A 1,101,464-nucleotide genomic window follows, 5' to 3' on the forward strand; every position below is an offset into this window, starting at 1 on the left:
TGCCATGACTTTTCAAATACGACAGTGGCTTGGCAATGCCATCAGCCAGTTCCCCCAAGACCCTGGGATACATTTCAATACAGGAAAATTTGCCCCCGTATTGTTTCTAATTAATTCTCTCCCTATTCCTTCTCTTTTCATGAGTAGTTAGGATGCTTTAAAAGACCACTTCTCAAAACATCTTTTATCTGTGCTTGCTTGTGGAGGATGTTGTTCAACAAGGTTAACCTCTGTAAATCCCTTCCAACCTGAGTTATTTTGTGCTCCACAGGCACAACTTCCTAAGCAACTGATACATCTTTGGGGGGAAAAAAATAGGCTGGGCAGCTCTTAAAAAATTAAAACCTTGAGTTTCTTGAAAGATCTAGGAATGAAAAGAAAATCTGACTATTCCTTATTATAGCCTAAGCTACAAAGTACTGAGAATTTCTACGAAAAACCACACCTGACATTTACAACCACATTAAAGCCCACTCAGAATCAGCACTGCACTGCTTCTGTCTGTTCACAGGATAAGGTGCTCTGTGTTTTTTTCCTGGGAAAAGTACTTAACTGGAAGGCATTTTGTGACTGCGCTGTGTGACCCTTCCTGCTGAAGGCCACTCAACAGCAGCAGGAACTGCACTTCAGTATTTCTCCTAAGAAAAAATATTTGGTTTAAGATTTTCTGCCTCTGGTTGCTTCCTCTCTTAAACTGTCACTGTGAAAGTAAAAGAAAAATCGGATACCCATTCTTCTGGAAGAGCTGAATTCCCCTTACAACCTTCCAAGTCCACAAGTGCTAAGTTGAGATTATACCACAGCTTTTTAGTATTAGTGGATTTACCATGAGGCAGAAGTCTATAGAAACCTTACTGGAAAGGGTTTCTGGATGGGATAACCATTAGGAAGTACACAAGGTAAATTCCAGGAGGGATTTCTGTGGCTTTGGGACAGTTTTGTTGACCCATGGAAATGTGGGACATTTTTAGAATGTATGTTCCAATGGCATTGGACAGATAAAACCCACAACAGAAGCCTCTTTAGGAGAACTGCTTTGGGGGCTGAGTGCCTGTGTGCACTATTATTAATTACAAGCTTCCATAATTATATATACTACCTGTAAAATTTAGCCTTTGCTATACATAATTATATATGTATACTTAGAACATCATTGCTATTTGGAACCTTACACCAGAGCTTGGGAAGAATGAAGGGTAAGCACAGGATAGGATAGGGGACCATATTCTAACTGACACTTTCTGCTCTATTTCAAGAAAACTTGCACCGCTGGTCCCAAACTGTGGCACAAATTCCCTTTAGCTGAGTAGACACACACCCTTAGAGGGGGAACATGTATTGTGTCAGCTTCCTACATAATCTGACATGCAGATTATGAAAATAAAATTTATGTTCTTTTCTCACAATTTACCTTACAGAGACATGGGGTAAGTTCAGTTATAAATTACTTCACCATTTCTGGGATATATAAAGTGGATGGTTGTTATTTCAACCACTCAACTGGAAAGTTAAAAAAATAATAATAACATAGTATCTTCATTTTAGAATTTTTAGGAATTCATGGGAAGATGGAAAGAAACTTCTTTTTCAAAAATACTTTGAAAAGACATCTTGGATCACACACTCTAACACAAGAAACCCAGACCAATGAGAGCAGTTGAAGAGACTGGACTTTCCTTTGACACTATTATCTCATAACTTCAATACTATCAATGCTAATCTTCTATAGTCTCAAATAAGGAGGCTGAAAGAAAACCAGAATGGAAGCTTTCTTAAAGCCCAGCAGAAAGTACAGGGAAGCACAGATTTTTCTGTTTGGCTGCACACCTGCTTGAGCAAAAATGCATCAATGAAGGCCCACTTCTTCCATCTCCTATAATGTTGAGTAGTACTCAGCAGTTTCATGAGTAATTTTACAGTAAATAAATGAATAAATAAGACTCTATTCTTGGTATCAACCTGGAAAACATTTTCTTTAAATAGTGGCAAGATTCTTTTTTTAATTTTATGAAAATATTTAAGTATTTACACTGATTAGATAGATAGATAGATAGATAGATAGATAGATAGATAGATAGATAGATAGATATGCTTTATTTTTACAGTATGAAAAAATTGCTTTGCCTTGACTGGGGATAAGACGTGTTCCAAAATGCTCCTACATAGTCCTACCACCCCATATACTGGATGCCTCATTATAGTTCAGGAATAAACCATCAGGAGCACGCCAACATTTGGAGTCACCACCTGAGCAGATTCCCTACCACAGAATACTCTGGGATGGGTTTGCCTCAGTCTTTTTGGTTAAGGTAATTATGCTCACCTAAAATAAATAGTGGATGAAGAAGCAAGGTGTTACCTAAAAATGATGATATTCAATAATCTTTTCTCACTTAGGGAGTACTTATTGAACAGAGTTAAATGGTTCAAACTCTTATAACATAGTTCTCCATAACACAGAACTTCAAAGTTCACCCTTAGAAGTGTGACAAAGGGGGCACTGAAATTTGTGTCTTTTAAGTCTAGGATTTTTAGGATCTATCTTCTTTTTTGATATGAATTGCCTCATTTCCATGAGGTATTTCCATTCACTCTTGTCAATCTAGTCCTTTGCTTCCAGATTTCATGTGTTTATAGACACAAGCAAAACCTGAGCATTTCAAATCAAACAAATCTTCTGTTCAATCCCAAATCACTGGTTTTCACTCATACATACAAATCAAAATTTTTGTGTTGGTCCATTGGGCCAAAAGGAAATAGAGATGCTTTCTCTATTACTAGCTTCATAGGCATGCAAACTTTGGGCTTGAAGTACAGTATTGAGCCAACTCATATTACCACAAGTCAGCTATTTTAAACAGCATAAAGAGCCCAGGACTCTGCCTTGCTGAAGAAGCAGTAAGTGAACAACTATTTGGGATCAATGCTGAAATCTTCAAACCAGATTCACTCTGCCTTTTGCTTCTGATAGGCAAGGAAGTACAGATACACTCAACATTCCATACCCCTTCAATGCAAAATCCAAGTACTAGAATTGCCTTCTGCAAATGCAATGGTGCTCTGCACAGAGTTTGGACATATTAAGACTTTTTGCTGTTTAAGGACCAGCAACAGAGGGTACACTTTGATCCTTTTGATGTGAAAACTTTTATGTAACAACAGAGTTTGGGAGAACTATTGCACTGCATTCTCCTTTTATTAGTTTAGTCCTAACAATGTATTTGTGCAATGACTCAGAGGAAGGCACTGCCTCTTGAATGTAAAGACTACACCAGGCAACGTGCTAGACCAATGGTCACCTCAACTGACATCCAGAGCCATCGTCCAGCTCTTTTTGGCTCTGTGACATTTTGAAGTTCAGTAACCTTTGAGTGACTGGTTGAAAATTCAGATCTAGTAAAGAAAGTAGCTCATATTATGTTCTATACAGGGAGCTCATAAGGGAGGGAGCCAGCAACAGAGGCTACCACAGAATTCCTGTTTAATATGAGACTATCCATGCTGATTAAAGTAGAATGGGCATTGTATACTGGATTTATTCTGGGCCTGAATTTTGTCAGTCTCAGAATTAGCCCCATGTGACAGGATGTTGAAACCACTGAGTTAAATCAGGCATCTCACACTTCTCACACTGCTCAGTGTGGGTGCAGGAACAGCCACATGGAGTCAGACCAGAGGTTTGTCTCATCCATTGGCTAACTCCAACTCCACACATATATGTAGAATTCAAAAATAGTATCATCCCTTTTCATCAAAAAATACTTCTATCATGTTTAAAATTATCTAACTCAATATCGTGGCAATACTGCACACCTCTTCCCAACCTTCCTCAGATCAGCTCTACAGCTAGAAGGTTGAACAGAAGCCAAACCAAAAACTGAAGAGTTTTCTGCTTGCTTAGTTTCCTCAGATGAACACAGAGAGGTAGGTGCGAATAGCACCTTTGAGAAGGAAAAAGATGGGGGGAAACTGGACCACAGACAATCCTGTCCTGGATTGCCACAAACTGCCATGAATATGATCATGAAATAAGCTGGTCTAGTTTCCCTGTGACCTGCTGGCTTTCACATCCCATCCTGTACTCAGAACCTTTGCTGAGCTATTTCAGCTCATTCCATCATCAGAAAACCCAACTAAAGATTTCCCATTCTTAACTGACTTCACAGACTGAAATAGCTCAGTTAATAATCCGTAAATGCAGCTGTCAGAGGAGTTCAGACATCAGCAAAACTTCAACCCAACATGCTAACAGGGCATCAGCAAAACACACTATACCCCCAATAAAGCTCCCACTTCTAAACCAAGAAGTCCAAGCACAACCAAGACAAAAGTAAGCAAGTCTTACTCATAGAGCCCCCAGAGGAAGAGTCACTCGATGGAGTTATAAGTTACTTCACTATATTTTGCTCTTACACAGAACATTTCAGGATATGCCTCCAAACAAGGCAGCGCAAATTCAATACAGTGTCTCCCATATCATACCTCTGGCAGCCTTAACCTCCACCCTTGAAATCTGACCTAGCCTGTCCTGTGCCTGTTTAGGAGTTAAGAATTGTGCTAAGTTGCACAAGCCAAAGCCTTAATTTTATCATCTTTTTACTGAGTTGAAAACAATACTAAAAAAAACCCTCAACCTGACAGTAGGAGCACTGAAATCACCGACACACTTTAAGAACTTGTAACGATACTCTTGTGTTTCTGCAGTAGAATTTCAAAATTTAAATACCTGGAGCCTCAGCATCTGGTAACTCTGCAGCTTGCCTTACTGGGCTTTAAATCAACCCAATTTTGCTTTCACAGTTAAGCAGGTATTATACCCAGAGGAACAGCACAACAATATGCACCCTTGAACTTTCATTTAATTCACTTCTGAAATGCAACGTGGCACTACTGCAGCCATCAGCAGACAGTCTAACGTTATGTAAACAATTTCAAAAGCCAAAGGGATGTAGAATAGATTAAGCATTAGTTTGGAAGAATAAGGAGTTTGCAGTTTCACTACGTAAGAAAAAACCAACAAAATATTTAGAAGAAGCTGGCTGCTTTACGTTAACACTAGCAAGTTTTTACAAGCAGCCACTAGACCATCAAGATGTCTTACTGCCTTTGTCGAAGGCAGGCAACAAGGAGTCAAGAGACATCAGAAATTTTGAATCACCAAATGATTCCATAAGGAAGTTGTGAGGTTTTTCATTCCACCATGAAAACTGGTTAGACCCAGCTGCCAGGATTGTTGGAACATAAGCTGTGTATTACCCAGCATTTCTTAACCCTCTTGCAAGCATAAAAAAATTAATGTAAAAAGAATAATCAATCACTTTCTCCCTCACACACACCTTTGCTCCTCACACACCAACTGCGAAGCATAAGAGCTAAAAAAACCTTTAATAAATCAGTTTAAAGAGAGACCGCCTATCATATAAAATGACTAAATGTTATTTTTCAGTCAAAATAATCAAGCTACATAATGAATTTTTCATCAGTCTACTGTGGAACCCATGAAAGGTTTATAAAAATTATGTGCAAGTAATTATATTAAACACTATTATCCATCATTAACCATCTCACAACCACAGGACAATGAGTGTTTGCTATCAAGTGACCAGATACCAAGTCTTAACTCTTTCTGCAGAGAGAGGCACTTCAATGTCATATTTGTGTCATGCAGGCTACTTGCTTATGGCTGTCGGCACCAATGCTGGATCATAGTTCACCTCCAGACACCTATACATTGCTTTGATAAGCAGTTATATTCTCCTCAAAGCCAGAGTTCACTGACACACAGCACCTCAGTGGTGGTGTACTTCACCAGAAACCCAACCCTGCGCAGTTTCATTGAACTGAAACACCATTTGTTCTTTGACTTTTATTAAGTTCACTTAGGTTGACCAAATGAGCTTCCCTAAAGTAAACAGGGTTATAAAATATCAGGATGATTCTATCTTTAGGTGCTCCATAGAAACAAATACTCAGTTCAACTAGAAAACTTTAAAAATGACTTTAGATACAAAAGTGTAACAATTATACTGCGCGATACATCTTTATATATCACTAAACTCATGAAATTAAAATTTAAAAAGTTTTTGCACCATCAAGAACAGCCACAAGTCCTGAACCTCCATTCTTTACGCATCCTTTATCAGAGTAAACTGAAACTTGGGAATGCTTGGGATTCAAAATACCCTGAGCACATACTAGTGCAACACCACAAAGCATACATAATCCATCGGAAAAGGGGAAGGGGGGAAAGGAAAAAAAAATAGCAAGAATCAGATGGTGCTTTATTATACAAGCATGAAAGTAAGTTCCTTTGGAAAATAACTTCTTGGGTGGACTTCTGGACCAGTGAGGTAGCCCAATGGGAGAGAAAAAAAAGTGGAAGTGGAACTTGGTCCCCACGCGTGATACCTGTCAGGCGGGCCCAGCCCGGGGCGAGGCCGGGGCCCGGCAGGCCGCCCCCCGTACGGCGGGGGGCCCGGCGCCGCCCGAGCGGCCCATAAAGTGCAGCAGCAGAACACGATCCAGACAAAAGCAATGTAAACAGGTGACTGATACCGGTCTCTTTGTCCGCACCGCGGCCCAGGTGAGGCGCGGGCAGCGGAGCCCCCGCGGGCTCAGGACGGTGCCACGGGGAAGCGGCGCACCCGCACCACGGGGGACAGGTCCACGCCGAGGATCCGCTGCGCCCGCCGCCGCGCCGCCGCCAGGCTCCGCCGGCTCCACATGCTGCCCCGCACACGGATGGTGGGGAACGTGGTGAGGCGAGGGGTGGCCGCCTTCCAGATCTCCTCCAGCGACTTGCCGCCGAACGGCCCCCAGGCGGCCGCCGCCGGGCTGCCCTGCTCGCTGTCCGCTTGCTGGCCCGGCGGCTCCGGCGCCTCCGCCGCCGCCGCCACCTCCTCCTGGGCGCGGGGGCCAGCGGCCGCGGGCCGCTGCTTGCCCCGCTCCCTCCTGCGGCGCCGCCGCCGCCGCCGCCGCTTGGCGCTGCCGCCCGCCGCCCCGGCCCGGCGCTTGGCGTCGGCGGCCGGGAGGCGCCGCTTGCCGGCGCGGCGGCGGGGCCGCTCCGAGGGCGGCGGCGGGTCGGGGACGACGGCGCGGCAGGAAGAGTATCCGTAGACGTCCTTACTGCGGAGGATGACCGGGGAGAACTCGTGCTTGAGGCTGCAGAGGAAGTTCCACAGCTCCGAGTCGGAGCTCATGAACTCCGTGGACTTGGGCATGAAGAGCCTGAGGGCGTCGCCCAGCGCCTTGGTGCCGGCGAAGGAGACCTGCGAGCGCGAGTACACAACTTTCTCCGCCTCCCCCTCCAGCCCCCAGGCGGCGGCCGCCGGTTCGCCGCCGGCTGCCCCTGCCCCTGCTGCCGTCGCCGCCCGGGCTCCCGCGGCCGCCGCCGCGGCGCTCCCCGCCTCTGTGTTCATCTTCCCGGCTCCTCTCTCCATCGCCGCCTGCTTCCTACTGCGGGTCATGGAGGCAGCGGGACGGGGTGGCGGGACAGACGCCGAGAAGGCAGAGCGGAGGCAGCGCAGCAGAAGGCAGACTCCGGCCGCCGCCGGACGCCCGCCGGGTGTGAGCAGCGATCGATGTCCTGCGCCCAGCACAAAATGGCGCTTTAAAGTCCCGGGCGGGGCCTGCGCGCGCCCGCCCCCCCTGCGCCGCCCGTTGGCCCGTTCGAAACGCGTCGGGCGAGCCCGGCCCCGCCCCGCCGGGGGCGGCGGCCGTGAGGGCGGGGGGCCGCAGCCCCCTGCCCCCGGAGCCCTCTATTCCCGGAGCCCCGTGCCCCCTGCCCCCTCTATTCCCGCAGCCCCCTGCCCCCGGAGCCCTCTATTCCCGGAGCCCCCTATCCCCAGAGCCCCCTGCCCCCAGAGCCCCCTGCCCCTGGAGCGGGGTCCGGCAGCCCGGGCCTCGGCACGACACCGAGCCGCGATCTCCGCGTCTGCCCTTCCCTCAGGGCGAGGCCCCCGCATGGCGGGGTGAGCGCGTGTCCGCATCGCGCCTCGCTGAGGGGTGAGGATCCACCCATGGGGTTGGACAAAGGTGGCTGGTGGTGTGCCATGTGTGGGGGTAACGATTTGGTTGGACACTTCGATGGGCACACTCCCCGAAGGAGTAGCCGTGAGAGAACTGAGTCAAATAACAAAAATGGGCCAGCGGACGTGACACAGTGAAGTGCTTTACATGATATTAAATACACCCATCCTGTCGCAGAGGAGTTTTTTAGCATGAACCTGTAGGTTGATCAGTCAACAACAAAATAAGTAATGGAACTGCAGAACAGTTGGAGTTAGAAGGAACCTCTGGAGGTATCTGGTCCAACCTCTGTGCTCAATCATAGCCACCTAAACCAGGTTACCCAGAATGGTATCTGGATGGATTTTTAATATCTCCAAGGATGGAGGCTTCTCTCTCAGCTGATCACTGATAGACATGACAAATCAGAATGAAGCTGTGTGAGGGGAAGCTCTGATTTGATACCAGGAAAAAGTTCTCTGAGGGGGTGGTCAGTCACTGAACAGGCTCCCCGCTGAACTGGTCACAGCACCAACCCTGTCAGAGTTCAACGAGCATTTCAATGACACTCTTTGTTATATGGCTTAGTTTCAGATATTCCTGTGAGGAGCACAGCTGGACTTGATGATCTTTATGGATGCTTCCAACCTCTCTGGGCAACCTGTGCCAGTGCTCAGTTAGCTTCAGAGTGAAAAGGTGTTTCCTCGTGTTTGGAGGGAACCTCCTGTGTTTCAGTTTGTGCCCATTGCCTCTGACCCTGTCACTGGGCACTGCTGAGAAGAGCCCAGCTCCATCCTCTCTGTGCCCTCCCTTGACGAGATCCCCTGAGCCTTCTCTTGTCCAGGCTGAACAGTCCCAGCTCGCTCAGCCTTTCCTTACAGCAGAGGTGCTCCAGTCTCTTAATCTTTGCAGCCCTTTGTTGGACTCTCTCCAGTGTATCCATGTCTCTCTTGTGCTGAGGAGCCAGAACTGAACCGTGCACCAGGTGTGGCCTCACCAGCACTGCATAAAGTGGGAGGATCGCTCTCTCAAGCTGCAGGCAACACTTTGCCCAGTGCAGCCCAGGATAGTATTCACCTTCCTTGTGGCAAGGGCTTGTTGCTGGCTCTTGTTTTGCCTGGTATCCACCAAGTCCCCAGATCCTTTTCTCCCAAGCTGCTTTCTGCCAACACTGAGATACTTACCGCATCATTGGGACTGGCTTCATATCCCAACAAACATATCCCAAATGAAGCAATAAAAACTTGGGTTGGTTGAGCCCGTTGTGAGAGTCACCACCTTGCTGAGTCCACAGCAAGGCACTACCTGCACGGCACTGCTACACTTGCAGCTTTTGCATTGTGATTTTGTCAGCTGCTGTGAAATTCCATGTCCCTCTGGATCATGCTTTCCAATACTTCAGATTGCTGTCACCGGTGGAGTGTCCTGTTATGTTCCTGGATTGCTGCAATTATACCAGAGCTCTTTCCAGAACCCAGAACAGCAAGGTGCCAGCAAGGTCAGAGGTGGTTTAACCTACTGTACAAATCCTATTTGGAGTTTGATTAGACCCCTAACTAATTACTTTCTCTCAGCATGGATAAAGGGAGAGGAATAACATTTTTCTTCATAGACAGTCTTTGTTCTGTAATTAATCTTTCAGATTAGAATAGGGAAATCTTTTATTCTCAACTCATCAAGAACCTAAATTGGAATGTCTAGAAATCCAGTCAAGTAAGAGGCAGAAATTCTGCATAAGAAATTATTACTTACTGCCAGTGGAAATGAATTAATTTTCTTCATAGGATAATTCAACTTGTGTTCGTGGGAAGCTCAAGAATATTAATCCAAATAGCCATTTAAAGTGGATATTAACAAAGCTATTTTAAATCTTCATGAGGACAGTCTTGAGGTACAGCCACATTCTAAACCAGCTTCATAAATGACCCATTTTTTAAAAAGAAACCTTTCCCAAAATGATGGCATTAGAGCCGTTTTTGATGGGATCCATTTCACAGCGTACTTTAGCATGCAGTCATACAGCCAGATTGATTTAACTGAAGGAGGTGTCCCATAAAGCAGAGGACAAGAGTCCGGAGCTGGGTGCACCCAGGACAGGCATCTCCTGATCCAGCTGTGCTGCTGCTGGTCACACTCTGGCTATCTGGTCACCATGGCTTAGGAGAGGCTCATCACCTGCTGGACCACAGAAGCTGCCCTGGGCTCACATTCTCGGTGGAGGCAGCCATAATTCAGCAGCTCAGCTGACAAATAGACCCTCGTTAATCTGCAGAAACCCAGTTGACCATTGACCGTAACATTTTCCCAAAATTACAAACATTTCTGGCATATGACTCAAAAATCATTGAGGCAGAGGGGGGGAAGCTTCTCAAGCAAGCAGTAAATGAGTCACTACAACTGCAAGCCAAAAGAAAGATCAGCACATTTTATCATGTAGTATTTATTAATTATTTTTACTCTGTAGCCTAATGGGTGGACAATACCCTTTTCAGGCATGGGATGTAATCTCACTTTTGCAACTTCATTATGAGTTTTCTGCAGTGTAACACTCTTCTTTTAATACCCTACAAAGTAATCTCAAGAAAATCCATGGTAATTGCCTATCTTTTAGTAATTTCCAATAGCTCAGTACAGTAATAACAATAACAATAAAATTAATAATCCTTTGGAAGTGCATAGCTCTTAATTTCAATCATACGACTTCTTGGAAGCATTAATTATCACTCACAGTACTCTTGAGTTATGTAAGTAAATATTGCCTTTCCTTAATAGATGAATAAAATGAAGAAGTGGATGAAAATGACTTGACTAAGATGTAGAGACACAATTTTCTGTAGATCTTCTAACAATCATTATTCTAAAAATACAGGCAATGTCCACATTGGAACAGAGAAGAGTAAAAAAAATCCTGTAATGTTTGTTTCCGATTATTTCTTAGAATTTATTTTCTGTATTGAATTCTCAAGAAGGAAGAGCAAAGTACCTATTGAGAAAGTGGTACACTAATTGCTGCACAATTGAGGCACTTTATTTTCTTTAATGTATCCTGCCTGGTACCAAAAAACACCACTGGTAACTGCTAATTATTTTAAATGCTAACAATCTTATCTGTACAAATGATCGCACAGTTTTGAGTCTTGCTGATGAGCCCTTAAATCCTGGATATTAAGTCACATCAGTTCTGCTGACAGGACTTTTCCAGCAGAAAAGTTCATCCACCCAGGTTAGCAAGAGCAGCCTTACTGTCCAATGTCTTCAAAGATAATACTTTTTTCTAGTATGTTTACTTTTGCTCTTGAGATGTTACATTAACTGGCAGCCTGCTTCAGTTAATTTGGTTCCCAGATGCCTTCAGCATATTTTCAGGAAAGTTTGTGTGGCAATGCAAGCATGACTCCACGTTCCATTCACAACTAAACTTCACATGTTACCCAACAGTCATCAAGTTCCTAGGCCTGAGAAGTGACAAGTATTGGTAAAATTTCTGAAAATACTTTCAAAAAGAGACAAAAGCAAACAATTTACAATAATTATTTCTCAATCAGTTATACAGGAGAAAAAAGAATCATGGAATCACTGTCTGTAGAAATCACAGCTGCAGTAAGAAAGGGAAAGGGTGTTAGGAATCACTATGGAAGGGATAGGAAAAACCCAGAAGGCAGCATTCTGCTGAATGCAAGTCCGTTGTGCCTCCACAAATCTTGAATACTGTGCATTTCTAATCTTACCATCTCTAAAGGAAAACAGCAGCGATACAAAGAAGGCCAACCAGCATGAGCAGAAATATGGAACAGCTTCTCTATGAAAAGAGATTAAATAGGCTAAGACTCTTCAGCTTGAAGAAACAGATGGCTGAAGAAGAATATGATAAAGGTTCATGAAATTGTGATAGTACAAAGAAAGCAGATAAGAAATTATTATGTCTTAGTTTTTATAATCCAAGAATGACAGGGAAGCACATGAAGCTACAAAGCAGAAAACCTTAAACGACCAAAAAGGCATGTGTTGGTTTGGGGTTTTGCTTTTTTTGTTTTGGGGGGGGGGGGGGGGGGGGTATTTCCCCCCATATGACTCATAATTAGTTTGTGGAACTCATTTTTCAGCAAAGCTGTGGATTCCAAAATGGAAAAATATGCCCCAGTACATTTGCAGTCATTAGAGAGCACACTATTCAAAAATATTTAACTTGTTTGGAAGAAAATATCCATCAATAGCTCTTGTACATGAAAACCATGGGCTCAGAAAGGCTGTAAGCCAAAGGTTAGGGAAGGAAGGAATGAACAATATAACTGGGGAAGTAACCATCAGTGTTTGCATCATTCTCACACTCTTTCCCTAACCTTCCTCAGATTCTTGAATATAATTCCAGCGTAAGAAATATGTTGCTCAAGAACATGGTTCTCACACATCACAGATCATGTCATTTTGTAGTATTGATTACATTGTTTCCTGAGGCACTCTGTTTAAAGCACCATCACTGTTAAAACAAGTGTGAATTTCATTCCCTTGTCTCAAACCAGACAAATTTTTAATCCTACTACCAATTATTTTAAAACCTTATTAATTAAATCTTATTCCCTGATACCGTGTGGCTGAGCATGTCAGTTTAAAAAATTCTTTTTGTAATACCCTTCAGCCTGTGCTGCCATTTTCCTTCCTACCAGATTTGTGCATTACCAGATGAGCTGACAGGAAAAATTCACTCCAGAACAGAGAGAGTCACAATTGATTTTTTTTTTTTTTTTGTGTTGTTGAACTTGCTACAGGACACAATGCAATGTTTATATTGGATTCACGTTTTGTGCTGGCCTAGGGTGGACACAATAGGTGATCCAGCATAAAGTCCATGGAGGAAAGTTACCCTTCCAAATGCTTTGAGTGAATTAGTGAGGGAGTTGATATGTATGCTTGTATGTCATATAGATGTGGCTTTATTAAATAGTTACAGGAGCTTTGCTGTGTCATTGGACTACATCTTAGTCAGGCTCCTTCTTATTTGTTCTCTTTGTCCAAATGAATCTTGTAAAACCTACTGCCCGCTGTGTTTGTTTTAATGGAAAGAGACAGAATCCATTTTTTTTATTTTTTTCATGTCGTCTTCGGCACTTTCAGAGGGCAGAGGAGAGAGAGCTTTAGACACTTTAGGTGGAGAAGTCTTGATCTCTCTGTTTCAGTGAAAGTTGCAAGCAGCCAATTATTATGTAGATTTAGCTGTTAGCATTAACACCTCCTTTTGAATCTCTCTTTTGTTCTCCGAGTTAGGCATGGGCTTCCAAAGGCTGGAAGGCTTATCTCCGCCCAGCTCCCTCTCTCCTGGCAGGGCCCTGTGTCCCCGCCGCTCGGGGCTCTGGTGGCCCCGGCGCTTTGCGTGCAGCGCTGCGAGCCGGCGCAGACCTGGCGGAGGGAGCGCGGAGTTTGCCGCCTTACCTCGCATCACAGGAGCCGAATAGCTTTTCTACACTGACATCCTGCCCTGCTAGAATTCTGCCATATTAGTTTTGGCGGTATCATTTTCTTTTCCTTGGAAGTATTTTTTAATGTTATTCAACGTAGATTAAATTCAAAACACTTCGAGTGTGATTTATATAAACTTTCCCAAATATTCTAATTATTTATAGTTCCATAGCACTTGGTTCACAGTATTTCTTATAATCATTTAAAAATTCTTGGGAATTCGTGCAGCACACAATAAATATCAAAACTGGATCATTTGAACAACATTAATTATTTTTACCATTTTCGATAACAATGCTACAGAGAAAGAATAAAAATAGATTGATAATACCTTGAGAACTGGGCTTTTAGATTGCACGTTTTAAAATCAAAGATTTTCTGTAGCTATAGATACCCTTCATTTTAATACAGGCACAATGACAGATACTAGCTGAGGTTCTGACCCTGCACATGATCTGCATTATTATAAAGGCTCTCCACAAAAGAGGCGAGTTCATTCATCCTCGGTGAACCTGCAATGGCTCCAGGTGGATGAGTGGCTCCTTTAGCAGAATTTTAAGATTATCTTTCAGAAATGCAGTGATGTTTTAATGGGTTTGTTGTCACAGAGACATATACAAGCGTTATCAACAAGCAATTGAATTAAATATTTCCCAAAATATACAAGTGACCCAAATTTTCATTGTAAAGTCAAAAAGTAGTCAAAGTTAACAAATCATCTATATTTGAACCCCATCCCCCTCAGCTATTTTTGGAAGGCTCCTCCAAATAAGAAATGCTAGTGGTTCAATCTTTTACTGACTTAATTAAACCCACGGTAAGCCCTAGTGTGGTTACTTACTCCAGTTTGTTTGGTTTAGTTTATACAGGCTATTATTCAGTTTAAGCTCAGTGAGCCATTGTTGCTCCCATTTAAGAGAATCCACATACGGGTTACTATTGGTTTAATTAAAGCCATAATTAAGACAGAATTTTCACTGTCTATTAACATTCTCTTACATCTGCATTTTGAGTCGTAAGCTTTCAACACTGGGAACTCAAAGTTAAAGTCCCAATGCATTGTCTGGAGGGAGCTGCTTAGTGCTCGGCATTTGCAATTCATGGCCTGAGCCATTCATTTTTCCCTTGCAGGCAGTGAGAACTGCAAATGGCCCATCACTTTGGAAAAAGTGATCATTATTTAGAAGTGTAAATGAAGATGCCAGAGGCTAACCTCAGGTTTTGTCTGAAACAAAGACTGGTGTCTCTGGTCTGTAGCAATGGATTGAACATGTCATAACAGAGAAATATCACATTTATCCTCAACAGTACATGCACCGGAATCATCTTCCTTTTCATATTCTTTATATTCGCCATTCCTTTTCTAGTTTCTTCCTAATCCAGATTCTTCCTGGTTGTCCCTCCCTGTCTGAAAGCTGAATCACTGAAATTTCTGCCCATTTGCTTCCTGCCAGTACGAGATGGTATTTCCAAAAGCACCGCTTCCTCCCACTGACTAATATAGTACAATATCCTACAATACAGGTTTGCTTTGTTTGCTGCGTGTTCTGTTTTATCCCACAATGTTTGTAGAATTAAACAATTTAGGTACAAAGTGGATAAGATGTAGATCTTCTTATGTACAGGCCACATGCAATAGCAAATGAAAAATAAATTAGAAATTAATAGAGAAAACTGAAAGGCTGAGACTCTGGGACTGATGTAAGAATTATTGATAATGAACCATTGCTGGAAATGGTTGCCAGGCAGAATCTCTATTTGCATATAATTTGAACCAACACCAAAACAAAAAGAACATCAACAAAAAAAGTCCAGCTCACCAAGGCAGAGACTGTGGAATGACTTTCCCCAGTGGCAGGCATTTACTAGCAGACTGTTCTTGTGCCAGGAAAGGTTTAATCATGTGTAGATGGAGAGTTTTCCAATTTTCCATACAGAAGTGGAAAGATTAGATAGGGATTAAAATATTAACAGAGGAAGACAAGTGGATTGCAAGAAAATGCTTCACCTGATGGCAAACTGAATCATACATATTTTAAATCACTGAAGTCTGATGTAGGCTAGCTGTCAGCTTGTATATGGGCATTTCACCCATTTGTCTCCAGTTATTTCAGAAAAATGTTATGCTTAGGATAGGAATAGGAATAGTTTAGATAGGAATCCTCTTGGAATCCTGATTACAGTGAAATTAAATCTATCACAGCTGTAGATATATTTTCAGTCAAAAATTATCATTCCTTACACCAATCTCTTCTTTAAATTAACCCATGGTTATGTGACATCAGAGCAGAAGTGGGGAGATATGACAAAAACAAATTGGTCATTGTTAAGTCAATTTAACTCCTATGCAGCCTCCTCTCCCTCCTTATGTGCTATCTTGCAGTACGTTAGCTTTCCTATGGGTTACTTGCCACTTCATATTTGGAATCAAATCCCTAGTTACTTCCACTTCAAACAGCATCTCCAGGCTCTGATCCAAAGATACACCATTTAGTTGCTGCTGGTAAAAAGGTATTATTTTCAGCAGTACTTCATGTGTTGATATTAAAGATGAACAAAGCTAGTGAAATTAGGTTAAAGAGTTTTCACTGGGAAACCATTTGGATGTAGAGCTACTGGTTATCTGGCACATCCATGCTTGAATTCAACTCTCTCAATATCACTCAACTCAGTTGTCTCAAACTGTGGCTAATACAGTGTAGGATTCCTTTAGTATAATTCATTAGCACTACTGCCTTCTGTAGAGCTGACTAATCAAGCACTGGTAGAAAAACATGAGCCATAGTCTCTCAAAAGTCTTGTAAGCCCTGAGCTTTTGCTTGCTTTAAATTTATCACCAAAATAACTATTCTGAATATTCTGACATCTGTGGCAGGATAAAGTGTTTTGGAGTTTTGAAAATGTCTTCAGGACAAAACCCCTCTTTCCTGTCCAGGCTTAACTGACATGGAGATATAATTCACCAAGACAAACAATTTCTGCATTTGAAATGCAGCGCTCTGTGAGGTGACAGGAACAATACTGGGAGCAGTACGGGCAGGAAGGCACAAACCACTGGAACTGAGGGTGACAACACAGGCAGGAGCACTGCCTCACCCATGGGTGTCAGGAAGCTGTGTTGGTGAATCCAGATCAGGAGCAGATCTGGAGGCAGTGATCAGGGTCAGGCTCAGCCACTGATCAGCCAGGAGGTCTGTCATGATGAATCAGGTCTGAGGCCAAGCCAGGAAGTCAAGTCAAACCAGGGTGGCACAGTCCAGGTCATAGGAAGAAGGTTTGAGAGGAAGTGCAGACTCAGCTGCAGGCAGAAGAGCTTTAACTTAAAAGCAGCTCTGAAGGGAAGGAGAAGCAGGCCCGCTCTCTTTTCTTTGCAACAGCTCTTACCAACAAAGAAGCTGAGCTGGACTCAAACAGCCTTTTTTTTTTTTTGAGCTGGGAGAAGCGCTGCATAAATAGTCTGAATAGACTAAAGGTCCATCTGTGATAGTGGCCAGCTGTAGAATTGGCTTCATGCTCTTGGTTTTGCCCTGTAGGCCAGGTACTCTAAATGAACAAGAAGCTGTGCTTCTAGCTGCCTTCTGTATGTTCTTCTTCTCTAACACCCAGGTAAAGAGAGGCAGAAAAAAGAAGAACCAGCACCACTACAGCTGCAGCACTCAGATTCTGTCCCTCTCCCCATCAACAGTGTGAGAATTGACATCATCAACTTCTAAAGTTTCACCTCATTATTTTTGGGAAGAGACATTGCCTGTAACTACTGCTGCACCCAACACCTTAGTACAGCTACCCCCACAAATCATCACCTGAAGAAATTGCTCCCACCATTCCCAAGGGTTGTTGGGGTCATCCTTATTTCATTATGTGCATCACTACCCTTTTCAGCTACTACTTCTCTCTGTCAAGTTAATGCTTCATTTTTTAACCCAAACCACCTTCATTCATCTTTCATTTCCTCTCCCTATAATGTTCCTCTTGCATGCAGTTCCTTCTGCTTTCAATCAATTTTCATTTTTTCATTCCTTTTTATTTTTCTTTCACCTGCCAGCAAACCATGCCATTTTTTTCCACACAGACATAGAAAAGTCGTGAGTATGAAATTTAACATGGTAAGGAAACAATTTAGCATGGTAAAGAAACAATTTAACATGGTAAAGAAACAATTCTGTACAAGGATTGAGTGCCTAGACTTCTAGCCTGTGAAAAACATGCTTACGGGAAGAAAAATGGGGAATGGTTGTCTGCTGTTTCTTGTAATACAAGATCTAGAAGGTGAAAAATCAAATTCTCAGGTGGCAAACAAGAGACATTCTTCTATGCAGTGCATAATTGAGCCGTGGAAGTAATTACAAGATGCCATGGGTTTCAAAAGCTTACATGATCCAAAGAATAATTAGACAAATTCATGTTTAAAAATAATCTAACAAGTACTATTAAAACAAATCCTACCACAGGATCAGGCCTTGGCCTGGATGTGTGTGAAGCTTGGTTGTCTCCCCAGGATTAAACCCAGAGGATAGCCTGGAGATGCTAATCCTCCTCCAGGTACATAAGTGGCAGTTGCTGTGTTTGGGATGATGAAAATAATAATTAACATTACAGAGCTAGATAAAATTATAGTTCTGAAGGATACTACAACAAGGTGGCCTAGTTTGAAGGTGGGAAGCATGGTGGAGACAGAGGGCCAGAACTCCCTTCTGGCATGTGAAAAGTAAATCCTATAAAGGAACTTGTGATTTTTGTTTACAAACTTTGCACTTATTAATTTTAAATGGAATAAATACTGGAAAAAATACACCTGTCATCACTTATATAGCCCATAAGCAGCCCTCAAAGACTATAATTAGAAAGGGGGAAAAAAGAAGAAAATTAAAATCTTACCATAACCGGTTTCAATTGGGAATATGTTAATATAAGGTGGTACCTGCTGAACAAAGTAGTTTACCATGAGAAAATAGAAATCTATAAGGCTGAGAAAAATATCCAACTTGTGCTGTCCTATTGCATCAAGTGAAGAATGTAATCACATACTATCTGAGATCTGAAACGCCTATAGAAAGGTCATGAATTTTCACTTAAAGAGAAAAGGGGCATTCTGGTTTCAGATGCTCTGAATTTGTGTTTAAAATACACTAAAGCTGTCGGTTTGCATGCTCCAGGATTGCATTCTTGGATTTCTACAAGACATACATGTGCTCCTCCTCCATTTTCTAAGCATTAGGTGTACTGAGGTGACACAAAGGAATTCTTCTGTATCCACTACAAGCAGAAAAAATATGAAGTGCCAGTAATGAGAGATTCATCACATTTCACCCAAGACAAATTGAGATCACTATCAATATAAAGCAAAGGGAGAACAAGAGACCTACCATTCTGAAGAGACAGATGTCTGTCACTTCCCTAAAGATTTTTTGACAGAATGTGGGCCAGCCATGGGCTGTACAGATGTTCAGTCTGGTTACCTGTGGGAAACACAGGAAGATCCAGGAATCAGGCACCCTGTGTGCCAGGACAGGCAGATGTGTTCCAGACCATTCATCTGAAAAGCTCCCTACACTGAGTGCTGCTCGGAAAATAAGGCCACCCTCAGGGAAACTGTGCTTCAGTTAATGCCAAACAGCTGCAGCGTACATATTTGTAGATAGCTGTTAGCAGCTGGCTAGATGTCTGCCTGCAAAGACTCCAATAATGTCAAGGTTATTTTATTAACACTGAATAACTTAATAAAAGGCTTTGGTTATGTGACATGTGGCTGTAGGAGCACATGCAAGAAAGTCAACCCATTAAATACAAACCATAAACAAGCTATCTGTCATGAAACAAACAACAGACACAGTAATAACACAACTGACTGAAAAGGAATGGGAATGTACCATCGTCATTGCGCAGTGCTATATTCCTTCACCATAGTCTAAAAGGTTCTCATCTGAATTCTTATCATTTGTCACTGCAAGGCTGTGAGCACAAGATATTCCCTGTCTGTTACATCCCTGCCTAGCTCCTATGAGTCATTTACTTCCTAGATGCCTGTTCTACGTCACTGATGCCTTAATCCCAGCTCTGTGCATAGGTTTCCTCCTTCTCCTGATGGATACTTTGGAGGTCACTGCAAGCAGCAGCAGCAGAGAAGTCTTGGCTTCACTAGTGTAGCAGCAGAACCCACCTGCCTTGGCCCAGCTCTGTGGTCTCTCATCACTGCAGAGTGGCTGAATACAGTAAGATGTTCCCCCACATGGGACAGCTCATGTGCCCGTGCTGTCCCCGTGTCTAGCAGGAACAGACTGAAGGCAGGAGAATGCCCCTGTGGAAAGTCTTTGGCTGAACATGTTGGCAAGTTACACCCACTCCAACAAACGGCAGATGTTTTCCCTTTCTGAAGGGAGACAACCAGCTTCTCTATTTTCCTCTCTCTCTCTCTTTTCTCTAGGGGAAAACAAACAGCAGGCTTTTCTTCACCATAAGTCCACCAAGTGAGTGCTGAAGAAACACATTTCCCAGCAGTTCCCTGTGCTGAAGTTCCCAGTGAGTTCCAGCTCTCCCTGACAGAAATAAGTTATTGTGTTCTCAGTGGTATTTGGGGTTTCTTCCTAACCAGTGAAACGCCAAGAGCATCTGCAACTTAGCAAATACAGTCCATTTCCCATGGCCAGTGACAGAGGATGGGAGGCTGGGAGGGCTGTGCCACCACCAGCTTCAAAAGTGAACAACTCATCCTTCTACCTACCCACACATAATTTCTGAAAGTCTTTTAATCCAAGGAGGCTTTTGTGGAGTTGGTATTATTATAAGTATATTTTAAACTTGTTAATAGAGGTCAAACATTTAAAAATTTTATCTTTCAACTTAGAGATAGATGTTTCTTTAAAACTCAATTTGCTCCAGAAAAGCCTAGTACTGAAAGTAACTAGTATTGCTGACTGCATACCATTTAACTTCATACTGTTCATCAGAAACTGTGGCTTCTCCTTTTTAAAATATCATTTCCCATGAGTCAGCATGCAGTTCTACTGAGATGCTTTTCATTCTTTTCTTCAAATACAGTATAACTTGATCATTTTCTTATGTTACTGGAAAAATATTTATAATGGTTTCATAACCATTCCACTTCTTTTGCTGAACTTGATAATATTTGCTATATCCCTTTTGCTAATATCTTGACTAGGATGTTTACATCTGAATTTAATAATTTGTCCTGGCCTGTGCTTGCCTCTGACAATAAATCCAAGGATAATTATTATCTTATGAGCTTCAATAGAAGCCATCCCACCAGCAATCTGCTGGTGCTCTGAGGGTGCTGAGTTCTACCGTGCTACATGGTGATATTCTGGCAGATAATATTCTGTCATAGATATCCCATTGTGTCTAATAACTGAAGTGACAGTAGATTTCATTTAACAGTTTTCAAAGGCTTTTACCTGAGAAGCTGTGAAGCAAAGGTGGCTGCATAAAAGCAGAAGGTTTGAAGAAAAAGGCTAGGCTTCCATCTGATGCCCAGCAACACATATGGCTGGCTCAGTATTCCTGGTATCACTCGTGCAGAGCTTTGTGTCTGTGATAGTTATCTGCTTCACACAGTGGGAGAAATAAAGTTGTTACTTACTCAAATGTAGCCATTTGAGCTGAGAGAAGGGATATTGCAGGGCTTACCAAAAGGTTTGACAGAAGCATGGGTAATGCTGGGTACAAGGAAGGGAAACATTTTGCAGAAAATGAAGTCAGGAAAATTAAAAAAAAAAAATTGAAATTACAAGGGAGTCATCAGGATTCACATTGCTGGAAGATTATAGAAGTCAGGAATGTGAGCCAGCCCCAGCATCAGCAGCCACCATCTCAAGCAATGCATGTTCCTCAGGGACAATTTCAGACTACCCAGGTGTTAGTGTCCTGAAGATGTCAGAAGCTTCACTGGTCCATGTGGCACCCCTGGATAGGTGAGTTTTCCTGGGCACCCCTGGCTGTAACCCCCAGCAAGGGCAAGTCTGAAAAGTGTTTGGAGACCCCAGCTCCCACGTGAGCTCCTTAATCCAAGCTGTCTGCTCATCCCTGGCAAAGCCTCAGCTCAAAACCTGGTAGGCAGCAGAGAGGCAGCTCTGGCACAGCACCTTGTGCTCTCCCATGGAGCCTGTCCTCCCTTTCCTGTCTTACTCCTCTCTGCCAAGATCTGGATATGCAGAACTGGATTTAGATGCTTACATGACACAATTTACATGGTGAGTTGGTGGGATGTGAAAGCTCTGCTAATGCTTGTTTTGGATAAAACACGCGTAGTTGAAGCACAGATAAGTCAAAATCATTGTCACCAACTCATCCAGAAACATACAAATACTTTCTATTTCCATACTTTAAGGATCCTTAATTACTTAGATATTAATGACTGAAACCAGAACTGACTGTGGGTTCGGTTAACTCTGGGTTAACGTGGGTGACACTGCTGGCTGACACTTGGGTGACTCTGGTGACTAACAGGGTTCTCCGCAGCCCGTGGGTGAGGCAGGGACAGGTGGAGACAGAAATCCAGAGCCCTTCCCCGCTGGCTCACGGCCGGGACAAAGCCCCGGTGATGTTCCTGCCGGCCCAGCAGGTGTCACCACAGCACCAGGGTCCCTCTGTCCCTGCGCGTGACGCAATGCCGGCGCTGGCCGGGCGAGCGGTGACGTCACACCCGCGATAGGTGACGTCACACCCGCTGCCGGTGACGCAGCCATGGCGAGCAGAAAAATGCCAGAGGTGTCTCCGGAGAGCAAGAGTTTGTAGGAGCCACATTTACTTCTCCAAGCATATAAAATGCAAGACCTTCCCTTCTCCCTGGCTGCAGGACATGTGATGGAGTTGCTTATCTCAAACTCCACAACGTTTCAATGCACATAATTTGGTTAAATGGGATTATCAGACAAACTCAAACTGAAACAGCTGGTTTCTTCCCTAATCACTAGTGACAAGAATCCTTGCTTTTTGTACTCCTTCTTTCATGGAATTAAGGCTGGAAAACAGGGTAATACCAAGTTCCTTTGAAATGACTGCCAGCACAAACACTGCTACCATTGCACGTGCACCCTCTGTGCACAAAATCAGGTCCTTTCTGGGCCTTCAGTGTTCTTGGCTCCACACTTTTCAACCCTTAACATGGAACCCTAAAATATATTTATTCTTGTGGCACCCCTCAATGGACCGTGCATCACCTAAATAATTCTTTTGTTAAGAATGCATTGTATTGTCATTGGCCTCCAAATATTTTATCTACCATGAGTTTCAGTGAGGTTAGTTCATGGTACTCACCTCACTGATACCAGAGCATCTCACGGGCTAAATCTGGAATTTCAGATCAATCAGCTTTTGATGTGCCTTCACTCTTAGCAGAGGGACACTGCTCTGAATATCTTGCTGTTTATCCAGGTGAAACTGACTTAGCCAACACTGTTCTTTTAACATGCCTAGTCAATTCATGCACTGTACAGTCAAGCCATGGTTTTCTGGGCTGCTGCCCTTAATTGGCAACCTCCTGGGTGCAAACACTTAACTCCTAAACTCCCATCAACACCTTTTCAAATGTCCCTTTCATCTACAACCATTGTGATGCCAATTACTTAAAAAGCAGCAAAACCAGTGAAAAGTAAGAATCCGAGTGTGGTTGCCACCTCCAGCACCCAGCCTGTCAAGATGACAGAATCACTAAACTCTTCTGGGCTTCACTTTTTCCTAGAAGTCTGAGAAGCCCCATTCACAAGTGTTGGAGCCCAAGGGATCATGTAGTCCTGTGCCAGCAGGTCACCCTTCCCCAGGGAAGCTCTGTAGCATTGATCCTCATTCATAAGGACCAGCTTCCCACCACATCTGCAGCCACTCCTCAAGGCAGGCCCGGCAGTGCCTGCTATCCCAATACCAGCAACTTCTGTGCCTAAAACAAGCTCTGCTATGTAGCATTTTGTAGTCACTCTTCTGGAGGGTTTTTCAAAATGCAGTCTTCAAAGTCACTCATTCATCTGGGCTTGTTACACATCCCTAATATCAATAATTCCTCTTATGGTGTGGTCTTGTCTTCTTCCTCTGGATATAGCAGGACCTTCTACACATTTATTTTATTTTCTTCTCTTGAATGGAATCCAGGAAGTGTCCAAAGCCAATCTGGAGTATTTAAAATCATCTGAGATCAGAAAGGAAATACCATCCTAGGATCCTCCCACGTGTCCCTCATCTCTATACGCTTATTCATGACAACCTACCACACCCTTTTAGGGTACTGTTGTACTTTGGAAAGACTGCAGCATCTGTTCTATCCAGGACTAGGTTACTCTCTTCAAGAAGGAAAATCACACCATCTCAGCTAAAACATTTTGTTGTTGGAGACACAAGGGGAAAATACTGGGAAAGAACATCAGCTTCCCAGAGGGGAACAATTGCTCCCTGCTGGGATGAAACACAAGGCTCCTGCATGTCTGCCTCATTATGTGAATTTAGGAAGACTTCCAGTAGCTTCTGAAATGTGTCAAAAAAATTCTGAATGTTGCTCATGAAATTATTATTGTGGGCTATGTCTGTTCAGTTGCTGACAGAAAGCCAGATGAACAACTATAAAGAGATCCAGCTCAATCTCCTGCCTGTTTTCAGCCACAGAGGTGCTGCAGGCAAGCTGGCCTAACTCGACCAACATTATTTGGGGTCAGTGTTCTACATGCCCTGGAAAACATGATCTGGCCAACTGACATATTTTAACTTCAGAAACAGGAGTTATTAAAGGTTTCTATCACACATAAGTAGTGTAGCAGGTATCCAGGTATCCATGGGAGGTAGCATGACTCTGAATCATGGTGCAGAGACTGACATTGCTACATTCCCTTTGAGCTTTGGGGTGCAGAACTGCAACCCAAAGTGTAGATCAAGGGACAATAAAGCACATCTTACTTTGTGGAGAGTGTGAAAAGCAGGCTCTGACTGACACTTTGCAGCAGTTACTGCCTGCTACAAACGACTGGGATACATCTCACCCAAACTGTTACCACGACCTCCCCTGCTGAATGGCTCAGGCTTCAAGCTGTGAAATACTGAAGAGGCTTTGCAAGACTTTGCTGGAGATGCCTGGCTTTCCACTGCTAGCAGGAAAATATGCATTTTATAGCTAATGCAATATTAGTGATGGTAACTCAGGGAATACTAAAATACATAAATTGTCTGGCAATATCAGCTGTTTTATCTAGGCTTTGTTTCCATGTTTGTCTTTAACCACCTCTGGCTGACATAGAAAATGGACAGCCAGCTATACAGACCAGACTGACACATGAGGAAGCACTAATATCCACAGCATAATGCTGTCCTCGTTTTGTGTGCAAGAATTGACACTTCCCATGTGGAAGTTTGGCTCACAGCTTTTCTCAGCTTTCTTTCTAGGAAGGAAATATACAAAGTTCCAGGACTGAAAGTGGTTTTTACTCATCATGGTTGTGCTGGCTGGCAAGGCTTTGATTTGTCTGTAAAGCCAGAAGCTCTATATTCCAATCTGAGGACCACTGTGATGAGGTACCAGCCCCAGTGTATGGAGTGTTGTCACAGATGTGCAGCCAGCATCCCAACAGGACTCCCAGCTCCCAGACAGGATCCCCAGCCTCCTCCTGAAACAGACCTGCCCACAGGCTTCCTGTACAAGGGATTCAGCATTTTGGAATGAAAATGAAATTAATGGAATGAATTGGAATGAAATCCTGTTATTCAGTCCCCAAAATCCCCTCAGATGTGGTGATCTGGACACTCTGCTAAGGCCACCTATTAAAGTTTAAAGCTGTTGGAGAAGATTAAGGGTATGTTTCCAGAAAAGACCAGGCTGGGAAGGAGCTTTCTTTGTAGCCAATTTTGTATTCAACTAAACTCCGTGGAACAAATAGATCTCTTTAAATATCTTTTTAGTATTCCTGAGTATTATGACAGCTGATCAATTAGCCTGTGGGGTGCCTGAAACTCTGGTAAGGAACACATTTCTGTCTAAAGGATATGTTGCTTTAATATACAGAGAGAGGCAATGAGGTACTTTAAAGAGAAATAATTTTACATTACTCATTTATGAGAACAAAAATACAGAAATCCTCTGATAAAAGTCTAGCCTTACATAACTCCTATGTAATGCAAATATATTTACCTCCTCACAGACTGAAGATTGCACCAACAAATGAATATACAGCTGAGCAAATTTTCAAAGATTAAGAGCAATAAATATCAGGACAGAAGGATAGCACAGCAACACAGTTCAGAGAACTTGTCTAGAGAAACCTCATAATGTATCAGCAAATTAGACTAATTGTTTTCTGTGTCAGAAACTTTCAGAGACTGAGGAATTCTTGTCCGTACCTTATACTAAAGAGCACTTAATATCATGCTATCAGACTAGAGGCCTTGTTGGTATTGGGAACTCCTTTTCTTTATTTTTCTATTTCTGACCTCTTTCACTTCCTCTGTCATGTCCCAACACCACAAGATGATGCAATATTGCATCACCATCTAATACTGAGACCTCCCTCTGTCAGCAGCCATAAAAACTTGTGGGTTTCCCCTAAGAATAACCAGTGATCTTGAAGATCTGTTTACACAGACTCTGTTACCACAATGACTGCATCTCTGACAAAGTCATACACGTGTGAACAGACAAAAAAAAAAAAAGGCATTTAGGCCAGTAAGAGGTATTATATGAGTTTTACATCTCAGCTGAAGTGTGTATGCATGTGGTACACAGGAAACAGCTTGCACTCCCACCCCTATGCTTTAAATACCTATTCTGAAGTATAACAGCCTAAATCAGTAGAATGGAAGACAAAGTCTTCAGCAGATGTATCTCAGAAGGCTTCTGAACAACTGCTGTTTCCTGTTTGCAAGTTTCAGGTGTTTGGAGTGAGGGATTTTGTGCAAAATCTCAATCACCAGGAGCACCAGTCTATTAGGAGGAAAGGAAAGAGTGGGTATTTCTTGGAGGAGATGGGAAAAAGATGGAAAAGACTCGTCTTTTCCTTGTTAGAGATTTCCTGACTCTGCTCTGCCTACAGAGGTTAACAGCAATCATTTCTGGATCAGGCCACAAGGTTTCTTTCATGCCCAGCAAATCTTAAAAGATTCCCCTAGACCAAGCTCACATAGGAGACATCCCAGTGAGGACTTAGCTGCCTACAGAGGGATGCAGAAAGAGCCCAGCCTTAATTTGCTCTTCTGGATCCTCCTATTTCCCCACAGCATTCTCCTGCTTCCCCAAGCAACGACCCAGAACCAGCATCAGTAGAGCTGCCTTTCCCATGACATAAAGCTGTGAATGGAGGACAGATCTGCAGGCAACACTTATCTGTCACTTACATCCCTTTCACAAGCAGCTACCATACCTAGAATATGATGCAAAAGCCAAACTAAAATTCAGCTCACTCCTCCTCTGCTTGTTGGCAAGTTATAGCAAGAAGAAAAGCTTATTTTTGATACCAAAGTTACCATGTGATCATGCATATGGACAAATCAATGACAATGATGTTAACACAACTGATCACATATTTACATGATCAGTTTTCACAGCAGAGCTGTAAATAAAGGGATTCTGTCAATTTGTTTTAAATCTTCCCCTGAATGCTTCACAAAGAGTTTACAACACAATTAGAAGATTCCAGCTTATAAATTCTCCAAGAAAGGAGAAGGCTACCTATCATTCCATCAGGATGGACAATGCATCATACAATGGGGTTTTTCCATTTTCTTTACATAGAGAAGCAATTACAAAACTGAACGTAGCTATTGCTGTATTTAGGCAGGTAGGCTTCGACTTTGTTGTTACAAGACCTACAAAGTTTCTGCATTTAATTTTTGTCCTCTACTGGCAATATAGAAAATAAAAACCAACTTGAAGTATTAGATACTATTTCCTAAATTGCAATGAACCCAGTTTGTCAATGATAACAGAACATTTACATCCAACATATGTCAGTATATAAAGTTGTTGCTGAGCATTTAATGTGGCTGTTATTCTTTATCGCTCTTTCTCCACTAAATGACATAAAAACTGATGTTTGACTGTGCAGAGGATACAAAAGATACCATCTTACATTTTTTTCAACCTCCAAAACTCCCATTTAAAATCATGACAGCAATTTCTTGTCATATTTTTATTACAGCTGGTAGATAAAGGAAATAATTGCATTTTGACTGCACCCCACAAGATTATATTAGCAAAATGATTGCGTCTTTGCATGACTAATTTTGATTAAATCAGCTTCATTTAAATATCAAATTGCGTTCTTCACCTTTCTTCATTAAGCTATGGTATTCCTGACTGTTTTAAAGTTCTGGTTTTGATGTGGTAAAATATGCATTTCACTTTATTGTGTAGGCTGTTCTTGACTAAAAAAAACCAAACAAACCAAATGATAATTTATGGGAAAGGTTTTAAGTCACATCTAGAAATGAACAGAAATAAAATATTGTTAAAATGTGTATTTCTAAAGAATATACAACCTACAAGGAGAGCATCCTCGCCTACAGGAAAGTTTGTATTACTTGATTTGCCAGAAAAAGCAATAAAGAAAATAAGCTGTTTATAGATGAGCTGAAGATTAACTGCTAAAATTTAATATTTTATTAACATACTAAATCCTGAAGAGAGCAAGATTTTCAGCTTACCAACCTATCTCAAATATATTAAGTACAATAATTTATTCTTTCATTGCAAATAACACCACATTGACTTATAGCTATTTTAAAAATGTTATACAATTCTGGCTGAAATCAACACGAAATGTGTCATTTGCTCTGGCTGTAAATTATCCCCTCTATAATTGTCTTTTGACAAATGACAGTCTTTTTATTCAGCTGCTCAAATCTCCATATGTTTGTGCATCCCCAAATAAAGTCCACGGATTTTAACAGGCTTAGTCGCCAAACTGGCTACACTTGTGTTCCCGGAGTGATCCATCTGGGGATCCAGCCAAAAACAACAAAAAAAGACTTCCTATTTTGATAAGGCTTTTAAATGTCTTTTAAAGCATTCAGTAATGCTGTGCAAAACTGAACTGCTTTGACGGATATTACCCATTGTACCAGGCAAAACCAAGCATGAAGTGAGTCTTCACTGTGTTTCCCCTATGCTGCACACACATCACATGGAAGCTGTTGAAGGTTTTTGCTTTGCTTTCATGTAAAAGGGAACTTGAGGCCAGTACAGTTATTATGATTCCTTACAGACACAGCTCATTGTAATGCATATTCATTTTGAAACAGAAGTTTCTCTTTTCTGCTTCAGACTGGTATGATTCTTAACACCACACAAATTATTTTTTAGTCAAAAGAATCCATCCATGCTATAACAACAATTATCCAACTTTTTATAACAGCATATGTACATGTAGCATACATTTCCTTCTGATATTGTCTTTCTCTGGAAGAATATGTATCTAGAAAAATCGTAATAATTTTTAAAGTCTTTGTGGTAACTTACGGTCTTATGGAGTGCTCCCTGAAGATGTAACCTTATGTCAGCATAGCTTTCAGGGCAAGTGTGTGTACTCGGTGCCATACAGAGTTCACCTGTGAATCTCACTGCAAGATCTGGGTCAAAAAAAATGTTTCAACATAATAATGGAAAGAGTTTTGCTGTTCACTCTGAACAAGAGCTGTAGAGACAGAAACACTCAGCTCCATTCAGAACCAAACAACCAGCAGCCCGAATGGGGAAAGAGTGGTGAGGGGGAGTTGTTTGTTTGTTTGTTTGTTTGTTTGAATTGAATGTGAGTGGTTATGCCTGAGCTGCAGCTGGAGTCTGGCACCGTAAGACTGATGAATTAATCCTCCTGCTGTGGGCAGCCTTGGCAAGGCCTTAGCTGGAATACTACTATGTCCAGTTTTGAACAGTGCTTTCCAAAAACAAAGTGGCCCAATTGGCAAGAACCCGGAGGCGAGCTACAGGAATCACAGGAGGTCTAAGGAACGTGACCTAAAAAGGGAGACCAAGGACTGCCCTGTCTGGAGATGGAAAAATAGTAGAAAAACAGTTAACACAGCAAATTCAAACAAGAAAGTAGCTGGAGGGGAGGGAGGAAGAAATCCCCCAAATTGAATAAGAGGAATAAGAAAAGCAAGGTGCTCAGTCTGTAGGAAAAGAATTTTAATCAGCATGAAAACCTTTGCTAAGCAGAAGACCGCCGCGCTGGAGTAGGTTGCCATCTCCAGGGGTTTTTAAGGGCAGTTTAGACAAACCCTGCCCTGAGGTGTGGGGCTGAAGGAGCTGTCAGGGCTGGCCGGGCAGGCGGGGGTCGCTGCAGGAGCGCCATGGGTAAGGCGGCTGTGGGGCCCTGGGCAAGGAGCACCTCAGGAAGCTGCGCCCAGGGAGGTTTTGCTGCCGGAGCTGACACCGGGACACGTCCTGCGTGCCTTGTGCTGCCGACTTAGCCTCACCGCGGCTGCAGTGCTCCCACCCCACCAGCGGGTCTGTGCGCGCTCCGGCCGATGCGGCCGGGCCGGGGCCGGGGCCGGGGCCGGGTGCCCGAGGCCGCCGCGGGGCGGGGAGGCCCCGCTGCCGGTTCCCTTTTCGCCCGGCGTGTGATTGGCGGCGGCTCCGGAGCTGCCTCTGCCGCCGGCTATGGAGCCTCGCCGCCAGCCCCCGGCCCGCGCCGCTTCCTGCTGAGGGGAACACCTGTTCGGAGCCGGGGCCGGTGCCGGGGCCGCCGCTGCGGTGAGTAGCTCTGTGCCGGGGGCAGCGGGGGTCGCGGCGGATCCCGCCCCGGGCCGGCGCCGCCCGAGGCCCGGGCTCGCAGGTGGCGGCGCGGCTCCGCTCCCCGCGCCGGCTCCGGGCGAACCCGCCCCGGCCCCGCGCCCGCCGCAGGGCTCCCCCGGCCCCGGCAGCCCCGGCCCCGACAGCACCGGCGGCGCGGGCGCGGCGAGGTTCGCCCTCCCGCGGGCGGCAGCGGCCGCCATCTCTGGGCCCGGGCGGTGGGCCGGGGGCGGGGGGGAAGGAGGGAGGCAGGCAGGCAGCCCCGGCCCGCGGGTCCCGCCGCCTCCCGTGCCCCGTGCGCAGAGCCCCTTCCCGCGGGGGTGTGAGCTGGCCGGGGTCGCCCCGCCGTCCCCGCCGCAGCCGGCACTGCTGGTCCCGCCTCACGTCATGGCCCGAACAGGAGTTAACGAGTTTGATGCCGAGCCCGCTGAGGAGCCTGTTGGAATGTTGAATGAAACAATGCGAAGTGAAGGATCGCAGTAGACAGTTCTCTCGAGTCTTGAGATCAGTGAGTCAGCTCTGCTACAGCACGGCTTTTAAACAATAAGTAACTCTTTCTTCATCCAACAAATTTCTTGTGTCTGGTACATGTAGACGATGAAACCTTTCCACACCACAATCCCTCTGAAATAATAGCTGAGGGCATTCTTGAGTTGCTTGCTGGTGTAGATTAGACCACGCAGTTAACAATCAGTGTTGGAAAACCGGGACCAGGTTGACAGGCAGTGTCTAAATAGTGTGTCCCGGCAGGAACAATAGCAGCGATCTCTGCGTTTTAAAACTCTTCGAAGTGTTGCTTCCAAGGTGGATTACTTGGAGATTACTACAACATCACTTGTGTAACCCCAGTTAACTAGAACTTTGCCGAAATTCTTACCTAAATTTACAGAGCCAGCTAGAAGTTATTGTTTGTTCCAGGAGTCCCAAATAGATAACTCATATAGAATCTAAAGGTGGTGCAGGCAGGGCATCCTGAAAATGCTACAGCTGTAATTGCAGTCTGATTGGCTCCCCAACCTCCCGACCAAGCTCTGTCTGCTGGTTCATACTCTTTTGATGAGGAGTGTGGCTGCATTACCTGTAAAGTTGACTTGCTAATGGGAACCTGCACTGATTTATTTCCCATTAGAGCTAGTAGTTGTTAGAGTATCTGACAAAGAAACTGAGTCAAGTGGTATTTTGTTGTTGTGTTCACACTTGAAATGTTAGTGCTGTATCTTATCTGTGGAGTTCAGCACTGGATCACTGCAGGTGTAGGGAGGATGTGCTCCTGTCTAGCAAGTGGAAAGTCGTGTCCTGCTACACAACAGTGTGGGCAAGTAGATGTAGTATGTTGCTTGGAAAACATTGAGTCTTGTCATAGTAATTTTGTTTTTTTAAGTATATCTTTCAAGTGAACTTTGTCTAAAACTGTGAAAGTAAGCTTTAGTGTTGTCTTTACATAATGCGTGCACAAGGTTATTCTTACTCTGATAGAGAGTGCTTATTTTCTTGAAAGCTGAGTTGTCTGTGAAGGAGTTCTCACTAAAGTGAAAAGAATAATTTTGAAATAAGGTTTTCACATGATGGATTAAAACAGAAGCAGGAGCTAATATGGAATAAGCATGATAGTAATTGGTAGAGTTCTAACATAGTCTTAACAGAGCAGTCAAGATTGACAGCTGTCCTAAAATTTTTGTAGCCAAATAAGTAATACATAGTAGTACCACATTGTCTTTTTAAAGTACCTTTAGCCATTTTTTTCAAATAATTTAACAACTTTACTTGTTAGTGTATCTCCTAATCCTGCTGTGAATCATGTTTCAGTCTCAGTTATGCTTGACTGTGTTGGCTCCATTCCCTTTCCTTCTCTTCCATCACTGCCCAACCACGCCTGCAAGTGTTGAGTCAGACAAAGGAACTGATCCAGCTGAAAATTAACCAATTTTTTTGCTGGTTTTATTATGATCAGGTTGCTGACCTGAGTGATGAGATAGAAACACAACTGGAGACAAAGGCAAGACTGGTTGCTTGTCTTAGGCACATCTTTTCCTTCTCCATTGGTCTCCATCAGGATTTTTAGACCAGTGTAGGACAGTTCTTGTAATACAGGGATAGTCAGGGCTGATGATGCTCATTAGAATTAGAAATAAAACAGATTTTTTCCCCTTTTCTTGGGGTGTTGTTGCAATAGAGTTTTTGAAGTGTCAATACTGCAAGTAAAGCTTAGGCATGACTGAGGTTTTAGGAACTTAACGTGAAATGATTTTTCATTATAAATATCAAAGTTTTATGATTCATGTGCATGAAGAAATACGGTTTTGCCATGGATCAGCAGGAAATGGATACAATTTGCTGTCACCAAGAATGGGTCGTTGCAGAGACAGATGAGAGACAACTGTCACTCCAAGAACTGCCTTCTGAAGCTGAGGAAAAGGGGTGAGAGCAGAACGGGGGATGGATATTGGGTTGGAATGGACTAGACATGACAAGTCACAGCCCAAATGAGTGCAGGAGAAAAGACAGCCTTGTATGGGCAAGGCAGCTACAGAAGTCCCATGCATTTTGTGTTGTTTTTTTTTTTGCAATTTGTGAGGGGATATCTGAACCCACAGAAGGGGCTTTTATAAGTGGATGAGAGAGTGAAACAATTGCATTCACTGAGAAATGTACAGATTAGTTCTCTGCTGCATGAGGGAGAAATGCTGCCTTTACTTGTCTTGATGGTCTTGATCTATGGAGTAGTGGTAGAAGAGCTATTTGTATGTATGTTTGAAGAATTAATCCTTAAGTACATGACTCAGGGAGCAAGCTGAGGACATTTTAAACCAGGAAGCTTTCCTAGATCTGCAGAACCCAAAGAAACTGAAATGACTCCAGGTTTAGTTAATGGGGCAGCACAATGACTTTTAGAGGAAGGACACTGAAACAAATCTATATAGTCTGTTGGCATGAAAAAAAACCTTAATGCTAGTTGCTTATGTCTAAATGAAGGGAAATATATGACTACATTGTATTTTAGAATTGAGATGAGAGAGGAGCACAGTGTGTAGTGCTGAGATGCCACAAAGGCTGTGGCTGATGAATGCTGACAGGCTGAATGTGGGTGGAGGAGGTGTCTTGGCCAAGATGGGTAGATTTCATGTCAGCAACAAAATGTTCATGGTAACTTCACCACTACCTTAAGAAAATTCAAATACTGGCTTTAAAAGATAGAGGGATCTGGGACAGAGTGTGTTTCCCCCAGACTGACTTCCTGGGAAAAATAACCTCTAAAAAGAAAAGATCTTAGCTGACAAGCAGAGTGATGCTCAAAGAGAGAAGAGCTGTGTCAGTGGTGGAGGGTATTTTCTGCTTTTTAACCTTGGCACAGTGTTAATCAACCTTGGCATGTTGGAGGCAGGTAAGATACTGTCAGATTTTTTTTGCCAATACAGAGGGAGGGGTTATTTTTCACAATTTTATAAAAATGTGTCTTATAAGTAGGAAACATGCATATGTTTAAAAAAAAAGGCACTGCACTCTTGGTGGACAACCTTCCAGTTGTTTAATATTTTTTTTCCTCCTTTTCAAGACTCATCATTTTTTGCATGATATCTACCACTGTAGGATTTGTACTGCTGGTTGCTCTTCAAAAGATCAGTATTTCACTGGAAAAGTCATGAGGAAAATGGATGAAATTAGATAGTTTTCTGTCCTTTCTTTCTGTTTTGTACATGTTTTCCATAATATTTTTTTCTGTGGGGATTATTTTTTTAGTAAAAGAGCAGCACCTCAGGTTATAGTTAAACACAAGAATTAGGGTTGAAAGTCTCTGGTTTAATTTTTTCCTGAATGTAAAGTCACCATTTCTAGTGGATTTCACTGTGTGTTTGCAATCATAAATGAATCAGTTAAAGATATTTGGGGTAAGGCTGCCCAGTAATTCTGCTGCTTGCTGTATATGCAAGATCCTTGGCATATACACTCTCTATGAGATGCCTGTATGGAGACAGGCTTACAAATCTCTAGTGAATTTAAGTTGGGAGTCCTCAAATGCAAATAAAAATAATGCAACATTGCACATTTAGTTATCTTTTATCTACTATTTGTGTTCAATTCTTTTGGGAGGTAATCTCTCAAAAATATATTTTGTTTAAATATCTTATTTTAATTAATTAAATTTATTGCTCAGATGATTCTTTGCTATTTTCAACAGGTTCTAAATATGTCTTCTATACGTGTGTGTTAAATTTATGTACTGTTGGTGTGTTTTTGCTGTTGTAACAGGAAAAGCATTCTGACTTCTTTTAAAATGAGCAATCATATGTATAATCAACTTGGTTAAAACTTCCTTCCTGGTAAGTGCAGCACTTCCTTTGCATCTGGGTATGAGAGCAAGCAAGAAAAGCAGAACAGCTTAAACAAAGAAATCTTTTGTGTGAATGATTTTCCTTTAAAAAATAGGAACTACAAAAATTAAACAAATGAATAATCTTCAGCAATTCAGCCTTGATTTTATAAGCAGGTAATATTTCCTTGTACTTTGTCAATTATAGTGATGGTGTGTCCACAGTCGCTGCTTTCTGGAACTCAGAAGAATTTTAGTTGTTTGAATTTAATATTTTATATTTTTATCCACTTCTTTTATTATCTGCTAAGGCATGATTACACTGGCTTTTAGTCTTCTCCAGCACTTAACGATTTTATGTGTAGAAAGTCTTGCTTGGTACAGAAGTTCAGTCTGTTGCTGTAACTTGGCTTGTGCGAGTGCACTCAATCATCACTGAATAATTTCCACTTCAATATTGGTCAATGGAGATTAACTGAGAAACAATTTTTTTTGTTTACTGAATGCTGATAAGGTAGGATACTCATGTTTACTATTGTTTTACTGGTGTTTTAGGTGTGATTTGATGTATAGGGTAATAAATCAGCATCAGCTTGGGAGATTTTTCTTCTGTAACAAACTAATAGTTCATATTGGCAGTGTGTACTTTGAAAATGGATGGATATTATCAGTCTGGTGAATTGATTTATTTAAAAGAAGCACATCTAAGGACATTTGCCTTGAATTTAGATGCACGTTAAACATATCTTCAGAAATAGTCCCTGACTTCTGCATCCTAAGGGCTTTTTTTTAGGTTGAAGTCCTGATTCCTCATCACTAAAAAGAGAGGCAGAGAAAACTGGGAATAGGCTCATATCTGTCCAGACTGCCAATAAATCACTTAATAAATCGCTTGTTTTGTTACTTTCTGCCATTCCTGGAGCTCAGTGGGACTGCATTCTGTTAATATACAGGAGTATGTCTTTTGATTTCTAAGAAAACCCATGTATGTTAACATCAGCAGCATCAAAACAGATGAGGCAGCAGAAGAATCAAATAGAAGCAAGAACTAATCAATATGGAGATTACACATTCAAACTGCTGATCTTCAGTAAAATCTGGGCAGGATGTTTAAAAACTCTGTTTTAATTACTTAATCACTGGAGAGTTGGTTGGAGGTTTTTTATTTATATTTGGTATTGAATTGAATAGATTACATCTGAAGTGGTTCATGTAAATCAAGTATTTGTGATTAGAAATTAAGGGGAAGTGGAAATATAAAAAATGTATATGAAAAGTTAAAAATAAGAGTAAAGATGAATGTAAATGAGAAAGTAATGGAGTAATTGTATGTTTTCCTAGATTTCTTCTGGCATGGAGTTGGGGGATCATGAACAGCCCGTTGTTATGAGAGACGAAAACAAACGAAGGAGAAGAAGAATGAAACCTCATTGTACACCAAGTAGTTTTTCATCAATGGAACTGATATCCATTGAGTTCATTTTACCTACAAGCAATAAACATACTAAAGCACCAGAAATGATGTTACTTGAAATAGCTGGCAACTGTACGGTTGAGCAGATGAAGGCACAGATTTGGATGCGTGCAATAGAGACGAGTCAAGCCACAGACTTCTACCATGCATTCACCCCAGATCAGTTTATTCTGCAGTATCAGAAGAAAGGACAATGGTATGAAATTTATGATAAGCATCAAGTGTTACAGACATTGGACTGCATACTGTACTGGAAGGTGTTACAGAAGAAGGTAGGCAAGATCTATGTTGTCCAGAAACAAAAACCATCAGAAGAAGTTGAGGAGTTTCAGCGGCAACTTAATGATTTGATTGGTTATGATGTCACTGATGTAAGCAATGTACACGATGATGAACTAGAATTTACCCGGCGCAGATTAGTCACTCCACGAATGATAGAGGTAGCCTGCAGAGATCCTAAATTATATGCAATGCACCCATGGACTACATCTAAGCCACTCCCAGAATATTTATTTAAAAAGATCACTAATAATAACATTTTCATAATCATACATAGAGGAACGACTAGTCAGAAAATTAAAGTGTCAATAGATGACACTCCAGATATGATTCTCCACAGCTTTTTCACAAAAATGGCAAAGAAAAAATCTTTGATGGACATTCCTGAAGATCACAGCGAACTGGATTTTGTTCTCAGGATTTGTGGCAGAGATGAGTACATTACTGGGGAGACACCAATCAAAGATTTTCACTGGATAAGACAGTGCCTCAAGAATGGGGAAGAAATCCACCTTGTCCTCGACAATCCCCCGGACCCAAATGAAGATGAGGTTCAGAAGGAAGAATGGCCTTTGGTGGATGACTGTACAGGAGTTACAGGGTATCATGAACAATTGACAATAGATGGAAAAGATCATGAGAGAGTCTTCACTATCTCTTTGTGGGATTGTAATAGGAAATTTAGAGTGAAAATAATTGGCATTGATATCCCAGTTTTACCAAGAAATACTGATCTTACTGTGTTTGTAGAGGCTAACATTCAACATGGGCAGCAGCTCCTTTCACAGAGAAGAACTTCATCAAAGCCTTTTACTGAGGAGGTTCTGTGGAATATTTGGTTGGAATTTGATATCAAAATCAAGGATTTGCCTAAAGGAGCACTTCTGAATCTTCAGATATACTGTGGCAAAGCACAGGGACCATCTGCAAAGACAAACCTTCAGTCACATGAATCCTCCAACTCTGATGCAAAATGCAAAACCCAGCTTCTCTATTATGTAAATCTTTTGTTGATAGATCACCGTTTCTTGCTGCGAAGTGGGGAGTATGTACTCCATATGTGGAAAATTCCAGGTAAGGGGGAAGAACAAGGAAGTATAAATGCAGACAAACTCACATCAGCAACTAACCCAGATAAAGAAAACTCAATGGCTATCTCTATTGTGCTGGACAAGTACTGTCACCCAATTGCCTTGCCCAAGCACAGGATATCATCAGACCCCCAGGGGGACAGGACCCGAGCTGAAATGCCCAACCAGCTTCGCAAGCAACTCGAAGAGATCATAGCAACTGACCCACTTAATCCACTTTCTCCTGAGGACAAAGAACTGTTGTGGCACTTTAGATATGAGAGCATAAAGCACCCCAAAGCATATCCTAAGCTGCTTAGCTCTGTGAAATGGGGACAACAAGAAATAGTGGCCAAAACATACCAGTTGCTAGCTAAAAAAGAGGCTTGGGATCAGAGCACTTTAGATGTTGGACTCACAATGCAACTTCTGGACTGTAACTTTTCAGACGAAAATGTCCGAGCAATGGCAGTTCAAAAACTGGAAAGTTTAGAAGATGATGATGTTCTTCATTATCTTTTACAGCTTGTGCAGGTAGGTGTATTTGCATTCCTGAACTCTGACTTCCAGGAATACATTTGCATTACCCCATAATTTGCATTTCCCATTTTAGTAGGTCTTGTTTGTATTCCTTAGTTTTGAAGTCTTCAGTGTTTAGTCAGAGCAGTGGTAGTATCCAGATTAATGTAACATACACTTTCCTACTTTTTGTCTTTTGCCTTTGTTGTTGTTTTTGTGGCACCATTGCCTTGTGTCTTACAATTTGCATCTTGTGTTTACAGTAGTACGTTTTTCTGGAAATTGTTTATGCCAGCACAGCTATGATGGGAGTAAATCCTAACTGTGCTGTCTGTAATCCTGTTCATGTTGGGTTTGAATCACACAGCACTGAAGAGTTGTTGACTGACTTTACTGATAGTTTAGAAGGAGTGTAGATAGAAAGAAAGTAAATGTAGATGTTGACATGGGCAAGGCCTGAAGCAAAATCTGGGGTTGAGTTTTTGGTCATGAACACCAGTGTAATTACACAGTATGTTGCAGCAACTTCAGTCTTGTGCTGTTAAGGGAAGCAAATTTATCTAGAAACTCCCACCCCAAAATTTTTGAAAGTAGATCAAGAGTTGATAGGACTATATACTAAGATTAAGTCCTGGGAACTTGGGTACAAAATTGGGGTTCTAATGGCAAGGGATCTCTGCTGTATAGATTTGAAGCAGTTTGTGTGTGCATCTGCCAGATCAAACATTGGGAATGTTTATATCAGTTACATAAGAAACTTGGTTTGGTTGCTTTTCTCTCAACACAATGCCATCAGTTGGCAGTGACAAAGTCTCCTCTGGTGCCTGATGGAAGGTAACCTTGTGTTCTTCCTGGTAAGCACAGGAGCCCGCTGGGGCTGCGTGGCTCCTGCACCCGACAGGGCTCTGTTTTGCATGGAAAGGCTGGTATCCCTCAGAGCAGGAAATGCTTTTTTTCAAACAATCAGAGGACAACATTCAAAATTTAGAAAAAAAAAATGGAACTACTGCAGCTGGGGAAGCAGCTTTTTATTTCTGCAGATTCAGAGAGAGCTCAGATTCCCAGGAAAATGAAGTTAGTATTTCAGATTTTGCTACACATTGGTAGGTCTTTAAACAAAGCCTTTTGAGCCTTGTCTTTGCTTGTCTGAAGATTAGGCAGAATTTATGCACTTCTGCATTAACCAAAGGAGTTGCTACAGTTGCCTCATTGGGCCTCCCACGTAGCTGCTGCTATATATGTGCTTGGCTTTGAGCTTTGCTGTCTGAATGTGGCTCAGCAATTTTATTCACTTTTTTTTTTTTGTATTTAAATTAGGAGTTTGGGATGATGATTGGTTGCTATCAAAATGTCTGAGAAAATAGGTGAAATACTAGGGTTGTTTCCGTTGGTTTTTTTGTTAATCATTTATTTTCAGGAAGTACAAATCTGGTAAGTTTTAAAAAGAATAAACCTTTCTAGCAGTTAAATAAAATATTGTAGCATAAAATCATAGTGCCTTAACTTCACTGTGTCATTTTCAGTAAGAGGTGTTGTAAGAAATAATGAGCTTACCATCATTAAAAACAAAAACATACTAGATTCCAACTTTTACATCTCTGCTGCTTTCCCTGTCTTTATTTCTTAGCTAACTATGGAACATAAGCTGTCAGCATTCTGCAGCAAAGTTCTGGTATTACAGTGTATTGTAAAAATCTGCATTTTTCAGAGAATGGATGTCATTCCTCTGCTCCAGTGGATACATCTCTTCTGCAAATGGTTGTCACTCTTTTATGAAAGCTTTATGGCTTATTTCACTCTGCACAGGATATTCCTATTTTATCCTCTGTAGAGTTAGAAATCAAGTATTTTATTTCCCCACAGGTTATTTCTAATAGAAGCAGCTACACCATAAGTCAACCTATTGACCTTCTTGTAATGTCTGCTCTTCTGTGTACAGTTGATACACCATGGATAGGATAGTTAAAATGCAACAAAATTCTTTGTAAGATAAACACCAATGGCTGTACTGCATGTATATGGCAGTGAGTAAAGGCCTTCTGCTGAATTGACAAGGAAAAGGTACACACAGGTCTGTGCCAGCAGACATTTTCTAATGGCCAGCTTTTATTGTTGCTGTGCAGAAGTTGATATTTGACTTTGTGAAGAAAAAAGGGCTGGACTGTTAAAAATAATTATCTAAAGCATCAGCTCAATAAAGATGGTCGTAATGCATTTTTTAATATTGTTTTCTGTTAAAATATATTTGCAAGTTCAATAAGGAGGCTTTGTTTTGAAGTAATGGTCAATTGTTTGGCTGTATTTCAGTCTTAACTTGTTTTTCAAGGTTATGTGAACATTAGGCATAGTATATACCAGAGTGAGGTTTATAATAGGCTTTCTTGGAACTGTAAGAAAATCCATTTGAATTTATGTGATAATTATTGCTTTTGGGCATCTTACTGCAGTGAAAATTAATTTTTATAAAAACCCCTCATACCTCATAATCTTGTACACAAAGTAAAAGGATCTATATCTTGTTATATTTGGAAATTCTCATTGTCTTTCCTAAATAAGATGATGTTGTTTGGGGATATAAAACAGTACTGCAGACAGTCAAGACAGTGCTTGCAGAATTATGATACAGGAGAAGGGCAAGTCTGGTGCTTGGCTTTTTTGTCTGTCTGGTGCTTAGCTTTCTTGTCTGTCTCTTAGCAAGCAGCTAGAAAGAACATGTCTTTGTGACATTTTTGTAAGTTGGCTTAATTTTTTTTTCTTTAGATTAAACCCACAGGATGATTTACATTTCAGAAATCATGTTGATATTTTAATAATAAAAATGCAACTATGTGCCCAGTATTTGTAAGAGTTTATAAAACTATGATTTGTTTGATGAATTTAGCAGACCTTTGCTGATGGCTTGGTTGCTTCTTTGCAAGCTGCAGCCCACAGTGATCTTGAAAGAGCCATTATATTCTGTTGAATAACTATTGCTAGAGGTTTGCATACTTTGTTGCTTCTGAAAGCTGAGCACACTACGTGCACCCAGCTCTCTGCGCATCCCTTTGTTTTCCCCTAATCTCCCTGCAGTCTGCTTCCTGGCACTCTATTTCCAGAACCTGAAGCCATTCACCAACCCCCTCAGTCCATGACAGGGATTTTGTGACTCTGATTTATAGATTGTACGCTTCTTATTTCTCTTCTGTTGCCATTGCATATAAGTGCATACTTTTTTCCATCATTAATCTGAATACAAACCTTCTGTAAGCTTGAATTCCTCAAGCAATATGAAAGAAGCTATTGGAAAAATGAGTTGAAGTGGAGAAGTTCCCTGGTACTACCCAGAATCTGGAAGTGTGATGGTTTTCTGGTAGACCAATTCACTTGGTTATTATGATGGAGAATAACAAAAACAAAATTCCAATACTGGCACTTGAAAGTAGTTGTTGACTTTCTCTTCCCACCCCCTTTTTTGGCAGTAGCTTGGAAATGTCTGTGGGCTTGGGTGGAGAGGAGCAGCTTTGGAAGGAGAAAAAATACATCTGTTTTCACAGTCAGTAAAAAAAAGCTCTGGTGAAGTCTTCCTCTTAATTGTACTTCGTTATTGTAGGATGTGTATCAGGGCTGTTATTCTGTCATTCATTTATGGAGTAAAGGCCAGGTAAGTGCTCTGAAAAGCTGCTCCTGTATCCTGTTTTTTCTGGAGAGACCACCAGTGAATCCTGGTGCCCTAGTCTCAAATTAGTGGATGTTGAGCAAAACCAGTATTTTATCATTGAAACATTTTATTTAAGAGCTATTACAAATACATTATTCCATCTGTCAGTAATCATTTCAAGCATTCTCAGTATCAGTCATACTGCAAACTGGTTTCTGATCTTGCTGGTTTTTGCCAAGAATGACGTTGCATTGTGCATATGTTCAGGTTGGACTCTCTGGTTAGGGAGTTGTCACATTAGTAATAAACCTGAAAAGAATCTGTTGCAAACAAAATGTGCTTCTTGAATCAGACAGAGAAGCCTCAAAAAGACCTGCTTTGTTACACATTTTCTACTCCTGCAGCTGTGTGTTCTCTAGATGTCACTGGTTAATTAAGCAGTGGGATCTAAATGTGTTAACACCATGTCTTTTATGTTTGTATCACTCAGGCTGTGAAATTTGAGCCATATCATGACAGCGCATTAGCCAGATTTTTGCTGAAACGTGGTTTGAGAGTAAGTACTTCAAAATATAGCCAGCTCATACTAAAGCTGCTGGCTTTATTAAAACCTTGTATCAAGAAATGAATGCTAATTTGTACTGTTTTTCTTTACCTGTAGAACAAAAGAATTGGTCACTTCTTGTTTTGGTTCTTAAGAAGTGAAATTGCCCAGTCCATGCACTACCAACAGAGGTTTGCAGTCATCCTTGAAGCCTACCTTAGGGGCTGTGGAAAAGCAATGCTGCATGATTTCATGAAGCAGGTTCAAGTAATTGAATTGCTGCATAAAGTCACAATGGAGATTAAATCAGTTTCTGCAGAAAAGTATGATGTTACTTCTCAAGGTATTTACTAACAGGCATTTCTTTGTTGTTAATGTTGTTTTTCTTCTCCTTGGGTGTGAAAAACTAGGCAGCAAATTATATTGTTCATAAGGAAAATTTGGGGATAAATTGCTGTCAAAGGGCATCATTTTTACTTCCTTTAAAATGTGAGTGTAAGTTAATAATGATTGAACCAGTAATAGGTTTGTTTGCTCATTTCACCCCAAAAGGGGAAGAATATCCATGTTCTAGTCACCCAGTATTTTCCCAAGCTTTGGCTTATCTTCTTGTACCTCAAGCCATGCCAACTGGGAAACAGATAAGTTCTTGTACATTAGCTGAATGCCAGTGCTGAAAAAAGACACAAATATTAACTGGAAATTAAAAGTAATGCTTGCCAAGAAATACAGCCTTCCTCTAAACTCTCACTAGGAGATTTTTGGCAGGAAGATCAGGCAGGAGTCCAGTGCAGCCTCTGGTACAAGTAGCTAGTGGTACAGGCCTGAATATACAGGGTGTGGCTTTGAGGAGTGCTGTGAGACAGATGTTGTATTGTTATTTCCAGTTCTTGGAAGCACCGCTTTGGAAGCCACAGTAGGGTTATGCAGTGCCTCTTTATCTCTGGGTTTTGCTTGCCTTTCCCCCCACCCCCAACTTTCTTAAAAGCTTGTTTATCCTCATTCCTGGTACTTGCTTGGTGTTGGGAGTAAGTGTGAGGGGACATATGACAGTATTAAAATTCTAAAAGCTGTAGAGAGACTACCTATTCCTGCATGTTCAGCCTGGTATGCTCCAGGCCAGGAAGTCCTTGGATGGGGAAGCTTTTCCACTCTGGTTATGCAGAAGTGACTGTGGTGGTGTTTCGAAAGACATTTGAAGAAAATATGCATTTGTTCTTCAATATATATTGAAAAATCAGTTATGTTACCACATAGTGTGAGTTAAGGCACTTACTGAAACCCCATATAAAACACTGTTTCTAAAAAACTTCCTAAATTTTTCTTAAAGTATTCTATAACCAAAATGTATTTAGTCAGAATTACATATTTTAGAAAGAAACTATACAACCTTGAAGATGTACATGTCTATAAGAGCAGTGGATTCCATAATACATTATCTTTGAAGGATATGTGGGCAAAGAAGAAAAGCTTCAAGAGAAAGCAATCATATTAACACCCACTGGGTTTTGAAGTTAAAGAATCTTTGGATGTAATGTACAGCAGAACACTGAAAGATGACTTATATAATTGACATTTTCACTGAATAAGCCTTCCTGAAACTGTGGAGTGTCCTAATAATGTTATATCTAATGTAATTTATTCTCTGATTATTGAGGACATCATTTTTTCTACAGGCACCCTCTACTTATATTTTTAAAAATTTATATCCAAAAATTTATTCTCTAGGTTATTGCTTTTTTTTGTCCCAACATTTCTAAGTTCATAATTGTTCATATTTTCAGTTTGAATGCTTTATCCTGTTTAATTTCATTCTGTCATGCAGTCTCATCTTATTCTTGTATATATTTCTCCAGTGTTTGTGGATTTTCTGTAAAGAACAAATTCCTTCCTGCTCGGTCCATACTGTTCTAGTAGCAAACATGTTGTCAAACTGTTTCTTTCACTTTTCACTGTAATCTCTTTGCTTATATTTCACGATAGCAAGTAATAATAAATAAGTAAATTCATAAGATGATAATATTACATCTTGCATGGGATTATCTGCTTTCATCACCCTCTGAGCTAGATGATTTGTTTCCCAAGAATGTGTCTATGCAGCTGTTTCATCGTTTAAAATGCATAGTACCTTGTTCTTAAGCCAGATCAACTTGAAAGTGGTTTTAGCAAGTGCCTTTACTTGTGTCTTAAAACCAGCTATTCCTAATCTTTTGTAGCTTCAGTTGGTTTGCTTACAGTTTTCAAATTACATTACATTACATTACATTACAATGAGGTGACTTACTGAGCTAAGAGTAAACTGTAACAATAAACTATAAACAGTAACTTTCCTAGACAGTTGTCTAGGAAATCTGTAGTTACATTATAGAAAGCTGTTTCATTATCCAAGTTACTAAACTTAGGTGCTTTTGAGGGGGCAGGGTGGAGTTGTTAGGGTTTTTTTGTTTGTTTGTTTGATTGGTTTGTTTTTGTGTTATTATTTGTTTGGGTTTGGGATTCTTGAGTTGTTTTTTTTTAAGTGTCTAATTTTAAAATCCATTTGTTAGCTCCTGTATATCGCTGCCAGATTTATTTTTTACCAGTAGAGATCCTGTGTTAGTTACCAGGCACTGCTAGTAGTTCTTTTCTAAAACCCTCTAGGACAGGTATAACATTTATGTTCTGTGAGTTTTCAGCCAATTCTTTTGGCTTGACTTTCTTAATTTGATAGCAGCGTTTGAACTGTCCTGATTTTTGTCTAATGTGCACTAAGAGCCCAAAAAGTTTTGTGTCCTGGGCTGCATCAAAAATAGCATAGGCAGCAGGTCAAGGGAGGTGATTCTGCCACTCTGCATGGCCCCTGTAACACTCCATGTGGAATACTGCATCCAGCTCTGGGCCACTCAGGACAGGAAAGACATGGATCTGCTGGAATGACTCCAGAGGAGAGTCACAAAAACGATGACAGGGCTGGAGCACCTCTCCTGTTAGGAAAGGCTGAAAGTGTTGGGATTGTTCAGCCTGGAGAAGGCTCACAAGAGCTGACATCAGCCTTCCAGTGCTTACAGGGAGTTTGTAAAAAAGGTAAAAAAGGTGGGACACAAACTTTTTAGTAGGGCCTGTAGTGATAGGACAAGGGTTATTGGTGTTAAACTAAAGGACAGATTCTGACTACACATAAGGAAGGTTTTTTGGTTTTTTTTTTTTGGTTTTTTTTTTGTTTGTTTGTTTTTTTTGTTTTTTTTTTTTTATGATGAGGGTGTTGGCACACTGGAACAGGTTGTGTAGGGTAGTAGAAATGCCCCATGCCTGGAAATATTCAAGGTCAGGTTGGATGGGGCTCTGAGCAAGTTGAATTGAAGATGTCCCTGCTCATTGCAGGGGGATTGGACAAGATAGCTTTTAAAGGTCCTGTCCAGCCCAAACTAATCCATGATTCTGTTTTAAGTATCCAGGTCCATGTTTAGCTTTATCAGTATGATTTTTTTCACTCTTTAATTTTTATCTCCAAAATTACTTTATATGTATAAACATCCTCGACTATGTAGCTACAGTTTCTTTTAGGACAGTGTTCAGGTCTTTGCCCTAATGCAGGGTAATCAGCACTGTATTGCTTATGCTGCTGACATTCACTAGCTGAGGTGAAAAAATACATCATGCATTGTATAATCTGTACTATTCTGAGTTGAGGATTCAGCAACTTGAGGTTTTATTGTTTAAAAATTGTGTTCAGGTATGAACATTAAAATTCTTATTCATATAAATATATAGCAAATTTTTTTTCTTACAGGAATGTGAGATTTAGAAGGCTGTACTGTGAAACCAGTTTTAGGAGGATAGGAAATTCAGTGTCTCTGTAGTTTGCCTCCTTATGGTTAGAGAGTAATTGATTCCAGGAAATCAAAAGCCACAAGTCTGTCTGCATTTCTTGTCAGTTATGAGGGAAAATACTTTTTGGTGTGTTTTGGTTTTTAAACAAAAGCTGACATTTGAATGTAGACTCTTACTGTGCAGTATTTCTAATACTGCAGAGAAGGCACATAACTTCTGAGGTGTTTGAAGACTTTATATTTAGGTATCTGAAAGAACCCTGGCCATTGATAGTGCAAGTTAAAGAGTTTACTTCCATTCCTTGAATCAGGAGATCTGGGAGGAAAGCAATTTAAAATGGCAGCTAAACTGAGCTTTTTAGCCAAAGTATAATGCTCAACAAGTTTGATTACCTGTAACCTTTTTGCCTTTGTGACCTGTTTAATTTTATTGTGTTTTCCTTCTTGTAATTGCAGTTATTGCACAGCTGAGACAAAAGCTTGAAAAATTACAGGGCAGCAAACTTCCAGAAAGTTTTAGAGTTCCATATGATCCTGGGCTAAGAGCAGGAGCACTGGTGGTGAGTATATTCTGACTTTCTACAAATAATTTTTTAAAATAATTTATTTGCAAGTATGTGTCACTTAGTAAAAAGTTCGTTAATATGTCAAAAGGTCATATTTCTGTGTGAATACAGTGACTCCATAGACTCCATAGACATTGCATAAACTCCATAAGTTTTGGTTCCCAGAGTTAATATTATTTTTCTGAATGTAATAACATGCCACCATGTGCTAAAAAAATTACAACAATCCATGAAATTCTAATCATTAAATGACAACTATACTTTTTTTCCATAAATAACTGTATAAAACTTTTATCTGATTCAGGGGCTGTGGGATATTCAGTTTCCATTCTTCCAGTTACTTTTTCTGTTTTACCCTGATTCAGATCTGTCACTAAAGTTTGGGCCCAGACCTTCATCATACTGGCAAAAACATCTACCTCAGCTATTTCTGATTTTTCAGTATCTCTGTGTTGGTTTTGTTAGAAAATACATTATGATTTTTTTAGAAATACATTAAGAAACACTTGGGTTTTTCTGTGTTGCTGCCTTCGGTTTTGTGGTGAGATTGCAATTGTGTATGTTGACTCAGAGTTAAAAAAAGATTCATAGATCAGCAGATGTGTAGTGAGAGGAAACTGGATCATGCATCTAAAATGCAATGTGAGGTCTGGGTAAAGAAGCACAGTCAAGATACTTGGACTCACTTCATGTGCAGCAAGGACCCTACAAGGAAAGACCCCCTTAATTTTCTCCTAGCTAAGGACAGACAAACCATCAGATTTTCAGCTCAGAAGCCAATTCAAACATTTCTTATTCAGAAGTAATTTGTGATTTCTTAAATGCTATTTTCTTGTTAGTATTTTGTATATTCTCTTTAGTCTTCTTTTATTTTTTTGGTTTTTTTGGTGCAGAAATCATCAACAGCTTGACAGAAAGTAGGTTTAAAAATAAACAAGAGATCTCTGGATTTTCTAGTTTTCCTTCACTTAAGAAATATTCAGTCCTATCAGGACCTTCCTAGATGAACGAAACAGTAGATTTACGAATGTCCAAAATTCGATGGGTTAGCTTTTCTTTTTCCAAAACGTTTGAATAAAAACGTTTGGTAAAACAAACTAAGCTTTCATTTAATGTCCATTCTAACAAGTAGTGTTTGACCATAATCTTCAAAACCTAATTTTTTTGAAATCTAAACCAAATATTAGAAGCAAAATCTGAGTTTCTAATAAGGTCAAAGATTTTAAAAGTTCTTTAATTTTTGAAAATAAGGATGGTAAAAACTATTTTGTTTTAAACTGCAGGCTCAGAATTTCAGTAGATGAAACATGAATATACCAAAATACTCCTATATCATGAATTCTATATGCTCTCAAACACTGATATGCACTTGCTGCTTTTTTTTTTTAATTTTAGATGGCTTTATTGTACATAATAATGTTCAACAATGAATCAGGAATTCCAGAACAGAAAGTAAAACATACTACAGTTGTCTTAGCCATAATAACTGAAAAAAACATTTGAAATACTGCAGTTTCCATTCTGAATTTATCAGTATTGAAAATGTAATAAAACTAAATCGGGAATCTATTATATTATGAATGATTACATTAAATTAGTTTCAAAAATGCCATTTCCCCCATTAATTTGAACAATTTATTAAGGGAATCAAATCAAGCAATCTGGAATGTAGTTGCTGGAAGTCAGAAGGGTGAATGATATGGTAAATTGCATTGGACAATGATTATGTTTTGTTTTTGCAATGCATCTGTCAAAGTGCTGTTGTGAAAGTCCCTATTTTCCAGTTTTGTCAGAATCTCTATTCCTGTTTCAAATTTGTCTGAAGCAAGCTAAATCCAGTTTTGGAGAGTCAAGATACACTTTTGCCTTTATCATGGACAGTAGTTAAAAGTTGTGCAGGTTCAGGGAGGCTTTGTGTGGCAAGTGAACTCTGTCCTTTCTATGTGCTTTCAGTGTGTTGCTTGTGGTATAGCTGAGTGGAAGCTGGTAAACTATTCTGTTAAAAAGGCTTCTTGGGTTGATGTTGGCATCAGGAAACAGTAAACATGTCTTTCACAGATAGAAAAATGTAAAGTAATGGCGTCCAAGAAGAAGCCCCTCTGGCTTGAATTTAAATGTGCAGATCCAACAGCTCTGTCAAATGAAACCATAGGCATCATCTTCAAACATGGAGATGACCTCCGTCAGGACATGCTAATTTTACAGGTATGAAAGCTGAACCTTGTAAAGAATAACATGAATATTTTAAAATATTTTAAAATTATTTTGCTTTTCCAAAGTGTGTACACCTTGTCTTCACTGTCCATATGAAATGCAAGGTTGTCTTGTATTTAAAACTCTGTATGGCAAGGCTGACATCAACACTGGATCATCTTTGTCATACTGTGTTATTGATTAACTCTGTTGGGATGGAAAAAGAGGAAGAGTAAGAGCAAGAAAACTTGTGAGTTGAGCTAAAGGTTTAATAAGCAAATAAGTGGAAGAACCAAGGAAGAAAACAAAACAAGTGGTGCTAAGGCAGTCACTCCATATCCCATATGTGGACCACTTCTCAACCAGCCCCTGCACAGAAGATGGTTAACCTCCAGAACCCTTTGCTCCCTGTTTGATTGCTGAGCATGACATTGTTCAGCATGGAGTATTTCTTTGGCTGGTTCAGATCATCTGCCTGGTTGTGTCCCCTCCCAATCTCTTGTGCACCCCAGTCTAGCCACAGTGAGGTGGGTGAGAAACTGGCAGCCTTGGCACTCAGCAGACACTGTTCAGCTGGGACACTGGGACAGCAGCGTGTTCCCAGCCCTGCTTTGGTCACCCCCTAAACCACAGCACAGTACAAGCTGCTCTGAAGAAAAGGAGCTTCATCCCAACCAGACACAGTGCATACTGTGTTTTCCTGCTATATGCCATACATATTTCACATTTTGGTGTTCTAGAGACAGAATTTTACTTAGTGCAAGATGGTCTGTTTCTCTGATGAAGTGTTTTTATCATTTATTAATGCAATGGGTAAAGTTAACAAATGAAAAATCAATTGCTAGTCACTCTAGTTTCAGACAACTGGTTTGTTAGGGCTTTTGGAGGTATTAATGGGGAAAGTTGGGCATGCTTACTAACACATTCAATCTCACCTGATGTAGAAATCATACAATATATTAATTAATACTTTATAGAAGAGTAAAGATTTCCTGGTTGTAGAACAGATGAAGAAATATAAGCCCTGGTTTTATAACTGATTATCTTGAATGGCTGCACACTTTCAGTATTTATTTCTTTATCAAATAGCAAAGTAAGTTTAGCCCCATCTTAGAAGTCTTAGAAGCGTTATTTGTATGAGTAATCTGTAATGTTGAAATAATTTGAAATAGCTTAGCATATCTGTTTTATTTTACTAGATTCTTCGAATTATGGAATCCATTTGGGAAGCAGAATCCTTGGACCTCTGTTTGTTGCCATATGGTTGCATTTCTACAGGGAACAAAATAGGTATGTGATCACACTTACTGTGATTAGAAATTCAAAATACCATATTTACAGAAGATCTGGGCGAACTATTCTAGGATGTGCTGTAGTCCTGAGGTAAATAACACTTTATTACACTTTCTGTGAGCAGCCTTCAGGTGCATCTTGGCAGTGCTTTCTGCCCTTCCTTGAGCTGTAGCACAGCTGTTTACTGGCTGTGATTTCTGTGGAATGCCTTGGCTTTTGCTGCAAGCTCCTCTTTAATAACAATATCTAGTATGAAACATCAGTGAAAGTGAGTGACTTATTCAAGATGTATTTTAATGTGTTGATAGGAATAAAATAAAGAGCAAAACATTTATATTTTTCCTGACCCAAAGCTTCATACACTATACCTACCACATAGAAGCAACAACATTACTTAACAGGATACTCAGGTTATATTTCTCACTGGGCATTAATTCCTGCAGCAGAGATGATCAATTTTTCAGAACTTGTGGTGAAAGAAATCAAGTAAGAAATTCAAATAAAATTAAAACACTTTATAACTCTTTAATATACCTATGTAATGTACTTCCTCTCTAAAATCCACTGACATACAATTTTTTAACATCCTTTTGATTTCAGGATATCTCAGCAATGCAGAAAACCCAAACTCACTGATAAAATACCTGGTAGCGTGACATAAGAAAGTTTCTTTTCTCCTAATATAAATGTTTTAAAATTGAATTATATTTATTGATAGAATTTTAATAATGAAGGAAATGGAAAATTGTACATCAAAATGCTAACTAACTATAAATATAAGGAAAGTCTGGGGGTTTCTCTTCTTTAGAGGTGTTAAACCTAATTTTTTAAGAGCTTTTTAGGATATGATTTAATTTTGTTTAAAATTATCTCAAGACAATGTAATGTATTGAACAAATTAAGGAAGAAGAAGGAATTCTGCCAGTGATTCTAGCATTTTCATACTTGGGTTACAGATTTCTGTTATTCTTTCATTAATTCTTAATTGATTCCCCATTCTTCTGTCTCAAGGAAATAATATTTGATTTTCCTATGGGCATGGGAGAGATGTAAGAATTTAGCATCCTTTTAGCACCACAGCAGGGGCATGGTTAATCATATTAACACTCCTTCTTGGTTTGCTGAGAATACCTGCAGCCTAAATTAGTAATGCCCAATGTGGCACACTTTGATGTAGAGCTTATGCTTGTTTGGAGCAGAACCAAAGAGTAGTGGCATGCAAATGTTCTTTCACAGTATTCACATGTGGTCTTCTTCCAGGCTGCTTCTTCCCTCCCTCTTAATAGTTCAGTATTAATACTGCAGTTTCTGTGTATTGACACAAGGACAGTACCCCACTCTACACTGAGCACAGGGAAACAAGTGTCTTACATCTGGGGCTGGCACCTCCTCCTGCATAGAGCATTCTCAGTCTGTTAAAGACATTGCATCCAGTGCAGTTTGTAATTTTGGAAGCATCTGTCCTCTCCACTGCTGCTTCCAAGCATACCTCTGTGGGATGAACTTTCTCTTCTCTGTGTCACTGGTAAAAGGTCATACTCTGCTCTCTCTCCCTTTGACATGCCCTGCCTCTGTGAGGCAGTTGCCACTACTTACTGTGCAGCATCCCTGCTGAAATCAAGAGGTTCAAGCTGCCTCTTGGAAGAGTCACCACAGAGCCCCAGAAACACATTGCATGGTGCATTTCCTGCTGCACTCCCTCCCAGCTGAATGCAGCCCAGCTGAGAACTGCTGTCCTTGGCACCTCCTGAGCCAGCTCTGCTCCCCCGCCATCAAGGAGCTGCTGGCCAGTAGAGGGAGATTTGTGAGCACAGGCAGGGAAAGCTTTTTCAACAGCTGGAATGGGAGCTGGAGCTCACACCCGGGAGAAAAACAACAGCTTGACAAGCAGAGATTAAAATACAAAGCTTTTTGATTTGGGGGTCTTGGTGGTGGGTTTTGGAGGTCATATTCCACAGTAGTTTTGTGGTCTTACATATCCAGGCCACTGTAAAGACAGAAGAAAACATCTCCAGGGGGTATTCAGCTATGAATTCAGCCATGCAGAGAGGGCAGGAAGAGATTGCTGTGTTGTTACTCTGTTACAGGAAAATTTGTACATAGTTCAGTAATTGCAAAAGGGTGGAATTATGAATAGAAAGAAATTTATCTGGTTCAGACAGAGTTAAATTGAAACCATCTCAGAAGCTGCTTTGAATTGCTTTGGAGAGAAATGGGTATTTTTGTTCGCTTGCTTATCTCTGAACTGGAGCTGAAGCTAGAAGACATTGTTGAAGTTGAACCAGAGGGAAAAAAAAATTTCCAATTTACCAAATCAATTCAATTAAAATCTGACTTTCCCCATATAGGCATGCCTGGGCTGGACTGCGTTTGCTAGTCTTGGCTACAGTGCAGGGTTGTTTCCCTCTACCTTCCTCTCTGTCACATGCCATGCTGGCACGAACAGGACAAGGCCCTGTTTCTGCACCACATTGCTGTGAGGTGCCAGTGTGCCTTGGCAAGGGTCTGTTCAGTTTAGGGACAGACCCCATGGCCCTGACAACCAGAGCTTCCACCAGCAATCCCACTGCTGTACCTCGCTGTGCACTGGTGTTTCTGAGCTTTCTGTGTACATGGACACTTAAGCTTAATTTGATTTACTGCAAGAGGGCCAGCTCTATTCCTCTGTCACAGCCCTGGCAATACTTGCACCCCTAGACTGCAGCAAAACAAAAGCTTTTCTTCAGCTCCTTGTACTTGTGAAGTTGGAGAGAAGCTGGGGAAAATGTGAGTTGGGATCAGGACAGGAATATTTCCTATTCTTCGGAAAAGCCTTATGCTGTGATGAGTCCCCACTCATCATGTGATACATTCATTTTAAAAGAGGAGGAGTTTTGATGCCAGGCTCCTTATGAACTCTGGCTGATTTCAGGTGGAAATGAACAGGAACCATTGCTCCTTGTCAAATAAATTTCTGCTCACAACCTATGAAGGTCTGCAGTGGGTTTTTAAACACAGTTTAAAATTTAATTTTGAAATTTTCTAATATGCTTTGATAAAAAAATTAATAACTTCTTCTAACCTTTTCCTTATTTTCTTAAGGAATGATTGAAATTGTGAAAGATGCTACAACAATTGCCAAAATTCAACAGAGTACAGTTGGGAACACTGGTGCATTTAAGGATGAAATACTAAACCAGTGGCTCAAGGAAAGATGCATGATTGAAGAGAAGGTAAGTTCTTTGAATTTTTAGGAAGGATTTTTAATTGCACCCTACTAATTTAGGAGCATTGAGCCGGTATGTTTGTGTTTGTTACTTGTGCGAGTTTGAAAAATCCATTCATTTTCCCTGCACTCAGCTGCAGGTGTGTGTGATGAGCCTTTAGCATCCAGCTGGCAGCCAAGCTCCTTTATCAGTGGAAGTTAGAAGTGATACATGAGGAGCAGGTTGAGAGGACATCTAAGAACACTGAAAGGCAATGTGGTTTTAGAGGGTTCAGGTGCAGGTTTGGGTGTTCACAACTCCTTTCCTTGTGTACATCCACTGACCTACTACAGCTTTCTGCCACGTTTTCTTCCTCAGAATGTGTGAGCTGCTGTGTGCTGCTTTTCTGTGCTGAGGGATAGAGCCAGCACAGGGGGTGCAGTGCAGTGCAGGGCTGTGATCTTCATCTCTGCTGTGCAGTGGTGTATTTTATAAGATAGTTTGCTGTCCTGGATTGGGGCAAATCTGGGAGAAAACACCTCCAGCACACAAAAGGACATTTGCCTAACTGTTGATAGATACATTTCAACAGAAAGGTACATAACTTTGAGAATGATTGTATTTAGTGCCTAGCATTGAAGCATTTAACATCTAAGATTTATTTTTAGTTTCAGGCAGCTGTGGAAAGATTTGTTTACTCTTGTGCTGGATACTGTGTGGCAACCTTTGTACTTGGAATAGGAGACAGGCACAATGACAACATCATGATTACAGAAACAGGTGGGTTGTTTTTTTGAGACTTTCATAGATGTGCAGACTGTCTATACTTCACTAGATTTATGTTTCATTTTAATAAATAATGCATTTAACAATGCATGAAGAGACACAAACCAGTTCTGTCAGTGATGCTTACAAGGTCAAGTCTTCTGTAACACTGAAATTATTTTCACCCCAGTTTGCCTTCATACAGGCTGGAGATAAGTATCATTAATAATGCCATTATTTTCCAAGGAGCAAAAACTGAGTCATTAGAAATGTAAACTAAATTTTTTTTACTGTCTACATCTAAGGTCTGAACACAAAAAAATTTTATAAAGCAGGCAGCTGTTCATCTATCTGATATGTGGCTGTGGTTCTCACAGTGTTCAGTGGAACTGAATTCTGTCAGAATCCAGATGTTGCTGGACTGTTTTCACTTCTGAGGAATGTAATTGCTTTGTGTACTGTTGTAAAATATTTTAGGAAATAAGTGTACATGGAGTGTATTTGTTTACCTACTAAAATTTGTGGGATGGTTATATCCTTCTGAAGAAACTCACAGGTTTTTTGTACTATAAACTTTGGGAGTTACTTCCGTAGCTGCACATTGTTTCATCCTTAATTTTACTTACCTATGGAAAGAACCCCTGAACAATTAGTACATATGGAGGAGTTTTATTTAGTCTATGGAATTCACTTTTAGTTTCATGATCTCTCACTTCATAATTAGTCTCTGGTTCTTACCAGATGAAAAATAGTTAGAAGGCTAGATATTTATTATTGATTATATTGAAGTTTTATCAGTTGAAGGCTGGAGAGAAGAAGTACCCTGAAGGCAGAAATTAGCTAATTGAAGACTACAGTAAAAAAGTTCAGCAGAAGCTCTTAAGGAAAAAATGACTAAGAAATGCTTTAATGTCAACATTATATATAATATAATGTGGTGTTGTTCCCACTGGTGGAACATGAGGCACGGGTCAACAGACAGGAAAACTGAGAAAGAAGTGTTGTTCCGTTGTAATCATGAGCAGGTTTGTCTCAGAGTCTTTAACAGGATCTGTCTTGAGCCTCAGGAGCAGAAGGATCTCAGTCTGAGAGGTCTGCAGAGATTCAGATTTGGTAGGCCAGGGGGACTTGAAAGCTGAATTTGGAATGTTTAAGGATATTCCAACAACAGATCACTGTGAAGTATCATCTTACATAATTCGATGTTTTATCTTTTTTCATAAATATGCCACTACTACAAATCTGTGTTTTTAAGTAACCATACTCTTGTATCCATTTCCTGAGTGCCAGTGAAAGTAATAAAGTGGAGAGTAGCAGCACACTCTAGTCCTGTAGGTGTAGTGACCCTTAAAAGGAGAGGTTTTCATGGCCTTTGTGGGAACTGATGCCCTGCTGCTCTCTCAAAGCTATCCAAAGGACGACAAGGCAGACTTGGAACACACAGAGTGGTTTAGAAATCACTAATGAAGGTCTGTGAGGAGAAAGCATGTTCTAGTCAATGACATTTGCCAAGGAGATGGGTAGTGCCAGAATCCCATGGGTATTTGAAACATTCCCCTCAAGCCTTTTCCTTGTAGTGATGCTGTGATTGTTACAGGTATGAGACACAAGCTTTCCTTGGTTGATTTTTGAAAAGTTGTAAGTGTATGTTTAGATAGTACAGCAGTTTTGCCAGACTTTTAACAACTGCCAAAGATAAACAAAAAGTAATTTTGTTAAGAGGACAGAATTATTTATTTCCCCCAAAAAGAAAGAAAATAGTATTTTCTGCTGAACTTAAGAGTGATCATATGTACAAAAAAAAAGGGGTTGTAACTCCTGTAAATGCACGTAAGTGTTATTAGTAGTGTATTGTATTTGTCTGAATGTTGCTTCTTCTTCTCTTTATGAAGGTAACCTTTTCCATATTGATTTTGGCCATATTCTTGGGAATTATAAAAGCTTCCTTGGAATTAATAAGGAGAGAGTTCCTTTTGTGCTGACTCCAGATTTTCTGTATGTTATGGGAACTTCCGGAAAGAAGACAAGTCTCCATTTCCACAAATTTCAGGTAAAAGAATGGGAATCTAGCTGCAAATCCATTAAGCAATGTTTTTTTTACCCTCTAAAACGAACATTAGTGCCTTGATTTTCAAAGATCGAGGCTCCTGGGTATTATCTTAATAAAATGTACTGAATCATAATATGATTCCAGGATATTTTAGACCCAGCTAAGAGAAAAATTATCTGTACAGTTATGGGAACTAGAATTCAAACATTCACAAAGGCACATTGAAAAGCTCATTAGGAGCAGACCAGATAAGCAATTCTTTCTTTGTTTCTTGTCTTGATTGAAAATACTTTGTGAAGGGCTTCAGTGTTGGTGCAATTAGAAGAAACTCATGGCTCTAAGCAGAGCCTCTGTGGAGTATGAGCAGGTGTGAGGCATTCATCAGCTGGCTTGGCCAGTGTTATTCCCTCCTGATTCTGCCCTTGAGTTCTGGGGCTTGGACTGCTGCGTCTGACTAAAAATCTGTAGTGACCCTAAGCTATCTCAAGTGGTGGTTTGTGAAGTGGATGGATAGATTCAACTCTGAAAGAAATGGCATTTAAAATCTGTTCTGTTGCTTCTATTTGAAACTGAGTGCTTTCAAACCAATGGTGATTATTTGAGCTAGTGTAGAACCTGGTCAAAGAGGGAGTTTAGTATGCAGTTTCTATGTTTAATTAAATGAATGGGAGGATGGTTGGTCAAAAGTACATGTATGTCTGAGGTCTTTATAGACTTTGAGTAAGGTTTCTGATTTAGGAAGCAGATTCCTTATAATATCAAAAGAAAAATTCTTCTGTAGAGTGAGTCAAAGTCAAAGCCTGAATTTCATGTTCTGGATTCCTTGTGGGTGAAATAGTCCCAGTATGGAGTCTGGTTTTCTAAGTTCCTAAGGTTCTTCCTGGTGGATGATGACTATGTTCCTTTGAACACATATGCAGTTACTTCAGAATTTTGTCTCCATGTGTGGCTGCATCTCAGTGCTTTTACTCACTCATCCAAAAGTCAGTGTTCCCCATCTTTGGGCTGGTCACATCTGGCAGGCTTCCCTGCCAGGGATGGGGATCCATTTGCATCCTCTTGCAATTCCCACTTTATGATATACTTATATTAGGACAAATCACATTGTCCACCAGAGGCAATCAAAAGGGAGAGGCCATGTGTGGAGAGGACCCATGTGGAGAAGAACCAAAGATCTTTGGTTGAAGTCACTGCCCAAATTTCCAAAAATAATTAAAGAACCAGGCACAATCTTTGAATCTTCATTTTTTCCACTGCCTTTATCACAGTGGAAGTGTTTTGAAGGGGACTTGTAGATCAAAAGATGTTAGTGGGGGTTTGCCATGGGTTGGAACTATTGTGGGATGGGAATGCTGAGCCCATGCTCTCAGGGAAGCCTGTGAGCTGTGCTGTGTAGAGCAATGATGCTGTTGTTGCAGCTGTAGGTCATGTGCAGGTGTGAGTAACACCAGTCTCAGGTATGTCATTTCAAAGAAGACCTCTGTTCTGGAAGCAGAAAATAGTTAGAAGTATGAAAGTGTGCTAATGGAGAATTGAAAGGTGAGGTCTGCAATGAGGTAAAGTTGTTTTCATATATATGGATCATCCAGCTTTCTAGAGAGGATCTGACCTTTACTTCAGCAGCCCAAATACCAAAACCAATTGGAAATAAGTTTGGTCATAGCCTCTCTTCAAAACATCATGCCTCCATCATGGAGTCCTGGGTTTGACTAAATAAACTTTTTGTTCTTCTGGTACTAATTTCTAAGAACTGCTACCATCCCACTAATGCACAGTTTAGGAATGCTGTGAAGCACCAATGTCATTTCCATTAGTGTCCTTAGCCAGATAAAAGGTGATTAATGTGCTTTTACTGTTGTGAACTGTGATGGTGATATGAGACCTGGGCATTTTAAGTGACATGGTTTAGGCACAGACAACAATAATCTGACCAAAAAATTTAAGTTCATGTATAGTTCTGCTGCAATAGCTACTGTTTATATACAGCTATTGCAGTAGTACATTAAAAGTATTTTCTGTCTCAAAGACCAGTAAATAATAAAATACTTCTATACAAATAAAAGAGTAACACAGAGCAAGATTTTTATCACATATTTTGCTATAAAAAATGTCTGTTTTAATTACATTAAAAAAAATGTCCAAAATTGTAGTTCCACTTTTCAGTTGACTTGTTTCATGATATTTCCTAATATTGAGGGATTCATTCAGTCTGCTTGCTGACTCATTCATGTATTAATGGTAAAGTCTCAGCATTTATCCTTCATTAATTTTTAAGAACACCTCTCATTATTTTGTACTTCCCTATATTAAAACAGTTTGTACTTCAGAAGACTCCTTTGTTTTTTACTGTCTTTGGTGTTTTTATTAATTTAATAATCTACTTTTAAAAAATTTAAAATTTTATTTCTTTGTTATTCACTGGACATAGTCCATACAGATTGTTAGCTAGAGCTCATATTGCAGATGATGGAGAAGGTTAAAAGAACAAATAACTTTGACTAAAGTTCACTGCAGAAGAGTGAATTTATTTAATTACAAAATCTCATGTATTTGATTGTCAAAAGTGACAAAAAGTAGAAGGGTACCCAATTCATCACTGAGAAATACTTATTTGGAGTATACTGTAAGGGAAGGGATGGCCTATGTAACAAAACTTGAACACTTTATATTATAAAAATACCTGGATTTTAGGATACTAATAGTAATTAGGACAGTTTCAGGCTTTCAAAATGTTTATTCTTTTTTATCCTGTTGGGCAAGGGGATTTTGGTTTCTCCTCAGCTCCTCATTTTGCCTATGGCTTTAGATGAGTTAGCAGCTTTCTTCTTAATCCCAGGGTAAACATGTACATGCCCTTGACACATACCTATCATCTGGGCTATTTTTGGTTCTCGCCGCCTCTCTCAGAAGTGTAAAAATTCCTTTTCTTGGAAGATACTAATGCAAAACCACATCCAGTTCCTGTCTGAATAAATAACTGTAACAGGCAGATGCAGATTTTTTAAGTCTTTTGAATTCCTGGAAGGACTGCCTTTGAGATGCAGTGATACCAGGTTTTTCTTGACTGCATAATTGTTTTTCTGTCTCAGACACCCAAAGCAGTGAGATACATCATCCATACAGAAATGTAAAACCTTCTTTGATATAACTATAAAGACCTTTCATCTCTTTCAAGAGTAACAAAACACAGACTAACTCTTGTGACAAGATTTCTCTGTTTGAAGTTGATAATACATAAGTAAAATTTCCTTTTTTAATTTTTTCTCCTGCTATAATGGAAAGAAACTATTCCCTGTGATAAGGTGATGGTGTTTTCTATTGTAAGCTGTGCTTTGGCCATTGCATTTAATCTTTTGCTGTGCTAGAACTAAACTGACACTGATGTTCATAAGGATGATCTTATTTCAGAACAGAATTTATTTGTGAATAAAGATTTAAGCTCCCAGGCAATACTAAAAAAAGCAATTGTACAGGCAGATCTTCAATGTATCGTCTTCCTTCCTTAGTATTTTCCTAACCTGTCTAGTTGGATGTCCTGGTGTTGCTGATGTAAACAGTGATAGATGTTAAGATTATTTGTGCACTTCTTCCTGTTTCAGAGAAGAAAAAAATATGTACCTTGTAAAAAAATGCCCTGTGTTCTAGAGGGCTGTTGGGATTTGTTGGAAGTTTACATTAAAATACTTGGATTTCCCAAGTATTATTCAAAAGCTTAATATACAGCTGTTGAAAGGTTAAATTGAATATTTGAGTTAAAATTAGCATTGCTTCAGCTGTGGTTTAAATAATAACAACCTTCTTGGAAATATTTTTCATAGTTTTACATTACTGCATTGCAGACCTAATTTCTAGTTGATTGATGATTGATGTCTTTGTTGCATTGTTCTTATTTCTGCTAGTAAATGAGTTATAAATTTAATATAAGAAGTAATAATTTCAGTTTATATATTAGTCGCTTAGCAGGAAATAATTATTTCTAAAGCATTGCATGTTTTTCCAAGCTGCAGAAATGTCATTCTTCTAAAAGTTCTGTTGTTAAGCACAGATTATTTATACATGGAAACGAAAAGGCTGTGAAAAACGCCTATGGAATCCAGAATGACAGTGCATAGTGATAGAAATCCTCCAGCAAGGCAGAGTGCAAAATTCCTTAAAACACCAAGGCTGGAAATCTTCCCTGTTAAATAATCCGTCACCACTGCACAGTTAATAGACATCTATAGAAAATTAAGAGCAATCCCCTGGAGGTGCTGCTTTGTTCAGTATCACTCGCCAGCCACAGTCTTTAAATAGGAACATCCCTACAGGAAAGGAAGACAGTGAATTATTGCTGTCTTTTTAACAGCCACAGAAAGGGGTTATATGGTAGCAAAATTCTTTTGAAATTCTGGTTAGGCTGAGGTTTTATGCTGTAGTAATTAATGCAGTATTAAGAGCTGTTGTACACCCGAAGAGTTCTTGTTGGCCCAAGCTGTGGTGGATGAAGTTACACTGAGCAGCAGGTGCAGAGGTTTGTGTCATGTTTTGACCCAGCTCAACGGCTCTGTTGGGTCTCCTGTCACTGACACTCGAGTGATTGAATGGCATTGGTTAATGAGAGTCCTGTGAAATTCCTACACCATCCTTCTCAATTAATCTCAATTAACAAAGAACTCTTCTCTCTCACAGGATGTATGTGTGAAGGCTTATTTAGCTCTCCGACACCACACAAACCTGCTGATCATCCTGTTCTCCATGATGCTGATGACTGGAATGCCTCAATTAACCAGCAAAGAAGATATTGAATATATCAGAGATGCACTGACAGTCGGGAAAAGTGAAGAAGATGCCAAAAAGCATTTTCTTGATCAGATAGAGGTTTGCAGGGATAAGGGCTGGACGGTGCAGTTTAACTGGTTTTTGCATCTTGTGCTTGGAATCAAACAAGGAGTAGAAAAGCATTCTGCTTAATATTTTATGTAAATTAACTGTGGGTGTGAATAGGAGGTTAGTGAACCTACATGTTATTTCTGAATTATGAATAAATGAGCAGTCAAAATTGCCTTTACTCTTCTGGCAGCTTAAATGGATCTTGTAAAAAGGCAAGGACTTATTTATGCCCCTCCAGAAGATCTTCCTGCAGATAAGATTTTTTTTTTCTGTTTCTAATGACACTTCAAGTTGCTGGATTCTTTTAGTTCCTTTGCTGTTTTGGCTTGGATTTTTTTTTTTCTTTGTTTTGCAATAATTTCAGATAAATATAAGGAGGAGGTTGAGTAAGATAACCTACAAACCCCCATGACCTTAATTGTTTGTGAGGGTCAAGCTCTTCAAAACCAGAAGAATTTATATAAAATCTATGGTTATAGTGAAGTCTCTGTAGACAACCCATATGTGTCTCAGGATGGTTTGGACATGAGTGTTCTTCCTCTACATCCTTCTCTTTTGTCCCTTCCTCAACATTTTGTCTTTTCTGGATTTTTAATATGTTGTCAGTAGAAAAGAGCTTTGGCTCTGCTATTGGAGGAATTGCCTTACTGTTACTGTCACCTCCTGACACAGACAACTAATCCTGGCTGCCAGGAGAACTTTATAGTTACTGGCAAGTTCCTCAGATTTGAACATGAATTCTGAACATTTAATTCTGAAAGATTTTTTACTGTACTTTTTAGTGGGTAACATCCATATTATATTACAGATTATATTCTTAGTGTAAAGTTATTAAAATTCCACCTGTATAGGAAAAGCTTTGTAGAAAAAGCAATGGTACTTCCTTATCCCTCAGAGAAAACTCCTTATCTAAGAGTAATTGACATTTTACCAAATATCTGAGAAACCCAAAGTTATTTATTCCTTGGTGATATATTTTCAGGATATACCTAGAAGGAATTAAATGTAATCTTTGAAGTTGTGTATATTTTGCTATTTATTTTTAAATTTGTGAAGAAACAATACTACTGAAAAGCTATTTATGAAAAAAAACAACAAAAAACCCTTGTCTTTAATTTCAATATTTAAACTTAAAAGAGGAAAAAATGGGCAGTGTTAAGTAGAATTTTAACTCTCTACTGTAGATTGCCTGCAAATCAAGTCTGCCTATGGTAGGAAAGGAAAAATACATGTAGCCTGAATTAATCTTTGACTTGAATTATTATGGTGTATTTCTTGCTAATTGATTTTTTACCAAAGAGAGAAGATGGCTTATAATATTGCTTTTTTGCACTTGTGCCCATGTAATTTCTTCCTTCATTGTAGTGTTACATGGGCTTTGCATTACATATAAATGATTAACTGAATTTTAAAATTCTGATATCATTTGCTTTGATCATTTCACAGAACTGTTATGATTTTAACTACTGTTACTACTGAGTGCATTCTTGAAGGATTTTTAATAAATGTACTGTAATCGGTGTCTCAGTTATGAGATGTAGCCAATCTATTCTTGAAATGTAGATGTTTAATTGTTTACTGTGCACAAGTATTTTTGATGTAAATGGTAGACTCTAGTTAAGGAAATCTCTAAGGTTAAAATGTAGACTATTTTGTTATTCTGTTACATTATAATTCTGTGCAAGATAGGCTTTAGATCATACTAAAATATAAACTAAATGGTGAATATTGTCTGTAAAATGATATTTTTAGATTTATATTTTATAGATCTGAAATAAATTGATATGTTCTATTAATTTGATTATTATTCATGAATAAGCAGCTTAGCCCAAAATACGTGTAAATATTTTTACCCAGTTTCTTAAAGAATACCTAATCTCAGTAAGAAATCATATTCAAAGTCCCACTCCAAGGAATTGTTTTAGTTCCATATTAATAACTCTGTATGATGTCAGATATATTGAAATGTAATTGTCTATAGTATTAGAATTGCAATTATTATAATTGTAAAATGTGAATCGAATATTGCCACTTTCGAAGAGCACTTTATTCATTCCTGGTTTCTTCTATGAAGAAAAATCTGAAGATTTTATTAAGTTCCTAGTTTTAAAAAATAAGTAGATCTAGTGCTAAATTTAACTCTAGCATGGGGAAATAAATGCTAATCATAACTTCAAGGGAAATAGCACTCTTAAAGCAGCCTCTATTTGCAGGAAAAGGTCTACAAGAGATCTGCACCCAGAAGAAAGTAGTTTAGTCCTGCACTAAACTTACATTGATGATTTTTATCAGCATTTTACAATATATATTGAATTGAGCAGTTTACAATGCTATATTGAATTGTGTTTATTGCAGGCACCTGAAACACCTCAGTGCTGAGCAAATTCCCAGACTCTTCATTGCTTTCCTTTCCCATACAGCCTGTGGTTGGGCTGCCTTGTGCCTTCTGGGCCAGCCTGACTCCTGGGAGATCAAAAGTAGCTGCCAAATCTCCTCTTTCCCTACGGAGCAAGCTGTGGGCACCAGCATCTCCTTACAAATGGCTGCGCGATCATGCGGCTGATTATAGCTGGATTCTGTGTCCCTCTGGAAACCTCCACCCACCACTGACCTTGTTTTGTGGCGAGCCCTGACACAAGGAGAAACAGCACAGAGATGTGGTTTGAGGCAGTCCAGCCTCAGTGGGGAAAGGAGCTGCTTTTCAGGTGAGGAGGTGCACACAAGGACACATCTGCACGTCCCTGACAGAGCACAGCTGTCCCATTCTGCAGTGGCATTCCCTAGGCCTGGAGAGCTGGAGCTTCAGCACAGATGCCACTGCTGGAGCAGGAGGCTGAACCACACTTTCCTGGGTTTCTATAAGCATAAACTCACTGACCCTGCAGAATAACTGTTTTTTAAGGCTTATAAACCAGGAAATGTAAATTAGTCATTAACCACTAACCCTTTTAAGAAGCTCTAACACAGCATGCAGAAAAAGAAAATTACTAAATTTTTTTAGTAGATCTCAATTATCATCACTGTCTCCTATTAGCCTTACCTTAAGATTACTTTTTGAAAATTATTTTAAGGACTACTTTGTCTTTGAGATCTGTAGTATTTTCTTGGTAGTTTCATTCACATCATGACTGCACCTAACAGTGGAGATTTGAATCTATTCTTAGAGTCAGTGCCTCAGACTCAGTTGTGACTTGACATCTGCTTTGACCCCAGCAAGGTCATTGAGATGTTGGTTAGCAGTGAGTGTGTCCCCAAGGCTCCATCCTAATTAAATTCCAGGACAGGAAGAGAAGTTGAAATGGAGCTCAGGTGTACAGTGTGATTATATTTAGATCTTCACTGAATACACTGGTTGCACTTGTTAGAAGTGCTTAATTTATCATTAGCAGAATATTAAGACTTAACATCTTTAGCAGATTTTTTTTTCTAAAATGTGATCAGTGATACAGAAATACAGACATGAACAAATGACTTTAGAAAAATATCAAAGGAAATTATGATTCTCATATTTTAATTATAAACCTTTCTCCTGGCTACCAGCAGCATTCTGCAAATCCACAAGTCCCAAGGATTATATAGATTTCAGACTCTGTGCTAATGATTTTATAATATAGTTTTTGTAAAGTAGCCTTGAAAAGAAAAAATTATTAAAATTAAAATTTGAGATGCCATCTGCAGGGTCTGGTGGGCTCTTTGAGCATCCCAGCAACAATGAAGTTTCTCCAAAACACTCATGTGTTTTCATTAATCTTCTCATTAAGCTTATGTAATATATGTTAAAAACAATATTCCAGAAATAATGAATTCTCCTAGAGAGAGGTCACAAGGGAGAAACATTCCTGCTGTGCTCAGCTCACTCTGCAATTTAAGGCAGAATTGGCCCAAAAAAGTACCAATATATTTGAAATCCTGTGACACACTGACAGAAAGTAAGATTCACGCTGAAGAAGAGAAAACAGAAAGACAAACTGTTTGTCTGCAGTTACACAGTTAATAACAAGGAGTGACCAAAGATACAATTGCTATGTGAGGTGTGCACACCATTGTCTCTTTAGAGAAAAGGGGCATTGGTGACCTGTTCTAGTCTGCTGACACAAGCAGAGAGGCGTGAGGCCATGGCTTCTCCTGGCTTTTTGTGCATCATTGGGTCTCATACCCAGCAGGAGAGGTGCTGATGACCTGGCTGTTGATTATAAACAAGGGGACACTGGACAGGATCAGTTCCTTCCTACCCCTGGAATGGGGGCTTGTTTCAGCACTTGACATGGCAAGAGCCCTCTGCAGGCTGGGGAAGGCAGCCTGTGCCATTGCTCAGGTATTCTCCTGGGCATGCAAAAGAAGAGGCTGTCACTTTGGAAACAGCAGCAGCACTGCCAGGAACACGTGCCAGTTAATTTTAGCTAACAAAAGATTCCTGTGCATGGCAGAAGTGCTGTATCTTTTAACTGCAAGCACATCCCACACCTGGGTGCAGTCACTCGGTGTTCAGCATTAGGAGTCACCGTGTGCCAGTGCCGGTCACACTCAAAGCTGTCTCTGGTCTCGTGCCTATGGTCAGAGTTAGCCACTCATCCACTTATTAAGTGCATCAAGAAAAAAAGGAGAATGATACACTGTAGATATCAGCATTTCTTTAGAAGATAAACAATGAGCAGATACACAAGAAAAGTCTAATGTAATAAAGAATACCCAGAAAAGAGAAATTGAAAGGAAATAAAAATGTTAATGACCCATACTACAAAACAGTTTTAAGAATACATCTCAGAGTTTGTACCAGATATTATTTTGCCGTTGAATATGTCTTTCTTTATCAAAACTAATTATCTTGCAAAAGGCTAAGAGGGCTATGACTGTTTAATAACCTAAGAAATATTCTGCCACAATGCAGTTCATTGCAAAGAGTTAATTAGATATTTAAGATATAGCCAGAACTTTTTGTTCAGTGTATGTACTGTTAAACAACCTGGGATTAACAAAGAGGAAAAAAAACCCAAAAGTGCCTAGTGCTTCCTCCCCAAATAAACCAGCAAGTGTCTGGGACTGGCAGTAAATTTATCACATAAGGAAGTTATTTCCCATCATGATGGAAATGCATTTTTCTCTGAAGCATTAGGAGCTGGTCCCTGTCAGGGACAGGATAGTGGCCTGGACAGACTCTGTTTCTGATGCAGGATGGCAGATCCTCTGCTCAGCTGTCAAATGTCTGCATTAAAAAATCTTGGTGAAATAAACAGGTCTCCTCAGGAAATGCTTTCCCTCCAGCCAAAGATATTCTTCATTTCGATGACATTCATGACAGCATCTCTGTTTTACAAACCTGTTTCCTTCCCACAGGATATGATGTATTTTCCTAATCTTGTAAAACAGTAATTTTGCCTACCTGGAGAGAAAAATACCCAGTATACTCTCCCAGTAACTTTAAAGCAGTCTGAAACCAAAACACTCCAGGCAGGGACCTTTCAATTCAAGGTGGTGGTTTATGCAAAGGCAGGCAATTATAGGGAGGTGCTAATTAGCTACACATTAATACTTCAGAGGACAGTCTTTGAGATCCTGTCATTGCAACACCACAGCAAAGTGTGGGTAAAGAGTGGCCTCTAACAAGACCAGAGGCTTGAAGGTCCCACAGAGACTGATAACAGCGTTGTGGGGAAGAGGTGGCCATGGGGCTGCAGCCCTGCCAAGGGAATGGGAACTCAGTGGCAGCAGCTCAGGCAAAAATGGGTGTAGAGGCAGGGTTTAAATGCCAGGATGATCTGTGTGCTCTGCAGCATTTAGACCTCAGCAGATAGAATATGTCACTGAAAGGCCCTTTCATGGGATTCATGCCACACAAGTAGTGGTATTATCAGGATTATTCTGTGAGAATAAATAGTTTATAAAACATTAGGTTTTCTCTTTTTTTTTTTTTTTTAATTGGTAGGTAAAACCTACCAATTGCTGCTGCTGCAACTGCTGCTGCTCAGGATCTTCACCCTAATTCCTCATTTCTCTTCTCATGCTGCTCTTTCTTGGACCTCAGAATCTAAAACTAGAATAAACTGTCTGCATCTTACAGCCATCTTACAGGAAATGCACAGCTGAATGTCAGAACAATAGAACCACATGTCAAAAGTACTGACAGCATGTCCAGCTGTCAACACCTGCACTGGGAGAAACTTGCTAAAAATTCTCCTGACTGACAAAGAAACGAACAGCAAAAGAAATGAGGAAAAGCTGTGCATATGTGCTTCAAGGTGCAAAGCACTGGAAGACTAAGCTTTCCCAGGCTTAATGCTCTGTATTCACCCTCCTGACTACTGTTATCAATGGGCTCAAGGTGGAAAAGGAACTTTATAGTGAATGCACATTTGACTGGAAATTTAAGTCAATAATAAGCAAAATACAGCCCTTTTTCAGAACATCCATGACTCAAAAAAAAAGCAATAATGTGGGGCCACCATCTAGCTGTCCCCCCTGGTATCATGTATGCATACTGTCCAACACTGTGATTAATTTAGCTAGTGGCATCAGCAGCTGCACTTTCTGAGAAGCAAGTTACTTGCTTTCAGTACTCCCTGTAAAGCAGTGCTTCTGGGGCACCCTTTGGAATACCATCTTCACAAGGGATAGGCCAATAAAAAAGGTATATGGAAAAGTATTTATCATAATTGCAATATACTAATTTAAAGCAGCATCAAATATAAACTACAAGAAATATTTATTAGTGTTATTTACAAGATCAAGAGATTATAACCTGAAACTGAATCATAGAAAAATTATTAAATGCACCGTTTTATCAAAAAGGCTTAGAAACCAATGTATAGCTCATAAAAACTTGCCAGGATTTGTTGTAATACAGCACATGTCACATAGTGAGACCTCAAAGAAAGGACACCACAACCCTTGAAACACAATTTAAACACCATTGGATGTGGACAACTTGATGGCACTTTTACAGGGAGAAGCTCAATGAGTGTAGATGAGAGAACAAACACCCATGTAGCAACATTTCAAAAAGGGAAAATAAATATTTGTAGATGTCAGAAATGTCACAAATCCACAAAGGGAATTATTTAAAAGACACAAAAGTATGGCACAAAAACACAGAAGCCCATAAGGGGAAAAAAAAAAAGAAGTGAAAAAACTTAAAACATTTGGAGAAACTGTTAATCCCCCCAAACTGCTCAGTGCCTACTAAAAGATAAAATGAGATCAAAGAGACATTGAATCTTTTAGGACAATCCATCCTTGATGAGGATTTAGTAATTCTGGTTAATTTGTGGAACAACAAAGTATTCTTGGCTACCAAAGAACTGTGGAAGGCAGAAACAGAGTTAGCTCTGGAGTGTGGACTGCAGAAACAGTACCTGGTCATTACAACCAGCACACCTCAAGGGCACAGAGAAGGATTCTTAGGAGACCTCTCAGAAGGTACATGCAGGGAGAGTGGGCTGTGCACTTCCCCAGCAAGAAAGGTCAGAAATAGCCAGAGACTGCTCCCTTTGTTCAAAACCTCAGAACTGGAACCTAAGGAGCTTGGCAGCAATGCCTGCACACCCAACAGAGCACAGCAGGGGCTGGCAGCTGCTCTTTCTGAACTCAGAGAAACCATTACCTGTGATAGCTGATTACTATGGTAATTCTTCAACCTCAATCAAACAACCTGGGAGCTGACAATACAGCAAATCAGGCTGTGACAGAGCCCCTCAAAGCTTGCAGGCTGCGAGGGGAGTGGTGTACAGTGAAGAAACATCAATCTTCAGTGCATTTTCACATCTATGTGTGCAATTTAGACTCTACAAATTGCCAGGAGTTACATGTTTCTTGCTAATTTACCATGTCATTTTCCTTAAAATCTATGGTTTACAAAGCCATATACCAAGCTAAGAGGAGCAGTGTGTATTGCCCTCCAACAACTAGTTTGTGTCTTGCACTTGTCTTAATGCTACTTTATTCATGGAAAAAAGGGCTCTATTGGAAGATGATACCTCCCTGGCAGATAAATAGACTAGAGGGAGTTTATGACCTGAGGAATGCTCATAGCTGTGAGTTACCACTCGGCGGTGTTTACTACCTAAGGGACCTGCAGTGAATTTATTAAAGTAATAGTCAACAAAAAACATCTGAGGGATTTAACAGGTCTGTACAGGGTGGCTGTCCCAGATATGCACAACCTGCTCTCCAGATTTTTCCTGGACCAATGGATGGAAAGCTGAGCAATATACAAAAATAGTGAATCATCTACTAAGCACAGCAAATTAGGGTTGTCAAGACCTTCCCCTAGTTTACTTAACTACTGAAAATAAGCAAAAGAGCTGTGATTTGTTTGTAATGCCAAGAATAATAAATCAACATTTGTTCATTGGAAGATAAGCTAGAAATTGTATTATAATAAGAAGTGCCAAATCACTTAAAACTTCCACAAGAAATGTCAGTATTGTGACAAGACTCCTAAGGAGATGATCTGTTCTCACAGTAATTAAATCAGCAGAAAAACCTAATTTTTGTCCACACAGAAGGGACACACAGGGGAAGAGGATAACACTGTGCTCTTCACTGTGCAATATCCTACCAGCAATACCAAAACTGCAAATGAAGAGAAGACATGTACAGTATTAGCCAGCCCTGAGAAGTTCCTGCTTACCATATAGAAGAGAAAATTCCAATACAGTCAACCCAAGCCCAGATGATTATTCATGTTTTGGCTATAGCTACAACAGCCAAAAGAAACACTTGCTTCAGATGGAAAACAAGATTTAAATGGCCAAGCAAAGGATTAAGGTGCATTTTGTGAATATTTTTAAGAATCACTCCAAAATCCCTTTGTTTATGAGAATGTGTGTCAAGACATAATTAAATAGTCATATGGATTTTTTTAAGGGAGGGCTATGGAATTAGAGAATTTGAGTCCTCCTTAATCTTTTTTTCATGTGTCTTGAGCTGAGTTGTAAGCAGAGCATGAGTTTGAAATATTTTGTTAATAAAAAGCCTATTTAATTTAGCTTATCCCCTATGAATTTCCATTCCTTCACAGAGCCTAAATAAAAGCAATACAATCATATTTACATTGGGATATTTGCCTTTTTTTCCTTAAGAGGTAATTTCTTTTACCCTCTTTTTACACTGCTGTGTATGCAAAGCCTAAGTATAGAGTAAATTACCAGTGGAAAATGTAACTTCAACTTAGTACAAACAGTAGATAACTGAGACCTTCTCATAGGCATGGCCTTCCAGGAGAATGATCTTCAGATGCTCTTGTTGAACAGTAAATGTCCCTGTGGCCAATTTGGGGTGGAAAAAAGATAAATAAAATGAATAAGAAATAAGATAACCCCATGCTGTTGCCCCAATTTCTTTGGGAGCAACATCAACTCCATCATTTTCCTGAGGTTGCTGTTTCACAAGGGAAAGGAACAGAGGAGGTGAAATTCTTGTGATGAGTGTCAGGGCTCATATTGCCTTCAGTCCCATGAGCTTTTTGAATTGTAGGTAAGGCACGTGCTCAGTGCAGATGAGAGGCAAAGAGGGTTCTGTTGGGAACACCTGCCACTGCTCTCTGCATCTCTGCTCTCTGCATCTCTGCTCTCAGCACATCTGGATCATTTAGGCAGCCAGGACAGCACATGTCACCAGGGGAGCAGGAACAGCAGCAGCTACAGCCAGGATTCAACAGAACAAGGCGAGCAGAATTTGGGGTAACAAGCTGTATATCTGAATAGTCAGCTTGGTAGGAATTCCACCAGTGCCAAGTCAGAGTGAATGAGCTCAGTTGAATCTGCAACACCATGGGCCTGGGCTTGGGAGCAGGATGTACTGCACCCAGAGAAAATAGAAGCAGCAAGATTCAAAACTGGAAATTCAAAGCTCACTTCAACCAAATCTTCTTCAGCTCCTGGAAAACAGCCTTGGTAAATCTCTAGTCATATCATCATGACAATTTTCCCAGCTTGTTGGTTAAACAGTTCCAGTACTAAATATAGCCCTCTTTGGCATGCCAGCAGGAGCTTGCCAAACATGAAGAAGAGTAATTTGTCCTTCCTGAGAAGACACATGCCACCCTCAGGCATATGGTACCAAGCCAGAAACAATTCACCCCAGAATGGCAACCAGCCCACTACCGGCCTTGGCCTGATGTGTTCCCACACTGCCATGGAATCATACTGGATTCTGCAGCATGGAGCAGAGATGGGACATTCCAGGGCAGTATTTTCCCAGGTAGAGTCACTGTTGTAAGACAACTCACTGAAATGCAAAGTTAAAAATTAATACCATTAAAAAACCCCACAAAAGCAGAGAGTAATCTGATGAATCTTCGCACAATGTTTTAAGGTTCTAAACCCTCTTATGAGACTGCTCCACCTTTGGCTACTTTTAACAGACAAACTGGTATGTACCGATAGCTCTGTGACAGATTGTCACTGCTGTCAGAGTGAGTCACAAGGAATCAACTGCATTTGAGAGGAAATTGGCATATCCTTTAAAGAACAGGTCTGCAAATGAACAATGGTGGGAGACATATTTAATGGAATGCAATACTTTGCTTAGAAAATTAGCTAAGCCAGAGAAAAAAGAAAAAACCCAACTTATTTGTGGATCTCTTCTGATGGATTATATTCTCATAAAGTCAGACAGACCAGTTCAGTTTTTAGTAGCTTAGATACCAACAAGGTCCAAGAATAGCTTTTAAACTGACACAGAAACATGACATTTCCATTTCTTTAGGACTTCTGATCTTTCCCTCCAGAAAGAAACTAATAAGTTGCAGTCCTACACTGGAAACTGATTATTTATGAAAATGGTTTTGAGTAATAAAATATAAGACCTTCATCCAACAGTGAAAGCTGGCTAAGCACAAGGTCCATAGGCATACAACTGCTTACAAGATGACCACCAAGAACAACAGAGGACACACTGAGATCTGGAGAAGGTAATTGCTCTGTTCTTCCAAATTCAACAATTATGCTCAGACACAACCAAAAATAAGAAAGGAAATCAGCATTAATTAAAAGTAGACCTGCCTATACACAGAGTGGAAGACTCTCTCCAGAGCTTTCCATGTAAAAATCTAGGCTAGATCTGTTCAAATATTTTTTTTTTCTGTTGAAAAGGTGGAAAATAAGGACAATCATGTGCACTGAAACAACAGAAAGGCAACTGTATTGCACATCACCCTCTCCATGGGAGAACCACCAAGATGTGCTAAGGGCTTTGCACTGGGTAAGGTTTTTAATTTCTAACCTAGAGCTGGGGAGTGTCTGCCACAAACAGCAGAAAAGAAGCAAGTTAGGAAGTTGTTTAATTACTCATGGGATCATCATGTCTCAGAGGGAAAATCAGAAATATCTTTAAAGGAGCAAAGAGCAATGGGACCAGCAACTGAAAAGTTTAGGTGCCTGTTTGCAGATTGAGAAGAACTAGTTTAAATTACATTAGTTGAGATGTTTTGAAGAATCAAGAATTATGAACCTTCCATTGTGGTAAATGCCTTTTGCTGCAAATGGTTTTGAAACTCCCGGTGTGGCAGAGACCTCATGAAGGGACTGGTCACACCAAATGGAGTGTCCCTAAATCCTGGAGGTGGGCTGCTGTCATTTCTGTCAAATTGCAGAGGTGCCCAGAATCAGAGAAGGTGGTGGTCCAGGTAGAAATAGATAGAGAATAGAGTATTTATAGATCTGGGGAATTTTTTCCCCTGTACTTGTTGCAGTGAAAGAAGAAATAGAGTTCTGTGGCCTATTTAATATTCTTTAACCACTCTTGAGCTGTGAGTAATGTTCCCCTTTAAAACCTTCTTGACATGTACCCTGGTTCTTAACTGAGTGCTCTTTTTTTGGAAAACAGCCATTAGGCACTCACCCTTATCTCAAGAGTCAGACAATCAGTATTGTGGTGTCATGATATGTTCATTCTCTTCAGGTTTCATATGAACAAGCTGGATTCCTTGGAATAAAAGTGGCTTTTCTGTCCTGCTGTGTCAGGAAATAAAGACATTTCTGACATATAATACTATTTTTTTCTAAAGGATAAGGTCACCTTACTGTGCCAAGGACACTCTTTTTAAGGCTATAGAATGAAACAACTCCAAAATGCACTGGTTTTTATTTATGTAAACAAATAGTTTTCAAGCTTTCTGTCTTGCCCACGGCATTATTAATATTGACACGAATACATAGTTGGCTTCCAAATAGGCCTGAAATCCCTGTAGCTCATCTGTGTTCAATACAAAAACCCTAAAAAATTCCCAGTTGTTGAAACATCACTGCAGTCTAACAGCTTAGCAGGAGGCTCTCATCTGTTTTCAAAACAGATTTCCAGTGAGTTTCAGCCCTAGTTGGTTCTTTAAAATTCTCAGATTTGTACAGTCAGTCTCCTGTTTCATCGGAGAGTGAATAATCTTTTCCTTGGTTGAGTTATTACCATTTTAGTAGCAAATCTCAGGCTCATTTTGTAATTTCTGCTGCGTGAGTAATTCCTCCTCACCCAAGAAGTGCCATTGAGTTTCCATGTGAGCAAGAACTTGCAAGATCAGGACCTTTCACCCTCAGCACTGCCCCTTTTTTAGAGCATAACTATTTTTGTTCTCCAGCTTCCAGGCATAGATGTTGACATCTAAACTGAGGAATGCCAATGGCTGAGACACAGAAAGAAAATAAAAGCCATCAATTAAATTATTTAGAATGTTTACAAGACATTGCACTATTAAGCAAGGATCAGTTTACACAATGGAGTTATTTTAAAATAGCTACATGTTTTAAAAGTCCAAGTCTTAAAATGCTGCATATATTTAAAATGAAATAATGTTTCATGCTTTTCTAAGTAGTAGATATTTCAAAATAATGGACATTTCAAAATAAACTCTAACGCCTATTAGTCTGTCTCCAATAAAGTACATCCTTCCATAAACCTTAAGAAGAACTCTTCCTACATCTCTGTATACTGATCAGCAGAAATTAAACCCTTCCAGGCACAAAATCCTTACCTGTTCCCTTAACTTGGCCACTGTCACCAGTGACACACCCCATGGGTCACCCTGTGTTGATGGCTTGGGTGGTGGGACAGAGGGAAGCCTCAACAGGTTTGCAGAAGATACAAAATAGGGAGAAGTGGCTGACACAGAGATGTCACTGAGTGCATCTCCATGGCAGAAATTTCACTGCTCTTTGGCTATTAAACATGAAAAATCTCAGTTACTAATAACCCAAATTTCCTTTGCATCCAGGCATCTGAGCCCAGGACAGGATTCACTGCAGTTTTGCAGGATGGCCCCTGCTGGGATATGATGTATTTTTGTCTCAGGAGAGTCAGTCTGGTGCTGTCTCCTTGCCCTCCTCTGCCCTCCCTCCCTGTTCCTACCCTCCAGACCTGTCATCCAGCTTGGCCAATGTCAAGCAGGGAACAATGCTGCTGACACCAGATAAGTGACACACAGAGATGCAGGCACAGAAAAGGTCTGCAAGGAGTCAGCCCTTCCTCCTGGTGCGTTATGGTGCTCCCTTCCCTCTGCATCTGTGTTGAAAGAGCAAGAAATGATGGAGATTCACAAAGACATGTCTCATTTCTCTAAGCACAGAGCAGATTTGCAGATGTGCTTGATCTGGACATTCCCAGGACAGTCAAGAAGACCAGTGCAACCCCAGCTGGTGTTCCTTCCCTGTCACCCCAGCTGCAGTGGTGACTGGGCTTCTCCATGTATCTTAATCCATGTGAAATTGATTCCATGGAGATGACAATAAAACTAGGCTAGCACTTAATGGATTAAGTAAAAGATCTCAGCCTGGTGAGTATCACATTGGAAACTGGCCAGGGAAGTGGTGTGGCACTGATCACACACTGAGAATCTCTCTGTGTTCTCCATAATCATTATCCTATTTTAAAATAAGGATAAGATCAACTGGACCTTGCTGCCAGCTCCCACAGGACAATCTGGCTCTGTAATGTCAGTAAAAGAGTCTATCTGCTGTCTGCATCTTCCTCTTCTATTTCTGTTCAGGGTGAAGTATCTGTATTGCAGCCTTTCCAGAGAAAGAAAGGATAAAAAGCTGAGGACTTACTTTGAAAGAAGACTGGTCCTATCAGAAAAAATATTGGTCAAGGGGAATTTTCTCACCCAAAGATCCCCACACTTCTGTGCTTGCATACCTGTTACATTATTTCACCATCATCTGCAGAAAAAGAATATCAGAATAAAGACCTAGTTATTACAGATAGACAAAGGGATGCTTCACTAATGACTCTTACCTTTCAGAGTGATTGTTCTGGTGCAATTACACTTCCCTTTCTTTTCTATGGAAAGGGCAGATCTGCTGTTTTGAAGTTCTGATAGTGTTTCTGCCCTAATGGCCTGTTTTAGGAATATTTAGAATGATTACAGTGGGACTACCAGAGAAATGTGGATTATAAACCCACATGCTCATGAGAAGGGAACGCAGGAAAATTAGAAGACATGATTTTGAGAATCATTGCAATCCATATTGACTTTGTAAGCTGTCCTGTCTGCCCAGATCCATATGAGCCCAGAGGTCTTGGGATGCCTTATCCAACTGCTCATGACAGTGTACACAAATTGTGAGAAAAAAAATTTTCTTATTCTGAGAATCCAAAACTCAGAAATGTCTGACAGCCCAGACATGCTACCAGGGACAAGCCTACAGTCCTTGCATTATTGATTATACTGACTTATTTTTCCTTTTGTTTTTGCTTTGGGAGGAAGGATGCATTCTGCAGTTTATGCATAATGTAGATTTATCTTGTTATCAGTTAACTTGGTAGACAATCTTTGTAAACAATTACTTTGAAGGCTGATTGGAAGGGCAGCAGTGTTCCTTTCCTTGGTGGGAGTCCTTGGCCTTTCAGGGAAAGATGCTTTTGTCACAATGAAGTCTGTGGAAGCATCTGGACTGGGAGCTTCTTTTGACACTGCCAGTTTGAGAGGCTCCTCTTCCAGACCACTTCATGGGAATTTGGCTCCCCACGGGTGCCGAATTTTCAAATATTTGTTTTTCCTTCATGAGTTATTAGGCTCTGGAAGGCTGTGAGGTTGTCAGACCTGGAGAAGGCTAATTTTTGCCTTTGGTCATTGCAAATTAAAAAGCCAAAGCAATGGAAACATTGGAGGAGACTTGCTAAGGAAAACATGTAACAGTTGTAACCTTGCAGCCTTTCTCCCTGACTCATGGCCACACCAATGGACCACAGTTTCAAGACGTAGCCATGAGCTCAGACCCATGGAGAACCTTCTCACCTTCTTGCTTCTTGGTAGTCCACATGCTTTTGCCAGCTGCTAAACTGGCATGGTAGTCCACATGCCTTTGCCACATGCCAAACCCATCTGCTTCTTGTCCAAGTTCCAGCAGGACAAAGCTGTGCCACCATCTAGATAGCAGGAGGATGATGGAGAAATCCACAGGGCAAGGAAAGCACCCTGACCCTGGATCCTTGTTATATGTGTCACAAGGGGTTAACAACTCTCTTTGCAAGCAGTCAGGCCAAATCTCCAGGAATAAACTCACATTTGAGCTACCAGGTATAAATTGAGGCAGATATAGCAGAAGTAGGAAGGACTACTGACCACATTTCTTCCTTTCCCTATTTGTTTGAAGTTTGTATTGGAGAACACTGTGAGATAAGAGTAGGGCATTTATGCAGATGTTATGGTGTAGGGTCTGTGGTGCTGTACTGAAGATGAGTCAGGGTTGGGGCACATATTAAAATGTCCTTTAAACATCACTGCAAGGAAGTTTTGGAGAGGTCTTCTTCAGTGGTGCCCAATTCATATGCAGAGTTGTCTGTGGCACTTTATAAAGGACTGTCCTAGAACTGCAACTGTATCTGAACATGAGAGTCCTTGACTAGGTCTTCTGACGATGATCTAACAGGATGGTTTGTAGGAATGTAAGGATATTGTCAAGCTGATTTTAACACAAAAATGAGTAAATGAGAGAAAAAACTCTATCAAGTGAAAGTGACCTTAGGGCAGAAAATGATGCTGGCCTGGAAAGCGCCATGCAAATTTTAGTGGACATATTGACTAAGGACCATGTCCTTATGGAGGTAAGTTGTCCTTTTGGGGCAGGTTCCACAGCCAAATCTGTTCTCTGGTACATCATCAGCTTGAACCTCTCTGTTGCTCCTTAGGCAATGGTTGTGTTGTAAATCAGCCCAAAGCTGGATGCATTCTGGCTAGCCCCAGCTCCTAGATAGTCCCTGAGGATTAACCTGGTGTGGATTTGGGCAGCCTCCAAACTGTCCTGCCAGGTAGGCTCACAGAGGGGGATTTCAGCAGGCCATCACCCATCTCCCCAATGACCACTGGGCTCTGACACATGCAGCAGAATCTGAACAAAGCAAGAATTCTGCCCCCAGCTCCCTGCATGCAGGCTTCAGGTGGAGTGAACATGAATAATAGAAGACCCTGAAATAGGAAGGAGAGCCAACTGTTATGGCCAGTGTGGGAGGCTTCTGCCAGTTTATGCGTCTGCCCTTCCAGCAGCACATATGTAACCACTGTCCTCACCAAATGGGTTCAGTGTGAGCAAGGAGTACTTACATGACAAAACGTGAAAAAGTGCTGTCGCAAAAGCACTTGAATCCAAAAAAAGCATACTTTGAAATAAATAAGGGGCATTGGGAAATTACATTCTGGCAACTGCACAAAGTGTGTGCATTTCCCATAGAACTGAATAAAAATAGATTGTGTCGAAAACAACGATAAAAAACTCATGGGAATGCATGTCTGGCACAGTTTATATTCCACTCCTGGGGCCAAAGTTGGAATATTGAAAATGTGGTGCAATTAGGAATTTTACTTTAAAAATGTAAATATTTCTGTTCCTTATAGAAGTATAAAAAATAATCACATCTTTCTTTGATGATCCATAAGTGTACAGTAAATAGTCAATCTCAATTCACTGCAAGACAACTGAGTTAAGATACTTACACTGCATTCATAGACAGATTAATATGATGGGATCTCCAGATTCTGCCAGAATAAAACCAGTAATGCCATATAGAGACAAATGCATGTGTGTTTATTTATACATGCACACACATACACTTATAGAGAGATAAAAACACAGTCTTTCTCTTCCAGAATCTGTAAAGGTCATTACATTTTGCTTATTTTTTAATCAAATGCACATCCACAAGTTTGTATAAACAAACTGTCCTGAGACAAACTGGAGGCTTGACACTCCAGTGCACAGCTCTGACACATTCACATTTGTCCTTTAAGATCTGCTAGTTTGAATTAAGGTTTTTCTCTCAAATGTTGCTGTTCCAACTACAGGCACATGTCTTTCCTTACAGATGAGGCTGTAAGGCACCTGAACCCATCCTGGCTGATGCCTTTGGGACACTAAAGAGCCTGTCATACAGTTCAGCAGTACCTACCAAGCCCAGCTGTGTGCAGGTGTGCAGAGACACCCAAACTGAGAAACATGTTAGGGTCAGAGTGTGGTTTTACTCACTATTGCTATTTTCAGTTTTCAGCAGGACAAAAGTTCTGCAGGAACATTACCACTACATTAGAGCTCAAACCAAAGAAAATATTTCAGCTGGTGCCCTCTTTAACCAATACTTGTACAGAAGCTTTATTCTTCTTGCCAAGCATAACTAATAATTTCCTCAAGAATATAATGAGTAACAATTAAATCTATCAGAGAAAAACAAAACAAAACAGCAAAAAATACAAACTGGAACAACCCCACACAATAAAATCCAAACTCACAAAACCAAAAAATAACCCAAATCAAAAGCCTAACAGTTCATGTTCAGTGAAAAATTTGCCTCTTCCCCAGAAGGTATCACTTCCAGACTCCACAGCTCTGACTCCCTCCTTCTGGAAATCAGCTCCCAAGAAACTGAAGTTAATTCTATTAATGACTATTTTTAGGAGCACTGACAGTTAATGAGAAACTCAAGGCATGGAATTGTAGTGTTATTCTCCATCTAACAGCTATTTCTACTAATTTTCTCCCAGATTTTGCCCCAAAATAGATGATCTGAAGACTTCAGATCTAAGGTCAGCACTAATAGAAGAAGATTTGCAGGGAGAAAGTTCATTTTTCAAAAATTATCAGATTCCCCAGCTCCCTCAAGGAAAATGAAGCAAAACTATTAATTCACTATCAGTCTTTTTAATTTAAATAAAACCCAAGCATCCACGGCAGTGTCTGTAGGTTTTCAAAAGCACATATATATTATGATTTTTTTCACTGGTGCTTCTGGTTTCAGAAGATCTAAGAATTACTGCATCATTGGGTATTTGTGTGTTCCTCTAGTGACATGAAAGAGTTTGATTTTCCAAGAGAAGATGCTGAGCCATCTCTGATAAGCAAGACTGATGCCATTCTTTTCCATAAAGATGCTACTAGACTAAACTGATATCCTTCAACTCTTAGATCATATAAGCCTCTTCTACTGAGCATGATAACAAATGCTTAGATAAATATTGAGAATTCTCTTAGTCTTTTTACCTCAAGACATTTTCTTCAGCTTAAAAATAATTCTGATGTCTCTTTTCTGCACATCTCCATTTCTCCATATTCTTTTGAATATATGAACACTATATCTGTACTGTTTTTTACTGGTCTCAGGAGTGCTTTATAGAGGGAAGATCTCCCACTCCTATTCTTGATCTCCCTCTTGAAACAAGCAAAAATCTCACTAGCCCCTTTGTCTTCAGACTTACACCAGGAATTGGAGTATAGCTGTTTTTCATTCTGATCACCAAACTCTTCTAGAAGCACTGCCTTCCAAGATAAAGTCCTTCCATTCTGTAGAAACCTCTTTCTTCTGAAGTAAATGACTTAATAAGGAGCTTGTAGAGTAGGATTTTCTTTAAACGCACAAGTCATCCAGATCATTCCATGCTTCCCTGAGCTCAGTGACATCGCTGTTCATCTGGGTTTTGTGTCACCTGGAAGTTGTATCAGCAACATTTATACTTGCTCCCATGTGATTGGAGGAGGTGTTGAACAGAAGCAGCCTACTGTCAATTCCAGGGGAACTTCTCCATCTGATGATTTTCTGTTGTTAGCTATTTGGAGAGATGTCTCTGTTAGCCATTTAACAGGTTGTCTTGACAGTGTAGGGCATCAAATGAAATAAGATCCTCAAAACAGACGAAGTTTACTACATCTACACTGTCATTTTATTTCATTGCTTTTAAAATGAGAAGGTTTACTTTTAATGACAAATTCAGCACTCACTATATTGACTTTAGAAACTCTAGTCGCATTTTTCTGAAATTACAGGTGATTATGAGAGCCCAAATTGAGGTACATAAAAAGGAGCACTTTTCTAAGAGACAGTATTCTATAGTTTCTGAATATCAAGGATGACAAACAACAGATTTCAATGGAAATCAACAGCTGTTCATTTACTGAATAGCAACACTTGTAAACAGAACTTGTAATAAGTCCCAAAGCTCATACTCCTTGGAAAATACAATTTGGGGTGAAAAAGGACTAGGGTGAGTGAAAAAGCAAGGGACTTGAGGTTAGAATATATGACATTCTGCATTTCTTCTGAACATATTATCTCAGTAGATGAGGTGGACAGAACACTTGCATTCAGGACCAACAGAAGCCAACTAGAATTTGAATTGCTGATAATCTGATACTCCCCCTCTTGAGCCATGACTTCTTCCCCCTGACAGCAAGATGATTCATCTCAGCTCTAATCAGGCATTTAATTTCACTGACTACATAGCACTACAAGTGCCTAAAAGGTGATACACGGCAGAGGAAATGAACACTTGTTCCTGGGTTAGCAGGTGCCATTTTGTGTTAGGAAACTCCTCAAACTGTATATCTGGTTAAACTGATGGTGAATTGATTCTGAAAGTGGCAGGACCTGTTTCATTTACACTGCTTTGCTGTTTCTTCAAGTGGATTCCTTCCATCCAAGTTTTGAACTTGGCCTTTCTGTTTGCTCAGAGACAATCCTCATTGGCATAAATAACAATTTTACTTGAGTATGTAAATGGCTACTTAATTCTTGTCATTCTAGATTTACAGTAGGCAGTGGGGAAGTTAAGGGGTTTGGGTCCACAGAACAATAAGCACAGGCAGAATAAAGGGTATGAGATGGAAGAGATTCAGCTGAGGAAGAATAATGGGGAATATGTCAGAACTTGATTCATGCATTACAGGCACAAGTTTTTTTATATTGTTTATAGAACTGAAGATTTTTTTGATAAATATATTTGGGTTTGGCAATGGATTTTGTAATACAATAATGCTGACATATTCCATTGAGGACAGAAAAGTGTGAAACTATGGATCTACACAACTGTAAGTTTTGTTGTTGCTGGAAAATTCATTGCTGAATGATTGCTATTAAAAAAGAGTTAGTTAAAATATGAACTCTTTCCATGGAGAACTACTGTGGAAATTACTAGGCTGCCAAATTGAAAGAGACTGTTACAGATGATGAGATCAGGATCTCTTCTTTCTGGGCTAGCTGTGCAGCCAGAGCAAGGACACAGTAATGATAGTCTCTCTTGCCTGACACGAGGTAACAAAGGGCAGGATTTAAAAGCTGGTACTCCACCAGTGTGCTTGCTAAAGTCACTTTCCACAGGGTAGAAAGGGCTTTACCCTGGAACACACCCCTGGTGTTAAGTGCACACTTCTGCCCTTCTGTACACCACCTGCAGCATTGCAGGCTCAGCAGGGTTCACTGGGACATGGTTCAAGAGCAGGTCTTGGGAAGGACTGGAGAAAAATATTCTGATCAGGCAAAACACTGAAAGCTGGCAGAAAAAAAACAGGCTTGTAGTTGGATGTTGGATGGACTTTGTTAGGTCAGGTTTACTAAATTTACTACATTTTCATTGACCTTGGTAAAGACAAAGCTTATAAGTCTGACATTCATCTGTTCTGCACTCTGTTCATTGTCCTCCATGTCATCAGAAAATATCTCATCCTCTGAGCTCTGACAAAGTATTCCCAACCACTGTCTGAAGCATGTTGTCTGGAATTGTCCTGTGGGAGACAATTGCTATTTCTCACCTGTTAGTTCTAATCACCTCGTTTTTCACCGCTGCAAATCCGGTGAAGGGACAAGAACGACACACAAAGCAGGTAAGCAGTGTGTTATGAAAACTGCATCTGTTGGCTAGGAGGAAAGGAGATAACAAATCTTTAGGTTATTTCCTTGTGAATTGTGAGGCGAATATTCTGCCTAATCCTTTTTCAGTACAGAAGGATTTCTGTAGGTTGCATATTCTCTTTCTTTTAAAGAAGATATTTACAGCTGAACTAGAATGGCACACAAAAATTAGTAGTAACTAATGAAACTCATTGGAGAGGTGTGAATCAATACTCTCACTATCTAACTGTTCACTCTGCTAGACATAACACATATTTTCGACAGCTGTCCTCCTTATGAGGATTTAAAAGCAATTTAAATATCAATACAAAGTCTTTGGAACAGAAAGCATCTAAGGAAACCAGATGACACCAACTTGAACTACAAAGTTTGCTGCCATCCTTTGAGATACACAAACCTCAAGGTAAGTTTCACTAGACACAAATGTTTTGGGCTGTTTTGAAACTTTTTTTAGAAAGAAGCATTTTTTAGAGTTCTGCCACTTAGGAATCTCTTATTCAAATTATCCGAGTTTTGCATAAAAACATCAAAGGCTGGCTCTTGAGGATGTCTTCAGAGAAGTGATCTCATTTTAAGTCTGGGAGGATGAGAGTTTCTGACAAACGAAGGGAGTCCTTGATTAGATGGCAAAAGACACTATGCTGCTGGTAAATTCCTAGAAAAAAAGACTGCCTTGTATGGGTACGAGAAAACCCCAGAGATGAAAACTCTTCTAATCCTAGAAGATTCTATTAAATGAAATATTATATGCTCACAATACACCTAGTGCCTGGAAGGCACTAATTACTAACACTTTTCTGCCTGGGGGCTTCCTCAAAGTTTAGATATGTCTCAGCCTGACCACAACCAGATCAATCCCATCAATGGTGTGAGAAGGTTTTTAAGCCCCCAAACCTGTGAATGAGCCAGTCTGGCATTTCTAGCTAACCACCCTCCAGAGTGACTAAGCTGTGCACCTGCCCACGATGTACAGGTGTCAGCTCTCCTGCTGCACTTGATTTTCAGCCATTTTCATGTATTTGGCTACCTGCTGCACCAGCAGTGCTTCCGCAGGCAGCTGTGGTCAGGGCATGCCAGCACTGTGGCATGGCACAAGTGGGGCTGTGCTGGCAGCGCCCTGGACACTGCAGCAGTTCTTAGAGCCTGACAACAGAGCAATTTTCTGCAGTCCAGAGAGAACTCCTGGTCTGCCCCCAGATGGCTTGGCTTGACTTTGAAGAGGTTCCTCAAGAAGGACAGTACTAAACAACAGTGAATTTAACTTTAAAAAAGTACTTACAGTGGCCTGCAGCATAAAATGAAGCCACAAGATGTTGCTTGAAGGTATTCCAAAGCTCAGCTAGCAGAGGTGTCTCCTGCCTGTTACAGGGCAGCAATATCACCCACACAGGCATGGTTTACTCACTTCACTAATCTACCTGGTCTGTAACACTTTGAAGATCCAACTTGTGAACACAGCTCCATTTGAAAATACATACACAACCAGAATTGGGTTCCATTTGGAAATTAATTAAATTTAGAACTGGCTTTGATATCCCTGTCTGTGTGAAAAGTGTTACAGAGATTGCTGTATTTTGCTGCCACCTTATTTTTTTGAGGTCAGGTCTTTCAGTATGTTGCCACTACAAACTCACATTTGACTGCTTATCTTACCCTGAGCCCTTATGAAGCTCATTGCAAAGCCATTTGAGCAATGCTGAATGTTTAATGAAATCAATTATCAAACAGCCATGTTGTCGCAGCCTTAGACGTTTTAGCAGTTAATTAGCTTGATGCATAAAAATAAGACTCCAACAGATTCTTCTGGAACCCCAAAACGTTGGCCAGTGTTCAGAGGTGATAACAAACCGGGGGGGGGGGTGCAGTTTTCATGCATTCCACGGACCTCACTTTCAAGAAGCGTTTAGTGAAGCACTGAAAAACATGGCACCCGTAATTGCTACTTACTCTCATTAAAACCTTTAAGCTTCCTGGTGATGACAAGCAGCACCCACTTGCCACTGTGCTAAGTAGTCTCTGCAGCATGGCTTGGAAGAGCGTCTATGCTGAGCGTTGGCACTCAGCAGTGTTTAAATTGGACTTCTTCCCCCATTTTTAAACAATTGTTTCTTCCTCCAGCTAAATTTTTCGTGGACCTTAAACAACCAGCTGACAAACAGGATGTTCTTGCTAGCACCACATCACCCCTCCCATCCTAAATAATATAGATGAATATAAATCCACAGCACTTCCATGCGTATGAATGATGTGCAGAAGAGCTTTAAGGTGGTGCATGGCCGTGAAAAAGCACAGCAGTAACCAGCTATGAAACGCTACATGCACTGCGGTCCTCCCCTGAGCGGGGACGTGTCCGCTCGTCGGGAATCCCCGCTGGTGCCAGGGCGGATGCCCGGACACCCCCGCAGGGAGAAGGCGCTCAAGGCGTGGGTCCCCGGCAGCGCGGGGGTGGCGGGGGCCCGGTGCGGGGCGGGGCCGTGCCCCGGCAGGGCAGCCCGTGCGGGGGCAGAGATGCCCGGTCCTGCCGTGCCCCGCCGTGTCCTGCCCGCCGTGCCCTCCGCGGGCTCCCGCGCCGGGCGGGCGGGGCGCGGCGGCCGCAGTCCCCGGCGGGAGGTTGTCATGGTTTCCCGGGTCACATGTGCGAGGTTCCCCCGGCGCGGGGGGAGGAGGCGCCGCCGCCGAGGCTGCCAGAGCCGCTGCCCCCCGCGGGCCCGCCCCCCGCCCGCTCCCACCTGCGCCGCCGCCCGCCCCTTCCCGCTGCCCACGGGCGATCCGCCGGGCGCGCCTCGTCCCCGGGCCGCCGACCCCCGGCCCCGGGCTCTCCCCCCTTCTCCTCCTCCTCCTTCTTCTCCTCCTTCTCCTCTCCCCTTCCCCTCACCCTCCCCCTTCCTGGCCGGGCTGCGCCCCCCCGGCCGGCCCCGGCATGAGCATCTCCATCCCGGCGGGGCTGACGGAGCTGCTGCAGGGCTTCACGGTAGAGGTGCTGCGGAGCCAGCCCGGGGACCTGCTGGAGTTTGCCCTCCAGTACTTCGGGCGCCTCAAGGAGGAGGCGGCGACGGCCAAGGAGGCGGCGGAGAAGGAGCCGAGCGGCCGCAGAGCGGGCACCGGCCATGACAGGGGCACTCAGCCGCCGCGCCGGGCTCCCCCCGACGCCCGCGGGGTCAACTTCGCCGAGGAGCCCATGCAGACCGACTCCGAGAGCGGCGAGGACGAGCAGCCGCCGCCGCCGCCGCCGCCGCAGCAGTTCCCGGGTAAGGCTCCCCCGCCTCGCCGGGCCCGGGGATGGGGCGCGGGTGCGGCCGCCCGGGCTCAGGTGCGCGGCCGGCGGGGATGCGGTGCCGGCCCGCGGGGTGCGGAGCCCGGGCCGCGCTGGCCTCGGTGCGCGGACACGGGCAGGGCAGCGGCGGCACGGCGGGCACGGACCGCCCGCGCTGACGCCACAGAGCGGAGCCCGCGGGAGGCTTCCCGGAGCCCGCGGCAAACTTTAACCTCCCCGGCTTTCCCCCGGTGTCCGCCGTGCTGGGTGTTTGGCGTACAGGTATCAGCAGCTGCATCGCTTGTAGCGTGTGAGCCTGTAATAGTCTAGCGAAGGTCTATCTATACATTTCCTTTTTATAGGAGCAAATCTGCATTCCGTAATTAGTGCAAAAAAACCTCAGAAACCACCTCTCATGGGCATGTTACTGTATTCACGCACTTGATTAAGCGTTTTGCGTAGATGTACTTATTTGTATTTTAGAAAGTAGAGCACAATTTAAAACATATTTTTTTCCTGAAAGCCAAAGTGAAATTTTCTGCATTTAGAAGGGCCTGTGGAACAAGTGTTGCTGTGACAGCAAAGAACATTTGCGGTGTCTTTGTGTTTGAAGGTAACACCGATCTACACGCAGCTAATGACACCTTATCTTTGTGTGGCTGACAGGTTTTATTTAGAGACTGTGTCAATCCATCTGCTGGTGTGGGTTATGGGACGGGTAGGAGCTGCCTCTGAAGGGTGCACAGTGCTTTGTGTCATGAGCAGGCTGACACAGTAGCTTAGATGGAGAAGAGGAAAGCGTCCAAGCATCTTTATCTTAGTTTTTTTGAGGATACCTTGAAGTGTATCTCATCATATCGTCAAAGCAGTCATCATCCCTCCAAGTCGTCCTTGAGGTACATTTACTTAGCAGAGTACAGAAGGCAGTTGTTTGCTAGTTGGATTTCAGTGCGGGTTTTTTAATGATGTGTTACGTGTGTTTCATCAGGAAATGTAGATAAACAAGTAGGCGTTTAAGAAGTGGGTAAGTTTTCAAAATGCTTCATGTTACCCCATAAGACAGTCGCCATTCTTTTCATCTGTTCTTTGCAGCTATACCCACGTGTATTTAATGAGAAATGGAATCTGTCAATCAGGTTCTGCAGATTTATGTGGCAATTTTAAACTCTAATGCTGATTATGTGAGATTAGTAGAAATTGGAAAATTTGTTGTCTTTAAAAACTGAAATGGTCATAATGTGGAAGAAAAAATTATTACCTTAATTCAGTAACACTGGATGTGGTCTTTCAAGCATTAATTATTCTAACACTAAACAATCTCATTGGTAAATGGAAAACTGGAATGTTGTATGGAGGGAAGTGCAGAAAAGGAGTTTTATTTATTTATGTGTTACATACCAGTAACTTTACAGAGTGCTCTAAGAAGCTTTCTAATCTTTTTGAATACTAGTAATCAAGACTTTTTGTTGTGATTGTGAAGAGAGAAAGCCATTATTGTCAATATTCTCATTAAGGGACATGCTAGAATCTCTTAGTGTGATGAATTGATTTACTTGTTTGACCAAAACCCTTTAAAATACCACATTTTAAAATCTAATATATTTTGAACGTTTAATTGTATTATGGTTTGTAAATTCTGTTGGTTCAAATAATTATTAATTAAAAGAAACAAAAGGTGAAAATATTTGTGAAGCCATGTGAAGGGTAATACGAAGATACTCATGGTAAATGATTACTAATAGTTGGCTTGTGTATGTGTGCATTGTGCAGGAGTGTGTAGTTTAAATTCAAATTTTATATCTGCCCTGAACATATTCTTCTAAGGTAACATAACAATGCATCCCCTCAGCCTTTTGTTAATAACTGGAGGCATAAAGGCTTGTACTCAAATATTTGTTTAATGGGTTTAGATTCCAATTTAAAAGCATGTTTCTTCGATGCTTTTGCTTTGTTTCTAGAAGTAGCAATTTTTAAGAACTGAAGTTTGGGGGAAAGTTTTAATTTTTTTTTTGCCTTTATGAATTATTAAACTACTTCTGTATAGCAAATTTGTCCTGTTTGCATCCTTAGGAGAGAGCAATAAATTTGGAAAGTTGATAATCAAATGTAAAATGAAAACCTCTGTGAAGGAGGTCAGACCTGGTGGTGATATCTTTCCTTTGCTAAAGCTGTACATTTGAAATATCAAACTGACAGTATTCCTTAATTAATTCAATCAGAGCATTGCTGAGCTCTCACTGTAAATGCTCCAAACCTATTTTTTTTTCCTACCAAATGTTTATAAATACCTACAAGCACTGCAGTTGAACTCTTTGTCAGTATTAGTTTTGTCCTTGAAATGTATTTTGGAAGGTACATGAGCATTATCCTATTTCAGAAATGATGAGCTGAGGCATAAGCTGTGTTAAAAAGAAAAAAACCCTGTACTCGGGATTAAGAGTTATATGTGAACCTTGAATTAAACTCTGTTGAGGTCTCTCCTGTGTCCATTACCTCAGCTGCACAAATCACATAAAGGCAAAAGCAGTTACCTTGTCTGGAGGGAGAACTTTGTTGTATTGGTGTCATAGTATTGAATTGGCACTTGGAGTTAGGTCACCTCAGAAATGATGTTCTTTATGTCAGAGCATTTAGATTATGCTTTTTGGAGCACACGGTTTAATTTGGGAATGCTTTTCAGTTTTTCAAGTTGATTCATTTGTTTGGTTTAAAAAAAAAAAAAAGTACTTGTCCTACATGGGTGTATTGACATTAATCAGTTATAACAACTAATTCCTACTAAAGCAAATAGCAGACACTAAATTGAATAGGAAATATACATAAAAATGACCCCTATTTTAGAAAATGTGTCTTAACTTTTAGCAGGTCTGAAGTGCATATTAACATTTATTATACTGTGTCTGCAAAATTTGAAAATGCTCATTAAATTATTTGTTCTTTTTACAGTGACTACACTTTTCTTCTGACTTTACCACTTACATACTGATTTGCAACTTATTTTGATGGGCAATAACCTATGCAATTTGTAACAGTCATTTTCAAATATTTTCCGTAGATAGAAATAAGTATTTAATCTAGCCTTAATATGAATTAGTAGGGGAGTTTTTTGAGGTAACATTGCTGTTCTTTAAACTAAAAAATTATAAGGCTGTATGTATCATTTGGCAAGACATAACCTCTGTTTACTGTATTTTTCTTTTGTTTTGTTTTACTTCAGTTTGTTTTGGTGTCTTTCTCAGATAGTGGTGTATTTTAACAGGAAAATACTCCAGCTGTCCCTCTCCTCCCCCGTGTGCTTCTGTTGGTGTGTTGGTTGCTTTGAGTTCCTCCTTTGAAAACTTGAGCTAGAAATTGCAAGTCTGTATCTCAGCTTAACCCACTGATTGTGCCTAAATAATGTGAGATCGCTGTTTAGGTAAAAGATACATCTTCTACCTTACCATACCAATTTTAAAGGCCTGTCTTTATTTTAGTTCATTTATTCAGTCTGAAGTGATTACAGATGTACTGTTCATAGAAAATTTGAAAAATAGGTAAATTGTAGAAACCAGAAAAAACCGCACATAACTACAATTGTGTCACGTGTAGGTAATGGGTAAATTAGAGCAGTGGAAGGGGTCAATAAGGAAAAAGGAGCAATGTAAAAATAAATACAAGTTGTAGTAGGATATTCTGAAATGAGGGGCTGAATAGAAAAGCATATGAATTTCTTATAAATGTATATATTCAGACTAAAATCTGCAGTATGGTGGATAGTGGCTGAAATTGCTACCATCTGATATGTACTCAGCCAACCTTAGAAATGAAGTTTTAATAATTTTTACAGTCACTCCTTTGAAATGCAGAAAGAAATAAAGCATTATTTGTGTGATTATAAGGACAAAGCCAATTGGAGCCAGGCTGGGGCAGCCTCACTGTGGATGCCATTTGGAAGAGATGAGTTTCCAGACCAGTCCCTGGGGAGTGTGGCACTGCTGGACCACTCCTTGGCAAGGCTTTGGGCCAGATCTCCTTGCAATTTTCAGACTATACCTGCTGTCCTTCAGAGTATGGATTCTGTGAGGGAAAAGAGTTCCAGGTGCAGGAATTTGGAGCCTTGCTGGTCCAGTGGGCTTTGGTCAGGGGTTGGCTACTGGCTGCTCTTCTCTATTAGTGTACACAGCCACAAAACCACAGATCTTTCTATCCTTGCTGTAAATCTTAAAAAAAAGCAGATTTTTGAAATAATTGTTTCCAGTATTTTTAACAGGAGCAAACAAAAATATTTTCTTTCTGCTAACAGTTATTTTAGAGAGTAAACCCAAGCAAGTTGGAAGTTGTTTGTGGTTTGTTTGTTTTTTTTTTTTTTTTTAAAAATCCTTAATCTGACACAGGTGTGTTATTAAAGTTTTGAGGTTTGTGATCAAGAAACTTAGTTTGACAAAATTATAAGCAGCTGGAAATGTGAAGTTGTAATATGTACCATTTAGTAGCCTAATGTATCAGATGTGTATCTACTTGTGATTGTAGATGAAAGGGGTACTTCTGACACAACCATTTTTTAAAAAATAAGTATGTTTATATCAATAATGTAGTTGAAATGATAGCAGCCTCCACTAAAAACTATTTATGTATCCCTGCTCAAAACTAAGCATGCATGAGTTCAGGCGTCTCTGCTGGCTAATATTTTGTTGAAGTTTGTTAAAGTGAATTGAAGAGAAGCAGGAGAAAATTCCAAAGACCTATGGATAGAAAGGTAGTAGAACTATACCAAAAATATTTGAATTTGTCTTCAGGTTCTTTTTCGCTAAAGAAACAATGTGGAGATAATTTTGGCTGACTGTTCAGCTTGGAAAAAGAGAACAGCATTAATTCAGGATGTATAGGAAGACATAAAATTTTGCTGGCATGGGTTTGTAGTGATTGTGTTATGAATTATAAGCTATAAGCAATGTCAGTACTAACATTTGCACAGCAACACTCAGTTTCTTGCTTGTATCACATCTGTTTCAAAGGAAAACTTGCTTCCTCAGGAACTCTCTAGGAATATTGTTTCACTTGCTGACTTCATTTCAGTTTCCCAAATAAACCTTATATTTTCTGTTCCCTGTGTTTACTCTTGTTTATGCACTTAAGTGAATGTAAAAAACCAATTTATTTCCCTGTTTGTTAAGAGAATAAAGATTAATCTCTGGACATTAAGAGAGTGTGTGTTTTTAGAAAGCACTCCTACAGCATAATGACCTAGTGCTTGTGACCTGCAGAGAGGTGCTTTGTGCATCTGTCAGGGAGTTAAGCTTGGTTTAATACCTGTATTTCTCATGGTTTATTCCAAGTCTGTTATGCAAAAGTATTGCATTGTGTTCTCTGATTCTGTCCAGTTCCCTCAGTCTGTGTGAAGTGTACCTAAACAGTCAAATCTCTGCAGACTTATTGGCCTTAGCTGCTCCTGTAAATCTGGAACATATGGTTTGGAAATGACACATTTAGGTCACAAGGTACAGATTAGTCAAGGTACAGGCTGCTGCTGCACTTCTGGTTTTCAGATATCAAAGATGACCTCTGGATTGGGGAATTTCATTTGTTGGGACAGTGATGAAAGAAACAAGGAGGCAAGGTGGAAGACAGGACCTGGAGGAAGAAAAGGAGTCAGTGTGTGGTAAGGAAAACAAAAAGGTAAAAACAAGAGGAAGGAGGAGATACAGAGCTAAGGGGGGAAAGATAAAAGAATCGACAGCACATGTGAGAAAGCACATGAAATTCTCCCCCCTTATTTTTCTACTGAGCTATAGCCCTGCTGTCCCAAATTTATGTCCTGAGTTTTCTACTGAAATTCTGTTTGACTTATAAATATATTATTTCAGAGGAGCATAAATAGAGATTAACTAAAACCAGTGGTCAATGGATGTTATGGATGTGAATTTGGTCATCTGATGCTGAGAGATCTGTTAAATGTTTTGACATGGTCATCTCTCACATCACCATGTCTGAAGCCTTGTAACACTTGCGTTTTAATGAAAGTTTCAACTCAGGTTTTTTATGGAGGATCCAGAATGGTTTCAACCATTTTCTGTTTTAAAAAAATCATAGCAGTGGTCATTATGAAGAAAGTCAATGGGCACATGGGTACAGCTGCCACCTTCATGGCTAAGAGAGCCAAGATGGTGCTGATGAAGAAATGAAATGTTGAACAGTACATAACAGACAGGGTGAAATGTCTCTACTTTTAATGCTTAATACAAGTCACAGTGGTAATTTCAACTGGTTATTTTAATGGAAGTGCCTTAAAGTCATGCTGTAGTGTAACTATTGCTAACCTAGGTTTGAAATCCTATTATGAGCTTCAAGTGAATGTAATTATATATAAGTTCTGTGCTTTAAAAGGGGTAGCAATTTTTAAAAAGTGAATGAAGAAGGGAGAAGAGTTTGAGAAAAAGAGCCATTAAAAATGGCTCAGTGTTCTCTGCTTCTGGAATAGGTCTTGACATACATACATTGGAACAAGAGGTGATTTTACCAGGGATGATACATTTATCACATAGTCTGTTTGATATTGTTGCTTGTTTTATGGATGTGGGTGCATAAAAGATGAACTGTGTATACATGAATTACTACATGCTAGATAAACCCGTCAAAAGAAATAAGCTTGTCTATAAGTATATATTAACATAAACATCCATCAATTAGGGTATTGTTTGAAAGTAATCTTATGAGAATTCTAAAGGAAATACACACTTTTTCCCCCCTTTTCTTTGGGACATTGGATGATGATACTGGTATGTCTGGATAGGTTTATACAGGGTTTTATTATTGAAACCCCTTATCCTTTCAGGGAACCCTTTTAGGCTAACCCTTCCACATGCTGGGTAGGAATGATCACCCATTTCCTGCATGGAACCAAACAGGATATTTTGATCATGATAAGTAATTATAGACTTGGGGTTTGTTTAATCTTTGTCTTTATTGAATACATTTTTTTGGTCTGTGGATCAGTTTTTACTCATAGTACTAAACAAGACTTTGTTGAAGAGGATGAAATTTGGCTTTGAGTGTGCTTTGTTTTCTCTTAATTTTTTATGTTTCTAATTGACTGGTGTTATTACACTTTTCCTTGTAGAAAAGCATCATGTTTGTCAATTTAGTTTTTCATTAAAAATATGAGGAGCTGTGTTTCAGTTTTTTGCGCACTTAGTGATAAAAATAGCAGAAGTACTCACAGAGAATTTCTATTTGCAGTTTCTAGGCAGTGTAATACACAAATCCAGATTTACATCAATGCAGCAAGTAACCCAGAAGACACACATAAAAAAGATGATGGTAATCAAATGTCCAGTGCCTCATTCATAATTTCCAATGATTCCATGTCATACAAAAGCAGGGGAGGTCTGAAATGAAGGGGGATGGAGACAGGCAAGGGTGCCTGACGTGCATAGGAGTAAAATGCAGATTGTAGGTACAAGGTATCCTCAGACTGAACTGTACAGCAGCCATATGGCAGTTTGCCATCCTTTCCATAAATGGTATCCTTTTAGCTTTGCTGCTCAGAAAAGTAATTTGTGGACCACAGATAAAATAAGGAAATTATAAAGAATAGAACAACAACAACAAAAAAAATCCAAATTTTAATTTAATTGGCCTTGCCCTATTGTGCTGTAACACCCTGGATAATGGAAGGTAGAATTGTAAAAAGCATGCTGTAACAACAGAAAATGTTTTTCACTTACGTGTTTGACTCTTAAATTGCTTAATGAGATTTAAAAAAAAATCATCAGGGCAAGAACTTGAAGCTGAGAGCTTGAGCAGGTAAAGGCTGATAATGAGAATAGCTGTTTTACACATACAGTTTCAGTTATGTGACTGAAGTGGTTTCTGTAAAGCTGGGCTAAAAGGGACAATTAGTAAATATTATGAAGACTTCCTGAGTGGTAGGTCTAGGAAATTGCTGTATAAAATAGATTTTGAAAGGAGAAGTAACATGATCTTTCCTGCTCAGTCATTCCAGTTACCATCCTGCTTGTATAAAGATTTTTATAACAGTGTCAATCCCTTCTGAATCTCTGTGATGCAGATGTCAAACATGTTTTTAGAAATAGTGGTAGTGTTTTCATATTGTACCTTTTTAGCAGAGATGTCCATTGTAAAGCATACCAGACAGGAAGAAAATAAATCCTTGCCCAGCACTGGAAAGAAAACATTCCTTGCAAAGCTTCAGTGTAGACTATAAATAAAAGATGTACTGAATTCTTGGTGTTGGGATGAATACAAGCTCGAACCAAGGGTAAGCATTCAGACTTGCCTGCCCAAGCACACAGGCTGAAATTCTTGGTGTGTTTTCCCAATCTGACTGTAATGATAGTTTGTAATGCTAGTGTGAAAACCATAATTCAATGCCATGAGTTGTAAGGCATTTGTCAGTGTTGCAGGAGATGGGTTGATTTGAACTCAAGCTGTCCATGACAGTTTTGCTGTGGCCTTTTTTGGGTGACCTCACATATGAATATATATTGTCACTGCACTGATCTGGTCCTTCCAATTTGTTTCGCATTATTTTAACCACTGAAACTGTTCCCTTTTAGATCCTCTCTCTGAAGCTGTCACACTTTTCATTGATGCTGGAGAACTCCATCTTTGGCCCAGTAATTTCCTTTGCTAAAAAATGCAGACTAATACCACAAGTCCTTGAAATCAAGCCCTTTATCAAGAATTTTAGCTATTTAATAACTTTGAAATGAATGTCTAAAATCTAGTAAATATGTTTAAGTATTCCTCTTGTTTTAACAATGGTTAATATGACAAAAAGTCTAATAGAGGGCTGGAATTGTCCTGAGATTTCTTGTTCTCTTCCAAAACAATGTTTGTGATACTCATCACACTTGCAGTCAGAAACAATTACAATATGTGCTATAGATATCTATCAAAATTTTATTAAGACTTCAAACAAAATGTTTTCTACCATTGTAATAAACCCATTTTTTCATCATGAATGAGTTTTGAAAGTTGCATATTCTTAATAATTGATGATATTAGGCATGGAAGGAGAGGTTTATTTTTTGTCCCCAGTTATGCCTAATTTCTACTCAAATTGAGAAGTTAGGATCCGGTAGCTTTATCGATCTGTTTCTTCATGAGCCTCTTTAGTACTAGACCCAGTCATCATTTTATCTTTAGTTCTATTTTTGGGGTTTTTATTTTTCAGTTCTGAACTCATAGTGCTTTTTCTTTCCAGCCATTTTGTTCAGTAACTTTGAGTAACGTTCAGGCATCTTTCTCTAAACCCCATATTTTAGCTGATAATTTATCTCTCTCTACTGGTTTTTAATAGGTAGGCTAAACATGAGAAAATTTGATTTAGCCTTCACCACTACAATATTTCAGCATATGTGAGGTAATTTAAATACAAAGTTAACAACCTGCCTTCCTTTCTGTTGCTTCAGCCTACAGAAAATATTGTTTAATGCCTAATGCACATATAAAAATTGTTTGAAAGAAGATAGATGGTTATTTATTCTTAAATACTACTAACTTCAATTTGTGTTAAAAAATTTATCTGCAGCATTTTTCTGCATTTCTCCCTTGCTAATCTGTCAGTTTTCCCCTTCTATTGAAATGTAGCTGCTGCTGGCAGTTGAGGTGGGAGTAGATGTAGATTAATTTCCATTATCCACCTTGCAAAAAGAAGTAATTTGTTCTTCTGCTTTTGCCTTCTTAGTATCAGGAATAAAATGGAGTCACTGATTTAAATGCACCATAATTTACTGTCTATCTGGAATATATTGTCATGTGAACATGGCTCATCTGTAATTACTTCGGTTTATGGCCTCAAAAAAATGCAAAAAAGAAGAGGAAGACTGTCATACTTTCTTCAAGTGCATCCTTCAAATTATTTCATTAAGCACAGATGCAGGGTTTGGGAGGTATAGGGAAACTGAGAAGTCTTGGGAAATCTAATTGAAGAACAGTTGGAGCTTGTAAGAGAAAGCTCTGCTTTCCATGCAAATATATGGGTGTTTGTCCTCTTCTCTGACTTTGTTTTTGGGAATTGGAGGCATTTCTTGACAAGAATTTCTGTAAATACTGCTAAAAAGACCCGAGTTCCATGCTACTGCCAAAATTGGATGTCATTGATCCATTTCCACCAAAGAGAGTTTTCCTGGGAAGCTTATATGGAGCACAGAAGTACAGCAGTGTGTTGCAACCTACTTCTTCTATATCAACCCTTTTATTTGGCTGAAGGATCTCTCTCATGCACTGGAATAAAAAAAACTAAAAACCAAAAAAAGCAACAAACAGTGAAAAGAAACAACTGGTAATAGGCGATAGTAAAAGACAGTAAGAAAAAATTCATCTTTTGCTGCTGTTGAGAGGATATCGAGTGTTTTGTTTTCCTTCTTTTGCCTTTTTTTTTTTTTTTCAGTATGTGAAATTAAGAAGGTTGCTTTGTCTACTCTTTATCCAGAACCTCAATCAGGGTCTAAGATCCATTTCCCTTGTTTTGAGATGAAGTATTATTTGCAGTTCTGTTTGGGAGTAATGGGAGATAAATCACAGAATGTGTGTGATCACCCTTCTCAGTCAAAAGGAGGCAGGTTAATATTTACAATTGTAGCATGACACTCACTGTCTTCATAGCTGTAACACCAGATAATATAAGACCATCTGGGACTGAGCTGATGTCAGGTGCATGTATAGGCCTTTCAAAAAAGGAGACAAGTATCTTGGATCCAGATCATTGTAGTGATCTTGGTGTCAGCTTGTACCTCATATTACTGAACTACGCTTTTTCATGTTAGAAAAATGTTTCTATGTCTACCTCGGAAGAATTCTGCCACTATAGCATCTGGAGCCTTGACAGAACCAAAACCAAACATGCAAATGAGCTTCAGAACAACATCCTGAAATCCTACAGGTTAAGGAGAGTGAGTATTAGTGCTTCTCCCTAATAGAGCAGGCCGTCTGTTGCCTCTTCTAGCTTGGAGGTGACAGACCCAAGGTCCTTTCCTGGGAGCTGGCCTGTGGTCCCAGCCCTCAGGAGGGATCTGTCCCAGCAGGCACTGCTAGGGGCCCCATTGACGTGGCACAAGCAGGGCATCATTCCATTGCCATGGGGCAATTTAACCATTAAGCAAAACTATTTTTGTGTGGATAGATAGAAGGCATGAGACTAGAGATAGTGGTGAAAGTAATCTCACCCCTAAGGAGTTACAGCTGTGCCAATTATCAAGCATTAAGAACAAGCCTGCCCTTAATAGGCCACAGCTGGATCCAATTAAGAGGGGTATTATAAAAGAGCAGGTTGGCTGGTCAAGAGGAGAGATGGAGTTTGCTGGCTGTGCTGAGAAGAAGAAAGAGTTAGTGCTGTGAGGAGCTGCCCATGAGAAACCACCGAGAAGGTATGAAACCTATGCAATAAGATGGCAACATTTTTGTTCTTGGTATGAGCCTAGAGTTTTCTGTGCTTGCTAAGATGTGTTTAGCTTCTGAGAAAGCAGTTATTGTTTGTGGTTGTGGTCAGTATGACGCCATCTGATGTCTCACCTTTGGCAAATATAGCAATGTCCTTTTCAGTGAATTTCTTTCTTTTTTTTTTTTAAGTTTTGATGTTTAATTTGCTGAAGTTATTATACAGGTGCTTGTGAAGAGCTAATAAAACTGACTACACAGCTCTGAACGTACAGACTGGCACGAGCCTTCTTTGTTTCTTTAAATCATAGTGTGAATTTATTCCAGCACTGGCTGGTTGGTCTGGTGTCCTGGGGTGACTTTATGATGCTTGTATTATCCCCAGCTGTCTGTTCTGTCTGTGCTGGGTGGAAGTTGTGCACCTGTGGGGCAGGTTCTGGAGCGAGGGGGAGCAGGAGCGCGCAGTTGTTCCCAGGAGCTGCGCTCTCTGCTCCACATTCCCGCTCCTGCTGCGCTGCCTGCACGGACAGACAGCAGGACAGCTCTGCTCTGCTTCAGCTGGGCTTAGCTAGCTGAGGCAGACACATTCCCTGGACTCTGGCTTTTCTTCTTCCTGGAGCCGTTCAGCCCTGCTCTGGTCTGAACTCCCAGAAGAGCTCCAGGAGCTCCCGCCTGGGCCCAGCAGGGCCGGGGCCGCGGCCTTTCCAGCGCAGGAGGGACGGAGAGGAGGCCGAGCGAGCCCAGCTGCAGCCACAGCAGGGACTTTCTGAGTTTCCGTCTCTTCAGAACAGCGAGAGGCTTTATTGTTTAATATTATTTATTTTTAATGCTTGTGAATGCTTTTCTTGTTAAATGTATAGGTTTTTTCAACTTTTTCTCCAAGGAAATATTTTCCTGAATCAGTAGGGGGCAGGGCTTGAATCTGCTTTCTAGAGGAACCTCTTTTGTGGTTTCCTCCCAAATTTGCCCTAAACCAGGACATACGGGTTCAGTTCAGCTGGGATGAAAACAATCCAGCTTGATGGCCTGAAAAAGCAGTGGGGTATGGCATGGAGTGTGTATTGTACCCTTACAGAGCTGAGTCTGGTTCAGGAAGCATTGCATTCCTAAAGGTGCACTACAGTGTTCAGGTGGAGGAAGCACCTGAGTGTCTGGTTCAGAGCCATCTAGACATTGAGAATGTCTAGTACTGATCAGCTGGCAGGCCAAGACTCAATTTATGTGACCTGTCCTTCAGGGTAGGTACTAGTTCGGTAGCTTCTATTTTTCGCATATTATGAGAAATTTCTTTCCTTTGAGGCTTTTCTCATTGTTAAATTCAATTGAAAATGGTAGAGCAAGTTCAGATTTTTCTTTTGTTAAGGAATTTGTGTATCACTTGCAAAATGAAATTGCCCTTGCTTGTTTCCAGTGTTGGAATGGCTTCTGCTGAAAGCAATTTAAAATTGACAGGCAAGGTTCTGTGGAGCAACACTCTTTCTAAATATCAAGAATAGAAATGTAATTGCTGTGACACTTGGAGGACTTACCTGACTGTGACTGATGCTTGGAAAGGAGCCTGGTTATTGCTGAAAATACTTAGATGTATTGCTTAGATGCTTTTGTTTTGTTTTCATTTGGAAAATGTACAAAGGTCAGAGTATAAACACATGTTCTGCTTTAAAAATGTGAAGACCGAGCCAATAAGATGTACACATTTATTCCGGAAACCCTACTTTATATTTACTTCTGGCAAGGAACTGACATTGTTTAATTTGTGCTCTGCATTCCAGGACAAAACATTTTACAGAGCTGCAGAACTACTTTTTTTTTCCAGATAAAGGGATGAATTTAGCTTTCCTTTTAGTGAGAGCCTTTAATACAATACATTTTAGGTATATTTTTTCCCCCTCTAAAACTAGCCTCATGCTTTTCTTGCATAAATTGTCTTTTAGAGGTTGAGCAGTTACAAGGTTTTCTAAGGCTAACTTCTCCCTGTGTAGTTATTTGATATGGGGTTCTGTGTTCCTAGAGTGAGGATCAGATGCATATAACTGTGCTTAAGGGAGTGGAAAGAAGATTGAAGTTTTGTAGTCTGTAGTTGGAAAGTTACACAAATTCCAGTGAGAATGTGAGGTGAAACTTGGCTCTGGATACAAAACTGTCACTCTTTTCCTGTTTGTATCAAAAGAAATTTTAATCATACTTCTCAGTTTTAAAAAAGTGCTTTTGGTGATCAGTAGTTTTGATATCTAAGATAATACATGTTACTTTTATTTGACTGTGTTTTCTGTTGTCAGATCCTACATATTTTATGGAAGTGGTTTGATTTCTGAGTAACTTCTTGTTTTAAAAGCAAAAAGGAGAGCTTTGAAGTAGAGGTGTGAAACAAATGAAAAAGACATGTTTATCAGAATTACTGGCACATCTGTAAAACTGGGTAGTGATAATCTAGAATACTTACAGAAATTTTAAGGTCATGATACAGGAACACCTAGTGTGCCTATGAAACTATATACTATAGGAAATACATACTTGCCTGTTTTTAATAGACTGGCCTGATGAAGCTCTTGTAGTCCATCAAATTAGTGATAAAAACATTTTTAAATTATTATATAGGGTGTAATATAGTAACCTGAGGGTAACTTCCCATATCTTACCACTCATAAGAAATACTTAAAAATTGTGGGAAAAAATTTTATTTTAATACTCTGTGGGTCTGAAATCCACAAGACAAAAGAATTTGGCTAAGTTTTTGTCTATTGTAGTCTCATCCCTTGATAAATATCCTTTAAGGAAAAAAAATGATCCACAAATTAAAAATAGGGCTCTGAGAGTTAAGACAAATTAGGTTAAATGTTCATGTGTGTCACAGTCTTGCTGTGTGCCTTTGAGTGGTTTGCACTAGTGCCTGTAAATTGGCAGAGTGGAATATTTGCCATTCCCAGCTTGCTGGGATCTTGTAGCAGGATGTATATGAAGGATTGTGAAGGGCTCATGTGTCATTGTTTGCCTACAATACTTAAACTTCTGTATCTTTGGACTATAGAGTCCAGGGCCCAGTTGATGCCAGAATTTACGAAATTTTTATATGATGTCTTTTTTTCTGGCCAAATATAGAAAATGATGGGTTTATCTTTGATCAAAATGTGCAGGAATACCTGAACCATCAGCAAAGCCCTTGTAAACAGAGGAGACCTATATGACTTGTTTAGGCTACAAAGATTGCCCTATAAGTGTAATAAACCTGAGACTGCGTTACTTGATATTGCTAACTCATTTTGTCCTTTACCAAGTTGTTTATACAAAAGGTGCCTGTGGCTGTTAGTATGGGCTCCTGCCAGATAGCTATTACAGAGTCCTACCTTCAACCATGTGCTCTCCAGGTCACATCTAACATAAAGGTCATTGCATCGACTCTGCCTATAAAAGGTGAATAAATTTTTGTTCTTAAGTCACTGTCTTTTCGTTAAAAAAAATTGTCTGTTTTTGTAACTTCATAGTTTTTTTAAAAAATCCACTATTAGGACAAAAAGTGTTCATCTATTTTTTTTCTTGCCCAAAATAATCTCCTCATCTTCTCTTGTAGTAACCTAAAGTGAATGCTCGGAATGTAACTGAAAAACAATATTTATCCTGATTTATGAATTGAGTGTCCTTTAATTTCAGAAACTTCCTAAAGCAGTCTGTGGGTTTTGGGTTTTTTTCTTCTTTTGAGGAAGCAAGACAGAAATGTTAGAAAATTCCAATTCAATTTACAAAAATGGATTGTTTTGTTTTTTTCTGCTGAGAGTTCCATGCATGTTCCAGTAAATTAAAGAAGAAACTCCAGCGTATCTTTCTGGATACTTGAATATCCAGATCACTAGGCCAATCTGCTTTTTAGCATGCTTGTTTGCACATTGTCTTGGCCTCAAGAGAAGATTTTTTAGTGCTTGCCCTTGGAATATGGCATAGCCTGGAAAGTAGAGCATTTTTTTTTTTCAGAGGTGTAGGTTTCTAGTCTGCCATGTACCCAGTCAGGCAGTGTTTTTTTTTTCTTTTTTTAATGCACTCTGGACATTTTCTGTTTACCTGCTCTAAAAGAAACAGAATTTCTTGAAAGGTAGTGTAGGTTGTGGGAAGACTATCAGGACAAGTGGCATTTTATCATACACAGATTAAAGCATTTCTGCCATTTCCCAAAGCAGAGAGTCTGAGCAATATTCCAGATTATCTGCATCTGCTAGTCTGCCTTTATTCTGGCTCTGAATATTCCTGTTCCGTACCCAAATCTTGGATCGTATTCCCAGGTAGGTAAGTGTGAATAGACAATGTGAAATTGTGTTGGACTTCTTGGATGGGTCTACAGGAAAGGAGTCTTTGGGTCATAACCTATGGCATTTGCTATGGTTAGTTGTAGCTGTATTTCAGGTAGTGGTGTCATGATTACATGCAATTTTGCTATGGAATCTGAAGTGGAAGCATAGTAGGGTTTTTTGTTGTTTTGTTTTTGGGTGTGTTTTTTTTGTTTCGTTTTTGTTTGGTTGATTGGGTTTTTTTTTGGTTTTTTTAAGCCCTCTGTTGGAAGACCATTGTTTTATGCCAAGAATTATTTCATTGCCTGATGACTAATCAGCCTGTTGGAGAGTTTAACTATCAAGAGTCATGGAAAGTTGGCCCCTGCTAGGAATCTCACAGATTGTCCTGACTTCCTTCAGTAACTATGTTCTCAAGCATCCCTCGCCAGGGAAAGAACAAAATGGGTGTGAATGTGACTGTGATGCTGAAGTTTACTTACAAGAGATGCAACTTTTCAAGTGCTGCCAAAACTACTGAGCAAAGTGGAGAAATGCTTAAAAAATCCACTACTTGCCATTAGTAGACATTTCTGAATGTGATCTACAGGTAATAGAGCTGAAAGACATAATTGGATTTAGTTTGCATTGTGGAGTGCTTTTAACGTTACTGCAGTATCAAGAAAAGAAATTGTAGAAGGTACATCTTTGTATCTGTGCTTTTACTACCCCTTTTCCCAGGGAATGTTGTTCAGGTGCTGCCAGTAATCTCTGTTGCACATTAATACAACACAAGGTACTGAAATAAATTGGTGTCCGCAGTTTCCTTTGCCACTCCTCAGCTCACTTGCATGAGTTGATTTGTTCAGGACAGAAAAGGCATGTCCTATTAATCTCTCCATAGGGTCAGTTCAGCTGTGGGATCTCTTTGACCTCTCCATTCTCTTGAAAAAATGAGTTATTTGCCCTCAAAGATTCCATAATTATGAACGGGTAGAAAGCAGTTTGAGAATAAAGACTAGATACATAAAGGGGCTCAATTGGCAATATTTGGCATCATTATGCACAAATTACACCTTTGGGGCACAAAAATCTCCTCACTAAGTCAGGGTATAGTCCTGGGATGTTCTGAGTTGTTACTGTGGAAGAGAAAAGCAGTCTGATATGAGTGTAGGCCTGGAAAAATATGCTAAATGAAGGCATTATACCAAATATGTACTATTTTAGCTGCTGTTTGCCTCTTGGCACTGGGACAGTCATGTGCAGCAGCTTGGGTCTGTGTTTGATCATGGTCATATAAATGTACATATTGTGCTGTGAGTTGCAACACGTTCTGCATGCCTACATTTGCTAGAAGAGAGAGAGGAACAACAGGGTAGCATGTTTGAAAAGTGAGAGCTAACCATTCCAGGAGGAATTTCAGGATCAGGGTGGTGTGATCATGGAGATGAAGCCCATGCTCTGTTTGCTTTTTGGTTGGTTGTTAGCCATCACAGTGGGCCCTCACAAGGGAATGGGTCTAAGTCCTGCCTGGTCAGTTGGAAAGTAGCTATCCCTAATTGCCACCATTCTTTACCCGCCTGGTTCAGGGGAGAACAACTCCCAGCTGTTCAGTTTTGGAGGTGCCATTTGTAAGATCCTCAGTTCATTGTTGACAGCATGATATGTTGATGTGGTGCTTCTTTGTGTCATTCTTTATCCATAGAGAGAACAAAAATAACAAAAATTTGTTTTATTTTAAGTCACAGTAGCTCATTGTTGATGGATTTTTCTTGTTATTTGCATTCCTTCAGTTGCTTAGGGAGATCTCATATCTCCAGCAGCAGCAGATTGCATTGCTTCTGAAGCTATGTCAACAGGCCAGCATGCAGCTAACTCAAAAATTAAGCCTGTGAAGATTTGTGGAGGCACTTAGGTATCATTGTCACCAGGGATTCTTTGGAGAATTTCTCTATGCTCTTCCATGGCTCATACAGACATTCATTAAAGTCAACCTAAACAACACCTGGGGTCTCTAGGGCATCATCAGTGGTCTTGTGGATGTGGATAGTGGTTCTGACTATTGGAAGGGGAGATAGATGCTTGTGTTACTCAAGCTGAATCTGTATCTAACCTTCTCCTTGGATTCCTGTTGTCCCACACGTGCAGGGGTAGATGAGAGCAGACACTGCCATGGTATCCAAGGCCTGTGTTTGTCTTTTCCCTTCTCTCTCTTCTAGCTTTGACTCAAACTCTCAGATCTCTACACTACTTTTTTGTAGCCCAGGCTTTTATTGCTGGTGTTGCCCAGGTCTGTAGCCTAAGAGTACAGGCATTAACTAGAAACAGAAAAACAAACCCCAGAAGTATCCCAAACCTGTTCTCAGAAGCCACACTCAGACTATGGGAGCTTGGGGAAGGTGTCAGCTACCAAATTAAGTGACTTGAGTAGGTATGTTCCTAGCTGGTGTGAGGATACTGGGACTTGCTGAGTTTGGTGTCGTTTGACTAACTGGTTTGGTTGGCTGCCAGACATTGGACAGTTTGTCTTAGGTGGGAGTTATGTTATTTGTAGTCTAACCAGTGGAACATCTGGCTAGGAAATGGCTGGTAGGCTCTGCCTGTGGAATGTTAGGTGTTTTGTTAGTCAGTGTGCTGGATTTAAGGAAGCACTATCCTGCCATCAGTATCACCCACAAGCTTCTTCTATGGTGGTAGGAGTGAGGACAAGGATTGTCTTAAGAGCTTCTCTTTTTGGCTGTGGCTTTAGATGCTTATATTTATTTTGTTTGGTTAGGGTTTTTTTTCTAAAACAGCCCTTCTTTTCATTATATTCAAGCAATAACACTTGGGGTTTGAGCTTTTAAAATTTTTTTTTTCTTTACAGTCACTGTGCTTTCTGTTGAAATATATCTCTCAGCCTGTCTCTAAAATGAAGTGTGGAAAATGTGCTTTGCTTCATTATCTGAAAGCTAACAAAATTGTCTATTTTAGATCTGAATAGCTGAGAATTCATTATCATGAATGCAAGAGAAACTCCCTTTAAGTACGTAATGTTCTTAAAATATGCATCAAATCCAAAATCTTAGATTTCACCAGGAAGTGAATAAGCAGGCAATGCAGATTGCAGTTTATACATATTCATATACTTCATCAAGGTATTTTGTACCACACATTTCTGCCAAGGCAGTCCTAGGAGCCAAGCAGAGTCTTTGTATAAAGTCTTTGGTTTGGAAAGTGTTAATGGTGTTTGCCCATGTAGGATTTGTTGTAATAACCTGATAGCAAAGTGATGAAAACATGAAAAATAGTAGGAAAACCTGAGTCTCAAAAGCTTTGAGGCTTTAAGTTAAACATGGGTAGTATGAATGTGTATGGGAGAAAGCAGTTATGTTCACCATTGTCAAATGATATAAAATAGATGAGATAATTATAAACTCCACACAAAGGTGCACTCCTTCAGAGAAGAATACTGACATCTTCTCCAGCCCACTTCCATCAGTGAGATTGCAATGTTATTCCTATGTAATAAATATATCTTGTCAAGAGACAAAAGACATAGGCCAAAATTTTGTAAAAAACAAACCAATCAAAAAAACCATACACCCCCCAACAAAGGACCTAAAGCACTGTTATGTAATGGCTAAGGGAAGGAAATCAGAACAAGTCATTCATATAAAATCTTCAGTGCTCTAGTTTTCAGTTTGACAGATATATTATTTCAAGGACAGGTACAGATTTTTTATTTTATGAGATGGTGAACCTGAAGCAATTATGCCAATTTGATCCTTTGAGGATCCCAGCTGATCTGGGCATTTCTGGTAGAGCTTTGGCAGAATGACCAGTTTTTCTTGTATTCTGATAGGGAACATGCATACATTAGTATATACGCTCCAGGCAGCAAAATTAGAAAGCAGAAAAGAACATGAAATGGATCTAAATGCCTATGCAGCAGTGTTAGAAAGCAAATAACCAAAATATTCTTAAAATAGCTTGTGAAATTTCAAGTGAAAAGAAGCCATTTAGAGTTCGTAAGAAGGTAAGCATTACTGATGTTTTGTGTCAGATTGTTTGGTAGCAATTTTAAGCTATGCTCTGGCTATAGCAGAATATCCCTTGGAGATGGTAATAAATTAGCAAAACAGGATGTTACTGCAAGTGGTGTTGGGTGTAGTGATCATGTTAAAAAAAAAAAAGCCTTCCAAATAAACAAACAAACCCCAACCCACCCTGCTAGGGCAGAAATAGACAGAATGTAGCTGAAGCAGGGCTGCAGGTCTTGGGTCTTGGCCATGTGGGAAGGACTGAGGCTTTGTAGCCTAGGGCATGGCCTAGGAAGGCTGACCTTCCTCATACATTTATTCCATTGGTATTTTCAGGCTCAGTTTTGCTTTCAAAAGGTATTGTCTCTGACACTTCTAGTTTTCATCATATATCCTGAGTAATCCAGGGTTGGGGGCAGCAAGTGCTCCCAACCAAGATTTCTACACATGTACACATCTTCTGCTTGTATGTAGACAAATTCTAACACAAATTAACTTTTTTACCCTGTGGTATTACAGAAGATTAGAAATATTGCTGTAAATGATATATATTTGTTTCCTCTTATCTAGATCACTGATTAGTTTTGATCAGATAATGACCAAGTGTACTGGTCACAAGCAATAACGAGGATGAATTTTAAGGGCAAGCATGCTAAGTAACAGGATACATATTTAGGATAGAAAAACTCATCAACATCTTCACTTTGTTGCTTCAACCTGGGACATTAATCTGAAAGAATAGATGTAAAAATTAAAAACAAGAAAAAAAAGCTAAAATCTTGATCAAGCCATTTGGGTGGGAAAAGATCAGCATTTGATTCTCAATAATGAGCTGTGACAGCCCATTTCACTGTGTTGGCTCATTGGTCTAACATATCAGGCAGCCATTTAATTTTTTTTATTTTCAATGTTTGTAATTACATACAGCATCAATTATTAATAAGAGCTAAAATCTCTTTAACTGATGTGGGTAGGAGAGACTTATTTACATCACTTTCAAGGTTCTGTGTTCTGACAGGTTAAATAAACAACTTGCAGAGTAACTCCAGCCAAAGAGTTGGTTTTTCTGGGGACCCAACTTCACTGGCCCTGAGCAAGCACACACAGCACAGGGATAAACAGAGGAGGCAGAGACGTGCCCAGGCCTGCAGGGCTGTGATCCTCTGTCCTGGGATGGCTGCTGTCACTGGAGTGCTGGAACGGAAGGACACAGCTCTTTAGGAAGGACAGGCAGCAGGGATGAGGGGAGGGTGTTGCCCTCATGCCAGTGACCAGCTGGAGGGCGTGGAGCAAAGTCTGGGGGAAAGAGGAGCCAACCCAGAGCCTGTGGGTCAGGATCAAAGGGAGGGCAGGGACAGGGGACATTGCAGGGGGGGTCTGCTCCAGCTGCCAGGCCAGGAAGCACATGAGGTCCCCTATGGGTGTTCTCACATTCAGAACTCCTGGTGTTCATGGGGGACTTCATCCACCCCAGTATCTGCTGGAAGGACAACACAACAGAGCATAAGCAATCCAGGAGATTCCTGGAATGCATTGGTGGTAACCCCTCCAGGGATAGGGGAGCCAACAAGGAGAGGTTCTGTGCTGGGCTTTGTTCTCACCACAAGTAGGATCTGGTGGGGAATGTGAATCTCCAGGGCAGCCTGGGCTGCAGTCACCATGAAGTTTGAGGTCCTCAGGGTGGTGATTGCGGTGCACAGCAAGCTCAGTACCCTGGACTTCAGCAGAGCAGATTTTGGCCTGTTCAGGGATCTGTTTGATAGAGTGACATGGGAGAAGGTCCTGGAGGCAAGAGAAGCCCAAGAAAGATGGTTAATATTAAAGAATTACCTCCTCCAAGCTGAGCAGTGATGCATCCTAACAAAGGAAATGGGGTAAGAATGCTAGGAGCCCTCTATGGATGAACAAAGAGCTCCTGGACAAACTCAAACACAAAAAGGAAGCCTACAGCAGGTGGAAGCAAGGACAGGTAGCCTCAGAAGAATTGTCAGAAGATTGTCTGAGCAGCCAGGAGTCAGGTTAGGACAGCTAAAGCCCTGAAAGAATTAAGTCTGATCTGGGATATCAAGGGCAGCAAAGAAAGCTTCTGCAGATATATTTGTCATAAAAGTAAGACCAAGGAAAATGTGTGCCTTCTCCAGAAGGAAATGGGAGACCTGATTATCTGTATATGAAGAAGGAGAAGGTACATAACAATTTTTTTGCTTCAATCTTTGCTGGCAAATGCTCCAGCCACAGCACCCAAGTTGCAGAAGACTTCAAGTCCCAGAAGGGACTGGGAGAATGAAGAACCACCTGCTGTAGGAGGTTCAGTATATTCTGAGGAACCTGAATGTGCACAGGTTAATGGGACCTGATGAGATGTATCCAAGGGAACTGTCCAAGGAAGTGGCTAGGCCACTATCCATCAAATTTGAGAAGTCATGGCGGTCAGTGAAGTTTTACTGACTGGGAAAGGGAAAACATAAGCCCCTTTTCTAAAAACGGGAAAAAAAGGAAGAGCTGGGGAACTACAGGCTAGTCATTTCTACCTCAGTAGATACATACAGTGAGATATTCTGGTTTCTGTGTATTTTAATCCTTTTATAGATGTATTGATGTCTGCAAAGACAACAATAATTATGTATGTATTTGTTTTGGTACAGATGGTTTTAAAATCTGTAGGTTAAATTTTTAATTAAAAAAATACATAAATTTTAGGGCATCCCATGAGATGAAGCCATTTTTTCTTGCCAACATGTACTTTTCTTGCAACAGCCAAATTATTTTCTCTCTCTTTTTCTCCCAGTAGCACATTAATGCTACCACTATAGTGTTGTTTCTCCCTCATCTTTGGCTTCTCAGTCAGTCCACAGGATTCACGGAAAGCCTGTGGTACCTTCATGCCTCACTGCCTGCATTCTGCTCTGTGTAGGAATGCACGTGTCCGTGTGCACTCTGTCTCCCTGGCTACAGAGCAGACTCAATTCCTTAGGGAGCCCTTTCTTCCTGAAGGTGTGAACTTGCCATGCCTTCCAGCAGCACACCTTTCCTTGGATGGAGCCAGATCCCTCTGTGCGCAGATCCTACCCTTTTAGGAACTGTGGGTGCTCTTCACCAAGGTTAGTCAGAGTTTTGAAATGGGTTCAGATATTCTTGAGATGTTAAGCTTTGTTTATTGGGAAATTTGGTGGCAGTGTTGCTGTCTAACCTGTCAGGTTCTTTGGCTGACTGGTACGTGCAGGAAGCACCTGTGGCTGTGATTTACCTTTTCTCTTTGTGTAAAGGCCAAACCTATGTGCTGCTGTTCTTTCATTTTGTTTTTAATTTAAAAAAGAAATCCTCTTCTGAGACTGACTTTTTTGGTGAGGGAAATACTAAAACATAACTCATGTATTTCATCATTGAAATATTACCATTGCTGTTAAATTTCCAGATTTAAATACAAATATTTTGAAAGCTGTGCTCTAACTGCTGTACTGACAGGACTGTTTGTCTTCCAGATAATAGCTGTGTATTTGCTGTGCTCATCCCTTCCTCTCATGCCTCACAGTTGTCATAGCCTTTCACAGAGAAAAGACAAGAACCATTCTCCACAGACCTGGCAACTTCTTTTTCAGAGTCATTTCTACAAACTGTCAGGGAGTTTGTCATGCTTTCCTTGAGATTTTGAGAGGTCTTAGTGTGAAAGTACATTAACGTAACTGTATTGTCTTGTGTTGGTCTCAGCCTCTGAAACAATCATTCTACCTGGATTAATCCTGAACTAAAATGAAAGTTTCCAGCGATGGAAGGAAATCAGAAGGGCCCCAAATTACTGTTATTATCTATGGTGTCCCAGCTTATCATTGTCCTGGGTAATGGGGAGTTAACTCTTATTTCCTCCATTTGGGACATGAAAATATGAGTCTGACTAAAGCATGTATTTTAGAGAGGCATTCATTTAGATTTGATTTTGCTTTTGTTCTGATTAGGTCATTCTACTTAATAATCTGTGAAAGAAAACAAGTGAATATTAACTAGCATAATATAGGAATGTGATTGCAATAGGCATAATTCAGAATTTTCTGAAAGTTGAGAACTTTGAGAAATAGGTAAGCTTGGAACTGAAAAGGTGGAACATATACTGCCCATGATCCTCACCAGTTAAAATTTAGCCTGGGATTTGGGTGTATATGATGAAAGGACCATAGATAAATCAAGAATAACTATTGAAAACAATAAAGTTAAATGTAATCAAATTAGACAGTGTGCTGAGAGCAGATTCTCAGCCTATTGTTCAGATTTGGGCTAGGTTTGACCCACTGACATCAGTGCTGTTCTTGAGAGCTTTAACACAGTTTTGCCCTTAATAGAATAGAAAAAAGAATAATTTGGATGTGACACTTTTTTCCTAAGTTCACCTGAGGCATTTGCACTTTCCACACGAGGAAGATGCATTATGGTGTGGATGTTTCTCTTTGTCTATCCATTAAGTAATGCTACTACATTAGCAGTATTCCTGCTTTATAAGTAAGGATGGGGTCTGGGGGGCTATGGGCTGCTAAATTGAAGATTTTAAACATGTAATAGCTTAGTTTAATTTTTGAGAGTTTTTTTTTTATTTATTTGAGTTTTGATTTGGTGGTGGGTTTTTTGTTTGTTTTTGGTGGGGTTTTTGTGGTTTTTTTGGGCGGTGGGTTTTTTGGTGTTGTGTTTTGGTTTTTTTGGTTTTTTTTTTAATGGGGTTTACTCCTTTGCCATATGAAGAAATTGCAGTGGCTAATTGAAAGTGAGGTTTGTGGAAAGTGTTCTAATTTTTACTAACACTAAAGATTAATCACTAATCCCCTGCCAGCCCTTGTCACTTGGAGCAGGCATTTTGGCTCTGTGTGTTTTTCTGTAAGAGAGCATTACCTTGAGTTGCTGTAAGGATGGCAGGAGTGTGAGCAGTCTGCTGTGGCCTCTGTCCCCCGGAGCAGCTGCAGGGAGTGGGGTGTGCTCACCTGGCTTGGGCACAGCAGGGTTCCCTGCATCTGCAGCACACCTGGGGATGTGTCTCTGCTGTGGTTTGCAGACCTGCAGGGAGCACCAGTTTGCAGGTCTGGCTGTCAGAGAGTGCTCAGGCATGTCCTTAACAGCCCCTGGTACGCAGAGCCTCTTCTTGAATCCCAGGCTTACAGTCCCTCACTTCTTAGGCAGGCTGCATGTCTAATGTCTGTGATGTCTTTAGCTTTTTATTCCAGGTGGCATTAATGGCACAAGAATCTCTGGCAGTTTCTGAAGCAAAAACATTTAAATTGTGAGTTTGCACAAAGAGAGCTTAGGCTATCAGAACAGGTTAACCATCTAGAGGATGCCTAGTTAGGTTCCTTTCATAGCATTATCTTATTAGTCTTGATTCTCTGCAAAACATCCCACAAACTCCCCTTTCCTCTGCTTACAAAGTTGTGCTGCTCTTGATCATTTACCAATTGTTTATATTTATTTGCTTGATCTCTATTGCCAAAGTATTTTAGAATCTGTACTTCATACAGTTCTCTGAGCAAGGATTTTCATACATGAATTTCAGTTGCTAACAAGTGACAGACTGTGGAATTCTCTCTTACGTAGTATTAGCAATCAAACTACTGGAATATGTCATATAAGTTTGTGCACTTTCAGATGGTAATTTAATCAAAACTTCATTAGGATACAGACCTCTGTCATTTCTCTCTCATACACACCATGCCCACCCTCTGATAATTTTCCCCTGTCAAGTTTGTAATAGATTTTGGTTGAAACAAAGTAGAACCTGAAGAGTCATGTATAATGTTGGAGTGACATCATGCTTGTAAACAAGATTCTCTGTGCATAGCTATACGTTCTTTGTTGTGGTGCAGCACTCCTTCTGATGCTGCAAAAAATATTAAATGTTACTGGACATGTTCTGGGTTTATCTGTACATCTGTTTATGCCTTTTAATGGGAAAAATCCTGCCTTTTTCAAGGGTGAGGTTTGCAGTCCATGAGTTTTGTTCCTTCTGTATTTTGCACAGATTAGTGGGGATGTGTGGCACTTGAGTTACTGTGTTATTTTTCTAGCAAGTTGTTTGACTTGAATAATTTGGAACAACCAACCCTCAGTGGGATGTCACTATAACCTTTAAGATGAAGTGTATTTTTGCTGTAGAGTTAACTTTTAATAGCCATGTAGGTATTGCCTCACACCCATTCCCTTCCCACGTTGACTCCTGCTGGAAAGCCGCAGCTGTGAAGGGCCGTGCGTCAGCAGTGCCTGTGATCTGGGATGGGGTAACCCTCCCACAAGGCTGCCTGGGTTTCACGTTGTGGGGAGCAGTCCTTGGGCAGCCTGCAGAGCACAAAGGCAGCTGCTCTCTGCTGTGCCTTCACGGAGTGTCCTGAGAACCTGCACATGGCTGAAAGGAGACAGAGTTGGGAAGCAGCTGGAGCAGCAGCAGGGTGGAAATCACAGTGCCTACGCACCACTTCTGTGTCTGTGTAACTTGGGGCTTGAACCTGTGCATTTAAGTACAGTATTCCTGTGTCCTGTGAGTGGGATTTCAAAGCTGCCCTCATAATTCAACCTGGATGCCAAGACTGTCTCCTGGCACCCTGTCTCTCTGGGTTCCTCTTCACCTGAGCTGTATGAATCAGGTCAGTCATCTCAGTCCAAACCTAAGAGTCAGCCTAACTCAGGTCTCAGTAAGGATGGTGGCTAAAAATAGATATCCAAGGAAGGTGGTAATCACAGGCAGAAAGTGGTGTTTCTTCCCTGGGAATCTCTCTGCTGTTCCTGATGCTGTGTGGCTCCAGGAGGAGCATTTAATATCCCTCATTGAATATTTCTGCCATTGATTTGTCCATTTGTTTCTGGGACAAGACTTTCCACTTCTGACATGTTTGAAAGATAATTTAGTATTTGTTTTATGCCTCAAGAAAAATGCATCTTAGACTTTCTTTTGCCTGCCTTACAATGCCAGACATGACCTGGTTGACCACTCATCTACTTTGTACTGAAAACACCTAAATTCCTGGAGGATTGATTATTATCTGAGACTTTCTTGTATGCTAATGCTTCCACCTTTCTGAACAACAGAAGTATATTGTGATTTGCTACCAGAAAAATAGAGAGTAGTTCAACTTGCTCCATAACAAAGAACTGTGGGTTCTGTTTTTAAATCTTCCAGTAACACATTTGGATGACCTCCATGAAATCCCAGTCTGGGCAGGAAGGCTTTGTCTGGGTGCTGCTGAAACACTGATTATTCACATAAGCTCAAAAATAATCAAGGTTCTGACATTCTTGCTATTTTTTTTTCTAACGGTAAATAATTTGTAAAATCTGTTGCACAATAAATTAAGCTACTTGTAGCCAAATAAAAGAGTGAAATTAGAATTATGTAGCTGAAAAACAACCTTTTTCTTTGACAATCCCTGTAACTTGTTTCAAATTATCTTTGTGCTATGTGTTCCTTTTTTTTTTTTTTTTGATGTGCTGAGGTAGCTGTCTAGAGGAGTTAAAGCTTCATATCTACAGATTATATACAGAGCTGACAGCCAAAGCCCTCCCTGAGTTTGGGGAAAGCTTCTGAATGGGAGCAAAACATTATTTTATGCTTTCTTGTTACAAATATGTCAGATTCCAATTTTTTTTTTTTTTAATATGAGCACATCTGCTGAGACCTGCTGCAAATTTACTTGCTTGAGGAAACAACTCAGCCATCTGATGGTGACAGTCATGACTGATGTCCTGAAATGAATTTGGCCCAGAACAGTAGTGACAAAATAAACAGTTTTTAGGAATCAAACAGTCCCCATATTACAAAACAGCAGTTGCATAAAATATGCTGTTTTGATAAAAATGCGTCTACATTTTTTGTCTTTTTATTTAAAGAAAAATTGTTCAGGAGAATTAGAATACATGTTTCAAAATAACTTTGCTGGTTGTGTTATTCTTGTGCTCATCTATATATGTGTTTGGGGTTTGTTACAGTTTATTAACTAGAAGTTTACTTCCTTGTGGCTAGCACTCCAAACCTCTGTAGTTGGGTTTCCCAGTGTATTTTTTTGCCACTTGGACCTGTCACTCCTGTATGTGCTTGTACAAACCATCTGTGACTGTGGTTCAGAAATTGTAGCTTTTTTCTGTGTTTTTGTCTCCAAAGGAATAAGAAGTCAGTTTGCATCTCAGGCTGTTGTTACTGTGTCTTCTGTTTTCTCAGCAATTTTTTTTCTCTTGGCTTAGGTGTTCAAGACATGATGCATAACTCCCATGTAAAATTTAGTGGGATAAAATAAAAAGGTTAATATTTTTCATTTTTCAGTTCTGTTCAAAACATGAAGAGCAGTTTTTAAGGTTGAATATTAATAAGCACTGTAAGGGCATACATTTTTAATGTGGCTGCTGCCCACATTTGAAATTAGGTCATTCAGATTTTCTTCTTGCTCTTTATTCCAGCAGTTAATACATCACATGAAAGTAGAGTTCAAGACCAGTGGTTTTTACTAATTAGAAGTCTGAAGATTGTATTTGCAAGGCAAAACATAAAACTGTTTATCTATTTTATCTCTAGTAACTCTTGAAGAAGCCCGTAAACCTAGAAATGAACTAGAGGCAAAGCCATGTGTTGTAATTCGTGTTTTGCAGTCTCTCCCAGTTGGAAACAAGACGGGAGTCTGATTACAAATGTTTGCATGCAGTTGGAGATGTGCCAGGATGGCACTATAAAACATTTGCACTGGGGTTTTGGTGGGGGTTGGCATTGTTATTGACTTACCTAAGGAGTTTTAAAGGTTAGTCAAAGCAAAAGTTGATCTTTTAATGGGATTACAAATTAATCTTTTTCTCTATGGGAGTATATTTAGTGCCAGATTTCCAATAGGTATATTTTGTAAAAATGAGGTATATTTTTTTACATACCCTGCTTTTATTATGGTTTGCAAGATGTCCATTTCTGTGCACTCAATGAATAATGGAGATGCAGATTTAAGTGTTTCGCATTCACTCATGAACACCAGTAAATAAAAGTAACTCTTAGAAAGCTGAAAATGGTCTCAAAAGCTTTTTAGTTAGTATGTACCATCTTCTGCAAAGCTACTTAAAAGTTAAAGTGAATATGAATAGGTTCCTATAAAGATACAAAAATAATACTTATCTGGTGTTTGTAGTTGTCACACTTTGTATGAAGTATAACATTGTTATGTTTAAAGCAAGTTAGACTACTACAAAAATAATCAAAATGTGTTGTTTTCTTTCAGCTCCAGCGGTAAACCGATTCACCAGACGTGCATCAGGTAAGCTGAATGGAATTCCATTTGTCTACATAATAGTTGAAACATTGTGCTGACAGTGATTGTCCTGTAGAATGTAATATGACATTTGTTAAAGTTCTTTAAAGATGTCTGACTTGGGCTAACCTCTAATTTGTTACCTGTTTCACTGAAAAATGTAGCCAGGTTTCAGGTCACAGAGCCTGTACAAGCCCTTCTTATTGCTGTGGAATTTACTAAAAACCTAAACTTTTTTATAAAACACCCTTTCCCCCTTGAAAATCATTTCAGTTCTAGCAGATCTGAAGGCTGAAAGCAAGAACTGAATGTAATCTGAATGTCAGCAGGGTTACCTTTCTTACTTCACAGACAGCCTGAAACTGCAATTTCGTGATCAGCTGTGCATGAAGAAATGTTCAGCTGTGTTGGAAATCTCACTGTTTTCCAAACCCAGGCTGGTTGGTGTGCATGGTGTGGTGCTGTGCTGTGCAGAGCTGGCAGATAGGGTTTGGAAGCACCATTCCCATGGTGCTGCTGTGTGCCTGTGTTGGGTGTGCACCTGCCTCAACCTGGTGCTGGTTTGTGCATTCTTCAAGTTAACTTAGTTCTTGCTGGCTCAGAGGGCTCTTTACCTTATTTCCATTACTTGTAATAGATCCCTCCAAGTTAATATTCTTGGCCTTTCCTTATTGTTCTGCTGTGTCATGTCCTTTAGGCTTAATTTTTGAAGGCTTTTTTTTCCTGAATTCTAAGGCCCAGAATCTAGATCTTATTAGAAGTACTCTGAATCTGAAAATGTGGCATAAAAGTCACCATGAAATGTAATGAGACTCATGGCTGACTCATAAGAGTCAGGAGAGCAGGAGATGTGAGCTATTCCTAGTAACTTCAGTATGCCATATTCAGTATAAAATGCTCTTTGTTTTCAACTTCAGGTCATTTTTAATAAATGTATTTCATAATGCAGTAATTCTATCCAGACTTCTAGTTTTGCTATTTACAACCTCAGTCCGGTAGCCCCTTATCAATGTAAAAATACTAGTGAAAATCCTCAGGATGACTGAGGAACTGTAGAGAAAAAAGGAGGTTTGCAGGATTGGTGCGTAGCATATAATAGAATCACACGGTGGTTTTGGTTGGAAGGAACCTTAAAGATCAGCCAGTACCTACCCCCTGCCATGGGCAGGGACACCTTCCACTGTCCCAGGTTCCTCAGAGCTTTGTCCAGCCTGCCTTGGACACTTCCAGGGATGGGGCAGCCACAGCTGGTCTGGGCAATCTGTGCCAGTGCCTGACCACCTTCACATATGTAGCACAAAGTAAGAAAAGGTAATTAATTCCAAATATTCTGATGCTTTAAGTTATGATAATACTTCATGAGTAGCTTGAAATGAAAGAAATGATTTGTTAACTGGTGCTCAGCAACAGTGAGCAGGGCTCTATGCAAATCACATTTCATGTTTTAAGGAGAGTGCTGCTGTGACTGATTGATAGCTGACAGTAATGAATGCAGTCCTTCTAACAGATGTGTGATATGCTCTTGCATTCAGAGAGTTTGATTGTTTGAAAAGCTAGTACTTGCACACAAAAAGCCCCCAATCAGTTATTCTTAGTGTTTATTTAATATTAAATTAACATTTATTTTTAAAAGGAAACTAAAAGCATAATATAAGTCTGAAAATTTTGTGCAATTATTGGGGAAATAATTTCTGTGGGGAATTAATATTTCATGTATTTTGGTCTTGTTGTGGAGAGATAGAACAGTTATCTTATTCAGAATAATGAGTCAGGTGGTGTAGTAAATCAGATGTAAATCATGTGAATACATTTCAAGCTAGAACAAGGAAATGCTGCAGTCCACTATGTGTACTGTTTTATTTAGTGGTAGCTTTAATAGTTAAGAGAACTATTTTTTCAAACAAGAAAACCTGTGAAAGGTGATAGTTCTTACTTTTCTTCTTAAATGATAAATGTCTGTCAGAGAAGTACAGTACATTTATGAAACTTGAATGTTAAAATATAAAATTAAAAACATAAATCAGACTATACTGATAATATAAACATTTCACAGGGGTGTTTGCAGTCCTAACCATGTTTTTAAATACCTTGTTTTTAATTGAACAGTTGTCTATGTAGATTAAGGCAATCAAGACACCTTGCAAGGGGAAAAGCTAGATGGTAGCTGTTGGGTTTGGGTTTTTTATGCTTGGTAGCTTAATGGCATTCTGTAGTCAGAGCTGATTCTCATGTTTAGGAAATGCCATATGTATTATGTAGGCAGACCAAATGAAATGTAGGGGTTTTTTTTCCCCTCAAATATGAGCTTCTCCTAATTTTAGGCTGTTTGGCTAAGAGTTATTTTTAAATTTGAAATGTGCAATATTGTAGATTCTTGACTGCTTTTGAAGATTTTCTTCTGGTGAATATTTCTCCAAGCTAGTGGTGAATATTCAGAGATTTAGCTCTGGAATGTGGTTTCATGTTGCATCTGATTCATGATATTGCAGACTGATTCTGGGAGTGTGTGACTTCAGGGTGCCTTTTTGTCATGCCTCTGCCCATAGGTTCTCTCTACTTCTCTTGCACAGACCTAGGAGTTGTGCTGCCTGAGGGTGGATTGATTTGAATAAAACAGAAATACATGAGGTTCTGGTGTGTTGATTTGCATTGGGTTTCCAACATTTCCTCACAGAGAACAGTAATTCTCTACAATGGGTATTTTGATATTTCTTTTACTCTTTGGGTAATGCCTAGTATTTTGCTTGGTTGCATAAGATATAGTTATTTTTCCTAACTGAGCTAGAAATTAGGCACCCAGAGCTTAATTGCTGAAGCACCTACTGAAAATAATACAGCACAGCATTTATTATTTAACAGCTGTTCCTGTTAACATGCTGAGAATGTATTAATGAACTGTCATTGGTATGTAGAGGAAAAAAAGCAGAAGTTAGCTAGGAAAAATTAGCTGTTCTGGAATTCCAGCTCTTACAATTTATTGAGCTACCTAATTAGATATCTCTGATGTGTGTTTATTCATATGTATGTGTATATATGCAATGTAGGCTCTATACATAAAATACACTTATAGTGCTGGTGACAGCTACTCACGGGCTAGTTAATAATGCACTCCATTTTTCTAGGCTATGCACAAAGAATAATAGATATCACACTCTTAAAAAGAGGAGTTTAGTAAGAAGAGGAGATTAAAAATACTGTGTAGAGCTAGAATGAACAATGAGACAGCTGCAAGTAGTTAATCCTTTATTTTTCTTTTCAAATCTGGTGGCACTAAGATGAAGAGAAAGGAAAACAAGTGTTGAGACGATCAAGAGACTTGGGTGTGGGAAAAAAAAAAAGGGGAGCATGAAGGGCACCCCTTTGTCCTTCAGATGGGATGTGGGAGGTTCTGTGCAGCCTCATACAGGGGAAAATCTGGGAGCAAGTTTGCCAGAACAATTTATTCTTTTACTTTGTGTAAGTTGCCAATAGGAAGAAAGTTACAAAATAAGAGTTTTGGTCTGCAGTATCCTGAACCATTGTGTGGACTGGATTAGTCATGCCCAGAGTGGTATTTATATATATATATATATCACTGCTACTTTTCAATTTAATAATTCCTACAGGAAGCATGGCAACGTATTTAAGAAACATGGTGAATTTTACTGCATTTAGACTACAGGAGTCCTTTTAGTGAAAGAATGGCTAATTGCTTTCTGAAATAATGGAAGAGCATAGGTGATACCAAATTAAATGGTTAAATATAAACTAGTATTTAGGAAGAGCAAAGTGACATTGCTAGCCAATAATAGAAAATGTCCCTAGGAACAATATTTCACTTGTGATTTTCAATCAACTCAACTATATTGAGTTTTTCTTAAAAAGATTGGCACCCACTTTCCTGTGGCATATTAAAAATTGTCAGAGAAAGGCAGCATACTGAAATGAAGTGCTATTCCCTTTTATAGAGTAAGGCAGAAGCTGGGGTTGTACCAAAAATAATGATGTGGAATTAAACTGTAAAGTCCCCTTTGAAATGCTCAGGTAGGATGCAGTGTTGTAGAAGCATATCAAGTAACAGAAGAAATAATAATAATAAGAAGAAATGAAGAACTTTATTGATGAAAAAATAATACCAGTTATTTGAGAAGAATCACTGGTTCTGCTTCTTCTGAGTGATGAATATTCCCCAAACTGCATTCAAGTGATGTTGGATTCAACTTTGTTCATCACACATGTGTAGTTAATCCCAAATTTGAAATGTCTAATGTCACATTTCTGAGATAAGCAAGGACACAGCTGACTTACAGTGGTATTTAATACTGAAACTCAGTTAGCACTAAGGCTGCCATTGTCTTGGTGAGGAAAGCCAGAAGGAAAAGAGCTGTCAGAATATGAGACTGTATCTACATTGCATGGACAGAGCACAGTAAAGAAGGCATATTGTGCCTTTCAGGGTCCTCCTTACAATTATGATCTCTGTAACACTCAAATCCTTTGCTGAATAACAATAAGGGCGTGGTGCACTGAGCTGGAGGCACCTTAGAGCCACTGGATCAGGGAGAATGCTGTGCTTCAGTCTGGTCCTGGTTCTGCTTAAAGCACATATGTCATAGAATATCTTAAATTGGCAGGAAAGAACAACTCCTGTCCCAGCACAGGACACCCCAAGAGTCACACCATGTGCCCAAGAGCATTGTCCAATGCTTTTTGAACTCCATCACATTTGGTGCTGTGGTCATTTCCCTGGGGAACCTGTTCCATGCCCAACCACCCTCTGGGTGAAGAAAGTTTTCCTGATGTCCTCCTGAACCTAAACCTTCCTGGCACAGCTTCATGCTGTTCCTTTGGATTGTGTTAGTGGTCACCTAAATGAAGAGATCAGTGGCTGCCCCTCCCCTTCCCCATGTTAGGAAGCTGTAGAGAGCTGTGGACTCTCCCCTCAGTCTCCTCTAAGCTGAGTAAGTCAAGTGACCTCATCCACTCCTTGGCTTTCTCCTTCAGACCCTTCACCATCTTCATAGCCCCCCGTTGGAATAATAGCTTTAAATCTTTAGTGTGTTGAGGCATTGAAAACTGCTCCCAGCACTGGAGGTGAGGCTTTAATTTGCTCTTGTTTCCTCTTATACTTTCTGGCAATGTGAGAAAAGTTCCTGTAAAAAAATGAAGTATTAACATAGCCCTAGAGAAGCTTAAAGAACATGCACATTTGCCTCCACTCCTAACCACTGTTTTCACTCAGAACATTTGATAAATAACATCATGATGTTAAACTGGGGAGTGTTTGTTCCTGTCCTGTTGTTGTCTTGAGATTTGTTACTTTTGATGCAGATCTGAAGAAGAGCCTCTGTGCTTGGAAGCTCTTTTGCCTCCTTCTGGGTTCAGTTGTTTCAGCTGTTCTAGTGACAGATTCTGCCCATTAAACTTTTTTTTCTCTCAATTGAACTGCATGTATACAAAAACTCTTCCATACTACAGTGCATAGTTAGACAGTAGTACTCTTGTTCAAAAGAAAACAAAATTCAGGCTATCTGCATTACTTCAGGAAGTTTTTAAGTGGCTTGTGTTCAACTTTCATTTATTCTTCTTTTAAAACTTCAAAACCTGAAGCATAAATTCTAGCAGGTTGTATCAAAGTGTTTTCTTATATATATGAAAAGCAGAGGTTGTATATGAATTTTTTAGAGCCCATTGATGGAGCTGAGTTACAGAAACAGGCAAACTGTTGCAAATTAATACGATGCCAGGTTTTACATACAGCTGTGTTTAAGCTGTTTTTGTCATAACACTTAGGGCTTAATAAAAGAAGAGATTTCGCAGATGCATACTATAAGGCCAAGTTTGAGGTGGTGGAAGAAGAGAGGAAAAAAGGCAAGGAAAGGGAATGAGGGAAATGGTAGGAATACGTACATAAGCCTTGGGCTCTGTGATAGGTTGCTATAGAGAAGGCTCTCAATATTTGTCCCAAGGAGGTGGCAGGGAATGAAGGAAGTAAACAAATAGCAATTGGCCTAATTTTTACACACACAAATATTTATGCTATGCCTTGAGGAAAACTCTTCGACTAAATACTTAGTAAAGCAATAGACTAAACTGCACAGAAGTGTTGTGTTATCTCAGAAGTTTAAAAGAAAGGTAACACCTTTCCTTGAAGGAATAGAGGTATAATTCATACTGCAGCATTGCATAGATGATTTAGATGGATGGTTTAGATGATTTACTGAAGTTCCATGTATATTTCCATGTTTGTTTAGATGTCTTTGCAATACCGTATTTCTTGACTGCATTTATAAACTGACGAAAATGTGCAGAGTAATCATTTTTAAATTGCACAAGATGGTAAAGCTCAATAGCAACTGTTTCTTTAGAAAATAGGGGAGTTGTGTTTTGAGTTCACAAATTACTGTGTATCCCTCTTTATGGGAAATTGTAGTTTTTTCCTGCTGTCTTAGTATAATCTTTGAAAAGCATTCTGCATGTGGTTTTGTATCAATAAAATTAATCACTGTAGTTTTTTCAGCTATTTGGGCTGGTCTTGTTGCAGACATATGAAACATAAACCAGAGACTGGTGTTGAAATACGAATCAAGTTTGTCTTTAGGGACTGTTGCCTGGCCTGTTTGAGGAAGAGCTCAGACAACCTAGCAAGGTATCAAGTTGATAGGCTGGTTGACCAATACCTTTAAACTCATTTTTGTATGTAACTGGTACATAAGATGGGTATGGGAAGGTGTGTTTATGCATCAAGCCCTACCTGCAGCTAGCAGTGTGGCCTCATCCATACCACTATTTGGGAATGGTCCTGTCTGGGATGGTGCCAAGGACTGTGCTGGAGCCTGGTCCGGGTGAGTGGGTGTGGTGGAGGCAGCGGTGTGGTGGTTCTGTTCCGAGCCAGAGGGAGCACTTGGATAACGCTGGTTCTGAGCTGGAGGGAGCACTTGGATAACGCTGGTTCTGAGCTGGAGGGAGCACTTGGATAACGGCTGGCTCCGAGCTGGAGGGAGCACTTGGATAACGCTGGCTCCGAGCTGGAGGCAGTGGTCCGATAACGCTGGTTCTGAGCTGGGGGCAAGGGTTGGATAATGCTGGTTTGGAGCTGGAGGCAATGGTTAGATAGTGCCAGTTCTGAGCCGGAGGCAGTGGTTGGATCATGCTGGTTCTGAGCCGGAGGCAGTGGTTGGATAATGCTGGTTCTGAGCTGGAGGGAGTGGTAGGATAATGCTGGTTCCAAGCTGCAGGCAATGGTTGGATAATGCTGATTCCTAGCTGGAGGGAATGGTTGGATAATGCAGGTTCGGGGTCTGAGGCAATGGTCAGGGCAACTGCGGTCAAGTTGAGCTCTGTGCTGAGCACTTTTTGCATGTAATTCACTCTCTCTTTTTTGCGCACTTTTGTTATTGTTGCAGTTACTGTTCTTTCCTTACCTTTTTCTGCTTCCAGTAAATTGCTCTAATCTCAACCCATGGTCTTTACCTTCTGTGCCTCCAGCTCTCCTCCCCTGCCGGCTGCAGAGGGAAGAGAAATGAATAAGTGGCACACTGCTTTGGAAATTCTTAAACCTCAACAGTCATACTGTGTTTTCTGATTTAACCTGCTTCTAAGTTTGCATTATTGATAATCTCAGGGATCCAAATAACACATGATCAAAGAAGTTAATAATCTTCCAATGCTTTTTTCAGGATGCTCATAACTCATGATTTTGAAACAAATAAAATAATGGGTTTGTTTTTTTTAAATAAGAATATATCCATGTTGCTGAAAGAAAGAGGAAGGATTTTAAAATAAATTTAGAGGAGGTGTGTATTGATAGTCATTATTTAATGGTTCTGATCTTTTTTCTCTAAAATGTTTTTAGTATATGTGTCTATGATAATCTCTGGTTGCTGTGCTATACTGTTTTTCCACAGTTGTGTAAGGTTAGGGAGGTATGCTCCCTCCACTGTAACTGATAGAGCATGAATCTGTAGGCTGTTGAATCTGTTTACCAGTTTTCCAAAACAATTCCATTCCATCTGTGACTTCATGTGATTTGACCTTCATGCTATAGAAGATTTATTTGGAAGGATAAAAGATGAGTAAGACAAGGCATATTTTACATAGCAGGTTGTTCAAAATGGAATAACAGTATTTGTTGTATTAATGTGAATGCATCCTTAAGGGGTTAAGGTGAATAATTCCTTTTCTTGTTCTAATAACAATTTTGTGTGAAAGTGAAAAAGATTGATTTCTGGTGTCTTCACAATTATTATGAAGAATTATAATGAGCATGCCAGAATGAAAAATTGCTACAATTTTTCTTTGCTACAATGCCACAATCCACTCCTGAAGAAAATTGTATGTATTTATTACATAGAATAGGAAACAGAACTCCATGAGAAAATAAAGAAAAATGAACTTGTCAGAGGACATATTAAATGGAAATGTTAAAGCCTTCTTTAGTTTTCTTGTTAAACCTGAGATTGCATGGAAACACTGTTTCCCCTCTAGTTACATGAGAAAATAATGAAAATGTGGAGATTCACTTTCAAATAACCAGTATAGAAGGGGAGCCCCCATCAGCCTAAACTCAAACCTTCAGTCAGTCTTTGAAACCATCTTTCACTCTGAATATCAGCTACACACTGCAACAAAATTGGGAATTTATATCCTTCACATTGTTTCGCATGCAATCTAGTACGTGATGAATGCATCTTTTAAGGCACACATTCAACGCCTACTTGTCAGCCTTTTCTCTCCTGCTATCACAGTCTTGAGTTTTGGAAATACAGCTTCAGATTGGAGCAGTACTGTAGCAAAACTGTGCTCTCTGGGCTGGGGACTTGGAACACTGAAAGGGGGAAGTCCTAAACAATAATTACTTTATAGTCTCTCATATTCTTGCCAGTGAGCAACAGGAAGAGACTTTTTTTTCTGCTAGTGTTGATTTGGGGACTACTTTCACCCCTATTCTCATTGGTCCAGGTCTGAGTGCACTTACTCTTTTGTTCATTTTTTTTTTGTCTATCCTGTCATAGTAATATATTTATGTATAGCAATTATCATCATAGTAATATACTAATATCAAAGGTAGTAATGCAAGGCACAATTTTTTCAGGCATTTTCCTTACTGGGAAGATAAGCACTAATCTTATTCTTCATTGTAAAAAACGGCCCCATTTATGTTATCCATTTGGGAATAAGTTTGGGGGAAATGACAATCATCATGAGTTTGGGGTTTAAGCTCAAATAGATGAAGGCAAAGAATCAGCAAACAGCAGACAAAAATGTGTGTGTATGTATTGATAAAGAACATAGCAGAAATGTCTCCCTGTATAATGCTTACCTACTGTTCTGTAGGATTTTTAGGCATATCACAGAATTAATCATATTTTCTCATGGATAGTGTGAAGGAATGTTTAAAATGTGAAATAGCTAAGAAGGAAAAAGAGAAATACTTACGCCTACTGTGTGGCATAATTACACTGAAAAAGATGAGATCCTAATCTAAAAGATCTTCTTGAGGTGTGCTCCTGGGATCAGTTTGTTCGTGAGTAATTACAGCAGAGAATCTAAATTGTCATTATGGTTCAGTAGTGCTCAATGACATGAATATGTTATTGCATGTTGGTGACGACTGTACGTTTTGTTAATTGAATTTCTTAGCTGAGCAAGTCAAACCGTGTAGGAAGAACAAGTATGGAGTGCCCCATGGCTCATCCTAATATGTATGGGCCTTATTAGACTTACACAGTTGGCTTCTTTAATATGCCATCCAGGAAATTGTTACAAGAATGAGGAAGGGAAAGAGGTACAGTTCTTATGGGTCAGTTCAAGAAACACAATCCACGTGCAAAAAATACTAAAATATTGTTGGAGAACTGTGGTCACGCAGCTGTCACAGTAGCAAAGCAGAGGCAGGAGCAGCACAGTGTGACAATAGCTGGGACGCTGGGTTAGCAAGGGCCTGGAAGAGAGGAGTAGGAAGCCTATGCTTGATGCAGTCAGAAAGAACAATTAACTGGGATTTCACATCCTTTGTGGTACGCCTACCACCAAGTGCCCAGCAGCAGTGCGTGTTGGGTGTGAGACACCCTCACTGCCTGCTCTGTGCACATTCCCATCTCTGCAGAAAACCTGCCCTGAAAGGAAGATTAAGATATGTGATGATACAAAAGCTGTGCTGCATAAAGGAGACGAAGACTGCCTGCTCTTAGAGGCTGCTTTGCTGCAGTCTGACACAAATGTTAGCTATGTATATCTCCATGCTAACACTCTGTACCTGCTGATGCAATCGTGCAGCTCATGGTATCCTCACACCTGACTCTGCAGCCAGTTGCTTAAAACCTTCTGCACATTCCAACTTGGCTGTGGAATCGTCAAGAAACTGTACATTTAATGTTAAAAGCAACAGGAACAATTTAATTCCTGTAGATGCTCTGGCCCCCACATCAATGGAGTATTACTGTCACCTAACGTAGAACAAAAAGCTGTCCTGAGAAAGTTACATATAAAGCACTTAGCTGAATGGCACGCAACCTTACGGCTTATGTTTGCCAGCTTTTTAAATTAGGTAAAATCTAGCAAAATATAGTGTGTAACTGTTGGTGCACAACGATGCTTTAAGTGGAACATGATGTTCATGATTTCATTAAAAACAGTATTAATTTGGAAAAAAATATGACGATAGATGCAACCTAAGTAATGGTATTTGCTACACTTGCCTAAAAGCCATAAGCCATTTTGTCACGTACTATCATTCATTTATGTATTCTGACTTTCTAAGTAGAATTTCTTGCATGTTTTCTTTCTGAGTAGACCTTGTGCAGACAAAGTCTTGGGTGTCTACTGGCTTTCTTTATCAGTTGTTGTGGTGGTGATTTCCCAAATTATTTTTTAATTTTTTAAAATTTATTTTGGTGATCAAGCTGGGGGGAAAACAGTTGAAGTTGTGATAGAGTGCACTGACACTTGTTTGAAATACTTGGTTTGAATTGCAAATTTTTCAAGAGTGTACTGACTTTACTTTTCACAAAAAAAAAAAAAGGAAAAAGTAAAGTTTATCAAGTTATATAATGTTTTTATTCTATTAAAAAACTCTTTTCTCCTGTACTCCTGTCCTGCACTGGCAAGGACACACTAATGTTCAGTTTTGGGCCCCTCACTACAGCAAAGACATGGAGGTCCTGGAGGGAGTCCAGAGAAGGGCAACACAGCTGGGGAAGGGTCTGGAGCACAAGCCCTGCAGGGAGCAGCTGAGGGAGCTGGGGATGTCCACCCTGGTGAAAAGGAGGCTCAGGGGAGACCTTGTTGCTTCTCGAGTTGTCTGAAAGGAGGCTGTGACCAGGTGGGGGTCAATGTGTTCTCCCAGGTAACAAATGACGAGGAGAAATGACCTTCAGTTGCACCAGGGGAGGTGTTCATTACATACTGGGAAAAATGTGTTCCCCTAAGCAGTGGTGAAGCATTGGAACAGGGTGCCCTGGGAAGTGATGGAGTCCCTATCCCTGTAAGTGTTCAAGGAATGAATTGATGTGGGACACTGATGTGTTTAGTGGGTGTGGTGGTGTTAGGGCAAAGGTTGGACTTGATGATCTTGGAGATCTTTTCCAACCTTAATGATTCCATGATATTTTAGGTAACTGGACTTATATAATTTTGATTACTGAAAAATGCCAATAATACCCATAATTCTGTCATATCCATATATTTCTGGCAAATAATTCTTAGGATGTACTACTTTGTGGTTCACCTCTGACCATAATGTCAGTCTTATTTGGAGCTGGAGGAAGTTTTTTCAATATCTGTGACATTTTCAAAGCTGAAGCAAAATCGGCTTCAGTGTTGGGTGACTTCTAATTTAAGAACTGTATATGTGACAAAATTGATTTAAAATTTATCATTAAAAGCTTTGCATTAAAGTTGAATTATTAAGCAGAAAAAAACCCTCTACACCAAAAATTATAATTGACTGATCATGAGTTACCTTTTCTATCAAGAATTTTTAGACTTTTGTATTCCAGACTAGGCCTTATTTTTTACAAGCACTAAATATGTCCCATCAATTTGAATGAGAAAGGAGGTTCTCAGTCGGATGGAGGTTGAGGTGGCAAGGGTCATATTGTGCAAGAGAGGAAGCAAATTTCAGGGGCATTTCTATTCATTTCACACTTCTCATGCAGGGCTCTTTAATCAAAACACAACACGACTGAGGGATCATTTGCAAAGGCATTATTTATATGAGCAATTGGGATTGTCTCTATTTATAGACTGGTTGCAATCACATCCAGCCACTGGGTTTCTTAGTGCATTTATCATACGAGTGGTGCCAGCAGGAACTCTGTATTTACTTCCTCATGCTGCCATTTTTAATGAATACTTCTTTTTATGAAACTTCTCTATTTTTCTTCCTGGTGTTGGTTTCATGACTGTAAAGTTAAAACTACCACCGTCCTTCCTTCCTGAGGGTAAAATCAACGCACTTTAATGCCTGGGTTGTGAAATGGCACAGTGATGCAGGTGGGTACAGCATGTAAGTGGCTTAATGGAAAGGAATAATGTAACCCTGGGCTGGCTGGGTTAATGGAAGCAATTTGTTACCAGCCATCAGTGATGTGCGTGTTCACCTTCTCTATATTTAGCATCATAACTAGGGTTTTAACCTACATTTTTATTTTGTGTTCTGCACAAAATGAACTGGGAGTGGCATGACTTCATGTTATCCTCTTATTTTTTTGGGAGGATTGTGTCCAATGAAGACCTACTATTCTGTTTTCTAGTTGAGTCATTGATCCTTTGGTTGGCAGACACAGACATGTATTGGGAACTGTCTGTTGTGTCTCTTTAGCTTTTAACAGAGATACTAAAGGGGACAGATGCACCAGCATGAGGGAGCAAAGTCTTAATCTCTGGTACATCTGCCCTTCTCTGCATCCCACAGGCTACCCATGCTGTGTACAGTGCTTTTACATGGTGTCTCTATTCTTTTAGAGTCACATAGTCATTACCAGACTTCACCCTTATGGGTATATTATGTTAAAAACACTTAACTTCATGAGGGCTTAAAAATATGATGGGGGCCTTTTGCTGTACCCACTGAAACCTGTTGCAATATTTATACTTTTTAATGAAGGTTTGACTGATTTTTAAAAAAAAAATTAGTTTTCAAAGGTGGTGTATTTTGCTGAGAAGTTGGGAATGGCTTTATATGATGAGGAGGATCTTAAAATTTCATCAACAGTTCACTGAATTTTTTTATCTTCCCTCTTACATTGAGCCTTTTCTTAGGTTTTCAGTGGTGCCGGCATAATAAGAAACACTTTATTTTTAACTGTTCTTGAAAAACAATAAAAGAAAATATGAAAAGCCTGTTTCTCACTAGGTGTGTTACAGTAGGAATTCATGCCTATTTTAGATAGTTTTGTAATCATCAATAAATTATTGTGTTTTTCTGTGGGCAATACTCTATGTGACTATTGACAGTGTCTCTATACATCCTCCTCCTCACTGCAGATCACACATTATTTTCCCTTGGCAGTACCTGCAGGGACTCAATACCTGACCCTCCCTTGTTCTTGGAGGGAGGAGTGGGTTACAGCATGGAAAAAACAACAATCACTTGTTTTTAAAATTTTTAAAAGCTTAATCATAATAAAATGGTTATCACAATAGTAATGTAATTAGAGCAATAAAATTTGAACCATTGAGATTAGGACAATATGAGACAATAAAAACAAAGAGATATGGACATCCAGGTACCTTTTTCTGGGCAACACAAGCCTGAAAAAGGACACCTGTTAACAGAGGATTAACCCTTAAAAACAATAACCTGTTGCATATTCATCTATCTCATACATGATGCATAAATTCCATTCAAACAAAGAATTCTGTCTGGAAATTGTCAACTTCTCTTCTTAATCCTAACAGCGTCTTTTAGACTGAACAAGGTGGGAAGAAGTTAGTTTTCTGCTGACAAGGGAGCAATAAATTCTCTTTCTCTGAAAGATTTAGGTGTCCTGTGGCTGCTATCCGGTGCGAGTCCTTTCTTTAAAAAAGTATTTTAACATTATGTTGTAACCTAAAACTATATTTAACACACTACTTAAGAAAATTAATACAGCATAACTTTCTAACATAACACATACAATATTCATTTTAATACTTGCAAAAAGCCAATCATAAAATACACATTTTTCACAAACACAAGCTGCAGCAAGTTCAGAGAGATGTCAGATCCTGCAGCCACTCTGCAGAGATGAACCACTTTCTGCTTAGGTAGATTTTCTTCTGCATGGTGGATCCTGTTCTTTTTGTTTGCAGCAGTAACATCTTTACAATTTATGTCCATTGCTGTGAGACTTGAGAAGTTTCAATTCCATCTTTGATCCACATGAGAACTATTTTCATTGCTGAGAAAGTGAATGCATTCCTGATGAATGCTCTATTTGCTGTTCTGCTGAATTTAGCAAGGGGAGGCATCAAGTGCCCGTGTTGCACGGGAGTGGAGCAGAGAAAGCCACTAAGGCCTCACCTGGTTCAGGTGTCTGAGGTTTCAGTGACCCTCTTGGTCACTGCCAGGGGCCAGCACCATCTCTGCATCTCTGGGACAAAACTGATTGGGATGCAGTTCCTGAGATGACTCCTCATGAAAGGTTCTTTTCCCAGACTTGTCACAATTAAGATGAGACCAGTGGAGCCCAAGGAGCTCCAAGTTTTGTAATATGGATGAAGCTTCTGTGTTGACACTTTGTAGCACTGGCTTACCAAATCTACACCAAGATATTAAGCATTAAGATATTAAACAGCTTTCAGAGTTGGGCTCCTCTCTACTCCAGGTGCTGGAACATGTCCAGAGAAGGGCAGCAGAGCTGGTTTAGGGTCTGGAGCACGAGTCCTATGAGGGAGGAGCTGAGGGTGTTCAGCCTGGAGAAGAGGAGGCTCAGGGGACACCTCATCAGTCTTACAACTGCCTGAAGGATTCTGTAGCCAGGAAGGGATCGGGCTCTTCTCTCAGGCAGCTAGCAACAAGAAAAGAGGACATAGGCTCAGGCTGTGCCAGTGGACACAGTTGTGTTTGGACATCAGGAGGGATTTCTTCACAGAATGGGTTAATAAGCACTGGAATGGGCTGCTCAGGGAGATAGTGGAGTTGCCATCCCTGGAGTGTTCAAGAAAAGAGGGAACATGGAACTTGGTGCCATGGTCTAGTTGACAAGTTGGTGACCAGGTTGGACTTGATGATCTCAGAGATCTTTTCCAACCTAACTGTTTCTGTGAAAATAGTTTCAAATGAGCTAGATAGAAGAAGTTTTTTTACCATAAAGCAGTAATGAACTCTGGTCCCTCTAATGTTAGGGGCATTGGGATATAAATACCAATAGCATGCTCAAAGCTGTAATTAATAGCATTTTTGTGTTTTATATATGTGACTCTTGGCAGTTCCTGGAGCTTTTTCATATTTTGATGATGATTTGTTTGTATATCCCATTATTATCCTGACTTTTCAGTTTCTTCATATTATTGATTTCTCTTTATGCATGTCTAAGATCAGAAATTCTCACCAGAATTGAATGATCTGTACACTGGCCTGTGTGTACTGTGCAAATCTGAGACCTTCAACTAATTGTAAATAACTTTCTCATTGCTTTACAGGTTGGCCCCTGAGAGTATAAAAAACCCCACGCTGATTTATAAGTGTTTACACTAAGTGTAGTACCTTCAAATTCATTTGTCACAGCGTTCCAAGCATGGCACTGCTTATTTTCAACACTTGTAGCTTTCAATTTTTATTGCTTTTTATTGTTTTCTATTTCTTTATAATTAGAATAGCTTTATTTAGCATACCAGCAGTGGGTACCTCAACAGCCTGATTCATTCAACTCAGTGTGGTTCATTCAGCCAGAATATTTTTGCTATCTCCTAGCTGTGCTGTTATCTTGGTAACTTCTATGCTGAACAATTATTTAATCATGAAACCTGAAATTTGTAAAAGTCTCAAGGGAACTGTATACAAATTAAATCAAGAAGTTCTTTAGCACTGCTTCTTACAGACGGGATGTTTATAAAATAATACAGTTTCCTTGGGGTTCCTTCATCTTTCTCTATGGCCTTCATTATTCCCTTTAAGTTTGATCTCTAAAAGAACATTCTGTTACAAATCCTTGTTTTGGCCAAAGAAGCTAGATGCCACTCTGTCTTACACTAAGGGTTCATTTATTCTTTGGTAATTAACAGAGTTGCTGCTGAAAAGCAGCTGTAGGTACTTCATTTTGCTGGGAGAAAAGAGCTATAAGCCTGAATTCTAGCACCTGGCAAAGTGAGATGTTAACTCTTTAATTTGTGCTCTAATTCTAGAAGCTTTTGTGAAAAGTGGTTACCTGGGATACAGGATTTCTTAGGATATTGGTTTCAGTAAATGTCAAGTGTTTGGCTCAGGTTAGGATCTTCAGTATTTTGCCCTTTCAAATTTAAAGGAATTGTAGCTTACATCTCTTCTCTCATGAAGTAAAAATAGAAATAAAAATATTTCCTCCCTTCCATTCAGTAAAAAAAAAATAATTTATGTGTGTATTGTTTTCCTGAAAGTGTGAATCTCTTTTGCATGCACAGCACAGTTTCAAGAGGAAGCCAAGTTAAAAGCACATATTTTATGTTCGGTTGTCAAAATGGCAAGTGCACTTTTTTCAGAGATTTTCTGATATGGATTCAGTTGCTGAGAAATTTGCTGTATTTGCACTCATGTGCTTTTTCCTGTTGTCTTACAGTTTAATTTTCTGCTGAAATGATGTGAGGCTGTGGTTGTGTAGGGGTACGTAAGAGCTGGTTCCAGTGGAGATCCTGTGTATTAAGGCAAGAGACTAGGAGTAGAGTTTGTGTAAGACAAGAAAGTTTTCAGAAAATGGAGAATACTGGAATATAGCAGGAAAGTATTTGTGGAGATGTGCTCAGCTTTTTCCAAATAATGTGACGTAATTATTAAAAATTTGCTGCAGAAGTCAGGAGGCCATTCATGCAATTCAGTAATTTCTTCTTTAGGGGAAAAAGCCCAATCTTTCTTGATCAGCTGCAGGTGGAGAAGGATGCTTTTGTCATCAGTCTTTTAGGTATGGAATAGACTGGGAAGTCCAAACCAACTTGCCAGTCTGGTGCTGTCTGACGTCATATTGTCAAGTATTCATCAGTGAACTCCTCCTGCACACATATGTTATTTCCTGGGGTTCATCTTTTCCTCAAGTGCAGAGTGGTTTTAAGTAAATACTGAGAAAATGGACTTAAGTGATGGTGAACATCATAAAAGAGTAATACACCTTGGAGCATCCTATGTGTGCTGATGACACCTCACTCAGCCATTCTGCATCCTCTAACAATAGTATAAAACAAGATGGGGTGAAACAGCACTGTGGAATTCTGCAAGATCCACAGGTAGAAGAAGAAGAACAAAAACTGCAATCACAATATGCAGAAAAAAGATATTGTGTATTTACCAGTTTAGTCCTTTGAATACAGTAGTATTTAGTTCATAATGATGCCAAATGTGTATGTGTGGGAGGGGTGGAGGGTGTTTAGAAAGCTGAAAATAAAAAATGCCCCTTTTTTTTTAAGTCCTCAGAGTGCACTGTCTGCATTTACCATTGGCTAAGGACTTTCTGAGAAATACTAGTTTCAGGTAGTGTCAGGTTATTAGCTGAATGAGTGGAGGCTTGGGGTTTTTTCCTCTTAGATCAGTTCTGTGAGACCTTGATGCCTTTTTCCTTGTTCTGAGTGTTAAGTAGGAATGCAGTACAGACAACTTCTGTTATTGAAATATAAGTGTGGTAATCTGTGTTTTCAGGATGATTATTGTCCCCATTCTTGGAGTGATAGTATTTTTAGCCCATCTTTTGGCTTGTTAAGGTTGCCTGGTGTTGCAGGTGAGCTGGTTGCTATGTGGGACTTGCATTTTTACCTTGGTGTGTAGTTACCAGTATTATTTCATCACAGAATTTTATATTTTGACTACAAAAACTTAAAACAGGATATATATTATTTCATAGTTTTGACTTGTCTTCTGAGCTTCCTTTGGCTATTTGAAAAGAATCCTGTCAGCAAAAAGTCTTGACTTTATTTTTTGGAATTGTTGAGAAAACAGATGTTCAAAATCAACCATTTCAAAACTTGGCAGAAATATTTTCCCTGATGTTTTTTGTCTACCTGTCTTCCTGTTATATCTGGAACCTGTTTAGTAAGTTTGGTTTATCATATTTCTTATAGAGGATTATGTGAGCATGACTTACCCATTCAACCAAAGCCAACATTCCTAAAACCAGCATGCTGAAATTCCAGGAGACAAGCTCCATTAGCTTATTCTCATTTCATTTTGTCTAGCAGCCTGGGCCCAGGAGGAATGAGGAGCATCTCATTACAGAGTACTTTGGAATGTAGAATGTAGGGCACTTCTGGAAAATGGGAAAGGTGGGTTGAAGCTTCCTTCCCTTGGTCCCACAGGGTGAAAACCAGAGGTAACTTTGCTATAGCAACCATTCTTTCAAAAGGATCATTCCACCTCTTTTTTAGGTGCCTTCTCAGCTTGATGTTTGAAATCCCATATGGCTGCAGAATTTTCTGTGAAGCCTGTTGGAGGTTGAATTTTGCACTCCCTTAGCTGCCCATTCCAAATCTTCACTGTATGTGGGATCACAGGCTTTGACACGTGCCTCTGAAGAACTCTTGAAATGATGACTTAGACATCATTCCAAAAGGTCGTAGGCATGTTCTAGGTTTGGAATTTGTGTACCTTCTCCATTTTGCTGGATGATAGATTGTACTGTGTACCATAGTACATACTGTAATACCTACTATTGGCAGGTTTTTCACCTTATCTGTTTAAATAAGTTTTAAATCAAATCCCCTGGCAGGACACTGAGACAAGATTGTCAGAGTCAATAGTTTTGGATTTGTCTCTACTCTCCCTACGACCACCCTTTACATGAGTCTTGGAGGTTACCTTCTGTTGTCTCCCCTCAATAAAATATTTTTTGTGCTTTCTTGAATATTTTAATATCTTTAAGTCTCCAGTTATCAGTAATTATTTTCTTTGTCACTTCTAACCATTTTCTTCCCCTCACGACATCCTTTTTTATAGATATCAAGATCTTGTTTTTGTCGTCTTTTAAACACTAGCACATAAAATAGCTATAAATATGTGCTTTCATAGAACAACCACCACCTTTTTGTGTCACTAGTCTTTGTAACTTTTTGTGGATCATTTCACAGATTTTCTTATGTATTTTCACTCCTGTCTTCCAGCTGCTGTCTACATAGCAGGTTCTTTTCCCTTCTTAAATACATTTTCTGAGAGGTGCTACCACTGTCCCAGACAGGTTTTGGTTTTAACCCTCTTGAAATGGGCTAACAAAATGGGCAAATATTAGGTTGCATTGTTCAGAATGTGTTTTTTTTAACAGATGCAATTTATATTTGCTCATATTCTATGTAACAGATGATTTCTGTAGTGGGAAAATAATTGTCTGTCTGATATCATCCTAATGCTGACTTCTCAATAAGAAAAAATGTCTGTGAGGTACTATGTAATCACATCACTGTATGGTTTGATATGAAATACGAAATATGGCAGGAAGAGCTGGGTGCAGTTCTGTTTTCTGTTTCTATTCTGTAGTATTAGCAAATATAAAGTTGAAATGTATTCAGAGAGCTCTGTGTCTGCTCAAACTTTGTCAAATATTTAAGCATATTTTATATATATCCCAAATAACACACTGTAGCACTGTGAACTGCTGGAATTGCATGAGAATGGGAACAGAAGGTTACATGAGTCAACATCAGAGTACAGGGTGTTGCTATATGTTGTGCTGCTCCTTATGCTGTAGTGGGAAAGCTTATGGAGGAAGTACTATAGTGCATGGTATATATTGGCAAACTCTTCTAATGGAAGTAAATCTACTTTTGTGATGATTTTACTGTTTAATAACTACCTGCAGTGTTCTGGACACTGTAATGCGTGTTTGTGCTGGTTTTCACTAGCCAGGCAGATGAAACCAAGCATTTCCTGAGACACCAAGCAAAACTATCTCCTACCATGAGCCAGAAGCCTGGCTGGGGTTTGTTTTTTCAGCTCCATCGTGATAAATTGCACAAATACTGAAAGAACTGAAATAGGACTAAGTACTGTGGAAGCCCTTAGGGAAATTCAATTAAACCTCCTTTCTGGTGCCCTATTTAAAAATAGGGAATTCTTTCAGCTCCTTGTGCTGAAGTTTGAATAGACAGTTTCTGTGAAGGAGCCTGCTTAGTGATTCAAACTCCTGTGACCGCGGGGAGTAGTGTGCATCTTTGACCCAGCAAAGAGTGTGCTAGCTGTGATCCAGAGTGCTTTGAAGCAGAGGGAGGTGCTGTGGTCTAACACATCACAATTATCACTTTTACTTACTAGGGAATATTAAGACACTTGTGCAAAGGTGTCCACACATGAATAACTCAACTGGGATAAAGTTATCCAAAAATTTCTTTTTGGGGGTTCTCATGTTTCTTCAAATGGCCTTTCATAGTGATCAGTAGAATCTTGATGAAACTTCTGCTTCATTGCGAGAAATTTTAAAAACTAATAAACCCCATGTGGACTTTTAAAGAGAATCCTTGGGAGTTTTTATGACTCACTATTGGCATGGGCCTCATTCAAGATGCTACATGTTATATTAGATACTTTTTCAGAAATGCTTGAGGAAATAGCTTGTCGTTCAACACATTAGAAATAGCACTGGTAGCAGATGGCCAAGAGAAAATGCTGTAGAAAAGCTGATTGTGTGACTCTGATTTCTTGCAAGTGTGTAGTGCACGCTGAGCAAGGTCCTTCAGCTCTGGCAAAATGTAGGTTTTGCTATTGAGCTGTGTAGCTGAGCACAACCCTGGTATTTGGTAGGTGATGGTGACTATGAAGGCAGTGTTTGGAGAATTGCAGTCTGAGCACTGACAGCAAGAGTAGGTAGCTGTCCTTCAGGAGCAGTTGATCCTGAAACAGACTCTCTTGGCTGTGCTCCCAAGACTGATTCAGTCAGTTCCTGCCTAATGAACTGAAGACCACTTTCCTGATAATTAAGAAGAAACAAGCTGCCTGGATTTTATCCAGCCTCAGATTTTCACGCTGACATTCTGAGCACTTAGTTATTTGTGCTAGGTAGTTGACTGCTCCAAAGTCATTATCCCCTAAGTCATGTGGATTGGAGGGGAAATTTATTTTTGGTTTGTTGTGTATGAGGAAATCTTTACAATATGCATATCTTTCTGATTTCCAGACCACTTTTTCTGAGTAGACATTCTTTTATTCCAGCTTGGATAGCATCTCTAATGTAAATGTTCTGGGTCTGAAAGGGTAGTTATACAGAATTGCAAGGTATCAGGCATTCTGTGTATTCACCTAGTTATGCCTAGATAAAATTTCAGTTTAGTCACCCCCCTCAGGAGTGGCCACTTCATAGACTTTTTGACAGTGTCATGGGAAGTGACAGCCCCAGCGAACATGCTTTGTTCCAAATTAGTTTATATTCAAAGTCATCTAAAATTCTTGAAATAGTTCCAGGGTTTGGCCCCAATGGTGGGTCTCAGCAACAGAGCCAGTTTGCCTTATACCATGCGTGGAAATCAGATAAATTTTATCTGTCTCATTTCACTGTACACTCAGATAGATGAGAGAGTTGAGCAACCTTTCTCTGGGCTGTTCTTTAGTCCTTATGTTTGCTCACAGCTCTTCAATGGCATCTTCTATGTGGAAGATCTTTCCTGCCAAAACCAGAAAGACAAAAATAATAATGGCACTTAATAGTTGTAAGCCTTGAGGTTGAGACCACGACTGATTATTTCTCACTGCTACCACTCCCAAGGGGTTGCTTTTGTTTGAATAAAAACTACTTATGGAATTGGAGTTTTGGGGTGCAGGGCTGTCTTTCTAATTCTTCTAGTGGTAGGAACTGGTGAGATGTCAGAAAACAGACTTCCATGACAGAAACTTTGGAGGTCCAGGAGCATTTGTCTAGTTAATTTAGAACTACCACCTGCTCTGCAAGGAGTGTCTGTGTACTATATTTCTCATGCAAGAGAAGTAAATCCTGACAAAACAGGAAAAATCTCACACTGTCATTAAGTCACCTTAGCAATTTCCATACAGTTCAACTGGGGAAGTGATGCATTTACTGTACGAGGGCATGGGCATAGCTGCCACAGACAGGGATGTTTGTAGGGGTGTATGACATGCTGGTGTAGCTACAGCAGCTGGAGATGGTCTGTTTCCATGCTCCAGCCTGATAGTCGTGCTGGCAAAACTGCAGTCTTGATTTAAATGTGATGAAAAAAATATTTTCACAGCTCTTCTTCTCTTGAAAAATTCTTTCTAATACAATTTATGACTTGGGCGTTCTGTAATTTGGAAAAAAATACACATATATTGATTGGTTTCCCTGCCATGTTTTGAGTAAAATACATTATCCAGTGATTATGTATGAATTTTCACTGATTTCTTTATTGATAGCTTTATTTCCTATTGCATCAGGGGAATGAGAGAGCGTGACTAACATGTTTTCTGATGTTACAATTGTCAACTGTATGTTAATTTTCATTTTAGAATTCATTTATGGCTGGAGTGACTGTACTGCTGATTTTGAATGTAAAGCATATTAACCAGGTGAAAACTAAAAAATTGACTTTACTTGGAGTGATGAGTTAGAAATTATCAAAGTTTACCTCTGTCTTGCTGACAAAGCAATCCATCTAGAGCAGTGCACGTATTTCAGTGCATGTGTATTTTCATAATACACTGTCTTTTGATAGGTCATTTTTCTTACAAATATTTTGTCTTGATGTATTTGGGTTTGTTGGTATTTGTGTCCATCTTGGGAAATTTTATGTGAAACATAACCCTCTACTGGAAAAACGGAAACAAAAAATTAATTTCACTTAGTTGAGCTTAGCAACCAGTGGGGATGTACAGTGTTTGTACCACTATTTTTTAATGCCACAGTTATGTGTGGGTTGAAATATGTCCCTAAGAATAGTAGCAGGACTGCTTTTTGAGCAATGATGTGAATATTGCATTCAGCAGTGGCACATAGTAAAACATGGCAGGGCATCTGAGCATGGTAAAGTAGCATGTACTGAGTACTGCTCGGATGTGGAATGAGCTAGAGAGGTAAAAACATAAAATATTGAACACCATGAGTACTTCAGCCACCAGCAGTGTGCAGTCATTCAGAATAATTAATGTCTGTGGTGCCAGTCATTAGTCATGGTCATGGTGCCTTAGGCAAAAGAGATGGGGACTACAGAGTCTCTCCTTGAACACACAAAATGAATCCAGAAGGGATGCTATTGCATGAGCAGCCTGCCATCATCATCATCATCAGATGAATTCCTTTGTTTTCCAGGAAACACATACTAAATGGAGAATGGGGAAACCTGTCTTGCAGCTTGTCGTAACTACTAGGACTCATTTCAAAAGGGATAGGAATTGCCTCAACCAATAAACCATCTTTTTAATTAATCTCATTTTAGTCTGGGCATGTAATACTGGTCAGAAGAATCACTTTGTAAAAGTGTCTGTTTCTCTCCACTGACTGTAACTGGAATCCAGGTGACTTGGGCAGGTGATGCATGGCTGTGTAAAAGGCATCTCAGTTTTAGATGATTCTCGTGTGCCAAACATTATTCATGTAATAAAATCCAGTGAACCATAGTAATGTCAGAAATGGTATTTTAAGAAGCAAAATAAAATTTCTCAAGTTTTTCCATGAGACATCTAGTGGTATGAATTTAGAAATGAATGTGTTACTAAAATAAGAAATAAAGGAAATTTTATATTTAAAACAGCAGATTCACAGCATTGGTATTTTCTTTGTGACGCAAATGAAAGCAAAATAAGTACAGATTTGAAACCAGAAAAATTTCTTATCATAGATTATAGGAATAAATCCATTTAGAATTTGAGCCAATGGGCACTAGTCAGGAGAAACTGCACTTCTTAAATATTTTGATCATAACCACTGATAAACAAGAAATATTTAATGAAGGATCCTGCTGATAGTAGCTGCTGAGAACTGACTGAAATGCATTTCTAGCAGAAAAGAGTGATGTTGTGCAGAGACACAAGCTGACCCAAAATAAATACCTCAGGATCATATTCTCTTTCTGGACTGATCCTACTACATGAAAGGGACATAAGGTTATTCAGGATGGGCATGGATGGGAAAAATCCAGTTTCTTTTGTGTGTTCTGGAAGACTATTAAATATTCAGCCAGGTCCTCTGAGACCTGTCAGTTCTGGCATAACAGTTTCAAAGCTATTAAATGAAATTCCTGATTGGTTTTACCTCTTTTCACATAGAGGTAAGGACGGGAGGTACCTGTAGCTCAGGTTGAAGCCAGCAGCACACTGCACTGTGACACAGATTGTTGGCTCCCACATACACATATGTGCACTAGGGCACAGCTGAAACAAAACAGGGATTTACATTATGATGGGTTATATGGTGCTTACTTGGCGTGTTATTATTGTTGCTCCTTAACTAAAATCCCCTGAAGTTTATTTCTGACAAGACTGTAGTAACTGTAGTACCATTAAGCAGTCGTTAGGAACATTTTGTTTATGTAGAATTAAAATATTATAGTTGTTCAAGAGGTTGCAGACTTCCTTTTGTGGGCATTTGTAATTATTTGGGACCAAATCCAGTTTCCAGTAAACTGGACAGGAATCTCACTCAGTTCCAGAGGGACTTGTGTCAAATTTCTTTAGGTTTTTGAAGATGCCAAGTTTTATAAAACTGAGATTTTAGTTGAGAGCCTCATACAGGGGGGACCAAGACTTTGCTTAATATGTGCCATGATGTACTTTGCCATGAAAACTTTTTAATTGGATGTGGTAATGAGAAGGTGATGGGTCTGCCTGGTTACTAGTTCATAAGCTGTTTGTATAATAACACAAGAAGTATGGGGAACAAACAAGAGGACACCAAATGTTAATCCATGAGCACTGTGACTGAACCTGGCATAGCAAAGATGTTGTGGGAGGACAGGGGGGAGGAAGAGGCTGTTGTGTATTTTGGTTCAGATATTTGGGCTGTGACCCAGCTTCAGAGGGAGTTGGACATACAGATGCTCTATGAGTAATAATAATAATATAAAAAAGCTCATGTGCTTCATTGTTCCGCAGGCATTGCACAGACCACCAAAAGCTCAGGTAGTTGGGGATTTTTATGGTACAGGTGATGGTGAAAATGAGTGATTTTAATAAATAGTCACCTGCTGGAAGCCAATGAAGGAGAATACCAATGTGCTTTGCCATGGACTTGCAACCAAATTTTGAGATAGTGGGAAAAGTAATCTAAAGGGGAGCTATTATATTTCATACCAACTCTAAGGGAGAAACTGTTAAAGAATTGGGAGAGAAAAGGCAGGTTGAGTGAGAATTACCCTGCAATGTCTGGACTTGCAGATTTCAGGAAGGGAAAGAGGTAAAAGAATTAGAACAACAGGTTTCAAGAGAATATGAGAGGACAGTGGGCATAACCTCTTTGTAAAGGAGTCTTGAGAAAAGTTAAAGAATTGTTTGTTCCCCAAAAAAAATTATAAAGAGAAAAAATGCAAATTGAGACAGCACAGGAGAAGGACAAAAAACATAGTAAAAGAAATCTGTCTAAAATATTAGAAGCTCATTTATGTCAAGCACAAGAAGGAACCATGAACAAAATTAGAACTAGTTTGGATTATTTAGAACAAATACAAAAGAATAGCAAAAGATGCAGAGAAAAAAACCAAACCAAAATACATAAAAGAAGCCAAGACCAAAAAATGTGTACAAGAAAAGATTGTGTACAATAATTACATGAGGAGTAACAGAAATGGTTCTGGAAGTATATTTTTAGTTGGAGCATGTTCAAGGAAAGTGTTGCTCTACTGATTAACAGAAGCACATTGGTCTTCACCAGTGTTATTTTGAGTATATGGAAAACAGCCTAGAACAGAGAAAGGACAAATCAGACAGTACTTAATGTGTTAGGTGTTCCCAGGTTAGCTGTGCCTCAGATTTGCTATACTTGGAAACTGGAAGAATTTTCTAAATTAGTCTCAGCCCTGTTAGCAGTTACCATTGAGAATCTGAAGAAGAAAAATGAATGTGAAAAAAAAATTCCATAAAAATAGAAAAACACATCCTTAAAAGGAGGAAGGAGCTATGGGTGGAAGAGTTGTGCTACAGATTTGCAGATCATTTTTGTTCCTAGAAAGATTACAGACAAATATTAATTTTGTAAATACCTGGAGGAAAGGAACAAACGGCAATCAGCATGGATTTGTTGGAACTATCTAATACCCTGTAACAAGAGATTAAAATTTGTGGATAAAAGAAAAGGAGCAGATGCCCTACGTTTTAATTTTAAGAAACTTCTGATGAATGCTGTCTTACAAGAGTCCCCTATAAACAAGTTAGGGAACATCAAGCAGTATTTATATGCAAGTTGCATGGGATATAGTTGCATAACTGGTTGATAAGGTAAACCCCAAGCAGCTACTGCTGTTTCACTCCTGTCTTCCACAAGAGTTTATTTTAGACACTAATATGTTTTTTCAGCAATAATCTGGATTACGTTTTAGAGAATATGCTTATTAAATTTTCAGTTGTCACGAAGTTGGGAGTGAATTGGAAGGATGCCAGAGAACAGGATTAGAATTGAAAATGATCTTGAAATGGCTTTGAAAATAAAGTGATATTTAGCAGGTGTAATGGTATGGCATTATACTTGGGCAGAATAGCCATAGACAGGGCCAGGACAGATGGTTAAGCAGTGGGTTTTGAAAATGATATATGTCGTAAATATTACATGAATAGGCATAGTCAAGGTATTCTGAAGAAGGCATGGATAGATTAAAAAGACATATAGCCTGTAAAATGTAAGGAGTACTCATCAATACTCTGCTCGGTTCAAATACTGGGACCAGTTTGAGCATCACGTTTCAATAAAGATATAGCTAATTAGAGGGATTTCAGGGAATGGAAATACAGATAGTTAGAGAGCTAGAAAACAGGACTTGTAAGGAAAAAAAAGGAAGAACTATAATTATTTAGCCTTGAAAGTAAAGGGTAGGTAGGAAAAAAAAGTTTTCAAGTATGTGAAAAACCCCAACAAAGCACCTTGAATCAACCAACCAACCATCCAAAGAAACACACCCTAAACCACCTTGAACCTACACAGATTAAGGGAATAATCTAATAAGGGCATATGGGCAATCTAATATGAGCGTAAGGGAAAGAGAAACAATTTCTCTGCATCCTGTATGGATAGTTTAAATTATAAAAGAAAGAATTAATTTAGACATTGAAAAAAAAATCCTGGCCATAAGATGAGATACTTAGAACAAGTTAGGTGAGAAATTGGTAAGTATATTAGTAGTGCTTCAAAACAGGGCAAGCATATCCAAAAGTGATACAAAAGTCTATAATCTTTGTTTCATCTGCAGTTTTGAGTGGACTTGCTCTGGACCCTCTCAGCAGTATAACTGTTTTACATTACTGTGTATTATTGCTGTGCCACACAATGCATTTTCTGTTCTGTAAATCTTGTGGAACACTACTGTAATTGGAATTAAGATTATGCTTTTTCTTTTATTTCAGTGTGTGCAGAAGCTTACAATCCTGATGAGGAAGAGGACGATGCAGAATCTAGGGTACTTCATGCTTAGAGTCAAATACTTTTTCAATTCTCAGGCATTAAATTTAGGAGGAAAAATATAACAGCTTTACCATTTCTTAGCAAAAACATTATTATGATAATATACTTTAGTAATCTCCTGGGAGTTTGTGTTAAAGGAACATTTAAAAGTTCTCTGTAATAGTCACCCATGTAGGACTTGATGTATTATTCTTAATTAGCAAACCCATGGTACCTGGTTAAGGAAACATTTTTGTGCAATTATATTTACCCAGAGAGCACCTGCTTCTGAAAACTCTTACTTGGTGTCCTCATAATGTTACAGTAAGGCAGAAAAGAGTTAAATTGTAAAATTGCTAAGATTTTTCAAGGTACAATATGACAAATAATAAACTGTATTTATTTATTTTATTTGTATCACTACTTAGCTTTTAAGATGAAATAGCAAAAGTTTCAAGAGAATGTTAATTGTTAATATTCTACCTAATTTTCTGGCTTGTAACACTGTCCAAAAGATTACCCTATAGTATTACAGCTATACATAGCATATCTTTGGAAGAATATGAGTTGTACAACTTGATTGATACTCAGATGAACCACAGACTGGTAATTTAGTAAATCTCTGGCTCACTCAGATAGTGTCAAATCTGTTCATTACTCTGTGAAACTTCTGATATAAATGTAACACAGATACTATTTCACACAATATTCTTTAGGAAGTAGTCATGGCAAATGGCTGAGTGTAACAGTGGTGCTTTTTATAGAACATGCATGCCCCAAATATAATTGGAGATTGGTAATGTTTATGTAGCAGTAGTGTAGATAAAGGTGTCCAGAATGGCTTGCAGAAATGAACTGGATTTCACAGGTGTAAAGGTCTTGTGAGCTTAAATGTAGCAGTGTTTCATTTGCTAATACTATGGTGATACCATTTCATCATTGAGTGTTTATTCAAATCCTGAAGGTTTTGAAATGACAGCGTTATGAATCGTGGCCAAAATATTGTGTAAAATGCTTAGTTGAATTAGCTCAGTCCTTCAGCTAGTGCTACTCTATGCTAATCACTCTAAGAGCTTTTGTATTATATCCATCAGATTATTCACCCCAAAACAGATGATCAAAGGAACAGACTGCAGGAGGCGTGCAAGGACATCCTTCTTTTTAAGAACCTAGACCCGGTAAGAAATTCTTGGTGATGAACAGCATTTAGCAGTGCTGCTAAGAATTGTTTCTTTTGAGCTTTGGAACAGAAATTTACAGATTTGACTTTTGTAACCTCTTCAGTATGCTTTCTTGACCATGTAATGAACTCCACAAATGCCATTTTTTTTAAGCTGATACACCACGTATAGATTCTTTTGTTTATCTCCACAAGTGATAATATTGAAATACATTAATATGAATCTGTACACTCATAAAAATTGATACATTAATCATATTAATTATTGTGTATTCTTATTTTAAATTTGCCTGTACACTGATGTCTATAAACACATCAGTTAACTGGAATGTGTAAGTTTTTTTCTGTTAGTTACTTTTTAGCATCAAATAGTGCTGAGTGCTCCATCAAAACAGAAAATTATCCCCAAAGCCTTCAGTTTAGCTTTGGATGTAACTGAACAAGTGAATTATGAAATAGAAAGAAAGAGAAATGTACCAGTGAAATGTTTTCATTATTATTGTGCTTAATGTAGATACCATAAAAAAGCTTCAGGTAATTTTCTTCCACACAAATAATGCCTTTCTGTTTCATATAAACACAACTATGAGCTTTTAAGAAAGCCTAAATGCACTGAATGAATGATCTGGATCAGACAAAGGTGATAATGCTACCAAAAAAGCACACAGGATTGTTTTAGGGAAAAGGTGAGTGTATCAATCAAAACATGCATACTGAGGTTGGGATGACTCACAGTATCCCAAATGCTTTCTCAAGAGATTTGATTCAGTGCTGTCAAGGGAGGGAGCATAAGGGAAAGAGAAACAATTATGTAGATTTTTAAGTATGAGAACAGAAAGTTTAAAATTTGATTCAAGAGGGAGCTAATGGAAGGACCAGCCTGCAGCTCTGTTTGGAAGTCAGGTGCTATTACAGAAAATGCACATTAATTTGTGCTGCAGGTTTCTAGCTCCTGCTTCTGTCTGTACAAAGGCTGAACCCTGACCCGGGTACTGTTCCCTTAGAAGCCCTGAGGAGCAGTGAGCCACAAAGCCCCAGCTTAGCAGAAGCCTGGAGTTACTGTTATGGAAGGGCATCGAGTCTCACCATGGGTGCTCTTACCTGTGCATTCTTGGGACAGTGGGGATCCTGACACAGAAGGTTTCCTAAGTCCCTCTGTTTAATAGGTACTTAATCAGCTGTTCCACTACACTTGTTCAAGCTAAAGCCATGCACTCATTTACCCTTCTGCTCCTCAGTTATTCTTCTGAATAGCTTCAGAGAATCAGTCATTTGTGGGCATCTGCTCTGGATATGAAACTGCTTTATTATATATTTTCTTTATTGTTGGTGCGTCCTGGCTTCCACTTGGCTGGACCATAATTACATTAGCCTGCCAGTGGCATTTTGGCAGACCCCTCTTGGTTAAGCTCTGAGCATTTCTCTCTTATAATCCCTGCAACATGATGGATTATTGTGTGCTCCTAGAAGTTGCTGTGATGATAATAGTGCTTACAGCATCAATCCTCTGGATGGGATCTGCTTTGCATTACAGCAAGAGCTAGATCTTCTGTCTCAATAGTCATCAGCCATTTGGTCTGCAGGATAGGGGTCTGTTTGCTATATTGTAATGTTGTGTAGACATAGAGCATTAAACTTCTCTTGTGTGGGCACTTAATGGACTTTTTCCAAGGATGAATTCTTCCAAGGAATACTGAGGGATTATCTCCTCTGTTTATGGAGGAGGACTGTGCTTGCTGTCTTGATACTGATGTTCTGAACTATTTTTTTTCAATCCTTCTTTTAAATCAGTTACTTGTAATAGCTAATAGTTCCCACAGTCAGTTCCAGGTGTTTAGCAGAAGATTTCTCAGCTGAGTTCTCCCTTTGAGGTCTTCAATCCAAAGCCTCAATATGTGCTCTGGGGATCTCCCAAGTCTTGTTCACCTCCTTTTGCTCAGATTGTCCAGTGGATTAAGAACACTTGCTCCTGCTTGAAATGCTTTACAGGCATCATTCTGGAAAGTTGAATAAGATAATTTTTGTAAAAGAGTTTTCCATTACAATATTTTTATTCATAAAAACACTGGAAAACTACTGAACTCTAAAGGGAGCAAAGATATTAAAAGGTAGCCTTCTTAAATCTGGCTTGTTCTTTCTGTGGAGCCAGGATCTGTAGTCCCTGGGGAACTTCTCCCACTCTTCCTTGTTCTGCTTCTGAGCAGCGACTCAAGGGCTCTGCCAGTGTAGTTGCAGTAATTAAATATTCCTGTGCCAGCTCTCTTCCTCACCTCTGCCTCTCCATGAGAGATGCTGCAGTTTACAGAGTGGTGTATTAGCAAAAACCTTATTCATCTTGAGGAGAGATAATATCTTCTGCTGCTAAAGCTCAAGTCTCTAGAACAAAGTTAATCTTTGTATTGATAGCATCTATCGCTACCACTGTTGTGGTTTTTGGTTGTTTTTTTTCCTTGTATTGAACTTCAGCTTCTTTCTGCTGTAGTTCATGTATCAAAGTCACCATTTCAAAGGTCACTTAGAGGGGAACAGAAAATGTAAAGGGTTAATGGCTTTTCCCCATGGCCTTTTAGAGGCTGTCAAATACCATTTTCAAATATAGAATAACATGTCTTACAGTGTAATCAGAATTGCATTCAGTACATGATGCTCAGTGAAGTCCACCTTTTCTTAACACTTTATCCCACCTTCACACACTCTATTTTAATTTGAATGGAAGGATAAGAGAAGGCTATCACTAAAGCCAAAGGAGAAGTTGCAGTAGTTGGGAGTGACTTACAGTTCTGTGCTCGGCGTGCTAATTAAAGAGGCCATTTGAAATTACAAGAGCCATCACATAAACCCCAGCAGAATAATTTGAATGTAAGGCTAAATGAGAGAGGAGAAAAATATAACCTTCAGACTTTGAGACAACTTAGGACTTGCTATACATACACAACACTGTCTTCAGCCCTCATTTAACTATAGTAGTTTTTAAATAACCGATGGGTAAATTTGCACATACATATTTGTAAATATCAATATTTCACATATTGTCTGTGATTAAAACATAATAATGTAAGGAAACACCAGTTCTCATACATTTCCCTAAGTAACATTCTTGTTTTAAAGGCTGACTCTTATAGTCTAAAGTCTGTGAAGTTACTCGAATTTTATGGAAACTTTTTTTTTAACTTTGTAGACTGATGAGGATGTGACTGGTCAGTGAATGTGAGTTCAGCAATGTATTCCTTAGTTAACTCCTTTAAATAAAAAATACTTTTAAAGAATTGACATTTTTAGCAATTTTTTGCCTTTCTGGGGTCTTAATCATTTGCCATCTAGTTGCTGTCACTCAATATCACTTTTTCATAGCATATTACAGTTTTGGAAAAATTACTTCAGGAGAAAAATATGAATTGAAACATGCATTTGCAACAAGATCAGGGAAGGTTTTGCAGAGGTACTTGGTTACTTTTTAGAGGACCTGATCAGGAAAGAATCAGGAGGCAGGTGTATTCAGATGTTTGTGTTCTTCTTCCTTTGCTATATTAGATTAACTCATTCTTCTTCTAACGTATCTCTTCCTGGTCTTCTTCCCAGGAAAACCTCTTCCTCTTAGAGTATTGTTTATTGTCCTTCTCAGTTGCCTGCCTGCCTGCCTTGCCAGAAGCCATAATAATGCTGTTTTGTTCCCAGGATTGCCATGATGTGCCAGACTGGTTACTCTGCCTGCACCCTCCTTTGTGCTCCAGGTGCTGGAGGTTACTACAGTGGGCTCTGAAGCTGCTCTCTTTCCTTTCCACTTTCACTTTTTGTAAGCCAGCAAGGAGAAAACAAGATGATGACCAAATGTCTTCAGCCCTTACAGAGAACAAGCTGAAGTTGCTATCACTGAAATTTCTCTCTGTTCAGCCTAAAATTGTTTTATCACCAGGAAGAATAGCAGCAGCAGCTCATCTACTGGCCAAGGAAGCCTTATACACGTACTTTTTACAATACAATTCAGAGTTGTTCTTTTGGTTTTGTCTCTCAAGAGGAAAATGTTCTGGGGTGATTAACAACAGGCTATTTAGTTTGGAAATTACAGCCCATAGGGCAGCAGTAAAAAACCTGATGAACCTTTTATTGGAGCAAGAGGCTGGCTCAAGGGGCTGATACCATCAAAGCTGAGCTGTGCCCTTGCACTTAAAGTCTGAATCCTTTCTTTGGCAAAAATTCACAAGCAGTGTTAGATCATCTATTTTCTTTCAGAGAAGTTTAATATTGGAGAGCTTTGCCCTGCCAATGCTTGTACAGAATATATAAAATAGGTCTTGACCCTTTTCTAAAAAGTAATGAATTATACATATTGTTCACAAATATGCAAAAGCAATTTCTGGGCATATTGCCACTTACATACCTGGAGAAGTAGTGTAAGAGAGCACAAATATTGATTAATCAATTAGAATTGATTAACTTGAAGGAAGATGAAAGAGAACATAATGTAACTGTTTTATGAATAGTGGAATCTTATACTTAAGGCCTAATCAGTCCTTGAAACCACTAAGAAGAATCTCATGCTGCTCTCAGGTTCTTAAGAATTTTGGTGAAGAATTAAAACTACAGATTTTGGAGCAATTAATGGGAATATACATCCCCCCCATTTATACATATATAAAATGTGTGTATAGTATATATAACTGAGCCCAGAATGCCTGAACATGTTAATACTCTTAGATGACACAAATGTGGTGACATTCAGGTGCCCTTCCAGAGGAGGGCAGTGGAGCAGGGGAAGGGTCTGGAGCACAATTCCTCTGAGGAGCAGCTGAGGAAGCTGGGGCGGGGGTTCAGCCTGGAGAAAAGGGGGCTCAGGGGAGACTTTGTCACTCTTGTACTGCCTGACAGGAGGCTCTGAGCAGGTGGGTGTTGGTCTCTTCTCCCAGGTAACAGGACCAGAGGAAATGGTCTTAAATTGACCTAGGGGAGGTTCAGATTAAATATCAGGAAAACTTTCTTCACTGAAAGTGTTGTCAAGCATTGGAAGAGACTGCTCAGGAAAATGTTTGGGTCACCATCCCTGGAGGTATTGAAAAGATGCGTAGACACGAATTCTGTAATTTATCTTCCTCTACAAGGCTTCCCATGGTTTCCTTGCCTGTGTTTTGCTAACATTTTCTACCTGTCTCCCCCTCCTCACACCCAGCCCCCTTCCTTTTCTTGTATTGTTTGCTTCATTGACTTCTTAATATCATGTTGAATATTAATTTGTTGATATTTCAAATTGCATGAAGTGAGGACAAGGTGGCCAGCAGGATGCCATTTTAACTGGGGCTCATTTTGTGAATTCAGGGACAACAGAAGAACTGTGAATTTTCTTTGTTCACATGATAATTCTCTAATGTTTTTACAAGTCATATGAGACAGGGAACTACAGGCCCGTCAGTCACAAAAAAACCCTTCATCCTGATTTCATTTTGCATCTATTTTTGAAGGTAGAACAGCTTTAAGGAAGAAGAGCATTTAGACTGCACCATTTTACAAAATACTAGAATTAATTCTGTTTATGAAACAGATCTGCTTTTTAATTCTAAATTTACTTATCTTTATCTTTTCAAAAGAACAACAGAGGGTGCCAGTAAATTGAGCCTCAGTCTGGCAGAGATTCCAGAGGATTCACACAGAGCAAACTGGTCAAGCAAGTTATGTAATTCTCATGGTAAAAGCAAAAACCATGTTCCTGGTTTTTGCTTTTTGGTTACTGCAGTCCGCTTTGTCTTAAAGTGGAAAATTTTAGAAAAGGGACCACTTGTCTTTAAGTTAGTTGCAGTTTATTTAGGAAATTAAAATAAATGTGCAACGCTTCAGCAATTAATAGACTGCTCTCAGATGTATTAAATATCTTAAAGTATTTTAAACATTTTTAAAAGGGAATTGGATTTGTGAATTCTACTCTGGTGCATTAAAAACTGTAGATTTACATACTGGAAAAATTGTGGTTTGGTGAGCTTGATTCATAGTTATAAGTTGAAAATGTTTTAACCAGAAATCCAAGATGAAGCGCACTGAATAAAGATTTTAATTATATGTATGACTCCTCCATTACAGGAAATAACCATCTTTTTGGTTTAATCTTTTTTTCTCCAAGATATCTTGAAAGTATTTTAAGTTCTGGGGTTTCATGCACATATAATACATTTTTCTTGCATGGCTTGCACCCAGATGGTAAGATGGCCTCCAGCCTCCATGAAGTGGGGAGCATTCTGCATGTTCTCACTTGTGTCAAAAGGCAGGCCAGGACTGTTGGCTGGGGAGCCACTTTGCCAATTCAGATGTAAAGCCAGAGGAAGGGAAGGTGCTGCTTCAATTACCTTAGACAAGCTGATGTTAGGTCAGTTTTGCAGTTTCTGTAGGAATTTCTTTTTGTTTACATAGAGAGAACTGAAAAGAATGAAGTAATATCATCTATTCATTCAAGCATGGACGTTTTTAAAAGGCAACTCCTGTACATAATTTTCAGTCTCTTCCAATGGCACCCATTCACACTTTTCTCTCTCTGAAATGAGCTATAACCCATTCACTGATATCTGAAATGATCCATCTTTTTTCAAACACATACCTGTCTATACTAATAAAGGTACTAGGTAGAGACACAGTTATATGATTCTTTGCTGGCTTAGGAGGGCTGCAGGATGTCTTCCTGTGCTTTACCATGATCAGCTGTACTAAGGATGGATACTGCCCTTCTATTGTTCTTTGTGCCCACACACAGCCAACTCTGTGAAGGAAAATTTGTGTTTAGCTCCCATTTTTCAAAAGGTTTGGATAATATGGTACTGCTGGTATTTTTGAAAGCTTTCAGTAAGTAAAAAATTCAGCAGCATAAGGATGGAATTCATTACAACTAATTTATCTGTCTAAAAAATGTGTGTAACTGGGAGTTACAGTAGATCTCTCTATCATCAGAGGAAAGAAAAGGAAATCTCTGGAGAATGATTCTGAGCTGTCTTGAATGGTTATCCATGGGCTGCAGAAGGACTCTAAAGGACTTACTTAGACTGGTGTTCTTTGGAGAGGCAAATGCTATCCATCTTTCAGTTGGTCGAAATGCTGCGAATGCAACCATTGCAAAATGCATATCTAGAGGCTTTTTTTACCATGGTTTTCACTAGATCTGCTTGTTCCAGTATGATACATGCTTAATAAGTTTCAAGGAGTGTAGAATTTTAGGCCTATTGCAGGATAAACCAAAAATAAAATTTAAAATTTTAGTTAACTTTTTATGATTCTTAATCCACAGTGAGCTGTGTTTGGGTTTTTTAGACGTGAATAGTCAAATTTATATCAAATAAGACAAATTAAGTAATTAGTGGGTGGTTTATTTGTTATTATACAGTCATAATTCAAATGATCACATTTTGTTAGTCTGTTAACATTTGTCTGTCAACAAACTAGTTTTGTAGCCATGTGTAAATTCCTACTTTTCAAAGAATCCAGCATTTACTTACTCAGCCAAAGCACTGCAGACCTTTATGGTTACATCTGGCCAACATTCTGCAGGCATTGTATTACTCACACTTTCAAAATACTTCCCAATCATTTTGAAACTAAATTCTGTAAGGAAGTTCTAAGAACAAAATCAGGTAAATGCGTGATTTAGAATAATGGATACAGGGGTTTTGGGTTTTTTTGCAAGGGTATAACGTTGCTCAGTTGGGAAGGGTGAAATTCTGGTTTTGGATGGTCATTAGCAATTTATGTTGCAAAGGAGATCTATTTTATCATGTGCAGTGACAAGTGGGGAGCTGTGCTCTGAACACTGGAAGAGGAAGAGCTAACTCTGAATACTAAATAGAACTGTCTTTCTATTATTGATCCACACACTTCTGTAGCATGAATATTTTCCACCATTATCATCTTTTATCTGCATATTGGGAAGCTGGCCAGTTAGTTAATTCAAAGAGTAAAATTGTAGAAGCAGATGATAATTTCTTGTCTTTGTGTTATTTTAAACAGGAACAGATGTCTCAGGTGTTAGATGCAATGTTTGAAAAGATGGTTGAAGGAGGAGAACATGTAATTGATCAAGGGGATGATGGTGACAACTTCTACGTCATTGACAGGTGAATTGTGTGTCTTATTATAGCACAAAGTGCTATGCAAAATCCATTGAGAAAAGTCTGCATTCTGTGAACTTGTATTTAATGCTTATATTCCAGCTTTTCTCTTGGTAATCAGTGACAGCACTCATGGGAAAGGTTCAAAGCTGTGCCAGGAGAGGCTCAGATTTCACGTTAGGAACCATTTCTTTACCTGAGTGGTCAAGCACTGGAAAAGGCTTCCTAGAGGGTGATGCCCCAAGCTTGTCAGTGTTTAAGGGTTTTGGGGACAATTCTATTAATAAAATTATTTCACTTTTGGGCAGCCCTGAAGTGGTCAGGTAGGTGAACAAAACAATTATTTTAGGTCCCTTCTACTGAAATATTAAATTAGATTATCATAAAAGCATGCCCAGATTCTGTGCTGGAAAGACAATATTTTTTAGCCTTGTGATGTTACAGTTTGTCATCTCGTGTCCAAAAGGCTGCAGGGACTTTACAATATTCAGTCAGCCTTGCAGTTTTTAGGTGTAGGACATTATCTCTGTGTCCCTTATCAATGAAATAACTGCACAGATTTTTGCTTTACATTCATATAATGTATCAATGCACACCATAAAAATATTCAGCACAGAGGAAAATGATGGCCCAGCATCAGTGGGCTTGGCAAATTTGTGCTTTACAAGGTACCAGATTTTACTGCATTCCCAAACAAACAAAAAAAAAATTAACAATGGAGAGAAGAAATGCGCAATGTATTAGAAAAATGCATATATTTATTTCATGGTTTTATGTTGCTTTTCAGATACATTCCTTCTGTTTCCTGCATCTCAGTTGTTTCATTAGAAATTACTACTTTAAAATAATTAAAATATTAAGTAACTTGTATAATTATTTCAGTGCTCCTATCATAACAATTTTTGCAAAGACTTTACATTTGTATCTAGTGTGGTCCATATTAAATTAGGAACCAGATTCTAAGTAAGATTTTAATTTTTAATAAGTTCTGGTAATAAATAGATCACTGTACATCCATTCTATTTTTAACTGAGTTAATGTAAAAATGAATAACCCTATCCTTCCCTTTAAAGAGGGACCACTTTTATTATTTATAGAAGTCATTGAGATGTCTTTACAAGGAGTTTAACACCATTTAAGCAAGCAAATATGTATTTCAAATGCTTTATAGTGAGAGGCTGCTTAGCAAAGGCCAGGGCTGGATTCTACTCACTGTACTTATATATTTTATTAACAGAGGTACATATGATATTTATGTAAAATGTGATGGTGTTGGGAGGTGTGTTGGAACCTATGATAACCGAGGATGTTTTGGTGAGTTGGCCTTAATGTACAATACACCCAGAGCAGCTACAATTATAGCTACCTCTCCTGGTTCCATCTGGGGTTTGGTAAGTAGAGTACTTCTTCTAAGCTATTTTTTTAAAAAATTGTATTTTATATAGATTTTACTGGCATGCTGTATCAGCATTAAAAAAAACCCTTATAATTTCAGAAAGTTTAATTCTAGAAATCCTGAGAAATCCCAACACAATGCTATCTTTTTCCAGAATCCACAGATAAAAATCTGAGGTTTAATAAAACACTGATTTTTTAAAAAAATAATTTTGTTTTATTTTATTTTAATTGCAATTTCCTAATTTGAAAACCACTGATAATATTAATTTCCCTCCATGCCTTTACTGGAAATGCCTTTGTTTACAGAGTAAAATTCCAATATGAGATTATTTACTGGTGTTATACTACCTGGATCTTTGACAAGAGTAATGAGTTTATCCCGAAAGTAAGCTGAGCTGGCCATCATCTTCAAGACTTACATATTGATCTAATGACTGGTCCCAGGACTGAAATGAAACATGTGGTTATTCACCAGCTTAATCCATGTGTCTTCTGGGATTGTTTAGGGCACTGTAAATTCTTACAGTAAATTAAATTGTGTTGTGTTGGCCAGTAAATGCCCCCTGTGACAGTGAAGGCTTCCAGTGCATTTTCCCTCTGCTTGTCACCAGGGCACAGCCACACAAAGTTAAGAGAAAAAACCACCATATGTGTAGTTTTTCTGTCTGTCTGGTTCACTTTCATGGCCAAATCTTGAGGAATGTCCAGTTGGCTCTTTAGGGCAGCAGTGAACCTTGTTCTGCTGAAACAGCAAAAGTGGACTGTGACCTAAGACCCAGACTCATGTATTTTAGTTTTTACAAAACCCTAAAAGCCTCTTTGAGTGCATATCAATTTGTATGGTATGTCAGGGTCATGAATAAACTTTGTAAATTAAGCATTTCAATACTGAGGATTTCTTAAATATCTTAAATATCCTAAATTACCCGTAAACTCTACCCTCTGTGGGTGAACTGCAGGGATTTTCATAGAGATTTTCAGGTTAACTTTAGGAGCTCCTGACTGACCTCTAGAGGAATCTTTCTCAACTGACAGTAAGGAGAGACCAGCCAGCTCAGCTGACAGCTACACTGTGTGACTAAAATTGGGTAATTTGGTCATATACAGCCAGTTCTAAAGGATTTTCTAGCACATATTTTCAGTTAATTAACTCTCTTTTCCTCTTTGTGTTTACAGGATAGGGTAACATTCCGAAGAATCATTGTAAAAAATAATGCCAAAAAGAGAAGAATGTATGAAAGTTTTATTGAGTCATTGCCATTCCTTAAATCTTTAGAAGTAAGATTTCTATTACATTATTGTAATGTCTTTATCGGAGGTACCTGATAAGATTCAGCTCTTGAAGACTTTAAATTTGGCATTCAAGTATCTCCACAATAGAAGTTTGCATACTTTTGTTTCAGAGAAAGACTACATTTTATTTTTTAAAATTCAGAATAAATTATTATTGTTCATATTGTGTTTTAAAACATAAATTAACTTTACTTTCAGTTTCCCAAAGCTTAGTTTTACTAGACATTAGCCAACAAAATTAAACAATGACTTGGGGAATTTAAAAATATTTTCATTTATCAGCGATATTTTTACATGCATGCTTTTCTGAACATAAGGCTTCTTTTTTGAAAGCTTCTAGCAAAAATGGAAGCTGATCATAATAGCTGTTAAAACTGTAATATACCCTCTGGCACACTATTCAGCAGGGGTTTTTTTGATAGTAAAGAAAACAGGAAAATAAAAATATACTATTCTGTGCAAAGATTCCCAGAAAGAAATATGAAAGGGCTTTCTAAATATATACTATCATAATGTTAACCAAATATTTCTCACCTTTTCTTTTTTTTAAATGAAGATGTCTGAGCGTTTAAAAGTGGTTGATGTGATTGGTACCAAAGTGTACAAAGATGGAGAACAAATCATTGCTCAGGTACAGTTTCTGCCTAGTTTTAGTTTTTCTTTCATAATAGGTAACAGTAATTGCCGGGGTCGGCTGTCACTTATCTCTGCCCCAGCATGGGAAAAGGTGGTTCTGGGCAGGCCGTACTTTCGAAGAAGGAGTCTGGACTCTTGCTTTTGGTCTTCAGTTGAGTTTATTGTTCCTTATCTACAAAGTTTTTCTGTCTGTCCAGCCGAGGTCTGATCAGCAAGACAGCCAAGGGCACTCCCTCCCGCCCATGGGGCGGTTGTCTCTTTTATAGTAAAAACTATGTATAAGATATTTACCTTCAATTTCCAATACTTTTCGCCCTTCTTGGCAAGTGTACTTTCACTATGAACCAATCCACACGTGCCAACATCACCCTGAACATGGGTGCCAAGGAGAAGAAAGAAGAAGGACAGGGCATGCCCAAATTCCTCCATCTTAGAACCCCTGACCCCCATGTACAGAATTCCAACCCCCCCGTACAGCATATAAAACCCCCCTGTACAGTGCATTATAATTTAAGTTTTATTAAGTGAATATCATCCCCTCACCATTCAAGCTTGAAATTCTCTCATTTCCTCACATTCAGGTGTCATTTCTTTAGAAGGATCAAAGTCAAGCCACCAGGTACTTTTGGCAACATTCCAGGACCTCCGAGCCCCCCAAGGGTTGTCTCGGTAGCTCTGGACATCCAGAGTGATGTACTGAGTTCCCACAAGTAATCATGTTATTTATAGAAAATGCATACTTTTAAACCCTATTTCTCTTTCTCACAGAAACAAAATCAATGAATCTTAAATGTAAGAGGTGGTTATTTTGTTTCAAAAGCTCACTTTTCTCTTATGATACTTTCAAGAATAGTCCTCTTTTTTGGTATAAATAAAAGAGTCAACATTTTTAGTACACTTAGAAATTCAAAGTTGATAAGTGTGCTTCCAAGGAGGAGCACTGAAGACTCACCTTGGTCTTGTTGTTAAAATATGGTCTACTTTTCAAGAAGACAAAAGTAAACCGATTAGGATAGGCAACTGTGATTGTCTTGCCCAAGATAATTAGTGGATATCACATAACCCCTGGAGGCTTTTTATACTGGAAACTTGCTAAGGGAAAAAATTTGGGAGGGACACAGAAATGGATAAATGGTAGTAAGGATCCTTAAAGTCTTCCACAACATTGGTTTTCTCTGCTTTTTGTGTAAGGCACAGTCAGCTATCTTTTCATGAAAAGGCCTTGCTGTTAGTTCTGTATAGATGTTTTGATTGTTATAGGTCTAGAATATGGTTTTCAAATTAAAAGTGGCTTCTTTTGCCACAGGTATCAAAAACAGGAGCTTCAAGGCCCTGGTTGCAAATATTTTGATGTTACTATGAAACTAAAAGGGAAATTTTACACCTTTTTTTACTCACTTTCTTTTTTTTCTTGTGCAGGGTGACTTGGCTGATTCTTTCTTTATTGTGGAATCTGGAGAAGTAAGGATTATAATGACAAGGAAGGTAAACATCCCTAAAACAGCAGTCTTTTTTTTTTTACCACTGTTACTAACTTTGCTTATGAAATCCTGAGTCTGGCAAATCTCTGCTCTAATACTCTTTCTTTCTCTCTCTTTCTTTACATGATATTTCAGGGCAAACAAGATCTAGAAGAGAATGGAGCAGTAGAAATAGCTCGATGCTCAAGAGGACAGTATTTTGGAGAACTTGCTCTTGTAACTAACAAACCCCGAGCTGCTTCTGCATTTGCTCTTGGCACTGTCAAATGTTTAGGTAGGAGTCAATACCATTTTATACCTAATATAAAATTATATTTAATCTGTTTGTTTGTTTCTATTGTGACTCTGTCTTTCACCAGAATATAAGATTTAAGGCTGCTTCAGTAATCACCTATTATTGTGCATTACTCTTTGTGTTATTTATCTGCAAAAATCACTTACAATTGATAAATACTATTACACACTATATCTCAAATATTTCTCTGATTGTATGGAAGTAAAAATTCTTTTAGGACAGTACAGAATATTACTGCAAACTGTTTATAGCCATCAGATAAATGTCTAATACTCTGCAGAAAGGTGAGGTATTTCTTTTCTCAGTAGACTGACTCATCTAAGAAATAATTCTGTTAAAAATCCTGTGCCTTTTTATCCCCATGATTTAAGCTCTTAAAAAATTCTTTTGTCTTCACCAGCTGTTAATGTAGTCATCCCATCACACTGTAGTCTCAGGCACAGGAAGAGTGAAGACTGTAGGAGTCGTGCTCATACACAACCCTTCACATCCATTGCTTTTCATGGTCTGATGTTAAGCTCCTAACTATGGGAAAACTGTAAACTGCAAAGATAGATTTAGCATTCCTGCATAATGATTTGATGACCAAGTAAACAAAAGGTTTCTCTGTTTTTTAAAATTCCTAACTCAAAACACATAGAAATCATCACGCAATAGAGATCAAAAATAGGACAGATGGGAAAGAATAACAGGCAGTGGTCGTGAAGAGTGTTATTATCCATTATGGCTGAATAACAAAGCACTGGCACTTCCCAAAGAGCAGAGATCTTGAACATTTCTTAGGAGACAAGAGATTACTGGCCAGCAGGTTGGAAGTGTATGAAGTTTTCCCCCTGGCCTACTGGCTGGAACTATAGAGAATCACATTATGTGATAAGATAAAGTAAATATTCTGGTTTGCTGTGCACTGACATTGTGTATGAATTACAGTCTTCAACTTTTTGCTGCGAAAATAAGTATTCTTTACCATTTTCACTTTGGGTGGAAGCAAGTAAAAAGAGCGAGGAAATAGACTGTTAGAGCCCAGCTACAGCCAACAACAACACTTAATGTTGTGGCTTTTTGAAATATCATGAGTCTAAAAACTTTATTTTGTGGAGGATTCCAGGCCCCTTCAGACTTCTTCACAAGCTCTTGGGTAACATATATCTTAATATGAAAATATTTTCAAAATAAGGAACAGAAAAAGTTCAAGTTTATTTTTGAAATTTCAAGACAGCAGTATGTTGGCTGATCTTGGTTTTGCTAAGGTAAGCAGTTCCCTCCTGTGTGAACAATGTATGTGCCTCAGTACTCTCTGTTGTCATTTAAATTGTTACACTGGAATATCATAAATACCAGCATGAGTATCTGTTACTGATGAGCACATAATATTCTTTCTCTTTCTCTCCCTTTTTATCTTAGTTATGGATGTGCAGGCATTTGAAAGGCTTTTGGGACCTTGTATGGAAATTCTGAAAAGAAACATTGCAAACTATGAAGAGCAGCTAGTTGCTCTGTTTGGAACAAACATGGACATTGCTGACACCAGTGCATGAACTAAACATTGGAGCAACAAGATCTGTCATGAGAATATAGCACAGTAGTGGTTAGTCCACTGAAAAATTGTCTCTCTTCCTATAGATGCCAAGCATTTTCTGTGATTTTAAGAATGGGATTGGGGTTTTTTTGTTTTGTTTGCTTTTGGTTGGGTGGTTCTTTTGTTTTTGTTTGTTTTGTTGTTTTTGGGGTATTTTTAATTATGACAGTGGAAACATTAGTAAAGAAAACAGCAATTCAATAAATTGAGGGCTTGATTTTTAAAAGTGATCAGTATTGAGGGTTCTATCTGATATGAGGACAGCCTGTGGCAGCACAGCACCTTTGAAAATCAAGTCCTTTAACACAGCATCTCCTTAAAGAATATTTTTTTTTTAAAAAACCCCACATGTGATGAACTTGTTAAACCAGCTTCTGTTCTTCAAAAAGGTTACATCTTTTCTGGAAAGACTGTTAGTTCGAATGTGATATGTTGAAAGTATTAGTGCACACAAAGTGTTTATATGTATTACTACAGAAGATATACAGTTGATATTACTTTTTGACTATTACAGTTGTCATGATTTTATGTTGCATTTATCACAGATGTAGTGAATCACAAGATTAATCATGAGATAAAGCATGACAATGCGTTTTGTGTAACGCTCATGACCCAAATCTGGTTTTTAACATTTCGTAATTGTTTTAAAGTCCTCTTTGTTTAATATGTCATGTTTCAGCACGACATTGTAATATCTTATGCAATTTAGAGGACTTGCATATTTTTGCAATAAACTGCATTTTTTAGTAGTTATATGAATTCTGTACATGAGTGAGGACAGCTGACAAATTAACCTTAATGCTTTCAAAGCAAAGGCATGGGTCATTGTCATGTTCTACCTAATCATACATAACCTATATTGTTTTTCTTCTCCTTTATTTTATATTTATGCATTTTCTTCTCTATTTATGCTTGTTCTCTAGTTAATTTTTTTTAGATCTCACCTTTTTATTGTTAAATCTGTTTCAAGTGAAATTATCTCTGTATATCTCTCTTCCTGCAGTCTAATCTTAGCTATCAAAGGTCAGAGTCAATTACTGAAATGACTGATATCAAAAGCCATGCTAAACTAAGCTCATCCTTGAAAATCCTTAACAGGAAGTGCAAAAAGATTTTTAATTTGAAAGATCAGTACTTCCAAAGCTTTGCACACATCTGTCATTGTTAAAGCTAACATGTCTTGCTTTCAAAAACCTGTAGGTCATCATGAAATAATGTGTTCAGCCATAATAGCATGGGATACCTTCTGAGACTGAGGAGAGAGAGAATATCATCTTAATTATGAGCACAGGGCTCATCGCTTACAAGGTCTGTGACTGGAAATTTCAGACACAGTCCAATTTCAGTCCTGCTTACTGACCTGTCTGTTGATGTTCATGGACAGCCAGTGTGTGATGGGCAGCTCTGCCAAAATGACACTGCAAGAGGAGTAGGAAGGCTGCTTGTACCCTGATTCAAACACCTGAATTATACCATCTTTCCTTCTTAGATAATGACTTTTCTAATGCCATATATTTGTGTATGTTGATGTAATCATTATGCTACAGTTAGTGATATGTTCTGACAATTAATATAATCATACATGTATATGAAATTATGATTATATAATATGATAACAATATATAATTTATATCATATAGTATGGTATAAATTATAAATCATATTTCTAAAAAAATACAATCTGAACAAAATTTACAAATGTAATTTTTTTTTAAAACTTAGAAACCTGGTATGAATAATTGCACATATTGCCTTTGTACTTTTGATTTATGGGAAAAAGAGAAGCCTGTTATACTAGAAGGAAATATCAGGTAACCAAGATCTACACTCTTGTCATTCTGTATGCTTAATCTCTAAAAGCTACCTATATTTTGCACTGGCTTGATGTGATTAAGAAAAATGCTAGAAATTACTTGTATGGCAGTAAACTACAATCAAGGCCATAAATGCCAGTCATGATATTTTCAATATTGTTGGTTATATTTAAAGTTTCCTTACAATAAACAACACTTTTATATATAAAAATCTATGTTTGTTGATATTCTTGTTGTTTTTTAATTCTATTACCACAATGTTACAAGTGACCTATTTATGCTCATTTATTTTTAAAAAAATCATAATTCTTAATACTTTCATGCTGATTTTCATAAATGACATTATGTGGATGCTCTGTCTACTCAGACAACATGTTGATGCAATAACTGTCATAATTACTTTATTTGATGTTTTGCTTGTAGTTTATAGCTGGGAAAAAGCTGTTGAGTAACAAATTTAGGATAATCAGAGACTCTGGGTTTTCTGATTCCCAAAATACAGCTTCATGTTGCAGCAGTTTTATTGTGTTGCTTTTGGGCACTGGATGATTTCTGGAATTTTCTTTGTTGGTAAATTCAGGGAGGCTTAACCAACAGTAGCATGTTATCACTTTTTAAGTTTCATCCAAATCATTATATCCTTCATCTGTCAGCACTTGGGATTTCTCCTGGATCTCTTCATATGTACACTTCAAACATGCCAGGCTTCATGTCGTAAATATGATGAGTGTTAATCCTAAGAATGAAATCATATCAAGTTACTGATATTTTTTACAGACCGTTCAATAAAAAGTAGACAATTCTAATAATTTTAAACAACACTGTGTCAGGTTAACCTTATTAGACTGTGTCCGTGCTTAAGCTACCTAATGCTACTGTTATTTAAGATTTTTACTGAGTTTGTTGAAAATATTCCCCACTTAGTGAAGAGAGAAAATCCTGAGAGAAATCCTGTATAAGAGGCATTCATGGGTTCATATGTTTTACTAACCAGAAGAGAATCCACATGACAGCAAATGGTTTTTATAAATGCCTGAACCATGGGGAAAACAATCCGATTGCAGCCCTGAAGTTGATCACAAGACACAAACCCTGAGGCGAGCTAGATTTCCTTGATCCTACTGCTGATGCCATCACTTTTTAAATGTCAAATGACATTGTGCTCCATGAGATTTAATTCAAATTCATCTGAAGTAAACATTTCTGAAGTCATTCCCTTCTGGATTTCCTGTTTAAGGTCCAGAAGTGACCACCTGTGGAAGTCCTGAGGGAAACCTCTGAAGAGTACTGTGAAACCATTTACAGCCTAAACCACTATCACTCCATTTTCTTCCCTCATGTTGTCTTTTCTATTCAGTAAAGACTATTCCACTCCTTGCTGGAATGGTGGGTTTAGGTGTTTTTTTGGGTTTTTTTTTTGTTTTGGTGGTTTGGTTTTGTTTTGCTTGAAATGTTTGGTGCTTTAAGCTTTCTGTAAGGTGAGCCTGTGGCAGTTATGTCATGATTGTACCATTTTGTATTCCATGGCATGCTTCCCATGACAAACATTATTGTTTATTCTGTATCAAGAGTTACCAGTGTGCAAAATCAGTATCTTCTGGTCATTGTCCACAGACCTGACAACTCTTAGTCTTCTTTTTTTCAGATGCTTACTGTATCTGATGGCATTTGCTCGCTGGAAATGACTTTGCCACAGCATAGACATTTTTATATATTCTTGCTAAAGTTTTTATGTTAGCTCAAAGCTCTTTTTATCCAGTCATACATGTGTACAGGTCTGTGCTGTTGACTGTCTTACAAAATTGATGACTATTTTCAAATTGTTCTGAGAGTTGTATTTCCTTCAGATATATACCAAGGCTGTTCTTAATCTACTTTTTGGCTCACAAAGATGCTTAGCAGGCTGGACACTCTCACTTCATGGACTGACATGAAGCTGAATAATCTTGGTAGGGTATGAAAACCCCATAGAAAATTAGATTTTAGCAGTGTCCCTTCCTTCACACCATTTCTTTCCTTTCAAATGATCTTTCTCCTGGCAGCCAGGTGAAGAGCCAGGGGCAGTCAGGGGAATATAAGGTGAGTGGAGTGACTGGCTAGGTCTGTGCTGGGACACAGTGCTCTGGTTGGCTGGGCAGCCACTCTCCCTTCCTCATCCTCTTTGTCCCACCCCTGCCCCTTCACTGGTCGCAAATCAAAAAGAGCTGGAGTGCAGTTCTGGCATTGCCATGGCGGTGTGAATACCATGGGTAGTGTTTTGTTCCTTCCAGAGAACTGGTAAAGGCCTGTGTGTATGGCAGAACAGGCAAAGACAAAAAGCCAACTATTACATAAATGAAGCTGCCCAATCAAGACCATATAAAAACTCTGCCATTAGGTTCTACTATGTAATTGTGATGGTATCTGCTGACTCAACCCTTTCTTACTGAGGTAAATTAAATTAGGACAGTCTAAAAATAGCCTAATTCATTATATGAATACTTTGTCATTTCTTTGAAGGTATTGAATTATTTCAGCTGAGCAGCTATGAAGTTTTGGGAAAGAATAATGCTCTGTGCAGGTCTCTGTGGATGACTTATTTCCTGGCAGCTGTGGTGACTTATTTTCTGAGTGAACCTTTGGGACCTGCTCCTTCACATCTCTGAAGATGCTGGAAACTCAGTTCTGATAAACGTCTTATCTAGAAAAATCCATCCAACTTACCAGGAAGCTCTGTATTCTTTTTCTCTTTGTTGCTTTGTCCTTGTGGGGTCAGATGGTGTGCCTATCTTGAGAAACCTTAGCTAGACTGTACCGTTGTTTTTTGGCTGCATCTGTATGGCTGTATCTATCATGGGAAATTTTATGTGCCTGAGACTATTTGCTAGTACTGACACACTGAATGACCAACATTCATACTATTTTCCAGGACTTCTCTAGGCTCATTTATTAGCTGTCAAGGAAGCTGTTTTTCAGCTTTCCATATGGGGTGGCCATATACAGATGGCCAGCTGAGTATAGTCCTTGGCCTATGGTGGTTCCCGAATCATATTTGAAAATTATTACCTATTGGCCTGTGCAAAAACTGCACAAGGGCTATTCTAAAATAAATCATACATAGTACAGATTGTATTCCAATGCCCAGAAACACGGGCATTTTAATTTATCAATCAGCATAGACAAAACCTACAGTTTTTCTGTACTCTCCTCTTGATTTGTTTTTCTGCAAGCTCTGAGCTGGGATGGAGGAGTTTTTTTTATTTATCACTCTTCTGGTTTGTTTTGTGATATGTGAAGCCTTTATGTTTTTTGTAATACTATTGTCAGTTTTAGTCTTGCTCTATTTTTTTAGGTAAAAATTTTAGCTGAAACTGGAATCTGTGCCATAATGACAGGAAAAAAAATTCTTATTGATTCCTGACCTGTTTTTGAAGGGAGAAAAAAATAATCCCTGTCTGTTACTTATTCTATTTCTCCTCAATTTGAGACACTGCAGGAGGCAAGTGATATTTTTTTTTCTAGCAGACAAGAGATAACTTTTGTCCTGGGAACAAGTTTTCTTTTCCTTTGCTCTTCATTCCCAAGAGCATCTTCTGTGAGGAGATTGAGAACGTGAAGTTGGGATGAGGACAGAGCCACCCATCATTGCAGCTAGCCACAATGGGCCATTGGAAGAGAGAATGAGTGCAAATGGGTTTAGGAGACGCAGAAGTCATTGTGTGAGGAGAAAACTTGGTTGAGAGGTGGAATGGCTACAGCAGAGAGGCTGCCACGTTGGCTAGGAGTAGAAGCTCTGGTGAGTGGAGTTCTGATGTCTGGGGGACTGTTTCGGTAATGACTGAGGGTGGATCCCTACATGCTGATGTGAAAGCTCCTGTAGAAGGATTGAAAAAATGATATGTTATATTTCAGAGTCAGCTGAAATACAGACTCAGAGTCAGTTAACCCCTGATTTTGCAACACCTCGGAGATTAGTTTTGGCATGTTGGGGTCCTTTGCACTGCACCTCATTTCCTCCCCGACCATTTTCTTGTAGTCCCAAAATGTCCCAATTTTCTGGTTTTGGTGGTTTTTCCAGGCGCATTTCATTTGATCCTATCTCCTTTCCAGAGCCTTTCTAAGTCTTTCTTTTCTGGGTCGCAAGATTTCGTTTCCCTGCCCGAAAGGAAATGAAATTTCCTTTCGGGCAGGGAAACGAAATCTTGCGATTTCAATGGGAATCAAGTAAGCAATCTTCGGGCCATATCCCAGCAGCTTCGGGCATCCCATGCCTTTTGATGGCTTTGACTTTGGCGATGAATTTTATTTTTTTTTTTGGCATCCATGCCATGTCACTCCTATCCTCCCCTCAGCGTTCTGTCTTCCTCCTCCATTTTTTCTCCTGCTTTTGCAACACCTCGCAGATTAGTTTTGGCATGTTGGGGTCCTTTGCACTGCACCTCATTTCCTCCCCGACCATTTTCTTGTAGTCCCAAAATGTCCCAATTTTCTGGTTTTGGTGGTTTTTCCAGGCGCATTTCATTTGATCCTATCTCCTTTCCAGAGCCTTTCTAAGTCTTTCTTTTCTGGGTCGCAAGATTTCGTTTCCCTGCCCGAAAGGAAATGAAATTTCCTTTCGGGCAGGGAAACGAAATCTTGCGATTTCAATGGGAATCAAGTAAGCAATCTTCGGGCCATATCCCAGCAGCTTCGGGCATCCCATGCCTTTTGATGGCTTTGACTTTGGCGATGAATTTTTTTTTTTTTTTGGCATCCATGCCATGTCACTCCTATCCTCCCCTCAGCGTTCTGTCTTCCTTCTCCATTTTTTCTCCTGCTTTTGCAACATCTCTGAGGTTAGTTTTGTCGTGTTTTGGCGCTTTGCACCGCACCTAATGTAATCCTGCTCCTTTTTTTGCAGTCACTCCATTTCCCATTTTTTTGCTATTTGTTCGGTATCCGTGCCATGTCACTCGTATCTTCCCATCTAAGCCCTGTCTTCCTCCTTGATGTTTTCCCCTGCTTTTGCAACACCTCGGAGATTAGTTTTGGCATGTTGGGGTCCTTTGCACTGCACCTCATTTCCTCCCCGACCATTTTCTTGTAGTCCCAAAATGTCCCAATTTTCTGGTTTTGGTGGTTTTTCCAGGCGCATTTCATTTGATCCTATCTCCTTTCCAGAGCCTTTCTAAGTCTTTCTTTTCTGGGTCGCAAGATTTCGATGGGAATCAAGTAAGCAATCTTCGGGCCATATCCCAGCAGCTTCGGGCATCCCATGCCTTTTGATGGCTTTGACTTTGGCGATGAATTTTTTTTTTTTTTTGGCATCCGTGCCATGTCACTCCTATCCTCCCCTCATCGTTCTGTCTTCCTCCTCCACTTTTTCTCCTGCTTTTGCAAGATCTCTGAGGTTAGTATTGGCGTATTTTGGCGCTTTGCACTGCACCTAATGTAATCCTGCTCCATTTTTTTGCAGTCACTCCATTTTCCTTTTTTTTTGCTATTTTTTCGGTATCCGTGCCATGTCACTCGTATCTTCCCATCTAAGCCCTGTCTTCCTCCTCCATTTTTTCTCCTGCTTTTGCAACACCTCGGAGATTAGTTTTGGCATGTTGGGGTCCTTTGCACTGCACCTCATTTCCTCCCCGACCATTTTCTTGTAGTCCCAAAATGTCCCAATTTTCTGGTTTTGGTGGTTTTTCCAGGCGCATTTCATTTGATCCTATCTCCTTTCCAGAGCCTTTCTAAGTCTTTCTTTTCTGGGTCGCAAGATTTCGTTTCCCTGCCCGAAAGGAAATGAAATTTCCTTTCGGGCAGGGAAACGAAATCTTGCGATTTCAATGGGAATCAAGTAAGCAATCTTCGGGCCATATCCCAGCAGCTTCGGGCATCCCATGCCTTTTGATGGCTTTGACTTTGGCGATGAATTTTTTTTTTTTTTTGGCATCCATGCCATGTCACTCCTATCCTCCCCTCAGCGTTCTGTCTTCCTTCTCCATTTTTTCTCCTGCTTTTGCAACATCTCTGAGGTTAGTTTTGTCGTGTTTTGGCGCTTTGCACCGCACCTAATGTAATCCTGCTCCTTTTTTTGCAGTCACTCCATTTCCCATTTTTTTGCTATTTGTTCGGTATCCGTGCCATGTCACTCGTATCTTCCCATCTAAGCCCTGTCTTCCTCCTTGATGTTTTCCCCTGCTTTTGCAACACCTCGGAGATTAGTTTTGGCATGTTGGGGTCCTTTGCACTGCACCTCATTTCCTCCCCGACCATTTTCTTGTAGTCCCAAAATGTCCCAATTTTCTGGTTTTGGTGGTTTTTCCAGGCGCATTTCATTTGATCCTATCTCCTTTCCAGAGCCTTTCTAAGTCTTTCTTTTCTGGGTCGCAAGATTTCGATGGGAATCAAGTAAGCAATCTTCGGGCCATATCCCAGCAGCTTCGGGCATCCCATGCCTTTTGATGGCTTTGACTTTGGCGATGAATTTTTTTTTTTTTTTTGGCATCCATGCCATGTCACTCCTATCCTCCCCTCAGCGTTCTGTCTTCCTCCTCCACTTTTTCTCCTGCTTTTGCAAGATCTCTGAGGTTAGTATTGGCGTATTTTGGCGCTTTGCACTGCACCTAATGTAATCCTGCTCCATTTTTTTGCAGTCACTCCATTTCCCTTTTTTTTTGCTATTTTTTCGGTATCCGTGCCATGTCACTCGTATCTTCCCATCTAAGCCCTGTCTTCCTCCTTGATGTTTTCCCCTGCTTTTGCAACACCTCGGAGATTAGTTTTGGCATGTTGGGGTCCTTTGCACTGCACCTCATTTCCTCCCCGACCATTTTCTTGTAGTCCCAAAATGTCCCAATTTTCTGGTTTTGGTGGTTTTTCCAGGCGCATTTCATTTGATCCTATCTCCTTTCCAGAGCCTTTCTAAGTCTTTCTTTTCTGGGGTGCAAGATTTCGTTTCCCTGCCCGAAAGGAAATTTCATTTCCTTTCGGGCAGGGAAACGAAATCTTGCGATTTCAATGGGAATCAAGTAAGCAATCTTCGGGCCATATCCCAGCAGCTTCGGGCATCCCATGCCTTTTGATGGCTTTGACTTTGGCGATGAATTTTTTTTTTTTTTTGGCATCCATGCCATGTCACTCCTATCCTCCCCTCAGCGTTCTGTCTTCCTCCTCCATTTATTCTCCTGCTTTTGCAACATCTCTGAGGTTAGTTTTGGTGTCTTTTGGCGCTTTGCACTGCACCTAATGTAATCCTGCTCCATTTTTTTGCAGTCACTCCATTTCCCATTTTTTTGCTATTTTTTCGGTATCCGTGCCATGTCACTCGTATCTTCCCATCTAAGCCCTGTCTTCCTCCTTGATGTTTTCCCCTGCTTTTGCAACACCTCGGAGATTAGTTTTGGCATGTTGGGGTCCTTTGCACTGCACCTCATTTCCTCCCCGACCATTTTCTTGTACTCCCAAAATGTCCCAATTTTCTGGTTTTGGTGGTTTTTCCAGGCGCATTTCATTTGATCCTATCTCCTTTCCAGAGCCTTTCTAAGTCTTTCTTTTCTGGGTCGCAAGATTTCGTTTCCCTGCCCGAAAGGAAATGAAATTTCCTTTCGGGCAGGGAAACGAAATCTTGCGATTTCAATGGGAATCAAGTAAGCAATCTTCGGGCCATATCCCAGCAGCTTCGGGCATCCCATGCCTTTTGATGGCTTTGACTTTGGCGATGAATTTATTTTTTTTTTTTGGCATCCATGCCATGTCACTCCTATCCTCCCCTCAGCGTTCTGTCTTCCTTCTCCATTTTTTCTCCTGCTTTTGCAACATCTCTGAGGTTAGTTATGGCGTGTTTTGGCGCTTTGCACCGCACCTAATGTAATCCTGCTCCATTTTTTTGCAGTCACTCCATTTCCCTTTTTTTTTTGCTATTTTTTCGGTATCCGTGCCATGTCACTTGTATCTTCCCATCTAAGCCCTGTCTTCCTCCTTGATGTTTTCCCCTGCTTTTGCAACACCTCGGAGATTAGTTTTGGCATGTTGGGGTCCTTTGCACTGCACCTCATTTCCTCCCCGACCATTTTCTTGTAGTCCCAAAATGTCCCAATTTTCTGGTTTTGGTGGTTTTTCCAGGCGCATTTCATTTGATCCTATCTCCTTTCCAGAGCCTTTCTAAGTCTTTCTTTTCTGGGTCGCAAGATTTCGTTTCCCTGCCCGAAAGGAAATGAAATTTCCTTTCGGGCAGGGAAACGAAATCTTGCGATTTCAATGGGAATCAAGTAAGCAATCTTCGGGCCATATCCCAGCAGCTTCGGGCATCCCATGCCTTTTGATGGCTTTCACTTTGGCGATGATTTTTTTTTTTTTTTGGCATCCATGCCATGTCACTCCTATCCTCCCCTCAGCGTTCTGTCTTCCTTCTCCATTTTTTCTGCTGCTTTTGCAACATCTCTGAGGTTAGTTTTGGCGTGTTTTGGCGCTTTGCACCGCACCTAATGTAATCCTGCTCCATTTTTTTGCAGTCACTCCATTTCCCATTTTTTTGCTATTTTTTCGGTATCCGTGCCATGTCACTCGTATCTTCCCATCTAAGCCCTGTCTTCCTCCTTGATGTTTTCCCCTGCTTTTGCAACACCTCGGAGATTAGTTTTGGCATGTTGGGGTCCTTTGCACTGCACCTCATTTCCTCCCCGACCATTTTCTTGTAGTCCCAAAATGTCCCAATTTTCTGGTTTTGGTGGTTTTCCAGGCGCATTTCATTTGATCCTATCTCCTTTCCAGAGCCTTTCTAAGTCTTTCTTTTCTGGGTCGCAAGATTTCGTTTCCCTGCCCGAAAGGAAATGAAATTTCCTTTCGGGCAGGGAAACGAAATCTTGCGATTTCAATGGGAATCAAGTAAGCAATCTTCGGGCCATATCCCAGCAGCTTCGGGCATCCCATGCCTTTTGATGGCTTTGACTTTGGCGATGAATTTATTTTTTTTTTGTCATCCATGCCATGTCACTCCTATCCTCCCCTCAGCGTTCTGTCTTCCTTCTCCATTTTTTCTCCTGCTTTTGCAACATCTCTGAGGTTAGTATTGGCGTATTTTGGCGCTTTGCACTGCACCTAATGTAATCCTGCTCCATTTTTTTGCAGTCACTCCATTTCCCTTTTTTTTTGCTATTTTTTCGGTATCCGTGCCATGTCACTTGTATCTTCCCATCTAAGCCCTGTCTTCCTCCTTGATGTTTTCCCCTGCTTTTGCAACACCTCGGAGATTAGTTTTGGCATGTTGGGGTCCTTTGCACTGCACCTCATTTCCTCCCCGACCATTTTCTTGTAGTCCCAAAATGTCCCAATTTTCTGGTTTTGGTGGTTTTTCCAGGCGCATTTCATTTGATCCTATCTCCTTTCCAGAGTCTTTCTAAGTCTTTCTTTTCTGAGTCTCAAGATTTCGTTTCCCTGCCTGAAAGGAAATTTCATTTCCTTTCGGGCAGGGAAACGAAATCTTGCGATTTCAATGGGAATCAAGTAAGCAATCTTCGGGCCATATCCCAGCAGCTTCGGGCATCCCATGCCTTTTGATGGCTTTGACTTTGGCGATGAATTTTTTTTTTTTTTTGGCATCCGTGCCATGTCACTCCTATCCTCCCCTCAGCGTTCTGTCTTCCTCCTCCACTTTTTCTCCTGCTTTTGCAACATCTCTGAGGTTAGTTTTGGCGTGTTTTGGCGCTTTGCACCGCACCTAATGTAATCCTGCTCCATTTTTTTGCAGTCACTCCATTTCCCTTTTTTTTTGCTATTTTTTCGGTATCCGTGCCATGTCACTCGTATCTTCCCATCTAAGCCCTGTCTTCCTCCTTGATGTTTTCCCCTGCTTTTGCAACACCTCGGAGATTAGTTTTGGCATGTTGGGGTCCTTTGCACTGCACCTCATTTCCTCCCCGACCATTTTCTTGTAGTCCCAAAATGTCCCAATTTTCTGGTTTTGGTGGTTTTTCCAGGCGCATTTCATTTGATCCTATCTCCTTTCCAGAGCCTTTCTAAGTCTTTCTTTTCTGGGTCGCAAGATTTCGTTTCCCTGCCCGAAAGGAAATGAAATTTCCTTTCGGGCAGGGAAACGAAATCTTGCGATTTCAATGGGAATCAAGTAAGCAATCTTCGGGCCATATCCCAGCAGCTTCGGGCATCCCATGCCTTTTGATGGCTTTGACTTTGGCGATGAATTTTTTTTTTTTTTTGGCATCCATGCCATGTCACTCCTATCCTCCCCTCAGCGTTCTGTCTTCCTCCTCCATTTATTCTCCTGCTTTTGCAACATCTCTGAGGTTAGTTTTGGTGTCTTTTGGCGCTTTGCACTGCACCTAATGTAATCCTGCTCCATTTTTTTGCAGTCACTCCATTTCCCATTTTTTTGCTATTTTTTCGGTATCCGTGCCATGTCACTCGTATCTTCCCATCTAAGCCCTGTCTTCCTCCTTGATGTTTTCCCCTGCTTTTGCAACACCTCGGAGATTAGTTTTGGCATGTTGGGGTCCTTTGCACTGCACCTCATTTCCTCCCCGACCATTTTCTTGTAGTCCCAAAATGTCCCAATTTTCTGGTTTTGGTGGTTTTTCCAGGCGCATTTCATTTGATCCTATCTCCTTTCCAGAGCCTTTCTAAGTCTTTCTTTTCTGGGTCGCAAGATTTCGTTTCCCTGCCCGAAAGGAAATGAAATTTCCTTTCGGGCAGGGAAACGAAATCTTGCGATTTCAATGGGAATCAAGTAAGCAATCTTCGGGCCATATCCCAGCAGCTTCGGGCATCCCATGCCTTTTGATGGCTTTGACTTTGGCGATGAATTTTTTTTTTTTTTTTTGGCATCCATGCCATGTCACTCCTATCCTCCCCTCAGCGTTCTGTCTTCCTCCTCCACTTTTTCTCCTGCTTTTGCAAGATCTCTGAGGTTAGCATTGGCGTATTTTGGCGCTTTGCACTGCACCTAATGTAATCCTGCTCCATTTTTTTGCAGTCACTCCATTTCCCTTTTTTTTGCTATTTTTTCGGTATCCGTGCCATGTCACTCGTATCTTCCCATCTAAGCCCTGTCTTCCTCCTTGATGTTTTCCCCTGCTTTTGCAACACCTCGGAGATTAGTTTTGGCATGTTGGGGTCCTTTGCACTGCACCTCATTTCCTCCCCGACCATTTTCTTGTAGTCCCAAAATGTCCCAATTTTCTGGTTTTGGTGGTTTTTCCAGGCGCATTTCATTTGATCCTATCTCCTTTCCAGAGCCTTTCTAAGTCTTTCTTTTCTGGGTCGCAAGATTTCGTTTCCCTGCCCGAAAGGAAATGAAATTTCCTTTCGGGCAGGGAAACGAAATCTTGCGATTTCAATGGGAATCAAGTAAGCAATCTTCGGGCCATATCCCAGCAGCTTCGGGCATCCCATGCCTTTTGATGGCTTTGACTTTGGCGATGAATTTTTTTTTTTTTTTGGCATCCATGCCATGTCACTCCTATCCTCCCCTCAGCGTTCTGTCTTCCTCCTCCACTTTTTCTCCTGCTTTTGCAAGATCTCTGAGGTTAGTATTGGCGTATTTTGGCGCTTTGCACTGCACCTAATGTAATCCTGCTCCATTTTTTTGCAGTCACTCCATTTCCCATTTTTTTGCTATTTTTTCGGTATCCGTGCCATGTCACTCGTATCTTCCCATCTAAGCCCTGTCTTCCTCCTTGATGTTTTCCCCTGCTTTTGCAACACCTCGGAGATTAGTTTTGGCATGTTGGGGTCCTTTGCACTGCACCTCATTTCCTCCCCGACCATTTTCTTGTAGTCCCAAAATGTCCCAATTTTCTGGTTTTGGTGGTTTTTCCAGGCGCATTTCATTTGATCCTATCTCCTTTCCAGAGCCTTTCTAAGTCTTTCTTTTCTGGGTCGCAAGATTTCGATGGGAATCAAGTAAGCAATCTTCGGGCCATATCCCAGCAGCTTCGGGCATCCCATGCCTTTTGATGGCTTTGACTTTGGCGATGAATTTTTTTTTTTTTTTTGGCATCCATGCCATGTCACTCCTATCCTCCCCTCAGCGTTCTGTCTTCCTCCTCCACTTTTTCTCCTGCTTTTGCAAGATCTCTGAGGTTAGTATTGGCGTATTTTGGCGCTTTGCACTGCACCTAATGTAATCCTGCTCCATTTTTTTGCAGTCACTCCATTTCCCTTTTTTTTTGCTATTTTTTCGGTATCCGTGCCATGTCACTCGTATCTTCCCATCTAAGCCCTGTCTTCCTCCTTGATGTTTTCCCCTGCTTTTGCAACACCTCGGAGATTAGTTTTGGCATGTTGGGGTCCTTTGCACTGCACCTCATTTCCTCCCCGACCATTTTCTTGTAGTCCCAAAATGTCCCAATTTTCTGGTTTTGGTGGTTTTTCCAGGCGCATTTCATTTGATCCTATCTCCTTTCCAGAGCCTTTCTAAGTCTTTCTTTTCTGGGTTGCAAGATTTCGTTTCCCTGCCCGAAAGGAAATTTCATTTCCTTTCGGGCAGGGAAACGAAATCTTGCGATTTCAATGGGAATCAAGTAAGCAATCTTCGGGCCATATCCCAGCAGCTTCGGGCATCCCATGCCTTTTGATGGCTTTGACTTTGGCGATGAATTTTTTTTTTTTTTTGGCATCCATGCCATGTCACTCCTATCCTCCCCTCAGCGTTCTGTCTTCCTCCTCCATTTATTCTCCTGCTTTTGCAACATCTCTGAGGTTAGTTTTGGTGTCTTTTGGCGCTTTGCACTGCACCTAATGTAATCCTGCTCCATTTTTTTGCAGTCACTCCATTTCCCATTTTTTTGCTATTTTTTCGGTATCCGTGCCATGTCACTCGTATCTTCCCATCTAAGCCCTGTCTTCCTCCTTGATGTTTTCCCCTGCTTTTGCAACACCTCGGAGATTAGTTTTGGCATGTTGGGGTCCTTTGCACTGCACCTCATTTCCTCCCCGACCATTTTCTTGTACTCCCAAAATGTCCCAATTTTCTGGTTTTGGTGGTTTTTCCAGGCGCATTTCATTTGATCCTATCTCCTTTCCAGAGCCTTTCTAAGTCTTTCTTTTCTGGGTCGCAAGATTTCGTTTCCCTGCCCGAAAGGAAATGAAATTTCCTTTCGGGCAGGGAAACGAAATCTTGCGATTTCAATGGGAATCAAGTAAGCAATCTTCGGGCCATATCCCAGCAGCTTCGGGCATCCCATGCCTTTTGATGGCTTTGACTTTGGCGATGAATTTATTTTTTTTTTTTGGCATCCATGCCATGTCACTCCTATCCTCCCCTCAGCGTTCTGTCTTCCTTCTCCATTTTTTCTCCTGCTTTTGCAACATCTCTGAGGTTAGTTATGGCGTGTTTTGGCGCTTTGCACCGCACCTAATGTAATCCTGCTCCATTTTTTTGCAGTCACTCCATTTCCCTTTTTTTTTTGCTATTTTTTCGGTATCCGTGCCATGTCACTTGTATCTTCCCATCTAAGCCCTGTCTTCCTCCTTGATGTTTTCCCCTGCTTTTGCAACACCTCGGAGATTAGTTTTGGCATGTTGGGGTCCTTTGCACTGCACCTCATTTCCTCCCCGACCATTTTCTTGTAGTCCCAAAATGTCCCAATTTTCTGGTTTTGGTGGTTTTTCCAGGCGCATTTCATTTGATCCTATCTCCTTTCCAGAGCCTTTCTAAGTCTTTCTTTTCTGGGTCGCAAGATTTCGTTTCCCTGCCCGAAAGGAAATGAAATTTCCTTTCGGGCAGGGAAACGAAATCTTGCGATTTCAATGGGAATCAAGTAAGCAATCTTCGGGCCATATCCCAGCAGCTTCGGGCATCCCATGCCTTTTGATGGCTTTCACTTTGGCGATGATTTTTTTTTTTTTTTGGCATCCATGCCATGTCACTCCTATCCTCCCCTCAGCGTTCTGTCTTCCTTCTCCATTTTTTCTGCTGCTTTTGCAACATCTCTGAGGTTAGTTTTGGCGTGTTTTGGCGCTTTGCACCGCACCTAATGTAATCCTGCTCCATTTTTTTGCAGTCACTCCATTTCCCATTTTTTTGCTATTTTTTCGGTATCCGTGCCATGTCACTCGTATCTTCCCATCTAAGCCCTGTCTTCCTCCTTGATGTTTTCCCCTGCTTTTGCAACACCTCGGAGATTAGTTTTGGCATGTTGGGGTCCTTTGCACTGCACCTCATTTCCTCCCCGACCATTTTCTTGTAGTCCCAAAATGTCCCAATTTTCTGGTTTTGGTGGTTTTCCAGGCGCATTTCATTTGATCCTATCTCCTTTCCAGAGCCTTTCTAAGTCTTTCTTTTCTGGGTCGCAAGATTTCGTTTCCCTGCCCGAAAGGAAATGAAATTTCCTTTCGGGCAGGGAAACGAAATCTTGCGATTTCAATGGGAATCAAGTAAGCAATCTTCGGGCCATATCCCAGCAGCTTCGGGCATCCCATGCCTTTTGATGGCTTTGACTTTGGCGATGAATTTATTTTTTTTTTGGCATCCATGCCATGTCACTCCTATCCTCCCCTCAGCGTTCTGTCTTCCTTCTCCATTTTTTCTCCTGCTTTTGCAACATCTCTGAGGTTAGTATTGGCGTATTTTGGCGCTTTGCACTGCACCTAATGTAATCCTGCTCCATTTTTTTGCAGTCACTCCATTTCCCTTTTTTTTTGCTATTTTTTCGGTATCCGTGCCATGTCACTTGTATCTTCCCATCTAAGCCCTGTCTTCCTCCTTGATGTTTTCCCCTGCTTTTGCAACACCTCGGAGATTAGTTTTGGCATGTTGGGGTCCTTTGCACTGCACCTCATTTCCTCCCCGACCATTTTCTTGTAGTCCCAAAATGTCCCAATTTTCTGGTTTTGGTGGTTTTTCCAGGCGCATTTCATTTGATCCTATCTCCTTTCCAGAGTCTTTCTAAGTCTTTCTTTTCTGAGTCGCAAGATTTCGTTTCCCTGCCTGAAAGGAAATTTCATTTCCTTTCGGGCAGGGAAACGAAATCTTGCGATTTCAATGGGAATCAAGTAAGCAATCTTCGGGCCATATCCCAGCAGCTTCGGGCATCCCATGCCTTTTGATGGCTTTGACTTTGGCGATGAATTTTTTTTTTTTTTTGGCATCCGTGCCATGTCACTCCTATCCTCCCCTCAGCGTTCTGTCTTCCTCCTCCACTTTTTCTCCTGCTTTTGCAACATCTCTGAGGTTAGTTTTGGCGTGTTTTGGCGCTTTGCACCGCACCTAATGTAATCCTGCTCCATTTTTTTGCAGTCACTCCATTTCCCTTTTTTTTTGCTATTTTTTCGGTATCCGTGCCATGTCACTCGTATCTTCCCATCTAAGCCCTGTCTTCCTCCTTGATGTTTTCCCCTGCTTTTGCAACACCTCGGAGATTAGTTTTGGCATGTTGGGGTCCTTTGCACTGCACCTCATTTCCTCCCCGACCATTTTCTTGTAGTCCCAAAATGTCCCAATTTTCTGGTTTTGGTGGTTTTTCCAGGCGCATTTCATTTGATCCTATCTCCTTTCCAGAGCCTTTCTAAGTCTTTCTTTTCTGGGTCGCAAGATTTCGTTTCCCTGCCCGAAAGGAAATGAAATTTCCTTTCGGGCAGGGAAACGAAATCTTGCGATTTCAATGGGAATCAAGTAAGCAATCTTCGGGCCATATCCCAGCAGCTTCGGGCATCCCATGCCTTTTGATGGCTTTGACTTTGGCGATGAATTTTTTTTTTTTTTTGGCATCCATGCCATGTCACTCCTATCCTCCCCTCAGCGTTCTGTCTTCCTCCTCCATTTATTCTCCTGCTTTTGCAACATCTCTGAGGTTAGTTTTGGTGTCTTTTGGCGCTTTGCACTGCACCTAATGTAATCCTGCTCCATTTTTTTGCAGTCACTCCATTTCCCATTTTTTTGCTATTTTTTCGGTATCCGTGCCATGTCACTCGTATCTTCCCATCTAAGCCCTGTCTTCCTCCTTGATGTTTTCCCCTGCTTTTGCAACACCTCGGAGATTAGTTTTGGCATGTTGGGGTCCTTTGCACTGCACCTCATTTCCTCCCCGACCATTTTCTTGTAGTCCCAAAATGTCCCAATTTTCTGGTTTTGGTGGTTTTTCCAGGCGCATTTCATTTGATCCTATCTCCTTTCCAGAGCCTTTCTAAGTCTTTCTTTTCTGGGTCGCAAGATTTCGTTTCCCTGCCCGAAAGGAAATGAAATTTCCTTTCGGGCAGGGAAACGAAATCTTGCGATTTCAATGGGAATCAAGTAAGCAATCTTCGGGCCATATCCCAGCAGCTTCGGGCATCCCATGCCTTTTGATGGCTTTGACTTTGGCGATGAATTTTTTTTTTTTTTTTTGGCATCCATGCCATGTCACTCCTATCCTCCCCTCAGCGTTCTGTCTTCCTCCTCCACTTTTTCTCCTGCTTTTGCAAGATCTCTGAGGTTAGCATTGGCGTATTTTGGCGCTTTGCACTGCACCTAATGTAATCCTGCTCCATTTTTTTGCAGTCACTCCATTTCCCTTTTTTTTGCTATTTTTTCGGTATCCGTGCCATGTCACTCGTATCTTCCCATCTAAGCCCTGTCTTCCTCCTTGATGTTTTCCCCTGCTTTTGCAACACCTCGGAGATTAGTTTTGGCATGTTGGGGTCCTTTGCACTGCACCTCATTTCCTCCCCGACCATTTTCTTGTAGTCCCAAAATGTCCCAATTTTCTGGTTTTGGTGGTTTTTCCAGGCGCATTTCATTTGATCCTATCTCCTTTCCAGAGCCTTTCTAAGTCTTTCTTTTCTGGGTCGCAAGATTTCGTTTCCCTGCCCGAAAGGAAATTTCATTTCCTTTCGGGCAGGGAAACGAAATCTTGCGATTTCAATGGGAATCAAGTAAGCAATCTTCGGGCCATATCCCAGCAGCTTTGGGCATCCCATGCCTTTTGATGGCTTTGACTTTGGCGATGAATTTTTTTTTTTTTTTGGCATCCATGCCATGTCACTCCTATCCTCCCCTCAGCGTTCTGTCTTCCTCCTCCACTTTTTCTCCTGCTTTTGCAAGATCTCTGAGGTTAGTATTGGCGTATTTTGGCGCTTTGCACTGCACCTAATGTAATCCTGCTCCATTTTTTTGCAGTCACTCCATTTCCCATTTTTTTGCTATTTTTTCGGTATCCGTGCCATGTCACTCGTATCTTCCCATCTAAGCCCTGTCTTCCTCCTTGATGTTTTCCCCTGCTTTTGCAACACCTCGGAGATTAGTTTTGGCATGTTGGGGTCCTTTGCACTGCACCTCATTTCCTCCCCGACCATTTTCTTGTAGTCCCAAAATGTCCCAATTTTCTGGTTTTGGTGGTTTTTCCAGGCGCATTTCATTTGATCCTATCTCCTTTCCAGAGCCTTTCTAAGTCTTTCTTTTCTGAGTCGCAAGATTTCGTTTCCCTGCCCGAAAGGAAATGAAATTTCCTTTCGGGCAGGGAAACGAAATCTTGCGATTTCAATGGGAATCAAGTAAGCAATCTTCGGGCCATATCCCAGCAGCTTCGGGCATCCCATGCCTTTTGATGGCTTTGACTTTGGTGATGAATTTTTTTTTTTTTTTGGCATCCGTGCCATGTCACTCCTATCCTCCCCTCAGCGTTCTGTCTTCCTCCTCCACTTTTTCTCCTGCTTTTGCAACATCTCTGAGGTTAGTTTTGGCGTGTTTTGGCGCTTTGCACCGCACCTAATGTAATCCTGCTCCATTTTTTTGCAGTCACTCCATTTCCCTTTTTTTTTGCTATTTTTTCGGTATCCGTGCCATGTCACTCGTATCTTCCCATCTAAGCCCTGTCTTCCTCCTTGATGTTTTCCCCTGCTTTTGCAACACCTCGGAGATTAGTTTTGGCATGTTGGGGTCCTTTGCACTGCACCTCATTTCCTCCCCGACCATTTTCTTGTAGTCCCAAAATGTCCCAATTTTCTGGTTTTGGTGGTTTTTCCAGGCGCATTTCATTTGATCCTATCTCCTTTCCAGAGCCTTTCTAAGTCTTTCTTTTCTGGGTCGCAAGATTTCGTTTCCCTGCCCGAAAGGAAATGAAATTTCCTTTCGGGCAGGGAAACGAAATCTTGCGATTTCAATGGGAATCAAGTAAGCAATCTTCGGGCCATATCCCAGCAGCTTCGGGCATCCCATGCCTTTTGATGGCTTTGACTTTGGCGATGAATTTTTTTTTTTTTTTGGCATCCATGCCATGTCACTCCTATCCTCCCCTCAGCGTTCTGTCTTCCTCCTCCATTTATTCTCCTGCTTTTGCAACATCTCTGAGGTTAGTTTTGGTGTCTTTTGGCGCTTTGCACTGCACCTAATGTAATCCTGCTCCATTTTTTTGCAGTCACTCCATTTCCCATTTTTTTGCTATTTTTTCGGTATCTGTGCCATGTCACTCGTATCTTCCCATCTAAGCCCTGTCTTCCTCCTTGATGTTTTCCCCTGCTTTTGCAACACCTCGGAGATTAGTTTTGGCATGTTGGGGTCCTTTGCACTGCACCTCATTTCCTCCCCGACCATTTTCTTGTAGTCCCAAAATGTCCCAATTTTCTGGTTTTGGTGGTTTTTCCAGGCGCATTTCATTTGATCCTATCTCCTTTCCAGAGCCTTTCTAAGTCTTTCTTTTCTGGGTCGCAAGATTTCGTTTCCCTGCCCGAAAGGAAATGAAATTTCCTTTCGGGCAGGAAAACGAAATCTTGCGATTTCAATGGGAATCAAGTAAGCAATCTTCGGGCCATATCCCAGCAGCTTCGGGCATCCCATGCCTTTTGATGGCTTTGACTTTGGCGATGAATTTTTTTTTTTTTTTTTGGCATCCATGCCATGTCACTCCTATCCTCCCCTCAGCGTTCTGTCTTCCTCCTCCACTTTTTCTCCTGCTTTTGCAAGATCTCTGAGGTTAGCATTGGCGTATTTTGGCGCTTTGCACTGCACCTAATGTAATCCTGCTCCATTTTTTTGCAGTCACTCCATTTCCCTTTTTTTTGCTATTTTTTCGGTATCCGTGCCATGTCACTCGTATCTTCCCATCTAAGCCCTGTCTTCCTCCTTGATGTTTTCCCCTGCTTTTGCAACACCTCGGAGATTAGTTTTGGCATGTTGGGGTCCTTTGCACTGCACCTCATTTCCTCCCCGACCATTTTCTTGTAGTCCCAAAATGTCCCAATTTTCTGGTTTTGGTGGTTTTTCCAGGCGCATTTCATTTGATCCTATCTCCTTTCCAGAGCCTTTCTAAGTCTTTCTTTTCTGAGTCGCAAGATTTCGTTTCCCTGCCCGAAAGGAAATGAAATTTCCTTTCGGGCAGGGAAACGAAATCTTGCGATTTCAATGGGAATCAAGTAAGCAATCTTCGGGCCATATCCCAGCAGCTTCGGGCATCCCATGCCTTTTGATGGCTTTGACTTTGGCGATGAATTTTTTTTTTTTTTTGGCATCCATGCCATGTCACTCCTATCCTCCCCTCAGCGTTCTGTCTTCCTCCTCCACTTTTTCTCCTGCTTTTGCAAGATCTCTGAGGTTAGTATTGGCGTATTTTGGTGCTTTGCACTGCACCTAATGTAATCCTGCTCCATTTTTTTGCAGTCACTCCATTTCCCATTTTTTTGCTATTTTTTCGGTATCCGTGCCATGTCACTCGTATCTTCCCATCTAAGCCCTGTCTTCCTCCTTGATGTTTTCCCCTGCTTTTGCAACACCTCGGAGATTAGTTTTGGCATGTTGGGGTCCTTTGCACTGCACCTCATTTCCTCCCCGACCATTTTCTTGTAGTCCCAAAATGTCCCAATTTTCTGGTTTTGGTGGTTTTTCCAGGCGCATTTCATTTGATCCTATCTCCTTTCCAGAGCCTTTCTAAGTCTTTCTTTTCTGAGTCGCAAGATTTCGTTTCCCTGCCCGAAAGGAAATGAAATTTCCTTTCGGGCAGGGAAACGAAATCTTGCGATTTCAATGGGAATCAAGTAAGCAATCTTCGGGCCATATCCCAGCAGCTTCGGGCATCCCATGCCTTTTGATGGCTTTGACTTTGGCGATGAATTTTTTTTTTTTTTTGGCATCCGTGCCATGTCACTCCTATCCTCCCCTCAGCGTTCTGTCTTCCTCCTCCACATTTTTTCCTGCTTTTGCAAGATCTCTGAGGTTAGTATTGGCGTATTTTGGCCCTTTGCACTGCACCTAATGTAATCCTGCTCCATTTTTTTGCAGTCACTCCATTTCCCTTTTTTTTTGCTATTTTTTCGGTATCCGTGCCATGTCACTCGTATCTTCCCATCTAAGCCCTGTCTTCCTCCTTGATGTTTTCCCCTGCTTTTGCAACACCTCGGAGATTAGTTTTGGCATGTTGGGGTCCTTTGCACTGCACCTCATTTCCTCCCCGACCATTTTCTTGTAGTCCCAAAATGTCCCAATTTTCTGGTTTTGGTGGTTTTTCCAGGCGCATTTCATTTGATCCTATCTCCTTTCCAGAGCCTTTCTAAGTCTTTCTTTTCTGGGTCGCAAGATTTCGTTTCCCTGCCCGAAAGGAAATGAAATTTCCTTTCGGGCAGGGAAACGAAATCTTGCGATTTCAATGGGAATCAAGTAAGCAATCTTCGGGCCATATCCCAGCAGCTTCGGGCATCCCATGCCTTTTGATGGCTTTGACTTTGGCGATGAATTTTTTTTTTTTTTTGGCATCCATGCCATGTCACTCCTATCCTCCCCTCAGCGTTCTGTCTTCCTCCTCCACTTTTTCTCCTGCTTTTGCAAGATCTCTGAGGTTAGTATTGGCGTATTTTGGCGCTTTGCACTGCACCTAATGTAATCCTGCTCCATTTTTTTGCAGTCACTCCATTTCCCATTTTTTTGCTATTTTTTCGGTATCCGTGCCATGTCACTCGTATCTTCCCATCTAAGCCCTGTCTTCCTCCTTGATGTTTTCCCCTGCTTTTGCAACACCTCGGAGATTAGTTTTGGCATGTTGGGGTCCTTTGCACTGCACCTCATTTCCTCCCCGACCATTTTCTTGTAGTCCCAAAATGTCCCAATTTTCTGGTTTTGGTGGTTTTTCCAGGCGCATTTCATTTGATCCTATCTCCTTTCCAGAGCCTTTCTAAGTCTTTCTTTTCTGGGTCGCAAGATTTCGTTTCCCTGCCCGAAAGGAAATGAAATTTCCTTTCGGGCAGGGAAACGAAATCTTGCGATTTCAATGGGAATCAAGTAAGCAATCTTCGGGCCATATCCCAGCAGCTTCGGGCATCCCATGCCTTTTGATGGCTTTGACTTTGGCGATGAATTTTTTTTTTTTTTTTGGCATCCATGCCATGTCACTCCTATCCTCCCCTCAGCGTTCTGTCTTCCTTCTCCATTTTTTCTCCTGCTTTTGCAACATCTCTGAGGTTAGTTTTGGCGTGTTTTGGTGCTTTGCACCGCACCTAATGTAATCCTGCTCCATTTTTTTGCAGTCACTCCATTTCCCATTTTTTTGCTATTTTTTGGGTATCCGTGCCATGTCACTCGTATCTTCCCATCTAAGCCCTGTCTTCCTCCTTGATGTTTTCCCCTGCTTTTGCAACACCTCGGAGATTAGTTTTGGCATGTTGGGGTCCTTTGCACTGCACCTCATTTCCTCCCCGACCATTTTCTTGTAGTCCCAAAATGTCCCAATTTTCTGGTTTTGGTGGTTTTTCCAGGCGCATTTCATTTGATCCTATCTCCTTTCCAGAGCCTTTCTAAGTCTTTCTTTTCTGGGTCGCAAGATTTCGTTTCCCTGCCCGAAAGGAAATGAAATTTCCTTTCGGGCAGGGAAACGAAATCTTGCGATTTCAATGGGAATCAAGTAAGCAATCTTCGGGCCATATCCCAGCAGCTTCGGGCATCCCATGCCTTTTGATGGCTTTGACTTTGGCGATGAATTTTTTTTTTTTTTTGGCATCCATGCCATGTCACTCCTATCCTCCCCTCAGCGTTCTGTCTTCCTTCTCCATTTTTTCTCCTGCTTTTGCAACATCTCTGAGGTTAGTTTTGGCGTGTTTTGGTGCTTTGCACCGCACCTAATGTAATCCTGCTCCATTTTTTTGCAGTCACTCCATTTCCCTTTTTTTTTGCTATTTTTTCGGTATCCGTGCCATGTCACTCGTATCTTCCCATCTAAGCCCTGTCTTCCTCCTTGATGTTTTCCCCTGCTTTTGCAACACCTCGGAGATTAGTTTTGGCATGTTGGGGTCCTTTGCACTGCACCTCATTTCCTCCCCGACCATTTTCTTGTAGTCCCAAAATGTCCCAATTTTCTGGTTTTGGTGGTTTTTCCAGGCGCATTTCATTTGATCCTATCTCCTTTCCAGAGCCTTTCTAAGTCTTTCTTTTCTGGGTCGCAAGATTTCGTTTCCCTGCCCGAAAGGAAATGAAATTTCCTTTCGGGCAGGGAAACGAAATCTTGCGATTTCAATGGGAATCAAGTAAGCAATCTTCGGGCCATATCCCAGCAGCTTTGGGCATCCCATGCCTTTTGATGGCTTTGACTTTGGCGATGAATTTTTTTTTTTTTTTGGCATCCATGCCATGTCACTCCTATCCTCCCCTCAGCGTTCTGTCTTCCTCCTCCACTTTTTCTCCTGCTTTTGCAAGATCTCTGAGGTTAGTATTGGCGTATTTTGGCGCTTTGCACTGCACCTAATGTAATCCTGCTCCATTTTTTTGCAGTCACTCCATTTCCCATTTTTTTGCTATTTTTTCGGTATCCGTGCCATGTCACTCGTATCTTCCCATCTAAGCCCTGTCTTCCTCCTTGATGTTTTCCCCTGCTTTTGCAACACCTCGGAGATTAGTTTTGGCATGTTGGGGTCCTTTGCACTGCACCTCATTTCCTCCCCGACCATTTTCTTGTAGTCCCAAAATGTCCCAATTTTCTGGTTTTGGTGGTTTTTCCAGGCGCATTTCATTTGATCCTATCTCCTTTCCAGAGCCTTTCTAAGTCTTTCTTTTCTGGGTCGCAAGATTTCGTTTCCCTGCCCGAAAGGAAATGAAATTTCCTTTCGGGCAGGGAAACGAAATCTTGCGATTTCAATGGGAATCAAGTAAGCAATCTTCGGGCCATATCCCAGCAGCTTCGGGCATCCCATGCCTTTTGATGGCTTTGACTTTGGCGATGAATTTTTTTTTTTTTTTTGGCATCCATGCCATGTCACTCCTATCCTCCCCTCAGCGTTCTGTCTTCCTTCTCCATTTTTTCTCCTGCTTTTGCAACATCTCTGAGGTTAGTTTTGGCGTGTTTTGGTGCTTTGCACCGCACCTAATGTAATCCTGCTCCATTTTTTTGCAGTCACTCCATTTCCCATTTTTTTGCTATTTTTTGGGTATCCGTGCCATGTCACTCGTATCTTCCCATCTAAGCCCTGTCTTCCTCCTTGATGTTTTCCCCTGCTTTTGCAACACCTCGGAGATTAGTTTTGGCATGTTGGGGTCCTTTGCACTGCACCTCATTTCCTCCCCGACCATTTTCTTGTAGTCCCAAAATGTCCCAATTTTCTGGTTTTGGTGGTTTTTCCAGGCGCATTTCATTTGATCCTATCTCCTTTCCAGAGCCTTTCTAAGTCTTTCTTTTCTGGGTCGCAAGATTTCGTTTCCCTGCCCGAAAGGAAATGAAATTTCCTTTCGGGCAGGGAAACGAAATCTTGCGATTTCAATGGGAATCAAGTAAGCAATCTTCGGGCCATATCCCAGCAGCTTCGGGCATCCCATGCCTTTTGATGGCTTTGACTTTGGCGATGAATTTTTTTTTTTTTTTGGCATCCATGCCATGTCACTCCTATCCTCCCCTCAGCGTTCTGTCTTCCTTCTCCATTTTTTCTCCTGCTTTTGCAACATCTCTGAGGTTAGTTTTGGCGTGTTTTGGTGCTTTGCACCGCACCTAATGTAATCCTGCTCCATTTTTTTGCAGTCACTCCATTTCCCTTTTTTTTTGCTATTTTTTCGGTATCCGTGCCATGTCACTCGTATCTTCCCATCTAAGCCCTGTCTTCCTCCTTGATGTTTTCCCCTGCTTTTGCAACACCTCGGAGATTAGTTTTGGCATGTTGGGGTCCTTTGCACTGCACCTCATTTCCTCCCCGACCATTTTCTTGTAGTCCCAAAATGTCCCAATTTTCTGGTTTTGGTGGTTTTTCCAGGCGCATTTCATTTGATCCTATCTCCTTTCCAGAGCCTTTCTAAGTCTTTCTTTTCTGGGTCGCAAGATTTCGTTTCCCTGCCCGAAAGGAAATGAAATTTCCTTTCGGGCAGGGAAACGAAATCTTGCGATTTCAATGGGAATCAAGTAAGCAATCTTCGGGCCATATCCCAGCAGCTTTGGGCATCCCATGCCTTTTGATGGCTTTCACTTTGGCGATGATTTTTTTTTTTTTTTGGCATCCATGCCATGTCACTCCTATCCTCCCCTCAGCGTTCTGTCTTCCTCCTCCATTTTTTCTCCTGCTTTTGCAACATCTCTGAGGTTAGTTTTGGTGTCTTTTGGCGCTTTGCACTGCACCTAATGTAATCCTGCTCCATTTTTTTGCAGTCACTCCATTTCCCATTTTTTTGCTATTTTTTCGGTATCCGTGCCATGTCACTCGTATCTTCCCATCTAAGCCCTGTCTTCCTCCTTGATGTTTTCCCCTGCTTTTGCAACACCTCGGAGATTAGTTTTGGCATGTTGGGGTCCTTTGCACTGCACCTCATTTCCTCCCCGACCATTTTCTTGTAGTCCCAAAATGTCCCAATTTTCTGGTTTTGGTGGTTTTTCCAGGCGCATTTCATTTGATCCTATCTCCTTTCCAGAGCCTTTCTAAGTCTTTCTTTTCTGGGTCGCAAGATTTCGTTTCCCTGCCCGAAAGGAAATGAAATTTCCTTTCGGGCAGGAAAACGAAATCTTGCGATTTCAATGGGAATCAAGTAAGCAATCTTCGGGCCATATCCCAGCAGCTTCGGGCATCCCATGCCTTTTGATGGCTTTGACTTTGGCGATGAATTTTTTTTTTTTTTTTGGCATCCGTGCCATGTCACTCCTATCCTCCCCTCAGCGTTCTGTCTTCCTCCTCCACTTTTTCTCCTGCTTTTGCAACATCTCTGAGGTTAGTTTTGGCGTGTTTTGGTGCTTTGCACCGCACCTAATGTAATCCTGCTCCATTTTTTTGCAGTCACTCCATTTCCCTTTTTTTTTGCTATTTTTTCGGTATCCGTGCCATGTCACTCGTATCTTCCCATCTAAGCCCTGTCTTCCTCCTTGATGTTTTCCCCTGCTTTTGCAACACCTCGGAGATTAGTTTTGGCATGTTGGGGTCCTTTGCACTGCACCTCATTTCCTCCCCAACCATTTTCTTGTAGTCCCAAAATGTCCCAATTTTCTGGTTTTGGTGGTTTTTCCAGGCGCATTTCATTTGATCCTATCTCCTTTCCAGAGCCTTTCTAAGTCTTTCTTTTCTGGGTCGCAAGATTTCGTTTCCCTGCCCGAAAGGAAATGAAATTTCCTTTCGGGCAGGGAAACGAAATCTTGCGATTTCAATGGGAATCAAGTAAGCAATCTTCGGGCCATATCCCAGCAGCTTCGGGCATCCCATGCCTTTTGATGGCTTTGACTTTGGCGATGAATTTTTTTTTTTTTTTGGCATCCATGCCATGTCACTCCTATCCTCCCCTCAGCGTTCTGTCTTCCTCCTCCATTTATTCTCCTGCTTTTGCAACATCTCTGAGGTTAGTTTTGGTGTCTTTTGGCGCTTTGCACTGCACCTAATGTAATCCTGCTCCATTTTTTTGCAGTCACTCCATTTCCCATTTTTTTGCTATTTTTTCGGTATCCGTGCCATGTCACTCGTATCTTCCCATCTAAGCCCTGTCTTCCTCCTTGATGTTTTCCCCTGCTTTTGCAACACCTCGGAGATTAGTTTTGGCATGTTGGGGTCCTTTGCACTGCACCTCATTTCCTCCCCGACCATTTTCTTGTAGTCCCAAAATGTCCCAATTTTCTGGTTTTGGTGGTTTTTCCAGGCGCATTTCATTTGATCCTATCTCCTTTCCAGAGCCTTTCTAAGTCTTTCTTTTCTGGGTCGCAAGATTTCGTTTCCCTGCCCGAAAGGAAATGAAATTTCCTTTCGGGCAGGAAAACGAAATCTTGCGATTTCAATGGGAATCAAGTAAGCAATCTTCGGGCCATATCCCAGCAGCTTCGGGCATCCCATGCCTTTTGATGGCTTTGACTTTGGCGATGAATTTTTTTTTTTTTTTTTGGCATCCATGCCATGTCACTCCTATCCTCCCCTCAGCGTTCTGTCTTCCTTCTCCATTTTTTCTCCTGCTTTTGCAACATCTCTGAGGTTAGTTTTGGCGTGTTTTGGTGCTTTGCACCGCACCTAATGTAATCCTGCTCCATTTTTTTGCAGTCACTCCATTTCCCATTTTTTTGCTATTTTTTGGGTATCCGTGCCATGTCACTCGTATCTTCCCATCTAAGCCCTGTCTTCCTCCTTGATGTTTTCCCCTGCTTTTGCAACACCTCGGAGATTAGTTTTGGCATGTTGGGGTCCTTTGCACTGCACCTCATTTCCTCCCCGACCATTTTCTTGTAGTCCCAAAATGTCCCAATTTTCTGGTTTTGGTGGTTTTTCCAGGCGCATTTCATTTGATCCTATCTCCTTTCCAGAGCCTTTCTAAGTCTTTCTTTTCTGGGTCGCAAGATTTCGTTTCCCTGCCCGAAAGGAAATGAAATTTCCTTTCGGGCAGGGAAACGAAATCTTGCGATTTCAATGGGAATCAAGTAAGCAATCTTCGGGCCATATCCCAGCAGCTTCGGGCATCCCATGCCTTTTGATGGCTTTGACTTTGGCGATGAATTTTTTTTTTTTTTTGGCATCCGTGCCATGTCACTCCTATCCTCCCCTCAGCGTTCTGTCTTCCTCCTCCACTTTTTCTCCTGCTTTTGCAAGATCTCTGAGGTTAGTATTGGCGTATTTTGGCGCTTTGCACTGCACCTAATGTAATCCTGCTCCATTTTTTTGCAGTCACTCCATTTCCCTTTTTTTTGCTATTTTTTCGGTATCCGTGCCATGTCACTCGTATCTTCCCATCTAAGCCCTGTCTTCCTCCTTGATGTTTTCCCCTGCTTTTGCAACACCTCGGAGATTAGTTTTGGCATGTTGGGGTCCTTTGCACTGCACCTCATTTCCTCCCCGACCATTTTCTTGTAGTCCCAAAATGTCCCAATTTTCTGGTTTTGGTGGTTTTTCCAGGCGCATTTCATTTGATCCTATCTCCTTTCCAGAGCCTTTCTAAGTCTTTCTTTTCTGAGTCGCAAGATTTCGTTTCCCTGCCCGAAAGGAAATGAAATTTCCTTTCGGGCAGGGAAACGAAATCTTGCGATTTCAATGGGAATCAAGTAAGCAATCTTCGGGCCATATCCCAGCAGCTTCGGGCATCCCATGCCTTTTGATGGCTTTGACTTTGGCGATGAATTTTTTTTTTTTTTTGGCATCCATGCCATGTCACTCCTATCCTCCCCTCAGCGTTCTGTCTTCCTCCTCCACTTTTTCTCCTGCTTTTGCAAGATCTCTGAGGTTAGTATTGGCGTATTTTGGCGCTTTGCACTGCACCTAATGTAATCCTGCTCCATTTTTTTGCAGTCACTCCATTTCCCTTTTTTTTTGCTATTTTTTCAGTATCCGTGCCATGTCACTCGTATCTTCCCATCTAAGCCCTGTCTTCCTCCTTGATGTTTTCCCCTGCTTTTGCAACACCTCGGAGATTAGTTTTGGCATGTTGGGGTCCTTTGCACTGCACCTCATTTCCTCCCCGACCATTTTCTTGTAGTCCCAAAATGTCCCAATTTTCTGGTTTTGGTGGTTTTTCCAGGCGCATTTCATTTGATCCTATCTCCTTTCCAGAGCCTTTCTAAGTCTTTCTTTTCTGGGTCGCAAGATTTCGTTTCCCTGCCCGAAAGGAAATGAAATTTCCTTTCGGGCAGGGAAACGAAATCTTGCGATTTCAATGGGAATCAAGTAAGCAATCTTCGGGCCATATCCCAGCAGCTTCGGGCATCCCATGCCTTTTGATGGCTTTGACTTTGGCGATGAATTTTTTTTTTTTTTTGGCATCCGTGCCATGTCACTCCTATCCTCCCCTCAGCGTTCTGTCTTCCTCCTCCACTTTTTCTCCTGCTTTTGCAAGATCTCTGAGGTTAGTATTGGCGTATTTTGGCGCTTTGCACTGCACCTAATGTAATCCTGCTCCATTTTTTTGCAGTCACTCCATTTCCCTTTTTTTTGCTATTTTTTCGGTATCCGTGCCATGTCACTCGTATCTTCCCATCTAAGCCCTGTCTTCCTCCTTGATGTTTTCCCCTGCTTTTGCAACACCTCGGAGATTAGTTTTGGCATGTTGGGGTCCTTTGCACTGCACCTCATTTCCTCCCCGACCATTTTCTTGTAGTCCCAAAATGTCCCAATTTTCTGGTTTTGGTGGTTTTTCCAGGCGCATTTCATTTGATCCTATCTCCTTTCCAGAGCCTTTCTAAGTCTTTCTTTTCTGGGTCGCAAGATTTCGTTTCCCTGCCCGAAAGGAAATGAAATTTCCTTTCGGGCAGGGAAACGAAATCTTGCGATTTCAATGGGAATCAAGTAAGCAATCTTCGGGCCATATCCCAGCAGCTTCGGGCATCCCATGCCTTTTGATGGCTTTCACTTTGGCGATGATTTTTTTTTTTTTTTGGCATCCATGCCATGTCACTCCTATCCTCCCCTCAGCGTTCTGTCTTCCTCCTCCATTTTTTCTCCTGCTTTTGCAACACCTCGGAGATTAGTTTTGGCATGTTGGGGTCCTTTGCACTGCACCTCATTTCCTCCCCGACCATTTTCTTGTAGTCCCAAAATGTCCCAATTTTCTGGTTTTGGTGGTTTTTCCAGGCGCATTTCATTTGATCCTATCTCCTTTCCAGAGCCTTTCTAAGTCTTTCTTTTCTGGGTTGCAAGATTTCGTTTCCCTGCCCGAAAGGAAATGAAATTTCCTTTCGGGCAGGGAAACGAAATCTTGCGATTTCAATGGGAATCAAGTAAGCAATCTTCGGGCCATATCCCAGCAGCTTCGGGCATCCCATGCCTTTTGATGGCTTTGACTTTGGCGATGAATTTTTTTTTTTTTTTTGGCATCCATGCCATGTCACTCCTATCCTCCCTTCAGCGTTCTGTCTTCCTTCTCCATTTTTTCTCCTGCTTTTGCAAGATCTCTGAGGTTAGTTTTGGCGTGTTTTGACGCTTTGCACCGCACCTAATGTAATCCTGCTCCATTTTTTTGCAGTCACTCCATTTCCCATTTTTTTGCTATTTTTTGGGTATCCGTGCCATGTCACTCGTATCTTCCCATCTAAGCCCTGTCTTCCTCCTTGATGTTTTCCCCTGCTTTTGCAACACCTCGGAGATTAGTTTTGGCATGTTGGGGTCCTTTGCACTGCACCTCATTTCCTCCCCGACCATTTTCTTGTAGTCCCAAAATGTCCCAATTTTCTGGTTTTGGTGGTTTTTCCAGGCGCATTTCATTTGATCCTATCTCCTTTCCAGAGCCTTTCTAAGTCTTTCTTTTCTGGGTCGCAAGATTTCGTTTCCCTGCCCGAAAGGAAATGAAATTTCCTTTCGGGCAGGGAAACGAAATCTTGCGATTTCAATGGGAATCAAGTAAGCAATCTTCGGGCCATATCCCAGCAGCTTCGGGCATCCCATGCCTTTTGATGGCTTTGACTTTGGCGATGAATTTTTTTTTTTTTTTGGCATCCATGCCATGTCACTCCTATCCTCCCCTCAGCGTTCTGTCTTCCTCCTCCATTTTTTCTCCTGCTTTTGCAACACCTCGGAGATTAGTTTTGGCATGTTGGGGTCCTTTGCACTGCACCTCATTTCCTCCCCGACCATTTTCTTGTAGTCCCAAAATGTCCCAATTTTCTGGTTTTGGTGGTTTTTCCAGGCGCATTTCATTTGATCCTATCTCCTTTCCAGAGCCTTTCTAAGTCTTTCTTTTCTGGGTCGCAAGATTTCGTTTCCCTGCCCGAAAGGAAATGAAATTTCCTTTCGGGCAGGGAAACGAAATCTTGCGATTTCAATGGGAATCAAGTAAGCAATCTTCGGGCCATATCCCAGCAGCTTCGGGCATCCCATGCCTTTTGATGGCTTTCACTTTGGCGATGATTTTTTTTTTTTTTGGCATCCATGCCATGTCACTCCTATCCTCCCCTCAGCGTTCTGTCTTCCTCCTCCATTTTTTCTCCTGCTTTTGCAACACCTCGGAGATTAGTTTTGGCATGTTGGGGTCCTTTGCACTGCACCTCATTTCCTCCCCGACCATTTTCTTGTAGTCCCAAAATGTCCCAATTTTCTGGTTTTGGTGGTTTTTCCAGGCGCATTTCATTTGATCCTATCTCCTTTCCAGAGCCTTTCTAAGTCTTTCTTTTCTGGGTTGCAAGATTTCGTTTCCCTGCCCGAAAGGAAATGAAATTTCCTTTCGGGCAGGGAAACGAAATCTTGCGATTTCAATGGGAATCAAGTAAGCAATCTTCGGGCCATATCCCAGCAGCTTCGGGCATCCCATGCCTTTTGATGGCTTTGACTTTGGCGATGAATTTTTTTTTTTTTTTTGGCATCCGTGCCATGTCACTCCTATCCTCCCCTCAGCGTTCTGTCTTCCTCCTCCACTTTTTCTCCTGCTTTTGCAACATCTCTGAGGTTAGTTTTGGCGTGTTTTGGCGCTTTGCACCGCACCTAATGTAATCCTGCTCCATTTTTTTGCAGTCACTCCATTTCCCTTTTTTTTTGCTATTTTTTCGGTATCCGTGCCATGTCACTCGTATCTTCCCATCTAAGCCCTGTCTTCCTCCTTGATGTTTTCCCCTGCTTTTGCAACACCTCGGAGATTAGTTTTGGCATGTTGGGGTCCTTTGCACTGCACCTCATTTCCTCCCCGACCATTTTCTTGTAGTCCCAAAATGTCCCAATTTTCTGGTTTTGGTGGTTTTTCCAGGCGCATTTCATTTGATCCTATCTCCTTTCCAGAGCCTTTCTAAGTCTTTCTTTTCTGGGTCGCAAGATTTCGTTTCCCTGCCCGAAAGGAAATGAAATTTCCTTTCGGGCAGGGAAACGAAATCTTGCGATTTCAATGGGAATCAAGTAAGCAATCTTCGGGCCATATCCCAGCAGCTTCGGGCATCCCATGCCTTTTGATGGCTTTGACTTTGGCGATGAATTTTTTTTTTTTTTTGGCATCCATGCCATGTCACTCCTATCCTCCCCTCAGCGTTCTGTCTTCCTCCTCCATTTATTCTCCTGCTTTTGCAACATCTCTGAGGTTAGTTTTGGTGTCTTTTGGCGCTTTGCACCGCACCTAATGTAATCCTGCTCCATTTTTTTGCAGTCACTCCATTTCCCATTTTTTTGCTATTTTTTCGGTATCCGTGCCATGTCACTCGTATCTTCCCATCTAAGCCCTGTCTTCCTCCTTGATGTTTTCCCCTGCTTTTGCAACACCTCGGAGATTAGTTTTGGCATGTTGGGGTCCTTTGCACTGCACCTCATTTCCTCCCCGACCATTTTCTTGTAGTCCCAAAATGTCCCAATTTTCTGGTTTTGGTGGTTTTTCCAGGCGCATTTCATTTGATCCTATCTCCTTTCCAGAGCCTTTCTAAGTCTTTCTTTTCTGGGTCGCAAGATTTCGTTTCCCTGCCCGAAAGGAAATGAAATTTCCTTTCGGGCAGGAAAACGAAATCTTGCGATTTCAATGGGAATCAAGTAAGCAATCTTCGGGCCATATCCCAGCAGCTTCGGGCATCCCATGCCTTTTGATGGCTTTGACTTTGGCGATGAATTTTTTTTTTTTTTTTTTGGCATCCATGCCATGTCACTCCTATCCTCCCCTCAGCGTTCTGTCTTCCTCCTCCACTTTTTCTCCTGCTTTTGCAAGATCTCTGAGGTTAGTATTGGCGTATTTTGGCGCTTTGCACTGCACCTAATGTAATCCTGCTCCATTTTTTTGCAGTCACTCCATTTCCCTTTTTTTTGCTATTTTTTCGGTATCCGTGCCATGTCACTCGTATCTTCCCATCTAAGCCCTGTCTTCCTCCTTGATGTTTTCCCCTGCTTTTGCAACACCTCGGAGATTAGTTTTGGCATGTTGGGGTCCTTTGCACTGCACCTCATTTCCTCCCCGACCATTTTCTTGTAGTCCCAAAATGTCCCAATTTTCTGGTTTTGGTGGTTTTTCCAGGCGCATTTCATTTGATCCTATCTCCTTTCCAGAGCCTTTCTAAGTCTTTCTTTTCTGAGTCGCAAGATTTCGTTTCCCTGCCCGAAAGGAAATGAAATTTCCTTTCGGGCAGGGAAACGAAATCTTGCGATTTCAATGGGAATCAAGTAAGCAATCTTCGGGCCATATCCCAGCAGCTTCGGGCATCCCATGCCTTTTGATGGCTTTGACTTTGGCGATGAATTTTTTTTTTTTTTTGGCATCCATGCCATGTCACTCCTATCCTCCCCTCAGCGTTCTGTCTTCCTCCTCCACTTTTTCTCCTGCTTTTGCAAGATCTCTGAGGTTAGTATTGGCGTATTTTGGCGCTTTGCACTGCACCTAATGTAATCCTGCTCCATTTTTTTGCAGTCACTCCATTTCCCTTTTTTTTTGCTATTTTTTCAGTATCCGTGCCATGTCACTCGTATCTTCCCATCTAAGCCCTGTCTTCCTCCTTGATGTTTTCCCCTGCTTTTGCAACACCTCGGAGATTAGTTTTGGCATGTTGGGGTCCTTTGCACTGCACCTCATTTCCTCCCCGACCATTTTCTTGTAGTCCCAAAATGTCCCAATTTTCTGGTTTTGGTGGTTTTTCCAGGCGCATTTCATTTGATCCTATCTCCTTTCCAGAGCCTTTCTAAGTCTTTCTTTTCTGGGTCGCAAGATTTCGTTTCCCTGCCCGAAAGGAAATGAAATTTCCTTTCGGGCAGGGAAACGAAATCTTGCGATTTCAATGGGAATCAAGTAAGCAATCTTCGGGCCATATCCCAGCAGCTTCGGGCATCCCATGCCTTTTGATGGCTTTGACTTTGGCGATGAATTTTTTTTTTTTTTTGGCATCCGTGCCATGTCACTCCTATCCTCCCCTCAGCGTTCTGTCTTCCTCCTCCACTTTTTCTCCTGCTTTTGCAAGATCTCTGAGGTTAGTATTGGCGTATTTTGGCGCTTTGCACTGCACCTAATGTAATCCTGCTCCATTTTTTTGCAGTCACTCCATTTCCCTTTTTTTTGCTATTTTTTCGGTATCCGTGCCATGTCACTCGTATCTTCCCATCTAAGCCCTGTCTTCCTCCTTGATGTTTTCCCCTGCTTTTGCAACACCTCGGAGATTAGTTTTGGCATGTTGGGGTCCTTTGCACTGCACCTCATTTCCTCCCCGACCATTTTCTTGTAGTCCCAAAATGTCCCAATTTTCTGGTTTTGGTGGTTTTTCCAGGCGCATTTCATTTGATCCTATCTCCTTTCCAGAGCCTTTCTAAGTCTTTCTTTTCTGGGTCGCAAGATTTCGTTTCCCTGCCCGAAAGGAAATGAAATTTCCTTTCGGGCAGGGAAACGAAATCTTGCGATTTCAATGGGAATCAAGTAAGCAATCTTCGGGCCATATCCCAGCAGCTTCGGGCATCCCATGCCTTTTGATGGCTTTCACTTTGGCGATGATTTTTTTTTTTTTTTGGCATCCATGCCATGTCACTCCTATCCTCCCCTCAGCGTTCTGTCTTCCTCCTCCATTTTTTCTCCTGCTTTTGCAACACCTCGGAGATTAGTTTTGGCATGTTGGGGTCCTTTGCACTGCACCTCATTTCCTCCCCGACCATTTTCTTGTAGTCCCAAAATGTCCCAATTTTCTGGTTTTGGTGGTTTTTCCAGGCGCATTTCATTTGATCCTATCTCCTTTCCAGAGCCTTTCTAAGTCTTTCTTTTCTGGGTTGCAAGATTTCGTTTCCCTGCCCGAAAGGAAATGAAATTTCCTTTCGGGCAGGGAAACGAAATCTTGCGATTTCAATGGGAATCAAGTAAGCAATCTTCGGGCCATATCCCAGCAGCTTCGGGCATCCCATGCCTTTTGATGGCTTTGACTTTGGCGATGAATTTTTTTTTTTTTTTTGGCATCCATGCCATGTCACTCCTATCCTCCCTTCAGCGTTCTGTCTTCCTTCTCCATTTTTTCTCCTGCTTTTGCAAGATCTCTGAGGTTAGTTTTGGCGTGTTTTGACGCTTTGCACCGCACCTAATGTAATCCTGCTCCATTTTTTTGCAGTCACTCCATTTCCCATTTTTTTGCTATTTTTTGGGTATCCGTGCCATGTCACTCGTATCTTCCCATCTAAGCCCTGTCTTCCTCCTTGATGTTTTCCCCTGCTTTTGCAACACCTCGGAGATTAGTTTTGGCATGTTGGGGTCCTTTGCACTGCACCTCATTTCCTCCCCGACCATTTTCTTGTAGTCCCAAAATGTCCCAATTTTCTGGTTTTGGTGGTTTTTCCAGGCGCATTTCATTTGATCCTATCTCCTTTCCAGAGCCTTTCTAAGTCTTTCTTTTCTGGGTCGCAAGATTTCGTTTCCCTGCCCGAAAGGAAATGAAATTTCCTTTCGGGCAGGGAAACGAAATCTTGCGATTTCAATGGGAATCAAGTAAGCAATCTTCGGGCCATATCCCAGCAGCTTCGGGCATCCCATGCCTTTTGATGGCTTTGACTTTGGCGATGAATTTTTTTTTTTTTTTGGCATCCATGCCATGTCACTCCTATCCTCCCCTCAGCGTTCTGTCTTCCTCCTCCATTTTTTCTCCTGCTTTTGCAACACCTCGGAGATTAGTTTTGGCATGTTGGGGTCCTTTGCACTGCACCTCATTTCCTCCCCGACCATTTTCTTGTAGTCCCAAAATGTCCCAATTTTCTGGTTTTGGTGGTTTTTCCAGGCGCATTTCATTTGATCCTATCTCCTTTCCAGAGCCTTTCTAAGTCTTTCTTTTCTGGGTCGCAAGATTTCGTTTCCCTGCCCGAAAGGAAATGAAATTTCCTTTCGGGCAGGGAAACGAAATCTTGCGATTTCAATGGGAATCAAGTAAGCAATCTTCGGGCCATATCCCAGCAGCTTCGGGCATCCCATGCCTTTTGATGGCTTTCACTTTGGCGATGATTTTTTTTTTTTTTGGCATCCATGCCATGTCACTCCTATCCTCCCCTCAGCGTTCTGTCTTCCTCCTCCATTTTTTCTCCTGCTTTTGCAACACCTCGGAGATTAGTTTTGGCATGTTGGGGTCCTTTGCACTGCACCTCATTTCCTCCCCGACCATTTTCTTGTAGTCCCAAAATGTCCCAATTTTCTGGTTTTGGTGGTTTTTCCAGGCGCATTTCATTTGATCCTATCTCCTTTCCAGAGCCTTTCTAAGTCTTTCTTTTCTGGGTTGCAAGATTTCGTTTCCCTGCCCGAAAGGAAATGAAATTTCCTTTCGGGCAGGGAAACGAAATCTTGCGATTTCAATGGGAATCAAGTAAGCAATCTTCGGGCCATATCCCAGCAGCTTCGGGCATCCCATGCCTTTTGATGGCTTTGACTTTGGCGATGAATTTATTTTTTTTTTGGCATCCATGCCATGTCACTCCTATCCTCCCCTCAGCGTTCTGTCTTCCTTCTCCATTTTTTCTCCTGCTTTTGCAACATCTCTGAGGTTAGTATTGGCGTATTTTGGCGCTTTGCACTGCACCTAATGTAATCCTGCTCCATTTTTTTGCAGTCACTCCATTTCCCTTTTTTTTTGCTATTTTTTCGGTATCCGTGCCATGTCACTTGTATCTTCCCATCTAAGCCCTGTCTTCCTCCTTGATGTTTTCCCCTGCTTTTGCAACACCTCGGAGATTAGTTTTGGCATGTTGGGGTCCTTTGCACTGCACCTCATTTCCTCCCCGACCATTTTCTTGTACTCCCAAAATGTCCCAATTTTCTGGTTTTGGTGGTTTTTCCAGGCGCATTTCATTTGATCCTATCTCCTTTCCAGAGTCTTTCTAAGTCTTTCTTTTCTGAGTCGCAAGATTTCGTTTCCCTGCCCGAAAGGAAATGAAATTTCCTTTCGGGCAGGGAAACGAAATCTTGCGATTTCAATGGGAATCAAGTAAGCAATCTTCGGGCCATATCCCAGCAGCTTCGGGCATCCCATGCCTTTTGATGGCTTTGACTTTGGCGATGAATTTTTTTTTTTTTTTTGGCATCCGTGCCATGTCACTCCTATCCTCCCCTCAGCGTTCTGTCTTCCTCCTCCACTTTTTCTCCTGCTTTTGCAACATCTCTGAGGTTAGTTTTGGCGTGTTTTGGCGCTTTGCACCGCACCTAATGTAATCCTGCTCCATTTTTTTGCAGTCACTCCATTTCCCTTTTTTTTTGCTATTTTTTCGGTATCCGTGCCATGTCACTCGTATCTTCCCATCTAAGCCCTGTCTTCCTCCTTGATGTTTTCCCCTGCTTTAGCAACACCTCGGAGATTAGTTTTGGCATGTTGGGGTCCTTTGCACTGCACCTCATTTCCTCCCCGACCATTTTCTTGTAGTCCCAAAATGTCCCAATTTTCTGGTTTTGGTGGTTTTTCCAGGCGCATTTCATTTGATCCTATCTCCTTTCCAGAGCCTTTCTAAGTCTTTCTTTTCTGGGTCGCAAGATTTCGTTTCCCTGCCCGAAAGGAAATGAAATTTCCTTTCGGGCAGGGAAACGAAATCTTGCGATTTCAATGGGAATCAAGTAAGCAATCTTCGGGCCATATCCCAGCAGCTTCGGGCATCCCATGCCTTTTGATGGCTTTGACTTTGGCGATGAATTTTTTTTTTTTTTTGGCATCCATGCCATGTCACTCCTATCCTCCCCTCAGCGTTCTGTCTTCCTCCTCCATTTATTCTCCTGCTTTTGCAACATCTCTGAGGTTAGTTTTGGTGTCTTTTGGCGCTTTGCACCGCACCTAATGTAATCCTGCTCCATTTTTTTGCAGTCACTCCATTTCCCATTTTTTTGCTATTTTTTCGGTATCCGTGCCATGTCACTCGTATCTTCCCATCTAAGCCCTGTCTTCCTCCTTGATGTTTTCCCCTGCTTTTGCAACACCTCGGAGATTAGTTTTGGCATGTTGGGGTCCTTTGCACTGCACCTCATTTCCTCCCCGACCATTTTCTTGTAGTCCCAAAATGTCCCAATTTTCTGGTTTTGGTGGTTTTTCCAGGCGCATTTCATTTGATCCTATCTCCTTTCCAGAGCCTTTCTAAGTCTTTCTTTTCTGGGTCGCAAGATTTCGTTTCCCTGCCCGAAAGGAAATGAAATTTCCTTTCGGGCAGGAAAACGAAATCTTGCGATTTCAATGGGAATCAAGTAAGCAATCTTCGGGCCATATCCCAGCAGCTTCGGGCATCCCATGCCTTTTGATGGCTTTGACTTTGGCGATGAATTTTTTTTTTTTTTTTTGGCATCCATGCCATGTCACTCCTATCCTCCCCTCAGCGTTCTGTCTTCCTTCTCCATTTTTTCTCCTGCTTTTGCAACATCTCTGAGGTTAGTTTTGGCGTGTTTTGGTGCTTTGCACCGCACCTAATGTAATCCTGCTCCATTTTTTTGCAGTCACTCCATTTCCCATTTTTTTGCTATTTTTTGGGTATCCGTGCCATGTCACTCGTATCTTCCCATCTAAGCCCTGTCTTCCTCCTTGATGTTTTCCCCTGCTTTTGCAACACCTCGGAGATTAGTTTTGGCATGTTGGGGTCCTTTGCACTGCACCTCATTTCCTCCCCGACCATTTTCTTGTAGTCCCAAAATGTCCCAATTTTCTGGTTTTGGTGGTTTTTCCAGGCGCATTTCATTTGATCCTATCTCCTTTCCAGAGCCTTTCTAAGTCTTTCTTTTCTGAGTCGCAAGATTTCGTTTCCCTGCCCGAAAGGAAATGAAATTTCCTTTCGGGCAGGGAAACGAAATCTTGCGATTTCAATGGGAATCAAGTAAGCAATCTTCGGGCCATATCCCAGCAGCTTCGGGCATCCCATGCCTTTTGATGGCTTTGACTTTGGCGATGAATTTTTTTTTTTTTTTGGCATCCATGCCATGTCACTCCTATCCTCCCCTCAGCGTTCTGTCTTCCTCCTCCACTTTTTCTCCTGTTTTTGCAAGATCTCTGAGGTTAGTATTGGCGTATTTTGGCGCTTTGCACTGCACCTAATGTAATCCTGCTCCATTTTTTTGCAGTCACTCCATTTCCCTTTTTTTTTGCTATTTTTTCAGTATCCGTGCCATGTCACTCGTATCTTCCCATCTAAGCCCTGTCTTCCTCCTTGATGTTTTCCCCTGCTTTTGCAACACCTCGGAGATTAGTTTTGGCATGTTGGGGTCCTTTGCACTGCACCTCATTTCCTCCCCGACCATTTTCTTGTAGTCCCAAAATGTCCCAATTTTCTGGTTTTGGTGGTTTTTCCAGGCGCATTTCATTTGATCCTATCTCCTTTCCAGAGCCTTTCTAAGTCTTTCTTTTCTGAGTCGCAAGATTTCGTTTCCCTGCCCGAAAGGAAATGAAATTTCCTTTCGGGCAGGGAAACGAAATCTTGCGATTTCAATGGGAATCAAGTAAGCAATCTTCGGGCCATATCCCAGCAGCTTCGGGCATCCCATGCCTTTTGATGGCTTTGACTTTGGCGATGAATTTTTTTTTTTTTTTGGCATCCGTGCCATGTCACTCCTATCCTCCCCTCAGCGTTCTGTCTTCCTCCTCCACTTTTTCTCCTGCTTTTGCAAGATCTCTGAGGTTAGTATTGGCGTATTTTGGCGCTTTGCACTGCACCTAATGTAATCCTGCTCCATTTTTTTGCAGTCACTCCATTTCCCTTTTTTTTTGCTATTTTTTCGGTATCCGTGCCATGTCACTCGTATCTTCCCATCTAAGCCCTGTCTTCCTCCTTGATGTTTTCCCCTGCTTTTGCAACACCTCGGAGATTAGTTTTGGCATGTTGGGGTCCTTTGCACTGCACCTCATTTCCTCCCCGACCATTTTCTTGTAGTCCCAAAATGTCCCAATTTTCTGGTTTTGGTGGTTTTTCCAGGCGCATTTCATTTGATCCTATCTCCTTTCCAGAGCCTTTCTAAGTCTTTCTTTTCTGGGTCGCAAGATTTCGTTTCCCTGCCCGAAAGGAAATGAAATTTCCTTTCGGGCAGGGAAACGAAATCTTGCGATTTCAATGGGAATCAAGTAAGCAATCTTCGGGCCATATCCCAGCAGCTTCGGGCATCCCATGCCTTTTGATGGCTTTGACTTTGGCGATGAATTTTTTTTTTTTTTTGGCATCCATGCCATGTCACTCCTATCCTCCCCTCAGCGTTCTGTCTTCCTCCTCCATTTTTTCTCCTGCTTTTGCAACACCTCGGAGATTAGTTTTGGCATGTTGGGGTCCTTTGCACTGCACCTCATTTCCTCCCCGACCATTTTCTTGTAGTCCCAAAATGTCCCAATTTTCTGGTTTTGGTGGTTTTTCCAGGCGCATTTCATTTGATCCTATCTCCTTTCCAGAGCCTTTCTAAGTCTTTCTTTTCTGGGTCGCAAGATTTCGTTTCCCTGCCCGAAAGGAAATGAAATTTCCTTTCGGGCAGGGAAACGAAATCTTGCGATTTCAATGGGAATCAAGTAAGCAATCTTCGGGCCATATCCCAGCAGCTTCGGGCATCCCATGCCTTTTGATGGCTTTCACTTTGGCGATGATTTTTTTTTTTTTTGGCATCCATGCCATGTCACTCCTATCCTCCCCTCAGCGTTCTGTCTTCCTCCTCCACTTTTTCTCCTGCTTTTGCAAGATCTCTGAGGTTAGTATTGGCGTATTTTGGCGCTTTGCACTGCACCTAATGTAATCCTGCTCCATTTTTTTGCAGTCACTCCATTTCCCATTTTTTTGCTATTTTTTCGGTATCCGTGCCATGTCACTCGTATCTTCCCATCTAAGCCCTGTCTTCCTCCTTGATGTTTTCCCCTGCTTTTGCAACACCTCGGAGATTAGTTTTGGCATGTTGGGGTCCTTTGCACTGCACCTCATTTCCTCCCCGACCATTTTCTTGTAGTCCCAAAATGTCCCAATTTTCTGGTTTTGGTGGTTTTTCCAGGCGCATTTCATTTGATCCTATCTCCTTTCCAGAGCCTTTCTAAGTCTTTCTTTTCTGGGTCGCAAGATTTCGTTTCCCTGCCCGAAAGGAAATGAAATTTCCTTTCGGGCAGGGAAACGAAATCTTGCGATTTCAATGGGAATCAAGTAAGCAATCTTCGGGCCATATCCCAGCAGCTTCGGGCATCCCATGCCTTTTGATGGCTTTGACTTTGGCGATGAATTTTTTTTTTTTTTTTGGCATCCATGCCATGTCACTCCTATCCTCCCCTCAGCGTTCTGTCTTCCTTCTCCATTTTTTCTCCTGCTTTTGCAACATCTCTGAGGTTAGTTTTGGCGTGTTTTGGTGCTTTGCACCGCACCTAATGTAATCCTGCTCCATTTTTTTGCAGTCACTCCATTTCCCATTTTTTTGCTATTTTTTGGGTATCCGTGCCATGTCACTCGTATCTTCCCATCTAAGCCCTGTCTTCCTCCTTGATGTTTTCCCCTGCTTTTGCAACACCTCGGAGATTAGTTTTGGCATGTTGGGGTCCTTTGCACTGCACCTCATTTCCTCCCCGACCATTTTCTTGTAGTCCCAAAATGTCCCAATTTTCTGGTTTTGGTGGTTTTTCCAGGCGCATTTCATTTGATCCTATCTCCTTTCCAGAGCCTTTCTAAGTCTTTCTTTTCTGGGTCGCAAGATTTCGTTTCCCTGCCCGAAAGGAAATGAAATTTCCTTTCGGGCAGGGAAACGAAATCTTGCGATTTCAATGGGAATCAAGTAAGCAATCTTCGGGCCATATCCCAGCAGCTTCGGGCATCCCATGCCTTTTGATGGCTTTGACTTTGGCGATGAATTTTTTTTTTTTTTTGGCATCCATGCCATGTCACTCCTATCCTCCCCTCAGCGTTCTGTCTTCCTTCTCCATTTTTTCTCCTGCTTTTGCAACATCTCTGAGGTTAGTTTTGGCGTGTTTTGGTGCTTTGCACCGCACCTAATGTAATCCTGCTCCATTTTTTTGCAGTCACTCCATTTCCCTTTTTTTTTGCTATTTTTTCGGTATCCGTGCCATGTCACTCGTATCTTCCCATCTAAGCCCTGTCTTCCTCCTTGATGTTTTCCCCTGCTTTTGCAACACCTCGGAGATTAGTTTTGGCATGTTGGGGTCCTTTGCACTGCACCTCATTTCCTCCCCGACCATTTTCTTGTAGTCCCAAAATGTCCCAATTTTCTGGTTTTGGTGGTTTTTCCAGGCGCATTTCATTTGATCCTATCTCCTTTCCAGAGCCTTTCTAAGTCTTTCTTTTCTGGGTCGCAAGATTTCGTTTCCCTGCCCGAAAGGAAATGAAATTTCCTTTCGGGCAGGGAAACGAAATCTTGCGATTTCAATGGGAATCAAGTAAGCAATCTTCGGGCCATATCCCAGCAGCTTTGGGCATCCCATGCCTTTTGATGGCTTTCACTTTGGCGATGATTTTTTTTTTTTTTTGGCATCCATGCCATGTCACTCCTATCCTCCCCTCAGCGTTCTGTCTTCCTCCTCCATTTTTTCTCCTGCTTTTGCAACATCTCTGAGGTTAGTTTTGGTGTCTTTTGGCGCTTTGCACTGCACCTAATGTAATCCTGCTCCATTTTTTTGCAGTCACTCCATTTCCCATTTTTTTGCTATTTTTTCGGTATCCGTGCCATGTCACTCGTATCTTCCCATCTAAGCCCTGTCTTCCTCCTTGATGTTTTCCCCTGCTTTTGCAACACCTCGGAGATTAGTTTTGGCATGTTGGGGTCCTTTGCACTGCACCTCATTTCCTCCCCGACCATTTTCTTGTAGTCCCAAAATGTCCCAATTTTCTGGTTTTGGTGGTTTTTCCAGGCGCATTTCATTTGATCCTATCTCCTTTCCAGAGCCTTTCTAAGTCTTTCTTTTCTGGGTCGCAAGATTTCGTTTCCCTGCCCGAAAGGAAATGAAATTTCCTTTCGGGCAGGAAAACGAAATCTTGCGATTTCAATGGGAATCAAGTAAGCAATCTTCGGGCCATATCCCAGCAGCTTCGGGCATCCCATGCCTTTTGATGGCTTTGACTTTGGCGATGAATTTTTTTTTTTTTTTTGGCATCCGTGCCATGTCACTCCTATCCTCCCCTCAGCGTTCTGTCTTCCTCCTCCACTTTTTCTCCTGCTTTTGCAACATCTCTGAGGTTAGTTTTGGCGTGTTTTGGCGCTTTGCACCGCACCTAATGTAATCCTGCTCCATTTTTTTGCAGTCACTCCATTTCCCTTTTTTTTTGCTATTTTTTCGGTATCCGTGCCATGTCACTCGTATCTTCCCATCTAAGCCCTGTCTTCCTCCTTGATGTTTTCCCCTGCTTTTGCAACACCTCGGAGATTAGTTTTGGCATGTTGGGGTCCTTTGCACTGCACCTCATTTCCTCCCCAACCATTTTCTTGTAGTCCCAAAATGTCCCAATTTTCTGGTTTTGGTGGTTTTTCCAGGCGCATTTCATTTGATCCTATCTCCTTTCCAGAGCCTTTCTAAGTCTTTCTTTTCTGGGTCGCAAGATTTCGTTTCCCTGCCCGAAAGGAAATGAAATTTCCTTTCGGGCAGGGAAACGAAATCTTGCGATTTCAATGGGAATCAAGTAAGCAATCTTCGGGCCATATCCCAGCAGCTTCGGGCATCCCATGCCTTTTGATGGCTTTGACTTTGGCGATGAATTTTTTTTTTTTTTTGGCATCCATGCCATGTCACTCCTATCCTCCCCTCAGCGTTCTGTCTTCCTCCTCCATTTATTCTCCTGCTTTTGCAACATCTCTGAGGTTAGTTTTGGTGTCTTTTGGCGCTTTGCACTGCACCTAATGTAATCCTGCTCCATTTTTTTGCAGTCACTCCATTTCCCTTTTTTTTTGCTATTTTTTCAGTATCCGTGCCATGTCACTCGTATCTTCCCATCTAAGCCCTGTCTTCCTCCTTGATGTTTTCCCCTGCTTTTGCAACACCTCGGAGATTAGTTTTGGCATGTTGGGGTCCTTTGCACTGCACCTCATTTCCTCCCCGACCATTTTCTTGTAGTCCCAAAATGTCCCAATTTTCTGGTTTTGGTGGTTTTTCCAGGCGCATTTCATTTGATCCTATCTCCTTTCCAGAGCCTTTCTAAGTCTTTCTTTTCTGAGTCGCAAGATTTCGTTTCCCTGCCCGAAAGGAAATGAAATTTCCTTTCGGGCAGGGAAACGAAATCTTGCGATTTCAATGGGAATCAAGTAAGCAATCTTCGGGCCATATCCCAGCAGCTTCGGGCATCCCATGCCTTTTGATGGCTTTGACTTTGGCGATGAATTTTTTTTTTTTTTTGGCATCCGTGCCATGTCACTCCTATCCTCCCCTCAGCGTTCTGTCTTCCTCCTCCACTTTTTCTCCTGCTTTTGCAAGATCTCTGAGGTTAGTATTGGCGTATTTTGGCGCTTTGCACTGCACCTAATGTAATCCTGCTCCATTTTTTTGCAGTCACTCCATTTCCCTTTTTTTTTGCTATTTTTTCGGTATCCGTGCCATGTCACTCGTATCTTCCCATCTAAGCCCTGTCTTCCTCCTTGATGTTTTCCCCTGCTTTTGCAACACCTCGGAGATTAGTTTTGGCATGTTGGGGTCCTTTGCACTGCACCTCATTTCCTCCCCGACCATTTTCTTGTAGTCCCAAAATGTCCCAATTTTCTGGTTTTGGTGGTTTTTCCAGGCGCATTTCATTTGATCCTATCTCCTTTCCAGAGCCTTTCTAAGTCTTTCTTTTCTGGGTCGCAAGATTTCGTTTCCCTGCCCGAAAGGAAATGAAATTTCCTTTCGGGCAGGGAAACGAAATCTTGCGATTTCAATGGGAATCAAGTAAGCAATCTTCGGGCCATATCCCAGCAGCTTCGGGCATCCCATGCCTTTTGATGGCTTTGACTTTGGCGATGAATTTTTTTTTTTTTTTGGCATCCATGCCATGTCACTCCTATCCTCCCCTCAGCGTTCTGTCTTCCTCCTCCATTTTTTCTCCTGCTTTTGCAACACCTCGGAGATTAGTTTTGGCATGTTGGGGTCCTTTGCACTGCACCTCATTTCCTCCCCGACCATTTTCTTGTAGTCCCAAAATGTCCCAATTTTCTGGTTTTGGTGGTTTTTCCAGGCGCATTTCATTTGATCCTATCTCCTTTCCAGAGCCTTTCTAAGTCTTTCTTTTCTGGGTCGCAAGATTTCGTTTCCCTGCCCGAAAGGAAATGAAATTTCCTTTCGGGCAGGGAAACGAAATCTTGCGATTTCAATGGGAATCAAGTAAGCAATCTTCGGGCCATATCCCAGCAGCTTCGGGCATCCCATGCCTTTTGATGGCTTTCACTTTGGCGATGATTTTTTTTTTTTTTGGCATCCATGCCATGTCACTCCTATCCTCCCCTCAGCGTTCTGTCTTCCTCCTCCACTTTTTCTCCTGCTTTTGCAAGATCTCTGAGGTTAGTATTGGCGTATTTTGGCGCTTTGCACTGCACCTAATGTAATCCTGCTCCATTTTTTTGCAGTCACTCCATTTCCCATTTTTTTGCTATTTTTTCGGTATCCGTGCCATGTCACTCGTATCTTCCCATCTAAGCCCTGTCTTCCTCCTTGATGTTTTCCCCTGCTTTTGCAACACCTCGGAGATTAGTTTTGGCATGTTGGGGTCCTTTGCACTGCACCTCATTTCCTCCCCGACCATTTTCTTGTAGTCCCAAAATGTCCCAATTTTCTGGTTTTGGTGGTTTTTCCAGGCGCATTTCATTTGATCCTATCTCCTTTCCAGAGCCTTTCTAAGTCTTTCTTTTCTGGGTCGCAAGATTTCGTTTCCCTGCCCGAAAGGAAATGAAATTTCCTTTCGGGCAGGGAAACGAAATCTTGCGATTTCAATGGGAATCAAGTAAGCAATCTTCGGGCCATATCCCAGCAGCTTCGGGCATCCCATGCCTTTTGATGGCTTTGACTTTGGCGATGAATTTTTTTTTTTTTTTTGGCATCCATGCCATGTCACTCCTATCCTCCCCTCAGCGTTCTGTCTTCCTTCTCCATTTTTTCTCCTGCTTTTGCAACATCTCTGAGGTTAGTTTTGGCGTGTTTTGGTGCTTTGCACCGCACCTAATGTAATCCTGCTCCATTTTTTTGCAGTCACTCCATTTCCCATTTTTTTGCTATTTTTTGGGTATCCGTGCCATGTCACTCGTATCTTCCCATCTAAGCCCTGTCTTCCTCCTTGATGTTTTCCCCTGCTTTTGCAACACCTCGGAGATTAGTTTTGGCATGTTGGGGTCCTTTGCACTGCACCTCATTTCCTCCCCGACCATTTTCTTGTAGTCCCAAAATGTCCCAATTTTCTGGTTTTGGTGGTTTTTCCAGGCGCATTTCATTTGATCCTATCTCCTTTCCAGAGCCTTTCTAAGTCTTTCTTTTCTGGGTCGCAAGATTTCGTTTCCCTGCCCGAAAGGAAATGAAATTTCCTTTCGGGCAGGGAAACGAAATCTTGCGATTTCAATGGGAATCAAGTAAGCAATCTTCGGGCCATATCCCAGCAGCTTCGGGCATCCCATGCCTTTTGATGGCTTTGACTTTGGCGATGAATTTTTTTTTTTTTTTGGCATCCATGCCATGTCACTCCTATCCTCCCCTCAGCGTTCTGTCTTCCTTCTCCATTTTTTCTCCTGCTTTTGCAACATCTCTGAGGTTAGTTTTGGCGTGTTTTGGTGCTTTGCACCGCACCTAATGTAATCCTGCTCCATTTTTTTGCAGTCACTCCATTTCCCTTTTTTTTTGCTATTTTTTCGGTATCCGTGCCATGTCACTCGTATCTTCCCATCTAAGCCCTGTCTTCCTCCTTGATGTTTTCCCCTGCTTTTGCAACACCTCGGAGATTAGTTTTGGCATGTTGGGGTCCTTTGCACTGCACCTCATTTCCTCCCCGACCATTTTCTTGTAGTCCCAAAATGTCCCAATTTTCTGGTTTTGGTGGTTTTTCCAGGCGCATTTCATTTGATCCTATCTCCTTTCCAGAGCCTTTCTAAGTCTTTCTTTTCTGGGTCGCAAGATTTCGTTTCCCTGCCCGAAAGGAAATGAAATTTCCTTTCGGGCAGGAAAACGAAATCTTGCGATTTCAATGGGAATCAAGTAAGCAATCTTCGGGCCATATCCCAGCAGCTTCGGGCATCCCATGCCTTTTGATGGCTTTGACTTTGGCGATGAATTTTTTTTTTTTTTTTGGCATCCGTGCCATGTCACTCCTATCCTCCCCTCAGCGTTCTGTCTTCCTCCTCCACTTTTTCTCCTGCTTTTGCAACATCTCTGAGGTTAGTTTTGGCGTGTTTTGGCGCTTTGCACCGCACCTAATGTAATCCTGCTCCATTTTTTTGCAGTCACTCCATTTCCCTTTTTTTTTGCTATTTTTTCGGTATCCGTGCCATGTCACTCGTATCTTCCCATCTAAGCCCTGTCTTCCTCCTTGATGTTTTCCCCTGCTTTTGCAACACCTCGGAGATTAGTTTTGGCATGTTGGGGTCCTTTGCACTGCACCTCATTTCCTCCCCAACCATTTTCTTGTAGTCCCAAAATGTCCCAATTTTCTGGTTTTGGTGGTTTTTCCAGGCGCATTTCATTTGATCCTATCTCCTTTCCAGAGCCTTTCTAAGTCTTTCTTTTCTGGGTCGCAAGATTTCGTTTCCCTGCCCGAAAGGAAATGAAATTTCCTTTCGGGCAGGGAAACGAAATCTTGCGATTTCAATGGGAATCAAGTAAGCAATCTTCGGGCCATATCCCAGCAGCTTCGGGCATCCCATGCCTTTTGATGGCTTTGACTTTGGCGATGAATTTTTTTTTTTTTTTGGCATCCATGCCATGTCACTCCTATCCTCCCCTCAGCGTTCTGTCTTCCTCCTCCATTTATTCTCCTGCTTTTGCAACATCTCTGAGGTTAGTTTTGGTGTCTTTTGGCGCTTTGCACTGCACCTAATGTAATCCTGCTCCATTTTTTTGCAGTCACTCCATTTCCCTTTTTTTTTGCTATTTTTTCAGTATCCGTGCCATGTCACTCGTATCTTCCCATCTAAGCCCTGTCTTCCTCCTTGATGTTTTCCCCTGCTTTTGCAACACCTCGGAGATTAGTTTTGGCATGTTGGGGTCCTTTGCACTGCACCTCATTTCCTCCCCGACCATTTTCTTGTAGTCCCAAAATGTCCCAATTTTCTGGTTTTGGTGGTTTTTCCAGGCGCATTTCATTTGATCCTATCTCCTTTCCAGAGCCTTTCTAAGTCTTTCTTTTCTGGGTCGCAAGATTTCGTTTCCCTGCCCGAAAGGAAATGAAATTTCCTTTCGGGCAGGGAAACGAAATCTTGCGATTTCAATGGGAATCAAGTAAGCAATCTTCGGGCCATATCCCAGCAGCTTCGGGCATCCCATGCCTTTTGATGGCTTTGACTTTGGCGATGAATTTTTTTTTTTTTTTGGCATCCATGCCATGTCACTCCTATCCTCCCCTCAGCGTTCTGTCTTCCTCCTCCATTTTTTCTCCTGCTTTTGCAACACCTCGGAGATTAGTTTTGGCATGTTGGGGTCCTTTGCACTGCACCTCATTTCCTCCCCGACCATTTTCTTGTAGTCCCAAAATGTCCCAATTTTCTGGTTTTGGTGGTTTTTCCAGGCGCATTTCATTTGATCCTATCTCCTTTCCAGAGCCTTTCTAAGTCTTTCTTTTCTGGGTCGCAAGATTTCGTTTCCCTGCCCGAAAGGAAATGAAATTTCCTTTCGGGCAGGGAAACGAAATCTTGCGATTTCAATGGGAATCAAGTAAGCAATCTTCGGGCCATATCCCAGCAGCTTCGGGCATCCCATGCCTTTTGATGGCTTTCACTTTGGCGATGATTTTTTTTTTTTTTGGCATCCATGCCATGTCACTCCTATCCTCCCCTCAGCGTTCTGTCTTCCTCCTCCACTTTTTCTCCTGCTTTTGCAAGATCTCTGAGGTTAGTATTGGCGTATTTTGGCGCTTTGCACTGCACCTAATGTAATCCTGCTCCATTTTTTTGCAGTCACTCCATTTCCCATTTTTTTGCTATTTTTTCGGTATCCGTGCCATGTCACTCGTATCTTCCCATCTAAGCCCTGTCTTCCTCCTTGATGTTTTCCCCTGCTTTTGCAACACCTCGGAGATTAGTTTTGGCATGTTGGGGTCCTTTGCACTGCACCTCATTTCCTCCCCGACCATTTTCTTGTAGTCCCAAAATGTCCCAATTTTCTGGTTTTGGTGGTTTTTCCAGGCGCATTTCATTTGATCCTATCTCCTTTCCAGAGCCTTTCTAAGTCTTTCTTTTCTGGGTCGCAAGATTTCGTTTCCCTGCCCGAAAGGAAATGAAATTTCCTTTCGGGCAGGGAAACGAAATCTTGCGATTTCAATGGGAATCAAGTAAGCAATCTTCGGGCCATATCCCAGCAGCTTCGGGCATCCCATGCCTTTTGATGGCTTTGACTTTGGCGATGAATTTTTTTTTTTTTTTTGGCATCCATGCCATGTCACTCCTATCCTCCCCTCAGCGTTCTGTCTTCCTTCTCCATTTTTTCTCCTGCTTTTGCAACATCTCTGAGGTTAGTTTTGGCGTGTTTTGGTGCTTTGCACCGCACCTAATGTAATCCTGCTCCATTTTTTTGCAGTCACTCCATTTCCCATTTTTTTGCTATTTTTTGGGTATCCGTGCCATGTCACTCGTATCTTCCCATCTAAGCCCTGTCTTCCTCCTTGATGTTTTCCCCTGCTTTTGCAACACCTCGGAGATTAGTTTTGGCATGTTGGGGTCCTTTGCACTGCACCTCATTTCCTCCCCGACCATTTTCTTGTAGTCCCAAAATGTCCCAATTTTCTGGTTTTGGTGGTTTTTCCAGGCGCATTTCATTTGATCCTATCTCCTTTCCAGAGCCTTTCTAAGTCTTTCTTTTCTGGGTCGCAAGATTTCGTTTCCCTGCCCGAAAGGAAATGAAATTTCCTTTCGGGCAGGGAAACGAAATCTTGCGATTTCAATGGGAATCAAGTAAGCAATCTTCGGGCCATATCCCAGCAGCTTCGGGCATCCCATGCCTTTTGATGGCTTTGACTTTGGCGATGAATTTTTTTTTTTTTTTGGCATCCATGCCATGTCACTCCTATCCTCCCCTCAGCGTTCTGTCTTCCTTCTCCATTTTTTCTCCTGCTTTTGCAACATCTCTGAGGTTAGTTTTGGCGTGTTTTGGTGCTTTGCACCGCACCTAATGTAATCCTGCTCCATTTTTTTGCAGTCACTCCATTTCCCTTTTTTTTTGCTATTTTTTCGGTATCCGTGCCATGTCACTCGTATCTTCCCATCTAAGCCCTGTCTTCCTCCTTGATGTTTTCCCCTGCTTTTGCAACACCTCGGAGATTAGTTTTGGCATGTTGGGGTCCTTTGCACTGCACCTCATTTCCTCCCCGACCATTTTCTTGTAGTCCCAAAATGTCCCAATTTTCTGGTTTTGGTGGTTTTTCCAGGCGCATTTCATTTGATCCTATCTCCTTTCCAGAGCCTTTCTAAGTCTTTCTTTTCTGGGTCGCAAGATTTCGTTTCCCTGCCCGAAAGGAAATGAAATTTCCTTTCGGGCAGGAAAACGAAATCTTGCGATTTCAATGGGAATCAAGTAAGCAATCTTCGGGCCATATCCCAGCAGCTTCGGGCATCCCATGCCTTTTGATGGCTTTGACTTTGGCGATGAATTTTTTTTTTTTTTTTGGCATCCGTGCCATGTCACTCCTATCCTCCCCTCAGCGTTCTGTCTTCCTCCTCCACTTTTTCTCCTGCTTTTGCAACATCTCTGAGGTTAGTTTTGGCGTGTTTTGGCGCTTTGCACCGCACCTAATGTAATCCTGCTCCATTTTTTTGCAGTCACTCCATTTCCCTTTTTTTTTGCTATTTTTTCGGTATCCGTGCCATGTCACTCGTATCTTCCCATCTAAGCCCTGTCTTCCTCCTTGATGTTTTCCCCTGCTTTTGCAACACCTCGGAGATTAGTTTTGGCATGTTGGGGTCCTTTGCACTGCACCTCATTTCCTCCCCAACCATTTTCTTGTAGTCCCAAAATGTCCCAATTTTCTGGTTTTGGTGGTTTTTCCAGGCGCATTTCATTTGATCCTATCTCCTTTCCAGAGCCTTTCTAAGTCTTTCTTTTCTGGGTCGCAAGATTTCGTTTCCCTGCCCGAAAGGAAATGAAATTTCCTTTCGGGCAGGGAAACGAAATCTTGCGATTTCAATGGGAATCAAGTAAGCAATCTTCGGGCCATATCCCAGCAGCTTCGGGCATCCCATGCCTTTTGATGGCTTTGACTTTGGCGATGAATTTTTTTTTTTTTTTGGCATCCATGCCATGTCACTCCTATCCTCCCCTCAGCGTTCTGTCTTCCTCCTCCATTTATTCTCCTGCTTTTGCAACATCTCTGAGGTTAGTTTTGGTGTCTTTTGGCGCTTTGCACTGCACCTAATGTAATCCTGCTCCATTTTTTTGCAGTCACTCCATTTCCCTTTTTTTTTGCTATTTTTTCAGTATCCGTGCCATGTCACTCGTATCTTCCCATCTAAGCCCTGTCTTCCTCCTTGATGTTTTCCCCTGCTTTTGCAACACCTCGGAGATTAGTTTTGGCATGTTGGGGTCCTTTGCACTGCACCTCATTTCCTCCCCGACCATTTTCTTGTAGTCCCAAAATGTCCCAATTTTCTGGTTTTGGTGGTTTTTCCAGGCGCATTTCATTTGATCCTATCTCCTTTCCAGAGCCTTTCTAAGTCTTTCTTTTCTGAGTCGCAAGATTTCGTTTCCCTGCCCGAAAGGAAATGAAATTTCCTTTCGGGCAGGGAAACGAAATCTTGCGATTTCAATGGGAATCAAGTAAGCAATCTTCGGGCCATATCCCAGCAGCTTCGGGCATCCCATGCCTTTTGATGGCTTTGACTTTGGCGATGAATTTTTTTTTTTTTTTGGCATCCGTGCCATGTCACTCCTATCCTCCCCTCAGCGTTCTGTCTTCCTCCTCCACTTTTTCTCCTGCTTTTGCAAGATCTCTGAGGTTAGTATTGGCGTATTTTGGCGCTTTGCACTGCACCTAATGTAATCCTGCTCCATTTTTTTGCAGTCACTCCATTTCCCTTTTTTTTTGCTATTTTTTCGGTATCCGTGCCATGTCACTCGTATCTTCCCATCTAAGCCCTGTCTTCCTCCTTGATGTTTTCCCCTGCTTTTGCAACACCTCGGAGATTAGTTTTGGCATGTTGGGGTCCTTTGCACTGCACCTCATTTCCTCCCCGACCATTTTCTTGTAGTCCCAAAATGTCCCAATTTTCTGGTTTTGGTGGTTTTTCCAGGCGCATTTCATTTGATCCTATCTCCTTTCCAGAGCCTTTCTAAGTCTTTCTTTTCTGGGTCGCAAGATTTCGTTTCCCTGCCCGAAAGGAAATGAAATTTCCTTTCGGGCAGGGAAACGAAATCTTGCGATTTCAATGGGAATCAAGTAAGCAATCTTCGGGCCATATCCCAGCAGCTTCGGGCATCCCATGCCTTTTGATGGCTTTGACTTTGGCGATGAATTTTTTTTTTTTTTTGGCATCCATGCCATGTCACTCCTATCCTCCCCTCAGCGTTCTGTCTTCCTCCTCCATTTTTTCTCCTGCTTTTGCAACACCTCGGAGATTAGTTTTGGCATGTTGGGGTCCTTTGCACTGCACCTCATTTCCTCCCCGACCATTTTCTTGTAGTCCCAAAATGTCCCAATTTTCTGGTTTTGGTGGTTTTTCCAGGCGCATTTCATTTGATCCTATCTCCTTTCCAGAGCCTTTCTAAGTCTTTCTTTTCTGGGTCGCAAGATTTCGTTTCCCTGCCCGAAAGGAAATGAAATTTCCTTTCGGGCAGGGAAACGAAATCTTGCGATTTCAATGGGAATCAAGTAAGCAATCTTCGGGCCATATCCCAGCAGCTTCGGGCATCCCATGCCTTTTGATGGCTTTCACTTTGGCGATGATTTTTTTTTTTTTTGGCATCCATGCCATGTCACTCCTATCCTCCCCTCAGCGTTCTGTCTTCCTCCTCCACTTTTTCTCCTGCTTTTGCATGATCTCTGAGGTTAGTATTGGCGTATTTTGGCGCTTTGCACTGCACCTAATGTAATCCTGCTCCATTTTTTTGCAGTCACTCCATTTCCCATTTTTTTGCTATTTTTTCGGTATCCGTGCCATGTCACTCGTATCTTCCCATCTAAGCCCTGTCTTCCTCCTTGATGTTTTCCCCTGCTTTTGCAACACCTCGGAGATTAGTTTTGGCATGTTGGGGTCCTTTGCACTGCACCTCATTTCCTCCCCGACCATTTTCTTGTAGTCCCAAAATGTCCCAATTTTCTGGTTTTGGTGGTTTTTCCAGGCGCATTTCATTTGATCCTATCTCCTTTCCAGAGCCTTTCTAAGTCTTTCTTTTCTGGGTCGCAAGATTTCGTTTCCCTGCCCGAAAGGAAATGAAATTTCCTTTCGGGCAGGGAAACGAAATCTTGCGATTTCAATGGGAATCAAGTAAGCAATCTTCGGGCCATATCCCAGCAGCTTCGGGCATCCCATGCCTTTTGATGGCTTTGACTTTGGCGATGAATTTTTTTTTTTTTTTTGGCATCCATGCCATGTCACTCCTATCCTCCCCTCAGCGTTCTGTCTTCCTTCTCCATTTTTTCTCCTGCTTTTGCAACATCTCTGAGGTTAGTTTTGGCGTGTTTTGGTGCTTTGCACCGCACCTAATGTAATCCTGCTCCATTTTTTTGCAGTCACTCCATTTCCCATTTTTTTGCTATTTTTTGGGTATCCGTGCCATGTCACTCGTATCTTCCCATCTAAGCCCTGTCTTCCTCCTTGATGTTTTCCCCTGCTTTTGCAACACCTCGGAGATTAGTTTTGGCATGTTGGGGTCCTTTGCACTGCACCTCATTTCCTCCCCGACCATTTTCTTGTAGTCCCAAAATGTCCCAATTTTCTGGTTTTGGTGGTTTTTCCAGGCGCATTTCATTTGATCCTATCTCCTTTCCAGAGCCTTTCTAAGTCTTTCTTTTCTGGGTCGCAAGATTTCGTTTCCCTGCCCGAAAGGAAATGAAATTTCCTTTCGGGCAGGGAAACGAAATCTTGCGATTTCAATGGGAATCAAGTAAGCAATCTTCGGGCCATATCCCAGCAGCTTTGGGCATCCCATGCCTTTTGATGGCTTTCACTTTGGCGATGATTTTTTTTTTTTTTTGGCATCCATGCCATGTCACTCCTATCCTCCCCTCAGCGTTCTGTCTTCCTCCTCCATTTTTTCTCCTGCTTTTGCAACATCTCTGAGGTTAGTTTTGGTGTCTTTTGGCGCTTTGCACTGCACCTAATGTAATCCTGCTCCATTTTTTTGCAGTCACTCCATTTCCCATTTTTTTGCTATTTTTTCGGTATCCGTGCCATGTCACTCGTATCTTCCCATCTAAGCCCTGTCTTCCTCCTTGATGTTTTCCCCTGCTTTTGCAACACCTCGGAGATTAGTTTTGGCATGTTGGGGTCCTTTGCACTGCACCTCATTTCCTCCCCGACCATTTTCTTGTAGTCCCAAAATGTCCCAATTTTCTGGTTTTGGTGGTTTTTCCAGGCGCATTTCATTTGATCCTATCTCCTTTCCAGAGCCTTTCTAAGTCTTTCTTTTCTGGGTCGCAAGATTTCGTTTCCCTGCCCGAAAGGAAATGAAATTTCCTTTCGGGCAGGAAAACGAAATCTTGCGATTTCAATGGGAATCAAGTAAGCAATCTTCGGGCCATATCCCAGCAGCTTCGGGCATCCCATGCCTTTTGATGGCTTTGACTTTGGCGATGAATTTTTTTTTTTTTTTTGGCATCCGTGCCATGTCACTCCTATCCTCCCCTCAGCGTTCTGTCTTCCTCCTCCACTTTTTCTCCTGCTTTTGCAACATCTCTGAGGTTAGTTTTGGCGTGTTTTGGCGCTTTGCACCGCACCTAATGTAATCCTGCTCCATTTTTTTGCAGTCACTCCATTTCCCTTTTTTTTTGCTATTTTTTCGGTATCCGTGCCATGTCACTCGTATCTTCCCATCTAAGCCCTGTCTTCCTCCTTGATGTTTTCCCCTGCTTTTGCAACACCTCGGAGATTAGTTTTGGCATGTTGGGGTCCTTTGCACTGCACCTCATTTCCTCCCCAACCATTTTCTTGTAGTCCCAAAATGTCCCAATTTTCTGGTTTTGGTGGTTTTTCCAGGCGCATTTCATTTGATCCTATCTCCTTTCCAGAGCCTTTCTAAGTCTTTCTTTTCTGGGTCGCAAGATTTCGTTTCCCTGCCCGAAAGGAAATGAAATTTCCTTTCGGGCAGGGAAACGAAATCTTGCGATTTCAATGGGAATCAAGTAAGCAATCTTCGGGCCATATCCCAGCAGCTTCGGGCATCCCATGCCTTTTGATGGCTTTGACTTTGGCGATGAATTTTTTTTTTTTTTTGGCATCCATGCCATGTCACTCCTATCCTCCCCTCAGCGTTCTGTCTTCCTCCTCCATTTATTCTCCTGCTTTTGCAACATCTCTGAGGTTAGTTTTGGTGTCTTTTGGCGCTTTGCACTGCACCTAATGTAATCCTGCTCCATTTTTTTGCAGTCACTCCATTTCCCATTTTTTTGCTATTTTTTCGGTATCCGTGCCATGTCACTCGTATCTTCCCATCTAAGCCCTGTCTTCCTCCTTGATGTTTTCCCCTGCTTTTGCAACACCTCGGAGATTAGTTTTGGCATGTTGGGGTCCTTTGCACTGCACCTCATTTCCTCCCCGACCATTTTCTTGTAGTCCCAAAATGTCCCAATTTTCTGGTTTTGGTGGTTTTTCCAGGCGCATTTCATTTGATCCTATCTCCTTTCCAGAGCCTTTCTAAGTCTTTCTTTTCTGGGTCGCAAGATTTCGTTTCCCTGCCCGAAAGGAAATGAAATTTCCTTTCGGGCAGGAAAACGAAATCTTGCGATTTCAATGGGAATCAAGTAAGCAATCTTCGGGCCATATCCCAGCAGCTTCGGGCATCCCATGCCTTTTGATGGCTTTGACTTTGGCGATGAATTTTTTTTTTTTTTTTTGGCATCCATGCCATGTCACTCCTATCCTCCCCTCAGCGTTCTGTCTTCCTTCTCCATTTTTTCTCCTGCTTTTGCAACATCTCTGAGGTTAGTTTTGGCGTGTTTTGGTGCTTTGCACCGCACCTAATGTAATCCTGCTCCATTTTTTTGCAGTCACTCCATTTCCCATTTTTTTGCTATTTTTTGGGTATCCGTGCCATGTCACTCGTATCTTCCCATCTAAGCCCTGTCTTCCTCCTTGATGTTTTCCCCTGCTTTTGCAACACCTCGGAGATTAGTTTTGGCATGTTGGGGTCCTTTGCACTGCACCTCATTTCCTCCCCGACCATTTTCTTGTAGTCCCAAAATGTCCCAATTTTCTGGTTTTGGTGGTTTTTCCAGGCGCATTTCATTTGATCCTATCTCCTTTCCAGAGCCTTTCTAAGTCTTTCTTTTCTGGGTCGCAAGATTTCGTTTCCCTGCCCGAAAGGAAATGAAATTTCCTTTCGGGCAGGGAAACGAAATCTTGCGATTTCAATGGGAATCAAGTAAGCAATCTTCGGGCCATATCCCAGCAGCTTCGGGCATCCCATGCCTTTTGATGGCTTTGACTTTGGCGATGAATTTTTTTTTTTTTTTGGCATCCGTGCCATGTCACTCCTATCCTCCCCTCAGCGTTCTGTCTTCCTCCTCCACTTTTTCTCCTGCTTTTGCAAGATCTCTGAGGTTAGTATTGGCGTATTTTGGCGCTTTGCACTGCACCTAATGTAATCCTGCTCCATTTTTTTGCAGTCACTCCATTTCCCTTTTTTTTGCTATTTTTTCGGTATCCGTGCCATGTCACTCGTATCTTCCCATCTAAGCCCTGTCTTCCTCCTTGATGTTTTCCCCTGCTTTTGCAACACCTCGGAGATTAGTTTTGGCATGTTGGGGTCCTTTGCACTGCACCTCATTTCCTCCCCGACCATTTTCTTGTAGTCCCAAAATGTCCCAATTTTCTGGTTTTGGTGGTTTTTCCAGGCGCATTTCATTTGATCCTATCTCCTTTCCAGAGCCTTTCTAAGTCTTTCTTTTCTGAGTCGCAAGATTTCGTTTCCCTGCCCGAAAGGAAATGAAATTTCCTTTCGGGCAGGGAAACGAAATCTTGCGATTTCAATGGGAATCAAGTAAGCAATCTTCGGGCCATATCCCAGCAGCTTCGGGCATCCCATGCCTTTTGATGGCTTTGACTTTGGCGATGAATTTTTTTTTTTTTTTGGCATCCATGCCATGTCACTCCTATCCTCCCCTCAGCGTTCTGTCTTCCTCCTCCACTTTTTCTCCTGCTTTTGCAAGATCTCTGAGGTTAGTATTGGCGTATTTTGGCGCTTTGCACTGCACCTAATGTAATCCTGCTCCATTTTTTTGCAGTCACTCCATTTCCCTTTTTTTTTGCTATTTTTTCAGTATCCGTGCCATGTCACTCGTATCTTCCCATCTAAGCCCTGTCTTCCTCCTTGATGTTTTCCCCTGCTTTTGCAACACCTCGGAGATTAGTTTTGGCATGTTGGGGTCCTTTGCACTGCACCTCATTTCCTCCCCGACCATTTTCTTGTAGTCCCAAAATGTCCCAATTTTCTGGTTTTGGTGGTTTTTCCAGGCGCATTTCATTTGATCCTATCTCCTTTCCAGAGCCTTTCTAAGTCTTTCTTTTCTGGGTCGCAAGATTTCGTTTCCCTGCCCGAAAGGAAATGAAATTTCCTTTCGGGCAGGGAAACGAAATCTTGCGATTTCAATGGGAATCAAGTAAGCAATCTTCGGGCCATATCCCAGCAGCTTCGGGCATCCCATGCCTTTTGATGGCTTTGACTTTGGCGATGAATTTTTTTTTTTTTTTGGCATCCGTGCCATGTCACTCCTATCCTCCCCTCAGCGTTCTGTCTTCCTCCTCCACTTTTTCTCCTGCTTTTGCAAGATCTCTGAGGTTAGTATTGGCGTATTTTGGCGCTTTGCACTGCACCTAATGTAATCCTGCTCCATTTTTTTGCAGTCACTCCATTTCCCTTTTTTTTGCTATTTTTTCGGTATCCGTGCCATGTCACTCGTATCTTCCCATCTAAGCCCTGTCTTCCTCCTTGATGTTTTCCCCTGCTTTTGCAACACCTCGGAGATTAGTTTTGGCATGTTGGGGTCCTTTGCACTGCACCTCATTTCCTCCCCGACCATTTTCTTGTAGTCCCAAAATGTCCCAATTTTCTGGTTTTGGTGGTTTTTCCAGGCGCATTTCATTTGATCCTATCTCCTTTCCAGAGCCTTTCTAAGTCTTTCTTTTCTGGGTCGCAAGATTTCGTTTCCCTGCCCGAAAGGAAATGAAATTTCCTTTCGGGCAGGGAAACGAAATCTTGCGATTTCAATGGGAATCAAGTAAGCAATCTTCGGGCCATATCCCAGCAGCTTCGGGCATCCCATGCCTTTTGATGGCTTTCACTTTGGCGATGATTTTTTTTTTTTTTTGGCATCCATGCCATGTCACTCCTATCCTCCCCTCAGCGTTCTGTCTTCCTCCTCCATTTTTTCTCCTGCTTTTGCAACACCTCGGAGATTAGTTTTGGCATGTTGGGGTCCTTTGCACTGCACCTCATTTCCTCCCCGACCATTTTCTTGTAGTCCCAAAATGTCCCAATTTTCTGGTTTTGGTGGTTTTTCCAGGCGCATTTCATTTGATCCTATCTCCTTTCCAGAGCCTTTCTAAGTCTTTCTTTTCTGGGTTGCAAGATTTCGTTTCCCTGCCCGAAAGGAAATGAAATTTCCTTTCGGGCAGGGAAACGAAATCTTGCGATTTCAATGGGAATCAAGTAAGCAATCTTCGGGCCATATCCCAGCAGCTTCGGGCATCCCATGCCTTTTGATGGCTTTGACTTTGGCGATGAATTTTTTTTTTTTTTTTGGCATCCATGCCATGTCACTCCTATCCTCCCTTCAGCGTTCTGTCTTCCTTCTCCATTTTTTCTCCTGCTTTTGCAAGATCTCTGAGGTTAGTTTTGGCGTGTTTTGACGCTTTGCACCGCACCTAATGTAATCCTGCTCCATTTTTTTGCAGTCACTCCATTTCCCATTTTTTTGCTATTTTTTGGGTATCCGTGCCATGTCACTCGTATCTTCCCATCTAAGCCCTGTCTTCCTCCTTGATGTTTTCCCCTGCTTTTGCAACACCTCGGAGATTAGTTTTGGCATGTTGGGGTCCTTTGCACTGCACCTCATTTCCTCCCCGACCATTTTCTTGTAGTCCCAAAATGTCCCAATTTTCTGGTTTTGGTGGTTTTTCCAGGCGCATTTCATTTGATCCTATCTCCTTTCCAGAGCCTTTCTAAGTCTTTCTTTTCTGGGTCGCAAGATTTCGTTTCCCTGCCCGAAAGGAAATGAAATTTCCTTTCGGGCAGGGAAACGAAATCTTGCGATTTCAATGGGAATCAAGTAAGCAATCTTCGGGCCATATCCCAGCAGCTTCGGGCATCCCATGCCTTTTGATGGCTTTGACTTTGGCGATGAATTTTTTTTTTTTTTTGGCATCCATGCCATGTCACTCCTATCCTCCCCTCAGCGTTCTGTCTTCCTCCTCCATTTTTTCTCCTGCTTTTGCAACACCTCGGAGATTAGTTTTGGCATGTTGGGGTCCTTTGCACTGCACCTCATTTCCTCCCCGACCATTTTCTTGTAGTCCCAAAATGTCCCAATTTTCTGGTTTTGGTGGTTTTTCCAGGCGCATTTCATTTGATCCTATCTCCTTTCCAGAGCCTTTCTAAGTCTTTCTTTTCTGGGTCGCAAGATTTCGTTTCCCTGCCCGAAAGGAAATGAAATTTCCTTTCGGGCAGGGAAACGAAATCTTGCGATTTCAATGGGAATCAAGTAAGCAATCTTCGGGCCATATCCCAGCAGCTTCGGGCATCCCATGCCTTTTGATGGCTTTCACTTTGGCGATGATTTTTTTTTTTTTTGGCATCCATGCCATGTCACTCCTATCCTCCCCTCAGCGTTCTGTCTTCCTCCTCCATTTTTTCTCCTGCTTTTGCAACACCTCGGAGATTAGTTTTGGCATGTTGGGGTCCTTTGCACTGCACCTCATTTCCTCCCCGACCATTTTCTTGTAGTCCCAAAATGTCCCAATTTTCTGGTTTTGGTGGTTTTTCCAGGCGCATTTCATTTGATCCTATCTCCTTTCCAGAGCCTTTCTAAGTCTTTCTTTTCTGGGTCGCAAGATTTCGTTTCCCTGCCCGAAAGGAAATGAAATTTCCTTTCGGGCAGGAAAACGAAATCTTGCGATTTCAATGGGAATCAAGTAAGCAATCTTCGGGCCATATCCCAGCAGCTTCGGGCATCCCATGCCTTTTGATGGCTTTGACTTTGGCGATGAATTTTTTTTTTTTTTTTGGCATCCGTGCCATGTCACTCCTATCCTCCCCTCAGCGTTCTGTCTTCCTCCTCCACTTTTTCTCCTGCTTTTGCAACATCTCTGAGGTTAGTTTTGGCGTGTTTTGGCGCTTTGCACCGCACCTAATGTAATCCTGCTCCATTTTTTTGCAGTCACTCCATTTCCCTTTTTTTTTGCTATTTTTTCGGTATCCGTGCCATGTCACTCGTATCTTCCCATCTAAGCCCTGTCTTCCTCCTTGATGTTTTCCCCTGCTTTAGCAACACCTCGGAGATTAGTTTTGGCATGTTGGGGTCCTTTGCACTGCACCTCATTTCCTCCCCGACCATTTTCTTGTAGTCCCAAAATGTCCCAATTTTCTGGTTTTGGTGGTTTTTCCAGGCGCATTTCATTTGATCCTATCTCCTTTCCAGAGCCTTTCTAAGTCTTTCTTTTCTGGGTCGCAAGATTTCGTTTCCCTGCCCGAAAGGAAATGAAATTTCCTTTCGGGCAGGGAAACGAAATCTTGCGATTTCAATGGGAATCAAGTAAGCAATCTTCGGGCCATATCCCAGCAGCTTCGGGCATCCCATGCCTTTTGATGGCTTTGACTTTGGCGATGAATTTTTTTTTTTTTTTGGCATCCATGCCATGTCACTCCTATCCTCCCCTCAGCGTTCTGTCTTCCTCCTCCATTTTTTCTCCTGCTTTTGCAACACCTCGGAGATTAGTTTTGGCATGTTGGGGTCCTTTGCACTGCACCTCATTTCCTCCCCGACCATTTTCTTGTAGTCCCAAAATGTCCCAATTTTCTGGTTTTGGTGGTTTTTCCAGGCGCATTTCATTTGATCCTATCTCCTTTCCAGAGCCTTTCTAAGTCTTTCTTTTCTGGGTCGCAAGATTTCGTTTCCCTGCCCGAAAGGAAATGAAATTTCCTTTCGGGCAGGGAAACGAAATCTTGCGATTTCAATGGGAATCAAGTAAGCAATCTTCGGGCCATATCCCAGCAGCTTCGGGCATCCCATGCCTTTTGATGGCTTTCACTTTGGCGATGATTTTTTTTTTTTTTGGCATCCATGCCATGTCACTCCTATCCTCCCCTCAGCGTTCTGTCTTCCTCCTCCATTTTTTCTCCTGCTTTTGCAACACCTCGGAGATTAGTTTTGGCATGTTGGGGTCCTTTGCACTGCACCTCATTTCCTCCCCGACCATTTTCTTGTAGTCCCAAAATGTCCCAATTTTCTGGTTTTGGTGGTTTTTCCAGGCGCATTTCATTTGATCCTATCTCCTTTCCAGAGCCTTTCTAAGTCTTTCTTTTCTGGGTTGCAAGATTTCGTTTCCCTGCCCGAAAGGAAATGAAATTTCCTTTCGGGCAGGGAAACGAAATCTTGCGATTTCAATGGGAATCAAGTAAGCAATCTTCGGGCCATATCCCAGCAGCTTCGGGCATCCCATGCCTTTTGATGGCTTTGACTTTGGCGATGAATTTTTTTTTTTTTTTTGGCATCCGTGCCATGTCACTCCTATCCTCCCCTCAGCGTTCTGTCTTCCTCCTCCACTTTTTCTCCTGCTTTTGCAACATCTCTGAGGTTAGTTTTGGCGTGTTTTGGCGCTTTGCACCGCACCTAATGTAATCCTGCTCCATTTTTTTGCAGTCACTCCATTTCCCTTTTTTTTTGCTATTTTTTCGGTATCCGTGCCATGTCACTCGTATCTTCCCATCTAAGCCCTGTCTTCCTCCTTGATGTTTTCCCCTGCTTTAGCAACACCTCGGAGATTAGTTTTGGCATGTTGGGGTCCTTTGCACTGCACCTCATTTCCTCCCCGACCATTTTCTTGTAGTCCCAAAATGTCCCAATTTTCTGGTTTTGGTGGTTTTTCCAGGCGCATTTCATTTGATCCTATCTCCTTTCCAGAGCCTTTCTAAGTCTTTCTTTTCTGGGTCGCAAGATTTCGTTTCCCTGCCCGAAAGGAAATGAAATTTCCTTTCGGGCAGGGAAACGAAATCTTGCGATTTCAATGGGAATCAAGTAAGCAATCTTCGGGCCATATCCCAGCAGCTTCGGGCATCCCATGCCTTTTGATGGCTTTGACTTTGGCGATGAATTTTTTTTTTTTTTTGGCATCCATGCCATGTCACTCCTATCCTCCCCTCAGCGTTCTGTCTTCCTCCTCCATTTATTCTCCTGCTTTTGCAACATCTCTGAGGTTAGTTTTGGTGTCTTTTGGCGCTTTGCACCGCACCTAATGTAATCCTGCTCCATTTTTTTGCAGTCACTCCATTTCCCATTTTTTTGCTATTTTTTCGGTATCCGTGCCATGTCACTCGTATCTTCCCATCTAAGCCCTGTCTTCCTCCTTGATGTTTTCCCCTGCTTTTGCAACACCTCGGAGATTAGTTTTGGCATGTTGGGGTCCTTTGCACTGCACCTCATTTCCTCCCCGACCATTTTCTTGTAGTCCCAAAATGTCCCAATTTTCTGGTTTTGGTGGTTTTTCCAGGCGCATTTCATTTGATCCTATCTCCTTTCCAGAGCCTTTCTAAGTCTTTCTTTTCTGGGTCGCAAGATTTCGTTTCCCTGCCCGAAAGGAAATGAAATTTCCTTTCGGGCAGGAAAACGAAATCTTGCGATTTCAATGGGAATCAAGTAAGCAATCTTCGGGCCATATCCCAGCAGCTTCGGGCATCCCATGCCTTTTGATGGCTTTGACTTTGGCGATGAATTTTTTTTTTTTTTTTTTGGCATCCATGCCATGTCACTCCTATCCTCCCCTCAGCGTTCTGTCTTCCTCCTCCACTTTTTCTCCTGCTTTTGCAAGATCTCTGAGGTTAGTATTGGCGTATTTTGGCGCTTTGCACTGCACCTAATGTAATCCTGCTCCATTTTTTTGCAGTCACTCCATTTCCCTTTTTTTTGCTATTTTTTCGGTATCCGTGCCATGTCACTCGTATCTTCCCATCTAAGCCCTGTCTTCCTCCTTGATGTTTTCCCCTGCTTTTGCAACACCTCGGAGATTAGTTTTGGCATGTTGGGGTCCTTTGCACTGCACCTCATTTCCTCCCCGACCATTTTCTTGTAGTCCCAAAATGTCCCAATTTTCTGGTTTTGGTGGTTTTTCCAGGCGCATTTCATTTGATCCTATCTCCTTTCCAGAGCCTTTCTAAGTCTTTCTTTTCTGAGTCGCAAGATTTCGTTTCCCTGCCCGAAAGGAAATGAAATTTCCTTTCGGGCAGGGAAACGAAATCTTGCGATTTCAATGGGAATCAAGTAAGCAATCTTCGGGCCATATCCCAGCAGCTTCGGGCATCCCATGCCTTTTGATGGCTTTGACTTTGGCGATGAATTTTTTTTTTTTTTTGGCATCCATGCCATGTCACTCCTATCCTCCCCTCAGCGTTCTGTCTTCCTCCTCCACTTTTTCTCCTGCTTTTGCAAGATCTCTGAGGTTAGTATTGGCGTATTTTGGCGCTTTGCACTGCACCTAATGTAATCCTGCTCCATTTTTTTGCAGTCACTCCATTTCCCTTTTTTTTTGCTATTTTTTCAGTATCCGTGCCATGTCACTCGTATCTTCCCATCTAAGCCCTGTCTTCCTCCTTGATGTTTTCCCCTGCTTTTGCAACACCTCGGAGATTAGTTTTGGCATGTTGGGGTCCTTTGCACTGCACCTCATTTCCTCCCCGACCATTTTCTTGTAGTCCCAAAATGTCCCAATTTTCTGGTTTTGGTGGTTTTTCCAGGCGCATTTCATTTGATCCTATCTCCTTTCCAGAGCCTTTCTAAGTCTTTCTTTTCTGGGTCGCAAGATTTCGTTTCCCTGCCCGAAAGGAAATGAAATTTCCTTTCGGGCAGGGAAACGAAATCTTGCGATTTCAATGGGAATCAAGTAAGCAATCTTCGGGCCATATCCCAGCAGCTTCGGGCATCCCATGCCTTTTGATGGCTTTGACTTTGGCGATGAATTTTTTTTTTTTTTTGGCATCCGTGCCATGTCACTCCTATCCTCCCCTCAGCGTTCTGTCTTCCTCCTCCACTTTTTCTCCTGCTTTTGCAAGATCTCTGAGGTTAGTATTGGCGTATTTTGGCGCTTTGCACTGCACCTAATGTAATCCTGCTCCATTTTTTTGCAGTCACTCCATTTCCCTTTTTTTTGCTATTTTTTCGGTATCCGTGCCATGTCACTCGTATCTTCCCATCTAAGCCCTGTCTTCCTCCTTGATGTTTTCCCCTGCTTTTGCAACACCTCGGAGATTAGTTTTGGCATGTTGGGGTCCTTTGCACTGCACCTCATTTCCTCCCCGACCATTTTCTTGTAGTCCCAAAATGTCCCAATTTTCTGGTTTTGGTGGTTTTTCCAGGCGCATTTCATTTGATCCTATCTCCTTTCCAGAGCCTTTCTAAGTCTTTCTTTTCTGGGTCGCAAGATTTCGTTTCCCTGCCCGAAAGGAAATGAAATTTCCTTTCGGGCAGGGAAACGAAATCTTGCGATTTCAATGGGAATCAAGTAAGCAATCTTCGGGCCATATCCCAGCAGCTTCGGGCATCCCATGCCTTTTGATGGCTTTCACTTTGGCGATGATTTTTTTTTTTTTTTGGCATCCATGCCATGTCACTCCTATCCTCCCCTCAGCGTTCTGTCTTCCTCCTCCATTTTTTCTCCTGCTTTTGCAACACCTCGGAGATTAGTTTTGGCATGTTGGGGTCCTTTGCACTGCACCTCATTTCCTCCCCGACCATTTTCTTGTAGTCCCAAAATGTCCCAATTTTCTGGTTTTGGTGGTTTTTCCAGGCGCATTTCATTTGATCCTATCTCCTTTCCAGAGCCTTTCTAAGTCTTTCTTTTCTGGGTTGCAAGATTTCGTTTCCCTGCCCGAAAGGAAATGAAATTTCCTTTCGGGCAGGGAAACGAAATCTTGCGATTTCAATGGGAATCAAGTAAGCAATCTTCGGGCCATATCCCAGCAGCTTCGGGCATCCCATGCCTTTTGATGGCTTTGACTTTGGCGATGAATTTTTTTTTTTTTTTTGGCATCCATGCCATGTCACTCCTATCCTCCCTTCAGCGTTCTGTCTTCCTTCTCCATTTTTTCTCCTGCTTTTGCAAGATCTCTGAGGTTAGTTTTGGCGTGTTTTGACGCTTTGCACCGCACCTAATGTAATCCTGCTCCATTTTTTTGCAGTCACTCCATTTCCCATTTTTTTGCTATTTTTTGGGTATCCGTGCCATGTCACTCGTATCTTCCCATCTAAGCCCTGTCTTCCTCCTTGATGTTTTCCCCTGCTTTTGCAACACCTCGGAGATTAGTTTTGGCATGTTGGGGTCCTTTGCACTGCACCTCATTTCCTCCCCGACCATTTTCTTGTAGTCCCAAAATGTCCCAATTTTCTGGTTTTGGTGGTTTTTCCAGGCGCATTTCATTTGATCCTATCTCCTTTCCAGAGCCTTTCTAAGTCTTTCTTTTCTGGGTCGCAAGATTTCGTTTCCCTGCCCGAAAGGAAATGAAATTTCCTTTCGGGCAGGGAAACGAAATCTTGCGATTTCAATGGGAATCAAGTAAGCAATCTTCGGGCCATATCCCAGCAGCTTCGGGCATCCCATGCCTTTTGATGGCTTTGACTTTGGCGATGAATTTTTTTTTTTTTTTGGCATCCATGCCATGTCACTCCTATCCTCCCCTCAGCGTTCTGTCTTCCTCCTCCATTTTTTCTCCTGCTTTTGCAACACCTCGGAGATTAGTTTTGGCATGTTGGGGTCCTTTGCACTGCACCTCATTTCCTCCCTGACCATTTTCTTGTAGTCCCAAAATGTCCCAATTTTCTGGTTTTGGTGGTTTTTCCAGGCGCATTTCATTTGATCCTATCTCCTTTCCAGAGCCTTTCTAAGTCTTTCTTTTCTGGGTCGCAAGATTTCGTTTCCCTGCCCGAAAGGAAATGAAATTTCCTTTCGGGCAGGGAAACGAAATCTTGCGATTTCAATGGGAATCAAGTAAGCAATCTTCGGGCCATATCCCAGCAGCTTCGGGCATCCCATGCCTTTTGATGGCTTTCACTTTGGCGATGATTTTTTTTTTTTTTGGCATCCATGCCATGTCACTCCTATCCTCCCCTCAGCGTTCTGTCTTCCTCCTCCATTTTTTCTCCTGCTTTTGCAACACCTCGGAGATTAGTTTTGGCATGTTGGGGTCCTTTGCACTGCACCTCATTTCCTCCCCGACCATTTTCTTGTAGTCCCAAAATGTCCCAATTTTCTGGTTTTGGTGGTTTTTCCAGGCGCATTTCATTTGATCCTATCTCCTTTCCAGAGCCTTTCTAAGTCTTTCTTTTCTGGGTTGCAAGATTTCGTTTCCCTGCCCGAAAGGAAATGAAATTTCCTTTCGGGCAGGGAAACGAAATCTTGCGATTTCAATGGGAATCAAGTAAGCAATCTTCGGGCCATATCCCAGCAGCTTCGGGCATCCCATGCCTTTTGATGGCTTTGACTTTGGCGATGAATTTATTTTTTTTTTGGCATCCATGCCATGTCACTCCTATCCTCCCCTCAGCGTTCTGTCTTCCTTCTCCATTTTTTCTCCTGCTTTTGCAACATCTCTGAGGTTAGTATTGGCGTATTTTGGCGCTTTGCACTGCACCTAATGTAATCCTGCTCCATTTTTTTGCAGTCACTCCATTTCCCTTTTTTTTTGCTATTTTTTCGGTATCCGTGCCATGTCACTTGTATCTTCCCATCTAAGCCCTGTCTTCCTCCTTGATGTTTTCCCCTGCTTTTGCAACACCTCGGAGATTAGTTTTGGCATGTTGGGGTCCTTTGCACTGCACCTCATTTCCTCCCCGACCATTTTCTTGTACTCCCAAAATGTCCCAATTTTCTGGTTTTGGTGGTTTTTCCAGGCGCATTTCATTTGATCCTATCTCCTTTCCAGAGTCTTTCTAAGTCTTTCTTTTCTGAGTCGCAAGATTTCGTTTCCCTGCCCGAAAGGAAATGAAATTTCCTTTCGGGCAGGGAAACGAAATCTTGCGATTTCAATGGGAATCAAGTAAGCAATCTTCGGGCCATATCCCAGCAGCTTCGGGCATCCCATGCCTTTTGATGGCTTTGACTTTGGCGATGAATTTTTTTTTTTTTTTTGGCATCCGTGCCATGTCACTCCTATCCTCCCCTCAGCGTTCTGTCTTCCTCCTCCACTTTTTCTCCTGCTTTTGCAACATCTCTGAGGTTAGTTTTGGCGTGTTTTGGCGCTTTGCACCGCACCTAATGTAATCCTGCTCCATTTTTTTGCAGTCACTCCATTTCCCTTTTTTTTTGCTATTTTTTCGGTATCCGTGCCATGTCACTCGTATCTTCCCATCTAAGCCCTGTCTTCCTCCTTGATGTTTTCCCCTGCTTTAGCAACACCTCGGAGATTAGTTTTGGCATGTTGGGGTCCTTTGCACTGCACCTCATTTCCTCCCCGACCATTTTCTTGTAGTCCCAAAATGTCCCAATTTTCTGGTTTTGGTGGTTTTTCCAGGCGCATTTCATTTGATCCTATCTCCTTTCCAGAGCCTTTCTAAGTCTTTCTTTTCTGGGTCGCAAGATTTCGTTTCCCTGCCCGAAAGGAAATGAAATTTCCTTTCGGGCAGGGAAACGAAATCTTGCGATTTCAATGGGAATCAAGTAAGCAATCTTCGGGCCATATCCCAGCAGCTTCGGGCATCCCATGCCTTTTGATGGCTTTGACTTTGGCGATGAATTTTTTTTTTTTTTTGGCATCCATGCCATGTCACTCCTATCCTCCCCTCAGCGTTCTGTCTTCCTCCTCCATTTATTCTCCTGCTTTTGCAACATCTCTGAGGTTAGTTTTGGTGTCTTTTGGCGCTTTGCACCGCACCTAATGTAATCCTGCTCCATTTTTTTGCAGTCACTCCATTTCCCATTTTTTTGCTATTTTTTCGGTATCCGTGCCATGTCACTCGTATCTTCCCATCTAAGCCCTGTCTTCCTCCTTGATGTTTTCCCCTGCTTTTGCAACACCTCGGAGATTAGTTTTGGCATGTTGGGGTCCTTTGCACTGCACCTCATTTCCTCCCCGACCATTTTCTTGTAGTCCCAAAATGTCCCAATTTTCTGGTTTTGGTGGTTTTTCCAGGCGCATTTCATTTGATCCTATCTCCTTTCCAGAGCCTTTCTAAGTCTTTCTTTTCTGGGTCGCAAGATTTCGTTTCCCTGCCCGAAAGGAAATGAAATTTCCTTTCGGGCAGGAAAACGAAATCTTGCGATTTCAATGGGAATCAAGTAAGCAATCTTCGGGCCATATCCCAGCAGCTTCGGGCATCCCATGCCTTTTGATGGCTTTGACTTTGGCGATGAATTTTTTTTTTTTTTTTTGGCATCCATGCCATGTCACTCCTATCCTCCCCTCAGCGTTCTGTCTTCCTTCTCCATTTTTTCTCCTGCTTTTGCAACATCTCTGAGGTTAGTTTTGGCGTGTTTTGGTGCTTTGCACCGCACCTAATGTAATCCTGCTCCATTTTTTTGCAGTCACTCCATTTCCCATTTTTTTGCTATTTTTTGGGTATCCGTGCCATGTCACTCGTATCTTCCCATCTAAGCCCTGTCTTCCTCCTTGATGTTTTCCCCTGCTTTTGCAACACCTCGGAGATTAGTTTTGGCATGTTGGGGTCCTTTGCACTGCACCTCATTTCCTCCCCGACCATTTTCTTGTAGTCCCAAAATGTCCCAATTTTCTGGTTTTGGTGGTTTTTCCAGGCGCATTTCATTTGATCCTATCTCCTTTCCAGAGCCTTTCTAAGTCTTTCTTTTCTGAGTCGCAAGATTTCGTTTCCCTGCCCGAAAGGAAATGAAATTTCCTTTCGGGCAGGGAAACGAAATCTTGCGATTTCAATGGGAATCAAGTAAGCAATCTTCGGGCCATATCCCAGCAGCTTCGGGCATCCCATGCCTTTTGATGGCTTTGACTTTGGCGATGAATTTTTTTTTTTTTTTGGCATCCATGCCATGTCACTCCTATCCTCCCCTCAGCGTTCTGTCTTCCTCCTCCACTTTTTCTCCTGTTTTTGCAAGATCTCTGAGGTTAGTATTGGCGTATTTTGGCGCTTTGCACTGCACCTAATGTAATCCTGCTCCATTTTTTTGCAGTCACTCCATTTCCCTTTTTTTTTGCTATTTTTTCAGTATCCGTGCCATGTCACTCGTATCTTCCCATCTAAGCCCTGTCTTCCTCCTTGATGTTTTCCCCTGCTTTTGCAACACCTCGGAGATTAGTTTTGGCATGTTGGGGTCCTTTGCACTGCACCTCATTTCCTCCCCGACCATTTTCTTGTAGTCCCAAAATGTCCCAATTTTCTGGTTTTGGTGGTTTTTCCAGGCACATTTCATTTGATCCTATCTCCTTTCCAGAGCCTTTCTAAGTCTTTCTTTTCTGAGTCGCAAGATTTCGTTTCCCTGCCCGAAAGGAAATGAAATTTCCTTTCGGGCAGGGAAACGAAATCTTGCGATTTCAATGGGAATCAAGTAAGCAATCTTCGGGCCATATCCCAGCAGCTTCGGGCATCCCATGCCTTTTGATGGCTTTGACTTTGGCGATGAATTTTTTTTTTTTTTTGGCATCCGTGCCATGTCACTCCTATCCTCCCCTCAGCGTTCTGTCTTCCTCCTCCACTTTTTCTCCTGCTTTTGCAAGATCTCTGAGGTTAGTATTGGCGTATTTTGGCGCTTTGCACTGCACCTAATGTAATCCTGCTCCATTTTTTTGCAGTCACTCCATTTCCCTTTTTTTTTGCTATTTTTTCGGTATCCGTGCCATGTCACTCGTATCTTCCCATCTAAGCCCTGTCTTCCTCCTTGATGTTTTCCCCTGCTTTTGCAACACCTCGGAGATTAGTTTTGGCATGTTGGGGTCCTTTGCACTGCACCTCATTTCCTCCCCGACCATTTTCTTGTAGTCCGAAAATGTCCCAATTTTCTGGTTTTGGTGGTTTTTCCAGGCGCATTTCATTTGATCCTATCTCCTTTCCAGAGCCTTTCTAAGTCTTTCTTTTCTGGGTCGCAAGATTTCGTTTCCCTGCCCGAAAGGAAATGAAATTTCCTTTCGGGCAGGGAAACGAAATCTTGCGATTTCAATGGGAATCAAGTAAGCAATCTTCGGGCCATATCCCAGCAGCTTCGGGCATCCCATGCCTTTTGATGGCTTTGACTTTGGCGATGAATTTTTTTTTTTTTTTGGCATCCATGCCATGTCACTCCTATCCTCCCCTCAGCGTTCTGTCTTCCTCCTCCACTTTTTCTCCTGCTTTTGCAAGATCTCTGAGGTTAGTATTGGCGTATTTTGGCGCTTTGCACTGCACCTAATGTAATCCTGCTCCATTTTTTTGCAGTCACTCCATTTCCCTTTTTTTTTGCTATTTTTTCGGTATCCGTGCCATGTCACTCGTATCTTCCCATCTAAGCCCTGTCTTCCTCCTTGATGTTTTCCCCTGCTTTTGCAACACCTCGGAGATTAGTTTTGGCATGTTGGGGTCCTTTGCACTGCACCTCATTTCCTCCCCGACCATTTTCTTGTAGTCCCAAAATGTCCCAATTTTCTGGTTTTGGTGGTTTTTCCAGGCGCATTTCATTTGATCCTATCTCCTTTCCAGAGCCTTTCTAAGTCTTTCTTTTCTGGGTCGCAAGATTTCGTTTCCCTGCCCGAAAGGAAATGAAATTTCCTTTCGGGCAGGGAAACGAAATCTTGCGATTTCAATGGGAATCAAGTAAGCAATCTTCGGGCCATATCCCAGCAGCTTCGGGCATCCCATGCCTTTTGATGGCTTTGACTTTGGCGATGAATTTTTTTTTTTTTTTGGCATCCATGCCATGTCACTCCTATCCTCCCCTCAGCGTTCTGTCTTCCTCCTCCATTTTTTCTCCTGCTTTTGCAACACCTCGGAGATTAGTTTTGGCATGTTGGGGTCCTTTGCACTGCACCTCATTTCCTCCCCGACCATTTTCTTGTAGTCCCAAAATGTCCCAATTTTCTGGTTTTGGTGGTTTTTCCAGGCGCATTTCATTTGATCCTATCTCCTTTCCAGAGCCTTTCTAAGTCTTTCTTTTCTGGGTCGCAAGATTTCGTTTCCCTGCCCGAAAGGAAATGAAATTTCCTTTCGGGCAGGGAAACGAAATCTTGCGATTTCAATGGGAATCAAGTAAGCAATCTTCGGGCCATATCCCAGCAGCTTCGGGCATCCCATGCCTTTTGATGGCTTTCACTTTGGCGATGATTTTTTTTTTTTTTGGCATCCATGCCATGTCACTCCTATCCTCCCCTCAGCGTTCTGTCTTCCTCCTCCATTTTTTCTCCTGCTTTTGCAACACCTCGGAGATTAGTTTTGGCATGTTGGGGTCCTTTGCACTGCACCTCATTTCCTCCCCGACCATTTTCTTGTAGTCCCAAAATGTCCCAATTTTCTGGTTTTGGTGGTTTTTCCAGGCGCATTTCATTTGATCCTATCTCCTTTCCAGAGCCTTTCTAAGTCTTTCTTTTCTGGGTTGCAAGATTTCGTTTCCCTGCCCGAAAGGAAATGAAATTTCCTTTCGGGCAGGGAAACGAAATCTTGCGATTTCAATGGGAATCAAGTAAGCAATCTTCGGGCCATATCCCAGCAGCTTCGGGCATCCCATGCCTTTTGATGGCTTTGACTTTGGCGATGAATTTATTTTTTTTTTGGCATCCATGCCATGTCACTCCTATCCTCCCCTCAGCGTTCTGTCTTCCTTCTCCATTTTTTCTCCTGCTTTTGCAACATCTCTGAGGTTAGTATTGGCGTATTTTGGCGCTTTGCACTGCACCTAATGTAATCCTGCTCCATTTTTTTGCAGTCACTCCATTTCCCTTTTTTTTTGCTATTTTTTCGGTATCCGTGCCATGTCACTTGTATCTTCCCATCTAAGCCCTGTCTTCCTCCTTGATGTTTTCCCCTGCTTTTGCAACACCTCGGAGATTAGTTTTGGCATGTTGGGGTCCTTTGCACTGCACCTCATTTCCTCCCCGACCATTTTCTTGTACTCCCAAAATGTCCCAATTTTCTGGTTTTGGTGGTTTTTCCAGGCGCATTTCATTTGATCCTATCTCCTTTCCAGAGTCTTTCTAAGTCTTTCTTTTCTGAGTCGCAAGATTTCGTTTCCCTGCCCGAAAGGAAATGAAATTTCCTTTCGGGCAGGGAAACGAAATCTTGCGATTTCAATGGGAATCAAGTAAGCAATCTTCGGGCCATATCCCAGCAGCTTCGGGCATCCCATGCCTTTTGATGGCTTTGACTTTGGCGATGAATTTTTTTTTTTTTTTTGGCATCCGTGCCATGTCACTCCTATCCTCCCCTCAGCGTTCTGTCTTCCTCCTCCACTTTTTCTCCTGCTTTTGCAACATCTCTGAGGTTAGTTTTGGCGTGTTTTGGCGCTTTGCACCGCACCTAATGTAATCCTGCTCCATTTTTTTGCAGTCACTCCATTTCCCTTTTTTTTTGCTATTTTTTCGGTATCCGTGCCATGTCACTCGTATCTTCCCATCTAAGCCCTGTCTTCCTCCTTGATGTTTTCCCCTGCTTTAGCAACACCTCGGAGATTAGTTTTGGCATGTTGGGGTCCTTTGCACTGCACCTCATTTCCTCCCCGACCATTTTCTTGTAGTCCCAAAATGTCCCAATTTTCTGGTTTTGGTGGTTTTTCCAGGCGCATTTCATTTGATCCTATCTCCTTTCCAGAGCCTTTCTAAGTCTTTCTTTTCTGGGTCGCAAGATTTCGTTTCCCTGCCCGAAAGGAAATGAAATTTCCTTTCGGGCAGGGAAACGAAATCTTGCGATTTCAATGGGAATCAAGTAAGCAATCTTCGGGCCATATCCCAGCAGCTTCGGGCATCCCATGCCTTTTGATGGCTTTGACTTTGGCGATGAATTTTTTTTTTTTTTTGGCATCCATGCCATGTCACTCCTATCCTCCCCTCAGCGTTCTGTCTTCCTCCTCCATTTATTCTCCTGCTTTTGCAACATCTCTGAGGTTAGTTTTGGTGTCTTTTGGCGCTTTGCACCGCACCTAATGTAATCCTGCTCCATTTTTTTGCAGTCACTCCATTTCCCATTTTTTTGCTATTTTTTCGGTATCCGTGCCATGTCACTCGTATCTTCCCATCTAAGCCCTGTCTTCCTCCTTGATGTTTTCCCCTGCTTTTGCAACACCTCGGAGATTAGTTTTGGCATGTTGGGGTCCTTTGCACTGCACCTCATTTCCTCCCCGACCATTTTCTTGTAGTCCCAAAATGTCCCAATTTTCTGGTTTTGGTGGTTTTTCCAGGCGCATTTCATTTGATCCTATCTCCTTTCCAGAGCCTTTCTAAGTCTTTCTTTTCTGGGTCGCAAGATTTCGTTTCCCTGCCCGAAAGGAAATGAAATTTCCTTTCGGGCAGGAAAACGAAATCTTGCGATTTCAATGGGAATCAAGTAAGCAATCTTCGGGCCATATCCCAGCAGCTTCGGGCATCCCATGCCTTTTGATGGCTTTGACTTTGGCGATGAATTTTTTTTTTTTTTTTTGGCATCCATGCCATGTCACTCCTATCCTCCCCTCAGCGTTCTGTCTTCCTTCTCCATTTTTTCTCCTGCTTTTGCAACATCTCTGAGGTTAGTTTTGGCGTGTTTTGGTGCTTTGCACCGCACCTAATGTAATCCTGCTCCATTTTTTTGCAGTCACTCCATTTCCCATTTTTTTGCTATTTTTTCGGTATCCGTGCCATGTCACTCGTATCTTCCCATCTAAGCCCTGTCTTCCTCCTTGATGTTTTCCCCTGCTTTTGCAACACCTCGGAGATTAGTTTTGGCATGTTGGGGTCCTTTGCACTGCACCTCATTTCCTCCCCGACCATTTTCTTGTAGTCCCAAAATGTCCCAATTTTCTGGTTTTGGTGGTTTTTCCAGGCGCATTTCATTTGATCCTATCTCCTTTCCAGAGCCTTTCTAAGTCTTTCTTTTCTGAGTCGCAAGATTTCGTTTCCCTGCCCGAAAGGAAATGAAATTTCCTTTCGGGCAGGGAAACGAAATCTTGCGATTTCAATGGGAATCAAGTAAGCAATCTTCGGGCCATATCCCAGCAGCTTCGGGCATCCCATGCCTTTTGATGGCTTTGACTTTGGCGATGAATTTTTTTTTTTTTTTGGCATCCATGCCATGTCACTCCTATCCTCCCCTCAGCGTTCTGTCTTCCTCCTCCACTTTTTCTCCTGTTTTTGCAAGATCTCTGAGGTTAGTATTGGCGTATTTTGGCGCTTTGCACTGCACCTAATGTAATCCTGCTCCATTTTTTTGCAGTCACTCCATTTCCCTTTTTTTTTGCTATTTTTTCAGTATCCGTGCCATGTCACTCGTATCTTCCCATCTAAGCCCTGTCTTCCTCCTTGATGTTTTCCCCTGCTTTTGCAACACCTCGGAGATTAGTTTTGGCATGTTGGGGTCCTTTGCACTGCACCTCATTTCCTCCCCGACCATTTTCTTGTAGTCCCAAAATGTCCCAATTTTCTGGTTTTGGTGGTTTTTCCAGGCGCATTTCATTTGATCCTATCTCCTTTCCAGAGCCTTTCTAAGTCTTTCTTTTCTGAGTCGCAAGATTTCGTTTCCCTGCCCGAAAGGAAATGAAATTTCCTTTCGGGCAGGGAAACGAAATCTTGCGATTTCAATGGGAATCAAGTAAGCAATCTTCGGGCCATATCCCAGCAGCTTCGGGCATCCCATGCCTTTTGATGGCTTTGACTTTGGCGATGAATTTTTTTTTTTTTTTGGCATCCGTGCCATGTCACTCCTATCCTCCCCTCAGCGTTCTGTCTTCCTCCTCCACTTTTTCTCCTGCTTTTGCAAGATCTCTGAGGTTAGTATTGGCGTATTTTGGCGCTTTGCACTGCACCTAATGTAATCCTGCTCCATTTTTTTGCAGTCACTCCATTTCCCTTTTTTTTTGCTATTTTTTCGGTATCCGTGCCATGTCACTCGTATCTTCCCATCTAAGCCCTGTCTTCCTCCTTGATGTTTTCCCCTGCTTTTGCAACACCTCGGAGATTAGTTTTGGCATGTTGGGGTCCTTTGCACTGCACCTCATTTCCTCCCCGACCATTTTCTTGTACTCCCAAAATGTCCCAATTTTCTGGTTTTGGTGGTTTTTCCAGGCGCATTTCATTTGATCCTATCTCCTTTCCAGAGCCTTTCTAAGTCTTTCTTTTCTGGGTCGCAAGATTTCGTTTCCCTGCCCGAAAGGAAATGAAATTTCCTTTCGGGCAGGGAAACGAAATCTTGCGATTTCAATGGGAATCAAGTAAGCAATCTTCGGGCCATATCCCAGCAGCTTCGGGCATCCCATGCCTTTTGATGGCTTTGACTTTGGCGATGAATTTTTTTTTTTTTTTGGCATCCGTGCCATGTCACTCCTATCCTCCCCTCAGCGTTCTGTCTTCCTCCTCCACTTTTTCTCCTGCTTTTGCAAGATCTCTGAGGTTAGTATTGGCGTATTTTGGCGCTTTGCACTGCACCTAATGTAATCCTGCTCCATTTTTTTGCAGTCACTCCATTTCCCTTTTTTTTGCTATTTTTTCGGTATCCGTGCCATGTCACTCGTATCTTCCCATCTAAGCCCTGTCTTCCTCCTTGATGTTTTCCCCTGCTTTTGCAACACCTCGGAGATTAGTTTTGGCATGTTGGGGTCCTTTGCACTGCACCTCATTTCCTCCCCGACCATTTTCTTGTAGTCCCAAAATGTCCCAATTTTCTGGTTTTGGTGGTTTTTCCAGGCGCATTTCATTTGATCCTATCTCCTTTCCAGAGCCTTTCTAAGTCTTTCTTTTCTGGGTCGCAAGATTTCGTTTCCCTGCCCGAAAGGAAATGAAATTTCCTTTCGGGCAGGGAAACGAAATCTTGCGATTTCAATGGGAATCAAGTAAGCAATCTTCGGGCCATATCCCAGCAGCTTCGGGCATCCCATGCCTTTTGATGGCTTTGACTTTGGCGATGAATTTTTTTTTTTTTTTGGCATCCGTGCCATGTCACTCCTATCCTCCCCTCAGCGTTCTGTCTTCCTCCTCCATTTTTTCTCCTGCTTTTGCAACACCTCGGAGATTAGTTTTGGCATGTTGGGGTCCTTTGCACTGCACCTCATTTCCTCCCCGACCATTTTCTTGTAGTCCCAAAATGTCCCAATTTTCTGGTTTTGGTGGTTTTTCCAGGCGCATTTCATTTGATCCTATCTCCTTTCCAGAGCCTTTCTAAGTCTTTCTTTTCTGGGTCGCAAGATTTCGTTTCCCTGCCCGAAAGGAAATGAAATTTCCTTTCGGGCAGGGAAACGAAATCTTGCGATTTCAATGGGAATCAAGTAAGCAATCTTCGGGCCATATCCCAGCAGCTTCGGGCATCCCATGCCTTTTGATGGCTTTCACTTTGGCGATGATTTTTTTTTTTTTTGGCATCCATGCCATGTCACTCCTATCCTCCCCTCAGCGTTCTGTCTTCCTCCTCCATTTTTTCTCCTGCTTTTGCAACACCTCGGAGATTAGTTTTGGCATGTTGGGGTCCTTTGCACTGCACCTCATTTCCTCCCCGACCATTTTCTTGTAGTCCCAAAATGTCCCAATTTTCTGGTTTTGGTGGTTTTTCCAGGCGCATTTCATTTGATCCTATCTCCTTTCCAGAGCCTTTCTAAGTCTTTCTTTTCTGGGTCGCAAGATTTCGTTTCCCTGCCCGAAAGGAAATGAAATTTCCTTTCGGGCAGGGAAACGAAATCTTGCGATTTCAATGGGAATCAAGTAAGCAATCTTCGGGCCATATCCCAGCAGCTTCGGGCATCCCATGCCTTTTGATGGCTTTGACTTTGGCGATGAATTTTTTTTTTTTTTTGGCATCCGTGCCATGTCACTCCTATCCTCCCCTCAGCGTTCTGTCTTCCTCCTCCACTTTTTCTCCTGCTTTTGCAAGATCTCTGAGGTTAGTATTGGCGTATTTTGGCGCTTTGCACCGCACCTAATGTAATCCTGCTCCATTTTTTTGCAGTCACTCCATTTCCCTTTTTTTTTGCTATTTTTTCGGTATCCGTGCCATGTCACTCGTATCTTCCCATCTAAGCCCTGTCTTCCTCCTTGATGTTTTCCCCTGCTTTTGCAACACCTCGGAGATTAGTTTTGGCATGTTGGGGTCCTTTGCACTGCACCTCATTTCCTCCCCGACCATTTTCTTGTAGTCCCAAAATGTCCCAATTTTCTGGTTTTGGTGGTTTTTCCAGGCGCATTTCATTTGATCCTATCTCCTTTCCAGAGCCTTTCTAAGTCTTTCTTTTCTGAGTCGCAAGATTTCGTTTCCCTGCCCGAAAGGAAATGAAATTTCCTTTCGGGCAGGGAAACGAAATCTTGCGATTTCAATGGGAATCAAGTAAGCAATCTTCGGGCCATATCCCAGCAGCTTCGGGCATCCCATGCCTTTTGATGGCTTTGACTTTGGCGATGAATTTTTTTTTTTTTTTGGCATCCGTGCCATGTCACTCCTATCCTCCCCTCAGCGTTCTGTCTTCCTCCTCCACTTTTTCTCCTGCTTTTGCAACATCTCTGAGGTTAGTATTGGCGTATTTTGGCGCTTTGCACTGCACCTAATGTAATCCTGCTCCATTTTTTTTCAGTCACTCCATTTCCCTTTTTTTTGCTATTTTTTCGGTATCCGTGCCATGTCACTCGTATCTTCCCATCTAAGCCCTGTCTTCCTCCTTGATGTTTTCCCCTGCTTTTGCAACACCTCGGAGATTAGTTTTGGCATGTTGGGGTCCTTTGCACTGCACCTCATTTCCTCCCCGACCATTTTCTTGTAGTCCCAAAATGTCCCAATTTTCTGGTTTTGGTGGTTTTTCCAGGCGCATTTCATTTGATCCTATCTCCTTTCCAGAGCCTTTCTAAGTCTTTCTTTTCTGAGTCGCAAGATTTCGTTTCCCTGCCCGAAAGGAAATGAAATTTCCTTTCGGGCAGGGAAACGAAATCTTGCGATTTCAATGGGAATCAAGTAAGCAATCTTCGGGCCATATCCCAGCAGCTTCGGGCATCCCATGCCTTTTGATGGCTTTGACTTTGGCGATGAATTTTTTTTTTTTTTTGGCATCCGTGCCATGTCACTCCTATCCTCCCCTCAGCGTTCTGTCTTCCTCCTCCACTTTTTCTCCTGCTTTTGCAAGATCTCTGAGGTTAGTATTGGCGTATTTTGGCGCTTTGCACTGCACCTAATGTAATCCTGCTCCATTTTTTTGCAGTCACTCCATTTCCCTTTTTTTTTGCTATTTTTTCGGTATCCGTGCCATGTCACTCGTATCTTCCCATCTAAGCCCTGTCTTCCTCCTTGATGTTTTCCCCTGCTTTTGCAACACCTCGGAGATTAGTTTTGGCATGTTGGGGTCCTTTGCACTGCACCTCATTTCCTCCCCGACCATTTTCTTGTAGTCCCAAAATGTCCCAATTTTCTGGTTTTGGTGGTTTTTCCAGGCGCATTTCATTTGATCCTATCTCCTTTCCAGAGCCTTTCTAAGTCTTTCTTTTCTGGGTCGCAAGATTTCGTTTCCCTGCCCGAAAGGAAATGAAATTTCCTTTCGGGCAGGGAAACGAAATCTTGCGATTTCAATGGGAATCAAGTAAGCAATCTTCGGGCCATATCCCAGCAGCTTCGGGCATCCCATGCCTTTTGATGGCTTTGACTTTGGCGATGAATTTTTTTTTTTTTGGCATCCATGCCATGTCACTCCTATCCTCCCCTCAGCGTTCTGTCTTCCTCCTCCATTTTTTCTCCTGCTTTTGCAACATCTCTGAGGTTAGTTTTGACGTGTTTTGGTGCTTTGCACCGCACCTAATGTAATCCTGCTCCATTTTTTTGCAGTCACTCCATTTCCCATTTTTTTGCTATTTTTTGGGTATCCGTGCCATGTCACTCGTATCTTCCCATCTAAGCCCTGTCTTCCTCCTTGATGTTTTCCCCTGCTTTTGCAACACCTCGGAGATTAGTTTTGGCATGTTGGGGTCCTTTGCACTGCACCTCATTTCCTCCCCGACCATTTTCTTGTAGTCCCAAAATGTCCCAATTTTCTGGTTTTGGTGGTTTTTCCAGGCGCATTTCATTTGATCCTATCTCCTTTCCAGAGCCTTTCTAAGTCTTTCTTTTCTGGGTCGCAAGATTTCGTTTCCCTGCCCGAAAGGAAATGAAATTTCCTTTCGGGCAGGGAAACGAAATCTTGCGATTTCAATGGGAATCAAGTAAGCAATCTTCGGGCCATATCCCAGCAGCTTCGGGCATCCCATGCCTTTTGATGGCTTTGACTTTGGCGATGAATTTTTTTTTTTTTTTGGCATCCGTGCCATGTCACTCCTATCCTCCCCTCAGCGTTCTGTCTTCCTCCTCCACTTTTTCTCCTGCTTTTGCAAGATCTCTGAGGTTAGTATTGGCGTATTTTGGCGCTTTGCACTGCACCTAATGTAATCCTGCTCCATTTTTTTGCAGTCACTCCATTTCCCTTTTTTTTGCTATTTTTTCGGTATCCGTGCCATGTCACTCGTATCTTCCCATCTAAGCCCTGTCTTCCTCCTTGATGTTTTCCCCTGCTTTTGCAACACCTCGGAGATTAGTTTTGGCATGTTGGGGTCCTTTGCACTGCACCTCATTTCCTCCCCGACCATTTTCTTGTAGTCCCAAAATGTCCCAATTTTCTGGTTTTGGTGGTTTTTCCAGGCGCATTTCATTTGATCCTATCTCCTTTCCAGAGCCTTTCTAAGTCTTTCTTTTCTGAGTCGCAAGATTTCGTTTCCCTGCCCGAAAGGAAATGAAATTTCCTTTCGGGCAGGGAAACGAAATCTTGCGATTTCAATGGGAATCAAGTAAGCAATCTTCGGGCCATATCCCAGCAGCTTCGGGCATCCCATGCCTTTTGATGGCTTTGACTTTGGCGATGAATTTTTTTTTTTTTTTGGCATCCATGCCATGTCACTCCTATCCTCCCCTCAGCGTTCTGTCTTCCTCCTCCACTTTTTCTCCTGTTTTTGCAAGATCTCTGAGGTTAGTATTGGCGTATTTTGGCGCTTTGCACTGCACCTAATGTAATCCTGCTCCATTTTTTTGCAGTCACTTCATTTCCCTTTTTTTTTGCTATTTTTTCGGTATCCGTGCCATGTCACTCGTATCTTCCCATCTAAGCCCTGTCTTCCTCCTTGATGTTTTCCCCTGCTTTTGCAACACCTCGGAGATTAGTTTTGGCATGTTGGGGTCCTTTGCACTGCACCTCATTTCCTCCCCGACCATTTTCTTGTAGTCCCAAAATGTCCCAATTTTCTGGTTTTGGTGGTTTTTCCAGGCGCATTTCATTTGATCCTATCTCCTTTCCAGAGCCTTTCTAAGTCTTTCTTTTCTGGGTCGCAAGATTTCGTTTCCCTGCCCGAAAGGAAATGAAATTTCCTTTCGGGCAGGGAAACGAAATCTTGCGATTTCAATGGGAATCAAGTAAGCAATCTTCGGGCCATATCCCAGCAGCTTCGGGCATCCCATGCCTTTTGATGGCTTTGACTTTGGCGATGAATTTTTTTTTTTTTTTTGGCATCCATGCCATGTCACTCCTATCCTCCCTTCAGCGTTCTGTCTTCCTTCTCCATTTTTTCTCCTGCTTTTGCAACATCTCTGAGGTTAGTTTTGGCGTGTTTTGGCGCTTTGCACCGCACCTAATGTAATCCTGCTCCATTTTTTTGCAGTCACTCCATTTCCCATTTTTTTGCTATTTTTTGGGTATCCGTGCCATGTCACTCGTATCTTCCCATCTAAGCCCTGTCTTCCTCCTTGATGTTTTCCCCTGCTTTTGCAACACCTCGGAGATTAGTTTTGGCATGTTGGGGTCCTTTGCACTGCACCTCATTTCCTCCCCGACCATTTTCTTGTAGTCCCAAAATGTCCCAATTTTCTGGTTTTGGTGGTTTTTCCAGGCGCATTTCATTTGATCCTATCTCCTTTCCAGAGCCTTTCTAAGTCTTTCTTTTCTGGGTCGCAAGATTTCGTTTCCCTGCCCGAAAGGAAATGAAATTTCCTTTCGGGCAGGGAAACGAAATCTTGCGATTTCAATGGGAATCAAGTAAGCAATCTTCGGGCCATATCCCAGCAGCTTCGGGCATCCCATGCCTTTTGATGGCTTTCACTTTGGCGATGATTTTTTTTTTTTTTTGGCATCCATGCCATGTCACTCCTATCCTCCCCTCAGCGTTCTGTCTTCCTCCTCCATTTTTTCTCCTGCTTTTGCAACACCTCGGAGATTAGTTTTGGCATGTTGGGGTCCTTTGCACTGCACCTCATTTCCTCCCCGACCCTTTTCTTGTAGTCCCAAAATGTCCCAATTTTCTGGTTTTGGTGGTTTTTCCAGGCGCATTTCATTTGATCCTATCTCCTTTCCAGAGCCTTTCTAAGTCTTTCTTTTCTGGGTCGCAAGATTTCGTTTCCCTGCCCGAAAGGAAATGAAATTTCCTTTCGGGCAGGGAAACGAAATCTTGCGATTTCAATGGGAATCAAGTAAGCAATCTTCGGGCCATATCCCAGCAGCTTCGGGCATCCCATGCCTTTTGATGGCTTTCACTTTGGCGATGATTTTTTTTTTTTTTTGGCATCCATGCCATGTCACTCCTATCCTCCCCTCAGCGTTCTGTCTTCCTCCTCCATTTTTTCTCCTGCTTTTGCAACACCTCGGAGATTAGTTTTGGCATGTTGGGGTCCTTTGCACTGCACCTCATTTCCTCCCCGACCATTTTCTTGTAGTCCCAAAATGTCCCAATTTTCTGGTTTTGGTGGTTTTTCCAGGCGCATTTCATTTGATCCTATCTCCTTTCCAGAGCCTTTCTAAGTCTTTCTTTTCTGGGTTGCAAGATTTCGTTTCCCTGCCCGAAAGGAAATGAAATTTCCTTTCGGGCAGGGAAACGAAATCTTGCGATTTCAATGGGAATCAAGTAAGCAATCTTCGGGCCATATCCCAGCAGCTTCGGGCATCCCATGCCTTTTGATGGCTTTGACTTTGGCGATGAATTTTTTTTTTTTTTTGGCATCTGTGCCATGTCACTCCTATCCTCCCCTCAGCGTTCTGTCTTCCTCCTCCACATTTTCTCCTGCTTTTGCAAGATCTCTGAGGTTAGTATTGGCGTATTTTGGCGCTGTGCACTGCACCTAATGTAATCCTGCTCCATTTTTTTGCAGTCACTCCATTTCCCTTTTTTTTTGCTATTTTTTCGGTATCCGTGCCATGTCACTCGTATCTTCCCATCTAAGCCCTGTCTTCCTCCTTGATGTTTTCCCCTGCTTTTGCAACACCTCGGAGATTAGTTTTGGCATGTTGGGGTCCTTTGCACTGCACCTCATTTCCTCCCCGACCATTTTCTTGTAGTCCCAAAATGTCCCAATTTTCTGGTTTTGGTGGTTTTTCCAGGCGCATTTCATTTGATCCTATCTCCTTTCCAGAGCCTTTCTAAGTCTTTCTTTTCTGGGTCGCAAGATTTCGTTTCCCTGCCCGAAAGGAAATGAAATTTCCTTTCGGGCAGGGAAACGAAATCTTGCGATTTCAATGGGAATCAAGTAAGCAATCTTCGGGCCATATCCCAGCAGCTTCGGGCATCCCATGCCTTTTGATGGCTTTCACTTTGGCGATGATTTTTTTTTTTTTTTTTGGCATCCATGCCATGTCACTCCTATCCTCCCCTCAGCGTTCTGTCTTCCTCCTCCATTTTTTCTCCTGCTTTTGCAACACCTCGGAGATTAGTTTTGGCATGTTGGGGTCCTTTGCACTGCACCTCATTTCCTCCCCGACCATTTTCTTGTAGTCCCAAAATGTCCCAATTTTCTGGTTTTGGTGGTTTTTCCAGGCGCATTTCATTTGATCCTATCTCCTTTCCAGAGCCTTTCTAAGTCTTTCTTTTCTGGGTCGCAAGATTTCGTTTCCCTGCCCGAAAGGAAATGAAATTTCCTTTCGGGCAGGGAAACGAAATCTTGCGATTTCAATGGGAATCAAGTAAGCAATCTTCGGGCCATATCCCAGCAGCTTCGGGCATCCCATGCCTTTTGATGGCTTTGACTTTGGCGATGAATTTTTTTTTTTTTTGGCATCCGTGCCATGTCACTCCTATCCTCCCCTCAGCGTTCTGTCTTCCTCCTCCATTTATTCTCCTGCTTTTGCAACATCTCTGAGGTTAGTTTTGGCGTGTTTTCGTGCTTTGCACCGCACCTAATGTAATCCTGCTCCATGTTTTTGCAGTCACTCCATTTCCCATTTTTTTGCTATTTTTTCGGTATCCGTGCCATGTCACTCGTATCTTCCCATCTAAGCCCTGTCTTCCTCCTTGATGATTTCCCCTGCTTTTGCAACACCTCGGAGATTAGTTTTGGCATGTTGGGGTCCTTTGCACTGCACCTCATTTCCTCCCCGACCATTTTCTTGTAGTCCCAAAATGTCCCAATTTTCTGGTTTTGGTGGTTTTTCCAGGCGCATTTCATTTGATCCTATCTCCTTTCCAGAGCCTTTCTAAGTCTTTCTTTTCTGGGTCGCAAGATTTCGTTTCCCTGCCCGAAAGGAAATGAAATTTCCTTTCGGGCAGGGAAACGAAATCTTGCGATTTCAATGGGAATCAAGTAAGCAATCTTCGGGCCATATCCCAGCAGCTTCGGGCATCCCATGCCTTTTGATGGCTTTGACTTTGGCGATGAATTTTTTTTTTTTTTTGGCATCCATGCCATGTCACTCCTATCCTCCCCTCAGCGTTCTGTCTTCCTCCTCCACTTTTTCTCCTGTTTTTGCAAGATCTCTGAGGTTAGTATTGGCGTATTTTGGCGCTTTGCACTGCACCTAATGTAATCCTGCTCCATTTTTTTGCAGTCACTTCATTTCCCTTTTTTTTTGCTATTTTTTCGGTATCCGTGCCATGTCACTCGTATCTTCCCATCTAAGCCCTGTCTTCCTCCTTGATGTTTTCCCCTGCTTTTGCAACACCTCGGAGATTAGTTTTGGCATGTTGGGGTCCTTTGCACTGCACCTCATTTCCTCCCCGACCATTTTCTTGTAGTCCCAAAATGTCCCAATTTTCTGGTTTTGGTGGTTTTTCCAGGCGCATTTCATTTGATCCTATCTCCTTTCCAGAGCCTTTCTAAGTCTTTCTTTTCTGGGTCGCAAGATTTCGTTTCCCTGCCCGAAAGGAAATGAAATTTCCTTTCGGGCAGGGAAACGAAATCTTGCGATTTCAATGGGAATCAAGTAAGCAATCTTCGGGCCATATCCCAGCAGCTTCGGGCATCCCATGCCTTTTGATGGCTTTGACTTTGGCGATGAATTTTTTTTTTTTTTTTGGCATCCATGCCATGTCACTCCTATCCTCCCTTCAGCGTTCTGTCTTCCTTCTCCATTTTTTCTCCTGCTTTTGCAACATCTCTGAGGTTAGTTTTGGCGTGTTTTGGCGCTTTGCACCGCACCTAATGTAATCCTGCTCCATTTTTTTGCAGTCACTCCATTTCCCATTTTTTTGCTATTTTTTGGGTATCCGTGCCATGTCACTCGTATCTTCCCATCTAAGCCCTGTCTTCCTCCTTGATGTTTTCCCCTGCTTTTGCAACACCTCGGAGATTAGTTTTGGCATGTTGGGGTCCTTTGCACTGCACCTCATTTCCTCCCCGACCATTTTCTTGTAGTCCCAAAATGTCCCAATTTTCTGGTTTTGGTGGTTTTTCCAGGCGCATTTCATTTGATCCTATCTCCTTTCCAGAGCCTTTCTAAGTCTTTCTTTTCTGGGTCGCAAGATTTCGTTTCCCTGCCCGAAAGGAAATGAAATTTCCTTTCGGGCAGGGAAACGAAATCTTGCGATTTCAATGGGAATCAAGTAAGCAATCTTCGGGCCATATCCCAGCAGCTTCGGGCATCCCATGCCTTTTGATGGCTTTCACTTTGGCGATGATTTTTTTTTTTTTTTGGCATCCATGCCATGTCACTCCTATCCTCCCCTCAGCGTTCTGTCTTCCTCCTCCATTTTTTCTCCTGCTTTTGCAACACCTCGGAGATTAGTTTTGGCATGTTGGGGTCCTTTGCACTGCACCTCATTTCCTCCCCGACCCTTTTCTTGTAGTCCCAAAATGTCCCAATTTTCTGGTTTTGGTGGTTTTTCCAGGCGCATTTCATTTGATCCTATCTCCTTTCCAGAGCCTTTCTAAGTCTTTCTTTTCTGGGTCGCAAGATTTCGTTTCCCTGCCCGAAAGGAAATGAAATTTCCTTTCGGGCAGGGAAACGAAATCTTGCGATTTCAATGGGAATCAAGTAAGCAATCTTCGGGCCATATCCCAGCAGCTTCGGGCATCCCATGCCTTTTGATGGCTTTCACTTTGGCGATGATTTTTTTTTTTTTTTGGCATCCATGCCATGTCACTCCTATCCTCCCCTCAGCGTTCTGTCTTCCTCCTCCATTTTTTCTCCTGCTTTTGCAACACCTCGGAGATTAGTTTTGGCATGTTGGGGTCCTTTGCACTGCACCTCATTTCCTCCCCGACCATTTTCTTGTAGTCCCAAAATGTCCCAATTTTCTGGTTTTGGTGGTTTTTCCAGGCGCATTTCATTTGATCCTATCTCCTTTCCAGAGCCTTTCTAAGTCTTTCTTTTCTGGGTCGCAAGATTTCGTTTCCCTGCCCGAAAGGAAATGAAATTTCCTTTCGGGCAGGGAAACGAAATCTTGCGATTTCAATGGGAATCAAGTAAGCAATCTTCGGGCCATATCCCAGCAGCTTCGGGCATCCCATGCCTTTTGATGGCTTTTACTTTGGCGATGATTTTTTTTTTTTTTTTTGGCATCCATGCCATGTCACTCCTATCCTCCCCTCAGCGTTCTGTCTTCCTCCTCCATTTTTTCTCCTGCTTTTGCAACACCTCGGAGATTAGTTTTGGCATGTTGGGGTCCTTTGCACTGCACCTCATTTCCTCCCCGACCATTTTCTTGTAGTCCCAAAATGTCCCAATTTTCTGGTTTTGGTGGTTTTTCCAGGCGCATTTCATTTGATCCTATCTCCTTTCCAGAGCCTTTCTAAGTCTTTCTTTTCTGGGTCGCAAGATTTCGTTTCCCTGCCCGAAAGGAAATGAAATTTCCTTTCGGGCAGGGAAACGAAATCTTGCGATTTCAATGGGAATCAAGTAAGCAATCTTCGGGCCATATCCCAGCAGCTTCGGGCATCCCATGCCTTTTGATGGCTTTGACTTTGGCGATGAATTTATTTTTTTTTTTTGGCATCCATGCCATGTCACTCCTATCCTCCCCTCAGCGTTCTGTCTTCCTCCTCCATTTTTTCTCCTGCTTTTGCAACATCTCTGAGGTTAGTTTTGGCATGTTTTGGTGCTTTGCACCGCACCTAATGTAATCCTGCTCCATTTTTTTGCAGTCACTCCATTTCCCATTTTTTTGCTATTTTTTGGGTATCCGTGCCATGTCACTCGTATCTTCCGATCTAAGCCCTGTCTTCCTCCTTGATGTTTTCCCCTGCTTTTGCAACACCTCGGAGATTAGTTTTGGCATGTTGGGGTCCTTTGCACTGCACCTCATTTCCTCCCCGACCATTTTCTTGTAGTCCCAAAATGTCCCAATTTTCTGGTTTTGGTGGTTTTTCCAGGCGCATTTCATTTGATCCTATCTCCTTTCCAGAGCCTTTCTAAGTCTTTCTTTTCTGGGTTGCAAGATTTCGTTTCCCTGCCCGAAAGGAAATGAAATTTCCTTTTGGGCAGGGAAACGAAATCTTGCGATTTCAATGGGAATCAAGTAAGCAATCTTCGGGCCATATCCCAGCAGCTTCGGGCATCCCATGCCTTTTGATGGCTTTGACTTTGGCGATGAATTTTTTTTTTTTTTTTGGCATCCATGCCATGTCACTCCTATCCTCCCTTCAGCGTTCTGTCTTCCTTCTCCATTTTTTCTCCTGCTTTTGCAACATCTCTGAGGTTAGTTTTGGCGTGTTTTGGCGCTTTGCACCGCACCTAATGTAATCCTGCTCCATTTTTTTGCAGTCACTCCATTTCCCATTTTTTTGCTATTTTTTGGGTATCCGTGCCATGTCACTCGTATCTTCCCATCTAAGCCCTGTCTTCCTCCTTGATGTTTTCCCCTGCTTTTGCAACACCTCGGAGATTAGTTTTGGCATGTTGGGGTCCTTTGCACTGCACCTCATTTCCTCCCCGACCATTTTCTTGTAGTCCCAAAATGTCCCAATTTTCTGGTTTTGGTGGTTTTTCCAGGCGCATTTCATTTGATCCTATCTCCTTTCCAGAGCCTTTCTAAGTCTTTCTTTTCTGGGTCGCAAGATTTCGTTTCCCTGCCCGAAAGGAAATGAAATTTCCTTTCGGGCAGGGAAACGAAATCTTGCGATTTCAATGGGAATCAAGTAAGCAATCTTCGGGCCATATCCCAGCAGCTTCGGGCATCCCATGCCTTTTGATGGCTTTCACTTTGGCGATGATTTTTTTTTTTTTTTGGCATCCATGCCATGTCACTCCTATCCTCCCCTCAGCGTTCTGTCTTCCTCCTCCATTTTTTCTCCTGCTTTTGCAACACCTCGGAGATTAGTTTTGGCATGTTGGGGTCCTTTGCACTGCACCTCATTTCCTCCCCGACCATTTTCTTGTAGTCCCAAAATGTCCCAATTTTCTGGTTTTGGTGGTTTTTCCAGGCGCATTTCATTTGATCCTATCTCCTTTCCAGAGCCTTTCTAAGTCTTTCTTTTCTGAGTCGCAAGATTTCGTTTCCCTGCCCGAAAGGAAATGAAATTTCCTTTCGGGCAGGGAAACGAAATCTTGCGATTTCAATGGGAATCAAGTAAGCAATCTTCGGGCCATATCCCAGCAGCTTCGGGCATCCCATGCCTTTTGATGGCTTTGACTTTGGCGATGAATTTTTTTTTTTTTTTGGCATCCGTGCCATGTCACTCCTATCCTCCCCTCAGCGTTCTGTCTTCCTCCTCCACTTTTTCTCCTGCTTTTGCAAGATCTCTGAGGTTAGTATTGGCGTATTTTGGCGCTTTGCACCGCACCTAATGTAATCCTGCTCCATTTTTTTGCAGTCACTCCATTTCCCTTTTTTTTTGCTATTTTTTCGGTATCCATGCCATGTCACTCCTATCCTCCCCTCAGCGTTCTGTCTTCCTCCTCCATTTTTTCTCCTGCTTTTGCAACACCTCGGAGATTAGTTTTGGCATGTTGGGGTCCTTTGCACTGCACCTCATTTCCTCCCCGACCATTTTCTTGTAGTCCCAAAATGTCCCAATTTTCTGGTTTTGGTGGTTTTTCCAGGCGCATTTCATTTGATCCTATCTCCTTTCCAGAGCCTTTCTAAGTCTTTCTTTTCTGAGTCGCAAGATTTCGTTTCCCTGCCCGAAAGGAAATGAAATTTCCTTTCGGGCAGGGAAACGAAATCTTGCGATTTCAATGGGAATCAAGTAAGCAATCTTCGGGCCATATCCCAGCAGCTTCGGGCATCCCATGCCTTTTGATGGCTTTGACTTTGGCGATGAATTTTTTTTTTTTTTTGGCATCCGTGCCATGTCACTCCTATCCTCCCCTCAGCGTTCTGTCTTCCTCCTCCACTTTTTCTCCTGCTTTTGCAAGATCTCTGAGGTTAGTATTGGCGTATTTTGGCGCTTTGCACTGCACCTAATGTAATCCTGCTCCATTTTTTTGCAGTCACTCCATTTCCCTTTTTTTTGCTATTTTTTCGGTATCCGTGCCATGTCACTCGTATCTTCCCATCTAAGCCCTGTCTTCCTCCTTGATGTTTTCCCCTGCTTTTGCAACACCTCGGAGATTAGTTTTGGCATGTTGGGGTCCTTTGCACTGCACCTCATTTCCTCCCCGACCATTTTCTTGTAGTCCCAAAATGTCCCAATTTTCTGGTTTTGGTGGTTTTTCCAGGCGCATTTCATTTGATCCTATCTCCTTTCCAGAGCCTTTCTAAGTCTTTCTTTTCTGGGTCGCAAGATTTCGTTTCCCTGCCCGAAAGGAAATGAAATTTCCTTTCGGGCAGGGAAACGAAATCTTGCGATTTCAATGGGAATCAAGTAAGCAATCTTCGGGCCATATCCCAGCAGCTTCGGGCATCCCATGCCTTTTGATGGCTTTGACTTTGGCGATGAATTTATTTTTTTTTTTTGGCATCCATGCCATGTCACTCCTATCCTCCCCTCAGCGTTCTGTCTTCCTCCTCCACTTTTTCTCCTGCTTTTGCAAGATCTCTGAGGTTAGTATTGGCGTATTTTGGCGCTTTGCACCGCACCTAATGTAATCCTGCTCCATTTTTTTGCAGTCACTCCATTTCCCTTTTTTTTTGCTATTTTTTCGGTATCCGTGCCATGTCACTCGTATCTTCCCATCTAAGCCCTGTCTTCCTCCTTGATGTTTTCCCCTGCTTTTGCAACACCTCGGAGATTAGTTTTGGCATGTTGGGGTCCTTTGCACTGCACCTCATTTCCTCCCCGACCCTTTTCTTGTAGTCCCAAAATGTCCCAATTTTCTGGTTTTGGTGGTTTTTCCAGGCGCATTTCATTTGATCCTATCTCCTTTCCAGAGCCTTTCTAAGTCTTTCTTTTCTGGGTCGCAAGATTTCGTTTCCCTGCCCGAAAGGAAATGAAATTTCCTTTCGGGCAGGGAAACGAAATCTTGCGATTTCAATGGGAATCAAGTAAGCAATCTTCGGGCCATATCCCAGCAGCTTCGGGCATCCCATGCCTTTTGATGGCTTTCACTTTGGCGATGATTTTTTTTTTTTTTTGGCATCCATGCCATGTCACTCCTATCCTCCCCTCAGCGTTCTGTCTTCCTCCTCCATTTTTTCTCCTGCTTTTGCAACACCTCGGAGATTAGTTTTGGCATGTTGGGGTCCTTTGCACTGCACCTCATTTCCTCCCCGACCATTTTCTTGTAGTCCCAAAATGTCCCAATTTTCTGGTTTTGGTGGTTTTTCCAGGCGCATTTCATTTGATCCTATCTCCTTTCCAGAGCCTTTCTAAGTCTTTCTTTTCTGGGTTGCAAGATTTCGTTTCCCTGCCCGAAAGGAAATGAAATTTCCTTTCGGGCAGGGAAACGAAATCTTGCGATTTCAATGGGAATCAAGTAAGCAATCTTCGGGCCATATCCCAGCAGCTTCGGGCATCCCATGCCTTTTGATGGCTTTGACTTTGGCGATGAATTTTTTTTTTTTTTTGGCATCCGTGCCATGTCACTCCTATCCTCCCCTCAGCGTTCTGTCTTCCTCCTCCACATTTTCTCCTGCTTTTGCAAGATCTCTGAGGTTAGTATTGGCGTATTTTGGCGCTGTGCACTGCACCTAATGTAATCCTGCTCCATTTTTTTGCAGTCACTCCATTTCCCTTTTTTTTTGCTATTTTTTCGGTATCCGTGCCATGTCACTCGTATCTTCCCATCTAAGCCCTGTCTTCCTCCTTGATGTTTTCCCCTGCTTTTGCAACACCTCGGAGATTAGTTTTGGCATGTTGGGGTCCTTTGCACTGCACCTCATTTCCTCCCCGACCATTTTCTTGTAGTCCCAAAATGTCCCAATTTTCTGGTTTTGGTGGTTTTTCCAGGCGCATTTCATTTGATCCTATCTCCTTTCCAGAGCCTTTCTAAGTCTTTCTTTTCTGGGTCGCAAGATTTCGTTTCCCTGCCCGAAAGGAAATGAAATTTCCTTTCGGGCAGGGAAACGAAATCTTGCGATTTCAATGGGAATCAAGTAAGCAATCTTCGGGCCATATCCCAGCAGCTTCGGGCATCCCATGCCTTTTGATGGCTTTTACTTTGGCGATGATTTTTTTTTTTTTTTTTGGCATCCATGCCATGTCACTCCTATCCTCCCCTCAGCGTTCTGTCTTCCTCCTCCATTTTTTCTCCTGCTTTTGCAACACCTCGGAGATTAGTTTTGGCATGTTGGGGTCCTTTGCACTGCACCTCATTTCCTCCCCGACCATTTTCTTGTAGTCCCAAAATGTCCCAATTTTCTGGTTTTGGTGGTTTTTCCAGGCGCATTTCATTTGATCCTATCTCCTTTCCAGAGCCTTTCTAAGTCTTTCTTTTCTGGGTCGCAAGATTTCGTTTCCCTGCCCGAAAGGAAATGAAATTTCCTTTCGGGCAGGGAAACGAAATCTTGCGATTTCAATGGGAATCAAGTAAGCAATCTTCGGGCCATATCCCAGCAGCTTCGGGCATCCCATGCCTTTTGATGGCTTTGACTTTGGCGATGAATTTTTTTTTTTTTTGGCATCCGTGCCATGTCACTCCTATCCTCCCCTCAGCGTTCTGTCTTCCTCCTCCATTTATTCTCCTGCTTTTGCAACATCTCTGAGGTTAGTTTTGGCGTGTTTTCGTGCTTTGCACCGCACCTAATGTAATCCTGCTCCATGTTTTTGCAGTCACTCCATTTCCCATTTTTTTGCTATTTTTTCGGTATCCGTGCCATGTCACTCGTATCTTCCCATCTAAGCCCTGTCTTCCTCCTTGATGATTTCCCCTGCTTTTGCAACACCTCGGAGATTAGTTTTGGCATGTTGGGGTCCTTTGCACTGCACCTCATTTCCTCCCCGACCATTTTCTTGTAGTCCCAAAATGTCCCAATTTTCTGGTTTTGGTGGTTTTTCCAGGCGCATTTCATTTGATCCTATCTCCTTTCCAGAGCCTTTCTAAGTCTTTCTTTTCTGGGTCGCAAGATTTCGTTTCCCTGCCCGAAAGGAAATGAAATTTCCTTTCGGGCAGGGAAACGAAATCTTGCGATTTCAATGGGAATCAAGTAAGCAATCTTCGGGCCATATCCCAGCAGCTTCGGGCATCCCATGCCTTTTGATGGCTTTGACTTTGGCGATGAATTTATTTTTTTTTTTTGGCATCCATGCCATGTCACTCCTATCCTCCCCTCAGCGTTCTGTCTTCCTCCTCCATTTTTTCTCCTGCTTTTGCAACATCTCTGAGGTTAGTTTTGGCGTGTTTTGGTGCTTTGCACCGCACCTAATGTAATCCTGCTCCATTTTTTTGCAGTCACTCCATTTCCCATTTTTTTGCTATTTTTTGGGTATCCGTGCCATGTCACTCGTATCTTCCGATCTAAGCCCTGTCTTCCTCCTTGATGTTTTCCCCTGCTTTTGCAACACCTCGGAGATTAGTTTTGGCATGTTGGGGTCCTTTGCACTGCACCTCATTTCCTCCCCGACCATTTTCTTGTAGTCCCAAAATGTCCCAATTTTCTGGTTTTGGTGGTTTTTCCAGGCGCATTTCATTTGATCCTATCTCCTTTCCAGAGCCTTTCTAAGTCTTTCTTTTCTGGGTCGCAAGATTTCGTTTCCCTGCCCGAAAGGAAATGAAATTTCCTTTCGGGCAGGGAAACGAAATCTTGCGATTTCAATGGGAATCAAGTAAGCAATCTTCGGGCCATATCCCAGCAGCTTCGGGCATCCCATGCCTTTTGATGGCTTTGACTTTGGCGATGAATTTTTTTTTTTTTTGGCATCCGTGCCATGTCACTCCTATCCTCCCCTCAGCGTTCTGTCTTCCTCCTCCACTTTTTCTCCTGCTTTTGCAAGATCTCTGAGGTTAGTATTGGCGTATTTTGGCGCTTTGCACCGCACCTAATGTAATCCTGCTCCATTTTTTTGCAGTCACTCCATTTCCCTTTTTTTTTGCTATTTTTTCGGTATCCGTGCCATGTCACTCGTATCTTCCCATCTAAGCCCTGTCTTCCTCCTTGATGTTTTCCCCTGCTTTTGCAACACCTCGGAGATTAGTGTTGGCATGTTGGGGTCCTTTGCACTGCACCTCATTTCCTCCCTGACCATTTTCTTGTAGTCCCAAAATGTCCCAATTTTCTGGTTTTGGTGGTTTTTCAAGGCGCATTTCATTTGATCCTATCTCCTTTCCAGAGCCTTTCTAAGTCTTTCTTTTCTGGGTCGCAAGATTTCGTTTCCCTGCCCGAAAGGAAATGAAATTTCCTTTCGGGCAGGGAAACGAAATCTTGCGATTTCAATGGGAATCAAGTAAGCAATCTTCGGGCCATATCCCAGCAGCTTCGGGCATCCCATGCCTTTTGATGGCTTTTACTTTGGCGATGATTTTTTTTTTTTTTTTTTGGCATCCATGCCATGTCACTCCTATCCTCCCCTCAGCGTTCTGTCTTCCTCCTTGATGTTTTCCCCTGCTTTTGCAACACCTCGGAGATTAGTTTTGGCATGTTGGGGTCCTTTGCACTGCACCTCATTTCCTCCCCGACCATTTTCTTGTAGTCCCAAAATGTCCCAATTTTCTGGTTTTGGTGGTTTTTCCAGGCGCATTTCATTTGATCCTATCTCCTTTCCAGAGCCTTTCTAAGTCTTTCTTTTCTGGGTCGCAAGATTTCGTTTCCCTGCCCGAAAGGAAATGAAATTTCCTTTCGGGCAGGGAAACGAAATCTTGCGATTTCAATGGGAATCAAGTAAGCAATCTTCGGGCCATATCCCCGCAGCTTCGGGCATCCCATGCCTTTTGATGGCTTTGACTTTGGCGATGAATTTTTTTTTTTTTTTTGGCATCCATGCCATGTCACTCCTATCCTCCCCTCAGCGTTCTGTCTTCCTCCTCCACATTTTCTCCTGCTTTTGCAAGATCTCTGAGGTTAGTATTGGCGTATTTTGGCGCTTTGCACTGCACCTAATGTAATCCTGCTCCATTTTTTTGCAGTCACTCCATTTCCCTTTTTTTTTGCTATTTTTTCGGTATCCGTGCCATGTCACTCGTATCTTCCGATCTAAGCCCTGTCTTCCTCCTTGATGTTTTCCCCTGCTTTTGCAACACCTCGGAGATTAGTTTTGGCATGTTGGGGTCCTTTGCACTGCACCTCATTTCCTCCCCGACCATTTTCTTGTAGTCCCAAAATGTCCCAATTTTCTGGTTTTGGTGGTTTTTCCAGGCGCATTTCATTTGATCCTATCTCCTTTCCAGAGCCTTTCTAAGTCTTTCTTTTCTGGGTCGCAAGATTTCGTTTCCCTGCCCGAAAGGAAATGAAATTTCCTTTCGGGCAGGGAAACGAAATCTTGCGATTTCAATGGGAATCAAGTAAGCAATCTTCGGGCCATATCCCAGCAGCTTCGGGCATCCCATGCCTTTTGATGGCTTTGACTTTGGCGATGAATTTTTTTTTTTTTTGGCATCCGTGCCATGTCACTCCTATCCTCCCCTCAGCGTTCTGTCTTCCTCCTCCATTTATTCTCCTGCTTTTGCAACATCTCTGAGGTTAGTTTTGGCGTGTTTTCGTGCTTTGCACCGCACCTAATGTAATCCTGCTCCATGTTTTTGCAGTCACTCCATTTCCCATTTTTTTGCTATTTTTTCGGTATCCGTGCCATGTCACTCGTATCTTCCCATCTAAGCCCTGTCTTCCTCCTTGATGATTTCCCCTGCTTTTGCAACACCTCGGAGATTAGTTTTGGCATGTTGGGGTCCTTTGCACTGCACCTCATTTCCTCCCCGACCATTTTCTTGTAGTCCCAAAATGTCCCAATTTTCTGGTTTTGGTGGTTTTTCCAGGCGCATTTCATTTGATCCTATCTCCTTTCCAGAGCCTTTCTAAGTCTTTCTTTTCTGGGTCGCAAGATTTCGTTTCCCTGCCCGAAAGGAAATGAAATTTCCTTTCGGGCAGGGAAACGAAATCTTGCGATTTCAATGGGAATCAAGTAAGCAATCTTCGGGCCATATCCCAGCAGCTTCGGGCATCCCATGCCTTTTGATGGCTTTGACTTTGGCGATGAATTTATTTTTTTTTTTTGGCATCCATGCCATGTCACTCCTATCCTCCCCTCAGCGTTCTGTCTTCCTCCTCCATTTTTTCTCCTGCTTTTGCAACATCTCTGAGGTTAGTTTTGGCGTGTTTTGGTGCTTTGCACCGCACCTAATGTAATCCTGCTCCATTTTTTTGCAGTCACTCCATTTCCCATTTTTTTGCTATTTTTTGGGTATCCGTGCCATGTCACTCGTATCTTCCGATCTAAGCCCTGTCTTCCTCCTTGATGTTTTCCCCTGCTTTTGCAACACCTCGGAGATTAGTTTTGGCATGTTGGGGTCCTTTGCACTGCACCTCATTTCCTCCCCGACCATTTTCTTGTAGTCCCAAAATGTCCCAATTTTCTGGTTTTGGTGGTTTTTCCAGGCGCATTTCATTTGATCCTATCTCCTTTCCAGAGCCTTTCTAAGTCTTTCTTTTCTGGGTTGCAAGATTTCGTTTCCCTGCCCGAAAGGAAATGAAATTTCCTTTCGGGCAGGGAAACGAAATCTTGCGATTTCAATGGGAATCAAGTAAGCAATCTTCGGGCCATATCCCAGCAGCTTCGGGCATCCCATGCCTTTTGATGGCTTTGACTTTGGCGATGAATTTTTTTTTTTTTTGGCATCCGTGCCATGTCACTCCTATCCTCCCCTCAGCGTTCTGTCTTCCTCCTCCACTTTTTCTCCTGCTTTTGCAAGATCTCTGAGGTTAGTATTGGCGTATTTTGGCGCTTTGCACCGCACCTAATGTAATCCTGCTCCATTTTTTTGCAGTCACTCCATTTCCCTTTTTTTTTGCTATTTTTTCGGTATCCGTGCCATGTCACTCGTATCTTCCCATCTAAGCCCTGTCTTCCTCCTTGATGTTTTCCCCTGCTTTTGCAACACCTCGGAGATTAGTGTTGGCATGTTGGGGTCCTTTGCACTGCACCTCATTTCCTCCCTGACCATTTTCTTGTAGTCCCAAAATGTCCCAATTTTCTGGTTTTGGTGGTTTTTCAAGGCGCATTTCATTTGATCCTATCTCCTTTCCAGAGCCTTTCTAAGTCTTTCTTTTCTGGGTCGCAAGATTTCGTTTCCCTGCCCGAAAGGAAATGAAATTTCCTTTCGGGCAGGGAAACGAAATCTTGCGATTTCAATGGGAATCAAGTAAGCAATCTTCGGGCCATATCCCAGCAGCTTCGGGCATCCCATGCCTTTTGATGGCTTTTACTTTGGCGATGATTTTTTTTTTTTTTTTTTGGCATCCATGCCATGTCACTCCTATCCTCCCCTCAGCGTTCTGTCTTCCTCCTTGATGTTTTCCCCTGCTTTTGCAACACCTCGGAGATTAGTTTTGGCATGTTGGGGTCCTTTGCACTGCACCTCATTTCCTCCCCGACCATTTTCTTGTAGTCCCAAAATGTCCCAATTTTCTGGTTTTGGTGGTTTTTCCAGGCGCATTTCATTTGATCCTATCTCCTTTCCAGAGCCTTTCTAAGTCTTTCTTTTCTGGGTCGCAAGATTTCGTTTCCCTGCCCGAAAGGAAATGAAATTTCCTTTCGGGCAGGGAAACGAAATCTTGCGATTTCAATGGGAATCAAGTAAGCAATCTTCGGGCCATATCCCCGCAGCTTCGGGCATCCCATGCCTTTTGATGGCTTTGACTTTGGCGATGAATTTTTTTTTTTTTTTTGGCATCCATGCCATGTCACTCCTATCCTCCCCTCAGCGTTCTGTCTTCCTCCTCCACATTTTCTCCTGCTTTTGCAAGATCTCTGAGGTTAGTATTGGCGTATTTTGGCGCTTTGCACTGCACCTAATGTAATCCTGCTCCATTTTTTTGCAGTCACTCCATTTCCCTTTTTTTTTGCTATTTTTTCGGTATCCGTGCCATGTCACTCGTATCTTCCGATCTAAGCCCTGTCTTCCTCCTTGATGTTTTCCCCTGCTTTTGCAACACCTCGGAGATTAGTTTTGGCATGTTGGGGTCCTTTGCACTGCACCTCATTTCCTCCCCGACCATTTTCTTGTAGTCCCAAAATGTCCCAATTTTCTGGTTTTGGTGGTTTTTCCAGGCGCATTTCATTTGATCCTATCTCCTTTCCAGAGCCTTTCTAAGTCTTTCTTTTCTGGGTCGCAAGATTTCGTTTCCCTGCCCGAAAGGAAATGAAATTTCCTTTCGGGCAGGGAAACGAAATCTTGCGATTTCAATGGGAATCAAGTAAGCAATCTTCGGGCCATATCCCAGCAGCTTCGGGCATCCCATGCCTTTTGATGGCTTTTACTTTGGCGATGATTTTTTTTTTTTTTTTTGGCATCCATGCCATGTCACTCCTATCCTCCCCTCAGCGTTCTGTCTTCCTCCTCCATTTTTTCTCCTGCTTTTGCAACACCTCGGAGATTAGTTTTGGCATGTTGGGGTCCTTTGCACTGCACCTCATTTCCTCCCCGACCATTTTCTTGTAGTCCCAAAATGTCCCAATTTTCTGGTTTTGGTGGTTTTTCCAGGCGCATTTCATTTGATCCTATCTCCTTTCCAGAGCCTTTCTAAGTCTTTCTTTTCTGGGTCGCAAGATTTCGTTTCCCTGCCCGAAAGGAAATGAAATTTCCTTTCGGGCAGGGAAACGAAATCTTGCGATTTCAATGGGAATCAAGTAAGCAATCTTCGGGCCATATCCCAGCAGCTTCGGGCATCCCATGCCTTTTGATGGCTTTGACTTTGGCGATGAATTTTTTTTTTTTTTGGCATCCGTGCCATGTCACTCCTATCCTCCCCTCAGCGTTCTGTCTTCCTCCTCCATTTATTCTCCTGCTTTTGCAACATCTCTGAGGTTAGTTTTGGCGTGTTTTCGTGCTTTGCACCGCACCTAATGTAATCCTGCTCCATGTTTTTGCAGTCACTCCATTTCCCATTTTTTTGCTATTTTTTCGGTATCCGTGCCATGTCACTCGTATCTTCCCATCTAAGCCCTGTCTTCCTCCTTGATGATTTCCCCTGCTTTTGCAACACCTCGGAGATTAGTTTTGGCATGTTGGGGTCCTTTGCACTGCACCTCATTTCCTCCCCGACCATTTTCTTGTAGTCCCAAAATGTCCCAATTTTCTGGTTTTGGTGGTTTTTCCAGGCGCATTTCATTTGATCCTATCTCCTTTCCAGAGCCTTTCTAAGTCTTTCTTTTCTGGGTCGCAAGATTTCGTTTCCCTGCCCGAAAGGAAATGAAATTTCCTTTCGGGCAGGGAAACGAAATCTTGCGATTTCAATGGGAATCAAGTAAGCAATCTTCGGGCCATATCCCAGCAGCTTCGGGCATCCCATGCCTTTTGATGGCTTTGACTTTGGCGATGAATTTATTTTTTTTTTTTGGCATCCATGCCATGTCACTCCTATCCTCCCCTCAGCGTTCTGTCTTCCTCCTCCATTTTTTCTCCTGCTTTTGCAACATCTCTGAGGTTAGTTTTGGCGTGTTTTGGTGCTTTGCACCGCACCTAATGTAATCCTGCTCCATTTTTTTGCAGTCACTCCATTTCCCATTTTTTTGCTATTTTTTGGGTATCCGTGCCATGTCACTCGTATCTTCCGATCTAAGCCCTGTCTTCCTCCTTGATGTTTTCCCCTGCTTTTGCAACACCTCGGAGATTAGTTTTGGCATGTTGGGGTCCTTTGCACTGCACCTCATTTCCTCCCCGACCATTTTCTTGTAGTCCCAAAATGTCCCAATTTTCTGGTTTTGGTGGTTTTTCCAGGCGCATTTCATTTGATCCTATCTCCTTTCCAGAGCCTTTCTAAGTCTTTCTTTTCTGGGTTGCAAGATTTCGTTTCCCTGCCCGAAAGGAAATGAAATTTCCTTTCGGGCAGGGAAACGAAATCTTGCGATTTCAATGGGAATCAAGTAAGCAATCTTCGGGCCATATCCCAGCAGCTTCGGGCATCCCATGCCTTTTGATGGCTTTGACTTTGGCGATGAATTTTTTTTTTTTTTTGGCATCCGTGCCATGTCACTCCTATCCTCCCCTCAGCGTTCTGTCTTCCTCCTCCACTTTTTCTCCTGCTTTTGCAAGATCTCTGAGGTTAGTATTGGCGTATTTTGGCGCTTTGCACTGCACCTAATGTAATCCTGCTCCATTTTTTTGCAGTCACTCCATTTCCCTTTTTTTTTGCTATTTTTTCGGTATCCGTGCCATGTCACTCGTATCTTCCCATCTAAGCCCTGTCTTCCTCCTTGATGTTTTCCCCTGCTTTTGCAACACCTCGGAGATTAGTGTTGGCATGTTGGGGTCCTTTGCACTGCACCTCATTTCCTCCCTGACCATTTTCTTGTAGTCCCAAAATGTCCCAATTTTCTGGTTTTGGTGGTTTTTCAAGGCGCATTTCATTTGATCCTATCTCCTTTCCAGAGCCTTTCTAAGTCTTTCTTTTCTGGGTCGCAAGATTTCGTTTCCCTGCCCGAAAGGAAATGAAATTTCCTTTCGGGCAGGGAAACGAAATCTTGCGATTTCAATGGGAATCAAGTAAGCAATCTTCGGGCCATATCCCAGCAGCTTCGGGCATCCCATGCCTTTTGATGGCTTTTACTTTGGCGATGATTTTTTTTTTTTTTTTTTGGCATCCATGCCATGTCACTCCTATCCTCCCCTCAGCGTTCTGTCTTCCTCCTTGATGTTTTCCCCTGCTTTTGCAACACCTCGGAGATTAGTTTTGGCATGTTGGGGTCCTTTGCACTGCACCTCATTTCCTCCCCGACCATTTTCTTGTAGTCCCAAAATGTCCCAATTTTCTGGTTTTGGTGGTTTTTCCAGGCGCATTTCATTTGATCCTATCTCCTTTCCAGAGCCTTTCTAAGTCTTTCTTTTCTGGGTCGCAAGATTTCGTTTCCCTGCCCGAAAGGAAATGAAATTTCCTTTCGGGCAGGGAAACGAAATCTTGCGATTTCAATGGGAATCAAGTAAGCAATCTTCGGGCCATATCCCCGCAGCTTCGGGCATCCCATGCCTTTTGATGGCTTTGACTTTGGCGATGAATTTTTTTTTTTTTTTTGGCATCCATGCCATGTCACTCCTATCCTCCCCTCAGCGTTCTGTCTTCCTCCTCCACATTTTCTCCTGCTTTTGCAAGATCTCTGAGGTTAGTATTGGCGTATTTTGGCGCTTTGCACTGCACCTAATGTAATCCTGCTCCATTTTTTTGCAGTCACTCCATTTCCCTTTTTTTTTGCTATTTTTTCGGTATCCGTGCCATGTCACTCGTATCTTCCCATCTAAGCCCTGTCTTCCTCCTTGATGTTTTCCCCTGCTTTTGCAACACCTCGGAGATTAGTTTTGGCATGTTGGGGTCCTTTGCACTGCACCTCATTTCCTCCCCGACCATTTTCTTGTAGTCCCAAAATGTCCCAATTTTCTGGTTTTGGTGGTTTTTCCAGGCGCATTTCATTTGATCCTATCTCCTTTCCAGAGCCTTTCTAAGTCTTTCTTTTCTGGGTCGCAAGATTTCGTTTCCCTGCCCGAAAGGAAATGAAATTTCCTTTCGGGCAGGGAAACGAAATCTTGCGATTTCAATGGGAATCAAGTAAGCAATCTTCGGGCCATATCCCAGCAGCTTCGGGCATCCCATGCCTTTTGATGGCTTTTACTTTGGCCATGATTTTTTTTTTTTTTTTTGGCATCCATGCCATGTCACTCCTATCCTCCCCTCAGCGTTCTGTCTTCCTCCTCCATTTTTTCTCCTGCTTTTGCAACACCTCGGAGATTAGTTTTGGCATGTTGGGGTCCTTTGCACTGCACCTCATTTCCTCCCCGACCATTTTCTTGTAGTCCCAAAATGTCCCAATTTTCTGGTTTTGGTGGTTTTTCCAGGCGCATTTCATTTGATCCTATCTCCTTTCCAGAGCCTTTCTAAGTCTTTCTTTTCTGGGTCGCAAGATTTCGTTTCCCTGCCCGAAAGGAAATGAAATTTCCTTTCGGGCAGGGAAACGAAATCTTGCGATTTCAATGGGAATCAAGTAAGCAATCTTCGGGCCATATCCCAGCAGCTTCGGGCATCCCATGCCTTTTGATGGCTTTGACTTTGGCGATGAATTTTTTTTTTTTTTGGCATCCGTGCCATGTCACTCCTATCCTCCCCTCAGCGTTCTGTCTTCCTCCTCCATTTATTCTCCTGCTTTTGCAACATCTCTGAGGTTAGTTTTGGCGTGTTTTCGTGCTTTGCACCGCACCTAATGTAATCCTGCTCCATGTTTTTGCAGTCACTCCATTTCCCATTTTTTTGCTATTTTTTCGGTATCCGTGCCATGTCACTCGTATCTTCCCATCTAAGCCCTGTCTTCCTCCTTGATGATTTCCCCTGCTTTTGCAACACCTCGGAGATTAGTTTTGGCATGTTGGGGTCCTTTGCACTGCACCTCATTTCCTCCCCGACCATTTTCTTGTAGTCCCAAAATGTCCCAATTTTCTGGTTTTGGTGGTTTTTCCAGGCGCATTTCATTTGATCCTATCTCCTTTCCAGAGCCTTTCTAAGTCTTTCTTTTCTGGGTCGCAAGATTTCGTTTCCCTGCCCGAAAGGAAATGAAATTTCCTTTCGGGCAGGGAAACGAAATCTTGCGATTTCAATGGGAATCAAGTAAGCAATCTTCGGGCCATATCCCAGCAGCTTCGGGCATCCCATGCCTTTTGATGGCTTTTACTTTGGCGATGAATTTATTTTTTTTTTTTGGCATCCATGCCATGTCACTCCTATCCTCCCCTCAGCGTTCTGTCTTCCTCCTCCATTTTTTCTCCTGCTTTTGCAACATCTCTGAGGTTAGTTTTGGCGTGTTTTGGTGCTTTGCACCGCACCTAATGTAATCCTGCTCCATTTTTTTGCAGTCACTCCATTTCCCATTTTTTTGCTATTTTTTGGGTATCCGTGCCATGTCACTCGTATCTTCCGATCTAAGCCCTGTCTTCCTCCTTGATGTTTTCCCCTGCTTTTGCAACACCTCGGAGATTAGTTTTGGCATGTTGGGGTCCTTTGCACTGCACCTCATTTCCTCCCCGACCATTTTCTTGTAGTCCCAAAATGTCCCAATTTTCTGGTTTTGGTGGTTTTACCAGGCGCATTTCATTTGATCCTATCTCCTTTCCAGAGCCTTTCTAAGTCTTTCTTTTCTGGGTTGCAAGATTTCGTTTCCCTGCCCGAAAGGAAATGAAATTTCCTTTCGGGCAGGGAAACGAAATCTTGCGATTTCAATGGGAATCAAGTAAGCAATCTTCGGGCCATATCCCAGCAGCTTCGGGCATCCCATGCCTTTTGATGGCTTTGACTTTGGCGATGAATTTTTTTTTTTTTTTGGCATCCGTGCCATGTCACTCCTATCCTCCCCTCAGCGTTCTGTCTTCCTCCTCCACTTTTTCTCCTGCTTTTGCAAGATCTCTGAGGTTAGTATTGGCGTATTTTGGCGCTTTGCACTGCACCTAATGTAATCCTGCTCCATTTTTTTGCAGTCACTCCATTTCCCTTTTTTTTTGCTATTTTTTCGGTATCCGTGCCATGTCACTCGTATCTTCCCATCTAAGCCCTGTCTTCCTCCTTGATGTTTTCCCCTGCTTTTGCAACACCTCGGAGATTAGTGTTGGCATGTTGGGGTCCTTTGCACTGCACCTCATTTCCTCCCTGACCATTTTCTTGTAGTCCCAAAATGTCCCAATTTTCTGGTTTTGGTGGTTTTTCCAGGCGCATTTCATTTGATCCTATCTCCTTTCCAGAGCCTTTCTAAGTCTTTCTTTTCCGGGTCGCAAGATTTCGTTTCCCTGCCCGAAAGGAAATGAAATTTCCTTTCGGGCAGGGAAACGAAATCTTGCGATTTCAATGGGAATCAAGTAAGCAATCTTCGGGCCATATCCCAGCAGCTTCGGGCATCCCATGCCTTTTGATGGCTTTTACTTTGGCGATGATTTTTTTTTTTTTTTTTTGGCATCCATGCCATGTCACTCCTATCCTCCCCTCAGCGTTCTGTCTTCCTCCTTGATGTTTTCCCCTGCTTTTGCAACACCTCGGAGATTAGTTTTGGCATGTTGGGGTCCTTTGCACTGCACCTCATTTCCTCCCCGACCATTTTCTTGTAGTCCCAAAATGTCCCAATTTTCTGGTTTTGGTGGTTTTTCCAGGCGCATTTCATTTGATCCTATCTCCTTTCCAGAGCCTTTCTAAGTCTTTCTTTTCTGGGTCGCAAGATTTCGTTTCCCTGCCCGAAAGGAAATGAAATTTCCTTTCGGGCAGGGAAACGAAATCTTGCGATTTCAATGGGAATCAAGTAAGCAATCTTCGGGCCATATCCCCGCAGCTTCGGGCATCCCATGCCTTTTGATGGCTTTGACTTTGGCGATGAATTTTTTTTTTTTTTTGGCATCCATGCCATGTCACTCCTATCCTCCCCTCAGCGTTCTGTCTTCCTCCTCCACTTTTTCTCCTGCTTTTGCAAGATCTCTGAGGTTAGTATTGGCGTATTTTGGCGCTTTGCACTGCACCTAATGTAATCCTGCTCCATTTTTTTGCAGTCACTCCATTTCCCTTTTTTTTTGCTATTTTTTCGGTATCCGTGCCATGTCACTCGTATCTTCCCATCTAAGCCCTGTCTTCCTCCTTGATGTTTTCCCCTGCTTTTGCAACACCTCGGAGATTAGTGTTGGCATGTTGGGGTCCTTTGCACTGCACCTCATTTCCTCCCTGACCATTTTCTTGTAGTCCCAAAATGTCCCAATTTTCTGGTTTTGGTGGTTTTTCAAGGCGCATTTCATTTGATCCTATCTCCTTTCCAGAGCCTTTCTAAGTCTTTCTTTTCTGGGTCGCAAGATTTCGTTTCCCTGCCCGAAAGGAAATGAAATTTCCTTTCGGGCAGGGAAACGAAATCTTGCGATTTCAATGGGAATCAAGTAAGCAATCTTCGGGCCATATCCCAGCAGCTTCGGGCATCCCATGCCTTTTGATGGCTTTTACTTTGGCGATGATTTTTTTTTTTTTTTTTTGGCATCCATGCCATGTCACTCCTATCCTCCCCTCAGCGTTCTGTCTTCCTCCTTGATGTTTTCCCCTGCTTTTGCAACACCTCGGAGATTAGTTTTGGCATGTTGGGGTCCTTTGCACTGCACCTCATTTCCTCCCCGACCATTTTCTTGTAGTCCCAAAATGTCCCAATTTTCTGGTTTTGGTGGTTTTTCCAGGCGCATTTCATTTGATCCTATCTCCTTTCCAGAGCCTTTCTAAGTCTTTCTTTTCTGGGTCGCAAGATTTCGTTTCCCTGCCCGAAAGGAAATGAAATTTCCTTTCGGGCAGGGAAACGAAATCTTGCGATTTCAATGGGAATCAAGTAAGCAATCTTCGGGCCATATCCCCGCAGCTTCGGGCATCCCATGCCTTTTGATGGCTTTGACTTTGGCGATGAATTTTTTTTTTTTTTTTGGCATCCGTGCCATGTCACTCCTATCCTCCCCTCAGCGTTCTGTCTTCCTCCTCCACATTTTCTCCTGCTTTTGCAAGATCTCTGAGGTTAGTATTGGCGTATTTTGGCGCTTTGCACTGCACCTAATGTAATCCTGCTCCATTTTTTTGCAGTCACTCCATTTCCCTTTTTTTTTGCTATTTTTTCGGTATCCGTGCCATGTCACTCGTATCTTCCCATCTAAGCCCTGTCTTCCTCCTTGATGTTTTCCCCTGCTTTTGCAACACCTCGGAGATTAGTTTTGGCATGTTGGGGTCCTTTGCACTGCACCTCATTTCCTCCCCGACCATTTTCTTGTAGTCCCAAAATGTCCCAATTTTCTGGTTTTGGTGGTTTTTCCAGGCGCATTTCATTTGATCCTATCTCCTTTCCAGAGCCTTTCTAAGTCTTTCTTTTCTGGGTCGCAAGATTTCGTTTCCCTGCCCGAAAGGAAATGAAATTTCCTTTCGGGCAGGGAAACGAAATCTTGCGATTTCAATGGGAATCAAGTAAGCAATCTTCGGGCCATATCCCAGCAGCTTCGGGCATCCCATGCCTTTTGATGGCTTTTACTTTGGCCATGATTTTTTTTTTTTTTTTGGCATCCATGCCATGTCACTCCTATCCTCCCCTCAGCGTTCTGTCTTCCTCCTCCATTTTTTCTCCTGCTTTTGCAACACCTCGGAGATTAGTTTTGGCATGTTGGGGTCCTTTGCACTGCACCTCATTTCCTCCCCGACCATTTTCTTGTAGTCCCAAAATGTCCCAATTTTCTGGTTTTGGTGGTTTTTCCAGGCGCATTTCATTTGATCCTATCTCCTTTCCAGAGCCTTTCTAAGTCTTTCTTTTCTGGGTCGCAAGATTTCGTTTCCCTGCCCGAAAGGAAATGAAATTTCCTTTCGGGCAGGGAAACGAAATCTTGCGATTTCAATGGGAATCAAGTAAGCAATCTTCGGGCCATATCCCAGCAGCTTCGGGCATCCCATGCCTTTTGATGGCTTTGACTTTGGCGATGAATTTTTTTTTTTTTTGGCATCCGTGCCATGTCACTCCTATCCTCCCCTCAGCGTTCTGTCTTCCTCCTCCATTTATTCTCCTGCTTTTGCAACATCTCTGAGGTTAGTTTTGGCGTGTTTTCGTGCTTTGCACCGCACCTAATGTAATCCTGCTCCATGTTTTTGCAGTCACTCCATTTCCCATTTTTTTGCTATTTTTTCGGTATCCGTGCCATGTCACTCGTATCTTCCCATCTAAGCCCTGTCTTCCTCCTTGATGTTTTCCCCTGCTTTTGCAACACCTCGGAGATTAGTTTTGGCATGTTGGGGTCCTTTGCACTGCACCTCATTTCCTCCCCGACCATTTTCTTGTAGTCCCAAAATGTCCCAATTTTCTGGTTTTGGTGGTTTTTCCAGGCGCATTTCATTTGATCCTATCTCCTTTCCAGAGCCTTTCTAAGTCTTTCTTTTCTGGGTCGCAAGATTTCGTTTCCCTGCCCGAAAGGAAATGAAATTTCCTTTCGGGCAGGGAAACGAAATCTTGCGATTTCAATGGGAATCAAGTAAGCAATCTTCGGGCCATATCCCAGCAGCTTCGGGCATCCCATGCCTTTTGATGGCTTTTACTTTGGCGATGAATTTTTTTTTTTTTTTTGGCATCCATGCCATGTCACTCCTATCCTCCCCTCAGCGTTCTGTCTTCCTCCTCCATTTTTTCTCCTGCTTTTGCAACATCTCTGAGGTTAGTTTTGGCGTGTTTTGGTGCTTTGCACCGCACCTAATGTAATCCTGCTCCATTTTTTTGCAGTCACTCCATTTCCCATTTTTTTGCTATTTTTTGGGTATCCGTGCCATGTCACTCGTATCTTCCGATCTAAGCCCTGTCTTCCTCCTTGATGTTTTCCCCTGCTTTTGCAACACCTCGGAGATTAGTTTTGGCATGTTGGGGTCCTTTGCACTGCACCTCATTTCCTCCCCGACCATTTTCTTGTAGTCCCAAAATGTCCCAATTTTCTGGTTTTGGTGGTTTTACCAGGCGCATTTCATTTGATCCTATCTCCTTTCCAGAGCCTTTCTAAGTCTTTCTTTTCTGGGTTGCAAGATTTCGTTTCCCTGCCCGAAAGGAAATGAAATTTCCTTTCGGGCAGGGAAACGAAATCTTGCGATTTCAATGGGAATCAAGTAAGCAATCTTCGGGCCATATCCCAGCAGCTTCGGGCATCCCATGCCTTTTGATGGCTTTGACTTTGGCGATGAATTTTTTTTTTTTTTTGGCATCCGTGCCATGTCACTCCTATCCTCCCCTCAGCGTTCTGTCTTCCTCCTCCACTTTTTCTCCTGCTTTTGCAAGATCTCTGAGGTTAGTATTGGCGTATTTTGGCGCTTTGCACTGCACCTAATGTAATCCTGCTCCATTTTTTTGCAGTCACTCCATTTCCCTTTTTTTTTGCTATTTTTTCGGTATCCGTGCCATGTCACTCGTATCTTCCCATCTAAGCCCTGTCTTCCTCCTTGATGTTTTCCCCTGCTTTTGCAACACCTCGGAGATTAGTTTTGGCATGTTGGGGTCCTTTGCACTGCACCTCATTTCCTCCCTGACCATTTTCTTGTAGTCCCAAAATGTCCCAATTTTCTGGTTTTGGTGGTTTTTCCAGGCGCATTTCATTTGATCCTATCTCCTTTCCAGAGCCTTTCTAAGTCTTTCTTTTCCGGGTCGCAAGATTTCGTTTCCCTGCCCGAAAGGAAATGAAATTTCCTTTCGGGCAGGGAAACGAAATCTTGCGATTTCAATGGGAATCAAGTAAGCAATCTTCGGGCCATATCCCAGCAGCTTCGGGCATCCCATGCCTTTTGATGGCTTTTACTTTGGCGATGATTTTTTTTTTTTTTTTTTGGCATCCATGCCATGTCACTCCTATCCTCCCCTCAGCGTTCTGTCTTCCTCCTTGATGTTTTCCCCTGCTTTTGCAACACCTCGGAGATTAGTTTTGGCATGTTGGGGTCCTTTGCACTGCACCTCATTTCCTCCCCGACCATTTTCTTGTAGTCCCAAAATGTCCCAATTTTCTGGTTTTGGTGGTTTTTCCAGGCGCATTTCATTTGATCCTATCTCCTTTCCAGAGCCTTTCTAAGTCTTTCTTTTCTGGGTCGCAAGATTTCGTTTCCCTGCCCGAAAGGAAATGAAATTTCCTTTCGGGCAGGGAAACGAAATCTTGCGATTTCAATGGGAATCAAGTAAGCAATCTTCGGGCCATATCCCCGCAGCTTCGGGCATCCCATGCCTTTTGATGGCTTTGACTTTGGCGATGAATTTTTTTTTTTTTTTGGCATCCATGCCATGTCACTCCTATCCTCCCCTCAGCGTTCTGTCTTCCTCCTCCATTTTTTCTCCTGCTTTTGCAACATCTCTGAGGTTAGTTTTGGCGTGTTTTGGTGCTTTGCACCGCACCTAATGTAATCCTGCTCCATTTTTTTGCAGTCACTCCATTTCCCATTTTTTTGCTATTTTTTCGGTATCCGTGCCATGTCACTCGTATCTTCCCATCTAAGCCCTGTCTTCCTCCTTGATGATTTCCCCTGCTTTTGCAACACCTCGGAGATTAGTTTTGGCATGTTGGGGTCCTTTGCACTGCACCTCATTTCCTCCCCGACCATTTTCTTGTAGTCCCAAAATGTCCCAATTTTCTGGTTTTGGTGGTTTTTCCAGGCGCATTTCATTTGATCCTATCTCCTTTCCAGAGCCTTTCTAAGTCTTTCTTTTCTGGGTCGCAAGATTTCGTTTCCCTGCCCGAAAGGAAATGAAATTTCCTTTCGGGCAGGGAAACGAAATCTTGCGATTTCAATGGGAATCAAGTAAGCAATCTTCGGGCCATATCCCAGCAGCTTCGGGCATCCCATGCCTTTTGATGGCTTTGACTTTGGCGATGAATTTATTTTTTTTTTTTGGCATCCATGCCATGTCACTCCTATCCTCCCCTCAGCGTTCTGTCTTCCTCCTCCATTTTTTCTCCTGCTTTTGCAACATCTCTGAGGTTAGTTTTGGCGTGTTTTGGTGCTTTGCACCGCACCTAATGTAATCCTGCTCCATTTTTTTGCAGTCACTCCATTTCCCATTTTTTTGCTATTTTTTGGGTATCCGTGCCATGTCACTCGTATCTTCCCATCTAAGCCCTGTCTTCCTCCTTGATGTTTTCCCCTGCTTTTGCAACACCTCGGAGATTAGTTTTGGCATGTTGGGGTCCTTTGCACTGCACCTCATTTCCTCCCCGACCATTTTCTTGTAGTCCCAAAATGTCCCAATTTTCTGGTTTTGGTGGTTTTTCCAGGCGCATTTCATTTGATCCTATCTCCTTTCCAGAGCCTTTCTAAGTCTTTCTTTTCTGGGTTGCAAGATTTCGTTTCCCTGCCCGAAAGGAAATGAAATTTCCTTTCGGGCAGGGAAACGAAATCTTGCGATTTCAATGGGAATCAAGTAAGCAATCTTCGGGCCATATCCCAGCAGCTTCGGGCATCCCATGCCTTTTGATGGCTTTGACTTTGGCGATGAATTTTTTTTTTTTTTTGGCATCCGTGCCATGTCACTCCTATCCTCCCCTCAGCGTTCTGTCTTCCTCCTCCACTTTTTCTCCTGCTTTTGCAAGATCTCTGAGGTTAGTATTGGCGTATTTTGGCGCTTTGCACTGCACCTAATGTAATCCTGCTCCATTTTTTTGCAGTCACTCCATTTCCCTTTTTTTTTGCTATTTTTTCGGTATCCGTGCCATGTCACTCGTATCTTCCCATCTAAGCCCTGTCTTCCTCCTTGATGTTTTCCCCTGCTTTTGCAACACCTCGGAGATTAGTGTTGGGATGTTGGGGTCCTTTGCACTGCACCTCATTTCCTCCCTGACCATTTTCTTGTAGTCCCAAAATGTCCCAATTTTCTGGTTTTGGTGGTTTTTCCAGGCGCATTTCATTTGATCCTATCTCCTTTCCAGAGCCTTTCTAAGTCTTTCTTTTCCGGGTCGCAAGATTTCGTTTCCCTGCCCGAAAGGAAATGAAATTTCCTTTCGGGCAGGGAAACGAAATCTTGCGATTTCAATGGGAATCAAGTAAGCAATCTTCGGGCCATATCCCAGCAGCTTCGGGCATCCCATGCCTTTTGATGGCTTTTACTTTGGCGATGATTTTTTTTTTTTTTTTTTGGCATCCATGCCATGTCACTCCTATCCTCCCCTCAGCGTTCTGTCTTCCTCCTTGATGTTTTCCCCTGCTTTTGCAACACCTCGGAGATTAGTTTTGGCATGTTGGGGTCCTTTGCACTGCACCTCATTTCCTCCCCGACCATTTTCTTGTAGTCCCAAAATGTCCCAATTTTCTGGTTTTGGTGGTTTTTCCAGGCGCATTTCATTTGATCCTATCTCCTTTCCAGAGCCTTTCTAAGTCTTTCTTTTCTGGGTCGCAAGATTTCGTTTCCCTGCCCGAAAGGAAATGAAATTTCCTTTCGGGCAGGGAAACGAAATCTTGCGATTTCAATGGGAATCAAGTAAGCAATCTTCGGGCCATATCCCCGCAGCTTCGGGCATCCCATGCCTTTTGATGGCTTTGACTTTGGCGATGAATTTTTTTTTTTTTTTGGCATCCATGCCATGTCACTCCTATCCTCCCCTCAGCGTTCTGTCTTCCTCCTCCATTTTTTCTCCTGCTTTTGCAACATCTCTGAGGTTAGTTTTGGCGTGTTTTGGTGCTTTGCACCGCACCTAATGTAATCCTGCTCCATTTTTTTGCAGTCACTCCATTTCCCATTTTTTTGCTATTTTTTCGGTATCCGTGCCATGTCACTCGTATCTTCCCATCTAAGCCCTGTCTTCCTCCTTGATGATTTCCCCTGCTTTTGCAACACCTCGGAGATTAGTTTTGGCATGTTGGGGTCCTTTGCACTGCACCTCATTTCCTCCCCGACCATTTTCTTGTAGTCCCAAAATGTCCCAATTTTCTGGTTTTGGTGGTTTTTCCAGGCGCATTTCATTTGATCCTATCTCCTTTCCAGAGCCTTTCTAAGTCTTTCTTTTCTGGGTCGCAAGATTTCGTTTCCCTGCCCGAAAGGAAATGAAATTTCCTTTCGGGCAGGGAAACGAAATCTTGCGATTTCAATGGGAATCAAGTAAGCAATCTTCGGGCCATATCCCCGCAGCTTCGGGCATCCCATGCCTTTTGATGGCTTTGACTTTGGCGATGAATTTTTTTTTTTTTTTTGGCATCCATGCCATGTCACTCCTATCCTCCCCTCAGCGTTCTGTCTTCCTCCTCCATTTTTTCTCCTGCTTTTGCAACACCTCGGAGATTAGTTTTGGCATGTTGGGGTCCTTTGCACTGCACCTCATTTCCTCCCCGACCATTTTCTTGTAGTCCCAAAATGTCCCAATTTTCTGGTTTTGGTGGTTTTTCCAGGCGCATTTCATTTGATCCTATCTCCTTTCCAGAGCCTTTCTAAGTCTTTCTTTTCTGGGTCGCAAGATTTCGTTTCCCTGCCCGAAAGGAAATGAAATTTCCTTTCGGGCAGGGAAACGAAATCTTGCGATTTCAATGGGAATCAAGTAAGCAATCTTCGGGCCATATCCCAGCAGCTTCGGGCATCCCATGCCTTTTGATGGCTTTGACTTTGGCGATGAATTTTTTTTTTTTTTGGCATCCGTGCCATGTCACTCCTATCCTCCCCTCAGCGTTCTGTCTTCCTCCTCCATTTATTCTCCTGCTTTTGCAACATCTCTGAGGTTAGTTTTGGCGTGTTTTCGTGCTTTGCACCGCACCTAATGTAATCCTGCTCCATGTTTTTGCAGTCACTCCATTTCCCATTTTTTTGCTATTTTTTCGGTATCCGTGCCATGTCACTCGTATCTTCCCATCTAAGCCCTGTCTTCCTCCTTGATGATTTCCCCTGCTTTTGCAACACCTCGGAGATTAGTTTTGGCATGTTGGGGTCCTTTGCACTGCACCTCATTTCCTCCCCGACCATTTTCTTGTAGTCCCAAAATGTCCCAATTTTCTGGTTTTGGTGGTTTTTCCAGGCGCATTTCATTTGATCCTATCTCCTTTCCAGAGCCTTTCTAAGTCTTTCTTTTCTGGGTCGCAAGATTTCGTTTCCCTGCCCGAAAGGAAATGAAATTTCCTTTCGGGCAGGGAAACGAAATCTTGCGATTTCAATGGGAATCAAGTAAGCAATCTTCGGGCCATATCCCAGCAGCTTCGGGCATCCCATGCCTTTTGATGGCTTTGACTTTGGCGATGAATTTATTTTTTTTTTTTGGCATCCATGCCATGTCACTCCTATCCTCCCCTCAGCGTTCTGTCTTCCTCCTCCATTTTTTCTCCTGCTTTTGCAACATCTCTGAGGTTAGTTTTGGCGTGTTTTGGTGCTTTGCACCGCACCTAATGTAATCCTGCTCCATTTTTTTGCAGTCACTCCATTTCCCATTTTTTTGCTATTTTTTGGGTATCCGTGCCATGTCACTCGTATCTTCCCATCTAAGCCCTGTCTTCCTCCTTGATGTTTTCCCCTGCTTTTGCAACACCTCGGAGATTAGTTTTGGCATGTTGGGGTCCTTTGCACTGCACCTCATTTCCTCCCCGACCATTTTCTTGTAGTCCCAAAATGTCCCAATTTTCTGGTTTTGGTGGTTTTTCCAGGCGCATTTCATTTGATCCTATCTCCTTTCCAGAGCCTTTCTAAGTCTTTCTTTTCTGAGTCGCAAGATTTCGTTTCCCTGCCCGAAAGGAAATGAAATTTCCTTTCGGGCAGGGAAACGAAATCTTGCGATTTCAATGGGAATCAAGTAAGCAATCTTCGGGCCATATCCCAGCAGCTTCGGGCATCCCATGCCTTTTGATGGCTTTGACTTTGGCGATGAATTTTTTTTTTTTTTTGGCATCCGTGCCATGTCACTCCTATCCTCCCCTCAGCGTTCTGTCTTCCTCCTCCACTTTTTCTCCTGCTTTTGCAAGATCTCTGAGGTTAGTATTGGCGTATTTTGGCGCTTTGCACTGCACCTAATGTAATCCTGCTCCATTTTTTTGCAGTCACTCCATTTCCCTTTTTTTTTGCTATTTTTTCGGTATCCGTGCCATGTCACTCGTATCTTCCCATCTAAGCCCTGTCTTCCTCCTTGATGTTTTCCCCTGCTTTTGCAACACCTCGGAGATTAGTGTTGGCATGTTGGGGTCCTTTGCACTGCACCTCATTTCCTCCCTGACCATTTTCTTGTAGTCCCAAAATGTCCCAATTTTCTGGTTTTGGTGGTTTTTCAAGGCGCATTTCATTTGATCCTATCTCCTTTCCAGAGCCTTTCTAAGTCTTTCTTTTCTGGGTCGCAAGATTTCGTTTCCCTGCCCGAAAGGAAATGAAATTTCCTTTCGGGCAGGGAAACGAAATCTTGCGATTTCAATGGGAATCAAGTAAGCAATCTTCGGGCCATATCCCAGCAGCTTCGGGCATCCCATGCCTTTTGATGGCTTTTACTTTGGCGATGATTTTTTTTTTTTTTTTTTGGCATCCATGCCATGTCACTCCTATCCTCCCCTCAGCGTTCTGTCTTCCTCCTTGATGTTTTCCCCTGCTTTTGCAACACCTCGGAGATTAGTTTTGGCATGTTGGGGTCCTTTGCACTGCACCTCATTTCCTCCCCGACCATTTTCTTGTAGTCCCAAAATGTCCCAATTTTCTGGTTTTGGTGGTTTTTCCAGGCGCATTTCATTTGATCCTATCTCCTTTCCAGAGCCTTTCTAAGTCTTTCTTTTCTGGGTCGCAAGATTTCGTTTCCCTGCCCGAAAGGAAATGAAATTTCCTTTCGGGCAGGGAAACGAAATCTTGCGATTTCAATGGGAATCAAGTAAGCAATCTTCGGGCCATATCCCAGCAGCTTCGGGCATCCCATGCCTTTTGATGGCTTTGACTTTGGCGATGAATTTTTTTTTTTTTTGGCATCCGTGCCATGTCACTCCTATCCTCCCCTCAGCGTTCTGTCTTCCTCCTCCATTTATTCTCCTGCTTTTGCAACATCTCTGAGGTTAGTTTTGGCGTGTTTTCGTGCTTTGCACCGCACCTAATGTAATCCTGCTCCATGTTTTTGCAGTCACTCCATTTCCCATTTTTTTGCTATTTTTTCGGTATCCGTGCCATGTCACTCGTATCTTCCCATCTAAGCCCTGTCTTCCTCCTTGATGATTTCCCCTGCTTTTGCAACACCTCGGAGATTAGTTTTGGCATGTTGGGGTCCTTTGCACTGCACCTCATTTCCTCCCCGACCATTTTCTTGTAGTCCCAAAATGTCCCAATTTTCTGGTTTTGGTGGTTTTTCCAGGCGCATTTCATTTGATCCTATCTCCTTTCCAGAGCCTTTCTAAGTCTTTCTTTTCTGGGTCGCAAGATTTCGTTTCCCTGCCCGAAAGGAAATGAAATTTCCTTTCGGGCAGGGAAACGAAATCTTGCGATTTCAATGGGAATCAAGTAAGCAATCTTCGGGCCATATCCCAGCAGCTTCGGGCATCCCATGCCTTTTGATGGCTTTTACTTTGGCGATGAATTTTTTTTTTTTTTTTGGCATCCATGCCATGTCACTCCTATCCTCCCCTCAGCGTTCTGTCTTCCTCCTCCATTTTTTCTCCTGCTTTTGCAACATCTCTGAGGTTAGTTTTGGCGTGTTTTGGTGCTTTGCACCGCACCTAATGTAATCCTGCTCCATTTTTTTGCAGTCACTCCATTTCCCATTTTTTTGCTATTTTTTGGGTATCCGTGCCATGTCACTCGTATCTTCCGATCTAAGCCCTGTCTTCCTCCTTGATGTTTTCCCCTGCTTTTGCAACACCTCGGAGATTAGTTTTGGCATGTTGGGGTCCTTTGCACTGCACCTCATTTCCTCCCCGACCATTTTCTTGTAGTCCCAAAATGTCCCAATTTTCTGGTTTTGGTGGTTTTACCAGGCGCATTTCATTTGATCCTATCTCCTTTCCAGAGCCTTTCTAAGTCTTTCTTTTCTGGGTTGCAAGATTTCGTTTCCCTGCCCGAAAGGAAATGAAATTTCCTTTCGGGCAGGGAAACGAAATCTTGCGATTTCAATGGGAATCAAGTAAGCAATCTTCGGGCCATATCCCAGCAGCTTCGGGCATCCCATGCCTTTTGATGGCTTTGACTTTGGCGATGAATTTTTTTTTTTTTTTGGCATCCGTGCCATGTCACTCCTATCCTCCCCTCAGCGTTCTGTCTTCCTCCTCCACTTTTTCTCCTGCTTTTGCAAGATCTCTGAGGTTAGTATTGGCGTATTTTGGCGCTTTGCACTGCACCTAATGTAATCCTGCTCCATTTTTTTGCAGTCACTCCATTTCCCTTTTTTTTTGCTATTTTTTCGGTATCCGTGCCATGTCACTCGTATCTTCCCATCTAAGCCCTGTCTTCCTCCTTGATGTTTTCCCCTGCTTTTGCAACACCTCGGAGATTAGTGTTGGCATGTTGGGGTCCTTTGCACTGCACCTCATTTCCTCCCTGACCATTTTCTTGTAGTCCCAAAATGTCCCAATTTTCTGGTTTTGGTGGTTTTTCCAGGCGCATTTCATTTGATCCTATCTCCTTTCCAGAGCCTTTCTAAGTCTTTCTTTTCCGGGTCGCAAGATTTCGTTTCCCTGCCCGAAAGGAAATGAAATTTCCTTTCGGGCAGGGAAACGAAATCTTGCGATTTCAATGGGAATCAAGTAAGCAATCTTCGGGCCATATCCCAGCAGCTTCGGGCATCCCATGCCTTTTGATGGCTTTTACTTTGGCGATGATTTTTTTTTTTTTTTTTTGGCATCCATGCCATGTCACTCCTATCCTCCCCTCAGCGTTCTGTCTTCCTCCTTGATGTTTTCCCCTGCTTTTGCAACACCTCGGAGATTAGTTTTGGCATGTTGGGGTCCTTTGCACTGCACCTCATTTCCTCCCCGACCATTTTCTTGTAGTCCCAAAATGTCCCAATTTTCTGGTTTTGGTGGTTTTTCCAGGCGCATTTCATTTGATCCTATCTCCTTTCCAGAGCCTTTCTAAGTCTTTCTTTTCTGGGTCGCAAGATTTCGTTTCCCTGCCCGAAAGGAAATGAAATTTCCTTTCGGGCAGGGAAACGAAATCTTGCGATTTCAATGGGAATCAAGTAAGCAATCTTCGGGCCATATCCCCGCAGCTTCGGGCATCCCATGCCTTTTGATGGCTTTGACTTTGGCGATGAATTTTTTTTTTTTTTTGGCATCCATGCCATGTCACTCCTATCCTCCCCTCAGCGTTCTGTCTTCCTCCTCCATTTTTTCTCCTGCTTTTGCAACACCTCGGAGATTAGTTTTGGCATGTTGGGGTCCTTTGCACTGCACCTCATTTCCTCCCCGACCATTTTCTTGTAGTCCCAAAATGTCCCAATTTTCTGGTTTTGGTGGTTTTTCCAGGCGCATTTCATTTGATCCTATCTCCTTTCCAGAGCCTTTCTAAGTCTTTCTTTTCTGAGTCGCAAGATTTCGTTTCCCTGCCCGAAAGGAAATGAAATTTCCTTTCGGGCAGGGAAACGAAATCTTGCGATTTCAATGGGAATCAAGTAAGCAATCTTCGGGCCATATCCCAGCAGCTTCGGGCATCCCATGCCTTTTGATGGCTTTGACTTTGGCGATGAATTTTTTTTTTTTTTTGGCATCCGTGCCATGTCACTCCTATCCTCCCCTCAGCGTTCTGTCTTCCTCCTCCACTTTTTCTCCTGCTTTTGCAAGATCTCTGAGGTTAGTATTGGCGTATTTTGGCGCTTTGCACCGCACCTAATGTAATCCTGCTCCATTTTTTTGCAGTCACTCCATTTCCCTTTTTTTTTGCTATTTTTTCGGTATCCATGCCATGTCACTCCTATCCTCCCCTCGGCGTTCTGTCTTCCTCCTCCATTTTTTCTCCTGCTTTTGCAACACCTCGGAGATTAGTTTTGGCATGTTGGGGTCCTTTGCACTGCACCTCATTTCCTCCCCGACCATTTTCTTGTAGTCCCAAAATGTCCCAATTTTCTGGTTTTGGTGGTTTTTCCAGGCGCATTTCATTTGATCCTATCTCCTTTCCAGAGCCTTTCTAAGTCTTTCTTTTCTGAGTCGCAAGATTTCGTTTCCCTGCCCGAAAGGAAATGAAATTTCCTTTCGGGCAGGGAAACGAAATCTTGCGATTTCAATGGGAATCAAGTAAGCAATCTTCGGGCCATATCCCAGCAGCTTCGGGCATCCCATGCCTTTTGATGGCTTTGACTTTGGCGATGAATTTTTTTTTTTTTTTGGCATCCGTGCCATGTCACTCCTATCCTCCCCTCAGCGTTCTGTCTTCCTCCTCCACTTTTTCTCCTGCTTTTGCAAGATCTCTGAGGTTAGTATTGGCGTATTTTGGCGCTTTGCACTGCACCTAATGTAATCCTGCTCCATTTTTTTGCAGTCACTCCATTTCCCTTTTTTTTGCTATTTTTTCGGTATCCGTGCCATGTCACTCGTATCTTCCCATCTAAGCCCTGTCTTCCTCCTTGATGTTTTCCCCTGCTTTTGCAACACCTCGGAGATTAGTTTTGGCATGTTGGGGTCCTTTGCACTGCACCTCATTTCCTCCCCGACCATTTTCTTGTAGTCCCAAAATGTCCCAATTTTCTGGTTTTGGTGGTTTTTCCAGGCGCATTTCATTTGATCCTATCTCCTTTCCAGAGCCTTTCTAAGTCTTTCTTTTCTGGGTCGCAAGATTTCGTTTCCCTGCCCGAAAGGAAATGAAATTTCCTTTCGGGCAGGGAAACGAAATCTTGCGATTTCAATGGGAATCAAGTAAGCAATCTTCGGGCCATATCCCAGCAGCTTCGGGCATCCCATGCCTTTTGATGGCTTTGACTTTGGCGATGAATTTTTTTTTTTTTTTGGCATCCGTGCCATGTCACTCCTATCCTCCCCTCAGCGTTCTGTCTTCCTCCTCCACTTTTTCTCCTGCTTTTGCAAGATCTCTGAGGTTAGTATTGGCGTATTTTGGCGCTTTGCACTGCACCTAATGTAATCCTGCTCCATTTTTTTGCAGTCACTCCATGTCCCTTTTTTTTGCTATTTTTTCGGTATCCGTGCCATGTCACTCGTATCTTCCCATCTAAGCCCTGTCTTCCTCCTTGATGTTTTCCCCTGCTTTTGCAACACCTCGGAGATTAGTTTTGGCATGTTGGGGTCCTTTGCACTGCACCTCATTTCCTCCCCGACCATTTTCTTGTAGTCCCAAAATGTCCCAATTTTCTGGTTTTGGTGGTTTTTCCAGGCGCATTTCATTTGATCCTATCTCCTTTCCAGAGCCTTTCTAAGTCTTTCTTTTCTGAGTCGCAAGATTTCGTTTCCCTGCCCGAAAGGAAATGAAATTTCCTTTCGGGCAGGGAAACGAAATCTTGCGATTTCAATGGGAATCAAGTAAGCAATCTTCGGGCCATATCCCAGCAGCTTCGGGCATCCCATGCCTTTTGATGGCTTTGACTTTGGCGATGAATTTTTTTTTTTTTTTGGCATCCGTGCCATGTCACTCCTATCCTCCCCTCAGCGTTCTGTCTTCCTCCTCCACTTTTTCTCCTGCTTTTGCAAGATCTCTGAGGTTAGTATTGGCGTATTTTGGCGCTTTGCACCGCACCTAATGTAATCCTGCTCCATTTTTTTGCAGTCACTCCATTTCCCTTTTTTTTTGCTATTTTTTCGGTATCCGTGCCATGTCACTCGTATCTTCCCATCTAAGCCCTGTCTTCCTCCTTGATGTTTTCCCCTGCTTTTGCAACACCTCGGAGATTAGTTTTGGCATGTTGGGGTCCTTTGCACTGCACCTCATTTCCTCCCCGACCATTTTCTTGTAGTCCCAAAATGTCCCAATTTTCTGGTTTTGGTGGTTTTTCCAGGCGCATTTCATTTGATCCTATCTCCTTTCCAGAGCCTTTCTAAGTCTTTCTTTTCTGGGTCGCAAGATTTCGTTTCCCTGCCCGAAAGGAAATGAAATTTCCTTTCGGGCAGGGAAACGAAATCTTGCGATTTCAATGGGAATCAAGTAAGCAATCTTCGGGCCATATCCCAGCAGCTTCGGGCATCCCATGCCTTTTGATGGCTTTGACTTTGGCGATGAATTTTTTTTTTTTTTTGGCATCCGTGCCATGTCACTCCTATCCTCCCCTCAGCGTTCTGTCTTCCTCCTCCACTTTTTCTCCTGCTTTTGCAAGATCTCTGAGGTTAGTATTGGCGTATTTTGGCGCTTTGCACTGCACCTAATGTAATCCTGCTCCATTTTTTTGCAGTCACTCCATTTCCCTTTTTTTTGCTATTTTTTCGGTATCCGTGCCATGTCACTCGTATCTTCCCATCTAAGCCCTGTCTTCCTCCTTGATGTTTTCCCCTGCTTTTGCAACACCTCGGAGATTAGTTTTGGCATGTTGGGGTCCTTTGCACTGCACCTCATTTCCTCCCCGACCATTTTCTTGTAGTCCCAAAATGTCCCAATTTTCTGGTTTTGGTGGTTTTTCCAGGCGCATTTCATTTGATCCTATCTCCTTTCCAGAGCCTTTCTAAGTCTTTCTTTTCTGGGTCGCAAGATTTCGTTTCCCTGCCCGAAAGGAAATGAAATTTCCTTTCGGGCAGGGAAACGAAATCTTGCGATTTCAATGGGAATCAAGTAAGCAATCTTCGGGCCATATCCCAGCAGCTTCGGGCATCCCATGCCTTTTGATGGCTTTGACTTTGGCGATGAATTTTTTTTTTTTTTTTGGCATCCATGCCATGTCACTCCTATCCTCCCCTCAGCGTTCTGTCTTCCTCCTCCATTTTTTCTCCTGCTTTTGCAACATCTCTGAGGTTAGTTTTGGCGTGTTTTGGTGCTTTGCACCGCACCTAATGTAATCCTGCTCCATTTTTTTGCAGTCACTCCATTTCCCATTTTTTTGCTATTTTTTGGGTATCCGTGCCATGTCACTCGTATCTTCCCATCTAAGCCCTGTCTTCCTCCTTGATGTTTTCCCCTGCTTTTGCAACACCTCGGAGATTAGTTTTGGCATGTTGGGGTCCTTTGCACTGCACCTCATTTCCTCCCCGACCATTTTCTTGTAGTCCCAAAATGTCCCAATTTTCTGGTTTTGGTGGTTTTTCCAGGCGCATTTCATTTGATCCTATCTCCTTTCCAGAGCCTTTCTAAGTCTTTCTTTTCTGGGTCGCAAGATTTCGTTTCCCTGCCCGAAAGGAAATGAAATTTCCTTTCGGGCAGGGAAACGAAATCTTGCGATTTCAATGGGAATCAAGTAAGCAATCTTCGGGCCATATCCCAGCAGCTTCGGGCATCCCATGCCTTTTGATGGCTTTCACTTTGGCGATGATTTTTTTTTTTTTTTGGCATCCATGCCATGTCACTCCTATCCTCCCCTCAGCGTTCTGTCTTCCTCCTCCATTTTTTCTCCTGCTTTTGCAACACCTTGGAGATTAGTTTTGGCATGTTGGGGTCCTTTGCACTGCACCTCATTTCCTCCCCGACCATTTTCTTGTAGTCCCAAAATGTCCCAATTTTCTGGTTTTGGTGGTTTTTCCAGGCGCATTTCATTTGATCCTATCTCCTTTCCAGCGCCTTTCTAAGTCTTTCTTTTCTGGGTTGCAAGATTTCGTTTCCCTGCCCGAAAGGAAATGAAATTTCCTTTCGGGCAGGGAAACGAAATCTTGCGATTTCAATGGGAATCAAGTAAGCAATCTTCGGGCCATATCCCAGCAGCTTCGGGCATCCCATGCCTTTTGATGGCTTTGACTTTGGCGATGAATTTTTTTTTTTTTTTGGCATCCGTGCCATGTCACTCCTATCCTTCCCTCAGCGTTCTGTCTTCCTCCTCCATTTTTTCTCCTGCTTTTGCAACATCTCTGAGGTTAGTTTTGGCGTGTTTTGGTGCTTTGCACCGCACCTAATGTAATCCTGCTCCATTTTTTTGCAGTCACTCCATTTCCCATTTTTTTGCTATTTTTTGGGTATCCGTGCCATGTCACTCGTATCTTCCCATCTAAGCCCTGTCTTCCTCCTTGATGTTTTCCCCTGCTTTTGCAACACCTCGGAGATTAGTTTTGGCATGTTGGGGTCCTTTGCACTGCACCTCATTTCCTCCCCGACCATTTTCTTGTAGTCCCAAAATGTCCCAATTTTCTGGTTTTGGTGGTTTTTCCAGGCGCATTTCATTTGATCCTATCTCCTTTCCAGAGCCTTTCTAAGTCTTTCTTTTCTGGGTCGCAAGATTTCGTTTCCCTGCCCGAAAGGAAATGAAATTTCCTTTCGGGCAGGGAAACGAAATCTTGCGATTTCAATGGGAATCAAGTAAGCAATCTTCGGGCCATATCCCAGCAGCTTCGGGCATCCCATGCCTTTTGATGGCTTTCACTTTGGCGATGATTTTTTTTTTTTTTTGGCATCCATGCCATGTCACTCCTATCCTCCCCTCAGCGTTCTGTCTTCCTCCTCCATTTTTTCTCCTGCTTTTGCAACACCTTGGAGATTAGTTTTGGCATGTTGGGGTCCTTTGCACTGCACCTCATTTCCTCCCCGACCATTTTCTTGTAGTCCCAAAATGTCCCAATTTTCTGGTTTTGGTGGTTTTTCCAGGCGCATTTCATTTGATCCTATCTCCTTTCCAGAGCCTTTCTAAGTCTTTCTTTTCTGGGTTGCAAGATTTCGTTTCCCTGCCCGAAAGGAAATGAAATTTCCTTTCGGGCAGGGAAACGAAATCTTGCGATTTCAATGGGAATCAAGTAAGCAATCTTCGGGCCATATCCCAGCAGCTTCGGGCATCCCATGCCTTTTGATGGCTTTGACTTTGGCGATGAATTTTTTTTTTTTTTTGGCATCCGTGCCATGTCACTCCTATCCTCCCCTCAGCGTTCTGTCTTCCTCCTCCACTTTTTCTCCTGCTTTTGCAAGATCTCTGAGGTTAGTATTGGCGTATTTTGGCGCTTTGCACTGCACCTAATGTAATCCTGCTCCATTTTTTTGCAGTCACTCCATTTCCCTTTTTTTTTGCTATTTTTTCGGTATCCGTGCCATGTCACTCGTATCTTCCCATCTAAGCCCTGTCTTCCTCCTTGATGTTTTCCCCTGCTTTTGCAACACCTCGGAGATTAGTTTTGGCATGTTGGGGTCCTTTGCACTGCACCTCATTTCCTCCCCGACCATTTTCTTGTAGTCCCAAAATGTCCCAATTTTCTGGTTTTGGTGGTTTTTCCAGGCGCATTTCATTTGATCCTATCTCCTTTCCAGAGCCTTTCTAAGTCTTTCTTTTCTGAGTTGCAAGATTTCGTTTCCCTGCCCGAAAGGAAATGAAATTTCCTTTCGGGCAGGGAAACGAAATCTTGCGATTTCAATGGGAATCAAGTAAGCAATCTTCGGGCCATATCCCAGCAGCTTCGGGCATCCCATGCCTTTTGATGGCTTTGACTTTGGCGATGAATTTTTTTTTTTTTTTGGCATCCATGCCATGTCACTCCTATCCTCCCCTCAGCGTTCTGTCTTCCTCCTCCACTTTTTCTCCTGCTTTTGCAAGATCTCTGAGGTTAGTATTGGCGTATTTTGGCGCTTTGCACTGCACCTAATGTAATCCTGCTCCATTTTTTTGCAGTCACTCCATTTCCCTTTTTTTTTGCTATTTTTTCGGTATCCGTGCCATGTCACTCGTATCTTCCCATCTAAGCCCTGTCTTCCTCCTTGATGTTTTCCCCTGCTTTTGCAACACCTCGGAGATTAGTTTTGGCATGTTGGGGTCCTTTGCACTGCACCTCATTTCCTCCCTGACCATTTTCTTGTAGTCCCAAAATGTCCCAATTTTCTGGTTTTGGTGGTTTTTCCAGGCGCATTTCATTTGATCCTATCTCCTTTCCAGAGCCTTTCTAAGTCTTTCTTTTCTGGGTCGCAAGATTTCGTTTCCCTGCCCGAAAGGAAATGAAATTTCCTTTCGGGCAGGGAAACGAAATCTTGCGATTTCAATGGGAATCAAGTAAGCAATCTTCGGGCCATATCCCAGCAGCTTCGGGCATCCCATGCCTTTTGATGGCTTTTACTTTGGCGATGATTTTTTTTTTTTTTTTTTTGGCATCCATGCCATGTCACTCCTATCCTCCCCTCAGCGTTCTGTCTTCCTCCTCCATTTTTTCTCCTGCTTTTGCAACACCTCGGAGATTAGTTTTGGCATGTTGGGGTCCTTTGCACTGCACCTCATTTCCTCCCCGACCATTTTCTTGTAGTCCCAAAATGTCCCAATTTTCTGGTTTTGGTGGTTTTACCAGGCGCATTTCATTTGATCCTATCTCCTTTCCAGAGCCTTTCTAAGTCTTTCTTTTCTGGGTCGCAAGATTTCGTTTCCCTGCCCGAAAGGAAATGAAATTTCCTTTCGGGCAGGGAAACGAAATCTTGCGATTTCAATGGGAATCAAGTAAGCAATCTTCGGGCCATATCCCAGCAGCTTCGGGCATCCCATGCCTTTTGATGGCTTTGACTTTGGCGATGAATTTTTTTTTTTTTTTGGCATCCATGCCATGTCACTCCTATCCTCCCCTCAGCGTTCTGTCTTCCTCCTCCACTTTTTCTCCTGCTTTTGCAAGATCTCTGAGGTTAGTATTGGCGTATTTTGGCGCTTTGCACTGCACCTAATGTAATCCTGCTCCATTTTTTTGCAGTCACTCCATTTCCCTTTTTTTTTGCTATTTTTTCGGTATCCGTGCCATGTCACTCGTATCTTCCCATCTAAGCCCTGTCTTCCTCCTTGATGTTTTCCCCTGCTTTTGCAACACCTCGGAGATTAGTTTTGGCATGTTGGGGTCCTTTGCACTGCACCTCATTTCCTCCCTGACCATTTTCTTGTAGTCCCAAAATGTCCCAATTTTCTGGTTTTGGTGGTTTTTCCAGGCGCATTTCATTTGATCCTATCTCCTTTCCAGAGCCTTTCTAAGTCTTTCTTTTCTGGGTCGCAAGATTTCGTTTCCCTGCCCGAAAGGAAATGAAATTTCCTTTCGGGCAGGGAAACGAAATCTTGCGATTTCAATGGGAATCAAGTAAGCAATCTTCGGGCCATATCCCAGCAGCTTCGGGCATCCCATGCCTTTTGATGGCTTTTACTTTGGCGATGATTTTTTTTTTCTTTTTTTTGGCATCCATGCCATGTCACTCCTATCCTCCCCTCAGCGTTCTGTCTTCCTCCTCCATTTTTTCTCCTGCTTTTGCAACACCTCGGAGATTAGTTTTGGCATGTTGGGGTCCTTTGCACTGCACCTCATTTCCTCCCCGACCATTTTCTTGTAGTCCCAAAATGTCCCAATTTTCTGGTTTTGGTGGTTTTTCCAGGCGCATTTCATTTGATCCTATCTCCTTTCCAGAGCCTTTCTAAGTCTTTCTTTTCTGGGTCGCAAGATTTCGTTTCCCTGCCCGAAAGGAAATGAAATTTCCTTTCGGGCAGGGAAACGAAATCTTGCGATTTCAATGGGAATCAAGTAAGCAATCTTCGGGCCATATCCCAGCAGCTTCGGGCATCCCATGCCTTTTGATGGCTTTGACTTTGGCGATGAATTTTTTTTTTTTTTTGGCGTCCATTCCATGTCACTCCTATCCTCCCCTCAGCGTTCTGTCTTCCTCCTCCACTTTTTCTCCTGCTTTTGCAAGATCTCTGAGGTTAGTATTGGCGTATTTTGGCGCTTTGCACTGCACCTAATGTAATCCTGCTCCATTTTTTTGCAGTCACTCCATTTCCCTTTTTTTTTGCTATTTTTTCGGTATCCGTGCCATGTCACTCGTATCTTCCCATCTAAGCCCTGTCTTCCTCCTTGATGTTTTCCCCTGCTTTTGCAACACCTCGGAGATTAGTTTTGGCATGTTGGGGTCCTTTGCACTGCACCTCATTTCCTCCCTGACCATTTTCTTGTAGTCCCAAAATGTCCCAATTTTCTGGTTTTGGTGGTTTTTCCAGGCGCATTTCATTTGATCCTATCTCCTTTCCAGAGCCTTTCTAAGTCTTTCTTTTCTGGGTCGCAAGATTTCGTTTCCCTGCCCGAAAGGAAATGAAATTTCCTTTCGGGCAGGGAAACGAAATCTTGCGATTTCAATGGGAATCAAGTAAGCAATCTTCGGGCCATATCCCAGCAGCTTCGGGCATCCCATGCCTTTTGATGGCTTTGACTTTGGCGATGAATTTTTTTTTTTTTTTGGCATCCGTGCCATGTCACTCCTATCCTCCCCTCAGCGTTCTGTCTTCCTCCTCCACTTTTTCTCCTGCTTTTGCAAGATCTCTGAGGTTAGTATTGGCGTATTTTGGCGCTTTGCACTGCACCTAATGTAATCCTGCTCCATTTTTTTGCAGTCACTCCATTTCCCTTTTTTTTTGCTATTTTTTCGGTATCCGTGCCATGTCACTCGTATCTTCCCATCTAAGCCCTGTCTTCCTCCTTGATGTTTTCCCCTGCTTTTGCAACACCTCGGAGATTAGTTTTGGCATGTTGGGGTCCTTTGCACTGCACCTCATTTCCTCCCCGACCATTTTCTTGTAGTCCCAAAATGTCCCAATTTTCTGGTTTTGGTGGTTTTTCCAGGCGCATTTCATTTGATCCTATCTCCTTTCCAGAGCCTTTCTAAGTCTTTCTTTTCTGAGTTGCAAGATTTCGTTTCCCTGCCCGAAAGGAAATGAAATTTCCTTTCGGGCAGGGAAACGAAATCTTGCGATTTCAATGGGAATCAAGTAAGCAATCTTCGGGCCATATCCCAGCAGCTTCGGGCATCCCATGCCTTTTGATGGCTTTGACTTTGGCGATGAATTTTTTTTTTTTTTTGGCATCCATGCCATGTCACTCCTATCCTCCCCTCAGCGTTCTGTCTTCCTCCTCCACTTTTTCTCCTGCTTTTGCAAGATCTCTGAGGTTAGTATTGGCGTATTTTGGCGCTTTGCACTGCACCTAATGTAATCCTGCTCCATTTTTTTGCAGTCACTCCATTTCCCTTTTTTTTTGCTATTTTTTCGGTATCCGTGCCATGTCACTCGTATCTTCCCATCTAAGCCCTGTCTTCCTCCTTGATGTTTTCCCCTGCTTTTGCAACACCTCGGAGATTAGTTTTGGCATGTTGGGGTCCTTTGCACTGCACCTCATTTCCTCCCTGACCATTTTCTTGTAGTCCCAAAATGTCCCAATTTTCTGGTTTTGGTGGTTTTTCCAGGCGCATTTCATTTGATCCTATCTCCTTTCCAGAGCCTTTCTAAGTCTTTCTTTTCTGGGTCGCAAGATTTCGTTTCCCTGCCCGAAAGGAAATGAAATTTCCTTTCGGGCAGGGAAACGAAATCTTGCGATTTCAATGGGAATCAAGTAAGCAATCTTCGGGCCATATCCCAGCAGCTTCGGGCATCCCATGCCTTTTGATGGCTTTTACTTTGGCGATGATTTTTTTTTTTTTTTTTTTGGCATCCATGCCATGTCACTCCTATCCTCCCCTCAGCGTTCTGTCTTCCTCCTCCATTTTTTCTCCTGCTTTTGCAACACCTCGGAGATTAGTTTTGGCATGTTGGGGTCCTTTGCACTGCACCTCATTTCCTCCCCGACCATTTTCTTGTAGTCCCAAAATGTCCCAATTTTCTGGTTTTGGTGGTTTTACCAGGCGCATTTCATTTGATCCTATCTCCTTTCCAGAGCCTTTCTAAGTCTTTCTTTTCTGGGTCGCAAGATTTCGTTTCCCTGCCCGAAAGGAAATGAAATTTCCTTTCGGGCAGGGAAACGAAATCTTGCGATTTCAATGGGAATCAAGTAAGCAATCTTCGGGCCATATCCCAGCAGCTTCGGGCATCCCATGCCTTTTGATGGCTTTGACTTTGGCGATGAATTTTTTTTTTTTTTTGGCATCCATGCCATGTCACTCCTATCCTCCCCTCAGCGTTCTGTCTTCCTCCTCCACTTTTTCTCCTGCTTTTGCAAGATCTCTGAGGTTAGTATTGGCGTATTTTGGCGCTTTGCACTGCACCTAATGTAATCCTGCTCCATTTTTTTGCAGTCACTCCATTTCCCTTTTTTTTTGCTATTTTTTCGGTATCCGTGCCATGTCACTCGTATCTTCCCATCTAAGCCCTGTCTTCCTCCTTGATGTTTTCCCCTGCTTTTGCAACACCTCGGAGATTAGTTTTGGCATGTTGGGGTCCTTTGCACTGCACCTCATTTCCTCCCTGACCATTTTCTTGTAGTCCCAAAATGTCCCAATTTTCTGGTTTTGGTGGTTTTTCCAGGCGCATTTCATTTGATCCTATCTCCTTTCCAGAGCCTTTCTAAGTCTTTCTTTTCTGGGTCGCAAGATTTCGTTTCCCTGCCCGAAAGGAAATGAAATTTCCTTTCGGGCAGGGAAACGAAATCTTGCGATTTCAATGGGAATCAAGTAAGCAATCTTCGGGCCATATCCCAGCAGCTTCGGGCATCCCATGCCTTTTGATGGCTTTTACTTTGGCGATGATTTTTTTTTTCTTTTTTTTGGCATCCATGCCATGTCACTCCTATCCTCCCCTCAGCGTTCTGTCTTCCTCCTCCATTTTTTCTCCTGCTTTTGCAACACCTCGGAGATTAGTTTTGGCATGTTGGGGTCCTTTGCACTGCACCTCATTTCCTCCCCGACCATTTTCTTGTAGTCCCAAAATGTCCCAATTTTCTGGTTTTGGTGGTTTTTCCAGGCGCATTTCATTTGATCCTATCTCCTTTCCAGAGCCTTTCTAAGTCTTTCTTTTCTGGGTCGCAAGATTTCGTTTCCCTGCCCGAAAGGAAATGAAATTTCCTTTCGGGCAGGGAAACGAAATCTTGCGATTTCAATGGGAATCAAGTAAGCAATCTTCGGGCCATATCCCAGCAGCTTCGGGCATCCCATGCCTTTTGATGGCTTTGACTTTGGCGATGAATTTTTTTTTTTTTTTGGCGTCCATTCCATGTCACTCCTATCCTCCCCTCAGCGTTCTGTCTTCCTCCTCCACTTTTTCTCCTGCTTTTGCAAGATCTCTGAGGTTAGTATTGGCGTATTTTGGCGCTTTGCACTGCACCTAATGTAATCCTGCTCCATTTTTTTGCAGTCACTCCATTTCCCTTTTTTTTTGCTATTTTTTCGGTATCCGTGCCATGTCACTCGTATCTTCCCATCTAAGCCCTGTCTTCCTCCTTGATGTTTTCCCCTGCTTTTGCAACACCTCGGAGATTAGTTTTGGCATGTTGGGGTCCTTTGCACTGCACCTCATTTCCTCCCTGACCATTTTCTTGTAGTCCCAAAATGTCCCAATTTTCTGGTTTTGGTGGTTTTTCCAGGCGCATTTCATTTGATCCTATCTCCTTTCCAGAGCCTTTCTAAGTCTTTCTTTTCTGGGTCGCAAGATTTCGTTTCCCTGCCCGAAAGGAAATGAAATTTCCTTTCGGGCAGGGAAACGAAATCTTGCGATTTCAATGGGAATCAAGTAAGCAATCTTCGGGCCATATCCCAGCAGCTTCGGGCATCCCATGCCTTTTGATGGCTTTTACTTTGGCGATGATTTTTTTTTTTTTTTTTTTGGCATCCATGCCATGTCACTCGTATCCTCCCCTCAGCGTTCTGTCTTCCTCCTCCATTTTTTCTCCTGCTTTTGCAACACCTCGGAGATTAGTTTTGGCATGTTGGGGTCCTTTGCACTGCACCTCATTTCCTCCCCGACCATTTTCTTGTAGTCCCAAAATGTCCCAATTTTCTGGTTTTGGTGGTTTTTCCAGGCGCATTTCATTTGATCCTATCTCCTTTCCAGAGCCTTTCTAAGTCTTTCTTTTCTGGGTCGCAAGATTTCGTTTCCCTGCCCGAAAGGAAATGAAATTTCCTTTCGGGCAGGGAAACGAAATCTTGCGATTTCAATGGGAATCAAGTAAGCAATCTTCGGGCCATATCCCAGCAGCTTCGGGCATCCCATGCCTTTTGATGGCTTTGACTTTGGCGATGAATTTTTTTTTTTTTTTTGGCATCCATGCCATGTCACTCCTATCCTCCCCTCAGCGTTCTGTCTTCCTCCTCCATTTTTTCTCCTGCTTTTGCAACATCTCTGAGGTTAGTTTTGGCATGTTTTGGCGCTTTGCACCGCACCTAATGTACTCCTGCTCCATTTTTTTGCAGTCACTCCATTTCCCTTTTTTTTGGGTACTTTTTGGGTATCCGTGCCATGTCACTCGAATCTTCCCATCTAAGCCCTGTCTTCCTCCTTGATGTTTTCCCCTGCTTTTGCAACATCTCAGAGGTTAGTTTTGGCATGTTGGGTTCTTTGCACTGTACCTCATTTCCTCCCCTTGAGTAACAGCTGTGTTAGAGGGGCAGGATTGACTTGGGACAGGATGGCTCTAAAAGTGGGGATAAGCACAAACACACTATATAACATATGTTTTATTAATACAACTTTGACTGAAACATTTCTTATTTTAAAAATCTGCTTGGTGGCTTCTTAACTTTGTTTCTGGCAATTTTAAGAGGCAAATAGCTAAGACACAAATTAATCGGCATTTTCTAATTGTAGTCTCCTGTTTGCTTGGTAGCCACCCGTAATATGACCATAATTTAAGACTAACACTTCCCAATCCCCCCCTTATTTTCTACCTCTTACAAGAGCAGAAGCAACTGAATCAGCAAAGCCACCAAGAGTGCCTGTGTTGCACAGTATTTATTCACTCTCTGAGCACCCATTCATTTGGGCATGGAGGAAGGCGAGGTAGGGTGTGTGGAGGGGGACTAATGATTTGATTAGAGACCAGGCATTCAGAGCAAGGAGGATGGCATTGACATAATCTTAATTCTGAAATTTATATGAGACATACTTGCCTTGAGCCAATGGGATTGGTGAGTAGCTTGGCTAGTTTTGTGTCTTGCTGCCATCTACTGCATGGACTACCTGTCCCTTTAGTTATTTTTCCTTATATCCTCACTGAGTAAATGTTAACTTACTGTATGGAAAGGAGAGGTTGATTTGAAAACAAGAAAGCTGTTACATGTCTCTTTTTAGAATTTCAAAACAGTTCAGACATTCATCTTTACGAGATTTTAATCTCAGTCTTAGGTAGGATTCATATTTTTGTGCTTTCTGGGTATGTCATAGATTCCAGTGTGATATTGAGGCTCTAATTCAGCAATGGTATTTACTTGTCTAGACCTGTGTCTGGAATCTGGGCCAGTGGATCTCAGAGGACTGGGCTTCACAGCTAACACTCAGGCATGAAGCTTTTGTAGAAAACTGTGAATCTTCACAGTAAATAGCTGTGAAGCTATTTTGTTTTGGGTCCAAAAAGTACGTAGCAGGGTGGAAATGTGCTCCATAAGAAGATTACATCCTTTAGGCCAACAGACTCCTGAAGACAGATGGGAACTTGAGACAGGATTTTGTATCTTCTGTAGCTGCTTGATCAGGCCTCTGCCATTTCCATCTCCCACTGTGGCAGAGGGAGGTTTCAGAAGAGCACATTGTAAGTTTTACGTGGCAAGGGCTGCACCCCAGGCACAGAAGGCACTTTGCAGAGTGAAGACATCTGCATGCCCAGCTCTTCTGCCCCACCTTGATCTGGCAGAAACACATTAAAATGCCCAAGAAGCTTAGATGTGTCTCCAAAGAGCCTAAAGGCTGTTCAGATGTGTTAGGGAGATCAAAAGAGAAGGGGAAGAAACATGGCCTTAAAATTAATTTTATTGTGGAGTGGTGTAAAAAAGATGGTTCCTGGTTTACCAGCTTTCTATTTATTAAAAGAATGTATTTTGGACATGGGATGTCATGAAAGCTTTCTTATAAAAAGATGCATCAGTTATTTAGAAAAAGCCTGAACTGGAAATATAGGGAAAATGTGAGCTTGTGGGATGTGGGGTAGACAGCTGATATTACAATAAGCTGTCTAGTCACTTAATATTTGAATCTCAGTATTACTTTTAAGATTCTTTTCCTCAAGGTACTTATTTAAATAATATTTTCAAATTGGGAATATGTAAAGGTCATTAAGCACATGTTTGTTTGGTCATTAGGCACAGAAGATTTTGAGTTAAATCCCATGGGATTTGCTTTTCTACTTCTTTTTAAAGCTAAACTTGCTTACAGAAAGTAAAAGTTTCCAGTTCACACTGCAGAAGACACTGGGTGTTTTTCAGAGTAATATCTGTCTTCAAACAGTGCCTACAGATGCAATGATTTTGCTGACAAGCAAACTATTACTTCGTAGAAAAGGCAAATCTCAAACTGATGCTCCAACAACTGTGTCGTGATGCCAAATACAAATATGGTAAAATTTCCTTTTTTATTGTGTTACCTTTGTAGGCCTGTGGGAACAACAATGCAGCATTCCCTCTAGTGGCCACTAACCAAACAGGGAACCACTTCGCTTTACTTGTGTTAATTGTATTTTTTTTTCTTATTTTCATGCTATGTTAGCATGCTTGAAAGGCAGAACTGACACAGACACCAAATAACAGCAAAGGTTCTGAGACAGGATTTCAGACATTTCTCATTTCTGGAATGATGTTGACAGCAGGCTAAGAAATAAGTGAATTTGTTGGGAAAATCCCAACAGTTGCAAAATATTATAAATGTCCATCAGTTTCTATTTCTGAATTGTGTACTTGCTTTCTATGACACCATGCACAGAAATTAATCTATTTTATGACGAAGATGTGGTCTCTGGAGGAGTCTTTTCTCTCTGATCTCCTGGAGTTAATGGGTAAAAGTGGGAAAATGTCTCAATAGTAATGTTTAACCAAACCACACTGTTATTTTGGTAATAAATCTATGCGACTGTCTGGGAAACATTACTGGACTGATAAACCTGCATGGATTTAATTTATTTTCTCCTCCCCACCCCAACTTGTACTTTGGGCCTAAGCTTCCATCAGTGCCTTTTCAATGGAAGAGAGGCCAGGGACGAGGCCGAGCGCAGTGCTGACTCACTCCCTGACCTTTAGCAAGCCCCTTTACTCTCCGCGCCGCCGCCGGGGCCCGGGCGCGGCGGGGCCGTGCGGGGCCCTCAGGGGCCGTGAGGGGCGGGCAGCGGCCGGGCCGGGTACACGTGTCCCGCGCCGCTTGTTTACCAGCGCGGGGGCGCGCGGGGCATCCTGGGGGCTGTCGTCTTATCGCGCACCCGTGGGCAGGCGCGGGCGGCGGCGGTGACTACAGGTCCCAGAATGCCTCTGCGCGCCCTGGCGGTGACTTCGGCCAATCGGAGCGCCGTACGGGGGTGATTGATGTGCAGCGCTGTGCAATCCGCTGTGCAGGAGAGTCAAAACATGCCCGCCCTCCGGGAGGAGTCCTGACAGGCAGGCCAATTAGCCAATAGGAAGAGGCTGCTAATTGAGCAACGTCGCCTCTGGCCACTCAGCGCCCGAGCAGCGCCTGTAGGGGGCGGGACCCATCGAGAGGACGGAGCGGGGGGGCAGCCGAGGGGAACTCGGTAATGGCGACGGGTTCGGTAAGTGCTACAAAGTTTCGAGCTGCCGCTTTTGGGGGCCGCGAGGTTGCGGCGGGGGACGGGAGGGGTTCGGTAGGTCAGACAAGAGTGGTCGCAGCCGCGGGTCGAGCTGAGGAGGTCGCGGGGTGCAGTCTTTTGACGGCGACAGGAACATCGGACATTGTTTACTGTGCGCCTCCCCTGACCGGTTCCGCGGAGCCGCCGCCGCGCCGCACCGCTGGGTTGAAACTCACGGGGTGTACCGGCCCTCTTTGTGCCCTCTCAAAACCACGAAAACAAGCGGAATAGGAGGGGTGTCCCCTCCCCTTGTTGTCCCCGGGGAGCGGCTGCCCGCCGCGGTGTGTCAGAGCGAGGGCGCTGTGCCCGCTGCGGGAGCGGCGGCTGTGCGGGACGGGGAGCGCTCGGGGTGCCCGGGGGCGCGGGAGAGCCCCGCGGGGGGAGCGGCGGCCGGGGCGCGGGGGGGCCCCCCCGGGCCGGTGTTACGCAGTTCGAATGAATGGGGCCGAGCGCGCGTGCGCCGTGCGGCCGCGGGTGTAAACAAGGTCACGTGACGGGCGGGGGGAGGCCCTGAGGGGCTGCGCTGAGGGGGGCCCGGGGGGGCTCGGCCCGGGGGGGCTCGGCCCGGGGGGGCTCGGCCCGGGGGGGCTCGGCCCGGGGGTCCCGGCCCGGGGGGTCCCGGCCCGGGGGTCCCGGCCCGGGGGGTCCCGGCCCGGGGGTCCCGGCCCGGGGGTCCCGGGGCTGCTCCTCCCGGGGCTCCGCCGCCCCCGAGCCGCCCTGCGAATGCCGGCCCCAAGGCCCCGCGGCGGGGCTGGGGCAGCGCGGCCCGCCCTGCGTCAGCGAACAGGCCGCCCGGGCTTGGAAAACATGGTGAATCACGCTGTGCCTCGGCTGCGCGCTCTGGCACGGCCGGGGATGTGCAGCGAGGATTCCTGATCAAAGCAGCTGCGCCAGGAAAAAGTCCCTGGTGTAAATCCAGTCTTGCCAGTATGTTGTGTTTTGCTTGGAGAAGCTGTTCTCCAAATTAAACTCCGTCCAGCTTATTGCTCAGGCGTAGACCTGGCCTGAAACTTCGTCAGTAGGTTGGGGGAAGAAAGGCAAATAGCAGAAGGAAAAAAGCCACGGGAAGCGCTTCCACCCAGGCATTCCTGCGCAGTGCGGTTTGGGTGGATGCTGCCCGGTTCCTGCTGAACCCTTTCTCAGCCGCAGCCTTTATTTACTTTTTCCCCAAGTTTATTTTTTGTCCTTCAGAAATAGCCATGGTTCAATTAATGAAGTCTTTGTTAGTAGTGCCGTGTGTTTTAGCGTGACAAATTAACTTACTTTAAAGCACAAAGTAATAATTTCATTTAGCTTCCAAAGACAGCCGCAGTAATTACAGTCCTGTGAAGCATGGTTCTAGACAACATCTGACACAACAAATTTTCAACATAAAGTTGAATTTTAAAAAATCTTTACAGGCTAGTTAATGACCAATCCCTTCATGTTCAAACTATTGAAAGGCTGAGGAGAACAGAAGGACATGATGTCCAAAACAGGCTTTAAGCAAGTGGAATAAAAAAATTGAAAAGTAAAGTTGGGTGCTTTGTTTTTCTTTGTAATTCTCTTTCAGTTTCATTGTAATTCATTTGTTAGAGGATTTTTTGGCTTTTGTACACAGATGGCTTTAGTTTGGAGAAATTCTTGTGACTTAGAGGAATAATTCATTTCTCAAACAAGTATCTTTCTTGTCAGACTACCACTTTGTATCTGTACCTTATCTCTGACCTTCAGAGTGTTGGACACAGGCTTTCAAGTCTTGGCACCTGGCAGGAAGGAAGGAAGGAGAAGGTAACATTCTAGAAATAAGTTTGCTTCTTTATTTTGGAAGAAAAATGGGAAAGGAAGAGAGAAGAAATAGAGGGAAAAATAAAACAAACAACAGGGCAGAAGGAGGGAAAGGAAAGACATAGATAAGCCAGAAAAACAAGGAGTGGCTTTTCAGAGTTGATTAGTTGGAGATAATCTTCAAGGTCCTGACCTGTGCTGCTGAGGTCTGGTTTTTCTGTTCAGAAATAACTGAGCTATCTTCTCTTGTGGGATTCTGTAATTTTACTGTCCCTCATGGGTGACAGGGGTATAAATTTAGTTAAAGATGTTTTCTGGAGCTGAAAATAATGTCACTGATAGTTTGAGTTGTGTATTCTCATTTCTGTGACCTTTCTTCTCCACCTTAAAATCACAATAAACTGATGTAGCTTTGTAGTAGTGCCATTTGAGTAGAATCAAACACCTTTTTATGTTTAGTATGCAAGTTTATATAAGTTTTGCATATATTTGAAAGATTAGGAGATCAGAAGGGCAGAAATTTTGCAGTCAAAACCTTCCTGGACATGAACCTGTGCAACCTGCTGTAGGTAAACCTGCTTTAGAGTAGCGGGGGCTGGGCTGGATGACCTCCAGGGGTCCCTTCCAACCCACTCATTCTATGATAGGAAACTGTTGTGCTTTTTTTCAGCTGTTGTTGGTATTTCTCTAATGTAGCTTACTTAGTGGACATGCATATGGCAGACTTCTCAGGTTTTCTTTCTTAGGAGCTGTTTTCTGCTCTTTCATGAGAGACTCATGATTATCTTTTCAAGGACACTTCATTAAAGTACAAGCTAATCATGTTATGGAAGCTTTAATTCATCCTCATCTTAAAAAAAAAAAGTAGATAACCAAATTACTAAAGATTGGAATAACATCATTTACCAGGTTTTAGAGACAGTGGTTGTGTAGAATAAGCACACAGTTCTCTGCTGAAGATGATCTAACATAGTGGGTTTGGTATAAACATTAGTGTACTAGGATTTGGGGAAATGAAACTGAAGTGAAATCTTTTGCAGCACAGTGAAGGATTTTAGGAGTCTGGTGTGTTTGAGACTCTTCCTGGAGGCCAGAGATGGGAAGGGTAGTGGAAAAGGCTTCTGCAGAGACACCAGTGCTGAAAGGGCAATTGGGGAAAATGTGGGCCTGATCCTAAAAGGCCGGGGAGGCCTGATCTCACAAGGCTGAGGACAGCAGTTTTGAATTGCTGTTCATTTTGCAGGCCTGTTCCCAGGTTCCTCAAGTCCCTGGGTGTAGCAGCTTGCCTCTGAGAGAGCAAGACACTTCTTTGTCTGTAGTAGACACGGAGCAAGTGAGGGGCAGGCTGGTTCTGTGAGGCATCTGTGCATGAGGCAGTGGGGCCAGATGGGATCCCTCCAGGCCAGTGTCAGTCGTGGGTCACAGAATGTTTTGGGTTTGAAGGGACCTAGTTCCAAGTTCATCTAGTTCCAAGTCCTCTGCCGTGGGCCGGGATGTGTTCTGAGGATGGTCTCCAAAAAGCAGTGGATTTGGCAGCAGGATGGCTCCCAATAACTGGAGAAAGAAAATGTCACGCCAGGCTTCAAGGAGGAGAATGTGGGGAAACTACAGACTGGTCAGCCTTAGCCTTCAGGTATTTTATGGGGCAAATTGTCCTGACAGCCATGTCCGCCCTCTTTGTAAGGCAAGAAGTTGTCTGGAATAGCCATGACAAATTAGCCAAAATCAAATCTTGTCTGACCCATCTGATTGCCTTTTGTGATGGGCTGAGTGGCTTAGGGTACCAAGTGAATGTTGTTTATCTTGGCTTGAGTGGTGGTTGAGGGGACTCCAGACTCTTGAAGGCAGTGGGCACAGGCTGTGGGAAGTTCAAACCTGCATGAGGAACAACTTCTTTACAGCAAGAGTGGTTCCTGGAACAGGGGAAGTGCCAGGCAGTCTCTGTTCTTCAAGATACTAGAAACTCAAGTGGCCAGTGTCCCAGGTAGCCTCTTGACTGTAGAGTTAGCTCTGTTTTCTGTAAGGATGGTACAAGATTGTGTCTAGACACCCCTAAAATATGCTGTGATGCTCAACAGACTAATGAGGATTTAGGGCCCTGGTAATGAAATAGTGTATCATATGCAACTTAAAACAGTTCACATGTATACAAATTTCTAACCTCTGTCCTTCTGAAGTCAGATACTTTGGAGCATCCTAACATGGTGTGGGAAGTGAAGACCAATCAAATGCCTAATGCAGTTCAGAAACTCCTTCTGGTAGTGGACAAGAGAACTTCAGGGATGAACGAGTCACTGGAGTTGCTGAAGTGTAATGAAAACCTGCCCTCTTCTCCTGGATATGCATCGTGTGATGAGCACATGGAACTTGGTAAATAACAAGATTTTTTCAGAGGAAACTGAATTCTGACATTTGTTTTAGATTTCCTATACTGGAATTATTGGAAGCTGATTTTGAATGAAATTGCTGATTTTTAACTTGAGTAGGGCAGGGAATTGTGACATCTGAAGGTATTTGCAGTCACTTTTCCCTTTAACCCATTTCCAGTCCTGACACAGTGGCCTGTTGACTCAAATATGTTCTTGAACTCCGAGCCACAAATTTCTGCTTCTAATCCCCAGAGGAACAGGGTTTTTTGGCACAAGAAAAACAAACAGCTCAAGAGCTCCTCCTAAAGGGGAATCACGTTGCTTTGGATCTGCTGCAAATAAAGATTCTGGGGTAGAGGAAGGTTACTTCAGTTCTTACGGATTGGAGAAAAACCATATACCTTAGAAAGTATCAGTATAATCTGTGAAATATTAACACATTTATTTAAATTATGGAGTGATTAAGAACAATGATACTTTAGTTATATGACAGCACATAGCACAGACTTCTGTTAGCAAGCTGGGGTCCTTTCTGTTACTCTGTATGGGATAGAAAAGGTGTGTACTGTTGATGGGAATTCACCCTACCAGGCTGTATACCCAGCTTTCATGATTTATTTAATCTGAGTTATTTAACTTTGGTTCCCTGGTAGAAACCTTTTACTTTGAACATGGTCTGATGTTGAATGTTTTTAGTGTCATACCTTCAAGGACAGATTAATTTAGTTGTCTTGTGGAATCTTGTAATATTTTAGTGAAGCATGTTGTTTTTGAACAATACTGCAGTATAGTTCTGTGTAAAATGGTCAATCTAGTAAAAAATTTAAAATCAGAACTACATTTTATTTAGTTACCTAATCTTTTCTTAAATTTCTTTGTGACTGTATAATTGACTAGAGATTTTACTGTTTCTGTGGCCATTTTTATGAACAGGGTTTGTGAAATGTTGGTAGTTGTCATATGAAAAAACAAAATTACTTTATTGTAGTTTGGTTTTTTTCATCAAATTTGCAAGGTTTGGTGTCAAATTGAGAGACAGCAGAGAACTGAGTATAATTATGGTAATTTGTGCATTTGTTTGTAGATGATCTTCCTGAATTACAGGCTGTGCAGACAGATTCTACCCCACCTGCACTTTTTCAGCTTGGTGCTGATGTTTCACATCAGGAATGTTCAAGGCCTTCGTGGAGCCAACATACCTCAAACAGCAATCCAGAAAATGCTTATTCTTGTGAGAATGGGGTGAACTGGTTGACAGAATTAGCAAATATAGCCACAAGTCCTCAGAGTCCTTTGATGCAGTGCGCTTTTTATAACAGGTACTGACACTCATTTCAGTTTTGAACTATAGAGATTTATAATCCTGTCTCCAAAATATTTCTTTCACTCTTTACACCCTCTGACTTTGAGCTGGAGCCCTATTTTTTTTGTCTTGTTATTTGTTCTGTGAAAGTATGCACAGAACTCATCTCAGAGCCTGGTGCAAAAGCTGCTTAATTTCCAGCCATGAATGACATAGGATGATATAAAGACATTGCCTATCCAGAGCAGGCTCAGAAATTATGGACATTTACCTCATGTGAAGCAGCAGATAAAAACTAAGAGGAATTTCTTACATTAAATTTTAAAGCTTTCTAGTGCACAGACTTCAGATTTTAATTTTTTTTTAAACAGCTAATTGGAAATCTAATGCAATGTATATTTTAGTGATAACTGTCTCAGGTTTGTGATCTGTAAATTCTGTAATGCTGTGAGCAGCAAGTGTGGGATCTTGGAAATTTCTGGGCTTCACTTTTTATTGTACAGCTTTTCTTAGGTTTTTAATCAGAAAATTTGTGAAAACTTCAGCATTGTGCTAAGGAGATGCCACTGTGGAAGTAATACTGTCATTTGGGTGCTATATAGAACCTGTGCAGGAGTTATGCTAAGCATTCTCTTTGCCTGAGCTTGTGCCCTTTAAGTATCCCGTTGGAATACTAGTGTGTGGGAGGTTTGTTTGGTGTTCAGCTCATGCAAACAGAAATATTTGCAATAAAAGCATTTTAGAGCAATGGCAGCAAAGTCTCATGTTGTCTTAATCTGAGATATTTTAAAATACATGTTTCTGTTGCAGATCATCTCCTGTTCGCATTATAGCAACAAGCAAAAGTTTACATTCCTATGCACGTCCTCCACCAGGATCTTCAAGCAATGATCCTAACTTCTCCAAGAATGATGTGGATGAAACACCAGTCAGACATGAAAGGGTGAGTTGTTCTGAAACATTTTAAAATAAACACGTATGAGCAATGGGTTGAGTTTTTTTACAAGGGAAACTAGCTTAAAAAAATCTGTTTAGTGTTAATACTGTTGCTATTTAAGCTAGATTTTATGTTACTTTTCTTGCTACCACACAGGGTAGGCTTGTAGTGCTACTTAGTATTTTTTGTGATGAGATCACTTTCTAAGAAAGCTCTGCTTCTATTGTGATTCCTTCTTTAGCGAGCTTTAAAAAAATGTTATCTCCTTTGATGCCTCAAAAGGAAATATAGATCCCTCTCCTCTGAGATGCATGAAACCCATGAGTCCAATGTCTCCTTCTCCCATATATTAATTAGTATGTGAAATTTGTCTGTTAACAACAGTGAATTTTCTCCAGGGATTTATCTACAACTGCCTTGAGCCTACAGCTTTCCAGTAACTGGACCATAAAGTAATGTGCTTTAAATGATTCTGTAGATGACTAAGGAATGATGAGCTGTAAAATGCTCACACATGAACGTAAGATAATCCATAGGGATGAAATGAATCTCAGAGAATGAAACCCAAAAATGTCAGGATGCATCTCAGAAAAGGACATGAAAACAATCCATTCACATTTATTGCATTCCTTTAATCTTTGTCTTCATGTTACATTCCTATTAGTATTTAAGGGGAAATGATGCCACAAGTGCAAATTAAAGTGTAAATTAACTGTCTTAAGACATATAAGACCAGCCCTAAAATGCTGTGCAGTAAAATACCAACACCATTTTGCTTTTTTTTAATAGGCAAATAGTGAATCAGAATCTGGCATTTTCTGCATGTCATCACTCTCAGATGATGATGATTTAGGATGGTGCCATTCCTGGCCCTCAACTGTCTGGCATTGTTTTCTAAAAGGTAAAATAACATGTGTCATGAAATCAGTATTTGTTTTATCTTGTAGTTGTTTTTTTCTTGTAGCACGGACTTTTTTACCTAACACTAATGTTCTTTTCTTCCTTGAAAAAATCTGTTAGGCTCTCGCTTGTGCTTTCATAAAGGACGCAATAAAGAATGGCAGGATGTTGAAGAGTTTGCAAGATCTGAAAGCTGTGGAAAAGAGGAAAATCTCCCAGTCAGTCCTTACAAGGTAGTTGCTAGTTCTGACAAACTCACTGCAATACTTGTAGCAAATACTTTGTTTCTTACGTTACCCCTGTGCCTTTAATTACTGTCTCAGGAAAATATGTTGACATTAATGTTGTTTAGAGCTGATCACTGTGCTGTTTGTGGATCTCACAGAAAGGCACTTGAACTGAATTAATTTATGTATGTTTTGAATGTGTGTCATCTTTATTAATTTACAGCTAGATAGAAATGCAAATTAGAACATTGTTATTTTTTAATACAATGTATGATGATGAGTATACATCTAGAGTATGCACAAGTATATGCTGTTCTTGGGGGAAATTTTTTGAACTGTATGTGTGTTAACAGGACTATGGTTCCAATGGTTTGAAGTTGATTTCTCATGAAGAAAGCATTTCCTGTGGTGAGTCAGTGCTGAAGCTGACTTTTGATCCTGGCACAGTGGAGGATGGCTTGCTTACCGTAGAATGCAGACTCGATCATCCATTTTATGTTAAAAATAAAGGTATGAAATACCTCAAGTATACTTGGTTGCATACTAAAATATTCTCAGAAAGTGACTGCAGATTTTTTTTGTATCCCATACTGTTCATGAAAGTGATAAAAGTTTAGTGTAGAAATAGTTTGCTATCTTTGTAAAGAAATCCGGAAGATGAACAAACAAAAAAATCTGTAAAGCCATAAAGCTCCTGGAATACTGCCTATCTCTCATAAGGAAAGATTTCATTGAGTATATCAATGGAGCTCAGGAAAGCAGAAAGACTGGGGTGGGGGGAGACAGGAGAACTTCAAATAAGGGAGGTTTTTCTCACTTGCTAAAAATAGAACTTCTGATGGTAAAAGTCTCCAGGATTTGATTCCTTTTTTTGCTAGAATGAGATTTTATTTGAGATAAAAATAAACTGTTTGCAATAACAATTCCCTAGGTAAGAGTTTCTGATTTTTCTTGTGTGAAAGAAACTACATCAGAACATTTTTATAAAATTATGTAATTTCAATATATAGTCAGTCCAATGAAGAACTGGAGAGATTGTCTGGCCGTTTGTCTAATTTAACTCTTTACCACTTCAGGTTGGTCATCTTTTTATCCAAGCTTGACTGTGGTACAGCATGGCATTCCATGCTGTGAAATGCATCTTGGAGATCTGTGTCTACCTCCTGGACACCCTGATGCCATTAACTTTGATGATTCAGGTGTTTTTGATACATTTAAAAGGTAATTTTTGGATAAAGTGGCCTCAGTGGTTCTTGTATTTAATGAGTAGGCACCTTAAGTCTGGAAGAACTTGAAGCATTATATAGAGCAAAAAGAGAATAGTTTTGGCAATATGAGATAAATTATAGGGAAAAAATAATACTCAGTACTAGGAAGGCTGTGTAATTATGTGCTCTGCTAAACTGCAAAGTTGTGCCTTGGAGTAAAATAACGTTTTAGCCTTTTTTATGATAGTTTAAGGCAGATTAGATAAAGCAGTAAATATATATATATATAGTCTTTATAAATTCTCCAGGTAAAGTGGATTATGTTTGAAAAACCTAGTACAATTTTCTGACAATAGTATGTCTGCCAGCTGTTATCTCATGCTTCATAAGCAACAATACATCTGAATTACCTGAGTAGTTTTTTAGTGGTAAATGCATGTGCAGTGTCTCTAGAATACAGTATGTTCATAATCTTATTATTTTTATGTATTCTGTTTTTTGGCATTCTTTTTGTTAGATCAAACTTACCTAACTTCAGAGTTAGTTTGGAGTTTACCTGAGCTAGAACTTCAACCAGATAACCTTCAGAGGTCCTGTTCAACATAAATTACTCTTAAGAGTCTAAACAAATTATAAAGATTTTTCCATACTATTTTGAGATTTTAAGGTTTAGTAAAATCCATCTTTTCTTATGATGTTAGTGTCTTTTTAGCATCTGTTTTAAATCTAGTTTCACTTTGGTTTTTTACAAAAGAAAAAAAAGGAATTTAAGATGCTATTTGCAGTTCAAGCCCTGAGAGCTCTTGTATGATTTCAGTCTGGCATAGAAAAAGTTCACATTGCTTGGCTTTACTCATTTGCTGTCTGGGAGTTTAACTCCTGGTTACTCCAAGTTAGCTGTTAGAGTCATGGTAGCAACATCTCACTGAAAAATCTGGATTTCTGGCTCCTTACTAATTTGCAGCCCAGCTGAATACTGCCTTGTACTTCAAATTCCTTGTCTTTCTGGGCAGAAGGGAGTGACTGAGTAAGGAGCATGCAGCAGCTGCAGCTGTGATAACAGGACAGAAGAACTGAAAACAAAATGTTGTTTCTGTGTTATGGGAAGGAGATTAGGAATAGGAAGGGTGCTGGCCTGTTGTAGAACAGAGGTCCTTTCTCCTTATCTTGTGATAGCCTGCAGGATGGTCAGCATTATCCCTTCTTTGCACTTTTCTGATGAGGGGTGGTGCAGGCCACTCGCTGGGCTCCGCTCTTCTGTGTGGTTCTGTCCCACGAGAGGAGCTACCTTTGCAGGTAGGGGCTGGGCTGCCACATGCAGTATTTATTTCCTTGCTAGTAGTTCTACTTGGTATTCACAAAAAATCTCTTCAAAACCCTTATTTTGGCCATAAATCATGCAACTGTAGCCACACTGAGCAATAGATGAGAGCAGCCTTAGCTTATATACCGTCTATGTTTATCTTGTGGTGGTAACTTCGAGGTGTAGATTTATGATTGAGTAGCCCCTTTCCAAGAGTGCTTTTCCCACCTGGAGATGGTAACAGTCTGTGGAGTAAAACTACTTCTTTAGTGATTAGAAGTTAATTGCAGTCATTAGTCAGCTAAAAATTGCAAGACTTTGTCATATTTGGAGGTCTGAATTTTATGGAAACAAGTTACATCAGCTGTTCACATACCTCGAGGGGAATGTCGCGGTTTTGTCACTAGAGGGCAGGCGTTTGTCAGCAGAGCATCAAATACTGCCGAGTCACGGGGCTCTGCGCAGGACTTTAACCTCACTGGAAGGTTTGTGTGTAAAACAGTGTGTGTTCAACTGCCCACAGAAGTTATTTGTACTGAAGTGAATAGAATATAATTTATTTTAATATAGTGGCTTCATATTTGCAATTAGTATATGTTTGCAAGTGAACATATACTCTTTGCATTTCTTTCCTTTCTGTACCTGTCATTCACTGATCAGGTTTGATTTATGGTAAGGACAGAAGCAGAAAGAAAAAAGTGTGTTTAAAAAGAGAATGGAGTTTTAAGACATAGTATAGTTAACAGATACACAGCTGAGGAAGGTACATAGCAGAAAGTTGCAGTCTTCATCACACTGAAGAAAACACTAACTTACCTGCCAAAGTTTTTTTGACATCCGCATCAAGCACAAATCATTATGTCACACAAAAAAGGGCAAAATATTAGAATTGTAGTAAAATTGAAGAGTGAACAGGTATGTGGGGGTTTAACATGAAAATGACTGTCTGGCTTTATGGTCTGTCCTTTCCGTGTAGTTATGATTTCACCCCGATGGACTCCTCTGCAGTGTATGTGCTCAGCAGCATGGCTCGCCAGCGCCGCGCCTCGCTGTCCTGCGCGGGAGCAAACAATCAGGATGCTGAGAGATCAGAATGCAGTGCTAAAAACTGTGCCTCTGCTGCATCGTCACATCTTTCCTCCAATCCCTTGTACAGCAAAGCTGGCAAAAGCCACAGCTCAGGGACTGCAAGTACTGTGAGTGCCACTTCTCCAAACAAGTGCAAAAGACCAATGAATGCCTTCATGCTTTTTGCCAAAAAATACAGAGTTGAATACACTCAGATGTATCCAGGGAAAGACAACAGGTAATGATACAAACTAGTTTTGCTATTACTGGTGAGTTAGAAGAATATCTGTGTCCCACTTTAAGATTTAAATACGCTAAATGTTGCATTTGAAATAAAATGTGTGTATTGTTTTAAGAGTAAGTTTTGAAAGACGTTAACATAAAGGGTGGTTTATGGGTGGACTGTGAATGTTTTCAGTACTCAGTGAACTCGATGCAAACTATTTTTGGCAAACTTACCTCCTGATAAAACATTGGGGTAAAGCAACTGATAGATGTATGTGTGCACTGGCAGAGGCACAAATACAGAACCGTTGTTTTTTACAGTGATGAGCTGCTCTGCTTGTGTGCTGTAATGGAAAAAAGGGAGTTTCTGGCTCTTCTGATTAAGTTTTGACGTATTATTGCAAATTGGTCCTGAAGTTGCAAGCATTTATTTCCAGTCTCTATATCCTGTTGAAGAGTGGAGTACTGATAAGTTAGGACATCTCAAAGATCATCATCCAGACAGCACATTGCCAAATTTTACTTGCCCTAAAAGCATTCAACGATCTGAATGTTGAAACTTGCAGGAAGAATTGTATGTCTGTGTTTGGGGGATGGGTCTTTGTTAGTTTGTTATTTTGTTCTTAATCTCTAGCATGTTTGCTTTTAAACATTTTTTATTAAGATTTCCATTACATATATTTTAAGTACTATTTGGTGCTAATTGTGCATATGTAAATAGAAACCAAAACACATGAACATGGACTGATCTTACAATCAGATTTTTTACTGTATGTAATTTTATAAAAGCTGTTACTGTAAAAATTGCATTATGACATAAAAATTCTTGAACTAAATCTGGTAAAAATTAAAGTTGGCAGGGCTTTGAAAGGGGTTTTACTATTTTATAATGTTCTAATAAGGAGGCTGTAACTGGTGCTGAAATATGAAATCCTGCCAAACAATCCCAGCCAGTCTTGTGTGTCCTGACAATGATGTTGTGTAATGTTTATAGTAAGTTCAGTGAAGCAGATCTGCTGCCTTCACACTGATTGCAACTATCAATGAGAAATAGAACAGAATGTCAGCCAGGGAAGTTTATGATGGTTATAAATTTAGTTAAAAATGCGGATTTCAAATGGATGCAGTGAACTGGAGCTGTAGCTGCATGGATGTGAAAATGAATTGAATATTTCAGTGAGCAAGCAGGACAGTGAGCAGGTTTACCTTGAAGGAAAGAGATGACAAAGTTACAAGTACGGTTCAAAATGCACTGCTCTCTGTCCTGCTTGCAAGGCAGTGCAGTTTTTGGCTGCAGTTCCATGGCATCCATAAAACACAGGGTGGCAGAAATAGCATTAGTGATAATTGATACAGGCATTCAGCTACTGTCACTCAAGTGTTGCTGAGGCATTCATTAATTTAGCTGCTGGAAAGCAGCTCTCATGTTTTTTAAATGTAAGTTTGTGTTATTTTCAGATTACTGTGTAGATCTTACAACATAGTAGCCACTTCTGTACAGTGGAGTTCTTATGTTTACTGCTGTTATTTCCTTATGGGAGTAAGAAGTACAGAACTTGAGGTATTCTGAGTTAAATGGCCTATTTTGAGACAAAGCAGCTCAAGGCATGTCAGCAAGACAGTGAGCTTGTAAACATTCAAAGCAGAAGTCAAGAGTCACATGATACTTAAATGGACTGCAAGATCCTGTTAGAAAAACTGGTGTTAGGGCTGCATTTGTTCATTTTCTGGATACTCTTCACTGTAACACTGTAACTGTGTTTGAACTTGGTTGTGTGTTCAGAAATTATTTGAGTGGTGGACTTTCTAGAGATGAGGGAAATTATATTTTTGTTTAAAAGATTTCATGGTGCATCTTTATTTGGGAAGGCAATGGCTTTTACAGCAGACCTGCTCTCTCTGGGTCACCGTGTTCTTTCCTGAGGGTGTGAGTGATCCAGTGCAAGCTGGTGACCCAGAGCAGACAGGGTACCGGTGATATGCCTCTGGATACTGTCAGAAGATAGAAAATCTGCTAATTAAACTGGGTATGTTTGCTTCTGATGACAGACCAAAGATACCGGTCCTCAGTTTGGATAGAAAAACAGAAATTCCATTGCCAAAGAGACAGGCTGTGCAGAGGGGTTTGATGGCGATGGGATGTGGTGTCCCCTGGAGGAGTTTGCTCTGAGGAGTCATCAGAGCACAGGGCAGTGCAGGCTCTAGGGCTGTCTGGGCACTTTGGGATGTGGTCCCTGAGCACTCTGCAGCTCACAGAAACCCGAACAGCACCACACGGCCTTGCAGGAATCAAATCCATTTTTTTCCTGTGGTGCAGAACAGCATTCAGGATTGCTGTGTGTGCCATGTTATGGAAATAGTTGATGACACTCTTAATTGTCTTGGTTCTGTTTGAATATCTTCACTGTCAGCAAGGAACTTTATTAATAGGAGAAAGAAAAGAACTTAGTTGTGTCCACCTTTTTCTTACAGCCAGTCACGGAACTCTCATTGTTGTAATCTGAAGCCAAAGTACAAACCACTTTTATAGTCATTGATAAAAGAGCTGTTTAGAGATTTTCATTCTGCTAAAAGACAGAGTTAAAGCTTTAATGGGATATTGATCCAACATTTGGGAGTGCAGTTAAGCAATATGGCAGGCTAGTACAGGGAAATGTTGTCAAAAGACCTAGAGTTTGTAAGGAAAGGAATTAATTCAGTTTCTGGAAATGGTGATAGATGTATTAGAACAAATGGTTCAATTTGCACAGGAATGGGAACTTAGCAGTACATTCCACCCAGGATGGATTAAAGGTGGAAGAAGCTACAGATATTGATTAAATAGACATGGGGACTTGCAGTAAATCAAATATTTGGCTGAGGTCATATTCATTTCATTGCTCTAATTATTAGAGAACATATTTTCAGCAAATCTGTCATATGATCTTCTAGTATGAAAGTAGAGCAAAACAAATGTGAGTTACCATTTGGTGGTGGTTTTTGTAACATCTCTGTTTTGCTGGTTTATGCCAGTTGCTGTATGTACACCCTTTGAAATGTTAAAATGTGCATTGACCCATGCTCAGCTACCACAGAAGTCTCAGCTGTTTAACTACTAAAAGAACTATCAGAAGATAATCACAAATATGATTATTACAATTTTTAACATACAGCTGATTTCTTCCTTGTGTGTTAATTCCACATTTAACTCACATATTTTTTTAAGTGTTCAGATAAAAACAAAAAAAAAAAAATCCTGGTATTTCTTAGCACTGTCCTGACTGTACTGTAAACATTTATCTTGCAGAGCCATAAGTGTGATACTTGGCGACAGGTGGAAGAAGATGAAAAATGAGGAAAGAAGGATGTACACACTAGAAGCCAAGGCCTTGGCAGAGGAGCAGAAGCGTTTAAATCCTGACTGTTGGAAAAGAAAACGAACGAATTCTGTATGTTTGTGAAGCAGTTCCATCGTGCTGTTACATGTGTTCAGATGGGTGGCTACAGTGTGTTCTGTTCAGAATAAGCTGCTTTCTTAGTAGCTGAAACCTTCATTTACTCCCCTGTGTTGTGTAACCTGCTTTTGGCAGTTTGGCAGGAGACAGATCAGGAGAGGGTCTGTCTGAATATTTTATGAGAGTTCTGAGGATTCTGTTGTACTGAAAGTTAGTGTGCTTGTGAAATGCAAAGGAAGGGCACGTGGTCTTTTGCTTTGAAGTGAGTTCGTAAGGTTGTACCTGAACTTTTTTATGTTCTGTAAAAGCCTTTTCTTTACCTAGTTTTCTTACTGATAATTTATATCAGCAAAATAATATAGGAGCAAAATTTATAGGAGCAATAATTTTTCCCCATGAATCCCTTCAATTTATTACTCCGTTCCATTATAAAATAAATACAGTAGATAACACTACTTCTGTAGGAAAAGAAATTGTTTTCCACTTGTTAGAAAGCCAGAGTCTGCAGCAATGTATTAGTAGGTGGGGGATGTATTAAAAAAGAGAAGGGCTTTAAAGCTGAAACATCATGTAAAGCAAACATCAAAAAAAGGAGATTCTGGTTGTTCAACTAGAAAAGTAGGAAGGAATGATCCACTGAGGTGCACAGAGTGCTTGCCAAGTTCTTCCATTTAATGGCTGGGTAGGAGCTTGAAGGGTGGTGTGGACTTCATCTACATGGTTGGTGAAACCATCCATCCATGTGGTGTAATATTTCATCCTCAAGTTACCCCCTTTCCTTTGATGTGTAAATGAAGCTTTTTTGTCAAGAGCATATGCAAGTGTTGCCTTAAGACTGAATAAGAAATGCTCCAACACTGAGTTGCTTCTTTCTGCTGCACATACTTTGTGCAGTTTCCAGTCCCTTGTTGCAGAAGGTTCTACCAAATCCCAGCTGCTAGGAACAAGCTGTTTTTCTGTTCACTGCATTCTATTTTAATCAACAGTGACAGCTTCTGTTACATTTTCTTGTGGGTTTAGTTAAAATAATATTATTTATTTATTCTGCTCTTACACTACTGCAGTTTTGAGCTTTGGGTGGTGAGATCACAGGCTCACCTGTGAGCTTCAAGCAACTCAGAGGCGTGTTCGTGTGTAGCTGAGTAGTGATGGTTTGCCTCAGTAAGGCTTTCTTGCCCTGCCTTGTAGTAGGATTCTCCTTGTCCCTACAGTCTTCAGGCCAAAAGAACAGGATCTGTAGAACCCATTACTCAGTGTTTCAGCAGGAAATAGCCTTTGTAATTGTTCCAGTTCAGTGAACTGAGCTGTTAGCAGTCTGGTAACCTTAGTCTGTAATGGCAGTGGGCTCCAGGCTGTGACACAGAATTCATGATGGTCTTTTGATGATCAGGGAATAAAACTGTCTGCTTTGGCCTTTTTGTTTTCTTCTGAATAACTGACCAGTGATTAGAAATACTTGTGGCTTTGAAAACAAGTGTTGGGCCCTTTGCTTGGTAATCACTAACCTGGTTTTCTCTTCTCTTTTCTCAGGGCTCACAACAGCATTAAGCATGAATTTTCCTGTTAACTCTGTATTTACAAAATGGCTGTTGCTTGACGGCGAGAAGATGCAAGATCAAGGTCTTACTATTTGTTGTGACTGTGTGTGACCATAAAATACTGGCACCATCGTGGAAATGATCTGAGTGCAGATTTGCTTTTTACAATAGAACATTAAGTAAGCTAAAAACTATCAGCATTTTAAACCAAATTGCCTTATTTTTCTTCCAAACTTCATTATGTATCAGGTAATATAGGCTTGAAAATGGATATCCTGTGGTGCTAAAGTACTTTAGAAAGAGGCGAAGGAGATATGTATAAATGTTTATTTTTAAAAGAAAATGTACAAAAAGGGGAATTTTAAAATATGTAACAGCTGTTTATATACATTGATTCTTATTGCTGATTAATATGTATTGCACAATTGTATTATTAATTGCAGTTCTGGGGCCTGGGATTTTCTGAAATGGCAAAGTGTATTATCAGCTTCCAGCTTCCCAGCCTGCCCTGCTGCCAGCAAGTTACCAGAAGGTGGGAATGGAGGGTGTGGTGTGATGTAGCAAGGGAGCTGCTGCTTGGGATGCCACTTAGAAAACTTGTAGCCGCGAGGGAGATATTTTTGCATCAGCTGGCACTAGTTAGAGCTGTCATGTTGTGGTGGAAACAATGGCCCGGACAGGATGAAACAAATAAATAGCATTATCTCAAGAAAAGTGGTGCTGTTGATATCATCACCATCATAGTTATAACTCTGTGTTTTGTCTTTGCCACATATTCTACAATATTTTTATTTTGCCATAAGACATCTTTATGGTGGGGGCAAACTTTGCACTTAACTATATGTGCAACACTTGCACTTTACTTTTTTTTCCTCCTCCAACTGTCTAAAATTAGAGCAGCTGCATTAGGATTACAATTGCTTCTGCTGTGAACATTTACAATCATGGCTTTTCCTGTACTAAACAGCTGTGCGTTGGTTTTTTTTTAAGAATCACAACTGTAAATTTCAGTTTATGACACGTCTACATGATGTTGCCCCTCAGATTTTTGCACACTATATTCTTGTATATTATTTCAAATAAATTCATTAAAATTTGGTGTTGTGTATTTTATAAAATGAAGACTAATCATGAAGTCAGCCCTGCAGCAATGAGCACATTCTGCCTGGAAGTCTTTACGTGAACCCATCCAAAGTATATTCTAATGCTTTGCCATTAGGAAGCTGGTGAAGAAATTCAAATACTATTTTCAGGATTGGATAGTTAATGTTCTTTATTACAGTTTAAGCAAGAAAAGTTGAAATCAATATAAATTATTTCTAAGCAAATAGCAGTGCAATAGAGAAGCATTTAGGTTAGTTATAAATATTTTTCCTTGTGTTAAAATTAGTGATTTTTAGATGGAAACTGATGATTCAAACATTTCAAAAGTACAATTTTCTGAATACGACTAAAATGTATTCAACTGTTTAAAACTCTGCTTGTAGGAAAAGAGCTGCTTCCTTATTTGAGATATTCAGCAATTACACTGTAATATTTGAGTTCTAATTTTATACTTTTCTAAATTCAAAAGGAATGCTTAAGAATGTTTCAATTAGATGTGGAATTACAGCACATAAAAGCTGTACAATTTCCTTATAATGTTTCTGTATAAGTGAGTTCCTGTAACGTGAACATAAAGCAAGAAGACAGAAGTTTCAGACATGAAGTAGGTAAACATATCACTGTAAAGCTGATGTACCTGGGGATAATTTACATGAACAGTGAGTACTTATGTGACACCAAAGCCCCCAGCTGTGTTACCATCCATTCCCTGGTGTGAGAGCATTGCCCACGTCTGCTCACTGAAGGGTTGACATGGCTTTCTGCAGCAGCTGAACCATTATGGGATAGACTGGTGCAAACTCCTTTCCCTCTCTTGTTCTCACTGATTGAACATAAGCTTCCAGTGCACCACTAAAACAAACAAACAAAAAAAAAGTAAAGTAGCTAAAGCAATTAAGTGCTGTAAATTCAGGATCTGCAACAGAAATTAATTGCCTTCTTCCCTCCTGCAAAATTTTCCTCAGATGGTCCTACTTGTCTGAGGAAGGAAGTGAACAAGGAAGCCTTGCAAAGCTCTATATAATTGTTCCATGATCTTCATCTCCTTTCTTGCATGTTTGAGGAGCAAACAAGTTAACATTTAAATAAGCAGCAGCATGTTGCAGATGGCTTGAAATGACAGCTCTGACGCACAGACTCAGGCTCAGTGCTGCACTGGTAACCTTTAGAAAAGGAGAGAATCATCTCCAGCTGCTGCAGACGCTGAGAGTGCAACTTCCAGCATGAAAGGTGGGGCACTGGTGAACACCCACCATGCCCTGAGGTGATTCCTGGCACAGGAATCCCACCTCAATCCTCAGGAAGTGCTGCACTAGCCCCAGAGAGGGCTTGGGCAACGCCCGGCCTGGCTCTCTTACACATTGTCACAGGATGTCACACATAAGAGTCATCATGTGGGAACTCCACAAATAAAACATTGCAAAGCTAAAAGGGGCAACTGTGGTGATGCTTTACAACACAGGGTCACCTTTTAGCCAACATTCTAGTACACAGTGTTGTTGAGTGACAGTGTATTTGTAAAACAAACACTGTAAGTGCTCCACTGTTGGGATACTAATTCATTAAGTAGGCCAAGCTAATGCTGTCACACTTAAATATAGCTTTGAATAATATTTTCTTCTCCTTTTCTGCTTCTATCTCTTCATGTAACTGATACAATCATCTTGGAGTTTCCTTCTAAAATTTGCTTATATTTGTGCTATTTACAGCAAAACTGACATTAAGATAATGCACAAACAACAGACCCCATTTCAAGTGGAGACTAATGGAGCTCCTGGTCTGTTCCTTTCCTAAGACAGGCTGTCACCACAGCACTTCCAGCACTGCACAGGCACCAGCCCCCAGGGCAGCGGGGTCCTGCTGCCAGTGCGGCCACGGAGCAGGGAGCGGGTCTGGGTTCTGGCTCATGATTCCTTTCTGGGAGTGCAGGGTGCACCAGCACAGCTGCTCTGCCCGTGAGGGAGCCCGCTGGCTTTCAGTAACGTGGCAGGAACATTCCCAGTCCCACTGGGATAAGGCAGATGGTTGTTGTGAACATCTGGTGAAGGGGTGGGGGGCACAGGGGTCAAGGGAGATGGTAACACAGAGAACCGCAAAGTTGTGCCTATAAATACACACCCACTGCTGCAGGATGGTGGGCTGTGGAGGCAGGGCTGTGTTTATGTTTGCTGCTCCTTCCAACAAACAAGCCTTTGGTGGAACCCTGCGTTCCTGCACAAAGAGTTCACAGATTTGAAGGCAGCACTGCCCCCTGGTACGTGCCTGCTGGCAGCTGGCAGCAGTAGGCAGTGAATCAGGCAAGGCTTAAGGAAAGCAAATGTACTGAAGAGCCCATGTTTCACACAGACAGGCTCCTCCAGGCGTAAGATGGTAAGAGAGGAGCAGCCAAGATCCCTGTGTGATGCTGCAGCTCTGGGAAACCTCAGATGAGCCCACCAAACCTGACAAACCAGAGGAGATGGTAGGAAGATGCAGGGTCACAGTACACTTGGGTGCCTGTGAGTAAAGCTGCTGCTACACCAGCAAGGGCTTGGCCCTTCCTCAATCGTGTCAGAGCCTGGCTGGGAATTTCCAGCAAAGTTCATTTATCAGTGGAAGATGCTCCTGAGGCCAAGAGCCTGCGCTCAGTTCTCTGGAGAGAGGAGTCTGAGCTTTGGGTTCCTGAAGCCAATGACAGCCATGGCAGCCTGGCCCCACGAGCTGGTCCTGGGGCTGCTCCTGCTCCTGCCAGCACTTCCCAGCCCCAGCAATGCCAGCACTGATCCATCAGCCTCGCTGCCAGGGAGCACCAGGAGGAGCTGCCTGTCCCCTCGTGCAGCCCCTGCTCGTGGAGTTTGACAGGGAGAGAGTGAAGCGTGCAACTGTGCACCCAAAGCACCCGAGGCAGCTTCACCTCTGAGCACAGGGCAGGAATGGAACAGCACAGCACGAGGGGATTCCCAGCACAGCTCCCCGTGTCCCTATGCAGCATCCAGACTCCACAGTCCCTCTTTGCTGAAGCCCAGGACATATTGTCTGGGGGGGAGACAAAAGAAGGATGGACTGGATCACTGGAGAGTTGAGATGCTTCAGAAAAATAAATATTGAGCACAGAAACAGTTCCTTACATTAGCCTTGGTGCACTTGAGAGCTCTTAAATGTTGATAACAACTTCCTTGTGAGCTACTGCTGAGGGGTCCACACCAGGTACAAGTACACTGTAAGGAATCACTTTCAGTTTCTTGCACAGCAACAAACCACAACAGAGAAGCAATCTGTTGCAGGCAGAAAGACAGGGAAAGAATATTTTATCCAGCTAAAGTAAACCTGACTTTTTGCACTTGGTCAGCTCCCTGAAAACCTTCAGCCTGCTCCTTCCCAGTGGTCCCTGGGGAGCAGCACAGGGTCTGCAGGGAAAAAGGCAACTAAAACACTGCTTGCTGCAGCCACAAGGTGCTTTGGGTGCAGCTCACTTCATTCCCAGCAAAGGCCATCAGCATCATGAACTGCAGAGAGATTAGGCACATCCACAGGTTAATTTTAAATCCCAAGGTTTAGAAAAACTGGGGGAATGGGACAGCAGGAAATTGTGCTTTTTAGATAAACTGGCCTCTTGTAGCAATGAGGGGCCCACATGTGGTGAGCAGACTGAGCAGCAGGTGGAAGATTCAGGCAGGGAAGGGTCAGGGATGACATCAAGGATGCCATCCTGATGAGTGGAGATGCTTCAGAAGTCAGAAATGTCTCACATTTCTACTCAGGTCAGCACTCAAGTGCTCTGGTCAGCAGTAATTGTTAGATATGTTAGATGTTTGTTAGCTGCTACAAAGAATTGTCCCTTTTATTAAAAAGACAGTTGAGAAACTCCTGTGAGTTTTCTTACTGTAACTGTCATTTATCTTGATAAATCTCTCCCCTTCCACTCAGCAGTATCCCTGTCTTTTCCATCCTATACACTCCTCAAAGTTTGTTGTGGGCTCAAATAGTTTTTTGAAGTCATCACAAGCTGAAAATAGAAAAAAAACCATATTGACCTGCTTAACTTAGGTAGCTCTAACACCTCTTGGTGAAGTTGTGGGTTGGCATCATTATCCACATGGTAACACTGCTATCCCTTAACTGATTTATCTCCTTGCTTTGAAAAAGCCCTTGAAAAAGATTACAGAGATAACCAGATAGATGAAAGGGAGAAGCTTTACTCTAAAAGCAGCACCCAAAACCACTCAATGTGAGCCCTTGATAATCCTTTGCCAGACTGTTATTCCCACCAGATCAAACAAGATGGAATGAGATTTAGGCTATGCTAAGTGCCATACTGCAGTATTACAGTCCCAGTGTCACACCTTCGAGCAGCTTTTATCTTTTTTCCTTCTCTCCTGCCCCAAAAGAATCTGATTTAACTCACAAAACCAACTCCAGAGGCAGCTAAAAGGAGTTTAGCACTTCTGCTGCACTTGCTCTCTTACTGCAGCTTTGCTTGCATTGTTTCAAAGAGATGGAGTCAAACTTCACAAATATAACCAACCTGAGAGCATCACAACTCCCACCCACTCCAAAGACAATCACTAATGTCAATACTCTAAGGTGAATTCTCCGGAATTTTTCTAGCTTTTACAGCTTTACACTAAACAATGGAAACAAAAGCTTTCTGAATACTCCAACTCATTCACTATTTTCCTGTGTCCCACACCTGCATCTCCAATAGCAGTATTTAAACACTCTGAATCTGAATGTTTTAAAAAGCCATTCATAATCAGTAGCTTTACCTGAGTTTCTGGTAAAGCAAACTGGCCTGGAGAACTCCCTGTGCCCACCCAGGGAAGGCTGGGAGCCTGCTCCCACTCAGGCAGGGGTAGGAAAGCAGCCAAGGGGAGGGTGGAAAGCTGCTGCAGCTGCTAAAGGCTGGCAGCAAAGAGGCAGCCACGGGCACCTGCAGCTCCACACCCTACCAGGTGACAAGGCAATCATGGTCAAGCTGAGAAAACCCCTCTGCATTGCTGCCTGTGGGAATGAGACCATGCAGGCAGGCCAGGAAGTCTGTCCATTCTGGTAAGGAAAGGTCCAGTCAGTAAAATGGCACAAATCAAGAATCCAGGGAGGAAGGTTGTTTGGAGTCCAGAGAGGAATGGTGAGGTTGCTCCAGAGTGAGAGGGAGGAATGGCCTGGAAGAGGTAACTGAAAGCACCAATGGTCATAGAGTAGACATGGTTCCAGAAGTTCGTTTGGGATGGGAATTCTGTTTGGCTGAAGACAGTCAAACAAGGCTTCAGGGGACTGCAGCATACAGCAACATGGACAATGCAGGAAGTTGCTCGTGGCAAATCAGGATGATTGCTGCTGCATGCAGCCAGACTTCAGTGCAGGCTGCCTGAGCTGGGCAACTTGGAACATCACAGGAGCTGCCGGGAAACCTACCTGACTAATTTGGGGAGATAAGTGAATTCAGGGGCCTTGTTATCACTTGAAATGCAGAATTTTCATGACATTTTGGTAAACTTTAGCAGTCCGAGGTCAAATGAGTGTTTGCTAACTATGCTGGCAGTACAGGACTCAATTCAGATGCACCAGTTTACCATTAAAATCTTGTCTTTAGAAAGGCAGGCTCACTCCTGTTGAGGACACTCTAAAAACACCAGTGCCAAAGTAGTTGTGGAAAAATAAACAGCACTATGGGTGAAAGCAGTATCATGAAGTCTCCAGCACAGAGGAGATCACAGCTGTTGTCATATAAAAAGATGTAATATATAGTTGTATTATTGTTTTTAAGATGGAAGAAACCCTGTTTATGTAATACACAAAACATACTCTTGAAGGGATTAGACTAAATAATGGCCTAAATTCAGCATCTTCCAGTCTAATAAAGGACATAAAACCTGTTCAGCAATCCGTTTCTATTTTAAAAGACAAGCTATGGTATACATTACAAATATTGTTTGTAAAAGAGAGCTATGGAAGGAGGGTTGGTGGGATGTTCTGCATATATTAATGCTTCATTAAAAATGCCATAAGAAGTAAGGAAAAAAAAGCCCTAAGTTTAAGATGCCCTCCCACATAAGGAAAAGGATTTTAAAGCACTTATTAAATTACTTCACTTGCATGAGCAAAACCATGAGCTTTCTTGGAAATCAGGACAAGCTGATTATATAAGACCCTGATAGTTCTTCTTTAAAATGTTATTTGAACCCATGAAGATTTATATCTAGTGTAAAAAGGAGAAAAAAAAAAAAAAGTATGATTTTGGTTGTGGCTCTTAAGGGATGTTAATGTGGATCCCTTGCAATTATTCTAATTAATTAATCTTATATGGAATTGTGAATCCTAGCACTACTCTCCTGGGCTCTGCCTTTGGTCAAATGGAGTCAGATTTACATGGTGAGCTTCAGAAGAGGCAGGGATCATCTTTCTGCTCAGTACTGGGACTGGCCCCTGTGCACTGCTGTGCTGCTCAGTCAGCAGGGCAGCTGGAGGATGCTGGGGCCAGACTTTTCTTTAGTATTTTGGTAAAAGTCTGTTTGCTCTGCAAACTTTGGGGCAAAGCAGAAAACGGAAAATCTGCTGTGTAAGAGCACATCAGTGTGACACCAGTTCTGTTTAATCCAATGCTATAAAAATTACCGTAAACCCAACAGTAAAACCTCGAGCAGCATCACCTGTAGGACAAGAGAGGAGCAGCAGGCACCTCCGGTAATTGCAGACCGCAAAACGAAGAGCCCAGAGGGCGCTGCCAGAGAGGCCCGAGCGCCGCGGGGTCTGTGCATGGGCGGCAGCGCCGCAGCCTCGCCTGCCCCGGGCAGCGGCAGCGCCCAGGCAGAGCTCAGGCGGAGCAAAAACAGAGCTCAGGCAGAGCTCGGACAGAGCTCAGAGCTCAGGCAGAGCTCAGGCAGAGCTCGGACAGAGCTCAGACAGAGCAAAAACAGAGCTCAGGCAGAGCTCAGACAGAGCCCAGGCAGAGCTCAGGCAGAGCTCAGGCAGAGCTCAGAGCTCAGGCAGGGCTCAGGCAGGGCTCACCCAGGGCTCACCCACAGCTCACCCAGAGCTCACCCAGGGCTCACCCAGGGCTCACCCAGAGCTCACCCAGGGCTCACCCAGAGCTCACCCAGAGCTCACCCAGGGCTCACCCAGAGCTCACCCAGAGCTCACCCAGGGCTCACCCAGGGCTCACCCAGGGCTCACCCAGAGCTCACCCAGGGCTCACCCAGGGCTCACCCAGGGCTCACCCAGAGCTCACCCAGGGCTCACCCAGGGCTCACCCAGAGCTCACCCAGGGCTCACCCAGAGCTCACCCAGGGCTCACCCAGGGCTCACCCAGGGCTCACCCAGAGCTCACCCAGCGCTCCCCAGAGCTCACCCAGAGCTCACCCAGAGCTCACCCAGGGCTCACCCAGAACTCACCCAGGGCTCACCCAGCGCTCCCCAGAGCTCAGCCACTGCTGCTCCCAGCACTGCGGCCGGCTCTGCCTGGCCAGGCTGATCCAGCACAGATGGGGCTCTCACTGTGCTCCCCGAGCTGCCATTTGTCCCTGCCCTGGGCAGGTGAGCGGGCAGAGCAACTCCCCAGCTCAGGACAGCAGTTCCTTGTGGAAATGAACCCTTCACTGGGCCTGGCTTTCAACTCTGCTTCAGCGAGGGTGAGCTTGAATAAGGCATAAGCTCGAATAATAACACACACTCTAATGGTAAAGGTAAGAATTTGGCCCTTGAATGGATGAACTGTCCTCCAGGCTGGCTCAAATCCTGTCATGTGTAATAGGGTTTCTTTTATGGAAGAAAAGTTGAGTTTTCAAGCTTAATTTAAAAAGAAAAAGAAAAAAATTGCCCTGGCCACTTAAAGAGGGTGCTTCTTTCAACACAATCCCTGCTCAGGGAGGACACCTGCAGCAGGGTCATCTCACCTAACTTCAAATGTCTGCAGGGCAGCTGGCTGCCTGAGGGAGCTCCTGTGTCCCAGCCCACACTCCATTCACTGAACAGAGAAAATGGGAGCTTTCAGGACACAATGCAACTGACCTATTTTAGGTACCTGCTTCAGGATGAGATGAATCAGCCCCAGCAGTGCCTGTTTCTCTCTGCTGTCTATAAAGGGAGTCTGGCAAATATACCTCTGGCCAGGTAAATACCACCCCCATGCTGAATACAAGCAGAAAGAAATGCACAAAAATGCTCAGAATGGGACTAATTCATACCATTCACACCACGTTGCAAGCGAGGCATTTAAGACCTACAGAGCGGAAGAAGCACTCCAATTAGCTTTAATATGAAGCTAGAAGGATCCTGGTAACACAAGGAAATTAATATCTAGGCAGCAGCTCCCTAGAGTAATTGCACAGTTGTTACAAAGGGAAGTTGCACAAAATTACCATTTGCAAGGCTGCAGCAAACAAAAATATAATATCTTGATAAAGGCCAGGGCAGGGATCTGAAGGCTCCAAACATCCAAAGTTCAACTCACACAGCTGAACCACTACAGGTGGAAAAAGCATGAAGAGGGTGACTGATAGAAGAGCAAGACACCTGCAGTTCAACTTGGGTTCATATGAGACACACAAAGAGCTGGCTCAGAAATCTTCCAATAGAGTATTAAAGAAAATATCAGTGATTCATGGTCATACTAGTGACTGATGTCTGCTTGCCTGCATGGATAACCAGCCATGAAAAATGAATAAAGGATTTAGTGAAAGGATTGAAAGGAAAACTTAAGTATTCCAGCTTTGCTACTTGGTCTAATGGATGACACTGTCTCAGCCTAAAAGCCTCATCCCAAAGTTTGTTCCTTAATACCTCCATGGTTAGAACAATTTATCAGTGTCTGAACATGACCACCAGCACACCCATTAACTGAATCAGTCTGGATGAAATTTAATTGCAGACAAAGAAAAAAATGTAGTTTAAGGATGGCATTTTCAAACTTGGGAAAACAAATTGAAGAGAAAAAAATCCCACCAGTTCTCAAATTATTTGCATTCCCTGCTTTCCCTGCTATATCTGAGATTCAACAGTGTCAGTGTTGCTAGTACTATCAGGACAGAAATGACAATGAAAATATTCATAGCTGATTATATATACAGCTCTGTCAGCCCTGTACTTATCACCTATGTCCCTGTAATTCAGTATCGTGCCTTGAGATTCAAGAAAAGCTGGTTTTGTAGACAAGCTAGACTAATCACAAGTATGAAATACACATATGAAGAGACACAGCTTGTATTTTAATATTTCAGGAATAAATCCTAGTAACATCTACTGGTGATCAGCTAGTATCTCCTTATCTGGCCTGATCTCTACATGGGACTGTGTGGTGCTATCGGCTTCAGGAAGTATAAATATTTATAGCAGACTCCTCTTGGCTGCTTTAGAAGTGTGGACAGAAAACAGTTGAATTTCTGAGGCACAATTACTGTTGGCTGGAATGTAAAAGTCAGCTTTTATCACTCCAGCAAAAGCTGGCAACACCATGTGTGGTAGCTCAAGGACAGAGCTGGCTCCCAGGCCAGATGGAGCCTGGTGCAGCTGCGTGTCCCAGGTCACTGCTGTGGGGGACACCAAGGTCCCTGTGAAGATGCTGGAAAGTTTAGGGCTTTAGGAACCAAATGATCACCTGAGTCTTGAATCCTGAGGATCCCCAGGTTGGTTTTGTCATGTTCACACAAATTTGCTCTCTCTAATATACTTCAAAACTTTGCTTGATTTGAAAAACAAGATTCTTCATAACTTTTCCTAACATCTTAAGATGTAAAATAATATTTACCTATGAAGTCATCTACCCTAGCAAGATTTCAAAAATCTCATGTAATTATTACTTTCTAAAGATCATGGACTGAGTTCCTGAAGAGTAACATTCCAGGTATGTAACTAGGGTCTTCCAGTTTCAGATTTCTACCTACATTTATATTGGTTAAGCTTTCAAAGCTTCTCTTTCCTGATACAGATGACAGGACAGCTGCAGTCTTGCTGCTGTTAGGAGAGAGGGGCAGTTTTGCAAAAACTCATTATTAAGCCATCATTGTGCATGGTTTACTTCCTTTACAAGAGGATTATGTTCTCCTTCCAAAGGCACTGGAGAGTTTGAGTACAGGGCAGTGGAGGGGAGAGTTCAGTTTATATTTCTGCCACTTTGCAACTCATCCCATGAGGGGAGAGAAGGTAATGGTATTTATGATACACCTCCTGAGGCACATTTTTTTTTACTTTTCAAGAGTCCTAGTGTGCAGATAAGTTACTGCTCTATTATCATAAACGTAGAGAAGAAAGAAGCACGATTTTTACCGTATGAGAGCAAGCCTGTCTTTTTCAGATGGATGATCATCGAGCCACTGGGAGTAGCGGGCAATGGACCACTCAGCCCTCTGGTACAGAGAAACACAAACACCAATTACACAAAATGCAAAAAGGGAAACACACACACCAATTTCAGAATCATAGATGACATAAATGAAAGCCACATGAGGCTCTCAATACTGCAGTGATACAGAATGAATTAAGAAATCAAAGACAATTAACAGGAATAGCCCAGTATGTTATTTGGGAGCTCAGAGGTCATCTCCTACATCAGCTGTTGGCCCATTTCTGACAGGGTTTTTATCTAGATTTCCTGCATCTTACAAGAGAAGGATTCCAGGCAATTTGCAGTCTGGGGAAAGGTCTGGAACTTCTACTGTGAGCTGACAGAATAGTAAAGAATTGAGAGTCTATTTAATATCAGGTTATCGTACCCCTCCTATCAATCAATCAATTAATTTAGTAAACCAATTACTATAAAGCCTTTGTCACAATAAAAACAAAACCAAAAAATTGTATAAAATATGCATTTGAATAATTTTTAACTAAAACAGCTAGGGCAAACTACAATGTTCGTTGCACCTTAGGACATCTGAAAATAAAAGACAGGTTGATCTTATTACCTGGAAGGGTGATTTTAGCTCTGGTGGTGCTCTTGTAAATAAGAACTGAAGAATAGTGCTGAATGGAATAACCTCTCCCAGAGCTGGGCTATTGGCAATATGCTCACTAGTCTGGAACAGCAGTGGTCTGGAAAAATGTAACAATACACTCATTAAATGAAGAAAATCTTATTTTATGCATCAGAAAAGTGCCTCTATGTGGTGGCAATATTTAGTTAGGATAGAACCATTGAGTTTTTTGTGCCTATTCTGCATCTTGAGTTTTCAACACAGGTCCAGTTTGCAAAAATTTACAGCAGTTGCCTATTGTAATTAAACAACACAGGACTGTATTTCAGTGAAAACATTTAAGGTAAGTATAGAATTCGCTGTCATACAGAAGATGTACTGAAAGCAACACAAAAAAGTACAATTTGGCCAACATTTGCATGACAAAGATTGTTAAATCATAGTTATACTCTGCATAAAATTTAAAAGAACTTTAATCTATTTCTAATTTGCAGGTGGGTGTTGCCAAAAAAGCTCTCAGTTCAATCAGAACTAACAGGAGGCAATAAATCAGTTCTGAAATACAGTTTAGTCATACTGGGACTGCAACTCACCTGAATGACCTCAGCTGTCTGTAAGACTTTCCCAGGTCAGAGACTCGCCGACACAGCGGTGCTACTGCTAACTCCATCTACAAAACAGTTCCATTTGAGTTAGATTCCCCCAAAACATAACACCTGCTGTTGAAGTAGCCTGTCTTTAAGCAATAATCCAAACGTGCAGACTAAGTCAGTGGCTTCTCTCTCTTTTGGCTGAATGAAGACAAAAAGCTCTCTTTTTCTTTCATACTATGTTGCCCAAGCCAAGACTTCTGCCTTTTTCTTGGCAACACAATAAGCATTTTGTGACAAATGACACAGACAGTCTGTGCATAACAACAGAAGGGGCCTCGTGAGCTTTCTGAGACTAAAGCTTTGTTTCTTGCAGCAGGTTTATTTTGTTGGTGATAATTTTCCTAATGAAGCACTTGTGTCAATACCCCAAAAATCTGACCACAGCCTGGGAAGAAAGCAAATCTAGGCAGGTCTCCACAAACCATTGCTAAAGCAGTAAAACTGCAGGCACATTTCAGCTGGGCACCCTTTTCTTTGGTGAAGGACAAGGTTAAAATTATTCTTTTTTGAACAGCAGGCCCCAAATTTTGTGACAAAAAACCTATACAGATTAGATAGAAGGCAGCTGTGATCTGTTGCCAAAGGGTCATATGGAATCATGGTTAAAGAGTAAGACCATTACTTTCATATTTATTGTCATACTGTTGGGTTTCTGAGTTAGAGCAGGCATCTTTAAAAACAATCAAGTTTAAAACACTTTCTGTTGTTGAAGCATGGGTGTTCAGCTTTTTTGAAGAAGAGCCAGGCTCCACTTGGGTTTTTACATCTAAATTCTGTCACTGGCTCTTCATTAACAGTGAGGACACAGAAGTGAGAAAGAATTGTTTCCCTTCTGGATCCGAGAATGAACATGAACATTACACAGCAAAATTTCAGTTAATGTGCACACCAATACAAACACCATCACTTAAAAACCCCTGCAGGTAATTTCACTCAGACATGGCTTAAGTCTTTATTTTTTGCATTCCTGAAGTGTCAGCCAAATAAGGGATCAAGCTTTATTCTCTGTTTTTTAAAATCCCCAGCTTGAAAGACTATTCAGACTTTGATTTACATATAATGCACAATTAAACTAAGTTTCAAAGGATGACAGCTAAAATAAGTAACAAGATCAAAACCACCATACAATGAGTTTCCCTTGTAAGTAATATTGCTGAAAGAGTTTCGAAGTGTTTGTGATATGACACTATTTACAGTGAAGTCTTTAATACTATAATATTATTTTTTCCAGCTCCAGCATTTCCTCAGACAGAGATGGCTGCTGGGCCACCAGCTTCACCAAGAGCACAAAACTTTGCTGGGATTCCAGCATAAACAAGGAACAGGGTGCAGGGAACTATGATGCCATAGTTCATCTAAAGCCAGAAGAACTTAGTGAAATTAGTGAATAATGCAAATCAAGGCTATATACTTCAGGCATCCCTCTTTAAAAGCAGGTGGCAGGATAGGAATCATCTCGCCAGCTTCTCAACATCTACAGATGCTCTTGAATGGCAGTGGAGAGAAACAGCCACTCTTGGGGGGATGATGCACCTTTCTCCAAAGTGGACACCTAAAATAGGTCAGGTGGATCATGTTTGTAGGAGTAACCCCCTGCCTGACACTCAGGCACAGCTGGGAAAGCCACAGGATCCAACCCAAGTATCCTGGCCTCCCCTGCAGACCAGGAGAGGTGGAAAGCAATGGGGAATGCCCCACAGAGCTTTTCCATGGGCAGTGCACAGCCACTGCCTGAGCTCAGGGACCTCTGTGTACCTGCCCACATCAGGCACTTCCAAGCCACTTGAAATCTGCATTTTATGCAGACAGAAAGGAGAAGAAAGTGAATAAAAATCCAGGATGTAAGGAAATAAGGAAATAAGGCTCCAGACCTGAGTAACACCCTGGCTTCCTTTTGTCTCCTGCATTTTCTGGTCCCAAAACCTTTAGGCTATGAAATGGCCCCTCTCTACACCCTGAGGATGAGGTCACCTCTCCTGCAAGCAAGTGGGAGGTCAATGTCCCTGTGGCTCAGGAGGCACCAGTTGCTGTGCTGAATCTGCTGCACAAGGGAGTGAGGGCATGCTCCCAGGGAAGGCAGGCACTGCAGGAACTGCTGCAGGGAGGGGCTCCAAACTCCAATGAACTTACAGCAAGTTCAGCATGTTGTTCCCCCAGGGGCCCCAGGAGCACAGGTGGGAGCCAAGAGGCTGGTGTGCCGCACAGGATCAGGAGCAAGCAGGCAAAACAAGGAGCTAACCAAGTATGCTGTGCTGCATTGTGATACAAGAACCCTACAGATCCTGAAAAACAAACGGGAGCAAGAGTCTGATTTCTCCAGAGCTTCATTTCAGGCATCAGTATTGGCTGGGGGTGGCTGGAAGCAACTGATATCCTGCAGGAACTGGTGTCCCAGCTCTGGTGGGAACTGTGGGCTTGTAGCTGTGAGGGACCAGGGAGAAGCTAATTCCTTTAGGCTCCTTAGAGAGTTTGATAACAGGCAACAAACTGCCAGCCTGACTTGCAGAAACAGAGATGCGTAGATCAAACGGTACTCATGGGGGGAAGAAACAACAGCATGGCAGAATATAATTTTGCTTAATAAGTTTTAAAAGATTGTTTCGCTCCTGGAACATAATATGAAGTAATGAGACGTTAAGTGAAACTTTCTAAAGCTTAACCAATTCCTTATTAAAACAAATTTAAATTAATTCTCTTGAATATACTTTGTAGTTTCCATAAATTAAAATTTTCAGTCTTAAGTACTAAAGAAGAAAAATTACTTTGGAAAATTCTATTACTTCATCTTCAACCTTTATTCACTGTAGGAAATTATTAGTATTGCTAGAACTAGATAGATTTAATGGCAGCAGATGGTGGATTCGTGAAGTAATAGCTGCCAAAGAAAAATATTGTTTTTAAGCTTTGCAGCATACTATACTATCTCACATTGACTCATGAAGAGTGGGAATGAGTGAAAACTAATGTGGTAAAAATGTACATAAACCACAGAAACTCTTTTTTTAAACTTTACAATACTAGTTTTTGTGTTACAACCAAATCTCTCTCCAATAAACAGTATAATTCACACAACAACTAAGATTGTTTTCTTTCCTTGAATTTTAGGTGTTTATCTCATCTCAGTGACACAGTGGGATGCTATGGCATCCTTCTGCTGTCACATCACTTCTGAGGCCACTGAGAGGGGTTTAATGTCTCTGCTGAGCATTGTGCCAGCCCAGGAGCAAGTGCTGGGGAGGAACCATTGGGCTGGAACAGCTGCTGTTTTCAAGGTGCTGGAACTGGGCAGAGTTGAGCGTGCATCACTTCTGGTTTGTTACCTGTCATCACCTGAAACGGCATCAACTGTTGATTCACACAGCCAGTTCTACTCCACAGCCTCTGCTGTGATACACAGCTAGAGTTTCAGAGCCTGTCAGTGAGCTCTTACATCAGGGGATGCTTTTGGCTGTTGGCAGCTAGTATTTGTATTATGTGTGCAAGGCCTTTCACTCAGCCATGTCCTGTGGACTTTACATATAAAAGGATAAGTAGTATTTTCTGATTCTTTTCCAAATTTCCCTTCCAAACTGTGAATTTGAAAATTCAAACACTCAGGTTAAATTCAGTGATAAATCAGCTGTTCAAGCAGTAATTTGCAACCACAGAGGCTTGATGTGATATTGTCATTAGCACAGAATCCAAGGGGAGCATTAGGAGATGAATGTGCTTGCCAAAAAGCAAACAGCAGATAGAACAGAAGAAGGCCTAATGACTTGTTTCTTTTAGCTTTGTTCAAAACCCATTGCTTTTCCATGATTTATTCATGTTAGTTTGCTATGCTTTGCAGGACACAGTGGCAGGTGCCTGCCAAACATATGCTTCTTTTCAATGGTTAATGCTATCTAAGCCCAAAAAGGCAATATTATCTTTTCTTCTGATATGACTCTGCCATAGCCCATGGCTAGGTGGTCAATTATCTGTTGAACTATTCACTGGCTGGCCATATTGAAAAAAATATATCACATGCCTGGCTTCTCTAATTGGATTATCTTCAGCAATCCAAGGGTGAAGTTAATACGTAGTCCAGATACAGATAATGCATATATATTGAAAAGTGCTTTAAAAAACCATAGTGGAGTTATTTTTTAGTGGCTATTGTGGTATTTTCAAGATCTCTCATTACTTAAACAGCTGTTTTTTCAGCTGGAAAATCTTAACATTAAATTTTTAGCAATTACATTTCCTCCTGGCCAAGATGAATTCCAAGTTTTTAAATGTTACCTCAAAATGCTTTTTTTCTAGCCATTCACCAGGACAGAATGCTTTAACAAGCAAGGGACCAGAAGAGCTGAACTATTATATGAAAGAAGCTGGCCTTGAAGGGATGTGCAATTTGATTTCTCCCCAGTGCAGCAATTCCAAAACAGCTGATGTTTAAGTAAATCCTTCAGCTGGAACACCTCTAAAATAACACACATCAGCAAATAATTCCCTCTTTCCAGGAAGATAATTAGCACTAAACATTAAATGTATTTTAGCTTTAGTAGTTTCTGTCTTTATGACTACAACTGTGATTACAGCATCCTGCTGCTCTCGTTTCTCTGTAAGACACTAGGAAGCAAATTTTTTAGGAAAAATTATAAAAAAGCACTTTTACACTTGTATCATCATGTTTGATCAAATCTGTCTAAATTTTAAAAAATCCAAATGCCTAATAATCTTGCCTTTTTTTAATGAATCAGGAAACCAGATTCTGACCATCATATAGCCAGCAGGTAGGAACAGCTCTTCTACACTAGAATTTAGCATTGTAAACTTCTACCATAAAAACATTTTTTCTAGGAAAATTCAATAAAACTCAAATATTTTGCAGTAATTTTTGAGAAAGACTAGAAGAATTAGTGGCAGCATTAACTGTACCCTATCAAAACAGTCTGAACGCAATACTGAACAATGCCAAAAATCCCAACCATAAATGATGCCTAGATAAGAAATACAGAAAAGCATATAGAGAATAGTATTAGCTCTAACAGGACCAATAAAAATAATTCATTCTTTTCTGAATTTTCCAGCACTTCCACCAGGTTATAGGAAGGCCTGAACTACAAGCCACAATCCCAAAGTGTGCCTAAGTGCTGTAACAACTCTGAACACCAAGCAAATTAAAAGGTCCTGTGGAGAAGAACTTGCACTCCCCAGAAACAGAAGTGTTGAAAACCATCAGGGCTTGCTGGCTTTCTTGCCTCCAGGAGAACATTTATTTTTCAGTCTGACAAGTACTGAATTAAAAAGTGAAATTTGCTATTAAATATGTGAATACTGAATTATAGGCACCTTGAAAACACAAAACCAAATAAAACAAGCTGATTTGGGTATGTACAGGAGTGAGCTGAAAAGTAATCTTGTGCAATTGCTTGCATAAAAACTGAGAGCATGAAAAGAGCTGAACTCAGCCTGGAAATGTTTCAAATGAGACTCCCAAGGAACTGTGGCACTGCACAATAACAACCTTGCAGTGCTGTGCACATTTCCTAGGGCTTGCAGTGTTCCTGTGTTCCTGTAAGCACTGATTTACATGAAATCACATTAATGATATTCAGGCATATTTCAAGCCTATCATAGCTGTGTTTACAGCTGCCACAGGAGCACACACCTAGTCTCACTGCTGAGAAATCTGTAATGCACAGGACAGCCTAATGCCATACTGACACTGCAAACAGGGCAAGACAGAGAATTCAACAGAGCTACAGCAGCAATTCCTGATGTATGAGTAGCTGAGCCTCACTCCAGAAAATTGGCTGTTATGCACCTCAGCAAACTCAGTTCTGAATGAAGAGAACTTGAAATCAGTTTTCTCCCTTCTGTGTGGACACCTGTTGTTTTGAGGCAACTTATCAGTAAGACAAGTTTTCAGTGCAAAAAATTTCAAATCAGATTCTCAGCCAAAGCTATTATTGCTGAGTATAAGGCAGCTGTAACTCTGTGAGTGCCCTGAAAGAATGTGAAGAAGCATGAGATACCCAAAATCTGATGCAATCAAAGGTTATTTGATTCATTGCATGTGTGTTTATAATAAGAACTCAAACTAATCAAAGCTTCTGGGCAGATTTCTACCCAGGTCTTTTGCTTGCAAGCAACCCACAATACCAGAAGGGGTTTTAGATTCAAAAGTCAGTTCTGAGCAGAAACATGTAACCCTTTTTTGCACAGAAAAAAATTCAGAATTACTTTACAAGACACAAGACAAGTAAAAACAGTTTATAAACAAACCTCCTCCTACACAAAGTATCTTTCCAGGCAGGTTGTTTCCTTTGGGTTTGGCTTTAGTCCAACAATGCAGTGCCTTTCTGGGACTGAAAAAAACACCTGCACATGGCACTTATGGCCATTTGGAAAAATTTATCCTTCTCATCAAGCCAGCAGCCCAGCTAAATACCTGCTCCCTGCCCTCCTCAGCCAAAAGCAGCAGCAACCTCTCCTGGTCCTCACTAAAGCTGGGTCAGAGAACAACCACCTTCCTGCCAGGCTCCCAGGAGCTGGCATCGTGGGCGCGTGCACAAAATGCACCAGGTGTTGGGGAGGAGCACACACATCCCAGAAAACATGGGTATAAGGCAGCATCCACTTACAGAATGTTTCAGCTCTTTTCCTTCTATCCTGAGCAAGCGGACAGAGTGTCCAGGCCATTCTGGACACTACAGCCCCTGTGCAGCCCAGAGGAGCTCTGTGCAGAGATGCTCTAAGGCACCCAGGGAGCGCTGAGTTGGCTCCTGAAGACGGTTGGACACGGATTTCTTGTCTTAAGCCCACTTTGAAACAAGCCAAGAATACAGTGCAATGTGAAGAAAAGAAAAACACAAGCCCCCAGATGCAGCAACAGTTGAAGGCAGGAGACAGGAATGAATTCCAACCCTTTTTTGTGATACTGTTGTACAAAAGAAATCAGAATATTTGTCTCTACACAGTTGTCCATTGAGGAGTTATACTCAGCACAGTGGGGAAGACCATGCAAATTCCTCTACACTCTATGAAAACATATCTTCATTTTTCACTTAAAAGGTAGCCCATGTCAGAATGAGAAAAATCAGTGTTTAAAAATTATAAAGAAGTTATATTTTTAGATTATAACACATGCTTAGATCTGATGCTTTTACTGTACAATCAGGTGAAAATATTTTCCAAATTTATATGACTTACTTTAGTTAAAATTAGCATAAATTACAAAAATTATCTCTATTCCTTCCACAGGAAGAGTCAAGTGTCCTTTTTTTGCTTCCAATTTTATGCCATTGTCTTCAAAATAGAGAAGGGAATGGAACCTTCTCGCTGAAAGCAATTGAAAATTTCCCCTTCATTTCTGTGGTTAAGGGCTGATTTGCTATTTTTGAGTAACGAATAAAAAAATTTTACTCAGGAGTATGTAATTCACAGGCAAATGATACAAAGCAGCCACAAGAAGGAGTGGAGGTGGCAGCAATTGCTTCCTCCCTGCCTTCCTCTCCTACCTCAGTTACCTACCAGCCAAAATCAGCACTCAGTATGCAGACAGCTGGTGCTAATTCTCTTTTCCACTTGGATAATAATAAATGGCAGCCTCAGATTGATCCATGGATGCCTGATTCTTTGGCACATTAACCATACAGTGGTACTGCAGACAAATTAAATTTTGATATAGTAGATAACACAGACAGGTAGTGGATATGTATCTGGCAATTTCTTTTGTGGCTCAGTCCTGCACAGGCGTTAAGCAAAGCTGAGATGCAGGTCAGTCAACTGGGACACGAACATAATCTCACAAGACAACTGCCCTTCTGTTTTCCATAGGGCAGCTCTTGCCCAGGATATTGATGTTTCTTTAGCTTGTCTCCTTCACTGCAAAGCAGCTGAGCTAGCCATTAACCACTGTGGGCACCGTGATATAGAGAGTGATTAAGGAAGTGCCACGGCATATTCTATTAGAAGAGAGAGAAAGAATGAAGTGAAAGAATGGTGGGAAATGATGGACGTGCCACAGAGGTTGGCCAAGTGGGACAACATGCCAAGATGCAGCTGAATTTAAATGCAACATTCACCTGGACAGGAAGCTGTCAGACCTGCCTGAATGTGCCTTACAGTGGTGAGGGATCTTCATTGACTTAGTGGATGCATTTCTCAGGATCCAGTATCTTATCAGAGAGACTCTTTATGCCTGGAATGCACCAATCTCTACAACTGCCTGTTTACACTTCAATGGGGACAAAAGCATTGATACATTTCAGTGAAATCAGTGAAATGACACTAAAAAGCAGAAATCAGCACTGAGGGTACCTGTGCAAAATCCGCTGCCAGGCGCATCTTCCCGCCTTCTCCGAGGGGCCTGATTAGACTGGCATTGCGAATGAAAAGCTCAATTGCTCTTTGAGCCATGGCTTCAGTGTTATCAAAAACAAAGTCAAAACACTCAAAATGTCTGAAGTAGTCGCTCATGACTCTTGCTATAAAACCCTGAAGCTCTTTCATGTAGAGAGAACAAGGGACATCTGGTTTTCCTGAGCTGGATAATGATCTGAAAAAAACATGAGAAGAAAAAGAAATAGGGGCAGCTAAATTCATCTTTAAAATAAACCAAAACCTATTGGATTCTTTTAAACTTTCTTCCTACCCTATCAAGTCATGACATGAATTGTAGAGTCTCATTTCTACTCAGAATATGGAGCATGTAACTCTCTCTGAAACTATAGTCAGAAAATATCTCTTTATCAGCCATGCCCATAAAGAATTAAAAGATTAAACAAGAAATAACAAGATAAAGGGCAATATTCCACTCCTACCCAACTTGCAGAGCCTCCTTTAATTTGGAGCCTACACCTGAAATCCAGATCCTAAATTTGAATGTCCCAGCTGATGATTCAAAACTCTAAAGTGGATCATAAAATATAAACATATGTCACAGGGTTACTAATTTAGCCTGTCAATCCCAAACCTGTTCTTTGTATAGAATAAATCTCTGAGATTCCCCCAAACCCAGGATTATAAAGTCAGTATTACAGAAGCAGCATAGAAGCCCCTGGATACAAACCAATCCTCCTTCTCTTTCTTTGACTGACAGTCAGGTCAAAGAGCTCTTCCAAACATAGAAGAACACACAGGCTATCTAACAAAACTTAGCCTTTGGCTGAAAACTGTTTGCCCATCTAGAGAGGTATTGTGCTACTGGTTCCAAAAGAGGGTAAGGATAAAATGTTGTTAAAAAAATTCAAAACGTCTCTGAAAAGATAGTATTTTCAGTCAATTTTCACGACAGAAAACAGGACAATTGATGATACAAGCAATGTCAGAACAGACATGACAACCAAAATAAAATTTAGGAAGGAAGTCTCAATTATACTTGGCATGTAAAGAATCCTGGAAATTTTAATGAAAACACACTGGGAAAATAGCATAACATACTGAACCTGAGATTTAAATTTTTTAAAAAGTTAATTTTAACTATTACATCACAGGCTATAGGCTTTGAGAAACAGGAATACTGACAGTTCTGAAGACTGTCCAAAAAAACCACATTTTGAAAGCAAAAGGGCTTTTTTAAGCAACAAAATGGCCTCTTGTCAGCTTTCTTTTTCTATTTGAAATTATTTTTACTCAACAGATAGGAATAAAAAAAGGAGGAGGGAGAGAAGACAGATGCTACCTGATTAATTTGTTTCAACAGATAGGCGTAATTCTGCTTCCTGTGTTCATTAACCATAAAGCATCACCTTCCCCTCAACAAACAAGCACTCTTGCTACAAGGACATTGTGGCAATAACAATCTATTACACACATGCAGGACATCTTACTCGAGCAATGGTAAATTTAAAAGATATTTCTAGTTACCCAGAAAAATCTTCCTGGTGCATAGTGATGATGATAGCTTCCACTGAATCTCCTACAGAGTTCAGTAGCGGCTGAACAGCACTACCCATTAGATCATGGACTGCCTAAAATAGAATAAGAAAAAGGCAGAAGTAAGGAAACAAAAACTAGAAGCATTTGCATTTTGACACCTCAAAAATATCTTAGGAAACAGTTCATTTTGTCAGTGCTTTTTATTATTTTGCATTAGAAAATGCTAAATAGGAGAACCAAACCTAAAGATAACATTTCTCTTTAACTGATTTTACCAGTAGAGAAATAAGGCTGCTTGCTGCTTCTGTGTAAAGCCTTCCCTCAAAAAGGTGCACAGCAATTTGACATTCCTGGTTTGTACATGTACATGTTTTGGTGCACACTTGGCTCAGCTGTTCATTCCTCAGACACAAGCTGCCCTTCATTCCCCTGCACACAACCCCTCCCAGGTCAGTGCCCAGCAGGACAGACTTGGAGAGCTGTCAGCCACAGAGGCTGCACTGCCATCCACGTCCATCCCCCTCCAGGAAAGTACCAGGTCACATAAAAATTATAATTTGATGTCTGTCAGGGGAGGAAGGGGGTGATGAAGGATCCAGCTATTGCTGTGTGAATGCTGCAGAGAAAGACATTTATTTTCACAGTCAGATGACATCTATGTCCTGACCGTTATGAATATTCTGAATACAAGCACGACTCAAGCACTGATTTGGCACAGGTAACACATATGTAGCTGCAGACACAATAAATTAGAAATGTCAGAATATTTGTACACCTGTTACCGAATATACTGATGTAAAATAATAGGTGGGAAATAAGTGCCCATTTTAAGTGTAACAAACAAAGCCAAGCTCACCCCTATCCCTGAAGCATATGGACATTCAATTACCTTTAAAGCAGTTGTGACCGTTTGCTCAGCAGCTGCTGGAAATGAGCTCTGACTGGTAATAACCTAAAAATTGTAAAGTAATTGTTAATAGTCAGCATTCAACAAATGGTTAGAATTCATAATATTCACCATGATTTAAAACCATATTGAGTTATCCTTAGGAATGAGTGTTTACAGATAACTATCAAGTGTGCTTTATACAGACAGAATTTTCAGTGCATCATCAATCCTTTGCTCTCAGATTTCCTATGGACTCTGCTTCTGCCTTGGCAAAGAAATGACTCAATAGAGTTAAGCTGAAATTTAGCTGAAGGGCTAACAGAATCAGAATAAAAATAACTGGTGTATTCTCCCACTGCTAAGTATAGAATTCATGGAGAACTATACAAGCAGCTATGTGGCAAATATTTGAAGCTATGGTTGTTCTTTCTCAGTATTATGACAATTATAGCACTACATGTTAAATAGTTGTTTATGTACAGCTCAAACAATACTAAAATTGAGAGTCAAGGAATGATCTGAAGGACTAGTCCACCAATTTCCTTACAGTCTTGGAACATGCTACACAATAGTATTTTTAAGCCAGATAAGTACTGAACTCAAAGACTGAATCATATCAGATCTCCCTCCAACACTAAGACACATGAGGTTCATTACTAAGTACATCAGAAAAAGCAGACTTAAAAGTTGATCTACCATCTGTTTGCAAAATCCAAGGAAATTTTATAGGCTTTTTAGCATTTTAAAACATTCTTTGAACATATCCAGAGTCAGGAATACTCATGATCTTTTTTTCTAATCAGACTAGGATTTAAATACGATTAACTGCAACTACCAATATAACTGTTTGGTTTAGTTTATAAAGACTGTGTAACAACTGGTATCACTAAATCAGTAAATTGGAATTATTCATAACTGTGCTTAGTCCTGAAAAATTTCCAGGCCAGACTTTAGTCACAGCAATAATGTATGCAGATATTTGTGAGCTATTGCTTTTCTTTCCTTCCTCTTTTCAGTTTAGCCACAATTGTGGGAAAGCATTGAAGGTCTCCTGCAAAATGTAAGCTTGGGCTGAAGCAGATGCAGCAAGGGGGCTATCAGGCTGATTAGTACAAAGACAGATAAGAAAAAACAACGAGTTCAGTTGTTTATGCTCACAAAGTAATGACTGTCAGATGTGATTATTCTCTAGAAACATATTTTTATTCTTCTAATATTGATCATTTGTCATATAGTGGTGCTTACAAGGACCAGCCCAGTCTCAAAGAGCTGTACAAATGCACAGCAAGGTGCAGCTCTTAACACAAAATTGGGCTCTATTTGTCAATAGTTCTCATCCACTAAACATATGCACATGATAGAGCAAGAAGGTAACATTATGGCAAGAGGAATGCCAAAGGAAGCCTACCTTCAGAACGGCCTGGTGCAGTTTGAACAGAGAATTGACCACGGCCACGTTCCTCCTCTGGCCCTCTGTCAGTGGCCCAATCACCTGGCTGGCGTCTCCTTGAGTGGACAGCTGCAGTGACCACAGAAATTGTTGGTATCAACTTTTTAAACAGTGTCTCCCCAAAGTTAATTTTGACAACAGCAAAAAGCCACAGGCCCTCACTACCCAATGTTCTTCCATTTAACTCTTATCTTGATTCATAGAATTTCTGTCTTCAGATTAAAAACAGCCTGAACAACAGCAACAGGAACCTTGTGAGACTGTCTCAGCTCCCAAAACACAGCACTGAGACCCAGATCTCCTGGGGATACCTAGTCCCAGCAAAACTTCAGCTTTGTAATCTAAGAATCAGGTAAACCACCCACCTGACAAAGCCCAATAAACTCCCAGCAACTTTCCTCTATGAGCAGCATACAGTTTTCTGTATGCCCTCAGCCTGTCCTTCTGACAACTATTCAAGCCTCTCCTTAACAGCTCTGCTTTTTCAAATAGATGGCTTAGAGCTTTGTATATATAACAGGCTTATAAGTCAACAGAAAAATAGAACTACAAGGACCAAAACTGCTAGACCTGTCATTAAGGAGTTTTATCTATGAATCTTTCAGGAAAAATCAAAGAAATATTTCTTCATATTTAAACTGCACAAAGCATACATTTTTTATTATTATGACAGAAATGGAAGTTTCAGGATGATACATAAATAGCCATTAACTATGGAACAGTCTTGTAAGGACACCATAGCATATATTTATAATTTAAAATACAATAAACTGCAATTGGTAAACAAACAAAATTTTTCTTGTGCATTCAAAGCTGCAGAAATACAAAGAACTGAAAAATGGCGATGTGAATTCTAGAAGCACATCCAAACATTAAAGCAAGAATACCTATTAATAGAAGGCTTTACTGAGATATAATTACCCAACTAGTTATCTATGTTTCAGGATACAAAATTATCCTCCAGGAAATCCCTGAAGATCTCTAGCTCCGAAAGTCTCTCAGTAAAAATATATTCAACTCACTGAGCAAACGGTAAAGATGCTTTCATGGAATGTGTCTAGACACGGTTGTAGGTCCTACAGAAAGCTCCTAAACTAAAACTGTGCATACAGTAATAATTGTTTAGGAACAAAAGAACCAAACATAATATGAAGATTTTTAACTTATGAAAAAAAAAATGTATCTTTACTACCGAAAGACTATTTTCGTACTTTCCATAGCTTCCACACAGCATAAACACAGACAGCATACAAGCACAGTTATCTAGTATTTCCCAGCATTGTAAATGATCAAGTTTTAGACAGGTTTTTGCAAGCACCCAGGACCTCTGGTTTATTCACAGCACTATGGTGACAATATCTGTTCATTTATCTTTCTTCAAATTTAGGGATTATTTCAGGATAAATAGATTTCTGAGGCCTTGGTAGAAGGAAAGATCTTTTACAATGTACCTTCAATTATTTGATATCAAAATGTATCCTTAAACTGGTTGACAAATATATTGTTGTGCTAGTATTTTTCTGCCTCCCTGATGAGAACAGCCATGTGAGCAACAACATCCCTGTTTCCTTCTAGACACTTCTATTTGACAGACCTGACTGGTTTTCAGAATTCTGCTTCTCACATTTACAGCTTCACAGATTAATAACAAAACAGCTGTGGAAAGAAGACCCTGTCCACCCTGCTGACCACCATCCCAGACACAAATAACCTTCTTTTCCATGCTTTTTAAAGTACTGTACAGACCAATTTATACTTTTGCACATTTACAACTATTAAACATAAAATATATTATTAAACCAGTAAAATTTTTCATCCCAGTCACTTAAATTTCAGTTCCTCAGAGTTGTAAACGATTCACAATTTCTTAGACATTGGACTCTCTCTCCTGCTGGTAAAGGAGCTTAATTGGTAAGTAAAACCATTAACAAGTACAAATGTAACCCTTCTGCAATAACAAGACATTCTTGCAGTCAGCAACAGTGCACAACAGCTTCACAGGCAAAATCTGAAAATACCTTAAAAACAACTAATCCTTGTAAAACTGATCACCATATTAGATTTCCTTTAACTAATCCACTTGAACTTTGACAGTTAGATGCAGTTAGATGTGCTGATCCCTGTACATCCTAAAACCCCTGGTCTAAAGCAAAGAGGCCTGAAAAACTTGGCTCTTGTAACTAGCAATTGGAACTGGGCAGCCCAGGGCTCTCTGGGACCATTTCTCCTGAAGGTGTGCCATGAGAACACCTGGAACCTTCATGGGGAGGTGCGTCCTACCATTTACAGAAGTCTCTCTTGCTGCCACCACAATGGTTTCTCTGATTTGCCTCAAGGCAAGAAAGTTCTGCGCTCTGTCCAGTTGGTTCATGTACCGACACTGTGTCACTGGCATGAGTCTGGAGTTGAGACAGTTTATCATTATTCCAGTATTCTAATGCCTCAGGCTGAATTCTTGACACACCCCTTATATCCATTATACAACCATGCATCCAGTTAGGAAAAATGTCATTATTGTATCTCCCTGGCTCTCAGAAGCCAGGCTTATGGCCCTTTTACTACAGACATAAACCACCCCTCAGTTTCTTTTCCAACATACTGTGTTTCATCAACGAGTTGCATTTATCACTCTCTTTTATACAGAAAGTACTTTGAAAGTTCTGTGCTAGACACAGGTTATGCATTTAAACCCAGTGGTAGTGCAACTGCTCCTCTGTTATCTGGCCACTGGGGATTTCACTGTGTAAATAGGTTAAGTCAAATAAGTGTGAAGCCCATGCTCGTCTGCTCAGACTGCCTGAAAAACAGTCCACAGGCCTTCTTTTTGATGAGGGCACTGGAGAAAAAATCAGATGCTTTTTTAATCAGCCAGATATATCCTGAAATTCAGAAGGCCAGGAAGGGTGAATTATGCTCAGCAGAAACAGGGGGGACAGAAGGAGTGACTTCATCCCAAATCAGAATCTATTTTTGGAAACAAGTGAAAGACCAAGTGCAGCTGAAGGCCAGATCCCATCTCCAGGGAGCTGTCAGTCACCCTGGGAGTTAGTCTGGTTTAAGCCTGCTGAAAACAAAGGAAAAGAAACGATGTTGAAGCCAGACCTGAATGAGCAGCAGCAACAAGGACTGTAATTGTTCCACATTTCTGTATCTGCCTTAAGTATAGCGATCGATTTCTTGCACTCTTCACTTCAGTTGGTTAAATTGTTTCTGCTTTTACCTCAATCCTGTCTACTATTTACAGTAATTTCATGGGCAGTAGCACCAGCACCCATTCCCCAGCAAGCATCAATTCTACAAGGGGCGACACGTCAGTGTGAGCTCCCTTTGCCAACACTGCCAACATGGGATGCTCGTGAGGAAGAGTGAGGCAGAGAGGTGTCCCACAGGGAATATTAGCCAGGACTGTTGTATCATCATCCAGACACTGGGACAAAGGCTGTGTCTCGTGGTGCCTTAAAAAATGTGAATGTGAGCTTCTGTCCCACGCAGCATTTAAAAACAGCAAGGGCAGCTGTTTACTGAAATGAGAGAGAAACACTGGGAGACTGTGCCTTTCTGACATATATGTTAGTGTTTTCTCTAAAGTAGGAGGTTGAAACGTGCGGGTTCAATCTAGCAGCTGACTAGCTGGAGGAAGCTGCATAGAAGAATTTTGGGAGTTTTAAAATCTTATTCAACTGAATCTGAGACCTAAGCAGTAGACTGATATCAGGTAGCCTACTGAACCAGAAAGGACACTTGTAGAAGCCAATACACAAAAAATGTGTCACAAAGAGGAACAAGCTGACTTCAGGTCATCTGACTTACTTCAGCCTGACATGGTCAAGAAGCTGTAAGGCATGACTGGCACTGGGCTCTCACTGAATTCAGAAGTTCTTCCAAAAAACAGTTTCTTTTAGTTTGTATCCCTTGGTACACCTACATGGTTACGCTGCTTCGCCTCCAGAGAGAGCAGGTGCCTCATCTTGGGTCAGTCTGCCCAGTACAGAAAATAAGGAACGATTCACCTGACCACATGCAGGAAACCATGAAGCAGAGAAATAAGAACCTCCATTCAGTAATTCACCCAGGTTATTTTAAAACCCCTGATTTGAGAAGACGGTACATGCATCCTGTATGCAACTATTTCCCTTCACTGGCTATAAAGGGAATTTAAAGCAGTAGCACAGATCCCTTGTCAGATATATTCTCACCCTATAAATGTATTTGCACTCCTTTGCATAGACCTGCTTTGGAAACATGTCTTGGAAATAACCAGATTAAGTGCTCTGGATTTGACACTTTTCTGTGTTTGATGCCTTAGAACAGACATGAAAATTGACAGCATGGATTTGATCTCATATGTTGAGACATGTGCAATGATAAGATTGCTTTGGGATTAAATTCTTGTTTTCACCATGAAGAAATGAATGTAGAATTTAGATTAGGCCATGAATCAAATCATCAGTTCTCCCTTGGGTTATAAATGAAATGCAAACTGAGTTTGTCTTTTCTTGTAGGAAAGCTTAGACTATTGATACATCTTTTCCTGTAATTTTTTTTTTAGTGCTTCAAAATGACTAACACCCCCCTCTTTCAACAGGTGGCAGCTCAGAAGAGACACTGATTTGTGAGCTGGTTTGCTACTATTCCCTTCATAGGCTAGATATCTTGTGAAAAACTTCAGTTTCACACTTAACAACTAAGATCTCCTGTGCATCCTTACTGACAGTTTTGGAAAGCTCCATTTATTTATTTCTCTGAAACAGCCTCAGCAAACCCATTTTCTTTAGAGTAGGAAACATCACCATAATTTAGGAGTATGGAGAAGATCCTAAAATAAGACTTCTCAACAAATCATTCCATCTAACTCCAGGATCACGAGACTAAAGAGTGTTTTGATAGCACAAACTGAACTCCAGTTGTCAAGCTGACATTTGCAACAATAAATGCATTCCTAATAGATGCAGCTGATGTTGCCATACCTCTGGCAGAAGGCAATCAATCCATCTGGCACTTGGCCTCCTGCCTGATCATAACAACTGATTATAAAGTACAGAATCCATTTAGAGAGTTTCTGAGTCAATAGGGCTTGGCCCTGGGATTTCGCCCATAAACTACAAATAATTGGGATGATATACTCCTAGGTTTAATGTTTCTCATACTGCAGAAGGAACCTTTTACAATTTCTTTCCACACCAAAAAAACACGAAGGTTTAGTAGAATCAGTTTTCCACTTTTTGTAAAAAAGCACCATTTAGCAGAAAAATACAGAAGAATCTGAACTCCATTAACGATTCCACTTAAATATTAGTTACTTAGAGGATAATTTCCAAAAAGAAGAGACATAATTCAGAGGTTTGAAGTGTAGGATTTGAATGAATGTGTCAGTGGAAGTAAGATCCTTGACTGATAAGGATAAATTAATATGAATGCTCTGCTTTAAAAAAACCAAACTAAAATGTAAGAATAAATAATAAGTAAGAATTTATGTTCTTGGAGCAGCTTCTAATTTTGCAAAGAAGAAATATTTCAAGACATGAGGAAAGGAATAAGCTGTGAGTTCAGGCAATAATTTAAAATGTACATAATAACATGCATATTGCACCTTCAGGACATTCTTGTAGCTTCCAGAATATTTTTTTTAGATTGCTCAGAAAAAATGAAAATTTAATATTCTAGCCATATAGAAAAGGAGGTCTACGGTAAGAAATTAAAAACCTTATAGAAAATATAATCATTACCTTGGAAAGAAAAAATTTAAAGGGACTGCAATAACCTTGAAAAAGGATGGAAAAAAGGAAGGAAAAAAGGATGGAAAAAAGGATGGAAAAAAGACCGAACATCATGCTCATACTATTCATGTTAAAAGAAGCAGCAATCATTGAACCATTTCCTCAGGGGTATTTCTGCTTTGTTTTGGTTTTTCTTCCTTAATATTTTCAAAAGCCAAAGAATGGAAGAAAAACAGCAAATGGTCTTTCTGTAACAGAAAAGACAGGATTTACCTCCAAGTCTTTGAATCATCTGAGAAGAAAAGCACTGTACAAGTAACCAAAAGTGACTAATGGTTCGTGGTGCTTAAATAATGAGCTGCCTTAAAACAACTGTGATATCAGAAAGCACTTATAAAACCAGTTCCTTTAAGGAATCTCAGAGAATCCTAAACCTGAAACACTTGGAATAATTTCTCAACCACACAAAATTATGCCCCTTCTATTATCCAGCCAGCCCAAGTCTGGGAGGATTTCAAGGACAATGTGTGTTGATCCTGATACCTCTGACAGTAACAGTTTATTGCATTTTCCATGCTTGCCAAATTAATGACTGAATGATTAATCATATTTTATATTAGCTCCTGGTTTCAACCAGCTACTGAGAATACCCCTCCAGAGCTGGAGAGCAGACACATCCATCCCCAAGACATATGAGACTTTCAACATGATTGGGTGATATTCACCTACACATAAAAAATACAATCAACTCCTTTAATTGCCATCTGCCTTTTGTAGTATTGAGTCCAGCATCAACTGAGATTAAAATATGACCACCCCACGCAAGTTTATAATTGAACTTTACATGGTCCAAATCTCATTAGAGCTATTCTAAAACTGAAAAATTCCAAATCCTTTACCATATATATATATATATATATATCAACATTTAACCAGGTCATTTCCTGAATCACAGAATTAAATTTGCTTAGAAATAACTTAGAGCTTACTATAACAAAATATTGTAAGGATTGTGCAATCACATTCTTTTACTACATACTAGCAAAGTAACATACTGGACCTAAAGAAGTCTTTTAACTAATTTCCTAGCAAGATAAAATAAAGTACACAGTACTCCCAAAATCAGACTTTTATGTTTGGATGGGTTTTTTTCTGGAGTTTAGCCAGTATATCTTAAAAAAAAAGTTTAAAAAATCACACATTTGTTATGTGAGTCACGATCTAACCAGCAAAAGACAACATGAGAAAATAGAAAATTCTTCGTGAAGTTATTTAATGTAACTCTCTCCTCCAGATTTTTAATTACAGTTTTAAAAGTTTAAATGCTTTTTAAAGTGATTTATCAGATAGATATTTCTAAGTATTCTCTGACCAATGTAAGTACTTTCTAATGGCTGTTTCAACAAAGCTCTTCTCATCTTTCCATCAAAAAAATAAATTACAAAACCTTACCTGACTTTTGATTATTTTTAAATTAGACCTACCGCCATCTTTAGCTTTTATTACTGTACAGTGAAATAGCAATTATTCTGAAATTATTTTATTATATAATAGCCTCCCACATATTCTATTTAAATACCTATTAATGAATTCTTTTAATGTGCCAAACATTGAATTAATATTTTTGGGTTCTCTCATTTAAGTAGCATGGATACAAGTTTTTCATTGACAGTAATACCGTGTCTTCAAGGTACTGGCATAATACAATTAATTCATGTATCTCAAAAGAGAAGTGGGGAAAATATAATCTTTCACATTACTTACACCATTGTTACTGACCCATTATTTACATAAACCTTTCCTGAGGTGTCATTTCACGACTGTTCCTGATGATTTGTGAGCTTATTACATTTTATACTTCCCTCCGAAGTTTGCAATATTCGACATTTAGACAGGAGGACAAGATACATTTCCCTGGAACTGTCAGACAAATCTCGTTGTTGGAATATGTCCTGACTAGTGATTCACCCACAAATGAAAGCTTACAATTCAATATAACACCATCTAATAGGAGACATGGATTAATTCTTATAAGATCACATAATAAAAAAGGCAATCAGAAATTCACTTTATGTCATTACAATAAGGATTCATCATGCTTTTCAATTCAAAACCATCACAGGCCTCATAAATTTACTGGGGTTTAAATCTGATGCCAGAATTCCAGTGCATTTTTATCCCTTCGCTGGAAGAATTTGGTTCCAGGAAATCTTTTCTCTCTCCCTCTCCACCCTGCTCTCCCCTACTTGATTGAATTATTCAGCTGGATGAATTTAACTATGTCACATAAGAGGAGGGGTGGGAAAAAACACACACAGCTACCCCAAACCACACAGTTATGTCAATAAACATCAGTAAACATCCTAACAGAGATGCAGCTCACATCCATTTTCTTGCTACTCCAGCATATTTCATTTGAGGAATTTGCATAAATTAACTTGGCCAAAAAATGTTTTTGGGTACTGTAAGGTACATTTCTCCTTGAAATATATATGACTAATGCTAATTCAATGAATGCTTTCCTCCATAAATGAGGTCTTTATTCTTTTCATTTCCCTAAAATAAACCAGAATTACAGCCATCTTGTATCAACATTTTTCTTTCTTGCAACTTGTTATGGATATTTTTCTCGCCAGACTAGACAGACTGGGGAGAACTTGTTTAGTCGAGCTCCTCTCTGCCTTTTCCTAGTCAACCACTAATGGCAGACTGAAAGGTTGAGGAAAAAAAATCCTATCTCCATGAATACTCAGAGAAAACTCAGAATCAATCCTTCTAATCCAAGTGTTTTCTCATTGTGATATTTTAACTTTTAAATTCCATCCTCCTTTGTGCTTCTACTTTTCATAATTTCACTGATTAAGTCATTATGTTCTAATTTAATCCCTGGATTGGTTATAATACACCTAAGCCTTTTAGATTCTGGACAAAAATATGCCATTCATATTGCTTCTCATCTAAATAACCCCCTGCAAACAGTTTATTTAAATCTTCATTGCCATGATCAAGCATGACAGACACTTTCTCTTCTACAAATGACATTACAAAATTCCTTGTAAAGACTGTCTCTTTCTCAGCTCGCTGTTTTAAGCTGAATTAATTGTTGGGGTTTTATTCCACCTGGCATTCCAACCTTTTCTTTCCTCATTCTCTTTATTACAACGATGTTTACAAGCCACCAAGGACAAGCATTAATAAAGTAGATATTGTTTTTAACAGTAGTAATATAAACCAAGATCAGAGAACATTAAATTGCATTCTCAGGAAGAGAGATCCTGGAAGATCTGTAAAGCCATGGCATGACAGCATTACACCTTCAAGACTACATCACCAAAAACAAACAGCAAATTTTCTTCTATTGACTATAATATATCAGATGCATCATACACCCACTAAGAAAGAAATTATGAAAAAAACCCAAATTCATCTGCTACAAATAATTATGATGATGGGATGGATATGCAGAAAGTTGAGATCTATTTTAAACCTCAACTAGTTTTTAAAAACACTCAAAGGAAAGGATCAGCTTTTTTCAGAAAATTTGAAACACAAAAACACGTAACCTACTCCAACCCACTAGCTAGTGAACCAGATATATTTAATGAGAAGACATTAGATCTGAGTATCCACTAAAATTTGAAAATTGAACATACTATTATGGCTAACTGCAAAAGACGAAGCTACCTGAGCACCAATAAAAAAATCACAACAGTAGCTAGGAATGTAAGTAAAACAGAATTTGGAATCTTGCATCTACAAATCACAGGTTCAAATATAAACTGGATTGAAGGACAACAAGAGACAATTTGTCTCAGTTTCAGTCCTGGTGGAAAATGGGGATTTATTAAAATCTTCATAATGTGCATCACTGACTTATGTGAAGCCTCAGGAAGGAGACCTGTGACTGAAAAGGTCTGAGAGAAGATAAAATGAATCTTTAAAAATGTTTCCTACAGAGACTGAGCACAATGGCAGGGCAATGCACTGAGCTATACAAGTTTTGTGGGCAATACTAAAAATAATTTAAGAACTGCAGCAGAGCTGACTTTCCATTGTGTATATTTTGATGCTAATCTTATGTAATACATTTGGTGCTGATCAGCATTACAAAGATCAGTGCTCTAAAAATATCAGAACATGACAGATAGATAGATAGTCTTCAGCCTGTATCTCCATCTATTACATTCACTAAAAATAGAATATTAAATTATAGAAGGGCTTGGTTGCACTGGCATGCAAGAAGGTGTCATCTGAGTTGGCTCAAAGAAATACTTGGCTACTTGAAGAAAGGGCTGAACACTGAAGAGTTAATATCCAAGAGTTTTCTTGCACCCATCCAGCAGTATTTTAAGTTTCCAATTAGCCACAATGCCATGGACAACTGTACTCTTTTCAAGGTCTAAAACTCTGGTAGAAACACCAAATGCTATATGAAAATAAGTCAAGTACAGCTGACAAGCATTGCAGATAGAAAAACATGTTGTGAAAAGCATATATTTTGAAGTTCTGGCAATCTACGAAAATCTTAAGACCAAAAGCAATATTACTAAGAAGAAATCACATCTCCTAACTTTTGCCTTAGAGATTTATTTACAGCAGGAGGAAGTATGAATTCCAGATGCAAGAAAAAAATTACTCCAATCTGTCAGCATTTTAAGCTTCCTCTTGAACAGATTTTGCATCTCGCTTTTGTTCAGTCTCAGTCACATATTGGCTACACCCACAGCTGTAAATTAAAGGGTGCCAGGAAAGGTCCCTGGAGCTGGCACGTGATTGTCTGCACCACTAAGCTGGTAGGACACTTCTTAGCAAGTTCTTGGCCTGGGCCAACAGCTCCCTTCCCCAGCCTCCAGCTGCAGCTCAGGAGAGCCCACGGCCAGGAGGGCTCTGGCAGCCAGGCACTGCTTTGGGGAAGGGGAGCTCCCCAGCCGGGAGGCACTGCCTGCCCCACTGGCCACAATGCTCAGAGAGATGCTCACAGCTGGGATGGCAGCTTAGGTCCTGAGTGTCTGTCACAAACCCTTACCGACCTTGTGCTGCCAAGTGACAGTGGCAGACATTGACACAAGCACCAGGGTGACAGCGTGGAGCAATTCAATAGCCAGCCCTTCTGCAGCAAAAACAAACACGTCTTGCTGATCCTTGAAGTGAGGCCAACACTCATCGGAACAAACCTTGATAATACAAATTTGCCTTCACACAGATGAGACCAAGCTCTTCTGCTTACTTACATTTACTGTTCTGAGGACAGTTATGTGTTTTCAACACCCATAGTCTTTGAAAAACAAACCCAGACCATCTGGGGACAAGCAGTCAGTGATTGGGATATGCATGTATATAGTGTTTGTCTCTGAAGAAGGGGTTGACATAACAATGAATTGGTACACTTTTCTACTTCTACTTTTTTTTTTGTATTTACTTTCTTAAATTATAATGCACTAAAAAAAATCTGTCATCAAGCACATGCTTCTAATCATTATGACAGATAATAATACTTTACAATAACAATGTCCTACTTACACAATCTAGTACCTACTAATTGAAAAGTAGATCTCAGTAAGCCCTCAGAAGTTTAGAAATAATGTATATTAATTTTAATCACAGAATTTTTATGTTAGTCACTTTACATTTAAACATTAAGCCAGTTAAATGTTCAGAACTGTTTCACAACATCTGAAATCCAGTTTCACCATTGTATTAAAAAACAAGATCAGGCTAAATCAAAGCTTCCCACTTCCTAAGAAACCTTTTGTGCCAACATATTACTACTCATATTACTGCTCCAGTGCTCTGCAACTGATGCACATTCTAGAACCATGCATAACATTACGTAACTCAAATATTTACTTCAGTAAATATAAATAAATCTCGATATACTACTGAGATATCCAGGACAGTGTGAAAGAGGCTGCCTACTCTATACCACAGATATCATCAGCTGATGCTGACTTCTCCCTCAAGACAATCCAGAACCTTAAAACGTCATTCACCCAAATGTTCTTATGTCTGAAGAGTACAGTCATCTATCACTTTTGGGATCAGAATTACATATTTTGTATCATGGCATGTCCAGTAGCAGAGGTCACCAATAAGTGATTCGATGACCTGCCCTTTGTGACAACTATTTGAACCTTGGTGCAGTGAGTAATTTTTGAGACACTTATGTATTTTCTTTAATCTCAAAATTTGCTTCTGCTCCTGGGTTTTTAGCATTTTAACTTTGAAATATGCAAAACACACCATGCAGTGTCTTATGTTTTCTTAAGAAGACTAGGGCAGAATTCTTCAGGATGTCAGGAAGGACTCTGCTCTCTGCACAGTACTTAAAAATGTCCAAATGGTAAACGTGATAATCCCAAACACCACAACCACTGCCCAGTTTAAAATCCTGATGAGAAGCTTCTACCACGAGCTATAAAGGACAGTTTAGCAGCTGAGGGCAAAGGTTAGTAGCTCTCCCAGAGCACTGTCCTCAGCCTCTGTTTCAGCGTTTCGAACCTCTGCCTCATTCATCTGCTTTTGTGATATATGTGGCATCAGTTCAACCACATTGAGTTAAGAGAATTAAAAAAAATTATTCAAATTCTCTACTTCCTTCCTCCCTCATTACACCCACTCTCCATCTCCACATTTTGAGGGCTTCCTCTCCATGATTGCTTACAAGTCTGACAGTGGGAAAGATCTCCATTATATCATCTGCCTGCAGCCTCTTGTCTGCTGGAAAGATCCCTTTTTTTAGATAAACTTATTACTCCATAAAATACAATATTCCATATTAGGAAATACTCCAATTACAGGCAATCACAACTCCCACCAATTTTAGCCTTTTCTACCCTAACCTTAGGAAAAAATCTGCCTAGTTTAGTATGGCCATGCAGGTTCTTGCTTTGCCTGTAGTTCAAGCAGACATGAACTTTCTCTGCTTGTGCTCCAGGCTGAGTGAGTGCTGTGTTCAGCAAGGTGCCACAGCTGAACTGGTCAGCATGGACTGTAGTGGAACTAAAATGTGCTCTGCCATCTGGCAACACAGTAGAGTGAGTTTGTGTCTGCCTAAATCATGTAAGCACACAATATCCTTATATAAAAATGTTTTTAAGACAGTTTAATCCACCAGAATTTGCCAGCATAATCGCCCCCACCTGCTCTGAAAAGTAAGTGGGCAATCTCATTTTTAAAATCCTGCCTCTGCAAATGGCTCTTTGCTTTTTTATTGGCCAAAGGATAACGTTGTCTCTGATGATGCCTCAGTGATGCCCTGTGGTGGGAGGAGTCAGAAGACACAGCCTCCATCAGACAAGGCAGGAAGGATTGCTCTGGGACTCTGATCAAAATTCATAAAGACAGTCTGACAGGATGACTGTAACTCTCGGGAGGAAACTGGTAGAGGTCTCCAGGTTCACAAAGTAGGAGAATCACACCTTCTCTAAACAACTGCATTTTCATGTTCACAGCACAACACATTTCATCTATGTGCACTTGGTGGGTGTGTTAGTGTATTTCAATCCACCCACATGACAAGCTGAATAGAAACAGCACAAAAGTAAGAGAACATGCAGTACTTACATTCAGGTAACTGAAATCATCACTCTAAAACCGGAAAGAATACAACAGAAGCCCCAACAAGAAATATTGTTTCCAACAGTCCTGTGCTGGGACGGGAATAAACTAGAGGACCAAAGTCTATATGGACAATGGATCTTACAATTTATTTTTCTGCTTGTTGGCAAAATTACATATCTTGTAAACTTCCAGATCTATTAACTCTCAACATTTCACGACTTCTCTATCAACAGCAAACAAAAATATAGTGATTGCGAAGTTGCAACAAAGAGATTTTTAATTATAAGAGAAAACACAACATTTCAAGTACATTCACAATTCAGCTCCATAAATGACAAAATTACAGGTAATTAACTGGGGAAACACAGTTTTGTTTCACTTTCAATCACTAGACTACCATTTTAAAATTTTTCTATAAATAAATGAAAAATCTGATATAAAGTAGCATACTAAGAAAACCAAATATAAGTTCTAAAGACTGCAATCAAGGAGGCATCTGTTCCAAAAAATAACAGACCAAGTCTGTTCCCTTATTATGGAAGATTACTGCAGAGAATTACTCTAGAGCAGTGGCCTTTGAAATAGGCCACAAGGATTAGGCAAAACAAAATGGGGTGCATGAAAAAATATCAGAACTTCAACAGTACATGTATAAAAGTTATAAATAAACAAGTATACATATAATGAGGGTGCATGCTCCAAAAGTTTATACTGAAAGGAATGTATAACCAAAAATGTTAATATCACTGCACTAGAGGATCCTGTCACACAATTACTACTACCATGTCAAAGACATAATAAAGATGCTGGTGAGTTTTAAGTTCTCTTTTACATTTCTCAACTATCATCAGTTAAACAAATGGGTAAAAATATCTCTAGGAAGCATATTTATGAGCTCTATCTTTGGTTATGGAGCATGAATTCTCATAAACACCCCAAATTACTCAACTTTTTTTTTGTTTGTTTTCAGGAAATGCAACTTATTGCCTTCTCACAAATCTCTTTCCTTCACTGTACTTATTGTAAGTATTTGATGAAAGAGCTGATATTCCTGATGTGGCCAGTTAAACAAGAGCACAACATGTTGTATGTATCAATCAAGACAGATTGTTAAAGGTATTTTCAAGTGGGAAGGGATGACTCCTGTGGAACTGAACAGAGGAGAAAAGTTAGGGTTCTTTTTCATCTGGGCTACCTCACCTGCAAGAAAAAGTGGCCAGTGAACAAAATCTGGCTCAGTAAACAGACCTTTTGTTAAAATCTATGCACTGGATTACAAGGTGCAAGTGCAGAAGAGGAAAATTTTGTTCTTATCCAAAACATGATATTCAGATTTCTTAATATCTTTTCCAATATGGAATGAGAAGGATGTGGAAATGGTGACTAAACAGAAATCTGGTGGTATCTGTAATCATTATGAAGATGTCTGGCCTCTCTCTTTTAAGGAAAACATGAATAAGAAGAAATAAAATTATAATAGCATAAAATATACCAAGCACACTTTCTCAGCACCACAAAACACAGGACAGGTCATGAAGATGAAAGCTAATACTAATAAATTAACAGAAATACTCTTTAAATCTAGTGCAATGTCTAATTAGCCCTTCAAACTCTGTACAGTAAGAACATCTGCAATTACACTGAGTGAAATTAGGACAATAATTCTGAATGCTGCATGGCATACACCAAACACCCCAAGCATCAGCAAGGGATTGACTAAAGATTCACCCAACAGCAGAATGTATCTACATACTGCTGCTTCCAGACATTATTATCTCCTCTGAACCAGATAATAAAAGAACAGGTCTCAGGTGCAGCAAGCTCTTGATGTGGGGAAAGCTAAAAAGGGAACAAAGTCACAAGTAGCATAAAAAAATATTTTGGATTTACATGAAGAGGCCATTTTTTCTTAGTGATTTTTGCTTTAGGACTGCATGTACAGACTGACAGATGCTGCTTTTGCTCAAAAGGAAAACTTTTGAATCTTGAGTAACATTTTTCTTATTATTTCTCTATTCAAGGATACCTGGAGAAACAACCTGAAATCTCAGTGAATTCCTTGTTTTGTGAAACTGAGTAAATAAAAACCCTGACATCAACATCAGAATGTCTCAATCTTTTTAGAATTGCACATTTCAGTTTTTCACCTTTCAAATCTACTTGCAATATTACAACATTTGTTTAAAAAATTAATTACTTAAAGTTTCCTGCCCCCATCTTCCTTCACTAAGAATTCTGAGATGGTTTTGTTTACTTTTAATTTGGAAGAGAACTCAATTTTAAATTCCTCCAGGAAATTAAATGTCCATCTCTAGCACTGCTCTGCTACAGCTATCAGACATGAAGCATCTGAGCGGATATGTGCCATGGTCCCCTTCTCAGCTTTGGAGAGGAGGACTATTGTTGACTCCAAGCTATTGTTGGAGGCTGGATAACAAGATTGAATTAAGATTGCATTCTTGGCTAAACCACTAAAACGTAATGAAACAGTGCTGTCTAACATAGCTCCTATTCTACATGTGGTGCACATTTCAGGCTCAATCTATCTGCCCAAAAATAGGCACCAAAAAAAGGCTAAGTTGTTCCAGATTATATCCAGAGGGCTGGCAAGCATGGCACAGGACAAGTGGGAGAGCCATGCCCTGCTGGAGAGGCAGCTGGAGGCTAGGAATTATATTTCAGCACTTCAAAGATGACTCTGACACTTCTATCTTGGCAACTGTGTTGAGCACTTCTGGCATTTAAATTTGTAAGATATATCAGCAAGGAAAGAAAGAAGTTTAAAAAAAGGGTAGCTGTGCAATATTATTTTACAATCTGTAGGTATGTGCTTCAAGGACATTGATGTTCATCCTGCCAGCTTGGCTAATCCCATCACTAAGCTTTTCAGGGTTTCAAGTTTGCATTTTCAGGTGTCAAAATCAAGAAGTTCAAGGGCTCACACTCCCTCTTTCCTCCTACATTCTTTTACTTTAAGGTTAGCTAACACAAAGCAACAAATCTTATAAGTTTATTTCTAAGTATCTTGTTTTATTCAGGGTTTCTTACGAATCCAGCTGTCTGATCACAAAATGAGGTTCACTTCCAAAGAATCCACTGGCCAGACTCTAACAGAGACGATGAGCACAATCCTGATACTTTCACAGTAACAGATGAAAGGTCTTTTTTTTCCCCAGTTGAATGCCACTATTTGACACTACAGACCATGACATATAGACAACAATGTATTTTTTTTTACCTATGATGATTCTCACAGCCTACTAAAAATTCTTATTTCAGTTATAAGTAAATTTCATTCTGAAATTATGTTCGGTATCTTTAAAAGCAGACCTAACTTAAGCACTACGCTTTAAACAGATAACAAAATAATGCTAACATTTTTTTATTTTAAAATTTAAAATATTCTTTATGGCCTTCATGAGTGCTTCACCTACGTTCCTTTTCCATACACCAAGTCAGCAAACTTCCAAGACAATTAATCCAACAGACAAGGTAAACAAAGTATGTGTTACTGAATTTCAATTTTTTCAAAGTTATTCCAAGATGGCAGAAATGTAAAAGGTAAACAGAAACCATACTAACTAAATTGCTGCAATGTTTTGTAGCCAATTGATACAAAAAAAATTAACAAGCATCTTTCTTTAAATAAAACATATAGTAAATGAATGTTACTGGAATCTGAGTCTGCTGTCAGAATTAATGTTGTTTATTAAGTGAAAATCTTGTTTACAAATACAAGTAGTTAGTCATTTCTGGTGGGTCTGCATATTGCAAAAATTTATTTTCATCTCTTCATAAAAAAAAAAACCTATTATAATTTCAGCAACAGTCCTTAGGAGAAAATTGTTCACCTAAATTTTTTTTGTATGATGACAACAGTGACTGTACTATCCATAGGCTTTTTGGAGGCTCTTACCAAAAGGATAAGGCTTCTATACAGGTTAACACTAGATACCAGTGCATGGTAAATTATTAGAAATATATGACAAATACAAACAAATCAAACGTCAGTTAAATATATGTCAAATAATACATATATGGAAAAAATTCCCAACATTTCTTGCAAACAGTGAAAAATTGTATTTGAATAGTCTAGATTTTAATACCATAAAGATGCTGTATCATGCAACTGATGTATCAAATGCTGGTCAATAAAGAACTGAATGAAACAGTCTTGATTTTGTTTAATGACAGCTACAGTTTTGAGGTTTTAAAAATTAATACGGCACATTCAATTTGGAGTTATACAGATACATTTTACTGCTATCAATAGACTGACTTTGTCTGAAGGCAGAATTTAATTGATCATGTTCATAAATACAATGGAAAGCTAATTGGAAAGTTCTGTCTATCTAGATTGCTTAACTGTTATGTTCTAAATCTACAAAAGCCAGAACACTGCACATGAAAAAACATTAGTACTTAGAAATTTGAAATTACTTACAAGCTGCTCTGATTTTACACCATAAAGCTGAATGGTCTTCGCCACGTTTTTGGCCACAGCTAAACTCAGGTCTGGATCAACAGCAGCCACGTTCAGCTCACTGGAAGCAAAGATTACAAATCTTAATTAACAACTAAACAGTGCTGTATTGAATGCTGTATTGGATCGATAAAGAATTAACTATGAACACACAGTTACGTGGCACATCAATTTAGAGAGAGTAACACATACAACCAAGTCTTTCCACGCACCGTAATTCAGTTTACAATTTAATAAGTCATTTGGGAATTTTATGTGCAGTGTTCCTATTCTAGTAGAAATGAGCAAAGTTTAGGAATGACACTTCAGTATGAAATCACTATTAGTAAGCCATTCAAAAATATTGACAGCAATTAACTACATTCAAGTTTTGGCAGCAGCCTTCAAACATTACAGGTGAATACACAGTCATTCAACTCTGGAATTACATGAGCTGTGCAGAAATACCCAGGGGATGCCTTAGCTTGACACAACTAATAAGCTGTGTTTTAGGCAATCCTTTATAGTAAAGGAGGCCCCCAAGGAATGACAGGGAACAAACGGAGAAGGAAAAGATTTCTAAATCGCTTCCAGTATTTTTTGTTCATTAACATCCCCAGATCTCCATCGGCTGGGGCTGCATTCAAAACTGCTCTGCTGAAGACAGGCAAGCACAAGAACCATCATGTTGCTAATGGTGAGTTTAACCTCTCTCAAGAGCTGGAGAATCATTAGGAACCCCAGCTTGGAATAATCTTCGCTGAGAACTCTCTAGGGCCCCAAACATCATAAGGTAAAGGTCACTCTAGAAGACTCAGCTGAAATTTTGTAATTTTCATGCTGTTTTCCTTTCTCTTTTGCAAGGAGAAAAACAGTATCAGTCACCACACCAACAGACATGTTCTGAGCATCTGTAACTCCTAGTCACAAGTACTGTGTCAATATTTAATATTTTATACACACACACATACTGTGAATACTGCCCATCTTTTTTCAGACTTTATTAAACAGAGTAGTTGTTACTAAAACCTTATGAGGGAAAATGCACCATTGGTAATTTAGGTATCTCATTGTACAAATTCTACCTGGAATAGTCATCTTTACCTATCATCTTGCTGTTTTACTCTAACAAAGTATTTACATCAGGTATTACCACTTCCCTTTGACACAGTCAGGGTAATTAAGATACCAGACATTGACAGTATGTGTAAAGTTTCTCTTCCTGATCTTTTATAAGCTTAAACATTAAAACTTATGTTAAAATTTCATTTATTCCAGAAAAACAAAATACAGAAAATAAACAATAAAATATATTTATTATAAATAATAATAAAGAGGTGCCTATCTTGCTGTATTCAGCATTGGTGCAGCCTCACCTTCAACACCATGTCTAGTTCAAGGTCCCACAATTTAGGAAGAATGTGGTGTTATCTGAATGTGTCCAGAGGAGGGCAACAGATAGGTCAAAGGACTGGAAGGAATGTCCTGTGAGGGACAGCCAAGGGTGTGGGCTTGTCAGCTCTGGAGAAAAGGAGGGGCAGCCTCAATGCCCTCTGCAGCTTCCTGGGCAGGGGAAGTGGAGAAGGAGGTGCTGAGCACTCCTCCCCAGGATCCAGTCAGAGGAGGTGTGGGAATGGTTCAAAGCTGCATGAGGTGAGTTCCAACTCAGCATTAAGGAACCACACCTGTAACAAGAGGGTGGCCAAAACCTGGAGCAGGATTCTTAGAGAGGTGGTTGATGCCCCAAGCCTGTCAGTATTTAAGAGGCATTTGGACAACACTCTTAACATGTTTTAGCTTTTGGCCAGTGTTCGTGCAGTTGGACTTATCATTGTAGGTCCCCTCCAACTGAAATACTCTGTTCTAATGTGTGTTACTGTATTTTATCCCATCCTATCCTATCCTAAACTCTGACTTGATTTTTGCACTAATCTACTTTATAATTAAAGAGCAATTAACCTTTTACTGCTAAGGAAGTCTCCTTTCTCAAACTGTAAGTTATGAAACAGTACATGTTGAGTATTTCCAATATACATTTCCAATATCATTTCCAATGCCTTAGATGTGCATACCTGGCTATAGTTTTAATGATGCTGTCAAGCTCGTCAGAAGAGGGAGGATTCCGACCTCCAGGAGGAAAGACAAGATTGATGGGGTCAAACAGTCGAGACAAGGATTTTGACAGATAGGCAGCTTCATACTGTTGCAGTGAATCCTTCAAGGCCTTTTCTGGACTTTGCACATAAGAAAAAGTTACTATATTTTAAATTAAAATACACAATAGCATTAAATCTTTCCAGACGTACAAACTTTGCAATACTGAACCTGTTTTTCCTTTCTGCTTTTTAAACATATGCATATGAAAAACATTCTTCTGATAAGTCTCCCACTGACTGCTCAAGAACATATTTAAGTCAATACAATTCTCATATAAAATATTCATTTTATCTTACATAAGTCTAGAAGTCCTAATAGGCTTGATATGCCTCTTTCAGTTTGATCTTTCTGATATCACTTAGATCATGTTTATTCTATGATGTATAAACTAAAAACTGTGAATCATAACAACTGAGCATTTGTCACACTCAAATGATTGCAGTGTCATCAGGAGAAAGCTAGTGCTGTAATCCTAACACATACAAAACTGATTTTTCACCATTTTCCTTTTTTTTTCACTCAAAGAGACAAAAAGATAGAACTTGTTCAAAAGTCAGAGACTGTGAAAAACAAGACAACCCAACACTGTTAGATATATAGCTTAATGAAAAGCCTACAGCTCTAAAATAGCATTAGAGCAGTAAATGCAAGAGGGGAAAAAAGCCTTTAAAATTCTCCTGCAGTGACAATTTGAATAACAGTAAGTTTTTAAAAAATTCTGTTTTATTACAGTGTGCAAAGATTTCTATTTTATAGTCATACAATTCATAATACATACTCGTAATCTTCATTTTTTTGCATGAATATGTCCTGTGCATCTTCTTCCATTTGTTGTAGTTCAGCAAAAAGATCAATAGTTCCACTTGTGTTAAAATTCCTCTGAATATTTTGACTATATTGTTGGAGGCGCTTCCACAAGTCATTATAAAGCCTCAGTAATTTGGGGTATTCTCCTTCAAATGCTTGTTTCAAAAACATAGAGGCTGTAAAATAAAGGAGTAAGCAACACACGATGCTAAGTTCAAACTAATTTTTTTATTTCTATAAACAATCTCTACCCTTGCATTTATATCAACATTACACAATGTTATCCTAAGTTTAATATTAATAATGTAATATTTATAATTAATTTCAAAGTGACATAACTATAACATTAAATGCACTTGACAAAGGATGTAAAGCACCAGTATAAAACCTACAACTGGAAGACTAGATATGAAAGAATGACTTTATTTTGTACAATAAATGTTTGGTATCAAACTTTATTAGTATTATCATTCATTTATGGCCAAAGCGTAATTGGAACTCTCTAAATCTAGAGGTTTCCTAACAATATCTTGATGGAGGATAAGTGTGGGGCTGTGCAACTTTGAAGATAACAATTTAAAACAGACAAAGATAACCCCTATGAACCAAAGTCTTCAGAAATGTGATGGGGAAGCATATGCTTTTATGCACTTCTTAAAACAAGGCACTTAATATGCAATTCCTAAACTTGTCAGAGAATGACAAAGCCAGCAGAAAAAGCAGCATTGTTTTCAGCCTTGAAAGGCTTGCCACGAGTAACAGGAAATGAAACAAATGTACAACTGCTTTAGCAACTGTTAATCTTGATCTAACATCACTCATACTCTAGAGATTTCCCATTACATTAGATTAACACTGCTCCATTCATTCAGAGGTGTTTCAGGTTCCAGACATCTGCCCCATTTCACCCAGCCTGTGCTTTCAACTCAAATATATAATTTTAAATACTGGAGGATTCACATTTATTATCAAACACAGAGTTATTTTAGGTCATGAAGCTATGTTTACAAAGACGGTCCCAACCTCACACAAAAGCAGATCATTATCTAATATCAAACCTTTTTCACTGCCATAAATTTCTATTTTGACACCATTTTTCTGATATCTTCTTCTGATCTATATGATCCAAAACCTGACTAATGTCAGTGCATTCAGTCACCAGAAATTTATGTTAAAAATTAATGTTTTCATTTAGATGCCTCACTGAAATGAAAAAATCTGTCTCCCCAAAACTCAGCTCTAGCAAGATAAAAACATCATTCACATCAAACCTCCCCTATAAAGTTTATATAAAACACATTATTAAAAACTGTAAGTAATAAAATTATTTTGAATAGCTGTTAGAAACAGCACAGCTGCTACAATGTAAGAGTTCCCTGAGTTCTGCAGTGTTGGTTGGTCCTTAACTGATGTCATAAATTGACAATGTTCAGTGTGAGTGCTGAGAGCAGGCAGCACGTGTTCAGTGTGAGCACAGGAGGCTCAGGGTATGTACTTACTGCCCTTAAAGCAGTGCATAAGGCAAACAGTAAAATTAATATGTTTTAACACAAGATGCATACATTTTCTTTTGGGATCATCTAGTTACTTAGCAACTGATACTGAGTATGAATCCACCAGCTAATTCCTCAAAATTATACTGCTGCTATAAAGCCTGGAAGGACCAAATTTTGAAGGGCCAGTGCAAAAGCTGAAATCACAAAGATAAATGCACATCTTATGCCCTTCATCTCTGTGTGCAAAAGATTAAATTTAAACACTCTATGCAAACGTCAAAGATATATTTATGAAAGTACCAAACTCACCTATGATCCACCCGCATGCTGTATTAGCATGTTCTGGTAATAGAACTGTCTTATGTTAACACATGATTTATATTTAATATTCCTTGATTGTATCGGCTATTTACATATTGCACATGTAGAGAAAATTGTGTATAGTCAGAACACCAGCTGTTCATCTCTATTTATATAAGACAATTTTGAAGTAACTAAAATCCTGATTATAAGAAATGACTGAAATATGATTTTTACAACCAATCAGCATTCAACAAGAAAAGACTAAGAATTTATCTTTAAAATAAAATTATTAATTTTGAATTTGGCAAACCCACTTGCTTTAGGGAGTATAATGTACCATTCCAAACATTTTTACCTCCACTCACAGTTGGAAAAACTTTTTGTTATTAGATAACAACTACTTAATGAAACAGAAAATATTTCTTTCTGAAAATTCAACTACAGTTTAAGAGGATCCTGTCTGGTTACAAAGCCAGAAGTTTTAAACACATAGACCTTGTGCTGAGTGAACCACTGCTATAGTTCTGGTAGAAGAGATACCGAGCAAAGGGCTTACTGAAAAACAAGATTCAAAATAATTACAGAACACATTACAAATAATTTCTACTGAATACTTACAGTCTGTTGCTGACTGAAACTGAGAGGAAAGTGTCTGGGTTACTGCAGTCCAAAATTTGTACAAAATATCAGACTGGCCATCCTAAGAGCAAGGGACAAAAGGAACACAAGTTTCAAAACATGCTCTTTCCAAAGAATCTCAAGCAATGCAAATGCTTCCAGTCAAATGCTCCTCATGACCGAGGATAAAAACAAAGTAAGTGAAATCTGAGAAGTTTTCCTCAGGTTTAAGGCTAGAAAAACTATTGGAGAAAACAAAATAAAAGCTTCGGTCTTGTCCCAAATTAAGAATTTTCCTCCAAGTCTGAGCAGAACTGCTTCCAGCTCTCTAGGGGTGTGAGTGCAGCCTGAAGCAGCACACCTCAGGAGACGTGTTAGAAAATCTCCCTGCACTGCAGTGACCTTCCCGTTCCGTGGGAGTTCTCGTGCTGGCTACACCACAGCAATTATTCACTGCCACTACCACGCGCTGGCTAACTCCAACCAGGGAGCCACCACTGCGTGCTGCACGCAGAGCAGCTCTGCTGCCCAACAACATAAACCACACAAAAATGCAGCGAACCTCACAGCTGACTCTTCACTGCCTCCTGCCAACAGGGCCTGCAGTCAGAGGTGGAATCAAGGGAGCACACCAAAGGGAATGTGCAAGGGCAGGCTGCTTCCCTACTGCCCCCAACATCTGGCACCTAGGGTCAAGCATTAAAACATGGGTTTTGATCCCTGTCTGTTTGATGTAGAAAAAAAATTCCAGGAGATGAGGATGGGCATCCTGTCCTGCCTACTTGTTAAGATACTTGGAAGACTGTTCAGTATTGTCATGGGAAGAGAAAACCCGCTCTGAACAGAAGGGTTTTCCCCCTTGCATGGTGTACATGTTATCCCTTGATCCTATGGCTGCATTAACCAGTTTGACCATATCACTATAGGAATGATAATCAGAAAAGAAAAAACATGTCCGTTTCACTTCTGCACTGCCTAACAGTACCACAAAAAGGTGGAGATAATCTATTAAATTTATAAGTCTCACTACTCCAAAATGAATTACTACTACTTAAGACGATAAAGAGGAAAAAAAAACATCTCTTTTGACTAGCAGTGGCAATAATGAGCAAAGCAACAAATGTCTTTACAAGGTCATTCATTAACAAGTACCACTGCATCCCTCTTGAAGATCTGTTCATTGAAAGACTGCAAGTTCAAGCTCAAGTTTCAGTTTAAAAAAAATCATTTTCAAGAGTTAATATAAAGCCTGAAAATCAGTCAAAGGTATAGTGATACATTTAAAAGTAATGATAAAAAATAGGATTATCATCAAAAACTCTGCAATTAGATGAGGAATTAATCCAACTCTACTCCTTATCTAAAGATAAAGGAAGGTAAAGTTTATGGGTCATGTGTTAAGAATTGAGAGAGAACATATTTTATGCTGTTGGATTCATAAAATGTACAATAATTAACACTGAATGCTAAAATAAACTGGGATTACGGAATCTCATTTTTGTCTTCTTGAGGACAATGATGGATTTAGAAATGGAAGTAATTTATTTTATAGCTATGTTTGTATTTTCTGTAAAACTGTACTTGACTTTCATAAATGGACGAAGTAAAATTAGAACATCAGAAAATTATTCAGAAGGTTCGCTGCATAAAATCTCTTTTCTTTGATAAATTTTTTGCTATAGTATGTGAAATTACTTAATTCTTTATTTCACAGTTTCAAATTTAGAACATGAAGACTACTATAAAACAAATGGCCTTTCACATCAAGTATGAATTAATTGGCTTTAATATTCTTTATCCCAGCCTGGAACAATGGTTGCCCATTGAGCATGGTAACTCAACTCAAATTCTAAATAATCTAATGGAGGTGGAAAAATACTTAGAGAGCACTTTCAAGCAATTTAATTTTTTTTGTGTAATTGCCATCTACATCACTACACTGTCTCAGCAGAAATCACAGTGATTAAAGGGTCCAGAAAACAAATACACATGTACCCATCCCCATCAACATTCCTATCTTAATTGTCAGATTCAACATGGAGACAAGTAACAGCAACGTGGGATGACAATTTATGTTGTTGTGGAAATACATCACTTTTCCATGTATCTCTATATACATACATTATATAAGGTCAGACATGCATACAGATGTTCTCATGCACAGATTTGCATAGGCAGCCACAGCCATACAAATTAGCCTCTGCTCATTAGTTTGTGTCTTCTGACTTGGGTGAATGGTGTACATTAACTGTATCAGAATTTTGTAGGGAAGAAGGCCCTCATGGCTCAGCTAGCCAACTGTAATATGCAAGAGGAGAGACAGAAGGGAAAAGCTTCATAAAAAAGCCAAATAACATTTTCTACTGACTCAGTCAAAAATGTTTAGGGGAAAAAATAAAGGCCCTGTTTTCAAACTAACTAAAACCATTATCTACAGATAATGCTGGCTGCTTGTATGACATATGACATGAGATTTCAGTTTGTCCAGTGCCGAGATGCAGTCTCTCTGGAGGTGAAATATAGCTGCTGATTAATAGCACAGAGAAGACCATGTAAGAGTTTGTGGCAGGAACTAGAGAATATTGTTGCCTACGCATACACCAGGGGGTATTTAAGTGGGTGGACTGTAGCTACCAAAACTGGAATACAGCAAGGTATTAGCATTAGATACTCCTGAGGGAGTAAAAAAGTGCCATATGCAACCATGAGAATACAGAAACAATTTAATTTGTTTAAATCTGTAATTTCTTTTGCTTACACATTATTTCAATATATTACTTTTGAAGGTACATTTGAGTCTCTCACCACTTGTTTTTTTTTAAATTATGTATTCTAATAAGGATTCGATTTATGAGAATTATAACTTAACCGCTTAAAATGTAGCGTGAATTCCATCTGACAGTAATCAATACTAGAAACTTACAAGGAAAGGGTAGCAAAAGGAGTGTTATTCTCCAGCAGGAAATTAAAGGAATGTCCCTTGTAATGGACAACTTCTTCAAGGACTAAAAAGATAGGATGAAGCTGGAAAAGGCAGTTCTGCTCGCTTGAAATGCACACAGCAAATCTACTGTCTCATCTTAATGTAATGGAAAGTTTGTAAGTCTTCCCCTATGCTTCACATGCAGCACTGTGAGCAGCAAACCACACTATCAAAAAGAAACTGCTCTTTTGGGCCTTTCACCTTCCAAAAACTACAATCAGCTAGCTAAAACTACCTTCTCATCTTCCCATCTGCAAATAATGAATATAGTCCTCCTCCACACTTACGCCAAATATCCTCAGTGGTAGACAATGTATGGGAGCATTGGGTACATCCTCATTAGTGATTCAATGGGTAGATAGGGCTCTTTTTGGTCCAAATCTGTTTTGCGTCTAATACTTGTCTTGCAGAACACATTGAAGTGTGCTAGCAGACTAACTTCCACAATTCAAGGAATACACTACTTCACAATTAGTTTAAAAAGAACCACTTCTGCAATTAAATAGGTTTTTGCAGCATATCACCATATAATTGTAAAATAATCCACAAGGATGTACTAATATTTCTATCAATTAATATTCTGAGACTTTAAATCAGGAATTTTCCATTTCTCTTGCTTCTGAAAATGAAATAGAATTGGAAGATGTTAAATTATTTACACCCCCTCCAAAATAAAAATGCTTGCTTTGAAATCTAGTCACAAGCAGATTAACATCTTGTGATACAATCCCTTGTAGCAGGAGCAGCTGACAAGATGAGTAATGAACTGCATCCGATTATCTTTTCAGCTCTGTAGCAATCATTTTCCAACAGCTTCCTATGCCATAACCAACAACACTGGAAAAAGGTCACCGTTCTGTCACACTGTCCCCCCACCCAACGTACGTGTTTAACAACACAGAGAACACATAAACCTTTGGAAGGAAAGAGATGCTATTATCTGACACAAATCTGTTTCAGGTGCACACTGTGCACATAGAAAGCCTACATAAAACATCCATACATAATTGAAAGTCTCCAGAAGTAAATTATTGCACTTTAGCATAAAATAAAATGTTATTTCCTCTTGTCAGGCGATATGCTTTTCCTTCAACAAAAGAACCTTAACTGTAATTGATGGTATCTAAAACTCATGATAGGCAAGATTCGGGTTGACATATACATATGTTTCCCATCATTAAATATACCCAATTAAAACTATGAACATTTATTGCAAGCAATTGTAAGACTATAATGGCAAACCAGAACTTTCTTCCCAAACCAGATCCATTTAACGCAGCATTATTGAATGAATGGTACTCTATATTTGCAGCTTTATTTTGATTTCACAGCACAGAAAATCTGCACATAAATCATACTTTGTACCACTAGAAAATGGTAGGGAACTAAGATCAGCCACAGAACTGGCTATTTTCTAATAAAAATCTGTTGTGAAAATGTTCCAATGCCTAAAGCACACTTACATAAATTAATATCTACCAAACCAAACTGTATATCAAAAATATTGTCACTATTGTTCCTGTGACCAGTAACCACTTTATTCCCTAAAACTGAACAGGTGAGCAGGCACTTACATGATTTAGTAGCCTCTATGCAATTCCTTAGGCAGTGCAAGACAGTTTAGATCTGTCCTCTTGTTAATTCTTTATTTTCAAAAATGAACTGAACAACTGCACAGTAACATACACTAGGGCAACCCTCTGTCCTTCTGACCTGCTGGACAGCTGGCCACAACCAAGGAATGGAAAGATACTTTTGAAAGATGTATGGACTACTAGCACTTAGCTACTTTAAAAGATGTTATTTCTAGGTAACCCACTTGCATCTGTGTGGAGTAAAACAGAAAAACAACAACCAGACTGCACTCTGGCCCAGCAACTGTAGTCTTCCCCTTTTTTCACATTGTTTAAAAATGTGGTACACGGTCACACATACTATTCACAAAGGAATTATGTGGTTATCAAAATTATACCCATAAATCAGACAAAATATGTCCAGCAGGCTAGACCAAAAATGGTGATGTATTTTCTCAACAGTGAGGCTCACTATATTGTCTATGTGAATGCAACAAAGTTTATCCTTATTAAAATCATAGACTGAGGTAGTTTGACTTCCATAGTATATACTATTTATGAAAAATAAAAAATGTTCTTAGCTGATTTGCTGAATCAGGGCCATAACCAGCAATATTTTCACTTTGTGTAAGTATTTAATTTCAACTGTTACTATAAAGTCACTATTGTCAATACTCGGCACAAACAGTAACATTCTGCAACTTTCCCATAATAGATCAAGTTTTAGATAAAACATCTAAGGTTGTATAATAGAACCAAAGAGTCACAGAATTAACTAGGTTGGAAAAGACCTTTGAGATCATCGAATCCACCCTACGACCTAACACCACCTTGTCAACTAAACACGGCACCAAGTGCCACATCCAGTCTTTTTTTAAACACCTCCAGGGATGCTGACTCCACCACCTCCCTGGCAGCCCATTCCAATGGCCAATCACTCTTCCTGTGAAGAACTTTTTCCCAATGTCCAGCCTAAACTTCCCCTGGAGCAGCTTAATAACACTGCATAAAGCCAGTGCCAGGAGACAGTGTTAGTCCCTCATGCTCTCTGTCCCAGGAACACCACAAGGTTCCCATCAGACCATTCCTTCACATTCCTCCACTCTCTTGAGGTCACTCTTGATGGCATTACGACTCTCTGGAGCATCAGCCACTACTCCCAGTTTTGTGTCACCAGCAAATCTGCTGAGGGTACATTCTGGCCCATCATCTAGATCACTAATAAAAGTCTTAGAACTGAACCTTGTATTTGACCCATTGTGGGGGTACACTACTGACCAGCTGCTAGATTTTGCACCACTTTCTGGGCCCGGCCATTCAGCTGGGCCATTCACTATTAATCCCACATTGATAATAAAAGCACTCACAGTGCAACTGGAAGAGCCTGCAGACTCAATCACCTTCTGTGGTAGGGAAAGGATTTAGACCAGCATTCTTTTACTGGTATGGGGAGGGAGGGATTTATACTTGTCTATTAATTTTTTTTTCAGTAATCTTTTTATCTTTAGTGCATGGTATTACAGCACCTAAGCAGACTTGTTAATAACGTGAAGCGACACTATTACTCAGATTGATGCATTGCCTGCATAGATTTGAAATTTAGATTCGATGCTGGCTGCTCACAAGATTATAGAAGAAACTACAGACTGACACGATTCATGTGCTAAACCCCTTCTCACTCACATGAAAATGACTCGTTTTTCCATTTCAAAAAATATAACCCATTTTCACTAACAGCGACTAGTGAGTTAATAAACCACTGAACAATAGTGGGCTGAGTACCACTATCAAAGGATAGATATTACAAGATCTGTATTCACTGGTACTACACAACAATATTAATGCTGAAGCCTGGAAAACTGATTTAAAGTCTCCTCAAACATAAAACCAGCTTACCCATATCAAACTACTAATTAACTTTGCTATTACTGAAATGAAATTAAATCTCTTCAGCTTTGTTCTTATTATAACATCTGACATTAAATCTAAATTCAAGAAATGAGAATGAAAGTATCCCCCTTCTTCAGTGTTAGACAAGAATGTAAGAAGATGCTGAAAGGACATATATTTATTTTTACAAATGTCTCTATTTCCTCCACACTGTAAATTTAGAACTTAATGAGTGTAATTTTCCATCTGTGAATTATCATATTTGTGTCTGTCTAAAATAGCTATTTTAACATTCAAATAATAAATCTGACCCACTGATTCTAAACTGGCTCCCCCTTCATGACAACCACTTCCAACTTATTTTTCCCTGTAGAAATTTTGATACTTTGAGTAGAATGTGAAAAACATATTTATTGTGAAGCCTCTTTGAAATGTAAAAGAATATAGTGAATATTAGCATGCAGCTAGTTGCTGCAGGCTCCTGAAATCAGGCTTTGCATACTAACATATACAGTGTTTCTATCTGTAATCAAACGCTCCGCCATGGAGAAATACAGGACTTGTGAATTTGCTCTAAAAACAGAAGACGTTTAAAGGACAGTCTAAATATTTTTTCCACCAATAAAGCAACAATGCAAATGATTTAACAATTTCGTATGACAAGATCTTATGGGACAGAAATAAGGAAATCTATTTGCACTATTTCTATAGCAACATAATTGCCAAATGTTAGACTGTGAACAAAAAGCCATCATCCTCAGTAGTGCAATTAATCAGTAAAGAAAAGACAAATTCTGAGTGTGTTCTCAATAACCCTCTTCTATATCCTTAAAGTAGTCAGGATTAAATTTCTTCAAATAAGAGTGAATTTAAATTTCTAATGTTATTTATATTATACATTACAGGTGCAGAGATGTCAATAAATGACACTGTGATTTTAAAAATGCCCTTGATTTTTTTTGTTTTACTGCAGGGCACAGAATTTCATTATACTGGGTTGATCCATTTATATCCAAGGTGTAATAGTTTCTAGACTTCCAGCTGTATTGCAACATTTGGAAAAAGATCTCTTTATGCAGGTTTGCTTTATTTCTCAAAAACCTTCTTGACCAGAAAATAAAGTTAAGACTGTGCATTTCATGGAATATTGGAATTCTTAAGTGATTCCTCAGAAAAACTAATTTGTGAGAAACAAAAGTACCTAGATATTAAACAGTGCCCTATATCTTCAAAACTACTTAAAACATTAATTAATCCTTTCATATTCCTGCAAGATATGCATCAACTGGAAATAAATGAACTTAGTATTCAAGAGCCACTAACCACCCCAGGGATTTGACAGCTTCTTCTACCCAGAGAAGTGATTTAGTATGTACAGCTTCAATTCCAACCATGCTTTCACCTTGAGTACTTCATATCCCCTCCAAGGATGAAAGGTTCGTTACCGTGTCCACTCAGCCCGGAGCTGTTCAGGTAAGATTGACAAGAATGATGATAAAAGGCGGCACTTCTGGTAAATATATTTCTTTTCCAATGGCAAGCTGACTGAAAACCAACTGACTTAGTAATTTGCAGTCATCACTGATGTGCAATTTGCACAAACACCACCAAACCAGAAGTGAAAAAGAGCAAAAGTCATTATTACCCAGTAACCTACGCAACCTCCACACCATCCCTTTTCTTCACAGCTGCGTATTTCTGTCAGGAAAACGGAATTACAGTTCTACAGAAATCGTAGTGTCATTAGAAAACCATTGCACAGGCTCTGACCCTCCCATGTGAATTAGAATCAAAATACTTTTAGTATGGCTGCCTGGGCACACAGATCCATGCAAAATGAGAGTTGACTTTTAACTGGTATAATCTTCTTGGCTCTTTAAGAGTCCTCAAAACTCCTGCAAGCGAATTCAGAGGGCAATTTGTAGATCTGAAACAAAAATTGTCTTTGATATTTTGGGAAACAAAAACCTGCTCATCCACCTGGGTTTAGATCTTCACAAAGTACTTCATTATGGCTTAAATAACAAACAGAAATCATAGTAGAAATGATGTGCAAGTAATCCAATTCTGCATTTACAAAAAATACTGAAAAACAAATAATATACTTGTAATAATTGGTGAAAACCATACTATTTCTGAATTCACATAAGACAATAATTAGATTATTTTTCAATATTTTCCACTTGGGATTATTTTTTAATTGGGTCAACTGAATGTGAATATGTGATGTAGATGTGAATAATTTCAAAGCAGCATCATTTTTTAACAAGTTTAGACAGGGAGCAGAAACTAGAAGGTGAAATATAAGTACACTCTGTCAATAAATATCTATATTTTCCATTTATTTTCTTTATCTTATGTAATGCTGAGGACATTTCTTTCTGTATCGTTAACACCTCATATTGCCAGTGTTGACAACTCAGGAAAAAAGGCTGCTTACTCACCAAACATTCATCAGCAGAAGCAATGATAAGAGCCCTCCAGAAAGTGCATAATAACACTCCCTAGAACTCTCAGCTCACTTTTTTACCCCGAGGCTTACATAAACGACAGGATTTGTGATGTGCCTTGGTTGCAAACAGGACACCCAAAGGCGAGCAAGGGCAGCTCTGCCCTTGCAGAGAGACCCAGTTCATCCTTTCTACTGACCACCCCAGCCCACCTTAAAAATGATTTGTTGCTTTTCAGGCTGCATTTCTCTTGGCAGATCCGTTCCCTGATGCCTATGTAGGAGTGAAGGAGCCAAAATAGATGAGGATCAAAGATCATTTTCAACTCATTTACAAGGGGCTAAGAGGGACTCTAATTAGGAAGGTGGCTGTCACACAAAGATATGTTCAGCTGCGATTTACACTGAAGTCAATTGTAGTTTAGGCATTACAACAGCCAAGGAAGGATTAGTCACTGCACATTGAAAGAGAGAAGCAATAAAGCAAAATAAAGTGAAGTAACCTATCAGCTCTCTGAAGGTGAGTTAAGCAATTGAAAGAAGTGATATAAATAACCAGTCATTAGGTGAACAAAAATATCAAATTTACATTATTTAAATCTTATTTGTAATTTTAATTTTTGTCCTTAAAATTATGACAGCATTAACCCTATCTTTTAAAAAATGTATAGAGTGAAAGCTGAATTCCCCAAAACTAGAAATCAGAGCTGCATGAGTTTTGAATTATTTTAGCCCTCTGCAACTAAAATCTAGTCAATAAAGGCCTTTTTTTCTTACACAAAACCCACAAAATATCCATTCAATCGTATTTGTCCTTTAAACAGCTAATAGATTTGTTAAAAAAAAAAATCTGTAATTTAAATACGTAAACATTAATAATGAATCTATAGCTCATGACTAGTATGAAATGAAGCAGTTTTTAGAAGGTTCTATGAGTACATGATTTCTTTTTAGAATTGCATTAATTTCATATTGCGTCAAAGGAAAAACACCAAAATCTGGATCTGCAAAGGGAAAGAGTGAAAAAATGTGCAGTATAAATTTAATGACCAGATTCTTCCATGATCCTCATGTAAGCCTGACACTGTTACTTAACTCTTGGCCACATCTAAAGCTGGTAAAAATTGGAAGGGAATTCTGTAGGAGAAACCATAGGGTAGTAAAGATGCAGGTGTTGTCATTGACCTCATGCTAAACTGCAGAATTAAAAATTTTCCAAGTTCTGTACCTCAGCTTCTTCATCTATCTTAAAAAAAAAAGAGTTTTTGTGAATCCTTTAATTAATTAGCTAGTGCTTTTAAAACTACATTTTTGGATACAACATGATACAACACTACTGAATATTATTATGGTAAAAGGTAATTAGAAAGCCGGAAAGCACATGTTTGAGATCATAATACAAAATTAGAAAAACTGCAGGCTGTGCTATCTGTGAAGAGAAAGACACAAAAAATCCCCAATAGAAAAAGAGAATGATGACTTTAAAAAAAAAGGCAAGTAGCTTCCTTGCTATTAAAGGACTTGTGCTTTAAAAAGGCTGGATCTCCTCCTCTCTTATGCTTCCTAGGATGATACTTGCACTGCAGTAATCAAAACAAGGAAGCAGATGGACAGGCAAAGTGGTACTGCAGCTGCTGCAGAAGATGACTATAATAATAATGTTGACATCAGTAACAGTAATTAGTGCACAGACTGTAGAGTGGATGATTCGTTTTCCTATCTTCTGGAGTGGGCATGCTGCTCTAGCAAACGGGTACAATGTTAGTACCTTTGGCTTGTTTTGTTCATTTGCTCAGTTTATTAATGAAATTGAATACAATACAGAAAATCCAACTTCTCTCTCTCTCTCCAGAACACTTGCTGAGGAAAGCACATTTCAGTTTGGTTTAACACGAGATGGAATCTTCATTAGTAAATGGCAAAATACCAATTTCTTATTTATATCTAAAACAATTCATACTCTCCCATACAGCCATCTGTACTTACACTCCTGAATTTCAGCAGCATGCAGTATGTGTCTGGTTTTGTCTGAACAACAGTTCTACTCTTTGGTGTGACTTCACCCATCTGCAGCCTGGTGCCACACCTTTTTCAGGAGACACCAGAAGAAATGGTCTAACTGTGAGAATGTCCAAGAAAAACACGATGCTATACTGAACCATTTCAGGCAAGAAGTAAGTCAAGCCATCAGCAGTACTGTGCCATGTTGAGAGAATTCTGCTAGCAGAACATCAGATAAGGATGTACCACTCCTCCTTAGCTGCCCCACTGAGAATGACAGTGGCCAGCCTGGCACTCTACTACACCAAACACACACCGAAGAGCAAAGCAATCGGAAGAGTGAAAACTGCAGAAAAATAAATAGATGGATTTTATTTGGGAAATAGAACTTTTCACTTAGATGCAATCCTGCAGTCTGAACGTTAAGGGAAGAAGGGTAATTAGAGAAATCACAGAACATGCTTAGCATAAGACAACCCAGTAAGCCTTTTCTTTTTTAATGAGTTTTTACCCTGCTTCCATTGAAATTAATTTTCCCTGTTTGTTTAGTCTCCAGGAGGATAAATATTTCCTTTGGCTTCCCTCTATTATCAGCCTCAAAAATTGGAAAAACTCCCTTTTCAGTTGTTGAAAAACTCCTTTTCAAGTGATGCTTTACAAGAGGGAAGAGTGAAAGTCAGAAGCATGGGCACAGAGTGGGAGCCACTCATGAATACCAACAGATCATTTACCTAAGTTTCCTTTCCATCCAAACTCTTCCTTTCATCATTTCTGGTCTGTCTCCAGGTTTCCATGTTCCTCCCTAAACATGCTGATCCACAATGACTCCTAACTGGGGAGGGTTGATCCATCAACAGATTTTATTTCCAGACGAAACACTTTTTAATTAAGAAAATATGCCAGAAGTTTATAAACTTTTTGAGGGGGGTTGTGGATTTTTTTTTTGGTTGGGTTTTTTTCTTGTTTTTGTGGTTTGGTTTTTTTGCTTGTTTGTTTTGACACAGAAAGAGAAGCTTGAAGTGCCTCATAGAAAAGTGATGCTCTGTGCAACATCTTCTGGAGACGGGCCTAAGAGACAGATAAAGGCTGTATTTAACCTTTATTATTTGCTTTCACTGTTGAGAAGACCACGTTTTGCATATGAAGAGCTTCCCCAAGTTATTTCAAATATTAAGTCCATGTAAATTAAAAATCCAGTTACACACTTGGAAAGAGATGTCAGCAGGAACATGTCTTTCTGTTTTCCCTCTCTTCTACTAATGTAGATGAGACAGTTTCAGTAATCCTGTTCCTACCACTGAAGGAGACCATTAATCAAATTATTCCAAATATGAATAAAAAACAATGCAAATGAATGGAAAATAATAGGTATTCAAAAGAACAGCCATGATTATTTTTCAAGGGAGAAATTGTCAAGAAGTGAGAAACAGATGGCTGAAAATGATAGATGAAGACACATTCTCCTATGCAAACTAACAGATTTAATTAATTACTCAAATCACGTGGTATTAAGGAATGACATTAATGATCCATACAGTGGTGCCTTATCAGCTCCCTTTTAAAGAAAACAAAAGAAATTACAACAAAATGAACATGTTTACATCCTACAGATATAACCCACAGATCACAAATATATCATTCAATGTTAGTTTGAATTCCAACACTTTCCCATCAATTTAAGTTAAAAAAAAATTATGGAACTGTAAAATTGTAAATAAACTCATTCTCTCATCACATTTTTATTAAGAGATTTACTAAAGCGTATTCAGCTAAATTAAAACTTTACCTTAACTATCTCCTCTATGAAGCAGATATGTGACACAGGATCTCTTTTCTTTGCCAGTACTTTCTGCAAATGCTGCACCTGTAAGACAGAATTTATTGAGAGGGAAAGTGACATCTAAATTCTTACATTCGAAACTGCACGATGAGACAAACAGGAATTAGCTGCAGAATACCTGTCCGCAAGCAGCACAGATCTGATCCATGAGTTTCTCCAGGTTTGTCCAGAGGGCTGCTCGAAAAGCTGCTGTGTTCCCAGGTGTTGGCATAGCAGCTCGACCAGGGCCACCTAAATGGTTTGCAAATACACATAGCAGCACATTTCAGCTTCCACAAATGAAAATTAAAATATTGGAAATATAGATCTCTATGTACTTTGACAGATATTTTTTTTTTAAGTCAAAGCAGCCTAAAATACATCCAGAACAGGTCTTTGTGAATGGCCTCAGTTGTCTCAACTGAGAAGCTGACTAAGCTGTGAAGTTCAGTGGGGATACTTCATGCTCATGACTGTTACAAGCTCTACCAATTCAGCCTTCCACAGAAGCACCACAGTAATGCCAATGACCAGTTTTGCAGGATTTAAGAGTAAAGGGAAATGGGAGAGAGAGTAGCTGTGAAAAATACCAGCTCAGGACTTAAATGCATAGACAAACTGCTAAAAAAGGTGATATTCCAGCTGAAGGGCATGCAGCTTCTAAACAATCACTTCACTTGAGAGAAGATGCATTCCTGTGCATATTCCACTGATTATGGGTCTGGACCCCCACCTTGTTGCAAAACTTTTAAAAAAAAATTGAATGTTTGCAACACCGAAGTTCAAATTTGCCTACCCACTCAACTCCTCAGTATTTTTTGGTATCTGAGCTAAGTGGGAACTGAATGTTTAACAGCGCAACATTTCTTCATATTGAATAGTTTGCTTTGAAACAGTTTTCACCTGACAAAAGCAGAACAATGTAGTTGCAGGCTTCTTCCATTGACTGCAAATAATTTCAACCCATAATTCTCCCACCAATAAAAAGAAAGAAGAATTTGGAGTCATCGTTCCATGAGAAACAGCTAAGAAAATGCTACAAATTCTAACCTAAAGAGAACAATTTTCTGGGCAAGTTAGGAAGGAGTGGCAGGGAGAAATAAAGTAAAACCTCTGAGCCAAATATCACACAGACCTGATTTTGTAAAGCTAAATGTTTTTAAATGAATTGTTTTCTGAGATATGCCTGCTCCAACCCTCAACTGGTTAAAGCAAGCAGTGAAACATTTCTAGAACAGGCTTGGATGTGAGAGTTTCTTCCATTTTATAATATACCATACTCCTATAAAAATAATCAGTTATCATTCTCTGTAAAACAAGTATCATACCTCTTGTGACTGTTTGAGATGGCTGGGTCAACACTTTGATATCCAAAGCATTTTTTATGTTCTCTTCCAGCACTGTGCAGTATCCATCAACCACATTAGCAATGGTATCCTTCAAAGTCCCAAGATTATGGAAAACCTGAAGAGCAGTTCCCACTTGAGTAGGATTCTGAAGAAAGAAGATATTAAAAAATAACAATTATCTTTAACTGTACTATTGAGATGTTTTATCCCTGATGAGACATCATTTTGTGGGCAAATTCATCTTTTAAGTTCAGTTTGCTAATTCATTCTGTTTCAGTTACTGGCATCCTTACTGAATAATAGAGAAGGGAGGGTAAAGGAAAAAACTGATTTCCTCTGCTCTCTGAGCAATGCTTTGCTTAGCTCCTTTTGGTGCTATCCTCTGGATATGAATGGAAAGAAAGGAACTGGAAGTACTGCTGGCAGTATCTAACCTGGGGCGGGTAATCAGTGGCTGATCCAGTAACGCTGGGGTTAGTTGCAGTACAGCTGTATTCAGCTATGGTGTAGCTGGTAATATTGCTTTAAGATGCAGTGCTTGTTACACTACAGTCAGTTAAGTCCCAAATAGTTCACTAAATGTGATACAGCCTTAAAAAAAGTACTAATGAAGGATAAGAAGAAGCAAGCAGGTCAAACCCCTTCTACTGACTATTGCAAAGTTTAAGCTTTGAAGATTGTATTTCTACATTTCTATTTCTAATGTTGATAGTAACTTCATTTTTCCTCACAGGAGAATTATGAAATAAACCAATGCAGTGATTATTTCCTGAGCTTGCAAAAAAAAAAAAAAAAAAAAAAAGAGAAAAGAGGAAAAACAACCACTCAACACAACACAGGGGAGTGAAAACTGTCCAAAACCTGTCCAGGTCCACTGTTTAAGAGACCTCTGATAAAGATTAAATCTGACGATAATTACACTTAGCAACACTAAACACTGGCATGGGTGCTCTTCAGCAAGAGAAAAGCCTCAAATTATTGCCTTTGGAAACTAACCACTGTCATACATACACTGAACTGCTTTTTTAATTAGCATTTACAGGCAATTAGTGGAGGGGGCAATCAGTTGATCATACACACATTAGAGTCTTTTGTAATTTTTTCTTAGTCACTTCTGCCAGCAGTAAAGAACATGGTCTGACAGAAATGCTGGCAGTCAGACTGGACAGAAGCATCGGAGAATTCTGTGATTCTGTGACTCTGTGAGACCACCAGCACTCCCCACTGCAAAGCCCACTTTGGCTTTGGCCATGGTGCAGCTGCTGTGCTGAGGATGCACTTCTGGTACATCCACCTATGGTGCCAGGTTTTCTGATCTGCTGGCAATCAATGTGTTCCCTTCAAATACAGTGTTTCAGAGGTCACACCCCTTTAGCTGCACATTCGTGCCATTTTTTCTAGGTTCCTATATAGTTAACATAGTTAAAGCAAAAAAGCCAGATCCCATCTTCTTTACCATGAGGAGTTCCCAGGTTTAGTGGAAAGCAAAGGAATATTAGGCACGTATTATGGTTTGCAGACCTTATACTAACTATACCAGTTTCTTTTTCCAAACAGTGTGGGAGTTAATGAGCATTCCCAGCATAGTATTACGGGTCTGGGACTTGTAGATTTAGCTTTTGACAACTGGGTATGCTGTAAAATTTCTAAGCATCCTGTGGGTGTGCTTGTGGAGGTGGGAAAGTAAGCCATAAAGACTGGAAGATTAATGGGATGTCAGAAAATGAAGAGTACTATAATGCAAGGAGGGAATCTGGGGACAGAATGAACAAGAGAAAGAAAATATAAATGGGAAGAGGATGGGGAATAGAATGAACAGACTGGCAGAAAGAAAGAGAATGAAACTGAAAGGAAGAAAAGATAGGAAAGACACACCTCATTTACCAGCCTTGCCTAAATTTTTTTACAGAATACTTACTCAATTATAAAACCAGGTAGTCAGTAATACAAAATCAATACCTTACTATTAATATAAGACTGCTCAACTAGATTTTGCTCAGGCTCTAATACTCATATATTAAATAGCAAAAAATAGAACAGCATCAAAAGGTGAGTTGGGCACTATTCATCGTTAAATAATCAATGGCCAGATACTTATTTTCCTGACAAACAGGCAATACAGGCACAAATAACTGCAGGCAAAAAATCAATCTTAGAGCTACCACATCACAGTTTAGCAGAGTTACAGAGTTAGCAAACTAACTCTGTAGCTACTGGGCAAGACAGACACTAAAACATACTCCAAGAGAGCCTGAGTTACATTTCAAAAGAAATGGTTTTAGCCAGAAGTTTCAAATCAAAATACAAAATCATGGAAATCTTTCATTCACTCAAAGTATCTTCTAAACCTAGTACCAAAATTAAAATCAGAATGAAACAAAGATTACGCAGGTGGCCTATTTCTTACTTCCTTTAAATTGTGGACAGGGCCACAGACAGAGGGCTCCCAGCACATGTATTCATCTTGTATGGAATTAGAGACATATCAAATCCCTGACAAGTTAGAACAAAGTGTATTATTTTATTTGATTCATTTACAGTAATTTTCTCACCTCAGGAAGCAGTTATTGTTTCATATGCCCCAGACAGGCTATGTAACAGTCCATTGTTGGTTTATGACTAATCCTAAGAGAATGGAAATTTTTATGCACAGCTAGTTTCTAGGTTCAGGCAATACGTTAAAAAAAAAAATGAAGCCCCTCTTAGGACAAAAATTATGTGAAAAAAAAAGCAGAATGGAAATTAATTATTATACTTTAAGGCTTGCATGTACATCTCAAAATTAAACTATCATTATACACACTGGACAAAAAGTTGAGAGCCAGTATTTCAGAATTTGCTACTAATAATAGATATTGATAAGAATTTGTCCTTTGTTATTGATAAGAATTTGTCCTTAATATTTTTCTTCTATCTGAGAAAGCTTAAAGCTAAACAGTTCTGAGATTTGAAAAGCTGCCATAATTACCACCCAGAGGAAAGCATGCATTTGAAAAAATTGACTACAACAGTGATCTACAAAGGAAAGGGGAATCACATCAGAGAATAATATTCAGAATAGCTATCCAACAGGAAAAATATGGAAAATAATATAACTACTTTTGAGATGGAATTTAATGAGTTAATCAGCAGTATTTTATAACCAATTTGTCTGCCACTGCAGGCAACCACTCTTAGCAATTTTAAAGTGTTCCCCTTAGAATCTCCATCCATAAAAAATTTGTACATTTGCCATAAACTTGAAGCTATGGCAATCAAAAGAGTAGAGGGCAAAGAAGAACAGAAGTGCATTTAGGAATATGTTAGCAATACAGTATAATTTTAGTGCATAAACATAAGCATACACAAGTGAAGTAAAAACATGACCCCACAAAGTGTAGGGCAACAACACTACCTACTCAAAAATTAACTACACTGATCTTCAGACTGCAAAAATTATTATGCATCTGGGAGTTAAGGAGAGATGGCATTAAGTCCACCAGTAATATCCTTCTCCATTCAAAGCACTCCTCCATCTGGCAAGTCAAAACATAGTATGTTACAGATAGATGGAAACTAAATTCCACAAATGTAAGAGCTTAAGAAGACTCAGTGAGTCATCAGTTCAACATATGAAGGAAATAAAAGAAAAATCAACATGCTCTAAAGCTAGTTATACCATGAAACAAGTATCACAAATATTTTAAAACATCTAAGTTTCTCAGTATCCATCAGACAATAGTTTTAATAGCTTGATCAGAAGGTTGATACCAGGAACAACTTGGAAAAAAAAGTATGGGTATTTCAATTTATGTTTTTGCAAAACAGATACTCATTCAGCAGAAACTATGAAGAGATGTTCACACCAGATGTCTTTGCTAATTTTCTCTATGAATGAGAACCATTCATTTTATTGACATACCTTCTGATTAATTTTATCCCATCCCATTCCATTTGGTTCTGTAGACAATCACAGACAAGTAGAAGTGTTACGCAGTAATTAGTATGAAGGTGGTTTTTTTCACAATTACATCATGTGGTTGTTTCAAAGAGCAGGTGACTGGATTTAATAACTCAGCAGATGCTGTGCAGGCCAGCATGGCAGCTACAGCCATTCTGAGCACAACCCCATTTGGTCACTTCCTTTCCCACAAAGATAATAACCCTCAGAAGACTAAACAGAAATGTCATTAAAGATTTAAGAAAATATATCTTACATTTCTAATTTGAAAGTATCTGCTAGGATGGAACAAAACAATTTTGCTTTGTCAACAGCCCATATTGCAACTATTTTATGATGGCCAAGATTGTAGTCTTTTATTTTACGATTGCCACTAGTATTATCAGAATAATCTTCTGAAAGCGTGCCTAAGGAAAGAGCAACAATCTTTTTCATCATTAGAAATGCAGCTTGGACAAGCAAACCTGCTCCTCACAAGAGAGAGTGGTGATGACACCGAGTTAATTTGGGGACAGGAATATTCCTAGCATAAGGCTCAACCATAAACAAGAAACTTGCATAACAGGCAAAACTAATGGCTCAAGTGCTACATACACAGCTTCCAAACTCACACTCCACCTTCTCAGGGTGCAGGATTCACTGTGTGGATCATTATTCTCTACCAGTTCTGTCTTAGGGAACTTCACATCAGTATTTCTTTATCCAGTACAAATCTGTCCCAAAGATTCTATGCCACGGGATTTGCACCTCGTGGACTACCAGCTTCCTTCTCAAATGAAAATGTGCTAATTGGCAAAAATATTTATAGTCAATCTGAGACAATTTATGGTTTATCTGAGACAATTGCTACTACTTACACAAAGAAGCAGTGTTACGAATGTAATTAATTGTTAACTTTCATGCAGTTAAATTTCACAAGTACCTGCACCACCAATAATCAGAACAGCTCTCCAAGGAAATTCTCTTTTACAGTATAGTTTAGAAGGACCACATACAGGGAAGTCAAACTTGGACTAGACCCTCACTTAGAAATTATGTTCTATAGCTATTAATGCATAAAAGGACATTTCTATTTTGCTTATCAAAATTAGAACAGTGGCTCTGACTGAAAATCTTTCTCATTCTGCAGAGAACAGATAACCCTGTCCAGGAGAGGCTGTGGCAGGCTGATAGAAATAGACAGACAGATAGATAATTCAAGAGCTGTGATTTCAGTGCGCTGTCACATTGTTACCTCTTATGCAAAACATGCACCATATCCCATTAAAAAGCAGTAGAAGTGTAACACAGCTCAAAAATAATTACATACATTGCTTAGTTGAAGGAAGTTTCATAATTACTAATTAGTCCAGGAATCACTTAAACAGAGTGGTCTGACAATGTGGCAAGCAAGGAATACCACAACATTCCCTAACCATCAAGAAATAGTCAGCACTAAAACACAACAATCCCAGAACAGGATGCACACTGAAATAACCAAACTTGTAAACTAATGCATATTTTCTGACAATGAATACAAAAGACTATTGCAGTCCTTACAGAGTAAGTGGAAAAACTGCTTCCAGATTGTACTTCTGAGTATCTTTGACTGACATTTAGTATTAACTAATTTCATTTGACAGAAAATTTGCTATACTGGGAGCTATTTCACTTACCTTTTAAAGTTTACTGCTCCTTTTGTTTGCAGGAGATAGGAGCTGCAATTTCCAACACAGCACAGCTTTACAAGGTCCAGAGACCCCTTTGAGAGGCTAAAAATCCACAGTCAGATGTTCCTTTACAGTGTTTGCCCCTTCTCCCCTCTCACTACCATTACAACATGCTGCCTCCTTTCAATAATTTTTGCATAAATAACATTACTATCCCTAATGACAAATTCTACTCAAAGACCAAGTGATTGCAAGTTTTGCAAGCACTTGCAGCTACCCAGTTCTTAGTCTTCTCTTACAGACACCAGAAGTGAAAAAAATAGAAGTTACTCCAGGAAAAGCTGCAGTTCAATTTAAAGAGCTCAAGCAAGTAAGCAGCGAAGAAAACTTGGCCACCTAAGTCACAGCCAAGGCAAAATGACCTATTGAGCAGAATTAGTAACTTAGTAAGAAGGGTTGGAATTCTTGCTTTGAGGTATAACTCAGCTATTTTAATTGTAGAAAAAGTAACAAAAAACTAAAAGTAGAAATTAAATGCCAATGAAATTCAGTTTCAGTCTAAAAACAGTATTTTATTTCATTTCCAAATATCCATGCCTAAAAAAAATTAATTGATATACCACTACTCCTAAAAATGAACCTACTTAGGGAAGCTCATCTCTATGTTCATTATCATCCCATCTGTCTTTTGCTCTGTTCATCTCTAAAACCTGAGCAATAAATGAAAAGGTCAAATTGACAATGTAAAGCCAGAGAATACAGGCTTCTTTCTAATGATATCCCAGATCTTCCTCTTTTGGTCTTTGCAGTGTTGCTGGGAGGACACAGAGGTTAAAATATTATGATTTGCTATAGAAATATCATAGGTAATAGTGATATAAACATTGGCTAGATTAGAAATTAATCTTTTAAGCCTTAAGAGGCAAGAGTCCCAAAGCCAAATATTTAACTATGGTTAGGTTAGAGCATCTACCTTCTATGAGCCCATGTTTGAAATACACAACCTCTTTTGGTAGAAGGACTTTCACATGAAAGGAGAACAGCTACAAAGCACAGTTATAAACCTCATCATGTCCTCAAACTAGGTCAGCCTTTTGTTTCTTAGAATAACAAGAAGGAAATAGCAAGAAGCTTTGCACTACAAAGGTTGAGGAGGGGGGGAAAAAAAGAAACAGTAGCAATAAAATACTAGAAAGCAAAGAAACAAGATTTTTCAACACAGCTAAATAGCTTGCCAAAACACTTATTCACCATAATAGTGTAATCAAAGCAACAGATGGCTAAGAGCTAATGGGACAGAAAGGCATCAGGAACTGTTGTAAAGAATTATCTCATGAAACATCAAGCAATGTTCCAAAGTTTACCAAGCCTCAGGCGATCAACGTGACAGCAATTTCAAAGAAAGTATCTGGCACCTCTGAGGACAGATCAGCTGCATTGACTAGCCCATAACAATTACAAATTTTATCCTACAATGCTGTATTTGAGTGTAGGAAGAGTATAAAGTCTTTAAAGAGTAGAAATTATACAAAATTTAAAAAACTAGTCAGGCAACATGGAAATGGGGGCTTCTGAGCCAAATCAAACTTCTTAAAATGCTTCTCTCACCTCTTACACAATTTGACCAATCTCTAAAGCCCTTACTGATAACAAACCAGTTCACATCTGAAGATGTGGCTTCCCTATTAAAAACACAGCTGATGAAGTTTAGAGAGCAGAAGGTGAGATTGCAGCACCTCTCCTGTCCTTGTGAAACCCTGACTTGCACCTGCTGATTCAAGTCCCATTACTGAAGAACAGAAGTGTAAGGACACAAAATCTCGTTACTAATTTTGATATTTGGACAAAAGCTTGTGACCAGATGTTTTCTTCCACCTCCCAAAATCATTATGTACGTGCTGACTCTATTAGATGGTTCAACAAAGCCATTACAAAACCAAAATGGCAAGTTTCACTTTTAACTCAGTCTTAACAATCAACATTAGGAATTAGCAGCTGAAGGGTTTTAACATGTTTTCCTTTCTTTACAAAAAAAAAGAATTAAATTCTATCTCAGAAAAAATATCCTTTAAATGGTATGTTCTGAATGATTTAAATACCTACCACAAGCCATCTGGGTTTTCTTGCTCTCCTGCTAGTCTTTGCAACAAGATAATCATTACCTATGCAAGTGACAACATATCATTTCTGGAATCTGTGCATATATTGTCAACAGCCCTGAAGTGTCCTCAAGTATTTAAAAGGAATGAACTTTAAGAAGCTATTTTATTTTAAATTCTTTATAGCTAATGTTTTCATACTCAACTACAGACAGACCTCCATCATGGTCAGATTTGTTGTTGGATTCTATCAAGAAGAAAAAAAATGTTTTAAAATTCTAAGTTCCAGTTCATTGTATTGCACACCTACAGGAAAGTCTGCAGATAATTCGGTGAAGAATTGTATGTTGCCAGGACTGCTGGAGATGCTCTAATCCACCTGCTTGCTCAAAGGAGGGTTTACCACACCAGGCTGCTCAGGAATGAGCCAGAAGATACTCTTCCTACTCCATTTTCCCTTCCTAGTTCTTACAGCTCCCACAGAATGCAACAATGGATTTGTGCAGTCATTTTCATCAAGTTTTGCTGAGGCCAGCTTGAAAGAGAGCAAACCCATGTATACAGCCAACCATGTCAGTGTTGGCAGTGTTACCTACACCCTGACAGCAGTCTAAGTCTTCCAAGTTCTCCTGTAAATTTGTCCACTGGCATGACAAAACTGACCTCTTTTTTGTTACAGATTCAACATTCATAGAAATAGATTTTACATTTCTAGTTGCTTGTTTTGTTTTGTTGGGTTTTTTTTAAAGGTCAGTCCCTTTCAAATCAAATGGCCAAAGCTGTATCATACAAAAACTTTACTACAAAGGAAAAAAAATCAGAAGTCCTCTGCAGAAAAAGAAATACTGTGCCTAGTTCAGCTCAGACACTGGGATCCAGTTTGGCCACTGAAACAAGGCAGTCCCCACCCCTCACTTCAGCTGTCAGCCAGCAATGCATTCTGAAACCTTCACACAAATGGGAACTTGCTGGGCTGCTGCCTGCACAAGGACAGAAGGGAGGTGAAAGAGAAGAATAAGCAGCTGAGTGCACCTCTTCTTTCACACAGACAACATTATTCATCACCCAAGAACTGCAGTATTCTGATCCAAGATTTTCCTTTCTAATGTCACATACTGTTCAGCTCCCTGTGTCATTTCAAGCTTATCCAAAGCTTTAAATCTTTTTGTTACCATAAATGTAACAATGTACGATAATGCAGAATTTCATGTGGCACTGAGTAGCAGATCAAGAACACGATGAAGCATTGATTTTTTCTGAGAGGATTAAGACAGAGCAGATTTTTAACCCGAGAAAGAGGCAAAATGAATTATATTATCTTATTTAGATGAGTATCATGGCTAGTCGATCATATTTTTCACTCTGCTCTATGCAGATGTGGCTTATTAATGCTTTGTATGTTCTTCTTGGATCACCTAATTGCATTATTGCAGAACCTGTTAACAATCAACAGTCAACAGTACAAACCACAAATAGAATTACAGTCTGGGAGAGGCGTTTAACAATAACATACTATCTTATCTGGAGAGAAAGAACCTCAGTGTAGCTTTAGTTTTGAAGAGACACAGATACACAAAGTAAAAATTTAAAAGGCTGGGATGTATTATACAGAGATCTAGCCAAAGCCCACGTCAGTCTCTGCTCAGCTGCATCCCCGGAATTTACCAGAATTTCACATATGCTGTTCACCTTTCAGTATCTAAAGCAAATCAGAAATATTTTAATCAATTAATTAATGGTAATGAAACCCTTAAATGGACTAGGACGTTGGAAGACAAGTTTATTTAACCTCCTTCTATAAAGATTAGACCCATGTGATCAAAACACTGCAATGTCCGACAAAGAAAAACCTTCATGGCTCCCATTCCAGTCCTACCTCAACTGTTTTCAACAGGATCTAATCTTAGCCTACCTTTCTGCCTCTGTAGCAATGCAAACACCCCTTCCTTATTTCACTGCTCTACCTTATCCATCCCCTAGTCCATCCTCCAGCCCTTCTGCAGTCTTGTTCTCAAAACAGCTCTTTCCATTCGTATCTTCCTCTTTGGAGTTACCCTCAAGACCTAATCTTAGCTTCCAGTTACTGTACTGACACGTGGTGCTCCCAGTCTCCTTCATTCTACCCCTACAGTATAGCTTATTTACAAAGCTTTTCACAGCTGAGCAGTTCATAGCAGTGACCCAGGCCTCTGTGCATATAAATAGATGAATCAATCATCATCATATTTGCATTAATTACCTTAAAAAGGACTAGAATTAGATACATTCTTGCCCTTATAGGTATTATCTAGTCTTGGTGCAGTTTCTCACTGTGGTCAGAGTCATCCAAGACATAATGGTTAACATTTTTCCAGTCCAGGGAAAACACCTAAACAGATGGACAACCAGAACACAGAAACAGACTATGCAACAGCTTCTAATTTAAAGTAATTTCTGTCTGCAAAGAAAGCTGAACTCAATATTATTAAACATTCCTGTATTTTCATGACGGATATTCTATGAGGAGTAATTTTTTTAGTGATCGCAAATGACTTTTACTAATTGGTATGAAACCAACCTAAGTGTTTCATATTTCAAAATAACTAGTCTCAATGGGGAGATCAAAAACATTTTTAATAGCTTTCTAAGGTATTCTGACTTTTTTTTTCCCACTCTCACACACACTGCATAGCTAGTAAGTTCTTAGAATTTATTAATACCTAAAATATTTGGAGCAGTAATGCCACCTGAATTCTTCAAAAAGCATCATCTAAGTTAATATGTATTTAAAACATCATCTACAATAGAAGATTAAGTTTTCATGGTTAGTTGACAACAGGTCAAATTAATTGATATGAATTTCTGAAGAAAAGGACCAGAAGTGAATTTAAAAATTATCCAGCTGATCCTCACATAAATTGTCACTAAACAGAATACAAAATTTTTGGCAAACAGCTAAGTGGTGATTCATAGCAGAGTGATGGGATATAAAACATTAATGACTTCTCAATTTTCACCTATTACTTTACCATAAAAGACAGTTATATAAAAATATTTTTCAGATCAGATCACTTTCAGGAATGCCCATTTATAGAAACTATTTATAAACCACTTTCTTGCACTATCAGAAAAACAGAAGGAGAAATTATGAGATTGGCAGGGCCACACAATAATAAATCCTTACAAATAAACACTGGAAAGTGAAGGCTATTTGTTGTGCTGCACTGAAACATGCAATAAAGTACTTGCAAATACTCCATTATCCAGTCACAGATTTTCGGTCTAATTCTGCATTTATGAGTCACAAACACCTACACAGCAAAAAAAAAGAAAAAAAAGAAAAAAAGAAAGAAAAAAACCCCCAGACATATAATCTGTCAATCCACTTTGATTAACCATTTAGAAAGGCTAGGAGCAGTGAAGAGTTTTACTTTTATAAAAATACCATGTCACAGTTGGACAGCAATTGCATTATGCTTCCTAAATTACCTCTATATAGGGCAAGTGCACAATGGCAAAGTGATATAAAGCTTTCTACATCATAGAGCAGACAAAGTCTGCACAATCCCATAATCTGTTTCTAATTCAGTATATATCTTTTAATAAATGTGCACAGACTCAACAAAATCTGAAAGATCAGGATCTCACAGGACAAAAGAGTCTACCAACATGTTTATTATTGTCACAGCTTCATAACTCTGCAGTAAAACGTTTAAGACAAAATGTGAAAATAAAATCTTTGCCAATTAAAAAAAACAACCCTGTTTTTCTAAATTTACATGCTACGTAAGATTAATTTACCAGTTCAGAGCAACTTCTCCACCAAAAAGTATTTTTCTCCCTTTATAATCCTTTAAGAACAGCAGTATTTTTAAAATTAAAAAAAAAGAGAAGTCTTCCTTATGCATTCTCTGTTTCCCATACTTCTAGCAGCAACAAACATGACCACCAAACATTATAAGATATGTCCAGGAACTTCAGTGACCACAGAAAGATGAAATACTTCAGCATTTCAACTCACAGTTTTGGAATATCCCCAGGAAGTGCCATATTTAAATGATTAATCACTGGCATTCCAAAATATTTATCTTACAGAAACATTAATCTTCATATAGATATACAGATGTATGTACACTATTATGCATCAGCATAGTGCTGAAACAGACCAAAGCGAATCTATCAGTCATAATATTACTTGTAGTACCAGATTTGTGTCATTTTTTATCTTCTGCATGCTATACTAACAACAACAAAACTTATTTGATGGTGTGTTCTTTAGCAAGGGCACAGAGAACAAATATCAAGTGACTTGGGATCTAATACATTCACATCATGCTTTGATTTTCCATCTGAAAAATATGCACCAATATCCACAACTAAAATGTATGCTAAAGATATATTTATTTAGCTATTGCTCTCTGCAACACCTTCTTTTGAGCTTTGTGAATAATTCATCTGCCTATGTCTTCTTTAAAAAACCCACAACAACGAACAGAAACATCTGGAAACACAAGCTAGATTTTATAGCGAACATATCTCACCAACCACAAAGGACAACATTGCTACCACAGCATTATAATACATTACATAACTGAGAAATTTTAGGTCCCAGAGAAGAAGTTCATTGCAGGATATCTAATTGCAAGGCTGAGCCCAGAAATGCATTTTCCCCAAGTGAAAAGCAAGAATATCTATTTTCCACTCAACACTGCTCTATGCACTTCCTTCCTCTTCAACTCTGACTGCAGAGGAGACACTAGAGTCTGACAAATTCATGGACTTCTTAAGCAGCTAAAGATTGTCTTTCATTTCAAACTGTTGTCGTGACAGGTTTCCATAGTACCTTCTTGCAGCAATCACTGCTTCTGCCCCCTATATTTCTATTTTAAAAAATAACTTTGATTAGCAAAAGAAGGGGAGATTTAAAAAAAGGAAAAAAAAAAGGTATGGACAGGGGGGAATGCCCAAGTAAACTGCCTCTGCATCACAGCCAGAGCAGCAGCAGAAAGGAAATTATATACTAAAAGATGCTGTTTGCTGTCTCTTCTCCCTTTGCAGGTTTAAATCACCAGAGAATGGGAAAGCTTATTTTTAACATCAGTTTCAACCATGTGAATTTCTGGGTAAGAAGTAATAGCAGCACAGTTAAGGAACAGTCTGTGAAACAGAAGTTCTTGCAATGACTTGAGCCTGGTTTTAAGTTATAAATAGAAAAAAAAAATCTATTTACTAGAGTTCAGACTCAGCTGTGTAAGACATGATTTTCAGCAAGTCACTGAGGCCTAAATTCAGAAAATGAGCCAAGAGCAGAACCTCCCAAATACACTGTCCACACTGGACTACAATTATTCTTCCCTTTGCCCCATGAAGATCACACCATCTTTATTATGTAGATCCAACCCCTAAGCACAAACTAATTTCTTGTCTGCACCAGTAAATGACAAAAATGTAAAAGACCACCCAGTGCCATGCCTTAGTCCTGAGCCCCTTGGCAGCCACAGCAGTGTGTGACCACCCCAGCCCTGCCTGGTGCTTGAGGGCAGGTCTCTCTCTCCCAAATGAGAACAAGGCAAAGCCCTTCAGGCTAAGGATGACCCTGGCCTTCCTCCTGACTTCCTGCAGTGTTTTAAACAATTCTTCTCCAGCACTTCCATTGTTTTCATCATTTGTGCAGTTAAAGAAACAGCCATCCATGCCTAGAAGGAAGCCCCAGGTACTTATGGTAGTGACTGGTGAATCCCAGCAAAACCAGCCCTAGAAGAGTTGTAAATGTGTGCTGAGGTTCAGTTTTGATATACTAACTGCAAATCAGTGTATCAAATCTCTCCTGCAAATCCCAAACCTTCAGTGCTTAATTCACCAAGTGCTTAATTTGGTTCACTTAGTTCACCCAGAAGACTGAAGAGGTTTTGTGAACCCCACTCCTGTACCTCTCACCACACCACCACAACCCATACTGTGCACAGCAGGACCTTGGAGTCTGCCACATTATCAATCTGTGCATGACCTCTCACTCTCTCAGCTTCTGTTCTTCACCTGCAGAACACTCATGTGGGCACTTCACCTCTGTCACAAAGCTGCTGGAGGGCTAACAGCAACAGTAAGGAATTCTGGTAACACAGATTATGGAGTCATCTAAAGTAGAGAGACAGACCAAATTCAGGTAAACTTTTACTGAAAATGCTAGTCACTCAGCTCAAAACATAAAATACAGAATACAAGAGAACAGCAGCTCCAAGTTTTCTATGCACACCTGGAAACAATGTGTAGTAAACGTGAAACTTGCCACGGGGAATTTCTGAAAGATGCCAAAAAGTTTCTCAACCTTGGAACCTGGTTTCCTTCTACAGGAAAATTGGGCAACATACATTATCAGAAGAGATGCTTATTGATTTGACATTAATACCAAGAATTAATCCGACTAAATGTTGCAATTTAGTACTTTCTCTGAATTAACTGGCCCATTAAAAAACATGCAGATATTTGTAACAGTTTGCAACAGACTTAAACAAAAGATGACAGCTGAGCGTATCAGCTAAAAATTGTATTTTCTTAGCTATGTGCCAGTAAATTAGGCCTCATAGACTTACAAAAAGGAAACATTAAATGATACATAGAACTATGCACAAGGTGTCTGTAGACATTGGGTAAGGTTCATGTGATGTTAGATACTCCCTTTTTGAGAAAATTAAATTATTATTTTAGCTTTTATGTTATACATACATAATTTAGTACCTCCAGTTACCAAGCTAAATATTAAAAAGTTCTCTTCATTCTCTGGTCAAATAGACACCCTAAATAAAAGAAATGCCATTTAAATCCTGGACTGTTGCCAAAATGTCTAATGACTGAAATTCACTGATTTTTTTTTAATTGATGTTCTGAGGAATTCCCAGAAACAGATCTTCAGTATGCAATGCTGTACTTTATCTGTATTCAGAGAGGTTCACACTAGGATCACTAGTGTGTCGAACACATTTTTAATAACGCTGCCACACGCTAAACAAGTTAAGATGAAAACCACACAATTCCAGTTTGAATATAATGACACTATCTCCAGTGGAGAAAAGGTACAGCTGATAGAAGGGAGAGATGTGTGGGACAGACAACTGAAGGAAATTGTCTACTGTCCCTTTCAGTTTATTAATACAGTATGATACCGTGTTACAGCAAGTGCTAGGTTCTGCAGTGCACTGAGTTTTTTAATGTATAAATTTACATTGTGCCTTACTGCTTAAGTTCTGCAGCTCCACTTAATCTACACAAGTACTGTGTCCATCTTCATTTACCTCCAGTATAGCTCATTTTCAAGAAACAATATAGAAAGAAACTCAAAACCTATTGGGATACATGTGTTAACTACTGTACACAAATATTATCTATCCATAACGTGCATTTAAATTCCTAAAATGTGAGCCATACTCCACCATTTCTTTACAAGACTATTATCTCTACATCTGCACACAAGCTTTTCAATGCAATCTTATATTAAGCAATTGAGTGGGTGCAGTGAGTACAGCACAAATATTTTCAGAGAAATTCCTGACTGGATCCTTTCAAATTATTTGCAGTATCTTAGAAGAACATTACCCCTCAAAAGGCCAACAGAATTCCTTTGATTATTTCTGACGTTGTGTGTAGAGCATTTCTGAGACATACAGAGAGTCCCAGCAGACCACAAACATATGCACTCCATTTCAACCTCATGCTCTAATTTAAAAGCTTTAGTAAATACCAACAGATAGTTTAAGCACACACATTTACATGTATTTCTGAGGATCTAGTATTATTGAAACATACATTTTTACTTGAGACAAAATACTACTCAAACTTGGATCTCAACAGCACTCTTCATTGGAGCATCCTTTTCTCAGACACCATTCCTTGTTTCCAAGAGCATAAATTCCTTCCTGCTCTATTTGACAAACGTAATGCCAATTTCACCTCTTCAACAACTAGTTATTTCCTAATAACAACCAGTCCTTTCCTAATTTGAAACCTCATACTTTTTTCTTCAGCAATTTTTATTATTTTATTTATCAGTTATTTTTAAAAGTTTCTTTGTCTTCTCTTTAACACAAATGTTATTCATCTTTCTTGTGGTTGGCTTATCACAACCAGCCACTGATGTCCTTGCAGGTAGCAGGACTCCAGGTAAGAGTTACCTAAAAATGTCATCATTCAGATTTTAAGCATTCTGACAAACCACAAAGATTCCTTCTTTTTTTTTTTTTTGTCACTTGCAAAGCATGCTGCTGGTCTATATACATGGGAGAGCAAACTGCTGGTATTGAATGCCCTTCAACCCTATCAAGTAGTGTGCCAATGGATTTACAAACTCATCAGTGTGTGAAATACAGTATTGAATTATCAACAAGGTGATTCACTTTGTTTACAGCAGCAAATATTTTCCATCAGTGAAATCTGTAATCCATTAAAAATGTGAGTGTCTTGTCAACTGTAAATCACAAACCAAAGCAGGGATGCCCAACCCTTGGCTGGGGAGGCCACTTGCCTTTGTGCAGGTGCAAAGAAGGGCCATAGGCCACATTCCCTACCCTGTGAAAAGACTACAGTAAACACACACAAGTGGTGCTGTGTGTGTCAGAGATGTGACACTTGCTGGGGAGTTGGCACTCAGCTGAGCTCTTATGTGAGCACCCACTGCAATCAGGGTGCTGGATGATCAATTCTGGTGTCAGTTTCAGGACACCATGTCTAAATTTACCACACAGATTGAAGAGATCTTCAGAAGGAGTTCAAGTTTACTTTCCTTCTACAAAGCCACAGTGATCTACAGATGAACATACAAACCACCTAACAGAAATTTATCCAAACTGTTATTCATAGGTCCAGCTTTCACTGCTCCTCACTTGACTACCTCTCAGGTTAGTCCACATCCTTCTTGACATGTTGAATTCAAAACTAGAACCCCCAGGGCCGAATAGAGTACAAAGGTCACACTACTGAGTAGAGCTAAGAAATTACTCCAGGTATACTTATGTTTACACCTCCCAGTACAATATTCTTCTCCTTTGTATCTACTTGACACGGCTGACATTCAGCTTGTAATCCACTATAACTTCAAAATACCCTTCTGCAGGTCTCCTATCCACACAGCTGTTTCTGCTATAGAGCCATGCTTTTCTTCCCTTATTCCTTCTCTTCATGCAGTATCTTACACTGTTCCTTTTTAATAGCATGCTATTTTTTCAAATCAATTTCACAAGATCATTTTAATTCTGTCCTTACAAGACCTCTTAATCCTTCTTAGACAAGTGTAGCCTGCAAATTTAATAAGTATATTCTGTATTCCATCATCCAGACTGAACAGTGCTAGCCCTGGGGCAAATCCCTGCAGAACTTCACTGGATACAATTCTTCCATACTGGAAGAGAATCAACACTGTGTATGGTTTTCCAAACTCTTCTGCACTGATTTTGTAGCGGTTTAAGATTATCCTGACTATCATTAAGTCTAGATTATCCCTCCTCAGTTTGAATTTGAAAATGCCTCAGGTGAAGAACTCTTGCAGACAAAACGTCAGACCCATTTTTTATACCACCATCCTCTAAACGGAACAGCCTTTAACAGAAGGAAGCTAAGCTGGTCTGACAGAACTCACTCTTGAGAAACCTGTGCTGCTCATGAGGCTGGCTCAGCACACGTGCGGTTATCAGGAACTGCTGGGGCACCAGGAAAGTGGTGAATGTGGGCTGTGTTCATACATGCAACAACTTTAAGCCTGTGCATAGGAATGTATTGGGCAAGCACCATGGAAGGCACCTGGCACACAAGGAGCTCTCAGAGGCACACCAGTCCAGGCCACTGTCTCCAGGGGCTACAAGTGGCTAGCAGACTAAAGGTTGACTGCCACTACAGCACATCATCCTAAGCACAGATATCAGCTGCTTAAAATCTAACCTGAAGAACTATGTTGAGGCAAAATATTCTGTAGAAGCAGAATGCTCTCTTTTGAACACAGCATGAAATTACCAGGAAAGTACTTCCCTTTCCAGGAGAGAGTAAGCTACATACACGCTTCCAGCATCCAATTCCTTTTGTGAAATCCAAACTAGATAGCCTCTAAAATTTGCCTTTTAAGGATTAAAGATGGTAGCTGTGAAGTTTTAGAAACAATGGTTAAATCTTTAACTGTCATTTGGTACAAGTCTTCTTCTATTATTACATATTCCTGTGACACACTACCATTTTTAAATAGTATCTAATGTATTTTAACAACGATGTTAGAAGGAAACTTAAATTCAATCAATACATTTGGAAGCCAAAAGATGTGTTACCTTAGAAAGACATTTGCTTTCAGAACTATGAAATATTAATACAGCAACATGACTGAGCCAAGAGAAGTATTTGAAAGATTATTTTACCCTTCAAGATGTGTTCCAAAATTACAGGTGCTGTACTTACTCCCTATTAGCCTAACTTCTAATTGCTGCCCAGTAACATGACATCTTAGTGATAAAGGAATGTTGTTTCATTAATATTTTTAGTTTTGGACTTCTGTCACCCATCATCTAATATCACATATTGCTGCTAATCATTGGAATAACCCCCAGTTTTCAGTTTTTCATCGCTGACTTCTTTAATTGATCTTGATTATTCTAATGAAGATGCTTTGCGCAAAGAAGACGTAAAAGAATTCAAGAATGCCGACAGTAATAAATTAAAATTGTGCAATTAATCTCATGTAGAAAGCAGCTGAGCTCTTTTTTTCAGAGTGAAAACTTGGTCAGAAAATCAGCTGCTGCTGCTGTGAAACCAGCACCTCCTCTAGCTGGTAATCCTGAAAATCTGGCTACTGCATGTCTGCCTGTACACAGGTACTGTCCCACATGCATCTACACTTTGTTACATTGACTATAACAGGGAAAATTGCTTTGCTACCTGTTGAAACATTAGCATTGCATTTTTCAGGAGTACATTTTTCTCCCTTAAAAAACCAATCACCTAACAGATACATTCATGTGCAAGTTAGCTAACCTTTTCGGGTGTTTTTAATCCTTTAAATCAAATTGCATCTCCTCTATCAAAATGTTCATCAGATCTTAAAGATTATACAATCTTACTTACATAAGAGATTATCTGTACTTACTCATACTGATTCTTGAGTCATATATACCATACTCCCCTTTCACCTTAACATCTACAGTAACTCACAATTCAGTCTTTCTTAAGCAAAACTGCTTGATGGCCACCTATGTTTTCATTAATAAGAGTAGAGACAACCTTAAACTAAGGGAGGAATGGTGTTACTCATATGATTTCATTGCAAAGTTGGAGCAGGTGAAGACTACAGAATCCTTCACATCAGCAATAAGGTGTGCCAGAATTTACTACTTCCAGTAAAATAATGTTAGTAATACCTCACAATGTCTGTGTCTGGCCCTGGATATTATAAAAGGTTTTGAAGAGGTTTTTGCTCTTCATTAGTCTTTTAAAAAAATTTTGTCCAAGCATTTTTTAATAAAGTTATACAGCATTTAAAAAATGCAACAAAACCAAAACACGCTGTCCAATGAGGCATTTACATGTCCTTAAATTCAACAGAATTTGCCTTCCACAATAGTTCCTATCAAACTCAATTACAGCTGATGTCAAGAGACTTTGTCCTCCGGTAAAATGCAAAATAAAACCAACACATTTCCAAAAGTTTAGGGAGGGTTGTCCCCTCTTCTCTACAAAGCAAGTGTCTGAAACACTTTGTCTTCCCAAGGTGTTTAAAGCACTGTATCTGTGCCTTTGATATCTTATCTCAGATTCAGATGAATCAGAAATAAGCTAAAAATATTGGCTATCATGAAAAAAAAAACATAATACAGTCTTTCATGTTTTAGCATTTCAGAGTAAGAGCCTGAAATAGTATTCCACCCACACTCAAAAAAGTGAAGATATGCAAAAACTCCCATGTGCAACTTTATTATCTATTATTGAGATGGGAAAATGACAACATTGGCAAAATTTTGCCATTTTTGGTAATAAAGTAGGAAAGCAAATGAATTGGCTCCAGTTCTGAATCTTCTAGTGAACTGCTGGGAAGGAGGAAGCAGACAACAGCATCCTAAAAGCCAAACTGAAAGAGATGAGCCATGGATTGAGAAAAGGTAAAAAGAATGCCTTACTCTCTCTTTGGCTTGGTAGAAAAAGGGCAAAACAAAGAAAAAAATAATTGAAATAGTCGCAATTTATGTAGTAATTCTGATGACACGTTGGTATTTGTTACAGGGCTGGATTAATATAAATAACATAAATACTTACCACAAAATTAAACACAAGCTATGTGCTTTATTCCTTAGAAATAAAAATTGGCCTTTTTTTCCACTAAAAAGCTTTCTAGAGCTATTCACTATAATCATAGATTATATTCAACTCTACCTTCAACTATTTTTACCTTCTTTGCCCTCTCTCTCCTCTAGTTTATTTTTACTAATACTCAACCAACAGGTACAAACCAACTCCTAATTATTCCAGTGAAAATTAAAGATAAGTGAAAATTCAAGATTACTTTTTATTTATAGAGTCTTCAATACTTACCAACATTGCTTCAACAGGGATTAATTCCAAAGAGAGTGTAGTATGAAATACTTCTAAGGCCATATAAATAACATGTTTCCTGAGAAAGTCTACAGCAGGAGTGAGTAACAGGTGGGAAGGTCCAAAATGTGAGAAAAAGTACCATGGTTTTAGTGGATCATTTTAGCCTTCATGTATGTATATATCTGAAACTATGTATTTCACAAATCTTCTCTTGCAGATTTTCAGAAAATAGGCATCTCTGCCTTGTCTTCCACATCCTCATACCACGTGCAGGTCTGTGGTGAAGCAATAGTTAAATCAGGTCTCACACTCAGGATACTATTCCTGCAGCACATTGTAAGTAATATTCTTCTCCAATGCACAACTGGTTTTGGGGTTTTTTTGGCCAGGAAGAAACAATCTCAAAGGTGGCCTAAGTGTATTTCTCTGAAGTTAGATGTAGCCAAATAATAAGCAAACAGCAGCCATAGTATTTTCTATTTGTGTCAAAGTATTGTGTTTTAGCAGAATTCTGGAGGGAAAGGTTTACACAGAAATCATGGATAGTTGAATCGACTTAAAACAGCTGTTAACACAGCATGGTTAAACACAGCCCACTAAAAGGTTTGCTACTGAGTACTGCTTTTGCACAGTTCGTTCTTTGGGGGTGGAAATTTGTGGTATATTCATAAACTTCAAACAATTACAGGAAACAATAAAGCACCAGTTGGTCTACTATCAGACCAACCGAGGCAAATTCTGAATATTTAGAACACAAGAGATTTACTGAAAAGCAACTATCAACAACTATTTAACACCAAAACACAGTCAAAACATTCACACAACAAGTAGTGAAAGGGTCAAGATAGGGAGGAGCACTCTAGGAGCTATACAGAACATGGAGAATAAATGAAGTGCAGACACGTGTCAGCCTTCTGCTACTCCTCAGCAAACTGTCTTGTAACATCTCATTTTATGCAGAAACACAGCAGCAGCTTTAAGCCAAATAAACAACTACATACAGCTTAGCTTTTCAAGTTGTAAGATTAATAAGCAGATAAAGGGGTTTTTTTGTTACACTACACCCCTCTAATCTCTACCTTACAGAGGGCAATAACACACTGTAACCATCCCATTATCTGGAATATCCCACAGCTTCCCAACCACCCCAGGTACACCTTCTGACCCTTGTGACAGATTCCAGATCAAGATTTTGATTTAAAAATGGATATCTCTCCTACAGGTCTTCTATCTACTGACTAAGCCTGGAGAAAAATATTACCACATCATTCATGTGTTCAGGACAGGCTCAGAAGCAGTGGTTCACTGGTTGGAATAAAATTATGTATATTTGTTCCTAATGGGCAGTTATCAAGAAGGCTTTATTTATTTTGCTTAGTCTTTACCCATCAGACTCTTAATATCCTTACTGACACTGATACAAATATTAAAGCTCTAGAGGATCAGCTCTTTATCATCGATCTGAACAAAAATTCACTGATTATAGTAATTTAGACTTGTTTTCTTTTCTGAATTAGATCCTGGTTCATGAGCCTCTTCCCTGGAGAGGGTTCTTTTAGCAAAATATACTAAATTGCTGGCATTTCTGTTCACCTCAATGATGTGCCAGAAAAGAAGAAATTTTTTTAAGGGTTTATTTTGAAGATACAAAATATATACCATTCTAGAATGACAGACTTCAATTACTTTTTTTTCCTTTTTTTTACCTTTTCCCTTCAAACTTAAGCTATAGCAAGGGTTCCTGTGATCTGAATCCTCCACCTGCCTTACTGACTTGTGCTGTTTCTCTAGAGAGATGATGAATCCTTGTTCACCCTCCTTGTTTGCTGACAAAGAACATAGCAGCATTGCAGAAATTATGGTTTCTTATTGATCATTTGAACTTTGCTTGTTGAATTATTACATCAGTGAAAATGCTTGTGTCTGTCTGCATACAAAATCTCAAGGGCAATAAAATATTCTTTAACCTTCTAAGAGATCAAAGGATAATTTTATAATGTAAGAATAAATCCTAAAATGCATCAGTTTCTTCCTCAGGCCAAAGTGCTACACAGTCCTAAACATCCACTCCAAAGTGGAAATGAGAATTGAAAGCCTTACTCTAATCCTGATCTAGGTATGGTAAACTGCACCACATAAGGTATCATCTTTCACCCAAGAGGGATGATGATGATTGAACAAATCTTGTAATAAAGGATCTTGATTGGCTCCAGCATCACTAAAGTACTGAATTTCATGAGTAGGCATTAAGATGACTCTCCAAGGAGATGTAATTTAAACATGGATTTACACTCTGCAACATAGGATGCTTTTCATTAAAGAAAACTAAACCCAGCATTTTCAATGCTAAGCCTTAATTCTAATATATGTTTTAAGTCTTAACATTGCATTTAAAAGGGCTCAAGAAGGCAAAAAAAATCTATACCTCATGTAAAAAAATTGCATTGTTCAGAGTCAGATTCATTCTATTATATGGCTACAGACAAAAGAATACCCATTTGTCTACATTTCATTCTGTCAGACAACCTATCCCAACAAGAACAATCATCACACTGCATGTTTACTACACAGATTTTTGACTCTTGCAGGAATTTCTGACTTCAGAGCTCCAAATGGCTGGGGACAAGCTAAATGAACCCTGGCTTAACCCTACAGAAATTTTCTTATAATTCCTCACAACAGCTCTGAACTTTGTGGAATTGTTCTGACACCTAATATGATATCACTTTTTACAAAAACTCCAGATCAAGAACTTTCTTGGGTGATAAATACTTGTCTGGGTCATTTGCAAGACAGAGGATCTAGTTATGGTCAAGTGTTGTTAGCTTGCTTTTTCAAGCAAAAAAAAAAAAAAAAGAGAGAAGCAAAAGATTTTATAATAAAAGGGCATGACCTTTTCAGGGACTTGTACCAAAATAAACTCAAAGCGGCAGATCAAGTTTGAAAGGATTCCTAAAAGGGAAACATTTGGACTAATAATAACTATTTCCTGTGACAATGTCATTTGGATAAACATTGTGACATTGCTTATGTCATATATAAGCACACTGCCGAGGTTAACTTGCAGCAGTCAGTAACCAAGGATGAATTTTACATATATGCACATATTTAAGTGTCTTTTAATACTTATTTTTCATGTGAACAAAATTGCCAAGAAGGTAACGAATTTCAGAACTCAAATTTGAAAACTTAAGAGCTTCTGTATTTATCCAAGTCCACAATGAGAGTTACTTAAGAAGGAGAGCCTACTTGCAGAATATCACAGAATTACCACATTACTTAGTTAAACTGTAATCTCTGCACACTTAAGCTATACCCAAAAGTAATTTTTTACTGACCTCTTGACAACATGTATGCCAGCCAAGCCTTGACATTATGGGTATACTGAAGGATAACAAAGAGCTTTAATTTTAACATAATGCCTTTGTTAAAATATTATCTTACATAATAAATTGTTAGCAAAGCCTGATAAAAATCTATTCTTTTGCTCCAGCTGTCATACACAAATATGCCTTCACACTGTCATAAAGGTCATCAATGCCAATGAAACAGGTAATAAGCACTGAAATGTTGTTGAAGACCTCCTTGGAAAAAAAAGTAAATTGCAGAATATACAAGAATAGTTCCTTACCACATTAACACCACTTGGGCTTTCTAGACTTCACTATTTTCAAGAGACTAAATACATCCTGGCACATTCTCTTTCCTAAACTCAGGCACAGGCAGTCTAATATTCTCACAAGTAAAGAAGTTGCTAATGGTTAACAATGCTTCCTCTAACATTTATTACAAAAATAATGGTAATGCAATTTTTGTTACTCTCTTTTTTCATTATCTGGCATTACTGAGAAAGCAAAGCACATGAGTATCATAACTGAGAGTACTTTATTTTTAAAGCTAATTGTAAAATGATCAACCAAAGCTCCACATGAAGATTTTGACTGTGTTGTCAAGACTCTACAATACCCCAGTGATTTTATGTTAACTTGTGTGTGAATTAATGCTGAAAAATAAAAGGAACAAAGTTCCATCTTTCTTTAGAGAGACAGATGCCTGCACCTTTTCTGAGACACAGAGACCTCTTCAGAGATTTCTCAGATTTTAAATGGAAATACTGTCCATAAATGACACACACTAAATTCTTAAAATTTACATTTTAAATGTGACCATTTCAGAAATGTTCTATATTACCACCTTCATTGGTCTAACATTAATACTTAAAAAGTAATTTTTCTTACTGTTGTGACTTTTGCAAGAAACATGTAGTAGAAATTGTATACTACTCTGAAACCTCTCTGTAGGACAGCAAGCATGTGACCTGGTTAGAAAACTGCAAAGTCTAAAGGACCCCATTTTCTCTTCTCTGTATCAGTCACTGTCTCATATGCTTATATGTATATTATTTGCACAATTTGTTTACCTTATATACTAAATAACCTCAGTATTTAAATATTTATTCTTGTGACTGTGGGTTTATATTCCTAAAATTTCTTGTGCTCTTTTCTTAAATTCTTTTAAATCCTATTACTGAGACAGAATGAGCACAGTTTGGAGTATTGTGAATTTGGCCATATTCCAAATTTACATTATTACATCCATATTTTCTACATCCTTTTATTTTGTTTTTTTTTTTGAAAAGCAGACTTATTTTCTCCAACATCTTGAGAGGAGAAGAGAGGGGATAAAACTTTTAGATGCACACACCTTGGCATCTAATTTAACTGGCATCTAATTTAACAGCTGGTCAGAAACTGTCTTCAACTATGTGATTTTTTTTTAAAAGGTTTCAGAGTAGATGATGTTAGTCCCACTTAATCATCTCATTTGGCTGTCAAGAGAACCAACTACAGTAGTCCATAAAAATGTCTCTTCCTACCTCTTGAATGGATGTTTATAGCTACGTACAGAAGTAAAAATCTGGAATGATTAGAATAATAGGCATTCATAAACATAAGGTTTTTCATAAACACTTTATTACAGAAGAATTCTGCCACATATTTACAGCTAATGTGTGACCCACCCTAGAAAGGTACTTTAGCTTCAGCATTTTCAAAAATGTACTTTTTAAAATCTATCTGATTTACAGATAGATTTAAGTAAGTAAGTGTTAATTCTGATCCTAAAATAACTATCAGCAGCGGGGGCTGAAGAAGGAGAAAAGGAGTTCACTGATTCATTGCAAATTATATTAAGGAGTACTATTGTTTTCCATGAATGATACAGGTTGTAAGTGTTTTCATTATCCAAGTTGTAGTACTTTGAGAATACATCTACATTTTGTGATTGCATGTTAATTAATTACAGTATGCTGCACTAATTATGTCCAGAAAGTACATTAATTACCAATCTACGTGAGAAAATTCCCAGAAACTTGAGTTGAAATGCAAACAATACATGATGCTTAAAGCTCTTCTATTAAAAAGTCATTAACACTGGAGGCATGTTGCACAGTCTGAAATTCTGAAATTAGCATCTCATACATTTCAGTTCTTCAAAACTGGACCATCAAACAGCACAGTAATATTTTAAGTCTTACTGCCACAAAGTAATAACTTGTTTACATTTGACTGCACAGCTAAATTACCTTTTGATATGCACAAGGAAATTTTAATATGGTACTAAATAATAGCCAAGATGGCTTTGTCAGAAACAACTCATGCCAAACCAAAGCAATTTATTTCTGTTGAATAGGAGATGTAACATGTTTTGATTTGAAGCAAGGCTGACACTATTTTAAGTGACTTTCCTAAGCCAAGCAAACGTGGTCTAATGATGAACATAAAGAATAGGGTGGGATAACCCAAGTTTATGACACTAACACTTGTGTCTCTCATTGACTGTCCTAATTCTGGTTCTATTCAACATTCTCATGGACCTAAAAAAGGCAGAAAAGAGGAGAGCAAACCATCATGGTACACAATTTATATAGGTGGACAGGTTTAGAATTCACAAAGCAAAGACACTGTAGTCTGGACAAACAGAAATCTCATAATAAGGCATATGGAATACAAATTCCACTCACAATAACCATGAGGTGTCTCTGGCTCCTACATATTTTAAAAAACCCAGAACTCTGTCTTTAATGGAAAATATTAATGAAGTTCCTGTATCACAGGTGTGTAATTTTATCCCAGCTCAGGGGAATACAAAAAGGCTGCCTCTCAGCAGTACTGGCTGACTGTGACAATGTGCCTCATGCTCCAGTCTATGCTTCATGTCTGATGCTGCTGCATAATTGGATGCTCTGTAAAGTGTAGCACAGAACAGCTTGCGTTGGAAAGGTTCTTCAAGGATACTAGTTAGTGCGAAAACTCTCTGTGACTTCAAAACAATAATAATGATCCTCAGACACAAAATTAATTAGTACAAAGTTGAAATAATATTCCTGGCACATATGTACAATTACACACCATGACATGTTTTCACGAATTCTATGTCAAAGTCTCTACTTGAATGAACAGGAGTTTTTGTCTACAGAAGAGATGAGCTATTTGAAATCAAAGAACAATTCTGGTCTAATGCACATGATAAGGACAATAACTAGAATCTTTAATGTAGCCCAGCTTCTCCCCCACCCCAAGAAAGCTACAAACATAGAAGTAGAAATGAACATTTAAATTATGAGCAGTATTATCAGCTTTGCCAGACCTCCTCTGAATACTTACAGCCAAGGTAAAAACCTTGAGTGTATATAAAAGATTCAAAGGGATTGTTGACAGAGATCCTTAACTAAAAGGGCCTTAGGAAAACTACTGCATCGAGATAATTCCTCATCCATTATTAAAATTCAGCTGTTGTACCCCTAGTATTTTCTCTTGTATGAATGACACATAAACTGTGAACTTAACTACCATGAAATATAAATAAGTGTGGTACAGAAAATAAATTTTTCAGCATGCAAAAATCTCTTATAGAAACTGGAATACATAATAGTATGATGTGTAAAAAACAAAAGTGTTTCAGAACATTTAGCACTTTTACCCGAGGCACACTTTATTTACTAGTATAGGTTTCAAGGAAAAATAGGTAGTGAATCACTTATTCATAAAAATTGCATACAGATGCAATGGAAATAGTCTTAACAGGAGAAGCTTAATGTTCAAGAGAAATTATATGTAGGTGCATTTACTTATCAAGGTGTAGGACTAAGTTCACTCTTCTACATACCACCATCAAGGCAGAAAGTATGCGGTACTATCAGTGTAGATAAAAAATATTTCAATTGTGGATTAAAAAACCTAATCTGAGATCTAGTTAAAGCCAACTGCTTAACATATTTTTAAAATTCATATCACTTGAATTAAGACTGAAACCCTCTGAACAGAACTAACAACTATGCTAAAGTTTATCATTTCTCAAAAGAAAATCCCAAAGATATTCTATAACACTGTAAGATTTCTAATCTGAATAGAGAATATAAAGTATAAATATAGACCTCATTTCCATTTAAAAAAAAAAATATGCATGAGATCAATTTTCAGATGTTTACAGGCCAGGCCATTACTACAATGATCCTCTTTATTTTTGTCAACAGTTTTGCCATGTCAAATCTCAGAGCAAAGACTATTTTATTTACACAGCTATACAATTTAAGATTCAATACTGTTCAGTCCAATGAAAGTTAACTAATTAACAAATCCCCTGCTTTAGAATATAATTTCCAGCTCATAATACTTGTTATTCTTTACACCTTACAACTGATGAATTTAAGCCTGTGTCCAGCACTATACAAGGCAAACTACACAAGCACAAAGTTTCTCAGCTTACTGTAGAACTCGGTGAATTTATTAATTTTACTATTTTCTTTTTATAACTTGCACTGAAGCAACATATACCTGACACAGAGATGCTTTCCCACTGTGCCACATCTGAAAACACTGTCAGAGGATCTCTGTGAAGAATGGTATCTTCTATTAAGGAGAAAAATATCCTTGATCAGGAGGTATATTACATTTAATTCTAAGGTGTGGCAGAATGCTGATCCTAAATCAAGCGGAGCGAATTCCCCAAAAGGATAGAAGAACAGGCTGTAGTTGCACAGCAAATGAAAAAGTTGTAAGTCCATGGAAAGGTTGATTGTATTAATTTGCAGACAGCTTTGAAATTCAGATTCCTAGTGAGCATTTTAAAGGGGGATAAAACAAGAGTCAAGTAGAAAGAATGAAAAGGCTTCATGCATTAACATCTCCTTAGGTAGAAAAAAACCCACAAACCTGCAGCAAAATGCAAACAGCACTGTCATACCACAAGTTTCTACTGGGTGAAACATGTGCTTGAGGAATGTGGTTTTCAATACACAGTACACAAAAACCACAAAAGTAATATTAAATACTGACCTAGACCTGAATTCAGGAAAATCCTTCGTCTAACATTAATAACAAAGAACAAGGTGTCTCAGGCTTTCCTCAAATAAGTCAATACTTACATCCCAATAAACACAAGGATAGCAACACTAAGCAGGAATACCCAGATCTTCTATAATACTGATCAAGTACAAAAGACAACTACATTTTTTGACATGAAATCAATAGGATTTTAGAACAAATCTCCAGGAAAGAGTAAAACCTGCAGAGCAGGAGAACATATGGCATTCTCCCATCCTCCTTGCTGGTAACTCCTACTACAGCACACATTCCTTCCCAAATGCATATGGATTTTAGCTTTGCTCATATACAGTGCTGGAGGAGGGAGGGGAGAAGACTGAAGAGAGTTCATCTTCCTCCCCATTCCTGGAGTGGAAGAGTTACACAAAGCTCCATTTGAGCTCTGGAGAGGGACTGTGTGTCAGCACCCAAAACCCTGTCACACGTGTGCTCTGTGACCAAGAGCAGCAGGGTGAAACAGGGGCAGAGCAGCAGTGCAGCCCCAGCATGGCTCAGCAAAAGTACAAGGGACAGATTTTGGGATGCACTAATTCTGCCTAGATTAGACAAAAAACTCTCATGACTATTTCTACTACTGTGTTATCTCTATTACCTTAAAATATGGGCTTCTAAAATGTATGCCCAGGTGCTTCCCAAGTCCCATTTTCCCAACAGTATTCACTAAGGAATTCATCACTCCCTTCTCTTTCACAAGACTTCCATTCTGGAAAGCCCAGTGTGTATGGGGAAAAACTACAGCTCTGAAAAATGAATGAGCTGGACCCGCACATCTGGATTTTTGGCATGAGATGTCTCCAAAGATGATTGTATTTTCCTTTTTTCTGTGGTTCCAACATATTTACCCAGCAGAAATGCTGGGCATGCTTCAAGATGTAAATTACTGATTATTCAAGTAATTGCTCAAACAATCTTTATTGTACACACAGAAATACCACGCTTGGTTACACAGCTTATAAAAGAGTTGCTACCAAATTCTTTTTTAAGCCTGTTAAATGAAGACTTGATGAATTTAATGGCATTGCAAAACAAGGTCAAGTTAAAAAGTTACAGATCTAACTTCATATTTTTAATAAAGTATCACTATCATATAAACTGTTACAAAACCTAGAAAAGTGAGCAGCAATATCAATGTCTCACTTTTTTGGCTGTTTTTGTAACAGTAATCTTTATTTTCTGCTATTTGCTGCAGCTGTCTTTTTTTTTTAAATCAGACTATCAAACATAAAGCAGTACTTCGTCAGAAGAAAAACAGTAAAGGAAAAAATGACAGTTTAGATAGTGATGGATACTCTGGAAAAGGCACTGAAAGAGGTCATGGCACAAAATTATTGTGCAAAATCAGACAGTTCTAGTTAAAGAAGCTTAGTGACTTTAAGGACTAAACTATTTTCAGCTAAATATGTATAACACACATAGTTGTAGTAATATTAAATAATTTACTTAAGCTAATTCTACCTTTTCCCAAAGAATTTTAAAATATAAAAGGCAACAACTCCCATTTAGTATTAAAATTTCAGCCAAAACCATTTTACTAAACACTTGTATTACCATATGCTTCACATTAATATTACATGAATTATTGAAGACTGATTAAATATACATGTGGCTGTCCAAGCAGGTTTCTCCTCAAAATGCAGTCTCTTGCTTTCTTCTGTTTTCAATATTTGCTTAAAGGCAGTACATTTGAGTCTGTGCCTCATGTCAATTAATTATGAATTCCTCACACCACGGTGTACTACCTGCCACTGAGTGAAGGGAAAAGTGAGTGTTTCATGCTCCATTTGCTGTTGACAACATCTCACTGGGGCTGTCTGCTTTGCGAACTACTCTGTGGAACATGTGTCCAGCAGACATACAATTAATAGTCAGGAGTGCTAACAGATGATCAACAAGAAATATCACGCCCTTGGCCGAGCCACCCAAAGCCCTGAGCCAACACCTCCTCCAGCAGCTGCAGGGGACACTGACAGCAAAGGAGGTGGCAGTTCCCAGGTCTGCTGGGCTCGCCTGGCCCATGGGCTGACCTGCAGTAGCATTTCAGGTATAAACACAGGGCTTTCAGACACAAATACAGGGCTCTCAGAAGCTGGTGGGCTCAGACTAGCAACCAACTGAGGTAAAACAGCAGGATACCCAGTGTGAGAGGACTTCTTATTTGGATGCTATTGAAGGCATTTTGAAGCTAGGGAGGCTAGGAAGCAGTGCAATGGTATCCAGCTGAAGGAGGGAGGAAGGCAGGACAGCTGTATGCCCTAACCATGGACACGTGGGTACTGCAAAGAAGCTACTGCCATTGCCACCACACCAGTGGAGACAGGTAATCCAAATCTGGGAAACAATGACCACTTCATATCTCAGTTCTCTGTTTTAATATGATTTGAAAAAAAAAAATCCAAAGGACAGGAAGAAAATGTTCTCTAACCTCAAACTAATTGAATTTGAAGGTTTTAAAAACAATAGCTGCTAATATATTGTAAGACAGTAGCTCCCCATACTGCCTCATCAAAAAAAGGAAAACCTGTGCCTTTTGTTTGTTCTACTAATACACACTTCATAACTTCAATATCTGGTGTATAAATATTTACGTTTCTAAGGCCTGAACCTGATCCTGAATATTGCAGGAGTTCATCAGAACTGGCTGTGGAGTGAAATGCAGGTGAGACTGCTGCACAGCTGCACAGCCATGGGACAGCCCAGAGCTGCGCAGGCAGACTCCCAGCAAGAGCTGCTAACTGGGAAAGGTGGTGGATGGAAGGCAAGGGGCCCTTCCATGCCCAATTAGTGAGTCCCCTGTGCTCACCCCCACACCTGAAAACTTACTGCTGAACATAAATTAAAGAACTAAAACTTACATTTATTTTACAATGGTTTTCCATCTTGACCTGAAAATATTTCAACAAATGGATAACTATAGTTGAAGATATTACTGGGTGAGAAAATAGAAGTTTCCAGGGTTTAAGAAAAAATGTTATTTTCATACAGGAGAAAAAAGCATGTTAATGAAATAAGGCCAATGCTGTTAAAAAGGGCCAGTGTTGCCTAATCATTAAAGCATAGAAACTTGCAAACTCAAATACTTGTTAAGAACCTACCTGTTTACTTCTTGTCATTCAGAACTTCTCTGTATTTGCCCACTTGTGGAATGAGGTTTGCTAATACTTGCCTAAAATACCTACTACACACCTTGTGAGGAATTTTATAAAGGATGTTGCAAAACTGCAAACTAAATCATTAATGAAAAAGGATCAATATTCAGAAAGTAACATGTGACAGAGGGTCTTCCACACATTTACAACAGCAAACAATACTCTAATACTGAACAGGAAAGCCCTCACTTTCATTTTAAAATCCTTCTATTTTCAAAATGTAGCTGTTGAACTTGCCCATATGTTCCAATAACTACAGCTCTCATGAGTCTTCTATATTAATGGTAGTTAAAATAGTCTTGGAATATAGATACTTGAAAAAAGTTACTATTTGAACTATATTAGCACAGTGCAGCTCCATTCTCTCAAAACCCTGTTTCACTGAAAAAAGAAATTATCACTACTCATTACCTCTTTGCTATTTCACTTCTTTCTTTTATTTTTTCTTTTTTTTTACTTTTAGTACCATCCCATCTTCCCACCATCCCTAATTTCCCCATATAAAATGTTTAAGCACCAGGTATCTTAAATGGAGAACATGTTGTACCTTAAATGAGGTACAGAAAATTAAAAGAGCCTAAGTACTGAACAATCAGTCACACACTATCATTTTTACCTGCATGCACAATGCTTCAGGTTGTGGGCACTCAGATTCCTAATGGTTTGTTAACAAGATCTCCATATCTTCTCTCTACATCAATAATGGAGTTACATACCCATTTATCTCAAAGAGATAAATAAATAAATATTGCCAATGTTTTAACACCCCAAGAAATCTCCTCTGATTTAGCATGACCTGTTAAAGCAAGGTCAAACATCTAATAAAACATGTGCTCCAGCTGGCATGTTTCCTTGCCTGTTCTTCAATAATTATTTCTCTATTTAGTCACCTAAATAACACACTACATATTCCATTTAAGTTTTGCTGATCTTTTCTTTCTGGCTACATGAAGTTTTCTTCTGCTCTACTAATTATTTCAATTAGAAAGTACACTTAATACAATGTAACACAGTGAGATTAAACAATGGCTGGACAGGAAATTTAGAGATGATCAACAGGACAGATTTATTTTTTTTTAAAACATTCACTTAATGAACCATTAACAGAAAGGAAAAATTAATGGTTCTCTTTTCCTGTGGAATTCAGAACACCTTTTGCACCTGTATAATAAAATACAGAGCTGACACCTGAAGAATTATGCATGGAAACATTTTTACTTCCAATACTATTTTTTTGCTATTGTTGTTAATACTGCTCCTAAAACCACTTTAATTTGTATAATGCCAATATTCCACCATCCTTTTTTAATGCACATTTTTAGCCCTTACATGCAGAGGTTTCAAGCTGCAAAGTAAAAGTGAACTATATTGAAGTCAGACATTCATTTTAGCTATTCCAAGATTCAAAACATTCTATCATCTGTTCCTATGGAAACTGAAAGGATATTCTAGGTTATATCAGTACCAGCCGATTATGTTGCCGAGAAATCTGTGGTTTATTTTAATCCATAGTTCAGAGGTATAAATTCATGCTTAGTGTTTAGCTTGGTGATTTTGAATTACTGAGGCGTGGTTAACACTTCAGTTCCATTAGATCATACTTTAAGATAAAACAAACTCCTTTTAGACCAGAATAGTAAAGGGAAAATGTTATAAGGTTTCGTTAATCCCCATGAAGTTTACTGTTCAGATGTAGGATATAACTATTATATACTTGGAAGACATTTTTTGGTTGTTAGATGAGCCATACATTGCTGCATCACATCGTAATAGAATAGTTCAAGGAAAAAATAATTTAGATTTATAGAAAACTCCTTCAGTAGTGCCATGCACCAGATGGCCAGATTAAAGAATCTGATTTAGCAAGTTAACAAGATCATGAAAACCATAACCATAAGACTAAAGATGAAAAATAAAATTGAATAATGAAACATGAGTATATTTCTACAACAAAGAAACTTAAAGGTCAGGATAGAGTAAAACTTGTGAAGTCATTTAATACATTAAGTGAAAATTCTCCGTAAGTATACAGGGGTACTTCAAAAGAAAGGACAGAAACAGTACAAGTTAGTAGGATTTTAATTAAACAGACCAAAATGCCATTGTGATATTTCACAATAAAAGCCAATATGACAGCTATAACATGTTGGAATAAGTCTTCTCTGTCTACATTACAATTAGAATAAGCAGTAAAATGGGTGGTTAACATGAATTTAAACAAAAAGCTTTGGATTTCATACTCCATTTTCACTAAACAAAACTAGATGATTTAAAGTCAACTATAGCTACCACCCTCATCTTAACGCCAAAAGTAGCAAGCAGGCTCAAATTTTCCTCTTTACAGATAAGACTTCAGTCTTCTTACTCTAGACTCAAATAACTGACTTCAATCTGAATAATCAGAAATGTCTTCTATTTCTATATCATACTGTAGTCAATCACTCCATTACGAAATAACTGTCTCAGTCTAGTTTCCATCAGGATCTCCTGCAGGGAATCAAGATTGTGGTATAATAAGGAAATATACCAACTACTGCCTAAAGTGTACTATATTGGTTAAACTTTTGACAGTAATGAGGTTAAATTCCAATTACTAGCTTTCAAGATAGAAATAAATGTCAGAATAAAAAGAAAAGGAAAAAAAGAAAGAAGCAATGATTACTTTTGTACTTTAAAAAGCATACTCTAGTAGCATTTCAACTCTAGTTATTCCAGACTTTTTATGAGGGTAACCAGCAGTATATGGGTAAAAAGATGAATGGCTATGAGCCAGATTGGAGGGGTTCTTTTCTTTTTTTCCCTACTTTATTTGCTATTCTAATGATAATTTTGTAATTATGCACACCTATGCAGTTATGTACATCTACATAACAGCAATCAATCCCACTGACATGCTGAAGTGCAAAAGGGCTTGTACTATTTAAAAGGTATGACAAAATATGATAGGTAATACGTAAAAGCAGCAAAGTGTAGGCAAGAACATCTGGAAACTAAAAATTGTGCTTTTGACTAGCACAGTACATCAGTGTGGGTAATGTAACAGGTTCTAAGATAAATGAACTAAAGCTGAACATTAAAGAGGCCCCTACACAACCACAGGGCACACAAAATGACATCCTGCTACAGCATTAGACTCTGTTCTACAGTCAAGCACATCTTCACAGAGTTGACAACTTTAGAAAAGCATATTCATGCACTTGCACAGTCCATTTCACAATGAAGCATTCATCTGAAGATGACACTAAACCAGCAAAAAACACCAGGCATACTTTGATTTAAATCAAAGTGTTCAAATATCATGAACTAATCTAGAAAAAGGAATGTTTCAGCACAAAACGTGTTTCAGCACAACACGTACTCTTGCTAAAGTAGACAAGATTGAAAGAAACTAAGAAACTCAAAATCACAGGACCCTGCTCAGACAGTCATGCTCCAAGAGCCATCCACACTTTTGGCTGTAATAATTAGAAGCAATTAGAAAACATAACACTATTATATTTGCATATTTCATCAAAAAAGTGAAAAATTGAGCCCAATACCAACCATTTTTAATATATGAATATCTCAAACACCTTGAAGTGCATTTCCACGACCGGAAAATGCTGCCACAGGATAGTAAGTGCATATATTGCTTAAGATATTAGATTGAACACTGACTTTTGACAGATTTGAGAACAATTTCACCAATCTTGCCATAACCCTGCAAGCTGTGGTAGGTAAACACTCAACTCAGAGGAAGCTGAAATTAAATAAATTATGAATTTCTTGATGATTGTGTCTAAGTGATGATAACTGGTCAATTATGTACATACTTTCCCCTCCAACCCCTTGGGGAATAAGAAACAAGACCTATTAGAGATCCTTGACAAGAGATTAAATGCTGGTCTATGAGAGATCTTGCAGATTTTAAAGCAGAATATATTGCTGGCCCTTCTGTTAGAAGGGTGGCTTTTAATCAAGTTCTTGATAAATCTCTGCTAAAGCAGTCTTTCCTGCTTCCTATGCTATCTGCCATTAGCCTGCTTGCAGTATGAAGGAAAGCTAGCAAGGAATTTAGGAATAGAAATAAAGATGGAGTTAGAATCCATTTTCTTTAAATTGTTCTGTGGGTCATGAAGGACTGTCTGTCTGTGCTATCTACACTAGGAGTGCCTAACAAAGCACAGTGAACAATAAAAACCTGCCTGTAGCCACCGGTACCTGTGTGCTTGGGTTTGCTATTATTTGTATTACTTTTGTCAACAACAGCAAAGAGAACTTTCTGTTTCTAAAAGGATTAGGAAGGCAAGTGTGGTTTGCAGCTCTATGAGAGACTGTTAAGTCTAGACACACTGACAGAAACTTCTAGTTTATACCCAGATGGCAGCTTTAAGATTCCACTAGGAACAGGAGTAGAAGGCTTCCTTTCTAAAGAAGTCAATGGCTAATTCCACATTTCCAAAGGGAAAAGAGGTTTCATTTTTTCTGAGAAATACACAAACACCACAGTGCTGGACATGCCATAAAAACATTAATCACACTGAACAGAAAAATACAATGTATTACATAGGTATAAGTATCTGCTTTCATGTGCTACTGCTGGACTTTATTTGGGGGAATCTGTGCACAGCTCACTAGCATGTGACCTATACATCATTAAATAAACAATAAAAATAACAAAAAAAAATCTCTATCCAAATCAAAGGGGATATATAAAAATTATAAATGGAGCAGTTTAGACCTTTTAGCTCTGTTCTTTTTGTCAGAGTAACTTCAAGCAGTATCTCTGAAAAAACAGCTGAATTCTAGAGAAGACATTCACTGAATTCTAATGACTTTTGTTTAAAAATAAATACTTCCAGTCTTACTTTTTAAAATGCATTTCCACTTCCTGCTTCTCTTTTAGGTGAAATTCTCTAAAACAGAGACATAAGGCTAATTTTTCTTTTAAGGTGTTGCTGGAAACAGCTACATGAAATGTAGACGTACAGCTTGCTCTTATGCAGGCAACTGATCTCATATTATTTACACAGCAGATGAAAACAAGGGTGGCAACTAAAACTGTATTTGCAAATATGAATATCAAATAACTGAAGAAGTACCTGGATAAATACAGATGCACTATTCTCAAAGGTACAGACAGCCACCAGAATACATACTGGCAGGAAGACAGTTCATCTGAGGAATTATTTAGTAGCTAATAAAAGAGAAAATATGAAGGTCCCATGTCCTCCTTCAGGAAGTTTCAGGGGTTGGAATGTATAGATGTAAATCAGCTTGTCAGTAAAACACAATAACAGAATCAAAGACTTGCTATTCACTAGTCACATTTCAAATTCTAGATTTCTTGGGCAATGCCTGCGTATGTATTTCCTAAAGCAAACTATTGTTCTCAACCTTAAATTCACAAATCATATCCAACAACAAACCTGTGATCCATAACCCAACACCTCCTCATGAAAACATCCCCATTTCTGATATGACTAAGCACTAATAATTTTCTTCCAAACACTCCTCCATTTGTTGGAAACAGGCCCCTGGCTAAAGCACAACAGGCATATACTTTAATAATCTCTTGATTACCTGGAGACAGCCTGGAACACCTAATAAATCTGTCTATTTTTCAGGTGGAGTGGGATTGATTTCCCCAGGGTTTCTTTGTCAGTTCCATTTTAGTACTTAATATGAAGAGAAAATTATCAGAGAAGGTCAAATCTGACATGAAAAACTAGAACAAGTTCACAATGATGAAGACTTTTGCTACATTTAAAATAAATGTCCACTTGTTTTTTCTTAGGCCCTATCTTCTGTCAATCTTTATTTAATAACCTATATGCTTCATAGCTTGCAAAAAGTGCAATCACAGCTTGGCAACATGCTCAAACAGCCAGAAGTTTCAACACTGGAATAGTAATCAGGTGAAAAATGTGATGGGTTTTCCTACCACTTTGTTATCAGCAAACAGTCAAAGGTATTTACCACAACCATGACTTTCTACCGCAGAAAATTAGATGAAATGATAGATCTAAGTAAAAGTTAAAGACATACAAAAAATTTTAAATCCTCATATGTTTAATTAAGCCAATTTATTCAGTACATTTTCTATTCTGTATAAATTCTATTTTCATGTCTACAATCTACAACAGTATAAAGAAATGCTACTTTGACTTACAGAGAAGTTTAACACTTGGTAAGAAAAAGGATAAAAATGTCTTGTTCAATGTCTCTTTGTTCTCTAATTTAAGATCCAAATTTGACAGAAACTTGTACCAGATTTCTCCTCTTACTCTGGCAATGAAGATTTGAAATATTTTTGTTTTTGAAGAATATAAAAAAGTATAGACAAAGGAACATTAAATTTTACAAAGGCAAGAAAATAGCACTAAAGATACTGCAAATAGTTAACAGATGTAGCCAAGTTATTAAGATGTCAATAATTACATTTAATATGAATGAATGCAATTACACATATTCATTTTTATTTCCCTACAGTGAATATTTACCTCAAAGTTTAAACTGCTCTTTGAAGTTTAAATGCAAATCTTTCAAATATTTTCAATATATTTCTGCACAGCTCAAATGCAGAAATCTTCTTACAGTTTTAAGAAACTGCATTTTTCATATTTCTCTATAACACTTGGCAACATTGGCAGTGCTGTGTATGGTGCTGAATGCATCAAGCTTTTATGACAGTGTTTACAGTTTACCTACTTTCTTCCAAATTACAGGGTCAGATCCTACAAAACTGTATTCTTGCAAATACTGTACAAGACCAGTTTTGTCAATTTATTTGAATATAGTCATGGGTGAGAATTTCTCACATAGGACTTTTTTTTTTGTTTAATTTACACTGGACAGTGTTACACAAAGCAAAAGAAATCAAGCTCAAATTATTTTACACTTTGTTCTTTACTTCCTTTCAAAAGTAAAGTGTATTTTACCTGAGTCTCCACACCTTGCTCAAGCAACCTTTTAGCCTGGTTTTCCACCTCAAGACGAGCTCTTGCAATAAAAAGCAGGTCATTTTCAATCACTTCTATTCCAGACAGATCTATCCCTTGAGAAAGATAATCTATAAAAGCAACAAAACATTGATAAGCATGACACAGGATAATGGAACATTTTAAGCACATTAAAACATTTCAAAGTTACAGTCAGTTCCAAGGGACGTTTTTGTATACAACACTTGACAATACATTACATTAAAGGAATGTCTTATACCAGAAAAACTGAATATCAGAGGATTATTACTTAAGAAAACCCGGACATTGAATATATTTAGTTTAAACACACTTCTCTAGACCCAGAGACTGTTGAAGAGTTGCAAAACATGAGTTCTAGGAACTACAGAATCAAAATCACAGGCCAAAAAGAGGCAAGAAGTTGTATCCTTGTCCCAAAGAATTAACTAGATCATTAAACTTGTCTACCCAGATGTTGGAATAGGCATAATTTGCTCTAAGATCTAAAATTAAAGATGCATTAAGAGGCTCAAATTATACTTCATATATTTAAACTGCACTACTAAATATTTGGGATCAAAGACAAAAGAATGGTATGAAAAGGGGGGAAAAGAGCGGGGTTTTTTTTCCTTTTTAATTACAGAATCATCACAAAAATCATTACTATAATGGAAATCACCATCAACTGGGTAGCTAGAAATTACTGGGCTGAACTGGCAACAGCAGCAATAAAATCTATTCTAATTCAACTTTTCTCAATTTTTTCCCTCCTTTTTTATCTTTCTGTATTTAAATTAATCCAATTCTCCACATCCAGGTAGCCTAGACTTTTACACTACCTCTTATTACCAAGATAATGCAGGACTACTCTCATTTACACAGTTTTCAACATTTAGCTTAAATGGAAACAGGTTTTCCACTGCCTTTTTGGAAAGATCAAATAAAACTAACAAAACAAGCCAAGGCATTTCACACAGCATCAGATTCTTCCTTCATAAGATGATGTTCCACTATTTCCATTTATAACCAGTCCTCTATGACTTCCTAATAAAGTTATCTTCCTTTTAGTCCTCACAGTAAGTCAATTAAGGCAAAGACTTAAACATTTTAACTAAGCTAACTGAACTTTTAAATCTTTGCCAAATAATTTTTCACTTTAGTAGCCATTTATTTTTGTTTATTCACAATAAACTAATCTAGTTCTCTGATGAAGTTCAGCACTGACACGTTCACAACTGAACACAGAATTCCAAGTGAGTCATTCACAGTTATGCAGAGAACATCCCTGTACCTGCACATGAAAAACACCATATAAGAAATCAAAACAAAAAGCTGACTATAATACTGCATAAAGCTTAGTAAAGGCATAAAGGAAATCATCTTTCTTAACAGTACAGTATGTCAAATAGGTTTTAGTCTACTAAGAATAGGCTTGCAAATGCTTTTCCCTGCATGCATTTGTTTAAAAATGGATCAGAGGGGTCAAAGGTCAGCTGAGCAGCAGGCCAGCTCAGGCAATTCATGCAGCCCTGTGTGCTGGTCTGTTTACAGAGCTGCTTTTGCCACGGGCCAGAGCAGCCACACTTACCCCTTATTTCCATGCAACTTTTTGCTGTGACTAAGCTGCATCTCTACAGGTGGCCTTCATATGTTCATAATGGCATATGAACCCAATAAAACTAATACTGAACTCCCAACAGGTTCCAAGGAGCAAGTGGCTTGAAGGTGAAGGCTAATTTTCTAACCCCTTTCTTTTAACTGCACAGAAAAAAAAAGGAGGAAAACACTATCACAGATCCGTCTACTGCCATAGTAAACTCTGAGGAAGTTTCTTGGCAACATGAGATTAAAATAGGTACAAATATTACCAAATATTTACATATACCACAAACACAGAAACGGCTGTGTAGTTCACTTATGGCATAAAGTCATAATCTGGAAGACCAGGCTGCCTAAACAAAACAAAATTAAAATATGGTTATGATCTCCTAAATCCACAAAAAATCTGAGGAAGATTACTAAAAAAGATACCATTTCTTCCTGTTGTGTTTCATCTCAAAATCTAAATTAAGTCACCTCACATGCTAAAAATCTAATCCTTCTGATGGTTTTAAGAAAAGAACAGAAAGACCATGCTGCTTTGGCTTCTCCAAAAACCTCCATCTGTGTCTCCGACTGGCAGCCACCTCCTGCCAATCTGTTAAAATCTGCAACTTTGCTCCAAATTTTCTGCAATCCTAACAAAATATCTTGGGACAATGCATTTCAGCAGGACTTCAAAACAGTGGGCCTTCCTGTAAGTTCCAGTGGCTGGTACTGCAGATGCTCCTAGTTGCTATTCTAACAGTAAGGAACCTCTAGAAATTACACAGTTTTCAAAAGAAAAGCCGTTTTCACAAGGACAGCAGGTCTATGTCAGAAACACCTGCAAGTGCTTTCCTGTCATTCTTATGTGAGAGCAGAAGCTGTAACACAGGCAGGGTATGTGCCTTTTGATAGTCTTTGTTGTCTATGCAGAAAACATAATATTAGAAATGATACACTTGTGCACTCTCAAGAGTGATGTTGCTTCCCTGGACAGCACGATGAAACCAAGCAGAAGGACAGCTGATGTAAGAGCAGCCAGATCATACCAAAAATACCTGTGCATTTAAGATCTGATTTGTTTAAGATATTACAGAGGAACTCACACATTCCAACCAGTCAGTTTTAGTTAGTACAGAAACCCTGTCAAGCGAACACAACAAAAATGCTATGGGTTATTAACTCGGGGAGTAGCAAATGTAGGATTTTGTTTCAGGCACTTACTCATGTGACAATTTTTCTATTTCTTGCCGTGCACAGTAAGTCAATAACACTGTGATCATGATCAGAAGTGAGTGGGACAAAGGCTGTAAGGTACTTGTGTCTACTCGTCAGGAATTAACCAAAAAAAATGGCTCACCCCTCAGCTAGCACAGGCTCTGTGGACGGGTGTCCAGTTTAAAGCATGTCAGCTTTCCATCTGCTTTAACCTTAAATTCTGCAGTAAAACTATTACTGTATTAACTCTAAAAGATTTAGTGAGCATATATTTATAACTGACATCTCTCCCTTAAGAGATTGTAAAAGCATATTTATAACATTTTGATATGTTTGGGAAGATTTGTCTTTTTAACAAGTTAGAATCTAAGTATCTTGTACCACCATGTGCCAGGGCTGGAGCAGCCACCAAGGCACTGCCCTCTCAGCAGCACCACAGGCTGCTCCAGCCACTTCTCAGCACAGCCAGTGAGCAAATTAGAGGAGGGAGCTTCAGTCCTATAAACATTCCTTTATCTCTCATCCTTCTGATAATTCTACCTCTTTATATAGGTTTGAGAACATAAAGGCAAATCCTTAGCTCTCATTGGGTGTTGGTATTGCTTCCCTTCTATCACACCCCAAAAAACTTGGAAAGCACAGCTGGAACTTACTTTCTAAGAGCTTTAAATACAGACTGCCTGCTGAATCATTTTCTTGAACAAAAATACTGTATGTCAAGGCAGAATACACTAAGACCTAGCAATAAGAGACATATATAATCTACTTCAGCCTACCCAGGCTGTATTTTTTTAATAAAACAAGTATTTTTGTCACTACAATACTACATTTTCTTGATTTACTTAACTTGAACAACTTTTCTAATCTACTGGTTAAGATACTGCTTGAAAATGCATTTTTTTAAAGCAGTATTTCCCAGATAGTTATGTAAGAGGAGTTTCATAGACGGACAAATCCAATATGCAGATAGAACATTAGGCAGAAAAACAGTACTTTGAGCAACACAGTTAGCTTTCCTTAATCTAAATTACTCACCAACACAGATTCTTTCTATTATGTGATCTCATTTTTTAACCTCGAATATTCTTTATGATAATACAGAATCAAGATTAGAAATTGCAACTTTCTGTAAGGATTGAAATATGTTTTGGAACAGAGATAACTATGATGCTAGCACCCTTATGAGCTCCACAAAAACTGTATTACATTCTTTATATAGACTGAATTGATTCTGAGCTTTTGCTAGAAATTAGAGAATCAACAGAAGACTACTGAGAACAATCAGGTGCACTAACAAAGAGGAAAACAAAAGCCAGCAATAAACCAATGTGATTAAGCTGCATGACTCAAGAGGCTACTTGAGTCAAAAGAGAAACCCTTCTGTGCTCTGAGAACCAACCTCAGTGACACTAATAAAGAGGGGAAAAAGAGGAAATTAGAACATCCAAAGTGGATTCCCCAGGACCAAACACCTAAGGTCTGCAGACACGTAACTCCCCTCAAATGCAAGAATCCAATGACAAATTAAAAGGTGTTCCATGGCAGATTGGAAATGGGGGGAGAGGGTATTAATGGAAAATAACCCATTTTTAAAATTTTAAATAAAATCATAGAATGATAAAAATAGAATGATAAAATCACAGATCTTTGTTTCCCTGTTTGAGGAAGGTTTGAAGTGTATTTCTCTAGCATTGGTTTGTTTTACTTGATTCTGCAGTCTTAGTTGCAAATAATGTGGGTAATATCTGTACCATAAGAATATACTGCTATTTTTCCATTGTGGAGAAAAATTACAATTTTTAAAGAAATTACTAATTTAAATTCCAAAAAGTCAACAGGTCTAAATAACACCCAAGAGTTCTGCTGAGATTTAAGTATGCAGAAGATGACAGGCTACATGATTTACCAAGAACTATTACAGAAGACTCATACATGCATTGGTAGAAGATGTTCATGAAACTGAACCTAAACTGCTATTGACAATATTTGTTTCTGTTATCTTCCATGGTCTTAAGGGAAATGTTACTTACAGCAGTAGCTACTGGACAGGAAGGAAATCCTGTTTGCCTCACCTGTATCTGAACCAACAACCCAGGATGCTGCTCGGCCTGCATATGTCAATTAGTTTGTTTTTGTCAAGGCAGCTAATTTAAAATCAAAGCCCAGAGAAGAGCCCTGCTGCCCCTCAGCAGCAGACCAACACTCACCCTTTGGTGAAAGCAACACAAGGTTTTACAATGTAACTCTAGTCACTAGGTGAAATAAGGAACAGCCTGCCTTAAAGAACAGCGGTCTGCTGCTTGGAGACACTTAAATTTGCCATGCAATTGATGCACATAGAACCGGAGGGGAATAACAAGAGCAGGCAAATTTCTGAGTGTTCAAACTGGAATCTGATTCCTCCAAAAAGAACCTTTGCTTATGTTCTGTTTTAGCCAGACTAATTCTCCACTTAAGCAGAAATGACTGCCCCACACTCTGCACCAGGCACCAAAGCACTTGCTGAAGCAAGCCTCATATTAAGCCTTTAAATCAAGTGAAAGCGATTCCACTACTGGTACAATGAAACAATATCTTACGGCTATCTTATGCAACTTGAGCTCTTCAGAAAAAGATGTTAACTCCTATCAAAACTGCATATATTACAATGCCTTGTAAAGTGTTCAAAATAAGAATGTAATTGCTCTATACTAGGTGCAATACACAATGTCATATATTTTGAATATACTTATAAAATTATTATTTTTAATATTAAATTATTACTTTTGAGTTTTTTTCTGCAGGTATTATTAATTCATTATTAAAGAGGAAGAAAAAATTTATTTTACTGAAATGCCAGTTAGTTTCAAAACTCTTGGTAGCTTTTTTCCTTTTCCTATATGGCAAAATTCCTGCAAACATTTCTTCAGTGAAAGGGAATAAAAACTGTCTGTGTCACTGGAGTGCCATTAAGTTCCTATGAAATCTGGTCCTTATTTAAGCAATTTCTACCATCTTAAAAACTTGTATGCATAATACATAAGATTTCAGTTTTTAGCTGTTTGAACAACATTAAGTGAGTGAAAACTGATCTGCTGGAGACAGAAACTGAGTGGGGCCCCTTGGCTCTGTATCTGTTCGTTTTCTCAGACAGCACATTAACACACTCTTTCTGTTTAAGTCCAGAAAAGGAAATATTAGACAACCAGGTATAGTCTCTGACAGATGTTCCTAGTGAAGAGGAACATGAAAAATAAAAACCGAGCAAAGCACTTCTCAGGTCTTCCTTTCAATCCAAGACTAGTTTCATTTTAAAGAAACCAGGTTATTAGTACCAAAACCAAACTGGTGAAAAGCATACAAGTCAAAGAAAGCCAAACTTTAACTGCTCATTTAAACACAGACAATTATCTTGAACTGTAAAACACACCTGCCACGAATGTTATATTATTACAGAATGGTTTGGTCAGAAGGGGCCTTTAAAAAAATGTAGTCCAACCCCTTGGCATGGGCAGGGACACCTTCCACGATATCATGTTGCTCAAAGCCCTGTTAAGCCTGACCTCGAACACTTCCAATGACGGAGCATCATCTTACCTGATCAAAGCTTTACTTCAGAAGAAAACTGAAGTAAACACTCAAGTTCAGAGACCATGTAGATATGAAAAAATTGAAAATTTTCTAGCATGTCAAAAAAAAGCAGGAAGTTTTAAGTGTAAAGGCAAGTTGGAATAAGAAAGAATGGGTTGTCATCCTGCACTTGGATCAGTTTTGTTTCCTCCAGAAGATTGTTCCTGCTTTTTTTAATAGAATATGGTTTATGTTAAAATATTTAGTAGTGCTGTAATAATCATCTATGTCCAATACTATCTACAGAGAAAGCCTGCTGCTTCTCTCCAGACTGCATGCAAAAATATAAAAAAACACAGCCTGAATTGAGAACAGTTATGGGGGAGCAATGAGGAAGACTGACTAGTTATTTTTAAATTAAATTAAAGCTGCATTTAAGTTGTCTTGATGGAAGAGTTAATTCCTACTGCTCTCTGGGCTGGAAATCAGATGCCACGCAGGATCTGGAACTGATGGAAATGAGTTTGATATCTATTTTTATCATCATCACTGACTTAACAATGAGCACCAAATTTTGGAGACATTCCTGTGAAAATGCCATGATTCAGAAAATAGCTTAACACACCAAGACAAACACTACTTAGGTCTAATCACAAGTTATACCACACGACTCCCACACTCACTTAGGCCTAAAGCAAGAGTTGTTGAACTCCTTTAAGGTTCCCCCTCCCACGCACCATTAGATCTCCCCCATTCCTCCCCCTCACCCCTGAATACAGACTCACAACCTTACTTCACCACGACCTACTAAACCTGCTACTCTCTATTGTGCCCTCCAAGGGGAGCAGGCAGCAGCCCCACATCCAGCTGGTGGCTGCTTAATGCTATTGCTGTAACCTGGGTGACAGGACAGAATTAACCCTCTGTGAGCTTACTGGTGACAGCAATTTGAGGAAGTGCTCAGCACCCTGGAGAGCAGGGCTGCCATTCTGAAGAACCATAGCAACCTTGAGGTAAGGACAGAAAAAAACATCATGAAGGTCAACAAAAGTGAGTCAAGCCCTGTTCACCTGGGATGGGACAGCCCTGTCCACACAAGCAGGTTGGGTGCTCACTGGCTGGAAAGAAGCTTTCAGAAACAGACCCAGTGGACATAAAATTTAACTTAAACCAGCAGTACATCCTTGTGGCAGAGGCTGCCAGCTGTGTACCAGACTGGGTGTACCCAGCAGGTTGAGGGAAGTCATTATTCCTATTATTTGGCACTTGTAAGGCCACTGTATTCCACGCCTCCCAAGAAAACAGAGACACTGACAAATGAGCCCAACGGGGAACCACCACGACAGGGGACTGAAGCATGTGAGTGTGAGGAGAGCCTGAGAGAACCGAGTCTGTTAACCTTGAACAGAAATGGCTGAGAAAGAAGAGATCTAACTGCATCTTCTGCTGCCTGACAAACAGACCTTTCTCAGAGGTGCACAAGAAGCAAGAGATACAGGCTACAGCATGAGGAATTCTAGTTAGACATGGGGGCAGAACAATGTACTTATGGTTGCATACACCTTACCCATGGAGGATATTAAGATGCAGGAATGCATACACTGTATTTTAATATAATTAAAATAGATAAACTGTGAAACATTAGGATCTAGAACTCTAAAAATCACCGCAAGCTTCTTAAAACAGGCTTGTTTGAGAAAATTCCCTCAAGAGCTCCCAAAACATTTTCAGTAACTAAAACTGCATTTTTTTTAAACTCTCTGTGATAAAATACTCATGAAGAACTGTAACATTCATGCATTCATCAATAGTACTTGGGTGGAACTGAAACCAATTTCACCCTAAGTATTCTATCAGAGCTATGGTCTAGAAATCAGAAAATATTCAAAACAAAATTTCAAAATGGACTTTCAAAATTATATTTATTCTGGCAACAATGTAATAATACCTCTACAAGTCAATACTCCTCCTGGACTTTTTTTGGAGCAAAGTAAAAATAAAATATGTTGCCAGTAAAAATCTAGTTGTCCTATTTTGGTTTTGAACAGACTTCATAGCATCACAGATGCAAAGCAAATGTACAGCATGTGTGAAAGAGACAAAAACAGAAAGGGGGACAGAAAGGTAGAATATGGAACAGGAGAGAGATGTAGCCCAAATGGGGCATTACAGAACAAATTAACTCTAGCTTTCAAAGAGCTGAGAATAACAGAATGATGAAAAATAACAGACAGAAAATTATGAAGGAATGTAGTGAAAGGATACAAATACAGTGTCATTCATACCGTTTGGTTTCATTAATCTGTAAGAGTAATTTAGTGCCATCATATACTTTCCACCTTGAGAACTTCCTCCCCACCTAAGCCCACAGCTTTGCACTGTTTGTTCATTAGCAAGGCCAATGGTAATGCTCATTTCTGCTCATATTTCAGAAGAGCATCCAAAACTGGAAAACAAAGAGGTGAATAAAGCTTGTTTTTAATATATTTCATGGAGACACTAATCAGGATTTTTACTGCCTCAAAAATATTTCTTGAAATCTCAACAGGTGAATAATAAGCAGTCCTTGAAATGGAGCCTCATATCAGTATATAAAATGAAGCAGGATGAAAAGAATGTACTCTCATCTTTATCGGAGATAATTACATTGAAAATATATTGCAACTGCACCATAAACCAATGTAAAAGGATTATGTTCTTCCAAATGGAGTGGATGAAGTAAACCATCTCTTTTCTGAACTAGGAAATTGAGATAAGGACTCACATAGATGAAGGTATGTGACTTTGGCTGTCTTTTGTTTGCCTTAGTTAGCATTGCAACTAAAGCCATGAAAGCCAGCAAAATAGTTAAGAGCAGAGAGATGCAAAATATACCCTAAATTTATATGCTGGCCTAAAAACACTAGGCAACTTTTACATCTTATTAATACATTATCGTTCAATAGCTAAGTACAATTCCTCAATATAGAGCATTATGTAAACGTGTGATGATTCAGTTTCCATCAGTACTATCCCATGCTGCAATAGACCATGCAATGATAAAAGAAAATGAAGGAAAATGATTATGTGTCTCAAGAACCTTAGTCAGAAATAACTTCTTTCAAACATCCCACCAGTTGTGGAGAAGGCAAAGATGGCTGACTCTTCGCTGAATCACTGCCTTCGAAGGAGGGCAGGGGAGATTTTGGTTCATTTGTGAGTTTTAATTAATGATGTCAATGGCTATTGACCTAATTTTTGAACACTTTACACCTGGATAAAGGTATACATGGACAGCTACAGACTTACAGGTCTACAAGTCTACAATTACCATCCTTAACTAGCTAGTTTGTCCTTTTTTTTGTGTGAGATATATCCTACATTTTTTGATTTTATATCATTATTTTTGCACTAATATGTGCATCCAAAAATGCAGATTGCCCATGAGAGAACACAGGTAATTTCTAACATACACTTGTAAATGCCAGGAGACACTAGAATCAGTAGTGCTACAATGCTATATAATCAAAGTAATAAAAAAAAATCTTGCTATCTTGGCCCCTGCATAAGGGGGAATACTACTTTTTTCTTTACTACATATATATATATAAGCTGCAAATATTTCTTTCATATTCCTCTCTTCTTATGGGTCTCTCCTGCCTCTTTCCAACACCCACTATTCACCCTTTCATACTTACACCTTCAGGAAAACACTTCTGCAAAAGCAGAACTGCATTTTCTTTAGTAACAGCTATGTTAACTCCCTCAGTACTCTAGAATGTATGTAATTTTTGTCTTCAATAAATGCGTATTTAATTCCTCCCACCCCTCACTTGTCATATCATCAATAACTTCCTGCAACTGGCTGCAGATTTACCTGTTTTTATTATCTTTAGAGTCAACAGATGTTGCATAGGTTATAAATCACATGGGTTTTATGTACCTCAGGTACTTTGCAGGAGAACGAAGTGAACCTTGTGTTATACAGAGTGTTTCTGTAGACAACTTGAACGTAACAGCAAAATTTAAAAACCTCTTGGAATAAATCTTATCTCTTATAGCAATATCTTTTTTGAAATTTGGAGAACAGCCTATGGCAGAAATCTGCCCAGTCTGCCAGAATTCTTGCCAATTCTTCTAGCGATAATAAAACTTAGCAACAGTACTAAAAAAATAGGCAAGAAAAGAATGTTGTTTGAAAGCCAAACTGAACCTAACAGTGTTCATATTCCAACACTTGCATTTGAAGTTAGCCTGCACAGATGTCTGTCTTTTGACCTTTCAACTGGAATAGTATTTAACCACAACACAGACCAACAGCAGTTGCCTCTGATGATTCTTTAATACCTTCTATTTTGTACAATTTGTATAGTAAAATTTAAAAAAAAAAAAGTTTTAAAACCTTTCTCGTCCCCTCTACAACATTCATTGCAATGCGATAAAAAAAGTTATCTTGATACAATTTGAAAACTATTACTCTCACCCTTAGCACTTACTGCAATGTTTAGCTGTACCTGCTCAAACCAGAACACCAGGAAGCTGAAGGAAATGCCACATCCCTACCCCACACGAGCTGCTCCACAGTGTTCACCACAGCCTCCAAGCCTTACACATCACACTCTTAAATCATTGCCCAGCTGTGAACACCAGTGGAAGGGAGTTGGAGCAGCCCACCTGCACAGCTGCTCCTCAAACATGGAACAAAAGGGAACAATCACCTACAGCACACTCCAGGACTGCCATTACACAGCTGAGGCACATACCTGTTCTGCTACCTGTAAAAGTTCTTTGGCAACCTAGAAGAACAGCATGATCCATCACTGTTAGTCTTTCATGTACACTGATCATGATTTTCTACAAAAAACACAGTGTTAAAATTAGGAAGCACATGCATGTATGAAGGTTTAAAATTACCACAGATTAAGATTTCCCAAAAATGTACTTGTCTTCTCAAAATGACTAAATATCAGTGTAAACAGAGAGAGAAGCCATTGTTTTTATTCTATTTCGAAATGGATAAAAACGAAAAGCTAAGTCTTCTCTAATACAGTACTGATGACACATTTGAGTTCTACTATCATTAATGTCACAGAGACATAAAATTAAAAATCAGTATCTATTGTAGCAGAGTTCAAAGTAATGAGCTAAATGCTAAAAATATAAATCCCTTTTTTTTAAAGTTTGCATATCTAAGGAAGCAAACAATAAGTTCAGGCAAGTCTTTCAGTCATTAAAGGCACAAATTGTTAACAGATGGGGGAAAACATTTAATTTAGCAAGTAACTGTTATTAAATAAATAATGCGGATATTTTCTTTGTAGAATTTCATAATAATCTATGAGCCAATTCTTATTACCTACATCTGTCAGCCAACTGTATCTAATAATTAACACAAAAGAGCTGAATGGACGAAAAAACGTGTTGCTTGAAGAATAAAATAGTATAGCAATTTAATACTTAAAAATAAAATTGAGAAAACATGCAAATGCATTGTGTACTCTTATGATTCTATCATAATTTTTATTACAGTTCTAATTCTAAATAATATTTAGTCTGATAACAAATTCTTCTTAAGCCTTACAAAGCATATTTTATGACATTTACGGCTGTTAGCTATGAATAATTTCAAGATCAGGAAAGAAACAGAATCTTCTCTAAAACATTAATACTGTTTAAATTAAACACCTTTTCCTTCAGGAGAAAAAAAAAAAAAAAAACAAAACAGGGAAAAACCAATTTTTCAATAGCATATACTGAACTTTCTAATAGAAACCCCATCCTGGAGATATTATTACACCGCATCACAATTAAGATTCACATTTTTTTTAACATCCAGAAAGTGTGTTTTTCCAAGCCAAAAAAATTAAAAAAAAAAAAAAAAACCAGAAAATAACTTCAGTAGAAAATTAAATGAAGATTATCAAGGGTCTTCAAAATTAATGATACTGATATACTCAAAACTATTCATTATCGAAGCTCTGAAAATCAAGAGGCAGCAGCAGCAAAGAGCCTTGACTGGAAACATGACAACACATGCAATTCTAATATGTAAAACTTATTACTGTCAAATATGTATCTCTGTGATATCTCAGCCAGCAGTATATAATCTCTACTGACAGATTCTAAGAGATAAACTGCTAGATGAGCTGTGGTCTTGGCTGTTAGCTTCCATGACTTGATTTCGCCCTCAGCTCCTTAACCAAGCTCCTGCCAAGCTCCAAGCTCCTTCCAACATGGGGGCAGATCACAATGCATGGATAACTTGGAAAGCAGACACTCCACGGAGCAACAGTTCACAGTTTAGCAATATTGTGAGCAACAAGTACTGTAAGTACTATCATGTTCAATAATCCTCACTTTCTGTTTCTTTTCCATTAATTATAAATAACTCCTGACACTCATGGAAACATTTAGCAATCACTGCTCCCCATGGCAACTGAAACATGAACTGCACGGGGCAGCAACTTTGGGCTGTGAACCTGCCACCTGACAGTTTCATTCAGCGCTTTTTTGGGCTTGTAATGGAAGAGGGTGATTGTTCATTGTGTTCTTTTGCTCCTCCTGCAGCATTCATGATTCCATGTACCTCCATCATAATTGCCCCTCAGCCATTTAAAGCTCATTTATAGGGGGTGGCCATTGACAGGTGACTGACATCTCCACCCTCACAGTATCACAGGAGCATTTGCCATGTATTCCTTCACTGGATAATCTTGGGGTTATCAAGTAATTGATTTACCTAACACACTACATAACTATGTCTCTGGCACAAAAATCCCAACAGAGAGTTACTGACAAACAGCAGGCACACTCCCTAACCACAGCAGAGCCAGTACAGTGCTGAACCTGAGCCTGACCCCTCTGGGTACTTAATGACCCCAAATACCATGCAACGAGAAAAGTCTTAAGTTCTACCAACTAAGAAAAACAAGCTCATGACCATTCTATCAAGCAAAACTTTTGATTCACTTAAATTTATTTTACAACCTTCTTTGCTATTTTATTTGCAACTTAAGTATATGAAAAAAGATTTTTCTTGTTAGAAAAAATAAACAAGGAAAGCATTGCAAGATGAACATTTGTAGAAACTTATGAAGTCTTGGGTACTTCGGGTATACCTGCAACTTACTTTCTGTGTGTTGGACCCTCTAAAAAAAAAAAAGTTAAAAGAAAAATCAGAAACAGCCACTCAGGGAAAAGTTAGAAGTCCTAAATTCATAATTACATCACACACAGACACATGTAAGCTGCCTTGCTTTTGTGGCTGGAAGTGGCCAGAAAGTAAAGAGCAGTAAGAGACGCTCCAGGATACTGGCTCCCCAAAACCAGCTTCCACTAAAGCAGACAGAGGCAGCAGTAAACAGATAGTCTCAGTATGAAATTTGGTTTGACTGCAGTGCCCTTTAGAAGAGGAAGCAGTTTGGTTTTGGATGCTTGTGTACTTATTGGATTGCTGAAATGGTGAGAAAATGACAACAGGAAGTATCAGAAGGGCTGTAAGGTAACTACTCCAAAAGAATCAGCAAGACACAGCAGCACACTGGGGTCAACAACAGTCTCGGTACAAAAAGCTTTTTTCAAGGTTCGAGAGCCTGAAATACTGAAAAATTCCAGCTACTGAGCATCTTAAATGAACATGGCTGTCTTGTAGCATCACATAAGACCTGCAGCATGGCAGAATGGACAGAGCTCAGTGACAGCCACTGCAAACTGCTGCTTGCAGCAGGACTCCTCCCACCATATGAACCCTATAACATCACTACTTTTTAGTTCTTTCAGTTTTCTGATTAAATAAAGCCATTGCAAGTAACTAAAAAGGCAAGATTAGCTGACTGCCTTTCAGGAGACATTACACAGACCATACTTGTAAATAAAATGGCTTTTTAGGACTGGTTGAAGTAGAGGATCCTGGCAGAGGCTGATGTTAGCAGTGACCTTTGAGAGGCAGAGTCACCCGTCACCCTGGGCCCTCCTGTGATGGCCAGCACAGCCACCAGCAGGCTGCTGGGACAGCTCCCATGGACCTCAGCTCCAGCACTCTCCAAAAGCAAGCACTGAAGGGGGAATAAAGCTCTGGGACTACAAGAGTACAAGCACAGATGTAACAGAACTTCCATTTGATTTACACAAATGATCTAACAATGAAAAGTACAGTCTCTGCAAAGCACTGACTTCAAAAATCCACACATTTATGCAAACATAAATGAGAATTCAAAATTAAATGCATTTTATAAGACACTTCAGTAAATGCTTGGAAGCAACTATTGCTTCCTCTTTAAATAAAAAATATATTTTGATTCTGTCATATTATGTTATGAAATCATTTCAGAGGGAAAAGCAAGTAAGGCCTATTTGTCACAAACTGGATGAAAACTGGACTTCAAAATGTCAAACCTTCCCAGAAAGCAACAACTCCAAGTTTCATCTTCTAGCTCTCCTGAAGATTCACTTTCAACCACAAAGTTAATTATGTTTGATCTGAATTCAGTGAGCAGTGTTAGGGATCAAGGCAAATTGCTGGAGTAAGGGGAAATCAGACAGGTCTTCAAAGTCATTCTAGGTAAGACAGAGCACTCCTTAGGAGCATAACGCTTCAATAATAAAATTTCGTATTTGATAACAGGAAATAGGAAAATAATTTCATTGGCTCATTTAGAGAATACCAGTTTTCCATCATGTCATATACAAGTAGTAGCTTGTAAGAAGAAAGGAAAATAGAAAAGGGGTTGATGGGTGAGTATTTAAAAATAATCGCTCAAAGTTCATACGCTACAAGAAATGACGGAAAAATTCTGTAAGAAGTCCGTTGCAAGGGTAAAAATAAGTAGAACAAAATTCTCATTTTAGAAATGGAATGAGGCAAAAAAAAAGAAATTGAGTATCAAAGGCCCTGCGGCAACTAAGAGGAGGGATGTCTGTGTGGGCTGACAGAGGGAATCATTTAAAGTTAATAAAATACACAAGGCACCAAAAGTACATTTCTGAGAAAAGAAAAAACAGGAAAACAAAAAATCTCCTTGGTTCTTGATACAGCAGAACTTTTCAGAATACTTCTACATGCTTCATGTCTTTGAGGAGTCAACGTATTGTTTGCACATATTGTCTTCATTCTACCTTCACTCTCCAGGTAACCACGCATGCTGCTGTGAGTCTCAGTCTCCCTCACCCTTTGCCCCAAGTAAAACTGGAAAATATGATGCAAGAGGAAGCAGAATGTGGAGAGAAGGAGAAAGGGATCTAACCACTCTTCCCTTCCCTAGAAAACAACAAAGGGAACTATCATCAACAACAGAGTTAAGAGCTCAAAACTGAGTCAGTCCTCAAGAAACCATGGCATACTTCTGTTTCCAAATAACATTTGTTTCCAAATAGCAAAACAAGCATGTTTTAGTGTGTTTCTCTGAACTTATTCCTGAACTTCTACAGAACTCTTGCTCTGCACTTCCCAGATTTTCAGAGTCCTGAAAACTAAACGGGATCTGAAGTTCAGGTTCTCAAACTTCATTGTGATAATAACATCTAAAAATGGATATACAGAAAAGCAGGATGAGATTTTTCAATCCTACATTGCACAAGCCAGCAACAGAGTCATGGAGGCATAGTACTGATATTCCTTTTCCAGAGAACATGCAGCAGCTAAGATAGATCTTCAAAGGTATTTTTTGAAATAACAGGGGCATGGTGTGAAGAGTCTGGGCCTGGTAACAAAGGATGCTATAGTATCCCTACTTTCAAGTGACATGCTTTATGGAGAAAGGTTAAGGAGCTGTTTTTCAGCTTCTCTCACTGCCTCTTCCTGAAAGTGATTGCTGCTGGCTCCCCTCCAGCGAGGGCTTGAGAGGAATCAAACGATTCACTGGTGAGAACTGCACAGAGAGCCTGCAGGCAGAGGTAAGACAGAGAGCATCTTAATGAGGAAAAAACTGCACATCAGAGATTTCTCTCACGTAAGGTAAAACATACTGGAGACACTGAAGGGACTTGAGAATTACTGGACAATGGAGGATTAAATTACAGGATTCTCCTACCCCCTTTCACACAGTGAGGACAGGGAAAAAAAGAACCCCAAATCTGCATACACCTTTCACCAGAATTCCACCAAACTGCAGATCCAAAAAACTTCCAAACATCTCTTGTTAGAAGGATTCTGCTTTGCAAATGTGTTTAGAAATTTATAACTACCTGACTCATCTCCACCACAGAAGAGCTATTTAATGGTGTGTTACCTGTCACCTGTTATCAACAGTGTCCTTTGAACCCAGGTTGAGACTACAGAGCACAACATAAATCTGCCACAGCTTTTTGGGACTTCCTGCCAAGTACTTGCTCAGACTCTGCAATATTATGCAGACTATTAACCTTACATAAATTTTAAAAGTCTGGGTCTTCCCAAAGAACATGTAGAGGGCAGACTCATAAAAGTTCATCAGAGCAGTGACCAGGGCCAAAACAGACAAGGAAGAACCATTAAACCTCTATCTGAACTCATTGCTGTGAAATTTCCTGTACAAGAAAATGTACTGAAAAAAGTCCATGAAAAACAAAGGGTGCTGCAACACCTTAATAACTCTACACAAGCTCTTCTGGAAGGAGAGACAAAAACCTTAAGTTTCTGTGCTTCATCATCATACTGAGCATTTACAACAAAGAGAAAGCACAGCTCTTTTCAATTCAGAAATAAATTGACCGGGTAATTCTAAATATTTCAGTATGAAACAGCACATCAACCCTAACAAACATTTTTTTTTTATCTAAAGGTTCCTAGAACCTTTAGATAAAAAGGTTCTAGGGTTCCTAGAAGATACAAAAGTAGTTCTTGTAAGATTTATACTAAGTCAAATATTAACATAAATATTTCTAATAACTCAGTTTCTAGTTCCAATTTAATTATTTTATAGACTTACTTAATATGTTATTGCTTAATGTGCTTAAAATGTTTTGACTAGTTCAGTCAATGTTGAACAAAGAAAAAAGAGTGCAAATGACTTAAGAAAACTGTTCTTCATCTGGAAACGGTTTTACAACACACAGTGATAGGTTTTCTGCCCATCTGTTAAACCAGCCCCATCAAATTGTTTTGAGGACAAAAAAGAGGGATAGAAAAAAAAAGACTCACAGTATTCATCATGACTCACCCAGTATTTTTCACTAGCTCTGCTTACTCAAGTGTAACAACGTTGATTCTATATTCTATTCTTAATACATATTAAGTCCAGCTCTAGATAAAGAACTTTTCCTAGTGTATCATCCTGGGATGAAGTGAAAGGTCTACAGCATTTTTATGCCAAAAAAAGCCTAAGTGTAGAAAAGGGCTTCTGCTGGTGCAATTCACTCCAGAGCTAACTCAGCCTGACTTGGCAAAAATGCATTTACACCATTCCGTGCATGCTGAAAGGAATATCTGGAAGAGCTATGACAGCAAAACTTCTGTCGTGCAGCCCAGACAGAAGCCACCCAGGCACCTGAGCACCGCGAGAGCACAAGGCCAGGGCTCTGTGAGGCTCTGCGAGAGGCACTCACTTGGGTTTGAGCGTCGAGCACGCACCGGCAGGCGCACGGCGAGCCGAGAATTAAGAATGATGCTGTCACACAGCAGTGCACGGGCTGCTGCTCAGCAAAGTCTATTATAAGCAAGCTGATCTTCAGCACTGCTCACACTGCCATCAAACCACTCTGCTGTGAATTAGTATTTCCCCAGTTTTCAGAGTAAACAAGAAAACAAACAGAATAAAAAACCAACAAAACCCCCAAATAAACTGCTGAACAGTACTTGGCATTTTGGAATAAAGATACTGAGTGTGTGCAACTTTCTCAAGAAGGTCAAATCATTTCATATGGGACACTTGGCTACAGAAGTTGCCTGGTTCTGTAGATGAGCTATTCTTCTCTTAATGGCAGTAACGGTACAGATATCCAGTAATGAACTCAGTATGTTAAAAACAACGTCACAGCAAGTGAAAATAATTCAAACCCAATTCAAATTACTCCATTAAATGATTGCATAGGTCTCATAAAATGAAAGTACATTAAATAAGCAGAAAAGATCAATAAGACCACGAAACAACTGCATATTGATCGAGGCACAAAACTGCAGATAATTGTCTGATGCTTCACCCCAATTCACTGCTTCTGCTCACACAGGAGGGTTCCTCTCCATGAATCCCTTACCCTGTCCCAGCAACTATATCAACTGCCACTCACTTTTGTTCTTCTCCCATCCTGTAAGTTTTAAAAATAGCATTAATACTTATATTAGATGTACTGCATTTCTACTGGTTTATGACATTAAGCCCTAATTTTAAATTCAAAAAGTAACAATAGGTGCTTGGTGGATGGATGAAGGATGGAATTTTAAGTCAGCTTCTGACAGAAAGGGGATATTTTGTGCTGCTAAAACAGCTAATGAAGTATAAAAGAGTTTTAAAAATACAGAATAAGGAAATCACAAAAAAACTTAGAGGTGTTCGGGAAAAAAACGCTATCAAGATTTCTTCAATATATTATGTTCACAGAAGATTTCCAGCTCAAATATGAAAATGTTTGGAAGGCTTAAGGACTCTGCAGATCTTGGAATGGAATAAAATCCACAAAGAGAGAAAACAAAGATGAAGCCAATCTTTTACATGGGAAAGCTGGTCTGCCATTGACTCTTATCATTCCAGTTGCTCAGGGCCTGTATTTTGCATTTTACCTTTCACTTAGTTTTTTAAATTAAACTGTATTAAAAGGCCTACAGAATTCAGTAGTGTTAACACATTTATGCTTTAACAGACTTGTAACCTTATTTTAAAAAAACATCTGAGTTTATCACCTTTTATTCAACTCTTTCCATTAGTAGTTACAGAAAATCAGTTATTAAGGATGATAAAAAGAATGTGCAAACCTTGCTAGCAAAATGGCTGTGGTCAATTCTAGTCTCAGAGTCCATGCAAAATTAATTATTTTAATTTTCTCATCCACATTTAGAAAAATGTATTTAAAACCATAACAGATACCATGGCAATCTCAATCCACAGCATGCAGATCATACCAACAGCTATGTGCAATATCAAAGGAATGTTATTACAATAGAGATAAAGTAAAAAATTAATTGGCAAAACTTGTTTCCAGAAGTACTGCTTAGACTTCTGATTGTCCCTTTTACTTGTTATGTCCCATTTTCAAAATTATTCATAAGCAAATATTCAACTGGCCCAGATTATGAGTCATTCCATTTACTCATTCTGAGCTCTTCCATAATGTCCCTTTCTCCTACCCCTCTTTTGCTGAGTCTTCAGGGACCTCCATGGAAAGATAATAATTCAAACACCTACTTGTATATAATATGACCATACCACAGATTTTAAGAAAGGGAAGATACTGATCTGGTACCAGACCCCAAGTCTCTTGTGCTTCGTGCTTCAGTTCCACATCAGTTTATGCTATCAGTTTTTATTCCAGCTGCCTCCCTTCCCCCAGCCATGTCATCTCCTCCCCAGCTGTGCATCCACACAAGCATTCTGCTGAAAATGACCCCAGTAGCTTTCAGCCACAGCTCAGCCTCAGCTCCTCGTTCCTCTGGATACACCTATGCTAGGAACAAGCACCTGTGCATGGCAGAGATGCAAGGAGAAAAGAATCACAGGACAACAATTTATATCAGTTAACCAGAGATGGAAGCCAGCCTTTAATCCACTGTGTGTAGGAAGCTTCACATTAAAGCAATAAAAAACAGAACTCTGTAAATTCTGTACCTGAATCTGTAAAGTTTTGGTTTGTAGGGACATCAAGTTTTCACTCTCTTACCCAGCAATTAGTATCTATTCTGATTTCCATTTACTCAGTAACTCATTAGCACTAATTAGCACATGCCTTCAACATATAAAGTAGTTAATGCACAAATTAGTTGTGGCAAAAGCACTCAAAAATTTCAAAGCAGAAATAAAAATTCTTTAGAGAATAGAGCTGAGTAGAGCAACAAACTTGGGAAAAAAAAGTGTCAAGATTATCTGGTATTGAAACAAGTACCTTCAATAAGGACAAACGGTAGGAAGTGTTTACAAATGGCAATTAGACAAGTTCAGATTATTCAGATAGTAATTGGTATCAGCTTTCTTCAAATGTTCAATCACTGCCCTTTCCGAAAGAACTTAGGTGGATCCTATGTATATTCATAGAAATTCACTTAATTCAGCTGTTTGCTCATGTTTTAGAGGAAGAGGGGTTGATTACTTGGCAAAGGAGAGAGATAACAATAGTGTCTCACAAGGCAGTGAAGAGCAGTGGTCAGTACCCCCTGGAGCACTCCCAGCCTGTGGAGCTGTGATGAGCGCTCGCTCCGCATCGGGCGAGCCAAGCTCCGAGCAGCCTGTGCCCAGTCCTGCACTCAGCACTGAGGCTGCACTTGCCCCGTGGCTGTGCAGGTTATTAAATGATCCAATGCGCAGATCTCATCAGGATTAGGCCTTCTGTGATCCTAACTGCTCCTAAGAAACTATCCAGTATTGATTCCAAGTATTGATTCTGTACATTTTAGCATGCTGGCTGCAGAGTAGAAACAAAACCCAGCACAATCCCCTTCCCTGGGGGGCTTTTTTTTGTACACGTATAGCTTTAGTTTCTTCAAGCAGATAAAAGCCCTTACTAATCAGCAAGGGCTACATTGGGTAAACGTAAACATTACAGATAAGTATTCACGTGAAATAGTCTTCTTAAATTCTATAAAAATATATTATTCAATCAAAGAGGATTCCCTTCTCCACTCCAATTACACATAACTAACACAGGTGACTTTTTTTTTTTTTTTTTTTACTCTAGTATTTTACTATGAGGGTGGAAGAGGACAGGTCAAAAGACTTCTACAGAGAACAGGTCAGGAGTAACACTACTGGCCATGAAGGTGAGTGCAAAGGCAAGAGAGCATGACAAACATCAGAACATGGCAGAAAGCTGATAAGAACATCAGGTAAATAGCAAGCACCACCACCAAGAAACTGAATATAAAACCTCAAAAATTACGGTAGACGCCCATTATAGAATAATTTTAATGAACTTGCAAAGACAGTATTTCAGACTAATTTAACCAAGGAAAACTAAATGAAATCTCCCTAAAATAAAATAGGCTATACAGATGGAAGTCTAGTACTGTGGGTTTTACCTTTGGGAGTTGCAGCCTGCACAAGATTCTATTCTTTCATTACAAATCTGTTGTGTGGGGGGCGGAGGAGGAGTAACTGTGTTACAGGGATAAAAAGAATAGCACAATTGTTGTAAGAACATCTAGTTTTCTCTATGTATTTCTATCCATCACAATCCATCCTGAACTTCACATCTATTTTTTTCTCATTATCTTACCCTATACTATGTCAGTAAAGGATATTTTAATGCTGGGGGGGAAGCACTCCATAGATAAAAGTCCCTGAACAGGACATCACAAATTCATTAGTGAAGATCATTAAACAGCGTTCATTTTAAGCGAACAGAGAAAACAAAGAGAGCTGATCAAGCTCCATCAGGAGAGTGAGGAGGACTGGCAGGAATAGCAGCTGTGCTCGAGCTCAGATTGGATTCGTGTTGGCAGAACTGTGAAATAAAGCCTGCAACATACTGTGCTTTTATGAATCCTACTTTCCCAATAAAAGGCATCCAAGGAATTTAATGCTTATGTTTTGCCTTTCATGGCAGTTTTACTTAGGATGGTTTCTATACAACTAAATTTATAAAAGTCCAAGATGCAATTATGTAGACATGCTGCTCCTTCTAACGGTGCCCTCTAACACGTACACTAACACAGCCTCATTCATCTGAGTATCTCCAAGTGCTTCATAAATGCCAATTGAACAGATGCCACAAATCTGAAAAACATTACTACTGGAAAATTTTCTGCTATCTGACTTGGTTACAATAGTATGTTTTATTATACAGTAGAAAAGGTCAGTGCAAGGAGAAGTGTCTAGTTTAAGCTATATATCTAACAGCATTTTCCCTGTATCAATTTTAATAATACATTTTTCACAGTCAATTATGCAACAGTTGAGTTCCTCCCTTATAAAGAAAAAAAACCCACTAAAAACTAAATAAGGGTTTCTTAAAAGAAAAAAAAATTATGTGACACTTATTAAAACCTAAATTTCAGACAAATACAGAGGTATATTAAAGACACATGAGTATAAACAAAAGTCCTTCTTATTTTCAAAATAAGAAAACCATTTAGGATTACATTTAATAGAAATTTATGCATATTTGATATGCTGGTCAAATGGAAAAGCTTAAGTAATTTCATTTCATTGAATCTCTAATTTCTGGGCATAGAATAGAAAAAAGGAAGAAAAACCTAAAGAAAGAAAGGATGGAGAAATGTGTAGGAAGATCTCAAAGTACATAAATATAGTGTTGTTCTTTGTGTTCCCATGTAGAAAGAAAGTAGGTCACCTATTATACATTACAACAGAGTGATATAAACCAGATTCTTCTGGACTACCTTGGTAGGGGCAATGTTTTAGAGTATAACATTACATAATACACTGGTGCCACCACCTCAACCTGCTTTAAATAAGTAACACTTCAGAATTTCTGAAACTGATGAACCAAAACTTTCACAGCTCAGTCTTTCCAACCTGAAACTGGGGCTAGAAACAAAAGCACAAGTCCATAAACTTCAAGATTGCAATGCCTTCCTATTCTCTGAGCAGGAATTCAGAGAACTTCTCTACAAATGGGATCACTGCACTTGTGCCTTCTCAAGTGGGATCACTTATGCAGGGAAACCAAGCAGCATAACTATTTTCCTTCTACAGGTATGTATACCAGTCCTTTTTTTCATTCACTCTCTTTCTGAACCAACCTCATAACCCTGATTTCTGTGCTACTACAGAACAGTAAACTATTATTTTATAAATCAAGCTTCAAGATCAAAAGGAAAAAGGAAGTGTCATTCACTGCAATTCAGAGGCAGGTCAAAGGGCTGCAGGGTAATGTTCCAAGACAGAAATGCCTTTTCTTTGTGCTTTTCTTAGGTTCTGTCTAAGCAAGCTGCCAATTTATTTAATCCATCCACGAATGAAGGTAAAAAGGATTTGTCCAAGATGACACATAGTTATAAAGTAGAAACTGTAAAACATCTTTGCCTGCTGAACTCCCTTCAAGAATAAAAATAAACTTCTCCAGACTGAAAAATGCTCTAATTGATTCAAAATCCAGCCTGGTTTGTTCAGTCTGAGATCCAGATCACTTTACTCAGAACTCAATGCATAACTAACTGCAAGCGTGGCATAACAGTATGATAGAAACTTTACATAAACATACAGAAAACCCTACCATCCATAAATCTGTTTTATTCACAGATGCAGAAATCACCAGAAAGAAAATACTTACTTCTAATATTTAGTATTTTACTAGGAAGCCAACATGGTGCTTTACATTTTACCAGAGATAGATGTGTGTGCCTTGGTAATACAGATAGGAGCAGTATTTATTATATTCACAAAGGCAGAACTATAATTTTGTCCCTTATATTACCACGATCAACTATCAAAACAGGTTTTTTTATAATAAGCATCAGCTTAATGCAGACATCAGTGAAGTCATTCTAGTAGTTATGGGAACGAGTGCATTAATTAATATTTTTTAATGTATCAAAGATCATATCTAGATTACTAACAGAAAAGAGACCGTAACTTCACCATGTCTTCAATTGTGCTTTCTTGAATGTAAGTTCAAGCAAGGAAATCCTAAAAAGAGCCTGAGAAGATACAATTTTTCAGAAAATTTAAACAAAACATGCACAACTGCAATGGTTGTGCAACCAACAAACCATGGTTTGCATAAAGAGGTTTTCTTCTTCATGTGTGAGTAAAGTATCACTCTGCAGGCACTGATAAAGGACTACAGTCTATGTTTCAAACAAGTTCATATTTAATGAAAGAAATTTTATGTCACATGCACTGTTAATTTTTTCAATCAATTCTAATTGTAAAAGACCCTTTGAGCAGTGGCAGTATTTTTTTTTGCTGACCTTTTCTGCACAAAGGTGATGGGGCACCATGGAGACTTGTATATTTTATTATTATTAAGGGAGAATTACTTCAAATTAGTCTTAGCATATTCTGTTCAAAATCTTGTCTTGAAATTGCAGTATTTTGAGTCTATCCAGATTACGTTTTTCACAGTAATTTTTCCTCTGGCCTTTAAAGCTATCAATATTTACACAGCCAATGATGCTCAGCTTTAAACAGCTAAGGAAAGGAAAATACTATATTCAGCTGCAATTGCTACAGCCCTTTCTCATGATATTTAAAAATGCATTTGATGCATGAAGCTTGGAAGCAAAATCAGTTTCCCTACTGCTTTTCAATCATCATGCAAGGTTGCAGTTTGTAAAATTGCTCACAAACCATAGAGACTGTATTTTTTAAATAACTTTTAGAAGGTAGCACTTGTCTACAGTTCCCATCTTAAGATCTCACCACATTTTTGGCTATAATTTTAAGCATTTTTATAAAGGGAAGAAATTGAATACACAGGAACTTGTCTGAGAAACAAATTTACACTCAAAATCAGTGACCACACAAGTCCTGTGAACTGTGCTATAACAGAAACATAATTCTTTGTGTCCTATGTAATACCACTTTAGGATTTTGTCCAATGTTTCATCCATTCCCAGCTGATTAATTATTTTTGCCCCAGTTTTTTTTTCCCTTTGACTTATTTCTACCCATGAGTAGTAATGGAGAGTTAGGCAATCTACCTAAGTGGGAGAAGTGAAAAAAAGAACTTTCTTACATCTTCAACTATAAATCCATAATTTCTTTAAACTTTAGGAACTGGTTTGGTTACACAAAGGAAAATTGCAAATCATGAAGAATTTATTCACTGAAAAGGTGATCAGGCATTGGAACAGGCTGCCCAAGGAGGTGGTAAAACCACAAACCCTGTAAGTGCTCAAGAAACAACCAGACAGACACCATTTAGTGCTACAGTTTAGTTGACATGGTGGTGTTTGGTCAAAGGTTGAACTTGATGACCTTGGAGGTCTTTCCCAACTTTAATGATTCTATGATTCTATTAAAAATATAAAAGAAGACAGGAATGCTATTACTTCATTTGTACAAAAATCTAAATTTATCAGAGATTGGGATTTTAAGTAGATCTGTGTCCATCTTTTCTCCTTCCCAATGCTCACACAGATAATAATACTACTTCTGATACTTTAAAGCAGAATAAATGTTGAAAGAAAAACTTTTGTTAAATGGAAGAGAGGGGGAAAATTATCTCCACTGTCAAAATTAATAAAACCTGGATCAAAATGTGCATTCAAACTAAAAATGTCCATTCAAACTACAGCTTGAACTGATTTTTCCACTGTCACTGCAGCATGCCCATCCTTGGAAAAAAGGTTATTTTGGAAAGCCTCTGTTGTTAAGGGCACATATCCTCAAATTCACCATTCTTTCTTGGTATCTTTTTGGAAGAAGGATTCCACTTTGAAGAATGCACTATGCATTGGAGAATCTCCATTTGAAGATTTCAACAATTACATTGTTTCTGTTGCCAGAAAGAGTGTCATTCCTAGCACTTTGGTGAAACAAGCCATTTTTATAACCATTTTATACTTTTTATACATGTACACCCATCCATACAAAATATAACAATGGTACATCTATCACAGGGGTTGTAGAATAACTACTCTGTACACAGTGTTCAGCTGCACATGTCAGGCTCACATGGAGCACTGCTTGTCATGGCAGTGGTGACAGTGGTTTTAATCAAGTCACAGATTTTCTCATGAGCACCAAGAGCTGTCTTGTGCCAGCTGAGTTGGCACCCCAAAATCCCAGGTTTGGTAGAGGACCTGGAACAGTGCTGAGAATGTCTTGGGTGGTGGACACAGGAGGCATTTTGAGTAGCCCTGTACGTATCAGCTAAACTGAACAGCAAAGAGTTGGATTTTAATAGTAATTAAAAGTATTTGGATATTATTTTTTCTCCCAGAAGAAGCATAATAGAATTTGCTCATTTAAAGTTCAAATATCATACAAATATCCAAACAAATAAATAAATTGCTCAGTGGGAATTCAAAAGCCAAAACACAGTCAAAGGAATAAATTTTTCTTTTCAGAGGGTAAAACAATACCTGCCTGGCTGCTTTCTTGAGCCTGTCAAAGAAAGGCTGACCTAATCTGTGACCTGCTCACACTGTTCACTGCTTTGATATCTAACAAGCACTTACTAGACAATAGTAATCAATAGAAACTGGAAACTATACACTGACCTGTGAATGTGTAATATTTGTCAAAAGAGAATCCAGCTTCTTGCATTATTCTGCAGGTGCTAAAATTTCTGAAGAATAATAAAAACTCAAGCTACAAAACTCAGCAACATTCACATGCATTTCTAACTGCTACTATTATTCCACTGTGTCAGTAACCAATAATGCTATCCTAGAGTAGAATATTGCTGCCAATTTTACAAGCAAAAAAATAAAAATAGGTTTTTCCAGAATTAAAACTGCATTTCTTTCAATTTATTTATTCATTCATTCAACAGATGCATTAGCCAAGACTCCGCACAAAACCAGAATATTAAATTGTATCAGCTGGATGTATTTCTAACAAGAATCTAAAAAATTAAAAAGATTAGTGATTTGGTGAATTCATTTCTTCAGTATCTACATCTAGCAACTCTCAGCAATCTTCAAATGTACTTTGAAAAATATAGATGTCTCCAGGCTAGCACAGAAAGAAAAACTTTGCATCGTAATCACAGTTTTAAACAAAGATTTAAAATTACAGATTAGCAATTTTATGTGGACTCTCTACAATCCACAGTTCCCTCTGCAGCTGCTGGTTCATGGAATTTTTGGGATCAATCCCATTTCCATTCTCATTTCCTTGTGTTGTGGATCAAATCTACTCAAGGCAATTTTGTGCCCAGCTGATCACAGGACGCCATTCAGCCAACTGCCATACATGGCAATTGTACCCAGCAGAATTATATTGTGGTACCAAAGCGAAGAAATACTAATATTGCCGAAGAATTTTTTCAAAACACCCAAAGCTTAAAGCAGGGTTACAAGTCGAGCTCTTAGCAGCTTCGTACAAAAGCGACCATGAAATTCAACACCCAACATTTTGTCTATTTATAGCAAAAGATCATTAAGAAAACAAAGAAAGCCTATATAAATAAATCTGAAGAGCAGCTCAGTCACCCTTGCAGCAATTCTCACCATTTCCCTGTCCTTGTGTGTGACTCCTTTAGTTCTCATCAAATATTCATGCAACTAACTCCACGCCTGGCTCATCCTCAATAGGTGTCTTTTCTTCTTCCTTCTGCCACGTCACGCACACGTAAGGTGGCACTGGGAAGAATGAGAGAAGGGGAAATGCACCAATACAAGGCACCTAATATATTAATGACAGTTTCTTCTCAGTATGGCAGAACTCAAAGTACCACACATAAAAACATGATGTCCAGTTTGTTCTACTCGTAATATTGATTTGTTTAACTGTCATTAAACAGCATGGTACTGCTTGTTATAGGTTTTATTTATGAATCATCTTTACACTTAATTTAACCTCCTAGTTGATGTCGGAAGCAACAACTTCTCAGTGTCAAATTACAGGTGAAACACAGTTTTGCATTTTTGGCCTGTGTTTAACAATCTTCTATGCATGCTGCTGTTTCCTTAGAGATGGGTGGGTATTTAATTTTCAAAAGATTGATTATGAAGTAGAGAGTTCTATAGTGTTTCATCAATACGTTTTTTTAAATCTCATTAATTATTTGCATCTTCTGAAGGTTTGTTTTGCTCCCCCACCCCTCTTCCAATGCAGTTGAGGGCTTAAAGCAATTTAGATAAAAGTAAAGTTAGTGCAAGAAATAATTTATATTCTGACTTTGCCAATACATTACTTTACTTTAGGAAAAAAAATAAATTCATGTCTTGAGAGATAGATACATGAACTATTTTTTCCACTCAAACCCCAATTCTCTCCTTACTACTCCAAAACATTTCCTTGGTTTAACTTTGTCAAGTCTAGTTAGTCATTAAAAATCTGTGCTTAAAGATCTGCAAAGAGAATAAATGTGGAAAATTTCTACAGTCCATGCATTCTTCAAAAAGAAATTGATTTTGTATTACAGAGACTGGGCAGATTAATGAAATATAGACAGCCTTTCCAGATCTGCACTAGGCATCTAGGACATAACCAAACTGTTGTTCTACAAAACACAATAATGTCCATGGTCATGGACATTGCACAACAAGCTAAAATTCTTAGTTTAAATGTTAATCCATACTATCTCTAACTGTCCATATAAATTCACTCTAGATTAAGGGTACTGAATACAAACTAAAACTCTGTCTAGTATCAATCTTTATTGTCCCAAGGTATACTGTAATAACTGCTTTGCCTACAGGCTTCAAGATTACTGAGAGTGGCTTTTATACTCTCACAAATGCTATCAACACAGCCTGCAACATTTATCAAGGTTTGCACTCAACCAACATTTCAAGAGCCACTGAGTTCTTACATACAGATACACCCAAACAGCATAGGAAAATCCCTGTTGAAGTTTTCTAGCCTAGACCTGTATTGCTTATTGAGATAATGCCAGCTTCAAGATTTCAGAGTGGGAGTATTAAACAGGGTATTAGCAAGAGTCAAATAAACAGGTAGATGCCTAGAATTTTTTGATGGTGGCAAACAAAATAGGTTTCAGAAGAATATATACAAAATTTGCAGGGAAAAAAACCAACTGGCCTTGGGGGAACAGAGCACACCGAGTTTTCTTTTTACTACAACAGCAAGGCCTCAGAAAAGGTATTACAACATAAAGCAACTTCAAAGAAAAACACTTCAAGCCTAACGACCAGCAAGTTTAAAGTAGTAACCACTTTCAAAGGGCAGACTCTCCTTTCCTTTCATTCTTTCCTCGCATTAAAACCAATTTGCTTGATTAATAATGTTCTCCATATTCAGCCGTCTCTCAGAGGGAATAAATTCTTACTGGGCACCATATCTACTGTGGAAAGAATGAGAACTATAAAAGACCTCTACTTGTGTCAGAAAGGCAATTTCTCTTTTAGAAAGGCAGCATGGTAACAGGCAGTCAGTGTGTAATAACTCACAAGGTTTTCCTCTTGATGGGCTGTTGCTGTTGCTATTCTTCGTCTTCCACATTTCCTCCAGGAGCTCCTAACCCAAGGTATTATTTTGCAGAGCTGCTAGCCTACCTAGAAATAGTTAAGTCTCTCACTTTACAAAGTACCAGAAATAATGCACATAACATTTTTCCTTTTTCCTATTCCAACTACACTTCATAGCTCCTACCACTGCAACTCCTGCTACCTATATGTTTTAATTGATTACGTAGATCATCAGTGAAGGCTGCTGAAGAATTGACAAGCTTTTTCTCCACAAACCTGTATTTGCTCATCATCCATCAGTGCAATAAAAATGTTTTGAACAACCATTTTAAATTTCTCAAGATTTTATTGGTAAAATAAAACATTAGGCTTCAAGCCTAATGACTGCAAAACCAGCTCCAGGCATCAACCATATACAATGCAAAACAATATTCCCTTCCTCAGACATACCACTGACACTACTGCTCTCAGCCTTCTCCTAAAAAACAGCAAATGAAAGCATTTTTCATACAAGCTGTGGTTTTCTTTAGTATTACAGTAAGTGATTTCAAAGACAACAATTATGCAGTGAGGTTAAAAATACTTTAGAAGATGGAAAAAAACTGAAAGTATGGTTTAGGCACAAAAATCCTTGATATTTGAGAGCTTCACAGATAAAATTAGTTCTTCATATGCAAGTGTATGCATGCATTTTAACTCAGTTTAGGTATTTATTTTAGATTCTACAGCTACAATAGATATGTTTAAAAAAAAAAAAACAGAAAATATGAAGGGGTTTATATTTCTCTTTCATTTATCCACTTAAGAAAGTAAGAGATGTTTTTCAATAATCAATAAAAAATTAAACTACATTATGGATACAAATTATGAAAATGAATGAACCCAAACAACAGAGGAAGAACGAAAATAAACTGAATATGATACCAACACAAATCTAAATTTAGATCAACATGCACATCAATCAAATGAATTTTTTTTAGTAGAGGAAATGTGAAGCCAACACACTGTACTAAATTAGTTCAATTTCCATGTTATTATGCATTTATCATTATAGCTTATTAAACTATTTAAACTTCTCTCATATGTCTTTTTATGGCACTACATAAACAGATTTTCTATCAGTTTCCCTGAACAACCTTATAAAAACAACTGCAGAACCAAGGTGGCAAAGAGGGAACAGCAGAGTAATTTTTCATTTAAAAAATCAGAAAAGAAAATGTACTGTATATAATTTTTCAGATTTTGAGAATTTAATTTGTGGAAAATCACCACTGTCAGACTGATGAGGAGAACTTCCTACATTTGAACCAAACACAGAGGCTGACATTATTTTAACTGCTTATATCAGGCATTCACAACAAGGGGGAGAATCTAACTACTGCCCTTAGGTTTTATTTTGTTGCCTGAAGAAGGCAAAGTATGTTCTTGTCACATGCAGCATCACTGAACTTTGATTTTAAGGGTAGTAAGCCGACTGGTTCCTTTTCACACACTTTTTGTAGTCTTTCCAAACTGAATCAGCCAAGCTGATCAATAGTGACACATACGAAGTCACCCTTGTGGTAACACTTACACTGTTGTGTTAGTCTTAAAAAAATTGAAGGGACACGACTGTTGATACCTATTCATGTTGTGTTCACTTTTACTTACAGGCCAATTAAGAACCTAACATTTGTCTTTTAGTTTCAGCTAGAACAATGCTCACTACTAGGCACACCATGTGAGCACTTTGTCTTAATTAAGAGACAATGGTACTGCCTTTCTAGTTTACAAAATTACTAGAAACAAAGTCTATCCAAGATCTCTGCTGAATAAACACTCTAGAGCAAATCTTCCTTTTTTCTGATTTTGTTTTAAATTAGCAATTCCACTTAAAGGATATTACAGCAGGAAGGTCTGTAACCAAACCCCTGCATCAGGGGATTGTAACAGGGCAACTAGTGCTGCTCCTGCTGCTGCCCATCCTGCATACCTGGCTACTCACGACTTTCACAACAAGGATATCTGACAAAGAATCCTGAACCAGATCCTAAAGCTTCAACCCTGCATGTTAACTTCAGCTGCCTCCCAGTCCAAAGCAACATAATCAGCCAGGCAGAACACTTCCTGACAGCTCTACACTGAGGCTGCTGTGCAACGCACAAACACAGAGCTGCCAGGAGCTGGGACTTGGAGGTGCTGGGCAACACAGCCAACCAGCAGCAGGAACAGCAGTGAAAACTTCCTCCAACACACAAAATACCTTCAAGAAAGAAAGGTAAGCAATCCAAAGGGACTTCAAACTATAAGGCAGTATTTCCTCATTCTACAGCCACACAGCATCAGGACTCCAGCTCCGGAACATTTCAGCTGCTATGCTAAACCACGCTGTAACTTTGGGAACAAATGTTCTTTCAGGCACAAGGCTCACACAATACGAGCAGGTGCCTTTTTTATTTGTAGATTCAAAGCAATACAAAAGATATGATGTCAGAATTCCAAAAGCCTTTCCATAATAATGAAAATCCTCACTAAAATTCAGTAACAATTATCAACTTCGAACTACTAATATTTTACAAAAGCAGAAACCTCTCAAGTTCTCGGAATAGTCAAAGCACAATTGTAATGAAGGAGAAACCAAATTCATAGCAATATTACAATTTTTAAAGAAAAATGAAAAAATATCTTTAAATTTATAGTCATTAATTAAACTTTTGCCAAAAACTACTACAACATATAGCACCACTTATTATGAATGTTTATACTATAGGACAAACTACTTCCATGGAGAAAAGCCACAGTGATGTTATTTAAATTGCTGTTAAATTTACCAGCCATACCTCCCTCCTGAGCATAACTGACACTGCTTTTTTTTTTCTTTCCACTAAAACGTTTAAATGATTGTGCAATAATGCACTAGGACCATGATTTAGCTGTACCACTTAACCAAATTTATTGTTATGATACAAAAAGGATGCTTTCCCTACATCTGAGTGATAGCCAGCAATGGTTTTGCAATTCTTCAGTATCACCTCACTGTGCACAACTAAAACCAGATACATGTTTGATATTAATAGCTAAAGGGCATTCTCTAACTTACACATTTCCTCATGAGTACAGAACCTTCCAGTGCTGAAAAGGTCAACAGTTGTTCTAACATGGAATACTACTGAACAAATAATCTATGCCTAATAGTTATACAAACCCAAAGGAATCTTATAAGACATTCTTATTCCATGGCAAATGTAGTTAATTTTTCCACACTTAAGCTGCTATGCTATCATTCACTCTGAAACTTGAAAATTAATATGTACATATTATATATAAAAATACATAAACATGTAATATATATATATATACTATACTATTATATATATATCATTTATATATTATCTGTTCTATGCCTATTTTAAAATACTTGTCTTTGTGCTGCTTCCAAAGGTCTTCATCTTTGTAAATACAAGAGGAAGCACAGCGAAACAACATACAATTAATCTGGAAAATTCAGATTTTTCCAGGGATGTAATTCTACAGCAGCAAAACCGAGAACAACAATGTCCCATGTGCATGACTTTTCTGTCAAGGGAAACATGAATGTTAGAAAAGTGGGAAAAAAAACCCTTGCAAAACCCAACCTAAATAAGTCATTACAAAAATAACAAAACAAAGCAAGATGGCAATCAATAGTAAGGGAGAAAAGGAAATAAACTTTAAGGGTAAGACACTGAATGGAAAATTCATTTTTTGGATGTCAGTCCTTGCTGCAGAAAAGGAATAATAGCCTTAGAGCAATTCTCCATAGATTAAAGAAATGAGAATAAAGTACTTGAGCCAAAGGAAGAAAAGACCATGTTACCATCCGAGTCAGAATGGTACTATGTACAAATTTTAACAGAATTTTTATCATCTATTCAGCATATCACTCTTAAATAATAATAAAAACCTTTATGACAAGATCTTGTGTATGGGTCAAGAGTCAAGATTTACATAAAAGCATGCTACAGCATGATCCAGACCAGCAAGCTGTAATTTCAGTATCAGGTAGAAAGCAGAACACAAATTCAGCGTAACAAGGGCACATCAGTACAACTCCCAGATTTAAACAGCTATTATCCATTGCTTCTTTTTCCTTGATACTGTAGAAGTTACTGGATTTTCAACAATATTCTAACAAAATTGTTTGCAACTGACTATTGAGGAAACTGAGATACAACAAGGTAAGAGACAATTTTAGGTACAGATCACAAACTTCTAGAACAAATACAAATCACAAAATATTCAGAGAAGCTAGGTTAGAATTGTGCATGACACTCCTCAGAGTAGGTAAATGAAAGGTACAGAGGAGCTATCTAGCTGGAATTGTGTAGATGCACCATGTAAATAATGCTGAACAACAATCCCAGGGCAGAATATCCAAAACCACCCAACATTCATTTTCTAAAGCAACTTGAGCTATAAAGACACTATCTGGCACTAAAAAAATTGTATGAGTTAGGATCTCAAGTCTCTTGCTAATATGAAAACAGATGACATTTTTAGACCCAGACGCAGTAAAATTCTAAATAGTCACTAAATGAGCAGCAAGATTCAGACTAGGAAACAAGATGTGCAGTACAAAGAAACAAAGTGTTGCTGAAGCATTCAGGATGAAAAAAAGAATAATACAGAGAACAAGGGAAGTGAGCAGACACAGTCTCACAACTGTGCCAATAAGTATCTTCATGAAGATCCATGACATCTGGATCTTAAAATAGTCTGCAGTAGGTTTATGTAAAGTTAAACTCTAAAACACATTAAAAGAATTTTACAACTCCAAAACCAAGGTCTCTGATAGAAAAACATTAGAACTGGGTACTTCACTTGGCCCTGTTCAATCTTTTGAGCCTAATGAGTCTTTTTAAACTAATTCAGCTTATTTAAAGTACTGCAGTTCAAAAAACTGATTCAGGGTGATCTTATAAACTCAACAGCAGAGCTTTGACCTTCAGATCTAGAGATGACCTACCATGGTTTGGGAATGCAGTAACAGTCAATGTTGGGACATTACTTCTCTGTATAGAAAGCAAGACATTAGGTAAAAGACAGAAGAGGATCAAAAAATACACTACAACTTGCAAATTTCTGGCCTTCTTCCTCTCAGCAAACCAGAAAAATATATTCTCACATACAACTATGACTTCTGAATTGAATTTAGAGAAGTACTACAGGGGTGTGTGTTATGGCAACTGCCATTATCTCTACCCCTGTGCATCCAGTGTCCCTTCACATGCACTTGCCTCTACAACCTTGTGCTCCACTCTGATTCAAGCTCCTGCCTCTCTGCATTTCTTTTTCCCCCCCACATGAGACCCAGCAGCCTCAGCCCTGCACAGTCTATTCTCTGTTACCATCTGGATCCCCCTCTCCCCTTGTGGTGCCATTCTCAATCCTAAGACCCCTTATCATCAGTCTCCTGGTTTAGGACTCCTGCTGTTCCCTGATACTTCTACCTTCTCATTACCTTTTCACCCTACTTTTCACTACCCTAAATGCCAAAATACCAGTCAAATTCTTTCTCCCATCTGTACTGATATAGAAACAGGTATAAGAACAGCACATTTTCTGTTTATGCTGGGTGCCTGCACATGGCTCCTTTTGCCCACTCTTCCCTATCTACCCTTTGAGGATGAAGTCATCTGTTCACACCATCTTAACTAGCATCTGCACAGCAATGGCTTATAAGCATGTCTATCCATCCACCTACTCCTGATTGCCTCCATATGGTACTGCTTCTTTTCCTGATTTTGTCTCCAGAAAACTTAAGCTTAATATATGTTCACAACTCAGCTCCTTATCACTCCTCTCAAACACTTTTTGCAGATAAAACTTCTGCCAATATCACCTCCTGTCATATAGGTAGTCTTTTGTGACCCCTTTGCCTGCATTTGAACCATATATTCATGATATACCCAAAATCCTGTTACAATCTTCCTCCGTGTGTACATCTTTTTCTAACAGTACAGCTCATCCAATACCTCCATCTTTGTTCAGGCACATACTGAAGAATTAGAAAGGGAGATGGAGATTCATCTGTTTAAATTTAGACAGGCTTCCTTACTTATCCTTAGTCATACTGAAAGTAAAGCAAGTAAATCTCTTTAATATATTAGTATTTATGCTTTCATTTCAGGAATCCTCTCTATCACATCACCTTTAAGAGCTATGCTGGTATCATTGGTTTCAAGCTCTTGGGAGGCAGATGATACAGAGACAGCTCAAAGGGCTCAATCAGCTGCTACTCAGCATAGCCAGCTGGTACCTAGTGATCTCTGTTCAAAGTTTCTGCAATCTTTATCTACATGGTTTCTGAATGCAAAGGAGTATGGAACAGGAAGCATGCTGGATGGATATGAAGCCATTTTTTAAAATAAATAAAGCACGCTGTTACCTAAAGATAAATAATATATTGGATGTCTGGCTGAAAGAAAAAGTAAAGAAAAGAAATAAAGACATCTGAATTACACAAATGCATTCTTATTCGCATTAACAACCTAAAAACAGAGTACTCCATCAAAATTTGACCTAAACTACCATCTTAACACAGTTACTTATGTAAGAACTCTACTTTAACATTTAGTACTTTATCACACCTTACCAAAAAAAACCCTTAAAAATCTTTTAAATTATGGTGAAAAAAGCCCCACGTTCATTCGAGGTTATAAACTACCTATAGGGCATTTTATACTCAGATATTCTTAAACTATTTCTTTCAGCAAACCAATTTTGAAAAATATTATTTTGGGGTTTATACTGAAATTATTTCCAAGGTTTATTTAGCACCAGTACTAATTAAAACAGGTATTGTGCTACACTTCTCATTACGCGGTTGTGAGCATTACTTATACCGATAGAGCAGATTCAGAAATAAGTGAGGAAACAAAAAGTGAAAACAAAGACATCCCTTGCAAAGTGAAGGTCAAGAACATCATGCAAGAAAGACATCCTTAGAAAAACCTGTCAAGTCTCTAGCAAAATTCATGTGAAACATGCAAGTTTTTTTAGAAGTTTACATTTCACCAAAATTAATAACCTCCATAAACTATACATAGATTGCACATAGTGATGGATCCTAAAAATATTTTTTTTCTGATTATGAATCAACCAAATTATCACGTCTGAATAATTATCAGGGTCTGAATAATCTCGATGCATCCTAGCATAAATTTTCCTAATATATGCATGTACATCAAGTTATCCTGAATATAACTTATTGCTACAAAACCCAGATGACCACTTACATGTAAACAAGTACGGTGAAATTCAGTGTGGGTTAAAGAGGCTACAGTATTATTTCAGAATGTTCTTAAGAAAAATCAACCAACCAAAACAAATAAACAAAAAATCAAACAAAAAACTCAAACACCTAAAAGGCTCAGAAAAGGAAAGTAGGCAAATACAGACTGTTGTAAGCTTTTAAAGTAATAATCATTTAATCCCTTTTTTTTTTCCTCAGTGCCATGTGGTTTCCAGTGTACACAAAGTAAAGAGTGAAAAGGTAAAAATAAAACAGGCATACCCTTAATATATTCCAGAATTCATAAATCATTTGTAAATTTAGTCCTTTTATAAAAGAATCCTTATATAAATTGGGGGGAGGGAGGGCATCAATCCCATATATGAAGCACAATTAAAGCCCAACATCACTGACCAATCAAAATTAGTGAATGCACTGCATCTCTCTGCAGTGAGGAGAAGCGACAAGGTAGGCTGTCATTCTGCAAAAGCTGCCCATCGCAAGCTTTCCTCTCAGAAGCACTGCTCTTCTTTTTTAGAAAGCCTGAATCTCAGTGGTGTCTCTGGAGACAAGAAGCCTTCAGTATGTTAAATTACTTTCATTATGTATTTTCAGATGCTTATTGATTCTACCGTAGGAAGAGTGGGAGACTGCAGCAGCCTGTAAACCAGAACTAAAGCAATTGTATACATGAGCAGTATGCTGAAACAATGGCACAGTACAGGCACAAATTTTCATTAAGGTCATTTTTTGAAGATATGCTTATTACCCTCTTTCCCTTCTACTCTGCTAACAAGTGAACAAAATGAATCCCTTCAACCTGGAACTGCTTCACCTGCATCGAGAATTTACCAAATCTTTAGTGGAGGTAAGACCTGTTCCTTATTATGATATGCAGAATAAGCAACATTAAACCAAATTAAAAATTGGAGAAAAAAAGGCAAGAAAGCAGATTCAACTTATACTAAGCAGTAATATATTGTTATATTTGAGACCAGGAAATATTTAAATTCTATTTCCCCTTCCCCATTAAAAATATAATGATAGAAAAATGTTATTCTGTATGAAAGTCTTATAGATTATTAAGAACCTGTTTTGTTCGTACAACATGAAGACAGTACAGTTTAAGCTCATACAGTATTGGGGAAAACAACCACATAAAGCAACCGGGAATATGCTTTTCCTCCCTCAGCAGTATTTCCAAATATTGGCAGTTAAATATGTTTCAGATTTATTCAGTTACTCTTCGAAGGATCAGGCAGTCTGTAATTAGTGCATACTTACTGCTTTATGAAGGTTGGCTCATATGACTAATCTCTGATTGCTCAAGAAATCTCCCTTTTTTGTTGTTTTTTTTAAACTTATTTCTTTCGTTATCCTGTACATACAAGCCATTTATTAAAAGCATGGATTTGCTAAACATCTATTTCAAAAAAGGAAAGTATAACAGTGTGCAAATTAAACAGAAGCGTATTTTTTAAAAGGCTCATTAACTCTGTTCAGTTTCTCATTAAAAGACAAGAGAGTTGTATGCATAAACTACCTGCTCACCAGAGCTATAAAACTACATTTTCTAGCTTTAGTCACAGACACTCTGCATCCAACAGTTATTGCTTCTAGACAGGATTTTTTGTAACCTGTACTATCTGGAGAACAGGAAACTTGTCCAAAAAACCTAAATTCAAGAATATGATTTTACTAGCAAATAAAGAGCAGGCAAACTGATTTTCTATGTAATCTATAAGATCCAATTTTAGAGATCCTTTATTCATTAAATAAGTGATATTAGAAAATACATTCTTGCATTACTTTATTTTTGAAATTATAAGCCCTACTTTTAACCTTTTTTTTCCTCCCCTTCACAAGGGCATGCAGCAACTAATTCAGTTTTACTACTGACAATATGAAGAATGCAGTTGACCGGGTATCTTTGTAGCTGTATGACCTACGAGCAGCAGGATGCATCCCTAAAATGTATTCTTATGACATAAAGGATTTAAAAACAAAACATGGAACACACTTGCATTACCATTTATGTGCATGACACTTCAACAATATACATGGAAGACTAACACATCTGCTCAGATTTTCATTAAAAGAAGAGTGCAATGATTGATTCTTAAAATGGTGAGCATTTCTTAAAGAGGGATTTATAATTTAAAACCAGAATTGTGGAAACTACTGATGCATGAAGAGACAATGAAACATGAAATCCCAAAAGGAGAATATGCATACTTCATCAGCAAGCTGAATAAAGGTTTAACCAAGCTTTTTCTATACTACTCATTAAATAACTTACTTGTCATAATGACTAATGGATATTTTTCTCTCAATTTTATGATGTTATGTATTCTCCTTAAATCAAAATAAACCAAATTAGGTAACCCATGGTTACTCTCAAAGCACATGAACTGGATTTTATGATGTATAGCAACTTCTTTCACTAAGCCATCACTCAAAAGTAATGAGCAGGAATATTACAGAAAGAAATACGCAACCATAAACTAAGGATGTCTACACACACTCTGAAAACAGAGATCAGAAAATATTGTTCTTTAAACCTGGAAAATAAAAACAGGCTTCTACAAAATGCAACAGGGGAAGGAAATTAACATCACTTAAAAGAAGGTTTATTTGTTATTGCTGGCTTGAAACTCAGAACAGACACACAGAATATGCCCTGGTCTGTAGAAGTATCTGAGGCAATTAAGAAGTCCCCATGTTTAATCAGAACTTTTTGCTGCTGAACTGCAGGAACAAAAAAAAAAGGAAAACAAAAAAAAACCTGCAAGAAATGAAATAAGAGCTCAGCTACCACTTGATTTCCAGGTTACAGTGCGTGTCAGAAATGTCTCAGTGACAGCATGTGTCAGTTTCTGCCCAGCTGCTGCCACGCTGTGCCAGGCCCCTGAGGCACAGGGAACAGGTAGGTGCCCCGGCACTGCCCGCGGTGCTGGGTGAGCCAGCTCCTGTCCACACAGCTCTGCCTCCCCAAACCGAGGCAGTGCATCAGCGAGGTGATGCTTAATCTATTCATGGCAACCTCATAACACTTCTGAGGTTCTCTGTTTTCACAAAATCTCGGCTGCTATAATGTTAGGGTGAGACTGTCATTTGTTTTAGCAGATCTGCTTTTGATTTCTTCCTGGCTTTTGCTAATACAAAAGAAGTTCATTTATTCAACAATGCATTTGGAATGGTTTCTTGAAACCCATTCACAGCCAGGACAGCATGCAAGAGGAGATCATATCCCTGAGGGTTAATGTAAGACAGAGAGAGGTTGCCTGCATTAGAAATGAAACAAAGCTTTTGAAATATTTCTTGTTTCATTTCACACCTGAGAGTAATACGTTCTAATTTACATCTTCTTTATTTAAGAGGTACATGTGAAATAGCTGTTGAAGAATACCAAGAATTTTCATCATACAATTTCAATTTGCAATTAATAGTATTGTTCAACTGAGGCTTTTCAGAACTGCAGATGAAATCTATTTGCATACTGTATCCCAAGTGTGCTTAATTCATACTTTCATTTTAAAAGAGCTCAATTTTGTTCACCTTAGTGCTATCCATTTTAATATGTTCAGAATAGAACAAAGGTCGACATTCAATTTATTTTCATGCCAAATACGTCCCCTCTTAAATTTAAAGCTACCTAGAAAAAAATCCCTCCAGTATCATAACAAGAAATTGAATAACCTCTCTTTTATTTATTCAATCAATTACAAACTCAAGAGCTGGCTGACGATATAAATCACACAAACATCAGGTATTACATGCAGATGCTATATTTAGAACTTACCCGCATGTGTAAAACTAAGCAGATGAGACACAAAATAAAAAATCTGCTAGATAAAATAAATACCTTTTTGATCCTTACTTATTCCTAAGAGAAACATGCTATGTATATAAATCTGCTTGGTCTGATTGCAGTTTGTATTAAAAAAAAAAAAAAAAAAAACAACAAAAAAAAAAAACCAAAATCAAAACCTGAAAGAGACAATTTTCTTTTTAAATATTCTTTGCTGAAATTATTTCCCCTTAAATATATTCTGGAATAAAATTAAATACTCTTCCATTCCATGTAGGCATAGATTTCTTAAAGAACTGAAAATTCCAATCAGAAAAATGAAATGTAGTATTTTGTAATAAACTCAATTTCCCAAACCCACATAAGTTTTGTATTTAAAATTATATACCCTTATATAAAGTTGTTGTAGTGGCAGGCATCATACACATAGATGCACAGAAGATTAAAATGAACAGGAGGTTTAAACTCTGTAAAAATCTGGTAAATTGCAGAACGTCACATTTCAGCATTACTGTAAACCTTACAAGAAAGAGGTGGATAAATTGGCAAAAATAATTTAAATATCCTTTTTTACGATATATAAGCAACAGTGTTCCATGTTCCTATCACTTCTTTTTCCACAAGAGCTTTTTAAAATTATCTTGATCACTAATTTGTTAATACTTAACAACATTCTTCTAAAATGACCCTCAAAGCAATACAAAGGCTATGCACAAAGTATGGTTTATTCAACAAATGAGCCCTTTGTTAAAAACCACATCACTATAAACAAAGGCTTGCCTCCCTAAGTGGAAGCTTTTCACTATTTTTTCTTCTTTCAAACAAATCCTGCTTTCTTTCAAAAAGCAAAGACCTTATTCTAGATCTTCAGGCTTTTGAGTCCATGCCAATTAAAGCTCTAAATATACTGTAAATTAAGAGTTTGGTAAGAATATTGCTTCTCCTCCCTCCTCCTTCCCCAGCATTAATCTACAGTAAGTGTTAAAAAAAGAAATCAAATAGTTCCATATTTTATTTCACCTTTCAGGAGAAAAACCAGCTGCAACAAAAGAATGTGTTTGTCCCCCATTCTGGAAGTCAACATGCAGTCCGAATCTAACATTACAGTTCGAGATGCCATTGATGACATCGATACCAACATGTACCAACCACTGTCATACCCATTAAGCTTTCAAGTTTCTCTCACTGGATTTTTGATGTTAGAAATTGTTTTGGGACTTGGCAGCAACCTCACCGTGCTGGTACTTTACTGTATGAAATCCAACTTAATCAATTCTGTCAGTAACATAATTACAATGAACCTTCATGTACTTGATGTAATAATTTGTGTGGGATGTATTCCTCTAACTATAGTTATCCTTCTGCTTTCACTGGAGAGTAACACTGCTCTCATCTGCTGCTTCCATGAGGCTTGTGTCTCTTTTGCAAGCGTTTCAACTGCAATCAACGTCTTCGCTATCACGCTGGACCGATACGACATCTCCGTAAAACCTGCTAATCGAATCCTGACCATGGGAAGGGCTGTGATATTAATGACATCAATATGGATCATTTCACTTTTTTCCTTCCTGATTCCTTTCATTGAAGTCAACTTTTTCAGTCTTCAAAGTGCAAGCACTTGGGAAAATAAGACACTTCTGTGCGTGAGTACAAACGAGTACCACACTGAGCTAGGAATGTACTACCACATTCTCGTTCAGATCCCAATATTTTTCTTCACTGTTATAGTAATGCTAATTACATACACCAAAATACTCCAGGCCCTAAATATTCGGATTGGTACAAGATTTACAACGGGACAAAAGAAGAAAAACAGAAAGAAAAAAACTATTTCTTTGACAACGCAGCATGAGACTACGGATGTGTCCCACAGCAGTGCAGGAAAAAATGTCGTCTTTGGTGTAAGGACTTCAGTGTCGGTCATAATTGCTCTGCGCCGAGCTGTGAAACGGCACCGGGAGCGACGAGAACGGCAAAAGAGAGTCTTCAGAATGTCCCTCCTGATTATCTCAACCTTCCTTCTCTGCTGGACACCCATCTCTGTTTTAAACACCACTATCTTATGTTTGGGCCCAAGTGACCTTTTGGTAAAGTTGAGATTATGTTTTCTAGTAATGGCATATGGAACAACTATATTTCACCCTCTACTTTACGCATTCACGAGGCAAAAGTTTCAGAAAGTTCTGAAAAGTAAGATGAAAAAGCGAGTTGTTTCAATAGTGGAAGCAGATCCCCTGCCAAATAACGCTGTAATACACAACTCATGGATAGAGCCTAAAAGGAACAAAAAGATTACCTTTGAAGACAGCGAAGTAAGACAGAAATGTTTAGTACCTCAGGTTGTCACTGACTAGATTTCAGTATTCACCAAAACACATCAAACGGAATATTTGAACAAATTGTAAAAAAAAATACTGCCAAATAAGAAAAACTTTTTTAACTATTGGCGAGACTGTATATTTTCAATATATATGTCAAATAGAGTAGGCCTTGTATATTCAATTTCTTCATTATGTAAGATATATGTTGCATGGCTGTTTGTTAGCGTAACACCATGTGTATATTTGTCAAAAATATTCAAGTCCTCTTTTTTTAGAAAATAAATAGCCTTAAAGAAGTGCAAACTTTTAAAAATATTTGTATGGCTCAGTTTCTCTGTAAATATAAAAGAATTTTTAAGCAAAAATTGCACTTGGGAATACTTTTCTATAGCACAAATTCACCATTTTGTACTATACAGTGTTTTAAAATTTAATTCATAAACAATATTGATCAGAGTATTCTGAATATTATGCAGCTACAACCTGTATGCATTTTGACCTCATTTTTAGATATTCCACTTATTTCAGTCTTCTCCAGCAGGAGACTACCATGCACAGAAAAAGCCATTTACATTATGTCCTTCAGTGAATGGTTCAGAAACTTTTGATATGGGGAAAAAAATTCATGCTGTCCATTCATGTCCAAAAATTGACAGCACCCTTAAGAAAAGTAAAAAGTTTTGCATATACAATCTCAGATCCACAATATCTACATGGAAAATACACAACTTTGAATAATTACAAAGGACAGGGCAGGGGTAAAAGGCTAAATGAATGAAAAAAGCATGGACGAGAAAATTATTTGGCTGATGCTAAAAGACAATCAACCAAGTTAATCCTGTGCAAAGGCTTAGATTTTTCACACTGACCTCTAGTGTGACACAAGGACACTTCATACAGGAATTTTTCATTCATACTATCTGTCTACACAGATATGATTGTTAAATGCCACAGCTAAAGTAGAAGGTAATTTTTCCTGCCCTTGATAACTTTATTATTTTCCACTGTGTTCAGCTCTAGCCATTCAATTGCCTTGTCACAAACCAATCACTAATACTGCCAGTTACCATATGCCTGCACTTCCTGGGCAGCCACAGCATACCTTTGTTCTACATTGTCTTCTTCAATTTCATCTTAAACCTGCATTGAAGTATCAAGAAGCCTTATGAAGTTATCATCATCCATAGCACTGTAAGCAAGAATTAAGATATTTATCCAAACATAAGTTTGTCAAGTTGTTTGCACCATGCCATGCTTAAAAATGTCTTAATTTAGATGAAACAGTGGCAGGGAGGGGGAAACACAACAAAAAGCTGCAAAATCAATGAGCATGATTTCACTCCTCTTGTTACATAAACTGATCAGTGTGTCACCAGCTACCAGTATATTTAAAATGCTAATTCTCAATAACTATTATCTTATATAAAAAAGTAGATCATACCCTTGAATACAAGAGCTAGTTTGACTAAAACATTACATAAAAAATAGGATTTCTAAAGCACTTTTCTGAAGTTGCGTATTAAAAAAAAGGCACAGTTTTAAGGGAACAAAAAAGCTCTTTTCCACCACATAACTAAATTATTAATCATATATGTATTGCCAAAACTGCTTTTGTGCTTAAAAAAGTAATGTAATGTACATTGAGCTCATGCCTTAGCTTACCAGAACAGAAGACTCAAAAAGTAATACTACAGCTCCATATTCCAGAAATATTAGCTACTTCTAATCACCTAAATTCTACCTAGAAATGTTATTATCTGATTGATGTGAAATGATGTGAAATTACTGTGTAACATATATTCAAACATACTTTTATATTTTCACTGGCTTTTTTTTGTGGAAACTGGCCCCAAAATACCTGCAATTCAACTGTACCCATTTAAAGGACTTTTTTATCCAAGTTATCTCTGATTTCCTACAAGAAATGAAATTCTACATCTTATTTGAGAGGCTGCAGAGAGGAAGTAAAAGCAATAAGCTTTTTTTTTTTTTTTTAATCCCATATCCTCCACTTTTACCATTTTTAAAAAATTCTTTTGGGAATAATTTCTGAAAAGAAATGTACCCGAAACATTTAAGCAAAAACTATTATTTTTTCTTTTTTGTACAATTTCTTCATTTCCCTTTCCAGCTACCCTCTGTATTTTGAACACTAGAAGCAGGAAAAACTGGGATGTGTAGGGTTAATATCATAACATGATTTCAATGATTACTAATCTTCCAATAAAGCATTCGTAAATGAAAGATACTACTCATTCATTTAAAAAGAAGGAAAGAAGAAATGATAATGAACAGATTAATAAGTCTACATCATGTCCTTATCTGAAAAAAGCATTTAGAAAAGCTTTCAGACTTGAAAGGTTTCTTGACAACATAACCTTACTTCTTAAAATTAAATAAAACCTCAAGAATTACACATTTAGTGTTAAAAGCTCATTCATTAGAAAATCAGATGCAATGAAGCAGCACTTCATAGCAGAGAAAGAGCAGCCTAGGAATTGCCCAAAGAGATTAAACCCAGTTTTAAAGGCTGTGCCGATCACACTCATTGATTGCCTTTCCAAATATAAGCAGCTTCATTTTTTACTATTCTTCATCTTCAATAAATTTTAAAAAGGGGAACTTACTGGAGTACACTTTGAGGGCTGCAGAACAAAATTCTACATACAGCAGGAAGGAAAACAAGTAAGAATATGTGCCATCCTACATATACCCAGAAGCCATCATAAAACAGAACCATAGATTATCTGTACCACATGACAAATTTAACAGAAGACAACATAAAAAGTAAATTGTGAAGACACACTACATATCCTACAGACACAAGAGGATTCCAGGAGTGATATGACGGTGTGGGTGCTTGACAGATAGACTAAAACAGAATGCAAAGAGGCAGCATCGCTGAAGAAAAAAGGGCAAATTTATGCCACAGTATTGTACAATAAGAAGCCCACTACATTCTTTAAAATGATCTCACCGCAGTGAATCATTAGTTCAATTACATTTCACACCACTCAGCCTAAGGCAAGCAGAATTGTACAGGACACCAAAAATATTAATTCCAGCAAACATATCTTAGAAACACAAGCAATCACATCTCAGAAACACAAGCAAGCACTGCCAATTTCCACATGTTCTCTGTCTCTAAAGTATTAGCTGGTATCTATATTTTTTTAACTGCAAATGCATTTCCATTCAATTTTACATTGTAAAATGAGGTTATCATACACTAAACATACCAAAATAAGCGAAGTGCGGTGCCAGTATCTATTAGGATATTCAAGAATCATACCTTCACACACTAGTACATCACAAACATGTGAAACAGAAATGTAAATACATTACAAATATCTAGTTTCTAGTACACAACAATTTTTATGGATTACAAGGCACGTAATCCACACATGGTCGGAAGTTCTGTTTACCTTATTAGTGCCAAGGGAATAGCAGTCACTTCTGTACTTTCTAAATATATTAGATTAAAAACGTATGCAGTTGGATACACATCAGATCAATTTACCTCTCTTCCTTCATTGTTACATAAATACACACATGCATGTCATACATAATTATTATTTATTTGTACACACCAAAAGTTGGGTTTAACGTCAGCATCTATTTTTTATTTATATGAAGGAGGTTTGATAACAGTATCACTGAACTGGACTGACAGGCACTATGTCCCACCACTCATAAATTTAAACATCCTATCTTCCCCACGTTTGTTCTATTTTTTTCATTTTTAATTAATAATACATTGAAAGGCTACAGAATTTACCCAGACAGGAGAACAAAATTTCTGTTGTGTTAACCATTAAATATACTACAGTATATTGTAGTACTTATTTTAAAAGCAATGTATGTGCTAATCATCAAACTTCTTTGATAGTTGAACATTCTAGACTTATGTTTGTTTCCTACGAAAAAAGTTTTAGTTGCCAACTGCTATCAAATTCTTTTGAAAGGAGAGAATACAGCATTCGTTAGCAAAGTTTCAATGCAGTATTAAAAAATCTAGGATATGCTAAATTACTCTTCTGTTACCCATTATTCAGACAAAATATCTCCAACATACAGTTAAGAAAAATCAGCTTCTGTCTTAAAATTTTCCAGCCCTGTAAGAGGCGAATTCCACTCCTACTTCACACATTCTGCCATTATATCACTGAATGTATTTGTCTTACATCAAGAGGAAAGAAGAATCTGACTCTATAATTACCATCTCCTTTTTCTACTTCATAGAACACTTGTGCAATTCAAGAAGCAAAATGAAATCCAGGGTTTGGGTTTTGTTTTGGTGGGGGAAGGTAAAAAAAAAAAAAGAACAAAAAGATAAAAACCACATACTAACTGACTAACGGGAAAACCAAAATCACTCAGAGCCAGTAAGTGTTAAAGAAGAAGGATGTGAAGAAGGTGAAGAGTACAGGTCCAGCAGAAAAGGGCAGAAGGCAGCACTCTAAGGCAGCTACAGCCATCAGGACCACAGAAAGGCAGAGGGCAACACGCACTTGTTGTGGGAAAAATCCTAACCTAATTTTTTAGATTGTAACAGCCAAAAAAATAAGAAATTGTCTTTGAATCACTGAGTGTGATATGTGGTTGTGCCGAAATTGCTGGGAGGAGAGGGGGGAGCAAGATGAATAGCAACTCCAGAAAAGGCTTTTGATTTAACAAAATATACACAGAATAACTGACAAACCAAAAGCATGCACGATTCTATTACCTCTTTTCCTACAGATAAAGTACAAAGTACACACAGAGTACGAGCATTACCAGAAAAGACCTGAAAAGTTAAGCATGTGATACATTTTAAAATATGCTATTGAATTTTCCTTTAGTCAGTCAGATAACTTCAGTTCATTTAGATGCTTAGTGTGTTTCACTACCACAGTTTGTTTTTAACTATTGCTTCTTTATCACAATTTAATTATTTTGTAAAGTAATAAATTGAAGTAGATAGATCATTAGGCATCTTTATATTCTTTGCTAAAATTATACTTCAGTGATTATTATAAATTGAAATACAATGGGAGAAATATCTTCTTGTGTATTTATAGATTTCTTGTCTTCCTATTTTACAAAGAAATTCTCACAAAATGAAAATAAACCTACCTGAAATGAAAAAACACAAGATTTACAGTGAAAGTTGTGTGATAGGTACACAACCTGAAATTATTAAACTAATTCTTTTTATAGTTTGAATGAATTGTATCCTTTGCATATAAAAATTTCTATATCCACCTTCTGATTCCTGACACTGCAGCCAGGCAAGCAGGCAGGCAGGCTGAGAGCACAAAGCTGTTGGCACACAGCACACTCTCTTTTCCTTTCCAAGACGGGTTTTTGGAAATATACTTTTGGTTTCTGTCACCCTGATATGATCTCTAACTTCCTACCATATATTGTAACAGTTTAACCTGATACCATATCTAATAAACAAATCAATGTCACTGCTGAAACAACATTGCTGTAAAATCTGTCACTCTGGCTATGTCAGAGTGCTATTAACATAGCTGTATTAGCACAGTTTTACTTTTAACTGTACCAGGAACTCTCACAATCTGTTGTGAGATTTTATTTCAAATTAAATTAAATTTCAACTCAATTAGTAGAGGGGGGGAAAAGCACAGTAACTTATTGCTACTCTGCACCACAGTTTTCTTCCAAATTTTATTTCAAAATATTTTTCATAAATCCCCGTCACAGAGAAAGGAAGAAATAAGGAGGAGAAAAGGACATCTTCCCACATGAGTAAGTTATTACAAATATCAGTGATAATTTGTGTACTAGGCTGCATTTACAATGGGCTGAAAACACATTTAAGGCAAAAAAATATGAGAAAGGAACAGTATTTGCTATATATGCATCATCACAAAACAAAAGGTGAGTATGAGCACTGCTGTTGTAAAACACCTTAATAATATTGAGGGAGATATTTCTCCTGCTAAGAGCTCTAACAGCGAGTAAATGAGACCTGTCAATGAACAAGAAAAAAAAACAAAACAAAAAACATGAAAATCGGTTGAGGAGAAGCTTGATGTGACCCAGAAATGTGCACCTGAAGCCCAGAAAGTCAACTGAATCCTTGGCCCCATCAGCATCAAAGGAATCTGGCCAGCAGGAAGAGGCAGGTGATGCTCCCTCTACTCTTCTCTCATGAGACCCCACCTGGACCCCACTGCTGTGTCCACCTCTGGGGCCCATCAAACATGTTGACCTGCTGGAGCGAGCCCAGAGGGCCATGGAGTACCAGAGGGCTGGAGCAACTCTCCAGTGAAGACAGCTGAGAGTTGGGGCTCTTCAGCCTGGAGAAGAGAAGGCTCTGAGGAGACCTCAAAGCACCTTCCAGTATCAGTAGGACCTACAAGAAGCTTTTTACAAGAGCATGTCATGCAGGACAAAGGGGAAAAGCTTCAAATTGAAGCCATAGACAGGACAAGCCTAGATTAGATATTGGGAATTAATTCTTTACTGTGAGAGTGGTGAGGCACAGAACAGGCTGCCCAGAGAAGCTGTGGAACCTCCATCCCTGGAAGTATTCAAGGCCAGGTTGGATGGGGCTTTGAGCACCCTGGTCTAGTGGAAGGTGTCTCAGCTCACAGCAGGGGGGTGGAAGTAGATGGTCTTTAAGATCCCCTTCCAAACTAAACCCTTCTGTGATTCTATGAAGGGAATCTGTGGGTAAAGATTATATTATGAACACACAACCTTCTACAGTCAAAATTATTAAAATGGAGGTATATAGCTCATCTGCACTTGAATCAAACAGCAATGAAGTACAGAAAAGTGCACATGAAGGCAAGTTAAAGACATCTTTTAAAATATTAATATATTCAGAAGATGCTAATAAATCTTGCCTCAGTTTTACAGCATAGAGTGAAGATTCCAGAGCAGTTTAAATAAACTAAAATAAAAGTGAGAAACTTTTGATTCAGTCACTGATTTTTTTCTTGTGTCCCAAATTTTTTTTCCAGTGAAAAGTTTCTGCAACTCTAGTTTGCTAATCAGGTCTGCTAAAACTGGGCAAGGGGGGAATCTTTGAAGTTGTAGACAACCTGGCAGAGAAACAGTATGTTCTCAAAATAATAAGAAGTTCCTTCTTTTAATGAGGTTTCCACATTTTTCCCTGAGATTATATGAAAAAGGTATGAGACCCTGCTGGTTTCCAGCTGAAGAAGTTCTAACTTTAAGACAACAAAGCCAGTAATTAGACTTAATACCTGTGAATAACTGAAAGGTAAACACATAGGACAACTGGACTATTTTATGTTTCAAACAATAACTGAGCAGAGTTGATAAAATGCTTGAACAATATTTGAAAATTATGTGTATGAGTTGGGCAACAAAGAAAAAACTACTTCTGTGAAAACAGCCTATTTTTAAAGCTGTTTCCTATGAAGAATGAAATGTTACTCTACACTTCTCATTACTTTGTGTTACATACAGTAACACCTTCACTGATCTTTTAGGCAAGACAAGAGCAACAATAGTTACAGGGATACTGGCTCCCATCCAACGCCTGAACAAAGATTAGTCTTCAGTCCTCTTTTCATAGCTATTTGGTTAGACTTTTTTAACCAGAACTGGCTATACTTTAATTAGAAATGAACAGAATAAAATTAGTCATTATGTTTAAGATTTGAACAACCAGTATTTACTTGAAGAATTACAACAAAATTGTGTATATAATCCAACAAAATTGTGTATATAATCCAATTTTTCAATTATTTTATACTTCTGAATTTGCCAGGCCTCATTTTCCAGTCCTTAGCTCTTGCCATTTCTTTCCCTGCTAATCTAAGAGCCCTTCTGTGGTCCTTTATTTTCTCCCCACGAATGCACCTCTACAGTCTTAATGTTCAATAAAAAGGGCCCACTTAATCACCCACTGTGACATGTATAATTGCATTTATTCACAGGTAACCACAAAACTGTTTTTATCTCTAGAGCACAATTCCCTACACCATTTGCACAAGTACAGATTTGTTTGACATAGCTGCATGAATGCAAGAACAGAAACAACATTGGTAAAGCAACCCCAGCACGGACACGGTCCAATTCCAAAGCTCTACAGTTTAGTTACCCCCGTTCCTCTCTTCCAGCTCCCCTAGTAACAAAATCATCTACTAAGAATGTAGAGCAATTGTGAGGTGAGGAGAATATGGCTTATTTAAATACCTGTTTTGGGGAAAAATAACTTAAAGGGAGGTTTAAGTCATCTAAATTTATGCACATAAATCTGTAATACATCTACACAATTTCTTTAATCAATTCAGTAAGCAAAACACACAAATTTGTTTGACAACACATATTTTCCATAAAAAGGTAATTGACTATCATTAATTCAGCTTTACAGCCCTGAATTCTTCTTTCAAATAAACTCAACTTGCCTACTATTTTATTAGAGTAGCTTTGTATCTACTTGACCTTGATATCAACAGAAATACCATCTCCTTCTGAATGCTGGAACACCAGTTGGACTTTCTCCTTCCCTATTCAGTAAGGAATTACAAATTAATGTCTCTGGGAACTTACCACTTTCGTGTAACATCCTTGTTAGTTGGTGGCATCCTTACTCTATGGAAGAACAAATTACCCTATCTTCAAACAGAAAACGAGAGCACTTACTGAAAAATCCTTGTATTCTCCATCTTTATGAACAATCTGGAAACTAGTATATTAATAAGTTTACTCCGTGATAGGTATCTTTCTGGTCCCAGTCAGCCATGGATTTTTTTTCAATATTTTAGATTTTTCATACCTATAATCTATATTTGCAATGCATTCAATGGTATTTATACATTGTTTTCCAATTGTAATTGTTGTCTTTGCTTTGTCACTATATTAGAACAGGCCTTCAGCCAGGAGTACCCTCTTTCTTGACTGCCAAAAAAAGCCAGTATTTCACAACCCAATATTGTCTCCTCAGCAAGCTTTCAGCTTTCAAGTTTGGCTAAATACATTTGCCCCACCTACTGAACAGAAGATCCTCTGCAATGGAAAATCAACTCTTTCCCAAATGAAACACTGAACACTGGGTCTATTCTCAGTTTGCCCTATGCATCACAACTTGCTACTCTGGCAACAAATGTCTTCCAAATCCAGTAAGTTTGTTTATTATAAGAGAACACAAAATAACATTTCCTGTGTTAGAAATGAGTCACTGTAAAGCACTGGCTGCAGAGGACCAGTAGTCTAGGCTATCAACCCTGTTCTTCCACACATTTCAGAAACATTCAACAATTCAGTTTTTCTGGTTTAATTCAGTGGGCTATGAAAGTAACATCTTTAGGGTTTTGTTAGCTGACTTTCAGATCTATATGCATTTACAGTTACTTCTCTTTCTATGATCCTCAATAGAATTTTCTGAAAATTATTTGCTACCACCATTATTTGATCTTCTAATAATCGTTCTAACCCAATGCTCACTTCTTTCCTTGGTCACCACAAGTCACCTGTCCACTTTATCCATTTCTATTCTCTCTCACTCTACTGCTGAATCTGTTTGTTCAAAAAGAAATAAAAACCACTCTATTTTGTCAGGCATACAATATTGAAGTGTTATTTCTGAATGAGCCATGCTCTTCTTCTGTTCAACCACTAATAAATGCTTCAGTCCCAGCAGAAAGAAAAAGATCAATATTAGAAACTGCTTCTCAGTGTTATTTCTTTGACCACTAAACAACTGATTTCACCATCGGCCCTAGAAAAACAAAACTCAGCTACCCTCAACCAGCATCCCTAGAAAAAATGTGTGACATTTCTCCACACCTTCCCATGGACAAGTGATCATCTATTGAACTCAAACCACCAATGTGATCACCTTAGAGACCACTACTCTAGTTCTGAGACAACTAACCTGCAGTTTACTATTGAATCTCCAAGTACATAAATGATCAGAAAGAGGGAACAGAGAAAGTTACAAATGCCAATTCCTACCAGAGCTTCACACAGTGCCTATGCATACTTGGCCAGAAACATAAAACTGCAATTTCCTTGCAGAACTTCGACCCAGAGCAGAACAGACAACTGGATCCATATTGTTTCAGATCTATCCTTCCAGCTGTAAATGGAAGTGGAGAACTAAATTTTTCCATTCTAGTCATTTGTGTCACCGATTTAAGAGCCCTAGCTCTTTCTTGTTTACTTGAACTTTAATAATGCCTGTTGACACAGAGTAAGAACATATCACAAATTTAGAGATGACATCACTCTGTGTTGTTGATATCCCTGCATTAATTTACTGTTGGGAATTATGTCATTCAAGTTGCCTTTCTCTTCATGACCATATACAAACAGCTTTTGCTTTGTTTATGTAACATGTAAGAGATAATGCAAATTATTTTCAAAGTCTTGCCATCTACTCATACTCTCTACAATGTATTTATAATTTACAAGTTGCAAAAAGATAATCTCTCAGAGACTCACTGCTAACCTCTGTGTCCCTTCCCTTCTCTCAGTCAAATGTACTTCTTTTAATATGTCTTTTCATCTTTGGTCTGATCTTTTTTTTTTTTTTTAACTAATATGGAGTTTTTAAAGTCAGTGCACAAAAATTACTAGATTCAAAACCAGACAGACTTTGCAGACAGCTTTTGGTCTTGCCAGTTTTTGTATGTCACCTGAAAACAGAAATCCAGAGCTTTTCTTTCTACTTTTAATTAGGTAGTTCTACTGAATAAGCATGACTATCCAGTAACAATACTTTGTCTCAAAACTCGAAGATGCCCTAGGATCTGTACTAATTACACAATCATAACTGCTTCAAACCAATTAAAATAAAAATAATCCTCTGAATTAGTATTTACCCTGTATTTGGCTGAGCATAAGCATTCATAAATACAAGCCTATCTGTCTTCCTGGTTCTCTCATATCCTTTCATATCTCCACTCTTCTGACATACCTTAGCTAACAAATACAAAAATAATCACTGTTCAAACACTTGAAAAGATAAATGGATAAAGCAAAAACAAGGTCTAAACCTCGTTGCAATGCTGTCCTTCTGGTGGGGAACAAATATGCCTTAACAGCAAAATAGAAACAGGTTTGTTATAATTCCTTACTGCTCTATAGGGATACTTTGAGAAGAGAGTAGAAGGAGAATTCTGTAATTAGAGAAACAGAATATAAGTACAGTTTTCAGATTTTTTTAATTACACATTTAAATTCACTAACTGCAAAATAAACAAAAATTGGAAAACAATACGAGACCTGGCCCTTACATCTAAAGCTATTAATGAAAAAAGACAGGATGGTGTAATTGCCAAGATCATCTTCCACAATTTCCCTTTTCATCGCTCCTTCTATTCTTCCTTTCCAATCAGTTCTTCTTTCAAAATTCCCAAGTTCCTTTATTTCAGCATTAGGTGACACTAACAAACCCCAGATAGATCCTCACAAAACTCCAGACCATCCGATGTATTACTGAAGCAAATGGAAAACACTGCAGTCACAGTTATTTTAAGAAATAAAAAGTACTGGTTTAATCTCAAACACTGGACGGAATGTGCTACCAATGCAAACACTATCTGTGCCTTATGTGCCTGTCCATAGACAGTTTAATTGCATAATAATTTATCAGCTGCATGATGGGTGCAGTTATTCTGCTGTCTTGACAATAATTCATCTCCAAGCAGAAAACACTTTGTGGCAGTCCATCACGTTCCCCCTCCCATTCCTTACTTATTGTCCACTATCATTTCCTTCCCACTGGAGTTCTCTGACCTGTTAAAAGTGACTAAACCAAGAGCTGTCAGGCCCTAGATTTTACTCTGTACCTGCTGAAGCCTAGCTTAATGTAATACTGGCCTGCAACCAAAACTTCTATATATTAGATAATACAACAAAAGTCATAACTGATCTTAATAATGAAATAGCAGAAATCAGATTTAGGGAACAGATGACAGGGAACTGAAAAGAATAAAGCTTTTCAGAAATATAAGGAACAAAGGGTGTGGACATCTGTAACTGAAAAAGAAAAAAGCAAAAGACAGAAATTGTCTTTGATGGTCCTGGAATACAGATAAAAACTTTTAGAAATACTTCACATGCTACAGCAAAATCAATTGAACACACCATAATTAACTTCTGACACAGCCTTATTACTGGGCTGTCAGTAACATACCATTTAGGAACAGGTTAACACCATGATAGAAAGTAGAATACTAAACCCATTTTAAAACATCTGACACACAGCTCTCGAACACAGCCTATGTGCTGGGGACTAAAATTACCAAACACTTAATAATACAGCAAAATCAAATTTTTTGAGTAGTTACAGCTAAAAATTAATCTCATCAATATCAGAAATCAATTTAATGCTTACACGAAAAAATAGTTTCACTTAATACAGCAAACTTGAAGCTTGTTTATAGTTGTTTAATGGAAACTAGGCATGAAGAAATCCCAGAATTACAAACATACTTGGATTCTTTTTCTTGAACTGCATGCATAAAGAAAATTAAATTCAAAACCCTGGTAATTTAAAGGATATGTTGAAAAACAAAATTGCAACAGGATTTTTTTCTTGCATCAATTCAAACTTAAATCTTTTCTCTCATGTGCCTGTAATTTTTTAGTGAGTTCTACTGAAATGGTTAGAAGAAGAATGCATGCCAGAGATTAGGTAAAATGTGGAATATTTACATAAAATGCTTTGTCTAACATCAGGTTTCCAAGCTAGGAATCCTAGTCACAGCCAAACGTTTGATGGTAAAATCTGTAAGCTCTGTCTGCCTTGCTCAAAGAAGATAAAGAGGTCTTACACTATTGGCCTCTTAATAATGAAGAGTAGTATGAAAGTCATTCTATTACACACACATTAATTTGGTATCTTACAGTCAATGGTTCAAATTAATGAACTTGTTACATACTACTAAGATTCTACTTTATTTCAACAGCCAACAAGAAAAAAATTTACCTTCCTGACAGAAAGGAGTTTTTTGGCCTTGAATACTACAAATAAAAATCTGCACATCAGATTTTTATATTGTCTTCCATCTTACAGTAACACAATCTCACAAAAAAACAAAGCAAAATAAAAACCAACTCAACTGAAAGGAACAACATGAGATTGAAGAATATGGAGATTACATTCAGCTACAGAAAGGCGCAGTATTTTTTAGTTCAGACCATTTCAGTCAAGGTCTGGCAGCATTACTGTTAACACCACTGGGAACAGAAGAAAAATGTTTTAGCAGGACATTTGCACTTCCTATGGATGCAGACGCACCACCTGAAGCAGTGGCACTAATGCAGATGGCTCTGAGCCAGTAATACAATTCAGTCATTCTCAGCAACACTAATTACCCAGGCAAAGAGTCATGCAATCAAAGCCATGTAATTTCTATTCATCAAATCAGTTCACTTACCCCTACAGAACAATGCATGGTGCTACAGACATATGCTATATTATTTTGGGGGACACTAGGTATTGCACAAGGCAGCAAATTGTAAAGCATCCAAGTCCCTAAACAAAAGTACCATGAAAGCAACACTTCCCTCAAGTTTGATGAGTGTTGATTCTTATGAGAAACTGTGTACAGCAGTATTAGTATCACCAAATCTGTCTGCTCTGTGTACTAGCAGTGAAAGACTTCACTGACATGACAGTAACCAAGTCCATCCTCACTTTAACAGCAGTCAACACAAGATCTGGCTTGGCAACCATACACCGTAAATTATTGCTTGGAACAGGAAAAAAAAAGAAGTTCATCACTTTACAGGATACAGGAAGAAGGCGGCAGTGAAAGAGAGATGCCACAGTATCCATGGCAGGTGTTCAGACAGTTTACCATTGCAAGTTGAGTAATACTTGTGTGCAGATACATAACACATATTGAATGTTACTGCAAAAACTGTAGCAGCTAAAATGAAACAGCTTTTAGACAACAATATTTAACCTGAGGAACAAATAATGCAGTCAGCCAATCTGCAACCACTTCAGAGTAAGTCACTGTGTATTAGCTAGACTACTTATGCTATTTTAGTAATCAAATAATAAGGTACACCGTGGAAACCACAATTAAAGGTAATTCCACCTGGCAATAGATAGGGCTAACTAGCATAAAATAAACTAGTTCAATACTTACTAATAAAACAACAAATTAAAACTGGTGTTTCCTGAATTCTAATTAGTAGCGCTTAGTATTTTGATAAACACATAACAATATTCATCACTCATCCCAAACACTAAAATCTAAAAGAGAAATAAAGTTTCTTAAAAACAGTCGGACAGCTTGCCTTCTGTCCCAGAAAACAGGGGAAAAAAATTAGATACAGGACACTTACACTCACACAGTCAGTATTACCTTCCTTTTCCTGCTCACTGCATTCTCCTAGACCAGACTGACACAATAGCTTTTGAGGGTCAGTTTTTGCAGCACTCAAGTAACACAATGAACTATGTGAAGTTTATGTGAATGTCAGCCACAACCAGAAGAGAAGCAATTGTGTCAGAGGGTTGAGATGAAGCTCTTTGAGGAGATTTATCTATCTCATCTAAAGGAATGATAAAAAGAGGCTGAAGTGATGGCAAGAAATTTCCTGTCACACTGTCCTGATACTATTCCAGGTGGTGTCTGGGAACAATGCCCAACAAACCAACTTGTGAAGAACATTTTATATGAAGCATTCCAAATGAAAAAAAAATAGCAACACCAACCAACCAAACAAAAAAAAATGGGGAAGGAGGGGAATATCTCCAAGAGACACAAAGGACTGGGAGCAGATCACCTCACTGAGTCCTCCTACTTCAAGGCAAAATCATCCCTATCTAGTTATCCCTGCTTATTGCAGAGGAGTTAAACTACATCAGCTTTAAAGGCTCCTTCCAACCCAAGCTATTCCATCACTATATGATTTCATTCCCAGTACATGCTTTGTCTAGAACACTTGTAAAAAGGCTTCAAATACTGCTTCACAGCTCCCCTGAAATTATAATTTCTGGCAGAACTCTTTCCTAACATTTCAGAAAAAAATTCCTTTGCTTCATTTCAGGCCCATTACTTACTGTTTAAGTCATAGTGCATATGGAGAGCCATTTAATCCCTTCCCATCTGAAAAACCATTGATTAACTGAAGAACACTACTCTCCTTCTCACTCCCCTCTTCTCCAAACCACAGCCACACACTTCCAGTTCCTTCACCCACTGACTATCCTCAAGACCTTCAGCCACCAGTGCAGCTGTACTTAGCAGTTTCTCTAGTTAACATACATCTTCCTTCAATGAGGTGCCTCAAAAGGGACTTGATACTCTGTTTGGAGCATGAACAAAAGATTATTTTCAAGTGCCTTGCACACAACAACCTTTCTTACAAATATCAGCACAAACTGTATTGCCAACAATGTCACACTGCAACAAAACGAATGAACAAGTGGCTTGCACTCAACTTGTGAGGAACTATCAACCCTCTCAGCAGAACTGTAATCCATACAGTCACTTCTCCTGTTCCCCCTCTAAAATAGAACTATTTATTGTGAGGACTTAGCACTTGTTTGAAAGAGAAATAAAATCAGTTCAGGTAAGACGTATCTCCAATTTGCTAAGAATGTTTTTCATTTTAATCCTGTTTCCCAACATACCTCCCATTCTTCTCTGCTTGATTATTGGTAGTAAATCTAATAAGGATATATGCCATATTACATCACTCAAATCATTAATGAAAATACAAGCCAGCTACAGAACATGTTTTAACAACACCCTGCTTGATATATTGCTGGGTAAGTGAACAACAGATGAAGGCTTTTGGGGTACAGCTTTCTCTGAGCTTCTGCATTCACTGCATGTCATTTTCATCTGGATTCTATTGCCAATCCTGTAGTGTGACACGGTGTCAAGAGCCCTATTTAAATCAATGGTGTCAAGAGCCCTATTTAAATCAAACTACAAGACAGTCATTGATCTCTCTAGTCTCAAGGCCTGTTATGCTGCCAACAAAGAAAATACGGTTGGTTAAACAGGATTCATTCTTGATAAATCTGTGGGTCCTACTATTTAACAGCACTCTTATATAGACTCCAACAAACAGTTTATTTGTTCTAGAGTTCCTTTGCTTAAGGGAGTCAGTTCAGAAAAAAAACAGCTTCTCAGTAAAAGCTACTGTTTCTTGTAGTTTCTCTAATTGACACATATTTCTACCTAATTCAAATATTTTATATATTTACCATAGCCTTTCCCATCACTGCAAAATAAACTTCAATACACAACTAAGTACAAGTTGAGACTGAACTAACATAGATTAGCTATAAGAATATATGTTAAATACATACCTAAACGCACATTTATGTCCCTCAAACATACACACCTAGTGTAGCTGTACATTAAAAAAAAATTGACAGTTATCTCAAGATTCTGCACAGAATACCTTAGAAGCAATGGAAGGTATCTTTTACCACAGCAAGTCCAAAGCTTTCACAGTAATATCTCAGGACTGGGTTTGACAAAGCAAAAATTACTCTGCACCATATGTACAACAGAAAGGTAATAAACAATGTTTTTTTCCTTGAACAAGACATGAAAGGGATATTCAGGGATATCTGGCTAAAACCACAAATCAGTATTCATCTTGGACATAAAAGCAAGCATCTGTGACACAGAGGCCCCTATCCAATACCAGGCTTTTACACCACTCATGTCTACCACCTATTTACTACCATCAGATGTTGCAGTATTTCCCCAGGCCTCCCAAAGCTATCTTATCTCACCAACTGAACTGCCAGCTCTCAGTGCTGCTCCCATGCTTCCCACCCTCAGAGCACAACATCACATTTCCCATCTTCCTGAAGAACAGCATGTCCACAGCCTCACCCCAAGCCACCAATCCTCAGTGCTCTCCTGCCACACACCACCACCTCTCTGCTAGAGATCTCCCATCCATCCCAATGCTTTCCAAGTCCAGAAGCAGAGCACAGCACTTCCCCAGCCATACCCCACACCCCAGGCTCCCTGCGGATGCCACCCTCCCACTGACCCTGGCCCACGCTGACTGCAGCCCCCTGAGCTTTGCTCCCCTCAGAACAGAGCTGCCCCACACCCAGCAGTCACTGCCTCTCCACACAGGACAGACACCTCCAATTCCCTGCACCAGCATCTCCTCTGGGGCGTGCTCCCATCCACGCCAGTGCTGGGAGGCAGGGCCAGCTGGGAAGTAGGAAGAATGCAAACCAGCCAAGGTGGGCAGCAGAGGGTGACAAAGATGCAGATGGACAGGTAAGAGAGAAGAAATACCAGGAAAGAAGATGGAGAGAGAAATTTGTTTAATAGGATCTAGCACTCAAATTAATCCCACAACACCTGCAAGCCAGGTAGTTAACAGACAGTATTATTTTATATATTCTGAAAATGTAATGGTAGAGCAAAATGGAAAGAAAAGCAAAAAGAATCAGAAAAAAATTTCCACCTCACAATGATACAATTGACACTTAAGTGCTTGAATCAGACTGATATACTAAATAAATATATAAACTTTCTTCCTGCAACACAGCATCTACCAGTTATAGGACTAAGGCGTTGTCTAATAATTTTTTGATCCTACAGTATGAAAAGAGCAGTAGTGTCAAATATGCAAAATAAACTTCAGGATGATTTGATAGTTCAGCCCTCCCACAACCTATTTTTGGAAGTTGGAATTTGAATACCATTAAATCAGAGGAGAAACAGCTGGCAAGATACCATATACAACACCACCTATTGATCTCCAAGACTAACAGGATGCTCCTCACTGCATCCTGCAGCACAGTGTGGAATACCCCAAGCTAGCTCAAGTATAGAAAACATTCTTGCAATGTAACATGAGCCTTCATGAGAACTATCTCATTATTCTTCATAAAAGCCAATAAAATAAAGGGTAAATTAGTCACTTCTGCAGCAGAACACTTCCATTATCTGAACTAGGTTAGGTATCTGTATATCATATCACCTATAGCTTTCATAAAAGTCATTCAGCCAATATCTTTCTTTTAGGACATAAACTGTAATTTAAACTATGCCTTATCATAGTGCAATGTCTCCCAAAAGCTAAATATATACCTGCTGCTTCTGAGGGTGTTTTATAGATATATAAACCAGTAAGAAAACACTTCACAAGAAAATTGTTGCCCAAAATATCATAGAACTCTCACGTTATTAAATACCTGTATCTAGAGAAGTCATACGAAAAAATGTAAAGGACTAGTAAGTTCTGTCCATGCCATTTCTTAATTGAAATCAGGAAGTAGAAAGCAAGAACCACAGTAAAAAGTTTTGCGTGTTTCTTTAAGTCAAACACTAGTGTGAGTCATGTGAGCACAAGCTAAAAATGTATCTAAAAGTAATTAAAAAGGACTCACCAAGTTCATTGAGACTCTGGGCAGCTTTTGTTATCTCTCTGCTTCCTCCTTGCAGTTGTCCTTGAAGTCTCTTACTGAGATACAAGATGCGTATTATCCTCCGCAGCAAGTCACAGGCAGCCTGCAGGGAAATCGTGGCATTAGGGGATGTTATCAGTACATTACCATCACATAATACTCATATGTGGAAACATCTTACCCAAAAAAGGAAATGTGAATGTGAATAAAAACAAGGAACTTTAGAACACCGAAATCCCTTTTCCCCAAAATTTTTAATATGATTCTATGTTGTATAGATGAAGACTTCCAGAAGCTGGTAATTATATTCATGGGGCTACTGAGATTATTCTGTCACTACCCACGCAGAAAACAAAGGAAACTCAGAATCCCATGACAGAGGCATGTTCTATTTCGAATTAGAAGTGAGCTTTATTTTACCTTGTGCATCTCTCCTCAAACTCCTCCCCTCTTAAAACTTTAGCAAAGTTAAGAAGTTGGCTTTGCCAATCAAACACTCATTCAAAAGAAGCAAAAGGGAAGCACTTATCTCAGAAGACAAGAGAACTTAAAGACTACATTGTTATTACAGATATTGACTCTTATGGTAGGCATATACATAAAAACTAATTCTCAGCAAAACTTTCAGAAGGCCAGTTACCCTCGTTCAGTCAACTGTTAGCTCACATTCTTTCATATGCTTATTAAAATAAATGGCATTCTTGGTTAAAAATTAGGAATATGGACATAAACATACCTTTTTAGGAACCATACTCATGTGCTTTTATTAGCACCAAATTAGAATAACAGGCATTACTGACATCTAAATCAAATAGAATAGTTTTGTAACTTTTCACTCAACTAATATCTTGAAATATATGCTATAGGAACAGCAACATTCTGGAGTGAGTAACAACTAAAACAGAATTCAGAAATGCAACTCAGATTTCAGTGCAGTCATAGATACATCCCAAAATCTTCAATCAGATTAACAAGTGTGGCAAGTGAGAAATTTGGAACAAGTATGACAGTTGTTTGGAGCTATTTTCCCTGGTACTGAAGACAAAGTCTTCTGAAGTATTAACCTTATGGATATCAAAATTAACCTTTTAAAAAATATTTAGTATTACAAAGACTTAGAACCTTAGAACCTTTTTCAGACTCAAGTTCATTTATTGCAAACTGAAGTTAAAGTGCACATATAAAAAATTATACCAATGAATAATTTCAACCAATAGCCACAGCAGACTTGTACAACCTGGCAGTCTCTTCCCTATGCCAGCACAAACTAACAAATCCACAAATATTTATAGTTTAAATATCTAGACAAAACAAAAAGGAAAAATTAGGAAAAAACCCACTGAGGTAAATCAGGGAATGCCCAAATACTCTTGCTGCTTTGGGCTCTCTGTCACAGTCTGAAGTGCAAGTTTTCTATGTGTTCTGTGATAACTTAACCACATGATTTCTATTACACTTAGTGAGAACTAAGTGGGGCTTATCCTGCTTTGAGAGATTAATGTATTAATTTATATTAATTCATTCCGTTAATTAGAAAAATCTTGATCCGCATATCACTTTCATATCTGTGAACTAAATTTTTGCAAGATTAATCAAAAATAGCTTCTAATATAGTGCACTATGCTTCACCAAAAGAGAGGGCATAGTATTACTACTTTGCTTTCAAAATTAATTACTCTCTAACCCAGTTGTATACCTCTGGGTGATGTTTTTCCCTGGGAATTCACCTTCACTTATTTTCAAACCAACGTTTTACTTTACACGCCAGAAGAGTATTTCTTTTTTGTTGAATTGCTGCTTATTATTTCCTGTCCCAAGAAACAATCTTTTAAAAGAGAGTAAGAGATGGGAGAAGTTACATTTAGATACAAGAGCAAAAAAAAGTTTTCATTTCTAGCTGTGGGAATTAGTAGGAGGAAAAAAATCCAAAGACACTGAAGATGCATTCTAAATTTTGTAGTGATTTCTACTGCATTGTACCCTTTGTACCCAAAGATTCTGTTTCACTCAAGTATTTTCATTTATGTGAGCTGTCCAACTTAATAAAACTCCCAGTCACAGCAAAAGAATGCTATATATAAGGACATGTAACAGAAATAAAGAACTGTATCTAATGGTGGAGCTGTTCACAGATGCCAGATCCTCTAACCCAACTACCCACATAACAGAAGTCTGAATTAATTCAGGAAACATTCCCTCCCCTGAGCTGATCAAGTATGCTTTTCTAAAGGAGATGCTTTCATCCAAGAAGGAACAAATTCTACTGTACAAGCAAGAATTCATTTGGAAAAGGCCAGTGGCCTCAGTCAGTCCAGGTCATTTTAAGTAAAATTAAAAATAAACCCTGATTTTTTTTTTAAATTACATATTAATTATCTCCTGAATTTTAAACAATATGCCAACAATAGCAGAAATTATTGTACAATTTGAGCCATTGAAAAGCTTCTTATTTTAATCTCAAATTAATTTTAAGAAAAATCTGAAAGAAGACAATTATAAAGAGTCACTTGAAAATGTGCCAGTGTGTAGCTCATATATGCTAACTGCTTGTATATATTTTGTATTTTATAAAGCCTGAAAAAAGAGGAGGCAGTCCACTATCTTCAGACTATATTTACTATTTATTTACAGTAGTATCACAAAGACATCTGCTACTGGTAAATATTTTAAAGTAAGAATAACTTTAAAATACACAATTATTGGGTTTTTTTAAAATTATTTGCTATTATAAAATTTTTCATACACCAAGACACTGAAACAAGAGACCATGCAAAAACAGTTAAACAGAGCTTCCCAGAAACGAATCCTCTGAAGGACAAACTCCCTGTCTACACATTTCAACTGCTAACCACTCCCACTTAGCTTGTGATTGCCTATGGAAAGAGTCAGAAGAGGACAGTGTCATTTAAAGCAGGAAGTGAGCTTTCAGTGCCTGCTGCTGCCTTGGGATGCCATGAAGCTCTAAGAGCAGAGCAAGTCAAAATATGTACAAGAACATAGCAGAGATTTAGAATTCAGGACTAGATTTGAAGTTTAACAACAAACTTGCAGAGAGAATGTTTATGAAAAAGCCAGACTATATTAAAAACAATTAAGGATGGTAAAATCTAGCTTTATGCAAGTCAAATATTCCTTCAGTTAGTGAGCAGTCCCACAGCAATCAATGCAGAGGTATTAAAATAATACCATCACAACTACAAGAGGCACTGAAACATCATGCATTCCAGCAATACATACCTGCCAACCCTACAGATTTTGACAGAAGGCAACCTCTTTTACCAGCCATCTACATCTACCAATTGTAGATCAGCTGAGAAAATTAGTAAGTTTGTCCCAAACCACAAGTCTTGCATTTGGGAGCAATTTTATGTCATAAGCCCTGCCATCACCAGGAAGTTAATTGTTTGCTGTGCTGTGCCCTTCCTTCCTCAACAAACAAGTCCCCCAGGTGAAGACCACTCCAGCAGTGTATTTTTAGGAGGCTGGAGAGTTGAGATTTGACTCAACTCTCCATAAATTCAGCTTCATTTAATTCAGGTGTCCTGACCCTCAACTCCTCCCAGCACTGTAGTGCAATACAAAACACTCACAAAGTACCTGCCAATACAAGAAGGGACAACAGCTCTTGTGCTGAGACCCTGACTCTCACTGGCAGAGAATCTGGAATCATCATTCCTCTTTCTACACTGATGCTAAAAGAGCAGCCTACCAGACACCCACTCTCCACCTTTTTTTCCTAACTTACAGCAAAAAAGTCAGATATTACAAATCCCCTGGCACAGCCTGAATCATGCTGACTCTGGATGGATGCTGCTTTCACACCACAGGAAAACTCATGTAACAGCCAAGAGGAAGCATCCAATAAACATCTCCTAACTTCAGGGACTCATTTTCCTCAGACATCCTTCTGCAGTCTGACTTTGTGTAAGGGCAGGGTACAAACGATCTTCATCTTTAGCCCCACATTCCCACAACTTTTTCTACATGCACAACACACATCAGGGAACAAAAAAAAAAAATCTGCACCTAACCTGCCACATGGAAGTCATGGGACTTTTGGCCAGTGGCAAAAAGAGTAACAGCTGGAGCTGAAAACAACAGTAGCATCTGGCCAAACTGGCTGCACAGAGTGTTAAGAGCTGCCTGCTGAACTTCACTGCTACTGAAAGTAACATAGCAAACAGAAGTTCAGCCAAGAGACATGCAGCTCTCCACCAGTCCCCAGACTAGAAACTGCATGAGTCTGCACCTTGATCTACTCTACCACAGCAGTCACTTGCAGAGGGCAATCTACTAGAGTGTATATCCAAATTCAGGTAAACTTGCAAAGACAAATGGTTTAAACAATAACTCATTAAACACTTCTGAGGCCGGAGCTGTGTTGCATTTCACACCATAAACTTAACGGAATGCAGATACATGACTCCTGAAGATCTATGGAAAATATTTCAACTACTATAAAATTATCAATGGAAGTGTTTGACACTTATCTCACTATCATTGTGATAAGTTCTCTCCCACTGCTATCCTCTAACAGACATCTACATCCTTCTGTAGACTCCACTTACATTTAAAAGGCAGGCACAACTATGCACCTGAGCTTACAAAACTCCACAACCACAAATAGCTCCTTAAGTTGCCTCTTGACTGTTGAAGAAATTTGGGATTTCTGTTGAAGAATTTTGAAAGAATTAATTCTCAAACTCTTTACTAAACTGCAGCAAAGCCCACACTAACTTAGGGGCAAAAAGCATCTTCTACACTACAGCACCATAGCATTAAATACCAAAATAACACAAACAGTTACGAGAATTGAATTAATCTATACTCAGATACCCTTCTCTCTTCCCTCCATCGCTACAAAAAGCCAATTAGCTAGTGCAAAGGTCAATTTCCTACTTTCCTACTAAGCACTTCTCAGTAGCTCTTGAAGGGAAACAAATACAGATTTTCAGCAAAATACTGACAATGAACTACAGGCTACTGGAGTAGAAAAACTGCACTCATGTCTGACAATTGTGAAATAACACACGTTCAAAAATATTTTTTTTAAAATACGTTTTTAATGCAACTTACTTGAAGTTTTGCTAGCTGAGCTGTGCGAGACACTATTTTGTTGTAGGGGTCAACAATTTTGACTCTAATTCTAAAAACAAGAAGAGAAAATTATTTATAGCAGTGTTAATAAATAGCATTATAGAACATAAGGGTTTATACTTTCTAATTGCATAATGAATGTCATACCTATCAACTGTGCTTTGTAGAGCACCAATTCTAGTTTGCATCATTTGGAGGACACCTGCAAAATAAAGTAGATTTTTTACATCATTCATCAATTATAGAAACATCAGAAAATTATAGAAAGAGGTTTTCTTCAAATCATAGTAACTACTGCAGACTACTTTAACATAAACCAAAACCAGTTTCCCCCTTTAGAAAAGAGCATCAGAGAGACCAAAATTAGTAAGTATATTGGGAAATGAAATGAGCAGGTCACTTACTGAATGTTATGGAAAATGTATTGCTGGAGAACATAAACCCACAGAATAAATATCACTCCAAAATCCATTATTTGTGGGATTTCAAATACTATTTAGAGAATGCTACTTTCTAAGAATAAGTTGACTTGGATTGTAGTTCAAATTATACAACCTGGTATAAACACCTGAACATGATATATAAAAGTGGCATAACATATTTAACACTATTTATTTAACACAGTGATTGGACAAAGAGGACTGAGAAAATAAACTATTCTATTTCAAGGTTTTCTTCCTGGGCATAAGGATCTTTAGCAAAAAGTAAGGTATCAATGTCATTGTAAGGTCATCTAATTTAGATTACAAGCAGAGCAAAATACCCTAATCATGTCTGTTCCACATTAGTTTGGCAAAGCAGCAACAAGGAAAGCCAACAAGCGTGCCTGTTCTTTTCTTGGTAAATTACAAACAAAGTAGTAAGGGATAGGAGTAATTTTTGCAATACAGAATCAGCCTGCTGAGAATTTAATTAAGTTAGGCAAACCCAGGCCTATGAAATTATTCTTGTTTCAGTTACTGTTAGCATTCTAAAACATACTACATTTTTGTAAAGCCCTGTTTACAAGCATGCCATCATTAAATTAGATAAAACTGCAGCATGATACAGTAAGATGGAAGACAAACTACTACAAATAGTTACATTCAGGTTGTCTTGTACTTTGATTGCATCTCACTCATTTTATATAGATAGGTAAATTCTCATCTTCTCCATATTTCAGAACTATTAGCTTAGTGACATGCTTGTGTGTTCACTGTTCCTCATACACAGTATGGCATGCAACAGATCATGAGGATGAAGATATGAGACACAGTGAACAGCTGGCAAAATAGGCTGCACTGTCCACCCTACATTGCAATAATGGGGAAGGGCCAGAGGCACAACATTGCTGCATCTATGGCTGTAAAAGTGCTATTAAGCATCCAACAGCCCTCCTCCCAGAGGACAGAATAAGGATGGGTGAAAAGGCACTCTGCCCTCTCCACCTGCTGTGGAAGATACATGATGATACAATTCAGCCTAATCTTAAAATAAGAGGGAGCTCAAGATACCTACTGAACTATCTATAGACAGAAAATAATATGTACAGCAGAGCTGTGTACCATTTAAAAAAGTGCACAGGCCTAAAAAAGAAAAGACTCCACAAGCTGGGTGTACCAATTTGAAATATTTAATGAGATTCACTTTCACACATCCAAATGACTATGCATACTGTGAATTAGCTCCATAATCCTCACTTGCTAACACACTTGATAAATGTACCAAAAGCTATGCATTTCTAACTTCACATTTAAAAAATCTGTTGGGATTTATCTTTTCTTTTTCTTATGAATCGTGACTCAGTGTTTCCTTTAAGAGCATAACCCCAAGTAAATGTAAAAATTTCAACAAATTTGAGGTGAATTGAATATTTACTTTGCCGTATTAGTTGTAAAACGTTCATTATTTACCACACCTGCCTTATAGAAATGTTTCCTAACTAAGTAGTTGTTTTGAAGTACATCATTCTTCCCTCAGAGAAATTTTAGGAAGAAATGTCTTCAGAAACAACCATCATTTCAGAAAACAGAATTCCACTGAGCACAAATTGCTGAAGATTGTTACTGGGAGGTATTTATCAGTCACAAGATTGACTACACATTCCTGTCTCCTTCTTATTCGGAGAATGACACATATTTCAGTTTTTTATACTTGATTCTCCAATTGTTTAAAAACTTATTCAGGAGCTACCGTTACTAGATTAAACAGCCATTTCTTTAATTTTACAGCCATATGCAATTACTGACACCAAACAGTGAACCCAAGCAGCTCCAAAGACTAAGGATATATTAGTAACCAGAAACTCTGGTTATGCCAAAACCTGAAAGCAGAAAAAGGAACAAAGATAAATTACCTACCAAGTTACAAAGGGGAAATGGGGGCATGCTACAGAGATTCTAACATGTTACAGAGGTAAATATCTGTCTGCACCAAAAAACTCACCACAATACCAAACCATATGGCACTCTAAGAAAACTGACAAAGAGCAGCACTGCAGGTTTAATGAGCTCCTTGCACAAGAACAATATACTGCAACCATCTTCAATACAGAGTCAATGGTTCCTAAGCAAGCCTTTGAAAATTAGCAGTTTATGTTAAAATACACGTCTCAAAGAGTGGAATAAAACAAAGGTTTGTATTTAACTTAGTAGCCCTTCCCTAGCAAAAACTATCTCAACACAGTTTAGATTATGTTTTACAGCCACTTTGGTTAATATGTGCAAACTATGCAACACATGCATGTGCAACAGGAAATTGGTGCTTATGGTAACAGATATCTACCAATGTTGCAACAAAATCAGGCTTATTTAGAAAAATATATTAAAAGGCCAAAGAAGGCTTTATTGCTAAAGTTGCTCAGAACATTATCAAAACACATCTTCCGATGAAGCAGCTACTCCAGAGAAGTACCAGCTATATCTTCTCCTTGGAGCTCCATCTACTGACATTAGAAAAAAAGTAAAAATAAAAAAGCTGCCACAGGTTACTCCTCAGAAATCAGATCTGGAGCTTTAACATTAGGGGCCAAAGTTGGCAGTGAACATGTTCCCTTCACAGATCCTAAAAGTGCTTCCTCCACTGTAAGGATAGCCAGCATAATATAACAATATTTACCTTCCAGGGATTCAATTCCAGTTGCTTGGGCCAACAGATCTTCATGTCTTGCAACAACCTTAAAAAAAACAATATAGATATCAAAAGAGAAAAATGGGGTCATGAGCCTAAAAGAAGTATTAAATGTATCACCATCAGTCCTACATTAGGCATTTAAGTATCAGCATCCCTACATTAGCCAGATGCAGGAAAAAGCAGGTACATCTTATAGGAGAAAGAATTTTAAGAACACAAGGTGTTTTAACTCACAAAAGCAGCAAGCTCAGAATGAGAAGATGGTCAATAATTAATTAAGATGTGCAGCAGAGCTGACAATTAAAGCCAGCAGAGCAATCACATTTCAACACATCCTGATATTTAATAAAAATTGTAAATGTGAAGTTACTAATCACACCATATTGTATATTCTTTTTTTTTTTTCTATTTATGACATTTATAAACTAGTTCCCAAAGAACTTACTAACTGGGGCAGGGGGTGGGAGGAAGCAAGTTTTGAAACTACACACAAACTTAACAAGTGCTCTCATTGCAATGTTTACTGTGGATTTATGATTTCTGCATAGAAAAAGTCTTCTATCTTAACTCAAAAGCCTTTCTGAAGGTGTAGAGGTGTGTTAACACAGGTTGAATCTGCCTAGCTAAAGGCAAGTCTTAGGGCTTATGCTACTCTTCAGCACACAATGTAAGGGTGCAAGCTCTCCCTATCTTCTCACAACACCATGCTGAAACATGGCCTCAAGTGTTTATGATAGCTGACACAATCATTTGGGAAGAGTCTTCCTTCTTACAAGGAAGAGTAAAGCAGCAGACATTGGTAAGACTACAAAAACTGAAATAATACATGGCTGCCTGGTAGGAGTATTGAGGGTGGGCTTAACTGAGCTGTCAAACTCACTGCTAGTTTAGCTGCAAGCTGTACTTTTAGTAACTGCTTGTAGAGGACACTGGGCAATTCCACAAGTTACAAGCTTATGAGAATACTAACTTTTTGACTAGTTTAAATCAATCATCCCAGAATAACAGGTATGCTTTAAACTTACTTGTACATGCAGCTCTTTATCCAACTGACTAATACCTTGAGCAAGTTTAGCCAGCTGCTCAGCTATCACAGCCTGATGGATGGACTGGGAAGTGTAAGCTTTCACATCAAAGTCTTCTCTGAAGAAGTCAGCGTAACATTCTGGAAAAGGATTTAGGATTTTAGGGTTTTATCTTCATGGTTCAGAAGAATGAAATAATATTTCTAGCCCTACAGTGTACACATCTCTGACCTTCAATTTCTTCAACATAACAGTGAATGTTCTCTACATCACATAGTACAAATGTCAGAAGAGGCCACAATCACGAGAAACAAGTCTGGAACTGGTAACTGAGGTTCGTGTTTGTTTTGGGGATTTTTTTTTAATTTTTTTTTTTTTTTTGCAATGGTGATCAAGTCACATGTTTCTTTAGTTCCCACACCCTTCTCTTGAGCAGAATACACTAAAAAGTATCAGTACTTATTTTCTCAAATTTACAGTGTAACCAGGATCAAGCTGTTGAGCCTGTACCCATAACCAAACACACCAGTCAGCTGCCGATCACTGACAAGTAGCATGAGATAAAACTTCATTAAATCATACCGGATTTCGACAACGGTGTGAGTTTATAAAACAATTATGAAACGATAATACAATTATGACTCCGGATCAAGCAAGACCAGGGTTCCCAGACAGCCACTCTTAACTCAACCGAGCACCTTCGCCTCTGATTCCAGTGCAATTTTTTCCTCTGGGAGCGAGCGAGCCCGAGCGCGCACTCCTCGCCCCGCGCTCCCTCCCTGTGCCGGGGCACTCGCTCCTCATCCCCAACTTCGCCGGCGCGGGGCTCCCCCGCCCGCCTGCCCGGCCCAACGCCGCCTCCCAGGGCACCCTCCGGCCGCCGCGGACGGGCCCCCGGCGCGGTCCTGCCGGCGGGGGCTGTGCCCGGCGCTGCCCCCCGAGCCCGCGCCTCACCGTCCGCCCGCAGCTCGGCGAGCGCCGGGGCGGGGGCGGCCCCCGCCTCCTCCATGCTGGCGGTGCCGGAGCCCGCGCGTCACTCCCGGACGCGGCGCGCGGCGATGATGGCGAAGGCGCGCGACGGAGCGGGCGGCGGCGGCACGTGGTGAGCGGGGCCGCCGGGAGCGAGCGCGGCCCGGGCCGTGCCCGAATGAGTTGTGCCGGGGGGAGCTGGGCCGTGAGGGGGAACCGTGCCCAAATGGGCTGTGCCGGGGGGAGCTGGGCCGTGAGGGGGAACCGTGCCCAAATGGGCTGGGCCGGGGGGAGCTGGGCCGTGAGGGGCTGTGCAGGGCAGGCCGTGCCGGGGGGAGCCGTGCCGTGAGGGCTGCCCCCGGGGAGCAAATTCTGGCCGGCCTCTTCACCAGAACCAAGTGCTGTGTAAAACTGTGTAAAACTGTTCTGCTCTGCAGCACAGCCCGTGAGAAGTGGCTGAATGACGAACGTTTCGAACGCTGTTTGTTTTTCCAGATGCCGAAAGGACTGTTAATTGTACATGACTGATGACACCAGAGAAACTAAAGAATGCCAACCAAAAGATCCCATGGATTTGTTTCATTCTGGGCAAGTTGTAAAAATATGTGCTCCTATGGTCCGCTATTCAAAGTAAGTAACTGACATGTCAGCTCTGTCATTTTCTCTGTTTAGAAACTTGTTTCTCAAATTTATCGTGACTAAAAATGGGTGATTACCTTCTTCTCTTTTATTTAACACGGACATAGGATGTGTTTTATTTTACATGTTTTCGTTACAGATCTACACATACAATAATCAAACATCCCCACAATACTGCATGTTAGGGTAGTTAATCAGAAAAATGCCTTAACTATTTACCTCTTAATCTTCATGTGTCTGCAGGTTGGCTTTCAGAACCTTGGTTAGGAAGTACAGTTGTGATTTGTGTTACACACCAATGATAGTGGCAGCTGATTTTGTGAGATCTGCAAAAGCCAGAGACAGCGAATTCACAACAAACAAAGGTATTATTTTTAATAAACCATTGCCTCATCAGAATGTTTTCTATGGTCATAAGCCAAATGGGCCAGGTGAATGAAGTGGGTTACGCAACTTGACATCTGTTAACAATTTTGGTATACGTCTGATTATGAAAACACAGAAATAGTCTAAGTGAGAGTAACCACAGTCCAGTGATAATGGGTGAAATTAAATAGTGGAAAACCTTGTCTCCACCTGAAATCAAGGCCTCCAAAGTGATTTATATCTGTGGGAGTTGACCTCAAATAGCTGCTCACTCATTCCTCCTTCATTCTCCAAGCAGCACAGGGGGAGAATAGCAAGAGCAAATGAAAGAAAAATTCATTTGTCAAAATAAAGGCTCCTGAATATGTGAAGGAAAAAAACAAACAAGTTATGCCAAGCCACTCTCCAAGCAGTAGCTACTCTGGAACAAAAATTCCATGTCCCAATCCACTTTTTTTCTTTCCCTGTCATTCCAGTTTCCTTTCTGAGCTTGATGTTTTACAGTGTGGAATACTCCTTGTTCCTGTTTGGGTCAGCTGTCATAGCTTTGTCTGCTGCAAACTTCTTGCCCACCCCAGACTGTTTGTTGGGGGTAGGGGGAAGCAAAGTGAAAAAAACAGGAAGTTTTGACACTGTGCATGTACTTTGCAACAATGGCCTAAACAAGTGTTTTGTGAATTATCAACACTGGCTTTATCACAAAATCCAAAATGCAGCACCACACAGGCTACTATAAATGAACTTCAAATAAATTTGACAAGTAATTCCATCCATCACAGTTAGGCCAGGTACAAGATGGCAGTAAAATTATTTTTCTAGAAATTGTTTCATGTGTCTTTCAGAGACAAACATTTAACTCATCCAGGAAAAAATCCTAGTCTCTAGCAAAAATAAGAGTTACTGGAGGTGAAAAACATAATAGACCAGCCATTGATACAGTGGAGTCAAGGACTGACAAAAGAAGAAGGGTTTCATATTAGCCAGACTGGAAGGTGGTAGATGATTAGAAATATGAGCGCAAGAAAGCACAAAAGAGACACAAAAGGAGGTTTAAGCATGGCTGGAGCTGAGGGGGAGAAGCAAGGCTTCAGGCATGGCACAGAAACATAACCAGAACACCTATAAAAAGAAGAAGTATGAGGACTTGTACAGTGTCATGGCTATAAAGAGATCTGAAGTACGTGGGAAGGGGTGACGAGAATGATAGAGATCTGTTGGCATGAAGTGGCTGCAGCAGAACAGTGTGACAAGGAATATATGAGCATAGCTGCAGCTGGAGGAATGAAAAGCACCACTAACAGGCAAGCAAAATCAGTGTAGGGTCTCTAAATTGGGATGATTTAGTCTGTTCAGGCCACAGAATTTGTGGTTTCGTAAGTGTATATGTAATAGGGAAAGTGTACTTCACTGTTTTAGCACTGGCTGTGTATTATGGTGCACTATTCAAATAGAACAGAGCAATTACAGAGAATATTCACATTGGAAAGCACAGGTAGACTCCCTTATGAGTGGAATTCCCATTGGAAAGCACAGGTAGACTCTCTTATGAGTGGAATGCAACTTCAAAAAATCTATGAATAACTCATTGTATGTAAAAATAAATTACTAAGAACATAACTGACTCAAATATATATGGCTCAAAGCTCCAGTTACTAGTTTGCCCCCCTTGACTTTACTTACACTTCTGATCTACACCAAGTATGGTGGCATTGGAGTTCTACAGCTCAGATAGGGAGTGTATTCTGGGGTGTGCTGGGACAGGGAAAGAGAGGATGAAATGTTTTAGTGTGGTAAACAACATCTTTTTCCTACTCCGTTTTTTTATGCTGTCCTTAATTTTACAGGCCTGTAAAGCATTCTGCCTCATGCTTTGACCAGATTATAGTATTTACATTATTGGCATTTATATTTTGTGTAGTTTTATGTTTAACTTGCTGGCTGTTTGGGCATTTTGTCTTCTAATTAGTGGGGTAGGTTTGCAATTGATATTTTACATTTTCTTCTGTATTAATGTTTCCGTGTTGTGTATTTCTCAGAGGTAGGTGTTCTTTGTGGCTGCTGCTAAAAAAATTTATGTGGCTAAACTCAGTATTTTTATTACTTAATGCTCAACAAAGAGAAACTAGGCATGTGGGCTTATTCTAAAATATTAGGTATAACAATGTATCCAGCTAGAGCACTGTATTAAAAAGACATTTTTGAAAATATGCATGCAATTATTTTTTTTGCTTGCTGGATTTTTAGGTAACTTCTAGAACTGTCTCAGCTTGATTGAGAGGGTAGTCATGGCCTTTCTTACTTTATCTCCACCATTTCAATAACCACTTACTTTCCTCTAAAACAGAAAAATGTTCAGAAAGCACTTGTGGTCTCTTCAGTACAAAGAAGTGCACTTGTTTTGTGCATTTGTTGGATCATCTCTTTCCATCAGTGCTCAGATATCATGCTGCTTCTTCTTAACTACAGCAATTGTTTATATGGAAAGTGAGTGCTGAGACTGCTTGAGATATTTGAGATGCCTTTAATGTAATGCAGTAGCTGTAAAAGAGGAACTCGTGTTCCAAATGACCATCTGGCTCTCTGCAGGGGCTTAGTAAATCACAAGTAGTTCAGCAGACCCAAGCAGAGGAGCACTGCCTCTGTGGTTTCTCACTAGAGACAAAGCTGCTAGAGCTGCTTCTGCACACGTGTGCTCATTCCAATTCTGCAAGTCACACTGTGGACAGAAAACAGCCATGTTGGCACAGAAAAGGAAAATGATGGGCTGGGATGAGGAAGGGCAAAGCTTGTGGGTGTTTTAGTTCCTTCCTGAAGGATTGGTTCTGTAAGCAAGTTTCAGAACCTGGCAGGACGGGCAGCATGCAGACAAGAAGGGGCAGGCTAGGAGGGGAAGCATGAAGTCTGCTGAAAATTAGAATGCCTGGTTTCGTGGATGGTCTTTGTGAAAGATTAGCAACTGACCAGTGTCAGTCAGAAAGTGTATGTTAAGCCAGCAACTGTAGTACACCTATATTTGTGTGAATTTCCACCTCTGTTAATAGACGTACTCACTTAGTAAGTAACCCCTGGCTAGCTACTTTTGTTTATTTGTGACTGAGGGCTTACGGAATCACAAAATAGATGAGCTTGGAAAGACCTCTGTAGCCACCCTGCTCATGCAGGGTCACCTATACTTGGTTGCCAGGACCATGGTCAGACAGCTGTACAATATACAAAAATAGCATTCAAAATTTAGAACTGATTCCTTTTATTTTCTGGGAATTTTTAAATCTCTAAATATCTTTTCTTTGGCATAGGTGATCACCCACTGATTGTCCAGTTTGCTGCTAAAGAAGCACAGGTTTTGTGTGATGCTGCCCGTATCATCTGTCCTTTTGCAGATGGAATAGACCTAAACTGTGGCTGTCCTCAGAGGTAAAGTTTTGAACAAGTTCACTGAATATGGGGTAATAATTAAGAGACTAAAGAATGCTGGTCTTCCTTTTCATCATACTTTCTGTCTTAACCTAAAAATATATTTCAGGTAAGACTAAGAGCTTTTTAACCTGTCAGAAATGTCTGTGTAGTAAGGCACTGTTCTGAGTGCTCCCAGCTGCCAGTCACCATGGTGAGACTGGGAAAACTATATGGATTTGCCAACTTGCCTTTTTTAATTTCTGAGATACTGAGTGTTGGCTCAGAAGTGTCCATCCCTTCTCAGCTACTGTTAAATGTGCACTACCAAAAAGAGCTTGCTGCAAATAATTTGCAGAGTGTTTTGAATAATGATGTAGCAATTTGCAGAATAATGAGGCAAATCCGTGATGTCTCAAGCTTGCTGCAAGTGAAGGATAGTCTTTAGAATAAAATTATACAGATAAAGTAGTGAAAATAATTTCTTCCATCTTTTATTACATTTGCAAGTATAGTGAATTAGTGATGTACTTCTCACATAAATTGATAAAGATTTTGTCTTGACAGTGAAACAGAGTAGTAAGATTCTCCCTAATTGGTTCAGTTGAGAACCATTATTACATGTATATGTCAGGCAGTCTTTTTCTGAATAAAGACCTGAAAAATGTAGGAAAGTAAAAGATAATATTACAGTGCAAGTAAATGTAATTTCTCTATTCCAATTAGGTTTTCTTGACCTAAAACTATAGTATTTGAGAAAGCCTTTCTGGAGAGATCTGAGGCTTCTGCATGGAAGTATTGGGGTTTTATTAAGCTAACTACAGTTAAGTATGTCAAACTGTCTATTTCTTTTAGACCAAAAATACATGCTTACATTTGAATTGTTTGTTTCTTGTACAAATTAATTTTAAAATAACAAAAGTTGGTGTACTTTATGTGCCTTTATAAGAAAAATTATTTTGAAAACTGCTGCTGTTAAGTGGAAGCAAAAGTTATTTTAGCCAGTCAAAACAGTGAGACCAGGATATCACTAAAATAATACCCTCACTTGCACTTCAAAAAATCCTCCTTTTCAATATGAAGTTGTCATCTATTTAAAAGAAATCCATGACAGGGGGAAGGGGAAACATCAAATTATTTCTTTTATGCATGCACTGTAGATTAAATTTTCATTTATTTTCTTTATGAGTCCATTCTGTGGACAGAAGATTGAACTTAAAGAGATTAGTAACTTGTCCAAAGTTCTAGTAGCACAATGGAGACTGAACCAGGATCTGTACCAAACTGCAAACAAATTATTGATCTACAGCCAGTACTATCTCTGTTCACTTAACCACACATTCTGAAGGTCATAAGGAAAGAAACTGATGGATGTAACTGATACTGATCTGCATTCCTTCAAATGTAGAATATGAGTGTTCTTTTTCTGTTAAAGATGGGCGATTTCAGAAGGTTATGGTGCTTGCTTGATAAATAAACCTGAGCTTGTTAAAGATATGGTGAGACATGTACGGAGCCAGATCGACAACCCTAAATTTTCAGTATCTATTAAAATAAGGTAGGTCTAACTTAAGTGCTGTTTGTGGTATATGGAAGAATCGTGGTTTTTTTCTTAAAGAATTTAGTGTCATATTAATAAAATTTATAATTCTGTTAATGCAATACACACATTATAGTAATTTCCTTACATGTGAAGACTGCTGAGATTTTTTGATTCAGATGTCTGGGGCAAGTAATAGAAAACTTAGAACCAGCACAGCCTTTGACTACTTACCCAGATAACATACTGTGAGCTAGAGTTCTCTTGCAATCCAAACAATATGAAAGTACAAGTTGAAAGATGAGGGCTTCTATAAAAGAAAAGCAATGCATAGTCTGTATCATCACAAGGATTTGCTTTGTGAGCTGTTAGAGAGCAAAGCCAAAGTTGCAGTTGGGTATAAAGGGATGGGTAACAAAACTGGGAACTGGTCCAACAGCTGCTGTAAGGAATACATTCTGCTTCCCTACATCAGCTTCTAAACTTCTGTAGTCTTGTTTTTCATTGCTTTGAGTGCAGCCCAAGGAAGAGAAGGCTCCAGGGAGACCTTACAGCAGCCTTCCAGTACCTAAAGGGAGTCCACAAGAAAGATGGGACAGACTTTGTACTGGGCATGATGTGACAGGACAAAGGGGAATGGCTTCAAACTGGAAGAGGGCAGGTTTAGATTAGATATTAGAAAGAAATTCTTTACTGTGGGGGTGGTAAAGCCCTGGACGAGGTTACCCAAAGAAGTTGTGAATGCCCATCCCTGGAAGTTGGTAAGGTTGGGTTGGATGAGCTCTGAGCACCCTGGTCTAGTGGAAGATGCACTACTTCCCCATGGCAGGGGAATTGGAACTGGGTGGTCTTTAAGGTTGCTTCCACACTATGGAACCATTCTATGATTCTATGACCATTCTTGATCCATTATTTAACCATATATCCTATGTGCCTTTTGTTATTTGTCATTTAGTTGCAACTCAGTTTCCAATCCTTCTGGAAACGGGAACTATAATAAATTAAATGGTTTTTTCCCCACAAAATATGCAAAATCATGGCATTGATTTTAGATTTTTTGGGTACCCTTGCTCAATCTCTATAAAATTTACCATGTGTATTACAGAGATGTGATATAATTGGGAAATGTTAAATTAAATACCAGTTTCCATACGCTAATATATCTTAAAAACACCCCAAAAATCAAACACTGTTTTCCAACTGTAATATTGTCTTTTTACTGTTATTTATGGAATCTGTGGTAATTCCTCCTTATGGAGGAGTGCTTTTTATATAGACCAAGAAATTTACTACCTATTGCTTTCATTCCTTGCAATTTTAGGATCCATGAGGACTTAAAAAGAACAGTTGACCTGTGTCAAAAAGCTGAAGCAGCTGGAGTTTCATGGATTACAGTACATGGGAGAAGTATAGAAGAAAGGCATCAACCTGTACATTACGATGCAATTAAAATAATTAAACAAAGCATGTCTATACCTATTGTGGCTAATGGAGACATTAAATCTTTAAAAGATGCTGAAAATGTTCATCACTTGACAGAAGCAGATGGTAAGATTAAACATACTCTATTCTCTAAGTAAACTTACCAGGTTTGAAGGTATTGATTTTGGATGTAAGTAGGATGTGATTTGAGTGCTTTCTCTCCTTGAGGAGACAAATGAAAGAGGATATTTTAGATGCCTTAAAAAACTCATAAGCAGAATCACTGGTGATGATCAGAACACTAGAGCACTGCTATTCAAAGCCACAAATAATTATTTTCGAGGCAAATTACAAAAGCTCCGTGATTAATTATGCTATCTCATCACTCCGTAGTGGAGTTCAGGGGGACGTTCAGACATTCTGTCTCTTTTTGGAGCTGATTATTTTAAAGAACTGTAAACTTCCACTTGGAAATCTCTACTTCCTGCACATGGGAGCAGATTTCTTACAGTAAGAACACAATGGAAAAGGGAATATATTGTTAAGGCAGATGGTTAACTTCAGGGACACAGTGAGGCATTGCACTTTCATTTCAGTCATAGAATTTGGGGATTTTTTGCAGTTATCAAGTCACAATAGATTCCTACAACTGCCTGTGGTTTCAAGACAGTATGGAAATCTGGTATATGTTCTGAAAAGATAATCTGTATCTACAGACTTTGTGTCTTCCAGCTGCAGAAAAACAGGAAAGAGAACAGTATGTGTGGCAGGTTTCTGTTGACAATGTTTCTGTTTAATAGCTACAACAGAAATTGAACCAAGCTGCAGTGCTGCTTACAGTGACTTCCCCCAAATACAGAGCAGGAAGGAAATGCACAATACAAAAAAGTGTTCTCATAGTCCATAGTCTCATAGTACCACCTTCAGTAGTAAAAATATTAAGCATTCCGTTTTTTCTGTTATGGACAATGACAAAAGAATTTTTTCATTTTTGATCATCCTATTTTTTAAGAAAAGACAGAGTGTGATAGATTGTATCTTGATAGTGCAGAAAACCAGAATCCCTTAATCACAGAAAAATTACAATAGAACTTGCATGGGTTTATCTGACAGTATTGGATTAGAGTTGCAAATACACTACACACTTGTTCAGAAAGATTTACTGCAGATCAAGAGTCTAAAATGTATTTAATTGAGCCATTGAGCTCTTAGTGGAAGAAGGACAGTGAATAGACTGAGTTGCACAGAAAATTATTGGTTGTCTTGTGTCTTTCCATGGTAATTTTATGTTACAAAGACAATAAATGTGTGTAACGAATAAGAACAAAGAACTAATTAGCTGCAGCTTCAAAAGAAGGAAAGAAATGCTTCTGTGACCTGTGTTTTGTTTCAGAATTTCTGGAATGTATTGGTAGGTGTTGTGGATACTCTGAGGTTTGCCTTGTTCAATGGATTTCTCTGATACAGCTGTAATACTCATCCCTGTTGTTGTCCCATTACTATCTGTAAGCTTTGGGTGGGTGTCCTGAGGGGTGTTGTACAAAATCTACAGGAAGATTTATCATACAATTGAAACTTGAATGTAACTTACTGCTTTAATTTCCAATTTGAAGGTGTCATGGTGGCTAGAGGACTCTTGGCAAATCCAGCTATGTTTGCAGGATATGAGGAGACACCTTTTCAGTGCATCCAGGACTGGGTTGACATTGCTCTTGAGCATGGAACTCCTTTTACGTGTTTTCACCACCACTTAATGTACATGATGGAGCGCATCACTTCAAAACAAGAAAAAAAAGTTTTTAATGTTTTATCAAGCACCTCAGCAGTACTAGATTATCTGAATGACCATTATGGTTTGGGATAAATGGAAGCATGTTAGTCCTATGTGAACTTGTATTTTGCAATTGTCGGTAAACTGTAAAAGTTTTCATTGAGTTTTTACTTTTTAGTCATATTTGTATATTGTGTATTTTCAACACAGCAAAACATTATTATTTTGATGATACTTTACATTTTTATGTCTTCATTTTTCACTCGAGAGAATATTCAAGATTCTACAAATGTGTAATTCTATTTCCAGTGCACTACTACAGAGAGGATTGATTATTGTAAGGCCCCGGTAATTTAATTTTTCACCAGATAATTGCTCACAGCAATATGATTACAAAACTAGGGCCTTTCTTACATTAAACCTCCTAAAATCAGGACTACTTATAGATAATGACAGTAATTTCAAACCAAAAGAATACAAAGGGAGCAACTGTAGAAGTTTTTGCTTTAGATAACCTGGGCTTAGTATAATGGGCTTAAAGCCCATCATACTATCCTTTTTTAAATTTGATGTTTCTTTTGCAGCCTAAAACTTTGTAACTTATAAATAACTTAGAAAAAATTCCATGCTTCTTTTAGCAAAAGAAACACAGAATAGATAAACAATTATGGAAAGAAGGAAAATGAAGAGGGAAAGAATTAAAAAGGAAGAGATAGTTTAAGTACAAACTTATCTGAATCTAAAGAACAAGATTTTAAAGTTTAATCTAACTAAATTCGGTTTGTTTATCTACTGTAGAATAATTGTATACAAGATTAAATCCCTATCATCTATCAAACCAGAACTTTTTAGGTCAAAGAAAAGCTGACAGATTCTCTCAGTGGGGCTCTTGCAGTCCTTTCTGCCTGCTGGCATGTTGCTTACCAAAGCATGACAGCCACTTGGCTTTGAATCATTACATAGGGGTGAAATAGTGAAAATTAGAACAAGATAATAATATTACACACCAGCTGCATTTGTTCTGCAAGGAAAATTTCACAAAACTGTACAGTACAATTATTTGTAATCAAATATTTTTTCCTTTATATGTTTATACAGAAATTCATGCCAAAAACTGCCAAGTTTTCTGACTGTGATTGTTCTATGAATATACATGTGAACAGTTCGAGGTTTTCTAAATAAATTACTTGGTTTTGTATGTAGTTGCAATTTTTTTTATTAGACAGCAACCTGGAAGAGGGAAGCTTGCTTTTGATGCTACTCTCCAAATCTTTTTGTATTAAGGTATCTTAAATTATCACAATTTTTTTAATGCAATAGCATAAAATACTTGATTATTTTTCATAATTAATATGTCCGATTTAGGCATATAAACAAAAGTTTGAAAGGCATGACCCAAGTTACCAAGTCCAGTTCACTATTTAAGGCAGCAAAGTTACGTAACTCTTCTGATATGATCACCTTCCGATGTGCTAACTACAGACATGCTTTGCTCTCCTAGGCTAATTGAGACAACCTCTGCAACCATTTTTGGTGTGTCTCCATTCCTTCAGACAACTATTTTTTCACTCTTTCTGGATTGTAATGTTTTCTTGACATTAGTTGGGCACTGTTCTGCATAGCATTCCAGGTAAATTCCCAACAGTGTCCTCTACAGTTAATACTACTTTTAATACTTCACTTTTCCTCAACTAATATTTATCAAGTAAATTATGAGCTCCCAGTTTTACAGCAAAAGTTCTTACTTCCCAACTGCATGACTAGATATTTTTTACTACCAAATTTCCAGTATCAAGTTCATCCAGTTATGTTGCAACACTGTTCTCCTCAGTTCTGAAATGCCTCCAGCCTCCTCTGAAGTAAAACTGTGCAACTGAATTGTAAAAGAAAAGGATTTGTGAAAGTATTAACTAAGCCCTTTGATGCCATTTTTTTAAGAGTTTTATGATTTGGCTAGCAACTACTATATGTAGCAAACTGTCCCATTAGCTTCAAGGAGCAGAGAAGAATAATTTATTATATATAATCAACACAAAGGCTTTATTTTTTCTGTAGCGGGAAAATTGAATTTTAGAGAACTGGAAATACCTTGACCTATTTAGGAACTGAGCATTTGACAATTTTGAAGGCAGCAGTTGTTGTGCCTGTGTGAGATTAATCACAGAGATTTCTGCCTGAAGTACAAGACCTACGCTGCTGTTAATATTGGTAGTAATTATGGAATGCTTGATCTGGCCTTTTATGTATCATAAAAGTCAGTGGAAGTTCATCATCCCTTTTCAAGGGTGAAATGAATTGTTCACCTTCCATTCTGAATTTTGTATGCATCTGAACATACTTCACTGTGTTTCCATAGAATTACTGCAAAGTTGGAGTCTTTAAGACATACATTGAGCACCATATTGTTCCAATATACATAAATTGCTAAGGATGAGAGTTATTCAGCTACCAGTGTTGTTTTTAGAATATGATCATATTTCTCATTATAATATATTTGAATATGAAAAAATAGAAAAAAATCCCATTTAAATATAATACAAATTTATAAATGAATATACACTATTATAAATATTTTTAAATAATTTCCAATTTAAATTCACTGGATGTAGTCCTTCTCCTGTATATGTTACTTTTAACCTCACCAGGTGGTCAGTCTTTCTATTTTCTAGTTTTTAAATGTTGTAACATAAGTACAAAGCAAGTAACATAAGATACAAAGCACTGTTTCCTATTTTAGGTTCTTTGCCTCCTGTAACTGATCCTGTTCTTTATGTTAAACCCCCCTGCACAACAATACCATATTCTCATAATACCTCTATGCTTTTGCAATTTTTATCTTGCTACAGTTACCCCAGCACTCTCACACGGCCTATACAATTCCATTTTCTCTATTGCCTATTGTTAAATTTTTTAGGTCTCTTGGGTTGATGGTTGGGCAAAACCAGTGTGTGATGATAAGGCTGTCACAGAAGCCAAAGCAGAACAGAACAAGTTTAAACTTTCCTTTTGTTTCAAAAGAGAATGAGTTTATTTCACCCCTCTAACCTGCTGTTAATATACAGGTATTTCCTATTTCTGCTTCTGAATACCCAGACTTCTACAGCTTCAATTAGAATTCCTTCCAGGAGCAGCAGAGTGCACTCAACAGGAGAAGAGAGGTCTCAGAAATGTTTTCAGGAGACATCTCATTTCTTCAGATCTCATTTTGGGTTGGTGGGGAACATGCATCAGCTGCAGGGAAGTGTACAGCAATCACACTCATAGTGAGCCTTTCTGAGATCTTACAGAGCCCATAAAGTGAAAAAGTGGCTCCAAGGCTGTGACATCAAGGACAGGTGAATACAGTCCTATCAGTATGAGGCTGTGCTACTGGGAGAGCAGCTTACAGTGGTAGAAAGAGGTGAGTAAGCAGCTCAGAAATGGAAACTGCTCTGTAATTAAAGGAAAGTCTTTATTCACGTTTTAACAGCTTCAGTGAAGTATACTGGCTGTAGGCCAATAGCTAAAATGTAATAACCAGAACATTCTAAGAGGTTGTATTTTGTCTATAGTGCTGATTAAATATGTTTATGAAAATGTGTTGGAAATACTACTTAAAACTGGGGCTATTCCTACTGTGTAGATTGGATTGAAATGACTCCTTATAGCTCTCTCCAGTATTTGTTGTGCATAAACAATTATTTGGGATGTAACCTTTCATCCAGACATTGCTTGGCAGCAACTAGAAAAATGTTGACACACTGGCTCCATCCCCAGGCTGCAGACCTGGGAAATTTTAAGTAAACAATTTCAGATTGTGAGCAGCTGCAAACAGCTTTGCTCAAAACTGCTTATGCAAGAACTTCCCACCCCATGTCAGTTCCAATGGATTAGAGTAACAAAGAACTACTATTCACAGAATTTTATCTGTCTCATGTTGATGGAACTTAATTGGGAAAGAATTCCCCAAACCAAGTAGTTGTGTCAAAGAGTGCTGGTGATGCACAGGTAGACAAGGCAACCTCTTCCACTGACAGCACCTCAGCATCTGTTAGGATTAAAAAGAAAAAGTAATCAGAGCAGGTCCTTCTTATGCAGGAGCAAAGAAGGAGAATTGCATGGAAATAATGTGCTTGGAGCCTTGGTATACAGATAAAAAGCATTGAGCAGGACGGTAGGATAGAACAGGGTTTTCTGAAGGAATACTCTTTTATTCATGAGGCCTAAACAGGCCTGTTTGACCGTGTTTGAGACTGTTGTTGGGTTGTTATTTGTGCTCTCTGTATGAATGCTGGACCTGTATTCCTTGAGGAAACGATTTACTGGGTCTTAATACATCCATGTCGTGTAACACATGGAGGAGGGCATGGATGGACACACGCACTATTTTATCTGAACTTTAGAAACTCATGATAATGTTGGAGAGCAGAGTTGAAGTCCCCAGTCGATTAAGCTTGAGTCATGGAGCGGTGAAATGATCACGTATGAGGTGCGGCCCCTCGGCAGCTCCGCGGCCGCCGTCGTTCTCGGCCCCCCGCTCCGCAGGCGGCACCGCACGTGTGCCCGGGCCGGGCCGGGCCGGGCCGGGCCGGGCCGAGCGCGGCCTCTGCGGTGGGGGAGGCCCGGGCTCGACTCCGCATCCCCCGCCGCCCGCACCTTTCCCCGGCCGGGCCGGCGGCAGCTCCGCGCCGCCCCCGCCGTGTCACTCAGCCCCGTCCCGGCCCACATCCCCCGGGCAGGGCGGAGGCGGCACCGTGTCCGTACAGACACCCCGGTTCCCCGCCCGCCCCGCCCTGTGCCGGCAGAGCGACCGGCCCGCGCTTCCGCAGCCGCGGCCGGTGAGGCCCCGCTCCCGCCCTTTGGCCGCCATCAGCTGCGCCGGGTGCCGGCGCTGACGAGGTTGGAAGGCAGGCAGGCCGGCCGAGCGGGAGGGAGGGAGCGGGAATGAGGCGGCCCCGGGGCCCCGCGGCCGCGCTGGGGGGCGGGAGGCGGCGGGAGGAACCCGCGGGCCCGCGGCCGCCCCCCGGGGGCTCTGCTGGAGGCTGTGCCCGCCAGGCCGGCGCGGCCCCGGGCTGTCCCGGTCCCCATCCCGCTGTCCCCGGTGTCGCTCGGGAGGGGAAGTCAGAGCCGCCCGCCTGAGCCGCCCGTTCCTCCGCAGGCCGCCGGGACGATGACTTTCCAGTGGACGGCAGTGGCTGCCTTCCTGTACGGCGAAATCGGAGTAATTCTCGTGCTCTGCCTGCCGTTCATTTCTCCCCTGAGGTAGGAAGACTTAGGTGTGCTGAGCAACACAGCTTGCTCTTCTCACAAGTCTGGGTTTATTTTACGCCTGTGTTTTCATAAACACGGAGCTTTGCTGCATCCTAAACTAGTAAACAAAGCCGAAGGAATGCTGTTTGGGACTCGAGTATCGGGAGCTGCAAGAATCGCAAGCCTCTTTAAGGAGCTTTACGTTTTCTAGGCAGTGCTGATTCATCCGAGAGCAGCGGTCGGGGCGTGCGGAGGAGCGCCTGCTTTGCTTCTGCAGGTGGGACGGCTTCTCCCCGAGCTGTGGAGTGGGCAGCGCAGGGAAAGGCATCGGGCAGTAATTAATGACGGGACAGTGCGGTTTTTGCAGCAGTTTGTCAGATTTGTGAGGTGCAGCTTTGTGTTTTGGAGTACACTAGGCATTGTGGGTGTTGAACAGATAAGACGTCAGATACTGTAACGGCTGCAAGAAATTTGTGATCGCTTGTTCAAAAAAACTGGAGTTGAGTTTGAAGCAGAAGGTTCAGGACTACTGGAATAAAGGCCTCTGTAAAACTCTATAAAAACTCATACATAGATTAAGAAAATAGTACTACTTCTGGAACACAACACAAATATTAAGAAAATAATAAATTCTTGTAAAATAAATGCACACAGTAAGGGAAAGAAACAACATTAATTTATTACCTTTACTGTTTGCAGAGGCCTGACTTACAGCATTATCTTGTTTCCTGTAAGTCGCTCTTCAAATTTGGTAATATTATTTCCCTACAGGAAATAAAGCTAGATTCTCTGCAGGAGGCAGAGAAGCACACTTACGATTTCTTTTCAGAATATCAGAAAGACTTAAAAGAAGAACCAAACCCACAAAAGAAGAAGTCTTAAAAGAAGAACCCACAACTCCCCCAAAATAACAAGCAGAATGAAGCTTTAAAGCTGTCTCACCAATGCTCTGTAAAAATTGTTGCATGTTTGTTTCCTGCATCTTTAGATGCATTTAGAATGATGTAGCTTTTACTGTCCCCTGAAGGAACAAGAGTTGTTGTGGAAAGTCTGGATTTAACTACTTAAACCTATGGAGGAGTCTTGAAATGAGTGGCTCCTCCCCAACTGGTATGAATGATTAGGCATGTTTCCTCAGCTTGAGAAACTGAAACTGTTCTGAAATCTAATTCAGCTTCTGGGTTTTTACAAGTTGGCTTGCAAGGAGTTCAGCATTTCAACATAGACTATTGAGTTGTTGTATTTCTTATTGTTTTCTAAGCAAAAGTGCAACCATGTAAGAGGAGAGAAGTATTATGGGAGTCATAATCATCAGATTATTAATGGATTATGTGAGGAAATTAGTTGCAAGAATTTCTGCAGACTGATGTCACAAGCAGAATACTTTGGCAGTATTGAAATATATTTCACTTATGATGCAGAGTGCAGTGTTTGTGGCTGAAAAGCAAATTCATAATGTGCAGCTTTACTAAAATTTATTCCATCATTAAGCACAGTGCTTTTAATTATATGGAAAGGATAAATTTGTATGCTTTGGAGCATTCAGTTATCCCTCTGAACAGTGGTTTCTGAAAGAGTGAAATCACTTTATCCCTTATGTGGTATATGCAGTTAACTTCTTAACAAAACTTGCAGGACTCTTGTGGGGTTAAAAATCAGATTTAGCTGTTGTGACAGTACCAGGGGGCAGCAGCCCTGCCTGACACATCTTGGTGCCCTGGAAGCTGGTTCTGTCAGCAGTAAGGCATGCGTGGTTGCTGACAGGTGGGAAACTGCTGTTCTTGGAAGTTTTCATTTACGCAGTTGTCAGTCTTCAAATGGATTCCTTATCTCTCTTGTGTATGCACATTTTTTTTTTTTTTTCAAGTTTGCTAACAAGTTTATAAGTTCCTGGGGAAGGAGTAAATTGACAGTATAAAAATGCAAATACACAGAGACAGATCAGATCTGTTCCACAAGGTGTAGTTCATCTAAAATGCTGGCTAGTATTATAGTATGGAAGTTTTATATTTATATGACTTTTGTCATCCAAAGGAAGAGGAGTGTTAGTAAATGTGAATGTCAATTCTTGTTGAGGAAAATAAAACACAGGAAGATTTTCTAGTAAAGATATACATATTTTTAGCCTGATTATAAATTGGCAGTGTATTTTATCTGAGGTCATACCTCAAAGAATCACTTCTTAAATGAAGGTCAATATCAGATCTTGGAAAATGACATATTTAAAGAGTTAGTGAATTGGCTTTGTTTGAGTTGTAGCTTGAAGTAAGCTTTTCATTTGATACAGACTGTGGCTGTCTGCTATAAAGAATTCAGATTATGCTAGGAGACTTAAATGATGTTTTTGCATGCACAATGCAAAAACATTTTAATTCTTTCTGGTGGAGAGCTGGAAAGAGCTATAGGAGATGATGCTACAGTTTCATTTAAATTAATGGTAGGTTGGAAACCACTGTTAGAGGGCAAATTTTAACAGTTTCTGATATAGTGTAAATAGCCTTAACAAAAGCAGGAAATTTTACCTCATATAATCAGATGGTGGGTGGTATGTCTGTGTTACATCCCTGTGGCATGACTGGGTATTATTTCATTCGTGCAGTAGCACTAATTCTAACCTGCAGCAAAGGATAAGGAGGTGCTCTCTTATCACTGGTTTCAGTTCATTTGAGCTGATCAGATGCTTTTTGTTAGTGTTGCAAGTGTGACTTCTGCTACAGCCCTTCATGCAGCAATATCAAATAAACAACTAATTTTTCAAAAAAAAAACCCAAGTCTACACCACCATTGGCCTCACCAGAAGTCACTTCTGTAGCCAGCAAATTTATGCTTGGGAAAGAGGTTTGAACTCTTAACAAAATATGAACACAAGACTTGTCTTTTTTGTTGTCATTACAAGTTAGAATGTAATAACAATCCTCGTGCTGCAGAGTTAATAGAGGTATTAGTGGATAAAAATAGAAATAATGGAATGGGTTTTACAGTCTTTACCCTATCCCTTGTTACAGTCAGGACTGAATACAACGTAGCTAGCCAAAATACAAGCTAAAGTAAAACACATCTGCAGAGTACCTATCATCTATGCATTTTTGCTATCATGCAAAAAATTTGCAACTATTAACAACAAAAAAAAGAGAAGTTAGATTACTGGAAAAGTTAACATATACCTAAATTATATTGGAATTAAAGCAGCTGTTTAGAGACCTTATACAAGTCTCTTATCAATAACAAGACTCTCTTCTGTGGGGTTGTAATGCTCTTCTTTTAGTGCTTAATTATTTTTGAATAACACAGTTCTATTTTACAGATGGCAGAAGATTTTTATGTTTCCTCTGTGGAGCAAAATGGCAGTATTTTGGAACAAGATGTTCCTTACAATAATAGTTTTGTTGATCGTCTTGTTTCTTGGTAAGTGTTAGATAATTTCTTAACAAATGGGTAAAAGAAACCTGGTACATTGAGTTCATATCAATAAACTAATGGAAAGGATTCAAGCATAGTGTAAGTCAGCTAATTTATTGAAAAATTATACAATGGAATGAAAGAGGAGAGGGCTAATGCTGCATCCACATTGGGAATCCAAATGCAATTGTATTATACTGAGTGAATGAGAAGGAAAAATGGAGCTTAGGGAAACCAAGTAGCAGCCTAGACTTTGTCACACAGGTAAATGAACTTATTTGACACCATAATTTGGCTGAGCTGTACCTCATGCAGCAGATGGCACTCTTTCTTTTGGATGCTGTTGAAGTAGAAGACCAGAATATATTAAAGCATTGGGCTGTTTAAATACTTTTGCTGAGCACAGATACAAAACAGCTGCTGGCTTCATTTGTTATGGGTAGGTCCTAAGGTCTGTGAAGTAAGAGTAAGGCTTTAATGGTTACCATATGCCTGACTGATTTAATTTAATGTCTGTCCTGACTGTTTGTAGTAGGCATCTCCTGTATTTCAGTGATGAAAGCAGTTCTTCTGTATTTCAGGGATATTAAGTAGTTCTCCATGGATAAGTGTTTCCAGTGCCTTAGAATGTACATGTTACTTAATTCCAGGCTACTTGAAATAGAAAAAAAAAAAAAGGATGGTTTTATTTTCTGCTGAGGGAAACATGCAGATGCACTTACATATATAACTGTGTCAGACTAGGCTATAGGACTATATTCTTAATACTTAAAGTACCAGAAATGCAAATAGACTGTTATATTAATTTTTTTTTAAGATTATGATTAATATTATTCTTAAAAGTAGGTCTTCAGTGAATGGCTTAAGATTGAGAACTAATGTGTTTTGTTTACTCTGTTTGCTGTTGAAAACTTTGACCAAAGTTTGCTTTTGACTTGGTGATGGTCATTGATTTTGTGGCAAGATAGAACAGGGCTAAAGGGAAGCAGTGATGAGATACCTGCCCCATAGCATGAAGTGACAGGTTACTGCAGGCCTAGACTCTTCCTGTAGCACAGGGACATGCATTTGTTTGCTCCTAGTCTTTGATGCATTGTTTGAAGCTTCAGGGGGTTTTTTTAACATCCAAATAACTCAGACATATGAGAGAGACAGTCATGAGTGATGATAGTCACTTCTGCTTTTCTTTGGAGTTGATTTTACCTGCTTTGACAAATGCAGCAGCAGTTTAATAACATCTGGCCAAAATATTCTGCAAGAATATGTAATGAAATGTGTGTATTTATTGATGTGCAGGAGATTTAAGGTGCTATATTGGTTGTAGGAGTGTCTGATGGCCTTATGTTTAAAGATAGCAACTCTTAACTGGGTTAGGTTTGGAGTTTATGTGAATGTAAGTCCTAATTAATTATTTTGTCCTTTGAAAGGTGTTTGCAGTGCACTGGCCCTTTTGCAGAACTATCGGAAGTATGTGATGGATGAAAGGAAGCTGAAAGATAGATGAAGGAAAGCTGAGTTGTAGCTTTCTTTCTCCATTCTTTCTATGATCTTTTTACAGTTAGTAGTTACTACTGATGTTACTACTGCTGTGTTGCTACAGTCTTCCTATTTTAATGGATGTTAAAGAAATAATTTTTTCCCTCTATCATTGAAGTTTAAATGACCCTTCTGTCATTACTAAAACACATGCATACCTTTAAAAAACTTTGTGTAAAACAAATACTTGAGAAAATACTGCTTCTTTTCACTTTTCTTTCTCTTTTCTCACTGTTTGTCCACTGGGGAATTTTAGCGCAGCTGTCAGCAGTGACATTTTGACACCATGGGGTCTTTGGTAACATCTGTAGAGTGAGTTGTTTCGCCAGATCCCTCGTTGCTGGGTACAAGTGTTTGAAATACCTGTTCAGGCACATTTTGGGCAATGGTTTGTTTTATTTCTGGGAATGTGCTAGAGCAATTAATGATTTATCAAGACCAATCTTTAAAATGTATGGATAACATAACTGATGTCACTATTTGTCTATTACTGTTTGCTGAGCAGAAAATGGAAGTACATATTTCTAGTACTAAAGTCTGGTTTAGCATGCCTACACACCCACAGATGTGAATAAGAACAGACTGTTTCTTTTTGCAGATGCTGTTAGAGAAGTCAGGAAGTACTCATCTGTTCATGTGAATGAAAAGGCTGCAAATGTCAACAGCAGTGCCTTTGATCATATTCAGATGAAGCTCTTTCGGTCGCAAAGAAACCTGTATCTCTCAGGTTTTTCCTTATTTCTTTGGCTGTAAGTATAACATTTTTCAAATGTTTACATAGTGTGTTTAGTACAGGAACTATTGCACAAAGTAATTTTAAAGTAAAGGTCAGAAGACAATTTCAGGAGATTAAAGAATTGTGACCAGGTTGGCTACAGGGCAAGTAAGATCAGGGAAAATAATACCTTACAACTGTTTGAAGATTGGAAGGATATGTGAGCAACACACGGAAAGAAACATTTTGAGTGCTGGAGAAAACGTGTATTTTGCAGAAGTTTCTTTGGGGAATACTCACTCATTACCTTCCTTAAACTTACACCCTTTGTTTTCCATAAGGAAAACTGGAATAAAAAACCGCTCAAAAACTAAAGTACTGTTAAATAATATTATTATCTGGCAAGCTGGTGTCATTGCACCCTGCTGTGTTAAGAAGCAAAGCTTGAGCCTGACCTGAGCCACTTCAGCTCAAGCTTGAAGTTAAGAACTGTAAGATAATATCCCAGCTTTCAAGGAAAGTTTCTGTTGTATTTCAGATCAAGCGCTTTGTGGCAACTTGCCTATTATGGTGTTATGATCTTAAGTCTGGTATCTCTTTCAGGATGTTTAAGTTCAGCTACTAAACCAGGGTAAAGGAAAGGGCAGTTTTGTACTGCCCACCTGTAGCAACCAAGACTACCTGTGAATCAGTAGGCACAGCAACCTGCAGATCTTATCAGTTGGGCTGGGAGCACATTAAGTCACTGGACATGGATAATGTGAACAAACCGAAACAGACACGTTGGTCTGATGATTTCCATTTGTACATTTTTCTGGTGGCTGGACAATGAGTGTTGGTCCTCTTAGGAGTTCCTTCAGTGAGCTGCTTGACATTGCCTCAATACTCAAGAGGAACACAGAACAAGAAAATCACAGACTTATGACAAACTTCTTTTTGACAAAAATCCTTTGAGGGATGTGTGGTCATTTTAGCAGACCATTGAGCATAAAAAGTAGCAAGGAAAAATGAACAAAAAGCTTGAGAAGAAAAGTTTTGGAAAAAACAATGTGTCTGTAGCCTTGCTCAATAGTGATAGGAATACATCAAGTTCTTTGTCTTCCTACAAAAAGGTTAAGTAAATATGCACAAATATGTTTTTAATCTCTGCTCCAAGAGGAATAGCTAGATTGTGTCCTACAAAAGAATTGGAAGCTGATCTCTCAGGATCCTACTTGTATTCAGCTTCCAAAGAAGAAAATTTGTCAAGTGACCCCAGTAGATTATTTTGTATAAAAGCTCTGCTCTTGAAGAGGTTTACTTGAGATTTTTTTGAGCTGCTGGCCTTTCACCAAGATTTAGGAGAAGTAAGCACTCCTCCAGTAGTCACTAGATGAAAGGACTTTCTTAGTGGAGCTGTTTTGCTTGTCCATGAAGCAGACATAATGTCTGTCAGAGAAGCAAGGGGAAAGTGTTCCTTGGGTTTGCCTTACCCTGTACTGCTAGACCATCACCCAAACAATGTGAGACCCCATCTAGTGTGAATGGGTAATTAGATGCCCCTAGTTCATTGTTTGAGTCTGTTTTGGTTCATTTTAGCACATCAGCCAATAGGAGAATTCCACAAGAATGGTACATGGAGATTAATAAAATGGAGGAGGCTAGGAGCTTGTCACTTCTGGCAAGACAACAGTAATTGTGGGGTTCAGTGATTGCAGAGCATTGGGTACAGGTGAGGAAAATTACCTGTCAGAGGAGGTACTGGGGCCAAAGGAGCCCCTCACCTGCAAACTGTGCAGAAAAGAGGAGGGTCATAGGCCCTGGAGACTGTCCACTGGGTGGGACAAAGACACCCATCTGCTAGTCTGACCTGGTCCTCTCTTAGCCCATGAGGAGGATAAAAAGGGCTAAAAACGAAAGAAAATCTCAAGAAAACATGAGTCCACTGGTGCCTTCTAGGAGAGTCAGCAGGGTATGTCACATCATCCCAGTAGTGGAAGATGCAGCTAGGGAGTACATAGGCCAATAGAGCATATAAAAGTCTGTGACATCCTAGCTGGCAGAGGGAGTTGGCCAATGTCATTGCAAGGCTCATTTTGAAAGGTCACAGTTCTGGGAGAATCCTGGTGACTGCAGAAAGGCAAACATTGCGCCTGTCTTCAAGGACAGAAAACAGGATGTAAGAAACTAGAGACTGGCCTCCCTGGAAAAGTTATGAAGCAAATATTACTCAAAGACATCTTCAAGGACATGAAGGACATGATGACTTGGAGCAGTCACCACAGATTTACTTAGGGAAGATGATGCCTGAACATTCTTGTTGCCTTCTGCAGTGAGATGATGAGTGGCTGTGTGGATAAAGAGCAGAATATCCTTTTTGCAAGGCCTTTGACATAGTGTCTTTTAGTATCCTGGTAGCCCAACTGTGGAGGGACACAGGCTGGAGAAATGGATAAAAAAGCAGGTGGGAAGTTCCTTGGACCTTTGGGCTCAGAGGATAATAACAATGTGAATTTCAGCTGGTGCTTCTCAGGGGTGGGTACTGGGCTCAATATTGTTTAATGCTTTATTAACAACATGGATGATAGGACTGAGTGTGCTCTGTGTTCCAACTCAGAGTGGTTGACACCTTGGAGAGCAGTGCTGCTTTTCAGAGGGAGCCAGAAAGGTTGAAGAAATGTGCTGACAGAAATCTCATGAAGCTCAACAAGGACAAATGCAAAGTCTGACATTTTATTGGATAATCATATACAGCATCCGGGCTGGGGACTGGCTGCGTGGGTGGGTAGGAGGCAGTTTTGCAGGAAAAAACCTGGGGATCCTGGTAGAGAGCCAATCATGTATTGAGTTGTGATAGCAAGTATGTTGTAGTTAGCAGGTCAAGGAAAGTGGTTATTCTGCTCTGTATGGCACATGGGGTGCTGCAGCTGCAGGATTGTGTCCAGTCTTAATTCCCCAAAACACTGGAGTCCTACAGTGAGATACAGAGAAAGTTGGAGGCTGAAATATGTGACCGATGAGGAGATGATGAAGGAGCTTTGTTTTCAGCCAAAAGAGACTTTGAAGGGAAAATCCTATTGGTTTCTGTGTCTGTCTAGTAGTAAGAAAGATGGATGCAGTTCATCTCAGTAGATGCAAAAAGGAATGACAAGAGGTAACACAGGAACCCGAGATGTTCTGACTTGTGGTGGAAATGCGCTGCTGCTGTTAAGAGCAGTTAAGCACTGGAGCAAGGACCCTGAAGGATGGTGAAATCTCCCATCTCTGAAGATGGTAGGAGCTCAACTGGACAAGCCTCAGAGCAATCTGCTTAACTTGTCATGCTTTTCATGAGATGGAAGCCTCTTTCAACCTACATGATTGTGTGATTTCTCTTTTAGTTATGATGTTTTAATGACTCCTGCATTTGTTAATAAGCAATAGTGAATTTGCTAACCTGTGGAAAAGTAGTGACGTGGGGACCTTAGCTTTTTATTAAACCCCAAAAATTAAGAAAAGGAGCTTTCAATGAAAAAGCAAGAGGTGGAGAAAGAAAAAGATCTGTTAATACTCTTTCAGTTATGCAGAAGCCAATTACTTAGATTTTCAAATTTCTTTGAAGAGCAGCTGCATAGTTACATTAGAGGCATTAATTTTATTCTGTGTTGTGTGTCTTGATTCATTTGAAAGACTTCAGGATGAATAATGAAAGTAGTGATGGGAAGAATCAAGTGAGGTATTTGCAAAGGTTAGAATTGAGATGCCATATCTGCTGACATCCATACATGTTCTGATTTAACTGTATTGACAGTACTTGGAAGATCATTATGCTCATACTGCTAATTTTATTCTTGCAGGGCTGTTTATGAAGTTGTGTGATTTCTTTTTTTTTTCTTCTCTATACTCATTACCATAACTTGTTGTTTGGGTCTTGTGTTTGGAGATCAATCCTGTTAAAAATACTGGGTCATGTAACAGTATTTAAACAGTCTTTAAGCAATCAGGTCTCTGACCCCTTAATGGCTGTGGATATTTAGGAGGAGGGAAGTTCTGTATCAAGTAAAAATCAGAATGTCAATGGACGAAAATATTTTCTGTCTCTCTTGTTGCTGTTTTTTGTCATCATGAGCCTGGATGTTTCCCTCTTCTGGTTTTATTTTTACATCTACTCCTGAGAGAGAAAAGGGCTTGTTTTGGTTTGTCGGATTTTTTGTTTGGTTTGATTTTTGTGGTTTTGGTTTTCACTTGTGATTTGGGTGTTTTTATTATTTATGCTGTAAATTACAGTTCTGTTCACTGTTTTTCTTCACCAGTGTGTTGAGACGTACTGTTACCCTTCTCACTCAGTTGGCAAAAGAGATGGCATCTCATGCAGCTCTGGAAACCCAAGTAAATGATGCTACTGAAGCAGCCAAAAAATACATGGCCGAGAACGAAAGGCTGCAGGAGGTATCTTTGAGCTTCTTCAGTGACTTTCTTATCCAGCAAGGAGTTAGTAAAATGTACTCTGAGGATGGTTTGCTAATGAATGCTTGTTAATTTTATTCCTTTTGGTTGAAAAAAGAATAAATATTTTTACAATATGTAATTTAGAATACTGAAGACAAATTGTAGTAGCATCTTATTAACAAAGGAAACTGAAGTAAACCAAATATATGAAGTTCTGTCTTTCCAGTACAAATTTCATCAAAGTAGTGATAGATTGTAGTAATATCTTTCTGAATTTAGTCATAACAAAGTAGAAGAAGACACTAATTTTATTTCTTTTGTCATAAGCAATTGCCTGTTTAGGTCAAGGCTGTAGCAGTCCGGAATGAAAAAGCCCACTATATAACTGTTTTCATGCTGACTGTTTCTTCTTAATAGGATTTTCTCCAGTCCTGAATGTATTTTTCTAACTTTTAAAATTAATCTTTTGTATTTGATGTATTTTCTATTCTATCTTTTTATGGTAGGTCAGCCAATTTCAGAATACTTTCCTTTCTTAGTAGGGCACTGTTGTAGTACTCATGAGAATACTACCAAAAATTTCTTACTTAAAAAACCACCAACAGACTGGAGAGATGTTATTTCTATGCGAGGAGTGATTGGGCTGTGGTTCAATACTTAACTATTCAGGAAGAAAAGACATCAAAGATATAATTAAGATAAATGTGTGAAATCTTTTCTTGTAACAGTTTGACGAGACTGAACCCTAAGCTGAGTTCAGACATCTAGGCAGAGGAAGGCTTTTAGAGTCCAGCACATCATCAAAACTAAATTCCCTGTGGGTGTGTACAGGTTTCCTTCCAGTTTGTCTAAAGCAGTGTCTATGGTTACTGGCACTGTCAATTTTGTAATAAATCTTCCTATGAAGACTCTGGACAGAAAGTACTAGAAAGGATACAAAAAATCCAGTTGAAAGGTGTTGTAAAACAAGGATCACTAGTCTGTGCTAGGTGTTTTCCAAGTATAAAATGATTCCAGAATTTTGGGATTTGGTATTTTGTCAAAGTGATCCAAATTCTTCCCTCAGCCATGGAATTTGTCTTTTTACTGCTTACGGGTACGTTTTTTTCTTCTCTGTCCTGTTGAGATTTTGCCAAAAGTCCTCTTTTTTGTTCTGCTTTCACATTCTCTTAGCAACACATTCTCTTAGCCACTTGTAAATGATAGCCAGAAATTGGAAACTGTAGTCCTATCTGGTTTTATTTGTGTGTTTGATTGCATAGTTTGCAAAAGCACAGGTAGCCACAGGTACAGGCAACATGCAGTGGCTGGATCTCCATTGTGATGGGCATGGGAAATGTTCAGGGCTGGAATACTTTAATTTTATAGACATCCTATGGTTTAGGCTTTTTTGTGGCTTGGCCCCTGCATTTGTGTTTATTTACAAGTGTGGTTCGTTCCACCATTGGAGAGAAGTGAGAGCAATTGTGCATAAGGCACTGGCTGCAAGTATAAATACTGTGAGTTTACTCTGGTGTGCAAGGTCTGCACTGTCACCTGTCCAGAGGTTCCTTGGAGCACAGGACTTAAGATAAAAGTTTACAGAAATAGCTGTTTGCATACTAATAGAAAGAGGTGAGCACAAAGCAAAGACAATTGGCTATGTTTTTGGGGTTTTTTTTTACCAGCAGTTAAATGTCATCTCAGCACTTTGATTAAATAGCTTCTGGAAATTTTTTTTCAGCTCTTTTCCTTGGATTGTTTACCAGTCTTTATAAACAGTTCTTTTTCTTCTTCCTAAAATAATCTTTCCCCTTTGCTTCTGCCTGTGCCTGTGTCTGATATTTCTAGTTCACCTAATAGCTGGTTGTCTCAGTTGTTTTACTTTTCTTTTTCCCATTAACCATTTACCTCTTTTTTTTGCTCTTGCAGAGATGATGTGTGGTTAGATAGTAGAAGCTTTATGAGAAAAGAATCTTGTAATGGGATATAATCTTACACCTTAACAGGTGCATAAGTATAGTAGTGCCAACATTTTTGGAGTACAGGGACTATATTGGTCTTCTGTCAAGTGTTTACAGGGCTCTTCCTGGATCCTTTCCTGGCTTTTGTCCTGAATTTCACTGAAATCGAATCTGGATATTGGAAATATTCTGAAAATTGAAGTAGCTGCAAACTTACAAGGAGAGAATTAGAACCAGTTGCACATAAATATGGCAGCGTTGTGTCACTGACAGTCCCAGTGTATCTTCTGAAAAATCCATTTTATAATCTAAATGAAAGTTGTACACTTGATGCAGACATAAAAGTACTCTTACACATGAGATAACACCTTTCTATTACAAATATGCCATTACCTAAAACACTGAGCTTGTTTATTTCCTTTCTTTATTTCGTTTGGGAGGATTTTTGTCTAGAATTAGTATCTGCCTGTGTCAGGTTTACATTTGATAAAACCTAATGCTTTGCAAGATCAGGGCTGACATTCCCTGGATATTTTACGTTAATATCAGACTAATGAAAAAAAATTAATTGTAGCAACTGTGATTTTCAATAGGCCTTGAGTGGAAAAGGAGATGGTAAAAAGAAAGAGTCAACAGATGCAACTGAGGAAAAGTTGAAGGAGGAAGTTGAACATTTGAAAGCAGAGCTACAGAAGACATCAAATGGTGAGTATTAGTTAGGATTTCTTTGCAAAGAAGAAAAAGGTTGTTTCAACACTAAATTTCAAAAAGTATTCTAGGTATAGCATGAACTCACTTCATCTGTTTCTAGAACATTTGGCATGGGGTTTCTTTACATTTGACTATGAACTGATAAAATATGCCATTGCCATCTCAATATTTTAGTAAATGTGTTCATTATGAAAGTATGTAAGGTGTAATTGGAACACCTTAGTGAAGTTGCAATTATTAACATGTTGGACTGATATTTAAGTGGTGTTGACTTGTCTTCATCAATGACTTGACGAGGATATGGAATAATTTGCAGGTTGCTTGTAGGCATCAGTTTGATTTTTCATGTCATACATAGCAGCCACTCTCCCTGTATAAAATGGGGGATGTATTGTAATTGAGGTTTTTTACTACCACAGGGTTTCTGTCAGACAGCAGAAAAGTCCTTGACTAGGACTTTTTTAAAGTTAAATTTATATATGTTCTGCAGCTGAGGTGTTAAGATGTTAGTTTTTTAATATTTTTTTGTTTGCAAGGAAACGTGCCTTACAATTTGTAACATAATACTTTTGTTAGCAGCTTCCGTGTTTAAGGTTTAGGTTGTCAAAACTGCTTTATAGGCAGCCCAAATTGAGATAGAAGCAGATTTTACCTGTTTGGTTCTGTCTTACTGGGATCTCTCAAGGTGTGTGATGCCTGTGAACACCTGCTGATCTGAAATCAGTGTTTTTTAGATAACACAGCCTGCGATCTTGTAAACACTAATCAGATGTTCAGACTGTAACAAAAATACAAATTTTCTTGGTACGAGACAGTATGTTATCATCAAAACATAACCCCACTTTCATACTGCCTGGGACTGCTACAGTGCTGCAAGAATAAATTTTTCAGAAATGTTTCATGAATCCTTTCTCGTTGGCCACTGGGAATTCAAATAAAAAATGTAAACCAGCTGTTTTCAACTGGGCTTGAAGCAACAAGAATCTTTAAATAGAGTCTCATTAGTTCACATTCTCAAGCATGTTTGATAGTGGGTTTTCCCTCTCCTGCTGTTTTCTTGAAGAATGAGGAGGGGAAAGTGCCTTTGAAGTGACAGGATCAATGGAAAATTTAAATGCTTATGTTCTATTTAAACTAACTGGTGGTATGTAACACTAATATAATGTAAGCTTTTCAGTCAGGAATGCTAGAGAAAGCTAAGGAATAAATAGATTTACCTCATGCTGCTTCAGCTTCATTTTCCCCTTGAGATGTTGTCCATCCAAGAGATGTATAAATTAAGGCATGCTTGAATCTTTTGTTAGGGCAAAAGTGGGAGAGAGGGCCTTTCTAAGGAGTGAATACGAAAATATTTACAGCCCTTCTCCTAATGCCACCCCCCTCATTGCCAATAACCCCATGAGTGGTATGGGAATTACCATGAGCAGCTAGGTGGTGTTGAGGTATGTCTGTCTTACCTTCTTGTAAGTTGTCTTATATGTTATTTTGAGCAAATTGATAGCCAGAAAGCTTGAAGTATGTGATAAGAACAACCACTTCTGTAGATGCAGCTTTCTGTAGAGTGTTATAGGACGTGAATTTACTGTTTTCTTTTTAAATTCCTGCTGCTGGGTAGGTGAATGTTGACTGTCATGTTCACTGAGTGTGAACAATGCATTACACAAAATGAAGGCTGAGATTGGAAAGTTTGTTTTGCCTTTTCTGAGCATTTTGTTTCATGCTACTGACCTCACATGACCAAAGTAACTTTTTCTTTGTGTCCGTGAAGTCCAATCCATGAAATTGTGGAGGGAGAGTGAAGAATGTAAAAGGTGTCACCTAATAGTGAAACAAGACAAAACTAGTATAAAAATGAAAAGTTTACTGGTTTTGATTTTTGAGATTTTCTTATTCTTTGTTTTTCAGCTATGGTATTAGTAAGAGACATAAATTTGGATTTTGTTCTTGGTTGTTTGGGGGGTTGTGTTTGGGTGGTTTTTTGCTGCTTGAAAGGAAAAACTTTTTTTTTTTTCAAATATCCATTGCTCTGGTCTGGGACACTTCTTATGCTGCTGATGCATGGTAATATATTATTTTAGAGTAGGCTATAAGTTGAAAGGTGGGTTAAGTCAGTATAGTGGCAGCCAGGAGGAGTCCTAAATGTACACCTGCTTCACATTTAAGAAAACATTTTAGTATCAGATTGGTGTTGTGACTTCAAAGGTCATACAAATTTCCTGTAAAGTTTTGAATCAATATTTACAACTGGAAGAGGAAATGCCGTATGTCTCCTCGTCTTGAAATTGACTAAAATTATAGTGTAGACAGATTATTGCAGACTTTCGGGAGACTCATCTCTAGTTCTTCAGCTTTCTACTTTTTACAGAAAACACAGACTGTTTTTTTTTCCTCACTTAACAGTGAAATCCTAAGTTAAGACCTTTTTCCTATGCTCTGAACAGCTGGGGAGGAAGAATCAAAATACAAGACTGAGCAGTGAAGTTAGTAACATCTGAGGAAAGGTTGGAATTAATTTTAAGGTTTTTGACCAAATTTGCTTTCTTTCCAGGCTTGACTTTTCTTTTACACTTGATGCCTTTTTTTGCTTTATTTTGGAAATGAAGCGGAGAAGGCTAGTTCCTCACAGCTCTATTGCAGACCCAATTATTATTGTCAGGGCTTTATGGGCACCCAGCAGTGGGGCAAACCCTTTGAGAGCCTAAATCCATTTTTAACATACCTAGACATGTAATAACATGACTGGTTAGAAACTTTCTGAGATGGTATTTTATTGATACTCTTAGATATTATGAAAATGTCTCACTGATACCTAGAAATAAATGTACATACTTAGCAGTACCCACTACAGATGTGAGAATGTTTCTCCTGCTACACATTAGACATATTTCTAACAAAACATTGACTCAGACAATTAAAGGTTCTCAGTATGGCCTAGGACCAGTAGGAATTTTCTGAGGAAAGAAGACATGCCATGATATTGTTTCGTTTAGATGGTTTGGAAAACTATTCAAAAAACCCCAACATAACAAATTACCTGCAACTGGGCATGAGGTTAGATCCGAGAGAAATTTCATAAAACCTTTTGTCCTTACAGTGGTCCTCGTGTTGGGGCAGGAACAGGGCTTCATTAAATAAGTACTGGCTCATCAAAGTCATTTAGGTGCTTTTGAACTTCAGTTCAACTTTTTCTGAAAATACTCTGTTTATATACTGATGTCATATATGGTGGGGCAGGAGGAAATTCTAATGGAACTTCAGTGCATCATTTGAAGAGGTTAGTTTTGTGTACAGACTGACATGAGTGTTCTTTGTTTCATGGTTGCATAGTGTCATAGGAGACAGGAGGAGAGCAGCAATTCACGTGGAGGGCTGGTTTTGGAATAACTTCTAACTGTTGGCTATTCTAAAAAGTATGCTTGTACAGATGTACAGCTCTCACTTAAATGTGAAGATCACTACATGTTAAAAATGCAGATATTGGGAATACATTTCATAACACTGTTTCAAGGGAGAGTTCAATTTGGCCTTGGTTGCTGGGTAGGCTAGTGCCATGTATGAAAACTACACTGAGCTTCTCTGATGCACTCCAGTTTTTAAGAACAAATTTAGAGCATTGGCCACAGTCTTGTTATTTGGCCAATGGCAGAGGGAAGTTGAGGAACAAGGTCTGTCTTACCTAACCTTACTTTTTACAAGACTCTGAGATGATAACCAAGGGTGGGATCCATTGAAGTGCCACATGCAGCAAGAGTTGATACTGACATTTGTTGATTAGAAGAGATGGCTGCATACAGCAAGCGTGGGTTTATTATACAAGGCTTTTTATGCCATCCAACAATGCTATAACATCCCTTTTGTAACAAAATTTTGTTTGAGGTTGCAAAAGGTACTTGAAGCAAATTTGTAAATTTTTTGGCCCTGCCTTCTCATTTTAAATTCTGACCATTATATCTTAAGAAGAGAATTCAGAATTAGCATGGAGGTACTTGACTGGAGTTGTGTTCCCAGCCTTACAGTGTATTTGTTGGCAAATCTCTTGTGCCGTCAGTGCTTAAATTCTTAAATGTGAATAGCTCTTTTTTAACTTGAAAACTCTTTTAAGAGAGGGCTCTTTTTTAGTCTTCAACTAGTCCAAATCATTTGGGTTGTAGGCTTGTATTGTTAGCAATGCTAATGTAAGTTCCAGATCGTTTCCTTAGTAGCAAGCACTGTAAGTCAAGTGATGTAGTCAGACCAGGACTAATGGTTGGAAATGCCCAAAGAATTATTAGTTGTTTTTGTTGCTGTTGGGTTTTAGTGTTAGGTTCTCCATCGTTGTTGAAATGAAATGCATAGAAATGCTACAGCTACTAGGCTGTGGTAATGTAGCTCCTCAGGGCAGTTTTATTCCTCACCCTTAGAATTCAGAGCAATCTGAAGTAGTGTCTCTCCTGGAACAGGATTCGGAGAATGTTGTGAAAGGACATATTCTCTACTTTTCCCAGACCATACCTGTTACATTAGTTCATGGACCTTCAGTCACACATAAGTGTAAAGTTTTCCACAAATGTCTTCCATTGAAACACTGCCCTAGGAATAGTTTGTTGATTTTTCTTAGTAGGAGATGGAATGGAAAAGGATAGCCTACCTCTTATAGTGCTGAGGCTGGGTTCTGTGTTTGGAACCTACTGATTATTCCTCTCAAGGGGTGCATTAATGTAGAAGCAGCATCTTTATCTGCCTGCTCATGCTTTGACTTGGTGGGAGGGGTCAGCTGTGGGAGCTTGCTTGCTGCCAGTCCAGCTGTTGTGCTCCTGTGAGGCAAAGTAACAGGCCAGATGGAAGCCAGAAATAATAACTGAGTGTATTGTGCACACAAAGGATCTCCTGTTTCCTGCTGGATCTGTGTTCATATGATAGGATCCATGTGGCAAACAGGGTACCTGATGAACTGGGCTGCACTGCTGTGCTCCCAGCAGAGGAGCTGGGCACTGGTGTGGGGGCACTGGTGCTGCACAAAGCATCCAGGAAAATTGGTGCACTGAGGAATTCATGTTGTCAAAGATGGGATTCTCTTTTTAATAGTATGGCCCCAACAGAAATGAGTCTGGATTTGGTGTTTTATTGATGTTTTGGGATTTTTGTCCATAGCCAACACAGGTGGAAAGGACAATCTGTTCTTTGCTTTTTCTTCTCCTAGGGTTAGGCAAGGTATTTTTGTCATACATCTGTTTTGGTCAAAACATTAAAACAATGCCCTAGCTTGTTCTCTTACTTGACTTGTAGATACTTCTAGATATTTTGTTCATGTTTTAAAGATAAAGTAGTATTTAGTTGCAACTAAAGTACTGTGCTGCTACTTATAAATAACTAAATAGTGTTAGATCAATAACATTGAGTTACAACTTCTTCAGAAGTGAGAGCTCATTAATTTTTACTATACCATGTACAAGAATGTTCAAACAAAAGCAAGATTTATCTTTCTAATTAGTAGATTCTTGGAGAAGTGAAATAGCATATATATTTTTTTTGTCTACAACCTGAAATTCAGAAGTCTACCAGATTGTCACAAGTTTATTTTACTGGTATCAGAATTTTACTGTTGAACATTTTAAACAGTACTGAGGTCAGAGAGAGAGTAAATGCAGTGGGGTTTGACTTGTCACATGTGTGGAAATCAAAGTTACTCCAAATACCAAAACCTTCAGAAAATCGGTATTGATGCTGCCAAGAATGACTTAAAGGATGAAGGAAAACTGTGTAAAAGTATGGAAATGAAAGAGAGGAGAAATTAAAAAGAAATTACAAGGTTTTAATCCTGTTGGAATCAATAAACAGAAGTGTTATTGACTCTAGTGAATCAGAATTTCAGGGTAGGTAAAAATTCTGTTACAGGAAAACCACTTGCAGAGTTCTGAAAATGAGAATTATTTTTCATCTGTACATTTGAATTAATTATTTAAAAATAACTGAAATTCTGGGTGAGGGAGTTCTCCTTCTTGCATGTAGGAGAGTGGCCGAATCTCATTTCCTGATTTTTCAGGAACTGGAACCCAAAGAGAAGTCTGGTTCATACTAGACTGCTTGTAAGTCAGTGCTTAACAAAAAAACACATCTAGCTCCTCATCTTTTCAGAAGAGGCTTTTAGAGGTGCTGCAATTCTTCAGTGCAGTGGAAATCTCTCGGAAAGAAGTCTCTCTCAGGGACTTCACAGTCAAAGGATAGATTCACACTTTTGGAACAAGGAGATTTGCTAATATTCTTCCTTTATTTGTAAATTTTTTTTTTTGGTCGTTTGTTGTTTTTAAGTGGCCATGTGAGGTGGCCTTCCTAGGTCATTAGCAACATTTCTTTGTTTTCACATGAACAGATCAAGATTTAGACTATGCCTGTGGTGCTGAATCAGAGATATAGAATGATCCCTGCAATACTTACAGCAGAGGAATATGAAAATGTCTAAATGAGCTTACATAACAGACTAATGGCTTTATGGCACTTTGTACTGTTTTATCCTGAATTGTAAAATAGCCCCAATGGAGTCCTAGGCTGTTTGATACTGCAGCATAGACATGCTCTCAGTTTGTGTTGAGATGGAGTAGGGTAATAATTACTTTTTTCCTCATGTTAAAAACCTGTTTGGAGTTGCTTGTCCCACCACCATTTCTGCCTTTTCATCTGTAAACTGATGCTGCTAATCAATTAACTCATGCATGGTAAAATTCAGAACAGGGTGAAAAGGTGATGTCTGTGCTCCTATAATCATGTATCATCTTCCTCCTTACTATGTTTTGTAGATGGTCTCAGCTGCTGTGTGAAAATCTTGCCCAGTGTTTGAGTTCTCTCCTCTTCTTAAGAGGTCTGACAGTTTTGATTTTGGAGTTGATGAGTTTTGTTTTATAGAGCTGTCTCCTGCAATGTGACAGAACACTGTAATCATCACTAACTAGTCCCCTGTTTCAGGAGTTTATTGGTCTCACCCCTACCCTTCCTGTTCCTCGTGCTGATCTTTCTGAACATTGGCCATTCTCTTTCTGCTCCTTGTCCTCAGCTTCTCAGGTTCCTGTGTCCATCTGTGATGCTGTGTTTTAAATTCTAAGCTATTTTAGAGGAAGGACTGTCTGCTGCAGCAGAGCCCTGATGCACATCTAGGGCTCTGAGGAACTGCAGGAATACAAGTAATAATTATAACACCAATTCTGGTATTTTACAGCTTTCCATAAGGCAAAAACTGAAGTGGCTGCAGTTAAAAAACAGTCTGAAGGCCTTAAAAGAGAATATGAACATCTGATGAAAGAATTTGAACAGCTTCAGGTAGGTGGCTCTGGATCGCCATACAAGCACTGTGTTTTGAAATTGTACCACAAAATTCTGTTTGTTCAGAGAGAATTTACCAAAATCTTTAGAATAGCATAAAGTTACAACAGGCAGCATTCCTTAAACTTCTTCAAAATAGAATTTTGTTTTGCAAAGTTATTAGCATTTTATTTTTTGTACTTTGGTTGACAAAGCTCAGGTTATCATTAGCTTCAATTTTACTGTTGGAAAATAAGATTCAGATGGCTTTGCATGTGATGATCACTGAAATACTGTAAGAAAACTATAGGAGGGGTGTCTGGGGGTGTATGGTGGGGGGAGTATATACACGATTTATAAAAGTAATTTATTTTGTTTGCTCTTAAAACATGCTTTTGCAATCCTGGATTATAAATGTTGCAATACTGTTGATACACAAGGATAAAAAACCCAACAACAGCCTAGGCTAAAAACAGGCTACTATGAAATTCAAACTGAAGTAAAAAATAATTTTTAAAAACCAAAGCACATTAAGCAAAAGTTCAATTAGCTGTTTGATTGAGTTTCTTATGTACATGGCTATAATACCCATAAGATACACAGTAAGTATATGTAAATAGAACTGGGAGTTTGTATTTTTAAGTTGTCTGACAGGTGTTCATATGCTCCATACCTAACATCTGTCTTGAGCAAAATTCAGTAAAAATTAAAGTTGGCTTATTTACAAGTACTGGTCTTGGGAGAAAATAAATTATTATTAAAATTATGGTGACCTGCTTTTCCAGAAGAGTTATTCAGCCCTGTATTAATAAAAAAAGGGCAGTCTTGACCTGGTTATAATATTTTTCCTGTATTCTGGAAACCACTTATTCATTCCCAGCCTCACCCTGTACTTCTACAGATTGCTCAGCTGATCTCTGTGTTCAATTCAAGACCACCATGCATGTCCTGTCCTTGTTGTGCTTCCCTGTGTAATGAGCCATAGTAGTCCTGCTGCATTTCTAACCGACTTGTGGTCTAAAACACACATCCTTACCATCCCTGTTTACTTCTGAGTAGAAAGAACAGAAGGTACTGAGCACACAGTAGATGCAGCTCCCAGGGATAAATGAGTTGATAGCAGAAAATGTTTTCTGCTGAGTTTGTACAGCTCAGCCGTAAAACCAAAGGGAGCAGAACTAGGCTGCACATCCTTGGCTGCTGGCAGCCGAAGCTCAGGTGTTCTGTGGGGTAGTGTTGATGGGACTGCAGCTTAGAAAGGTGTATGATGAACAAATCAGGAGTGACTGCAAAAGGGCAAAATTCAGTGTCGGGAGTCAGTGGTTTCTGATCTTACCAAACTGAAATTATTTTTAATCTGTCTCTTTTCAGCAACGTTTAAATAAAGCAGAAGATAAGAAAGACCTGTAAGCGCAGCTAAGACGGATGGCATCGATGCAGTTGCTTGAATGAGAAAACGCTTGTGCTGTTGATGTTCCTGATGAATACCTGAAACAAAACTTGATTTTTCTGAAAAGCACATGCATTGCAGGTCACTATTGAGATTCCTCTAATATATCGGTTGCCAAAATGTTCTGTGTTGCAAATAAAATGTTAAGTGGCTTACCGGATTTACCATGGAGTTTGTCACTGCTCTCGTGAGGAGAAACTCAAAAATCTTTCAACTCCACCTGGAGCAACCTGTTTACCAAGCATTTTCCTCCCATAATGGTAACATCACTGTTGCTTGTAGCATTTGAGTGGGGTTGTATATCACACTAGATCATAAAAACAATTACTTAAACCTCCTTGCAGTACCTGTTTGGAATCTTAAAAATTCAGTTCCCAGTGGGTTGAAGAGGGCTGAAAACTTTTTTATCAGTGGAAAACTGAATGACAATCAGTATAAGGAAAATACAGAAAGAAACATTGCAAATCCACCTCACTAGCTCGTGACTTTCACTTTAGCCACATGGATTTGAGTGTATTTTAACAAACAATATTTTGCATGCCTCTGGTTTATTTTTCTTTAATATATTGGGATATTTCAGTTTTGGGTTGGCTGGTATTAGCAGTCTTTATTTTTACACTGTTTACATTGGTTTACTCCTTATGTACCACCTAACTTCTTTAGCCTTGCTAAGTAAAAATCTTTTTAAATGTCGATAGTTTGGTTTGTTTTGTTTTGTTTTCATGGATACGATACCTCAAATAAATGTGCACTGTTTTGCATAAGACCTTTTTGGTATTCAGAAAGTTGTTTCAAGTTTGTTAGTTGGTTCCAGTTTATATTTGAAAGTTTGATATGTTTGTTATATTAAAGGGATTGTTTAAGTTCATGGTTTCTGGATTTATTCTTGTAAATCTCTCACAGTATGCTGTCTCATCATAGTTAATAGTTATATGCACTAGGAACAAAATATAATTCTAATTTGGTGATGTTTAACCCTTCTTGAAAATACAGTCTTCATAGTGGTGGTTTTGCTTGCTCTGGAAATACAATTTGTTTAGCTTGGAATTTAAACACAGCTTACCAAGTAGTATAAGGCATAATAACGTACCATATTAAATAAGAAGGCATATGTTTTTAAAAAATACTTTATCCTTGCTGAAGTAGTACAGAATGTGTTTTCAGAGATTCTGTGACACTCAAGATTTTTTTTTTTTAATTCATATAAAAACTTCCAGGAAAAGTTACAGATTTTTCATACCTGCATACACATGTTTTGAAGATGTAGTTGAATGCATCTTTGTTTCATTTTTCCCCACCCCTTTCTGAAATATTTAAAATTATGGTGGAATGTTATCTCCAGTCAGATCCAAAGGCTGTGGTTGGAAGCTTTGGAGGTATAACAAGAAGTGCTGGTTTTAATAACAGAACAAAAAAACTCACCTATGTTTCTTCAAGACATTAAACAAAAGCAAATAACTCTTGCATATTGTTTACCTTTATCTACTCAAATTTCAAACTCTTCTTCTGCTAGTGTATGTAGAAAAAAGAGTAGAAAATTAGAAGCTTATTATGAATGATATTGTTCACTGTGCTTTTCATCCTTAAAAATTTATCTTAAAAAATAACATGGAATAAAAAACAGATGGCTGTGAATGCAGTGATACAGATATTTCTCCTTGAGAAGGAACACTGTATGGTTTACACAGTTTTTTGCTGTAGAGCATGACTGAAATGTGAAGAAATACAAGGTGGTATGCCCTGTTCCCTTGGAGCTGGAATGAGGCTGGGTATTTTCACACATGCAATGTGCATTCAACACACAATAGATCCATGCTGTAATACATTACACAGAAAACCTTGATACTGGGCCACAGGGAAATGTTCCCTGCATTGGAGATTCCTTAAACACACAGAGTGTATTGCCTCCATTCACTTCTTCTGCCATGTCCATTACTTGGATGCTTTGTCAGGTTTCCCTGTCACAGAGCATGACCATCATCATTTTTGTACTTGCGTGTTGTGGATGATCACACACATTTGACTGAGTTGCATTATCACACTTCCAGCTCTTTGGAGTCCCAGACTTGTTCACAGAAAAACAATCTTCTGTTATTCAGATTAAAATTATTTTGTAGATTCTGCTATGTAGAACTGTATTCTTGGAAAGAACATGGGTTTTGTAAAATTATAAGTCTAAATAATGTATCTGGAAATTCTAGTAGATGGCAAATCCTTGTGAATACTTTGCATTTGCATTGTTTTGCATTATCTGCTTTCAGGGCTAGTAAAAGTTTGGGTTGATCAACTTTAACTACAGTTCTCTCACTGGTAATGTTTTAACTTATAGTTGATATACAGGGAAAGAATTAATCAAAATTTTATGCTTTTATCTCCTGGTCTTTCAGGCTGTTGGGTCACATTTTGGTCACATGTGCCTGTGTTGTGGGAAAGAAGTGGAAAAAAGTTAAATCCCCACTAATACTGGTGGAATCAAAATAACTTTTGTACTCTCACGTTGGACAGTTAATTTATTCTGAGTATGTCTCCAAAAGTAAGAATTTGGAACTCTTTATACTCTAAATAGTGTCAAAGTAATTGCCTGGTTTTTTCAGAGCCTTTTTTCCCCCTTTACAAATATAAATGTGTATTTTCCATACTTCGGTGAGGAAGCATGGGAGAGATTATTCTAAAAATATTTGCACAGGTTTAACTGACAGTAGCTTTCAAAAAACATTTGAGGGGTGCTTCCATATTTTTTCATAAACCCCTTTTTCTGCTGAGTCAAGAAAGCAGTGAGGTCGTGGTGGGTGCATGAGAGCTGACCTGAATGTTAATAGACCAGGCTGCATGCTGTGGTGTTATCTTAAATGAAAGCACCTGTAGCTAGGCAGGATGGTTTTCCCTGTTTTTATTTTTGCAACAAACATGCGACAATACATCTTCCTTAATACAAAAATTGTGCAGAGTCTTTTCTGAAAATGTACCCTTGCATTAGCACTCCCTGTGTGTTTGCTGCCACAGTAGTCCCTGGCTACACAGCCTCATTGAAAAGACACGGTGCTTTCCTAGCTTCTTGTAAAGGGTGAAAGCTCAGCTCTTCTCTCAGCATTGAAATAACATTTGTTTTTCCAAAAGTGAAGTTACTGTAAGAGTACTACATGGCTATCTCAGTTCTCAAGTGTTCCTTGAAGTTCTGAATTTACTCTTTGGGACGGAAGCCCTCATTTTGCCTTGCCTTTGGACAGTGCTTATCCTCCTGCCAGCTATAATCTGGCTCCTGTTTCAGCCTAGTCCAAGCCATTTTACACATAAGTTGGAAAATCAGCTCTCAGTTACGTCATTCCAGTCCTTCAGTACTCTGTGCTGCCTATTGCTGTGTGCATTAATTGTGGAATGTCTGAAAACAGTTCTAGAACTGAGGAACTGAGCATGCTCAGTTCAGGAATAATATGGCATGTTTTATTTTCTTTTATAAAATGTAACACTTGTGCTTTGTTTATGAGGTAATGTACAAATAGGGACAAGCATTGCAAGGTGTGAGGAAAACAAGAATCCCTCTAGTTTTGTAGAAATGCAGCTGTGGTCCAAAGGAAGTTTTTCTACCACCTGCAAGGGCAAGTGCCCTGAAAAGATTTTGCTATTCTATCTCTAGCTTTGGGAGAGCTAAGCAGAGAGGGAAGCAGACTATACAGCCCAGGACTATACATGCTAAAAGATTCCCTGCAGGACTGTGTGAAGGTGGTGTTGGTCTGCATGAAGCACCTCTGGGATGCCTGGATTCTCAAACATATTGGGTGCACCAGGGTTTAGTGACTAGTACGAGTTAGACATTACTTGTAGTGGCTGTTGGAAGGGAAGAGATGCAAAAATCACCTGCCAGGGAACATGAATATGGGAAGGATCTCTCAAACTTGCCTGGAAGTTGGACACCAATTACTGCTGTCAAAAGAATGTCTGCAAGACTCTTAAAATAAACAGCTGTTGCTCCTTTATTCTGTTGCATGAGGTCAGACTGTCTGTGTAGCCTGATTTGATTTGCTCTTGAAAACACAGCCAGAAGAGGCAGTAGCTTTGGTGATAATTGTTTTGCAGATAGTATAATAACTTCTCACCTAGGTGGTGAGACCATATGCTGCATCTTAGTAAGCATGAGGTTTAATTCCCTGTTCCTGTGATTATGGAAGAAGAAGGTGCTAAACTACTCCTTCCTTTGTGAATTTAACAGGGTATGGAATGGACAATGTGAGAGGAAGGAAGAGAGAAACTGTTATTCTTGGCCAGTAAGGACAAATCTTAGGCTTTGATTCTTCTCCAGGCATGACGTGGGCATTAGAGGTCTAAGGAAACAGAGCATACAGTGAAGTAGGGGTCTTGGAAACAGGCTGTGTATCTGTCCTAGGTTGTTTGTTTGTTTCATACCAAGTACAAAGTGAACATGAACTAATTAGAAAATAATAGCAAATAATAAGGTAAACAAAACAATTCAGAAGACTGATGTAGATTTCAAGCTAAAAAACACCTGAACAACCTTTCCCTAAAAAAACAACAAAAGACTCTCCAAAAAAAACCAAAAAAAAAACCCAAAAAACCAAAAAAACCAAAAACCAAAACCAACCAAATAAAAAAGCTAAAGTTGAAGATGAAAAACTAAGAGCCTGCCTTCTGGCTTGAAAGGTAAAAGGAAAGGAGCAGCATCCTGAGTGCGGTCAGCAACATCACAGTTCAGAAACACGTTGCATCTGATTTGACACAGATGTTTCTCTGTGTATGGGATCCATTCTGAGCTAGGGTTTACAGTCTTTACCTTCTTCCTCAAATAATTGTATTTTCAAATTCTGGTAAATGCATTGCGTTACACAGATGGAGATGATTTTTTTCTTCCTTGAAACATCTTGTCCTTGAACTTGCATACTTCTGCCCTGCCAATATTCATGGTCCTACAGAGTTCTCATCTATACAACATCTGCAGGTGCTCCTACCACGTCTCACCACCTGAGGTGCTGAAGCTTGGAGTACTGTTCAGGCAGATGTGCTGCAGGAAATAAATTTGCAAGGATTGTGTTACAGTCAATTCAGATTCTACTGACTGCACCATTCCTGTGTTAATTACTTGTTCAGTACTATGTCTTTTCCTCTTGATATCAAGCACTTCTCCTCTAAAATCCTAGTTATATAAATAAAAAGATAAATGTAGTTTTGTGGATATTCTAGGAGAAAATAATATGTAATACACAGCCAGTCCTGAAAACTGAGTTTATGTAGTAAGTGTAGGGCATCTACATTGGGTTCCTGCAAATGATTTTGCTGTTGCTCTTTGCTTCTATGATTAGCCTAGAAGCCATTATACCTGCTGGAGTAATTTCATTGTCTTTGTATTGTATTAATTTTGTATTAATTGTATTGATTTTAGAGCTAAGTATTTATTAACTAATTTAGAACTATTTATTAACTAATTAATACTAACCTGTATTCATTTTAGATCGAAGATGATGTTACCACAGCAGCTTTTTAAAGTTAATTTTCAAAACTGCTTTTCATGGTGCTCCATTTTTATCTGGAGTGGATTCCAAACTAATACATTACTTAGGTTTGATGCTAGCTCAGTTTTCAGTATGTGCTTTAGACATATATGTCTTTTCCAATATTACATCTATTTCCCCATACTGTTATCTGATAATGAGAAGATCTGGAAGCTTTCCTACCCTGGATTAAATAACATTACATCAGACCACTTTCCTTGCTCCTCTGGAACAAGGCAGCTTTTACTGACTCAAGTGCCATGCTTACAGGCTCCTACCAAAAGCTGGGACTTGTTTTTGGACGCTGGCTGCTTCCTATCCATGCAGTGCTGGATACAACATTGCTCAATCATCAAAACAATTCAGCAGTTCCCCCAGATGTCCTTACAGTGCAGCAGAGGGGAAGCCAGTTGCTGAATTAGGAAACCTGAATTGAGTTGACCCTACCAAAAATACTTCAGCAAATAGCTTCTTTCCATTTTAGTAATGGAACACTTACTAAATGGAACACTTACTAAAAATGAAGTTAGGACTGTACTTAATTGCTTTGAAACCAACTCCATGCCAGTAGTTAATTGAAAAAATACTTTGCTTGATGCTGTACCCTCAGTGTGTGCCCTCAGCACCTCTTTGGTGTTGGCTGAAACACTGGCACTGATTCTTACTTCAGGAAGTCTCCCAGGTGAGGAGGGCACATGCTTTGCTTCACTCCTGCAAGATCTGGGCTAGGTATCTTCCATACATAAGGTAGGAGAGCTGAAATGTAGCCAGCAGTACTCAGCATGCAGGACTGACCTTTTCAGCCCCAATCCTATCTGTAATCCTAAATTACAGCAGGACTGCCAAGAAACTCATTCCCTACGAGCCTCTTTCAGCAAACCAGAAGCTGCAGCCCTGGGCCACCTTCTCTCCTTTCAGGTGTGACGCAAAGAGCCTGTGGGGCCTGAGCCACTTCTTCCCACCGAGGCTCCTGCGTCACCTCGGGGTGGTTTGGAGAGCAGGTGCTGTTTATTACGCATTTATATCTATGCATGGAGACGACTCCCAAAACTTGGGTCATGGGATGCAGCAAGGCTTTGGGAACTCCAAGGAGGCTTCCGTGCGGGCCAAGCAGTGTGCGAGAGTGCCTGGTCCTATCTCCCTCCCTCAGGCTCGCCTTAACAGCGAGCACTCCGGCCGGCCGCCGGCGGGCAGGTGGCTCTGGGGCAGCAGGTGAGGGGCAGAGGCCATGGCCTGCCGGCGGGGTTCGTGTGCGTGCGGCAGGCCCCGCTCCGCACGCCGCGGTCATTGCCAAGCTGCCCGCGGGCCGCGGCCTTTGAAGCGCAGCCCCCGCCCGAGGGCCGGGCGCTGCCGGGGCGGTCGCTCGGGAGCGCGGGCCGGAGCGGGGCTGACCGGGGGCACCGGGGGGAGGGCGGATGGAGGCGTCGCCCGGCCCGGCCCGGCCCGGGTCTCTCTGTTTCCCCGTAAATAAAGCGTGGGGCCGCGGGCGGCCGTATAAACGCGGCTGCGGCGGGGCCGGCTCGCCCTGCCCCAGGCCGGGGAGCGGGCACGGGCAGAGCCGTCGGAGCCGCGGTTCAGGACGCGGACAGCGCTGTGGGGCCGGCAGGGGGGGCCGCGCTCGCCGCCCGCCGGCTCAGGCGGGGCCATGGCCGCTGGCGGGCGGGCGAGCGAGCCGCCGGCCGAGCTCAGCCACTACGTGGTGGCGCGGCCCATCTACAGCGAGCCCGGCTTCCAGGAGGAGAACGAGCGGCGGCCGCCGCTGCCGCCCACGCTCCGCGAGCGGGCGCAGGCGGCCTGCAGGTGGGTCCGAGCGGCGGGAGCGAGCCGGGGGAGCCGAGGGCGCGCCGTCCCGCTGCCCCCAAACCCACCCGCGCAGGGATGGAGTGCCCCGCACGCCGCACGGCCAGCGGACACAGCCCCGCTCCTTCAGGGAGCGCGCTCTTGACACCAGAACGCGCCCCGTCCCTGTCTGGAAGGCAGGGCTGTGACAGCCGCTGCCCCTTACATTCAGACGTGCATCAGCTCTCTGACACTTTGGGGTTCTTGGGGCGCTGCAGTTGCAGCTCCTTGGGGTGTGTTCATCGCTTGTTTTCTCGCAGATGTTCGCGGAAAAGGGCCTTTCAGATTGCCAAGTCCTTTCTGCCCATCCTGGAGTGGCTGCCCAACTACCGGGTGAAAGAGTGGCTGATCAGCGACATCATCTCGGGGCTCAGCACCGGCCTCGTTGCCACCCTGCAAGGTAAAGCCAGGCACGCCCGGCTCCGCTCCCCACGACGTCCCTACAAGGGAGCCGGCTGAGCACCGGGACCTTATGCAGATGGAATTACAAATCTGAGGCTTGTTATTTAATACTAGATATTAGGTATTATTTCGCAGTAAATAATTTATGGTCTTAATTTATTCCTTTTTGCTTTCCTTGGCTAGAAGATTTAAATTCCCCGAGATGTGCTGTAAGGATGTATTTAACTTTTCTTCCAGGCATTTTACTCAAAGAGTATTTATTTTGATATTTAAAATTTTAATTACATTGCGATAAATCAGATAGGTTGTGTGGTCTTATTTCTCTTTCTTGGTTGTCTAAGCCTACAGTTCTTCTGCAACTGCCTACAAAAATCTAGTTATTTCCCTAAAATAATTCAACCCTGATATCTACTCCTCTTTAAAATTCATCTCATAAGGTTGTTCAGGTCTCTGCAGAAGACAGCCCTCAAGGACGTGGTGATGTATTCACATTTTTCTAAAAATTGAACTTGATGGATATTTAGAGTACATGGCTTGCAATATTAAGTTTTCCTTATTTCCTTATTCCATTTGTTAGTAAAGCTTTCGGTAGATGAACAAATAGGAAAGTGTCAGAAATAAGCAGAAATTAGTTCAAATCAGCTACTTAAGGAAGACTCAGAGAGCAGAACCATCCTGCCTGAGGCAGCATCCGTCTAAGACAAGACTGACTATAACCCTGATACGTCCAGTAATTTAATCTCGGTAGAGTTCTTACGCTATTTTCACAGTTTTTTCGGGAGTGCAGCAGGCAAAACTAGCTGTGTCAACCCCACACTTTCCCTCAATGGAAATTAAGTGTTTGCGGAAGGGGACGAAGATTTACATTGGGAACAAAGAACGCAGTTTACGCATTCCCGATTAGACACAAGTATTCTCTCCTGTCTGTTCCCTTGGAGCATGCTAGGAAGGCAGAGACTGGCAGAAAAAAAGCATTACAAACTTCTGCCCCAGGCAGGGGGTGACCTGAGAAATAAAGAGAGTGATTCTTTCCCAAAGAAAGTGTCAGAGCTGGAAGATCTTTGCTGAAGGTAATGGCACAGTTACAGGATCCCTGTGCCATTTTAAAATGAACTGGGCTAGACAGATTTCATATTACTTATAACAGCTATTGTGCTCATACTATAACTTCCTTATTTTTTTTCAGTGCCCTGATTTAATCTTAATTAGAATCTATTTGTAAAACAAATTTTTAAATATACTGTCTGGTCTCCCACCTATACATTAAAAAAAAAAAGTAGAAAAAAAATGGAAAAAACCCAAATTAATGCAAATCTACGCTTAGCTATAATTAAAAAAGTCTGAAATTTTAGAACATGAATTACAGAAAAAATTGGCCAAAATATTTTCTGAAAAATGTTGGGATCTTGAGGTTCCTGAAGTCCCTAATTCCCAGCAACTAAGTGTGTTGCTTGCAGTCCTTCAGTCAGTCACAGTAATATGAGCAGGACTTCAGGACTTGTCATACTCTGACAGGTTTTGGAGAGTCTTGAAGGAGAACTGGCTAACTGGGATATGATTTTGAAGACAGTTTTGTTTTGTTTTTTTTTTTATTGCTTGCTGCATTTCACAGCTTGCACAGGTATGCAAAGGAAAAAGAACTAAGACTCTCAAATTTATGTGATTTACTATTGGTAGATTAGTATTTACTGGGAAAAGTAGTGGCCCTATTTTCACAAGAGCTGAAGATACTGAAACGGATTTGTTGTGCAATAACTCAGAGACTTGTGCTTGAAGTTTCGGTCTGAAACCAGAACCTTCACATATCCTCCTTTTCTCTCAAGAAGCACACACTCTTGCAGCAGTGTTATCCACTTAGGTTTCTATCTCAGCCTGTGTCTGGGGCTCCCTATGCAAACATGGGAACATCTTTCAGTACTCAGCTACCAGCACAGGATACACACTCAATTACAGTCATTGATACTCACTCGCCTGTGTGCCTGCAACTGACTTACAAGACAAAACATATACTAAATTGCATCTGGACCACAGCAGTAAATCTTTCTGAAAGTCTAATCTAGAAAAGATAGTTGATTGCTGAGAGATTTTAAGTATGATATTTTTGATGATCTATCATTTCAGGTTTGGCATATGCATTGCTGGTTGCAGTCCCTGTTGGATTTGGTCTCTATTCTGCTTTTTTCCCCATCCTGACATACTTTTTCCTGGGAACATCAAGGCACATCTCAGTTGGTAACTGCATGTGTTCAAGTTACAGTGAATTATCTATTTCAGTGTTAATCCTTACTGCAGACATTCATATTTCATACAATATAACTACTTTCTAAAACAAATTGGCTATGGTGAATATTAATATTGGTGGATCTTGGGAAATTAAGGCTTATTTCTTCTTTATACAGGCAATTGTGCATAATAGCTAACTTTAGGTATGCAACTGCTTTTTGCTTGAATTTGTGCTGAAGTTTAAATCTTGTCTTTGGCTACACTCTATGCAAGAAATTACCAGATCAAGGCCTCAGTAGGCAGTACGAATGACAACCATTTTGTCTGTCAGCTAAAGCTCAAGATGGCTAAAACAGAGCTCTTTTAGTCTTCTCTACCAGCCTTGTGTGCTGCATCCTTTTTTCATTACTGTGGACAGTATCTTCTTCTTGCCTGCTGTGGAGATCCAGAACTTGTGTATCCACTCCAGCCTCACTGTAGGTCCTCACATCAAGGCTATGGGTAAACTTTGTTGACTTTTGCTTAATACTTTCTTTAGAATATGAGGTTTGTTTCCTGTCAGTTCTCACATTTAAAATTCTTCTTACAGCTTGAACACTGAAGTGCCTTTTTCTTCATTCCAGCAAAATCTAGTCTTTTCTTGTTCCTATCTACCAAGAACACTGTGTTCTCCTGTCATAGCTTTGGCATGACACTGTACTTTTTCATCAGCTTTCTTCTCTGCTGCATCAAAAGTCTTTGTATGTTTTCTCAACTTTTGTTAGCCTCTTCCAACCCTACCAAGCAGCTCACATTTGCTATCCAGATCTGACTTGTTTTGTCAACTTATGGTGGCATTCCTTCTTTCCAGATTATCAAACACTCCTTTTTTCTGCTTTTCCCAATGCTCTTATTCATGAAGTGTCCTTTAAGGTATCTGTAAAATTAACTTAACCTTCTTTAAGACATGTTGTGACATTTTCCTTTTCTGCATAATTTTAGTAAATAACTGCATCAAATATGATTACTTTTAGATTGTGTTTTGCTGACACAACGATCGCTTTCTCTGTATGTTTCCCAAAGTATAGTTTCAGTCATCTTTAGCTAATGTCATCTTTAGCTATTGCACGATACTGCCAAAAGATGTGATTCTACCCACTGGATCATGTTCCTGCCACAACTGTGGTGTTGGGAGCCCTGGTCATGTGGCATGCTGGATCAGCTGAAAACTAGCCATGACAAAAAAAACCAAAAAACCAACCAACCAAAAAAACACAGGCAAACAAAGAAACCCTAAAACTTAAAGAAAGAAATGTTGCTTTCACCTGGCTTGGTGATCTGTATTGTCTGGATATGATGCTGATACAAGGGAGATGGTTGGAGCATGTTGAACCTGTTGCCCCTTTAGGCCTTGGTACAGCCCTAAACTGGTTCAAGCAAAGCATGAAACTGCACTTGTATCTGCATGTACAACATAAGTTATTCAAAGAAGGAGCAGTATTTAAAGAAGGTGCAGTGTTTTTGTCTCCTGTATGCAGTGCCTCTGTCTCTTGGCCCCCTAATACCACCAATGTACCCCAATTACAATTACATGGTTTTTCTGATCTAGAGTTTCTTGTCTAGTCTGATAAATTTTTTTTGGTTTTTCAATGTTTGTTGAACTTCAGTGTGTTCTGTTTGTCATTACAGGTCCGTTCCCAGTAGTCAGTTTGATGGTGGGATCTGTTGTATTGAGCATGGCCCCAGATGAGAATTTTCTCATAGAAGGCAGCAATGCTACAGGGACTAATGTCACAGGGGCACTGATAGACACGGAATCCAGAGATGCCCAGAGAGTGCTGATTGCAAGTACTCTCACATTCCTGGTTGGAATTTTACAGGTAAAATAGTTGACTTGAAGACACAAGGTTGACACTGCTTTAATGTTAATGGCAGAAAAATGCCTACTATGGCAGTCAGACATTTTCCTGTGGTAAAACACAAAAATGAAGGAAAGTTATCACAAACTTTTCAGAGATTCTTGTCCTGTGTAGAGTCTCTGCCAGCATGATTGGGAGCACAGAGAGCAGAATAGCCCTGCCATTGCAGACCAGAAGACCTGCATGAAACTGCGTACTTAGAAATTAAATAATTAGTAATTAAGGAGCTTCTCTCACACATTTCTTCAGGTCTCCTTTATTTCATTGGATGGACAATACTAAGCTACACTAAGCTGAAATGGGGGAAATATGGTCCTAAGACTGCATCTACAAAGAGAGAAAACAAAGCATAAGAAATCTCCAAATAAAAGTGTACCTTTTTGTTATTTAGCAAGCTGATATTCTTCATGATTTTTCCAGGTTATATTTGGAGTTCTCCAGATTGGTTTCATTGTGAGGTACCTTGCAGATCCATTAGTTGGGGGATTCACAACAGCAGCTGCTTTTCAAGTGCTTGTGTCACAACTGAAAATAGTTCTGAATGTTTCAACTAAAAATTATAATGGTGTCCTTTCCATAATATATGTAAGTATGCCCTTCTAATCTGCTTTGGTTTTATGGCAGGTATTTTTATATAATTGCTTATCTTCTGCTTCCATTTCACACAGGGATGGTTCATATATATGGTGGTAAGTATAGGGCATTCCTTTAGTTCTCACTTTCATGGAGGTCTGCAGCTGTTCATTTTTAGCTATGGGGTTCTAAATAGCTGGGGTTCCCAAAAATGGCCATCTTGAAGTCTTTTTCAGACAGAGCACTTTTTCCCATGAAGTTTAAATGCCAAGCAAAACACTTTAACACTTCCTGTCCCATCCCTTGCTTTCTCATTTACTGTGAAGGACATTTGATCATTTATTAACCATGTCAGGTCATCTCTCAAGCTGGCCACTCCCAAGGCTCTTTACACTTAAACCAGCAGGTCATTCTGGTAAAGGGCACAGTTCTCCATTTCACACTGGAGCCATGCTTGTGAATTCCTAAAGGATACAGATTCCCACCCTTTGGCGGGTACCTACTAGTTAGCAAATGAGGCTGACTGTTACAGTTACAACTCCATTTGTTGATTTTATAGAAAATGCATTACAGAAATACTGAATTCCTAAAGGTCTTGTACTGCAGAATAGTATCCTTTCCCAGAAAATTGTTCAGAGTTGTGTCACTGACTTCAGCATGAAACTATCCAGGTTCACAGTATTTTAGATGTTCTGTAGCACTTCATATTAGAATAGCTGATTTCTAAAACAGGCTGTTCTAGGGGGAAAAATGTATCTGGAGATTTTACATGCCAGTTCTGGCAACCAGACTAGGAAAAATACAGCAAACATCTAGGTTAACAATAATAGGATGAATATAACTATAAACAGCAAGGAGAACAGTTTAAAAAGAGATCTCATGGACTATTTGTGTGGGTAAAAATTATTATCTCATGGGCCTTTTCAGAACTAATGAAAACTCTTCCCCTGAGAACAAGGAAAGTTAGATGAGACAAAGTACTTACTGTATAATAGACCTTACAGCAGACCTGGTAGAATGATGGACTTATTAATCCAGATTTTTTTTTTCATCTGTTTATTCAATGAATGATATTTAGTATAAAACACTTTTTGAAAAGACTGTGTGGTTCTTCCAGCTCCAGCAAGGCTGAGTGGGATGCTGACTTTTTAGGTTAAAGTTCAAAGCTTCTGTGTTCTTGCAGGTGAGCCAGGTCAATGTGTTTGCAGGTGCACGTAGACCAAAGAAATTGTTATTTCTGGTCTGCTCAACCAGTGATTTGCTGTGTTTGCTTCAGCAAGTTTTGGACTTGCTTCAGTAGTGTTTAACAAACTGCAGCACCAAGCATCCAACATTAGCAGAATCTGCAACCAAAGTTAGGAAGTTACTGTGAAGTGAAGCAGTGCAAGAGGGGCTCAGCCATTCTTATGGGATCCGTGGTAAACAGCAGAATGGGCAAGAAATGGCTTCACTCAACCAAGGGAGGGCGTCTGATTCAGTGTTTCAGGAAGGCTTCTTCAGCTTAGAACATAGCCAATTAAGCACTTAGATGTTGTATTTCCAAACCAGAGTCTGTTCAGAAGGGTGGGAGTGCTGCTGCAGCAAACCTCCTCTTGTGTTTGAACCAAAAGCTCATTACTGGGGGAGCTAACCAGGATGCAAGTCTGTTTCTAACCCCTTTTCTACCAGATCGTTCTGCTACAGCTACTTCACTATGCACGGGGTAATTACATTTTCTTGGAGACAGGAGGCAAGTGAGAACTACCCCGATGCTTAGGAGGAGGACAGAGGAATATTTGTGATTTTTCTGTAATCATCCCTTCATGTTTTCACTGTACAATAACTTTTAATAAACAATAGGATCAAGCAAGGGCACAGGAAGGGTAGAGGAGGGAGCTGCCTATTGCAGCCCAGTGAGTGCTCCAGACTGGAGCTGGACTCTGCTGGGAGGGTTAATTTACTGTAGAGTGAGGGTTTTTGCTGCTTTCTCAAGTGCAGGATTCTCCACTCAGCCTGAGTTCACACTCATTCTCTGTTTGTCAGCAGTGGAAATAGGAACCATGTAAGGCACAGACCACATGAACTGGGCATGAAGTGAACCAGAGCTTTGCCCATGGGTCTGCTAGCTTGCTTTAGAAAAAGAGGAACTGCCTTGCTATTTGTCAAAGTGAAGAAGCTCTAGATCTTCCCTTCCTTGCTCTGATACAGGTAGAGGTAAAACACAGGTAGAGAGTTAGCTCTTTTTACTTAGTATTAATTGACTAAAAATTGGGAAGCAGAAGCCCCCTGTGAGGACAATTCTTGCAGTTATGCTTTTTCCATGAAATTCACTATTAAATCCATTTACTGATAGCATCTTGACAATACATTTTCCTCAGGCTTCTCTGGGCTTGAATGAAGTTACTTGGCCTTCTCAAAACCCTGTGCTTCTGGATCATGTCATGAGTATTTGCACATCCTTAAGTGGACATGGGCATGTTTTATGCTGTCATTTTTATTTTTTAGACTCTTGTTGAAACATTTGAAAAAATTGGGACCACCAACATTGCAGATCTTATTGCTGGACTCCTCACCATTTTTGTCTGCATGGTAGTTAAAGAAATAAACGATCGGTTCAAACACAAGATACCTATACCCATACCAATAGAAGTCATTGTGGTAAGCAAAGGGGCATAACAAAAGCTGGGATGGGTCTAGCTACAGGAAGACAGGAACTCTTTTTAAGTCTTAAAATTGTTGTTTTATTTTGTTACAGACAATAGTAGCCACTGGTATTTCATATGCTGCCGACTTGGAAAAAAAATACAATGCAGGCATTGTTAAGAGCATTCCAAGAGGGTGAGTGTCTTTGTTTTGTGGGGAAAAAGGTATTATTTTAATTGGCTAAAAATGACTGTAGTAAGAGAAAATGCATAAAAGAAACATTGAGAGCTGTAACCTGAGTTTAGAACTCAGATCTGGAAATTTTCTGAGGTTTACTTCTGGCTCTATCAGTTATGCCACCTGAATGTGTTCCCTAGCTTTCCTTCTGTAAAATGGGCTTAGGAATGTCCATCTAATTCATGAAGTCCAACTGAAAATTAATTGCTTCCTGCTCATGAAGTGACTATAGGACTATAGAAAATGGTTTTTAAAAATAACAATTTTTAATAAAGAAATTTAGATTTAATTTCTCTAATCCTGAGTTATCCCACGGCGGTTCATATTCATGCTGCTACTGTTGTCCCAATCAATTTTGTCACTTCCATACTCATAGAAGCAAGGATGTTGAAGATTACACTTGTAGAGACTTCCACTTGAAAGATTCAGAGCACTCACAGTAGTAACCTTCACATTCCATTTAGTATTCAGGGCTTAATTAATTAAAATTTGTGGAAACACAGTAGGGGATAAGATGCTTCTGAGATCTTACTGAAGAAGTATGTTAACAATAGTATGCAGTGGCATTAACATATTTATGTAATTCATCATACTATTCAATACATTCTTTATTTGATGCTTCAAAAAAATGTAGTTTTTCACTTTGCTATCATAAGGCCAAATCTCAGTCATGCTGAGAACAATGGGAACTTTGTTGCTGACTAATAGCATCAGGATTTGGGCTGGGGTGAGCTAGATAAGCGTGTTCTGTATGTCAATGGGCTGTTTCCACCTTTTTATTAACTTGAAACATTACACTTCATATTATAAGCAACCTGTATGCCTCTGCCTCAAACTCCTTGACAGTTCTGGTAAGAATAGAATTCAATCAAAGTTGGTAACACCAATGTATTTTCTAAATGCTAGATTTTTGCCTCCTGAGCCTCCAAATGTCAGCCTGTTTTCCCAGATGATTGCAGCCTCCTTTTCCATTGCTATTGTTGCTTATGCTATTGCCGTGTCTGTGGGGAAGGTATATGCAACCAAGTATGACTATGCTATTGATGGAAACCAGGTATGTATAACCAAAATAGTTTATAAACATAGTAATTTTAATGTATTGATTTTACTTAATGTAAATTTACATTAATTAATTTTAATTGATGTCAAACATGCTGACTTATGTAGCCAAATGAAAGAAACACTATTCACACACATTTTTGAGACAAGCACTGAAGTCTGACAGGAGAAATACTTTCAACTCTTGAAAAAAAATTAGCTGAAATGGTCACATAGAGATGAGCCTGATCCAGCTTCAGTATGGGCTTTTCACACAATTTCATTCCTTGTGTATTGGTTTAGTTACTGCAGTAGCTCTGAAAGGGCTGAGCACTGTATAGGGGGAATTTTCTGGTGATGTCAAGCTGACATGGCCTAGCAACCTACTTTCCATTTCCACTTGTAAAGCATATTTTGAGGTGGGCTGCTTGGGCAGATGAAGGCAATGTCAAGCTAAGAAGTTGCTCTGGACAGCTTTATTTGGGCTTAGTCTTCATGCAGGATTTGAATCAGCTGAACTTTACATTTAATAAATTATTGTGCTTCTCAGTATGACACCAGTTACATCAATATAACTACACTTGTAACCTGACAGATCAGCCCTGCAGCTTCACACAAGTTAGTGCCTACCAGCATGTGAAAGTGCTGGAGTAGCTGTGTACACTAAATGGCTGAACTGCTTTAAGCATTGGTTTCTAGGGGCACAGAGCTAGAATGTGACATGAGCTGTGCATCACAAGCTCCTACAGGATTCCTGCATTTGTTCAATGTCTTCGCCAGGAGTTATGTTGCTTGCCCATGGTGTGGAATTAAAATGTCAGAAAGCTTCCTCATCCTGCGTCTGTGCTAATTTTTAATTTTATCCTTTGAGCATATAAGAAAATGCCCTCACTACAACAAATAGATGAGTATTTTGTTTAATGAATCCTTTATTTTAGCACTAACGGATTACATAAAGTTTGACTTTAGAGACACTGTTTTGCTGTATATAAGAAAATTATGCTTCTGTTTGTCACTTTACAATTCTTAAAGGTCATATCTGGTAACACTTGGTCTTAAAGTTGACCAAAATGCACCAACTTTTCAGTTTAGTAAATCTCAAAGAATAATACATAATCCTAGAAGTGCTGTTTATGCTGTTCTCTTGTTGAATATGTTGTTCTGCCAGCAGTGGTGTGCTTCAAAGATACTGATTAAATACTGTAGTAGAAGAATTAGTTTATAAAAGCAGAATGCCTTCCTTTCAGTACTATGTTGTGAATTTTACATGTAGCAAAAGTTAAATGCAGCCCAGGATGATGGGCAAATAGTTTAGTTGATCTGGAGAAGGTAAAAAAACATCATAAGAGCAGATAGTAAAATATTTTTGAAGGACAGGTCGATACTATTATCTAGCAGTGTCTATATTGTCTTCATAGATCCAGATCATTAACACCTAAGAACACTAGGAACTATACCTCCAATATTTTCTCACCGATCATAGTGGTTACATGGGAATAGGCATGAATCGTTTAGGTCCGTGTTTTCTCTTATGGTTGGAGCCAAATGAAAACTTACAGGAAATTTAATCTTGTATAAAAGAAGGGAGACAGCCAGAATAAAATCTTAAATTATATTTTAAAAAGTTTGCTGTGAGTGAAAAGCTCTTGTGCCTGTGTCAGCTTGGTGAAAGCAATGTTTCTGTCAATTATATGGGGTTGGTTGCAGACAGCTCCCAAATTCTTTATTTCCCAGGAGAGGAATGGCCCAGATCCCAGGACAAAGCTCCCAGGGTCCTTGTCACTTGAGCAGAACAACTAGCGTCAGTAGGTGCCAGCATCTGTGTCCCTGGGGCAAATCTATGAGAATGCTGCCTGAGACTCAGCATGAGTTCATTGGGATGCTTAGAGTGAAAAACTTCTGACTTAGCAAACTAGAATTTCAGAGAAATTGTGTGTTATTGCAAAGTTCCTTAAGTTCTACTAATAATACAATGCTTTGCATTAGTTAAAGTCTTGTCTAAACTCAGACTATTGTACTGAGTTTAGTACAATAAACTTGTTTAGCTTGTGATACCTGGGAGTTAAATTTATTCTAGCACCCGTTTCTTGATGCAATTATTCCAGTGTAATTCTTAGAAAAGTTAGGTTTGGTAACCTTGATGGAAGTAAGCTTTAAACACCTTTGTACTCGGACAAGTATGTCCACTTCAGGGGGAGTACACCAACTTCTTTGTGTTGGTTTCCAAACAGAGGTAGCTGCACTGGCACAAGAGGCATTTGTGTAAACATTTAACAGCTGTTACTAGTTCATACTCTTCTTAATATTATTGTGCTACCTACTTTATCAACTGCTGCAGAAGATGTTGTCTTTCTCCATTGAAAAACTGTCTTCAGGCATCTTTATTTACAGCATTGTCCAACTATCTTTCAGGAATTTATTGCCTTTGGGTTCAGCAACATTTTTTCAGGTGCCTTTTCTTGTTTTGTTGCAACTACTGCTCTTTCACGGACTGCAGTCCAAGAAAGTACTGGTGGAAAGACTCAGGTAATGACCTCTTCCTACTAGTACTGTGCAGAGGTAAATGTAATTTTGTGTAGTGCACACATTTCACCGTGAGATGAAAATAGTCCTAAAATGATTTCATTGCTGTCACATGGAAAGCCACGGCTGTCTTAGCAGCTGGGCTCTAGTAGTGAATAATTTTTGTAGCTCTGCCAGAAGAGGGCAATCAAGTTTTACATAGCATGAGGCATCTTAGAGGTCAGAAATCTTTTAACTCTAGTTCCCCAGAATTTAATTTGCAATGAAAGAACTGAGTAGGATGTGGGAGGAAATCTCTCCCAGCTGGCCATGATATCTTTAAGCTCCCATGTGCTGTTCTGAGCAGCTCTGCCATTTGCCATTCACCATCAGCCATGGAACATCTTCATCATGTTTAGTAAACTACTTTGTTCTACCAAACCATAGCTGTGTGGTTCTTAACAGTGAAAAACTACAGGTTATCCAGCAGCTCCTTTTCCAGCTTACACAGACTGCTCCATTCATCTGTCTTTGTAACATAACCCCTCAAGAGCTACTACCTTGTGTTTGTTTAGACTTCCTGCTTAATTGAATTCCCTCTGTGTTAGCTGAAGTGCATAATGGTTGCCCACATATGCCTAAACACAATGACACTTTGGCAGGTCTCCCTGTTCCTAAAGAAATGTAATGTGCAACTGTTTGTACTTTTTTCTTTGTAATCCTAGAAGCAGATGATAGAATCATAGTAAGTTAATTTCCTATAAACACTGTTCTTTGCAGGTTGCTGGTATAATCTCAGCTGGGATCGTTTTGATTTCTATTGTTGCCCTGGGGAAATTGCTAGAGCCCTTACAAAAGGTACTGTACTCTTCTGCAGCACAGCCACATCAGATCCAAATGTTCAACTATGATGGGCAAGATTAATATCCCTCTTTAAACTGTGGTATCTAATTCCAGACAGGGCTGTGGTTTATAGTGTGTCACATTGAGCACTCAATATGTATCTTTGCTTCTGAACACCACTTTTTCATTATTTTTCTTCACAGTCTGTGTTGGCAGCTGTAGTCATAGCTAACTTGAAAGGGATGTTCATGCAAGTGTTTGATGTTCCCCGTCTATGGAGACAGAATAAAGTGGATGCTGTAAGTAACCTAATTTTTTTTCCTCCTGAATGTTTTTGACCGCTTTTGGGGTTTTTTTTTACCTTTTAATGTCATCCAAGTTTCTCTTAACTACCACATAAGTAGGATTTTGAGGAGTTAACATCAGAAAACTTTTATGTGTATCCTCAAAATGCAAATGCCATGAGGTCAGTAAAAAATTCCCCATTTTTAGGTCAGTATTCTGCTAATCTTCTTTATTTCCCAAGCCATGCTGCATGGGTGCCAGTCAGGGTATTTGTGTGTATTGATAACTCCTTCATAGCCATTTCCATAGTATACAGCAATCTTGTGTTGATACGGCTTGAAAAGCAGATGGCCTGCTGCCACCTTTACCATTCTGATTTTATCTTTTGCACTGTTAAATGAGTCAGAGACCTTTCCTTCATTCATGTGCATATATTTCTGTTGTTACCACGTGAACATCCCATTTGCCTGAATAATCCCAGATAGTTCTCAGAAAAAATGGGGTTTTTTTTGTTGTGGTAAGACTAATCCAAACTAGGATGTGGATTCATTTGGCACACTAAGAGATGTATGAAGAGACTTTTCTTATGAACCACTCTAACCATATCTCAGGGTACTTGCTCACATTTCACATTGTGTATTCTGTGGAAAAGACCTTCACCATGGCTCTTAGGGCAGGAAAAGATTGCATGAAAGACATTTTTCCCATTACTGTGCTTAGATTTTCCAGTTAGTGTTATTGGGCAGACAGATCTCAGATATTTTAGTCAATCATTTACTGATTTATAGATAAAAGATCCCACTGACTTCAGTGAAAAATGCAAGCACTCAGCTTTTAAAAAAATTTGAGTCTACTGCATGAGCAGTGATGTAGGAAGGAGCTGAGGAGTGCACTTCAACTGTTCTGCTTGAATATTCAGTGGAGATCTTAGAGAAGTGCCATCAACCTGTTAATATGAAATACTTCTCTTTGCAACAGTTCTTTCTGATTCTTAAATGTCACTGAGGAATCCCCTTCCTTCCCTGTCTGCATGTGGAGCACCTTACAGTATTTTTCATCTTGGTAAAATAAAACTCTTTCCAAATTTAAGAAAGATTAACCAAGATTGCCATCATTAAGTAAATGCAATGTTTAACTATATCTCCTTCAATTTAACCAAAGGAATCGGATCCTTTAAAAATATTGTTATGTTGAAAACCCCCTTATTTCCTAAAAAGCTAACTAAGCCTAATAAGATAATGATGGATAAAAGCATCTTGGAGGAAGAAGAAGACTTTTGTATGGAAGTCAGCAGATTTCTAGTGTGCTACAATCAGCTCCAAAGTTAAAATATGCTTCTCATGTTATCTGGTCTAGTGTTTCTTTAGCATGACCAGGAGTCATATGTTAAAATGAAAATACTTTACATTTGTTATTTCTTCTCCAGATGATCTGGGTTTTTACATGTATAGCATCCATCATTCTGGGACTTGATTTGGGATTACTTGCTGGCCTTTTGTTTGGATTGCTGACAGTTGTGCTGAGAGTTCAGTTGTAAGTAATACAGTATCAGAAATAATTCTTAGTTTTATATTAAGAAAAAGGAAGATAATATGCTGAAATGCAAGATGGTTTGTGGCAGAATATCTGCTTGAGTTTACAAAAATTTTGAAATGAAAAAATCTGTTTCTTTTAGAACAAGACACTCTTTCTGTGGTATAATTTAATTACACTGATAAAAGAGAAGCTGCATTATTTGATCAGTATTTCATATCATGTTGGCCACCCTGGTGGTGCTTAGCCATATGTTTTATATGCACCCACACATCTGAGTTCTGAAAAGGGACAGGAACGTTCTAGATCAAATATAAACAGATGTATGGCTTTTGTAGTGAATTGATCGTTACAGTAACTCTCAGCAGGTAATACTACTACAGCATGTTGCACATGCCAATAACCTTTTCACTTATTGCTTATACAAGACTGATTGTGTGGCTATAAAAGAAGAGCAAGAGAAAGCATGAGAATAAGAAAAAAATATTGTGCTTCTGGCTGATTTTTTGCTTCTTAAAGAATGTATGGGAGTGGATTGGTGAGAAAAGGTGGATTTGAAGAACCTTATATTCAGTTATCTTGTTATTTTTCATTGACCTTTTATCTGAAAATACAACATAACTCCTTTCCTTCAGCTTGGAGTTCAGAGAGCATGGTGTAACTAGCATTACCAAGGTACAGTTGCACTGTCAGCAAATGCATAAAAATAAAGCCTTGTAAAAATTGTTGCACAATAGTAGATTATAAAAAAATAAAATTTGAAGAGCCTCAAAAAACAATTCCCAATTTCAACTCAGATAATGTTACCAAAATATAAGGGGGAGATGGGGTCTTACGAACTTCAAAACTATTTGCTTTGGCTGTTAAATATATATCTGAAGACTGCAAAATATTTTGGCTTTGTTATTGACTAAAATAAAAATTTAAAAGGTTGGACAAAAAGATTTACATAATCTGAAAATAATGTAAATGCATTTCAGTTCAAGTGAAAAAAAGCCATCAATTTTTTTTCTCAGTGTAAAAAAAATTGGTTTTTTTAAATTTCAAGTGAACTAATCTGCTTTTAAAATATTCTTCTGGTTTGGGAAATCAACTGAACAAGTTGTTCACTCATCTCTTAAATCAGAATGGTGCATTAAGTAGGCTGAGATCAAAGTACCTTGTTTTTATAAAGGCCTGTTCACTACAGTGACACAAAATAGCTTCAACACTTTTGCAGGTCTGTTAGTTTGGCATTAGAAAGCAGACGACAAGGAGTCAAAGCCACTTTGTATGCAGCAATCTCTTAAATTCTGTGAGTGCCCATATATGACATTTACCTTCACTGTCTATTTCTGGTAGTCCTTCATGGGGAGGCTTTGGAAACATTCCTGGCACAGACATCTACAAGAAGGTCAAGGACTACAAAAATGTAAGTTGTGGCTGAATTGTTTTCCTTGAGTCTGCCCATCAGTGTAAGAAAAGGTGATGCCTTGCATATTGTACACAACTTGAATTTGGAAGTGAGGTGCTCAAAGATAACAAATTTCAGAACCATCTTCATCCAGATGGTTGGTTCATCTTGCATGCTGGGGTTGTAAACTTCTAAAAACAGAATCCCCTCAATCATCAACAAATCCATGCAATTTTTTTTAAATTGAATATGTTAAAATAGCTAAACTGCTTCTTATTGTCAAATATGGTTATTGCTGTTTAACCTTAAATTTTTTGGCAACAGGTTATAGAACCAGAAGGTGTGAAGATTCTCAAGTTTTCAAGTCCAATTTTTTATGCTAACATTGATGGACTGAAAAGCAGCCTCAAATCCACTGTAAGTGATAAGTTATGGGTTTGGAAGCTTCTTAACTGTCCTTGAGATTTCCGCAGAATTATACTGAGTTAAGTTAAATAATTTTGGTCTGTTTTCTGTAGGTGGGATTTGATGCAGTCAAGGTATATAATAAGAGACTCAAAGCACTGAGGAAAATACAAAAACTAATCAAGAAGGGAAAATTGAAAGCTACTAAGGTAGGCCTTTTTAAAATTATTTACGTCTATTCTTTCTCAAAGGGTTACTGTTGGAGCTTTTTAGTTAAGGTTTAATTATTAATTACTCTGTACTCATCTTTAAAATAGAGATGAAAAGCATGACTTCCTACATGGCAGTACAGTTTATAAGTAGCATACAGAATTTATAATACAACTTAATTTACAGTTTTAATCACCTAGACCCTAACTTTTAGCTTAGAGTTTCTAACTACCTGGACCCCATGCAGATCAGATGAGATCTTAATACATGGTTTAATGTATCAATATAACAATCATAATCTAGATATAAAAATGATATTAAATAAGTTGAGTCACCAATACTCAGAGAAAACAAAAGACAGTGCAGCCATCCCTGGCCCCTGGGCGTGTCTCACTGTTAGCAGCAATTTTGGTTCAAATTTCCCACACAGGACTTGCCATAGACAGTGCTCTCTCTGTGGCAAGTCCTGTGTTTCACTTCCCTTTTCTCTGATGGGGTCACCAACTATACCTGGTTGCCCACGTGCCTGGGACCTTCCAGGCCAGCAAGGAAGGGAGAGACCAGCTTGGTGCCCAGGAGCCTTGAGGCTGGTAGAGAGAGGAAGAAGAAATCGGTTTGGTGTGTCTGATTGGTTCACAGGACCTTCAGGGTGGAAGGACTTTTTCAGAGGGAAAAGGGAACAAATACATGACCTGCTCAGCCACAGAGAATGGCTCCTTGCCATATAAAATGGCATTAGTTATGCTAACCACAGTACCAGGACTGGGAGCAGGGGATACTGTTCACAAGTGTCTGTCTTGCCAATTCCTTCAACAGAAGGTACCACAGGGGGGTATTTTCTGTAACTCCCAGACTTTCCCCATGATTAAATTCTATGTCCCATATATTATCTGTGCATTAGAATGGCATCATCAGTGAGCCTGGTATTAATAATGAAGCTTTTGAGACTGATGAGGAACCTGAAGACAACCAGGATCCTCAAGTTCCCACCAAAGAAGTAGAGATCCAGGTGGACTGGAATTCAGAACTCCCAGTCAAAGTAAACATCCCCAAGGTGCCCATCCACAGTCTCATTCTTGATTTTGGAGCAGTAACCTTCTTGGATATTGTAGCTGTGAGATCAATAAAAACGGTAAGGGCATTTTTTTCTGATGTTCTATGAAAATGAAACTAGTCAGTAGTACATAAATCAAGAGCTGTTAGTCAAGTTAATTTCTGAGTTTTAAAAAAGTATGTTGTTGAAAAATACCATGAAAATATAAATATGAAAAATACCAGCAAGAAGTAGAATATTAGTGGTGTGTGTATTTTAAGTGGGGAAAAATGCATTAAAAGAACAATATGAAGGGTTCATAGTCAAGTACTCAAAATAATTAACTGCAAAATGTGGTCCCCTTATATGCATATGTTATGAAATATTCTAGTTATATATTTTCTTTCCACATGCCTCCTGCTTTATTCTGGGCACAGGATGATGCTCACTCAACACAGAGGTAGTAAAACTTTCATATTACCATCCCAGTTCAGTTTTAGATTTATTTATTAATTCCTTAATTTATTAATTCATTTTAATTATGAAGGAAGAATGATTAATTTCTTTATAGTATTTTCTGTGGCTAGTATCAAGTGCTTCATCAACATTCATTAATTAATCTTCAAACTCATAGTACATAATAAGGAGATTATATTTCTTCTTAGGAAGAAGGAAATGAGGTGTAAAGATTAAGGCCAAGTATTTCCATTATTTTTTGGTGCCCAGTTACAAGTGTGTAGGACCAAATTGTTCAGTCTTCATTTTTTTCTGATATTTTGTATGCTCAGATGAATGCTTTCACTAACTTAATTTTGCAGTTGGGACTACTTAACCTATCTGTAAAACCAGATCTTTACCATGACTCAAGTTTATCAAGTAACAGAAACAGAATCCTCTGAAAACACTAATCTTAGAGACTGGCCTGCCACCAGGGAGCCAGGGTAGATTTCAGTCTCCTGCCTTTTACCAAAGTGAAGTACAGGAGCAGTGTGTGCCTTGCATCAGCCTCCTGCCCAGGTACATGGGAGTATGGGGTTCACTGACATCATGACACTGACTGTCTCCATGTGTAGCTTTCTCATCCAAGGACAGGTCCATCTGTGCGCTGCATGAGGGAAAAATCTGTGTAAAAATACCTGCATGTGCCAGTGAATGAGTGTATCATATCACACATACATGAGGGAAATAAAGCTCACTCAGGCCCGCGTGGTCTCTCTTGGAGAGATGATTATTCTCATTTTGAGGACAGAATGACAACCAGCAGCAATGCTTGTGCATGTAAAATGGGTAGTTCCACTTATATAGCTGAAGATATGCCACTTCAGCACCAGGTACTTGACTAGTGGATCTTTAAATATAGCAAACTATAGCAGTACATTAATTATGATGAATAAACAAAATGTACTATGTGGAATGAAGACAATCAGAAAAAAATGAAGTGTATGAGTCTATACATTACACAGACCTACAGACATATATGTATTTTCTCCTTACAGGTTTTATTTATTGATGTCCTTGTTGCAAACTTTTTTTTTTTTTTTTAGATAATTAAAGAGTTTGAGAGAATTGATGTGAGAGTATACTTTGCTTCATATCAAGGTAAATATCCAAGTATTTGTACTTTCACTCATGCAAAAAATAAAATGAAGGTGAGAAGGGATCTCTAGATGTGTCTGTGTAGCATGCACACTAGTAAATATGTGAACTGTAACACTGACTCCATTGGGAAACAAAAAATGGTGGGGTGCAAAGGAAATATGGAAAGTAAAAGTCAAAACTGAACTATAATTGAAGGATTCATTTGGCTGTTCACTTGATTTCTGACAGTTGCAACCATGTATTTTAACTTTTATTTCTTAAATACTTCATATTGTATAAACCTGTTATGACTTTCTTTTATTCAGACAACCTTATATCTCAGCTGGAACGGGGTGCCTTTTTTGATGACACTGTCAGAAAAGACATATTTTTCTTGACTGTCCATGATGCTGTGCTCTACATAAGGAATCAAATGACATACAGTGACAACCAGGATCCCATATTTGAGAAGGTAAGGATATCCAGCAGTACATTCCCATTCCTTCCATCATATAGCACTCATTCTTGAAATTTCTGTGCCACATTTGAAAACTAGACCTAGAATTGTAGTACAAAAAAAGTGGGAGTGTAGTAAATTGGGCAGCTTCTGTAGTACATGAGTATTTTTGTAGATTAAAGGAAGGGTCTGTCAGCTCCAGGAGCTTGTTAGTGAAAAGAACATGAGAAACAGCACATATGGAAAACAGTTCATCCTAAGACACATTTTCTAATTTCTGACTACTGGCATCTTAAGAACCTCATCAGCTGGAGGTTTCATTTGGAGCATTGTATTTAATTGCTACAGATGGAGTTTTCTTCAATGTGTCTGTAAGACTTCTTTTGGAACCTGTGACACTATCCTGTGGAGATGGGTTGTCTCATGTTCAATTATATGACAAATATTTCCTGCTTGGTTTGGGCCTGCTGGACTTCTGGGTTGTTAGCTGTAATGAATAATCATTCCCTTCTCCCTTTCCCAACGCTCCATAGACTTCTGATCAAAGCCATAGTCTCACTCTGCTTGGCATGGATGTGTACAGAATTCACATTTGTGTTAATTCCTGCTGCCTTCTCTGTGCATTTCATCATTGTATTCTGTGTTTTTTTCAGATACCCAGAATAATCTGTAGCATTTAGAGATTTGCAATGCTCTGTAGCATTTAAAAGGCCCTCTTTAGGAAAATGGTCATAAAATGTCCTCCTTTCTTTTCTCCACAATTCCTTTCCTAGCAATTACTATTACAGTATTATGAATAAATAGCAATTAAAATTAATATTACTGATAATTAACTGGGCTAGGACTCTTATTTTTATAACTTTTCCATACTAATTTTTATGCCAGACGTTAACATTTTTGTAATGCTATACGTCAGTTTAAAGATAGATTTTATTATTTTTACAAAGCCACAACTACTCATGTAAGCAGAGACAGGCCCAAAGGCTCTGCAATTTATCAGTTCCTCTCAGCTGAAGTAAATCATCATCATCTTTGCCAAGAAACAGTAAACAACAGACTTTTCTAAGCTGTGGAAGTTATTTTAAGGTACTTTAGAGTAAAAAAAATAAATTTCAATTATATGGGCAACATGTAACTCATCATGTTTCTTAATTTCTTTCTACCAAGATTTCACTCATGCAGGAGTCTAAAGAACCCATAGAGTTCACAGAAGCCAGCCAGCCTGATGATGAACTTGATGTTCAGGAAGAGGTATGCACTTTAGAACTGAATGTGTCTATCCCTCTGCCTGTAGCCTTGAGTCATGCTGTGAGAGTGTGGCCCTCACCAGGTACCTTCTCCATAAATGCACACCCTCTCTGGATACTGAATGGCAGTGCTACGTGGAGGAAGTCACATTTTTCTTGAGATTATAGTAGATTATATCTGCTTAATTATCTCCTCATCTCTGTTGCTTTAGGATTACTTTTGCCTTACACAGGCTTATAAACAGATCTAAACACAAGCTGGGTGCCTAAAAGAAGACTTTGTAAGGCTTGAGGCACCAGAGACCAAAACGATAATCAACCTTCTGCTTTCATTCCTCCTTTTAACACAGCAGACATCTTCTTGCACAACTTGTACAGTTTACTGAAGTTGCTTTCTTTGTACTTTCACTGAGGTTTTAGTTTACACAAACATGTAATTTTCCCAGATGGTGTATACTGAGAACTAACCACGGCCTGTTTCTCTCCACCTTTCAAAACCCATTTCTCTAGGCTATGCGCCGACTTGCCTCCTGAAGGACTGCTGGCACTGTCCTGCCTGTGAGCACACAGCAATATCCATGCACCAGTACTATCCACACCAGCATTTTCTGCTATGAAACCAATCTTTGCACTTGAAGAAAACCCTGATTGTTTGTCTGAATGATACAGATCTCTATAACTCCAAATTTTAGCTAGCATTATCCCAGAAATATTCTGGACCTTGATTCTGCAAGCACTTTCTGCTATGATATGTATTAATAAAAAAGAAAATCAGAAGACTATTGTGAAAGATGTACTTAGTTTTGAGACTAGTCAGGCAGAAGTTGCACTACACTTTTATCAGTGTGTACAGGATGAAAAGCTGCTCTGTGGTCTGCCCAGGAGAATGGAAGAGACCAAAATTTTCAGATGTCAAGCCTTTTGTTCAATATTTATACAAAGCCTAGTGGAAGGGCTGGAGTTCTAGCTGGCCAAGGCTTTGAATTCTAGAGCATTACTATGGTAGTATGTGCTGACAAGCCTCAAAAAATGTATCATGATTATTTTTTTCAAGCAATTCCTTGAATTGCTGCAGGTAGTTAAATCACTGAGGTGGCAGGTGAAACTGTCACGTGAACAGGAAACAGCACTGAACTACAGTAATATTTCAAATAGGAAAAGTTTCTAAAGACCCGTGGACATGGGTTCATTAGTTCTGTACTAATCCCATTGTAGCAAGTCTTGCACTACTATTAATGATTGTCCCTTAAATGAAGGACAGACAGAAGATTATTTTGGCTAGGTTACATAATCTTCATCAAGAGGCAGATCATAAGATAAATTAAGGAAAACCTTAGTCCCTGAAATCTGTAAACAGGCTGATACTGAGTGTAAGCAAGAAAGTCAGAATGTGACCTACTATTGACATTTGGTTTTTTTAAAATGGAATATAGGTGTATTTTTTGTTTAATGAATAGTTATATTTTTATAGAGATTTTTTTCTTTTAATAATCTACATCAAACTGCTGCTGCTGCTGTTCTTTTACATATGAAAGTTCACAATGCACAAGTGCAATAATTTACAAAAGATAAAGATTTGAGCAGCAAAATTTTAATCCTTAACTAATGTTCTTAGTTTTCATGAAGAAGAAATGTATTTTGATGGAAAACAGACTGCTACCTTAATTTTTTTAGCATTACATTATTTTTAAATGGGAAAAAACCCTGCATTGTAAGGAAACAGATAAAAACTGAAGTGTAAGAAATGTCCAGAAGTGTAAGAAATGTCCAGGTATAAAATGCCTTTAAGTTCAACAATGTGGAAAATTACCTTCAGTATATTTAATTCTCCTTACTTGATTACATCAGAGAAATTTTCTCACATTACACTGCACAGAGGTTTCTGCTGCAGGTAGTAGTGGAAAAGCTAAGCACTAAATAAATATTCTGGCTTCAGGACCTAAGTGAACTCTGTTAACATCTGTGAAAAAAAATCCTATAAACTTTGGCCAGTTGGACAGTATCTTACACAACAGGTAACAGCCCCAAACTAAAATGTGTATTCTCTTGTTAAGGCACTGACTTCAGCCTTCACAACAGTGAAGTTTCTCAGTACAGGCACTTGAACTTAGGAGATGTTGGTGCTCCAGTCCAAGCCAGCAAACAGCAGGATTCTCACAATGGACATGGGCCTTTTGTCCATGGGGTGGGCATCTCCACCATCTGAGAATGGGGCAAGGGTTCAAGAGGCAAATCACACCACTCTGCCCCTCTTCAGATGGAACCATTCATTTCTGGTGGCACTGATGCTTCAGCCCAGCCTGTCATTTGACAATTCATGCTTTTAACTCTACCTGTCCTCCTCCTGTCCCCTTGCCAGCCTCTCACAGGGGGTTGGCACTCCAGCCCACCTTACTGGCCTCAGGTCCCCATCAGGCCATGGCCCAGCTCCTGTTACCCCGACTGCTGGAACAGCTGCCAGTGCACAAGCCAGTAACAGGTTTTTTAGATGCACATTTTAAGTAAAAAGTAAAATAATCTACCTGGCAAGTGAGCTTTCAGCTAATTGTTGTGCAGGGCACACTCTAGAGAAAAGTTGGTAAAAAAATGGTAGCGGTGATTTTTTTTTCCCTCAAGGCAACATCTGCACTGTGAAGTTTGAGTACAGATTCTTACTTGACAGATATGTCATTACATTATTTTTGAATTTTCTCTAGTTCTTGTCTGTACAGGTATTTAAAAAGCAATTAAATACTCAACAATTGTCTTCCAGTTCTTTTCCAAATATGACATCTGATCTGGGATTGTGATAAAATGATAAAATGCACTTATTCTTGGCCTGTGTATTTCTTCCAGGCATGGTTGTTCTTAATTTAACAGGCATAAAATATTAAACTTTTTCTGAAAAACAGCATTTCTCTCAAAGCCTACAGTGGCATAGAAGAGTAAGAGGTAGTATACAGAATGCATCCAAATGCCTTTCTCACTGGTTAAGTGCTTAATTTTCCATGTATCCATCAAAATTAAGGATATCAAAATACTGGATTTTGCAATGAAGCTAAAATTCTCTACAGTTTTTTACTAAATAAAATATCTTTAAGTAGATGTGCTTATCTTTTTCCAGTAGGATGAAGAAGTGGTATTTTTGTATGCATTTTGAGTATTCCTGTTCTGTCGTTGCATGTCAAATATCAAATTTGGAGATGTATTTTAAGTTTTTTTACACTTTTAAAAAGCTGCATTTGAAAAGTAATTGTACCCATTAACTAGAAAATAAAGTTGTGCACACTGAAAATGTGCTCCTTGTGTCTGTATGTTTGGGGGTTTTTAAGTCTTCTCTTTGTGAATTCCTATTATGGGGAGATAAGGCATATTATGAAGGGATCAGTGTCACTCTTCCCTTGGGTCTGTTTTGAGGATCAACAAAGACAAAAGGGAAAACCTGTTCCCTCTGCCTTGTTCGGGTAAGACAAGAAATGTTAGACTTTAATGGTAGCTTTTAAATGTTAAGGCTGTAAAGATAATGAGAGACATTGTCTGTAGGGGCGCAAGATCCCAACCCGGGAGGCTTTTAGTGAGACAATCACCAATGTGAAGTGCATGGAGTAGAGTTACCTTCAGGGCTGGGGAAGGACAGCTCGAGGCCATTTTCTACTTAAAACCTACGACTTCGTTGTATTTTCTTTCTTTCTTCAGTGCTATTCTTCACCATCGCACTGAATTACACAAGAATTACAAAATGCTAAATTTAACATCAAGTCCTCTCCTGGCTAGTGAACTCTGTTGCTGTGAAGCTTCCGAGTGCTCTGGAGATCCACGGTTCCACCACTGGCACAGCGTGTCAGCAATCGGCCCGTTCCGTGCTGCAGCTGAAGCCTGACCAGCAGCAGCCGAGAGCGCGCCGCGGCCTCACATCGCCCCGGTGCCTGAAGCCTGCACCGCGCAGCCGGCCGGCGGGGCCTCCGCGGCTCCTGAACTCAGAGACCCCGATCGTGTTTCCACTCCATCCTTCCCCCAAAACCCAGGGGGCGGCCTCCTAGTCCCAGCGGGCGGCGGCTCCGCACGCCGGGCCCGCTCTGCTCCCGCTCCGCCGGCCCGGAGCGCCGCGCCCCGCCCGCGCCGCCGCCGCTTCCGGCCGCGCCCTTCCGCTCCCACAGCGCCCCGCGCCGCATCATGGACCACAATGGTGAGCAGGGGGAGGCCGGGGGCCCGCCCGTGCCCGGCCCGCCGGGCCTGGGCCCGCCGCCGGACCGGGAGCGGCCGAGCGGGGCCGGCGGGCGCGGGGCGGCGCGGCGGCGGCGGCGGCGGGCCCGGCCCGGCCCCGGGAGCGCCGGCGGGGCTCGGGTGCGCCGCGGGGCCTGCTCCCCGCCCGGGCAGGCCCCGGAGCCGCCCTCGGCCCCGCGCTGCCCCCGCCCCGAGGGCGCTCGGCCGGGCGGAGGGGCCGCTGCCGGCGGGGCGGGCCGGGCTCGGGTGTCCGGGGTGTCCGGGCCCGGCGGCCCCGGATGCGGCCCGTGAGGTGCCGGGGGTGGGAGAGACGCGCGTGTGCCCGCCGCGTTCCCCCGCATCGGTGTCCATAATTTCCTGATTCCGTGTTTGTGGCCCGAGAGGAAACTTCCTCCTGTGCTTAAATTCGGTTTCGTGGTTTAAATGTCGTTTGCCGGTGAGCGCGCTGGCGTGGCTGTGCTCCTTTGCTGGTTAATGCGCTGGCGCAGCGCAGGGAATATATGAATGGACGTGGGCTTCGTGCTACGGTGGTTTTGGAGGTTTTTTCCTTTCCCTTACAAAACATTGCGTTATGACTCTTACCTGTGAAGTATTTGAGCTGTATTTGTGAATTTTAATAAAGCTAGAAATGCAAAAATAAAGCATAAGTTGATGAAGGTGACATTTCAGTAGGCTGCATCACCTCTAATTAGAGCTTCTTTAAGTAGTCTCAACAAGTTTGGTATGTTTCTTGTAGTTTTTTCTGGACATTATCCCGCAAATTGTGCTCCTGCAGACTGGAATTTATTATCCTTCCGTGAAGCATGAGTGACTAATAAACCTGCTAGGTTGGGTTAGTTAAGCAGCTAACTCATGTAAACATTCCTGGCTTGAAAGGATATAAGGAGGAAAAGTGGCAGAACTTATTGACAGTTCACTGGATTAACTAATAAATAGGTTTTTGATTTTTAAAATTCTTTTTAGTTATCCTTGTTTACAAATGGACTGAGTTGCTGCAGAGACTCTGTGGTTTATGGTGCTGTGGTTTTGTGTATTCTGGTAGAAAACAGAATTTCCCAACATGTGGAAAACAAGTGGCTTTACCTCTGATGCCTTGGTCAAGCACTCCCTGGGGAGGCCTGATGACATAGTTCAGTGCTTGCAAGTTCATCTGAAAGAAATAACAAATGACCAGAAGTAAAAAGAAGTTTTATTGCTTTTGCCTTTTTGTGTATTGCCTTTTGGAGTGAAACCATAGTTCTAAGAGGAGTTTGGTCTCTCTGAGGAAGCTGAGGGCTTTTGGTTTGGAGGGACAGGACTGTCAGGGCAGTTTGGAACTGACACCTTTCCTGGCTTTGCTGGTAGCTGCTGAAAAACTGAGAGCAATCTCGTGTTTTCTTGTTTGTATTTTTTTTTTTCCTTCTACTTGTTGCATTGTTATGGTGCCACTCGTGGTGGTGGTTGTAGGCTTTGAGAGGCAGCAGTTGGTGAGGCATTGTGCAGAATTACACTAATGAGCCTAATTTCAGCATCCTGCACTGCAATCCTTTGGGGCCTCTGCAGCCATTCCAGGGCTGGAGTGCCCTACCCTGTGGAGCTGCAGGGCTGAAACTGCTCGGGGCTCTCCCCTTCCAGACTGAACGTGCCCTGCTGTGAAACACCTGTGGCATTTTCAGTTAAAATCCCAGTGAAGATTTGTGAAGGATGTAACTTCATTTTTGTAACTTCATTTTTGTATGAATGAGATGCTCTGGGTGGCTGCAGATAACTCGCTGGAGGTTGAGGGAGTTGTGCCTTCTCCTTGGTGTGGCTTGTTGCATTACCTGGTCTGTGCTGTCTCTTGGAGCCTGTACCTGCTGATGCATGTGTCAGGCTATTTCTTGCTTTGTTTGCCCTGGTACTTAGATGTAAATCTGGTTAAGGATAATTTTGTATATAGCCAGGAACAGTAATTCTTTGGTTAGGAAGCATGCAGCTACATATTCCTAAGTACCAGTACTTTTGTGATACTATATAATAAATTTCTAAGTGATATGTCAAGATGCTGAGTTAATATATGAACTACTTTCCTTCCTACTTTAATAAACAATATACATAAATTGTAAAAATTATCTTTTCATGTAAGAAATTCTGTGTAATCAAGGTGGTACAAAGAATTGACTCTCCAGTGCTCTTCACACTGTGAGAAGAGCTGTAAGGTTAATGGAAAAATGTGTGACTAGCTAGGTTATTTTAATAGCTTTATTTTTAAACTAGGTTTCCTAAATTCGTTGCTGGTCACAATGCAGTTTTTTTTTACGTGATTTCTGGAATAAATTGTCTGTGAAGATACCTATCTGTAGTGATTAAATTTTGATATGTTGTAGGAGTCTTAAGCAAGCTTTAAATATTATTTTTCTTAAAATATTTCTGTTAATATTTAGCCTCTTTAGAGACCATTAGATAAATTTTAAAAAACCTATACTTTTTAAAATTTTCTTTCACAGACAATGATTTGCAAGGAACAAATAGTTCAGGATCATTGGGTGGTCTTGATGTCCGTAGAAGAATCCCTATAAAGCTAATTTCAAAACAGACCAATAAAACCAAACCTGCACCTCGAACTCCAAGAAATATGAACAGGATGCCTGCGAAGACACAAGCTGGTGATGAAGGTAAATTCATATAAATTCCCTGTAGTAGGGAAATGTATTATTCTACAGCATTGTTTCAGACTTTTCTCAGAGACTTTAAGGGTCTGGGGTTCTGTCCAAACACAAACCAAGTTTCAAATCTCCAAGTACTGCTGCACTGTAGGGCTTCAGTAGTGCCCACTTCCAGAACAGGCTGTCTTACTACTTTGGTTCTACATTTCTGTAGAATGGGCTCAGCAGATTGGAAGTGCGGTGGCATTTTTTGGTGATTTCAGTAAAAATGACCCATGCTCTTAATAGCAGCTGGTGTCAATTACAAAAGTGTTGTGGTTGGCTCGTGTCTTTCTTCTCTTTCTCCTTTCCACAGAAGAATTTGATTATAACAAGGAGGAGCGATACGAATGTAAAGGAGGTGAAATGTTTGGCAGTCAAAGGAGATTTCCTGGACCCATTTTTTGGGATTATAAGGTAAAGTCATGGATCTCTACCATGCTGTAGATAGTCCTGGTAGATACTTTGTTAATTAAAAGGTTCTCAGTTATTTTTGTTTGACTAAAAATTACCTCCTCTGCTTTCTCCTGATGTGGCGTTCTTGCTTCCTTTTCAACCAATTCAGAAATAATGGGTATGTTGATGATAATTGAAATGGGGAGCTTTAGTGCTGTTGGGGTTTGTTTTCTCACCCCCTTCTCTGTCCTATCAGATAAACCTGCTGGGGGAAAAGGATGATACACCTGTCCATTTCTGTGATAAGTGTGGATTGCCCATCAAAATGTATGGACGCATGGTGAGTGAAATTGCCAGTGGAAGATTCAGCCATGGCTTCCCTTTAGATAAAATGAGGTTTTACTGTGTCTTTATGAGGCTTCTAGAGATTTCTGATTTCAATGGGCATCTGAATAAACGCAGAATAGTACCAGAAAGGACCTGGAGGCCTTCACTGCTCAAGTGTTTTTGTTCCATCTGTCTGACTGATTTTGCTTTACCCCCCCGATTCAGTAAAGTAAGCCTGAAAATGTTAGACAAAAAACAGAACACCATCACAACAGAAAAAACCTTCAGGTTCTGGGGTTTTGACCTTACACCACTTAGGTTTGAAAATAAGCTTTTTATCTCAGATGAAGACTTTCAGTGAAGTTGTAAAACACTGTTCACTTTTATGTACCTTTAAAAATCCCTGAGATTAATTTAGATTTATATGTGTGATGTAACAGGCTTCAGTTTCTGACTTAATGACAGTTAATGCTTTTAAAACTTTCCTTCCTTGCCAGCAGGACAAGTGTAATCAGATTGCATATGCAGCTTCTGTGAAAGTTCAGTGTTGGTAATAGTGCAAGACTCAAACTTCTGCCAATGCTTTTTACCAACACTTAACCCCAAACTACAGTATCCCAAAAAACCCCAAACTCAGTATAAACTGTTCTAGAAAGTTGCTGTGGAAGATACTGTAAATTGTTAACCACTGCTGTGCTTGTTCACCTCATAGGTAACTTAGTTACTTTAATATTATAAACTGTGTACTGGAGGGAGGAACTGTATTCTGCAGAATGGACATAGATATTTATACACCATGTCTTAACAGCAATTTTTTATTTCTAGATACCTTGCAAGCATGTTTTCTGCTATGACTGTGCTATACTACATGAGAAAAAGGGAGACAAGATGTGTCCAGGGTAAGTTATCTCAAGATTTGTTATTAAAGGAAATGTAAGAAAGTAACCTAAATATATTATTTCAGATACTCTATTAACACAACTCTTATGTACATTTAGCAGAGGCAGTAGAGTAGTCTGAACTTTCTAGTTCCTATTCCATATTTTGGGATTGTAAGAGATCAGTGTTTACTTTGTTGTTTTTGGATAGGTAAGCTGTTATTGCTGTAATTTGAAAAGGAATTAATGGCAGTTTGATTTACTTAGTGAAAATGACCCGTGTTATGTTTTAATGCACAGAAGAATTTGTTTGAGAGATGCTACTTAAAAATTCTACCTCATGACATTTTTATGTTCTTTCGTAGTTACATTTCTATATTTAAACTGTGTAAACTTCAAAATCATTGAAGTTTCTTTCATTGCTACAGTGGGGAAAAATTGTCAGTTCTAATTTGGCTAATTACATTCACAAGGAAGAATGAATGTTGAGCTCCCCGTGATGACAATAAATCAATATTCTCTTTTTATTTAGCTGTAACGAACCCGTGCAGCGAATTGAGCAGTGTGTACGAGGGTCTCTCTTCATGTGCAGCATTGTTCAAGGATGCAAGAGAACTTACCTGTCACAGAGGGACTTGCAAGCTCACATCAACCACCGTCACATGAGAGCTGGCAAGCCTGTTACTCGTCCTCCCATCGAACCCGTGCATCCTCCTATCGCCCCGCCGCCGGCCGAAATTCCCGAGCGTTTCATCATGCCCCCTGAGAAGCATCACATGAGCCACATTCCGCCAAAGCAGCACATCATGATGCCACCGCCTCCTCTGCAGCACGTGCCACACGAGCACTACAACCAGCCCCACGAAGACATCCGTGCTCCTCCCGCAGAGATGTCCATGGCTCCGCCGCCCCCCCGCCCCGTCGCTCAGGACACCTTCCGCATCTCCACCAGGAAACACAGCAACTTAATAACTGTCCCCATCCAGGATGATTCCAGCTCAGGCGCTCGAGAGCCGCCTCCGCCAGCGCCCGCACCTGCTCACCATCATCCCGAGTACCAGGGCCAGCCCGTGGTGTCGCACCCTCATCACATCATGCCTCCCCAGCAGCACTACGCGCCGCCCCCGCCGCCGCCTCCGCCCATCAGCCACCCGCTGCAGCACCCTCCGCAGGCGGCCGGCACGCCCCACATGGTGTACAGCCAGGCCCCGCCGCCCCCCATGACCTCTGCCCCGCCGCCCATAACCCCCCCGCCCGGACACATCATTGCCCAGATGCCCCCCTACATGAACCATCCTCCCCCGGGACCTCCCCCTCCGCAGCACGGGGGCCCGCCCGTCAATGTAAACGCTCCCCCTCCCCATCACTACAATCCCAACTCTTTGCCACAGTTCAGTGAAGATCAAGGAACTCTCAGTCCCCCTTTCACACAACCTGGGGGAATGAGTCCAGGGATATGGCCAGCTCCAAGGGGGCCGCCTCCACCTCCAAGGATGCAAGGGCCTCCTACTCAGGCCCCCCTTCCTGGACCACATCACCCTGATCAAGCCAGATACAGACCCTATTACCAATGATACAAGCAACTACATGAATAGAGAATGCCATGAAGAGGGTAAAACTAAATACAGAAGCCTTTTAATTAATCATTTTGGGGTTATTTTGTTGTGGTTTTTTAAGAATACTGTCATTTTGACTGTAAGACATTTTGAGGTTTGAATCTTAAAACGATTTTTAAGACTTGGCTGTAGGACTCTTAACTTCAAAATACTCTGTAGTGCTAAAATAAGTGGCTTAGTAGACCACAGTTGCATTTTAACAGAACTCCTGTTGCTAGTGTGGCTAAATTGTCCTAAGATGATCACTTGTAATATTATTTCCTGGAGAAGATGAACACGTGTTGTACCATTCTGAATATTGTTTTCGTTAAACCCAGTGTTTTTGTTAACCTGTGTACAATAATTAAATTGAAATATGGTTGTAAATGTGGTGAGTTTTTATATGAAGTTAACATACACATAGTTCTGGGACACCATTTCAACACATATACCTTCTAAACAGCAATGTAGTGAAATATTAAAGGAACTTTTAATATTTCTCCTACTGCTATTTACTGTTACTCATGAGGATTTCAGGCTGTAATTAATTCTTGGCACTAGAAATCAGACATGCAGAATTCTGCATTTACCACATTCCAGCTTTTCCATTTTTTTCTTTATGCATCAAAATGAATCTATCAAAGATAGAGCTTTGGGCATGACATGAAACCATGTATTGTGGGTTTTGGTTTTTTTTTTTTTGAGTTTTTGGAGTTTGTTTTAAAGCTAGTTTTGATTCAGAGGGTTCTGTTTACATGTAAGCTACTCAGTGGAGTTGAATTCAAACTACTGTGTTTACCTATGGCTGTGTTTGTGTGGAAGTGGCTGTGAACTGGCTTGCCATGTCCATGAAAAGCAGCTTCTTTTAGGCAGGGAAGCCACATTTGCCTCTCTTACTTTATGTAATGTGTACAGTAGGAGAACTTCCCATTTGGATAATATGAGAAAAGTGGTCTGAAATCCCATGTGTAGAAATAAAAAGGTACACATTATTTATCTGTTTTGGTTTTGTGATACGGGTTTAGCTGAACAGTCACTGATTAGGTGTTTTGCTTTTCTCAAAAACTAGCAATATAAATGCAGGCTTTTAGGTCTGTTTTTGTCCAATATTTTTGTTTTGTGAGAATACATTTAAAGAGAAACATAATATAAAATGAGAAGGTTCCTTTTTAGTGCAGCTGGTAGCAGAAGCAGACACTAACAAGACAGTACTGTCGGTTGGTTGGAGTGTTTATCTTTCAATTTCTTACCAGTATTTGCACTAAACCATTGTTTTTCCAAATGCCACATTTCTGGCAGTGGTGCTTTTAGATTAAGTCCTTTGGGATTTTTTTAAAGTTTGTAGTTTCCTACTGTTTTCAAATAATCTGAGCCATCTTAAAGTCTCAATGTTACTTTTTATTTTATAAAAATTATTTTCCAGATTCATAAATGTTAAATTTATGAAAGAGCTGTGACAGTGCAACATTCCAAATTTTGTATTTTTATGTCTAAACTTCACATTTTTAATTGGTAGAGCAAGGGCTCTTTAGATTTATTCTGTTCTTGACTGCCATTGATTTCCTTGTGACCACGGCCAAATCTTTTAGACTGCCTTTCAAGTAAATACTTCTTTAGAGACAGGATACAAATAAATTCTGGGGTATGCAAATGGCTAGTAAGTGTCAACTGCTTGAGAATCTGCTTAGCTGTAACATACTTCTTTCTAAGAGAGAGTTATTTGGTTTGGTTGCTCTGAAAACGAAGTAATTTTAAATAAAATACAGTGGTGAAGAAAAAGAGGCTGATTGTGATAGTGTGCTATGAGATGGGCTGGTTGAAAATTTACTGTTTCTGTGCACGTGAAGGCAAAAATGGCTCTGCCAGCACTCTTTTCTTTCAGTAACTAACAAACACACGAGGAACTTTTGAGGACCCTTTCTGTCACTGTGAAGTTGACTGGGAGGAGGCACATTTATGTTACAGCACGTGACTTCATCTGCGGGGAAAGCTGCGTGTCGCATTCTTGTCTTTCATCTGTGAGGAAAGCTGCGTGTCAGATCCTTGTCCTTCATCTGCGAAGAAACTGCGTGTCACATTCTTGTCCTTCATCTCTGAGGAAAGCTGCGTGTCAGATCCTTGTCCTTCATCTGCGAGGAAAGCTGCGTGTCACGTTCTTGTCCTTGGCCTCTGCCAAGCCGAGCTCAGGCCCAGCCCAGCTGCGTTGCAGGGACTCAGAGGGCTCCAGCTGCCAGCTCGCTGTGCTGGGACACGCGTGGTGTCCCAAGGGAGGGCTGTGTGTCCACCCCACCCCTGCTCTGGGTTTGGGAAAATCAGGCATTCTGGAATGAGCCACTACCCACAGTCACAGGTGATGAAGAAATGAGGCAACTCTTTCCACCCTGCTGTGTTTTTGAAGTAAGTCAGGTTGCAAGCTTCTGCTTTGTGTTCTCGCATCTCTTGACCCAGATGAAGAGTTCAAAATAGTTATGTGTCCAAAGCTATTGAAGTTACTGTTAAAGTGCTTTCCTGAAAATGCTGAGGCAGATGAATTGATTAGGGGAAAACAGCAGTTTTTGCTCTATCAAGAAGCAGTGGAGATGAATGTATCTCTATCATTGTCACTGTAGACAGTGCATGAGAATTTTTTTCCTCTATATTTGAAACAAAGGTGACATATGTCATAGGGACAATGATGTATTACCCAAAAAATCAGTGGGATCCCTTGAGCTGGTTAATGACCATGGACCAAAAGTCTGTGATAGAGAACTTAGCTGAAAAGTCATGCTATGTAGGCAGGTCTTGGACTTGAGTCAAATTTCTATGTTGTCTTGTAAGAGGAAGACTTAAATATATTTTTTAAATTATTAAATCTGGATTAGATTATATATAAAAATCTATTACCTATGTAACTAAGGGCACCGTTGATGTTTCCATATTTACAAAGTTTAAAAATGCTTCCTCTGCTTTAAACCCTGTCTTAACTGTCTTTTCAATTAGTTTATGGGTTTTGTGTATGTTTTATGGTATTTTTTCCCTTGATTTGTTGGTTGGGTTGGTTTTTTTATAAGTACTTGATCATTTTACTGAGAGGTTACAAAATTCATGTGTTGTATTTAATTGTGTAATTGACAGAGTTAGAAATGGTGAGATGTGATTTCTTTGGATTCTTTCTTACTGTAAAGACAAACATTTGAATTTGATTAATTATGTTTATTTTTAATAAATATCCTTGTCTGTGGCAGTGATCTCCTTCCCGAAGCATTGCCAAGCAGATCTCAGGCTTTAAAGAGAACTCTGACATTTAAATCTGTCAGCCATTGCAGGTTGCTCTAACAATGTCACATAAGCAATGACAGAGAGTTTGAGATGGTTTGTGTTCACCATGGAATGAAAGGGCATCAGCAGATGGCCTGAAAACATCTGTGCTTTAGATGCTTGTCTCCTTACACTTTATCCTTGATTCTATCTCTAACTTTGCTTAAAGAGTTGCCTGCAGCCATGCATACTTTATAACCAGGGGACCAATTGTGAGAACTATACTTTCTGTTTGTGGTAGGGTTTTTTTAATGCTGTTAACTTAACCCATATTTTAACTTTCCATTTAATTGTTTCCATTTCTTTTCACTTCCTGCTCTCAAAGACTGTCAAAAACTGATTGTTACAAACTGAAATGGAAGTAACTCTACTATTACCTAACTCCACTTTTGAATTTGCACACATAGCAAGGGAGAAAACTGTCTTCCCCTTAGTGGAGGTCAGGTGTGGAAGTCAGGTGTTCTCAAAAACACATTTGTGGATATGCTTTCCCTGCGGATCAAGTCTGAGAACACCCCTATCTTCTTAGACTGTTTTCTGCTCTGTAAAACTTGTGTCTGATTTTGAGTTGTTTCTCTCTGTGTGCATTGCTGGGCTGCTGACAAAAGCAGGCTCAGGTTCACAGCAGAAGGTCCTGTCAAACCTGGCAAACTGGAGGAGCACTGTGGATTGGAGCTGCAATGGAATATTGAATGTATGGGAAATAAGTTTGAAGTTTTTGTATGTATGACACAGAGTCCAGTACAGCAGAGAAATGCTGTAGTGCAAGGTTTGGATTCATTTTCATCCTGATTAGATTTCTAAAGTAAATATGAGCATTATACAAGTTGTATTTCCCTTTGTATTTATTTTATAGTGTTAAAAACAATTCTTAGCAATTCATAAATCATCTTGATACAGTAATTGTCCCTTCACAATTGTGAGGTTTTGAGCTTTTGTGTTCAGATGTATTATACTCACACTGGTGATTCACACTGTCCAGTTTGCAAACTGAACTGGCTGAATTTGGGCAATGTGAGTGAAAATAAGGATGTTTAAATCCCCTTTTATTCTTGACTTAGCCATGAGACACCAACTTTAGAAACTTTCCATACTCTAAATGGGATCTGTTTTTTCTCTTGAGTATGAGGCATTAATTTTTTCTTTTTTAAAATTTATTTTCAGTGTAGACTCAGTTCACAAATGCAAGAAGTTAAGGTATTTAAAAATGCAGCATTCATCCAGAAATGTGTGGGTGGAATAGCAGCAGGAAGCCGGTAAATTAGCTCAGCCATTATGAAACTTCAGTGAGCAATTTTGATAATACACTTCAAGTGATTCTTGAGTGCCAGTAGGACTCAGTGTGATACACTTCTGGTCATGGGAAGAGTGGTAATGTCTGTGGGCAGGCAGGGACATTTCCATTTTTATGTAGAAATGAATTATGTAGAAACAAAATTAGAATTATGTAGAAACAAAAGAACTTCAGCATAACTTCTTAGGGCAAAAACCTCAAATGAGTAACTAAATAGAAGTATGTGTCAGTCATCAAGGGTTTTCTTCAGTTTTATTTGTGACAGCCAATGCTTGAACACACCTTCAAGATAATTTATGATGAATTATTTCCTCCACTAAATAAAATCATGTAAGTGCTGATGATTGTAGCTCAACATGTCCTTTGCCATTTCTGGGTCAGGTAAACTTTCAGGCATCTTCTTAGGAAGCAGAAGGGAGCAATGCATACAGACTGAGAGAACAAATTCTCCACATTGAGCACAGTGATGAGGAATGGGGAACTGTGAGTAGCATTTTGGTACAGCAGTGCTTAAGATACTTCTTCCTTCTTAGGAACTCAGTTTGAAATGGAAAAAATATGGGTTTGCGTGTTATAATCCACTCTCCATTGGGCCTAAGACATTGAACAAACAATTTTTTGTTTCTGTATTTCACATTTCACCGCAAAGTGATAATCAGGCTTGAGTAGGCTTGAACATCACTGGCTCTGTGGCTTCTCCATTTTCCATCCCTCTTCTGTCTGTAAAATTGTTATTTAGTTACAAAGTGTCTGTACTCTGCTGAAGAGAAATAGGCTCAGGATATGTGATGAGGTATTAACATGATACCTGTCTGCTCTCCAAAAAGCAGGTATGGAATTTGCCTTTTTGATTAATTCCTGAGTAAAATACTAAAACTCAGTGTATGGTAGTGTTCTAACTGAGTTGCAACAGCGGCCAGTGCAGGATGTTTAGAAACCCAAATAGGTTTCTGAAGGTCCCTGTCTCAAAAATAGAGCAGTCAGCATCAGCACAGTGTCCCACAAGATGTTATAATCTGCATTAGAGAAAAATGCTAGTATTGGAATAACAGAGAGTTGCAGAAATAACCAGTACCTGGAGAGAATATCTCATAAAGCATCAGAAGTGCAATTGCTGCTGGTACAACATTGAAAAAGAAGGAGTAGGGTGATTTAAGAACATGGCAAATAGCTGGTAGGGATGTGTGACATGGGAGTGCAAAGCTCTCTGGCCAAGGCTGTCTATGTACCATGTCCATTTAAGGTGAATAGTATCAGAAGGAAGATTTATCCTCTGTGGCACTGTGCTGTGTCAGAAAAGCCATTAGTATAGAAATTAATTGTTCTGAGATGTGCAATTTAGAAAATAATCTTTTTTATTAACCTGAAGTCTGTCCAAAAATCCCATATAGTTTTGAAGTGCAATATGTGAGATTCCACCAGATACTACACTTCATATATTGCTTTTGATGGGGATGTTTGCCTGGGTCTGTATAGGTGCATGTGAGCACAGGACTGAAAAGAGCAGCTTGAGTCTGACAGTTCATATTACACTGGTATGATGTGGTATCATGATTTTCATGAACATTTTTACATCTCATCCTAAAGGCAGCTTAGTTTTTTGCTCCTCTTGTTGCAGCTGGAAAGGATCTCACCATTTTAAAAATGAGGAACCATCTTCTAATATCTTGTTAATGTTTAAGTTGGGCCAGTTCATTTTTCCCCCTTACAGGACAAATTATTTTTTTATGTTGCATTACTTTTCCTCTATCCTAGGTTAAATCCCTGTATCTATTTCTCTTTTTGCCAGTCCTTAGATACAGGCTCTCCATTTTACCAAGATCCTCATAACAATTTTCTTCATTTACATTTGATTTCATCTTTCTTGAACTGGAGAGCTCAGTCCTGAAGTTCAGAGTATTTAGAGTGAAATTTCCCCTGTGCTTTGCACAGTATCACAGAATCACAGAATATGCTGGGTTGGAAGGCACTCACAAGGATCATCAAGTCCAAATCTGGCCCTGCACCATCCCTGCAAGTCGCCCCATGTGCCCAAGAGCATTGAATTCTGTCAGGCTGGTGCTGTCACCAGTGCCCTGGGGAGCTGTTCCAGTGCCCAACCACCCTTTGGGCAAAGAACCTTTTTCTAATATCCAGTCTAAACCATCCCCTACACAACTTCAGGCCACTCCCTCAGGTCCTGTCACTGTCACCACAGAGAAGAGATCAGTGCCTGCCCCTCCTCTTCCCCTCGTGAGGAAGTTGTAACTGAGTGAGGTCTCCCCTCAGCCTCCTCCAGGCTGAACAGACCAAGTGACCTCAGCCACTCCTCACATGGCTTCTCCTCAAGGTCCTTCACCATCTTTGGACACTCTTTAATAGTTTAATGTCTTTTTTATATTGTAGTGACCAAATAACTTTCTTGTTCTGGAAAGATGAATGGAAGACTGCATTGGAAGGGCACTTTGGCAGTGTGCTAATTGTACCTGTCTGCAGGTACTGCTGTGCTGATGATCTGCCCCACGACACGCACTTGGCAGTGAATCTGCCGTGGCACACTCAGAAGAACAGTGGTTGGTATGAGCAGCTCTCACCATCCCTCTGGTGTCTGCAGGGAGCAGCATCTCTTGGGGGTGATGCCACCAAGGGCCACATCTCCCACACCACGTCAGGCAGTGATCACCCACCACAGAAACACAGCTTGTTATTCATCTGCAAACGCGTGAGTGTTTCCTGAAAGCTGAATTTGTCTACTTCTGTCTTCAAGCTCTTCTAATTCTTTCTATATTCAAAATCTCCTCAATTTTAATACTGACTCCGAGCTTGGTTCTCATCAGATAACTCCAGATTTTAAAAAATAATATAAAAAGGATGAAAATATTTTACAGATTTTGTTTTTAACACCTGCATACTCTGAAGACAAAAACTGTAGTACAGAACACTTTCTCCTTACCTTCAGCTGTTCTTCAAGTCCAAATGCACATTTCTGGCCACTCCAGCTTGACTGAAAGTCAAAACCAGGCTTTGAAAACCAAAAAGTCCTGTGATTTCAGAGTGCTGTTTCTTTCAGACTTCAGGAATTGTTCAATTTTCCTTTAGGCTGAAGATTTTTATACCTCTAGCACTTGCTATGAGAAATTAGAAGTTCTGTCACTGCGGGCATTGGGTGCTCTTCTCTGGAAGTTGTGATGTAGCTCATCTTCAAGCCTTAGGCTTCCAACAGGGGTTAATTGACAGCAGTTGTGCAGAGTATCAGAGTAGATCCTTTGAGCTGAAGCCCTGTGCTCATCTGTCCATAGATCCAGGCAATTCAGCCTGCTCCCCTGGCAGCTCCACACCCACAGCTCCTCCAGGCAGGCTCTGGGGCCAGTCTGTCACAGGCTGCTCTCACTGACTCTGAGCTGCCCTGATGGTGCATGGACAAATGCAGCCATAGACTCACTGAAACCATGGTGGTTCACTCCATATGTATATACAATGGTTCACTATAAATGTGCACTTCACACAAGCCCAATATAAACCAATTCATCATGTTTTGATCTGAAAATCCTGTGTCTTTCCTGAACAATCTTCATAATTAGATACATTAGTCACTATGTACACTGTGCTTATGCTTGGGTAGTAAGCTGAGAGCAAGTTTAACTCAGTCTACTAAATATCTTACAAACCATCAAGAAACTTTATTCAAGTTATATACATGCTGAAGATAAAATATCAGTCTTAACTATTATTCTGTGGTATCCAATATAAGATTTCAAATATTTATAGATTCTCAAGTAACTGTACAGATTGTCTACAAACTGTGGTATGAAATAAGAAAATCTGTGTGATTTTAACCTCTCTATATATACATAAATACATTTATATATACAGAGACACATAAAGACTAACAAGCCCATTTCAAAACCTGGAACATAACTACATGTAGTAAATTCTTCTTAAGGTATTTGAAAGTATCCTTCTGTCTTCATGCTCATCACAGCATCCACATTCTTCTGTGACATTGTGTTGCTGGAGGATGTTATACTTAGGAAATTAAGTCTAAAATTTTGTTTCTATTGGAATCTGTAGGGAATAAAAAAATAAATAAATTCCACATTCTGTACAGAATAGCCAGGGTAGGTGTAATCTGGTAAATGATGTGTAAATATTTGATCCCCTAAAGCATTTGTGTGGGAAGACTGGGATCTGACATTTCTCTCCTTACAGGCTTGCCCTGTGCTGGATAGCCCTTCTCTGTCTGTACTGAAAGGCTGCATGTGTCCCTTCCTTATCTCTGTCTCCAGACCCCCCTTCTGCCTGAGACATTTAGATAAACTGGACTAATGTTGACTTCTCTGCCACAGGGCCATTCTTACCAGTGACTTTATCATGGAGGAGCCATGGTGGACAGGTGAGGAGACCAGGTGAGGCAGCCTTTGCCTTACTCCAGTAAGGCTTTGCCCTAAGCCAAATCCCATCAGTAAACTGTCTGGTGTCCTCCTGCCCTGGGCTGACACAAGAGCTCAGCTGTGAACAGGAGCTCAGCTTTTGTTATCTGACCTAGCTGTTCCCATGAGCAGCTTTTTAGGGCTGCATTTTGTCCAGCTGGAGGGCCATAGCCAGAGCCTTACTGTGCACTCCCGGCTGCGCAGTCCATTCCTGGGGATGATGACACACTCACTGCTTCTGCCCTTCTCCTGCAACGAGCACAAGAAGTTGTGGGTTAGGAAATTGATTGATTTTTTTTAAATGTTTATAATTTTTCACACTAAAGAAGTCTTGATTTTTAAATCTCTGGAACATGCCTGGGATGTTGACATAGAAGAAAGGAAGCTCTCACTTGTCAGGCTTTTATGACCTCCACTGCATCTCTGGGTAAGTGCAGAAGATCTGGACCAGTTCAGTTAAGTGGGATTAGACAGTTTCCACATGAGCAGCATTCTGGGTCTGGTACATTTAAACACATTTATTGTATAGGGGATCGTTTCTTGCTCATGATTTAAGAACACTTCCAGAAAGGCCATCACCAAATCTGGCAGTACTAATTTATTCACACCACTTTAGCACTCGTTTTGAAGACAGATAGGGCTGGAAAGCCTATATGCAAGCAGCATAAAGTCTGCCTTTCAAGAGCCACTGCAGCAAATTGAGCAGGCTCTGCTGGGTGGGTGACCACAGAGGACTGCTGGTGGATGGGCACTGTGTTCTTCCCAAAGAGGTGACTGGAAGTCCACAGCCAGACCAGCTACCAGTGGGAATTATTCACTCCTTTCACAAATGGTTTTTCACACACCTGAACCAGGAGCCACTCTTGTTTTTCAATTTGCTTGGAGACCAGCTGAGTTTTAATGACTATCTTTTTCAAAATACAGACAGTGTAGCACACACAGCTGTAGCTGTGCAGGGTGCTGCTGGGAGCCTGGCAATACTAAAACGGCACTTAGATAATTAAAGATGAAGACTGTAGTGTTACCTCAGCAAGCTTTAATTTGGGAGAGTTGGCTATGTCCTTCTTCAGCAAAATGTGTAAAACCGCATCATGAATGGTGAGGAAAAACATGGATGGCTTAATCTCTTCATCAAAAAATGCACTTCTCTCCAGTTTGTCCAGGAGGCCCTCTGTGAGGTAACAAAATCAAAGCACAAGTGACCTGCAGGCCTTAAAAAGGAAGAAATTGTGTATCCTGAGCATGCCCACTGAGTGAACACGGGAGTTGCTGGTATAATACACTGTTTTATTTAATAGAGCAGTTGGCTTTACAGACATCAAGAGGATGGAACACAAGTGCCCATCAGTAGTTCCCTGCTCTATGCCAGGCAGGAAGGAATTGGAGCCCCTTTTCTTACTTAATGCCTAGCCCAGGGTGCATGATGGTGGGTCCTGCAGCCCAGAGCTGTACAACACAGCAGGGGTCAGAGGTAAAAGGAGCCATCACACAAAGTCCCAGGATTTTGGGGACAGCCTGGGAGAGACAACACCTCCACTTAGTGGGACCTGTTTGCTATCCAAGACTGGAAGGTAAAACTGGGTGATCCTCCACAGCCATACTCGGTGGTCAGCAGGGGAGGCAGTGGGACAAGGCATCTGTGGGGAAGCCAGAGCAAAGGCAAGTACTCACCGTATGCCCCAGTGATGTAAACGTCAATGTCGAGCCGGACAAATTCTTTCAGAGTCTGTTAAACCAGAAGGAGGCACCATTTAGTTTCTGCTGGGCTTGCTGATTACCATTTGCTGTGATTAGCCACAGCAAATATACCAGCCACTCTATGACATTTAAGGTCTATGACGGTAAGTGGATCTAGACTCAAATTCTGTTGCACATAGAGGCAGGACAATCTCTTCACATGGCTGCAGACAGGGGTGGCTCAGCCTTTTGAAAAGAGGCAGTATTGAAAAGGTTTAGCTCACAGAGAAGAAGGTGATCTTTCATAAGTTGTATGGCTTTGTTGTATCTACATAATACATCATGAAACTAAAAGAAAATTACTTTACAAGCTTCTGGGGGAGATTTTTGTAACTGGGAGCTTGAGCAGAACTATAATTCCCACTGTCATGATGGGTCTTTATTTCCTATGGAAATACACACCCTCTGTATCTCCAGACAGTTAACTGGAGCTGCTACTGTTGAAAATGTTGTGCCTTTTGCTTTTGTTCAAGGTCACCCGGGCAAGCAAAAGCAGGAGCGGAAATGGAACTCCAATGCTCCAACTCCAGCTGGGTGTTTAAAGCCATATTTCATATCTGCATTTCTGCAAAGCTTCCCAAAACCATACCAGGTGAAGAAAGGGTACCACAGCCAACACTTTAATTCCAAGACAATTTATATTGATTATTTAAACTATTACCTAAATATTTTCTATAGAAAATGTACATTCAAATTCATATAAACTCAAGGTTTGCCACTGGCCTTCCAGCCCGTGTAGCAATGCCTTTAAGAAGCACACTACAAACACAGAATAGAATCATAGAATGGTTTTGGTTGGAAGGGACTTAATGATCATCTTGTTCCAAACCCCTGCCCTGGACAGGGACACTTTACACTGGAGCAGGTTGCTCAGAGCATCATCCAACTTGCCATTGAGGGATGAAGCGTTTCAGGGATGAAGCATCCACAGCTTCTCTGGGCAACCTGCTCCGGTGTTTCACCACCCTCACAGTAAAAGATTTATTCTAACCTGGACCTGTCCTCTTTCATTTTAAAGCCATTGCCTCTTGTCCTGTGACTGTATACCCCTGTAAGAAGTACCTCTCCATGCTTTTTTATAGGCTCCCTTTAAGTATGGAAAGGCCACACTTAATAGTATAGCCTTCATAGCCTTCTCTTCTCTAGGCTGAACAACTCAAGCTCTCTCAGCCTTTCCTCACAGGAGAGATGCTCCAGCCCTCTAGTCCTTTCCATGGCTCTCATCTGGACCTGTTCCAAGATGTCCACCTCTTTCCTGTGTTGGGGACCCCACAGGTGGCACCTACCTCAGGTGAGGTCTCATGAGAGTGGAGTAGAATCTCTCAGAGAGTGGGGAAGAATCACCTGCTGGTCACACTTCTTTTTATGCAGCCCAGGATATGATTGGCTTTCTGGTCTCTGAGTGCACATTGCCAGGTCATGTCCAACTTCTCATCCACCAGTATCCCCATCTCCTCCTCTGAAGGACTGTTCTCAATTCATTTATTCCCCAGTCTGTATCGATACTGGGGATTGTCCTGATGCACCTGTAGCACCTTGCACTTGGCTTTGTTGAACTTCATGAGGTTCAGGTGGGCCCACTCCTGCCCAGGTTCCTCTGGGCACCATCCCTTTGCTCATGCGTATCCCTCAAGTGTAACTGCATTTGTAAGGTTTTCTCTCATGTGATCACTGTTTGTCTTATGAATTGTGATTACCTTTCGGAGGACTGTCATGGCAGAAAAATCAAGGAAGGACACGGATGAGAAATCCAGAATGATGCTGTGGAGGTTGACCTGGGGCACAGTGATGCCAGGGGGGAGGTCAGTGCCCCAGTTGATCCGAATGGGCAAGTCTGCCATGGTGGTGGGCTGGTCCAGCTCCTCTATCTTGTTGTTGTCCAACTCTTCCTCTGACTCATATGCAGGGTTAGCCATGCAAATCAAGCCCTTCTGTGTTGACACAGAAAAATGTCATCATTAGTTCTCTTCTTTAATACCCAGCCAGGGTAGTGGTACTTCTCACACAAGGGCAAGGGTAATGGCAATGCACAACTGATCTTCCCATGATACAGATCAGGACCCACCTGGAAAATTCTGTCTCTTCCTTGTCTGGAGAAATATGGAAATTATTTAATCATCATCATAATCACTTAATGACAGTTTTTTATTGTTTCCTGAAGCCAGTTGCCAGACACATTTTAATTCAGTAGTTTTGGAATAAGTCAACAGAAGGCATGAAGGATTTGAGCTGGGAGAAAACCTGCTTTATCCTACCATTAATGCAGAAAGATATTCACTTCTGTGGGATCTGATCCTGCCATTTGTTGCCAAACAAAGCTCCAGTGGACACGCACAAGCTCTGCCTATGGTAAATCTTTAGGTCTCTAACTGTGAGAACCATTTAAAATCTTGGTTTTTAAATGTGCTTATGAAGTGGCAACTTGGGGTATGGTGTATCCAGTTAAGAAGGGAGGATATGAGGTCCATCTCTGCCATGTAAAACAGGGAGCTTGGTTGCTTAACACCCCCCTCACCCTGGGGGCTTGCCTTACATACCGGTGTCACTTGCAGCTGTCCTTTCTTCAGCATCTTCCTAATCTTCCTCAGAGCTTTATTGCGTTTCCTCAGGACTCTCAGTGGGTTGAAGCCAACCTGCAAAACGAACAGTTTGAATAATTAAACAAAAAAACACCTCTGTGACACCAGGGGAAGGTCAAAGCACCTCATAAGGTTTTTTGTTACAGTCATGATGACCATAGTTTGAATTGATGTTGTTTACCACTTTTCACAAATTCCAAGCAAGGACTCTTTCTAGGCTGGAAGGATGTCTACAGGAATGGCTGCAAATGAGGCAGGGCTAACTGTACTGCTTTAGGACACCAGCATGGACAGCATTATAGCAGTGACAGTGCTTAGCACAGTCCAGTAATTCCAGCAGTCTGGCACAGTGCTGGGATCTCCTACTCATCTGCATTATGAGGTGGTCACCCAGGTAGCCAAGATCTGAGAACTCATGATTTCTATCTGCTTTGTGCCTCCTGGCTTCAGTGTGGGTCATTCACCCATTCTTTTTCCCGAAGAAGCCAGATTTTATCATGTTGCCTGCATATGCCTCTTGAAACTCTGAGCTGGTTTTAACAGAAATAGCTGGCAGGCAAATTAGGCTAATAAAAAAATTAGGCTAAAATACTGAATTCCTGCAAGTCTTCTGCATCATCCATCTAGTGTGTAGAGGAGAAAGGTGTTAGAAGTATCTGTATTTGTAGAGAAAGAGTGGTGTGAACATCTGCCCTCAGAGAAAAAAAGCTTCAGGCTCTTCTGAGGTGAAAGCCAAGCACATGGAGAACCAAATGTGTCAGATTCCCTTATTCCTCTGCCAGTTTCAGTCCCTCATGTGAAGAATGAACTGCTCATTATGAGTGCTCAGGGGAGTCACTGCTTATCAGCTCCCCACTAAGAGCAGCAGGAAGGGGAGGTTATGGTGCAAATTGTGTTTGGGCTGGGGATGGTGGGCCTCATTCACACAGTGGGGCCTCAGGGGTCCTGGATCTCTGTGATGGTTATGGAAACACTGGCTGCATTCACCAGGTTGTTATGAAAGATGTTAAGACCTCTTTGAGAGAATGATTCCATTTGGCATTCTTCTGACTGTTGCGGTTAGGTTCTTGGGGCAAGAGAAGTAAACTAAAATTTATTGTGTGTAAATAATACAAGAGCAAATAGAATAAAATAAAACAAATTTTCCTTTATATTATTTATGTTTACACTCCTTTCTTCTTGAAATATATATTGTTATGCTACAAGTATATATTTGGTATAAACATTTCTATGGTGTAAGTTCAGCATGAGTCAGGCTGTTCTGTTTCTCAGAGGTGTGTGCATACATGTTATATTACAGTAGTGGCAACAGTATAAAGAAAATTCACCCTTGAACTGTGGAATGGCTGCATATATAGCAATTATTGGGAAACTGTATCCACCTTAAAGTGTCACACAATTCATATGTTAAGAACAGCCCCGGACACTTACAGCAGTGATGAGTTTCTCTCTGAAGAATTCAATATTAGCAAAGAATATCGGAGAGGAGCATCTGAAAATCTTCACTCCCTCTGGCTCATAGATCTGTAAAATGAAGCAAAAGTGTCAGTGGCAATGTTTGCTACAAAAGCACAAGTGCAACAGGTGGTAAAAGAAATGAGACATTTCTTACATCAGTGTAATCCTTCCTGTTTCTGTAAATGTTACTTCTCCCAACATTGGCCAAAACAGTGCAGCTTGGACTGTGAACAAACACACACACACAATTATTTACACACACACAATTATTTGTGTCCCACACCAGAACAGGGGGGCTGGGAAGGATCAAATGAAACCATCTCAGCTGGGGTGGCACACTGAGGCAAGCCCCCACATCCAAAGGCTTATGCCTGTAAATTATTTTTCCAAGCATGGTTGCTGGACAGACCAAGGCACAGACAGGGCTGTTGCCCTTCTCTGTACAGAGGGAGAAAACTTATAACAGGAGGCCCTGGGATGCCATTGCATTCAACAAGTACTCACATCTGGGAGCGGATCACCACGGTCAGCAGCTGGAATGCCACAGCTGTTGCTAGCCCAATGTCCAGGCCAAGAAAGATGGCAGCTAAGAAAGTCACCACCCATATAATCTGTAGGGACACAGTGGATGTCAACATTATAAACATGCCAAGAACCTGGAGCATGAGCTCAGGGTGAGAGCAGAAATAGATCTCAGATCTGGTCCAGCATATCCATCTGCTTTTGGTAAGGTTTTATTTTTCTTGTAAAACAAGGCCAGAGTCACCTACCAGCACCAGGGAGTGTTTCTAGGGACAACAATTTCTAGACAACAAAAGCTTAAAAATGGTATAGGTGGTTCAGTGAACGCTTAATGAAAATCCAGCAGAAAGGCAAGATTAGAAGTCAATCAGAAATCTGGTAAAGCTGAGAGTTGTAAATGTGCAAATATAGGTGCTGTGAGTGTACACAACAGATAAATTACTAGCTAATACTGAATAACTTTTAGCCACAGAGTTCAAAGCATTTTCATGGGGCAAATAGTTTGACAGCTGGGAAAACTGAGGCCTGGAACCATTTATGAGCCTAAATTTTCTGAGAGGGAGTGAGTCCTGCCCTCTAGCCACAATCTTTACCATTTGGACTAAACCCTTCAAGTCTCAGTTTTCATTTGTTTGTTGTTGTGTATCTTCCATATTACACAATGTGTGATTGTGAGAAATGTCCTGAATGCTTATACATTTGGATATTTTCTGTCATTTAAGCATTTTCTGTAACTGTCATCTCTATTTGACGTTATATAATGTACTATTTTAACAGATTTTGATGAAATGGATGAAAATGAAGTTAAGAGTGAGAATCTACTCCAAATAAATGGGACAAAATGGAAAACATTAACAAGGGATATACCAGTAAAAAAGGCACAGAAATATTGTATTTTCTGTTTAGTGAAGTAAAACTGGAATTAAAAAAAAAGCACATTTGTATGAGAGATTACTTTTTCAGAGCATTTAACTTCTGATGCTTGTGAAACAACTTACGCAGTCACACTTGTCCTTTCTCCAGAGGATGCCTATTTCCTTGAACTGCATGAGCATTCCTTTCAAATTGCCAAGAGCCAAAGATGCAAGGACTGACTGTTAAAAAGACCAAAACACATATTCCTTGTTTAAGTAAGCAAATAAAATACAAACCGTTAGGAATTAAAAGCTCATACAAATAGGGCCAAAGTGCAGCTGAAAGGCCAGGAAGCTGCTCCCAGTGTACACTGCTGTTGGAATATCCTCAGCTATGGTGCAGTGCTGGGTCTGACTGAAGCTGTAAATCTCACTTATTTTTGGCACCTGAAAGTTGGATTTTGGTGTTTGGGTACTTGTGTTCCCTTTGAGGGACCAGATGTAGGGGTCCTTTCTGGCATAACATGGGAAGAAGAACCAAGCTTTTCAAACCTTTTTGGCTCCCACTAAAGCCTATGAACACTCTCAGTGTGCTCAGAGATCAGCCCTGTCTTTGGGAAGCAAGAGGAAGCATTAGATGAAACCAGTGAATACCTTCTGTAATGGTGCCAGGAGAAAACCAACGGCCAAGATCACAACCAAAACAATGACAGATGAGATAATGCCAGCAATCTGCAAGAGAGAACAATTCCACAATGAATAAGTGCCCACAGGCATGATGGTTAGCTAGGAAAAAAAGAGCTGTCTTTCATTAAATGCCATCATGGCTTGCTGTCTTCTGTACCTGTGTTTTGCCTCCTGTGCTCTCCTGCACACCTGATCTTGACAGAGCAGTGCTGGAGGCAAATCCCTTGAATGATCCACCAAGTATATTACCCAGCCCAAAAGCAATTAGTTCCTGAAATAAAAATAAAAGAGATTGTCCTTAAGAGCCTGGTTTGTGACAGTCATTCACAAGGCAAAGCTTTCCTAAAATGACTTATTTCCCATTGATAAATGCAGTATATTGATCTCTGTGTTATTTGCCTACCTGGTTGCCATCTATTGGGTAGTCATGCTTGATGGAATACACTTTAGCCACGGAGAAGGCTACTGCAAACCCAACAATTGCGATGGAAATGCCATCACCAATACACTTCTGGAGGATGTCTACATCAGGTGCAACCGGCGCGTGGAACCTGAAAGACAAAATCCTCAACTCATTAAGGAGATGGCTAGGGGTCTTTTGCAGATCCTAGGGAGAATTCCTCTCTGGAGGAATTCTTTTTTCTCCTTATTTTTTTTTTTCCAGTCAACTGAAATCTGAAGAAAGGAGACCCATGAGCAGAAATAGATGCTGCTCTGCAAGCTTCACCCACTAACACCTCTGGGGCTACAGAGACCACCCCAGACTCACTCTGCTGTCCTAGTAAATAAATAAATAAATAATGGTCTCCTAGTAAATAAATAAGTAAATAATGCTGTCCTAGTAAATGTCTTCCTCCCTCTTTTTAACTTGACATGTGCCACGTGATTCTTTATGCCAAAATTCTGGCATAGCCAGATGAAGGCTATATATTCTATATGTGGAGAAATAATCTTTATGTGGATATAGTCCTGGACGGGCACATGTTGAGGCCTCTGGAGGATAATGGTACTGGTACTGATGGCTGGTCATGGGACCAGGCAGGAGAATGGTGCAGGGTCCTGGTGGCTTCCCAGGGCTGGTGGTGGCTGCTGAACTGTGCATGTGCTGTGAGGGAAACAGAGGAGTTCAGGAGTAAGTAGTTCAATAAAAAGGACAAACATCAAGCTCTGCTCACCAGATGTCTCAGAAAGTGAAGGACAATTATTTCGTGTCTCAGTGTACTCCTTGATAAGTAAGAGATGTGCTCTAGAGTCTGTGTACTGAAAGTGTGTCATATCATTGAGAGAAAAATGTTTATTTACTGACTGAAGAAGATAAAGCAGATAATTTTAATCAGAAACATAGCTGAACTTGTTCAACACTGCCAAACCAGAGAGAACATCTTGCTCCACCGGTGAATTGTAAGTCACTTACCCTTCCTCTAGTTTTCCAACAACAGCTACTTCAAATTTTTCTTCAAGGTTGACAAAATAGGAAATCAATGCTGCTAAGATTGTCTGAAAGATAATAAACCACACCTCCATTAGGCACATTAAAGCAAGAGTGTGAAGAATCTATGAAACACCATTGCCTTCCTTCTCTTACACACTGTCCACCCTCATCACTACTGGCAGAATTATGCCCCAGGTTTTCATATCCCTTTGCTTTTTAGATGTCATTCCTGAATGACCTTACCAATATGGGTTTACATTCATAAATCACACAGATTGTAACAGAATATCTTACTAACAACAGAGATCATCCCACCTAGTAAACCAGGTATGTTTTAACAAGGTTCTGCAATGACTCTGGGGGAAAACAAGTGGTGCTTGAGTCTATACATCCTCCAGAATTTCAGGGGCTTGCTGCCCCTGTGAAGCTTCCTCCACCCCTCTGCTGTTCTGAATGGACAAAACCTTCTGCTGCTGGGGGGCAAAATAATTTGTCTGTGGCTATAGATATCCAGGATTTCAGTAGCTGCTTGCAGGTGTGGTGCAGAAGGGCCTCAGCTGTGAGACTGCAGCTGACTGCTGTCAGAGCCAATTCTGTCCAAGGAAAAAATTCATAGTTTACAACACCACAGATATGTTCCGTTAAGAACAGCTATATGGAAGTAAAACATCTCACAATAGCTCCTGAATGCTGTAAATTTTTCTTTATAGGTAAAATGATAACACTGATCATTTAGTGGATAACAGGAGAAGAAATAGTTAAAACTCTACTTCCCATGTCATAACATGGAGCAATTGCAAAATCAAAGGAAGTGACTCACCACAAGGAGCTCGATCGGGATGGGAGCCGGTAACTTTTCTTTGTATCGATCGTTCATTTCTTTCACCACGAACACGATAAGCAAGACAACCAGTGATGTGACGAGGTCAGCAACGTTTGTTTTTGTGATCTGGCTGAAAATGCTCTCTAGAGTCTGCAGAATCAGGAAGAAACACGTGCTTTAGCAACGGTTCTGCCCTGGCACATAGCACTATCCCTCCCAGAAGAACCTGTATCTGAACGGCTCCAAGGATTGTGCTGTTTGGGATTTATTCCCTGTGGTATGATGTGTACTGCAAGCCCCCCTGAATGTATGTGCATCTGCCAAATGGTAGAAGCATCTGCAAAAGACCTTTTCCACTAACTTGTGACCCTCTCCCCCATATTTGCCCCTGAGGGATGGCTGGAACAACAAGCAAGTCCATGATAGGAAATGAGAGCAATGGCATTGCTGGGCAGGTGCCTTTCTCCACTCCTTTCTTCCTGTTCTTGTCTCTCCTTTCTCATCGAACAGCCCTCACAGTGTCATATACAAATTAAATATGTATAATATCAGTCCAGCAAAAATGAATAATTAAATCCCTAAAGCAGAGTTGAATGCTTAATTGAAATATGCCAACACAAAATAGTAAATATTACCTAATTATCCCAATGGGGTGTAACTTGGTGCTTGGTAATAAATTTAAATGTTGGCTAAATACTAATAACATTTTCTCATTTTTCTCTTGTTTTTCCTCCTGCTTTGCATTTTTTAGCTGAGTTGTTATTACTGCCTCATGAAACACAGTCAGAAATACATCCCAGGTATATCAATAGCATTAGCAAACAATGAACACCTAGCACTTACATAGATGATGCCAAATGGTTTATTAAATCCAGGGACAGGTAGCTGAAACATGAATTTCAGTTGAGATACCAAAACGTGGATAGCTGCAGCAGTTGTGAAACCACTAATTAATGATTGTGATAGATAAATAACGATGAATCCAAATTGGAAAATTCCCAGAAGCAACTGAAACACAAAATGAGCATAGGTCAGTGGGATTCATTTGTATTTTTAAGCAATCTTTGAAAGAAAGACAGCCGTACTAATGAAAGCAAAGATTTTCACCAAATCTTATCCATCCAGAGATTAAGGAATGTACCTTCACCAGACTTGCAACAAAAGCTGACATTTAGGAACAGAGGGCATAATACTAGTAAGAACAACTGCTACAGCAGTTGAAACCCATTCCTTTTATTTTATAGCTCAAATATACATCTTTATTTCTAGGGTTTTCAGTTCCTATATCTTCACATAGTACAAGTGTTTCATGAAGCAACAAATATATTAGTATGTCAGGAAGGGAGGAACTGTAGAAATTCCTTATTAGGGAGTAAGGATAAATGGGTTTTTAAAAAAAAAAAAACAACAAATACAGATATTTTACTATTGCAAGGCAGAACTTTTACTCCTCTTGGTGCATCTGCATCATTCACATTACTTTCACAGCTTTTTTTTTCTTATCCAGCAGATTGTTTTTTGTTGCAGGTGTAGGTTGCAGGTGTACGGGCTGAGGGCTCAGGCCTGTGCAAAACCAAGCATTTCACAGCACATGTGAGTGCCTGGCCACTGGAGGGAAGAAATGTCTCCTGATCAGTGAGCCAGGGTGGGCTACATGGAAAGTGGAAGAGGATTACTTTGGTGACTAGAAAGAGCAGAAACCAGAGAGGAAGGTCAGGCCACCCTTCATATGTTCACATAGGTGTGCACACACACATACATTCACCAACCTGAACAACCCCAGAAAGGAAGGTTACAGATGCAGCCACCATCACCCTCTCATCGTTTATTGCTGAGGTATTTGTGGAATTGCCATTTCCAGAGCTGTCATCAGGGGCCAGCCTGGTGACGACTCCTCCCACCATGAGGCTCAGGACAGGGAAGGGACCTGAGCAGCACAAGGCATTTGTTAAAAGATCTGAGGAGGCAGCATGTAGTTCATCACTGAGGAGGGTAAGTGGTGTGCCTGAACTCACCCACTGAGATATGTCTCGATGTGCCAAAGATAAAATAGACCAGGACAGGGAAGAATGCTGCATAGAGTCCATAACTGGGGGGGACATTCACCAGCAAAGCAAAGGCCAGACCTGTAAAGACAGAGGCCCAGGGAAGGTGATGTGTGTGTTGCAGGCTGAAGCCAGCAGTGCCTTGGCACCTGGCTTAGCAGGCTGTGTCAGGACACACATTTCCCAGAGGTACCTTGCAGCACAGCCACGAGCCCTGTGTTGATGCCAGAGATGATGTCACTCAGGACCCACTCCCTGAAGCGGTACGCTGGCAGCCAGGAAACAACTGGAAACAAACCCAAAGCAATTTTTTTGGCCCTTTGTGGGGAGCAGCTGCAAAGGCACAAGGGGACAAAATTTTGTCAGTGAATGGCTTGGCTGAATTGCAGCCTGTTTCAGAGAGGTGAGGAAAGGGGAAGGATTCAGGTTCTGGCTGCCAGAAGTCAAAATCTCACCCAGACACAGCCCTGATCAACCTGCACTGCCATCTGTGCTTCAAGGTATATCCAGTGGCCTTCAGAGCTCCTTTCCAAACCAAAATCTCATAGAACCCTAGAATGGCTTGGAGTTGGAAAGGAACCTCTATGGCCATCTAATCCAAACCTCCACCCCAGTAAGCAGGCATGCCACCCACTGGGTCAGGTTTCTCAGAGCCCTGCCCAACCTAACCTTGAATATTTCCAGGGACAGGGCATCCACCATGTCTCTGGGCAACCTGTGCCAGTACCTCACCACCCTCATCATAAAAAATTATTCTTGATACCCAGTCCAAATATACTTTCTTTTAGTTTAAAATCACCATCCCTTGTCCTGCTGCAACAGGTCATGGTATGTCTTTCTTACAGGACCCCTTTAAGTACTGAAAGGACAAAGTAAGGGCTTCCTAGAGTCTGTGCTGCCAAAGGCCCATAAAAAGAGAAGCTACCTTACATACAGCTGTAGGAAGACTTCTAAGGGTAACAGCAGTCAAAATCCATTAGAAAAATCTGACATTGAATTTAGTTAATGAATTTTCACTTGCTATGTTGGAATGGGAGATGGACACTGTCCCAATGAAGTTCATGCTGTCCAAAAGCAGTCAGGACTGTTTCTTAGATCTAACTAAAAAAAAAAAAAAAAAAAAAATCTCCTTACCTAAAATAGAGTTTCAGGTGATCCCAAAAGGTTTTATGGTATCTGTGCAATTTCTCATGCTCTTCATTGAATGCATTCTCCGAGTACACAGGTCTGGCTATAACATAATGGTTACCCACAGGTTCAACCATTTCTCCTGAAATGTCAGGATAGGATGGTTACTTGTGTGTGCTCCTCTCTGCTCCAGGCACTTAAAAACCTGAAATGAAGAACAGGGTTAGCTCCTTATGTACTGTGGGGCAGGTAGCCATAGCATAGCTGAGTGAGCTCCAAACTGAGCGTTTCCACCTTTGAAGATCAAAAGAGGGATGGTTGAGACACCCACTTCACTTTGCCAAGGTGATCTCCTGCCCTGCTCCTCCTCCCACTGCAGAGCAGTGTTTCACTGGAGCATGAAGTATTTCTTTCGAAAGATGCAGCCAAAAAGTGGACAAGATGGTTTTTGAGTTAATTTATCTCTCATTCAGCCGTGTACAATCAAAAACTTCCTCCCTCAAAGGAAATTAATCTCCTAAAGAACAAATAAGCAGATCCCAAGCAGTTTCTCTTTGTGGCACTGCTAGGAGGGCTGGGAGCTCACTGTATCCAGGAAAGGCAGAGACCAGACAGGGCTCAGCCATCCTCTCTTGGATTCAGAGACAAGGCTGAATGTATTGGGCTGGATTTGTGTGACAAGATCAGGCTCAGTAGTAAAAAAGCATAATATTGCTGCTTGTTATTTGTAAGATTTATTTCCACAGATTGTCTGGACTGCTTCTCCTCTGCTGCATGTTCACGAACAATTGTTGCAATGTCTTACCTGAATGCTATTTTCTGCCTTGTCCCACCCCACATTTGCATGTTTGTGCTGAAGAGAAACTGTCCTGGGTCACTCCAGAAATGACCCCTGGAGCCCACATTACACATGAGAATGAATCTGCTCATCACTCATTTCAGTCAATACCCCTGGGTATTTTGCAGCAATTAATTGATGCCATCACTGTGCTGCTCACTGTGCTGTTACATTTCTCATTATGCCACACATTCTTCCCACATTAAATTCATCTTAAACTTGTATTGTCTAAAAATATTTCTCTCAGTTGAAGCCGTGATTAAATGTTTAATATAGTACTAGTCCCAGACAGAAGCTGTGGAACTTGCTCTTTGTAGCAGCAGTTGGACTAGATGATCATTGTAAGATCCTTCCAACTGGAACTAATCTGTTTGATCCTGTTCTATTTTGTTTTGACTTAGAGATGAAGATGTGCTGTAGGAAGCAAGTAGTCTTTTGGGACACTGATAATAGAATTTTTTAATTTATTTTCTCTTCCTGAATGAAAATGCTCCACGGTGCCTTGGTGCTGGCTGGTGGTCTCTTGTCAGATGCCTGACCAGCACCAGTTTCTTGCTCATGTCTATCATCTGACTCTTGCTGAAACACCCTACATGCATTTCTAACTCAGATCAGTGAGTACTCAACATTTGGAAATATCACAGCACAGATTTTAATGTGGCACAAAGCTGCTTGCATAGTTATGAACAGATGAAAAGCTTTTAATCTATGACAATCTTGGCACTAAAATGTGAATCCCATCTTAAAACTTTGATACAGCTCAGAGCCTCTTATTGACCTATTTGAAGTGATTTAATTTTAGTTTCCTTGTTGTTCATTCTGTGGAAATTCATAGACACGTGTCGAAGTCCAAACAATATCAATAAACATCTTAGATATTTTGTTGACATACTATTCTTGCACTAAGGATTCATTATTTTGGCAATGGGTTAAACATTTTTACTCTTTGTTTTAACATTAAAAAAAGTTGATCTGTAATATTTTCCAAAAACTGGCAGGCAATTATTCTAGCAAGCAAATGCTCAAAATCTAAGCTCATTCAAAACACTGATCCAAAGCCAGTTAAAATAATACTCTGATCTGTAATTTTACACTGCTATGCCTCCCTCTGTTGGGATCATAGCTCCAAAACTGAGGCTGATAAAATTTCAATGAAAAAATTTGTTAGTTCAGTTTATTCCCTGATAAATCGTGGTTACTTAGATTTGCAAGAAATTGTTTCATCTATTAAAGGTTTTAAATTGCTCTGTTTCCTAGTCTGTGTATCTGCCTTTTAGACTTCATGTCACAAAGAGGGATATTGCTGAAAGTCCTGTGGAATAGTTTTGTCCATTACATTATAGGGCACAAGATGTACTATTTGTACCCTTTGAAAAGTTCATAAGCCATAAAAAATAAAAGAAGTGTATGGGTGACTCTTTCATTTCAGATTTTCGTCAGTGCTGTAGCTGCTGTAGCTTTTGGGACTACTTCAGTTGTCCCTCCTGCCCCTTGCCCAGCCGTTCTTCTTTCGTCAGGCAAAACTTACTGCACCAGTTTCAGGGAGGATACAATATCTTCTTCACAACTCTCTAAACATCCTTTGGTTTATTAGTGCTGGTCTCATTGCATGTATTTTTTACCTCCTGAATGCCCCCCCAATTTACAGACTTTCTTGGGGTCTGATGGTTTAGAGCTGCAGGGGGGACCAGGAGCCTTGCCAAGCTGAAGTCTGCATTAAACACCACAGTGCTGTGCTTCAGTGAGGTTTAACCAAGCCAGCCCAGGCACCTGCAGTGCAGTGGAAGGTGCCTTCAGCCTGTTCCCTGGCAGGTAAACAGGACCACACAGTGCTACCTTGCTGCAGATAGATAACCACTGGTGCTAGGCAAGCTTCTCCTGTCTCATTCCCTCTTCCAAGGCTCTGTCAGCAGGTGTCAGATACCACAATGCAGCCAGTATTGCCTTCCTCTTGTCCACTCTCCCTTTCTTCCCATATATCTTTAAAAAGATGGGATGCCTTCAGTATAGGAAGGGGTTTTTTATCAGTTAGTCATTACTTATTTTAGATGTTTTAAAGATAAGGAGGATATTGTGAAAAGTACCAGCATGGTGAAGACCAATGTCCTTCACAAATTCCTCAAAAGAGAAGTCTGTACTCCAGTAACCCACATTGACTCTCTAGTGTGCCTTGGGCTCCTTGGGGGACAAAACCAATTCTTCTGATGACTTCTATAATGTGTCCACTCACACATGAGGAACACCAGCACAGACCAAGCTCACACTGCACAACTATTGAGTGGTTACAACTTTCAGTCACTATTGACCAAGACTAGATCTGAAATAGAACTCTAGAGACAACATTCTGGTTCAGTTTTAATCCATATAGCCTCTGATCCTGTTCCCATGGTCAGAAATTAAAAGCATTACCATTTCTCACATGTAAAAATCTCCAACTCTACTGCTAATCCCTCAGCTCTATGAAATCTTGGAAATGTGTATTTTCATGTGTGCCATTTTGTTAAGAGGATTAACAAAAGGATACTTTTTCCCTTAATTGATTGATCCTAAATATTGACTAAGAAATACACAAAAATATGTCATTTTAATTGAATAATACAATATTAACATGATCCATCTCACTTTTAAATCTATGTTTATCACTCACAAATTGAACTTCTCTGCAATATAAACAATTGAAAAATAAAAAGAAATTCCACCAAGGAAATTTTACATTTTACAAAAAATAAAACACATGACTAGAAGCATTTCATTTATAAGCGTCACTTCACATATCCCATACCTACAATGACACTTTTAAGTTGTACCTGGTATATCTTCCAGGAAGCTCTTCAGAAGAAACCACAGCAAGATTTTTTGGATAAAGATGCCCCTGAAATTTTCACAGGCAGTGCAGGTATCTTGTGCTCTTCTTCACTTCAGAACCTCCCTAAATACTGCCAGCACTTTAATAACTAACTTCAGTTAACTTTTACAAGAAAAGGAAGATTTAACTGTGGCCTTGACCGTTGAGCCTATCCTCAGGAGGGGTGATAAGGAGTAATTTCTTAAAGTTCTCTGGGATATTGCTTATCTTTGTTTGGTGAACTGTTTCTGATTGGTCTGCAAAGATCAGATGGGAAAACAGAGATGAATAAGAAGGACTGTCTGTTGCAATCCTGTGTTGTTGCTGAGCTGAAGTGGGAACTGTGGACAGAGCTCAGCTATGGTACCCTTCACTTCTGAAGAGGCCTAAGACATTGATGAGGGAGATGGGCTGCTGGGCATGCCAGCTCTGAGCAAAGCTTGCCTCCCCAGATCTTCTTCCAAAGCATCTTTAACAGTCCCTAAATTGTCTTTCCAAACACAGGTTCTGGATTCTCAGACTATTGCCAAAAATAATCTTGCAGGGATTTCCAAAGGACAGCTGAGAGCTGTGGCACCCCATGACAGAGAGTGGAAAGGCACAGACCACGTGTCTGGCCACTTACTGTGGCATGGGTGGGTTGGACTGAACTCCTGCTGCCCTCACTGCCCACAGAGCAACCGGGGGGATTATCCTCCCTAGGCCAAAGTGAACCTTTGATAAACATCTCCCTGAGATACCTAAAACCTCCTAAGGAGATACATGAAATAGCATTTTGAGGCCTCAGGTTGCAACTTCAGTTCCAGGTGCCTGTGTTCATGACAGCAGTGAGCCTTCAGAGCTGAGGTGCTGAGAACACTCCAGCATTGACGTGCCCTGATGAAAACCATCCTTACGAGCCTTTGCTTAATCACACTGACATGAACACCCAGCAATGCTTCAGCTGTTGATACCCATGTTATCATGAAGACCATGGTTTGCCAGGCTCCTTAGGGTACTCCTCTGCTCTGGAAGTCAGAGCTTGACTTAGCCTCTGGGGATTTGAAGTTGCAGACTCTGCCCCTGAAGAAAGTTTTCTTCATCTAGTGAAAAGTCACAACATGAGGATGGGCACCCTTCATGCTCTGCAGGATCAGTCACACACATGGATCCAGGAGAAGAGGCAGGAGGAGCCTGGAATTCTGTCCTCAGCTCATTTGCCCACATTTCAGTCAGTTATTAGACCAAGACATGATGAAGCAAGCAGGACCCCAGTATCCAATCTCACAAGGTGTGACCTCTATTAGACCATTCAGCAGGATTTCTTTCTTGTGCTTTAGCCCCCTGAGAGATGTTTGAGACCTCAGGTTCTTTTGAAAGTTAGAGCTACACTTCTAACCAAGACCATAAGCTTGTCTAGTCAGTAGAGATCCCAGGTCACTTCCCAAACTGTTGTGAGCACCTTCTCTGCATCAGCAAGACCCTGTTTTGGAACCTGCTGTTTGCTTAAGGAATTAACTGCAGTTTGTGAAACTGGCACAATTTAGTTTTTTACTTATACCATTAAAATAACAAACATTTAAAAAGCTTAGAACCATCAACTATAAAAAGCCCCATAAAAACCATAAAACAGGTTAACAGCTTTTGGTTTCCCTTCTCACAGGGTGTGATTATAGAAGTGCTTTAAAATTTTTAATTCTTTGTGTTCATGATAGATCACAAGAATCTGCAACATAAACTAGAGAAGAGCTTTTTAAAGACTAGGTTTAAGTGCAGGAGGGACCCTTGGCTCTAAAGAAGTCAGTAGGGTCTTGTCTTTGGCTTCCTCACATCTACCTGTAAGTGCTTTACTCTTGGATTATTTCCACTAACTCACTGAAGCAATAAGGTGGTATGTGGACTGACAAAGGGAATAAACACTTTGGCTTTTCTGTTTTCAGCAGTAGTGTTAAAAACATTATTTTCCCCTGATAGTGCAGAAGAGCTTTCATGCACAAAGGCCACACAGGAGGCTGGTGCCTGTGTCTCACACTGCACAAGTTCAGCTGTGCAAACCCTTTATGTCCTTGTACCAGATACTCAAAAAACAGCTAAAGTAACTAACTGGAAAAGTGTGGCCTTTTCACAGGCAGAAAGAGGAGGAGGAAATGACCTAGGCAGAGCAGAGGAGGAGGAGGAAATGAAAATTCCTGATTGTTCTGTCTCTCAGGTAGCTCCATAAACACAGAGAGTTCAGAGATGTAAATCAGTCACAGCCTGATCCTTTGCCAAGCCTCAAGCACTCTCAGCTTCCCTTTGTTTTCAAGGGAGCTGAAAACCATCTACAGCTCTTGAAAGCCCCTTGGTGAGCTGAGCTCTGAAGGGCTTTACCTGTGCTGCCTCCCACCCTGGCCAGGATGGAGAAGGAAGAACAAGTGACTGGAGTGAGATAAAGCAGCAACAAATTCAGTGACTTACTGCATAAATAAGCTATTCTTCACAGAGGAAGAAGAAAACAGTTCTGCTGGAGATGCAGGATTTGTCTTGTGAAGTGCTCCATGTCTTTCGTCAGTGTTAAACAAACACCAGTATCGATACTGGGAGATTAGCTGGCTGAGAACATGGATAACAGCATCAGCCCATACAGATTTCTAGTGTTTCCCAATGTTTTCCTCCACCATGTGCTGTACAAAACTTCTGTTCTCCTGTGTAGCTTTCTGGCAACATCCTGTCTTCTGGCCAGGTTCTGCCCAAAGCCTGGAAGCAAAGTTTGCTCACAATACCATCTGCTGTGATGCTAGAGGTGCAAAACACCCAAAACTCAAGTTCTTCCAACCATTTAAAAAATGACACTCTGTTCTACTCGGGCAGGTTAGCATGTAAATGCATTTTGCTCAGTGGTAAGTGCAGCAGGCGGTTTGGGCATGCATCTAGTCAGTGCCAGTTCCTCTCTCCTTTTTGGAGGAAAGACAGGGACACACCCTCTGAATGGCATCCTTAGGAAGATTTGAAGCTCCCACTGGGGACATCCAAGAAAGAAATGGAAAAATGCTTGGCCCTCAGAGGCCGTCATGGAAAGTAGAGGTGTCACTTGTACTCACAGACTCAGGACTCTGACGCCAGAAGGAAGCATAATGTCATTTCACTTTTTACTTCTTATCATCTCTAGTACGTTAGGTTTTTTTACAGCAAATTTCTTTTACTAGCATCCTGAAGCTCAATTCAAATCAGTCACATTACTGTGTCAAATTCAGTGGTGACACCTAAAACTAGGATGAGGATGAGTAAGTTTAGTCAAGATGCAAATATGAGGCAAACAACATAAGATAGGAAAGGGCAGTGAGGTTGGGTGGGAAGAGATTAGTTCAATTAACAGTGATATTTCTTGATTGCTCAGGTTTATTGAGACCTGTAGAAAAAGAGGGCTGGAATTTTGCTTGGTGCCTCCAGAAGAGCTGACACCCTGCTAGAATGTGAATCATTGAAAGTTATCACTCCTTTGTATAGAGCACACTATAAGCAGGAGCACCCAGTGCAGTTATTGCAGTGTATGGTGAAGTGCAACTGGAAATTTCCAATAAAAGATTGGTGTCAGATTCACATACCTCTAATTTTCTATTCACACTTTTTTATTATACTTCTGTGATTTTATTATCTTTTTTATGGACTTTACAGTTATTGTGCCCTGAAAGCCAGCAACCATGGCGTCAGTATTTGGTGTTTATAGGATTCAATTACACCATAATGAAGAGCACAAACACAAAATCCTGTACATCGCTTTTCAGAACAAGTTTTGACATCCTTCTCTGCCAACATTAAAAATAGTGCTTGATTCTTCTTTAATACAAAAGTATCATATTTTAATCCAATGTTATTTTCCCTCTTATGAACTTTCTGTATTTTGCTTAAGATGTATGTAATTTGTTTTCATTTAAAGCTGTCTTTTTTAACTTCATTAAGAAAATTAATTAAGCATTCTCTCACATCAGAGACAACCAACCCATTAGACTTGTCAATTCAGCATTTGACTGTACTTTCACAGTTGCTGAATCTAGCAATATATTGAGACTCAACCAGGCTAGGAATCACAGGGATGGGAGGGAGCACAATCACAGAGCTGGTGATGAGTGAGTCAGGGAATTTGCAGTGTCACAGCCAGATACTGCTACAGATATCGGTACAGGGGGACTGCTACATGAGCATGGAGTTGTGTTTAACACAGACTGCAGTGAGTGTTCAGATATCTGAAATAAAGCAGAGATGTGGATTGCCTCTTTTTGTGCTGTGCTGGAGTGGGAGGCTCAGCCTTGCCACTCCACCCTGATGTCCTGTCTGCTGGCTACAGGGACACCTGCCACAGAGATGCTTGCGGGACCCCCATTTGCAAGGGGTTTTCAGCCATGTGAGAATGTAAAAACATTCTGTGTTCCACCAGGCCAAAGAAGAAGCATTGCAGGGTGTCCTGTCCACCTCAGGCTTGCATGCAGTGTCCATGTATATTCCTCCTCCAGGCATATCCCATCTCTGGGAAGCCAGGGTCAAGATAATGGTCCTTGAAGACCACAGCGGTTACCTGAATTTCAATTAATTCAAAAATATTTCTGTTACATAGGAACAAAGTCAAGCTGTCATGAAAGAAAAAGCAAAACCAAAATAATTATAAATGGCCAAAATACTACCTGGCAGAATATGACAAGAAACTTCCATGAATGGTTGTCAGCACCGTATTTCACAGGTGAGCCCTGGCCACTGTTCCCAGTTTCTTTCCTAAAGTCCAGCTGAGCACACTTTTACTAGCATATCCATTTTGAAACAACCTTAAAATAAACTGTTAAAAATAACTCAAACAAATAATATATTTCTAGGTAGCTGGTGGAACATTAGAATATATACAAACACTGTCAGAGACATCTAGTAATCATTTATGTTTCTGCTCTAGGTCTCCCCGTGTGATGTACCTTTGCAGATACCACCGCAATAAAATACTCCACTATCTCCAGATACTTTAGACTGTGCCATTCCTTAAACTGTGTGAATTATCCTTGGAGTTTCCAATGGGTGACAGTGACATGGAAAAATGTCTTTCCTAATATTTCACCAGGTCTCTTATCAGTTCCTGCGTTCCTATCAGTGTCAGCTTGTTTTGCAAGAATGTGCAAAATGAAATTGTCTGGGGTTTTGCTCATGGAGCAACATTGCTGTGTTCATCTAGCAGAGGGATTCACGCACCTGCAGGTTCCACAGGTCTGGGGTCTACAATCACCCACTTCATTGCCAAGTGTTGGTTCCAGAGCTATCCAGATGTGAATAGCGCCTTTGAAATCACATCTGGGTTTGGGAATTTTAAGCTGAACTTACATTTATTAACAGCCTGCTCTTTCCCTGGAATTGTACAAAACAAGTTGCCATGGGATATGGAGTATTTTGTCTTTTGATCATACATCAGGATAGTTTCAGATTATTTAAGGAGCCTCACTTTCCTGAATATTTTGGTAGTTGCTAAGTGTTCCTACATTGCAATGATTTGCTGCTGGCATTCTTTGAAATTCTTGTTATTTTTCAACATGCTGTTATCATACTTAACTTCTATTTGTGGGGTCATAAACATTTCCATATAGATCCTTCAAGCATACATTGAAGTCTATCATAGAGAAGTCTGTTTTTCTTACTCATGTCACAAAGATCCTTAGAAGTAAAACACTGGGTTCAAAGACCACATGCTGAATATCAGTGGCTTAGATTAATTTCCAGATTAGTGCTAGCAAACTTTCACTTCTTTAAAGTTTGCTTCCCTATGTCATACAGATACCACATTCTTTAAAACCATATTAAAATACATTAAGCAGTAAATAAAATATTAAATATATATATATTTTTAAATACTCTTATAATAAATACAAGTAGGACAAATTAAGCATAAAGTTCAAGAGCTAAATTCAGTTGTAAGAAGTTAAACATCTTTTTGTCGCTCTTAATCTACAAATGAGATTTCTCCTGCTGCTGAAAAGCCCCACAGTACCCTCTGTTGCACTCACACCCCTGAATATTCTTCCTATCTGCTTGTTTGCAGATTGACACAGGAAGATGATGAAATCTTTATGCAGATCAGCAGGTGGCCTGACCTGGCATAGTGTCTGCTCAGGAGACAGTAGGAAAGTGGTTGTAGCATGCCTTATTAACTGTGCTAATTTGAGAAGATTTACAAGTATGACAACTGAGAGATGCAGGGGAAAAAAACAACACAACGAAACAAACAACCACAAATGCAGCATTTGAATGAATTTTCATTTTCTATTTGTTGACGCAATGTGAATTTCTATGCTCACAGTCCCAAACCCACCAGTTCTGAGGCTCCTGGGCTTATCCACAACATCTCTCATTTCAGCCCAGCCTTGACCCCCAGCTTTTTTCTTGCCCCATACAATGATTGTAGTTCATACTTTGGCCACTGCTTGTATGAGGGGAAGCTTCGATGCCCATGGGGCTTAGCTGTGACTTGCATTCAGCCAGTGGTTTCAGCCTATTTCTTTCTTTTTTTAGCATTTTGTTTTGTTTTGTTTTGTTTTTGTTTTTTAAAAGTAAATAAAGAGGTTTATTTGCTCACTGTGCCAAATCTGAAGGAAAAGTGGCCACTTGGAACTGCAATCAGGCCCAAAGTTGTCATGACTGTAGTTTTTACCTACAACATTATTAATAAAAAGAGCTGCACTTCCTCCAGCAGGGATAAAAAATCCACAAAACCACAAATCCCAAAGCCAGGTGTGCAAAGTCGTTTTGCAAACCATGGGCAGTAACAGCAATGGGAAAACCCTCCAGTGCTTGGGTGGTGGCACCTTCTCCTGCAGCAGCCTCTGGGGAACAGATCCTGGCCACAGCACCTGCTGCCAGGGCTGGTGCTCCCCTTGGCTCCTCAAAAGGCTTCTTCCGGCTGGAATTGTGCCAGACCAAACAAGCCAAAAATACTGGGACTAATCAGTTTAGGATAAAGGCCATCTCAGAAGAGATAGCTGCTCCAGGAAATGAGCTTCTTTCTCAATAGCTGGCATCATTCCCAGTGAACCACCAACAGGGCTCTGAGCACTGGGCTACAGAAGTGAAAAAAGAGTCCTTTGGGTGAAAATAAAGAGGGAATCTCACCCAAGCTAAGCTACATGCAAAAACACTTAAAAATAAGGCAATAAAAAACTGGTCAGTCTGAAGGGCAGCACTGGGATTGGGGAAAACAACCATAATCCTGAACACAAATCCCTTGAAAATAAGTGTTTGAGGGATTGGAGGAGGGGAAAGGGGAGTTGCCCATTCTTACCAGCCAGTTACCAAAGTCTATGAGGAAGGTAATTTAGAGCAAACAAGAGGATAAAATAAGAGCAGGAGGTTCAGCAGGGCTCTTCCTGGAAGGGTGAGGAGGCAAAGGCTCCTTGAGATGGGAACCAGCAGCACCTGTCAGTCTCCACAAGCACAACTGTGTGGTTATCTTGGCTGGGTCAAACAGAGTCTGCTGGGTGGAAGCCTGTAGTTGGAGCTCTGGGGAGGTGCTTTTGCAAAGAGGACAGACAAGTAAACAGCCCTAATCAAACTCTCCCTCACATCTTGAAAATGTCTTGACTGTCTCATTCCCAAGATGTTTGCATGAAAAAAAAAATAATGCAGTCTATGTATTTGGAGTGAGTGAATTTGGTTGATCCAGTCTAGTTGCCAATGGAGGCTTAATATTTGCTCATCATAATGCCATAAATGTTTGTGTTTCTGGGGCTTAGAGCTCAGTCCTGAAACAAAATTACAAACTACCACCAAATCTGAGAATATTCCTGTCATATCCCTTACAAAGGTATTGTAAGTATATGATAATAGTTACAACTAACTTTTAAAGCTTTATCATTATAAATACTGTAGTATGCCTTCCTATTGTAGTGGCTTTCATTAAGAATGCTTTCAAATATTCTAGTATTCTATAAAATATTCTAGTATTCAAGCATTCTTTTTATTTTCTGCCTTTATGATAAAAAGTTATTTATCTTTTACCTATTGGCTGCACTTGCACAATATTATATTTTCCAAGGTCTTCTGGAAAGGCTTTTTAATTTATAACTTGGGATGGGCCTAAAATAAAACACATGTATCTAAGTACATCTAATAAAGATGAGTTGATTGCAGTCTAAGTCATAATCAGGACCCCAATTAAATATCCTCTCTCCTAGAAAAACAACCACACAAATATGTGCATTCCCTCATTTTGTTGAATCATTCTCTTTCATTAGCCAATCCAGTCCTTTATTTACTCAACTGTCTCCTCAGAGCCTGATTGAATCAGCACTGGGGAGTCAGATCACAGCTTGTTTTGGACTGGCAGGCTTGTCCATCAGGACAAGGTGCACAGGGACTGTTGCCTGAGTTATGGATGCAAGGTATGGTGCAGCACTGCTGGTCCCATTGGCACAAGCTTCTAATTAACAAGCACAATAAATAAATGATACACACAAAATTTTGCAGACACTCATGATATTCTAAAGCGCTGCATTGCTCCAGTTTGGGTTGCAAAGGGTGCACCACCCAGACTACCCTGGCTCCTGATGGTGGGAAGAGACCTCCTGCTGTTAGTACTGGCAAGCCTGAAAAGCATCCTGCCTCATCACTTGGGTGTGAAGTGAGGCATTTCCAAAAGGATTCCCACCTCCACGAGAACCACTCTGCCTTCCTCATGTATTTTAAGATGTTCTTTAAATTTTAGAACAATTTTCTTCCACCTGAAGGTAAGTATTAGTTAATTCTAAAGCAACTGGATTTTGTTCTGATGGCTAAACTCCAACTCTTTAGTGAGACATACCAGCAATTGATGGAAATTATCAGCATGAAGCAAAGGAGACAGGGCACGTTTAGGAAAGTGCAGGTGGAAATGCCCAACTGCAGATGGGTTAGATGGCTGAAGCAACCAGGAGAACCAGCTTGCTGGGGAGACTGATAGGATGCCAGAAAATACAAATTAACCTATGGAGGTCTCATCCTGGCACAGAGGGCTGCCTGTGTGCTCTTGTGGAAGGGTGACTATTCTGCAAGCCTCCTTTGGAGGGCTCAGCAATCAGCCTTGTTGAGGAAGAGGAGCAGGGAGATGTCCCCACCACCCTGCTCCCAGCCTTTCCCCTCCTCCTATCAACCCACAGGAGAGCAGAAACAGCTGAGCACTTGTTCTGGGCTGTAGAGAGATGATTCTGGGCTTCACTTAGCCTTATGAGCTTAAATAAAATTCTTCAGGACAGCAGATGTCTTCTTTTGCTACCTGCTTACACACTGGAAAATGAAACTTCATTGTGTATACACGAGGCCATTGAAAGGCACGGTTTTTCCAAACTGGTGTAACCCAATTGCAGAACACTGTGCTCAGCCTTGACTGCCTGGTGCACCACGGGGCGTTTTGTTAATATTTAAACTCAGTCTCTTGAGTCTTATCCCAGAAGCCGTGGTAGGGTTTGGGGTTTAGGCAGGTTGCATAAGCAAGACCCTGGTGGGTCTGAGCTGCTGAGCGGCAGCAGTCGCACACGCTCTGCCAGCCAGGAGCTGGGAAGGTCCAGGGCTGAAGTCACAGCAGGTGAAGGGGCGGGTCCCAGGGAGCTGCAGTCAGCACAGTAGTCTGGTGAAGCTGTCACACGAGACCCGACCTTCACAGCCTCCCCAGGAGCGTGAGGAGAGCCTTGCCAGGAAGGAGCACTGGGGTGCAAACAGGAGCCCAGCACACGCTGTACCATGGCTGCAACCTGCTTGTCTTTGTCCCCACAATGAGGGAGCCATGGGAGTAGCATGGGGAGCCAGAGACTCAGCTGGGGATGCAGAGGGGAACAACTTTGATGGAGTGCTAAGGGTGGAGTGCTAAGGTCACACGCGGTTGTGGAAGACCCTGTGTGATGTCCTATGCCCTCATGTACCTTGTACTCAAAAAAAAACCCAACAAACTTGTACCCAAACAACTTGTATAGTTTTAATATTCTGGAGAGGATGAGATCATGGTATCTGTGCCAGAGGAATGAGGTGCCAGCCAAATGTGTAGAAAGGATAAATAACATGTGCAGAGTAGGGGCTGTCTCCTCAAGGCACCAACCAATTCATGCCTAAATTTTCATCAGCAGAGACTGAGGATGAATACCCCAGGCACTCTACTCTGGTTGATGCAGCTACAAAACCCTGTAAGAATGAATAGCATCTCCCTCAGTTCCTGGACACACATATGCCTATGCCAGAGTATTTTTGTATACGTGTATGCAAATGAATACCAAAAATAATTCCAAATCAACCATTCAACAAAATTAATAACAATGCAAACACAATTATTAGACTGGCCTGGTTATACAGGAAAATGAGTTGGGGCTCTTGTGACTACTGTAATCCATTCTTTTTAATAAACTGACATTTTATGATAGGACTATATATATTGACAGCATTTTCCCCTGACAGTCTAAGAATACAGGATATGAAATGCCATTGAACTCCTTTATTCCTCGTTATTTGAAAACTGATCCAAGGTACATTTTTTACTCAAGTATTATTTGTTAATGTATATCTACGCTGATAACCCTTAGACTCTGTCTTAAGACAAAGTGTTTGTAAATATGCCCCTTACTTAATCACTCCAATTTTTAAAGATAATACTTCAATTAGAGGAACAGTAACTTGATTAGAAGAATATTTAATGCTTGCTTAAGTGCCATTTTTAATACTAAAGCCTCATTCTACTGTTAAAAATTACCTGAAGTATCTCACTATTACTGTATTAATGATGTAAGAACACTTGTCACTTTACAGAACCTTCCACTCAAGATTCTTTAATTGCTTTATGACTGTTAGTGTGACCCTTTCCTTAGTAGACAAACATCTGATATTTGCTTTACTTAAAATAAACTGACACATGTAAAATTTACTCAGTGCCATATCAAAGGGTGTTGAATTGATAGATGTTTTTAAAACTTCCTTTGCAAGTATACCTTGTCCTCTGATAGCCCAATGTAGCTCTTGTTAAAGACAGATACCAGCACATGGCAATTCTTCATTCTTCATTATTCTGGAATTAAAATTACCTGGACTGGGAGAAGCCTTCTGAAAGCCCAACCATACTTCAAATTATTTCAAGGGGGAAAATAGTGTCCTTGTATTTTCTCTGACTTCTGCTTCGAGTCCATGGCAGATCCTTGAGACTATTCTAGGTCTTAAAACTCGTGGATTGGAAAGCCTTTCCCTAGAAATCTGATCCTGCCTTTAGGCAGGGAAGCAAGGTCTGAAAAGAAGAATGGGGATGTTGCTGGCTCTTGCTGGCCTAGGAGGTGTTGCTCTGGTGTCACAGTCATAATGGGGCTGGATTACTGACATGATTTTCCTTCTTCCTCGCTACCAACCAGATCAAAATCACTACTGTGTCCCTCAGGAGTCCACACTGATTTGCTCCGTGAGCAATTAGCTGGCACAGGGCAGGCAGCCAGGTCCTTGTGCCTCACCTGGGTGACCTGGGAGTTCAAGTCCTATTGTTTGTGTGCTGCTGTTCACAAGAATGTCTTGTCACATGTCTTCCTTAATTGTTTCCCAACAATATCTCTTTAATCCATTTTAGTTATTGACTAGGCCACCAGCAAGAATACCAGAACTTCAAGAACTGTGGTTAACATTGTTTGGAAAGCCTGTGAGGGGCATTGCAGGTATTGGTTATTAGCTTGTTAGACATTAATATGACTCTGTTCCACAAATATGTTAAGAATGCAGCAAAACAAAAGGCTCATGTATCTGTGCAAAGGACACTTTGAGGAGCAGTTCCTGTTCTCTTGGGCTCTCAATATTAGAAACAAAAAAATGTAAATTAAACTACTAGAGAGAACAAAATTCAAAATAAAAAAGGGAGTCCTTTTTCTCTGAGTGCCCAACACAAAGTGATGTTCCTGTCATACAATGTCATTGGGGCCAGTAGTCCAACAGGAATTCAGCATGCAAGTATTGAGTACCACACTTCACAGCTGTACTGCTCCATGCTGTGCTGCAGGTCTTTGCAATAAAAATCCAACATATAAAATCTGCTTCAGGATGAACTCTGGGATGGCTTCAAACTAAATTGCTTGGGTATTTCTAAGAGTATGACAAGTTTTTTATCAGATTTTATGTATGAAATGTCCACAATTCAACTTACCTCACTTGCTCCATGCTGCGAGCCTCAAGGCTGCAGACCTGCTGAGGAGACACCAAAAAGAAGTCAGGTACTTGATCTCGTGATTTCTTATCATTACTCTGTGAAACACCCAGAAACAAACAGTAGTTAAAGCAAACAGTTCAGATTGCAAAAGCATCTCAAATTTGGACATGACAGAATTTGGATTTTTTTTGTACATATGTATTGGATATAGGCAGTAACTGCAGGATCTCATGTCTGTGCCCCATGGGAGCCTTGCCTCTTCCAGATCAAAAGAAGAGAGGAAAATTGGATGGCTCATGGAAGAAAGCTGATGGGGATGCCCACAGCTGAACTGGTCACAGTCAGCTGTCTTTACAAAAGAGATGTCTTTATGAAAAAGTTCCAGGCTGTGAAGAGCCCATCTTCCCATGGTGCTGTCTACTGGAGGTGCCTTGTGAGTATCTGACGCTCCAACAGTCTGCAAAGCCACTGCACTGAAGTCTCACAGATGCAAGTGTTGCCTTTGCAGACATTCAAAGTCCAGTGGTTTGGCTCCTGTCCTTGGTGTGTAATGGTACTGGGAAGTTTGAAAAATTTAGAGGACTTCAGAACCAGAAGACAAATTTCCAACATGTGTCTACTTTGGGTTGTGACAGAGCACCGTGAATTCTGATACAGTTTTTGCTGAGCTGAAAGTGGGCTCCAAGTTCAGCTCAGTCAGGGAAGCTGGGGTGGTCTAAGGGGCCGTGGGTGCCCACAGGGAGGTCCTGCTTCCCCCTCTGGCACCCTGACATCTCTGCTGTGCATTGCATGTCTGTTTTGTGCCTTGCAGCAGAGGTATTAATGTGTAGCTGAACTGAAGAACAGCTGGAAAGGGAACTGTAAGAAGAGGGGAAACAGTGGAAATTTGGCAATTACCAGTGAAGACAGACACTGTGAGTCTGCTCTGCAATTTTCCAAGTAAACCTACTAGCTCTTAGCATAGTCAGATCACAGTTTTACAGCATAAATCAGGTTGGAGGAGTAATAGCAAAGCAAAAGTTTGAAATTAATCTCTACAACAAGGCTTCCCCCAAAAGCACTGTACACAACATTTGTGGTGGCAACACGGTGCACAGCCCATAACCTCACACCTTCCCCTGCCTTCGTGCCTTTCAGGGTTTTCAAGTTCTCTCAGCTTCAGCTGGAGGGAGAGAAAGTAATTTTAGAGTGAAGCAGAGTAACTGTTTCAACCACGGGCATGGGCAATCTGGCACTAAGCTACAGCACAGTTACTCTAAATTTAGTTCTAAATGCAAAAAGAGGCAAGTCACCCTAGAGGCTGCTGCAGCAAGAGAAATGGTTGCAGTAATACATCCAGTGAGCCATGAAAATATCCCTCTAGAACAAACAGGTAGAGAAGGTGAATTGATTTTAACCCACGCTGAATTAATGTCTGAATATTGCCATATAAGGGCATTAGAGGGAGAAAAAAATCTAGGAAATAAAATTCATTAAGCCTGCAGAAGCAGTGGATCTCGAGCCCTCACGTGGTCTTACAGTGTGCTTTAGGCTACTGCTTGGTGACATCAGGATATTGAAGCATCCTATATCCCAGCAGGGCAGCGAGGACAAACCTGCCCAGCAGCTGGCACAGAAGCCTTACCTTCCTGGGTACTGCTTCTTGGATTCTATTTAAAATCAGCCTCAAAGATCCTCAAGGACCCTCAGACATTCTCATCCTAAAGAAGCTGAACCTTGCTGAGCTTATCCAGGCATTCCTATCACCCTGAAGCTATGTTTAGGATTATGGCAGCACTTCACTCTCACTCACGTAGACATACCTGAACTGGATGAAGAAAACATCATTATGTTATTAGCACTGTTTCGAGCACAAATCCAAAACATAGCCCCATACAAGCTACTATGAAGAAACTCTTTTCCCCTAATCTTTGTCAATTACAGTTCTTAAAGGGCAAACTGCAGATCAGCATGGGGTGTGCACTTTGGTTTTCAGAGTGTCAGTTGATTTATTGTGCTAGATCAGGACATTCTCCCATCTAGGTGCTGTACAGTGCCTATAATCTCAACACTGCAGTGAACTAGGGTGCAGAAATTACACTGTGTTTATCACCCTGTTATCACTGAGAAACTTCCAAACTGTACAATGTCATTATGCTTCAGGGAGAACTTTGACTTTCATAAAGCCAAGGTGACATAACAATGGGAATGTATTACTTCAGAGATTCTCTGTAGGTGCAAAGAAAATGTCACCGGTTTCTGGTGCAAAATTTCGTGCTAGCCACACTTCCCCCTGTTGCTCAGGGGGTCTAAAGGTCAGGTCCTGAATTAGGAGAGCAGAGCATGAGAAAACCTAACCCCCGAGGAGAAGTGTACTATTTATTTGATGTAATACATATCTCTTGAGGGTGTTTGTGAGTGAATTGCATATCTGACAGAGCTTTTGGAATTGAAGGAAATTAAATACTTCACAGTTGCTGCATTTTTAATGGCATTGTTTGAAGACAAATTGAGATTTTAGTTAACATGAAAACTTTTGTGGAAACTTTCCATCTCAGTTTACATTTACATATTTTCCAACAATGGAGCAAATTGATTTTAGAGCTGTCTAAGAAATAGAAAATATTTGTAGTTTTGGTTTGATTTTTATAGCACAGCTGAAAATGTAACTGGGAACTTAAATTAAAGTGGGGTGTTTTTGCTTTACATGGGAAAATTAACTGGCACTTCATGATCAGCTATAGTATGAATACTTATAAAGAACTTTAAATTGGCATGACATATTCAGCACAAAAAAATGGAAACAACAATCATGTATCTTCTTAATTCTCATTGCAAAGACCTTGAATTATAGGCACTGGGCAATTTTATCCTACAGTGAATAATTTATTGCATTGCCTTCTAGAAAGAACACTGACTTTTTCCCTTGAACAAACCAGGCTTTCATATACTGCATTGGCCTCATCCATAATCTCCTTTCTAATTAAGTCACTTTTCACAAGTGTAATGTGCAGGGAACAGAATTTTACAGGGTACAAGTAGTTACTGATATGCAAAGCCACCCACTGCTATTGCAAAATAATTGCTACTCAGAAGAAAGTCACATGGAAGGAGATTGGAGGGAAGGACATCGGGCACAGACCTCCCACTGTCTTTCTGCAATACAAACTTGATATATCAACTTAAGCAAACTGATGACTAAAGGGAGGTTGATCTCTGCCTCCTTTGAGGGGCAGTAACACAGTTGTGTCCCCCAGATGCTGAGGGCAAGACTTAATTGAACAGCCTGAGATGCCTGTGTTCTCCAGGCCTCTGGAGGCTCTCCTTCATTAATGGGGTGAGCTTTTTTTCTCACCAGCTTTGACTGTATCAAAATTAAATGTTGGGTGTAGGTCACCTGTGTCCCCTCTCAGCTGAGCATATGGCAGCACTAGAGCTGGCCATTGGAGGACAATCCTTGACACCCACCTTGGGATGAGTGACTCTCTCAATTTGCCCATCTTTCTGCATCTCCCATAGGAGCCCAGAACAGAAGTTTTCTATTACACCTGCTAAACCAGATATCCAACCCTGAGAGCTGCAGTAAGTCCCACAATGATTGCTTGCTTTCTCTGTGTAGTAAAAGCAGAGGCAAGAATCCTTGGAGGCCCCAAGGAAGATTGCCTTGGCCTTGGTGAATGCATGTAAGACAGGCAGATAGAATCTCCTGGGTACTTATTTTCAAAGACAGCTGCTGACCACGCAGGGAATTTGGATACTTGCTTTAGGGGGATGGCTTCTCTAGGTGCCTAACATTTAAATGCAAAGCAGTATCACTCCCTCAGGTGAGGCAGCTGGATTCCACCTCACACACAAACCACAGCCAGGAGCAGGGTGCTGGGTGTTTAACCACGGTATGTGGCAAAGTCTTCAGTATATAATGGTTCAGCTTGGACCAGTGCTCTTTTCTGGACTCACCAGGTGGTGTGAGAGAACCCAAATGTGTCCTGTCACTAGCACTAACTGTGGTGCCCTTTGTAGGGTCTGCAACTCTGATCTTCTCTTTGGCTTGAAAATGCTTCAAGCTTCCCAACCCCTTCTTGCCTACGTGTGCTCCTGTAGAGCTCTAACTGGTAGAGGAATGTCCTGACCACTTAACTCTCCTGCTAGCATCTGGGAGCCACAGATCTTTGTAAAATACCTGCACAACAGAGCAAATACCAGGTCTCCTGATATGCTCTGTCCTGCCTTTTCAATGAATCTGAGGTATGCTGCTGTTTTGCATCTGGCCCAGTTTCACTCACCTTCTTTCCTATTTATCCTACATATTTATGCAGAACCTCAAGCAGAAATAATTGACTTGCTGTAGTTTTCTCTGCACTTCTCATCTTGCTTTACTGGTTGAGTGATTAGGAAGCTTTTCTATGCAGAGCAGTAAGCTGAGCAGTCTAGAAAGCAGTTCCCTGCTTTGAACAAGGATGCAAAGCAAAATGCCACCCCTGTCTCTTTCTGGATACACTTTGCCCTGCCTCTCACAAAGAGAGGAGTTTACCAAAAGTATTTACCAAAGAGAGGAGGAATAATCTGCAAATGTGTTTTCCTAATAACAGCTTTGCAAGGTACAAGACACTGATGGCCACCATCCAGTCCTTGAATGGAATGTGGCAGGTATTTTAGTTCTGTTTTCTCAAGTCAGATCCAGTGTTATAGTCTGTCTAGATTGATAATCTTCATGTGTACAAATAAACATGTGCATAGCTATGTATGCACATAAAATGTTGATGCTTAATGTAAGAAAATATTCAGTATTTCAGAGAAATAGAATGCTCTCCTTCTCTCTAACACATCCTTGCAGCTCTGTCAGTCTATGCAGCCATATTGCCCTCTGCTGACTTCAGCCTGTCGTGGCAGCTTTCCTCTGACTCCAAGTCAGATGTGACTCTTATTCTCAGAGCAAATAACCACGATGCAGTTTTTTCCTGACACAGACTTGCAGAATGGTTGAGGTTGGAAGAGGCCTCTGGAGGTATCTGATCCAACCCTCTTCTCAAGCAGGGCTGCCTAGAGCTGGTGTCCTAGCATCATGTCTAGATGACTTTTGAGAAGCTCCAAGGAGAGAGAGACTTCACAACCTCTCTGGACAGTCTGTACCAGTTCTCAGTCACCCTCACAGAAAAATAAGTGTTTGGAAGGAATTTCCTGTGTTTCCCTTTGTGCTTACTATCTCTGGCTCTGTCACTGGGCACTGCTGAGAACAGCCCAGCTCCATCCTCTCTGCACCCTCCCTTCAGGTATCTGTGTATCTTGACAAGATCTCCTGAGCCTTCTCTTCTCCAGGCTGAACAGTCCCAGCTCACTCAGCCTTTCCTTACAGCAGAGGGGCTTCAGCCCCTCTGCCATCTCCATGGCTCTTTGCTAGACTGTCCCCAGTAGGTCTGTGTCTTCCCTGTAATGGACAGCCTAGAGCTGGACATAGAACCCCAGCTATGTTTCCCCAGTGCTGAGCAGAAGAGAAGGATCACCTGCCTCCTCCTGCTGACAAGATTCCTCCTCATGCAGCTGGAATCCTGGGAGCCTGCTTTGCTGAGAGGAGACATTTCATGAGTACTCATGGATGCAATAAAAAGTGGAAGCGTAAACAGGTACAGTAATCTCAGTGTTCATGAAAGGAGTGCCACAACCAAAGCAAGGTGACGTACAGTCATGCCAGGAGAAAGGGAACAAAAAGTACTCAGGTGTGAATGGTTTACAAGTACCACAGTTCTACAGACAATACACTGTCTTTATGATCTTTATTACTCAGAGATGTAAAACCTCAAAAAAGAATTTTAACCATCTCCCAACTTCAGCAGAGTACCCAGGAAGGTTCAGAACATTTGTCCCAACCACCCCAAGGGACATGCAGTTAAGGGCAAGGCTGTTCAGAGGTGATGACCAGGGCTGAGGTGAATGTGATGGAGGGATGTAACCCTGCATTCCCTGTGTGGCGCTTTGCCTTCCCACTGTCCCCATCCATTAACACACACTTTAATGCTTTCTGCATTCCCACAGGCCCCCTACATCCACTTGCCTGGGTGCTGAAGCAATAACCACACAGGCTGCCTTCCCTTTGGTGGCCACAGTAACCACCTGTACTGGCCACAGTAACTGGAGGCATCATTCAGAGCCTCCATCATTTCTTCTTGCAGGAGGATGGTCCTGATCATTGCTTGCAGTAAACACATTCTCATGGCATTCAGATTTGTGTCTGAAAAAACCTGTAATTTCCCTAGAAATACTCATGTATTGCCTGTGCAGTGGGGAGAGTTCCAGTGCCCCAACATGCCCCAGGGCTGGGGGCTATGGAGAATGAAAAGGTGTTGGCTGAGTACTTTCAGTTAGCTACAGCTGGAGCAGTTTTGGGTTTTATTCTCTTTGGCTGGCACATTAGTGAGGGCGGGAGCAAATGATGGGGACACTGTACTATCCAGGATAACTCTGGGATGCTTTTTCATTAGAATTACAGAATATTCTAAGTTGGAAGGGACCCACAAGGATCATCAAGTCCACTCTGAGTGAATAACCCCATATGGGGATCAAACCCACAACCTTGGCATTATTAGCACCATGCCCTCACCAACAGCGTTTAAAAATAAAAAATATTGGGCACAAAAAGTCTCCAGCATTGCTGAAGGGCCGGTCAGAGAAATCCTTATGGAAAAAGAATTAATTCTGCCTGCTGAGTAGGGCCCTTTTCCCTGGCTGTGCGGGAAGTAGAACGCTGCCCCCTGATGGAAATACTGACGTGTGCAAGAAATTTGTATGTCTAGAAAACGTGAGAACTCCTTTTCACAGAAAATATTTTCAATTTCAGGCAAGGTGGGAAATCAATAGCATGATCTATATTGCATATCACTTACCTAAAGCCACATTTAGGTGGTTTTAGCTTAAATTGAAGAGAATATTATGTATATCCTAAATTAGGTAGAATTCACTATAAAAGGAAAATTATCCTGGCCCATTGTTGCCCTCCCACAGGCAATGAAGGATTTAAGTTTTAAAATACTGATGTGCTGAAGTGAAAACAACAGAGGAATGTAGGGTGTGCAATCTGTTATTCCAGAAGAAAATAAAATCTGTTTTCCAGAAGAAACTATAAGTTCTGGAAAAATATACAGAGCATTAAATTAAACCACACTAACTATAAAAATGTGTCAATATTCTAGTTCAATTCTTTTATTGATTAAATAAACTGGAAACAATTATTCCAAGACACTTGAAAATATTTTCAAAATTAAATATTTTAGATTTTATATTTTTAATGTTTTAGAAATTGAATTTATGTGCATTTCACAGCCACAGAGTCACAGAACCAGTCAGATTGGAAGGGACCACAGTAGGTCATCTAGTCCAACCTCCCTGCTCAAGCAGGGTCATCCCAGAGCAAATTGCACAGGATTGCATCCAGAATGTTCCTGAATATCTCCAATGAGGGAGACTCCAAAACCTCTCTGGGCACTCTGTTACAGTGCACAGTTACCTGCACAGCAAAGACATTTTTTCTCAGATTCAAGCGGAATTTTCTGTGCATCACTTTCTGCCCATTGCCTCTTGTCCTATTGCTTGACACCACCGAGCCATTGCCTGCCTCCAATTTCATTGCGCTGTAGCATAAAATTGCCCAGTGCCTATAATTCAAGGTCTTTGCAATGAGAATTAGGAAGATACGTGATTGTTGTTTCCCTTTTTCTGTACTGAATATGTCATGCCAATTAAAATATACATCTTTTTGTATACATTGAGGAGGTCCTCTCTTAGTTACCTCTTCTTGAGGAGAACTTTCTTCTAGAGAATGTTCTAGCTCAAGAATATTTTCAAGAATATTTTAGTTCAATTTTTTAATTATTAAATAAATCGAAAACAATTATGCAAAGTCCTTCCAAAATTAGATCTTACATTTTTTAATATAAAAGGATGTATGGGCATTCCACTCTTAATTAGATGGAAGAGTTTTCTGTCTGAAACATGTAATTTCCCTTTCTCTGCTTGTGCCCAGGTGTTGCTCACGACAGTCAATTTGGGACTAGATTTGCTCACCCCAGGGTTCACTTTGGTGCCAGGTGGGCCCGTGAGCTCCCAAGTACCAGCAGAGATTGGGGTCTGACCTACTTGAGAGCAGCTCTACTGAGAAGGACCTGTGAGTTTTGGTGGGTGACAAGCTGATTGTGAACTGGCAGTGTGCCCTTGAGGCCAGGATGGCTGACCGATGGCATCCGGGGTGCATCAGGAACAGTGCAGCCAGCAGGCCCAGGGAGGTGGCCCTCCTCCTCTACCGGAGGCCACATCTGGAATGTTGTGTGCAGTTCTGGGCTCCTCAGCACAAGGAAAACAAGGAGCTGCTGGAGAGGGTCCAGCGGAAGCCACAAAGATTACAGTAATACCTGTCTTAAGAGGAGCGGCTGAGGGAGCTGGGCCTGCTTACTCAAGAGGAGACTGAGAAGGGATCTCATCAGTACATACAAATGGGAATTTGAATGTTAATTAGCAGTGCTCTGCCAGCCAGGAGGGCCAGTCATGTCCTGGAGGGCATCACCAGCTGGGCCAGGGAGGGGATTGTCCCACCCTGCTCTGCACTGGGCCGGCGTCACTTCAGATCCCGAGAGGGGTTTTGGGCATCACAATATAAAAAAGACATTGAGTTATTAGAGAGCATCCAAAGGAAGCCATGAGGATGGTGAAGAGTCTGAAGGAGAAGCCTTATGAGGAGATTTATGAGGACTTATGATGTCACTTGGTCTGTTCAGCCTGGAGGAGACTGAGGGGAGACCTTATTGTGGTCTTGAACATGCTTATGAGGGGAAGTAGACAGGTGCCAATCTCTTCATTCTCATGATCAGTGGCAGGACTCAAGGAAACATCATGCAGCTGAGTCAGGGGATGGTTAGATTGGATACTAGAAAAAGTTTCTTTCCCCAGAGGGTGGTTGGGCACTGGAACAGGCTCCTCAGGGAAGCAGTCACAGCACCAACCTGACAGAGTTATACAAGTGTTTGAAAAATGCTCTCGGGGACAGGGTGTGACTCTTGGGCTGTCCTGTGCAGGGCCAGGAGCTGGATGGCCCCTTTCCAACTCAGCATATTCTATGACCAAGAATACCATGAATCTAAGACCAGATTCTTTTTAGTGGTGCCGGCGACAGGAAGAGGATCAACGGCCATAAAACGAAACACAAGAAGTTCCACGTCTACATGAGGAAGAACTTCTTTACGCTGAGGGTGGCAGAGCGCTGGAAAAGGCTGCCCAGGGCGGTCGCGGAGTCTCCCTCTCTGCAGACACTGCAAACCCGCCCGGCTGCGCTCCCGTGCCACCGGCTGCAGGCAAGCCTGCCTCGGCAGCGGGGCCGGCCGGCGCCCGGGGCTCGCTCCCGGCCTGAGGGCCCTGCGCCCGCCTGGCCCCGCCCCCCGGCACTGCGCCTGCGCGCGTCCGCGGAGTCCTTGAGCGGCCGGGGCGCGGCGGTACCGCCGACATGCAGCGCTGGGGCCGCGTCTCCTGCGCGCTCGCTCGGGTACGGCACCGGCGGGGCGGCCGGGCGAGGGCAAGGGAGGGGACAAGGGGTGAAAGCCGTGCCGGGCAGCTCGGGCCTGGGCTTTCTTCAGACCCCTCAGCCCGCCGGGGGCGTGCGTGAGGGCGGGCGGGGCCGGAGTGGCGCCTTGAGGCGGGCGCGGGCCTTGGCCGCGCTCCCTCCCTGCGCTGCTGTCCCCTTCCCTCGCCGCTCGGGCGGGCGGCGGGGACGCGGCGGCTGTGGCTGCCCCCAGGCTCCGTGAGCGGCAGGGACCGGCTGCCGTGTGCGTTGTCGGTGCCGGTGTCCCGGTGTCCCGGCCCGCGGGAGGCCGCGGCCGCGGTGGCCGCAAAAAGCGCCGCCGTCAGCCGGCCCCGGCCTTCGGGCTGCGGTGCTGGGGACTTCGCGAATGCTTCCAGGGACATCCTCTACTCCAGTTACAGGGTGATCGGCCCTCGGTGTGTTTGGAGCAGCTGTTCTGTGCTGTCCTGTAGTTTTTCGTAAAGGTTAAAAAAACTTGCCCTCCCGAACCTCCTATGAGGTACAGCTGCCTGTTCATAGGACGTGCCTGAAGGGGTTGGTTACAGAACAAGACTCTTTATAAAGTCCTGTGGATATCTAATCTGTGTCATTATGTGGTTTGGGAGTTGAAAGTTGTGTAGTTAGAGACAGCCTGAGGTGAGACTGACCTGAGAACAGGTGTGATGACAGACTGAGGTGACCGAGCAACTTCTGCCTCTTGTTCCAGTCCGTGCTCACTGTTCTTCAGTCGTGCTGTTCTGTTTTGGTTAGCTGGGGACAGTAACTATATTCGTCTGTGTGTGGCTGAATGCTTCTTTTCCCTCAAGGACAGACATAAACTTGTAAAACCAAGGGGTTCTTTTTATTTATTTATTTATTTTCCTTTCCAGAGAAGCCATTTTGATCGAATTCATCATGGTCTTCAGGGAGTTTGTGCAGTGCCACAAAGGTCCTATGCTGATCAAGGTAATTTCTTGTGAGAAACCTTGTTTGGACAAAAAAAAAACACCAGCCCAAACCCCCACAAAAAAACAAAACAATACTTCAAACTCAGAAATCAGCCTTCCAGGTGAAATCCATGTCAGGATGAAGATTTAGATGAAAATTGTGGTTTATTTGTGTAATTGGATTTTAAGCTAAAGCTGTAAATAGAAGTTGAACTTCACCATCACTGTTCTTATGTTAATTAATATTCTAAAAGAGATTATGGTAACAAGATATGAGCTAGGTACAAAGTTCATAGCTTCCACTGCTCTATAATCAATAGAGTGTGCACAGATACCTATTGCAGCTGTGTTTTTACCTTTATATATTTGTGGCATTCACTAAGCATTTGTGTTTGGTGCAAAACATCAGTAGAAGCTATGTTGGAAAAAATGTTACAGTAAACTATCGAGACATCTTGGGTTAAGTTCTTAAAGGCTTTAGATCAAGAGGGATGGGAAATTCAGTTTCTTGATGTCATTTTACATTATTTTCCATGTGAAATTTAAGACTTGTTATTTTTCTTGTGGAATAAATACCTTTACACAACCTTTCCCTGTCCAGAAAGTTACTTTCACATATGTTGTGTCGCTTCCTTATCCTATTTCATTAACTTGCATAATTCTTCATCTGCAGTTATTTTGCTGAAAAAACAGTAATTCAGCTGTTTTCTGTTTCAGTTGATGCCGATGTCACGGTTATTGGCTCTGGGCCTGGAGGATATGTTGCTGCTATCAAAGCAGCTCAGCTTGGTTTTAAGGTGAGACCTCACTCAGAACTTGAAAGGTGTCTGTGTGATACTGTCATCCTTCTGTCGCACCTTGGGCCACCAGATGCTGTTGACATCTTTTGCTAATCTTTCCTTATCTTGCTTACCTGCATTATGCAGAATTTGGAATGAAGGTCTGAGTGTATTACTCTCTATAGCCCTGCTACTGACAGAGCTGCTTAGGACAGCTTACTTTTGGTTGGAACTGATAATTGAGGTGGGCTTATACTCTTGTGAGAGAGAAGGTGGGAAAACAGTGCTAGGAAGGAATTTTTCTCTCAACAAAGGGAAAAATATAGAAATCATGACAGACAAAAGACCAGTGGAAAACTATTCTGAAGAACAGACTGAGGGAACTCAGAAGGGGAAAAAGCCATATTCAACTGATAGGCTTTTTGAATGTTATTATTAGTGGAATTCTACTGCCATGTGAGAACTTTAGAGCCAAAAATGTGTGTAGAAATACTGTAGTATCTTAGTTACATTTATTTATGTTCATCTCTGTTGTTCTGCCTGTTGTCTTTGAACACCTTTCAGAAGAAGCAGTTTGTGTCTGATGTGTACTAGTGATGTGTCATTTAATTAAGTGTTGTAAGAGTTGTATATTTATAATATATTTTAGATGTTTTTAAACTTAAATACAGAACATGACTTCAGGATATTTTTTTGCCTTCACTTCTTAATATGAGATCATCTGACACTCTTGGCACTGCATTATTGTTCTCATAATTATCTTGAGCTCTGAGAAGGTGATGCTAGCAGTCGTGAGCATGTTTCTGCTGTTTGGTATGCCACAATGTTTCTGAATTACCTAAAATAGACTTCATGACTGAAAGGAGCTGGTTTGACCAGCTGGTAAGGACAAGAGCTCCTGGTGATGAGTTCCAGTGAAGCACAGGAATGGGGGCCCATGCAGTGTGTAGGCTTCATCTTTCAGTATTTTCAGAGCTTGGCTGTACAAGGCCCTGAGCCACCTGATAGAATCACAGAATGGTTTGGGTTGGAAGGGATGTTAAAGCTGGCCTTGTTCCAATTCCCCTGCCATGGACAGGGACACCTTCCACTAGACTGTGTTACTCAGAGACCCCTCCAGTCTGGCCTTGAACATTCAGGGGTAGAGCATCCACAGCTTCTCTGAGCAACCTGTTCCTGTGCCTCACCACCCCCACAGTAAAGAATTCCTTCCTAAGACCTGATCTAAATCTATGCCCTTCAGCTTAAGGCTGTTTCGGTCACTAAATGTCCTTGTCAAAAGTCCCTCTCCAGACTTCTGGCAAGCCCCCTTTGGATACTGGAAGGCTGCTGTAAGGTCTCCCCAGAGCCTTCTCAGCCTGTCTTCATGGGAGAGCTGTTCCAGCACTGTGGTAAGCTTGGTGGCCTCCTCCAGACTTGCTTCAGATCTGTGTTGTGTTGGGGCTGCAGAGATGGACATGGCACTCCAGGTGGGGTCTCATGAGAGCAGAGTAGAAGGGGAGAGTCACCTCCCTCAGTATCTTTGATGTTGACTGTGTTTGGAGAAGGAGGTTTGAGTAGATGGCCTCCAGAGGAGGTCCCTTCAAACTGAATTTGTCTGTAATTCTGAGTGTTGTCCCTCATTGGTCAGTACTCCCATGACTGGGTGTCAGTATCTTTTAGCCTTCTAATATATAACTGTACCAAAATATAAGTGTTTGAGATTCCATTAAGTTGTACACCTGCCTGTGACCTAGAGCAAAATAACTGAATTGTCTTTACACATCTTTGTGAATTACTGTTTTGTACTCTTGCTTCTGGAGGTATGTGGTTACTTAGCTAGTAACCTGAGAAAAAAAGGTGCTCAGTGATGCAGGTTTTAATTAAGATTGTGGCCTTCTTCCATGTGAGTTCATGTTTGATTATTCCCAAGCTATTTTTGTGGCTGGCTACAAAGCAGCTTTTCTTGGAGCAGTACTGTCCTTGAGTCCTTCGTATCTGTGATTAACAGTAGGATACCATGCACAAGGGGGTTAAAAAGTGCCCTGGATTCTGTTTTTCATTATAGTAAAAAATAATTCTGTTACACTGTTTCACAGCTAGTTAGAGAGGGGAAAGTGCTTGGACATACTTGTGCATGTCACCATGATCATTGAATAAACATGTGGAATGTTTTTGGTGTCCTTGAGGAATCTAAGGAGATGTTTTTTGTAGACTGGCAAAAAGATTGTATAGTTACACCATCCATGGAAGATCCTAATTCTGCTCTACTTAATTACTTAAATTTCAGTTTTAGTGCTATTTCTACTAGCACAAGCATGGAGTCCTTGTATCAGCACTACAGCATCCCATGTTATTGCCAATAGTGTTCCTGAGTATTGGCTTTCCAAAAGTTCTACTTGGCCTTGTCAGTGAAATGTATGTAAAATGGATGAGGCAGAACATCCTTATTGGGTAAAGGTAGGAGCAGTCTGATGCTCTTTGACCCATGGTGCAGCTTTTAAAGCCCTTATGTTGTGTTTCATGAATTCACGTGCTTAAAACAAGAGGAAGGGGAGGTAGGGGATAAGCAGAGTGTTCCTGTGATTTGATTTGGTGAATTCTGCCCTTCATGTTACCATCACCTACCTTAGCACAAAAGGAGCAATTTGAAGAAATTGTGAAAGGCTTTCACCTAGGTAGTTGCCTCTTAGTGGACTGGAACTCTCAAGAGTGTAAAACCAAGGTTACAATTATTTTGAATATGTGTGTGCCTTCAAAGAAGGAGATGCCAGTTCCTTTGCTTCTATAAAAATGGTTTAGGATACTCTCTCCTTCATTCTCTCTCCCAGTGATCTGTTTTTAAATAAAGTTTTGGCAGTTGTTTTTGTCCTTTGCACACTTTGATGTTGTCAGCTTAATGAGAAGGAGATGAAATATTTTCCATCCCTGTTGTTATTGACCTTATTTTTATTTTTGTTTGGTTTTGCTCTACTTCATTTTTGTTTTTCTTTATAGGTGTTGGTACAGCTTTATAGCAGTGGGAGGAGATATTGTTTGTGGCTTGGAGGTTTTGTTTTCTTTGAAGAAACTATAGCTTCATGGGATTTTAATCTATGCCAGTTCATTTATCAGTTGTTTTCTTGTTTTTATGAATTTTCATATGATTTACATGTTTTGCTTTTAGCAGTTTTTTTCTGTAATTGTTAGAGGAACATCTTTCACTGGACTGTCTTGTATTTATTATTTACTTTGTAGATTTTTGTGGTAGGACTCCAAAAATACATACAAGTAGCACTTGTATGAATGGTGCAGTGGCTGTTATTTGCAGACAGTAAACTGGTGCAATTTGGTAGAGAATTTGGTTGCAAAGAGCTATTTTTTGGGGTTTAGGTTAATAAAAATTGAGGGAAGGGAAATGTGAGTTGTAAAATAAATCTAGAAATTAAATTAATGGGACACTTGTAGAGGTAGAATTACTAGACAAGTAGGAAAATGTCTTTGTCATCAATTCTAAATTGTGAGAGAGCCTGTAAGGAAATGGTGGCAGAGTATTACTAAAAAATTCTTTTTTTTTCTCTGTTGTTTTTTCTCAGACTGTCTGTGTAGAAAAAAATGCAACGTTAGGGGGAACCTGTTTGAATGTTGGATGTATTCCATCCAAGGTAAGTGTGCATGTTTGTCATAGCTTCATTAAAAGCAGCTGACATGATGTGCTTCAGTTGGAAGGAGATTAGGAAGGAGTTTCTCAAGATGAATGTACATGTAAGAATGGCCTGGAGGTGAGGCTGGTGGTGCTTGTGTGGAGTAATACAGATGTGGAGAGAAAGAGCTGAGTCCAACACATGCACTCTGAGAGAAAGGAGAAGCAAGAAGAAATTAATAAGAGCTTCCTGTTTGACATTGTCAATCTAGTTTAAAGTAATTTCAGACCTCGGCCTTTGTAAGAGCAGTGCTGTTGCTGGGGAATCTGCCTCAATAGCACCCAGCAGGTGGAGCAAGACACTGCTAAGGCCAGGTTTGTGATGGCTGTAGTAACAGACATAATGCTCTTAACAAGATCCCTCCTAACTGTGTTGCTGTTTCTAATATTTTTGCTCAAGAAGTTCCTTTTGCATGGGAGGAGAAAATACCGTATAAGTACTGAGTATTTTTAAAATTTTATATTAATTTTTCTAACATTTTAGTAATCATTTCAGTGAGGTTCAGAGTATCTTAATATATTGAAGCACCACTAAAACACATTAATCCACACAGTGTTACCTTGAAAATTTGAAACTCTGCTAGGATCTATTTAACTAACTTCTCAAGTACCCTTTTTTTTTTGTCTTTTATGAAAATACTATTGAACCCATGGCTAAACTTGAATGCTATCTAGAATTTGTTTGAATTGCAGTAAACTTAAGAGGATATATAGGCTGTGTACACCAAGGCAATAACAAATGATTCAAATATTCCTTTCCAGAAAACCACCCAAAATAATACCTTGGGCATGGATTTTTTTTTCCTTTCTAGTTGCTAAAGTCTTAAGCAGTGCTTGCATCTTTTAATAATGTGAATGTTATAGATTTGGGGCTGTGACAGGTATGTGAAGTAGAGAAATGACTTTTAAAGACAGTTGATAAAAATTATAAAAATGGAATTATCTTAGTTGATAGTATTAGTTTTACACAAACATATGTAGATAAGGCAAGTATTTCAAAGTGCCTTTTGAATCTTTTACTGTGCCTGCTTTAGATTTAAGTCTGTGCAAAATCACGCTGTTGTCCTTGCAAAGATACAGATAATTTCATATTTGGGGTGGCTATAACAAAATAATCAATTTTCTTAGTAAGATCCTGCCTTAACTATTTTGTTATTTTGAATCAAAATACAATTATCAAGCTTCTGAATTTGAAGTTACTAATTTTTAGCCATCCATATAAAAACTATTCTAATTTTATCTATGAATTTGGAAGATCCCTGAAGCTGAGTTAGCTCCAAGCCATCCAGCTTCAGCTCAGCTGGCTGTGCAGTAATAGAAACTTCAGCACAAAACCTCAAAATTTAACTCACGTATGTCTACACAGGCTAAAATCTTAAGCATTTTAATATGGATTTTCCACATCCAGTTATTCTGTATCTTCTCTTTGGCCATCAGTCACATCTCTCTCTTCCCCTACTTGGTCTGTTCCTTTTTTTTTTTTAATCTCTGTGGAGTAATTATCAGTTTCTATGGTGAAATGAGCAAAAAATATTTAGCTATTTTCTGTTTCTGTGTAAAGTATGTAATTTTAGTGAATGTTTCAATAGGAGCTACTGTGTACAATTTCTGTGATTGAAATACACCTTTCCAAATATGTATATGTCAAACAATAGTGAGAACATTTTGTAAATAGTATAATTCTTTTTCCTTGTAATAAATATTCTTTTGAATGTATGTCCAAATTGACATTTTTGTGTGTCTGTTTTAGGCCTTGCTGAACAACTCACATCTGTATCACTTGGCCCATGGAAAAGATTTTGCTAATAGAGGAATTGAAAGTGAGTGAAGAGCTCTCAGTGCCTGTTACATAAGTGGTTTCCACCAAGAAGTTAAATTTAATCTTTCAAATCTGATTAGTATGGTTTTTTGGTCAGAAAGTTTTTAGAGTTATAAATAATACCCTTTATCTGTCATTTGGAGGCTTAGGAACGTGTCTGCTCCTTGAACTCTGAATAATGGGTAGATAAGTTATAGTTGAAAAGTGCAATATTGATTTTCACGTAGCAGTTGTTGAATGTAACCTTTAGCATTTAGGGCCATTCAACATATCTTTCTGTGCCAGCTGTTAACTGTGTTGAGGTTAGCTCCTTTAACATTAACAATCTGCAGTGCTTGCTGTAAGTTGTTTTGCTTTAACTTTAGTTACAGGAATCCGTTTGAATCTAGAGAAGATGATGGAACAGAAGAGTAGTGCAGTGAAGGCCTTAACAGGTGGAATTGCTCATTTATTTAAGCAAAACAAGGTTAGTTTGGGTTATAATACTGAGGTATATCCATTTTTTAATCTGAAGTTCCTACTTTTTACGTTTTCATATTGCCATATAAATTAGAGTGACTGATATGACAAGGGCAGAATTTGGATGCTTCTCTTCCAGAAAACTTTTAAATGCCTAGTGCCTTCATTTTTAACCTACTTAAAGGAATAGTATACTATTCCTGTTCCTACTAGTATACAGTTACTTTGTGATTTGTACCAGGTTGTGATGCAGAAAGATGTTTTAGCAGCATCTCTGAGCATCAGTGAGATTCGGGTGAAATGTAGCCTGACCTACATATTTGAACTTGACTTCACTGTGTTCTGATTGCTAAAGGTTGTACATGTATCTGGGTTTGGAAAAATAACTGGCAAAAACCAAGTCACTGCAACTAAAGAAGATGGCAGCACACAAGTGATCAACACAAAGAACATACTCATAGCCACAGGCTCAGAAGTTGCTCCCTTCCCTGGAATTACTGTACGTATTTGAACTTAATTGTACTTCCTTTTCAGTGTCTCACAGCCACACAGTTTAATGTGTAATAATGGTTTGCACCTAATTGCACTTCATGTTCTGTGTGTTTTGTATATAATATGTAAAAGAGATTGCAAACCTCCCTTTGTGCATTTGTTTGTCTTTAGATTGATGAAGATAACATTGTGTCGTCCACTGGTGCGCTGTCACTGAAAAAAGTTCCTGAAAAGATGGTTGTCATTGGTGCAGGAGTCATTGGTGTGGAACTGGTGAGAGGATATTTAAACCACTTGACCTTTAATTTGTAAAGGAAAAGGGTGGGTTTTTTGATTGTATTTGATGGTTTTGCTGTGCTTTAACAGTTCAGTGAGTTGTAGTCAATCTGTTCAAACTTCACAGCCTACTAGCTCCATTTTTTATCAGAAAAGCTGGGATAAGTGTTTGTTGGGTCATTACTTCTGCAGCTGGTTAGATAAGCAAAGAAGTTAGAGAGGAACATCCAGGGCCTTGCATATTTCTTTTTCCCTTTTGGAGCAGTAGGGATGTGAGGAAATGCCAGGACAGTCAGGATGAATACTTGTGTTTAGTAGTTGATATCAAGAGATGTTTAATGTGATCTGGTAGTACATGCTCTATCAGCCAAAAGCGTAGAGAGTTTGTAGTTCACTGTGGTCTGAGCCCTTTTACCTCACACCTGCATGTTTCAGAAAGAATTTATATTTGCTGGTCTTGCAGCTGCTTGAAGCTGTGCTCATCTGCCAGGTGGTTGCTTAACCTGCTGACCAATAACCTGGGGAAGAGTAAGCAAAGTGAAATTCTGTATTGGGTAGATGTGGGTAACTGTTAGGTAAATACCTAAAGGGCGTACGTGGGTTTTGTTGGTAAGGCCGAGGATCATGGTTAAGGTTATAAATACAGGCAGTTCCAGCAGAGCTTCATTTTATGTATAAAATCGTTAATGTGGTATTGTTTTGATTAATTAGTAATGGTATTAGGGCACGACAAGCAATTCCCTTTGGGTTTTCCTTTCAGATTCTCTGATTTTGAATTTCTTCTATACCTATAGTATAAAACATACATGAGTTAGCTAACAAAATCACTGAGTATATTTCTTTAAAAGCCTAATTCCCTGAATTCGATCATGGAAGTTTTGAGTCTGCAAATAAATGATGATAAATCTTTTCCTGGAAAGGCTGGGAAAATTTTAACTTGTTTTATTTTACATTATGTTTGTAGAAACTGATCAGTTTTCTGTTACATGTTATTCAGCTCTAGAAGAATAGTCTTCTTTTTACAGTCTGTTGTAAATATTAGAGTAAAAGTATCTGAAGTTTGCTTTTCAAAAACTCTTTTTACCTGTATTGTTGTAACTGCAGGGTTCAGTTTGGCAGCGCCTCGGTGCAGATGTGACAGCTGTTGAGTTCATGGGCCATGTTGGAGGAATGGGAATTGACATGGAGATCTCTAAAAACTTCCAACGTATTCTTCAGAAGCAGGGATTCAAGTTTAAACTGAACACCAAAGTTACTGGTGCTACCAAGAGACCAGATGGAAAAATAGATGTAGCGTAAGTATTTAACATAAAACTAAAGGAATGCAAAATATATTCTTCCTCCCAATCCATCAAACCTGTTTAAAAATACAGTCTGATACTATTTTTAGCATGGGAATTAAAATTAATTCTTTAGTGCAATTAAATGTTTATCCTTTTATAACAACTTACAGAGCTCATAATTTTGGGTTTATTAAGTCCTAAGTTGCTTATACAGGAGAGGTTCCATTGATTTGAGTTGAGGGCTTGCTGGCATAAAACCACTGTTATAATGAGATCAGTAATAAAAGCAGAACTCTAAATCATTATTTTCATGGAAGATACTTGCTTCTGGTATAACTAGCATAAATGCCATGATTGTTTATAGTCATTTCCAAGCCATTAATTCTTGACCATGACTGGAAGGTCATCTTGTCTTAGGGTAAGCCTGGCAGAGATACTACTGTTCTTGAATGTAAATAAATGAAACTACCCAAAGAGTTTATTTTAATGGTCTTACTCTAGACCTTTGAAGTATTATACATGAACAGTTAATATAGAAACACATAAAGCAAATTTGCTTTGTAAAAGTCCATAAGTATGCACTAGTTCTGTTTGTGTTAATGGATTCTCTATGCAGAAACTGTAGTTTAAAAAATGCTTGATGTTACTTCACAAGAAGAACCTTAAATGTTTTTTTCACTGGGGACTTACTATGGTGACTTTTACTTGCTGTATCACTGTAGCTTGGAACAGTCTGTCATCCATCATTCCAGGATTTGGGCTTCTTTGGATGCCATGCTGATGCTGATTGGATCTCTCATGTAGTCTGTTTCTGCTTTTAGGGTATCATTTTGGATCAGAGTTTGCTTTTGAAACACATTCCCAGTTATCCTCACTTTCCATGCTTTGGTTCTTGTGCTCTCAGAGTACATGAACTGGACTTGTTCTGGGTGCAGTCAAAGACAAGATGCACTTGAGGGATGCCTGGGATGCATGGCAGCTGCTAAGAGGCGTTTGGTTCGTGGGCCAGAAGAAAGCTTGCTCAGAATACATGGCCCTACCCCACCCCAAAGTATATACACTATATACAAAGTATGTACACACTGGGTGGGAAGTACTCAGCAGCAGTGACTTTGCTGTATGGATTTGATCCTATCAGATCATGCTATTTGCTATTTAAAATACACCCTGATTTCCTCTCTGACAATTAAGAAATGTAGTAATAGGTGTTGCCCCTTCCTGTCTTCCACTGCTGAACTCTTGCAAGGAGGAGGCATGGAAGTAGGCTCAATGAAGTGATTTGGGTGCCAGACCCAGCCAGATCACCATCTTGGGTCATACTAGTTACTAGCCAGAGAGAGATAAGGCTACAGGTTTACAGCTCAGCATTTTTTCTTGTTTTGCTGTAGTGTTGAAGCTGCTGCTGGTGGCAAGGCAGAAGTAATAACTTGTGATGTGCTCCTAGTTTGCATCGGTAGGCGTCCTTTTACAAAAAATCTAGGTCTTGAGGAAATTGGAATAGAGCTTGATAAGAGGGGAAGAATTCCAGTCAACAACAGATTCCAAACCAAGATTCCAAAGTAAGTAAGACTGATTTTTTTTTCCTTTTTTTTTAAATGCAGAACGCTTATTTTTTAAAGTTTAACTTAGTAAAGCACTTCTAGTTTTTAATAACAGAACATATTTTCCTTTTCTGAAAAGAAAACTCATTATATCCTATCATTTCAGTAGCTAAAAATTTTTAGTCAGCCTTTGAAGTTTTAAAACTAAAAGTCACTATTTCTGTCTTTCAAAATTAAAAGTCACTGTCACATTAAATTTAAAAGTCACTGTCTATTTCATGTCACTGAGTACTTCAAGTGTCATCATTCTGTGGAAACTGCTAAAATGAAGTATTTTAATCTGTTTTGATTAGAGTTTTCAGTACCATGTGTCAAACAGACTGTTATGTAAGGTAGCCCGGGTGTGCTAGGATGTTTTTAAACAGTGTCTTATTCTGTTTCATTGGTCTGATAGCATCTATGCTATTGGTGATGTAGTTGCTGGACCTATGCTGGCCCACAAAGCTGAGGATGAAGGCATTCTGTGTGTAGAAGGCATGGCTGGGGGAGCAGTTCATATTGACTACAACTGTGTTCCCTCTGTGATCTACACTCACCCTGAAGTGGCCTGGGTGGGCAAGTCAGAAGAACAGCTGAAAGAAGAGGTACTCTTTTTCTTTTCCAGCAAAAATTGTTTTTCCACTTTGAGCTTGGTTTCATTGTCTAGTTGTTTATCTAGCTACTTTATCCAAATTTCTGCATTTGATTTTATTGCTTAGGGGGTGTGAGTGAATGATGCTCTTGTGCATGCCACTCTCCCAAGAACCACAGTTCTCTTTAATAATTTACATTCTGTGACATTAATATTGTTTGTTTGCAAGTTAATCTTTTTTGGTACACTTTTACACCATTTATGGTGATAGTTCACATACATTCCTGTGTCTCCTGTTTTAGTTCTGCATTGCTTCTCCTCATGTATGTGACAGTTGGTTACATTGTTCTTGTTGGTCATTAACTTGATCTACATTTCATTAACTCAGACTACATCTGTTTTGCAGGGTGTAGAATACAAAGTTGGGAAGTTTCCATTTGCTGCGAACAGTAGAGCAAAGACAAATGCTGACACAGATGGCCTGGTGAAGATACTTAGTCACAAATCAACAGACAGGATGTTGGGTGCTCACATTTTAGGCTCAGTAAGTATTATCAGTTGTGCTTTCTTGACCTTGTTACATTCTTTTTATTTAGTGTTGCATAGTTGTTGCGTTAGAAGTGGTGTTTGTAAACAGGAAGGTTTGAGTTCATTACACTTTTTTTTTTTACAGTTCTGTTCTGCACCCCTGCTCTCCTTCCCACTTTTTAGTTACTTTGATGTAACTAAAAAAAAGCTCAGCTTTTTTTTTTTCCTCTTGAATTGCCACGGTTATTTATTTGGTTTTCTTGACAAGTTTTATGTGGTGAGGTTTTTGGTGATGGTGTTTGTTGTGGGATTTTTTTTTTCATTTTGTTTTTATGAATACTGCCAAATACTTGGAAGAACAGCACAAATTGTTGATTCAACTTTCGGAAGTTAAAGGAGCTGAAAAGACTGTCTCTTTCATTGGTGTTTTCTTTTTTCCCATCTCTTCAACTAAAGACTTCAGCAAGGGTGGTAATCTTACGCTGCAGTCACCAAATCAGGGGTCAATAATTTATGGAACTTAAAGTAAAAAATCCTTTGGGATTTCCCCTGTTTAGGGGGTTTTTGGGTTTGTTTTTTGGGGTTTTTTTTAACCAAACTTAGACCCTAATCTTTCTCTGTTTTGTTTCTTAGCTCTAAATTTTCAAAATATGTTTGCAGAAACACTTCCATACATTTTTGTGTACAACTGTCTTTAAGAGAAACACCAAACTGGTCTCAATAAGATTCTCTGCTACTTAATTTCTCTTGCAATTGTAGTAATTTAGAAACCAACATGCCTTAAAGGAAGCACAACTTTGTCTGTCTCATACCAACAAATCTAATTTTCTTTATTGGGAAAGGACTGGAAAAAAACCTTTTGGTTGTGGATCTGAGTACTAAAAATGTAAGAGGAGATTTAACTATTTCTGACTCCTCAAAGATATATTCTCTTAGTAAATATGCATAAATACAGCAAATAAAAATGAGGGTGTAGGTATAGTAACCTAGTAATGCTTTTTTTGAAATCTAGTTATCTTTTAACTTTTCAGGGAAGCATTGAAGTTTTGGGTAGGTTTCCATTCATGAAAATTGCCTAGCTTTTGCACAACTCTCAGAATGAGAGAACAAATACTGTCATTAATGTTTATATTTATGCTAGGTTTGAGCACAATCACCAAGTAGATTACATTACTTACATTAGAACACAAATGAAGTGCTGGTTAAAACATAACTTCTCTTTATAGCAGAAAATGCTTATTTATAAGCTGTTACTCAGCAGAACCTGGACAACTGTGTAAGAATTTGTGCTAATTGCAAGTACCATTAAATTACAGGGTGCTGGTGAAATGGTGAATGAAGCTGCCCTTGCTATGGAATATGGAGCATCGTGTGAAGATGTAGCCAGAGTTTGCCATGCCCATCCAGTAAGTGTTTTCTGAAGGGGCTGTTGAACACCATTACACAGACATGCTGTTACTCCATGTAGCTGTTAATGACTTGTAACTTTTTGTGCTTGCTCCCTACAGACGGTGTCAGAAGCCTTCAGGGAAGCAAACCTGGCAGCATCCTTTGGCAAAGCTATCAACTTCTAAAACGAAACAGCAGATCTGTGTACATATATAGTACATCTCTGAAAATGGACTGTGGGCCCTTATGGAAGGCTGAATCTGAGGATTTTAGGACTGACTTTAAGAGAATATTTTAATTTTAAACATCAGATATTTAAACAAGTAGAGTTTGGGACAAGTGGAATTATCCAGTCTCTGTAAATTAAATACTTAAAATTACATGTTTATTTACACAATGAATGTTGCAGAAAAGCAGCCTGACAGAACTCTTTTCTTTTTGGAAACCAAACATTTTGCTGCTGCATGGGATTATCAGGTGTGCTGGTCAGAACTCTGGATGATTGTCCAGCATACCTTGTATTTTTCTTATTTGAAGTAGTGTTACAATAAACCAGTGGAATACTGGCACTTCAAATGCCACTGTCACTTAAAATGCCACTGTCACTTCCGCACAAAAATGTGTTTCCTTCTGAAGGGATTAACTTTGGTATTTAACCTACTTCTTACATATGAGTACCAAAACTTGTTTTAACCTAGTAGTGTTGGGATGTTGGGAGAAGAGGGGCTCATGTAGATCAATTAAAATTATATTCACTTTTTAAAGAGAAAATTACTGTCTGTGTGATTCTCCATGTCAGGTTTTCATATTGAAAACTCTTAAGGGGAAAAATTGAGTACTAATTGAGAAATGAAAGATTGAAGACAAATTCATTGTAATCCTTTTTGATTTTAAAGCTTCCATTGTCCAGCTCTCTTAAACTTGAAATGCTAAAACTGGGTAGTGAAGCAGTTTTTGCTGTTAGATGCTATGACATGAGGGTTATTCTGCACCTTCCACACATAAGGGCTGCAGTGTCAGCTCTCCACACAATTAAGACATACTTTCTTCTCTTCTGTTTTCTATTTTGTTCTCTTTCTGTCTCTTCTGTAGCAAGAGAGCTTAATAAATACTTGACATGGCTGGAGGGTCTTCTTGCATTTTGTTTGCTGATTGGATCCTTGTAGTGTCTAGGTTGATTATGTGAGCAAACTCAGAAACAGATGGCATCGTTGGAAGATCTATGGAGCATGCCCAAATCCAGTAGTTAAAATGAACTTCTTTCCCAAGGTGCCATTTCTTCTTTTTTTGCCATGCTCTTCTGCCTTGAAGAAAACCTTAATACCTGCTGGTATTGTGCATGTCCTTTTTCATTATGCCAGTGGAATGAAAAATGCACATTCAGAAGGTGGTGCTGCAGCTACTTGGTTTTTTGTATAGCCAAGATGGTTATATCTTTCTAGCTTGCTTTATAGCTTCTTATTCAAGTATTATCTATAGAGAGTGATAGAGATGGATGCCAGCATTACCATATCAGTTAATCAGCAAAACACCAGTGATACTCTTCTTCATTGTGATTTATTTTCTTAACTTCTACTTTAAATGGAGATGGGGTTAAACCATACCACCTCATTGTGCTTATCACCATCTGATTCATGGGTGTGCTGGGTTAGTGAATTAATGTGGATCTGCTTTCAGGTGCTAGTAGGAAGCTGCTGAATGGAAAATGAAAATGAGACAACAGAGCAGAAAAGCTTGATTCTTCCAATAGATCTTGGCATTTCAGAATCACTTCTAGCTTAACAAAGGTAAATGTTAAGTGTTAATCATGTGATTTGCAAGTTCTTCCCAGAAGCCTTGCTCTTTCAGAAACAGTTTTGTGTCTGTTCCCTCCACCCCCTGAATACTTATAGCAGTCTTACTGCAATTCATTCTTGAAGTTCATAATTTACAAAAGTTTGTATCTCATTTTATGTCAAATGGAGTTTGAAAAGCCAGGGAAACTTCTAACCAATAATACTTCTAAGTTTGTACTGGAGACTATGAGTTTTCCAGACACTTAAAAATAAAAATCAAGGCCTTAAAATTATTTTTGTTACTTCTCTTGCTGTCATTCCCATTCCAGTTAAGTGTACAAAAAAGTGTAAAAGTGAAATGAGCTGCTGAGCTGCCTGTCAGTGTCTCGTGGCAGTTAGGCCTGAGTGCTGCCAAATTGGCACTTTCTGGCAGCTGTGGGTGTACAGGCACTGAACAGTGTGTGATACTGCTGTGATGATCAAATCCTTCAAAGGATTTTTTTGTTGTGCTGTTTGTAAGCTCTGGAGCTTAGGGGTCATTATTTATTTAACCATAATGCCCTTCAGTTTGCTTAGGTGGTGCTGTATCCTACTGCAGTTTTCCTGATTTTGATGATGTTAGGTGAGGTGTCAATCGAAGAACACACAGATAGAATCCTGGGGTCAGAGTTAGCAGTCAGGATGTGCAAACACATTGCAGTTTTGGGTGCTGACTTGTGTAGCTGATGGGTGTTTGTGGCTGTAAATCAGTTTGTGCCATACTGTACAGCACTCTGAAGGGGGACTGTGATGTACACAACTTTGAGATGAACAGGATGCTACTGTTGCACATCATTTGTGTTAAGTACAGGCTGTTCTTAGAGCTGACTGTGGACAGCTATTAACTGATTCCCATTATGTGCCCTTCTGAACTTTTGTAGTTCTTTCTCAGAAAGGCTTCATCTTCCTGAGATGTTTCTACACTAATGCATGCTGCATAAGTGAAACCCAGTGGGAGAAGTCTGTGTGTGGCATGCCTGTTGGTCAGGAGGGATAGGCAAAGCAGAAGAGGCACAGGGGTGTCACTGAATGTAAGAGAAGGTTAGAATGTTGGCAATGGCACCATTAAGAACCACTGGGTAAGGAATCGAGAGGCAAAACAATGCAGATGTCATTGTGGGAGCCTGCTATGAACTTTGCAGCCAGGATGCTGATGCAGATGAATTGTTCTTTGAGAACGAGGGATGCTTCCAAATCAACTCTCCTTGACCTTACAGGGAACTTCAGCTTGCCAGAAATTAACTGGGAGCATTGCACCTGGGCCAGAAGATCCCTAAAAACCTGGATGACAACTCTATAGGACAGGTTCTAAGGGAGATGACTTGGAAAAATGCCCTCCTTGGTCTAATCTGTGCCAACAGAGTGGAGCTCGTAAGTGAAGTTGAGAATGGTGGCCATGTTGGCCACAGCAGCGACGAAGGGATGGAGTTTAAAATCCCTGGTGACAGGAGGCAAAGTGCCAGCAAAACCTCAGCTCTGGACGTGAGGAGAGCAGAACTTCAGGCTGCTCTGGGAGTTGGTAAGGTCCCCTGGGAAAATGCTTTCTCACATGCTGAGATCTATCATTGCTGGTCACTCTTTAAACATCACCTCCTAAGGGCACAGGAACAGGCAATTCCCAAGTGTTGGAAGTCAAGCAGGTGAGGCAGAAGACTGGCTTGGTTGAACAGGAATCTCTAGAATAAAAAAGGAAGGTGTATGCCTAGTAGAAGCATGGTCAGGTGCCAGGAGGAGAATAGAGATGCTGCTGGCCACTGTAGGGAGAAAATGCAAGTGGCCAGAGCTCAGCTGGGGTTGAAGTTGGCAGAACAGTGGAGGACAAGGAAAAAAGGTTTTCAAATACATTAATAGCAACAGACAGTGTAAAAATAACATTGTCCCGTTACAGGATTAGGATGGTCGTGTCACAGACAGGGTCAGGGACAAGGCAGAGGTGTTTAACACAATCTTTGCCTGTCTTCAACACACATGATGGACCAAGGGGGTCTCAGTGCCCTGAGCTGGAGGACTATGAATTGTGCAGGATGTGCTCCAACTGGATCCCTACAAAATCTATGGGGCCTGATGGGATTCAGCCAAGAATCCTCAGGAAGCTGCTGCTGTCATCACAAAATGCTTTTTTTTTTTTTTTTAAAGCAGTTTTGGGGAATCTGGAGATCTGGAGAGTTCTCAGCTGACTGGAAACTGCTGAACGTTGTCCCTGATTTTCAAGAAGGGCAAGGGGGATCCCAGAAACTGGCAGTCAGTCAGATACCTGTCAGTCTCACTTCGGTGCCTGGTAGTCATGGAGAAGATTAATGTGGGGGGTATCAAAAACCACCTGAAAGACAATGCAGCCACTGGTCACAGCCAGCATGGCTTCATGAGAGGAAAGTCCTGCTTATCAAACCTGATTTCCTGTGATAACAAGACAAGCCACATAGCTGGTCAGGGAAGCCAGTTGATGTACCGTTTTTGGATTTCAGCAAAGCTTTTGATGCTGTCTCTCATAGGATCCTTCTGCACAGAATGTCCAGCACATGGCTGGATCATTGACTCACAAGTTGGGCACAAAAGGTTACAGTGAATGGGTGACATCAGAGTGGTGACCTGTCACTAGTGCAGTTCCACAGGGTTTCATCTTCAGTCCAGTGCTCTTCATCTTCATTAATGACTTGGAGGCAGGACAGGAAGGGCTACTAAGCAAATTTTCAGGTGATACAAAACAGGGAAGAGCTGTTGACTTCCTCAAAGGCAGAGAGGCCCTGCACAGAGACCTTCACAAACTACAGAACTGGGCAATCACCAACCATTGAAAGTTCAGCAAGGGGAAGGTGCCAGATTCTGCACCTGGATGTATGGACAGACTGTGGAATGAGAGGCTGGAAAGCAACACTGTGGAAAGGGAGCTGAGGTCCTGGTCAGTGGAAAATTGAATTATGAGTCAGCAGTGCCCTGGCAGCCAGGAGGGCCACCCATGTCCTGGGGGCATCAGGCACAGCATCACCAGCTGGCAAGGGAAGGGATTGTCCTGCTCTGCTCTGCACTGGGGCAGCCTCATCTCGAGTGCTGGGGCAGTTTTGGGCACTACTATATAGAAAAGACATTAAACTATTAAAAAGTGTCCAAAGGAGGGCAACAAAGATGGTGAAGGACCTTGAGCAGAAGCCATATGAGGAGTGGCTGAGGTCACTTGTCCTGTTCAACCTGGAGGAGATGGAGGGGAAACCTCACTGCAGTTACAACTTCCTCACGAGGGGAAGAGGAGGGGCAGGCACTGATCTCTGCTCTGTGGTAACAGTGACAGGACCTGAGGGAGTGGCCTGAAGTTGTGTTGGGGGAGGTTTAGGTTCAGTGTTAGGAAAAGGTTCTTCCCCCAGAGGGTGGCTGGCACTGGAACAGCTCCCCAGGGCAGTGGTCACAGCACCAAACCTGACAGAGTTCAAGGAGTCTTTGGACAGTGCTCTCAGGAATGTGGGGTGACTCTTGGGCTGTCCTGTGCAGAACCAGGAGTTGGACTCGATGGCCCTTGTGGGGCCCTTCCAACTCTATTTTAGGAGTCCAAGTTTGGATTATCACATAAACTTGGTGCACTCATACTTTCAGTGCTGACCTCTTTGTTTTCACTCTATATATCAAGTGTTTTATAATCAGTGACATGAAAGTAGTCTAAATGGGTATCATGCAAGGGGTACACAATCCTTTTTAAGTGCTGTGGCATAACTAACTACATGTGGATACTATTTCTTCATTCACTGGTAATTTGGTCTGAGTCACCATATTATGTTTTATAGTAAGAGTAACCCTTCTTTAGAATTACATTGCTCAAGCCAAGATTTTATTAGATGTCTAACCAGTGTAAGAACAAGACTTGCTAAAGGATTAATTGATGTACCATTGCAGCTACTGAAAATAGGCAGGAACTTAATGAGTCATACTAGGTACATACAGTGATACAAAAGTACTGTTTATTTTCAACATCAAAAAAGTTACTTTTCTTTGGTTCTGTGGCTTTAAAGTCAATATAAAACCTGTTCACCTTATCAGGTCTTAGTGTAATGTCAAAAAGAACTAGTATAATACTTGTAAAACCCACCCTGAACACAAGCACTTCCCACTCCTGTTTATAAGCAAGTGCTATAAACAGCAACCTTCTGGCTGATTGTCTGTAAGAGGGAGCGAACTGTCTCTTCCAGCTCCACCAACTGCTTGGCTTTGTCTTCCAGAACTTTTTGATTGTTTTCATATGTATTTTCCAAATCTGTAGGCAAAGGAAGGCAAAAAAAACCCAGCTTAATTGGTGGTGTTTTAATGTAAATAATTATAGTTACAGATAAATTACTATTCAAATTTTTTTCTGTTGTGGAAGATATGCTGACTGGGGGAAAAAACCAAAAACCAAACAAAACCCCCAAAATCAACAAAGGCTGGAATGGCACCTTTTTGTTTCCTTAACATAGGGATGTAAAGGAACAAGGAAGTTATTTTCCAAAGGTGAAAATCCAGAAGTGTATTTTGAGGGTTAAAATAATTGTAATTCTTTGCTTTATGGTGGCCTTTACAGAACAGTGAAATGTTTTGGCTTGTGATGATTAAGACTACTCAGCAAGTCACAGTAACTGTGCAGGAGTAGCAAAGAGGGGAAGAACGAATTCCTGGCCTGGCAAAACAAGAAGGAAAATTTCATTCTGTCTTTGGTAGCAAGGGACAAATTGCCTTATTCTGGTTCAATCAACTTTGTCAACAGTAAATGTTAAATTAATCTGTGCACTGGAACTCCTGTGTCCTGATTAGCTTTTGTTTTAAGAGCTTTCCAGGGTGGGGAAGGGGAGTACTGTTTGGAGATGGGGGTTTTGCTGGAACAGAAGAGGCCTTGTCCTGAGCAGAGTAGTTTTGTTCCTTCCCTGAGGCAGTTCTGGGGACAGTGAGAGGTGCCTCACCAGAAGTTTGTGTCTCACCTGTTTCAGCTTATTCTGTAGAAATCTTTGCTTGAAAAGACTGTATTATGTCCATAAGAATAAGGAAAGCAGATCAAGTCTCAGTAACAAAAAAGTACCTTTTCTTTTCCCCTTCTGCTGACGAATAGCTGGTTTAACAGCATGAAATTGCTTCATGTTCTAAGGTGCCAAATTACCTCCTCAGAACAGCCTTACCTTTGAGCAGCTGGAGTTTGCTGTTTGCTTGAGCCAACAAGGCTTTAGCTTCATCTTGCAACACGCCTGCTTTCCTCCTGGCCTCGGCCGACTCCTCAGTCTTCCTGGCAATGAGCTCTTCCACAGTTCTGTACTTGCCACTCAGCTCGTTGTTGAGCACCTGTTCCGAATTCAAGCACAAGATGGAGCTCAAGTGAAGCCAATACAGCCCGAGTTAGCTGGCATTTCCTCCCTCTTTCCTTTACTAAGCCAGCTGCAAGGAGAGACTACGCTGGGAGCTCAGTTAACAGAAGCAGAAACAGTGTCAGGATATTTCCTACTTTCTGTCCAAGACTAAGAGCTGTGGTGAAGACTCCTCAGTTGCTCTTTTGCAGATCTGTGGCTGTTTTACAGCTTCAGCACTGGCACTTGGCAGAGATTTATGGGGTTCAGTTACAGGGTTCTGTAACTAATGGAAGCCATGGCCCCAGAAACTGCTGGAAAGCTACACCTGGCACAGCTCCTGGCTGAGGGTTTGCATCAGCAAGGGGAGGACCCTTGCTGCCCGTTCAGCAACAAGAACTGAACTGAACCAGTTGGTGTTAGTGAAGATGCTGGGAAAGTCATGAGGTTGGTTTCTCAGTTGTGCTTTTGCTTGTGGGGTTAATATTAAAGAAGTCCTATGGCCCAACTAAATTCAACCATTGAGCAAGATAACAAACTATAGCAGCACTGGAATTCTCTTGTGTTTACTTGACAGCACCTGAAATACTACTTAGTGTTTGGATATTGTTGAGTTGATGGATAACGCAGCTCTCCTGTCAGAAAATGGCTCTCTGGAGATGGGTAGGCTAATACAGAAAAGAGATGGGAGCAATGAAACTTCCTTTGGCAGATTGGTTGATTGTTTTGTTAATGAACATTCTTTTGCTATTACAAAAGTGTGTAGCAAACATTGGGAGTAATGCCATATGTTCACAGAGAAAAATCTTGCATCTCTGATATTTAGCAATTACTTCAGTTTTTTGTTCAGATAATTACTTTTCCTGTCGCTTGATTCTGTATATGCCAAATTCTGGTTTGTTTGTCCTGAACCTATCATTGTCATAGAACCACAAATACTCTGTACAAGTGGGAAAAAAATTTCCAGTTCTTCTGTGATATATAGTAAAGCTGAGGAACAGACACCTATCTGTGAAAGGCTGACTATTTTCCTGCAGCTATTTCAGAACCTGAAAACTTCCCAATAAATCTCTCTCAGGATCTGATACCAAAGTAAAAAGTTGCTATCTTTGTTAAGAACATAAATGTTGGAGTATTTTCTACCCCCAGAGTATGAACAATAAATGTGACAGATCACATGTGTTCACTGATCTCCCTTTAGCCAAACCTGGGGTGGAGGGGGACTTGCTGGCTTCTCTTTAGAATTGTCCCTGAGCTTCTCACCTTTTGAACTTCTTCAGCATTTTGTTTTGCACTAATAATTTTGTCTTCTATATCTCCTACATTCCCTGAATTTGTAGCAGCCTTTTGCCTAAGGTCTTCAACACTCTTCTCTAGCTCAAACAGACGTAAGGTAGCATTGTTCAGCGTTTCTGCAGATGCTGCATTTTCAGATTCAATCTAAGAGAAAGAAGAATGAGAGTTAGACTTTCAAAAGACAATGGATATAATACTAAACTTTCTCCATAAACCCTGCTCAACTACCTTGTTTGTGTCCATATATCCGAGTTAAAAGCAGTGTTTTAGTTTTGCTAAAAATGGCCCCTTTGGAGTCAGGGTGAAAAAGCTCAGTGCTTGAGAATGGTACATATGGGGCTGCACAAGCATTAAGGAACATGGTCAAAAAGTATTTGATTGCATTATACACGCAAGACTTGACTAATCCATTGACAAAACTTCAGACATTTGACTCCATCATCCGATAATGGACTTGTGAAGCTTCTAAACTGGCCAAGCTTCATAAGTACAGATAGCACTGTGGTCTCATGAGGGCTTTGAGATGAAGTCTGCAAATACTTTATCTGACAAGATTGTAGCACTTGGCACTTCAATCCAGCATTTGTTTATTTCAGTCTGGTGCTGCAGTGCAGATGACTGAGCACACCAATACACAACCAGTGTGGCTGGCAGGTGTGGCTTGCCAGGGGTCTTGTCAGACCTGCTGGTTCAGAGGGCTACAGTCCTGCTCATTTAATTTGGCTGGTTTAGGATATGGGGTGAGAAAAGCCTTTTGGTGGTTTTATTTTTTGGTGGTTTTTTGGTTTTTTTGGTTTTTTTTTTTGTTTGTTTGTTTGGCTTGTTGTTGTCTGGTTTGGTTTGTTTATGAGCAAAAAGTCCCCTAGCATCTGTCCCACTCACTCAAAAGTTGATGTGAAGGCAGGAATGATGCAGTTTAGATGCATTTTAACTTTTTAACTGCAGCCTTTGCTTTGCAGTACCCAAGAGCTTTCTCTAGGCAGGCTTACATCAGTTTCTAAGCATCAGACTTGGTGCTGTTTCTGTTATGTTAAGAAATACTCATAAAGAACTCACCGAAGTCAGCAAGTCTTGAGTTCCTTTAATATCTTCATCAGCTTGTTTGATGGCTTTTTCAGCTGCATTTTGAGCCTTTTCAGCTTCTTCCAGTGCTGCTTTCACCATGTCTGCAGTGACTTTAACATCTGTTGCACCTTTGCTGTGGAGCAAGATTGTTAATGTTAAAAATGCTCTTACTTTGGAACTGGAAAAAGAACATAGGCTGCAAGGGGCTGGTTTTGCCCCTTACTGCAGGAAAAAGAATTTACATCAGGGAAAGTTAAACTGCATTTTCTGATGCAATGAGATGAAACAGTGCTGCATACCTCGCTCTTTTAGCTTCCTCCAGTAGCATTTCTGCTCTGGCAATGTCTCCAGCGCTCTGCTGCAGAATGACCTCAACATCAGAAAGGCTTTCTACACGCTCACGAATACCTTCTGTCAGGGCCTGCAGCTGCTGGGGAGTGCTTGGCATCTCCATGTTCAGCACTTCATTAGCCACTGCCTCAATGCTATCCAGGTCAGCACTGTCTTCTAGCAGATGGACACAAATGACAAGGATGTGAGTAAAAGCTTCTCTCTGTCACATCTCAGCACTCAAATTCTTGTTCAGCTGCTTCCTTAAGAAGGAAAATCATGGGAAAACTTTCTCCCCCAGATCTATGGAAAATCAAGGTGTTAAAGCCACTTCCCAAGGTGAAAATTCCCTCTCAGGAGAGGCCCAGCAGGTACTGGGCACAGTGCTCTTGGAAGCCATTTGAAGATCTTGGTGCTCAGCTGCACCACTCAGGGGAGGACCCAGGCCCACAGGAAACAAAACCAACAGCTGCACGTAAATGTATTTGTGCTCCCAGCATAGTCAGCCCTGAGCAAACAGGCAAGGAATGGGCTGCTGGCAAACAAGGCTCTCATTTAACCTTTACTTGCTTTTTTACAGAGAAAGAAATGCAATTTCTGACTTCCTTCCCCTTTAATACTACTTTGTCTTTCTAGCCAGAACTTACAGACATACTTGGCAAAGTACAGCAGTATAACAGCCTCAGCTGAAACGCACACAAGAACATGTCACAGTTTGCTCTCACTTTCTTATTATCTTGGTTTTCTCTTGTTTATTCTCATGTTTCCAGATTTCATCATACACACTGTCTGTCCAGGGGAGGTGGGGGGAATGATGACAACTGTTGCACTAACTCTTGGAAGATTAATACAGATGTAAAGCTAGTTTTCACAAACACAGAATTAAAATGTAACATTCTTACGCATTAGGAAGTCTCTAATCTGTTTAATAAGATTTCTCAGATCTTCATTGCTTCTGTCCACTTGTTCTTTTGTAGCATTGGTTTTAAGCAAAACTGCTTGTGCGTTTTGTTTTGCTTCATCTGCTCTCTGTTTTGCCTCAGAAACCTAAAGAAACGAAAATGGAAGGCTTGCTTGCTTATCTTCTTATGCTTTAGGGCTTGTCTTAAAACAATTCATCTGGAGTCAGAAGTAATAGTAACAAGGAATGCTTTTTCTCATAAAGCTCACAGAACACTTGGAAGCTGGCCCTGATCCATACCACCAGTGCTAGTTTAAACAACTCAGGCTGATGTTTAGTTATCCATGAAGCTTCACTCTAGCAAGCTCCCCTTCTGAAGATATTTACAAGCATGACCAAGTTACACAACCCAAAAGAACTATTTTCTGCAGCAAACCAGCACATACTTTATCAATTAGTGTCTGTGCTACAACAGACAGATTTTCCTTTTTCTTTTCTACTATCTTAACAATTGATTTGGCATATTACCATTCTGGAGAGTTGCTCAACTTCTGCTAATGCACTGAGGATGTCTCTGTCAAAATCCATAGCCTTCTGCCAGGCATTGTGAGCTACGGTCACCAGCCCGTCGCAGCCGGGCCCTCCACACTTCCTCTTCCCCTCGTCTGTCCGACAGCTCAGCCCCCCGCACTCGGACTCGGCACAGGAGGCTCCCGGAGCAGTGCCACACGTCTGCAGGGACACAGGGGAAGCAGTCACAGCCTGATTCCCACTCCATTGCCTGGGGGCTGGAGTAGGACACTGTTCTACCACAAAATTTCACAGTAAACTTTTTTTTTCAGAAGCGAAAATATTTCTATCAGTAACGTTGTGCTGAGAATTATCCACTGCTTGGTCAATTGTTTGGTAATGAAATAGCACAGGAGTTGGTTTAACCAGAGGGAAAATTAGAAAATTCCCTGTTCCTGTGAGGCTCTTTTACCTTTTCATGCACCCCCACCTCCTTGCCAAATGATAGTCACTAACTCAGGTTTTGCAGCCAAAAAACCTCCCTGGGAAAACCTAGGGGCTGAGCCAAGTTAGCTGCAGCTGTCTCCTCTGAAGTGTAAATGAGTCCCTCTTACCTCTTTGGCAGGTAACCCAGCAGTAGCTAGAAAGCAAAAAGGTGTGTGTGTGTGTGTGTGTGTGTGTCTCATGATTATACCTCCAAGCAACTCAGTATTTACTGCCTTGATAATCATCTACCCAAGACTTCAGCTCTTAAGAACAGTCAGGGCAGGAATGTAGGGGAAGGGAAACTAAACAGAAAGATGTCTCTCTCTTCCCTTCAGAGAAAAGAGGAGGGATTGAGGGAGTGGGAGGGATGACTGGTTGTAAAGGACAAGGGACAATCAGCATGTGAAGAACTCACTCTCTACCACAGGCCTGGCCTGCCCAGGGGAGTTAATGAGCGATGCCCTGCAGCCTGCCTTCACCCAGGGTTGTTCAGGAATTGTTCACTGAATGCAGCTGGCCAACTTCAAAGAGAAACTGAGAGAACACCCAGCCTCTCCCAAGAAAAAGCCATCCTTAATCACATTTACAGATGAGCAGGCACCTTCAACAGAGAAAATGCCCTTTTGACTCCAGCTCCCTGTAAATTCTGCTTTGTCTTGAGCAGGAGGATGAGCCTGGGGGGATGCTGAGGCCCGTGGGTGTGTGCAGAAGCACAGCCTGGCTGGGCACTGTACAGGCACAGTGTACCCCATGGAGCTGCAGAAGGGAAGAGGGGAGCCTAGGGAAAGCAACCACTGAACTCAGGATAGGCTGAAGAGGATGGCTCTCAGCCCAGCAGATTTGCCACACTTTTCTCACGTGGGATCTCCGTCCCTAGCAAAGAACATTGGATTAGAACAGGGGTGATGTAAAAACAGGTGCTCTGTGGGGCTGGAAAGAGTGGGAGGAAGACCAACACAAAAGGCTGGTCTGTGAAAGCCAGTAGTGTCAGAGCCCACAGTTAAATAACCCAGCTCTAGCCCGCAAAACTGAGGGGCTGCTCAACCAAGCAAGGGGCATTTCTCATGAACCAGCTGCACATCTCACATGTGCCATGCCTACAGCTCCTCCCTGCCCATTGCTTCACCACAAACCCGACTCTCTTTCTGCTCCGGGTTTATCCCGGCGATGCTCAGCTGTGTACCTTCTCAGCCACCTCAGAGAGATCCAGGCTCTGCAGCTTTCCAGCGAGTTCATCCAGAAGGCGTGACTGCTCCTCTTGTTTAGCCTTGAACTGGGCCTCCTTCTCATTGATTAAGTCTTCCACTTCCTGCCGCGTTCGCGCTGACAGCTCCACAGCGCTGTCGGAATGAACAGTGGAGGCATTGACCCTCTCCTCTGCCTCCAGGGACATCTGGAAGTACTTGGTGATACTGTCCAAGGCTCCTGCAGAAATCAGAGGGAGCTGCTAAGAACTGTTGAGTAACCCAAAGTAATGTATATTACAGATGTTAGCAGACGACACATCAGGGCTAGTGATACATCACATTAAATGAAACGCTGGCCTTGGCAGCTGGGCCATTGCAAGGATGACAGAATTTGGCCTCTTGCAGAAAAAAAGTTTGCTTCTTTGCTTGGTGGAAAGTGTCAAGCTGGTCTTTGAAGTTAAGCCTTTCTCTGACCCTAGTGACTGAATTCTACTTGCTCTAAGAGATACAGCCTTTGAAGGTTTTTAGGGGAACAGTCTGTTTTCTAAGGATTCCCTTATCCCATCAGTTCTTATTGCTTGCCCTGGGATGTCTGGCTTATGGAGTCACTGCTTGGAAACTGGTCAGAGCTTTCCTAAGAAACAACTGCTTGATGAAAGATGCTGATTTATGGAACTGTTGATTTTGGACAACCCCTGGAGAGGCCTTGTGTGGGTGTGAGGGACCCTACGGGGGTGACTATACTCTGCACCTTGTGGCAGCTTTCTTTTGCAGAATGCCAAAAGTCAGGGACTCTCCTATTCCACATGCTACTCGCCTCACTCTGAAATCTCCCACGTTCACTGGAAACAATCTCAGACTTCCTGCAAACCAGGAAATATATTAGAAAAATTATAAATACTTTCTTTAAAGTCAGCTTTCCAGATTACCAGATAATTTGGTGACATTCCTCTTCCTCCAGCAAATTTTGATTCTTGGCCCATTTCAGTGTGCCAATGGACATGCAAGGCTTGGGTGGCTCAGAAGAACTGGACCCTTTACCATGAGCTCTTTTTTCACTCAGAAATAGCAATTTAACAAACTGAAGGGAGCAAGGGGGATGTCCAGACATATCTTTAAATCTGTGGTGCACTTTCTTCTGTTGTGTCTCATCTACAATGTGTTCAGCATGATACCTTAAGACAACTCTGTGCCCTAAGAATTTGAGCCAGCTTTGCAATGTGCAGAGGAAGACAGACCAGATAAAGGGGCAAAAATTCCTGCTGCATCAGCAACTCTGCTAATGCACAGAAAGAATCTGTCCCTGAGGAACTGTTTTTTATTACAAGTTAAAAGATTAATCTGGTACTTAAATCCATGTACTAATTAAATCTTTGGCCACCCTGCTGCCTTCTCTCCCTCCCTGTGACACTTACCCCGAACATCAGAGATCTTGATGAACTCTAGCTGCTCTGCAAGTTCTTTCACGACGCGGTCGAGACTTTTGGCATCTGTCTCCAGTGCACTCAGGTCTGTGTCTGTGCTATTGCTCTTCGCTGATAAGGCTGATAGGTTTTCTTCTATGTCAGCTATCTTAACTGTAACATCTGCTGTCAGCTTTCTGTAACACGGGAGGAAGAAGGGTCATACGCCTCATACTTCACTGGAGCATGGTGGCTAGAGATGTTCCCAGCTTCTCCCATGGCAGGACCTGTCTTCCCTCATGGAGCTCCAAGTGATTTGTAACAACCTGTCTACCTAGAATACTGTTTTGTTTCCTTTATTATACAAACCTACTTTTTAATCTACAACACATTTATAAACCCAAAGCACCAAATTGCCCAGAAAACAGCTGCATTGTGTAAGATTAACTGGAGGGAGATTCCAGAGGACTGGAATCATGCTCTTGTACCATGGCAACTGCATAGGTCAGAGTTGAATACTATGATCCATACATAATTTGCTTCGCATCCCACACAGCTCAAATGTAGTTTTGATTACTACGAGCTCATCAGACAGAAATGAACTTCAGGAAGCAGGGAGGGAGGAGCCTTAGTTTTAACACAATGGATTCTTTAAACTCTTCTGTACCGATCCCTCCTCACCAGAGTTTTGAAGGAAAACCTCCTGCTCTAAGCATTCACTCAGTGAGCCATGGAGCAGGCTTTAGCTAGTGGGATAACCCTAAAAGGAAAAGCAAGTGTTACATGTCAAGGCTGCTGTGGAACAGAAGTGGGCATATAAAGCTATTCCCATCCATGGTGATCCTGTCAACGCAAGCATTTCCTCATTCTGAAAGAATCAAGGCAGTATTTAAGATCTAAGATCAATTTACAGCTCTCTCAATAGCCCAACAGTCTGCTGTTTTCCTCCAAAGTCCAGCACTTTCTATACAGCCAGTGAGGAGCAAGAACAGATACACATAAAGTATGTTAGGGAAAAAGCAGCTCCTCAGCTGCTCTGATCTCCCTCAATACACAGAGAGTCCAGAAGCGGCAGCAACCTTCAGCTCTCCAGCAGGAGGGAGGGGAGCTGTAGGACACAAACTATTCCTAATTGAGACATTTGTGCTTTAATCCTTGCCCCTTTGCTTTGTGCAGTTCCCTTCACAATGCACAAGCAAACTGGAGCAGTTGCAGACAGGGCTAGAAAGCCTCTGTAATCCTACTTAATGTTAGGCTGCCCCATCTCCAGACTACCATCTTTTGTATGCTTAGCCCTAAAAGAAAATACAAGGCTTCTACTCTCAGAAAAAAAGGAAACAATTCGTGTTATAAACCTGGTGCTTCCCCCAACACGTGCTCAGAGTGCAGAAAGAAGCCCAAGTTTCCAACTCATCAGCTACACGCGGAAATCCAGGAATTTAATCTCTCCCCCTCTTCATTCTCTCACATAATAGCAGTGTTTGTCCTTTGCCCTGGGGCAGCACAAGGCAAGCATGAGTGACTCCCTGGTAATTAGCTGCCTGGAGAGCAGCGGGAGCAGGACAACCCAGCCCAGCCCGTGGCTGCTGCACTGCTCATGCCTGCCCCAAGAGGTTTCTGCCCAGTGGGAAGGGCACTCACAGCCAGTGCTGAGCGTGGCAAGGTGCTCCAGCAGCCCAGGAGCCACAGCACCCTCACCCAGCCAGAGGAGCCAGAGTGCCCTCAGCCCAGCATGGGGACACCAGTCACCCAAGTAAACCCCAGCTCACTGGAACTCCCACTTCTTCCCATGACAGACTGATCCATGTAACTACAACTGTACTCACTCTGCTTCCTCAAAGAGATTGCCAATGTTCTTCAGGGGCTCTGCTGCTGGATTTTGAGCAATGATGGTTTTAATTTCAGTGAGCTTCTCCTCCAGTGTGTTGAGCATCTGCTGGTACGGACCAGTGACTCCAGTGATTTTGAGGGTATTGGCCCTGTCCAAGAATTGCTGGGTCCTATTAGCCAGCTCACTGATGATCACATCCCAGAGGGCAAAGCACTGGTGGCAGGGCACGCAGTCAGGGAAGAAGCCTGAGTAGCCCCGGGAGCACTTGTCGCAGTGCAGCCCTTCCACGCCTTCATTGCAGATGCACTGCCCAGTGGCACGGTCACACTGAGGGGTCTGGATGCCACGAGGGTTGCAGTCACATGCTGGGAGGAGAAAAAGGCACACGTGAAGGCCATGGAGAGGGAAATGACTGTGATGTTGGCAGGGTGGGGAAAAAATTAGTTATAATAAAGTGGTGAAATGAATACAGATATGGTGGGCAGCATCTCAATTATAAAAAGCTAATTATGGATGTATCACTTCTGTATGGAGGAAGCAAGTGTGAGTGAGAAAGGGGAGAGAGATGGGGAAATAACACTAGGGGACATCAGCATTTGCACATCTTGGAAACAGGAACAATAATGGAGCAAGGATAGACACCATTTGTTGCAAGGTTCAGATGTCAGCTGAATAGCAACTGAAAACAAAGATCCCAGTTTCTCTCCTGCAACGAAGAGTGAGTACAGCAGGGCTCTTGGGACAGGAAAAGAAGTGGCAGGCAGGCACATAGCAGAGGGTTTAAGAGCAAACCATGAGAGAAAAAGGAAAATTGAACTAGGAACAGCCATTTACTGTCTCCTCCAGCAGAGGAGTAACACTCAGGTGAGGAACCCTGCAGATCAAAACCCAACCACTGCCCCTGCACCTCCCACAAACAGCGCACTAAAAGGAGATAACTGATTACACAGCACTTGGTGAAGTGGAGGAGCTCTCTTCTGTGAGGCACTGTGGGTGCTAAAAGTGGAATGAGCTTCCAAGAACAGGACAAATCTACAGAGCAAAAGCCCTTGTGAGATCTTCTAGGCAGAGGTACAAGGACTGGCTCAGAACATGCTCCTGCCATGGACAGTGGGAAAACATTCAGAACACACACTGAGGAGCCTGGCACTGGGCTGACATTTTGGGTATACAGAAAATCAGGAAAAAATCTGGCAGTGAAAAGTAGAATAGAACAAAAATGTGGTCATGGGCAGCCCTGTAGTGTTTGAGGTGTTAAGGACCAAGAGCCTACACACTGTTTGTCACCCTCAATGTCTCTCTCAGTGGAAATGAGGACACTTAACAGATTTATAAATTTTAAAGAATTATTTCACACTGAGCACCAACTTCAGAGTTAGCATTCACACCTTCATGAAACGCATTTCTTTGGCACTAACCCATCGCAGAGAGAAGTTACTCACTTAACTTAGTGATGCACAGTCACTGCTGAAAGCACAGACACGCTCTGTACACAATAATGCTATCAGGAGAAGCATTTCCATGCAGCAAGGCTGCCACTTGACCTCCTTAGTTCCACAGGAGGCAGCAGCAGCAGAGGACATCACCAAAACGCAAAGCTTTTAATAAAGAGATGGCAGCAAGCAACAAAAAGAGAGGCTTTGAAAATATGCATATCATCTACCTATCATTATGGCAGAGTGCACCCAAAACAGGTCAAGCACATGTTCCCTAAACAGGAAAAGGACTGGCATACCTGATAAAACCCCTCACTTACACATCCATTTACCAGGCATTCTTGAAGGAGGTTAAATGGCTCAAAAGGGCCCATAAATCAATTCACACACCCAAAGCAAATGCCCCCTTGAAAATAGGGCAAAACACAAAGCTGTTTTCAACACTGTACATTGTTTGCTTCAATGCCAGAGCACAGTGGTGGTCTTCAGTTCAAAACTTACACAAAGAGCCCCAGCAGAACAAATCGCTCCTCAACAAAACGACTTTCTTGTACAACGTGAATATGATAGGCAAGAGACAAAAATAACTTCTGCTGCCTGCACAATTGAGCAAAACGGTCTTTTGTTCTTTGAACTACACCCTGACAAAAGAGATTGTTTTTACTTTACATCGAAAGTGCTTAAGTAGTCAACTCACCATGGAATATGCTCCCTGCAGGCAAACCGTTGAGTTCCTGTTTGAAGGTCAGTTAACCCTTCTGTCAACTAATAAGGCCCTTGGTATAATGATGAATTGTCCAAATTCCTCTGTATAGAAAGAGGCTAAATGGCATGTGGTTTCTCTCAAAGATCCTGAGGTCTGATCAAGTTACATGAATACTTGCTGCTGGCAAATCAGATCACTATATTTACTTGCAGATTTAAAAGGCTTAATGTGAAGAAAAAAACCCCGTAACTCCATATTGGTAATTCTACTCCTGAATACCTGCATGTTCAGGAAATGCAGATGACATGGCTTTAGTAGCATTTACATGGTAAAGTGCATTCCAAAATCTCTGGAACCAGAAAACACTAGGGAAGAAGAGAAAATAATTTAGGTACTAACATACTGTTTGCAAAGTGAAAACCCAAACTCCACAGCTGCCTGTTGGGGGATGATTAAGAGCAAAGAAGTAATTTATTCTAAATGCAGAGCAACAGTTGGAAGAATACAGTCCTACAAATCTCCCAAACTGAGCTTTCCAGGGAGATGAAATTGTACAAGGCAGCTAGAAACATTACTGTGTTTTACTTCTCCATTTTAAGATTTTTTTATCAAGCTCACAAGCAGGCAATCCTGACTCTAAATTACCTCAGTCCCCTGAATGAAATGTATATAGAATGGCTTTCACAAGTGCTGGTTTCCTATCGCTCTTCCTCCTCCCCATTATCTTCCCAAGACATTTACCATATACAGGACCACACCAGATTTCACCCCTAACCATCTCTAACACCTCTAGTGGATGAGTCGTGTACCTTGTGCCCTGGACACCACCACCAGACATTTTACAGCCCAGCAAGGAGTACATTCAAGGCCACTGAAAAAGAACACCTTCCCTTTATGCCATGGTGGGGATCAAACCCTCTACTCACTGCAGTTGTGGCCAGTTCTCAAGAGAAGGAAAGCAAGCCCAAGCCAAGATAATGTAAAGCCTTCTCCATAGTGAGTAGCACCTTGAGCACTGCAGTCCACCAGGCAAATAGCTCAGTGCCAGCTTTCACCTCCGCCTCAGGAAATGCCTGCCTGCCAAGAACCTGCTGGCTTCAGTCTCTTTGACTGAAGGACATGACTTCATCCTAAAGGAACAAAAGCATAGTGACAGTAGCAGGATGTACGTGAAAGGAAAGGAGGCCCTCCGAGCTGGCACAGACTGGAAAAGACTGGCACGGGACTGGCAAAGAGCTCAGGGAAGAACAACTGAGTTACATATCTATCATTCAGGATGGTGAGTGCACATGTACCAGAAAATTCCTGTCACATTCTAGTATCCCTGCCAATGAACTGGGATGTGAGTACCAGAGATACCTTGATTCCTATCACCCGCTAGAAACAGAGCAAACACCATGGCAGAGTGATGCAGCACATCGTGCCCAGTATCGTGTTTGACAAAAGTACCACCATCACTTCTAGCCACAGCAGAGTTTTTGCTCCTCCAACACCTCCTTTGCTATGTCCAACTATTCCTATGGCCATGGTGTGACTCAGAAGCAGCTCTGTACCCAAGAGGCTAACTCAAACACAACCTTCAAAGTATTGCTTTGCTCAGGAGATTTTGGCTCCAACCAGCACACTCCTAAATCTGATGTAAGACCTGAGTAATACAACACATCCAGTGTTAAGAGTATATCTGGCTAATCTGAACTTTTTCAAGAACAAGAAACACAGGAACATTTAGGGATGCAGATTTGCCTGCAGATGTTTCAGATGTGGCTCAGGAGCTACCAACAGCTTTATACTCTACTTATATGTGGCACAGGGAAAGACAAAGTCCTATAAACACCTTTTATGTCGCTCCCCTATGCTTACATTACAAGAAACTGGAAAAGTAGTTCATTTTGCACTGCAAAATCAAACAGATGTTGAGTTTACTTCAAGATACTTGGATGCCTTGACCACTTTGAGTTGGAAATGCCTTCAAGACAAATGGTTGATTACTCTCCCTTCAAGCAGATGGCCCAAAGCCAAGGTGAAGGGCTGCAAGTTAATGCAGACACGGCTGCTCGCACTGAAGATCAGTGTTAGACAGGCTTCAAATCTCTAAGCAGAGCAGGACATAGCAGTACCTCCCATGGAAAACACAGTGGAGGAAAAGAAGTCTTTTGAAATTGTTGGCCCAAGATTTAAGAGTTTTCAAAGGAGCATTTACTAAATTAAACAATAGGTTTCTGTTTTGAAATGTCATTTTGGAACTGGGCGTATTGTTTTCTTTAAATGAGTGTGTAACTCAATCAACGATTCTTTTGTGACACACTTCAACTTCAGGGAAACCATATTTTTGGAAAAGTTTTAGCCAAATCCTTTAGTCAGGATGTGCTGATTAGCAGATTATGAGGATTGTAGCTGTATCTGTTTACAAATGCACGCGCATGTATGTGCATGCACACACAGAATGTCCATGGGTAATTTCTGTATCACCTTCATCAGTGCATTTCTCCTCCTCCTTTTTCCTGATCCTAAAGATAAAAGTAACACTCAAACATGTATAACAAATGCAGTCATGTAAAAACCTAAGAGGAGAAATCCAAAAGAAGCAAGTAACTAGCTGGAGGAGTTTGCTTTAAGCTCAAAGGGATCTGTGAATTGCTTTATCTTTTACCTACTCTGACAGCTCTGCTATATTTTCCTCTGATTTTAAATATTTAGAAATCACTTCCATTTAAACTACTGTAATTCAATATGCAATATATTTGCACATCACTTAATTTAAACTCAGGAGTGTCAAAGCACTTGGTACTACAGCAGAGGTGACAGAATGGATACTGAATGGCTCTATGAGGACCAGTATCAGTGTTCAATTCTTTACTGAGGAATGCCAGGAACAAACAAGTGTTGTACATCATCCTACGCTGAATAGAAATAATTTTTCCAGAAAAATTTTTTTTACTGCTTGAGACTGAGGGCGGTAAGCATCAAATGTTTAACTCCTCCACAGAAAAAAACACAAAGGTTTTGTTCAAACATGATTTCCTGGCATAATTTCCCAGTGGTAGTGAGGCACTGTGATAAGAAAACTATTCAACAATTTATAAGGTTGAAAGTTTTGCAGAGTTAGCAAATTTCTTCTGAATAATCAGCTATTGATTCAAGTTACCCTGCAAGCATAGTGCTAACTTCTCAGCATTATGATTTTCAGTAGGAATGTTAAGATAAGATCCCAGCCTAAAATTACTGGAGTTGTGCTACATCTTAACATGCTAGCAGACCATGCCAAAAGGATAGTTTTCTGGAAACAATCAATACATTACAGTATTTTATGACCCTAGGTCAATTAAAATTATGAAACTCAAAGTGAAAATTCTATTTTCTTTAGCACAGAATTTGTCTGACTTCCTTTAGGCACTTCTCACAGAAGGAAACAAAACATCTCTGAACACCAAAAACATCTTCCACAAAAGCAGCCTATGTGACTAGTTTAAGATGCAGGTGTTAAATTTTAAGAATACAAAAGTTACTCTTCAATGGCAATAGGGTAATTTTTAGTGAACTGCTGTTCCTGCACCAGCCATATAATACTAAAAACTGAGAAAAACAACATTCTTGTCAATGCATGCAGAGTGCATTTGACAAAAAACATTACTTTTTTTTCATTGTAGTTCAATTAAATTCTGTAATTTTACAGTAAGACTTGATACTCATGTCAACACAGGACATGCTTCTTGTGAAGGGGCTGTAGTAACACCACTTAACTTTCAATCTCACACAGTACCTCCTACTAACTGCACTCTGGTCTGCTCGTTCAATTTATTACAACAGTAATGACAGTAAAATTGTCATCTTCATATTAGATCAAACATAAGCTTTAAGTATCTACTGTGCAAAGGCATTGTTTGAGCTGCATCTGCAGGCACTCCACATCTCAGGCTTCCCAGGAGCCTGGAGCCTTCTGCTGGAGATGTGCTTTGTGGGTTGAAGCTGGTGCAAAACTCAGCATGCTGAGTCCTGCACTTTAGCTGCCAGGCTTTGGAAACGCCCCAGCAGAATGCCTGGGAGACCTGAATTTCATGAACTCTGTAGTGCTATTATTTACTACCTCAGGTAGGATTTTTATGCACACACACACATTCACATGCAGGCTCACGTGGAGCTGCAGAGGAGCTCAAGGCTGGAGCAATGGCAGAAGAGTCCTGCCAAGGAGCTGGCACTGCCTCCAGAGCAAGCAATACTCACAGCACAGCTCCTGCCCACTGTAACCCTCCCAGGAACCTGCACGAGGCCAGAGAGAAATGCTGGGCTCTTCCCCATCTCTATGCCTCTGCTGTGCTTGTTTCAGGCATTATGTTGAATTCAATGAGAGAATGTTGTGCTTTTTCAAAGTTCAGGGAGTAAGCAGTCTCTGAACACCCAGCCAGAGGCTCTCTGTGGTGTGCAATCCCCAGTGGACATTTGTGGGTGCTGAAGTGCAGCCAGTGCTGTGCGTTCAGGATGCTGTCCAAATACAGGCACCCACCTCAGCTGGCCCCATCGGTGTGGTGCCAGTGTGATCCCCATGGACACACAGAGAGGAGACATCAGGTGACATTTTCTCTCCACAGCAGGGGGCACAGACTGTAGCACCCAGACCAGGTACAAAAACCTGCCTTCCCCGGCTTCTGCTTCACCATGTCTGATCTTACCAAGGTTTCTAGAAGAGATGTCACAGGCAGCAGCTGGCAATGGGGGTAGCAGGGAAGAGTGCCCTAGAGCCTGGTATCCCCTGGAGTATACTGAAACCCCAGGTCAGTACATCAACAACTCACTGCTGCTGCAAGTGCCTGAGAACCCATGGAGAGCTGCAGCCCCAGCCTGTCCTAGATGGGCCATTTTGCACATCTCCACACAGATATGTCCAGAGCTTATTGGCAGGCACTTGGGATTTTTTAGTATTGTAAAGCTTGTCAAAGCAATATGAGCAGTATGGTCCCCATTTCTCATCAGAAGCTTGTGTTTCTTGATTCCAACAACCTGAAGACCTTTCGTGCAGAGATCACACATCACTGTCCTTGGAGTAATTGATAAACCCTGTGGTTTCCAACCTTGAGCAGAACCCACTTGCCCTAGAGAGTGGAGGATTCCACACTGGAGTCCTTGAGAGCAATGTCCACACCTCTGCACCGGCTTGGTGAAGACTGTGTCCACACTCACATGGTTCAGAGTTTTTGCAATTCCCCATCCAGATTGGTTCCTATTTTGCTCCTGCACAAAATGTGGCCGTACTGGCTGCTTGGGCCAGCAAGAACACGCCAGGTGGCAAATGCCACGGCAGGAGTCCACATGTTCCCCGCAACTGGAGCAGACATCTTTGTGACAAAGCCCTGTCTCAGTTCCAGCTTCAATGGCTGCAGGCCAGATCTCTGCTATTTTCCAGGGACACTGCTCAGCAGCTCCTTAAATGGCACGGTTTTCCAGTTCGCTTGCAACCCACTTATCCCTGAGAACTGTTACCTGCCCACGCAGCAGCTGCAGGTCTGCCAGCCTGAGCATCACCACTCACTCCCCGGGGCTAAATGAGGGCTGAGAAGTCAATTGTCTTCTTGCCAAGAAAAGATAGGAGACAGGCAGGAGGCACTGACCCCAGCACACCAGGAGAGCCTGCAGCACCACCCGGCTGGATGTGTTCCACGAGCGAGCACATGCTTGGAGCCTGTCCAGAGCATCACACCACAGGCTGCCACTGCTCAGCCCTGGGCACCAGCTCTCCCCACCTGCCACAGAGACCTCCTGTTGGATGCAGTCATGAAGGAAAATCTGCCTTTCCACCTGAGGGAGTCTCCTCTGTCACTAGGGCACAGAAGGGATGATGGACTGGAAGGGGAGTGTTTTACCATCTTACATGGTAAAACAATAGAATAGATTGACTCTTTGCTTCAGAAAAATTAAAACAGGTTTTCATGCATTCAAAAGACAACAGAAACTCCACGAGAGATCAGAAATGAGGCTATGCTGCAAAATCCTGCTGATAAGGTGTGCAGATGGACTCCATCAATAAACCCAGATGGAGAAAACTGATAGCGAAAGATAATCCCTGCCCTGGAGCCAGCAGGGTCAGCACACCCCTTACCATGTCAGAACACACACAGCCTCTCCAAAGGCAGCCTTTCCCCAAGAAACCCAATATGTACTCAGGAACTGGGACAACTCCCCACTCCTTTCATCTGCTGCAGTAACCAAGTAGCTGTGACCTGCCTATCTACCAAGATAATGGGCTCCAAGGTATCTCTATTGTAAGGGATTTATTAAAGACCACAGAAAGCACATTCCTCCCTGCAGAAAAAAATACCTTAATCTATTGCAAACCCTCCTGGCAAAGGCTCCTATTTGAACAGATCAGAGATACAAGTTTGTTCTGGTCTGGACAATGTTTGAAGTTTCTTTTCCAGCTAATGAACAGACTTGTTTATAATGAAAGGACAGAGGCCATCCAGTTTTCTAAACAACCTACTTCACAATGCTTGGTTTTGCAGCATGTAGCTATGGCTAACCCACTGCATGGTCTCTGCTTCCTCCTTTATTTTTATTTGAAATATAAGGAAAGTCTCCTACTAAATAGAAAATCTCCAGTCTCTGTAAGAAGGCACAAGAGACAGGGGTCCTCAGCTACAATTGAAAGGCAAAGGAAACTGGTTTCCAGAACAATTCTCAAACTCAAATGTTTGTAATGTTTTCTTATCATGCTGGCTTACCTGACAGCATTGCAATCTTACCCTTAAGGAAGAGTTGTTTCTAAACAGAGAGATTTGTTTCTAAATAAAGGTCAGACAAGAAAAACACAGACAAGCACAGGCCTGGGTTCCTGCCACATGCCCCATCCTGCAAGGCACCAAAACCCCAGGGCAGAATCCACCACGCCTTTTTCCCTCTTTCCAAGGCTCGAGTGGGCTGCTCCTGGCAGGGGTGTCCCCGTGAACCAGGGTGTGATGGTGTGCCCAGCCACGCAGACATTTCCAAAAGGAGCAGGTACCAGGGTTGGACTCACCTAAGCACTCCACGCCTGGGTCACCCCAGAAGAGCTCCTGGCACTCCCGGCAGGTCCGGCCTCCGAAACCCGGCATGCAGTGGCACTGCCCTGTGAACTGTCAAAGCCAAAAGGCAAACCCATCAGGAGACACGGGCCCCTCAGCAGCTCAACCCTGCAACAGAGCGGGGCCCGAGCCGCGGGCAGGCCCGCGCTCCCTCACCTCGTTGCAGGCGGGGCCCAGGGAGCGCGCGGGGTCGCAGTCGCAGTGCTCGCAGCCGGTGCCGCTGGCCAGCCGCCACGTGTGGGGGGCACAGCGGTCGCACGTCTGCCCCACCACGTTCGGCAGGCAGCGGCACTGCCCCGTGGCCGCCTCGCAGCGGCAGCTCTCCGAGCCCTCGCAGTCGTCCCGGACAGTGCCCAGGTAGTTGCAGACGCACTCTGTGAGGGAAAGAGCATAAAAAACATGGCACCTCCGTGTCAACCTGCCCCCCGCTAACAGATTGCCCTGACTTAGCATCTAGTTTATTCTCTGAGTCCACAGAGGTGTGGGCAGATGCTGGCATGTCCCAATGCCATAGCCAGGCCTGGCTGATCCAACACTGCTCAAGAGCCCTCCTCATGTCCTACAGCTGGCCACCTCTACAGCTTCTGCCCCAGCACACAGAATGTCACAGGAGTCCCTCATTCCACCAGCCCACCCCTCCCTGCTCCTCTCCATTCCTCCCTCTGTACAAGCAAAGCCCAGGTCTGCCCAGCTCTCCTCAGTCAGCTATGGTGACAAATCTGCTTGAAGTGCTGAACCGGCCAACAGCGAGCTCACCTGCTCAGTGACCCGCCTGTCCTGCTGGGCTGTGCCTGATGCCGCAGGAGAAGTGGCCTCCCCACCACCCATTTCAGCTTCCTACCACAGCTTCATTCCCACTACCCAACCACACCTGCAGGGACCCTGTGTAAACAAAAGCCAAACCCTCCTCCCACCACCTTATCACTGGAAAAGATATAAACAGAGACCATTATCAAGAGGGTAAGAAGCCCCCCTCCTGCAAAATCCTCCCTCCTTTCAGCAAATGTAAATGATGTCTCTGAGCTATGTCTCAAAGGTAAAGAGCCAGGAGCTCCACCCAGCTGCAGGGCAGCTGCAGACAACTCCAGGTAGAAGTAATAAGGTTTTTCCTCCACCTCAAATGTTCCCAGGTAAAAAGCATTTAGCTGTCCACTGCTGCCCCTGACAAGGCAGGTGCTGGGGCAGCAGCTGTGCCTCACACTCACTTCTGCAGTCCTGCTGCAGGGCACTCCCGTAGTAGCCCTCTCTGCAGAGGTGGCAGTTTTCACCCTCGGTGTGATAGAGGCACTTCATGCACGCTCCGCTCCTCTTGTCGCAGGCCTCTGGGTCAGTGGTGTCGATGTTGTTGTTGCACTGGCACGGCTGGCAGGCGCCACCGACCTCATCGGGGCTCCCAAAGAAGCCAGACGCACATTCATCACATCGACTGCCTGTTTGAACAAACAGGCACAGTGGGAATGGCCATCACGGCTCCCTGTGCGCAGCCCGCGATCGGCAAGGCAATAAAGACCATTCATGGGGGGGCATTAACTGGATCATGTTTAAAGAAATAGAGACAGCGCTTGGTGAGACCATGGCAACTTGGTGCAGAGCACTGATGGTACCACCCAGGACAGCAAGGCATGCTGCTCATCCCCTCAATTCCAGTGCTGTCCTGTCAACCCTTTGCTCAGCAGCAGTCATCTCACTGCTGCAGATGAAGTTCATGGTCATGCTGGCACCACCCACACAAACCACTCTGCCCTGGCACCTTCTAAGTGAGGCAACCCCCTGCAACAACCCACTGATGCTGGTGCTGTGGTCACATCTAACCCACATGAACATATTCTCTCCCTGAGAGGTTCAACCCAGCCAGCCACCCCTCCATAGTCCCACCAAGTACCTATGTATCCCACGCTACAGACACACACGACTTGCAGTGTGACTGGATCCTGGTAACAGCCACTGGCAAACTGACGTCCACTCTCGGGGCCGTCAGGGCAAGGGCAGGGGCGGCAGTGGTCACCTGATCCCAGGATGGGGTCTCCATAGTAGCCAGCCTGGCACCTGCACAACAGAGTACACGGCATGCAGGGACTGCAGGCAAACACACTGCAGCCTAGCTGCAAATAAGCTCAGATTTTATACCACTGTGAAGAAGCAAAGGGCAGAAACATCCTTATAGCTCTCCCTTACCACTCACACTCCTAGCAGCTGTGTCCTCAGACACAAATTTGCCTGGTTTACACCAGCATAGGAGCAGGACACCGAAGGCTGGACATAGCCCTGCCACTGCAACACCTCTCAGAAGGCTTGCAATGGCTCACTGAAGGCCAGGGGTCCTGCAGCGTGCTCTTGATCATTTATGCAGACACAGGCTGTGGGCAGGGAAGAGGGGATCCCCACTCCCATCAATCTCCAGGAACACAAGTGCTTCTCTGACTCCCCGGGCCCAGGGACTTTTGCTGTGGCTTAACACCTGCCTGAGCACCAACACCAGAGAGGAAGAGCTGAGCTGCTGCACCCACACTGCTGCGGGGAAGGAGAGGGGCCAGGCAAAGGGCACACGTGCCGTACCTCTCACAGTTGTGTCCAGCTGTGTGGTCCCGGCAGCTCAGGCACTCCCCGGTGTAGGGGTTGCAGTCATCAGCATGGCCATTGCAGTGGCAGGGCTGGCAGCTGGGGAAGCCCCAGAAGCTGGGCAGGCAGCGGTCGCACTGCCGCCCGTACACCCCAGGGAAGCAGTGGCACTGGCCCGTCTCCACATCACAGAAGGCGTTGTAAGAGCCTCGGGCGTGGCACTCGCACGCTGCAAGAGAGTGGGAGAGGGGCTGAGTTTCCATGACCAGCCATAACCTCAGGGCCCCAACCACAGCACAGCCCAGAGCCAAGGGTTTAACATACGTCGGCATCCACTTGGCCCAAAGCCAAAGGTGCCAGGGGCACATCTGTCGCACTGTCTTCCAACAACGTTGGGACGACACTGGCACTGTCCTCCATTGGGGTCACACACCGAACTCAGGGAGCCCTGCGGGTCACACTGGCATGCTGAGCAGAGAAAAACATTGGAGAAAGTGAGCACTGTGGCACAGGACACATGAATCCCCTGCCTCATCCCATGTCTTCCCCATGCACACTGCTCTGCCTGCAAGCGCCATCCAGCCCCCAGGCACAGTTTGCCCTATGAGTAGATGGTTACGTACATAATGCAGTCTCATGCAGTAGAGCAGAAATGCTGAATATTATGTTCTTGCAGACATCTGTCATGGGAGTTTTCACAACACTCCTGCTGTTTTCCAAACACCGGTATCTTTGGAAAGTTTCCCAAGCGCTGTTCGTGACCACGTCTTCGCCTGAGCCTCCCACTGTGAATATGTCCAGCGATTTGCAGTATGGCATGAGAACAAGCTACAAAACAATTTTACAACGACGAAGTGTCACTACTTATAAATAGCCTCCACCAAAATTGTGAAAATTTAGTATCATCCCAGTTTCTAACTTTTTTCTGGCTAAAAAGGAAACAGCCAGACAGAATTTGGAAGGTAAATGACAGTATTTCTCTAGTTTTGGTGGAATACTTCTGGTATCTGACAAATTCTTACCAAATCTACCAAATCCTACCAATTCTAAAGAAGAAGATTGACACTGACATTGATTTTCATGACTGACATGACACACATGAGCCTCCCCAAAGAAACTACAGGTCTGTGGACTAGCTGCAGTCCTGCAAAATACCTCAAAAGCCTCTCAGCAGAAAAACAGCTCACATACTTTGAGGAACTTTTGAAGAAACCTATGCTGTATTACATTGTTCAGCTGAAATCTGACTTCAGCTGTAAGGAACAATGCTGCAAAATACTACTTTGAATTTACATGGGGGGAAATGCAAACTTCCAGGCTTTTAAGAGCATCCCTGCAATAAGTTCTGCTCACAGAGTCAATGAGTGTGTATGGGTTCTCAGTCTCTGTATCCACTGAGGAGTACTGGGCCAGCTCCAGGCGGATGGTGTAATTCAGCCCCTTCTCGAAGCACACGGGCCGCGGGAGAACAACGTATCTGAATGAGGAACAGGAAACAAAAACAGCCCTTACTTCAAACGCACGGCACCATAAAGCCTTTCAGGTGCCCCTATAGAGCAATCAAGATAACAGAAAGCAGCCAAGACCTGACAGAACAAAAGCTGCGACGTGAGAGAGGCAGTTTGGAGGTTTATGGAAGTCAGAACCGGAAAAGGTTATCAGCAAGGTAAAGAGTCAAACCAGTGTTCACTCACAGGCTGTGCAAACACCTCCCCCTCCCTCTGCTCAGTGAGCAGACCATATCAGAATATGAGAATAAACTGAGTCTACAGACACATTACTAAATGTGATTTTTATAACCCACTAGAAATTTTCACCTATTTTCACAGAGGTTGCAACAAACTGAAAATATGACATTATTGTACTTCAATTTTTAAATGTTCTATTTTTTCTCTCCTTTTTCCCATCCAGTTATACCAACCTGGATCCAGGTGACAGTGAGACCACTTGATTATCGTCATCAGGAACTGTGTTGCCACACCGACTACCTGTGGGAATCTTGCCTGGGCGTGAGACACTGATCACAGCTTTTTCCCACTGATCAGGCAACTAGGGAAAAAAAAAGGCTCATCAGTATCAAGTAATAATCATAAACTCCTGGAAGGATCCAGAGCTCAGGCCAGGAAAAGTGTGAGCACAGACAGGGTGGTCAGAGTGCTTCAGGGAGGATGGGGCTACAGCAACAGGGGGTTTGGTGACTCCTCTCCCCTCACCTCTGGGTCCTGTATCTGAGTATTCACTACAGTTAGTTGCTGCCAACAGGCAAGGAGATGGAGGGATTTTTCTCTTTCCCTTCATTCTGTGAATTATCAAAGCCATCGGCTTGCCAACTCTTGGCTGCAGGCATTCAACATCCAAGATGGGCAATTCGCTTCCTAAGGTGCACAATGCCCATCTGATCTGGCCAATAACAAATTTACAGTCTAATCTGCCCTGATGGGACTTGTCACTTTTTAACTCGCTCATTAAATAGGTGCCGAAACAATGCAGTAGCAAAACAAACTCTAAAGCAAACAGTACTAGAAACAGTCAATATAATTTTGGATTTTCACACATCTCGGACTTTTAACTGAGCACCTGTCCTTCTCTTTGAGCCCTGATGACTCCTTGAAGTGCCAGGCTCATGCCAGCTGGGCAGCAGGACAGCCAGCACCTGTGGGGAGGCAGCAATGCCCATCCTCACAGACCCACCTGCGGCTCGTAGCGGATCAGAACATCATACTCCATGGAGTAGGGGATGTTGTCAATGTGGAACTCCAGGTAGGCCCCCTCAGGGACCCTCACAAATCCTATGCCTGTCCACGACGGTGTGCGGTCTGGTGTGTACTGGCGCTCTATTATGCTCACTCCCTACAAAACAGGGAACAGATATTTCAGTACTGATCCAGTACATTTGCAAGTCTCATGGGAGTACGTGAAGCGCGGGGCTCTTCTGGATTGTAGCATCCACTGCTGGCATCCCAGACAACACAAATTCTCTTTGAAATCCATACATGTGCACAGTATTGCTCTTTCACTTAACAACATTACAAATGCAAGAGAGATAAGAGTCCACAACTCTTCATTTATTTCTCTGCTATGGTGCAGAATTAAATTTAAAAACTTGCTGTGAGTAACTAATTCACCAGCTCTGACATCTCATTAACCATACAGATTTCCACATTGTACTTGTAGCAGTAGGATTTACTGCAGTGGCAGATCACTGTTCCATTAACCATCCAAGGCTGAGTGCTAATTGCTCCCTGACTACACCAGGCTGTTTCAAACCAAACTGCTGCTCAAAATAATATTGGAAAAGCAGATTGTGGCTTTAATGAGCAGGGTATCACTACAGAGCAGAGATCCTAATCATTGATAGGTATTTCCTAGCCAAATCAAGACATGGTCACCCTTTTCAGTCTCAGGTTTTTTATCTGTTTTTTATATAAAGCAAAGAAGAAGAAAAATGTAACAGAAAATAGAAACATGAAGCTCAAATTTCCTGTTTCAAATGTATCTGTATCCACAAATAGTTCTCTCCACAGAACAACATCCTGTGCATTCCTAAGGAAGCTGCTTCAGTAGAAAGGGATAAAATGCTAGGAAATGTCTACATATATACGTATCACTTCAGGATGTCCCTTCATGTATTCTCATACTCTTTGAACAGAGCCTGACTGTAAGTTATTAGCCTTTGGCTTTGCACAAAAATCAGAGCTCCTCAGAAAGGGTGGCAGGCAGGATGTGAGTAAGGACATTGGGGGCTTGGCATTGCCTATCAATCCCTACAACTCTGTGCCACTGCATTTTGTCCTGTGCTGGGTCCCTATCTGTGAATTTGGAGTTTTATTCTATCATCAGATTTGTGAGAAAGCTTTTTAATATTGATGGTTTTTTCAATTGTTTGTTCTCAAGGTTTCAAAAGGCAAACCAGCAGCACATCCCCTTGCTCTGTTTGGCAGGGTGGATTTTTGTGCTGGGCTTCTCCATCCCTGAGTCTTGGAGGGCCTCAGGTACCACCTCTCCAGCTGGGCAGACACAAATGCACCAAAAACCCTGTGCCAGCTCATGTGCCCTCTGCTGTGGTACAACTTCTGCTCTGTGCTGCCTTCCCTTTCTGCAATTATATGACAGCAAAAACTCCTCAGTCTTGGCTGAAACTGCAAAGTGGCTGCATTTTGCTTAAAATAAATAAATTAGAGCACCAAGTACCCTGATTGTAGGCAGGAAAGGATCTGCTGCTTTACAGAAACCATTATTTCCATCTCCCTGTCTCCTTGCTGGAGGCAAAAGTGATTGATATAATCACCTAGCTGCTGTTAATGAATTGAAAGCAAGGCTGTGTGATGGGCAAGAGAAAGAGCCAGAAACCCTGCTATACCATGCCAGCAGGCAAAACAAGCTAGAGGCAACCTCACTTACAAAAATAGTATTTTGCACAACCAATATGGTTTTAGTCATTAATAAAATATATGTTACTGATGTACAGAAACTATAAAAACTGTGGCAATGTGCTTAAATGTGTACTTTGTTCACTCCCAGTGAAATGGCACCAGAGAGAAGAGCCAGTGTCTGTGTCCACCTCTCTTGACATAAGAGAAGAAGTGGATGTGGTGGGCTACAGAGAGGGATGGTGACAGAAAACTAACTGTACAGTCATAATCAAAAAAACAGGTTTAAAAAAAATTACAATTCCTCCCCCCTCAATTACTCCATTATTTATTGATACTAAGATTGAAAAGCTACAGGTTAATGGTTTTCTGATACATTTCAGTTTTGTGTTTTCCACATTTTAATTGCAAAACACACAGAGTACAAAAGACACTTCCAAGAGCCAACTGGTGAAACAACATTCCCACAGCTCTCCAGACAGCCCAGACCACTGAAACTGCTACTCACAGGACCCAAGTTGGCTTCCTCTGCCTCGTAGATGTAATGATCAAGTGAAATGAAGTAATAGCCAGGCTCCACCTGGTTGCACTGACGTCCAAACATGTGGGGCCGGCATTCACACTGGCCAGATTCACTCGAGCAGCTAAAATGGAAGAGAATGAATTTACAACAGATCTTGGCTATGCTGAGACAGTGATGGAGCTATGACATTTTTAAACGACACAGGAAGAGAAGCACTTCTGAACACAGCACACAGGAGAGGCTCTCGGGCTCTGCAGCTGGGCCACCTGCACTACCAACCCAGTAGCACAGTCTCAGGTACAGACCTGGCTCAACCCAACCAGCACTCTCCAAAACAACAAATCCAGGCTCAGGCTGGAAGCAAGCACGAACCAGGAACATTTCCAGTAGGCAGTTTAAAACTAGTTTCCTCTGTTTGGATGGCAAGAGGATTTCATGCTATGGATGCAGTGATTTAGTGGGACACAGGAGTTCTGGGAGCTTTACTTGCTACCAGACCTAGCCAACAGGCACATCTGCCCTGAAGCCAAGGGCAGCCTTTGGCTCCAAGCTTGCAAGCCACACAGGCAGTGTATCTGTTTGTATGGTCTCAGACAGAGCAATAACATGCAGGATCCTACGTGCCCCAGGATGCTGAGCTGCTCTCACTTGCTGCAAAGCATCCAGACAGGTCACCATCAGCAGCTACAGTGGGGTGAAACCACCCCTGGCTGCTTTACAGTAGGACAGACCCAACCAGTGACATGGGGCAGTCAGGGCCATCACCAGAAGGTCTGTCCAGAGTGACACACAGATTTCCCCTTCTTTCATAATGAGCCATTTTCTTTACTCAATACAGCCCTATCCCCAAACTGCCTTTGGCTGTGTTATTGTCCCTAGAGTCTGTCCTGCATCATAAAGAACCTTTAAGAACATTTTGCACACACCCAATCACACTTCTTGAAAGGAAGGTTTTTTGGTCCACCAAAATACACTTCTTTCTTTAAATCTGAGTGGGACTTAGAAACATTTTCTAAAGGTAAATGCCTCTGGTTTCCATGAACATTCTCCAGATTCCTCAAGTCCCCAGACAAAGAGTAATTTTAAACTTAAACTGGTTTTGAAGTTGCAGAGATTCTCTTAAATGTTCACTTTGAGAAGCCAGAAGTGCCTTAGCTGTCCCAGAAGAGGAGCTGGGAAGCATCCCCTCCGGGGAGGCAATAACTCCACCACCTGGGTTACACCACAGGGATGAATTCTGGGCGAGGCACAGCATCCCACACCTTGAGCAGGAGCCAGAAAGCAGCAATTCAGCAGCTGAGGAGAGGAGCCCCGAGGAGAGCAAAGCTCTCCCTTCCTGATGACGTGAGAGAGCGGAGTCAGGAGCCAGAGCTGGGCTTTGCGGTCCTCCTGCGGCTGGAGGAAAGCACAGCTGCTGCCTGCCCATGCCAGGACACTGCAGTCCCCTCCCCACTCGCTTTTGCAATCGTGGGCTCAGTGCATGGGAAACGGGCTGGGCCATGGCTGGGCTGTTACCCCACAGCCCTGGAAGCAGCTGTGCTGGGGGAGCTGTCATGGGCTGTGTGGTGTAACCCATCTGTGCGCAGGGAGCAAGCACGGGGGAGTAAATAATCCCTAACATCCACACTGCTGTCTGCCAAGGGCTAATCATTCACTCGGGAGCAGACAGCAGAGACGGCCCCTGGGACATTCCCACGGCAATCCCTGGTGCAGATGGGGTGTCCGTAGGCTGTGATGACCTATGGAGACACACCAAGATGAGTCCCACACTCCCCCAGTGTGGTCCCACGGGCTTCAGTGGGAAACAGTTCTCTGACCCCCTTGGGACACTTCCGTGGCTTTAGACAAAAGCATGACATTTCAAAGGGTTTGTGGAAGGAAGAGGAGAGGGGAAAGAAAAAAAGGAGCCAAAGAACATGGTGCTATTGACAAGCCAGAGGTTGGACACACACCTAGCACACAGAGAACTGCTCTGGTCAGAGAAGCAGGCTGGCTACCCAGCATCCCATTGACAGGGCATCTAAGCTACAACTTTCCATGCTGATGCTGATGGATACATATTCAAAATTTACAATTTTCTCTAAAAAATGTCCATCTCCCCAGTGGGCAGTTCCAGGTCCACATCCTACTCCATGCAGCACCACTGGGGGCAACAGCAGACCAGTGCAGCTAGCATGCTTCCCTTAACACCACTGGGCAGAGAGATTGGCAAAGGGTGATTTGGGAGCAAAGTAAGACCAGCATATCCATGTCACTGTCCCTGCCCACATCATGCCCGAGTCCTGCTTTCATCCTGTAAGAGCAAAGCTTTGACATGGACCATACCCTGGGTTACAGCCAAGACAGAGCTTAATCCACACCTAGTTCCTACCATGACTGACAAAGGCAGAGCTACGCTAAAAACAGTTTTACACGTTCACTTGCACCAGTGGCACAAACAGAGGTTGCTAAATACAGAAAAGACATGGATGCCCCTGCCACCTTTGCTGCAATCAAGGTCTACCACCTTCTGAAGCAGAAAGATGGGTATCAAACATCCTCCCCCAGAGCACAATGAGCCCTGGATGCTGTGGTTCCAAAATCATGAGGCTGGGTGAGTGATTACAGGAGAGGAACTGGGCTGAGACTCACTTGTTGTTCAGCGCTCCCCCCTGGTCGCAGTCGCAGGGCCGACACCCGTCCATGTCATTGCTCAGGCCCCAGTGCTCGGGCTGCAGGAGGAAACATCACCAGCACTGTAACCTGCTGCAGACTTAGCTCCATCTAACCCAAAGGCACAGTTTTAAACACTCAGCACACCCATGGATCCTGCTGCGCTGGTTGTGGGTCTACCCCACAAGCACCAACAGCACTTCCCTACCTGCTTCCCTCCCACCTTGCTGACCATTTCAAGGACAAGAGAGCCACATGGGGCAGTGGGTATTTGTGTAGGGCACTGCCCTTGCAGGGCTGCTACTCTGCAACTTGCTTGCTGGATAGACAGACAGACAGACTTGTTTGGTTTTTCCATGCAGTTCACTGCTAGATAAGAGTTTCTCAGTGTTTGTACAAACACATCCAGTTATCTGACAGTGTGTTTCTATAACACTCCAGCATGCATAAACACATGGAAATGTATTTGTGTGAAATAATCCCTGCCTAAAATAATGGCCTGTTTAGGAAGCAATTTTTTTGGTAACACTATTTCCCTGACCATTTTGTCTTTCACCCCAGCAAGGAATTCAGCAGAATTGCCCTAGATCCCTCATTTTTAGAGCAACCACAGGTATCCTAATGTCTCACTCCTTATGGTTCCAGGAATTAGACTGGATGTTCCTGTCTGCCTTGACATGCATCCCAGCTCCCCAAAACACAGCACACTTCATGGCTCCTGACATCTCAAGGTGCCCTGTACAGCCTGAATGCCAGGGGCATGGGCTAGCAGGCAGCCAGAGACAGTGGCCAGCACCTTGCTCCATGCTTCCCACACTCCAACCTCCCTCACACCAGTTTCTCCTAAATGATTTTACAGTGAACTACTTGCCAGACATTGATTGCACTGCTTTCCTGTCACCAGACGCTTACAATAGCAGTTTCCTGTCTCCGAATCACAAGGATTGCCCCCAGGGTGGGTACCCAGAGGATTACACGCACAAGCTACATTGGGAAATACAAACAGGCAGGTCAAAAGCATATTAAAATAGGCAGGTAAAAAACATATTTTAATGTCTATATTTAAATTGAACACTGTCCAAAAATGTGACTCCGATATTTTAGACAGTGTTCAACTTAAGTCATATTTTAGACATGTTCAACTTAAATATATACAATGAAGTTTCCCCTGAATTCCCCATTACAGAAATTAATTTCATTCTTTGCCCACCACCCATCCCAGTAAAACTTCCCTGGCCTAGAGACTCATCATTGAAAAGAAATAAGGAGGATTATACCATTTCCACTGAATACACTAGAAGGATCAAATGGCAAACTGCATTTCAAGGGTTGATGGACTCCAAGCTCATCAAATCTACACTAATGTTTTTCCTTTAGCCAAAACATGAAAAAAAGGAAAAAAAATCCATCCTACAAACCAACTTCTCCTGGCACTAACAGTTCCTCAAAGAGCTTTTGGTCACACGTAAAGGAACATATGTTTTTACTCACACTGACAGCCCGCTGGGTCATCAGCACTCAGGCCATAGAAACCTTCTTTGCAGAGGTCACAACGCTCCCCCTCGACAAATAATTTACAACGGCACTGTCCAGCAATGAGGCCGGTGGAGAAATCAGTGTAGCGGTCGCAGATCCCACCATTCTGGGAGCCAGCTGGGTCACAGTTGCAAGCTAAGAAGGAAGCGTCACACGTGTTTTATTAACTGCTACAAAATGAAAGGCCAAGTCTCACACTGGATTACTGAAATTCAACTGCTGTGTAGAAACTGTCACTCCTGCAAGTATTAAACATGATCTGGGTTGGACACACAATGGCCAGGTAAATTCCCAGATCCTCAAAGAGAAAACAAAACCCAGCCAGGCTCCCTCAAGACCTCCAAGACAGCCACCTTTCCTCAGGGATCCCAAGGCCATTCCCACCTGCAGAGTGGGGCTCACTTACGCTCACAGACGTCGGGGTCCCGCAGGTCCCTCTCGGGGTGCTGGAAGTAGAAGGGCTTGCACTGCTCGCAGTTGCGTCCCATGGTGTTGTGCTGGCACTCGTCGCACACTCCCCCGCTGGTGTTCCCCGTCGTCATGTACACGGCCATGTCGAAGTGGCACTGGCTGGAGTGGCCATTGCAGTTGCACTCTGTGACAAAGACAGAAAGCAGAGTGAGAGTCCTGGGGGAAGTGCAACTCTGCGGGCAAGACACACCAGTGCCAAGCAAAGAACATGAAGGGTTTTACACACCAAGGATTTTACACAAGCCCAAGTAACAGCGTGTAACGCTCACGGCACCCAGCTCTGCATTTTACTGCAACTCACTTTTGCATGCGTTACTGTTGCGACCTTCAGCGGGGCGCCAGGGTAAGTCATGGTAGAAATCCAAACACTGCTCACAGTTTAATCCTTTGGTATTATGTCTGCACATGCAGTGACCATGAACCTTTAATTGAAAAAAAAAGGAGGAAATTAAAAAAAGAATGAAAAAATGAGTTGGTTATAAATGAAAAAGGAAAAAACCCTAAACCATTCTGCAATGAATGCAAAATAAAGCTAGCACATAATAGACATATACTTTTGGAGACTTTAATCCATGTAACTGCATTTAGAAAAGGCAAAAAAGGGCCACAGGAATGTCCTTCACCTGCCCAGGTGTCCTCATACAAATTTGTCCTTCTTTCCTTACTAGAACTAGTGCCAGAATAAATGCTTTCAGAAAGAAAGAAGGAGAGCACAGTTCCACTCCAATAACCACAGAAGCCTCTTGGAACTTTAAAAGTCAGCAGTTTATTAGCTGTAAATTAGCTATTAACATGCATCTATTTACATCAGCAGGTCACTAGCCCAGTGCCCTCTTTCCAGCCCTGCCTTGGTTCTCAGAGCAAAGATAACAGACAGTTTGGATGGTGTTTATCCATCAGCCCCAGGTTTTGCCTTTGCCTTGTGTACAGAACAAGCACCAAGCAGACCAAGAGTGGTTGTGTGACAGCTGCTGCCACTGGCACTACCAGCACTGTAGCCACAATGCTAAAGGCAAAGCTTGGGTGGAGACACTGACCAAACACAGGGCAGTGGAGCACTCAGCTCGACAGCATCCTGCAGCCCTGGAGAGCCCACACAATCCTCCCACAAGCTTCCATATCTCCAACCAGTTAATAACTCACCCATTAACAGGGTGCTAGTATGGCTTGTCATGCACAAACCATGGGGAAAAGCAGACCCCAGAAGGGATGTGGCACTTGTGCAGCAGCATACCATGGAAGCAATCAGGTTTTCCTTCAGGGCCTGTGTTTATTAGAGCTACAACCTGGATTTTTCAGCTGGTAACGACTAATACAAACACAGGTTATCTCGATTCACAAGTGTTTCAGCCTTTGATGCCTCTATTCCACTTCAATTTTAAGGTAACCAAGTCAACTCATACATCAGTCTCTGACCAATTAAGGTTACACTCCCTTTCTTCATTCCTACCTTTCAGTTTCATCAGCCCTGTAACATGATCAGAAAAGGAATGCTAAAACATTTATCACCTGGTCTAAGATACGTGTTTGATTAATACCAATAATGACAGATGTGTTTGCCAAGGAGGAATAATTACAACAGTTTTGTTGTTTGGAAATCAAGCGCGTAGAGGTGAGGGACAGAATATCATCTTCACATTTGTGTTCAAATCACTTAAGAGAGGCACAGACAAGAAGAGCTTTATGCAGAAGAGTGTGAATATTTACCATTCCTTCCACCTCCTCGTCCAAGCCCTCCACGGGCGCGCACTCGCTGGCGTGCCCGTAGCAGAAGCAGTTCCCGCGGACCACCATGTCGTAGATGGCATAGTAGTACTTCTCTCGGATCTCCATCCTGGAGTCCAACAGGTTATCTCCCAGCGTGTGCAGCTTGACAAATTTGACTCTCAGATTTGTGATCTTCAATAGGTCTGCAGGGGACACACACAAAATACATAACCAGCAAACCTGTTTTGGAGTTATTTACCAGATATTTTGAATGGGAGGAAGCCAGGAGTGACTTCCTAAGCATGCTTCCTATGGGCAGATTAGATCAGATTTAATTTCAGCACCTACACATCACTCCCCAAATTAAAAAAAAAGAAGTTACATTATTTTACTACAAGTTGATAACTGTATAAGTAAGTTTAAGCATAATTTAAAATAATGGTCTATTTTATTATAGACATGCACAGGCACATACACAAACGTTAAAGGCAAGGAGAAAAGCACTACCTAAAAGACACTGGTTCTTTGGGGTTTTAAAATATAAGATGGGTAAGGACTTGATATCAAGAAACTGCTGCCAAGAGGACTAGGAGCCATTAGAGTTATGAGGCTTTTGGAAAAAGTCTTAGCTGGAAACAAAGACAAATAATTCTTCTGTTGTACCCACCCAACTTTCCTAGGAAATGTAATTAGTTACATTTTGTGGAAAGAAGTAATACCCCATCACTGACCAAACACAAAGAATTTCTTGAGGGATAATCCATGGGAATACAATATTGCACTAATTAATACCACCCAGATGTCTACTTTGGCATTGTGAATCCTATGTAATTTCTTATAGCCTTGAACTAGGCTTGACAAAGCACTTCAAGCACATGAAGGCAGTTTCTCCTTTAAAATGTTGAGTAAAGAAAAAAAAAACATTAAACTCATAGCAACGAGCAGACACTCCTCTACTTCACATATTTCCTTTTGCTCCAGGTAGCTTTACACTGAAGGACATGAACCCAGCCCGAGAATGCATATTAAATCAGAGGTCAGGTTAAGGCCAAGCACTGCAGTTCCCTCAGGCCAAACACCCCACAAGGTTTCTCTTAAACTGAGCAACAGATCCCTCATGTATTGCCATGACCATGCACGAACACTACAGCAAGTTGTGGTTTATGACCACATCTGAGTGGCCCAGACATGCAGTGCTACCATGGCAAACTGTTCCAAAGTCACAACTTTGTTCTGAAAAATAAAACACAACCCCAATGATTTTAGCTAGAAATGCACAATGAAATAAGTACCACTGTAGCTCTCTTCATTTGCTTTCTGAATACTGTGCAATTACAGGATCACATTCCAAGGTTTCTCTTGGCAACTGCATGTATTTTGGGGAAATAAATGAAAATAAATCCCTGATCAATTAAGAAAAGGACCAAATCCAAGGAAGAGCAATCCCTTGAGCTCACAACACTGATCTTTATTTCCCTGCACATCACTGTCTGAGTCAGGAAAAGGTATTCCTATGACTTCAAAACTGCTATCAGGGCTAATGCATGATTTGTTAGTGGATTACTTGTTTTTGTAAGCAAGTAAGTACTGAAATGCTCTCAAATCAGCCTGAAAGGCAACTGCATACATACTCTGAATCCTTGGACTGTATGGATCTTCAATTCGAAAAGCAGGATCTAGAACACGATATATCACCTGGAGGAAAAATCAAACAACGAAAGATTCAGCTTCAAAAATAAGAGAATCCGAATTTGTAAGGAAAAAGTCTACACAATCAACATATTAGAAAAATTGTCTCTGACCTCTCCCTCTGTTGAAGGTTCAATGTCAGAGTATCGGGAATCACAGATTATATCATCCACTTTCTTCATGGGTCCAGTTGAAATCCCAGGAAATGAGCTCTCACAGTCATATGCAAAATACCTGTAAACGTGCCAAGTCTGTCCAAAGTCAGACGATCTTTCAATCAACATTGCAGCAGGACGGAATGTCTAACAGTTAGAAAAACAAGAGATTTCATTTGGTTAATTATTATTTGCATGTACATTAAATCTTACTAGTGTGAGCAATCCACATGTCTGGATTTTAATCTCTCTCCCTGCACCAACTATTTCCCATATGTGGAAATACTGGAAATACTTTTCTGATGATATTCCACTTTCTTCTCAGAGGCAGATACATGAAATAACACTCATCAAACCATAGACTACTACCCATCTTCAAAAGACAGCACTCAGTGGCCAAGGGCTTAAACACAAAAACTTGTAAGTTTTTTTTATTCCAAACCCTTTCTAAAAAGTGGGGGTTAAAGAAGGGCTTTACAGAGACAAAAAGATTTTTTCCCACAGCTTGTGGAAAGTAGCAGAACCTTCTTCCTTGTTGTATCTTTTTGCCTGATCTTTTACAAAGGACCTAATGGGCCTCCTCTGCTGCTGCAGGGAGCAGGAGGTCACTGCCAGTGCCTCCCACCCAGATCCAGAAGTTACTGCTGAGCAGGTATGTCTGAAGCTCAGAGAAGCCCCAGCATTTCCTTTGTCTGACCACATGACCTTTTGCAGCACCCCTGATGCTCCAGCTGTCCTCTGTGCTGCCTTAAGAAAACCTTCTTTAAGGAGACTGAGAGTTTCAGCTTCATCCACTCATGCTCCATTTGACTGCCCCAGTCCCCAGTGACTCTCCTCCAGCTGGCCTTGTCCAGACTCTGGCAGGCTGCATCTGCTTCACACAAACCAGTGTCCTACTTACCTACATGTAGCCAACTCTAGAACAACAAACTAATGAAGTTTTGAAAAAAAATTTAATTCCTCTGACCTACATAAAATCATGTTTTAATTTTTGTGCTGCCTTTCAAAAACCAGATATTTATTTAACCCTGGCTTGTACCTACCAAGAAATGGCAACAATCTCTTCCTTAGTTTTATGTATTCAGAGGAGGACCTCCCAGAGCCAAGCACAAAAGCATTTCAGTCTCTCTGCTTCCTGGCTGAAAATATCACCCAACTTAGAAACTAGTATGTCACCCAACAAAAAAATTTAGCAACCCAGAAGTAAGGCAGCTCAACTGTCTACCACACAAAGCCCACAAGGCATCATTAAAACTATCTTTCCCCTGCAGTCTTCCTCCCGACAGCAGACCAAGGGGTACAATGGCTGCAGTGTAAGGGTTTTTTGGGGGTCCCTCACTGCTGGCTTCAGTAGAAATGACCACCTTTCACCTCAGCCACCACCTTAAGTCACAAGGAGAAACCCTAGTGGATGCCACAGGAAAGAGGAACCAGCTGTCCTAGAAAGCTGATGCGTAAAAATGAAGAGATTAATCTGTCCACATGGGAAAAACATTTAGGATGTACAGGACGTAAGCTACCATTCCAAGACATCTGTTTGTAAAAAAACAAAGACACTTTGTGTACAGATGTTCCTTCTTCCTGAAGACCTTTCCATTTGCCAAATGAAAACTTGATACCATGGCCAACTTTTTTTCAGGAAAAAAACCCTTGCTGCTACATGGCTTAGCCAACAATCTTCTAGAATACAACCACCAGAGACACACCAACACAAAACCCAGCTTCAGCATGACTCCTTCTGCAGCCTCACTGGAATTCAAAGACAAATCAGTACTCTGCCTTTCTGCATGACTTCAGCACTGGTTAATGGTTGGCAGCTCTGAAAAACTCAGGCCAAACAGTTCAGACAAAGCCCAAATCCCAAATATCAAATAGATGTGAAGGACTATCAGACCTCCGATTTCCTCATTTTTTAGGGGTAAGGCTGTGGCTTTCTTACCTTGAAGGTCATAATGAGATGAGTGAAATGAAACTCAGCCTCCAGGTCCAGCTGGATAGTTACATTTTCCAAACCTGCAGGGGCAGAGAAAAGAAGGAGTTCAGCAAACAAGTACACCTGCCCGTTTCTACATCTAAATTTTGCCAAAGCTCTTCAATCTGTTGGCATGAGACTGTTTTCTTTACCACTTGGCTCTGATGTGGAAAAGGAATATGATGTTTTAGTGTGTGCCTGAGGTAGAGGGGGAGACACCAAGAACCTGCTGAAGAGCATCACGCATGGGATTCCTGCGCGCAATCAGCACCGACCGCGCTACAAGGACGGAGCCCCAGCAGAGCGTGAGCCTGCAGTGCTGTTTGAGACAGAGACAGGGTGTGCCTGGCATCGCTGGACTTGGGCAAACATGGGCCCACCACAAGCTGGGTGCTGGCACCAAAGCCCCCAGTCCAGCTGGGGATGCTGAGCCCAGATGTGTGTGGTGGCTGCAGGCTGCTCTCCCACAGCCCAGCCTCTTGGCAGCAGCACAAGCTTCTGCAGCCCTAATACCCCCAGTCTCACTGATGTCTGGGGGGGCCATTCCCCATTTTTCACTCACTCTGGACTCTCCTGTCCACAAGAACAGCTCCTTTATAACCTGGTTTTGAGACTCTCCTAAAGCAACTATCACAGCCCTGCTTTGTAGTTCCAAGGGTTAAGGAAATGGTGAGAGGAAAAAGGTTTTCCAAACTGCTGTAACCAAACCTGTGGTCAAGGACTCTACACAGAAAGGAAGAAAAACAGCCAGAAATATTATTTTGCCTTGTGAAAAGAGCTCTCGAAACAGCTGGATACTAATTATACTGTAGTTAGAAATAAAAAATAAAATCAAGATTTACAGAGAGGAGAAAGGGTAAGAAATGAAAATAATAAAACAATAAGGCACTTAAATTTTTGACCAGCTGTAACCTTCTGTGAAGCATGCAGCAATGGTCCCTTATGCTGTATGCCTGAAAACATGAATTGGACAGAAAGAATCATTTGTTTTTTATTGTTGAAGGACATTTTCATGACCTTATGAGCTAAGAAACTTTTCTGTGTGAATGCTGCCAAGCCTGTTGCAAAAAACATGAATTATGTGGAATGCTGGAAGAGAACTGCTGGCGGCAAGCAGTTGATCTAAATGGTTAAAAAGGATTTAGTGAAAATCTTTCTTTAACAGGCTGCAAAACTGTTACAAATACTACTTTTTTTTTTTCCTCATATACAATAAGGCAGCTGCTGCCAATGAATTTGCAGAAATCCCACCCTGTCCAGCTGGCTTTAAGGATCCAGGGTAGGACTGCTGTTTGAGAAACCCTTGCTGCCTTGTTTTGTGTATGAAGGCATGCCAAAAGCATAACCAGAAAAGTAAAACAGGCGGAGGAAGGAGTAAAAGAAAAAACAAAAACCCCACCAAACTAATATGCAATTTTTGTTTTTAACAATCTAGCTTGTTTTTGCTGTTAATTTTCTTGTTTGGCAAATGGTACAGAAATTCAAGGAGCTTAGGAGGGAGAATGCAGCATGTAGGGTAAGAGATATCCCTGGCTTTACTGTCCTGGGGTAGGAAAAGGAAATGGGAGGCATGCAGGCAGGGCAAGGGCGAGCTCTGCACCCAAACCCCCTCCTTCCCCAGCCCCCAGCCCGCAGCGTGGGGAAGCCCAGGGATTTTTACTCCTGGAAGGCTGCTCTGCTCTTGCTGCCCAAATATGAGGAAGATCTGAGGCCAGTGTGGGAAACTCATCTCTTTAGGAAAGGACTCTTGCAGAGTGCTTGGACGGCTGTTTCCAACACTCCTGGCGGACTCCAGGGGTTTTGTTACAGATTAAGGACTGCTCCAGGGCACACAAAAGCAGCCAGTTTTACTCATGGCTCCTCACACAGCGCGATCCCTCACAGGGCAGTAACCAGCAGGCCAGAGATAAGAGCAAACCCACAGGTACCCTTAAACAAAAGGAGGGAAAACAGCTCCCAGCCCCGGAAATTGCTCCGGACAAACCGCATACCATTTTCCGACTGCCACCAGAGCTTCAGGCGATTGGGATCAAACGTGGTGACAACATTTTCAATGCGATGACTGTCGGGATTGAGAGTATCGTGGAAGGGATCCTCCGAATCACATATGAAACATTTTTTGTCCTCCTGAAACAACACGATAATCAGCATTACTGATTTTATCCATGGGGCAATAGTTGCTTCCTGCAGATAAGAGTATTTTCCATCCATATCACATTCCACTCATTTTGCCTGCAAGAGTCATCAAAGATTTTTTTTTTGTTGAAAAGCTAAGTGTTTTTTACCTCGATGAATTAATGCAAATTGCCAAATGGAAAATATGCCAGGAATTCCATAAACTTCATTTTTATGGGAAGCATGCTTTCAATGAAAATTGCAGTTTCAGGAAATCTCTTCCAGTGCACGTATTCTCCAGTGGAATTCAAAACCAATGGCAACATCTACAGAAAATTGCTGAATTGCTTCTGTAAAAATGCACACGTGCAAAACTGCATCTTAGCAACTCGTGAGAAATAACTCTGGCTTTTGGAAGCTGGCTTGGAGATGCAAGCTGTCTGCATTAGGGATACCTCCCGTGAGGCTCAGAGCACATCCAGGGGCCCTCAGTGATTTAGCCCTTTTCCCTGAATTCAGCTTGTCCAACTCCTACCCAAACCTCGCATCTTCAGCTGGTATTGCAACCTCAAACTGTGTACATAAAGTCAATCTGCACACATTACAAGGTCTGCCCAAGCAAAACCATCAGAACAAGTCTGGGATGTGCTGCTTGGGAAAGCTGGAAGCTTCTTCTTAGGGGACAAAATCCCATCATGGCTATTACTACAAAGAGTGCTATTTTTGCATTGTTCTTCTGCTTAAAACCACCACTTTCTGACTGCAAGGTAGGGTGCAAACTGATCCAAAAAGGAGGGTTCCTGCCCAGACCAACGGGAGGGGGCAGATGAGGGAGAGGAGCTCATTGGATGGCAGTGAAGGAGCCCCAACACACCAACAACTCATCCCTGCCGAAAGGCACACAGGCATCATTCCTCCAGCACGTTTATGGAGACAAATGCTATGCTTTATCAGCAAAGAATGTGACAGCTGGCAGGTCTGCACCACACAGGCTTTCCATTTCACCAGTTCTGGCTTCAGTGGCTCCTCCCAAGCTCAGGGCTTCACCTCCCACGAGCCCTCAAACGCTCCTCCAGCAGAAAGAACGGCAAGAGCAGGGGTCCCAGGAAGACAATCCCTACTGTCTGCTCCAGGCTTCTCTCCCCCCACACTTCATGCCACAACTTGCTCCTTTTCTCTGACCAAAACTGAATCCTAGAAGACCTAATTCTGCCAAGCACTCAGTGCAGCCATGCCTCATGTTACTAAGAGGATAATGGCAACTCCCATGACTTCTTCAATACCACACACTGTGGTTCAGAATAACCAGGGACATCCCAAATGATGAACCAGGGCTGGGAGATCAGGAATATGGGTACATGAGAACTTCTGAAGTGATGCTTTTTACAACGGCACTTCAACATTTTTTGAGACAAGAAAATGTAACAAAACACCTTTGTTATTTTTTTCTACCAGAGATGCTTACATTGTTGAGGTCAATCCCAACGTACACACAAAATGTTCAGTGAAGCTAAATCCCACGTCAAATAAAGTATTAATGCTATTAGACAGAACTTATATGGTAAAACTAAAGGTAGGGAAAGGATGAAGGGAGACTTGGTAACTTCAGGGCACAAATGAGTCAAGTGCTACAGCCTCCCCTGCTTCCTGTGGTTTTCCTTCCAAGTGCCAGAATCCGGCCCTATTGTCTCCACAGTAATTTGTCCGGAGATTATCCCTTTACTTTCAGTTCAACAGAGTTCCACGTATAACTGATAGTTTATTCTTCTCCACCATCCCTTCTCTATCAGAGATTTTAAGTTTGCTGAGTTGGTTCTGGCTTTAAAAAGCAATAAATCACCAGATGTGCTGAGACAACTTTATTCGCATCCTTTCACTCTGAGACCATACACATGCGATTACATTATGGGGACTGTGGACAAAACATTGCCGAGCCCTACAGCCCACTCTCCTTTAGGAAGCTGTCTAGACGGCTCCGAGCGAGCCGGGAAATAAAGCATTAATTGAACTTACTGCGGCACATTCTCCCTTATTGGCCTCGATCAGGAAAGGGGGGTCGGATCCGAAAGCCGCGGGGGATTCCCTGGAGCCAGGGTGTGGAGTCCCGCACGGGACACGATGCTGCCCCAGCGGGCACCGCTGCCCGCGCTTCCCACCCGCGGGCGGCGGCTCGTCCCGTCCCGTCCCGTCCCGTCCCCCCGGGCCGGGGGCTGCCCGCGGGCGCGCACCCCGCACCGCCCCGGCACAGCCCCCGCACCCCGCGCAGCTCCCGCACCCCGCGCAGCCCCGGCACAGCCCCGGCACAGCCCCCGCACCCCGCGCAGCTCCCGCACCCCGCGCAGCCCCGGCACAGCCCCGGCACAGCCCCCGCACCCCGCGCAGCCCCGGCACAGCCCCCGCACCCCGCGCAGCTCCCGCACCCCGCGCAGCCCCCGCACAGCCCCGGCACAGCCCCCGCACCCCGGCACAGCCCCCGCACCCCGCACAGCCCCGGCACAGCCCCCGCACCCCGGCACAGCCCCCGCACCCCGCGCAGAAGGCGATGCCGCCCCAGCGCCGGCAGCGAGCGCGGTGCCCGGGAGCGCTGCCCGCCCGCGCCCGGCGCTCACCTGGAGGTGGCTGACGATGCAGTAGGGCTCGGGCTGGCGGAGGCCGCAGGTGGAGGAGGCGGAGAGGCGGGCGGCGCGGCCGATGAGCAGGTCGCCGGTGGCGGGGTAGCAGCTGCCCTCGGCGCAGCCATAGCTGTACTCGGGCTCCTGCGCCGCCGCGGGCCACAGCGCTGCGCGGAGGGAGAGAGGGGGACAGAGGGTGAGAGAGGGCAGCGGGAGCGCGGCCGGGCCGGGCGCCCCGAGCCGCCCCGGCGGGCGCTGCCCAGGCGCGCCCCGCCCGCCGCGCCCCGACGGCGAACGGAGCGGAGCGGAGCCGAGCGGGATTACCGAGGCAGCAGCAGCAGCAGAGGTATAGCGGGAGGCGGCCCATGGCGGGCGGCAGGACGGGACGGGACCGGACGGGACAGGACACGACGGGACGGGACGCGGCTGCCCCTCCGCACGCCGCTGCTCCGGCCGCTCCACGCAGGCGCCGCCGCTCCCGACCGCGGCCCCGCGCCGCCGGGTGCCCCCGGCCCTGGCCCTCCTCCTCCTCCGCCCCTCCGCATCCGCGGGGCCGGGCCGAGCCCCTCCCGCCCGGCCCCCCGCCCTGGGGCAGCCCGGCCCCTCGCCGGGGCAGGAGCGCAGCCGTCGAGGAAGGGCAGCTCAGTCCGGGTGGGAGGCAAGGGGAGGTCCTGTCCCGCCGTGGCCAGGGAGCCCGAGCGGGGCACCGGGGACTGCAGCCCCCCGGCCCGCAGACTGTGCTCCTTCCAGCGTCCGGAGCGGGCTCTGGGCAGGGTGCCGCAATCGGAAGGGGGTGGCGGATAGGTGCAATCGGGTGCCCCCCGTCCCTGCCCCTGTCGGTGGAGAAACAATGAAGGAATGGGGTTATTGACCTAATCCTGCCTTCTGCCGCTAGTGTGGATGAAGCCGGACCTCTGTGAGGAAAGGATGGATGGATGGATGGATGGATGGATGGATGGATGGATGGATGGATGGATGGATGGATGGATGGACGGATGGACAGTGGTGCATACTTGTGTGGTAAGGCCCAAAACCCAGCAAAGAACCAGGGGGTTGATGACTGTCCCACGCAAGGCTCAGCAGCCCCACTCTGCCTGGTGCTGCGGTGCCAGCACACGTGGCTCTGGAGTGCCACTGCTGGGGATGGTGGCTGTGCTGCCAGGTCTGGCTCTGGCACAGGCAGAGGGGCCCAGCTGGCCTGGAGCAGCCATTGCCAGGCTGTGTCACATTCCCTGGGAGCACAGGGCACTGTTGCCTTCCCAGGGGCACTGAGGCAGCTGCAAGGAATGAATGGCTGTGCTGGAGCTGCCCCTGCGCCCCAGCCTCCCATGTCAGTGCCCTGGCCTCTGGGGCAGAGTTCCCTCAGCACCCAGGGAAAGTGTTAAATAAACGCCTAGGAGTCTGTATAAAAGATGGACGTGGCTGGGACAAATGCCTGGGTTTATGTACCCAGGTTTTGCTTGCACACGTGTAACACGTGTACTTGTGTAAATCTTTACCAGGTACCAGTGCCCCCCAAGAACACTTTGCCCTCACTATTTGCAGTGCCAGAATGAAAACACACCACGGTCTGTCTGGCCCAGCAAACCCTGCCGAGGTAGGTAAATATGTTCATTCTCATTTTACAGATGGATAAGCAGAAACAGAGAGATACCAAGTGACTTGCCCCAAAGGTTAAACACCAGGTTTGAAACATAACCCAAGACTCTGGATTAAAGAACTTGTGGAGCTGTTTCATTAAAGATATCCATAAAATTAAATCATTCTACAGTGACAGGGCAGGAATTGTAATATTCTAAACTTCTTCTCCCATGTGATCTTCTAAATTCAGAAAACAAATTCAGTTTCATAACCCTGTTGTATTTCCTAAGCTTCAGTACAGCAAACATTTTTGTCCCCCCACTAGCAGAAAATGTTTTACTTTGCTGCTGGTAGAGCCTTCTCTGGCCCTTGGCAGATGGGCAGCAGGATCACCCCTTGTGCAACTGTCCCATTGCCACTGGACTTTTTCTGTCCCGTATTTTTCCAGCTTTTAAGTTTTCTCTCTCTTTTTTTTTCTTCTTTTTTTTTATTTTCTTTTTTTTTTCTTTTTTCTTATTTCATAGCCTTGTAGAAGTCCTATCCACCCCTATAGGCTCCTTTGTGCCCTGGCACAGAGAGGATGAAAAAGTGCTTTGTTCCAGCCTGGGGGTGACCCTGCCGTGTGACATCAGGGGTTGAGCTGGAGCTCCAGCCACAGCCTGGGGTGGCCACCATCACCCAGAACTGTGCTGTTCTTTCAGACATTACAGAAACCACCACACTCAGTGTGCGAGAATTAGGAACATGGGACTTGTGTCCCTCCCTCTCTGCAGTGCTCATGACAAATAATGAGTGGGAGTATTTTAATTTGATTCTTCAAATGATAAAAAATCAGTTTTGTGCCCTATCCTTGTGGTTGGTGAACCACCTTTACCACCCTGGAGTGTCCGTGTTTGTGCACGGGTGGAAGTCTCAAAATACAAAATTTTACAATTTGACCTCAGTGGGACCCACTTGATCAGCCATGCTCTTATTAAAACACTGCAGTGATCAAATGCCTGGTAGACAGAGCTGATGATATTATTTTGATTAAATATATCTTTGATTCTATGTCAGTTTGATTGTGTTGTTTGCATTTTGATTAATGCCATTGAAGTAAAAATGCTCTGCAGCAGGAAACTTATTTCAATTCTTTTTCAAGAAACAGTTTTCTGAAGCCATTTCTGCCCACAAGGAGGAGGTCCAGGGGGAACTACAAATAGGTATTTTTTTTATCTAGAGACAGCATTTTCCCCACAAATTAATTTTGAAAAAATACTTTGAAAGTTTTTGTGTCACTGCCAGTGGGAAATGCTGCACAGCTGTAAACCTCAGAAGCTGTCACAGGATGGATTTGGAGTTCTGTGGCCACTGGTCCCATCAGATCTGCTTCCTTTGTGTCTGAGCATGCTTGGAGGCAGGGAGGGGAGGTTAGACTCTGTGTTGAATTTCTTGTTCCTGCTTCCACTTTCCTTCCAGCCATTTCTGTTTCCCCCCATGCATACATCTCCTCTCCAGGCTTGTTTGACTGCCTTGTGTTTACAGATTTCTCATCCATGCAGCTTGTGGAAAGCCATTCAGCAATTCTCATAGTCAACAGTGGATTTTAGGAGGAAGTTCTCTTTCAACTTTTTGCTTGTGAATTCAGATTTTTAAAGCCATGAATGAAATAATTTTGGCTTATATGCAATTGGGAATTTCTGTCAAAGAGCTTCAGTTTGCCTCTTCCAGGTGCAGTCCAGCAGAGATGCATTGAAACCTGCAGAAAATCCTTCATTACCTGGAGACCTGCATGTGAGCAGCTTGGTGTGTGCTCCGAGTGAAAGAGAGATGTTTGATTTCATCAGGTCAAAGTCAGCCTAAATACAATCATCTGATTACAGCTTAGTAACTTAGAAAGAAGCCTCACTCGTCACAGGTGCTAAAATTCAGAAAATGCTAACCCACAAATTCCGTGCATTCCTGCGTTCAGGTGGCTTTGTTAGATGATATCAAAATTATAATTTAATTCCATTATTTTCACAACAGAATGTGTTACAGTGTAATGCATGTTGCACATTGCCCTGGGGCGCAGCTGGTTTGAGTTAGAGGAGTATCTCTGAAATCTCATCTGCCAGCAATTCCCACCCAAGCCCCCAGCGCATACCAATGCTGCTTTAGCTCTTGTAAACACAGGGTGATGACTATGCAGTGTTTATCTCCGTGGGATCGATAAGGATTGTTTCACGGGTGCTGCTGGCATGAGTAAATGTTAAGAGCCCTGTGCTCCCGCAGAGCATTCCTGAGTTTTACAGATGTGGTCTGGGCTGCATCCCAGCTCTGGAGCAGCACCGTGCTGAGTGAAGTCTCTCACAGTGGGACAGTCGAGCCAGGAATGACACAACTGGTTTTGGCTGAGGAAAACCCATCCTTAGTCTGCTCTGTGTCCTGCAGGAGTATGCATAAAAGGGTGGGAGTTTGAAACTGAGGTGTAGCTCACTTCAGTCTTTTTAAAACATCTGTACCACTTGCTTAACCACAGATTCCTTCTTTATATATATATATATATATATATATATATATATAAATACTTACAGCCTAAAATTCAAGCTAGTTCATCTGTTCTTGATGGCTAAAAGAAATTGCTGAGTGAACCCTGACTTCTGTGAAGTGCTGCATGGTGGGAGAACAGCTGGAGAAGTTGGTTTTCAACATTTCTGGCCCTTTAGACTCACAGCTTAAACCTGAGAGCTGGAGTTATTCTCCAGTTGTCGGTTACATTAATGAAAAATGCGTGAAACCCCCTATAAGCATAAGAAAACGTGCCTTGCAGGAGCGGCAATGCCCGATAGAAGATTTTTAAGTTGTTTTCTGCGTTGAGCATCCGAGCACTGCCATCCAGCGGGCTCCGGGGAATCGGCTGTGCCGCCCACCGCCCGGCGGGAGCTGCTGCCCGCCGCATCTCCAGGGAGAGCAGCGGCACCCTCCCACCGCCAGGGCTCTGGTGGGGATCCGCTCTGCCTCAGGGGGAGACGGGGCTGGAGCAGTGACGATGCCTGCGCTGCCGCTGGTTGGCAGCGGGCGGCTGCGGGAGCCCGCAGGGCTTGATCGGCATCGCCCCGTCCGAGTCTGGGCAGCCCGTGCAGGTCATGGCACAGCCACGGATTTTAGGGGGTGGCAGAAGACACGGGGTGTTGGGAGGCAGCTACCAGCAGCTCTCTGAGCAATCCTCCTTTTGCATTTCCAACCTGCCACAAGAAGCCCTAGACTGTCCCTAGGAGTTTATTGTAGAGCTCCCTCAAAGACTACACCTGATTACTAAATCACATGGTTTATTACAATGATTACTAAATCACATGGTTTATTACAATGTATTTCCTATTTCCATATAAACTCAACTGGACAAAAGAAGAAAAAGAAAAAAAGACAAAATTACATAATTCACTAGGCCACTTCAGATGTATTTCCGGAGGACAGTGGCCTGTGCCAGGATGCTCAGGATGTGATAATCATGGTGATTTCAGCTTCATTTTACCTGGTGGTCTGTTCAGACCCTAACTCTTGCATGTTGCATACTTGCTTTCCTGCTCCATTATTTCATTTTTAATGGCTATCACTTGTTCCTCTAGTTGTCTCAGTTGCTCTGCTTTATCTTGTTTGGTTTGATTCAGCTCCTGAAGCTTCTTCTCCAAATCTGGAAGAGCAGAGACATGCAACAATGTGAGCAATGATGCTCACATTTGTTGTGTAAGTAAAATCCAGTGATTAGCAGCATTTCTTTTCCCATAAGTTCTAGAGTCAATAAGCCTATTTTGAATGGGGAATATTATATGTGCAACTGGATGGAAAAGTCTGGCTTCTGGATAGCAAGAGGAGCATGACAGCCTTGAAGAAATTAATTTCTCAGGATGTGCTTTTGTCCATCAGCTAGGATGGGACAGGACATGGAGCTCTTAAAGGACTTGGTTTAAATGGAAACACTCAGAGGGACAGTTGTCCACTGATGTGTGTAAAGCCTAGACAATTTGGGTGTGATGGGCTTAGGTCTCCCTCACTTGTGTAACTGTTTTATGCTGGTTCCTGTGAAGCTACACCAATGTAAAGATATTGGTAATGAGTTAAACCCACAGGATTCACTGCCTGTTTCTAATGTCCTTATCATCCAGGCATTTAGAGTGACTTGGATAATCTTAATGCCTTTTCTCAAGGTATGTGCTCAAAATATTTATTTGGATCCTGTCCTGAAGAGTATTCTCCTGGGATAGAGTTTCTGCTTCAGTTTTGCTGATGTTATGTGGTATTTTCTGATATTGAGCCTGGCAGGATCCTAGGCTTAGGGGTTCCCAGTGGGAATGCCCAGTCCTTGACTATAAGAATTTGGTTTCCTGTGTGCAGGGACGTGAGATGTGCTCCTCCTTTTTGTGACCCTCTGAGCCTGTGTGAGGAGTGGTGACAGTACAGCCACAGCAGCTCTGGTCAGCAGGGCCCATGACCCCTCTGTCTGACAGCCACGGCCCCACAGATTCAGGGCACACCAGCTTCAGTCTCCACTGGTAGCTGGTAGTTGTAGCTGGTTTGCTCTGCCATTGCTCAGAGATAATGTCTGAAGGGGAACAAGTATGGGCTGATGGAAAACAGCTGCCCTACAGCTGTCACACAAGTCCTTGCCTGGGTGATGTGGGAAAGACAGAGCAGAGAGGAAGAATAGAAGGTCCAAGTGCCCAAAGCAAATGCATAAATCAGGGCCTCCAGCTAAATCTGCAGCCAGGTTTTTATGCAGGTTTTGCACTTGCCCTGTTTTTAAACTGCTTATAGCAATCTATTTAAGTCAGAAAAAGTACATAAGCCAAATCAATTCAACTGCTTTTAAAATGAGTAGCTTCAGGCAGGGATTTTCACCAGGTAAATTGTTAGAAACCTAATTTTGGGTGAACTTAGTGTGTCTGTGGGCAAGGACTGTAGCCTTGAATTCATGACTACACAGTGCTTATGACTCACTGTGGAAGTGAGAACATCACCTGTTATTCTTTGTATCTTCTTTTCAGTCTCTTCAGCCAGTTTTTCTGCTTCTTTTTTCAACTGCTTCACTTTTTTTAGTGTTACATTTGGAGGTCCTTGGATTTTTAGCTTTTCTTGAAGAATGGTGTACTTTCTTTTAACGTCAGTAAATTCCTGTAACAAAATGCCATTACTTTGTTTAAGAGCATCTCATAATTAATCTGGTGTACAGAAGGAAGTTTTAATACTTTTTTAAACATCCTTCTGAACCAAAGTTTAGATTTCTCATTCTCTTAAATATTAAAAAATATATCCTTAATTTGTAGACATTGAAAAATGCTTTGCAAGACAGGATAGAAATCAATTAAAACAAACTGACAGTGGAGTAATCTAAAGGAGAGGGAGGGGCAAGGATATAAAAAAAAATGTTGAAGTGTTTAAATTATCCTGGTTTTGCTCCTGTTGATAGGGCTTTTCTGTAACTTTCATTTTGTCATAAGGCTTAATTCAAATGTAATGAATTATCTGTAGCAGCATTGGGGTTTTTACATTTTCAGTTGCAGTAATATTTACTGGCTAATCTGTTCCCTGCTGATCTAGGTGGCTGTTGAGGCTGCAGTTTAGATTTTGCCTACAGTTCTTGTAACTTAGAAGTATGGCCATGTTCCAAGCTTGTGGTGTGGGTACTTGGTTCTTGCCATTTTAGCAAATTTCTATGCATTTTCAAAAAAAAAAAAAAAAACCGGAACTACTGGAAAGCACCAAGCCAATCAAAAACTCCAAGTAACTCCCACAGCAATTTTCTCTGAAGGAGAACGGCACAGGATGAATTGTCAGGCTGCTTCCATCACTCATGTATTTTAATATCTGGTTTTGTGATTTGTTCTGTTGTGTTTATTGGTGCCCATGGTGACTACAAGTCTTATACACACTGCAAGGAAAAATGTCATGAAGTAGCCAGAGAAATGTGTATGTTTTCTGTCATTCAAGCTAACAGAAGTGTATGCCAGAAACCTTAAAATAAAACACAAATTCTTCTTAACTGTGGCATTTTACACTGCATGGCATAAGGAAAATGTTAAGTTTTTATGACAGCACAACAGTGCTTCTGAAGCAAAAATACTATCAAACATGGAGGAGGTTTTTTCCCCCTTAACATGTGACAGAAGGGCTTACATTATCAATTTTCTGGGCTTGCTTGTGAGCTGCTTCTGCCTCTAATCTTGCCTTTGTAGCTTGGTTCTTGCTCATCAGCATTTTTGCCTGCCATGTGGCACTTTCATCTTCCACCTCAGTCTGTTTGGCTGACAAGTCATTCAGTTTATCATTTGTCTTGTTCACTTGGTTCTCAGCCTAAAACAGAGCAATTGAAGATTGTGATTTCTTATGCAGCATCCATTCATCTTGTGGGGAGCATGGTAATGAGGGACTGTCCATGGATTAAGAGACTCTTAAGCAGTATGGAATTGGTGTCATATCTGTAGCACATTCTGGTTTTGTTTATTTAAGTTTACCTTAAGGAAACTTCAGAATGAAGTATCTCTTTCTAATAAATCTAGCAAATAAATTAAAATATTTGCAGCAAGATACCTGAGAGATTTGCGTTCTGATGCCTTGTATCTCTTCATTTAACTTTATGATGGTGGTTTTGGAGTGTCCTTGGGACTTCACAACATTTTTTAGTTTATTATTAATTTCATCCACTGGCAGAAGAGCTGTAGCTGCTTTGCTAAAATGGAAAAAGGAAGTGTATGTAGTATCATGGTGGGGTGAGCAAAGCAAGAACATGTTTCAAATGCACCCATGCTGACACACAGGAATGTTTCCTCAAGTCCAACAACAACAACCATTAAAATTGTGGTAAATTGGTAAAGCAAAACCTCAGGAAAGGACTTTGTGGGGAGCACCTGAGTTGCTGTACTCAGGGTGAGGTTGGGTGCTGCTGGCTGCCTGGTGGTGCACAGCTAGCAGGGAAGACTCATGGGTGAACAAGTTTTTTCTCTTGTTGGGTCTTTCTCACCCTTACTCAAACCACCCAGTGAGCCAGATGTAATGCTCCCCCAGGTCCAAGGTGGAGTTAAGGAGCTGCTCTGGCCTCTCTGACCCAGCAGGCAGAGGAGCCAAGAGCTGCCAGGAGCTGCTTCCTTTCAGCATGTTGGCTCCTGCAGCCCCAGTGGCGATGGCTCCTTCTTGCTGGAGGGGCCCTGTGGAAAAGGCAAGGTGAAATCTCCATCTGAACTCTCCTTCCAGTGCTACTGCCAGGGTATGGAGCAGTCCTACTGTGCACAGTGCCACCCCAGCTGGAGCTGGCACAGCAGAATGAGAACACACCACTTACTCCAACTCTACTTACTCAGCTTCTTGTGCCTCCACCAGCAGTGTCTGAGCATCCTCCCTTTTTATGTTTCTCTTATTATTCAGTTTGTACCTCTCACAGTGGTTCATAATGCTTTGGAGTTTGCCAAGCATGCCTCTGAGCTCTTGTGGAGTCAGGGGAAGGTTTATTTGCAGGACATAATTTGCCACCTTCTCAATGTCTTCTGGAGGTGCACCCTCATCTGCAACAGAAATGGAGCTGAGAGTATCCTGAAGTAGCTCCTTCCTCCCAGTAAATGGTCATTATGGCTGCCTACCCTTTGAGTTATGTGGGAGAATAAAGCTGACAGGCACAGCAAGGGGGTAGGAGAATTATCTCCAACACTTTGTAATTTAATATTATGCTTCCAGGTACTGCTGTTAGTGTTGTCAGAACTGGCTGAAATGAGGATTTGAACCCACTTTGAACTGAGTTATTAAAATTCTGATGTAGGACAGAGCCCATGGAGGGCTTTAAACCAGTGCCCAGCACAGCTAGATGTGTCAGAGCCCATTTCTTCCTTGGCCCACAGATCAAAGAGGTGCTGGTGAGGCTGGGGTGTGAATGGAGATTTCCAAGCTGGCCAGTGGGTGTAATCCCTTCCCTGGAGTTGCCACAATATTGAGAAAGTGGTTCCTTTGCTGGTTAATGAGAAAGGCTAAGCTGCAGAGGGAACTTGGGTCAGACTTGCATAGACTGGGAACTTCCAATAGAAAAAAATCATATTTTGAAATTCCCATTACATATGAGCTTGTCCTAGCTCTTTGCTAAGGGCAGATGCACACACAGAGTAGTCAATGTCTTGAGAAGTCACATCATCAGTTTTGTCTTCTGCTCACTTCCATTTATAGACAAGACCTTGCATGATAAAGCAGTTAAGATATGTTAAATAGTTGTGTTAATCTACAGAGTAAGTCAGCAAGAATTAAATAGAAGACATTTAGTGTGCAAACAGTAGTGCATTCCTGAGAGATATTTCCTGTAGAAATATATTCATCCAGAATCACCATTCACATCCATGTCAAGTACAGCAGATTTAATGTATTTTTAATGTTTAACTGTATGCTTCTCAGCTGTTCCTGTTCTTAAAATTAGCAAAACAAATATTTGAAAAAATTCTTTTAAGAGTGAAAGATAGAATTTTCAGTGGCTATCAATAAAAAATCTGAGACTCTTAAGCAATCAAGTCTTCTGAATCAATAAAATAATGTAAATTTTTCTGAACAAAAGAAGTCCTCAGCCCTCTGCCCTTGCTCCCATTTGGATGCAGAGCTATGAATGCCAAAAGACTGCAATCCATAGAAATTTATGAGATCAGCTACATTAAAGAGATTAAAGAAAATCCTGCCACATTTGAACCCTTTGATGTGCATCTGGTAAAAAAATTTAGGATCTGTTTCCTACAGCATTTTTCTGCAATCCTGAGAGTGGAAAATTTTTAGGGTATATACGGTTGTTTTGTTTTGTTTTGTTTTTATGAGATATGTGAAGTTCTACCAGAATCCTTTGATTCCTGGAGTTACAGCTTTATGGAGACGATGGAGTGGGATGTGTCCTAATTCCCACGCTCCCTTCCCAGAGCCTCTATTTATGGGCCTGGAAGAAGGGGGTGGAATAACAATTTGAGGATGTATTGGACATGCCTGGCCATTACATATTGTAAAAAATTATCTTAGTAGTCCTTTACCCAGATAAACCAGGAACAGAGTTACTTAAAATTAAACACAGTAATAAAAGATTATAATCAGAATGTAACAGATAAATGGAAAAATTGATACAAAGTACTGTCACCTGGGAGAAAGAAGCTCTAGAAAAAAAGGGATTGAAAAAGTTCGAACAGCTCAGGATGTAGAAGAGAAATTTCATGCATACACAGCTAGATCATCTTCTGGCTGCCCATTATGCTGTATTATATTGGAATATATTTATGAAAAATGAGTCAAAAAGAACATTGCATATTTACCTAACAAGAAGACTTTCACTTTTTGGATGAACTCCTTAGTGATCTCTCCATCAACTTCAATTTGATTCATAGCTGTCTCCAGTTGCCCATTAAATTGTGAGCCTTTCAGTTTGCTGTCTTCTGCCATTTTTCTAATGCATTTAACCTGGAAATATTATTAGAAACAGCAGTGCCATTTTCTGGAGGTTATCTGTCACTGCTTTGCAAGTTGGGCTCTGACACAAAGGTAATTTTGATCCAAGACTCAGATGGAATCACTTGATGTGGCTTTGAAAACTAGTAGGGGACCTCTTTGGGGAACTCCAGAAGCTGCTACACTCTGGGCTTCAACTGGACTCAGAAAAAGCCTAAATCAAGCATTTTTTTTCTCTCTGCAACTACTGCTAAACCACAGCCCCCTTCTGTTTCTGAAAAAGAGTACCAACTGTTATTGCAGTACTGTAGCTTGTCAGTGGTCAGATTCAAATCTAAGCAGATCTTATCAGATTCAGATCTGATTAGAGAAAATGTGATTTCATTTGTCATTTCATATTGGACTTGCTGTTAAAAAACAGTTAAAAAGGACACAAGGAAGGTAGAGTTCAAGGCTTGTCTTTAAAAGTTATCTTTTGCCACTAAATTAGTATTCTTGATAATTTAAATGAGAACTTTAGCCTAATTATCCAATGGTATTTTACTTTGGTAGGGGCTTTGCCTTCAAGAATGGCTCAGGTATATCTGTGGTCTGCAGAGGGAAGAGATCTGGTCTTTCCCCATGCAATGAGAAAAATGTTGATGTTTTTATTTCTGAAACGTCTCCAATTAGTTCACTTCATTCCTGTTATCAGAGGTGCCTGGGGCCGTGCTCAGTGCAGCGATGTCCCGGCAGCCTGGCAGCGCTCCCGCCTTGGCCCCTCCGTGTCCCGGGCCCAGGGCAGTGCCCAATTGCTCATTTCCAGCCTGGCTGGCTGGGATGCAGCATCGAGTGCATTTTAAAAAGAGGAAATGGATGCCCAGGCATCCTGCAGGGACAGGACAAAGCCACAGCAGAATGTAATTTCTGCTGGAAAATGTGCTTTGTCTATAACTGTAACAGGCATCATCTCTGACTGTTAATAACAAAATCCTTACTGGTGCTTTGGGATTTGTTTGTTTTGTTTCCTTGGCATATATTGCATTGGCCACACTTTGCTGGAATTCCTTTTCACTGCTACTGTGCAGTATAGTCAAATAATTGATGCCCTCCTAAATATTACTGGGGGCAGAAAAGCTTCATCTTGAAATTATTTTCAAAAGTAATTTATTGGCAAACATAGAGTAGTATGAAGCTGTATAAATAGAGCTTAACGCCATGCACAGCAGTAATCCCATTGCAATAAGCATGTCAGGCTACTGACAAATGGTACCATTTGAGTTTTTCCCAGTAAAAATTTAGACAATTCTAGCCTGAAACCACCTACTCCCATAGATACAGGGCACTATGGCTTTTGAAATCTTAGAAGCTGTGAGTAAGAAGATCTAGATAAAGCCAATCTCTTGGTGGGGCTTGCACCTGGTACTGAATCATGATAGGTCTATGATACTGGGACAGAGTCCATCACTATGTCACTGCACTTTGTCCAAAGAGCAGGTGAGTTTTTGTACATTTGTGACCTCCCAAATCTCATCCTCCATCTATTTCACTGAACACATGTAGGTCTGATATACAGCACCTGATTCTCAGGTTTCTGTAGCTGGGTAGTCAAGTTATTTAGCATCACAGCAGTCTCCTCAGCTTTCCTGAAGGCCTCAGAGGAGAGAGGAAGAGCTCCAGTGCAGTCTGGGCCACCACAATGCCGTAGTCCATGACTGTCCTGGCACAAAGCTCCCCCACAGGCTGCTGTGGCACATGGCTGGTCTCCTGGAGCACCACAGATCTGCAAAAGGGAAGATGCTTATGTCAGGACTCCTCTGGGGGCCTGAGGTACACTCCTGAGGGAAGGAAGATGTTTGACATCATATGAACATTGAATATAGGATAGGATATTCCCTAAGACACAGCATCTTTATAAAGATGGGTATCACTGCCAGTTACAGGTCCCTCTCCCCTGATTTAAAGGATGCAATGGCAGCATCCATGGCTCTGAGCATCCTTGCAGGAGCCATGTGTTAGGCTTCATGTGTTGCACCGAGACCCTTGCTTCACTCTTCTTTAGCAAAAGGGCTGACACCATTCCCTAACTATATCCAGCCCATGGGTCAATGGCCTCTTCTAAAGGATCCAGGTAACCTCTAACAGAACAAGGTGCCATGTCTAGTCCTCCACAGATATGGAACCTATAGGCTTAGGTGGATGATCTCTTCCAGATTTGTCATGAATTGCTACTATCAGGTATTTGCTGCTGCCCTGCAGAAGAACAGAAATCCCCTTCTTTCCCAGAAGTGACACAAAGGATATGTGAGCACTCCCCATCCACTCCAGGACAAAGGCACTCTGGTTATTTTAACTTACTCATGGAGGAGGCTTGCCTTAATCTTTCCAAAATTACTCTGATGTCCTCTTGAGACTAGACAGTGCTTAAACAGTTCCTTATGCTGGGAACAATGACTTCCAGAAGGTTGGAAATAACTACAGCTGAGAAGTGCAGTTGTTTTTGACATGATTGGCTGTGGCAAGGAAGTGTCATTTTCCAGAATTAAAAATGCATATAAGGACCCTTTTAAAATAAAACCTACTACAACATCAAAAAAAGAGAGGTTTTTGGTTTTTTGGGGTTTTTTAGTTTTCATTCAAAATCCACAGCACCTACCTTTTCATTCAAGTTTTGGATGTCAGGACTTTTGATCTTTCTGAGCTGTTGCAGCACACTGCTTGCATTTAAGACCTGATGATCCAACATAGCAAGTGTGTCATTCCTGGTGTACTCTGAGTGTCTCACAATAGGGATTGTCACCCTGGTCTTCTGTTCTGCCAGCAATGATACTTCAGAGTGTTTCCTAATGTTGCTGATGGCCTCTGTACCAACAGAAACAGGGTTTAGTACCAACTGCATTTGGTTGCATTCAGTTTGTGCATTTACTTAATTCTGGACAATTGCTGAATGACAGCTGATTCACTGGTCACTGGTATTTGATTTGGGAAGCAGGGAAGGCAGGAACTGTCTTTCCCTCAGCCAAGCTTTTTAATCCTTTACTTATCCAGTTGCCAAATAGAAATATTTATCAATGCTCATAAAACCTGCTAAACTAGATGAAAAAATGGTGTATCCTATGTCATCCACAGGATGCTGAGGTGTTTGAGAAGGCAACAGAATAGACAGGGTATGAAGGAGATCCCATTAGTGACACTAACTGCTACTGATCTGCATTCATCAGTAGCTCATGCACTGCTGCCATTGTTGATTGGATAAAAGCTCCCGACATTTATTATGTTTTAGGCAGGAAAACTCTTCCTGCCAGTTATCATGAAATGATCAGCTGCCTGATTGTGGGCCAGGAAAGCAACCATCCTTTCTGTTCAGCATAGCATCCAAGAGTTAAGTTGTCTGCTAGAGTGAGACCAAAATTTATATTACAAATGGGACTATATGAGGGCTTTTTTGTCTCTGGAAAATCCAGTTTCAGGACTGATGAATTTAAAAAAAAGCACTTCCGTGATAAGCTAATAGGCCAGGCTAAAAAATCTTTCCAGCAAGAGTCTTGTTTGGGTAGTGAAAGCTTTTCCTTAAGTAGGCTCAAAACATTTTTTTCAGATTAATAGCCTGAGAAAAGGATTCAGGCCCTTTGCAACACACATAATTTAAAGCTGTTACTGCTGCTGTCGAGGTTTCCCAGATCTCCGGAGAGCCCAGATTTGTGCCCACATTCCTGGGCAGAAATATGTCCAGAGCCAGAATTGATGTGTCAGCAGTGAAAAAGCATTAGAGGTCTCTGATTAACATCTCTGTGCTGGTAACTGACTCAGTTACGAGTTGAAGTCAAAGACAAGACACTCAAGTCCTGCGTGCTTTGATTCAGGCTCTAAAGCCCTTGGCTGTGCTTTGATTGAAGCTGAACAATGTTTAGTTATCATGTGGAACCAGAGTTATTTATTTATCTTGTAATTCTTGGAAACAATATACAGTTTAAAGTTAGCTCTTAATACAAAATACCTGGCAAGAGACTGCTGTAACTCCTCATCTAAGCCAGAGACTTTTTCTGTGCAACAATTCCACTGCAGGAATATTTCACAGTGGTTCAGCTCTCCATTAAGTGGCCTTAATGCATTTTCCACATTTGGTTTTTGATGGAGCTGTAGAGATTCCAAGTTCCTTTACATTAAACACAGTGTCTTAGCACAGCCTTGATTTACAGCCTAGGAAGCTTCTCTCACTGCATTACTGCACCTCAGCTGCTGGAAAGCCATAATTTAATGAGATCTCCCAGACTGCAAACATTCTTTTAAGGGCACTTGCATCTTGGTTTTTCCAGTGGTTTTAATTTATCATTAGATATTGATGTTTCCAGGTCATCTAGCTGAATGTATGCCTGTGAGGAAGACTCTGACTCCTGATGCTCTGCACAGAGACACAGGCAGGAGCTCATTCTCTGTGTGTGTCTAGGGCACGAGTGCCAGATGTGCCCCAGGTGATGTATCTACCCCAGCAAAAAGGAGAGGATAAAGCAGACAGAGCAATATACAGGATATGGTTGCTGGTCCAAAAGGAAGATGGACTGAGGAGCCAGTCTCTCTCCTGGGTATCAGAAAAGCTGTGTATCTTGAGGGAAATGTTATTTTTGTGCTATTATATGCTCGGTAGCAGAACCAATGAATATTTGTGGCCTTGATAGGAAATTCATCTTAAATTCAAGGTCTTCCCCTCCCCACACTCCCATGTGCTTTTTATAGGGCTGTTTATCTGTCTCCAGAGGCCAAAAGATGAAGTGGGTTTGGAATGTGACCAGAGAGCACCACGGTTGCTTCAGCTCTGTGTCCACTGACCTCCCTGGGATTTATTGTTTCTTTGCCTTTCTGCCTTTCTGGCTGTGCAAGGCTCAGTTGAATTGAGAAGTGGAGCCTGGGAGAGCTGTGCTGGCTGCTTGCAGAGGGACCTGAGCTGAGGAGCTGCCCCAGGGGGCTAAGTACAGCAGGGCATGGAAGCCCTAAACCTTAGTTAATCCCTCTTTTCCCCTCTCCCATTCCCTACACTTTGCATTTTGTTGACTTTTCCTTCTTTTTTTTTCCTTTGTTTTTATTGAAAAAAACTCCAAGCAAACAAAAAAAAAAAAAAAAAAAAAACCCACACCAAAACAAAACAAAAAACCCCAGTTTTTCTTGCCTGAATGAAACACAGAGGAACTGTAAGTGGGGGTGCATTGCTTGTAGCTTGTGTCTTTTGTGGTGAGCACCTTCTCTTCTGGGCGTTCATATCTTGGCAGCCACCTCTTTGGAGAGGAGTCTGCTGACCATCTCCTGCCATTGTGGGTGGTGTAGCACCTATTCAAGATGCCTGCCTGATACAGCCCCATTTTTCTCCAGACACCAGTATGGGACATCATTATTACAGCTATCAGCAGCTGATGGAGACTATACTTAGCTCCAGCACAGAGGGTGCAATTCTTTCCAAAATGCCAAGGAGCTCAGTTCTGCTTTCACATTTTTGATGATGGAGAGCTACTTCTGTCCCACATAAAGTTAAGTATTTTCCCATGGGAACACTAAGAAGCTGCACTATGACACTATGCTTTAATTAAATAAACCTTTCCTGTACAAGATTCTTTAAGTATTCCTATGAGCAAGAGAAATCAAATGTGGGGGGGAATCCTTTGCTGTTCCATTGCATGTGAGTCTGTACTGTGAAATTTGGTTTCTTTTATATCTTGATGTAAGCATTTGGATTTATGAGACCCCTGACTGATGTGACTCCCGCACATGCATCTGAAACTTGGGATGCTAGAAATCACAGCATTTAAAGACAAAGAGAATTTGGAAAGTCAGTGTAGAATATTATTAGTGTCAACATTTTTGTGCTACCATAGGAAGCTAAGGGATCTTTGAAATGTTGTATGGTTTAATGATGAAAAAGCATTCCAAAATTTCAGGGAAAATGTCCCCCCTTTTTAATTCATTGCTGACTTACCTTTGAAGTTCAAGTACTGAAACCTTTGATGCAGATGTATTTTTTGCTGTAGAAGTTGAAACACTAGGTTGGCTTCTTCTACTATATCTTCTATGCTCTTGTTAAGGTCAGGAAATTCAAAGGGTGAACTGTGAAGGGGATCCATCTGTGCAACTTTTTGTCTGAAGGGGATAAGACAGTTATACAGAAGTCAGACCAGATTGTTCTTAAACTAGAACTGAGTTACACAATATTTTAGAGGGCAAGAGATATATTTATAAATAAGCAAAAACATTTAATTATATGGCTTATTTAGAAAACCTTTGTATGAACTGGAAAATTCCAGCATTTAAGTCTCTATGGGTTAGGTATGTATTAAGTATTATTTTGTTCACAGATCTATTGAAAACAGTGACTTAGTAGACCAGAGTCTGTGTGCTGATCAGAAGTGGGACTTGATATGTAGGGGTGGCTGATGAAGTCTGGGGGAAGACAATTTCTCAGCTAAGGGATTTTTCCAGGAGCAACCTAGCCCTTACTGAAGGTAGCTCTGAAAATTCCTGATGCCTGAAAGGGCCTCCAGTGAAAGGACAGGATGTCTCAAAATGCGTTCAGTTTCAGAAATGGCATCTTCGAAGGCTTTGAAGCGCATGTCACAGCTGGGCATTCGTCCTCCTTTATCTTCCAGCTTTGCTGCAAACCTCATTAACCCCTGCACGGTCTGAGCAAGAGCAGCAATTTCAGCATCCCACTGATCAAAACAAAGATGACACTGAGGGCAGGAGGGAAAGTCCTTCTCAAAGCCGCGGCCGCACTGGTCGCAGAGCCGGCCGGTGACACCGGCGCGGCAGTTACACGCGCCCGTGGCTTTGTCACACGTGGGCTGCCGGGTCCCCTCCAGGTTACACTCACATGCTGCAAGAAAGGAACAGCAGGTTACATCCAATTGTTCCTTTTCTGTGGGATTAATGCATGAAAAAGGTGCATTTTAAGATAATAGAGTTTGAGTTAGAGCAAGGTGGACTGCACAGTAGTGGCTCTTCTTCGTCTGACTTCCATCTTAACCATTGAAATAACAATACAGATAAATAATATAAACACTTGTCCATCTCATACACACAAACATATTAAAGGCTGTTTCTCTGCATGTATGCCCTGTCTCCCCTGTGAATGTAAAAAGTAAGCATTTATGTCAAGGCAGTTTCTAATCCAGTTGTCTCACATAATAATACTTACAAACGCAATGCATCTGGGGATTGCCAAAGTAGTTTTCCTCACATTCATTACAGGATCTTCCACTGTAACCTGGCTTACATGGACACTGGCCTGTAAGCTGTAATGACAGATAGGGTGGAATCACTTCCAGCAGAGCCATAGGGCTGGATCTACATTATTTCAGCTGTACAAGGACTGCACCAACACTGCTTGCCCACAGTCTTTGAACACCATGGTTCACATAGTACTGGCCCAGCTTTCCTCTTTCCTCATGAAGGTCCTGAAAACAAAATGCACTCTGAGAAATGGCTTTACTTTACTAATGTCAGAGATTTTGTATGATCCAATCTACTGATGCTGTTTGAGAACTCATCCTCTGACTGTGATCTGAGAGGATTCTTTTCCTTTGCAAAAGAGACTTATTTTTTTATTTTTGCTAGATCTAATATTAACATTTCAACTTAAACTACACAATAGACCAATTGTAACTGAAAATCTTGAGGCTATATTATGCATATTACCCTAGAAAAAAAATATTTTGTAATTCAGCTATTAAACTCCAGGGAATTACAACTTGGATAACCGCTAGTAGTTGTTTGAGGTCAAGAACTAAATTTGCTATAAAAATAATAAATCTACTGAATAAACTGGAACAAACAGAGAGCATATTGAAAGAAAAATGTGCAAGCACATCAGCAAGATTTTAGGATAAGGTCCTGGTGCTCTGAAGCCAATGGCAAAATTGCTGTTTACTCCATGGGACCACAATTTCACCTCTCTGTTCTGAAAGGCTGTTTAATTTTTCCTACATTCTAGCCCTAAAATGTGCGCAGGAATTAAAGATGAGAAAAGGTACTCTAGTAGTACAATAGATGAGGCATGATTAATGTAATGGCCACAGCTGCTACTTTATGAAAATAAACACTTAAAAAATACTCATCAGACTCTTGGGTACAAGCTTGGATTTCCTTCTTCCCTATATGCATATTTATGAGGCAACTTTTTCCTGTGACATCTTTTTTCAATGTGTTTCTAGGATCCACTTGACAAAGAAACAATATGCAAAGAGAAATTGCAAAGCCACATTATCAGAACAACACTTTTGATTGATTTAATGACTCACAGTATGATTGCACCAACTACAAACTTCCAAAGAATTTTTTGTTTTCAGGGAATATGGCAAAAAACCAATCTTCATTTATAAGAGGGTCCTCACTTTGCCATGTCAAAACACCAGCACTCTGGTTACTGGAAATCAGAGTAATTTTCTTGCCTGGTTGCACTGGTTGCTTTGGGAGTTTTTTGGGTCACAGTCACAGGTCTGACATCCTTTTCCACTGGCCAGGTCCCAGTAGCCAGTGGCACACTGGTCACACGTGGCACCCAGCACGTTGGGCAGGCAAGGACAAGCTCCTGTGGCTGCGTCACACAGGCAGGCTGCGTCCCCCCCTGGGCACATGGCAGGGTCAACACCTGCCAGATTGCACGTGCAGCCTGGAAAAAGAAGGACAATTACTGCAGCAGACAGTAATACAGACAGCTGATGGACAGTCAGAGCTGGATATAAAACCCATGCTGCAAATTTACTTTTAGTGACCTCGAACATGTTTAATTTCATACACATTATCTGTCTTTCTGTAGCAACTTATATATGGCTTTGAGAAAACTTACTGTGAATGTTCAACCCTTTTAATACAGGCACAGAAAATGAAGGCTCAGTGAATTCTGAATTGTGTTAGAATGCAATGTTAAATATGTTGGGTAAGGATAAGTTGATTTACAGTAGGCATTATCCAGCGTGGGAATCCCCAGCAAGCCAAGTAAGATAAGAAGCCTTCCTTGTGAGGAGCCAAAAGTTCTTGCTTAACAATTTCTAACAGACATCTTCCAAGAATGAATGAGGGATGGGCTTGGACTGTATTTTAGAGATTCCCAGAAAAATAGTGTCTTGACTATACTTATAGTTATCTTGGCCATAAAAATTAAATCCTCAATCAGGCACATCTGTGAAAATGAGTCTAGAGAAAAACTGGGAAGAAGCTTGTGCCTTGCTTTTCCTTACACTCCTACTTTTCTGTTCAAAGTGCTGAGTTACTGACGTGTCCTCGTGGGATCTATTCACTTGCCTGAACCCTCTCACTCTAGCCACTTAATGAAAACAACTGGTAAGGCAGGAAGTTCAGCAAGGGATCATCTGGTTAACTGAGCTCTAACTGAGCTTAGCTGGCATCAGTCAGCAACATGGATAAACAATTATCACTGATTTCTTTACTTTTGATTCCTTCCTGAAGAAGCTGAATGCACATTTATTTTTCTAACAGAGAGTACTGTTTCCATTTCACAAATGAGTATTTCCCAGGAGTGATATTCAGTATGAGAGTTAGTAATATTTGGATGACAAAGAATTTAATAGATGCTATGTTAAGTTATTTGTATCATTGATATATTTATATTTAGTAAATAGAGAAATAAATTTATGATTCTTATATTTTGCTCTATTTATCTGAGTTTTGTCCTCCCTCCAAGGTCTAGCCTTTCCCTATAGCCTATTTTTTAAAAACATATTCTTGGTAGTAAAACACAGTTGCAGTGCTGTTACTTACTTTGACAGCTTTGATTGAGGGCTGAGCCAAAATAACCTGGTTTGCAGAACTGGCAGTTTGCTCCATGGGTGTTGTGTAAACACTTGGTGCATTCCCCAGTGACCCTGTCACAGGACTCTGGGTCTGTCAAATCAATGTTGTTGTTGCAGGGACATGGTGTACAGTCAAGCCCAGGGCTGCTGGGGTTTTTGTAGAACCCACTAGGACACTTGTCACACTGATTGCCTATCAGAGAAAGGTAAAAATATTGCTGGCTGATGGAATTCAAGTGAAACATGTAATTTCCAGTAATATTATTAAAATATTCAGACTGTGTGTTCAAATGCACATTTCCAGAGGAAAATATCCACCTGTTTGAGACCATTGCCCTTTAATCCTCTGAACAGTTTAAATTATATCCTCCCCACTGAAGACTGGTGGAAATACACCCTCCTCATCCCAAGTTGTTTATACCAAGGAAGTCCTTTCAGTCAGAGCAATTAGGTGCCCCATCATACAACACCTCCAAACACCTTTTTCCATCCAAGTCCATTCAATGGCAGTAGTCAGGGTTAGCCATATTTGCAGGATTTTCCTGGCCCTTCACTCCAACAGCAGCATTGGAGGGTGGGGAATACCCAGGAGTTCAGATGAACTCTGATGCTCTGTCCTTGCCTGCTGGCATTATAACTAGTACTGCATTTTGTCTCAATGCCTGCCCTGATCTGGGTGCAACCTCTGCATCTCAGGAACCATTCTGGGCAGACTGGTGTTTCTGGAACCACATCCACTGGTTCATCCTCAGCCAAGCTTGAACTTCACTGTGCTCCTCAGGACCCAGAGCCTTTCTCAATCTCTGAGAAAGTGAGACCGCTGCTACAAAGGTGACCAAGAGTCTTGCTGGAAAGGAGCAGGAGCAATAAAGTCCAAAACTGAGGAGTGCAATGATTTGTGAGGCCAAAAGTCCCCTGGGTGAACAAGAATAATTTTTACCCTACAGCAATTACTCAAGCAAAACCACTCTTGACTTATAAAGGAACCTTGCCTAAGTAAAGATGACAGCATTGGTTTAATTTTCAGCAGTGATTGCCATTAAGCTTTGCTTCCACCAGAGGAGATCTTTCTAATGCCCAAGGGAAGGGAAATATCTTCTGCTTTCCCTTCAGGAATTCAACCTAAGTCAACAAGACATTAGGAAATCAGTTTGCTGCAAAAATATCTGCATTTTAGACAGCTGAAAACAGAAAACCCATTTCTAAAATTACTATTTGAACCATGAAGCAGTCACTTTAAGGCATAATGTCAAAGAGTTTCCTCTATATGGAGAAAGACTTTCCGTGATTAGGAAATGTTATCATCTCTTTTTGATGCCCTAATCATTCCCATTTGGGCTTGCAATGCATATTTTTACAAGGTAACAAGCAACTGCAGTTCTCCACCCCTCTCCCCACCAGATTAGTTTAATGCCTCTGGAAAGGAGGAGATTTCCAGAGAGTGACATCAGAATAATTAATGACTTCACTGTATCTGCATAGGTGAATCCCTTTTGAAAACACTAACTGCACAATTCCCATTCTTCCTAGTCAGAACTTCACCACATAATTTCAGTAAACTTGAGTACTAACTCTTCTTAGCTGTTTTATTAGCATTATCTCATTGTTATTTCTGAACGCATGACAGGTGGAGGATGATAATTTTTTTCTCTTACATTAATTTAAGTAGTATCAAAACCAGTCCTTATTTTGCTTCGTACCTGAGTATCCCTCGAGACAATTACAGACAAGCTGTGCAGATTGGGAGTCCTGGTAACAGGAACGTGCAAAATACCTATTGCTGGTAGGTGGCCCTGGGCACATGCATGGGAGGCAGGGCTCTCCATCCAGAGGGTTTCCATAATAGCCATCCATGCACCTGCCAAAGCAGTCAACACAAAGCAGGACAAGTTGTCAAGTGCTTCATGCAAGAGAATCAATTTGCATGTACATATTGAAATTAGTATTCCAGATCATTGTAATGCTATCTCTATCTCTATCAATTGGTAGAGATATTTCAAGATTCAAAGGTGTTCTAAAATGGAAAATCAGAGCTGCATTCTCAAAATCTGAACCAAAAAGAAAGACATATGTTTTCCTTTCAATAAATGTTTGTGAAGGCTTTCGCCTACTCTGGAACAATTTTAAACTGAATGATTATTGTTGAGGGTTTTTTGCAAGACAATGGACATATATATATATGCACAATCCAGTCTTCATAGAAACTGAGTAAGGTCACAATGCCCTTGAAGGACAGGGCAGGGAAGAAGAAGAACACACTCAGCAACAGACAGTTCAGGATGTAAAGGCAGACAAGAAAACCACAGCGAGATGCATGAAGAAGAAAAACAAACTAAAATTAACTGAAAGCTTAAAACGTGTGCACACAAGGATTTAACCAATCATGTGTTAGCTTGAGGCATGAACAGTAGAACACAGTATAAATATAGCTTGCTTTTTGCAATAAATTGGCTTCACTTGATCATGGCGTGATGTCCCATTCCTGATCTTCTGCAGATTATGATATGGCATATCACACATGCTCTGCATAGGCAGCTAAAAGCTGCCATATAAAAATTATCTATATTTACCTATCAGCACATATATTCATCTATTTCCATCCAGATAGAGTGGTTGGCATGACAGTAAAAAGTGCTGGCAGGGGCAAAAAAAACAATGATTCCTTAAGAATACTCAGAGAATACTGCATATTTTAGATGCAACATATGTATTGAGCCATGCTCTGTCTGACATGTTCTGCAAACCTGGGGTAATGGCTTTTTCAAGGTGCTGGTGGCTGTGCTGTTATCTGAGCTGGTGAGGGCTTTTGGGGCTCCCTGGGGGCTCAACCACCTGCCCACAGCCACTGCCTCTGCATCCCAACCCTCCACAGTCCTGCAGCTGCAGCAGCAACAATGCAGAGGCTTCTGGAACATCCTCAGTCTTTGATCTGTTCTACTGCAGCAAATGGGAACACAGCTATCCAAATGTATACAGGCAAGGCTAAAACCCTTGGCTATCTGATTATCCTCCCCCTGGGGTCTGGAGATCTGGCAAAGCCACATGGCAAAAAGTGTTTCAGTCTCCCATTTTTAATCTGTTTGCCATCTACAAGTAGAACAGCCAAAGACTGTATTGTCTAAAAGCACTGCAGGAAAAGCTCAACAGGTTTCACGAGGAAAACCTCTTAAAAATTAATGCCAAGGTACAGTCCAGCCAAACCAAACTAAACAAACTTAATTTCGATGTCCATGATGAACTGTGACACTGCTGCCAGTGTACAAAATAAAAAAGAGGAGCAGTGCTCTGAATGGAGCTGGAACATGTGGGAAAAGTAATTTGCTGTTGACACAGAACTAATATGACCAGGATAGAGGGCATGTTTACTTAAACTCCTTGAAGGTAATTGCAGGTATTAAAATGAATATTCAGCACAATATTCAGCCTCTTGGCTAGCTTCATGCTGAATTTTAAATTTGAAAGCTGGCAGTTGGGAACCTGGCAGGAGTCAGTTTATCCCACACACAGTGCTTTGTGCATGTCTCCAAGTACAGGGTGCCATGGCCTCCGTGTCTCAAATGCCTTCTTGCAGGTAGCCCGCTGCAATGCTGGGTGCATGCCCTGCTGCAGTCCACCCACAGGCATTGCATGCACATTCCCACATGCAATGGGTAATAGTAAGGAAATAAGTACCTGACATTCAACAGCCAGGCCCAGTTTCATGTTTATATGTCAATGACCTGTTAAGGTCATTGATGCATTTGTAGGCCCCCAGCTACACAGGCATTTTGGAGACCACCAGTGTCACCGTGATATTTTCTGGAAAATCCCTTCACCAGGATTTCTTCTCCTGGGAAGTTGAGAAGCCTCAGAGAAAAATGTAAATAACAATTATCTGCTTGCTTCTCCTTGTGTTTTGCTGCTTTGGAATGTGGTAGGTGATTCTTTCACTGGTTCCATGTGAATTGTTCTTACCTAATGACCAATCACAGCCAGCTGTGTCAGACTCTGAGGAGTCAGTCACGAGTTTTTATTATCCCTTCTTGTTAAACCTTCTGAGGTATACTTTTCTCTATAGTTTAGTGTAGTTTTAGTATATAATTTATTTTAATATAATATAATATAATGAATCAGCCTTCTGAGAACATGGATTCATCTCTTCCCTCGTCCTGGGACCCTCACAAACCTCACAGCCGGTGTGTGGCGGAGCTCTGCAGCACAGCCCACGAACTGACCTCTCGCAGCGGCTCCCGGCGGTGAACCCGCGGCAGCCGAGGCACGCTCCGCTCCGAGGGTCGCACAGCTCGGCGCGGCCATGGCAGGGGCAGCGCCGGCACAGGGGGAAGCCGAAGTAGCCGGGCAGGCAGCGGCTGCAGCGCCGGCCATCCACGTCCCGGCGGCAGGAGCACTGCCCCGTCGCCTGGTCACACAGCGGGCTCAGCGAGCCTTGCGGGTGGCACTCGCACGCTGGAAAACACCGAGAGCAAAGCCGTGTCCGTAAAGCATTCCTGCCAACCCATCCCATCGCTGACGCTGCTCAAAGGCAGCAGGGATGGAAAATTTGTTATTCGTGGAAACATTTTTTTTATATTGCGTGACACATAATCCGGGATTCAAAGCCCTGAAAAACTGGGGTGTGGTGGTGGTAGTGGTAGTGGTGCTGGCTGCAAGGCACTCACTCACCGTGGCAGCCGTGGAAGCCAAAGCCGTAGCTGCCTGCAGAGCAGGTGTCACAGCAGCGTCCCACGACGTTGGCTTTGCACGGACACTGCCCCCCCAGTTTACTGCAGCTGGCATTCAGCGACCCTTGGGGATTGCACTTGCATGCTGGCAAGGGGAAAGAAAATCAAAACAGGTTAGGCTGTCAAAGAGTTCTACTGCTCTCATCAGCTTGCAGGCTTCACACTTTGAAATAGGTAGGAAAGAGTTTGGTTACTCTTCTCAGGGGTTCACTACCCTGATGATGGCCATAGTTTAGTTCATTTGATGGTGTGGCACCAACAGTGATGGTATACCAGGCACCAGCACAAGCCTTGGTGTTGCAGTTGCCACATTCAAGGCACTGCCTTCAGCACACATTGGGGTAGGACAGAAAAGGAGTAGCAAAGTGTAGATCCAGATAAAGACATCCTGAAGTCTAGAAAGATTTGCTATAAATCTGCATCTAGCTGGAGCACTGGGCATAACCTGCAAGCTGTATTTAGTCTGCATCTGTGTACTGTTTGTTTCCTTCTGGACACCTTGGACTAACTTGTTGAGTGAAGATGCTCTGCTAACTCACAGAGGATGTTTTCCAGGATGCTCTGGAAAGCACTAGAAAACCAAAGTCCCACATTTCATTGGGAGAATCTTGTCACTTTAGGAATCATGCCAATAGGGAGTGAGCACAGCCCAGGCCTAAATGAGGGGTTCACTGGTTGCACACCTGTGACCTCATTGCCTGATATTAAAGTGAGTGAGGCATCAGTGCTAAAAATTGCCCAATCGAAGCAGATGCTATCACTTTGGAGGCATTGCTGCTAGGCTCTCTGAAAGAAGCTGGCCACCAAAGTTGCCCAGAAAGGCCCCTCCTGTTACTGGAAGTGCAGAGAAGTTTCATTTCTCAGGGATAAACACTTGGGAAATTCCCTGAGCTACTGAGCCCAGCTAATGGTGGGTCCAGGCAGCTGCCTAGGAATTTCAAACCCTACCTGCCACTGCCTTCTTGCTGGATTATCATCAATATTTTCTTGGTGAACCTCTTCCAGTACACCAACTTATGTACCATCATGTCTGGAATCTCACCAAGGCATTCAGCTAGCTTACAGCATCTAGAGAGAGGGCTTAGAAACTTCCCTGTCATTTAACAGCAGCCAGAAAAGAAGGAAAGTTACTGCCTTGGCCATATGGTAAAGGCATCTGATTCAAATGCTTTTCAGGAGACACAAAACACTGCCATGGTCCCTCTCATGCTGCTCCATGAAGCCCATCAGGAGTGATGAACTCTGAGATTCATGCCACCAAGAGGTGTTTGCAGCACACGCAGGGTTCAGCGGGATATACCCCGCACATCCATGGATATCACATGCTGGCCAGCTCCACTTCTGCACCACTGCAGGCTGGGAGCTCCACAGTCAACATGTCCTACAAACTCAAGGGAGAGCCAGCAACTGCCCAAAAGAGCTGCCTGCCCAGGCTGGTCCTCACCCACGGCGCCGTTGTGGATTCGGGCTGACAGGCTCGCTATGAGCCGCGCGCACGCTTCGGGCAGGACGTGAGGCCCAACTTCAGATGCAATTTCAATACAGTGATACTTCTGGTACTCATCTAAATCCTTTTCACTGCATAAGTTCTCCACGGAGCCGATTCTGGGAATAAGTCCAAGCTTTGTCGTTAAGAGAGAAAAGAAAATATTTTTGCTTAGATATATTGAAAACCAGAATTTCCCACATTCTCTTAACGTGATTCCCATTGCAATGACAGAGGCCTGGAGCATTGGGTTTCCAAATCTGCAGTTGTGCCATTCTGTCATCTAAACTCACATTTATTCTGAAGGTCTAAACATTCCCTGAGTTCTTCAAATAAGAGAGACTGTGTTTAAGAAAATAAAATTATAATAAGATCTCTGATATATGCTCAGAACTGGTCTTGCTGTGTTAGTCACTCCAAAAGCAGTGTCTGGCCAAAATTTTTACTTGTATTACTGTGATAGGGAAAAATCAGCTGAAGGTTCTATGTCCAAGTATAGTCAGCCCTTGCCAGGTCCAGTTCTACAGGAATAATAAGAGAAATAGACCTAAAAATATTTTTCTCAAGAGAAGGACCCAAAACTAAGTTCCTGACTTGATGGAAACTTGGGAAATATCTGGACCTGATTCCCAGGAAGTACACAACTAATTTTACTTTTCCAATATAATAATTAAAAATATCCATGAACCCAACAAATTAGAGATATTTAAAAAAACCTAAGTGATGAGGAGCTGTACAAATTTCTAACCATAGCCACAGCATCTTATCAGCACATATATATGGACTGTGTTCATAATCAATGAGCAACAGATAGAGATACATGCAATGTATGCAACAAGTATAACTTGTATTGCTCCATGAAAATTTAACCAGATACAATTCTGCCTTTCCATACAAAAATATGCAAACAATGCCAATGGAGAAAAACAGAAGCTGAATTTCTATTAAAACACACTATACCTTATTTAAAAATACGTCTAATAAGTCTGTAAAAAAATATCACTGTGTATAAGTACAGCCTCAAGGGACTTGTGACAGAACTACTCACTGAGTCAATCAAGATGAATGATTTTGCCTTTTTGTCAGAGGCAGAGAGCTGAGAAAAATACACATCCACAAAATATTCTGTTCCCGGCTCCAGGCAGACTGGAGTTTGCAGAATTGCAATCCTGTTTAGCAGAAATGAAGCACAGATATAGCCAGGAGTCAGGACAAGGCAAGTTTACTGAACGTTGTGAGCTCTCCCTTCCCTCTGTGCCTGCAAACTGATGCCTGCAGCCTGGAGCAAGCCCTGCTGCTGTGAGGAGCACACCCACCCCCATGCTTGCAGGTTTGGGAAAGCTGCAGGACTTCTGCCAGATGCTTCACCAAGTGCAATTTAATCCTTGGGATATTAAACTGAAAATGGTAGGTTTTACTGCTTCTAGCAAGGGGGTTTGCAACTCACTGTTCATATTCATCCTTTCCTGTCCCTATTTGATCAAGATATTGGTCACATCCTCTTAGCTTCTCTCTATTCTTTACACAGGTCCAAGCTGAAAAGCTGACTGTGAATTAGAGTAGGACAGTGACTTTAAGTCAATATTTCCTTTCTATACTGAAGCAGCTGCAGTTGGATCTTCACCACAGCAACCAGTCTCAGCTGGATCTCAGGTTGCTTTCCTGAGTTTGGCAAACCTTTGCTAGATTAAGGACTGGGGCATCAGACTCTTCCTTAGAGCCTATGTAGTATTGTGGTGTGCTAGCAACAGAAAAGGCCACACATGTGTTTCTGATATTCCCACTATCCCACACATGTGTTGCTCTGCAGTGCTTCAGTAAATGATTTGTACTCAGAAGATCTAGAGGCAAAAAGACAGCAACAGTCAGACCTCTTTGTAGCTGGGAGAGGCAGCTCATGTGGCTCCTGTGAAAGGACCTTGTTTTTGCAGTGTTGACCTGACAAGATACCAGCAGGCTGGATGGCAACACTTGCAAGCCAGTCTTCCAAGAACTATAAACAAAAGACAAAAATTATGGCTACATTTTGTATCTGAAAAACCTCCTTTCTCTTTGCAAGTGTTAATGAAAGCCATCTGAATCACTGCACACTGCAGTGACAAGACAGACTTTCTCTTTATTCTTTACAGCATTGAAAAACAATGTTATTTGTGAAAAATTCATTGTATTTGCAATAGATAATGAAAAGCAGAGACGGAAATGGGACCTCAGCTGGTTCATATGGAACCAGCTCTGTTAGAGTCATTGGAGTTGTTTCTTTTCTTAGCATAGTATTTTTCTGGATATATCCTTCATTAGCTGCTTTCTCACACATCTAATAAGAAATAATAAACATAAAAGACTTTGTAACAAATGTATTTAAAACCCAACTTTTCAATCCTTAGACAGAAAAAGTATCTCAAGCTAGCCCACTGAAAAATTGTGCCAATGTTTTAAGGCACTGCAAGATTGTTTTGCTTCAGAGTGCCAGTCAGAGAACAGAACACAATAGACAGCAGGAAAATATTGAGTTGTGGGACTGTCCCAGAGAATTGTAAAAGAGTAAGGAGCATACAAAATCTGCTACCAATAAAACACTTGCGTGTGTTTTTGAAGACATGGGTAAGGACCTGTGTTTAACCAGATTTGGATTAATAGATTTCCTAGACATGTCATCATCATTAAGAAATCTTCTCCAGGCAAAAAATAGTAATTTGGCTATTTTCCTACAATTTTCACACATCTCAGAGTCCAGCTGGAACAACTGGGAAGTGGGATGCCTGCAAAAGGCCTGGATAAGCATCTACACAGATCACTCCTGCCTGTACACATTTTCCTGCCCAAAAAAGCCCAGCTAGGAGTACAGAATACTTGTCTAAAAGGAACTGTATTTTCCATGTGTTTGATTTTTTGAATAAAAGTCCAGCCCAAGTAAAGGTGCCAAAAGAGAAACATTAAGAAGATGAAATCTTGGCCAATGCTTAGAAAATACTTTTAGTGCAGATTTTTCATATTTGAGTGGAAAGGGTTAAGGAGGTTAGTGGAGGATATATTACTTGGTTGGTAAGGCAATTTGTTACTGAGTGAAAAACCAAGCAATTTTAATTTTAGATATAAAGAATAGGACAAGTTGCTTATCCTATTATTCACAAAATAGACCCTGCACTATCACACCATCACAAGACATCACAAGTACCTCGGGCTCATAGCGAACTGTGATATCAAAGTCCATAGCAAAGGGAACATTGCTGATGGCAAATCTCAGCCCAGCTCCACTGGGAACACGGGCAAAGCCATGTCCTGTCCAGGTGACAGCCCGACCAGCGCTGGGCTGCCGGAGCACCACCGCCAAATCCGAGTCCTGTCCAAACTGCATCGCACCCTGCAGGGACACATTGGCATTTTCAACAACACACAGAGTCAAATTACCCAAAATTACCCAAAAACAAACTCAGAAAAAATAAAGGAAATATTTTTGCCACATTGTTTATTTATTTTAGCCATCAGTCTCATTTTCTGAACAAACTCAAGACTGACAATCTAAGACTCTCCCAAAGGCAGGATATTTAGGGACACATGTAAAGGAAAGCTTCCTATAACTTTGCAGCAACAGCAATAAGAGGGACCAGAATAATCCACTCACCTCTGAATACTTGACATCTCCAAACATTCACATTGCAAACCTTAAACAGAGTAAGCCTGATTTCACACATGGCTGGACTATTCCATTATAAGCAGGATATATAAATATCAGTACTTACAATGGCTGCATTTAAGTGCAGAAGGTACCATGCTAAAACCTGTTGGAAATGTCTTGCAACCAAAAAAAAAAAAACAAACTACCTTTCATAAGGACTTTTCTCTTCCAAAAATTCATGGAACTTGAGTCTACAAAGGCACTGGACATAGCAGAGCAAGCCTGTCAGTGTGAATAACAAAATGTCCAACCCAACTGTGTACCAAAAATTTATTTGTGTCAGGATTGTAATGTCTAAGACTGCAAATCCCATATGCTTAGACATTTCCTTGCCCTTTGTTACAAAATAAAACTTTATTATTTGGTGTAAATTTAAGTAACTACTCAAGTACTAATTTACCTGTTCCAGTCCAGATTTCCTTACAGTTCGTTTTTTGTTCCTGTTTAACACAATCTTTCCATTTTCAATCATGAACTCATAGCCTTTCTTCTGGAAGTAAATGTCACACCTTGGAAGAGTGCTTGGCTGAACCTATGAAGTAATAAAAGAGGAGCAGCACTGTCTCAATAATGTTGAAGGGGGGTAAGCAAGTAAATGAAAATCCACATTCTTAAAACAAGGTCTATTCTCACAGAGAGAAACTTTAAACTGTGGCCCAGCAGCTGCTGGAAATAATTTTCCCTCACTCCTTTAAAATTAACTTGCACTTTTCCCTCATAAGCTATGTCCCAGACATCTGTTTTCCATTTAATTATTGGACTGTAGGAGGATTACAGATTGTGATTATAGCTAAATATTTGTGGATGAGACCTGAAAATAAACTTTTTTTTATTATTCCTTATCTATAGTTTCTGTACAACATGTCAGAGAAAAAATGTTAGCAAAAGCATAGACAGAGGAAGGGATGCATTTCAGGCTTGCACTCAGCATGGAGAACAACTACCCCCATGTGGAAGGGGGAAAAATTTTTTTCTAAAAACATTACAGATGGATGCCAGATTCTTGAGGAAATTAGGCTACAATCAATGCTGTTTTATAAGACAGCAGGAATTAGTCCAATGGAGCAGAGAGTAATTTGATTCTTCCCTTGTTGGAGATTCCCAGAAATAAAACATCTCATGAGAGCTATTGGCAATTCAAATACCTTCCTCTAATTTAAATAATTAAATTTATGTCTCTAATTCATGCTAGACCAACCTGCACTTGAGATGCAGCAAGGACAGCTTTGCAGGTCATACCACGCTGTGGTGACTGTCCCTTTTTAACAGCCACAGTTATGGAATAGTCATGTCCATGAAAAACAAACTGACAATGGTCAAGGGGCTTGTTTTGCATTTTCCTGATGAAGAACTGCTCCCCAAGCAAGGGCTCCTCTCCTCAGCCTCAGCTCCCGTGTCACCACCACAGTGCTCCCCTCTCAGCACAACACCCAAAAAGCCAAATACCTACCAAGGGTGCAGAGCCAGAAAGGGGCTTTGCATGCTCAGCTTCATAGATGTAATAGTCCAGGGGTAGAAAGAAGTACCCTGGAGCTGGCTCGTTGCACTGGCGGCTGACGATGTTGGGCAGACACTCGCACTGACCGTCCTTCAACGAGCACCTATGGGAGGAGTTGGAAAAGGAAGGACATCAGAGTGGCACAGTGGGGTCCTCACAGCATGAGGGCAGCTCACACCCATCCTCGTTCCACCTTTGTCTAATTTCTCCCATTGCTGGATTACCTCCATTACTAAACTTCTTCCTATCACCCATCTCCTTTGTTTCTGATGCTGGATTTATTCAGTGCTACTTTTCCATGATTTCAGAGTTCACAACCTCCTTTGTTTTTGTTGGTTCCATACCTGAAGCACTGATCCTTTTGTTTCCTGAGCATCTGTCACTGTCTATTCCTGTATAATTTCCTGTATCTTTTTCTATAAGAATCACTATATCACGATTGTTAATAATCTGTCACCCACAATTATGGAGGCAGGACATGAAATCAGAGGGACCTTTGATGTGATATTGAATGTTTTCATATGCTTACACGTATGTTTACCACACCAGGTGATTTACCTGCTCACAAGGACCTGCTCTACAGCATGGGACTGTGTGCTCCTCTGTCTGAAGCCTAACAGCAGCAGTGAAGACCCCTACACAACAGATTTTGGAGGAGTCCAACTGAAAGCAACCTTGCTTCTAAAATTATACATTTTAAATAGGACTGATAAAAAAAAAAATCTAGCATTTAAGGTAGATGTAGGAAGCTAAGTCAAAAATGTAATCTCCAACTTACTTCTAGTTTCTAATAATATTAGGGCCTCTGATTCTCTCAAGGCATGTGTTTTATATTTCATATAAAACACATCTTGGCTCAACCTGATTTAAGGTTGGCTTCAAAGGAAATAAGTAAAAAATTACCACAAATAAATATATAAGATCTCCACCCAAATTTACACTGTTTGTATATGATGAAATTCCATCTACATTCTATTTCCCTATCTGTACTGTGACTATATTAACCTAACCAAAAAATCTAGCCTAAGAGTTTATAAAAATTAAAACCAAGACAGAACCTGAAGAACTTACAAGTTATTCTGGGATCCACCGATATCACAGTCACATGGAGAACAGCCATACAAGCTGTTGCCAAGACCCCAGTATCCTGCCTGGTACAAAAAGAAAGGTTCTTCTATGGCAAATGTTTAAGTATGCAAAGCAAAACAAAACTTGTTCTGCTGGATGAACAATGGAGCACTACTGTGCTTGGCCACGGGAGACTGCTCCTCTTACTGGATAGCAGGGGTGCTCAGCCACTGCAAGAGCCAGATATTTACCCACTTGTACAAGCAAATTACTCTGTAAACAGCTAAAATGGATCAAGGACATAATTTTGCATTTCTTTTCCTTCCTGGGAGTGCTCCTCCCCCTGCAATTTGATTGCACAAATACTTGGGAGCAGAGAAAGAAAAACAAATGTGTCAATGCAAATTGGGATGATACAGCTACAAAATTATTTTGAATTTTGACTGATAGTTCACTTTTCTGGCAATGAAAAGTGTGAGATGAGTGAGGAGACTTCCACAACCACATGCAGAAGCGAACCCAGAAACTGAGTACGTACAAGGCATCTTTCACAGCGCTGCCCTGTGGTGAACCTCTGGCAGAGGCACTGTCCCGTGGCAGGATCACAGACGGAGAAGGGCAAGCTGCCCAAGGGATCGCAGTTGCAGGCTGCAGGGACAGAAAAGTGCAGTTACCTCTGCAGGCCCCAGTGACGGCCCAGGACTGGCGTTCACATTATTTGTGGCATCAGCATGACTGGCAGTCTCCATCCTCCACACAGACACTCTGCAGATGAATGTGCCTGGCACCCTCCAGCCCTCAGACTGCCCTTGGAAATGGACAGTTTCCCCAGTGGGTCTCTTTCTGGGGGGAGCAGAGGCACTGGCAGAAGGCCTCAGCAGTGGTTTGCCAAGGGCTGATCTGCACAGCACTGCAGTCCTTGCGTGTGGCTGAGCACCTGGTGTGGGCATAACAAACCCACAGTGCACCTGAGCAGGGGTGGGATGTGCTTCCACCAAGCCTTTCTCAGAGGAATGATTGGCTGGAAGTTCTTTTGGCAAGGCAGTAGCTTGCTGTCGTCTCAATATCTCTTTTCAATTAAGTTGCATATTTAATAACCCTTCTGTGAGCAACAGCCTGATCTGTTGTATTATACTATGTATTCTGAAAGTGATTTTGCATTGTTTCAGTCTTGGATACTGCACCAGAAACCTTGAATTTTGCTGACATTAAATTACAGTAGGCAGCTGTGTATTTTGTGTCACAAGAGCATTAGTGTGTGGATCTGTGCATTCAGCTACCTCCATGCCTTAGAAACGCTTTGGAAAGGAGACTGGAAGAGGGGGTTTACATACGCTGGCAGCCCAGGGGGTCGCTGCTGCTCAGCCCGTGGTAGTTTGCCTTGCACTTGTCGCAGCGAGCGCCCTCCACGTTGTCCTTGCAGGGGCAGCGCCCCGCCACCGTGCCCAGCGCGGGGTCCGTGCGGCTGTCGCACACGCCCTCGGGCACGGTACCCGCGGGGTCACAGCTGCAGGCTGCAGGCACGGCCAGGGAGACACACAAAAAAAGCACACGGAGATGTAAGCGTGAAAATGCAGTTACAGAGCTGCAGGTGGTCTGCCCTTCCCTCCTTAAGGAGTTTTCAGGCCAGACAATTGCTACACTTAAATAATACGCAGAGCGTTTTCTCCATCCTATGTTAGTAATGAATTCAGGTCATCTTTCAGAAGAAGAGCTTTCATGTCTGAAACATTATTTTTCTTGCATATGGCAGGTCTCTAGCAAAAGTTATTTACTCCTCCCATCATTTTGGTGCCTCTTCTGTAATTGCTGAAGGTCACAGAAGCAACACCACTACTGCTATTTGTATTTGTATTGACCTTGTTCAAGAAAAATTATAGCTTTGCTGGATTTCTAAGCTCTGTTCAGCAAGGAGTTGGAATATGAAGCTCCTTTCACAGTGATGGTTGGAGGATACTGTCATACAGCTACTTAGTAGGGCAGTTTGGATGTTATAGGTTGGGTAACATTTTTACCACCACGTGGACATTTAAGCACGGGGATGGCCACAGGGCTCAGAGCAAAGGGAACCAGAACAGCCCTGCTTTGAGTCACTCTTACAGAAGTCAAAAAAGGAAGCTTACGGAGGCATGGCCGAGGATCTGAGATGACTTTGAGTGGATCCTGGTAAAAGGAAGGTTTGCAGCTGTCGCAGTGCTGGCCCGTGGTGTTGTCCTGGCAGTCCTCACAAACGCCACCGCTGACCCCGCCGCTGGCCTGGTACACAGCCATGTCAAAGTGGCACCTGCTGGAGTGGCTGTTGCAGTTACAGCCTGAAACCAAAGCAAACAGGGGGGCATTTCACACCAGGTAAATGCTGTGGTCTGGCCACATTGCTGTCTTACAGCTGGGGGAAAAAATTGAGTCTTTGGACAGAACTGTATCCTAAACTTGGAAATGCAGGTGAGTGTGCCTGATATACAGTGGGGAACACTGCCCTGCTGAAGAAATCTCTAGCTGAATGTTCGTTACAGATCCTAATTTATTATTCTTGTGTATACTGCATTACTCATTATTGTGGAAATAAATAATTTAGCCTTGTCTAAATTCTTTCACTCACATAAAAAACACTGTAAAAACACTGTGCAAACCAATGAATGATCTTTTTTTGCATTAGCTCCTTTTTCCCCCCTCTTTTTTTTCCTGTATGAAGAATAAGAACATGAAACAGCTCTTCCTCTTGTAAGATAACACAGCATCTGTGGATGTAGGAATCTATTTTTCTGGATGAGGCATGAAAAAGTCTCCCTCCCAGAAACCTGGCCATCTCATTATGGATTGGACTAGGATTGTGTCACACCCACTCCTGGCTATTAGAAAGGAAAATATCGTGTTTGAGTTACGTTTGCAAGCATTATCTTGTGTCCCTTCAGCTGGCCTCCAGGGAGCATCATTGTAGAAATCTTTACATCTTTCACAAGAGGAACCTTCAGTGTTATGGTGGCAGATACATCTCCCATGGACCTGTAATGTGGTGAGAACAGAGAGCAGATAAGGTGACAAAAAAGAGGAGAGGAGAGGAGAGGAGAGGAGAGGAGAGGAGAGGAGAGGAGAGGAGAGGAGAGGAGAGGAGAGGAGAGGAGAGGAGAGGAGAGGAGAGGAGAGGAGAGGAGAGGAGAGGAGAGGAGAGGAGAGGAGAGGAGAGGAGAGGAGAGGAGAGGAGAGGAGAGGAGAGGAGAGGAGAGGAGAGGAGAGGAGAGGAGAGGAGAGGAGAGGAGAGATATTTGTTTAAGATATGTCAGCAAGATCAGGAACATTTGAAGCTCTTTGGCTCCCTCAGCTGACATAATTTTCAATTATTTGAGTAAAAGATCTGGAGAATACATCCAAACATTAACCAAATAGTTTTAAAGCCACTGAGCAACATTTAGAAAAAAATACTTAAAGAGATATCAAAGGAGACATCAACATTTTAGATTATTTCTCTCTCTCCCTATATGTCTTCATATCGTGATACATATTTTCCAGGAGAAAAAACTCTTGTTCCCAGAGGGAAAGAACTTGCAATCACATTCCTGGGATTTTTAATAATCCATTTTTCATGGGTTAGCTTTGCATTATCAGCTATTCTTTGTGCCAGTGCCTCCTCTCCCATTGCAGAGCCTCCAGGTCCAGCTGGAGTGTGGAATGCACCCAACAAGTGGCCATTCAAGTCTGCACATGCCATAGGCTACTTACTGCATTACATTTGCACCATTACAGCTCTGGCATTTTGCTGCTATTATCAACACGTCTTGCCCCAGTTGCTTTTGAAACACCACAGCAGTGCCAACAAAGACAGCTTCTGTGCACTCCAACCCCGGGTTTTAAAGGAAGAGTCTGCATTGAAACATTTAACTAGCAGTTGCAAATGGCCAATCCAAAGATTATCAGAGATCTTCCTTCAGCTCCCTCCCTCCATCTCTTCCTTCTCACAAAACACCAGTGGAGACTCCCCTTTTTGGAGACAGCATTAAGGACACACCATCCCAGACTGGTGGAAAACATCTCCCCGTAGGTTCTGCATGGAATCACACTGGCTGGCATGGCCATTGCAAAAGCAGCTGCCCCGCACAACCATCTCATAGATGGCATAGTAGTACTTCTCAAGGGGATCACCGTGCCTCCTCCCAAGCAGAGCATCTCCAAGGGTGTGGAGTTTAGTAAAATTGATCCTTAGGTTTGTCAATGTAATGAGATCTGGAAGGAAAGAAGAGAGGTCAGGAGCCCAAGTTCAGTCTAAAATGAACAGTATGAAATCTTCAGCTTGAATCAGTCATCCAAGAAATTTCTCATAGTGGAGAGATAATGAAAATGATCCACTATTGGCCAAGATCAGTAATGCCTACAGTGGCAGTGCAGGGACCCACTCCTGGCACACAGCTGCATAAGTGTTAGCATCCTACTTGGTATGGCTCTGCATTTTCCCAGCCACTGTCTTCATGGGTTCATGTGTACCTCTGGGACTGCTCTCAAAAAGCAGTATGGACTGGGCCTGAATCCAGAGGGAAAGACAGTCTAGCTTCATGGATGTGCTCTGCAGAGCTTTGCTGTTTGCCCCCGGGGCTAGAGAACAAGACTGGCCCATTTCATTTACTAATACAATGTGCCCCTAAGATCTTTAGGTACCTAATTTTCAACATCATTGACTTACACCAGCTGAAGTCTTGACCCTTTCAGTGTACAAAACAAAAAATACCATACCAGCAAAGTGTCTCTGGACAAGACATGTAGTGTCCATACCTTGGATATATGGCACATATGGATTTTCTATTTCAAAGCTGGGGTCCAAAGCTTTTAAAACAACCTGCAAAACAAATCAATAAAGCTGTAGAGATGGGATGAGCAGCCACCAAAGGGATCAAAGGTCAGGCCTCTGCTTTTAGCAGACACAGACAAGAGACCTCCAGTTCCACAAATGATTTGAACTCACACAAACAGACACTTGACAGTACCTCGCCTTCAGTGGAGGGCTCGATGTCTGAATATCTTGAATCACAAACAACATCTCCAACACTTTTTGCTGGACCAGAAGAGATGTTGGGGAAAGAAGCTGCACAGTCATGTGCAAAATATCTGAACACTTTCCAGGTCTGACCAAAATCGGCAGAGCGCTCAACCAGCATTGCTGCAGGCCGAAATGTCTGCAAGAAACATTTCAAGAATTCCCTAAGCCAGCATTAATAAGACACCACAGGGGTTGTTACATTGATATTTCTCTTTGGAGGAAGCTAAAATTTTTTATTTGAGGGTTTATAGGCTCATTACAGGTACTGTGATGGTTACAGGAATCTCTAAAAAAGCTCATTAGAGCCTCTCTCTTGCAAAAGGGAAAGATAACATTTCATAAAAATATGTGATTACTTTCTAAGTAAGGAAGTTTACCATAACAATTAGGAATTTAGTAAAAAAAATTGTAATCATCTAGATCATAATTGATGTGCATGAACTGAACTAAATTGAAAGAGCAACTGCAGGTCAGATATGTCCTCCATTTTTAGAGTGTAATTTTGCAAAGTATTTTTCCAGTTTAATTCTTGGATTTATAGAAAATATGTTCAGAAGGCACATGAATAAGAAGCTGTTCAGTCTATCCGCCTCCCCTAAGGCAGGATCAACTATAATTTAACCATACTTGACAGGTGTTTATCTAACCTGTTCTTACAAACCTCTAAAGATGGAGCTTTCATTGCCTCTCTAAGCAATTTATTCCTGTGGTTAATTAGTGTATTAATTACGTAAAAGCTCTGGTAAAAGATGTACCTTAAAGGTCAGGATAAGATGGCTGAATTGGAATAAAGTTTCTAGGTCCAATCTAATGCTGACGTGGTCAATGCCTGAAAAGAGAATGAAAATGAAGTGCACAATGTGTAAATTGAAGGGGTTGCTGAGACAGTTTTCCCATGGGGTATTTAAAAATGCCTTTTCCAGCAGAGCAGCTAGACCCTTTGGGGCATCCTCTGTGCACAAACCCGTGCAGCTGGAGCTCTCTCTCTGGGGCAATAAAATGTGCTGCCTTCCTGGCACTGTAACCAGCAATGCTGCATGTCACTGAGACAGCAAAAGATGCCTGAAGGTCCTGCTTACATAATTCAGACTGTAAATGATGGTCATGGTAGGGTTATGGGTTTGTGTGCTTCTATATCCAGTTAGATTTGTTTTTAAAAATCCATTCAAATAATTCACTTATTGCTAAGAAAGAAAAAGAGAACTAATAAAATGAGGTGTTTTCTTCATGCTAAACAGAACTGCTAAACCCTTCTATACTTCCGGACGTGAAATTTGTCATAAGCAGAACTTCTGCACCAGGCATCTTCCAAAACTGCAACGAATATGGAAAAAAACTCCAGAAGTTACACACTCTCAGTAGAGCCAGAAGCTCAGCTGATATCCCCATTGTAGACATTTGGAGTCTCAGGACTCCTGCTGACCAGGCGGTGCATGAGACCTCATCCTAGAAGAAAGACAGAGAGAAGAAGGAAAGCTCCTCTCACAGCTTTATTGGCAGTGGTGTCCAAAGCCAGTGACAGATCCCTGCTAAACTCCATGAAAAAAACAACAAGGCTTATGGATTTTCAGTTGGATACTCAAAATAGAGGTAACATATTTTTCTAGGTCTTAATTTCCAACCAGTCAAATGCTTTTCACATAATTACATTATGTCAAATAAGAGAGAGTAAATGTTATTCCTCCTAGCCTGTCTTCCCAGAGAAGCTGTAAGGATATTATCTTCATCAGTTCTGGGATTGCACACATCCTCCACAAATTGCAGAGGGCACCAAGCCTAGTGGTGCTGCTGGCACATGTGAAGTATCAGTGACCACCCAGAGGGACCTGGAAAAGCTTGAGATGTGAGCCTCTGGGAGTCTGATGAGATTTGTCAAGGCCAAGTGCAAGGTGCTACACCTGGGTTAGGACAATCCCCAGACTCAATACAAGTTGGGGGATGAATGAATCAAGAACAGCCCTGCAGAAAAGGAACTTGGGAGTATCAGAATTAGGGAGCTGATAGCCAGGCTTTATTTAATTTTTTCCTAAACTATTAGTTCTTTAAAAACAATTTTTAAATGGGTACTTGTGATTTACAGACTGTCTTTACCTTGTATATTTTGCCCCAAATGAAAATTCTTTGCCCAGACAGACACCCTGTGGAAAATATATGGCTTTCATGTACGGCCCAGCATTGCCACATATCCTCTGGTCAGCTCTTGGTGCTGAGTTTAAAACTTGTCCATAGAAACACCGACTTCCTGAAATCTTATCTTGCTACACACAAATGGGTTTAAATCACTCAGTATTACCTAACCAAAGAACAGATGCAGGGTTTTTTTCATCTCTTCATGAAGGCAACTTTGTGAAAGTCAATTTCATGAAGAAATCCCCCAGTAACATTTTGCAGTAACATCTCCTCTAAGGAACTTACCATTTTCTGACTGCCACCACTTCTTTTTCCTTTCAGGCTCAAACGTTGTGATAACATTTTCAACCATGTGACTATTGTGCTGGGTATAGGGATTATATGGGTATCTGGAATCACAGAGAAAGCACTTCTCTTCAGCCTAGAAAACAAAATGAGCAGAATGAAAGCTTAATCGAGATTCTTCACTAAAAATTACGTGCATGTTCATATATTTATGTCATTGCAATGCTTGAAACTATCTTGTTGCTTTCGATGTCTGTGCTTTTAATCACTCAGGCTTTTCATATACAAGCCCAAGAGAACCATCATATGCACAAAGCTTGCACACAGTATGTGTTGGTCATGGTCTTCCCCAGGTACTTTATAAAAACTGCACTTTTTCAGTGGAGGAGGGATCTCAGTAAGAGCAGGTACCAGGTAAGTAGTTGGTTTGGGATGACACCACCACCCTGACCGCTCTCAGTGTCTTTTGAAGCATAGGGGAACTGGGAAAGTTTAAAACCAATGCAAAGGAGGAAAATCAGGATATCAATAGGACACAAGGATCTTATCTGAAAATGCTACAAGAAGAAGATGAAGGTAGCAATAGCTACCTTCTGATAGCTCAGTTCTGAATGAGAGGTTTTGATAGTGAGGGCAAGGAGTTCCTGTTTAAGGTGGTAAAATGGGGATTGAGAAGGAGAGCAAGAAGAGGTGACAAGGTTAAGATGCTGGGCTGGGAGATGGCCTGTGCTGGATCGTGTGGAGAGCCTGAGCAGCCATCACAGCCAGCAGGGCCCCGGGAAAGTGTTCAGCAGGGTGGGCAGGGGTGGATGCACTGCACAGACTGACTCCAGGGATTTGGGCAGAGTGTAGTGTGAGGATGTGGGAATAAGCCACAGGAGAAGGTGATGCCCAAGCTGTGTGCCTGGCTGGTGGGGTGTCCTAGGTTACAATATAAAATATATTCTATTTCCATCCTCAAGAGCTGCTGAAACCAGGAGGGGCATTGTTTTTCCTTATCTCCTGTTAATGGGCCCATCAATGTCTCAGAGATAACTTCCTCTAGGAGCCATTTCTGTTTAATGGGAAATCGAGGACCCACCACATGGCTCATTAGAATGATAACAGCCCATTGTGAGATGCTCTGCTCAGGGGAGAGGAGCTAAGCATCCCCACCTGGATGTAATCTGGGGTTTGGGACAGAGCAGACAGTTTTTCCACTGGATTCCCAGAGGAATGGCTGTCTTTTCCACTGGATCTTCAGAGGAAGACTACACCCTTTCTACAGGATTGCTGCTCCAACAGAACCAGAAGGACCTGCAGCCACCAATCCAACTGGACTGCTACCAATACCCTGACCAACAGGGTGACAGGTTATATTCTGACTTTGTCAGTGGTTTTTATTTTGTATTATTGCATGTATTTTGGTTTTCCTTTTCCTAATAAATTGTATTTCTGACTAGTCTCTCACTGGTTTTGCTTTCAAAGCAGAACATGGGGACACTGGCAGTAGGAAAGGGTTGACACAGCACCCCAGAGGGAACTGAAGGAGGAGGCATGAGTTCAGTGGCCATGGCTAGAAGGCTGGAAGTGACCCAGAAGGAGATAGGTGGTACACTCAGCATCCACAAAGAACTGGGAATGGTTTTAACTTCTTTGAATTAAGAAATCACCTGGGAATAATTTGCATTTAAATAAATGAAGAGATATAGATTTACAAGTATAATTAATGCATTTTAAACATAGTAATTATGTATTGTATTCAGTCATTCTATACTACACTTGACAAGTGTATGAATGCACATTTTAGCAGATGAGCGAGAAATTAAAAAAAAAAATTCTGTCATCTTATTTCACAAAGCCCTAGTAAGGACAGCTCAGGTTGTTGAAGCAGCTGGAAGGAACATGCACACTCCCACTCTGGTTTTTATAGACAAACAATATGACACTGGGGCAACTTATCTTTAAGGTTGCTCCATAAAAATCTGTTCCAAAGGACAAGCATGTGCATGTCCATGTCTGGCAGATCCCATTTGCCTCTGAGTCGTGCAGCTTTATACTCTCCTCAACGCTGAGTGCCCTGTCCTTTCCTTTCAAAACAAATATAAGTAGTAAATCCAATCATTGAGCTAAAACCCACTTAACCTACATTTTAAAAACAGTAAGACATATCAAAGACTAAAATTTACTTGTAATGCTTCTTTCCAAACACAAAGCAGTTGAATTTTAATTTTTCCCCATCTGAATCCCAGCTAAATCCTGGTTCTTGGTAGCTTGCCTCATTGACTAACACCCACTTTCATGAGTAAGGTTTGCTCTTAAGAAATCTGACACAGGTCACCAGGAGAGGAGAGGGAGAACTTTGATTTACAAGATGCAAAACTTCCTGGTCTGCCTCCAGCAAAGAATTCAAAATGTGCTGGTGAGAAAGCAAATTGAAAGTGAAGTGGCACTCTGATGCACTGTAGGTGCATGACTCATTTAAGGCAAGCTGAGGGAACAGAACGCATTGACAAAGGGCTCTGTAGCAGCAGAGTTTGTAGTTTTCACCCTCTTCAGGAGACAGCCACCCAGGGGTCAAGATATGTTGAAGCAGCATTAAATCACAAGGATTATTGCAGAACAGCTGCTCCTTTCATGAGTCTGTATTTACATAATTCAAAGGGTAAGTACAGGCAAGTGAAAATACTAATTTTTTTTATTGCTCTTTGATCTCCTCCTAAAAAGCAAGAATAAAAGGCAGTCACCCAGCTTTAGGACCAGAAAGAGGATTCAGGCTATTTTAGTAAAGGAAAGAGATATTTACATTTTGCAGAAAACTGTAGATACAATGTGCAATTTGGAGCAGTGCTTGGTTCCATGTCCATACTTTACTCTGTAAATGTGTCACAACATTAAGCTAGAAGGTCATAAACTGTCATTATTTTCAATTGCTTATAAATTAAGCTGTATTTGAACTTCCTCTTCAGCCTAGGCTGTTATTTAGTGACAATATTTCTATTTGTGACAATTTATTAGCTCAGTGGGGCCAAGCCCTCCAGGATGTACAACAGGGGAATCCTCATTTCTGCACACCTTCCATATACCCAGTGGTTCCCCCCCATCCCTGCAGCCAGGGAGTGAGAGGCATCCTCTTGGTCAGCCACATTTTTATTTGATCTGACTCACCCACATGGCCAAAGCCTGGGCTACAGCATTAGGTCTTCCCTTTTCAGAGGCATCTTTCTGCTTTCAGCAACACTGGCCTCATTTCAGATCAAAAGAGAGGAGAGTGTGTGGTGTGAATCTCTTGACAGGCTGCCTCGGGTCTCAACACCATGTGGACATGTCCTCTGGAGAGGGCCCTGCAGTCTGTGGCACCCCTGCTCTCACACACACAGACCGTGGGCTTCACCTCTGGGGCCTGAGTGGGAAGAGGACTTGCAGAGCAAAGCTCCTTCAGAAATCCCTGTGCTCAATCCCTGTGCATCTCAGGGATCTTTCTCTCCCTTGAGAAGATACACATCACTGTGGAGGCTGTTTGCTGCCAAACCCTCCTTATGTGCTGCAGTGAGGCACAGCCTTCCTCCAGTGTGACGCTGACAATTATTCAGATAACTCCCACAGGAACTTCCCAGTCTGGGCCAATTCCCTATGCAGATGAGAATAAGGTTAGTAGGAAGAGTGGTTATGGTTAGCAAGAGGAGTTTACAAAAGAAAGCAAACCCACCTCTAGGTAGCCTATAATGCAGTACTTCTGAGGGCTGCTCATCCCACAGGTTGACGAGGCTGTCAGTTGTTTGCTGCGGCCCTGGAGAAGGTCCCCAAGGGCTGGGTGGCAGGACCCAGCACCACAGCCATGCTGTGCGTGCTGGGCTCTTAGCAGCACTGAGCATAAAAGAAGATCAAAGAAAGACTAAATTGTTTTGCATATCCAGCAGTATTTCCCAGAGAAAATCAGTTAAATCCCAACACAAGCAGAAAACACAATTATCCTTTGCCTGTACCCCTTTTGTCCTTAGTTATACATTTTTTAAAGAACTTCAGTAATGAACACACCAGCTGCAAAATAATAATAATAAAAAATATAGCTAGCATATTGCAAATCTATGCTAAAACTTAAATTTTCAGCACACTACTTTTCAGTAAAAATGCCAATCTACCACGAGCAATAATTTATTATGCTTCCCATCCTGACATACCCATTGCCAGCAATCCTACAAAAGAACACTGAGCATTTCAATTGACTCTGAGAATAGAGGTAGATTTTAATTAATTCCACTTATTTCTGTTGAAATAAGTGTTCCAAGTTATAATGGTGGAAATGAGACCAGGATTGATATAAGGGGTCCCCTAGATTTTCTTTTAATTTGCAATGAATCCCTAGTTCAGGGCCCTGTTAAACCCCATGAAGTTGTCATTAATAAATTAAAAGAGTAATTCTGAATTGTCTGAATAATTGCAGGACTTCTTCTTTGTTTTGCCCGAAACAACTTTCAGTGTCTTCCCCACTATATTAAGATTTCCCTTACAGGGCTTTTCCTTTTAAACAAGTTCTGTCCTGAAACTCTGCAAAGGAATGGGTACCTTGGAGGCTATATCCATTCAGCTTTACTTGGCTCAACTTGTTAGAAAAGGTGCAGTTGAAAAACCCCTACAACTGATACTTGAAGATCCCACAAAACACTAGAAATACAACTACCACAGTAAAAATACAGCATTTCATAACCAAGTTTCAGCCATGGCTCAGGCTATAATTCAGATGATGAGTGACACTTGACTCTTTAGATGTAAAGCGGTGCCTATGTTTAGTTAGCATGCTTTTTTTACTTATAAAAATCCATGCTCATTATTCATTAGCAGATGTTGATTGCCCCTTTCAGGTCCCGAATCAGGCTCAATTACAACATGTATGTTTTCTTTGTACTTGAAGATATCATATCTCGTAGGTCCCTCACTGGCAGGAGAGTGGGGAATAAGGATTCACTGTCAAGTGTTTCTCAATAGCATTTTCTTAAAAGAAGTGCTTTAACAAAATCTTGGAAAGGTGTGTAAATCACATGATAATATTTCAAAATTGGCCTGAGTCACTGTAGCATCTGTACTTACTGAGGTGTAACAGGATGGCCAGCCCCAGCCTCATGCCTCCTCATCAAACTCTGACTGGTACTGCTGCAAGAGAAAAACTGGTCCATCACTTGGTATTCTCTGTCACCAGGGCACACAGGTGTACCCAGGACCAGCCTTTAGTGAAGTGACAGAGATGTAATATAAAAATACAAAGACTAAAAGGAAACCCTGGCTTTGATTTAGTTGTAGAAAAAAAAACAAATCTCATGATAGAATTTTTGGCACTGAAACTGGGATGAAAGCAGAGGAGCATTTCACAAAGGCTTGCAGAGAAGACTGTGAAAACATATTCACACTTAGTGTATAATATAACCAGAATGCTACCAGCTAAAATACTGTAGTATTCAAATAAAAACCCCTTAATTCTAAGTGGATTCAGCAGGGCTGTTTGCAGAGCTCTAGCTCTTTCTCTGGAGGTCCTAGTTTGTTTTCATTAACCTAAAAGATAGTCAGAGGTCCTAATGAAGATGCCACTGAGAAATGCCTGATGTGAGGTGCTACGAATTCTGTCAGAGATCTGATGCAAGTGCATCTCAATGTTTAGTGAAGAAAACCAGGTAATGTCAGCATCAGTGTGAAAAACTTGTACAGGGGAAACTCAGCATGAGTCCAAGAGAGGTTGATTGTGGCATTATGGCATCCTTCCTCTTCCTATTTACCTGGAAGAAAGTGAGACTTGCAAACAAAACTGTTGGAAAAACAAAAGGCAGCCATGGGTATAAAAGACAATCCACTATCCTGCCACCAAGTAGAACCCCCAAACCAAACCTGCCCTATCTTTGAATCTTCCACCTTTTTCTCCACCTGTAGGAATCAGTGAGGCTGGTGTGTCCTGAAACAGGTCCAGCTGCCGGGGCATCCCTGTATGAGCGTGCCCCAAGCACCACCTCCCAGCTGTGTTCTTGTTCCTCACCCTCACACAGGCATCATTGTACTGAGTGAGCTTAAATGAAATACACCCCCAGAGTAGTGGGAACAGAAACAAAAGCACTTCAGGTGTTATAGGCTCCATGTGGGCTTGGTGCACCCAGCTCTATACAGCACATGACACTACAGCTGTACTTAGTTGAGTATTTCAGCCACCACAGGCAGGGAAAGCTGGCAAGGGTCACCAGGCTTTCATGCTGCTGCAGCTACTCTTATCTGCCACAACCACAGAGAGCCTGGCATGTGACAGGGAGATGATGCTGCTGAGCACCCATGCAGCTGTGCTTGGCTACAGAGAGACCTGGCAACAGATCCACTGTCCGAGGCAAAATTGAGCAAATATTTTCCTTTTCTGTTGGACTTTAAATTTTATACTCTGGCAGAATAATGGACAGATTCAGAGATGATTTAAGCTGCAACCACTGCCAAAGCAGTGAAATACAGATGCCCCTGGTGAGCAATTGTGGCAGTTATACATCCAATTCCTACCCTAACACTGTGACGTGTAATACAAGTGATACTCTCTAAACCTCGTTCCCTTTAATGGACAAACAAGGACTAGAAAAACCCCAACAAATTTTGGTTCCGTGCTTAACAGGAAAATTAGATGCTGAAGAGGTCTTACCTGGGTTCCAAGCAGCCAAGTGTCGCAGCTGGGAATGAGCAGAGCTGAGTGAGGGAAGCAAGCAAAGGCATACCTGTGCACTTCAGCTGGAGAAGACAGCACGTCCCCCGAGGCACCAAGGTGTAGGTGAGAATGAGACCCAGCCTGCAACCTGTCAAAAGCTTGATTTGTGAACTCCTTCTGCTTCTGGCATCAGCAAATATATTCACTGAAAGACAATTGTGACAGGTTAAGTTCATGGCAGAAAAAGTTCATGCAACTGACAACAGAAGGCTGGGATTCTTAAAGTGCTGGCAAACAACACCTTGTCTGTTGTTTAATTAAACATCTGTTCAGTTGGTCTGGTTTGAAATCAAATATCAAAGTCTTTATAGCTAGTTAGCATCAGAAGTCTAGTGGCTCTGGATTATCTGACCATGGACTAAAAAGGATACCTCCTCACAGCAGGAGTGTGAATGGTCTGGAGGGCTGTTTGGGGTTCTGAGGTGACTGTAAACGTGCCTGCCAGACAGCTGTGATTGCACTGTGTGGACATATTGAGCCAAATCTGAAATAGTTCAAACTCTGGATCATCAGTGTGAGCACTGGGTTTTTCTCCATTTAAAGCTGAAGACAACAGGGCAACTTGAGTCATGGCTTTGCATTTCAGCACAAGTTTTGCATGTAACTGTCCCCAGCAGCAAGCACAGGACAGGGACTGATGTGTGGGGTACAGCACAGTCACGGGCAACACGGTGATGGAGCAGCTCTGAATTCAACACCTCATGTGCAGAACTGGCCACTGCTTTCTGGTGTCTTTGTTAAAACGTGTGGCACTGTGATTCCAGTTTTCACAATGGCAACTTGCCTCGACACACGATTTTAGAGGTGACATATTTGTTATCAGTTCTCCTCTGACTGTAAGGCTAAATTCATTATAGTCTGTCAAGTATCATCACACATGCTTAAACAGAAGGTTTTCTATATGAACAAAATATGTTTTATAAATTAATCACTGCATTTTCTTTTGGTTGTTCCTATTCTTTCAGGGCAAAAAAAGAAAGGTGTGTTCTTTAATCCTATTGCAATGCTCAGTACTAAGTGTCCTCTGCCATTATTATAATTACTAACTCTAGCAGAAATAATTCTTTTTTTTTTTTGAAATTATTTTCCTCAAATGCATGGGGAAATTACTTGTGAGAGACTTTTTTCAGGCTGATTTAATCTGCATTTTGTTTGCACTCATGCGTGATTAATTATTGTACAGATGGTTTACACTTAGTGGGTTTTGGTATTAGGAAAATAACTAAATGATATATTAAGATATTAATTTAACATTTTATGTGCAAGCAGTATGTCAAATGTTGCCCGAAAGAGACACATATAACTGAAGAAAGTATTATTACTATAACGCTACTAAATTATAAAATGGTTGACATTTTATTAACGTATTTCATGGGGAATTCAGAATTTGTTACAGAGAATTGATGCGAGAAGTAAATATCAAGGAAGATTTATTTGCAGAATATAACCAGTCCTCTGTTCTGATTTATGTAGGACCCCAAGCAAGAAGGAGGTTTTAAACTGCTTGAGGCAGGGATTAAGAAACTTCTTTCTTGCCTCTTTAATCTCTGCACAGGTAAAGGATCTGGATTTATAATGCATCACTCGTCCCGTGCTGGCTGGAGGGTAGATAGCACTGGTGTGTGATTTTTCAAGTCATCACAGGTCTGAGGGTTGTCATTGCTTAGGCCCAAGGCATATCCTCAGTACACACAAAGGATGGGAATTGTCAGCACTGCAGCGTGTATTCCCTTCACAGACACCAACCAGCAGTGAGGGAAGGGGCAGGAGCAGAGCCACCACTTTAAAATTTCCATACATTTTTCAAGAAATGAAATTATTTGAGCCTAAGATTCTTCTTGCTATGTGAAAAGTATTTAATCTAAACAAATCACTTGGGCTTCCTTCACGTCAATGAAGAAAGACAGGGAACCCTACAGAGTTCATCCCACCACCTTCTTTAGACACTTTAAAGGGATAATGCCCTTTTGGAGGTATCTGCTGCTTTCCTTTGGTTATGAGAATCCCTGCTCCTTATTTTAGGACAGATGCTTGTATTTTAAAAAACTAAAATGTACTGAGATTAATCCCATCAATGGCCAAAATCTTGAACAAAGTCTAACGGTCTGAAAATCAAAATTATCTTTCTACATTCTCTCTCCCCTCCTTTGTTTCTGCCCTCATTTCTTCAAGACTATATCTTACGCCTAAAGTTTCTCAAAGTTTCTCAAAGACAAAGACTGATTTTTTTGTGGTTTTATATATTGTGAGAATGTAGCACTGAATAACAAAACTAGAATGAACTGTAAGTTTACAACCAGGTAACATAAGGTGGGGTTTTTTTCATTTTTTTGGTTTTTTTTGGTTTTTGTTTGTTTGTTTGTTTGTTTGTTTGTTTGTTTTATAAATCTGATCAGGAGAGAGCTAAGGACAGCAGAGGGATAGGCTACGAACTCAGATATGACAGGAGAGAAAGGCTACCCTACCCCTCATCCTCCTCACTTCCACGTCCCACTGGCTGGCTGCTCCTCCACATTGTGCACCCTGAAGGAAACAGCTACTTTTAAACATGTATTTAATAAGTATTTTTAAAGAGCTTTCTCACAATTCAAAAGGATGTCAAGTCTATTTGTAACTTATGAGAAGTTTCCTCTTTTTCTTTCAGTCACAGCACCCCACAGTGCCCTTCACCTTCAGTGTGCAAGTTTTAAGACTTTGATTTTTCCACCACAAAGAAGAGATGTTGCTTCAACTCGAATATTATCTCCCTGGCAGGCACAGCGTTAATAGCAGTAATTAATACTAAAGACCATCCTGGTTTCAGCCAGGACAGGTTAATTTTTTGCAGTAGATGGAGGGGAGTGGCCAGGACCCTGATACTATTCAATACCAGCTCTGGTCGTTGCCAGGGGCAGGAGGTGAGGACTCTCCTTCCTTCAGTGGAGTAAACATGGCAGTTCTGCACATGAGGTGTTGAATTCAGAGCTGCTCCATCACCGTGTTGCCCGTGACTGTGCTGTACCCCACACATCAGTCCCTGTCCTGTGCTTGCTGCTGGGGACAGTTACATGCAAAACTTGTGCTGAAATGCAAAGCCATGACTCAAGTTGCCCTGTTGTCTTCAGCTTTAAATTGAGAAAAACCCAGTGCTCACACTGATGATCCAGAGTTTGAACTATTTCAGATTTGGCTCAATATGTCCACACAATGCAATCACAGCTGTCTGGCAGGCACGTTTACAGTCACCTCAGAACCCCAAACAGCCCTCCAGACCATTCACACTCCTGCTGTGAGGAGGTATCCTTATATATATATAAGCCCTGCTTTCTCTCAAGTATTTAATTATACCAGATGGAAGTAAGTGGAAAAAATGTGTCTTACTTCACTTTGCTGATCATCTCTTGTCAAATGGAAGGAAAGTGTTGTCACAACCAGGAAGGAGCAGCTGGGTATGATGGAAACCCAGCCAAGCACAGAAAATGTCAGCAGCAAAGCTGGAGCAGGAAATGCCTCTTGCTTTCAAAAGCCATTATTGAGGCAGTTCCTTTTAATCAGAAGAAGGCAGGAAGCAACCCTGCTCTGCTGACCACCTATGTGGAGGACATTCCAACAACAATTGGTTTGCTCATGCTTCCTGTCCTTTCTAACCAGGTAGTTTGTGAGCATTACCCCAAGGTCCTGGCAGGGTCAAGGGAGTAGGTGTCTGTGAACCCTGAGCCAGATGGCTCTTCAGGGGCTCTGCTATATCTCACAAGGTTAGTAGCCTGAAAGAAAACAGAAAAAGGACAAGAGCTTTGGGGAAGTGAGGATCAATTTGAAGGAGGGAAGACAAGCAGCTGAGTCAGGTACCCTGGCAGCAAAAAAATTTAATGTTTTGAAAAGGTCCACAGGCAATCATAGAGACAGACTAGGCAAAGAAAGATGTGAAGAAAGCTGAGCAGGAGATTACAGAGAATATGTTCAAGGTTGTAGCTGAAAGTTGTGGTTTAGACAGATGGGCATGAAAGAAGTGCCATGTGCTAGCAGTTCATGAAAGAGTATTACCATGCAGGAACAGAGGCTAAAAATCTACCAGGGCAACCCACCCACATAGCTACAGGGTCTCCATTCCCAGAGTGGGCAAATCAGAAATACAGTGGCTGTTTGGAGAATTAGAATGCATTGGGCTTACAGAGGTCCATGATGAAGTGCTTACTTAAGAGTATCCTGACCCTGCAGATTGCCTTGCAGAAGTGTCCTGAAAATTAATTGAAACCTTGGTGATTGCCAGATTATGCTTTGACTAGATAAAGCTTAATAACTAGTTCTTATTTTTGCAAAGTTCAGCTCTCACTGATCCTATTCAAATTGTTACAGAAAGCAACAAGCATGATAAAATAATTTAAAAATCCCTCAGCAATATATGGAGTTCGTGTTATGTATTATAAAAATCAAAATAATATTCTTATAAAGCAAAACCTTTGTACCAATCTGTCAAGAGTTCCTTATAATCCATTTGGCCTGCTGGAATATCATGGGAAAAACTTACAAGAAAACTCAAAAGTCTGATTTCTTATATGTTGGAATAAATCAGCCGAGACTCCATTTTCTTCATGCAGAAAGCCAATTCTTTATTCACAAAGCTCATATTTATAGGAAATATCAGAAGACACTGTGTTCAACCCAATTGGTCAGTGAAATACAGTGAAATTCAGTTGATTGGTTGGTAAGGGCTATTGTACATGTCTATCAAATTTTATCTTTCTAGATATGTTTACATTTTTCCTTTTTGGGTTCCCATGGGACAAATTCACACAAATGCATTTGTTTTTCACCATCAGAATAGATTGTTGTGTTAAAAGAACTTCTCATTCTCAATATAGCTTCACATGGGCACTTGCATATTGCTTGTTAGCTGCACTTAGAAGAAATTACAGGTCAGCTTTGGCAATTTTAGCAGAGTGAGACCTGATTTCATAAGGCCTTTCTTTTATAATCCTGCCTGTCTACAACACTTACAGAGCCTAAACAAACACGCATACTACACAGAGTTTACAATAACTTGGGGGAAATATGCTGATTTCTGCTGAACTTATATGCATACTACTAGTATATAATTCTAACACCACAAGTGTCACAACAACTTGAATTTTTTTGGATAAAATACTAGTAAGACTATGTCATACTATTTATGAATATCCTACTATCACCATCACCTCACATATGGTTTATCCAGACCTCTCCCATACCCTGAGAAGGACTTTAGTGTCTTTAATGCAGTTAACAAATAGCAATGTCTTTCTCTATCAAGGTAAATGGTTCTTGTCCCTTTACTATGCCAGCTAACACCATTCTCAACCAGCTAACCCTGCAGAAGGCCAAATAGCTCCTAAAATAACGCTTTTAAGACTAGTGATATTTTTCAAGAATAAGTTTTATGCTGGGACTGAGCAAGCTTGTAGCAAAGGAGTAAAATATAGCATATTTGTGAATACAGCTTCAAATAAATTTTTGGAAACCTGCTTATTAATGGTCATGTTTGTTGTTTTTTTTTTCAGGAAAACTGTGTTTCAAAGAACAGAAAACAGAACATTAAAATAAAAGAAATACTGAAGGTCACAACATATGCTAGTGTGTCTCTGTCTCCTCATAACCTTGTGCTATATTTAGACAATTCAAGAACATTATGGAGAAGGATTAGTGCTTTTATGTAACTTGATAAATTATCAAAATATTTCTGTTTTGTAATCATGATCTAATTACTAAAAACAGCCAAGCAGTGAAAGATCAGGCTTTATTACAACCTGACATTTGTAATCTGGACAGGAATTCAATTCAGTGAGCGATGCTCTTTTCCTCCCCACAGATACCATACAATCTATCAACAGCATACAGCAAATCTCTGCTGAATGAAAGACAACTTCGAGTCGGTTACCTGTCTGCACCAAACAATTTAAACTCTTAGGAAAAGGACAAAAACCCCGGGAAGATTACACTGTAACATTTTTCAACCACAGCTTTCACAGTGCTTTGCTGTAACACAACACACTTCTTACCTCAGCTGACTTGTGAGCTCCTCATGAGCTTCATGAAACAACTGTATTTGCTGATATATATATATATATATATATATGTATGTATGCATTGCAGCTGTATCTATGTAATATATAATTGCATCTTAAATGTTAGCTAAGTCACAGAAATATCCAATATAAGAATTAGGATTAATTTATCTTTAAAAAAAATTGTAGTGGCAAATAATTATGTATGAAGACAGTGGCAACTCAGTAGAACAAAGCCATTCTGTTCACACAGTGGGCAATGGGACTGCTTCAGGTTGCCTCAGTAGTTTTAACATCGTCCTCCTTCCAGTGAGCAGGACTGTTCTTCTGAGGCCCTATGACAAGAAATCACTGGATAATTTAAAAAAGGATCTCTCAGAAGACCAGAAGTCGGGTTGAGCTGGAAAACTGATATTAAAGATTAGAGAGACCAAGTCGCTCATCAACAGCTTATTTTTATTGACAGAAGCTGGACAGACGAAGCAAATGGCAGCCTTTAGTAAACCCCGCAGCAGTGACCACCTGCAGAACCGCACTGCGGCCCCGCTCCCTCCCGCCTGCGGGCCGGCACCCGGCACCTCCGAACCGGCCCAGAGCACCTCCGGGCCCGCACCCGGCACCTCCGGGCCGGGGAGCGCCGAGGCCACGGGACGCGGGCGGGGCCGCAGGCGGTCCCGGGCGGGGCCGCGGGCGGCCGGAACTGCCTTCGCCTCCTGGCGGTTCCTGGAGCGTGGATCCTCCTCATTGGCCGAGGGCGCCGCTGCCCGCGTCCCTCACGGCCGCCCTCACAGACACTGCGGCCGCCGCTCGTCACCCCTTCACTGCCCCTCCCTCACCTCTCAACCTCCAGGACTTTCTTCTCCTCCACCCCCTTGCCAGCCACTCCCACCGTTCATCTCCATATTCGCTCTTTGGCACCTGTTTCCTCCGCCCCTCCTTCTCCTTCCCAAATGCCACCTCGCTGCCTGCACGTTCCGGTAAAGCGGCCGCTCTCTCTCTGAATCCCTGCCTCGCCTCACGCCCTGCAGGCGCTCCCGGCCGATCCCGCTCGTGCTATCCAGCCTTTCCCTCGCCCTTTCGCGCCAACAAAATGATTTTTCAGCTATCGTGAACCACCTGTGCAGGCGACTGTAGCAGCAGTAAACGATGGGGGTTTGTGTTTAGTCTCGACATGCTTTATTCAGGTTTTGATTTTAGTTTGTATATCCTGCACATGGTTTCCAGCTTTTTAACTAATGCTGAAGTGTGTTGAAGCGCAGGTGGGCGATATCTGTGCATGCTTACATTTCTTTCTCTTGTTTAGTCTACTACCGTCCTCTTTGTTATTGTCTTTGATATCAATGTTCCTCATAGCCCATACTCCTGCGATTTTTTTTCTGTCTTATGTATTTTGTGGTTTGCTAAACCATACGGGTATGAGATGTGGTTTCCTTTCTTTGCATACATCAAGGGACTTCATAAATCACCAGTGTTAAGAAGTGCTGGGGTTTTTGGGAAGACAGTCGTATTTTTGCATAGATGGCTGCATTTCAGTCTGGGGTGCTTTGGTATCTTTTTAGAAACTGAACTGAAACAAAAGCAGCAGCTGAGGGGCAGCCTGTTGGCTTACCTGCATGGTTTGCTCTTGGCAGCTGAATTTCTTCCTCCTTGTCAGGCTCCCTGAGGTTATTTGGCAGATAATTATAGGCTGCCACGACTTAGGTGTGATCAGGGGAGCAGAAAACACACAGATGTAAGGAAAGGAGCCGGGTTTGGAGTAGTTTGGTACTTGATGGCTGCAGTACAATTACTGTTGTGTCTCTTTAGCACAGCGCAGTCAAATACATAGTGTTAGTGCAATGGACAGTGTTATCACTATGTAAATTTTATCTGATTTTCCTAAGTTCTTATTTTTTTTTTTCCACTCATAAAACCTCATGGAGACATCTGTAGTGGTGCAAAGCTGCAAGCGGTTTTGTCCCGTGCCACTTCTCTGCAAGAGGCATCTCAGTGTGATGTTGAGCACCAAGGCTGAGCCCATGCTTGTCTGTGAGCAGATGAGATTGTTTTTCTGTGAAAACATCTGCTGAGCATCTCTGCTGCACAGCTAATAACCAGATCTCTCAGTTTCTCCTTCCAAGCCTCAGTGCCGAGAGCATTTCAAGGGAAAACAGGGCTTAGCCAGAAAAATCCCTGGCTGCTGAATTACACCCTAGGACCCAGGCATGTCAAAGAGCTTTATGTGCCTAAAGCTGCTTGCTCTTTCTGAGATGAGGGAACAAATGTACAATAAACATATTTTTAGCCTAGTTGTTTATCTCTTGTAATCTCATACTTCCCCCCCTCCTCTTTTTGACTGTCTGATCCAGTTGTTATTATAGTTCCTAAAGTGATGGAAATAGACTGATCACAATTCAGTGAGAACATTGGCATGTTGCTGCGTTTTGTTTCCATTCTTCCTGCCTATCCCTAAAAAGCAAAAAATAATCTGAATCTCTTCATACTCCCTTCTTGTTTTGGGCTCCTTTTATTCTCAAATGCTGTAGATACCCAAAGAGTAGTTTAATTCAAATTGTGTATACTTTGGCATGCTACTGAAACTCTTTTGTCATTGATCTACTTTTTCCTCTAAACCATTAAAAAAAGCAGATCTGAATTACTGCTGCAGAATTCACCACTATTTGTGTTTCTAGGGTGTGGGTTTTATTTGCTTGCCTCATTATCAAAAACAGTGGAGACTTCAGTCTCTTTTTTTTTCAGATGTATGAAGATAAATGTCTGTTATAATTTATTTTTCTTTAAAACCTTATATTGAGCAATTTTAAAAAATCCTCTTGATATCATCTAAGAACTTATTACGCCCTGGAAGGTATTGGGAGAGCTCCCTTTTTGGCTGTTTCTGGGTCAGCTACCTGTGGGCAGGGTGGCAGTAACATGATGGGACTTGCTAGGATTGTAAGGAAAAATCTGGAGATAAACTAATGCTGCAGTTACTAAAGGATAAAGCTTTGGAGAGGCAGTGCCTGTTAGTTAACGCCACTAGCACAGGGAAAAGGACTGAGATTTTGGGTATACGTTTGCCCTCTTAATTTTTTCACTTCAAGTCTGAAGACTGGTTTATAGGCTTAACATCTTTCCTTCCCCTCTATTATAGGCCACTGTCTTAAAGCCTTTTTCTTCACAGCTAACCCAAGATGCTGCCTCTTTCAAACGCTGCCTGCTTCTGTATCCATAGTGGCCAAACCAGTATCAACACTGCGAGCCGCGTGACAGCCCTTCAGCAGTTTGCTTTGGAAGGCGCTTGTCATCCATCGCTTTAAAAATCACTAAATACCTCGCACGGTCACCGATTCTGCGGAGCAGCACGTCGGGGTGGCACGGCCATGCCCGGGAGCCCACGCGCCTGCGGGACGGGCTGGGAGGCCGTGGGGCAGCATTCCCTGCTGGGCTCCCGGGCAGCATTCCCTGCTCGGCTCCCGGCCGCTCCCGGCTCCCGCTCGTCCCGGGCCGCGGCGGCCGGCGCATGCCCGGGGGCTGCGAGCATGCGCGCAGGGGCGGGCGGAGCGCTCCGCCGCTCCCGTCGGCCCGCGGCTCCCGCCGGGCGTCGGCGGCGGAGCGAGCCCGCCCCGGCCGGCGGTGCCATGCTCAGCGGGGCGGGCGCCGGGCAGCGCGTTGCGGCTCATCTCCCGCGTCTGGCCTCGCCCGCGGCGCTGGGCAGCGGAGGCAGGAGCGAGAGGTAGGGAGGGCGGCGGCGCGGCCTGTCCCGTGCCGCGGCTGCCCGGTGCGTGGCGGCGGCGGGGAGCGCCCGCGGCCCGCGCAGGTGTGTGCGCTCCGGCCGGGGCCTCCCGCGGCGTGGGGAGCCGGGCCCGGGCCCCCGGCCGGGGCTTCCCGCGCCGTGGGAGCGGGTGCTGGGACGCGCCGGTAGCGGCTTCGCTGCCAGGTTGTCCGGGGAAGAGAAAACTGCCCCATCCCCGCAGCTGGGTCGGAGTTGCGTGGCTTCGAGCGGGCCTCTGGTCTTGAGTGGCATTTGTGCTGTGCTTTGTTCCTTATTTATCGTGAATAATAATGCTGATAATGTTTCTTAATGCAGTTGGCTCTTGGATTCATAATGCCTGACTTTCATAGCAGTGGACTCCATATTTTTGGTGTGTCTGTAGTACATGTGTGGAGATGGGTAGGGGGAAGGCATCAGGTCTCCATCTGGGTTTGTAGCTGAAAGTGAGTCTGTGTAGGATTAAAGAAACCAATGAACAGATTGCATATTTCTAGCTGGATTACAAATATCCACATACTTACTGATGCAGGGTGATTTAGAAAGTTTTTTAGTAAAGTGGTCTCAAATTCCCTGTGTTTATCTTGTGCCTCTTTACGGTGTGCTCATACACATGCGATAGCAGGGAAGACATGCAGAAAATCAAAGGGTGCTATGTTGGCTTCCTTGCTGAGTGTGTAGGATAACAGGCAAGCCCTGCTGGTGTTTCCTCTGTGCTAACTGCTGTTATGACTTCAGTTGTGTCCAAGCAGCTGCTTTGCCATATCTGTGCTTCCTGATTATTTTTTAACACTATAACTAAAAGCCTGTTCCAGCAGTTATCTTCTCTGCCCACTCCAGCTGTGGTCTCTCTGAATCCTGTGCAACACACACGGTACCATTTTGTTGATCTCTGCAGCCTGACCAAGTGCAGAGTCTGTGTCTGAAGACAATTTGTGTAACAAGAAAGTTGGAGGCATAGACAATTTTTTTTGTGTGAGCTTTCAGTTCCAGTAGAGCCTATTGCTTTGTTATTGCATGGTACAAAGCCTGCTCAGCACCAGGAAGGGGCAGAGCAGGGAATAGATCTTGAGTGATTTCACTAGGACATGCCAGAGGTTTGATGTCCTCTTGAAACAGGGTAGATGAGTTCACAGATTTTTCTATAAGATGATGATGAGAGCTGTCTCATGTGTTGGCAGTGTAGGTTATCTTGCTCACCTTATAGTGTTTAAACGAGGAGCAATAAGATGACATATTCCCAGAATACAGTAAATGCATGATAGTTTTCATAGCTTCAGAAATTCAGGTTGAAGTTCAGCAGTTCTCCAGAAGAAAAACAACAATGTCAACTTGTTAAAACTTGTAGTGTATTGGCAGGACCAGGCTGTGAGCATATTTGCATGATTTGGAAATGGTTTTATTTCCAGGGCAAGCTGCTTTTCTCAGCATCTTGCTGCTTAACATGACTCCAAGCAGAGATCATATCATGTACAGACATTGTTCTGAAGGATGGAGTTAAGATTTGATCCATGGCTTGCTTTGGGAAGTATTTTTATAGAGGAAAAAAAAATGGTCATTTTATGATCATAATATTCTACACCTGTAAAAATGCAAAATGCACCTTTTTTTTTTACCTTTGAGATATAATTTGTGCGCCCATTGGCTGAATGTAGGAGCCCAGAGCTGTCTGACATCTTCTGAAGTTTATGCAGCCTATTAGATATTTCCTCCTAAGTCAGTGATTTCTGTGCACTGTCAGGTCTGTTCAGCAAATGTACTTCAGGACTGAGTTTGAAATTTTTTTTTAAATTTTAAAATGTGATCTATTCATTACCAATAAGAACTTAATTGAGAAAGAAATTAGTAATAATTAAATGATGAATGTGCTGGATGTGGCTGGACTGTAAGCAGCAGTGTCCAGGCCTATCTTAACAATTTTCTTGAAGAAAGAGTGACCATCCAGTTGTCTGATGTGCGTTTCTTGATAACATATTTCTGGGGTTTGAATGGCCTTATTATTGCTTTATGTTAAAGCCAGTCAGTTTGAGCAATCTTGCTTGTGTCTTTTAATCACAATTTATTCTCACATTAGAGGGAATATATGAAGGAGGAGGTGGAGGAGTGTGCTGAAGATGAGGCGACTGAATCGGAAGAAGACCTTGAATTTGATGAAAGAATTGGATGCCTTTCCAAAGGTTCCTGAAAGCTATGTGGAGACTTCAGCGAGTGGAGGCACAGGTAGGCCTTGTTGAGATGCTGATATTGGTAGAAACTTCAGTGTGAGGAAGACAGGCATCTGTGTTTCCTTGAAACTAGCCAAAATTTGTTTCTCAAATGCTTTGGTGGACTGACTGAGCTCATCCTCTTCAAGTAAAGACATCTTATGGAAACAGATCCATCACTCATCTGAAGGGAGATTTTTGTATAAAGTTAGTGAGACTGTACCCAGTGTAAAGGTTAGAAATAAAAGCTTCTAACCAGTTGCAACTGGAAGTGCACTGTGCCAAGGCTGTAATAAAACTTACTCATTTGTTGTCTCACCAAGCTCTTTTCTTGGTGTCAGGTTTCTGGGTGAGACTGAGTGAGCATGACCTGAAATGATGATGGAATTCAACACTATGCAACACTCCACTTTTTGCAAAAGTAGAAAAATATTCTCCAGAGACAGATAAGTTGAGAATAAGGATGAAGAGCAGTTTTCTAAAGCTTGAAAGGTGTACTTTATTTTAAGAGTAAGGAAAGCCTTTTGAAGAACTAAACACTTTAATCCAGGACATTTGCTTGTACTTTCCCTATTAGTCACTTGAGCTTCTCTGAAAAAGCTGAGCTCTGTAAAAAAGACCTTTCTTTACATATCTGATCATAAAATTGTGTCTTTAAGTTGAGCTGAGTTAGATTTGAAAATAGTGACTTCATCTCTTGGACTGTTGGAATTATTTGCAGATAGGAAACTGCTAGCACTTAAAAGTGGAGGACAAAAATCTCTCTGGTGTGTGATTATGCCTGAAGCTCAGTTGAATAAAAAGTTGAGGAAGCAATTGCCATCTACAGATAAGCCTTTGAAGTTGTTATGGCACTTATAGTGTAGAAGTAAATATCAGAAGGTTATATATTACTTTGCTGTTTCCTCAAGTGCACTGTTAATAATTAAAGGATTATTGTATATTAAATAATCTCTAAGAAATGTTTAAATAATTCTTTGTTAATGTTAGTCCCAGTTCCTGAGGAAACAAGTGTATTTTTTCTATGTTGTTATTTGCATAAAAACACCAAATTCCTAAAGAATCCTTTTTTGTAGGATAGCACCATCATTCATGAGACCTTTGCTTTGGTGAGTGGTCCCTTAAGGATTTCACTAGAAGTTACTTTAACATTCTTTGGTTTTATCCCAGTAACCTTATAAATGACAATATAGGATTGTCTTTTTCTTTGCCATTGTGAAATCTGAATATAATATTCCTGTTTCATTCAGGATTAAAGTGTCAGGCTTACTTTCTGATGTGATAGGGATCTAAAACTACTAAGACTCTATTCTCAGACTTTCATGGCCTTCAAACCCATTGCAGCAGGAGTGCTGATCTCTCTCAGTGCTGATCTCTCCAACAGCTCTCTCCCAGCTCTGGGGCTGGGAGACCCTTCAGGAAAGAAAATTCTACAAGACTTATTTTCCTGTTCAGATCCACACATATATCTGCTCAGAATTATCCAGAAAGCAGCTGTGGCTCTTACTGTGTTTGTGTGGCTCTGGATAGCTGATATGGCTCCAGCTTTCCTGTTGTTGCATAGCCAGGGTGAGCCTGGCCTGCTGGTTCCAGAAGAAATTGCGAGCCAGGATAATGAACTGATTAGTGCAGTTGACATGAAGCATTTCATACGTGTGATTGTTACATAGTGTCAGCTGAAAGCTGGGACTGGAAACATTGCTGATCGATGCAGCAGCCAGTAGCTTCTTTCCTGAATCCCCAAGGACAGTGCCTTTATTCTCTGCTCCCACCTCTGGCTTGGGGACCACTGTGCAGGGAGTTGAAGCCTATCAACAATGAGCTTGTTTTTACTCAAATTGCCCTTCACAGATTCCATAGAGATATTCCACAGAATGTAAATGAAAAAACCTGCAGTGCCAATAAGCTGTACAGATTGCTACTGTGCTCCATAACTGAAGTGTTTTCAAGCTTATGAAAGCCATGTTTTAATAAAAGGGGCATAGCAGGTGCTTCTGTGCATCTATTACTGTGTTTCTGACTGTGCAGCAGGGTGCACATTCCCCTTGCACTTACAAGTTTGCAAATGTGATGAGTAGGCTGTCTTGGAGATAAGTGAAGCACATGTACCACTAAAATACACCAATTAGTTTTCATCCTAAAAATAATTTCAAGTTCTTCACTTATTGGTAGAATGGATAGCTGCCTGTTGCTTGTTGCCAGAGAGAGACTTGTTTGAAATATTGGAGTGGGACTCATGACTATACTGCTATACACAAGTAATATAATGCATCTTATTTCTGTTGTGTGCTAGCTTATTGAGTCTAAAACTTGATATAAAAAAAATGTTATAAAAACTTAACTTGTAGACAAGTGGAGGCTTGAAGGAATTTCAGGATGCACTACCTTCTTTCATGTCAGAAATTAGGATTGAGTTTTCCTAGACCATCCCTGTCAGTGTGTGCTTTATATGTGGAGGACGAGCTAGTCTGTTCTTAGATTTTACATACAGGGATTTCACAGCTTCCTAATCATTCCAGTATTTGACTGTACTTAAAAAGTAGTTTCTTGATGCAAAGGTGGGACTTACTCTTTTCCACTCTTGCCTGAAAACAAATACTATCATTATAAAAACAACATTCTAAGAGCAGGTTTTGGGTTTTTAAATCAAAGATACCAGTGTTGTACTGGTAATGCTCAACTTTTGGAATTGTTAGAATTTTGTTCTGCTTATGTTTCTGGATAGTACTTCTCACAGTCTGAATTTCTGCTGTTTTTCCTCTGACCAGTTTCTCTGATAGCATTTACAACGATAGCTTTCCTGACTATAATGGAGTTCATGGTGTACCGGGACACATGGATGAAATATGAATATGAAGTAGACAAGGATTTTACTAGGTAACTTTGTTTGTTATACTTCTTTTTAAAATGTTAATTGCCTGCATTTCAGGGAAGAATAGATTTAAAATGTTCATGTGACTTGAAAGCAATTCATAATTGAAATTGCAAATTAAATGCTGCAGGGATTTGATTTTTCGTGTGTTGATTGTTTTGGGGCTTTTTCTTCTATGTAATCTATGAATAAGATAAATTGAGATTTCTGCAGTGAAGAAGTCAAAATAGTGTAGGTTTGTTATTGAAGGAGCTCTTAGGAATTACTTGGTAACAGTTCAGAGAAGATTGTAGGATGTAACTCCACATCAGGTTGGTAAACCCGCCCACTGTGGCTCGAGACTTTCTCCAGTTCATGTGATTAGTATGTTGCCACTATACTTTCTGCTGCTGGAGGTGAGCCCGAAGCACTCAGAACTTTGGTGACATTATTTAGAGTCTGTCACTAATTTTGTCTCAAGATACAGCACCCCCCCCCCCCCATTGCTTTCATGTGCCTGTCAGGACTTGTTTGCCTTTCTTCCAAGAGCTGGTCAGGCACCCATGAGTCCCTGTGAAGTTAATGCAGATTTTGTGCCCTGAACACCTCTAAATGTTATGTGTCTGTGTCATGGTTTGACGCTGGCACCCACGAACTGAACTAACTGAACTGAACTAACTTGAAGAGCTGTTTGGGTAGTTGCTGTGGTAACAGGCTAAAGATACATATATTAATTGGATGTCTGGTACATCAGAAATAAAGAAGGTTTCTGTAATGAAAAACAAAAAATGAGAAATTTGAAGGAGCTGCATCAAAAACTCAAATGATAGTAAATCCATTCAGACAGCTGGGATTTCACATTTAGGTCTTTGCTGAAGTAGGTTATATCCCAAGTGAAGCTATCACACAGGAAGGGTAGTCTGTCAGTTAAGAGACTGTTACGGGATTTGGGGTATGTCCTACTACAGGTTCCCCAGTTTGATTGTGAGCTAATCACTCAGCCTGTGGTTCTTCACAGTTTGAACCAATGGAGACTGGTATAATTTTAACTGCTTTTCTCCTCTACTGACCCTGTCTGACCCAAGCTGAGCCAGTGTTGAATCCCTTGCTTATGTGATTTGCTTGAGGTCAGCTCCCTGAGAACAGAACCCTGTGACTATAGTGAGGGAATTTATTCCTTATAGTTTAAATTACTTTTGTGAAACTAACATGAAAACCAATAGGAAATGCCCAGAATATTGGAGAATGCTACACAATCAGACTTTTGGTGTGATGGAGGTTATCTCTTAAGTTACAAGTGCTTTAACGTCCTCTAAAAATCCATGTTGCTTCACCCAAATTTTAAACAGCTTCATATTTATTAGTATAAATTTTGGTACTTTACTGTATTTCTGCAAGTAGTCTGAGATTTTTTCTTGATACTTGTACTCAGTGTTACTTAATGGATTTTTGCCCTTTTTTTCTTTCCAGTAAATTAAGGATCAATATTGATATTACAGTTGCCATGAGGTGTCAATGTAAGTATTCCATCAAGGAAAGTTTTTAAACGCTTTAAAGCCTCTTCAGAGAGCATACTTGCTGATAATGTAGTTAGATATTGTTCAGAATATTTTACCAGTGTCATTTTTTCTGATCTTAGTGGCATGTAGTGATCTTGATGGCATATGACTCATTGACGGAATTAGTAAGAAATGTAAAGAAGAATATCTGTGCCATCTCACTCTTCTCTTGCAGGACCTTGCTTTGTCTGTTAGCAGGAACAGGATCTATTGTTCAGTCTCTCATTAGGTGAAATATTCTAAAAGCTCATTGTGAGACACAAATCAGCAGCAGGAATTTATAACAACTTCTGTTTATTTATGAACTTGGGATATATTAAGCTTGTCTGCTATTAACAGCACTGAAACCATCATGTAATTTCATCCTGCTTGTGAACATAAGAGGGGTGCCTTCCTTATTAAAGGCAATAATTAGTATTATTTTGACATCATTTAGGTGATGAACTTTAATTGTGTTCAGTCTTGCTTGTCCTGGACTGAGAGAAGAGAGAATACTACTTCTACCAGGAATGCAAGCAAATTTTCAGGATGCACTTTTGTTGCCTAGTTTAAACCTTGCATTAATTGTAATTAGTGTAATTAGCATTAATTGTATGTCAGTGGTTTTTTATTATTTTTTGCAAATAAACTTTTATCCTCTGATTTGACTAGTCTTGGTCTCTGTTCAGTGCTTATAAAACAGGAGAAAATATTTATGCATAGCAGATCCTAGAAGGCTTACATATGTGGTTCATACAACTTCTCTGTAGGTGTCAAATCAGTGAGAAAATACTGCAGACCTCAAGAGTTTTTGGTCAATGTCTATTAGCTGATACTGATGGTTAAATAGGTTGAAGGAACAATAACATATGCTGAAGTTTATCACTGTGAAACTTCATTTCAACCTGAATTTTTTTTTGCTTGTTCTTGATCGTGTATGTGACTTAATATTTCTCCCTGTTTAAAATAGATGTGGGGGCTGATGTTCTGGATTTAGCAGAAACAATGGTTGCCTCTGCAGATGGGTTAATCTATGAACCAGTAAGTTGATTCTGACCTTTTTATTTAAAAATTTAATTCCTCTTGGTGCAAAGCACCACTGGGCTGGTTTGCTTGCTTGTGGTTTTTTTTCCTCCACCAACCTCTTAGAGGAACATTCCATAGTTGATCTCTTTTGGGCATAGCTTCTGGGTATATTTGAGCATTAATTGCAATTGAATTTACTGAGTACATTTGTGTTAACCAATATTTGGGTTTGAATTTGGTGAAAGATGTTACTAGTGATCCTGTAATGCTGATGAAGCATAGCAGGACTGGTACCTTGTCTTTAGTGCTTCATGTGGGATGAGCCTAGAAATATGCGATCTGCACGTGGACCCTTGTCTTTCAAAGATTGCTCCTTTGCAGTTCTGGGTGGGAATGGACAGAACATCTTATACTTGAGCACAAAATGTATTATTTAAACTGCAAAGTCCTTTCTTAAACTACTTGTGGTACCATGTGTGAGGTTGATTATAGCTCTGTACCCACACCCTAATTCTCCTGGGTTTCATGGAAGGGATGCGTTCTGTGTGTTTTATTAGATGTGTTATTTTTGTTTCAGGTACCATTTGAGCTCACCCCACAACAAAAAGAATTGCAAAGGTAAAGCACTGAGAGACATGTTTATGGTTTGTATTATTTGTACTGCAAGTGACTTTGAAGTACACCAGAGGTACATGACACAGCTGTGTCTTGAGTCTAATACCTCCAGCTTGTAATTTAAGAATGCAAACCTGCAAAAAGATATGAGTTACTTTGCTTTCCTTATCTTTTAAGATCTCTGCTATGGAAAAAGAAAATTGGCTTAGGACTTAACTGTTCAATGGGGCCATGTAGGTGCAAGCCAAGATGTATGGACTCTCTCAGCTTCTGTTTCCAAATGAATGCTTGATAGCACGAGTTAAAATCATGGAATCAAATGTGTAAAATAGGTATCTAAACGTCAAAGCTGAGCCATTGTAACAAATTAGCACATTCTTGCAAAAACAAATTGATTATTTCCTATAACTGAATTGACACTGTGTTTATTACTTTAATATCTTGGTGTTCTGTGTCCACTACAGTGATAATCTTGTAATGGTTCTGAAGCTTGTTTGGGGATCTGGCTAGTTCTAGTATTTTGGTAACACATTGCTGTGAATACCTGAGCTTTAAATTCTGTATAAAATATTATTCCCAACGTTTAATGTAATGCTTTATTGCTGTCATTGACTTTGCTAAGTTCCTGACTTGCAACTTGCAGTTGAAGCCAATGATGAATTGTGAAGCTAGATTTTGTTTTACTGTTGCATGCTTTTACATTTGTCTCTAATCTTTAGGATGCTGCAACTAATTCAGAGTAGGCTGCAGGAAGAACACTCTCTTCAAGATGTGATATTCAAAAGTGCATTTAAAGGTGCTTCTACAGCACTGCCACCACGGTAAGAAAAACTGGGATTTTGTGAAATTATTGCCCTTTCCTCCAAAACTGTGAATTAGACTTAATATTTTATTGTGGTTATGATTCCACCCTCCTCCCAGAAGACAAGGTTGTAAGAAAAGATCCTGCTGCTTTTTAATGAATTTTAAAATAATGTACTTGATACTTGCTTTAGAAAGCTGTTGCTTTATGAAAACCTCTGGGGTTTCCAAACTGGAGAATGTTTCCAGGTTTGTGTGTGTGCTTACATGTACAATGTAGACATGAGTAAATATATGCACACACCTTTTTATTCCATGTGGTTTAATGCCTCCTTCTTAATGGGAATAATTCCATGGCAATACTAAACAGTCTTTTTTTAAAACTACCTTTCTGTCCACAGCTTTTAAAAGTAGTGCTGCTATTACCTGTGTCATAATGCTTCATATTTTTAAAAGAATCAACTTTTGAATACAAATGTGTTTTGTTAGTTAATTCCTGTGTCTAAGGTAACACTTTTAAGATTGTGTGGAGAAAGCTTGCTGTTTACACTTAATTCCAGCTACTCAGAAATGTTAAGAAATTAGTGCATAGAATGTTTGGTCTGCTGAATCTAAATGCTATATGATTTTATTTTTCCCCCATGGGAAGAACACTTTCTACATGAAAGCTGAAATTTTCTCTGCTTAGAAACAGCACTAAACAAGAAAATACTGAATAAAACAAAGCAAACATTAAAGCTGCCATACACACTTCCTGTGTTGTAATCTCCCTTCTGAGGATCAAATGTGTTCCTCCTTCCCAAGGCAAGCCTGAAGATGGCTCAAAAAATCTTTTTTTTTCTCATTTGCTTGATGTCTTCAGATTAATTAATTCCTGCTGTGCCTCTGTGTTGCTTGTTAGTGCAGTATTTGAAATCGTATTTATGCTTGAGATGTATTTCAAAAAAAGTTGGTTTTCATCTCCCTCAAAAGAGCAGATTTGGAATTAGATTTTGTGTTGTGGACATCACAACATGAGTAAGGAGTGGAAGCTTTTGTAAAAAATAAAGTTGAAAGCTCTTCTTGCTACAGTGCTGTTTGTGTGACCGAAATTTATTTGGTTCTGTTCATTGTAGCATTAAAATCCTCCCAATGAGCCATTTTTGGTAGAAGGAAGTGGGAAAATATAAATCCCTGGGATTTATGGTCTAATGTTCTCTGTGTGTTCAGATATTATTAGCCAGCCTTGTAGGCCAGATCTCCAAATACAAGTATGAATGAAAGCTCATTGGTTTCATCAAACTGACATTTACTAGTTTCCCTCCCTTCCACCATCTCTGCTACAATTCAAGATACAATAAGGACAGGTAGATGATAATGCTGTATCTTTATGTTAAAAGATGTCTAACTGTACTGCTGTTATTTCTGCTAGACAGTGAATATTCTCAAGTACTTTCAATGTTGTTTTTATTTAAACAGGGAAGATAATTCATTACAGTCTCCAGATGCATGCAGAATTCATGGTCATCTCTATGTCAATAAAGTGGCAGGGAACTTTCACATAACTGTGGGCAAGTATGTTCTCTCCAATTCCTGAAAATAAAAAAATCCTTGACTTCTACATTCTGTATAGTGCTTGTATCTATATGTGTGTGTGCTTTTATGCTTCAGTTAATGACTGGGTTTTATTGACCTTCCTGTACTCATGCTTGGTATTTTTTCTTATGTAATACCTATTCTTGCACTGTTAATTTTCTACATAAATTGCAAAACCGTGCAGTGCATTGTTGCATGTAATGTAATCATTATGAATTTCAGTCTTTTATAGGATGGAAACTCTTGAAAGAGTTTCACTTGGGCAGTTCTGCAGCTTTTCATATCGTAGGACTTGGTGACTTCCAGAAGTATAGTGACTTGATGAGTTCTTGACATTTCTAAAAATGCCAGACACTAGTTTTGTCTAAGAGGGTTTTTCTGAATCCAACATTCCTGACCTTACTGTTCAGTCTATCTGTACTTGACAGTAATAAAAATGTCATATTTAGGTTTTAAATAAATATAGACCATAGATACCAGTTTTTAAAACATATCTGTATCTATATGTCTTTAAGCATATATATCTTATGCTATACATATGAGAATATGTACATATATTATAAAGTGTTTATTGAAGTAGAGGAGGAAAGGTAATTTTTCTACATAGTCCTGTGTGGATTCATAAAACATTTGTTGCTTTCTTCAGGGCAATACCACACCCCCGAGGCCATGCACACTTGGCAGCCCTTGTAAGCCATGAGTGTAAGTTCCTTCTGTCATCTCCATACCAATATGATTCACTTCAGTCAGAGTGCTGTCTTCTAGTTCACGTTAGGTTGCTGTTTTAAAGATGTTCTAGCTGTGCAATTGCATTGCAAAAACAAAGTGAAGAACATTCTTTGCAATGATCTCACTCTGTAACAATTTGCTTTCATACATTTAGCACCATTAAGATTGTCTTTAGGTTGCTTCTATAGTAATGATAACACTGGAATCTCAGATGTACTTTCGTGTAACATAGATGCCAAATGAAATTCCTGTATTTCAGTCCAAACTACCTCTTTCCTCGAAGACCTTTTTAAAAGGTTAAAAATTTCTAACCTTTTTGCTTAGAAACTTATTTTTTGGATTATGAGTCTAGGTATTAAATGTGTGTTGCTGCCTCACTTAATGTGAAGTAAACGTGACTTACTGTGAAAAATTAACTTGATTAAAACAGTTACAGTTAGTTATGCCTCCAAATGTCTGCCCATGAATTTATGTTAACAAAACTTTAATAATTTTATACATCTTAAGTACCTGCCAAATAGGCAGTGTAGTAGTGACTTGGCAGCTGCCTTACACTTCCTCTGTACGTTTGATTTAGTAAATTTTTGTCTTTTTAATGCAATTGCTTACAAGAACATCAACTGTAGAATAATAGAAGTATTTGGCCAACTAGAAATTCTCTGTTATAAAATTATAGCTCTGTTCAGCTCCATCATGAATTCAAATACAGTTACAATTTGGTTTAGAAGCTCTTTTCTAGAAAAATTTAACTTTTCTATTAAATATTTTGGATTTGAGTTTTCTTTGATATGTAGGTAGATCCAATGATGTGTACAGTGTTTTTTGGTAAATGCATTAATTAGAATATTTCAATGTTGGAAATGGGTGCATCTTTTTCTCTAAGTACAGAATCTCATCGTTTAAAAATACTTCATTTCTCTATATTGTCTTTCAGCCTATAACTTCTCCCATAGAATAGATCATTTGTCATTTGGAGAGCTTATTCCAGGAATTATTAATCCATTGGATGGAACAGAAAAAATTGCATCAGATCGTAAGTGTTGTGTGTTTAAAAAAAAAAAAATGTTTTGTTGAGTTTCTCAGTAGTTACATTTGAATGTTATCATTTCTCATAAATGTTGTGATTGACAAGCAGCATGTCAGGCTAAATTTGGTAGTGAGCAATGCCCTGTTCTGATATCCACATGACGTCTTAAATGGGCATTTCTTTCTAATATCTGCATTGCTGTTCTGTGCTGTTTCCTTGGAGGTGATTTGCAGTTTTTTCCAGGCTTTTTATGTTGAAGTTACACTATGTCTGGCCATATTGCAGCAGTATGTTACAGTGGAGAATCTGATTGTTGTGATGATGGGGAAAAGTAAGACTGATTTGGTTTAAAAAATAGCACCAGGATCCTTGGATTCCATTCCTGTATTTGGTTTGTCCCTTCCAAAGTGTGTTTTGTGATGAAACAGGATGGGTTTGTGGAGCACTTTGTTTCCTCATGTATAAATAAAGCAGGGTAGTAACCTGCCTCATCCCATCACTGGCATTCCCTGTGAGAGTGAAGCCCAGAACCTTCTACAGCTGCTGTTGTCTCAAAGCCAGTCAGTTCTTGGCTCTTACAGCCAGAGTGGTTTAGTACAGTTGCAATAAATTGCTTCAGTCTATTGGTGTTTGTTCCCTTAGGGAATTGCACAAAGGGCAAATGCATGAGTGTGCTGATGGCTCTAGAAGAATTCTCTCTAGGTGTAATGGAGAGAAAATCTGTAAGCAGTTTAAAAAGGCTTCCAGCACTGTAGATACAATTCAATGGCCAAAATCTATTCAGACCACTTTGAGATTTGTATACATCATGAAACATGTGAGAGTGTGAAACTTGTTCTAGAGCCCTGGAAAACACTACTTGTGTGTTTCATTTGAAGCTTTGAGTGGCCTGACTTTAGTGAGTCTTTTCATGACATGGAAAAAATTTAAATTTCTGAGTATAAATGGGATATATGTCTTTTCCATGGAAACTAACTTTGTGCAGATGGTGCTGAAGCAGTTTTGGCAGTGCTGGCATTCCTTGAAGAATGTTCCTAGTGCAAATGCCTTAGCTGATTTATTATTTCTTTGAGTTATTCATGAATATCTCAGATGGCCTTTGACTCTTCCTGATTCAACAGTCTAAGATTTTTTTTTCTTCTAGACAATCAGATGTTCCAATATTTTATCACAGTTGTGCCAACCAAACTCCATACATACAAAATTTCAGCAGAAACTCATCAATTTTCAGTGACAGAAAGGGTAAGTAGAAGAAAGAAAAAAAACATAGATGGTCTTTTTTATAGACCATAAAAAGTCTAAAAGTGATTGTTCATAACAAAAGTTCAAATGTGAAAATAGTACCATGGTTTTGCAAAGTACTCTAGCATGAAGAGATTCTTTGTAGAACATTCTAGTACACTAGATTTATCTGTAATTCATACAGCAGTGATGGTAAAAAAATAAAAATATATATGCTTGGTGACACATGCAAACTTCTATTAATGTTTTGCATCTATAGATCTGGAGTCTGATATTAGAATTAACGATAGGCAGTAATTTCCACTTCACTGGAATAGTGGTGGTGGTGAAATCCTCCAAATTTTAGGTCTGTAACCTAGTGTGTAGCTTGGCAAATATTTAATTCACCTTTAGCTTTTTATCCGTGTGGGAAGCAAACAAACATGCAGCTCGCTTGAATATCCTGAATTTGGTTGTGGAGCATAAGAAGCAGGAACAGGTAGTTTGTATGAAAAACTGATCACACAGTAAGTGTCTCAGCTGTCTTGTTTAACCTTTGCTGAACTACCAAATTTAATTATTCTCAAGACTAGAGAGCTTCCACTTCTGGGTTTTGAGAGGCTTTTAATTCTGAATCCATAACAAGGGTACTTAATGCAGCATAGTATGTATCATAAAGTACCAATTTAAAGACTGCTGTGAACAGGAGAAAAGCCTTGCGTGTACTGGCTAGATGTCTTTTCAGATATTGAACTGTTTTCATCTTTTATTCAAAAGCCAAAAGAAAAAAATCTTTGTGAAAAGTTTAATTAAAAATGACAGCTAAAGTGAAAGGTGACAAGAGAGCCTTGGGTTGAAAGAAAATGTGGGTATTAGTAGGATGGAAATTCACTGTATTACAGTTTGTGATCTTCTCCAAGGGAGAAGAATTTTTTATTTCCTCACAATTCCATGTTGTGCTTCTGAAAAATACTGAGGTAGGGGAAGTAGGTGAGAGGTGATGTCTTGATGTTCAACCCTGGACATGCAGGCCACTGGAGGGAAAGGTTTGCTCCAGAACTCATGAAAGCTGGGCTAAGGAGAGAATGAAGAAGAATTTCATCATGCAGTATACTCCTACCTCCTGCTGGTTTAGCAATCTGCTTTGTGTTTTCTCTGCACAATCTGCAACAACTAAGGCATCCCTTAGACTTCTGTAAGCCAGTCAGCAGCTTGTCTTATTGTTCCTTTTTTTTTATCTTGCATTCAGTTTTTTTCTCTTCCTGTGTAACAGTTGTTCTTTCAATTAACTGTCCAGTCTTAGTTAGCTCTTCAGTTTTTTGTGGGGATGTATTTTTATAAAAAATTGCTGCAACCACACATTGCTTTGGAGAAGATCCTGTAAATAATGGAGATAAAGTGTTCATTATGTACTTGTTTGCTCTTGCTGCCTCAGTATGCAACCCTGTTTCTTCCAAAGCTTATTTGTGTTTACTCTTAGGGAACCAAATACTTCTATTAGATGAGCTGAGAAAGGTTACTAAGAACAACAATTCACTGAACACCTTAGTGCACTTACTTTGAAAGAGTAGGCACATATGCAGACATGGGAAAAGGTGGTCAGACACCATGGCTCAAACTGAAGTGCAGTGAGGTTTAATTGCCAGTGTTGGGCACATGGGGAAGCAAAGTTTGAGAGGTGTGGGCCAGATCTTCTCCACTATTCTTGATGGTTGAGATACTGTAGTTATTTATGTTAAAAAGATTTAATTTTAGAAAGGCTTCACTGAGCTATCTGATGCAAAGTTAGTAATTTTTAGCAGTTAGAAGTTTTTTAGTTTAGAAGTTAAATCTTCTGCAGCAGTAAAAACTGGAAGCAGATCAAAATGGTTTGCAGAAAAAGAATTCTGTTTCTTTTAAGGGTGGAGTTTTGTATGTTCTATTTAACTTCATATTCTTTTTCCACCATTTGACCTCAAAAGACCAGTAAGGCTTAGGGAAATGAGAGAGGAAAAGCAAACAAAAGTACAGTTTTGTACTTTGCAGTGGCAAGGTTCTGTTTAACTACCTTTAGTCTTCTCTCCCTTTTTAATATGACTGATCATCCATCTCCAAATGCTGACAGTTGTCATGCTTTGAAATATGGAAAGCACTTCTTACTGATTTGTTTTATTTAACCATTGCAAAGTTTTTGGGACCTGTTGTCATTACTGATACATTATTTTGGCATCCTTTTAATTTTGGCATGGTGGCATAAAAAGCAGTATGGTTTTTGACAATGTTAAAACTAACAGTTAAGCAACTAATTGAAGAAGTTGCTTAACCTACATTTTCCGAAGTAGTATTCTGCCTTTTTTTGTACCATATTCTGTGTGATTTTTGAGCTCAAACTGTTAAATATACAGAGAAATGGAGCTGTGATATATTGCTTTTCTGTTCAGTCCTGTTTATCTTGTCTTTTTGGCTCTTACTTGCTTAGGCATGGCTGAGTTTGTCTTCAGTCCGTTATGTTCTTTTCTGCTGTCCTTAGGTATTTTCAGCCAGACTTACCTGGCAGTGCATTTATCAGCACCTTGCACTAACAACAAAATGACAGCAGACTTTTGAAAGAAGCTTGTGTTGAGGTGTGTTCTGTCCTGAAATCTTTTTTAAAAAGTAGGTATTTATAGCAGCCACATTCCTCCTTGGTGTCTTTTGGTTTGAGAATTTGGCAAATGAAAAGAAACTAGAAATTTCTCAGATTAGGACTGAGGTGCTGGGTAGTCATAGTGAGTTATTTATTGAGGTATTTCTTGCTGTGTGACTGTTGTTTGATATGGTGTAACTGACAAAAAGTTTGAAAAGAGGCTTTTGCCAAGAAAGGTTGGACCAAATGTTCCTCAAGGTGGCTTCCTGGTATTCTATGATTTATATGAATCCTCTGGGGATTCTGCCATTGCTAAGGCTGTTGAACCAAGTAAAGCTCATTAAGGTCTCACACTGAGTTAAGTGATTCATAGTGGCCAATAAAGTAGGAAGAGCTGTGGCAAGTATTACACCAGTGCACTCCCTTGAGTTCACAGGCTAGGCAAGACTGTGGCATTGTCCTTATAGGTACCAACACAAATTGAGTTATAAAAATCCTGTTTAAAGGACCATGTGAGCAAGTCTGGAGAGAATAGTACCAAAGCACAATAGTGAATATTGATATGCAGCACAGCAGACCAGTGACCAGGAAAGTATTTTTAGTTCATGATGTTTGACTTTTGGAAGGTACCGATCAAAGTGGCCTTGATACTCCCCAGTCTTCTGTTCATTCCTAACTGTGATGAAATAACTCACTGTCATCCCATCTTGTAACACTGATTTTCTTGTGACTGATAACAAGTGTGACTAACAAGTATTTCTGTCTTTTCTTTCAGGAAAGAGTAATTAACCATGCAGCTGGCAGCCATGGGGTGTCAGGAATATTCATGAAATACGACATCAGTTCACTTATGGTGACAGTGACAGAAGAACACATGCCTTTTTGGCAGTTCTTAGTGAGGCTCTGTGGCATTATTGGTGGAATTTTTTCAACTACAGGTGATTTTCAGTGCCTTCCTTCTTTCTTAAGTTCTATTGCTTTTTTTTTATCATGGTGATTGCTATGGATGAGTTGCAGGGAGTCCTGTTAATAGGTTTAACACAAAGTGCTTGTTTGTGTGCATTGAAATGTGCCATGAAGACTAGTCAGTTTTGGTGTGCCAATATGGTGTTTCTGGTGTTCTGAGGGCCTGTTGTCTCCTTTTGGATAACTATAGCAAAGTTAATTTACTTCTGGAAGAGCAAGGCTACATGTGTCTATAGATACATAGGTATCTATGTATATGTGTATACACACACACACACATTGATATTCTGTGTATTTCCTGTTGTTGGGATCCGGTAATTAAACCAGTGACAAAAGTTGAGATGAAATTTCCATCTGAAGAATTGGGAAGATTTTCCTTGTTGGTGTACTGCTGGATTTGCTTCATCAAAGAAAGTAAACTAAGTTGAAAAAGCACAATTCACTTACAGGTCAAGACATAATAGGGAGTCTGGATTACGAGTTCTTTCTTTCCTTGGCTCTCATTGGAAGAGAGCTCAGTAAAGAGGCTTCAAACTAAGAGCTGCTTTTCAAAGTAGATATTTCTGTCCCACACAATGTATTTTCAGCCATGAAAGCTGGCAGAGGGAATTACATTTACTAGGTACCTTTGCTTTCTTGATGCATTTCAGAATGTTATAACTTTCCCGTGCCCTGCCTTTGATATATCTGTTCTTCATTTTAATTTCTCAGTGTTTTCTGTATGGGTTTACTGCACTGTGTCCTGTCTAAGTATGGTACATTAGCTTTGTTGCAATGCTTCCATAAATAATACATTTTTACTACTGGTGACAATTTAACTCCTGTTTGATGTTGCAGGAATTTTACATGGCTTTGGAAGATTTGTAGCAGAAATTATTTTTTGCCGTTTCAGACTGGGCTCTTACAGATCCACATCGGTAAGGAAAGCTTCCTCTGAGTTTTTCTCTAAGTGATACAGCTGAGGATGGATGATAAGGACAGCTTTGGGACTTGGTCACAGTAGAATTTAAGATATTTGCAATAGACCCTTCCCTTGACATACATATTAGCAGAGATTCAACAGCTTTTAAAAATAGCTGGAAAACTAAAAATGTAAGGAAGTAGAGTTCTCTAACAAACTGAATTAATGCAGCTGAGTCTGTTAGATGTCTTACATTCCCTTCACTGTCCTTACTATATTCTTTTTATTTTCATATTGCTCCAAAAATTACATGTTTCCCAGGTCTGGTCGGTCCCCCTGTCCTGGTTTTGGTTTCACATCTCCATTTGCTTGGCCTGCACTCTGAAGAGGAGGCACTGTGTGCTGGAGGGGTTCAGTGGTGCTCCATTTGCTCTGCAGGCTGCTGCCAAGCAGCGTGAAAGAACTGAGCCTTCACCTTTCCCTTCCTTAGGCAATAAGAGAGTTGGTTCTCTAGCAACTACTTGATTTTATATTACTTTTATTTTTCCCATTTAAACCTGTAGATACTTTTTAGACCTCTGCATTTCTCTTAAATTTGGTTGAAGTTTGCCAGGTGGCAAGGTTATGTGAGTGGGGAAAGAAGGCAATCAAATTTGTATAATATTTCTGTGAGAGGCTGGGTAAAAGGCATGCAGGAGGTGTGCAAGGATGCTTTTGAGGAGGGAGGGTGGAGATTCTGTTGCTGGTCAATCCATTAACACCACCTTGTTTTTCTTTCACCAGGTTCCACTTCCTGATGGCCACACAAGCAACCACGTACCTCTAATTACAGACAATAGTACACATTAGCCTCCTGAGAATTTTTTTCTTCCTGCCTGATACAGACTTTTTTTATAATAAAGAAAACATTGTGCAATATCCTGAGACAGTGCTGATGGGCAGCAAAAATTGGAGCCTTTACAAAAAAAAACCTCCAACAAAACAATTCGTGTAATTTTTTGTCTTTGAGTTCACATGGACACATAGGAAATTGTGAGACCAGTGAGATGGATGATCTTCTGGAGAGTGAAGGAGTGTTGCTGCCAATACAGTATTTGTGGTCAAGCTGAACATCTTTGTGGTGGCTGCCCGTGACCACTGAAGCATCTTAGTGATGCCTGGGAAGGCTGCAGGCCCCAAGGAGAAAAGAGTACAAGTGGGATGTGTGGAAGGGCTGCCAGCAGCCACAGAGGGACAGTAACAGAGCTGGAGTTTCTCTTAAGTGTGCAAATGGAAGATTGGCTTTTCTTGTTTTTTTAATCATGCTGGGACTGAGGGCTAAGATGTCTTTTATACAGCTGGGGAGCGATCCTAGAAAATCCTGAAGAAGATGGGAGCAAGAGAGTAAGTAAGGTGGAGCCCAAGCTGTGATGTTGGTCACAACCACTGCCTTTGTGCAGCCCCACCATTGCTTAGTGGAAGAAACGTGGAGCAGAGGAGTTCCTCTGTGTTTCCACACAGTCACTGTGCCAGCAGTGAGAGTGTCACTTCTGCCATTGGTGCAGAAGCTCCCAAGGACTCCAAGAATGCACTCCAGCCTGGACAGCTTTTGGACTTGGAATAAGAAGCCCTTTAAGTAAGGCATTTGACTGTGGTCTTGATAGAAGGCAAGACTCCCTAGTGAAGTCAGGAAATGTTGTATCCCTCTTTCTTGGTAAAAAAATTGCTCTGATGGACTCATGGTTGTAGCTGTGCTGCTCATGTGGGAGCCATGGGAACATCCACATCCTGGAAATGGAGGGGGGAAGGGAGAAGGGGGCAAGAAGCTGCCAGCTCAGGCTGGCTGGGAGGTCTGCTAGGCCAGGCACGGAGTGTGGAGCTGGTGGTAGGTGACTTCAGGGAATCTGAATCATATTGCTGCAGGCAGGTGATGAGACAGGATCTGCAGAACTAATCCTTGCTGTTCATTAAGGTTTTTGTAAATTAAATGAAGAGAGCAATATTGTATTGTAAATAAGCTACTGAGAAAGAATGTTAATGCAAATGGTGCTTTGAGAAATGGGACATCGTGTTACTGCTGAACTACTGGTGTACACCTGTGGTTGAACAGTTACTCCACCAGTGTAAAAAATTATTAATATGATTCCTTCTCAGCAAAACTGATTTAATAATATGTTAGAAGATGATGCTGATCCTGGCCTTACTCACCATGGAATTAATATTTTAATTAAGAGGACTAATTACAGAAAAAATAAAAATCTCTGTGGCATTGTCAGATTTTGCTGACTTTCATTAATATACTTTCTAGGACACTTGGACTTTGATGAGCATAGTGTTGATGACACAGCTGATTTGCTATGCAAAGTGAAGGGCTTCCTAAAAAGAAATGGAATAGTAAATAAAATGTGGGAAATAAGGAAAGACTTTTGTTGAATTTGGGTCTTGAGAAAAAAGTTCAAGGAAGCTGGGTCCTTGGGGATGACAGCCAGGTTTGGGGTTTTCTCTTTTGTGCTTTGCTTTTTTAACATTGATCAATTAAACTCCAGCAGTTTGAGAAACTCTTTGGTTCCCATTTCTCTTTGGCATTTCCTTCTGAGGTTTTTTTCCTACTTCTGCTCAGACTGGTTCTGCTTTGGGCTTTTCCTAACACTTGTTTCTTATCTGCCTGGAACAGACTGTACTGGTGGGAGAGACTGATCTCAGCTGATTTTCTGTAGCAGAACACTAAATGTTTTCTATTGTCACATAAAAGAGCCAAGTGGCTTGTGTGGCATATTCATGTTGTTTTAGCTAAAAAAAGCTTGTGTGAGAGCTGGTTGCTAATGGAAGAAAATTTATGATCAGATGTGAGGTGCTGCATTGGGAAGTGAATGCAGGATCAGTTTGACCCTGTGCTGTTTGCTTTCTCTCCATAGGGAATTTGGTAGTTGGAGCAGTACTGCTGACCCTGGTACCATGTGCTGTCAGCACCTTAACCAGCATGTGCAGGGAAGTCCTGGAGAAAATAACAGTTTATTGCAGGGACTTCCTTTTGGGTAACAGGCCCTGGAGCTTCACCCCAGTGTTGTGGGAAGCCGGTGCCAGACCCAAGGGGTGAGGAGGGAATGGGAACAGATACTGCTCCAGTGATGGTTTATGGCTCAAGGGGAAGCACCAGTCTGGGTTTTTAACAGAACAGGTCACCTGCAAGCCAGCACCACACAGCATTAACAAGAAGTTGCTATAAAATCTCTGAGTTATGACCATACTTCCTGGGTGTGTTTCACAAAAGGTTTCTGATCAGAGAAAGGAAAAGGCAAGACTAGCCATCCCTGGCACTGCAGGACTCCCTCAGTAGGGGGCTGCTGCTTTATGGTACAGCAGAAGGTGGGATGAGATGTCAGTGTGCAGGGAGGCTGTTGGGGCAGGTACCTGCTCTGGACAAGGCAGCAAAAGCAAACTGGCAGGGCAGAGACAGGCTGTGATCAAAACCTGCAGCTGTGAGAGAGAACAGCAAGGGGAAAATAAATTGTGAGCTGGGAAAAGGAGTAAATTAATATAACTTATAATAATAATAGTGCATCTAGGTGAGTCTGCTGTGCTCTTGAGTTGTGTGTGAGGGGCTGTGGTGGGTGTGGGTGGGATGGGGAGGCTGTGGGAGTCAGGCTGGCATGGATGCCACTGTACTTTATGGCTGCCATCTTTCTTAGGGCCTCTGTTCTGTGCATTGGTGCCTAGTGCAGGACACACCACAAGAACACAGTGAAGTGGGTATAGGGCTGGAAATTTTTCTGCTTCAGGCTCTTTTCATTCTTTTCCCTGACTTTTCTAGCAGATGTTCTGGAACTCTTGCTAGTAGAGAGATGGGGAGGAAAATAATGTCTGTCTGTAGCTGGAAAGGGATTAGATTAAGAGATGTAGCAGGCATTTTTTAAAAAAAGCAAACCCAAGCTGCTTTCCCCTGAAATTCTCATCCCAGAAATAGATAAGTAATTTGAAAGCAAATTCACCTCTTTCCCTGTCAAAAGCTCTGTGGTGGGGACCTGTACTGCAGGTATGGGGCTCTGCCTGGGGTGGCCATTTGGGGTGGTCCATGGCAGTACGGGGACATGTGCTGATGGAATCAATCCTGCATGGAACTGAGCAACGACCTTCCTTCCTGCCCTGTGCAAGATCTTTTTAAGCTTTTCAGGGACTGATTTGACAAACCAAGCCCTAGGTAGAGGGGTAGTTGCTTAGGAAAGGTCAGAGGCAGATTATATTTGGTGTATAAACGCTGCTGTGATTAACTGAACAGACAAAACCAAGGTCAGGGAAGCAGCTGTTGCCTTGTCCTTTTGCTGTTGAGTTCTCTGTGAGAGGATCTGTTGCTAAGGATGTCTTGTGTAATGATGCAGTGACACTGAAGCAGGAGGAGAGGATCACCTTGTCACATCTCTGGTGGCACTGATAATACTAAAGCTCTTTGCTCCCTATTTCTTCAGAGGCAGGTGCTGCAGCTTTCTTCTGGGAAGATGGGAAAGGAGAACAGCATTTTTGGGGATACTTGCTAAGACCTCTGTTTTTAAAAGGCACCCCTGAAGCTGGGGTTTATTTGTACCTTCCTTACTCAGATTGGTGCAAAGATACTTCTTTTAAAGACATATTTTTTCTGCCAATGCTCAGTGAATGCAAATTGGTTCTGGTATTTGGCCTTGGCAGTGGACCTGCTGGTTAGAGAAAATGTCCATGCTTGCAATATAAAGTTAATGTTTAGCAATTAATGCTTCAAGAAGCCTTAAGAGACTTTGCCTACTGCCTTTTGTGCACTGGCAGGGGTTTGATGGTGCAGGTCTCTCCACCATCTGCCTTTGAACACCTTGCTAGAGCACTGGTGTGCATTTGAGCTGACTTAGTTAAAAGCATGTGAAATACTTCATATTTTCCTTTTGCCATAGCTTAGCATCATTTCCAAAGCATTTCTGGTTGCTGCTGTCCAGGAGAAAGGCAGTGTTACCTTTTTCTGTCTTCCAGAGGAGTTTTGTAAGAGCTGTTCCATGAATTAATCAAAACATGAACCTTCAAGGCTGAGTAGTGCAGCCTCCCCTGGGTGAGAGCTGAAGGCATGCTCTGAAAACGTGTCTGTGGTGCTTCCACTTACCAAAATTCAAGCAAAATCTCATTGTGGTTTGGTTTGGGGTTGTTGTTTTTTTGTTGTTCTTGTTTTGCTTTGCATATATACATATAAATATTCAGAGTTGCAGGACCAGTAATTTTATTTGTGAAAAATGAAACTGAAAGCCAGACTGGTTTGGGGTCAGGAGGACCCTGGTGTGGTCTGGGGACAAGAGGCCATGGCAAACAGCTGCTGGCCAGGCTGGCCAGCAAAGCAGATTTCAGACTCTTTCAGCAGGACCAGTTGCTCTGCAGCAGCAGCTTCTGAGTCCCTGCAGAGCCCAGGTGTTTGTGTCTTGCTGGGTTTAGCTGTAATAGCCATAAAAATAGAACCGAAAGAGTTTGGGATTGTTGGGTTTTACCCCTTGACAATTTTCCTGTAATTACCAGGTGAGAGTGCATTTTGCTGCAAGATTGTCTAGTTGTAGAGTGCTCAGCACATAGGACTATTTTGGAAAAGGGAGCTGAGTTTTGACTCATGGATAACTTTGAAAATTACTGTTTACCAAAGCTTAGTTCCCTGGCTGCTGGTTGGTTATTAAATGTGACTGTGAACAACAGTGGCATTCCAACTGAGCAGGGCCACTGCACAGGGCAGGGTGGCCCCAGCCTTGGGCTCTGCATGCATCAGGTGCTGCTGTGGCTGTGCTTCAGCTGGTAGTGTGGGCTCTAGTGGGCACCTTCCTTGAAGTTTAGAAATTCACTTTGCAAATTTTGAACTTCGTTGGAGCAATAGGAAGCTCATTAAACCTTTACTTATGCATATGTGGTTTAACAGCATCCTTTGAGTTTCACTTGAGCCTTGATGGTGCTTGACTAATGCAAAGGAGTGGTCACTGTAGCAGTCTCTGGAGGTTTGTGGAGAGAGAAAATACTTTTTACATGGCTAACATCACCTCAGGGGGAATGGCTTTTAGTCCTCCACCAGCAGCACCTGAACCCAGCCTCTGCGTGGCAAACTGCAGCCTCTGCTGCTGCTCATCCAAGGGCTCTCAGCTTGGATGAGCAAGTCAAAATTGCAGAGCCCAGGAGCCTGGCAGATGGTGGCGGGGGTGGATAGTTCTTGTAACTCCGCAGAAAACAGATGTTTTCAAGGCAACTGCAGAGGTGTCGTGGCAAGAAAAAGCAGAAGTGAGACTACCGACCTTACACTGGTGTATTTATACTGAAAAGTGCCAGCTGTTTCTGTCGCCGCTACCTGGAGCGCTCTCCATGGCCGGTCGCACGTCGCTGTGTGCTCAGGGCACGATGGTGCTCGGCTCTGCCGGGACGCCGAGCGGGGGAGGAGGCGGCGATGGAGCCGTGTGCCCCCGTGAGCCGAGGCACTGCTCCGCGCTCACTCCTTCACTCAAAAAGGGAGCCTGCCGTGAAGGGCCGTGTCCCTTTGCAGCCGCGTTAAACAGCTCTGCAGAGGCGAGGCGGGGCAGGGCCAGCGCGCCCGGGGGTGCCCCGGAGAGGGAGCCGCGGCCGGGGCAGGCCGGGCTGCTCCGCCACGGGAGGTGTTGGCACGGGAGGAGCTGGAGGCTCCCGGTGGGATGCAGCCCCGTGTTGCTGGAGGGGATTCCAGCCTGCTCGCTCTCTGCCCAGACACCCTTGAGCACCGGGCACTGTTTGGCCGCGTTTTCTGCCCGACCTCGCCTCTGGGGACGGCCCTGAGGGGATCCGTGAGGCGGCGCTGGCAGCGCCAAAGCCGGGCCCCGGCCCCCGCAGCGCTGCCGGCCCGGCTGCGGAGCACCTTCTGCTTCTAATTGATTTCTCTCTTTCCCCCCTTGCTTTCTCTCCCGTCCCGCTTTCCTGCAGAATGGTTTCAGTGCTTCTCGGCTGGGTGGCGGCGGTGTCACAGCCGCCCAGCAGAGCCTGCCCCTCTCCCAGGCACAGCTGTGCCGTCAGGAGCCAGAGCCAGGACATAGCACGGGAAAAAATGGTTCAAAAAAAGCAAAACACCAAAATGGCCCCAGGAGATTTTAATTTCTTTCCCTTCTTCCGTCTGCTTTAGCTTTTCAGGTCAGTAACATTTATGGGCTGTGGTGAAGTGAAGTAAATAATCACGTACGCCAAAGAAGGTGCATTGATTTTTAAGTCTCTCCTCACCAATTAGTGACAGCCTTTGTAGGGACTGACAGCAGCACTTAAACCTCTGGCAGCAGAAAGGCAAAGCAACACAGTAGAAAGGAAAAAAGAAAAGGCCTTTGCTTGCTTTTTGACTTTCATCATGTTTTTACTAGAATCATATTGGTATAGTTAAAAAAAACCCCAAAAACTACTGGTTTTTGAATCTATTGGTGTATCATAAATCTGAATAACCTTCAAAAATTATTCCAGTTTACTGCTCAGTCCAAACAACCCATGTAGAAAGGTAGGTACCAGTCAGCATTGAGGTCACTGCAGGGGAAAAAGTTTTATTACCATGTGATAGTTCTTGTAATTCTGCTAATTGAACAAGGACCAGGGTAAGTATTGAGGAGTCTTGCTGGGGAGCCTGAAGCTCAAGGCACACCTGTCCTCACAGTGCCTACACATCCCACAGGTGCAGCGAAGAACATTCCTGAAACTGTTAGAAATTTCACCTGGGTTCATTTCTAATTTTTTTTTGGTAAATGAGGTTTTCCTTTACTAATACAACAATAATTAATACATCTTGTGGTTTCTTTCTCTTACAATAATGAATTTTAAAATACAGATATGCAATAAGTATGATTCTCCATTTTCATGTGATTGTGCTACTCTGTATTTAGAAACTGATTGTTGCAAAGACACATGCCAACCTAACAAAAAAAAAAAAAAAGGAAAAGTTACCAAATAGTATGCTGGCAGCCAGTGAGTTATACCTGTTCAAAGGCCATGAAGAAGCCTTTAAGAGAATGTGCAGGTCAGTACAGTCCTGGGATGAGTTCATAATATGGATGAAGAACTAAGTGAGACAGAAATAACAGAATACTTGCTAGTTCTGATCAGGAAATTTGGTTCTCTTAAGGTAGGTAAGGGGAGCTCTTTCCAGATTTAAAAAAAAAAGTAATGACAAAAGCCAGAAAATAAGTGAGGAAAAATTGCTCATATGCTTTTCTACTTGAAAGACTAATACAAAAATATTACTGTCCCTGTCTTTTCCTCATTCAGAGACTCAGTGTTTACCCTACTTTCTCACGTCTCTGGTATCTGAAGTGTTCATTGTAAAATGGATTATTTATCTTGCAAATGCCCACATTTGGGTGTCAAACCACACCTGAGAGGCCTCATTCTCTCTCCTCCCTTATGTGTCCCAGTTTTGCCCCAAAGTGGTGCATGAAGAAGTAACAGGGTAATAATATGGAACACTAGAGGCAGTGTGAGAGTTCAGAGGAATGCCAGGACAATGCACGTAATACCAAAAGTGCATTAAATCAGGCTGTGCGGCTTGTTTACAGTGGAGTTGACAGGAACTGCTTGTAAAAGAAATGAGGTTAAAATTAATGACCAGGTGAATCTGCACATGTAATTTATCAGAGCAAGCAACCAATAAAAAAGAATTACTCTAATTAAAGTCACTAGCACAGGAGGGGAAGGATACTTTTAAAAAACCCCAAGAGTATCCAATCAAGCACTCAGCTCACTGTGTATGTTTAGTCTCCTTGCCTTTAGGGGAGTGAGGGACATGGGGTTACTCACCTGTCCCAGCTCAGGTGTTCACTCACACCACACCACAAGCTTGTTTCCCATGAGCAAACAGGCTCTTCTCTGAAGTGAGGGTTATCTGTTTTCACATGTTGGATGTTATCCTAAGCATGCGAGAAACTATCTGACAGAACTTGTCCTCTCATGTGATCAGCTTCCACTGGTTTTCAAACAGATCCACTGAAACCAGAGTGAACACAAAGTTATGGATATTTTCTTTTCCCTTTCCTTATAGTCAGCAGAGATGTGTCTGGGATTTCCTTATAGTGCAGGTTTCAGTGGTGCTGTTCCTGCCCTTGGTGGCAGGTGCCAGCTGGGGAGGGAATGCCAGGCCCTGGCCGCTTCTAGCCAGAAGCACCAACACAAGATGTTCTCTAAACATTTTCTTGCAGTACTATTTTTAGTATTTGGTGAGGATGCAGTGGGATCACTGTGCCCTGTGTGAATGAGCACTGTATTGCTAAACAGTCCCAGTGGGTACCACCATGACAGAATTTTTCTCTCCAGCCACAGATAAATCAGCAGTGGCCAGTTGAGTCGGGTTTGCAGCGAGCTCCTGACTCTCTTTTGGCTGCTGTTTCTTTTGTTCTTTCCCCTCCCTGTAATACTGAATGCATGACCCAATTCACTCTATGGATCAGTGTTTGGAGAGGTGAGGAATGACTGCAGGGCTAATACTCCTTACAGGTCACCTCCCATCTCTGGGGAAGGCTGCAGGAACACCACACAGAAGACAAACAGGGGAAGGGAAAAGGGCTCAAGACGTGCACTGACAGAGCAGTGTGCAGCAGGAATGCAGCTGTGTCAATAATACCTACAGAGCCAGGATTTTGCATCATCCTGAAGGAATTATTACTACAAAAGCTGCACAGAAAAGCCCCTCCTTAAAAATTCAATGATGAGAAAGTAGACTTACATTATTAACAAAGCAGTTTTAATAGAAATGTTTAGGCTTGCACTTCAAAATGACTTACAAATAAATTTAATCACAATGCATGTATTCTTTTCTTTAAAAAAACCCAACCATATTCATACTAACATAATATATATTTTCTGAGTTATAAAATCCCATATAAATAGCAAATTCTTCTCAGTACAGATTACAAGAATTCATAGAAACTGGGATGCATATCTGAAAAGAATCCTGAGTATGCATTCCACAACTGGCAGAAAATAGAACAATGTTAGAGTTGGACAAAAAAAAATACTGCTGTCCCAGTATGTAATTTTCTAAAAAAACCCCAAAAACCAAAACAGAACAAACCCACAAAAAACCCCCCAAAAACAAAAAACCCAAAACAAAAACAAACAAAACAAAAAACCCCCCAAAACTGAGAACTTTTTGGTTGCTCAACCTTGTTTAGCTCCCTAGACTCAGGAATGGCTCTGGATGCTCCACTCCCTGAGATTTTTCGGAGCACCCTGTGGATTCTTCAAAAAAAGAAAATGGTGTCTGTCTTCAGGTGGACAGAAATAAGGCACTTCCTTAGAGCAGGTCAGTGTGGGCTGTAAGCAGCAGCTTGGATTTACAGCCAGAAAGCAGCAAAAAGTGACTCATGAATGATGATGTGTGGAAACAAATTTGGAAGAGGCAGCCAGTTCTTACACTCCTCAAGGTTCCCCCGATTATCCCCCAAAACAACATAGATTCAAACAAGAATGAATAAGTGGAAACTTTACATGTTAGAAAAATCAAAGCAAAAGTTTCCCTTTTTTTAGACTGAGGTAAGCAAACAAGCAAGTTGGACTAAGAGCAAGTCATAGCAGCATTTAGATCAGAGCAGTGACCCTGTGCTTTCTCCTCTCCCTTCCAGGAGAGCTGCTCTGGAGAGCTCGTGGCTGGCAGTGTTCCAGTGGTGTGACTGCCTCTCCCAGGAGCTGCACGAGGACACCGGCGTGCAGAAGCCTCACGGTGTGTTTAACCTGGAGCTGTTTTATTTTAGTAGCACAATGGGGTTTTTTTCTGGTCATAATGAAAAAAAAAATCAATTATTCATGGAAGAAACACAGACAATTCTGCCTGTTGTTTTCAAAGAGTAATGCAGTAATTACATCTTTCTTTAAATACTGCTGTCAGGTAAAAGATGATGTTTCTTCATAGGGTCACGAGCTCTGACATTACAAAACCATGAATCACAGGAGCAAACTCATACATGCAAACTGCAGTAAACAGAGGCTTACATTTTGCTTCTTATTAGAGGGTCAACTCATAGAGATAATGAAGTAAATTAGAGCCATTTATAGTCTCCTGGCTTATTCCCAGTTTAACTGGGATCAAAAACTGGATGAATGATGTTATACCGAAGTTGAGCCATAGTTGCAGAGAGCAGAACTTCACAGGTAAACAACAGATCCATGATAGCATTTTAGAATCAGAAATTCCCAACAGTTTTCTGTCCTTTCAAATATTAAAAATAACTTCTTTCTTCTTGGCATTCTATGAATACTCTCATGGTAATTTTCTTCCTGCTTTAGGTTAAAGACAACAGGAAGAACAAATTGTAAATATTGCACAGTATGTTAGGATGCAAGACTAGGAAAAAAAATGGCACTTGCAGGGTGACTTTTCAGTCCAAAGAAAAGCTCTTCATTTTTTCTGCTAATTCCTGTCTCATTTCTATGTGTTTTTTCAGGTTTTGCACTTCATGAGGCAGGTTAATGTCCCACACTGACACGCAGGATTGTAACTCTGGAGAAAAAAAAAAGAAAATTTGAAAACTGCAACAGAGATGAGTTATGGCATAATTAGAAATTATTTTGCTTATCTGCTTCTTCTCAATTACTCATAAATCTACCCAATGAAGCATGATCTTTAGGACCCAGAAGATCAATTCCATGACACTTTGTGTGTGAGGTGATGCAGTTATGGGTTACAAGCTGTTTGTACTTGTACAATGATTTGCATTCTAGTTCCTAAATTTAGAGTATCCCATTTAAATGTACTTGAAAAAAACATTTCTGGTGCCCGTGGGCCTTAAGGAACTGACCTGAGCTACAGCTAATGCCAATACTGAGGTGCCTGGTAAAATTTCATCTGTCTTTCCAAGCAGATATACCCTAAATGCCTGTGAGACTCAAACCCCATTCACTGTAAAATAAAAACTGATTTCATAAGCTAGTGAATACACTGAGAAAAGGTCACTTCTTCAGTCTCCATTCACGCAAACAACTCTTTATTCATGAAGAATTCACACTGTTTTTAGTGGAATAGGGACAACTGAGAACACTTACATGAGCTAAGGCTTATAAACTAAGACCCCAAGGATTCTGGAGTCTCTGATTCTTCTCTGTAATTACGTAATTCTTAAATAAAATAAAAATACTAACAAGCCAGTAAATGTTCTTATGGTTACAGGAATTTGGGAATACCATCATGTAAACCCAATGCTGTAAAGTCTGACTAATTTCAGTCAGTTCATCTACACTTGCCCTCCTTAACTTTATACTGTCATGGCCACTATTCCTAATAGTCCAGATCACTCGGCAATAAATGGTTAGGTGCCTCCAGCAGAGGCCATATGAGCACCCAGCAGAGTGTAAGAATTAGCTCATGCCTTATAGACACACTTTCATGGTGTGAGAGTGGTGTTTGCCTCATCTGCACCCACGTGACAGGGCTGATTCATGACCAGCCTCTGATCAATTCTGACCCATTTTCTGCAGCACTGCTGTTGAAGGTGATCATTTCCTCATGCTGGTACAGCAGATCATTCCTAATTAAATAAAAGGTCTTGCATTTGTCCTTACAGCATTGTATCCTATTGGATACAATTTCCTTCCAGACCATTAGTTCTATTTGTCGGGGTCACTTTGAGTTCTAATCCTGCCCTTGGGTAAGCTTGTCTTAGCTGTGAGTTGTCTGCAAAACTAAAAAGTACATTCACTATTCTTTCATTCATATCAATCATGAAAACACTGGGGACTCCTGACCTAGCACAGACATCTCTGGAAATCCATTTGATACGTTCTCCAATTAGACAATGAGATTTACTCTCCAAATACAGTTTTGCAACAAATCTTATCATATCTTTCAAACAGTGGCTTCCTCAGAGCCATTTTTAGAAGTTACTTCCAGTTTGTATGAGCCCATATATGCAAAAGAAAACAAAAACTATTTAATAGTAGTGTTTCAATAAAATTTTGTGAAATGATGATCATGATCAACTCTTCACTCTCAGTGAGTAGTCAAGCACAATAGTGTCTCCTCCACTAATAATACAAGTTAGTAGAACATAATTCAGATACCTTTGTGATATTTGTTGTCTTCGGTGTCACTTTTATAGCAGTATCCCAAAACAAGGACCACATTCTTGAGACTCCCTTTTTCAAAGAAATAAAATGTCACATCTTCATTTCAATGTGAATTTTTTAATTTAAGGACAGAAAGAGTAAATGGCATCAAGGCATAAGAGCATAAGAGGACAGAAAGCAGAGTTCAATCAATCAGACCCTTTATTCAAAATCATTAACCATGAAAAACCCAGACACAAAGACAATATAGTTCCCATCTCCATTTAATGTCAGGGTTTATCAGGGTTCCAAGGCATAAGCACAGGATCAGCCGACCAGCCTGCTGAACAAGCCCAAGAACAAAGCACCTTATTATACAGCACAGGCAGAGCTGGTGCAGTCACAGGGAACAGATGGCACAGCAAAAGGACAGGCTGCAAGTGAAGTCCCAGTGCACAGCAAAACCTCCAGTTCAGGTATGAAAAAAACCAAGCCAACCAAATATGACAAAATACTGAGTAAAAACTATGAACTGAAAGTTTTAAACTTATGATGGCATATGGGTGGGAAGTAGAAATAGGGGATAGATCATAAGAAGGCGCCTACTGAATAACACAAAAAAGACCTGGAAAGGATAAACAGAATGTGCCAGTGTTTCAGTATCAACTTCCTGCTTATTTCCTACAAGACATCTCTGTAAATGTCTTGCAAAGATAGACAGAAGCTCTCAGGTGCTCTCCTGCCACAGCAGTTCCCTGTTCCTGCTGGCAGCACAATGAGGATGGCTGTCAGCTAGTAGAGGTTACAGGGCCCAGCCTAGGTCCCTGGTGAGGACCAGGCCAGGGAAGGAGCAGCCCCCACTGTGCAGACACCCCCACAGCTCACACGGCTTCAAGCACAGAGCCTGATGCTGCCAGGGCAAAGATGAGGAGGGGAGCAGCTTCTGGGGCATAAATAGACTGGAGTATGGCTCAGCTGTGACAGCTGCAGTTGGGAAGTTTTTTCACATGCCCGGGACTTCTGCAAGGTAGAGAGAGGTTTTTCCTGCCCTGAGGTCAGCACTATATTCTCCTCTGAGAGTGATGTAAACCTGGTTATAGTAGATGAGGGATGGTGGGAACCATACACATGCTCCATGCTCAGATTTTTCATAAATTTAATTTTAGTCCTATCCATAGTCCTTAAAAAACTATAATGTTTCTTATTTAGACCTAGGTCCTGTCTTACCATACAGAAATCTAAATTTGCACTTGCAAAATAAACTACAGATTTACATCTAAATTATTTTCTATGTTAAGTCTCATGCCTATTGAATGAACACATCAATGTGTTAGGTGACAGAGTTGGAAAAAGACATTGTATTTCCATATTCATGTATGAAGTACAGATAAAATTAATGTCTCAAAGTCTGGCAATCTCTTTTTCCTGAAATATTTACCTCTGCTTGACATTATATATTTTAACCTTAAATGAAACTATTTCACACAAATATTTTCAAAAATATTTCCCTCTGTCTTCTCTTATTTCATATAAGCAATGTGGTACTGTCGAAAAACTGCTCAGCATCCTCAGTGCCATTTTCAGGGATTCCAGTAGAAACCAAGTCCTTGAATTTTGGAAAAAAACCCCTAGCCCTTATAAATAATTGCTGCAAAAAGATGATCAAAAGAAAACTGACACATCAAACTGCATATATCAATCTTATTTTCTGTTCTTGAGATTTGTGCAAATGCAGCTAAACTCCTCAATATTAATTTTTCTATAAATAAAATATGGATTAAAAATGTGGATGTGACTGATCCTCAAGGCTTTTTAAATCAAACTATACTATACCATCTATTTTACCAATCAATGACAGCAGCAAGGCAAAAATTATTATGTTTTCATATCAACTGTTCTTTACAAAATGCTCAAAAGAAAATGTCCCTTTATGATATGAACATTGTAGCTATCAGGACTAGATGGAATGATAATGCTGTGCTATAGCTGGCACCTTTGACAGCTGGGCTCTGACCAGACTGTAACATTTGCTGTTTCAGGCAAAGGAAAGTCAGAGGAAGGTGAGGTATGTTTGACTCATAGGACTTTGCCAGCACTATGACCTGGACTGTAGTGTATGGATTCTTCTGGTGCCAGAAAGGAAGAAACAGCCCGCAGAATAAGATCCTGATGGCAAGGAGAAAACATCCACAGCCTGCAACTGTGATATTTGCTAGCAGAATTACAGTGCTGAATTCACAACAGCTTCAGTGTTCAGTTGCTTGTTATTTTTGGACAGCAAACACACTTTAAATAACGCTGACAGGGAAACTCCAGAGTTTTTCCAAAACACAGTGGAAAGTGATGGGAATCCACATATTGTGCCACAAAGTACTTTTCAAACTAATGAGTATTTTGACTGTATTCACCACAGCAGTACCACAGACTTGAGTCTATATGGCCTTTATTACTTTTGGGAACAGTGCACAGGTGAAGGAACTTTTGACAGCCAAGGAGTGTCCCTTCCTCATCTGCATTCCTGTGGCTGTTTGTGGTCACCACTGAAACCTCACAACTCCTGTCTACCTACAGCAGCTCAAAACAACTGTCCCTGGTGACAGCAGCAGCACATCTGTACAAGTCCACACCCCAAGTCCAGGTGTGTAGCACTTTACCAGCTCTGCTGTGATCTGCCTGTGACCCAGATCTAAAAGAACAATTCCTGAATGAGGATGGAAGAAGAAAACTAGCCAATAAGCAATGAAAGAAAAATTGTTAAAATCCAGTATAGTCCACAGGGAGAAAAGGCAGAAGCGTAACACTTGAGATGGGGAAAGAACACAGATAGACCATGAGACAGAGGATGGTGAGAGCTCTGCTGAAGCACAGCACAGGGATGCAGGTAAGGTGGGGAGTTCACGTGCAGACCAGTGACAAGTCAGGGAAGAGCTGCTGATTTACGTGGGCACAGGTATTCAGCCTACTGGTGTTCTGTTTACACCCTAGAGTCTGACGCTGATGGAAGACGACAGCCGTGGAGGACAATGAATGAACAAATCCTGGATAATGCTAATCTGTTCCTGGAACACCCTAACAAACAGTACAGAGCAAACCTAAACTTAGCAGTGATTTCAAAGTACTCATCACTTGAAGGTTTTACTCACCCAGCTGAGCTGTTATCATGACTCGAACAGAATCACAGAACTTGTCTATAACTCGTACAGGACGACGCGTTGACAAATCAAGCAGCAGGATATGTCCTCCTCCTGTCCCTATCCACAGGGCAGTATTTTTCTGCAGACAAATGGTCTTCACTCTTCCAGAATAAGCCAGTTTGTGTTTTGATTCCTTATTTAATTTTTCCACTTTGTTCCTATAAGTATGGAAAGAATTTGCATTGGAATTTGGTGGCACCTCTTCTGCAGCTACTAAAATGACACTGAATACCAGACTTTTAAGCAATCATTCACCAAGTCAAACACAAAACTCTCATGCAAACAAACTGGGATGAAAACTACTGGACTCCAAAGAGCCATCTGCTCTGCTTCAGAAGACCTTTGAATAGAAGGCAGGAGGTTAATGTCACAGCAAAGCAGAAGAGCACACCTACACCTGCTCCTAACTTCACCATAAAAAAGAAATGAATGTGGCATGCTAAGAACCATAAAAAAGAAATGAATGTGGCGTGCTAAGGCAGAGGAACAATTTAAATGCAAATGAAAAAGTTGTCGCAGTTAATAAAAATCTGATTTCCTACTGAATTTGTGCACTGTAAAAACATTCTTATTCAGGGGATGCAGGATTAGCTTTAGAACTGGATTAGCTTTAGTACCTGTAGAACAGCAAAATACTTTCCTCTTTCTCAAGCTAAACAATCCTTCTTGACATCATAGAGAAACTGGGGAAGTACAGTAAGGGTCTTTAAAAAGTGGGATTCTGCATGGAATATTCTGAAGTTCTGGGCCAAAAGAAAGGATAGGAAATCCACACTTGCCCAACAAAATGGACAAATGCCTTACTTCTGGCAGGTTAGGGTACCATGCTAGAGAAGGCAATCTGATATTTCCCTTCCTATCCACCAGGCCAAAAATCTGACATAAACCACTTACTTAAGAAAATGTGCACAGTCGATTAATTCAGAAAGTTTTTCTGTCTTCTTGTCCCAGATTTCCACAAAATGGCTGTTTTTCTTTGCCAAGTAGATGGATTTGTCTATTGCTATTGAAATAATGTTTGCATCACTGTAAGCATTATGACAGAACCTAGAAGAGAGAAGAACTCCAGTCAGATACATAGAAAATACCTAGTAGAAAAACTTCACTATGAGTGGGATTAGTTTCCCTCTGACTCTTGCAGAGTCATTCAGCCTTAAAATCAAATTAGGCTAAGATACAACTGAAAGGCTTTGTTTAATCTTCCTACAATTCAACATAAATTCTCACAGTAACAGAGTTAGGCTGATGACATCCTTGGAGGCACATTAAAGCTCAAAGTCTATTAATAAATCTTTCTCATCAAACACTGTTTTCTCTGCTCAGGAAAAACTTCCCTTAATTTCAGAGGAGGATTGTCCACGTGAGAATTACATCAAACACTCCCAAACCCTCAGTCAATAATTTCTAAATAGCGAGAAGTCAGCAATCAGACATGATTAAATATATATAGGGCAAAGATATGCACACTTATCATACTGACAAACACGGAAGGACAAATACTATGATAAATATGTATATACAGTTCTAAGTAAAGTAAACAGGGCCTGGACTAAGCCAGCTGGAGATGAAAACTGCATAGATATTGACTTCATCAATCATTTATGGAGTAAAAATATATTTCCTTGTTTAAAAGCAGCAACAAATACTTTCAACATTCTCACTGATACTCCATCTGCATTATGGAAAGAAAAGAACAGAAACAAGCAAACTCAAAGAATGAGCTCTAGAACAAAACATTACATCAAAGTACTGTCAGAAACCTTTGATGAAAACAAATCAGCCAAATAATATTACTTTAAAAATGAAAAACTTACAGTTGACTTGTCTTTGTTTCAATGAGCTTTTGAACAGAGAAATCACTGGTTAAGGCCATGATTTTTGTCCCACAGCCTCCCCAGATTACATTTTTTTCAGATAAGCATGAGGATTCATTTAAGCACATCAGGGGTGTGCTCACATTTCCTATAGTCAGTATCTTCAAAGGTGTAGCACCCTTACACTGCAAGAAAAAATATATTCTGCATTAGAAACAAGGAGGATGCAGACACTCAGAATCCTGTTAAAACAAGGCCACACAGCCCGCTGAATTAAATTTACTCATCCAGATTTTCTGATGGCCCAGACCATTTCCAGAACATTACTGACTGAAAAGCACCATATTCCCATTATAGGTATTCCATAGGAGACAGCCTGAGAGCAGAAATAGGGACTGATATTTTCTGCAACCCCTGGCACAATTCAAAGACTGGCTGGAAAGATACATCTATGTGTTTGAAGATGTCCTACACTGCACCATATTCTAATTTTCAAATGCACTGCAACTTCATAACTGCTCTAAGTGCATATGGTCAGGAACTAAACTTTCAGGGGCCAGATGATATACACAGCTCCCTGCATTTCTTCATCTGTTCTCTGAGCAGAACTCTGATCTACAGAAAACCTAAACAATATTTTATTTTTCAACATAGCTGTTATACAAAAATTTACTAAATGAGAGGAAAAAGGAGCTATCACAGCAATAAATAAAGGAGGTCAAAGCTATTATAATATTCTTAACAACAATCAATGTCAGTCTCTAGACAGTTTGCCAGGCCTTTCAAAGGAATTTTCCAAGCCTTAACTCTTTTGTTTATAGCAGTTATTGTAAAGTGTGCAGTTCCTCTCAGACTGCAATAGAAAATTAATTTTAGTTTTAGAGAAGCAATTAAAATAGTGGCATGAAATAAAGCTACGCTTGGTAGCTGCTTTAGATATTACTGATACCTCTGTAGAACAGACAGCAAAGTTGTCTACCTTTACTGCTCTGTCTTCAAAAACTGCCAGTTTGCCATCAGCTGTGCCTACCAAGAAGAAATTCTTCTGTTTGCTGAAATAAAAGAAAATAATTAATTCTAGAAGTGTCTTAATCAGGTAAGAAAAATTAAAATGAGAAGTCTCTAGTATTTCAAGTATTCAATTAAACACTAAAAGCAAACACAACCCTTGTGATCATGAATGTAGTCCCGAGTTGCATTGGGTGCAAAATTAAGTGGAAACACAGGCAAAATAAGCAGTTGTCAGAACAAAAGTGCAGTGTGTACAGATGTCATTTTCTGAACACCTCAGTTTAGCAGTATTTTCAAAATGTAACCCAAAACATTTAAAATTCATTTATACCTTTGCTTTGAAAGAGAATTACAGTATAAACAAGTGATAGAATCTGACATTTTCTGCAGACGATGCCTTCTTGTTTCATCTTCTGTGTTAACTGCCCACAGAGAACCAGACTGGGTTCCTGCTACAATCCAGTTTTCTTTCTCAGTAGGAAGAGTCACTAAGGCCAAACTTATAATTTTACTGTCTGCAATATCCTGAGTCAGAAAAGAAGAAGAAAAACAACTTGGTCATTATTTCAGTAATGGTAAATGCCAGAAATTTCTGATGATAAAAATGTAGCACAATCTTCTTGGACTCTGGACAGACCTTTGCCCTAACATTCCCTTTAAGCAGTCTAATTCCCTCTTAGCAGAATACATCATCATCTGGGCCACCTATCTTCCAAGTGCTGGGAAGGTCCCCTCAAACAGCACACAGGAAAATCTCTCAGCTGAATACTGACAAAGAAAGACACTCTATTCTAATCAAGATCTTGAAGCCATCAGAGAATTGAACAAATGGAACTCTTGCAATACTAATTGCTAACAATGAAAATACTACCCTAATATTTCTTTTTCTCATTTTATTTTTAGAAAAACAACCCACATAATTTATACCAAAGCTACCGATTCAGATGTATCATGGTCAACAGATGGCAGATGGAAACAGAACTGAAACAACTTTGATGATGAATCATGCTCAGTTCTGGCACACATGTTCATCACAGTACATCAGTCCTGGGTAAAACCTTTTCTCTTTGCTGATGGGATACAACTGAGATCTACAAAATCAAATGAAAAGAACAGAAGGGCATCTCCAAGTGGCACAAGGAGATGGTATTTGTGGGAAGTGAGAAGCTGTTAAGAGACAACCTGGATTGTAAAAAGGAGGTAAAGATATGAAGGTCTGCCTAACTACTAACTCCTTTCTGTAGTCTCCATACTAGAAATAGTTTCCATCTCAGTAGAAAAAAGTAATCCAGTAGTAGAAACACAGTATTATGAGAAAGTTCAGGCTGGACAGCAGGAAGAGAGCAAAAAGCAATTGCTTTTCTATTTCATTTCATGGATACAGTGATGACTGACTTAGGAGCAATCTTTGTTCTCTCAAAGCTTAGCTTTCCAGAAGTAATATCCTGCTGTAAAAATGCAATTAATTTTTCTGAAATATATCTGTCTGCCAGAAAAAATAGAATAAATGTCAACTTTCCCACATACCTCACAAGTGTGTCCATCTGTGTTCAGGTTAACAAATGAAAGTTGTGCCTTTTCTGTGTTCCCATTGCCTATCCAGACTCCTGCCTTCTTGCAGCTTTGATTGGCAGCCACCATGCACTCTGCTGTAGATGTGCTAGGTATGGAGACATATCTCATCAAACAGATAAGCTCTGCAGAATTCAGGATCTCATAAACCTATAAAGAAAGCCACAGCATGCCCATGGTGACAACAATGGTCTGTACAGCAATAAGTAACAAGCAACAGATAACAGCATTTTTTAGATATGGACACAGTATCTCAGCAGCCCAAGACATTTGTACTGCCACAGAACAGTGTGCAACTGCACTGATACTACTTAACAAAGGCTTTTTGCATAGCTCTAGTAAAGACCAAGAAGTAATCTGAATTGTGTTTCACTTCAATTGCTACAAAGCAACACGGGGAAAACAGCAAGCTAGAACATGTGGTTGGTAGATTTCAATGGAACAGTTTATTCTGGAAGGTGAGAGCAGGCAATATTTCATGGCAGTTTCCATTCCAGAAAAGAGCAACAGAAAGAAACCTGTGCTTCTCATTAACTTAATGTCTGATTCCTTTTTTAGAAACCACAACTTTGTACTGCCATCTATCATAAAAAAGCAAATAAACTAAGTAATACCTGGCAAGATGTTGGTCGTTCCTGAGGGTTTTCCTTCAAACACTTTTTAATTAAGTTTTCAACTTCAGGCCAAGGGGAACACCCATATTCTTTGACAGGATCTAGAATGTAAAATTACATAACTTATTAACCAGCATTTACCATAGTTATAACTAACTTTATTATTTTTAGAATTCATTTAACTTCTTACTGAGCTGCTCTAAGATATATCACATTCTTAGGTAAAATGTCAGCATGAACAGCTTGGAATTGCTCATCTGCCATTATGGGCTAGAGCATGAAATGCTAGAACTAGAGTCTATTTAATTAATAGCAGTTAAAGGAAATGGATTTTCCTTTATCTTTTTCTTTGATGTCCCTGTGCCTGGGACTGAATCACAGATACACAAGGGCTGTGTTTCCATTAATGCTGACCATTCAAGGCTATGGCACTTCAGTCAACAGTCCTTCAAAATCCTGTAAACACTGTTTTCCACATTTATTCTTCTGAGTACATGGAATACAGATGAACTTCCAATAAAAGATACAGCAAACAGATAAACAACTCCATATAGCATTTACAAGATATGGAAATTTAAATTCCCACTTAGTGCTTGGAATATGTATCCTATGACTATAGCTGCAGAACTCTCTGAGAATAAATCATTCATGATGGTGCCTGTATTGCTTTTCTTTTTAGTTTATCATAATCCACAGCAAATATTCCAGTCCTAGCTCAGACAGAGGTAACATTAGTGATATACCTGCAAATAAACATATTCAGAGCAGCCAAAGACAGGCACTGTTTGCTTGAGAAATCAGCCAGCCCCTCTTTTGGTGGAAATACAGAAATTATGAGCACAGGTGGAAGGAACTGTACTATCTCCAGAAACCAATACTTCAATTATTCCACAGGGCTTATAATACAGTCAGTACAGCTGCATTTAAGAGATACTTAGTCATCAGTTCCTGGGATATCCTCTTCAGGAAGGGGGCAGAAACTGTCTGAGCTTAGAACTGGACTGTTCTCCTAAAGGAGCAGAAAATGTATGAACACTCTGTCTCTCATAATAGAGAAGCTATGCCAGACTGAGTGATGCTGTTCTTTCCTAAATGGAGCAAAATACTCCTTAAAGAATGTTTCATGAGTATATCCACTATTGCTGGGCAATAAATAAGAACACCAGACATTCAACTTGTAGTGCTATAAAAATTCAGCAACTCTCAACACTGGCAGAAGTTGCCCAAATTATGTTGTCCAGATGATTACATCATGTCCAGCCTGATAGCCTGTTTAATCTTCTTTCCAGCAGCCAATAATTACGTATTGTAATGCAGAAGGAATATGAAGAATGTTGTATTTTTCTAAGTCTCCTTCTATGATCATTGTTAGATACAACATAACTCATAAGATATGCTATTTCTGGAGGCAGGACAAAAGCTAACACTTTTAGAAACAAGGCATACCTGGTAATTTTCCTTGTATTGCTAATTCATCAAATTCATTTGGAAACTTCAAGCCTTCCATTATTCTACCTCCTCCTGTTAAAATGTCATAAAGCAGCAAGCCAAATGAATAAACATCAGCTTGCTGATTGTAAATAACATTTCCTCTGGCAACCTCTGGTGCTCGAAATCCTGCAAATAAATCATTCATTAATAAGTATGCTTCATATCAAGATGAAGCCACCTTTGTACTTTAAAAAGTAAACAATTATTGATAAAAATGGCACAGGAAGTGTGAGGAAAAACATCAAGCTATTTCTGGGCTGGCAATAGCTTGTATTTGGCAGAACTCCAAAAATATCAGCAGTAAGTATAAAAGAAGGGGACAGTACATCAGTTACAGAGCTCCTGTCCCTTTTAATGTAGAATAATTACTTTATCAATGAGTGCTGAAAATCAAGGGCAAGTCTGCAGTTTTTATTGATGGCCTAACATTTAACACTTGAAGTCACAGTCCCAAGAACAATTTAAAAGACCTAAAGGAACTTCTCAAAGTGGTTGAACTGTTCAGGGCTTTAGAATGGATGCAATAGGTTCTCTCTAAAGTTGGGGAACAGTGAAGATATTTATTGCCTTTAAAAAAAATAAGACTTATGCACACTTTACTAGAAATTAAAGAAAGATATTTTAGCAGTATAATTTCAATATCACAATAACCATATTAAAACCAGACAACAAAAAATTATTATGAATGCATGTAATTTAATTTCTTCTTTTCAAACCTTTAATATACTCCTTGATTGTTCTAAAAGGTCTTCAAACATGAACAGGAGGAATGGCCAAAAAAGGTATAAATCTGACATCACAACTTGTAATATGATTAGGACTACTTCTTGTGATTTTTGAGTAGAATATAGATTTGAGTTACTTCTTACAGACTACATGAAAAATATATTAGCTATTTTTGGACATAATGGACTTTAAATCAAATCCTATTTCCATACCTGGTGTGCCTTCTGAGGTTTTTATTCCCATTCGGCAGCAATACTGGGCAATGCCATAGTCAGCTATTTTTGCAATAACAGCTGAATTGGGATATAAGGTAAAGAGCAACACATTGTGAGGCTTTAAATCACGGTAGATGATCATGGCTGAATGCAGGTACCTAGTGATGAAAAAATATTTACTGAAAGCATTCACAAGTTAGGGATGCATCTGTATACACACACTGAGTGCATTATTCTTGTAACAGTAAATTGTGCTTTCTAACATGAAATATTGTGTTAAAAATGTCAAACATAACCAACATGACACAGCCTTTCTGGATGATGACTTTAGAATTGTTCTGAAATACTGTTTACTGTTTACTACTTTACTATTTACATTGCAGTATTTTAGTACCAAGTTTTATCTGAAGAGTCACTGATAGTTTGAAAAATGCATCTTAGAACCTTAAGCTTAACCCTCTTGCAGGTTTTTTCACTTTAAAGTCACACGGAAATGAGGTGAGGTGATTAAAGGACTTTCAGAACTTGAAAAATGCACTAAATTCATTTCTTTGACATTTCATTAAGAAATCAACAGCCACATGGAAACTGCATGCAGAGTCTTGCAATTTCTCTGCTTATATGAGCATCACTCATTAGCAGGAAAAAAACAGGTAATTAAAGTATGCATTACATTATCAGCCAATCAACCATAAAAATACAAGCATTTGTCTGACCCAGGAAACATTCTGCTTGAGATGTGAGAGAACAGAAGATTTTCATTTGCAGTATATCATCTTTGAAGCTATATCCCGTTTTTACAGCAATGCAGAAGTCACATTTACCTCAAGCCATCTGCTACATGCAGAGCTATCCTGTGCTGAAGTGTTCTAGTCAAACTTGCACTGTCCTGCTGAAGCAAACGATCAAGAGATCCTTTGAGGGCCAATTCCATCACCAGCATCCGGGGACGGATTGCAGCAGCCAGCAAAGACACCAGACTGGGGTGGTGGAGGTGACAAAGGACTGCAAGCTCCTGTCAATTGTAAAATCAGATGAAATAGTGCAAAAAGCATAATCTCTACAAGTGAAGTTAACTGAGGAATGGTTTGGAACAAGAACTTGCAATTTACTTAAACTTTTAAAACTCCTTGCTAGGGCTGGTACTCCAAGAGCAGCACTACAGAAAAAAGGCAGGATTTCTTACTTGTCTTAGGAGCCTGAGGGAAGTATGTTTATTGAAAATCTTCACAGCAACCTCTTCACCACCATAGGATGCACGGTACACAGATCCAAACCCACCATCACCTTTTGAACAACAACATTGAAGAGTATTATTAAAAAAGGGATAACAACCATTTCTCAAAAATAATAGCTGAAAGGGTTCAGTTTTAAAACACGTGGAACATTTACTGTGTTAAGATTCATGATCACTAAACTAAAATAAAAACCAGTGTCCTAGTGCACAAATTAAAGGAAAATTTAAAACTCAATAACCTGAAATTCAGAACACCTTAAAATAATACATTTCTTCAGAAAATAGATCTCTAAAATCCTTTTCATATTTTGCAGAACTTCCTTCAATAGATTTGTTTACATAATCTCTATAAAAAAACCACACCCTAGAAAATAATGCTTACCCAAGAGAAATTCTGGAGCTTCATCAAATTCCAGGTCATCATTGTTCAACATAATATTTCTAGGCAAATCAGCCAGTATCAGATCAGGAGCAATCTGAGCAATTGGAATGGTCTGTCTTGGCTGATCTGGATTTACCAAAAGGTCACCTAAGGAAAACAAAAGAGAAAATGAAAAAGAAAAAAAAAAAGAAGTGTATCAGTGAAAAAGCACTGAAAGGCATGAGGACCTCTGAGAATGTGTAAGATCAATATACCTAAAATAAGATTAATATATGTGCTTATATATACATATATATATATGTCTGTATATATATATACACATATGTATGCACACTGACATACATACTAATTAAGTTTGCCATTCAAATTCTTGGCTCTCATATGTTTAAGTATTTTCAAAGTTCTATATATGTACCTATGAAATGTGAAAAAAATGCTGCAATGTAACACTAACCAAGACATCATTTTTCTGTCTGTAAAAAGAAGGAATGCTGTTAATATGTAGAATGCATACTGAATATTGTCTTTTAAATTACTGTGCTATGTGATCCAACCAAGAGATCAAATATTAGTTTTACTATCTGCTGGATTCAGTTCCAACATTGAAGCTGCATTATCAGTATTATGACAAAATGATTCTTTCCATTATTGCTATTTTATATAACTTCACAGAGCAGATGCAATCTGTCTCATATTCTATTCTCATATATACTAGGCAGCTCTGAATAAAAAAAAACCCCAAGCTGCTTTTGACTTACACTGTAATTTTTTTCTTACAGAAATGAAACATTTTTAAATAACATGAAATACCCAAATGTTATAAAGGAGATGTTGCATATTATTTGTGTAGATACAAGTGTACCTCTATATACCTCAAGTGGCATAAATATGTACCTTCTTCAGCCTTCCTAAGCAAGTCATCAAGAAGTATTTTTTGGTGTTCTTCACCATCTTGAAAGCTGTACAGAGCCCATTTCTTCAACAGTGTTTCCCCTTCACCACAAACATCTATTTCCAACAAACCTGGAAACCATTCTTCCATAAGAGAATCTATGTGATCCACAACTTGCCCCAAAAGGATGCACCCTTTAAGAAACAAAAAGAGGGATATTACAGACCCAGTCTGCCATATTTTTAATTGCAAAGATAAACTCTATATTCCAAAGGCAGAAGCACAACAAACCAAAATGCCAAGCTGCAATCAAACCGAAGTAAAATTCAGGCTCAGGAATAATTAACCTTTTCTGCAAGAAGGTGCTGTAATTTTCAAAAAACTGTCTGGATTGTTGTCAAATACTGCTGATTCCACTAGACAATAAGCTTCAGGAGACCAGTTCAAGTAGATGCCTTGTCTCCAGTACATTCTGTTTGGTCGAAGAGCTCGCTCTAGAAAACACAAAATTAGATTAAAAGTCCAATATGAATGTCAATTTTAAAATATTCAGAATAATTAATGGTACTTTGAATATATAATTATGATTGTAGGGTTATACTTACCCAAATAAGAAACAAAATAAAGGCTACAACTGTGCAGGCAGCACAGCCCCACAAAAACTAAATATATGTCAACTTGTGTTCAGTTCTAGAAGGCACACCCACAAACTGTAAGTATTTAACCAGATGGTAAGTCATGCAGCAGGTAGGCATTACAGAAATGCTTAGGTACATTCAGGCTCAAGCACAGAATATCTCAGGCAAAATATGAAAAAAAGCTGTGATTTAAATTTTTCCTGTCACACACTCATGAAATAGCAGGATGCAACTGGAATTTGATGCTCAGAAGAAACTCAAATGCCCGGACATCAGGCATTTACAAGTGATATTTGTAGAGTATTATCATGTGAAAGCAAGGAATTCTTGAAAAAAAGTAAAAACATATCCCCTCTTTCTGATAAAAGCAAAGCTTTGAGACTTAATAAAGGGAGAATTAGTAAACCTGAAGAAAAGCAGTTTATTTTTCTGTGTGGAAGACAAATCCCTTACTGTATTCTTGGTGGAAGCAAATAGCAATAAACATCCCCTATCTCTAGCATGTGAAGGAGAGAGACAACCTTTACTTTCTTTTGCACACAACTGCAAGATCAGGCACTATCTGTTCCTGGATACTTTTAAATTCCAAAAATGACCACTGTCTTTTTGTTACATTTGTGAAATGTCCAATTTAGCTAAAGCTAAATGTTGGGGACTAAAGCTTTAACAGGCATGTGCTGGCATTCAAGGCAAACTTGCACACCATTCCTTTTGAAGACAAAGATTTGTACCTCTTCCTGATAGCATGTAAGGAGATATCTCAAGCAACCTGTTGATGAGCCTGGACCAAAATCCCATAGGAAAGTATGGCATCTCATACAGCCTGATGATAATTTCTGAATTTTCACAGTGGGGAAGCTCTATAACAGGTCTGTGATCAGACAAGCTGAAAGAAGAAAGACATTAAGACAGTATTTGATGATGTAATATATCTGAGCTTATGACATATATTACTTATAATGTAAAATGTATTATTTATTAATGAATGGATGATTCAGATGGTCAGGAAGCTAACAGATAGTGTGTTTGTTTATTCTGCTTGCTGGTGTCAAAGTGACGTTCTGACTGTAATTTAAACCCAACAGTACTTCACTAATGAATCATTAGATATTTAATGCAAATATGAGAAAAATCTGAGACATACATAAGGCAGGTAAAACATTCAGATAAAATCTTCCTATCCCAGGGCTTTGAAGGACATAAAAATCCCAATCACTGCAGCCATGAAACACTCTCCACTTGGCAACATAAACATTACTAAACACATAGGGAAGCCTGTAACTGAGGCAGAGAAACTGAGTTATCTGCTTCAGATAAAACAAAAATACCACATTCAAAGTCATAACACTTTTTTTGTCACCACATTTAGTATCTACATTTTTTGAAGAAGATAGTGCCTCTGAGTAACTTGTCAGTGGTTCTTACTTCATGCAAATAAGTTATAGAAATGTTTTGTTATCTTTTATATTTCAATAAATATCTGTAATGCTGGCACAGTGCTCTGAAGCTAAATTATAACCTCCTTGCTGTAGTCTTGAAGCATTGTAACTGTAAAAGAAGTCTTATCCTCATAAAGTGTTCTATCATTTATAGTTTCCATTTACCCACCATGTTGATACAACATAAGCTTTATCTGCTACAAGATCAGCTTAACATATCTCTTCTGAAAGCATTTACCAAAATGTAATATACAAAGAGTATGTCATGCTTTCATGCACCAAATTGCTCTGATGATCAGTGAAGCTAGTGAGCCTGATGGGAGGTTTCAATTTTGATCTATCTCTATGGCTGTCATTTGTGAATTTAGCTCATGGCTTACCTGCTTGGGATTAGTAGCTGGTCCTCTCCTAATGGCAAAGCAATCTGAAACTTTTCCAGAAGCTTAAAGTATTGTGACATATAGATTTTAGGGAACTTGCTCTTCTTCAAAAGGAATTTTTCCACATCTGAACGCTTCACAATTCCCTTAGGGTATTTAGAACAGCCTTCCACTTTCACCATCAGAATCTTTTAAAAAAAGTGAAACAATTTCAGATGTACATTCATCATTAGATGAAAGTTTCAGAGGTTAGAAAATCTGAATATATATAATAAATTTTGAGAGTGTTTCTAGATCAACATTTCAATGATGGTCTCACTTAAACAGTCAGTCTGCTGCTCTGACATTCCAACTTCATATCCACTCACTTGTCTCTGCCATCTGTACCTAGCATACAATCACAATTCTTCCCCCCTTCTTACAGCCTTTAGCTCAAAGTTCCATCTTTCATCCCAGCCTGTGGCAACACATTGCAGGATTACCTGGCATCCATGGGGTTTTTCTGTTCTGCATGTATTCTTGTGTCTGTTGTAGTTTAAATGATATTGAACATTACAATGTAAGAACAGACAAGCAATAACACAGTTGTCCAGAAAGCAACAGAAACAGAAAGAACCAAGTTAAAAAGATGGTGGTCCTTGAGAAAATTCTAGATAATGAAACAATAAAGAAATGGTGAAGAAGGAACACTGAGGAGGTACAGTGGCTTTAGACAGGGGAAAATGTACCATAAATGTATACACAAAAAGTGTTCAGTCTGACCTGTGCCATGATTTTACACAGCCACTTCGGATCTACGAAATACAGATCTCTTAGCTGCAGGGCTGGGTCTTGGAAATGAAGGAGAACACCTGCACAAAGAACACTGTAATTAGCAATGCAGTGCTCAAGATCAATATTAGGCAAAGTAAGCACTCTACTCTGGGCTGTTTTTATTATATGATGACTTGACATATACAATTTGAAAAATAAATACAGCTATATTGATGATCTCAGAACAGCAGAGTGCAAGCATAGCATGCTCAGCTTTACCTTGATTCTCAGAATTTTTGTTAGATTTTTAATCTGACTTGCTTTTTTACTAAGATCTGTGTGGTTTATTATTGAATCTTAGGAAGTCAGTACTGCACTGAGATAAGCTGTTACATGTATTTCTCTAACCACAATTCTGTCTGAGTGATTGGAGCAATTGCACCTTTCTTCGGCAATTGTGCTGCCTAACCAGCAGTAGAATGTTTTCAAGGAGGGGTAAAAGAGAGCAAGAGATATAAACTGTTACAGTACTGATCCTTCATCTCATGAAATTCCCTTCCTAATAATGTGGTTTAATAAACTAATGTTACCCAAGCTTAGACACCTCAGCCTACCATTTTGTGGCTACCTTGCGAAAGACGTAAAATCACGTACAGATCTGTCAGCTGCAGATTTACAACAAATGCTAACAAACACACATTGAAGAGAATATTTTACCTGATTCATTCAGAAAGTGAATTGCATGAGGGAGCTCATTTTCATCCAGCTGTAACTGGCCTTCTTGTACCAGTTCCAGCAAGCGTTTCTGATCAATTACAGGAAATTCCACTGGGACGTTTTTACGTTCCAGCAAAATTCTCTTTTCCAGCTCCAGGTAGCTGTCAGGGATTAGCTGACCAACCACTGGTTGATCTCTGATCTGTAAAATTAGGAATAATCTTAAGTGTATTAATTTATTCATGTGAAATGAAGAAAATAAAACCAAGATATAAAGTGTGTGTCCAATCAATAGCAGCAGAAAGGAACAAGAACACTCATTTATTGACTAGCATGGCTTCTGAAGCGTAGATATAAGTAATTATTCTTTCAGAATTATAATGTCTTTCTATAAATAATTACTCATAGAAGAAAATATTTCCATATTACTTGTGTGGAAACATATGTACCTCCTTATATATACTCCCTTCTCCATGCATGCTGACCTACTAACTTTTTTGAGGAAATGGGAAACAACTTTCCCAATATTTACAAACTGGCTTCTTAACTGTAATCTTTCTCTCACCAATGTACTGTGATGTTTTTAATGTGTCAACAATATAATTGGTACCTTGTGCAGATGAAATTAGTACCTTGAGTAATTTCAAAGACTTCAGAGTACCTGATGACAATGCTGAATACTTAACCAACTGCTGTCTCATCTCTAAGAAGGTACCTTGTAACATTCCTTTCACAAACTACCTACATAATTTATGGTAATTATCTCATTTCCTTCAGGCATCCATACATCTGTGTAGAAGTTTAAACATCAGTTGAAGTCATAGTCTCAAGAGATGTAGACATTAAAGGAACAGTATCTTTCAAAAAGCAGAACTTCTCTGGGCTGTTCAATAAGTATGGTGAGACACAGAGCCACATAAAAACAGCAGCTCAATTCATGCCTACTGGATGTGTGAGAGGAGGAATTAACCCATTCCACATGAGAAGGCACCTCCTTGCCATTTAGGACTGGTTAGCTGTTCCTTGCACTATGGAAGGAAGTTAGAGAGAATTTGGATATGGCTAAGCTGCTAATTCCTGAGAGAAACAAGAGAGTTGTGTACACTTTAACTCATCTATAGCACCACTGGTGTGAGGTTAGTCATAAATACATCATTTGCTCTATAAAATCTTCCAACCAGTCAATCAAAAGAAATTTGGGTTCTGGTACGATTTATGAAGCTCTGCCATTGATTTAAGTAGCACAGCACACTTTTTCTCTTTCATGTGTTACGACATATATGAAAAATGTGTTGTTGCATAAATTAAAAAAAAAAGTATATTCTTTTTGTTACAGATAAGATCTTATGTTTCTACAAGCTCCATGCCTGGGCTGGTCTCTTCATTCACACTTAGGGCTTCATGTTGTGGCTAAGAATAGGGCAGAGAATGAGTTGGGATGACTTTGGAGACAATAGAATTACAAGTGCAGATATTCCAATGTAGGAGGGTCACTCAGTCCACAGGATCTTCCTTTCCTGCTTTAATTCACTTCCCTCTTTATAGAAATAGTTGCCTGCTATGTAAACTGAAATCAGTAAATGGGAAATCAGCTGGTTTTCACAAACCACAACATCATATTTCCTGTCCCCTGAAATCCTGCAATACTTACTGTAATTACATGATGCTGCCCAAGAAAACAAGGTTTTAATTAAATTTCTTTGTAAGACAAAGATGGCTCATTTTTAATTAAATACTTGATTTATCGTCCTAGTGCTTTAAAACAAACCTTAGCTGGTATTTTTACTAAGTTGCATTTTTGGGAAGAAAATCAAATTAAAACAAACCTGGTGATTTTCCTTCATTATTTTGCTGTGCGTAACATTTTATAGAAGGCAAGATGACTTTGCTATCACACAGGAATTTATTTAATTATGTATTAATGGTCAAAAATGTATTCACTTAACTAAACATGGATATTTTCAACATCAAGACAGTACGTATCTTACCTTGAAGTGAAGACTCTCCTTTATGATGATTTTCCGAAGTCTGATAATGGAATCAGATTCTTCTGTAGCATTGACAAAGTGGTAATCCTGGATTGCTGGAAAGCCTCGCTTGTTCAGCAGCTCTCTGGTAATTTTACTCATGCAGGCCTTTCGTTGCATTTCATCAGAAACATCCAGATGGGTGCCAACAAGAATCACAGGGGATGTTGATGCTCGAGCCTGTTAGTGAGATCCACACTGCTGATTAACTCAGTGTTGATTTTAGTGTTTTATATTCACATAAAATGTGAGCAATTTAGTCAAACACTCAGACAGCCATCTATTTCAAAATAGAAATATTAAAAAATTAGCTTTTCTAAAAGGAAGGAGTGCATATCTGTATTTCATTCTTTGCAGATTAACACTATTGGCAGTAAAAAAGAGGGACAGTATTTGTTAAGGACATCTAACAAAATGGAAAATCCAAAAGATATGGTACTTTGTTAGCTGTCATTGGAACAGAGCAGCAGGGAAACACCAGCAGGTACTGCACAGCAAAGGAGAATACATCAGAAGTGATGTTCAACAACACTAAACTGATTGCAACGCTGTGTCCTGTATCACTGCCCAGGGTGAAAAGAGTGGAAAAGACAAGTTCATTAACAGTAAACAAACTCTTTATGTGAGTGTATTGCCCAGTCATGGCTAAGCATCCTATAAAAGAAAAGACAAGTATGCTCACTCACCACGGAATGGCTCCATAGATAAACACTTAGAAAAAAATGACAAATATACAGGCAGATTCTCAGGTCAATTCCCTACCATAGTTCTGGAATAATTTCTATTAATAATAGGATATTAAACATACACTTAATAGTTTAAATGATTTAAAGCCAGTACCAATGATTTCAATTCAGTTTTAAATTAGTCTAATTCTGATTTCCCTAAAATTTATACTGGTGTAAAAGAAAAATGCAAGTTTAACTCATTATTTATTTAATATTATTCCTTATTTTTATCAGTAAATTCAAAATATTTACTGAATATACAGAATATACAAACTATTCTTTTGCACATCACTTTGTACAATTTTACGTCCAAAATGGTGCTATCATGTCTTTTTATATCTAAAATTACTGTCATATCCAATACATGATGCATTTCAGCTCTTGTTTAATATTACTATTCTTACTTTTTGAAGAATTTTTTTTCTTCTTCCCCTATATAAATATTTATGGTTAATTTGCTGCTCACCTACAGCTCCCTGGAAAGGAAAATTCCATTCTGTATGTCTTACCTTGATGTTAAAAAGCCATGGCTTCATAGCATCCACCTCTGCTTGTCCTTTGCTGAGATCATAAACAGCAAGATATAAAGCCCTCTGTGTCATGAAATGAGGATGGGTACTGTAGAACTCTTCTTGTCCTAATGATCAAAAATTTCCATTGATTAGTACTTCCTTGACTGAACATCTTCAGATCACAAAAAGGCAGAGGAAAACATGTCCCCAGAGCATGTGTTCACAAGTGAAATGAATGTTTGCAGAAAGTTATATAAATTGACAGGAAACCGTAAAAACTACGAATTTTAGAAAGGCACTCTGTGGTAGCTCATTGACTGAAATGTAACTTTAAAACACATACACTGGTTTTATATCAAGTGTAAGATTTAACTGGATAAACACAGGCGCTGCATAGTCAACTTAAAAGGTTGTGATTCTTTCAAAATTTCAATACTGAATTTCTCCCTCACTCTTTCCTTTCCCTTTCCCTTCTTCCTTTCCTTTTTCCTATACTTTCAGCAACTTCAAAATAAATTCATATAATTAAGCACTTAAAATTTCAGCTAAAGCTGGACATCCAGCTTGAATGGCCCTGGTCTGTGCTTATGCATTGTGATAGACTGTATTTAAATGATGACAGACCTTTGTTTAAAACTAAGTTTTCTATAGCCTCAAATAGCCCTGGATTTAGAAGTGCTTCTGTACTCCCCCAAACTTAGGAAGTTTTCCAGAAACACAAGGTTCAAGGACCCATCCTAAGTGCTTTGTTGCCTGTGACCTTACAAACCTGTGATACTGCAGAGCCTAGAGAGACCTGGACTAGAAAATGGAGAAACAGAGTTTAATGAAAGATTCTTCTGGTGATTACAAGCAGTTTCTTACTATTCTGAAATGATTATTTTAAATATTATAGTTGAAATGAGTGGTCAAACCACATTTGGTGATAAGAAATTCCTGGGGCTTTGAGGTATTAGCTGCTAATTTACAGAATCCACTAATTTGTAAGTGGTCATTAGACTTTGGGTGTACATTTGTGATTCTACTGTCCCCAGTCTGAATTACCACAGGCTGACTCTAAGAATAAGTAATGCATTAAAACGTTAGAAAAGACAATAGTAAAGAAAAATAAACTGAGGAAATACCTCCAAAGTCCCACACATTTAATATAAGCTCCTTCTTCATTTTGCCTTTCCCTTGAATGATCCAGTCTTTTACATCAATGCCTACTGTGGCTTTTGGAGAGCCCAGTTCTGTTCGTTTGCTTTTCATGAGCTGCTGCAGCAGGGTAGTTTTCCCACTGCCAGTGTTTCCAACAATCATGAGCTTCATTCTGTTATAAGGCACAGCCTTCTTCAGTCGCTGCTGAAGAAATCTGGTAGAAAAAGGTTTGCAAAACTCACAGAAGTGTATAACAGAGAAAAAGACGAACAGAACTCAAAAAGAAAGAAAAATCTAGAACCATACCATTTTCCTCAAATTTTCAATATCTGTTTGATATTTCTGTTCTTTTAACTGTCTACTCTAATCTCTAGTTTAAAAGCTGAAGTTTAATTCAAAATATGTCTTTTATTGCTTTGTAATTATCCCAAAATTGTGCTCTGTGCAGTGCACAGAGGAACTGTGGAACACAATAAACACAATAAACATATTACAAATAATTAGTAAGCACCAATTTATTGCACAGTTTGTGGAAGCACCAAATTCAAGAGGTAATACTAGTATGGTCTAAACCACTCTATTTTATCTTTGTGTGTTATCAAAACCTCCCCACAACAGCATGCTGGATTTCATATGACAAACCAGCATGTCTTTTCAAATCAGCATGTTATCTTCTCAATAATTCTCTTTTTTACTGCAAATCCCAAGAAAGCAAACCAGGAATATTCAAGAAGAATAGGGAAACAAACCTGATAATGTCTCTGGCTTTGCATCCCACATGCTTGAAGTCTAAATTAAGATGGAGTCCTTCCAAAGGAAGATCCCAGACTTTGGACAGTCTTCCCATTTCATCAGGAAAGAATCTCAAATCAGGATTATGACTTACATCCAGAGAAGTCAAGTTCTCTAGGAAGCCAATCTGAGGAGGAATCTAAATAAAATAACATTTAAAGGGCAATAAAATGTTAAAAAAATGAGGAACATGAACACATTAATTATTTAACAGAACTAGGTATTATTTTTACTGCTGTAGTTCCTTTTTTTGTAAAAAACAGGCCTAATATCCCAAAGTAAGAGAGAAAAGACTTTCTAAGTAATTCAGTATACAAACTGATTATATGACACATTCCAGGCAGAAAAGCTGAATAGCATACAGCAATTTTCCCTCACAGAGAAAGGAAATATTTGCACTTACATACCATTTCACTAACACAATGCAATTGTATGAGAGGTGACACGAAAATCAAATTAACATTGAAAAACTGCATTCAACTGAAAAGCAATTAAATTTTCTTTAGGTAGAATCTTACACTTTACCTCCTTTAACTTGTTGTGGGAGAGGTGTAGCTTTTCTAGCCTAGACCATGCACATGCCTTTTCACTCAAGTCCAAGACATCTATTTGATTGTGATTAAATAACAGCTCCCTTAAATTCAGTGATTTCCAGTGCATTGGTCCAGGCAGGCTTGTGATCTTGTTTTGGCTTAAATCTACTGATCTCAAACTAAAAACATGAAAATAAAAAAGAGAGAAGTTAGCAAATGAAAAAGTAAAACCCAGATTAGCTGGAAGCAAAGCTGTATTAATTTTTAATAAACAAGTGGATTAGCTATCAGAAGAGATGGTTTTCTGATTGAACTACAAATACAAGCAGATACACTTGGATGCAAATACATGTATGTGCAGAAATTACACAGTTCACCTAGACCTATTGGACAAGTTTATGTTACTATGAAACATGAACCACACAAAAATGCATGCAACACCTTCTTCATTTGTCTGAGCTGGGAGATGCAGAACCTGGAAACTGCATTTTTTTTTCAACACATCATTAAATCTGAAGCTGTGAATGTTAGCATGCTGAAGTTGTGCAATATCATGTTAATTTCATTAATATAAATTCCCAGATCTGTGGATCTGCTCTCTCTATGGTACCATCAGCACACACAACTTCCCACACCTATTGGATCACCCCTTCCAAGCACTCCCTCCACAATCTCATTCTAGTGATCTGTTAAGGTCAGCAACTTCTATAAAAAAGCAAAAGTCCAATTTTCACATAAGTAATGCTTTGAAGGTATAGCAAAATAAATGTCACATGCATCTTTATCACAAGTCCTTCTGGAGGAAGTGTTTTTCTTTGAGAATAAATAAGTATCTCATGCTATTTAGGAAGTGAAAAACTAATCTCAGTAGCAAAAGTCTGCAGAACTCAAAAAGGAAAAATTGCTGATATATTTTTATTGTTGGTTCCAAGGAAATATGAGATTAATTCTAGTATTCTCAGCAGGAATTGTCAGCTTCAGCTGTGAAGGAATATATTTTCAACAATAACAGTTTGAATCTGAGGAAGAGAAATTTTCAGAATCATGAAAAAAATGTGACTAATTTGTCTTCAGTGTAAAAGCTACCATGTTATGGATTTAACCAGTGAGGATTCCCTGAAAATCAGTAAACCATACAGAATTTTCTGCATAACAATAATTTTGTCATCAGATTCTCTTTATCAATAACTTGACATTAACATCAATGAATAAAAGAGTAACTTACTGTGGTAGAAGAAGAATTGCTTCTGGAACATTAATAAAACAATTCTGGGATAATTTTAAACTTGTTATGCTGGATGACAAGTCAGGTATCTTTTCTAGAGCAGAAAAAGGCGTTAATCCTATGATTTTAAGAATGGTTTAAATTATTTTTATCTGGAGTTTACACAGACTAAAAGGTCAGTCTATCCTTTTCATACAAAGATATCACCTACAAAGGCAGAGTTCAAATCCTTTTTCTTAAAGCTTATTAAAAACTAAAGTCCCAAAATTAATGAATATATTGTCTTTTAACAAATTATGCATTGTTATCCTTCATCTCCTGGTGCCATTAAACACCAAAATAATCTTACTTACACTTTATTGTACTACAAGTATACAAAAGATTCCCATGTGACCTAGGATTTGTTGGGTCTTATTCACTTATTCATTCTTATAAAAATGAATCTAATCATTCAGCTGTGTTTAATGCAATTGTAAAAGTTACCTTCTGAAATAATGTGACACTAATTTCTAAATAGAAGATTGTATGTCTTGAAAGAATAAATTCAAACAGTAATTCATCATTTTTCACAGTATCATTGAAAATCTTATTTGTATAATTTTTATTTTGCATAAATAAAGTGATTTTGACACCGTTACAAAAAAATATGCTAAGCCACTGATCCACACTCTGGATGGACTCAATTCAGGTCCTTAACTCTGGGTTCCAGTGAAGGGGATCTGCCCTGTGCTACCTGAGCTGTGTGCACAAGGTTTAAAGATAAAACACGGGAGCTGTGGATATAAAACACAGATCTGCTTTTTCTGGACCAGAAGCTGAAAGCCCAGGGGGATGATTCAGGCGTCTCAAATGACACCTACATGCAGGCAACTGAACCAAACATTCTCTCTTGTTCTGAAGATAATGCTGGATACAGTGTGCCAAATATTTAATCATAGCATCATCACATAGGTTGGAAAAGACCTCTAAGACTATTGTGCCCAACCATTAACCCTACACTGCCAAGTTCACCACTAAAGACCTAAAGGCCACGTTCACGTCTTTTAAATACCTCCAGAGATGCTAACTCAACCACTTTGCGCAGCCTATTCCAGTGCTTCTTTCAGTGAAGAAATTTTCCCTAATACCCAATCTAACGTCCCCAGGCACAACTTGAGGTCATTTTCTCTTATTCTATTGCCTGTTCCTTGGGAGAAGAGACCAACCCCACCTGGCTGCAGCCTCCTTTCAGGTAGTTGTAGAGTGGTAAGGTTCACCCCTAGTGCTCCCCATCAGACTTGTGCTCTAGACCCTTCAGCAGCTCCTCTGTCCTTCTTTGGATTCACTCCAGCACCTCAACATCTTTCTTGAAGTGAGAGGCCCAAAACTGAAGGCAGGATTTGAGGAGTGGCCTGACCAGTGCTGAGTACAGGGTGGCAATCCCTTATGACTGTCCCCCTGTGTGCCCTGGTCCTGCTGGCCACACTGCTGCTGGTACAAGCCAGGATGCATCTATGTATTACAGTACAGTATTAAACCCGTATTACTACTAGATTTGCAAGCTAATAATTTTCTATTCTTTGAACCTTCCTTAACAGTGTGTGCAATCTCAAGCACACTCAGTCATTTTTACAGCATCCACTCCAAATGCAGGAACAAGAGGAGGTGAGGTGAGTCAGATCAAATGACTGGAAGCATACCCTATGTTTCAGTGATCAAAAGCTGATGCTTAGGAAACTGTATAAACAAGGACTAGTACATGTGGTATTACTCTTTTCTGTTCTCCCAAGATTCTAAATGTTGGTGGCAGAGGAATTTTATGACTTGAATAGTTTCTAGAAGGTGAATCCTGTTTTCACAGATACTTACCAAGAACATTCATCCTGGCATTGAACTGCTCCAGTTTTGTACAGCCCATGAAGACATCCTCAGCAAGGGATGAAATACTGTTCTTACTAATGTTTAAAATTTTCAGGTCTTTCAAGCATAGGGGTGAACATAAGCACGAAATTTTGTTTCTATGATAACAACAAGAAAAAAGACAATCCATGTTTTATTTAGAAACAATTAGGGAAAAGGTGAAAGTAATGTTGATCTGACAAAGTCATCATTACACCAGTAAAGCAAAAAGAAAACTTCATCCACATAGAGACTGAGCAAAACAGCAAAAACACTAGTACACGTAGCAACAAGGAATAACATAACTGATATTAAAATTAGTTTAATTAATTTGAAGACCAAGTGTCAAAATGTATTGTAAGGTTAAATTTTCTCATTACATACTGGAGCTCAATTTCTTGCAAAGAGGTTTGCAGTGTTTGTGAGAGATTCTGTGTACCATGTGTTTGCAATATCATAATTACAGAATTACAAACAACCTACTAAATTTTTTAGAAAAGGATTCCTGTATGGAATGCAATTCAGGATGAGTATATGATTTTACAAAATGTATTCTGGGGAGAAGAACACTAGTAAGAGAAAAGAAATATCCCAAAAATACAGAGATAAAAGATCCATCCACTGTTATGCCAGGGCAGTATTACTAACAAAGTTCACCATCTCATTTAGCAAGAACTGTAGGAAATTAATGAGACAGTCTCTGCAGTTTACAGAGCTATCACCAATTGCATTCTTAAGAATTCCACATAGGTATGAATTACCTTACTAAGAAATAGGATAATAAGTGCTGGCAAACAAAAAACTATATGTTTACATGTTTCTGTGGTTTAAAACACATCCATACCAATACCTAAAATTAGATTACTACTACTTCCAGAAAAGCTTTTATGCAAATGAAATACAGTGGAAACTGTATTGTGTATACAGAAAACCTAGTTGAATATGTCAGACTACACAGCCCTGTGGATTAATAGTATGGCAGAAAGAAACTGAGCTACAATATATTTAGTATGGTAATGGAACAGTGCTGCTATTAGATTCTATCAAGGTCCAAAGTCGTTCTCACATCTTGTACTTTGCAATCCAACTACAAAAACTGTAGCAATTTACACATTTGGAAGACAATGGCAGTATTTTACCAGTGACTAAATAATTCTTTACATGCTGTGAAGAGTCATCATTCTGCATGACAAATCTACTATTTCCTATTATGTTTGTAATGCTACAGTCCATTTTCTCATGCTACTCACCCTTCCAGCAAGAGCTGCTCCAGATTTTCAGCAACACTTGTAAGAAATTCAGGAGTGCACACCAGCTGGTTGTATGAAAGGTTAAGTTGCTTTAGAGTTGGACATCTGAGGCAGGGATCCAAAGCAAAGGAAGGCCCAATGTCATTGCGCGAGATGTCGAGATTTGCGATACAATTCATTCTCAGTAAGTGTATGGGGAAAGAAGTAAATCTGTTACTGTGCAAATCCAGGTAAGTCAGGCATTTCAAGTTCTGAAAGAAAAGGATAATTTGTTTGTAAGAAGTTAAAATATTAATTTATATGTTTGCAATTGAGTTATATTTTTATACAAATTATTAATTTATGTATATTTATCTCACACAGAAAAGTAGCAGAAAATAGCAATCATACCAATGTAACCTATAGTATTTCTACAAAAAAATAAAGTATAGGGCATTATTGAAAAACAATTAGCTCCATTTCATAAAATTTAAGATATTCATTGCCTGCAGCTCCCTGTTCCATTGCCACTATTATGCTACTTAATATCACACATCTTAAAGCAGTTCTCTGCAGTAAATTACTTAAAACAATCCCATAAAAACACTTCTATTTCTAATGAACATGAATCCACTGAATGAAAGTTGAGTAAATGTATGAGGCATGCCAAAATATACACCTATTTTCTTGAATAATATTGCTATGAATACATTATTACAATATATATGGATTACATTATTAGAGATCAACACTTCATTTTAACTAATTTCAACATGTGTTACATAAAATTATGCAGAATTACTTCACACAGTTGTTCTGGAATGTTTGTAAGAGCATTTTGGTGGAGCTCCAGTTTCTCAAGGTGTTCCAGATGACTAATTAAGCAGCTGTTCTGGCTGATGGCATCAATGTTCTCCAGCTCATTTGATGAAAGATCTAGTGATTTAATATATTCTTTCTCTGAGATCAGTGAAGAAAGACTGTCTGATGGTCTTATATGTGATGACAATTTTGAGATGCCTTCTATTAAAACAAAAATGTGAAAATACCATGATTTAATTTATCATTTAGGTAAAATTATGATCATTTAGCTTGGGATCTAAAGATGCAGAAGAAAGTGAATGTTTGGATATTGGTTAAGATCCAAATCCATGAAGAATTGTATTAAGACACAGAAATTTATAAGACAGTAGAGCATGGAAAGAGGTGAATGTTTATGCACTGCACAACAGAAGGAGCTTTTGAAAGCTAAAAGGGGCACTCATGAAATTTCATTGCCTACATAAATTATTTGTTGACTCCAAAAAATAAAAATCTCTATATATGCATTATTTGTACTTTACTGTAGTATTTCCAAAATGTATCCTCCTCTTAAACAAATATATAATGTGTCTCAAATCTTTGCATGCTATGCTTGTGTAAGCATTAAGGATGCAAAATCTGTTAATACCTCAAACAGTACAGTTTACTTACTGGGGGATTCATCTGAGAGCAAGAGTTTTCGTCTTTGTTTCATTAATGGTTCATAATCTGAGCCAGGTCCCTGCAAAATGCAAGAGAAAAAGCATTTAGGAACATATGCATGTTCTGAAATCATCCAAATTCAGTAAAACTCTTTTTATTGTGATTTCTTTTTATCAGAGTTTATAAGGAGAACACAAAAAAACTATACACTTGAACTCAAAACAACAATAGGTCACATCTTTGTGAAACATATTGATCCATGAAATATGAAAGAATGGTTGATTTAAAGTGAATGGAAGCAGTGCATTTCTGGCAACCCAGAATGACTTTCACTAGGGTCCAGTAACAGAATGGAGCAGAGTATTACAAAACATAAGTTTCTCTAGGAAAGCCAGTCTCTCCAGTTCCCCTTTACAGTCAATGGAAAGAGACAAGCTCCTTCCAAAGGAACCTTACTTCTATTCCACCAATTTGTCCTCTTATGTCTTCTTAGGGAATCAGTCTCTGTCCATTGATCATTACTGAAGATCAGCTTCACTAAGGGGAAGTTAAGGTTTTGTGACTGGGCCCATGATTCCTATATTTCCACTTGAACACCAGACTGGAAATTTGAACACTTCAAAAGGGTGTCTACTTTTTAGTGATCATAAACTTTTGCTGACATAAACTCATCCATGCAGTGGACCACAACAGAAGGAAACACTGAATGGCAACAGTGGGACAAAGCCCATATGGCTACATGACCTTTCCTATCACTTGATTATTAACAGTTTTGGAGTAGGCTACGTAGATGGACTTAAAAGCCTGGAATGAGCATGGATCTGACTTACCACAGAGTAGGAATGTCGTGGCAAAGTAGGAGAACCTCTCTGACATGCCATTTCCCTACAATATAAATCTGCAACTGCAATGGAGTTGGACTTCTTTTTTGTAAAAAGTGAACCTTCACTTCCTTGAACACAGGAACAGAAATAGGCAAGAAAACGTATTTAGAGATGAGGCTCAGAATTCAACTGTACTACAGATGCTGACATACAAAGAAGAGATGCATTTCAAAAGCATCAATACTGGTAAGATCTCACTGGTCAATTCTATGTGCAGTAGGCCAAGAATGCTGTCAGAGTGTTTTAGAGCAGAGGGGACATACTCACTTGACTTTCTTCAAGTTGGACCTGCAGGTGACTGCAGGACCTGCACTGATGATTTATGACACAAAATTTCCATTGGGTTGGGATTATTATGCATGTTTTATAGCACATGTTTCTGCTACTTAAGTATAAATTTCTTAAAATAGGAAAGAGTTGTATTTCAATACATAAATTTGCATTCCCACATTTATTGAGAATGAAACATCAAATGCCACTCTAGATTTGGTGATTTAGGAGACAACTGGGGAGCTCTTCTCAAAGCTACTTTTAAAACTCCCAAAACCACTCCTGCATTTTTTTATGATAACAACTATTCTACACGGGGCAACAAATAGACCTACAGAAATTAAAAGTGGTGCTGAATGATATAAGAAAAAGAACAAAGCAGAATAAAAAGTTGCTTAGGATTTTCTGATTCCAAAATTCAAATTCTTCATCTGTGTTGATTTTAAGTAACCAGCTGATCTAAAACAAGAGCAACACTTGAACAACAAAAAAGATACATTAAAAATTAAGGCTATTTTAATTATTAAGTTGCTGGTATTATAGACAGAAGTCCTGTCTTTCTATAAGTTAAAGGTATTCAAATGTTCTGGTTACAAAGGATGGTGTTGGGCTGAACATAAACCTGTCATTTACACTTTCTGGTCAATTAGTTATCTTTGGATAGGGCTTGTTTCACCTACTTTATTTGTTAATAACATAGTCCTCTATACCAAATCTGGTTGCATGAACTTTATTTACAGACTACCCAGGGAACAGAGGAGTTTCTAGATCACAATACACCTGACTTCATGATGAGACAAATTGGGCTTGTGAAGCTCTTGCTTTTTGTCATAGTCTATAAAGGCAGCTCAGAAAGAGACAGAAAAAGTCAAAATCTAAATTCAGTTGCAAGAATCTTACTCTTTCTCTCTACAAAAAACTAAATGCATGACAAATTAATTCTAAATGTGTAAAATTCTTCAAGGTCTTAGTTTTGTAGATGAAGCACATACTCCCCACGAACTATTTTCCAATGTTACCCCAAACAAAATTTTAGATAGAAGTTATTTTCTTCATGGGAGGTGTTAAATCTCAAATACAAATAAACAACTGATTTATGGCTATATCTAGCCCTAGTACATTAGATTTGGATTATAAAAAGCAAAATAAGAAAAGAAAAACAATTACCTTCACTATCAATATCATCACTCAAAGGAAAAATACTGTCCACTAATGGGTCAGGTATGAAATTCCAGTCATAGTTTCTGTCCACTCCATCTTCAGACAAGTTTGGATCAGAGGAGGCTCTTGATCTATCCTCTGAAATGTTCTTCATCTGGAATTTGAGCACCATCCTTGCCAGTGCAGAACCTGCATCTATATGTACAAGAAATGGAAAAGATAAAATAATCACCAAAAAATCTACGTAACTTAAAAAATAACAGAAATAACTTGATTTATTTTCAAGTTTTGCCAAACTTTCTACAGCAAGCTGAATGCTATGAAGAAATTCTCAACTGAAAGTCTTCACCTAAAACACATTCATAGCATCATCAAAAGATATTGACACATTTTGTACAGCAATTTCTATGTATACTCACTCTGTTTTCTTGTTTGAGTAAGTTTATCTGGGAACAAAGGAATGAGCCAGGAAGGCTCTAATCTGCCAAAACCAAATCCTCCAAGACAAATACTGCTGTTGGTGACATCAAGGCTAAGCTTCTTTAATAGCAAGCTGATGATCTGGCTATCTCCTCTCTTTATACTGATGGTCAAAGCACTCCGAACATCCTGCTCTCGTGCACCGCTGGCTAGTAACAATTCCACCAATTTAGGATTACTTCCTTTCTCACAAACCTAATAGGGAAAAGCAATTAAAACAAACCAAGAATATGAAGCATTCAAGTAACAGCTCAGACTGCACTTAAGACGCTTGTTTCAAATTCAGACTGACTTCATTTTTAGGATTGTGTCTCTTTCTCAATTATTCAATTCCTTACTCCTGGAAGTAAATGCCGGCCTAAGGTGTCTGAGTACCAATTCCATCTTCCACGAAGGCTTTGCCCAAATCTCTCAAAAGCTTTGAGAGATTGTAATTTTTGTCATGAGTGCACGCAATTTTCAGGCAGAAATGAATGGTAATTTATCTAGTTTGGTTATTGTATATGGCCTATTGCAGCTCCACTTATTTATCTGTTTAGTGGACACTCAGGGGTTATCATCTGGATATTTAATGAACAGGCAACAGTAGTTAGTCTCATCAAGCCTCGCCTAATGATAGCGAGCTCAGCTCTATTGGCTTTAACTACCTGACAGGAGGGTGTACCCAGGTAACCTCCCCCAGGCAACCAGTGACAGGACAAGAGGACATGGCCTTAAGCTGCTCCAGGGCTACTCAGGCTGGACATCAGGAAGACTGTCTCCACTGACAGGGTGGTTAAGCATTGAAACCCTAAGTGGCAGAGTCTCCATCCCTGGAAGTGTCCTAGAAACAACTGGATGTGGCATTTAGTGCTCTATCTTAGTTGACAAGGTGATTTCAGCCAAAATTTGGACTTCACTGTCATGGAAGTCTTTTCCAACCTTTATGTTTCTATGGTTCAGTCAGCTCCTCCCAATCTCCAAGTCTGCATTGGTACACAGACCAGTGTTGATTGTGAATATTAAAAACATTTTCTAGAAATACATTCAGTTACTTCAGTAAGTCCACTGTGGTTTCCTACACTGATTTGCCTACCTAACATTCTATCAATGGATGGTCAGGTCCAAACCCAGCTGTGCTTCATCACCCAGAAAGTTCTACTAGCAGAACTGAACACTTACTAATTCCATTAAGGCAGTATTGGTGGAGTTCTCTCAGACTATTTAAAACTTTGACACTGAACCAAAATAATGAAGTGCTTATGTAAATCACTCAAAGAAAAAATTAAATTTAAAAGTGGTCACAGTTAGCGGGAAGCACTGGTGGGCATGTGGGAGCAGCATCTCTGCTCTCTGTGTTCTGCCAAATAAATATTTGCATGACAATAGAAAGGAACCCAAAAGCATAGTTTTTAAGCAATAAAATTGCATATATATTTCCACGTATTACCTGATAGATCAAAGAGTTTGTCTTTGTCTTCTTATTAATATCAGCTCCCAGTAGAAGTAAACATTCAGCCATAATACTATTGTATTCCATACATGCTTTTTCCAGCATAGTATTTTTTAAATCATCATTTTCAGCTATTTTAGCAAAACACCTACAACACAGGCTTTGAAACTGAATGGGAAGACAAACAACAAAAGTTAGGACAAAAAAAGTGCCAACATTTTTCAGCTGTGGAACTGTCAGAGAAAGAAGATACCTGTTGATCTCGCTGGTCGGTGAAACACATAGACATCTGGTAGAAAATGACTGTGTCAAATGATTCATTTACCAGCAGCTTTGCAAAACAAGGTGACAAACCAAGAATTGCCAAGATTGCATGAAATCCCTAAGAACACAAGGAGAACGTTGAAAGAAATAGAGGGTTAAAAACTGTCGCTTTAAAACAGGTCATGCAACAAAATCAAATTTCAACCAAAAGATTCATGCTTTAATTTTTTTGCCTTACTTTTAAACATGTAATAGTTAACAAATAGGAAAAGTTTGGGAGAGAAGGCAGAAATAGCAGGTTTCTCTGTTTATATAGCTGTAGTTACATGCTTTGTTTAGCTGACCCACTTAAACAGATATTAATTGACACACTGAAAAGTCAAATATGCACCATAATATCTGACAACATCCTGCCTGGCAGTGACAAATGTACTTGTGACTTCCTGAAAATGTAAAGAGGAAACAATCTCCTTCTAACTATATGGAATGAAGATACATCCCCTGTTCCAGTGTGTTGCTCTGTAATCCCTGAATTTGAAAAGAGCTATTAGACTAAATGAAAAAATTAACAGATGTATCTAATAATTAAGAAGAAATACAAAATTATCCGCTGATTCTGAAAGTAAAGTTCACCTAGAAGGATGAACTGGGTAAATTATGGACTCTTTGTCCAAACTCAATTGAAACGAAATCACTTAAAGTAACTTCCTTATTCCAGCATATTGTTTTTATTTCTCTCTACACTGGTTGCTAAACTAAATGCGGAAAGGCTGGGCAAAAAAACAGCAGCAAAGAAGGGAGGCTGTATTTGCAATATTTTCATATTCAACTGAAAGAGAAATATAGAAACTCTCACAGAAAGCTGATGTCACGTGCAAACTCTATCCCACTAGCAAAATGAAACTGGTAGCAAACAGGGAAAACTTCTGAAGCAGAGGAAACAGAACTTTACACAAGGATTAAATGTGTGTTTGCAGACAAAGAACTCTCTTTCCATATACAGATGTGGGTGAAAGCCTGATAGTATTTCAGTAATATCTTTTCTTAAATATATTATTCCTACACTAAGTTTATTCCTGGTGACAAGGCTGGGAACTAAGTTATCTTCCATGACTTCTCAAAGAAGGGCAATCAGTACTCTAATGATGGTTACTTCATAAAATGGTTACAGATTGACAGAATGATGGATCATGACTGAGAAATTTGTTCTAGTTTGCAGACCTCAGAAGTTTTAGATAAACACTTAACCTATGCTTACACATTCTGGATTGAACATATGCCTCCAAGAAAACCATCTCTACAACAAATGTCTCCGTTAAATGACAAAGGTTTATACTAATCTAGTAATTTCAATAGAATCAAAATCAAGTAAGTAAAACACAGAATTATACTCAAATATAACTATATTAAAATAATTTTCTATGGTTTTGAGTTTTGTTTTCAACTTCATAGACAGAAATGACACATACATGCATCTGGATTTCAACGACTTCTTTAAATCGTCGCAGAGTAGAAACCAGAACTGCTGACAGGACGTGCATGGTTGCAATACACAAACTCTTCCGTGTAATCAAAGAGCGTAGAAGACTCAAACCCAAACACTGTATGTCTAGAAGAAAAATATATCTTATTCAGACACCGATAATCCAGACATTCTGAGAGGAATAAACCCATGATTGAAGTAGTCTTTCAGTAACATTCCAGAAAGTTACTTGCACAAGCTATTATAGGGCCAGGCTACAGGGTGGGTGAATCTGAGGACTGTGCAACACTGCAGCCTTCTCTTGCCATGCAACCTGCATCACATCCAGCACTAAAGAGAGCAACAGATCTGGTACAAATCTCCTACCATGCCATTCTCATTCTGCTGACAAAACACCTTCCCTACCTTGTTCATCTGGGTACATCTGTAGGGTGTGAAGCACAGTGTCAGTAGCTCCCTGCTGGGTTAAAATTTCCAGTGCACCAGTGCACTCAGCTACAGAACCAAGTAGTTTTAATCCACACTTCTGAATGCTAGGATTTCCAATAAACTAATGGAGAAAGGAAGATAAAATCAGATCAAGCTTGTTCTGCTTACAATGGCAAAGAGGAGTAGTTTGTTCTTAAAGCTACTCTGCAATAACAAGTGATTGTTGTTCTTAAGTATGTGAAATTACAGCTGATGTGACAATAAATAACAACAATCACAACTCCAAAAAGATTTTCCTATCAACCATCAGTTTCAGCTGTTCATAGCTTCCCCAGATTTTTATCTTTGATTCTGAAAATATTCCTTAGCTACATTTCTGATGAAAAATTGTATTCTTTTCCCTCAAATTCTCACTGGTAAGTTTACACTATTTTTCTAGGTTAAGCAGAGGGAGAAAAGGTATTTTCTTTGTGGTTAAAAAGGATAAAAAAAAATTTTTTTTTTGTTTTTTTTGAGAACTGGAACAAGTGATAAACATGCTGGCAACTGAAAAATATTAAAAGAAAAAGGAGGAAATCAAATGAGGCCTAGATCTCTGTCACAGAGAATGTCACAGCCATCACAAATCTACAAAATCTGCAAAATTATTTCAATGGAGTCATGTTCCCTACTTTATTCTGTCCCTTTTTAAATACATGTGTCAATGTCTAGCCCTTCTGGCTGATATTGTAATACCCCAAACCACAAACCAGCTGCACTGGAAAATGCAATCAAGATGATCACAAAATACTGAAGACCTTCTGAAGCAAAATTTTTTTTAACTCCTTTGCTAACTTCTATATCTGATGCCTTCAGGTCAAGATGTCCTTTAGACACTCTAGAACTATTTCACTGATACATTACTTGCTATAACTTCTATAGTAACAGACATAAATTTCCTTAACTGAATCTGTTTGGCAAGCTTAAAATTCCTGAGAGGGACTTCTAAAAACTTAGGAATTGCTACATTTTGATTGTGATCATGTGAACCTTGAACACCTTGCAGAGATTGGATTCTTCTAAAGGCCATGAAGTGAAATATTTCTAGTCACTAGGATTTGAGGTTAATTTGCTGTGCAAAGTTCCCAGTGTTTCCTTTGCATAGAGTGAGTCTGCTTCAGCCTTTCATTTTTCAGCTTCTTCAAGGCACTGTGATCATTCTGTTTTACAGGGGCTGGAAAAAGTTGAACAGGGAAAAGAATGCAGACAACTGAGTTGTCCACTCAGTTCTATGTGTAGCTGAGGTGTAGGCATGAGGACACTTTTCATACATACACTACTCTGTTTTAAGAAAAAAGAAATACCAAATAAACTAAATACTTGAAAAAAAAAAACCAAAACCCTAGCTTTTTTAAAAAAATGAAATATCCCTTGGAATTACTGTATAAAGAATCATCTAATATGTTCCAGAAAAGAAAGTAAGAAGAAACCCTAAAGGATTAATGAAACCTGGGTGTTAAGATTAATTCTATCAAATCAGTAGGAAAATCAATGCAGAACTAAAACTTACAAATGATTCACTGTTTCAAGTGTAAAAGAATGACAAAATTAGAATAAAGCTTTAAGTATACCCTGTTTAAAGCATTAAGCACCAATGAGTGAGTTCCCTCCAACAGACACTGGCTTTTAATGACTTTTCCTGTAAGTGCAAAAGCAGCATCTCCCACATCTCTGGAAGAACCATTCTGGTGTTCATTCTTTGTACCTGCAACAATGGAAAGCAGCCTTCCTCAGAACAGCAGATTTCAAATTCTCCCCACCATTAACCCAATAATACAATTTAACAATCAAATGAACACTGAGGTGACTCAGAGAGCACATTTCAGATCTCATGGTACTTTCAGAACACTGTACTGCAGAGACTGGAATCCCTCCAGATTTACACTGTAATATGAGTACATGTGCTTGAAAGGAAAATGCCACCACATATTTGCTCACTGCTTACTATGAAAATACAAAACCATGCCAAAGAATCTGTTCTAAGGTACATTGCAATCTATTACTTTTTTGAGCTATGGAGTTCCCTGATACCTACTTCAGAGTGCCTCTTCCTTCTGGTAAGGAGACACTATAGAGAAGCTATAAACTATTTGTTCTTGCACACTTGGCAGCACATCAGGGGACAAATTTTACACACAGATGACATTAAGTGGAATGTGAGCATATACAAGAAAACCAGAGAAAGGTCTTTCAGATTTACCCTTCTTGTAGCTTTTGGCACTTGCAGTCAAGTGACACTACAGAAAGTACCCAGAGATCCTTTCAAAGTCACTTCAGCATTCATATTTATTGTGATTATTATTTTTCCCATGAATTACTTTTTTATTCCCTAATTAACTTGCAGGAGTTAGTGCTCTCTGTGTTTGATTACACTTTAGAAGGGCCTCACTTCCAGGATACTGGCAAGCAAAGCACCTTGCCTCCATGTTAGAACACATATATCAAATCCAAATCTTGCTCTTCATTGAAAAAAGATGAAAGTATTAGGTTTAGAACCCAAATAATAGAAGGAAACTGAAAACCTGCAATCAGTCTGCACATTGATCAGGTTGCTATTTTCAGAGTTATTAGTTTTGTAAATGTTCAGCTCAAACTGCTGAGAGATACTTGCAAAAAGTTGCTCTGAAAAAAAAATATCAGTACCCATGTCTGTACTCCTACACTCAATATCAGAGGGAAAAAAGCAAGATTTATAGCAGTACACTGACAAAAAGAGTTAAAACTTTTCCAAAATTCTACTAAAGCCATAAAATTAATAAAGGACATTTTTCTACCCTCTGGATTGCTGATAAAGAGAGGGGTTTTTTTGGAAAGGAATTTCTAATTAAACTAGTCAGTTTGGTTTCTCCTTTTTGATTGAAAATAGTATATAACTGTATATTTTACATCTTTAAATATATAGATAATTGTCCAGTTTTTATGTTCCTTCCAAGAGAAACTATCAAAACAATTGCATTTTGTGGTACAACAATGTTCATGTCACTATCATGATTTGCTCTCACTTAAAGGGCATTGATGATGCAAACCACAATGACTCTGATAGCTCCACACCCATTCCCTGAATTCCTTAGAAGGAATGGAGCTAACTCTTCACTGATGAAATCAAGGGGAAATCAGCAGTGATCATTTTGGTCTGTTACCTTCAATACCTCAAATATTTTCTCCCAACTTCTATGTTCCTAAAGATTTACAGCTTTTCTCTGCTACAGAACTGCAACAATTTTCTGAAGTCCCATTAAAGGCAGTCTCATTAGATAAGAAAGACTAAAACCCAGCTATCTGATTCTATTCTCTGATGTGGTGTATGCCTTTGGATGACTTACTGGGCATCATGAAGTGTAAAAGGACTCGAAGAGCTTCCAGTTGTACAGAGAGTGATTTTTCATGTTTCCTCATGGCTTTTACAACTTCTGATACTGCTACTGTCATTACATCCAGATGAGGGAAACTGAAAATATTGTTCATAAAATAAATAAAAAGAATGCATTTCCAAATTTTACATTAGCACTGTGTGAGAACCCTTTGGAACACCGTAAATCTGAAACATAAATTAAACTGTGGTAGTTTTCTTCATCATAGCAAACTATTTTAATCCCATTCCATTAATTCAGTCTATGTAAATAACTGCATCCTAGCCAGCAAGAAAGTAATATTAACAAAATGTTATTTTAATAATCAGAGGTAATTTTGTGGGAAATTTCTTATCTCTCAGTGCAATTCAGTGTGGCTAACAGAAGGGGAGACCACCCAGGCATTGTCTACTTGAATCTCACTGCTCAAGAACCATGAAGGGAAGAATATGCAGCTCACTCCCTACACACACTTACTTGGGCATTTGACTACAGGGCTTACCAAATTCAATGTCTTAAACAGGGCTGTCAGTCTGTGGTCAATTTTACTACCAGTTAGCAACTTAAATGTAATCAGTCAGGGCACAGAATCCCAAAACTCTTCACCATGAAAGTGGACAAGACATTTCTAATTTTATTACCTTCCTTCAAAAACGTGATTCAGAATCCTGCAGGCACTTTCTACAATTTCAGGAGAATGTGGATGTTTCCTCATTATATCCAAAACATTCATATGTATGCCTTTTGCCAGTAGTGTCTTCCTAATATTTACTAAAACACAAAAGAGCAAGCATCCTGTAAGTAAATCTTTCTTTCTGTGTAGTTCTCAAACACAATTTTTTTTCCTCCTTTTTTGTTTCAGTGTTTTCGCCTCATCAAACAGGTATTACAGTACAAATTAAAATGGGAAACTATTTGAGTTGAAGCTGACTTATGTTTGCATAGCTTAATCAAACACTTTATAATTTCTGACTGTCTAGTAAGTTTCTACACATCTGCTATTTTTACTTAGGTAAAGGTAACATATGGGAAGAAGAATGTATAGCCTCACTCGTATCTTCAGGAAAGTTTATTCTTAGACTTTTTCCTTGTAATTGCATTCCGTGATCATATAGGAAAGCTAGAGCTTAAAACTTAAAAAAAAAACCTTTTAACTTCCAAAATGAAACTTTAAAAATGAACTTATATTTATTAATTCTCTTTACTTTGTTAAATTCACTTTTTGCAAATTCAAATATCCAAGCACATGTTGTAGCTATAACTGTAAATAATAAAAATTAGAACATTATTAAAATTATCATAGTAACTACCACCAAATCTTGTTATTCCCAGTTCAGTAAATCCATTTCATATGGCTAGTTCAAGCCATACTGCATTATGCCAGAAGGTTTTACTAAGCTTCTTTATGTCTATAATTTCTGCTGTAATTGCATCCATTCAGGGGAAAAACAAAAATAATAATAATAATTAAAAAAAAAGAAATAAAACAAAAACTTGCTTTAGACTTCCAAAAGGAATCAGAGGCCCGCTTGTCAGTAACATGTTATGAAAGTACCTGGTATATGACAACAGTATGCATACATTTATGAGATCTATTTCTCAGTATAGATACATATTGATCTCATAAATAATTATAAAACCTTTTCTGTGTTAGGTTTTATGTACTTGGATGGCTCAATAAACTGGTGATAAAACAATGCTTTCTCACCTAGAGAATGGTAATTAACTGCTAGGATTTTTCTTCCTATCTAGCCAGTGGTTTTCAATGTGCAGTCTGCAAACCACTTGAGGTCCATAACCATTTCAAAGGATTCTGTGAAAGTTATCTAATAAAAGCAGGCCAACTGTCAGTAGGCTTAAATACTCTACTCAGGGGTCCACATCTCCACTGAAAAATTTTGAGGGGGTCTGAAAATTGAAAAAAGTTAGGAAACCATGTTAGGGACACAAGCAGGAGTAAAGCAATCTTGAAAACTGTCATGCACATGCTTAACTTTCTACACAATTTGATCCACTGAAGTCAACAGGACTGTGTTAAGCAAGAAGGTGGTATTTGTTGGGCTGTGGTCCTTATTCATGTGATTTTTCAACAAATGCTGCTCTTGACCAAATTCAAACATGTGATAAATATTTAAACAAGCACACAAAGAGAGCACAGTTTTTTTCATGTCTCCTACTCCAAAAAGTAGCAATTGCAACATATAATGTGGCAGCTCTTCATTTCCTCATATTTTTTGATACTAGCTAACAGTAACTTTTTCAAAGCAAAGAATAAACCTCCTACTTACCACAACAACATAATCTAATCACAGGGAGTACTGTATTGACTCAGCAGTACACTAAATTCTCTTTAATATTTTTGCAAAAACTTTCTGCTGAATGAGAAAGAAAAGACAATTAAAGTCCCTTACCATTTTGTTGTGACAAAATTGCCAAGGCACTAGCAGCTGCCTGAAACACTTCTTTTGAAGAGGAGTGCATCAGCATGGAGAGCATCACTGCTCTGTCTATTGGGAACCTTTCAGAGAGAAATAAATCACTGCACATTGACTGTATTACAGCAGTTACTTCATAATTGCAGTTCAGCTTCTTAAAAAGGTATGACATAACATAATTAAAATTTCAGGTGATTGCTCTTGGTTTCTAGCATGTTTCCAGAGCAACAGCTGACAGAAAACCCTTTTTAAGTTATGCAACTTTATCTAGTCTGAGTCTCCCTAAATTCCTTGGAACCATGCTTTCCAAGGAACCTAAGGTCCAGAAAGGGGTATGAACAGGCTTACAAAAACTGAGTGACTAAAATTTTAAGGAGCTCTGAGAAATAGTTCAAGTAAAATGGAAATTTGTGTCTTATCCATGCCCAGTAGATTCTCCCTAATGAGGCAGCATTCCCTCTACAATGCCTTTTCATCTATTTTGTGGGAAAATGAGCACTGATTTTCTACACTCCTTACATGCTAGGTATCTTAATCTTGTCTGTTTTCCCAGTTCTTACATTCTTATATTCTTTATCCCTGTTGCAACTGAAGACAAAATTCCTCATGAACTGTAAAAATCAGCTCTAATAGGCTGTGTTCTGACCCTTTATGAAAACACTAGCAGATTTTCCTGAGTCAAGGTTAGCACACTTTGGAAGAAATTTTCCCAGATGTGGTTGATCATCATGCATTTCATCTACTACAAAATTAAACATAATTGAAAAGTGAAACATCAAATGACTTAATAACAGGCACTCATTTTTTTTCATTTCCAAAAATCCAGTTTAAGACAGCACTGACTGATTGTCTCCATCTCCAATCTTCTCATGAAGGTTGCGTTGATACAGAAACAGATTTTTCAAAGCCCAGCACGCAGCCTCCTAAATATAAGCCAAGACAAAAATATTAAGAAAATATACCTCTAGAAGATTAAAAATATATGAAAAAACTTACATAGTTTGACTGCTTTTCAGTTCACAAAAGAGGTACAAGGTACTTTATGTAAAAATAGAATAAAATGTACACTGTAACATTCTTTATAGCTCAGACAGGCCTGAGTTACAAACATGTGTGACAGTCTCATTATTTGATTTGCATTTTGGTATCTATTTTAGGACAAGATTAATTCTTCTGCTGATGGGCCTGTGTTTGGCTGTTGCATACAAAGGAGGTATGTAAACAACAATCTTTGCATGGCCAAAGTTTCAGGTATATGCCTCATCTTAACTACCTACATTTGATCTGAAGAAGTAACTAAAACCTCTAAAGATGAACAAAGAAAAGCAAAAAAGGTAAGATTTATTCTAAATCTAACCCAGATATTAAGGTCTTTCTTTTAGCCTGAGGATATAGATGAGAAAAGCATGTTTCTAAACATTTTATTCAATACATAATACAGTCTTTCCATATTCCCATCACCCATAATTTCTCACCAGCACATCTGTATTTTTTCGGTGCAGTTCTAATGCTCTGTAACATGCTTCCAACCAGCACAACTTTTCTTCCTCCTCCTCTTCTTTTCTTTCCTCTAAGTCCCGGTTTAAGAATATTGTTTCAGCTTGAAATATAAAATATTTACAATAAATTCTTATTTTGAAAACAAAACACTTATGTCTTAACCTTTCTGTAGTCATGTAGGCACTCACACTGCCAATGTGTGAAAATCAGTGGGAAGATAAGACTTTTCTGGGAAGGGAGAAATCTTTTGATATAAACTCTGAGACAGACTTGAAAAATGTCTTCAAGGTTATTAAGGGAGCAAAAAACTTAAGTGTAGTGTAGTAAATGACTCACATAGTCACAGATCAGTCTAGGCTTTGGCTCTGAAAAGACCTGCATGTACCTCTTTTTGTTGTGTATTTACGTACAGAATACCACAGATATAAAATCTAACTGTGAATATTTGCATGGAACCACTTATTACAGAGCCATCTACACTCTGAAGCAATGCCGTTTAAAACAAAATGTAAATTGCAGTTGCTAAGAGACAAATAGCTCGGGAAGTGCAACAGAATTTGAAACATACCATTTTCTACCTGTGATTTTTCAGCAATTAAGGGAAAGAGAAATACTAACACTGAGCCTAATATCTGAGGCATAATGGAATGTGTACTGATATGTAATCTTTGATATTTTGGGGACTCTTAAACAGCATTTCCACTGACTTTTATATGGAACAATTACAAAGACAAAGAGGATCAGATTCTTAGCTTTTTCCCACTAGCTAACTAATTTCTGTCCGAACTGTACTCAAGGAAAAGTTTACATCTTTTAATTGATTTCAGAACTCAAGCACAAGCATTGATTTGTTGTTATCAACTGCCACAATATGAGTACTGTCATACCTGGCAAACACAACATCAAATCAGAGTTGTTATCATTGGAGACTTTAAGGAGGGATTATCCAGAATTTGTCTATGAATAAACAGTTTGCTCTGTTCAGATCTGTCAACATAACTCACCAACTCTGAACACGGTGCAGATGTTGGGCATATGATATGAACACAGTCTTATCATAGTGAAACAGCAAACTGTAATCATGTAGGAAATTCAGCTTTGTTGAAGCTGTCCTGCCTGAGGCTTTTGTGTTAAAGAAATGGAGTTTGAAATTATTACACAAACTTACTAGAATGAAAAAATTAACAAGCAGACAGAGATTTACTCACTCAGAAGAGCTAAACAACTGAGAGCTGCAGCTTGTAACTTTGCATTTTCAGGATATGTTGTAACAGCCTTCACAAGGACTTCTGGAACCTTATGTAATACAAGGATATTGAAAAAGTTTCCTGAAACCAGATAAGATATCAAATTATACAAACACATATCTAGAGCTTTGCATGCATTTAACATAAATTTCTCAGCACACAATGCACAAACTTTGTAACAAATGCTGTTTTTCTTACTACAGGGCTTGACACTAAAATTTTATTTGTGAAATAAGAGGTTAAGGATAAAAAAAAGTTGGGATCTACATTCTTTGTGGACCTTTTTAATTTTTTTTTTTGTACAAGAGGCAGAAGTTTAATGCAAAATGAAATACACACTGTCATCAAAATAAGAAAAATACAGTTGGTGTATCATTTGCAGACTTCCTGCCAGGAAGCAAGTGCAGTCCTGGTCCTGAATTCCTGCAATGATTTCATTTATCCTCTGACACAAGCAATTTAACCCTAGTTTACTCTCTGCTTTTGCCCTCCTCATTAAATAAATCAAGGCCAGCATTATAAATATAGAATAGATTCCTTCTGGAACAGAAGAAAGCCTTTGATAATAAATATATTTAAAGCACAACAATTATTCTAAGTTGTATAGTATTTTGTATTATAGGCTGAATACAAGGCATTCTCCAAAAAGCAAGCAAATTCAAATAACTTCCTTGTTTGGAGGTGTCATCAGAAAAAAACAGACCAACACTCACTTTGTCAAATATGGTTTGATAGCTACGGCTTCTATTTTGATATTCAATTTCATTTAAATCTTGATAAGCAAAAATGAGAATCAGAGTAGTAACATGAAAGATCAGTTGTGCGGTCATGTTATATCAGCATTGCTGTTTCTTAACATATTTTAATGGAAATCGTATGTTTCTGTAAATGCATTACTTACCTAAAGAAATTAATAAACCTAGGCTATGTGATGAGTAATTCTGTTGGACTTGGGCTGGCCAAGCAGGTATCAGCCAGTTAAAATTCCAAAGACAGTCAAATCTAGGATAGCCATTACCGGATTAGCAAGAATGCATGATGGTGATTTTGGAAGCTAGTACATGCTAACTTTACCATTTCACTGCCAGTTAACATGGGCTTAAGAAGACAGTGTCAATCAGAATAATCTGTGAAGCAACACTGGCTATACAGATGAAAGTCTTCCAGACTATTTCCAGGAGCACCTAACAATTTCACATCTGTTCCCATAATTGCATGGTGCTGTGAACACCTTTTCCATAACTCTACTACATTAGCTCTTTATTAAGATGAAGGGCTCAAAGAAGAAATGGATCTTGTGGCTGCTTTTCTGCCACTCTTTGTTGTTGGTCAGTATAAACACATGGCAAACATCTGAACATCTGATTGAAACCAGGCTGGTTGCACTCACAGCAAGATCAAGGCCTGTCAACCAAGCTCCTGTGTTCCCACAAGTGCTTGGTTTCCCTGCCTATCTTCAGTTAGCCTTGCACAGCAAACTGTTCAAGGTCAGTATCACCTCTTGCCAAAAAAACCCTGCAATTACCACCTCAGCATCCACCACATTTCCTTAAACATCTTATCTGGCTTTCTGAAGGGGAATGGGAAATTGCTCTGGGTTGCACTCAGGTCTGATCTGTATTTTCTACCATATGTGAATGAAGAAGTAGAAACAGATGGTGAAAGGATAGGACCAACTTTTTTATGGGGAGTCATACACTGGTACCAGCATCTGCAGCAGCTTCAGACCACCACCTGCAAAAATTGGGAAGTCTCTTGCTGAAGAAGAACCAGCCATGGAGTGAGGGCTGCTCAGGCAGCTGTTCACAATGAGCTTGCATGTAGCAGGGGAAAAAAGATATTTATTTTCATTTTATTTCACCACTTCCTACTACGTGGTTCTTGGCAAGTGCTCAGATGGATTTATTACAGTCACAAATGTGAGAAGAGAGCTGCTAAGAGGCAAAACTTTTTGCCACTAACATAATTTCTCTTGATATGACACTAGCCCATTTTAGCCCAGACAACTAAAGTGCTTTTGCTCAAGTCAAGGCAAGCCCAGAAACCAGTGATTTGTTCACTACTGCAGCACTGGGGGGCCCCAAGACAGGCATCATCACTGGAATCATGTCAGGAATGCAGCACAGATCTCTGAAGATAAATGTATTGCAAGGAGGAAAGCTAGAATTTTTTAGAGAATACTTTTCAACTAATTCTGTAGCACCAGTTTCTCACACATTCACCACTGGCACTTCAAAAAATAAAATCTCTAGGTAATTTTCTTCTTTTCTATAGTAACTTTATACGGAATCGGACCTACTGATTTCCCATTCTCCTATTGTGCTTCCCACCCTTTTTGTCTCCTTACTTCCCCCTAACTTGAGTCTTTTATGGCAGCTGCTCATTGTTACTTACATTTACCACATAAGGACACCACATTGACTGTGGCCAGGGTTTTGCATCATTAGACACAAGGATCTATGCACCACCCTGAGGATTTACTGGAACTGCAGTTGTGGTCTGTAAACACTCCCAGTTAACTCCAATTCTTACATAGTCAGAATAAGCTGACTTTATATAAACAACTTTGTGAACTTACCCAATGTAAGCTTGTGCAACAAACAGCAACTCACTTCCTGAACTGCTTCACTACTGGGGAAACTTTTCATCATTTCCACTATAACATTGTAGCAGCGAACATTTCCCGACATGAGCACTTCAACATTGCTGGCTGAAGAAAGAAACAGAAACAAAAACTGCTTATTAAGACAGAGGGAAAAATAAAGTTGATTGGATTCCAATTCAGACTTTAGTTAAATTGATTTAGAGAACTGTGACTATACTGCAATTTTTACCTTGCATCTTGAAAGAAAGGTGGCTTTATTTCTTGATATGGATATAAAATGATGATGAACATTTGGAAACTATCCGTTAAAACAATGCTTTCTCACCTAGAAAACAGTAATTAACTACTAGGATATTTCTTCCTATCCAGCCAATGGTTTTCAATGTGCAGTCAAAATTCAGATTAACATTTTTGGTTTTTTTCCCATTCTATATCAGGACATGTAACAGAAACGTCCACTCAAACTAATCTTGGGTAGCTTTTTTCTTAAATGTGAACAAGTCATTTTATAAATACTATATCAATCTTATAAATGGTGTTTCTAACATGATTGTGATCAAGTATACATTTTACAGTATTTCAGTAATATTCCCAGGGGCATAAAATTAAGAAAAAATTTAGATTTTTTTTCTCATAAAATTTATTCTGTAGTAATTTATTTGATTAAAAATGAATTTCTGAGTTTTCCTTCTTTTTTTAGGGGGCAAGTTAGGAAGTTATTATTCTCATATGAATTAGTTCTACTGTACACCTGTTGTTCAGTACCTGACGATACTGAAATGTTCATCTAATGTTCCTGCAGTATTTTGAAAGCCATTGCACACCCTGTATTTCACAGAATCACAGAAGATTGACATTGGAAGGAGCAGCTAAAAGGTCACTGTGTCCAGCCCACATGTTCAAGCAGGGCTGCCTACAGCAGGTTGTCCAAATGGCCTCTGAGTATTTCCAAGGATAGAAACTTCACAGCCCCTCCAAGAAAACTGTGCCAGAGCTTGGTCACTGTCACCCTGTTTACTCTTTATTACTTGGGCCAGATACAGAAACCAACAGGACAATCATGTGAGCCCATACAGAGACAGAATGTATCCATTCCAACTGAGGACAGAGTGATCCTACATATAGTGATTTCAGGCAAAAAAGCATCATGGTAGTTAAAACATAGTGTATGAAAGCATTCTTGTAGTATTTCTATCCAGGGTATGAGACAGAATATGAACCCAAGACATCTTGGCCAAAATCCTGGCCCAAATGAATGAAAGGGAGTCCTGTCACCAGCTCCAAGGGAGTTAGCATTACTCTGCTGAGGTGTATAAATCTGCTTAGTTTTTCTTTCAACAGCTTGGCTTCCCTGGATACAACGTAAGAGAAATATTTACAACTGCATTATTAAATATAATTACCCTTTTAAAAAGAGCAGCAAATATTTAAAATAATACTTCTCTAAATATTAAATAATGACAACCTACCAGATGAAAAAGCAAGCTCTGAGTGGGAAGCATTTCTGAGGCACTCTATTTGATAGTGAACGAAGGTACCTTTCACAATGCTTTAATAGGACAGCCGTTTATCATGTCATTCTCAACTGAAAACACACATTCTACAAAACAGTATTGCATCACTCCACAGCAAGTTGTGATTTCAAAGGTGATACTTATGAATATAGTAAAATAGATTATTCCAAAATTAATCACTATGGAGGTGGCATAATGAACTGAATGTTGAAACTGCAAGATCCAAGCAATCTCCAGCAAGTCACCGTATCCCAGAACAAGTTAGAGAAAAAGAGGTGGAACAGATCTCATTTAATCTTAACCACCAAAACTTGGTCATCTAAGTTCTCTCAAAAATCAATTATGAGATCTGAGCACTCTGTATGGAGATTCACCCCAGCTGGTTTAGGGTTAGGTAAATTTCCTCTTGAGGTGACTGCGTCTCCCTACTAAACAGAGCCCAAGCCTGGCTGGCTCCCTATCCAGGCCATTTAGATGGGTAACATTCTGTGATCCACCACTCCACTCTGGAGAACAGTCAGCAGCAAAGCATTTTTTTCAGGTCGCAAATACTACTGAGATTAAAGACTTCTTGTATATCCTTATCCTACAATTTCTTATAACATGAGCCAGAACCAAGTCTCTAAGTATGTATTAATGAAAGAAGGCCTAGTGATGTACTCATTCAGAATAGAGACTTGAACTTCAGGGAATGGGGACACATTAGCTACTGGATAACTTACAGTGTGTACTTAACACTGAATTATCTTCTCAGTGGTGGCCTTAAAGGAATATATTTTGTTGAATTCTTGAGGGATATTACCAACCAAGAGTATGAGCACCAGCTTTGTACACTCATGTGTAAGTAGTCTCTGTTCCTCTGGCTATTTTCAGTCTTTCATATTAGAAATCAGAGTATGAAATACCTACTTTAGAGCAGGTCTTTTTCATACCTTCTCTTGTGGCACTTTGTATAACTATTTACTGCTTTAAAAAGGACTTAAAATCTGGCATTCTCCTCCCTAAAAAACAGCAGTAACTTTTGGGCTAGGGTAAAATTATTTCTGACTCAAGGAATACTAAACTTTTTAAATACTAACTGGAACAGCAAGAATTTTAAGAAACAGGAACTAGATAGCTTGGAGTCTGATGAAATGCGGGACACTTCAGTCTAGTTCTTGTTCAGTGGGCATTCATGGGGCCAGCACAGTTCCTATAGAGCCAGACAGGATGTACAAGCAAGGCTTTGTAAGTAAACACATTTGCAGGAGGTACAACATTATGCACCTCATGAAAGACATGGAGAGCAGAACCCTGCTCTGTGCTTCCCTAAATCTGTCAGCAGGAAGCTGACAAAACCTGCCTCTGTGTCAACAAGATCAGATTGCTGTCAACAAATCAGCCCAAATCATCAAACACATTTCTCAGGATCTGATTTTGCACAGAACAGGGAATGCTGTTACAGGAAGACAAGAGATAACAAAGACATTTCCTTCCAGTCTTACTGCACAGCACCTGAGGACACTGTAAGACTACCACATGCACATGCTTTCCATTGCAGCCACCACTGAATTAATTACCACAGCAGGTCTGAACTCACATATTTTTTTCCCAGGCCTGGCCACTGAATTTTTAGGAGCAACATTCCTTAGTGGGACAGACTTTGCAAAAATATTCTTTACCTGTGACTCGAACTTGCTGAAGATTTATTTAGTCAATAAATATATCTTATTTTTCAAGTAATAAAAGATGACAGGGCAGGGTCTTGAAACTTCAGTCTCTACAACCATGATAAGCAACTTTGCTATCACTTACTCCAAGTGGAAGAAAGTATCTTTCTGTTATTTACTAAAGATTTATGCTTTAATGGTTAAATATACAAAATATCCTGTTTAAAAAAAAAAGGGTATTTCCCAAAGAAAACAGGAAGGTGATTTGTCTGGCAACTCCCAAGCGGTTCTCAATGATTTTTTGCAATCACACAAAGATTACTTTTTACAATTACAGAAAGCAAGAGCTGATATACACTGTGGAGAAAATGAATTGAAAATAACTTCTAATACTTACGTGGACCAGCTAAGGAATGTAATGAATAAAGTGCAGGAAGAATCACCTCTTCTTTCTCTGGAAACTCTTTAAATACTTTCAGTATGATCATATGATCTTTGCTTTCAACAAATTCAGTCAGCTGCTCTTCTGGAACTAAATTGAAAGGCAAGAGATACAGTGTATTTTGAGGAAATAATCCTTATCCTGGTGCATCATGAGAAAAGACAACTGCTTTTATCAAGTTTCCTTACATTTATTTTCTATGTTTCAGAGGAAGTACTCTCCATATGCATAATCTTCCACGATTATGGCTTTTTAAACTAACAACTGAGCCTCTTTATAAACACCTTTTTCTAGCTTACACTTTATGTAATTGAATTCTGACTTTTAAATGCTACCTTGTGAATCTGTATTTTAGAAGTCTTTTAGCATTTTCCACAGAATGCTAGTCTAAACCAAGTTTCCACAGATAGTCCAAACCAAGACAGTATATAAGGGAGGGAAAAGCTAAGCATACAGTGGGAAAAAAAAATAAAATTAGGGAATGCCATTTTGCATACTCTGATTTATTTTTTTTTTTAATAATGGACTTTTTTTCCATAAAGCCACACTTTAATAACATCTCACTTTAATGGCTTAAGGTTTTTCTCTTTCTGGCCCCTGTTATTCATACTGACATAACTGTGTGGCTGTGCAATGAAGCAGATAAGAGAACTGACCCAGGATGAGAAAGAGCACCTCTTAAATTTCACAAGCTGAATTGTTTTCTGAATCTGGTTAAAGATAAGGTTATGCAAACATCCACATAACAAAAACTGACAAGGTGGCTCAGAGGCAGAGAAAACAAGGCAGGAGCATCCCACGAACTTGCCACATTGGTGCTGCCATCAAGAAAGTATGGAGGTAAATACCTGCAGTCAGATCTGTGAAAATCTGGCACTTAAAAAAACATGCACAGAAAACATAAGGTGGAGACTGAAGAGAAAATACAGCAGGGCTAAAGTATTTAGGGACAGGAAGAGGAAAAGGAACAGAGAAGATAATTCCAAGCACACATGTGCTAGAAAGACTTAAAAAAGCAATATAGAATGGTGCCAAAAACAACCAACTGAAGAACTGAAGACTATCTTTGAAGCAAAGGAGTACAGCAGAGTGATAGCATTTCTCAATATTTATTTTTAATCAAGAAACTCAGTTCAAAGCAAGGGGACTACAACAAGGGGACTTCTGGCTGAAACATGCACAGTTCCTGAGGTTTCTGCAAAAATTCAATACATGTAACTTCATTTTTCAGCATAAATGGGAATATTGTATGACACATGATCACCTTTTAGCATTGTCAGGGTAAAAAGCAGACACAGTATTTTTCTAAAGTACTAACATTTCTTTGATTTTAGAACTGTTCACATTACTAAAATTTACCATCCTTAAATACACAATCCTGTTTTTGAGAATTAAAATCAAATGTCACTATTCTTTGTTCCAGTTACTGACCATTACATCTCTTCAGTTAACTCTGGAGTTAGAAATTAAGGGATATTTTATTTTAAAAAGATGTCGTGTTCATTGCTCTAACTTATAGAATATGTCATATTTCTTGGAAAGTCTGCTTTGTGCTAGCTTAAGAACAGATGTAATACAGAAACCAGTCTGGAATGCAAAGTTCATTTATTGCCTTTAAATTAGTATCTGTCATCCCTCCCAATCTATACATTTTTCTGAAGTCATAAACTACAAGATAAAATACCTTTCTCAAAAAGTTTGTGTAATGCTTTACATCCATGCTGCTGGATCTCTTCATTTTTAGGGAAGGTGTGCATGGCATTAAATACCAAGGAGAACACATCCACCTCTTCTTCCAAGAGCAGGAAAGCAATTATGTCTAAACAGCAGAAGAGATTACATGTTGCACTGATTATTTCTCAATATTTTCACTGAAACACCATAAAATCCAAAATTCTTTAATACTGTCCTTAAAGTTTACACTGACAGTTCAAATCCAGTTTTGTATAACCCACAACAAAGTTATCTCTTAAGGTAGCATTTTACAATAGTACTGATGTTCTAAAACTTTACCACCAAAAGACAGTTCATACCTACCTGGTAAAAATAAGTTCAAAATAGCATTTTGTACACATTAAAAATGACAAGTGATTTCATGGAGTAAAACAGAGAGTAAAATCCAGTCTGCCATGTACAATCACCCACTTTGAATTAGCTCTGTGTTTTAAAGGCTTAGATGAAATAGGAAAGTAAAGCACACAATACCTGACATGAGGAGTAGATTTAATGCTTTTAGTCCTATTACTGAAAGATTTACATTTCCTTTGTGGACTGTAAGCATTTTAAGAATCTGCCTAAAAATGAAAATCAAAAAAAAAAGGGAAAAAATAGTTATAGCTAAAGAAATATTGGCACACACAATTTTTTGTCAAACATATACTTTGAAAACAGAAGTAGTCACAGAAATTAGCAAAACCTTAAAAATCTCTTAAATAATTTTAAAAATCCCTTTTATTTCAGTTTATATTTTTTCAAGTTACCAGCGAAATAATATTATAATTTCAACTATGATCATAGTTCATTAAAATACTGATGTATAACTTATCCAATTTACTTTAATTTTCAGCCAGTTATATGAATTTATTCTGTAGGGTCATTTAGGATGTGGCTACCCTGCAGAGCACCAGTCTGTGGAGCACCACAGAGTGAGGACAGCACAGCACAGCTCTGCTTGCAGCAAGAGCTCAGTTACAGTGAACAACCAGGGGTCTGCTGGGAGAGAAGCAGCACTTTCCCAGCTGAAGAACTGGAACAGCATCTTGATGAACTCAATCCTATGTTTCAGCCCCACAGCACTTACATGATGCTGGACAAACTCCTAAAAATAAACATTTCCTAGACTGCCAGTTGCACACTGTGTACTTTCTGTAAGTCTGTTCTGACTTTTTAAAGAGAGAGCCAAACAATGCCAAGTACTGCAAAATTCAGGTCATGTATCAAACTGGGCACAGAAAAATCAGTAGATAAGTAGATATTTTCAACATACTTTACTCAAATTACTATCTGTAAATTAGTGACTAAAAATCTGCAACACCTCTTCAAAAAAAAATAAATTTAAAAGCATTGATATCACACTGAATGAAGCCTATATCAAAATGGGGGGGGGAACTGTAATTAAAAACAAAATTAAAATGCATAGACTTACACACAAAAAACTAAAGAATTTTTTCTTTTTTTACTTTTCCTTATTTTAGAGAGCTTGATTCCGCAATTTTAATAATCTTCAAATGTGTGAATCTTTGCATATATAATATCTAATAAAAATAGACTGTGCAGTAATACTTCAGTTGATATACTTGACCTGTCTTGAAAAACATAAGCAGCACTTGAAGTTTCACCCAAATTTCATACCCCAGCCCTGGCAGTGATGTTGTTTGCCTTGCTGAAGTCTAAATTTATAAGCTGGAATGAATGTTTTCCTTTCATACTATGATGCTGCTACTTTCTCCTCTGTTGTAGCACTAGTGTTGTAGCTATGATGACCAAAGTAGACATGAGAGGCAAAATCTGACGAGAGGTATAACATCAGTTATAGACATATCATCCACTTTCCCAATTTACTTTCAGAGAATTCCCTCCCATATATCCTCCCATTTCAAGTATAACCAAGAAGGAAGTAAACCTTTCTAAACTTCTGCTGCTGTAGGAAAGTTTAACGTAAGAGATTACAAAACATCTCATGAAGACTATTTAAGCTTGTGGAAAAAATGCAAATACACTGAAGGAAATTCTCTATCTCTTCACAGTGCTATCACTGTGAACTATTTAATGATCTAATTATTTATTACACTCTCTGTCAAAAACACCTAAATCAATAGCAAACTACTATTTGTAAACATAACTGCAGTGAAGTCAAGTTGGATCACAGCTGAGAGACAAAAGAAAGAAATGCTTTTTCTAGTCTAATATTCCTATTCTCCCAAAATAGTTACACATACAAAAGGGAAAATCTGCAAAAAAATGACCTTTTCTTCTCTATTGTAACTGTTTCCTGCCTTGCTGTAAACAGCATGTGTTCATTATGGTGTTGATTTGCTGCAATTCTAGTACAAGGAACACGAGACATAATTCAGCTGGCTTGCTCTGCCTTTGGCACTGACAGAAATGCCTGGGCCCACTCCCTCACTAAGCCTCTCCACAGCAAGGAAAACTGTCAACATGTCAGGCAGGGATACACATTTGGCTAAAATGATGGTACTGAGAAGGAATCAATGTGCAGCAATGCTATCATCAGATCTTTAGTGAAGTTTGAGTTTGAAAAGGATGCCTTGTTAACTGCACACACTGCATGGGTGCTGAGGAGGCTGTAGGAAAGATCAGTCCCAGAAAGTCATTTTTCTGGGACCTGAGAATAAGCAGCAGTATCTCCAGCTTTCTGGATAACTTTCAGTCAATTAACAATCTTTTAAGTTGCCAAAGAAATTGTAACCAGCACATGCAGCTTCAGCTCAGTTATTTCTTGCTTATGAAAAACAACCCTAATCACTTTTGCTTTCCAACAAAAACTGCCAACATATCTTTCAGGGGAGTTCATTCCCCTACTGACCATGTATTCTAGCCACTATAAACCAAATCCCCACAAAATCAAAATGCATTTTCATGCTATTTTTCAACAGCAACCTTTCAAAGGAAGAGTGTGGTAAGAACTATGGAGGCAGATTCACGGGGTTATAAGGCTGTAAGTGCTTGCTGCTGTCATTATCAGCCCTGAAGGCAGCAATCTGCCCAAGAGTGAGAACACCAAACCAAGCCCCCACACCAGCCCCCATGTGCATCTACAATTAGCATTTGTGCTACTGGGCAACAATTCAGCCAACCTGTGTGGGTGTTCATCCCAACTAACCACAGACATCCAGAAAACACTTCCTTAAGCTTCCTTTGAAAGTTGATGGATGAGAGCTGAGCAAGTCCAAACCACAATTTGCTCCATTTACTAAAAAGACAGAACAAACCCTCCCTTCTGAAGGTCATTGTATCCACTGAATTCACAGGTAGTTGAGGTGATCAGTGTAAATACTTACCTTTAGACAATAGTAATAGGTGTGACAAAACCTCCTCTTCTTTATTTACACTACTTTAGGTTTGTGGATATAATTCCTCACATTTATAAAAAAACACACACAAACATCCAGGTAATACTGCCTCTGCCAAAAAGGTTACTTAGGATTTTTTTTAATGTGTAAGTGGACTTTTCTATTTTTCAATTCAGGCCCTTTGCTTCTCATTCTGTCACTGAGTGTCACTAAAAAAGGCCTGGCTCAATCTCCTTTACTTTCTGCAAGAGGTATTGAAATACACAGAAAAGATCCCTCTTAGTGCCACATTCTGAAGATTGAAGAAATGCACAAAAAAGCTGATGTAACAACTTTATATATTTCATTGCATACATATGCTGCCAAAATGACCAAGCATTCTGGCAGACTCATTGTACACAAAATACTTACTGGTGAACACCCAGTACTTCCCAGTCCTTCCCAACATCCTTAGGAGCTATGTTTTGTAGAGTACTTGGACAAATTTCTATTAATTTACAAAGAAGTGACCAGCCCATCTGTAAAACAAAAATGCAGCTATTTTAGAATAGATATTCTGCTTGGAACTTCTACATTGTCTTCTAATATCCTTGACTTTTGCAAGACAGCTACTCTGTTACCTAGCTAAATCAGTAAGGGAAAATTAATTAACACAAGGGAAGTGGCATGGAAAGTAAAAAGATGGAAGTAAACCATATGCTAATGTTTCTGATTGCATTGCTTGCAGGAATGCATCACTCTCAATCTGGTTCAGCACTGCTTGAGGATGAAGGGCACACAGTTAAACGAGTTGCTGACAGACAGAAAGATATGTGATCCACAGCATGTTATCATTGCCCAGGGAAAACCCCTGCATTATTGCAAGTGTAGTTTAAAGAAAAATGTGTGTTTTCCTAACAACTTGCTATTTAATTGCAAATTGTAAGGATAAAGTATAAGTTTTTAAAGGCCTTCAATGTTTTAAATGGGGATGAGATACATAAACCATTACTATACATTTTATATTCTTGCCATCAACCCTCAGTATGTGTGCTTCCAAAATGTAATGAAGGCAGCAGCAGTTTTGAGATCATAAGGAGTGAAAGACAACTAAACCCAATGTATTTGTTCTTAATAACTACCTGTTTCATCCAATGCAAACTCTTTGACTTTCAAATATCTGTAAATAATGCCAAAAGCTAAAAATGCTCCTCTTTGATCTTCTGTATTGGAGAAATCTGCTGTCTCCTATGAATTTTCACAGGCAGATATGACTGAATAGGCTGCAGTAAGGAAGCAGCAAGCAAAATCTGTACAAAGAAATAACTGATGAAAGAAAATCCCTCTGTATTGAAAGAAAAGTAGTGAACTGTGAAATACCAAAAGTCAAGATGAAGCAGATTTTACAGAAAGGAATTACAGCAAGGCATGTCAGTTTCCTTGAGACTATAAGTAAATAAAAAGGTAGAAGCAGGCCTCTGTGCTTCAAGTACAGAGTCAAGGCAGAAGATAATATGTCACAAAGACTCTACACATAACTGGATCACTTTTTCACAGAAGAGTTATGTAAAGCAAAGAGGTCAATATGGGACAGCCAACAACAGGAATGTAAATGGCTACCTCCAAGAGTTTAACAGCAAAGTTCATATAAAGTGCATGATCCCTAACCCTGCAATCAGTAAGACTAGAGACATGGAATTACAACCCTGGTAGTGTAGAATCATCCACAGGAACAGCATAAACTTGAACTTAGACAGCTTTCCTGACAGCTCTGTAGAGTGTGCAAAAGGTGATGTAGCTGCCTGGGGACTGGAATTCCACTTTTGTCTTTCACAAACTTGGTTGCAGTGTGAGCACAGCCCATATCTGCAGTACTTTCCCTTCTGTTTCAGTTTAGATTTGCAGAGACAAGCACTTTAAGCCAGTTACAACCTCAATGTCTGCAGATTGATCTGGACTATGAGCGAATTTCCATGCACTTCTTTTCCTTGGATAGCAAGCTGCCTGGCCCTGCATGAGACTACAAATCACTTACCATGGATATTCAGGGTGGTCTGTGTAACTGAGTCCTTACTAAATGTAGGTACAATGAACAGTCTTAGTAACTATCAGTCCAAGATGAGGATATGTAATTCCCTAATCTTCCATATTCCAAGCAAAATAGAGTTTATTGGTGATGGTCAATCAGGTACAAATTTCAAAAACATTGTAGAGGTGACTATTAATTGATAAACTACTTATTCCTTAGAAAACACTTTCTTTTAAAGTCCCACTTTCTAAGAGCATCCTAACTGTTCTTATAAAAATTAGAATCTGATGAAAACTTGCTTAATTACTTTAGAAAATTCCTTTCTGTATTAACTGTTTCTGATGAATTTTATATTCCCATTGAACATTTTTATTTGGATTGTTAGGACTCCAAGTATTGACAAACATTTATCAGAACTACGGGTCCAGAGACGACCAATGGAAACATCTGACCTGCTGATATGTGGTCTATTTTACAATATTAAAATCACAACCTCAGGTAACTGGGAGCTTATTAGCTGTTTGAAAATTAAGTAAGAAAGCAAGGGTCTTTTAAAAACCAGAAATCCTAAAGGTTACAAAGAAGGGAAATAAAGCAAAAAAAAGATGTCCTTATAAAGACTTAAACAGGTCCCTATATACAGAAACAGTTGGTAGCAGCAATGAAACTCATTATTTTAAAATCTGACCCTTTTTGTTGCTAGCACACAATTAATTTATATTACATTAGGTCCCACCATCTACGTAAGACAATAAAGCTCTGCTGACTGCTCTTTACTCAAGTGCACTCATATTTTGCTCTAGAGTTTCTAAGCTGCTCCAATCATTGCCAGAGAAACTGCAGAAAACTACCCTATTTACTTAAAGACATATTTTACTTACAGGAACTACTGGCTTTCCACACCAGTACATTCCTATTTCTGAAGGAGCTTGCAGGGTTTATGCCTGCAGTCTGCCTTGGGCCAGATCTGCAATATTGATCTGCTAGGCAAATGAACCCTGTACAAGTTAGTGGAACACCATCTAGGGTTCCAACATCAACCCACAATGCTTTGTAACCAGTTAAGGAGGGGAGGTGAAGAAAATTCTCACTTCAGGTATGTCTCTGACTGTATTAATTCTCTTATGTTTATCACATTTTTTACAATGCCAAAAGTAAAAGGAGGATAATTAATTATTTATTCAATAAAAAAAATCATTAAAAGTGCAAAGAGACTACACTGAAATCAGGACCTCGTTACTTCACTGCTGTAAAGTGAGAATTTATTCACAAAGATCATAAATAAATAACAGTGAATGAAGCAAGAAGACAGAGCTCTGCTGACATAGTGTGAATGTTTGTAAACATCAGAACTGAATGTCAAAGTAGAGCTGCTCAAGATATTTTATGAGGAATGGGATTTGAGCTTTGCACTGGCTATGAATTTCCCACTGCAACACAACATACAGGAGGACACTGTATGACTGCAAATGTAGGCAGGTAGAAGATTAAAATTAATTTTAAAATTTTGCATTAGAATGAAGTATTTTAAGAGAGTTAAAATGAAAGTTAATCACTATCTTCTTTATGCAATTTTGAGAGTCTTGTGCTATCATTTCACACCTACTTCTTGTTATGACTGATGTTTTACTTCCAGGTTTACATTTCTGGGTAGAGGTTTTATAAACTAATGAGTTTTGTCTTGAAAAAACCTGCTGCTTCATATTCATGCTGCTTAATAATTAAAAAAAAAAAGCATCAAGGGAGTTGCACAGAAATCTGAAGCTTATAAACATCCTTTATGCATAGTATAGTCAGTTATTTAATATATGCCTGCCAGGAAGGAGCTGCTCTGTATGACAAGTCTGGCAGCTGTACCATAAGTATAACATCAAATTGTGCAAGTGCCACACCTAGTCCAAATGGGCCAATGTTAAATTACAGGAGCAGGCAGGCAGAACCTTAAATTGCAGAACTTACTCTTAGCTAAAATATTCCCCCCGCCTTTAGAAAACTGCTAGCACAAGTCTCAAGGATATGGCTACATATATATGAATTCATGGTATAAAATCGTGCTTTTTGGAAGTTTGTCTAACCAAGGCAAAATTCAATATGGACACGTCGGAATTATATTAGATAACACTGGTAATTCAGAACCCTACATTACACAGTATTCACGTGGCTTAATTTTTATTTTCTATTTCTCCTCCTTCTGCCGGTAAAAACAAGAGACGCAGCCAGTGGCGTCTGCAATAAGTTGGAACGCTGGGTCCCTTTAAAGGCCAGCGGTGACAGCGCCCTTCTGCAGCTCAGAGCACTTCACGAAGCGGCCCAGGGGACGCACGGCAAGCTAAGGAGAAACCAGCAAGCGGAACAAGGGCTCGCATCCCGGGAAGGGCCGCGCGCTCGCTCATCCCGCGGAGCGCGGCCCGGCCCGCCCGGCCCCTGACCTGCTGCACGCCCGCCGCTCCCGGGTACAGATCCACCACCAGCAGCAGGGGCACGTGGACGTTTTTGCCGCTGAAGAGCCGGGGAGCTGTGGGGGGACAGAGACAGGGAGACCGCGTTAGCGACCGGCGGCGGGCGGGACGGGGCAGGGCAGGGCAGGGCAGGGCAGGGCGCTCACCGCTCTGCCGGGCCGCCAGCTCCAGCAAGTCGCTCAGGGTCTGCACCAGCGTCTCCAGCCGCTTCCTCTCCTGGACGTTCTGGAGCCGGACGACCAGCTTCCTCAGGGCTTGTTCCTCCCCCGCCACCGCCACAGCCTCCCCCTCCTCGGGGCCGCCGCTGGCCATGGCCGAGCCGCTGCCCCCTCTGTGCCCATCCGCCGGTCGGCGGGACGAGCGCAGGGCTGGGCTGGGCGGTGCGGGCCTGTCCCGCTGTGCCGAGCCGTGCCGCCGCCCGGCCGCCCTCAGCCGGCCCTCCCGAGCCGCCCCTGCCGCGGCCTCCGGCCCCTCCCACGGCGCCGCTCCATGGACACGGCGGGCGGGCGGCCCCCGGTAACCCCTGGGAAACGCCCCGGGGCCGCGCGCAAGCGCCCGGCAAGCACAAGAGACCCGCGGGCGGCTCCCCCCTCACAGTGACGGACAAACAGCTGCCCAGTAGAGCCGCCGAGCTGGACCGGGTCCGCCCAGCAGGGCCGCGCTATAAACCCCGGCCACGGGGCCGTGTGGAATGGGCGGTTTTGGTCTCTGGGGTGGGTGAGCTTTGGGGGGCGAGGCCCTGTGGCCCTGGGATACCTACACTGAGTAGTCCGTTCCTGAAAGGCTGTGCCCTGTGGAAGGGTGTGGAGCTGAGCCTTGGAAGAAGGGAGGGGTGAGGTGAAGGTGTTTCAAGACTCATTTCCATCTCTAATTGCCCTACTCTAATTTGTTTGGCAATAAACTAATTTCCCCCAGTTGAGTCTGTTTTGCCAGTAATGGTGATTGGTGAGTGATCTCTTCCTGTCCTTATCTTGACCCATGAGTATTTTACAATGTTTTCTCTCCCTCCTCTAGATAAGAACGTGAGTTAGAGAGTGGCTTTGCTGAGAAGCTGTGTCCAGTGGGGTCAACCCACAGCAGTTCTTTTTGGCCCCCACCCCATTACTCTTGCCTGACATCACAGATGTCTGAAATCTTCAGTGTGCATCTTCTATACACCTGCATAGTAAATATTGTGTAGTTGAAGTCTCTCTGCTTGTTCCAGTTTGTAACTGGCTTGAAGTCCTGGATTACTTGTAGTTCCTTCAATAAATAATTTGTTGCAATTGTAGATTCCTGAGCTGGACTGCTTGAGTCTGAGTTAATGTTTCCTCTTCTTTCCACTTGTCTATGTTGTGACAAGCGTGTCCATGTTGAATTTCCACTGTTGACAAAGAAATAAAAAAAACTGTACTAGTGTTTCTGAGGTTCCTGAATAAATACAGGAACTAGCTTTTAGAGATCAGGTGTTTCAAACACTGATCTTCCAATATGTCTCCCAAGGTTCATTCCTCTGCAGGTAGCAGTTCCCTGGAGTGCTGGTTGGAGAGGATGGCAGCTTTTGCTAAGTCTCTGGAAGTCTGGTAGAGTTTGGCAAAAGTCTTCTGAAGTATATTAATTGATTAGACAAGAGGAAAATGGAAAGAATGAGGTAGTCTTGGTAAGCATTTATATTGTAGTTTTTCTGGATTTTTCTAGGAAAATCCAATGAAGATATTAATGTATCTTCACCAGAATGAATTGGGAGAATGGGTTCAAATTCAAAAACAAAGTTGAGGTTGAATACTAGGAAAAAAGTCTTTTGTGTGGGGGTGGTGAGGCACTCTAACAGGCTGCCTGGGGAAGTTAACAGATGTCCCACCCCGGGGATGATCAAAGCCAGGCTGGATGGGGCTCTGAGCAACCTGGTCTAGTGGGAAGTATCCCAGCCCACAGAAGGAAGGTTGGAACGAGATGGTCTTCAAAGTCCCCTTCCAACCCAAACCATTGTGTGATCTATAGAAATTATTAAAGATTGTGACTGAGCTGTCTTGTGTTGATGTCTGGCAGGAAAATTGAGGTCTGATAGTAAAGTGTAGTGGTCTGAATGTAATTCTTAGCATGAGAAGAAGGCAAAGGACTTTATCTCTGGAGCACCTCTTAAATGTTTTTCTGCTCTGGAAGTTTCATATATTTCTGAGCTTTTTCTGAAGTTCTATCAGTGAGTATGGATGGCTTACATGAAGACCACAGCAAAGGGCCACAGATCTTTAACTAATTTAAACAATTTGTTCTTTTTCTGTTGGGTCTCAGTGTGTTCATTCCATACCTTCTGTTCTCTATCAGCTGTAGCATGTTGTGTTGTTTTATGCACATAGTTTGAAAAGACTGTTCAGAGTTGCAGAATTAACTGGCTTGGAGAAGATCTTTGAGATCATTGAGTCCAACCTATGACTAATACCACCTTTTCAACTAAGCCATGGCACTGTCACACCAAGTCTTTCTCATTTTAAACACCTCCAAGGACAGGGATTCAATTTCTTTTTGGCCACAGGCTATAATTCCACATCATACATATAATTCCACATCAGTCTTCTGGTGTGATTTAGCAATTTCCATGGCCCCATTATCCAGTGTATAATGCATATGGTTATATTTTATTGAAATCAGTGTAAAGTTATGTATGGATGGAGGATGCATTGACTCTTAGAGAAACTTTCTAAGTGACCACAATGTTAGATTTGTGTTAGATTTTGTGTTAGACTGTGTTAGATTTTATATTGTAACACAATGGTACAGAATACTGTAACTGTATTGTGTTTTACCTCCATGTAGAAGTTGATTGGGATAGGAGCTTTTATCTTACTCTTCTTGGAGTAAGGCTGCAAGGGGGACTCCAAAGGAAGGAGCAAACTGCTAGAGAACGCACCAGAAGACCCTCAAGAACTTTTCTTGTCTGAGTTATGGCCCATGCCTGGGCCTAAGTCTCATTCCATTCCTAGAATTTGTTTTAGAAATGAAATCCAGGTCAGAGCTCCAGGTTGATTTGGGTTGTAAAGGGGCCATTTTTGCCTTCTGTTCTCAGTCATCTCTAAGGTCTCTTCTGAAAATAATTTCCTTGTCTTGGGTCCATTTCCCTCTCTTGGCTACACACATTTTCATGTTCGGAATAAAATTTTCTGCTACATGTTTTAATTCACTCTGTCCTTGATATTAGCCATCTCTGATTTACTTTTGCTATCAGCTGTGTAGCAGGTCCCTCATTTCTTCACCCTCCCTAGCTTTGGTGTTGACACTGATTTAAATGTTCTATGGTTCATAGAGTTATCAGGATATAGAGAGAGATTGTGGATTAGCTGTGAAAGGAATGTATGTTGCAGTGTGATACAAGTATTTTTCAGAACTGAAACTTCATCTTTTTGACAGGAGAGGGAGGCTGTGTGCAAGGCTGTGTGTAGGCTGTTGTTTCTGCATTGCTAGGAAGGAAGGTGTTTTTCTGGAACAGTTCTTTTCCCTGGATCTTTGCTAGTTCAGCTAGGATTTCTGGGGGCTGAACTCTCTTTGGATTTTCATTCTGTTTGGTTTTGTAGGGGGGAATGTGTATGAGAGTGAGTGTGGTTTTTTGTGAGGGAGGTTCTGAATGGTGTTTTTTTTTTTGTTTGGCTTTGTTTTTGAGGGTTTGTTGTTGTTGTTGTTTGTCTTTTGTTGGTGTTTTTCCCCTTCTTCCTGCTCTCCCATTATTTTATTTGTGGTGCTTTATTCCACCTGGTGAGCCTGCAGAAGCTGTACTAGGTATTGCCTGGGGACTCTCCTTTGGAAGCTGTTTCTGACAGAGAGCAATGCCAGTCAGGTCCATTTTTTCACATTCAGTTTTGTCATGTCTCATCATGCTTCCCCCAGAGAGAAGAATGAAAATTTAATTACACAAGACTTTATAACCACCTTTTTTGGTTTTGAAATGTGCTTTGAAGAGCCCATGCATATTTATCACTGAAGGCATAATACTCTGAATAAATATTCTTTCCATTGTTGCATCCCCATTCTGTGTGTTTTAACCCTGCAGCTGGAGAGGGGGTGGTGTTAATTTGAATGACAGAGGGTGCTCAGACAGAACCTGTTCAGAAGTGATATGACAGTTATTTGATTCGCCCCTGGACAAAATGCTTATAAATGGACCCTCTGCTTTTATGTTGTAACCAGCAGGGGCTCTGTGGTGTTAATGAATTCATTGCTTCAGAAAACAGTGGCAGAGCAGGTATTCTACCTCAGCCTTTTCAGCTCTCATTTTAGCTATCAGGCATTTAAATTTTAAAAATATTAAGTACTGTGCATAGGCCCATACTTCTTCACTGCTCTCTGTGTGTGTGAAGGTGCCTCATCTTCACAGCTTCCAAGTGGATGGGCTGGGACAGGCACTCTCTTTGCTGGGGAAGGAACTGGCTGATGGCTGGGCCCAGAGAGTGGTGATACATCCACGTGGTGGCTGGTCACAAGTGATGTTCCCCAGGGGTCAGTATTTGGACCAGCCCTGTCTAATACCTTTATGGACAAGGTGATCAAGTGCTTCCTGTCAGTTTGTGACAAGTTGGCACCAGAGTGGGAGTGTTGATCTTCTGGAGGGTGGGAAGGCTCTGCAGAGGACACTGGACAGACTGGACAGGATTGATGGGCCAAGAACAATTGTGTGAGGTTCCATGAGGTCAAGTGCTGAGTCCTGCACCTTGGTCTCAACAACCCCTCAACAATGGAATGCTGAAGGCTGAGGCAGAGTGATTGGAGATCTACCCAGTGGAAAAGGACCTGGGGGTGCTGATCAACAGCAGCTGAACATGAGCCAGTGTGTGCCCAAGTGGCCAAGAAGGCCAATGGCATCCTGGCCTGGATCAGAAATATTGTGACCAGCAGGACCAGGACAGTGATTGCCCTGTACTCAGCCCTGTTGAGGCTGCACCTCAAGTCCTGTGTTCAGTTTTGGGCCTCTCACAGCAAGAAAGACATTGAGGTGCTGGAGCAAGTCCCGAGAAGGGCATGGAGCTGGTGAAGGGTCTGGAGCACAAGTCTTATGAGAAGCAGCTGAGGGAGCTGGGGGTGTTCAGCCTGGAGAAAAGGGAGCTCAGGGGAGACCTTATTGATCTCTACAACTGCCCAAAAGGAGGCTGTGACCAGGTGGGGGTCAATGTCTTCTCCCAAGGAGCAAGTGATAGAAGAAGAGGAAATGTCCTCAAGCTGTGCGAGGGGAAGTTTAGATGGGAAATTGAGAAAAATTTCTTCCCTGAAAGGGTTGTCCAAGCCCTGGAATAGGCAGTCTAGGGAAGTGGTTAATTCACCATCCCTGGGGATATTTAAAAGACATGTTGATGTGGCCCTTAGGGTCATGGTTAATGGTGGACTTGGCAGGGCTGGGTTAATGATTGAACTCTATAGTTTTAAAAGACTTTTCCACTCTAAATGATTCTATGAAATGTACCTTTCTGAAAGCAGGTGCTCTACTTGCCTTTCAAAAATATTTTCATTATTAATTATTTAAGTACAACAAAAGCAAAATGTTATTTAAAGAAATTTCTGCATATGTTAAATTGGGCTGACACCTAGTGGTGGGAATACTTCTAACACAGTAGTTCATGGCCTGTGGTTCCTTTGGTTCTGTGGGTATTTTAAGTTTAAAAAAGGCAGCTTGAAACTATGCTGTTCTTAGAGGAGGCCAGAGAAGACCTGGATTTCATCAAAAGAAGGGCTGTCCCTGGAGTTCCTGCCCTTTATCTTTCCTGAAAATCATCTTCCCTTTGCATGCTTTTCCCCTCTCATTATCCTTTGGGGTACACTGCATTGCTATATGCTCTATATGGTCTATATGTTAACAGAGCAGATGAGTACTTCAAAGCTCAAGTAAGCTTTCCTGCTGTTTCCTGCTGAATAGCTGATGATGCACTTTGTGATTCTAAATTAGAAACTGAAGGAGATGTTCAGGATGTTTTCTGCCAGTATCCAGCTGATTAAACAGCTTCTGTTAAAGGGACAAAGCTTTCACTTCACAGAACCATGGAATGGTTTGGGTTGGAAGGAGCCTTAAACAGCATCAAGTTCTGACCCTTCCAGCCATGGGCAGGGACACCTTCCCCTAGACCAGGTTGCTCAGGGCCCTATCCAACTTGCACATTTCCAGGGATATGGCATCCACAGCTTCTCTGGGACCCTGCTCCAGTGCCTCACCACCCTCACAGAAAATAATTTCTTCCTAATATCTAATCTAAACCTGCCCTCTTTCACTTTGAAGACATTCCCCCTTGTTCTGTCACCACATGCTCTTGTGAAAAGTCCCTACACAGCTGTAGAACCCCTTCCAGTTATTCTTTGCAACCCTTGCCAAGTCCAGCTCCCATTTCACCCTGGCCTCCCCCCCCATCCCTGTACAGCTGGACTGTATCCCTATACTCTTCCCAGGTTACCTGCTCTTGCCTCCTTTGCCTGTGCATGTACTTTTTGCCCTTTAGCTTGACTAGGCAGTCCAGACTCAGTGATTCCCATCTCTTGCCTTCCTTGACAAATTTCTTGTGCCTGGGGATCACTAATTTGTGTACTCCATGAAGATGTCCTTAAAAATTTGCCAGCTCTGTTCTGTTCCCTTGACCCTGAAGAAAGATTGCCAGGTGATTGTATTGATGAGTTCCTAGAAAAGCTGGTGTTTACCTTCCTGACCAGGCCTTTAAAGGGAAAAAAAATCCTCAACTGAAAAATTATAAAGTGGACTTGTGGCTGGTCTCTAAGGAGGTGTAAAAGAAAGCCTAAATTTCTGGATCACTGGCTTCAAGAGAGCTGTGAGGAGGAGGGTTAGGGGCCACCTGATCCAGAGTATGTAGCACTTGGCCATGACAACTAGCAAAGTGATGTAGGTTTAAAAAGGGGGCTCCCACAGCTGAGCATAAAACAGCACTGACTGCTTGAAAGAAAGAGTATGAAACAATCATCACTTTCAGAGTGGCTAAAATATATGGACCTTAGATATGATAGGATATATGAGGCCACTGGTTTATGCAATATAGTGAACTTCATAATCCTAGGTCTACTAGAAAGTACTGCCTCTACTCATGCTACTTCCTTATAGCATAGACACTACAATGCCTGCAGAAGTGAATTTACTCACCAGATAGAGGCCAGCACTGTGTCTGACCTGGGCAGCACTGCTCATCTTGGGATTATTTTACTTCTTATTTAATTTTAAAATATTTTCTTAATAACTGTTGCTATTACTATACAGCACCAGTGGGTTTACAGGGCCATGTATGAGGCATTTTGCTTATGTCTAGGGTTTTGTACATATTTTCTAATTTAATTTTTATGGGTCTCTTTCATTGTACCATAACGTCTATCTCTCATCAGCTTTTATAAAGAGTACAAATAAAGATGGGGATGCAAATGAGTGTAAATCCCTGAAGCAGAATTCAAGAATGTGGCACCAAGCTAAATAATAATCCAGCAATATATTTTTCCCCTCTCTGTCTATTCAATTATTAGTGGATTGATCACACTGGTTTTAGTAAGGAAGAAGATTCTTGGTTCTTACATGGACAGTTTTTCATGCGGCTTAATTATTTACTTTGGCAATTTATAGAAAAAATGTCTTATTGGGTTTGCCAGTGATAAAATATAAACTTTCTAATTCCCACAACGCTTTTTAGGTTTGTTAGATGTTTTTCGTTCTTCCAGAGAATGCATTGTTGTCCAGTACATGTTTTTGCTCTGGTTAAAAATAATTTTCTTTATAAGAATGAAGAGAAGGCTTCAGGTGACCTAATTGTAGCCTTCCAGTAGCTGAGGGGAACCTACAAAAAAGGGGGAGAGTGATTTTTTAAAAGAGTATGTGGTGACAGGGCAAGGGTGAATGGCTGAAAACTGAAAGAATGCATACATTTAAATTTGATATTAGAAGAAATTTTTTTACTGTGAATGTGGTGAGGCACAGAAACAAGTTACCCAGAGAAGCTATGGCTGCCCCATCCCTGGAAACGTTTAAGGCTGGGTTGGATGGGGCTCTGAGCAACCTGATCTAGTGAAAGGTGTCCCACAGCAGGGAGGTTGAAATTACATGGTCTTTAAGGTCCCTTTCCAACCCAAGACATTCTTTGATTCTATGATTTCATTAGCTTAAATGTAAAAATTATTCTAACTAGCACTCACTGGATTTGAAAGTAGCTAAAATGATTGACAATCAGACAATCAGTGCTCCTATGTCTGTCCAAGCCTTCTGGTGCTGTGTCAAGTAACTGATACAGGATAGCTCAGCTATCCCACTGCAGGTCCTAGCTTACCACTAAAATAGCATAAAACTTCCCATTCTCTTTACCAAGGAGACATTTTTCGGAATCAGTTGTTTATCTATTTATTGCCTTTTTCAAACTAGAAAAAAAATCCAATCCACTAACATTCTCAAAGTAACATAAAAGAGTAGTAGCTGATAATGCTCTTAAGTAGCCAAGTACTTTTCTTAAAATATTAAAATTGGCTTGGCCTTTGTTAACAATGACAGTGGCAAGGCCTGTCCTCATTATTTCCTCAGTTAAAGTAGCAGGACTAGTGTTAACTTTATTAATTTTCTTGAGAAACTGAGAACTTAAGTGCTTCAAACTTGTTTCTTGTCACTGCAAGAGGCTTCTAATCAATATTTTCTCTCTTCATAATTGGAACAGCTTTAGTATAAATAAGTTTTACAGCATGAATCTTTTGACAAATTGCCTACAGTATCAAACACAGTAACTATTTTTGCACAGTTTTGTGTACCAGCATGCTGCTCAGATTAAGCAATGCCATTATTCTAGTTTCACAGTAATTCTTAATTTCTATCACCAGTAGCAAATCACGGGTGAAGCAAATAACAGGACTGGAAGGGAATAGTCCTCTGGTTTAGCCTTAGTTCTAAGGTATATTTTTCCAAGGATATGTTAGAATCCCTCTTTTCTTCAAAGAAATACTCTTCATATTCTCAGTTAAAGTTCTGGCAGATGCTCCCATCATTGTTCTCTACTCCTATTCTTGTCCCTCAGAGGACTTTTCTTATTCCCTAGACATTTCTTGACTTTGGCGTGTTTGTTTCCTCTGGTCCTTCACCAGACTGCTGCAGGCACAAGTGGTGCCTGCCCCAGTACTAGGACTCATGCCAGGCATCCATGTGGCAAAAGGTCAAGCCCCACTGCCACATCTGGCTGCAGCATCAGTCCCCTCCCTCTTCCTGCTTGGCCCAGTGCTTGCCATCCCTGTTGCTACTCCTGATAGTGATTATCTTGGATCTTCCACAACGCTGATACAAAAACAATATTGTGGCACTGTCAAATACTGTGATATAACATTATTAAACTGATTTGAAAAGCATTAAGGTGTATCAACTTCCTAATGGTACAATTCCATCTACTGTGTGTAAATTATTGCAGTATTGAAATTGCATTGCAGTTGCTAGAAAATTATTTCAATCACTTCAGTAAATGCATTGCTGTGTGAACAGTGTATTGTGATACTCAGTATGCTGTCACTGAGCATGTAAACAGAACACACTTAGGTAGCTCCTGTACTTGTGGTGATAGACTACAAAGTCTGCTTACACTGGCTGGTCTTATCTTAGCAGTAAGATAAAAACCATGAGCCACAACAAAGTCAGTCAAATATCTCAGTTAATGTTCATTGCAAGTGTGCCAAGTCCTCCAAGCTTTTGCCTCGTTCCAAAGAAGGTATGTGTATCAAAGTGCTCCTGAGAAAGACAGCTGAGCCTTTGGCACCAACAGTGCAACACCAAGTAGCACAGCTGGTTGCTGTAATGTGCATTTATCTTGGTGTTATCAATATTGGCTGTGGTTGGCTTCCTGGCAGGCTTCCTACCACATCCGTGGGTGATGTTCCAGCTCTGGAAATGGAAAGGGTACAATTTAATTTCTTTCCCTTGCAGTCTGTTAACAAGAGTACTGAGTACAAAGTCCTTATTATTTTAGTCAGTATTTCAGTGTAATTAAGCCTCTCTCAGAACTGATTTGGCATTCACTTCAGCCACTGAACAGCCCTCTAAGTCATATCAGGGACTGCTTACCTACAGCAGTAGTGGGTCTGTCCACCAGCTTCCAGTAGGACCTGCTAGAAAGGGAACTGTGCAATAGGGTCTGCATGATCACAGGGAACAAAATATTTATTTGGAATAAATCAGTGGCTCTTTTTCAGTTGTGTTGTTAAAGGAGAAAAAAATTAGCCAGACGTTCTCTAAGGAAAAATATTCATTTAAATAAGCTTTGTTCTAGATGAGTTCTTAAATAGGAAAATGAGGCCTTCAGGTGTGTTGGTCCTTGCCCTGTGCACCTAAGCAGTGATGCCTCAGGAACAACTGTTCCCAAGCCACTGCTCAAGTCCTGGTCCTGGTGATGTGTGTGCGTGGCTGACAGAGAGGTGTGAGGACCGAAGAAGTTTGGCACCATGGAAACTCAGAGGCTCTGCATTGAGGAGAAGGAGGCAGGCCTGACTGGGAGAATGTGATTCCTTTCAGAGCATGGTCAAGTTGAGGGCCTGACTCAGAGGCCACATCACCCTTTCAGTCCTGGGCTTCTGTAGCAGCAGAAGGCCTTAGACCAGTGGCCATGCACAATCAAATGCTGCACTTAAACAGCTCATTATAGTAGGGAAGGGCAGCTGGCCATCCTTCCTGGTGTGTTAGTAGCTCACTATTCATTGTTTTCTGTGTGATGCTGGTTTAGGCTGCAGCTTTGGCTCTGGTGTTCCCCTGCTATGGTTGCAGAGACAGGCTCTGCCCCAAAGTAATGGGTAAGGCCCTTTGCTAAGTTGGTGACTCTGTGGCAATAAGGAAAGGATGGATATAGGATGCCCTAGAGTATGGTGTTGAGATGTGTCAGAGCTTGGGAAGCCACAAATCTATTGACACAGACATGGTGATGTGATATTAGCAAGATCTTGTCCATGCAAGCTCGGAAAAGCAATCCCTGCTAGTATTTTACCCCAGTCTCTCTGGGGTTTCATTCTAGACTGAGCCACTTGAATTTCTGGGGTATTTAATATGTAGATGAGGTGTCTGGCCATTCCCAGGCTTGCTTCTTAGGATTATTTTGTAACATGAACGCAGCTTGTAAGTACTACAAGTTACCTATGGGAGAATGGTTTAATCAGCTGGGAGTTCATATGAGTCTTGCAATTGTATGCAAAGTGACACTCAACTGCTGCTGGTCCAGAAAGTTTGCAGCTGTTCATGTGAGAATCTCATGTGTCTCATTCAAGGTGAAGGAGGTTGTGAGTGACAAAGTACCTTGCAGATATTTTTCTTTCTCCCTCTAAGGACTAGTAGGAAAGCAGAACTACTCCTCTCTGCTCCCCTTATCCCCCAAAAGAGCAAGTCTGTATTTGATCTATTTCCTTTTTTTTTTCCTTTCCCTAATGCACAAAACTAGGTCATTAAATTCATCTGCAGACTACTTGGCAAATTTCGTTTAACTAGTTTGAAGAATCAGTCACAGTTTTGATGTAGTCAGTGTCTTTAAACACCACTGGTTTTAGAAGATGTGTGTTGGTATAGAGAAATGCAGCATTGCCTTCTCTTGGATAGTCAGCCAATAGTACCACACAACACAAACCAGCAGTGAATGTCTCAGTCACAAGTACTGTTTAACAGTATTATTTTGTCTGCTGTGTGCAAGAGTCTAATACTAAAGACTCACAGACTTCTGTTACTATTCAAAGCATGGTGATTTCCCTGAAGAGTTTCTGTGTGGGTATTTGATCTTGGTGTTCAAGAGTTTCAGGAGGTCTGGCATCCTCCTCCTTCTATGATAAAAAGTGAGATTTGCTTCCTGCAAATATACTCTGCAATAAGACTTTCAATTTCTTTATAAGGTTTTTTAATCAGTGGGACTTCCTGTTGATGTAAGGCCTCAAGCTTTTGATGAATACTGTTCCAACATGTCTACTGCAAAGCTAAAATTAGGCCATATTTAAATGCATGACTTTGGAGTATAGTGACAAGAGTGACTGCCTGGGTTGTCAATATATTGGCCAGTAATTGTACTTTCCAGAAGATCAGTCTTCATAAATACTCTCAGATAATAACTCTTTTTCCTGCACAGAATAATTTGTTCCCAACAAAATATGTCCAGTGCTGGAAAGAGTCTCATTGACAGCAGCCACCTCACCATAATCCTCTTCTCTCACTGCAAAAATTCTCTTTCCTCAGTTATGGCTCATTTTCAAAGCCCAAATCTCAAATATATCCATTCTACTAAAAGAGGTCAGTCCCAACCTCCAGCTGGATAATCTCATCCCTTAGTTGTAGATTAAAAATTCTTGATGTTTCATTAATTATTTGCATTTAATTTCTGATCTCTCAGGATTCATGCACAGTAGGGCTCATGTCCAGTCCATGTGCAAAACAGTCTTGTTTCATGAAAAACTGGAACAAAATGGACATGAGCAAAATTTTGAGTCTAGGTGATTAGTATGAATTATTATTGTTAGGACTATTTTTAAAGTATCAGTGAAGCAAAAACAGTTCAAGTTTTATAAGCTATTAAAATATTTATGAAAAAGCATTGGACTGAAAAAAGTTCCTCTTTTATACTGACTTTGTGTGTATTAGTGGTCTTAATCTCCATGTATGTTATATTCAAAGATTAAGTATTGCTTCTTAATTCTGTGTGGTTTTGTGTCAGTCACCTGAATTGCAGGGTCAGCAGCCATGCAACAATACCCAAAATCCTGATCCAGTCTTGATGATTGGCATTGCTTTTCAGTCTGTCAGATTTCCAAATATATTGTTCTGTCCTTAAGTTACTCATTTTTAGTTGGAAGACTGTTTTCCTCATTTTTTTGTCACGTATTTAATTAAATCCTTGTTTTGTGCATCTCCTTGCAGTTGTATTTTGCTAACCTTTCCCCACAAAACAGTGGAAAGAATGTACTTGTAAATGGATTTGCAATCATTAAGAAGTCTTTGAGGATGAGAGTTCATTTTAATACTCACAAACTGAAATTATTTCACTCTTATTGCAAATATATTTCTTCATGTGACTGTATTGCTTGCTGCAGTGAAATAATGTTAAAATACCTTGTACTGCTACTATAGCATTACTTTTCTGCCTTTGATCATATTGGTTACAAGTGGCTGTAGATGTCTTATTCCAATTTGATCAATTATGCTTTGACTTAGTCTTTTTATTGGTAAAAAATTGGGCTTTGAGCTATTTTGAAGTATGTGCAATGGAAGATTTTGAATTTAACAATTTTTGGCATATCCTATTTTCTGCCTGTCTGGAGATTGTTCAAGGTTTTTACTGTACAATTAATCAGATTTTGACTTGGGACAGAGTCATAAAGAGAGACTGTGAAACACTTTGTATCACAGTCAACTCCTCCAAAATCTTTTTCATCATTCCACCATAAACTGAATTTTTTGAAAATTAAGTATCTAGGACAAAAATATTTGTAGTGGAACATAAATTACAGGAATATCCAAATCTGGATTGTGGCACATATAAATATTGATCAATTTCCTGTGTCAAAGGCCCTTCAGAAGTCAAGATACAAGTATAAGTTGTTTTTCCCTTGTTGACTGATCCATTAATTCAATTGTAGAAGGCCACTAGGTTAGTCAGGCAGTATTTGCCCTTTATGAAGTCAGAAATCCCAGAAAACAAATATACTCTAAATATTAAATCAATATACAACAGATATCTTTGCTGCAAATGAAACTTAGCAGAGCACCAGTTGTATGTGTGACTGGTGGGCTATGGGCTAACAGTCTACATTGTCCAAATCTCTATAACAATCATATGATTCTTATACTAGATATAGTCATTATCTCAAAAAAAAAAAAAGAAAAAAAAGTTAAAAAAAGAAAAGTAATACAGTCAATATTCAAGTATAAGGTTTTAAGGTTAGGGCTGCAAGAAGTGTTTAGTAGTATATCTATGATGACAGTGATTTGACATTAGCATTGTCTCTGTCAGATTGCTTTTCTTCAGGAATTTAAAGAAATACATAAAGTCTGCTTTTGATGCCAAAATTATTACTGTTTCTTCCTTTTTATTTGCTAATTGAAAAATTCACAGATAGGATTGAAATGTGCCATGCTATCATATCCATATTATCTTCTTAGTGCAGGGAGGGTTAACAAAAAGTTCATGCAATTCATCCTCATTCATCAGCCTCACTACACTTGCTGCAATAATCATTTTATTTAGCCTGGTATTTATTGTACAATCTTGCATTGTTTTTTCATTCCCCTCTAAACATCAGAAGTAAACCTGAAGTTTTATTTTAAGCATCTGTTTTGAGATCTTAATTTTCTATTCTACTTGTCTTAGACCTGGAAGTGTTTATTAGGACAAAAATGCTCACTGTGCACATTGCTTGCAGGAGCTGCTGAAAATAATCACAGTATTGCTTTGTGAGATTGCTACATAAATATGTTGAATTATCTTTAGCAAATTAAAAGCATTGTTTATTTGCAAGAGTTTTCAAGCACCCTGTATTTGCTGACAGGTCTGCATTTCCTGCTGGTGAATACATCTTTGAAAAGTATGAACATGTTTTGGAGATAGTTATCATGAAATTCTAGTGACTACTGCCATTCCATGCTAACATGATATTTTACAGGCTTCAATTGCTCTGGCAAACAGTGGAAGCATAAAACTGATGAAGGTAGCAGTCTGAAAATAAAAGAAATGTGTAAATTTTCTGAGAAGAGCTGTTCTCCTGGAGACAGAATAAGCAAAATTTGAGTGGTTGCCAAATTTTAAGCAAACCTAATTCTGCTACAGACCAAAGTAGCATTTCTGTGAATGGGACATGCCTGTGTGCTGTGGTAGAGTCAGGGAGGTTTTATTAATGTCTTCACAAAAATCTAAAGCCTTTCTGCCTTCTTGTTTATAAAAGTAAGCAATTGGTCTCTTGTTTGATATATTTGCTGATGAAAAAGGACTGCATTAGGTTTTTTTTCTACACAGAGGACCAAAAATTGACTTGGTTTTGTATGTTCTTATTATACACACAGTTGAAAAGTCATTGCATAACTTCAGCTGTAACTCTTCTTTCTATGGTCTTGCACATCAATACTGTGGCTATGGCTTATCTCATGAATAGTTAATTTCTGTGGGTGCTGCTTGTTCCTCTCTTTGCAGCTGCTGTTTCTGTCCTTAGAGTCCTTTTCACTGCCTTGTGTAGAAATGCTGCATTTCCCAGGCTTATTCACTAAAACCATTCTGCTCCATTGCAAAGCTTAGATGCAATCAACATTATCCTCTCTCAGCAACATCCTCTGCTCATGTGTTTTTCTGTCTTGAACTGTTCATCACTAAATGGATATATTGCTGTATAAATCTATGGTGTACTGACATCTTGAACACTTTATAATTTGTGTTGTTATCTCAAGAATATAGTAAAACTGAAAACATTCTACCTAATATGTGTCTGATTTTGTGATCAAGGAATTGAATGATTCCATTATGGGGGACAGTTTGCTGAATCCTCATCCAGGCTTTTTGGTCTCAAAGCGAGAACTGGGTTACACATGAGTAAAGCTGTGAGTGGCACAAACTGCATAGGGAACTTCTTCCACTCTCATTAGTGGAAGAGTTAATGGGTGTCAAAGCCACCTAGCCCATGGTAGGGTGCAAAATATAATTCATCATATCATGCTATTCAGCTGTGGAACTGGTCATCACAGGACATTGTGGAAGCTGAAGATGTGTTCCAAAACCGATTGGATTAATTCATAGAAGAAAAATATCTCAATTACTATTAAGCACAAAAATTCACTTTTGACTCAGAAGTCCCTGAGATGAGGACTGCTGGAAGCACTACTGTAGCTTGCACGGCTCAGATCAAACCTTACCATCTGGCAGGTCTGTTCTTACTCATTTGTGTGGTGCTGTAATCTGACACCCAGGGCTCTACTCTCCAAATGCTGGGGAGAAATTTGTCCCAAAATGTCGGTATAGCTGAAGAAATGAAAGGTATCATCACAATGAGAAAAAGTCCCAATGGCTCAGTGAAGTTGAGGGGGAAGCAATAAATATCACAAAGTGGTTGAGATTGGTTGGAACGTCTGGATGTCTTCTGATCCAACCATCCTATTCAAGCAGGGCCACTTAAAGCTGGCTGCCCAACACTATGACCCTGTATCCAAAGAGGGAGATTCTAGCATGTCTCCAGGCAGCTACCAGTGCTCAGTCATCTTCTTTGTGCAAAAGTGTTTCCTGATGTCACCTCTGTTTCAGTTTGTGACCCTTACCTCTGGCTGTCTCAATGGGCACATCTTGAAAGAGTTTGACTCTGTCCCCTTTTCACACTCCTTTCAGGTCATTTTCTGAAATCTGCTTTCTTAGTTGGGTGTCCTCTCATGTCCTGGTGCATGGGGTTGTCCAGCTGCAGGACTTTGCACTTATTCAACTTCCTGGGGTTCCTGTTGGCTTGTTTCTCCAGCCTGTTAAGCTCCCTTGGGATTGCAGGATGGCTCTTTGGCCCCTGCTCTTAGTTTTGCAAACTGGCTGAATATACACTTTGCACCACCACCTAATGAAGGTGGTAAACAGGAGTAAACCTAGTATTGACCCCTGGGGTACATTGCCAGGTACTGGCTTCCACTGATCATTGGCTCTGGGCCTGGTCAATCAGTCAGTTTTTGGTCCACCTCCCTGTCTGCTCATCCAGCCTATACTTCAGCAGCTTCCCTGTGAGAATCTTGTGGAAGAGTTGGAAAGTCTTACTAAATATCCACTGATCCACCCTTTTCTACCAGGATAGTAATTTCATCACAGAAGGTTGTCAAGTTTGTCAAGCATGACCTGCATTTGGTGCCTCCATGCTGACTCTTCTATATGATTGTTGTCTTTCATGTGCTTAGAAATGGTTTCCAGGATTAGCTACTCCATCACCTTCCAAGGGATCAAGCTGAGTCTGACTGGCCTGTAGTCCCCTGGGTCCTCCTTCTTGAAGATAGGATGACATTTGCTTTCTTCCAGTCTTCAGGCATTAATCCCAATTTTTGTGATGAATCAAGGATTATACAGTAGCATTACAATGGCATCAGCCATTGTAATGGTTCATCATCCATCCCCCCATGGAAGAACTCCATGATGTTTGGGCCATCCAATATATAAAGGGGAAGTCTAGAAGCAGCTCTGCCTTGTAAGTTGAAGCAGGAAACAAGCAACACACTGAAGCAAGTCTAAAAAGTGGGAGATTCTATTGCCAGTGGTTGAAAATTACTGACACATAACAAATGTGTTCAAGCTGGAGTTGGTAAGTGTGATGCTTCTGCTAAAACCACTACTGAAATTAATAAATAGCATCAAAACTATCAGTAGTTCAGCAGGTAGAGTCCCTGGATGTTATTGAAGATATGGGCAGCCAATATAGAAAACTCATTAAACTGGCCTATTTAGCTTGATTTGTATGCATGAATTCTGTTACTGCCAGCTGCAGCAAGTTTTGGCTTTGAAGGATAGCACAATGACACTCTGGAGGGAACAGCTACCCTCTTCTGCTCATCAACAGACTTCAAGTGTGGCTCCGGTCTTAAGAGAAAAGGTTTTCATACTAGAGTCCCTGTCTAAGCTCTTTAATCTTTATTCCCTGCCAAAACCAAACTCAACAGAATAATCTGTTTGGACAGATGGAGGCAAAGGCTGTCATTTTATACAGTTTCATACTGTTGATATGCTGAGTGTTATTCAGTTTGACCTGCCCACAAACAGCTCACTTTATCTTTCCCATTCCTAAATTCCCCTACCTGAAATTCAGTTTTGTGTGACAGCTCTGACACCACAAAGTTATTCTAATTCCTTTCCTCCAGCTCTTGCTCAGTGTCACAAGAATCCAATATATTTGCAATGTTTCTTAAGAGAAATACTGCTTCTCTGCTTTCTCAGCTTTACCTTGTGCTACCACAGGCGACAGTTCAGCTGACAAAACAAAAATTTGCATCACCCACTGACTGTGCTAACTCCTGACTTCTGGTAATGGCCATGTTCTTCCAGATGCTGCAAAAGCAGAACCACAGGCGTGAAAGCAGTAGCTGCAAGAATTGGAGTGTGTCCACTGACTCCAAGGTATGTAAGTAAAGACTTACTTGCCTTAAAGGACTAACTTCTCCTGTGCATATATTTTCAGGATTATTGGAAGAGTGTAGCTTGGGAGAGTGTCTACTGAATATAGTTAAGCTTGAGTTTGTAGATATTCACCAGATTAACTACTTTAAGAACTTGTAGCAAAGGAGGAGGAGACTGCTGCCTTGATGTATGACAAAGTGGCATGTTAGCAGCTTTTTTTTTGGGAATGTTGAGCTTTACTAAGATGCTCAAGCTAGTGGAAGCAGAAGCCATGGTCTCCCTGCAGCCTTATCTAGCCAAAGTACAAGCAGATTGGAAAAAACAGAGATAACATAAAATTAGACAAAATATCCTAGTCACTCACACATGAGAAGATTCCTTCTGGATACTGAAGGCAGATGCAGAGATGAGTTACCTGATACCAAAATGAAGGTAGAATGCAGAAAAACTGCACTTTTATGTGAGTAGCATTTAGTGATCATCACCTGGACCCAAGAAAGCAAATGTTTATGTCTTGGGCTTTTGAATGGATACACTGAGAATGACAGTGCCATGGTGGGCACTGATGCTGGCATTTCATTGCACCTGTAAGGTTCTCTTCAATGCAGGATGGATTGTCTTAGAGTTCATTTTTTGAGGTAGAGGTGACTGGATTTGTGCTTAGAGCCCATCTTTTGAGGTAGAGGTGATTGGGGTCTGTGCTGTAGATTCTAATAATGAGTGCTACAACAACTAGAAAGGAGATTCTTTTTCAGAATTGGAGCTTGTTGTTTAGGATGATCTGTTCAAACTGCATGGGCAGATGCTGGCCTCACTGATCTCTCAGTCTGCCTAGGCAGTGTTTAAAATTCAGTTTTCTTAACCACAGATCTGTATAGCAATATCTTCTGCCTCTGAATGTAGGCAGAAGCATCATCTCCTCAGGACTGCCAGGATTCTCTACAGCTTCCATGGCTGCCAGACTGTTACTAATACCAGCTGCAGAGTTTTTAATCTTCAAGGTACAAATTATATCTGGAGCTAAGCATCTGAAACTGTTTTCTCTCCTTGTGACAACTGCTTCTTTCAGCATGAGAGTTGTATGCAAATGACTCTTCTCTTCATGGCACTGACCTTTCAATTTGAAATCATAGTAATTTCCTTTGGGAAACTATCCCAGGGACTGCTGCAGAACTTTTGCATATTTGGGGAAGGAGATCCCACTCTTGAGATTGGGCCTGTTGGAATTCATCCAGCCCCTTAAGGTTTGCCATCATTTAGTCAGTTGACAAATGCACTGGTCAAGGGGCTGGGATGGTCAAGGCTAGTGGGAGTGCATCAGTGAGTGCTTGTGTGTTTTTATTAGAAGGAGACACAGTGTCTGTCAAGCCTTAGGGTGGTATTTGAACCTTGGGTAGGCTGGTGTGTCTGTGCCTGGGAAAAGGATCTTGGCTTTACCTTTCTGACCTTGGTGTCTCAAGTGCAGCTGCTGTATTCATCTTTCTCAGCAGTCTTTCAAGGGTGATAGAGCCTTTGACATTTATTTATTGGTAGGAACCTTGTGGAAGATAACAAATAGAATTTGGTTCTTGTTGATGGCTCCAATGCAGCTGAGGGGCCCCTGGGTGGTATGGCCTGGCCAACCTTATGTTATATATATTTGGGAAACTAACATTCAAATTATTCAGTCTTACCCACCAAACCTGTTCATTGTGGACATCCATGGGTTTATCTTTCTTTTATTAGGGATGGCGTAACTCTGGAGGGCAGTAGAGTGTCCTAGGAAATGGGGTGCTAGTGCTAAATAGCAAATGTTAGGTTGCTTGACATCCAGAAAATTGTGGTCCTACTGTTGTCCATCCTATGTGTATACATAAGTCATTCCTATCAGAAACAGAATGGTGATGGCTCGGGTGAGCTGGCCTACCACAGCAGTACCATATGTCTGAATGGGCAGCTCAGGCCTGTGAGCTGGAGTAAAACCTATGATGTGTAGAGTAATTCTCGTGATCCCATATGCTGGAAAAAGCCAGGTCCACAAACGGGAAAGAGAAGACATCAGAGACCCTCTGGAAGAAGTACAAGGAGCAAATGCAGCAGATGTAGAAGTAATATCAGTGAGAGCAGATGTCATGGTAGAGAGTGCTGCACAAAGGTAGGAGCCATCCTTCAGGTGTCTGTTTCTCTGCCCTGAGCAGGCAAATGCACACAGTGCACGTGCTGTGCTGAAGTAGCGTGCAGGTCAGCATAGAATAGATACTGAGCACTACAAGTGCAGAGTGAACACGACAGAGCAGATTTGGTCTGTATGGTGCTCTTTGTGCTGCAAAGAGGAAATTGCTGCCTGGGGAGATGTTTGTGGTCGTGTAGATGTAACCTAAGGTAACTGCAATGCAGTTCTTGGTACCTAACCACATCTAGCTTAAATATGCATGTCTAATGAGCTAAAGACATTATTTAAATGTCATTTAAAACCGGGTTTCTACAGAGAGTTGCATTTTACCTCTGGTCATCATAGTGTTCTTCCAAACCAGAAAAAGATGTTATGTAATATATGTACATTATTATACACCCACTCAGGCAGTGTTACTAGCCTGGTAGGCCAAGTCACCTGTAGCCATCACCATGCAACTTCTGAAGGAAAGAGATACAGTATGTGTACAGGATGAACTGTGTTAGCAGACATAAATATGTGCAGAGAGAGACCACAGTAACAAGGAACATTTGTTCTGAAGGAGGTCTTTTTTAGCTCTAGTAATAAAGTTGCATTTTTGTGCTGTGGATGTATTTTGAACTTGTTACACAAAATCTGCATTAACAAACCCAATAAACTGGGTCTGCTTTAATAGCTATTGGGTGGAAATTAGTGTCTTTTGGGGAACAATTAGAGCTCCTCCTAGTGCCTTTGGAGTAATATTGTAGAGGAGCTGTACCAATTACACTCAAAATATCTTGCAATTTTCCCAGAAATAAAAAGTAATTAACAGCTTGCATTAGTGTTCTCATTATCTAAGTTCTGAACTGCTTCAAGGCTAGGATTTTATTTGGAAAATTATTGGAAAGCTTTCCCTTAAGAACTATTCCCTTTTTCTTTTTACCTCACTGTCTTATATAAGCAGATTTTAGAGTAGTTGTTTGTGGTACTGCTGCTGGGGAAAATAGTTACATCTTTGATTTATTTGAGCCAGACAAGACAACCAGGAGAACTGGATAAACCTGTGCATTTTCATAATGAGACTGTTTGAAATTACCCATCAGCATGTGTAATTATTTTCTGTTTATATTTTCAAAACAAATATATATTCTAAAGGAAATTAGCTAGCTAATTGGGGGTAGAGCCTAAGTTTTGTATTCCAATAAATCAAACTGGGAGGGAATTCTTCTAGCCTATTTTATTTTATTTTATATTAGTCTTCCTGAATTCTTTTAAAGAAAAAATTTACTATAGCAAATACATAAAAATGCTAAGTAGCACTTTTGTAATAGAATAGCATTAGTATTTACCATAATCATTATAAATATAAGGGTTTGTTCAGCCTGGATAAGGGAAGAAGTTTAGGGATGACTTTATTGTGGCCTTCCAGTACCTGAAGGGAGCCTACAAGAAAGATGGAGAGGGACTTTTTACAAGGGCTTGTCGTGACAGGACAAGGGGGAATGGTTCAATCTCAGAGTAGGTTCAGATTCGATATTAGGACAAAATTTTTTATGATGAGGGTGGTGAGGCACTGGAGCACGTTGCCCAGAGAAGTTGTGGATATCTTGTCCCTGGAACCATTCAAGGCCAGGCTCAATGGAGCTCCGAGCAATCCGGCCTAATGGAAAAGTGTCCCTGTCCACAGCAGAGGGGCTGGAACTAGATAATCTTTTAGGTAATTTCCAATCCAAGCCATTCTTTGATTCTATGAAATATATTACAATTTCTCTTACACAGTTGAAGCATAATGGCAAACTTAGTTCGAGAAGTTCCACATGTTCTTTGTCAAACTAGGGGACAGGTAGGTACTGACTTTGCTCATGCTAAAATCACACTGCTGCCAAAAGGCAACAGCAATTGCTTTAAGACTGATGCAGAATCCTGTTTTAGTGAAGTAACATAGTGGGCTTAAAGCTGGTGAAAGTATTGATATGTGCCAGCTGAACTATTCTTGAGCTTGATCAAAAAAACTGGCATTGCATTGGGAATTTTGGCGGACGGTGTAACAGAACTGTCTGGCTTTGAGAAACTGGGATATTTTGGCAATTGAAATCCACTAAAAAGAGATTAAAAAACCCCAAAGACCTGAAATTTTTTTTTTGCTTCTTGGAAGTGTTGACTATGGTTTTATCTCCTTGTAGGTATAAATTGAGAATGTCTAGGTAATTAAATGTACTGCTCAAATATTTTCACTGTGAATTAATCGTCTTGAACCACGCTTTTCTATTTTCCTGTAGTCTTGAGAGAGCAGTTTTAAAAAGCACACAATTATTTTATATTGAGATAACAGAGAATCCAGGGCTCTTGACAAGCCAGTGGACTCATTAGGACAATAGCAGATCACACTAATGAGTGGAGGACCAGTTCTGAAGTGATGCAGCATGTGGTGCTGCAAGTATGCATGGGATGAAGACTGATCATATTTCAGCTCAGTATTAAAGTGGTCTCACAGACCACTTGGACAGTTTGTGCAGTTCAAAGACTGTGCTTGTGGCACTAAATCAGGCAACCTGTTTTCAGAGCTGTGATCCTCCTTGCTGCTGAAGAAGCATTGTGCCTACCCAGAAGGCAGCATTGCTAGGTTGCCATGATAAAACATTGCTTATGTAGGGAGATAAAGAATGGGAATTTAATCCTTAGTCTTTGAATTATGTCTTTTTCTACCTTTTGAGGCACTCCTAGTCTTTGAAAGGAGTCCCAAATTAAGCAGAATTACCCAGTCCTAGAAACTCAGTGAGAAGAGGAAGCATCTTCTTTTCAGGGATGGCACATTAATGTTTAGGGCCATGTATGTCAAAGGAGGATTCCTTCACTTGCCAAAATAATCTGTAATGAAACAACAATTTGTCATGGATAGAAGAGTTGACTGTTTAAAAGGCAAGTGTTTTTGTTTGTTAATATGACTTCACCAGGACAGTGAAAAAAACTCAAGAGTCTTTGTAATGTCAGGTTAAAAGGCAGATTGGTGTAGAGCACAGAAGTATACTTAGCAGTAAGCTAATGAAAACATCATCATTATTAATTACACTGTTTACATAGAGGATATTGTTCATTTTGGGTGAGTGAACTGAGATATTTCTGAACCTGCTGGGACATAATTTTCTTAAGACGTCATTTGGCTTGCAATAGGCTTATCTGCATCAACAATCACAGCTGAAAAAGGAACCATATATCTCAAGCAGACATTGAATTCCTGTATCTGTTGAATCTGAAGCTGTCACCACTCTAAATATCTTTTTAGTCTTTCTGTTTGAATTGTGGTTAACTGCTGACATTATAAAAGCAACCACTTCCAAGTAGATGTAATGACAAATTTCCTAAATTTGGGTATCTGCTTCACTACACTTACCTCTATTTGCATTTCTTCAGGACTTTTTCTGGCTCCTGTTACCACTTGAAATGTTTCTGGTGAATCTGTTCTCATGTGTGACTTTTGACTAAGTGAATGGAAATAAAGTGAAGGATCAACCTTTTACTGTGAAAAACTCTGGTACTTGTGAACATGTTATGTTTGTCATGCAGAGAATGATGGATTAATACTAAAGGGAAAGCTACACTTTTTCATTTGAGGTGTTTTGCTCAATTTAAGGCCTAGTTCAGGGGTATTCAAAGTACAAAAACTAATGGAGCTTTAGTTGCATATGATATTTTGATATTATGATAGTTGCTCAGATATTGAAGCCTGTACTCTTGCACAGGACTTGTTGGGCATAGCAAGATGTTTACTATGCGTTAGCACAGTATGTTCTAAAATACACCACTTCTGTCAGGTAGTATTTTGATTGCATGATTTAACTAATAGTCTCCTGCATGCTTTATAAATACTATCCCTTCCAGGTCAAATTCAAATAATTGATAGTCACATTGATTTTTGGTTGTTGCTGTTAGGTTCAGGTGTTATCAATAGATTGTAAATCTGCTAAATAAATTGTATTGCTAGAACATGGAGTGCAGCTGTTGTTATTCCTCAGATTAATTACACAAAATTAATTTTGCTGATGTACAGGTTACCTGGAACAATCCAGTTGGATATTTAATATTCATATTGTCACCCACTTATTGGAGACAGAAAATTACCCATTTTTAGAATTCTGTTCTTGTATTACAAAATACGTTTGACTGAACATATTTTGAGAAATTATTTAAACAAAAATACAATTGAGACCCCTGTAATTGAGGTTCTAGTTTTTTCCTTAATTTCTTCCTCCTGTATACTTTCCTATGCAGATGGTTTCTAGCATAGCTTTTGATAGGACTTGTACAGTTCCTATCAAAGCCCTGTGATTTACAGCCATGCAAGCATGGCTTCTGAATGCTTTTCTTCCATCCTAACAGGCAGCATACAGCCCTTTTTCTCTTGGTGAACTGCATCTGTTCTGTAATAGATGGAGAGCTGGCAGAAAAAAGGCTGGAGTAGTTATGAAGGTGAGAAAAAAACCCCAGATGAATTATCCTGCCATGATGTGCATTTTATATTCCCTATTCTCTTCTTTCCTTTCAGTTTTGCTACTTTCAGTGTTCCTAAACCAATGCATTAAGAAGCACAAGAGCACAAAGATAAGGTGTGACCTTAGACCTATTTCCATTAATGTGTAGCATAACTTTGTCAAATCTTTTCTTTGCTACTGCTGCTGTCAGACATTTCTTAATAGCATACTTCAAAGGCTTAAAATTAAAGTAATCCAAAATATCTGTCAGTGGCAGAAGAAAACCATTAAACAATAGCAAGCAAAATGCTAAGAGCTATCTTAGGCTAAATTTTACCCACATCAGATGGTATACTAGAAACCTGATTTGGAATAATCTTGCAGTCTTGATTAGAAAATTTTTTCTTCCCCCCATTTAGTGATCTGGGATGAGATGGAGGCATAATTCCTGAGCACTTAAACTAGCTCAGGCTGTGACTGTGCATTAAAGTAGGTAATGAGAGATTCTGGTTTTTGGGTTTCTTAAGTTTGTCATCTTAACTTAAACTTCTGAAAAGCTGATCACCATCTCACCAGGCAACTAGCTTTTTAAAAAGGATTTGCTCTCCTGCATGGCAATTTCTCCTGCTTCAAGTTACTTGTTCATGTCTGTTATTCTTAAATGCCATGTGATTAATATAAAACATAAAATAAAGGCTTCCTCATAGCCAATTCCTAATATCTGACAAATAGTACTGAACTGTGTAAATATAAAATGATTGAATTAAGAGAATGTTATTACAAAAAGAACCTTGCAGAAATTGTATCACTTACTGGGTTGGTTTCATAGTATGAAAAGCACATGAGGCTCCAAATATTGAGAACAGACTGCTCAGAACACCAAGCATTGCTCTGTCAGACTTGGGTCCATCTCTTGGTTCATGTACTACAAAATTTTAATAATGTTCTAATTAGGCTAAGTCAACTGGAGAATTAAACTTTCCTTCTGATATCCAGCTTAAAGGAAATAAAGACATTCTTCTTTAGTAAATACCATGTTTAATCTCCACAGTTCCAAGCAGCTCTGAGAATGACTAAGATCACTTGCCTTCATAATGATTATTAATGTTTACTCCAAAGATGGATTTGCAGATGAGGCCACCATAGTACCAATATAAAACAACTTTTTCAGTGATGACTAATAACATAGACAAGCTGGGTGGACCTCGTGGGCAGTTTGAAATAAATAATAAGATAGAATTCAAGATCTGCATTTTGTGTATTTAAATTTTATTTGAGACATTAATTTTCCTTTGTCTCTCTTTATATTACCTTTTATGTCATGTGTATTTTAGGATATTTATAAAAGATACTGTTAGATAAACATCACAGAAAGTGAGTAAAATATAAATTCAGTTCAATAGAAAATACATTTATAATATGCTACATTGTTTATAAACAGATTTCAGTGACTCTACATTCAGTCAAAAAGCCAGGCAGGTCTCTGGGCACCAAGGAGAAGCATCAGAGTGTGAGCTGCCCTTGCAAATATGGTTGAATTAGGCTAAGCTAATCACTGCTGAGGCAAATGAGCATCAGATCTGGAATACTAATAGAAGCTTCTGGCTGCAGCCTGTGGTTCATCCAGGGAGACATGTAGCTGGGAGAGGGCTAGGAAAAAGCATCATGGCAGGAAAGGAAAAAGTGAACGAGTTTCTGTATTGGTAGAGATAGTCTAGTTATTTTGGATTGACAAGCCTCGGACCTGTGTCTACCAAGGCTGGAAAAGGAGAAACAACTACTAAAAACCAGAGTAAGAGAAAGAATTTTAAAATAACAAAAAATAAACCCTATGCAATGATGAAAGAACTCACAGAAGAGCAATTGCAGAGCATAGGACTGAGAACATAACTTTCACATTGTGTCTAAGTCTTTACTTATCGCTCTGAAGGACTAGACTTGGTTGAAAGATCATGTCAGCTACTTTTTAAACAAAAGAGGTGAAAGAGAAACTGATTCAGCAAACTGAGATAAGGAGATAGCAATGCCAGATAGTGTAGTTGGGGTGATGCTGCTACTATGTATTTCACAATGGGATTAACATAACTTTCACCACTGCTTTGTCTTGGGCAGAGTAGGGAACCCTGAATGTCACCTGAGTCTGTTTTTCTTTTTTTACAGATGAACTTTCTTGGTATAATAACTCTAAATACTGTTGAGTTTAAGAAAGCCACAAACAGCTATTTGAGGACTTGCTCTCTGCCCCAGTAGAGGTACTCAGGTACTAAAACCCAAAAAGTAATGTTTTGTAGAACAAGTGCTGGTTTTGGGTGCTGTGTAAGAATCAGTTGAAGCCTGTTGCAAATTTCATCGGGTTTCCAGAGTTCAAGAAATGTCCTATGGTGTGAGACCAATCTCTGATGGTGAAAGTTTAAAATGCAGTTCAGGGAGAAAACACAAATCTAGCTGCTTTCTGCCATCCATTCCAATCTACTGTCCACATTTATTGTGTGATGGATGCTGGAGGGGAGAGTCCTGGTCTGTTCCTTCAGCATCTGGTACAACACCTACTTGAACCTTTTGCCTCTATGGCAGCAGATTCCACAACTTCGCTACAACCCATGGGGATAAAAAGCAGTTTATACATTTTCAATTGATCCCCTTCTATTTTCAGTGAGTGATCTATAGTTCTGATACTTGAAGGATTTGGTGAAAAGCTTGTGCATGTTACTTTTCCTCTGCTTTGTGACTTTGTAAGCTTTACTTGTATGCCCTCTCAGCATTTTTAGTTCTCCTTGCAAAGCAGGAGATCTCTCCCTGTCATCATTCAAGTTGCCCTTCTGTGCTTTTTCCCTCTCTCTGCTATTTCCTTCCTGATGTGTGGAGAGTGGGGCTGCAAACTGTGCTTGAGATGAGAGCTTGGCAAGGTTTTGCATGGAGGCAGAACGGTGCCCTCTGTTTTGCTCCACTGCCCTTCTGGTCTCAGAAGACAAGCTGCATCAGCAGCTGCTCAGGGCTGCAATGTGCAAACCCCTGTCCCAGCCATTTTCCTTTGGCATCTTCCTGATCTTGAGGCCACGGCTTTATGGCGCTCCCCAGAAGTGAAATAAGCAAAGACCCCTGGAATTCCCTGACTCCAGCACAGGAATAAATGCTCCTTTGGAAAGTTGCAGATAGGATTTACTCCTGCCAAACAGAGGTAACCACCCTTTCTCAAGAAGGGCTTGGTGACCATAGTGATTGCCCATGGGTTATGTTGCCACAGCCACAGCGGTGCAACAAAAGACCTCCCAGAATCCTGCTTGTGGTGGTTCTTGCCTGGTGGTTGTTCACACTGCTGGGTAGGGAGGGAATTTCTTATTTCTGCCAATGAGTACTTGACTGAACACCAAATCTCACAATTTATTTGCATTTCCATATTTTTCTTTCATGAAATGTTTAATTCCTTTGCATCATAGGCTGTTTTCTAAATTAGAAATTCACTTTAATATCTACTGCTTTTGAAACTTCCATATTTTGAGAAGCAATCAGTGAGGCTGAAATAGTTTACATGACTAGAAACTGAAACCTAAAGGTACTCAGTCACTGCTGCAAGATTTTCATTAACATTTATCCACAAATAATGATGGATATTTCATTCTGAAAAATAACTTATTCTTAGAGCTATATTACTGCAAAGCTGTAATATACATTCCTTTGCACAGACACTTCCAACCCCACATCAAACCAGTCTTTGCTTTAAAGGGTCCCTTCTACAGAAATGGTCCAATTTATACAGCAAATGGCTAAAGACCAGGCAGTATTGGCTCTTGGAAAGTGTAATACAAAGGAAAAGAATATGGGAGCATCCAGTGGGAGACCCATGCCTGAAGCCCTGGGATGAAGATACCTGGCTGATGTACTCCCTGTGTCACCAGCAAGGCCTCCACAGGACATTTGCCCAGAGGGGATCAGCTACTGCTCCCATAAGTCCTTCAGGCCATCCCCTCCTCTCTCCAGCAGCCTTCCTGGGTTTCCATAACGCACTTACACCTTATTGCTTCTGTTTCTCTGTGCTCCCAATGTTCAAATGAGGCACTTAGAAGGCAATGTAAGATTTTGGGGTGAAATAGGCAATGCATATATTGGTGGGTTCATGAAGCTTGGTTCATGAAGCTTTCCTTACAATGCTTTTCTCCCTTGAAGAAAAATATTAACTTGAAAATGGAAGAAGAAACATGGCTTTTTTATACCTGGTTTTTCTCTTTGTGTAGATCGCTATTCACGAACTGCAAACATGTTACTTGAGAGTCTATTTTATTTCCTGTGATATTTTTATAGCTATGTGAGGTGAACAGTATTTGTGTCTGTCAGAGCCATGCAGAAGGTAGAAACGCCTTCGAAGGCACAAGGAAGCATCTGGATGCATGGCAGGTGTTGGGTTTATGCCTGAGGTTGACAAGGACTAATTGTCACTAATAGCTGCCTGAAGAAGCTGAGAAAGCTTACAAAGCATGTAAACTGTAAATTCAGCAAAGTGCTAGCTCTGCATAGCTGGAGAGAATGCAAACCAGACAGAGGGTGTTCCTCTGTGATATCACCTTGTTTGAGTTGTTTGATAAGCCATTCTTCAAAGCAGTGAGTTAGAAATTACCTGCTATAAAAGAGATTGAAACAGCAGGTTGCCTTACAAAAGTCCTATGGTTTGAAATAGATCCCTCAGCTTGCCTGCTAGAGCCAGATCTCTGCCTTATGAACACACTGTGAAGTCTCCTTTATGGGGCTGGGAGGAGGATTTATGTACCATGAAGGTGCTTTTGATCCTGTGGGTAATGTTCTCTGGTCTGAAAGCTTGCTTCCAGGGAGCAGATCTGGCTGTGAAGAAGATAATCCTAGCGACCATCGGTGTAAATGTAATGCTTTGTATGTTCAAACACTGAATGCTTTAAACATTTATTAAGGAAGGTGGAGGAAGATGGGAAGATAAGTACCAGCAACAGATTTAAGTTCTAAGGGCTGTTGCTCCTTTTCTTTCAGAAACCCTCATAATTCTTCTGTTTGTCACAGGGTTTTGATGTCCAGCAGGGGGAATGTGCAGGAGTGTCTCTTCTGCATTGCACAGAATTCTGATCAGCATTTTGAGAACTGTAAGCTGTTAATTGCTATTTCCACTCTCTTCCTTTTATTCCTTATGATAATTTTAGCAACTGCATAGGAATGCTGCATTTCACACAAGAGCTCAGCATCCCTGGTTCCAAGCCTGCCAGCCACAGCAGCAGTACTGAATGAGGTAAAGGAAAATTATACAGTGTGGTAGGGGTCTTCTTTAAGGAAAAGGGTATAGATTGTAGGTGTAGCACCTCCTTCTTATTCCCAAAACCAAGCCAAACTTAGAAGTGGGGCCTAAGCCTGTTGTCTGACTGCACTTGGGCACTATCTTGGGTCTCAGTCCAGGCCCAGGAGTAGCCAGGGCTCCATATGGAGTCCCTGTGTTAACAACCAGCCAGCACAGCTGGTTTTGAAGGCTGGCAGTTGTGAAGGCAGAGGTTCAAGGCTTCAAATCTTAGTGCTGATTCCTGGTAACAAAAATGTTGTTCTGAACCCAGTTGTTTCTTTTTTAGCCTTTCATTCAAAACAACTCTTTTAAATTGGGAAGTGAAGCACACAGGAGAAAGGTGTCAGGTGCCTCTTACTGGGCATGACAGTGGGATATTCAATATCATGAGCATGTTCTGTTTTTTCAACAGGATATTCAAACTGCTGGATAGATGCTCAAGAATATCTATTTAGGGCTGCTTGACCCTCATGTTTTCACTACTTTACTTCACAACTAAATATTATTGTAAAATGCTGCTAAAGGTACACACCTATTCACAATTTCTTGGCTATGCTGCCTCCCAACATGTTTTCAGTGTCATCTTCAGACAGAAATGTAAGTAGGGCAAAAATATCTATATTTAAGAAACACATCCATGGGTATAGACTGAAAATTGTGTCATTGCCAGAAATAAAGCCAGAAAAAAGAAGAATTTTAAAATAAATCTTTCAATATGAAATGTAAGGAAAGTGATTTCTTCAGCTTTGAAGGTGATTGATAATATCATATAATTGCTTACATGTGGGAATGAGAAATTAAAAAGTGTTTTTTCTAAAACACTTCTGGGTGTTTTAGAAAAAAGCACAATAGCTTGCAGGTGAAGTTTCCAGCTGGAAGCTGTAATCTAGTAAATGAAGATTTCCACGTGAGATAATTTTTCTGACATGCGTACACTGTCTAGGGACTTAAAATGAAACTAGACAGCTTTCTAAAAAATTATTGTATTCTATCAATTTTAAAATTCTTTTGACTGCTCAATGCAAGGAAGTCTAAAAGAGCAGAATTGCCCCCTCTGGCATTTGTCTGTGTGTTCTGTAACAAAAAATGCTCAGTTAACCCACCACACCTGCACATGGCTTCCAGAAGTTGAATTTGACTTGAAAATCATGGGGCTTTGCATTACAAATTCATTATGTGGAAATAAAATATCAGAATTTCCTGGCATTTTTTAGCTAATTCCATCACCTGACACTTTTTCTTAATATATTGCAATTTTAAATCAGCTTTTAATGCTTTTTCATTCACCCCAGTATCTGGCATACACTAAGTTAGTTTTCTTTTTAAAGTCAGAATCTCCATATGGCAGATGTTGATACCAAAATAACAGCTGTAATACCATATTCTTATATTGAATCAAGAAGGAAAATGGTGTTAAAGATTAGTAATACTTAAGTGTCAACATAATTAGTCAGAAAGAATGTTACCTCTTACAGTCAAACTTCCAAACCACTTTTCTTCAAATTGGTGTTGATGTTTTTCAAGCCTTGAAAGTAATGGATGGTAGCACACAAGGTCTATAGCAGTTTACATATTCAATTTCACTTATAAAGCAGTTAGAGAATTTAGCTAATAAAACTGCTGGCACACTTTTGTGTTTGTTTTACTAGCTTATGATGCAGAAGGATAGTTAGGTTTATATTTGCTCTGTATAATTTTGTTCAGATAAAGCCAGACCCAAAAGAGATTGACTTTTATTGAGACATAGAGTTCTTTTTTATCAAAACTAGTTGTGAATTTAATACCACTTGTCACATGAACTTCAGCAATAGATTTTAGTGCAACAGGTAGGTTCAGACACCAGACCATAACAGCAAGAATGTATTTAGGTCACCCTGGAGAATTTATCTGATACCTTTACCAGCTGACTTCTGTTACAGAAAGCCAAAGGGTCCTACCACATGCTACAACTAAAGGAACGTGCACCTGAATTACAAAAAAACTATCTCCACTTGTTCCTTCTCTCTCAGTCATGGTGCTTTGAGTCCCATCTGAAGGATATATGAGCAGCTCTTTTTTCAGTTATATTTGAGAATATATGACAAATGGGGCATAAAACGCACCAATTACTTTTTTTTTTTTTTCATTTTGTTCTTTTTGTAGTCTTAAGCACCCTCACCACTGGTGGGTTGTCTGCCTGTACTGAAGTTTGGTGCCTCTGTGTAACCTTGGTTCAGGCTAATTGTGCTTAGGTGAGTTGTGTGAGAAAGCTGTGAGCAGCAGCTGCTGCAGTCTGGACCTGCATTTCAGCTCAGGCCCCTGCCCTTGTTTGTGCCTGAGCTGTGTCACAGCCATGTCCATGTCCCCTGTCACTGCACTTGACTTCTTGGCATGACCTTGGATCAGCATCATTATCACAAACTTGTCTAGCTGTCAGTGACTCTTGGCTGCCTTGGTTACTGGAACTGATCCTGACCCTGGATTGCTGACTTGATCACCCTGCTTAGACTGGTGGATTGGCACTGTGGACCCTTGGCTGACTTTGGTTACTGTCACTCCAGTACTTTACTTGTCTTTCTCAAGTACTGGGGGACAGCACCCTTGGCTATGATGTTCCTGACTGTGCTCGCCTTGCTCTCGCCCTCCAGTCTAGTCTCCCCTTCCCTAAGGATCTGTTCCTAGAACTTTTCTCAGGGAATAAATGTAATGCCTTCATTTTTAGTTTTCTTTGGTGAATGCTTATCGTATGAAAAAACTTAATACTTTCACTTAATGCAGTATCTTCTTTGGCCCATTATTGTATCCAAGTTTTGTATCCATTTCTGAACATTTACAGGCTTTGTTGAAAAGCCCAGGGATTTTTTTTCCTGCAGGATAGCAGGTATGAGAAAATCTGAACCTTTAAATATTCATACATATAAGTAGAATCCCTTGAAGCAATGGTTGAATTTTTTAAATGATCAGTGTCCAGGATGAATTCCTGTTGCAGAATACATCTGGTGTGGCAGTTCACTGTTGTAACACCACTGCTTACAACAGATGTAATCCTCAGTGCAATTGTTTTACTCTGGTTCATCAAATATAGACAGTTTGGGGCCACAACGTTCCTCATGACTGAATAAAAAGGAATTAATAAATTACTCTCCTGGCACAGGGAAATTTGAGGACCCACTGTTACTATTTTCAGGCAAAGCTTATTAATAGAACCCATGTCATGTTACTTATATGCAGTCAGGGTGTGTTGAGTGACTTACATGAAATGCCATAAATGGAAAGACACAAGACAAGAGGCAGTACAGGCATGCTACTAAATAGCTAGAGATTCAGTGCTACCTGGGTTACCTGTTCAACCTGCCTTCATTGATGTGGTGTTCAGCACTGCATTGACAAAGCCTCTGTCTGAAGGACAAATTGGCCTGAGTAGGGCTCTGTGCTCAGGTGGCAGGGTGTGCCCTGCTCTAGTTCAGATATTTGTACTCGAAGCTGCAGCTTGTGCTGCAGAAGTACTCTCACCTCTTCAGATGCCAGCCACAGTTAAAGTTGTTCAGTGCTGCCCACTGGAAATCAAACATGCCTATAACTGTTAGACCTCAGTTTGTCATTTGTCTCAGTCTCGATTTTTCCTGAAAATGTCAGTAAATTTTTCCAAAGAGCAGATTATAGAAAAATATGTTGATTTGACCATGTCAGTATGCACATACCCCATCCCTAAAATCTTAAGATGGAGAAGACCAGCTAGGTCTTTGCTTTGAACTCATGAGAGATGATCATTGCTGGATAGAAAATGACAAAATCAGCTGAGTTGGAATAGACCCCCAAGGATCATTGAGTACAACTCCTGGCCCTGCACAGGACAACCCAAGAGTCACTCCACGTTCCTGAGAGCACTGTCCAAACAGTGCTCTTGAACTCTGTCAGGCTCGGTGCTGTGACAGCTTCCCTGGGGAGCCTGTTCCAGTGCCTGACCACCCTCTGGGGGAAAAACCTTCTCCTCATATCCAACCTAAATCTTCCCTAACACAACTTGAGGCAAATCAGCTGTCTGTTTTGAGATTTTTAAAAAGAGAAAAATTTTTTCAGGAGGCAAAAGTGGTTGAGAAAAAAGATTTTAACAGAGACTGGTGAGAGATTCTCAGCTGCTCAGAAGATTAACCTGGTGTGAGTATGCTCTAGTCCAGAAAGTGTGGCCTCAAGCAGGCATTTGTATTGCTCCTGGGCAACAAGTCTGTTTTGGTGCTTTTCATAAATTCATTTGTTTTCTCAAGGGGTGGGTCAAAGTCTCTCTAGAATGGAGAGTTCATCCCTTTCATCAATGAATAGACCTTAAATCAATGGTCCAACACACCGAGGTGACCAATTAGAAAATAAAGCTAGAACAGGGTATTGATTCTTAATGTTGCATGAGAAGGGGAGGGGGAACAGAGGTTCCTAGAGAGCAGTGTACCCACACAGGCATCTCAGCACCTAGAATCATCCCTCAGAAGAGCTCCAGATGCCCACCCAATGTAATAGGGGATAGAGTCAGGTCCCATCCCAGGGTACCAGTCCTGAACATCTTTCCTCTGAGTCTAATGAGTTGTGTTCCAAGCATCTTTGTCAGGAAGAGGCTGACAGTAGCAGATTTGATTGCCACAGACAATGTAATACCTGTGAGGAAAGAACATTGCTCATTCAAAGTGGTCCCCCTTACAACAAATCAGTGGTCTACTTTAAAAGTTTATTTTCTTTAATTAGTAATTCTTTTCCTTGACGATTTCCCTCATCCATGGGGATCCTCTCATCTCCTTTCTCATCCTAGGTCTCAGATACTTTATTTCATGTATGTTTATGAACCCTATTACCCAAATCAGTTATGAGTATTTGATGACCAAACATGACTTTTTTTGTCCATTCATGTAATTCCCAAATAACTGATGCAGAAATTTCAAATGACAGGCACTGATGCATTAGTACTACAGAACGTTCCAGTGTAAATTGCAGTGCTTCAATTTGCTGTGCCTCTCTTCCCTAATCATTTTTCATGAATGAATTTGAGGAATCAGCATGCCTGTAAAAAATAATCCATCTCACAGCCTAGCTACTTTCCCTTCTATTTCCCTGGTGGGGAACAAGGAGGACAGTTTAGCTAACATAACTGCAAACTCCTTTTTCCCTATCTCTGTTTTTGCTTAAATGATAAACTTTCAGACCAAGATCTGTTTTCTAATATTGCTATTTGCTCAAAAACCTTACAGTGTTTTGAGGCTCTGCTGGCCCCAAAACACAATGTAATACCCACAGCAAGCTTATTAAGGAAAATGGAAAAATGATTGTGATGCTGAAGTAATATTTCCTGTTCAAACAGAATTTGTCAGCACACCGGTTTGTGCAAAATGTGCTGCTTGGAGGAACAGGAGGAATGGCATTGTCAGAGAGGTCATTTCTGTGTCGAGAGCTGCAGACAGACTAGTCTGCAGGGACCAAGGTGCATCTGCCTGGAAGGAAGCTGCAGCTGAGGAAAGCCATTTCCCATGAGGAGGCTGATCCCTGTAGAGGAGTCAGAGCCCAGCTCACAGCTGTCTTCATGAGAAACAAGCCCATCCTGGCTTCATCTCTTTGTCCCACAACAATGGCTGCAGAAACCCAAGCCTGGTTTGGTGGTCTCCTATCCACTTCCAGCAGCAAGGAAGGGCTGGAAAGGGCAGGTAGGAGGTCCAGGATGAAGGGATTTGAAGGGTGGACAGGTCAGGTGGGCTGCCCCTTTCCAATGGGCTCTGAACTTTGCACCTACATCAAGGGGTGGTGCAAGAGCATTGAAGTCAACTAGGATAGTTGGTCTGCTCCCATGTGCTCTGCCTTGGCTCCAAAATGTGTGTGCTGGGCCAGCCTGTATCCTCCAGCAATTTCAGCCTTCAGGCATGGGTTGAACTCTCAAGCTGGGAGGGTACTAATAAATGCTGCTCCTGATGCAAGCTGTTATCTGAGTTGGTGAAGGCTGGTGATGTTCAGAGAAGGAAGGTTCCAAGTAGAAGGTTGCTATTGGTCCTAAGAAATAACCACCCCACTATTCACAGAACTCTATCTTTGATAACAGTGGTAAATATATTCACCAATTTGTGTTCCATGAATAGCTCTTGTTCATTTAGAGAAGGTCCACCTGTTTACCATTAGAAAAATACAGACCACCTAATTTCCCACTTATTAGGTATTTCCCTCTGAAATCAAATTATCATAAAGATTAGTATACAGATGCAAATTTGCAACAATAATGTAACTTTAATAGACTTCAGTGTTGAGAGTAAGCACACACATTTCAGTGTAGCCAAACCTTTCACACTTTATTAATGTGTTTACATTCTTGTGGTCTTGTGAAGAATACCAGTGTCATTGCTCAACTCAAGATGCAGTCCTTAATGTATTCTGTTACCTCCCCAAACCCGTACATTTACATGCCTCCCTCTGGGCTGTTTGGCTGTGCTCCCCTAGGACATATTGAGGATACCTCTACTATCAATTAACAATGTTAGCTGCCCACTTAATGTCACCCACGTGTGTTACTGTCAGAGCTAGAAGCTCCACATATCCTAAACTGCACTGTTAATGTCTCAGAGGAGGCTGAATGCTACACCATCCTTTTTAAATTCATCTATTTCATATTAACATACTATACAAAAAGTGCCTTAGTCTCTATTGACTTTACCATATGTTGCATTCTGTAATTCAAGACCTCACATTTATGTCGGTATTACACGTGGGACTGTGCCCCTCAGGACATCGTTTTCTGTAGCAAATGCTTTGGTACAGGCAGGGTGCCCAGTTGCCTGCGTTAAGGTGGGCATTCACACCATCTTCTTTAAGCATGTAAGCAGAAGTGTTGAGGCAGGGGCTACAGCTGCCAACATGGTCAGCAGAGAGGCTCTTCTGCTCTGCTGAAAATGGTAGCACTAGTGAGAGAAGTCAAGTGCTGATCTGTAAAAGGTGTAAGTGCAAAACTGTAGATCACCTCAGTCTCTGTTCTGGAGCAACCAACAGGACCTGGAACAAATCCTGGGAGTGGCTGGGGATATGTTGCTCCTGGGACCATTCCCAGCAGGCAGTATGAACATGGCTGCATCAGTTGTGGCTTTCTGTCTTGCACAGTCATCCAGTGTAGTCCCAGCACTACTCGTGCCACATGTGCTCTTGGTGATGTACGGAGGGCAAAGCTGTCTTCTTATCCCTTCTTATCTGGCACACCCCCCTGTGCTCCCTCAGGTAAATGGCCCAGGAGGAACAAAGAATGACCTGTCCAGGAATTACTCAGGCTGACCTGCAGTTCCCTCTATCTTGTCTTGCCTTTAAAAATAAATGTAACACGATTCACATATGCCAACTAGTGAAAAAAAGCTGCTGATTACTTGAACCTTCACTGTGTTGTCTCTCCCATCCACCTGTGGACCCATGTTATAACTATGTTATCTCTTTTTGCCTTACTACCCTTTATGTCCCTCATTAATTTTAGTTCCAGCTGGGCTTTAGCTTCCCTGTCTTTATTCCTCAGTGCCTAAGCAAGTGCTTTTTGGTTTTGCTTTCTGCATATTCCCTGTCTGTATTGTAGTTCACCTGAATGGTCCTTGCCTAGCCCATGGGCTGTCAGCTGAAGCTTCCTGTGCCCCTGCACAATGGTGTAGCTCATGCATGAGCTCTCATTAAGTTCTCTCTAAAAACCAATTAGCTCTTCTAGGGACTTTTCCCCTTCACAGCTGCTTCCCACAGGCTATTTCCTGAAGAAGTCAATCTGCTCACTCAGAATCTTGTGGCTCACCTTCCTGGCTCTGCTACATCTGTCACCTCATGACTGCTGCAGCTTGTGACAAACCACCCACAGCCTGAGCAGTGCTCTGTGACCCCTCTCACTTCTTCCTGCTCCTCAGCAGAAAGCCAACCAGCATGAACAAGTCAGTCATGACTGCCCTGCTCTTGTGGCAGGAAAATATCACAATTGCACTCTAAGAACATCCTGGGTTGCCTGCCCAGTGCTGTGCTGCCCCTCCAGCGGACAACCAGGTGGCTGAAATCCCCACTGAGGACAAGGGCTCCAAGTTGGAGGGTTCAGCCCCTGCCTCCTCCTGCAGTCTGTAGTCCTCACCTACCACAACATGCCCAGGTTGCTCCTTGCTGTGATCTTGACCCAGAAACTCTCACAGGTCTGTCTCCAGTTTGATACTGGGGCACTGCATTTGTCAAGGAGCTCCTTCATGTAAAGCATAACACCCCCAACTCTTCTCCACCTGTGCTTCCCAAATACTGTGCATCCATCCCTGGCCACATTCCAGCAGTGTGCAGCACGCCACAAAGTCTCTGTGTCCCTGACAGCAGCCCCTGCAACTGTGCCTGGCAGTGCAGCTGCTCCTCCTGATTTCCAGGCACCGGGCATCACTGAGGGCACCTGAGGGAAGCTCCGAGTGCCTGCCTTTAGATGCAAGCAAAAATGGGATGGGCTCAAATCTGCCTCTTTTAGGCATATAATTTGTAGCTGTAGAGAGAAGCAGGTGCAGAAAATTTGCATCATTAGTGAAAACAGCCTGGTACCTTGGAAAGCTGCTAGAAAGAGGTCCTCTGTGTTTAACTCCCGTTCTTTCACACAGAGCACCATCAGAAGTGCTCTGGCCCTCCTACATATATCCAGGGCCATGTGTTGTTAGTGCCATATTGAAAGCAGACTCCTCACTGAACTTACAGATGCTTTTAAAAAGTCAGTGGCATTGCTTTGTGATGGGTATTAGTGACTGTCCAACACTTCCTACTAAAAATCCAACCTTCCCAGGGGATTAGCAGATCCACATATCAAATGCTTTGAAGTGGTCAAAAATCACTATTAATGCAATTTTCAAGAGTCTTTAATGTTATATTTAATATTATCACCTTGGCCGCTATGCTGCTTGTCAAGGAATTGTTAAAATTTCTAGAGGAAGATACAGAAAACATTTCATAGAGGATCTATTCTAAAGTGCAGCAGATTTTAATACTTAGAGCAGAACAAAATAGATTAAAAAACACCCATACAGCTACATTGGTGGAAATAGGACTTTTGAAGAGAAAGAAATAAGCAAGGAAGCAATTACAAATGACAGTGTGCTGCAGCTACATCCTCTTTCCCAGCAATGGAAAGTGCTGATTTTCAATTTCCATGTCCCAGTATGATGCCTGGCATGTGTCAGTCAGCTTTAGGCACTCTCTGAATGTATTTTGCCTCTGTACAGAGAAATCACATGGTACAATTTCCTTCTCAAAGTTGCCTATCCCTCATGCCTATCCCTCTCAGAAAAAATCCCACTAAACAAGTTTTGATGGATTCATAGTCTGTCAGATCCAAAGGGCCGACCAACTTAATGAGTCAGTGACTGGATTCTTCCTGGTCTGATTCCATTTTCATTTCCAAACTCAGAAAAAGCACTTCTGTACAGTGTTCTGCGCTGAGGCAATGCAGTGTCAGGGCTGGCAGCAAAGCCGGCTTTTAACCTGCAGCTTACAGAATATGGCTTCCATTTCTTGGAACTTTAATTTGATGGAAATACTTTGCATTGTTGACGTGAGAGTTTATAAAGTAGCGAATTCATACCAGATCAGATGCTACTTTTCCAGGGATGGAGAATAGCATTTAGTCATAAATAAACCTGAAAGCCTGATTTATTTTTCATTAAATGATAGACAACAGATGTTCTGGTCTTACATGATCTGTAGGATTTGGTTTAGAAGTACTGTCCACCTTTTATGGAAATGGGCTCTCATAAATAAAATTTGTTTAGTGAACAATAGAATGAAGGAGGTTTGGACCAAAATTAATTGGTGTGCATGTAATTCTCTTCTTCCTGTATATGTCTTCCATGTACACCAGATGCTAGGTGTGTGCTGGAATAGAGCATTACTCTGTTTCCAGAAATCTGAACTGACTGAGAGCCTGTTGTTATTCTGGGCTTACCTGCAGCACTTGAGGAGGTTTCTGTTTGGCAGAGAAGCAGCTCTGTGTGGGCGTACATCTGTTTGAAGATACAGTGTATGAAGAGCATTCCTGGTACCCCTGGAATCTCATGGGTAGTGTTGTGCCAAGTCCTCGAGTCTCATGCTGCCAGATGTTGTAACTAAGTAATTATAACTTGTACAGGGTAATAATGACCTCATAAGGATTGTAAACTGGCAAAGCATCTTTGCAAGTACACAAATGTAAAAAATCCAAATTGTGCAATGATAAAAGTCTGCATCCCAATCCACCTCCACTCCCCATTTTGCACTGCCACTGGCTTTTAGCATGTGTTGGGCCCTGAATTTTAGAGCAATGTATTTAAATGCACAGCCTGACCCTCACCCCTGGACACCTGCACAGATAACAGTGCACAACTCTCCATTTCATGGCTGCAGACACAGCCATTGGGGCACACTGGATTTAGCAGCACGTTTTCACATGTGTTGCTGCTGCCTGTACCAGAGACTGTTTCAACCAAATCTCTTTAAATCTTTCTTTTGACAGCCAAAGGAAAGCCAGAAAGGAACTGTTCTCCTGCCAAAAACTGAGTCCCTGCTCTAAAGCACAAAAAGTTTTATATTTTAAAAATAGAGAAATGTGCTTCTTACAATTGCATTTTCAATAGGACTGAAGTGGGTTTGCTGGAATTTGTATTTATAGAAAGAAAGAGAGTGAAATTATGCAAACTGTGAGCTCAGATGGTTACTGTGGTAAAGTTACCTGTGATTGAAACAGCCTGTGATGTGATGTGATGTCTTAGCAGCCTTAGCTGTACTGTGCCACTCTGCCAGGCAAAGAATGCTTCATCTCTCAGTTTGTCAGCCTCTTTCTGCTATCAGCCATCATCCATACCCTTCTCCAGTGCTAAGGGTTGTAACTCTTCCTATTTTTTAAGCAATTTGTCTCTTAACACTTGACCAGTAGGATTAAATACATGGCGCCAGTACACTCCTTATTTATAAATTCTGATGCTACTTTCATTTTGAAAGGATTTTACAGAGGAGGTCAATAGTGATGTCCCAGTTTACAGCTTCAGATAACTGCAGTAGAAGGTAAACAACAGGCTAAAAGTCTCACTGCCGACCAGGACACTCAGGAATAAGAGTACCATATAGCAGCATCCAGTCAGGGAGAGGTTGGGTCTATGAGAGATGACTTGTGTTGAGATCTTGGAGAAGGATCTAATCAGGATCTGTACATATAAATGAGAACCCAAATCAAACATTGGAAGGATTACAAACAACTAAACTGTATTGAGAACTCAGAGATAGGCACATTCAGATAAATGAATGACTCTGTCAAGATAGAGAAAATGGCTGGAGAAGGAATGTTATATGGGGACCAGCAAACTATAGAATGTATCTGAAAGTGCCTTCTTTCCAAAGAGACCAAACAACATGGTAGTAGGATGAAGTCTGGAATAAAAGGAAGTCTTATAGCAATACACTGCTTATTTCAAATAGTTTCTAAACTATTTTCAGATCCTGTTTTCCTCTTTTAGAGAATTCCTTACAGTCTCAATGTTATATTACCCCTACATACCTGAAAACTCAACAAACTGGTGTGATCATGGGTCAGGGTTTGTGTCTTCTTAGCAGGAAGAAATAATTTTAGTAAAAAGTTGTACCCCACCATGGCACACTGATAATGTAAAATTCTATGTACAGAAGAGGTTTATGAACCTTGAGACTTCAAGCAAACTTAACTTGTAAGAAAAGGTTATGTCATTGCTTTTCCAAGGTTTCAGACATTATATAAGCTGCTGTTATAAGCTGTATTTGCTGATATATTTTTTGCATATTCAGCTAGGTGATTTCCCTCAGCCCAGCACAGTAGTATTTCTCAACTCATACAGCAACTCTGTTTGGCAAAATATTGTGGCAAAATAATTGACTATCAAAGCAGCATCAGAGTTTAAGTCATCATAACAGTAACAAACAAGAAATTATGAGCTTAAAATCAAAAGGGGTTGGACAGTGTATTGCTGAAACCCACATGAGGCTAAAGACCTCATGCCCACTCCCACAGTACCAACAGAGATGGGAAGAATTCTTGGTTTGAGGATTTGCTCCTTGTAGTCTCTCTTTTTTTTTTTCCGTGAAACTAGTTTTACTTAAATAATATAACCATCATTGATAAAGGTGACCTTCTTTTGCCACAGAATCACATAATTTTCTGCCTCACTGCCTCACTGTTTGTCTAGCCCCACAGCTCTTACATTCTTGTCTGCACATCATCCCAATTTCCTTTAAGAATCCATCTTTTCCCTATTGAACCTATAATCTTCTTGAGAGGTGAGAAAGAGATTTCCTGGGTCCTGACTCCTGGCCTGAAGCAAATCCATGAATCTGGCCTCCCACTTGCTGGGTGAAGCTACTGGCCACCAGACTATCACACAACAGACCTAGAGCATCTCTGTGAATCTTGGCTGGAGATTTCAGCACTCATCCACCCACTTATGAGTGTCTGCAAAGACAGGAGCTTACTCCCCTGTTCTGGTCTGGCAGAGTTCTGGGCACATGTAAAAAGTCTTCAGTAATTTTCTGGAAGACATTTTCTGATGTATGCCATGTATCAACAACATAAAAACAGTAAAATCTTGTGATTATTCCTGCTCTTTATGAAACGCAAAACTGAGCTTTTGAAAGCTGGACAAGTTCTTTGATCTACTTCACAACATCCTGGCAAACAATTGTGCAAACACACCTTAACGAGACAATGAGAAAGTGCTGTGAATCTAAACAGTGTTTCAATTAAATATTCAATCTCTTGAAAGCATAACATCATACCTAAAATCCACTCAAATCCTTCTTTGAATCTGATGTCCTGTTTTAGATTACTGATCATACCTACTGCATTTTCAATTAATGTGAAATAATTTATAAGTCAGCTTTTATCATGAAATGCAGTACTATAGAGAGATGATCTCAATAATGAAAATCTACAAACCAAACAAATCCTCTATCTTTCTCATGAAGTCAGTCTTCTCTGTAATGCATCTCACAGCTGAACTTTTTTTTTGTCTTTCTTCAGGGGATCCTTTTAAGAGAGAATCTTGACAGCATGATCTGATGAGAAATTATGTCTGTTTGTGCTTGTGTTGGGCCATCAATTGAAAAAAAATAAAAGCTTTTTGTTAGCTCTCTTGAGTCTCTATTAACTGCAACACACAGAATGCCTCCAGCATCTGCGGTGGCTATTAAAAAGACAGGTTGTTTTTGTGACAGCCAGCTGTTGTGACAGTATTCTGTAAAAGCATTCCTTCTAGCTGGCGAGGGATTTGGTGTGAACGTTTTCTGTTTCATGCACTGTGTCCCACATTTTTATTTGGGGCTTACATAAAAAAAAAAACCTAGTGAGTGTTGTGCTTGTTAGGCAAGTCTGGAGACTTCTGGAAGATTACAGCTTCCCTCCTGCTTGTGCTGTAGAAATGTAAGCCAGTCTGCTCATGGAGAGCTGCTGGACCTGAGGGGACAGTTCCTGGTAGCCCACCTATTGGATCAAGGGAAGATGGTTGATGTAAACTTTTTGGATTTCAGTAAAGCTTTTGATACTGTCTCTCATAATATCCTTCTGGACAAAATGTCCAGCATTCAGCAGTTCAACCAGGGAAAGTGCCAGATTCTGCACCTCGGATGGGGCAACCCTGGATGTATGGACAGACTGGAGAATGAGAGGCTGGAGAGCAGTGCCACACAAAAGGACTGGGGGATCCTGGTCAGTGGAAAGTTGAATATGACTTAGCATTCCCTGGCAGCCAGGAGGGCCAGGCCCATATCCAGGGGGCATCAGGCACAGCATCACCAGCTGGGCAAGGGACGGGATTGTCCTGCTCTGCTCTGCACTGGGGCGGCCTCATCTCGAGTGCTGGGGGCCACTTTGGGCCCCACAATATAAAAAAGACATTAAACTATTAGAGAGTGTCTAAAGATGGTGAAGGACCTTGAGGAGAAGCCATGTGAGCAGTGGCTGAGGTCACTTGGTCTGTTCAGCCTGGAGGAGACTGAGGGGAGACCTCACTCAGTTACAGCTTCCTCATGAGGGGAAGAGGAGGGGCAGGCACTGATCTCTTCTCTGTGGTGACAGTGACAGGACCTGAGGGAATGGCCTGAAGTTGTGCAGGGGAGGTTTAGGATATTGGAAAAAGGTTTTTACCCCAGAGGGTGGCTGGGCACTGGAACAGCTCCCCAGGGCAGTGGTCACAGCGCCAGCCTGACAGAATTCAAGGAGCGTTTGGACAATGCTCTCGGGCACATGGTGTGACTCTTGGGAATGGCGCTGTGCAGGGCTGGGAGTTGGGGTTCATGGTCCTGGTGGGTCCCTCCCAGCTCAGCACATTCTGTGATCCTGTGATAACTTCATTCCTGATGCTAGAACCTGGAACTGTTTCTTGCTTTAGTACTGGGTTGGCCCCTATTAGTCTTTACCAAAAGAAGGAATGCCTTGTGCCAATCATACCATTACCCAAATATTGACTAAAAATAACTGAATGTTAACATGCATTTAATTATTACCTAGTTCAGGCTTCTCCCATGCTCAAACATGCGAGCTGACCTATTGTATTTAGAAATCCACTGTCACATGTGTCTCTAACTGGATTATCTATATAGACATTATTATACTCTACTATAATTCATTTTTGTAACTACAGCTCAGTATTATATTTAGTTGGTATTATCTGGACCAGTATCAGTATGTCCCAGCTTGCTTTGAGGCAGAGGCAAATCACCAAAGAGGCTGTGTGCAGCTGGCCATGTTGGACTTTGCTCCCTCTTCTAATTTTTAAATTCACATGGCTATGACTAGTACTGCTCACAGGGTGTGGGCTGGTAATTGATCCAGCTAATTACCAAAATTCTCTGGGTACTGGCTGGCCTCATTATGAGAATCTCTACAGAAGACAGTTAAGTCAGTAGGAAAAATTTTGTTTTATCCATATACATGCCAATATACAAGAAGTACAAATTATAATATTGTGATGACATTTCCCAAAAAATGCATTGCATCTGGAAGGCCCTTCTATGCACACTGCCATAATGCTTGCCTGGGTCCTCCTGGAGCTGGGCACCTCTCCCTGCTGACAGGATCTGCCAGGCTCTGCATCTCGGTGAAAAATCCCCAAAACCACTGTTTAAAGGTGGAATTAGCAAAACACAATGCTCTACTTCTCGAACACGAGAACAAGCTCCAGACTCTGCTCCTACATGGTAAGACACCTGTCCCCCTCTGAACAACAGCTGGCATTTTCCCTTTTTATTTGGAACAGGATCGCAGAATTGTTGGGGCTGGAAGGGACCTCTGGAGATCATTCAACGCCCCTGCTAAGACAGGGTTACCTAGAGCCGGTTACACAGGAACACCAGGAAAACTAGGGGTGTTTTCAGCGTCTCCAGGGAGCGAGGGGTTCCAGGGCAGGTGGTTTCGGGGCTCTGGCAGCAGCGCGGCCGCAGCTCCCCGCACAGCGCAGGGCCGGGGGCGGGCGGGCTCCCTCAGAGCCCCGCCAGCGACCGCCAAGGGCTTTTCGGAGCCCCAGGGCCCTTCCTGTTCAACACCCCGAAAAGAGGGAGAGCAGGGGAGGTCGGGACAATCAATCGACACTAACGATCTGAAATGGTCCTCGCCACTGGACTGAGAGCCCGGAGATCCCAGCAGTGAAAACCCGCTACTTCCGTGCCCAGCCAGTGTCGCCCAGCGCTTCAGAGAATGACAAACGCGGAACGCTGTCTCCGTTCAAACGACCCAGTTATTAAATCAACTGCGACCCTTACGCGCGCCCGGCACCCGGACAGCGCTCCCGGAAACCGCGCGGGGGCAGGCGGGCAGCCCCGGCCGGCGGCCCCTGCACCTCGTGCAGACGGGGGCTGCCAGCGGGAACAGCTCCGCGGGCTCGGGGACCGGCCCCCGGGCTTGCCTGCGCCCACCCGCCCAGGGCTCCCTTCCCGGCTTCCATCCCGACTTCCTTCCCGGCCCCAGCGCACACCTCCAGCGAGCGAGCGCGGCGGGGGCGCTCCGTGCGCAGGCGCTCCGGGCCGCGCCTGCCCCGTACCGCGAGCGGCGGGGGGGCGGCCGAGCCCGCCCCTGCGCCCGCCGGGCCGCGCTCGGCGCTGTCCCCGCCTGCCTCCGCCTCCAGCTCCGCCCGAGCGCTGGGAGCGGCGGCAACTTCCCCTCAAGTCCGCCCGGCGGCGGGGGGGACGATGCGACCCAGCTGAGCGCGGCCCGAGAGGGGCGGGCGCGCTGAGGACGGGCAGCGTCGGCAGCAGCGGCAGCCCCGCCGCCCTAGTCTGAGTAGCCCGGCAGCCGCCCGCCTCAGCCCCCTGCCCTCCCCCGGTCGGGGCGGGAGCCGCCGCGGCCGTCCCATGTCCCGCAAGGCCAGCGATAATGTGGAGTACACGCTGCGGAGCCTGAGCAACCTGATGGGCGAGAAGAGGCGGCGGCAGGCGGACGGGTCCGCCGGCTCGGGCGCGGCGGCGGGCGAGCGGAGCCTCATCGCCGCCGAGTCCTGTTCCAGCCTCAACAGCGCGGCGTCGGGCGCAGAGCTGGAGCGGGCGGCGCGGCGCCAGTTCCAGCAGGACGAGACCCCCGGCTTCGTCTACGTGGTGTCGGTCTTCTCCGCCCTGGGGGGCTTCCTCTTCGGCTACGACACCGGCGTGGTGTCGGGGGCGCTGCTCCTCCTCAAGAGGGAGCTCAACCTGGACGCGCTCTGGCAGGAGCTGCTCGTCTCCAGCACGGTGGGCGCCGCCGCCCTGTCCGCCCTGGCCGGCGGCGTCCTGAACGGGCTGTGCGGCCGGCGGCCCTGCATCCTGCTGGCCAGCGGCCTCTTCACGGCGGGGTCCGGCGTGCTGGCCGCCGCCCGCGACAAGGAGACGCTGCTGGCGGGACGCGTGGTGGTGGGGCTGGGCATCGGTGAGTGCCGCACCGCCCGCCCGGCTCCCTCTCCCGCGGGGACCCGGCTCTTGCCCGGCGGGGGCAGCGCTCCCCCGGGGCAGGTTTAACCGAGCCGGGAATCGCCCGTCCCTGCACGCCCGCAAACGCCTTGCGGTGAAGCAGAGGGCGGAGTAGTGCCGGAGTGCCCGAGGCTGGGGAGCTGGCGAGGGGAGCGCTTGGCTGAGCGAGGTCCGGGGCGGGGTCCCACGGCCGTGGCAGCGCGGTGTGCAAGGGGACGGGGTGTGTGTGCTTGCCCTCTTCGCTTTTATTACAGGTGGTGTAGTCCTGCCCCGTTGCTGTGAGAGTTGCCTGTTTTCTGTACGAGGGGAATGGTCTCGCATCCTTTCTGCGGGTTCATGTTTAGGGTGGTCTGCCGGAGTCGGCACCGCACGCCGCAGGCTGTGCATTTGAGGGGGCTCTGGGAAGTCAGGGGCGAGGAGATCATGCCTGTCTTTCTGAACTGTGAATACCTCTCTACTCCCCGCATAGCTTTACTTGGGCACTGAAGGAATGCCTCCGGGGCAAAATAAAGGTGGTAAATCTCCCTGGTCTGAATAAGTTAGCGCTTGCTTTGGAAGGCTTTGGATTTCGTTAATGATACACTGAACGTGAGTTGCTGCTCTTTGTTTGCCTTCCTATATGGGTTGCAGGCAGTGGGTTCTCGTAAAACTTTGTAGTTGTCCCAAGGAACTTGCAGTGATGAGGACTGTTTTCTCTGACCTATGAGACTGGTTTTTGTGCTGACTGTATCCTAAATAGCCTTCAAGTTTGAGTTGCTCTTCAGCTTCAGCTGCCGTCCTATCTGGCAGTAATTGAATTATACTCATCATCTAAGATGGGCTGTAAGAGGTTAATCAGAGTTCTTGGACTATAGTAGGTATAATCTTGCATCCCTTTCTATCTGAAAGCACAAGGACAAATTGAGAACTAAGATTGTTTTCATCTGTGTAGAAAAGTTATGTTTTTTAGCCATTGGATAATTTCCTGAGTCCTCGGGCTTGTTATAGACACACTTTCTCTGATGCAAATCGTGGCCTTATTAAGGAAGAAAAGTTAGTGAGTCATAATAAGGGCTGTCAGAAATAAAATTGTCTCCATCCATGAAAGGGCTCATGCTGGTTTTCCCATACAGAAACATCTTTGGGTTGCAGTTTTCCTACCTCAAGTTGGATGGTTCTTTTTTTATTTTTTCTTTTGAATGCTACCTCTCTGCATGTTTGCTGTCTTTTCAGGACTTCCCACTGCAGAATGTTGATAATATTGGTCATAGAGTTCAGGAGGCAAAACTAAATTTGACTGTGAGATTGCATGGGTAACAGGAATTTTGATGGCAAGGTGTAGTACATATATTTAGTGGTAGATAACAAAAATACCAAATGTGATGTCTTTCTGTGTTTGTAAAGCTTGTCATGTTCCTTTACTGTAACTGATTGCAATGACAACTTTAGGGGCTGTAGAGAAATGAAATGGATGGATGGTTTGCTTGACTTCTGTGTGTGTGTTTCTTAGAGAGCTACATAGACATATTGGAATTGTCTGACAGTAGTGCCAATAAGTGCTATTCAAATTGTTGGCGAGATATGAGACCTGGGACTTAATATAATCAATAAATAAGCAGAAATGAAAACTAGGAGCCCTGGATCTCTTGTGTGCCCTGGGGAGAGCAATCTTTCTTTGGCCTCTGTCCACATCAGGGTCAGAGGTGTGGTTCTGTTGGGACTCTGGAGAGCTGAAGTAAGAAAGGAGAAATGTTCTGAGGATTTTGGAGCACAAATACAATAATTTGTGTTTTAAAAATGTGATGTTTTTGCTTTTTTTTTTTTTTAATCACTGACTGCTCTTCTTTATGTGATGTAGCGTAGGGCCAGAAACAAAGCTTTACCTCAAATTGCTGTGACTGAAGCATGACAAGAAACTCCAGGAATTGCAGAGTCCAGTCGTAACACAGTTGGTTTTACAAAAGAAAAAACCTGTTGTGGTTCAAAGCTGTTCTCATATAACAAACTAGAACAGTTTCTACATTAAATCCTCCACCAGAGGGAGCCTGGATAATTTCATGAAGGCATTAGAAATTGGTGGAAGTTTTTTCTTCCCTTTCATTTCTTGAAGAATTCTGACTATCATTTTACTGCCCAAAGTGGGCCAGAGCTTCCTAGTGTTGGTGAGAGAAGTCTTTTTAGCAGTGTGACATTTCAGCAGTAATACAAACTGCTAGAATGTGAGGGTGCAGTGCTGTAGTGTTACAAATGCTTTCCTACCTGAAAACCAGTAAAAAACTTCTTAACTGTGTGTAATTTTATAAATTTCTTAGGTATCTTTCCTGTAGCTCTCTGCAAATTGCCCATCAAAAGATCTCCAGATATATGTGGGTGTTTTTGCATTTACTAAGTGAATTACTGTGTTATGATCAGTACTGTGGTGCTGTAAAAGCAGATGTGGTGATGTTCCTTCTGCCCTTGCTGGTTGCAGGGTAGATCAGTGTTAATTTTGTCTGTGTGAGAAAATGGCTATTTTTCTTGTGACTGTGATTTATAAAGGAATAAAGTTAAACTTTCAAGGATGAAAACCAGAGGATATATGCTGAAATGAGGAACATCTCTCATTTGCCTGTCTTGTCCATTTTTTACCATTTTCTTTAGACCTGTTTTGAAATGGAAAAAACTGTCCTTTGTCTACAGCCGTTACAGAATGAGATGTTTCTGGAAATAAAGACTTTCTCTCAAGGACAAGCCTAAAACTTCTTTTATTGTAAATGTTGAATAGATTTTTGTGGTGGAAACAGTTATGTTCCCTTTCTGTCCCACTTCCCACAGTATTAATACAAAATACAGAGAATTCATAAAAAGAGAAAACATGTTCAGCATGAGCTTAGAATGTCCTTAGATCTTTTCAGATCTCAATTTCTAAATGCATAGTTCATGACAGTTCCAGACTAAATGGCTTAAGAACAAGGTTATGGCTGTTATTCCCTCCCACCTGCCCATTTCCAAGCACTTCTGGTGCCCTGGACTCTTTAGGAGTTTGTCTGAGCCAGATGTCAACAATGCAACACTTGGACACATATTCATTACAGCAAATGGGGGCAAAATCCAAACATTTAGGAAATTGGATTGCATGTGCTTGGTAACACTTATTGTGATCATGGCTAGGTAAAGAAGTCACTGGTACAAAGTGTGTTTGGACCTTTGGCATCTGATAATGGTGAAGGCCTCCTCCTGTTGTGTTGGCTGCTGTAGTTTGGCTGCTGTGCTTGACAGGAAAGCTGGATTCTTCACTTGGCTCGTATTTGGTCTGTCCCAAAGCCTGAGGTCAGGCCAAAACTGAAACAATAAAAGCAAGAACCAGGCGTGACTGGAGATGAGAGTTATTTCTACTGAAAACTTGCTGTCTTGAGAAGGAAGGCAAAGAGTGGGAAGAGTAATCACTGGGGCTAAACCAGAGACCAGAGAGGATAATAATAAACAGCCATGTTTGCAGAATCACTTCTTTCTTAGGCTGTGATCAGTCCAGTGTCCTAATTTACCTGAACCCATTGGCCATGGTTTGCCAACAGCTTGTCTGTCTGCAGTGGGAGTTGTTTATCCTCCTGTCATCTGGGGATGCTGAAGGTTTTGAGCTTACAGCTGGTGTAGGTGGGTGTTGGCATGGTGCTTCAGCTGTTCAGGTTACTTTTTCAAGAGTACTTGCTACCACCTGTGGAAGGAAAGCAGTTTGAGCAGGGTTCAGGAAGTGACAGCATTAAGCTTGCTTCTCCTTAGCTGATCTTTGTCTTGATATACAATCATTAGCTGGATAATTAGATACTCCTGTCTTGTTTGGCATGCAGAATAAATGGTGCTCAATTAATGATCAGCTTTTCAGGGTTTTGTTTTTATGCTCAATGTGTGGCTTAGGCATTACTTAATGCACACATTACCCAAGCTCCCATGAAAGCAGAGTTACTAGGATTACAGTATGTGTGTGTTAGTGAGTCTGCAGTGCAATGGGGACCTGTCTGGTTAGGTGCCTTATCTTCCTGTGTCTCATACATGAGGTTTCTAAGCAATGTAAGCCTACTGCTCAGTGCTTGTTTTGTGCTCAAAATGTCTCTAGTATTTTTTTTAAAGGCTATATTTGAATCTGACATATGTAGTGCTTCTGGTAGCATCTTTTGACTACATATGTAGGTCATTTTCTGAGCAGAGGAAGCAAGACTGTATACAGAATTAGGCAGGAGTGAAAAGTTCTGGCATATGGTCGTGGCTCCCCTGGTGGGGTTGGCTTCTATTGACAATAAGGTTCAATGCCAAATGACAAAAATAACCAAATTTATCCAAAGGACTTGCATTGTGTACTACAAACTCTGTATGATATTTGAAGTAGTTAAATAAAGGTCTGCCATATAATCTTGACTACTAGATATGCTGTGGAAATACTAGAAAATAAGTGGTATGGCATGTTGCCTGTGAAAGGTTAGGATATGTGTGCTGGTTTTTATTACTAGGTTTTTTTGGGGGGGTTCCTTTTTTTTTTTTTTTAATATGACTGAGCTTTTCCAGGTATTTTTAGTGTATTTTTATCTTGGAGAACCAGATTAATTTTCTCATCCTGTCTCAGCAATCTGATATGGGAAGCTCTGAAGCTTCAGTCTATTTTTATAACTGAGTGTCCACCAGCTTTTTTAAAAGGAGTTTATACCTTGGTACACTTTGGAGTCACCCTCAACCCCCAAATATGCTGTGCTGCTTCTGACAGATGCTTGTAATTTTCAGTCCAGAGGTTCATAGGCTATTTTTACCTCTGGAGACAGTGGTTTGTTAGTATAAGCTGGCAGTAGGGATGGAGACAAATTTCTGGGTTGTTGCAATTGATTCTTGTGCTGTCACTGCCCACAGATGGTCACCCAAGCTTCCAGGATCTAAAGGTACTGACATGACACTGTGTGCGCTCAGGATTGAATCTCTCTATCTTAAGAGCTTAATCTATTCTTGAGCATCTGGAAGGATACATTGGCTTCTGATTGGAGCTGAAATCTTTCAGGGTACCAGGATTAATTTAAGATTAAAAACTGTATCTTTTTAAGTCCTTTAATTTTGTGTGCCTTGGACAGGATACACAGTTCTATGCTCAGTTCACTGTCACGTCAATAAGCACTGACTCCATTAATGTTTTGTCTGATGGTATAATACAAAAAACAGCAATTTGCACAGGAAAGTTGCTACCTTATATTCAGTGACTATTTCAGAATAAAACATTAAGTACACAAAATTATCTAAGAGAATTTTTGGATTTTTGATTCTTCTGGACACTCCTTAAAGTCATAAGGGAGCTGTTTTGGCCTTTTTGCTATTTTTTTTAAATTAACTTAAGAAAGAAATTAATTCCCATAGTTCATACACCTTGAATTTGTTTTCTGTCTTTAAAACATGGGAATTTTTCTAAGATAATTTTCCCTGTACTTGGTCAAACTGTTCTATTAAAACAATCCCTGTTGGATTATAAGTATCTTTGTTTATTTTGGAAAAATATAGAAAGCATCCATTTCATAGATGACATAAAATTGAAATTATGGTCTTCTTATTCCTGATAAAAAGGCAACTTGAAGGAAGCAAGAAAAAACGAGTGTTTTCTTACCTTGAAAAATTCATGTGGGCATTGTAGGTGGGCTTATTTTCAGAATGCTTTGTTTGCTACAGGAACAGGAGACCAGTGGCATACACTTACTGTGAGTTGGAGACAGCAAATTGTTCAGCTGGAACTCTTGGGTCTGAGTGACTTGTCTGGCTGAAGTTTGCAGCAGTCCTGTCAGCAGAGTCACAAGTCAGGATATCTGAGGACAGTCCAGGCAGCACATTTGAGGTGCTGGCTGCTGTCTCGTGCTGTGCACTGTCAGAACTGGCACTTAATTTTTGTCTGAGCATGCTAGTCTGTACTTTGCCAATTGTATCCTGAGAAGCAATGAAAAAAATGAATCACTGAAAAGGAGGTGCTGAAAAGAAGAGGTCTTTTAAATTATGTTTTTCCTTATCTCATTATTAGTAGACTTCATGATTAATTACAGCAGATTTATGCTTTTAAGTGGAGTTTTATAGAATATATCCTATTTTAAAATACATTAATTTCTTTTAAAAGTAGTATTTTAAGACTCTTAGGGATTATTACATTGAAATATGGCAAGGTTTTGGGTTGCAAGTCCTACAGAAGTCCTGAAAATTGGTGATTTTTACTTAATATGGTTGGAGTCAAAGTGAGAAACTGTGGCTGTGTGGCATGCTGGCACCACAGAGGAATAATGGGCCTGATGAATAGCTTTGTTTGCAAAATTGCTTTATGGGTCTTCATCAGTGGGCTTTCACACCTGACCTGTACAATCAGTGTTTCTGGTGTGAAGCTTGTGAAGAGCGTGGGTCTGCGCTGAGCTGCTGGAAGCCTGAAACCAGTGACTGATGAACATCAGGAGGGCAGAGTTCCACCTTTGGGCTTCTCTTTGCAATGATTATGCCTGTGAACAAGTATCAAGAGAAGCAGTTGTTATCTCTGTTGTACAGATCTTGGGTAACATGGCTCTGAATAAGTCTGGAACCATTTGATTACTTTAGCTAAACTCTGTAAGTCTTTTAATGCAACTTAGGTGCAAACTCTTCTAAAATGTATTTTGCACATGATAGTTGTGGAAATGAAGGTTTAAAAGCACACGTTCCTGTACTTTCCATTTCTGACCTTCCTCTGATTTGTTGTCAGATTTAGACTGGTTTTGTAAAGGATTTATTCAAAGTAAATGCGTGTTCTGAAGGGGATTTTTCATAGGTGGTTTCTTATTTTGGCTTTTTATCTACCCAGTCACTGAACTTAGGTTTCTTAGCTCAGACAGTCTGTCCCTCCTTCCTTCACAAGTCCCTTCCAGACATGCTGCTGGCACAGATGAAATGCCACACAGTGACCCCAGAGCCCTCTCCCCCCCATCTAGCTGGCTGTGGATGGGCCACAACACACTTTCAGCCATGGGGTTGGCCAATGTGTTCCCTCTAGGTTTGGTCTCTTACTCAGCTGAACAGTAAGGGTGTCTGCCTCTTCTGCAGTTGGGGACAGACCTCCTTTTGTGTTCCTTTCAAACTGCAGATTCTTGTTTGAAGTCCACGTGTGCCCTAGGGATTGCACCTGGCTTGACTTTCTTTGGACTTCTGCCATCATTTCATATGGGTGTGTGCTAGTGAGCTCAGACACTGAAGCAGTTGTGTAAATTTAATAAATAAAAAAGAGGTGTGTGTTTATTGATAAATGCAACTTTCTGCCTTTACGTTGGGCTTGTCCTTTAGTTGTCACTCAGGGGTTTTCCCCCCTCCTCTGTAGATGGGTTTTTTTAGTTGTGTGTATTCAGGAGTTGTCAACCCAGCTTCTCTGCCTGAACTTTTCTTCCACTCTCCTCCTTGATTTTTACAGTGTAATTCAGCAAGGGAGCAGCTCTCTGGAGGAGGTTTGTCCTCTGGCTAATCTGAATGGCTCCTTGGTTCTCATTAGAGCTGATGTTTTCCAGGACCACCTGGCACTGACCTTAAGGTTCATCCTTTGTGAGTGTTCTACAGCAACAAGCATACTCTACTTCTACTCCCAAGTGACAAGATAACTTCCAGCCAAAAAAATTTTCCAGGCAGTGTGGAGAGCCACAGGAATACCTGATGTTTTTAGCACATGGGCTGTCAGATGCTGCAAGGCTGAACAGTCTTCAGGGAGAAGTAAGGATTCCCTTTCTTCTCCCTGAAGGCCTGTGACAATTGCTTCAAGCATCAGTTCTAGAACTTTCTGGTCTCTTTTCAAGACTGTGTTTGGATAGGTCTGAGTTCCACAAGTCTCATCTCAAGTGGTGGTTTTGAGGAGCTCTCTAATCTAATGAGCAGCCAGCCAAGCACATACAGCTGCATGCTCAGTTGTCTCTGAGGCAGGAGTGGTTGTCAATCTCCAGATGACAGACACAAAATCAGGAGATGCCAGAAATGGTGGAGAACTTGCTATGTAAACAAAAATGTGTAGCTAAAATTATAGTTACCTTGACATCATGCATATTTTCATAGTCTAGACAAAATTAAATAGTTCTAGAATCTTGGTACCATAAGTGGAAGCCTTATGGCAAGAGTTTTCAAGCCTTTTCCCAGAAGTGGGAGTTTCTGCAGGCTAACCTGCAGAAACAAGAAGTAACAGCCCTTTTGTTTCCCTTTTCATTTATTTAGGAGCCTCATATACATGGTCTTCTGTACTGTTGCTTCCCTTGAAGGGGAAGCAAAACCCGTGATTGTGGTTTTAATGTGTCTGTGCATATAATCACTTTGGAGAAAGATCGTTTTCCAGCAGCTGGAAGTATTAGATATGTGTTTGTGTTTAGCCACAGTTCTTCTACTTAGCTGCCTTTCTCTGGAAATACAGGGGCATGCATTCTAAGTTGGAAAGAGCAGAAGAACCTGCCTGGGGTTACACAGGTTGTATTGCCCATGTTGTAGGGTGTATGGCCTTGTAAATAAGGGATGTGTTCTGTGTGTGCTGCTCTGAGAAACATCTACTGAATTGATTGCTGGCATGTGCAGTGGAAGAAGCTTTTTAATTTCTGTTTGCTCATAAGAAATGCTCTCGTAGTCCTTCTCCTAAATACTTTTTCTTTGCAAGAACCCTACAAAGACTTGACCAATCTTCCTTTCTTAGTAACACTGGATAGTTCTCTAGGTATGTTTTTGTAGTTTTAGCACTCCTGCTCTTGGTTCACCAGATAAGAACTTTGAACTTAGGCCTCCTTGAAGGCACCAGTAATTTGAACTTTAAATCCATCTTGAACTGACTACACTTCTAATAAATGGGTGGATGTCAAAAGTTTTGCATTGGGTTGTTTGTTCTTTTCTGGCTGTCTTCTTTCCTTCAAGTACAGAGTCATAAAAGCATGAAGGTGACCTTAGTGTCATTAAATAACGTCATGTTGTTAGGACTGATACGTTGCTGTCAGAGCAATGCCATTGTTCATAAGCCATCAATTACATTTTTTCTAATAGAAAAGTGAAATATTGGTAGTATTTGAATACTATAGCAATTGTCTTGATTCATGTCCTTCCTTGAGCTGTCTTCTGCAGTTCATCAGATCTTGCTTTTGCATTTCTCTCATTTCCAAGGGCAAGAGATGAGCAGATCTAGAAGTACTCCTCCTTTTCCCTAGTGTAGTTCCAGAGCAGACCTGCTGTGCCCAGAGGAGCAGGCAGAGGGGGGAGAGCACTGGTGCCATCCTGTTTTCGTGCCTTGTGGTGCAGTTTAGCTTCCAAAACAAGACCAGACCAGCTGGTGATGGGCAGCTCCTGTTTGCATCCCTCTGATTTCCTCCCTTAAATTACCATTCATTCTTGTTCAAAGCTTGTAGTGGTGCTACAATACTTGGAATCTGTGATTCTTTGGAGTTTTTAACTAATATTATGAAAATTCAAACACAGGTTTTGCAGCTCTAGTCTTGAAGGAACTTTCAGTACTTAACCTGGAAAAAATAGAGTTGTTGATTTACTCTGTTATTAGCTCACAAAGATTAGTAGGCAGTCAGGATTCAATAATTTCTTTAAGGAAGAGTTAGATGATCCTGATGCTGAATACAAGTAACTTCTGAGCATGTTGCAATTTTTTTCTCAGGCTTTTGTAGCATAGGTTTCACATTCCAGCTGTAAAAATTGTCCACATTCCAATTGTAAAAATTATCAGGAGTTATGAAAGGGAAAAAAAGGCTACTATCTTAAAAGTGCCTAAAGAAATTCAGAAGCAAAACCTCTTTATTGACGCTAATAAATATACTTAATAAAGTACTTATGAGATTTTTATAGGAAGAGTGGTAGATAACTAAATAAATTATGATGAAAGCCATGACAAGAAAGCTGGAACAACTTCAGCAATCTAGAAATATAACGAGCACAGAGCCTACATGAGGTGTTAGAGCCAAGGAATATTTTTACTGCCTCTTTGAACATCTTACTGGAGTGCAAGTAGGAACAAGGAGAGCTGGGAGCCTAAATTCTTGTATAGCTGGTGGAGGATGGTATACCAGAATCCGAAAGTCAGAGGACTCAAATCAGATTTAGTACTCCTTTTTTCAGTAGGTGATAGTAGGAAAGAAATACCCATTCTTGTGGCATTTTATGTATGTTTAAGGTTCAGGTCATTGTGCTTTATTTGCTGTTCCTAGTTGTATGAAGACCTGCTCTGCCTATTATTTTGAGCTTTTCTGCTTGTAGCTGCCTACCTGGGCAGTTTTGTTTACAAGGTTAAGGAGGTAAAAATCATAGTGACCCACCACTAAGTTCTTGCTCTCTGATTTGGTTAGTTAATTTTTTTGTAGTGTTGGTTGAAGCTCTGATGGAGAGTGTGGAGAGTCTAACATCTGAGGAAGGCAGTGTGGTGGTGGATAAACTGCCACAGGCTGAGCATGGAGGAAGTAGTGGATAAGTCCAAAGCTGTGTGTACTTTAAGCATGCACTTCAGCAGATGTTTGCATACAAGTGACCTTTTTTGTTTGTTCACAGGTCCTTGATTATTGGACTGTTGAGGTCAGTAGTAGCTATGTCAGCACAGGAATGGGGAATCTGCCTGAGGGGAAAAGGTAAGACTGGTTTTATTCACTATGGAGATCAGCTAAGTCTTTTGCCTGGTAGACTCCCTGCTCCTGCATTAATCATAGGTGCTGCTGACCTCACCAGTCCAATTCACATTGGAACAGCTTGGTACAAATGAAATCCAAAGCCACTTGGGCAATTGCAGGATCCTGAAAATAAAGTGGAAAAGGCTAAAATGTTGCACATAGACATTTATGATGTTTTACCCCAAAAATTCAATCACTGTGAGGATATTTTGAGCTTGTACTTGGGTCTGGTTTTGTCCTGTGTGTTGTTCTTTGTTAGGAGGAGAAATAAAGCACAGATCCTTCCTCTTGTAATGATTGACTGGTGTGTTCTTGGAAAAAAATCACTGATGCATTTAGCAGAAACGTGGGCACACACTGAGTAGAGCATTACCCAAATAATGTTAACTTTCCTTTAAGTGAGTGGGAATGTACTTTACTAAGTTCTTTGAAAATTTGGATGAGAAATCCAAAATCCTATTTATCATAAAATCGAACATTGGGTAGGGCACAATATTTGTTTGCACCTGTGTGGTCTGTATGATTTCCTCTGTGCATCTTGCCATCCTGCAGGTTTAGGGCTTCACTCTGCTCCTGACCTGTCTGCAGGTTTTATGGCTGGGGTACACAAAATATTATCATGTTCAACAGCCTGTGTGCTTCTGAAAAAGCTGGAGTTTCATGGCGTATTTTTTAGGTCATGCTTTGTTCTTTCACCTTCTGTTGTGTCTCTGATGGTGACTTCAGAATAAGAAGAGATGCTGTTTGTGTTTTGGCTTTGATTCTGCCTACTCTGTCCCCACCTACTCCTTCCCTGCATTCAGAAGCTGTCTGTTGAATCAGTCTGCAGGCCTCTTCCTGATTCAAAGTTAATTGCTTTCCTGACACCTATGTAATATCTGGGCTGTTAATCATTATCCTCTTAGATGTGGAGTGTTCCTTGCACAGGAGGAAACAGTACTCCAGGCTTGTTACACAGAGTGCAGAGAAGGCTTTTCCTCGTAGCTCAAGACCAGCAGTCCTGTCTCCTCTGTAATACCAGCTGGATCTTTAGCAGGATCTGAGCCACCTGTTTAGAACAGTTGTGCTTAATCTATTCCAAAGTTAATTCTCAGTAATTCACCTTGTAATGGTGAAACTTCTAAGGGACTGTGTGCATGTTTTCCAGTGTTCCTTGTCTAGAATATAAACATGCTTATGGTTGACTTAATAGAGCCTCTGCTTATATGCTCTCTTTAATCCCTGAGTATGGATTTGTATGTGTGGCTGTTTCAGATAGGTTGTTGGGGCATCAGTCTCCTTGGCAGTGTGCTGGCTGGATGAGGCTGAGCCTGGGCTGCCTGTTAGCCTATTGTCTCAGGCTTTGGTATTCATTCTGCTTTTTTCCCCTGAAGACTCTTCATGGGATACACGGAGTGGAACTGTGCTTGTGTGTTAAGTGTGATGGGGACTTCTTATGAACTACTTTGCTACAGTCAAATTAGTCAGTTTTTCAGTTTTGCTAGCTGCAATGGCTTCTTACCCCCAAATTTCTCCAGGGAATTTCATTTGGGCTGGGATGTAGGGAAATCAGTCCTTGCACTGGTGCATAGAAGATGGAACTGGGAGTGTGAGTGCTAAAGCAGCACTGTTTGAACCTCAGTAATCCATCTGCCATACTTGTCTTTCCTGGCCCATGTTGGTGAGAAATTATGTCTGATCCTGGCCTTCTTGGGAAGCAGGACAGCCACCTTGGGAAGCAGGAAGGAATGCAAACATCTGGAGAGTTCCCCATGTGCGTGTATGCACAGAAAGAGTTGAGTAATGAAATTAAATATATTAGGAGTTGATTGTATTTTTGTGGTGAGAAAAAAGCAGATTGAAGATGATTATGCAAGAGAATACTGTAAACCAAGTGTACAGATTTTCAGGATTAGTGTGTTTGAGACATTCTGCAGCTGTGCTCTGGAGGATGGGAGAAGATATAAAGAATGGCTTTGGGGTATGGGGCCATTCTTTCTGCTTTTAGTGGCTGATACTGCTGACAAATAGAAATACAAACCAAAGAACACTCAGAATAACTGTGAAAAGGAGACAGAGTAAAGCAAACACTTCTCAACCTATTATTGCTTTAGGGATACATGAAAGGTAGATCTCAAGATGACAGACATTTAAAGTGCTGAAAGCACACGCTGCATTGGAAGCATAGTCCATGAGGAGCTTTTCTAGCTGTTATATATTGCAGTAGGTTACAAGTATTAGGGAGGAGGATTCTTTTATTAAGGAGGTTTTATTTGGTGACAGGAAGAGTAGCATTCTGCTAGAGCAGTTTATTCCCAACCTCCTTGACAAAAGCCTGTCATCAACATGTGTGCTTTGCAATGGATAGTAAAATTTTATGGGGAAAATACTGTGGTTTTATTATTTTCTTACTGTATGCAAGTATAAATAATACTAACTTGGCAGGTAGGAGTGGGTAGTGACTAATTCAGAGATCTGGTCACCTATGAGCCTGTTTTGTACTTCATTGTAGGTTCCTAGTGCTTTATTAGAAGCTGTCACAACTGGTTCCATTCCTACTCACAGTTGCTTTATTATGCTCAGTTTAATGATTCTTCCCTAATGGGTAATTAATTCTGCTTTGTGATGTTGCTCTCTTGCAGTATTGTCAGCAGTCCCTACCTTTTGTTTTGGGAAATAAGAAAGAGGAGGTAGGCCAAAAATCTCTTAAAATGTAAATAAAGTGAATTTTACTTTTGAGTAGAAATTCAGTTATATGTAGCTAGGTTTTACCATAATTGATGTTTCAATTATATGAAGATTTAATTAAATACTTTAATTAAAAAATCAGCTGAAATGTGATATAGGAAAAATCAAGATGGGAGATAATAATTACTTGATAGAGTTTCTTTGGAAAGAGTCCTGTGAGGATTCAGACATCCTTCCCTGCTCTGGTCTAAGACTTTTCAGTTATCCTCAAGTATGGAAATTTCTTCATAAGTTCTTCTCAGTGAAAGTGGAGTAATGCTGTAATCACAGGGCTTGCAAAGTTTATTTTTCAGAGAGATCTTGGATTTAGTTATTTTTCTCAGTGGTAGCTTGTGCATGAATCTTTTCCCTTAAAGCTTGAACCTTAAATGAGAATGTCTTGTCACTTTGAAGGAGAATGTGGCTTCGTTTTAACTATAAAGTTTCCAGTTTTAAGGATGGAATCCACTTCAAAGTGGGAGCAGGTATGAAGGAGTAAAAATTTACTACTCTCCAGTAGCTGTGCCTCAAGTACAAAAAAGCTGGGTCACTTGGAGGCTGGCAGACAGCAAACTAAAGCAGTAGAGTATTTCATTGCCCAGCTTGTTATCTGACAGCTTACACTGATTTATTGCAAGTTGTGTAGTGCAAGTCCCAGGAAAAGCAAATTCTATCTTAGAGATACTTGCTGTATCTATGTTAATTGGAATGGGACTGTCAGATTTTCAAATTGCAGCACCTAATTTTTCTTAAAATTTCTCATTTTCACTATTCTCTCACTGTATAGGGGCAACACAGCAGACTGATAGGAGAATCAGTGCAGTGCCCTGAGTTGCAGAATGACACTTCAGATACCCATCTTTATTTCCTCTTAATCCTGAGGTTATCTAAAGTTCTTGAAGTCTTGTATCACTTAATGAGATTTACCAAGAACAATGCAGAGTTTGCCCAGCTTTCTCTGTAGCTCTGACCTGGAGCTCTGCCTGAATCCTCCCCTGCTAATGCGCCTGGAGGATGAAAATAGGGCAGGAAGGAGCTGCTCTGCAGGGGGACCTCAGGAGTTGTGCTTGGTGCTGAATGCAAAGGCTAACAAAGTGCAAAGTAAATGTTGAAGTAAAGCAACTGTTACCAGAATTACATCTGCTGTTTGGAAAATGACTGTCCATCACAATGCATCGAGAGAACTATAAGTTGTCAAAAACTGAAAGTCATGAGAGCAACATTTCCCAGAAAGCTCTTTGGCAGTCCATTTCCCTGACAAAATGTAGCAGTAATTTCTTTGCTCCTGCAGCATCCCTCCATTCCTGGTTGGCTGAGGCTTCCTCAGCTTTTTGTCCCTTAGATGTTGGTAATGGAGTAGTTGATCTGTTCCTTTTTTTCCTTTTAGCACTTGACACTACTGTCTTGCTTTTTTTCCCCCTCAAGTGCAGCAGCCTCATTCTTCACTTGTAGCTTCTTTTTTTTTGTCTGTATAAGCTACTGGTAGAAGTAAATACACATCAAAAGTGTTTGAAGTAACCTTGTATCCCTTGACAACTTCAATATTACACCACGAGTGCTGCATGTTGTGATAGTCTAGGAGAGCAGTCACAAGTCATTTCCATGTGCAAACCTGTGTGACATGAAGAAATTGGCTTATCCCTCTGCTAAGAGCACCCTAATGCAAGATTCTTGAGCTTATAGTTAGAACCCTCTCTGAGACTACCACTTTTCTTGAGAGATCTTTGCTTGGGATTCCTCCACATGATGCTCTTCTATTACAGTTGCATTGCACTGGCACTGAGCAGCTGTTACTGAATTGGTAGCAGGGAGACTCCAGATCATGAAGAGAAGTACACTGGATATCACACTGAAATATCTAGTGGCAGCTAGATTTTTAAGCTGAGCTGCTTCTCTTGAAGCAAAGAAGTGTGCAGCACTGGTTGACTTTCCCATGTGCCCTGGGAAAGGCCTGATTCTCCCTGGCATGCAAAATGTGGGTGCTACACAAGGTGCCTTGAGGAAGAAGTACTGTACTGATTTCTATCACCCCTCACCCTCCAATACCGCATATTTTCCCATATGATCAAAAATAAAGGAGTTTTATTATCTCTACATGGATCACTTGGGTTTGTAAACACAAGCTTGGTTGTATATGAATCTGCTAGTGTAGAAAGGAACTGAGCTATTGCTGTGATTCCTGTATTTTCATTATAACTGTAGCTATACTTACATTACTATCATGAGTGCTACTTGCATTATAAAGACGTAATTGAAACTTAGATTTGAAAATCAAGCCTTAGGCTGTAAAAAGCTTACAAGGCTTTTGTTTATTTTTTAGAGTAATAGTTGCAAAGCCATATAACTAGTACCTGTCTTCCTACCAGTCATGCTGTTTTCTGCACAAGTGGATAAATATAGCAGTTCCTATAAAAATGTAGTTCTCTGTGTTGATGCTTGCAATGTGTTTACCCATGGCAAGCACAAAATTACTGGGAATATACATTAGACAGACAGTATTTTTGAATGGCTTTCCTGAATAGGGAATGAAATTATTCAATGTTACTTTTTCTCTAAAATGTTCATTTGTATCTCTAAAACACTAAGTTTGCAAAGAGATTAGTCTTTATAATTTTTATTTTTCTTTTAATTAATTGCAAGTTGTAGGTAAGAAATGTGTTCTTCTGCTTATTTTCATGTGAAGGTTCGTGTTTGAAGACAGTTGCTAGATTTTAAATCCAGTGAAACATAAAGCAGTTTACAGAGAAGTTAATAAGTTAACTTGTAGAAAGAGGCACCATTAAAAACGATTTAGATCTTAGTTGAAGAGTATAACTATAGCTTTCAGGTATAACCTGAAGTCATGCTTTTGGCTGAGTTCAGCTTCCAAAGCTCGTTCATATTTATATAGATGTCACTTCCCTTTGAATTCTTGTAAGCTGGGTAAAGCATCACTGTAGTAGAATTAGAGAAAAAATAGCACATAAGCAAAAGTGTAAAGTTAGAAAGAAACATTTGTTTTCTGTATAGCTTTCAAACCATTACCCTTGTCCTCTGAAAATAAAATGTCTCTGCACAGAAAATATGTGCTAATCCTTGAAGCATTCAGCCATTTTTCTGGGGTTTTTGATGTGGGATAGGTTTTTTTTCAACATTGTGTTTATAATGCTGACTTTCTGGCATTTATGAATGGCTATGCAGATGAGCCCTGATGAGTCTTTCTGGGTCACTATAAAACCACACTTCCCTGCTGGAAATTGCAGTTTGTGTGGCTAAGTCAGCAGAAAGAGGCAGATTGGCACCTCCAGCCTCTCAGTTAGTGCTTGTGGTGATCTGTGCCTCAGCACAATTCCGTGCCAGCCACCAGACCAAAAGCCTCCAGTGGCAGTGGGGTATCTGAGATGGGGATACAAATCCAGATTCCCTGCCTTGCTGGATGGGGAAGCAATTCCTTATCTGTGGCTGCCTCAGGACCTGAGCACCTTCAGCTGCTGGTTCTTCCTAGGTGTGAGCAGCACATACAGTGCAGTCTGCTGGTGCTAGAGAATGTCTACAGAAAAGCACTGCTTATCTCAATTAGTATTTATTTAAACTGAAACCACTCTTGAAGGAGATCAAGTAGTGCTTGACTTACGTGTTTATACAAGCTGTCATAAAGAAAACTACTATGTTGTATTCATAATTTTCAAGTGAAAAAAAAAATGCTCTTATTTTCTCAAGTAAGAAGTTTTTGCCATGTGGTAAAAATAAGTGCTGAGTGGTATAAACATCTAGGCTGCTTTACTCTTTCACAATGAAAGATCTGCATCTTACAATGCAGTTACAGATTTTTGCAAGTAGTTCTTGATCAAAATTAATTCAGAAACAGAACAAATTAGAACTTTTTCCTAGTTGCTTTTGGTAGCTTTTACTCACTTCTAGGGTTGATTGTAATTCTAGTATTACTGTAATGATTCAAAAATGCATTTCTTTATGATTTCTTGTATCTTTCTGAAATGAGATCTCACAGATACGAGCTACAGGCACAGATTCCCAGTATGGCATTCTCAGTGGGATATTCAGGAACTCGGGCAGCTGGGTGGGGTCTGGCTGGGATTTTCCCAGCCTGGATTAATAGGAGCAGATGGTAGCCATAAAGAATGACTGAACACAGGTAACTAATTCCAGGTTGCTGAGAAGTGTAAACTGACATCTGTAGTGCTGGGTGTGGTCATAGGCTTGGACAGTTGCAAAGAACTCTGCTTCACATTTTCTGGATAATTATCTTGATTATTTTGCCTCTGGTTAATTAAATCCCACTCTCTTATTTTGTCACTCAAGATAAATTTCCTCTTAACATGTTTTTTTGAAATTATTATAACCTTGACTAATCTCAACATAGTTTTGAATAGAAAAAGTTATTTTTTTAGGAATAGTTTCTTCCAAAAATGAGCTGTTCCACATATAATGCTAATGTTGAGTTGAATAAGACCCCAGAGATGAAGTGGTTCTAGCACTTAGAAGCATAGAATATCCACAGTATTTTTAAATTACTGCCTGTTCGTATTAAAGATTACTACATTCTTTTTGTAACTCCTAAACTGTTTTCTTTTAATAAACAGAGTAAACTAAGCTTTATTTTAATAACTTTCACACTGTAGCCTGTAGGTGGTTCTTGTCTGTCTTTACTCAAGTGTTATGGCTCACTTGTTTCCATTTCACAACCAGAAAATTATTAAAATATTAAAAATATTCCTCGACTTAAAGAAATTCAGTGTAGGAAAATCAGTACTGTGATAAATAGTCCTTCTTGATTATGCTGTGTTAAATATTCATGTCTCTTTACTGTATGTGATTACCCTGGGCTGTTCTGAGATGCTGTCCTGGAGATGCCAGAAAAAGACCTTAACACTTTAATTATGGAGGAATTGTATTCTGTGTTGGCATGTTATTTTTGTTATGAGCTGGATTTACTTCTGTATCTTTTGAACAAGGGAGAGCTTGAAACTTGAAATTACTCTTGTGGGAAGCTGATGCTGTCTTCTTTGGGGCATTGCATTTACTCTATGACAGTTGTGGTTGTTTCTACTGGACACAGTTTGAGGTTTCCTTAAGTGAAGAAGGATTTTGTGGTTTTGATCCATGCTGATAACACACAAAAGTAAAAAAGCCTTCTTGTGGTCATCAGAAAGAATTATTTATTCAGGCTCATTAAGATATGATTGTTCTATAAATCTGAGACAATATCAACTAGGGAGGAGCTTCATTTGCATTTCCTCAGATTGCTCTGGTCCTTGACTCCTTCACAGTTGGATGCCACATAGCAACATAGGGTTTTGAATGCCACATAGCAACATGGGTTTGGTTATAATTAAAGTACAATGTTGCTCACACAGATTTGGGCTGGTGGTTAGGTAGGGACGTAAAGGTCTGGAATTTCTTAGTCTATTAGATGTTCAAGTACAGGTTTTTTAGTTATTATGAACCAGCTCTCTACAATTCAGTAAACTAGTGTTAAAATACCAGACTTAAATGAAGGCTGCTGATGTTGAACCCCCATTCTAGAAGAGATGCCCCTGGGTCTGTCCATTACTGTGATCTATGTCCTCATGTGGTTTTGGTGCTGCTGGTTTGTCCCTCTGCCCTTGTGCATTTCAGTGCTCTCCTGTAGCTGAGTACAGTTGTGCCACAGCTAAAAAATTGACTTCTACTAATCTGACATAGGGGAGATACTAAATGGGGAAGTGTGCTTCCAGTCATCCTTGAAATAACTTTCAGTAACCAGTTATAAACTGCTGATAATGCCTTTACTAGATATGTGCAGTGGGTGGGAAGCCAAGATATTGGAGAGGACTTGAGCTTTCACTGATATTCACACTCAAGTACAAGCTGTGCAATGAATATTTTAACTTTATCTGCTCGGGAGATGGTTAGTGTACTAGAACAGCATTCAAATGCATTGCTTTCTCAAGTATTTCCTATTAGCATGTTTAATAAGGCACTCTGTTATCCCCTTAGGTTGACTGTCATTACTGAAAGCTGAAGTGTTAACTGTAATAGCACAAAAGGACTCTATGAGACTATAAAAAGGCTTAATTTCTGATTAGGTTGAGTAATATAATTTAATATGTTGTGGAGCTGTCTGTAGAATAGGAGGTAGCTGATTGTTGGCAGCTCCTGTAGGTGTGTTTGTGAAAGCTAATGGTCTTTTAAAATAAGTATCCTTTGCAGTTAAAATGCATCTCTTTTGATGGGTTTATTTTCTCCACAAACTATTTCAATCGATTCCTCTTTGATGGTGAAGATTATACAGTTATTGTAGAACTTTTCAATTCTTTCAGGAAGTTAACCAGCATGTTGCCCCTGACCTCCTGAGTTTTGGTACCCAGATGTGAGCAATGTTCTAAAATTATCAATTGGCAAGAACGCTGGTTTTGTCAGAGTAAAGCAAAAACCTTAAAGTATAATTTTGTGGGAATACAACTGAAAGAAAATACTTGAAGAAGGTCTTTTTGTCTATATAATGTGACATACTTCTAGGGTCAATCATATTTCCAAGGCACTAAATTCAGATTGCATGTCCAGTATCCAAGATGTAGGGTGTTTACTGGATTTCCTGCAAAGTTGCTGTGAGAAAACATTAGCTCAGCTGTAGGCTTGCAAGTTTCCCCTTGTCACCTTAAGAATTTTCTGTTATTTATACTTCTGTTGTACCCCACTAAAAGCTCATCTTGACTTTGTATTTAAATTTTCCTGTAGCATAGCAACCTCTGCTAATATTTAATTCCTAATTCTCTTTGCCATAAACTTGCTTCTTCATCAGGTTGTCCCCATAAATCCCCTGTCTGTGGAATCACTTGCTGCTTGGATCCTTACCATTAACACAAACCATTATGGGATACTTCTTCATTAAGTGAATTTTAAAGTTGGCAGCATTAAAGTTTAAGATTTTAATGAAAATTTGCTCTTGCAAGATATGTGAAATATTTTACCTTGGTTAAGTACCTCAGAGCAGCTTTATATGTTAGTGAAGGGTGTTCTGAAAGGAAACTTTTTAGTTTATGCCTGTTCATTTGGAGCTCCTAACAACACAAATTTTTATAATAAGCTGTGTGTGTTCTTCTAATAGAGATTAATGGCTGAACTGCTGTACTCTGAAATAGAATCAGAGATTTCTTTGCACTTTTATTGTGATTACTTCACATTTTAATTTTAGTTTCCACCTGGACAGTCTGGAGTCCCATGGTGGTTCAGGTTACTCCATTGTGATAACTAGTCCTGCCTGGGGGCTGGTACAGTCATCTGACATCTTTGTGAACTGTTTAAAGGAGATAAGTGGTGCAACCCTCTTAAGAGGCAGGTGGATATTCTTCTAGCTGGTTGTATTCCCTGGTTTGCTTGGTTTTATGCAAAGGATCAGTAGAAGCTGGTCAGGAGGGACAGAACCATGATAGAGACATCAGTTCCTGGATGTGCCTCCTTAGCACTTCTAGTTAACCATCAGTCCTCTTTATTACTAAGCATGAAAGACTAATTGAGTTGCAGTAACAACAAAAGTTTGTCAGGAACCCTGTGTTTTTGGTGCTCCTGACACTGGTTATTGGCTGATGCCAGTGAAAAGACTGACCCATTTCTACTATCTTAGAGCTCTTTTATTGTGCTAGCAGTAAAAGTGCATCTCATTCAATATCCTGTCTCCAGCTTTGTTGCTCATCTGTTGTTCTTATGAAGCACCTTCCCTCCTGTCGGCAGGAGGCATGACAGGAGCTGTGGTGGAAGTCCTGGTCTGGATAGGGTATATTTGTGTCTGTCTGATCTTGCACAAAGAAGTCTTTAAAATTATTCAATTTCATTAGCATTAATGCTCAAATGCATTTTACAAACAATAACTTGGATTCCTTTTTCAGTCCTTGTGTTTTCTACTGTAATCTCATTTCTTAAAATATAATTCTAATTATCATAGTAACTCTCCTTCATTGACCTTCCTATTTCTATTGTCAGTAGGTTTGTTGACTTAATTTCTGAACTTTTTAATGAATTCTTTATGATGCTTACATGTTCATACTGGAAATACCTTTCTGAATGATAAGGTGACTCTAAGATGTCTTTTCACATTTCTGGTCTATTGATTGTCTTAAAATTGAGCTGTGTACAGACTTGTCTCTGCTTCTACTGGTAAGTCTGCAGATTATAGTAGGAGCCCTAATAATTAGTCTCCTAAGTGATTTTAGGAGTGGAAAAACATTTAATATGATTATTTCAGCCCATTGTGTCATCTGATGCTTCCCGCATAATAATTAGATGCATCTTCTAGTCAAAGTTTAACCTTCTGTTATGTTTTTTCTAAGCTTTATCCTTTAATGAGGTCAGAAAGTTCATGCCTTGGTTACTCAAGTGGATAAAGACTGGACTTCCCTGCTCTCTTTTTTCATATTTCATAGCTGTGGTGCACAATGTAGAGCTTCAGCCTTCTCTGACACATTTCCAGTTAATTATTTTCATTTTCTATTTCTCATGTCTTGTCACTTATCAGCTCTACTAGTTAGGCAGTAATATACTTGCCTGCAGCAAGAATCTTTTATTTGGTATGAGCAATTTAACAGTGAGAGCATATTAGAAAATGTCATCTAAGTGTAAATGAAAGCATTCTCATATGAAGGATTAAGGAAAGACTCCATTGCAGCTATATTTGTTTTGCTAGGAAAGCTGTTCTTTGTTTTCAAATTTCTTTAATATCTGGCTATTAAAATAATTACATAACAAATACTGGTTATGTATTTTAGAGATTTTTATACTTGACTAATACTTAATGCACTGCATCTGACTATACCTTTTCAGATGAACTTACTCTGCTCTGTTCTAGTGTATCTTAAATGGAAATCAGAGAAGGAAAGTCTGGAGAACTTAGATGCATTGTAAGGCAACTAAAAGGAAATGAGTAATGAGAATAACACTCGAGAATCTAAAATATTATTTCTTTAAAGTCATATGATTTTTTTCTCTTATTTTGATAATTTTCAGAAAAGCCATTTTTTCACTCCTGGTGTTTATTTCAAGAAGAACTTTGCTTTTGTGTATGAGTGCTTGCTGCATGGCAGATAAACTGGGAAGGCTTTCCTAATTGCCTCCTCCTATTCCCAGAAACCTCCTGCTGTACTCTTTCAGACCCAGAGTAGCAAATCATATGTTTTGATATTGAAATGATAATTGAAAATATGTAACAAATGCGTCTTCTGAATTGAGGTTTTTGCTTGAATGTTTTGAACCTGTAGGTTTTGGAACACACGGTAGAGGAAGTAAGGTCTAAATAGAAATCCAGAAAGGCTGTTTTAGACAGCAACATTGTGAACACATTTCTCAGGGCGAAAAAGCTGCCATGGAAGCTGCAGAATTAGAGTAATTTTGGTTAGAGATCGATGTGTTGAGATGGTCAAGGCCTAACTGAGTGTGGTTCTGGGCAGCCTGCTCTAGCTGCCCCTGCTTGAACAGCAGTTAGACTGGATGATCTTCAAATGTTTCTGGCAATCTAAGCAATTCTGTGTGATTTTGAGCTAATACCCTAAATCCTTAGTTTTCCTTGAGAAATCTTGTGCTATTTATTGCAGGTTTGATAATAAATAATTTCAGCTATTGTATTAATGCCAGCTGAATAGCTGATACCACTGGCTAGCTTGTGACAGGACTGTTGGGGTGTGCAAGCTTCCTTTTCTCTGTTTATTCCTGTAGTCATCAACTTGTGAGAAGAATACAGCAGAAACAATAAATCTGTTGTCATGACACCTCTTGTTCAAGACTTTTTACAAATACATATTAACTTTCATACCACCCCTATGTTATGCACCAGGTTTTAGTTTCACCTGTAAGAGGCAAGTGTTGTAGCTGTGGCTCCCAGTGGTTCTAGCAGCATCTCAGGGCTGGTGGTGTGCTCTGAGCATGAGTGAGAGCTGCTGGTCTGGACAATGGTGTGGCTCTGCTTTGTGGATGCCTGAGAAGCATTTTCGGCTGGCATGCTTTGAACAAGATTCTTCTGCAGGTCCTGGTAGAATTAGTCTTCATCGGGAGTTGAAAGGGGGTACAATATAGCTTTTTCACAAAGCATGTGTTTTGGTTGTGCACATCTTTCTAACTGCTTTCTAGTAAAAACCACATATAGATGTTGCCATCTTTATTTCTCAAATTAGCTTCACTACATGATTATATGTGTCAAAGATACATATTTAACCTACAGTCCCAAGCATCCTATGGGAAGATGGCCACACCACAGTAAGGGAACAAGCCTGGCCATTGGAGATGACGTGCCCAAGGCAGACGGGTGGCTGGGGGAGCAGGAATTCCCAGCCTCACTAAGCCAGGGCTGCCACAGCTGTAGGGCCCTGCCCCTCTGCTCCAGGGGCAGCCGCTGCCTTGTTGGGTTCTCAGTGCCTTTTGTTTGCAGCAAGTGGACACACACCTGTGCTTTCCCAAAAAGGATTTGCTGTTATATGTGTGCATATATCTCCATCACTTTAGTCATCATTATTTCAAATACTGACATGAAATATGAAAGAGGAACACTCCTAATGGTGGGCTGGCTTGAAAATTCACTTCTCTGTCAAATACACAAAGGACTATTTGAATGCTTCTTTCCATGGTGCATTCTGATTGGCTTTGAAAATTGGTTGAATAAATTTTTAATGCTCTTTTTTTTTTTCCCCTGACATTTTTATTTGGATTTTTTATTCTGTGCCGGTTGCTCAGTTGATAAAGAAGGAAGTATTGGCATGTCCTTGGAGGCCCTGCTGGGAACTGGGTTATCACGCTGAGAGGCTGCTGTGATTGTTTACCTATCACAACAAAGGATCTTCTCATGCCATTTTATTATTGAATAATCTATACTCCTCGCTCGAGCTTTTGGAGCCTCCCAGCAGTCATGTCAGGCTAACCTTGTTGCTAAAGATGATTTTGTGCTCTTAGTTTGGCGAGTCAGCCAGGCTACCTGAAGCCTCTGCCATCCCATGATAAATCCCTTCTACCGTGACACAAGCCAGGAACAATAGCTGTGCTTCAAGAGCCATGTGCTTGCTTTTAGGTGACCCCATTTCCTGCTGGGGCTGTGGCACTGGCCCGTGCTGGTGTGGGGCTGTCTGTGTGGAGCTGGTGGAGCTGCCCCAGGCTGGAAGATGTGTTGTGTCTGATGGTGCTTGGCTGTGCTCAAGTTGTATCTCAGCTGACTTCAGTCAAAATATGGTTTTGAGTGGCTGCTGCCAATGTACTTCTAGCTTAACTACAAAATAAATCACTGTTGCTTTTCAGTGATGGTTCTTGTAAGGAAATTGGGATTTCGACCACCAAAGCATGTGCTGCACCCAGGTGTGCTCTTCATACACTGTTGAACTCTGTTTTTACAGTTTGTGTGTGTTCCTTGTGGAAGGAAGTGTCTTTTGCACAAATGACTCATTGCCTAGTTAGTAGGACATAAGACAGAATACAAAGCAGCTGTGGTTTAGCATTAGTCCTTGTCTCCTTATGGTGAGAGAGTTTTTGCATTGACTCATAGAATGGCTTGGATTGGAAGGAGCCTCATCTAGTTCCAGTCTCTCTGCATGGGCAGGGAGGCCACTCCCTAGATCAGGTTGCTCAGGGCCCAGCCAACCTGTACTTGAAATAGCACATGGAATATTTTTAAACAAAGTCAAGAAACAATTTGTTCTATAGCAGTAATGAAATTGCACAATAATAATAATCATAACAATAATGCTTGGCCTTGTTTTTGTTTCATGTGGAAACCATGATAAAGTTCTTTTTGAATAGAGTTTTGTGAACACCTGATGTCTTCAGTTAGTCACTTTGACTTATGTGTGCTTGGCTCATAGCATGTCTTTCTTTCAAAACTGTAGTTTTATCTATCCTTTTATTTAATTTCAGTGTACATACAATGTGAATTGAAGAAATTTATTCTTTGTATCATTACATCAAACCTTGAAATGCTAATACAGTTGCTAGCAACTGTTTGCTTTTTGTATGCTTCTAGAGTTCATTAGTTGCATTTTTGTTGTTTTCATCCTTAGAAAGTCAGAAATCAAATTTGTCCAGCTTACACTGTTTAAGTGTGTGCAGGTTTCACCATGAATAGAGTTAATTTTGTAAACACAAAGTCCTAATTTTAACTCCAAAATCTAGCCTGTACTGGCTGCTATGAAGAATAGTAACTCTACCCCAGCTGAAACCAGCACATTCTCCACCCCTTATTCCATCTAGATGCAGTGCATTCTTATTACCCGTGAACTCCCTTCCCATTCCTTGATATAATACACAGATATCATTCCCATTGTCTATGGACCACCCCTGTGGAATGTCTGTAAAGCCCATAAGTGTCCATTGAGTTCCTTTAGTCCATGACTTTGGGCTCCGTATGTTGGGGTGGTCAGTCAGGGCAGGAGAGGTGGTGTTCTCTGTGGGGTTACTGGGCACCAAAGCCAGCTCAGTTCGGGTCTCTGCTTGTCACGCCCAGCCTTGGTCAGCAACTCAGCCCTGTGTAGCTGCTTGCTCAATCCCTGCTGGTAGGGTGAGGGACAGAACTGGAAGAGTAAAAGTGAGAAAACTCATGGGCTGGAGTAAAGACAGTTTAGTGGCTATAGCAGGAGCCACGCACATGAGCAAAGCAAAGCAAGGACCTCATTCACCACTTCCCACGGGCAAGCAGGTCTTGAACCATTTGCAGGAGAGCAGGGCTCCATCATGTGTTATGACTGTTGGGAAAGACAGAATCCACAACTCTGAATGTCCCCCCTTTCCTCCTTTTCCCGTAGCTCCGTATGTTGAGCATGATTCCATGTAGTCTGGAACATCCCTGGGATCAGCTGGGGTCAGCTGTCCTGGCTGTGTCCTCTCACAACCACTTGTGTACCCCCAGCCTCGCTGGTGGGGTGGGGTGAGAGGCAGAACAGGCCTTGACTCTGTGTAAGGAATGAAGAAAACATCCCTGAATAGTTAACACTGCTTCCAGTACAAATATAAAACATAGCCCTATACTAGCTACTATGAAGAAAATGAACTCTGTCTCAGCCAAGCCCAAAATAGTATTTTATGATGAAAAAGCAATGTAGTATCTCTTTCGATTTTATAACTGTAACTGAATTTATTTTTGTAGGTGTAGCATCTATGACTGTGCCAGTGTACATTGCAGAAGTGGCTCCACCACACTTACGAGGCAGATTAGTCACCATTAACACTCTCTTCATCACTGGAGGGCAGTTTTTCGCAAGCGTTGTCGATGGAATCTTCAGCTACCTCGCCAAGGATGGATGGAGGTTTGTGAGCCTTCCTTGCTAAAAGCAAGCTGCTATAGTCCTGATTTGGTTGACAGCTATTATAATTCTTGTTGGTAAAACAGAATTTACATAGAAAGTGGTAAAACTGTGTACTAAAATGGAACTTTAATGTCTTGCCAAAATAGATCCCTACTGCTTTCGCTTAAGCTTAATATTCGCAGTATGCACAGGTTTTTTGACTTTGCTAAACATTGAAGTGGGAGAGTAATAAATATACATCACAAGCATGAATGATTGTCCTGATATTTATGAAGGTAGCTTGCCTTTTGCATTTACCATAATTACATGCTGATTTTTCAAAAGGCAAATTTCCAATAAGTAATATGCTCTATGTTCAAGATAGAGGTGAACTTTGAATATTCTTAATCTGAGCAGTGGTAATCTATCAGAATTGAAGGATATTGTAGTTAGACATTTATGTTATAAAATAATAAAAATCTATTTTCTGGGCTGCACAAACCCAGTTCTCTCAGTCTCTTCTATGTCACATGCTCCAGTTGTGCAACTCATCTTAGTGATCCATGGTTATTCCTGGTTTGTGGCTTTCTCTTGTATTTGTAGTCCTACTGCAGAAGGTGTGTGGAGTAGTGAAGAGCAATAGTTTCTGCAGCCTGCTGGCACGTGCTGGGTGACTTTTGCAGTAGTGCTGTGTTTTATGCATGTGCCAAGTACTGGTCTACTGGATTGAGTAGAGTGAAGAAGTAGGCTACTTGCTCAGTGATGAGTAACCAAGTATTCCAGCTGCAATGCTGGAGCTGTTAATTGAGGATGGTGTGCTGTCCTCAGCTAGTTCAGTGCAACCTAAGGCTGAGCAGGGAAGAGTACAGATGGTCTGTCACCTGAAAGGAGTGGCCAGCAAACGTGTGGAGAGAAATCACAAATGTCTAGTCCTGAGTCATTATATAGAAGAAGGAACATTACAGCAATTATTGTATCTCTTACTGACTGAATGGCTGAGCACTGGAGTGCTGTAACAAACAATAAAGAACTTTAATTTTTCTTGGCTCTGCTTATTCTTGGAAATGCTGGATATTAAATTAAAATAAACCAAAGAAAAAAATTTTTAACATGACCCCTAGGTTAGCTTTATAAACCCTGCTAATGCCATCCTAATAGTATTGCAGCAGTATGTCAGAGAAGGAGAAATGTTACAGCAGACTTATTAAATTTCATGCTGGATTTTTTCAGGTCTGCTAGACATCTGGCTTCAAACACAAAGTCTTGTAATCTGTATAGGAAAGAACTATATTAGATTTCTGAAAGCTGGCTCACTGTGTGAAATGTCTAAAATTGCCTGCTTTTACTCTAAATTGATTATATCAAAATGGCTTGCTCTGAAAGTTACACCAACTCTAGAACTTGCAATGGGTGTTCCCTCTCAACTAAACGTTTTCCTTCTGGCCTGCTCCTTTTATTGAACTTTCCAATCTGCAAAATTCTGGTCAAACTAACTTCAGTGAGGGAGCACTGTCTGTGCATTTCTTTCTTGTCTTGCCTGTGATAAACAATCCAATAGTCCAACTGGTATGAATCAAGCTTTCAGGAGCCTTGATTGATTTTGCCTCCTAAGATGATTGCAGGCACCCAGCTGCTTAGCTCTGGAGGCTCTGCTGCATTTAAGTGACTGAAGGGCTTTGAAGGAGCAGAAATTTAAGCAATAGGAGTCTGAAGGACTAAATCTGCATACTTAGATACATGAAAACATACTTCAGCATGTACTTTGATGGGATACAGCAGTTTTTAATCTCTGTGAGTTTGTTTTACTTTTCATTTGAAATACAAAAGGCTTTCTAAATATCACTCCAATAAAGATATTGAATCTACAATTTAGTGAGCTTCAATGGTCAATGTATTTTGTACACAGCTACCAAAATGTTTGTGGAGGAGGAAGAGTGTAGGAATAAATTAGGCCATTAATGAATGAGAGCATTAGTGAATGAGAAATGAGAACATTAGTGGATTAGTGATACTGTTAGATATGTTGACTGAAGACTACTCAGCTAATAAGCCTTCCACTGACTTTATGGTTTGAATTTATTTTCTTTCTTATGCTTTTCTTTTTAACTAATAATGAGCTATATAATTGTTAAAGTGTTACCAAAAAAAAAGAGCTGCTAACTGAGCTCTTTCTATACCAAGTTTTGCTTGTATGGCCTTTGGAAATTTTGACTGGTTTTAAGAAGAACTTGAGGGCTCAGCTGGGGGTGGAAAGACTGGTCTGCATGCACATAGTGCTGGGATGGCCATCCTCTTTTCATTGCCTTTTGGGTGTTCTTTTTACCATTCTCCAGTTTTCTGCCTGTTGTACTGCCCATGTTTTTCTTCGTTAAATCTACAAATGCCTCTAAGTATTTTTCCATTTTTACTCGAAATGCATTTGGACTTGATAAATGCATTTGGTTCATTGCCCCTAACATAAGGTGTTCAATAATAGTTATTCTCTCCTTCCTACTCAATTTGCAATGTGATGCACGCTTTATAAAAAGATCCAGGTAAGAGGCTGCAGAGTCACCTGTGAAAGCACACATCCTGGCTTATGGAGAGAGGAGCTAGAGGAAAGATTAGCAAATCTGCTTAGTCTCCTGACTGATGTTAAGGTGTTTATGAGTGCAGGCTACCTCAATGTTCAGAAGGACTGGTTTCTGGAAGTGTTTTAATGATTATATCCAATGATGTGAAACCTGTGACAACTGCAGTGATGTACAGGTGACACCTGCACTGTTTAAAGTCTTTAATGAAAGTGAAAAGAATCTGGGTGAAGTGTAAATAGGAAAAGGTCAGATTTTAAAAGCAGAACAAAATAATTTTGTTCTGCAATTATTTTTATCCTTTTATTGTTTTACTGAAGAAATATAAAAATGTGGTGGGTATAGACCAGAGCCACCCATGAAAATTGGTGGTATGTGTGTCTTCCACAGCCTTTTCCCCCACTTTGGATGGAGCAAATAACCCTGCTTGGGTGTTGCCACAGGTGTCAGTGCTGATTCTTGGAACCATAACTGTGCTTTTATCAGTGGTAATTCTCTGTTGAGTAGAGAAAAAGCGTTAATGGTGCACGTAGTAACCCTTGGGTATCTAAAATGCAGTTTTGATTTAAAACCTCACACTGCATCTGACTGAAGATTTCAAAGCAGGCTCTCTGAAAGATCACATGTAAGTTGTTGTGCTGGTGAAATGAATTTTTCTCAGTGTTTCTGCTTATAGTCAGAAATTTTCAAAATTAACACTGGCAAATGTGTCTGTGTGTATGTACTACTGACCAAATTATGCATTGTTCTCCTGCTGTTTTTTTTCTTGTTGTTGTTTGTTTGTTTTTAATATGTTGGTGAAATGATTAGTAGATTTCAATCTCATCTTTGTCATCAAAGGTACTTGGTCCATGCATGTGCTTTCTCTTTCTGTTGATTATTGTCACTGAAGGGTTTATCAGTTTCCAAACTAGTGTAATATTTCAGGTTTTTTGTTTAGTCTTAGTGTCCTCAGGACCAGTGGCTAGAATCAGTGATGGCAGAACAGTCACCATGTCACTGAGATTTCCTGGAAATGAAGGAAAGATCATGTTTTCTAAAATACCTGCAGAATATGATTCTTTCCCCATTAACTTACAGTGAGAAGGAATACGAGGAGTGGGAGATTTGATCTGTAAATACAGTTTGAATAGCTGTAACTGAATCTTCTCATAGTGTGTTTTTGTAGGCAAATAGTAGATATTTATCTATGTTCTGATTTATTTCCAGGTACATGCTGGGCCTGTCGGCTGTACCAGCAGTTATACAGTTTCTTGGGTTCCTCTTTCTTCCTGAAAGTCCCCGCTGGCTCATTCAGAAAGGCCAGACCCAGAGGGCACGGAGAATTCTGTCTCAAATGCGTGGCAACCAGGCAATTGATGAAGAGTATGACAGCATCAAAAACAACATTGAAGAAGAGGAAAAAGAGGTTGGAGCAGGTATGCTGAATACTTGTTGGCCAGTCTGTCTATCGGTGAGGAGATAAAAATCAGAAGAAATGTTGAAGCTGTAGCTTGTGGGAGCTTTTATTTATCTGTATTGTTTTGCTCTTCGAAGTATTTAATGTACTGGTAGCTTCAAAAATGGAGATACTTCTATGATCCTGCATTTTCAAATTAGGTTTGATTTCTTAAGTGAGGGAAAAGTAAAGTTGTGTAGGATTCTAAGTTTACACCACCTACGCTTATGTGAGAATTGATTTCAGAAAATGGATCAGTTTAGGAATGCACATCTCCAAGAGTGGAAATAAATAAAATAAAGTTTGGTTTCTTTCATCAGTGGAAAAGGCCAAATAGACACGAGAGAGGTCAGAAGGCATTGTACATGGCTCAGTTATCCAGCAAACTGTATTCTAGGCGAGAAGTCTTTGAAAAGATATACAAAACAAGGCCTGTAATACAGATTCTTTTTCTGTAAAAGCAACTTCTGAAAGTCCTTTTGATCTGTTCTCAAGAGATTAAGGCACCTAAATCAAATCCTTTTTTCTAATCTTTTGAATCTTTGTGTCATATTTGCTCAAAACTTTGTGTTCATGTGTGTACTTGTAAGACAAGATTGCCATTTGATTGACTTTCTGTACTCTGCATATTTTTTCTTTCCTTTCTGCTGGAAGTGTTGACCTGAGAATGTCAAGTAAGGATCTTAAGTAAGAGTTATCCTTGATAGGAAAATACTGTAACTTCTCAGAGCCGGTGGAAAGAAAAATGGATGTTACTTTATATCTGTGTAAACTGAGATTCAGCACCCTATAATACCTATTCTCACTACTGCCTTATTGAGTTTGTCTTTGAATCTTACAGTAAATAATTATGAGTCTAGAAAAAGTTATTTAATATACAGTTGAAGGATTTTTAAAATATTCATCACTAGTGTGAAGCAGGGCTGGGTTTTTTTTCCTCACATTATAGTTTTGAGGCTTTGGATACCTTTTTTTCCCAGTTCTTTGGGGCTGGGAAATGAAGTTCATTAAAGCTAATTTTTTTAAAAGGCAAAGTGTGTATTCACAGAACAGCTTGGGCTTGAGTCCTGTGGTTAGGTTCTTCATTCTAATTAGGGATTGGGCTATTGACTTCTGTGGAAAACTACTTAATGTCTAGTACTAAAATTTAACACTTTGTAGAAATAAAAGGAGCAGGCATTTGGTCTACTCAGCCTTTTGTTTTCCATCACTGGGCTATAGGGTGTGACATTGCTTGTCACTCTTAAATCTTTTGTCACAATACTTTTTGACAATTATGAATCAAATGTGGTGTTGTAGGTGCAGTAGGATCGACTCCATTGTTAAATAAATCCTTTATATATTTGTGGCTTGGACTGGGACACTAATTGTGTCATCAGTCAGTGAGATTGTTGTCAGGGATATGCAGGTCTCTTGGTTCCCCTGCCAAACTTCCCCAAAAGCTTAATGTGTTCCTGGAGTTAAGTTAAATCAATCACATTTCCTAGGAGAAAGCTTGGTTACAGACAATCAGTGTTTTGCTCTCAGGTAATCGACAGCTTCAGAGTTGTTACCCAAGGGCATTATAAAAATGAGGGTAGTTACAAGTATATGCTGTCCCATTTGTTATAAATGCTTAGCAGACAAGCATTGGATAGCTATGGTCACTTTTGATTTTGATTATAATTGTGCTTTATCTCATTTAACTCAAGCTCTTCATTGTTATAAAGAAGTACTTTGTATGTCAGCATCATGACATATATTGCTTTTGTTACCTTTCTGTGACTTATAGGTGGTATTTACAAGTGATAAATTTGTGTTAAATTGCTTTCACTTCTGTGAGGAGTTGTCTGGATCCCCGGTATCAAATTTTGCTTGTGTAGTGCAAAAGCAACTTTCTGTTCATGGTTTCACTGGCAGGTTTTCAGGTATTGACAACTAAACATGTGCATCTGCAAAGACTTTACATTTTATTTTGCTCTGGGTATATTAGTTTGGGTGGGGGTTTTTGTTTTGTTTTTTGGGGGGGGTTATCTATATTAATGAAACTTTTTTTATTAATTTCTCCTATTTGTGGCAGGCAGTGCTAGTTAATAGCAATGACAGATGACTGTAATTCCTATCAGACATTTTGAACCTCATTCCAGTTTTACAAAGAACTTTAATAAACCTGAACTGACAGTGTGTGTACATGACATTCAAGGGAAGACGACTTTGCATACTGAAAATCATCTGGCTTACTTTTAGGTAGAAGTGCCTTTTCCTTTGCTGTCTTTTTCTTTCTTGAGAAACGACAGATGTTCTTTTTCATTGACTGATACACAAGCATCTTTGCCAGTTCCTTAGGGCATCACTTTCTAAGTGAAACTAAGGCTGTGTTTGACTCCTTTTCTGCAAGGGAGTAACGCAATGTAGCCATAACACATTCTCCAGTCCCACACTAAAGAACTGTAATGCCTTTTGTAACTGTTTCATCAACTGCTCTCATGACGGAGGAGTGAATCATACCGAAACTTCATCTTGTTCAAGCTACTTTAAAGTTTGGTTTAAATGTGCGTGATAAAACTAGAGAACTTAATTGCATTTTTCACGTGGTCATCAAGCAGCTTCTCTCTTCAAAATGACAAAAATGCCTTCAGCAACAAACTTCTGCTTCAGAAGTCCTTTATACAGTTATGGGATACCTGTTCAGTGAATGATTCACATTTCTGTATCCTTTCCAATACATTCAATCAAATCAGTGCTGCTGATACTGATAAGCAGCTTACATTTTAGCATTTTGAGATCGGCATCAGGAAAATAATGTATCTTTTTGACAAATACTTTCCTCATGACTGGTTATGCAAATGACATTTTTTCTGGCAGCTGTGGATACTGCTTTTGTGTGCCCTGTTATATACTTGCAGTGTGACTTCTGGTGCTGTACCCTTGCATTTTGAGAAGTGGAGGGGAGGGCACTGAATTCTGCAGTAACATTGCAAGACACGTCAAACCTTGGTCATCATCTGGTCATCATCTGTTAACATCATCTCTCAGATGCTGTAGTGCAAAAACAGGCTGTTGATAGGAAAATTGGAATGAGGAAGATTTTAGAAAAAGAGTGTTCCCCAAGAGGTAAGGTGCAGAGTGACCTTCCCCCTCAAATATGATGTGGATCTCACAGATTCCCCACTGCTTGGCTTAGGTTCTGAAGCCTCATGGAGAGAAAGAGGAGAGAATGGTCAGAAGGGGTTTGCAGTTGAGAGAAAGATCAAAGACATTGCTGGGAGAGCATTCTGGCACAACTCTTCCTAGCAAAACAAGCCTGACTCACACTGCTGCTGAATTGTAGTTTTTAGTACGGTTAAGGCAGAGGTTCTGTGCACCTTGGTTAAAAATAGACAATCAAATCATAGCAATGCAGGTAAGCACTGACACAGGGGCTTAATTGCAGAATCGAAGATCATGGAATGGTTAGGGCTGGAAAGGACCTTAAAGTTTATCTAATTTCAATCCCCCTGCCGAGGGCAGGAAGCTGTCTGCTTGCAGCCTCATCCAGCCTGGTCTTGAACACCTTCAGGGATGGGAAATCCAAAACCTCTTTGGGCAGCCTAATCCAGTGCCTGAACACCCCCACAGTAAAGGATTTTATCTTAATATCTAATCTAACTGTATATTCCTTCATCTTAAGACTATTCTCCCCATCCTGTCCCTACATGCCCTTTTAAAAAGTCCTTCTCCAGCCTTCTTGTAAGCACCCTCTGCATACTGGAAGGCTGCTCTCTGCAGTCAGCTGATTCTCTGGATTCATTCCAGATCCACATCTGGCTTGTGCTGGGAGGCCCAGAGCTGGCTGCAGTATTCCAGGTACTCATAAGAGCAGAGTAGAGGGGAAGAATCACCTCCCTTGACCTGCTGGTCACATCTCTTTGATGCAACCCAAGATGTGGTTGGCTTTCTGGGCTGCTGGCACACACTGTTGATTCATATCCAGCTTTTTGTCCACCAGCACCCACAAAGTCCTTCTCTCAGGGCTGCTTTCAATCCATTCTCCACCCTGTCTTTGTGCTTGAGATTGTTGTGACCCTGCTGCAGCACCTTGCACTTGGCCTTGTTGAACTTCATGAGGTTCTCACACACCCACCTGTAAAGCCTGTCAGGATCCCTCTGGATGATATCCCTTTTCTCCAGAGTGTCAGCTGCACCACACAGCTTGGTGTTGTCAGCAAACTTGCTGAGGGTGCACTTGATCCCACTGTCCATGTCGCTGTCAGAGCTGTCACTGTACTGACCCCTGAGGATTGTCACTCATCACTTCTCTCCACTTAGACATTGAGCTGTTGACTGCAAGTCTTTGAGTGTGACCATCCAGCCTGTTTTTATCCACTGCGTGGTCCATCCATCAAATCCATGTCTCTTCAGGTTTGGGCAAGGGTGTGATGCAGGACCACATCAAATGCTTTACACAAGGTGGATGATAGTTTTTGCCCTTCCCTTATCCACCACTGCTGAAAGCCCATCCTAGAAGACCACCAAATTTGTCAGGCCATGGGTATAGAGGAAGCAGCTTGTGCTCTTAAGCAAATTACAGTGTGGGATTTGTAATGTTAGTTCTAGAGCAAGCGCTTGGGAGTGAACTTAATGTGGTGGTTTGTGCATGAAAATAAAGCTTGGGAGTGAACTTAATGTGGTGGTTTGTGCATGAAAATAAAGCTGTTTAGCAGACCTTTTGTAAAAGTTTTACTGGCTGCCAGTCTAGTAGTCACTTCTGACTGGAAAGAAATCATTATAGTATCCAGTTGAGACATTTTTAATAGATTGTTAATTTTCCATATGCCGGACAGTACTACAATGTTCAATACAAATTGCAGAAAAGTATCCATTTCTACTGTCTTTCTGGGTGAAAAGTGTCTGCAAACTGCATGGGTTTTCCTCCCACCCCTCCATGTAGCTGTCCTCAGCTGTGAAGTGCCAGGATGGTATTTCACACAAAATCAGAAGTGATGTGTTTGGTACTAACTTGGCATCTTGATGAAATGAGCGTCATTTGCATTAAGACTAGACATTTATTTTTGTGTAGATGAAGGATGTGTAACTGTGAATTGTAATTAGGAGAGCAGTGTAATCTCCCGCAGCCTTATTTTTCCCACATTTCTCTAACCTGTGAATTAGGGTTGAGATTCTTGATCTTATCTGTTCTGCATATGGACCTTTGCCTTTTGTTATCTGTTGTTATGCATGTATGTGTGTCACCTTCTGATCAAGAAGATGTTTTTTTTGCACATGTTATGCTTGCTGATTTTGCTATGTAAAACTACTGGGGCTCAGCAGTGCATGGAACCATGCTGCTTCTGTAAAATTCAGTGAGATGTATAAAATTGATCATTACAATGTAATATTGTTCAACCTTCCATTCTGTGTCTGTACCAGAATGTTATGTAATGGGCACTGCTTCTAGATTAGACATTTTCCTGTGTTTTCATTATTTTAATGCAGTTTTGTAATAGCTGAGCTTTTTTTGTGGCACCAAGAAAGATGCCGCTCTTTCAGTCTTGTAGGCTTGACTCACTTAAATTCTTTTTGCTGTATTTCCTATTTCAGCAGTGAGTCAGTCTCCTTTTTAACATCTTGTATTTCCCTGTTGGAGATAAATGTGTTATGACAGAAAGGTAAAACCACCGCATTGCTTTTAGGTTTCAGCTTGTAATTTTATCCATTTAACTGAAATTTAAAATATGACATTATGAGGCAGGAAATCTGGACCCTCAGTCTTTCCTGGTTCCAGTATTTCTATTTCTTGCACCTTTTCTTCTTAAGTAGTATTTTAACTTGTTAGTATTCCTGGCTCTGGCTGGAACCATTTGATATGCATCTTTCTAGGGGGATACTTGGAAGCTTGCAGTGTTTTCATTCTTATGCATAATTCTCTTCTTGCTTCTGGGAGTCCTTTTTATCCCAAGGCCATTGCCCGACATGCTTGATGTTCAAAAAGAGATAGTCATGCTTATTATTATTGGACATCAGCTGGAATTGTATTTAATGAAATGTGGTAATACTGTGATGCTCTGGTAGGACTGTACAGATCTCTGAATAATGCCACTTCCAGGCACTAAAATCCTTATCTGAAGTTAATTCTTCTTTTCTGATAATCAGTGGCTTTTGTTACCTGTAACCATGAAATTAAATGGAAGACTGTGGGACAAGAGGCAGGATTTGGGTTAAGATTTGGGTTAAGGATTTGGGTTAAGATTTATTAAAGGATTTGGGTTAAGGTTTATTAAAGGATTTGGGTTAAGATTTATTAAAGAAGTCCCCAGATACAAAATGGGTGGTAGTCATGTCAGCCTGAACTTCTTGCTTCTGGCAAACCAAATGCCAGCATCAGTTCCAAGTGGGTTTTGTCTTTAGGTTTGTGGGACACTTGGCTGATGCAAGAGGTACCTGAATGGAATGTCTTGGTCTCATTCTTGTACTTTAACCATTTTATATATAGAAGTATTACTTTGTTCCCTCAAGAACAAAAATTCTTTTTGTGTATGTCTTCATTAGGGTTTGTTTGGAGTTGAACCCATTTTAAAAAAGCATGCCTGGGTAATTAAAATTCATACAATGCAGGCAAATAAAACACGGAGACATTTGATCTTGAGAAAGTATACTAACTATATTTAGTGTACAATCAGATAAACAGGAAAAAACTTTCTACACAACTTGGCAAAGAATATTGAAAGTATGAATTATTGTATGTAACAATTAATAGAGAGAGATAAGACTTTTGGTTCCCTTTTATCCTTAACATCTTTTAAACAGCTAACTTATCTTGGAAATATGACCTTTGAGACATGTAATTTATAAAAACCATAATTGTTTTTTGCCTTGTACAAAAATGTGACTGCTATATTTTAAAAACAGTAAGTTGTTTGGTATCTTAGAGTTCTGCTTATACTTTAAGAATCCTGCTGTGAGTGTGTTTACCTGGCAGGGTGTTTCAAGTTGGCCTTGCTTCAGTGGTTTATAACCAAAACCAATCCCTTAATCTTTCACCTCTGTTTTTGATGTACTGGCATAAAGTGAACATTTAGCTGGAAATGGTGGTTAATGGCCAGTCTGAAAATCACAGATCAGCTGTGTATTTTGGAACAAGCTCTGCTTTGCCTGAATTCCAGACAGATTTCATGTATGGTAGTCCTAAAGGGCAGGAAAATTAAAACTTGGTAAAATTTCCTTTAGGTATAGGGAAGCACTGAAAGGCAGGACACTTTCACGTTTAGTTTTGTTTATTTTAGTTTTGTTAGATCCACTATGAAATTTCTGGAAATACACTTAGCTTTTTATTAAGTCACAGTTTCTGAAGCCTACAGAAAAATCAAGCTACAAGTCTGGAAAATAAAATTTAAAATACTTCATCTCTTATCAGTTCAACAATAGATTTGAGCATTATGATTTTGCTTTAAGCCAAATTACATTATTCACAGATTGAACCTGAATTTGCTGATGTTTGTATAGTTCAGCACTGCTTCTCTTCTAAGCTTGATTGTGGGACTGCATGTTTGGAAACTGTACTGGAATGCATCACTGAACATTGTGCTGCACCCCATGCTTTGTTCAGGAACAGGTATCTGTTTTGTGAAAAAATAGGTTTCAGAGTGAAAAAATGCTGGAAGAATAAGACTACTAACTAACATCCTTTTATCAGAGAAGGTGGTTCTTCTAAATCAAAAACTGTCTAAAGAAGAGGCAGTGAATAAGGATAGTGTGCTTCAGTCAAGTCTAAGGGAATAGGAATTTGTAAGTTGTGCTACAAAAAGAAACAAATCCCTATGCTTCTTCCCCCTCCCCCTTGGCCAATTTAAAATGGAATAGTTTATTTTTCTTTCCCAATATGAGCAGCCAAAATTAGACATTTTTGGCTGGCTCTCAAGTGTTAAAATTATCTCTGTTCCATGTTTATTGTCTGTTAGGGATAGCTACAGAAATTTATATTTCTAGAAAAGTATCTATTTCTTTTAATACAAAAGCTACTTGTTTTTGGACTTAAGCAAGTTGTTCCAACTGACTTGACCAGATCAGTTGCTAGAAGCTAATGGCTTCTGGCTCCAGTTTCCATATCTTAGAGCTCAGTTCAGTGCTGGAAAGTGATAAGCTAGACACATTTCTTGGATTTTCTAGAACTAGTGCTTAGTTGTATAACTTGGACTGTTATCAAAAGTCTTCTATCTACCAACATAAACTTCAAACAATATTTCTTACATTTACAGCAGTGCCTTTCAGTGAGGGGAAAACCCCCAAGATAGTGTGGTGTGTGATGCAATTTTGGGAAAGCTGGAGAAAAGATTCCTGCAAAATTGAACTTTAAGGGATGGGAGGGGGGAATATTCTTGATCAACAAAAAGAAAAGTGGATGTGTATAACATGAGTAATAGTAAAAGAAACAGAAAAATATTAAAAGGAGTCTGCCAGTGTGCTGGAGGGCAGCTTGGGTGTGAACTGGGGTGCCAGCAGTGTGGTAGAAGTGGGAAGCCAGGGGTTTGAATTTCCTGTGGACTCTTGTGGGAGAGGTGGGCACACACTGCCTTCACAGTACATTTGTGTTTTGGGACTTGTTTTATTTCTGGCATGGTTACACTTGTTTCTCATCTGAAATTGTGGATCTACTTTTTCTATTTATGTATATCTTTCTTAAGGAGTAATAAAATTATGGTGCCTCTAGAGCTGCTAATGGTATTCAAAAGCAGCTAATCAGAAAAGGGGGAAAAAAAGAGGCCTGGTTCTTCATCATTTCTCTGCTGAATCTAGCAGTGAATCTGCACTGAATACACAATTCTGTGTTGAATGCTCCTGCTTGAGCCTCCTGTTTACGTGCAACAGGGATTCAGACAAAATATAGTGTTGTGTGAAAATGTTAATGGGTATAGGAGGAAATTTTTTTATAGACTGCTGAGGAATATTTTTAACACTTTGCTAAGCTTAGTACTATGGTTCTTTGAGCTAGCTCTTAGATCAGGTTCCATAGTAAAAGTTGGAGATAATCTTGGTGCTTCTTTGCTCTCAGACCTTGTGAAGAAACTCGAAAATAGATTTAAGGATTTTAATAACAATATTTATATATTTACAGAAATAGTTTAGATCTTTCTTTTGGTACTAAAACTGCATGAATAAATTTGGGTTTTTATTAGCACTGTATGTCTTTAATTTTTTGGTGTGCATTCGCCTTGGTGTCAGTGGCTTTAAAGAGAAAAAAAATACCATTTTCTTCTCTGTGTTTTGACCTTTTTCCCATCTCTTATTGAACACAGAAAGGTTTAATTACAATTATTTAATAAAATGGTGCATGATTGCTCTGAACATTACTAATGAAGTAAAAGTCAGCAAAAGCATACTTAAAATTGGATTGATTTAAGAACATTAGTAATTTAAAAGTAATTCTGTCCTTTTGAGTTTATATATAATAGATTGAAGTAATTAATTTTAATATAAATGTTCTATAACTATCTTATCTAACAAAAACCACATGTGATTTTTCATAGTAGCTGAGGTGGATGTAGGTTATGTTAAAGATGCAAGTATGGATGTGTAAATGAATAAATTATGTCTTCTGTAGTGTATGATATAGAAAGTAGATGATTGAGCCAGAAGACTTCATTTTTAGTTAAAGCAAATATACGTTTCTATGGCAATGGAAGCAAATTTAAAATGTAGGTGGTTCTGACTGTTGCTGGTCTAAAATAAAGGTGGCAGTTGCAGAATAGTACATTTCACAGCCAAAAAATTCTAAGATTTTTATTAAAGAAAAATACAACTATATTACCCTATACTTAATTTTTAAAATTTTTTGATTGTAAGCTCTTTCTGCTATATATACTTTTCCCTCCTTTAATTTTTCCTTTTTTCCACTATGTGTAGTAGCAAAGATATCTATATATATATAATCTGCATATATGCAAATCTTTTATGAAGTAGATTTTATTAAGTATCTTTAAATGGTGATACTTATTACCTTTGCATCTTCCATAATTTGTCGAGACTTAAAATTTTTAGTGCTTGTGAAGTGCTAATTATTTTTAGTAGTACTCAAGAGACACGAGGCATGAGATTGTTTTATCAGAAGATAAATTAACGCAGTATTTACCAAAGAACACGAGATTGGTGGGGTGAGTAGGGGCTAGCAGGTTGCATATAAATAGGGTAGAACATAATGAGAAGTGATAATCCTACTCTGACTGGAGTTCAGGATGAGTATGGAGACACCATTTCATTCCAGACTAGATTGTTGAGGGCTTCACATCCATTGAAGCACATTATTAGAACAATCCATTCCAGAATACCCAAATACCACCTATTCATGAGTGAGTTGCCTCAGATTAATCATCCTGTCATATCTGTCATTTGTATATCATTCAAGCTGTTTGCTTTTTTTGTGCTCCAAATCTTCCCCATATCCATAGGCTAAACTGCAGAGAGCTCAAGATTCAGTATCTGTGGAATTTTGTCTTTTTAAGAAGGGACTATGGGCAGCCTAATTAAAGATGATATTTTGCAGCCAAAATTTCTTGTTATTAAAGCATAATGTGCATACATAAAAAGCAAGTGGTATCTTTTTGCTCACTCATACATTTTGATTTTTTTGTGCCATACTTTGACAGAGCTTTACAAGGATTCAAATTAATTTAGGATGGGAACAAATTCATGCAGGATGGGAACATGTGGTACTAGTCCAAGGTTGAAACTGGATCTTTCAGTTAATGTCAGATTTCATAAAGTCTTCTTTTGCAACATCAGTCAGATTTTCTTAAAGTTATAGCCTGGGAATATTTTGTGTGAAAATATCAGCCTAAACTTGCAGAGATTCTGGTATTATCTATGAGGTACAGTGATTTGCCTCATCACAGTGGGTGCTCACATGGCTGTCCTTGATAATTCAAATAATTGGTGTTAACTACTCAAATACAATAGATGAAATATCTTGAGAAGACACAGGGTTTGTGCCACCTGATTGCTGCCTGTGGTACTGGGATAGTGGATTTGTGCTCCAGTTCCTATCCAGCAGGAACACTCAAGACCTAAGCAAAGGGCTTTGGATAGCTGAGCTGCTTGATTTTGAATACTTTATCACAGAAAACCAGCCAGTTTTGTATTATATAAATCTGTGAATAAATGCGTCAAATTATGGTTTATGAATGATTCTTTAAGCCTAGAAATAATGTGTATACTCCAAGGCTGCATCATGATAATATGTTGACATGCAGTATTAGATGTAAATCCTGGAAATAAACAGAAAGATACATTTTTAAATGTAGCTTCATTTGTTCTATATTTGAATGCAACTGTAGTGTGACCCAGCAGCATTACAGAGGAGATAGAATTTATATTTTTTGTTATTCAATTATTTTAAGGCAAATTGTTTGTATTTTACAAATTTGAGATGTTTTCACACAGTTTAGTGTTCTGATCCAGGAAACATTCCTTACTGTCTGCAGCCAGGTCTGCTGTGCTGTGAGAGCCTGGCTCAAAACACAAAATATCATCTGGGCTGTATAGCTCTGTCTTTGACAGCTCCTCCCAGATGTGGCTGATGGAGGCCAAGATAGTCTCTGTTCAGATGCAGGCAGATACATTAAAAACATGAATTTTAAAAAACTTTAATAGTTCTTTCATGGATTTAGATGCATTTTACTAGACTGCAATTTATAATGGATATGTTAAGAAATGTGGCATCACAAAAATATTTTAAAATTAGATCTTCTAATATGCTTTGATTTTACAAATTTTTCTTATCAGCTGAAACTGGTTTTCAAATTCAACTGAGAGGATTTTTAAAAAAAATGTAGATTTAATAAGCTTGCACTCTTCTGCCCTGATGATAAACTTATGTTCTTTTCTTCCCTAACTTCAGTAAGAAAAATTAACCTGCAAAACCTGTATATACCTTTTCCCTACATGTATTTTGGAACCTAATTAATCTGAAGAGAAGTGTTCAATTTTAGCAGCAGTTTCAAAGCAGATTTATTTTATCATGACTTGGATAATTTCAGTCTTCTTTTCCTCCTCTGGTTTTTCCTAAAGGTATTAATTTTATTTAGTGATAAAACTTTCCCTCCAACTTTTAAACATTTTTGCAAATTTGAATATTATTTTATGCTGAAATCAGATGTAGAACCAATTTCTGCTTATATTTTCTAATAATGATATTGAGGCATTAGTGATTAATGATATTGAGATATTAGACAAAATTTGTGAGTTCTAATTGTAAGACATAACAATGGATAACTACTAATCACTTTTATGTAAATCTGTATATAAGATATTGTATGAAAAAGTGTAATATTTTGTTGCCATGGTGATAAGCACAGTAGTTTTAAATTTTTTTTTTTGTAGACGCTTATAATAGTTGAAGTAGCTGCAAAGAGAAAAGTGTTACCTGCAACTTGAGTTCCATTGAGAATATAGGCCTTGAATGACATATAAACTTATTTTATAATAGAAGGTACCTTTAGGGCCTGAATTGTACTAATGCATTACAGCTAAACTTTACCTGTACAATAAACTTGGATTTGACATTTAAATTCATTCAGGAAGGTTTTAAATATATTTGTTCAATTGGGAGAAAAAGAATTGCTAGTGGCTTACTTAAGATTTAATTACATGGAATACAGACTCGTGTTTTTCTATAGGGAGTGTCTGTGTGGGTTTTTTCAGTGATTCATTTTACTGAGTAGTGAGAGCAGAAAATGTTTGGTGCAGCCTGTAAGGGCTCTGTATATTTTCCTATGTTATATTTCTTAGTAACAATGTGTAAGAACATGTGTTACTACAGTAACTGCACCACCACTGTGATAATACATCAGCAAAGTTTTTGTGTTCAGTAAAGTAGCCTATAATTGTGAGCTACTGGTGAGCCTTAAAACCGGAGGATTTTGCCCTTTCTTCTCTTCTCAGAAAAAGCATTTCTTGTTGAACTCTAATGTTGGGAGGCACAGCATGGAACCAAACTCCTTAATGTCTCAAGCAAACCACTTTCTCCTATTTTCTTCTATTTGGAGTGTTTTGGACAGGGGCTGTATAAGATGGGCTGGAAATAAAGGCTTCAGTTCCTCTTTTAGCTCTTCCCCTGGGTACTGGACAGCCTATAGGTAGTGGTTCTTACTCAGTTTCATTCATGAGAGGTGAAGATCAATTTGCTACTTTACAAGATAAATAGTTGAGGCAGTGTGATTTAATTTCTGGTAGAATTGAGAGTAGACTCAATGTATCAAGACTTCTGACTTCAGCACTTTTCTGAGACACAATATAGTTCACATACTGTAAGTGTCACCTATGGGATGTGCCTACACCATTTACTATTAGTGTTACTTGGCATCTGCTAGTGGCAATAAATGTGCTGCTAGATGACTCTTCTTGTCTCATTCACTACAGATGATGAAGGGACTCAAGTGACTGCAGGCAGATAGTTGCACATTGGGGTTTTCTTAGTTAACAAAGTGCATGTGTTGGTAGCATCAAAAGAACATTCAGCAGTAATGTTAGAAGGACAAGCAGAGGTGAAGTGTTCACATTTTTATGGACATGAGAGCATTAAATTGTCTGTAATTCTGCTCATGTGTTTGCTTCTGTAGTCCCATTAGCTGTATCTTGGTTCAGCAGGAATCAACAGCAAGTATTTAGGAAAGAATAGGACTTCTTGAGCATGTATGGTATTTTACCTAAATAAATATCATGTATATATATATATATACACACACACACACATTAGTTTCTGGTGATTTTGGATTTATTATCCATGAAACTGTCTGTCCATATGTAAACTTTTAGTATATTATGCCTACTTAGATGTGAGCTGTTGATTAACTCCCAGTATGGAATGTTAGTATTTAATTCTATAACTATTTTATTTTTTAATCTGAGGTTTTTTAATCTTTTCAGGTGTTCTTATGCATTTAGTCTGGTTGGTTTTTTTTGTGCTAGTAACTAAGTTTCCCAAAAGTTACAGCAACTAATTTGGGGTTTTTGAACATAATTTTGTAGTATTTGTCTCCTGTTAACAAAGTTCTTCAGTCTGTTTCAGAAAAAGTATTTGTTGTTTTGCAATATGATTAGGAAATGCCTCTGTATAAAAGTTATGCATCTCTTGATTTCTGAACGACTGTATTTTCAAAATCCCTCATGCCGTGAAGTTCTACTAATCCCACTTCACAGAGAATGAACAGATAAGGGTCTGACGCTAAAGGAAGTTTTTAAGGGTTGTGTGAAGCTTGTGATGGGATTCCCAGAAATCCCCCTGGCAGTACTAGACCATCTTCAAACTTTGAAGCTGGAGTCCGGGAGCATGGCGTGTGTGCTTTGAGGGGAGGGCAGTGGGTGTGTGCCAGCCGTGGGTGGGAGCTCTTCAGAAGCTCCAGGCATGGATGTTGACAAAGCTGGCTTCATCCCAACACTTCTGTCAAATGTGCCCACGTGGGTGCTGCTAAACTAAGCAGGGTTCAGGCTGTTATTCCATGGATCTTGAATAGATTCCCACTTCATTCAGGGTGACATTCTCTTGTACATCCTTGTTTGGAGGTTAGTTTGGGTAATCTCCGTGCAGGTGAAACTATAACAAATTGTCTCCGTGTCATGGTTGGATCCTAGATGCTGTAGGGGGGATTTCTCTGTGGTCTGTAGGTCTCACACAAGTCTGAAGCAATCACACTGGGTGGGACAGGGGCTGTCTCAGACATCTGCCCCAGCTGGCTTTACTGTTGCATTTGAGGCTGGTGCTTTGACGTGTGTTCTTTCGCAAGCTTGGGGGCTGTAATGCATCCTGGGTGTTTTAGAAACCCAGCACCATCAGTGGAGCCTGTTCCTGTGCTCTCTGTGTGTCAGCTGAGCTGCCCTGCAAAGACACAGTAACACTCTTGCAGTCTCTTTAAAAATTAATACTAAACAACACAAAGAAAAAAACTTAAGAAGCAATTGCCAAAAATTGCATTAGATGGCTAACTAGGTCAATGCATCCCCAAAGACAGATGCATACAATCACTTGCATTACATCTTGACTGGTTCAGAGGTGAAATGTAATTTGTATAAAAGGCTTTCTAGTCAAAACAGGAGTCACAAATTAATCCCTGAAGCCTGTTTGAAATACAGACCTCCTGAATGATGAGTTCTAGGGAATGCTCATTGCCCATTCATTTTTAGTTGGTTCATATTTTCTTCATTTCTTTAACCTGTTTTTATTACTTCTTGAGATTTGCCATTGTTTTTTCATTTCTTTTATTCTTGTGCTACTTTGTCAGGATAGGTATTGCTTTTTTCTTCTACTGCTTCAGTAACCATGACTAATGAATTGGTATCTACAAGGCATGATTAGGAAAAATTGAGCTGAGACTTGCTACTCACAACTGCAGGTTTGCAAGTTTGGCTGTACCTTAGGGAAATCAGAACTCTGAATTTTGCCCACGCTTACTTTTGGTCTGTATCTGTCATGTCAGCCTACCTTAAATGAATTTTCTTTTCTTTTATAGCTTGTTTACTAGAGGTCAAATCCAGAAGGGTACAGAGCTTTGTGCATTAGTCATTGAGAGCAACCTCCTCAACTCTGCTCCCTTGTTAGCAGGAGGTAGTGATCAGCTCTGGGTTTGGGCTGGTTGTTTGATGCTTTCTGTGATAGCATTGTGCCATCAGGTAACATTTTTGGGGAAATAGTTTCCATTTAGTGGAATGCACCATTTCTGCATGAGTGATGTGGTGGTGCATCTCAACAATATCTTACCCCAAGTTAATGTACTTCCCAAAGGATCAGTCTGGGCACTTTGCACATGCTGTGACACTGTTGCTACAGTGGAAGGAAAAACTTGGACTTGTAGAAGCCACAGCTGAAATTTCCCCAATAACTCTGAGAGTCTCAGGAGTCACTGAGTACAAACAACCTGACTCTGAAAAAGAGCGGGGAGAAGGGAAGTGCTTTTTCACATGTTAAAAGTGTAGTTTGAATGTCACTGTACTTCTTTTCACCTCACAAGGTTATTTACTGAATCTTTCTGTTCAAACATTTTTTGGGCTATCCTTGTCCAGAAAGATTTTTTACTTCTGGGGCAAGCAAGACCATCTGATGCTCTTCTTTGGCATACCTAGGAGGGATGGGTGAAGTGTTCATTCTGAGTACATACTTGTATACATTTACAGGTAAAATTAAATTTTTTTTTCAATTCTTGAAATTTAATATGTGCACTGAATGCAAGGAAAATGCTTTTAAAATGCAGTATATTGATTTTTTATTCTTTTATATATAAAATATGAAGTTCACTTCAAGAAGTAACTGAATTATTTCAAAACTCTTGCATGTATTCAGTTTACCTTTTTCTTTGATGCCAAACCACTGGTATCACAGTGTTGCTCTTTGAGAAAGCAAGAGCAAGCAAAAAAACCCCAAACATTTGTGCTCCTCTTATTAACGGAAAAGTTATTAGCATAATGGAATTTGTTTTGGTTTTCAGCTCTTTAGTATCTTCATGTCTATGAGACTTGCCTTCCAGCATGCTCCAAATATGAACAGTCAAAATTCACTTTTTCAGTGACAGATTAATGTGTTTATTACCTTCTTAGATGTCTTCTTACCTTCTTAAACACATTCTTAGTATGTTTATTACCTTCGTCATATTCTTTCCATCCTTGTAAAATAAGGGAAGATGCTGGAGATGCAAATGTTAGATCTGTATCACAGTGCTTGAGACTGGAATAACTTATTTTGTTTCTAATATAAAGACTTTTCTTGTTTAAAGTTCTACAGTGCATTTGCAGAAAATTTGTAATCTATACTGTCTTTACAGTTGGTCCTTGTAGGGTCATGTCACAGGGAATTAGTGTCCTTGATTAACTTTGAGATTATAAAGCAAATACCTGGACTTCTGAAGAAGTTTACTGTAAGTAGAGTGTAGTGTTAGGAAGGGTGTTAAGAGACCTCGTTTACATGTTGAAATTGGGTTACAAAAGCTGAGTCAGGATTGTTCTCCTACAGCAGGATGTGTTAGGAGAGCTTCCTTGGCTGAAGAGTCAGGATGGTTCAGTATCACCTTGCACAAATGCAAGGGCACGCTGGCAGTCTGGAGTGGTCACTCAAGTGTTGATGTCTCTTTTCTAGACACAACTATGTGTTTTTGCTATTGTTATGTCATAACAGCTGCTTTTGAGAGCTGCTCTCTACCTGAGGCCTGGGAAGAAGCGTGTCACGTAGGTGACATTTGTGATGATTGTCTTTGTCCACTGAGAATAGAAGAGCCTCTCATTTTAAATCTATGTCATTGCCATACCATCTATCAGACATGAATGGTGAAGTGAAATACTGCTCTTTCAATCACAGAATTGAGTTCCTGTTTTTCACTGAGGAAGGTCACATGTTTGAAATCTGAATTCTTTTATACTGGAGGATGATATTACTTCAGTTTCTTCTACCTGTGCTCACAGGTTAGTTTACAGAGTGCATTATCTGGAAGAATCAGTGTAAAAAATGCTCAGACTCCTTTCTTATAATAAATAGCATCATGCATCACATCTTTGGAGGCTTGCACTTCATCCATAAAATACTGTGTTATGTGTGGTGCATACTGGTGGAAGGTTTGAGCACACACAAGCGAGGCATGTGGCAGAGGGTTGTTGGGTGGTTTTGGGGTAAACACTTGGCAGTGGCATAGGATGGCATCTGTAGAAAGCACAGAGGAAAGAGCAGTTGCCTGACTCAGCTGCAAAGCTTCCCGGTGCTAGAGCCAGATCTACCCTTCTGTGTCCTTTTCCAGTAAGGGCAGCATGTGTTGATGTCCTTTGTTGGTATGTGTGTGGGATTATGCCTCTGGATCATTCCTCTCCTACAAGCTGCTGCTTCCCGAAATCCTTTCGTAGGGGATCTGTTTTTGGTTTGGTGGGTTTTTTTTGGGTTTTTTTTTTTTTTGTTTGTTTGGTTGGTTTTTTTTTAAGAGGATTTGTTGTTTTTATTAATTTTACGTGGTTTTTGCTGATAGAAATGTTGCTGAATCCCACATCTTTCCAGTGGCTATTGTGGGTGGTGACTTATGACCTAGCCTCAGTACTTTTAATTGGAAACCTGTGTTCTTTTTTAAAAATAAGTTATATTGGACCACTTCCATTTTCACATGTTATTTTCAACATGTAGAATGTAGTGTGTTGTGTTTCTGCAAAATGCTCCATTCAGTCACAGGGGTTTCAGTGTCACCTGCATCACCTTGTCTGGCAGCTGCTGCCCCGATACACAGAGTGGCCCCAGCTGCTGCTGGATGCTGCCACATCTGGTCTAGAAGTGAAAGAGCCAGCATGTCACCTTCAAAGGTCTGCAGTGCACCTGGAAGCAGCAGCTGTAAATGCCCTGATATACTTAGAGTCAGTGTGGGAGAATCAGTTGTATTTTTGTGGCACAAATAAACACTTTGTCTTAATCTCTCTCATGTGACAGCAGCAAATATTTTTCTTCAAAATTACTGTTTGAAAGCACAGGTTCCTGCTTTTTGTCCCAATTCAGTGGTGGCTCTTGCTCAGCTGCTTTGGAAGTTTTGAGGGATTTTCTTAATACTGCAAATGATTGTTTGCAATATGGATAAACTTCGAAGACTGTCATCTTCAGTTGGTTGTTGTTAATTGAAGTCATCATTATCTAAAGCCAATAGAGTCCCCTTTCCTGTGGTGTTTCTAAGCACTGACTGGTGAGGGAAGCATTGGATGCACAGGAGCTGAGGCCTCCTGAGCTGCTGTGAAATGGTCAATGCCCTGCAGGATGCAGCTGGGAAGGAGCAGGTGAGCTGCAATGAAGCTGGGATGCTGCAGGAGACAAGTGAGGGTGGATGCCTGCCTTGAGACTTACATTTAAATAGTCAGAAGGTGTATGCAGGTCTGACAGAAGAAAATCTGGTGTTGTCACTGAGAGGGAGAAAGTAGAATAATTTGTATTTGATGTGAAGGCTTGTATCTGAAACTATCACATTTGAAATGTTCTAAAATAGCAGTCTTCCCTAGAGCTGGGGCTATCAAGACACATTGCAGTAACATTGATATGCTAATCTCTTCAGTGTTCACATTGCTCTTGGCTTTGTAACAATAATGTGTACCTAAATGTGTTTCCATTGGAAAATATTTTTTCTTTCAATCAAAAGCATACTTTTGGTTTCCAAAAGCTTTCAGTAGCAACATGGTGAACACTTCTTTAAACTGATTTTAACAAGTAAAAGCCAATTTATTGAAACTTGCCAGACCTCTTCTGAGGAGTCTATACTAAAACTATAATTTTTTTCATCCTAATTGTATGTTGGTTGTCCCTGAAAACCAACGATGAAAGAAGAGGGCACAGAACATAACCAGCTCTTAAAACTTGTCTTTATTTTTCTGTTGTTGCTTTCCCAACCCAAGTGTTTTCTATCACTATTTACTAGGTTTCTATAAAAAGATGTACAGCCCTAGTATGGGGAATAGAACCTTACAATTCTTCTGCAAAATAAAAAAATTATTCTGCAGAAAAAAGTATTCTTCTGTTTCTTGTCAAAAGCTATCAACAGTAATGATGAAGGACATGACGTGGCTCTCGGGTTTTATCCTGAACATGCAAAACTAGTAATGAGGAGGAAACTAAAAAATGACAGGAAAAAACTCCCAAAACTCAGACCTCCAGGGAGCTGCTGCACGATTGAATACATTGTGCTAATGTTACAAAATACTGAATTAATTTTGTCCTATATTTCTTCTAAATTAATTTTAATTAAAATGTAATAATTCATATGAGCAGCTTATAATTGCTTTTTTCCTAGTGTGGTTTGTACAGAATCATTCCAGCTGCTATCAGCAGAAGATGCATTGACTGCCTCTGCATTAGCATTTCGGCTCTGAGCAGCAGTGTAGCTCTGCAGTGAGTCTCTTCTCATCTCCCATTGCCATCCCCACAAACTTTTTGATCATATCAAAAAGTGGTGTCACTTCCCACAGAGTAACTTCCCCCGGGGGAGGTTAAACCACAGGTCTGCCCCAAGCATTCATTCCATGTGCTCAGATTCTTTTGGAGATGTGAAAGTTTAAATCAGTGATAAGAGTCTCAGGGCAGCTGCTAAGTCTGCATGGCAATGTTCTGCTTAGGGGACTGGCCTAAATCTAGTTAGACATAACACCTAAAAATGACATGTCATGGATGTCTCTGGACCTCAGCTTCAAACAGCTTTGACCTGGTGATCCCTGCTACTGCACTGCCTTACTTGCTGAGATGCACATGGTCGTACTGCTTCCAAACTCTGCAATGCCCAGAGGAATTCATTCTCTTTACAAATGAGTGATCTTCTGTGTAAAAATATATTGTGTTGTTTAGTGTGCAGGCATGTTGTTACCTGCAAGGTAATTGAGTGCAGGGGTTATGTGTATCCTCCTCTTGCCCCAGTCCAACTCAGCACTGCTCCAAGGATGGGAGGATTTCATAATATGTTCTGCCCCTGAGAGAATTACTTTCATTTGTGGTGGAATTCATCTCCAAGTTATCATGCAGTGGCCAAACTTTTCTTGTAGCTTGCTTGTAGTTCAGTGTGTCAGATGCAGAGATCAAATTGTGTCTTAGTATTACTCTGCAAGTTTTACTATATTTGATTTAAAATATCCACTATTCCCTTTAGATGACTGTTAAGGTCCTTGAGCAGTAATTACTGCATGCATTTGTTGGCTGGTAGTTATCTCTGGCAAAACACTTGCAGAAATGCATTTATGACTGCAGACATATTTTGCTTTTTCCTTCTTCAGTGCTTGTCTGCTGGTGTCTTTAACCTGGCTGTGTAGGTACAAAGTGCATAAAGGTGTATATAGGTGGAGAATGGCAGTGAATTAGCTTCTCAGATTAGCAGGAGAACCTGCTGATGATCAGCAGTGGTGATTTCTCTCAGTGACTAAGTGACAGCTCAGAGAAAGCCAGCAAATACAAGGTCAGTGAATGGAGGTATTTGGAAATCCACTCTAAAACATTGGTGGCCTGAATTCCACTGCTTTTTTTTCCAGCTTTGCTCTACATATGTTTTTGTTTTCAAATTTTTGTTTACAAGTTCCAAGAATTTTTCCTTTCAGCCTGCTCAAAAGGTTGGTGGCAGCTGGCAGAAGGCACAGTTAGGCAATGATGCTCCTGCTGAGAAACATGAAAATATTTTCCGTAGCCATAGAAAGATGCAGATGCTTCTTACATCTGACACTGAAAATTACCTTTCATTGTTTCCTGACCTAATCCAATGCCAACCAGGCTGCTGTAACTCACTGGTGATAGAAGCAGTTTTGCCTTTCACGTTCATCAGTCTTTGCAGCCTGACAAAATCTAAGTTAAGTGATTGTCCCCTCCCTTTTTTTTTTAGTTAAACAGGACCTAGGACTTGATCTTTTTTTTTCCTGTTTATTTTAGTGCTTATTTCAAATACCTGTTTTTCATAACAATTTGTTTTGCCTCTGGAAAGTAGTTAAACATCCTGGAAAAGTAGCTCCTGTGCATCGTAGAGGATATGCATATCTGGGTAAAATTCTGTCCCTTCTCTGTGCCACAGGTAATCTTTGTGGCTGATCATGGGTGGGAAATCTACAATTTGCCCTGAAACCAAAAAGGTTATCTGAAATTTCAGCTATGCTAGTGGTATTTTTTCCTTAAAATTTAGACAAACCACGAGCTTCTTGGGACACTGAAATGCTATTTGGTAACCACTAGTTGCTGACCACGTACTTCCACTTGGATGCTCAAGAGCATTTGAAGTTTGTCTGCCCCATGTCTGACTTCAGGTAGTGTCATTTCTTTTAGAAAATGGTTAACTTGGAAAGGGTTTAAAAGCAGCATAAAAATCTACTTCACTGTAATTATGAGGAAATATCTCAGTATTCCCATATCTTCTTGAAAAATGGGTTTCAGGTCTCTAAATAATTTAATACAACCTTTCTGATTGTACTTTCTATCTGCTAGATCTGTGAGGCTGCAGAGAAGCCATGAAAAGGCCTTTACCCTGCATGTGTCTACTTTGTAGTGCATACTCAACTGGGGAAATAGACTGAGGATAATCTTACACTCTGCTGGACTTACAGCAGCTTTTTAAAGAATTGCCTTTTAAAATATTTTAAACTTGTAAGGAAACTGCTAATAAAGATGGCATTTACGCAATGCCATTCTGTCTTCATCTTGCTGAAAATGGGAAGAAGGCTTTCTGCTTCATGTAAGACTATTTGCCTTACATGAAGATTGCTTGCAGATTTATTCCACAGTATGTGAGAGACCTTGAACGGTGCATTGTGAGTATTTATTAATAATCTTTCTCTGTTCCTACACTGTTCCTGATTTTGAGATGAGGGTGAGAAAGCAAAGGGGACCAGAACTCCCTTGGTACAGCACTTAACAATCATAGAATGGTTTGGGTAAGAGGGGACCTGTAGAGATGGTCAAGTTCCAAACCCACCTTCCACTAGACCTGGCTGTACAACCCCACATCCAGCCTGGCCTTGAACACTTCCAGGGATGGGTTATCCACAGCTTTTCTGGACAACCTGTTCCTCTTCCTCACCACCCTAAGAGTAAACAATTTATTTCTCATATCTAATAGAATTTACCCTCTTATAGTTTAAAACCATCACCTCTTGTCATTTCGCTGCAGATCCGGTACAGTGTCTCTCACCATCTATCTCATAAGCCCCTTTTATATTGAAAAGATGAAATAAGCTCTCCTTTATTTCTTTGTTGTATTTCATACCAGTTATGGAAGTTGTTGGTTTAGTATTCTACACCTGCTGTTTTCAATATTGATCTGTATCTTCTGCAGAGGGTTATAAATTCAGGGTAAAAGCTGTCTGTCAAGTGTGACTGACAGGTTCTTGATTAATGAAGCCTGGTACTGAAATTGCAAAACATCAGCTGTTGGCAGTATGTAGATGACTGAGTTTTATAGGATTTGTATGTAATGATGCTTTTCAATCACTTTTGTTTAAGATAACTGTGGATAGATAGAAGGCAGGAGACTAGAGATAGTGGTGAAAGTAATCTCGCCCCTAAGGAGTTACAGCTGTGCCAATTATCAAGCATTAAGAACAAGCCTGCCCTTAACAGGCCACAGCTGGATCCAATTAAGAGGGGTATTATAAAAGAGCAGGTTGGTTGGTAGAGAGGGGAGATGGAGTTTGTTGGCTGTGGTGAGAAGAAGAAGGAGGAATCAATGCTGTGAATAACTGCTCATGAAAATCACCAAGAAGGTATGTAAACCTTTGCAATAGGACAGCAACAGATAACCATGAAAAGTGCCAAACTTACTTTTTCCTTAGTACTGGTTATAATAGCTAGTACCATCACAGGTCTTAGGAATGCTGTATGTTTCATGTAAAAATCTTGTGGGTGACCTCTGAAGGTTTTCTAATCCAATCCCTAATCAAAACAGAATAAAGTAGAGCAGGTTGTGCAGGAAATTTATCAGTGAAATTTTTGACCATGACCTGTTTGCTTCTCGCTTTCTGTGTTTTTTCATTTCCATGTTGTAAAATAAACAGATTTCACATCTGGTCCAAGTTTTCTGCATCCCAACTTACCTGCTGCCTTTTGTCTTACCCTTGCACGCCTCTGAGGAGCCTGGGTCTGTTTGCTCCTTGCCCCTCTGTTAGGTATCTGTAGACAGCAGAACCTTTTCCCTTTTTCCCACTCTTTCAAAGTGGAACAATCCCAGCTGATTCAGCATCTCCTTGTGTGTCTTGTGCTCCAGCCCACACACCTTGGTGGTTCTGCTCCACCTGCTGACAATGCTCCTGCTCCTCCTCCTAGGGTGTGATTGGCCCTCTGTGATGAAAAATGTGGTGTTCTTGAGTGTAATGGTTGCCTTAGAGCCCTGGTGTTTCTGACAGAAGATGGTTAATACTGAAATGAAGTAAATTACCTAGTACTTTGAGGTAAGGTGTGATCTTAGGCTGCATTTTGGTGAAATATTTAGGTGTTTATCTGTCGTTCTGTTTTCAGTGAGACTCAGCTTTGTGCTCAAGTTCAAATGCTTTCCTTAAAATAAAAAAGCTGAAGCAGCTTCTTAAGACATACTATTTTCAGCTACCCACTGTTTTGCTGTGCTGTCAGTCAACTACATATCCATTGATGGTGATATTGTGTTCTTAGGAAGCCAAGGTTATAGCACTTTAGCTTTAACCTACAGTGATCTTTTGATTTTTCTTCTCACTAGGTTTTGGAATTTAGCTGAACTGTGCTAAAATTATATTGATTTCAAGGCAGCTTTTTATAATCTTTTTTAATGTGGATCTCATCACTGATTTAACTTTTTTCCTTTTATTTTAATGATGCTCTTATGATAACAGCATCTGATTTTTAAAAAATGAGAGGATATTTTTAGGTCCCAAGATAATTGGGTTTTAAAACATTTTAAAGGAGATGGTCTAAGTTAAATATGCTATTAATGAAGAAAAATATTAGAGTGGACAACTGATTATATTCATAAATTCCCATGGAGACTTTCATTGACCTCCAGGCTCCTTTTTCAGTTCTATTAAACTTTGCTTTTTCCCCATTCCCTCCTGGGAATGGGTTCCTGAATCTCATTCTCTTGAAGGGCATGAAGTATAAATGTTAAACCACTGGCTTCAGGTAGAAATAAAGATATTTCATTTAGAAACAAGGGATAGAGGGGGCAAAATAATATCACTAAACCAAGATTTTTGGCAGAAACAAATTACAAAAAATGTAAGGCTTGAAGTGTGTTGTCCAGAAAATAAAATACAATATCTATATAGGTGTTCATACAGTAACAGCTGGGAAGATCAGCTTGAGAGTAGACTACTGACTAGGAGGGAACTCTTGAGTCATCAGCTTTTTTTAGTGCTCTTTTAATTGAAAAAGAACAGCAATACACATCCCTGACTGCAGTTCTTTGTTAAGTCTCTTTCCTCAACTTAAAATGAAAGAAAAAAAGCCTTCTAATTCCAGATTGCTAAATGCTCTGCCCTGCACCTCACTACTTGATGAGAGAGGGGGGTGGGAAGCTCTTCAGGCTGTTACAACGCTTGGTTTATTTTGGTTGGTGCCTGCGTAATGCTCCTGCATCATCTTATCTTTCCTCCTCTGCTTTCTGCAGCTCTGAGGGTCACAAAACTGTTCTCTGTGTAAGTCAGGAGTTCTGGAGCAGACCCTAAAAAAGAAATGCTGATTTGCAGGCTGCAGGTATGCACAAATCTGCCTTAGTATCTGTGGCCTTATTTCTAAGGTATTTTCCACAGCCAGAAATAAATCACAATGTGATCCTTGCTTTTCTCTGTTCCCAGCCCAGTTTTCATGTCAGTGAAACAGGAAAACCTCCCTTTTGCTCATTCTCCCACTCCCAGGTCTAACAGTGTCACAGTGGGGTCCCTTTTCCCCCGTGAAGGTTCTTGTTGGTCATTGTGGCCACTTCTCTCAGCTCAGTTGTGGTTTCTCTAGTTTAAAGGACTTCATTACAGCACATTCTGTTTTCTATAGAGAACAAACCATACAGAGCCAAAATGCAGTCCTTTTTTCTGCTTCCCTACTTGCCACTGCTTCTTGCTCTTTCACAGGTGTAATTAATTGCTGCTGCCTTTGTGCAAGAGCTCAGTCATATAGATTTTCCATCACCAAAGCTTTATATCAAAGAATGTGGTATCAAAGAAAAGATTTTTTCCTTTTACAGATAAAAGAAAATGTCTTTATTTTCAGAACTCCCAAAGACCAACTCAACTTGCTGTCAAAACAAAAAAATCTATATTAGGGTTTCTTTTCACAATGTGTGGATTAAAAAGATCATTTGGAGAGACCATTTATTTGAAATCCAGGTTTCCTGAGCAAACAAAAAAAGCCCTTCCAGTTCATCTAGGCATGGAAAACCTTGCACAACCTACTTCTCTAGAATCTAGGTGGTTGTGTCTCATTAGCTTTTGTTTGCTTTTTGACCAGGCTGTCTGGTTAGAATAGAATTACAGAATGGTTTGAATTAGAAGGGACTTCAAATATAATTTAGTCCCAACCCCTCTGGTATGGGCAGGGAATCTTCCATAAGACCAGGTTGCTCAAAGCCCCATCCAACCTGGCCTTGCACATTTCCAGGAATGGGGCACAGCTTCTCTGGGCAACCCCATTCCAGTGTCTCACCACCCTCACAGTAGAATATTTCTTCCTAATATCTCATCTATATATATCTCCCTTTTTAGTTCGAAACCTTTCCTCTTAGTCCTATCACTATCTGCTCATGCAAAGAATCCTTTTCTCTCTTTTTAATAAGCTTTTAGACACTAAAAGGTTGCAGTAACATCTCCCCAGAGCTGTTCTTCTCTAGGCTGAACAACCCCACCTCTCTTAGCATGTCTTTGTAGGTGAGCTGCTCCAGCTCTCTGGTCATCTTTGTGCCCTCCTGCTGCTTTGCACCTGCTGTGCTTCAGTGTTTGCCTTGTGTGGGGACCTCGAGCTGGACACAGCACTTCAGGTGGGGTCTCGTGAGGGTAAAGCAGAAGGGCAGAATCCCCTCCCTCACCCTGCTGCCCATGCTCTGGATGCAGCCCAGGACACCTTTGGCTTCTGTGTGCATGTATTGCCAGGTCACTTTTCAGCTTTTTATCCAGCAGAATCCCTGAGTCCTTATTGGCAGGGCTGTTCCCAGTGAGAACTTCCTCCAGTCTGTATGCATACCATTGGATAGTTTAGTTGTGGAAAGCTGAAAAATGCTAACACTCAGCTGTTAGGCAAGCTGACAGTATTTTTTCCTTCTTGGCTGATGGGGATCTGTGCTGTAAAAAAAACCCCAAAGGGTTAACAAACTATATGAGGTAGGAATTTTCTTGTAGTGCTGGGATTGGTTCTTCTAATGTTACTGGAAACATTACTAGATAGTGAGGAAGAGCATGGTACTAAAGTAAAATTGGTTTGTATCTTCACAGGATAATTAATGCAGTTTTGATCTTAAAGGTAATTCTGTTTTCTTTTGATTTGTTAAATTTTAGAGAAAGCAAAAATTAATGAAGTTGATACTTCTAGGAAACAATCATGTAATAGGCAAGGGGAGGAAAAGAGTGCTTGTTTTAGTATATTATTCATACACAGGGAATAATACCTAGCTGTAAGTGCTTTAGAGTAGGAGTCATAGGTGAAGGGAGATTCTGTAGGAAGGTTCTGCAGATGATGCAGAGAAGGCTGGACTGGAAGCTGTCGTTTTGTAAGGAAGGGAAATCCAGAAATAATTCCCACGTTTGCCCTCTGTTATTGAGATCACCAGCCCAAACTTTCTTTTTTTTTGGTCCCTGCTGTAGACCAGTTCCTTGAAGATTTATCTGAGTGGAAGAGAGGGTATTTGAACAAGAAAGATCCAGAAAACTAATATCTTTAGCTTCATTGATGCTAAACTGATGGCTGTGTTGTTGCTTGGCTAAACCTGCCTTTTTTGGAAATGCAAAGAGCACAGAATGCTGGCAGGAGCCCTATAAGGTTTTAAGCTGTTGCTACAAGCTGTTACCTAGATGAGCTGGCAAAAGAATGTTTGAACCTGCAAATGACTTTGGCAGGGCCCAGTCTCTAACCATAGATTCCTGACTGTGAAATCTGTCCAGTTATTCTACTAATAATTTGAGGGATGGGGAATTACAAGGTTTCCAGGCACCAGATGTCTGCCTGGATTTGCTGTGGGATTTTTAGGTTGGCGTTGTGTCTATACTATAATTTTGTCCCTGAAAGTGAAGGCATTTTTTTTTCAGAAGGAGTTATTAAGGCTTCATTAATAGTAATTTTTCTACTTTTAAGCTTTCATTATATAAGCTCATTTCAGAACTAGGGTCTTTGTTGTGTTGCCTTTGAAAATCATCTCATCTCTTAGTTGGCTGTAGATCATACCCAAGCTCCTATGATTGCCATACAATCCATTTTGCTCATACAGATAAATCAAAATGCCTTACCAGGTGATTAATCATTTCCAAGCCTAACTTGTGGGTTATGCCTAGTAACAAAGATAACTGCTAAAATATAGGAAGCTGCCATTAAAAGTTTCAGATAACCAGTCATAAAATATAATGTTTGGAGTATCACTCACTTCCAGAAGTAATGTTTTGGCAAGAACAGCTTCTCCTTCCCTGTTTGGCTCTGTGTAAGCTAATAAGGGTTTTTTTGGATGTGAAGCTGAACTTCCCAATTCTATTTTTGCTTTTTGCTTATAAGGATGAATTCTATTTTGGTAGACAGATTATGCTATAAAATATCTACTTGGATCCCAGCAATCCACTTTGTGTATCACCACTTCAAGTAATGTCACCTTCAGCAGTATCCTTGTTTTTCCATTGCATTTTATCTCATGTTGTTGTTTTGCATAGAGGAAGCTCCAGCTGCCCTTCACTGTAGCATGTTTTGAACCCTTGTAAATATTATGTGTTAAAGAATTTTACTTCAGTTAAAGTAATTATCAGAGACAACAGCACAAAAACTCAAACCAAATCTATTCTCATTAAATTCATCTAAGCGTTAGGAGGTCTCATCATTCTGACTTCATTTTTATTCACAGATTAGAAGAAGGAAAACAAGCATCTTGGTGTTTTCTCAGGTTCAAATGAAGTGATTCTGATGCAGGAATATGTCCAAGTATCTTAGATTAAAAGAAAACAACAACAATTAAGGCAGAAGTATCACTAACAAAAACATTGACTCTTTGGAGGCAAATACCTATTTTGTCCTTTGTAAAAATTGCCAATTTTTTTTTCTGTGGCTTATATTTAAATCATCTGTTTCCTTCTAGTTCTATGGGAAGTTAAGTTGTTCCATTTTTTAAAGGTCTAATGTTTTTATTGTTTAGTGCTATTTCAATCTCATATCATAACTAACAGCATATTTAAGGCTTATCAGAAACTACTGAAGTGCCATTTAAGTTTTCAGAAGACTTAATTTCAGAAAAAAATTTATTTAATTCTTAAAATTTTTTTGGCTTTCATTTTTTAGTTCAAACTCATTTTCTGCTCTTAAAATCCATATTATGCCTAGAGTTGTTTATTTTTAAGAACACGGTAACATATGAAGTTGACAGTATGGATGGAAGGAGTACTGATAAGAAGATGCAAATACAGTATAGCTAGTTTCAGAGCTAGATAGTTTTAATAAAAAGTTTCACGCTCATTTGCTGTTATAAGACCGGTTACCTCACAGTCAAAGTCCTTTGGGCTTTTTAGTTGAGTTTGTAAAGCTCCTTTAATAAAGAGATTAGCAGTTGCTTTATTTCTTTCATTCAGTTTATTGGTTTGTAAACCTGAAGGCTGTGAATTTTATGAAAGAAAATCCTTTAATTTTGTGTATGCCTATTGGTATGTGGTGGTTGCCATGGTACATATTTGGAGCAAAACTTTTTAAACACTGAGTTGAGTATGATAATTTTTAGCATCATTTTTTGGATAAAATTAATCAGAAGTCTGAAAAATTTCAAGTACTTACTGAATTTAGCTGGACTGGATGTTCTAAAGGTCTAAAGTGTAAAGTTCTGACATAAAGGTCTAAATTTCACTATATGGTCTCAGCATTTCTGCAGGGCTGCACTTCAGATGCACAAACTGATTTGTGTGATGGAGCTTTGTTGAGAGGTCACGACTCCCTCTGAGTTGCAAACCATTGTCTGAGAGCAGCTGCTTTAATTTCTCACTATTCATTTTAGTGCCTTCTTCCCAATTGTTTTGCACAATGCTGTATTGTGAATAAAGTTTTATAAACATTTACCAAATAGCTTAGTGGTTCAGGAATTATTAAAAACCTTGCATCAGTTCCTTAGGACATTTCTGCCTCCTTTCCTCACAGTCCCTGCTGTACAGTTCCAGTTTATTCAATGAGCGGGATCATTGATGGTGGCCTTGAAGATGTAGGCTGTCTAAAATGTCCCTTGAAAATAAAGATAGATTTTGAACTCAGTTAAGGACCTTATACAGAGTTTATGAAGAATGAAAGATGATCTCTCCTAGGCATTCAGCAGCCTGGATTTACAACAGATGCTGCAGAATCCGTTGCCAGATAAGATTTTTAAGTCCCAAGACTCCATGCTCAGGTGTGACGCAGGGTCTGAGACTCTTAGGGCTGTTGTTTGTGAGTTAAACTTCGTGGGTGTATGTATTAGTAAATATTTTTTCTTTCTGAAATTTGAGCTCTGGACTACTCCTAGCTAGCAGCTGGCTTTGGTGCTTTTCCACTGAGGAAATGTCACTTTGAGTATGGGATCCTTGTCAGGCCAGTGATGTCATACGTCTTGCCTGAGAATATCTTATGTGGTCTGTGGATTGACTGTATCTGTCACTTGGTTTTACTTGGAGACTTGATGATGTGGCTAAATGGCAGAACATGTGAGGCTGTGTACTGTCTGAATGTTGGAAACCAGCTAGAAAGTTTGTCAGGCTGTATTCTGCTATTAAAGAAGCAACATTAAATGATGTTATAATTGAGATATGAATTAGAAATACCATAATTTTAAATGAAAATAAGGGTTTTTTTTAGGCAGGTCTGATTATCTTTCAATGAAGAAAATGTTATCTAAACCCTCTTCTTGATTCCAACTCTTGAAACTCTTCATAGCTTGCCAGCTTTCTGATGCTGAAATTCTGCATGTAAATTGTTCTTCACTAATGGACTCACATGGGGTTTTTTACTAAATCAATACTTCTAATATTTTCTGTACATTCAGGAAACCCTGAAAATATAAAAATGTAGATCCTCTTCACCTCTCTTTTTAAAATTTTTCTTTGATAGCAATTATTTTGACTAATTTATATTGTGATTAGATACTCTCAGTGAATATACTGGATGTGACAAGATGTATAAAACACATAATTTTTCACCAGACTTGACTAGTGAAAAAGCACTAAAAGTATTAGTCTGGGTAGAAAGAAGTTTTAAGTAAATACGGTGGTCAGGAATGTAAAATTTTTGCCTATTATCCCATAGCTTTCTACATTATTATTATTATTTTTCTTTAAATAGGATACTTTTAAAGTCTTGGAGTTTCTCTTTTAGTCAGAAATCTTTGTGGGTTTTTTTCTTAATTGAGAGAATCTTAAATTCAGCCTCATGCCATTGCTACCAAAGGTATAGAATGAATATAATTAATTTCTGCTCCCTCTGCTGGCCATGGAGCTGAGCAGAGTAAATCTATCCAGCACCTTAAAAGTACCCACACCTGCAACTGGTCTGTGGAAATTGGGTCTTTTGGGTACTAAGGAGAACACTTTATCGCCAATATCCAGACCTGAGTAATGGCATTTCTAAAATAACCTCTCAATAAAAATGGAAACTTTTAGAAAGGAGACAACAGTGATATTTTGTGGTAACTTTTGAGTACATTTGGGTGCAGCTGATGTGTAACCTGTCAGTGTGATATAAGGAGAGCTGTACATTGTACACCAGTAGTAGACACTGTACAAAAGTGGTTTCATTTTCTGCTTGGGCTTCCTGATAATCCTCTTTGTAGGACAGTGCAAAAAAACAGAACTGAAATGTTCAGTTTTTTCAAATATTGTTCCAAAGTAATTGAAATAATACAAGTTTGCTTGAAACTAAGATGCAAAGTCTGCTATGCCTGGCAACATTGTCTTGATAGCAATCACTTAAGAACTATTATGTATTCTTTTGTTGTTGTTTTTTTTTTTAAGCTGGACCTGTGATCTGCAGAATGCTAACATACCCTCCAACTCGAAGAGCCTTAATTGTGGGTTGTGGTCTGCAGATGTTTCAACAGCTGTCAGGGATTAACACCGTCATGTATGTATTTCCCAATTGCTTCTTTTTATAAAGAATTAGAAAAAAGTCAATTAGACCATTAGCAGTTGTAGATGGTCTTCTGGACAAAGTCTGAAAGGTGAAAAATTGAGTGTGGGCTGGAATGCTGGTTTGAAATCCAGATGTTGACATATTTGGCAACACAGTAAATTGGTACAAGGGGATGTTGGTATAGGGGTAAACCTGCCATTTTTATAGACATGAGAATACAGGCTGTATTCTGAGAGATGCATTCTTGTGTTAGGGTTTATAGACAAGGCTGTGTATGTCTGGGCAAGAAAGCACATTTATGGTTTGAATATGTGTGCAAATAGATCACAGTAAGGTGAGGGTTAGGTTAACCATGTTAATGAGGTGCAACATTACTGTGAAGTGCTAAAGGATGCTGAGGGAAGAAACATTTCCTGCTTTTACATGGTTTTGTTATGTGTATGAAGACTCAGTAAATGTGGAAGTGAAGAATGATGTATTGGGTTTTCTGACAAGCTGTCAGCTCATAACAGGAGTAGCTCTTGACAAATGTGCAATACCTACTTTGAGATGAAATTATTTTTGGGCTGCCCTACATGACTAATCATAATGAATATGGTTGCCATATTGTTTTAAGAGCAAGTATAAAATATGTTGCCATAACATTTTACAGAGAAAACTATGCATGTTAGGAAATTGTTAAAAGAAACAGCTTCAAGGATAAGGCTTTTAGTGGTATCAAGAGTTACCATATTAAATGTTAGAGTAAACACTGCCATCTGTCATACTGGAAGAAAAAAATGCCCCAGACTCAGTATTATTAAACTGCACAGGAGGGAAATCTGTGACAGGTAAAGAAACACTTCACAAAGTAGGAATTGTAAGTGTGGGAAACACTTGGACGCAAAACTGGTAAGTTATGTCTGAAGGCCAGAAGAAAGGCACAGAAAGAGCTTTGATAAATTTTTCAGACACATCAGAAGCAAGAAACCTAACAGTCTCCAGGCCCAGAAAGGATCAAGACATTGGGAGTACACTAGCAGAAGATAAATGTTTAGCACCAAATCTCACAAAGATGCTTTTTGCATTTGTGTTAATTATAGAGGGTATATGAAGCTTTTTGCACTAGTGCCTACTTAAGATGTCTCAGGTGGTCTGCTTGACACTCAAGTATTAGGGGAAAACATCTAGAGCAAGCTGATTAAAAAATAACAAATTAATCAGGGTACAATTTGCATCTATAATCACTGAATTTGGAAATGGAGCATAATTTACATGAAGCTACAGCCCAGAAAGTTTTATTTTGGTCTCTACAAAAATTAGTAAAAACTTCATAGAATCAAATAAGATGTGTGTTAATAAATATGAAAAATGAACATGTACACATACAATATAAAACAATAAAGAAGAGCCAACACGATTGTTGTGGACAGATTATAGCTTGCTTGGATGAGAGAACTGTAAATCCCATATCAATTAACCATTTTAAGCAAATATGACAGCTGCAGCCAGTAAATCCCATATCAATTAACCATTTTAAGCAACTATGACAGCTGCAGCCAAAGTTTCTTGAAGAATTCATGTAGTCATAAAAGTGAGAAGTCCTGTCAGGTAAATAACTATTTAAGACAGAAGAAAAAAGGATGAGAATGGAAGATCAGTTATCACGAACCAAGAACAGACTCCTACAATGATCTATATGAAGATCTTTGCTGCTTTAATAAACCTGTGAAAGCGACTAAACAACAAAAAAGCAGCTTATATTCATACTGCACCCACAATATAGAGATCCCCCAAATCTGTGAACATGAACAGTTGTGGGAAGATAATGCAAGGTAACAAATTAGTGGAATGGCAAATGCATTAACTATCCAATGCTATTCAATAATGCCTGCAGGAGAGAACTGGGTAACTGACATGCATGGCAGTCTAAATTGTTACTACTTGAAAAAGAGGGCTTGCAATTGCATTATTCTGTACAAACATCATGACGACATCCACGGCCCATCTGGAATAGTACAAACAGTTGCAGATGTCCTTTCTTTTAATAAGAGCAAACCAGGTTATGTGTGGGGAAAGAGGTACCTGTGTTTGAACAGAATGATTAGAACTCTGCAGCTTGGAAATGAAATGAGGTCAGAAGAAATACAAGAGGTATGTAAAGCTACTAAAGTTATGGAGAAGATGGGGAGAGCATGATTATTCATCATTTCTTCTAACACATTTTTGGTGACTCCTAGCTCTTACCCAGCAGTAGGTTTAAAATAAGCATTTTTTCATGCAACACATAATTGCATATTGGAACTCATTGCCACAGGATGTTACAGATGCCAAATGTAGAAATACATTTAGAAGTTAATTAGGGAAACTTACATAATAAACATTATTAAAATGTTATGAAATGTGGTGTGCATGCAATCTCTGGCCAAGGACAGTCATTCTCACAGTTTGGTTCATAGTACTTTGAGATGCCCTATTAGGCTAGAACAAAAAATTGACAGTTCACAAGGCTTATGACACTGGTAGGTTGACTTTGTTTATTTTAAACTTACTATGTTTTAAAATTTCAAACTGCTTTCTATGTAGGAGGTTTTACAAATAGTTTGGAATTGACCTAATTTGCTTGTGGATGTGTAGGAGGACAGAATTACAACTATAAAACGTGGTTGAATCTTAGCTTTAAAGTAATAAAATGCTTATAATAAACACATGAAGGCACTGTTGTTAAAGGACTGGATTGTCAACCATTTGCAATATCCAGTCTCTTTTAATATTCCATTATAACTAAATTTTTAGTTATCAGGTATGCAAGACAAACATTCTCCTGTGAAAGGACATTTTTCAAATACAAGTAAGCAGCTGTCTGTTGATGGCTTGCTTTTATAAAAATTGATAAATGCCTTTTAATGCTGTAATTAGATGGTATCTTAAGGAACTGTCAGATTGTATTAACTCTCTAAGCACTAGTTTTCTCTTCATAATGTTTAGTTGTGTTGTTTTGGGATTGCTGTTCTCTTGCAGCATGAAAGCAGGCACTGGTTATGGTGGGAGGGTCTGGTGTTGTGTGGACTTGGCTTCAGTGGTTTCTCAAAAACAAACATGACAAGTATTTTGACAGTGGATGTTCCCTGTACCTTTGGTGCTACTGTGAATCCTTTTCTGTTGGCCCTTTTTAGGCCATAGAAGAAGAGGCTGATGACCCCAGCTTGCAGTTGCCTTGTCACCAAAGGGGTATTAGGGACAGAAAAAGGTGATACAGAGACTCCATCATCAGAAGGCATGAAAAAACACTTTATTATTAGAAATCTACAGTTCTTGTAGAAACAATGATGGACCTTAGACCTGATTGGCCTTTAGGAATCTTCTCTCACACTATTGGTGAGCTATGAATAGCACACTCTGGAGAATCGTATCTATAAACAATGGTTACAGAAAGAGAGATAATAAATGTTTGAATTCTTCTCTCTGTTTCCTACAGCTCCTCACAGCTTCCCAGGATTTTCCTGGGACAGCTGTGTCTGTCTCTGTTCAGAGGATATGTGAATACCACATTGCCTGGCTTTCCGTGGCAGAGAATTTAGCCTCTGGTTGCCCTCTGACCAGTTAACTTAACAGGGCAGCATCCATGACAGCCCCTGATTTGTTTTAATCTTCTGGCTTGGGAGTTTCTGCTCTTTCTGCTATAAAATAATTTGTTTAATCTGGTATTTTACTGTAAGAAAAGTGAGGCTATCAGAATGAATTTGTGTGTGCTCATTTAAACTCCCATAATCAAATCATAAGGGGACATGAAAACATAAAAAATAACATAATTGTAGAATGATTTAATACTTGCCTAATATATGCTTTACTGAATAACCATCAATTTTAGAAAAGAAAGCCAGTGAGAGCAATGAAGTCCATGTGTAGTTGGAGTTCTCTTGAGGTTGGGGAGAGGAAAACCAGAAGAATTGCAGTAAGAATTGTGGAAGGCTGTGCTCAGCCCTTTTCATTGTGTAATAAACTGATCTGGTTTCTGCACAGAAGTAGTTTCATATCATATTTGAATCACATTTGTTATACACATGAATGTGTATAAAGTCCAGCCGTGAGGAACCAGAAACTCATCAGGAACAGGATGTTACTGAATTGGTGAGAGCAGTATGTGGAGCAACCTCTGCATTGAGGAGGTAGATCTAAAACAGAAGCAAAATGTAAAAATAGGCTAAGGAGGTTGTGACTGTCACAGGAAAAAATTCTAGCATGATAAATTTAGTCAGCAAAAGAATAAAGCTCAGTGAGCTATTGCTTTGATTCCCTTTTTCCCCCTAAGAACAAGGGTATCACTGCTGTCTGATGCAATGCCTGACGCAGAACAAATGTTTCCTTTTTGTCATGGCTTTTGCCAGCTTAACTGACCTGTTAAAGTCATACAATTTTAGACAAGTATCTCTCACACTGGTGTGAGCAGGTCTGAAATTGTTTAACTTCTCAGTTTGTTATCATTCTAGTGTTTTCTCATCTCGAAAACAGAAGCTCATTGTTTGTAGCCTGGAGCCCAAGTCTGGTTGGCAGGAGACTGAGAAACGCCTTGTGAAGGAAGTTATATTCCAGGGGAGTAGTTACTACAAATTAGCTTTTTAATAGTAATATATCCCAGAATTTGGTTTATTCTGTGAAGTTAAGATATTTTCAAGCCCAAAGTTGCCCATAGTTAAAACCTGGGGGAAGAAGACCATTTTGAGGTAAAACTTGAAATTATTATTTATCAGTTTCTTATTTAAAAAAAAATAAAAATTGAAGAAACTCCATTTTTGGGGGGTGGGAGGAGGAGGGGACTGAAAGGATTTGAACTGTTTCACATTGTGTAGTGAGAATCATCAATGGATGTTTTATCTCTGTGCTCATGTTCCTGCAGAACCAGGACTTCTGAAAACATTTCTGGTAATGTGCAGCCTCATGGCAGTTAAAATACTTCCAAACCATGGGGAAGAAAGGTTTTGGGAAAAAATCCCAAGTTCTCTTGAATAGTAGGCAGTAATTTATCCATAATTGGAGGGAGTTCAGTATTGTCTTGACAGAATTGCTCGCAGGTGGTATGACCTACACTGGAGATTCTGCTGCTCTTTGAGAGGTTTGTTGTCTGTTCCCAAAGACTGCCTGTGCCCTCAAGACTATAAATCTGAGATAAGATTGAAGAGACAGCTGCATCATCTTGATTATTCTTACTCTCACAATACTTTCAGTGGACGTGATGAAAGCCAGACAAAATACTTTGTTCTGCAGTTGAAACACTAAGTTTGATGTGGTGCTAATTTTGTAATTTGCCATTATCTTTTCACAAATTGTGTTAGAAAAGCTTTCTGCAACAGGAAAGTGCTATAATGTGACAACAGGGAAAGTATATGGCCTTCAGCATTTTTGCTAAGCTATTTTGCAGGTGCATATGATCTGTTATTCCTATTTAATGAAATGTTTTGTTTTGTTTTTTTTTTTATTTCTGAGATATCTTTGCATCTCCTAGAAGTTAAGTGAATCCACACATAAAATGTATTGCTGCTTGGATTTGGTCCTCAGATGCTTTTGAGCTCTAACAGTGTTGGTTTTTTAATTTATGCAAGCAAACAAAAGAACCAGAAAAAAGGGTGATAAAAAGAAGCATCTTTTTTCAGCTGGCAAGAAATAGGAAGGGGAATAAAATACTACATGGAGAAGGAAGAAAGTTCAGAATAATGAGAGAGGAAAAAGAAGCTGGATAATAGAAGAAAAATACAAAAGAAGAAAAGAGGAGGTTATGTAACAAGTGGAAATTTAGGGTTTGAAGATAAGACTATTAGAACAATTAATAGGAAAAAATATTGTACTGAATGTGAATGAGAGATTGCATGAAAATAGGAGTGGGACTGGGAAAGAAGTCAGGCTAAACTTCTGGAGTTTAATAGAAACCAGAGAGGAGTTTAATGGAAAGCCCATTTCCTGGCAGGTTTAATTGGCAGGTCTGTTGTGCAGCAGTTTCAGAGCTGACACCTGCGAGCTCCTCCTGTAGCCTCAGAACCAGCCTGGTACTTCCTTAGCATGAGTGTGCAGCTGAATCCCCACAGGGGTGGGGAAAGTCGAAACTCATCTCTAAATTCCACAATATCTGACGTATCTGACTCATTTTTTAAAGATCATTGAATAAATACCTTATTTTGTGAATCACTGCACAAGTAGTAGGAACCTTCTGCACTCTTTCAGCATCAGCAGCAATATATTTATATTTAATGACTGAATATATTTACAGGTTATGACAGATTTATAATGAATAAGCTGGTCATTGAAATGAGGTTTTCCTAGAGCATTGGTTGTTGTTTTGAGTATTGGAAAATAGTTGCTGAGAACTGTAAACAGAAGTTCTGCTGGAAAAAGTAATGGTGATTCATATTTTTCTTTGACTTTTAGGCATTGGCTTTTAATGTTGTATAGATTTCTATTGTGTTCTCTGGCTGTGCATTTTAAAGCAAAATCCAGAAAGTAGCATACTGTATTAAAAAACAAAACAAAACCCCAATCTGGCACAATGCTAAATGTCATCCAAATTGCACAGCAGTTACTGAAAGAAAGTACCTTTTATTGTACTCTTGACTTAAATTCAAATTGGGCACAGTAACTCCCAAGCAGATTGCCATGTGGCATTTATTTTTGGATGGCCAGTAACTTGTCACCTCTGTTTTTCTTGAGTACTCTGAGACCCAACTGGGCTTTTAGTCTGACTAAAGGAGGCACTATTGCACTAATGTTCTTTCCAGATACAAACTCTGTAGAATTGTCAGGATAATTGGGAAGATTTGGTAATTGACAAGTCTCATTTTCTCTGATGATTCCATGACATTAAAGCTGCTGCCTGGTTAGGTTTTCATCCTTCTGTATTTTGTTGTGGGTAAACTGTCCAGTTTATACCTTTCTTTTAGATTTTGCATTTTCCTGTTAGCTTTAGGAGATGTTTAATAAATCAAAAAGAAACTCTATGTTGAACATCCTCTTGCTTTTCAGATAATAATCCATTAGAGATTTTTTAATTAGGTTTTCATGAATTCTTCCAATAAGTTTTTTTTTTGAGAAGTGACCTTTCATTTTACCATTTTAGCCTTCCTTCATATTGCAAGATGTTTTAGATAGTACTGAGTGCAAACCCATCATGTAAAATATTTCAGTGGCATATAGATGCTTTTTATATAGACTGCAGATATTTTTGGAAGAACAACTAAACCAAAGTCTAGTCTAGTCAAACACTAGGTGAGGTGAGTCTCCCATTACACCAACTGTCTCTGTTGTATGTGCTATACAGAAATAACGTGATTAACTTATAGAAATTCTTGAGGGGAGCAAATTGTAGTTAATAGGCAAAATAATTTCATATTAGTCACTGTAAAACATTCTAAATGAGAGTTTATGGAAACTGCCTATATCAGTTTCATAGTACTTGAAAAGGAAAATGAAACTCTGACTCAGGCTTTTTGAAAGTTTTGCATTTTCAGCAACCACTTTTCCATAGGCAGTGTACTGGTATCACAGTGGAGCTTGTTTCTTTTAAAGTAAAGAGTGCATTGAAAATAAAATGGTTAAAAAAAACCCAGTTTCAAACATCTGATGGTCACCAAGTTGTACATATTGGACACAAGTTTATTGTGTACAAACAGGATTATACAGTAATTTTTCCAAGCCCTGTGACATAGGTGATGATGATGATTATTATTATCATTAAATTTTAATTATTTTCCCCCAGTAAAATGGTGAATCTGAACTGAACAATTAGTTTGTTTGTGAAAATCTGTCCATTAAGTTTGAAAAATTATCACACAACCTATAGCAGTGACTTTGGAACTGTGGCCAAGGACAAACTCATATTTGGAGGTGAAAGTGGCTGGAAGTGCAGAGCCTTAGGCTGGGCAGCAGCAGTTCTTGTTGGCAGCTGGGATGCTGGTTGTGTGGATACCAAGAAATGTGAAATTCCCTTTCATCACATGCTCTCAGCAAGAAGCCTGGGCAGTATTTACAGCAGCTGTGACTTGGCAGAGCCAATCCTTTCCACCCCTCTTGTTTGCCTTCTCCTCTCCAGCAGTGCAGGCCAGGGAGGAGCCCGAACACATTTTCTCTGGACCTTGCTCTGATGTTCTCCCTCCTTCTCAGTCATTAGGAAATGCTGATGTGGGAAGGGAATACCACCTAGTAAGGGGAGTGTGCCTTAGTAAATCTGCTAGGAAGTGGCTGGAACAAAAATCTGTAGATGACAGGATGCCAATGGCTTCATCCATTAATGAAAACCAAACCAGCCCACACAAGATCAGCCGGTTAAGGAGCACTGCAGCAGGCTGAGAGAAAAGAAATAGCTCAGTTGTTCCACAGGCAGGATGCAGTGCAGGCAGCAGTGACCTGGTGTTGAGAGTCACGGAGAGGGATGGGAAGAGCAAATAGCTGGGTCACGCTGCTGGGCTTCCAGTGTGGCTCCAGAGCTGTGCAGCAATGAGGAGCAGTAGCTGGGCCTTTGCCTTCGTTCTGGTCTTGCACTTGCCCACAAGCTGCACGGCTGAGTGACCTGGATGCCCCAGGCAGCTCAGTAAACTTGAACATTTTTTAAGGCAGTTATATTGCTAAAGTTTCTGTATCTTTACTGTGTTCTAAAGGTAATGCCTATGTTTCAGAATTTTTGTTTAAAAATTGAAGTGTTTTTCTTAAATATTGTTGTGTGTGCTTCTTGGGTGGCCTGCAAAACCCTGAAAAGCTTAGGGGTTTAATGATGTAGCTCCAAAGGCTGTACTTTATCAGTTGAAATAATTGTGAGAGAGTAGTTAGGCTACAAGTAAGAAACTGCATCTGAACTAAAAACAAGTCACCTGTGTGTCAGCGTTGCTAGCAATAAATTCACACTGTGCCAAATTTCCACTAAAAATAAAAAAATGAAACTGTTGTGCTGCCCTGGTTGTTTAAAAGCTAATTTAGCTGAGTCAGTTTAAAAGTATAGATTTGTAATTTGCCATAAAACAAAGAAGTTAAAAGTTGAAATTTGCGTTATTTGGCCAATGCCATACATCAAGCTTCAAGATTCCCTCTCAGGCTGAAGCTTCTCACTGCTGATGCCATTTCTCTGTGCATTTTGTGTTCTTATTCCTTTTGAAATAGAAAAGGAAAAATCACAGCTTTATGCCACTTAAAAGAAAAAAAGAAAGATGCAAAACAAAGCAATAAATCACAATGGAGTAGTTAACTAGATTAAAGCTATAAAATACATATCCTGCTTAAGCTGCCTGCCTTGTTGATCAAACTAACCAGAGTTTTTGGAAGATGGTTTTTACAGGTACGTCCTTGTTCTAACTGTTCGAGATCAAAGGAGAGGTAATTCAGAAATAAAAGTTTTGAAGGTTTATTGGAAGATCAAGGAAGAATTTCAAGATGCTATATAATGGGACCAATGGGATGAAATGAAGTGAAATGTAGAGTGATTATTGGAACACAGTTCAGTGCTTAGAAGTACTATATTGAGTGTCTTGAGGGGAGTAGGAAACAATGGTAGTTTCTAATTGCTTAAACTGTTACAACAATAGAGAAAGTATTGGAAATAACATACTTGGGGGGTTTGGTGTTGAGATTGGTAGACACACAATAGCAGATTAATGTAATTTTATAAGTAAAGGCTAATTTCCTTTAAATTAAACTTTTTACCCCACATCTTCTGATAATTCTCATCATCTATCAGTTTATTGTTAAAAAAGTAGAAAACCAAACACAGCCCCCACCTAAAATGTAAACTTAAAAAATCCTAGACCACTGAAAACATTAAGTGATATTGAGGTGGATTTATTTGCATTATAATTTTTTTCAGGCTAAAAATTAAACAATGTAAAACTTTCTGAAATTGCACAGGAGCCATGTTCAGGGTACTGATGTGAGGCATTGTCAGGGGCTCATAACCATAGGCTCTCGTTTTGAAGCACTGGATTTTTTTTTTTCCATTTCATAAATCTTGTAAGTATTACTGATTTTCCCTATTTGTCTTGTGCTGAAAATCTGCTTAGTTGTGGGAATTTTGTGTTGTTTGGGTTTTCTCACCCCAAATTTGGACCTTTAAATGTATGAGTTGAAGAATGACCACATGAAATATTTTCCTTATTTACTGTAGTATTTGAGATCTATGCTAGGTTACTGGTTAGAAGAATATATACTGAAGAATGGAATAGCATGAAAGTAAATAAATATAAACCTCATGGTGTGACAGCTGCAAATGATTTGCCACAGTCTGGATGCATCTGCTGATGGTTTGGTTAATAATTTTTAAAATGTAGCAGGTGTATTAAAAAGGATCTGAGTATTAACTGATACTTCAATTTAAAAAAAAAAAATTAAGTCTTCAACAAAACCGTAAGTTAAATGCCTTTAATAAATAGGTATTTTTCAGTGTAATGCTTTCACAGAAGTAAATTCCTAGTAAATTTTGTGTTGATTGTTACTAATACAAAGGCTTGTAATGTCTTCTTTTGGAAATCGATGTTTATTTTTATAACGTGTTCAAAAATACATATTCAAAGAACTGTATAGGAGTTAACATACCAAATTACTCTAAAAGAAATCCTGCTATCTTCTCATTTGGCATGTGTTTTATTTTTCATGTTGCCTGATCAGCAGAGACCAAGTGCACAATTTTACCCCCAGTTTTTTATTAACGAAATCTTTAAAAAAACAGTCAAAAGCTTGGACATTTATATTAAAATATTGAAAACGAACTCAGAGTCCTGCTGACTGTACTCTTTGCTTTACTTTACTCTGGTTTTCTTAGGTGACAGTATCTGTTCCTATAGTTCATCAGGCTGTGAAAGCATATTTAAAGAAAGACTATCAATTTGGAGGTCACTTAAAAGCAAAGTATTTATTTAAAGAAGAAATATATTTGAACCCATATTTTCTAACATTTCTTTTGGTGTTATTGAAGGGTTTGTGTATTTAGTAGAAATTTTTCCACATTTTTCTGCTTTTGATTGCTACTCTCCCTTTTTCCTGTAGTGAATTCATAACACTGTTTGATTTCTATCTGTTGCCTTAGTAATCACTGTCAGGTCACCAACCCAGTATTAATTTCACTGCAGAGCCATGCTGGAGAAATTGTATGAGAATGTCTTTGCCTTACATGTGGTACATACACAGTGTAGCTGTTAAGTCAGATAAATGCATCTCATTCAGTTTGTTCATATGTAAAGCCAAGTAATGAAATGAAGTCAGAGCAGTGATGCTGTTTTTAAATCATTCATGAATGATTTCTGGAGGAAGTTCCCTAAATAGCACTATTGGTTTGTTTGGTTTGTTTTAGTGTATTGTTTGCCTAAACAGCTCCTGGAGCACAGTTTGGTCTCAACAGTTTTTCTTCTGTTAAACATTTCTAATAATCTTGTAAAAATTCATTTTTAATGCAACCGTTGTTTAATATGCATTATTCTGTTGAACTGTACATTTTTGTTGTCTCTAGCATTTATTTTGAGACCTATCAGGTCTCAAATCAGATGCCAACCAATGACCAATTTTTTTTTTTTCTATAAAGCACAATAGAATAGTAAGGGAAGGACTTGGTTTGTGTTGTAGGTTTGCTCCCTTTGCAATGCTTAGAGGGCACGTATTATTCAGATATTGGACTGGGTTTGTTGCAATAAGGAAGTGTCTTCTTCTTGGGAAGTCAGGGAATATAGAAATGTGAAACAATTCCAGGTTCACAATGTAATCAATATTGAAAAGACACAAAATTAAAGTGTAAAAGGTCACCTGGTTAGGTGCTGCCTGATACAGCAACATGAACAACCTCAGTGAAATATATTACTGGTGCCATTCAAACACAGAGTAAGAGATATGATGCCCTTTAGATCTGTTTATTCACCTTTGCTTTAAGGGCAGAGGAACCAGTTCTGTAAATTGGATTCTTTGGAGTCTGTCAATAAGAGTTAAGCTGCCACAGGCTAGTCAATATGCCTTGTGCCACAGATTGGAGACCCCAAAAAAAAAAAAGGTTGAAAGGTTACGTGCATTGCAAAGATTTTCTATAAATGAAAATGGTCCAGAAATGAACCGTAAATAAAACATGGTGGTATCTAAAAGTTAATCCAGATCTTGTTATTGGGAGCAGTCTGCAAAACAAAGGGATGGCTGTGGTGAAAATGGGCCATACCGAAGGTGTGATATGGAGCACAGTCACCAGATGGAAAGAAAATAAGAAATCACTGATGAGACTCTTAATTCCTCAGTGTGGTGAGAAAGAATAATGTCTGTAAGGACAGCGAGGGGTGAGTCCAGGAAGGGAGGGGTATGTCAGGAGGGGGAACTAAACAACACCTGGGTTCTCATCTTTTGGGAGGCTGGTTCCTTCCTGAAGAGTTTCCAGCAATCAGGTGCAAGTTGAGTCTAAGCCTGTGTAGGTGCAAGGGGTCTCACCTATGACTGCTTAAAATCTTTGGGGATTTTTTCTCCAGATTTCTAACAGTTCTGAGAGAATGACTCAGAGAATGATTTTCAAACATTTTCATGAAAGAATAATCCTTTTGTGATACTTTATTCCTTTTTAATAGTCACTTGTATATTGCCCAAAGCATGTTTTAGAGAGATCTTGAAACTAGGAAAAGAATGTGACAGCAGATTATTATCAGCAACATTTCATATGTTTCACAAGGGAAAATTGGAACAGGGATGTACTGGACTGCTGATTAAAACTTCTGCTTGCTGGAGGCCCCTTCCTCATGTAAACTTGAATCTTTTGGTCAATTATGAGTGGAAGAGGTTTTTTGTTGTTGTTTTTTTTTTTTTTTAGAAGAAATAGGGAGAGCCCTGTTAGAAGCCAGGGGAGGAAACAAAAGCACAACAAAAACAGTTCAGACAATTTGGGCTTTCTTACTCTACTCCCTCTTCTTACTTCCTCGGTTATATAATTTCTGTTGGATGTTTATAGACTGGGGAAGGAGAAGAGAAAATGACCAGCTAAAATGTAATGTTTTCAAGTTTGGGTCTTTAAGTAATAGATTTAAATGAAAGTACTGAAACTAGTTATTGAAAACAGGAGTTGAAAAAAGCTAAAGTCTTCTGTTACTAAAGGAATACCTATTGCCCCTGCATGTTGATGAGAGAGGGAAGCAGGTGAAAGTACTGAAAAAAGTACTGAAGGACTTGTTGGTGCTGTCAGGAACATGTTGGCATGTAAGGAATCAAGTAAGATCTCACTGAAACTTGGACCAATTTGGCTATTTTTAAACAAAGTTTTGAATGTTACCTTTTAAAACCTCCTTTATCCTATATATGAGCCCTTAATGAAATGTGAGAATTGAAACTGTGTGACCACAGTGTAATACAGATGGATTTGGTCCAGATGAGATGCAAACTAAAACACTAATACACTAAGACAGCAGCTCTGTCCCATTTTCACAGGAATGAGGGAAGAAAGGGAAGCTTATTAGAATGAGAAGTGTAAATTATGCTTGTTAGTGATGGCACATTCCAGGAATTTTAGATTTTTCAACTATCTTAATATTTGTGAACCAAATTTTGTTTTAGATTGTAACACATGCCTCTAATGTCGCTAATTTACAGTGGAAATAAAAGAGAAGTTACAGTTCATATTTTTTTCTGGTTCATGTAGGAATGGAGAATGACTTATTAGCGAAATGGAACTGCTCTCAAGGGACAAATGTACTAATTCCAAGAAATCTTTCTTTCTTTTCTATTTCATATAAGAGCAGAGAAATTATGTGTGTTAACATTTATAGTTTGAATATTATAAAAAATATTACAAATATATTACATTTATTATAGTAGTCCTCTCTATCTTATATGACTTATTGGAGTTCTGAGTAAGTAAATTAGTGAGGGTTAGCTCATTGTATTTTTCAGGGCATGTAGTCCTATCTCAAATGCTTTTGTCTTACTGCAAACCCCATTTTTTTATTATTCTTGTCACATTGTGGTAAACTAAATCAAGCACTGCCATAATTCTGAACAGAGGCAGAATCAGGATGTGTCATAGTAAAAGAAAAAAAACCACAAAACAAAAACAAAACCTTTCCCCCCTGTATAGATATAGATGTTATAGATATATAATTGGACCTGGAACATGGACTCTGCAAGATACTGGTCAAGTCTCTACAGGTATTTGTATCTCACTATGTATTGATTTATCATATTTGTTAACTTAAACCAGCTAGAAAATAATTTAAACACATGCCCACACTGCCAAATCCCTTCTCTCCTGCAAACTCTGGTCTGGTCACCTCCTCTTTAAGCACCTCTGAAGAGGATTCTGCTGCCCTACTGTGTCTTCAGTTATGTTTGAGCAGCTCCAGTGGCTTTTCCTTGCATCAATGTAAGAGATGCCACCATCTCTGCAAACTCTTCAGTGCAGAAATGCACATTAACCGGGCAATAAATATGGGTAAGCAGTTTCAGATTGTGGACTTCTGTCCAGTTTTGGAAATCTTAATTCCCTTAACAGTGTAATATGCTACTGCAGACAGCTGGTGTTGGAGGAAGACTAGCCAATGCTAGGAAGAGAAATTTAAAAAAGGAAGTACAGAAAGAAGAAGAAGAAAAACACATCAGCTGGGATGGAGAGTGTTTTAAAATGTCCTGTAAAGCCACTGTTGGAAAAATAAATTAATTCCATGGTTAGAAGCTTGGCTCAATTGCCCATCCCCTCAGCAAAATCTAAGAGCCCTGTCTAGGTTTTGCTTTTTGAAAACTGAACAAGCAGCTCTTGGCCAGCTGTGACAACACTTGAGCCCTAATTTCTGCTGTGTTTGGTTAGGATATGCTGAAGGAAATGGTTTTGTAAAGAAAAAATATTACATTGTATAATTTCTTTTCTTTTGCAGATTGCTCTAAAATCTGTGCTTGTTCTGTTTTCTATAAAAAATACTTTTTTTTTGTTGTTTTTCTGAGGGAATGTTACTCTGAGACTTAGTCAGCTGAGGGACAAATGAAATCAGTAGATTCCTGCAAAGAACATGTTATCTTGTCTCCAGTCCTTCTTACAATGACTTTAAAACCCTGCACTGTATGCTTGCAAGAAACTTTAAGCACATTTTCTAATTCAGACTTGCAATTCACTGCCCTTAAGTGACACATTTTAGCTTCCTGCAGTGTGTATATTACAACAGTATTCACAGTGAGATACGATTTCATACTTTTGAGTTTTTTTAACTTGGGCAAGAGACTCATCTGGACCTTGGAAATTACCTTGGGAAAAAAAGTGTAATTCAGCTTCTGTACAGCTCTTGATGATGACTCAGGGGAGTCTCTTAGTGTTCTGCGTGGTATGTGCAGGGTCATGCAGGGTGGCTGGAGCTGTATGACTGTCACTGGCCTGGGCAGCTCCACACTCTGTCTTTCATCTTCTCTTCCAGTATCAAAGCTGATCTTTTCAATAAATCAACTTTTGGGTTTTTCTAACAACATAATTCTGTGCTTGCTGTACTGTAAACCATCATGTACAGGAGCATTGAAGTATATTTGCCATACACCATCTAAAATTTTTATTTTTGTAAGAGTGTCTTAGATTCTGTGCATTGACTTATTGCTTCTTGCTCTCTCTAAATAAAGTTATGAAGAACTTATAAGCAACCAGTATTTATGACACCTCTCTTAAACTAGATGTTCTCTGTAGAGAACCCATTTGGGGATTTATTCTGGTTTCATAAAAGACATTTTCCTTTCCTGACAGCAAAATTCTCTGTCTGGAACAAATTAACTGCCATTCAAGGACTAATCTCTTCCTCCATGGCAGAAATTTCTTCCTCTGTGGCACTGCTCTTCAGACTGACTGCTGCAGTCACTGTCATAGATGCTCCCCAGAGGATTCAGACCAGAATCACATCTGCTTTGAGTCACAACTTCATCCTATCTGGTGGGATTTCAGTGTTCATTAGACTAATTAATGATTAAGTGCAGCAGTATGACATGGCTTGGCTGTTTTGTCATGTCAGTCAGCTTTCTCAAAAGTTCACAGCATCAGCTATTTTCTGAATATTTGGTTTTGTGCAAGATTTTCAATAAGCAGCTTTCTAATGTTGACACTAAAGCCAGAAGTGCACTGCTGTCTGGTATAATCTTTTTGAGCTGCACAGAGGTATCTAAACCAGCAAAACCTGTGTTTGTAGAAGGAAATTTCAGGCAGAAACCTCTCTGTAAGGGACATCTTTACCTGTGTGAAATTGGAAGTATTATGAGGAGAGAGGAGCAAAAGCAGGAGAACGGGAGCAAAATATAAACTAAAATTGAGTTGCTTTCCTTGGTAAAGCAGAACAACACATAGCACTGAATCTGCTGCTGTTTCATTGTGGCCCTGTGTTTTTCCCTCTGAACAGGTTATCCACATCTGCTTAGGTACTTATACTGCTTTTCCAGCTTTTTAAGAAAAGGTGCTTTGTAATTCTTTTCAGGATAAAAATTCCTAATTATATTGTGTGCATAAGTAATTATTGTTTACATGTATTATTAATCTAATAACTGACAACTGTTGTGGATGAGGGGGTTGAATGTACCCTCAGTAAATTCACAGACAGCATCAAGCTGGGTGGGGATGTTATCTGCTGGAGGGCAGGAAGGCTCTGAAGAGGATTATACACTTGGGGACCACTGTGTATGTGAGTCAAATGGAACCCATTGATGGCACTGTCTTCACTGAAGAAATCGGGGTAATCACAGTGGTGACCCATATCAAGGGCATGGGTTTACTAGCTTTTGGAGAAGATTGAACAGTGTGTGACCTGGTGGTAAGAAGGCATAGAGCAAATATTTATCTATCCATCAGGTATTGACCCTGCAGTTTTCTAAACCCATGTTTTCTGTCCATCATGCTTGAAGTCTGACTTGGCTGGGAGAGTGTGACCATTGCTTCAGGAGAGGCCACCTTACCTGTGGGATCAGATTTCCCAGCAGTGTTAAGAAAGGCTTCTTTTGGTTTCTAATCTTCTGGTAAGGTATCAGCCACCAAAGGGCAATGTGTCAAATAATAGTAGCTGCTTGCCCAACAAAGTCAGCTAATTTTTTTTGTGAATTATGCAGTAATTCACTTGGTGTACTTGTGACACAGCTGTTGAGGAAGATTTCTTCCATGACATATCTGCAGGTACCTGTGAAGAGCAATGAAGAGAGGCTATAAGGCACAGTTATTTGCTGTGTGCATACTGTTACTTGATACATTTTAAATGTGAAACTTTTGAATTTTGCAGTTCACATAGGTCTGCCAGATAAGTATTATTTAGGATTTTTTTCAATGTGTTTTTCATATATGTTGTCTCTGGTTTTTTTCCATGCCTCCCCATATGAGAACATGACTAGCAAAAGTTAACATTCTGTCACTATTCCTTCTTCAGAAACTACCTTTGTATCATACACTTTTGCCTCTTCTCAAAACTGTGTAAGTTCTGTTTTTCTCTGGTCTCCTGTTATGTGGCACTCTTTATGCCTATAATAAATGCTGACAGCTCCCAGCTCAACAGTTATTTCCATCAAATGCAGACTGTTACGTCACTCAGATTTCTGAGTGCCAGTCTGAGATAAGGACTGGAATGAAAAGGCAGCTGGCATAAGGTTTGTGTCTGAAGAAAACGATACTGTGTCTGCTAAGGCAGCAGGAGCATCTAAAGCAAGAGCAGCCTTAACCTTCAAGGGGTGTCCAAATCTCCAGCATTCAAGGACAAAGCACATATCCTTTTGGCTTCTCTCAGTATTCCTAATAAAAATTGTTGTGAGAAGGTTCAGATGGTGCTTGCTTCTTTCCAACATGAAGATGCCATGATGATCCAAGCTTTCGGCACCCTGAACTAGGCTGCTCCAGTGTATCTTGACTAAGATCAATATGTTGAGTTTGGGCTTATTCAACACGCAGGTTTCTGCCAGCCAGAGGTGTCCCTGTGGGCAGCACAGCTTACTGTAGCCATTGGGCTAGGTGTAAAGAGCTTAAAAGCTTTAGGGGTTTTTGTACTCTGCTTGTTGTCTGTAAAGGACAGAGCTGCCAGGTAGATATGCTGTGCAGTTGTATAACTGACCACTCAGGGAAACTGATGTTTCCTTTTCTCTGTAGTGGCAATCTTCCCAATACCAATTGGTGTTTCCTCAATCCAGGCCTCTCACTGTTATCTACTGTAAGCTCTCAACCTTTAATTTCCTTTTTCCTTGCAATGCAAGTTCTCTTCCTGAATGCAGTTCTTTAAAACAAGGCCCAATTCTCAAAGCAAAATCTTTGTGAGCAGTTCATGGTGTCAGTGTGCTGACATGGTCTCAAGTCAGGGATTAGTGGTGCTTCCTCATTATCCCTTCTCTCCCCATGTGTCAGCATCCATTTGGGTTTTTTTTTTTTTTGCCTTGTGTTTATATTGCAAGCTTTTTGGGAGAGGTGATTTAATTGTTCTGTTTCTGAACAGCACTTAGAACACTGAGTCCTTCCCAGTGCCAGAGACAGATATTTCAGTAATGCAGTCAACCTTTAGGAATGAAGCTATGTGATGTTTTGCTTCCAACAGTGTAATTCTGCAGACAGGTCTCTTCTAAGTGTAGAATATAATGATCTGATTTCTACCCTCCTCTTTCCCCACAATGCCCTCCAATGAAAAGCTTGCTCTGTCCTTATGCAGGCTTTCCTTCCAGAAGGAAGGTCATAGTCTTGTGCTGCTAAATGTCACAGACAGCAGCTTCTGCACTGGACATAAGTCTCATTTCTCTAACAAAGGTAGTCTTTCCATTTAAAGGAGGAAAAAAATCCCACATAGATAATCCTTTGTATTTATTGCAATGAGAGAAAGGAGCTTTGCTGATGATATGTGACAGCATTTTTAATAAATGAAGCTCAGATTTTAAATTCTTTGTGAGAAATGGCTAGATGTCACCCATTTTTTGCCAGTGTAAGTAAGGTCTGTCATTTGCAATGTCAGTGTTGGTGTTTGAGGGTACAATACTAATTAGAACTTTACTTTCTAACCCCAGAATATTTGTATTTTATATTGCAGCATGCTGTATTTTACAGTGAAATATTTGTCTTCTGCAAAGAGTGCCAGACTCTCCCCTGGTCAGGAGCCATGGGCTCACTGAAGGCCCAGTGGTCACGGAGTTTTGCATGCTCTAGAGAGGTGTGGAGAGTCCAAGGCTGAGGCTTGAGGTCAGACTGAGAGGAAAAGGTAAAATCTTAAGGAAAAGAATACACATTTAGTATATGTGTTGTAGAACTAGAAAATAAAAGAGCAACTTAGCTTTAAAAGATTACTTTTGCAGAAAATTTTCTTCAAGAACTGTGTTAACTTCTCAGCACATTAAAATACGGAAAGAAAATATGTTGTTGTAGGTATGTGATGTTATTAGAAACAAGTTAGGAGGAACAGTGAAATCTGCATGTGTGGAGAGTTGCTACTGCAGATGCACATGTTGTTCTTCTCTTGACAAGGATCCCCAAAAAAACTTCCATTTGAGAAAGTTGGTGTTTCCCTCTTAGACACAGCTTACTTGGGTGGATTCTGGGTGTTATTCTTGATGCAGTAAGTAGATCCTGGGAAGGAATTAAGCCCAAATTAGAAGCCAAGAAGAGTGAAGACCAAGGCAGCAGTCAGCAGGGAAAACCAGACAGAAACACAAGCAAGAAGTTGGATGAATAGTGGGGTTTTAGTGTGCTGGTGTGTCTGTTAACTCCTCTGATCTTGGCCTAGGAAATATTTGAAAAACAAAATTGTATTTTATTAAATGCTTCTTTGTATCAGATAGTAATACACCATTGCATTTTGTGTGAGATTATTTTGTATTCTGCATTTTTCAATTCTGGCTTTTTTATTGTGAGCCAGTCACTTGTTTGGCTGACCTTGTGTGTGACTAATCCAATGCCATCCATATGATTGTACCTTTTAAAATCTTGTGAACCTTTCCAAATCACAAAAGGTGGATTGTGACAAAACAACAGCATTCAGATTTAATGGCTGGGAATAGAGACAACAAAAAGACACAGATTTCCTATGTGCAGAAATACTTTCCTCTTAGTGGGAATGAGCAGAACAAAGGCAGTGTCATCCTACTGGACATTCACAGTCACCTGCTGACAAACTTAGCTCCGTTTGACCTTAAAAAAAGAAAGGAAAAAAATAGATGAGAAGCCCAATTACTAGGTCCTAGTCCATGAAATATGTCTGTTAACTCTTATATAAATAAATAAATAAATACATATAATACATACATATATACATACATATATATAAATGCTTTTATCTATATATATATGTAATAAATAGTTTCGTAAATAATTTGCTCCAAACATTTTAGGCCATATCTGAGGAAGTTAATAGAGCCAGAAAAATAGTGCAAAATATCAAAACAGTCTCCCAGCATTTAGGTGAATTATCTTTAGTCAGGACTTTTCCCACAGAAAGGGGAAAAGCCTATTCATGGACAACTTTCTTTGAGAAGATTTTTTAGTCTTCCCTTGTCTCATAAGCCAAGTGTGTCTGCTCAGTGAACTGCTGCTGTTTCATATTTTTGTAGATCTCTATCTTCTGTTTGCATTTTGGTTCTCCTCCTGTAAATGAAATCTTGCTCAGGACTGCTAATTGTAATGTCCTCAGGCAAGAAGATCTTTCTTTTGTGCCAATGAAACTCATAGAAATTTAATTTATGTGATGGGTTTTCTCCTCTTGGCCTTAATGTTCCTGCCCTTCTGGGATTAATTTATCTTGGCCACTTTGAGAAGAAAAGGACTTTTATTGCAGTGTTATTTCTGAAGTCCTCCTTAGGAGACCAACAGAGCCAGTGCAGTGAGGATCCACAGTCAGAGTGCTCAGCTGCCTGATGCAGAATGCTTTGTGAAGCAGTGTATCATCTGTCTTGCATGCCATGATGGCAGTTGTCCTCTGTCACTGAGCTGTCAGGTCAAGATGCTGTTTTTAGCTAAGGTTGCTATTTCTAAAAGGACCTCTGGGAAGGACTGACTGTCTGAAAGCAGATGCCTGTTGCCCTGTAATTGCTACTTCATTAAAATATTTCAGTTACAATTCTTGTATGCCCCTAAGTTCTCTAGATACCTGACATGGAAACTGTCAACTGTAAAGTAAATTTTGGTTCAATGTGACATTTTAGAGCAAAATCCCAGTTGTGGGATTTGAGTTAAAGCTGTCAAGAAGACTGGCTTCCTCTAGAGACCTTAACCAATGCATCTATATTCTCACTTGAGTTTCTCTACAGTTCTATACTTCTATCTCAATAAAAATTTCATTCTGATTTCCAAGTAACCTGTCTAATTAGAAGTGAAAGGTATTTGCCAGATAAGCATTTCAGTAGAGCCTGCTGGATGAACTGTGAATATAAACTGAATGGAGTTAAACACTGCAGCCTACAAGCACTGAACACATCATCATCATCAAAGAGAGAAACAAAGTCCAGAATGAAAAATCAACATTATTTTTTGCATTTTTGGTAATACATTTTTGCTGGTTTTTTTTTTTGTTTGTTTGTTTTTTTTTTTTTAGATTGTAATCAAAACCAGGTACAGTAATTACTCTTTTGAATGCACTAGGGCTGAATTACCTCTGCCTGAGGCAACAGTATGCTCTGTGCTACTTACTACATTATTAACATAAGACCCATAAGATTGTTCTAAACAAACCTTGCCTAGGTTGCCATTTCTTCTTACCTGCTGAGAGTGGTTGAATGTTGAAAAATGTGTACAAAAACAATTACTGTGTAAAGCATAATTCATCTGACAGAAAAGGTAAGTGCACAGTCAGTGTGGCAATAGGACTTTTTTCCTCTTTTCTGATTCCATTAATTTGAACATTTGACTTCTCTGGCTTTCTGTATACATTATGTTGAATTTTATATACTTGGTATTGTTAAAAAAAGAAAAAAATACAATAACTAGTGTGTTAGAGAAGTCTTGAAAGTGTACTTTTTTTTCCTTCCCCAATCCAGGAATAGCTGAATCATAGGAAGTTTCAAAAGGGAGACCATTATATCCATTGACAGCAGTAATTACTATTGGCATATGAATACAGGAAAACATAAAGCTGTTTCACTAAATGAACAATTTTGTGGTAACTGGCCTCAAGGCTAATAAAATGTATTTGTGTAATTATTGCATTTTAAAGGCTTATTTGAGAAGCAGGATAGTGCTGCACTAAGTGATGTAGAAATGTAAAGCAGAACAGCTTTTGGTTCAAGAGATTACAGTTAGAAATTATTGAATACAGGAGTGCAAGCAAAAAGAGAAAAATTAATTAAAGTGTGAAGAATATTTAGATAAAATGGGATAAATAGGATACAGTGCATTGATTTTATAAAGCAAAGTCAAGCTGTAGAACAACCAGATACCTATTCTTTGAACATGCAAGTGGCTTTGATAGAACAAGACAATGTTGAAAATTTCTTTTATTTGGAAAGTTTTGATTTTTTAGTTCAGCTTTAGTTTGAGGATAGGTGGCATTGCTCAAGACCTATAAGATGAGTAAAGGTATAAGCAAAAATGTTGTTACAGAAGGTTGTGAGAAAAAGCTACTGGAAAGATGGAAAGACTATCCTTTCACTGTGGTCCTGTTCATACTTTCACCGAGTTTGATACTATCAGAAATCAGATCTTTAATGTTTTAAAATGGTCTTAGAACTCAAAGAGGGAAACTTCCAACATAATATGTAGCAGACTACCTGCATATTAAAGCTTTTATTTTCAGCACTGTTAAATCTTGGTTTTATTATAAATATATATATTGAATATATACATTGATATATTGATGTAGTATTAACATGGGAAATCCCAGGGCCTTTTCATCATACTAAGATGTGTGTAATAAATCTTTATTTCCACAGCATATTCTGCTTAACTCCCAATGAGGCCCTTTGTTCTGTACCTGGCTGAGAATTGTAGCACCCTGGGTGTTACTGTTTGGTACATTAAATTAATTTCCAGTAAGGAAATATATGCATCAATGGGTATAAAACAGGTTGTGTAGTCAGGATATGACTGGATTAATTTTTCACTATGTTGTAGCATTAATACACAACTCAAGAAATTTTCTTTATTATTAATTATTCTTCCTTATTCTTTGTCTCCATTTCTTTAGTTAAGAAAGAATACCTTCATTTTTCTTCACTTTGCTCTTGTGATTAGTGTTTGCCAAGTGCAGAGCTTAGTGCTGATGCTATTACTGCAGCCTTTTGAAGCATTTTTCAAGTACTTGTCACTTGAGCACATAAATGCTGAAGTTGTGCTGAGAATTGTTGCACGTTATGTTCAAAGCAGAGCCAGTCCGTCCGGTCATTCTCTCCAGAAGAGGCTCCTCATATGGAGAGGAGAATGACCTTGACAGCACTTTATTAATCAGAGTCTGAAAGGTAGCAAAAGACAATTTTAGCTTCTTAACACTTCTAAAGAAAGATCTGGGTTTCATTTTCATTCATTGCCCTGAAGAATAACCTGGCTCTTCACCTCCCCCTTTTGGACATTTCCCCCTGTCCAACATGTTTCTGAGCTGTAACACAGACCTCCAGCGTGTACTTGTGGTGAGCAGAAGCAGAACTGATCAACACCTACATTGTCTCCCTTTTCTGTCTGATTTCGAGTATTATCCACGTATGAATCTTCTCATGAGAAGTGTGGAAAGGTATTTAAAACTTTGCAGAGAAGAAACAAATATGAAGAAATTAAATTACATCTCCAAGGTCATAGAACTGAGATTAATATTTAGATTTTTTTCTCTTGGCATTGAGCTCCCATGATGAATTCTGAAGGACAGAGAACATAAATTTAATGTAGTCAAGCTGTCCTTGCACATAGAATAATTGGTCTGAATTAGATAAGCTGCCAGGGATTTAAAACTTGACAGCTTAATTAGTTGCAACAAGGAAATGATAAACATGAAACGAGCTTTACCTGGAGGTAACAAAGCAAGATTGTGGATGTGGAAAGTATTTGCACATTATAAGCAGTTAAACACAAAGACTGTTCTGTATCTATCCTTTGTTGGGTGTTTCCAAGTAACAATGATTTATTTCAGAGAGAAAGTAAAATGTATTTTCAAAAGGGACTCCTAAAAATATCTAGCATAGAATATTTTTAGCTGTTTATTGACTTTGTGTTGAAATTTTCATTCAACTTTATCTAAAATTTTCTTTTATATGTATTTTCTAGCAGCTTCACTGAATTTTAAACACAAACTATATGTAAATACTATACATAAGACATAGCAGTAAATGGTGGCAGCAAGTTCTCTCCTATATGGTTAAGTCACATATAACTTTTAAAGAACACCATAAGATGCTCTGTATAAATTAGAACAGAATTTCCCTGTTGAACAGAAATATACAGAGTGTAATACACTCCAGGGATTATCAGACAAATCTGATGTGCAGCATATGGTTCACAGATTAAAAGGTTCCTGTTCTGCACTGTTGAGAATCTAGCTCTATTACATTAGCCTTTAGCTCTGTATTACACGAGTCTTTGCAGTGCTTTATGTAGCTGTAGCAGTTTTGATGTGGTGCTTAAGCACTGTGTACTGAAGAGAAGAGCAATGTGTTTGTTCCTTTCCACAGGTAGTGCATTCACAGCACACTGGAAATTTATTGTAGTCCTCTGCTAGAGGTTTGTTTCATAGCTGCTGTAATGATAATTGTTCTTACCATTTATGAACAGCCACTGGTGCAGGTGTCACCAACTTTGCAGCACTGGTGAAATGTTTTTGCACTCACATAACAAATAAGAAAGTGCCAGCTAAAAGCTAAATCCTCGGAGGAGTGAGTAAATTCAGTTTCCTCAGGTAAAATTGCTGAAAGAAGCTCAGCTTCTGCAAGTGGTTCTCTAGTGGTGCTAAAAGCTTGCTCTGGGTCTTTACAGCTGATATATTTTTCTATTAAAGGTTTTGGACTGGGAATGATACTCCAGTTCTCACCTCTGCTGTAAGCAGAGCATCTCTACAAAGCCTAGTCAGGGCACAGAGTGAAACAGCATGGGTAGGAAGAGGTCTGATGGAATTCTGAGGCTAGAGCACCAAAAATTGAGACTGATGCTTTGTTTATTGGCAGAAAAGCAGAAATGCATAGTTGGGATGCTTGCAGATTCATTTTTAGTAAGTGAGAGGGAAAGAATGAAGCTATTCTGACAAGTTTTACTGTTGAAACTGAAGAGGAAATTTCAAAAGCATCATCCAAGTGCTGCATTTGGGTAGATTAATCATTCAGACATCAGAAATTAAATCCTTTGGGGTTTTTGATAGTCATTTATATGCTACGTTAACATAAATCCTATGGTTTTACCCATCCTGAACATGAAATGAAAAAAATCTGTCTGCATTGGTGATTCCACAAGATTTCTACAAGAAATTTTTTGGGTCTGCTGTGATTTTTTCCTTGCTTTGCTAGAACAGATGGGACAAAGGACAACAAAAAAAAAATTGTGTAATACAAGCAGACACTGTTGAATTAATATTCACGCTGCACATGTTTAAGTTTGCTGTGCAATTACATTTGTTTTCTAAGCAAGGAGAATATACAAGTCTGTTGAGATCTTGATGATGTGCAGTGTATGTCTGAAATCTATCACAAGGGTAATATTTGATTGTATGAATATTAAAACCTGAGACTGGATTTAGAAATTTCAATTAAAGCACCACAAGTGAGTGGCATGAATTTGAAAGACACTGAACACCTGCCATTTCTTAGAATTTAGGTCCAGAAAAATCTAAAAATATTAATTCCTGAATGCAGATTTAGAATGGTCAGTTGAGGTTGTCAAAATAGGATATTTTTTGCCAAAACCCGTACTCCTGAAATGGATTTCATCTGCCACCACAAATATGAGCTCAGATGGAGTCATTCCACAATTATCTTTTGAGTTTATTTTGTAAACAGTGCTGAAATTTTGGTAATATGGGTACATCTGTGCATTTAAGTCCAGGGAAGATTTTTGTGCCAGTTATTTCCCAGATTTTTTTTTTTTTTTTAATACAGGACATATGCTTAAAATTGTTGCTAGTAAGGGCACTGTGCCCAGCAGTGACTGCAGCTACAGTGTACTCCTGTGCACATATGCATGCTGCTATTCCTCATTGCTCATCGTGGAGTTTTCCCTGAATGAATGTGGGATTGGTGCCAATAGGTTTTTAAATGGGGTTTTTTTTGTGTGTGTGTGGTGTGTGTGTGTTTCTGGTGCTGTAACAGGCTAATTAAGAATGGAATGAAAGTATATATTTAATGTAGCATGGTTAAAGAAGGCTTCCACCATTTATTCCAGCACCAGGTGTATGTGTTGGGGTCATCACAGGGCCTTTGGGGGTTCCTCCCTGCCAGTGCAGCAGTGCCAGAGCTGCTGTGGCTGCCTTGCTCTGTTTGGGCACTTCCACCCTGCCCCATGTGCCAGGGCCTTTCCCAGCCTCACCTTGCAGAAGAGCTTTTTCTCACTGAGTCTTTATCTGTTGGCCTTCTCAACTCTCCTGCCCTTTGTCCAGCCCTGTGTCCCTAGCAATGGAGTCTGAGATTGGTTGTTTTTTTTTTTTTCCATTGGTTTTCTTTTCAGAAGGACAGTTTGTCATCTCAGTGGCTTTACTTGTGGTTAAATTACTTTTATCTGTTTTGCATCCTCTTGCCAGAAATGCAGCCCATTCTCTGGCCTGTTATGCTGTGCAAGAAAAACATTTTTAATGCAATGTCTTCTAATTAAAATTGAAAAGCATAGAATCACACAATGGTTTGGATTGGAAGGGACCATAAAGACCACCCAGCTGCAATCCTCTGCCATGGGCAGGGACACCTTCCCCTAGACCAGGCTGCTCAAAGCTCCACCCAACCTGGCCTTGAACACTTCCAGGGATGGTGTGTCCACAGCTTCTCTGGGCAGCTCTTCCACTGCCACACCACCCTCACAGGAAGGAATTTGATCCTAATATCTAATCTAAACCTACCATTCAAGATCCCGTTGCTCTAAGCATGCTCCTGGCTCTTTTGAGACTGTGTCTACAACAGTCCCATTGTTTGCTGTTGGCCTTGGCTTTATACACAAGGGCTAGCTTGATTTCTCTCTTTTTTTTTTTTTTTTTTTTTTTAGTGCTATGTACATTCTGCAAGTCTGTTGATTTTAATGAGGACTGATTTCATTTTTTGGGATCCCAGAGAACTTACAGCAGGCATTAGAATACCCTGGAATATTAAACCTAATTTAAATTTAACTGAAATTGTCAGAATAAATGAATAATTGAACAAGGTATGTTTTGTGAAACACCTGGGGGATTTTCTTTCCCTGCTTTTATACTCAGTAATTTGCAGACAGCACTTATCTGCATTGAGGCTCTGGAGTGTCATTATTCTGCTGCAGGTAGTACTGGTGGATAGCTGTGACTAGAATAGTCATTCTTCTTCCTCCTCTTCCCCAAAAGCCCCAGTGGTCTCCATTTATAAAACAGGGATGGCAGTGGTGATTTTCTTTCGTAAAGGTTCTGATGAAGAGTTAGGCACTCATATATTGAGTAAAGGCACTAAAGACAAGGTGGAAAAGTTGATATTACTTTGCTTTTTGTGGCAGTGCAAAACATACAAGTGTTATGGACTCTGATCTATTTTTAATGTGCTGGAAACTGATCTCTGTTTTAGGAAGAGAAGGAGAATGATAAAGACTTTGTTCCTTCCAGTGCTTTCTTTTAATCTTCAGCTCTGCCTATTACTTTTCAATTTACCTCTTCAATAAGTTCAACCTATCTCTTCTATGGATTTTAACTGCAGAGTTCTGTCTGAAAAATGTACAGAACACTATTTTATAGACTGATAGATAGTTTGGTATTATTTTATTGCCTAATATTCTTTTATTTTCATAAATAGATCCAGCTCTTTGTATTTTACTGTTTTTCTGTTATGAAGAACAAAACAACTTCTGTCCCCTAAAGTTTCAGGTGAGACCTGTGAAGGACCCACATGAGCAAGTGAAATAAGTGAGTGTGAAAAGCACACTGACTGTTGGCAAAGAGATATCTGGTGCAGAGCAAATAAATTAAAAAAAAAAAAAAAGAAAAAAAAAGGAATTTTTCAATCTCACAGCAGATACTGCAACAGTATTTTCACATGACCAAGTAGGGTCACAGTGTGTGACAGTACTGTGGTAACTTAAGGAAGTTAATTTCTTTCTGTATCTCGGTGATCTTAATCCTCTAAAGGTTTTTAATCCCTGTCAAACAGTGGTACACTTATTTTGCTTAATAGCTATAGAGTTTAGTCTGTTTGGACTCTAAAAAAATCCTGTGTTTTCTTAATTGCCATAATTATATGGTAATTTTTAAATCATTTTCATGTACCTTATACATGAATAACACATGCTGAATCAGAGAACATATTGGATGTATATAGTTATCTGTCAAGCAGTACTAAATTCTGTGTTTGTATTACCATAATATATTGATTGTAATAAGTGACATTCACTGTGTAACATTTCAGTCTGTGCTGAAAGCATTTATAACACAGTACATTGTTACTGCCAGACAGGGAATTTGAAGGTTTAATTTAGTTTAAGTGTATAGTGGCAGCTCCCCAGTTTACCTCGCAGGTACTGATTCTGAAAAATCCATTACAGACGTAGGGATGATATGGCAGCCCTTTCCTTGAAGAGCTCCTCAGGTTTCTGTAAAGAGAGCCTTAGATTTATTCATTACTTTTACAAGAGTTATAAATTCTGTCCAAAAAGGCTGAAATCCTGAGGCAGAAACTTTTTTAGAGTGGACTTAGTGTTTAGTGGGCTGGAGCAGCATCTTGTGGAAGATGGGACACTCAGAGCAGTGATGGCACCTTATGGACAAACATTGATTTTCCCTGGGAGCTGGAGTGGTGGGCAGCTTCTCTGCTGCTGAAGATGCCACGCTGGGAACCCTGATGCATCCTGTAAGATCTGCCTGTAAGATCTGCTTGAAGGGAGGAAATTATCTTTTTCTTTGAACATTCAACATTGTCACTTTTTAGAACAGCCTCACTCATTAAAAGAAAAAGGGGAGGAAAAGTGGTTTTGGGTGCTTCATTTCCTTCAAAACTGTGCATTTTCAGTATAGAGTCAAAAGATTAGTCTGAGGAGGCTTGAATGTGGATGTGGTTTTGGGTTTATTTTTCTTCAGTGTACTGCAGCTTTTGATATAACAATACATAATGTTGAATTTCTTGATAATTTTGACATCCACAGAAATCAACTATATTAAAAATCTTTCTGTATATATCCAACTCAGTTATTTTGTGTGGCTTTGTATTTTCATGTATTTATTTGCTTTCTAAGATACAGTATTTGCTTAAAAATTCCAAGGATTCACATGTGTTTTAAAGTTTCTTTACATTTTAGAAAATAAACTAGGATTGCACAGCTTCGTTACTGAAGCTGTATTCCCTGCAGGACTTGCAGTATTGGCTGTGTTTGTATAATATCACAATTTAACCTTTTCCTACCACATAGGTTTTTTCCCTTGTCCGGAAAAACTTGAAAAGACTGATGTTTTGTTACATTAATATACAGGCAAGGTTGCACAGACTTGTATAAAAAATGAGTACACTAAAACAGGTGAACATAAGCAAATATATTTAGTAGTTATTATAATCTCTGTAAGTGCCCTTTTAAATTTTGGAAATTAAGTTGCTATGCTGTAGTAACTATGAACATCACTGCTCAACACCCAGGCTTTGGTAGCTTGGCATTTGGATTTGCAGATTTTAAAGTTGCCTGGTTTATTTTACACAGAAATGAAATATGCTGTTTATTTATGGATAAACAGCAAGCTTCTATTTGAAAATATATAACCTGTGAGTGCAATAAGCAACCAGAAGGAATGATGGGGGCAAAAGGTGCATGTTTGTAGGGATTTGGCAGTAGACATCTACATGTTTTTATGTGATTCCTTATTATTTGCTTTTTTTGACTGTATAGACAGTACATTATACATTGCTGCTGACAACTGGCAATTTCTGACTTCCCAGTAGAATTGGATTTTAAGAAGAATTAGATGTGTGGAGTTAAATTTGGCTTCCTGAAACCTTGTCTGGTGGAAGTAAATAGGAGTTTCATAGTAGGTGTCAGCACCAACACTTGACATTTGTTATTTTCCTACCCTTATGCAGAAAAATAAATATGTATTGGGAAATCAGAGACTGGGTCATTTTGGTGGGTGAAACAGTGCAGCACTATGTAAGTTTTGACAGGCAGTTAGCAATTTAATTTAGAGTGCCTTAGGACACGAGGATTTGTTAATGTTTTGATGTCTATCCTTCATGAATCTTCCCTCCCTAAGAAGCTTGCTGGGATCTCAAGTGTGCAGCCCTTGGACAGGAGCTGAGCCTGGATGGGTCACTGCAGCCTCTGAGGGTGGGCAGAGACCGAGCCTGGCTCAAGAGCACGGGGAGCCATGGGGCCTCAGTCCCAGCAGGCTCGCTCTGGAGGCCCTGGCTGGTTGTGAAGGCATTGCCTCACATGGCTGAACTGGGGAAAAGGAGCTGAGCAAGGGGGAATCTCAGTGCCTTGTGGGTGAGAGGGTAACATCCAGCATAGTCATGGTCACTTACAGGTGGTACTGTCTCAAATGGTGTCTCAGCATATTGCCCCATGATGGGCTGTTGATTTGAAGTAAAAAGCAGAATGTGCTTGGAATAGAGCAATGGGAGCTGCTGATATTCCTGAGGGTAGCACATCCTGGCATTAAGGCAACAAGGGGACATAAAGCAAGCTACATATTTGATGCAGTTTGTTTGAGGGGAGGCTCTCTGGGGAGTCCCCGGGGGGGCCCTAAGCTGAGTGTTGGCTGGCAGCAGCAGGCAGGCAAGGAAACTCCACACGGCTTCTGAGGGTGCTGATTCTGAGAGTTTATTGGGGGTCCCACCCCCAGGAACAACATGGTTACTGAGGGAGAAGGGGGGAAGGGGAGGGAGATGGGGAGAGAAGGGCCAAGAGGAAATCTCGTCTCCCTCGCACACCTTAACAGGGAAATTCAAAGTGGGTGCACAATAAGACTTGGGCCCATGGGGTTACAGATGCACGAGACTTCAGGGGAGGATCACGGGCTAGGAACAAACCGTACATTTTGGAGGGGCGAGACAGAGCATACCATTTAACTAAAATGCAACCCCGCACATATTGACCAGAGACAAAAAGAAGCTTTAACATTCTTGATGGTTAATCCTGTGTGATAGCCTGTTGACTGCAAGGTGTTTGAGGGCTTGAGTATTCAGTATTTCAGTCAGCACAAATTAATAGAAGCTGAAAAGTGCTTCTACAGCATCAACAAAATTACTCATGTTTCTTTGGGCATTTATTTAGTTCTCCCTGAGAACATGGGCACAAAGTCTGTGTTCATTTGATTGCTGTGAAAAATGGTAGAAGGCTTCCACTCCCCTCCCTTTTCATTTTACTCAGTTCAATTTTTTATGAGTTATTGTTTGTGTGGAACAATTGATTTCATTTAGAAAGAAGTAGAACATTCTGTCAAATGCTCCTGTTGGGTGCAGATTCACATCCCTGCAGTGTGGTGCTAAGGCATTTCATAGCAATCATTTTTTGGTTAAGTCAAAAGTAATGCCATGGAGAGGGTTTTGTGCATCTCAGTGGCACTGAAATAAGACTGCAAAATCTAAAACCAAGAGGATGCAAGTGTCACTTGCAACATGTTGGATGCTGTAGATTCGTTGTGTATGACCTTTAAGAGGACTGAAAATCTATTTGATTTTGAGCTGTCTTTCCCTAGACAATATACAGACTGATAAAATCCTAAAAAGAGCATAAAACAATGGATGAATATGAAAGGCAGATTAATTTAAATTAAAAATGAAAACCCCATTTGTAGCAGAATATGATTGACCGTTGAAAATATAAACAGCCAAGAGAATGGCAGTTCATCTCTTGATGTCCTCCAGTCAAAACTTTAGTCAGGTGCAAGTTATGCCTTGGTTATGCCTGATTTCCCAGGGTGATTGTGTGTCAGTCTTCAACTGCATTATGCAAGAGGTCACACTTGATATTTGTTATCATCTTTTTCAAACTGAATCAGAAACTATAACATGAGCCAAATTGAAATAAACAGTGTTATTTGTTTCTCCCTCCCTGCACAGGTACTACAGTGCTACCATTTTGCAGATGTCAGGAGTGGAAGATGACAGGCTTGCAATCTGGCTGGCTGCACTGACAGCATTTATAAACTTTATTTTTACTCTTGTGGGAGTCTGGCTTGTTGAAAGAATGGGTCGGCGGAAACTTACACTTGGTAGCTTAACAGGTGAGTGTTTCATTAGTGTATTACATTTTCCTCATAATTATTACTTAAAAGAAAATAAAATTTCAAGTGCAGTTTTTTTCAAAGTAGTCCTCTTTAAAATTACAGTGTTGATGTCATCTCTGAAACCTTATAGGTTTTCAAGTCTATTAATAAAATACCACAGCTAGAGGCTAATTTAAAAGTGTCAGCCAGTTATTTTTTCAGGTGACTTTCTCCTTGAAGCCATGTTTTACAATGTTTTCATTTAGCCCTTTTTTCCAGTTTAAGGAATGAAATGCCTGGAACATCACAAGTAGTTAGCTTTTAAATCTCATCTATAATTTTGGGCTTATTAACTGGAATTCAGAACCATCCGATGAAGGTGCACCAGAGAAAGCATATTGCATAGTCCTTGCAGCATTTTGTAAAAAGTAATGCAGTTCTCTGCACAGTTACTCAGAGACAGTACAGTAAATACCTTACATACATTAATCTGATTTTAATTCATCTCCAGTATGAGATACACAAAGACAGAATTGTGGTTTTGTATATTTTGTCCAAATACTCAAACACCATAACTCATCACATAATCTCTTCTTGAAAGCAGAGAAAGGCACAGCAAGCAGCCTTCCTATGTTGCATGTGTCCTGTTAGGATGGTAATTCCCTGCTTATTCCTGCCTTCTGTGCTCGTTTTTGCTGAAGTGATCTGTGACCAAACTTGCCTCTGGCTGAATGTCTGGAAGCTTCAGATGTTTCCAAGAACAGGGTTTTGTAGAGAGAAACTGTTCCTGCTCCTCTTGAAATAGTGTTCACAAGTGTTTAGCTATAAAGCTTTAATGTCTTCATATTTTGTTCTGCTGTTGTTGTCAAGGATCCAAATTTCTAGTTAGTGCAGCACAGCAGAGAGGGACACCAGCTGCCATGTCACTGGATGTGCAATTCCCAGCTCTCAGCTGAGCTAATCTACACTTGAGTATTTGAATGTGTTTATATAGGCAGAGCAGCAACAACACAGTGACTCAAAGCATGTGTCTCACATTTTAAAGATATGAAGAAAAATCTCAAATTGCTACTTTTAGTCTGTTCCACATCAGTTACAATACATCTCCCTTAAATGTCCTTCTGTGCCTCCAGACAGTCTGTTGTCTTGTCTTTCTGTGGCGTGGATCTCTCCAGGCCTTGCACTGACACTTCTGATTCTTGGGTGCTGCCTCTCCTTTAATGCCTAGTGAAACAGAGGATTGATTGATTGATTGATTGATTGATTTTTTTATTTGGCCCCAATAATTTTATAAGTCTGGCCAGCCCCCTCAAAGAGTTTATTGCTTATCTAGACCCAGCTGTATAGCTGTGATAACCAACATGGACTTTTCATATTACCAGAACTCTTTGCTTTTTGGCTCTGCTTAACATATTCAAAGGTTGTACATCTGAAATGTAGATATAAATGTCTTACAATGCATGTTAGTCATGGATCACAGGAGGGTATTGCAATAAGACAGAATTAACAATGGAGCATAATGCATTTAAAGAGTTATTTGTTAATGATGTTTGGACACAAAGTAATTGTTTAGTAAAAATGATCTTTTTTTGTGGCTGGTTCCTGGCTGCCTGTCTGCAGCATCACTTGAGCCAAGCCCTAATGCTTGCTGTGGTTTTATCCTACAGTCCCTCCTTAAGGATAATACAAATAATGACAGTTATGAAATCGTACATCATCCCTCTGTACTAGTTAGAATTTTGTCATGCAACATTTGATTTAGGTAGTGGTGGATACGATGTGTTTTCCTTAGCAAGAGGGCTGTGTAATAGAATGATAATTACTAAATCTACTGATGGATTTGTTTTCCATGTTGAGTTTTCTCTCGGGGTAAACATATCTTACTGCTCTACTTTGGTTTGCATTTCTAAGGACATTACAATTTACACTGAGTTATTGCTGGCAGCTTCTCTGGTCTTTGGGGAAGCCAGGTATGCCCCAGTCTCCCACTGCATAAAATGAAGATAAAACTGCTGCTTTTGCCTGCTGCTGCAAGGATGTGGGGCTTTTTTTTTTTTTTAATAAAGCCTAATTGATTATATGTTTATTAGATAAAAACCTACAAGTATAATCAGAGTAACATTAATACTTTGATTAAAAGCCAATATGCTGTAATTTAATTTTGTAATCTTGTGCAACTTTTCCTGCTTTCTGAAAACATTTGGCAGAGATGTTTTAGATTTCATTATGTCTTTATAATTCTCAAAATAGTAGAAACTTTTGAAAAATGGAGCCTTTCAGATGACATTATGAAAAATTATAGTAATTTTCTGGAAAAAATATCCCACTGTTTTAGTTCTCTTTACTAAATTACTGATTTGTCTCAGTTTCCTGCCCATTTTATATCTTTCTTTATCTTATCTGTATAATTTCTTTATCTTTCTTCTGCTCTTTTTCTTTAGTTAATTTCTTTCTTCAAAGCTGTTAGTTGGAAAACATGCAGGAACTCTGACAAGTGTATTATTCATTTTATTTGTGTTTTCTTCTTTCCCTTCAGAAATTGTCAATTTGAAAGGTACTTGGGCATTGTACAATTTGTATCTCTTAGCAGCGGGGGTCTAAACTATCTTCAGGATATTTCCTTTTTCTTTTTCCCACCTAAGCTAATGATGTACAGTGATTGTTTAGTTTTGTTCATCAGAGAAAAATGTCCAGAGAATGAAAACATTAAACTTCCTTTGTCGAATTTACATATTCAGTACTTTTCCAAAGAAACAAGATACTTACAGAGACACTGGAAGTGGGTGTTAGTGCATTTGGTTGACTTAAAAGACAGAGCATATTTAGAAAACATAAAGATTATAGACCCTTTCTAAATATATTTGCTGTCTGGTTTATGGTATTTTGAAAGTACAGGACATCTAGTGCAATATGCAGCCTGGAAACTGGGATTATTAGTGTACCTACCAGCCATAGCTAGAAGAGAGCCAAGTATGGAATATCTAATGGTGGGAAGGTGCTTTCTGCACAACTAGTTTGTGACTGAGTTTAAACTCTTAATTACCTCAGTTCAGGCCAATGTATGGTCCAGCCATTCCTGCCTATTGGCTGCTGCACAGGCATATTCACAGACAACATTATTATGTAAATGTTATAAATGTTCAGATGTTATTTATATCTGTGAGAAAGGTTTTCACATACTTTGGTGTGTTTTTTCACATACTTTTTTCACATACTTTTGGTATGTTTGCCAGCTAGGAAACTTCTATGCAACACAGATCTCAATGTGTCATCGAGTAGCAAGAGGTAAAGTTTTATAAGTCTGAGTTTGAGGCAGTTGCAGTAGTATCATAAGTAGTGAGGTTTATCAATTTTCATTAAAATGATACAGTATGTTGTGTCTGTGGCAAATAATATGAGCTATGTTCCAGTAATGGTCTGTTGCACAAAATGTGAATCTTTTTTGTCATCTTCCACTTGTCATTTTGTCCAGCTTGTGTACAAGGTATTTGTTGGGAAAATGGAAGCAAAAAGATGGGAGGGGACTTTTTCCCAGCAGATGTTATATGTGTGCTCTTTGAAACAAGATATGTTGCACTTTTTTGATGGCGTTCTTATGAAAAGTCAGATTTCCCTAGTTTCACAAAGAGAAGTAGAGTCAATGAAAAAGCTGGTGCTACTTTCTGTTTTACAGAAAACCTGCAAGGCTGGGTGTGGGAGTGGAGAAAAGTATGGTGATTTCAAAGCCACTAATAAATTTTAACTTTGCAACATTATTTTGAACACCAAAAATAATAATACCTGTTCATTCAAGCAGTCATCAAGTCCACAGATTAAAGAGTCTCAACCTACTAATTTAGTATCTGGACATGAAAGCTGGTGCACTTGACTTTAATATCTAACCTAATTTAGGATGTGGGTGTAGCAAAGGGTATTTTTCTAAGGTTCTCATCACAACTCCTTAGGGAATGCTGTATGCACAGTGATGGGGAGCCTTGCTTTCCCAAGCAGAGTTCAGTTCAATGGAGAACTATTTCATGTGCTCTGGAGAAAAGTGTCACATTGTTCTTTATCTGTATTTTTAGGTACTGCTGTAGCACTCATTATCCTAGCTTCGGGATTTTTGCTATCAGCTCAGGTCTCGCCAAGAATCACACTTAATCCAACAGATCCTTCACATCAAAACTCTACCTGCACAAAATACAGGTGAGATTTCATGGTCATTCATCCAATCTTCTTGAAGATTGTTTCCAATTAATTTTTACAACCTAGTGTGAGTAATAGAAAATTATTCACAAAGCCTAGTACAAGGAACTAAACTAGACAGCTAAATTTAAAATCCTAACTTCCCTCTGTAGAGAAAATGAGACTTTTTGGTTAAATTCTCTGAGTATTCCTTTGAAATTTCTTGGACTCAGTAAGGTGGTTAAGTGGCAAATTCCACATGTGCCTCTTCTAATATATCACATCTGCTACAAGTTACAGTGTACACAATGTCAGGAATATTTTATAAGGAATTTATAAAAATGCTTGCTTTTATTCATCAGCTTGTCATATATAGCAGCTATAAACTCTTCAAGAAGATGGGTTCCTTGCCTGTTGTTTTCCTGAGCAGGAAGAAGTAATGTTCAGATAATTGCATACCAATAAACAATTATAATATATGTGCGGGCTTTGACTGATTTTCCATATGCAGTCATAGTTTGAAATAACATTAATTCTGAGGGTCTAAGAATGTGTCATTTTTTGTATTCTTTGGGGTTTATTCACATGTGAGTGCTCTTATGTTCATTTAGCTGACAGACTAGAAAATTCCCTATTCAGAGAAGACTAGTTCAATGGCTGAAGAAAGTCTTAATTATATTCAAAATCTGTCTTTTGGTAGTAGAAATAAATATCAAGAAATGAGAGGTACACTTCTGGTTTTGTGGTGATATTGGCTAGAAATAGGGTACATGGCTTTTCTTATGCCAGAGCAATGTCTTAGGTGAAAGATTCTGAGGATCTGAAGATTTATAGAAAACTGGGGAGGGGATGGAGGGTCTTCACTGCGTGTAAACAGTTATAAATAAACACAACACAGGATACTACCAGATATAATGATGCCTGTATTGAAAGTGTATATTTTTACTTGTTTTCTACTGCAGAGTCAGCTATAATTTGCAATTTTTGAGATGGGTCTGTCTAAAAAATGGCGAGTAGTCTGGTTAAAAGAGGTAAATGGGAAAGATGCTCTCCTTTTGGAACCAGATTGCCCTAAAATAAAAATGTGAGAAGGATTTGCCTAGTACTCCAGCTAACTGTTTGGAAAGGATGTCTGCAGAGAGGAGATGCACCCTTTGCAGAAGTCATAATTTGTTATTTAATAAAGCTAGATGGTTAATGTAACCTGAAACCATATAAAATTCATGTACAGGAAATATGGCCAGTCCTACTTCAAAACAAAAGAAAAATATTCAACAGAATTTTCATGTTCGAGTTAACATCAGCCAGTCAGGAAGGAAATTTTCATGGCTTTTATGGTGTGCACTTCTGGGCAAAAGCATGAAAAATTAAAGCAGATAGTTCTCGTAAAGGCATGTTACTTCATGAATTATTGGAATACTTGTAATCTGTTGTGATTTCTGTTTCTGATGTGAAGTGGGCAAAAGCAGATAAGATAAAAATTCAAAGGTTCTGGGAAAAGAGCAATAAAATAATTAAATCTTTTCATTTGAGAGTATTTTAAAATAGAAGGAGATCTCTATGTTTAAAGCTCAAAGTGAATGGAGGGGGAAATAATGAGCAACATATGGGAAAGCTTTAGGTGCTTCTATTTTAATCCTATGCTATGCTTTAGTAGAGAGACACAAAAGCCAGGAGAGCTGAAAATAATAAATGGATGCATTTGCCCACAAAGCACAATTAGGCTACAGCATCCAGTATTTAAAAGGTTTGTACAAAAAAAGTAGGGATTGATATGCCTAATAATAACTTTCACACTTGTGTACCTAAAACTGTATAAATTTTTATGCCTCAAAACATCACCAAACTGTGATCTAGATGGAGCCAAAGGAAGAATTCCTTCAGCATCATGAATATTAGTATAAATTATTTCTGAAGGGTATGACATACAAGCATATATTTGACTTGGAAAAGTGGCTGTTTAAGATCCAATTGTGCCTGCTTTCTGTGCACATTGTCAATAAGCTGAATGAAGTATAAAATACTGGTTTTGTCACGAGAAAGTAGATGGTGTTTTTGGCATTCCACTTGAGTTAGGAGTACTTCAGCATAACATGCATGGTCTTGGAAGGAAGATGAGATGGGGACTGCAAACCAGAGAAAAGCTGAAGGCTGAGCTTTGTGACTCACCTCTCTCTCCTTTTTGGCCTTGGAAGTATTTCCCATGGTAGTTATAAAGTTGAATCAAAAAGATTCCCAAATCTAAGGCTTTGGAAGTACAGTTACTTCCTGTATAACATCAATCTTGCATATTTTCTTTGCTATTCTAAGAATAATGGCTTTACTGTACAGATGCCCACAGTGCAGGGCAGCAAGTGTTGCGGTAGAGACAGTTACAAACAGAAGATCCAATCAAAGTAAAAGGAAGTAAATGATTGCCAGTCCCTTGCTCCTTAACCCATATTTTAGCTTGTCCTAGTAAAATTGCTGGTGTCTCAGATTGCTTAGCATTATATCTTGCAAGTCTTCAAGAGGTCTCAGAAAGGTTGGGGAAAGCAAAAGGCAGCACGACTTCAGAAGGTGAACACAAAATGCCATCTTCCTGTAACTGCTTTAAGTACATGCCTGCACAAATGCAGCTTGTGGGGACACAATGCTTCTCTGAGCTGAGGTAAACTTAAAGTCTAAACCTGTTTGCAGCTTGGGCATTTCAGAGTGTGGGGCTGTTTCCTAAAAATTGTGCTGGTCTGTGTCAAAATGTATTTTTAAGTTATGAAAACATCAGTAGAATTTATTTTGCTGGCAGAAGCTTCACTGGTACTGTGCAGAGTAAAAATGCTTTTTATGTCAGTAAATCCATTGGGTTAAAGTGTGAGTGTCCATTAAGGAACCCTTAGAGCTACTACAAACAGTCTGTTTGCTTGTTGTTCCTTCAGATCCATATTCCTTTGCACAGACTAATTCCTGCTGCTAGAATAACAATGAAGATAGAAGGACTAGCAGATAAAGAGCACAGTCATTGTCCTAATTCAAAAAAGCACATAGGGCTGAGTACTGGGTTCTCAAAAAGCTGTGCCATGCAAATGGAGTTAAAGGCACTTGTACATGGTTGCAGAAAACAAACCAGTAAGATATGCTACCCATAAAATAAATAAAATAAAGTATTTTCATTTGGTCTGGAGATGTACAATATTATAGTTGAGCAGCCAAAAAATAATTCATTAATATGTGAAAAAAAATTGAATCATGGAAATACCTCAAATTCACCAGGGCATTCCAAACACTGTGATTTGTTTTGCCTCCTTACAGCTGGAAGGGGTGTGTATCTCATTGAGGAGAGACAGGGTGAATGCTCCTCTCTGCACCATCCATTAATCAAATTTCATTTGCGCACTCAGCTGTATAAGGTTGTGTAGATATTTGCAGTGTGACCACCTGTTTTATTTGATCTTAATCTCCTCAGCAGCTGTGATTGTACTTACCATCAAGGCCACAAAAATCTGAAAGGTAAATTTAAGAATACAATGCAACACCATTCCAAAATTTGTCACCTTAGAAGTGAAAATATGAACTATCCATTCCTATGATTATTCCAACAAACAAAACATTCCCATTTTTACTGGGAACTTGCCTGATTCTGGAAGGAGGTTTAGGTTAGGTCATGTGTATTAGCTACCCTCCCACCTTTTCCCAATCTTTAAAGAGTCAGTGATGTGGCTGTTTGGGACATTGAGCCATTTCTGTAAAATGACTGTGATCCTGCTGCCCTGTATTCTTGCTTGGTTTGTTTCTATTTACGTCTTTCTCTGCCCTTTTTGACACTTGGTCTGCTCTAGAAGACATAATGCAAACCTGTTCTGCTTAAGCAATATTTTTCATGTCAGTTACTATATGAAAATGGTAAATATTGTGTTAAGCTTAGGTCAGCCCTCATATCTTAGGGAAATGATACCTGTGCACACAAAGTTTCTCAGAATCCTTCCTGAACATATTGTCTTCAGACTGATTAAAATAACACAGGCAGTGCCAGCTGTGCTGGGCACACAAGGACTCTGTTGTTCAGTTTTGAATTAGTCACACTCACGTGGTTCATGATCCTTTGTACAAATACACACCACTGAGATGAAGGCAACAATATTTAGTGCATTTAGTAAGATAGCTAATGGACAGAAATATATCTTTTCTCCATGAATGTAGCAGAAGTATGCAATTGTGATCAGTCCTGAAAAACTCAGCTAACCTAGTAATTGAAGTTGGTTTTATTGTATTTAATAGCCTTAGGATGCATATAGTAGGTGTATTAGGTATTGAGCTTTATTTTATTGAGAACTCATTGACAATCTGATTTATCAGCAAACTAGGCATTGCTGTTTTTCATAATGGCAGTGTATCATGGAACCAGTATTTGTTAAAATATGATTCTAATTTTCTCTTTCTAATGTCAAAGTGTCTGAGCTACTGGTTTTCTGATAACTGAGAATTGCAGTAATAAATATAGGAATGTGTTTTGGCCATTGAGGTCAGAAAATTATGAATATATAAAGAGATAAACATGTCTGAGAATGCTTTTGACAGCTCGTATGAAGTATAGTTAAAATTATAATAGTTTATGTTGCAGAACTGTGAAATGACCTCAACATAGTCTTGAAATTCACTAAATAAATAATATAGTGATATATTGCTTGGTAATGATTTTCCCTGTGCTGGCATGTTGGTCCTATCAATCAAAACTTGTAATTTAATTTTAAATTATAGGAAGAAATATGTCAGTTCATGTAGTAAGCATCTTTAAAGTGAGTAAAAAAAACCTTCTCTCATCAATTTAAACACAAAGATCTGAAAAGAAACTTACCTGAACTATAATGTCTGAGTGCAATGCAGTTCCTGTAACCATTGTTAAGCTTTCCACATGCTTTGTCTCAAACTCTGGGTTAGTGAGGAAACAAGATATTATTCATATAGTAGCCTTTTAACATTTCACATCTCTGCTAGTACTTCTAAGACTTTGCTGTTTAACAAAACCCAAAACAATGCTTAGGGAAAGATTTTTTTAATCTTCCAAAGTGATGGCGTTACATTTTACAAGGTCTGCAGGTTTTAGTCACACAAGAATGATTTTAATCAAGTTTGAACAGGGCTTCTATCTGATCTGCCTGGAAGCTGAAAATACAGTATCTACCTATAGGGTCTCTTTAGAAAAATAGTTTTGAAAACAAATTATTCTACAGAGACAGCCACTCTGTCCAAAATAAAGGCATGTGTAAGTCAGTTGTTTGTGTTCTTTATTGTCTCTGTTGCTCAGTTCCAAGAATAAATCAAGAAGCTCAGTAATTGGAGGCTCTATAAATTCAGAAAAAAAGATCATCAAAGTCAAGAAGCAATTGATACCTATAAGCAAGTAGATCAGGACATTTCTCATGTGATGTCAGCATTTCAGCACAGTCTGCTGCCAAGGTGCTTGTAGCAGCAGGGGGATAGCCCTGATGATCTAAGGACTAGGCAGGGTTTGTAGAGTCATTATCCTCACAGGACTGTGATAGGTGAGGAGAATAGATGGCCCTTCACATCCTCACCACATCTAAAGCACAAATAGCAAACACCAAGAGGATGAGAACAATTCCTGTGAGGCTGTATAAATTATAGTTGAGGAATGGGGGCCTTTGTGAAGAAGGTTTAAGAAATGTTTGAAGAAAGCTGATGTATTTATATGTGGCTGGCATATCAGGAAGGGTAAAGATTCAGGGCTGGTCTGGAGCTTTAGGGAGAACACCAAAAGTCATCTCAGTGGAACAGATGGAGCAGGAGCCTGATTTGAAGATGAGAAAGGGTTGATCATACTTGAACATAACTGTGATTTAGATCTGGTGGAGTAAGTGTGTGGCAAATTACAGAACTGCAATTAGCATCCAAGTACTGTGATTATAAATAATGGCTTTTATTTATGGACACCACTAAACAGATACATGTGTTACCTAACAGAGTGTTGGTAGAACTCAGCAAATACACTTCTGTTCCTTGGTCTTTTATAATAGCAGGAAAGTGCTCTTGAAGTCTTGAAGTCCAACTGGATTTTTCTCATTCTTTGTTAATTAATTTGTTTCCTGTGTCCCAGATAGAAGAGCTGGAAATGGTATCTGCAGTTAGCACACATTTTAACTTCTTAAAGCATCCCCTATATTCTTGTCCAGTCATATGTAACCTGAATTTAGTGCTTCACTTCTGGAACACCAGAACCATCAGAAGTATAAAGAAAGGCTTGATTTCATGCCTGAGGTGCAGTGAAGCCTGTGCAAACAGCACAAGTCCTCAGGTGCAATCATCAGGCAGTTTTAAACATGGTCCTGGTACCTAACTGAGATGAGTTTGTGTATAAAAATTAAGTAAGCCATTTGTAAAAAAATACCTAAGATTCTTAGTTGTATATGTGGCTGAAAGAATCAAAATCCTAACATGTCAACAGAGCTAATAAGTCTACTGCAGTATTTGTCCAAAAGTCCTTGGCTGAATTTTTTTGAACTCAAGGCCTTGGCTGTTTGGATTCATCAGCTGCCCATGTCCCTTGGTGAGTGCAGCATATACTCAGCGTGAATGATGGATCTGAAAGAAGTGGAAAGAGTTTGTCCACAAAAAAAGTCTGTATTTGGAATGTTTTGGTACTCTGAGTGGCTGTTCTGCTACTCACATGCAGTAGAATATTATGAAATCAGGTGCTGCATTCTGTAGAGCTACACAGTCCAGAATCCATCATCAGGTTCAGTTTGCATTTCTGTAGCTGGACAATAGGAACATACTGATACGTTTTGTAATTGGATAACAGAATATGGAGAGCAAAGTTGAAAGTTCTTTAAAATGTGGCAAAAAATGGAAATTGATGAAATTTTTTAAATTGAGGTTCAGCTTTAAAAAGTGAAAATTGTGTGAGAAAAAGAGAAATGGTCTTGCAGAGCAAAGGCACTGGGCAAAGGTCTTTTAGTGAACAATAAGTGGAAAGGTAAAACTTGCAGCTCAAATTACAAGACTTCTGAGAGTTTTAGCAGAGTCATTACTTACAAGGTCATTTTGGAAATTGAAGGTGCAAAATGTAATGATGAAACAAACATAAGTATGGAATATTCCAAGCAGGGGGGTAAAAGTAATTAGGAACCTTTCATCATCATCTGGAGAGACACTTTGGCAGGTCAGAGATTTTACTCAATATTTTTAGAGACTGCATTATAGCCTAGTAAACTGTACTGTTAGAAAGAAAGAAAACAGTAATTTTGGTATCAAGAAAAATGTACACAGCTGGTCACTTAGTAATTCATCCATATAGCGTAAGATCTCTGTGAGAGAGGATGGCATTGTGGCCTTTGTGATCAACCTCTGACCTCAGGAACAATTAATTGGGCAGGCTCATCCAGAGCAGAGCATTCTGAAAGTTGCTGCTGCTCAGGCTGGCAAGAAATTGCTATCAAAGAACCTCAAAATTGGTGCTGTCAGTCTTTGTGAAATCAGTTATTGCTGTGTGGTTGGGTAAAGGGGACATGTGTTGAGTGTGTTGGCAGATTCAGTGAGGGATCACAGGGTTGGGGATATCTACTCTGCTGACAGTCTGTCAGCTTCTCAGTAAACATGCTGTGATGTGTGAGCAGGAACCCAGAAATCCCATTCCATGGCAGCTCCCCAGAAACTGAGAGGCCAGGCTGCTTTGTTCTGTCCAGTTCATGCCACTGATCTGCACAGAAGCTGGGCATTTTTGGACTTCTGGAGCCTGGGTGTTGTTATTCTGCCTCACAGGCTGCAGCATCTGAAGTCCAGACACTTGCCTTCCCTGGGTTGCCTAGGAGCCCAGCTGGCAAGCAGGGAGTGAAACAGGCTCAGTATAAAACCTTCCTGCTGTAGGGCTGCCTGGTTTCATCAAAATCAGATCATCTCTCCCCGGTATTTCAGTCTTGAATTGTCAGTCTTACAGACCACCAGCCTGCCTGGGAACTTTGAACTGGCTTTTCACAGATGAACTTGTTTTCAAGACACTAGCTCATAAACTTAACACAAATATAAATGTCTCAGGATAACTAGAGCAAGCATATCTCCTGTTTATGATTGAATGCAAATTTCCTTTCCTACCTAGACATCCAAGGATGCTCTCATATAGAGCTTTCAAGGCCATAACTGATCTCTGGTGTGGATTTGAAGAATTACCAATATTTTTAAGGCTTTATCCTCTGACATTTATTTATTTATAGGTGTAGAAATAGTTTAATGTCAGTAAGTATTAAATTGTGCATTTATTTTCCTGATATATTATATATACAATATTATTTATATCACTATGAGCATGTCAGAATACATGCTCAATTTCAAATTGTTTAAATAGTTTAGCAGATAACAATGGGGCTAGAGGGAAGAAGAGCATAAAACTGAAACTACTATATATTTTATTTTGAGAGTGAGCAGCCTCAGCACATGGTGTCTTTGATTGTTTTTTAACTGCTTCTTTGAAAAAAAAAATTGTCACTTATTTCATGGTGCATCTTGTGTTATCATTAGACTTGGTAACTGATAGAGGTTTCTTTATTGTGTTATTAAACAATTTGAATGTATATATGCTGGGGTTTTGGAGGAAAAAACACTGGTCTTCGTCTTGGAAAGAGCAATTACCATGTACCTCATTAAAGACAACATAAAATTTTACATCAATGATAAGACAGGGCACAGAAGAATGCTAAATGTTCTGAATAGCAACTGGCTGCTCCTAGTCTGCTGGGAGTTAAGTTTGAAGTGTCTTTAGGTCTTGTGTGTTAGATTTCTGTGTTTCCTCTGGCATAAATCAGTCTTGTCTCTAAAATCTGACGTCAGAGTCTCATTGTATGGACTCACTACATAGGATGACAGGAAATCCAAGCCCAAACGTAGAGGGTTTATGAAGAGCTGTTATTTAACTGTTCAATCTGAAAGACAAACTTCAGAAAAAACATAGAAAATAATAATTTTAAGTTATTTAAATTGTTAGGAGTAACTGTATAACCTCTGACATTTGGCAGAACATGAAATCCTGCAGTCTTTATTATGTTGAATGCCAGCAGGAAGACCAGTTGGATTTGATGGAGTTAGAGGTCTTTTCCAACCTGAATTATTCTACTATATCCAATAAAGCCAGAGGATCAGCTGAACCAGCAGCTGTGTAGACAAACACTGGAATCAATACTCAAATCTCTCAGGTTTTTTTCTGGATGGGAGTAGGAATAAATAAGATATCTTGTGCTTCCCACTTGACTGGTTGCTGATACCAGCACTACATGGGATTGTGTGGAGTTACCCAGCAGGATGGAGCAGACAGTGCAAATTCAGCTCTGCTGTTCATCTCTGCATTGATTCTTGTGCAGACACTGAGGGAAAGCAGGAGGTGTCCAGTCCCTGTCCTGTCCTCTGCTGGTAGCACCATAAAGATGACACTAATCACTCTGTCTTTTTAGAAATTCATGTTGCATACAGACACTTTGATAACATCATTTCAGTGAAAAATGTTCTATAGTTTGAAAATCATATGTCACAATCCTGTTTGATTTAATAAGATTCTTTTTAATATAAGAAAATAATTTTATACATTTTTGTATTATTATTGCATACTTGAATACATTTGTGATTTATAAAAATGTTTTCATTCACTTGCAGTCTACTGTTCCTGTAAACTCTTGGTTACTTCCCATTGATGTACTAATGTCAATGTAACAAAATGCAACTAAGTCTCATTACTGTAATTGTGGTATTGTCCTTTCCTTTGAAAATTGCTAACTGCAGAATTACAATTTTCTCATTTATCTTTGCAAGAGAAGAAATGTTTACTACAATTAGATAAAATGATTGACTTTTACCTGAAAGTCTTGTTTCATCTCCAATGTAAAAATATTTTCTGCAGTCTATAACTCAATTAAGACCAAATGTAATGCAGCTTTCCTAATTAAAAAAAAAAAACCCCAAACTGTTTAGACTGGAATTTGACCAATCAGTTAAGTAGAGGAAGGTGTGTTTGAAATAGATTTATTTCTATTGTAATAAATGTAGACAACATAGAAATTCTGCAGTAATTTAATCATTTAGAAAGAACACAATAGCAAAGAGCACACTTTTCTGAAACTTGAGAGAAATAGGAAAATCCAAATGAATACATTTTCTTAACACAATGCAAGCCCTTTTTTGCCATCTACCATGTGAGTTTGCCTTATAATTATTTCAGAAACATTATAATACAAAGAGTTTGAATAACTCAATGTTAAGCATATAGTTTCAGACTTTTTATGTCCATATAATCTGCTTTGCTGTTTTAGTTTCTTGAGACTTTGTTATACAGTTACTTCTACTTTTTCTCATAATGATTAAGTGGTTTAAGCAAGGTATCCCTTAATTCACAAAGTCCTTCTTGTGATAAAGATACACACTCAGAAAATATTATTTCCTTGGTTTTGTTGTTACAGGAGTGTATGTTAAAGCTACTTTGGTCACCTTTATTATATGTTTTCAGATGTTGCATTTCAAAGTGGAATTTTATTTTCAAATTTCCTGGCTCACTCTCTGTTTTACAGTAGCTAATTGTTTCTAATTTTTACTACCTAACGTTATCCCTTAGATATTCAGAGGCTTTACTGGTGAAAATGTGTGTCTGAATCTAAAATGGCTTCCAAGGAAAATAAATACCTGTGTAGTTTAACCACAGGAGCAATGAGTGAGTGCTTGCAAGGCTTTGTGCCAGCAGCTTTCAGGTAACTTGCACTGCACGGGGAGCTTTGGAATGCCATTGTAGCTCACATACCTACATCCCCATCAGACAGATTTTAGAGAGATATTTTGGACTGACTCCTCAGTGAAGTATCTGAAGGGCCCGTGGTGTCTAGGCTGCCAGCAGTGTCAGTGGGGATGTGGTCAGTGCAGCCAAGGGTATCCAGAGAACAGTTTTGCTGTCTAGTCTCTTGAGCAACTAACAGAATGGCACTGAGGAAACGTTGCCTGAATGTCAGCAACTCGTGCTTTTTGAGACTCCCAAGGAAATCAGAGACATCTGTACAGAGCTGGCAAGTGTGATGCTTGGGAATAATCTGCAAGAGCACTGCACGCTCTGCAGTGACAGGTAAGGGGCAGATGGGATATTTTTGGGCACTAGATGCCTCTATATGAATTGCCTCCACTGACATAATGACTCCTTCCATCAAATGTAGTGGAAATTCAGGTGCTGAGTTTGGTCACAGAGACACGAGGTATTGTGGTCTCTGACTGACTCACATCACAGATGCCCAGGTTCTAGTTTGGTTTTTAGGTATGATGTATGATAGCACAAGGGGGGATGACTTCAAACTGAAATAGAGTGTTTAGATTAAACATTAGGAAGAAACCCTTTTATTGTGAAGTTAGTAAATCACTGAAGCAGTTGCCCAGAGAACTTTTGGATGACTCATTTCTGGAACTATTCAAGGCCAGGCTGGATCAGGCTCTGAGCAGCCTGATCTAGTAAAAGGTGTCCCAGCCCATGGCAAGGGGCGTTGGAACTTGATGATCTTTAAGGTCCCTTCCATCTCAAACTATTCCATGATTCTATGATGATTCTTTTTCTTCAACTCCAATCTGTCTTTTTTCAATTCAAATTTATTCAGTGAATGAATTTGCCTACAAGGTGATCAGGTATCACAGGGTAGATGCACAGGGACTACCTAAATGCCTCACAGAAGAGGTTGAAAGCAATATGTGATACTTTTTGGAGAACTTATTGGTCTTGTCTCCAACCCTGACAACTTAGCTATGTGCTTTCTAAGACTTAGTAGGAGATGCAGTTGGTTTTGACATCCACAAATGAATGAAGTGTTGCTTAAGTATTTATTTTTTTCTCTTTCAGTTATTGCAATGGATGTATGTTAGATCCCGACTGTGGTCTCTGCTACAAACTGAATAAATCAAGTGTGGTTGAGTCCTCATGCATTCCTGTTGACAAACACTCTACAATGAAAGCAGCTTGGGGCAGGTATGTCACTTGTCAAGACTTTTTAGCCTTGTGCTCTACAGAGGGTGTATTTTATGCTCTTGAGAACAATTTTGCTTTTACAGAAAGTGTTAAATTCTTAAGATGTTCAGGAAGAAGAAAATATCTTGGCATTGTCAAAAATGGGTGATTACTTCCTAGCAATAAATTAAAGCCTGGACCCTGGTGTGTGCAGCCCTTTTGGTTTAGTCTGTCACTTAGGAAGCATGGCAAAAGTACACTAGAAGTGAGGAAAATTACCTTTCCTTAATGTTTTTCATTCATTTGAAATGGCACATTCCCTAGTTATGTATTTAAAGCCCTCTGAATTAATTTTCTTTTAAAATGCATTAATTAAACCACACTTTTAATACTGGCCTACCAAAGAGACAATTATCTCAGCTGAACAAACTAAAATTAGCAAAATCTGAAAAGTTCAAATTGTCAAAAGCATGGTTTGGCCACAGATTTCTGTGGTTCTGTGCCTGAAGGGGGTGTCATGCCATATGTTGCACTTGATGTAAAAACGTGTGCATTCATAGGTGCAACTGCAAAATATATCACACCTCTTTCTTAAGCAGCACAAAATTTCCTGTGAAGTCACAGCAACCTTCAAGTTTTCTGAAGTACTGACTATTTCTAAGGAATAGCTTTGTGAGTTGGAACATTGTCTTGTAGAGGCTTTATGAATATTTAGTAATGAGTAGGGCTTGGATGGGGGTTTAGAATGGTTCAGAGGCACAAGGGAATTATGTAATTACTTCTGAGAAAACCACCTCAACATAATTCATCTCAGCCACCCACACACCATGAACATACTTAGGGGATAGGCAAAGGTTTGTGTGGTGGTTTGGGCCTCTTTTTTTAATTTTTTATTAACTTTCTTACATATTTCTCAGAATTTAAACCAAACTGTCTCAAAGGCACTGAGTCATATTGGACAGAGGTTGAAAAGCATGAAAATATCTACTAATTTTAGAATCATTAATTTAAAATTACTCTAAAATTGCCCTCAATATGATTTCAGTACCATTAGGCCTAGAAATTAATTACAGGTGGAGAAAAGAGAAGCTTATATTTTTTTGTAATCCTAATTTAAAAGCACTGTGATCATTTTGGGGTTATTACAGTTAACAAATAACTGTATAAAATAAATAAAAAACTACAAAATCTCATCTGACCTGCTTGTTCTGTGAGTAACTTCAGTGTCACATTATGGAATATACCTTGCATATTGCCTGATACCCCGATGTGATCTGCAGCAGGTGGACTCTCATATTTGTAAGGTAACAGATGTCTCTTTATATTCCAAGTGAACATTCATTTCCTATATGTTGTAGTTTTAAGTAGTTTGTCTGTAATTAGCAGAATCACACTAGAATGCAGAAACACATACATGCAAACAAAAACTTGTTATGAGTAGTTGATAGATAAAATTGAACTTTATTTCATTAGCCAGTGCTATTGTTTTGCATAGTAAATGTGGGAATAAGCAATTATTTCATATTCCTGATTCAGTCTCACGTAGACTCTTTGCTGTACAGCCTATTGAAGAAAATTAGATAGGGAAAAATAAATATTTCCTTTTCATATTGCAAAATGCATTCTTTCCATGTGCAAGAATTCCATACCATGAGGACCCTGCTTAAAATCCTTCCAAAGGAAATGAAACAATTTTATATATGTTATATTGGTAGTCACTATTGTGAAAGTCCTGCCTAAAGATGGAAAACCAATAAAATATCCACATTTCTTTTTCTAAATATTCATCACCAGTCCTAGTGTTTATTTCATTAATTTCTCTCTTGCCTCTCCGTGGTCAGGCAGTTTTCAAAAAGCTCATCCTTCAAGCTGTGCAGTGTCAGGTGGTGCCTTGTGGAAGAGGGAAATATTTTGCCTTCTTTTCCTTCTGCTCCTTCTCTTCACAGATATGAGTATTTCTGCTTACTGGCCCAGGGGAATCCCCACAGAGTTTTGTTTCCAAGGGTTCACATTCACAAACCACCCCCCGGCTTCGTTTGCTCAAATCCCGAGTCTGCTTTACAGCAAAATCCCACAAAGCCATAGGATTTCCCTGCCAAGAGAAGATTGCTGCAGGGAAAACAGCATAGTTCCATCCCCAGTTGAGTCTCAGAGCAGCCAGAGGCATCTTATCTCCCTGGCAGCTTAGGGAGAACAACTGCCTGAGACAGACTAACAGCACTGGGGAAGGAATTTGCAGCCCTTTCTTTCACAAAGTTACAAGCTAGACATACAGGGGCTATTACTTTAAAAATATGCATGGCATTATGGTGATCAGAAAATAGTATAATAATTGGAGAGATGATTTTGTGAGTTTGAGACAGCTGATAGCTGTAATTATCAGCAGCCTCTTTTGCAACTCTTGTGTATCCTGATGGCTTCATGCATCCGGTATTAGATGAATGAGTTTAAATGGCTTAAAACCTCCAGGGTTACGCTTGGCTCATGGAAAATCTATTTTGCCATTAATTTTGCTCAGGAGAGAAGAAATTTGTTTCTGAGCTATTTGTTTGGGACTTGTTGGACCTCAGATGTCTGAGCATTAGCAGAAGCAGCAGCTCTCATGATGTTGATTAAGGAGTTAGAGAAACAGCTTCTCCTGGACTCGGGCTGCCAGTGTCGTGCAGAGCATTTTACTGCTGCTGTGATCACATCTTGTTTATGATTTTCCTGCTGGAAAGCTGGGAGCTGCAGCCATCTGAACCCCAACTGTTCTGACATTTACTCAGGGGCTTATCTATTCCTGATGGTAACCTACAACCAAGGTGAGAGGTGCTCAGAAGCACTGACAGAGAAGGCCTTGTCATGTATTTTTTAAAGCTCTCTGCAGCCATGCAGACTGACATAGAAAACTTCTGTTTATGTATTTATAGCTTTGCACTGTTTTTCACTGATGGTCCCAAGGTACTTCGATAGCACTGGTGTAGTGGGCAATGCTTTGACTGTTAACCATAAAATACTGTAATACATTTTATTTCCCAGGCATTTCCCCAGTGCCAGCCAGGTGTACTGGATACCACCTTCATTGTTAATTGCATTTATTTGGTTATGGTATGTTCTACATTGAGAAGTTCTGGGGAGGGGAGGGAAGAGAGCAGAGATTTCAGTCTCCTGTGGCTGCCAGCAAGGCTGTTTATGTTGCTGTGGTTGTCATAGAAACCCAGGGAGACAATTAAAGCATCCACATATTTTTCAAGAAGAATATAGCATTTGGGTTCTGTTGAATGTTGGGAACTCAGTGCCTGGCAGTGGCCCTGGGGAGAGAGAGACTGCGCAGGAATAAATCTGACCGAGTCCAAGTCAGAGCTCAAGCAGCATGGGTGATGTGCAGAGGGTGTGCCTGTAAGATCATGCATGTACCACAAGCAGTAGAGATGTATTTTTCATTATTTAATCAATTACATAAGCGTGACTGGTATTAGAATAACACAGAGAGGAGTGTCTTGCCCAGGGCACCAGCACAGGCAGGTGCTTTGCTGCCGTTGGTATTTCTGAAGCAGTTAACAAAATAGCTGTTGACATGCAAATCTTTCTGCCTCCAGCTCTGCCCAGGGACACATAAAGGATGGTTCTAAGAAGTGAGCAAGAATATTCTTAAATTATTTACTTTGTAGTAACAGAAGAAGAGCTGTATCTTTTCTTTCAGTGAGGTCTCAACGGTTCTGCATTGGGACTCTGTTTTCCAAGATTTAGGGAAGTTTTGCATGTAGCAGTAGCTCAGAAAGCCTTACAATTCTATTCTTCATGAACATTGAATTATGAAATCCCCATGAACTTAATAAAAAGCATGATCTCACTTGTACAGATGGGGTTGCAATGGGAAGGTTCCCATATGAAGCTCAGGTGGCACAAGAGAGGTCATGGGCAGGACAAAATGTAGAGGTGATTGCTTCCAGGGCTGTGCTTTCTGAACACAACCCAAAATCCAGGGGTTTTCCCCACACCTACAATTACTCCCACAGTACTCAGAGAAATTTCTCTCTTGAAATTTCTCTATGTGTAATTGCAATCAATACTCCTAAAGGTCAGCCAAGAATGAAGAAACTTTTAAATTGCATTACTACCCTTACAGTTGAAAGAACAACTGCAAGGGAAGGAGGTACTTACAGTGCCTTGAAGTGACATTAACCTTGACATGAGTATGTTGTCAAGACGACAGCAGGCCCACAACTGAGCTGAAACGCTCTCATGAGCAACTCTGAGCAATCTTCCTCTGGAGAGAACGATGTTGATTTTATACAGTAAACAATTATGAAGAAATAATAACATCATCGTCAGATCAGAGACAAGCCTAGAGCCATCCTGTCCGCACAATTAGTTGGCAGGTCTCCAGAGTCCCCAGAGGAGAATGATTGGGAACAGAAATCTATAAAGAGAGAGGAGCTGGCTGATTTGCTGTTTTCAGCCATTTTTATTAATTTTGTTAGAAGAACATCTCCGTGCCTGGGGAGTTTAATGCTTCATGGAGAATCCTGCTTTTCTCAATATAAAGAAGCACTCCCCTCTGTAAGGGCAGTCACTGCAAAGGCGAGAGAGCAGAAGAGCTCTGTCTTTGGGAAGCTCTGTTTTCTTTTAGCCAGTGCTCTCCTGGGCATCTTCCTTCCATGTAAAATTAATGACATGTTAACAGATGCTCAGTAATGCTGTTATGTTTCACTGTGTGCCTGTTGCTCGTATCTGCTGGTTTGCTGAGGGGTTTAAATGTGTCTTGGAAACCTGTTTGGGGGGAAAGTGGGTTTGAGCTGCCTGTGCAGTGAGAGGAAGCAGGTCAGGCAGGCTGTCAAACCCTCTTTCCCAGCTTCAGGAGTGTGCCTAATGACCCTGGCATTTGAGCCTGGATGCTAACTAGATTTCACTGGTTAGAAAAAATAAATTCATGGGAGTTCATTAGCTGGATTCTCAGACAACAGATCGGGTTATGTCCAACAGGGGATATGCCAGTGTCTGTCACAGCCTCCAGAGTATTCTGGGGAGCTTTACACTCATGCAGCACTACCTGTTGTCTAATGCATAGCAGATGAGACTCTTAAAATTATTAGAATACTTTTTTTTTTAAGAACATTAGATTTTTCTAAAAATACCATGTTATTTTTCCCCTTTGAAGATAAAGACAGACATGTAAGTTCATTATACTTGTTTTGCATCATAAGATACATTTGTAAAAGTTCCTGTGACTGCTTTACTAATATAAAAAGAATGTATGTGCATATTTACACACTTGAAGACTGAGAATCTGTTCTCAGTACATCATGGGAAGCAGCATTACAGGCCTTTGCTGTAACCACACAAAGATTAGCCCCAGAGCAATCTTTCAGGAATTAAGTACTCTGCTGTCCATGAGTAGACGTGGCCTGTTTTGTCATGCAGAAAGTATTGCTAGAAGATTTTGTTGCTGAAATGATTATTTTAAGCCTTTCTACGAGGGTCTGCATTGAAAATTCATGCTTAACTCAGCAGTAATTAGAAGAGAAACTAGTATTTCTCTTACCAAGTAGTCAGATCAATAGATGAAGATTATACATAGGATTGTGGTTCTCATATTTACCATGTAAAAATGATAGTAGAGGAAGTAAATGATTCAGGAAAGCTGCAGGATCAAGAGAATATTCACATCTGCATGTATGTTGGCAGCACTCAGAAGAGTTGTGATTATAACCAGTAGTGTTAGAGAAATCTCTTGATGAACAATATGGTAAATGTTGGCTAAATTGAAATATTCATAATCAGTAGGAACCAGAACATAAAATGCCCCCTCTCTGCCTCAATATTGTTTAGAAATGAAAATCAAGACATATGCAGGATTGTGCTCTGATTTTCTTCCCCAGTGCTAGTAAGTATGAAAACCTGGAGCAGCTGGGTGGCAGGGTGCAATCCTGTTTGTCCTGTTTGATTTGGAGTATGTACTTCAGCACAATAATATCTAATATATGTTAGTGAGTTGTGTGAAAACAGAAATTAAAAGAAGATCTGAAACTGATTACAGTCTTTGTCAGCCAAACTCCAAGGCACGAGGTCTTTGCTGGGAGGAGGTTATCAGTCTGATGGCTGCATATACCAGTGTGATTTGTAAAAGGGATGTAGAGGAGGAACTTAAGAAATCTCATATGCATATTTTAAAGCCATTTCTGCTAACTGGTAAGAGCAAAGAGGAAGAATAGAAGGATAAAATTATGTAGAATACTGTGTCCTTAATCCTTGATGAGCCTTATTGGTGAGCAGGAGTAGGTAGTAAAAAAAGTGGAATTTTTATGTTCGGATCCTTTCAGCCACTCTTCCTGCTCAAATCTTTTAGACATCACACTTTAAAATTATTTTAAAAGAAAATTATTTCATGGTGGAGCTGAAAACCATAATAAGCTCCTTTTAAGCATATATAAAGATGGTGAAATCTATATATGTACTGAAATATTGTAAGGGTGTAATTACATAATTGAGGGTGGAATTTTATTTATAACTTTAATAGGAGATAGTCTTGTCTTTTTTTTTTTTAAACTGTTTAACTTGCTAAAGAGGGAAGACTTTTTTTAGTTATTCTTATAACGTAATTATATTTTTATTTAATGCCTGTACAAATAAAATACTTTGTATATTTTAGCTGCATTTTAGGTCTAAAATAGTGACCAGAGGAACTCAATAATCTAAACTGAAACTGTTTACATTTCTTTCAGATAATTACTTTTAATAGCTTTAACACAGTATTTCTACTTGACCAGTGGCAAATTCTGGATGTTTGAAAAGCCTTGTTATGAAGTGGATGTGTTCTGACTGGGAAATGTTTAGTTTTTATGCTGAAGGCAGAATTTATTTGTTGGAGACACCCAAGACAAAATAGGATTTTAAAGCAGGGCTGGTTAGTTTGATACATCATGTGTATGTTTGTTCTCTACCTATTCCTTTTTATTGCTGCTAAACATGCTTCTGGATCTTACTGCAGGTTACTGGTTAAAAGGCATTCTGGCAGGGAATGCCAACTGCTATTTGGGTCACTTGGTACAACTACTTCAGATGCAGGCATTGAGGTAATTGGAATATAAAAACAAAAGTGGCCCTTGAGCTATAACAATATCTATCAAATACTGGTGTCTAGAAAAAATTGTGTTATTTAAATGGAAAAATATTTGAGTCAGTGTTCTTCATTTTAAATGTGCTCCAAAGAAGAAGATGGTGTGGTGTTCAAAATTTAAATATACATCTGCTGAAAAGACAAGCCTTCAGCTTTTTTCATCCATTCTCTGGTCAGCTGAAGGAGAATTAAAAGGAAAATACTCTTGTTCCCTGTTTAAAAAGCATGTTTGCTCCTAGCTGACAAAGGAGATAGGAAAGCGAAGGAGAAAAAAATGCCAGCATGTACGAGAGAATTGTCAGTCTCCCATCAGCGTGCTGAGAGCATGAGCATAATTCCTGCAGCTTTTCTCTCTGCCTCGTGAAATGTACATTGGAGATCTTTTACTGCCCACAGGAGCTGCTGCTGGTCAGTTTGTCCAGCTGCTCATCCTGCCGGGCAGATGCAGAGCCCTCCGTGCCTCCTCGGGGCAGAGCGCAGCCCTGCCCTGCTCTGCCAGCCGGGGCATCCCAGAGGGGCAGGGCAGGGAGCTGGGATGGGCATTTCCCCTCTGCCTTGAGCCCAGGAAAGGGAACCTACTCGTGTTGGGGAGCATGTGGGGTATTTATCTGAGGGGGGAATTTCCAATAGTTGTTATTCACATTTATTTGGTTATTGACTATAAAGTTTGAATTTAAATAAAAATAATTTGTGAAGACTGGCTCAGCGGATTCCTTTAGGCTTTTACACTGTGAAATGGATTTACTAAAATTAAGTTTTCTCTGTTTGGAGGGTGGAGAATATTTTTGAAAGACCCATGTGGTAGAGGATTTTTACTGATAAAGACCATTCAACAGGGCTGAACCCAGACTACCATGCAGCAGCTTGTACCTTTAACAGCATCCCTAATCCACATCTGACATACCTTTATTCCATACTAAGTAATTCTTTAATAATCACAACATGGCATACAGTAAAATTTTCGTATCTTCCCTTAAAAGAATTAAGTTTTTAGAGGTTTTTTTTTTTTGCTTTTGAGGGAAAATAAATCAACACATGTTTGCAGTAGGGCTGTTGCATAACTCAATATGCTTGATAAGTTTAAGTCATAAAAATTACTGTATGTACTGTTTGCACGTGTGGTTCATTTCCTTGAGAATGGAGGCAGTAACATCAATCCCACACCGGCACAAGATGAACTGGAATTATTGATTCCTTTGATTTAAAGTCGTGGCCTTACTTTAACTCAGCTCTTTGGTTAGTTCAGGCTAGGGGGTGGGCAGGTCATACTTCTCAAAGCAGCACTGGGGGCATTGCTTCCTCCTTGCAGGATGCACAGACTCCCTTTTGCCCTGCAGCTTTCCACAGCTGTCACATTGGCTTTGCATAGATAATAGTAAGGGATGAGTTTGAGGTTCTGCATGATTATTGAGTTCTTCAGACCTGTGATTCAGGTGGGCTGTGTTCCCATTTAGCATATTCTCTTGGAAAAAATAACTATTGTTAAAAAGCACTTGTTTATGTAAAACTCTTTTTAAATGTCAGAGGCCATGGAAGATAGAAGATATTTCTGCTGAGTTCTTTGACTGTCACATCCCAGACTATTGAGTTGCATATAAAAACGAAGACTTTGGTACCCAAAGTCCATAAATTTCATAAACCAGAGATAATGAAACCACTTACCATATATGTATTTTATAAAATTCATTAGATGAGGCATGGGTATTGCACCTGCATGCAGAAATCAAAGCAGAGCAGCACTCTATGTTAAGTGCTCGCTCTCACAAATCAGGCATGAAATAATTATCTTGTTTTAAGTGTTCTTAGAGCCTTAGGGCTCAATTTTCAGCTACAGCATTAATGATTTGCAGTGAATTTTAGGGCTGACAGCAGAGGAATCTTCTTTGGAGAGCTCTGTTGGGTGATTTAATTCAGAGCCTACCCGGTACAGCAGGGATGGGTGTGGATGCAGTGCTTCATTCCTCTTCTGAAACAGATTTATCTGAGCTTTTTAGGGCAGAGCTATTGCCACCTACTGGAATCAGGGAAAAGCTCTGCTTAAAAAACACTGTTCCATCATCTATTTAAAACAACGAATGCAAGATCTCAAGTATTGTCTGGTTATATTTCAGTTGTGATGGCAAACTGGCAATAGTTAAAATGTAATATTTGTGTCTAAATTGCTGTCACAGAAAACAAGTGTCGCACTTCAGTACTTAGATGGAAGGTTATGGTGGTCAAAATGTTACTGTTAGAACTGTTGAAATATAAACTTTATATGTATGTCAATAAGTAGAAATTAAACAGAGCAGGGAAGTGCTAAAAAGTCATGCTAATGCATGTAATATTGATCTCTGTTTTAAACTCCTTGTCCCCTATGTGGTCTTTTGTCTCAGATTCAAGAAGAAAAGCAAATTTAGGAAGTCCCCTCACCCCCCCCCCTTTCCTTTTGTTTCAGTAAAAATTTCCAAAGGATTGATACTTTATTCTCTCTTCAGCTCCCATTGAAATGTGTGGTTAACTGAGGTTTTAAGGTATTAACAGCGCTATGGAAAATTCATTCTGCACAGTGCTGGTTTGGCTGGGAGGTACAGGGTCTGCTGCCTGGAATAAGCAATAAACTATCTGTAAGCCTCAGCAGTGTGCCTGCAGACACAGAGCAAACCTCGGCTGTGTTGGAATTGTGTCACCATGTCCCATCTGTGGTTTGAGTTTGGGGTTTGGGTGGGATTTTCTTTGTTTTTCTCAACTGAACGATAAAATCTTGCTGTTCCTCACTAACTTCACATACCAGGTTTCAACATGAAGGTACAGTTTTTAAGGTACCTCTGTCTGTCTAAAACTTTGGGGTACTTAAAGCCATCATTTTTTTCCTCTTTATTGTTTTCTAAAGTGTTTGGAAGCATTCAGAAAAGAAAAAAAGATTGTAATATAGAACCTATTTCATTTGGAGGGTGAACTTCCAGTGAATTGTTCTGAGTTACCTTGATACTAAGTTACTAAGTTACAATAACTTAGACTTGGATCTCTTTGGTCTCTAATTACCACAGTCTTGGAAATGCTTTTGACAATTGTAATTTGAGGGTTGCTTTTGACATTATGACATTCCTTTGACACTACCACTGGCACATGGTGGACAGCACAAGCATCAATAAATGTTACTTGTAATTTTAAGTAAGAATAAGAAGTCTGGATGGAATTTGTTTAAATCAACTTCAGATGTCTAAAATTGTGACCTTGAGCTGTCTTGTAGTTCCTTGACTAATGGAGTAGAAAATGTTCCATTTTTTTCTTTGCAGCTGGTCTTTGCCTGTGTTTTAGAGAATAGATTTTCATATGCCATGCCAGCAGTTCTTGCAGGCTGTTCTGTTAATACTTCTTCAGTTAATTTTAAAATGTTGATACTTGTTATTATTGATCCCTACACTTAGCCCTTCCCACCAGTATTCATTGGAGTGATCTGCCTTTATTTAGCATTCAAAAGAGGCAACACCTGGGAGAACTCATATTCTGCAGTGATTAGGCAGCTTGTTGATATTTCTGTTATAACCAAAAGAACTTTAGAAATTATAATCATTACGAAAATAAAATGTAAATTCAGGTGAAAAAACAAATGAGATTAAACATCAGGTAGATATTTATTTTATGGTAAACCTGCATGAAATTCCAAAGTGCTGCATTTGACATCATAATCTTCAGACCAGTTTGTTTCAGTAATTTTATTATTGAGTGCTAATGCTGCAATCAGAGAGACTAAGTGCTTTTAAATCTGGAAAGAAAAGCTAGAAGTTCTCCTATCTATTGCTCCAGTTCTGTCAGTGGTTTGATTGCAGTCTGGGGCTCCATCCACAAGCTCTCCAACATGTCAGAGCAGGGATGACCCAGAGCTTCCACCAAAAACACAGGAGCAGCAGAAGCTGCAGTTCAGGGAAAGACCAGGAGCACTGGGGTACAGCAAGGGGTCTGCACACAAGTGAAATTCTTACTGAGCCAGTCTACCATGGATGTTCAATGCCAGTCTGTCTTTAACAAAAACTCCTTGAATCTCCTACATTTATAAGCATTTTTGTCCTGAAAGAACTCCAACAGAATGGAGCCTGCCTGCCTCTGTGGCAGGAATAGAGTGACTAAATCTGTCTGGATTTTGCTAGAAAGCCTCGGGCAGTACAAGTTAGCTCTGGCAGCCCCCAAGGTGACTGATAGACACTTTCCAGTTAGTGCTCATCTCTGAAATTCCCCAAAGGTTTGCCTTTCAGAAGAAATGGCAAAATCATTAATGAGCACTCCCTCCTTGCAGAGAAGTAGGGGAAGCTGGCAATGACTGGATGAAGCCAGACTGGATGTGCATGCTCACTGCTGAAATGGATTGTTCCAGAAGTGAACTATTTCTGTCTAACCACAGAAAAACCACTAAACAATCTTTAAGCCCACTCTGGGGTCGCAGGGAGTCCACAAGTGTTTCTCAACCATGATGGCTGCCTGGAGGGAAATAATAGCTCCTTCTGTTTCCAGAATGTCTCTGTGATACCTTTTTGCTGGTTGTCATGCAGAGACAGGCTTTGTGCTTGTATTTTAAATCTGTGAAATGGCATGTACTTCACAAGCAGTTAAATATTGCCAGATGTCATTTCTTACAAGAGTTTGCCATGTGCCTGTGCCCATACTGTGGCATGAGATGCTTTCTTTCAGTTTGTACTTGATTGCAGTGAACACGGTTAAATGGAGCTTTTGCGGCAGCCACCAAGGGGGTGGGAGCAGGAATTCTCATGTCCCACTGGCCACTCTGTGTGCAAATGACACACACCACATCTCCATCCAGACCTGCACATGAATACATGAGTATAAACGTGTTGTAGCACCTGAATTGTGGGTCTTTACCACATCATGGAGTTTTTCCACTCTATCTGGTAGAATGCAGTGGGTTTCTTATATTATTTTATATTGCTGTCATACTAAAATATCTATTGATCATGGCAAAGGCTTCAAAGTGTTGGGTAGTATCACTTCCATCACATTTACTCAAATTTCTAAACATTCTTTGCTGATGTGCACCTCTGGGAAGTTCTTCATGAGTTGATAATACCTGAAAGAAAGAAATAGTGGGAACTGCAGCATTTAACTGAAGTCTTTCAGTATGAGAATTAGGACTGAACTAAACTGTTTCTTTATCTCTTACTCCATCTTTCTTATTTTGAGGATTGGCTGAGACTTTTTGAAAACAGCACTGAAATCTGGGAGGCTTCATGACTTACTGAGGGCATTCTGCTGGAGCCCACCTTTTATAAAGCATTTATAAAGTGGGTGGGGTTTTCATGCACGTCATTAGTTTGGAAGCTACAAGAAATAGAACTTGTCTTGAAAGAGAATAAAAGATTTAGGGTTAGTAAAGTTGTTGAACAAATAAAAGTTTTGTGATGAGAGGTGAAATCCCAGTGGAGCACTGGGCACAATTGCTTGTAGAGCCAAAAACCTTAGCAACAGGATATGCTGAAGGGACAAACATAAGATTTATATGCATACTAAGAATACTTTCGTAAGAACTGTCAGACAGTTCAGTGGTTGTGAAACAGTCTGTGGTTATTTTTAATTTTTTGAATCAGTATATTCTACATATGAAAAAGCAGGAAAAGTTACTGAAGATTTCAATCTTTAAAGTAGACAGACTTAAATTTTCTGTAAACCTTTGGAGTGTGTCCTTGATAGGGGAAAAAGGGCAGAAATCATACATTGCCTTCTGAGCCTTACCTGAAATGATTCACTCTTTTATTTTTGCTTTTTCATAGACTTTGTTAGCTTGTAAATACACAGAATTATGTTTCAAGTTGCAAAAAATATATTCTTGTGTCTTCTCATGAAGACACTGTGACCTATTATCAAGTGATTGAAGTAGTTGAAACGATCACAGGCAGAAATGCATGAAGGACAGTGGCATTCAGCTAAGATGCTTATGTTCAAAACTAATTAAGTTTTTGCATTTTGATCAGCTTTTAATTTGAATTCTGCCCATTAAAATTCTGTACTTATGACTAGGTATTTGTTAAGTGAAGAGTTGATTATGTTTCATAGTTGCATGACCTCTCACAACTTCCTGTGCTATTAATATAATATTTGAATTATTTATGATTTTGAAATCATACAATTTAATTATTACTAATTAATTCTAATTTTTGCTGGGGTTAACCAAGTGTGTCCAGTCAGAATCAAAATTAGAACTAGGAAAGGACACTGTAGAGCACAGAAGACATCAGATGTTTCCTGACACTTTTTGTCACCATCTGATACTTTGGAAAAGTAGGAGAAAGCTTGGAAAGAAAAGTAAGTCAATCTCTGTATAGTGCAATGAAGGTAATTTTGTCTCCTGTAAACAAAAATCTGGTATGTACTTATTTCTGCTCCCAGTGTTTGAGTGCACTGTCAGCTGCTGCGAGGTCTGGGCTTTAACACTGGGTAGAAATTGTTCTGCGTTTTCCTGGTTTGAGTCCATTTCTCAAGGTAAGGAGTGCACAGAAGATGGTGGGGAAGCCTTTGGACAGAGTTCTGACAGTAGCAGAGATTTGCCTCTCTCCCCTCCTGGTAGATCCGATGAAGAATGAAGCTTGAAACCCTTGGGGTGTGACAGCAGAGTGGGGAATTGTAGCTGACAGCTTGGAGGTAGCCACGGGGACTTGCAAGGTGCCTGCATAGGATAAAAGAAGTCTGAGGCCAATCCCAAACTGGGAGTTTAGAGTTTCCTAATCCCACCAAAGGTGCTTGCTCAGCCCCACAGCTCAGCAGTGTCCAACTGGCTCTGTCAGACAGTTGAGTTTCTTCCTTTGGCTACAGACACAACAACTGTGTTGTCCAACTTCAGAATCCACTGATAGGTGGTTACAAAAGTACTGAAATGTCCAGATCAGCAAACAGTTAAGAACCCCTTTGATGTGATCAATTTTGGGCAACTATTTGTCATGGGGGAAAATTGCTCCTGTTTCCAGGCTGTTGCTCAGTCTATTCAGACTGAATAGCAGCTCCAGCAATCTATTTATCAGGCAAATTCAGATGCAGTTGCAAAGCTGAAATTTCTCAGCTTGTGAAAGTGTTTGAATTCAAACTTAAAGATTCTTTCGTAAATAAATAATGATATTTAAAAATTATGTTCATCTGTGACCAGGTAGCCAGGACAGAGGTAAATCAGAACAGTGTGCTGTCTCTTGCAGGTGTGTGTTCTGACACGACTGAGAATCATGGAATCATTTAGATTGGAAAAGGCAATTAAGATGATCAAGTCTCTAGTTGTAATGAATAGATGCTGTAGCAGGGGGGTCAGCGTGATAAAGACTTTTTCCATCCTGTGCTGATGCACCAGTCATCTACTGAGGTGAAATTTGCTTTCTTTGCTGTGAACTAAACTATTTTTCCAGGATTTTTAAATATATGCTAGTATTTTTAAAACTCTTTGCCAGTTATAGAAAAAGGCTTCAATAAGTGTCCCAAAACTCTGTTTGTATTTTGTGCAATGAAGGTTAAGCAATGTGTAGCTGAATCCCATGAAGTTTTATGGCAATATTTTTCAAGGCTGCATCTGTTTGTTCTTTTCTGGTTGTCTGGGATTTGGGGTTTTTTTTTGTTTTGGTTTGGGGGTTTTTGGGGTTAGTTTGGTTTTTTGGGTTTTTTTTGCTTTTCAGTTGCTGTCATCTGGTGTAAGCTTCATCTGTATATTTTTAGGTAACATCTGGTTTAATGGATGAATTATTTCTCTGTGTAAACTATAAAGTCAAAGTGATAAATGCAAACTTCTCCAGAGAGGTGTGGAGCTTCTGAGGCATCAATGACAGTAGCTGGGGAACTGTGGGAAAGCTTAGAAGTTATTGATTCAGACTTAAGTCAGGTTCAAAGTAATCTGTTTGCCTTCAGGTTGAGTTGCAGTTCATTTGATGCTTTAGACAGCATCTTACTGCATGTATAAAAAAGGAGCAGGGTTTATTCCTTAAAACAGAATATGCTGATTTATAGTGAAATTATTCCTCGTGGTTAACTGGTTTCTCTGGGTTGTGCTAATGTAACTATTTTGGATGTACATGGGTGGATTTGGGAGGCCACTTGATGGACAGGGTAGAGGTGGTTTCCAGAGCTCTCCCTTGTTACGTGTTTGACTGGCACTAAGTTATTCCACAGCTCATCTGGTACCTTGCTAAATTCTCCCCTCTGAGGTAGCTGGGGGTTTGTTCAGACAACTAAATATCTTTAGCAGAAGAGGAGGGGCTTGAACTTATGAGAACTAATCCAAATGTTGAGATTCAGATTCTTCTGCAGGATAAGTAATTGATTGTGGATAAATTATCTTAGTTGTTCCCACAAAAACCTTCCTTCATCCGAACTGCAGCTACTCTAAATTATGTCTCTTTTGTCCTCTGTCATTTCCATGACAGACTTCAGATAAAAACATGACTCAATGAACTTGGCATAAATTTATATTGTTCAGTGGATTGCTATGATATGAAAGCCAGCACTCTACACAGGAGACTGTAAAAATCTCCTTGAAGGAGATTTTTAGCAAATCTAATATATTTGTTTTACACTTGAGACTTAAATTGGCAAATTGTAGATTATCATCATCCTGATAACCCAGGCACAAAAGGCTGGCATAAGAGCAGTCCTTAAGTAGTTTTACTTGTGTTAGAACAAAGAAATGGGAGATTAGTGAAACTGTGAACTAACTATAAAATCTTTGTGTGCCATCAGCACCTGAGGTCAAAATTTATCTCAGAGCAGAACTTGTAATTTTGAAATATGCTTGTTCTAACAAGCATTTTACATAGATGGATGATCACATTAGTGTTTTTCTTCACAAATAATTTATTTTGCCTGACTTGATTTGAATTTTGACCTTTTTAGATTTTTCATCTAAATCTACTGAAGATGCTTCTGAAGGGCTTAAAAGACAATGAGAAGTCAGCAGCTTTCATATGAAAAATATATGAACTGTTCACAGTGAAACAATTAATTCAAGCAAAAGCTGTATATTTAGGGCTAGACAGTTCTCATTGCACAGCAAAGCAAAAATTAATGGATATTTGAGAAGAAAATCAAATTGGTCTCTATCTTGTGCCTGTGCTGTGTCTTGCCCAGCCATTTCTCACACTGGGGTTTTCAGTGTTGTGTTTCAGAATTATTGTACAGCCAAAATGGCTCAAGTATTACAAAAATTTACATTGATCATCAAGGGAAATGGCTTTATCCTGTTTCATCCTCCTGTTATTCACAATAATATTTTAGACTCCCCACACTGGCTCTTTTCTTACCTTTGTTTGTGTGCCGTATGAAGGTAATTTAAGGAGATGGGGAGCAAACCTTTAGTTTTTTTGAGCTTCAGACCATATCTGATACAGGGTGGATTCTGTGATTTTGAAACTGACCATATAATGCTTATAATTTGAAAACCCACCAATCTCATTTATTTTCAGTCAGTTTAATTTTTTGCATCAACTGTTGGTAGGTCAGGCTTTCATTGATTAGAACTGATTGCATCTTAAGTAGCCTGTAGAAAACACTTAGCCAAAGAAATTCAGAGTAAAGGTTTTCAGTGTGGCATTTTCATGTGTTTGGTCTGGCAGTAATTTCAGAGGCTGTGATGTGGGGTGTCTTCACTGGTTGTACCAAAGCGCCTATTGCCCAGCACATTGGTACCTACAAACTCTTTGCACCGGTACCTGACTGCACCATTTCACTTGTACCATTTACAGGGAATTGCCTGGATGGTCACTCTAAGTGTTGCAGTCAGCAGTTTAATGACCAAGTGGCACCAGTGACAAGTGGCACTCTTCAGGGGTCAGTGCTGGAGCTGGTGCTGTTTGAGATCTTTGTTGATTACAGGGACAGTGGGATCGAGGGTGCTCTCACCAAGTTTGCAGACAGCATCAAGCTCCAAGCTCTGTGGTGCTGCCACGCTGGGGGGAAGGGATGCCATCCAGAGGGGCCTGACAGCTGGGCACATGTGAGCCTTATAGAGCCATAGAATCAACAGGGTTGGAAGAGCCCTTTAAGATCAAGGCTGACATCAGCCCAGCACTACCAGTGTAACCACTAAAGCACATCAGCCTCTTAAACATCTCCAGGGATGGTGACTCCAACACCCTCTGGACAGACTATTCCAATGCCTGACCACCCTAACAGGGAAGAAAACTACTTCTAAAATCTAACCTGAATCTCCCCTGTCTCAGCTTAAGGCTGTTTCCTCTGATCTTCTTACTTCAGTCACTGTAGAAGAGACCAGCCCTCATCTAACTACAATCTCTTTTTGGGTAGTTGAAGATAGCGATGAGATGACCCCTGACACTCCTTGAGACTGACTGAACAAACCCAGGTCCCTCAGCCATTACTCATAAGATCTGTTTCCTAAACCATTCATGAGCCTTGTTGCCCTCAGCTGGACATGTTCCAGCACCTCAATGTCCTCTTTAAAGTGATGATCCCAGAGCTGAACACAGGATTTGAGGTGCAGTGCTGAGTACAGTGGGGTGATAACTGCCCTGCTCCTGCTGGCCACAATATTCTTGACACAGTATTCAAGATGCCACTGGCCTTCTTGGCCACCATCAACAGGGATGGTAACAGGCTGTGGAACAGGATGCCCAGAGAAACTGTGCATGCCCCATCCCTGGAAGTGTTCAGGGACAGTTTAGTTAGGGCTCTGAGTAACCTGGTCCCATGAAAGGTGTTCCTGCCCATGGAAGGTGTGGATTGGAACTTGATGATCTTTAAAAGGTCCCTTTCAGATCACACCACTCTATGATTCTTTGATTTTCTTCTGTATTTCAGCTTATGAAGTGATGGGTAGCTGTTCCTCTGCTTCCATCATATATTCCTCCCTTCAGGCAGGACAAAATTCAAAATTTTGTCTGGCAATAAACTGTATGCTATTGATAAGTATGTTCTTTAGCAAAATAATAAGTCCTATAGAAACAGTGGTACAGTAGTAGAATTAGCACAGTAATAGAGCTTGAACAAATCTCCATCCTTGAAGAAATATTATTTTTTTAACATTCCCAGCACTGCAAGATGCCAGCAAATGCAGATGTCTTTGCCTTTACTATGTGTACCATGCTGGTTTACAACTGAAGGATAAGCAAAGCACAGTTTATTACTGCCATGTTTCTATTTAATCTAGTCTCAACTGCTGTTTTTCCCATTTCACTGCACTGAATCTGCTTTTTTTTGCAACACAATTTCCTCTCTGTTAGGGGCATACAGCGGAGAATTGATAAGTGGCTCAGTCACAGGAGGCTTTGGAGACATCTGGTTTTCCCTTGTATCATTTGTGTTCCAATCTGTCAAAAGCAGGACACAACTGGGGAAAGATGGCAGGGGAAGGCAACACACTGACCTGCCTGCAGTTGTGTCTGCATGAATCAGCGTGTTGGTTTGTGCTCGTGGAGATGGATGCAGGATAATAAACCAAGTATGTCTTTGTTTACAGTTTTGTTTGAGAGAAAGCGTGAGATTCTCTCTGCAGAGCTGCCAATCTGGCTGGGCAGAATGGAGAAATTCATCTCAGCATCAAGATACTTAAAAGTGCTCATCAACTTGTATTCATTACAAACACCTGCAAGTGAAATTGGTGAAACAGCAAAAGAAGCAAAAGTGGTGATGTTGAGGCAGGGTGAAACCGAGCACTCCTGTGTTCTGCAGTGGGCCAGCCTGTATCCAGGCACAAAGGACGTGTCTTGGAGAGGGATTTCAGCTGGTTTGTTTTCTGTGTGTTTTCCACCTCAAGAGTGAAAATGAATCAGTGCCCTGGGTAAGATGGCCTTTCCAGGGGAAGTCAGCAGGGCAGAGCTGTGGAAGGGTGGAAAGGTGCACTGGCAGCACTGCCTGCATTGCCAACCCCAAATTAAGGGCTCAGCATTTCTCCACTTGGTCAGGTGCTGCTCAAGTGCAAAGTGGAACTGTAAATCTTACAGGTTACTGCCATTAGGGTTTTACCAAGGTTTCAGATGTGCATATTTCCAGTATTTGTAGGGTTAGCCTCTCTCTTTTAAATATTTTGTAGCTTTGCATTTTCAGCTGTCCTGAAATTGCATCTGTGACTTCGCCATGATATCCTGCTTCAAATGTTGTCCTTTCATCAGTGATAACAAAGGGAAGATTTCTGCCCTGGGAGTGCAGGGAAGAGTTCTGCCCTGGGAGTGCTGGGGGTTGGCCATCAGTGCTTGGCACATTGCTGTTCAACTCTGAAGCATTGCAGGGTGGCTGTTACTCCACCACTTGTTGCCCACCTATTGCCTGTTGCAGGCATCTTCATTCTGGTTTCCCTATTGTCAAGAAGGTCATATCCTTCACATAAGTTCTCAGCTAATCTGGAAATCATAACTCAGGCAGATGTTCAGCTTTCTGTGATTTCTTCTTTGCAAGTAAATACCACTTTTTGCATATGAAGGAGTAGTGCCTGCTTAAGTCCTCTCTCCCAAAAGAACAAGGTTTTAATCTCTAGCAATTGAAGTGGTGGCAGCTGAAAAGTTCCACTAGTTACATTTATGACTTGTTCCTTTAAACAAATGTTAATTTTAAAAAATTAAAGCAAAAAATAAAGTTGTAAGTATGCCTTTAAAAATGTTAGATTGTTGGTAGTCAGAGGGAAATACCTGATCTTATACCTATTCCTTGAAATATGGAATTCCCACATGGTCCATGGAATAGAAACATATTTTCTTTCAGTAGCTAATTACAAGCACTACCCTTTCCTAAACTATTTCACTGTGTAGGAAGGAAAATGCACTCCTCTTTTCTTTATAACTTCACTTGACCTTGGCACACTCCACAGACATTGCTGATTACTCCTGAAGTGTGCCACACGTATTTGGTTCAGCAGTGATGTAAGGACTAACTTCCATCTGACTTAAATCCTTGTGTGCAACATCTTTATCTCACAGTCCTGCTGCTGCAGCTGGTTTTGCACTGTGTGATATTCCTGTGAATTGGTCTTGATGGCTTTGGTATCACCATTTTTGTAGTAATGACTGGTTGTTTGAAGATCTGTAAATACAAGGTGAGTGTTTAATGTCAGGGATGTTCTGCTGATTACTCTTCCTAAACCAGGCTTGAGAAAAAAAAAAACAACCAAAACACGTTTCTGAGTGTAGAACTTTGCTCAAAGGCCTTGTACATTACTTGCCATGTTTATATTACAATGTCAACTAGTGTCGTGAAAATTCTTTAATAAAAAGGAGTTTTGTTGATTTTCAGGTGTTCAAATGAATCCATATTCAAAAAAGAAGATTTATATTGGGCATACAATTTCTGCCCCACTCCGTACTCTTGGACAGCACTCCTGGGCCTTATTTTGTATTTGGTTTTCTTTGCACCTGGTAAGAAAATACTTGTTTTTGCATATAAGTTTAAAATGTCAAATAGTGAAGCTACATGTTAAATTTATTTTTGAGTCCAGCCATTAAAATCAGATTGATCTTTTTATTCCTGATTCTTAGGGATGGGTCCTATGCCCTGGACTGTCAATTCTGAAATTTATCCACTTTGGGCTAGAAGTACAGGAAATGCGTGTTCTTCTGGAGTCAACTGGGTGTTCAATGTGCTCGTGTCACTGACATTTCTGCATACAGCTGAATATCTGACATACTATGGTAAGTAGCAGCACATGTGCAGTACTGCCATTGGCACAGAGACTTTCTCTGGATTCTGGTTCCCTCCACTGGTTTTGCTATAAAGTGTCAAAGCAGTGTTCTCAACCCACTGTGGTTTCATAAGACTAGAGATCTGCTTGGATCATAGAGTGTGGCCTGGATTTCATAAGAAGCATTTATTTTTGTCCTTAACCGAGAACCCAGACAGTTGATTTAAGCAGAGAAGCTGGGAAAAAAAAAATTGATTTAGTGAAATAATGCTGACTCCCACTTAAGGTGGCGGCATCTGCAGTTTTCCACTTTATGGTGACATCCAAGGCCAGTATCAGATGGTGCTTGCAGAAATACAGCTGTTGATAAAGTGCTGTCTGTAGGACCCTGTGGGAGTGTTTGTCAGGTCACTCCTCAAGTACAAGTTATTTAAATCACATTAATCTGCCAGGGAGCTGATGTGACCTTCACATCCTTACTAGTGCAGAGCCTTTCAGCTCTACTTGTTATTCCTTCGAGCCATCAGCGTAGCAAGTCTAGCTAAATGTTTGTTGGTCCTGTACTACCTGCTCTGCTCCTCTAGGTATGGTGGATTGTGGGCAGGAACAAGCTCTTTCTCAGTATTAATTGTCACCACAAAGCACTTTAATAATTAGGTGTAAAAGTCACAAACTTTATTTTGATCCTAAGTAATTTCTTTCACTAGAGCTTTTCATTTTGAGGACTTGTCTTAATGTGTCCTTCACTGTCAAGATAAACCAAGAAAGCTCTTTCCTTTCACATCTGCTTTTTTTATTTGGGCATGTGATTGTCTAATTGCTGTTTATTTTAAGAGCAGAGTGACTTGCCCAGAAAGGATGTGTATTATCTTTCACATGAATTGGAATTGCCTTTGTCAAGTGACTTTGGTGAGGAATGAGGCAGTAAAGAGTCCTTCTCCTACACCCACAGCTCCTTGCTGTAACCCTGCCACTCCAGCCTTTGCTTTCACTTCTGTCACTCGCCCTGCTCTGGCACAGAGGAGGGCTGGGAACTCTGTAACTGACTGTGACAATGGTTTTACATTGCAGGAGCCTTCTTCCTCTACGCAGGGTTTGCTGCCTTGGGACTGGTTTTCATCTATGGCTGCCTTCCTGAGACTAAAGGGAAAAAACTGGAGGAAATTGAATCTTTGTTTGAAAACAGGCTATGTACATGTGGTATGTCAGATTCTGATGAAGGGAGGTACATCGAGTATATTCGGGTGAAGGGAAGTAATTACCATCTTTCTGACAATGATGCTTCTGATGTGGAATAATTTTCAGCTGCTGATGTATTTAATCATTTAAAAGCCTTCTGGGGGAAAAGCAGCTCTTTGATGACCTCACTGCCCTGCTTCTGGTCTGGTTCTCCTTTCTAATGTGTATTTAAAAATGCCTTCATGTTCAAAAATGCTCCATTTGGGAGGAAATTCAATATGCTAGCGTTTTCTTGATAACTGAAAGCAATGGCTTCCAAAAGAGATTGAATTCCACAATTATGTCACTTTACCAAGTGTGTGACACTGCTCCATCCCCAGAGGTTTAGTAGGGTGCACTGTACCAGATGAATGCAGAAGGCTATCCTAGATGGTCAGGGGCTGTCCTTATCTCCAATACTGACAAAACCTAAAATGACTGAGTGGCTGATGAGAAAGCAGCCGGCAGCTGTCGGATCTCCATCCCACAGGAGCTGAGGAAGAAGCTCTGCTGTGCACTATAACAAAGGATGAAGGCATAAGCTGCTGTAACAGTAACCATTTAAAAGGTTTAACTGATTGGGAAAGTACAAATACCTGCAGTATCCATCAGAGGGACATTTCCTAAATTTACCCAAAGAGAGAGAATTTCCATTATTTATTTGAGATAGCAAGTAGAGAGCTATACTCACCTGGATGGGGGGTCACTAGGCTGATGTGTGTCTGTGCTACATGGGTTATCCACCCACTGCTGCTCCTGAGTACATGCTGCAGTTGGGAGTTTATGTTTGTGAGAAAAGCTGCCAAAATTAATTACTGACAGCAGGAAAACAGAGCTCAGTACATGGCCACACGTACAAATGTATTGGTATATATTGCTAGGTACAACATAGAGGCTTCCGTTTAAAAAAAAAAAAAGTTTGTTTTCCTTTTTAGCATTTGAACATATTGGTTTGTGCCTAGTTTTGAATACCATTAGCTAAAAGAAAGAGAAGGAAGGGAGAGGGTTTGTGCTGCTAAATGCACAGTGGTCATCCCTCCTGCGCCTTTTGCTTGTGAATAATTATTGCCTTCAGTTTATCTCCATATGTGCCGAGTAAATGACTCCCAGCACATTTTTCTTCAAATTTCCATAGTCAATTGGTGTCTTGCTGGATCTAAAGAGAAATATTATCCCTGGGCAGAAGCCTGCATTTCATATTAATTGCCTTACCGAAGCATTGCAAACTTGTCAAGAAAATGTCAGGCACAAAACTAACTTGGCTGCCTTTAGCATGGTAATGAAAATATGAATGGTATTTTATTCACCTGCTGTGATTGCTTGCCTTGGCAAATTGAATTTTATGCAGCTACATAAAAATATTATTTGTTTTTTCTTTGTCCTGTCCTCACTGCTTTAAGTCTTCAAAGATATGAGTTTGAAATCATCAACAATTCAAATTCTTATCTTTGAAACATTCGCTTCATGGAAGAATGTGGGAAAATTCCTCTGCCTGTGGGCTGACACCCATTTATTTGGTAAAAAATACGTTTATTTTTCATTGTGTAAAGATTAAAGAAGTCATTAGGTTCATTAGCTTTTATAGATTTGGTTTGTGGGTTTTTCTTGAGTTTAAAAATATTTTTAATGTTGGGTTGCTATCAAAACCAAGCCTGGACATTTGTTACTGAATTGTTTTTATTGGATAACATGGGGTTTTGTCGTTGTAAAGAAGTCTGACATTATGTTATCAAATCTTCTGTGGGGGGAGTTCTTATTCTGCAATTATTGACCTTCAGGGATTGAGTGTATTTTCGGTTTTTTTCTTCTTTCTTTTTCTTTTTTCTTAATCAGAGAAATATTTTTGGAAAGAAAAAAATTTAAGGAATCCTTCTGTGACTTGACTGGGGCTTAAAGGGAAAACATAGTAGAGGGAATTTTAGATTCATTTTTGCAAAGAGCAGCTCAACCTTGAATGTCTCCTGTGTGGTGAGAGGGCTGGATTCTCATGCCTTCCATCTTGCCTCCCTTTTAAGCGCACAATTTTTTTATGCTTGAAAGCAGCAGCTGTAGAAAATGCTGATATCTCCAGATGTATCTCATGCAAATGCTGAGGTCCTCAGACCTCTCTACAACTGCCCCTGCTGTGGGATGTCTCCGCTCGGCTGTCACCTCTTTGAAGCCTTCACTGAAGGTGCAGTACCTGACTTGAGAAAAAGAGATACTTGGCACAGAGAAGAACAAAATCATTTCAAAGAGAAATTAACTATCTTCCAAAACCAAAAGATGGTGTTTGAAGACCCGAATTGGAAGCAGTTTTGTTACCTAGAGCAGCGTGTGAATAGGTAACAGCCAATCTGTGCTTGCACAGTTTAAGTGGGTGTTTCTGGCTTCTGGGGATGGGGACTTAGGGTTCTGATGGCCCCAAAAGCACAAGCCCACACTCACCTTCACACCTGTGAGCATTCCCTTGCTTGGTGTGTCTGGATTGGGAGCAGGCAGGAGCCAGTGTCCCAGCGCCGGCCGTGTCCCAGCCTTGTGTCCACAGGGAGAGGAACGTGCAGGGACTGGGCAGAACTGAAGCAAAGTCACTGGAAAGGTCACTGTCTCAGGGTCAGCAGCCTCTTCTGTTTTGCAGGCAGTGCTGGGGCTCTTTAGCAGCAGAAGACATCTCTCTCTGCCAGCCTTGCTCCATGGACCTTCCCAAAGGGCGCTCAGTCGCGTGCAGCGCTGGGCTCATTGTCTCACACAGGTTCAGTCTTACTGAAAACAGATTCCCAAAGGTTTGTATCCCCGGGCCTTTCTCCCAAGACACAGCAATTGAAACACGTATTTTATTCCTCACTGCTACTGGCCATGAGGGTTCAAAATACATTGGCTTCTTTATTGTCCCTCCCTGTTCTGTGCCTGTGGAGAGCGGGGTTTAAGTCTTCCTTTTAGGGTTTCTTCACACCAAGAAAGCATTCCGTACCTTACAAACACTGAATCAAGCATCATGTGTATTGAAAATTATATCAGATACTTCAAATTAATCTTATACTGTTAGGGTTTTATTTTTAGAATCTGTGAACATGTAGAGGTTATGAAGAAAATTAGAAATATGTTTCTATTTTGCAAATATTTTTTATATTTATGAGTATTTTAAGTTTTAAGAGATTTTTGCTAAAGGTAGACTTAGTAACATTCCAGATAAAAGAATAAAAATACAGTGTAATTGAATATTCTCTTATTAAAATAATTTAATTTATGAAGTAGCATAAATATATCTAAGCACAACATTCTTTTACTGAAAGCTTTTTGCAGAAGATGTGAAATTGTTTCTTCACAAGGACTGCACACTTAATTCAGGTATTCTGTGCATCAGGAGTGTTAGAGTAATACTGCTGGTAGAATTGGGCATATTGATTATACACAGACTCTACATGTTGTGAGCTAACACCAGCTATAAAAGAAACAAGTCCTGATGCATTTTTAATATTTTAAAATTTAATTCATGTTAATTTGCATATAGTAGTTTGTTCACCATGCTGAGTAACTTGAGATAATTTGGCACTTTTTTCTTCCCCTTGTCACTTTGTTGATCAACATAATCTTTTAACAAGAGAACCAAACCTGTTTGAAAATAGATAGAGTCAAAGCAAGGCCCAGGAGTCACTTGGAGGGCTGGAGTTCCATTGCTGTGTGGGCACCTTGGATCAGTCACTCTTGCAGACGTTTCCTGGGGAGGTGCAGTGACAACGCTGGCAGAAATGCTGGGGCAGGAAAGGGTAAATCACAAAGGACCATTGTTCCAACAGTAACGTATTTTTGGATGGGTTGATAATGCCTCATTTCACTCGTGTAGGAGTTAGGGTTGGGAGGGGAAAAGGAGGAAATGATGCATCGAAAGCACCACAAAGTCAAGTTTCAGTAGAGATGGGTGTTGTAGCCAGCAGGAGCAGTCTCTGACTTGTCTCTTGTGGGTGAGGATGACGGGGAAGGGACTGTGCTTGCCCTGTGGAGAGGAATGGAGGGGGAAGAAGCACCCTAGTGTTGCTCTCCCGTGCCTGTGTGGAGGTGAGGATGTGGCAGTGGAGTTGGCAAAGTTGTACGTGTTCCTTGGTGAAATCTCTTTTGCCATTCGTAGTCACTTGTGCTGAGCACTGGGGGGAAGTTTTGACCTTCAGGGGCCTAAGCCAGGGTCTTGCCTTAGGCCGTGGGAGTATTGGTGCAGTCTCACAGGCAATCGGTGGGCAAGGAAAACACAGACCCTGTACTTCTCCACTTTTTACCCAGCTTTCTACTTCTTGGTGATGCTCTTCTAGCATGGTCATTTTGAAATTTTACTTGCATTGTTGGCTTTGTTGGCTGAACATCACTCCTGCAAAAGGGGCAGAATCTTTACAGCAGAGAATGATCTTGGGGTAGAAATCAAGGCAGAAGAGACGGTTCTGCAAAGCACTTTAAAGAGTAAGATATCTGTGCACTTTTTTCTGAGAGAATCAAGCTAACCAAACCCATTTCTCTGCATTGGGAAGAGAATCAAGCTTTGTGTACCAGGCCAGAAGCAGATAATGCCACAATATGTGCTTTATGGCAAAATGTGTTTTTATTGCGGGTAACATTTACAGCTTACATGTAGCTGCTGCCTATAAAGTGACTCAATTGTTCTCTATTTTAAGAAGTCATACTTTTGTGCAAAAATCTTAGTGGTTTTCTATCAATCTTCATCACCTTGTGTACAGTACAGTTAAGCATAATCCACAGTGGTCTAGATTGTGGCAGTGTTTCAAATGTCAGCACAGTAAAATTCTATTGTTAAAGAAATATTGTTGTTTGTGATACTGGGGGTTAAAATTCCTCAAAGGCAACTATATATAGATTTTAAAAGTCTGAATAAAAAAGGCAGTTCCTATCTATTTTGTGTATGTTTTCATATAGAGAAGGAGTTTTTTATGTGCCAATAACCATCACTGTAGTGTTTTGTAAATGGGTGTTAATAGTGTTGCAGAGTTCTGTATATGAGAATATACTTTAGCCACAATGACCTGTTAGTGTGAACCGTGGCATGTTTTTAATCTTACACCTCTCATCAGAGGTGCTCACTCGTTGGCTTCAGTAGAGCTCACTCATGCCAGGGGTAGTTTGACAAGAGTCAGGCCTCAACAATACAGACTTCATCTAAATCCCTGCTTTTTCACATTGTCCCTAGACAGTATGTTACATGTGAATGATCTGGCACATGTAATTTTAAAGCTTCAACTCCACTTCAGTTACTCTCCTTGATTTTGTTGAGAAAAATTTTGTCAGGATTTGCTTTGGTCTTCCATGACATTTATATAAATAAGGAGCATACTGATGAAATAAGAATATTGTCCACCTATTTCTAAAGGAACCATCTGTTTCTGAAGTGTTAAAATAAAGGCAAATTTCTCTTGCTGCCTTAAACATTACACAGACTTTGGAGAGGACTGAATGTATGACCATCATCGTGACTTCTGCAGGAGAAGCTTCATGGATGCTCAGCAGGAGTGAATCGAGGTGGTTTCATGGTGCTGGGATGCTGCGTTGCACTGCGGGCCCTGCCCAGTGCACGCCTGCCTTCTGTTTGATTTCAGGTGTTCCAACAGTCCCTGTGAAACTGATGGGATTATTCATGTGCTTGATATTCTCCATGTGCTCAGTGTCCTGCTGGTCCGGGACCTCACTGGGAAGTAGCACGAGTCATGTCTCTGCTTTCCATTGTGAATCTCACTGCTCTACAAAATGGTTAACTGGATCTTTGTGGGACAAATGCCATCTAGAATATCTGAGACATTACTGGGGACCAAGCTGATAGTAATAATTCCATGCTGAATAATGTGCACATGGTGCCATCAGGCACACTAATCCCTGGGCACGGGTTATGGTATTCAGTACAAAACAGGTTTTGGCAAAACAGTTTGCTGGGTTGTCCAAGTCATTTCTCAACCATGTCGAAAATGTGCCATTTCCATTTCCAACCGGTCAAGCCTATAATGTATGAAAGTGTTGTACATTTTCTGAAACTTAAGTGATGTAAAATTATTTAATTGACTTATGATTGCTTTAATGAAGTTTGGTCTTTACATAAAAATAAATATCTTCAAAGAATTGTCAGTGCCAGAAGTGTAAATGAACAAAATAAAAGGTGAGATACTTAATTACAGAATTGTTCTCAAGGCTTCATTTGTTTGAGTATTTGGGTCACCTTTTAGAGTGGCAGCTTCATATTGCTCAGCAAAATGAGCTCAGATAGGCCACGGGCTTGCCTGAAATAAGGGAAGGGTAAGAATAGCTCGAATATTATCTTAATATGATGTTTTTCAAATCAGAGAATGGTTCTGTGACACCAGGTAAGTGTCCCTTCCTTTCTGGAGGATTTGTGTGGAGAGCTGAACGCAGCTATACTGCTGCCAACTATCCCAGTGTCCCACCATGGGTTTGCGATGTCCCCTGCCCAAACAGACTGGTTTCCTTACAGCAGTTTACACTGTCAGACTTGATTATGGACTGGGAAAAGAGCAGGAGTTGCTGTTTTCTAATGGGGAACTCTCCTAATTCTGTGTATTTTATTAAGAAAATTGCTGGAATCAGTTTGATGGCTAAAAAAAGGCAGCATGACCATGGCTGTGCTGTGCTGGGGCTGCCCTGGCTGCACTCCCCAGTGGAATCACACCCACGAGAACAAATGGGGATGGTTCTGCTACATCCACCCACCACAGGTACCACAGCTGAATCCTGGTGAGATCCAGATCTGACAGAGCTGGAGCCTTTTGGTCCAGGATGCAGAGAGAGCACAGCCAATGGGGAGAAGCTGGCAGTGGAGACTGCTTGGCAATCCTGTGTCTGTGGCAGTGCATATCTCCAAGAGGGGAGTGAGGCAGCTCAGCACTGCTCAGCTCAGCACTGACAGCTTCTGTTTCTAGGTTTCTGGCTGATAGTGCTTATAAAGGTGATGAGTGACTGCAGTTCATATTACTTGTCACCAAAACTACATGGCAGCTTTGTGGGATAATGAAAATCTGGTGGCTCTGCTGTTAAACACTCAATTTTTTTGCCTTCTGCCATTTCTCTATGCTCCAGTTACTATTACAAAGCAACTACTGATGGATTGATTTTTGCCAAATGCATTCTCCCTTGTGTAGAACTGAACTGCAGGCAATTACAGTAGTTGCTCCAAATCTTTATGAGCATTTTCAGTATCAGGACTGGGTGATGCTCCATCTGAACTAAAGTCACCCATGGAGTGCTGTGTGGCCTTTGCTTTATGCAAGGCAAAAATGCTTCTTGCAAGGCTCCTACAGTTTGTGGGAAGTAAGTGGGGAACTTAAAGGTAAGTTTAAAAAAAAAAAAGTCCTTTTTCTCTAATCTCAGTGGTCACCTGCTGAGTTGCTCTGGGCTGGTTGAGACCTGCTGCCAGTTGTCCCCTGAGCTGGTGTCCCTCCAGTTCACCCCTCACCCACACAGAGCTCCCTGCACAAACATACTCGGGTGCTTCAGCTGCTGCAGTTTCACTTCCACTTGACCCAAAACGAATGTGATCTCAACTCTTCTCCTGACGGACAGTCTAACACATTCAGCCCATCAAGCAACCAGCTGATCTCTGGGGGAGCCAGTCAACACACTTGCATCATTCCACAGTCTCATGCTGGGGCTGTTTGTTAGCTGGTCTCCAGGGCAGGTTTTCACTCCCTTGTTTAACTTGTGCTACTTACCCAGTACTTCTCTGTGTGTGTGTGATTGAGAAGGTCTGCACAGACCTGTAGTTTGGAAGGCTTTTGCCTTTTGAGAGTTAACTGCACAAGTACCAGGAATATTTTCTGCATCTTAATTTTGACAGAAAAAATCTGGAGGGCTGTGTGAGTTTAATTTGGTTGGCTACTTTTATAGGAGATGTTGGATCTGGGTTTCAGGAGGATACAAGGATCCATCTGTTTTTCTGATGTGCAAAACCTTTTCCTTAGCTAGCACACTCTGATCCTGGGTGCTGTGATATCCCATGAAAGCCCAGATAGAATCCTTAATACCAAACAGAAAAGCAGGGGGTCATACAGGGAGCAGTAAGATGTATTGTGTGAAGGAAGAAAGAGAAGCACACATCCAAAATTACCTACCCACCATCTTGTAACACGTTAACACCGGCACCACACAGGGGGGATTTAGGTGCCTTTTATTGCAGGTAGACAAGGGCAGGGAAAGGAAAGGCTTGCCAAGCAGCCCTGTTCTGTGGCTCATTCTTCAGAAGATCAGAACAATCAGAACACACAGATCCTTACAAACACACAGGAGTTATGCTCAGAGTAAGCAGCGTGGAAGCTGCAGAGCACTGATGCCAGGGGAGCACATCCCTTGAGAGGACTCAGGTGTGAGAAGGGAAAACAAAGGCCCCTCCACTTTCACAAAAGCAGTGACTCACGTGTCCATCCCCATTGGAAAGAGAGTTACTTACAAAACATTAAAGGTGGAGAAAGGGGGCTGGAGAGGTGGGGGAGATCCATGCCTGAAGGAACACTAAGAGTTTGGGGGCCTATCAGGGAAGCAGTTTGAGACACATGAGCAGTTTGAGGGCAGAGGGGGCTGGATTAGCTGAACTTCATAATCAAGGTGATACGAGGAATAGAGTCTGCATAAGGTTGCCATGGCAACATGAGCAGGAAAAAACACAAAGCAAATCCTGAGCAGAGGCTGGGGGAAGGAAGGGCATAAGGTGTGGAGGATGGTTAGTGGTGTGAGTGTGGGGACATAGTGTCTCTGCCACACCACTGTGTGATGTCAGGGGACAGGGTCAACCTGTCCTGGGTAGAGGGGAGCAAAGTCAGAAGGCAGCTGTGGGCTGAGGATGCAGCTGATTCAAGATCTAAATCTCTCTCTAAAAAACAGATTTTTCCCCAGGACTCAGACTCATAGGCTTAGTCTTCAATTTTTAATTTTTTTTACACTTTTCGAGTGCTGCAGTGCACTTTGTTAATTGCCTAATCTATCAAAACTGCATATATAAGAGAATTAGTCCCTATTTCCATGGCCAGCTCTCTGTTCTCAGCTGCATTCACCAGTCTTTGCATGGTGACAAGGCACAGGAACAGGGTCAGGAGCAGGGTAAGCCAAGCCCTCCTCTGCTGGCACATCCTGCCCTTCTCCTTAACATTTGGCATTTTCAGCCTTCCCAGCCCCGCAGCTTTTCCTTTTCAAAACCATTTCCACAGCTGAGGCTGGTGAGACCCCGTGTCCCCATCCAGCTGTCACCACATCACACAAACAGATTTTCCACCTGAAGCCTCCACTCAGGGCCACTCAGCAGAGCTGTAGTTGCAAGGGGGAGGCTGTAGGCAGTCACATAAGGAGCTGTGCTGCAAGTGCCAGAGGAATTCTCCATCCCTAAAGTGGCAGTTGTGGCCTGCAGCAGGTGGCCAGGTCCCCACTGGGAAGTGGTCCCTTGGAACAAGCATGAAATTGGTACTTGTTCTAATACATTCATGGTGAGATGGCATCAAAACTGTCTGGCTGCTCCCAGTGAGCTCCTTCATTGTGCAGGATGTCTGATCAGTGTGCCCTGTCACTGGTTTGTCACAAGATGTGACTGCAGGCAGTCAGTCTCATGCTGTATGGCTCCTCCTGTGCTCTCCCTGGTGTTTGAGGTACCCATACCCTGCAGGCAGGCTGAGAGCTGAGGGAGAGGCACATGCCCCATGCAGCTTTGGAGCTGAGCTGGGGCTGGTGTCCCCACTGCTCTCCTCTCACGGGCTGCTAAAAATGATGGGAAAAAAGTCAAGAGCAAGCAAAGTTTTTGTAAGCTGGGTGAAGGCTAACTGCCACCCCCAGCCTGGTACCAGATGAGATAGCTTTTGTATTCACTCTATATGTCAAGCTTCCTTGTGGCTGGTGGGATTCACAGGGGTACACTGGGGCATTGGGACCCTCACAGTCCCTGGAGGGAGAGTGATGAGTGCCTGCAGTTAGTGCAGCCCAAGGCTGCAGGGCTGCTGGGGAGCTCTGTGGCTGTGCACTCAGGGACGAGCTGGTGTTGGGGTGAAACACTGCTGCTCTTCATTGCTGCACAGAAATGTGGGTGAGGAGAGGCGAGAGAGGCAGGAGCTGTGCTCTGAGGAGGTGGAGCAGGGCAGCAGCAGCACCCCCCAGCCTCCCTCCCCATACACCTGCAGCTCCCCTTCCTTGAGGCCTTGCTCTCAGCACAGGGAGGAAATGGCTCAGGCAGTGGCTGATTCCATCTGCAGCAGCTGCTGGGGGCAGGCACAGCTTCCCTGGAGCCCCCCACCTGGCAGGGCTTATTCCCCCAGCCCCAGGCTGGGGGTCTGTGACAGCAGCTGCCCGTGGCCCAAAGTACCCTGCTCCAGCTGGCCCTGCTATGAGGGGGGCTTGCACTGGCGAGCTTGGAGATCCCTGCCAGCTTCAGATGGTTTGGGGTTCTCCAAAAATTAATTTGTTTGTGTGGAGTGAAGCTTCTCTGGAGAGCAAAGCTCCTTACAGACCTCCTGTTTCCCAATAATGACTCCAGCCCAGGAAATTAAATAAATCTTCTGCAATAAGATATATTGGTCTGTCCTATGATCAGCCACAGCTCTGGGCCAGGCCAGCACCCATGTGCTGAGTGTGACACTGGCAGTAAATCACAGCACTCTCTGCAAATGGGCACAAATAAATGGTTTGTTTGGATGTTTTCTCTCAGCTCTGTTAAATAATTCAACAGGTCCCTTTCAGCCTCCTGCCTTATCTTGACTCTCTCACCCTCCTCCGCTCTGTGTTTGGGCCCAAGATCCCCCATCATGTCCCAGAGCAGGTGTGTCAGCACCTCTACAGCCGTGTGCTGTGTGAGAGCTGACAGGAGCTCTGCTCCTGTGGCCTTGCACGTCCAGAGGGCTGTGGCACCACAGCAAGCCCCATCAGGGTGTGGAGTCACTGCAGCGTGGCTGCAGAGGGGGACACGTTCAGTTTTCAGCTCAGAGTCAGGAGCCCTGGCTGGAGTTCCACATCAGCAGCCCTGGAGAAGCAAGCTCTGGTTTGGGTTACTGGGATTGTCACCTCTAACCTGTTGGAGGCTGTCAGGGAGAACAGGCTGAAGAAGCATTGCAGAAAGGTCACTGACTTTTGTGAGGACAGAGAAGGCACTGAACGCAGAGTTTAATATTTTTTCCAGGAAACCTCATCCTCCCTCAATCTGCTATCTGTTAAAACCCTTGAAAAGCCAATTCACAGTTTCTACCAGAGAAATAATTACTTGTATGAAGACTTAAGCCTCTCATTTCCTATAATGATAATCCTTCATGAAAATGAAATAAGATTTTCTACAACATTTGTGGAGGCTCTTGGCAGAACATCCAGCAACAAACTGCCCATTAATGACAAAACTTCTTTTGGTGCTTGCCCAGAAAACCTTACCTTGCAGGTCATTAGACCTGATTTTGGAGGGAAATTAAGTTACCAGCTGCTTATTAAAAGCAATTCTGACTGAAGCTTATGGTAGTATTTTCAGTGAGAGTCTTTCAATCTCTATTTAGAAGCATTTGACTGCCACTGATAAATAAATACTCCTGGTTTTTTGTTTAATTGCAGGTACCCTTCTGTCCTTTTCCCCAGGAAAATTCTACTTATAATTGATGCTTACCAAACAGTTAAAAACATGTGTATTTCCATGGCCTCCCTGAAGGCTCAGCGTGCTGCCAGGGGGAATGGCATGGATGAGAAAGGGGAGCCTCTGCCTAAGCTATTACCTCAGAGAAAGCTGGTGGTGCCTGAATGCATTTACTGAGATGACAATCATTACATTTAGTGAGATGACAATCATTGCTGCTGCTGAATTATCAGCTGAATAAAGCACAGTTTTAAGTTCTTATTTGCTATTAAACCAAACTCAGCTCTTCCCTGAAGTCACAAAAAATCAAGGGAAAGAAAGCACCTGAGCAGAATGGCAGACTGGTGTTGAGTTAAGGAGAAAGCACAGGACAAAAGTCTCTTTTAATGCAAAAATAGTAATGTAACGACTTTAAAATACATCTCTGGTGGCTAAAAAGAGCATGCAGCCTTATTTGTCATCATTGCCAGCACCACAAAGATAGTTTTCTTCCTTCTGATTGCTTTGCAATTACAGGTAAAAATGGGGATGTAATTTGAATTTATATACTCTCATCCAAAGGCTTTGAAACATACAGTGATTGATATATCAAGAGGTGAATTATTGCAGTAGAGACATATAGGCAGCTCTTCTGTACAGCCAGTCAGAGGGTGAGTTTCTGGCACTGAGCAGTGGAATTTCAGTGCAGTTCAGGCTGAAGCCTGGCTGGAACTGGACAGATTGTGAGATCGTCTATATCAGTGGCTGAAGTGAAAATAAGCAATACCTGCTGAGAGGCTTTTAACCATGAAAAATATGAGCAATAACTTAATAAAGAGCATTTGAAACCGCCCACACACACATCCACATGGTGCAACTGTCCCTCTTTTCCCACCGAAGTCCCAACCTGCGTTCTTTGTCCCTTAGGTTCATAGGCACAGACTGGGAATGTGTCAGCTCAGAGGCCAGCTCTGCAGACCTGGAGTATCTGCCTGAATGTGGGTAGCTTGCTTCAGTGTAAAACTAACCACGGTTTAGAAGTCCCAGCAACAGTGCCACCATCAGAGAAACCAGAAGCAGAACTTCCACTGCAAGTTAATGGCAGTTCATCTCTATTTGGGTCAGCAGCACCTCTCTAACCCAGACACCAAAGAACTCTTTGGCCATGAGGCAATTTTACATCTGCTGGGGTAATAAAACCCTTCTAGCCTAAAGCATACAGCCCTGGAGCTTTTAGCTATTATGTGCCACTCCCTGGCCTCTGCCACAGTGTACTGCAGGCAGAGCAAGTGCCTTGGGGACACATCAGCTGTGGGGGAGGCTGGGAAGCTGGACACACAGTGCTGGAAGGACTGGCAGGTGTGTACCAGGTGTGAGGGACTGTTGGGAAAAAAACATTCAAGCCAGCATGGGCCACTGCTGGTGTGGCACAATCTGAATTGACTTGGTCATACTGAGTGAAAAACTATGTTTTAGAAACCACAGCTAACAGCTGAGCTTTCAGAAAATCATAGCTGTTATTCAAATAAATTATATCTCCTGTGAAGAAGATGAATATTGCAGCTCAAGAAAAATTACTAGGGAGTTTGCTTTGACAACAAATTGAGGCAACCTAAAAAAGAATATCTGCTTATGTCAAGCCTTAGGAAGTGGGCAGTGAATTGGCTAAGTGATAGTTACATGGTTCAGAAGTCTGGCTGTGCAAACCACTTCCTATGTATGCAATTTATACATAAAGAAGACAGTGCTATTTTCTTCCAAGTACAGAACAGTCCACTGAAATTTCTGAGCTGCTATTTTAAAAAATAGCACAGACATAAACCTGCAAACTGTTGAGCAATGTAGACCTTCCTTTAAAAATGGCTCTTATCTTAAAAAAAAACAAAAAAAAACCAAAAAAACAAACAAAAAAAAAACCAGCAGCAAAACCAGCCACTTGTTTCATGATGAGAACAGAGACAAAGAATGGTGACAAGTCTCATCCAGGCTGGGTGACACTCACCCCTTCTACAAAGCATAGAAAAAACCCTGACCTGGTGGGAATAAGGGCAGTGAATTTTTTAACAGCAGACTCCAAGGGGAAAGCACAACATATTAAACTTATAGAGGCAAATCTCCTGTTGTTTAAGGAGGTCTCCAGCATAGCTTTTGCCCAAGCACAGTTTGTGAAGAAGAGGAACCCTGCATGCAGCCAGCTGGCTAATGCCAGCACAGGCATTTCTAAATTTTATACACAGGTATATGTATATCTATGTACAGACACATACACACACAGTTAAGATAGAGAGATATCTATATAGAAGTGAGGGTGTATGGATCTGTAAGTAGATGTTAGTAACAGTGAGTCTCCCTGACACCTTTACCAGGAACTTTTTAGAAGGCAAGAATATAACCTAGAAACAATATTATCAGAAACTTTTATTTGTTGTGGTTTGTAGCTTCACACAAATACTGAAATGAAGATGCAAGTAGTTCAAATTTTCAGTTTGCAGAGAGAATACAGAAACACATGCAAGATTTTTTTAGATTAACAGCCAGAAAATGAATGAATGGATCTGCTGTGGAAAGAAAATTGAGCAGTTAAAAATTTTTAATTAATTAGTTCTTTTAAAATTTTATTATATTCTATGTTTGCAAATGTAAATTTTCTGTTTCCTATTTCTGTGTTTAGTATGAACACATGACAAAGGCAAGTTTTTCTGTTAAAATGGGTGACTCAGAGCCACACTAAATATTTTTTGAAGCAGAACGACATCTTCCCATTACCTTAAAAGAAACACAGTCAATAAATTCTAAACTACAGAATCCTACAGATATATGGTGAGGAAACCAATATCATTCCTAATGATTTTATTTACTAGGCTATTGTAAAATCCTTTGTTAATAGTTAGATATCTATAGAAACCCATACTTTGAGATAGCAGAAACCCATAATTATTGATAGTTAAAGCAAACAAACAGTAAAAGTATCTTCTGCCTAACCATGCTAGAAAAATCGGAATATGCCAACTGAATGAAATACACTGAGAACAGGACAAAACTATTGTGTTCCTAAGGTGGCATTATAACTGATCACCGCTTATCTCTCTCCTTCATTTTATCAATGTAGTTCAGCACCTCTAGAGTGCTCCTGCCGGCCAAGCTCAGGTACTCGGCCTCAGGAGAGAAGGGGTCTGTCCCCTTCTGCCCCTGGGGCTCTCCCGCGTTGCCGGCAGCGCTGGGAGCAGGGACCGCGCCTGGGCTGCGGGCGGCGGGGAGGGATCCCCCGCAGCTGCACACCCTCAGCGTGCCGCACTGGCTGCCCACGTCCGCCTTCTCTACGGTCACACAGCCCTCGGTCTGCGACCAAACATCGCGCCTGGTGCTGCTGCTGACGGGCTCCCTCTTACAGGCCTGGTGTGATGGGCCCTGAGACAGAGCTGTGTGCGTTTTATTTTCCTCCTCTGTGGCACAAAAATTAGAGTCTCTCTCCTGAAGATTGTTTGCTTCTTTTCTAGGCAAAGTACTGCTGGGCTTCATACCCACACTTTGGGTGTGAGAGCTCTTGGGGGCCTCTCTGCTTGCTGAGGCTGAGAATAGGTTGGCACCATGTGCCTTCAAGGAATGTTCATTCAGATATTCCTTCTTTTTGGCTGTGTCTTCCTCTTCAGACTGTTTGAACAGAATTGTGCAATTGTAACTGTTCAAATAGCTCAGTAACTAAGGACTAAAGTAATGACTTGCTAATAACTAAGTGAAATAAACAGAAAGCCCAGAACTGTCTCCTTTGGTTGTCTCCTTCTCCAAGGATGGCTCTTGGTGAAGAGAAGGTAGCCAATGCAGACCTCCACTCTCACATGCAATTTAATCATACACCATGGCATTTTTGTTTTCAAGAATGACTGAAAACACAGTGTGTCAAATCATTCTGCTTCACAGGCATGTAATGTAAGGCAGCTATACACACAGGAAGAGCATAAAGCATTGCTTAGCCTCTTTCCACAGTCATGCTATGTAATTCCACAAGGCCAGTCGTTATCAAGAGAACAGACCACATGTCAAACTACTTAGGAAAATTTACAGCTCATTTCTTGTCCTCATCACACATGAAGTTATCTCATACGAAACAAAATGAGATTCCAGCTACATCCACCCTTAGGTGCACTCAGGCATAGAGATATGATTCAAATAAAGCCCTGCCAGCCCACACAGATTTACTCACTGTGTCAGGACTAGAGCTCAAATAGCTCTCAGTCTGCCTTGGAGAGTAACTGTGAGACTGGCTGCTGAGTGGTGACTCCACATCTTGAAAAATTAGACGAAAAAGAAAGAAAAGGTTACTCAAGGAACAGTCCCCAAGGATCCAACTCTCAAGTCACCACGTAGAATTAAACATTACTATTTCTGATGCAGTTTTAAGACACTGTTTAAAGAACAAAATGTTAGCAAGGTCAATCTAGTTCTTAGCAATAGCCAGGTCTTCTCTGGTCAACACATCTTAGTAGAGGTTGTGAGATGGGGCCCCCAAAGCCTCAGCTGTGCTGTTCATCAGCAGCAGAACTGCAGAACCCAAAAGGAGGAGGGAATCTGGAGAGCACAGCCTGCAAGAGAGCACGGCAGACTCCACGTGCACACTGGCTGCCATACGAGTTACATATTTCTTTCTTGGAGGCCCCTGAGAGATCTTCTCTGAAATACAGCCAGCACAGCTGACCCTACAGCTACTGAGGGAGTAGGAAGGATGGAGGATTGCTTTGCTTACTCCCCTCCCTCTGTCCACATGTGGAGTGACAGCATATAGTCTAGTGGAAGAGAATAACTCTTCAAGGAAAAGCAAGCACAGCTAATTCTTAGTTACCTGGTAATGCTAGTTGTCTTTTTACAGTGCTGTGTGAATCAGAAATATAAGCCCTTATCAAAGTTAACATCCTAAAAGATCATTCTGCCTGGCTTTAAAAGTAACTGTTACAGTTTCACATGTAGAGAAAACATTTTTAAGTGATAATGTATAAATAGTACTAACCCATCTCATGAAGATATGAACTCAGTCCAAACTTATACCCTTTCTCTTGTGCTGTTGTGAACTGTTAAAAATAATAAGGTATTAATAGTGAGGGTTGAGCTGGATCAGCATCTCAGGTTAAGAGAGGAACATTCAGTTTCTGTATTACATAAAGGAGTCACTCTACTGTACCTCAAATTATTTTAAGAGGTATTTTTACCCCTGAGTAGTACCATATGTGGCTTCTACAGGCAAGACATCTGAAACACTTTTTATATGTATACTGGCACAAAGCTCCTTTATAATACTGAAGCATCCTGCATAAAATGTCTGGGCATTGCCTGCAGAACCTGATCCTAAGTGTTGATGGGTAATTTACCCAATGTCCTTCAGGCATGAGCTAAAGTGTGAATGAAACCATGTGAACTGTGGACCTGTCTATCTGAACCACGTCACTAGCAGCATCTGAATTCCTTATGTAAACCATGATGGAAAAGAAGCTTCCGTGATAGTTAATTCATTGGAGCTGTATTCAGTTTCTAACTGTTGTGGACAATCCTTCTCCCCCTCAAATGAATCATGCAAACAGTGGGTTTGACAAAAAATACATATTTTTAAAAGTTACCTCTTCAAATACAAAGACATGGTTCTGATTCCAGGCTGTTTCTTTCACAGACTTGTTCTCACTGAGGAATGCAAACACAAGTTCACTGGTAAGTGATTTTTCCCCCCTATTTTTATTTTCTTTCTGATTTAAATTCCTGATTGGTGACTTTTCAATTTTTACTTTGTCTTCAGTAACCATTAAATTATTCCCATTACTGAGATCACTAGACTTATCTCTGAACCTGAGATTTAACACCAAGAAAATGTTTTCTCACAAACTTCATTTCTGTTGAAAAAGAATTGAAGCAATAACAGAAGATAGTGCTGTTTCTGTAGCCAGTGCAATGAGAGAGAATATTTTAGAGGACAAGCCAGATCAACAGCTTAACTTCAGGATTTCCAAACTGCCCCATGAAGCAGTATTTCAGTGTGCATATTATGGGCAGGGGCATAGTGGGCTTTCCTGTGCATAGATGTACTCACACTGTACAGTACTATTTTCACTAAGAATACCTGAGTCCTTGGTAATACTCTTGTGCTCTTAGCAGGATTTCTCCAATTCAGCAAAGCCTCTGCAGTTATCACTGCTTGATAGACTGGTAATTTCCATGACACTCACCTTTTTTTTCTGGAATAATTCTGCACATTCTCCTTTAAGCTATTCTGCTGGTCATGGTGATAAGCAAATGTCTCTAAAATTAGAAAAAAAAAAGTAAACCTTGATTTTGAAATGCAATAGAATAAACACAGTTTATATAAAAGTTTCTGTTGAGTTTTTAAAATAATTTAAATACTTGGATTTAAAATTATGTGACTGCATTCTGAAGATTCATGGTGTTTTCAGTTGGAGCAGATACATCTCTGGTTACAAGAACAGATGTCTTTAAAAGGAGAATAAAACCCAGAATACATGGCCTTAAAATATGACACGCACCAATTTTTTCAAGGTTTGCTCTTCTTTCTTTCTGTTCACAGGGCATGAAGTAGTGCTGTCCCTCACGACGGTTCTGCCGGTGTGTTTTATGAAGTGCACTTGTTTCCTTGTAGCTTGTATTTGACACATTGCTACTTTTAAGGAAAATCTGTTCTGGAGCTGTGAAAATGCCTTCAAGGTGTCTGTCTACTGAATCTTCTTTTGCATTGATTGCAGGATAAAGCCTTCTGGTGTCACAAGAATAAATTCTGTTAATTTGATTTTGAACATCAGGAACAGTGAAAAAAATGTCATTATTGCCTTGGTTAGAAAAAGGATTAAAATGCTTTGTGGAAGGATTATTTTGGATTGGTCCACTCTCATCTTCAAATAGTGTCAGAAAGGAACAACCACTTCCATCTTTCAGTTCTGCAGCTTCTTTCACAACATCAAATATTGGTTCTTTTATTCCTTCACAATTTTCTGAGTAGTTATTGGCTATTATCATTGAATTTTTCCTGGCAGAATTCATGTAGTCTGGCCTGGGGGTAGGCAATGAGGTATAACAGGAGTAGAAGAGAAAATCCATTTTGCTGAGTACACAAACAAGCCAAATACTGTTAACACAACACTTTCTGATAATTTGATGATAAAAATATCAAAAACTTCACAGTTCATTACACTTGATTTTGTCCTAAATATACAGTATTTCAACTGAAAAAGTGTGTATTTTATTATGTTTTATATCTACTTTATGGTAAGATTGATTTTAAAGGGGTTCTATTTCTTAATATCTCCAAATATACAAAACCATGGAGCACATTTCTCCTGGACAGAGACTTGTGATTTATAAAATCAGCCACAGTATGTCACTGCTGCTCCACCAGCTGACCAAAGGCGGCCACATCGGGGAGAAAAAGAAAAAGAGGAAGATAGTTTCTTCCATTCATAAAAGTAGTTTTCGTAAGACTATGTTTGTCTTCCACACTGAAAACCCATAACAAGTGACTTTCTTTTGTACCTGAAATCAGTAATCCTGATTCAGCACAGATTTTTTCTGTTCCACTGTTGGGAGGCCAGTCAGACATTTTGATATGCCACTACTTCCCTACCCCACTTCTGAGATTTTGAAGATTTCATCATGCAAGCATTATGGACATGAAAGCCATCATGCTTTCACTTATGTGCCTCTTAATCTAACATATTCACTGTTTTGTTTCCAGGCTGGATCTGCTGCCTGAACTCTTAGAAACTCTGAGCAAAAAGTTGAAATTCTTCTGAAGGACAGAGATCTGGCAAAAAATACCATTTAAAAAAATCCCTTTCTTCAAAATGTTCTGAGCAAGGCTATCAGTAGAACTTGAAACTGAAATGTAATACAGAAAACTCTTACTGGAGAAAATGCCTGTGGTGTTTTGATCAGCAAATACTTGGAACTGGATAAAGGTTCTATGGAACTTAAATGAGAAACTAGTTTTCTCTAGTTACAGAAACCTCACCAGGACAGTTTTAGAAGTCTAAACACACTAGAGTTTATTTCAGAGGATACTTGGATAGATCTACACAAGGAAAGTAAAACCATTTTGTGAAGCAATTCAGAGAGTCTTTCTCAACTCCAGCTGAATATTTTGTTATGCAAAATAAAATTTAAGAGTAGATGAGGAAATATGAAAACTTTTAATTAATATTTAATAACTTCAAGCTGCTACAGGTCTCAGAATTATGGACATTGATGACATCATCAGTATGTTACATTAAACAACTGTATAAATTGGTACTCCACTTTTCACATACAGTGAAAGAAACTCCCTTCACAGAAGAATTATGATTTCTTGAGGTATAAGAATTTATGGCTAGAATGAATGAAAACAAAATGAGGACAATACCAAGAAATGGATGTCAAGAGCAGTTGGAAGGGAAATGTTGTTAGTGACCCATGAATAGGTAGAAGATGAGAGGATGTGACATAAGCAGATGAGTGCAGGCCTGATAGCTGGTGGAGAAATGAGAGATGTAGGTGAGATAAGGTTATATAGGGCTGGTGGAGAAATGAGAGATATAGGTGAGATAAGGTTATATATTTACAGTGTAAATATATTAATTGGGATGTGCAGCAAGGTGAGCCCTATGCTCATTTTAGGTTTTGCTAGAGAAAGCCAGGAGAAGCTACAAGAAGAGTAGAAGTTAAGGTGGCTGATGTGTTTAGTTATTATTTGGCCAGTGATTTTATGGGTCACTTGACTCCCCAAGCAAACAGGCTGCAGGCACTTCAGGAACAGCAATATACTGTATGGCCTTTTTATGTCTTTATCCAGCCTAAGCTAGAGATGCACAGGAACTTTCAACAAAATGGCAGACTTATGGAATAGAAGGAGTAAAGTCAGATTAGCTATTTAAGACCTCTAGGTCCAAGGGAGAGCCTCTGGAAAGAAAATTAAATAAAATATTCAGTACAAATGAGTCTGGCCCTAAACCCTCTGTGATTTGAAAGCATTTTAATCAGAACATACAAAAAGAAATATATTCTCGATTTCTCTCCATTCTTTTAAAAACAAAGTATATATTCTCTTAGAAGTATTATCAAATCAATTATAAGGAAAAAAGAAAGCTATATATAGGATCACATATGAAAGAGAAGAAAAGAAAATGCTTTGTTCTTGGAATCCCTAGTATAAATAATGCAGGTGCAGATGCTCAATTGCTATTGCATCAAGATTGTCAGAAAAGCACTTGCAACACTGCCCAGAACTAATAACACCTGAGGCAGCTTCCCCCTCCTCGTGGCCTCTTAGTAAATCTGTCCTGTCATTCAAGGTAAATTCAGCAACACCATCATGTCTGTGACATTGCAAAAAATAGATCATGGCTCCAAGTGCCTACTCAAAATTCAGATTTTTCTGCTTTTCAGCAAATTTAAATAGTTTTGTAGGTTTAGTATTTCCATTTGTTTTCAATTTCTATTTGAAAAATAGTCAGTGAAAAAAACAAGTAGCAATAAGGTTCTGATTATTTTAGTATTTTTCTTAATTAAACTTGACTGTTATTTTCCTCATTAATGTAAAATCACTTCCTACCTATCAAATGGCTGGAACAGCTCCTGAGGCACTGTATCAGACTTCCTGAAAATAAACTGGCTTGGAGGGTTTGTATTCCAAGGGTTTTGATCAAAGTTGTTACCTGGCTGAGAAAACAGTAGGAGCTGTCAAACTGTGAATATACATAATTGTTAGTCTTTAAAACTTTCAACTTGGTTGAAATATACCTATTTTCCCACTATTTTTATTTCTTTATATCTTTACAGCAGAAGCCCAAACCTCCTTACAGCCCAACTGTTGCCAAACAAGCTTTAGCCAACAGACAACTACTTTGAGCATGACAGCAACACAGTTTTTTCTCATCCTATTGTCCATTCATCTGGTTCATAGCTGCCCATTTTGGCTACCAGAATCCCATGGGAAACTTCATCAAAAGCCTTCCTAAAGTCAAGGTAAATAATGCCTGCTTTTCCCTCTAATTCCCAGAGCTAATTCCATCACAGAAAGCCATTGGGTCCACCAGGCAGAGTATGACCTTGCAAAATCTGATGGCTGTTTGCAGACACCTTCTTGTTCCTCATGTACCTTGGAATTGCCTCTGGGAGCTTAGCTTCTTAATCCTTCCAGGGACAGAGGTGAGATGATGCTTCCCCAGACCATGCTTACATTTTTGCAGATGGACATAACATTTGTGTATTTCTTCTCACTGGGAAGCTTCTTGGATCACCACAGACTTACAAGGGTGGTAAATATCTGCCTTGCAGTGATGTCATCCAACACCCTGAATAGACCAGGCTGGACTGTGTCCAGTCTCATATATTTCTACATGTTCACGTTACAATGGATTCTCTAACTTGTTCCTTCCCTACTGGTTCATTCAACTCCCCCCGGCTCCTGACTGCATTTTAAGATGAGCCAGAAAGCAAATGTTGTCTGGAAAAATTGAAGCAAAGTAGTCTTTGAGTACTTCAGGCTTTTCCATGTCATTTTTCACTAGGTTTCAATTCTATTTAGCAGTGGACAGCATTTTCCTTGGTTTCCTTTCTTTGATGACACACCTAAGGAAGTCCTCCTTGCTGTTCTTCTCACTCGTGATTTTCAGCTCTGACCATCCTAATGCCACCCCTCCCAGCTGAGGGGATGCTCCTGTCTTCTTCCTGGGTTGCCCATCCCTCCTTGCACTTTTCCTCTTTGCATTTGACCTCAGTCAGGGGTTCCCTGATTCAGCCAAACAGGCCTCCAGAATCTAATCATTCTCTTGCACATAGAGGTGGGCTGTCCTTGTGTTTTGAAAACATATTTATTGGGGTTCTTTGTTCTTCAGGTCAGCTTCCTGTGAGTTTTGGCCTACTCATTCTCTGAACAACCCATCATCTCCCCTTCTGAAACTCCTCAAGCATTTCTTCCTCACTAACCTCAAGACTTCAGAATACCATTGGTGAGACACATAAATTTTTTTATTACAATGAATAATATATTTGCTAAAAATAAAGCATATTTGCTATCACTTTTCTAAGGGTGATTCTTTTAAGAATCACAAAGTTAACAAAAAGAAAAAATAGTAATATGCATCAGAACAAATAACTTTCAAGTGTTTCTTAAAAGTAAAGAGTTAAACAGCAGAGCACTGAAAATACTGTAAGAACTGTGTTAATCACTGAGACATTAAAAGATAAAAAATTAGGTCATGGGATCACCTGGGATCATGCAACACCCAGTTACACTAACTGTATGTTTCAGAAAGCTGTGTTTCTAACTATATTTCAGGTTTCTTTAACCAAATTTACAAGCCAGAAGCAAAAGAAAGCCACCAGTATGTGACTAATTCTCTCTCTGCAGATATCAGCAACACTGAGGGTTCAGCGAACAAAAGCTCAAGTTGAGCTTATTTCAGAACAATAAAATAAATATATTTGTATATACAGAATATTCATTGCCACCAGCCTACAAAAAATGTTGATGAATCATAATTACCACCACCATTACACTAGTTTTACACACCAAATAAAAGAAAGTTAGTTTAAAGTAATTCCACAGAAGTAAAACATTAACCAAACCTGGTTTTGCAGCTTCTTTTCATAGATCTGTTCCCAAATGTTGCCCATTAGTTTTGTGTTGAAATTTTCTTCTGAAAGCTGTGTACAGTTTGAGAACTGAAAACCAGAGGAGGACAACGGACAAGCACTAAAAGCTCTTGCCATGTCGTCTTCATTTTCCGTACTAGAATCAACATCGCCTAATTCCATTACTTGTGGAATGAGCTAGACAAAACATAACAAAGACATATTTTATTTAGCTAAAACTGTTTTGATTTAAGCATAAAGTTCAAAGTAATCAAGCCATTTTTTATCTTTTACATCTCTGCACATAAACCACAAAGAAGAGAAAATTTTCTATATTCTGATATGACTTTTCACTAAAAACTTAAGGCAATAAGGGCTTATTTCAGGGAAACGTGAGTAACTACTTAATCTGAAGCATGCACACAAATGCTATCTTGAGGCGAGATGGATATAAATACATTTTTAGCTTTTTTTCAAGAAACATATAAACAGTAGCATGAAAATAATTTATCAATATAGTCTTAAAGAGGAAGAAGACTTCATGTGTTTCGGTATCCATGAGTTTCTCCACTCTTTAAAAAAATCACTTAAAAATACAGTAATTACTGCACATTTTACGTCTTATATCATAAGAACAACAATACCTTATGCTGGTATTTCACTTTTTCTGAGAGGTGTTGTCTTCTGCTGTCCAAAACTTGCTTTTGTAACCTTGTAAAATGAATAAAAACAGCCTATGAAATGCAAGATCCAAAAGATTAAAATATCCCGAATATTAATTTCAAAATGACTTAGGAATATTTTTTCACACATCTTAAAACAGCCTGATTCTTAGGCAGCTATGAGCAACCTGTCTGTGAGTTGGTCACATTAGGGTCTCCAAAGCTGGATGGGAAAACAGTGTAAGTGCATAATGCTGTTTGAATAACCTGCTCCTTGAGATAACCTGGCATGAGTACAGACACATAACCATTTTCAAAAAATCTCTCAGCTTCATGTGTAGTTTTTTTTTCAGAAATTATTAATTACTCTCTCACAGTAAGAGTATCACTGGAACAACAGGAGTGGTTGTGAAACTCCACTGTTTACAATGGTATGTTTATATTTTCTTTATACCCCAAATGTTAAGACTATAATGAAATACCTGTCCCAGAACCTCCCTGCTGGGTAACTATTGCCTGTTTTATACAAATACCTGCTTTGGAGATCATCTAAGTTTGACTTATGTTGTGTACGTAGGGGTGATGTGGGAAGCTCTAAGTTATGTCTCCTGATAGGTTTTTTTTCATCTTCAGTGATATCAACGTGGACTGGCTTCCTCGCGTTCTCTGCAATGAATATATTTTGTTATGTCGGTGCAGGGCTTGGAGAAAGCCTTGATTTGAGCTTTGAGAATTTTCACTGGAGTTATAAAGTTGTTGTTTTATATTTCTTAATCCATTTAAAGCCATATTTGTTTCTTTCTTTGCTACTAACAATACAAAAACTGCATTCTAAATGGCACAGTAGTATAAAATTATGCAGGTGCTCACCACAGGGAGCACAAGGTTCCCTGGCCACTCGCTTCCCGCTGCCCCCTGGATGGGACTCCTTCCCCTGTGCATGATGTGAGGAGGTGTAGAATCACCCCAGGGTCCTGCCAGGCCTGTCCTGGCTACTGCAAACATTCACCCTGGCCTGGCCTGGAACCAGGGCACTGCACAAGGCCTTAAAGGTGAAGTAGGCAGGAGCCAAGGCTGTTTGATTCCTCTTGTGCCCGGACTTTTTATTCAGTCATAATTTTTCTATTAACGTACAATTTTTACTTTAAAAATAAAACAGCATTTACTTGAGGGTTAAGTTGTAAATGGAAGAACAAGAACTAAAATAACAGCAGTAATAGTTAAGAATAATTAATTCTGATGTGTCAGAATACCCAAAACTCACCAGTGTTCTCTTTCTTGGTTGATATCTGGTTAACCACATAGAGATTAAGAAGATCCAAACTGACTGCTGAACTTTTAGGAGATGATACTTCCAGGAGCTTCATTTTTGACTTAAGTTTCTTTCTTTCAAAGTATTCCTTAATTTTTTTAAGGAGAGAATAACTTTTTGACAGAAGCTTCAAAAATACATTACAGTATAGGTAATTCTTTTGAAATTAGCAAGCAGGACTTAGCAAACTATTCTAATAGAAAAGCACATGGTTAAGTATCTCTGAATTCTCATGCCCCATTTGCTCTGAATTTATTTTTATTGCCTTGAAAAAGAATGCAAATATAATTTGGTCACATTCAAAATAAATCATTGTTATCTTGATGCCAAAAATTTAGTCCTTAAATGCTCATTTCTCAAACTTTGTGTACAACCACTCAAAATATTTCTTAAAATAAAATATGCCAAATGTGGCAAGGACAAAGTCTTAAAAAAATTTAAAGGGTCTTTTCAGGAAGTATATAAGATAAACAAAAAAATCAGCAAGATTATGTACACCAGATGTGCCATCTATAATGACACAAAAAGTTTATTGTTTTCCAAATTCCAAATTTCTCGCTTGACAAACAGTCTTCTGACAAAAAAAAAAAGACAGAGGAAAAAGTAAAAAAGAAAAGTCTCTAAGATTAGGAATTCAGAAAGAATTTTTGCTACAAGGAATAAAAAGTGATATGACTGACACTTTGAAGATATCAGGACAACAATACAGGAAACAAAGCCCTCCATTTTGCAGAGACTATTAATAACCATCCAAAAATCATTAAGTACAGCAGATGAATAAATAATCCCAGTAAGATATTTTTTCTAAACAAAAGAATGATATTGAAAACGGAAGGCTACGCCAAAACAAAAAATAGCATTGACTTTTCTTCTGAAATGTAATCCCTGTCATGATTGCAGGTTACATGTAACTAATACACCTAACATGTTTGTTGGTAACTAATTTTTAATATCATTTATTATTATCTTTAGCTTCCCAGGATGATATTATCTATGGAAAATATCTGTTCTTCAGTTAAGATTAATATCTTCAGTAAGATAAATCATCCTGTGTACAATTAACACTTCAAAATTCGTTTTACTTTAGGGTCCACACCCCCAAAAATTTAACCACTTACCTTCAGTGTCCCAGGTGTTTTTTCCCCATCACCTCTAAATTACTAAACTACTAATAATTGTATAATAGCAATTAGAAAATTAAAACTGTGTTTAGTAATTTAGTACTACATTACTAAAAACAATCCTGTCTTTTCCTGTTTTCCCTCTCCACTGAAACAAATTACATATCTGTAATATAAATTATGTGGCTTAGACCAGTAATCCCTGAGAAAACAGAGAGCTCACAGGCCTCCAGGAAACCAGGAAAGCGATGGGGACAGGCTGCTGATTGATCCCACATTCCCATATGTAAATATTTTGAGTCATTGTCTCTGTACAGTCAGCCTGTTTTTCTTCTACCCCTATATGCCTGTGCACCTGCTCTGGGTATTAGGGCATATCACTGCCTCTTTTTTCCCTGCTGCTGAGGAGAAAACTGACTTCACGTATTATGGTTATAGTCAATTTCTCTTGTTGTTTTCTTTCTCTTTCCTTTGAAAGAGAAAGAAAACAACAAGTTTTGAAGTTTGAAATGTCTCCTGTCCTGCCAGGGATAAGTTTGATTCCCTTACTTCACTTTCAGACTCAAAATACAAATAAGGTGTCCTCCTTTGGCAAATGCCAGAAGAAGAACTTCAATGAGCCTGAGATCCTTTCACATGGCCCAGAAGAATGGCTGTGTATGTGTATTGGGCCAGCTGACCTCGTGGTTATCACCTGAGGCCTCAAGCAATCCCTTGTGTCCCCACACACCAACACAACATGGTAACAGAAGTAATCCAGGAAAACCAAAACTGGCCACAGGCTTGCATGCATGCATTCATTCATTCATTCATTCATTCATTCATTCATTCATTCACACCTTCTCTTCTTGTTGTAATTCAGTTTAGTAAATCTAGAACAAGACTTTTCCCCTAAAAGTCAGGGAAACCCATTGTAACTGTTTAGCTACTGTTTTGAATCTCACTCCAAATACTTTGCAAGTTTTACTTAAGTGAACTCACTAAAGCTTTCATATAACAATGTAAAATCCAATATGGCAGAAACTGTTTACCTTTTGTTTTCTCCTTTCTTGCTTTAGTATGATTCTGCTTCTGAAAAATGCAAATAATTATTATTTTAATTACAAAAGTATAATCTTGAGTCATGGCTTGAATTTCTCATCAGTGGTTCTGAGTTTTAGGACACAAATATGTTAATATGTTATGTTATGTTATGTTATGTTATGTTATGTTATGTTATGTTATGTTATGTTATGTTATGTTATGTTATGTTATGTTATAATGGATCAAACCTTCAGGTAGTAAAGTCAACATATCTCTGTTGAAGTAATTTTGACTGATCCCAGTTTACTCCAGTAAGGATAGGACCCCATTCGATATTAGGAGTCCAAACATATTTGACATGATAAAAGAAAACAGAAAAAAGCTTTTAATCATTTGACTTGTAATGCACATTTAATCAACTTGTAATTTCTTCAAACTTAAGAAATCTTTGTCAATATATTATTTCCTCCTAATTTTCTTTGTCATGCTTCAACATAGCTACAAAACTATATTAGCAAACAAAAGGAGCACTATATGAGCTTTTACCTTTTGGGACTTTCCAGAATACTGGGGACCTTTTGTGAAACAGGAAAGCAAAATAGATTGACACTACAAGTTGCTGTTGTTTGCTCAATATAGGAGACAGTTATACCTCCACCTACTTGCCTCATCTGCCAAACATAGTCTTATGTGAAATGCCTGTAGGACTTGGTGCATAAAATTGGAAGTCAGGGTCATTGTTCCATGAGCAGAGTGAGCATGGCTGCAGTCCTTAGGTCACTAAGATTAGGACTTTTTGTGAGGGTTAGAAATATAGAGTATTCCCTTGGAATGGCCTTTGGCTTAAAGTTAGAGCAAACTTTCCAAACATATGCATATAACATTGCAGTGGGGAGGAACCCCAGTGATGTGTAGTTTTTCTGACACCTAAAATGTAAACCACAGATTCACCCGAGGAACCCTGATAGAAACTACCAGCAGCAGCAAGCAGCAGGTTGATTTGTATTTGCTAAATGTGGCAGTACTCCTACACACTGGGTTTTCTTACAGAGGGTATGGGAGACAGGCATTTAGGACAAAGCTTGGGTTGGGGTTTTTTCTAAGAGAAATTCTCCTTTCCTTCTGTTTCACAGAGGCAACATTCAGAAAACTCAATTCGCTGGGAAGACTTTCAGATAAGTAGGGTGTTTTTTTACTTTGATTCTGCATAGTCTGGATGATGACGAAGCTGTGTTCAGCAATGCTGCTTCCCAATGGCTGACAAAATCTGTGAGGTTTACATTTCTAGTAGATTGGCAGAGGGCACATCACGCAAAGAAACAGAACATTATCTTTTTTCTGTCTTTATCATTACAACTCAGTTTGTGATGCTATACTATTTCAGTGAATTTCAATACCTGTACGTCCTTTTCCCCAAATGGTAACCACTGCTTTTTGTGAGGGCGTGAGAAAGGCTCATCCAGCCCCTGTCTGTGGAGGACACAGAGCCCAGACGTGACCCCCTGCCTGCGGTGGGAGGGCACCTGCACCTTCTCACAGCCTGGCTCCAGAGGGGACTCCGGGGCTGTCACACACCATGGCCTGCTGCTCTGTGAGGGGACACCATGCCTGAAACACACACACTGTGGCACTACCGTGGAGAGCTACTCATTTGGTCACAAACACCATGGTCTGCCCAGTTTTTGAGAAGAAATGAGGCCTGAAGCACACACCATGGCTGTGCTCAGTTTGTGAGAGGAAATGAGACCTGAAGCACACACCATGGCTGTGCTCAGTTTGTGAGGGGAAATGAAGCCTGAAGCCCACCATGGCTCAGGTTGTGAAGTGACCCCATGGCTGCCACACACAACATGGCAGTACCTGGTTTGTGAGGGGGCATCACGGTTGTTAAACACACCATGGCGGTGCCCAGTCTGGAGGGACACTGACACAGCATGGAGCAGTTTCTGTCGGCTGTGAGGAGTTTCACTTACCGACTGCCACCCACCCAGTTCATTTTGTGCTGCTGAGGAGGCAGGGAGGCAGTGCTGCCCTGGGTGCTGCTGGCACTGAGGGCAGAGGCAATGGCTACCCCGGGGTGGTTTGCAGCCTCCCAGCAGGGCCGCAGGGCCCTCCTGCGGGGCCTCCTCCTCCCTGCCAGCACCCGCGCAGCTGCTCTCCATGCCCCAGGCTGGCAGAGGAGAAGGAAGGGGTGGTACAGGGACTGACAGACAAAGGGGAAGGATGCAGAAAGCCAAGCGAGGCACTGACGGGAAGAGGCGATGCTCTGGTTGCTGCTGCCCTTCTTCTGCCCCTGGTGTTTCCATACAGGCTGCTGCCAAAGCCATCGCCATTTCCCAAAGGAGTCATGATCATCTTGTCCCAAGTGAATTGGTTTGTCTTTAGCTGTCTGTGCTACAACCACTGTGATTTTTAGGACAAGAGAGCACTTTCCATCCCGCTCTTCCTCAGGTATATTTAGGGGAAGCGATGAGCATTTCCTACAGGTAGATGTTGTTGCCCGTGGTCCTGCCTGATGAGCTGTTGTGTGTGAATGTGACAAACCCTCGAGGGGGGATGCAGAGCCACTCGGGATTCTTGGCAGCAGCACAGCTCCACTTGCTCCCTTCCCTATTAACTCACTTCCATCGTCTCAGCAAGTGAAGGCACCCATTTACAAAACAATCATCAAAATTCTACATTAATCTTTTCCTGTGTTGTTTCTTTCCTGAGTTATCTTTAGCCTAACATTTTTCAGGGTACTAAAGTTTGATTAGCATTAGTACAACAATGTGAAGAGTGTTCAGAGTAGATATTAGGAGTTTAAAATTAAAAATTAGCCAAGATGTTTTTCTTTCTAATACTTCTAATTTGGCTAGGCTGTTTATAGAATCTGATAAGTATGAATAATTGTTTCTTGTAACAAACTAGATTAAAATCTTCATGATAAATTACATCTATATTTTAAGTCTATGTGTCTCTACAGCTAATATGACAGATGACAGACTGAAAATTTAATTTCTTCACTTCAAATAATAATTTTTATTTTCAATTCTATCTAGTGTAAATGTTGAACTTGCTAATACTAAGATGTCGTTTCATCTATAACATAATCAAATCCCTTTTACAATTTATTTTTAATATATATTTTCTATATCACCCTTACTCTTACTCGTACTTTTTCACAGTATTGTCTAGATTTAAAGGAAAAAAGTGGGATTTTCTTTATTTTTTACTTACTTTATCTGTAGCTATCCAGGAGAAGTTACATGGCAGCTTCAATTAATTATTTTCAACATAATATATCTTCTCCTCCTCAAATTATTTCTTGCAAATAAAGCTAATGACCTTTCAAACACTCATAAAATTAAATATCAGTTCTTTTTTGAGGAGGGCAAAGTAAACAATTAAATAAGACCTGAGATGAATATGATTATATTTCCAATGTTTGCATATTTTGCCTTGACTGTCAACATTTTAAAAGTTTGAAATAATTAATCTGAATTTCTGAATAATTTCAAAGAGTTTTATGACATAATTATTAATTTTTAAAAGGTCATGAGAGTGAGTTTCATAGAGCTTAGTTGATTCTCTGGGAAGTGAAGTAACTACAGAACAAAGAGGCTTCCTCTATTTGTCAGAGACTGAAGTTTAAGGATTTCCCTTTTTTCTAACTTTTATAGCTACTCTTCAGAATAACTATATCTCATATTCCTTTGTTTAAAAAGTATTATACAGGAACTTCAGAACAGCTTTCCCACCCTCAGCACCTGAATTTTCCTCTCTGACATGCTTCTTCACTATCAGATCAATTCTAGATATAAGAGACATATCAAAGCAGCCCAAAGCAGGCTAAGAAAGCATTTCTCCAGGGACGCTGGTGTTGAAAAGTTGACTGTGCAACTTTTGGCACCCAGCTTTGAGCAGGTACTTACAGAACTCCTGAATAATCAAATAAGAGAGAGGGAGGTTTTCTGATGGATGTCTCGAGCATTTAAGTTAGGGCCCTACTCTATGTCCCAACACACCCAGAGAGAAAGCAGCTAATTTGGACAATGAAACTGTGAATTCAAAGTGTGTGTCAACTCTGTCTGCAGCATTATTGTACCCTGAGGGTTTGAAGATGCTTCTTTCCCTAAACACGTTCCCTTGAGTGAACAGACACTGCTGATGTAAAATCATACCAGGGACAGCAACAGGGAAACAGAGAGAAGATGCGTTTCCAAGGAATTTCTTAGGACTAACTGCAAATAGTTCTCATGTTTCTTAATGAATCTTCTCCTTTCCAGCAAGTGTCCTACTCTAATGCTCATTATAAAGGAAGGAATTACTAAAGAGAGGAACAAAAAAACCAAACCCAAACTGGTGACTCTCACAGTTAAGTTTAAATCTTTTACAACGTTGCTGATTTTTTTAAATGTTAATTTAACATACTTTAACTTTGATTTTTTGTTTAATCTTGATATCCAGCATTAGGTAACTAAATCCATCTGTAGAAAACTGCATAAAAGATGTAGGGAAGCTAAAATGCTTTCCCATCTCTATGCAGGGTGAGAATTTCTGGCACTTTTAAATACCAGGATACACTTATTTAGATTCCTAAATATTGACCTAATTATCTAATGCTAGGAATGCATGACTTAAAAAAACCTGACTCTGTTCCAAGTGGAAGATTTTCTTTGGCAAATGCAGTGCTTACATTTTGTTTACAGAGTTGCATGGCCTTCTTCCAGGCCTTCCATGGCCTTCTTCCATACTCAATGCCATTCCCTTCCTTGAGAGATCAGCTTATGGAGAAATAAAGCAACACTGATCTTGTGGTGTTTTATAGCAACCTGGTTGATGGTTTTGCCTGAAAGAGTACTTTTTAAAAGATGGCTGTGATATTGCAAAATCATGACAGAGTCTGAGGAAGTTCAAAACAGAAGACACAGCTTTATTTAAAAACAAAGTTTCCCCTTTTAAAAGCAGTTCCTCTTGAAAGACAGATCTCTCTTTCAATTAATTTAATGAAAAGGCCTTTCCCTATTCACCTTTAAAGGGTGGAGAGACAGAAGATTGTAGAGAGGTTAAACAGTTTCCAAACACAGCAAACTGGCCAGCTCAGAGAGAAGCTTCTAATCTACCTAGGTCAAAATTCAATGCCCAGCTGGGCAGAACATGGGACTGGATCCACGTGGCAAACCAGCAGCCAGGACAATACCAATGACAACAGCAGGTTGACACATTGCTACATGAAGCAGATGCCATTCTTAGGTGGTATAATGTGGATGGAATAAATTTTTACAGAATGAACCCTCAAGACAAAGTGCTATCCTTAGCTTGATGGAGAACAGTGCACAAGATCTGTTACAGAGTCTCATGCTGATAAACCTCACTTTACAAAAACAGTATTTCTACAGAGATTAACAAAGACCAAAGAATCTTCTGTAGATGTGCCAAACTCCAGTTAGGGAACAGTGTCAAAAGCAAATCAGGAGAGAGAGCTAAGAGACTTAAGTCCTTACAAGGGGCTAGGAAAAAGCTGAAGGATACCAGACTTGACTTAAAGAGACAATCTGAACCAGAGCAAAAAGAAGATAACAGAGGGGAACACAAACTCAGAGAAAAATACAAATACAGTTACAACAGGCCAGAAAAAAATGGGAAACAACTAGGCAAAGTAACCAAACTACTAAATATTTTTTCTTCACATCAACTAGGAGCAAAATCTTTCTAGAAGGCCTAAAGGGACAATCAATGTCCAAGGAACAGCACGAGCGCTCAGAAGAGACACTGATGTAATGGAAAACAAATGTTGGACTTTTTTCATCAGTATGCATTGATGAGGAAACAGGGGAGAACTTTATGCAGGAATCTTTCCTGGGGAACTCCGTGCTGATCTGTCCAAAGTGAAAATAACAGCAGATGAGGTCAAAATGATCTTATTAAGGCAGAATGAAGACTAGAAAAGAAAGGACTAAATGGTATTCAATGAAGAGTTCTGTAATGCAGCACTGTGGAAAGGACCACTTGAATTTCAAGTCATCTTGGGGACCAGAGGGCAGCAAATGTGACACAATTTTTAAAATAATAAGTTTGTGGCAATCTGGAAAGCTCACTTCTGCACAAAAGAATTAGCAGGAATTATAGGCCAGCATGTGAAAAGCCAGTGGAGCTCCTACAGATGGAAGTTGCTGTAGAACACATGTAGAAAAGAGTGATTGCTGCTATCTTGATGGATTTAATTAAGGCTGTTGACAACATATGTTACTGAAGGTTTTAAGAAAATAAAGAAGTTGTGAAATAATAGCGAAGGTCCTGAAATTGAATAAAATGCAAAGGGAAGGGAAGAGACTATTTAGTTCGTGTTTTCATGCACTCAGGCACTGAGGACCAATATGGAACAGAGGCTGACAAACTCCTGAGTGGTATGGGAAAGTTGCAGCATGAGGGGGCAGGGAACAGAGCGAACAAGAGTAAGCTGCGTTGTTGAATGCCTCTTCCAGAACAGGCATAAGTGGGAGCTTTTGGGAGCCAGGGTCAAATTAAGCAGAAAGGAGTGTTTCTTCACATATGAAATGGTAAATCTGAGGAATGGTTTGTCAGATGTTTCTATTTACATAAGAGTTTACAAGATTTCAAGAGAGACTGAACAAATTATTTTAAGAGTAATTGTAAGGAATGTTTAGTAGCAAAACCTCCCAGTCCCACAAAATCCTCACAGCTTTAAATGGGCAGAGGTTGGGTGAGTATGAAGCTGCAGCATCACATTAAATTGCAATTTTTTTCTCTCTTGAGTATCTGCTTAGAGTGATTGCTAGAGACAGATAATGTGCTGGGTGAAGCACTGGCCTGTTTGCTTATTTTTAATATTTAGAAGTCTCCCAAACAAGAGTTAACTGTAGTAGATGATCTTTTTGTTGTCATACCAGCTGCAAACCCTCAAATGAATTCTTGAGGCATGACAAAATGATGGCAGCAGAACCCGTGTTTGGTGTGCAGGAGTAAAAGAAGCATTTTTCTGGATTTATTCCTGCCTTCACTGTTACAGAGTAGAACACTGACTCTGCTGTGGACACTGCCAGTATCACCATTGTTAACTGACACCAGCTACATGATTTTACCACTTATGCCTGTACTCTTGCACTTGGCATGTAGCTTGTTTAAAGAGTTTACAATGCACTTGAGAAAAGGTTTAATAAGGTAGCACTAGAATTTTCTTCAGATGGTCTGAGAATAGAAACTTTTACAGATTTAAAGCAAAACCTGAAAAATATACATAATGTATTTGAGCCTTCTGAAGGCATAAAAGAGACACAATCTGGTTCAGCTGAATTATCTGTATGGAATACGTTTAGCAAGAAAGAGAAATCTAGATATTAAAGGCTTAGGTATTAAAGCCTAAATATTAAAAGTGAAATTCCTTGTCTGAGAACATCACTCAACAGTTTACCACGGCTGGAGCAGCTGACATTGACCTCTACCCTTGCTGATTTTCCTCTCCTTCTCACTTTGTAAAGGGAAAACAACTTGTTTACATTTCTTTCTAGAGCTGTATTCTCTCTAGAATAGCACTGTTCTTAGAAGTCAGAACTGGTAGTGATCAGTCTGCTATTGACTGTCCTGTCAGAGAGATTACCCAAATCCCTTATGGGTAAATTATTAGAACCTATAAGTCATGCAGGCTTCAAATTTACAGCAGCAAGTGTGTATCTCCCTAAAGACAGAGTAAGGGAAAAAGGACTTCTGGTGCAAGAATGCACCCCATTTACACCATCTCTGTGATGCTTACACCAGGAGCCAAGCAACAGAATAGCATCTTCCCGTTTCCTCTCTCTCCTCTTGTGATAACATAGCTCTGCCTAGTCTGGGTACCCCTACAGCTTCATTAGAACCAAAAGAGCTGGAATCAGCTGCTTGGTAGGATCAGGCCAGTCTCACCACACTGACACTTCTTCAACCAGCTTCCACATCTGTGCCATTCAAACTGAAGTTCTTGCTTGTCTAAGGATTTACACCTAAAGGATTTACAGTGTCTGGATATTCTACTGAGGTACATGAATATAGCCAATAGCCTCTCTAAACCAGACTAAATAAACAGATAATTTCTGCTGACACAAATTTGAAATCAAAGGTCAGGGTATCTTATCACCCTTTTCTGATAAAAAACATTAAATTTGCAATTGGTGTGCCTTGACGTTGCAAACTAATTCTGTGGGTGTATTTCTGTACTTATGTAAGTGATGACATTAAAGTAAACAGAAAGTTTGGAAGTACTTCAGAGAAAGGTATTTACTTGAATAATGGCTTCTATGTTCATACTTTGTTGAATCTGACTCAAATGAAATCCAACTATTCCCACACCACTATGCAAACATACAGCTCAAAATGAAAGAAAAAACCTGATGCTTCTAGCTTACCATATTACAGTACATCAGATTTTGGATATTGTTTAGAGTTCACTATTAGTGATTGAAAACAAGCGCTGTGTGGATTCATGTTATGTGTTTCACATAAACTCATCCACATGGAAACCTCTATGTACTGAATGCATGACCCACACACATCTCAGTAAAGGTCCTAAACAGCAATGATTCAACACACAGAATTTATATCTATTTTTCAGTACTTTTTAAAAAAATTATTATTTTGTATGTCCTTATGGCACAGTGGATAATTCCATAAGCAGCAAGGAAATGTCAGTTTACTGCAAACTGATGTTACAGCTATTGGACCCTCTGTCAGGATCATATAAGACATCACATAAATGGCCTTTTGCTTAAAAAATTGCACATAATTTTTTCAAACGCTAAATCAAATGGTAGAAAAAATTTTTGTTGAGTAATGATTGATTATGATTATCTCTTGCATAAGAGCCTGTATGTTCCAATTCCACTACCTTCATCACAACCACAAAGTTGTGCAAGGATGAAGTGCTGGTGAGGGCACAAAACAGAAGATAAAAGAGAGGCATCAGCTGTCATGATTACACTCTAGTTCCTGCATATACAAACATTCATGGACTTTAGTCACCCTGATACTTACTGCTGCCATATATTCTTCCTCCTCAGTTATTTGTTCTGATATTTAAAAAATGCACACAACTTACTTTAAAGCATTTTATGAAAACTAACCATATGATTAAAAACCAATCACTTGACATAAAAAATTAGTTTCTCCTTAAGAAAGGATAAACCCCCAAATAGCCTGGATCTAATATCAACATCCCTTCAATTCCACAGCTTCAGTTACTCAACCTTATATGATTACACATATCTCCAGAAGTTTACTATAAACTGAGTAGAAAATGCGGAGACTACAGAGCACAGAACACTGCACCAATATTACTGCAGTTTTGGCGGTTATTTTTCCAGTAATACTGGGAAGTGTTATTATGAATAAATGTAGTAAAATTCCTGCCTTCAGCAGTAAAAAGAAAAAAAAAATCTAACACCTAAGGCCATGCTCCACAAAGAGGAGCTTGTGCATGGATTACTGAGCAGGATTGTGGCAGAGCAAAACTCTCGAGACAGCAAGAACAGAAGAAAGGGGGTATTTAAAACAACAGTTCAGTCTTTTCTTCATCCTTTCAAAAGAAGGAAATACATTCCTTCTATTGACTGAAACTCTGTGTGGTTAGATTTGCTTCACTTAAATGTTCCCACAGATCAGAATGTGGGGTGTACGTCTGCACTAACCACCAAATCACCAGAAGTTTCAGTCATCCAGGATCCTGTGAAGTGAAATGTCAGCAGATACACAGAACCGAAAGAGATCTGTGAACTTTCCCCTTGGTAAGAAAATGCTAGAGTAATGGAATATTGCAAATAGCTGTGGCTTGGCAAAATCTAAGAGTATGCTGTGCTACACACAAGCCAGTAAGGGAAGTATCCAGTGGAGAGCATGATTTAAAAAATAGAAGCCATAAGCAAAGCAAGTTCTTAGCCAGTGTATCTTGTATCTTTGTGCACTGAAAAATCTATTTTACTGACAAAATAATCTGCAGTGAAATCAGGCTTGCCTACTAACTGAACGTCTTCTGTACCACAGATTTTGACATTTCCCTAGCTTTATCTTGAGTTGTGCATTTAGGAAAAAAAAAAAAAAGCTAGAAGGGCCTGTGTCCAGATCTCTGGCCTGTGCTCACCGACAAAAATATAATACACTTAAAGGTTACCTCATATCCTCTCTACCAAACTGTCCAGACTACTATGGGCTGAATTTTTGCAACCTCCTAGGAAAAAAATGAGAAATAGATCTTCCTTGCTTCCTTCTTGTCCTGCTGGTCTTGGCTTACAGGACTTCTTAGAAGGCAACTTGGATGTTTTGAAAAGCAGTATCTCATTTTTAAAAGCAACCCTCACTTGCACTTGCTCTCAAATCAATTTTTAGCATTCATTCAACCTGAAGCTTGTGTTGCTATCTAAACATCATCACTGCACTCTGTTCAATGGGGGGTTGTTTTATGACAGTAATGTGACTTATTTAACACAGTATTTGCTGCGTTTCTGTGAGTCAGGTAGCCTCAGTCTCCATTTTTAGGGAAAACCTGGGCTCTTTACCATAAACACTCTGCCATAAACACCTAGTATCACATTGTAAAAACACACTTTTATATACACATTCTAAACTAATGTTTTATCATACACTATCTTATGTAGTTACCTTAGTTCTACACTTTCAAAGTGTAAAAGTACCAGAGTATGTAAGTGCTCTGATCCGCGCCCTGTAATTTCAGTACCTTTTCCAAACAAGTGAAGCAGTAGAAATTAGTAATTAAGAAAACAGGAAAATAAGGCAGCAAGACAACTGCCTTTACCATGGCTTTCTTTGTGTGAAATTGGCCGGGTTTCACTGCAGGGGCCGTGCGACTCGGTCGGGGTTATTTTGGGCTAATAACGCTGCCAGTGCACAATACCGGTTTCCTTTCGGCGAGGGGACAGGAAATAAATTACGCGCACTCTGCAGGCGCTGCCCCGGAGACGCCGCGGCCGCGCGGCCGATTTCCGACCCGGGGCTGCCCGAGGCCACCGGCCCGGCTGCGCCGCCCTCTGCCGCGTCGCTCCCGCGCCGGGCTCCCGCACCCCGGGGCCGGCCTTACAGCCCCCCCCCGTCCCGGGCAGTGCCGGGGGTGACACGCTGCCCATCCTGCCGGGGCTGCCGCGGGACCCGAGCTCTCTCCGGCGCCGCCGCCCCCCGTCCCGCTCCCCCCGCGCCGCTGGCCGGAGGCGGAGCCTGCTCCGCAGGGCAGGCGGAAGGAAAGGGCCGGCAGCCTGGGGCGAGCCGGCGCGCTGCCGGGCCGAGCTCCGCGGACCCGCCGAGCGCCGGGGGATCAACGGTGCGGCCGGAGCCGAGCGCCGGGAGACTCGCCGTGAACCGGGCCGACCGCCGGGGGAGCGGTGCTGCCGCCGCCGCGGCCGCGGCCGCGCCCCGAGCGATAGCGGTTGTGGCCGGGGCGGCGGCGCCGAGCGGCCGGGCCGCTGCCGCTGCCGGTGCCGCCCCGCGCGGCGCAGCCAATGGTGGTCGGCGGGGCGGGCTGCGCCGCGCGGGGCCGCGTTGTGCAACGCGCCGCGCTTTGAAGGCACCATCACCCCTGGGAGGCAGCGCTCACTCGGCATCTGTCACGGCAGGGCGGCCGGCGGTGGGCCGGGCCCAGCGCCCCGATGAAGACCCGGCGGGACCGGCCTTCCCAGCGAGCATGAGCCACCCGCGCTAGGAGCGGCACGTAGCGGTGCCGAGGCGGGCAGGATGGCCCACATGCTGCATGCGGCAGCCCGGCGGGTGCAGTGGAGCAGGGCGGGCGCCGCGAAGAAGGCTGCGTGCCTGCTGGCCGCGGCGTACGGGCTCAAAATCCTCTACCCCATCATCCGCGGGCGTGTGAAGCGGGCGAGCGGCAGAGGCGGCGCGCACGATGAGACGGGCCGGGCGGTCCCGCACCGCACCGGCAGCCGGGGCAGAGCCTCTCCGGCCGTGGACGCGGAATTCTTCAAGCAGCTGCTGGAACTCCGCAAACTGTTCTTCCCGAAGCTGGTGAGTGCCGAGCTGGGCTTGCTCTGTCTCCACTCGTTTGCTCTGGTATCCAGGACCTTCCTTTCCATCTATGTGGCCGCCCTCGATGGAAAAATTGTGAAGAGCATTGTGGAGAAAAAGCCCAGGAGCTTTATCTTCAAGTTGATCAAGTGGCTGATGATTGCAATCCCAGCAACTTTCGTGAACAGCACCATACGGTACCTGGAGTGCAAGCTGGCCCTGGCCTTCCGCACGCGCCTGGTGGATCACGCCTATGAGACCTACTTTGCCAACCAAACTTACTACAAAGTGATCAGCATGGACGGGCGGCTGGCCAACCCTGACCAGTCCCTCACCGAGGACATTATGATGTTCTCACAGTCCGTGGCTCATCTCTACTCCAACCTCACCAAGCCCATCCTGGATGTCGTGCTCACCTCCTACACCCTCATCCGCACCGCGCGCTCCCGGGGAGCCAACCCCATCGGGCCCACAGTCCTGGCCGGTCTCGTCGTCTATGCCACGGCCCGCGTGCTCAAAGCCTGCTCGCCCAAGTTTGGCAAACTGGTGGCTGAGGAGGCTCACAAGAAGGGCTATCTGCGCTTCATACATTCACGCATCATTGCCAACGTGGAAGAGATTGCCTTTTACCGAGGGCACAAGGTAAGGAGGAGAGAAATTGGAAGCCCTGGGGTAGCTTCTGCAATTCCGGAGTGGACCCCTGCTTCCCCTGATGCCCTTCTTGAGCATTTTGGGTCCCTCTGACATTTAAACTTGTTTACAGCTTGGCACTTCCCATTTCTTAGGAAATGCCGTCTCACAAGCAGTGTCCGGGGGGAGCAGATCACAGTTCCCTTGAACTCTGACAGTGTTCTGGTTTTGCAGATGGATCTTTTGCTTTTCTAGAAAACTAATCTACACTGCTGTGTTTTCCCTACCCAGTCCATTCTGATTAACTTTTCCAGACTTCTTTTTTCCAGCCATGGGTACGAACCACCATATTTAATTCGGCAGAAATAGCAACCATGGCACACAAGAAAGTCTAGGGGGAAACTCTGTGATGGCTTCAGAGCACGCTACAACCTTTGACACTCTTTCACTTAGCCAAGCAAAGATGTAGTCACCAGTCTTAAAATAGCATAAGTACAGTACTTCTGCAATCACAGTTACATAAACTAGTAGCTTGTTTTAAAGCCACCTTGTTAAGGGACTCTTCATATTTTTATTAGAAGTAAATTTTGGCTGTAATACCTTTTAAACACAATTGGGAAAAATGTTTCTTGCAAGGTGAAAGCGAAAGCTGGAAAGCAGCCTGAAGTATTACTCTTTCAGTTCAAGCAATGATTATATAACATTAATGGTTTATTTTTGTAGACACAATCGTTCTCAAAAACTATATGTAATCATGTTTTAAGTGCAGCTAAATTACGTATTTTCTCAATTCCCACATATATGGGCTTGAACTGAATACATATTGACTTGCAACTGTCTTTGACTTGTTAAACCTCCGGGGATAATTCTCCCTTTCCCCAGACTGCTTGCAGAAACAAGTAGCATTTCAGGAATCAACTCTGCAACTTTAAATCACTGAAGATAATTGATTCCCAAATGCTTTCCAACATAATTTTCAGTTGCTGTGAAACTCTACAGCTGCAACTTTATTAAAAGGACATGAAATCAATCTTATTTTGGTTGTTAGCATGAGCTGTTGTGACTGCTATGTTGTTGTGTGTATTAGAGATCTTAAAAGAGTTGAAGACCTGCCAGTGTTCTGTCGAGGGACAGTGGTGTGAATAAGAACCAGGTCCACTGACTTCCATAGAGCTGTGCACTTTTGCTGTGAGACTGCAGCACAGTGAGTGTAAAGTACCATGGTACTTGTGATTCAGAAGTGACAGCTCTGGGTACTGATTATTTCTTCTACACATGTGAATGTATCTTGTACTACATGTCCATCTTTGTTTCATTGTGTAAATTACTTTATTATTTTAATCATAGGTAGAATTGAAACAACTGCAAAAAAGCTACAAGGATCTGACAGATCAAATGAATCTCATTTTGTCCAAACGTTTATGGTACATCATGATAGAGCAGTTCCTGATGAAGTATGTCTGGAGTAGCTGTGGTATGATCATGGTCGCTGTGCCCATCATCACCGCAACGGGATTTGCAGATGGTGGTAATGACATCTTTTTAAACATCTAATTTCTAAATATTTCTTTAAAGTTATGTCCTCAAAAGCCTGTAGTTCCCTTGAGTGCTGTTCACATTGGTTTATTTTTCACAAACTTTCTTAAAACAATTTGTGCCTTATGTATAACTTGCAAGCGCAGCAAGTCAGCTGAGCAAATGATCCAGCTTGGAGTGTGTGATAAATAGTATGAAGTCAGGACTTAGAGGATCCTGGTATCACACTAGATTGTAGTGATTATTGCACTCTCCCTTTCATTAGTCACTGTTGAAATGGCAAGCTAATTTTTACAGTATCTCCTTTTGCAAAATGATACTATGAACTTTAATAGAGTCCTTATCTTCTCCTTCCATAAACCATAGTGTAATTACAGGTAATTATAGGTAATTTTTCTGTTATTGTTGACCTGTTGGAAACCGCTGATTTTCCCTTATTCCCTGGGAGAAGGTAAAATTCAAATTCCAGGCTAGGATGGTATAATTTTGGACATCCTATCCCAGTTATCCTTGAAGTTAAGTGAGACTCAAATATTGTTGTTACTGCAGATGCTATTAAAAAAAAAAAGAGCCAAAAGAAAGGTATTAAGGAGGGCTGTTGGTTAATTTAGTTTAACAGGCTTCCTCATGCACAATTAGAACTTAATATATTATGAATTTCATAGGATTCCTATAACATGAATCCTACAAAGTCTAAAGAAGAATCAGTTCTAAATTGTGTATTTTGAATTAGGAATGAGTGAATTCTTTTCTGTGTAGTAGTTCTGTTTCTTTCATGGAAGTTCTGCTCCAAATCAGGACTGTCCAAGTGGACAAGCTTGGTGTGAGCTGTAGCATGGCTTTGTGCAGTGCCACGTGGTTTAATTCTCTCACTAAAAAGTTGTGCCAGTGCAGGGCTGGGTGCTCAGCTCCCTGGGCTGCTGCCCATCACGTGGCTTAGGAGGGCACTACATCAACACCCTGGCTGGCATCCTGGGAACAGCTTCAAAAGTATCAGGATGTCTTGTTCCAAACTGAAGAGGCTGTACAAAGGCATTTCACCTCACAGTGAAGGTTATCAGCACAACAGAAAAAGTGATAAGGGTCTTTCTGCTGAGATGGGAATGAGTACAATCAAGAAAAGGAGCATTTAACCACATGCTGTAAATATCTCCTTGGTATTAGAGCATGAATAAAAAAGAGCTTGTACTCATGCTAAACTAAATAACATTCCTGTTACTCATGTTTGTTCTTTTGTTAAATACATTTCAAATGTGGGAGAGAACAAAGATGCAGCAGTGGCTCCCGTTGTAAAGCAGAATTATATTTGCTACCAGCAACCTAAACTATTAAAACATGGGGTTTATTATTGAGTCCTGGGCTTTACCATAATGGTGGTTCACAAAAAAGACACTGGCAGCACTATCAAGACCACTCTGAAGTATTGCAAGTATTCAGAGAATCAAGCACACCTGAAATTACCATTGACCTGCTTGGGAAAACAGTGGTTTTTTGCAGATCACACACAAGTTTGTTCACATCTGAAGGAAGAGGCAGTCGATTTGTTGCTTTAGGATGAATCAAAAGAGACAGGGACATGTACAAAACTGGTACCTTCGTGAGACTTGAGAGTAGTGGTGTAAAGCCATAAATTTTGTACACTTCTTCAGGAAGGAGAAAGAAAAACTAAAAACATAATTCTTCAGTAATCAGAAAAAAGAACCTTTTTTGACAGTGGTATTTCTGACTGAAATTTTAAAACTGTGTCATATATTTCAGTGAAGAATTTAGGTGGCAAAGACAAGATTTTCTTTGATAGCATTTCTCATTCTTTTTGTATTAAACCATTCACATTCCAAGTGTTGTGTGTCAGTTTATGGAGAGTATTTGGAGAGTATTTTTTGAAGCAAGACTTCAATTTCTCTAGACACAGTAAATATTTATATTTGTTTATAAAATAAGTGTGACTATCAATTAAATAAATGAAGAGGAAAATGGAATTTTTAGCTTCTGTATGAAACAGACTGTCTGTTAAATGTGATACTTTCAAACACAGGAGGCCAGCGATATGAAAAATGTTTTGGACAAAAAGTTCAAGAAAAATTATATTGGTGGGTTATATAATAGAAGAGTTTGTTTTTTGGGGCTGTGAAATGCTCATAAATTCTGTATAATTTCAATTTTTTAATACCCCTAATCTGACTGATGCAGCAACTTATAGAGATCCTTAAACTCTTGCTAGGTGAGCTGGCCTGGGTGCTGGAAGCAGCCATCAGTTCATACTGCATTTACATGGGGGAGGAGTGCTGCATCAATGTAGTTAAACCATACCTGATTCCTAGATGATTTAATTGTGGAGGTTCTATATAGCATAGGCTGCATGTGCTATAATCCCAACAAGATCAGCAAAAATTGGTTGTGTCAGAAGTAAACAAATTTCAAATCCTCTTTTACTAATGAATTAACTGAATTCTCCCTATTCACTAAATGTGTTCTTCTTGGAGTAGAAATAACTTTTTTAAGTGAGAGCCACATGAAGTGAGAGCTCTTTGCAAGAGCTTTTCTGTATTTTTTTTAAAAAGTGTGTCTCTCACTGTCTCAGCAAGATTGCATACAACTAGTTGACAGTGTGCTGATATAAAACTGAAGTGAGAAAACAGCATAATTAACCCCAGGAGAAATACCATAGGTGTTCTGCGTGTGTATATATATACACACACATATATATGTATAGATATGAAAAGTTATGATGCAGCAATTTTTAAAAGTTTTTTATTAATTATTTCAGTGAAATACAGTGGAATAATTCAGTTTAATTATTATTATATTAAATAATTATTCCACTGCATTTCACTGTAATAATAATTAAATACTAAATAAATGCTATATAATTAATAATGTATTATTATATAATTAATGATATATTGGATAATTATTCCAGTGTATTTCTCTGTAATACAGTGTATTTCAGTGATCTAGTTATGTAGGAATCCTTTATGGATGTGTAATTGAAAACAGAATAACATTTAATTTAACTAATAAAGACAGAAAGATACATCTGGCTTTGGTACTGCCTGTAGAGTCTCAGACACCAGATTTCTAGAATCTGATTTGTCAGAGTGAGAGTAAGAAAATGCTGTTTGCTCTACCCTTGCATAGCCTATGAAATTTATGGTCTCATTACACCTGCAAGAAATTCCTCCTAGATTTTCTTGATCATGAGCACTTTGGAAATGTGGGTGTTAGTAACAATTGCTAGAACAGGAGCCACAGTGGATCCACCTAGTACCCTGCCTAGCAGGATTCCCAGCATCAGCTTAGTTTAAAAAAGAAGCTTAAAAAATCTTCAGAAAATTTTAGGAAAAAAATCATGCCCAGATCCCATTCTGCAAAAGATTTAAGCAATTTATGGAGATACATATAAACTTATGTGATGCAGAAAACCCTTCAGATCTTTCATTGTAAATCTTTTATGTGGAAAATTCTTAAAAGTGCTTTGCTACACCACTGGTTTACTGCACCAGTGATTTGTAGCTGCAATTATAAACACTGAAACAACATTTAGCCTCAAAATAGTCAGGAACTTCTTTTTAAATCTTGTTTCCTTCAGGAAACAAACCTTACAGCTTGAATCTATGGGACCCATGGTAGCAAGATGGTATGTGTAGATATGTTAAATATACTTACTTTTCACATATTTTCTATAAGTTCTGCTGCTGTTTTCTCCTTGCCTAATGCTGCTGACATTCTTATGAGACAAGTCCTTTCTTTGGAGCAAGAATACTCTTGTTAACAGGATGCAGTGTCAGAAATACAGCCTTACAACTTTCTTCTGAGGTCAGATGAAGAAAGAAACTTAATTGTGGGGAAGAGTTATCCTATTGAAACCATGCCTTTGATACCAAGAGAGTTTACTGCTTTCTTACAGAAAGATAATAGTGTTGCCAGATTTACACAAATGTGAATGGATCCTTCTACATGAAGTCAGTAAATAAGTAAGGCTGAAAATTAATAATCACAAAAATGTTAAAAATTAAGTTCAAAATCTGTTTCAGATCATTGTTTAGGTTTCACTTTTTTCATATTTTGAAAAATTAATGTTGTAGGATGATACCTTAAAAGGACAATGATTCATGTACATAAATAGATAAAATAACAGGATGTTTTGCCTAACAAGATGAATTCCATATGCTCCCACTTGTTCTTTTTGACCAAGCTATGGTAGTTACATTCACCAGTTTTTTGAATGGTTTTCTTCATAGAGTTAACTTTTTCTTAAAAAAAGAAAAAAGCTGCACTATAATAGCTCACATTGCAATAATCATTTAGTTTGTAGAGATAATTATCAGCAGAATATTTTAACAAAACTTTTTTTTTCTTTTAACATTCAGAATTGGAAGATGGGCAGAAACAGGCAATGGTTAGTGAAAGAACAGAAGCTTTTACTACATCACGAAACTTGCTGATCTCTGGAGCAGATGCTATTGAAAGGATTATGTCTTCATACAAAGAGGTACTGTACATCCTGCATGCATAAAACAGAAGAGGAAAAAAAGATAAACTATTTACATTTAATATAAAATATTTTTTTTTAAGTAGTGCAGGTTTTTAAAGGCAAATTCTATTGGAACTAGGTCCATGGAGATATTTGAACTGGTAGTTGATCTTTAGGGTTAAGTTGACATAGTTAAGTTGACATAAAGTGCACAGTTGCCTGTATGGTGCAACATGTAGATGTAATTTTTAATACTTGTGTCCAGGTGTCATCAGAGAGCAATTGAAGTTCCTGGAATGTCAATGATAAAGGTTCAAATTCCTCTTCTCTTTGGAGCACAGACCTGAATTTGGGCTGTCTGCTTTTAGTGTACTGGGACTCTTCTGTTGGAACTGTCATAAAAGCATATAGTAGTTTAATTGTAAGAGTATTTAAAGGTCTTCTTGTCCAACCCCCATAACACCATGAGCAGGAACGTCTTCAACTATTATTGGATTGCTCAGAGTCCCATCCAACCTGACCTTGAATATTTCCAGAGATGGGGTATCTCCACCTCACTGGGCAACCTGTTTCTGTATGAAAAACAGGGAGAATTGAATACTTATTTCTGGGCACTTGAGCTGTAAGGCTGTTTTCAGTATCTTGTGAACCTGTTAAATTGTAAGTAATTTTTCAAAATAGAGAAATTTTAGCAGGAAAAAGTTCACCTTGGGAGTACAAGTAGTCTAGAAGTACAGAATGTTCACCTAGAAGATCAGAGATGTTGTTTCAGGTCCTTACCCAAATTCCAGTAGAGCTATGCTTTAATCTCTTGTTTCTCTTGTGCATTTCTTTAAATGTCAGCTGTTAAGCCAAAGAAAAGTGAGTTAGTGCTTTTAATCTCAACATTTCCTTCTGAATGTTTGTTCTTCATATTTTAATTGGTGTTTTCTGATCCCTTTGGTGGGAGCCCCTTTTCCCAGTGCAATGCAAGAGGAATGCATTAGGTAGGCAGCTAATCAAAGACTGTGGATTCTGTTATTTGGAATCCAGCCACAACAACTACAGCCTTGTAAATTGTCAGAGGAGGGGTAGTCTGTCACCTGCAGATACAGACTTTGACAAAGCCAGTGTCTGTGCTGTTTTCAGAAGTCCTTCTAATGGGCTGTGATTTTTAACCTATTCTCTTTTAGCTGTTCCCATGCCTGATCTCTGCTGTCAAGATACTGCCAGATAACCTATTATACACTGATGTAATATCTGTCTTGTTTCCAGCATTTAAGTCATTTATATAGTGTACATGAGGACTTAGAAAAATTGTGGTTTTATTCTTGTGGCAAACAGTACCTGCAAAATAGTGAGGAAAAACTGAACAAACTCACTTTGTCTATAACATGGTAAGATACTAACTGAGACAGCATGAGACCAGAGAGCAGTTCTACGAATTTCCATCTTAATTTTACATTTATGCTTCTCCTCAAAAGACACTGCAGTACATCACATTGTCACTCCCATTTTGTGATTCAGGCAGTTTCCCAAGCACAGTGTACTTCAGCCCATGCCAAGTGGTAGTACAGTTCCAGTTCTTGCCACCTCCTCCACCAAGGCAGCCTACTTCAAGTCAGTGTAATTCACTGGGTAGATGAGGTGGGCTCACCTTTTCTTTGCAGTCAATAATTTAGGTGGTAGCATTTAGTATTTGAGCAAAGTGAGTTTCTGCAGTCATGGTATAGAAGATTACTGCATGTTATGGTTCTCCTGGGGCGCTGCTGGTACAAGTTTCATTTATCACATACATGGAATCTCTCCATCATCCTGGTGAAATGATGGCCATGTGGCCAGAGCTAGTACTCACTTCTGAGTTTGGCACAAATAGTGAAACTTACAGGAGAATTATGGAACTATTCCAAGTTATTTCAAATAATCTTGGAATTATGTACACCATAGTGGGTAGACTCAGTCATGGGGCATAGGTATTTAAACACAGCAAGCCAAGGATTTTATAATCCTGATCTAATTTTCTTGTTCTCTCTGCATTTTGTATAAAAAATGTATAATTTTAAAACCATCTAATAATACATTTAAAATAAAAGGCCTTGGCTTAATTCTTTACTACCAGCAGATGGAGGCAGTTCTTTGGAAGCTCTTAAATAGCCCATGAATATAAGGTTGTGAGGTCCAGAGATCTGTTGTTTCTGTCTTCACCAGATGAAAACTGTGGTACATGGACCAAAAAAAAATGGAGTAAGCCTTTTAAGAGACCTCACCATCTTAAAAATGCCCAGTTCTATTCTAAGGTGTTAAGTTAGGATGCCCTGGTGCTGCCTTTTTTACACAGAAAAGCACACTTCTCCCACAGGAGGTTTCAGGAGTACAAGCAAGTAAACATAAGTAATTATAGATGCCATTTTTTTCTCACTTCTGCGGACTTCTATTTTTGCTAGAAAATGCAGAGATTTTGTTTTTTCTTGTGTACCAGCCTCTTTGTTTTCAGGTATGTTAGTAGCTGCTCCCTGTTCCTTGAAGACTACAGAAATGAGCAGTCTCTACAACCTCTTCATTTATTGGAGTTGTGATAGCTTGCATGGGCTTAACTCAGCTGTCCTGTCTGCTGATTGGTAGGAGCTACAGTTGGCATATGGGTTAGCACAGCATTTCAAGGAATGGAAATCGATGGGTGATGATCAATGTTGTTGTTCATGTTGATCTTTGGCCAAACATTGAATTTGTAGAATTTGTGAAGCAAAACTGAAATGAGGCGTTTGTTGTTTCTCAGGTCACTGAGCTAGCAGGCTACACCGCCCGTGTCTACAACATGTTTTCAGTCTTTGACGAGGTGAAGAGAGGCATCTACAAAAGAACTGCTGTTATTCAAGAGTCTGTAGACAACAGCAGGAGTGAAGATAAGGCAGAGTTACACATTAATGGGCCCTTAGAAATCAAAGGTAATTAATTCATATTTGTAAGAATTTCCCAGGGGTGGTGGGGGAGGCATGGAGCAGTGGGACAGGAGGTGAACAGAGGTGGTTTTTTTTTCTGTAGCTAATCAGCTTCTCAGCCTTAATGCCCCATAGATCATGTTGCCTTTCATATTAACCCCTGCTTCCTTATAACTCTGTCCTTATGGTGCACTTTTCTAATACACAAAATGGCTTAAATGGTTTTCTGTAAGAATTTTCAATGAAAAGGCGTTTCAACTATATTATCATATGTGATGGTGATGTTCGTGTACTTATACTGGCAGTGCTTGTTTTCCTCAGACCATTCTTTTTTTTTTCAGAAAAAGCTGAGACACTAACATTTTCATCTTCAACCATCATATTATTTTCTTTGAGTAGGAGGAATAAAGACAGATTGGTTCAGTAGTTTTTCCCAAAAATGCTATGTTTTCCATGATTAAAGATCAGCTTGTGCTCTTTTTTTCATAATTTAGTGGCAGTTTTCAACTGAAAATGACAACTTTCCCATTCTCCTTACCTCCCAAATTATCTGATCAGTATGTACTTTTGCCCTCCTGATCCCATCCTGTGTCTTTCTGGTGCCACTGTCTTTCTGTCTCCACCCTCCCTGGAGCATTTTCTGTGTACATCCACTCCTTACTGTGCCACCTCTCTCTGCCTCTTGCATCCAGCTTCTCTCTGAGGTACTCAAAGGCAGCTTTTGCAATGGGTTTTTCCTCATTTTCCCAACATGCCATTTCTGCTGCTGCCCTCTGTGGTGATGAAAAGCCTTGTTCTCTTCCTTTAGCTTTTGAAAAGTCAAGCCTCAGTAGAGTTATAGGCCCCAAAGGGCTCTTTGTGAAATAATTTCTTGCAGCGATTTCAACAGTGCTGCCCTTCAGCTCATATTTCTCAAAGCTCCTCCTGCAAGGTTCATCATAACAAAGTGTGACACAGCATGGTGGATAGGTATGGAAGTAGCTGATGTCTTAATCTTATGGCTCTTGGTAATACTTGGCTGATGTTAAAAGAAATGGCAGTTTATAACTGTTGCATTTTGTCATGTGCATGAGAAAAGGTCTGTAGCTCCTGGAGCAATGAAGTAATTTGGGGGCTCTTTTTACATAACTGTGCTTAAAACCAAAACCAAATACAGGTCAGATATGCAAGTGTGCTCTTCATTTCCCTTTAGGTCACTATATCTGAACCCCACGCCTCTTTTCTCTGCAACCTTTTCCCAAGATTTCATTTGCTTACAGTCACTTTTCATTCAGTCTGAATTCCTCCTAAGCCATGGTGACTAACATTTGCTCTTGTGTAGTTGTAGCTCTCAGAGGCAGCTAGCCAAGACCAAGCATTGTGCACAGGGATTTGGGAAGAATTTAGGCCAGATGAATCTAGGCCACAGGCTCCACATTTTTTATGACAAGTGCTATTGTAATACTGATTTTCCTCCTTTGTTTTGGTTGCAATACTTCAGAAATCCCTGAAGAGTGGATTGTCTGTGGATAAAAGTGCACGTGCTCACATACCTGTGTATGCCTGCATTGTTAGAGAAGGAAAATCTTAATATTCTGCTTTCTCAATGGCTCTTTGAACATGTAATACTTACTTCCTTTTGAATCATCCAGTATAAGTCTTTGTAACTAAGCAATGTCTGTGTTGTGCCTTGCATTTATTGTTGTCAGTAAGTGTGAAAATATGAAATTAATATTATTTTACATATAACAGTATTGCCTTATAGTGTATTTAATAATTCAGAATTTTAAAAGTAAAACAGAATTTTGTTCATCTTGTATAAATACTGTCAAATTGTATTGCTGATTACACATAAATAGATTTTTAAAGCATGCTAAAGTTGCAATCAAATACTGTGAAATTAGGATTAGGAAATTAGAATTAAGTTTACTTACTTCTTACTAGCTGACTGTATTTTATCATAGATTTATTTTAACTACAGTGTCTCCTGTATCAAAGTAATTTCTTTTTATAGAAAAACATTTCTTTCTCCATACTCTCATGCTGTTTTACATAAAATAATTTTATGAAAAAAGAATGCTTGGACTAAAACATGGCATAAAAACTTCTGCCCAGGTTGTTATGGTTTGGCAAAGTTGAAAGCAGTTAAACAAAGAGCCTCTAAAGGAAGAATGTAGGACTAAAGTGAAGAAAATGCTGCCAGAGCCTTCTATAATTAACTAACTAACTTGGTCTATGTTGCATTTTTCTTTGTTAAATTTAGTTTATGTTATAAATAAACTGCTTTCTAATACAAAGAAAAATGTCTTTCCTTTGCATCTTGTCTAGAAAGGTAATTGCTAATATTTTTCTAGGAATCCAGCTGTTTGGGTTCTGTTAGACAAGACCATTAACAGGTGACTGAGAAGTTAGTTTCATTCTTTTACTATTTCCAGGGCAGTTAATATCAAAGTCCTTGTATTACAGAGTATCTGGATGTCCAATAGAGTTTGTTTATTTAGTTTGCCAGAAATCCAAATGCCAAGTGTATCTACCTGACTGAAATGTTTTATGAGTTTCTGCAAATGCTTACCAGACACGTTTACAGTGTCTGTGGCATCAAAAAGAGATGGAAGCAAGCCATTAAATGTTTTCTCCTTTGCTCTCGTTGCTGGAGGAGACGGAAAGGTGCTCCAACTTTCAGAGCTGGTAGTGATTCCTAATTAAATCCCCAAAGAAGGTTAACTGTGGCTAAGGCTGCCCTTGGACTTTTTTACTGCTTGGTATTAAACAGCTATTTAAAGCAGAATACAGAAAATACAAGTAGAATTTGAACACATCTTTATAGTGCATCACATATTTATGATGCATACTGTGCATTGTGTTTAGGATCAAATTTAGGTTTCATTGCACATTCTTGGCTACTGTTGACAGTATCTTTTGGACTAGCTAAGATTTATTATCTAGATTTCCCAATAGGGGAGCCTGGAGCACATAAAGGAGCTGTCTCAAACACCAGTCCTTACTTGAAAATATACTCAGTTGTGCACAGAGGCTGTCACAAGTGATTGCTTAATGGAGGGTTTCACAAACTAATTTTTTTGTTTTTTCCTTTCTAGGGAGAGTAATTGATGTTGATCAAGGAATTATTTGTGAAAATGTTCCTATAATTACTCCGAATGGCGATGTGGTGGTTTCCAGACTAAACTTCAAAGTAAGATGATATGCAAGAATCTTCTGATTGTTGCCATCACATTAACATAAACAGCACAGAATTCATATACCTTATGTTAAGTACTTGGAGGAGCATATGGATAAAAAGGGAAGTCCAGAAAGGTAGGCATAGTAGCTCAATAGAGGCAGACATATGGAGTTTTTCCTGCTCAGAGAAAGAAAAGGGAGGATTTCAGTTGCTGTTGCCAGGTGAAAAACTGACCTGAGATTTTCAAAGGTGTATATGAGAGTGTGCATCCACCTTTAGTTAAATTCAATCAAATTGGGGTGCTTTACTCCTTTAAAAGTCTGAGGCCACAGCAACAGTGAAAAAATCAAACTTGTAGTTTTTCCTGATCACCACAAAGAGCAGTACTGGCTGATAGCTGACAGCATAGTTCACAAGTCCAGTTGGGGAGCATTTCCTCAGCAGAATCTTGTATTGTTTTTAAAAACCTGTTCCAGACACCTCTTGGTACCTGCTCACAATTTTAATGAGTGACCTTTACTGAATTACCCCCAGATGTATCCTGATCTGATGTTCTAGTGCAGATGTTGTTATTTTTAAAAATACTTGAAGTTATCAGAAATAAATTCAACAATTCCAGCAGATCTTTTAATTTAGCTAAAGTAGGATTTTCCTTTTCCTCTGAATTAGGAACTAGGAGGAAATGGTCCTAGCTATGGCAAAACTGATAACAACTTCAGTGTAGGAATTTCAGAATTGTAAAATTCCATCCTTATGATCAAGCAGACATTTCTATTTATTTATTTGTTTCAAGAGACAGAAACAAAGAAAATACAGAAGTCAGTATATTTCTGTAAAACATGGGTAATGACATTGTGATTATGTGTAAATATACACTCATATATACACAAGGTAAAAGTTAAATGAGTAAAAAAATGACTTGTCGTCACAGCCAAGTTAACATAGGCAATTAAGTGGGAAATGGCAGTGTGAAATAAATTTTCCAAGTCACTTGATTGGCTTCCATACCTGCAGTTAATATCACAGGTAGGCACAACACTATTTGAAACACTGTTAATACCTTTAGACCTAATCTGCATTAGAACAATTGATTCTGACTGTGATGCATTGATGCTGTAATGCAACCACATTACATATTACATTACGTGTATATAATAATATATTACTATAAATATTACTACCATATACTACTGTAAACATTAGTTTATAGAGATACTCAGATATAAAGGAAATTATTTTCATTATCTTAGCCCCCACATTTTATCTAATGCCACTGCTTCCAGAATAGTTGCATGAATACTTGCAGCTAATCAATGAAATTGGTTGATAATTTTATATAAATCCTTATATAACCCCTCTTAGGGGTCTTAGAATCTCTTGTGCTACATACACTGTGTATTAATACCTTTGCATTTTCATCCCTTTCTCAGGTGGAGGAGGGGATGAATCTTTTAATCACTGGACCCAATGGCTGTGGAAAGAGTTCGCTCTTCAGAATTTTAAGTGGTTTGTGGCCTGTGTATGAAGGAGTTCTCTACAAGCCCCCTCCACAACACATGTTTTATATACCACAAAGGTATGTGTCTTGCTGAAAGTGATGCCTTTTACCTGGTTACATGAATTTTGACCCTTCTTGTCATATTTCTAATCTGTGATGTGTACATCCAAGTTAAAAGGCAGTAAGCACAACCTCAGGTGTGTGGAGTGTATTTATAAGAAGAGATCTTTTCTCATTGGTGATGCAGCATCATGAGTCATTGGAAAGGGCTCACATACACTTGTGTTGGAGTCTGTGTTCCTCAGATGGGTGGGTAACTGGGGACAGACTGGAGTCTGAAAGAAATTTGAAATAGACCTAGTGTATCTCAAATCTGATTTCTTTTAAAACCAAGGATTGAAACAAGTGAGAGTGGTTTCATTCTTAAGTGTCAAAGTAACCAAAACTTAACTTTCACACCACGAGACCACAACCCAATCCAACAGTAACTGCAGATTGTCTTTTTAATTATATATGCTCATTTCACTAATGGAAGCTTGGCTTTGTTGTGCTTTCTTTTTATGCTGACATGCTGTTGGACTCTCAGTATATACTCTTATGCAATTGGTTCTAGAATATCTCCTTGGAGACCTCTAACTATGTTGTTTTGCAAAAGCAAAGTCAAACACTGAATCTTTGCTTCCCGTAGTTCATTTCTTCCCATGGGCAAAAGAAGTATTCATGATAACAGTTTGTACCCTTGTTTAAAAAGTACAAGATATTAAGATGAATAGAATACACTGAACTGATCAGTAAATTTTCCTTGCTGCAGGTGAAGCTAGCAAGGAACACTGCTTTATGATTTTTTTCAAATATCTGTATAATTTAATGCTAGCCATTGTCATTTTTCTGATTCACTCAAGACTTTTATTCAGGAGTTTGGAGAAAAATACTTTATTAAATGTTTTTCAAGACATTATTTCAGAATAACCATTCTGCGGAACATTCTTAAAACTGTTTACTCAGAACAAAAGCTAATCTGAGGTTTTTTCTTTAAGAAAATCTTGAGTTTCAGCCACTTCCTTCCTGTGTGATCCCAGCCCCTACTCAGATCAACATCTGTGGCTGGCTTGCTTACAGCTCTTTCCCTTTACTTACGTTCCCTTTATCCTGTGAAAGCAGACTGCTGTTACATTCAGGCAGATTTGCCAAGGTGCTGGTTGAGGGGATTGCATCACATCTGCTGGGTTTTCATTTCCATAAATGTGGTTCTTTGTTAGCTGCTTCCCCTAACTTTGCAGTGCTGGAAGAGTTTGTCCAGCAGACATCTTTTATGAAACACTTCAAAAAGTTTTAGTCAGAATTCACCCAACGTCTTTGCAGGCCTCTGTGACCAAAGCTGTGTAGGGATTGGCATATGCATATCCTGGTAGGATCCCCAAGAGGAAGGATGTCCTTGCTGCATCCAGGGGACACTGCCTTAGCTCAGCTCTGTGGTTCTTCATGGGCTCTGTGCTTCCCTTCCCAAGGGACAGAGCAGTGTCTGGATAATGGGGCAACAAGGAGTGACAGAGAGAACTCTTCTGCAAAAGTGCTACACCTTGACTGTGGCTGAAGATTCTGAAGTCTACTCTGGAGGACAATTCAGCTGTGTCAGAGTGTGTTTTGTACAATCAGAAGTGTGGCCTGTCAGCAGCGTCTCCTATTTGGACAGGGACTGAGACTGAATCTTGTAGGGATTTCTGGGTGAATGTGGCTGAAGGGGTTGATAAAAGACAGCAGTTTGTCCTTGAGGATCTCAGATTGGTTTGTTGCCCAGTGTATTTGTTCTTTGGGCATACAGAGTCTTCGATGAATAGCTAAAATACTAAGAATTTCTCATATTGAAGTTTGTACATTTTGGGACAAGATTTGTAACAGAGCTGCTGGAGTTTTAGGGCTTTTGTGTGGATTGCCTTACGTGGTCCAGGCTTTTCTTTTTTTTTTTTTTTTTTTTTGCCATAATCTACCTGTGTCTTAACAGTTCTTTTATTTGTGGCCTAAATTCATCACACATTCACTTGGGGTTTTTTTGTCTGTCCCTAGCTCTGGTACACATTTAGAATTTGTGTACTGGTTTGTAAACTGTCCCCAAATTAAAGAGGTTTGTTTTGTAAGGTCCTGCTGGTACAACCATTTTACTTATTAATCCTGTGCAAATTGCTGCTTTATCAGGATTACCTTCTGTTTGTTTGTTCTTGTTAGGCACAATTCTATTAATTCTAGACTGAAGAATAGAGTGCCCTGCCTACATTTCATCATGTTTGTATTTCATCATAACCTTAGGGAAGATTGTTCCTGTCAATCTGGAAAGTGTTCTGGAGAATGTTTCAGACTGACAGGATCTGGGAGGTGATAGGATAGGATCAACCTGGCATCAGCCTACCTCACTGTTTTCTTTGGTGGGTAGGTGAAACTGTGGTACAGCAGAAAGCTCTGGAATTGGTGGATGTCCATCAGAACAGCAAGTTAGGATGACATCCCTGTGTTTGTGTAGATAGATTACATCTCTGGTCTAAGAGCTTTACACTAGTGGACACAGTTACCATTGGAGCATTGGCATTCCTAATTCTGCATCAGCCCATTCTGAGTCAAGTGTGTGAAAACTCATCTGCACACATGAATGGTGGAGAATACAGTGACTACTGAGTAACAGACTATTCCACAATAAATAGGAGCTCACTGAAAGGATTATTTTTTCATTTCTGTTTTTTTAATGTTCCAGCACAGTACTCCAGAAATGTGTGGGAAATCATGTGTCTTTTTCAAGTTCAAAATCTATGTACAAAACTATGATTTATTAAAATATGAATTAGCTCATTGTATACTCCAAATTTCATCCACACTGCAGGCACTTTGTAGTTAGCATTACTTAGTGGTTTGTAAACTTTAAAGCAGAGCCTTAAGAATTCCTGTCTTTTTGGGTTTTTGGATTACTTAGCATAATTATACTGCTGTTTTATCTTTTGCTGTAAATCATTTTTCTCCCCTTATATAGGACTAGGCCTTCCAGAATTTATCTATAATCTGTCCCAGGATGCTGATGAAAAACTGGGGGCAGGGTGAGAAAAGCCCAGAAATTTCAGGGGCTCTGCCACTGTCCCTGACAGGTCTGTCCAAGAGGAGAGTGGGCAGAAGGGATGGCAGGCAGAAGGGACAGAGGCTTGAAGAGCCTTTAAGCATCATTTGGTGCCTGAAGCAGCTTGTTGTTTCAGTGCTAGGAACTGGTCACACCTCAACAAGTTGTCAGATCTCATAGGAGACTCAGTAACTGGCAGAATGTACGTTCTTACTCCTTCTTCCACTTCTCTCTGTCCCTCTTTTGCAAAGTAAAATTTGTTTGTGTTAGCCACCTCTTCTGCATTCTTCTTCGAATCTTGGCCAAGAATGTAGCATGAATGAAAAAATAAACGTGTCACACTAGCTGGAAAGGAACCATGGTTCACAGAAACATAATTTTAAATAATAAATAATTGACAAAAGTATATAGTGGGTAACATGAGTACTGATGCTGAAGATACGCCACACACAGAATCACTAGTTTGGAAGAGACTTTTAAGATGGAGTCCAACTCATAACACCTCAACTAAACCATGGCACTGAGTGCATCCAGTCTTTTTTTAAACACATCCAGGGATGGTGACTCCACTACATCCCCAGGCAGACAATTCCAATACTTTATCACTCTTTCTGTAAAAAACCTTTTCCTAATATCCAGCCTATATTTATTTCCCTTGGCACAGCTTAAGACTGTGTGCTCTGGTTCTGTCAGTTGCTGCCTCGAGAAAGAGACCAAGCCCCACCTGACTGCAACCACCTTTCAGGTGACACAAGATGTTATCTGAAGCACTTTGTGAATTAGCCTTTCACAACCTATCTGAAAGTAGCCTATTTGTCTAGACTGTGCTCTGCTTCTGCTCTGTTGGTCTTATACTTGGGAGGAGACTCTTCACTCCATCTTCATGAAATTAGAGAGCTCTAGTACACAGTTCCTCCTAGCATTTACTCCAGCCTTTCTTGCTCTCCAACTAAAAGTCTCAGCTTTTTCGGTTGTAAGGAAACAGATTCTACACATATTGGCTCTCATTTCCTTAGCTTGATTTAAATGGCAGCAAAATTGCACATACTTGCAGGTTACATTGACAACAGCACAGGAATATTCCTCAATATCCCTGCACCGTAAGTTGCAGTAAAGCTCTAATTACCACTGAGTCATTTATATAAATTGTTAATCATTTTCTGCCTGCTGTGTCATATTGTCTTATTTGCATGGAGGAATGTCTCATGCAGTCTCTGTTAGTTCCATAATCTTTGATCATGACTCTTGAGTCTTCCTAACACAGCACATATATAAATGTCCATCCGAATTTTCTCTTTCTTGAGGACTGATTCCCATAGAGCCTGGAGTAACACATCCCATGGAGTCTGGAGTAATATACTGTACTTCTTTCTTCTCATCCATTGTCACTGTTCTTTCTCTCCATCTTGCTTTTACTGTGATTTGGTTATTTTTGTGAGAGGTGTGTTTCTCCAGTAGCATGTATGGGTTTGTTATTCTGTGTGCCATTCTTGTAGAAGACCTACCCACTTTCTCAGCAGTCACAGCAATGGTCCAATTCTGTATTCTCTCTCTCTTGCTATTGCTCATTCAAGTAGATCTCTAACATTTCTTTCTTTCAACACCAGGGTCATCAAATGCTAAAGCGGTGGCAAAGATAAACTAGTATCAAATGTTCTTTGTTCTTTTACATTTAAAATTTATGTACCTATGTCTTGCTGCCTTCTTAATAATGCTAGGACAGTCTGAAATAGGACAGTTTAAAGGTTTATCTGTCCCTTCTAAGCTGTTTGGTTTTTACATACATCTGCTCTGTTTCTGGTATTTTATTTGGGGTTCATTTACAAGTCGTTTGCTGTCTGGCATTTTTCCTTCTATATTCTAAAAATATCTTTGGATACAAAACAAAATTACATCAGCCACAGAGATATTTTTCCTCTCCTTACTTCTATTGAGTAATCCAAATGTCTGATGTGATTTGCCTCAGGTAGTCCAAGGATATTCATCATGTGGATGAATGAAGCAAGAATGTTTCAGTTCTAAGTGATGTAAATAATAAAGTGATAAAATAAAAGTAAATTTTACATTATAAACATATGAAAATTTGAAGATTATAGTGCAACTCAAATGTTTTAAGCATGAAGTAGTTAGTAATAGCCACTCTCATCCTGAAACAGTTCTTGATTATGTAAACAGTTTAATCTTGCAAAATTGCTGTGTTTCACTTTCAGATACCCTATATGACATACAGAAGTTGGTGCAAATGGAGTATGTATCTATATGGCTCTTCTGTAGCAGGCTACTTTCTTGTTAGTGTGTGGTCTGCTGCAGAAGGAGCCTGAATGAAGAGCTGTGCGAATCTGCCTCTACGAGTTCTGTTCTCATCTCATTTAGATTGGCCCAGGTGTCTCTGTCCTGGGTTGTATTTTGCACATCCTAATTTGCTGTCAGCTCATACTGCTCTGTCTTTAACAATGATCTTTTTAGTTGAGTCAGGTGGAGTTGAGCTGTACTCTGCACACGCCAACACTGCACCAGTGATTGTCGTTGTCCTTCAGCATTTTGCTGAGAGTGCATCACCATGTCGACTTGTTCCTTCGATACTTTGCCATCTGTTCATGTCATGCTGTACAGATACCTGCTCCCTGGCACACTGGATCTGCCTGTGGACTTGCTTTTATCAAGTTCATGATGGTCCTTTTCAGTGTGTTTATTTCCAAAGTTCACCACTTATCTGACAGAGGAGAAAAAGGTCTTTGATAGATAACAAAAAACATAACACGCTTCATACTGTGTGCAATAGTTTGTATGCTATTTTGATATAGATATGCCTTAAAGATTGCCTGCTACCTTGTATCTTATTTTTCCTCTTTTGAGATTAATCATGTCCAGAGAGCTTATCTCAGTTCTGCTGTTTGTTAGAAGCTGTGGCTTGGCATCTGAGAGGGCTGTCAGGCTCTCTTCTTGGCCAGGGCACAGCTTCTTCCATTTCATCTTTTTGTCATTCCTATAGAAATGCTTGCACTTATTCTTCCTGATTGATGAAAGTTCCATCTTGCCTCATCTAGAACAGAAAAGTTCTTACCTTTCTGCCCTGTAGGTTGGTGGAAGCTTTGCCTGCCAGGATCTCCGTGAAACCTCTCAGTTTCCACTGAAGGCTCCTTAAAGAGCTGCAGAGTTTGAATGTTTATTATTAGGTCTGTGTGCTGACTGCTCACAAGTAATGGCAGTACCTCTTGGTGGGACACTGTGTACAAAATTCACCAACACTGATAGAGGTGGGAAATGGTTTTGTGGATTAGCCGCTACTCCCCTCAAGCCATGCCAGGTGTCTTCTCTACTGCCCAGACACAAGACTCAGCTGATTAAAGCACAGTTTTCAGGTATTTTCTGTTATTAAGGAGAGTGTTGCATAAATTCCAGACTGAAGTGTATAGTCAACTTGTTGCATTGGGGCTTATCTTAGGTTTAAAATGTATTTACATAAATCAAACATTTAAGGGCTACTGCTGAACTGATCTTTGTGAAGGACTTCAGCATTCCTCAGGGTTTTGGTCCCTCAGTGCCTTCAGACTGGGGCATGTCTGGAGCAAGCTGTGGCTATGGGAGAGGACCAAGAGGACCAAATGTAGGTGAGGAATTGAGATATGTTGATACATACTGAACTTCTACTCCAGTCATCTATGTGCCAGACTGTTTATGAAACTTCATTTAAAAGCTAGGAAAAATAGGCTTAGAACTTTTTAAAGTACATAGTCAGGTTAAGCTTGACAAATATTTTATAATTACAAAGCCATTCATAGATTGTAAGAACTGAATACATGGCTGGTTTTTATAGCATCTATCTGCAAAACAATGACAGTCTGTTTAATCTGTGTTAGTTTGATTTTGCTGATACAAGCAACTCATAGAGTCATAGCATGCCTGGGTTAAAAGGGGCCTTGAAGACCATCCAGTTCCAATCTCCTGACATGGGCAGGGACACCTTCCACTAGACCAGGTTGTACAAAGGCCTGTCCAGCCTGGCATTGAACATTTAGAGGAATGGGGTATCCACAACTTCTTTCACCTTCAAAATTTAGTTTTGATAGCGGTGCCAGGGGAACAAATTCAGCTAGAGGTTAGCTGAGAGCTCTGTGTAGCTTAACAGTGGTACAGACAAAGTTGCATGTTAGGGAGTAATATGGTGGTTGTATTTACATGACTTAGTTTCTGTATTAAGCTCCCATTACTCTGTCCAGATTGAGCAGTTACATCTAGCTTAGTGCACCTGCCCTGAAACTGCAACAAAGGATCTGTGACAGATGAACAGAATGGTAACTGTTTGCTGTTTCAATAATATTTTACCTAGGAGCATCATAAAGCACGCTTCAAATGCTTTATGCATATGAGGTAATGAGAATCAATTTGGTTACATAACAATGGGAAGCACTGGGAAACATAAACTATGAAATCTGCTTGGCATAAAAAGCTTGCTATGAAAAGACTAAAAGGATGCTGGCTTTTTGTAAGGGAAGGACAGCTGAAAGCTCTAATAGCAACTGGTATCAACTTCCTTGGGAATAAGTCCATTCTTCTCCTTCCTGCTATAGTTTTCAACCAGAAACTCCATTACAGTGCCCTATGCTTTTAAAAATCCAGGTAGTAGACATAGCCAACACCTCCTTCTTGAAGTGAAAGTAGTAATTCTTCCCAGGCCCTTAGGCTTTGCCATTTGCCTGCTCCTGTGTCTTGGGCTCCAAAACTCCAGAACTGTGTCCCAGCTCCCAGGGACACAGCTGAATGACGCTCCAGGTCATTCAGCCTTCTCCCAGTTTCTCCATGATCTGCTCACTGTGACACATTTCTTAGGTTCTAGTTCTGTGTTTGACTGCCTGCAGGATAAACCTGTGTGCCAGACCATGTCCAGATGGCTTTTTAATATCTCCAAGGATGGAGACTCCCCAGCCTCTTTGGGGAACTTGCTTCAGTGCTTGATCACCCTCACAGTGAAAAACTGTTTCTAGATGCTCATGTGGCATCTCCTGTTTCAGTTTGTGCTCATTAGCACTGTTCCTGTCACTTGACACCAGCGAGAAGAGCCAGCTCTGTCTTCTTTGCACCCTCCCTTCAGGTATTTATATGAGTTGATAAGATCCACTTGAAACTTCTCCCAGGTTTCTTCCTCATAGGAGAGATGCTCCAGTCCCTTCACCAGTTCTGTGGTACTGGAATCCCATCAGATGCCAGGAGCCCACACTATGCAGCATCAGGCAGACCTCTAGTCACAGCACAGCATGTGCTGTGCTTGGGCCCATCTGTGCTAAGGTTCTTTAGTACTATGGTCTTGAGGTAGGGTTTTCTTAGGAGTAAACAATGCCATTTGTCACTTCTCCTGTCACACCAAAGGATGTTACCATGAGAACATGCTGCTTCATTTCAAGATAAAGACAAGGACAAGCCAGCAGTGTTATTGCTGGTGCCGGGTGGGATCTGCTTGCAGGCTTCTCTCTGAAGCTTAGCTGACAAAGTTTATCCTGCAGCCAGGAGACAGGTGCAGTGCAGCCAAGCTGTGTGTGCAGCACAGCCCAGCCCAGTGCAGCAAAGCACAGCACAGGCCCATGGCCACTGGAGACAACTGTTCCAGAGATCACCAGCTCCATAATGCACAGCAGCCTTCCAGCTGGGGTCACTGCAGCTGCTTGGCCTAAGTCCTAGGACCAGTTCACTAGAGGACACCATTGACTGCAAGGAGGAACAGGGGGAACTAACTCAGACTTACATGAGTAACTTCTATGACATATGAGTGAGATGAGTGTTTTCTGCTGACAGTGCAGAATAGTCCCCCCAACACCAGCTTTTCACTTCGTTGTTCTTTAGTCATTAATTATGTCATGGTCTCATGGGAGAATGTAGCAGGTGGGATTTTTTTCTTCAGTTCATCTTGTGTGCATCTACATAGCTTAGATGGGAATGTGGCTTTCCCAAGAGGGAAGACTTTTCCAGGCTTGGTTATTTGCCTCATATCTTGCATTAATTATACCCTCTCAATCTCAGTTTCTGATTATTACTCCAGATCCCTTGAAGAGCCATGTCACATACCAATAATGCTTATAAAATGTCTATAATAATGTTCCATGTATCCATATATATGGTGTGTCTCTGTTCTGTCTGACTGGGTCTGTCCTGTGTAATGCAGTGTGTGGCTTCTCCCTTGTTGGCAGGTGTTTCAGTGCAGGCACACTATTGCTCTGTGAATACTTGTGTGTTCATATCACAGTGCATGGAAGAAGTTACGCCATTGGTAACTGAGCACTGTAGAGACTCAGAGCAAAACCAGCCTTTGCTCTAGAGGCTTTGCTGTCTACACTTCCTCTTCCCTGTGAAATAAGTGTCACTTCTCATCTCCCAAACTGTGAATAATTTGGGATCATTCTAGAAGAGGCAGACTGCTTTGCTCATGGTGTTACACTGCTGTGATGAAAGTCAGAAACACCTCTTAGGCTGGAATATGCCTGGTGGGACTGACAGGCTAGAACCTTGTCCAGAACAGCTCCTTGTTCTTCAGTTCATTGATCTTCATGATCATCCATCCAGATAATCCTTTTATCATCAGTACTGCCAGAGGTAGTTTAAGAAAAGGAGAGTATTTTCTCTTCACTTGATTGATTCCTTTCAGGTGGTGCAATTATTTCAGAATGCATTAGCTGCTAAAATTTTGTATAAATTATTTATAGTTTGATTTTAATTATATGCGTGTTTGTGTGTGTTCTCTGCCTATCACAAGATACAGACTGAACTGAATAATTATGTGACTTACTCATCTTAAATATTTTTTGCCATCTGACCAGTTCTAGTAATATTCTGTCTGTGATCTAGGTAACAGTAAAAGATCATTAGATGAGGTGATACCTGAGTATGAATAGCACTTTCCTCCTAGATTGTTTTCTTGTAGAAATGTGCACAGCTTTGTTGGGAAAAAAAAAGCCACAGAGTGATTAATGTGATTTTTTTTTTCAGCCTTTGATACCAGATTTTAATTATATGCATTGAGAATTCAGCCTTTCATACTGTGCATTTCATTTCCTGTTAGCTATATTCCTTGGCATTATGGTCTTTAGCACTCTAGTAGGATTTTCCACTAGGTAACTGATCTATCTGAAATATTTAGAGGATGTTTGTGGCCATTTCTGTATGAGGGGAGAGCAAAGTTCAGGGTAGGGTGGTTTAAAGACAGATCAATTATTTATATTTTTAGAACAGTTACTGAAACCTTACCTGGCCCTAAAGTCCCTTGAACTAGACACCGTGAGATAAACAAACAGCCAGATAAACAAACAGTTGTGGTTTTTAAATTTTGATAAGTATTATTTATGATTTTTTAACTCTTTGGTGATAGCACCTTCTGTTCAAGAGCAGTGAACACAACTCTACTTAAAAAGAATTTAATTCATGTTCGTTCAAGACCTTTTATTTTCTCAAATTTGTAGTGGTGGTGCCATCTTTTTTCCTGTTTTTTTTATTAATGTCATTGAAGAATTAAGAATTTAGTTACTTTAATTAGAGGAGGCTTTTGTTTCTTTTTGTTTCTTGTTAATTACTTTAATTAGTGGAGGCACTGTTGATCAAGATTTGCTGTTGGTGAAAACTGGAATTTTTACTATTAATCTAAACCAGGAGCATTGCAATAACTGGAGTTTTGCTGAGGTGATTCCAGACAAAGTATAGCAGCTTGTAAAATTATTATCTTGACGAGCCAGGTGATATGGGGGGATCCCTAGATGTTCAAGCTTTTGGAAAATGGTCTATGATATCTATGTAGCAGGTAAAGGGAGCCACCTAGAGTTAACCTACAGGAATCTCTATGTATAAATGTATGTCTGATCTTCTGCCACTTCCTGCAGCTTAGGTGGCAAACGCAGAGCTAAATGTTAAACCCACATATCTCTCCTGAAGGCAGGCACCTAAATAAGATTAGAACCTCCTTTAAATGTTTTTCAAATGCTACTGAAGGGTTAAGATAGCTACTGGATTTTATCTTAAAGAGCATTGGGAAAAAAAAGACTGGTACTAAAGTCTCCCTCCTTCCAGTTGAGGATTCTGACTGGTATAGTATATAATTAGGCTCTTTCCAGTAACTATCTCTTTGGACACACGATTCCTGCCTGTTAACAGTAGTTTCCTTGTAAGCTATTCTTATTTTCTGCTAGTTAGTAATTGATGGGGTTTGTTACTCCACTGCTGCCTGGGCTTTTCTGTAATTTTTACAAACTAGGTGGGGAGAGGCGTGCTTGGTAGTTCTGTTGTGTTTAGCTGTGAGGCCAGAAGAAAATGCAGCTGTGCCAGGAAGCAGTGCTGGTGACTCAGAGAACAGCATGGCACCAAGTGTGCTGGCACAGTGCATGGCACCAAGTGTGCTGGCACCATGTGTTTGAGCATCACTTTCCCTGTTTTGCCGTAGGTTAAATCTCAGACCTGCTAGTCATTACAGGATCATACTTCACAAGAGTGAGGTATTAAACCCCAGGCAAATTATATGATAGATAACTCTGTCCTCCTTGCCCTTCCCTGCAGCTTCACCTAAATGACACAGCCTTACCCGCTGATTTAAACCTTTCTGAGCCCAGGTGGAGTTGCTCTTCTGTCCCAGAGGTGGCAGCAGTCTGGAGCAAATGAAGTGATTTCTACACATGCAAGAAGTCAAGCCCTTTGGGATTTTAGATGGAGAGCATTTTGGATATGTCATAGCTCATTACTTCATGAAGTTACTTAATATTTAGAGTTGAGATTTTGCAATATCACAATTAATGTAAGTGGTTCACTGCACTTGGTGCTAGTGTTCCTGCAGCAGCCCAGAGCAGTACGATTGCCACAATAAGCAGAGAGTAGAACAATAAGCAAAGAGGAGCAAGCAGTGCTTATATTTGACTTGTGGTTCTGGTTTTGCTCCATCTTGCCACAACACAGAGATGACCAAATATTTGCAAAGAGTTCAAATTCCCTGCCCTTCCCATCCTCACCCAGTTGGTGGTGAAAGTAGTTTAACCACAGGTGGGTGCAGATAGTTCACCATGGATGTTTGCAGCACTAAAACCAATGCAGCTGATGCCAGCTTGCATGTGAATTTTAGTTTATATGGCAGCTTTAGTTCTGTAGTTCTTCATTTGTTGCACTGTGAGTTCCTTCACATTACTCTGTGGTGCATTTTAGGGACTCTCAGAATAACAGTGGATAGATCCACCCTTCTGCAGACACCTCCAAGGGAAGGGAAGAAATGTGCTGAGGTGTTACACATCTCTGCCAGGCAAAGCTTCTGCATGACTGAGACCTTCCCACCCTGTGGGTCCACAGCTTTTTAGAGAAGAAAACTGACTGCTTTTTAACATACTGTGAAGTTGTTGGAAGTAGTTCTTGGTGGCAAGAGCAAGCTGCCTGGAAGCCTCCTCATTGCTGGCCCAGTTTTGACTGGTCCTCTCTATCATCATCCCCTGGTGCTACAGCTTTAATAAGACTAGTATTGTTTTAGCAAATGAACCCAGAGGGAGTTGTGGAACACTTGGCACAGAAAGCAAGACAGAGTCTGCAGCCTGACTGTTCTTTGGCTCTGACTTTCCCTTCCAAACTCAAAATCCCACGGACTTTTCCTGTGGTGTTTCCAGTTTCCAAGAGCTATCAGCTATTCATGCTGTCTGTGAGACAGGATGAATACTTGTCCTTCACAAGAAATCCTTAGACCAGCAAAGGAAATGGTTAAGTAGATGTGTCTTAGGTTGCCTTTGCTGTCTTAACCTGAATGGCCTGATATCTTTTAGAGAGCTGTGAAACTATTCTTTCAGTTTTCTTGTTTTGAGACTAGGAGTTTTTTTGGGTCCTGGGCTGTACCAGAGGCTGGGCACAGCTCATTACATTGTGGCCATTGGCCATAGCCGTTCTCCACCCATGACTGAGGACTCTGGCTTCAAACTGGAGCCAGCTTGTTGAGTAAGACAGATGGTATTACCTGGTCTGGAAATATGGTGATTAAGAAGCTGCTTCCCATACAGCACAGCCTTGTACTTGGCAAAGGGAGGCTGGTGCTGGGAGGTTTAAGATGACCAGCCCCTTTAATGTGTGCTACTTTGCAATTCAGAGGTGTACACTGGCTTCTAGAGCCAGCTAAGTTATGACCAATCCAAATTCTGTATCCAGAATAGCAGAGAAAGAAGGGTTTCAGTGCAAAGAATGTTGTCGGTGCTCTGCACCATGGAATTCTTTACTAGTTTGAGCTGCAATATTTTTGTTGCAACTTGATTTTAACATGTATGTGTTTAAATAAATTTCTAAATCTCCTAGGAGTACCAAACCTTGAATACAGGATAGCTCTGCTGATTCCAAGTGAAATCATTCAAAATGGGTTATGAAGTGGATATTTATTCTACCTAATCTGTGGTTGTGTTTCTATGCTAACACTACCCTTGTTGTTGCTGTGTAATCAACTGTTACAGGAACAATACATTGTCCCTCAGGTAAGTTTAGAAAAATGTTCACAATGCACCCACTGGGTAAACCCAGTTTTAGCAACGTAGTGTTTAAAGCCTTATACCCAGTTCATAGAGCATCAGCAAGATGTGCTCACCTGAAGCCATCCTCAGATTACAAGTTTCCCTCTGTTGTTCCTCAGGCCCTACATGTCCATTGGAACACTACGGGATCAAGTCATCTATCCAGACTCAGTGGAAGACATGCATGAGAAAGGCTACCAAGATCAAGATCTGGAGTCCATTCTGCATATGGTTCATCTCTACCACATAGTTCAAAGAGAAGGAGGTAAATTGCATATTTTTGGTAAAAACTTGACAAAATCCATTCCTTGCATGTGTGTTTTAGTGTGACTGACCTTTACTAACTGAACCAGCAAAACTGGATTCAGACCTTTGTGGTTGTGGGAGCTACACAGACACATGGTTGTTGCTAACAGAGGGAGAAGAGCTGAGTGCTCCTTCCCTTCCCAGTAAATCCATGCCCAAGCTGAAGATCCCCACTATCTTGTGATGGCCAGTCTTTTCCTGGTATTGTGGGATCACTTACCTTCCTTGATTTTCATAAAAACTGTCTTAAAACATTCTAATGTCACTGACTACATCAACTTGAAAGCATGTGAATGAGAGAGTCAGGTCTGCTTTCACCTCCCTAGTTTGTGGGATCAGGAGAACTATGCGTCTTGAAAAGGGATGTCTGAGACCACCCCACCAGAGTGAGCAAGTTAAAAATAACCAAGCAACACTGGCTGGCAGTAGAATGTTGCCATCTACTGCTTGCTGTTTCAGTGTTGTTTGTTCTCAGAGTTGGGGACAGTGTGTATAGATCTACTGACACTATAAATGTCAAGATGCTAAAGACTTCTTTTGTATCTAAGGAACTGGAACATTTCATGGCTTTTTTTCCCCCAAGCACAGCAATAATTTCTATCCTTTTGTTCCTGTCAGACACTAATCTCTAATTTCAATTTCCTCCCCATCATTATGCTTTTCAAACAGACATAGGACAAAGTTGGTAACATTCAGAGAGAAGAAAAAGGCTCATCAGACCCCTTTAAGAGGTGTGCTGAATGTACCCTGCCTTTCTCTGCCAGCTGTCAGGGCTAGTTTTGATCAGGTACTTTGCCTTGTGTGTGCTTGGTGAGTCTCAGGATCGTTCTGACAACACAGAGTAGTGCTTCAGCCACTGGGAATCCCAAGACAGTGTCTAAATTCCCACTCCTCGATGGCAGCCTGTTCTGTAAAGAGGCAGAAGCTTCCTTTTTTTCTAAAGAATGTGTAAATACTTCAGAATCTTTTCTGCACATTTTAGAGTGGGAAACAGTAATCATTTACAACAGCAATTGTATACCTAAAGGTACTTGTCCACTAGCATTGCTTCTTTGTAATGTAGTAAGATTGTAATAATGACTGCTGCTATAGAAAATAAGAATCTGCCATTATTCTGATTCATGTTATTATTCAAATCTGATCCTATAACACAAGAAGTAGGCAGAGCTAAGCTCAGTGACCGGAACAATTGCAGAGAAGGCCTCTCCTTCCTGCACTGACACTACAACTATTGCTGTTAGTATTCCTGAATTGCTTACTTCACTAAAAGAGGTGCTCACATTGCAGAAGAGCGAGCAGGAATGTTGGAATGAGCAGCTGGTAAAGGAGGACTAGTTAAATTGTCAGTGGTAAGAAGTCACTGTGGAGTGTGTGCACTCACTGTGTGCTGGTACTTGTGGTTGGGCTGCACAACACGTGGGCCCTTGGCTGCCAAAGCCACCCCCCAGCAGTCCCTGGGTGCACATGGCTGTGGTTTCTGACCCTGCAGCTGGAATGTGTAACTGCTGATGGGGCAGTCACTGTGCCCCATGTCCAAGAGGCCTTGGCTACAGTCCCTGAATGCCCAGGTTTGGATCAGTCTCGTGCTGCTTTCTGTGCCAATGAAAGTATTGCTGACCCTGATCTTGCTCCTCTGCCTGTCTGACTGCACATGCACAGCACACACAGTGCATCACAAAGGCCAGAGGACACTGTTACTGTTCACTGGTGCTAGATTGAAGCTCAGGATGAGGGCACACTGTGCAGAAGTTTGCACAAACGTTGGGAAAAAAGTGTCTTAGGTGCTTTGTGATCTAAAGTGACAGAAGTGGGCAAAGCCAGAAAACAGGGAGAGAGATTACCACATACCAGGAAGGTTTTAGGACCATAATATACTTACTTGTTCCCTTTTCTTCTTGGGCATTTGCTGGAGACAAGTGCCAAGGTAGGAGCAGAGAGGAAATCTGTGACATATGATTTGACATGTTACATGGATTTTATATGCTTAGATATTTTCTAAAGCTGCCCTGGTCTGGGATAAAGACTCATGTTCTGGGGTTTTCTGAATCAGCAAGACAGAAATACTTGCTGAAAGTGAACAGTTGAAATTTTTCATTTATACGTAGATTAATATTTTTTAATTCCAATTTGTATTTTATTCTTTTGCTTTAAATCATATTTTTAAACTAAAATATTTTTATTAAAAATTGAACATTTTTGTTTATGAAATAGTGAAAAATCTCATATAAACCTCTTGTGCTTTAACTGTTTACAAATGTCATGTGTGTATAATCTGATACTTTGGAGTTTTGTGTTCTGCTCCTTGTGGACAGTTATGAAAAAGCTAGATGAAGCCATAGGTGCACAACTTTGACTTAAATTATTTGTTCTGGCATGACATTACTGTTTTTAGCTGAATTGCTTCTACATTGCAACAGTACAAGGATCACCACATGCCAGGTTTTGTGTCTGATGTTGTTTCTGTTGCTGCCAATGACAGAAATTCCACTCTTTTCCTAGCATTAAGGTTTAAGGAAGTAAAATAAATAGCCCAATTTGGCACTTAGCTTCTGTGTTAGCCTCATGAAACATTTTTCAGTCGGTATCAACAGAATGCATCAAATCCTCCAAAACAACAATCCTCCTCCCCAGCACCACTGTTCTGGATGCTCCTGAGCCCTTGAAGAGCCCAGTGCAGTGGCTGTTGGCAGTAGCCCCCCTTGCTGCTGGAGGCAGAGCTCTCTTTCCACACTAATGTGTTTCTCACCACCTGGACATTAGACAATGTTTAGTTTTATTACTTACCATTTTATTATCTGTAAGGGGTGGCCCCATCAACATCTGCAAAGTTGTTAGCTCTACCAGAACCATAATTTCACACAAAATGAAGGTTGTATACAGTGTGTGTGATGAAAAAGCAAGTCCAGAAATGGGGGCTAAAAGCATGCAGATATGCAGTACATACACATAAAGCTCCTCGTGACCTGCTTTGAGAGTCTGTGTGTATTGAACAAGTGTCAGTGGGAGGCAGCCCTGGGCTGCTGGCAGCCTGTCACAGCAGAGGAGCCGTGAGGCCCTGAGCTGCGCCGTGCACGCGTGACTGGGCCTGTCCGGCTGGGGCTGATGACATTACTGAGCAAGTTCAACCTGTTTATGGTTTCTCAGCACCCCAGATTATAATTATTCCTCATTATTTTGCACATTTGTCATATCTTTGGGTGTTGTCCAGGGAGCCTTTGTGCTAGGCCATGTATAAACAGACGGACAAGCCCATTTCCTCTCTCTGAGATTATTTCACCTGATCTCTTCAGCCCTGGATTTGCTTTTGTTACTGGTACCAGCAGGAACTCTGGAGAGCTCTGCCAGCTTTTCCAGTGGCTCTGAAATCCAGAGACACAAATCCCTGCAGTGTCTTACTGAGCTGGGGCTCGTACAATCCATGGTGTCTTTGTTCCTTGCTCAGCTCCAGGTTGTCCTTGCATATTCATCCTGCACAGCACTGGGCTCTCTTTACATAGGCTGTGAAAGAGGCTTCCATGCCCAAAAACTCAGCAGGGGTGGACTCTCTGGCTGTGAGCTGCTGTGTTAGCCTTTCTCTTTCCTTCAGTCCTTGTCTGATAAGGTGCTTTGGAATGTAGATCTGAAAAAAGAACTTTTAAGCTTCTTTTCATGGCAGCTGAATGCTCATTCTTGCATGAAAATGCAAGGATTCACAAGGATGAAGAGTGTAGAGGGCTGTGGATCCCAGGAGTAACCCATTTGGGTTTTGCCAATTACAGCTTGCATTTTCCTTCAGAAAATTGAGATTAAAGGAATTATAAAAGAAGCCATGCAAGAAAATGAAATGCTGCTGTCCTGAGGCTATCACTAGTTCTTGCTGCCAGCTGATTGTATTTCTGCTGCTGTTACTGTGCCCCAGCACATTAAACATGCTCTTTGTCTTACTGGCTGCAAAAGCCATAACAAGAAGGTGGGCTAGGAATTTGGGCTCTGAAAGCCAGGATTGTGCTTGCACTTACTGAGAGATTTGTGCTGCATTCATGGGCGAGCATTTAATTTCTTCATTTCTGAAGTGGATGTAGTGATGGGTGACCTAAGCCACTGACTTGGCTGTTATTCCCAGAATACAAGTACCTTCACTGACCTGTGCCATGGCAGCAGGAAGAAACAGGAGACAAGTAGGTGCACTACTGTTCACAGATGGAGGGAGGGAGTTTAGTGTGAGTTACAATGCCTACATGTTCAGACCAAATTATTTAGACATTAGAAAAGAGTTTTTTTAATGGATAATATAAAATTGCACACTTCCTTATCTGTCATTTGAGGCGTTCCAAGTGGAAAATAGGAGAGTTCCGGGAGGGTGCTAGGCAGGAAGAGACAAGATGCACATGTCATACTCAGTTAAAATGTAAGTTGAAGTAACCACAGAGGTGACCATTGTATCCTGGTAAATGAAGGTTAAATCTTACACCTTTAGAGTAAATAGTATAATTATTTTGCTGACAAGAGGATGCTTCTTTTTGAACTTCATTCCATTTTTGTCTTTTAATAAACTCTTAGAAACCAGCTGATCAGGAAGAAACTGTGTGAACACAGGCACTGCTCCCCCAGGCACATGTGCACACATGCACACCCACCCACACCCCAGCTCAGATGCAGGTCCTGAGTCTCCTCTGTGTTCTCAGCTTAAAAATAACAGAACACAAGCAGCACCTTGAATGTTGTCTTCAGAAGCATAGTTGTTTCTATGGCTTTTGTGAAGAACCATTCCCATCCCTTGCCAGAACCCTTTGCCAAAATGGAGTGCTCCAGGTGTTTTACAGTGCTTTTTGGGAGCTCAGGGTGTTGGTGGAAGGGCACTCCAGCTCTCTGTGGGGTCCCAGCACTGGGACTGCTCAGCAATAGCAGCCTGTGTGCATCTGTTCCCTTTACCAGGGTATATCCAAATGGTGATTCAGTTGATCATTACACAGTTCCATCTTTGTTAGGAGCCTGCTGAGAGAAAGCACTTTATGTGCTCCTGGGAGGGTGCCCACTGGCATCCTTAAACAAGAATGGAAGGAAAATAGGGAAAAACTGTAGGATCACTAAAGGTGATGTCTTTCTTGCATATGCCTGGTTTTTTTTAATCTAACTTTATAAATATTTATTTTAAAATTATTACATTATATTTTCTAATTTTATGTAGAGCAAAATCTTGAAATTTAGTCTCTGCCATTATCAATTACTGGTTTTGGTCACACAGCCCTCCATCAGATGTTTCACTGATGTTTGTTCAGTTCTGCCAAGCCCTGGTATAGCACCAAGCACAGACAGAGCAGTACCAAGCCTCCTGCACCTTCATAAGCCCCATTGTCTCATATTTGTTCAGGTATCAGAAGTAACACAGCTCACCCTCCTTGCTTTATATTTCCACTCATACCTTTCACGAAAAAATAGAGAATTGTTCCATTAAACAAATATGACAGAATAAAATTACTAGTTATATACAGATCAAAGAGTTATTTTCAAAGAGATGGTAAGTAATGTTTTTTGACGATATCTATGTGACCAAAAAGTCTAAATTCCACTTCTAAATTTGTCATGACATAAGGGACATTTTTCCAGTTGATTTTTCCAGTGGATAGGCATTGAGACATTTCAGAAGATGTGATTCAGTAGCCTGAGCTGTCTCTTCTGTAGTTGAAATGCTCTTTATGATTCTGGTTACAGACTGTAGAGGTGTTGCAAGTGAAGCTGCATTTCCTACATAAACTTATATTGTCCTGACTCATTTTGTTTGCATTGTTTTTTTAAAGGCTGGGATGCTGTCATGGATTGGAAAGATGTCTTATCAGGAGGAGAAAAACAAAGGATGGGCATGGCCCGGATGTTTTACCACAAGTAAGTGTTATGGTTCATTCCTTAAAAAGCATTTGAAAATGAGAAAGAGCTTTGCAGATCCTGTTACAGTTTGAGCAGTAGTAGACTATAATCTGCATGCAATATGCAACACTGTCTAGCATAGGACCTGCATAAATCTTGTTGTTTATTCATTCAAGCTCTGTCTTTGGTTTGGATAATGCTTCTTAAGCTTTGCTTTTGCCAACATAGCATTGCATTTTTCACATATTTCTTTCTGTAACATCTCAGGCACAAGCATCTTCCCTCCTACAAATGCTGCTGAAGTGTGATGGACTGCTGCAAGAAGCTCTTGGGGTTTTAAAGCCAAGCTCCTTAACCTTTTTTGATTTTTGAGACTGCAAGCACATAAAGGCAGCCCAGTCCTTACATAGCAGTGGATAGGAAGCTTTGAGTTGGCTTTAGCTACTGCATAACTTGATAAGTACAAAATAATACTAGGTCAGACTAGGACATAGAAGTTAGATCACTGTGTACTCAAATGGGACAGGAAATAAACCCCATTTTTCCTGGAAGTTGTCTTTGCACCTGAATAATGCATGGAAAGTTCATGTTGTTTCTAGCCAGCTTCCAGCTGTAAATAAGAGACAGCTGTCTGGCAAAAATAGCTCTCTACTTCCTGTTGTTCTTTCAATTAAACCTTGTACATGGGAGTACTGTCCAAATCCAAGAAGAGTAATGTTCTTTATCTCCTTTTAAAAGGCCGAAATATGCATTGCTGGATGAATGTACGAGTGCTGTAAGCATTGATGTCGAAGGAAAGATATTCCAAGCTGCAAAAGCTGCTGGGATCTCCCTGCTTTCCATAACACACAGACCTTCTCTTTGGTAAGTATATTCAGGGCTTTGTCATGGTCCTTGATTTTAGCTCTCTGACAAGCAGTGGATTGGCCTTTATTCTTTGTACTGGGGCAGTTGTTCAGTCAATCTCTGCTGCAGTTTCTACTGCAGTTGTCTACAGCAGTAGTGATGTAAATTAATTTAACATGGATTTTTTTCATTCTTTGAAAGGTATTTATTTATCCTTCTTATTTTTTAATGCATTTCAGTTATTAATATGCAGAATGTCTAAGAGGTAATTAATTAGTCTGTTGTGGCCACAGCCACAACAGGTACCACCAGATTATTCTGTAAAGGTGACAAGATACCTGAGGTGTCCTGGGGAAGTTTACCAGTGCAGGGAGAGGATGGGAAACATGGCAAGTGGTTAAACTATTCTTTGTTCTTCCATAGGAATACTGTGTCTGTTTTTTTAGCAATTGTCCCCTATCTGCAGGATTTAGTTTCTTGATTTTTTGGGACTTTGGTGATGGAAAAATAGAAGGATGGGTTAAGCATTTGGTATCACAAAGGATAATATGCAAAAATGGTGAATATTAGTCTGGAGATGTCAGTCCCATGTCATAAGCCATTGAGTTTATTAAAGCTCTCACATTCTCTGGATGAGATTTACAATCAGTATTTTATGATGCATTTTACCTTCTATAATTTGTAGTGATAAATTATGCAGTCATACCAGCAGCTCTGAGGGAACTCTGTGCTCTTCCTCTGGCACCTCCTGAAAAATGTTTTGTCAGGTCTTGACAAACTCCACATGTACACCTTTGAATATTTTCAGCGCACACACCCTGATACTCACTGAATGATCTGTTACTCCTATAAAGACTTTTTATTTCGGCCCCTTGCAAACTGAACCATGTTTTAGGAATAAAGTTACCTTTAGCCAACTTTATAAGACACAGAGGAACAAACTGAGGTGTAATTTGAACAAACTCGAGTTTTATCAGTAGGATCAGGTACATCATGCCTGCCTCACTGTATTTGCTGCTAAGGAGATGAGACATCTGTCAGAAAGGGAGATAAATAAAAAAAAAAAAACTGGGAGTAGAATTCCTGAAGGAGAAATGAACCTTGTCTGATGCTGCTGTTCTATCTCCTGGGGAAAAAGGCATCTGATAAAGTTGTAGTGAAGGCAGTTGTAGCCACAATGTTTCTAAGAAGGAGGCAGTAAGAGGGACAGCAGGTGAAGAGTGCACCTTCCATGGCCCTGCTGCCACTCCTGCCAGCATCCCTGCAGGCGAGGGGTTGCAGAGGCAGTGACTGCCCCTGCTGGGAGCTCACAGCAGTGTTGTTACTTCCAGCTGGCAGCCGCTGAATTTCACTGTTGGCCTGGGGCAGTCCTGGTGACAGGCTTTGAAATACCCAAATCCCTTATGAAAGAGTGTCCTGGCATGACGAGTCATTGAAAAAAAGCCTTACCCAGTGATGCAGAACTGGACAGCTCAAAGTCCTCAGAGGCACCTTTGAAAAGAGACACATACATCCAAATTTGCATGCAAGAAGGAGCCATCTGTTGTTCCCTGAACCATTACTAATGCTGTAATTTCTGCTGCAGGAAGTACCACACTCACTTGCTGCAGTTTGACGGGCAAGGCGGCTGGCGTTTCGAGCAGTTGGACACCGCGATCCGTTTGTCACTGAGTGAGGAAAAACAGAGACTGGAATCCCAGCTTGCAGGAATTCCTAAAATGCAGCAGAGACTCAATGAACTGTGTAAAATCCTGGGAGAAGATTCAGTGCTTAAAACAATGGAGAAAGAAGAATAAATAATTTATGGTTTATGTTTTTAAAAGTATTTTTTTAGTTAAAAGCATTACAAATTCAGCCATTATCCTTTGCATGCATTGTGACAGAGGCTTAGAGCATAGCAAAACACAGCCAGCAGAAAATAATGCTCTGAATGCTATGTAAGACTTCAGTGTTTTAGTATTAGGGAGGAAAGTGGTTGAACTGTGAAAAGAAAATAAGCAAGTGCACAGAGTATAAGATTAGTCATTAAAGCTTACCTTAATTCCTAGTGAAAGCCCAATTCACTGCAAGAAATGACCAACACCCTTAGGTTTTCTAGGTGAAGTTTTGCCTGAGCCTTGGCCTGCAGAATGTGCTCTTGTACCGGGTCACTGTGTGCGTATGACATGCCTGCTACGCAGAGCAACCGGGCATGACACTCAGGCATGGAGCACAGCAGGGCCGCTGTCTGGGTGAGTATGCAGATGCATGCAAAAATCTCATTGGGGTATAAGAAACATTCTCTCAGCCCGTGTAAAACAAGATTTCTGTTCTACTACTGAATAGTATACATGCCTTTACCTGCATTTCCATAGGAAATAATGTAATAGGCTGACCAGAAGACAGCTGTCTGAGCAACCCACTGCCCTCATGACAGAAAAGCAGGGACAGAGCTAAACATGTAATATACTTGTGCTTTATGCCATTACACAGCTTCAAAGGCTCTTTGCCCTTCATGATACATCAGTTCCTTCAGGGGATTATTTATGTCCCTTACTCGGTAACCTCTGGTGGTGTGGATGGAGCACTGGGCCTGGCATCAAGTGACTTAGTTTTGGCTTGATTAAATCATTCATCTTCTCTGTGGGTCCAATCCAGCTGGCATCCATGTCCGACCCAGTTCCTCCATTGGCATAATCACAGTACAGACACTTGTTTGTTCCATGAGACACTTTGTGGTGGGAAGGACTGTAGGAGAAGGAAATGGCAGTTTCTAACAATAGGCTGAATTCTCAGGCATGGCTGTCCTGCCAAATGAAATGCTCAGCACTTATAAAGGTCTGTGAAAAGTTAGAGCATTTGGTAACCACTAGTGAATATACCTGCCATATTTTGGTGGAGTGGCAGAACATTGCCCTCCCTGTGAGCAAATGCACTGGTTAAGAACCTTGCTTTCAGATGCACTCACTGATTGTCCCATCAGCTTTTCAGTTCAGATCCCCAGTCAGTCAGAAGGTTCTTTAACAGAACTGCCTGAGACAGTGCTGGCCTGAGTGCCTTGCTGAATGCAAAAGCTGGAGAATTAAAGATGTGAATGTATTTAGGAGGTCCTGTTCTCTCTGACTGCAAGTGCACGGCAAAGGGGCAGCTCAGGAGTGAAGATCAGGAGGGGAAAGAAGCTTTGCAGATGGGCAAATGAGCCTTAGCCGAGATGTAGCAATCCTGAAGTTTGTTGTTTTTTTGGTTTTTTCCCTAGAAGTGTGTGATTCCTTAGAAGATTTCTGTCTGTTGTTCTTAGTCTGAGAGAGGCAGTCATAAACTGCTAAGAGCTGTTTGGAGAGGAGAAATATTTTAGGGGCATTTACTGAGCTGGAAATGTTTGAGCACCCTAACGTTGATATAACCTGTTTTTCTTTTCTGATTGCTTCAAGAAAAAGAGGAAGTTGAATTACCTCCATCTGCCAAATCCCAGTCCAGTGCACTAACCATTAGCCCATATTCCTTCTCAGTGTGCTCAGCTCTCTGCTTGGTATGGCATTTGCACCAGAAAATGGAGCAAGTCTGCTCCCTCCAGTGTCTGTAGCTTGAATGTAACCCTGTAATTTACCCTGATGACAACAATTGGTTCCTTTCATTATTTTTTTTCTGTAGAGCCCCCTGAGACATCTCACTGATACAGAACGGAATGCTCCTAGGAACCTTTGAAAGAGCTGAAAAATTAAGGTTCAAGATAATTAGATGTTGTGTCGTAAAACACAGACGGAGGTCACTGCTGGGGTGGCTGACATGTGTATGCATTTTAATTTGCAAAATGTCTGTGCTTGTCCCTCTCCCTGAAGGTGAGCTTTCCCCTTTCTCATCTTCAAAGCAAAATTCATAACTGCTAAGGAAAAAGAGAAGTCAGCCAAGAATCTGTTCTCAGTGAGCATAACCGAGATGACTGATGAGTGTAAAAGCTTGCAGGTTTCTGATTGATGTTTCTCTAAGATGAGATGGATCAGGGCACACCATGCACATACCCTTGTCCCAGCTGCATCCTGCTAGCACAAGGCAGCCTCAAAGCCACTTCCCACAAGCCTTTCCCAAGCCAGGACCTGAGGTGGAGGAAGGGGCATTGCTGTTCCCCACCTCTCCATTAAGCACTTTAACATGTGGCTGGGAACTAACCCAGGGTTATCCACTCCCTGAATGAGTGGGATACTGAAAGGTGCTGAAGAATAGGCCTAGTTTGGCACAGCTCCAGATATCCCACCAAAGCTCTGCCCCTGTCCTTTGACTTGCTGGGAGCCATTATGGCAGCCCCTGAAATCTGCTGTATGCCTTACAGAGATCAAAGCTGGATATCCCTCATGGCACAAACCAAATCTCTTCTGAGGAAACCACGTTTAGTAGAAGAAAGTTTGTTTGCAGTTGGTTTGTTTTAATGAGATGATGCATAAAACATATTAAATTAATATATGTTACTGAAATTTTGATGTTATGAATTCTAATGTTATGAAATTTTGATGAAACCTGAAATCAGACCTGGATCAATCTAATACTATTTTCTTTGAAGTTCAACATTTATTTCTTGGATCCAGTAATAGACAACCATTCCTGTTCAGCTGTTTAGGGTAAAATACTCAAGCATCTCACTGAGCTATTTGTGTTCCTGTAGGCATGGCAAGAAATTTAGAGGCCACTATGCGAAGAAACACTTCTCTAAACAGGAACTTCCTGAGTGATACCTAGCTGGTTTTAGAAGGAATTTCTCTACTAGAGGCTTGTTATATTTCTAGTTAGTTTTGTGGCAGGAAGCAAAGCTGCCCTGGAGGTATTTTTGCAAACTTTCTGTGTTGTTCCAAGGGCTAGTTGAGACTGGAGTCTCCGTTTCTGTTTCTGGAGAGTTTTACAGGGCATGGTCCAGCTCATTTTGTGCTGCTTTGGGTCCAGCCTAGGAGAGGTGCATGCTCCCTGCTCAGGAATGGCTCATGGAGACACTGTTCTGGAGCCAGGGCATGGGGAACACATGGCCCTGGCCATGCAAGAGGATCACAGTGGGACAGGATACCTTGGCAGAAGATTTTTTGTGGTGCAATGAGAGCTGCTTATGAATGTTCATTCCCTTTTTGGTGTTGAGAAGCTGTGGCTCCCCAGGAGGCTGAGGAGGTGACTTTTTGGCCTCCTTTCTGCCTGTCATACCTATCTGGAGCTAGCCAGACCCTGTCACAGTGTCTGTGCATTCAGGGCTGGGCACTGCCCAGTGCTGAGCACACCCAGCCTGTGAGCAGCCTCTCACCCCCCAGGCTCAGGGCAGACTGGATTGCCAGGGTCTGTTTGCACCTAGAAGAGCACAGGTGATGAGCAAGAGTCATACCTGCCTCAGGCAGGTAGCATCTGTACAACAAAAATAGGAGTTCTTCACGTCAGTGTGTTCAGATAATGCAGAGTGTTTTTGCAAGAACCTTCAGAATGGAAGGACACAGTTTTTGTGTGGGGGATTTCACTATTTTCACCTGGGAGGACTTTGTTTTTTACTTAGTTTTGGGGTCAGACTCATTCCTGGTTTGGACTTGGAAGTCCTCCTTCTGCAGGGACAGAAAATCCTACATATGTTTCAAATGAATTTTTCAAAAGCGGTGGGATTTGTATTTGAGCAGGGAATGAAGCACTGGGTATTAAATGGAATATTTTAGAGAAAATTATATCTTAAAGCAAATGAACACATCTACAGTCCACTCAGACTTATGAATGGTGATAATGCATGTCAAAGTCAAATTTCTGAGCCAATCATATAAAGAAATCCCCCTACTGAGCTGTTCATGAAGCTTAGGAGAACTGAACTGTTAATCAAATGTGTCTTTGTTTTGTTTATGTTTGATATTAATGCCTTTTAAGAGCAGACAATTTATAAAGCAATAAAATATGCTTTACAGTTGTAATTTATTCCAATCTCAAATAAAACATGTTGCATTTACTTTCAGTTTACAGTGTTCCTTATGAGTCATTCACAAAGCAGTCAGGACCTGCCTGCATGTGCTCTGGGAGTCCTTTCCCAACCCTTGTTTCTGTGATGGAGCAGGAAAGCTGGGGTGGATGCTGTGTATTTTCAAGTTAAAACAAGTATTTCATTCCTAGGTCAGGCTGGCATCAAAGGCTGCTGTGAGGTTTCTCATTTTTCGTGCCATCCACTTCAGCGTGTAGCTGATTGATGACAGGAAGGTAACAAGAGCTGCCACCCTTGCTGGGGCTTTTACACCAAGCAGTGAGCCAGAGGGCCATGTCAGCAGTGCAGCATCGCTCCCAAAGGCTGTTGTTAGGGTTTTCCTAAGACACAGTTATGCAGAGAGCATCAGTGCCACAAATAATCAACAAGCAAGAGCTCACGGTGGCCTAGCAGAGGAGCGAGCTTTTCCTTAGGGAGTGTGAGGGCAATGGCTGGCTCCTTTGCAGCCTTGGCACAGAGCTGGCTTGTGTCCAGCCCCTTTCCAGCTGTGTGGCAGGGGATGGTGAGGTTCTGTGTGGTACAGCACCTGGATTATGCCGTTGGAGGGCAGTGGAGATGGTGTCACTGGAGAACCAGATCCTTACGGATGGCTGGAGTCCAGTCCCCTGTGCCTCACTTGCAGCCACTGCACCCACTCACAGGGAGAGCACTGGCAGAGAGTGAAGTCCAGGACATGAGCAATGAGAAATTCATTTTTGGAGATCTCCGGGCAGGCTGTAGGACCAGGCTGGGGCTGGTGCATCAAACTGTGGTAGTGGAGAAGGTGAGCTGAAAGCTGAGGTTGCACTTCAGTTTCACGTTTTTTGACAAGAAATGCTTTGGTGTCCACTCCTTGGAGAGCATTCCTGCTTTCTGATCTGGAGGACTGGTGCCATGGGTTTGATGTGAAGTGTCAAAGTCCTGAGCCTCTGCCCAAGGGTTAGGTATTCCCAGAAGAAAGGGAACAGCAAGACTTGCATCATGGGAGCTGAAAGGACTCAGGAAATATTCAGAGCAAAGGTGTTCAAAGACTTCCCACAGGTGAAATTTTCTATGAGGTGGGGAGCATTGGGAAGAACATCTTAACGCTGTCTCTGTACGGCTTATTTCTGATTATAGCTCATTCTGCTGCACCTGCTTTGTATTTTTTAAATTGGTGTCTTTAACCTAATGTGATACCATCTCTGAGAGCGTAACAGCGACTTTTCAAAAATACTTCACTGACTCAGTGCAAGTCTGATGTGTCTGAACAATCTGGTTTTAAGCAGGTAATTAAAAAAGGGAGAAAGAGATTGTGATGGTGTCTGATGCAGGGCTGAGGAGCCAGCTGGGTCCTGGGGCTGGGCTCCCAGTAAACACCAGACTGGGATGAGCTCTGGGAAAAACACAGTCCAGGAGAGTCCATAGGAGGAGGCGGATGTTAGAAAAAGAGAATAAGGAAACCTGTCTTGGAAATAAAGTAATTGTGCAAGAGTACATTAGTTTTCTTTTGTTGTCATCAAACATACTAAGACAAGATGTCTCTGACACAGCATTTCTAGGATAACACAAAAAAAAACTCCAAAACCACTCATTTGTTGGTCAGCTCTAGCATGAAAAAAAATTGTTATAAAAATCATTTAGGTTGAAATGTCTTTGAAAGAGAGTTCATATTTGTTGACTTTAGCATTTCATTTCAAGTAGATCAGATTCATAATGCTTTTCATAAAGACTTGAGTCTTTGGGAATTAGGAATTATTCTTACCTTAAATAATAAGATATTGAAGCAAACCCAATCTATTTCATATTTAAAGCAACTAAAAAAATGCATTCAGTACTTCCAATATTCTTGTTCTCAGTTAAAATATTCTCTTCAATTGTAGCCACAGTGTGCTATAAATACATCAAGTTTATGAGATACTTCTTTATCAGCTGGTGTTTGCTGTGCTGGTGTATTTGGAGATCTCTATCTTTATTATATGGGTTGCCTGAGCCTTCCTTCCCACCCTTTTGTCCCATTTTCTGTCCCCCTGGGATGGATGCAGCGCTGACATCCGGGGCAGTGCCTTTGATGGCAGGTGCTGGAAGAGAGGGAGTGAGGTGGTGGGTCCTGTCAAATACATCTGCTTTTTTATAGATCCAAACACTTTGAGGAAAAGTCTCAAGGAGTAATGTCTGCACAACTAAAATGCAGCAGCTGGCAAGGTACTAAAGCAAGGTACCAAGGTGCAGCAACAGGTAGTGGTAAAGCTGGATTCTGCTAGATGTGCACTCAGTAACAGGACACTCCTGCACTGAGCAAAACTTCCCAGCATCATTTTGTAGCTGCAAAGCCAGGTTGATTTAAAACTTACACAGCTCATACTTGTGAAAAACAAATAATACTCTTTTAATCCTATTCCTCAATTTTCATCAGAAACTCACAATTGCCTTTTATAGTGTCCTTTGGAGTATTTCTAGGTAACCCATACATATAATCTGTTCTTAAATTACAGCATGCCTTGTCTGAGCTCTGCTATTCAACCAAAATATCTTTATAAGCACTATGAAATGGCAGCCACAGAAGCAAAATTCTGAAAATCACCATATCCCTTCTAGTGCAAAATGAGCATACAAGGAGGTGCTTTTGCAGTCTCTTGCTGGCCTATTTTTGTACTGTAATCATGTTACAGAGAATTCAGCTCCTGTCTAATTGCCAATGTTCCCTTATGTATCTGCCATGTGGCTCATTGCTGAGCATCAGAGGATGAGGACTCTGTTTATTAGACTCTTGCTTAAATTATTATGGGTGAAAAAAAGAGTGAACAATGTATTTCACACCAAGATGAAAGTGAAGGCAAGGTAATCCGTCCTGGGAGAATGACTGCATTTCCTTTGTAAGGACTGCTTTCCAGGGACTTCTGAAGGGAGGTTCAATTCCTCTTTCAAGTCATGGGCTGAAAACTGCTTCTGTCTGGCAGAGGATATAATTAACAACCAGAAAAAAAACCCAACAAACCAACCAGTGGCAACATCAGTTTTAAAGATATTAAAAAGTATCTGTTTCTAAAAAATGAGCCTGATAGATGTTCCCGTAACTGATCTGATGTGGTACTGTCAATGTCCTGAGACCCTCTCCCCTGCTCTGACACTGGGCAAGGACAGAGCTGTTCTGGTGAGAGCTGGGCCACCATCAAGGTGCTCCTCTGCCCCTCTGAGTGCCTCTGGGAAAACAGAGCTTAGTGCACTGGCATGGGCCCCAAACTTTCCAACCCCTTCCCCTCCAAAAAAGGATTAATTCCTAAAAAATCCTCTCACTCTCTTGACTTTCGCTCCTATTTTGCCTGTCCCAATTTCCAGGGGAGTTTGGAGTTCTCAAGGGCATCTTAGAGACAAACCAGATGGGCCCAAATCATGTTCTTACCTAGGACGTGGCTTAAGGCTGTATCACTAAATACCTGCCTAGTCTGCTGTGAGTGTAAGGCCGTGTTCAAAGTGCTCTGCTTCAGTTTGTTTAAAGCTGTGCTTCAAGATGTGTGTTTACTTTGCTAATTCAGAGCCTTATGCTGCTGCAAGAGACATAAATGAGATGCAGAAGCTGGAAGTAGACAAATTCAGACTCTAATGAAGCCAAGACAGGTTTTACTTCCGATGAGTGCTGGGGTACTCCAGCAGAAGGTGCCTGTTTGGCACAGGGTGTTTGTTGTTTGATGGCATCTGTGGCTTAAGTGGTGCCAAACCAGTCCCTCCTGGCCAGCAGGAATGTGGGAACTCTGTGCTGCTGGAGTCAGGAGGACTGCAGCACCCTGTGCTTTCATGGACAGCACAGCCACCCTGCTGAGTTCTGCTGCACAGAGAGCTACTGTGAGCTTGGGAGGAAAGGACTGGAGAGCTGGAGCCATCAAGGACAAGTCTCTCTGGCTCTTTTCCTGCATTTGTTGGGAGCAAGTACAGACAGACCTGAGCTGCCCCTCCCCAGCACCCATGAAAGCACATTTCAGTCAGCATTGCCCACCCTGAAAGGCACTCACTGCTTCCCTCAGGAGCTGCCCTGCCTTACCCAGTGCCAGGCAGAACATGATGCTGGGGTGCATGAAATGCAGTGCTGGGCTGCCTCCAGAGCAGAGTATGGCCAGCAGACCTCTGCTGTCTGCACCCACCTGCCCAAACAGGCCTTAGACTGGCTGTAATCTATCTGGGCTTGTGCTTTAATCCTATCTGACACAATCTTTTCAAGGGTTTTTTGATTTCTTGTGGGTAGAGGCAGAAGAGGCAGGGCTCCACGCTCTCCTGAAGAATGAGGCGTGTGTGAGCAGAAACTATTTGCTTTGTTGCCCTTGAAGATGAGTCCTCACCCACAGTGGCTCAGGTGAGAATTCTGCTGCGTGCCATGGGGAGCTTTCAGGCTGAGTTTCACCAGAAATGCACTCCATGAGCATTCAAGAATACTCCAGACCTGGGAGAGTTCTTCATCTTCTGTCTTGCTTCTTTAACTCAATCAGATGGTCCTGCAGCTGACTGAGCTCCAGATTCAGGCACAAATACACAAGCTTTTGTGTATTTTCTCTTTTGTCTTAGAGGCTCAGGTCTCCTGTTCCACATGTAATGCTAAGCCTCAGGAATGCCTTTTGGAAAGTGCTGCTAGAACTCCAGTCTTGTGGGTTTCTGGCAGGAACGAAACATGATGCTGAGTTGAACTCCACTGAGTTGAACAGTGGAGCCAGATTTGTTGCTGGTGAAACACAGAGCACGTCAGGGAAACTAAACAAAGCAAATGTTTGAACCATGAAGCTCAGAGTCGCCAGTCAGCAGTCACTCAGCTGTTCTGAAAAGGTTTCCTTAATGACACTGATTAGATTATTGGAGAGGAACTTGAAAGAGGCCACCTTGCTGCTGAGTTTGCAGACTCCTATCAGCATAGCATTGCCAAGGTTTGCTCCCAATCCAGGCTTGCTTCCTCTACAGTAATTTCCTGTAAAGATTATTGATAGTGAGTGAGTTCCAGTGATTACATGTGAACTCATTTTGCCATTAGTGGGGTAAGAAATTGTCATTACTTTCAGGCATAACACATAAAATAGTGACTGTATTCATGGCCCCTAACATTGTGAAGGCACTTAACAGTTTTGTTGTATATAATTTTCAGGTGTTTCGTTGCTCTTGGGAATGACTGATTGTGCAATACATTGCATATTTAATTGGTGAGATTTGAAGTCAAAATTATTCACAAATCCTAAATTCCTTCCCAAATTATTTTCCCCACTGTTTGCACAATACATTACATAATTGGAGCAGCACTGCTGTGGGCAAGGGTCAGTATTTTCCAAGAGTTTCATGACTTTATCAATTCCTGGCTGACATTTTCCTAGCTGAATACTCCTCTGCCACACTTAGGAAGCCTGCAGTGAGGATGATGTAAGATTTGCAGGTGCAAATCAAAGATGAATTGAATTTGGCCTTTAGTTACTCATTGTTTAGTAGGACTGACATGACTGATAAGCTGAGGGGGGAAAAGATTTGGGAAAAAAATGAAACACATCGAAGTTTCCTTCCAGTCAATTCCAGCACTCCAACCGGTGCTGTCTGCCTTCACAGAAACCAGCTGTAGTAGGCTGGGAAGAACTCTCATGTTGCCTAGGGCATAGCTTTGATCAAACAACCCCAGCTTGACTCTCACAAAGCTTTCCTAATGCACCTGATATGGGATCCTGCCTGAGATAATGAATCATGGTGCATTTAAAAGAAAGTAAAGGATTAATGTCAAACTCTGCCTCTAATCCAAACCAGCACCTTGATCATTCCTCCAGTCTGCAGAGTGGTGGGGCAGAAACAGTCCTGGGCTGAGCACCCATGAATGTAGGTCACTGCCATCTGAGAGGCAGAATCAATATTTTAGGGTACATTGCTCCCTCTAGCTTGGGAATTCAATGGAGGAGGTAGGAGAACTAAAATTAATTTTTAAACAGTCTGACTGGAGGGCAAAATCATCTTAATTAAATCTCATACACTCTTCCTCTGATCCAGGAGGCAGATGGTGTGTCCCTCCTGCACTTTGAAGAGAATAGCCCAGAAAAGCTTCCAGGGAGAGCAGATCTGAGACTGTCAGAGCTCCCTTTCAGACAGGTTTTCACTGCAGAGATCACTGATGCTGGCTGTCTGTTGACAGACCACAGAGTTTGAAGACAGGAGACAGAGGGACATGCTCCCAACTCTGTCCTTCCAAGGTGAAATAAGGGGAGGTAATGTATTTTGGAAATTGCAAATTTTGGAATTTTAGGTTTTTTCCTCTTGTGCTTGTGCTTCTGTTTATTCACAGAGTTTTGAGCACGACTGTTTACACCCTGGTATGTCTTTCTCAAGAGGAGGTGCTGGTGAAGGTCCCAGAACAGGCAGCTGCCACACAGCACAGGCAGTACCTACCCAGCACACACACCCATGGCACTGCTTTGCATTTGGCCTTACCTGTGCTTCATATTTCCAGGCTTTATTCTCTGGCTGTGAAACTAAAAATAAGTTCCTTTTTATTTATTTTCTTTAAAAAAAAAAAAGAAAAAAAAAAGGTGTATATTTCTCCTTTATTTACCTTCACAGAACTGGAATTCCCAGGGCAGGGTGAAGCCCAGCTCTGAGGAGTGATAAAAAGGGTGAGAATTGGCTCTGTTGAGAAAACAGGTTAGTTCCTCTGATCTGCTCCAGCTTAAGCATTTGAGCTGTTTCGGAAGCAGAGCTGCCAGCCTGGCTTCCCCTGGCTCCCTGTCCTTGTGGCCCAGTGAAGGAGTGGGGCAGGAGCATCCCGGGGTGTCCTGCAGGGCTCGGGACAAGGACACATCCAGAGCACCCTGCGCTCTGCCCCAGGCCCGGCGCTGCGGGAAGGGAGTGGGGAAGGGGGAATCTGCTTGAATCTCACCCTGATGGGGCGAGGTTAAAGGCTCGGGGGCTGCAAGGGCAGCTGCACTTCAGTGGAGCAAAGCGCCAGCAGTGCGGCGGAGGAAAGGGAAAGCTGGGCGAGGGAAGCCAGGGAATGCTTCCCCTCTGGGGGCAGCAGAGCTTTCTTTTGAAGACTAGGAGCAGCGCATCTTTGAAGTCTGTTTCAAACTGAGTACATAAGAGCTCTGAGGGTGTTCACATAACAGAGATGCCTGGCAGTAGTTCCAGGGATTGTGCAAGGGCTGCCGTGAAGTCAACCAAGAATGGGATGAAGGAGCCGCTCCCCAGCCAGGGACCCATCCCTCACCAGCTGACAGGGTTAGGTGGAGCAGCTGGAAAACCACTCTTTTCACAGCAGAGAGCACTCATTCCCACTCCAGAAGATCCTACCCACAGCCAGGGGAGCTGCTGCCCATTAGAGCCAGGAACCCTTCAACCCCTTCAGCCAGTATTGTATGGGCCAAAGTAAATTTTAATGCTTCTTTTTTAACCCATTTGTAGAACTTCTTCGAACCCCTGGTCCTTCTGGGAGCCCCAGATGCCTTTGGGAACCTCTGGCCACATCCAGCCATGACCACAGCAATGCCTTTCTGGCATGCTATGGTTTCTCTGTCTGAAACCAGCACATCCAGCATCCTCCTGTTGTGCTGGAAGTGTGGAAGACGCTTGTCCCAGGCCACCCACTGGGTCCAGTGATAAACATGATGAGTGTGTGGGGCACAGGGACAGGCTGCAAGGGCCACCTAGTGCTTTGTGTGTGGCATGAGCTCACACAGGTACCCACAGCAGCCAGCTCCTCATCGCCCAGAGGAGGGGACTCCAGAGTAGAACAGCTGAACTGTTGTGTGGGTGGGACAGAAAACAGTGCATGAAGGCTGTTGGTGAATTGCCAACCAGCCCACATGGATGTGAAATTACTCTTAATTTCCACTGCAACCAAGATTTATGAGAGCTTTATGTTGATGTGCCTTGTGTGGATGCAGCACAACTCAATGCTGCCAGCACAGACTTACACCCATGCATATCTTTAGGTGTGTTTCCTGGTGATTATCAATTGTGTCCTGAACACGATGGCAAGACTGGAATGTTTCTAACCTGCTGCTTGCTGCAGCCTGGGAAATATGTGGGCAAAGTTGTATGGTGCTTTTGTCTTTTCTGCATAGTTCTTCCTCTGCATCCAGTAGATGCTGCCTTGATATGACTCTCATGGCATGCCACATGTATTGAGTAAATGCATGTGGGAAATGGGTTTCCTTACGAGTGCTGCTGCACGTGCCACAAGCAGCTGGACCCGCGAGCTACAGAACATGATGAAATGTTTCCCTGCCTGTTCTTACCTAGAGATATTTCAGTACCATTTCCCTGCTGATTCAAAAACCTGTTTCTTCATGCTTCAAGACTAGGTTTTACGTGCTGGGGATGGCTTGCACAATCTGTTTCCAATGCAGAGTTCAAACACTTCTGATACTTTCATTAAGAAAAAATGGAGCAAGGTTTCATGTTTGCTAATGTCACACCTCGAGCAGTTTTTCTTAAAAATAGTGATATTTTTAGAAAACAACAAATATTGGATTGTTGTTATCTTAATATTTCTAACTTGCAAGCTTTCAATATGCAGCTAATCTGAGTTTTCATATTTTCTTTGTGAATATGAGTGCTGGATACTTTCCTATTAATCTGGAAAGATTTTACTCTTGCATAATTATAAGTGTGCAGGAGTTTTGCCTTTACAAAAAATGCTACATCTTTGAAACTCTTAATGACAAGATAGCATGACAAGATATAGCCCAACCACAACATTTAAAAAATAACTTTGTCTTTATGCCATATAACAAAACAAGATTATTTTCTTTTTTATTTTATGTGTATACCTTTAAACTGAGTCAAGCCAGGAAAATTTCAGACTTCCCAGAAAAGATTTCATAAGATTTTATGTGTAACTAAATAGAGGGTTGTATTATAGTACATAAGTCACAGTATTTTCTACACAAAAACTTGTTGGGTAATAGAAGATAGCTTAGCAGGTGGCTCATGACAGTAGGAGGTTAAAGTTCAGATTCATTTCAAAGGACATGACCCACAGGTTAAAAAGAAACCCTGTAAGTAGTAGTTGAATTAGAAAATATACAGGAGAGCCTGTATAATTAAGAATGTTTTATTGAGCATTCTGGAGAAATGCATGCAGTTACACTGAAGACTGAATGGCAAATTAGATAGTGATGAATATTGAGTTGTATTATCATGTAGAAGGATTCTGGGCTTTTGGGCCTTAAGCACAACCCATTGATTATTCTTGCTGCCTCCTAACTTAGGGTTTAGAGGAAAAAGGCAGCACAAAGGCTTTAGTGACAAATTCTGTTTTTCTAATGACATGCTGCACACATCACTGCCTAGACAAGGGGAGGCAGGAATTGTCTCTTAGAAGTAGCATTACATCAGTTCCTTTGGTTTTAACTCAAATTCTGAGCAAACTTTCTGTGGGTCTTGAGAGTGACTTGAAAGTGAATGGGCTGCCACATGTCTGAGTGGTTTAGCTTAATTTGAAAGACAGTTTGGAAGCTGTGTGAACATGTACCCATAGTGGACAATTATATAAAAATTTGCCCATAGGGATAGCTTACTGTAACCCCAGTTATTCACAATGGGGCTTGGACCTTGGTATGTGAAGGGGTTATTTATTGGTAATTATCATTGGTAGTCGCATGGCAAAGTACAGGCTACCAGCACCACTCATCTGCTGTACGACCAAGGAGCACCTCACCAAGGACACAGGAAAACTTTGGTCTCTTCTGAGTGTCACTGGGGGTCTTGGACTGAGGGTATGTTGTGACAGGATGTCATGTACACGTGTCACAGGCCTGCATTTACATCATGCACTTCATGCTTGAACAAAAAGGAAGTGAGGTAGAACTTTGTCCCACAGTTTGTCAAGCAGCAAAAGGTGGTCACTCTTTTACCAGGTAAATAGAGAAATTCAGAGCACAAAGACTGTCTTTGGGTCTTCAGTCCAAGAACCTTAATTCTGTGAAGGAGACTAGTGTTGAAATACTCTGTAATACTCTGGGGGCTTCTTTGTGTCCTGTGCCCATCTAGCACCTGAGCTGACCACCATTCAGGTAGCAGGTTGGGTTTATTGCATTTCACATTGTCAGTGAGGAGCATGGAAAGTACCAGTAACAAGTTCCCAGAAAAAAAAAATCTGAATTGCTGCTGTATCAACCCAACTGAGGAATCAGACTGAGCAGATCTACACAGAAAAAAGTAAATAGGAAGAATGAATAACAACAAATGTTCCCTATGCATTTGTCGTGTGCCTATAGTAATAATCAGTTACCTCTTCCTTTGACTGGAGCAGCAGCACTGATTTTTAGGCAGGTGAGCTCCTTCTATCTGTGTGCTTGTCTGACAATGATTTGCTCTTCTCTTTAGTTTTTGATAGTTTTTTAAATCACCTTGCATGCTGAAGCCTTCAGGATGTCTTCATGAAAGGCTTCTGTAACAGACTGAGTAACAGGGGTAGCAAGTTAATGCTGTAACAAGAAGGACTTCAGAGCTGGGAGACTGAGGGGCTCTGTGGAGAAGTTATTTTTCCATCAGTTCTCCTGGTCTAAGGGAATGGGTTTGAAAGGGCCAGTCAAATCTGGTGACTCAACAAATGGTAACAGAACTGGGGCCACAACCAGGGGTTGGCTGCTTATACCACAGGTCCCACTTTGAGAAACCTGGACTACTGATGGGATCTGTCTGTCAGAGAAAGAAAGGGAAGAGTATCTTTGGTCAAGGGCTTGCCCAGTTTTTAAAGTAAGGGTGCCAGGGGAGGGAAGTCTCAGTCCTTTCCAGTCCTACCAGATTGATGCCAGGAAAGCAAGAGATGCCCAGGCACTGAAGTGGAATCACAGGTCAGCAGGAAGGGCAGCACAAAGGAATTCCAGACACTCCAGCCAGAGAGCTGTTTCACTGGGGACCCAACTTCACTGGCCCTGTGCAAGCACACACAGCACAGGGATAAACAGAGGAGGCAGAGACGTGCCCAGGCCTGCAGGGCTGTGATCCTCTGTCCTGGGATGGCTGCTGTCACTGGAGTGCTGGAACGGAAGGACACAGCTCTTTAGGAAGGACAGGCAGCAGGGATGAGGGGAGGGTGTTGCCCTCATGCCAGTGACCAGCTGGAGGGCGTGGAGCAAAGTCTGGGGGAAAGAGGAGCCAACCCAGAGCCTGTGGGTCAGGATCAAAGGGAGGGCAGGGACAGGGGACATTGCAGGGGGGGTCTGCTCCAGCTGCCAGGCCAGGAAGCACATGAGGTCCCCTATGGGTGTTCTCACATTCAGAACTCCTGGTGTTCATGGGGGACTTCATCCACCCCAATAGCTGCTGGAAGGACAACACAACAGAGCATAAGCAATCCAGGAGATTCCTGGAATGCATTGGTGGTAACCCCTCCAGGGATAGGGGAGCCAAGAAGGAGAGATTCTGTGCTGGGCTTTGTTCTCACCACAAGTAGGATCTGGTGGGGAATGTGAATCTCCAGGGCAGCCTGGGCTGCAGTCACCAGGAAGTTTGAGGTCCTCAGGGTGGTGATTGGGGTACACAGCAAGCTCAATACCCTGGACTTCAGCAGAGCAGATTTTGGCCTGTTCAGGGATCTGCTTGATACAGTGCCATGGGAGAAGGTCCTGGAGGGAAGAGAAGCCCAAGAAAGATGGTTAATATTCAAAGGTCACTTCCTCCAAACTCAGGAGTGATGCAAAGAGGAAGTCAGCGGGACTGGGAGAATTAAGAACTACCCACTGTTGGAGAAGATCAGGTTTCAGACCATCTAAGGAACCTGAAGGTGCACAAGCCCATGGAACCTGATGAGATCCATCTGTGGGTCCTGAGGTGGAGGCAGTGGGTAAGCCAATATACATCATATTTGAGAAGTTGTGGTGGTCTAGTGAAGTTACTAAAAAAGGGGAAACATAACCCTCATTTTTAGAAAAGGAAACAATACAGATGTCAGGAACTACAGATTAGTCAGTCTCACCTTGGTGCCCTGGAAGTGTTCAAGGCCAGGTTGGATGGGGCCCTGAGTAACCTGATCTAGTGGAAGATGTCTTTACCATAGCGGGAGGGTTGGAACAAGATGTTCTATAAGGTCCCTTCAAAACCAAACCATTCCATGAATAATCGTAGGACTAAACTGAAATATGGTGATGCAATCTGCAAGGTAGTTACTCTACCCTGCCCAAACATAAAAAGAAGGATTTATTAGACATCTGCTAAAAATGATTGACAGTCACTATCTGTATCTGCTTTAATATAATTTTAGTCTTTGTTCTTTAATATTTCTATGTTTGCTATAAGGAGAGGCTACGATTAGTTAATCCAAGAGCTACAGATTGCCTTGTCATTGCAGGAGGTATGATATGTCACTTTTTAAAGTTTTAAAACAAACCAGTTTTCATCAGAAGCCTCCCAGACTGTGGGTTTGCAAGCTGTGCTTGGGAAACAACACCTCTCAAGCCATTGCTCAAGCCAATGAGAACCTGCTTGTTCAAGGTGTGCCTTATACACACCCTGTTCTGCTATATAATTCATGGTAATTATATGCTTGCTGAAAACACAGAACAAAACCAGAACTGGAAACAAATAGGCAGTCTGGGGAAAAAAAAAAAGAATCTTTGGTCTGTAACAATTTTTAAATTGATGCCATTCGTTTGCTCCTGCAAAAGTTATCATCACAGCAGAGCAGGACTCTGGCTTCCTGCCTGCAAATAGCCTCCCCCTTGCCAAGCTTTCCTGACAGTGGGCATGCTGTGTGAGAAAAGAAAGGGGTCCCTAGAAATAACTAACTAGTGAATAACTAAGTCTCCCAAGTTGGCATTAACACAGGTATACTTTTTTCCTTCCCTAGACCCTGTGGAACAAACGGGAAGAAGGCTTGAACAGCTTCCAGGCACAGTGGAGCAGGGCTTGCCCTCTCCTTGCACTGGTGTAAAGGGAGTCCAGCAGCACTCAGTTTGAAGGGCAGCATTGGTGACCTCTGCCTCCTCTAAAAGAAAAAGCCAAGGTGCCAGACTGGGGAGGGCAGAGCAGCAGGCCCTTGGTGAGAGCTGGGATCTTGACTGCTACTGGGTATCATTAATGCAGGGCTGCACACTCTCCCTGCATGGGGCCATAAACCTGAACTTTATGCAGCTGCCAGAGTCTCTCATTGCTCTTGGCTTACTCATAGCAAAGTGTAATTTTGCTTTGGTTTCATTTCTCAGAGTTTGTTAGTTTCCTGAGGAGAAAAAGTATGAACTCACAACTCTCCTAGTTAGAAGTGCACAGGCTATTTAATTCACTCTAGCTGCATTTTTATCAATTAGTCCCTGCTAATTAGTTAATTACTGTGCCAGTAGTGTAGCTATGAATAGATGTTCTGTTGCTGAGTGTGGTGACAGAATTAAACCCACGTGCAATGAGACAGTTCCCACACTCTCCCATGCTCCCCACAATTACTATAGAAAAGATGCAAAATCTCAGCCCTTTCCAAAGTATTTAATATATATGTATACTCACACACACACACACACACACATACAGACAAATTCTGCTGTTTTCTCTAGGTAAAGGACAAAAATATGTAAGAATAAATCAAGATCCTATAAACTACAAAAAGCCCCACAAAAGAAGAAAACATTCCTATAAAGAAAAACATCCAATCCAGTCACCTGATATTTTAGAAATTAAAATAAGAAATGATCATTAGTGGGTGGCAATATTTGCAACAGTGAGACTACAGACACAATATGGCAAAAGAGCTCTGGGTGTCACAGAGTGCTTCTTTTCAGGTGAAGACTGCACTTGGCAAAGTTTGCCTGATAGGATAAAAATGTAGGACTATAAAGGACAGAAATAAAAAGCTCTATGGGCTAAACTGTGCTTTGCAAATCAGAGGATGTGGAAGGAATTTGAATAGCTGAGTTTCATAATTTCCTGTTAAAATGACGGTGAATGCTGAATAATTTCAAGGGAAGAAGAAATAACTCCATTATTAGAGAAATTTAATCTGGCCACAGGTGTCAGTGAAGATCACAAATTTTAATGGAATAAAACATTTAAATTGCATTTTCCTATAGACACCTATATGTAAATTCCTCGTATCACCAATGCTACATGTATCTTCAAGTCTGGAGTGATTTAAATAATACACAACGATAGCTAATGCAGAATCATTCTAAGCTGATTTACCTGCTTCTTGTCTTCTTTTGAAATTTTAATTACATTATGACAGAAAATTCAGTGCTGTGATATAAAGTGGAAGGCTTTGAAGACCAAAAATAAGAACACTAACATAATATGGATTGATAATCAGAAGAAAACAAACAATAATAGATCTTAATTATAAATGCTTTAAAAATAATTAAGGTTGCATATGACCTATATGATAATAAAGGCAACTCTCATGTAAAACAATGGTTTTTCTGAAGATCTCCTGGACATTTTAAAAACAAACAAACAAGTAAAAAAACCCGAATCAAACAGGAAAAACCACAACAGGCAAACAAAAAAAGTACAATTTTCACTTATCCAAGAAAAGCTAGAAAATTTGATGTGAGTGTAAGATCAGACTGTAAATGCAATGGATCCTTGTCTTTGTAACTGCAAGCATTAGAAGATTGGTCTTCTGGTATCTTAAGCCTGTCCCATAAGTGCTGATTAATTTCGCTAGAGTGAAAGCAGTCTTATCTGTGGAGCACAAAACTCCATTGGGTGAGTAAGGGTAGTAGAATCCACCTGAATGAATCAGAAAAATAACCACAATTATGTTAACTAGGTGCCTGGGGCATTACCTTAGTGTGCACAAAACTGAGAGATGTTGAGCTCTTGACGAACCAGCTACTCTTATCAGGAGCCTGGATACTCCTCGATGCCAAGGATTGTATCTTCTCTGGATGGGTAAACTGCAGGAAAACACTAAAATCAAGACGTTCAGAAGATAAGAGTGTATGGAGACACCTCAGAATCAAGAAACAGCACTTAGCACTAGGTGGTGCTCTCCTCTCTACTATATTACTATTCAATGGCTGTGAGGGACTTTTTTTCATTACACTGCCACACTTGTTACAGTAGGACTTCACTCAAAGAATAGAAATCGCAGAAGAAAAAGCACAAAGAAACCAGAATTCCTTCTTGTGTTGATTAGCCATTGTCCATGGGCCTAGGGATACAGATAAGTTCACAATAATTTCTGAATGGACGCTGCTGTTGCTCCTGGTCCTTTTTTTGCCAGTGATATTTACAATGTCCCAGCAGTGAGTGATTTCTTACTTTCCCAAAAAGATTTTCTTGGATATGTACATAGATCCCTGTAATGAACTTCGTTCCTGAGATCCACTTTCTGTATTCTCAACCAGTCTGTTCCTCTGTAAGTCATTCTTTGTTCATTCCCTCCAGGTATTTCTGTTCTTTAGTTATGTGGCTATTATGAAACCAGGGATACACACACACACACACACATACACAGCTAATTTAAATATTTTCCCTTGTACCAGTCTATCACATTTTACAGGTCTTCCTCATTACTCATATTTTTCTAAAACATCTCTAATTTCTTCAATTTTTTGAAGAAATTATTATCTTTTATTATCTGAGCCTCAGAAGAATATTTGCTAAGATCTACATTTTCCACGAAATGCCAGACAATGAGATAATAACATTAGTAGTTATGAAAATATCTAGAAGAATCTCCTAATACAGAATGACTCAGCAATAAAAAGTGGTAAATGAAATTCAGAGCACAAAGACAGAGGATAAAATGAGATAATAATCTTTCATTTTACAGGGAAAACAAAACAAAAAAAGATTTCACTATTACCACACAGGAAGAAGGTATTAGATGGTGAATAACAAATGCCAGCTCAGTGCTGGTCAATCAGACAAACACAGCCTCAGGACTTACAAACAAAATGAGAAAAACAGAGAACATCCTTGTGTTAGGGTAAGAATCCATGGTGCAGCCTCACATGGAGTGTAGTTTCAGTATAGTCTCCTGACTTCAGGCAGGAGGTAACGGAATTGGAAGAATTCAGAAAAGGGCAGTAGAAATACTCGGAAATGGTATGAGCAGAATCAAGTGGATTTAGAGCATTCAGCTGGAAAAAAGAGACAGCTGAAAAGTCATGTCTAGTTTGATGTTCACTCTTCCTTTTGGTGGGTCCCTTGAAATAAAGGAATACTTGTTTTTATTCACTTTCTGGAGAGTGAGCTCCTTTGGTGCTATCCCAAACAACTATCAAACATACTAAAATATGTATCATATTAACAGAATTTTCTGTCTCCCTCCATCTATATTTTCCTGATCCTCAGTGAATGGTTTGTTAAAGCCAGTTCCTTTTTGTTCTTTGTAACTCCTTTTCAACTCCACCACGCTGGTTTCTGGCCCTCTTTGAGAGCAGCACCACTTAGGGCTTAACCCATCAGAGCATTCAGAAATGCTCTGCAGGTGCTGTTGCTGCCCAAAGCCTGTGATGGCCCTGGGGTAGCTGCAAGGGTGCTGGCCATCTGCCCTGGCTGAGCTACAGGTTTTGAAGGCCCCAGCAGAGCCTGGAAAGTGCTCCACATTCCCAGCACAACATTAACAGAGATGGCCAAGGCAGATCCAGATAGCATAGCCTGAGAACACAGGAGATGCTTTTCAGGGAGAGCATGGGTACCTGGCTTCTTCCTCTGGTCCAGTCTCCTAAGCCCACAGACATTGGAACGGCCTGTTCCTGTCATTATCTACTAATAGAGGCATTGTTCACAAATCTTGTCTAATCCCTTTTTATGCCTGCTAATAGTCTGCTTTCCCAACCTCCTGTGGCAATGAATTCCAGAAGTTCATTACCCACTGTGCAAAGAAGTGCTCTTTCATTTCAGGAGCAACTATATCTATGCTCCCAGTCCCCAAATATAAATTTAAATAAAATTCAGTCTGTCACTGGTGTGAGTATCATTTTTTGGCCTAAGAGTTTCCAAGTGATATGCACATAGTGAGAAGTATAAAAACAAATTAAAATAAATAAGGCAACAAGGTTCAGTTTCTTGCATTTTTCCAGGGGAAGGTGAGGAGTTGTTTAATCGCTACTACCTGGATAAGTGCATGCCTCTCCTCCACCTAAGTGTAAGCCCAGCCCTGAGATGGAATCACATCCTTCCTCCTGGGAAGGGGAGGCGAGGCTTGGTGCTGGAGCTGCCATAGTACAGCACGTGGTCCTTCTGCAAACCTGCTTTGGGAACTTCTGCTTCTCACACCTCCCAGCTTGTTATATCATCATTTCAACTAAACTTTTTTCTCATGACTCTGTGTGACAGTGCCAAGCCAGGCTGCATGCACAGAGAGAGTAAAGCAACCTGTGCCATGCTTAATCTACAGCTGTCATCCCTTAATTTATAAATTCCATGATGCTATCAAAATAAAAACTCTCAGTTTTGTCTTGCAATATCTATTCTTTACCTGCCCAACCCTCTGTTGTTCAGGTAACTCTCCACCCACTTGCTCTTCCCAAGCTCCTATGTTGCCTGTGGCTTGTGGTCCAAGTATTGTTTAGGTAATTAGTCATGTCTTCACCCACCTTCCATCCTTCTTTTTTTGTTATTACTATTTATTGGTTTTATTGTGGAAATGCCTAAGGATGCCAATTAGGAAACGGGATTTTGTAAAAAATTGTACAAGTTCTAAGCAGAAGAACTCACCATCTGGGTCTTAGGCACTCCATGAGCAGTGAATAGAGAAGTGGGAGGGAGTCTGGGAACACAGTTCAGCAGGATAAGATGTTTCCACAGTGCAATAATAGAACTGGTCAGCAAGTAGCCTCTGCTAATAGTCATCAGCAGGTTCTGTAAGGAAACAGAAAATTTCCCAGCCTCATTGGAACTACTTTCATCTGGATATTTTACCAGAGATGAGTAACTTAACATTGATTCCATCTGGAATGTGCTAGGGTTTGATGCTTGTCATTTAAATATGTAATTTTTTTCTATCTTATCCAGGGCAGATTGGCAAGGCTGCCCAGAGGAGTCTGCCCTGGGACTGCTAATGCTGTGCTCACCATACAAATACAGGATTCCCATCATTCAGTACCTTTCAGAAGGCTGAACTAGAAATTGAAATCATGGTGGTGAAGAGGAAAATGGGAAGGACAGAGGAAGGATGAGGATACTATTAGGAAGGACATAATGAAAAATCCATCATGTTGGGTAACTGTATCCTTAAGGCAAAATTTATGTTGAGCAATTGTGACACATTCAAGTCTGAACAGCTGGTTTTGGTGAGAGGCAGCAGAAATTAATTTCCCGTGCAGCTTTTGTATTAATAATTCACCTTGTTAAGGTGTGGTCTAATAGTGTTTACACAGGCACAAGAATCAGCCCTAATATTGTTTTTGACAACCATCTCTTCTACAGGCATCACGTGTCCTTCTTGCCTCAGTTTCTCTCTACGAGAAGGAAAGAGCTGTACAAGCTTTGGTTAAGATCAGTAAATTAGCTGGCTACTTTACAGCTTTACACTGTTACTACTCTACACTGTTACCACTTTTGCAATGGCAAGAAGACAGAATAACATTCAGCAATCCTGATAATTTTGGGTTTATTTCAAAGCATTGGTGAGTCAGGCCCAAGAACCAGCTTTACAAGCACAAGATTCTGACCCACATGATTAAGTCCCCTGCAAAAAACTACAGGACCTGGCTAACCTTGGGAGATATTTAACAACCCGAAGACCCAGTAAGGTCTTGTCCTGCTAAGAGTTATTTTATTCTTCACACTGTGCTAGATTTTAATAGTATTATCACAAATGATTGAACTAATTTACATTATTGTAAAGACTACTTTCTGGGTTTTTTTTCCACTCATCTCCATTATTTAGATTCTTCCTTTAATATTTCAAGGCACTTCCAGTCGTCAAGGTGAACATGCAAGATTTTACTGCAAAACAGGTGATGTCAACTTTCAGTTAACCAACAAATCCTCAAAACACATAAAAGTGACATAAAAGGCGTATTCATTCTTAGTGATATCCACTGATTTGGATAATGAATCTGTTTAAGATCACATAGTGGAGGTTTGCTCCAGAGATATGTTTTAGCCCTGTTTTTTTCATGTATTTTCTTCTAGTTTGGCAGTACTGGTTCAATGGGGATCGAATGTGTATTTGTGCTACATGGGATATAATACAATATGCATGTTTCTATCAAAAGATATCGAAATATATGACCCTGATATGACCATCTTAGTATAGACAGCAGTTATAATAGTACAAATTACAGCATTCCTTAGGCCCAGAAGAAAGATAAATAAGTGTATGGGCAAAAGCACATTTTTGTTGTATTACACAACCACTCTGGCCTGCCAGGGGCCAAGGAAATGATACTGCTTTGTTAACAACAACAATACAGGTAACACAATAAAATTTTTATGAGTAAAAAGCATTAGTACACACTGAAATACTTTCTTTCTTCATCAAGTGTAGTGGTTCTATTCCCACTGAATCCTCTGCTCAGCTCCAGATATGATCCTTTTATCATATGCTTCTTCTCATTGTATTTTTCTTCTGTACAGTTCATTCATTTTCTGGTAGGTGGATAGAAAACACCAACCTCCTTTCTTCTCACTTCAGAGGTGCCTCACGCTGCTTTTCCTCTTATGCTGATCAGCTCCAGAAATAACCCTGCAGAGCCATTGCTTGCCTTTGATTCCAGAAATCCCTCTTCCTTCTCCACCCTGTCCTTTCTGGTTTCTCTACCTTCTTCTCTCCACAGACATCTGTACTAAACCAGTCTGTTTCCTTTCCTTATCTGCTGTTATTCTGATTACATAAACATCACCTTGCACTCCTTTTTTCCTTCTTGACTTTGAGATTACTTCCCCCCATCCTGTCATGAGCCAAGTGATAATTTCCTTCAGCAGCTTGCTGTCTTCTCCACAGTTATTGGAAGCAAAGGCTCCCCTGTTGCATATTTTAGCCTACCAGTTAAGAGTGGCTTAACACTTTTCTTTACTCATTGTTATTTAACCAAGTGAGTGATAGGAAGAAAATGGAAGGTATTTTAAATGTCTTTTATAGGCTTGACTGCTTTCCAGGACCTGCAGTTTAAAATGAGAAGCCAGTCAGAGAACAAAAAACTACTTTCAGAAAGTTCTTAAAAATCAAATTGTAACAGTTTTTAGGAGTTTAGTTTTGTTCGTAGCAGAGATCTTTCAAAATATGACTATGGAAAAGCCTAAGGTTCATGTAAGCCCAAGACATCAAGCAGAAAATACCAACAGTAGTTTCACTTTGCCAAGTAGAAAGCTGGAAGCACTGTATACATTAATGTTGAATAGTTTAGTGTTTATAAGAGAAAATGGAGTGATTATTGCTGATGCGTGAATGTTGCTGACATAATTTCCATCAGCAACAGCTCATGAAACCTGGTTGCACGGGAGTTCAGTTACCTTTCCTGTATCAGAAGATACTGCATTTCAAGGAATTATTGGGTCACACAGTTCAGAGACAGACAGGGAAAAGCAAAAAGCATAGAGAAAATCTGTGGACACTTATATGAGCTAAAATATTCCCCTTTTTCAAACTACTGTATGAATGAATATAATATAAATTTTGCTCATTATAATTTATACATTGTATTCTAATTGCCTAATGTTTAGGCTTCATGGCATGTTAAAAATCACAGAATAAATTGTGTCTTGTATGTAGCAAAGAAGTGTTTATTTAGTATATACATTCAAGAAAACAATAGTCACTAATGAGATATACTAGCTGATTGTTCTGTGTGTGTGAATTTAATAAAACAGCATGAACTATGCAGATGATGAGATGTAATGTCCTTCAATATTGTTCTTTTATAGCACTTGAATATTTCGCGTTCCACTGTCTATATCTGAAAGAATCTCTGCCTTCCATAATGGTGGAAAGAAACCCAGGTTGACAAAATCTAATATTTGACTTGACAAAACCTAAGGACTTTTCTTGAAGCCTTCTACCAGTCATGGTGCAATTAATCTATTTGACACAGATTAATCAGAAATCAGTGATTTATATTTTATTGCCTGTCTGGATGAAACCAAGTCACCTCCACTGCTTAACAGAATCTCCTCTTCAAATTAAATGAAATGTTCAACAGGTCAAAGAAATAAGCAACTAACAAGCCAAATCTTTGATTAAATTGGCTTATTTTGCACCGGTAAGTTATCAGTTAAAAAACTGGAAGTGGCCTATTTCAATTAGATAATTTCAAAACCAGCTAATACAGCACAGGCACCGCGGATACAACTTGTCTGCAAACACACAGGTCAAAGCACAGGGCTCTGACTCCTGAGTGGGGTCTGCTTGGCTCATTCAGGTTGTGTGCAGCTCAGTGATTTTAGGCAGCTTCTGAGGCTTACAGGAACTCAGCGGGCAGCTTGACCATGTGTGCAGGGTGTGCTGTGCGTGTGGCAGGCAGAGCACTGACCCTTCCAAGCACAGGTTTTTGTTTGGTTGTGCAGTGAATGAAGCTCGTGGTGCTGAGTCATGAGGCCGGAGAATGGAGGCAGTGAAAGTGTGAGGGCTGCAGGGAGGGATGAGGGGTGTCCCCAGCAGTCCTCCTCTAAGCACCAGGCAGGGACCAGAGCTGTAACCTCCCTCCCTGCTCCCCAGCCCTGAAGTTCGACCCCACCTGTCTGCAGCTGCTCAGGGAGTGACCAGAGGTGGTTGGTACTGGGTGCTGTAGGGGATCTTTAGGGAAGCCTCATTCATTAGCTGTGAGATTGGACAAATCTGTAAATGTTACCATCTAGCCTATACAGCTTTACATAAAGATCAACTAGACATTGGCAATTTAGCTATGTACTTAGAAATAAAAAAGGGAGATATTGTGCCCTTAATTATTCAAGTTACTCCTTCAAGGAGATGAATAGGATGCTGGAGGGCACAGGTCATTCACTTTATAAAAAATGAAACTTAAATCAGATTTGATTTAAGTTTCCTGGCAAAGCCAAGTTAACAGTATAGCACACTGCTTGTTTACATTGGACAAGTCAGGAAAAAATAAAATGAAAGCTCATTCTGACAGAAGCGTTGTGTTTTCTGGAAATGGGGAACACAGAGAAAAATCCTGCATAGAAACAGGACCTATGTCTTTTTCCTGCTTTACATCTGAATGGAGACAAACCAGGCAATTTGCATGAAACATGGTGAGAAGCTAAATGTCACTTGCTAGATCAGTTTCAGAAGAGTCTGGAATTGGAGTGAAATATCCAAGACAGAAAATATGTGGGTAATACTATAGGACTGAAATAAACATAACTTAGAATAGAATAATTTTACTATAGCACCAACATTTTTTAACACCAATGTGGGTAAAATCATTATCATTGAGGTCTGCAATCTGTGCATACTAACCCATTTATACACAACATTAAGCTCAGGAGAACTTCTGCCAGACTTTATGATCTGTTAACTTCTTTTTCAATATAGAAGACAGAGGGCTGGATGAAGTCAAGCTGAAGCAAATAGCCACAAAACAGCCAGAAAAGAAATGGCCCTGGAAAGGTCTAGAGTATGATTTTGAGTCTGAGTATGGCCCCCCGGGGCAGAAGCCCAGCGGGGTGGCCGGTTGTCCAGGATAGCTCAACGAGGGTCCAGGATCGCCCAGCGGGGGGTTCAGGCAGCCCAGGCAGCTATAGTGATTTGCAGCTCAGCTCATTAGTGATTTCAGCTCTTTTAGCATGCCTGGGGCCGTCACCCTGGGTATAGCCGCAGCAGACGCAGAGAGAGAGAGAGCAGCGCTGTGTGGGTTCCGCAGGGTTCTTTTATTGGGGTCTCCGCGAAGGGTCCATTGACAGCTCTCCTCTGCCGAACCGGGCAGAGCTAGGGGTTTTTATACCTTACAGGGGGATTGAAAACTGTCCAATAGTAAGGGTCAGGGGAAAAGTGGCCTATGGATCTACAGAGAGATAACAGGGTCCGAAAGGCGGAAGAGAGGGGCTTCTAAACCCTTAGTCATACTGACTTTGGTATTTCCTAGCTCAGGCTTCTGATCTCCAGGGCCTTGCAGGCCTTGTGCCTGCTACAACTCCACTTTCTGTATTTAGAAAAAAGGCGTTCCCTATGGTTCTTTTAAAACAATGGACAAGGCATGAGAACATAAGTAACACGATGACAATTACAAGAAAAATCTACAAGATTCCCTTAACCAAAGATGCAACCCATCCCGTTAATCCCCATTGACCGAAGAGGTCATTGACCCAGTCTGGGGTCTGTTCTACTTTTAAGTCCTTCACAAGTCCCTTCAGTTTCTGGATGTTTGCGTGGATGGATTCCGAGCGTGAAGAAAGGTTGAAGCAGCACATCCCTTCGAAGTCTTCGCAGCCATGTCCGTGTGCAAGCAGCAGGAAGTCAATCGCTGCTCGATTTTGGAGTGAGGCGTGTCTTGTGGTTTCTTCTTCCTTTAAGAGATCGCTCAGGGCAGCAGAAGTAGCGTTAGCTTGCTTACTGAGCCAGCACCCAAGGTGATTTATGTCACCCAGGGCCTTAGCTGCAGCTACCCATGGTAGGAATATAGAGACTGCTATCTTTTTAGGTTTGTTCCAATCGTATAATTTGGGATCGCAATTTTCATCAAATGCTGTGTAGGACCTTTTGTGGCGTTTTAACTCGCTCTCTTTTTTCCAATTGTGCAACAAGGTGATATTTGGAGTAAGGGTGGAAAGTTTTCCTAGGGTACAGGGACCTCCCTGGAGTCGGGAGGGGATCCCAGCCCATACTCTGTCACCACAGATGAGAAACGTTCCCTTGGGTAGAATTTTGGGATGGAGAGAGGACACAGAGATCACACGAGCAGTGTAATTACACCAATCGTGAGGGTTGTAGGCTTTGTTAATTGGTGATATGTCTTTTCGGTATGTGTTTTTGTTCAGATCAATTTCAGGCAAATTATTTTTTGGACGTCTAAAGTAAAATTTGACACAGAAGGTGGCCTTAGAGGACCCCAACAGATCCAATTCTTGAGGTTCCTCAAGAGCATTGGGCAGTATTTTTGTCCACTCGTCCCAAGTTTCTACTTGGTGGGGTCGCTTGCCTGTGGTGCGGAGAAGCTCTGAATTATAGGCGGGCCAATCATCGGCTACGAAAGGAATTCCTACTAGACATGTGGAAAGTGGGTTATCAACGCTCCCCATGGATAAGCACATGTTATCCTGTTTTAATGTTCTTGCTAAGGTTACCCAGACATTATGGCTCGGCTGTGGGCCGATCCAACCGACGGCACATGGCACGGTGAGGAACGTCCAGGCAGCAGTGAGGACAGCGCCAACGGAGATATTTTTCATCTTTGGGCAGGAATGGGGCTTCTGATAGGGAATATAAGCAAAACTTGTTATTTTTATGGTAGGAGGGGAGGGTTAGGGTTCCTTTCTTGTTCCTTTCCTCTGTTCCTTCCACCTCCCCCCTTTATTTTTAGTTTTTTACTGTTTTTTGTTTTTGTTTTTTTCTATGGTGCTAAGGGTGGGGGAGTGGGTAAAAGGTTAGAGGCTTTTGGTAAGGGTAGATAAAAGGGATAATAGGGTTTTTAGGGTAAAAAGGGTAATAACATCTAATTCAAAGACCAGTTTTGTTTTCAGGCTGTGCCTGGTCTAGGGCTTGATGCCACAGAATGTTGTTCAGCTTTCTGGTTTGTCTGCCGCTGTGTGATGGGACAGTCGTCTCCTCCACCTGTGGATGTTTGGCGACGTCTTCGTCTCCAGGCCGAGCTGGTCTGGTTTTGAGGAGGTCTTGTGTTTGACTCAGGAGGATTCTTGTCACTGCTTGTGGAAGTGGTATTTGCAGTGCCTAGGTATGGTTTTATGTTTTTCCCTGGGTACCATCTTGGACCAGATGGTAGCAGAACACACGCGTATCCTCTTCCCCACGTGATGAGTTCGAAAGGTCCAGAGACTTTATGTGTTTCTGGGTCCTTCACCAGCACAGGTGGTTTCTCTGTGAGCTTTGCTTGGGTGGTATTTGCAAAGTGGCGAAGTATTGGTGGATCAGGCTCTGATGTTGTACAGTTCAGGAAGTTGATGACATAGAGAGCCTTGCAAAGTCTTTCAACTGGAGAGGTGATTTTTGTTCCTCTCTGTTGCTGATTGAGGACTCTTTTGAGAGTTTGATGTGTCCTTTCCACGATGGATTGTCCTGTGGGGTTTGCAGGTATACCTGTCTTGTGTTGTATTTCCCACTCACTGAAGAACTCTTTTAACTTACGAGAGGTATAGGCAGGTCCATTGTCTGTTTTGATCTCCTTTGGTACTCCCAGGGTTGCAAATGCGAGGAGAAAATGTTTTATGGTGTGCTGCGCAGTTTCTCCTGTATGTGTTGATGCAAATACTGCTCCTGAGAATGTATCAACCGATACATGCACATACTTTGACCTTCCAAAAGGTGCAAAGTGGGTTACATCTGTCTGCCACAGCTGGCAGCTGTTTAAACCTCGGGGATTGACTCTCGTCCCCACAGATGGTATCTGGTAGTTTTGACAGTTCGGGCATGTGGCAACAATAGCTTTTGCCTGATCTTTTGAAAGCTTGAACATTCTGACAAGGGCAGGCACATTTTGATGAAAAAATGAGTGTGACAACTTTGCCTGGGCAAAGATGTTAGGGACATTAGCAGTCTCTATTGCCATGGCTAAGGTGTCTGCTTTCCTGTTCCCTTCTGCAATGAAACCTGGGAGGTCAGTGTGTGACCTCACATGCATTATATAGTAAGGTTGTTTTCTGTGGGAAATTAAGCGTGTTAATGTAGAAATCAATCGGTATAACTTTGGATTGGAAACCTCTTTGAGAAGAGCATGTTCTGCTCTCATAGCTATGCCAGCAACATAAGCTGAATCTGTGACCAGATTAAAAGGTTCGTCTTTGAATTTCTCAAAGGCTCTGACAACAGCTGCTAATTCCGCAATCTGTGGAGATCCCTCCAGTATTTTTATGTCAGATTCCCAATTTTGGGTCTTAGGGTCCCTCCATGTCATTACCGACTTGTGGGATGACCCTGAGCCATCTGTAAAGACAGTTAGAGCTTTGAGAGGTGTCCTACTTTGGACTAATTTTGGAGTCAGATGAAATGTCACATCACGATTAAAAAGCTTATGTTTTGGGATATGCACTGAAATTTGGCCTGTATAGCTGTCTAAGGCATACTGGAGACTCTCATTGGTCTGGAGCAAATGCTCCAGATCCCCAGTGGTCATTGGCAAATATATGCATGTGAACTCACACCCTGCAAGGGAACGGAGGCGAGTTCTAGCCTTTTTTATTAAATGTGCCATAATTTCTTGGAAGGTGGTAATTGTTTTTGTGGGTTGGTTATTTGTAAAGATCCACTCCAGGATTAGTAGAGGGTCTCGAAGTTGAGTGTCCCATTGGAAAATCAGTCCATAGAACCTAGGTGCTTTTCCCAGAATGACGAACTGGAAAGGCAGGCTGGGCTCGAAGCGATGGGCTTTGCGTGAAGACAGGGCTTCCTGGACCTTGGTGATGGCATCTCGGGCCTCTGGTGTTAGAGTGCATGGAGAGTCTAGATTCTCCTTGCCCCGAAGAAGGCTGAACAGTGGAGCGAGGTCCTCTGTTGTAATTCCTAGCAGTGGACGTACCCAGTTGATGGATCCGCACAGACTGTGTAAGTCTCTCAGGGTTTTTGGGTCGTCTCGGATGGCGAGCTGCTGGGGTACGATGGTCCGTTCCCGGATCTGGAGTCCAAGGTAAGTCCATGGATTGGTGTACTGTATTTTGTCCTCACGGATCTCAAATCCTGCCTTTTCTATGGTTTCAATAGTCTTTTTAACTGCTTTGTCCAAGTACGTTTTTTCTGGTGCACAGACCAGAATGTCGTCCATATAGTGATGGATGATCGCATTTGGGAATAGGTTCCGAACAGGAGACAGGATGTGAGCAACATACCACTGGCATAGACTGGGATTGCATCTAAGTCCTTGTGGAAGAAAACACCAATGATATCTCTTGAGTGGAGCCTCTCTGTTAAGAGAGGGAACGGAGAAGGCAAACCGTGGAGCGTCCTGGGGATGCAGCGGGATGCTGAAGAAACAGTCTTTAATATCAATGATAGCAAGTGTCCAGTCTCTAGGCAGCATCGATGGTGAGGGCAGGCCAGGCTGAAGGGGACCCATGTCCTCGATGACCTCGTTGATTTTTCGAAGATCGTGGAGGAGCCTCCACCTGTCTGTTCCAGGCTTTTGTAGTACGAAGACTGGAGAATTCCAAGGGCTGGTGGTCTCTACGATGTGGCCTTTGGCGAGCTGTTCATCCACAAGGGCGTGTAGTGCGCGCAGTTTGACTTTAGAGAGGGGCCACTGCTCGATCCAGATCGGGTCATGGCATTTCCAGGTGAGACGAGGAGTGTCTGGCAGTGCGCGCTCCTCAGTGGCCCCAATTAGAAATCCGGACTGGGAATACGTAGGGAGGCTCCCCACTGACATAAAATGTCCCGTCCATACAAGGTGATGGGGGCCCTTACCACAAATGGGCGGATGGTAGCCAGCTTGCCTTCAGGCCCTTCGACGAGGATGTTATTCTTGCTCCGCATGGAAACTGTAGCTCCACCGATCCCTGTGATCATGCCTGCCACAGGTTGTAGCTCCCAGTGTGCTGGCCATTCTGAGCGGGCGATGATGGTCACGTCTGCACCGGTGTCCAGCATCCCTGGTAGGTGGAACTTCTCTCCTCTGCAGGTAAGACCGCACTCGATGACAGGCTTACTCGGTCCCACAACTTGTATCCACATTGCTGTGGGGTTGAGAGGAAGCTGTTCCCTGTGATTCTTAGGGAGTAGAAAGGCCTGTGCAAATGGGGTACCCTTTGGAAGAAAATATGGTAAGTCTGTGCAGTACACCTGGACAAAGATTTCTTGTCCCGGGTGCACTGTTTGTACTTCTGGAACAACAAATATTTCCTTTGGGCTATGGAGAGAATCACCTACAATTAGGATGTTAGAAGGACCTCCTTTTGGTCCACGTTTGCCTGTGGGAACACGATAAACATTGTTATTTTTAAAGTCAATGGACAGTGCAGTTACCAGCTGACGGCGCGTTCCCTTTGGTATTGCTCCGTGTGTTGGATCCTCCTCATGTGGTCTGGAATCTCCTGGGATGGTGCGTGACTGGGTCTGGGTGGCCTTTGATTTGGTGTCCTTGCGTGGGGCCCCACCACGCTCCGATGGAAGTTTCCCGGATGTGGCTGATAGTACTGCTGGTTCTGGGGCCTTTGGTGGAAATTGCGAGGGTGCCTGGGAGGTGACCTCTCTGGACAGTCCTTTATAAAATGTCCAAAATCTCCGCAGTGGTAGCAGCGGACCTGATCTTTAGAAGCTATTACTGCATATGCACTAGAAACTCCTTCTGCAACACCCTTAGTAACTGCTTGGGCCACTGTGTCTTCAGTGGACAGGTGACGTGTGCAGCTTTCCAGCATTTGCTCTATGGTAGGTTCTGTGTCTATGGGTAAGGCTCTCAGAATTGTTTTACATTTTTCATTCGCATTACTCATGGCAAGTTTACACAACAGTTCTTTTCTTGCCTCTGTGCTCTCTATCTGTTTTTCCAGAGCATCCTTAATTCTATCCACAAATTTGATAAAACTTTCATCTATTCCTTGTTTGATAGTAGAAAAATGTTGGGTAGGGGTAGAATCATCTGGGGTGAGAAGTAAGGAGGTTTTTGCTGCTATAGCCACGTCTTGTAATGTTGCCTTAGGTAAAGTATCAGCTTGGTCAGAGGGTTTCTGCAAATCCCCTTCACCAGCCAGCTGTTCGAGTGTAAAATTTGGCTTATCAGCATCTGCAGCATAGTTATGTGATAATGTTTTTAATTGCTTTTTCCAATGCCTTTCCCAAAGCATGTACTCGGCGGGAGAAAGGAGGCACTGGGCAATATTTTTAATATCGTGGGGTACCAGAACATGTGCTGAGAACGTAGCTTCTAGGAAATTTCTAAAAATATGTGAACTTCTACCATGTTCTGTGGCTGTATTTCTTAATTGCACAAGTTCTTTATTTGTAATAGGTTCCCATGTCTTTCTATTAGTGGCACCTCCTTTTTTTCCCTTCTTATATTCTACTGGAAAGGCAGTAATTCTCTGAGCTAATTGCCAGTCCCCTGCCTGTGTGGCTTCCATTTTTATTTTTGCCCAAGGATCTACATATTCTATTTCCAAATCAGAATCGCTGTCACTGCTGTCATCAGATGACGAGAAGTGAGAGCTATCAGGCCTTGCCTTATGTTTCTTATGGCTGGCTGGAGCTGCATTTGGCAGAGGTGCCTGTGGCTGGACCGGGTATAAGGCAGCACATGGCAGGACGTGGCTACACGTGGCACATGGCGGGGTGGCCGTGCAATGCGTGATACAGCATGCACAGGACTGGGGGGCGTGGGGAGGGGGGGCAGAACTGAGGGAAGTCTGGGGGGTCCCGACCGGGGGCTGCGGAGCGTGGGTATGGGGTTGCGCAGCGAGGGTATGGGGGCAGGGGGGGTGCGGGATGTAGGAGGCGGCGGGACTGAGGGAGGGTGCGGCGGGCACGATTCCGGCGGCAGGCAAAAGCGCGGTGGTGGGGAGGGGCGCGGAGACGCAGGCGGGCTGGTCCGGTGCCGCAGCAGGGACGGTGCCGGGGGCAGGGAAAGACACGAGGGCGGTGGGGGGGGCGAGGGCGGGAGAGGGAGTGGGGGCGGGCGCGGCAGGGAGAGGAGGGACGGCAAGGGGGGTGGGGGTGGCCCCAGTAGGGTCGGGGGGAGCAGGGGGAGGGGTGGGGTTTGGGTCAGTCCCGGCGGGAACTGGCGCAGATGCTCTCGGAGATAACGCAGAGCAAGGAGGCGCGCAGGATGTGGCTCCCGAGGGGAAGGCGGGGGGGAAGAGGGGGTGGGCAGGGGCCGTGGGTGCCCTGGGGTTGGGGGATTGCGGCGCAGATGGCAGGACCCTAGGACCCAGAGGAATGCTGGATTCCAGGGTGGAGGGGGTGTTATCTCCTCCATTAGCATTTGAAATAGGCGCTTCTGTTAAGTGAGATAAGAACTTTTCGTTTCGTTCGACAGAAGTTAGCCCTGTAGTTACTATCTTTTTGTTAGTTTTTTCTACAGCTTTAGTGATAGCGTGAAACATAGGTAAAAACCGAGTTACAGAAAAGTCTTGGTTAGTTTGAAACTTATATATCGTGGTCCCAATTGTATCCCAAAAGGAGTCTAAGGTAATAGTCTGTGTATTAGTATCTGGGAAGTGGCAGAGAATCCACTTTATAAAACGTTTCAGGTTAGTTTTTGAAAGGTTACCTTTAGAAAAAGAAAAGTTGTTAGAAGATAGGATTTCTAGGATTAGGGAATATAAATCTCTCTCGTTCTGGGATCGCTTACTAAGCTTTGATCCCATTTTTCAGTTCCCGCCAGCAGAAAAAAGAGAAAAAAAAGAAAAAACCCAAAAAAAAGGACCCAAGGAAAAATATTTTTTGCGCGCAAGAAAGGCTGTGTTAAACTTACACTTTTCAGCCTGTTGTGGGTCAAAGTTCTGCTGGGGGTCGTCTGCTCGTCAGCCTCCACGGACACTCGCGTGCCCAGATGTCGGGGTGCGGGTCGGCTGACCTCCTTTTCAGAAGAGTCCTTCTAAAACGGAGAGCTTCTCCTTCCAGGATCTCTGGCGAGCGGAGGCAGTGACAATTTCACGAGGAAATGCTGCTCCTCTGAAATGCCAGGTCCGGCATTCAGTTCCGCGGCCAGGCTATCACGGCGGTTCAGATGTCGGCCCAGGGGCCCCTCGCTGTTCGGGCGTCGGCTCTGTTCGGGGCGCCAGCTATGGCCCCCCGGGGCAGAAGCCCAGCGGGGTGGCCGGTTGTCCAGGATAGCTCAACGAGGGTCCAGGATCGCCCAGCGGGGGGTTCAGGCAGCCCAGGCAGCTATAGTGATTTGCAGCTCAGCTCATTAGTGATTTCAGCTCTTTTAGCATGCCTGGGGCCGTCACCCTGGGTATAGCCGCAGCAGACGCAGAGAGAGAGAGAGCAGCGCTGTGTGGGTTCCGCAGGGTTCTTTTATTGGGGTCTCCGCGAAGGGTCCATTGACAGCTCTCCTCTGCCGAACCGGGCAGAGCTAGGGGTTTTTATACCTTACAGGGGGATTGAAAACTGTCCAATAGTAAGGGTCAGGGGAAAAGTGGCCTATGGATCTACAGAGAGATAACAGGGTCCGAAAGGCGGAAGAGAGGGGCTTCTAAACCCTTAGTCATACTGACTTTGGTATTTCCTAGCTCAGGCTTCTGATCTCCAGGGCCTTGCAGGCCTTGTGCCTGCTACATCTGAGCATCCTGCAGCTGCTACTCCCTGCTCGGTTTTCAGCACAGCTCACATGGCAAACCAGAGACACTGACTTAGCAGGATTTCACAGGCATGGCAATATGATGCGGGTGAGCTTTGCTGGACAGCAAAAGATGCTGTGTGAAATAAATGCTGTGCCCAGGTATCAATTGGGCTTGAGTATGCTTATAACATTAACCTTGTAACTGTCCCAGCTGAAAAAAAATGCATTGGATACTTCTGGATAAGACTTGGATTTGTAAATCTGGTGCACATAAATTGTCAGAACCTAATTAGGCCATAGGATTCCACTCACTGTGGGTGAGCTGCAGGTATTTTAAAAGAGCTCAGTACAATACCATGCATGAGACAGTCATGAGTGTTCAGTCCCCTCTAGATGGAAATGCCCTGAACTATGAAACTCCTATCACTTTATTTTTGAGGCTGTTTGGTATGAATGACAACAGAATTCACCTGCAGGAGCTGTTTCTTTATCTGCTATCTTGCCCATCCCATAAAATATTATGGCAAAAGGAGAAGCAAGGGATCTGGTTTGTCACATCAAATACAGAATAATGAGCTGACAAGCCCACAGAAACCTAGCCTTTGTTCTGCCTGTACCAGATTCCCTCAATGATTTCATACTGATTTCTCAATTTTTTCTGCCTTTTGGATACATATAATCTCAGTTTACCCCAGCAATATGGTATGTAGCTTAAGTTCCCTCAAATGCTGGTGGGGCTTTGAATGCTGGTTCTGTGTAATTCAGAAGAAAAGAGACTACCATTTTGTATAGCAACTTCAGGTGGGCCGTTTTCTAAAAACAATCTAATTTCTACGTAAGTAAAGAAAAATAGAAAAGTTGGAGAAAATACCTATAAGAAACATGCAGAGCAACAATAACACAGTGGATTCCTGCTGAGAAGAGACTTTTGAAAGATTCAGGGCTATGGCTAGAGGCCCCAGCTGGCTGAGAGACCTCACCTGCACATCTTTGACAGAGGCTGGGGCCTGGGCGTGATCAACCTTTACTATCAGAAGCAAAACAACTAGAACTGCAAGGTTTTTAGCATATCATTAAAAATTCAAACCCGGGCCTATTCTGATGGAAAATCTTCCTTAGGAATGTGAATTGTTTTGGGCAAAATAATCAGGCTTCTTTCCTGGCAGGGATACGATTTGCATCAAAAATTAGTGTCATCCGCCCACTCAGTTTCCAGCTCAAAGCCAGGCATTTCATTAGCGAAGTGAGAACAGAGATGCCTGGCTGGGGCAGCTCCGGCAAACAAGCCTGCCAGTACCCTGGAAAGATGGGACAACTGTGTGCTCCCGCGGGCACGAGGGTCGCGAGGACCACACAGGGCCAGGAGAGGAATGAGGACAACTCATTCCTGCCCGGGAAAGGGAAACACGTGCAAGGGCAAACGACCCAGGGCACGACAGCGGGATGAGCCCCTCTCTCCCGGGAGGGAGGCCTCGGAGCTGCGTGCAGAGCCCTTGTGCGGTGCGGGTTGTTGGAGCGTGGGGCCGAGCAGTGCCTGTGCAGCCCTGCAGCGAGGGCCAGCGCCACGCGTGTGCCCGTGCGGGCCGGGGGACAGCCACGCGTGTGCCCGTGCGAGCCGGGGGACAGCCACGCGTGTGCCCCTGCGGGCCGGGGG

General features: G+C 40.6%; 19 protein-coding genes and 10 long non-coding RNA genes across 69 annotated transcripts; 16 read left to right on the forward strand and 13 right to left on the reverse strand.

Annotated features, from left to right (window-relative positions):
- Positions 1 to 5,851: 5,851 nt before the first annotated feature.
- CCDC71L (coiled-coil domain containing 71 like) lies at positions 5,852 to 7,689 on the reverse strand. Its single transcript, XM_064422019.1, has one exon. The coding sequence runs from the start codon at positions 7,464 to 7,466 to the stop codon at positions 6,615 to 6,617; it is 852 nt and encodes a 283-aa protein (XP_064278089.1). The 5' UTR covers positions 7,467 to 7,689; the 3' UTR covers positions 5,852 to 6,614.
- Positions 7,690 to 8,018: 329 nt separating this feature from the next.
- PIK3CG (phosphatidylinositol-4,5-bisphosphate 3-kinase catalytic subunit gamma) lies at positions 8,019 to 62,533 on the forward strand. 4 transcript variants are annotated; one of them, XM_064422017.1, is made up of 12 exons: positions 30,720 to 33,557; positions 34,424 to 34,494; positions 35,826 to 37,841; positions 41,954 to 42,019; positions 42,125 to 42,350; positions 46,273 to 46,376; positions 48,441 to 48,587; positions 49,775 to 49,865; positions 52,950 to 53,080; positions 53,722 to 53,833; positions 55,711 to 55,868; positions 60,537 to 62,533. In XM_064422017.1, exons 3-12 carry the CDS (start codon positions 35,838 to 35,840, stop codon positions 60,816 to 60,818), a joined length of 3,321 nt encoding a protein of 1,106 aa, XP_064278087.1. In that variant the 5' UTR covers positions 30,720 to 33,557; positions 34,424 to 34,494; positions 35,826 to 35,837; the 3' UTR covers positions 60,819 to 62,533. The 4 variants fall into 4 exon arrangements, with proteins under 4 accessions (XP_064278088.1, XP_064278086.1, XP_064278085.1 ...); XM_064422018.1 differs by lacking the exons at positions 30,720 to 33,557; positions 34,424 to 34,494 and adding an exon at positions 8,019 to 9,505; XM_064422016.1 differs by lacking the exons at positions 30,720 to 33,557; positions 34,424 to 34,494 and adding an exon at positions 29,980 to 30,136.
- LOC135301244 (uncharacterized) lies at positions 18,567 to 22,021 on the reverse strand. Its single transcript, XR_010362979.1, has 5 exons — positions 21,850 to 22,021; positions 21,106 to 21,134; positions 20,874 to 21,020; positions 18,828 to 18,920; positions 18,567 to 18,717 (listed from the first exon to the last, which is right to left on the reverse strand). It is a non-coding gene; the product is annotated as an uncharacterized LOC135301244 (long non-coding RNA).
- Positions 62,534 to 74,139: 11,606 nt separating the features above from the next.
- On the reverse strand, positions 74,140 to 75,559 carry LOC135301245 (uncharacterized). The gene is made up of 4 exons (XR_010362980.1): positions 75,510 to 75,559; positions 74,859 to 74,881; positions 74,771 to 74,788; positions 74,140 to 74,225 (listed from the first exon to the last, which is right to left on the reverse strand). It is a non-coding gene; the product is annotated as an uncharacterized LOC135301245 (long non-coding RNA).
- Positions 75,560 to 77,807: 2,248 nt separating this feature from the next.
- Positions 77,808 to 84,402, reverse strand: LOC135301706 (uncharacterized). The gene is made up of 3 exons (XR_010363447.1): positions 83,113 to 84,402; positions 81,734 to 81,839; positions 77,808 to 79,755 (listed from the first exon to the last, which is right to left on the reverse strand). It is a non-coding gene; the product is annotated as an uncharacterized LOC135301706 (long non-coding RNA).
- Positions 84,403 to 84,596: 194 nt separating this feature from the next.
- PRKAR2B (protein kinase cAMP-dependent type II regulatory subunit beta) lies at positions 84,597 to 159,595 on the forward strand. The gene is made up of 11 exons (XM_064422020.1): positions 84,597 to 85,081; positions 113,962 to 113,997; positions 141,593 to 141,645; positions 142,724 to 142,807; positions 150,784 to 150,890; positions 152,122 to 152,275; positions 153,459 to 153,560; positions 154,132 to 154,206; positions 155,631 to 155,696; positions 155,828 to 155,966; positions 157,392 to 159,595. The coding sequence occupies exons 1-11, from the start codon at positions 84,754 to 84,756 to the stop codon at positions 157,523 to 157,525; spliced, it is 1,278 nt and encodes a 425-aa protein (XP_064278090.1). The 5' UTR covers positions 84,597 to 84,753; the 3' UTR covers positions 157,526 to 159,595.
- Positions 159,596 to 290,604: 131,009 nt separating this feature from the next.
- Positions 290,605 to 308,140, forward strand: HBP1 (HMG-box transcription factor 1). Of its 3 annotated transcripts, none has more exons than XM_064422034.1 (11): positions 290,605 to 290,707; positions 294,709 to 294,901; positions 295,985 to 296,219; positions 297,014 to 297,146; positions 297,930 to 298,041; positions 298,161 to 298,273; positions 298,621 to 298,777; positions 299,344 to 299,488; positions 301,755 to 302,084; positions 305,358 to 305,499; positions 307,036 to 308,140. In XM_064422034.1, the coding sequence occupies exons 1-11, from the start codon at positions 290,693 to 290,695 to the stop codon at positions 307,051 to 307,053; spliced, it is 1,593 nt and encodes a 530-aa protein (XP_064278104.1). In that variant the 5' UTR covers positions 290,605 to 290,692; the 3' UTR covers positions 307,054 to 308,140. The 3 variants fall into 3 exon arrangements, with proteins under 3 accessions (XP_064278104.1, XP_064278105.1, XP_064278106.1); XM_064422035.1 differs by having other exon boundaries at positions 294,713 to 294,901; XM_064422036.1 differs by lacking the exon at positions 290,605 to 290,707 and adding an exon at positions 292,448 to 292,534.
- A 158-nt stretch (positions 308,141 to 308,298) lies between these two features.
- COG5 (component of oligomeric golgi complex 5) lies at positions 308,299 to 479,247 on the reverse strand. Of its 3 annotated transcripts, XM_064422021.1 has the most exons (23): positions 479,125 to 479,247; positions 478,171 to 478,310; positions 477,131 to 477,188; positions 474,182 to 474,236; positions 474,014 to 474,083; positions 468,920 to 469,040; positions 418,843 to 418,875; positions 407,729 to 407,859; positions 369,036 to 369,201; positions 367,847 to 367,959; positions 367,675 to 367,752; positions 354,992 to 355,073; positions 352,546 to 352,750; positions 351,683 to 351,844; positions 349,593 to 349,692; positions 331,830 to 331,940; positions 330,422 to 330,484; positions 329,521 to 329,624; positions 327,973 to 328,210; positions 319,624 to 319,700; positions 319,022 to 319,148; positions 318,387 to 318,466; positions 308,299 to 308,999 (listed from the first exon to the last, which is right to left on the reverse strand). In XM_064422021.1, the coding sequence occupies exons 1-23, from the start codon at positions 479,177 to 479,179 to the stop codon at positions 308,885 to 308,887; spliced, it is 2,484 nt and encodes an 827-aa protein (XP_064278091.1). In that variant the 5' UTR covers positions 479,180 to 479,247; the 3' UTR covers positions 308,299 to 308,884. The 3 variants fall into 3 exon arrangements, with proteins under 3 accessions (XP_064278091.1, XP_064278093.1, XP_064278094.1); XM_064422023.1 differs by lacking the exon at positions 418,843 to 418,875 and having other exon boundaries at positions 479,125 to 479,245; XM_064422024.1 differs by lacking the exons at positions 418,843 to 418,875; positions 468,920 to 469,040; positions 474,014 to 474,083; ... (2 more) ...; positions 478,171 to 478,310; positions 479,125 to 479,247 and adding an exon at positions 437,187 to 437,253.
- On the forward strand, positions 444,872 to 450,903 carry GPR22 (G protein-coupled receptor 22). 4 transcript variants are annotated; one of them, XM_064422040.1, is made up of 3 exons: positions 444,950 to 445,324; positions 446,323 to 447,382; positions 449,295 to 450,903. In XM_064422040.1, exon 3 carries the CDS (start codon positions 449,320 to 449,322, stop codon positions 450,619 to 450,621), a length of 1,302 nt encoding a protein of 433 aa, XP_064278110.1. In that variant the 5' UTR covers positions 444,950 to 445,324; positions 446,323 to 447,382; positions 449,295 to 449,319; the 3' UTR covers positions 450,622 to 450,903. The 4 variants fall into 4 exon arrangements, with proteins under 4 accessions (XP_064278112.1, XP_064278110.1, XP_064278113.1 ...); XM_064422043.1 differs by having other exon boundaries at positions 446,323 to 446,583; XM_064422044.1 differs by having other exon boundaries at positions 447,286 to 447,382.
- Positions 479,148 to 489,468, forward strand: DUS4L (dihydrouridine synthase 4 like). 3 transcript variants are annotated; one of them, XM_064422046.1, is made up of 7 exons: positions 479,148 to 479,272; positions 479,635 to 479,769; positions 480,022 to 480,143; positions 483,441 to 483,558; positions 484,973 to 485,095; positions 486,399 to 486,625; positions 488,113 to 489,468. In XM_064422046.1, exons 2-7 carry the CDS (start codon positions 479,660 to 479,662, stop codon positions 488,361 to 488,363), a joined length of 951 nt encoding a protein of 316 aa, XP_064278116.1. In that variant the 5' UTR covers positions 479,148 to 479,272; positions 479,635 to 479,659; the 3' UTR covers positions 488,364 to 489,468. The 3 variants fall into 3 exon arrangements, with proteins under 3 accessions (XP_064278116.1, XP_064278115.1, XP_064278117.1); XM_064422047.1 differs by lacking the exon at positions 479,148 to 479,272 and adding an exon at positions 479,472 to 479,537; XM_064422045.1 differs by lacking the exon at positions 479,148 to 479,272 and having other exon boundaries at positions 479,409 to 479,769.
- Positions 489,469 to 492,947: 3,479 nt separating this feature from the next.
- BCAP29 (B cell receptor associated protein 29) lies at positions 492,948 to 515,800 on the forward strand. 2 transcript variants are annotated; one of them, XM_064422048.1, is made up of 8 exons: positions 492,948 to 493,148; positions 493,408 to 493,511; positions 496,804 to 496,904; positions 499,033 to 499,183; positions 503,421 to 503,556; positions 506,093 to 506,204; positions 513,400 to 513,500; positions 514,854 to 515,800. In XM_064422048.1, the coding sequence occupies exons 2-8, from the start codon at positions 493,420 to 493,422 to the stop codon at positions 514,890 to 514,892; spliced, it is 732 nt and encodes a 243-aa protein (XP_064278118.1). In that variant the 5' UTR covers positions 492,948 to 493,148; positions 493,408 to 493,419; the 3' UTR covers positions 514,893 to 515,800. The 2 variants fall into 2 exon arrangements, with proteins under 2 accessions (XP_064278118.1, XP_064278119.1); XM_064422049.1 differs by lacking the exon at positions 492,948 to 493,148 and having other exon boundaries at positions 493,247 to 493,511.
- Positions 515,801 to 516,176: 376 nt separating this feature from the next.
- Positions 516,177 to 521,606, reverse strand: LOC135301718 (uncharacterized). Its single transcript, XR_010363452.1, has 2 exons — positions 520,617 to 521,606; positions 516,177 to 519,946 (listed from the first exon to the last, which is right to left on the reverse strand). It is a non-coding gene; the product is annotated as an uncharacterized LOC135301718 (long non-coding RNA).
- Positions 521,495 to 546,025, forward strand: SLC26A4 (solute carrier family 26 member 4). Of its 6 annotated transcripts, none has more exons than XM_064422027.1 (20): positions 521,495 to 521,645; positions 522,533 to 522,672; positions 524,796 to 524,906; positions 526,566 to 526,756; positions 527,216 to 527,380; positions 529,853 to 530,005; positions 530,103 to 530,185; positions 531,134 to 531,281; positions 533,678 to 533,791; positions 534,548 to 534,625; positions 534,814 to 534,909; positions 536,322 to 536,428; positions 537,770 to 537,839; positions 538,146 to 538,238; positions 538,340 to 538,435; positions 539,338 to 539,568; positions 541,014 to 541,068; positions 541,374 to 541,519; positions 542,672 to 542,755; positions 543,262 to 546,025. In XM_064422027.1, exons 1-20 carry the CDS (start codon positions 521,497 to 521,499, stop codon positions 543,283 to 543,285), a joined length of 2,334 nt encoding a protein of 777 aa, XP_064278097.1. In that variant the 5' UTR covers positions 521,495 to 521,496; the 3' UTR covers positions 543,286 to 546,025. The 6 variants fall into 6 exon arrangements, 4 of the variants coding, with proteins under 4 accessions (XP_064278097.1, XP_064278096.1, XP_064278095.1 ...); XM_064422026.1 differs by lacking the exon at positions 521,495 to 521,645 and adding an exon at positions 521,860 to 522,233; XR_010363448.1 differs by lacking the exons at positions 521,495 to 521,645; positions 542,672 to 542,755; positions 543,262 to 546,025 and adding exons at positions 539,907 to 539,929; positions 540,288 to 540,486 and having other exon boundaries at positions 522,297 to 522,672; positions 541,374 to 541,453.
- An 807-nt stretch (positions 546,026 to 546,832) lies between these two features.
- Positions 546,833 to 553,200, forward strand: CBLL1 (Cbl proto-oncogene like 1). Of its 3 annotated transcripts, none has more exons than XM_064422037.1 (6): positions 546,833 to 546,916; positions 549,420 to 549,587; positions 549,934 to 550,034; positions 550,270 to 550,353; positions 551,166 to 551,239; positions 551,751 to 553,200. In XM_064422037.1, exons 1-6 carry the CDS (start codon positions 546,904 to 546,906, stop codon positions 552,790 to 552,792), a joined length of 1,482 nt encoding a protein of 493 aa, XP_064278107.1. In that variant the 5' UTR covers positions 546,833 to 546,903; the 3' UTR covers positions 552,793 to 553,200. The 3 variants fall into 3 exon arrangements, with proteins under 3 accessions (XP_064278107.1, XP_064278109.1, XP_064278108.1); XM_064422039.1 differs by having other exon boundaries at positions 549,937 to 550,034; XM_064422038.1 differs by lacking the exon at positions 546,833 to 546,916 and adding an exon at positions 547,253 to 547,390.
- A 6,623-nt stretch (positions 553,201 to 559,823) lies between these two features.
- On the reverse strand, positions 559,824 to 590,038 carry SLC26A3 (solute carrier family 26 member 3). Of its 4 annotated transcripts, none has more exons than XM_064422032.1 (21): positions 589,783 to 590,038; positions 575,085 to 575,283; positions 574,144 to 574,283; positions 573,921 to 574,031; positions 573,675 to 573,832; positions 572,749 to 572,913; positions 571,903 to 572,055; positions 571,065 to 571,147; positions 570,054 to 570,201; positions 569,808 to 569,921; positions 569,618 to 569,695; positions 569,108 to 569,203; positions 568,092 to 568,198; positions 567,742 to 567,811; positions 567,561 to 567,653; positions 566,088 to 566,183; positions 565,248 to 565,481; positions 563,485 to 563,539; positions 562,839 to 562,984; positions 561,997 to 562,062; positions 559,824 to 561,448 (listed from the first exon to the last, which is right to left on the reverse strand). In XM_064422032.1, the coding sequence occupies exons 2-21, from the start codon at positions 575,213 to 575,215 to the stop codon at positions 561,425 to 561,427; spliced, it is 2,268 nt and encodes a 755-aa protein (XP_064278102.1). In that variant the 5' UTR covers positions 575,216 to 575,283; positions 589,783 to 590,038; the 3' UTR covers positions 559,824 to 561,424. The 4 variants fall into 4 exon arrangements, with proteins under 4 accessions (XP_064278102.1, XP_064278103.1, XP_064278100.1 ...); XM_064422033.1 differs by lacking the exon at positions 589,783 to 590,038 and adding an exon at positions 578,724 to 578,925 and having other exon boundaries at positions 575,085 to 575,220; XM_064422030.1 differs by lacking the exon at positions 589,783 to 590,038 and adding an exon at positions 578,699 to 578,924.
- A 40-nt stretch (positions 590,039 to 590,078) lies between these two features.
- Positions 590,079 to 596,471, forward strand: LOC135301715 (uncharacterized). Of its 2 annotated transcripts, none has more exons than XR_010363450.1 (5): positions 590,079 to 590,181; positions 590,310 to 590,394; positions 591,130 to 591,312; positions 594,378 to 594,440; positions 596,336 to 596,471. It is a non-coding gene; the product is annotated as an uncharacterized LOC135301715 (long non-coding RNA). The 2 variants fall into 2 exon arrangements; XR_010363451.1 differs by having other exon boundaries at positions 591,145 to 591,312.
- A 3,812-nt stretch (positions 596,472 to 600,283) lies between these two features.
- DLD (dihydrolipoamide dehydrogenase) lies at positions 600,284 to 615,322 on the forward strand. Its single transcript, XM_064422061.1, has 14 exons — positions 600,284 to 600,381; positions 601,287 to 601,362; positions 602,061 to 602,140; positions 605,677 to 605,745; positions 607,534 to 607,603; positions 607,968 to 608,068; positions 608,417 to 608,560; positions 608,725 to 608,826; positions 609,934 to 610,124; positions 611,501 to 611,671; positions 612,108 to 612,297; positions 612,691 to 612,828; positions 614,129 to 614,218; positions 614,321 to 615,322. Exons 1-14 carry the CDS (start codon positions 600,343 to 600,345, stop codon positions 614,384 to 614,386), a joined length of 1,527 nt encoding a protein of 508 aa, XP_064278131.1. The 5' UTR covers positions 600,284 to 600,342; the 3' UTR covers positions 614,387 to 615,322.
- A 4,618-nt stretch (positions 615,323 to 619,940) lies between these two features.
- Positions 619,941 to 662,327, reverse strand: LAMB1 (laminin subunit beta 1). Its single transcript, XM_064422055.1, has 33 exons — positions 662,198 to 662,327; positions 661,871 to 662,040; positions 659,138 to 659,273; positions 657,114 to 657,187; positions 655,133 to 655,321; positions 654,962 to 655,025; positions 653,331 to 653,533; positions 651,925 to 652,045; positions 651,559 to 651,747; positions 651,108 to 651,287; positions 650,488 to 650,600; positions 649,596 to 649,675; positions 646,950 to 647,085; positions 644,763 to 644,921; positions 643,993 to 644,120; positions 643,425 to 643,548; positions 642,695 to 642,899; positions 642,396 to 642,539; positions 642,069 to 642,300; positions 641,395 to 641,558; positions 640,718 to 640,942; positions 639,669 to 639,886; positions 639,467 to 639,563; positions 630,314 to 630,683; positions 628,500 to 628,684; positions 627,081 to 627,322; positions 625,430 to 625,633; positions 624,903 to 625,047; positions 623,970 to 624,177; positions 623,662 to 623,803; positions 622,573 to 622,749; positions 621,148 to 621,307; positions 619,941 to 620,255 (listed from the first exon to the last, which is right to left on the reverse strand). Exons 1-33 carry the CDS (start codon positions 662,238 to 662,240, stop codon positions 620,119 to 620,121), a joined length of 5,364 nt encoding a protein of 1,787 aa, XP_064278125.1. The 5' UTR covers positions 662,241 to 662,327; the 3' UTR covers positions 619,941 to 620,118.
- LOC135301725 (uncharacterized) lies at positions 662,090 to 666,607 on the forward strand. The gene is made up of 3 exons (XR_010363454.1): positions 662,090 to 662,219; positions 663,376 to 663,470; positions 665,165 to 666,607. It is a non-coding gene; the product is annotated as an uncharacterized LOC135301725 (long non-coding RNA).
- Positions 666,608 to 666,756: 149 nt separating this feature from the next.
- Positions 666,757 to 718,739, reverse strand: LAMB4 (laminin subunit beta 4). The gene is made up of 36 exons (XM_064422063.1): positions 718,562 to 718,739; positions 709,239 to 709,373; positions 707,593 to 707,655; positions 706,214 to 706,371; positions 702,526 to 702,661; positions 700,866 to 700,939; positions 700,058 to 700,246; positions 699,846 to 699,909; positions 699,088 to 699,302; positions 697,967 to 698,087; positions 697,208 to 697,396; positions 696,419 to 696,598; positions 695,623 to 695,732; positions 695,088 to 695,167; positions 693,969 to 694,119; positions 692,919 to 693,050; positions 692,018 to 692,203; positions 690,714 to 690,835; positions 689,891 to 690,011; positions 688,801 to 688,978; positions 687,298 to 687,441; positions 686,850 to 687,081; positions 684,336 to 684,493; positions 682,604 to 682,828; positions 681,274 to 681,494; positions 680,022 to 680,118; positions 679,325 to 679,700; positions 678,807 to 678,967; positions 675,498 to 675,703; positions 674,421 to 674,624; positions 672,730 to 672,874; positions 670,764 to 670,968; positions 670,001 to 670,139; positions 669,587 to 669,763; positions 668,431 to 668,584; positions 666,757 to 667,106 (listed from the first exon to the last, which is right to left on the reverse strand). The coding sequence occupies exons 3-36, from the start codon at positions 707,624 to 707,626 to the stop codon at positions 666,967 to 666,969; spliced, it is 5,424 nt and encodes a 1,807-aa protein (XP_064278133.1). The 5' UTR covers positions 707,627 to 707,655; positions 709,239 to 709,373; positions 718,562 to 718,739; the 3' UTR covers positions 666,757 to 666,966.
- ERGIC2 (ERGIC and golgi 2) lies at positions 716,070 to 739,312 on the forward strand. 5 transcript variants are annotated; one of them, XM_064422057.1, is made up of 14 exons: positions 716,070 to 716,225; positions 721,074 to 721,219; positions 723,972 to 724,080; positions 725,525 to 725,571; positions 726,563 to 726,633; positions 727,196 to 727,236; positions 727,953 to 728,054; positions 729,493 to 729,588; positions 730,256 to 730,311; positions 731,273 to 731,371; positions 732,510 to 732,607; positions 735,967 to 736,129; positions 736,995 to 737,074; positions 737,839 to 739,312. In XM_064422057.1, the coding sequence occupies exons 2-14, from the start codon at positions 721,114 to 721,116 to the stop codon at positions 737,905 to 737,907; spliced, it is 1,137 nt and encodes a 378-aa protein (XP_064278127.1). In that variant the 5' UTR covers positions 716,070 to 716,225; positions 721,074 to 721,113; the 3' UTR covers positions 737,908 to 739,312. The 5 variants fall into 5 exon arrangements, with proteins under 5 accessions (XP_064278127.1, XP_064278128.1, XP_064278129.1 ...); XM_064422058.1 differs by lacking the exon at positions 716,070 to 716,225 and adding an exon at positions 716,253 to 716,400; XM_064422059.1 differs by lacking the exon at positions 716,070 to 716,225 and adding an exon at positions 716,285 to 716,432.
- On the reverse strand, positions 733,017 to 743,943 carry LOC135301726 (uncharacterized). Its single transcript, XR_010363455.1, has 2 exons — positions 743,316 to 743,943; positions 733,017 to 733,964 (listed from the first exon to the last, which is right to left on the reverse strand). It is a non-coding gene; the product is annotated as an uncharacterized LOC135301726 (long non-coding RNA).
- Positions 743,944 to 746,738: 2,795 nt separating this feature from the next.
- LRRK2 (leucine rich repeat kinase 2) lies at positions 746,739 to 810,359 on the reverse strand. Of its 4 annotated transcripts, XM_064422051.1 has the most exons (51): positions 809,485 to 810,358; positions 809,309 to 809,394; positions 805,283 to 805,389; positions 802,044 to 802,132; positions 801,523 to 801,657; positions 799,794 to 799,928; positions 796,207 to 796,338; positions 793,590 to 793,709; positions 792,357 to 792,481; positions 791,725 to 791,804; positions 790,858 to 790,964; positions 789,088 to 789,217; positions 788,420 to 788,544; positions 786,668 to 786,801; positions 785,034 to 785,178; positions 784,615 to 784,754; positions 783,135 to 783,263; positions 782,879 to 783,049; positions 781,389 to 781,644; positions 780,976 to 781,164; positions 779,485 to 779,606; positions 778,664 to 778,733; positions 777,993 to 778,213; positions 777,212 to 777,462; positions 775,932 to 776,080; positions 774,084 to 774,177; positions 772,851 to 773,037; positions 772,283 to 772,464; positions 771,518 to 771,747; positions 770,391 to 770,518; positions 769,115 to 769,333; positions 767,127 to 767,328; positions 766,419 to 766,507; positions 765,657 to 765,844; positions 764,569 to 764,723; positions 763,547 to 763,693; positions 763,202 to 763,393; positions 762,308 to 762,454; positions 761,875 to 761,975; positions 761,513 to 761,703; positions 760,686 to 760,846; positions 759,703 to 759,873; positions 758,257 to 758,357; positions 757,598 to 757,792; positions 756,402 to 756,595; positions 756,039 to 756,111; positions 755,060 to 755,244; positions 754,140 to 754,292; positions 753,195 to 753,403; positions 750,067 to 750,141; positions 746,739 to 748,510 (listed from the first exon to the last, which is right to left on the reverse strand). In XM_064422051.1, the coding sequence occupies exons 1-51, from the start codon at positions 809,648 to 809,650 to the stop codon at positions 748,389 to 748,391; spliced, it is 7,605 nt and encodes a 2,534-aa protein (XP_064278121.1). In that variant the 5' UTR covers positions 809,651 to 810,358; the 3' UTR covers positions 746,739 to 748,388. The 4 variants fall into 4 exon arrangements, with proteins under 4 accessions (XP_064278121.1, XP_064278120.1, XP_064278122.1 ...); XM_064422050.1 differs by having other exon boundaries at positions 809,309 to 810,359; XM_064422052.1 differs by lacking the exons at positions 791,725 to 791,804; positions 796,207 to 796,338; positions 799,794 to 799,928; ... (3 more) ...; positions 809,309 to 809,394; positions 809,485 to 810,358 and having other exon boundaries at positions 793,590 to 793,614.
- Positions 748,506 to 753,406, forward strand: LOC135301724 (uncharacterized). Its single transcript, XR_010363453.1, has 2 exons — positions 748,506 to 750,527; positions 752,091 to 753,406. It is a non-coding gene; the product is annotated as an uncharacterized LOC135301724 (long non-coding RNA).
- A 9,267-nt stretch (positions 810,360 to 819,626) lies between the features above and the next one.
- LOC135301728 (uncharacterized) lies at positions 819,627 to 839,231 on the forward strand. Of its 2 annotated transcripts, none has more exons than XR_010363457.1 (5): positions 819,627 to 820,087; positions 827,308 to 827,379; positions 834,057 to 834,117; positions 836,143 to 836,242; positions 839,145 to 839,231. It is a non-coding gene; the product is annotated as an uncharacterized LOC135301728 (long non-coding RNA). The 2 variants fall into 2 exon arrangements; XR_010363456.1 differs by having other exon boundaries at positions 836,143 to 836,259; positions 839,145 to 839,230.
- A 16,055-nt stretch (positions 839,232 to 855,286) lies between these two features.
- On the forward strand, positions 855,287 to 994,758 carry SLC2A13 (solute carrier family 2 member 13). The gene is made up of 10 exons (XM_064422064.1): positions 855,287 to 856,139; positions 882,584 to 882,743; positions 886,502 to 886,710; positions 918,300 to 918,408; positions 950,449 to 950,612; positions 954,659 to 954,779; positions 966,601 to 966,726; positions 987,008 to 987,129; positions 987,250 to 987,402; positions 988,464 to 994,758. Exons 1-10 carry the CDS (start codon positions 855,593 to 855,595, stop codon positions 988,688 to 988,690), a joined length of 1,938 nt encoding a protein of 645 aa, XP_064278134.1. The 5' UTR covers positions 855,287 to 855,592; the 3' UTR covers positions 988,691 to 994,758.
- Positions 900,448 to 903,793, reverse strand: LOC135301246 (uncharacterized). The gene is made up of 3 exons (XR_010362981.1): positions 903,561 to 903,793; positions 903,311 to 903,352; positions 900,448 to 901,554 (listed from the first exon to the last, which is right to left on the reverse strand). It is a non-coding gene; the product is annotated as an uncharacterized LOC135301246 (long non-coding RNA).
- Positions 994,759 to 1,002,553: 7,795 nt separating the features above from the next.
- On the reverse strand, positions 1,002,554 to 1,026,784 carry REDIC1 (regulator of DNA class I crossover intermediates 1). 9 transcript variants are annotated; one of them, XM_064422071.1, is made up of 13 exons: positions 1,026,652 to 1,026,784; positions 1,015,880 to 1,015,919; positions 1,013,680 to 1,013,815; positions 1,012,949 to 1,013,081; positions 1,012,398 to 1,012,464; positions 1,011,748 to 1,011,951; positions 1,009,730 to 1,009,836; positions 1,006,677 to 1,007,248; positions 1,006,362 to 1,006,434; positions 1,005,762 to 1,005,822; positions 1,005,158 to 1,005,218; positions 1,004,357 to 1,004,439; positions 1,002,554 to 1,003,806 (listed from the first exon to the last, which is right to left on the reverse strand). In XM_064422071.1, the coding sequence occupies exons 3-13, from the start codon at positions 1,013,780 to 1,013,782 to the stop codon at positions 1,003,228 to 1,003,230; spliced, it is 2,043 nt and encodes a 680-aa protein (XP_064278141.1). In that variant the 5' UTR covers positions 1,013,783 to 1,013,815; positions 1,015,880 to 1,015,919; positions 1,026,652 to 1,026,784; the 3' UTR covers positions 1,002,554 to 1,003,227. The 9 variants fall into 9 exon arrangements, with proteins under 9 accessions (XP_064278141.1, XP_064278143.1, XP_064278138.1 ...); XM_064422073.1 differs by lacking the exon at positions 1,026,652 to 1,026,784 and adding an exon at positions 1,026,574 to 1,026,613; XM_064422068.1 differs by lacking the exon at positions 1,026,652 to 1,026,784 and adding an exon at positions 1,017,732 to 1,018,335 and having other exon boundaries at positions 1,006,677 to 1,006,903.
- Positions 1,026,785 to 1,027,412: 628 nt separating this feature from the next.
- ABCD2 (ATP binding cassette subfamily D member 2) lies at positions 1,027,413 to 1,068,611 on the forward strand. The gene is made up of 10 exons (XM_064422075.1): positions 1,027,413 to 1,028,504; positions 1,029,840 to 1,030,020; positions 1,034,399 to 1,034,520; positions 1,037,258 to 1,037,426; positions 1,040,498 to 1,040,592; positions 1,042,011 to 1,042,156; positions 1,055,794 to 1,055,939; positions 1,061,758 to 1,061,842; positions 1,062,563 to 1,062,688; positions 1,064,256 to 1,068,611. Exons 1-10 carry the CDS (start codon positions 1,027,581 to 1,027,583, stop codon positions 1,064,464 to 1,064,466), a joined length of 2,205 nt encoding a protein of 734 aa, XP_064278145.1. The 5' UTR covers positions 1,027,413 to 1,027,580; the 3' UTR covers positions 1,064,467 to 1,068,611.
- The last annotated feature ends 32,853 nt before the right edge of the window (positions 1,068,612 to 1,101,464 follow it).

This window comes from Passer domesticus, chromosome 5 (assembly GCF_036417665.1).
Source record: "Passer domesticus isolate bPasDom1 chromosome 5, bPasDom1.hap1, whole genome shotgun sequence".
Taxonomy (NCBI): domain Eukaryota; kingdom Metazoa; phylum Chordata; class Aves; order Passeriformes; family Passeridae; genus Passer; species Passer domesticus.

Bases quoted from the DNA above. Each gene is read 5' to 3' on its own strand.
- COG5 (XM_064422021.1), bottom strand. From the start codon at position 479,179: ATGGAGGAGGCGGGGGCCGCCCCCGCCCCGGCGCTCGCCGAGCTGCGG. The intron at 407,860-418,842 runs GTATGTGCCTCA...TTGCTTTTATAG, and splicing joins TTTTACAGGTAGCAGAACAG to ATTATCTTTCTCAAGGGATA. The intron at 351,845-352,545 runs GTATGTATTATG...TTATGTGCAAAG, and splicing joins CAAAAAAATGAAGATTACGA to TCCAGAAAAGGCCTTGAAGG.
- CBLL1 (XM_064422037.1), top strand. The intron at 549,588-549,933 runs GTAAATTCATAT...TCCTTTCCACAG, and splicing joins GACACAAGCTGGTGATGAAG to AAGAATTTGATTATAACAAG. The intron at 551,240-551,750 runs GTAAGTTATCTC...CTTTTTATTTAG, and splicing joins GGAGACAAGATGTGTCCAGG to CTGTAACGAACCCGTGCAGC.
- CCDC71L (XM_064422019.1), bottom strand. From the start codon at position 7,466: ATGACCCGCAGTAGGAAGCAGGCGGCGATGGAGAGAGGAGCCGGGAAG.
- LAMB4 (XM_064422063.1), bottom strand. From the start codon at position 707,626: ATGAGGCTGGGGCTGGCCATCCTGTTACACCTCA. The intron at 699,303-699,845 runs GTATGGACACTA...CTTTCCTTCCAG, and splicing joins ATATGTGCCATATATCCAAG to ATCTCATTACATTGACAAAC. The intron at 675,704-678,806 runs GTAAGTCAGCAA...CTGTTGGTACAG, and splicing joins TCAGTACTTGAACTTCAAAG to AGGCCATCAGCAACATTAGG.
- PIK3CG (XM_064422015.1), top strand. From the start codon at position 30,627: ATGAAACAATGCGAAGTGAAGGATCGCAGTAGACAGTTCTCTCGAGTC. The intron at 30,684-35,825 runs GTGAGTCAGCTC...ATGTTTTCCTAG, and splicing joins TCTCTCGAGTCTTGAGATCA to ATTTCTTCTGGCATGGAGTT. The intron at 37,842-41,953 runs GTAGGTGTATTT...TGTATCACTCAG, and splicing joins ATCTTTTACAGCTTGTGCAG to GCTGTGAAATTTGAGCCATA.
- REDIC1 (XM_064422065.1), bottom strand. From the start codon at position 1,018,204: ATGGCGATGGCTTTGGCAGCAGCCTGTATGGAAACACCAGGGGCAGAA. The intron at 1,015,920-1,017,731 runs GTACTGCCATGT...TGCATTTTTCAG, and splicing joins GATGCCCCCTCACAAACCAG to AAGCAGAATCATACTAAAGC. The intron at 1,009,837-1,011,747 runs GTTTGGTTAATG...CTGTTTTCTCAG, and splicing joins AAAAGAAGCTGCAAAACCAG to CCAGGTAACAACTTTGATCA.
- GPR22 (XM_064422042.1), top strand. From the start codon at position 449,320: ATGTGTTTGTCCCCCATTCTGGAAGTCAACATGCAGTCCGAATCTAAC.
- SLC26A3 (XM_064422032.1), bottom strand. From the start codon at position 575,215: ATGGTTGAACCTGTGGGTAACCATTATGTTATAGCCAGACCTGTGTAC. The intron at 569,204-569,617 runs GTATTCACTGGT...TCTTTTTAACAG, and splicing joins TCCTGGCACCATTACAGAAG to TCAGTCCTTGCATCTTTGGC. The intron at 562,985-563,484 runs GTGAGTACTTGC...GTTACCTCACAG, and splicing joins TTACATCACTGGGGCATACG to AGGGCCTCCTGGACAAACTG.
- SLC26A4 (XM_064422025.1), top strand. From the start codon at position 522,312: ATGGAGTGCCCCGCACGCCGCACGGCCAGCGGACACAGCCCCGCTCCT. The intron at 531,282-533,677 runs GTATGTATAACC...ACTATCTTTCAG, and splicing joins ATGCTATTGATGGAAACCAG to GAATTTATTGCCTTTGGGTT. The intron at 541,520-542,671 runs GTAAGGATATCC...CTTTCTACCAAG, and splicing joins AGGATCCCATATTTGAGAAG to ATTTCACTCATGCAGGAGTC.
- LAMB1 (XM_064422055.1), bottom strand. From the start codon at position 662,240: ATGGGCCGCCTCCCGCTATACCTCTGCTGCTGCTGCTGCCTCG. The intron at 623,804-623,969 runs GTATGCAGCACT...CTTGCTCCACAG, and splicing joins GAGGAAGCTAAAAGAGCGAG to CAAAGGTGCAACAGATGTTA. The intron at 622,750-623,661 runs GTGAGTTCTTTA...TCTTTCTCTTAG, and splicing joins CTCAAGACTTGCTGACTTCG to ATTGAATCTGAAAATGCAGC.
- SLC2A13 (XM_064422064.1), top strand. From the start codon at position 855,593: ATGTCCCGCAAGGCCAGCGATAATGTGGAGTACACGCTGCGGAGCCTG. The intron at 856,140-882,583 runs GTGAGTGCCGCA...TTATTTTTGTAG, and splicing joins GGTGGTGGGGCTGGGCATCG to GTGTAGCATCTATGACTGTG. The intron at 966,727-987,007 runs GTATGTCACTTG...GTTGATTTTCAG, and splicing joins ATGAAAGCAGCTTGGGGCAG to GTGTTCAAATGAATCCATAT.
- DLD (XM_064422061.1), top strand. From the start codon at position 600,343: ATGCAGCGCTGGGGCCGCGTCTCCTGCGCGCTCGCTCGG. The intron at 602,141-605,676 runs GTGAGACCTCAC...GTTTTTTCTCAG, and splicing joins CAGCTCAGCTTGGTTTTAAG to ACTGTCTGTGTAGAAAAAAA. The intron at 611,672-612,107 runs GTAAGTAAGACT...TTGGTCTGATAG, and splicing joins TTCCAAACCAAGATTCCAAA to CATCTATGCTATTGGTGATG.
- ABCD2 (XM_064422075.1), top strand. From the start codon at position 1,027,581: ATGGCCCACATGCTGCATGCGGCAGCCCGGCGGGTGCAGTGGAGCAGG. The intron at 1,030,021-1,034,398 runs GTAATGACATCT...TTTAACATTCAG, and splicing joins AACGGGATTTGCAGATGGTG to AATTGGAAGATGGGCAGAAA. The intron at 1,042,157-1,055,793 runs GTATGTGTCTTG...GTTGTTCCTCAG, and splicing joins ATGTTTTATATACCACAAAG to GCCCTACATGTCCATTGGAA.
- BCAP29 (XM_064422048.1), top strand. From the start codon at position 493,420: ATGACTTTCCAGTGGACGGCAGTGGCTGCCTTCCTGTACGGCGAAATC. The intron at 506,205-513,399 runs GTGAGTATTAGT...GGTATTTTACAG, and splicing joins GCTACAGAAGACATCAAATG to CTTTCCATAAGGCAAAAACT. The intron at 513,501-514,853 runs GTAGGTGGCTCT...GTCTCTTTTCAG, and splicing joins AAGAATTTGAACAGCTTCAG to CAACGTTTAAATAAAGCAGA.
- DUS4L (XM_064422046.1), top strand. From the start codon at position 479,660: ATGACTGATGACACCAGAGAAACTAAAGAATGCCAACCAAAAGATCCC. The intron at 479,770-480,021 runs GTAAGTAACTGA...ATGTGTCTGCAG, and splicing joins CCTATGGTCCGCTATTCAAA to GTTGGCTTTCAGAACCTTGG. The intron at 485,096-486,398 runs GTAGGTCTAACT...TTGCAATTTTAG, and splicing joins TCAGTATCTATTAAAATAAG to GATCCATGAGGACTTAAAAA.
- ERGIC2 (XM_064422057.1), top strand. From the start codon at position 721,114: ATGAGGCGACTGAATCGGAAGAAGACCTTGAATTTGATGAAAGAATTG. The intron at 724,081-725,524 runs GTAACTTTGTTT...TTTTCTTTCCAG, and splicing joins GTAGACAAGGATTTTACTAG to TAAATTAAGGATCAATATTG. The intron at 732,608-735,966 runs GTAAGTAGAAGA...CTTTTCTTTCAG, and splicing joins AATTTTCAGTGACAGAAAGG to GAAAGAGTAATTAACCATGC.
- HBP1 (XM_064422034.1), top strand. The intron at 299,489-301,754 runs GTAATTTTTGGA...CTTTCCGTGTAG, and splicing joins GTTTTTGATACATTTAAAAG to TTATGATTTCACCCCGATGG. The intron at 302,085-305,357 runs GTAATGATACAA...TTTATCTTGCAG, and splicing joins TATCCAGGGAAAGACAACAG to AGCCATAAGTGTGATACTTG.
- LRRK2 (XM_064422050.1), bottom strand. From the start codon at position 809,650: ATGGCCAGCGGCGGCCCCGAGGAGGGGGAGGCTGTGGCGGTGGCGGGG. The intron at 784,755-785,033 runs GTAGGGAAGGTG...TTTTTCTTCTAG, and splicing joins GATGTACCCAGATGAACAAG to ACATACAGTGTTTGGGTTTG. The intron at 776,081-777,211 runs GTGAGTAGCATG...TTGTTATCATAG, and splicing joins GAGCAGCTCTTGCTGGAAGG to AAACAAAATTTCGTGCTTAT.
- PRKAR2B (XM_064422020.1), top strand. From the start codon at position 84,754: ATGAGCATCTCCATCCCGGCGGGGCTGACGGAGCTGCTGCAGGGCTTC. The intron at 154,207-155,630 runs GTACAGTTTCTG...TTTCTTGTGCAG, and splicing joins GAGAACAAATCATTGCTCAG to GGTGACTTGGCTGATTCTTT. The intron at 155,967-157,391 runs GTAGGAGTCAAT...TTTTTATCTTAG, and splicing joins TGGCACTGTCAAATGTTTAG to TTATGGATGTGCAGGCATTT.